Source organism: Odocoileus virginianus, chromosome 17 (genome assembly GCF_023699985.2).
Source record: "Odocoileus virginianus isolate 20LAN1187 ecotype Illinois chromosome 17, Ovbor_1.2, whole genome shotgun sequence".
NCBI lineage: Eukaryota > Metazoa > Chordata > Mammalia > Artiodactyla > Cervidae > Odocoileus > Odocoileus virginianus.
Window position 1 is genome coordinate 16,008 of NC_069690.1, and position 1,153,433 is coordinate 1,169,440.

Genomic DNA, 1,153,433 nt, shown 5'->3' on the forward strand with positions numbered 1-1,153,433 from the left:
GAACTCTTACACATCTTCTCCAGCCCCACTGTGGTAAAGCATCAGTATTTTCACACTCAGTTCTTGTGGTCCTGCTCTCTTCTCCATACAGTACACCTGAAAATTAACTTTAACTGTTTGGATCTTTTTCAGTAATCAATCACTCTGCCTTTTAATATGGTGTCTAGATTGGTCATAGGTTTTTGTCCAAGGGGCACGTGACTTTTAGTTTCATGGCTGCAGTCACTTCAGCAGTATTATCGGAGGTCAAGAAAGTAAAACCTGTCACTTATTCATTTGTATCCCATTGATATATCTCAAAATGGTTGGACCAAATTCCATGATCTTATTTTTTGTGTCTGTCTGTTTTCATACTGATTTTTAATCCAACTTTTCTGCTCTCCCCTTTCACCTTCATCAGAAGGCTCTTTAGTTCCTAGTGTTTTTCAGCCATTTGTGTGGTGTCATCTTATAATTCAGTTCAGTTCAGTTCAGTCGCTCAGTCGTGTCCAACTCTTTGCAACCCCATGAATGGCAGCACGCCAGGCTTCCCTGTCCATCACCAACTCCTGGAGTTTACTCAAACTCAAGTCCACCAAGTCGCTGATGCCATCCAGCCATCTCATTCTCTGTCATCCCCTTCTCCTCCTGCCCCCAATCCCTCCCAGGATCAGTGTCTTTTCCAATGAGTCAACTCTTTGCATGAGGTGGCCAAAGTATTGGAGTTTCAGCTTCAGCATCAGTCCTTCCAATGAACACCCAGGACTGATCTCCTTTAGGATGCAGTGGTTGAGGTTATTCATATTTCTCACACAGTAATTTTATTTCCAGCTTCAGATTCTTTCAGCAAGTTACTTTCCATGATATATTCTGCACAGAAGTCAAATAAGCTGGATGACAGTATATAGCCTTGATGTATTTCCTTCCCAATTTTGAACTAGTTCATTTTTCCTTGTCCAGTTGCAACTGTTGTGTCTTGACCTGTATGCACATTTCCCAGGAACCAGGTATGGTGGTCTCGTATTCATATCTCTTTAAGAATTTCCCAGTTTGTTGTGATCTGCACAGTCTAAAGGCTTCCCTGGTGGCTCAGATGGTAAAGCATCTGCCTGTAATGCAGGAGACTCAGATTCCCAGGGTATGGAAGATCCCCTGGAGAAAGAAATGGCAGGCTACGGTCCATGGGGCCACAAAGAGTCAGACATGAATGAATGACCTCACTTTCACACACAGGCTAAGCTGTTAGCAGAGACAATAAAGCAGATGTAGATGACTTTATGGAATCCCCTTGCTTTTTCTGTGATCCAAACACCAATTAAGGTTTACCTATTAAAACTAAATGACTAAATACACATTCCTTTTTTTTTGTATTATTTTTCTTTCTCTCTTTTTCAAGCTATCATCTACCAATTGTTACATTCCTGAGCACTTGCCATCTTCTTATACAAGAATTAAATTATGTCCATGCCAGTCTCTGACCTTTGACACCCACTTAAACATTTAAGTTTCCAGAGCAGAAATAAGGAATCTGTGCTCTGGGGAAATGTCAGGACCGTTTGACAAATAGCTAGATTTTTTTCAGGAATTGACTTTTGAGCACAATTCCTGTATCATCTCTTATCTGGAAAAGAAATACGTTTCTTCAAGCTGATGAAAATTCCTCATTAGCAGAAATTTCAGGAAAAATAAATGTGCTTGTCTGCATGTTCAAAGTCAAAGATGTACCAGTTATGTGTGTATGTGTGTAACCTCCAATCAAACAGATTAATTCATGTCAACTAATGTTTGTTGTTTTACTGACTTGTGGAAAGGAGTTAAAGAGCTTGCCTAGAAAGAAAATCAGAAGTTCCAAGTTGGCAGAAAAGTAACGGGATGTTGAGTGCAACTCTCTCCATGGAGGCATCACAAATAATACTTCTATAAAGGCAAAAGTTTCTTAGGAGAAGACCTTGCTCAACAGAGAGGACTACATGGTATCTAGACACATCTGGGAAGAATTGAGGGAAGATGGTAGAAGGAGCACGAGAGGAATAGGATGAAACCTGTGTCGTGCAGTGGGAGATTGAGAAGCATGGAATAGTTTGAGGACTCAGGCAAGTCCTCTCACTATACCTTAAATTGCTTTCTATTAAAAGGAAGCAAGGTGAAGAAGCTGATGAAATATAGTTTGTATAAAGTGAGAATCAAACAGAGAATGTGTGGGGTGGTCCTACATGCCCGAAACTGCAATGCAGGTCAACCAGTGTGCATAGGGCCTGGAAGATGAAACATGGTGTTAGAAAGCCAACCTGGGAGGGAACTGCTTATAACTATGTGGAGATGGAATGATGGAACTGGGACAACAATGTGTGTAGAAGGAATGCCTTTCGAGAAATCCCAAACTGACTAAGAAGCAGGACCTTAGGGCTCAGTCACACGGAGGAGGTGGTGACACCTTTGAATCCCCACTCTTCCCACATGCTAAGACCTACTATCAGGCAATAGAGAAAGACTAGCCAGACTACCATTCATGCTGCTGCCACCACAGGCTAGAAAATGATCTCATTAGGGCCATAACTTTTCTTCCCATGGCTGATGGCTCCTCTGCAAAACTGACACCACCAGGGCTCCTACAGTCCAAGAAGCTGTACCACTTCCTCCAGTGCTCAACAAGGCAGACCCAAGTGTTCCACAAGAGTCTTGGGGTAGGCTCCTCTGGTGACCATATGGAGAGGTTTTCATAAAACTACATCTGAGACCCAGGGTCAGGGAAACTGACGAAAATGATTGAAAACTTTCCCACCAGCTGAGCAAGCTGCAGATTAAATCCACACGATCAATTGTGCAGACTTTTTGTCTATGGGATACATAAAAGGACAATAGATTCCCAATGAATGAAAATGTCCAAGCTCTGGCAACTCTAAGAACAAACAGGAGTTATCCCAGATTAGAGTCTGACCTGTCCCTACTTCAGATCCAGAGTTCAGTTCTCCCCACATTTGGGAGACCTTTCTGGAGATTTGGAACTGTGCTGTGGCTCATGTTGAGACCAGAACACTGACAGCAGGGACCCTAGGTAACATTCATTATATTTATGATGTTTTGCTATGCTGTGTGGTCGATTCACTCTTTTTGTCAGTTGTAGGTTTTCTTATTATTCTTGCTTATTTGGTGTTCTAAGATTGTTTCAATCATATATTTATTTTTTGTATGTATATATTGTGTACTTGTTTTCCTGCTATCTGTGCCTTTTGTTGATGTTGTTTCTTGTCATTTTTGTTTTAATAGCTATATGTTTCTATATTAACTGTGATTTTCTGTTGTTCCATGGGAAAGCTCTTGCCATTTTTGTTAGATTTGCTTTCTTTATTCTTCAGGTGGCACTCTGCTCTGGTGTTGTTTCATGTCTTGCAAGTTATTTGCTTAGTTCTATTGTTGATTCTGTGTTCTTCCCTATTGTGATTATTGTTTCTGTTATTTTACTTGTTGTTTGATTTTAGTTTCTTACCATTATTCTGTTTCTTTTAATCATCTGTCTAATCTCTTCCTATGTGATCATGGTTTTCTGACCAGAAGTTGGGCCTGATCATCTAGAGTTTCAGCACTGTATCAAGGATCATAGACCACCAGAGAATTCCTGGCTCCAGTGAATATTAATTGGTGAGAGTCCTTATGAAGGCCTCCATCTAAAACTAAGGGCCAATTCCACCCAGAATCCTATACTCTCCAGAGCTGATGCCTCACACCACTCAAAAAGCAAGACAGAAACACAAGTCAAATCATCCTCAGATGGGCTGTCTAAAAGAAAATAAAAGAAAAAAGAAAAAAAAAACCTTTTGTTTTAATTTAAAAAAAAAAAGTAAAACTATATCTAGGAATTTCTCTGGAGCTGTTGTGGTCAGTGTGGGTTCGATTCAGTTTCAGATAGCTCCTTGTTCCAGCTTGCACTTCTCAATATCTATAGGCCCCTTCCGGCGTAGTTGGTGTTATCTACAGGGATTTTAATCTGTTGCACCAGTCCCTTCTGAAGCGGTTCCCTTTGTTTATTTGGCTTCTGTTTGCTGGTCTCTTCAGTGCCTAATTTCTGCCCTGACACAGGCTGGCGGAGGTGCTCTCTTATTCAGGTTGCTAGTTCCGTCGTGCTGCGGGGAGGGGCTGGCACTGCTTTCCCCATCTATGCTGCTCAGGCTCCCGGCTGCTCTATATGGAGCGTGCCCTGCGCTGCGCCCTGTTCCAGCCCTCGGATGTTCCACAAAAGCGCGGAACAAAAAGCTGCGCCTGCGTTTTGTGCCTTCCCCATCCAAGCGGCTCAGGCAGCCAGGAGCTTGACGGGCGCACTCTCCCCGGGTGCGGCACGCCTTCTCCCCTCAGTGGTCCCAGTCTCAATTTCCGCCAGTGCCAGTCGGGTGTGTGTGCCTTCTCACCTCCGTGTCCCCAGCCCCAGTCCCCGCCCACGCCGGTCGGGTGCCTGCGTCCTGTCTCGCCGTGACCCTCCCGGCTGATGTCGACCATCCAGAATCTCAGGAAGTCTTTGGTTAGAAACCGGAGGCCTGTTTGCAGTGTGGTAGGGGATGCGGTCCTTGGGGCTGAGCCTGCCCCTTTCCCCTCCCCCCTGCCTCCTGCCTCTGGCGGGGCTGGGCCGGTCCGCAGCCTGCAAGCTCTTCTCTGGACTTGCTCAGACCCTTTGTTCTGCGAACGGCTGGCAGTGTGTTTGAGCCAGTTAAGTTTCTCTCTCTCTCGCTCTCCCACAGTTTAAGATGGTAACTCACAAAAGCTCCGTCCAATTGTCCTCAGGGCACTCAGGCCCAGTCCTTACCCTAAGCAATGCCGCCCGCTCCTCTCCGTTCCACCCCCACTTGCTGGTAGTGGATGCGGGCGGCTGGGGTACTTTTCTGCTGGAAGTTGCTTTTAGGCATGTAATCTGTGGGTTTTATTTATTCTTCTCCTCCCAGTTAGGTTGCCCTCTGAGATTCAAAAACTTCCCCCAGACCCACCAGTGCGAGGGTTTCCTGGTGTTTGGAAACTTCCTCTATTAAGACTCCCTTCCCGGGACGGATCTCCGTCCTTAGCTCTTTTGTCTCTCTTTTTATCTTTTATATTTTGTCCTACCTCCTTTCAAAGACAATGGGCTGCTTTTCTGGGCGCCTGATGACCTCAACTAGTGATCAGAAGTTGTTTTGTGAAGCTTGCTCTGTGTTCAATTGTTCTTTCAATGAATTTGTAGAAGAGAAAGGGGTCTCCCCATCCTATTCCTCCGCCATATGGGCTCCTCCTCTCAGTTTTGTTTTATGTGAAGTTAGATGATTCAGAAATGGCCTTTCAGACCATTGTTTTCTTTTCTAGGCCCAAGGACTCCTTCATCCACCACCTCTATCTGGTTGCAAAGACTTTTGATCACCTGGAAAGAATACCCTACCTGTTAAACAGTTGCTTCCTATTTGTCCCATCCCCAGCCCCTGGTACACTGTCTATGGATTAATTTAGTCTGGATATTTGTATTTTGTCTATGGATTTACTTAATCTGGACACTTCCAATAGATGAAACCATATAATGTGTAACTTTTCTGTAACTTTGGTCTTTAAGCATACTGTTTCTAAAGGTGCATTCACATTATAGCATGTTCAGTTCAGCTCAGTTCAGTCGCTCAGTCGTGTCCAACTCTTTGCGACCCTTTGAACCGTGGCACGCCAGGCCTCCCTGTCCATCACCAACTCCTGGAGTTTACCCAAACTCATGTCCATTGAGTCAGTGATGACATCCAACCATCCCATCCTCTGTGGTCCTCTTCTTCCTCTGCCTTCAATCTTTCCCAGCATCAGGGGCTTTTCAAATGAGTCAGTTCTTTGCACCAGGTGGCCAAAGTATTGGAGTTTCAGCTTCAGTATCAGTCCTCCCAATGAACACCCAGGACTGATCTCCATTAGGATGGACTGGTTGGATCTCCTTGCAGTCCAAGGGCCTCTCAAGAGTCTTCTCCAACACCACAGTTCAAAAGCGTCAATTTCTCAGTGATCAGCTTTTTTATAGTCCAATTCTCACATCTATACATGACTACTGAAAAAAACATGGCCTTGACTAGACACAACTTTGCTGGAAAAGCAAAGTCTCTGCTTTTTAATATACTCTCTAGGTTGGTCATAACTTTCCTTCCAAGGAGTAAGCGTCTTTTAATTTCATGGCTGCAATCACCATCTGCAGTGATTTTGAAGATGAGAAAAATGAAGTCAGCCATTATTTCCACTGTTTCCCCATCTTTTTTCCATGAAGTGATGGGACTGGATGCAATGAATTCAGTTTTCTGAATGTTGAGCTTTAAGCCAACTTTTTCACTCTCTTCTTTCACTTTCATCAAGAGGCTTTTTCGTTCTTCTTCACTTTCTGCCATAAGGGTGGTGTTATCTGCATATCTGAGGTTATTGATGTTTCTCCTGGCAATCTTTATTCCAGTTGTGCTTCATCCAGCCCACTGTTTGTCATGATGTACTCTGCATATACATTAAAAAAGCACGATAACAATATACAGCCTTGATGTACTCCTTTTCCTATTTGGAACCAGTCTGTTGTTCCATGTCCAGTTCTAACTGTTGCTTCCTTACATGAATACAGATTACTCAAGAGGCCAGTCAGGTGGTCCGGTGTTCCCATCTCTTTCAGAATTTTCCACAGTTTATTGTGATTCACACAGTCAAAGTCTTTGGCCTAGTCAATAAAGCAGAAATAGATGTTTTTCTGGAACACTCTTGCTTTTTTGATAATCCAGGGGATGTTGACAAATGTTTGATCTCTGGTTCCTCTCCTTTTCTAAAACCAGCTTGAACATCTGGAAGTTAACGATTCATGTATTGCTGAAGCCTGGCTTGGGGAATTTTGAGCATTACTTTACTAGCCTGTGAGATGAGTTAATTTGTGTGGTAGTTTGAGCATTCTTTGGGATTGCCTTTCTTTGGGATTGGAATGAAAACTGACCTTTTCCTGTCCTCTGGCCACTGCGGAGTTTTCCAAATTTGCTGGCATATTGAGTGCAACATTTGCACAGCATCATCTTTTAGGATTTGAAATAGCTCAAATGGACTCCCATCACCTCCACTAGCTTTGTTCATAGTGGTGCTTCCTAAGGCCCACTTGACGTCAACATTCCAGGATGTCTGGCTCTAGGTGAGTGATCACACCATCGTGATTATCTGGGTCGTGAAGATTTTTCTTGTACATTTCTTCTGTGTCTTCTTGCCACCTCTTCTTGATATCTTCTGCTTCTCTCATTTCCGTACCATTTCTGTCCTTTACTGAGCCCATCTTTGCATGAAATGTTCCCTTGGTATCTCTAATTTTCTTGAAGAGATCTCTAGTCTTTCCCATTCTATTGTTTTCCTATATTTATTTGTATTGCTCTTACCCCTCCTTGCTACTCTTTGGAACTCTGCCTTCAAATGGGAATATCTTTCTTTTAACTTTTGCTTTTTTGCTTCTCTTCTTTTCACAGCTATTTGTAAGGCCTCCTCAGACAGCCATTTTGCTTTTTCACATCTTTTTCTTGGGGATGGTCTTGCTTCTTGTCTCTTGTACTATGTCATGAACCTTTGCCCATAGTTCATCAGGCACTCTATCAGATCTAGTCCCCTAAATCTATTTCTCACATGCACTGTATAATCATAAGGGATTTAATTTAGGTCATGCATGAATGGTCTAGTGGTTTTCCCCACTTTCTCCAATTTAAGTCTGAATTTGGCAATAAGGAGTTCATGATCTGAGCCACAGGCAGCTTCTGGTCTTATTTTTGCTGACTATATAGAGCTTCTCTGTCTCTGGCTGCAAATAATATAATCAGTCTAATTTCATTGTTGACCATTTGGTGATGTCCAGGTGTAGAGTCTTCTCTTGTGTTGTTGGAAGAGGGTGTTTGCTATGGCCAGTGCGTTCTCTTGGCAAAACTCTATAAGCTTTTGCCCTGCTTCATTCTGTGCTCCAAGGGCAAATTTGCCTGTTACCCTAGGGGTTTCTTGACTTCTTACTTTTGCATTCTGTTCCCCTGTAATGAAAAGGGCATCTTTTTTTTTGGCATTAGTTCTAAAAGGTCTTGTAGGTCTTCACTGAACCATTCAACTTCAGCTTCTTCAGAGTTACTTGTTGGGGCATAGACTTGGATTACCATGATACTGAATGGTTTGCCCTGGAAATGAACAGAGATCGTTCTGTCATTTTTGAGATTGCATCAAAGTACTGCATTTTGGACTCCTTTGTTGATTATAATGGCTACTCCATTTCTTCTAAGGGATTCCTGCACATAATAGTAGGTATATTGGTCATCTGATTTAAATTCACCCATTCCAGTCCATTTTAGTTCACTGATTGCTAGATTGCCGACGTTCACTCTTGCCTTCTACTGTTTGACTACTTCCAATTTGCCTTGATTCATGCACCTAACATTTAAGGTTCCTATGCAATATTGCTTTTCTAGTATTGGACCTTGTTTCTATCACCAGTCACATCCACAACTTGGTGTTGTTTTTGCTTTGGTTCCATCCCTTTATTCTTTCTGAAGTTATTTCTCCACTGACCTCCAGTAGCATTTTGGGTACCTACCAACCTGGGGAGTTCATCTTTCAGCGTCCTTTCTTTTTGCCTTTTCATACTGTTCATTGGGTTCTCAAGGCAGGAATAATGAAGTGGTTTGCCATTCCCTTCTCCAGTTGACCATATTCTGTCAGAATAGTTTAGACTATAGATGATCCAGAGAATCTTATTATCTATTAATAGGTTAACTCAGAAATTAACACCTAGAATAGCATATTAATGAGAATGTTTGCTTCATCTGGGATGAGCCTCCCAGTGCCTTGGAACAAAAAAATGGTCATGGAGTGTCTCCCAAATATTGCCTGAATTTTTTACCTTAGTGTGGGACAGAGAAATGCTATATTTCCTGCCCTATCAGTAAACAAGGATGTCATCAGTTCAGTTCAGTTCAGTTGCTCAGACATGTCAGACTCTTTGCAAGCCCATGAATCACAGCATGCCAGGCCTCCTTATCCATCACTAACTCCTGGAGTCTACCTAAACACATGTCCATTGAGTTGGTGATGCCATCCAGCCATCTCATCCTCTGTCATCCCCTTCCCTCCTGCCCCCAATCCCTCCCAGAATCAAGGTCTTTTCCAGTGAGTCAACTCTTTGCATGATGTAGCCAAAGTATTGGAGATTCAGCTTCAGCACCAGTCCTTCCAATGAACACCCAGGACTGATATCCTTTAGGATGGACTGGTTGGATTTCTGTGCAGTTCAAGGGACTCTCAAGAGTCTTCTCCAACACCACAGTTCAAAAGCATCAATTTTCTGGCACTCAACTTTCTTCACAGTCCAACTATCACATCCATACATGACCACTGGAAAAACCATAGCCTTGACTAGACGGACCTTTGTTGGCAAAGTAATGTCTCTGCTTTTTAATATGCTATGTAGGTTGATCTTAACTTTCCTTCCAAGGAGTAAGCATCTTTTAATTTCATGGCTGCAATCACCATCTGTAGTGATTTTGGAGCCCCCAAAAATAAAGTCTGCCACTGTTTCCACTGTTTCCCCATCTATTTCCCATGAAGTGATGGGACCAGATGCCATGATCTCAGTTTTCTGAACTTTGAGCTTTAAGCCAACTTTTTCACTCTCCTCTTTCACTTTCATGAAGACGCTTTTTAGTTCCTCTTCACTTTCTGCCACAAAGGTGTTGTAATCTGCATATCTGAGGTTATTGCTATTTCTCCCTGCAATCTTGATTCCAGCTTGTGCTTCTTACAACCCAGCATTTCTCATGATGTACTCTGCATATAAGTTAAATAAGTTGGGTGACAATATACAGCCTTGATGTACTCCTTTTCCTATTTGGAACCAGTCTGTTGGTCCACGTCCAATTTTATCTGTTGCTTCCTGATAGTCATCAGCTCTTCCATCCCTCAAAATTTGAATTCCTGAGCCCTAAGGGCATTCAGGAAGGAGAAAAATACTAAGATCTAAGAGCCCTCAGATTGCAACCACTCCTTATTTTTAGCCCAAAGGAGTTCAGGATGTGAAAAGCACAGGATATTGAGATGCATATGAAAAGAATTATTTCAGTGAGCCTGGGCTCTTGTATCTTTCCATACATAGAAAATTGTTAAATTCCTTAACTTGTGATATCTGATTCCCTTTAGTTAACAGTAAATTTTTGATGTTCAAATTATCTTCCCTTCGTTGCAAATTTCTGTGTAACCTAGACTCCAAATCTCACTTCCTATGACCAAATCTCTCTGGTTTACTTAAGATGCTGTCTCCCAGACTTGAAGTCATTAAAGTTCCTGCTGAAGAAAACATAACTCTTAACATTTATGTTGTGACTATTGTTTAAGTAGATATTACTTGGGAACACAACGAGCTTATCCCTTCAGGCTGCTTCCTCTCCAAAATGCTGACTCCTGCCCTATTCATCCAACTACATTTTGAGTTCTGTCAGCTCAAATGCCACCCCCTCACAGAAGCTTTCTGTTGGAGCAAGAAGCCTGTATTTGAATCAATTTCTTGCTCCTACAATTTCCTAGGTGTTTTTCTTCCTTCTAACCCACCATTCCTGACTCAAAAAAAATTTTTTAGTGTGCAACTCAAGTTTTCACCTCTAAAATCTGTCTGCATCATGAAAGTGTATCCCTCAAAACATTGGTATTTCATCTCCTCTTCTACATTCTTTGAGGACAGGATGGGTGCCTGGGGCATAGTAAGCCCTCACTCAAAGGTTGCTGGATCAACGTCCACCAGGGCCCTTCACTGTGCTCAGTTCTTAGTGGTGCATCTTCATCCAGAGCATCAGGAGAGTTTGCATGTTTCCTTCCTTACCTGACATTTATGAGACACTTTCTCCATGCATTTTCTCACGTCTTCTCTGGTTTGATTTTCACAAATTTTATTGTTGTTTCATCTCTCAATCATATCTGACTCTTTGTGACCCTATGGACTGCAGCATGCCAGGCTTCCCTGCCCTTCACTATCTTCTGAAGTTTGCTCAAACTCACCAGAAACTATACAACTCTTAGAAGAAAACAAAGGCAGAACATTGTATGACCTAAATCATAGCAAGATCCTCTATGACTCACCTCCTAAAATAATAGAAATAAAACCTAAAATGAACAAGTGGGACCTGATTTAACTCAAAAACTTTTGCATAGCAAACAATAAGCAAGGTGAAAAGATAACCCTCAAAATGGGAGAAAATAATAGCAAATGAAACAACTGACAAAGGATTAATTCCCAAATATACAGCTCATATAAGTCAATACCAGAAAAACAAACAACCCAGTCAAAAAAGACCAAAAGACCTAAATAGACTTTTCTCCAAAGAAGGCATACAGATGGCTAATACACATGAAAAGATGCTCAACACTGCTCATTATTAGAGAAATAACAATCAAACATACAAAAGATATCAGCTCACACCAGTCAGAATGGCTATTATCCAAAAGTCCACAAATACCATGTGCTGGAGAAAAGAGAGCCCTCTTGCCCTGCTGGTAGGTTTGTAAATTAATGGAACCACTATGAAAGACAGTATGGAGATTCTGTAGAAATCTAGGAATAAAACTGTTGCAGAAATCAGCACTCAAGAAATCAAGCACCATGCTCGGAGAGTTGGAGAAATCAGATTTATTATGCCAGCAGTCCCAGAGGAGTTAACACTCCAGCCTCTGAGCCCCTAACAAAGGGATTACAGAGTTTTTATAGACAAACTGTAGTGGGCAACACTAGCTCTTAATAGGCTGGTTTAAACTAACGAGTTTCATGCACACAGGAATAGCAGTCAAGATGGAGAGGGGGATGCTTGGCCTGTACAGGCATGATTAAGCAGGTTTGCAGGGGCTGGGCATTTGCAAAGAACAGGCCAAGGGTGAGTGAGATAAGCTCCAGTCCCTAGTATTGCAAGTCCCCACTTTCTGAGACTATGTCACCTACATGATCTAGACTTTGCAAAGGACAAGCTGAGTTACAGTGGCAGAAGGAGAAGGAGGTTTTGTAAAAATTTAACATTTCCTCTTCAAAACCAGTAAATGACCCAGCAATACCACTTCAAGGCATATACCCAGAGGAAACCAAAACTGAAAATAACACATGTACCCCAGTGTTCATTGCAGCACTATTTGCAATAGCTAGAACGTGGAAGCAACCTAGATGTCTATTAATCAGTCAAGGGATAGAGAAACTGTGGTGCACATATACAGTGGAAAATTACTCAGCCATAAATAGTAATGCATTTGCTGCTGCTGCTGCTAAGTCACTTCAGTCTTGTCCGTCTCTGTGCAACCCCATAGACAGCAGCCCACCAGGCTCCTGAACAGACATTTCTCTAGATCTGTTGTGGCCAGTGTGGGGTCAGTTCAGTGACACACAGTCCCTTATTCATGTTTGTACTTTTTCTCAAGGTCTATGGTTGCCCCTCAAATCCACAATCTCAGCATTAACTGAAGGATTTTAATCTGTTGCACCTGTCACTTCCAGAGTGGTTGTCCCATCTTTGTTTATTTTGGCTTCCTCTGTTTGCCAGTCTCTTCAGTGTCTAATTTCCACCCTGACACAATGGGACAAATGTGGCCATTTATTTAGGCCCACTTGTTCAGTTGTGCTGTGGGAGAGAGACACTACAAAAAATACCACTGGCATGTGTGGGGAATGCTCGCCACGCATGGACCACACTGGGTTTATCACAGCCCAATGTGGCATGTACTTCCCAGGCCCACCCTGCTCAGGCTCCAGGGTGCCCTGTAAATGTACAGTGTCGAGTGGACCCTGCTTTTCATGCTCTTCCCAGGTCTGTGTTCCTCAGGTTCTCAGGTGCTCTGCAAGAGAACAGACTCTGATGGGCTGTGCGTTTTGTGCCCTTCCCAGGCCCAAGCAACTCAGGCAACAGGTGCTTGGCGAGCACTATCCCAAGTGGACCTCGCATTTTATGCACCTTCCTGGTCCCAGCCGCTTGGTTTCTCAGGTGTGCCATGTGTCTCCTCTGGGGAGCTGATCTCAGGCTGCGACCCTCCTGGCAGATGTGAGCCGTCCAAGATCCCAGGAAGACATGGTTAGCAACTGGGAGCCTGCTTACAATTTGGTGGAAGACGCAGTCGCTGGGGCTGAGATTGCAGCAGCCCCTTGCTTTGTGGCTCTGGCTGTTGAACACCTGCCTCTCTGCCACTGGGGAGGGAGGGCCCTATATGGCAGCTGGCTTAAGCTCCTTTGGTATTCACTCAATCCTTTGTTTCATTTGCAGAAGAGGTTCTGTTTGTTTGTTTTTCTCTCTGCCATCCCATGGTTTGAATGGCTATCTCACATTAGCTCCCTCAGATTGTCCTCATGGCATTCAGCCAGATCCTTACTCTAAGGAACAACGATGCAGCCCACGCCTCCCAGCCCAGCTCCCACTCACTGCTGGCAGACATGAGTATCTGTGGCATTTCTCTGCTAGTAGATGCAGTTAGGCACAGATGTTTTTTTTCTTTCTTCCAGCTATGTTGCCCTCTGAGATTTCAAAGCTCTCCAGAAACACGCCTATGAGAGGGTTTCCTACTGTGTGGGAACTTCTCCTCCTTCACGACCCCCTCCTCAGGACGGGTCTCCATCCCTAAATTTGTCTCTGTTTTCATCTATAATATTTTGCCCTACCTCCTTTCAAAGGGATTGGGATACCTTTCTGGGTACCTGGTGTCCTCTACCACTGTTCAGAAGTTGTTTTGTGGGTGTTGCTCAGCATTCAAATGATCTTTTGACGAATTCGTGGGGGAGAAAGTTATCTCCCCATCCTACTCCTCTGCCATCTTAGCACTGTCTACTCCTCTGCCTTTTCTAAATACAGATGGGACATCTGGAAGTTCTTGAACCACATACTATTGAAGCCTGGCTTGGAGAATTTTGAGCATTACTCTGCTAGCATATGAGATGAGTGCAACCAAATAGTCTTTTGAACATTCTCTGGCATTGCCTTTCTTTGGGATTGGAACAAAAACTGACCTTTTCCAGTCCTGTGGCCACTGCTGAGTTTTCCATATTTGCTGGCATATTCAGCGCAGCACTTTCATAGGTTTATCTTTTAGGACTTGAAGTAGCTTAGCTGAAATTCCATCACCTCCACTACCTTTGCTCATAGTGATGCTTCCTAACGTCCACTTGACTTCACATTTCAGGATGTCTGGCTTTAGGTGAGAGATCACAACATCGTGGTTATTTGGGTCATTAAATATATGCATCTTGTGATTAAACTATACATCTTTTTTTCTATATGTCTTTTTTGTATAGTTCTTCCATGTATTCTTACCATCTCTTCTTAATATCTTCTGTTTATGTTAGGTCCATGCCATTTATGTCCTTAATTGTGCCCATCTTTGCAAGAAATGTTCCCTTGGTATCTCTAATATTCTTGAAGAGATCTCTAGTCTTTCCCATTCTATTGCTTTCCTCTATTTCTTCACATTGATCACTGAGGAAGGCTTTCTTAACTCTCCTTGCTATTCTTTGGAACTCTGTATTCAGATGCATTTATCTTTCCTTTTTCCTTTGACTTTAGAGTCTCTTCTTTCCTCAGCTATATGTGAGTCCTCCTCAGACAACCATTTTGCCTTTTTGCATTTCTTTTTCTTGGGGATGGCTTTGGTCACCACTTCCTGTACAATGTCATGAACTTCCACCCACAATTCTTCAGGAACGCTAACAGATCTAATCCTTTGAATCTATTTGTCACCTCCACTGTATAATCATAAGGGATTTGGTTTAGATCATACCTGAATGGTCTAGTGGTTTTCCATGCTTTCTTCAATTTAAGTCTGAATTTGGCAATAAGGAGTTCATGATCTGAGCCACAGTCAGCCCCCAGTCTTATTTTTACTGACTGTATAAAGTTTCTCCATCTTTGGCGGCAAAGAATATAATCAATCTGGTTTTAATATTGATCATCTAGTGATGTCCATGTGTACAGTCGTGTCTTGTGTTATTGGAAGAGGGTGCTTGCTATGACCAGTGTATTGTCTTGGCAACACTCTGTTAGTCTTTGACCTGCTTAATTTTGTACTCCTAGCCAAATTTGCCTGTTACTCCAGTTATCTATTGACTTTTACATTCCAGTCCCCTATGATGAAGAGGACATCATTTTTTTTTTTATGTTCATTGTAGAAGGTCTTGTAGGTCATCATAGAACCATTCAACTTCAGCTTCTTTAGCATTAGTAGTTGGGACATAGCCCTGGATTACTGTGATATTGAATGGTTTGCCTTGCAATGAGCAGAAGTAATTCTGCCATCTTTGAGGTTGCAGTCTAGTGATGCATTTTGGACTCTTTTGTTGACTATGAGGGCTAGTCCGTTTATTCTAAGGGATACTTAGACACAATAGCAGATATAATGGTCATTTGAATTAAATTCCCCTATTTTGGTCCATTTTAAATCACTGATTCCTAAAATGTTGATGTTCATTCTTGTCATCTCTTGTTTGACCACTTCCAATTTGCCTTGATTCATGGACCTAACATTCCATGTTCCTATGCAATATTGTTCTTTCAGCATTGGACTTTACTTCAATCAGTAGTCACATTTAAAAGGAGCACAGCTTTGTCTCACTCAATGAAACTATGAGCCATGCCATGTAGGGTTATCCAAGGCAGACAGGTCATGGTGGAGATTTCTGACAAAACATGGTCCACTGGAGAAAGAATGGAAATTACTTCAGTAATTTTGTTTTGAGAACCCCATGAGCAGTATGAAAATTGTCTGCATTTGCAAAGTAACAATGGTGATTACCTTGCAGATTGTTGCGTGAAATGAGATGATATTTATAAATTGTTAAGCATAAGATTTAACCCACAGGAAATGTGTGATCCATGGTAAATTTTATTAATTTGTTTCCTTGGCTGGGTCTTGGTAGTTCTTGTTCAGTTCAGTTAAGTTCAGTTGCTCAGTCGTATCTGACTATTTGTGACTCTATGAATTGCAGTACGCCAGGCTCCCCTGTCCATCACCAACTCTTGGAGTGCACCCAAACGCATGTCTATTGTGCCAGTGATGTCATCCAACCATGTCATCCTCTGTCGTCCCCTTCTCCTCCTGCCGTCAATCTTTCCCAGCATCAGGGTTTTTATAAATAAGTCAGCTCTCCACATCATGTGGCCAAAATATTGGAGTTTCAGCTTCAACATCAGTCTCTCCAATGAAAACCCAGGACTGATCTCCTTTAGGATGGATTGGTTGGATCTCCTTGCAGGCCAAGGGACTCTCAAGAGTCTTCTCCAACACCCCAGTTCAAAAGCATCAATTCTTCTGCATTCAGCTTTCTTTATAATCCAACTATCACACCCATACACGACTACTGGAAAAACCATAGCCTTGACTGCTGCTGCTAAGTCACTTCAGTCGTGTCCGACTCTGTGCGACTCCATAGATGGCAGCCCACCAAGCTCCCCCATCCTGGGATTCTCCAGGCAAGAACACTGGAGTGGGTTGCCATTTCCTTCTCCAATGCATGAAAGTGAAAAGTGAAAGTGAAGTTGCTCAGTCGTGTCCGACCCCTAGATGGACCTTTGTTGGCAAAATAATGTCTCTGCTTTTTAATATGCTGTCTAGGTTGGTCATAACTTTCCTTCCAAGGAGCAAGCGTCTTTTAATTTTATGGCTGCAATCACCGTCTGCAGTGATTTTGAAGCCCAGAAAAATAAAGTCAGCCACTGTTTCCACTGTTTCTCCATCTATTTGTCATGAAGTGATTGGACAGAATGCCGTGATCTTAGTTTTCTGAATGTGGAGCTTTAAGCCAACTTTTTCACTCTCTTCTTTCACTTTCAGCCATAAGGGTGGTGTCATTTGCATATCTGAGGTTATTTTTATTTCTCCTGGAAATCTAGATTCCAGCTTGTGCTTCCTCCAGCCCAGCGTTTCTGATGATGTACTCTGCTTATAAGACAAACAAGCAGTGTGAATATATGCAGCCTTGATGTGTTCCTTTTCCTATTTGGAACCAGTCTGTTGTTTCATGTCCAGTTCTAACTATTGCTTCCTGACCTGTATACAGGTTTCTCAAGAGGCAGGTCAAGTGGTCTGGTATTCCCATCTGTTTCAGAATTTTCCACAGTTTATTGTGATCCACACAGTCAAAGGCTTTGGCATAGCCAATAAAGCAGAAATAGATGTTTTTCTTGAACTCTCTTGCTTTTTCGATGATCCAGCGGATATTGGCAATTTGATCTCTAGTTCCTCTGCCCTTTCCAAAACCAGCTTGAACATCTGGAAGTTCACCGTTCACGTATTGCTGAAGCCTCACTTGGAGAATTTTGAGCATTACTTTACTACTGTGTGAGATGAGTGCAATAGTGTGGTATGTTGAGCATTCTTTGGCATTATCTTTCTTTGGGTTTGGAATGAAAACTGACCTTTTCCAGTCCTCTGGCCACTGCTGAGTTTTCCAAATTTGCTGGCATATTGAGTGCAGCACTTTCACAGTATCATCTTTTAGAATTTGACCTAGCTCAACTGGAATTCCATCACCTCTACTAGCTTTGTTCGTAGTGATGCTTCCTAATGTCCACTTGACTTCACATTCCAGGATGGCCGGCTCCAGGTGAGTGGGAGTGATCACGCCTTCATGATTATCTGGGTCGTGAAGATCTTTTTTGTACGGTTCTTCTATGTATCCTTGCCACCTCTTCTTAATATCTTCTGCTTCTGTCAGGTCCATACCATATCTGTCCTTTATTGAGCCCATCTTTACATGAAATATTCCCTTGGTATTGGGCGGGTAACAGGCAGGAAGGCCAGGGGTCTCCAAGCAGAGGAAATAGGCTGCAAGTGTCAGACATTTTTATCTCTCTCAAGTGGCAGGAGGAAACAATCTAGAGATTTTTTTTTTCCTTCTCTAAACAAATTTAAAAGGAGGTTTCTCTTAAAATACTTGTTACCATAATGACACCTGGTTTCACCTGAAGTTAGCTATTCTCAAACCAGTGCCTTTTTGCTTATGGAAATGTTTGTTTTAAGCTATGTTAATATGCTATGCATTTACCCCTGACTCTGACTTTAAGTCAGTTTGGCCTAATGACTACTTAACAAACCAGTATGTTATACTCAGACATTGTTCCCCTAATCTATGTAAACGGAACTATTTGTATGATAATCTGCCCTTCTACAAGATTCAAGTCAATTGTTTTATGGCCCGGGATGAATCATCAGGTGCCAAGATTATCCCAAAATACATCTTATGGATGAGGGGCCTGGTGCCATTCTGAGGTTTAAGACATTCATTTCTTTCATTAACAGACCACTAGTGACTATATAACATTCAGCTGAAGACTAGCAGGAGGTACTCTTTCTGCCCCCTTCTGATGCCTATGCCAGAAACTTTCTCTATCTCCTTAATAGTTTAATAAAACTTTATTACACAAAAGCTCTGAGTGATCAAGCCTCATCCCTGGCCCTGGATTGAATTCTTCTCCTCCAGAGGCCAAGAATCCCAGTGTCTTTTCGTGGGTCAACAGCAATATTTTAGTATCTCTAATATTCTTGAAGAGATCTCTAGTCTTTCCCATTCTATTGTTTTCCTCTATTTCTTTGCATTGATCACTGAGGAAGGCTTTCTTATCTATCCTTGCTATTCTTTGGAACTCTGCATTCAAATGAGTATCTTTCCTTTTCTCCTTTCCCTTTTGCTTCTCTTCTTTTCACAGCTATTTGTAAGGCCTCCTCAGACAGCCTTTTTTTTTTTTTTGCATTTCTTTTTCTTGGGCATGGTCTTGCTCCCTGTCTCCTGTACAATGTCATGAACCTCCATCCATAGTTCATCAGGCACTCTGTCTATCAGATCTAGTCCCTTAAATCTATTTCTTACTTCCACTGTGTAGTCATAAGGGGTTTAATTTAGGTCATACCTGAATGGTCTAGTGATTTGCCCCACTTTCTTCAATTTAAGTCTGAATTTGGCACTAAGGAGTTCATGATCTGAGCCACAGGTAATTTTTTGACTTATGGTCAATTGCGCTAATTGGTGAATGGTGAGAAAGTGAGTTTCTGCTTCTAGCGATCCCTCTCTTAAGCTTTCTGGAACAGAAGAACTGGGATACTCTTGTGAAATATCCTAGTTTCCATTTTCATGTTCCAGAGAGCTTGAAACTGCTCTGGGGTCCTGAAGGGTGAATAAGGACTCCCCTAAAGGTGTTTTCATGTTAATTGATTTTCCTCAATCAGACATTTCAGCCTGGTGCAGGTGGCTATGGGCCATGCCTAAGGACTGAACTCCTGTCCAAACACCAAATGACTGTCACATTTCAGAACATGTGGTGCTGTGATTTGTGGTTGTTCTGACATCACCACAGACACTGAACTGCTACTGATGGAAGTGGGAACAAGTCCTTATATGGTCTTGGAAACTGCAGAAAATGTTCTTAAGAGGCGAACTGTGGATCTCCACACTAAGAATAATTTTTCTCATACATCTTGACCAGAGTTCCCTTCTGTGTATGTTTACCTCCCTCTCCTATTTGTTAAGGATGGAACTGAGTTCAACATATGTTTTCCTGAAATGCCTAATTATCTTCCTAAGAAAGAGTAAAGGTGAAATTGTTAGTTGCTCAGGTGTGTCCAGCTTCTCAGGGGAAAGGAATGTCCCTGTAAGCCTGTGGCTCATTGGGCAAAACCAGACGGCCTTCACATGCTGAAGAGCACAGCAGCATCATTGCCTGACCTTCCTAAGCACCATGGACTGAAAATGAAAAATGCATTTTTATTCCTCGATATCTTTATCAAGCCAACTATCAGGGGCTTTTGCTGCTTTTAAAAATTCTTCTTCTTCTTCACTTTTTGAAGTGGTATAAATCTAGCTAATCTTTATTCCTTCTATCTGGTTTGGAGGCAAAATACTCCAATTTTCATTTCATAGTTTGGAAAATCCATTGAGTGGGAGAAAGGGCATTTTGGATGGGCTTAAGAGGTGGGAGACAGGCTAGTTCACTCCATTTTGAGTTCTGTTTGGCCAGAGTGAAATTCTGCCTGTGTCCAGGGACCCCCAAGTGATAACAACCTGATTTCCCTTTTTACTCTTTGTACTGATAACTGAAAAAGAGAAAAGAGTGAAGGGATAATAGAAAGTCTGTGAGAGATCACTGTATCCAAGTCACTTATGTACAAGAACATTCTTCCAGGGAGGTCAGTTGACTTGTCCAAAGTCACAGGAGATGCTGGTAACAGAACAAGGCCTAGAAACTCAGCCTCTTATCTTTTTCTCACTGATACTCTTTCCTTTTTGCCCCAACATACTATATGTACTTACCTCTGTTCTTAATGCTGGATATCTATTGCTGTCATTTGGCATTTACTTGGTGCCCTTTTTGTGATTGGTGCTCTCCCCTCCCTGGAGGGGAAAGTATGGTATGGTGGAGAAAAACCTTTAATAGGTAGGCCACACCCATGCTCTATAGGCACTATTTATAGAACAATCATTGCAGGTATTTTGTGAGTTGCTTTAATCAGCTATGTAGCATTTAAGGCCTCTTAATTCATAGAAGCAGTTATTGGGATATCCAATTAACAGATCAGAGAAGTAGAAACTTGCCTAGGATCACACACAGCAAGTAGGCAAATGGTACACTGAAGATTTGAAGCCAGGCCTGGCTGATACAATATATCACTCCTTTTCATTGCAGTCTATAGAATATTTTGACTCAGAGGGAAGGCAGCAAGCCACACAGAGAAAGATTACCACTTGCCCACCCTAAATATTTTCAGAAAGATCTGGTTTTATGCAAAAAGTGATGCTTAGTTACAGAGTCACATGTCATCATGGTTAAACCCATCATCATGTTGGTGCAAAGTGTTTTAAAAATCCGATTAAGTGTATTATTTTAAATATGAAATATATGACAGATTTTTTTTTCCTTGTCAACAAACCTGGCTACCTGGCTGAAGTTTTTGACATATCTGTGAATGTTCCCATGTGCACAGACATACATGACTGTGTTTTCCCATTTTCTGGAGGCTATAACAGAAATGAGAGATGAAAGTTATTTTTAATTTGGCCTCTGGATGAACATCCAAGTCTTCCTTTCCAGCAGCTAAGCCTATATGCTTTCTCAACAGGGTATTAATTATCTGGCTCTAGGAATATAAACAGATGGGCTGTTCTGGCAGGTTCAGCTGCCCTGCTGGCCATAATACAATTGCTTGTGGACACAGCAGGACTCAGAGGCTTCAGCAGAGAATATTGTCCTCTTCAATAAACTCAGACAGGGGTACTGAGTAACTTGTTAAACACATTTATTGATTTCTTGACAGTAACCAAACACAGTGAGTGACCATTATAAACAAGAAAAGAAAGGCATTCATTTGTACTTTGTGAGATCCAGTTGCACCTGGAGAGAAAAGACACCCCTTACCCAAGAATTTACAAGGCAAAGTGCATTCCTTCAAGGGAGCATCATTGGCATGAGGGTAGAAGTTTTGAAATGCAAGAAATCTGTTGCCTGCTATCTCAGGATGAAGCTCACCTCCTATGCATGATCAAGCCATGGAGTGGAATTAAAATTATGCTTAGCTTATCAAATGCATTCCTGATTGCCACAAATTCAGTAAAAACTGGCTGCAAATTAACAAAACATAGATGAAGGAACAAGTAAAAGCAAGAATGCAGTTGTATGAAAACAGGGCTGAGCCTGTAAGGAAGGAGAATAGATCAAAGCAAGAAAAATGAAATTAACTTGTTAAACACATTTATTGAGCTGTTAGCAATAACCAAACACAATGTATGACCTTTGGAAAATAAGAAACAGCAATGGATCAATCTGATCTTGACAAGTCCTAGTATAGATATATGACAAAGAGGAGCAATAATTCCATTTTTTAATAGTCTGTGTGGTTATATCGCACACACACACGCAATATGTATCTCTTCAATGTCTGTCCTTTTAAAATTGTTGAGTAAACAGAAGAATGATAATCTAGAAATGTGTCCTTGGCCAACTTTATCCTGGCTCACCTGTTACCAGCACCTTTAAAGGATCTTAGGACACTATCCAAGATTACTCAATGCAAAGAACAAAGTCCACTTGATGCTGTCAGAGCTGTGTTTTCTCCTCTCTCTCAGAAGAATTTTGTATGTACAAAGGCTGAAAAGTCTCATTGGGTAGATTTATTTGTTCCAGAAAACAGTATCAAAATTGTAATCTGGTTAGTTGGTTATTTTCTTCTAAAACCTTTTATGAATGAGCCTTTTGTTTCTGAAACTTGACTTCCCATCTTGGGTGCTGTGTGAGTGTGTTTGTATATTTGCATGTGTGTGTGCTTGTGTGTGTTTGTGAGTGTGTGTAAGAGATGTACTCCTCTGCCAAGGTTTTGCAGACACTTTTTATGAAGGAAGGGCCAATCCACAGAGTGAATGAGGCTTGAAGGAGGGAAGGAGAGAGAAGAAAGAAAGGGGACATTTTAGGTTACATCAATTCACAGTCGTAGCATTTCACTGAGGTGGAATTCTTGGCTTGGTTCCCTACTTGAGGAGCCATTCATTTACTGGAAAGAGAGAGAAAGAAACAAATAAAACAAACAACACAAAACAAGACATAATTGGATGAATTTGCACACAGGTTGGGCAGCTTACTGCAAAGGGGAAGGGACAGTTTTTAAATGTCTTCTTACTTGTATGTATCCCAACTATACTCTCCACCTTCCTATGAAACTCTGGGTCTGAGATATCTAATAATATTGTCATTAGCTACATGTGGCTAATATATATATATATATAATATATATATATATATATAATATATATATATGTAAAATATAATATATTGTATATATATATAAATATATATATTAGATATTATATATATACATATATATATATTAATTAAAACTATTAGTTGCATTGTCATGCTAGCCACACTTCAAATGTTCAATAGCCACATGTGGCCAGTAGCTACCATACTGGTCAATACAGACACAGAATACTTCTATGTGTCAAGAAGCTATAGTGGATAGTGTTGCTTTAGACCAGAGGTGGGCAAATGACAGCCTGCAAGCCAAATCCAGCTGTGAACTGCTTTTATGAATATAGTTTTATTAGAACACAGACACACTCATTTATTTACGTATTGTCTATGGCTGCTTTCACATTAGAACATCAGAGTACAGCAGAGCACAAAGCCTATATTGCTCATCTGGCCCTTTGCAGAAAAAGTTAGCAGATCCCACTCTTAGACTATAAGTTCTGTAGGGACAGGGTCATGTCTTTCTTCATCACCTAGCTAAGTGCCTGGTACATAATAAGTGAAAGTGAAAGTCACTCAGTTGTGTCTGACTCTTTGCTACCCCATGGACTGTATAGTCCATGGAATTCTCCGGGCCAGAATACTGGAGTGGGTTGTCTTTCCCTTCTCCAGGGAATCTTCCCAACCCAGGGATCAAACCCAGATCTCCCACATTGCAGGCAGATTCTTTACCAGCTGAGCCACCAGGGAAGCCCAGCACATAACAGGTGCATAATAAATAGATATTGAATAAAGTGAAGGCTCAATGAATGAATGAGTTGAGTATTTCTGGCTGGAAAGAAACATAAATTATAGTTTTAGTACTCTGAGTATGTCTGAAAGAGAGAGAAAACTAAAGAAATTTGGGGGAAGTTGGAGCAATACGGTGGAGGCTAGTAGTGGTAGTTGCTTCTAAAAGTTGTATGGTAACATCCACAATCACCATATTCAAGGAACACATTATCAGTACAAAGGACTTCCCTATCCAGCCTCTCATTTTCTCCTCACAACAAATCATGATGTAGATGATATAAAGACTGTCATGGGAGCTAGGGCTCGGGAGGTAAATGATTTGGCTTGTTAGTGTCAGAACCAGGCCTGGAACTCTGGTGTTCTATCTCCTGGTCGAGGACATCTTCATGACTCATCTCCCTTTCCTTTCCATATTGGAAATTTACAACAATGATAGATAGGTACTTAATGTGTAGACGGGAAGAGAGTGGGTTAGATGTGGACTAGAGGGTTGCAGAAGGTGGGAGGCACCTTGAACACCCACTTTAGTAGGAATTCTTATCACTTCTAGACACAAGGCATTGGGAAAAAAATGTGTTCAGACACACATCTCATTGGCCCCTAGTCACCTGGAATCTAGAGTTATTTGCTCACCTTCTAGGGGAAAAGGGATCTCTTTGTATATAACTAAAAGCTCTAGTGCTTCTAGTTGTCCTATTTTAGCACATAACTTTGGGGAAATCAGCCTCTCTGAGTTCTTCTCTAAAATGGTAATAAAAATGCTATCTTGTCTGTACCAGACAAGATTTAAAGATTTGATCTGTGTTTCTGATTATGACATATAAACGTTTTCAATAGAAAAGCATCATGAAAATATCATTTATAATCATGATTCCTATAAAGAGAGATAGTTCAAAACCTTTCAGAGTAGGTTTAAGTAAGAAGACCAGAGGGATGTGTGTCGACTGCCCTCTGAACCCACCTCTATACTGAAGCTTCTGGGCCCGGTTGTTTGGACAGTCCTTCCCTTGTAAACTGAAGTTGATGTTGGTGCGGATGCAGCGGTTGTTGAGTGACTGGACAGGCCTGAAATTGTCACTCATGCTCAGAAAGATCTGAGATGGTTGATTCTGGCTGAGCAGGCGTAAGGAATGCATCTGAGAGGAGAGAAAGAGCTGTGAGAGCCACCCACCCTCTTACATGTAGTAGGGAAGAAGTAAGACTACACAGACCATGGCCAGCCTGGGCAGTGCCATGGGTTCAGTGGGCACAACCCACTGATGCTTCCATGCTTGGAGAGAGCCTTAATTTAAGCTCACTGGTTCCTGCTGTGCCTCTGGACGAGTCAGCTATTATTTCCTGTCCTATGGCACGCTGTCAAAGGAGGAAACCCAGATGGGTGTTCTCCAGAGACTCTTACTCTCACACCCTAAAGTTGAGTAATTAAGGGAATGGTTTTCTGATACGAGTATTATCAAAACTATAGTGACTGGTCCAGGAGTCAAAGCTAAACTAAGCTGAATCCAGCTTAAGTTATTTTTCTGTGACTCTCAGGACCAAGAGCTGGACTAAAATGTTTTCAGCCATGTTCCACCCAGGACTGCGAAACTAAGGAAAACTCTAGCATAGAGGAGGGTGAACCATGGTTCGGAGGGAGCAGGAGAGTGTAGAGAGAAAGGGATTTCTGCAGTTCTGATTCCAGTGAATTCTTGACATCATTTTCTGATCTTAAATTCCATAAGATGACCCAAGATGTCATGAATAAATCCTTTTTCTAAGTTCAAGTTATCCCAAACGGTTTGCTTGTCACCAAAAATCCCAATAAATACAAATAGCATCAGGCACTTCAAATTGTTCAAAGAGTTGTCAGGTTGTGAGTACGTGTCCTAAAAAAGGAGTTTGGTTTTGCTTTCTTTGCTTGTGTTTTCTCTGAGCTTTTATAGACCATCACAATCACAGGATAGACTCATGTAATGTACCCCCTCATTATAAAGAAGATAATTCACTTCACAGAAGTGGAGCCACAGGCTTAGGAGTACATAATGACCCATTAACAAAGGTGACCTCAGAAGCCACATTTCCTGATTCCCATCCAGTTCTGAGAAATGCTAGCTAGCCCAACAAGGAATATTGTGGGAAGCTCTAAAAAATCCTACATTCAAATATGTTTATGAAATGCTACACATCATATTGCCTCCTCTTGGAGATAGGCATATATTATCATTCTAAAGGCCCCGAGAAATCTCCCAGCAATGAAACTGATTTAGCTCTTTTTAGGTACAGCTTTTCCAAACATACTTGACAATATCATCCATTTTGCTCATCTGATTTTTGAATACTAGAGTTGATAGAGCACACTTTGGGAACTAACCCTGATTCCTTTCTCACTCAGGCAGGTAGGGCACATCTATAATTATTTCAAACTGAGTCTCTCCAGATGCTAACTCCTTAAACATAGGTGTGATGAATTGAATTGTGTACCCCCCAGATGCAAATACTGGAGTCCTAACCCTCAGTACCTCAGAACATGACCCCATTGGGAAATAGGGTCCTTATGCTGTTCAATCGCTCAGTTGTGTCCAACTATTCGTGACCACATGGACTGCAGCACACCAGACTTCTCTGTCCTTTACCATCTCTCAGAGACTGCTCAAATTCATGTCCATTGAGTTGGTGAGGCCATTCAACCATCTCATCCTCTGTCGTCCCCTTCTCCTTCTGCCTTCAATCTTTCCCAGCATCAGGGTCTGTTCCAGTGAGTCAGTTCTTTGCATCAGGTGGCCAAATCATTGGATCTTCAGCTTCAGAATCAGCCCTTCTAATGAATATTCAGGATTGATTTCCTTTAGGGTTGACTGGTATGATCTCCTTGCAGTATAAGGGACTCTCATGAGTTTTCTTAAACACCACAGTTCAAAAGCAGCAATTCTTCAGCATTCAGCCTTCTTTATGGTCCAACTGTCACAATCATGCTGACTACTAGTAAAACCATAGCTTTCACTATCTTGTCCTTTGTCAGCAAAGTAATATCTATGCTTTTTAATATGCTGTCTATATTTGCCATAGTTTTTCTCCCAAGGAGCAAGCACCTTTTAATTTCCCAGGTGCAGTCATCATCTGCAGTGATTTTGAAGCCCAAGAATATAAAGTCTTTCACTATTTCCATTGTTTCCCCATGAAGTGATGGGACGGGATGCCATGATCTTTGTTTTTGTGAATTTTGAGGATCACTATAGATGTAATTAAGTGAGGTTATTGAAGTGGGCTCTAATCTAATATGACTAATTGGTGTAGGCCCTAATCCCATTTGACTGATGTTCTTATTAAGGGGGATTTGGACCAAGAGACACAGATATTGGGAGAATGTCATGTAAAGATAAAGGCAGATGGAGGTGATGCTTCTATAAGCTAAGGAATACCAAAGCTTTCCAGAAAACTGACAGAAAACAGGGGAGAAGTATAGAACAAATTCCTCCTTACTTCATCTGAAGGAAATGTCTCTGCAGACAGCATGATCTTGGACCTAGAGCTTCCAGAACTGTGAGGTAATATGTTTTCGTTTAAGCCACCAAATTTGTGATATTTTGTTAAAGCAGTCCAAGCAAATAAATATAATAAGCACTCCAAAAACCCAGCCAGTCTTCACATTTTCTTCCCCATTAACTAAAATACCACAGAGAAACTCACCTGCATCCTGGTTATATAGACAGGTTTGTTCATTATTATCCAGTTTGCTGTCTCATAGCAGGGTGGGATAGTCATGGACCCATCATAAGTAATGAAACTAGAGGTCTCTGGATATAGTTCCTCTATATTAAGTCCTTGTAGTAAATATGCATCATCTAAAGAAAAAAAAAAGACAAGAATTAGGTTTCTTGAGAACGTATTGGTTATTACTGATAATATATTTTTTGTCCTTTTCAGATTCCAGTAGACTGTCAGGATAGGCTGCAGGAACAAACAGTCCCCCAAATAGAATCATTTTAAACAAAAATATGTTTATTTCTTGTCCCAGTGCTAGTCATGGCAATATGGCGCCACCAAAATGTTTTAGCAGAGGAATAGCGTGATGAGATTTGCACTTAATGATTCTTCTTCTGATGGTGGCTTGGCCGTACAGTATGAAGTTGAGTGTACTGAATTAGAAAAGGAAGCATCTGGCACATCTTTATTAAAGGTTAACATGATTTGTTTAACCAATTTTGCACTTGGACCATATTGGGTACTCTAGCATGCTGCTATTATTGCATTATATTTTATTAAGTGTGGTGGGGAGGGGGAACTGAAGGAGACTGCAGAATGGGGGGCATTCCAGGCATGGTTCTAGAGTAAAGAAAAATAACATTAATGTTTTTCTGAAACTATAATCAGTCTCTGTATTCCATCCACATTTGAGGACAGGGTTCGGGGTGTGTGTGTGTTTGTGTGTGTGTGTGTGTGTGTGTGTGTGTGTGTTGGGGTATAGAGGGAAGGCCAGAAGCAAGAGGCTATCTTTATGGGTTTAACCCATGTAGAAGGGTAACAATCTGCTTCCAAAACATGGTTGTGCTGATATCCCAGATTCAACTGCTGTGTAGATTTTCTTTAAAAGACTTTCCAAAGTCAGCCTGAAATTAATTTAGGCTGTTTTTTTTTTTTTTCCCATTATCAGTCTGGTTTAGTGAGAGTATGTTATAAGATTTGCTCAGACATATGAAATTCAGACTTTCAAAGAAAGTAGGTCACTAGGCTATTACCATCCACTGCATGGGTCCCACACAGGAGCAGGAGTTCATTTGAGTAAACAAGCTATGCTGCTTATGTGCTCTGTGTTGCATTCACCTTGAAGATAGCTTTATTAAGTATTATATTGACCTTCCTCTCATCTCCTAAGAAGCTAGATTTGACCAAAACATACCTAGGGATAACAGAGAAGCACATGTTATTAAGCACCTTGTTTATGCCAGTCTTTGTCCAGGCAACTGACTCATTACCTTATTTAACCCCCGTCTCAATTCCCTCAATATCAGTATTAGTATCCCCATTTTATTGATGAGGAAATTACCTCAGAGAGGTTAAGAAACTTGCCTGAAGTTATACAGTAAAGATATGGTAGAGCTAGGAGCTGAGGTCTGCTTAGTTTTATATCTCTTCACCAGAACATATTGAGTCCTCTCAGTATAGTGTAGTAGTGTGGTCCTATATAGTATAGCCTTTAGTAGCATGTTGGTTTCCAAAATTCACAGTCCTTTTGGCAATATTCTCCTGTTTCCTCCTTTTATGGATTACTGGCATTGATTTTCTCAACTGGCTCAGCAGAATGATTTTGCACAGTTCCTTTTTTTCTTCCTAGTCATCTAATGTATGTTCAAATCAGGCAAATGGACAGTGTGCTTACTGGCTGCCATTTTGTGCTGAATTTACCCCATGATTCCATGCTAACTCCTGCCTCATTACACCTCTTGAACCAGTTGATGAGACAGATATGCAAGAGCCTCTTCCAGGGTAGAATTTAAAAGCATCTTTAGAAATTATTTGCAATGTTAAATCATGGGGATCTGAGCTGTTCTTAAAAAAATGAGGATATGTCTCTCTCTTCTCTATTTATTCTCTGCCATGATCTCACCCAGGTTTAAATGCTATCTGGATCCAAGTGACTTCCACATTTATATCTGTAGTTATCTCTCCTGAAACCCACACTCATATATACAGCTGCCTACTCTATACTTTTTTGAGGCCCATCTCGAGCTTAACATATTTGAAACTTCTGACTCCCTTCTCACCCATGAATATGTTTCACCCAAGCAAATGGAGTGATCCTTTTGCCAGATCATGTCACTCTCTGCTCAGAGTCTTAGATTGACTTTTCATTATGAAACATCTCCAAAGGAAAGACTAATGTGGAAAATTGACCCCATCTAGTACTAATCTCTATGTCTCCTCTGGTTTCAGTATGTGCCCAATAATGGTGACGCCACTGTCTTCCTATGAATGACAGTGATTTCCACCAGCAGTCCCATGCCAAAGGAGAAAAAGGAGTTGCAGGGAGCTTAGGATGGTATGAGCCTGACATTTCAAATTGCCCACAAGTTCTGTGCTTAGTTTATGACCCTTCCAAAGTGGAAACATTGGCAAAAAACAAAGATAAGTCTCTTCAGACTGAACTAAAATTGGGATTAAGAGAAAATCAAGCTGAGAAGCTTCATGTAATGTGAGAGTGTTAGCAATACAACTAGTTTTAAGACCTCAGAGCTAAGCTTTCCTTGCCCCTTAGGGAGGAAGACAATAGGAAAGAAAGCCTAGGAACATCCCTGGGAGGACCTATGCTAAAATCCTTGCTATCCCACTATGGATGAGTAAACTATTGTTCAGGAAATGTTCATTCCCTTCCTAGCCCCAAATCCACGGGAGCATTTTGATGTTGGGCTTGGCCATGTGACTTGCTTTGAACAGTGAACAGTGGATAGAATTGACAGTGTGTGAATTTCAAGACTAGGCCTTAAGCAACATCATACATTTCTGATCCCCACCGTGAGAAGTACTTGATCCTTGACCAAAAAAAAAAAAAAAAAAAAAAATTAATAAAAAAGCCAAAGTCATGTTATCTGACCTTATCTGACCTGAAGATTTACAGAGTCATTCCAACCAACCCACAGATGCAGCAGTGAGAAAGCAATGCCTATTGTTGAATGCTTGTTCATTATGCAGAATTTGCTGACTAATAGAGCCACTCATTAAATGTATATCATTGACAGAGGGCTTCACTTCTTAGAACTTTGCTTTCCTCATCTGTAAACTGGGATAACTATTAATACCTATTTTGGGAATAGGAATATGTGAGCACCAGGTGAGAAGCTACATGTGAAGCTCTAGCAGAGAGCCTGGAGTATGGAAAATGCTTAGCTAGCATTACTTCCATGTTCCTGATGCTGAAGCAGTTAGCAGAGTGTGTACACATGAGTGAGTGTGGCAGGTTGAAGCTATACTGGAGTCTAATTCTGGGTAGCAGCAGAAGAATGGGTTGGTCAGGGGCCAAGGTCAGGTGTTCCTGGGTATTGTGATTGGATAGTAGCTGGGGAGATTCATTCCTTTCTTGATTGCTTAAAAGCATGAAAGCAAAGGTCTCTGGTAGGTGCCCCTGAGCAGGAGGTATTGTGTACCAGAGTTCATGGGAAAATGCCAGCATGACCTGCTCTCTCCTGCGGAGCCCCTGGAGGGACTTCTCAGTCTTATGTTTCCCACCCATTGGCTGTGTCCTCACATGACTCCTGTTTCAGAAACGTCCCTGTCGCTCCCTTGTTTGGCCAAATTTCCACAGACTTGCTCCCTCTAGGTGATTAGCTAGAAAGAAGAGTGTTGGCACTTTCCTGCTGAGAAAATTCATCCCTTTCAGCCACATGTCCTAGCTATTGCAGTGTCTAGGTCATTCTCACTTGTCCATGCAGAGGAAGAGCTGATGAAGGCAAATTTCCTGTCTTTGAACTCTTCAGAGGCCTTTAAGTCCCCTCCTTGCATTTGTGTATGCTATTTGGAATGTCCTTCACTCTCTTCTTCCCTCCTTCTTTCCTTTCTTTTCCTCTCCTTCTTTCTCTGCCTCCCTCTTTTCCTCCCTCCCCCTTCCACTCCCTTCTTTCCTCTATTCCTCCCTCCCTTTCTTTCCTTCTGTCTTTCCTCACCAAATGGTTGTTCATCTACTTAGCACTTATTTGAATAGCAATCCCTATTTAAAACTCTGCCATGAATTTTAGGCAGATTTTCTATGATCCCCAAGTGTATTTTTAATACACTGTGCTTATTACACAAATCTTTAAGAAACACCATTATATGTCTGGCTCCCTGACTAGAAAGTGAGAGACTCATAGATGGGAAATGTGTTCTATTGATCTCTCTGTTCACTGGCCCTCAGGATGATTTAATATTTGTAACATGAGTGAGTGAACAGATAAATGAAGGTAGTTGGTCTTAACATTGCTATCCACTTGAGTTATTGTCTAAGGCTGTCTTTCTCACTTCCTACAGACTCAATGGACGTGAATCAGCAGGAACACCTCACTTGAAGTAGATGAAGTTGAAGTTCCCCTCAACCATAAACTACTGTTCATTGTCGTTTCCAATAAAATCTGTCACCCTGGTTTTCCAGCCCCTATTTTCAACAGAACTGATACTCGTTCATGTGAAAGGCCACCTTCCCATAGCACAAACCCAAATGACTAGCTTTATCTTTAGAAGCAGCCACATGACTTAACATTAATCAACCTAGAGCTGTGAGGTGGGAGTGGGGTGCAAAGTTTGACTAATGGTTGACTGAAGCTGGAAGTCTCTTAGATGGTGTGTTGGGGTTTAAAGTGTAATTTGATGGTTGTCCATGGTCTCTAAACTGCAAATTCAAGATTATTTGAAAGCATTTTATTTAATTTTATGCTCCTTTAATAAAAAAGTTTAAAAACTAAAAATCTTTATGAGCAGTTATAAAATGTATTTGCAACCCAACACAGAATTGTCTCCCTTTGCTGAGCAATCTAAGTTTGAGCTTAAAGGACGTTATAGGTAATTGTGAGGAAGAGTAAGATGGTTTTGGAGATAATTCTTCTAGCTGATTCTCCAGGTTCATTCATTACCCACCCCCACAATCCCCAAACTCTTCATATGGCAGTGCTGTGTGTGGAGGGCTGGTGTCTGGCCCATCTTTATATCCCAAGAGCCTCACTTGGTGCTGTCATGAGGCAGGCATGAAAGAAATGCTTGCTGAATTGATGAATAATTGAACAAGAGAAGGGTTCTCCACACTCTTCCTAAAGTAGTTCTAGGTGATATCTGTAAGGCATTTACTTTGTTTTTCCACATCACCATCCATGTCCTCCGCCATCAGTGTCCTCCACCAAGTGAGGACATGCCAAGGGGATGTGGGGTGTTGGAATGTTTGTGTACTGAATTTTACTTTTGCAAAACCAGATTCAAAATCCTAGATTTAGAAGGACCTTAGAAACTGAATTTCAACTTCTTTACAAAGGAGGAAATAAAGTGAGGAAGCTCCTTGCTTAAGGACAAAATCCCACTTTCCTACTCACTTCTAATTAATTAAAATTTTTCCTATTGTTTTCTTTAATCCCTTGGTATATACTATTTCCATAACTCTTGCCAAGTCCTGCAACCTCTGGGATTGTTGCAGAAGACAGTAGCATCCTTTCCACTCTACTCATTTCAACTTTGCACCATTATCTCTTTTCTGCTTACAGATTCAGGGAATAATACACTCTAGAAACACAAGGAAATTGGGCTGAATTCTATAGCTCATTGTGTCACACATGGAAATGAGGAAAAATGCCACCTTGTCTCACCTGAAAGGGAGACCCAGTGACACAGAGGGGAGATGTGGTCCAGCTGAGGGCCTTGGAATGTGTTGAAGTTGGATCAAACCACCTGGTGAATGCTTTCTCAATCACATAATTGGCAAAGCCCCAAATGTGGCCAGCAGATATGGTGGAGACTGTCAGCTAGTAGAGTCTCCCAGCTCATTACCAATCCATAGGCTAATGATGACCATCATCATAATAATCATTCTTTAGACAGGCATAGATGAAAAAGGCACTCTGGGGGTTTCTGCTTGAAATGAGTTGTTTCTTAGCAACCCTGACTCTCCAGGGTGATTTTCTACAGAATTGAATGATCGCGAAGCTGAAAGAGGTCCTTGGAGATCATTAGTTCTGGCGTTCTGCCTTCAAATAGGACTAACCTTTACAGAATAGTTACTATATAGAAAATTCAGTCAAACTTACTTTTATATGTTATTCTTGTGATAGTATCTCTGTTGAGCATTCGATTAAGAAATGGGTTCGATGAATCAGAAACCTGGGGGAGGGGAAAGAAAATATTAATAGAAGTAGGGAGAAGTTAACAAAGTGCTTTGGTGGAAAAGGAGGAAGGGTGAGGAAAAACACATTGTGCACACATAAACATGGGAGAACTAGTCATTCTTAGGGAAGCATTTCAGGGTAGGGGAAAGTGAGAGTATGGAGGAAGGATGGGAGGTAAAGATAGAGAGGTAGGCAGAAGCTAGCTCATGCCAGGCTTTGAGTGTCATATTAGGGCATTTACACTTTATTTTCTAGGAATAGGGAACCATCATGGGGTTTTAAGTAGCAAGTAGGGAGGGACATATTAGAAAGGGGATAGTTATCCAAGTACAGAGAGAAAGAGAAAGAGTGCCCAGAGTGTTTGTGCTGATGTAACCCATGAAAGGAGAATCGAAAATAGATTGTCCTGTTAGGTGAGGAATCTGCCATGTCCTTTAATTGAGCACCTTGGTTTCCTGGTACCTGGTGAGTCTGGGCAGAGCTAACGTTAGGACTAGACCCTTCTGAGCTGATTGAAAATAATTGAAAAATGTCCGAAGTGCACACAGACAATGTGTGGGCTCTAGTGTGTTGACTATGTGGGTAAGAGGATAAAATATTTACTTGGTATATATGCACTTAAATAGGAAGTTAATGGTGTGTGACTGAGCAGCAATCATAGCCAAATCTCTGTTCCCTGTGGTTATAGCAAATGTGGGGGATTAGGAGGGGACAGAGTTAAGTGAAACCTACAGATAAACAAATCTCTTATTTTAATAAACAATTCCAACCCTTTTATGACTCAGATTTTGGCCAGTTGACATCTCAAGGGTTCAGCTGACCTAGATATGGGGCTTCTCAATTTCTGTTACTGCTTACCTTGCAGGGAACGGTGAAGGGCAGGTAGAAAGATCAGAAGGAGGGGAAGAGTGCCAGAGGCTTTGTTCATGTCATTTCTAGGTATCAGTGCCCAGAAAAGTCTGGCCTGTGTCCCATGCACAATCAGTTTGGGAATGAGTGGATGGCAAGTCACAGTTTGGATGATTCACTGTGGAGCATCTGGGAGTTGATTATGTTGGACAAAGATAGAAATGCTGTAGCTTATTTTGAGATTCAGCCTGAAAGCTTCAGGTTTGCTCAGGGAAAGAGTGGAAGCATCCCTAAGGGCCAAATTGTCCTGAGAAGATGCAGGAGCTAGGGACAATCCTTTTACTGATCTCAGGATCTGGAGCATAAGTTCTTCTCAACAACTCACAGGGAAACAATCAAGACCTGTGTCAGTAATCTCAGTGAAATGAGTGTTTCTACAGAAGCCTGAAAATATTCCAGTAGTTTTCAGCTAGAAGGCTCACTTCTGGCAAATCAATCACCCTGTCAACTGTAATGTGTCCACATTGCCAGGATGACATTCACTGACTCGGAAACTTTGAGCAAAGTGAGGCAGTGTCAGTGGCTGAGGCTGAGGCACTCACCAAAGGTCAAGAGCTGTTAGGCAGCCCATGTTGGTCACGAGAGTTACTCACAGAAGGCCTGGCATTGGGAAAGTTACAGGAGATGTGAGCCCTTGGATGTGTATTGCATAATATTGTGAAATGCCTTCAGGCTGCATAAGAGGAAGCATGTCCCAGGTTGAACACAACAAGGAAGTTATCAATGTCATAATTGGGGTTGGTTCAGGGATATAGGTCTTTGTCCTATGTTTGTGGGCAGCATGGGAATGTGGAGGGAAAGTTTTAAATGCTGTTTTCTCTTTTCTCCCTTCCAGCTCTATGTGAACAAGGTCATTAGTGTCAATATTAAAGTCAAGCAAGACCTGGGTTCCTTTCCTGAATGTACTCTTATGAGCTACATGAACGGGGATGTAATGTCAAAAATTCTCTGTACCATTTTCCTCATTTTCCTTAGGGAAACCCTACAGGTTTATTATTAGAGTTAAATGACAAAATATGTGTGTAAAGTACATGTCTCAGTGCCTCACATTTAGTAATCTGTTATTTTTTATAACAGGGTCTGTGATGATGCCAAGAGGTATAGAGCAAGGATTGGAAGGATCTGTCTGAACCAAGATGAATTTCCTTTGGGAAGTTTTATTAGGGATTCAGTTCAGTTCAGTTCAGTCGCTCAGTCGTGTCTGACTCTTTGCGACCCCATGAATCACAGCACGCCAGGCCTCCTTATCCATCACCAACTCCCGGAGTCTACCCAAACACATGTCCATTGAGTCGGTGATGCCATGCAGCCATCTCATCCTCTGTCGTCCCCTTCTCCTCCTGCCCCAAATCCTTCACAGCGTTAAGGTCTTTTTCAATGAGTCAACTCTTTGCATAAGGTAAGAAAGCCTAAAATCATACTTACCTGGTCAAAAGCCCTTTTCTATATTTGCCAGTGACAAGCTAAAGGAGGTGGGACTGGTGGTCAGTGGCAGCAGTATGTCCAGGATTCAGCTTTCCTGGGACCACAAAAAGGCTTGATCTGACCCGGGTGAGGGAAGGATGTTAGGAGACTGTGTGACCAGAGAGAGCAAAGTGCCTGTTGTAAAAGGTGATGCTCATGAGGAGGGAGGGGGCGTGGTGTCTGGGGCTGCCCCTGTGCCCATTCTGTGTGATGAAAATGTCTTCATGAGAGCTGTGTTAAAACTCCCTAGTGCCAAATGCTGAATTTCTATTGACTGTCATCAGATTTGAACTTTTGATTGGGGCACTTCTTCTAATGGTCTGGCTAAAACTTCCCAAGGAGCCAGCACAATGACTGCAAAATTCTAGAACTGCCACACTGCACCACCCCCTTTTGGAAAGACAGTTTTTTTTTTTTTTTTTTTAAGAAATTAGAAATGTTTGTTGTTTAAAACAAATATTAAAACAGCAAAAGCTAATTGATGGAAAAACTGGTATCTGAAAGTGAGTGTTTCCCATTTTAGGTTTTGCTTTCATAATAACTTGTATATATACTCAATATTGGCTAAACAACAGAATGATCTTGGTTTGTTGCCAAGGCAAACCATTCAATATCACGGTAATCCAAGTCTATGCCCTGACCAATAATGCTGAAGAAGCTGAAGTTGAACAGTTCTATGAAGACCTATAGGACCTTCTAGAACTAACACCCAAAAAAAGATGTCCTTTTCATTACAGGGGACTGGAATGCAAAAGGAGGAAGTCAAGAAACACCTGGAGTAACAGGCAAATTTGGCCTTGGAGTACAGAATGAAGCAAGGCTATGGTTTTTCCAGTGGTCATGTATGGATGTGAGAGTTGGACTGTGAAGAAAGCTGAGCGCTGAAAAATTAATGCTTTTTGAACTGTGGTGTTGGAGAAGACTCTTGAGAGTCCCTTGGCCTGCAAGGAGATCAACCAGTCTATCCTAAAGGTGATCAGTCCTGGGTGTTCAGTGGAAGGACTCATGCTGAAGCTGAAACTCCAATACTTTGGCCACTTCAGGCGAAGAGTTGATTCATTGGAAAAGACCCTGATGCTGGGAGGGATTGTGGATGTGAGAAGAAGGGGACGACAGAGGATGATATGGCTGGATGGCATCACTGACTCGATGGGCATGAGTTTGTATAAACTCCGGGAGTTGGTGATAGACAGAGAGGCCTGGTGTGCTGCGATTCATGGGGTCGCAGAGAGTCGGATACAACTGAGCGACTGAACTGACTGACTTACAGAATGAAGCAGGGTAAAGGATAATAGAGTTCTGCCAAGAGAATGCAAGGGTCATAGCAAACACCCTATTCCAACAACACAAGAGAAGACTCTACACATGGACATCACCAGATGGTCGACACTGAAATCAGATTGATTATACTCTTTGCAGCCAAAGATGGAGAAGCTCTATACAGTCAGCAAAAACAAGACCAGGAGTTGACTGTGGTTCAGATCATGAACTCCTGATTGCCAAATTCAGACTGAAATTGAAGAAAGTGGAGAAAACCACTAGACCATTCAGGTATGACCTAAATCAAATCCCTTATGACTACACAGTGGAAGTGAGAAACAGATTTAAGGGACGAAATCTGATAGACAGAGTGCCTGATGAACTATGGATGGAGGTTCGTGACATTGTACAGGAGACAGGAATCAAGACCATCCCCATGAAAAAGAAATGCAAAAAACAAAATGGCTGTCTGAGGAGGCCTTAAAAATAGCTGTGAAAAAAGGGAAGTCAAAAGCAAAGGAGTAAAGGAAAGATATACCCATTTGAATGCAGAGTTCCAAAGAATAGCAAGAAGAGATAAGAAAGCCTTCCTCAGTGATCAATGCAAAGAAATAGAGGAAAGCAATAGAATGGGAAAGACTATAGATCTCTTCAAGAAAAGTAAAGATACCAAGGGAACATTTCATGAAAAGATGGGCAAAATAAAAGACATAAATGGTATGGACCTAACAGAAGCAGAAGATATTAAGAAGTGGTGGCAAGAATACATAGAAGAACTGTACAAAAAAAAGATCTTCATGACCCAGATAATCACGATGGTGTGATCATTCACCTAAAGCCAGACATCCTGGAATGTGAAGTCAAGTGGGCCTTAGAAAGTATCACTACAAACAAAGCTAGTGGAGGTGATAGAATTCCAGTTGAGCTATGTCAAATCCTGAAAGATGATGCTGTGAAAGTGCTGCATGCAATATGCCAGCAAATTTGGAAAACTCAGCAGTGGCCACAGGACTGGAAAAGATGTTTTCATTCCAATCCCAAAGAAAGATAATGCCAAAGAATGCTAAAAAAAAAAAACAAAAAAAAAACAAAAAAAAAACGCGCACAATGGCACTCATCTCACACACTAGTGAAGTAATACTTAAAATTCTCCAAGCCAGGCTTCAGTAATATGTGAACCATGAACTTCCAGATATTCAATCTGGTTTTAGAAAAGGCAGAGGAACCAGAGATCAAATTGCCAACATCCCCTGGATCGTTGAAAAAGCAAAAGAGTTCTAGAAAAACATCTATTTCTGCTTTATTGACTATGCCAAAGCCTTTGATTTGTGTGGATCACAATAAACTGTGGAAAATTCTGAAAGAGATGGGAATACCAGACCACCTGACAAGCCTTTTGAGAAACCTATATGCAGGTCAGGAAGCAACAGTTAGAACTAGACATAGAACAACTAACTGGTTCCAAATAGGAAAAGGAGTATGCCAAGGCTATATATTGTCACCCTGCTTATTTAACTTCTATGCAGAGTACATCATGGGAAATGCTGGACTGGAGGAAGCACAAGCTGGAATCAAGATTGCAGGGAGAAATATCAATAACCTCAGATATGCAGATGACACCACCCTTATGGCAGAAAGTGAAGTAGAACTAAAAAGCATCTTGATGAAAGTGAAAGAGGAGAGTGAAAATGTTGGCTTAAAGCTCAACGGTCAGAAAACTAAGATAATGGCATCCAGTCCCATCACTTCATGGCAAATAGATGGGGAAACAGTGGCTGAATTTATTTTTCTGTGCTCCAAAATCTCTGCAGATGGCGATTGCAGCCATTAAATTAAAAGATGCTTACTCCTTGCAAGGAAAGTTATGACCAACTTAGACAGCATATTAAAAAGCAGAGAGATTACTTTGCCAACAAAAGTCCATCTAGTCAAAGCTACAGTTTTTCCAGTTGTCATGTATGGATGTGAGAGTTGGACTATAAAGAAAGCTGAGCAACAAATAATTGATGTTTTTAAACTGTGGTTTTGGAGAAGACTCTTGAGGATCCCTTGGACTGCAAGCAGATCCAATCATTCCATGCTAAAGAGATCAGTCCTGGATGTTCATTAGAAGGACTGATGTTGAAGCTGAATCTGCAATACTTTGGCCACCTGATTCGAAGAGCTGACTCATTTGAAGAGACCCTGATGCTGGGAAAGATTGAGGGCAGGAGGAGAAGGGGATGACAGAGGATTAGATGGCTGGATGGCATCACCAACTCGATGGACATGGGTTTGAGTGAACTCTGGGAGTTGGTAATGGACAGGGACACCTGGCATGCTGCGGTTCATGGGGTCTCAAAGAGTTTGACACAACTGAGCAACTGAACTGAACTGAACTGAACTGAAATATTGTCATTGAATTCAGGCTACAGATGGAGGTTGAAAAACAGTGAGGCAACTGTTAGTAGAGACTTAAAGAAAATGGTTAACCAAGTTATGACAGAGAACATTTGGCAAAATTTTCATTTACAGCAACTTGGAGAGCAGACCCTATGTCATACCTCTAAAAGCTCTAAGCTAAATATAAGAGTTCTCAGCAAGACAAATAGGCTGTGAATAATCCTAAGGACATTGTTTTTTTGTTTTTTGTTTTTCCCCCCTATAGGAGTGTGCTGCAACCAGAGTAGAGAAAGCCATGTCCTGGAAAAAAAAAAAAAGATGCAATTCACTACTTCAGAAGTAGTGAATTTTAGGACTTATATAGAGTAGATATGCATCAGAGTCATAGAAATTTCATGAAGTTTTAAAGTCCATTATGCCAATAAAAATGCCCACTTGGGCAAAAAGAATTGCAGCCGTTCAAAAAGAAGTAAGATTTCTGAACTTCTAATATTCTATGGATAGAAATCAGAATGAGAATAACAGATATTTCTTACCCAAAGAGGTGAAAACCCTAGAGGTAGAGCCGAGGGAATCAGAGGATTGTGAACAAGTTAATTATCTCAGGGAGCACAAATGAAATCTAATCAAGGAATAGTCCCAGGCCCAGAGTAGGAGAACATTTTTAAAATTAATTTTTATTGGAGTATATCTGTTTTACAATATCGTGTTAGTTTCTACTGCATAAAAAAGTGAAGTAGCTATACATATGCATATATCCCCTCTTTTTGGGATTTCCTTCCCATTTAGATCACAACAGAGCTCTCACTAAGTAGCATTCCCTGAGCTATACAGCAGGTCTTCATTAGTTATCTACTTTATATATAGTAACAATAGTATATATATGTCAATTCCAATTTCTCAAATCATCCAACCCCTCCTGCTCACCTTGGTGTCCATATATTTGTATGCTATATCTGTGTCTATATTTCTATTTTGCAAATAAGATCACGTATACCATTCTTCTCAGAGAAGGCAATGGCAACCCACTCCAGTACTCTCGCCTGGAAAATCCCATGGACGGAGGAGCCTGGTAGGCTGCAGTCCATGGGGTCGCAAAGAATCAGACATGACTGAACGACTTCACTTTCACTTTTCACTTTTATGCATTGGGAAGGAAATGGCAACCCACTCCAGTTCTCTTGCCTGGAGAATCCCAGGGATGGGGTCGCACAGAGTCGGACACGACTGAAGTGACTTAGCAGCAGTAGCATACCATTTTTCTAGATAACACATATATGTGTTAATACATGATATTTGGTTTTTCTCTGACTTACTTTACTCTGTATGATAGTCTCTAGGTCCATTATCTAGATGGTAATCTCTAGGTCCATTATCTATGTCCATTATCTAGGTATGATAGTATCTACAAATGATCCAGTATTCTTCCTTTTTATGTCTATTAATATCCCATTGTATATATATATATATATATATATATATATATATATTACAAATTATATATATATACAAATTATATATATATATATACACACACAAATTGTATATATATACACACACACACACAGAGATTATATATATCTATATATCTCACATACTCTTTATCGATTCCTCTGCGATGGATATTTAGATTGATTTCATGTCATGGCTATTGTAAATAGTGTTATAATGAACATTGAGGTGCATGTATCCCTTTGAATTATGGCTTTGTCTGAGTGTAAGACCAGTAGTAGTGCTGCTAGGTCATATGGTAGTTTTATTTTTAGTTTTTTAAGGAATCTCCATATGGTTTTCCATGGTGGCTGTATCAATTTATATTCGCACCAACAGTACAGAAGGGTTTACTTTTCTCTACATTCTCTCCAGCATTTATTGTTTGTATAATTTTTTAAAATTTAATTTTAATTGGAGGATAATTGTTTTACAATGTGTTTTTTTGTAAACTTTTAAAATTATAGGCTGACTGGTGTGAGGTGATACATATTGTAGTTTTGATTTACATTTATCTAGGAATTAGTGATGCTAAGCCTCTTTTCATGGCTTTGTTGGCCATCTGTATGCATTTTTTGGATAAATATATGTTTAGGTCTTCAGCTCAATTTTTGATTGATTTTTTATATTGAATGTATAAATTATATTTTAGAGACTAATCTTTTGAAAATATTTTCTCCAATTCTGAGAGTTGCATTTTCATCTCGTTTATGGTTTCCTTTGCTATGCAAAAGCTTTTAAGTTTAATTAGATTCCATTTGTTCATTTTTATTTTATTTTTATTACTCTAGGAGGCGGCTCAAAAAAGATCCTCCTGTAATTTATGTCATAGAGTATTCTGCCTATGTTTTCCTCTAAGAATTTATATGATCCTACCTTACCTTTAGGTCTTTAAATCATTTTGAGTTTATTTTTGTACATGGTGGTAGAGGGTTCTGATTTTATTGTTTTACATGTAACTGTCCAGTTCTCCCAGCACCATTTCTTAAGAGGTTATCTTTTCTCCATTGTGTATTCTTGTCTCATTTGCCAAGGATAATGTGTGTGACAAGTTCATAGGTGTGTGAGTTTATCTCTGGTTTTCTTACCCTCTTCTATTGATCTGCATTTCTGTTTTTCGTGCCAGTAACATACTGTCTTAATGACTGTACCTTTGTCTATAACCTGAAATCAGGGAGCCTGATTGTCCAGCTCTATTTTTCTTTCTCAAGATTGATTTGGCTTTTCAGGATCTTTTGTATTTCCATACAAAGTGTATAATTTTCTGTTCTAAGTTGTGTGAAAAATGCCATCAGTGATTTGATGGGGATTGCATTGAATCTGTAGATTGCTTTGGGTAATATAGTCATTTTCACAATATTGATTATTTGAGTCCAAGAACATGACATATCTTTCCATCTGTTTGTGTCATCTTAGCTTTTTTTAAAAAATCACTATCTTCTAGTTTTCTGCACATAAATCTTTTGCCTCCTTAGGGAGGTTTATTCCTAGGTATTTTATTATTTTTGTTGCAATGGTAAATGAGATTATTTTCTTGACTTCTCTTTCTGATGGTACATTGTTGGCATATAGGGTTTCAGATTTCTGTGTATTAATTCTGTCTTTTATGGCTTTACTAAATTCATTGATTAGCTCTAGTAGTTTTCTGGTGGCATCTTTAGGATTTTCTATGAATAGTATCATGCCATCTGAAAACAATGACAGTTTTACTTTTTTTTTTTTTTTTCCAATTTGGATTCCTTCTATTTCTTTTTCTTCTCTGATTGCTGTGACTAGTATACTTCCAGGACTATGTTGAATGGTGAGAGAGGAAAATCCCTTGCCTTGTTTCTGATCTTAGAGGAAATGCTTTCAAATTTTCACAATTGAGAAGTTTGTTTGCAGGAGCTTGGTCATTATATAGCCTTTATTATGTTGAGGTATGTTTCCTCTTTGTCCATTTTCTGAAAACTTTTTTCTTTTATTCTAAATGGGTGTTGAAATTTGCCAAAAGTTTTTTCTGCATCTATTGAGATGATCACATGACACATGGTTTTTATTTTTCAGTTTGTTAACATGTTTTAGCACATTATCAATTTGCATATACTGATGAATCCTTACATCCCTTGGATAAACCCTGTTTGATCATGATGTATAATCCTGTTAACGTATTGTTGGATTCAGATTGCTAATATTTTGTTGAGGAATGGCACATTTATATCCATTGGTATTATTGGGCTGTTTTTGGGGATATCTTTGTCTGGTTTTTGTATCAGCGTGAAAGCGGCCTTGTAGAATGAGTGTGGGAGTGTCCCTCTCTCTGCAATATTTTTGGAAGAGTTTGAGAACAATAGGCATTAACTCATCTCTAAATGCTTGATAGGATACATCTGAAAAGCCATCTGGTTCTGGGCTTTTGTCTATTGAAAGATTTTTAATCAGAGTTTCATTTTTATTACTTGTGATTGGTCTGTTAGTATTTTCTGTTTCTTTCTGGTTCAATCTTGGAAGGTTGTAACTTTTACAGAATTTGTTAATTTCTTCTATATCTCCCATTTTATTGGCATATAGTTGTTTGTAGTAGTCCCTTATGATCCTTTATATTTCTTCAGTGTCAGTTGTATTAATTTAATTGACTTAATTGTATTTAATAATCTCTCCTTTTTCATTTATAGTTTTATTGATTTGAGTCCCTTTTCTTTTTTCCCCTTGGGGAATCCGGCTGAGGTTGATCAATTTTTTAAAAAGTCTTCTCAAACAATGAACTTTTAGTTTCATTGATCTTTGCTATTGTTTCCTTCATTTCTATTTCATTTATTTCTGCTCTGACCTTCATAACTTTTTCCTCCTACTAACTTTTTCTTCTTTCTCTAGTTGCTTTAGTTATAAGGTCAAGTCGTTTATTTGAGATTATTCTTGAATCTTGAGGTAGGATTGCATTTTTCACTTCCCTCTTAGAATTGCTTTTGCTGCATGATATAGGTTTCATGTTGTTGTGTTTTCATTGTCATTTGTTTCTAAGTATTTTTAAATTTCTCTTTGATTTCTTCAATAGTCTTTTGGCTACTTAGTAGCATACTATTTAGTCTCCATGTGTTTGTGGTTTTTACTGTGTGTGTGTGTGTGTGCGTGTGTGTGTGTGTGTGTGTGTGTGTTTTCCCCTGCAATTGAATCCTAATTTTATAGTGCTGTAGTTGGAAAAGATGGAGAAGGCAATGGCACCCCACTCCATTATTCTTGCCTAGAAAATCCCATGGGCGGAGGAGCCTGGTGGGCTGCAGTCCATGGGGTCACTAAGAGTCGGACAGGACTGAGCAGCTTCACTTTCACTTTTCACTTTCATGCATTGGAGAAGGAAATGGCAACCCACTCCAGTGTTCTTGCCTGGAGAATCCCAGGGACGGCGGAGCCTGGTGGGCTGCTGTCTATGGGGTCGCACAGAGTCGGACATGACTGAAGCGAGTTAGCAGCAGCAGCAGCAGCAGCAGCAGTTGGAAAAGACACTTGGTGCAATTTCAATTTTCTTAAATTTACCAACTCTTGATTTGTTACTGTATATATGACCTATCCTGGAGAATGTTTTGTGTGCCCTTGAGAAAAAAAGTGTATTCTACTGCTTTTAGATGTAATGTCCTAAAAATATCAATTAAGTCTCTGTTTTAACATGTCGCTTAAGGCCTTTGTTTTTTTATTAACTTTTTTGTCTGGATGATTAGTCCATTGGTGTACTTAGGATGTTTAAGTACCTCACTATTATTGTGTTACTATGGATTTCCCTTTTTTATGGCTGTTAGCATTTGCTTGATGTATTCGAGTGCTCCTATATTAGGTGCATAAATATTTATGATTGCTATATCTTCTACATGGGTTGATCTCATGATCATTATGTAGTGCCCTTCCTTGTCTCTTGTAACAGTTGTTGAAGTCTTTTTTGTTTTGTTTTTTTTTTTTTCTGATATGAGTTCTTGTATTCCTGCTCTCTTTTTATTGGCATTTGCATGGAATATATTTTTTCTTCTCCTAATTTTCTGTCTGTATGTGTCCCTAGGTCTGGAGAGGACTTCTTGTGAACAGTACGTATAGAGTCTTTTTAGAATCCATTCAGCCATCTTTGTCTTTTTGCTGACACATTTAATCCATTTATATTTAAGGTAATTATCAATATGTATGTTTCTCTTACCATTTACTTAACTGTGTTGGGTTTTTGTTGTTGTTGTTGTTGTTTTACGTTATTTTTTTTCTTTTCTTGTGTTTAGCATCTAGTGAATTTTTTTCAGCAGTTTTTATAAAGCTAGTTTGTTGGTACTGAATTCCCTTAGTTTTCACTTATCTGTGAAGCTTTTGATTTCCCTTTTGAATATGAATGAGATCCTTGTTAGATAGAGTAATTTTGGTTGTAGGTTTCCCCCTTTCATTACTTTAAATATATCCTGCCACTCCTTTCTGGGCTGCAGAGTTTCTGCTGAAACATCAGCTGATACCTTAGGATTCCCTGATATATTATTTCTTGTTTTTCCCTTAATGTTTTTATTATTTTTCTTTTAATTTTTGTTAGTTTGATTAATATATGTCTTGGTGTGTTTCTTCTTGGGTTGTATTCTGTATGAGATTCTCTTTGCTTCCCAGATTTGGGTGACTATTTCTTTTCCCACATTAGGGGAGTTTTCAACTATAAATCTTTTGAAATACTTTCCAGGAAATTTTCTCCATCTCTTTTTCTTCTGAGACCCCTATTGTGTGTTTAGCATTGTCACAGAGGTCTCTGAGACTGTCTTCATTTCTTTTCATTCTTTTTTTCTTTGTTCTGCTTTGTAGAAGTTATTTCCACCTTTCTATCTTCTTTGTCACTTATCCTTTCTTCTGCCTCAGTTATTCTGCTATTGATTCATTCTAGAGTGTTTTTATTTTCAGTCATTGGGTTGTTCATTACTGTTTGTACTTTAGTTCATCTAAGTCTTTGTTAAACACTTTATCTATCTTCTGCCCATGCCTCCAAGTTTATTTCTGAGAATTGGGTCATCTTTACTATCACTACTCTGAATTATTTTTCATATAGATTGCCTATTTCCTCTTCACTTATTTGATCTTGTGTTTTTACCAGTTTCACCATATTTATTATTCTTCTTATTGTGTCTAACCTATTGTCTTTGAAGTCTCCTTTCTGAAGGTTGTAGGGCCATTGCTCCTTTTGCTTATGATATCTGCCCCCGGTGGATGAGGTTGGCCCAATAGCATGTGTAGGTTTCCATTTGGGAAGAACTGGTGCCTGTGCTCTGGTGGGTAGAGCTGAGTCTCATCCCTCTGATGGGCAGGCCCACATCATGTGGTGTGTCTTGGTATACCTGTGTGGTTAGCACTTTAGACAGCCTGTCTGTTAATAGGTGGGTTTGTATTCCAGTTATGCTTGTTTTTTAGCATGACGTATTAAGCACCTTGGAGTCAAGGTGGAGACTTTCTGTTGAGATTTTGCCTATCAATATTCCTTGGGTCTCAGAATTCTCTGAGATTTCCCAGGTGGTGCAGTGGTAAAGAATATGCTTGATAACATCATTGACTCAATGGACATGAATTTGAGCAAACTCTGCAAGATAATGAAAGACAGAAGAGCCTGGGGTGTTGCAGTCCACGGGGTTGCAAAGAGCCAGACATGATTTAGTGACTGAACAACAACAAGAAGAAATTCAACAGTGGTCCAATGTCCTGGCCTTGGCACTCCCACTTCAGAGGCTCAGGCCTAACCCCTGGTTAGGGAACCATGATCCTGCAAGCCACACAGTGCAATGAAAAAAGGGTCAGAAAAGAAAATAAACAGACAAACAAAACCCAAGACAAATAACAAAGACAAAAACAAAGGACAATAGTTTTTTAAAAAGGAAAACAAATGAAGAAACAAATAAAACCCAAGGTAGATAGTAAAAGAAAAAGGAAATAAAGAAAAAGAAAAATTAAAACATACACACACATACAAAAATAGGAACAAAAAACAATCAAAATAAAAAACCAGAGAGCAACAAGACAAATAAAGGAACCTAAAAACCAAATCAGAGAAATTAAAAACAAAACTAAGAAAAACAAGAAAGAAAACCAAAGTAGAATACAAACTAAAAATGAAGTAAAATAAATGTTAAAAGCAAAGCAAGGAAAGAACACACAACAACGGAAAGGCAAAGTAAAAATAGAAAAATAAAAGCTGCATTAAAAATAATGAAAGCAGCGACAGAACAGAACATATAAAAATAGCAATAAGCATATTTTCTTGGTGTCTCATCTGTCAGTGTTTTTACCCCTACTATGATCCCCAGCCAAATTGTGCTTTCCCTGATATTCTCTAGGTGGGTTTCTGGACTTGTTGTGGACAAAGTGTGGGCAGTTCAGACTCTGAGCTGGCCCAATCATCATATGTACTTGACCCCATCGACTGGTCTCAGTTGTGGGAACACTCATTGTCTATTCATATATTCCACAGATGCAGAGTTTATCCAGCTAATCATGGGGATTTAATTTGTGGCTTATGCAATTACACAGAAGATTTTCATTCCTCTTCCTTATTCACTCAATTCTTGAGCTTTAGCTAAGGCTTTAGCCCCACCTCTGCATGTGGGCCTCCCACAGAGGTCTGCTCCTGAGGCTTCCCCAAAGCACTCAGGTCTGACCTGCTGAGGACAGGGCATGGAGGTGATCTGGCTGCTGGGCCACAGAGCCCTGGCAAAGACAGGTGCATGGGGGATCAGTGGATGCAAGAGATATTGTCCAGCCAGTGAGGAGGTGCACAAGGAAACCAATGGCCAGCGGTTCAAGAGATCCAGCTATAGTGGTAGCATTTCCCATAATCCACTATCTGTAGTGAAAGGATCAGTCTTGTTGGTGACCTTTCCTAGTGCCTGGTGACAGGTGTTTCTTCTTCTTCTTTATTTTTAATTTGCAAACCTGTTTCACCTAACAATGGTCAAAATGTTGTGTAATTTTTTAACAACTTAAACTTTTATTTGTTGGAAGCATGCTGTTGATGATGACCACAAGGAGATGTGGAGCCACCCTAGAATGTCATAAAGCCAGCATTGGTGAATTTTCTTAATTATTCACAGGGATGTTTACATGAGAGAGGTAAACTGGGAGGGAAAGATGATACTCAAAGCAATTCCTGAAAGCTGGAGGGAACTGTTTAGTGCAGTGCTTGGAGGGGAAGGGACATCTCACATTTTCTTTTTATCCCTTTTTCCAAGGGTCATCTGATTGACAGCGTCTTAATCCTATGGGGTATCAGTGAGAAACCATCCTCCCTTCCATTGATTCCTTCTGATTCCTCTGCATGAGTGGACCTAAAACCTGCCCCTGGAGCCAGCATTGTTTTTCTCTCCAGGACAGAAACTATCTGGATCCTCAGGCCCCAGTGCTCTGAACTCGTTGTTTTTGCAACTCACAGAAAGTGTCTTTATTTTTCATAAATCTCATGTACATAAATGTTGGACATAGATATTTCCCTTTGGTAATATCTATGCAGCTTGGGTTATTTTGCTATTTTTCTAAGATTCAATAGGACTATAAACTGATATTGTGATTGGGGTGGAAATGGTAAGAAAAGAAGAATGAAGGAATGCAACACACTTACTTTTATAAATATAGAAACTACCACCAATCCATTTGGGCTCTTTGCAGCTTCTGTGACATTGGTATATAGCTCGTGGTTATAGTGGATGAGCTGCACCTGGCAGGAGGAAAAAGCAATAATGCAATAATGAGAACAACAACGTAACATTAAAAGATGTGAGGCACTCCATAGCCACCCTACATAAGGGTAAACTGTAAAGTAAATTGAAAAGTAATTGGAAAGATAATTTTATAATTAAGATTTGAGGGATATGGTGTGTGTCATAAAATACATGCACATGCACACACATATACAAAAATATCCATACATATTTGCAATTATTTTCTGGTAACAATCATGGCTTTAATAAGTTCAGTGTCCATCTGGCTCTGGCTTCATTTGAGGACATTTCCACTAAAGGGTATGTAAAATTATTTTTCCTTATTAGAAGCAGAACTGCCCTACAGAGGTGGGCCAGCTTTCCAGGCTGTACCTACAGTGGTCATTAGCATCAAGAAAATCTTCTTCATGGCCATGGGCAAGCAGGGAATTGCTAGATCCTGTCAGTCAAGTGACTCTGGGGAAGACTGGCCCACCTGCAAGGTGAAGTGCTCCTGAGGGAGAGGAAGTTGGTGGCTTAGGTTTCTGATGCATCAGCCTGCCCAGGTTATCTGTACAGGACTTAACTTGCTCCTCATTGAATGAAGATCAGTAATCTGCCTGTTGAAACTTTATGCATTCATTTCAGGCTGTGGTTTTAAAATATACTTTAGCAGCATGGGTGCATAATTTTGTGATAAACTAAATGATAGAGAAATTTAAAAAAAAGTTGTCCCAAACTTTTCTAATTGTAGTCCAAGCAATATGATTATTAAGAGTTTAGTACATACCCTTCCATATATTTTTGTGTTTATAACTCATTCACTCACACACACACACACACACAGAGAGTTTAAAAAATATTAAATGGGCAAATTCCTAGAAACATACAACCTACCAATATTGCATCAAAAGAAAATAGAAACCTGAACAGATGAGTACAAATAAGGTGATTGAAGTAGCAATCAAAAACTTCTCAGAAAAAAATAAATAAAATAAAATCCCTGGATCAGATGGTTTTGTGGGTGAGTTCTACCAATCTTTCAAATTAGAATTCATATCAATCCTTCTTAAACTCTTCCAAAACACAGAAGAAAGAACATTCCCAAATTTATTTTATTAGGCCAGAATCATCCTGACACAAAGCCAGACAAAGGCACTGCAAGAAAACAGAACTAAAGGCCAATATCCTTAATAGAACAATGCACTTCCCAGGTGGCACACCAGTGGTAAAGAACCTGCCAGATAATGCAGGAGACATACGAGATGAGATGCAGGTTAGATCCCTGGGTCTGGAAGACCCCCTGGAGGAGAGCATGACAACACACAGCATAATGGAACTGAGGGCCCTGAGATAAATCCTCACACTTATGGTCAAATGTTCTTCTACAAGGGTGTCAAGAACACAGGATAGACTCTTTAGTAAATTATTTTGGTAAAACTAGCTATCCCATGCAGAATAATGAAATTGGACTCTGCTTCATACCACATATAGAAGTCAACTAAAAGTGGGTTAGACTTATGTATTAAATCTGAAGCTGTAAAACTAGTAGGTGAAAGAAAACATAGGAAAAGATTTTTTGACATTAGTCTTGGCAATGGCTTTTTTATTATGACAGCAAGAAGCACAGGCGATAAGCAAAAATAGAACAATGGAATTGTATCAAACTAGAAAACTTCCGCAAAGTAAAATGTGTGTGCGCTCAGTCACTCAGTCATATCTGATTCCTTGTAACCCATGGACAGTAGCCCTGCCAGGTTCCTCTGCCCATGGAATTTTCCATTTTCTACCATTTCCATTTCCTACTCCAGGGGATTTTCCCAAGCCAGGGATCTAACTTAATCATTTGCATCTTCCACATTGGCAGGTGGATACTTTACCACTACAGCCACCTAAGAAGCTCAAAGGAAGCAACCAAAACAGTAAAATGGCAACCTACAGAAAAGGAGAAAATATTTGCAAACCATGTATCTTATAAGGATTAATATCCAAAATATACAGGTAACTCATACAGCTCAATACCAAAAACAAACAGACACCTGACTTTAAAAATGGGCACTTTAATATATAATAATAATATAATATATTATATATATTTATATATAATAATAATATAATTATAATATTATAATAATAATAAACTTTAAATTGACGTTTCTTGAAACAAAACACACAAATGTCCAATAGATACATGAAAAAGTGCACAATATCACAAATCATTGAGGAAATGCAAATCAAACCCATGACGAGATATAACCTAACACTTGTTATAACGGCCATTAAAAAAAAATACAAGGGATAACAAGTATTGATGATGATGTGGAGAAAAGGGAAGACTTGTGCACTGTTGGTGAAAGTGTAAATTGGTGCTGCCACTATGGAAAACAATGTGGAAGTTCTTCAAAAAATGAAAAATAGAGCAACTACATAATCCAGCAACACTACTGTGCATATATGTCCTAAAGAAATGAAATCTAACTCTTAAAGAGGTATTTGCACTTCCATGTTCATTGTATCATTATTCACAATAGCTAAAATATGGAAGCAACATGAGGGTCCACTGATGGATGAATGAATAAGGAAAATGTGATACATGCCCCTTCCTTCCTACATACTGGAATATTATTCAACAATAATAGTGACTGAAATCCTATCATATGTGACAACACCAATCAACTAGATGAGCCAGAGTACTTTATGCTAAGTGAAATATGCCAGACACAGAAAGACACATACTTAATAAACTCACTCATATGTAGAAAATAAAGTAGTCAAACTCACAAAAGGAGAGTATAGAATAAATGATTCAAAATCTTGAAAACGAAATGGAGTTACAGATAAAAAGCCTGGAGACAACGACTGAGAAGATGTAAGAAATGTTTAAGAAGGACCTAGAAGAAATAAAAAAGAGTCAATCAAAAATGAATAATTCAAAAAATGAGATCAAAAACACTCTGGAGGGAACCAACAGTAGAACAATGGAGGCAGAAGATAGGATAAGTGAGGTAGAAGATAGAATGGTAGAAATAAATGAAGCAAAGAGGAAAAAAGAAAAAAGAATTAAAAGAAATGAGGACAACTTCAGAGACTTCTGGGACAATGTTCAGTGCCCCAACATTTGAATCATAGGAGTCCCAGCAGAGGAAGACAAAAAGAAAGACCATGAAAAAATATTTGAGGAGATAATAGTTGAAAAGTTCCATAAAATGGGAAAGAAAATAGTCACCCAAGTCCAAGAAACCCAGAGAATCCCAAACAGGATAAGCCCAAGGCAAAATACCCCAAGACACATATTAATCAAATTAACAAAGTTCAAACACAAATAACAAATCTTAAAAACAACAAGGGAAAAACAACAAATAACACACAAGGGGATTCTCATAAGGATAACAGCTGAACTTTCAATAGAAACTCTTGAGGCCAGAAGGGAATGGCAGGACATACTTAAAGTGATGAAAGAGAAAAACCTACAACCCAGATTACTGTACCCAGCAAGGATCTCATTCACATATGAAGGAGAGATCAAAAGCTTCACAGACAAACAAAAGCTGAGAGAATTCAGCACCACCAAACCAGCTCTTCTACAAATGCTAAATGATCTTCTCTAGACAGGAAACACAGAAAGGATGTATAAACTCGAAGCCAAAACAACAAAGTAAATGGCAAGGAGATCATACTTATCAATAATTACCTTAAATGTAAATGGGTTGAATGCCCCAATCAACAGACAAAGACTGGCTGAGTGGATACAAAAACAAGACCACTATATATGCTGTCTACAAGAGACCCACCTCAAAACAAGGGACACATACAGACTGAAAGTGAAGGGCTGGAAAAAGATATTTCACACAAATGGAGACCAAAAGAAAGGAGGAATAGCAATATTCATATCAGATAAAATAGACTTTAAAATAAAGGCTGTGAAAAGAGACAAAGCAGGACACTACATAATGATCAAATAATCAATCCAATGAGAAGATATAACAATTATAAATATATGTGCACCCAACATAGGAGCACCACACTATGTAAGATAAATGCTAACAAGTATGAAACAGGAAATTAACAATAACACAATAATAGTGGGAGACTTAAATACCACACTCACACCAATGGATAGATCAACTAAACAGAACATTAACAAGGAAAAACAAACTTTAAATGATACAATGGACCAGCTAGACCTAATCAGTATCTATAGCACATTTCACCCTAAAACAATCAATTTCAACTTTTTCTCAAGTACACACGGAACCTTCTACAGGATAGATCACATCCTGTGCCATAAATCTAGCCTTGGTATATTTTAAAAAATGGAAATCCTTCCAATCATCTTTTCTGACCACAATACAATAAGATTAGATGTCAATTACAGGAGAAAAACTATTAAAAGTTCCAACATATGGAGGCTAAAAACAAGCTTCTGAATAACCGACAAATCACAGAAGAAATCAAAAAAGAAATCAAAATATGCATAGAAATTAATGAAAATGAAAACACAACAACCCCAAAACCTATGGGACACTGTAAAAGCAGTGCTAATGGGACGGTTTGTAGCAATACAGGCTTACTTCAATAAATAAGAAAAAATGTCAAATAAATAACCTAATTTAACACCTAAAGCAACTAGAAAAAAAAAAATGAAGCACCCTGGGGTTAGTAGAAGTAAAGAAATCTTCAAAATTAGGGCAGAAATAAATGAAAAACAAACAAAAGAGACCATAGCAAAAATCAGCAAAGATAAAAGCTGGTTCTTTGAAAGATATATAAAATTGACAAACCATTAGCCAGACTCATCAGGAAACAAAGGGAGAAGAATCAAACTAACAAAGTTAGAGATGAAAATGGGGAAATCACAACAGACAACATAGAAATGCAAAGGAACATAAGAGACTACTATCAGCATCTATATGCCAATAAAATGGACAACTTGGAAGAAATGGACACATTTTCAGAAAAGTACAACTTTCCAAAGCTGAACCAGGGGGAAATAGAAAATCTTATCAGACCCATCACAAGCATGGAAATAAAAACTGTAATCAGATATCTTCTAGTAAGCAAAAGCCCAGGGCCAGACGGCTTCACAGCTGAATTATACCAAAAATTCAGAGAAGAGCTAACATCGACCATAGTCAAACTCTTCCAGAAAATTGCAGAGGAAGGTAAACTTCCAAACTCATTCTTTGAGGTCACCATCATCCTAATACCAAAACCAAACAAAGATGCCACAATAAAAGAAAACTAGAGGCCAATATCACTGATGAACATAGGTGCAAAAATGCTTTACAAAATTCTAGCAAACTGAATCCAAAAAATGTATTAAAAATATCGTACATCATGACCAAGTGGGCTCATCCTAGGGATGCAAGGATTCTTTAATATCTGCAAGTCAATCAATGTAATAAACCACATTAACAAATTGAAAGTTAAAACTCATGATTATCTCAATAGATGCAGAGAAAACCTCTGACAAAATTCAACATCCATTTATGGTAAAATCCCTATGGTAAAATCCCCCAGAAAGCAGGCATAGAAGGAACATACCTCAACATAATAAAAACTATATATGGCAAACCCACAGCAAACATTATCCTCAATGGTGAAAAATTGAAAGCATTTCCCCTAAGTCAGGAAAAAGACAAGGGTGCCCACTCTCACCACTACTGTTCAACATAGTTCTGGAAGTTTCAGCCACAGCAATCAGAGGAGAAAAAGAAATAAATGGAATCCAGATTGGAAAAGAAGTAAAACTCTCACTGTTTGCAGAAGATATGATCCTCTTATTCTGGTGGAAATAAGACTCCACCAGAAAATTACTAGAGCTAATCAATGAATACAGTTAAGTTGCAGAATATGAAATTAACACACAGAAATTCCTTGAATTCCTATATACTAACAATGAGAAAATAGAAAGAGAAATTAAGGAAGCAATTCCATTCACCATTGCAACAAAAAGAATAAAAATAATTAGGAATATATCTAACTAAAGAAACAAAAGACCTATATATAGAAAACTATAAAACACTGATGAAAGATATCAAAGAGGACACAAATAGACAGAGAAATATACCATGTTTGGGGATTGAAAGAATCAATATAGTGAAAATGAGTATAGTACACAAAGTAACCTATAGATTCAATTCAATCAATCCCTATCAAACTACCAACAATATTTTTCAGAGAACTAGAACAAATAATTTCACAATTTGTATGGAAATACAAAAAGCCTCGAATAGTCAAAGCAATCTTGAGAAAGAAGAATGGATCTGGAGGAATCAACCTGCCTGACTTCAGTTCAGTTCAGTTTAGTTCAGTTGCTCAGTTGTGTCCAACTCTTTGCAACCCCATGAATCGCAGCACACCAGGCCTCCTTGTCCATCACCAACTCCCGGAGTTTACTCAAACTCATGCCCATCGAGTCAGTGATGCCATCCAGCATCTCATCCTCTGTTGTCCCCTTCTCCTCCTGCCCCCAATCCCTCCCAGCATCAGGGTCTTTTCCAACGAGTCAACTCTTCACATGAAGTGGCCAAAATATTGGAGTTTCAGCTTCAGCATCAGTCCTTCCAATGAACATCCAGGACTGATCTCCTTTCGGATGGACTCGTTGGATCTCCTTGCAGTCCAAGGAACTCTCAAGAGTTTTCTCCAACACCACAGTTCAAAAGCATCAATTTTTTGGTGCTCAGCTTTCTTAACAGTCCAACTCTCACATCCATACATGACTGCTGGAAAAACCGTAGCTTTGACTAGAAGGACATTTGTTGGCAAAGTAATGTCTCTGCTTTTTAATATGCCTGACTTCAGGCTATACTAAAAAGCTACAGTCATCATGACAGTATGGTACTGGCACAAAAACAGAAATATAGATAAATGGAACAAAATATAAAGCCCATAGATAAATCTACACAACTATGGACACTTTATCTTTGACAAAGGAGGCAAGAATATACAATAGAAGAAAGACAATCTCTTTAACAAGTACTGCTGGAAAAACGGGTCAACTACTTGTAAAAGAATGAAACTAGAACACTTTCTAACACCATACACAAAAATAAACTCAAAATGGATTAAAGATCTAAATGTAAGACCAGAAACTATAAAACTCCTAGAGGAAAACATAGGCAAAACACTCCCTGACATAAACCGCAGCAGGATCTTCTATGACCTACCTCCCAGAGTAATGGAAATAAAAGCAAAAATAAACAAATGGGATCTAATTAAGCTTAAAAGCTTTTGTACAACGAAGGAAACTATAAGCGAGGTTAAAAGACAGCCTTCAGAATGGGAGAAAATAATAGCAAATGAAGCAACTGACAAAGAATTCATCTCAAAAATATACAAGCAACTCCTGCAGCTCACTTCCAGCAAAATAAAAGACCAAATCAAAAACTGGGCCAAGAGCTAAACAGATGTTTCCCCAAGAAGACATACAGATGGCTAACAAATACATGAAAAGATGCTCAACATCACTCATTATTAGAGAAATGCAAATCAAAATCACAATGAGGTACCACATCATGCCCGTCAGAATGGCTACTATCCAAAAGTGTACAAACAATACATGCTGGAGAGGGTGTGGAGAAAAGGGGACCCTCTTACACTGTTGGTGGGAATGCAAACTAGTACAGCCACTATGGAGAACGTTATGGAGATTCCTTTAAAAACTGGGAATAGAACTGTCATAAAACCCAACAATCCCACTGCTGGGCATACGCACAGAGGAAACCTGAATTGAAAGAGACACTTGTACCCTAATGTTCATCACAGCACGGTTTGTAATAGCCAGGACATGGAAGCAACCTAGATGTCCTTTGGCAGATGAATGGATAAGAAAGCTGTGGTACATTACACAATGGAATATTACTCAGCCATTAAAATGAATACATTTGAATCAGTTCTAATGAAGTGGATGAAACTGGAGCCAATCATACAGAGCAAAGTAAGTCAGAAAGAAAAACACCAATACAGTATACTAATGCATATATATGGAATTTAGAAAGATGGTAATGATAACCCTGTATGTGAGACAGCAAAAGAGACACAGATGCATAGAACTGTCTTTTGGACTCTGTGGGAGAAGGGGAGGGTGGGATGACTTGAGAAAAGAGCACTGAGACATATATATTATCATATGTGAAACAGATCACTAGTCCAGGTTTGATACATGAGACAGGGTGTTCAGGGCTGGTGCACTGGGATGACTGAGAGGGATGGCATACGGAGGACTGTGGGAGGGAGTTTCAGGATGGGGAACACATGTACACCCATGGCTAATTCATGTCAGTGTATGGCAAAACCCACTACCATATTGTAAAGTAATTAGACTCCACTTGAAAAAAAAAAAAAAAAAAGGAATGGTGGTTGTCAGAGGTTGAGTGGAGAGGGAAATGAGGTTATTGTACTCTAGTACAAAATTTCTCGAGCTCTGCAGCAACAGAATGGTGGTGATAGCTAAGAATAGTATACTGTAAACTTGGAATTTTCTAAAAGTATAGATCCTAAGTTAAGTCTTATCACACATACTCATACACTGGTAACTATTTAGGGGTGATGGATAGGTTATTTAGTTTGATTCTGGTGATCTTTCACAATGTGTACATGTATCAAAATGTCAAAGTGTACACCTTAAATGCATACAATTTTTATACATCAAAGATATCTCGGTAAAAATAAAAAGTGAAAAAAAAAAAAAAACAGTGGACCTGGAAAAAAAAAATGGAATATCTTTCTGGCTTACTTCACTCTGTATAATGGGCTCCAGTTTCATCCATCTCATTAGAACTGATTCAAATGAATTCTTTTTGGAAGACCCAGAGAAATGGGGTGGGGAGGGAGGTGGGAGGGGGGATCGGAATGGGGAATACATGTAAATCCATGGCTGAGTCATGTCAATGTATGGCAAAAACCATTACAATATTGTAAAGTAATTAGCCTCCAACTAATAAAAATAAATAGAAAAAACAGTTGAATGAAAAAAAAGGAATAAAACTCAGCCATAAAAAGGAAGGAACACATCTGAGTCAGTTCTAAGCAGGTGGATGAACCTAGAGCCTGTTATACAGAGTGAAGTAAGTCATAAAGAGAAAGATAGATATCATATTCTAACACATAAATATGGAATATAGAAAAATGTTACTGAAGAATTTATTTACAGGGCAGCAATGTAGAAGCAGATATAGAGAATAGACTTATGGACATGGGGAGAGAGGAGGAGAGGGTGAGATGTATTTAAAAAAGAAAGAAAGAAAGAAAGAATGTCAATGTATGACAAAAACCACTAGAATATTGTAAAGTAATTAGCCTCCAACTAATAAAAATAAATGAAAAAAAAAAAAAAGAAAGAAAGAAAGAAAGAAAGAAAGAAAGAAAGAAAGAAAGAAAGAGGACTTCTGAAAGCATGTAAAGAGCCCAGATGAAAGTTCTTTTTGAACAGTTGGTGTAGGATGGCCTGGGGAGGGGCTTTTTAGGATGATGTCTCATTATTATCCATGTATTGTCAGAGTATCAATGGACTTAGTGATAATTTTGGTATTGAACTAAAATCCTATGATGAGGTCAATTGCTGTTAGGGCTGGAGGAGCTCTTCTAACGGATCAGGGACTAGGATTTACTCTGTGATATGTAGGGGTTTGGTGGTCATTGTCTGTTGTCATGTAAGTAAAGATTACAGGAAGTCCCTACATATGAAGTTGTTAAGTTTCAAAGGTGCGAACATGAGTTCTTTTGTCCAGTCACATAAGTTAGTTCATGTCTTACATATATTGTCACATACATGCATCCTATTTGTGTACTACACTGTACAGTACTGTATAGTGTTCAGTAGTACAGTACCATTATTTCAAGCCCAGGATGTCCAAGAGCAAGAGTGTAGATAGGATTGAATCCAGCAAGGAACCAAAACCTGTGCCATCATCGTCAGATGTGAGTGAAATCACAGCTTGCCCTCCATCTCCTATTGCTGATGATACTTCATTTCTACCATTTCCCACCTCCTCTCCCTCCTCTAGTCAGTCAGTAACTCTTCTTGCCTGTTAACTCAATGCCAGCCCCTGTATGCCAGCAGTAGTACTGTACTGTAAGATTAAAAATGTTTTCTTTAATTTTTGTGTTTTTTAAATATATTATTTGTGTAAAAATTTCTATAATCTATTACATCACAGTACTATAGAACAAATTGTGTAAAAAAAAACAAAAAAAAAAGAAAAAAGAAAAGGAAAGAAACAATGGAAATTGAATTATTTATATTTGTAAGTAATTATGAACTTGATTTTTAAAACTTTTGAAAAATTTTAAAAAAGTTTGTAGATATCTTTCTAAGACCATGTAAATGAATCTGCCTAAATCTTTCTAATAGTTGTAGAATTCTCCATCATATAAATGCCTTGCAACATGTTTATCATCCTCTCAATACTTTTCAGGTTGTTTCCACTTTTTGTCTTTTGCAAATAATGTCAAAGAAAGATCAGCATACATCTTTCTTCCCTGGTGGCTCAGAGGTTAAAGCATCTGCCTGGAATGCGGGACACCCGGGTTCAATCCCTGAGTCTGGAAGATCCCCTGGAGAAGGAAATGGCAACCCACTCCAGTACTCTTGCCTGGAGAATCCCATGGAGGGAGGAGCCTGGTAGGCTACAGTCCATGGGGTCACAAAAAGTTGGACATGACTGAGCGACTTCACTTTCTTTCTTTTCTTTCTATAATAATATTAGTATTTTCCACAGGTTGATGTGAGTATAATCAGTTCAGTTCAGTCACTCAGTCATGTTTGACTTTCATGCTGACTTTCAGCGACCCCATGGGCTGAAGCAAGCCAGGCTTCCCTGTCCATCACCGACTTCTGGAATTTGCTCAAACTCAAGTCCATCGAGGTGGTGATACCATACAACCATCTCATCCTCTGCCATCCTCTTCTCCTCCTGCCTTCAATCTTTCCCAGCCTCAGGGTCTTTTCAAATGAGTCAGTTCTTTGCATCAGGTGGCCAGAATATTGAAACTTCAGGTTCAGCATCAGTCCTTCCAATGAATATTCAGGATTGATTTCCCTTAGGATTGACTGGTTTGATCTCCTTGTAGTCCAAGGGGCTCTCAAGAGTCTTCTCCAACACCACAGTTCAAAAGCATCAGTACTTCAGTGCTCAGCTTTCTTTATGGTCAACTCTTACATCCATACATGACTACTGGAAAAACCAGACGTTTGACTAGATGGACCTTTGTCAGCAAAGTAATGTCTCTGCTTTTTAATATGCTGTCTAGGTTTGTCATAGTTTTTCTTCCAAGGAGAAAGTGTCTTTTAATTTCATTGCTGCAGTCACCATCTGCAATGACTTTAGAGCCCCAAAAATAAAATCTCTCATTTTTTTTTTCTATTCTTTTCCCCTTCTGTTTGCCATGAAGTGATGGGACCAGATGCCATGATCTTAGTTTTTTTAATGTTGAGTTGTTTTTGTTGTTGTTTTTTCACTCTCCCCTTTCACTTTCATCAAGTCACTCTTTAGTTTTCCTTCACTTTCTGCCATAAGGGTGGTGTCATCTGTGTGTCTGAGGTTATTGCTATTTCTCCCAACAATCTTGATTCCAGCATGTGCTTCACTCAGCCCAGCGTTTCTAATGATGTACTCTGCATATAAGTTAAATAAGCAGGGTGACAATATACAGCCTTGAGGTACTCCTTTCCCAATTTGGAACCAGTTTGTTTTTCCATGTCTGGTTCTAGCTGTTGCTTCTTGACCTGAATACAGATATCTCAGGAGGCAGGTAAGGTGGTCTGGTTTTCCCATCTCTTGAATAATTTTCCAGTTTATTGTGATCCACACAGTCAAAGCTTTGGCGTATTCAACAAAGTAGATGTTTTTCTGGAACTCTCTTGCTTTTTTAATGATCCAATGTCAAGAATACTGAAGTGGTTTGCCATTCCCTTCTCCAGTGGACCACATTTTTTTTTTTTTCAGAACTCTCCACCATGACCCACCCACCTTGGGTGGCCCTACAGGGGGCCATTCATTGTTTCATTGAGTTAGACAAGGTGGTGGTCCATGTGATCAGTTTAATTAGTTTTCTGTGGTTGTGGTTTTCATTCTATCTGCCCTTTGATGAATAAGGATAAGATGCTTATAGAATCTTCCTGATTGGAGAGACTGACTGGAGGAAGCTGGACCACACCCAGTAAATCTTCAATCCAAATTTCTGTTGATGGGCGGAGCTGTGTTCGTTCCCTTCCAGTTGCGTGGCATGAGTCCAAATTGCCTACCCAAACCTCCACTGGAGACTCCTGAACACTCACGGGCAAGTCTGACTTAGTCTCTTATGGGAACACTGCTCCTTTCTTCTGGTTTCTGGTGCACACAAAGTTTTGCTTATGCCATCCAAGAGTCTGTTTCCCCAGTCTTGTGGAAATTCTGCAATCAAATCCCACTAGCCTCCAAAGTCCAATTTGCTGCATGTTCTCAGTCCCTTTGTCAGATGTGCAGATTGGGAAATCTGCTGTGGGTCTTAGAACTTTCTTAACAGCATGAGAATTTCTTTGCTATAATTGTTCTGCATTTTTTGATTCATCTGCTCGGTGGCTCTATGGTGGGGTTAATGGTGACCTACTCCAAGGGGACTTATGCCACACGCTGTGTGATCCAGGTCTGCTGCAGCCAGAGTCCCTGTCTCTGTGACAGACCACTGCTGACCGTGCCTCCACAGGAGACACTCAAATATTCAAAGGCAGGTCTGGCTCAGTCTCTGTGAGGCCCCTGGGTCCTGGTGCCCATAAAGTTTTGTTTGAGCCCTCCGAACGGCTCTGGCAGGTATGGGGTTTGATTTTAAAAGCGAGTTCTCCCCTCCTACCTTCTTGTTGGAGTTTTTCCCTTTGCCCTTAGATGTGGAGTATCTTTTTTTTGTGGTATCCAACATTCTCCTGTCAATAGTTGTTCAGCAGCGAGTTGCAGTTTTGGAATTCTTGCATAAGAAGATGAGCAAACATCCTTCTACTTCTCCATCTTGTCATAAGTGATAAGACACTTATTGGACTACTCTAATATGTAGCACTACTTATTGGAGTATCTAATAAGATGGTGTGTATAAAAGTGATTTATGACTCTGAAAGTATAAAGAGTATTCTTTATTCCCAATATCTTACATTGAATTTTAAAAGGAGGTATTGTTTTAGAAACTGAGAAAGTCAATGACCAGAAAAGGGTATTTTTCCTTGATCTTTGCAAAAATATATCTAACCTAGTGAACTGCAACCTTCACTGGGAGCTTTAAAAATCCACCTATGCCAAATTCTGATTCATTTATGGTGGGAACAAGGCACTGGTACTTTTTAAAAACTCTCCAGTTAGAGGGTAGCTGGAGTGGAGGACCAGTGCAACATAGTCAATAAGCATCAATATCCCATATCCCATCAGTGTGTACTCAGAAGGGTGGTACTGTTAATCTGAAAATAGCCTGAATATCTTGAGTCCATAGAGCTCCCCTTGTTGGGAGCACATATTATTGCTTCTCTCAAAATATCCTTTTTGTTTATCACTTTTTCACTTCTTGTGAGTTTTGCCAATGATGGCAAATGGTTATACAGCAGTTATTCTGTCATCAAAAAGGCAACCTCAGGCAGGAGTTAGTGAATCTGTTATGCCTGTACAGAACTCAAGCCAGGCAAACTTACAGGCCTGGGCTCATCAGTCTCACCACCCACTCCCCACCCCCCCCACCCCCGACCACCACCTTTTCCCTCCCACCCACACAGCCAGGATTTTACATAGATGGAGAAACAGGAGCTAAGGAGGGACCTGTCACACCTCCTTTTAATGTTGAGTAAATTTCTTAATGAGAATCAAAACACATTTGCCATCTACTAAGACCTTCCCACCATGTGACCTAGAAAACATTCCTTGAAATTTCAGCATGTTCTGAGAACTAGGCTTTGGAGAACAGTCAAATAGAAGGCAACCCAGTGGAGTGATTATTCTCTCCAATGTATAAGACTGAAAAGGCAGGAAAATGTCTCTTGGTTGCCCCATAGAGTGGAGTTCCATGGGGCCAGGGACTGTGAGAAAGGGACTGGCAATATAGAAGTGAGGCTGTGCTCTCTCTAAACTCAAGTTAACGTGCTTAGAATTTTGATCCAAAGTCTTGCTTCCTCTATGTTTCATGGTAAGCTGGTTAAGATTGAGATCAGATTGAATCATATGAAATTGACTTTTTAATTCACAAAAATGGTGATTTTATAAAGTTAACATAAACTTGAAATAAATCTATTTTGAATAGATTTCCTCCTACTCCTCTCACAAATTAGATATTTTTAAAAGATGACATAATACTTTGCTACTCACTGTGCAGTGCAGGGACCAGCCACAGATCTGGGAATTTGTTAGAAAAATGCAGAATCTTATTCCCTACTCTATACCTCCTGAATCATAATCTGTATTTTAACAAATCCCCAGTGATTTGAATGTACATTATTAGTACTTGAGAAGTGCTGGTTTAACAGATACTGCTGACTAGTTAGCAGGGCCCTATTTTGCCTGGCTGTTCACCCCTCTTCTGATTCATTTTGAATGAGTTTAGGGGTGCATGTGTTATGCATGTTGGAAGACAGTGAGAAATGGAGTATTTCCTGCCATATCAGTGTTGACTTAAAAAATAGTCACAACATAAATGTTGAAAGTTATGTTGTACATGGTGGGAACTTTTAGGACTTCAAGCTTGGGAGACAGCATTTCAAGTAACCCTGAGAGAACTGCATTGAGGAGGCGATGGGAGAAGTCAGGTTATGTAGAAGTCTAACAACAAAGGGCAGGTAACCTGAACATCAAAAGATTACTATTAACTAAAGAAAACCAGATATCTAAAATTAAGGAATTTAGCACTTTTCTATGTATGGGAAGATTCAAGAGTCTGGCTCATTCCTCTCATATGCATGTCAGCTATCTGGGGCTGGTATCCTGTGTTTTTCAAATCCTGAGTTCCCTTTGGGCTCACTGTATAGCATGACTGCAGTCCTGGTGGCTGACAGATCACAGACATTCTTCTTTCCTGAGTGCCTTTAGAGCCTATTTTGGAGGGCTAGAATCGCTGATGACTGTGGCGTCATTGTTTATTGATGAGAAATAGAACACTTTCTACTATCAGTAAGCAAGGATGTCACAGTCATCAGTGATTCCAACTTTCAGATGCCTAAAGGCATTTAGGAAGGAGAAGAATAACTATGATCTAACAGCCATCAGAATGCAGCCACTACTTAAGTTGAGCTCTGAGGAACTCAGGATGTGAAAAATACAGGATACTGGCCCCAGATAGTTGAGGTGCATATGAAAGGAATGATTTCAGTTAACCCAGACTCTTGCAGCTTCCCATTTAGAGAAAAGCACTATATTCCTTAACTTGATATATCTGGTTTACTTTAATTAACAATAATATTTTGATGTTTCGACTGCCTCCCCTCTGTTGTAAGATTTCTATATAACCTAACTCCTCTGCCTACCTGCTCAGAGTAGTTCCCTCAGGGTTACTTGAGATGCTATATCCTGGGCTAGAAGTCCTAAAGATTCCCACCAAATAAAAGATAACTCTCAACTTTAGGCTAGTATTTTTCTTTTTTAGGCTAGTATTTTCATATCGACAGTTATGGTGACCATGAGGGAGCCAGATCAGATTCCTCGCCTCCACCTGAACTCTTCGAGGATCTGGACCCTTGGTACCAGCAAGGTCACCTGTGTCCATCCACCTCCTTATGTTAAATGAATTTGAGTGAGTCCCTCCTGTTTCTAGGCTCTCCTGTTATTTGATGATGAACTGAAGCTCTACTCAGTGGGAGAAGAGGTTATCCTCTGAAACTTGGTTTCAAGAAGAGGTACCTGGGTTGATGTTTAGACACTGAGTGGGTTATCTTCAGTTGACGGACTGGGAAGATTTGCTCAGTTTAGGCACTGAGAAGGTTACCCTGGGTGTTAATGCACTGGGAAGACTCAGTTTGGATGCTGAGTGGTTAGTCTCAGTTCAGAAACTGGGAAGATTTGCTCAGTTACATACTGCATAAAATGGAACTGAATGGTTAGGGGAAGACTGGCCTGTCATTTTCCTTGAATTGGCTACCTTACTAAAGTTTGTAAAGATAAAACTGAAAATTTATAAGAGGTTCTGAGCACTGAAGAGGGATTCTCTCCTCCTGGTCAGCAACAGCATTCTCAAGTAACTGAAAAGCTTGCAAGAGTGGTGGAGACGACTTCACACCACGAAGCTGTCCTTATAGGGAAACTCACTCATGTAGTTAACAAACTGCTCAACCAGGGACATGCTTAAAAATTGGTCATTCCATGATCTGAGCACCACATCATGGAAGATCTGAGCACACTGGGAGACCTGCAATATGATAGAAGGAGTTAAAACAACTAAAACGACTTTGGAGCAATATCAGAGAAGTTAAGCTCCCAAGCAGCACACAGAGGCCCACCACACAATCGTTACTAGCAATTTTATCTTGGCAAACTGACTTCAAAATAGGAAATAAAGGTTTCAAAACAAAAGAAGACAAAATGACAGACTGTTGGCCTCTAGCCAGTACACAGCTAGGTAAATACATGTACAAAACTTATCTGGGAATTAAAGGAAATTTCACCCTGAAAATTGAGTGGTCTTTTTCATTGCACACACAGTTAAATTACATTAAGGTTATACGCTGGATTAGAAAATATATATATATCTTTTCAGGCTTTAAACAAAGGCCTTTTAGGGGGAAATCTACATTTCTCTGTGTCTTTGAGATGTAAGTGTCCCATCTAATCTTCCTAGGACATTCTGTGTTTGTGTGTTTTGTTGGTGTTTTTGAAAATGTGGCCTTTGTCTTACTACTTTTGAGAGTAAACCCTCTGACTTTAGGTTATATCCTCCCCTTACATCTTAGTGGTTTGAATCACTATTGAGATAATGTTTATTGATGGCCAAATGAATCCTTTTAAAATTGGGGAAACTGACAAATCGGTGAATCTAGAGTGCTCTCATTACAAACAGTTATTTTATTGGTACCTATAAAACAAAAATTAAAGCTGAAAAACTATGTCTAATGTTTTACCTAAGAACTTTTGTTGTTTAAAGCAAGTAAGACAAACTTGTGAGGTTTCATATGTGATCTTTGCTTCCCCTCAATGGGTCTTAGATATGCTAATAAGAGCATTAGAATAATTGTTAACAGAAAAATTTGTAAGAAAAGTATAGTTATTATTTACAACAAGGTAAATTTTAAAAGGAATTATCTCAAATAAATAAAGAAATCTTTGTTTGGCTACCTAAAATAGGATAAATAAAATGGAGATTTATGTGATTAAAACAAGATTTGATATTACTACACTACCTAAGGTCCTCCCTGGTAGCTCAGCTGGTAAAGAATTTGCCTGCACTGCAAGAAACGCCAGTTTGATTCCTGGGTGAGGAAAATCCCCTGGAAAACGTATAGCCTACTCACTCCAATATTCTTGGGTTTCCCTGGTGCCTCAAATGGTAAGGATCTGTGTGCAATGCAGGAGACCCATCTGCAATGCAGAAGATCTGGGTTTGATCCCTAGGTTGGGAAGATTCCCTGGAGGTGGGCATGGCAACCGACTCCAGTATTCTTGCCTGGAGAATCCCCATGGATGGAAGACCCTGGCAGGCTACAGTCCATGGGGTGGCAAAGAGTCAGATATGACTAAGCAACTAAGCACAGCACACTACCTAAGGTTAAATGGGCCAAAAGAGACCACTTACAATAAAAACTAAAGAGATTTGTTCTATTTACTCCAATTTTAAAATATATATCTAAGAGGCTAAAAGCACTTGCGCTGAGATATCTGGCCAGCAATTATTGGGACAAAATCAGGCCAAAGGCCTGACCTCCTTGGCTCAACCTCACTCTAGGGCTCCCAGAACTTTTATATAAAAGTAGGTAAAATGGACAGGGGATAGAAAAAAAAGAAAAACTTTTAAAACACCTCCTCTAAGACCAAAGTTTGTTGATTTGCTCCTAATTTAAAAACTAAAGTTTAAATGCATAAAAATTGACCAAATTTAAATGAAAATATATAAAATTTGTATAATTAATAGGGAAAACATACTGACTGAAACTGCCCACCATAACCAGGCTCTCTAGTAACCATTTGCATGAGTTGCTTTATGACAGGAGGTCCTGGTAAGGAACATGGAACTAATAAGCTGCCACCAACAGGAAGAGTTTGGGAAAAGCCTAAAGGAGACACCATATGTCCGGCCACCTCCCAGAATCCTCCTCTCTGGCATCCATCTTGTCTGAGCAATGCCTAAACCACCAGGAAGGACTCTGAGTCAGAATGACTGGCTAAAGACAACCCAGAAACTAATCCCATCACCATAAATCCCGAGACTGTGAGCCATGTGGCAGAGCAGTTCTCCTGGGTTCCCTTACCCTCCTGCTCTCCACCCAGGTGCCCTTTCCCAATAAAATCTCTTGCTTTGTCAGCACATGTGTCTCCTCGACAATTCTTTTCCAAGTGTTAGAAAGAGCCCACTCTTGTGGCCCTGGAGGACGCCCCCCTTCCTACAACATATTTACATGGGACTTATATAAGATGGCTACATCTCTTATATAATTGTATTATGTGATAGATACACTTCACTGGGTAATAATTCCCCTGTGTGGTATTATAACACAAGACACATAGCTTGTCACTACGGAAATATTAACTAAACACAATTAACCAATAGGGCTACCTGAGACACACAAATAAGTAAAACTGGGAACTAACATACAAGTGCTAATAAAAATAAAAACAGTGATTTTGTTTTGGATTCAATTTGTAAACTCAGAAAGGTCTTTACAAACAAAATTTTTCAGAAAGGCATGATAAATTAAACTGTAAAAGTTATAGACTGTAAAACTCATAAAATAAATTTCAGTTTAGTTAAAAATGTTGTCACTGATTTAAGTATCTTTAGGTGGCAAAACTGTTCTTTAGGAAACTAAAACAAATGGCTTTCTCTTACAAATCTCTACAAACCAAAATACAAATGCAGGCCATAAGGACATGAGACTAAGCCTAATTACGTCAATTAAACAAGACTTAAAATCAAGGCGGGGAAATAGCAACTTAAAAATTCAAACCACTGGGAATGCTCTCTCAGCCAAACTTTACAGATAGTAACCCTTAATCATCTGAAAAAGCAACCTTAATATACTCTCCAACTGATTGTAACTTGCTAATTGCAAGTCACAATTGTAAGTAACTTACTAATTATAAGTTAATTTTAACTTACTAATTGTGTTTATATTTTAATACCTGGTTCATAACTAAAATTTTAGTGAAGTATGAGAACCCTAAATTTGTCTGTTTATATCTGTGTACCCATTATAAACATGAGATATCACTACTTCTGGAAAGTATCATCAATATTAAATTTATAAAGAATTCTATTTAATTTAAAATGAAAACAGTTACCTTTAAAGAAACTGGCCAAAGTGACTTTCAAGTTCACATGACATGGGAAACTAAATATTCAATATTTAGTTGAATATTAAGTTGATATCTGGTATTAATGGCTATTATTGAGACCTGGTATTAATTAAAATTGATTAATATTTAAGTTTTTTAACCTAATTAATGTAGCCATATCATTGAGTCATTAAAATTAAATATAATACTTTACTGTAACTAGGTTTAATAAATAAGACCTTATTATATCTACTGCTCAGTCATGTCTGACTCTTTGCAACCCCTTGGATGGTAGCCCACCAGGCTCCTCTGTCTTTGGAATTCTCCAGGCAAGAATACTGGAGTGGGTAGTTGTTCCTTTCTTCAGGAGATCTTCCAAATCCCGGGGTTGAGCCCAGGTCTCCCGCATTGCACACAGGTTCTTTACCCTCTGAGCCACCAGGGAAGCCTGCAACAGTTATAATAAGGAATTCCCTGGTGGCTCACAGGGTAAAGAATCTGCCTGCAATGTGGGAGACCTAGGTTCGATCCCTGGGTTGGGAAGATCCCCTGAAGGAAGGCATGGCAAACCACTCCAATATATTTGCCTGGAGAATCCCCACGGACAGAGGAGCCTGGCGGGCTACAGTCCATGGGATTGCAAAGAGGTGGGCATAACTGTGTGACTAAGCACAGCACAGCGTATCTGTTGCAAGGAAAATAACTTGATATGATGAAATTTTAAAGTAAGTGTAAATGAGATCAGAGCTTTGGGGTAGTCTCTTTTACACTTTAGGAATGTCTACTTAAAATGTTCTTTCCAGATATTTGGTAACTTAATCTAGAGCTGTGCTAATTTAAGTTAAATGATGGAAGTTTATTAAATAGTAGAAGATACTGAGACATCAATTACTAAATAGAGAAACTGAAGGCATTTAGGACTATTAATGAAAAATAGTTGGTGTCACCCTGAGAGTTCCTCTATAAGAAAACAAATGTTTTTAAAAGTTATCACTCACCGAACTATAAAATGCCAATGTAAAGCTCATAATTGCTTACTTCTTAGCTTTTACTAAAAATTAAGGTTTTAAGATTCAAGGATTCTAATTTAAACATGTAATTAAAGCTTTTAAGAATGATACAGTAACATTTCAAGATATGGTAAGAAGTAGAATATATGTTTTCAGCAAAGAATGTATGAGGAATGGAATTACATTTTATTGAGCAAAGAGAAATAATGAGCTGGTTGATTTTATTTGGATAGAAAATGAGAGACAGGGTGGATACAAAAAATGATGAGATACTGTGAAAAGGAATCCTGAGGAGGAAAAACTTTTATGGCTAGTAAAGATTAACTAAGCTTAGATTGAAGTTAATTGTATTTTGTTGAGTAAGCTAATGCAAGACTGTAGTTTGATTCCTCTTTCTGTTAAAAGTGCTCCTTTTTGATAAAAAATTGTGTGTTTCGATGCCTGTAAGTGATCTGTATTTATTTTTTAATAGTTATTGTGAATTTGGTTAAATGAATACATATATTTTTTTCCAGTGACCTATGATCCTGTTTTCTTTTAAAACCTTTTTGATATTTCTAACAAATTTCCCAAATTCAAAATCTAAGTAAAGCTCTTTTAGCCTCCAGCTAACTCAAATGCTTCAAAGAAACATCTCTGAGACAACTCAGAGAGGTGTGTTAAACTAAGTTTATTTGGTATTTTTAATTCAGAAATGTTGTCAAGTGATTGAAGGTGAACCTTATGTTGTAACATATGTATAAATGTTATTCATATATTCCAGAATTTATACAGAATTACTAATCTGATATGTCCTAATATAATGTTATCAGTCATAATTCTACTGATTATTCTAAACTGTTATGTGTTGCAGAAATATAAAGGTTTCCTGCTAATTGCATTGTACTCAAACCTTCAACCCCAGGACATGACTGAGTGCAGCACAGAATATACAGCATATATGGTGCATATGGCATAATGAGAATTTTGCCTGATCTGGGATGAGCATCCCAGTGCTGTGGAACAAAAAAATGGTCATGAAATATCTCTCAAGTATTGGTTGAATTTTTTTTTTTTTTTACCATGGTGAGGGACTGAGGAATGGAGCATTTCCTGCCATATCAGTAAACAAAGATGTCACAGTCATCAGTGATTCCAGCCCTCCAACGCTTAAAGGCACTCAAGAAGGAGAATACCTGTGATCTGGCAGCTGTAAGCTGAGTCCTGAGGAACTCAGATTGTGAAAAACACCGGATACTGGCCCCAGACAGTTGAGATGCATATGAAAGGAATGATTTCAGTGAGCCCAGAATCTTGGATCTTCCCATACATAGAAAAGTACTAAATTCCTTAACTTGAGATATTTGGTTTTCTTTAACAATAATCTTTTTGATGTTCTGGCTACCTGCCCTTTGTTGTTGGATTTCTATATAATTTGGCTCCTCCCCTTACCTCATCAAAGCTTTCTTTCAAGGTTACTTGAGTTGCTGTCTCCTGGGTTTGAAGTCCTAAAAATTCCCACTGGATAAAACATAACCTCTATTTTTCAGGTTGTGATTATTATTATTATTTTTTATGCTGACAATAGACTGAGTTCTGATCATAGGAGGTATAGACTAGGAACAAGGGAAAAGTGTGAACAGGAGATAATATAATCACTATGGACTGTAAGAGGGAGACAAGCAGGGAGGGACTGGAGATAGCTAGGATGTAATTTCTGGTGGCGGCTGTTAAGGCAGGGAATGTTCCATAGGACTTTGCAGTTTATAGAATGTGCATGTGCTAGGCAAGTGGGCACCAAGAGATCCCCTAGGCCTCAGACAAGTCAGGACCACCAGAAGACTTCAGGAGGCAACTTGACAATGGCCAGTCTTCTTGTTTCCACTCATCAGAACAGAATTTTGGCATCAAAGGCAAGAGGGAAATCCATGCAGCAACAGCAGGGCTTAACTATGAAAAAGTACTGCTTTCCTTTCACCTGCCTCCTAAGTCCTTGTCAGCAGCAATTATAATTCCTGTGGCTATTGATTTTGTTGTACCTTAGGCAGGCACAGTAGAATCAATCCAATTCACACTAACCATGCACATCATGTATAGGTGTGGGTAGATCTAGGGGATAGGAGTCTGCTTCTTGTCCTTCTATTAATTTGGGATTGGAAGTTGAGAAATGAAATATTTCCTGCCATGTCAATAAACAAGGATGTCACAGTCATCAGCGATTCCAGCCCTCCAATGTGAGCTCTAAGTGAGCTCAGGAAGGGGAATACCTGAGATTTGGTCACTCCCTACAGTGAGCCCCAAGGGAGCTCAAGCTGTGAAAACCAAGTGATACTGGCCCCAGAGAGGTGAGATGCATACAAATGGAACAATTTCAGTGAACCCAAACTCTCTCATCTTCCCATACATAGAAAAGCACTATATTTCTTAACTTGAGATATCTGGCTTCCTTTAATTAACAATAATCTTTTGATGTTCAGACTACCTGCCCTTTGTTGTAAAACTTCCATGTAACCTGTTTCTTCCCCTTGCCTCTTCAGAACAATTCTCTCAAGGTTACTTGAGATGCTGTCTCCCAGACTTGAAGTCCTAAAAATTCCTGTCAAATAAAACATAACTCAAATTTTAGGTTGTGAATATTTTTTTTTAAGTTGACAGGAGCAGCTGTGTGCAAATGTTATCCCACTAGGAAAAGAGTATAAGATTAGTGAGTGAATCCTGAAAGTGATGTGTGTGGATACTTTCTGTCATTTATGGGTAATATTTTAAAATCCAGTCTTACAAAGTCAGAATTTTGAATCATTTGCTTGACCAGTTAAGCTGTAGTTTCAACACCAACTCTGGAGCTTACTCAAGGTTATCAAAATGTCTGACATGAGATGGGAGATTAATAAGTGAATGCTTGACCTTCTGAGCAAGGCTGTGAGACAACTAGAACTTCAGGGACAATGTTAAAACTGCTTACAAGAGCAAACTCTTTGTAGGCTAATGATGATATGCTAAGCAAACACTACATTTAGCTATTCATTAAAGAAACACCCCAAAGGCTTCTGTTAACCTAGTTGGAATTACCATATGAAAGAGCTAAACCTTGATTATTGGAAATTATTTTATAATTATGACTTTTTAATTAGTTTAGACAGGTATCCTCTTCAATCTTGGAAATGCAAGATTGAGAAACAACTGTCTTAGAGAAAGAAATAACATGTTGGTGGATTTTTCATGATGCTCAGACATGGCACATGCTGTGTTTCAGAGAACTTTCTGTATCTAAGTTCTCTGAGATCTGATGTGATTCATCATTGTGTGGCACTCTAATCTTGTGTTCTTATCCCAGAATATGATGTCTCACCTCAAATCTTTACAAGGATCTAGAACTTGTTCATTCAAAAAAAAAAAAAAAAAAAACAAAACTTTTTTTTGAGGGCCATTTATGTGCTGAAACCAAATGAAGTGAGACTGATAAAATCCTTGCTCTCCTAGAGATCATTTTGGATGATAGTAATAAATCCTGAAAATCTGTTTAAAGGAAACAAACTAAGGTTTTGGTTTGCAAAGTGAATTACAGTAATGAAAATATTGGAGGATGGCATACAGGAGTGGGGACAATGTCAGGTAGTATAGCTAGTGAAGGCCTCTCTACAGAAATGACACTGAAACTGAATTCTGCTGATGAAAAGGATCCAGGCATGGGAAGGTTCATATTTGGCAAACAGTGGAGTCAACACAAATAGCCTAAGGTAGGGTTAAATAGCAGACTGTGGTTGGAAAGTGCGAAGGTGCCTCAAGATAGAACTAGCTCCTACAAGGCTTTGTAGACCCTGGTGAAGAGTTTTGATTTTATTTCAAATGCAACAGATGGTCACTGGCTTTAGGAAAAAAATCAAAATCAATTGGTCTATTATGCATTGCTTTGTTTGATTTTTCTGATGTGCACCTCTGAAAAATTCCTCTGGTCACTGTTAGAGGGCAAAGTTGAAAGAAGAAGCTCTGTCTACTCTTCTTTACCTTACAGTTCAGCTTTGGTTTCATCTTCCTCCAGACACATTCCATGAACCACTGACGCTGAGCATCAAGTATAGCTCCACTCTGCTATCACATGCTTTCACTCAGCCGGCAAGTACAAGATATCTTACAACCAGGATGGCATAAGTAGTTAAGTAATCAGAATAGATAAAAGCCATTGACAACTGGTATAGTCACATGGTATAGTGACTATATAGTGTATATGTTGAATATCCTGTTGATGCTAGCAGTCATCATCATTTGTTGATGATCATCACCAACATTTGTTGAGTACTGCTTTGTGCCAGAGACAATGCCAGTAGTAACTTCATCTCATTCAAATCTTACAAAACTGCACAAGACAGTGGCACTATCTCCATTTAAGTTATGGGGGGCACTCGACCACTGAAAGACTACTTTCTCAGGAAAATGGTAGAGTTAGGATTGTGCCTAGTCCTATGACTATAGAGCACACATGCATGCCTCGTGTGATTTTGAAACTGTTTTCTTTATGTCTGTATCTACTTTTGCAAAAGCATCTCAAGAGCAGGGATCTTCCTGGTGCCTGTCATGGGACTTGGCTTAGAGGAGAAGTTGGCAAGTGTTTGCCGAATGACTTTGAATTCTGCATCTCATAGAGTTGGGCATTAAAGAAAACCCAGGCCAGCCCACTTTTCAAAATGAAGAAACTGAGATAAGAAAAGGGCTCTGTCTCATCCAAGATTATGTAGTCATTTGTATACCCATCTGTTCAAGAAGTATTTACTAGAAATTTGTAAGTGAAGAAGAATCATATGAGGAGAAATCAAATAGGGAAGCAGGACCAAACTGTGGAGAGCCTGGCAGACCTAGGGTCTGGATTACATTCTAAGGGTGACAGAAAATTAAGTTTATGTCCTAGAATTCTCTTAGGACCGAAAGGAAATCTCCTCTGCCCCATAACTGAAGTGAGGAGCCAGCCAACACTGGCCTTTGGTGACAAGCAACCCAGCTTTCAAACTAATTGACAAGTACTTATTTTTACTAAATGAGCAGACCTACTTCAAGCAGGCTTCCAAGTTGACAGTAAGTTGTCCTTGTTATTGGTTCGATTCTGTGCAACCTTTGGTATAAAGGTCTCCAATCACATCTTCACTTTGCAGCAGTGAGCTGACTTACCATTGTACACCAAGCTGCAGCTCAGTTGTTCCCCAGGCCTCAGCAGATAGACCAGTTGTGTTTTCAGATTGATTTATACACCTTATTTTGTCTTCCTCAACATAAAGTTGCATTAGCAGAAGCCCATTATTGAATTCAGGAAAGATAAACCTTGCTCAGAGGACCATATTTGACATTTGGAGTGATAACACCACACCTGAATATCCCTGCTCAAACACCTCAGTGGCTTGCTATTGCTTTTAAGACAAAGACACAAATCTGAGCCTTGTGGACCCTAACTTTTCCAATCATGTCTCCTTGTTTAATGTGCTCTGGACAGAGAGACCTTCTTCTTGTCTCCCTTATGAACTATGCTTCCTTCTTCCTTAGAGTCTGTGAATACACTATCTTTCTGCTTAGAACACATTTCCTTACCTTCTGTGCCTAACTCCCATTTATGAGCAACTTGACTCCCACTATGAGCACTATGACTCCCATTTAGTTCTCAAGTTAAGGGTCATCAGTTGAGGGAGATCCCCATAACCTAGTCTTATGTCATCTTTTACCTTTCCCCTTTGAAACATATATGAGAGCTTTATTTAAATATTTTTGTGTGTGATTGACTAATGCCCGTCACTATCACTAGAACATAAGCTTCATCCAGGCAAAGACTATATCCAATTACCTCTTGTGATGCTCCCATTACCCAGCATAGAATCTGCCACATATGAGAAATAGTAACATAAAAATAGTTGTTAAATGAATAAAGAAAACCATGCAGGATGAAAATAATACAACAAATTGTGATGTTCTGGGGGACAAAGAGAGAAAGGTGCTTGGCTGAGTCACTAGTGGAACAGCCCAGAATCATAAAGTGTATCTCTAATGGCAACCCAGAAACTAAATATCATATTAAGCTATATGGATTGTGAAGCCTGGCTTTGCTACTGGATTCAGTTCAGTTCAGTTTAGTTGCTTACTCTTGTCTGACTCTTTGTGACCCCATGGAGTGCAGCAAGCCACACAACCCTGTCCATCACCAATTTTCTGAGCTTGCTCAAACTCAGGTCCATCAATTCAGTGATGCCATCCAAAACTCTCATCCTCTGTCCTCCCCTCCTCCTCCTGCCTTCAGTCTTTCCAAGCATCAAGGCCTTTTACAGTGAGCTATTTCTTCCCATCATGTGGAAAAGGTATTGGAGCTTTGGCTTCACCGTCAATTCTTCCAATGAATTTTCAGGATTGATTTTCTTTAGGGTTGACAGGTTTGATTTTCTTGCAGGTAAAGAGATTCTCAAGAGTCTTCTCCTACACCATAGTTCAAAACTGTCAATTATTCATCAATCAGCTTCCTTTATAGACCAACTCTCACATCCATACATGACTACTGGAAAAACCATAACTTTGACTAGATAGACCTCTGTCGGCAAAGTAATGTCTCTGCTTTTTAATATGCTGTCTAAGTTAGTCATAACTTTTCTTCCAAGAATCAAGCATCTTTTAATTTCATGCTGCAGTCACCATCTTCAGTGATTTTGGAGCCCAGCAAAATAAAGTCATCCACTGTTTCTATTATTTCCCCATCTATTTGCCATGAAGTGATGACACCTGGTGCCCTGATCTTAATTTTTTAATGTTGAATTTAAGGCAACTTTCTCACTCTATTTCACTTTCATCAAGAAGTTCTTTAGTTCTTCTTCACTTTTTGCCATAATGGTGGTATCATCTGCATATCTGAGGTTATTGATATTGCTCCCAGCAATCTTGATTCCAGTTTGTGCTTCATCCAGCTTGGCATTTCACATGATGCACTCTGCATATAATTTAAATTAGCAGGGTGACAATATACAGCCTTGATGTACTCCCTTCTCAATTTGGAACTAGTCTGTTGTTCCATGTTTAGTTCTAAATGTTGCTTCCTGACCTGCATACACATTTCTCAGGAGACAGGTAAGGTGATTTGGTATTCCCATCTCTTGAAGAATTTTCCACGGTTTGTTGTAATTCACAGAGTCAAAGGCTTTGGTGTAGTCAACAAAGCAGAAGCAGATGTTTTTCTGGAACTCTTTTGCTTTTTCAATGATCCAATGGATGTTGGCAATTTGATCTCTGGTTTTTCTGCCTTTTCTGAATCCAGTTTTAATGTCTGGAAGGTCAAGTGTGATTCATGTACTATTGAAGCCTGGCTTGGAGAATTTTGAGCATTACTTTGCTAGTGTGTGCAATAGTTTGAACATTCTTTGGCATTGCCTTTCTTTGGGATTGGAATGAAAACTGACCTTTTCCAGTCCTGTGGCCACTGCTGAGTTTTCCAAATTTGCTGGCAAATTAAGTGCAGCACTTTAACAGCACCATCTTTTAAAACTTGAAATAGCTCAACTGGAATTTTATCACCACCACTAGCTTTGTTCATAGTGATGCTTCCTAAGGCCCACTTGACTTCACATTTCAGGATGTCTGGCTCTAGGTGAGTGATCACACCATTGTGGTTCTCTGAGTAATGAAGATCTTTTTTGTATAGTTCTTCTGTGTATTCTTGTGATCTTTTCTTAATATCTTCTGCTTTCTGTTGGGTCCATAGCATTTTTGTCCTTTATTGTGCCCATATTTGCATGAAATATTTCCTAGGTATCTCTAATTTTCTTGAAGACATCTCTAGTCTTTCCCATTCTATTGTTTTCCTCTATTTCTTTGCATTAATCACTGAGGAAGGCTTTCTTTTGTCTTCTTACTATTCTTTGGAACTCTGCATTCAGGTAGGTATATGTTTCCTTTTCACCTTTGCTTTTAGCTTCTCTTTTCACCGCTATTTGTAAGGCCTCCTCAGACAACCATTTTGCCTTTTGCATTTCTTTTTCTTGGGGATGGTCTTGATCACTGCCTCCTTGTAGAAGGTCATGAACCTCTGTCCATAGTTCTTCAGGTACTCTATCTATCATGTCTAATCTCTTGAATCTATTTGTCACTTCCACTGTATAATCATAAGGGATTTGATTTAGGTTGTACCTGAATGGTCTAGTCATTTTCCCTACTTTCTTCAACTTTAGTTTGAATTTGGTAATAAGGATTACATGATCTGAGCCAGAGTCAGCTCTCATTCTTGTTTTTGCTGACTGTATAGAGCTTCTCCATCTTTGGCACAAAGAATATAATCAATATGATTTCAGTATTGACCATCTGGTGATGTCCATGTGTAGAGTCACCTCTTGTGTTGTTGGAAGAGAGTGTTTACTATGACCTTTCTCTCAGTGCTCTCTCTCAGCAAAACTCTGTTAGCCTTTTCTCTGTTTCATTCTATACTCCAAGACCAAATTTACCTGTTACTCCAGGTATCGCTTGACATTCTACTTTTGCATTCCAGCCCCATATGATGAAAATGACATCCTTTGGGGGTACTAGTTCTAAGAGGTCTTGTGGGTCTTCAGAAAACCATTCAACTTCAGCTCCTTGAGCATTAGTGTTTGGGGCATAGACTTTGGATTACTGTGATATTGACTGGTTTGCCTTGGAAACAAACAGAGATCATTCTGCTGTTTTGAGATTGTATCCAAGTATAGCATTTTGGACTCTTTTGTTCACTATGATGGTTACTCCATGTTTTCTAAAGGATTCTTGCCCACAGTAGTAGATATAATGGTCATCTGAGTTAATTTCACCCATTCCAGTCCATTTTAGTTCACTGATTCTAAAATGTCGATGTTCACTCTTGCCATCTCCTTTTTGACTGCTTCCTATTTACCTTGATTCATGGACCTAACATTCCCGGGTTTCTATGCACTATTGTTCTTTACAGCATCAGCCTTTACTTCCATCACCAGTCACATCCACAACTGGAGATGTTTTTGCTTTGGGTCTGTCTCTTTATTATTTCTAGAGTTATTTCTCCATTATTTTCCAGTAGCATGTTGGGCAACTACCAACCTGGGGAGTTCATCTTTCAGTGTCATTTTTTTTTTAACCTTTTCATACTGTTCATGTGGTTTTCAAGGCAAGATTACTGAAGCAGTTTGCCATTCCCTTCTCCAGTGGACCACATTTTGTCAGAACTCACCACCCTTGTGCCCCTGGACAAGGCAGGCCTCTCATCTAAAAATAGGGATGATGCAGATGGCCAGCAGGCATAGAAATGATGCTCAATACCACTACAGGGAAATGAAAATCAAAACCACAATAAGCTATCCCCTCACACCTATCAGAATGTCTATCATCAAAAAGAACACAAATAAAAATTTTTGGCAAAGATGTGAAAAAAAGAGAACCCTCCTACACTGGATTGGTGGAAATGTAAATTGGTGTGGTCACTGTTGAAAACATTATGGATGTTTCTCAAAAAAACTAAAAACAGAGTTACCAAAAAGTGAAAGAAAGTGAAAGTCACTTAGTAGTGTTGGACTTTGTGACCCCATGAACTATACAGTCCATGGAGTTCCCCAGCCAGAATAGTGGAGTGGGTAGCCTTTCCCTTCTCCAGGGGATCTTCCCAACCCAGGGATCAAACCCAAGTCTCCTACATTGCAGGTGGAATCTTTACCAGCTGAGTACAAGGGAAACCCAAGACTGTCCTATGCCCAAACCCAAGGTTGTCCTATGCCTTCTCCAGTGGATCTTCCTGATCCAGGAATCAAACCAGGGTCTCCTGTATTGCAGGCAAATCCTTTACCAACTGAGCTATGAGGCAAGCCCCATGAGGGAAGCCACACAGGGTAACCCCATAGAGTCACCACATGATCCAACAATTCCACTCTTTTGTATGTATCACCCCCTAAAAAAAAAGGACACTGATTTGAAAAGATGAATGTATTGTCAGTGTTCATAGCAGTATTATTTGGGAAACATCCTAAGTGTCAATCAACAGATGAATGGATAAAGAAAATGTGTGTATACACACACACACACACACACACACACACACATATACAATGGAACACTCATTTAAAAAAAAATGAAATTTTTCCATTTGCAAAAACATGGATAGACTTGGAGAGCTTTATGCTAAGTGAACTTCATCAGACAGAGAAATGCAAATACTGCATGATATCATTATATGTGGATCTAAAAAAATACAACAAGATAATGAATATAACAAAAGAAACAGTTTCACAGATGTAGAGAACAAACTAGTGGCTATCAGGAACAGGGTGAAAAATAGGGGAAGAAGAATAAGAGGTACAAACTATTAGGTATAAAACTACCAGGATATACTGTGCTTCCTATTGGTGCTAGCAGTAAAGAACTTGCCTGCTAATGCAGTAGAGATGAGGGTTCAGTCCCTGCGTTGGGAAGATCCCCTGGAGAAGGGCATGGCAACCCACTTCAGTATTCTTGCCTTGAGAATCCTATGGACAGAGGAGCCTGGCAGGCTGCAGTTCATAGGGTTGCACAGAGTCAAGCACGACTGAAGCAACTTAGCACACACATATATTGTAAAACATGGGGAATATAGTCAATATTTTATAATAACTATCAATGGAATATAATCTTTAAAAACTATGACTCACTATATTGTACCTGTCACATACATCATATTGTACAGCAACAACACTTTAGTAAAAAAGACATCATGATACTAGTTAATTCATAGAACCGTGGTGATGATTTTATGACACTGAATATAGAAATCGGATACTTGTTGAAATTGTTCAGTCGTGTCTGATCTTTGCGACCCCATGGTATGTAGCCTGTCAGGCTCCTCTGTCCATGGAATTCACCAGGGAAGAATAGCCTTTCCCTTCTCCAGGGTATCTTCCCAACCCAGGGATTGAACCCAGGTCTTCTGCATTGCAGGCAGATTCTTTACTATCTTAGCCACCAAGGAATCTAGTAAGCACTCAATGATTGGTTACTTTTGTTTTCACACTATAATTATTATATAAAGCATATATAATAGAATTTTCAACTCCTGAAGAAACAGGGGTAGGTGTGTGCAGCCCCATTTTCTGGATTCTCACTTTGAGGTGTTGCCTATTCACAACCTATATTATTCTCCAATACATCTTGTTTCATTTAGACATGCATGGAGCACCTACTGTATTCCAAATACTGGATGAGGTGAGAGCTTTTAAAGAGAAATGCATCTCCAGTGGCTCATATTATAATTCAGGTAGTGGGAGAGTTTCTCTGTAAAAAATCATTTAGCACATATGATCATATTTGCTGTATGGTCTCCATTACAACCATACAATGCTGCTTTTATATGAAAGCAGCTGTAAACAAAATATAAAATAATGGGCATGGCTGAGTTCCAACAAATCTTTATTTACAAAAATGGTGGCAAACTATACTTTGGTTCTGCTGCTAGTTTAAATTTGAGAGATGAATACAATACTTTATGGGCATATATTTTCCATAAATTATTCTATAGAGACCCTGGAGGAGGGCATGGCAACCCACTCCAGTATTCTTGCCTGGAGAATCCCCGTGGACAGAGGAACCTGGTGGACTACAGTCCATAGTCAGACATAACTAAGCAACTTAGCAAAGCACAGCATTCTATAGAGATAGGAAGAAAATACATATTTAAAGAATCTAAATATTGTACTCTCCCTTCCCTTTAAATTATAATGGTTACCATTTTACATTTCTATAGCCCACTAAACCTTTCAAGGCATATATATCTCAAGTGAATTTAATAGTAGTCAGTGCACAAGTCTCAAGTGACCATCCAATGTCAGACTCCAGAAGTCTAGAAGCAAGTGCTATATATTTCCAAATCCTTGAGAAGCTTGCCCATGTTACCCCATTTGTTCCTAAAATAGACAAAAGATATAAAAGGAAGGTACAGAGAAGTTAAGCAACTCTTCCAAGGTCACATAGTCAAATTGTGATCCTGGTCCACTTTCCTTTTTGAGTGTACAACATTTTTTTTCCACAGAGATGAAAAATGTTTAATATTTGAGGGTAGATTACATTTCAACAGCTGCTGCTGGAACAACAATTATAAGCTAGAATTTATTTATGGAAAGTCATTAACAAGTTTTTCTCTCTGTGTAAGAGTACACACAGTCTGCAGAGAAGCACAGTTTGAGATTTAGCAACTGTCACATTCTCACCCTCAGTTTGGCAATTATCATTGGCCTGCCTGGTGACTGATGGTATCCTGCATTTTAAAATGCAATTATAGCTAAGAATAAAAAGAAGTGCTTAAGTTTGAGTGAAGACCTCCAAATGTGGTTCAGGTATCACACCACAACCTATAACATCAGAGTGATATATATGGTGTTTCCACCACCACCACCTCCTCCAAGAAGATAACAAAATTTGGATTTTAAAGCATGGTGTTTTTCACAGAGTTCTGCAGTTTGCACAAGTGTGGAATGATATGTTTGGGTGCAGGATGAAACTAGAAAAGGCAATCCTTTGGGCTTTCTCAGATACCCTTCTGTCCAATAACCTCAGGCTAGTGACTTAGCTCCTCTGTGCGTTAGTTTCTTCACATATAATATGGGGATGCATCTAGGGATTGTCATGAGAATAAAACAAGATAATCTACTACACAGCCTTTCAGGAACTAGGCAGAGTATAATGAAATAAGGAACATAAATGAGGTGACACATACAAAGAACCACACATATAAAAGACAGTTATCAAATACTGTTTTTTCATTCCATGACACAAAGATCGAACATACTTTCCTTCTTATTGCTTTCCTGACTTCAAATTTGTGGTCACAAAAGAAACTGAACACCAAGAATCTTCCAGAGATTTTTCACACCCTTCTCACAGTTTTATAAGAATCATTGAATTAGGATATTTCCTGATACTTTTTTCCCTGAAATATTCTGAAAAAATATTAATAGCTGTTTCTAGAAGCTGATCTTTCCTCCTACAATCTTTTTTCTGAAGCAGCCATATCCCTACCACTTCTCATAAAAGAAACTGCTGAAAGCTGGAGCTGGATGGACCTTCTGTAATGAGGTCCACATGATCCCAGAATAGACCTACATGGACTGTTTGTTATCTGTCAGTATTTAAAGGTGGGGTCTGAAGGTACTTTTGGACTTCATCTAATTTTAATTAAGGCTTTGCCTCACTGTTTCCTGTAACCCAGACTTCATTGTTTCTATCTTATTTCTCTTCAACTGCCTACTTCCCACCTATGCTTTCTCTACCTTAAAAGCATCCCAGCAGAGAACATGAATGCGTATCACTTATTTGTTCTGGAGTCTAACATCCTAGGTTCAAGTCCTGGGTTATTTAGTCTTTTTTGAGTCTCAATTTCTTCACATGCAAAAATGTGATTACAGTACAACCACTGAAAGAATTGTTGGGATGATTAAATGAGTCAATGCATGTAAATGAGCTAAAGTGCATGAATGTGACAAAGCAGGCTTTAGATGCAATACCTGGCATTTTCTAAGTATGTAAATACTTCAATGGACAAACACATGCATGAAAATTCATCATGCTTGATCATTATAATGCAACATATGTCTAATGAAATATATATGTTTTCCCTTTTTCCTTGAAAATTGAAGTACTCAATACTCAATCTTTTCAGAATATCAATAAATAATTCCTGCAGATATCTCAACGGGAGTAGCTGGGGTTGAGGTTGAGAGCCTACTTGGATGACCTCTTTAGAAGAAAAGGAAAGCAGCTCATCTGAGGAATAGCGAGACTCCTCTAGGAAAAAAACAGAGGTTAAATTAAGCAAATTACAGACGTAGAGTCTGTCACCCGAGGCTCTCAGATCAGAGCAAAACAACCCCCAGACCAGGTTTTCTTAGATTCCAACTCTTTAAGCAAGTAACTATATTAAGACTTTTATGACATGTTGTTCAGTCACATTTGTTTTCTATAGAGGCCATAAACACCTATCACACAGGAAGAAAAGATTACATTCTCACAGACCACTTGCCAAAGTTGTTGTATTCAGTTGGTGCTAATTCAGAAGTGTCACTTTCGATGAGTGCTCTCCTAAGTGCTGTTACTAATGAAAATAGAAAAACAACATCTATTAAATAAACAGAGAAGTGTTTTCTTTACTTTTGTGAACAAAACTGCACAGTAACTTGGATAAAATGCTAACAAAACTAGGCTTTATTTTGAACACATTAATTGCACAAAGTGTAATACTTAATAAATTAGAAATATATATTTTCAAAATCATTAAATATACATAAACAACATCTAAAATGGATTGATTTTGGGCATGAGGAGCAGAAAGAACCCTGAACTGATGTTAAGGAGATTTGGCTTTGAAGGACAGTTAGCCATCCAATAGTTGGGTAAGACCCTGCTTCCTTTTTTACCCCTTTATCTGGAAAACAGAGATTTCAAAGAGAGAGTTTTGTGATTTTTCTTAAAAAAAAAAAAAATGCTCATTGGTAGGAGGTATAGGCTATTGCTTTTTCAGTTTCCATTAAAGTCAATAGTGACATTAAATTGAAACCAAATGTTTAAATGAAAGTGTCAGTAGACAGCATGTTAAGCTTAGGGTTGCAAATGGAGTGACTACAGGGGCCACGCATGTTGTAAAGATACGAGGAGGGTGCTGGGTATGACAACAGCAAAGAACACATGTACAGGTCAGGAAGAGTCCCGGCACTCCTGGTTGCCAGTTTGTGACCTCTGGTTTCTCATATGATAATGTTTAGGCTAAATAAAATCAAACCAAACCCAAAGAAAACAAAATACCCCAAGTCTCAGAATTGATTCCCAAGACTTCATTCATTTAGTCTTGCAATATAGCTTATTTATATCTCCTATATACTTGGTACTTTCCTGGGTATGAGATGATAAAAAAGGTAAGATCTTAGAGCCAGAAGGAAGCACATGTCCAAAGGTCCTGTGGCATGTGTAAAATATACAGGTTGGAAAGCAGAAGTTAGAGGGAAACTAAGGTAAAATAACCCAAGAGTAAAAAATAGGGGCCAGACTATTCCTAGTCTTGAAGACCCTGGAAAGAATTTTGCCTTTATCTTAAAAACAATGGAAAGTCATCAGAAATTTTAAGGTGAAAAGGAGCATGTGTGTAGAGGAGTGGGAATGGTGATAATATCAGATTTACTTTTGGTGCAGATCACACAACCAAAGACTGTAGAGGGAAGTCTGTAACTATTTTACTATAGAGAAGTATAAGTCTCTTCACTATAGAAGAGACTCTTCACTACAGCACATTTTCTCACTATGGTGTCTGACTCTTCCACGAATCACACTGCCAACTGCCTGTCAACTTTCCCCTAATCTTGCCCTTTCAGAATTTGCCTAGCTTTTCAGTCAGCCATGCATACCAAATCCTGGAATCAGGTCAATTAAATTCAATAACATACCTCATGCCATGGTGTTTTACAGGCTTAAAGTAATTTGAATACCTGCCTACATATTTTAATCATTAAAGACACTACAAGTTATTTAGTGATTTTTTTTTTTTTTTTAATTTAAAAAAGAGTACAAAGGGATTCTGGTTCAAGAGGGTGGAGTAAAAGGACATGCTCTCATCTCCTCTTCTGAGAGCATAAAATTGCAACTGGTTGTTAAACAATCATTGACAAGAAGATGCTGGAACCCACCAAAAAAAAAAAAAAGATATCCCATGTACAAAGACAAAGAAAAAGCTGCAACAAGACGGTAGGAGGGGCACAATCATGATAAAATCAAATTCTATACCTGCCAGGTGGGTGACCCACAGACTGGAGACAATAATACCAAAGAAGTTCTTGCACTGTTGTGAAGGTCCTTAACCCATGTCATCCTGTGGATCTGACAAAGGGACAGGGAATGCACAGGGAATATGGCTTTGAGGGTCAGTGAGATTTGATTACAAGACTTCCGGAAGACTGGGGGAAACTGAGACTCCAGTCTTGGAGGGAGAAACAACATTTTTCATTAACCAAGTCTCAGAGGAGAGAAGCAGTGACCCCACAGAAGACTGAACCAAACCACCTGCTAGTATTGGAGGTCCTCCTGTGGAGGGGGCTGACCACAGGGACAGGACACTGGAAGGTCCCCTGTGGCATAAACACTCTTGTTCATCGTTAATTAACCTTACCATAGAGTCCATAGACCCCCATGTCTGGGTTGCCTTAGGTCAAACTACCAGGGAGAGAGTACAATCCCACCTATCAGCAGATAATTGGATAAAAGCTTTACTGAGCAAGACCCTGCCCACCAGTGCAAGACCCAGTTTTCCCATTACCAGTCCCTCCCATCAAATAGCTCACCCAAGGATTTTAGCCTCAGCCATCAGAGGGCAGACAGAGGAAACAAGAAGAAGCTCAGCCTCACAGCAGGTAAACCAAACCATTTTACAGAAAGCTAATCATGATAATAAAACAGGAAGCTGTGTCCCAGATGAAGGGACAAGATATAATCCCAGAAAACTAACTAAATGAAGTGGAGATAGGCAATGTTCCAGAAAAAGCATTCATAATAATAATAGTGAAGACGACCCAGAATCTTGGGAAAAGAATGAGGGCAAAGATTGAGAAGATGTAAGAAATGTTTATCAAAGACCTGGAAGAACTAAAGAACAAACAAACAGAGATGAATGATATACTAGAAGTAATCCATAGCAGAATAATTGAGGCAGAAGAACAGATGAATAACCCAGAGGACAGAATGGTGGAAATCCCTGTCACAGAATAGAATATAGAAAAAATAATGAAAAGAAATGCAGACAGCTTAAGAAACCTCTGGGACAACATTAAATGCACCAAAATTTGCATCATAGGGACCTCAGAAGGAGAAGAGAGGAAGGACCTTAGAAAATATTTGAAAAGATAATAGCTGAAAACTTCCCAAACATGGAAAAGGAAATAGTCAACCAAATCCAGGGAGCACAGAGAGTTCCAGGCAGGATAAACCCAAGGAGAAACACATTGAGACACATAGTAACCAAACTGACAAACATTAAAGATAGAGATAAAATATTAAAAGGAACAAGGGGAAAATGACAACATACAAGGGAACTCCCATCAGGCTGTCAGCTGATTTCTCAACAGAAACTCTACAAGCCAGAAAGGAATGGCATGTTATATTTAAACTGATAAAAAGAGAAGAACCTGCAACCAAGAATACCCAGCAAGACTCTCCTTCAGATCTGATGAAGAAATCAAAAGCTTCCAGACAAGTAAAAGTTAAGAGAATTCAGCACCACCAACCAGCTTTACAACAAATGCTAAAGGAACTTCATTAGGCAGGAAACACAAGAGAAGGAAAAGACCTACAGAAAATAAGCCTAAAACCATTAAGACAATGGTAATAGGATCATACATATCAAAAATTACCTTTAATGTAAATGCACAAATCAAAAGACATAGACTGGCTGGGTGGATGAAAACATGTACATCACTTACCACATCACTCTGCTTGACTCCCCAGTTTGTATGCAATTATTTTATATTGTTAAGTTAATCATCTTCTCATTATGGCTTGCAGTTGTAATTATCTTTTAGTTTTTTCTGGCTATTGATTGTGAAAACTGATAAACATCTTTTACTATTGTAATTATGTAACTGTAATAGTTAATACTGTAATCATTTAAAACTGTAATCACTTAATAGCATTGTTTCATGATTGACCAACAGAAAAATAATATATCACCAAAGCTAGGATCTAGTAGAAAAACCTGTGATCACTTTTTTAAAAAGCCAGCTGCATTCAGAATTGCTTTGATTTTTTTTTTTTGAAAAATACAAATGCTCAGGTATTGCTGTTTTTTTCCCTCCAGAGTTCCAGATATGTTTCTAATGTATTCTTTTTTGAAAACAACTGGACTATATGATGATCTTTTATCTAGCTTTCTTCATGTTTTCTATTTCATATCCAGTGCTCCCATTTCATTCAGTTTATGATCTCCAATTTCTGCATCTCTCTCTCTTTTTTAAATATTCTTCCTCAAGTCTTTATCAAGAGTTCCACAAAGGCTTTTATATACATATATAATTAATATGTATAATATAAATATGTTTTAGAAAACTTATTAATTTTTGCCTCACTAACAACATTGTGAGTTTGGTCCCACTTGTTTGACCTAGTATGAATAAGAATGCTAGCTTTCTAATTAAAAAATAGATTTTTACTAGGGAACTATAGCAAATATCTTGTAATAATCTATGATGGAAAATAATTTCCAAAGTAATACATGTGTATTTTTATAATCGAATCTCCTTGCTGTACAACTGAAACATCATAAGTCAACTATACTTCAATAATATATATATATATAATAAAAAAGAGTAAGAAAAAACATATTAACCCATATTATAGGAAATGGAAGGCTATCAAACAGGTTTTGAAAAATCAGGAAAATATCCAAGAATATGAAAGATCAATATAATGAGTACAAAAGAACTTTGGGCAAATACAGAGAATTTAGTTTATTCTAAAAAGTACGATGCAGGTCATCCAGTTATTAGAAAATAAATGATAAAAATACCAAGAAAGCCCCAGTACATAGGTAGAAAAATGTAACAGTGATAATTCAGAAACTAATTTGCACATTGGTTCTGGCCTTTTATTGTAATTCAAAATTAAGCCAAAAGCCAGAGGATAGTGGAATCTGTTTTCAGAGTACTTAAATGCCTTATAGGAGAGGGGGAGCTACAAAGACAGACCACACTGTAGAGGAAGGAGGGGACCATGATGAAAGCAGAAGAATGGGCTTATTGTCAACCTAATATACTCTTAGAATCCAGCCCTCATTCTTCAATCCAAGCAGTGTTTTATAATCAGGGAGTGGTAGACAGTTGGGTCCGGACAAGACTTTATTGTACATGACTGTCCCATGCATTGCAGGGCCTTTACAAGCTTTGTTCCCCTCGCACTAATTGCTTCTTTACTCCTCTCCTCTGATCATGGTGACAATCCTAAAATACTAAAGGCCTCCCATACATTTTCAAGCAGCCTCTCCAGTATAAACAGCTGCAGTATGGTGGGGATGATGGTGATGTCTCTGCTTTTTATTACGCTGAGTAGGTTTGTCATAGCTTTTCTTCCAAGGAGCAAGCATCTTTTAATTTCATGGCTGAAGTCACCATCTGATTTTGGAGCCCAAGAAAGCACAGTCTGTCACTGTTTTCTTTTTTCCCCCATTTATTCATCATGAAGTGATGGTTCAAGATGCCATGATCTTAGTTTTTTGAATGTTGAGCCAAACTCAACATTTTTTAAAACAAGCCAGCTTGTAACATTCTGCATTTCACAAAGAAGTTCACAATCTGAAAACTCCAATAAACTTGGAGACTCCAGACCTGGTTACTGAGCCACCTGACTACAGCTTTGGCTGAAAATTTTGCAGAAGAAAAGAATACAAGACCTCCACTACTCTGATCCTTTCAAACTACCCCAGACCAAAAGGGCCCTGACTACAAGGCCTTTCTCTGTTCCCCAGGGAAGGAGCGGCACATTCTTGAGGTGCTAGCCTGCTGTGTTCCTTCTTTGATGACAAAGAAACAGAGCTACTCTTTCTCTTTCCCCCAAAACTCAGCCCCTTGGCTTGATTGGATGCTTGGGGATTTCTCTCCTTGTCAGCCTTCTCCAGGAGAGAGGAGGGTTGGAAGACTTCTCTGACAGGACCAGGTTGCCAGGGACTCCCTGCCATAGAGCCATGCCCCAATCACATCTGACCCACTGACTGGGTTCCAGAACTTCAAGAGTGTGGTGGAGAACAGGGAAAAGTTTGACATAGCAGTGGCTGAGGCTTCTTTTGCCTTGAGGACACTGTCTCTTCTCTTGTCTGCACTGGCTTGAACTTCCACTCGGAGAAAAACACTGACTACTGGAGGATCCGAAATAGGGGATTTGGAAGTCACAATGTACCCAACAGACTCACTTTGGTGAGTCACCCAGACTGGGACTTTGACCTTGCTCATAGGGGAACCTCAGTTCCAAACTTGTGGATTTCCCTGAAAAGGAAAATCTTGATGTTAATTTTCCTTGAAGAGGGAAATTATGGTGTAAGGTGCTGCTTTGGGTAATGGTCCAGGTCTAATGGGACTCAAAAGTCACGTTGGGCAGTTTTCTGCCATATGTCTTTCTCTTTTTTAGTGTCTCTTTGCTCTTTACTTTACTTGTGATTTCCAGCTGGTGAGGTAAAGATTTAATTCTGTTTTGAGTGTGCAAACATTTAAAGTTTACTGCCAGCTGCTTGAGCCAAAATGAGATGGTCTTCCTATAAGGTTCCACTTCATTACAGTAGTTTTTGTCATACATTGAAATGAATTAGCCATGGATTTACATGTATTCCCCATCCCAGTCCCCCCTCTCACCTCCCTCTCCACCCGATCCCTCTGGGTCTTCCCAGTCCACCAGGCCCATGTAAAGTAATTAGCCTCCAACTAATAAAAATAAATGGAAAAAAAAATTTTTTAAAAATGTCTAAAAAAAATTAAAAAAAAAAAATATGTCTATAACCTGAAAAAAAAAAAAAAGGTTCCACTTCCACATTATAGGAATCCATTGGGGAAAGTTTTGAATGACTGGCTACAGCTATGACCCAATGACCAAAAAAAATGGACTGAGACTCCCTTTTGTTCAGGACTTCATGCTCCTTTATCATAATCCTGTTCTTTGTGCTTCTACAATCAAAAGGGTGAGGAATCAAGAAATCTCTCCTAACGTTCTAAATGATGCCCTTCTAACTTCTCTCAACTCTCAGGCAGGGAGAACCAAGCTTCCCCTACTCCTGCAAGTTCCCTTACTCCTTTTGATCAAATATTCTGATCAAACTAAGATCTCATCTCCCTAGAAGAAAAAATCCCTGCTAGGACAACATTTTATCAGCCAGTATGCCTCTGATATTAAGGCCAGTTTGAGCAGTATTTGGTGTATATGTTAGCTGTGAAACTATGACTACAGAAAGAAGAGATAACATTTTGATGCTGGATAGCCATGATATTCTTTAGGCTCCAGAGAAAACTGGTTAAAATGAAAGTGTTTTGGAATTGCAAAATGGTTTCTTTTTGTATTTGCAACAAGGCTTCCCTGGTGGCTCAGATGTTAAAGAATCCCCCTGCAATGTAGGAGGATTTGATTCCTCAGTTGGGAAAAATCCTTGGAGAAGGAAATGGCTACCCACTCCAGTCTTCTTGCCTGGAGAGTTCCAGGGACAGAGGAACCTGGCAGGCTACAGTCCATGGGGTTGCAAAGAGTAGGACATGACTGAGCAATGAATACCTTTCACTTAAAAAAAGATAGCTTCTTTACTTTTTTTTGTTTGTTTGTTCATAATTGCGTCCCTGGGAGAACAAAAATATGCCTAGGAGAAAGCTTAAAGTTAACTCATCATATTCTTGAGATACACAGTCCTCCCTACCTTAGCTTTCACTCTTGGGTGAAAGGAAGGTGGGAAGCAGAAGGCATTTTACATCTCAAGTGGAAACTATGAGATCTCCATTTGTCTGGCAATATGTATATGTATCAGTATGTGTCTTTGTCTTTGGATAATATTGCTGAGGCTAATTTGTGAATGAGCTTAAAAGAAAAGTGCTAAGTCACTCAGTTGTGTCCAACTCTTTGCGACTCGATGGACTATAGCCTGCCAGGTTGCTCTGTCAATGAAATTCTGCAGGCAAGAATACTGGAGTGAGTTGCCATTTCCTTCTCCAAGAGAAAAATAAGTGCTTACAAATAAAATGACTTTAAATACAAGAGAAACACTAAAGATGTTTGGGTTTACTAGTCACGGGTCTAGTATTACATTGAGAAAAGAAATTGTGCCTTGGGAAAATACATGTTTTTAGAGGTTACAGAATATATTCTCAAGTTTGCTAATTTAAAAATCGCCAATAGGACAAACAGTTCACAATTGCTTTCTTATCGGTTTTTGCTAAAAGTCAACTTTTTTTAAGGGTTTAAAAATTATAATATGTAACCAGAGCTATTAAAGTGACAAGAAAAGTATTTTAGCTTGTAAAGCAAGTAGTTTATAGGCTGTTGGCAAAAGAAGAAATAAAGACTGGAGATAACCCTAACCCTCATTTGAAGAAAATGAGATTAATTGTGTCTTAGAACTAATTGTGTATAGATGGGAAGAAATGGAACAAGTTAATATGTATCTAGAAAATGATAAAAGGTCTGTGAAAAAGAAACACTGGGAAAAGAATTTTGTATGTCATGAGGACTTTCTAAAATTGATTAGGACTAGATTAAATTTAATTAGCCAAATAAGTTTTGTGATTAACAGTAAACTAGTCCCAGACTGGAATCTGGTCCCCTCTGTTAAGAGAGCAAGTTTTCACAGAGCACCAGGCTAGGCTCCCTGTACTATATAGCAACTTCCCACTAACTATTTTACACATAATAGTGAATATATGTGAAGGCTACCTTCTCAATTCATCCCATCCTCTCTCTCTCCTACTGTGTCCACAGGTCTGTTCTCTACATCTGTGTCTCCATTCCTTCCTTGCAAATAAGCTCACCAATACCATTTTTGTAGATCTCGTATATAAGTTTTAATATAAAATATTTTTTCTCTTTCAGATGGGGGAGGGGATGGAGGCTCAAGAGGGAAGGAATATTTGTATAATTATGACTGATTCTCATTGTTGTATGATAGAACCCAACACAATATTGTAAAGCAATTTTCCTCCAATTAAAAAAAAACTAAAAAACAAAGAAAACTATTTACAATGCTAAAAAATGAAAGAGAGAGAGCAATTCTTCTTGGAATGCTGCTTTTGATAACAGGCTGTGTGAATTTCATTGCCTTTTGCCAACAAAGGTCTGTCTGGTCAAAGTTTTGGTTTTTCCAATAGTCATGTATGGATGTGAGAGTTAAATTATAAAGAAAGCTGATCACCAAAGAATTGATGCTTTTGAACTGTGGTGTTGGAGAAGACTCTTGAGAGTCCCTTGGACTGCAAGGAGATCCAATCAGTCCATCTTAGAGGAAATTGGTCCTGAATATTCACTGGAAGGACTGATGTTGAAGCTGAAACTCCAACACTTTGGCCACCGGATGCGAAGAACTGACTCATTGGAAAAGACCCTGATGTTGGGAAAGATTGAAGGTGGGAGGAGAAGGGGACGACAGAGGATGAGATGGTCGGATGGCATCACCGACTCAATGGACATGAGCTTGGGTAAACTCCAGGAGTTAGTGATGGCCAGGGAGGACTAGAGAGCTGCAGTCCATGGGGTCGCAAAGAGTTGGACATGACTGAGCGACTGAACTGAACTGAAGTGAATTACATTCATCTTTAAAGTCGTTTGTTACTTTGGTAAAGTAAATAATTGTAATTTTACTATGACTTATGAAGATTATGGACTTCCCTTGTGGCTCAGCTGGTAAAGAATCTGCCTGCAATGTGGGTGAGCTGAGTTGGATCCCTGGGTTGGGAAGATCTCCTGGAGAAGGGAAAGGCTACCCAGTCCAGTATTCTGGCCTGGAAAATTCCATGAACTGTATAGTCCATGGAGTTGCAAAGAGTCAGAAACGACTGAGTGACTTTCACTTTCACTATGAATTCTCTAGCACAAAGTTCATTCTGCTTTCACAAAACTTAGCCCCTCATAGAGAGACCTGTGCTATCCTAATGTCCTTGTAGCATGGCAATGGGCTACTCCTGAATCAGATAATTTTATTTTTTTTTCCATTTATTTTTATTAGTTGGAGGCTAATTACTTTACATCATTGCAGTGGTTTTTGTCATACATTGAAATGAATTAGCCATGGATTTACATGTATTCCCCATCCCGATCCCCCCTCCCACCTCCCTCTCCACCCGATCCCTCTGGGTCTTCCCAGTGCACCAGGCCCGAGCACTTGTCTCATGCACCCAACCTGGGCTGGTGATCTGTTTCACCCTAGATAATATACATGTTTCGATGCTGTTCTCTTGAAACATCCCACCCTCGCCTTCTCCCAGAGTCCACAAGTCTGTTCTATACATCTGAGTCTCTTTTTCTGTTTTGCATATAGGGTTATCGTTACCATCTTTCTAAATTCCATATATATATATGTGTTAGTATACTGTAATGGTCTTTATCTTTCTGGCTTACTTCGCTCTGTATAATGGGCTCCAGTTTCATCCATCTCATTAGAACTGATTCAAATGAATTCTTTTTAATGGCTGAGTAATATTCTACGGTGTATATGTACCACAGCTTCCTCATCCATTCGTCTGCTGATGGGCATCTAGGTTGCTTCCATGTCCTGGCTATTATAAACAGTGCTGCGATGAACATTGAGGTGCACATGTCTCTTTCAGATCTTGTTTCCTCGGTGTGTATGCCCAGAAGTGGGATTGCTGGGTCATATGGCAGTTCTATTTCCAGCTTTTTAAGAAATCTCCACACTGTTTTCCATAGTGGCTGTCCTAGGTTGCATTCCCACCAACAGTGTAAGAGGGTTCCCTTTTCTGCACACCCTCTCCAGCATTTATTGCTTGTAGACTTTTGGATAGCAGATAATTTTAGATGGATCAACAGGTGGCGCTAGTGGTAAAGAACCTACCTGCCGAAGCAGAGAGAGGCAGTTGGATCCCTGGGTCAGGAAGACCCCCTAGATGAGGGGATGGCAAGCCATTCCAGTATCCTCGCATGGAGAATCCCATGGACAGAGGAGCCTGGCAGGCGACAATCCAGAGTCCCAGAGTCAGACACGACTGAAGTGACTTAGCACTCACACAACAATAGCTGTAAACTAAACTATGTCAAGGCCAAGATGGTCGCTTGGCCCTTCCCAGGTCCCTGACAAACCTTAATTTTTTTTTTTTTAATTTGATGGACAAGTCATACAAGCCTTAATAAAAACTTCACAAACTTCTTAAAATTATCACTGTCACTATCAACCTTAATCATCAGGGAAGCGCAACAAAACTAATGGGAAAACTGGGTTCAAACAGAAAAAAGATTATTTATAAGGGATCAAGCTAAGTGCTTAATATGATTATACATTTTATGACTTTTTGTATTGTGGGTTTTTAATCTTTGCTTCTCAGATTTAAAAAAGAAAAAAGAAAGAAAGAAACCTCTGTTCCTCAAGCTACTTATGATTTACCACAATTAAGTAACTTAAATTTAAAACACTTTTCTTTTCTCTCTGCCTGTCTGTCCCTTCAGGGATTGGAGATGCTTGAGTTCTAAGCAGTCTTATCAGGTAAATTAAAAAAAAAAAAAAAATAGACTGTCTCTGGACATGTACAGGAATCTCAAAGTATTTTGAAAATCTCTTGAAGAGAGAAATCCTCCAAAAATGGAAAGCCCTAGGTTTGGCTTTCTTGGCCTTGAAAGGCCCTTGGGAATTTAGTCTGAGACTCCTGAGAAATTATGTGAGTCAATGTAAAGGAAACCTATGTGGTCAATGGGCCAAACTCATTTAAAAACAACAACAACAACAACAACAAATTAGTCTTGACTGTGTTTAATTAAAATGGGGCTAATTTTGGAAAAAAAATATATTTCACTGAATATTAAGTTTTAGTTTTGTTAATTAAAGTCTGTATTTACCAAGACTCATTTCACAGATAATTCTTTGCTGTAGTGCTATATTGCTGAAAAGCTTAATTAAATTATTAAATGGTATTCTATGTTTATTTCTAAAGTTTATCTCAGCAATCTATCTTTGAATGAAGTTCAGATGCCCCATAACCTGCAACCAGGGGATTATGCATACTGGAAAAGACATAATTTAAAGGACTTTCTTCTACCTGGTTGGAAGGACTCTTATCAGGCACTTTTAACTAGCTCATGCACAAGGAAGCTGAAGGGAACTGACACTTGGATTAGTTTCTACTCACAAAGGGCCACTGCACTGGACTGGTCTATAGAGAGGATTGCTGACTTCAAAATCACCTTAAAACAGTGCTCAAGCAGAGAAGAATTTACACTCACATCAGGACAAGAAGAAGACGATATCAGAAGAAGACAGTTTGCCTAAGATCCTCAACTTGAAACATATGATCATTTATAATGTTTCCTTGACTTCTTGGATCTTTGCTTATGATCCTATGCTAGTTTAACACAATGAATCAAATTGCTGAGGGTGTGGCAAATTACCTGTGTCTAGTACTTCTGGGTTACCTGAGTGGATTTCTCCACTCCAAGGTTCTAACTGGTTGGCTGTTAAGAAATTTATTTTAAAAGAAAAATTAGAGTCATGTTTAAGCTATTATTGATATTTTTAGATGAGGATACCCTCATCTGGCTAGTTAATAATACCTGCTCTGATCCTGGCCATAAGTAAAAAATTTCCTCTATTACTCAAGTTCAATCAGAGCAACAAGCATAATTTAAGCCAAGGAATAAAACATCCCACAAATATGGGATGAATTTATGTAGTTAATCACCAGGCTATGGTAATTTAAGTTTAAAGGCTCTTCTATGCTGGGAACAATTAAATCATACTTGTAGACCCTGGTTTGATCCCTGGATCAGGAAGATCACCTGGAAGAAGGCATGGCAACCCACTCCAGTATTCTTGCATGGAGAATCCCATGGACAGAGAAGCCTGGTGAGTTACAGTCCATGGGGGTCACAAAGTGTCAGACACGACTGAAGCAACTGAGCATGCAGTGAACAGACTAAGTCAGATAACCTGGGATGTACTAAGCTGTACCTAATGGAAGTTCTTGGCTTAATTCTTACCTATGACTTCACTAATACTGCTAGATATGTTATTTGCATTTTGCCTGTTTTACAAGATTGTTGTTTCTTGCATTACCAAAGTGTGACTGAGCCTCTAATAAAATCCTGTAGGTCCATATGAGATCAATGATTGTTATCATGTAACTCTTGGTATGGGAATAAGCAGTAAGAGGGAATATTTTCCTGGTCCATAAGAGACTAGTAGGATAAAGTGGGCAGATTTTTTCCTACTGCTGCTGCTGCTGCTAAGTCGCTTTAGTCGTGTCCGACTCTGTGCGACCCCATAGACAGCAGCCCATCAGGCTCCCCCGTCCCTGGGATTCTCCAGGCAAGAACACTGGAGTGAGTTGCCATTTCCTTCTCCAATGCATGAAAGTGGAAAGTGAAAGTGAAGTCGCTTAGTCGTGCCTTGCTCTTAGCAAGCCCATGGACTGCAACCTACCAGGCTCCTCCGTCCATGTTATCTTCCAGGCAAAAGTACTGGAGTGTGTCACCAGTGCCTTCTCCGTTTTTGCTGCTAGTCTGGACTAATCCAATAATAGCAATTTGAGCAGCCCATCAGCAAAATATTTGCCAGACCTAGAAGTGAGCATTGTTATCACCATGGGATGAAATGATCATAGAATGCCCTTCCCAACTATGGTTGAATTTATGGTCATGACAAGATCCTACTGATTGGAAATTGGAACTTGCCATCTATCTCTACAAAGATTAAACCATAGCTACTACAGCTGTTCACCTTCAACACTCCCTAAAAGGAGTGCAGATTGAAGATCAGAAATGAAGCACTCATCCTGTGCTCTAGGAAAAACTGACAAAACAGGCCTTTAGACAGTTGTTTTCAGGTAAGGATTTTCATGAACCCAGACTCTTACATCATCGCATACATAGAAAAACACTAAAGTTATTAATGGTGACAATTGCTTTGGTTTATGTGTTACTACCACATAAAAGGTTGAAATTTACTGAGATAAAATTAGACAAGTGGCTACCTGGCTACAAGTTTCCTTGAAGTGCCAGGTTTACTTTGGATTAAGGTTTATTCTCTTGAAAATAAAAAAGATCTATTTTTTTATTAATATTCAGTCTGTCACTCCTCCAACTATTTATGTATCTGCTATAACAATATCAGTCATACTGGGTTAATTAAAAAAATACATTAAAAATAGGTATGACCATGCCAAATGGCTCCATACCTTTGGACAGGATAACCAAAGTGCTGACTCCATCTGGACCACAATCAAAATTGCTATCAAATGTAACTTGGTCCTTACTTCTGCTTTGGCTCTTGGTTACAATAGTTTGTTGTTGTTGTTGTTTTACTGATCTTTGGCTTCTGCCTTTTTTAATACCACTTGTTAAGTTTGTCTCTTTCAAGATACAACAGTTTCACATGAAGATAATGGTGTTTCAGAGAATCCAGCCACTCCTCAGAACAGATCCTGCTGAAATAACAACCGAAGTCATTGTGGGGTGAGTGACACAGGGAGAGAGCTCTGTGATCCAATTAAGTAGGGTCTATTAGCACTTTGCCAGTCTAAAGAAGCTACAGAATACAGACCATCATTCCTCATCCTCAAAATAAAGATCTCTTGGGGTTCTTATCTCTTGGGATGGGAGAGGATTTGATTCCAACCCTGAAGAAAGGCAATTCCAAAGTATGCTCAAACTACTGCACAATTGCACTCATCTCACAAGCTAGTAAATTAATGCTCAACATTCTCCAAGCCAGGGTTCAACAGTACATGAACCGTGGACTTCCAGATATTCAAGCTGGTATTAGAAAAGGCAGAGGAACCAGAGATTAATTGCCAACATCCGTTGGGCTATCAAAAAAGCAAGAGAGTTCCAGAAAAACATTTATTATTGCTTTATTGCTTATGCCAAAGACTGACTGTGTGGATCACCACAAACTGTGGAAAATTCTTAAAGAGTCAGGAATACCAGATCAGCTGACCTGCCTCTTGAGAAATCTGTACGCAGGTCAGGAAGCAACAGTTAGAACTGGACATGGAACAACAGATTGGTTCCAAATAGGAAAAGGAATATGTCAAGGCTGTATATTGTCACCCTGCTTATTTATCTTATATGCAGAGTACATCATAAGAAACACTGGGCTTGATGAAGCACAAGCTGGAATCAAGATAGCCTGGAGAAATATCAATAACCTCAGATATGCAGATGACACCACCCTTATGGCAGAAGTGAAGAAGAACTAAAGAGCCTCTTGATGAAAGTGAAAGAGGAGAGTGAAGAAGCTGGCTTTAAGCTCAACATTCAGAAAACTAAGATCATGGCATCTGGGCCCATCACTTAATGGCAAGTAGATGGGAAACAGTGGAAACAGTAGCAGACTTTATTTTGGGGGGGGCTCCAAAATCACTACAGATGATGACTGCAGCCATGAAATTAAAAGACACTTGCTCCTTGTAAGAAAAGTTATATTCAACCTAGATAGCATATTAAAAAGCAGAGACATTCCTTTGCCAGCAGATGTCCATCTAGTCAAGGCTATGCTTTTTTCCAATAGTCAAGTATGGATGTGAGAGTTGGACTATAAAGAAAGCTGAGCACTGAAGAGTTGATTCTTTTGACCTGTGGTATTGAAGAAGACTCTTGAAAGCCCCTTGGACTGCAAGGAGATCCAACCAGTCCATCCTAAAGGAAATCAGTCCTGAATATTCATTGGAGGGACTGATGTTGAACTGAAACTCCAATGCTTTGGTCACCTGATGTGAAGAACTGTCTCATTTGAAAAGACTCTGATTCTGGGAAAGATTGAAGGTGGGAGGAGCAGGGGATAACAGAGGATGAGATGGTTGGATGACATCACTGATACAATGGACATGAGTTTGAGTAAACTCCAGGAGTTGGAGGTGAACAGGGAAGCCTGGCAAGCTGCAGTCCTTGAGGCGGCAGATAGTTGGGCACAACTGAGCGACTGAACTGAACTGAACTGGACTCATGCCGTCCACCAGGCTGGACAGCTGGTGTTTGTCACGTGGAGTAAAACTGAAGTTTCGTTCTCAATAAGATGAGAATGATGCCCTTTTCCTTTCTCCATTGAAACAGTGGGAATGAACTGGCAGTGAATAATTTGTTGCGGCAAAAAGAGAGTTGAGTAAATAGCCTTGGGCACTAACCAACCAACCAGTCTGCAAGGGTTAAGCAATCTTGGTTATGCTTTAGCTGTTACTTCACTAACAAACACTTGTATTTGGACTTGTCCTTCATAAAGCTCATTACTCTGAATCCACATGAATTATACTCTCCACCTTGCATTCTTCTCCCAGTACACTCCCTTGTAGCATTCTGCATTTCAGAAATAAATTTGCTAGCTGATAATCTCAGAGACACCAGACCCAGTTACTGAGCTGCCTGACTCTTTCATCCAAAACTCTCTGTCTGTATTTCTACTTGATAGAAAGCCAAGATTTTGGCAACACTATTTTGCTTGATCTTCAATTTCAAAAATATTAAGGGGGGGGAACTATTACATAGTTTTTCTATGATCCTGCAGGGTCCTGAATGCCTCTCATTTAATTCTTGTAACAACTGTACCAGCAGCAAGTTTCCCCAGTTAACAGATGAGGAGACTGAGGTCAGAGAGGTGGAATGACTTGCCTGAAGTCCTCCAGCAAGTAAAATGTGGAGCCATGAATCAAACCTGCTCTTTGACCTTAGGTGAAGCCTCTGCTTCCACATGGTTCTTGTGAATGCCCTGTCTGCTTAGAGCCTCCCTGATCATTCTGGTCTGCATTCTGTTTTCTTTCCTGAACCTCTGGGATACCAACTGATGTGTGAACATGAAAGACTGAATGATACCTGAAACACCCTCCACCTCTGCCTTTCTCTGGCTGTATCTGGACTGTTCATTCCACTGCCAAATTTCCATGTGTTTATTGCATATCCACAATGAATCATGACAGGAACATTTGTGAACATTATTACTGAGCCTGTAGTTGAACCAGGACTGTGTTAGCTCATTCACATACTCTGTCTAATTTAATCTTCACAAAAACTTCATGCATGAGAAAATTATCATTACCTCCAATTTACAGAAAAGGAAACTAAGGCATAGAGATGTTAAGTAATATGTTCAAGTCACACAGTTATTAATGAATCAAGCAAGATGCCAAAGACAACATATTAACTGCCAAGTTATGTGGCCTCCAAATGGATGTAAATGCTTTGGACCTTGGAATGATCATTCAGATTTGAGGAACTGGCTAAATAAATCACTCATCATGGCGCAGAGGCCACTGACACTGAGTGTCCCTTAGTGTTAGTTGCAGAGAAAAGGCCCAGAGGTCCAGTCTCCTCTCTCACCCTCTAGACTCAGGTCCAGCTGCCTGAGACCCTATTCCTAAGGCTGGGAGGAGAAGCTCAGTGTGCCGAGCTGCTGTGTCTCAGGTTCCATCTCTCCTGAGCAGGAGATACTCCAGACACGCTGCCAATCACTCCCCTGCAAATTCTGGCCTGGGATCAGCCTCTCGGCTTTTTTCAACTGCTAATGCTGTCTCATTCCTCCTACCTCCAGGCCTCCCTGCCCTTTGTTGGTCCTCAGAGCCTCCACAGCCCCATCGACTTCTCCAGCATTCTCTCACACTCTTCTCTACCCCTTCCCCCACCACAACTAGTCATGCAAGGGGCTCCTGGCTGCTCCCTCCACGTGCTGAATAGTTTCACACAGCTTGGCCTTTGCCTGTTCTGTTGCTCTTCACCTGGCATGGCCATTTCCTTAAGCCATCTTTTCTGCCAATTGAAAGACCCCTCCTACCTGCCATGTTCTGCATATTAGCTTTCTTGATTTCCCTGTCTGAATTTGCTCTCTTACTCTTTTTAAATTCTTATAGCACTAAAAGCTGGCTTTTACTATTTTAAATGATAACTTTTGTATGTTTGTAAAAATCCCCCCAAAATCTCTAAGTAGTGGAAAGAATGTAAATCTGACCCTGGCCCTGGCTTTATCTCTGCAACCTAGAGCCAGTGAATTAACTTCTATGAACTTGAGTTTCTTCATCTTTAAGGTAGGGACTGTTATTCTTGCTCAGTTGCTAAGTTATGTCCAACTATTTGCAACCGCCTGGACTTCAGCACTCCAGGCTTCCTTGTTCTTCACTGTGTCCTGAAATTTGCTCAAACTCATGCCCATTGAGTCAGTGATGCCATGAAACCATCTCATCTTCTGCTGCCCCCTTCTCTTTCTGCCCTCAATCTTTCCCAGCATCAGGGTCTCTTCCAATGAGTCGGCTCTTCACATCAAATGGTCCAATTATTGGAATTTCAGTTTCAGCATCAATCCTTCCAACATATATTCAGAGTTGATTTCCTGTAGGATTGACTGGTTTGATCTCCTTGCTTTCCAAGGGAATCTCAAGAGTCTTTTCCAGCACTACAATTGGAAAACATCAATTCTTTGTCACTCCTCCTTCTTTATGGTCCAACTCTTACATCCATACATGACTACTGGAAAAAAACATAGCTTTGACTTGATGGACTTTTGTCAGCAAAGTGAGGTCTCTGCTTTCTAATATGCTGTCTAGGTTTGTCATAGTTTTTCTTCTAAGGAGCAAGTGTCTATTAATTTTGTGGCAAGAGTCACCACAGTGATTTTGGAGCCCAAGAAAATAAAATCTGCTACTCTTTCCACTTTTCCCATCTGTTTTCCATGAAGTGATCAGACCAAATGCCATGATGTTATTTTTTTGAATGTTGAGTTTTAAGCCAGGTTTTTCACTCTCTTTCACTCTTATCAAGAGACTCTTTAGTTCCTCTTTGCTTTCTGCCATTAAATCGGTAGCATCTCCATATATGAGGTTATTGATATTTCTCCCAGTAATCTTGATTCCAGCTTGTGATTCATCCAGCCCAGCATTTCATATGATGTCCTCTGCATATGTTAAATAAGCAGGGTGACACTATACAACCTTGATGTACTCTTTTCCCAGTTTTGAGCCAGTCCATTGTTCCATATCTGGTTCTAATTGTTGCTTCTTCACCTGCATGCACATTTCTCAGGAGACAAGTAAGGTGGTCTGCTAAAACTTATTTCTCTAGTTTTTCAACTTATTAGCAGGAGATTATATAAATTAATGCATATAAAATACCCAGCCCATGCCAGGCATATACTAGGCATTCAACAATCTTAATTTCCCCTTCAACTCAACTTTTTTATTACCTCTTCCCCAAAGTACAAATATACCTACATATACACATACCACCTCCATTACCACCACTGCTGCTATCAAGTAGATAGCTGCACTGTACATGGGATCATAGCATGTCTGAGCTGTAAGTTTCATTAACAGTTCATTGTTTTACATATATGTTACTAACACATGGGTTGGGGGTCAGTTGCCCTAAGTTGCCCAAAGTTAGTATAGTAATAAAACTGGCACTTATTGGTTTCCTAGTATATACTGGGTGTTGTACTTGGTGATTCACAAATATTATCTTATTTAATCCTCTCAATGAATCCCCTGTGAGGTCATGTCATAGCATTTTCATTATCCCCCTTTTACAGAGGTGGGGTGGAACTAGGGCTTCTCTGGTCGCTCAGTGGAAGAATCTGCTTTCAATGCATTCAAGGCAGAAGACATGGGATTGATCCCTGAGTCAGAAAGATCTCCTGGAGCAGGACATGACAACCCACTCCAGTATTCTTTCCTGGGGAATCCCTGGATAGAAGAGCCTCATGGGTTACAGTCAATAGAATCACAAACAGATGAACACGACTGAAGTGACTGAGCATGCATGTATGCACACATTCAAGGAACTAAGGCTTAAAGAAGTTAAGTAATTTTTTCCAATATCCCATTTGCTAATGCATTTAAGACCTAAAATTTTAATCCCAGAGCTAATTCCATCCCCAGCTCTTAACTAGAAGCCAAAATAAAACTGGACTCCAGAGAGCTTGCTTTCTTTCCAGAACCCTCTCCAATGCCTCAGGAAGGGCTGCCAGAATTCAGACAAAGCTCATGTCCCAATACCTCTGCCAGAGCTATTTGCCTGGCTCTGTACAATAAATCTGAATTGAACAGAAATAAATTCTGAATTAAATAGAAATAAATGGAATTTATTTCAGATCTCGTGCCCTTCCTTCAATAGATAAAATGAGTTCCCTCAGGGATCGGTTGCTTTCTGTGGGGAGTTCCAGTAAGCTTTGCAGGAGAGGAAGTCTGGAAGAACTCAAACAACTTAGGTTTTTCTGTGGCACACCCTTAGGCCTGCCCAAGAGACAAGAAGGTTAACTCTGTCTTGGACTGGTACAAAAGCACACACCTCTCTCGCTGGTATTTGTGTTGAATATGCTTCACGCCTCATGGCCTGTTGAATTGAATGGGTTCCAGCAAGGACTATTCTTTGCTTTCTCGGTCAGTGAATGTAGAGAGACGTAGAGCAGCGATGAGCAAACACAGCCTCCCAGTAACAGCCCTGAAGCTTCTTATGCTCATTCTCATTTTTCAGCATTTGGAAAGCAGAACGCCTAAAACCCCAGATGGGAAAGATACAGGGCCAACCCAAGGCAATCCCATATGGTTTCCCCAAATGACTGTGGTAAATTTTTGTGTCTAGGAATGGGAAACTTCAGAGCTCTTGCAGGGAATTTTATGTTCCAAGCTGCAGCTTATACTAAACCATGCTCACAGTCCCACCACTTGGAATTCTCTTGGATCTGCTCCTCTTGCAAGCCCTCTAACAAGGCCATCATCCACCCAGCACTGCACTGATACACTTCAACAGATCTGCTTAGGAAGACTCTTGTTTTTCTTATTCCTAGCAGTCACAAAGCCCTCTAGATTATCAGGAATATTTCTAATAGTTCTTTCAATTATCCCTGTCCTCTTTATTCCCAGTGCCACTACTTTAGTTCAGGGCCATGCCTAAACTTACCAGGATTATTTCATAACTTCCTAACTAGTGTTGCTGCTTCCAACCTTATGTCCCTCTAATATAGTCTAGGCACAGTGGGCATTATGATGACTTAAGTCTAAACATTTTACTCTCCTGCTTAGGGAATTCTTCTGACACCTCATTCTCCTTAGGGAAACATCTAGGCTCTTTTGCATCACTGAAAACCCCTTCACAATTTTGAACCTTGCACTCTTTCTGCAAACCATATATGGTAACCCTATGCAGTTTCCTAGACAGACCCACCTGCACATCTGCACCTTTGAAAATGCCTTTCCGCTCACCTGACCTGCTTCCTGAGCACTGTGTATACAGGTCAAGAAGCAATAGTTAAAACTATACATGGAACAACAGACTGATTCCAAATCAGGAAAGGAGTACATCAAGGCTGTATATTGTCACCCTGCTTGTTTAACTTATATGCAGAGTGCATCATGAGAAGTGCTGGGCTGGATGAAGCACAAGCTGGAATCAAACTTGCAGGGAGAAATATCAATAACCTCAGATATGCAGATGACACCACCCTTATGGCAGAAAGTGAGGAGGAACTAAAGAGCCTCTTGATGAGAGTGAAAAAGTTGGCTTAAGGCTCAACATTCAGAAAACTAAGATCACAGCGTCTGGTCCCATCACTTCATGACAAATAGATGGGGAAACAATGGAAACAGTGAGAGATTTTATTTATTTTCTTGGGCTCCAAAATCACTGCAGATGGTGACTGCAGGCATGAAATTAAAAGATGCTTGCTCCTTGGAAGAAAAACTATAACCAACCTAGACAGTATTTTAAAAAGCAGAGACATGACTTTGCCAACAAAAGTCCATCTAGTCAAAGCTATGGTTTTTCCAGTAGTCAAGTATGGATGTGAGAGTTGGATTATAAAGAAAGCTGAGCACTGAAGAATTGATGCTTTTGAACTGTGGTGTTGAAGAAGACTCTTGAAAGCCCCTTGGACTGCAAGGAGATCCAACCAGTCCATCCTAAAGGAAATCAGTCCTGAATATTCACTGGAAGGACTGATGCTGAAGCTGAAACTCCAACACTTTGGCCACCTGATGTGAAGAACTTTCTCATTTGAAAAGATCCTGATACTGGGAAACATTGAAGGTGGGAGGAGAAGGGGATGGCAGAGGATGAGATGGTTGGATAGCATCACTGACTCAATGGACATGAGTTTGGGTAAACTCCGGGGGTTGGTGATGGACAAGGAGGCCTGGTGTGCTGCAGTCCATGGGGTTGCAAAGAGTCAGACACGACTGAGCAACTCAACTGAACTGAACTGAACTTCCCTCCCCCAGATGTATCCTTCACTCCTGTGTCCATCTTGCAGACTCTTACTTATTCTTCAAAACCCTGCCCAGGCTTCACCTTCCAGGTGGGAATGCGCTACTGTGCCTCTGTGCTACCTTTATTCCTACAACATAGTTTATTTACAACATAAACTAAGACATTCACCACTCCAAGTTACAAGTATTGTTCCTAGAAACATCTCCCCAGAATGATGAGAATTACTGGAAGGCAGAATGTAACTTATAGAAACTTTCTCCCCAGGAGGTAATATAGCCCCTCTTGCATCATTGTTACTAAATGCACTTTGTTGATATGGATGGTTTTCCTGAATTGATCAAGCTGATTCTTCTCACAAAGTACAACAATCATAGGGAACAATTGTCCTCTTACTTGGGAAAAAATTACTTGACATGTCTTAAAACTATAAAATCTTTGAACAAGTATTTTGTTCTCCTTTTGCAATTACTTTTTTTCTTTTTTGTGTGTGGCTTTGCTCTGCATAAATTGCCTGAGTTTTATTCATTTTATAATCTCGGATGATTATCTTGGGGGTAGGGTGGAATGTAACAAAAAATGATACAGTGTAGCTTTTCTTATTCTGAGAAACATATAAAGCAGCTTCTGAGGAAGTCATTATATTGGGAAAGATGCTGTTATATGCATTTTATTAATTAATCCATATATCTACCTGTCATTCTTTTGTTTCTATGGCCTTCCTCACAACAGTGGTGCACACTTCTGCTGTTGGTAAATTGGCACAATAAATCTGTTGGGCCAACCTCTATTTCCAGCAGTTAATTTAAGCATTTTATCACATGGCTATGATCTCAGGATTGAAGTCAGTTTTAAAGATTAATACTATTTAATCATCTAGCTAGAAGGAGGATGCCAGAAATCTATTTAAAGTCTTGCTATTCATGCCTCCATTTCCTTTGTGCTTGTATTGTGATAAGCATAAACATCCTTTTTAGGCTGCTGCTAATAACTACTTAAAATGATTAAGGTAAGTAGTTATTTCCTGTAAGAAAATTGCTCTGCTGTTATTAACATGAAATTAACACAGCTCTCATTTCATTTTCAGCTTCAGCTCACAGATTTTGCCTCCCAGTTCCCTTGAATAAACTGAGAACCATCTCAAGGAGGATGCTCCTTCATAAAAGATGAGCTCTAAAGAGGTAAGAAGGTCAGAAATTGTAGCTTTGCAGAGGACGCTATGATAGAAGCAGCTGCTGGGAGGGAACACCTGGCTTATCTCTGTTTTGTAAGCACATCCCCCTAACCTGCCAAGGGGTTTGCAGGAGTAAAACTGACATAATTAGCATAATTGTCATTGTTTTTCTAGCCTGAGCAATGTGAATGGGATCTGTGACTCTTTGAATCTCCCAATTCTCTGGGCTAATGATTTTAAAATTTTGTCTTAACTGAACACATGCATGACATCCACATGATACAGACTCCCATGGGAATAAGCTGCTTTTGAGAACAACCCACAAATATCTTGTAGAATCATAAAGTGCTGTCAGTAATGGCTGGCTATTGGCAGTTTCACACCATTAAGGTTGCTCAGTGTTACTTCAGGCGCAGTCTATAAACATGTGTGTGCTAGGGCTTCTCAGTGGCCTTGAAGTGGAATCTATGACCTTGTGTATACAAGTTTTTAAGCAACTATTTTCAATTATTTTGGATATATACCTAGGAGTAGAATTGCTGGGTCACATGGTAACTTTATGTTTAATCTTTTGAGATACTGCCAAACTATTTTCTTACATTTAAAAATTGATCATTATCTGTGCCAGGCACAGAGTTAAAAAGTTTGCAAGGTAGAGTACTTGTCTAGAGACAGGAGGGAACCAAAGCATCGAGGTTCTGCAAGCAGATCTCTAGGATCCTCTCCCATTATCCTTTTCACTCACCTGCTCTGAACTGTCCTGCGAGTGGCACATCCAGGATGAGCATCACCTGGGGGCTGGTTAGAAATGTAGAGTGGAGTGCCTACCCAGACTACTGCATCAGCATCTCTGGCAGTTAAGCCCAGGCATATGTTTTCAAGCAATGCATGTGATTTTGATGATTTGTCAAATTCCAGAAGCTCTGAGATAGATTTTGGGCTAACTTTACAGCTACCTTCTTTCCTCTTATATTAGAAAACCTACCTATAAGCAAAGTGAATGATAGAGACACTGCTTGAGGGGTAGATTTGAATTTTCTCTACTTTATATAAAATAAATCATTTGCAACTGATTAATCATTTGCAAATGAATAAATCATTTCACTTTGAGAAAACTGTGTGCGCCTTACCTTACTTCAGTGACGATACCAGATCATTCTGGGCAGTTGTTCATGAGGAGTCACCTCAGGCCCATGTCATGTCATTAAGCTCTCAACTGCTCCCTATAGGAAAGATCTAGGGTCTTTTTCCAGATTTCTTTTTTATTGAAATATAGTTGACATAAAATATCCTATTATTTTCTGGTTTATGTCATACTGCTTCAATACTAATATACATTAGGAAGTAATCACCATGATAAGTCTAATTACCATCTAGCACCATACAAAGTTATTACAGTACTATTAACTATATTCACTATGTTATACGTTACACCCTAATGACATTTATTTTATATCTGAAAGTTTGTACCTTTTAATCCCTTTCACCTATTTCACCTGCCCCTTCTCCTAACTTCTCCCCACTCTGGTGACCACCGATTTGTGTCTTGTATCTATGAATCTATTTTGTTTTATTTATATTTTGCATTCCATATATGAGCAAAAATATGCAACATTTGTCTCTGTCTGACTTATTTAATTTAACATAATACCTTCTAGGTCCACCCATATTTCACAAATGGCAAAGTTTCATTTGTTTTGTGGTTACTATTCCATGATATATCTTCTTTATCCATTCATTCATTGATGGACACAGATGCTGCTGCTGCTGCTAAGTCGTTTCACTCATGTCTGACTCTGTGCAACCCCATAGATGGCAGCCCACCAGGCTTCCCTGTCCCTGGGGTTCTCCAGGCAGGAGTACTGGAGTGGGGTGCCATTGCCTTCTCCTGATGGACACAGGTTGCCTCCATATCTTCTCTATTGTAAATAATGCCAAAACAAATGGAGTGCAGATATCTCTTTGAATTAGTCTTCTTGCTTCTTTCAAATAAATATCCAGAAGTGGAATTGCTGGATTGCATGGTAGTTAAACTCTAGGATCTTCATAGTTATTACTGAGACTGCACTCTTCCTTAGCACCCAGGCCAAACTACAAGTATGATGATTGTTCTACAGTGGAGTCCACTGGTGTGAATTAACCCTCTGTGACTCCCGAATTGCCAAGGGCAAACTGGACATGTGATATTTGAAGTTTGTGTTGAGGTTTTTCTTTTTGGTTACTACTGGTCAAGAAATGGCAATGTGGTAGTGTTTTGAAAGACTATACATTTTGTTGTTACAAATTCTGGTTCTGACATTTAAACTTGAATATGCTTCTTAATTCTCTAAGTCTTCAACCCCTTCCAGAAAAAAAAATGGGTTATGCATTCCTGGTGAATGCATAAAGGAAATATGGTACATATATGCAATAGAATAATAGTTGGCCATTAAAAATGAAATAATGCCATTTGCAGCAATATGGATGGACCCAGAGAATGCCATGCTGTGTGAAGTAAGTCAAACAGAGGAGAAATATTGTATAACATCCCCTATATGCAGGAACTAAAAATAAATGATACAAATGAACATATTTATGAAACAGAAACAAACTCACAGGCTTAGAGAATGAATTTATGCTCATCATGGGGGAAGGGTGAGGAGAAGAGATAGTTATGGAGTTTGGGATCAACATGTACACTCTGCTATATTTAAAATGGATAACCAGCAAGTTCCTTCCATATAGCCCAGGGAACTTTACTCAATGTTATATGGCAGCCTGGATGAGAGGGGAGTTTGGGAGAGAATGGGTGCATGTATATGTATGCCCAAGTCCCTTTCCTATCCATCTGAAACTATCACAACATTGCTAACTGGCTATACTTCAAAATAAAATTTAAAAGTTTTAAATAAATGTATAAAACAAAATCTCATTACAAATCAACATTAAATATGAACATTCATAGTCAATTCTGATGATAAGAAACAGTAATTTTATTTATTTATTCCATTTATTTTTATTAGTTGGAGGCTAATTACAACATTGCAGTGGTTTTTGTCATACATTGAAATGAATTAGCCATGGATTTACATGTATTCCCCATCCCAGTCCACCCTCACACATCCCTCTCCACCCGAACCCTCTGGGTCTTCCCAGTGCTCCAGGCCCGAGCACTTGTCTCATGCATCCAACCTGGGCTGGTGATCTGTTTCACCCTTGATAATATACGTGTTTCGATGCTGTTCTCTTGAAACATCCCACCCTCGCCTTCTCCCACAGAGTCCACAAGTCTGTTCTATACATCTGAGTCTCTTTTTTCTGTTTTGCATATAGGGTTATCGTTACCATCTTTCTAAATTCCATATATATGTGTTAGTATACTGTAATGGTCTTTATCTTTCTGGCTTACTTCGCTCTGTATAATGGGCTCCAATTTCACCCATCTCATTAGAACTGATTCAAATGAATTCTTTTTAATGGCTGAGTAATATTCCATGGTGTATATGTACCCAGCTTCCTCATCCATTCGTCTGCTGATGGGCATCTAGGTTGCTTCCATGTCCTGGCTATTATAAACAGTGCTGCAATGAACATTGGGGTGCACGTGTCTCTTTCAGATCTCGTTTCCTCGGTGTGTATGCCCAGAAGTGGGATTGCTGGGTCATATGGCAGTTCTATTTCCAGCTTTTTAAGAAATCTCCACACTGTTTTCCATAGTGGCTGTACTAATTTGCATTCCCACCAACAGTGTAAGAGGGTTCCCTTTTCTGCACACCCTCTCCAGCATTTATTGCTTGTAGACTTTTGGATAGCAGCCATCCTGACTGGCGTATAATGGTACCTCATTGTGGTTTTGATTTGCATTTCTCTGATAATGAGTGATGTTGAGCACCTTTTCATGTGTTTTTTTGCCATCTGTATGTCTTCCTTGGAGAAATGTCTGTTGAGTTCTTTGGCCCATTTTTTGATTGGGTCATTTATTTTTCTGGAGTTGAGCTGGAGGAGTTGCTTGCATATTTTTGAGATTAATCCTTTGTCTGTTGCTTCATTTGCTATTATTTTCTCCCAATCAGAGGGCTGTCTTTTCACCTTGCTTATACTTTCCTTTGTTGTGCAAATGCTTTTAAGGGAAACAGTAATTTTAAACTCCAATTAAGTAAAATGTTATTCCTTTCATTAGCAAACTTTTATTACTTAAAAAAAATAATCTCATTCATTATTGGCATCATATTTTTAATTTCATCAAGAAAAAACTGTGGAAATATTTAAGAAGTATTGATAATGCCTGCTACATGGTATAAAATCTGTCCAATAAATAGTGGTTATTATTGTTATTAATGCTTGCTGATGGTAACTCTCCATGGTTCTCCTGAACCCCCTTCCTTGTTTCCTTTTAATAATACTAGTAAAGAGAAATACATGGAAAGAGAAAGATAATTAAGGAGGAGGAGAAAGAACAAGAGAGGCACAACTGTCATGCATTCCTAAAGACTGCTTGGACTACTTCAGCCCTCTGGTTTCCTCCTGTCTCTAGATTTTTTTTTTTTTTTTTGGCAAAGGGCTCTATCTGTGAACTACAGCTCAATGCTTGGCATAAGATAAGTACCCTGCAAAAAAATGCAGTAAAACAATTTGGCAGTTCCTCAAAAAGTTAAACATATATTTATCATGTAACCCAGCAATTACACTCTAAGGTGTATATCCAAAAGAATTAAAAGTAGGTACTCAAACAAAACCTGTACATGCATATTTATAGACATACTACTCATAATAGACAAAAGGTGTAAATGATCCAAAGGTCTGTTAATAGATAAATGGATAAACAAACTGTGGCCTGTTCATATCACGGAATATCATTCAGTCAAAAAGAGGAATAAAATACTGATACATGCTACAACAGAGATGAAACTTGGGAATATTGTGCCAAGTGAAAGAAGCTAGCAGACCCAAAAAGTCATATGTTGTATGATTCCATTTATATGAAATATTCAGAATAGTTAGATCCACATCAGAAAGCAGATTGTGGCAGTCAGAGGTTGAGGGAGGGGGAAAATAGGGAGTAACTATTTAGTAAGTACAAGTTTTCTTTTTGGGGTGATGGAATTGTTTTGGAACTAAATAAAGGCGGTGTTTGCATAGCATTATCAATGTTCTAAGAGCCATGGAATTGTTCACTTTAACACGGTCAATTTAATGATGCTAATATTAAAACTCGTTAAAAATATTCATGTATATATATTTAAAGAACAAAATGAGGCAAAAGGTTGAGCCTATGTGATTTATGTAGTTATTCCTGAAAAAACACAACCATTTTAAAAGATTCTGTTGCTTCCTGCTATAACTAAATATCCCTTGATCCATGTGGGGATCTCAGTGAAGGATGAGTGGCTTCCAGCATGTGTTCGTGGTTACAAATTTGACCTTGAGAGTCCAAGGAATTTCATGTAGAAATCAGGAATTATGAAAGTTGTTAACAATTCAGCTGCTTCTAAAAGAGGCAAACATCTAATACAGGGTCAGAGGAATGGTTTAATGCAGCCAAGAGAAAAATATGAAGGTAAAGCATACAGGCAAGCCCTTCTGAGAGACAGATCAGGAGGATAAAATTGGCAGTTCTCCAATCACAATTAGGGAGGATCTGAAATCTCCAAGATTCTGCCTCTCTCTTTATCTTAATTAGCAAAGCAAATACTTGTTCTCTTTCCCTAATGGATCATCCAGAAAATAGAAAATCAAGCTTTTGGGAGAGACAGATAATATAAAGAGTGAAGGGAAAGGGAGAAAAGGGCGGCCTGAAGACCAAGAGGTATATTAATTAAGCTTTCATAATCCATTAATTCATTCACTCTCAAAAGCAGTCATATTCCTTTTTTTGTGAAGTGTAAGGAATCAAAGATATATATGACAGACATATTTGCCATCAAAGAGTTTACTGTCTACTGTGGGGAGGTGGGAGGTGAGCGTGTGGACACAAACAATTAATAAGCAAGCCTTATCAGTGTGTATAGACTATATTGTGTACGTAAATCACCTGGAGAGCTCATTAAAATGAGGATTCTGATTCATTATACATGAGATTCTGAATTTCTCAAAGGACTGAGGTGAAATCCATGAAGCTGGCCTGAGGACCACACTTGACATGGCAAGGAGCTAGAATGTGATAAACACAAAAAGAAAGTGATAATATAAAGCATGTTTCAGCAAATGATGGCCTGTGGGTCAAATATGGCTCACTGACTGTTTTTGTATGGCCTATGAACTAAGTATGGTTATATACTTTTAAATGGTTGGGCAAAAACATGCTACCTCATGACAACTATATATATATTCTAATTTTAATGTTGTAAGTAACACTTCAGTGGAATATGGACACACCCATTCCTTTATACATAGGCTTGTGACTGCTTCCCTAGTACGAAGGAAGTATTGAGCAGTTACTACTGAAACCATACGGCCTACAAAACCTAAAATATTTATTCTTTGGCCTTTTACAGGAAGACTTTATTTTCGACTGATATAATATATTAAAGGATTTCAGAGTAGAAAGAGAGACCAGATCCTGTTCAATTAATCAGGGGAAATCTCAAGGAGAAAGTGCATCTGAGTGGTAAGTGCTTCTGATTTGGAAGTGCATTTGAGTAAGGAGGAATAGATAGACTAGTGGGCAGGACCTGAACAGCTGTGTTTAGAGGAGAAAGAATTCTAGTAGGTACAAAGTCTTGGGAATGGGAAAAGCAGGGGATGTGACTGCAGATCTCGGTGTCAAAAACATGAACAAACCAGGCTACTGACCAGAATGCCAATGTGAAAGCATCCCTAAAACTTCCCTTTGAATAAGAAAGAGAAATGTTCTGATACAATGAAACCCCATTCCCAACTCTGGGAAGATGAAAACAACTGAATTACACATGTATCTGTGAGCCACAAAAAAGCACAAGCATAATACTGGAGTGAGAACTTGGGGCCCAGTATTCTCAAAGTTGGGTAGGGAGTTTTGGGGTATGTGTGTTTCAGGCTGTCACAATCACTGGAGAATATCTGTTGACATTTACTGCCCAGGCACCAGAGATGCTAAAAGGAACTGCAATGAAAAACAGAGGACTGTAATTCTGGGCAATATCAATTTTTTTTTTTTTTTTGTAAATATCAATACCACTCCCACTAACAATGTCAGGCTAGGACTCTGCTATGGTGCAGAAAGGACATGGGTTGAGGAATAAAAAGACTGGATGAAGGGAGTGCCACTCACATGATACTGATGCTGATGCTTGGCTGAAAGGCTTTTATTTTTCCCCTCAGATTCCAAGGAAAGCCAAAATGCCAGAGAATGCACAAATCCAAAGGGAACCTATGTTTTAGGTGATAATTACAGTGCCCTTGAAATATAAGATTTGGGTAGGGATAAAGGTCTATGGCTACCATCTACCCATGATCACTGTGTACAGGGGTTAGATTGCTGGCCTTAAAATCAGAAAGAGCTTGGTATGATTTGTTTTGTCTTCTCTGAGCTGAGTAACCCTTAGTAAATTATTTAAATATTCTTAACCTTATTTTCATAGCCTGTAAAATGGGTATAGTGAAGGATTGTTAAAAAGATTGACTGAGATAAACTTTGGGACAGGCTTAGCACAATATTTGGGTCCAGAGTGGTGTCCAGTAAATGTATTTCCTCTTTCTTTGCTTTGATGACCACAAATGGATTTCTTCTGCCAAAAGAGTTGCTGTTACAGGCTGGTTGGCAAAATTAGAGAGGGATCAATTTTAGTTAAGCATGACAATTGGTGTAAGGCAGTATTTCTTTATCTTAGTACTATTAACATCTAGGGCTTGACAATTATTTGTTGTGAAGCTGTCCTGTGCATTGGGGGATTTTTAGAAGCATCCCTGGCATCTCCCCTCCTCTGTGGGACCAAAATTGTACATGGTTGAAAAGCATTGGTTAGGGTGAGTGAAATAAGTTATAGCTGTTCTGAATGAAAGGAGAAACATGGGTTGCTTTTATTTTATTTTTGTGTAAAGAAAAGTTTTGACCACAGATCTCAAAACTCTGTGGCCTATAAATACCACAAAATATCACGTTTTCATTCAGTGCCAGCCACTGTGCTCAGTCCTGGGGACAAGTCATGGCTTCTGTACTTCAGGTGAAGATAACCTGCTTTGCAGAGTCTAAGATCACGGCATCTGATTCCATCAGCTCAGTTCAGTTCAGTCGCTCAGTCATGTCTGACTCTTTGAGACCCCATGAATCGCAGCACACCAGGCCTCCCTGTCCATCACAAACTCCCAGAGTTTACTCAAACTCATGCCCACCGAGTCGGTGATGCCATCCAGCCATCTCATCTTCCGTTGTCCCCTTCTCCTCCTACACCCAATCCCTCCCAGCATCAGGGTCTTTTCCAATGAGTCAACTTTTCACATGAGGTGGCCAAATTATTGGAGTTTCAGCTTCAGCATCAGTCTTTCCAATGAACACCCAGGATTGATCTCCTTTAGGATGGACTGGTTGGATCTCCTTGCAGTCCAAGGGACTCTCAAGAGTCTTCTCCAACACCACAGTTCAGAAGCATCTATTTTTTGGTGCTCAGCTTTCCTCACATTCCAACTCTCACATCCATACATGACCACTGGAAAAACCATAGCCTTGGCTAGATGGACATTTGTTGGCAAAGTAATGTCTCTGCTTTTTAATATGCTCTCTAGGTTTATCATAACTTTCCTTCCAAGGAGTAAGTGTCTTTTAATTTAATGGCTGAAATCGCCATCTGCAGGGATTTTTGGAGCCCAAAAAATAAAGTCATCTACTGTGTCCACTGTTTCCCCATCTATTTCCCATGAAGTGATGGGAACAGATGCCATGATCTTAGTTTTCTGATTGTTGAGCTTTAAGCCAACTTTTTCATTCTCCTCTTTCACTTTCATCAAGAGGCTTTTTAGTTCCTCTTCACTTTCTGCCATAAGGGTGGTGTCATCTGCATATCTGAGGTTATTGATACTTCTCCCAGCAATCTTGATTCCAGCTTGTGCTTCTTCCAGCCCAGCGTTTCTCATGATGTACTCTGCATAAAAGTTAAATAAGCAGAGTGACAATATACAGCCTTAACATACTTCTTTCCCTATTTGGAACCAGTCTATTGTTCCATGTCCAGTTCTAACTATTCCTTCCTGACCTGCACACAGATTTCTCAAGAGGCAGGTCAGGTGGTCTGGTATTCCCATCTCCTTCAGAATTTTCTACATTGTATTGTGATCCACACCGTCGAAGGCTTTGGCATAGTCAATAAAGCAGAAATAGATGTCTCTCTGGAACTCTCTTGCTTTTTCAATGATCCAGCGGATGTTGGCAATTTGATCCCTGGTTCCTCTGCCTTTTCTAAAACCAGCTTGAACATCTAGAAGTTCACTGATTCCATCACTTCATGGAAATAGAAGGGGAAAAGTGGAAGCAGTGACAGATTTTCTTTTCTTGGTCTCTAAAATCCTAAAGTCACTGTGGATGGTAACTGTAGCCATGAAATTAGAAGATGTTTGCCTCTTGAAAGGAAAATTATAACAAAGCTAGACAGTGTATTAAAAAGCAAAGACATCACTTTGCCTGCAAATGTCCTTATAGTTGAAGCTATGGTCTTTCCAGTAGTCATTTACAAATGGAAAATTGGATGATGAAGAAGGCAGAGTACCAACGAATTGATTCTTTGAACGATGGTGCTGGAGAAGACTCTCAAGAGTCCATTGGACAGCAAGGAGATCAAACCAGTTAATCCTGAAGGAAATCAGCCCTGAATATTCACAGGCAGGACTGATACTAAAGCTGAAGCCCCTTAACTTTAGCTATCTGATGCAAAAAGTTGACTCATTGAAAAAGACCCTGATGCTGAGAAAGATTGAGAGCAAGAGAAGAGGACAACAGAGAATGAGATGATTGGATGGCATCACCAATTCAATGGATGTGAACTTGGGCAAACTCTGGGACATAGTGAGGGAGGCCTGGCATGTTGCACTCCATGGGGTTGCAAAGAATTGGACATGATTTAACGACTAAACAACAGGAAAGAAAGTTCTTCAAACTCTGACCACCAAGCAGCCATTCAATTTCCAGGTAAAGCCTGTCACTATATCTCTGGAAAACATTTGGTTGGGCATCTGAACCGATAAGATGGGAGAGTAGGTAGATTTATGTTCATGTTTAATCTGAAAGGGAATGGCTACTCACTCCAGTATTCTTTCCTGGAGAATTCCATGGACAGAGGAGCCTGATGGGTTACTGTCCATGAGGTCACAAAGAGTCAGACATGACTGAGCAGCCAATATTTGTTCACATTCACTTTTTAATCTGAATGCTGAGACCAGGCGTAAGGCCAAAGCCTCTGGCAAAATGGAAGTGAGGATAGATTTATCTTAGAGTATGTAGTTTGTTTGATAGGAGAGATTATGTGGGGTGTATTGTTTATATAAGTGCAAAACACTCAGAGCTCAAGGCAGAAGGTAGGTCTTATAAATCAGTAGACAAGTAAAATAAATACATTAATCTAGATATTCCTGCTCCTTGAATAAGGGTGAAAGAGAATGGTGTAATAAATTTGTTTAAGGGAATCATATAAACTTAATGGATTCTCCATCAAACTACCCAAAGGCTTAACTTCCACCCTGACCCACCCAAGGCCATGTTCTCTATGAGAAAGTTCCAGAACTTTGGCATTAGAAGCTGAAGCTTGTCTTCTTAATACCAATAATCAAAAGTAAAGAAATGGAAAAACAGAACATGATTTTGATGAAGGCAGGGAGAAGAAATCTATGGTTTAGAAAAGGCTGCTCTGTGCCAAGTGCTTGATATATACACCATCTTATTATATTTAATTCAAACGAAAATCCTGTGAGCCAATCATTTCTAAACTTGTCTGCTAATAAGAACTATCATATATGCTTATTACAAGTCCATATTTGGGTTCTACCCTCAGAATATTTGGGTTCTACCTTCTGAATCTGACTTTCTGGGGGAAAAGGAAAATATGCATTTTTAACTATCACCTCAGGAGTTTTTAACAGCAAACTGTAATTTATCATCCCTAATTATAGATGTGGAAACTGGGTATTGTCTGACCTCTAATTCTAAATCCTTTCTGTGGCTTCACACTGCTTGCATAGATATGACAGGTCCAATTAAAACAACAAAGAAAGTGGTGTTGTTGTTCAATCACTCAGTGCTGTCCAACTCTTTGGGACCCCATGGACTGCAACATGCCAGGCTTCCCTGTCCATTTTCTAGAACTTGTTCAAACTCATGTCCATTGAGTCAGTGATGCCATTCAACCATCTCATCCTCTGTTGCCCCCTTCCCCTCTTGCTTTCAATCTTTCCCAGCATCAGAGTCCTTTCCAATGAGTCAGTTCTTTGCATCAGGTGGCCAAGTATTAGAGCTTCAGCTTCAGCATTAGTCCCTTCAGTGAACATTCAGGGTTGATTTCCTTTAGGATGGACTGGTTTGATCTCCTTGCTGTCCAAGGGACTCTCAAGAGTCTTTGCCAACACCACAGGTTGAAGGCATCAATTCTTCAGCGCTCAGCCTTCTTTATGGTCCAGCTCTCACATCTGTACATGACTACTGGAAAGACCATAGCTTTGACTATACGGACCTTGGGGCTTCCCTTGTGGCTCAGCTGGTAAAGAATTAGCCAACAATGCGGGAGACCTGGATTCAATTCCTGGATTTGGAAGATCCACTGAAGAAGGTGATGGCTACCCACTCCAATATTCTGGCCTAGAGAATTCCATGAATGTTCACTTTCACTTTCATACAGATCATGGTTGGCAGAGTAATGTGTCTGCTTTTTAATATGCTGTCTAGGTTTCTCATAGCTTTTCTTCCAAGAAGCAAGTGTCTTTTAATTTCATGGCTGCAGTCACCATCTACAGTGATTTTGGAGCTCAAGAAAACAGTCTGTCATGCTTTCCTTTGTTTCCCCATCTATTTGCCAGGAAGTGATGGGACCAGATGCCATGATCTTAGTTTTTTAAATGTTGAGTTTTAAGCCAGTTTTTTCACTCTCCTCTTTCACTTTCATCAAAAGACTCCTTAGTTCTTCTTTGCTTTCTTCTGTAAGTATAGTGCCATCTGCATACATGAGGTTATTGATATTTCTCCCCGTAACCTTGATTCCAGCTTGTGCTTCATCCAGCCTGGCATTTTGCATGATGTAGTCTGCATATAAGTTAAATAAGCAGGGTGACAATATACAGCCTTCATGTACTCCTTTCCCAATTTGTAACCAGCCCATTGTTCCCTGTCTGATTCTAAAGGTTGCTTCTTGACTTGCATACAGGTTTCTCAGGAGGCAGGTAAGATGGTCTTGTACTCCTATCTCTTTAAGAATTTTGCACAATTTATTGTGATCTACACAATCAAAGGCTTTAGCATAGTCAATGAAGCAGAAGTAGATGTTTTTCTGGAATTCCCTTGCTATTTTTATGATCCAATGGATGTTGGCAATTTGATCTCTGGTTCCTCTGCATTTTCTAAACACAGCTTGAACATCTGGGCATTCTCAGTTCATGTACTGTTGAAGCCTAGCTTGGAGAATTTTGAATGCTATTTTGCTAGCATTACTTTATTCAAAGAAGATAGCCTTGAAATTTGTTACCACTTTGCATATCAGCTTCTTAGAGCTTTGAGATCCCATGTGGTGGAGAAGACAGCACCTGTGACTCCTAGGATTTAAAGTCCAACCTTGCACATTAATTCTGTGACCTTGGGCAAGTTACTAAAACTCTCTTTGTCACAGTTTTTTCATTATTAAAATGGTAATAAAAAATAATATTTGCTCCAACTGCCTCCAGACTCATTGTGTAGGCTGAATTAGATAGTGTATATGAAAGAGTTTTGCAAATGGCAAACTCTGTGAGGCCTTAACATTACAAAGTTCTGATTAGATTGATCCCCATTTATCCACAAAACCAGTTTTTATTTTCTGTGAAGCTTTTGTAAAGATTGAACTTTCCTTTTCACCTTTGAGTCACTTCCCATTGTCTGGTCAGTGTGAGAAAAAGGAGTTCATACTTCAGTTCAGTTCAGTTCAGTCACTCAGTCGTGTCCAACTCTTTGTGACCCTATGGGCTGCAGCACGCCAAGCTTCCCTGTCCATCACCAACTCCTGGAGCATATTCAAACTCAAACACATCAAGTCAGTGATGCCATACAACCATCTCATCCTCTGCCATCCCCTTCTCCTCATGCCCTCAATCTTTCCCAGCATCAGGGTCATTCCAATGAGTCAGTCCTTCTTATTAGTTGGCCAAAGTTTTGGAGTTTCAGCTTCACCATAAGTCCTTCCAATGAATCTTTAGGAATGATTTCCTTTAGGAAGGACTGGTTTGATCTCCTTGCACTCCAAGGGACTCTCAAGAGTCTTCTCCAACACCACAGTTCCAAAGCATCAATTCTTCAGTGCTCAGCTTTCTTTACAGTCCAACTCTCACATCCATACATGACTATGGAAAAACCATAGCCTTGACTAGACGGACCTTTGTTGGCAAAGTAATGTCTCTGCTTTTTAATGTGCTATCTAGGTTGGTCATAGCTTTTCTTCCAAGGAGCGAGAGTCTTTTAATTTCATGGCTGCAGTCACCATCCTCAGTGATTTTGGAGCCCAGAAAAATAAAGTCTGACACTGTTTCCCTTAGTTCCCCATCTATTTGCCATGAAGTGATGGGATTGAATGCAATGATCTTAGTTTGCTGAATGTTGAGTTTTAAGCCAACTTTTTCACTCTCCTCTTTCACTTTCATCAAGAGGCTCTTTAGTTCTTCTTCGCTTTCTGCCATAAGGGTGGTGTCATCTGCACATCTGAGGTTATTGATATTTCTCTCAGCAATCTTGATTAAAGCTTGTTACTGACAGATAAAAGAAACATGAATAGTATTCCCATTTAAGCCTGTTACTCAACATAAGAAATCCAGGATAACCATTTACTGCAACATGGATAGGCCTAGAGATTGTCATATTGAGTGAAATAAGTCAGATAAAGAAAGACAAATATCATGTGGAATACAGAAAAATGCTACAAATGGACTTACCTACAAAACAAAAATAGAGTCACAGGTGTAGAAAACAAATTTACGCTTACCAGGGCTTAAGGGGGAGGGGAGGGGAAAATTGGGAAATTGGGATTAACATATACACAATAGATGGTTATCTACTGTATAGCACAGAGAACTCTACTCGGTACTCTGTAATGGGCAATATGGGAGAATAATCTAAAAAAGAGTGGATATATGTACATGCATAGCTGATTCACTTTGCTGTACACCTGAAACCAACACAACATTGTAAATCAACTATATGCCAATTAAAAAAATAATAATAATAATAATAGTGTTGGCCACCCTCCCATACCATCTGTGCCTGGTTCTGAAAATCCTGACATGTGGCAGAAAATGCTCCAGTAGATTAATCTGGATACTGAATATTTCCAAGCTTTAGGAAGAATGGCTGATTTGTCTGCACCCTCTAGTGGATAATGCTGTCAATGAACCTTCAGACATGGAGACTTTCATCCCTTCTGTTTCAGGCAGAATAATGCCACCCCCCCCCACCCAACCCAAGAGACGTCCCTGTCTGATCTCTGAAATTTGATCCATTACTCTACATAGGAAAAAAGGACTTGGCAAATGTGATTAAATTAAGGATCCTGAGATGGAGAGATTATCTTGGATTATCCCAGTGAACTCATTTATCACAAAGGTCTTTGTAAGTGAAAGAGGGAGGAAGGGGAACAGAGGGAGGTCTTTGTGCTAGAGGGGCACAAATTATAGTGATCCAGTGTGAGAAAGGCTCAACAGACCACTGCTGGCTTTGAAGATGAATCCTTCCCTAGAGCCTCCAGAGAGAACACAGTCCTATCAGTATCTGAATTTTAGCCCAGGAAAGTTCATTTTAGACTTCTGATCTCCCGAATGGTACATAATAAATGTATGTTATTTAGAAGCACTAAGCTTGTGGTCATGTGTTAGAACAGCCATAGGAAACTAAAGCATGCTCTCTCTGAGTGTTTATCAGTTGGCAGGCTAGTGCAGGTTGGTCCTGAGCATTGCAAGGCATCTACAGTCCTGCAGGATGTTAATGTCAGCTTCCCTCCCAAGTCACTGTAATCGCCCCAAACGTACCCATCTATGCCCAGATGCTTCATGGCATTGGCCCAGTTAAGAATAGCAACTTAGACAGCTGAGGCATCTGGGGAGGAAAGGTGCATGTGGTAGCAGTCTTCAGAAAAGTTTGGAATTAAAAGCATGTACACTTAAACCTCAACAATTTTTTGTTAGCATTATTGGTACAGCAGTCTACTGGAAACTCCTTCATGTTTCTGTGACCCCTGCACAGCAGGGTGCACCACTTGGCTGAGAGTACTGCTTTTTAAGTGTTTGTGAAGGAAATAAATAAGTTATTTGATTAATTATTTCTCAGGCCTCCAAGAAGTTTTTATTGCACCTTAAAATATTAAAAAGTATAAGGCAGAAATAATGAAATAAAATCTCATTAAAAGGACCAGAGAAAGAGATGTCCTGGTGCCTGGGGTGGGAGGGAGGAAGGATGGGGTTTGAGGTCCAGTTTCTGAGCACAAGTTTTGGCCCTGTATTCCTGACTGCAAAAGTTAGACAGGCAACAGCCACCTAAACTTCCTTGTAGGTCCCATGTGAGGGTCAAAGTTGAATCATAAGGGATGTCAGGAGTGACATATTGTTTATCAGCTATGGTGTATGAAGACTCAAATGCTGGAAATGCAAATATATGTTTGATGTCCAGAAATGTTCCTTAAAATTAAGTGAGAGATGGTTGGAAAATACCCCCAGCTTGATGAGAAATAGCCAGAGGCAGGCTGGTTTGAGTGGTTTACACAGCAGGGGAAGGAGAGGATGGGATGAATTGAGAGAGTAGCATTGATATGTATACACTACATGCATGTGTGCTAAGTCGCTTCAATCTTGTCCACATCTTTGTGACCCTAGGGACAGTATCCCTCCAGTCTCCTCTGTCTGTGGAATTCTCCAGGCAAGAATACTGGAGTGGGTTGCCATGCCCTCCTCCAGGGGATATTCTCAATTCAGGGATCAAATTGGTATCTCTTATGTCTCCTGCATTAGCAGGCAGGTTCTTTACACTGAGCCACTTGGGAAACCCATAGATACACTACCACGTGCAAAATAGATAACTAGTGGGCAAGTACCGTATAGCACAAAGAGCTCAGTTCAGCACTCATGATGACCTAGAGAGACGGGATGGAGTCGGGGAGGCAGGGTGGCTCAAGCGGAAGGAAACACATGTATACATATAGCTGATTCACATGGTTGTATAGCAGAAACTAACACGGTAATATAAAGCAATTATACCCCACTTTAAAAAAAAAAACAATGGACTGAAAAAAAGAAAAAAAAAATTCAGACTTCTGAAGGCTATGGATGCCAGGGAGGATGGCATGAAGAATCAAGAGTTGAAGCCTGTGAACTGTTAGAGACACTCTGATTGTTGGTACACGACAAGAAGGAAGCCCTGAATGAGGTGGGTTAGAAGAAGGCTTGAGTGTCACTGTGTTTTCCAGAAAACGAACTGACCCAGGTCCAATGTGTTTCTACATTGTGCCTCTACAAAGCTGCCTTTGTGTTACTGATGCTAATGAGCCACCTAATGGCCCTGCTAGAAGAATTTTAAATCTGCAAATGACAGCTTTTGCAGGCACAGCAAATCACCAAACCTTATAATCAAACACAGAGGGGCCCAGATCATTGAAGGACTTGGCATAATGGGTGATAAAATGAAGTTTAATGTGGACAAATGTGGAATAATATGTCTTGGAACAAACAATCAAAAGGAGGAACAGATGCTAAATGAATTGTTTTGCATTACACTGACCAGGGAATAGAAATGGACCTGAGCAGCAGCCAAAGATATAACAGAGAGGAAGGCTGAAGAAGCCAGTCTCCTTTGCTGAAAAAGAGCCCCAGAAAAGTCAAAGGGAAAAGAATGATCAGATAAACGCCTGCCTTGCAGGTACCCTATGCTCCACAAAGACAAATGACAAATGACAATTGCCTGCTGACCATTCTGTGAGTTAAGTCCTGACTGCTGCTTCCCATGCTCTTTCGCCAGCTCCTTTGGTCACTCTCTAAGCATTGATGTGCCCCATGCTTTGGTGCCACCTGAGGGCTTGGACCTTGCTCTTCTCCAGGCTCACTACCTTTGCAAAGAATCTCATTCAATTCCTTGACTTTAAGCATCATCTATAATCTGACATTTAAAATTAAATCTTTAATTAACCTTTCTCTGAAGCTCTAGGTCAGTGGATCTCAAAGTTATCTAAATACTGGAATCACCTGAGGGTGATATTTTCAAAGATCTCAACATCCAGACACACCCTAGACCAATTAGTCAGAATCTTTGGGGGTGGGACCCAGGCATCAGTGAGTTCAATGTGCAGGTGATTCCAATGTTCAACCAAGTTGAAAACCTCTGCTTTAGACTTCTTGACTCAATTCAGTTCAGTTCAGTTTCAGTAGCTCATTCATGTCTGAGTCTTTGCAACCCCATGGACTGCAGCACACCAGGCCTCCCTGTCCATCGCCAACTCCCAGAGTTTACTCAAACTCATGTCCATAGCGCCAGTGATGCCATCCAACCATCTCATCTTTTGTCGTCCCCTTTACCTCCCACCTTCAATCTTTCCCAGCATCAGGGTCTTTTCCAACAAGTCCATTCTTCACATCAGGTGGCCAAAGTACTGGAGTTTCAGTTTCAACATCAGTTCTTCCAATGAATATTCAGGACTGATTTCCTTTAAGATTGACTACTTCACTTCTCTGATGGGATGTATAATTGGTGTCTCAAACTTAACAGGGTCAAACACAATTATATCCCCACTCTATTCCTGGTTCTCTCCAGGCCTCTCCATCCACTAATTGCTCAAGCTCCAAATCTAAATTTTATTCTTATTCTTGCTCTTTTGCTCTTTTTCTGAGTATCTATATCTAAGCTACCAGCAAATTCTTCAAATCTAACTTGAAAATAACAACATCCTCCAACCATCTAGCTTAGACTGGATCATTTAATATCTGCTTATTTTTTAATGTTTATTTATTTATTTTTGGCTGTGCTGGATCTTCATTGCTGCATGTAGGCTTTCTCTAGTTTCAGCAAGCTGGGGCCACCCTCAAGTCATGATGTGTGGGCTTCTCATTGTGGTGGCTTTTCTCGTGGTGGAGCACAGGCTTTAGGGTGCAGGTTCAGTAGCAATGGTGTTTGCAACATGTGGGAACTTCCTGAACCAGAGTTTGAAGCCGGTGCCCCCTGCATTGGTAGGCAGACTCTTAACCACTAGGCCACCAGGTCCTGTCTGCTTATATTTGGCTTCTCCCTCATTTATTCTCCTTTTGGTATCCAAAGTGATTTTACAGTTAAAACCAAGCTATATCATACTCTGATTAGAAACCTCTGATGACTTCCATTTCATATAGAATGAAATCCAAGCTAATTATCCTGAATGTTGAAGCCCTCCATGACCTTTTTCATCTCACCTTTATAATTTCATTTTATATTGTTCCTCTCTTATCCATAAGACCTAGACATTCTGACCTGAAACATCAAGTTCATCCCCATGTTTGGAATCTTGCACCAACTGTTTCATACACACAAAATGTAATTTTCTTGATCATCACGTGGTTCATGCGGTCTCATGATTTGTAGAGGCCAAGCTCTATAGCCTATACCAGTGGATTTCAGACCCTTGTCCAGTGTCTATTTCAATTTTATTCTGAAGATTAAATGTGTCAAATGTCCTACAAAAACTAGACCTCCCAATCCTTTCTGTACTTATTGTGGAGTCCTATCCCAAGGTCACAGGTGCAAGGCCTTGCACCAAGGCCACAGAAGCAGAGACTAGAACAAGTTGCCAAAAGTCACCCTGATCATCACCAACAGGGTTTTTTACCTCAAATTAGTAAAAGAATTTCCACACCAGCAGTCAGCCTATAGCACCCTAACGTAATGGAAACTTTCAGCAGCAATTTTCTTTGTCTTGAGGGTAAAAATTGACTGCTAACCCATGAAAAGCATCAACTCTCCCTGGTCTGTCAGGAGGTCAGTACAGTGTGTGCAGGGTGCATTCATTATCTCTACTTTTTATTTTTAATAAACGCACTCCCTTCTGAAATCCTCTATGTCTGGAAAGCCTTTTCCAACCTGCACTCAGACTGCCATGACACTTAAATTCTATGATATCCTTCCATTGCACACTCATCTCCAGCTGCATTCACGTCCTGGCTATTTTTCAAACTCATCAGGCAAGAGACTTGCACCAGCTCTTCCCTTTGCTCAAAACATGTCTCAGTCAGATACCGTGTCTCACCTCTTCAAATGTTGGCTTGCATGTTTCCTCCTCCATGAGGTTTGTCTTGACTACAGTAATTAGCTCTGCACCCTCTTCCATCCACTTTGCTTTTTCTGGCTGATGTGTCCCTGACAACTGGAAGAGGGCCTGGCATACAGTACTTGTGCTTAGTCACTCAGTCATGCCCAACTCTTTGCAACCCCATGGACTGTACTCACCAGGCTCCTCTCTCCATGGAGATTCACCAGGCAAGAATACTGGAGTAGGTTGCCACACCCTCCTCCAGAGGATCTTGCCAACCCAGGGATCAAACCCAGGTCTCTTGTATTACAGTCAGATTCTTTACCATCTGAGCCACCAGGGGAGCCCACCACAAATATCTATTGAATGAAAGAATGAATAAGTAAATAAATGAATATATACATTCATCAAAGAATGAAATCTTTCAGCGACTGCAGTGAAATTAGCTATTATTGATGCATACCCCACTTCCCCAGTTTTCTTCATCCTGGGATTATGAACAATTCCAATGTTCAAACTTTACTACTGACACCCCTGCCCAGCAGCAGGACCTCAACTCCCTCTCCTGACACTCTTATATCTTCTGTAGTCATTTATGAGACCCTAAAGGGGTCCCTGCAGAAGGAAATGGCAACCCATTCCTGTATTCCTGCCTGGAAAATCCCACGGATGGAGAAGCCTGGTGGGCTCTAGTCCATGGGGTCATGAAAAGTCGGACACAACTGAGTGACTAACACAACGAAACAAAGTGGTCCCAGTTACCAGTCTGGTCCTCTTCTCCAGCTCCAGGCTTTCAGCGGCTTCAGATACTTGAAGTCATGAGGAGCCCTCCGTGGGCTCCCTGCCCATGCTTCCCTGCCCCCTATCCAGACCCAGTAGGCCTCCAGCTGCTTTCTCATTGCCCAGCATATTATCTACTGCTACTCTTCTTCCATCGTTGACTCTGACTACTATTGCTTTGTTCTCCCCAGAAAGGGAGAAAACGCTCCTCTCCTCTACTCTCTGTTGCTAAGGCTCACCTGGACCCTGAGGCAAAACAACCTGTGCTCTAAGCCTTTCAAGATTGTGTGACAAATTGTGTGTCTTTTTCAGTTTTACTTAGGACTTAGAACAAACATATGACAGATGTGAACCTGCTACCCATTGTCACCTTTCCTCTGGTCTTTGCTCCAAGCTTCGTTTGAACCAACCTCCTCCGTCTTCCATCAGAGATGTGGGCGGCCCCCAGGGCACCAATTCATGTGAGTACCTGTCTGCCAGCAGGTGTCCTCTGACCTCACACCCATCCTTCACTTAGCTTCAACCAAGACATCTCTCCCAAGCATGGAGAACAAAGCTAGTCTTCATTAAAAATAAAAAGAGCCTTATATCGGAGAGTGTTTTGCCTATGTTCTCCTCTAGGAGTTTTATAGTTTCTGGTCTTACATTTAGATCTTTAATTTGAGTTTACTTTTGTGTATGGTGTTAGAAAGTGTTCTAGTTTCATTCTTTTACAGGTGGTTGACCAGTTTTCCCAGCACCCCTTGTTAAAGAGGTTGTCTTTTTTCCATTGTATATCCTTGCCTCCTTTGTCGAAGATAACGTGACCATAGGTTCGTGGATTTATCTCTGGGCTTTCTATTCTGTTCCATTGATCTATATTTCTGTCTTTGTGCCAGTACCATACTGTCTTGATGACTGTGGCTTTGTAGTATAGTCTGAACATAGGCAAAACACTCTCCGACATAAATCACAGCAGGATCCTCTATGACCCACATCCCAGAATTTTAGAAATAAAAGCAAAAATAAACAAATGGGACCTAATGAAACTTAAAAGCTTTTGCACAACAAAGGAAACTATAAGCAAGGTGAAAAGACAGCCCTCAGATTGGGAGAAAATAATAGCAAATGAAGCAACAGACAAAGGATTAATCTCAAAAATATACAAGCAACTCCTCCAGCTCAACTCCAGAAAAATAAATGACCCAATCAAAAAATGGGCCAAAGAACTAAACAGACATTTCTCCAAGGAAGACATACAGATGGCAAACAAACACATGAAAAGATGCTCAACATCACTCATTATCAGAGAAATGTAAATCAAAACCACAATGAGGTACCATTATACACCAATCAGGATGGCTGTTATCCAAAAGTCTACAAGCAATAAATGCTGGAGAGGGTGTGGAGAAAAGGGAACCCTCTTACACTGTTGGTGGGAATGCAAATTAGTATAGCCGCTATGGAAAACAGTGTGGAGATTTCTTTAAAAGCTGGAAATAGAACTGTCATATGACCCAGCAATCCCACTTCTGGGCATACACACCAAGGAAACCAGATCTGAAAGAGACACATGTACCCCAATATTCATCGCAGCACTGTTTATAATAGCCAGGACATGGAAGCAATCTAGATGCCCATCAGCAGATGAATGGATGAGGAAGCTGTGGTACATATACACCATGGAATATTACTCAGCCATTAAAAAGAATTCATTTGAATCAGTTCTAATGAGATGGTTGAAGCTGGAGCCCATTATACAGAGCGAAGTAAGCCAGAAAGATAAAGACCATTACAGTATACTAACACATATATATGGAATTTAGAAAGATGGTAACGATAACCCTATATGCAAAACAGAAAAAGAGACTCAGATGTATAGAACAGACTTGTGGACTCTGTGGGAGAAGGCGAGGGTAGGATGTTTCAAGAGAACAGCATCGAAACATGTATATTATCTAGGGTGAAACAGATCACCAGCCCAGGTTGGGTGCATGAGACAAGTGCTAGGGCCTGGTGCACTGGGAAGACCCAGAGGGATCAGGTGGAGAGGGATGTGGGAGGGGGGACCGGGATGGGGAATACATGTAAATCCATGGCTAATTCATTTCAATGTATGACAAAAACTACTGCAATGATGTAAAGTAATTAGCCTCCAACTAATAAAAATAAATGGGGAGAAAAAAAAAAGAAAAAAAAATTAAAAAAGAAAAGATAAAAAAAAGAGCCTTATAGAAGAATTCAATGTGTTCAGTTATAATATGTTGGTAAACTGCTGTCCCATCTGAAGGTACAGTTCTGCATGAAAAGGCCATGTTCCTGGCCCAACAGATGGCCTATGGCAACAGGTTATCACTGATCTTTTAAAAATGAATTCTATTAAATGAGAAATCATTCCCAGTTATGTGTACATCAGTTTCATCTCCTCATACAAATCAGTCTATTCATTTACAAATTATTTTAGCAGTATTTATAGGCTGGTGGTTGCAGGGTAAATAGAGGTGACTATTATTAGTACTATTTCCAATCACTTGCATTTATCTAGCATTTTATGCTTTTTAATGCTTCCATAGTTGTTCACCTATATGATTTCTGCAATATCCACAAGAAGTAGACATTAGAGTTGAGGACAATGAAACTCAGGAGTTCATGCAACGTGAGAAACCTTTCTTTCCTCGCCAGGTATCAGAGCCAGTTTGTGTCAAGTCTGTGGCTAGAAACTAGACCTTTGAGTGATTGGCCTGCTAGGTGATTGATGCTGAGGAGAGAACCAGACAGGGAACACCAGCTCTGTCCGCTAACCAGCAGGGTCTTGCTGAGGAAACTGGCAAAGTTCTCTGCACAGGGAGTGCTCTTAGCTGAATTGCTGTGGTGGCCTCTAACACGTTCCCTCCTTGTATCTTTCCCTTGCTTCCATCTGTTCTCAATGCAGCAGAAAAGTGAGCATTTTCAGTCCGATTCCAGACTATGTGGCTGCAACTCTCAGAACCATCCCACAGCTTCCTACCCAGGTCCACGTGAGAGTATAAACCCTGGCAATGGCTAACAAGGTCTGACCCCACGGTCACCTCTGATTGCTCATACTCCTGTCACATTGGCCTCCTTGGTTTTCCTCAAATGTGGCACACTCCACTGTGAGACCTCCACCACATCTGCTTCCTGCTTGGCTCACCTCGTGCCCTCAAGTTTTGCTTATGTCTCACCTTCTCCAAGCTGCCTGCCCCACTGTCTTTAGACAAGCCTTGCCTGCCCACCCGCCTTCTTCCTTCCTCATCCTTCTCACCATGCTTTATATATTACTTTTCTCTCTAGCACCTACCATCTTTCAATATACTACATGTGTTAGCTTCCCTAGGCTGTTATAACAAATTACCATGAACTAAAAACAACAAAAATTTATCACAGCAATATATTTTTAAAAAAATTCAGATCTGTGTTCTAAAGTAAAGGGGAAAAAAAGCAAAAATAAACAAATGGGACTTAATGATACTTAAAAATTTTTGTACAGCACTGGAAACAATTGACAAAACAAAAAGACAATCTACTGAAAGGGAGAAAATATTTGCAAGAGATATGACTGATAAGGGATTAATATCCAACATATATAAACCATTCACACAACTCAAAAACAAAAACAACCCAATTAAAAAATGGCAGATGAACTGAGTAGACATTTTTCCAAAGAGGAAATGCAGATTGCTAGTATGCATATGCAAAATGCTCAACATCACCAATGATCAATTCAGTTCTGTTTCTAAGATGTGTTTGACTCTTTGCAACTCCATGGACTGAAGCTAATCATTAGGTAAATACAAATCAAAATCACAATGAGATATCACTTCACACCAACTAGAATGGTTATCATCAAAAAGAACAGAAATAACAAATATTGGTTGTGGAGAAAGGGAACACTCAACATTATTGGGAATGTAAATTGGTGCAGGCACTGTGGGAAACAGCATGCAGGTTTCTCAAAAAACTAAAAATAGGGCTACCCTATGGTCCAGCAATTCCACTCCTGGGTGTATACCAAAAAAAGAAAATAATACTAATGAGAAAAGATACATACATCCCAAAGATGATAGAAGCATTTTTTGAAATTGCCAAGATATGAGAGTAGCCTAAATGTCCATCGACAGAAGAATGGATATATATAAACACATATCTCTATACATATATACATATACATATATACATATATACATACCACAATGGAACACTACTCAACCATTAAAAAAATAAAGTTTTGCCATTTGCAGTGATGTGGATGGATTTGGAGGGCATTATGCTGAGTAAAATAAGTTCAACAGAGAAAGACAAAAGCTATGATATTACTTATAAGTGGAACCAAAAAAGTACAACAAACTACTGAATATGACAAAAATGAAGCAGACACAGATATAGAGAAAAAGCTAGTGGTTACCACTAGTGGGGAGAGGGAAGGAGGAAGGGCAATATAGGGGTAGGAGATTAAGGGGTACAAACTACTAGATGTATAATCTAGTCAAGGCTATGTTTTTTCCAGTAGTCATGTATGGATGCGAGAGTTGAACTATAAAGAAAGCTGAGCACTGAAGAATTGATGCTTTTGAACTATGGTGTTGGAGAAGACTTTTGAGGGTCGCTTGGACTGCAAAGAGATACAACCAGTCCATCCTAAAGCAGATCAATCCTGGATGTTCATTAGAAGGACTGATGTTGAAGCTAAAACTCCAATACTTTGGCCACCTGATGTGAGGAGCTGACTCACTTGAAAAGATCCTGATGCTGGGAAAGATTGAGGGCAGGAGGAGAAGGGGGCGACAGAGGATGAGATGGTTGGATGGCATCACTGACTCAATGGACATGGGTTTGGGTAGACTCTGGGAATTGGTGATGGACAGGGAGTCCTGGCATGCTGCGGTTCATGGGGTCGCAGAGTCGGACACGACTGAACGACTGAACTGAACTGAAGCTATCAGTATATATTGCACAACAGGAGAAATATAACTAATATTTTGTTGTTGTTGTTCAGTCACTCAGTCATGTCTGACTCTGTGACCCTATGGACTGCAGAATGATAGGCTTCCCTGTCTTTCACTGTCTTCTGGAGTCTTTCACTGTCTTCTGGAGTTTGCTCAAACTCACATCCTTTGAGTCAATAATTCCATCCAACCATCTTATCCTCTGTCACCCTCTTCTCCTCCCGCCCTCAATCTTTCCCTGCATCAGGGTCTTTCCCATTGAGTCAGCTGTTTGCATCAGGCGGCCAATATATTGGAGTTTCAGCTTCAGTACTTCCAATGAATATTCAGGGTTGATTTCCTTTAGGATTGACTTGTTTGTTCTCCTTACTGTCCATGGTAATCTCAAGAGTCTTCTCCAGCACCACAGTTTGAAAGCATCAATTCTTCAGTGTTCAGCTTTCCTTTTAGCCCAACTCTCACATCTGTAGATGACCACTGGAAAAACTATAATTTTGACTATAAGGATCTTTGTAGGAAAGCTGATGCCTTTTCTTTTTAATACACTGTCTAGTTCTCTCATAAGCAAAAGTCTTTTAATTTCATGGCTGCAGCAATTGTTCATAGTGATTTTGGAGCCCAAGAAAATAAAGCCTGTCACTGTTTCCATTCCCCCCCCCAATCTATTTGCATGAAATGATGGCAATATTACAATACTTTGTAATAACTATAAATGGATTATAACCTTTAAAAATTGTGAATCACTGTATTGTACACTTGTAACATGTATAATATTGTACAGCAACTATCCTTCACAGTTCTAGACACTAGAAGTCCAAACTTAGGTGTGGCCAGGGTTGACTCCTTTTGGTGTCTTTGAGGAAGATTCTGCCCCATGCCTCTCTCCTAGTTTCTGAAGAAAGCCAGCAATCTTTGGCAATACTTGGGTTGTGGCAGCATAATTCCAGTCTCTGCCTCTGTCTTCATGTGGCTATTTTTTGTTTGCATGTGTCCAAATTTCCCTCTTCTTATAAGGAGACTAGTCCTTGGACGAAGGCCCACCCTGATGATATCCCCTTAGCTAGAATGATTAAATCTGCTGAGATCATGTTTCCAAATAAGGTCATATTCACAGGTACTGGGAGTTAGAACTTGAACATAACCTTTTGGGAGCCACAATTCAAGCCATAATAATAATTTAATTTTTATATGTTTCTAGTTTATTGTCTGTTTTCCTAAGCTCTTGTTTATGGCCTACTTTCTCTAAGTAAAGATTGGGACCTTTGTTATGTGCACTGGTTGAATCCCAAGATATTTAACAAACATCAAGTTCCTTCCCTCAAGTTCTTAATTTTTTAAATATTATTTTTAACCTTAAATTAAATTTTTATAATAACTAATTATCAGGTATCCCTCCATATATGGAAACTGACCAAGAAAGGTAATTTCACAGTAATTTTTCTAATGTGTTGCCAGAAGAATCCTACTTTGACAAATTGGACATTCTATCAAACTTTCTAGCTTATATTCAAATTTCACTTACTAGAAGCTGCCACAACTTGTTGGAGTCTGTATGAAAGGAGAGAAAATTTTTAGATGCGTTCCCTCCATTTAGTACTCTTCTTTCTGCAGATCTTGCAGCCACAGTTCCCTTCCCCAACCACCAGTCCTGCCTTAGTTTTGTCCTCAGCTTATTTCCTCCTTCAGATGTCCTTTCTCAGAACTTGGTTATCAGTCTAGTGAATCAGACTCTTATCATCCAAAAGCCAGAGGGATACTGGTAATCATTCATTAATTCATTCACATCATAATATATTTCTTGAGCACCAACTATGTACCAGGCATTATGAATTTCCCTTTCCACCACCTTAAAACCTCATAGCGCACTGTTAGGTGGGCATTATGGCCTTGTAGTACAGACAAGGGCACAGAGGCAGAGAGAGGAATCATTGTGATGACTCATCTGGTAGGTGGTAGATCCACGTTCAAATCAAGATTCTTAGGATTGCTGCCTTGAAACCCAGCTCCTTATCATTCAATTTGAAGAGGAGAAAAGTAGATCTTACTCTGCCTCTTCTTTTACATTACTCTCACCCCTTTTGCGGGGGCATACTAAATAGCCTATAGAGGGATGGTGACAGTTCTTATTCTCAAGCTAGTTAATACCTTTGTTACTAGTTTGGCATTGTCTGTGTTACAGGACACCTGTCCCTCCATGGACACATTACATTTGCATGCAAGTAGAGCAGGTGCTGTGTTCTGGCGGCTTCTATTTGTGCCCCTGGAGCCCCTCTCCATCCTTCTACACTCTACCTGGTGAGCCCAACTTGTGCACTGGACCAATTTGAACCTAGCATGCCCTCAAGCTATCCTGGGGTTCCACTAATGGCAGCCCTGGAAAAAAAAATCAGAGGGAAGAAGTCAGGGAGATCAGGTCCTTATGCCCTTGTTTCCTGCCCCATGAAGTTATCTTGAGCTGGCTGTGTCCCAAAGGCACACTGCCTCTTTCAGGGCTGCCAACCTTACAAGAATGTCTCTCTCTCTCCAGCTTCTGGTAACTTCTCCCTCCCTCCGTCCCTTTGGGCCTCCAAGCAATCCCTGGGTTAATATATTATTCCAGGAGGCTCCCTCATATTCTTGCCTTTACAAACAGTCTTTTTGTAAAACACATTCCTTAAATAACCCAATTTTGAGTGTTCTGTGTATATCTTATTGGGAATTTCCAGTATACAAATTACTGTGTCCATCTGGTAGAAGAAAAGGCAGAGGTTTATGTGGAGAAAGTAGCTAACTAGGAGCTGGAACGAGGTCTCCAGTTTAGTGCTCTGAGGACACAGAAGAATGTCCAATTGGTCTGAGATAAACCTCTGGTAGGATACCCTGTAACTAATAGATCAATTAATTTTGGCTGATGACAAGTTGTGAAGTATGAGTTCCACTAAAGGAGAATGGCTTCTCTTTCAACTGTTGCTATGGGTGTTTTTGGAGTGTCAAAGAAAGATCATCCTTCTTTCTAAAGCTATTCATGCAACCTTCTATCCTTCCATCCATCCATTTCCTTCTGTGTTAATTCAGCCAACATAATCTGAGTATTTACTCCTGTCAAACATGGAAGATATAACACTAAATATGGCACAACTAATAGTCAACAAAGACAACGATTAGAAACTCAAGAATCTAGGTCAGAAGACCTTGGTTTGAGAGCTTATTCTCTTATTTATGTGGCCATGTGGTCTTGGACAAGTCACATCTCTCTAGGCCATTTTTTTTTTTATCCATAAAATGATGTAGCTGAGCTACTGATTTGAGATCTTTTCCAAGTCAGACATGGTAAGATTCTACATCCAGATGAATTCAGTGTAAAATAAGCTCATCACAGAAGTGCAAATACTGCAATAATATAGTAAACAGTCTCCTCTGTATACTTATCCCCTCCAGTCTATCTCCTATAATGTAGGCAGAATGAGACAGTGGGGCCTTCCAAAGAAAATCTGTCTTGTTTCTCTTTTCATTTGTCCTCTGAGGAGGGATTCCTATTCTTCTTAGGCTAAAGATCAACATGCTTAAGAAGGCCTTTATGACCTTTTCTAACACAGTTTTAGAGCAAGTCTTGATTTCCTTTCTTTGCTCCTTAAACTCTTAGTCCTCTTGTAACAAGTCCTCTGTATGAACCACTTGTCTTTTTCCCATCCTCTGCCCAGGGAGAATCACTCATTTTTCAGTGAAAAGCTTACCCACCATTCTTCCAGGATACTTTCTCTCATCTCCCAGGCAGGGCCCGGCTCCTTTGTTGTATATATACATGTGTCAGTTGCTCACTCGTGTGCAACTCTTTGAAAACCCATGGACTGTAGCCCACTAGGCTTCTCTGTAGATGGAGTTATCCAGGCAAGGATATTGGAGTGGATTGCCATTCCCTTCTCCAGTATGTATACATAGAACTGTGTTTTCGCTCCTTAGAGCACAAACCTTACTCTTATCCTAAGTCTTAATAATAAAGAGGTCTTTTGGTTTCATCTTTAGCTCCCCCACTAGCATCTCAGTCTCATGAGAGCCTGAGAGCCCAACACTGGTTGGGAGCATGAGTCTGGAAGCTGAACAGGGGTTGTTGGAGTAGTCATGGTTCCAGCACTGGGGAAGTCACTTTACTCTAAGTCTCAACTTCCTCCTCTATGAAAACCACGGTATGTTTATTACTGGGTTGTTGGAAGAGGAAAATGAAGTTATGAAGGCTAAGAGCTTAATACAGAGTCCAGAATGTATTCAGTGCACCATACATGGAAGTGTTGTCAATGAGGTTAATTTTCCATTTGTTGTGTTTTGTGCTCATGCTGATGGGTCCATATGGTCTGCATTTGACTCCTGAGTGAATCTGTTTGCCAGAAGAGAACTCTCATGGGAACCTTGGCTCCTCTTCTCTCTCCCTAGCATACCAAGTCCATCACCACCAGAGTTGGCTCTCCTTTCAAAATGTATCCAGAGTCCAACTGCTTCATCTATGTTTCTGCTGCTAATACTCAGTTCTGAGCTGCCAGCAGCTCTCACCAGATGATTGCACTGGTCTCCTAACTGGTCTCACTGACTCTGCCTTTATCCTCTAGTCTTTTTCTGGCACAATAGTCAGAACAAGCATGCTAAAATCTAAATGGAACCATGCCACTCCTCTGCTGGAAAACATCTTTAGTGCTCATTGCACTTAAAATGAAAGCCAAATTATGCCCTTCAAAACATTCATGATCTTTTCCAATCTGGATTCCTTTTATTTCTTTCTCTTCTCTGATTGTTGTGGCTAAAACTTCCAAAACTACGTTGAATAGTAGTGGTGAGAGTGGGCATCCTTGTCTTGTTCCTGGCTTTAGGGGAAATATTTTCAATTTTTCAACATTGAGGATAATGTTTGCTGTGTGTTTATCATATATGGTTTTTATTATGATGAGGTATGTTCCTTCTATACCTGCTTTCTGGAGGGTTTTTATCATAAATGGATGTTGAATTTTGTCAAATGCTTTTTCTTCATCTAGTGAAATAATCATATGGGTTTTATCTTTCAATTTGTTAATGTGGTGTATCACATTGATTGATTTGCAGATACTGAAGAATCCTTGCATCCCTGGGATAAAGCCCACTTGGTCATGATGTATGATCTTTTTAATATGTTGTTGGATTCTGTTTGCTAGAATTTTGCTAAGGATTTTTGCATCTATGTTCATCAGTGATATTGGCCTGTAGTTTTCTTTTTTTGTGGCATCTTTGTCTGGTTTTTGTATTAGGGTGATGGTGGCCTCATAGAATGAGTTTGGAAGTTTACCTTTTTCTGCAATTTTCTGGACGAGTTTGAGTAGGATTGGTGTTAGCTCTTCTCTAAATTTTTGGTAGAATTCAGCTGTGAAGCCGTCCAGTCCTGGGCTTTTGTTTGTTGGAAGATTTTTTATTATAGTTTTGATTTCTGTGCTTGTGATGGGTCTGTTAAGATTTTCTATTTCTTCCTGGTTCAGTTTTGGAAAGTTGTACTTTACTAAGAATTGTTTTCTATTTCTTCCAAGTTGTCCATTTTATTGGCATATAGTCACTGATAGTAGTCTCTTATGATTTTTTTTTTTATTTCTGGGTTGTCTGTTTTGATTCCTCCATTTTAATTTCTTTCTTTCTTTTTTTTTCATTTATTTTTATTAGTTGGAGGCTAATTACTTTACAAAAAAGCCCAGGACCAGATGGTTTCACAGCTGAATTCCACCAAAAATGTAGAGAAGAGCTAACACCTATCTTATCCGTTTTCATTTCTAATTTTGTTGATTTGATTCTTCTCCCTTTGTTTCTTGATGAGTATGGTTAATGGTTTGTCTATTTTAATTATCTTTTCTAAGAGCCAACCTTTAGCTTTTTTTTTTTTTTTTTTTTTACTTTGGCTATGTTCCCTTTGTTTCTTTTGCATTTATTTCTGCCCTAATTTTTATGATTTCTTTCCTTCTACTAACCCTGGAGTGCTTCATTTCTTCTTTTCCTAGTTGCTTTAGGTGTAGAGTTAGGTAATTTATTTGATTTTTCTCCTGTTTCTTGAGGCAGGCTTGTATTGCTATGAACCTTCTCCTTGGCAGAGAAGGCAATGGCAACCCACTCCAGTACTCTTGCCTGGAAAATCCCATGGATGGAGGAACCTGGTGGGCTGCAGTCCATGGGGTCACTAAGAGTCGGACATGACTGAGTGACTTCACTTTCATGAATTGGAGAAGGAAATGGCAACCCACTCCAGTGTTCTTGACTGGAGAATCCCAGGGCCCACCAGGGGCGGGAGGGGTGGGGGCTGGTGGGCTGCTGTCTATGGGATCACACAGAGTCGGACACAACTAAAGAGACTTAGCAGCAGCAGCAGTTCCCCTTAGCACTGTTTTTACTGAATCCCATAGGGTTTGGGTTGTTGTGTTTTCAATTTCATTCGTTTCTATGCATATTTTGATATCTTTTTTGATTTCTTCTATGATTTGTTGGTTATTCAGAAGTGTGAGGTTTAGCCTGCATATGTTTGTATTTTTAATAGTTATTTTTTTCCCTGTAGTTGACATCTAATCTTACTGCATTGTAATCAGAAAACATGCTTGAGATGATTTCACTTTTTTTGAATTTACCAAGGCTAGATTTATGGCCCAGGATGTGATCTATTCTGGAGAAGGTTCTGTGTGCACTTGAGAAAAAGGTGAAATTCACTGTTTTGGGGTGAAATGCCCTATACATATCAATTAGGCCTAACTGGTCCATTGTATCATTTAAAGTTTGTATTTCCTTGCTAATTTTCTGTTTAGCAAGTTGATCTATCCATAGGTAAGAGTGGGGTATTCAAGTCTCCCACTATTATTGTGTTATTGTTCATTTCCCCTTTCATACTTGTTAGCATTTGCCTTACATATTGTGGTGCTCCTATTTTGGGTACATGTATATTTATAATTGTTATATCTTCTTCTTGGATTGATCCTTTGATCGTTATGTAGTGTCCTTCTTTGTCTCTTTTCATAGCCTTTATTTCAAAGTCTATTTTATCTGATATGAGTACTGCTATTCCTGCTTTCTTTTGTTTTCCATTTGTAGGAAATATCTTTTTCCAGCCCTGCAATTTCAGTCTCTATGTGTCCCGAGGTTTGAGGTGGGTCTCTCGTAGACAGCATATATAGGGGTATTTTTTTGTGTCCATTCAGCCAGTCTTTGTCTTTTGATTGGGGACATTCAACCCATTTACATTTAAGGTAATTATTGATAAGTATGATCTCCTTGCCATTTAATTTGTTGTTTTGGCTTTGAGTTTATAAACATTTTGTCTGTTTCCTGTCTAGAGAAGGTCCTTTGGCATTTGTTGAAGAGCTGATTTGGTGGTGCTGAATTCTCTGAGCTTTGGTTTGTCTGTAAACCTTTTGATTTCTCCTTCATATTTGAATGAGATCCTTGCTGGGTACAGTAATCTGGGTTGTAGGTTTTTCTCCTTCATCACTTTAAGTATGTCCTGCCATTTCCTTCTGGCTTGAAGAGTTTCTATTGAAAGATCAGCTGTTATCCTTATCGGAATCCCTTTGTGAGTTATTTGTTGTTTTTCCCTTGCCGCTTTTAATATTTGTTCTTTGTGTTTGATCTTTGTTAATTTGATAAATATACAGATTGAAAAAGTAGAAGTAAAACTCTCACTGTTTAGATGACATGATCCTCTACATAGACAACCCTAAAGACTCCACCAGAAAATTACTAGGGTTAATCAATGAATATAGTAAAGTTGCAGGATTTAAAATTAACACACAGAAATCCCTTGCATTCCTATACACTAAAAATGAGAAAACATAAAGAGAAATTAAGAAAACAATTCCATTCACCATTGCAATGAAAAGAATAAAATACTTATGAATAAATCTGCCTAATGAAACAAAATATCTTTATATAGAAAACTATAAAACACTGATGAAAGAAATTAAAGATGACACAAATATATGGAGAAATATACCATGGATCAGAAGAATCAATACAGTTAAAATAAGTGCACTACCCAAGGCAATCTACAGATTTAATGCAATCCCTATCAAACAACCAACCGTATTTTTCAGAGAACTAAAACAAATAATTTCACAATTTGTATGGAAATACAAAAAAGCTCGAATAGCCAAAGCAATCTTGAGAAAGAAGAATCGAACTGGAGGAATCAACCTGCCTGACTTCAGACTATCCTACAAAGCTGTGGTCATCAAGACACTATGATACTGGCACAAAGACAGAAATATAGAAAAATGGAACAAAATAAAAAGCCCAGAGAGAAATTCATGCAACTATGGACACCTCATCTTTGAAAAAGGAGGCAAGAATATACAGTGGAAGAAAGACAATCTCTTTATCAAGTGGTGCTGGGAAAACTGGTCAACCATTTGTAAAAGAATGAAACACTTTATAACACCATACAAAAATAAACTCAAAATGGATTAAAGATCTAAATGTCAGACCAGAAACTACAAAATTCTTAGAGGAAAACATAGACAAAACACTTTTTGACTTAAATCTCAGCAGGATCCTCTATGACCCACCTCCCAAAGTAATGGAAATAAAAGCAAAAATAAGCAAATGGGACCTAATTAAGCTCAAAAGCTTTTGCACAACGAAGGAAACTATAAGCAAGGTGAAAAGACAGCCTTCAGAATGGGGGAAAATAATAGCAAATGAAACAACTGACAAAGAATTAATTTCAAAAGTATACAAGCAGCTCATGCAGCTCAATACCAGAAAAGTAAATGACCCAATCAAAAAATAGGCCAAAGAACTAAACAGACATTTCTCCAATGAAAACATACAAATGGCTGACAAACACATGAAAAGATGCTCAACATCACTCACTATCAAATAAATGCAAATCAAAACCACAGTGAGGTACCATATCTAGGTGGTCAGAATATCTGCTATCAAAAATTCTACAAACAATAAATGCTGGAGAAGGTGTGGAGAAAAGGGAACCCTCTTACATTGTTGGTGGGAATGCAAACTAGTACAGCCACTATGGAGAAAAGTGTGGAGATTCCTTAAAAAAACTGGAAATAGATCTGCCATATGACCCAGCAATCCCCCTGCTGGGCATACACACTGAGGAAACCAGAATTGACAGAGACACATGTACCCCAATGTTCATCACAGCACTGTTTACAATTGCTAGGACATGGACACAACCTAGATGTCCAGTGGCAGATGAATGGATTAGAAAGCTGTGGTACATATGCACAATGGAATTACTCAGCTATTGAAAATAATGCATTTGAAAGAGTTCTAATAAGGTGGATAAAACTGGAGCCTTTTATACAGAGTGAAGTAAGTGAGAAAGAAAAACACCAATATGGTGAATTAATGAATATATACAGAATTTAGAAAGATGGTAATAATGACCCTACATGTGAGACAGCACAAGAGACACAGAGGTAAAGAACAGACTTTTGGACTCTGTGGGAGAAGATTAGGGTAAGATAATTTGAGAGAATAGCATTGAAACATGTATATTGCCATATGTGAAATAGATTGCCAGGTATGTCTGATGCATGAGACAGGGCGCTCAGGATCATTGCACTGGGATGACTCTGAGGGATTGGATGGGAAGAAAATTGGGAAAGACATTCAGGATGGGGGACACATGGAAACCCATGGCTGATTCATGTCAATTTATGGCAAAAACCACTACAATATTGTGAAGTAATTAGCCTCCAATTAAAATAAATAATTAATTAAAAATACTGACAATGGACCCCTATCTTCAGAGGTTCTTATTTAATTGATCTAAAGATGGGACATAAAGCAATTCTAATGTCTAGCCAGGGTTGCAATTCATGTATGTAGACCAGAAGAAAAATGCACTAGAGTATCATGTGCAAAAGTCCTGAGGTATGGAAAAACTTGTAATGTTTCCAAAGCAGAAAAAAGGAGGCTGTGGCTGGAGGGAGGGCCAGAATTGGAGAAAGAAGCAGGCCAGGGTGAACTGCTGAGCTTGCCATAGCTCTAGACCTGCACCCTGTAGTGAAGTGAAAGCTGCCCAGATGAGTCCGACCTTTTTTGACCCTATGGACTACACAGTCCATGGAATTCTCCAGACCAGAATACTGGGGCAGGTAGCATTTTCCTTCTCAATAATTAAAGTGAGTCAACACTGAAGAACTGGTGGTATGATCTAGTTTAACAGTCGATGTTTTCTTAGTAGAGAAATGCAATATCCATAATACATTATTTTGAGCTGAACAGAAGTTAACTAGAATAGAATTGTCTCAGGAGAGACCAATGGCAATTTGGTAAAAAACAAAATCCTTTTGAAGGCAACAGGAAACCTAAGTTTCAAAAGCTGAAGTTGAGAAATGGTCTTAGGATCACATCTCAGGTGCCTGCAGTTTGGGGGCACTCCCAAGAGCTATTCTGACACACCTCTCCCCTCTGCTTTGGTGGAACTCTAAAGGGAAGATAAACACAAATCCTGTGCTGTCTGAACACCTGAAGTTCAGAAGTCTGGCCTCAATCCTCACAATCAATAGAAAGACCCTATCAATTTTGGGCAGCTCTTATCCTAAGAATTAGGTTTGCATTTGCCTGGGGTCATACTACAGAAGATGGGAGGTTGGGGTGATTTTTTACTCATTTTTCTGAGAAAAGAAGTGTTAAAGAAGAAAATCACTTTCTCTGGGTGGCAAGTGTCCCAGTAAAGCATTCTCCACTGAGTTTAATGAAGAGTGAAATCTGCCAAACTTAAAAATGCCTTGGATTGAAGTCAAAGTTCTGGCAAGAGGTTGCAAGAGCTTCCTCTCTGTGCTTGCTGCACAGTCTCTCTTCTTGGGGCTGACTATCCAGCTTCAAAGGAAACAGAAATTGGCTCCATTCTGTCCTCCTAATTTTATACAATTTGTGTTAGATTATGCCAAGGATTAAACAACATTTTGCTTTTTTAATTTTTTTGCTTTACCAGCAATAGTCCAAGAAAACTTTCGATTAGAGTAGCAGAAAATACTGATTAGAATCAATCAACAGCTCTAGAAGTTTAAATACTTAAGCTAATTAAATGGTTCAGTAAACCTGAAGCTAAAGTTGCAAACAGAAATTGGAATATATAAAAGGATTCTCAGATTAAAACAGCTGTCTAACAAGATCAACATCGACCTCACCAAGGCTCTGTTGTTCATCAGTTTTCAATGCAGTTCACACTAGCTTTAAAATTATTATTGAAAAACCAAAACGTGTGACTCTTATCAGTAGATGTGATATTCTCACAAAGAACTGATTTAGAGATAGATTTTTGGGAAATTGGCAATGACCATGACCATGTGATTTTTAAATAGTCCTGAATGTTATAAGAGAACACTGTTTCCTTACCTTTGATACAAATAAAGCCATGCAAATGCAAATAGATCTTGCTTATTTTGTTTAATTTTAGAAGAAGCACCAATCTGAATGAGTGAAAAAATAGTGTATGGATTCTTTTCAAAGACCTGTCTTTTCTAACTTTTCTGCTACAAAATAAAGTCAAACTATCTATCTTTGGTTGTGTTCCCCTAGACAAGGCCTGTGATGAGGAGTCTAGTTCAAGTAATTTATTGAAAACATGTTCCCTAGACAAGGGGAGGAAGGAAAGCAAGACAGAGCTGGAACAAATATCTAAGCAAGGATGTTGACTCAGCTAGAGATTGCTTCACTCTGAGCCTTAGGGAAATGCTAGAGTGTGGGTTACACAACAGAATTAGCCCCACCTGAGGCAGGGGTCCATTATGCTCCTGCCCTGTATACATAAGTCACTAGCTGTGGGCTTCTGCTGGGGATGGGTGAGAGTGTTGGGCATGGTCTCTTGGGCAATAGCAGGAGGCAACTTCCCAGGAACAGGGTCAGCTGTCAGGTGCAATCAGACAGTCACAACCCCTGGGGGAAGGGCTCAAGGCTACTAGATAGTATTTGGACAGCGGGACTGCTCTGCTGGACCAAGGAATTTATGCCGCATAGAGAGCACTGGGTGATTTTAGGACAGGGCTGAAAGTTACCTTTGATGACAAGTTCATTCTAAAGTGTGAGCCATTCCAGGCTCTAGACACTGTCCTGTTCACCTCTGAGCATATGAGCCACTTAACAAATGTTTGTTAAATAAATGGTAAACAGATCACTTACAATGTTAACTGTAGATGCAGCAGTTTCCATGTCCTTTCCAAACATTTTACAAATACCCATGGGGACTACAACAATAATACACTTCTTGAAGTTCATGCTCATCAGAAAACATGGGTGAGAACTCTAGTGTAGCTTTCCATTAGGTATGTGGCTTTGGACCTCAGTTGTCCAATCTTTAATATAGGTAAATAAATAAAATTTCACAAGGCTCTTATGAAGATTAATAGACATGGCACATACAAATACTTAGCAATTTGGCTTTTTTTCATAAAATGCTCTTTAGCAGAGAGGCTATAGTTAAGGAGTAGAGACACTTAAAGCTAAAGGATTAAAATGCTTTAATAATAAAAAAAAATACTGTGTAAAGTTAAAACTATACTGGAACTGTGCTGTAAATTGATAGTCACTATGGATTAATATTAATCTATAGAACACATTTTTTAGGAATGAAGCTACTTCATAAAGCTAGGTAGACCTAGAATAAGTGTCTCACTGTTTTATTTCCCAGCATAGTTTGAAGCTCAGGCCCTGAACTTCTCTTAACTAGAGAAATGGTGAGTTGCAGGCTGAACATGAGTTTCCCATGTGTTGACCACTCGTAGAGTCTCTGTGCTGCTGCTACTGCTAAGTCACTTCAGTCGTGTCCGACTCTGTGCAACCCCATAGACGGCAGCCCACCAGGCTCCGCCATCCCTGGGATTCTCCAGACAAGAATACTGGAGTGGGCTGCCATTTCCTTCTCAAATGCATGAAAGTGAAAAGTGAAAGTGAAGTCGCTCAGTCATGTCCGACTCTTAGTGTCATCATGGACTACAGCCTACGAGGCTCCTCTGTCCATGCGATTTTCCAGGCAGGAGTGCTGGAGTGGGGTGCCATTGCCTTCTCCGAGGGTTTCTGTGCACATATGCAAAATGACTACTACTCCTTCTTAGAGTATCTTGGGTGACTTTTTGGGGTTGCAAAACACCCCTATCACCTGCCAGGAAGGCAAAAAGAAAGCAAGTGGGCTCTTCAGGTTAGGGCATGGTACTGCAGGCACTCTCTGCCTTGGTGTTAGAGCTGCCTCTCTTAACCTCTACAGACTCTCCTTTTCTACCCCTGAGGAAAACTGTTCATGGATCCAGAACAGAAGGTCATTATAGAGATTCAGCCAAACTCTAAGTCATAGGTTAGATTTTTAGTTATTTGGAACATGAACTTGTCAATCGTCCAACTGGGCAATTTCCACAGAATGTGTCCCTATTTTAGATTTCCTAAAGAATTTAGGAAATACTGTCTGCTGTTCAAAATGACCTCCCTTACACACATCAAATGGTTTGAACATTATTCTTCTTGTCATTGACTAGGGACAGGACTAATCGTTGGACTTCAGGTATGGTCAGAAAGAGGAAGGAATATATGACTGGCTATTTCTTGACTTGGTTATGACCACAGTAAGGAAATAGAAACCTAACAGGCAAGTATAAGAGGACAATTAGAATCATCCATTGATTGATCCCATCAAAGATGGGGACAGGGGAGCACCTGAGGAAACTGGTGATGGTAAAGTCTTATGAAAAGAGTAGGGTCTGAAATAATATAAAAATGCTGTATATGGTTCCTAGCTGTCATTCAAGCCTAGAAACTAGGAAATAGATTCCCTGACCCCTAGGTTTACTTAGAACAGAGCAAATAATAGGGTATGAATAATGAATATTTTTTTGCTATTCTGACCAGATTCTATCTGTTCTCCCCACCTCTCTTGATAATAGCATCCTGCCTTTCCTTTGGAGGACTGCCCCTGTCTTATTGTATACAGTAGGTGAGAAAATACCAGTCCTGGTTCATGACCTCACAAGTCAGGCTCGATTCAGTCTCCTAGGAATTTGAATTATAAGTGGAGTGAAATATGGCTGGAATATGATTAAGATAAGACAATTTGATGGCAATACATAAAAAGACTAAGTCTGAGATCCTTGGTTATTAACTATGTCAAAGTCTTTCACTGTGTGGATCACAATAAACTGTGGAAAATTCTGAAAGAGATAGGCATACCAGACCACCTAACCAGCATCTTGAGAAATCTGTATGCAGGTCAGAAAGCAACAGTTAGAACTGGATATGGAACAACAGACTGGTTCCAAAGAGGGAAAGGAGTACATCAAGGCTGTATATTGTCACCCTGCTTGTTCAACTTATATGCAAAGTACATCATGAGAAATTCTGGGCTGGAGGAAGCAAAGCTGGAGTCAAGATTGCCAGGTGAAATATCAATAACCTCACACATACAGATGACACCACTCTTATGGCAGAAATTTAAGAAGAACTAAAGAGCCTTATTGATGAAAGTGAAAGAGGAGGGTGAAAAAGTTGGCTTAAAGCTCAGTATTCAGAAACTAAGATCATGGCATCCAGTTCCATCACTTCATGGCAAATAGATGGGGAAACAGTGGACACAGTGGATGACTTTATTTTTCTGGACTCCAAAATCACTGCAGATGGTGATTGCAAGCATGTAATTAAAAGACACTTACTCCTTGGAAGGAAAGTTATGACAAACCTAGACAGCATATTAAAAAGCAGAGGCATTACTTTGCTAAGAAAAGTCCATCTTGTCAAGGCTATGGTTTTTCCAGTGGTCATGTATGGATGTGACAGTTGGACTATAAAGAAAGCTGAGCAGTGAAGAATTGATGCTTTTGAACTGTGGTGTTGGAGAAGACTCTTGAGAGTCCCTTGGACTGCAAGGAGATCCAACAAGTCCATCCTAAAGGAAATTCGTGCTGAATATTCACTGGAAGGACTGATGTTGAAGCTGAAACTCCAATACTTTGGCCACCTGATGCGAAGAGCTGACTCATTGGAAGAGACGTTGATGCTGGGAAATATTGAGGGCAGGAGAAAGGGACAACGGAGGATGAGATGGTTGAATAGCATCACCGACTCAATGGACATGGGTTCGGGTGGACTCTGGGAGTTGGTGATGGACAGGGAGGCCTGGCATGCTGCAGTTCATGGGGTCACAAAGAGTCAGACATGACTGAGCAACTTAACAGAACTGAGATCTTTGTTGCTGACCTTATGTTCCTGACCATCTTGTGGCCTTTGATCATCATTTTAAAAAAGTTAATTTAATCCTTAAGTTTGCAAGGGTGGCTTTCTTCTGCTTATAACCAAGGAAAAATTAGTGCTTCATTATAGAGGGCAGTAGCATACCAAAGGAGAGAAGTGTCAGTCTCTATCTCTCTTCACTATTTCATATACGCACACACTTGTGCTGATTTAAACACTGACAAGGTTCTTACACCTCCCTGAAGTTTACTTCAGACTTTGGTCACTTTGAAAAAGGTAAGGTGTGATATTATGTGCTTTCATCCATTTCTGTCTCAAATAGGCAGTGTTATAGTGGATTGAGTACAGATTTTGCAGTCAAAGAAAACTGGGTTTGACTGCCAGTTCTATCATCTGCAATTTGTGCAACTCTGGGCAAGTTATGCATCCTTTTATTTTCCCTACCTGTCAAAGTGGAACAATAACAGCTATCTTCTCGTTGGGTGATGTGAGAGATAAATAAGGCAATGCTTATAAAACACCAAGTATTGCCACTTTCACTAGAACAAATAATTCCCTTCCTCCCTTTTGAGCTCCCTGGGAGGTGGGTTGGAATCCTCTTCATCATAGTTATTTCAGTGTTGAACCTTCTCAGGATACTAGATGAGGTCACACTCATCTAGTAGATGAGATGTGGATGAGAAGAGACTGTCTGTGGTTTCAAACATTGGAGATATGATTGGAAAGTGATATATACTCTCATTAAGATAATGCACTTAAGAGGTGATGGGAGAAGCTTAGTTTAGATGTAAGCAATAGTGTGCTCAGATGGAGAGAGTAAAAGGAGTCTATAGACAGAAACATATGCAGAAAATAGATTCCATCTCTATTTATGTGAGACAGTTTCAATTAGTAGCCTGACAAGACTGGGCAAGTAGGAATGAGAATTAACAGATCACTTTCTGCTCTTAATCCTGGCTATATAGCTACTTATTATTCAGAGAATGGAAAAGCAGCATAGTCTGTTAGCACAAGAACACCTCTCTCAAATTCTCACTATTTTAGAAGAGTTATAGCTTGTCAGCAATCATATTTCCTTTAGCTTTATATTATCTCATTGTTAATTTGTCATAGGGCAAGGAACAAAATTATTGGGGTGGAGAAGCAATTTAGGAGGACAGTTTCCAAATAAGCTCCTTGGATAGCTCAGTTGGTAAAGAACCTGTCTGCAATGCAGGAGTTGCTGCTGCGGCTGCTAAGTCGCCTCAGTCGTGTCCGACTCTGTGCGACCCCATAGACGGCAGCCCACCAGGCTCCCCCATCCCTGAAATTCTCCAGGCAAGAACACTGGAGTGGGTTGCCATTTCCTTCTCCAATTCATGAAAGGAAAAGTGAAAGTGAAGTTGCTCAGTCCTGTCCGATTCTTAGCGACCCCATGGACTGCAGCCTACCAAGCTCCTCCGTCCATGGGGTTTTGAGGAGAGTACTGGAATGAGTTGGGAAGGTCTGCTGGAGAAAGGATAGACTACTAACTCCAGTATTCCTGGGCTTCCCTTGTAGCTCAGTTAGTAAAGAATCCTCCTGCAATGTGGAAGATTTGGGTTTGATCCCTGGGTTGGGAAGACCCTCTGGAGAAGGGAAAGGCTAGCCACTCCAGTATTCTGGCCTGGAAATCCATGGGGTTGCAAAGAGTTGGACAGGACTGAGTGACTTCCACTTTCCATGAAATTTCATTCAGAATTTTGTGTTATTATTTCTTGACTTAATAAATGCTATTCAAAACAATATAAAAAATGGCTCTGTTTTATTTCTCCTGCTCCTCATCAAAGGACAGTCCCTTAGGCCACCTCACTCAGGAGTTTTCCCTCCAGATTTGATATAGCAAATAAGGTTTACACATGACAGCTCCTTGGATCATTTTAAGAGGAATTTGGTTGGAGTGGGGAGAGTCTGGGGCCTGAAGGTGATAAGATTAAGGAAATATTTGGGGGAGAAGAGATGTACCTGGGTAAGAAACTATATCCAAAGAAAGGATGTCTAGAATATTCAGTTCCCTCTTCTGTATCAAAAATGTCACACTGATTCAGAGGAAAAAAAGAGAGAAAAAAGAAAAAATGCCAATGTTATTCCTTTGGGTCCTTTCTCCTTCTCCTCTTCTCCCTCCAGGATTGAACCCTAGCTGGTGAAAGTAACAGAGCTACTTTTTCAGGTGATGTCAGTACCATGGTTTAAGTAATACCTCACCATTTGCTAAATGTATAAACTTGGGAATCTCACTTTGCCCCATTATCTGCAATTTCTCCCATACTATTTGCAGAGGGGTATTTTAAGCATATACTACCTCCCCTACTAAATAGTAAGCCTCAATAAATGTTGAACTGAATATAAAATCTGTTCCTTATACACTCTTCAGGATTGCTGCTGAAAAATTGCTTTTACCTTGACAGAAAGTCCAAGATTCACCAGGCTCATGGTGGGCCCAGCTCTTGCTTATCAAGTTTTGTTATTTCAAGCTTTGACAACGAAGGCACGGGGATCTTAAGTAAGATGTGGACATGGAAAATTAATTACAGTGTTATGTGAGTAATCTATGAAATCTAAGCTGCCATTTTTGGAAACTTACTTCAGTGAGGAAGGCTTTTGTATATCTCGCTTTTTTGTTGTTTGTTTCTTTTTTTTAAGCACAGCATTGTAAACTGGAAGCAGTAGGCAGTCCCCAGAAAGGTCACACCTTTCCTCTGATCTCACTCTAGTCTCTTTTTTCCTTCTGAGAGCTCATCTAAGGATACTGCATGTCAGCATGCATGCAAAACTACATTATGGAGAAGAGGAATTTGATGAATTATAAAATATCACACAGCACTGGAGAGAGCCCAGGATAAATGGGCTTTCAATAAATAAATGCCACCAAAACCCTCACATAAATGATGCATGACATTGCAAATTGAAGCATGAAATTTTAATCTCCCAGATGGCTCCCCTCCTTTTTCTTTTTAGCTTGCCCTCACAAAAACTTGTGCAATAATTATATCACTCATCACTGAACTTAGATGACACTTGAACTCAGCCTATTGCTGAAAACCAGACTGGGAAGTTGAGTTAATGGGGATTTAAAGGCAAGATCTATGTTGTATTTCTCCCTGTAATCCCAAAACCTAATATAGGATAGGGATACAGTAGGTCTCAGTAATTGTTTCTTGAAAGTTTCTGAATGGGACGGAGAGCTGTCTCTGTCTTAGAGAGGTTAAAACCCTTTCGCAGATGTCTATCCTTCATGATTTAAGAGGTTAAGTATATGCGATGGAGATGAACCTGGATTTTCCAGCATTTTCAAGAAGTGATGAGGTGGATGTTAAGACCAGATAGACTGCAATTTGATTCTGAGCTTTGGAATTGGGTAAGTATGTAATTTCTGAGCTCTGGTTTTCCACCATTAAGATGAATGCAGCAGAAGTAATAGTAATAATAATAATAATCAATTATACCTTCATAACATTATTCCAAAGACTAAGCTAATAATAATGCACCAAGAATGACAGGTAACAACAGACATTATACAAATGCTTGCTCATGCTCAGGCTTCCTCAACTCTTTCAGTTATTTGACCAGATTCCACTAGACCAACTTTTTACTCCAACATCAAGGTCAATTCCAATCTTGTGGGTTTGTGACATTTTTTCCCTTTACAAGTACCTTCCATCAGGGCAGACGTGGGTGTTCTTTTAATTCAGGTCTTTTTTGTATGATTTGAAAGTTTAATTGAAAAAATGAGGAAGAGGGATGCATATTCACCATCTCAGTTCATGTAAGTAACTCTGCTAAATGTTAGGCTGTGGGATGGTGTCAGACTTAATGTCCGCATATCAAAATTTACAGTGTATTGTGGTCTTTCACCCATTTTCTTATTTGTCACTCACAACAGCTTTGGGGGGAAGTTTGGACTAGGTATTAACACTATTTTCCAAATGAGAAAATGGAATCTCAAAAAGACACATTGGTAATAAAAGAATCAAAGCATATTGAACCTGGAGGGTGTCTTGGAGATCATGTGGCACAACCCCTTCATTTTGTGATTGGAAAATGAAGCCCAGATCAGGAATTGAGGGACTTGCCCAATGTCTCATTGTCTTTGGTAGATTGAAACCCATCTGTCCTGATCCTTACTTTGGTACCTCTCTGCCTTAGTTACATCAGTAATGTCTTTCTCTCTTTTTAATAACATATGGCTTATTTCCCCTTATACTACAGTCTATGAAGTAAAGACTCCTCGTGAAGATAGGCCCCCACCTTATGAGAAAAAGAGTGAATAGTTGATTGGGGAAAAAAAAAAGACCAAAAACAGTAACTCAGCTTTATCAATGAGCCTTAAAAGATGGGTTTCTGGTTCCTAATTATAAGATCGGGCCAAGTAAGTAAGTTTTCATTTACATAGGTTAGTGCAAGATGAAGGCCAGGATGAATCAAACCTGGGTATGTATTTATTCAAGCTATCTGAGGATATATCTTTTACTGAAGCACTTGAATTGTGATAAGGAAGATCAGGGTTGTAACTAGAAGAAAAGTGCCGAATGTCAAGTTCAAAGAGGGAAGCTAGGGAAGAAAATGGAGGATGAACCATGCAGGTGATACCAAGAGGCTCAGGAGCAGGGTGAACAACAATGTTCAGAACCAAGGATGTGAATGGTCACTAAGTTCTATGAATGCCTGGGATATGGTGTGGGGACAAGCATGCTCCCTGGCAGTAGCACACAGGACTGGACATGATGTCCACTGAGTGATCCTGTGAGTGTCATCTACAGGAAAGACATCACTTTAGGGAAGTAAATAGTCATAAATTCAAGTAATTACATTTTTTAGGTCGCTGGGGAAGTTTTCTTTATAGTCCAACTCTCACATTCATACATGACTCCTGGAGGAACCATAGCTTTGACTAGACACACCTTTGTTGGCAAAGTAATGTCTCTGCTTTTTAATATGCTTTCTAGATTGGTCATAACTTTTTTCCAAGGGGCAAGTGTCTTTCAATTTCATGGCTGAAGTCACAATCTGCAGTAATTTTAGAGCACCCCAAAATAAAGTCTGTCACTGTTTCCCTTATTTCCCCATCTATTTGCCATGAAGTGATGGAACCGGATGTCATGACCTTAGTTCTTTGAGTGTTGAGTTTTAAGCCAGCTTTTTCACTCTCCTCTTTCACTTTCATCAATAAGGCTCTTTAGTTCTTCTTTGCTTTCTGCCACAAGGGTGGTGTTATCTGTGTATCTGAGATTATTGATATTTATCCTGGCAATCTTGACTCCAGCTTGTGCTCCCTCCAGCCCAGCATTTCTCATGATGTACTCTAGCATGTAAGTTAAGTAAGCAGGGTGACAATACACAGCCTTGACATACTCCTTTCCTGATTTGGAACCAGTGTGTTGTTCCATGTCCAGTTCTAACTGTTGCTTCCTGACTTGCACACAGATTTCTCAGGAGGCAGGTCAGTGGCCATCTCTTTAAGAATTTTCCACAGTTTGTTGTGATCTACACAGTGAAAGGCTTTGGCATAGTCGATAAAACAGATGTAGATGTTTTTCTGGAACTCTCTTGTTTTTTTGAAGATCCAATGAACGTTGGCAAATTGATCTCTGGTTCCTCTGTCTTTTCTAACTCCAGTTTGTACATCTGGAAATTCAAGCGCAGCTCATGTACTGTTGAAGTCTGGCTTGGAGAATTTTGAGCATTATTTTGATTGTGTGTGAGATGAATGCAATTTTGCAGTATTTTGAACATTCTTTAGCATTGCCTTTCTTTGGGATTGGAATGAAAACTGATATTATCCAATCCTGTGGCCGCTGCTGCATTTTCCATATTCGCTGGCAGATTGAGTGCAGCACTTTCACAGCATCATCTTTTAGGATTTGAAATAGCTCAACTGGAATTCCATCACCTCCACTAGCTTTGTTTGTAGTGATTCTTCCTAAGGCCCACTTGACTTTGCATTCCAGGATGTCTGGATCTAGGTGAATGATAACACCATTGTGATTATCTGGGTTGTGAAGATCTTTTTTATATAATTCTTCTTTGTATGCTTGCCATTTCATCTTAATGTCTTCTGCTTGTGTTAGGTCCATACCATTTCTGTCCTTTACTGTACTCATCTTTGCATGAAAGATTAAATGATTTTTGATAGATAAATTTAATAAATAAACTTAATAAATTAAAGATTTCCTGAGTATGGCACTGGCCATCAGAACAAAACCCAGTTTTCCCCTAGGTCAGGCTCTCCATCAGGAATCTTCCATAACCCTCTTATCCTTCTCCATCAGAGAGCAGATAGACTGAAAACCACAACCACAAAAAACAAACAAACAAACAAACTAACCAATCTGATCACATGGACCACAGCCTTGTCTAACTCAATGAACCTATGAGCCATGCCACGTAGATCCACCCAAGATGGACGGGTCAAGGTTCTGACAAAATGTGACTCCCTGGAGAAGGGAATGGCAAACCACTTCAATACTGTTGCATTGAGAACCCCATGAACATTATGAAAAGGCAAAAAGATGGGACACTGAAAGATGAACCCCCGAGGTTGGTAGGTGTCCAGTATGCCACTGGAGGTCAGAGGAGAAATAACTATAGAAAGAATGAAGAGATGGAGTCAAAGCAAAAACAACATCCAGTTGTGGATGTGACTGGTGATGGAAGTAAACTCCGATGCTGTAAAGAGGAATATTACATAGGAACCTGTAATATTAGGTCCATGAATCAAGACAAATTGGAAGTGGTCAAACAGAAGACAGCAAAAGTGAGAATCAACATTTTAGGAATCAGTGAACTAAAATGGACTGGAATGGGTGAATTTAGCTCAGATGACCATTATATCTACCACTGTGGGCAAGAATTTCTCAGAAGAAATGGAGTAGCCAGAATAGCCAACAAAACAGTCCAAAATGAAGTACTTGGATGAAATCTCAAAAATGACAGAATGATCTCTGTTAGTTTCCAAGGAAAACCATTCAATATCATAGCAATCCAAGTCTAAACCATCACCAGCAATTCTGAGGAATTTGAAGCTGAACAGTTCTATGAAGATATACAAGAACTTCTGGAACTAACACCCAAAAAAGATGTCCTTTTCATTATAGGGGACTGGAATGCAAAAGTAGGAAGTAAAAAATACCTGGAGTAACAGTCAAATTTGACCTTGGAATACAGAATGAAACAGGGGAAAGGCTAATAGAGTTTTGCCAAGACAATGAACTGGTCATAGCAAACACCTTCTTCCAACAACACAAGAGAAGACTCTATACATGGACATCACCAGATTGTCAATTCCAAAATCAGATTGATTATATTTTTTTGCAGGCAAAGATAGAAAAGCTCTATATAGTCAGCAAAAACAAGACAAGGAGCTGACTGTGGCTCAGATTATGAACGCCTTATTGCCAAATTCAGACTTAATTTGAAGAAAGTAGGGAAAACCACTAGACCATTCAGGCATGATGCAAATCAAATCCCTTAGTATTATACAAAGGAAATTATAGATTCAAGGAATTAGATCTGATAGACAGAATGCCTGAAATATCATGGACAGAGGTTCATGACATTGCACAGGGGGCAGGGATCGAGACCATCCCCAAGAAAAAGAAATGCAAAAAGGAAAAATGTTTGTCTGAGGAGTCCTTACAAATACCTGTGAAAAGAAGTGAAGCAAAAGGCAAAGGAGAGAAGGAAAGATACACCCATTTAAATGCAGAGTTCCAAAGAATAGCAAGGAGAGATAACAAAGCCTTCCTCAGTGATCAATAAAAGGAAATAGAGGAAAACAATAAAATGGGAAAGCCTAATGATCTCTTCAAGAAAATTAGAGATACCAAGGGAGTATTTCATGAAAAGATGGGCTCAATAAAGGACAGAAATGGTATGGACCTAACAGAAGCAGAAGATATTAGGAAGAGGTGTCAAGAATACACAGAGGAAATATAAAAAAAAGATCTTCATGAGCCAGATAAATACAATGGTGTGATCACTCACCTAGAGCCAGAGATCCTGGAATGCAAGGTCAACTGGGCCTTAGGAAGCATCACTACACATGAAGCTAGTGGAGGTGATGGGATTCCAGTTGAGCTCTTTCAAATCCTGAAGGATGATGTCATGAAAGTGCTGCACTCAATATGCCAGCAAACTTGGAAAATGCAGCAGTGGCCACAGGGCTGGAAAATATCAGTCTTCATTCCAATCCCAGAGAAAGGCAATGCCAAAGAATGCTCAAACTACTACACAATTGCACTCATCTCACATGCTAGCAAAGTAATGCTCAAAATTCTCCAAGCCAGGCTTCAACCTTACATGAGCCATGGACTTTCAGATGTTCAAGCTGGATTTAGATAAGGCAGAGGAACCAGAGATCATTTGGATCATCAAAAAGTGAGAGAAAACATCTATTTCTGCTTTATGGACTATGCCAAAGCCTTTGACTGTGTGGATCACAATAAACTGTGGAAAATTCTGAAAGAGAAGGGGAATACCAGACCACCTGACCTGCCTCTTTAGAAACCTATATGCAAGTCAAAAAGTGACAGTTAAAACTGGACATGGAAAAACAGACTGGTTCTAGATCGGGAAAGTAGTACATCAAGGCTGTGTGTTGTCACACTGCTTATTTAACTTATATGCAGAGTAAATGTCTGTCTGGTCAAAGCTATAGTTTTTCCAGTGGTCATGTATGGATGTGAGAGTTGGACTATAAAGAAAGCTGAGCACCAAAAAAATCGATGCTTTTGAACTATGGTGTTGGAGAAGACTCTAGAGAGTCCTTTGGACTGCAAGGAGATCCAACCAGCCCATCCTAAAGGAGATCAGTCTTGGGTGTTCATTGGAAGGACTGATGATGAAGCTGAAACTCCAGTACCTTGGCCACCTCATGCGAAGTGTTGACTCATTGGAAAAGACCCTGATGCTGGGAAAGATTGAGGACAGGAGGAGAAGGGGATGATGGAGGATGAGATGGCTGGATGGCATCACTGACTCGATGGGCGTGGAATTGGGTAGACCCCAGGAGTTGGTGATGGACAGGGAGGCCTGGCATGCTGCAATTCATGGGGTCGCAAAGAGTTGGACACGACTGAGTGAGTGAACTACCTAACTAACTAACTATACCATGAGAAATGCTGGACTGGATGAAGCACAAGCTGGAATCAAGATTGCTGGTAGAAATATCAATAACCTCATGTATGCAGATGACACCACACTTACAAAAAAAGCAAAGAACTAAAGAGCCTCTTGGTGAAAGTTAAAGAGGGGAGTGAAAAAGTTGGCTTAAAACTCAATATTCAGAAAACTATGGTCATGGCATCTGGTTCCATCACTTCATGGCAAATAAATGGGAAAACAATGGAAGCAGTGACAGTCTTTATTTTGGGGGGCTCTAAAATCACTGCAGATGTTGACTGCAGCCATGACATTAAAAGACACTTGCTCCTTGGAAGAAAAGCTATGATCAACTTAGACAAGATATTAAAAAGCAGAGACATTACTTTGCCAGCAAAAGTTCATCTAGTCAAAGCTGTGGTTTTTCCAATAGTCATTTATGGATGTGAGAATTGGATTATAAAGAAAGCTGAGCACCATTGAATTGATGGTTTTGAACTGTGGTGTTATGAGAAGACTCCTGAGAGTCCCTTGGACTGCATGGAGATCCAACCAGTCCATCCTAAAGAAAATCAGTACTGAATATTCATTGGAAAGACTGATGTTGAAGCTGAAACTCCAATACTTTGGCCATCTGATGTGGTCTTTTCCCATTTGAAAAGACCCCGATGCTGGTAATGATTTAAGGTAGGAGGAGAAGGGGATGACAGTGGATGAGATGGTTGGATGGCATCAGCGATTCAATGGACATGAGTTTGAGTAAGCTCCGGGAGTTTGTGATGGACAAGGAAGCCTGGCGTACTGCAGTCCATGGGTTTGCAAAGAGTAGTACATGACTGAGTGATTGAACTGAACTAAACTTGCATGAAATATTTGCATGAAATAGAATGCATATCTTCCACCTTTCTAGGAAGTTTGTCAAGATTTCCTTTTCCTGAGCCATGCATCTCAGGAGAAATGTGCTCAGCTGCCAAGCATGCCATCAGGTTAAGGGGACTTTCCTAGTAACCCTCTCCATGGCAAGGCTAGTAGTGAGACATCCCGGTGTCCCCAGTCCTTTGTAGCAAGTAGAAGTGGCACAAGGAAGGTACCCTATAGCCACTCACTGGCTGATAGGGGAAGGATGATTTTTTCTATCTCCTTCTCCAGCATCAAAGAAGGTATGTTTGCTCATTGAGAGGGGTCTCTTTTCTCTTACAACTTCTCTATGTTTTGTTTTTTTTTTTCTGTATTCATCCTGATCCCTGTCCCTTAGATTTAATTAGGTGGTAGATACTAATGGTCAGCTGTATTTGTTTCAGAGTTTGTTCCTATAGTCTCATTCACTCATCCACTCATCTATACAGAGTCAATCCTCTGCTGGGCATCACATCTTTTACTGGAGATAGATAGGTAAGAAAGACAGAGACCTTGAAAAATCTTGGCTATGTAAAGACCCTCTGAATATTAAAAACAAACAAACAAACAAACAAACAAAAAACACTGCAGTATGCAACAAGGACACATATACAGATCCTGTGGGACCCTGAGGAGAGTAAGAGTGATGCTGGTGTAATAATGAGTAATAGTGAAGCCTGCAAGATATGGGCACAGAGAGGGCTTCAGAGCTGTGGTGGATATCTAACCTGAATCTTGAAGGAGAAGTAGGATTTGACAGGCCTCTAAGAAGGGCAAGAGAGTTGAGTGTCCTGGGCAGAGGAACTGCCTACTCAAAAGCCTGGAAATGCAAAAGAACTTGTTGTCAGAGAAATGACTGAAAAACTACTCTTTTGTTTTCTGTTTATGTAAATATGATGCATTCTTTCAAGTCCCCTCTAACTCTCACGTTTTGTAAGAAGTGGACCTAGACCACCTAAGGAACACTCTGAATATTCATTGGCAGGACTGATGCTAAAGCTGAAGCTCCAATACTTTGGCCACTGATGTGAAGTGTTAACTCATTGGAAAAGATCCTGATTCTGGGAAAGATTGAAGACAAAAAGAAAAGAGAGCTGCAAAGGATAAAATGGTTAAATAGCATCATTGTCTCAATGGACATGAACTTGAGCAAACTCAGAGATAGCAGAGGACAGGGAAGCCTGGCGTGCTGCAGTCCATGGAGTCACAAAGAGTTGGACATGACTTAGTGCCTGATCAACAACAACAAGGGAATACTTGGCCTCCTTTTAAAAGAATCTTATAGAATTATTTGTCAACACTTATTCATCAAATGCCTTCTCTTGTTACTTAACTTTTCAAGGTATGTCTCTTTTTTTCCTGAATATACTGCTGGTAGCTTTTGGAAAGCATGGAGAATATCCTATTCATATTCTGTTGCCCTACTATGACAAGTATAGTACAGAATTCCTAGAAATATTTAATATGAACTTTGAATGAGCCAGACAGGGACTTACTAACTCTTCCAGAGATTTGTATTCATTTGATAGATAAGAGGACCAGAGAGAGGAAATGAATTGCGTACATTTATGAAACCATTTGATATGATCAGACCCAGGTCTTCCTCTTCTCAGGTATCAGTCTGTCTGTCCTATCAGCTGCTTCTTTAGTTACTGAATAGTTGGGTGGATATATGGATGGATGAATGTAAATCCATGGCTAATTCATTTCAATGTATGAGAAAAACTACTGCAATGATGTAAAGTAATTAGCCTCCAACTAATAAAAATTTTTAAAAAAATAAAAATAAAAAAATAAAAAATAAATAAATAAATGGAAAAAAAAAAAAGAATGGTGGATACCACTGTGCTTGATATATGTCAACTGCACCTTTGTCTTGATGTGGCTCATTCTTCAGACACTTGCTAAGCCCCTTTAACTTTCATCCCAGTGCCCCCAACTATCGCGGCTGAGGGGAGCTTACATTTCCAGAAGCTGAGATTCTTCATCAATGGACTATCTTCCACCTGAGCCTTCCAAGGACAATTTTCACACAGCAGCTGACATTTAGAGGTTGAAAGAGGAAGGAAGAGGAAATAATCTCCTGCTTTCACTTTTATACCTCATAAAAAAAAAAAAGACAACAAGAAACTCTTCCCCTTGTGTTTGGCAAGTGTTTTCAGGGTAACAATCAGCTGTAGAGTAGTAATATCCCACACATGCTTAATAAACTCAGATTAATAAGATGTCAACAAGATGATTTAAAAAATTAACTTAAGTTCTCTTGTCTCAAAGTTTCTGAGTTGGAGCACCTTTATGAACAGAGTTGGCTGCAGGTCTGTGATGTCCAGTAGTGTCTTCATTCCATATAGTGACTTTGCATATAGTGACTTTTAGTGGTCTTGGACTAAGCTGTCACTTTTAGCAGCTATGCCCCCAGGAGATGGGCAGTCTTTCCCCCATTTCAAACATGAAAATGGAATAATAATGATATTCCCTTATGTTTGTAAAGAGCTGACTGCAAAATATTTTGCATTTGGCAAAGCATTTTATTTTCTTCATTTTTTAAACACTATCATTATTGAGTTGATTGAATATCCATCCTAATTATTTATTGAATATTTATTGAGATCCTAGTACCACTCTAAACATTAGGGACAAAGCAGTAAAAAGAAGACTGCTTTAAAACTGCAGAGCTGGCTTTTTAAAATATGTTTTATTTGGAAATAATTTTGTGCTTTCTGAAGAGTTGCAAAGATAATACAGAGAGTTTGCATATACCTTTCATCTGTCTTCCCTTAGTGTTATATAACTGTGGTAATTTTATTAATAATATGAAACTAACACTGGCACAAAACTATTAACAAAACTGGAGACTGCATTCAAATTTACCAGCTTTCTGCTACTGACCTTTTTCTGTTCCAGGTCCAATGCAGGATCCCACATTCATTTAGTTGCAATCTCCCCTTAGTCTCCTCCACTCTGACAAAGTTCTTTAGGCTTTTTTTTGTTTTTCACCATATTTTATACACTGTTTCTCAATTTGGATTTGTCTGAAGTTTTCCCATAATTATACTGGGATTATGGATTTTTGTTTGCAAAAATTACAAAGATAAAGTGCCCTCCTCATCATGTCTCAGGAGTACCAGATACCCACATGACTTTTCTGCTGATGTTACGCTGATCACTTATTTTGGATTTTTCTTCTGTGAAGTTACTATTTTCCCCTTTCAGCTCTCTATTTTTTGGAAGCAAGGCTCCAAGTTCTGTCTGCACTCAAGAGGTGGGAAGTTAAGAGTGGAGCTTCCCTTTTTAAAAGCATTTTTATTTATTTATTTTTCTGCACCAGGTTTTAGTTGCAGCACTTGGGATCTTTAATCTTTGTTGCAGCATGCAGGATCTTTAGCTGCTACATGCAAACTCTTAGTTGCAGCAAACGGGAACTAGTTCCCTGGCCAGGGATCAAACCTAGGCCCCACTGCATTGAGAGTATGTAGTCTTAGCCACTAGACCACCAGGGAAGTCCCAGGTGGACTGTGCTTTTTAAGGAAAAGAGATAGGAAACTTCAAGTAATTGAGTAAACAAAAACAAAATTATCATCAGTGACTCAAAACAATGATCTCAGAGTTAAAACAGTCACTCTGTGACTGTGAGTGACTGGGCAACTCCAGTTGCGATCTGAATAACAAAAAGACAGAAGTGAAAAAGCTGGGGCAAGGCAATCTAAGGAGAGGGAAGCTTCTAATGCAGGAACAAGGGCAGCGTCATTCCACATTTCACTCTTTTCCAATTCCTTTCCACCCAGAGGGCATGCCAAAGCCCTTCCACTGGCCCACAAATCTCCACTCTCTGTCCTTCCCACCACTCTCTCTCTGGCCTCACGTCTCTTCTACTAGACTCCACTGATGGCATTAATGTCCCCCAAAGGCAGCAAGCATACTGAGGCACCACACCCAGTCCTTGGCACTGACTATTTTCTCTGGGGAAACTCTTCCCTCTCAGCACTCAGAGCCAGCTTCCTGACTTCCTTTAAGGTTTGCCTGAAATGTCATCTTTTCAGCAATGCCTACCTTGACATTCTTATCAAAAATAGCGTCATGGGCTTCACTGCTGATAACTTCAAGGTGCCTCCTCTGCTTTCTTTTTCTGTATCAGCTTTAACTTGCAACACACACACACACACACACACACAAACACACCCAAGGCCCAGTGAGTGAGTAGGTTCCCCTGTCACTTGGGACATCAGCACTGAGTTAGAGGGAAGTCTCACGTAAAACCATGCCATGGGCACTTTAGTTGACTGGGCCTGCATGGCAAGCCAACAGACAGCTGTAACTGTTTAATTTCCACCACCTTTGCTGCTTTGGTTTTGACAGTTATCATTGCCAGGTTTACAGGTTTACTCTTTCCTTGCTTTATCCACTGCATACAGTTCTCAATGCACACTGGCATTTACATTATCACACACAGCCATTCATGCATTCTGTTGCTCTCTCTTAATTTGCTGAAGGGGCATCTGCATCACGTTTCCTACCAACCTATGCACGAAAAATGTATTTTGAGGAGAAACTGACATTTTGAGTGAAAGTTTCCAGTATTTCTAAAGGAGATAGAATCCAGGATTTCTAAAGCTTCCTTTATAGTCATCATTTTGGTCCAATTTTTGCCCACCCAAAAAAACACCTAGGCCTTGTAGCCCTCACTGGAGGCATTCCAGCAGGATAGACAAAGCTGGCCTTTTAGTAGCTATGCCGTGATGGTAGAGAAAGGATAACTGGAAAGACCAGTAAAGCAGCCTGAAAAATTTAGCTGGCATATGTTGTACTGTATCATTCCATTCCTGCTAACTCTCACAAAACAGTTTTCTCTAATGATGTTCATATTGAGATGACATTTATTTTAAGAAAACATAAAAGTCAACTCAACCCACATGGCCAATAAGGGGATATGTCTCGAATAGACCTCTCTCCCACATAACCAATGAATCAATACAGAAGAATCAGTAAGGCATAAGTTGGCACCATTATCATCCCCATTTTATAGATGAGAAAACTAAGGCAAAGACTGATAAATAACTTCCCCAAGGCTAGTACCAGCACAGTAAGCTAGAATCAAGTTCGAGGAATCTGGGCATTATTCATATTTTGAACTTGGAGGTGGCAAAAATGTTCACCCAGCAGAAACTCAAATGTGTGTCTATAAGGAATACATATAATCCATTACAGAGAGTTTTTGGACTATTCATTATTTTGGATTAGTTGTTCTAGTTCCTCAATGGAGAAGTTATTAGGCACACCAGTCAAGAACATATTCTACCTAGATTCTTCTTCTGAACTTGTTGAACATTATTTCCTAATATAAATGTTTTGTAAATCTGGCCTTGAAACCGAGACTTAAGCAAAGTTAAAGCAATCAAATTGTATTTGCAGTGAAGAAAATCATACTACAGCTTGAAAACCAGTTTTGCAAATTTAACCCGGATCCCCAGCTCTTAACATGAACAAACTCCTTTTCCTTTTGAAGAAGAAATTGAATACATGCCAGTATAAAAAAAAAGAATGCATGTTCAATACTAAAGTTCCCATTGGAACTGATTTTTTCTTATAAAATACTGAATCACTATGCTAGATACCTGAAACCAGAACAATACTGTAAATCAAAATACTTCAAAAACAACTTTTTAAGAGCTACAACTGATTTAAGATCATATGTAAAAAACAATGCTACACATTATAATAAACCAAAATGAAAACAGGATTAAGAATAAGTGTATTGATATACTGACAAAAAAATGAAGCACCAACATTAAATAAGATAACCTGCAATGTTGATCAAATTCAACATTGAGTCTGATTAACATTGGAAACTGAATTTCTAAACAGTTGGAATTTTTTAAAACATTAATAATGAGAAAACTTTCAATGTGGATATCTTGGACTTCAATATTCAAACAAGTTTTGGAGAGGATCCTACATCTGAGACTCAGAGTTAAGTCAGTGCAAGGGATTGGATAAGTTGTGGGGTTGTCACAGTGCCTTGGAAGGGACAGATACTACATAAAAGTGAAACAAGGTGAGAATATGTCTCAAGGCACATTGATTATGTTGATAAATTTCCTGTTTTTTTCTCTTTTTTTTTGAGGGTGGGTTTTATTTTAAATATTCTGTTCCAATTTAGCTCACAAATTTAGCTCCCCAAGTCCGCATTTTTTAAAATTCAAGACACTCACCAGCCCACTAAAGGAGAAGAAAAAAAGATATAGAAGGAAGGGGCTGAAAACATTCTTGACATCCTCTCTCTGTCATAAAAAGTACCAAGATTCTTTACCTTGCAATTTCTTTTTTATCCAAACAACCCTCTGAGACTGACATTATTATTACTTTTTTTTTTTCTCATTTAGGAGAAATCTACATAAATTGTTAAAGGATACACAATTAAGAGGCAGAACTGCCACTTGAACTGCCACTAGCTATCTAAACCCTAGATAGCTTATTTCAGTCCAGCTTGTGACTTTTTGTTTGTTTTTTGTTTTTTTTTTCCTTTGGCAGAAGCAAAGAAGGGGAAGAGCAATGTCAGCAACCAGGAAGGTGAGTGACACTGTTGTGATGTGCTCCTTATGTCCCTGTGATGTATAAGGTTGCTGTGGTTGTCAATTACAAGGTGCAAAACTCTTTGAATGCACAATATGGATTGACTTTGGTTATTCTTTCCATTTATAAGTGATATTTCTATTTGCCTGGGATGCTTGCATCCATGCCAACAAAGGTCTGTCTGGTCAAGGCCATGGTTTTTTCAGTGGTCATATATGGATGTGAGTTGGACTATAAAGAAAGCTGAGCACTGAAAAATTGATGCTTTGGAACTGTGGTGTTGGAGAAGACTCTTGAGAGTCCTTTGGACTGCAAGGAGATCCAACCTGTCCATCCTAAAGATCAGTCTTGGATGTTCTTTGGAAGGACTGATGCTGAAGTTGAAACTCCAGTACTTTGGCCACCTCATGAGAAGAGTTGACTCATTGGAAAAGACCCTGATGCTGGGAGGGATTGGGGGCAGGAGGAGAAGGGGACGACAGAGGATGAGATGGCTGAATGGCATCACTGACTCGATGGGCATGAGTTTGAGTAAACTCTGGGAGTTTGTGATGGACAGGGAGGCCTGGTGTGCTGCGATTCATGGGGTCACAAAGAGTCAGACACAACTGAGTGACTGAACTGAACTGAACTGGTTCCTGAAATACTCATACCACTCTTTCAAGATACTGCTCATGTCAGAAAGCCTTCTCCAAACCCCAGATTTGAATCAAATGTGTCCATAGCACTTTAGCACTTTTGTTAGGCTGAACAGAAAAGAACTGTTTTTTCCCCACCACAGTAGACATTTTAGGGGATGTGTATATAGCATACAATGCCTGTATTCTCCATATAATTGCTATCCCCACTATAGGGACAAGTCTTCTAAGACCTGTTTATCTACATGACCTCACCCTACCCACATAGCTGACTCAATTAGAGAGCACTTCAGGTCTAGATTGGGAAAATAAAATCTCTTCTTTGGAGATTTTGAATTTGGGATGAAGAGTGCCAGCGAGCCAGTCCAGGGTGGTTTTCATCCAAAGTTTGAGGTGGGTTAAGGAGGTAGAGCCTTTAAAGATCTCCATGTGCACAGCAAATCAGAAAAAGTAATGCTTATGGAGAAAATAAGAATAAAGCAACCAACGCAGAGATACAAAATGGGGTAGGAGTAGTTTCTAGGCCTTGTTTGATTTCTGGATGCCAGTCTCTTTACTGGGTCAGCAGCTCTTGGGGCTTGTGATATATCCTAGAAGGCTTCCAGTAGATTTCCCTGGTACCTTAACCCAGCTTGAGTGAGTTTCTGTTATTTGTACACCAAAGCACCATAGCAAAGAGCCCCTTGGAAATTTCAACACTATGTGGCCAGGTTTGTGTAGGCTTAGGCTAGCACAGTTCTTGGCTCAACTCCATGAATCTTTGTCAAATTGCGCTTACTGAAGACAGCTTTTTAAATCTGAAAGATAGAGACACTACTACTGATCCTTCCCTAAATTGCCATATGCTCTAGGAAATTAAATGACTTGGAATCAAGGAATAGCTGTTTCCACTGAAAGGCAGGCCTTGCCTTGCTGCTGCTCCACCTCGTTTCCAGCTGGAGGAGGCAGGTGCAATGGAAGCTGAAAAGCACTCAAAGAGAGAACCTTAGAAGAGAGTGACCAGTGAGGCAGGGTATTAAAGAGGATTGCTTTGTTGTTGTTGCTGTTGTTCCTATGTGCTCTGGAGTTAACTTATTCTTTAATTAAGGGCAAAAAGTCACCCTCCAGCTAATAAAGACAGCCCTAAGAAAATTAAAACAATTTAAATAATGTTAAATGAATACTGCAGAAGCAGCATTAGAGGATGTTGGGATGAAGGGTTTGGATGCCCCTGAGGTTTCAAAACCAAAGTCTGCATCTACTTTTTGGAGCAGAAACACTCTCCATTTTGTATGATGTTAAAGGAGGCTAAATGCTGACACCAATAGGGATTTACAGAAGAGTGTAATGTGACAGAATCTTCTTGCTGTTCTGACTCTCTAAAGATCACAATTGAAACAAAGTCTAAATGGACATTGATGGCAATTCCTGGGGTTTCTTCCCAGGAGTTCTCAGTATAGAGAAATAAATGGAATTGCAATTAAAATATACAAAGAAAATGGTTCAAGGGTAACTGCTAATTTTAGTAAAATACCTCATTAACCTGAGGAATATTTAAATTTGAAAGCAGGTGAATGACTGATGTGTGACAGTGTGTGTGTGTCTGTGTGTGTGTGCTGTTAGCCTGGTGATGGCAGGGGCATGAATAGGAAGTTGAATATTTCAAGCATCTTAACAAGTAATGGTGACAAATCCAAGACAGCAGAACAATTTGAGTTTTAATTTATGGTATTATATCAAATGACTGAATTTCCAAATCTCTCACCTTAAAGGATGTATGATAGTGACTATTTTTAAAGTATATATCTAATCTCTGGGAAAATCTATTAAATCTAACATAAAGTTTTGATTACAGATCAAAGTTTCTGACTCTCCAGACAGCACAATGGTCCACTCAGTCATTGTTTAGATGTGATGATACATTTATGCAGTAGTATTTTTCTTCCCTTTGTCTCTTGGTGCTGGGACAGCCCTGGTTGAGCAACTCTAATCCTTAAAGGGATGGGAATAGCAGACCACCTGACCTGCCTCTTGAGAAATCTGTATGCAGGACAGGAAGCAACAGTTAGAACTGGACATGGAACAACAGACTGGATCCAAATTGGGAAAGGAGTACGTCACCCTGATTAATCTAAATTTGTCACCCTGATAATTAAAATTATATGCAGAGTACATCCTGCAAAATGTCAGTCACCCTGCTTATTTAACTTATATGCAGAGTGCATCATGACTATGCCAAAACCTTTGTGTGGATCACAACAAACTGGAAAATTCTTAAAGAGATGGCCACCTGACCTGCCCCTTGAGAAATCTGTATGCAGGGCCGGAAGCAACAGCTAGAACTGGACATGGAACAACAGACTGGTTCCAAATTGGAAAAGGAATATATCAAGTCTGTGTGTTGTCACCCTGCTTATTTAACTTATATGCAAGGGTACATCATGAGAAATGCTAGACTGGATGAAGCACAAGCTGGAGTCAAAATTGCCAGGATAAATACCAATAATCTCAGATAAGCAGATGACACCACCCTTATGGCAGAAAGCAAAGAAGAACTAAAGAGTCTCTTGATGAAAGTGAAAGAGAAGAGTGAAAAAGCTGGCTTACAACTCAACATTCAGCAAACTAAGATCATGGCATCCAGTCCCATCACTTCTTGGCAAATAGATGGGGAAATAAGGGAAACAGTGGCAGACTTTATCTTTTGAGGCTCCAAAATCACTGCAGATGGTGACTGCAGCCATGAAATTAAAAGATGCTTACTCCTTCAAAGAAAAGTTATGACTAACCTAGACAGCATATTAAAAAGCTGAGACATTACTTTGCCAACAAAGGTCCATCTAGTCAAGGCTATGGTTTTTTCAGTGGTCATGTATGGATGTGAGAGTTGGACTATAAAGAAAGCCGAGCACTGAAAAATTGATGCTTTTGAACTGTGGTGTTGGAGAAGACTCTTGAGAATCCCTTGGACTGCAAGGAGATCCAACCAGTCCATCCTAAAGGAAATCAGTCCTGAGTATTCATTGGAAGGACTGATGTTGAAGCTGAAACTCCAATACTTTGGCCACCTGATATGAAAAACTGACTCATCTGAAAAGACCCTGATGCTGGGAGGGATGGGGGGCAGGAGGAGAAGGGGATGACAGAGGATGAGATGGCTGGATGGCATCACTGACTCAATGGACATGAGTTTGAGTAAACTCTGGGAGTTGGTGATGGACAGGGAGGCCTGGTGTGCTGCAGTCCATGGGGTCACAAGAGTCAGACATGACTGAGAGACTGAACTGAACTGAATCCTTTCATTTTGTGGATGAGGAAAAGGAAAGTCAGAGAAGTTAGTTGCTCACTTAACTAAGGTTATCTAGACAGAGGGTGACCATATGATTGATACACTGTGCAAACTGCAGATGCTGTTATGATGTTACCAGAACCAGCTGGCATCAAGCTGGACTGCCCCAGGCAAACCAGGGCATGTGATCATCTTGTGTAAACACCTCAAAACTTTGCCTTCTTTACTCATAGAGAAAACATGTCATTTGCTGATACCCTTTGTAAGAATGAGTTATTATATGGGGGTTATAAAGGTGCTCCTTAGCAGCCCAGTATGGGGGTAAACTTCCTTGTATTTGTTCAGTCTGATGAATTTTCCCCATAAATCTAAGCCAGCATTAGTAGGGGTTTGACTGGCCTATGCACAACCTGCGTGAGTATTACCAGAAGGTGCAAATCTGCTGAAGACAAATACACAAAGTAGGGGATGGTGACTTGTGCAGTGTATGTTATGTTAATGTTCCAAGGAGTATTAACACTGGTAAGAAAATGGCAATCAGAAAGGGCCTCAGACCCATCTTCGTAGAGTAAGAGTTTTTGGAATCAATTCACAATAGCTGATGGAAATTTTAGAAATCTTACCTCCCACACAGATGCCATTCTAGATTCTTGTTAAATGTTGATGGAGGATGAAAAATAACTCTATATCATGAGCATTACTGTTAGTCTCATTAACAAGGGAACTGAGACACAAGGAGGTTGAATAACTTGTCTAAGGCCACAGCTGATAAGTGACAGATGAAGATTCAAACACAGGAATGAAAAATTGCATCAATTTTAACTTCTGCAATTAATAGCTGCTCACCCAAGTAGGTCTCTGCTGCCCACCCGGGACAGGAAGCACAACAGTCCTAGGGAGGCAGGCACAGCTGGGAGGAAATTTGTCCCCCACAAAGGCCCTTATGGAGACAGCAGCCACTCTGGGGTGGCCACCTGTGTCCACCACAATAAGTCTTTCTTGAAGCAGAGAATTATTTGCTTTGAAAAACTAGTATAGGGACACTGAGTACTGAGGCAGGAATCTGGCCCCTGGATTTCTCCCTTCCTCTGGTTGGTAAAGTGATTTAAAACCTCCTGGCTATGCTCATTTTGTCAAATAGCTTCTGTAGGATTCAGTTTCAAGGCTCAATCCAGAAATTTCTGGCTCAGCAAATAGATCCAAAGCAAGAAATTGTATTCACTCAAGCTACTTGTGAGACTAAGGAATATGGTTTCTCATGTTTTGCAGAGGGAAACAGATGTGTCTATATACAACCAAATTCATAGATATATAATATCTTGCTTATAATATTTCAAAGAAGTAAGAGAAAAATATATGCATCTGTATTAAACTTTCCAGTTGCTATCCATTTGAGAGGAGAAGGAAAATGAAGCTATTATTGTTCTCAGAAGGCACTCGAAATGATTCTGTGTCATATTTTACATAGCAATTCTGCCACTTGGAGAAATAGGTTCCTGTCTCACTTTACAGTCAGGAAAAACTACAGGTTACTCTTAAGGCTAGTGTAGAACTGAGAGAGGCCAAAAGTTCATTTCAGGTAGCAGACATAATCATTTATGATCAGAGAAACAGTATGATCAAGAAGCTACTTAAAGGCATAACTACAGAGATCTGACTTATCTAAGGTCATTCAGTGCATTGCTAGGTTCAAATCCTAGCTCTTCTCCATACCAACCAACTGACTGAAGGCAGGCTCTTTGATCTTTCCAACTTTCCTTCCTTCTTTGTAAAATGATCCTCACAAGTTTCTTGTGAGGATTAGGTGCAATAAGGCATTGAGCAAAAGTTGGAACATAGTGTATGCTCAACAAATGAAATCTGATGGTAGTTATAACATCAGTACATTGTATCTTTATATGTTGTATCTACAAGGATATTGGACTATATGAGCTCTACTGGCCAATAACTGATTTGCACAGCACTTTTTAAAGCCCTAGCACAGTTTTTTTTTTTTTTTTTTTGACATCGCACAATCACTCTAGAGTGTTTATAGAACTGGCATTATTACCCCTTGTCACAGCTTAAAAGGTTAAGGAAGTCCAAAGACTTGCCCACTTCTGGCTTTATAAAGATCACACAGCTAGTAAATGACAGAATAGGGTCTTGAAGTCAGATCTACCTCAAAATGTTGCCCTCTGACCCGTGGTCCTAGTGTCTGTCTCCTGGGCCAAAGTTCTTTTCTCATGATGCATTTGTCTCTGCTTTCCTGCAGCGCTCTTCCATACCAAGGCAATGAGTGCTCATGGAGACTGCCTCTAACAAGCTGATCCAATGAATAATCATGAGAAAAATCCCATTTTTGCCCTTTTATCACTGAGATGGGGACAGATTTATAGAGAATGAGTCTGGCTGGTATTTGGGAATGGATAGTTACTGTCACTTACTATATCCTAGACTGCTTTGGCTAAATAATAACTGCCCAGAATTCTGTCCTTTCCAATCAATTCTGAATGTGAGCACACCACAGGCAACTAAGTGGCATAATTCATTTGAGGTGACCATAAATCTAAGACTTCTGCCAGAAATGATGCAAAGAATTAATGGAACATGAAATCAAGTAAATGGAATTGAGTAGAGTAATTAGTTCATATTTTAATCCTCAGGTCTGTTTATTATCCATCAACTGGTGAGCAATTAAGTCGGCACCTCTGAAATGATTAGCTTTGTTTCAGCAAAAGTTTATTGATATGTCAGAGCAAATTAATCTGGAGGTTTTAAATGGTTTTATTTTGAATTGCATAGCAGCACATCCATGGATCAGCTAGACATCTAATTATTTAATTTTACAATATTATTAATTAGATTATTTATATTTAATATTACTGAATCTATAATGTTCTGGATGGTTATTGAGGAGAGTTGGTAAGAGGAATGATTCAAACTGTAGAAAAGCATGGCTTGTATCCTTGGGTTCTTAATGTAATAGTAAGGTTGCATTTTCTTATTGAGACAAAAATGGACCTTTAAGGAATTTCACTTTTTAGTTTGGCCTTCCAAACTTTTATGTCCATACTACTTGCAATCAGACACTATAATGGTTCTCAGATCGATGGTATTTTGGTTGGACACTCATCAATGCCCATGTTTGTAAAATAATCTGTCAATATCTTTGCTTTTATGAGTTTGATTGTATAAGTGCCCTTGTGATGGGGTTCTGCTTACTAAAGCAGGAGGCCTGAATATCACAGTACACTTGCTTTCTTGGGCAACTAAACCAGCTGACCTAAAAGGGACTTTTGAATCTTAGGATTTTTAATAACTGAATTTTTATTTGGGCTTCCCTTGTGGCTCAGCTGGTAAAGAATTTGCTTGTAATATGGGAGACCTGGGATCAATCCCTGGGTTGGGAAGATCTCCTGGAGAAGGGAAAGGCTACCCACTCCAGTATTCTGGCCAGGAGAATGCCATGGAATAGTCCATGGGGATCTCAAAGAGTCTGTTGCAAAAGGGTCTTTTGGATCTTAAGATTTTATGTAATTGAGTTTTTATTTAGCATATTTTAAATCTCAAAGTAAGAGCCAGGAAACTTGGGTCCTGGTCCCAAATCTTGGTGATTTGGGGAAGGTCTCTTGCCCTCCTTGACTCTAATTTTCTGTGTAGGTAAGAATGTTGAAAGAAATTATCTCAGTGGGACCTGTAACACTGATACTTTAGATTGAGGCTTTGTGGAGACTTTTTTTATAATAGCATGCATGCATTTTGAAGTGGAGATGTGATCTGTGGTGGAAATTTTACAAATTTTAATGAACATTGGAATTAGTCAGTCTAGTAGTGAGAAGGCATTTTAGCTTGCATTTTCTTTTCGAGTTTATTTTATTGATTTTATTCATGTGGCTTTGGAAATTGACAAAAACATACAAATAAGAAGAGGTGGCAAGAGTACACAGAACTAAAAAAAAAAAAAAAAAGCAAACAACAACAACAACAACCCAGATCTTAATCATCCAGATAACCACAATGGTGTGATTATTCACCTAGAACTAGACATCTTGGAGTGTGAAGTCAAGTGGACCTTAGGAAGAATCACTACAAAGAAAAGCTAGTGGAGGTGACGGAATTCCAGCTCAGCTATTTCAAACCCTAAAAGATGATGCTGTTAAAATGCAGCGCTCAATATGTCAGTAAATTTGGAAAACTAAGCAGTGGCCACAGGACTGGAAAAAATCAGTTTTCATTCCAACCCCAAAGTAGGTAAACGCCAAAGAATGTTCAAACTACCGCACAATTGCACTCATTTCACATGGGATTCCCTGATGGCTCAGACGGTAAAGCGTTTGCCTGCAACTCGGGAGACCGGGGTTTGATCCCTACCTAGGTTGGGAAGATCCCCTGGAGAAGGAAATGACAACCTACTCCAGTATTTTTGCCTAGAAAATTCCATGGATGTAGGAGCCTGGTGGGCTACAGTCCATGGGGTCACAAAGAGTCGGACACGACTGTGCAACTTCACTTTCTTTCTTTCGCATGCTAGCAAGGTAATGCCAAAAATCCTTCAAGCCAGGCTTCAGCAGTATGTGAACTGAGAACTTCCATATGTACAAGCTGGATTTAGAAAAGGAAGAGGAACCAGAGATCAAATTGCCAAAATCTGTTGGATCATAGAAAAAGCTAGTAGTAGTAGTGTTAGTCGCTCAGTCAAGTCCGACTCTTTGTGATTCCACTGGACTGTAGCCTGCCAGGCTTCTCTGTCCATGGTATTTTCCAGGCAAGAATACTGGAGTGGACCGCCATTCCCTTATCCAGAGGATCTTTCTGACCCAGGGATCTAACCCGGGTTTCCTGCATTGCAGCCAGATTCTTTACCATTTGAGCTACAGAATTCCAAAAAAAAAAAAGCATCCATTTCTGCTTCATTGACTATGCTAACACCTATGACTATGTAAATCACAACAAACTGTGGAAAATTCTTGGGTCTTCCAGTTCAAGGTGACAAAGTAGAAGGGTGTGTGCTCATCTCCTGCAAGAGCAGCAATATTGCAACTAGCTGTTGAACAACCATAGACAGGAGGATGCTAAAACTCATCAGAAAAAGATACCCCACATCCAAAGACAAAGAAGAAGCTGCAGTGAGCTGGTAGAAGGGGCACAATCACTACCAAATCAAATCCCACACCCTCTGGCTGGGTGATCCACACACTGCAGAACAATAACACCAAAGAAGTTCTCATACTATTGTGAAGGTTCTGAACCCCACATCAGTCTTCCCAGACTGGGGACCTTAACAAGGAGCTGGGGACACCCAGGCAACATGGCCTTGGGGGCCAGTGGGATTTTATTACAGGCCTTCCAGAGGACTGAGAGAAAAAAAGACTCCAGTCTTGGAGGGCAAAAATAATTTTTTTGTTTTTTGTTTCTATAGGAGAGGATCACTGACCTCACAGGAGACTGAACCAAAATTACCAGCTGGTGTTGGAGGGCCCCCTGTGGAGGCGTGGGTCAGCAGGGACTCACCACAGTGTCAGGGCACTAGAAGGTCCCCCTTGGTGTAAACCCTTTTGGAGTCCCCCATTAAACCTACCATAGACCCATTAAGCCATAGGCCCCATTAAGCCCATAGACCCCAGGATTGGGTCATCTCAGGCCAAAAAACTGTCAGGAAGGGAGTGCAACCCAACCCATCAGCAGACAACTGGATTAAAGCTTTTCTGAGCAAGACCCTGCACACCAGAGCAAGACCCAGTTTTCCCATCACCAGTCCTTCCATCAGGAAGCTTACACAAGCCTCTTAAGTTCAGACATCAGAGGGCAGACAGAAGAAGCAAGAAAAAGCATGCCCTCACAGTAGGCAAAACAAAAACCATATTACAGAAAGTTAATCATGATGATAAAGCTGAAAGTTATGTCTCAGTTGAAGGGAAAAGATAAAATCCCAGAAAAACAGCAAAATGAAGTGGATATGGGCAACCTTCTAGAAAAATAATCCATAATAATGATAGTGAAGATGATCCAGGATCTTTGGAAAAGAATGGAGGCAAAGACTGAGAAGATGCAAGAAGTGTTTACCAAAGACCTAGAAGAACTAAAGAACAAACAAAGAGAGATGAACAATACACTAGAAAGAATCAAGAGCAGAATAACCATGGACAGAATGATGAAAATCCCTGCCACAGAACAGAATATATAAAGAAGAATGAAAAGAAATGAAGACAGCCTAAGAGACCTCTCACACACCAACTTTTGTATTATCAGGGTCCCAGAAGGAGAGGAGAGAGAGAAAGGACCTGAGATAATATTTGAAGAGATAATAGCTGAAAACTTCCCAAACATAGGTAGCCAAGTCAAGGAAGCACAGAGAGTCCAGGAAGAATAAACCCAAGGAGGAATACACTGAGACATACAGTAATCAAATTGACAAAAATTAAAGACAGATAAATTATTAAAAAGAACAAGGGAAAATGACAAGTAACATACAAGGAACTCCCATTAGTCTATCAACTGATTTCTCAACAGAAACATTATAAACCAGAAAGGAATGAAATGATATATTTAGTGATGAAAAGGAAGAACCTATAACCAAAAATACTCTACCCAGCAAGACTCTCTTTCAGATTTGATGGAAAAATAAAAGCTGTCATGACAAGTAAAGGCTAAGAGAATCCAGCACCACAAACCAACTTTACAACAAGTGCTAAAGGAACTTCTCTAGGCAGGAAACACAAGAGAAGGAAAAGAAACAGAAAATAAACCCCAAACAATTAAGAAAACGATAATAGGATCATTCATACCAATTACTCTTAACGTAAAAGGATTAAATGCACTAAAAAACATAGACTTGCTAGCTGGAAGAAAATATGTGCCTGTGTGTACTTCCTTTTTACTACATCACTCTGCTTGGTGCCCCCAAACTGTATGTACTTATTTTATATTGTTAAGTTAATCATGTTCCCATTATGTCTTGCAATTGTAATTATCATTTATTTTTTTTGTCTGGCTATTGATCATGAAAACTGATAAACATCTTTTACTATTATAATTATGTAACTATTACCCTCTTAATACAACTGTATTATGATTGATCGAAAGAAAAGTAATAGAACTCTATATCACCAAATCTAGGATCTAATAGAAAAATCCGTAATCACTTTTTAAAAATCCAGATGTATATTAGAATTGTCTTGAATCATTTTTTTGAAAAATACAAATGTTCAGGTATTGCCTATTTCTCCAGAGTTCCAGATATGTTTCTAATGAGCAGTCATGTTTAAAAATAACTGGAGTATATCATGATCTTTTACTTTTATTTAGTTTGTTTCAGTTTGTATTTTATATTCAGTGCTCCCATTTCATTCAGTTTATGTTCTCCAATTTCTCCATTTCTTGATTTTTTGGTGTTCTTTAATAAATCTTTATCAACTGTAGTTGAAAAGCTTTTGTATATACATATATAAATAAATAAAATATGTATTATATATATATTAGATAACATGAATTTTTGCCTAACTAAAAGTATTATGACATTTTGATCCCACTTCTTTGACTTAGTATGAATAGAATGCTAGATATCTAATGAAAAAACAGATATTCAACAAACAATAAAGGTTTACTGTATAGCATAAGGAACTACAGTCTATATGTTGAAATAAATTATGATGGAAAATAATTTTAAAAAGAATATATGTGCATTTGTATAATGTCATCTTGATGTGCACTTATATATGGTCATCCTGCTTATTTAATGTACATGTAGATTCTATCAGGCAAGACACTGGGCTGGATGAAGCACAAACTGGAATCAAGATTGTGGGAAGAAATATCAATAACCTCAGATATGCAGATAATGCCACTTTTACGGCCAAAAGCGAAGAGGAACTAAAGAGACTCTTGAAAAAGGTTAAGGATAATGATAAAGGATAAGAGGATATTGAAAAACAAAAGCAAAAAAAACTCGCTTAAAACTCTACATTCAGAAACGAAGATCATGGGATCCGGTCCCATCACTTCAAGGCAAATAGATGGGGAAACAGTGGAGACAGTGACAGACTTTATTTTCTTGGGCTTCAGAGTCATTGTGGACAGTGACTGCAGCCATGAAATTAAAAGAAGTTTGCTGATTGGAAGAAAAGTTATGACCAACCTAGACAGTGTATTAAAAAAAAGAGATATCACTTTACCTACAAAGATCTGTATAGTCAAAGTTAAGGTTTTTCCAGTAGTCGTGTATAAAATGAGAGTTGGACAGTAAAGAAGGCTGAGCACCAAGGCATTGATGTTTTTGATCTGAGGCGCTGAAGACGATTCTTGAGAGTCTCTTGGACTGCAAGGAGATCAAACCAGTCAATCCTAAAGGAAATCAATCCTTACTATTCATTGGGAGGACTGATGCTAAAGCTGAAACTCCAATACTTGGCCATCTGATGTGAAGAGCTAACTTACTGAAAAAGATACTGATGCTGGGAAAGATTGAAGGCAGGAGGAGAAGGAGATGACAGAGGATGAGATGATTTGATGCCATCACTGACTCACTGGGCATGAGTTTGAGCAAACTCCAGGAGATGGTGAAGGACAGGAAAGCCTGGTGTGCTGCAGTCCATGGGGTCACAAATAGCTAGACATGACTGAGCAGATGAACAAAATAACACTAATTATTTCAATGGTGTCAACTTAAGTGCTTGCCAGTTGATGGTTCATGTGAGTGTTAAAACCAGCTGTTGTTTGTTGTTTAGTCATTCAGTCATGTACGACTCTTTTGAGATCATCATCAAGTGGAGAGATAAGAATCAAGTACAGGAAGATGGTGGCTGTCATAATGCCATCCTGGCAGGACCAGGTTAAATTATGCTGCAGGTTAGGATAGAATCAATGAGATAATGAGTTGATCTCAGCAATTTGTCTTTAAATGCAATGTCTTCTCTTTTAGGCAGCCACAAAGTGTCCATCTAAAATTGTAATCCAAGAAGCTGCTAACTGGACTGGGTTGTCCATTCCCTGAAGTAATTATAAAAATGTCCAAAGGGAAAAGTGCCTATACTTACATCAGTATCGTCACCTGCTTGCTGATACCATCATAATCAGCTTTACCACTGGGCTTCTGATCTCTGTTTGCTTTGCTTCTTAAAGGCCAGATTGCCACTCTCCAACATAAATCACAGCAGGATCCTCTATGACCCACATCCCAGAATTTTAGAAATAAAAGCAAAAATAAACAAATGGGACCTAATGAAATTTAAAAGCTCTTGCACAACAAAGGAAACTATAAGCAAGGTGAAAAGACAGCCCTCAATTAGGGAGAAAATAATAGCAAATGAAGCAACAGACAAAGGATTAATCTCAAAAATATACAAGCAACTCCTCCAGCTCAATTCCAGAAAAATAAATGACCCAATCAAAAAATGGGCCAAAGAACTCAACAGACATTTCTCCAAGGAAGACATACAGATGGCTAACAAACACATGAAAAGATGCTCAACATCACTCATTATCAGAGAAATGCAAATCAAAACCACAATGAGGTACCATTATACGCCAGTCAGGATGGCTGCTATCCAAAAGTCTACAAGCAATAAATGCTGGAGAGGCTGTGGAGAAAAGGGAACCCTCTTACACTGTTGGTGGGAATGCAACCTAGTACAGCCACTATGGAAAACAGGGTGGAGATTTCTTAAAAAGCTGGAAATAGAACTGCCATATGACCCAGCAATCCCACTTCTGGGCATACACACCAAGGAAACCAGATCTGAAAGAGACACGTGCACCCCAATGTTCATCACAGCACTGTTTATAATAGCCAGGACATGGAAGCAACCTAGATGCCCATCAGCAGACGAATGGATGAGGAAGCTGTGGTACATATACACCATGGAATATTACTCAGCCTTTAAAAATAATTCATTTGAATCAGTTCTAATGAGATGGATGAAACTGGAGCCCATTATACAGAGTGAATTAAGCCAGAAAGATAAAGACCATTACAGTATACTAACACATATATATGGAATTTAGAAAGATGGTGACGATAACCATATATGCAAAACAGAAAAAGAGACTCAGATGTATAGAACAGACTTGTGGACTCTGGGAGAAGGCGAGGGTGGGATGTTTCAAGAGAACAGCATCGAAACATGTATATTATCTAGGGTGAAACAGATCACCAGCCCAGGTTGGGTGCATGAGACAAGTGCTCGGGCCTGGTGCATTGGGAAGACCCAGAGGGATGGGGTGGTGAGGGAGGTGGGAGGGGGGACCGGGATGGGGAATACATGTAAATCCATGGCTAACTCATTTCAATGTATGACAAAAACCACTGCAATGATGTAAAGTAATTAGCCTCCAACTAATAAAAATAAATGGAAAATAAATAAATAAATAAATAAAAAATTAAAGGCCAGTTTGCTTCCCGGGTGGGATTGCTTCCTGAAATCTAGAGCTTTGGCATCTAACACTGGCAAAGGCAAGTTCCCTGGTCTGATCTCACTGGTAATTCCAAGGCTAAAATGAAGAAACTAAACAAAATTTTCTAGCACACTAGCTATCAACTTTCCACTGTTATAGGTATATCAAAAATTCATTTACCTTATATTTGCAAATAATTAGATGTAAACACCAAGAACTTCTATTAATAATGCCATTGATTTTATTAGGTTTGCCTTTAAGACAGCATAATGTATTTTATGATATAATGGGCATAATTTATACCTTTTGAAAATTACCATCTTGGATCACAACAAACTGAAGATTCCTAAAGAGTTGCGAATACCAGAAGACCTACTCTGTCTCCTGAGAAACTGGAGATGGAATGACAGATTAATTCAAAATTGAGAAAGGAGTACATCAAGGCCACATATTGTTACTCTACTTATTTAACTTCTATGCAGAGTACCTCATGTGAAATCCTGGCTGGATGAATCATAAGCTGGAATCAAGAATGCTGGGAGAAACATTAGCAACCTCAGATATGCAGATGACACCACTGTAATGTCAGAAACTGAAGAGGAAGTTAAGAGCCTCTTGATGAAGATGAAAGAGAAGAGTGAAAAAACTGGCTTAAAAGTAAACAGTCAGAAAACTAAGGTCACGACATCTTGTCCCATCAATTAATGGCAAATAGAAGGGGAAAAAGTGGAAACAGTGACAGGTTTTATCTTCTTGGACTCCAAAATCACTGTGTATAGTGACTTGCAGACATGAAATTAAAAGATGCTTGCTCCTTGGAAGAAAAGCTATGACAAAGCGAGAGAGAGTATTAAAAAGCAGAAACATCATTTTGCTGACAAAAGTCCATACTGTCAAAGCTATGGTTTTTTCCAGTAGTCCCGTATGGACATTAGAAGAGGAACATAAAGAAGCCTGAAAGTGAAGTGAAAATGTTAGTCACTCAGTTGTGTCTGACTCTTTGTGACCCCATGGACTGTAGCCCTCCTGGTTCCTCTGTCCATGGGATTCTCCAGGCAAGAATACTGGAGTGGGTTGCCATTCCTTTCTCCAGGAGATCTTCCCAACTCAGGGACTGAACCCAGGCCTCCTGCATTGCTAGCAGATTCTTTACCACTGAGCCAGAATTGGGCAGGAAAGAAGACTGAGCGTTGAGGAATTGATGCTTTCAAACTGTGGTGCTGGAGAAGACTATTGTGAGTTCTTTGGACTGCAAGGATATCAAATCAGTCGATCCTAAAGGCAACCAACACTGAATATTCATTGGAAGCACTGATGCTGAAGCTGAAGCTCTAATACTTTGGCCACCTAATGCAAAAAGAGCTGACTCACTGGAAAAGACCCTGATGCAGGGAAAGATTGAGGGCAAGAGGAGAAGGGGGAGACAGAAGATGAGATGGTTTGATGGTATCTGTGACTCAATGTATGAGTTTGAGCAAACTCCAAGAGATAGTGAAAGACAGTGAAGCCTGGCATGCTGCAATTCATGGGGTCACTAACGTCAGACACAACTTAGTGACTATACAACAACAATCTTTTAAATGAAATTCATTTACTCATTCAATCTACTAAGTGTCTGTCACATGTATGGGAAGATATTACAAAGTAAGTACAACCTACTCTGTGGCTGAAGGGACTTAACAGTCTGTGGGAAAGTGGGATTTTCCAGTAGATTAATTACTCCTTAAAGGCAGGTGCATGGGGTTACAAAACAGTTGGACATTAGTGACTAAACAAAAACACCCAGGCTTAATCACCTTATTGGCAGGATTTTTACCTATTTTATTTATGGTAGCACATGGTAAGCTCTCAATCATTATTTGTTAACTAAATGAATAAATGAAAGTAAATCACAAAGCATATAAATAATGACTAGATGTTAGAGTGAGAATCTGTAGTCACCTACGGATGTGACTGAATAAGTTCTGGATTGCACTGCACAATAATTGATTCATGTCTGTGCCTTGTCCTCCCAATGCATACAAAATTCCTCCAAGGTGACACAATTGTTCAATTCCTTTCTGTTCTTTACCACATTTAGAATAGGATTAGGTTAGTACCCTTTAATACACTTTGATTTTCTCAAAACATACCTCTTTTTCAGAAATCCCAGAGCCTGTCTTAGTGATTACTTTGAACTACCAAATGGTTGGGATAGAGGGAAAGCATTCAAGACTGTCAGAGAGTGAAGTAACTGATCTTTGACAGTCTGAATGGAATGAGAAACACGTAGAATCTATGCTGTGGCCATACATATCCCAGACAGGGATTCCAATCCAGCAGAATGTGTGGTGGCTAGGAGCTGAGAGTGGCGTAGAGTGCTGTTGGCCATGGGCAGACAGCCAGAGCAGACAGGAGAGAGGACATCTGTGGTGGGAAGACTCCTTGGAGGAAAGCCAGGCAGCCTCGGGGGCACGGCACTACCACTGAGTCAGATGCAGGCGGTGGAGCCATCACTAACGCCTCTCTCTCCCCACACACTGGCACTGGCAGCTGACCAATAGAGGAAGATGTCAGTGAGAGTGGTCCTTTGAGCGCCTGTCACATTGAGCAGTAGAGAAGGGCCCCAGCCAGGGCTGCCCTCTGAGTGCCTCCTGTGCTAAGCAGTAGAAAAAGACCAGCTAGGAAGGCCCTTTGAATGTCAGCGGCCAGAGGCTAGAAGAGAATTCTGGTAGTGCCATAGCTTCTGCACCGGTGACCATTGACTTCCCAGTGCATGTGGAGCCGCCAGGATCCATGCGATCCAAGCAGTTGCATCACCTCCACACCAAATCCTCACTGGGACAGACCCAAATCCTCAAGGGAAGCCTCAGGAGAAAACTCCTATGGATGACCTACATACAGAGGTGAATATAAAATGACAGTTGAGATCTGGGGGTGGAGTGACTAAGGAAGAAGATTGAAAAACTTTCCACCACCTCAACACACTGCAGAATAAATCCACATGATCAACTAGGTAGACGCTGAATCTTTGGAATATATAAAAGGACAACGAATGTTCCCACAAGAGAAAAGGCTCTATCTCTGGCAGCTGGGGACATTGGAGGCAAGAACATACAGGAGTAGGGCCAGATTAGTCTGAGCTGTTTCCAGAGCAGGTCCAGAGACCAGCTTCCCCAGCAGGTCCAGAGACCAGCCCTCCCCAGTTATCAAACTATAACAATAATATCATTATTATACAGAGGGAGAAAAAATGCTGACAGTTGAAATCAAAGAAAAATATTTATTATTATTATAGTTTGATTCATTCTGTAGTTGGCTCTGGAGTTTTTTTTTCTCTTCTTTTTTCTTCTACTGCTGTGTTTGTTATTTTTATTACTACTAAATCTCTATTCACTCTTTAGGGAACGTTTTTAAAATCATACTTTTAATGTTTATATATATATATATATATATATATATACATACACATATACATATATATTCCTACTTTTCCTTTGGCTTTCTGTGGTTCTGTGTTTTGTTTTGTTGTTATTTTCTTATAGTTTTTCTTTTATATATATGTACATTTTTTATGTACTTCTATTTAATACTGCTTTTCTATTTTGTTATTTTTTTTCCTTTTTAACATGTTTGTTTTGTTTGCTTTCCTTTATTCTTCATTTGATACTTTATTTTGGTCTTGTTTTCTGTTTTGTGCTTTAATTAGTTTTGTTTTTAGTTGGTTGATATCATTTCTGGTTTCTTTGCTTGCTGGGACACTCTTGTACTTTCCTTCGGTCTGTTTTGGTTCATGTGTATGTATGTGTGTGTGTGTTTGTTCCTTTGCTTTTGTTTTTATTTGATTGATTTTACTTTTACCATTTGGGGTTCTCTTTTTGTTTCTTTCTTGCTTGCTTGTTTGTTTTTTGCTTGTCTGTTTTAATCCCCTTTATTGCCATATCAAACAGCTTGCACGGTCTTGGCTCTCCATCCAGAAGTCAGACCTGTTCCTGGGGTAGGAACAGTGAGTCTGGGGCAATAGACTACCAGAGGTCTCTTGACCCCAGAGAATATCAATCAGTGAGAACTCCCATGAAGGCCTCCACTTATATCTAAGACCCAGTACCATTCAACTGCCTGCAGCAAAAAGTGCAGAAAACTTTACCCAAATAACAAGCAAGATAAGACTATAAAGCAAATCATCAATAGACATGCCTCACATAGGTGCCCCAAAACAAGCCACATCACATGGCTCTGCTCATCAGCTGAGAAAAACTCACTTCCTCCCACCAGAATGAAGGCGTGAGTTCCTCCCAACATGAAACCTACAAAAGTCACTGGACCAACTTCACCTACTGGAGGCAGAGACCAAAAGCAAAAGGAAATACAAACCTATAGCTTGGGGAAAGTACACATCAAACACAGTAAATTAGACAAAATAAAAAGGCAGAGAAATATTGTGCAGATGAGGGAACAAGGTAAAAAGCAATAATACCAAATAAATTAAGAGGAAATAGGCAAATTACATGAAAAAGAATTTAGAGAAATGAAAGAAAAGATGATCCAAAAATCTCAATAATAGAATCCAGAAAATGCAAGAATCATTTAATACATTTAACAAGGACCTAGAAGAAATAAAGAATAAACAAACAGTGATGAACAGCATGATAACTGAAATTAAAAATATACTAGAAGGAATACATAGCAGAATAACTGAGGCAGAAAAATGGATACATGACAAAGACGATAGAAAGGTAGAAATAACTGCTGAGGAGCAGGATTAAAAAACAAAACAAAACAAAAAGAATGCAAAGAATTGAAGTCAGTCTCAGAGATCTCTGGGACAATAATAAACAGATCAGTGTTCAAATTATGGAGGTTCCCAGAATAAGAAGAGAAAAAGAAAGGGTCTGAGAAAATTTTTGAAGAGATTATAGTTGAAAACTTCCCTAACATGGGAAAATAAAATAATCAAGTGCAAGAGGCACAAGAGTCCAATATAGGATAAACTGGATAAACTCAAGGAGAAACACACCAAGACACATATTAATCAAACTAATAAAAATTAAATATAAAAAAATATTAAAAACAGCAAGGGAAAACCAACAAGTAATATACAAGGGACACCCCACAAGGTTAACAGCTGACTTTCACCAGAAAATTTGCAGATGAAAAGGGAATGGCAAGATATGTTTAAAATAATGAAAGGGGAAAATTTGCAAACAAGGTTACTGTACCCGTCAAGGATCACATTTAAATTGATGGAGAAATCAGAAACTTTACAGACAAGCAAAAATTAAGAGAACTCAGCACCACCAATTCAGCTTTACAACAAATGCTAAAAGGACATATATGGAGGAAGCACAAGAGAAAGAAAAGATCTACAAAAACAAACCCAAAACAATTAAGAAAATGGCACTGGGAACATATATTCAATAATTTCTTTAAACATAAGTGGATTAAATGCTCCACCCAAAAGATACAGATAACTGCATGGATTAAAAAAATTAAAATTAAAAAAGACCCTTTATATGTTGTGTACAAGAGATCCACTTCAGACCTAGAGACATATGCAGACTGAAAGTGAAAGAATGAAAAAGATATTTCATGCAAATGGAAATCAATAGAAAGCTGGAGTAGCAATTCTCATATTAGACAAAACAGACCTTAAAACAAAGATTTTTACATGAGATAAGGAAGGACACTAAACAATGACCAAGGGATCGATCCAAGAAGAAGAGATAACAATTGTAAATATTTATGCACCTCACAAAGAAACACCTCAATACATAAGACAAACACTAACCGCCATAAAATGGGAAATCAACAGTAACACAATAATAGTAGGGGATTTAACATTCCACTTACACCAAAGAACAGATCATTCAGATTGGAATTAATAAGGAAATACAAGCCTTAAATGACATTAGACCAAATGCACCTAACTGATATCTTTGGGACAGTCCATCCAATTGTGGAATATACTTTTTTTTCAGGTTCACATGAAACAGTCTCCCAGATAGATCATATCTGGGGTCACAAATCAAGGCTTGGTAATTTTTTTTTAATGGAAATATATCAAGCACCTTTTCTAACCAAAACACTGTAAGATTCGTTATCAACTAAAGGGAAAAAAGCACGCGCACACACACACACACACACACACACACACACAAATGCACGGATGCTAAATAATACACTTCTGAGTAACCAAAAAGTCACTGAAGAAGTCAAAGAGGAAACAAAAAACTATTTGGAAACAAATGATCACAAAAGCACAATGACTCAAAACCTATAGGATGCAGCAAAAACAGTTCTAAGAGGGAAGTTTATAGCAATACAGTCTTACCTCAAGAAATAAGAAAAAACATCAAATAGGAAAATTTATCTTATACCTAAAGCAACTGGAAAAAGAAGAACACAAAATCCCCAAGTTAGTTAAAGAAAATAAATCACAAAGATCAGAAAAGAAATGAACAAAAAATGGACACAATAGCAAAGATCAATAAAATCAAAAGTTGACTTTTTGAGAAGCTAAACAAAATTAACAAAACATTAGCCAGATTCATCAAGGAATAAAAAGGGAGAAGGTTAAAATCAATACAATTAGAAATGAAAAAGAATTTATAAAAGACAACACAGAAATAATAAGGATCATAAGACACTAGTATGAGCAAGTATATGCCAATAAGATGGATAACCTAGAAAGAATGGACACATTCTAAGAAAATTTAAACCTTCCATGCCTGAACCAGAAAGATATAGAAATCATGAACAGGCAAATCACAAGCACTGAAATTGAAATTATGATTTAAAAATCTCCCCAAAAACAAAAGCCTAGGGACAGATTGTTTCACAGGTGAATTCTATTAAACATTTAGAGAAGAGATAAAGCTTATTTTTCTCAAACTCATCCAAAAAACTGCAGAGGGAGGAACACTTTCAAACACATTCTATGAGTTCACCATCACCCTGATACCAAAACCAAAGACATCACACACACACACACACACACACACACAAAATAATTACAGTCCAATATCACTGATGAACATAGATGCAAAATTCTAGCAAAGAGAATACAATGACATATTGTAAGGATCAAACACCATGATTAAGTAGGGTTTATCCCAGGGGTGCAAATATTCTTTAATACATGCAAATAAATCAATGTGATACACTGTATTAACAAATTGAAAGATAAAATATCCACATGATAATCTCAATAGATACAGGAAAAGCTTTTGAAAAAATTCAGCACCAATTTATGATAAAAATTTTTCAGAAAATAGGTATAGAAGGAACCTACCTCAACATAATAAAGGCTCTATATGATAAAGTGAAAGTGAAAGTGAAGTCGCTCAGTCATATCCAACTTTGCGACACCACAGACTGTGGCATACCAGGCTCCTCCATCCATGGGATTTTCCAGGCAAGAGTACTGGAGTGGGTAGCCATTTCCTTCTCCAGGGGATCTTCCCAACTCTGGGATTGAATCTGGGTCTCCTGCACTGCAGACAGATGCTTTACTGTCTGAGCCACCAGGGAAGCCTGGTATATATATATATATATACATATACATATATAGAGACATATATATACATATACATATGATAAACCCACAGTAAACATTATTGTCAATGATGAAAAACTGAAAGTATTTCCTGTAATTTCAGGAGCAAGCCAAGGGTGCCCACTCTCACTACTATTATTGAAGATAGTTTAGGAAGTCTTAGCTATGGCAATCAGAGAAGAAAAAGAAATAAAATAATCCAGATTGGGAAATAAGAAGTAAAACTCTCACTTTTTGCAGATGACATGATACTATACATAAAAAATCCCTAAAGATACTTTAAGAAAATTACCACAAATAATCAATGAATTTAGTTTAATTGCAAGATTCAAAATCAATACACAGAAATCCCTTAATTTCTATATAATTAACACTGAAAAATCAAAAAGATAAGCTAAGGAATCTATCCCAACCACACTATTGCAACAAAAATAATAAAAATACCTAGGAATAAGCCTACCTAAAGAGACAAAAGACCTGTATACAGAAAACTACAAGACACTCATAAAAGGAATCAAAGAAAATACAAACAAATGGATAGATGTATCCTGTTCTTGTATTGGAAGTATAAATATTGTGAAAATTACTATAATCACCCAAAGCAATTTACAGATCCAATGCAATCCCCATCAAATCACAATAACATTTTTCACAGAACTAGAACAAAATTTTTTTACAATTTGGATGGAAACATAAAAGACCCTGAATACCCAAAGCAATCTTGAGAAAGAAAAATGGTGCTGGAGGAGTCAACTCTCCTGACTTTATATTACAAAGCTACAGGCATCAAGACAGTATGGTACTGGCACAAATTCAGAAATATAGATCAATGAACAAGACAGAAAGCCCTGAGATAAACCCAAGCATCCATGGACAACTTTGACAAAGGAGGTAAAATATACAGTGGAGAAAAGACAGTCTCTTCAATAAGTGGTGCTAGGAAAACTGGACAGTTACTTGTAAAAAACTGAAATGAGTAAACTTCCTAACACCGTACACAAAAATAAACTTAAAATGGGTTAAAGACTTAAATGTAAGAACAGAAACTATAAAACTCTTAGAGGAAAACATAGGCTTTGACATAAATTGCAGCAAGATCCTCTGTGACCCACCTCCTAGAGTAATGGAAATAAAAATGAAAATAAACAAATGAGGCCTAGTTAAACTTAAAAACGTTTGCACAGCAAAGGAAACTATAACCAAGGTGAAAAGACAACCTGCAAACAGAGAGAATAATAACAAATGAAGCAACCGAAAAAGGATTAATCCCCAAAATATACAAGCAGCTCATGCCTCTCATAAATAAATAAATGGGCAGAAGACCTAAACAGATATTTCTCCAAAGAAGGTATCTGTAATGGCCAACAAATACATGAAAAGATGGTCAACATCGCTCATTATTAGAGAAATGCAAATCAAAACTACAATGAGGTATTACCTCCCACTGGTCAGAATGGCCATCATCAAAACTCTACAAAATATAAATGCTGGAGAGTATGTGAAGAAAAGGAATCCTCTTGCACTATTGTTGAGTATGTAAATCGATAGAGCCACTATGGATAACAGTAAGGAGATTTCTCAAAAAGCTAGGAATAAAACTACCATATGATCCAGCAATACCACCTTAGGCATATACTCCAAGAAAACCATAATTGAAAAAGACACATGTACTCCAATGTTCATTGCAGAACTATTGACAATAGCCAGGACATGGAAGCAACCTAGACATCCATCAACAGATAAATGGATAAAGAAGTTGTGTTACATATATACAATAGAATGTTACTTAGCCATAAACATGGATTTGAGGTGGATGAACCTAGAGCCTATTACACAGAGTGAATGAAGTATGTCAGAAAGAGAAAAACAAATATATATAAAATGCATGTATATGGAATTTAGAAAAATGGTATTTGATGAACCTATTTACAGGGCAGGAATAGAGATGCAGGCAAAGAGAACAGACTTGTGGACTGAGCCAGGGGAGAGTCGGGTCAGATGGATTGAGAGATCAGTATTGACACATATATATATTACCATGTGTAAAATAGAGAGTTAGTGCCGTATAACACAGGGAGCTCAGCCCAGCATTCTGTAACACCTAGAGGGGTGGGATGGAGTGAGAAGGTAGGTAGAAGGTTCAAGAGGGTGGGGACATACGTATACTTGTGGCTGACTCACACTGTTTGGCAGAAGCCAATACAAGGTTGTAAATAATTAATTGCCCTCCAATTAAAAATTTAAAGAAAAACAGAAAAATGTTTCAGTTCCTAAAATGCAAGCGCAGTAGCTTCAGTTCAGTTCAGCTCAGTTCAGTCTCTCAGTCATGTCTGACTCTGTCCAATTCTGTGCAACCGTATAGTCTACAGCCTGACAGGCCCCTCTGTCCGTGGGACTCTCCAGGCAAGAATGCGGGAATAGGTTGCAATGTGCTCCTCCAGGGGATCTTCCCTACTGAGGAATCGAACCCACATCTCTTAAGGTCTACCTGCATTGGCAGGCAGGTTCTTCACCACTAGCGCCACCTGGGAGTTACTGATTCAGTGAATGAGTGATTCATTCCACAAACAACAATTATTTTAGGAACTGTGCTAGGTGCATGGCATGCAAACATGAATAGCAACAACAACAACAAAAATCTGTCCTTGAGGGAATTACCAAGATTATTTATTCCTTAATTCAGCAAACATTTATTGACTCTGTTGTCATGTGACAGTTTAAGGTTCTGGGAAAACAGTGATGATTAAGATTAAATTACTATTAACAAAGAACTGTTTCCAGAAATGAGAATAAACAACTAAAATATTTATAGTCATGGGTAATTTAGTAGAATTGGGGTCAGCAAATTTTTTCTGTAAATGATAAGGCAGTAAACATTTTGGCTTTTGCAAGCCACATATGATTTCTGTTGCATATTCTGCTTTTTTTTTAAAGCCATCCTTTAAAAATATAAACCATCCTTTGCTCCTTGGCTATATTTGTCTACAGTTTGTGGACTCTTATAATAGATGAATACAGGATTTTCTGGAAGTCAAAAGGAGACAACAACACTTTACAGGCTGGGAGGAGGGAAAGGGCCTTGGAAAGCAAACCAGATGGGCTGTGCTGGATATAGGGGGAGGGAGACAGCTAGTAATCAGGGTAGAGGGAAGAGTTTTACCATGGCACTCAAGTAGCTCTTCCATGTTTATTACTTGTTTATCTGTTATTTTTAAATATTCCAATTTTCATTCCCCCTCAAATCTCCAGTCGTGCTAATGGATCATCCCTATCAGGAAGTCCCAGGCTCCCACAGAATGCCAGTTAGATTTCTCTAGTATCTCCACCAAGAAACATTCAGTATCTCACCAGGCTCTGGTGCTCAGGCATGTGTACTTCAGCACTTTCACACCCTTGCACACTTCAGGAAGATTTGGTTTCAGTTGCTTATTCTTACATATTTGTGTTACTTTAATGAAATGAATCTCTCAAAGATGCAAATAATTGATTTTAAGAGAACAAGGCCTGCATTATCTGTTGTGTAGTCTCAGTTGTTTGTTCTGAGATACTTGTTTCTCTATTCTGATTCAAAGTCACAAAAATACATATTTTACATTGGACCTTTATTTCGCTTTTTAATTAAACAGATCTTATCTACATAGCAACAGTTATAGACTTTTTCCATCTTCAAATGTATTCAAACAGAATCAAGATTCAGGAAACTGGGTCTGGCCAGGAACTGGCCACAGGAATCCCAGGAAGTGGCTGGTACAATTCTCAGTGTACCTCCTTAACCCTTTGAAATGAAGAACTTATGGAAGGTTTTAAAAATTATTACTTCCAATTCCCTCAAAATATAAAGATTCTTCTTATTTAACCTCACTACGGCAACTTATCCATAGAAATGATTATTTTCAAATATTATCTTTTTTCTGGTTAATGTATTTTTGCTTTTCATTAATACCTTACTATATACTGGACATTAATTTAACCTCTGAGACTTGATTAGCAAGCTAAAGGTCTTGCTTATTAAAAATGGTCAATTTTCCCAACTTAAAAAATCTAGATATTTGAATATCTTAATATGCTCATTTATCACCAACCCCCAAGGAAGCATCCAGGACTTATTGTGTAGGACATGAATAATTTTTATAAAAACACAGTTGCTGACTGTGTCATACATCCATGAAGCTTTATAAAACAAAGCAAATGATTGCCATCAATTACAATAACCTCACTAGACAAGACTGCAATTAATCTACAGCTCTTCAGATAAATGACTGTTCCATTGTGCCAAGGAAAATGCCTGACATTAATTGACTTATCACGATCTGTAATGATAGATGGGGCAGATGGCAATGTGATTATTCACCGTCAACAAAATAAACACATGCTTTGTTGCTGAAGTGTCTACTTGGGTCCTCTCAGAGGATAACCCCAAATAGAAACCAAAGGAGGCTCTGAAAATAGCTCAAAATAAAAATAAAATGTTAACACACAGGATGTAATAGAGTTACTTCACTGAGGCTAACCTTCAGCAGAATCCAACTGAAAAACAATTCGTCTAAGGAGATCATAGGTTAGGTAGGAATTTGGCATTAGAAGGTGCAGTAAAGCCCATGTCCCTTTGGAAGACAACCCAAATCATTCCTAGAACTGTTTCCTACAGATATAGGAAGGAGAGTCAGAGTCCTGCTCAGCCTGGTCCTCTAGGCAGCCCTTACTAACAGATCACAGATGAAATCCATGCACAGTGCCTTGACACAACTTAAGGCCTTTGCTATCCCTCATTTCCTGCTTTATCTTCACTGTCTATCAACTATTGAGTACTTCTGGTGCTCCTTACATTTTTAATCCCACCTAATTTTCAAAACAACTAGAGAGGGCTCTAAACTCAGCTTTAGAAGGATCAAGTAACCATATAAAGGGCACACAATTAGTGTGTACCTTTGAATCCCAAACTTAAAATTGTTTTGCATTGCTTCTCTTCTCAGCCCAGTTCAAAGGGCACCTCCTCTGTGAAGCTTACTCTGCACCCTTCAATAAAAATTTGTCATTTCTTCCTTAAAGTTAGCCAGGGCCCTGTTACATCTCCATTACGGCAGAGAGTGCAGGCATGCTCAGTTGTGCAGTTGTGTCCAACTCCTGTGAATCCATGGGCTGTAGCCCACCAGGTTCCTCTTTCCACAGAATTTTCCAGGCAAGAACAGTGAAATGGGTTGCCACTTCCTACTCCAAGGGATCTTCCCAACCTAGGGATTGAACCCATGTCTCCTGTACTGGCAAGCTAATTCTTTACCAGTGCACCATCAGGAAGACCCTACAGCATGGCATTATACTTTACTGATTTGAAGATAGCATTTCTTTGAGCTCCTCTGTGGTAGGAGCTCTGTCTTTATTTTATCTTATTTTTAATGTCCATGTCCCTAGTAACTAGCACAGTACCTAGTTAGGTCTTCAGTTGATATATTTTGAATGACCATGAAAATCTGGCCACTGTCCTCATTAAGCTTGCAGATCTCTTTCTCAGTATATGAACTTACTATATTAAAAACAATGCCAAGTTTAAATATGATATTGATTAAAAATATTAATCAATATCAGTCAAGACCAAATCAATAGTGAGATACATACTTCTGTTATTTCAAGAGGGTACTCTTGACATCAGCTATTGAGAACTCTTAAACAGAAACCCAGTTACAGAGTACTTAGCATATAAGGATGCCTGACCTCTAATGATAACCACCCTCACGTGTAAGGGGGGCAAAACAGGTCAAATTAACTACACCCTGCTTGTCAAGTGTCATAACAAATATGATATTCATTTAAATTGTAGCTCTTGTCTATAACCGAAGGAGTAATTGGTTCACTGATGTGGTCTGAATTCTGTCTGGGTCAATGAACATGATGATGCTCACATTAATTGTAAGGTATACAATGACCTTTCCATTCTAGGGAAACTCAGACTATTTACCTGCCTGACATTTACTTTGCTTTAAGTTATAGTTTTGTGCGAATAAGACCCATTCTACCAGAAGGGAGAATTATGGAATTTATGTGAACACATGTGACATATAGAAGACTGTTTGCTCAGATAGTGTGAATATTAATGAAGACATACATAGAAGGTGAGGGTTTAGGGTTGAAATAATGTTCTGGTGATATCTTAGGGCATTAGTCACAAGGGAGCTTCACCAGTGTCTCAGGAGGAACTTTCAAGTATCACTGTGGTTTCCCTGGAAAACACTGGAAGATCATTATAAACATCTGTATCAACTTGCAAAAGACAGATGGAGAAGGGAGGCACAGATCTTCTTATTTCACAGATTCAAGAGCAGTCTTTCAATCTGTCATTCCACCTTGGATATAAATAGGCATCACATTTTATTAATTGGCACTTACTCATATTACTTCAATAACCCACATACCTCCCCAGAGAAGGCTTGTCCGTTGAGGAGGTGCTCTGACCCCTGGCTATCCTCACTCCCAAAGTGCAGCCGGATCTCCTCCAGCCGATGGCTGTATGTCATTGGCCCTCCTGATATGTTGACCAAGTGTTCCTTGTCCAGACGCAAGGACACATGCCTTCCAGTGTTGTACATGGTTCCACTGACCTGCAAGACAATGGGCAACAGGTCAAAAAAGGCTCTTCTTCCATTTCTCAGTTTCTCACTCAACTCAGCATGGTGTTTAGACCAATCCCTTTTGTTTCTTTTGGATAGCAAGACATTAAGCTAAGTCCACATACAGAGTAGGAAGTGACAGGCTTCCCAGAGGGCATTCCTGTCTTACACGGCCTCTATGGTACTTTCTGTGAGGCGTAAGCTACATTGTCAATTAGGAATCTGAGGTAGAAATTCAAAGGAGACCTCCTCAACTGTGACTAATATTTTGGCCACTGCACCTTATAAAGAATTAACTTGGCTTCTTACCAGAAATATTTGGAATGGAAAGATGGTAACGATAACCCTATATGCAAAAAAAGAAAAAGAGACTCAGATGTATAGAACAGACTTGTGGACTCTGTGGGAGAAGGCGAAGGTGGGATGTTTCAAGAGAACAGCATCGGAACATGTATATCTAGGGTGAAACAGATCACCAGCCCAGGTTGGATGCATGAGACAAGTGCTCAGGCCTGGTGCACTGGGAAGACCCAGAGGGATGGGGTGGAGAGGGAGGTGGGAGGGGGGAATGGGATGGGGAATACATGTAAATCCATGGCTAATTCATTTCAATGTATGACAAAAACCACTGCAATGTTGTAAAGTAATTAGCCTCCAACTAATAAAAATAAATGGAAAAAAAAAAGAAAAAAAAGTTAAAATCTCAGGTATGAGAAATTAAAGAAAGCAATTAGTAAGGATGAGATGTTACAAGACCAAGAGAGAGATGAGGAAGATAAAATGAGTAAACAGGAGCAAAGTCTACAGGGAGACTGAGGCTTAGGTCTGAAATCTCAAACATCCAGTCTGGAATGTCTTGTTTTAGGTCCTTCTCTTACCCTGTACAGAGTCAGAGTGTTGATCTGTCCTTGCAACTCACGGCCTCAATGTTGAGTTAAAGAGTTTCATACAAGTTTCTCATTTCACAGATTCTTATTCCATGTTGCTTCAGCCTGTGCAAGCTGCTAACCTTACTACTTACTGTCTCTTTTCCTTCTTTCTTCTTTAACTTGATGCTCACTTTCATTTTCTTGACTATGACTTTAGTGCCTCTCAGCACTTGATTCTAAAACACTGAAATCTACCTGCAACTTCATTGCCTTGGTTTCCTGGGTCAACCTAGCTCTAGGAGCAGACTGAAAGTTTAAAGGAAACTTTGAATGGGTCTGGATGATATGCTTCTGGGCTACTGGTTGCTGAGCTACTTGGATTTTCTACCCATTTACTCTGACTTCTTTGGGGTCAACCCTAGGGACTTTTTAAGGGATTCACATAACTTCTGATAACTTCATTAGAAAGGTTTTTCATATATTTGCTCTATAGCATTAGCCTTACCTGCCCCTACAGTTCCCTAACACCAGTCCTGTGAATGATTTGTTATTTTAGTCCTACAGATTTCTCACTGTGGCAGAGACAGCAGTGCTCATTAAATATTTCACTGACTTATTATTACACCACCTTGCTATAAGGGAGAGCTCATGTGACTGATGTTGGCCATGGTCTGTGAGGGGCCATGACAAGTATAATTTCCATGCTGACACAGTGAAACACTTTTGCACAATTCTCCAGTCTCTTTCTTCACCTGATGTATCAATCAAGGGGGCAATATGGAAATATGTAAATGTGGTACAGCTACAGGATGGAACCTGCGTCAGCCTGAGTCCTTGGCAGATTATTGGCAGATTGCATAAAATGGTTAGAATTCTTCCTCTCCCTGTAATTACTCTACTTACAATGTGACCTTGTAGCTACTCACATCAAGATAGGAGTTTTCTCCTTCACCCCTTGAATTTGGACAGGTCTTGTCACTTGTTGGATACAACATTCTAATTCAAAGAGCAGGCTTTCAGAGACCTTGAATGTGTCCTTACTCCTTTTCAGAAACTTGAGACCAACATACAAACAAGCCTGGGCCAGCCTGCTAGAGCATGACACCAGAGTGAGGAGAACCATCCCAGTAGAACCCATTTTAGACTGGCCATACTATGACTGATCCAACAGCTGACTGGCTTAGTCTGGCCTAAACCAGAAGAATTTTCCACAGACCATAGCTTTCTATGCCCTGTGGAGCTAAAACAACAATTGGCTGTTTACAGTACCTAAGCTTTGAGATTTGTTATAGAGCAAAATATAACTGACATATATTAAGCTAATCATCCTCTCTGTCCTGTGAATCTGGAACTATCAACAAAAACTCTGGACAGTCTAGAGCAGCTGAACTAGGAAGTCACTTGGGTCTCAGATAGTCAGTCTGCTGATCAGCTAGAAAGTCTTACCAAAGCAAGAGAAGGTAGCAGATATGCCAACAGTTGCACAGGAAACTATGCAGAGACAGAGAATTGGAGATAGTATCTACTTAACCTCAGAAATCCCTTGCACATCTTTGTTCCAGTTCCTTCATGAGGTCCAGGCTGCACTTCCTCTGATACTTTATATCTTACAAAGGGATTTTTTTTTTAAGTTATCTATTCCCTGAACCAAATGATCCATACCAAAGACTCTATTTCTTTTTCCAATCTCAAGCAAATGCATATTTAATCAGTGTTACAAAATGAGACATTGCCTTCTTTCCTTGTCTCAGTCCAAGGCTTTCTTTGCAATGAAAAGGTAGAGATAGATTTGTGTTTGACACTGCTTTAATCTTTAAGCAAAATTTATTTTTTTCTACTTATTAAGATAATACATAGGAATTATACATAATTAGGAAGATACAGAACAGCTCAAGGAAATAAAATTCAGTCACAATTCCACAGCTAACCAATAATCAACACTAATATTTTGGTATATACCTCTTCATGCTCATAACCATATAGGCCCATATTTTAATGAAATCATTTTATATATGTAATAAATTATTTTCACATGGATTTTCTATATATGTAAATATATTATATAAAATGTATATATCTAATATATTCTATCATGTATAATAATTCAATATATTTATTACATATCATTTTATACTGATATATAGCAAACATATATTAGTTTTAGTCACTTGAATATTTCTAGGTTATTAACCATTCTGCTGCAATATCACTTTGAAATGGTTTCATAATATTCCACTGTAAAAATATATAACTTACTGTTAAATCTTTACAGCCCCTTCATCTTTTCACTATTGCTAAAAATATTGCAGTGTGGTTACCAGTGGGGATAGGGAAGGAGGAGGAAGCAATATAGGAGTAAAAGAATAAAGGGATTAATATGGGATTATTTGAAATCATTTGTGTGAAAATTGTGCAGCACTGTAATTGGATCTTTGATTCAACAACAACAACAAAATACTGCAATGAACATCCTCATGGAAAAACATTTTTACTAGCTCAGAGATATTCCATTATGCAAACTCTGGGTTAGACAGTATACACATTACAGTGCTTATTGTCTATTGCCAAATCCATACGCTGTCAAGAGTCGATCCACAAAGCAGAACTGGATCTCAAATTCTCTTAAAATGACCTTAATTCAATTAGCAACATTCATGAGGTACCTATAGTATGCAAGCTGTATACAGTAGCTACTTCAAATTCTTAGACGATATGTGCTCTATTCAAACAAACAAGTATATTTGACTTCTCTGCACTTCTAAAAATCATCTCAGTGTGTTTGTCGAACTTTCCTAAGAAACTTATTGCCCACTGAAGCAAAGCAGAGACCATGTCCTATGTTTGTCTGCACTTTCCAAGTACTTAGAAAACACCCTGACACAAAGTAGAGACAAGAATAAAGGGCTCTTGAGTCAAAAGATTCCCAATATGCCTCTTGGTTACTTGGGTAGTTCAGTTAATTTCTTGAAGCTTCAGTTTCCTTAATAGTAAAATAGAGACAAGAGAATTTCTCCTATGAAAATAAGGGAGAAAAAATTATAAGACATGTAGAATGAATACCAAAATGATAGAAATAAACTCTTCAGTAATTACTTCAAATGTAAGTGGATTCCACTTATATGAGGCACCTAGAATAGTCAAGATCATGAAAATAGAAAGAAGAATTATGGTTACCAGGGGTTGGGGAGGAGGGACAGAGAAGAATAGACATTATTGCTTAACCGCCATAGAGTTATGCCCATTGAGATGGGTAAGACAAAAAGAGTTCTAGAGATGGGTGGAGGTTGTACTTAATACTGCTGAATGTACAAGTTAAGGTTAAGATGTGGTTTTAAGATGTGTGTTAAGATGTGGTTAAGATGTGATTTTTACACAAATAAAAAATTCCTTCATGAGTTTGTTGTGAGATTTAATACACGTAATGATCAAACATTTTAATTCTTTCTTTTCTTATTTTTGACAGTGGGTGCTTAGCTGATGTGAAGGGACCTGATGTCGAGAGACTGTAGCCCAATGGAATATAGTGCCACTTTCTAAAAGTCATAATGAAGAACTTTTACTGACTTCCACATTGGGATGATTCAGTTGCCTCTCATTTTGGATTTTAAAGCTTGGATATGGGAAATATTCAAGATCATTTTGAAGACCACAAAGCAAACTTGAAACCAGGATAACCAGGAATAAACTAGTGTTCCTTCTAGTTCTTCCACTCCATACTTCCAGACTCCTCCTACTTCCAAGGCTCTATCTTTATTCATTCCTCTGTCTATGTGCTAGGATCTGGGGACAGTGTGGTGAGTGAAACCAGGAATGGTCCCTGCCCTCAAGAAACTCACAAAATCAATTATTATAGAGACCAGAGAGAGGGAAGGAAGTTATGGGGAATCCATCTGAAATTCTACCATTTGCTTACGTATTCTAGCAATTAGAGACAACACCTCTATTCCTCAATCCTTCCCCCAGACACTGAGAAAAATAAACAAACAAACAAACAAGCAAATACAAAATTTTGTACCCAAGGTAATGGTGTGTTGCACTTTAATTAAAAATAAAGGCTTGACAACATTATATATGATATCTAATAGTACATCTGCACTATAGTAATTAACACTGCAGCAGTGTCTTCTTACCTGTAATGCTAATTTACAGTGTTCCCAGTGAACTACTTTGATGCACAGCATGTTGGAAAAAGTTGTATTATGTAGACCAGGAAACTGAGTTCAGACCATTCAGGATATAAGTTGAAGCTGCAGGAGATATCCAGGTTGCCTCTGGCTGCCTCACAGTTCTCCTTTTCATTTTATTTTAATTCACTACAAAATGAGATGAGAGATGTGATGCCCATTTTGTAAGTGAGAGAAGTAAGTGTGGTTGGTGAATGCTCAACGCCTGGTCTCCTGATTCCAAGTCTAATGATCTTGATATGAGCAAATGCTCACATTGTAAAGTTGGCTGTTCTAATATGGCAGATACAGGGTTTTGTAGCAATTTTCAATTAGCCAGGGCCTCTTATTAATGGACTCATTTCCTCTTTCATTCTGCTGACATTGCAGCATTAGAAGGAAAAAAATTCAGCCACATATTTTTAAGGGGATCTTTCATTCTTTGAAAATGAGCAACAATCCTCTTTATAATACTTGGCATCTTGGTTTGACTCCTTCATTGGTGTCGGATATGGTTCTAAGTACAGGCTTCCTAGATGGCTCGATGGTAAAGAATCACCTGCAATACAAGAGATGCAGGAGACTTGGGTTTGATCCCTGGGTCAGGAAGATCCCCTAGAAGAGGAAATGGCACCCCTCTACAGTACTCTTGCATGGGAAATTCCATGAACAGAGGGACCTGGTGAGCTGCATACAGTCCATGGGGTTGTAAAGAGTTGGACATGACTGAGCAGGCATGCACGCACACATGGTGCTAAGTACTAAATCTGAACTTAATTAATCTTCACAATTTCTCCATCACCAAATCCAGTGTGGTACTTAGATCTGTGCTGTTTGCCTCCTCTTGAATGGGAAGCTATGGGGCCAAGCCTGCCTAGAGTGGAGGCCTTCCATAAGCATACCTGTTCTCTTTGATCTCTGTGGCTTTTTCGTGTCTTGAGGCAAAGAGAACAAGGGAGCCGGAGCTTGATCCCACATGTCTCGGCTTATACTTTTAACCAATGGGAACTATTAGATCACACAACTGATTACCTACCAATGCATTCTTCAAATGCGGATTGATAGAATAGGAAACCCATAGTGGCTCAGAGTTCATAATGTCTGGGGTTATTTATTATATTAGGGTTCTTCAGAGAAACAAAATCAATACAATGTGGAAAGAGATTTATTTTAAATAATTGGCTCATGTGATTATGGAGGCTGGTGAGTCCAAAATCTGAAAGGTGTACTGGCAGGCTAGAGATCCCAGAAGTCACTGACAATGTAGTTCAGGTCCTAAGGCCAATTACTGAGGCATTCCTTCTAGCCTGAGGAGGCCAGTCTTTTTGTTCTACTCAGATTTTCAACTGATGTAATGAAGCCAAGCCAAATTATGAGGGGAAGTCTGTTTTATTCAAAGCCCACTGACTTAAAAATTTATATCATACAAAACTACTGTCACAGAAACATCCAAAATAGTGTTTGGCCAAATATCCAGGCAGCATAACTCAGACAATTTAACTCATAGGGATGGGGAGGGAGGTGGGAGGGGGATTCAGGATGGGGAATACATGTACACCCACGGCGGATTCAAGTTAATGTATAGCAAAACCAATACAATGTTGCAAAGTAAAATAAATTAATTAATTAAAAAAGAATATAATAAAAAGTAATGTGTCATGAAAAAAATAAATAACTATCATATTTATCTTCAAATCCCATTTACTTTCTTTACTACATCTTCCTTAAATAGCTCTTAAGCAGCTGTGCTGACACCACACATAACAGGCTGATATATGTAATATAATAGCATGGATTTTCTGTGGACTCCTCTGGTGGCTCAGCAGTAAAGAATCAGCCTGCAACGCAGGGGCCACAGGAGATGCGGATTTGATCCATGGGTTGGAAAGATCTCCTGAAGGAGGGCATGACAACCCACTCCATATTCTTGCCTGGAGAATCCCATGGGCAGAGGAGCCTAGGGGGCTACAGTCCATAAGGTCACAAAGAGTCTGAAGTGACTTAGCATGCATCCACACATAATTTCTGTATCATATAGTTTAAAAAGTCAGTATACTGTAATGGTCTTTATCTTTCTGGCTTATTTTGCTCTGTATAATGGGCTCCAGTTTCATCCATCTCATTAGAACTGATTCAAATGAATTCTTTTTAATGGCTGAGTAATATTTCATGGTGTATATGTAAAAAAAAAAAAGTCAACTATACTAAAGTTGTTATTCAAACATCAGTCATATGGGAGGAGAGCCAGTTTGTAATAATGTATGTTTGAATTACAGAGCAATTAAAAAGAAACAATTTATTAATAACTTTTAAAATAAATTGATTTTAATAAATTGGTTATATATACAACAATAGGTTTATCTTTGAGTTTGCATGGGATATCAGAGATGATTTTGCTCAAGTCCTTCAGATTGTCAAACTTCCTATTATCAGATTGTGGAAAAAAGAGGAAGTGAATCTTTTTTAAAAAAGACCTAATTCACAAAATAAATATATTGACAATCTTTTGGCTTAATGGAGATAGCACTTGTATGGTTGATGTCTACTGTGGACAGCTAAGCTTGAGTGAATCTCACCTTCAGAAATTACAAAACACCCAATAAATAGTTACTTGTTTGGTGTGTTACAAAGCTTATGTGACATTTCTATTCTATTCTATTTCTAGTCCCTCTCAAGGCAGTCTGAAATCACGTCTAAATACTCAGAAATAATTCTCCACAGCATTCGTGGAAATGCAACACTACAAATAGAGTATAGAACAGGAAACAGATTTCCAGCTGTGTAAAAGGGAAAGACTGTCATCTGATGAACAAAGGTTGATTCTTAGCACAGATGGATGGGAGAGTCAGGGTAGAGGACACAAAAGAATTTTGAGAACTTATTATGTTTCACATGCCATGTCACATTGTGGGCATAAAAATAGGTACAAGTAAAAGCTAATGACTTTCAAGGTTATGTGAGGAGCAAAAGAGGGTGCTTCCACTCAAAAGACTTTATGAGCAAAAGTTCATGTTCTTCCCACTGTCTTAGACAACAGCTTCAAAGCTACCTTAGAGATGCTGCGTTCAATTTCTCAGTGACCCTGTGAACTTTAGAATTTAAATATTTTACTGTTGTTCAGTTGCTCAGTCATGTCCTAGTCTGCGACCCCATGGTCTGCAGCACTTCAGACTTCCCTGTCCTTCACCATCTCCTAGAGCTTGCTCAAACTAATGTCCTTTGAATCAGTGATGCCATCCAACCATCTCATTTCTGTCATCTCATTCTCTTCCTGCCTTCGATCTTTCCCAGTAGCTAACTTTCTACTGAGTTAGCTCTTCACATCAGGTGGCCAATAGTAAAGTTTCAGCTTCAGCATCAGTCCTTCCAATGAATATTCAGGAATGATTTCCATTAGGATTGACTGGTTGGATCTCCTTGCAGTCCAAGGGACTCTCAAGAGTCTTCTCCAACACCATAGTTCAAAATCATCAATTCTTTGGTGCTCAGCCCTCAGTCCAACTCTCACATCCACACACGCCTACTGGAAAAAAACGAAGCTTTGACTAGACAGACATTTTTCGGCAAAGTAATGTCTCTGATTTTTAATATGCTGTCTAGGTTTTTCATAGCTTTTCTACCCAGGAGTAAACATCTTTTAATTTAATGTCTACAGTTAATATCTGCTATGATTTTGGAACCCAAGAAAATAAAGTTTGTTACTGCTTCCCTTGTTTCCCGATCTATTTGCCATGAAGTGATGGAACCAGATGCTATTATCATCATTTTTTTGATTGTTAAATTTTAAACTAGCTTTTTCACTCTCCTCTTTCACCTTCATCAAGAGGCTCTTTACTACCTCTTCACTTTCTGCCATAAGGCTGTTGTCATCTGCAAGTCTGAGGTTACTGATATTTCTCCTGGAAATCATGATTCCAGCTTGTGCTTTATCCACCCCAGCATTTCGCAAGATGTAATCTGCATATATGTTAAATAAGCAGGGTGACCATATACAGCCTTGTCATAATCCTTTCCCAATTTTGAACTAGCCTATCATTCCATGCCTTGTTCTAACTATCATTTCTTGACCTGCATACAGATTTCTCATGAGGCAGGTAACTTGATCTAGTATTCCCATCTCTTTCAGAATTTTCCACAGGTTGTTGTGATCTACACAAATGCTTTAGCATAGTCAATGAAGCAGATGTAGATGTTTTCCTGGAATTCTCTTCTATTCTATGAGCCAACAGAAGTTGGCAATTTAATCTCTGGTTCCTCTGCCTTTTCTAAATCCAGCTTGAACATCTGGAAGTTCTTGGTTCACATACTGTTAAAGCCTAGCTTGGAGAAATTTAAGCATTACTTTATTAGTAAAGTAGCAGCACTACTTTGCTAGTAAAGAGCATTATTTTACTAGTGTGAAATAAGTGCCCTCTGTGTGGTAGTTTGAACATTTTTGTCTTTACCTTTCCTTCAGATTGGAATGAAATTTGACCTTTAACAGCCCTATGGCCACTGTTGAGTTTTTTAAATTTGCTGGCATATTGAGTGTAACACTTAACAGCATCATCTTTTAGGATTTGAAATAGCTCAGCTGAAATTCCATCATCTCCACTAGCTTTGTTCATAGTGATGCTTCCCAAGGCCCACTTGACTTTGCACTCCAGGATGTTTGGCTCTAGGTGGGTGATCACACCATTGTGGTTATCTGGGTCATTAAGATATATTTTTTGTATATTTCTTCACTGTATTCTTGCCACCTCTTCTTAATATGTTCTACTCCTGTTTGGTCCATACTATTTCTGTCCTTTATTGTGCCCATCTTTGCATGAAATGTTCCCTTGGCATCTTCAATATTCTTGAAGTGATCTCTAGTCTTTCCCATTCTAGTGTCTATCTCTATTTCTTCGCACTGATCACTGAGGAGGACTTTCTTATTTCTCTGTGTTATTCTTTGGAACTCTGCGTTCAGATGGGTATATCTTTCCTTTTCTTGTTTGCCTTTAACATCTCTTCTTTTCTCAGTTATTTGTAAGGCCTCTTCAGACAATCATTTTACCTTTTTGATTTCTTTTTCTTAGGAATGATTTTGATTACCACCTCCTGTTCAATGTTATGAACCTCCATCCATAGTTCTTGCAGGCATTCTGTCTATCAGGTCTAATCCCTTGACTCTATTTGTCACGTACACTGTAGATTTTTAATAATAGTCTCGTTTATTTTTCCATATAGAAACCCTTCTCACCCCTACCAAAAGTGCTGGTACTCTTTCCTTTAGGATTCAGTCTTCTCTAGCAGGTTGTCTTTTACATTAATTTGACTGAATGCACTGGACTGAGGAATGTAACCCTAACATCCACGACAGCATCAGTGACTATGTTGTGTGCCAGGGCTTGACTTACTGTCTGCACTTAATTCTGTGCTGCCCATGTGAGGAAGACCTTAAGATCCATGTTACACAAGGAGGAGATGGGGGCTCAATGCAATACATGACTCTATCTAAAGCTGTATGTTTAGGAAACTGGCAGAGTCAGAAGGCAGCCCTGGCTTGTCTGATTCCAAATTAGACAGCTCCTAAAAGAGAAAAGGTCAGGAGTTGGCAGAAAGACTGTTTGGGAAATCATTTAGTTTACAAGTAGCCACTGGGATTGGAGATAAACTCTTAAAATCCAAATATGATTCCCCACAGATGTGAGAGGTTGGGTTTAATTTTTTTGGCCAAGCCTAGCCTAAATATCCTTGGGGATTTGTTGACTATCCAGGCAGCAGGAGAAACCTCAGTATCCACTTGCTGGTTGTTAAGAAATGGATTCGTACCTGATTATCCTAGTGTTGGCTTTATCGACTGGGTGGTCAAACTCATAATGTTGGCTCAGTGCCTAGAGGGATTAGCAAAGAAGTTCCAACAATCATGTCATGTAATCAGGTGTCATTTCTTTGGAACTGAGGTTTCCTATGATGTGTCTCTGACTGCTCTGCTGAGGTATGTAATAGACCTTTGAATGTAATTAGTGAGCCTAAGAAATTTAAGAACATCGCTTAGTCTGGTTTCCTACAGAGTAGCTCAAGATACCAAAGAGTTGATTTGTAAAGGCTGAATTCAAGAAGCCAATAGGCTTATTGTTTATATATTGTTCATATACTCTGGAGGCATCCATGGAAGAATAAACGATGTGGCAGAAACAACTGGAGTCAAATTATTGGCCTCAATACAGTGTACATATACACAGATTGGCAAAATAGGTGGATTTTAGAGTGAGAGGGACTTCAGAAATAATCAAGCCCAAACTTTCACTCAATAAACCTGGAAACTGGGACACAGAGAGGTTGAGAGACTTATCTAAGATTGTATAACAACTAAGCTGCAGACCCATGACTAGAAATCAACCAGTTAACTCTGCTTCTTGCTCTGTGCAGCACATCACCCCTTCCTCTTATTCTTTTATTTGCCCTTTAAATTGTTTTACACTGAGAATACACTAGAATATGGACTCAGAAATGTCAGAGCACTGAGAAGTGTATACACAACTACCACAGTCAATTAAAAATAATAGAGGAAAAAAAAAAGCAGCCTGACCCCTGGACATATCATTTACATGATATCACTCATCTGGATATAGAGCTCCACTCAGTGGTTGTTCAAATGTTTTGTGTCATGACTTTAGAGCACTGAGTAGAAATGAAGGGGATTAGATGCTCAGAGGTGAGATGAAGAGAAACGATATGTAGTATTAGAAGCAGGCGTTTTTACAATGTACCTTTGAAAGAAAGAGAAGATAAATAGTTGGAGCTTGCGAGTTGGAGTAGTTAGAAAGGGAGTTACTAAGATGTGGGTAAAAAGAAAAAGGAGCTGGACTAGAATGATCAGTTTTGAGTTGGCATAGATGGAGTTGTACAGGCAGGTTAAAGGACAATCTCACCCACCACTCTTAACCCTGAAGAGAGGCTAGAGGTTTTATTCCCTAGGAATACTAGTTTACTTGTCTCTCTGTAGCCCATCCATTTAAGTCACTCTGCTCTTCCAATATGAAGAAACTGAGAGTTTGGCGTCAATATTGAAAAACTAGATGCAATGTTCAAATATGCTTCTTATAATTATACTAATCCTATTATTATTATTAAGATAAAAATTTAACCTATGTATGGTAATCCTGAGTCATCAAATCACAGATGATATCTTTCAATTTGAATACTTCAGGGTTTCTAGGCTGCAGTAAAGCATCCCTTAACGTGACTGGTGCTGGTGGTAATGACAAGAGGAATTAGGAGTATTGTGAAAGATGCTGCCTGATCTGCAAAGGTATAGGCTATGTAAAGAGAATGTTCTTTGTCTTCCATCTCTCTTAAAGGGACCGTAGGCAAGTAGCTGGCATTAGGCTTGGCATGTTCTTGCCTTACATAGTTGTTGGCATTGAAGCCTTTCACCTATGCCCCAGGTTTGCCCAGTATCTGACCAGGGAGGGGGAAGCAGAAAGATGTGTCTGGAATGAGTTTTTCCACTATAACCCTCATATATAGATTTCCAGGCATGAGTCCTATATATTTCTTTTTGTTCCATTGCTGTCAACTAATGATTTTATTAATTAAATGTTATTTGAATTTTGATTTAATCTTATGAATAAAATTTAATTTTGATAATTTTGCTTCCGTATCTTATGAACATTTTAAACTCTTACACAAAATCTGAAGGTAGGTGTGATCTTCCCATTTTCCAGATGAGGAAATTGAAACACAGAAGGCTATATTACTTGCTCAGTGACTTTACAGCTAGTGGGCTAAAGAGTCAGAGATTGGATGCAGACTGTCTGATTTAAAGGATGGTCTCTTTCTCCTCCACTCTGCTTCTCCTAGCCCTTAAAAAGCCAGCCTCATCTGTATCATTGTGGTTCAGTTTTGGGTGAAGGATTAGTTCTCCAATTCTCTTAGTTGGACTAGAAATCTAAATCAACCTGCTAGGCATTTGAATGCCTAGAGAATTCTTGCCAAGCATCTCATTTGTATCAAACTTTTGGGATTCTCTAGAGAGTGACCAACTGTACAGAGTAATTGGAATCAAGGTGATATCAGCTGATTGACCAGCAGTGCTACCCTCATGGAAATATTTGCTCCTCTGCTCCTTTTGTTGAAGATGAAAGAAGAGAATTAAAAAGCTGGCTTAAAACTGAACATTCAAAAAACTAAGATCAAAAAACCAAACCAAAACAAAACAACAATAACAACAACAAAAAACCTAAGATCATGGCATTCAATCCCATCACTTCATGGCAAATAGATGGGGAAACAATGGAAACAATGATAGATTTTATTTTCTTGGGCTCTAAAATCACTGCAGATGGTGACTGCAGCCACAATTGAAGGATTCTTGCTCCTTGGAAGAAAAGTTAGGACAAACCTAGACAGTGTATTAAAAAGCAAAGACATCACTTTGCTTACAAAGGTCCATATAGTCAAAGCTGTGGGTTTTCTAGTAGTCATGTACAAGTGTGAGAGTTGGACCATAAAGAAGGCTGAACACTGAAGAATGGTTGCTTTTGAACTGTGGTGCTGGAGAAGACTCCTGAAAGTCCCTTGGACTGCAAGGAGATCAAACCAGTTAATCCTAAAAGAATCAGCTCTGAATATTGATTGCAAGGACTGATGCTGAAGCTGAAACTCCATTTCTTTGGCCACCTGATGTGAAGAGCTGACTCATTTGAAAAGACCCTGATGTTGGGAAAGATTGAAGGCAGGGAGAAAAGGGGACAACAGAGGATGAGATGGTTGAATGCATCGCTGACTCAAAAGACATGAGTTTGAGCAAACTCCAAGATATAGTGAAGGACAGGGAAGCCTGGCATGCTGCAGTTCATGGGTCGCAAAGAGTCAGACACAACTGAGTGACTGACCTGAGCTGAACTGAATGACTGAACAACAACTACTTCTTTTGGGAGTTGTGTGGTAGCTCAAATTAAGATTAGGTTGAGTACATGCCTATAAACAGAAATAATTTTTTGTAGGGAGGGGAATAATATAGACATGTTTCTCTGTATTTACCTTTCATACTTCCTGTTGTATCCCTAGTACCTCAATACTGCTTGATTTTTATTTATTGTGAAGAAGTGGACAAGATGATATTCTGAGCATATCTGGATGTTGCTCAGGTCCACCCTCAGACTGACCCAAAATGTCTGCGGTGGGACTCAGGAAACTTCTATCTTCTTTTTCCAGATTGCCCTTAATGTTCATTTTAAGCAAGCCAGACATATTCAGTACTGGTTGGTGTGCACAGTAGTATACTATAATTTTCTTTATCTCTTCCCTATTTTTTATGTTTCAAGGAGTTTCTTTGATAATTATAAAGATGATAGCAAATTCAACACCCATGTATGATTAAAAAAAAAAAAGCTCCAGAAAATGGGCATAGAAGGAGCCTACTGAAACATAATAAAGGTCATATATAATTAACCCACAGTAAACATTATTCTCAACAGTGAAAAACTGAAAGTATTTCCTCTAAGACCAGGAACAAGACAAGGGCACCATTCTTGCCACTATTCAATATAGTTTTGGAAGTCCTAGCCACATCAATGAGAGAAGAAGACTCTCACTGTTTGCAGATAACATGATACAATACACAGGAAAAAATCTAATGATGCCACCAGAAAATAAAAAGAGCTATTCAGTGAACTTAGTAAAGTCATAGGATATAAAATTAATACACATAAATCACTTGGATTCCTATACAATAATAACAAAATATCAGGAAGAGAAATTAAGGAAAGGATCCCATTCACCACTGAAAGAAAAAGAATAAAATACTTAAGGATAAACCTACCTAAGGAGACAAAGACCTGTATGCAAACATCTCCAACACTGATGAAAGAAATCAAAGACAGCACAAACAGATGGAGAGATATAGCATGTTCTTGGATAGGAAGAATCAGTACTGTCACAATGACTATACTACCCAAAGCAATCTGTAGGTTCAATGCAATCCCTATCAATTTTCCAATGACATTTTTCACAGAACTAGAACAACAAACAAAATTTACAATTTGTGTGGAAACATAAAACACTTTGAGTAGTCAAAGCAAACTTGAGAAAGAAAAATGGCTGGAAGAGTCAACCTTCCTGACTTCAGACTATATTAAAAAGCTATAATAATTGAGACAGTATAATACTGTCACAAAACCATACATATAGATCAGTGGAACAAGATAGAAAGACCAGAGATAAACCACACACTTATGGGCACCGTATCTTTGGCAAAGGAGGTAAGAAAATACAATGGAGAAAAGACAAGTTCTTCAATAAATGGTGCTGGGAAGCTGGACTTAAATTAGAACACTTCCTAACAGTATTGCTGGTGCTGCTAAGTCGCTACAGTCGTGTCTGATTCTGTGCAATCCTACGGACAGCAGCCCACCAGGCTCCTCTGTCCACAGGTTTCTCCAGGCAAGAATACTGGAGTGGGTAGCCATTTCCTTCTCTGTCCTAACAGTATAAACAGAAATAAACTCAAAATGGATTAAATACATAAATGCAAGAACAGAAACTATAAAACTCTTAGAGGAAAATATAGGCTTAAGAAATTTTGACATAAATCATAGCAAGATCCTCTCTGATGCACATTACAGACTAGTGGAAGTAAAATCAATAATAAGTAAATGGGACCTAATTAAACGTAAAAGCTTTTTCAATCAAAGGAAACTATGAACAAGATGAAAAGAAAGCCTTCATAATGGGAGAAGGTAATTGCAAAAGCAATTGATAAAGCAACTGATAAAGGATTAATTTTCAAAATATGCAAGCAGCTCATGCAGCTCAATGTTAGAAAAACAAAACCCAACCAAAATATGGGCAGAACACCTAAACAGACATTTCTCTAAAGAAGACATCTGTAATGGCCAACAAACACATCAAAAGATGCTCAACATTGCTCATTATTCAGTTCAGTTCAGTTCAGTCGCTCAGTCGTGTCCGACTCTTTGCAACCCTACGAATCGCAGCACGCCAGGCCTTTCTGTCCATCACCAACTCCCGGAGTTTACTCAAACTCGTGTCCATCGGTGATACTATCCAGCCATCTCATCCTCTGTCGTCCCCTTCTCCTCCTGCCCCCAATCCCTCCCAGCATCAGGGTCTTTTCCAATGAGTCAACTCTTCGCATGAGGTGGCCAAAGTACTGGAGTTTCATCTTCAGCATCAGTCTTTCCAATGAACACCCAGGACCGATCTCCTTTAGGATGGACTGGTTGGATTTCCTTGCAGTCCAAGGGACTCTCAAGAGTTTTCTCCAACACCATAGTTCAAAAGCATCAATTTTTCGGCGCTCAGCTTTCTTCACAGTTCAACTCTCACATCCATACATGACCACTTAGAGAAATGCAAATCAAAACTATAATGAGGTATCATTTCATACCTGTCAGAATGTCCATGAGCAAAAAATCTAAAAACAATAAATGCTGGAGAGGGTGTGGGGTCTAAGGGAACCCTCTTGCACTGTTGATGGGGATGTAAATTGATATATCCACTATGGAAGAAAAAACTAGAAATAAAACAACAGTGCAATGACATATTGAGTCACTTCAGCCATGTCCAACTCTGTGTGACCCTATGGGTTACAGCCTGTTAGGCTCCTCTGCCCGTGGGATTCTTCAGGCAAGAATACTGGAGTGGGTTGCCATGCTCTTCTACAAGGGATCTTCTTGACCCAGGGATTGAACCCACATCTCTTAAGTCTCCTGCACTGGCAGGCCTGTTCTTTACCAGTATGACCCAGCAATCCCATTACAGGGCATATACCTTGAGAAAACTATAATTTAAAAATAATAATAATAATTGAAAAAATATGAAAAAGAATATACATATTATGTATATGTAAATGAATCACTCTGATATACATCAGAAACTAACATAACATTGTCAGTCATCTATACTTCAAAATTAATTAAGCAATTAAATATATATTATATCTAAAAAAGACATATGTACCCAAATATTCATTACAGCACTATTTACAATAGCAAGGATGTGGAAGCAACATAGATGTCCATTGTCAAATGAATGGATAATGAATTGGTACATATATACTACAGAATATTACTCAGCCACAAAAAGAATGAATTTGAGTCAGTTGAACTGAGGTGGCCAAGCCTAGAGCCCATTATACACAGTGAAGTAAGTCAGAAAGAGAAAAACAAATATCATATATTAAGCATATATATGGAATATAGAAAAATGGTACTGATAAACCTATTTTCAGGGCAGGAATAGAGACACAGACATAGAGAATGGACTCGTGGACACAGTAGTGGAAGAATAAGGTGAGATGAATTCAGAGAGTAGCTTTGAAATACATACATTAACATGTGTAAAATAGATTGCTGGTGAGAAGTTGCTATATAATAACATAGGGAGCCAAGCCTTGGGTTCTGTGATGACCGAGAGAGGTGAGATGAGGGGATGGGAGGGAGGCTCATGAGGGAGGGAATATATGTATACTTGTAGCTGATTCACATTGTTGTATGGCAGAAAGCAACCCAACATTACAAAGCGATTACTCTCCAGTTAAAAATAAAAATTAAAAAAAAGATAATTCCAAGAAAGACAACAGTATAAAATCTCTTTCTAAATACATATTGGCTCATTTTCAGGATACCATTTATCCTTACACTGTGAAAATTCAAGGTCAGTCCACCTTAGTTAACATACTAAAACTTGTCTTAGAAAAGCGTTTCTAGCTTAATGTCACTTAATTCAATCTCTGATTTACAAGGCTTAAGGCAAGTAACTCTCCATCTCCAGTTATTTGGTGTCCAAAGAGAAAAATATCTCTTAAGAAGAGCTTGGTGGGACACAATGGCACATAGGCACCAAAAGAGCAGACAGATCACCTTCTTATCATTCTTCCACGTAGGTGTCCTGGGTCCCACTGGTTGGGTTAGAATCCTTGATGTCAGTTTTTCAAAGAAATTAAAAAGAGCAAATGTTTGGAGAGTATTTAGAGAATAAGTCCTTTGGTTCATTCCTCATGCCACTGTATGCAAGGTAATTATTTAACATTTATCTCTCACCATGTTCTTGACCCTATGGACTCTTGTTTATCAAGAGCTGCTACCCTCTAGGACATACTCAAATGCCCACAGTGATCAGTGGGCAACATAAATAAGTGAGGTAGGTGAGGTGTGATGGAAATGGTGGGAGCAATTGGGGGCAGTGTCCTGGGTATCTCTGGAAGGGTATACAAGATAAATCAGGTGATGCTTGCCTCAGGGGGAAGACAATGGGGATCAAGGAAAGGAAAGGCAGAGGACACAAAATTCACTTTGCATTCTTGTGCTCTTTGGTATTGTTTTAAATTTAAAAGTAAACAAAATGATTTTTAAATTGAAATAAGATACATTTTGGACAATCACATCAAATGCTAAATCATGGATGAGGTACAATGATGACAAATGTGGACCCAAGAGCTAGTCTAGAGTAGCTGCCCATAGAAATAAAAAACAAAGTTACATTTGCAATCTTAAATTTTCTAGTAGTGAAAAGTTACATGTAAAAAGAAAAAAAAAACAGCAAAATTAAGAAAGTATTTTGTTTAATCCACTATATCCAAAATATTACTTCAACATGCAACCTATACAAAAGTATTAATGAGATGTTTGACTTTACATTTTCATAATGTCTTTGAAATTCAGTATGTACTTTACGTTCAAAGAACATATCAATTCAGACTTGCCACATTTCAGGTATGCAATAGCCACATGTGACTGCCTTATTGGACAGGGTAGCCTAGTCAGTCTTCTTTTCCAACCTGTTCTTTCTCATAGTTTCCTATTAAGGACTGAGCAAACTGGGAAGCTATTGGAGACGCTAGACTCAGGAGCACTAAACACCCCAGGGATAAATTAGGAGTATGGTATTAGTAAGTTGTATCTGCTTTCCACCTGCATACACAGTTCACTATCTGTTCAGGTTTTTCTTTTCCTCTCCCCTTATTTTTTTAGTGACTCATATAGTAAAGTTTATGGAGCAACCATGCATGAAAGTAGACAAATGACCGTAACCTGGGCTGGTGTTTAGAACCTACTGTCCTTGAAACTCAGATATGCATGGCCTAGCATTGTTCACTAAGGATGTATAATGTCCTGTTATCTAAATTATAAACCTTTTAATATTCCTCCTAAGAAGTTGGCTGAATCTGAAAATCATGAAATAAAATGAGAAGATAAATTACATAAAAGTGGGAAACCTTTTTCTCACAGGTGTATTGGTGAATACAAATGGGAGAATTCCCAAGTGCTGCTATCCCACTGCTTCTTCTCCTCCCAGGAATAGACAGCCTATGTTTCATACATGAAAGTCATTTATTCTGTATTAATTAAAGCTCTCTGTCTTGTCAGTTAACAACTGTGCAGTTGGGATTTCATATTGTCCAGTTTTTATGTGCTTTGCAATTTCCAGTGGCTCTGCAACCATAATGAACATTTCCTGTGCCATGGAAGGAAGACTTAAGGTCTTTGGCTGATAAATAAATATAACCCACAAGCGAAATTCAAGGAGGACAGACACAATCAAATATTTTCTTGGATTCATACTGCTGTCATTGATGGCTGCAGCCCCTAAAAATTGAGGGGTGACTCTGAGAAAAGAAACCAATTTCTAGAAACAGCATGGGTCCTTTCTAGAAACAGGCAGTCAAGAAAGTTACATTTTCTGACTAGAGATCACATCTAGATCTACGGTGATTAATATATCAGCATCACTCTCATCTGTCAAGCCTGTGTGTCTATTGCTGTGCATGCATTAAAAACTTGATCCTTGCTGCTGTCCTGAGAGACAGATATTGTTTATTATCACCATTTTGATGAAGAAATTGAGGCTCAGTGAGGGCAAATATGTCACAGAACTGTGAGTGTCAGAGATGGTAAATGTGAAATGCATGTGGACTGCATACACTGGCTTTGAGGAGGGAGAGATGACTTCTATTCAGGAGTGCCAGTGATGTTTCCTAGAGGAGCTGTTACTGAAATGAGCCTTGGGAATGAGCCTTGTGGATGTCCAGACATACTTACGATAGCAGAGACATGGGGATGGGAAAATATAAAAGATGCAAAGGGGAATGGAAGAAGGAACTAGTATTCCTAGAGTGACTGAGACAGGAGCAAGGGTAGGATGACATGGGGAACCTGCTACCAGGGAGTGACAGACTCCTAGCTAATGCTTTACAGAGATCATCTCCTTTTCTTGTTTGCAAAATCTGTGAGGTTCTCTCTGTTATAGATAAGAAAAACTAGGCTCGGAGATGTTCAGGGATTTGTTGAGGCTGCACAGCCAGTGAGCAAAGAAGGAAGGATTTGAGTGCATATCCGTCCCACTCTTTCCACTATACTGTGAAATTATGTTAGAAAAGTACACTTTTCTTAAAAAATAAAATAATTTCCTGCTGGCATTTCCTGTTCTACTATACTGATTCTTCTGATTTGCCACATTTCTGTATCTCTCTGTCCTCTGTAATGCTTATCATTATACCAACTGCCATTGTCACCCCTGTCAACCCTCTTCTCCCTCTTCCCCAGCCTTTGACTAATAGGAATAAATCTAAAAATCACCAGTGAGTAAAAGCCCAAAATAAATGGTTAAGTGGCTGACAGTACCTGCTAGAATCTTACCTTAGGGATGAGAAAATAAATACTGTAAAAATAAAAATATCTCAGAAATACATGGCTCAATTTTATGCAACTTATACTCTATTTCATGGCTCCAAAGCATCATTTACATGAGCTGATTTGGATCCTTAACATAGTAAAATGCCTACTGAAGGAATGCTGTGCAGTGTGTGTGCTGTGAGGGTGAAGATTCTTTGTAATGTATCCTAAAATTATCTCTCTGGGTATTCAGGATGGGAAATCAAATAGTACCTTTCAATTTCATCCATGGCAAAAGTAGTGAATGACTCAAAAGTAATTTGTACAATTGATGTAGCTGATATTAGAAGAGCATATACACAGATGAGTTTAAGCGAATTAAAGGCAATGCTATGTTTTCTATAGGGAGAAGACCATCTTAAACCCAGAGGGCCAAAAAGAAATCATCCAATTCTTTCCCACATGCCTTCCCTGTTCTGCTTCTATCATCCTACCCACTGAAAACTTATGCAGATTGATTTTTAATGAGGTGATCTCAGAGCACCTTTCTGTTATGCAATCCCCCACTGGTGGCTCAGAAGGTAAGGGATCTGCCTATAATGAGGGAGACTGGGGTTTGATCAATCCCTGGGTTGGGAAGATTCCCTGGAGAGGGGAATGGCTACCCACTCCAGTATTCTTGACTAAAGAAATCCATGGACAGAGGAGCCTGTCAAGCTACAGTCCATGGGATTGCACAGAGTCAGACACGACTGAGTGACTAAAATACCTCTTTTAAAAAGAACCTGTAATACTGCAAAACCTCTTTTCACTAGTCTTCTAACTGTTGCCCCCCCCCAGCCCCCCCCCCACACACAAGAGGAACTCTCCTCATCTTTGTCTCTGACATACAATTATTCAACAATTATTAAAAAATCTCACCTCCCCAAAGTCTCTATAATCTGTCCCCTTCTCTCTGCACACTAGGGTATAGAGTTCTGTTCCTATATCCCTATATTTTATGCTGTCCTTTCCTTTCTACCTCTCAGTCACTGCCTAATTTAAACCTTTATTTTACTGTATTTTCTCAAATCTCAGATGTCATAGATTTTTAAAATGCACCATGATTTTATGTCCCACAATGAAAAGAAAAATTACTACAAATAAATTGACAAGCACCATCATTACAGAACACCCCAAACAGATATTAAAATATGAAAAGAAAATGGGTATCTTTAAAATTGACACACAGTTCCTCAACTAAACACTTACAATTGTCTCCTAATCACTCATACAATTTTATAGAGGGAGAGCAGCCTCTCTACAATCAGACCCTGAATTATGTTTCTTTTTCCTCTGACTGGAGGTGGTGATGAATCAGGTGTAATGTAAATAATGGGAGCTACAAATGAAGTTTCGTTCACTCATCCATAGCTCACCTCTGCTGTGGGTGCCTGATTCCTAACAGGCCACAGACATAGTGGTCCATGGCCTGGGGTTTGGGGACTCCTGCTATATAGACATGGTGATGATGCTGTCTTGTCCAGGATTCTCATGGCATCCTGTGTAAAAATACATACACACTGCTTTGTAATTATCAGGCTATAAGTTCCCCTCCAAGGACTATGAGGAATTTTAGGATAGGCTTCATCTCTTATTCACCTCAATATTCCAGGTCCTTGGCGCAGGGCAGGTCCTGGGCTAGATACTAATGAAAGCAGGTGAGGACTGCTTGATGCTCATATCTTCTGGTAACAGCAACTGGAGGGCAGCGTGGAACCATTCAGTTCAATCATTTGCTCAGCCATGTCTGACTTTCTGTAATCTCATGGACTGCAACACGCCAGGTCTCCCTGTCTATCCACAACTCTTGGAGCTTACTCAAATTCATGTTGATCGAGCTGGTGATGCCATCCCAACTATCTCATCCTCTGTCGTCCCCTTCTCCTCCCACCTTCAATCTTTCCCAGCACGAGGATCTTTTCAAATGAGTCAGTTCTTTACATCAGGTGGCCAAAGTATTGCAGCTTCAGCTTCAGCATCAGTCCTTCCAATGAATATTCAGTACTGATTTCCGTTAGGATGGACTGGTTGGATCTCCTTGCCATCCAAGGGACCCTCGAGAGTCTACTTCAACACCACAGTTCAAAAGCATCAATTCTTCGGTGCTCAGCTTTCTTTATAGTCCAACTCTCACATCCATACATGCTACTGGAAAAACCATTGCTTTGATTAAATGGACCTTTGTTGGCAAAGTAATGTCTCTGCTTTTTAATATGCTAAGTTGGTCATAGCTATTCTTCCAAGAAGCAAGCATCTTTTAATTTCATGGCTTCAGTCACCATCTGCAGTGATTTTGGAGCCCCCAGAAATAAAGTATGTCACTGTTTCCATTGCTTCCCCATCTATTTGCCATGAAGTGATGGGTCTGGATGCCATGATCTTAGTTTTCTGAATGTTGAGTTTTAAGCCAACTTTTTCACTCTCCTCTTTTAGGTTCATCAATAGGCTCTTTAGGTCTTCTTTGTTTTCTGGCATAAAGGTGGTGTCATCTGTATATCTGAGATTATTGATGGTTCTGGCAATCTTGATTCCAGCCTGTGCTTTATCCAGTCCATTAGGAATTACTGTTCTCCAGGAATGTAGGTTGCAGAAATTAAAGGAAGCTAGCCTCCTGTGGGCAAAGTGGCTGAGAGACTCACAGGCTATAAAGTTCCACAGGCACCTCACTGTTCTGCAGGATCTACTTTGAGGATGCTTCTTACATCTCCCTGTCCCTGGTCAGCCCACCAACTAGGTGTTTTCAGGTGGCTGCCTCAGCACTTTAATAGGAACCAAATGCTCTTCCCAGCTTTCCATCTAGGGCAGAAGGGGGAGGCCATGGAGAGGGAAAAAAAAATCCTCCTTAACATCTCCATTCTCATTTCTAATAAAAACAGCCTTGCCATGAAGTGCCTGCAGTATAAGTGCTTCACTTTGAAAAACAACAGGTAGCAGCATCAATATTTGATTTTTTTTTAAAAGGCTATGTGAATACTTTTAAATATTAAAGATAAAGGCAGAGACTCAGATTGCCTTTTCATCTTAGCAGCTGAAACATTTTAAATGAAAAAATGGTGCTAATGAGCAGAATAAGACTGCCCAGCAAATGGTGTCAGGTTAAAATAAACCAAAATCATTTTGAGGTGGGAGAGGGAAGCAAGGGGTGGGAAGCAGTATCTTCACTAGGAAAGTTTTTTGTTCATTATCTCTTTAATGAGAGATATACTGTGCAACCCTGCCAGAGTAACTTACTTCTAGATCATTATGGGGCTGCTTAGCTCCATCAATGAGTGGTCTGGGACAGGATCTGAGGAAACCTCATAAATTAACTACACAACTTCCTAGATAATGAACCCAATATGTCAATTTCCAGTGATCAAAAAATGGAATTCAATAAAGCACAGTTCTTTTAGTAAGGGAATATACTTTTAAAATGGAGAACTGCAGGGTCCCAGTCCTCCTGAGATAACTATGGGCCAGAGTTAATAAAGGCATGGAGCTGTACTTACTATCTGGAGATACCCCATGGGGTTTGTGTGGCAGAGAGTATCTTTCAGGGACAATACCTTCATTACGTTTCCATCACTGCATCAGTGCAGGGATCTCTGATTTACTTGTAACAAGAAGGCTGGTTATTCCTAAAGCTTGGTATTTAATGCTAATAAGTGCTTGCAAGTCAGATAGCTCTGTGTGTGTGTGTGTGTGTGTGTGTGTGTGAGTGTGTGTGTGTGTGTTGGGCTTAGGCAATCCAGCAGGAAAGTCAGCAACATGTGAGGGCTCTAGGAAAGGCTTTGGAGGGCTGAGATGACTCAAGCCAGACAGATAAATAGATACCCGGGAAGTCAAGAATATATACTCTGAGAGCTCTGAAATCATACTTGAGTAAAGAAGCTGAGGTTACTACTAGGTAGGTAGTATTAAGTGTGAAATCTGAGCTGAAGATGCATGGGCTCTTTTAGGTAAGGTAAGTGAGATTCAATCAAAAAGCAGGAGTGCTGGAAAATAAAAGAGTATAGGATCTAGGCTGGGAAGCAAGAAGAGATGCTTGGAATTCATACTGATTTGGAGTTGCCCATACAGTGTATGAAGGACCAGTCACTTAGTGGTGATGGGGGCAAGGACAACCCAGCTCAATAGTTATCTTTTTAAGAAGTTCCACGTTCAGTAAGTAGCTCCTTTAAGAGCAAGGGCTTCATGGTCAAGCTTGCTTGATTCTATAATCTACATTCAAGGGTGAAAAAATAACTATTTGATTTAAAATACAGAAGTAGATAGAATAAATTTTTCACAAGTCTCCATGCAGGAGTAGATGATCCTCTGACATGCTGCCCAACTGTGTTGGGAAGCTCTGATTTGGAGGGAAAAAACAGATAGGAGAGAGGAGTTCACTAGTATTCTTCAGCTTGACTCTGGGGGAGAGGACAGATAACACAGAGGAAAGAGAACAGCTCTTAGAGTCAGGTTCAAGCTGATTTCTCTGCTCTTAGCTGGGTGGTATTGGGCAGGTTGCTCAACTTATCTGAGGTGGTTTCCTTAAATGACATTTAATTTGCTTGGCAGTCTATCGATTTCAAAGGAGTTGGGAAGATAAATTAATACCACTTTGCTTATTTTTTGCTTATTTTCTATTTATTTCTCTAAAACCAGAGAGAAGAAAAAACAAAAATCAGAATTCTTTCCCTTGAAGCAATTCTTACCTAGAGAGGAACGTACTTAGGAAAGTAAAGGAAGTGAAAGAGAAAGTGAAGTCACTCAGTTGTGTCTGACTCTCTGAGACCCAGTGGACCGTATGTAGCCTACCAGGCTTCTCCGTCCATGGGATTTTCCAGACAAGAGTACTGGAGTGGGTTGCTGTTTCCTTTTTCAGTGGATCTTCCTCACCCAGGGATTGAACCTGGGTCTCCCGTACTGCAGACAGATGCTTTACCACCTGAGCCAGCAGGGAAGCCCCAATTAAGGTTGCTGTTAATTCAAATAACTTGGAAATAAATTTGTGGGAAAATAATATTTCCATAAGTCAAAGGGCTGCAATAATAATACATTAATTGTGGTGTTTATTTAAGGTGAGAAATGGACTGTGCCAAATTCAAACTATTGCCAGAGGTCCCTGATGGGCAACACTGGCAACGCCTATCAACTTTTCTTGTCCTTGAAATGAGATTTTCCTGGTTGTCTAGAAGCTGTGGGAGGTGGCTTGACAAAGATTTCCCACTATTTAATGAAAAAAAAATCTCTTCTTCAGTTTTTGATACTTATCTTGGTCTTTACTAAATGCAACCAATGCACACTGGATATTTACTATCTATAAATTTGTTTTATATGTTATGTCATTTAATCATTATAATGATTAGATGAAAATTGTTTAATTATGACTTTATGTTTTTAAAGATGAAAAAACTGAGGCTCAGGTAGGTTAAGAACTTAAGCAGAGGGACAACAAATAACAGGAGAGGGGAGCACCATATTCATGCCTTTGGATGGATTCCATGTCTCACATTCTTTATTGTATTTAATTCATCTTCCTGAGTGATTTCTGGATTTGATCCTCTTAGATTTTTAAAATAAGCTTTACATTTGGGAATAATTTTAGGTTTAGGGAAAAGCTGCAAAGAGAGTATGGAGAGTTCTTGCATATCTCCACCCAAATTTCTTTAATGTTAACATTGTATATAACCACTGTATACTTGACACAGCTAAGAAATTAGCATTGGTGCATCACTACTAACTAAACTATAGGTTTTATTTGGATTTCATCAGATTTTCCACTTGTGCCATTTTTCTGCTCCAGAATGCAATCCAGGGTCAGTGCAGTTGCACAGTCATGTCCAACACTTTGCAAACCCATGGACTACAGCATGCCAGGCTACCTTGTTCATCAAATGCATGTCCATCAAGTCGGTGAGGCCATTCAACCTTCTCACCCTCTGTCATCCCCTTCTACTGCTGCCTTCAATCTTCTCCTGCATCAGAGTCTTTGCAATGAGTCAGATCTTCGCATCAGGTGGCCAAAGTATTAGAGCTTCAGCTTCAGCATCAATCCTTCCTGTAAATGTTCAGAACTGATTTCCTTTGGGATTGACTGGCTTGATCTCATTGTTGTCCAAGGGACTCTCAGGAGTCTTCCCCAACACCACAGTAAAAAAGCATCAGTTTCTTTATGATCCAACTCTCACATACATACACGACTACTGGAAAAACCATAGTTTAGACTAGGTAGGCATTTGGCAGCAAAGTAATGTCTCTGCTTTTTAATATGCTGTCTAAGTTTGTCATAGCTTTTCATCCAGGAGCAAAAGACTTTTAATTTCATGGCTGCAGTCAACATCTGCAGTGATTTTGGACCCCAAGAAAATAAAAGTGTCAAAGTTTTCATTGTTTTCCTGTCTATTGCCATGAAGGGATAGGACAAGATGCCATGATCTTCATTTTTTGATTGTTGAGTTTTAAGTCAGCTTTTTCACTCTCCTCTTTCACTTTCATCCAGAGGCTATTTAGTTCTTCTTCACTTTTTGTTATAAGGGTGGTGTCGTTTGCATACCTGAGGTTATTGATATTTCTCTGTGAAATCTTAATTTCAGCTTATGCTTCATCCAGTCTGACATTTTACATGATGTATGATGCACATAAGTTAAATACACAAGGTGACAATATACAGCCTTAACACACTTTTTTTCTCAATTTGGAACCAGTCCTTTGTTCCATGTCCAGTTCTAACTGTTGCTTCCTGACCTGCATACAGGTTTCTCAGGAGGCAGGTATGGTGGACTGGCATTCCTATATCTTTCAGAATTTTCCAGTTTGTAATGATCCACACAGTCAAAGGATTAAGCGTAGTCAATGAAGCAGAAGTAGATATGTTTTTGGAATTATCCTGCTTTTTCTATGATCAAATGGATGTTGGCAATTTGATCTCTGGTTCCTCTGTCTTTTCTAAATCCAGCTTGAACATCTAGTTCATGTACTGTTGAAGACTAACTTGGAGAATTTTGAGCATTACTTTACCAACATGTGAGATGGGGGGAAATTGTGCAGTAGTTTGAACATTCTTTGGCATTGCTTTTCTTTGGGATTGTAATGAAAATTGTCATTTCCCAGTCCTGTGGCCACTGCTGAGTTTTCCAAATTTGCTGGCATATTGAGTGCAGCACTTTCACAGCATCATCTTTTAGGATTTGAAATAGCTCTAATTCCATCACCTCCACTAGCTTTGTTCATAGTGATGTTCATAAGGTGTAATGGACTTTGCACTCCAAGATGTCTGTTTCTAGGTGAATGATCATACCATTGTGGTTATCTGGGTCATTAAGATCTTTTTTGTATAATTCTTCTATGTATTCTTGCCACCTCTTCTTAATAGCTTCTGCTTCTGTTAGGTCATTATCATTTCTGTCCTTTATTGAGCCTATTTTGCATGTTCCCTTGATATCTCTAATTTTCTTGAAAAGATCTATAGGCTTTCCCATTCTATTATTTTCCTCTATTTCTTTGCCTTGGTCACTGAGGAAGGGTTTCTTATCTCTCCTTGCTATTCTTTGGAACTCTGCATTCGGATTGATATGTCTTTCTTTTTCTACTTTGTCTTTAGCTTCTCTTCTTTTATCAGCTATTTGCAATACCTCCTCAGATAACCGTTTTGCTTTTTTGCATTTCTTTTCCTGGGATGGTTTTGATCACTGCCTCCTGTACAGTGTTACAAATCCCTATCCATAGTTCATCAGGCACTCTATCTACCAGATCTAATCCCTTGAATCTATTTGTCACTTCCACTGTATAATTGTAAGGGATATGATTTAGGTCATACCTGAATGATATAGTGGTTTTTCCTACTTTCTTCAATTTAAGTCTGAATTTGACAATAAGGAGTTCATGATCTGAGCCACAGTCAGCTTCTGGTCTTGTTTTTGCTGACTGAATAGAGCTTCTCCATCTTTGGCTACAAATATATAGTCAGTCTCATTTTGGTATTGATTATCTGGTGATGTCCATGTGTAAAGTCATCTCTTGTATTTTTGGAAGAGGGTTTTGCTATGACCAATGCATTCTTTTTTTTTTTTTTTTTCATTTATTTTTATTAGTTGGGGGCTAATTACTTTACAATATTGTAGTGGGTTTTGTCATACACTGACATGAATCAGCCATGGATTTACATGTATTCCCCATCCCGATCCCCCCTCCCACATCCCTCTCTACCCGATCCCTCTGGGTCTTCCCAGTGCACCAGGCCCGAGCACTTGTCTCATGCATCCAACCTGGGCTGGTGATCTGTTTCACCCTAGATAATATGCATGTTTCGATGCTGTTCTCTCTAAACATTCCACACTTGCCTTCTCCCACAGAGTCCAAAAGTCTATTCTGTACATCTGTGTCTCTTTTTCTGTTTTGCATATAGGGTTATCATTACCATCTTTATAAATTCCATATATATGTGTTAGTATACTGTAATGGTCTTTATCTTTCTGGCTTACTTCACTCTGTATAATGGGCTCCAGTTTCATTCATCTCATTAGAACTGGTTCAAATGAATTATTTTTAATGGCTGAGTAATATTCCATTGTGTTTATGTACCACAGCTTCCTTATCTGCTGTGGTATCCATTCGTCTGCTAATGGGCATCTAGGTTGCTTCCATGTCCTGACTATTATAAATAGTGCTGCGATGAACATTGGGGTGCACGTGTCTCTTTCAGATCTGGTTTCCTCAGTGTGTATGCCCAGAAGTGGGATTGCTAGGTCATATGGCAGCCAATGCCTTCTTTTGGCAAAACTTTTTTAGCCTTTAGCCTGTTTCATTTTGTACTCCAAGGTCAAACTTACCTGTTACTCCAGGTATCTCTTGATTTCCTACTTTTGCATTCCAGTTCACTATGATGGAAAGGACATCTTTTTTTGGTGTTAGTTCTAGGAGGTCTTGTAGGTCTTCCTAGAACCATTCAACGTCAGCTTCTTCAGTACTAGTGGTTTATTAGCATCATCGTTTTTGAGATTGCACCAAAGTATTGCATTTTGGACTCTGTTGTCTATGAGGACTATCCCACTTCTTCTAAGGGATTCTTGTCCACAGTAGTAGATATAATGGTCATCTGAATTAAATTCACCCATTCCATTTCATTTTAGTTCACTGATTCCTGAAATGTTGATGTTCACTCTTGCTGTCTCCTGTTTGATCACTCCCAATTTACCTTGATTCATGGACCTAATGTTGCAGGTTCCTATGCAATATTGCTTTTTACAACCTTGGACTTTACTTCCATTAACAGTCACATCCACAACTGGGCATTGTTTTCACCTTGGCTCAGCCTTTTCATTCTTTCTGGAGCTACGTCTCCACTCTTCTCCAGTAACATACTGGACACCTGCCGACTTGGTGAGTTCATCTTTCAGTGTCTTTTTGCCTTTTCGTACTACTCATGGGGTTCTCAAGGCAAGAATACTGAAATAGTTTGCCATTCCCTTCTCCAGTGGACCACGTTTTGTCAGAACTCTTCACCATGACCTGTCCATCTTGGGTGGCTCTACACAACATGGCTCACAGTTTCATTGAGTTAGACAAGCCTGTGGCCCAAGTGACTGTCAGTTTTAATTTGTTTTAATTTCACTTGGGAGATGGTTGGCATAGGAATAAATTTAAAGTCTAATGTATTTGTATGCTGTATTCACTTGTAAAGATAAACTAGTTTTTTGCTTGTTTTTTTTTTTTTTTTTTTTTTTTTGGTAGAAGCAATTCTGAAAACTTATTGCAAATGATACTTTCATTTTGTCTAGGAATCTTGGCTTGCTTTTACCGTGGCAATGAAGGTTTGAAATTAGGATTCAGATTTCAAAAGTAACTCTCCATCACTGTCTTCTTTCAAGGACAGAAAATTTCAAGTCAGTTTTGGGCTTTAGTATTCACTGCACCAAACATTCCTGAAGTTTCCACACTTGCCTATAAATAAGATGTTCCATCATCTTTAAAATGTCAAATCTTCTGATAAATTGAATTTTGTAAAATATTGCTCTATTGATGTTAGTGCATAACTTTTCATTGAAAATTTCTGACTGGGGCTTTTCTGTTGTGTACTTGCACAGATAGAGACATTTATGATGTCAGGTCCCTGACTCTAAATTCAGATCCTGGCACTACATCAAATCCAAACTGATCATAATGACCTTCTCCTCACTGCTGTCACCTTAACTTTGTAGTAAATTTTCTTTAATGCTTTCAAAATAATGTAGAGATGAGTCCTGTGAATATACACTGTGGCTAGTGTAGTATAGTAGTATAGTACATAGTGTAGTATAGTACATAGTGGGTGTGTAATTTGTGCTTCCTTTTGTCCCAGAACAAAAGAAAGTCAAACTTGTCTCAGAATTCAATTTTGAGAGATCATTGCATTTACAGAAAGGCTATTATGGAAAACTGATGACAGGACCAGACTGAACAGGGAAAATTCAAAATAAACTGTTTCTCTCCACACCAACTTTCCCAGGGCTGCTCTCAGAATAGTCTGCAGTTATGTGCAGGATTTTTCTAATTTTTTTAAAAAGCAAATAACATTTTCATATCTTATAATGAATGCCATCTGTTCTTGCCATTTGTTAGGGCAACTTGATGAGAAAATATAATTTAATTGTTGTTGTTCAGTCACTCAGTCATATCCAACTCTTTGTGACCTGATGGACTGTAGCATGCCAGGCTTCCATCCCTGTCCTTCACTATCTCTTGGAGTTTGCTCAAATTCAGGTCTGTTGAGTCGATGATGCCATCCAACATCTGTTGCCCCCCTCTCCTCCTGACCTCAATCTTCCCCTGCATCAGGGTCTTTTCCAATGAGCTGGCTCTTTGCATTGGGTGGCCGAAGTATTGGAGCTTCAGCTTCAGCATCCTTCCTACCAATGAATATTCAGAGCTGATTTCCTTTAGGATTGACTGGTTTGATCTCCTTGCTGTCCAAGAGGTTCTCAAGAGTCTTCTCCAACACCACAGTAAGAAAGCATCAATTCTTCAGTGCTCAGCCTTCTTTATGGCCCAAATCTCACATCTGTGCATGGCTACTGGAAAAACCATAGCTTTGACTTTATGGACCTTGTCAGCAAAGTGATATCTCTGCTTTTTAATATGCTATCTAGGTTTGCCACAGCTTTTCTTCCAAGGAGCAAGTGTTTTTTATTGTTTGTTCTATTTTTTTTTTTTTTTTAATTTTATGGCCGCAGTCACTGTCCACAGTGATTTTGAAGTCTAAGAAGATAAAGTCTGTCACTGTTTCCATTTTTCCCCATGTATTTTCCCTGAAGTTATGGGACCAAATACCATGATCTTCACTTTTGTCTGTTGAAATTTAAGCCAGATTTTTCACTCTCATCTTTCACTTTCATCAAGAGGCCCTTTAGTTCTTCTTCACTTTATGCCATTAGAGTGATATCAACTGCATAAATGAGGTTATTGATATTTTTCCCAGCAGTCTTGATTCCAGCTTGTGCTTCATCCAGCCCAGGATTTTGCATGATGTACTCTGCATATAAGTTAAGTAAGCAGGGTGACAATATACAGCTTTAACATACTCCTTTCCCAATTGTGAACCAGTCCATTGTTCTATGTTCTGTTCTAACTGTTACTTCTTGATCTGCATACAGGTTTCTCAGGAGGCAGGTAAGGTGGTCTGGTATTCCAATCTCTTTCTGAATTTTCCACAGTTTTTTTTTTTTTTTTTTTTGATGCACACAGTCAAAGGCTTTAGTATAGTCAAGGAAGCAGAAGTAGATGCTTTTCTGGAATTCCTTTGCTTCTTCTATGATCCAATAGATGTTACCAATTTGATCTCTGGTTCTTCTGCCTTTTCTAAATCCAGTTGTACATCTGGAAATTTTATTTCACATGCTGTTGAAGCCTAGCTTGAAGTATTTTGAGCATTACTTTGGTAGCATGTGAAATGAGGGCAATTGTGCAGTAGTTTGAACATTCTTTGGCATTGCCTTTCTTTGGTATTGGAATGAAAACTGACCTTTTCCAGTCCTTTGGCCACAGCATCATCTTTTAGGATTTGAAATAGCTCAACTTACTAGTATAAATATTTAGCCTGTTCATAATATTTTAAAAGGGTGACTGGCTTTCTTTGGGATAATACCCCAGGATCCATGGGATGCTAGAGATATGGGAGCACTAAAAGGGGAGCTTTTCCACCATTAGCCAAACTGTGTCCTTCATCCAACATACTATGCTGTCTCCATGCTCATTCTTCACTGGGGTGGACTCATGTGCTTCAGGGAAAACTCAAGAGCAAACTCCTGTGGGTGGCCCACACATAGATGTGGGCTTGAAACCACAGCTGAACTCCAGGGGACATGCAGCTAAGAAAGAAAAGCTGAAATCACTTCTCACAGTTGCCCAAGTAATGAACTGACACCCCTGTGACTGGCCTTGTAAACTCATTGCCTACAGAAGATCTGAATAGACAATGAATGCTCTTGCAACCAAGATGCAAATACTTTAAGCTTTAGCATTTGTGGACTTTGTGGGCACATACACATGGGGGTTGGGCCAGGACAGAGTCAGAGTTGCCCCCATAACACCAACAGCAGGTCCAGATCCTTGTTGATTGTTGCAATGCTGGGACTTGACTTCAGTGGATCTATGCTGGGGGCCTGGTGAAAATAACACCCAGGGTCAGTTGCCGGTAACCCACAGTTAAGGTGAGACTGAGAGAAGTCTGAGAGCTCACACAGCAAGTGAAAGGTGACAACAGGATATCCCACAGTTAAGGTGAGACTGAGAGAAGTCCCAACAATAGTATAACCTGAGAGCTCACACAGCAAGTGAAAGGTGACAACAGAATATCCCACAGTTGAGACTGAGAGAAGTCTGAGCGCTCACGCAGCAAGTGAAAGGTGACAACAGAATACCCCACAGTTCAACAGCTACACAAAAGGAATACTCAGCAGCTTTCCTCCCACTTGGAGCCCCAGTTTCACCTGCCTATCACTGCAGATCAGAAACACAAAGAAACTGATCTAAAGCCTTCTACTCCAACAACTAGGGAGCAGAACCCACCTCTGACAGGACAGTGGCAACCACATAGTGAAAGAAGAGGCCCTGCTCAATACTTAGAGCAGGCTTGGGTCAGCACAATGTGTCACACCTCCTACAAAGGGGATAATGGCCAGCATAGACTGAGTAAAGAGTTGGCAGACATCAATACCATTAAAAAAAAATTGCACCAAAAAATATTAAACCCATGTAGGCTACACAAATATGTTCCCATTGAAAAGAGTCCTCCAAGGAAGTCTGAAGATCTTATATCAGGCAGAACAAGCCCCAGAGCATTTAACATTGAAGACCAACAGATATTGAGTGCAGTAACTCCACAGGGCTGGGTGAAACAGAAACTCCATTCTTGGAGGACGCACATAAGTTCTCATGTACACTCGAACCCAGCACAAAGCAGTATCTGCATACGAACCTGGGCTACACCTACCTAAGGGTCTTAGGGGTTCTCCTGAAGAGGTGACAGTCAATTATCACTCACTGTGAGGGCAAGGACACTGGTAGCAGAAGCTCCAAGTGATATTGATCAGAGTGAGAACTCCTAGAAGTTCATATTTCAGCACCAAGACAAGGCCACCCTTAAACCTGCAGGCTCAAGAGCTAGAAAGTCTCAATCCAAGAAACCACCAAGACAGGAACACAGCCCCACTCATCAGAAGACAGGCTGGCTAAAGTTATACAGAGTTCGCAGCCACCTAAAAACACATCCATTGACACTTCCTCGCCTATCAGAGGGGCAAGATCCAGCTCCTCCAATGAAAGGGCAGGAACCAAGAAGCCTACACAAGCCCCTGGATCAACCTCACCTAGCAGGGAGCAGACATCAGAAGCAAGAGGAATTATGATGCTGCAGCCCATGGAAAGTAGACCATAAACACCAAAATTCAGACAAATGAGTCAACAGAGAAATATTCTGTAAATAGAGGAACAAGGTAACTATGTGGAAGAATAATCAAATGCTGCAGAGATAGGCAATGTATCTGAAAACAAATTCAAAGAAATGATAATAAAACTGATCCAAAATCTCAGAAAAAGTGTGGAAGCACAGAGTGAATATACAAAGAGTTTAACAGGGAGTTAGAAAATTTAAAGAACAAACCAACAGAGACAGACAATACTATAATTGACATGAAAAATATACTAGAAGGAGTTAATAGCAGAATAACTGAGGCAAAAGAATAGTGAACCGGATACACAGTAGTGGAAATCATGGCCACAGAATAGCATAAAGAAAAAGAATAAAAAGAAATGAGGACAGACCCACTCAGAGATTTCTGGGACAATATCAAATGCACTAACATTTGCATTATATTGGTCCCAGAAGAATAGAGAAAGAGAAAGGGTCCAGAGTGGTTATAACCAAAAACTTCCCTAACATGGGAAAGAAAATAATCAGTCAAGTCCAGGAAGTGCAGAGTCCCATACAGGATAAACCCAAGCAGAAACAAGCCAAGACATATTAATCAAGCTAACAAAAGTTAAAAACAAAGAAAAAATATAAAAAGCAGCAAGGGAAAAAACCAGCTAATAACATACAAGGGAATCCCTATGAGGTTAATAGCTGATCTTTCAACAGAAATTCTGCAGGCCAGAATGGAGTGGCAGAATATATTTAAAGTGATGAAAGAGAAAAACCTACAACCAAGAAAATTCAGTACCACCAGACCAGAGTTTGAAGAAGGCAATGGCACCCCACTCTATTATTCTTGCCTGGAAAATCCCATGGATGGAGGAACTTGGTAGGCTGCAGTCCATGGGATCACTAAGAGTTGGACATGACTGAGTGACTTCACCTTTACTTTTCCCTTTCCTTCATTGGAGAAGGAAATGGCCACCCACTCCAGTGTTCTTGCCTGGAGAATCCTAGGGACGGGGGAGCCTGGTGGGCTGCTGTCTATGGGGTCGCACAGAGTTGGATATGATTGAAGTGACTTAGCTGCAGCAGCAGCAGACCAGCTTTGCAACAAATGCTAAAGGAACTTCTCTAGACAGGAAATAAAAAAGAAGGAAAAGACTCATGAAAACAATTAAAAATGGTAATAGGACTATACATATTGATAATTACCTTAAATGTAAATGGATTAAATATTCCATCCAAAAGACATAGATTCACTCAATGGATACAAAAATAAGATCTGTATATATCCTATCTGTGAGACACATTTCAGACTTAGGGACACATGCAGATTTGAAAATGAGGGGATGGAAAAAGATATTCCATGCAAATGGAAATCAAAAGAAAGCTGGAGTAGCAATACTTTAATCAAACTAAATAGGCTTTAAAATAAAGACTGTTAAAATAGACAAAGAAAGGACACTCCATAATGATCAAGGAATTAATCCAAGAAGATATAGCAATTCTAAATATTTATGGGCCCAACATAGGAGCACATCAATACATAAGGCAAATGCTAATATATAATAATAACATATATAATATATATACATATAAATGCATATAATAATAATGTATATAATAACACTAATAATAATAGAACAAATCCATAAAAGGAGAAATCAACAGCAACACAATAGTGGACGACTTTAACACCCAACTTAGGCCAATGGAAATGTCCTCCAGACAGAAAATTATTAAGGAAACACAAGTTGTAAATGATACATTAGACTTAATGTATAGACTTAATTGATATTTAAGTAGACTTAATTGATATTTACAGGATATTTCATATAGAAGTAGCAAAACATGCTTTCTTCTTGAGAGCACGTGAAACATTCTTCAGGACAGATTACATCATGGATCACAAAAAAATCCTTGAAGTTGAGGATAATTGAAATCATCTCAGGGATCTTTTCCGGCCACAAGGCTATGAGGTTAGATATTGGTTATTGTGGGCGGGGGGGGGGGCGGTAGGGCAAACAAACCTTAATAAACATAAACACATGGAGGCTAAACAGTGTGCTACTAAATAACCAAGAGATCACTGAAGAAATCAAAGAGAAAACAAAAAATCCCTAGAAAAAAAGCCAAAATGCATGGGATGCAGTAAAAGCTGCTCTAAGAGGAAAGTTTATAGCAATATAATCCTACCTCAAGATGCAAGAAAAATCTCAAATAAATATCCTAACCTTATAGCTAAAGCAATTAGAGAAAGAAAAACAAAATCCAGTCAGGAGAAGGAAAGAAATTCTAAAGATCAGATCAGAAATAAATGAAAAAGAAATGAAGGAAACAATAGCAAAGATCAATAAAACTAACAGCTGGTTCTTTGAGAAGATAAGCAAAATTTATGAACTGTTACCAGACTCATCAAGAAAACAAGAGAGAAGACTCAAACCAATCAAATTAGCAATAAAAAAGGAAATTTAAGACTAATACCACAGAAATGCAAAGGGTCATAAGAGGCTACTAGAAGCAACTATATGCTAATAAAATGGACAACTTGGAAGAAAAGGACAAATTCTTAGAAAAGTATAACTTTCCAAGACTGAACCAGAAGAAAATAGAACCTATGAATAGATCAATCATAAGTACTAAAATTGAAATGGTGATTAAAAATCTTCCAACAAGCAAAAGGCCAGGTGGCTTCAAAGGCAAATTATATCAAATACTTAGAAAAGAACTAGCACTTATTTTTCTCAAACTCATCCAAAAAATTTCAGAAGACAGAACACTCCCAAACTTATTCTACAAGTCCACCATCACCTTGACATCAAAATGAGACAAAGACATCGCAAAATAAATAAATAAATAAATAAATAAATAAATAAATAAATAAAATTACAAAACGTTATTACTGATAAAAATAGATTAAAAAATCCTCAACAAAATTGTAGCAAGCATAGTCCAAAAACACATAAAAATGATCATACATCATGATCAAGTTTTGTTTATCCCAGGGATGCAGGCATTCCTCAAAAATCCACAAATCAGTCAATACCATGTTAACAGACTGAAGGATAAAAGCCATATGACCATCTCAATAGATGCAGAAAAATCTTCTGAAAAAATTACACATCTATTTATAATAAAAACTCTCTGGAATTAGACATTGAGGGAACCTACCTCAACATAATATATGCCATATATGACAAACTCACAATCAACACTATTCTTAGTGGTGAGAACCTGAAAGAATTTCCTCTAAGATCAGGAATAAGACAAGGATGTTCACTCTTCCTACTATTGCTTATCATAGTGTTGGATGTCCTAGCCATAATAATAAGAGAAGAAAAAGAAATAAAATGGATCCAAATTTGAAAAGAAGAAGTAAAAATCTCAGTTTGCAAATGTCATGATCCTATACTTAGAAAAGCCTAAAAGTGCCATCAGAAAATTCATAGAGCTAATCAATGAATTTAGTAAAGTTGCAGGATACAAGAGTAATACACAAGAATCTCTTGCATTCCTATACACTAACAATGAAAAATCATAAAGAGAAATTAAGCAAAAAACCCCACTTAGCATTGCAACAAAATGAAAAAAAAAAAATACCTTTGAATAAACTTACCTAAAGAGACAAAAGACCTGTATGCTGATAACTATAAGACACTAGTGAAAGAAATCAAAGATGACACAAACAGATGAAGAGATATATTGTGCTTTTGGATTGAATAATAAATATTGTGAAATGACTACTACTCAAAGCAATCTACAGATTCAATGCAACCTGTATCAGATAACCAAAGGCATTTTTCACAGAACTAGAACAAAATTTTTACAATTTGTGTGGAAACATGAAAGATTCCAAATAGACAAAGCAAACTTGAGAGGAAAAAAAAAAAAAAATGGAGCGGGAGAAATCAGGTTCTCTGACTTCAGACTATACTACAAAGATAGTCATCAAGACATGGTACTGGCACAATACCAGAAATAGAGACTAATGAAACAAGAAAGAAAGCCCAGAGACAAACTGACACACCTAATGGGCAACTGAAATTTGCCAAAGGAGGCAAAATTATACAACAGATAAAAGGAAGTCTCTTCAATAAATAGTGCTGGGAAAACTGGACAGCTCCATGTAAAATAATTATGTTAGAACCCTTCTTAACTGCACGTAGGAAAATGACCTCAAAATAGATTAAATACCTAAATATAAGGCCAGAAACTGAAACTCTTAGAGGAAAACATAGAACAGTCCTTTAAAAAAAAATTATTTTAACTTACAACCTTGTTTTGATTTTGCCATACATTGACTTGAATCCGCCATGGGTGTACTCATGTTCCCCATCCTAACACCCCCCTCCTACCTCTCTCCCCATCTCATCCCTCTGGGCCATCCCAGTGCACCAGCCCTAATCATCCTGTATCATGCATCAAAACTGGACTGGTGATTCATTTCACATATGATAATTTACATGTTTCAATACCATTCTCCCATATCATCCCACCCTCATCCTCTCCCAGAGAGTCCAAAAGACTGTTCTATACATCTGTGTCTCTTTTGCTGTCTCGCATATAGGGTTATGATTACCATCTTTCTAAAATTCATATATATGTGTTAGTATACTGTATTGGTGTTTTTCTTTCTGGCTTACTTCACTGTGTATAATAGGCTCGTTTCATTAACCTCATTAGAACTGATTCAAATGTGTTCTTTTCAATGCCTGAGTAATAGTCCATTGTGTATATGTACCACAGCTTTCTTATCCATTCATCTGCTGATGGGCATCTAGGTTGATTCTATGTCCTGGCTATTATAAACAGCACTGTGATAAACATTGGGGTGCACGTGTCTCTTTCAGATCTGGTTTCCTTGGTGTGTATGCCCAGAAGTGGGATTGCTGGGTCATATGGCAGTTCTATTTCCAGTTTTTTAAGGAATCTCCACACTGTTCTCCATAGGGGCTGTACTAGTTTGCATTCCCTTGACTCATCAAGAAACAAAGGGAGAAAAATCAAATCAACAAAATTAGAAATGAAAATGGAGAGATCACAACAGACAACACAGAAATACAAAGGATTATAAGAGACTATTATCAGCACCTATATCCAAATAAAATGGACAACTTGGAAGAAATGGAAAAATTCTTAGAAAAGTACACCTTTCCAAAATTGAACCAGGAAGAAATAGAAAATTTTAACAGACCCATCACAAGCACAAAAATTTAAACTGTAATCAGAAATCTTCCAACAAACAAAAGCCCAGGACCAGACGGCTTCACAGCTGAATTCTACCAAAAATTTAGAGAAGAACAAACACCTATCCTACTCAAACTCTTCCAGAGGAAAGTAAACTTCCAAACTCATTCTATAAGGACACCATCACCTTAATACCAAAACCTGACAAAGATGCCATGAAAAAACAAAACAAAACAAACACAAAAACAAAAAACTATAGGCCAATATCGCTGATAAACCTAGATGCAAAAATCCTAACAAAATTCCAGCAAACAGAATCCAACAACATATTAAAAAGATCATATATCATGCCCAAGTGCGTTTTATCCCAGGGAGGCAAGCATTCTTCAATATCTGCAAATCAATCATTGTAATACACCACATTAACAAATTGAAAAAATAAAACCCATATGATTATCTCAATAGATGCAGAGAAAACCTTTAACAAAATCCAACATCCATTTATGATTAAAAAAAAAAAACCTCCAGAAAGCAGGAATAGAGGGAACATACCTCAACATAATAAAAGCTATATATGACATACCCACAGCAAACATTATCCTCAATGGTGAAAAGTTGAAAGCATTTCCCCTAAGTCAGGAACAAGACAAGGGTGTTCACTCTCACCACTACTATTCAATATAGTTTTGGAAGTTTTGGCCACAACAATCAGAGCAAAAAAACAAAAAAGAAAAAGAAATAAAAGGAATCCAGATTGGAAAAGGAGAAGTAAAACTTTCACTGTTTGCAGATGACATGATCCTCTACAGAGAAAACCCTAAAGACTCTACCAGAAAATTACTAGAGCTAATCAATGAATATAGTAAAGTTGCAGGATATAAAATTAACACAGGGAAATCCCTTTCATTCCTATACACTAACAATGAGAAAACAGAAAGAGAAATTAAGGAAACAATTACATTCACCATTGCAATGAAAAGAATAAAATACTTAGGAATATATCTACCTAAAGAAACAAAATACCTATATATAGAAAACTATAAAACACTGGTGAAAGAAATCAAAGAGGACACAAATAGACTCCTTACCTTTGACAAAGGAGGCAACAATATACAATGGAGAAAAGACAATCTCTTTAACAAGTGGTGCTGGGAAAACTGGTCAACCACTTGTAAAAGAATGAAACTAGAACACTTTCTAACACCACACACAAAAATAAACTCAAAATGGATTAAAGATCTAAATGTAAGACCAGAAAGTATAAAACTCCTAGAGGAAAACATAGGCAAAACACTCTCCGACATAAACCACAGCAGGATACTCTATGACCCACCTCCCAGGATATTGGAAATAAAAGTAAAAATAAACAAATGGGGCCTAATTAAGCTTAAAAGCTTCTGTACAACAAAGGAGACTATAAGCAAGGTGAAAAGACAGCTTTCAGAATAGGAGAAAATAATAGCAAATGAAGCAATGGACAAAGAATTAATCTCAAAAATATACAAGCAACTCCTGCAGCTCAGTTCCAGAAAAATAAAAGACGCAATCAACAAGTGGGCCAAATAACTAAACAGCCATTTCTCCAAAGAAGACAAATGGATGGCTAACAAACACATGAAAAGATGCTCAACATCACTCATTATCAGAGAAATGTAAATCAAAACCACAATGAGGTATCATTACACACCAGTCAGAATGGCTGCTATCCAAAAGTCTACAAGCAATAAATGCTGGAGAGGGTGTGGAGAAAAGGGAACCCTCTTACACTGTTGGTGGGAATGCAAACTAGTACAGAACAGTCTTTGATATAAAAATCTTTAACATAAACACAGCAAGATCCTCTTTGACCACCCCCCTCCTTCTAGAATAATGGAAATAAAGATAAAATAAACAAAGCAGTCTTAATTAAATTTAAAAGCTTTTTGCACTGCAAAGTAAGCCATAAACAAAACAAACAAACAAAAAAAAAAACAGCCCTCAGAATGGGAGAAAATATTTGCAAATGAAGCAACTGACAAAATATTAATCTTTGAAATATATAAAAAATTCATGTAGCTCAATATCAAATGAAAAACCCAATAAAAAAAATGAGTGAGTGACCTAAATAGATATTTCTCCATGAATGGACTTGAAGACTGTGGTACTGAATGAAGTAAGTCAGACAGAAAGACAAAAGTCATATGATACTGCTTATATGTGGAATCTTAAGTGTACAGATGAACTTATTAAGAAAATGGAATTAGAGTAACAAATTTAGGAAACAAATTTATGGTTAACAAGGGGCACCTTGGGGAAGGATAATTTGGGAGATTGGCATTGAATTATACACACTGTGGGTTTGATAAAGGACAGAAATGGTGTGGACCTAACAGAAGCAGAAGATATTAAGAAGAGGTGGCAAGAATACACAGAACTGTACAAAAAAGACCTTCACAACTCAGATAATCATGATGGTGTGATCACTCACCTAGAGACAGACATCCTGGAATGTGTAGTCAAGTAGGCCTTAGAAAGCATCACTACGAACAAAGCTAGTGGAGGTGATGGAATTCCAATTGAGCTCTTTCAAATCCTACAAGATGATGCTGTGAAAGTGCTGCACTCAATATACCAGCAAATTTGGAAAACTCAGCAGTGGCCACAAGACTGGAAAATTCAGTTTTCATTCCAATCCCAAAGAAAGATAATGCCAAAGAATGCTCAAAAAACGGCACAATTTCACTCATCTCACACACTAGTAAAGTAATACTTAAAATTCTCCAAGCTAGGCTTCATCAATACGTGAACCATGAACTTCCAGATATTCAAGCTGGTTTCAGAAAAGGCAGAGGAACCAGAGGTCAAATTGCCAACATCCGCTGGATCATCAAAAAAGCAAGAGAGTTCTAGAAAGACATCTATTTCTGCTTTATTGACTATGCCAAAGCCTTTGACTGTGTGGATCACAATAAACTCTCGAAAATTCTGAAAGAGATGGGAATACAAGACCACCTGACCTTCCTCTTGAGAAACCTATATGCAGGTCAGGAAGCAACAGTTGGAACTGGACATGGAACAACAGACTGGTTTCAAATAGGAAAAGGAGTACCTCAAGGCTATATATTGTCACCCTGCTTATTTAACTTATATGCAGAGTACATCATGAGAAACGCTAGGCTGGAGGGAGCACAAGCTGAAATCAAGATTGCCAGGAGAAATATCAATAACCTCAGATATGCAGATTACACTACCCTTAAGGCAAAAAGTGAAGAGGAACTAAAAAGTCTCTTGATGAAAGTGAAAGAGGATGGCTTAAAGCTCGCCATTCAGAAAACTAAGATCATGGCATCTGGTCCCATCACTTCATGGGAAATAGATAGGGAAACAGTGGAAACAGTGTCAGACTTTATTTTTGGGGGCTCCAAAATCACTGCAGATTGTGATTGTAGCCATGAAATTAAAAGACACTTACTCCTTGGAAGGAAAGTTATGATCAACCTAGATAGCATATTAAAAAGCAGAGATATTACTTTGCCAACAAAGTCCGTCTAGTCAAGGCTATGGTTTGTCCAGTGGTCATGTATGGATGTGACAGTTGGGTTGTGAAGAAAGCTGAGCGCTGAAGAATTGATGCTTTTGAAGTGTGTTGTTGGAGAAGACTCTAGAGAGTCCCTTGGACTGCAAGGAGATCCAACCAGTCCATCCTAAAGGCGATCAGCCCTGGGTGTTCATTGGAAGGACTGACGCTGAACCTGAAACTCCAATACTTTGGCCACCTCATGCGAAGAGTTGACTCACTGGAAAAGACCCTGATGCTGGGAGGGATTTGGTGCAGGAGGAGAATGAGATGACAGAGAATGAGATGGATGGATGGCATCAAAGTCCGTCTAGTCAAGGCTATGGTTTGTCCAGTGGTCATGTATGGATGTGACAGTTGGGTTGTGAAGAAAGCTGAGCACTGAAGAATTGATGCTTTTGAAGTGTGTTGTTGGAGAAGACTCTAGAGAGTCCCTTGGACTGCAAGGAGATCCAACCAGTCCATCCTAAAGGCGATCAGCCCTGGGTGTTCATTGGAAGGACTGACGCTGAACCTGAAACTCCAATACTTTGGCCACCTCATGCGAAGAGTTGACTCACTGGAAAAGACCCTGATGCTGGGAGGGATTTGGTGCAGGAGGAGAACGAGATGACAGAGAATGAGATGGATGGATGGCATCACCGCCTCAATGGACATGAGTGTGAGTACACTGGGGGAGTTGGGGATGGACAGGGATGCATGGTGTGCTGCAATTCATGGGGTCGCAAATAGTCAGACACGACTGAGCAACTGAAATGAACTGAAATGAACTGACATATAAAATGATAACTAATAAGAAGCTACTGAATAGCACAGGGAATTTTTCAATGCTCTGTAATGACTTAAATAGGAATAGAATCTAAACAAGAGTGGATATATGTGTATGTATAGCTAACTCACTTTGCTGTATAGCAGAAACTGACAAAACATTGTATATCAACTATACTCCAATAAAAATTTTAATTTAAAAAGAACACATATTTCCTAGCCTAAGTAAGTCTCAAGGATTTCACATGTAGTCAAAGTAGAAATTATTAATAGGATATCTAACATGCATTTTTACATCCATTATATACTTACTGCATAGTTACAGCACATCTCATTTTGAATAAATATAAACTTATATTTGGGAAAACTTGATATGAGATTTTATTTCATAAAAGTTATAGTAGAAAAAGTAGATTCATACTCCTAAGTTGTAAGCACACTTAGAAATTTCCCAATAACTGAATTGAGTGTAAGGTTTTACTTGAATCTCCCTGGGACCCATCAATTGCATGTGTCTTGTCAATATGTGTCAAGTTCAGTGTTAGGTTCACAGGCGACCCTCCCAGGACTCCATTGACATCAGAGGGGGACCAGTGGCACAACCTGAAAGTCCTCCAGATTCAGTGTTTTCTGGAAGTCGGGTATAGCTGGCTGGCTCGTAGGCTTGTTGGTAGTTTCAGGGGTGTATTAATCATTGACTGGGTGACAGAACCAAATCTATTTTAGAATAGGACCACTCAAGGTGACACAGTCAGTGAAGTCTTACAGGATTCCACACTTTGTTAGAAGGTTTTATTCCATCATTAGATGATATCATTTAGATGCTATTGCAGAAAACACACCTTGACCACATAATAACAGCCTTGATAGCTGTAAAATCATATCTAACATCTTTATACAAAGGAAATAGTTCAGTGTTTAATCATTTGTTCATGTTGATGCTTTAGAGCGTTGACATTTTCCCAAGGCCTTGTGCTAAAGAATGGGAGCCCAAGGCTGAGCTGTTTTTGTTTCTGTTCAGGAGGCAGAATCAATAAACAGATAATCATGGTAGAATGTGCTAGAAGGTTTGATGGAGGGAATCAGAGAAGTGAAGCTTCCAGCTCCAGCTGTGTAGGGAGGAAAATATGGGGAAACTTGCTTGGATAAAGTAACCTATGATGAGACTGTTGATGAAACAGGAGCTCTGAAGTCTCATGTTGTCATTTCAGAAAGTTGAGGGGAGGCGGGCCCTGGTAGACATGAACTTCATTTTCCACATTCTGCAAGCTGCAGTCATGCATCAGTTGTTTGAACTGGGTACTTTTTGATTCACAAAATTAAAAGCATAGATAGACAGTCTGTGGCAGGAAGTGCTGGATCTGGAGTTGCAAGGAAATGGAAAACCATTAGGTGGTCAGAGCCAGGGAGGGTTAACAAATGGAGAGAGGTCTAGGGGCAGGCAGTGACAGACCTTGCTTTCCAGTTTCCAAAACTGGGGGAAATCTTAGTAGTGGCTGGATTGAGAGCCCTGATGAGGGTTTGGCATCTCAGGTTTCCTGCCTGTCTAGCAGTTTTCTCTGTACTCTACCCTCCAAGACAGAATTCTGGCCTGCAGATGAACACTGAATGGCTTTATAATTTTAAAAATTAAATTACTCCCCAAATAATTCTTACAAATTTTGTGTCCATGAGCTGTATTAATAGTGATTAAGAAACTAGTGCTCTCAGATTCAATTAGCAAAACTGCAGGTATTCACAGAGGGTTATACTGGAAAACTGAGGAAAATAGGCAGGTGTGCAAATGTGACCTACCTGAAGGTTCTGCAGAAGAGCTTGAAAATGCCTTCCCTTCAGCAAGTGCTTCCCTTGTATTGCCATTTTCTTTTTGGGTGACAAATGCAGCTGATAATGAGGCCAGTGGAACTTTAGGCTTGGACTCAGACTCTTAAGTCAGGATTCCCAGATTTGCCCACTGAATTACTGCTTGTGAATATATAGATTCCTCAGCCCCACTTGATTCAAGTTCAAGGAGTTCAGATACGGGGCTTAGAAATCTATAGCTTAGAAAGAAACTCACATGACTTGTCATGAGACAAGTTTGGGGAATGTGCTCCAAGTAGAAACTGGAGCTGATCACGGCTATGAAATGCCATCTGTGGGGATGGATGATGATGGGACATGGGGATGCCATTTACTAGCTCTTTCTGGTTTGTTTTTGCCATAGATAATGTAGATGACTATCTCTCTTTGTGGATTCTGAATAAGTAGTAGTTTAATCCAGTAAACATGAAAACAAGAAGAAGGCATCATGACTTGCTAATTCTCTCTCATTTATATAAATAAGAGAAAACAAATAGCTTTGGGAATGTAATCATGGAAACCCAACCTGGATTTCTGGAACATTCTTGGTATTCTTGCAAATAAAACCTTCTTTGACAAGAAAAGAGGAGAGTTTTTGACTTAAATGTCTTCCTGGCTCATAGAATTTTTAGAACAAAAAAGACATTGAAGAGAATGGAGTCTGATACCATCATAGTGTAGATGAAAATCTGCTAACTGAGACAGACTGCCCAAGGCCACTCAAGTGATGAGATGAGCTATCTAAAGACAGGAGAAGTGACACGATGTTTCCTGAACCTTGGCTTCTGGCTTCCAGTGCCTCCTTCTGGCACAACTATTGCCTCTAAGATACTCTCATTATATGGCTACAATATGCTAGGGAGCAGGGAAGGAAGGAAGAACTGGAATTTGTTTCAATAAATACTAAATAAGTACGTAACGTATTCGGTGAAATTGGTGGCAGAATAGTTGTTGTTTAGTCAGTAAGTCGTCTCCTAATCTTTGTGACCCCATGAACTGAAGCACATCAGGCTCCCCTGTCCTTCACAATCCACTGGAATTTGCTCAAATTCATGTCCATTGAGTTGGTGATGCTATCTAACCGTCTCATTCTCTGCCACTCCCTTCTACCTTTGCCTTCAATCTTTTCCAGCATCAGGGTCTTCATCTGTTCACATTAGGTGGCCAAAGGATGGGAGCTTCAACTTGAGCATTAGTCCATCCAATGAATATGAAAGTGCAAGTCTCCAGTCGTGTCTGACTCTTTGAGACCCCATAGACTATACAGTCCATGAAATTCACCAGGCCAGAATACTGAAGTGGGTAACCATTTCCTTTTCCAGGGGATTTCCCAACCCAGGGATCAAACCCAGGTCTCCTGCATTGGAGGCAGATTCTTTACCAGCTGAGCCATCAGGGAAGCCCTTCCAATGAATATTCAGTGTTGATTTCCTTCAGAATTTATTGGTTTGATCTCCTTACCGTCCAAGGGACTCTCAAGAGTCTTCCCCAGCACCACAATTTGGAAGCATCAATTCTTCAGCACTCAGCCTTCTTTATGTTCCAACTCCCACATCTGTACATGACTACTGGAAAAACCATAGCTTTGACTATATGGGACTTTGTCGTCAAAATGATGTCTCATCTTTTTAATGTGCTTTCTAGGCATGATAGATATACAGATACATAAAATAAGACTGCTGCCCTTTAGATCACAAAGGTATATAAATGAATAACTGAAATACAGTGGGACAGACGCTAACCAGAAATGTATGTAGAACAGTGGTAACTCCAGGGAGGAAGAAATGAACTTCTTGAGAAATCAGAAAGTCTCAGAGGGCTTTGAGTCAGAAGTTAAAGTTCACCATCCTAATGAAAGAAATAGCACATCAGGCAGAAAGCAAATGCTCAAGAGGCTGGAGGAGAGAAGACTCTAGAGTACGTGTCATAAACATTTTCTGTGAAGAGCAAGGAAATAAAAATTTTAGGCTTTGTGGGTCACATGTTTTCTGCAACTGCTCTACTCTGTCAGCTACAGACAATGGGCAAGCAAATGGGCACTTCCATGCTTTAGGTTGTGCTTAGTTACTCAGTTTTGTCTGATCCTTTGTGACTCACTTCAGGCAAGAATACTGGAGTGGGTTGCCATTTCTTCCTCCAAGGAATATTCCCAACCCATGGATTGAATCTGCATTCCCTGTGTCTCCTGCTTTACAGGCAGATTCTTTACCTGCTGCGTCATCAGGGAAGCCCATAAAATTAGGAGTTAGCCAGATTTGGCCCATGGGATATAGTTTTCATGCCAATCTAAAGTATATAAGTGGTTAACAATGGATGAATGGTTAACAAAACATGAATCTATTTAGCTTCGGTTCAGTTCAGTTCAGATGCTCAGTTGTGCCTGACTCTTAGCAACACCATGGACTGCAGCACACCAGGTTTCCCTGTCCATCACCAACTCCTAGAGCTTGCTCAAACTCATGCCCATTGAGTCGATGATGCCATCCAACCATCTCATCCTCTGTCATCCCCATCTCCTCTTGCCTTCAATCTTTCCCACCATCAGGGTCGTCTCCAATGAGTCAGTTCTTCACATCAGGTGGCAAAAGTATTGGAGCTTCAGCTTCAGTATCAATCCTTCCAATGAATATTCAGGACTGATTTCCTTTAGGGTTGACTGGTTTGATCTCCTTGCAGTCCAAGGGACTCTCAAGGGTCTTATCCAAAACCACAGTTCAAAAACATCAATTCTTTGGTGCTCAGCTTTCTTTATTGTCCAACTCTCACACCCATACCTGACGATTGGAAAAGCCATAGCTTTGACTAGATGGACCGTTGTTGGCAAAGTAAAGCCTCTGCTTTTTAATATATTGTCTAGGCTGGTCATAGCTTTTCTTTCAAGGAGCAAGTGTCTTTTAATTTCATGGCTGCATTCAATATCTGCAGTGATTTTGGAGCCCAAGAAAATAAAGTCTGTCACTGTTTCCATTGTTTTCCCACCTATTTGCCATGGAGTGATGGGACTGTATACCATGATCTTAGTTTTTTGAATATTGTGTTTTAAACCAGCTTTTTTACTCTCTTCTTTCACTTTCATCAAGAGGCTCTTTAGCTCCTCTTCAGTTTGTGTCATAAGGGTGGTGTCATCTGCATATATGAGGTTATTGATATTTTTCTTGGAAATCTTAATTTCAGCTTAATTTCAGCCTGGCATTTCACATGATGTACCCTGCATATAAGTTAGATGTACAGGGTAACAATATACAGACTTGACATACTCCTTTCCTGATTTGGAACCAGTTTGTTATTACATGTCTGTTTCTGTTACTTCTTGACCTGCATACAGATATCTCAGGAGGCAGGAATGGTGGTCTGGTATTCCCATCTCCTTAAGAATTTTCCAGTTTGCTGTAACCCACAGAGTCATAGGCTTTGACATAATCAATAAAGCAGAAGTAAATGTTTTTTTGGAACTCTCTTGCTTTTTCTATGATCTTAGCTTGGTAAGGACCAAATTAAAAAGGGATTTGCATGGTAAAGACTTGCTTGCATGAGTCACTTATCTTCTCTGAGCCTTAGCATCTCTAAACCAAGGCATCTTCTCTGAGCCTTGATTGTGAAATAGCAATCAAAGTAACCCCCCAAGAAAGATAGTTGTGAATATTATCTGAGATAAATCTAGCACAATTACCAGTATTTTGCTATAAAATATTAGTTGCTAATGCTCTACAAATAGGATACATTTAGAGATGGGGATGTTGATTTGCCATGGGTTCAGAATTGCCTCAAGAAGCAAAATACTTGTTTCCAAGAGCAGGTTAATAAGGAGAGAGGCTGTTTGGCTATAAGTTCAAAGGGGAAGTATTCAATGGGATATTTTTCCACTGAAGCGCCAGGTCAAATGGCCTCTTATTATCTGAACTTACTTAGACTTCCAGGAGAAATATCAATAGCTTAAGATATGCAGATAGCAACACCCTTATGGCTGAAAGCGAAGAAGAACTAAAGAGCCTCTGGATGAAAGTGAAAGAGGAGAGTGAAAAAGTTGACTTAAAGCTCAGCATTCAGAAAACTGACATCATGGCACCCTTTCCAATCATTTTATGGCAAATAGATGGGGAAATAGTGGAAACAGTGGCCAGCTTTATTTTTGGGAGCTCCAAGACTACTGCAGATGGTGACTGAAGCCTTGAAATGAAAAGAAGCTTGCTCCTTGGAAGAAAAGTTATGACAAACCTAGACAGTGTATTAAAAAGCAGAGACATTATTTTGCCCACAAAGGTCTGTCTAGTTCAAAGGTATGATTTTTTCAGTAGTAATATATGGATGTGAGAGTTGGGCCATAAAGACTCTTGAGAGTCCCTTGGACAGCTAGGAGATTAAACCAGTCAATCCTATAGGAAATCAACACTGAATGTTCATCGGAAGGACTGATGATGAAGCTCCAATACTTTGGCCACCTGATGTGAAGAGACAACTCTTGGAAAAGACCCTGATGCTGGGAAAGATTGAGGGCAGGATGAGAAGGGGGCAACAGAGGACGAGATGGTTGGATGATATCACCAACTCAGTGGACATGAATTTGAGCAAACTCCATGAGATAACGAAGGAGAAGGAAGCCTGTGGTCACAAAGAGCTGGACATGACTGAGCGACTGAACAACTTATATTAAGCCAAATGGAAAGTTACTAATATCCTTCCAGCAAATTTTCTCTTTGCTTTATTAATTTCTCCCACTGGATGTGAGCATCTTGGAAGTGTAACATTCATCTCTGTATCCATGGCATCTAGCAGCCAGTAGAAATCAGTGTTTGATAGAGATGCCTTGTATCCATCATTCCATCTGTGTGTCTTCTTTCTTTTCTCCTCTTTAAGTCCTACTTTCATTCCTGTGCCATGTAGACTTTTGATCTTGTAGCAGTAACAATATATAACATTTTTTTACTTCTTACTATATGCGAGGCACTATCCTCAACAATTTATGTACTTCAGTTCCATATCTTCTATTCCATGGGGTAGATATTATATAATGATATAGTTACATAACAGTGATGTATGTTATCACTCCTATTTTGCAGGTGAGAAAACTGGGGCATAGAATACATTCTACAAATTTTATAGCTACTAAGTGAGAGGACTGGGATTTGAGTCAGATTTGTCTGATTTCAAAGAATATGATTGTGACCTGGAAGGATACTTATTTGTGCACTATCTTTTGATGTTCCAAATTATTCATTGTAAGTCAGCCTCTTCCTTCAACCAGACTGTGTTTCTGAATATTTTTTCTCAGTATCCAATTTAATATAGGAAAGTTAACACTTATTAAATTCCTGAAGACTTAATTTGAAAAGTCCTTTGTCCCGCGGTCACTTGGATTGTTCCAAAGAATGCATTATTAACTCATTCTTGGCCTTTGGAAAGTACCACTCTTTTGACATATGGCAAGAGTGAAAATAATTTTCTCCATTTATATGCTAAGCAGCATTACAACGGCTGCCTGAAAATATTGGCCTACCAACCATAACACATACCAACATAGATAGCATATTGAAAAGCAGAGACATTACTTTGCCAACAAAGGTCCATCTGGTCAAGGCCATGGTTTTTCCAGTGGTCATGTATGGATCTGAGAGTTGTACTGTGAAGAAAGCTGAGCACAGAAAAATTGGTGCTTTTGAACTATGGTGTTGGAGAAGACTCTTGAGAGTCCCTTGGACTGCAAGGAGAGCCAACCAGTCCATCCTAAAGGAGATCAGTCCTGGGTGTTCATTGGAAGGACTGATGCTGAAGCTGAAACTCCAGAACTTTGGCCAGCTAATGCGAAGAGTTGACTCATTGGAAAAGACTCTGATGCTGAGAGGGATTGGGGGCAGGAGGAGAAGGGGACAACAGAGGATGATATGGTTGGATGGCATCACCGACTCGATGGACATGGGTTTGAGTAAACTCTGGGAGTTGGTGATGGACAGGGAGGCCTGGCGTGCTGTGATTCATGGGGTCACAAAGAGTCGGACACGACTGAGTGACTGAACTGAACTCAACCATAACACAAGCACCTGGATGTTCTAATTACAGATGATAAGTCAGCCCAGAAGTGCAGTCTCTCTGTTGAGGAGGCTGATACTCAGCATCTTCTTGGAGAAAATACCTTCTCAGTTAAATTCAAATCATGGGGGCCAGTGCTAAGATAGCAGAGGAATAGGACAGGGAGACCACGTTCTCCCCCACAAATTCATCGAAAAAACACTTGAACGCTGAGCAAATTCCACATAACAACTTCTGAACGCAGGCAGAGGACATCAGGCATCCAGAAAGGCAGCCCATTGTCTTCGAAAGGAGGTAGGACAAAATATAAAAGATGAAAAGACAGGTAAAAGAGGTAGCGATGGAGATCTGTCCCATGAAGGGAGTCTTAAAAGAGGAGAAGTTTCCAAATATCAGGAAATACTCTCACCGGCAGGTCTGTGAGGAGTTTTGGAATCTCAGAGGGCAACATAAGCAGGAGGAAAAATAAATAAAATCCACCGATTATGTGCCTAATGGCAACTCCCAGGAGAGAAGTAGCCCAGACCCTCGCATCTGCCACCAGCAAGCAGGGGCTGACAGGGATGTGCAGGCTGCATTGCTTAGGGGAAGGACCGGGCCTGAATGCCCTGAGGGCAATCTGAGGGAACTAACGTGAGCTAGCAACCCAAACTGTGGGACAGTCAGAGAGAGAGAGAGGGAAAAAGAGAGAGAGAGAGAGAGAGAACTATCCCACGAAAGCCCTAAAGTAAGGCACTGCTAGGTCCACTCACAGAACAAAGGACTGAGCCAATACCAGCGGAGAGATAGCCGGCTGCAGACAGGCCCATCCCCCACCGGAGGCAGGGAGGCAGGCGGGCAACAGCCAGAGATGGAAGGCAAGGGGCAAACTCAGCCCTAGAAACGTCATTCCCTGCCAAACTGTGAAGAGGCTTCCGGTTGCTAACCAAGACTTCTTGGGATTCTGGATGGTTGACATCCACCGGGAGGGTCACAACCAGAGATGAGCTCCCCAGAAGAGACACATAGCCATCCTTAGATGGGTGCACCCGTGGCCACCCAGTAAACTAAGCGTCTGGGACCAAGGAGGTGATAAGACGCACTCCCCACCTGGGGAGACAGCGCTTGCCAAGCACCTGGTCGCTTGAGCTGCTCAGACCTGAGAAGGGCACAAAATGCAGGCCCAACTGAGGCTGCGCCATTGTGGAGTGCCCAAGAACCTGAACCTGAGTGGCTTAGACCTGGGAAGTGCACGCAAACCCAGGGCCCGCCTAGGACAGTCCCCTGGCAGAGCAACCTATAGCCTGAGCAGTGTAGACTGGGAAAGCACACGTGCTGTGAGCGGGGGGAAAACCCAGTGTGGCCGAGACATTGCGAGCATCCGCCAGTGATATTTGTTGCAGTGTTCCTCCCTCCCCACAGCACGACTGAACAAGTGAGCCTAAATAAGTCACCACCTTCGCCCCCTTGTGTCAGAGTGGAAATTAGACACTGAAGAGACCAGCAAACAGAAGCAGCTAAAATAAACAGAGGGAACCGCTTTGGAAGTGACAAGTGCAACAGACTAAAATGCTGCAGTTAGCACCAACTACATTGGAAGGGGCCTATAGATCTTGAGAAGTATAAGCTGGATCAAGGGACTATCTGAAACTGAACTGACCCCACACTGCCTGCAACAACTCCAAAGAAACTCCCAGATATATTTTTACTATTATCATTTTTAAATTTTTTTAATTTTTAAGTCCTCTATTACTCTTTTAATTTTCAGTTTTATAATCTATTATTACCTTGCAAAAAAATCCTATTTTTAAAGCAAACTTCATATATATATTTTTTAATTTTTGTGATTTTTTTTTTTTTTTTAATATTGTATTTTTGAGAGTCTAACGTCTACCCTAGATTTTTAATCTTTGCTTTTTGGTATTTGTTATCAATTTTGTACCTTTAAGAACCCAATCTTCAGTACCCAAATTTACTTGGGAGTGTGATTACTGGCTTGATTGCTCCCTCCCCCTTTTGACTCTCCATTTTCTCCACCAGGTTGCCTCTATCTCCTCCCTCCCCCTTCTTTTCTCTACCCAACTCTGTGAATCTCTTGTGTGTTCTGGGCTGTGGAGAACACTTAGGGAACTGATTACTGGCTGGATCTGTCTCTCTCCTTTTGATTCCCCATATTCTACTCCTGGTCACCTCTGTCGACTTCCTCCCTCTTCTCTTCTCCATGTAACTCTGTGAACCTCTCTGGGTGTCCCTCACTGTGGAGAAGCTTTACATGATTAACCTAGATGTGTTATCATCAGTGCTGTATAGATGGAGAAGTCTTGAGGTTACTGTAAGAATAAAACTGAAAACCAGAGGAAGCAGGCTTAAGTCCAAAACCTGAGAACACAAGAGAATGCCTGACTCCAGGGAACATTAATCGATAGGAGCTCATCCAAAACCCTCCACACCTACACTGAAACCAAGCACCACCTAAGAGCCAACAAGTTCCAGAGCAAGACATACCACACAAATTCATCAGCAACACAGGAACATAGCCCTAGGCTTCAATATACAGGCTGGTCAAAGTCATACCAAACCAACAGATATCCCAAAACTCACTACTGGACACTTCATTGCACTCCAGAGAAGAAATCCAACTCTACCCACCAGAACACAGACACAAGCATCCCTAAACAGGAATCCTTGACAAATCACCTGTCCAACCCCACCCACTGCAAGGAACCTCTACAATAAAGAGGATCCACAAACTGCCAGAATACAGAAAGGCTACCCCAAACACAGCAATCTAAACAAGATGAAAAGGCATAGAAATACTCAGCACGTAAAGGAACATGGTAAATGCCCACCAAACCAAAGAGGAGGAGATATGTAGTCTACCTGAAAAAGAATTCAGAATAATGATAGTAAAAATGATAAAAAATCTTGAAAATAAAATGGAATTACAGATAAGTAGCCTGGAGACAAGGATTGAGAAGATGCAAGAAATGATTAACAAGGACTTAGAAGAAATAAAAAAGAGTCAATAAATATTGAATAATGCAATAAATGAGATAAAAAACACTCTGCAGGGAACCAAGAGTAGAATAAGAGAGGCAAAAGACAGGATAAGTGAGGTAGAAGACAGAATGTTAGAAATAAATGAAGAAGAGAGGAAAAAAGAAAAAAAATAATTAAAAGAAATGAGGACAACCTCAGAGACCTCTGGGACAATGTTGAATGCCCCAACTTTCGAATCATAGGAGTCCCAGAAGAAGAAGACAAAAAGAGAGGACATGGGAAAATACTTGAGGAGTGAACAGTTTAAAACTTCCCTAAAATAGGGGAGGGAATAGTCACCCAAGTCCAAGAAATCCAGAGTCCCAAACAGGATAAACCCAAGGCAAAACACCCAAAGACACAACTTAATAAAATTAACAAAGATCAAACACAAGGAACAAAAACAGCAAGGGAAAAACAAAAAATTAACACACAAGGGGATTCCCATAAGGATAACAGCTGATCTTTCAAAAGAAACTCTTGAGGCCAGAAGTGAATGGAAGGACATACTTAAAGTGATGAAAGAGAAAAACCTACAAACCAGATTACTGTACCCAGCAATAATCTCATTCAAATATGAAGGAGAAATCAAAAACTTTACAGAAAAACAAAAGCTGAGAGAATTCAGCAGCACCATACCAGCTCTTCAACAATTGCTGAAGGATTTTCTTTACACAGGAAACACAGAAAGGGTATATAAACTCGAAGCCAAAACAGCAAAGTAAATGGCAACAGGATCATACTTATCAATAATTACCTTAAATGTAAATGGGTTGAATGTCCCAACCAAAAGACAAAGATTAGTTGAATGGATACAATAGCAAGACCTCTATATATGCTGTTTATAAGAGACCCACCTCAAAACATTGGACACGCACAGATTGAAAGTGAAGGGCTGGAAAAAGATATTCCATGCAAATAGAGACCAAAAGAAAGCAGGAGTAGCAATATTCGTATCAGAAAAAAATCAACTTTAAAATAAAGGCTGTGAAAAGAGACAGAGAAGGACACTACATAATGATCAAAGCATCCATCCAAGAAGATATAACAATTGTAAATATATATGCACCCAACATAGGAGCACTGCAATACATAAGGCAAATGCTAACAAGTATGAAAGGGGAGAGTAACAATAACACAATAAGAGCGGTAGACTTGAATACCCCACTCACACCTATGGATAGATGAACTAAACAGGAAAAATAACAAGAAAAAGCAAACTTTAAATGATACAGTGGACCAGTTAGACCTAATTGATATCTATAGAATATTTTACCCCAAAATAATGAATTTCACCTTTTCTCAAATGTACATGGAACCTTCTCCAGGATAGATCACATCCTGGGCCATAAATCTAGCCTTTGTAAATTAAAAAAAAAAAAAAAAAGAGATCGTTCCAAGCATCTTTTCTGACCACAATGCCATAAGATTAGATGTCAATTACAGGAGAAAAACTATTAAAAATTCCAACATATGGAGATTGAACAACATGCTTCTGATTAATCAACAAATCACAGAAGAAATCAAAAAAGAAATCAAAATATGCATAGAAACGAATGAAAATGAAACCACAACAACCCAAAACCTATGGGGTCATGTAAAAGTAGTGATAAGGGGAATGTTCATAGTAATATAGGTTTACATCAACAAACAAGAAAAAAGTCAAATAAATAACTTAACTCTTCACCTAAAGCAACTAGAAAAGGAAGAAATGAAGAATCCCAGGGTTAGTAGAAGGAAAGAAATCTTAAAATTATTGCAGAAATAAATATAAAAGAAACAGAAGAGACCATAGCAAAAATCAGCAAAGCTAAAAGCTGTTTTTTTGAGAAGATAAATAAAATTGACAAACCATTAGCCAGACTCATCAAGAAACAAAGGGAGAAGCACCAAATCAACAAAATTAGAAATGAAAATGGAGAAATCACAACAAACAACCCAGAAATACAAAGGATCATAAGAGATTACTATCAGCAACTATATGCCAATAAAATGGACAACTTGGAAGAAATGGACAAATTCTTAGAAAAGTATAACTTTCCAAAGCTGATCCAGGAAGAAATAGAAAATCTTAACAGACCCATCACAAGCATGGAAATTGAAACTGTAATAAGAAATCTTCCAACAAACAAAAAGCCCAGGACCAGACAGCTTCATACCTGAATTCTACCAAAAATTTAGAGAAGAGCTAACACTTATCCTACTCAAACTCTTCCAGAAAATTTCTAAGGAAGGTAAACTTCCAAACTCATTCTATGAGGCAACCATCACCCTAATACCAAAGCCAGACAAAGATGCCACAAAAAAGAAAACTACAGGCCAATATCACTGATGAACATAGATGCAGAAATCCTTAACAAAATTCTAACAAACAGAATCCAACAACATATTAAAAAGATCATATATCATGACCAAGTGGGCTTTATCGCAGGGATGCAAGGATTCTTCAATATCGGCAAATCAATCAATGTAATAGAGAGACGTGTACCACATTAACAAATTGAAAGATAAAAACCACATGCTTGTCTCAATAGATGCAGATAGGCTTTGATAAAATTCAGCATCCATTTATGGTAAAAACCCTCCAGAAAGCAGGAATAGAAGGAACATACCTCAACATAATAAAAGCTATATATGACAAACCCACAGCAAACATTCTCCTCAATGGTGAAAAACTGAAAGCATTTCCCCTAAGTCAGGAACAAGACAAGGGTGTTCACTCTCACCACTACTATTCAACATAGTTTTGGAAGTTTTGGCCACAGCAATTAGAACAGAAAAAGAAATAAAATGAATTCAGATTGGAAAAGAAGTATTAAAACTCTCACTGTTTGAAGCTGACAAGATCTTCTACATAGAAATCCCCTAGAGACACCACCAGAAAATTGCTAGAGCTAATCAATGAATATGGTAAAGTTGCAGGATATAAAATTAACAAACAGAAATCCCTTGCATTCCTATATGCTAACAATGAGAAAACAGAAAGAGAAATTAAGGAAACAATTACATTCACTATTGCAATGAAAAGAATAAAATACTTAGGAATATATCTACCTGAAGGAACAAAAGACCTATATATAGAAAACTATAAACCCTGGTGAAAGAAATGAAAGAGGACACGAATAGATTGAGAAATATACCATGTTCATGGATTGGAAGAATCAATATAGTGAAAATGAGTGTACCAAATAAAGCAATCTATAGATTCAATGCAATCCCCATCAAGCTACCAATGGTATTTTTTACAGAACTAGAACAAATAATTTTACAATTTGTATGGAAATACAAAAAAACTCAAATATTCAAAGCAATCTTGAGAAAGAAGGATGGAACTGGAGGAATCAACCTGCCTGATTACAGGCTATACTACAAAGCTACAGTCATCAAGACAGTATGGTACTGGAACAAAGACAGAAATATAGATCAATGGAACAATATAGAAAGTGCCAAGATAAATCCACACACCTATGGACACCTTATCTTTGACAAATGAGGCAAGAATATACAATGGAGAAAAGACAATATCTTTAACAAGTGGTGCTGGGAAAACTGGTCAACCACTTGTAAAAGAATGAAACTAGAACACTTTCTAACACCACACACAAAAATAAACTCCAAATGGATTAAAGATATAAATGTAACACCAGAAACTATAAAACTTCTAGAGGGAAATACAGGCAAAACACTCTCTGAAATAAACCACAGCAGGATCCTCTATGACCCACCCCCAAGAGTAATGGAGATAAAAGCAAAAATAAACATATAGGACCTAATTAAACTTAAAAACTTTTGCACAACAAAGGAAACTACAAGCAAGGTGAAAAGACAACCTTCAGAATGTGAGAAAATAATAGCAAATGAAGCAACTGGCAAAGAATTAATCTCAAAAATATACAAGCAACTCCTGCAGCTCAGTTCCAGAAAAAATAAATGACCAAATCAAAAAATGGGCCAAAGAACTGAACAGCCATTTCTCCAAAGAAGACATATGGATGGCTAACAAACACATGAAAAGATGCTCAACATCACTCATTATTAGAGAAATGCAAATCAAAACCACAATGAGGTACCATTTCACGCCGGTCAGAATGGCTGCTATCCAAAAGTCTACAAATAATAAATGCTGGAGAGGGTGTGGAGAAAAGGGAACCCTCTTACAGTGTTGGTGGGGATATAAACTAGTACAGCCACTATCAAGAACAGTGTGGAGATTCCTTAAAAAAAAAGACTGGGAATAGAAATACCATATGACCCAGCAATCACACTGCTGGGCATACACACTGAGGAAACCAGAACTGAAAGAGAGACGTGTACCCCAATGTTCATCACAGCACTGGTTATAAGAGCCAGGATACGGAAGCAACCTAGATGTCCATCAGAAGACGAATGGATAAGAAAGCAGTGGTACATAAACAGAATGGAATATTAGTCAGGCATTAAAAATAATATATTTGAATCAGTTCTAATGAGGTGGATAAAACTGGAGCCCATTATACAGAGTGAAGTAAGCCAGAAAGAAAAATGCCAATACAGTATACTAACACATATATATGCAATTTAGAAAGATGGTAATGACAACCTTATTTGAGAGGCAGCAAAGAGACACAGATGTATAGAACAGTCTTTTGGACTCTGTGGGAGAAGGTGAGGGTGGAATGATTTGAGAGAATAGCACTGAAACATGTATATTATCATATGTGAAACAGATCGCCAGTCCAGTTTCGATTCATGAGACAGGATGCTCAGGGCTGGTGCACTAGGATGATCCTGAGGGGTGGGATGGGGTGGGAGGTGGGAGGGGGGTTCAGGATGGGGAACACATGTACACTCATTGCTGATTCATGTCAATGTATGGCAAAACCACTACAATACTGTAAAGTAATTAGCCTCCAATTAAAATAAATAAATTTAAAATAAATTCAAATCATGGTCTGTTGGACTTTACTTCTTTTTTTTTAATAGTGGTGATTGATGTCAAGCATTGACTCATTTTTTTCTGATAAGAAAAGACCATGGTTACTTTTTTAATCTCTCCATTCTCTGTGGAAACAGGATGCACAATAGACATAGGATGGTTTTCTGATTATCTAAAACCCAAGTCCTTTAGGAGGGAATCTCTCTTTTCTCCTGTGTATGTGGTCTTGGCAGGAGAGCAGTTCCCAGTGCCTGTCTTGCTCTCTAGAAGTCCGAGGCTCAGATCCTTGCAATATTCCCTACAGCCAGGAAGTAGGAGACTGCATTTCACAATAGTGAATGGTAACCTGACAGAGGTCAACTTGTCCTAATGATAGTGGAACAGTGATAGCAACAGTGATGTTTCAGAGTCTTTGATGGCCTCCTCTTGACCAGAGGTGGTTGTTCTAATGCTTGATATCTCTTGTTCCATGTCTTCTCCTCTAGCCTGCCCTTAATATTCTTTCAACAAATATCCTTTTTGCTAAGACAACCAGTTATTTCTATTTCTTGCAACCAGTAATCCCAGGTAACACAGTTTGGAATATAGTTTTACTGACAATCTCCCAGTTATTTGTTGTTTAAAATATTTTTTCCCCCCAGAACGGCTTCATTGGCTGATAGGAAACTTATTTCTTTCCTTTCTTCCCATATTTCAGAGATGTTGATGAGCAGGAAGATGTCCACAGAGCAAAAACTTGTCTGGAAATGAATACTTATTCAAGTGGCCCATTAGAGAATATGAAAGCTAGTGTTTTCTTTTCTCATTGCTATGTGCCTAAAATGTAGAACAGTGTCTTGAACACACTGGGCACTCAATCAATACATATTTGATCACTTAATGAATTAATGGCATGTGTGCTAAGTCACTTCAGTCGTGTCCAACTCTTTGCAACCCTATGGACTGCAGCCTCCCAGGCTCCTCTGTCCATGGGATTCTCCAAGCAAGAATACTGGAGTGGGTTGCCATGCCCTCCTCCATGGGCTTTTCCCAAGTCAGGGATTGAACCCACACCTCTTATATCTCCTGTATGGGCAGGAAGTTCTTTACCACTAGTGACACCTGGGAAGCCCAATGAATTAATTAATTGGTCCTTATTAATAGATAAAAACTCAGGTATTTTCACATTTGGCCTTTTGTTGTTGTTGTTACTATATGATTCTATTCATGTTAAGTTTCAGGGCAAGCAACACTAATTTAGACTGGTGATTGTCAACCGGGGTCAATCCCCACCCTTCCCTGAGGGACATTTGGCAATGTCTGAAGACATTTTCACAACTGGTAGGAGGTGGTTTACTACTGAAGTCAAGTGGGTAGAGCCTAGGGACACTGCTGAATACCCTATAGTGCATGGGACAGCCCCTGCAACAAAGAATTATCTGGTCCCAAATGTATCTGTGCCAAGGTAAACTCATTCTATGAAAATATAGAAGTCAAAAATCTGCTCTATACATCTCTGTCTCTTTTTCTGTCTTGCATATATAGTTACTGTTACCATCTTTCTCAATTCCATATATATGCATTAGTATACTGTATTGGTGTTTATCTTTCTGGCTTACTTCACTCTGTATAATGGGCTCCAGTTTTATCCATCTCATTAGAACTGATTCAAATGTATTCTTTTTAATGTCTGAGTAATATTCCATTGTGTACGTGTACCACAGCTTTCTTATCCATTCGTCTGCTGATGGGCATCTAGGTTGCTTCCATGTCCTGCATCGAAACATGTATATTATCAAGTGTGAAACAGATCGCCAGTCCAGGTTGGATGCATGAGACAAGTGCTCAGGGCTGGTGCACTGGGATGACCCAGAGGGATGGGATGGGGAGAGAGGTGGGAGGGGGGTTCAGGATGGGGAACACATGTAAATTCATGGCTGATTCTTGTCAATGTATGGCAAAAACCACTACAATATTGTAAAATAATTAGCCTCCAACTGACAAAAATAAATGGGAAAAAAAATAAAAAACAAGGAAATATAGAAGTGAGAAAAATGTTTACTTATTGGGGAATGCTGACTGGAAGGACTGCAAAGGAACTTTTCAGAATGGTAGAAATGCACTGTACCTGTATTGTCTCAAAGAGTAACTACCAGGCACATAACATTTAGTCTTCAAAAACAATACCCAAACACTGCATTATCTACATTAGACAGACAGAAAAACTGAAACTCAGCAAGGTTAAATCATTTTTTCAAGGTCTAATAGAGAAGCTGAAATTCACAGCAACAGTTACTACTGAAGTCCATCCAGTTCATGCTGTTCCACTCTCCATCCTGAGGTAGGGAAGAAGATGAGATGCAAAGGAAGAGAAGACTAAAAAGAAGAGAGAAGAAAAGAGAAGGTAATAAAGTGAGTAAAAGACCTGGTAGATTTCAGAATGAGTCACCTTACTGGGACAACTGAGAATTTCCTGAGGTATCGTATCCTATTTGCAAACAGAGGGCAAGGGCAGCTTGTGTGTGTGCTGATGTTGATGTAAGAGAATACAGGAGGCTCTTAGGTCTGGTTATGGGAATTAGATAGGTTTTCATTTAAAATATGGTGGTTTTAAAAGATTCCCCCAAAAAATAAATAAATAAATAAAAGATTCCCATCAAAATCTACTATGGAGAATCTCCAGGGAACCCATTTCTCCTCCTCCTGGAAGATTTTCCCTGACCACTCTACTGGGGCTTAAAAAATGAACAGATCCAGGCCCAATTCCAGGCTCTATTGCTAATTATCTGTGTGATTCTGGGCAAGTTACTTGTCTACCTGAGGCTCAGTTTCCTCCTCTGAAACACTTCGATGGAAGAAAAACCTACGTACATAGAATATACAACTAAAGAAAAACTAAATAAACCTGGTGTTCCCTCTTCTTTTCCCCTTTCTTCTGACATTCAGTGGCATTTACAGTATTTGTCATATAATTTAGTTCTCAATTAGACAGTTTTCTAATAAAATACATTTATCTTATTGTAACACTATAATGCTGTATTTATTTATAATTCACTTTTTTTTTTTCTATTAGATTACAGCCTGTAGCTTAAAGGAACAGGTTCAGTACATTTGTCATTAGCTTCTTCAATGCACCACAGACAAATCTTGCTCTGATTCTGCCCTTTCAGGAAACACTCCAATATACATCGCATGGTTTCTGGCTCCCAGGTGTAACCCTCTGCCAGTGTGTGCACATGGTATTTCCCCTGCTGGGAAACCAACTGCTCTGCCCACTCTCACCTTCCCCAACTTCCACCTGGCTAACAATTTCTTAGGGAGGTGGTCCCTTAGCCCCAACTTGCAATGCCTCCCTAAGCTTGTTTCACATGCTGGGCATCCATACACAGGAAGTGTTCACACCCCCATCCACAGACTCATTTGTCACTTTCCATTATAAGTGCCTAGAACAGTAGATCCTCTCATGTTCTACCTGTGAATCCCAGCAAATGGCCCTGGTTCTTAGCCTTAGGTGATAATGGGGAGATGACTCTCTGAAAGATGAAGATAGGTGGCTTCTCTAGACATAACTCTTCTCAGAATAAGGTATATGTCTCATCTCCCCATCACGTTCCAGGCCCTTTGGTGGGCCCACAGTCTGCACCAGCAGCAGTCAGCTCAATCCCTGCCCTGTTAAGTAAAGCCTGGTCAGTGGTTTACTTAGCTGCTTCCTTACTTGCTGGCCATGGAAGGAGCCATTTTAAATCACATGCTTGTACAGACCAATGAGTGAGGAACAAGAGCTCATTCTAGGTGGATGCCTGGGACTTGTCTCAATGTGCTGCTCCACTAGAGCCCTGACATCTGACTTCCCTTGCTTGCCTGGGCCCTTGATGACTGTGCCACAATGAAGAGAATAAAGGAGAGCTCAGTAAGAACATGACAGTCAAATATGCTTGCAGCTGGGCCTACTCCTATTTCCAATAGGATGTTGTTCCTGTTGTGACAACTGTCCTCTGAGTTGCAAGTTGCAAATAAATCTCTGCCTTAAGTGACTAACTGAGATTGTACCTCTTGTATTTGACAAACCCATACTGATTTGCCATTTCTCCTGCCATTTTCCTAACTCAGGTAAGCACTCTCTCCACTTTGGCTTCTTCTCTGCCTTGGACACAATTCTCTTCCTAAATTTATCAAAAATAGATTTTAATTTTTTTGCTTAAAAATGTATCTTCTCTACAAAGTTGTGAAAAACTTGATTTCAAATTCATTCTGTTACTATGAAAGAGTTAGATGAACAGGTGGATCAGTTTTAAATGTTTTACTAGCTCTGTGAAAATGATCCTGTGAAAGTACTGCACTCAATATACTAGCAAAACTCAGCAGTGGCCATAGGACTGGAAAAGGTCAGTTTTCATTCCAATCCCAAAGAAAGGCAATGCCAAAGAATGATCAAACAACCACACAATTGCACTCATCTCACACACTAGCAACGTAATGCTCAAAATTCTCCAAGCCAGGCTTCAGCAATATGTGAACCATGAACTTCCAGATATGCAAGCCAGATTTAGAAAAGGCAGAGAAACCATAGATCAAATTGCCAACATCTGCTGCATCATAGAAAAGGCAAGGGAGTTCCAGAAAAGCATCTATTTCTGCTTTATCAACTATGCCAAAGCCTTTGGCTGTGTGGATCACAATAAACTGTCAAAAACTCTGAAAGAGATGGGAATACCTGACCACCTGACCTGCCTCTTGAGAAATCTGTATGCAGGTCAGGAAGCAACAGTTAGAACTGGAAATGGAACAACAGACTAGTCCCAAATAGGAAAAGGGGTTGTCAAGGCTGTACATTGTCACCCTGCTTATTTAAATTATACGCCGAGTACATCATGAGAAGTGCTGAGCTGGATGAAGCACAAACTGGAATCAAGATTTCCAGGAGAAATATCAATAACCTCAGCTATGCAGATGACACTACCCTTATGGCAGAAACGTAAGAAGCACTATAGAACCTCTCGATGAAAATGAAAGAGAAAAGTGGAAAAGTTGGCTTAAAACTCAACATTCAGAAAACTAAGACCATGGCATTTAGTACCATCTCTTCATGGCAAATAGATGGGGAAACACTGGAAACAGTGGCAGACTTTGCTTTGGGAGGCTCCAAAGTCATTGCAGATGGTGACTGCAGTGGACTTAAGAGACGTTTACCACTTGGAACAAAAGTTATGACCAACCTAGATAGCGTATTAAAAAGTAGAGACATTACTTTGCCAACAAAGGTCTATCTAGTCAAGGCTGTGGTTTTTCCAGTAGTCATGTATGGATGTGAGAATTGGACTATAAAGAAAGCTGAGTGCCAAATAATTGATGCTTTTGAACTGTGGAGTTGGAGAAGACTCTTGAGAGTCCCTTGGATTACAAGGAGAGCAAACCGGTCCACTCTAAAGGAAATCAGTCCTGAATATTCATTGGAAGAACTAATTTTAAAGCTAAAACTACAGCATTTTAGCCACCTGCTGCAAAGAACTGACTCATTTGAAAAGACCCTGATGCTGGGAAAGGTTGAAGGCAGGAGGAGAAGGGGACAACAGAAGATGAGATGGTTGGATGGCATCACTGACTCAATGGACATGAGTTTGAGTAAACTTCAGGAGTTGGTGATGGACAGGGAGGCCTGGCATGCTGCAATCCATGGGGTCACATAGAGTCAGACAGGATTGAGTGATTGAACTGAACTAGCTTTGTATCTTGGTGATACTGATGTTTGTTAACAATGTAATAAATGCTACTTGTAATAATTATCTGTATAGAGTTTACCAACACATCATCACTTTCATAGATTTTATCTCCACTTTTGGGGGAAGGGATAGTATCCACTTCCCATGGAAGCAACATAACATGTTGGTCAGGAGGACAAGCTATGGTTTGAGTTTTAAGTCCACGCTCTCTCAGCTATGTAACATGTGTTTTTGGGCAAGTTACTTGTCTTTATTTTCTATATCTGGAAAATTATAACCAAGATTCATACCTTGAAGAACTTTAGGAAGAATAGTGTTGATTATGTAAGTATTGAGAATATAGTTTCTCTCTGTACACTGTAATAGTATAGTGGAGCATATACATAGTAAATAGTAGAGATAGACTAAGCCCTATATACTCCATTTATGATTTGCTTACTGTACTAGTCTAATGCTGCTAATAGAAGTGTCTGTCATTTTGAATTTCCACTCAAAACAGTTCATGTGATCAAATGACAATATTACAATGAAGTTTTAAAATTCTATCTTTAGATACAAAGGTACAATTAATATCTCATCTATATAGTTTTGATTGAAATGTACAGTGCCTGTACACAATAGATATTCAACTAATGTTTGTTAAATACAACACCCTGTGGATTCTTAGCTCCTTTCCTTGCAACTGCTAAACTTTCTCACTGACTACACCAGGAGGATATTGATATGACTCTTTGGATTGCCTGATGCAACCTCACTGTCTCTGGCTCATGTGTATGTGCTCAGTCACTAAGTCATGTCAGACTCTTTGGGACTCCATGGACTGTATCCCTCCAGGCTCCTCTGTGCATGGGATTTCCCAGGCAGGAATAGTGGAGTGGGTTGCCATTTCCTTCTCCAGGGGATCTTCCAATCTAGGGATTAAACCCACATTTCCTGCATTGGCAGGAAGAATCCTTACTACTGAGCCACCAGGGAAGTCCCTCTCTAACTCACATTAGGGCAAATGTCTGTGATCAAGGACCTAAAAAAATTATTCCATACCCCATAAGCAGATGGAGGCTTGTGTCTGGGAATTATCAGCACTGTGTTGTCACCACCTCAGATGACTAGACACAAATCAATTCTTTTTTTTTGGGGGGGGGGGTTTAAAATTTTATTTATTTTTTTCATTTATTTTTATTAGTTGGAGGCTAATTACTTTACAATATTGTAGTGGTTTTTGTCATACATTGACATGAATCAGACACAAATGAATTCTTAATGGTGCTGTGGTAGAATCAGCTCTTCTGGGTTAACTACATAAGTGAATATTCTCGTGTTGCCACTTGTTAGAATCCTGGTAGCCTTTGAAGGGAATTTAGTCTTTTCATTTCAGGTATTAACGCACTTCAACTGTAATGCTAGAGAACTTGGTTTGAACCTCTCTTTTATAACCCATTCAATTCTGCTTTGCATGAAAATTACTTGGGTATATTTCTATATTTTCTTCTAGATGGTAAATTCTTGAAAATAAGCACAAGAGATGTGGGTTCAGTCCCTGGGTGGGTAAGACCCTCTGGAGGAGGGCAAGGCAACCCACTCCAGTATTCTTGCCTGAAGAATCCCATGGACAGAGGAGCCTGGTAAACTACAGTCTACAGGATTGCAAAGTGTCAGATACAACTGAAGCAACTTAGAATGTACTCACACACTTAACATGTATTATGGGTAGTTCTCACCTGAGAGATAGATATTACTTCTCCAGTACTATAAAAGAGAAAACAGGCCCAGAGAGGTTAAGCAACTTGCTTTAAGTAATGACAAGTACAAATGGTGGAGCTAGAAATAGAGCCCGATTTTGCTTGATTTCAAAGCTGTTCTTCCATTTTAGGAGCTACCTTCTAATGCTTTGCTTTTAGTAATTGTTGAATCATGTCCTGATAAACCCAATAACAGATAGAGCGTAAGTAATCATCAGTTCAGTTTGTTCAGTCGCTCAGTCGTGTCTGACTCTTCGCGACCCCATGAATCGCAGCACACCAGGCCTCTCTGTCCATCACCAGCTCCCGGAGTTCACTCAACCTCATATCCATCGAGTCGGTGACGCCATCCAGCCATCTCATTCTCCGTTGTCCCCTTCCCTTCCTGCCCCCAATGCCTCCCGGCATCAGGGTCTTTTCCAATGAGTCAACTCTTCGCATGAGGTGGCCAAAGTATTGAAGTTTCAGCTTCAGCATCAGTCCTTCCTTCAGCTAAACATAATCAAATCCTATTTAACAGCTTCTAACTATTTGAGCAGTGGAAGATGGGTGACAGCATATGTTTATCAAAATAACTACATTATGAAAAGCCAATTCATTAAAATAGGAAGCAAAGATTGAACTAATGAATGAAGCCTAGTGTAGAAGCTCAGCCTCAGTTGTTAGATATATATTAAAGCCATCATGATAGCATTCTGTTAATTATGTTTAAATTAAAAACAAATTGACTAGTAGCTATTTTATGTCTTAATCCACCTAAGAAAAAAAAAAAAAAAAAGGAAAATGAGCACCAGGACAAAAAGATCTAATGGAGAGGCTGGTCTATATGATGCAAATAAGAGTCATAAATCATGTGTGAGTAAACTTTAGGAATGATTAATGTTTTTCCCAAAAGTTACTATTACAAATACAATAATATCTTATGTTTATGCAGCTACTTGTAACTTAAATGTAATGCCAAACTCTTCATCAATTTTAATCCTCAAACAACACTATAAGGTATGTCTTATCACTCCAACTTTACAGGTGAGGAACAGAGGTTCAGAAGTTCTTGTCCAAGGCTGTCAATAGTTAATTGAAAAGCAACAGTGAGAATGTGGACCTTCAAGGTACTGCTTTTCTTCAGAGTTTCTTTTCCCTAGTTCATGGAGAGAACTGGTTATCTATTCACTATTTCCATCTTCCATTCTTTCCACATTGCCCATGCTACTGAGGAACCAGAATGCCTTGTATCTGAGTCCATCTATGTTGAAGGAATGGCAAATGATGATTTGTGTTTTAAAATAAACTTGGGATAGAGGAAGGGGCAGAGAGAATTATGTGCCATGAACTGAATTACTGACAAATTCCTTTGGATCAGAGGCCATTTGAGGGAAAATTCAGAGAAAAAAAAAACCAAGATGCCTCTTTTGACAGCTATCTGGCTGTAGATTTATGTGATAAGATGGTCTAAGATTATTTGCCTGCCCCATTTGTTAGTCACATGACAAGTATATATTAAAGTCCAGAAATCATTACTGGCTGAAAAATGAGGAAAAAATATAGATTATGTTAATTCTGCCCTGTGTCAAAACTGCTTGGTCAAGACAGAAAGATAAAACCAAGAGCGTTTGACTAAAGGTTGGGTTTAGAGAATTTTACTGAAACATTTCTCTTGTATGATGAAACAGTGAAAACACCAAAGAGCTTCTTTGTAAATTAGTACACAGACGTACATGGTACATATGTTCAGTTCAGGTCAGTCGCTCAGTCATGCCCAACTCTTTGTGACCCCATGGACTGCAGCACACCAGCCTTCCCTGTCTTTCACCAACTCCAAGTACTTTCTCAAAATCATGTCCGTTGAGTTGGTGGCTCCATCAAACCACCTCATCCTCTGTCAACACCTTATCTGCCTTCATTCTTTCCCAGCTTCAGGGTCCTCTCCAATGAGTCAATTCTTCACTTCTGGTGGCCAAAGTATTGGAGTTTCAGCTTCAGCATCAGTCCTTCCAATGAATACTCAGGACTGATTTCCTTTACAATTGACTGTTTTGATCTTCTTGCAATCCAAGTAACTCTCAAGAGTCTTCTCCAACCTCACAGTTCAAAAGCATAAATTCAGATATCTTTATAGGTCAACTCTCACATCCATACATGACTACTGGAAAAACAATAGCTTTGACTAGACGAACTGTTGTTAGTGAAGTACTATATCTGCTTTTTAATACACAATCTAGGTTGGTTATAGCTTTTCTTCCAAGGAGCAAGCATCTTTTAGTTTTATGGCTGCAGTCACCATCTGCAGTGATTTTGGAGCCCCCCAAAATAAAGTCTCTCACTGTTTCCATTATTTCCCCATCCATTTGACATGAAATGATGCCACTGGAGTCAATGAATTTAGTTTTCTGAATGTTGAGTTTTAAGCCAACTTTTTCACTCTCTTCTTTCACTTTCATCAAGAGATTCTTTATTTCTTCTTCACTTTCTGCCATAAGCATGGTGTCATCTGCATATCTGAGGTTGTTGATATTTCTCCCAGCAATCTTGATTCTAATTTGAGCTTCATCCAGACTGGCGTTTTGCAGGATGTTCTCTGGATACAATTTAAATAGGCAGGGAGACAAGACACAGCCTTGACGTACTCCTTTCCCAATTTGCAGCCAGTCTGTTGTTTCATGTCCAGTTCTAACTATTGATTCCTGAACTGCATACAAATTTCTCAGGAGGCAGGTAAGATGGTCTGGTATTCCCATCTCGAAGAATTTTACACAGTTTGTTGTGATCCATGCAGTCAAAGGCTTTGGTGTAGTAAAGAAAGCAGAAGTAGATGGTTTCCTGGAACTCTTGCTTTTTTGATGACTCAGCAGATGATGGCAATTTGATCTCTGGTTCCTCTGACTTTTCTAAATCTGGCCTGAACATCTGGAAGTTCACAGTTCACATACTTTTGAAGCCTGACTTGGAGAATTTTGAGCTTTACTTTGCTAGCATGTGAGATGAGTGCAATTGTGAGGTAGTTTGAACATTTTTTTGGTATTTCCTTTGTTTGCAATTGGAATGAAAACTGACCATTTTCAGTCCTGTGGCCACTGCTGGGATTTCCAAATTTGCTGGTATATAGAGTGCAGGACTTTCACAGCATTATCTTTTAGGATTTGAAATAGTTCATCTAGAATTCCATCACCTCCACTAGCTTTGTTCATGTTGATGCTTCCTAAAGCCCACTTGACTATACATTTCAGGATGTCTGGCTCTAGGTGGATGGTCACACCATTGTGGTTATCTGGGTCATGAAGATCTTTTTTGTAGAGTTCTTCTATGTATTCTTCCCACCTCTCCTTGATATCTTCTGGTTCTGTTAGGTCCATACATTTTCTGTCTATTGTGCCCATCTTTTCTTGAAGAGATCTCTAGTCTTTCCCATTCCATTGGGAAAGACTATTTATATTCCCTTTCTTCTATTTCTAACCCTATAAGTTGTGAAGAGACAGAGCTAAAGCAAAAACAATGCCCAGTTGTTGTGACTGGTGATGGAAGTAAATTTTAATACTGTAAAGAGCAATATTGCATAAGAACCTTAAACGTCAGGCCCGTGATTCAAAGCAAATTAGAAGTGGTAACCAGAGGATAGGAAGAGTGAACATTGACATTTTAGGAATCAGTGAACTAAAATGGACTGAAATGGGTGAATTTAACTCAGATCACTATTATATCTATTATGAGGGATAGAATCCCTTAGAAAAAATGGAGTAGCCATCATAGTTAAAAAAAAAAAAAAAAGTCCAAAATGTAGTTCTGGAATTCAGTCTCAAAAACGACAGAATGATCTCTCTTGGTTTCTGGGGCAATCCTTTCAATATCCCAGTAATCCAAGTCTCTGCCCCAACCACTAAAGCTGAAGAAGCTGAAATTATATGGTTCTATGAAGACTTACAAGACCTTCTAGAACTAACACCCAAAAAATATATCATTTTCATTACAGGGGACTGGAATGTAAAAGTAGGAAGTCAGCATATACCTGGAGTAACAGGCAAATTTGGCCTTGAAATACAGAATGAAGCAGGGCAAAGGCTAACAGAGTTTTGCCAAGAGAACACACTGGTCATAGAAAGCACCCTCTTCCAACAACACAAGAGACGATCTACACATGGACATCAGCAGGTGTTCAATATCAAAATCAGATTGATTATATTCTTTGCAACCAAAGATGGAGAAGCTCTATATGGTCAGAAAAAAAGACTAGGAGCTGACTGCATCTCAGATCATGAAATTCTTATTGAAAAATTCAGACTTAAATCAAAGAAAGTGGGGAAAGCCATTAGATCATTCAAGTATGACTTAAATCAAATACTTTATTATTATACAGTGGAAATGACAAATAGATTCAAGGGATTCGATCTGATAGACAGAATACCTGAAGAACTATGGACAGAGGCTCATGACATTGTGACAGGGATCAAGACCATCCCCAAGAAAAAAATAAATGCAAAATGGTTGTCTGAGGAGGCCTTTCAAATAGCTGAAAAAAGAAGAAAATGAAAGGCAAAGTAGAGAAGGAAAGATATATCCATTTGAATGCAGAGTTCCAAAGAATAGCAAGGAGAGATAAGAAAGCCTTCCTCAGTACCAATGCAAAGAAATAGAGGAAAACAATAGAATGGGAAAGCCTAGAGATCTCTTCAAGAAAGTTAGAAATACCAAAGGAACATTTTATGCAAAGATGGATATATATGTAGGAAAGACAATCTTTTTTTTTTTTTTTCCTCCCTTAATCTTTTAGACATGTTTTGTGTTCTTCATGCTTTCTTTTCTTACCACCTCATTTCTGACCCTTATTTGACGACTCTTCATTCAGGGTAGGGGTATCATTCATCTACCCGCTGAGCTTCCATGTGCCCTAGAATATTTGTGTATACCAAGATTCTTCACATCTGATGCAATCTGATGAGGATTTCCTTTTTAGAGTCTTTTTCTCTTTGTACACAATAAGTCAAACACCAAATGGTGACTGCCGGACCCATCTCCGAAAAGTCAACAGATGCTGGTAGTTGTTTGGAAGAAAACTGAATTGAACTAGGCAATACAGATGTTTGCAAATTAAAACAGCCTCTTTTTGGCCAGGGTTTTTTGTTGTGTCTCACAAGGCTCAAATAGAAAAGTTAGTTACACCGGTCATCTGGAATTTCTTGAGTATCCCAAGAGGGAAAGGTGCATTTTTAGTTTGTTTCTGGTTCCATTGTTAACCAAAATGAGTATGTAAACAGGGAATTATGCTTCCTGGGCACCTACAAGTATAGATATGGTATAGAGCTGAAAGACAATTGCTGGAAGGACCATCTCCATTTCACCAGGAGAAAACTGAAGTCAGAAAGGTTACATTCTTATTTCAAGTTCATACAGGTAATTGGTGGCAGAGATGGAAGTGGAGACTAGCTCTTTTTATCCCTGATCAGCAGATGTCATCTAACTATATTGTATTCATTTTAATTTCTAGGCACTGGGCTCTAGCACACCTTCTCTTACCAAGGCAGTGTTCTTTTTTATATACAATTTAATTTCAATGTATGATATTTAAAAATTGATAACAAATAGAAACAAACATCATGTGTTATTTATATATACTAGATGTAATATGCATTGTCATAAATTTCTTCATTATTTCAATCAATATTTAACAGAGCCTTTCTGTAAACTCTGGCATATAGATAGTCAGAATTTCAATATAGGAATTCTGCAATATAAATATTATGATAAATTTATAACAATAGAGTGAAAAAGTAGAGAAGAAAGAAAGGAAAGAAAAGAAATAGTGTAACTTCCAAAATATATAGACTACAGCAAAATCAAGAATATTTCTACAAATATAAAATAAGATACTTGAAACTTTAAAATAAAAAATCGAAAAAATATTCACTTTAAGTAGGGTTTATGATGAAATCTCAGTTAACTAGAAGAAAATTATCCAGGACTCTCAGTTAATCACAACTGAGCTGCTAGTTCTGCTCTAGAAGAAAGAGACACACCATAAAGAATATAGGATGCACAAGGCAGGATGGCATCTAGAAAGCACATGGATTCAGATCCAGATTTTCCAGAAGCTTTAACTTTTCTGCTGATCAGTTTCATTGTTTGTAAAAGGTCAATGCAAGGCTTAATTGTGGCAGTGGGATGATACAATGTATGCAGAATACACAGCCTAGATGCTGACACACAGCATCTGCTCTGTACTTCTTCCTGCTCTTCCTCACTTCTTAAAACTGAACTTCCAGAAGGCTTTCTTGGGTTTGATTCATCCTCAGAATTGTGTCTGGAATCATTTTCTCATAAGATGAAACAGAACCAACATTCGGAATTATGTGACAAGGTTCCAGGGGAGCCACCACCATCTAATGAAGATTCTATTCTCACTGGTGTTTTCTACTTAACAAAAGAGAATATTTTTATTAAGAAAGAGTTTTAGCCATTAAAAAATCAATCAGAAGATTCAAGTAACATGGTTGCTATAAGAATTGAGGGTGATTGAGGTTTTGTTTTGTACTAACCTAATATAAGTGTCTTTGGATGAAGGTCTGTTTCTTGGCATCATCTTCCTCTGGCAAGTAAAGGACCTGAGTGTCCTTCCTAAAAATAGTTGCTCCAGGATGGGACTAGTGCTCACAGAACTCAGGGTGGATCTCAGGATGGCACAAAGTGTCTTCTGCAAGGTCCTTACCCACACTCATGGTGGTCAGAGGGCAACACTGTGCTGGGCACTTGTAAGGAAGAACTGGTAAGCATATATGTTAATGCTTGTGAATGTCTAAAATACTCTCTGAGTGAGTAAGTGAAAGTCGCTCAGTTGTGTCTGACTCTTTGCAACCACATGGACTATACAGGCCATGGAATTCTCCAGGTTAGAATTCTGGAAAGGGTAGCCTTTCCCTTCTCCAGGGGATCTTCAACCCAGGGATTGAACCCAGTTCTCCCACATTGCAAGCAGATTATTTATTTACCAGCTGAGCCACAAGGGAAGCCCAAGAATATTCAAATGGATAGCCTATCCCTTCTCCAGTGGATTTTCCCAATCCAGGAATTGAACCAGGGTCTTTGGCTTTGCAGGTGGATTCTTTACTAACTGAGTTATCAAGGAAGCCCACTTTTCAAAAATTTGATTTGGAGAGTTGAGGCCAGAATCCAAAGAACCAGAAAATTATGTGATAAAAAGGTTCTAGAAAGAAACCAATCTGAAAAGGCTACATTCTATATGATTACAACAATATGTATACATGTATGTATGTTTGCTCAGTCCATATGTACACATGCTTGCTCAGTTGTGTATGACTCTTTGTGGCCCCATGGGCTGCAGTCCACCAGGCTCCTCTGTCATGGGGTTTTTCCAGGCAAGGATACTAGAGTGAGTTGCCAGTTCTTCTTCTACAAGATCTTCCTGATCCAGGGAAAGAACCTGTGTCTCCTGCATCTCCTGCATTGGCAGGCAAATTCTTCACCACTGAGTCAACTAAGAAGCCCAATTATAACTATATGACATTCTGAAAAAGTCAAATGTTGGTGGCAATAATAAGGTTGTGGTTACCAGAGGTGGAGTGGAGAGAGATGCACAGGCGGAGCAGAGAGGATGTTTAGAGTAGTGAACATATTTTATGATATTGCAACAATGGATACCTATCATTATACAGACGTCCAAACTGACAATATGCAACATGAAGAGTAAACCTTAATTAATGTAAACTATGGACTCTATGATGTATCAATATAGGTTCATTAATTGTAACAAATATACTACTTTAGTGGGGAATGTTGATAAAGACATATATGGGTAGTGGTAGAGGGTCTATGGGAAATTCTGTATCTTCCTCTCAATTTTTCTGTGAACCTAAAACTGCTCTAAAAAATAAAATATTTTTTTGGTAAAGTCCTAGAACTCAGAACAATTTATCTAGATACTTTATTTTATGGAATCTGGAAAGGGACAGAAGTTTCTAGTAATGCCAGCAATGGGATCAGAATCTAAAGTGCTATTCTCCATCCAAGTTTTTATTGCCATCTCTGACAACCTGACTATTGACCTTCTTTCCTTGACCCTTAACATAAGTTGAATGCTACAGAGGGGATATACCTCACAGGTTTCTTGTTCCAGTTCTATTCTTTTTCAGAGAATGGCACTGAGGCCCAGAAAGACAATGGGACTTATCCAAGATCTCATGAAAATTAGTAAGAGAGCCTGACCAGAGCTTACCTCCCCTATCAGGGGCCCACTGTCATTCTAATTCCATATGCAAAGTCTGTGACTATTCAGTCTTCAAAGAGGGCCAACATGCTTCTACCACTCTCGGAAAGTGCAAGTTCAAGGGTCATGTCTGAGGACATGCTGGGGCACTATGAAGAGAAACCTTCTTCCTTTGGGTAAAGGAGATAAGAAGTAGATTAAGCCAACAGACTAGATGAGGAGACCTACAATCATGCTGTTTAAATCTTTTGGGGTATTTCAGGTAAAATTCATGAGGTCTGGACCACTCTAGCTTGGGATTAAAGCTAAATTCACAATAGTCATAACAGTGAGTTACTGTGGGGTTTTCTCTACCTAGACTTCAGTTGCCTGAAGCACTTCAAATCAGGGAAGCCATCCCTTAATTACAATGTAGGATCTGTTATTTTGTCCCTTCCTCTCCAACTCCCCAAACCTCTGTTTGTTGCCAAGTTCTTTAGCATCTATGCCAAGAACACTGCTGCTTTCCCTAAAGCTCTCAAGGCCTGGGAAGGTCACTGTAAAGCCACTTCCCACAGCTGTTGGCATTTTTTCTTTAATCTATAAAGCATAGAAAAAATGTCTTTAAAATTGAGGATGATGACCTTGCTAACAATTATTCAGTCATTATCCTCGCCTTTAAAGACATCTTTTTTATTCTTTTCCCCAGAAGCATCCTAGAAGTACCCTAGAAGATACATTTCTTACCTACAGAGCATCTGCCAGCTGTGTCTGCCAGAACAACTGCCCATCAGCTGGAAGTAGAATCTAGAGAGTCTTTGCATAACCCTAGCATCAGGGAGCCAGGCAGACCTGTCACAGACAGCCCCAGCTATTGGTGGCTGGCAGCCAATTTGGGCACGAAATAGCTATGTGAAGTGATGATGTTTTTGTGAATCTTCCAAGTGCATGCACAAACACATTATGATTACTGACTTGTGGAGTGTTGGCTCTAGAACTGGCCTTAGGATTATTTAATCCAATGATTCTTACACTTGACCATGCCTACTGACCAAACTAACCACCTGGAAGCTTTTAGAAATTATAGATTACTGGATCCTACCCTCTGACCTAGTAAATTAGAATACCTAAAGGTAAAGAAAAAACATCTATATATGAACACCTTTCCAAAAGATTTGGATATAGTCAGCTCATCATGCATCCATGGATTAGAATTTTGTAGTCAATGATTATAGTTCACATGCCTCCTTTCCACCAGAATAATTCTTATTGAAGAGGATGCCACAGCCTTGGGAATAGACCTGTGTTGCATCCATGGCAAAGCCCTGACAGACATGGATCTAGAAGCAAATCAGTGACTTATGTCTTTGCTTCTTCCTACAATATATATTACAGGTTTCTCTGTTGACTCAGTGGTAAAGAATCCACCTGCTAATGTAGGAGACATGGATTTGATCTCTAACTCAGGAAGATAACCCGGAAAAGGAAAAGTCAACACACTCCAGTATTCTTGCCTGGGAGATCCCATGGACAGAGGAGCATGGTGGACTACAGTCCATGGAACCATAAAAGAGTAGGACATGACTTAGCAACTAACCAACAACACCAACATATGCTGCCCTGTCCTCTATTAATGGCCAAACCAGTCTACCTATTTTGTCCTGTTCACAGCACAACATATGTGCACATGACTAGGCAAACATTTATTGATCAAAATGTATTTAATCTAACTTGATCTCCCTTTGGAAGCTTATCTTTGTAAAATATGAGTCCTTTAGGTCAGAGACTGAAAAGCTTTAGAGAGACTCTGAGTCTTTAGAGATTAGCCTCAATGTATAAATATTTCTGTTCTATACATCTGTGCCTGTATACACACATCTCTGCTTATTTTTTGAAGAAGAGTCATAGCTTTCACCAGATGTTCAAAAAGATTTACCTTCTACCTAAAGTGACTTGAGCCTCTAGCATATAATATCCATGATAAGATACTGCTTTTCTACTGTTTTGAAGGAGATGGCTTAGAACTTAAAAAAAGGGGGGGGGGGGATAAAAAAGAAAAAAAAAAAAACTACGTTAGGAAGTTAGCTTAATCTACTGGTTTTTGACACATCTAGCTATGCTAAACATAATGAAAGTGTTTGATAAAGTGCCAGCATAGAGGATGTGAACATAAAAGCTAATGCAACTTAAGAGAAAAAGTTAGATTGGCTTAAAATTGCACTGTCACTAATATGAAGCAAAAGTATGTCCAAGCCAAAAAGTCTCAAGGAAAAGGCAAGTAAAGCCAGAAAAAGCTTAAGACACAGACTTAAAAGGATAATAAAACTTTTATCAGGGCAGAACTTGGGAGAAATATGAAGCAGTAATTTTTAAAGTTATGCTAGTACACTAATTTGAGTTACCAAAATTTATAATTAGGATTTTGTGCCAACTCTTCACATTGCCAAACACTTTTAATGGCTCCAGGAAGAACATGATGAATGTATAGGTTACATTGCACTGAACATCAAGGAAGAGTCAAATGCACAAGGTGGAGAAAAAGGTGGGAAGTTTTGTCACTCAAACTCCTAAAACCTCTTACGCAAAGTGGGTGTTGATGGCTATTTGGTTAAAAGAATGTTCATATGTCTTTCATAGCACAGATTGAACTATATTATTACTCTATGGCATTCCAAATTACGAATTACTCTATGGTCCTTCTGAGTTAATTCAATATAGTTTCCTGAGGGCAAGAACTGTGTCTTTCATTTTCTGTTTCTATTCTCAGTACTTAGGATACTGTTTTGTATTAGTTATCTGGTAACATAATAATGCTGCAAAATAGTTACAAACCCTCAGTGGCAGGTAACATTAAACATTTATCTAGCTCATGAGTCTTAGGGGTTCAAATGATCTGAGCTGAATTTGTTCATGTATCTGTGGTTAGCTCTAAGTCAATTAAACAGATTTGCCAAATTTATTGGGTTCATTCACATGTCAGGGGTTTACCTAGCTATTGGCTGTAACAATAGTCTTGGTTGGGATGACTCAGCCCATATCTGGTGCTTCAACAAGCTAGATTGGGTAAGAATCTTCTAACATCTCACTGGACAAAGCAAGACATATGGTTAAGTTCTGAGTCCAAATGATAGGGTATTTCCAAATTGGTACTACCAAGTACTGAATTAGTTGGCAAAGGGTATGAATACAGAAATAAGTAAAGAATTGAAGCCATTGAAGCCACCTCTCACATGCCTAGAATATGGTAAAAACTCAATAAAAAAGTTTGTCAAAACAAAACTGGTCAACCACTTGTAAAAGAATGAAACTAGAAGACTTTCTAACACCATACACACAAATAAACTCAAAATGGACTAAAGACCTAAATGTAAGACCAGAAACTATAAAACCCCTAGAGGGAAACATAGGCAAAAGACTCTTTGACCTAAATTGCAGTAGGATCCTCTATGCTCCACCTCCCAGAGTAATGGAAATAAAAGCAAAAATAAACAAACGGGACCTAATTAAACATAAAAGCTTTCATACAATGAAGGAAACTATAAGCAAGGTGAAAAACAGCCTTTTCAGAATAATAGAAAATAATAGCAAATGAAGCAACTGACAAAGAAATAATCTCAAAAATTTACAAGCATTTCACGCAGCTCAATACCAGAAAAATAAATGACCAAATAAAAATATGGGCCAAAGAACTAAATAGACATTCCTCCAAGGAAGATATACAGATGGCTAACAAACACATGAAAAGATGTTCAACATCACTCATTATCAGAGAAATGCAAATCTAAACCACGGTGAGGTACCATCTCATGCCGGTCAGAATGGTTGCTATCAAAAAGTCTACAAGCAATAAATGCTGGAGAGGGTGTGGAGAAAAGGGAACCCTCTTACACTGTTGGTAGGAATGCAAACTAATACAATCACTATGGAGAACAGTGTGAAGATTCCTTAAAAAACTGGAAATAGAACTGCCATATGACCCAGCCATCCCACTGCTGGGCATACACACTGAGGAAACCAGAAACAAAAGAGACACGTGCACCCCAATGTTCATCACAGCACTGTTTACAGTAGCTAGGATATGGAAGCAACCTAGATGACCATCAGAAGACGAATGGATAAGAAAGCTGTGGTGCATATACACAATGGAATATTATTCAACCATTAAAAATAATGCATTTGAATCAGTTCTAATGAGGTGGATGAAACTGGAGCCTATCATACAGACTGAAGTAAGTGAGAAAGAAAAACAGCAATACAGTACATTAATGCATATATATGGAATTTAGAAAGATGGTAACAATGACTCTATATGCGAGACAGCAAAAGAGACACAGAGATAAAGAACAGACTTTTGGACTCTGTGGGAGAAGACGACGGTGGGATGATTTGAGAGAATAGCATTGAAACCTGCATATTACCATATGTGAAATAGATCACCAGTCCAGGTTCGTTGCATGAGACAGGGCACTCAGGGCCGCTGCACTGGGGAGACCCTGAAGGATGGGATGGGGAGGGAGGTGGGAGGGGCGTTCAGGATGGGGGATACATGTACACCCATTGCTGATTCATGTCAATGTATAGCAAAAGCCACTACAATGTTTTAAAGTAATTAGTCTTCAATTAAAATAAATAAATTGATTATTAAAAAAAGAAAAAGTTTGTCACAACAAATGAATTGAATGTTCTCCAAAGAAGATATCATATGGCCAATAAGCATGGGGAAAAATGCTTGACATCATTAGTCATTGTTGTATAGTCACTCAGTTGTGTCTGACTTTTTGTGACACCATGGACTGTATCCCACCAGGATCCTCTATCCATGGGGATTTCCAGGCAAGAATACAGGAGTGGGTTGCCATTTCCTTCTCCAAGGGGTCTCCCCGATCCAGGGACCAAACTCTTGTCTCCTGCAAGTCTCCTTCATTCCAGGAGATTCTTTATCATGGAACCACCTGGAAAACCAAATCGAAACCACAGTGAGGTGTTATTTCATATCTACTATGGTGACTAGCACCAAAATGTCAGATATTTACAAGTGCTGGCAAGGACCTGGAGAAATTGGAAAACTCATACATTGTTTGTAGGAATGTAAATTAGAGAAATCACTTTGAAAAACAGTCTGGATGTTCTTCTACAAGTTTAACATTGATTTGCCATTTGATCTAGCATTTCCATATCATGAATATACCCAAGACAAATGAAAACATAAGTCCACACAAAAACTTATGCACAAATGTTTGTAGCATCGTTATTCATAAGAGCCAAAGGGTGGAAACAATCCAAATGTCCATCAGTTGATGAACAGATGAAATGTAGCATACTCATACAATAGAATAACTTGTCCAGAAAAAGGAATTAATTAGTACACATACTACAACATGCATAAGCCTTGAAAACATCAAGTTAAATGAAAAAAGCCAAACACAAAGGGCCACATATGATATGATTCCATTTATGTGAAATGTCCAGAATAGGAAAATCTATAGGGTTGGAAAGCAAATTTTTTGCCTAGAGCTGGGTGAAATGGAAGGGACTTCTACACAACAAAATTTTTCTTTATGATATGATAAAAAAATGTTATAAAATTGTGGTGATGCAGCACAACTCTATAAATATAAACAACAACAACATTGAACTAATTTTATAAACTAGTTGGGTGAATCATATGGTATCTCAATAAAGCTTCTACCAGAAAACATTAATTAAATAAGTTAACTCCTATGAAGGTACAAGTATAGTACTTGGCCATGTAATCATACTTCATGAAAACTGTGATGTTGTAGACTGTAATAAGCACCATTATTTTATGTATCACCAAGAAAGAAAAAAATACTGCCAAGTTAAATACAACAGGTAATTATAATGTATATTCTGATTTCAAATATGTTGTGCTTAGACGCTCAGTCATGTATGACTCTTTGTGACCCCATGGACTGTAGCCCTCAAGGCTCCTTGGTCCATGGGGATTCTCCAGGCAAGAATACCGGAGTGGGTTGCCACACCATCCTCCAGGGGATCTTCACAACCCAAGTATTGAACCCACATCTCCTGCATTGCAGACGGATCTTTACCAGCTGAGCCACTAATGAAGCCCTCAGAGAAGTTAATTGTAGAAAAATATGTGTCTTAGAATCAATGAAACACAATGCATGTTGAAGAAATGTTTGTAACATCTGAAATTAAATCTACTCAACAAAAACACAGATCTTTCATTCTTCCAAATTCAAATATTATGCTCACACACAGTGGCTAATTAATGGTCTTTAGGTATCCAATTCATGACACCCATTCTCCAACAACTTCAATAAGTATGACCAAGTGAAGTACCTGTCCTCATTAGTCCAACCTGCCCTGCCATTTCACTGTATCCCTGTCCTAGGAGTCCCTGGACTTCCTGAGTTTCTCTTGACTCTTTATAGGGAGGGGGGCCTGGTCATAGCCTACCTTTCCCTCAGTGACTGGTAGGCATTTCTGCCTTTGAAGTCCTTCAGGCATCTTTTATTTCCCCCATGACAGGATGAGATTGGGATGTGCTGTAGTGACAGACACCTTGCTCCTGGTGGCAGATTCCACTAAGAAGAGAGTGAAAAACCACATACATATTCATTCTGGGCAGTCAGAGCTATTGACTGACAGACAATGGAATGAATAAAAGCACTATCTATCCATCTTTGGATTGTCAGTAATCTGCAGTCCCTGTTGGGAACTGGCAAGAATTCTTTTCTCTTTCTTGAAATTCACCAGTCCCTTTTAGGACAGATAGGAGAATAAATTAATCATAGGCAGGCTCTCTGGCATTTTCTTAACAGTATAAATATTTTTTATTTCTAATTTAAACACAAGAGGAGAAAATAATAAGCTCTTAAATTCTATCTTCCTTATATACAAACCTTGTATGAATTATAGAATGTTCTTGTGAGGAAAGGCAATTAAGAAAAAACAGTGACAAGAAGCAATCTTTCTCAGAAACAAAATCTAGAAAGAGCAGTGAGTAAATTTATAAGAGCACAGGGGATGCTATGTTCACTTTATGTTAGTTCTTTTGGGTCTGACATTTTGTTTTGTTGTTCTTTTCTTTTCTAATATTTTATTTATTTATTTTTCATTCATTTTTATTAGTTGGAGGTTAATTACTTTACAATATTGTAGTGGTTTCTGCCATACATTGACATGAATCAGCCATGGATTTACATGTGTTCCACATCCCGATCCCCCCTCCCGCCTCCCTCTCTACCCCATCCCTCTGGGTCGTCCCAGTGCACCAGCCCTGAGCACTTGTCTCATGCATTCAACCTGAGCTGGTGATCTGTTTCACCCTTGATAATATACTTGTTTCAATGCTATTCTCTCTGAACATCCCACCCTTGCCTTCTCCCACAGAGTCCAAAGTCTGTTCTGTACATCTGTGTCTCTTTTTCTGTTTTGCATATAGGGTTATCGTTACCATCTTTTTAAATTCCACATATATGCATTAGCATACTGTATTGGTCTTTATCTTTCTAGTTTACTTCGCTCTGTATAATGGGCTCCAGTTTCATCCATCTCATTAGAACTGATTCAAATGAATTCTTTTTAATGGCTGAATAATATTCCATTGTGTATATGTACCACAGCTTCCTTTTCCATTCATCTGCTGATGGGCATCTAGGTTGTTTCCATGTCCTGGCTATTATAAACAGTGCTGCGATGAACATTGGGGTGCACATGTCTCTTTCAGATCTGCGATGAACATTGGGGTGTGCATGTCTCTTTCAGATCTGGTTTCCCCGGTATGTATGCCCAGGAGCGGTAAACAGTTCTGTGATGAATATTGGGGTGCATGTGTCTCTTTCAGATATGGTTTCCTTGGTGTGTATGCCTAACCGTGGGATGGCTGGGTCACATGGCAGTTCTATTTCCAGTTTTTAAAGGAATCTCCACACTGTTCTCCATAGTGGCTGTACTAGTTTGTATTCCCACCAAGAGTATAAGAGGGTTCCCTTTCCTCCAAATCCTCTCCAGCATTTATTGCTTGTAGACTTTTGGATAACAGCCATCCTGACTGGTGTGTAATGGTACCTCATTGTGGTTTTGATTTGCATTTCTCTGATAATGAGTGATGTTGAGCATCTTTTCATGTGTTTGTTAGCCATCTGTATGTCTTCTTTGGAGAAATGTCTATTTAGTTCTTTGGCCCATTTTTTGATTGGGTCAAAGACAACCCATTTTTTTACAAAAGGTATCTATCTTAATGACATCAGCAAGCTTTGATCTTGGTGTTTGAGGTATAAAATTGAGAGTCCCTTGGACTGCAAGGAGATCCAACCAACCAATCCTAAAGGAAATCAGTACTGAATGTTCATTGGAAGGACTGATGTTGAAGATGAAACTCCAATATTTTGGCCAACTGATGTGAAAAACTGACTCATTTGAAAAGACCCCGATGCTGGGAAAGATTGAAGGCAGGAGGAGAAGGGAATGGCAGAGGATGAGATGGTTGGGTGGCATCACTGACTCAATGGCCATGAGTTTGCATAAACTCCGGGAGTTGGTGGTGAACAGGGAGGCCTGGGGTGCTGCGGTTCATGGGGTCACAAAGAGTCGGACAGGACTGAGTGACTGAACTGAACTGAACTGATTCTGAGAACAGTATTTATGCTTGAAGCATGTGAGATTGTTATTCTGAAGTCTTAATTAAAGCCTTACTAGAGATATTCCTCAGAGAACAAGCTGAAAAGACCACAATCAATTAAGCTTCAGGGAAGGATTACAAGGTATGGTTCACAGGAGATACATAGTTGTTATTACCTATCCTCATAGTTGGGTATCACAGCTCAGAGGTGGAAGACAGCTTCATTTTTCAACAGAATTCTAAATGATGAGAAGTGGCTGTATGGCATGCCATGTTGAGAAGCATTCAGAAGCTGCTTCAGAACTTTAATTGGAAAAAGTTCACTATTATTGATTATGCCTACCTAGGCTTTTAGCAGGAGCTGGGAGTAAGACTGGTCTTATGTTAGGGCCAGTAGGTCTGCTGTTTATATTTATTAGTTTTCCTAAAGGAGACAGCATCCTAGAAGGAAAGGATTTGGAATCAATCACACATGTTCTCAATCCTGGTTTTGTATTTAATCTCCCTGAAGCTTCATTTTTTTTTTCATTTACAAATGGGGGTAATAAAAATTGTTATCTGTTATACATTACCTACTTAGTGTCATGGGCTTTGCATGGGATTTACTTAGTGACATGGGCTTAGTTCAAAAGGGATTTGAATATTTCAACTTATGTGGTTCTCACAAATGCCCAGCACAAACAATCCCTGGTATTGTAGAAGAAAGATACTTTCCACTTTGGAAAAAGCATCCTCCTCAGTCCAGTGTATTTGCACTTCACCTAATGTACTAGTCAGGATCTGCTTGAAGAGAGGACTTGTACATGAAATTTGAAAAACCAAAAGAGCTTCACATGATCCAAAGGACATCTGAGGATTAATTTTAAGTTGAGAGGGGATTGGTGAGTCTGGATTCAGCCTGAGGGGTAGATGGCTAGGGACATCCACAGAGTGTCCCCACCTCTGGTTAATGTGCAGATTATACTAGAAACTGTTGTGATGGAGGACCTGGCTACCTTCGTTTCATGCCCATTATTCCATTAGGACATGATACTAGAAGCCTGCAATCTTTGCCTGATTTCAGCAGGTTCTGTAACCTTCTTTCAAGTAACCAAGTTATATTCACTTCCAGATTCAGCTAAATCTCTTCCATCTTTACGTGCACTATCCCTTCACCAATAACAGCAGAACTGCTATCTTACTATACTTTTTTATGAAAAGATTTTATTTTAATATTTTTAGGTTATTTAATGAACTAGTGGTAAACAAAAATGTTGGGTTTGGCTGTGTGAGCATACTAAATTCTTCAGAGTATTTGAAAATCACTGAAGAGGTAAAGCGACCAAATGAACATACTCTTTTGAGATTGCAGATTTCTGTTCAATTTAACATTTTGGTCTGATCAAAACTCTTGATTGACAAGTACTCCTAACATGGCGTGTTCAATCACTATAAGTTGTTTATCTCTGTTGAGAGATTGACAGTAGAACTTCTATCTTATTGACACTAAATTTAGAGTAACAGACAGTGAGACTCATAGCCTAACATCTCAGGACCCTGCCAGTCAAGCCCAGACACCCTTCTGGCTGAGGGATTGACATGCTACTCCAAGTTTAAATGGGGAATAAACCTGTCACAGTACAAGTCAATTTTCCCCTTACTTTCCCTGACATCTCTTGAAATTGTACCAGAAATGAATAATGCTCAAACCTCTGGATTGGTAGGAAATGAATACAGTCTAGCCAAAAGGGCTATTCAGGAAGGTTAGTCTGAAGTTTGGCTCTGAGAAGTTGATGAGGTTGGAGAACCCTGTCCAAGTTTTCCTAAAGAAGAAGTAGCCCTGCCTTCCATCCTCCTGATATTGAGTCTTCTCCTTCTGAGCCTTCACTGTTCCAAAATGACAGGCAAAAATGGTCAGCTTCCCTTCTTCCTTCCCAGCCTTCCTGTATTCCAGGCTTTCACTAGAGACCTCATTTCCTTTTTACTCTTTCTTTCCCTCTAATCCTGATTTCTGTATCTCTTTCTCCACTATAAACTCTAACCTAACAAAGAAAAATTTATGGTGACTTAAAATCTTGGAAATTTTTGGTTTATTTCTACCTTTTCTATTTTTTTTTCTATTCATTTATTGGCTGGGGGTGGGGAGATTGGCATAGAGGAATAAACAAAAACTACTACAATTTAGGAAAAGCAGAGAGTTACACAATGTTTATTTTTAAGCACCAATTTCAGTGAAATTAAGAGCATATGGCTACTCTACAACTCAGCTTGCTAATTAAGTGGTGACTGGTATATTAAATTTTAAAATACAATTTAGCCAGACAATAATTACCAGTGAACTAATTAAATTTACTTTTCATTGTTTTCAATTTTCATCACAAATGGAGTTTTAAATTACTAAGTTGTAATGATTCTAGCATCTTTCCTTTTGTCGATGAAAAAAAAGCAGGCAACACAAAGATAATAAAAGAGATTTCCTTACCACAGTGTGTTTTACAGGAAACATGTAGTGTTACAGGGAAGAGGCAATTCTGACTCAACGCTGGATCTATTCCTTAAACCTTTGCTTTCCCTTGCTTTCTTTCACTGAAAGGATGTGTTTTTTGTTTGTTTGTTTTGTTTTTATATACATAATGGCCTGCCTTGGGGAACCCTTCCCCTCTACTTAATGTTAAATAAGTGTCTTTGTTCAGGATCCTGTCTACCTATAGGTAGCTACTGGAAGGAAGAAATTAACACAACTCCTCCCCAAGGCTTGCCATTCTAAGAGATATTTGCAATATTAGTGGCTTTTTTTTTTTTTTTTTACTTCATTTCCTCACCTCCCCCATCTCTGTTCCACAGAAGAATCTGGCATCCATACCCTGCATCCATGGTTATTTTGAGACATTAGTCTGCCATCTTCTTGGTCAGCAGGCTTTCCAAGTAAAGTCACATTACTTGCCTCAGCACCCCATCTTTTGCAATTATTGGCTTACTGTACAGCAAGCAGAGTGAGCTTGGACTCTGTAGGTTGGTGAAAATGTAACTGCAGCTTCAGACTGTGGATTTCAAATCACTGTAACTAGGCTCAAGCACACCTTTATTAATCAAAATAGGAACTATTACAATTAACACACTTTTGCCAATAAGAAACAAGTTTGTTTTTTCCTGTAGTGTAAAATTCCATGCTTTGAGATTCAACAAACTCTTGGAAAGCACTTTCTGCATCCTGCTGGCCATGGAAGCATTTTCCCTGCAAAAAGTCGAGATGCTTGAAGAAGTGGTAGGTCAGGTGATGAGAGGTCAGGCAAATATGGCAGATGAGGCAAAACTTCACCGCCCAAGTTGTTCAGCTTTTGACGTGCTGGCTGTTTGATGTGTGGTCGGGTGTTGTATGGAGAATTGGGCCCTTTCAGTTGACCAATACTGGCTGCAAGCATTGCAGTTTTTCAGTGCATTTCATCACTTTGCTGAGTATGTTTCTCAGATGTAATGAGTTTGCCAGGATTCAGAGAGCTGTACAGGATCAGACCAGCAGCAATACACCAGTAACCTTGACCTTTTTTTTGATGCAAATTTGGCTTTGGAGAGTGCTTTATTCTGTCTTCTCAGTCCAACCACTGAGCTGGTCATCGTCTTGTCACATAAAATCCACTTTTCATTACATGTCACAATCCAATAGAGAAATGTTTCTTTATTGTTGTGTAGAATAAGAGAAAATAACACTTCAACGATTTTTCTGATTTTCAGTCAGCTCAAGAGGCACCCACTTATTGAGATTTTTCACCTTTCTAATTTGCTTCAAATGTCAAATGATTGTAGAATGGTCAATGTTGAATTCTTTCACAACTTCTCATGTAGTTGTAAGAAGATCAGCTTTGATGATTGGCTTCAATTGGTCGTTGTCAACTTCTGAGGGCTAGCCACTATGTTCCTCATCTTCAAGTCTCTTGTCTCCTTTGCAAAACTTCTTGAACTTCTTGCTGTACTGAACACTCATTTGCAGTTCCTTTGTGAAATGTGTTGTTGATATTATGAATTGGTTTCACTGCTTTATCACCCACTTTGAACTCAATTAAGAAAATAACTCAGATTTACTTTTTGTCTAACATCATTTCCATAGTCTAAAATACAAACAACAAAAGCAAAACAAAACAAGTAATGTCATTAGCAAAACAAAACAAAACAAAAAAACAAAAAACAAAAAACCCAAGGCTAGAGATGTGCATTAAAATGATGTGCAATATAACCACAATAGCCACATTTATTTAAGAATATATTCCAATATCAAAAAGCAAATTTCAACAATGCAAAACCACAGTTACTTTTGCACAAACCTAAATAGTTAAGTGTAGAGAACTAGGAGCTATGTTGTTTGGTTCAAAGCTTGATTTAGACACTGTGTGATCTTGACCAAGTTACTGAACCTCTTTGTGTCTCGGTTTCTTCATATTAATCAGTGCCTATCTCACAGGGTTATCATGAGAGACAAATACAGTAATTCTCAAACAACAACAACAACAACAACAACAACTAAATGTTGCCTGGCACATGCTAAGTGCTAAGTTAGTGTTATCTATAAAGATTCTGAAACAATTCTTACTCTTTCTGAACTCATCTCTTCCAAAGTCAAGCCTAGTAAAAAATGCAAATTTCTAAAAATGAATTTGGGGAACAAGAATAAGAGCCTAAATTCATTGATGATAGCATCTGCCACACATGGTTAGCCAATTATTCTTAATTCATGACATATCACTGTCCATATTTCTCCTTCCTATGTTCTCATCTTGTCTGTTTCATAGATTCTCACAACTGAAATTTTGCATGTGACTACAGTTGATGGCTCATTTCTTGATTTGTATCAGGTAAAGATCTTCTTGGGAACAGTTACAGATGTCATGAGAAGACAGAGCATTAAAATTTAAAATATTTGAGTTACCTCCACAATAGGTCAGTTTCTTCTGTAAGCCTTCAGAATAGGGAGGAAAGTAAAGTTGGCAGGAGACAGGAGAGAAAAGGAAGGAAAGGCCTTGGCCACCTTACTCTAGGAAGCTTTAGTCAGAGTCACAGTTTGCATTGCTGGCTGCATTCTTAGTCATGCACTGGGGGGTATCTTCCCAGCATCAGGTGTAAATATGCTACTTGCTTGGTAATTCACATATCACAATCTGATTAATAAACTGTTAGTGTAATCTAATTAAGGTATAAAGACTCCCTGGCTCCAGGAAGAGTTCAAGTCCTTTCTGACAGGCAGACTTGCCCCTTGCCAACATGTTTACCCTTATAATTATCATGGCATTATTACACCTGAATAGATTTGGTATATAATTTACACATCTTTGTAGAGAAAATGATTTTACTTCCTACAAATTTTGGTTGGGTGTCACATATCCATATATGATATATATGGTTCTTCTGCCTTTTCTAAATCCAGATCAAACATCTGGATATACACAAAGAAATACATATACATTTCTTCCTTAACGTATGGGTCAGGGTTTTATGGACTTGTTTATAGGCAAAGTTAATCTGCTATTGACAGCTCTTATACTCATTAGCATTTGTGAAAAATCTTTCAAGAATTACTACAAAATCCTTGCAGCTTTCATTGACCTCTTCTTGGCCTTTAACTTGACCTGGTATGAATTTTAATTGTCGATTCTTAGTTACTGATGTAGACAAATTTGCCTCACAATTCTATTAGGAGATGTAAGGTCAGTTTCCTCTTTTGTGAAATCAGGTAATTATGTTTAGTCACAAAAGGGAACCTTTTCTTCTTAGCTTAAATGTTGATGATCTTAAATAGCTTTACAATCATCTGCATGAAAACTGCTCAGGCATAGAAATTAGGATTGTCTTCTATGATACCACATAATGGTATATGCTGAAATTGATCAATGGCTTTGCTAAATAACTCTTCACAGATGTTTGCTTGGCTATCAGCTGTACTAAAAGTTAAAATCACTATTGGTCACAGATATCCTCCGAAGCATAATTGGATTGTTTTCACTAACTCTGTTCAATAGATCAATTTGTTGTTACCTATCTTTCTTTTATCCCTGGGTCTTACTTTTAAGCCCAAGTGGTCTGCAGTAACACGGACTAACACAAAATACTTGTTTTAAGCCAAGGAGCTGAGATAAGGAGCACCAATGACAATCACATACAAAAAAAAAAAAAGCTTGCTTAGCTCTGGACAAGTCCTATCCCAACTTGTTCTATCCTATCTATGCTCTTTACCCAAGATCTCTCCAGTTCTAGACCCGCATTTCTATCTATGGGTCCTCTCCTAAGAAACTTGCAAGTGCAGCCTGTTCAGAGTCAACTTTTGATTGCAGTTTGGACATTGTGGTTTCTTCTCATCGAAATAAACCTCTGTTTCTATTTGTACTTTCAGTGCTCACCAAATTTGGGGTGATGTTCCATCTGCACTCTTCTAACTTGAATGGAGCACCAAAGAGAAAAAAATAAATTTGCTTTCCTAGAAGAAAAACACCTGCAACAAGACAAAATGAAGCTATACACATTTAATTGAAGTGGAAGGAGAAGACCCTGAAAACTTTCTTGACCATTTTTACTAATTAAATATGTATGTACCATCTTTTGTTTTATATTCTATTATTTAGTATCTGTCTGATGCTCTGTATTGGTGAATGTAAAATACACATTGGATTTCTACAAGTTTACAGATAAGACCTTTTTTCCTTAACCTTCTTTTTTGCAATAATGTCTTTTTTCCCATTTTATTGAGATATCAGTTCAGTTCAGTCACTCGACTGAATGTCTGACTCTGAAACCCCATGCACTGCAGCAGACAAGGCTTCCTTTTCCACCATGAACTCTAAGATCTTGCTACTCATCCATCAAGTCGATGATGCCATCCAACTATCTCATCCTCCAAGGGACTCTCAAGAGTCTTCTCCAACACCAGTTCAAAAGCATCAATTCTTTGGTGCTCAGCTTCTTTTATAGTCCAACTCTCACATCATAACCATAGCTTCGACTAGACAGAGATTTGTTGGCAAAGTATTGTCTTTGCTTTTTAATACACTGTCTAGGTTGATCAAAGCTTTTATTCCAAGGAGCAAGACTCTTTTAATTTCATAGCTGCCATCACCACCTGCAATGATTTTGGAGCCCCTCAAAATAAAGTCTCTCACTGTTTCCATTGTTTCTCCATCCATTTGCCATAATGTGATGGGACCAGATGCCATGATCTTAGTTTTCTGAATGTTAAGCTTTAAGTCAACTTTTTCACTCTCCTCTTTCACTTTCATTGAGACGTTCTTTAGTTCTTCAACGGTTTCTGCCATAAGTGTGGTGTCATCTGCATATCTGAGGTCATTGATATTTCTCCCGACAATCTTGATTCCAGCTTGTGCTTCATCCAGCCCAGCATTTCGCATGATGTACTCTGTATATAATATAAATAATCAGGGTGACAATACATAGCCTTGACATACTCCTTTCGTGATTTGGAACCAGTCTGTTGCTCCATGTCCAGTTCTGACTGATGATTCCTTAACTGCATACAAATTTCTCAGGAGGCAGGTAGGGTGGTCTGTTATTTCCATCTCTTTCAGAATTTTCCACAGTTTGTAGTGATCCACACAGTCAAAGGTTTTGGCAGTCAATAAAGCAGAAGTAGGTGTTCTCCTGGAACTCTCTTGCTGTTTTGATAATCCAACAGATGTTGGCAATTTGATCTCTGGTTCTTCTGCCTTTTCTAAATCCAGATTGAACATCTGGAAGTTAGTGGTTCATGCACTGTTGAAGCCTGGCTTGGAGAATTTTGAGCCTTACTTTGCTAGCGTGTGAGATGAATGCAATTGTGAGGCAATTTGAGCATTCTTTGGCATTGCCTTTCTTTGGGATTAGAATGAAAACTGACTTTTCCAGTCTTGTGGCCACTACTGAGTTTTCCAAATTTGTTGGCATATTGAGCACTTTCACAGCATCATATATTAAGATTTGAAATAGCTCAACTGGAATTCCATCACCTCCATTAGCTTTGTCTCTGGTGATGTTTCCTAAGGTCCATTTGACTTCACATTTCAGGATGACTGGCTCTAGGTGAGTGATCACACCATCGTGATTATCTGGGTCATGAAGATCTTTTTTGTATTGTCCTTTGTGTATTCTTGCTACGTCTTCTTAATGTATTCTGCTACTGCTAGATCCATACCATTTATGTCCTTTATTTTGTCCTTTATTATTTTAAGATACAATTGACATATAACATTGTGTAAGTTTAAGGTGTGCAACATATTGACTTTATATATGTGTATATTGCAAAATGATCATCATAATAAGATTAGTTAACACATCCAATACCTCATATAGTTTCAGTTTTGTGTGTAGTGGGGACTTTTATAATGTACTACTTAACGACTTACAATACAATGTACAATATGTACGTACAAACGACGTACAATATGGTGTTGTAACTATAATCATCATGCTGTATGTTACATCTCCAGAATTTTTTCATCTTTTATTTGGAAGTTTGTACCCTTTGACCACCTTCACCCATTTCTCTCACTCCCTTCCCCTGAGAAATGGAATACTCCCTTCCATGTCAGTAAACAAGGTGCCACAATCATCAGCAATTGCAGTCCTTCAATGTGAGCCAGTGAGCCTAGAGAACACTCAGGAAGGAGAAGAAAATCTGGCATTTAGCAGCCATAAGACTGCAGCCACTCCCTATGATGAGCCCTGAGAAACTCGGGATGTGAAAATGGGATACTGGCCCCAAAGAGTTGAGGTGCATATCAAAAGAATGATTTCAGTGAGCCCAGACTCTTGCTTCTTCCCATAAATAGAAAAATGCTAAATTTCTTAACTTGAGGTAGCTGGTTTTCTTTAATTTACTAAAAAAATTTTTGATGTTCAAACTACCTGCTCTTAGTTGCAAAACTCCTTCATAACTTGGCTTCTCCTCTCACCTTCTTGGAGCAATTCTCTCAGAGTTACTTAAGATGCAGTCTCCTGGGCTTCAAGTCCTAAAAAATTCCCACCAAATAAACACAACTCTAAACTTTAAAGTTGATACTTTTTAGGTTGACACTCCTGACAACAAGCAAACTGTTCTCTCTTTCTGAGTTGTTTTTATTTTTATTTATGTTTTTTAGATTCCACATAAAAGTGAGATTATACATATCTGTGTTTCTCTGATTAATTTCATTTAGCACAATGTTCTCAAGGTCTACACATTTTGTAAAAAATGGCAGTGTTCTCATCTTTTTATGGCTGAATAATATTCCATTGAATCTGTATTTCACATTTCTTTACCCATTCACCTGTTGATGGACACTTAGTTTGTTTACACATCTCCATATCTCAACTATATGAACATAATAGAGTAGATATCTCTTGAGATAGTGACAACAGGCCTTGAAATCCTCAAATATAAATTTTTCTACACTGAGGGTGTCAGTAAGGGGAAAGACAGTACTTTCCCTAAATTCTCCATTCCTGTATTTCTGAGATCCTTTACTGAACATTTCTATTTCCTGTGTTTGAAGTCTTTCCATACTGCTTTGCAGGGCTATGCGACCACTGGATCTGTGGTCTCACCGGTTCCTTTCAGCACTGATCGAATGAATCTTATATACATAGAGTTCCAGTTCTATGTTTGCCAATCTGGGGGTAGGGTACCATGTTATAGTATCATGTTATTTGTGTTTCTGTGCCTTAGAAAGGGCTTTCCCTCTGTCTTTCAATTTTCTATTCATTTACTTAATAAACATATATTAAAAAGTTATTGTATGTTTAGATGCTGGAGATTCAAAGTTGATCCAGTGAAAGACTCTTCATTAGGGAACTTCTACTTTGTGTGGTCAGGATTACTGAATCAAGTAAGCAACTGAGTAAATAATATAATTAGAGTTCTATGAAGGTGATAATCAGGGTGATAAGACAGAATAGTGGTTCTCAGTTATGTCCACACATCAGAATAAACTGGAGAGCTTTAAAAATTTACAAGTGCTTAGGCATCATCTCCAGAATTTCTAAGAATGAGATACCTGTATTTTTTAAAAAACTGCCTGAGTAATTTTTAAAAACAGCTCTATTGAAATATAATTTCAATATATATATTTATATAATATAAATTATAATTTCAATATAATAAAATATAATTTCAATATTATAAAATATAATTTCAATATAATTGAAATATAATTTATATTATATATATTTATATAATATAAATTATAATTATAAATTACAATTACTATTATAAACATAGAGTTTGATAATTTTTAGTAAACAACAAAGTTGTGCAACTATCCTTAGAGTTCAGTTTTAGAACATTTCCATTCATGGCAAATAGATAGGGAAAAAATGGAAACAATGACAGACTTTATTTTCTTGGGATCAAAAATCACTGTGGATGGTGACTGCAGCCATGAAATTAGAAGACACTTGCTCCTTGGAAGAAAAGCTATGACAAACCTAGATAGCATATTAAAAAGCAGAGCCATCACTTTGCTGACAAAGTTCTGTCTAATCAAAGCTATGGTTTTTCCAATATTAACATATGGATGTGTGAGTTGGAACATAAAGAAGGCTGACTGCCAAAGAAATGATGCTTTCCCACTATGGTGCTGGACAAGACTCTTAAGAGTCCTGTGGACAGCAAGATCAAACCAGTCAATCCTAAAGGAAATCAACCCTGAATATTAATTGAAAGACTGATGCTGAAGTTGAAGCTCAGATACTTTGGCCACCTGACCCAAAGAGCTGACTCATTAGAAAATACCCAGAAGCTGAGAAAGATTGAGAGAAGGAGGAGAAGGGGGTGACGAAAGATGAGATGGTTGTATGGCATCTTCGACTTAATGGACATGAACTGAATTTGAGCAAACTCCAGGAGACAGTGAAAGACAGAGCAGCCTGGCATGCTAGTGCTGCAGTTCATGGGCTCACAAAGAGTTGGACATAACTGAGCTACTGAAAAACAATAAGATTCCTTCTGTTCCTTTGTAGTAACTCCTCATTCTCATCCCCAGCCTTAAGCAACCCTTGATCTACTTTCTACAGATTTGCCTTTTCTAGACATTTCATTTGTCAGGTAGTTTTAACGTGCATGATGGAATGAGAAACACTAGGCAGACTAAATAAGGGGAGGGAACAGCTATGCTAGATTGGAAGGATGAACATAAACCATTTTTACAAAGAATGTGGATAATAGCTCTCTTGACTGAGAGAAGTGCACAAACTGGTCCTCCTTGGAAGAAGGAAGGAGCTTTGCCTGGTTCAGGAGCAAAATGGAGGCCACTGTGCAAAATGAACAAGAGTGAGAACAGAGTAGGAGGCAGGATCCAGAATGCTCCAGGCTTTGTTGCATGGTAAGGAGCTTGGGTTTCCCTCTGACAGCATGGGAGGTCACTGAGGGTTTTATGTAGAAGTGCAGTGTGCTATGATTCTCCTTTTCAAAGATTCCTAGCAGCTTTGCAGAGCTAAATTCAGAGAGGGGCCAAAGAGAAAAGCAGAGATATTGGAGCCTATGTCTGTGTGTCTGATTTCTACTCAGCCTTTAAGGTTTGATTAAATGTAACCTACTTTGGTTGGCTTTCTCTGTGCCCCCACTTTTGTTCCCATAGAGCTATATCCACATTTTCACTAAAAACCAATTATAATGGATTATTAATAATCTATTTGTACATCTCCCCTATACATTATGCATGACTTTGGTGGATTACTTGGCAGGGAAAAAGTTACCAAATAAGTAAACTAATGGAAAAATAACAAACAACGATGAGATAGCAAAAAGAGTTATGTGTTATTTATCTTTTTATTACGAGCACTTGGCACTATGCCTGATCTTGTAACAGGTGCTCAGGAAATAAACATTTGTTGAATTGAATAATGCCTTTCTTCAAGGGCTGAAGCCATGCCTCATGTTTTGAACCCACTCAGCAAGTAGCATATTTAATGCACAAGAGAAGTAATGTATAATTTCAACTGCATAATTAATCTAACTTGAGATTTTATTCCATCAGCACATGGAATACAGTGTGAGATAATAATAGAAGTTAACATTTGTATAACAATGTATAGTTTTCAAAGGACTTCCATTCATTCAGGAAATTCTTCCCGAGTACCTGCCTTGTACCAGGCACTGTACATGAGTGGTATAAGGTTTGACAACATAGTAAATGTCTCTCTGCATGGAGCCATCATGTTGGAGGATGCTGAAAATCACAATATCATACAGTAGGCTTGAGAGGTGCATAACTCAGACTTCATTATCCTCATTTTACACATGGGGAAAAAAAAAGAATATTGAGGTGCATGCCTAAGATAGGAGCTGAGTCTCAAATCTGTGACTTTTGCCTCCATATCCCTTTTCTGAATGGTGGATCTTGGAAAGAATTGATATATCCATGACACTTAGGTGTGTTCCTGTGGAAAGCAATGGTCATCTTTGGAATGCAGACAATATCAGACTCTTTTTAACATGGAATTACAGATGGAAGGAACTTTAGGGAGCATTTGGTTCATCTACTTCATTTTACAGATAAGTAAATCAAGACCAAGGGAAATGAAATGACTTTCCTTCATGTTACAAAAGTATTTAATCAGAAAGTCATGAACTCTCAGAGTGAAAAGTCCTTATCCATTTTACTGTTGAGCAAATTTGGATCCAGAGATGTGAAGTGATTTGCATAAAATTATATACCTAGGAAATGGCAGAACTCCCAAAGGAATCTGGGTCCCTTAGCTTTTGGTCCACTGTTCTCACCACTAGCTTGGAAAACACTTAAAAGCTTATGCCTGTTGTTCACAAAGAGACATGTAAAAATGCCCCTACTGCCTTTAAGCACAATGGTCAAAAAATAGATATAGCAAAAATGTCCATTGTGGTAGAATGGGTAATAGTTACATAATACAATAAAGAAATGAAAAAGAGTGAGCTACTGTGTCACAAGGCAACATCAGAAAATCTTAACATACAATCAGTAAAAGAGGTCAAGACACAAAAAGAGTCCATATTGTATGATTTTACTCAAGTGAAGTTAAAAAATAGGCAAAATAGCGATAGAGGTTAAGTTAAACAGGGAGCTGCTGGTTGAGAGGGGGCATGAAAGAATTTTCCAGGGTGCTGGATATGTTCTTTGTTTTGATCTGAATGGAGGTAACAGAGGTATAAACATATATAAGAAGTTCTCAAATTGTCCTTTTAAGATCTGTGCATGTATCTGAATGCAAGTTACGTCTCAACAGATTTGATGAATGAAAAAATAATGAAAGCTTCTAATTGTCATCTCCTGTTCTCTTATGACAGGTCTGAGAAGTAAGACCAGGCTTGGGAGCATTAGGCTCAGAGAGTTCTGTGACCAACCGCACTGTTCATGGAACATGCTGCCCAGCCACAGCTCTGCTTGAAAGGCTGTTAATTTCAAGACTTCAGTCAAGAAACATCTTTAAGCTTCCTATAGACCAGGGGTCTTCAATCCCTGGATCGTGGGGTTTGGTAATGGTCTGTGGCCAACTAGGAACCAGGCCACACAGAAGGAGGTGAGCAGTGGACAAGCAAGCAAAGCTTCACCTGTATTTACAGCTGTTCTCCATCTATTGCGTTCTCACCTGAGCTCCGCCTCCTGTCAGACAGGTGGCAGCATCAGATTCTTACAGGAGCATGAACCCTGCTGTGAGCTGTGCACATGAGGCGTCTAGGTTGCCCACTCCTAATGAGATTCATCCCAAAACCATCCTTCCCCCAACACACACTCCCTTTCTGAACTGTGGAAAAACTGTCTTCCACAAAACTGATTCCTGGTGCCAAGAAGGTGGGGACCACTACTATAGACTATACATGTGTCAAGACTTCGTATTGCAATAAATGCTTATCTAATGGGTTTGGATTAGACAACATACACAACTTGTTAATTCCCAATTATCTCCTGATTTTTTTTTTTTTCTGATTCCTCAACCTATATCAATGAAGACAACAGAGTTTGGATCTAAGAGATTGTTTTTTGAAAATACTTCCACATAGGTGGCTTTACAGAAAAGAATTCTAGAGGCAATTTACACCTGCATCACAATTTCTTGAACTTATTATTTTGTTTTGTTTCTGAGGTAGAACATCCACACAAACACCAGTTGCAGCATTATTTAGAATAGAAACTAATAGGAAATAAATAAATATTCAATGATAGGAAATGCCTATGTGAACTGTGGTGTATCTATTAAATGGAATATAATGCAGACATTAAAAATTAGACAATAGCTTGGAAAGTTCTTTTGGTATATTAAGGGGAAAACATAAATGAAATTGCACATACAGTATGTCTAATGACTCAGCAGTATACGTGTTTATTAAAATTCATATATACTCAAGTGTCATCATGAGTTGAGTATGTTTAGATGGGAGAACTAGAATATGTTGCTCTTCTTTCTACTCTTCTATAGTTCTTAAATTTTCTTTATTGAGTGTGCACTATATTTATAACTTAAAGAATGACATCTTAAGACAAAACAGATCAATTTCCAATATCTTTGATGCATATTTTCAGATGTTGTCTATTTTTCAGAGCTATCACATATCTCTAACAATTTCACATTCTTAAACAAGTAAACTGAGGTTTACTAAGCCCTAATTTTGTGTCAAAGCCTTCTCACAGCACTATGAGGAATAAAATGAAAATATAAGAGTGTAAATAAAATGAACAAAAAACATATGGAAGAAAAGACTAATGTAAGTGTGAAAACTTAGAGTTTATTTTGACCTATTTCCTATCAGACATTTGACATCAATTATGTCAAAAAATATCCCTTGATGAAAGTGGTTATGATCATTCCCATCCATTTATTCCACAAACATTTATAAACATCTAATGTGTGTCATACTGTTCTTGTGGTTCTCAAGGCAAGAATACTGAAGTGGTTTGTGATGGACAGGGAGGCCGGGTGTGCTTCAATCCATGGGGTCGCAAAGAGTCAGGCACGACTGAGCAACTGAACTAAACTGAATGTGTGCCAGTCATTGTGTTCAATGCTAGTGATAGAGTTAGGGTAAAGGGACAAAGTAGGTGATTAAACAGTTAACCCCACTGGAGGATTGTAAGTAGAAAAAATATGGGAGACCCTTGTGAGTGTGTGTGTGTACGTGCTCAGTCCCTTCAGTTGTGTCTGACTCTTTGTGACCCCATGGAGCATAGCCCATCCAGCTCCTCTTTCCATGGGACTCTCCAGGCAAGAATACTGGTGAGCATTGCCATGCCCTCCTTCAAGGGATCTTCCTGACCCAGAGATCAGTCCACATCTCTTGCATCTCCTGCATTGGAGGAGGATTCTTTACTGCTGAGCCCCTTGGGCTCAGTAATTAATGTTTAATTGCTTAGCAACAAAACCCTGCAACATAAGCAAAAGACATGCCCTGAAACAATAAATAATGGTGACATGAGACCCATATCTTTCCCAGTGAGCTCAGTAAGTTAATGATCCCTAGGACATCCTCTCTGCACACATAAAAAACAATGATTTCTGGACCTAGTTTGACCATGTAGGGACAAGAAAATTCCACTGCTTAACCTGAAGGAGGAGCTGATGATGAAATCATGACATATACTCAAGAAAGGCAAAGAAGTACTTCTTCCCCTCTCCACTTTTGCTTTGATTATATAACTATAGCTCAGTGAGTTCTCAGGGAGTGGCACACCCTTGCCCACCCACTTGTAAGCCTCACAAGCATCCTATTCTAATAAATCACGCCTTAACTATCAGGTCAATTGTGTCCTACTCTTTGTGACCCCATTGACTATGCAGTCCATGGAATTCTCTGGGCCAGAATACTGAAGTGGGTATCCTTTCCCTTCTCCAGGGGATCTTCCCAACTCAGGGATCAAACCCAGGTCTCCCACATTGCAGGTGGATTCTTTGCAAGGTGAGCCACAAGGCAGGCCCAAGAATATTGAAGTGGGTACCTATCCCTTCTCCAGCAGATCTTCCCGACCCAGGAATTGAACCGGGGTCTCCTGCAATGCAGGTAGATTCTTTATCCAACTGAGCTACCAGGGAAGCCCCATAAGAATAATAAATCACTTCTCAACTATCAGTTTTTCTCTCACTGAATTCTTTCTGCACTAAGACCTAAAGGACTATGGTACTGGAGCTCTTCAGAGCCCTAGGAAACAACACCCATCTTTTCACTGGGGTTACAAAGATAAATAAGATACAGTTCTTATGGCTCTATGTAAATTATATATGAAGAAAAATGTATCACAAGGGAGCTCATCCTCTGACCAGATGTAAAACACACTGAGAAGTTAAATGACTTGTCCAATGTCCTACAGAAAGACAGTGCTGGAGCCAGGAGTCAAGTTGCTCGTCTGCAACATCCTGGTTTTGAGGATCATTGTGTGATATGGGTTATGGATACTGCAGGACTGTCAACGTCTTCAGCATCCAGCAAAACCTTCAGGGAAGGGACAACCTCACTACGCTTCACCATGGATGATATTTGGGTACCTGGAGGTGACAGGGGGAGATCCCAGCCACTCAAAAGCCCAGGAGGCAAGAATGATTCCATGTTCTTATAGTATTGTAAGGAAATGCGTCCCCAGTAAGGTAATAAGGCTAGAATACGGGACAAGCTATTTAGTCACTTGGATTTCAACCTGAGATTGTCACCTCTGCAGCTAGGCCTAATCTCAGCCAGTCTTATCCAAGAATCCAATTATAAATCTATAAATTAGTATTGGTGTGTCTCTTATTTTGTAGCTTTTAAAAGAGATTGATTATTTCTGTCCATCAGAATGTGAAATTCAAGAGAACACAGACAACATCTCCCTTATTCCTAGCTGAATTCTTAGAGCCTAGAACAAAGCCTGGAAAATAAACTTTCATGAACTATTTGTTGAATTAATTAATTGATGTTATGAGAGCACCAAGGAAGTTTTCCAGCTTGGATAGAAATAAGGGTGGATGTCAAGAAGGCTTTCTGTGGGAGGTGGCAATTGAGATAGGCCTCAAAGGATGAATAGATTGTCTGCAGTGTCTGAATAGAAGTGAGAGGGCTGAGGGAAGTGAGAGAAGACATTGTTGAATATGGGAATATCACAGGAATGACATGGTGGAGAAAAAACACCAGAGAGGAGCTGGAAAGTGTCAAACTGGTACCTAAAGATGATGCTCAAAATGAGGCAGGGACTAGATTACACCAGGATTTGTAAGCTTCCATCTTATTAGGATTCGATTTAAAAGAAATCAATCGGATTATTTAAGTGGGGATGGTCACAATTGGATCTTTGTTTTAGAAAGTCTGGCAGTATGGAAAGACACTCTGGTTGACACAAGACTGTGGTGAAGATTTCAGCTGGGAAAGGGAAAAGTAGGTCCTGACCTCTAGGACCTGGCTGGGACAGTCAGCTAGAACTCGGTGTTCCCCTGATGAACATATACGCCTTCACAGATCATAAGAGAGAAGGCCACTCTGATCATGATGGGTCAAGTCAAAAACAAGGCCACTTCATAATCCTATGACACAGACACAAAGCACAAACATTGTCCTAATGATAAAAATGACCAAACATCCCCCTTTTCTGTTAGTGTCAGCCACTGATGCTGCTTTACCAGTTACACTTTTAACCCTGTTTCATTCTTCTAGTATTATAGATAAGATATACAGTCTCAGAATTACCTCCATTTCTTGACAACACACAGTTCAGAGCTGCTTCCTCTTCCTTGAACCCTCCTCCAAAGCACCTAACACAAGTTTAAATCCTGTAATAAGCCCTTCCTAGCACCTGGTATTGAGAAACCTGATGATACCCATTCTGCCTCATTGGTAAGAGCAATAGACTAGATTTGTTCAACTGAGTACGTCCTCCTGGTGGCCTTTGGCTGGAAGACAATGACATAGCTAAAAGATTGCTACAATTAAAGTGCTACAGTCCACCTATACCACCTTGTGAGAGCCTATGTTAAATTTTAGGAATTTTGCAAGTTGTCAAATACATCATTATTGATAATTAAAATCTATAAACTTTCCATTAAATTTAATTATATTGAAACAATAACAATGCATCCTCAAAACTCATTACTTCCAATTTCTTTTATTACCTTTTATGATTTTCTCTGCTCTGGAGATTATTAGAATTATATATATATATATATATATATATATATATATATATTTATCTTTTATGGCAGAAATGGTATAAAATGATGTGCCACTGTGCCTTTCTTTCTTACTTCATGTTTAATGATATCTTTCATACTGTTAGTGGGAGATTTGCCATACTGGAATTATTTATAGCAGGGAAATTGACAAATGCTACAAGTCAAAGCTTCTCTCTATCTCCAGCTGTTTGGTAAACCAACACCCCACTGTTAGGCTAATCCACAGATGTTGAGGCCTTGCATTGAGGCACTAAAAGCAGGGGAGGGGATCATTGCAGGGGATTCAAGAACTATGCAGTTGACAAGAGAGCTGACAGAGAAGGGAATTAATTATCTGAATTTTTCTTCTAGTCTCTGGTATGAAAGCTATGACACTTGGGTTTCCTTTGCTTAAGGAATCTTGGTTTTAGTTACCAAGATATGCTTTCCTGATTCTCCTTCTACTTCCCTGAGCCCTACCTGCTCCCAGGCTGATTTCTGGCCTTTGGTTTGAAAGGCAAGAAAAACCTCAGGGGAGTTTTGCTGGCCTCAGAGCACTGACAGGGAGTGTCAGGCTAAGGGAATCATGTTTAGTAACCTTCCAAACTGTTCATCATAACCTAAGAGGACAAGCACAACTTTGTGTCTTAAATTATTTACTTTGGGTATGGCCTAGAAATAAAGATGCATTGAAATATGTATATTACCATACATAAAATAGATGACCAGTGCAAGTTTGATGCATAAAGCAAAGCACCCAAAACCAGTGCTCTGGACCAACCCAGAGGGATGGGGTGGGAGGTGAGAGAAGGGTTCAGGATGGAGGGACACATGTGTACCCATGTCTGATTCACTTTGATGTATGGCAAAAAAACATTAAATATTGTAATTATCCTCCAGTTAAAATAAATAAGTGAAAAACAAAAGAAGAAATAAAGATGCTTAATTTTACTTACTTTTTAAAAAATTTTAATTGGCATTAAAATTTCACTTATAGAAGTCAGATAATAGAAAAGCACAGAGCAGATAGAAAATAGTAAAAAGACAGTCATCTATAACAGATAAAATTTTACCCATGGGGGAGGAAAAAAAGTTTTGTGCTCTGAAGGAAGGGGCTTCCTAAGATGATTGTCTCTGGCAGAACAACAGTCCATGTAATTAATGATTATAAAATACTTTAAAGGCCTAAAGTACTTCATCAATGCTGAGATCTAATTGTGCCATTTCATCAAGACATGTTTTATCACCCGTGTTCACACTGGAATTCTCAAATAGCTTTCAGTGCTGTAGTCTTGGCATCAATACATTGGTTTGTTCCATATCCAGTATGCTCACCTGGGCAGCAGTGGTGAGGGCTAGAGGTGTGAGGAAGACTAGGCCTACACTTACATGTGAAGAGGGAAGGGTCAGTACGCATACTACCTCCTGCAGGGAGCCCTTTAAGATAGACCAATAATCTCTCTTCAGAACCCCAGCAATTATGGCTCTACCCCTTGAGTCTCCCTCAGGTCAATGTTGTTTTGCATAGTCATTCGCATGTTTCACCTGGAGTTCTGGAATTGTGCCCCTTGCCTCTGTTGCATCCTCTGCATAGGGTCTGTCCATTATAGAGTTATAGCCTTTAGAGGATTCTCCAAAAAAGTTGCATGCAATTTCAAGGTAAGAGTGAAAGCTTTCTCTTACAAATAGTCTCCACTCCCCACACTATAACCCACTACACCAATCCTGATACCCCATGGATATTCCAGTGCTTCCAATCGCTCTGGAAGGTGAAAGCACTCTGGAAGAAGTGAAAGTCACTCAGTCATGTCCATCTCTTTGCAATCCCATGGATATACAGTCAACAGAATTCTCCAGGCCAAAATACTGGTGTAGGTAGCTGATCCCTTCTCCAGGGGATCTTCCCAACCCAGGTTTTGAACCCAGGTCTCCCACACTGCAGGCACATCTTTACCAGCTGAGACGCCAGGGAAGCCCAGAATACTGGAGTGGGTAGCCTATCCCTTCTCCAGAGTATCTTCCCGACACAGGAAGGTAGGTGTCATTTAAACAAACAAACAAACAAAAAACTTTTACTTTGTAGATTGGAGAACAGAGGTCAAATAGCTTATAGAAGAGCTCACACCATGTTCTGATTCAGTCTAGTACCCTTTACTCATTAATTCCAAATTGCTGGGTGTCTTTTGCCACTATCTGATTTCCTACTGCCTTATTTACCACTACAGTGAAAATAATAACTATCTCAACAACAAAAGCAACTGACATTGCAGAGAGTACTTTCCTCACCTCAGAGCACATCCGTATAGTGACCTTAATTTATATGCACTGTAATTCCATTTCTAGCCACATGACCTTGGGCAAGACCTTAACCTCTTGGGATTTCTGCTGCTTCAATTATCACATATAACAACTCAACATCTAATTGAAGCAGGGAAAATTTTACTACTAGTAAATTATTAATAAATATGCATTAATACTGACCTCTTAAACTCTTTAGAGTTTACAAAGCACTTTCTCAAGTGTTTTCTCATATTTTTCTCCCAACAGCTCTGTAAGGTCAGCATGGCACACAGTCCTGCCCCATTGCAAGAGTGAAGAAACTGAGACCTAGAGAGATGCCAGCAGCATTTTATAAAGTATACTTTGGGAGCATATTAATCCTTGGAGATACTCTATAAAAAAAAAAAGATAAGTGGAAAATAGTGTATGCTGTATCTTTGCTTAGAAAGTTGAAAGTGTAAGGCACAGTAAAGGCTCTGGTAAGTTCTACAGCAATAAAACAAAATTATCTTACTTAAAGAGTTGGTAAAATGTGCATGTATATATGTACATACAATGCGTATATATATGCTTTCATGTATATGCTTTCATGTACACTAAATCACTTCAGTTGTGTACTACTCTTTTAGACCCTATAGACTGACCCCAGTTTCCTCTGTCCATGGGATTCTCCAGGCAAAAATACTCAAGTGCATTGCCATGCACTCCTTTAGGGGATCTTCCTGACCCAGGGATTGAACCTGTATCTCTTAGTTCTCCTGCATTACCAGGGTCATCTGGGAAGTCTATATATATTATAAACATGAAAGATTGCCTCCCTCTCTGAAAACCTATTAATATTTTGAGAAACTAGGTTTCTGTGGAGCTCATGATCTGTGGGGATCATGATCTCCTAACTAATCTTTAGGAGAATCTGGACTAAACTACTTAATCAAGGTACTGTGACTGGGAGAGCTGATAGTCTGTCTCTGAGTCAGTACACAGCAGTGGAGTCATTAGCAGAAATATATTTCAATCTGCTGTTCACAATAAATTTAAACTACCCGTATTGGTCAGTTTCCTGTTTGCTTTGATCCAATAGAGTTGGGCAGTCACTCCAGTCCTTATTGACTTTAACTTGTTGCCCATGAAATGCTAAGTTGCTAGTGTATTAAGCTAACTTCACATCACTGCATGGCTGGTCCAGACTTAAAACATCCAGGAAAAATACGGGAGTGGGAGTTTGTGAAAAGGTGTATGGAGGCTTCTGTGCCCTAGTCTAGAAGGATCATGCATTGCAAATTTGACTTCAGGGGTATGTTTGTTTTTTCTTTCCAAGCAATTCTGAACATTCCAGAGATATACTCCAGATACTGAAGAGGGAGGATTGGGTAAGGGGAGTAAAGCAGTAGCTTCCTACCAGGAGCAATCCACCTGACGTTCCCTCTGCTAAGAGACATTTGGTGATACTTGGAGACATTTTAGGAGGTGTTACTAAATCTAGTGGGTAAAGGCCAGAATTGCTACCGAATTTCTTTCTATGCACAGGACATCCTCCACAAGTAATTCAAAATTTCAAAAGTTCTGAAGTAGAGAAACCCTGGACTATGGAAGTGAGATAGTTTGGGCATGTGCCACGTTACTGAGGCAGTGTAGAGTAGCGGAAAGAACTCTGACCATTTGCCTGAAAGCCAGAGTCAAATCTTGGCTCTGCTAATGTGAAAGAGCCTTTCTGGGGCTTACACCCATGTGGTTCTCCTCTGCTTCCTGATATAAAGGCAAAGTTCATAAAGCAAGCCTCTCCTTGCCCCTTGCCACAGATTGGTAAATCCTATGCCTTAGTACATGATAGTGGACAGAGATGAAGTGATGTGACCCCTTCTGATCCTGGCCCCTAAGCTGTCCATGAAACCTTCCAACTCTGCTCCCATCTACCTTCCAGCAGAGAATCCAGTAGAGAATGCTGAGGCCTGATCTAGACATTGGATCAAGAAATTCTAAAACTTAGACCTTTGGGTGCCCAAGAGGTCCAAAAATGTTGGAACTTGAGAAGGGAAACACTATTTTTAATTTTTGCTAACCTCTGAAAGTTAGCAGTTTCTCAATTTGAGTGTAAGCACCAAACCATTGTATTGCTAATAGTGCTTGTGACTCCTTCTCTAATAGAAATCAGAGATGTTTTCATATCACATTATAGTTATTACGTCAATATCTCAAAATATCATTTTTGCTAAAGGAAATGCTCAAAGTCCTTCAAGTTAGGCTTCAACAGTAGGTGAACCAAGAAATTCCAGATGTACAGGCTGAATTTAGAAAAGTCAGAGGAATCAGAGCTCAAATTGCCAAAATCTGCTGAATCATAGAAAAAGAAAGGGAATTTCAGGAAAAAAAAAATCTACTTTTGCTTCACTGACTGTGCTAAAACATTTGACTGTGTGGATCACAGCAAACTGTGGAAAATTCTTAAAGAGATTGGAATACCAGGCTACCTTACCTGCCTCCTGATAAATCTGTATGCAGGTCAGGAAGCAACAGTTAGAATAGGACATGGAATTACGGACTGGTTCCAAATTGGGAAAGGAGTATGTCAAGGCTGTATATTGTCCTCCTGCTTGTTTAAATTCTATGCACAGTACATCATGCAAAATGCTGGGCTGGATGAAGCTCAAGCTGGAATCAAGATTGCCAGGAGAAATATCAATAATCTCAAATATGCAGATGATAAATACTAGTGGCAGAAAGCAAAGAGGAACTAAAGAGCCACGTGATGACTGTGAAAGAGGGAGAGTATAAAAGCTGGCTTAAAATTTGACATTATAAAATGAAGATCATGGCATCTGGTCTCATCACTTCATGGCAAATAGATGGGTAAAAAAATGAAAACACTTACAGACTTCATTTTTCTATGCTCCAAAATTACTGCAGATGATGACTAAAGCCATGAAATCAAAAGACATTTGCTCCTTGGAAGAAAAGCTATGACCAACCTAAACAGCATACTAAAAAGCAGAGGCATCACTTTATCAACAAAGGTCCATATAGTCAAAGCTATGTTTTTTCCAGTATGGATATGAGAGTCGGGCCATAAAAAATGCTGAGCACAGAACTGATGCTTTTGAAATATGGTGCTGGAGAGGACTCTTGAAAATCCCCGAGACCTCAAGGAGATCAAACCAGTCAATCCTAAAGGAAATCTACTCTGAATATTCATTGGAAGGACTGATGCTGAAGCTGAAACTTCAATACTTCAGCCACCTGATGTGAAGAGCTGACTCACTGGAAAAGACCTGATGCTGGGAAAGATTGAAAGCAAGAGTGAAGAAGGAATTCATAGGGCCTGGACTCCATCTTAGGCCTGTTCATGCTGATCATGCTCGGCCACCTCCCCAGTGAACTCTGAACTCTGTGTTTAGTGTCTATGAAAAAACAACAACAGAAGGACAAGACCCCCTCCGGACAGGGGAATCTTGAAGGTCGTATCCAGGTTACTCATCGCCTAAGAAAGCACATATAATCACCCCTTCTTCCAGACAGGCCATAAATTTTTCTGTACCTGTCGAAGTGTAACCTCATGTTTATTGATTATTGGCTAATTGTTTAACTGTCTGAGCACATGGCACATGAGTAATGGGGTTATTGGGATTGTATTTACCCTTCCTTAGTTTATGTAAGTCTCAAGGAATTTAGGGTGGTGGGTTCAGACACGTACACATGGGGTATAAAAGATTTTCACAAATGCTGATCGGGGTCCTTGGCTAAGAGGAGACTCTGCCTTGGGTCCGCCGGTGTAATAAACTGCACTCCACTATCTGCATTGTCCTTCTGAGTGAGTTTTGTTTTCCGGAATGTGTGGCTACAACAAAAGGAGAAGGGGTGACAGAGAATGAAATGGTGCGATGGAATCATCGACTCAATGGACTTGAGTTTGAGCAAACTCTGGGAGATTGTGAAGGACAGGGAAGCCTGGTTTGCTGCAGTTCATGGGGTCACAAAGAGTTGGACACCACTGAGGAACTGAACAATAACCTTTTGATTATAGCAGTTATCAGTTAAAAACTGTTAGTCATTCATTCTTTTTCATCTCTTTGTGACTGTATGGACTGTACCTCTGTCCATGGAATTCTCCAGGCAAGCATACTGTAGTGAATAGTCATTCCTTTCTCCAGGGGATGTTCCCAACCTAGGGAATGAAGTCAGATCAGACCAATAGAATTGCAGCGAGCTTCTTAACTGTTTGAGTTACCAAGGAAGCCCCAAGAGCGGCTGCTTAATCTGTCTAATAATTCACTAATAAAGAACACACATTACTATATTATGATTTTTCTTTTAAGTTTAATATTTTTTTTAGTATTTAATTTGATAACCATTTCCAACTTGATTTTCTATGTAATCCTATGTATTTTATGTTATTCATTTACAAAAATGTTTCAGAGAAGGTTCATAGGCTGCAGCAGTCTGACAAAAGGGTCTGTGGCACAAAAAGGTTCAGAGCCCCTGCTCTGAGTGGACTGCATGGATCAGAGCCCTTCTTCCCCCAGTGGCACTATCCCATCCCCAGGGGTGCCCTGCCAACCCACATTGGGCAATACCGTGAGCAAGGGTGAAAACTTTCTGCTGTTAAGCCACTGAGATTCGAGGAGCTTTTTGCCACAGCCACACTGATTAATCCTGCCAAGCTTTTTAATTGCTCTCAGCCTGGCTTCTAAACTTCTCGAAAATAATCATATCATCTATTCACAGGGTGGTTGGGAAGAGTAAAAAGGAGAACATGTATGTCATGTGCTGTAGATGAAGAGAATATTATGAATTAAACAAACCCCTTTGTCAGACTGCTGCAGCCTATGAACTTTCCCTGAAAAATTTTTGTAAATGAATAACATAAAATACATAGGATTACATAGAAAATCAAATTGGAAATAGTTATCAAAATAAATATTAAAATTAAAAAGTAGGGCTGTTTTTCCCTAAATCAAGAAAAAGCAAACAATGACTCACCTGTTTTTGTAAGTCACATTTTATTGGAACACAGGTCTATCATTTGTTTACATATTGTCTGAGCTGTTTTCCTGGCAGAAGTGAGGCAAAGACCAGAAGACCTGCAAACCTAAACTATTTGCCGCTAGCTCTTTAAGGAAAAATTTGCTATACTCTGCCCTGAGCCCTGCTTTTTTCACTTAGATGGTAGTGCGAGGGAAAAATAGCAGCCTCTTTGTTTGGATGGAAAACCTGGGGAGATGCTATCTTCAAATCCAATTAGGAGGTTCCAAGGGCACAAACAGCAGTTCCTGTCACCTAAGGGAAGAACTGGCAGCCCCTTTGGCCTCTGCTTGAACTGGTTCAATATGTTGATGCTTCCTTTGGGTTATTTCTTTTGTTCAAGTGGGCAAATACCCTCATATATGGAGGAATGCATGAAGCAGATTAACAAAGGCAGTTTGTCCCATATCCTTCCAATGGTATTGAAGGAGGAAACAGAACAGGCTCTATCGTGAAAGCAGGATTCCATCTTGGGCTGGACTGTGGACTTTGAGCTATATGCTCAGTATCTATGGAAATGACACACCAACTGGAAAACCAGGCCCCCCCAGAAGGAAGAGCCCTAGGGCTCTCTGTTGCTAAAAGAATACCCTAATTATCTGTATAACTGAATAGAATCATACATTCTATTATGCTTATTGGGGTATGACCACAGGCCTATTGATAATTGTCCACTGTTAACTACCTAGGCTTAAGGCATATAATAATGGTTTAACTTTGACTGTATCTTTCTTTTTCCTTTATTCAGACTAGTTTCAGGGAACCTTATACACTTAGGGTATATAAGGTTTTCACAAAAACTGGTTGGGGTCCTTGGCTAAGAGGAGACTCTGCCTTGGGCCCACCGGTGTAATAAGCTGCACTGCACTATCTGCATTGTCCCTCTGAGTGAGTTTGATTCCCAGAATGCATGGCTACAACAGTATATCTGCAAGTAGCAATGAAGATATGATCACAACCTGTTTATAGATAAGGAAGCTGAGTCATAAGAAGTTAAGAGAATGTGAGACAGGAACTATCATCATGCAATCATCATATATATTTCTTAAAACCCTACTATATGGAATGTAGGAATTGTGTAGTGGGAAGTGGGGGAAATCATAAGATTTGCCCGAGTTAATATAAATAGTAAATTGCAGAGCTGGGCTTTTAACCCAGTTTGGTTCCATGTCCACTACTGTGTATGCTGCCCAACATTGCTCTCTGCCATCATGTTCACTGCCAGCAGCATCACTATCAAAGACTTTCGTGTTACAGATGTGTTTACTTGGTGAAAAAGTCTCTGACATTTGCCAGTTGAGAGTGGTCTTTCAAATGATGCATGGTGAATGCTTGTTTGTCCTCTGCTGTTGAATTGCTCTGTGATCCTAATTAATTCATTAACCAAAATGAGCCTCAGTTTATTCAACTATAAAAACAAAATGAAAATTTAATCCTACTTGATGGGTAATTTAAAATTCACTGAAAGAAGAAAGGAAACAAATATTTGAGTTGATTTTTCCTTTTTTAATCTTGCACTGGAAAAACATATTTTTCTTTGAAAGACTCACAAACCTGAGAGCTGCCAAAATTAGCATCTGACTTTTCCTTTTTAAATATATATATATATAAATAATTTGATTCCATTATTTGACACATCATATAATGGTATAATGCCAAGGCTAGCAGGGAGTTAAGAGATCTTTCTGAGCAAACCCTTCTTTTAGCCATTGAGGACACATGGGTGCCAAGAGGAAGTTATTTGCTTTGTGTGTCCCAGGAACTATGGCTGAGACTGGAATTCTACTCCATGATTCCCAGAGACTATGTTCTCCACAATACTTCCTTGCCTCCTAAAGGAGGAACCTGTTCACAGCACCTGACTTAGGGGATGATTGTGTAAGCTTAAAGGTCATAATCATCAATGGTCCATTTCCTATGGGGGTTAAGTGTGCAGTGCTAAATCTGTCAGCTTTGGTTTGAAGATGGTCTAGCTTTGAATGCCACTAACAAATGAGACCTTGGGCTTGCTGCTTCCTTTTTCTGCAGTCTTTCTTTCCTTGCCTGTAAAAGAGAGATAATAATACAGAGAGTACTCAACTTACAATTTTTTTGACTTTATGATGGAGCAAAAATGATGTGAATTCAGGAGAAAGTATACTGAGAATTTTGATTTTTGCTCTTTTCCAGGCTAATGATATGGGGGATGACACTCTCATGATGCTGGGCAGGGCAGAAGCCACAGCTCTCAATCAGCCATTTGGTCACCAGGGCAAACAACCAACATACTGATAACTATTGTGTACCCAGACAACCATTCTGTTTCTCACTTTCAGTACAGTATTCAATAAATTACATGAGATATTCAACACTTTATTATAAAATAGGCTTTGTCTTAGATGATTTTGCCCAACTATAAGCTAATGTAGGTGTTCTGAGCACGTTAATGGTAGGCTGGGCTAAGCTACAATATTTGGTAGGTTAGGTTTATTAAATGCATTTTTGACTTATGATACTTCCAACTTACAATGTGTTTATCAGGATATAACCCTCTTGTTGAGGAAGACCTGTAGTACCTACCTCATAGTGTATTGGGGGTTAAAGTCCATGGAATAGAATAAGACTTGATAAATGCTAGCTAAATTACTTCTATTGTTCTAGCAACCTAAAGTAAGGATCCTATGTCTAGTTCCTCCTAGTGCACACTATGTCATGTGCCATCTGGAGATCTACAAAAAGAATGCTAGGAAACAAGGTATTAGTAGCCATCGCTCTCTGCCCACTTTTATTATTGAGAAAAGTTGCATTCAAGAAAGTCACTGTAAATTTAGGTATCTTACTTGATATCACTAAATGGGATTTTAAATATGCATTTTTTTTCACATTTTGATGTCAGCAAGTATGAGTTCTGAAGTAATCACCCATAAACAACTTAAACTTCCTAAGGTGAATCTTCTGCCACTATTCTCTCCAGCCAAATGTTGCCCCTTGACATCTGATTTAATCTGCACATGGGTCCCCTCAGAGGCAACCTCCTTCTGGCCATAGGATTGGTCTTCAGCACTTGATGGCTTCCTTGGATTCAAGGCCATTGCAAACCCTTACTAACTGTGAAATGTCTTTAAGCATTAAGCTTTGACAAGATTGATGCCCAGGAAGCAGGCTTCTTAGCCATGGACAGAGGTCCCAGGCTCATTGTTTTATAAACAACCAAGCTTTCCATGGAGCACTGACAGAATTTGCTGTTTGGGGCTAATTAGCCTCATTAAGAAATTCTTGACAAACAAATGGAACTGAAACGTAGTCACGCTCCGAAACAACTTAGCAGATGTACAACCTGAACATAATTTCCAGCAGTTTCCCGAGGCCTCAAAGTCCCACATTCATATTTCCTCCAGGAAGAAGTGATACAGGTGTAGTCTCCCTTCAGTCTGAAGACGAAGGCTGCTGGTGCCCCTGTGTGTTTTCTTCTAGATTGAGAACTCTGTCCAGTGGAATTTCATTCTGTCTCTTCTTCATGAATTTAGATCCAACCTCCAGAGTTCCACTCAAATCTTATTCACTGCCAGAGTGTGCACGCTCACTGTCTTTCTGTCCTTGTTCAACAATTTACCCTAGGATGAGTACTTATACCCATCTTCTCATTTAATCATTATAAGGACTTTATAAAGTGGTCACTGCCATCATTCCTGTTTTATAAATGACAATCAGAGTTGTTAACTGAACTTTCTCTAGTTCCATAGCTAGCCAGTGACACAGCCAGAATTTAAAACCTAAAACTGACTTCAGAACCTGAAACCTGCATGTAACACGGACCTTAACTGTAAAGGCCTAGGTTGTCCTCAGACTGAGTCCACACCATCCCCACTTCAGTGCTTCCTTGTTTTTTGTATGGCACATAGAAGGCACTCAAAAAAGGCACTCCCAGCTGACACATAGTAGGCACTCAATAAGTATTTGTTCCATGACTCCATGGGTAAACTCTGAAGATGAGAATCTTGTTTGATATATCTCAGTACAATTTAATTCATTCACTCAGTGGTGTTGGATTCTTTGTGACACCATGGACACCAGGTTTCCCTGTACATCACCACCTCCCACAGCTTGCTCAAACTCATGACCATTGAGTCAGTGATGCCATCCAACCATTTCACCCACTGTCTTCATCTTCTCCTCCTGCCTTCAATCGTTCCTATCATCAGGGTCTATTCCAATGAGGCAGCTTTTCGCATGAGGTGGTCAAAGTTATGGAGTTTCAGCGTCAGCATCAGTCCTTCCAATGAATATTTAGGACTGATTTCCTTTAGGATTGATTGGTTTGATCTCCTTGCAGTCCAAGGGACTCTCTAACACCACAGTTCAAAAGCATCAATTCTTTGCTGCTCAGCTTCCTTTATAGTCCAACTCTCACAGCCATACAAGACTACAGGAAAAACCATAGCTTTGACAAGATGGATCTTTGTTGGCACTTTCATCAAGAGGCTATTTAGTTCTTCAATTTCTGCCATAAGGGTGGTATCATCTATGTATCTGAGTTTACTGATATTTCTCCTGACAATATTGGTTCCAGCTTGAGCTTCATCCAACTTGGTATTTGGCAAGATATACTCTGCATATACATTGAATAAGTAGGGTGACAATATGCAATCTTGATGCACTTCTTTCCCAATTTGGAACCAATCTGTTGTTCCGTGTCCAGTTCTAACTGCTGTTTCTTGACCTGCATGCAGATTTCTCAGGAGGCACATAAGGTGGTCTGGTATTCCCATCTCTTGAAGAATTTTCCACAGTTTCTTGTGATCCATACAGTCGAAGGTTTTGCTGTAGTCAATAAAGCAGAAGTAGATGTTTTTCTGGAACTTTCTTGCTTTTTTGATGATCCAGCAGATGTTGGCAATTTGATCTCTGGCTCCTCTGCCTTTTCTACATCTGGCTTGAACATCTGGAAGTTCATGGTCCATGTACCATGAACCTGGCTTGAAGCCTGGCTTGGAGAATTTTGAGCCTTACTTTGCTAGCGTGTGAGATGAGTGCAGTTGTGTGGTGGTTTGAACATTCTTTGGCCTTTCCTTTATTTGGGATTGGAATGAAAATTGACCTTTTCCAGTCCTGTGGCCACTGCTGAGTTTTCCAAATTTGCTAGCATATTGAGTGCAGCTCTTTCACAGTATCATCTTTTAGGATTTGAAAGAGCTCAACTGGAATTCCATCACCGCCACTAGCTTTGTTTGTAGCAGTACTTCCTAAGGCCCACTTGACTTCGCATTCCAGGATGTCTGGCTCTAGATGAGTGATCACACCATCCTGGTTATCTGGGTCACTAAGCTCTCTTTGTATAGTTCTTCTGTGTATTCTTGCCACCTCTCCTTAATATCTTCTGCTTCTGTTAGGTCCATAATATTTCTGTCCTTTATTGTGCCCATCTTTGCATGAAATGTTCCCTTCGTATCACTAATTTTCTTGAAGAGATCTCTGGTTTTTCCTACTCTATTGTTTTCCTCTATTTCTTTGCACTGATCCCTGAGGAAGGCTTTCTTATCTCTCCTTGCTGTTCTTTGGAACTCTGCATCCAAATGGGTATATCTTTCCTTTTCTCCTTTGCCTTTCACTTCTCTTCTTTTCTCAGATGTTTGTAAGGCCTCCTCAGACAACCATTTTGGCTTTTTGCATTTCTTTTTCTTGGGAATTGTCTTAATCATTGCCTTCTGTACAATGTCAGGAACCTCCATACATAGTTCTTCAGGCACTTTGTCTATCAGATCTAATCCCTTGAAACTATTTGTCACATACACTGTATAACTGTAAGGCATTTGATTTAGGCCATACCTGAATGGTCTAGTGTTTTTCCCTACTTTCTTCAAATTAAATCTGAATATAGCAATAAGAATTTCATGATCTGAGATGCAGTCGGCTCCCAGTCTTGTTTTTGCTGACTGTATAGTGCTTCTCCATCTTTGACTGCAAAGAATATAATCGATCTGATTTCAGTATTGACCACCTGGTGATGTCCATCTGTAGACTCTTTTGTGTTATTGGAAGAGGGTGTTTGCTATGACCAAGAGTTTCAGTTTCAGCATTAGTCCTTCCAATTAATATTCAGGGTTGATGTCCTATAGGATTGATTGGTTTAATTTCCTTGATGTCCAAGGGATTCTAAAGAACCTTCTTCAGCACCAAAATTCAAAAGCATCAGTTTTTTAGCACTCAGCCTTCTATATGTTCCAACTCACACATACATACATGACCACTGGAAAAATCATAGCTTTGACTAGACGGATCTTTCCTAGCAAAGTGACGTCTCTGCTTTTTAATGTGCTATATGCATTTGTCATTGTTTTCTTTCTGAGGAGCAATACTCTTTTAAATTCATGGCTGCAGTCACTGTACACAGTGATTTTGGAGCCCAGGAAAATAAGGTCTGTCACTATTTCCAATTTGCCCCATTCTGTTTGCCAAGAAGTGATGGAACCAGATGCCATGATCTTAGTTCTTTGAATGTTGAGTTTTAACCCAGCTTTTTCACTCACCTCTTTTACCCTTATCAAGAGGCTATTTAGCTCCTCTTCACTTTCTGTCATTATAGTGGTATCATCTGCATATCTAAGGTTGCTGATATTTCTGTCAGCAATCTAGATTCTAGCTTGTCAATCATCCAGCCCAGCATTTCCATGATGTATTCTGCAGAAAAGTTAAATAAGCAAGGTGACAATGTATAGCCTTGTTGTACTCCTCTCCCAATTTTGAAGCTGACAGTTGTTTCATATTCAGGTCTAACTGTTGCTTCTTGAGCCCCATACAGGTTTCTCATGAGGCAGCAAGGTGGTCTGGTATTCATATCTCCTTATGAATTTTCCAGTTTTTTTTTTTTTTTTGGATGCACACAGTCAAAGGTTTTCACATAGTCAATGTAGCAGAAGATGTTTCTCTGGAATTTCTTTGCTTTCTCTATCATCTAACAAATTTTGGCAATTTGATCTCTGGTTCTTCAGCCTTTCCTAAACCCAGCTTGCACATCTGGAATTTCTTGGTTCATTTACTGCTGATGCCTAGTGAAGGATTTTGAGCTTACTAGCTATGAAATGAGTGCAATTGTCTGGTGGTTTGAACATTATTTGGCACTGTCTTTGTTTTGGCTTAGAATAAAAACTGACCTTTTTCAGTCCTGTGGCCACTGCTAAGTTTTCCAAATTTGCTGGCATATTGAGTGCAACACTTTAACAGCATCATATTTTAGGGTTCAAAATAGCTCAGCTGAAATTCCATCAATTTTACTAACTTTGTTCTTAGTAATGCTTCATAAGGTCCACTTGACTTCACACACTAGGATGTCTTGCTCTAGGTGAGTGACCACAACATCATGGCTACCCAGGTCATGTCGACTCTTTTCTGTGTAGTTTCTCGGTCTATTCTTGTCACCTCTTCATAATCTCTTTTGCCTCTGTTAGGTCCTTACTGTTTCTGTCATTCTATCCTTGCATAAAATATTCACTTGATACCTCCAATTTTCTTGAAAAAATCTCTAGTCTTTCCCATTTTATTCTTTCCCTCTACTTCTTTGCCCTGTCCATTGAAGATGACCTTCTCATCTCTCCCTGCTATTCTCTGGAACTCTGCATTCAGTTGGATATATGTTTCACTTTCTCCCTTGCTTTTTTTTTCTTCTTTCCTCAGCTATTTGTAAAGCCTCCTTAGACAACCACTTTCCCCTTTTGCATTTCCTTTTCTTTGCAATGCTGGTCATGTCCTCCTGCACAATTTTATGAACCTCTGTCCGCAGTTCTTGGGCACTCTGTCTACCAGATCGAATCCCTTGAGTCTATTCATCACCTCTACTGTAGAATCATAAGGGATATGATTTAGGTCATACCTGAATGGCCTAGTAGTTTTCTATATTTTCTTCAGTTTAAGCTGAATTTTGCAATAAAGAGCTCATGATCTGAGCCACAGCTCCAGTTCTTGTTTTTGTTGACTATATAGAGCTCCTCCATTTTTTTGCGGCAAAAATATAACCAATCTGATCTCAGTATTGATCATTTGGTGATATCTGTGTGTAGAACCATCTCTTGTGTTATTGGTAAAAGGTGTTTGCTATGACCAGTGTTCTCTTGACAAAACTCTGAAAGAGTTTCCCCCACTTCATTTTGTATTCCAAGACCAAACTTGCCTGTTATTCCAGGTATCTCTTGACTTCCTACTTTTGCATCCAAAACCCTAAGATGAAAAGGACATCTTTTTTTAGTGTTAGTTCTAGAAGGTCTTGTAGATCTTCATAGAACCAGTCAACTTCAGCTTCATCATCAGTGTTTGGGGTGCAGCTTTGGATTATTGTAATGTTAAATGGCTTGCCTTGTAAATGAACTGAGCTCATTCAGTTGTTTTTGAAATACCCAAGTACAGCATTTCAAACTATGCAGGGCTACTGCATAGGCAAGTATGTATTTTGTTGACTATGATGGCTACTCCATTTCTTCTAAGGGATTCTTGGCCACAGTAGAAAATATAATGGTTCTCTCAGTTAAATTCACCCATTCCCATCCATTTTAGTTCACTGATTCCTAAGATGCTGATGTTCAGTGTCGCCATCTCCTGCTCAAGCACCTCTAATTTACCTTGATTCATAGAGTGAACATTCCAGGTTCCTGTGCATTGTTGTTATTTACAGTATCAGACTTTACTTTCAATACCAGACACATCCATAACTGAGTGTTGTTTCTGCTTTGACCCAGTCACATTCTTACTGGAGCCACTAGTAATTCCCCTCCATTTTCCCCAGTAGCATATTGGATACCTTCCGACATGGGAAGCTTATCTTCTGGTGTCATATCTTTTTGCCTTTTCATACTGCTTTTGTTAATGGGGTTCTCATGGGAAGAATACTAGAGTGGCTTGCCACTCCCTCCTCCAGTAGACCACATTTTTTCAGATATCTCCACTATGACCAATCTGTCTTGTGGCCCTGCATGTCATGGCTTATAGCTTCATTGAATCATGCAAGCCCTTTAGTTAATTTTTCTTTTAAGGACTTAAAGTAATTGGGTATATATCTAATTGTTAAGGTGTTTACTGTCTTCTACCTCATTAAATGGAAGCTCCATGATGTTTGTTTGGTTCCCTGATGTTTTCCTAGTATATAAAAGTGTGCCTGGCACACCATAAGTACTCAGTGAATATAAACGGAATGTAATGGGTGGTGTACCAGAAACTCAGAGAAGGGGCATCTCTCAGGACTTGGTTAGGCAGAGGGAAGGGTCATAAGTCCCTTTTGGAAAAGGTGCCATCTGCTCTGAGGTTTGAAAAATTAAAAGGTAATAATAGCCAAACAGAAAATGGAGAAACTATGCAGTAGCTCTGCATAGTTTGAAATTCAATGGAGAATGCAAATGTTATGTGCAAAGATTCTAAAGAAGAAAAAACATGATGTATTTGGGGAACTTCAAGTGGTTCTAGATGACAAGAAGGACAGAATCTTTCTGCCATAGTCTAAGGAAGAGATGTAGACTTAGTCTCATCATCCTCATCTTCTTTTGATCCCTAATAATTTACTAGAGAGGTTTTATCAACCAAGAGATTTTAAAAATATTTTTTGTGAGCCCTGTTTTTCCTAAACTAGGTAGCACTTTGTTTTTTTTTACTTTTGTCTTCCTTTGTTTTTAAAAAGCAAAAAAAAAAAAATAAAATAAAATAAAATAAAATAAAATAAAAATAAAAATTCCAGGTTGAGAAAATAAAATGTTTATTTCTTTCTTTACATTCTGTTTTAGCAGAACCCAAACACCATAAAATAAGTTGGTGAAATGCCAGATAGCCACATCCAGAGTATTGGCAAAGGGCCAGGTGGGCCAGACCAGGCCAGACCAGGCCAGATCAGCCAACCCACAGAAAGTCAGGGGGTAAGGAAGAGGGCTCCAGCTCTAGTGAAGTGCCGTGGCTTTATTGATGTTTTCTGACATGGTTGGCTGCTTCTCTGGAAAGGAATTATGTTCACTCTGTTAGAACCAGTTACCGAAGAGCTGATTTGTGGTTCTTCTCATCTTTTTACTTCTTCAGCATAAATGGATATATGATCTTTCTCCTCCATTTGCTGCAAGGAATAAGGATGACACCCAAGTGTGCTCACTATGGAGGGAGAGAAGAGTGAGGCTTTTTTCAGATAACTGCATTTTCTAGGCATCAGGTTCAGAGACTCCCATCTGAACTAAGTGATGAAGATAGCTGTTAACACTTTAATGCTGTATCAGTACATTTTATGGTAGAATTGTCCAGAATCCTGGAGTTTCAGCTTCAAAGGCGTGTCCTTTGGTCCCCCTGCCATTCCAAACTTATCTTTCCCTATTTCATCAAGATAAACAATAATCATTTACTAAGGCATCAAGATGTGTTACACTTTATGATACACATAGAGAGAATCATCTCCTTTGTTCCTCTCAATAGCCTTTCTCTAAACTAGTTCCACCTTTTTAATTACCTCTGTTGTCTCCACTCTCAGTCACTCTGCCCTGATTCATTTTTCTTTTAAGAAAATGTCATAACTATGCTACATAATATTATGTACTTATTTTTATTGAGCATTACTTCCCAAGCTAAAATAAAACACTTTAAGCACTTTGTTTGTTTCTGATAACTGCTACATCTCTAACATATAATAGGTGTTCAATAAATATTTACTAATAGATAACTGAACAATTCCATGCATTAGGTTATTTTTTTCCTTTAACAAATAATTTATTTATTCTAATTCGAGGCTAATTACTTTATGATATTGCAGTGGTTTTTTCCATACATTGATATGAATCAGCCATGGGTATACATGTGTCCCCCATCCTGAACCCCCCTCCCATCTCCCTCCCCATCCTACCCCTCAGGGTCATCCCAGTGCACTGGCTCTGAGCACCCTGTCTCATGCATCGAACCTGGACTGGCAGTCTATTTCACATGTGGTAATATACATGTCTCAATGCTATTTTCTCAAATTATCCCACCCTCGCCTTCTCCCACAGAATCCAAAAGCTGGTCAGAATGGCTGCTATCAAAAAGTCTAGAAAAAATAAATGCTGGAGAAGGTGCAGAGAAAAGGGAACCCTCTTACACTTTTGGTGGGAATGCAAACTAGTAAAACCGCTAAGGAGAACAGTGTGGAGATTTCTTAAAAAACTGGAAATAGAACTCCCATATGAAACAGCAATCCCTCTGCTGAGCATACACACCAAGTAAGCCAGAACTGAAAGAGACATGTGTACCCCAATGTTCATCACAGCACTGTTTACAATAGCTAGGAAATGGAAGCAACCTAGATGCTCATCGGCAGATGAATGGATAAGAAAGTTGTGGTACATATACGCAATGGAATATTACTCAGCTATTAAAAAGAATGCATTTGAATCAGTTCTAATGAGGTGGATGACACTGGAGTCTATTATACACAGTGAAGTAAGTCAGAAAGAAAAACACCAATGTAGTAGGTTTTATTGCTTTTAAGGAAGAAGCCAATCAAAGGGGAAGATAACATACTCAGGATAAGGCTGAGTAGAGCTGAGCCAAGATTTGATCCCAGGCCATCTGACTTCAAAGATACCTTTCTTAATATGTCCTTTTACACACACTACATTCTAGCAGAACTGGTGTTAGGGTGAGGTAAGTGAGGCAATCATTTCTGCACAATTTAAGGAGGCACCAAATAATCCAGTAATCAAAATAAATGTTTTACTGCCCTATTAAAAAATTAAAAAAATCTTCATGCTGAAAAACACATGGTAAACAAAACTTCAAAATTATAAATAAAGGAACAGTATTACTGATTTTTCCTTTTGTCTTAAGCTCCAATGTGGTTCAACCCAGCACTGACCCATCTTTATTTAAAACATTGACATTACCCTGACTCCTGCTCTGCCTTCTAGTCAAAGTGGTATGTTAAATCTCTTATTTTCCAGGTACTTCTGCTCTCCAGGTCTTGCTCAAATTCTCATGGACTTCGAGATATGTGCCTCTTGAACCACTGGCAGTTTGGTGTGTTTAATAAATCTCTCTAAACCATGGTGGATTGGTCACATAGTCCTATGTGACATCTCTTGTACACTGTTGCCTCCACAAATTCTGATCCCTTCACTTTACTAACCAGTGGCCACTGGAAAGGGCTTGTTGACTTCATTTATCAGCTACTAGTTCAGTTTGTCAGAACTATTGTCTGTAATGTCACCTTGTTCAATTACTGGATAATTTCTTTGCATTTCCCTTATTATTTTGTGAATATGAGTGAAACATGGAAAATTGAAAGAGCTGAAACTAGTGATAGGGAATGGACATCTTATAAACTAACCTAATTAAAACAAAAATTAGAAGTCAGTTAGCATGCTAAAAGAAACACGTTCTGAGTGTCAATCAGAGTCTTGTTGCATTTGCCTGTTGACCATGTGTCCACAAGTGGAAAGAAAGAACAGGATTAAAGGATGAATAAAAATGTTAAAGCCACATTATCAAAGATTCTCTTAAAAGGTGAGGTTTAATCAGAGTTGATACCTTTTTTTTTTTTTTTTTTAGTTTTTCTGGGAATATCTTTATATATCATCATAATGGTTAACCTAGAATGTATTCTATACCAGGCAATTTACATGTGTTTACTCATGTAATAACACTAGCAATCTTAAGGAGCAAGGGTTAATATTATCCATTTTATCTTTTTTTTTTAATTATTATTATTACAGATGAGGAAACAAGCTGAGAGAAGCTAAGTAATCTGCCCAAGGCCTTACAGTTACTGAGTGTCAGAGATAGGATGTGAACCTAGGGGGTATGACTCCAGAATCCCAGCCTAAAAGACATCAAACCTCTTAAGCTACATGTAGCTCTACTGGACTTTATCTATTTTGCACAAATTTATTTTTGTTCTTAATTCCATAAGCCTTACATATAGAAGCAGTGTCCTGCCCAAGACCTCTCCCATTTTTGATGTTCCTAATCCTAGCCTATTCCAAGGCTCAGATAAAAAGCTACCTTTTCACGTTGCCTTCCTTGACAAGCTATTAATAGAAGTAATCTATCCTTCCCAGAACAATTAAAAGCACTTTGTTTGTCTATCCCTCAAAATTTATTGTTCTTTTACTCAACACACATGTGATCTCTCTTAATTTATTGCAATTTCATCTTTTCATTGTACAAAATAGCATAGTAATAAATACATGTAGGAGAAGGAATAGAGGAATGATTATGCCCAGAAGAATCTCTAGCTCCTGGGCAGTCAGAGGGTTCTGTAGATTTTTGATGGCCTTTCTATGCAATTGATAGGAACTGTGTGTGCATGTGTGTGTGTGTTATTAGCTTAGTCATGTCAGACTCATTGCAATCCATGGACTATAACTCAACATCCTCCTCAGTCTATGGATTTCTCCAGGCAAGAATATTGGAGTGGGTTTCCATTGCCTTCTCCAGGGGATCTTCCTGATCCAGGGGTCAAAGCTGGGTCTGCCACACTGTCTGAGCCACTAGGGAGACCCCAGAAAATATGAAACACCATATAAATATAGAGGAAGTGAAGGGTACTAACTACTGAAAAGTGTAGCAGTAAGTGATTAATAACATCCTTTCATGGAGATGAACTTGCTGGGACACCATCAGTAAGGTGTGTCATGTACACGGTAAAATTTGCGTTGGGTTGGTTTCAGGAAATTCCACCTACAAGTTCCAACCAGACCTTTGAAGCTCAGGTGTGGGAAAGATGGTTTCATCATGTGTAAAATATGAAGAATTACTCTTCCTCTTTGTACCCCATGGGGCTATTGTGACAGCAAATGAAAGAAGATGTTAAAGGGTTTTATAAGCTAGGAAGCAATATAGTGATTTTATCATAGCTTTACATAGCTTATTGCATTTTCCCTGGGCAGATTTAATTATGAGCACTCCATGTTGGAAATGGCAACCCACTGCAATACTCTTTCCTGGAAAATCCTATGGACAGAAGAGTGTGGTGGGCTACAGTTCACAGGGTCATAAAGAGTAGGACACGACTTAGCAATTAAACAAAACCACCAATCCATGTTCTCATGTCCTCTAAATTCCTTCTTGTGCTGGTTACTCTGCATTAGCTCTCAATCCTGCCTCCACCCTTTCCCACTGTCTCTGCTGTGGGACAATGAGTATTATGGTCATTATCAGCTTCCATTACATACTGGCATCTGCTTTGATTTGGCCAATGAAAAACCTGAAAGGAGACTGGGTCACAAAAGGAGTAAGAGGCCAGGGGACTTATTCCATCATCTATTCCTCACTTCCAGGGTCCCAGTAGGGCTGGCTATGTCCTTCAATGGTCACTGTCTCTTTTAAGGCAGCCCCCTCTGCCTGGACCTCTCCATTTTTTCCTTCCAGTCAAAGAGCAGTGACTGTCAATTCTGGGCACTGCATTCTCCCTGTAACGTCTGTACACCAGGCACACACCAAACCTTTCTCAAGTTATTTTCACTTGTGTTATAGTCTCCTGCCGGGACCCTCACTGATTCATCTGCTTCTCAAGGGATCACCTTCTTCACGAGGCTGTCCTTTGCTGTTTTGTTGTTCAGTTGCTAGGTAATGTCCATCCTGACATTTTGCAGACCCATGGGCTGTAGCACACAAGGCCCCTCTGTCGTCCACTATTTCCCACAGTTTCCTCCAATTCATGTCCGATGAGCTGATGATGCCATCCAACCATTTCATACTCTGTTGCTCCCTTTGCCTCCTGTCCTCAACCTTTCCCAGCATCAGGGTCTTCTCCGACTAGCCAGCTTTTCACAAGTTGCCAAAGTGCTGGAGCTTCAGCTTCAGCATCAGTCCTTCCAATGAATATTCAGAGTTGATTTCCTTTAAAATGGTTTGGTCTCCTTGCAGTCCAAGAGACTCTCAAGAGTCTTCTCCAGCACAACAACTTGAAAGAATCAATTCTTCAGTACTGCACCTTCTTTATGGTACAGCTCTCGCATCTGTACATGACTACAGGAAAAACCATAGCTTAGACTATACAAAGTTTGTTGGAAGAGTGATGTCTTTGCTTTTTAATATATTGTCTAGGTTTCTCATAGCTTTTATTCCAAGGAGCAAGCATTACAATTTCATGGCTGAAGTCACCATCTGCAGTGATTTTGGAACACAAGAAAATAAAATCTGCCACTCTTTCCAATTTTTCCACTTCTATTTGTCTTGAAGTGATGGAACCATATGCCATCATCTTAGTTCTCTGAATATTGAATTTTAATCCAGCTTTTAAACTTTCCTCTTTCACCATCATCAAGAGACTCTTTAGCTCTTCTTCACTTTCTGCCTTAGAGTGGTATCGTCTACATATCTGAGGTGGTTGATATTTCTGTCAATAATCTTGATTCCAGTTTGTGATTCATCCAGCCCAGCTTTTCACATGATGTACTCTGCATATAAGTTAAATAAGCAAGGTGACAATACACAGCCTTGTTACACTCCCTTCCCAATTTTGAATCAGTCAATTGTTCCATGCCCAGTTCTAAATGTTGCTTCTTGATCCACATGCAAGTTTCTTAGCAGATCCGTTAGGCTCTCCTAGCAAATCCCAATCCAGCAGCCAGCTAATGTACCTTGCTCTGAACTCAAATCTCCCTTTGTTTATATTTTTGCCAACTTTTGCCAAAGTGAATGCTGTGTAATGAATATTTGGTCTAATGGATATTAGTGGCATTAAAAAGTTTTTTCATGTTCTGATAACTTTGGGTCTCATGGGTTTAACAAACTACATTCCATCAACTCCCTTTTTAACTGTAAGACTTTTAAGAGTCTTTGATTTGCTATTATGCATGTTACATACCACCAGGAGGGAACACACACACACAAGCACATGCACAAGATGTGTAACTATAAGAAACCATCTACTGTAAAATGTATTACTATTTCACAGATGTTAAAATAGGAAAAAGTGTTCTTTGAACATGCAATATAAGATTATGCATACCTTTCAATTGTTATTTATTGAGGATCACTTTTTGAGTAGAAAAATCCCATCAGAATAGAGCACTATGAAACATATTTTGGCAAACTCTGATGTATGCCTTTTACTAGCCAACAGTAAATATAACTCCTGAGCATTTCTTTTATTACTGAATTGTTGTTTATCTATAAATTGGTTGTTAGTCTCCTGCTTGGCAGGTGATTAACACCATCTGCAGACATACAAATAATATCCTAGGGGTGGTTGAGTGAGTTCTGTGACAGAGGCTGGCTCACTGTTGACTAAGCCAAGCCCAGTTCTATTGCCTCCTGAGCAGACAACTAACTGCATTTCTCAATCTTCCTCACAGGTGTGCCATGTGAATTCCTCATAATAGAATGTGGTCAGAAATAATATGTGTTGCTTTCAAGTCTGGCCCACAAAACTCTCCCCTTCCTGCTCTCTTCTCTCATCGACTGGTGGAATGGCAAAGTTGGAGGCCATGTCTTGAACTTGCAGACATATCATTAGCCTACATTTCTTAACACACAAATCCCTTCTACGACCAACCTCCCATTAATGCTGTTTGGATTTTGACTAAGCAAGAAATATATTTCTATTGTACAAAGTCACTGAGACTCTGGGCTTCATCTGCTTCATATTGTGGCTGGTGTTACATAAACTAACACAACCCCCCATGACTAGGGAGTGGCTGGGTTTAGCAGTGTGGCCTGTGGCTAGACATTGTATACAATGTTGGCCTCTGTAAACTCAGGACATATGTCCACACCCAGCCTTCTCTTCTTTGATATCTTCTCCATGTTTCACCAAGTGCTAGCTGCTCCCTTGCTTACTCTTCTTGGTCCTTTGGACATAGTTTTTCTAAAACACGTATAAAGTTACATTTCATCTCTCTATGCCTGTCTCCCTCTTTTGCCACAAGTTCCATGAGGTCAAGGACACCATATAGTGGCTGGCGTTGAGTGCATATTCAAAAAATATTTTAATGAATTACTAGAACCCTTTATAGTCAAATAAGGCATCTTGGGACCTTTCCCACATATTTAGTGTATTTCCAAGTAAATCCCACCATTTGAATAAATATAAATAAAACTAATCCAACACTCCAAGAGGAATCAGATTTTGAGAAAAAAAACTTTGAAAACAAACCAAAAATGAATTATTTCATCCACAGACTTTCCAAAGGGTTATTTTGTAGGTAAATTCATTTTGTCCATTAAATTAAGCAATATTTTACTGTTAAAATAAAGGTTTTCCAGGTGGCTTTGTGGTAAGGACTCTGCCTGCCAATGCAGGAGACCCATGTTCTATCCCTGGGTTGGGAAGATCCCCTAGAGTAAGAAATGGCAACTCACTCCAGTATTCTTGCTGCAAAATTCTATGGACAGAGGACCATGGCAGGCTATAATTCACGGAGTTGCAAAAGAGTCATACACGACTTAGTGACTAAACAACAACAAACAAGACTCCAATGACTGTTGGTGATGGTTTAGTTTAAGACTGTTTTTGGAAACTAATCAGGTGTGTGATACTAAGTAGCTTAGTCTTTTTCTCATTTGTAATATGTGAATATAACAATAATAACACATAGTTGTTGTTTTTCACTTTCTCAGTCATGTCTGACTCTTTGCAACACCATGAATAGTAGGACAGCAGACTTTCCTGTACTTCACCATCATCCAGAGCTTCCTCAAACTCATGTCCATTGAGTCAGTGATGCCATCCAACCATCTCATCCTCTGTCACCCCTTCCTCTCCTGCCTTCAATCTTTCCCAGCAACAGGGTCTTTTCTAATGAGTCAGCTCTTCACATCAGGTGGCCCAAGTATTGGAGCTTCAGTTTCAAAATCAGTCTTTCCAATGAACATTCAGGACTGATTTCCTTTAGTATTGACTGGTTTGATTTCCTTGAGGTCCAAGGGACTCTCAAGAGTTTTCTCCAACACCACAGTTCAAAAGCACCAAATCTTTAGTGCTCAGCCTTCTTTGTGGTCCAACCCTCACATCCATAAATCACTAGTGGAAAAACCATAGCTTTGACTATACAGACATTTGTTGGCAAAATGATGTCTCTGCTTTTTAATATGCTGTCTATGTTTGTCATAGATTTTCTTCCAAGAGGCAAGCATTTTTTAATTTTATGACTGCAGTCACCATCTGAAGTGATTTTGGAGCACAGTAGAATAAAATCTGCCACTCTTTCCAATCACTTCCCCATCTATTTGCCATGAAGTGATGGGCGCAAATGCCATGATCCTTGTTTTTTGAATGTAGAGTTTAAAGCCAACTTTTTCACTCTTGTCTTTTACCTTCATCAAGCGGCTCTTTAGTTCTTCTTTGCTTTCTGCCATAAGGGTCATGTCATCTGCACATCTGAGATTACTGATAGTTTTTGCTGGCAATCTTGATTTCAGCTTGTTAGTCATACAGCATGTCAAATGACGCTCTATGCATAGAAGTTAAATAAGCAGGGTGACAATATACAGCCTTGACATACTCCTTTCCCAATTTGGAACGAGTCTGTGGTGCCATGTGCCATTCAAATTGTTGCTTTGTGATCTGCACACAGGTTTCTCAGGAGGCAGGTAAGGTGGTCTGGTATTCCCATCTCTTGAAAAATTTTCCATAGTGTGTTGTGATCCACACAATCAAAGGCTTTAGTATAGTCAATGAAGCAGAAATAGATGTTTTCCTGGAATTGTCTTGCTTTTTCTATGATCCAGCGGATGCTGGCAATTTGAGCTCTGGTTCCTCTGCCTTTTCTAAATCTAGCTTGAACATCTGTAAATTCTCAGTTCACATATTGTTGAAGCCTAGCTTAGAGGATTTTGAGCATTACCTTGCTAGCATATGAAATGAGTGCAATTGTGCCATAGTTTGAACATTCTTTGGCATTGCCTTTCTTTGGGATTGGATTGAAACATGAGCTAGTTTTTAATGCATTGTGTAACTTTGTGTAACTACATGTAAAGTGCTGAAAATAGTGCATAGCATACAGTAAGTAATCATTAAATGTTAGCTATTTTTATTATTTCATGGGCTAGGTGTTTTATTCATTGATTTAATTAAGATGTCTAATTCTCACCTGGGTCAGCACACTAAGTTCCATTAGTCACGTCCAGCTCACTGCCTGTGTTTGCATATCTGCATAAGCTAAGAATAGTTGTTATCATTTTAAGGTATACAACAAAGACATAGATAAACAAATCAGAATGTGCATTGGGCCATACGTTTCCAGCACAGTCTAAAATATTTACTCACTCACTGGTGCATTATAGAAAACATTGCCAATCTTTGCTTCAGAGTAACAGCTATTTACTTGTGGAAGTGGTAGTGTTATATCTTCTTAGAAAATAGTTGTGAAAAGCTCTATGGATATTGGATTTAAACTCCTGACTCTAGTTATATAAGCTTGGACAGATGGTGTAATTTTTCTGAACCACATTTTCCTCACTATAGAGATGCAAAATATAATTTTATCATTGTAAATAGGGATGGTTTGGTGGTCATGCCTAATTCAGGGGACTATTTTGAGAATTAACCATGAGAACATTTGTCTACATGCCTAGTTAAGGTCTCACTAAGAATAGAATATTATTTTATTTTTCCCTCATATCAGCACTTTTCTATTGGTCAAGGGATCCAAAATTATTTTTAACCAGAAAAATTGTTAATTCAGAGCACAGTACAAGCCCTGTGCAAATATCATCTGCTGGGGGTGAAGGTGGAGCTATAAGCAACTACAGAAACTCCATGTCAGAGACCTCTGACTTTATAGGACCTAGGAGGACAACAGGAGTCCCAATATCATGGTCCAGCATGCCCCCTTCTGAGAATTGATCTCCAGCTGTTTTTGGTTCTTTCTCATTTTCTTGATACATATAATCCTGCTTGAAAGTCTAAGCTAGTTTACAGGAATGAAAGTTGTAGGCAGCAGAGATTTGTGTTATTAAAAGACTATTCCCCCATGAATGTCTTCAGAATCCTCTGAAGAGCCCATTACACCCAACCTGAAGTTGCTCCCTTTTAATTTTTAAAGTGTTTTAAATCTTTACTAACTTAATAGCTTCAGTGATTATAAACATTTGTTATATACATGGATTGCTGAAGCTTCAATTACTGCTCCCATCAAACTCAAGCACTGTATGCTTGGAGCTGACTGTGAGGGGCTGGGCCGAGGCAGGACAGGAGAGCAGTGAAGGCCAGGTTCAATGGGGGATCAAAGACAGATCCACACAAAGGCAGCAGCAAGGAGTGACAGTTGATTGTTTCATGGTAATACTTAGGACAAGGAGTCACAAGGGACATATATGCAATTGAAAACCAGTACAATGTCAAAAGGGTGAACTCTCCTGGTGGCTCATTTTGTAAAGAATCTGCCTGCAAATGCAGGACTCCCAGGTTCGATCCCTGGGTCAGGAAGATCCCCTGGAGAAGAAAATAGCAAACACTCCAGTATTCTTGCCTGGGAATCCCATGGACAGAGGAGGCTAGTGGACTATAGTTCGTGGGGTTGCAAAGAATCAGACACAAGTTAGTGAGTAAGCCACAATCACCATCACAATGCCAGAAGAACTGCAGAGGGGGAGGAAAGGAGAATATAAACTAGCATTTGTTTAGGTGCTTACTATGTGCCAGGCATCATTCTAGAGGTCTTCATTACCAGGTTAACTTTTTAACTTTCATAGTGATCCAGTGAGGTAGTTTTAATTGTCACCCCAACTTTACAAAATGAGAAACTGATTTAGAGACAAGTGGCTTGCTCAAGTTCATTCAGATAGAGAAAGCATCCAGGCTAAGTTGATTTCCAAGCTTTTGTTTATTTCAAAAACATAAGATGATTGAGAAACCATTATGAAATTCAGGAATGACCCTCACAATAAGGGATAAAGGGTCTTTGTAAATATAAATAAGTCAAGAAGATGCACATGGGCAATTCCAAAATGCACGCAATTCACCTCATGTATAATAGAATGGGGATGTCTTTACCACTCTCTGTCTCTCTTTCTGTGTCCACGGAAAACTTTTGCATTTCTATACAATAAATATGAATGATCAGAAAGAGATATTAAGAAAACAATCCCATCCACCACTGCATCAAAAAATATTAAAATATCTAGGAATAAACCTATCTAAGGAGGAAAAAGACCTAAACTCAAGAAATTCTACAAGATACTGATGAAAAAAAGGCAAAGATGACACAAACAGATGTACAGATATTCCATGTTCCTCAGTTGGAATATTGTCAACATGATTATATTACCCAAAGCAATCTACAGATTCAATTCAATCTCTATCAAACTAGTAAAGACATTTTTCACAGGTTTAGAACAAAAGAAAGTTTTATAATTTGTATGGAAGTATGGAAAAACAAATGACTCTGAATACCCAAAGCAATCTCAAGGAAGAACAATGGAGCTGGAAGAATAGGCTCTGACTTCAGATTATACTATGAAGCTACAGTAATCAGAGCAGTATAGCAATGGCACAACACCATAAATAGAGATAAATGCAGCAGGATAGAAAGCCCAGAAATAAACCCAGGCACCTATGGATACCTTATCTTTGACAAAGAAGACAAGAATATAAAGCAGAGAAAACACAATCTCTTCAATATGTGGCACTGGGAAAACTGGACAGCTACAGGTAAAAGAATGAAATTAGAATACTCCCTAACACCATATACAAAAATAAAATGAAATGGATTAAAGACCTAAATATAATGCTGGAGAATGTAATATTTTTAGAGGAAAACACAGGCAGAATGCTTTCTGACATAAATCACAGCAAGATCTTTTTTGACCCATCTCTTGAGTTTTTAAAATAAAAAAGAAAAATAAACAAAGAGTCTAATTAAACTTGAAAGCTTTTGCACAGCAAAGGAAATTATAAAAAAAAAAAAAAAGAAAGAAACCCCTCAAAATGGGAGAAAATATTTGCAAGTGAAGTGACTGACAAGAGAGTAATTTCCAAAACATGAACAGCTTATGCAGATCAATATAAAATAAAAAAAATTTAAAAATGGGTGGAAGATCTAGATAGATATTTCTCCAAAGAAAACATAGATATGGTTAAAAAGCACATGTATAAAAGCATGTATAACACCACTAATTACTAGACAAATGCAAATCAAAAAGTACAGTGAGGTATCACCTTGCACTTGTCAGAATGGCCATCATTAAAAAATTTACAAACAATAACTGCTGGAGAGGATATGGAGAAAAAAGCACCCTCCTACACTGTTGGTGGGAATATAAATTGGCACAGCCATTATGCAGAACAGTATGGAGGTTCTTTAAAAGAAAGAAAAACCAAAAACTGAGATACCATATGATTCAGTAATCCAATTCCTGGATATATATCCAGAGAAAACCATAATTCAAAAAATTGCACTCACTCAATATTCATTGCAGCAATATTTACAATGGCTAGGGCATGAAAGCAACCTAAACGTTCATCAACAGAGGAATAGATGAAGATGTGTTGGTGCCAGTTGCACCAACATGTATAGACCCAGAGATTGTCATACTGAGTGAAGTAAGTCATACAGAAAGACAAACACCATGATATTGCTTACATGTGGAATCTAAAAAACTTGTACAAATAAAGTTGTACAGAACAAAAGGAGAGTCACAAATGTAGAAAATGAACTTATGGTTATGGATACTGGGGTTAAGTGGCGGGGGGGGGGGGGGGGAATAGGCTTCCCAAGTGGTTCAGTGGTAAAGAATCTGCCTTCCAATGCAGGAGATGCAGGAGACACAGGAGATGCATGTTCAGTCCCTGCATCTGGAAAATACCCTGGAGAAGGAAATGGCAACCCATACTAGTATTCTTGCCTGGAAAACACCCTGGACAGAAGAGTTTGGTAGGCTACAGTCCATAGGGTCACAAAGAGTCTGACACAACTGAGCGACTGAGCACACATATGCAAACATAAGTGGTGTGTAGGAATACACTGGGAGACTGGTATTGACGAATATACACTACTATGGGTTAGGAAGATCCCCTAGAGAAGGTAATGGCTACGCACTACAAGTATTCTTGCCTGGAGAATTTGAGGGACAGAGGAGCCTGATAGGCTACAGTCCATGGGGTTGTATAGAGTCAGACTTGACTGAGAAACTGACACCTTCACTCTCACAGTTATAGAACAGATAGCTGATAAGGACCTATTGTATAGCACACAAACCTCTACTCAATACTCTGTAAAGGGTTATATGGGAAAACAACCTTAAAAATAGAGGATATGTACATATATATATATATATATATATATATATAAAACTGATTTACACTGTTCTCCACCTGAAATTAACACAGCATTGTAAATCAATTGTACTCCAATAAAAATTAAAAAATAAAATACATCTGATTGACAGAGGACCATGCTTTTTTTTTTTTTTTTTTGGACAGAGGACTATGCTTTTTAAGAAACCATTTCTGAGGTCCATTCCAGCCTTACATATATGCTTTTATGCTTTGTAGCTCCTGTTATCCTTATTGATGAAAAGTTTATGATCTGCTAAAGCAAATGTGGTACAAATCTTGAAAAGTTTAGGAGTTCACCTCATTAAATAGCTTTTGCACAGGCTCGAGCAATCATGATTGCTCCCCAGGTGTACCAGAGACAGAAAGTTGACACTCTGCTTCAGCACAGAACACAGTGTGCAACCTCTCTGCTTACTTTACACCAGATGGAGAGAAGGAAGCCATGAAATAGAATAGTTGACTGATACTGGTTTAAGAGATGATGACATGTGATTGACTCACTCTACTGGCTATTTGTCTGTTATCATTGTCCCATATCCTCTCTATATGTTGGTTGTATTTCATATTACAAGTATAAGGATAGGGACCATAAAACCTGTATTCCCAGGCTCCCTTGCAGCTAGAGTATAGGTCTTTGACTGGGCTTCTGCCAATTGATTGTACCCATGTAAGACTTAGATTCAAAAGTGGGCAATTTGAGGAAAGAACCAGGTGTGGGCTCTCACTATGCTGGTGATCTTGTGATGTAGGCTTCTACTTCTTCAGACCTTCTAGCATTCAGGCAGGAGCATCATTGAAGATGAGAGGTAATGACTACGATAGTGATGGTTTCACTAAAATAAAACAGTTCCCCTGACATGGTTAGACATTATTTTTATCTCTACATTTTCAAAGCCCAGCTCTCTGGTCCTCCATCAGAGTCTGTGAGTCAGCTAACATCTTTTAAAACTTACTAGGTTTTACTCAAGCTACAGAGGATGCTGTGATTTTGTAATTTAGAGCCCTGACCAGCACTGTCAAGTGATAAGCAATAGGTGACTCTAGCAACAGAGCAACAGCTTAAAGTATGATTAAAAATTTAGTTTCTATCCTCCCAAGTTTTGTGTGCTCACTTTTTATCTTAAGGTTGGTTCAATGGACCCCAATATATCTTCACACTTTCTTGTTCCAAGTTTAAAATAAATGAATGGGAATAAAAGAAGCTTTCCTTTGTTATTTAATTTATTTAATTTTTTAATATAAAAGATGAAATATTTTCTAGAAGCTTCTCCATGTTTCTTTCTTATTTATTTATTTATTTATTTATCTATTTATTTATTTTTCATCTACCAGAACTAGATCATAAGAGTACCAAAGGGAGCATCTGACCAAAAGAAATATAACGGCTATTACAAGGTTAGACCAAACATGATTTAGTGCCAGAGGCTAGAAAATCCAGATTCTAATATCAAGAAAGAAAAAAGGGGGTGACTCATGGATAGGCAACTGATGTGTACCACAATTACATCCCAAGCTTATTCTCCCTTTGACCAGAACAGGCAATAAGAATCTGCTCCTATAAGAGGAAGCTTTACTCCTAGATTCTGTTTCCATTTTCCCCAGGACAGCTTCTAGATGCTTGAGAGCCTTCCAATGGACCCACCATCAGAGAGGTTGGGGTTTGAGTCATGGCTCTGTCATTTGCCCAGTGTGACCTGGGCAAGAACTTTCTCACTTCTATTTCTTCATCCATAAAATAGAGGCAGCAATAGTGCTGCCTCATGGGTCAACATGAAGCTGTAGTAACACACAATTCCTTGCACATGATGAACAATAATTTAGAGAGAGGAGGAATACTAACGTGGGATGATCTGACCCATAATCCTCCTATAGAGGATAACTTGACAATGTATAACTTCATGATTTTAGAACAGATAGTTTCATACCAACCACAAGGTGAGATGTTTGCCAAATGTGTGTTTACAAGTGTATTATAAAAATGTTACACACATTATCTCCTTTGACCTTCATACAATTCCTTTGAATAGTTGAGGCAATTGGACACTTAAAGATGCTCATGATGAACATGAGGGTACATTTGGTAAGCAGCAGGGGCAGAATTAGTCACCAGGTCTACATGCCTCTTTTCATTTTACCTTGGCACATGCAAACTGAGCAGCAAGGTCAACAGCAGAGTGCTTGATAACCATTGAGGTTACGAACCATCTGAAGAATTCAGGAGCATTATGCTGGCTGTCTTTAAACCTCAGCAGACTGGCTTAGAAAATAGTGATTTTGCTTATAATTTTAGGTTCCACAGATTGAAGTCAAGAATCATACTGCTGGAGAGAAATTATGAACAACATAAGAAGGGATATGCAGCATGAGCTAAGCAACAGAGTAATGAATGATGTTGGTGAGAAGTAAGTTTCCTGTTACAGGAGGTAATCAAGCAACCCTGGTCTCCTGTAGATATAACTGGTACTTTGGATGGAAGCATGGAAGTATGACTGGATGGTTCTGAGGACCTTTTTAGCTCTGAGATCAATGATTTTGTGAGATAAAGGACAGGGCAACACCAACCTCATAAGAGGCTCTGGAATGGGTAGAATCTACATTTTCAGCAGGATCAAAATTCAGAGTTGATTAACTTGCACAGGAATCTTGGAGTCAAACAGGCTTGATCTCTCTGCCCTTTCTCTCACTTCTCTGAGCTCTTGCTAGGAAGTGAGAGTCAAGTCTTTTGGGCAACGAGGCTTCTACCTTGGGCATTAGTGAGAGAGGCTTGTTCTGAAAGGAAACAGGATGACTCTTGTTCTCACTGGCGGATCTCAGTAATGCCACCACCCAGGATGCCAAGACAAGTCAAGGCATCCCGTCCTTCTCCTGTTAGCACTCTCTCCTCCATCGTGACACAGATTAAGAGTGCTATTTTCAATAGGCTTTGATGCATTTTTAAGTGCTTACCCTGAGGATTATTTCTTTCTATCCCTGTTTCATTCTCCCAACTTCCAGCCAGCTGATCAAATTTCTAAGTTCAAACACTCTTTAAAATTGGACCACTTAGAATGAAGCAAAATACACTGAATTGACTAAATGTCTAGCACTTTTAATTAATCTTTGAGTAATACTTCACTAATTTTCAATGCTACCTTTAAAACATGGAGTTATGTTCCAACTTCAGACTCATTATATTATTTTTTTGAAAGGCAGGACTGAAAAACCACTACAATATTGTAAAGTAATTAGCCTCCAACTAATAAAAATAAATGAAAAAAAAAAAAAAAAAGGAAAAAGAAAGTCAGGGCTGTCTGCCAAAGAATAAAAACCAATGTGGTGTAGAAGTCTCTTCTTGGAAGTTGGCTTTGTAAAACCTTCATTGATAGACTATATATATATATACAACTCTTTCGTAAAAAAAAATTAAAAAAAGGAAAAGAACAAACTAAGAAGAATCAGCTAGGATAAAATTATTATAGTACAGGATAAAATATATTTTGCCACATTTACATTAATTTATCTTTGTTATTTATCCTAAAGTGCCTCTCCTGTGGCTCAGAGGGAAAAGAATATGCAGGTTCCATCTCTAGGTTGGGAAGATCCCCTGGAGGAGGGCATGGCAACCCACTCCAGTGTTCTTGCCTGGAGAGTTCCATGGACAGAGAAGCCTAGTGAACTGCAGTCCATAGGGTCACAAAGAGTCAGACATGACTGAAGTGAGTGAACATGCATTTATCTTAATTATTTTATGTTTTTATTGGTGAGCCACCTTACCAAAACTGTGGTTTATAATTTAATTTTCACTGTGAGTACAGAGAAGCCATTGGAGTCATCATAATGATGAAAGAACAGCAATAGTAAGACCATAAAAAAGATACAAAGATGATTTATGTAATTTTATTTTCATATTTGCAATTCATTAAATCACTATCTTCTCAGAATGACCATGAGAAAATTAAAGCACTTCCAAGAAGAGCTTGGAGTTCAGCATCATTAGTGGAAAATAAATGGGTGCCTTGATGAATCTGACTGCAGAAATCTACAGAACACATCTTAATCAGCTTCTACATTGATTTTGGATGCTCAGAGGCAGGTTTAACATTGAGCACATCTTTTTAATGAATATTATTTTCCTTTGAAAAGCAATATGTAATACATGAGAATGATTTAGAGATTATCTCAAACTTTAGTTTCATAAAGTAAAATTGCACATAGTCCTTTCCAAGTTTTCATGGAAAATGGAAAGAGAATGGATACTCTTCAAGAAGTTGTCTCCTTCCATGGATTCTCTGTCTATGCTTCCCAAAAGCATTATACATACAATGGTAATTACTTAGAAGAAAGAGAAACTGCCTGTTGTCCAAATGATCATAATGAAGTTGGGCCACCAGTGTTTCACTTCCTTTTAAACTGCAAGTTGAGAGAGACCAGCTGAGTATATGCATCTGGAATGGCAAGAGTATCCTTTTCTTCCATAGTACATGATTTCCTATCTTTGTGGATAGTTCATTTCAGTTCAGTCGCTCAGTCGTGTCTGACTCTTTGTGAACCCATGAACTGCAGCACAACAAACTTCCCTGACCATCACCAACTCTCGGAGTTCACTCAAACTCATGTCCATCAAGTCGGTGATGCCATCCAACCATCTCATCATCTGTTGCCCCCGTCTCCTCCTGCCTTCAATCTTTCCCTGCATCAGGGTCTTTTCCATTGAGTCAGTTCTTCACATCAAGTGGCCAAAGTATTGGAGTTTCAGCTTCACCATAAATCCTTCCAATGAATATTTAGGACTGATTTCCTTTAGGATGGACTGGTTGGATCTCCTTGCCGTCCAAGGGACTCTAAAGAGTCTTCTCCAACATCAATTCTTCAGCGCTCAGCTTTCTTTATAGTCCAACTCTCAGACCCATACATGACTACTGGAAAAACCATAGCCTTGACTATGGGCTTTTGTTGGCAAAGTAATGTCTATTTTTTAATATGCAGTCTAGGTTGGCCATAGCTTTTCTTCCAAGGAGCAAGCATCTTTTAATTTCATGGCTACAGTCACCATCTGCAGTGATTTTGGAGCCCCAACAAATAAAAAGTCTCTCACTGTTTCCTTTATTTCCCCATCTCTGCCATGATGTGATGGAACTGGATGCCATTATATTAGTTTTCTGAATGTTTAGTTTTTAAGCTAACTTTTTCACTCTCCTCTTTCACTTTCATCAAGAGACTCTAGTTCTTCTTTATTTTCTGCCATAAGGGTGGTGTCACCTGTGTGTCTGATGTTATTGCTATTTCTCCCAACAATCTTGATTCCAGGTTGTGCTTCACCCAGCCCAGCATTTCTAATGATGTACTCTGCATATAAGATAAATAAATAGGGTATCAACATACAGTCTTGATATACTCCTTTCCCAATTTGGAACCAGTCTGTTGTTCCATGTCCAGTTCTAGCTATTGCTTCTTGACCTGCATACAGGTTTCTCAGGAGGCAGGTGAGCTGCAATATGAGGCAGGGGGCAAAGGCTTTGGTGCCTGACAAGTTTGGACTTGAACACTTGCTCCTCCATCTACTAGGAGTCCTTGAGAAAGTTGTTTAAATTAGTTGCACTCTAGTTAGCTCCTCAGCTGCTAAAAGGGGCTGATGAAACACCTCTCATGTGGTTCATTTCAGTTCAGTTCAGTTGTCCAGTCGCTCAGTCATGTCTGACTCTTTGCCACCCCATGACTTGCAGCACGCCAGACCTCCCTGTCCATCACCAACTCCCGGAGTTTACCCAAACTCATGTCCATCGAGTTGGTGATGCCATCCAGCCATGTCATCCTCTGTCATCCCCTTCTCCTCCTGCCCTCAATCCCTCCCAGCATCAGGGTCTTTTCCAATGAGTCAACTCTTCGCATGAAGTGGCCGAAGTATTGGAGTTTCAGCTTCAGCATCAATCCTTCCAATGAACACCCAGGACTGATCTCCTTTAGGATGGACTGGTTGGATCTCCTTGCAGTTCAAGGGACTCTCAAGAGTCAGAGTTAAAGATAGCCAGTGATGGGGATTGGACATAACAGAAATCATTCCAATACCATGCAAAAGAAGATTTTATTGGGGAAATTTACAAGCAGAGGATATGCAAGATTAGTCTCCATTCTTTCCTTTATTTAGAGAACTGTCCAGGGGCCAAGCTGACTGGACATAGTGTGAGGTTGTGCTTTGGGAGTAGGACACCCTGATACTCTATCCTTTTTTAGGTAAAGTCTGAGAGTACTCTCAAAAGAGTGACAAAAATGATTTGCTCTTGCATCTCAGTTATCCAAAAGGTTTGTAGAAAAACATCTTGCAGCTGGACACCAGGTTTTCAGGGGAGTTGTTTATTCCTGGCATGTTATCACCTCTAACTTGTGGGAAGTCCAAACCTCTTTCACTTGTAGATATAACAGCCAACGGCCAAAGGTGACATGTGCTGGAAACAGAGTTGGGAAAAACTGTTGAGGAGTAGATGATAAGGTTTGAAATGGATTTGCAGCTGTACCTTGGATTATATGTCTGAGAAAAGAGGCCACTTTTCCTTGATACATGTGTCAATATTTTGAAAGTCAATATTTACTTTAGGGTTTCTCAAAAGTGGAACCATAGTCTGTACACTGTACTTAAACATTCTAGCTATCTATGGCCTATTATTCACAATATGCTCCCAGGCTTTCCTCCTTGGCCTCACTATGAACCACCATGGGCACTGAGCAAACTAGCAAAAGGTAAGATGCAATTAGATTCATAAGAAAGGCATTTTTATTGTTGTTATCTTTTAATACAATAAAGTAAGCATTTACCATTCTACTTTCTAGGCACCAGGGAATGCAGCAATGGTAGTGGGTTAACACTACCAACTCCAAACAGTTATTGAGTTTTACTACCTGAAGACAACACTCTAAGTATTTTATGGGTTTTATTTTTTAATTAAATTATTTATTTTAATTGGGGGCTAATTACTTTACAATATCATAATATTTTTTGCCATACATTGACATGAATCAGACATGGGTGTACATGTGTCCCCCCTCCTGAACACCACTCCCACCTCCCTCCCCATCCCATCCCTCAGGGTCATCCCAGTGCACAAGCGCTGAGCACCCTGTCTCATGCATTGAACCTAGACTGGCGATCTATTTCACATATAATATACATGTTTCAATGCCATTCTCTCAAATCATCCCACCCTCGCCTTATCTCACAGAATCCAAAATCTGTTCTTTATCTCTGTGTCTGTTTTGCTGTCTCACATATAGGGTCATTGTTACCATCTTTTTAAATTCCATATATATGCATTAATATACTGTATTGGTGTTTCTCTTTCTCACTTACTTCACTCTGTATAATAGGCTCCAGTTTCATCCACCTCATTAGAACTGAATCAAATGCATTGTTTTTAATGGCTGAATAATATTCCATTGCATATATGTACCACATCTTTCTTATCCATTTGTCTGCCGATGGATATCTAGGTTATGTCCACGTCCTAACTATTGTAAACAGTGCTGTGATGAACATTGGATTACACGCGTCTCTTTCATTTCTGGTTTCCTCGGTGTGTATGCCCAGCAGTGGGATTGCTGGGTCATATAGTAGTTCTATGTCCAGTTTTTTTATGGAATCTCCACACTGTTCTTGATAGTGGCTGTACTAGTATGCATTCCCACCAACAGTGTAAGAGGGTTCCATTGCTTGTAGACTTTTTGATAGCAGCGATTCTGACCGGCATGAGATGGTACCTCATTGTGGTTTTGATTTGCATTTCTATGATAATGAGTGATGTTAAGCATCTTTTCATGTGTTTGTTAGCCATCTGTAGGTCTTCTTTGGAGAAATATCTGCTTAGTTCTTTGGCCTACTTTATGATTGGGTCATTTATTTTTCTGGTATTGAGCTGCATGAGCTGCTTGTATATTTTTGAGATTAGTTATTTGTCAGTTTCTTCATTTGCTATTATTTTCCCCAATTCTGAATGATATCTTTTCACCTTGTTTATAGTTTCCTTCATTGCACGAAAACTTTTAAGTTTAACTAGGTCCATTTGTTTCTTTTTGCTTTTATTTCCATTACTCTTGGAGGTGGGTCATAGAGGATCCTGCTGTGATTTATGTCAGAGTGTGTTTTGCCTATGTTTTCCTACAGGATTTTTACAGTTTCTGTTCTTACATTTAGATCTTTAATCTATTTTGAGTTTATTTTTATGTATGGTGTTAGAAAGAGTTCGAGTTTCATTCTTTAACAAATGGTTGACTAGTTTTCCCAGCATCACTTGATAAAGAGATTGTCTTCCCTCCATTGTATATTCTTGCCTCCTTTGTCAAAGATAAGGTGTCCATAGACATGTGGATACACCTCTGGACTTTCTATTTCATTTCATTGATCTATATTTCTGTCTTTGTGCCAGTACCATACTGTCTTGATGACTGTAGCTTTGTGAAGTCAGGCAGGTTGATTCCTCCAGTTCCATTCTTCTTTCTCAAGATTGCTTTGGCTATTACAGGGCTTTTGTATTTCCATTCAAATTGTGAAATTATTTGTTCTAGTTCTGTGAAAAATACCGTTGGTAGCTTGATAGAGATTGCACTGAATCTATAGATTGCTTTGCAAATCTGTAGATCTGCATTTTCACCATATTGATTCATTTTCACTATATTAATTTATCCATGAACACGACATATTGCTCCATCTATTTGAGTCATCTTTGACTTCTTTCATCAGTATTTTATAGTTTATATATATATATATATATGCCCTTGGTTCATTTAGATAGATTTATTCCTAAGTATATTATTCTTTTCTTTACAATAGTGAATGGAATTGTTTTCTTAATTTCTCTTTCTGTTTTCTCATTGTTAGTATATAAGAATGCAAGGGATTTCTGTGTGTTAATTTCATATCCTGCACATTTACTATATTCATTGATTAGTTCTAGTAATTTTGTGGTGGTGTCTCTAGGGGATTTCTATGTAGAGGATCATGCCATCTGCAAACAGTGAGAGTTATACTTTTTTTCCAATCTGGGCTCCTTTTATTTATTTTTCTTCTCTGATTGCTGTGGCTAAAACTTTCAAAAGTATGTTGAATAGTAGTGGTGAGAATGGGCACCCTTGTCTTTTTCCTGGCATTAGGGAAATGCTTTCAATTTTTCACCACTGAGGATAATGTTTACTGTGGGTTTATCATATATGGCTTTTATTATGTTGAGATATGTTCCTTCTATTCCTGCTTTCTGGAGGGTTTTTATCATAAATGGATGCTGAATTTTGTCAAAGTCTTTCTCTGCATCTATTGAGATAATCATATGGGTTTTATCTTTCAATTTGTTAATGTGGTATATCACATTGATTTGCAGATATTGAATATTCTTGCATGCCTGGGATGAAGCCCATTTGGTCGTGATGTATGATCTTTTTAATATGTTGTTGGATTCTGTTTGCTAGAATTTTGTTAAGGATTTTTGCATCTATGTTCATCAGTGATATTGGCCTGTAGTTTTCTTTTCTTTGTGGCATCTTTGTCTCATTTTGGTATAGAGTGATGGTGGCCTCATAGAATGAGTTTGGAAGTTTATCTTCCTCTGAAATTTTCTGGAAGAATTTGAGTAGGATCGATGTTAGCTCTTCTCTAAATTTTTGGTAGAATTCAGCTGTGAAGCTGTCTCGTCCTGGGCTTTTGTTTACCGGAAGATTTCTGATTACAGTTTCAATTTCCATGCTTGTGATGGGTCTGTTAATATTTTCTATTTCTTCCTGGTTCAGTTTTGAAAGGTTATAGTATGTTTTGTAGGAGAAGGCAATGGCAACCCAGTCCAGTACTCTTGCCTGGAAACTCCCATGGATGGAGGAGCCTGGTAGGCTGGAGTCCATGGGGTCGCAAAGAGTTGGACACACCTGGATGACTTCACTTTCACTTTTCACTTTCATGCATTGGAGAAGGAAATGGCAACCCACTCCAGTGTTCTTGCCTGGAGAATCCCAGGGATTCAGGAGCCTGGTAGGCTGCCGTCTATGAGGTCACACAGAGTCAGACACGACTGAAGTGACCTAGCAGCAGCAGCAGCAGTGTGTTTTATAAAACAATAACACCTGTCTTTGAATTAGGTGGGCAATCAGTCAACTAAATAGACAATACTAGCATTAAGTACTATATGACTAACAAACCAATGCTATTGGAGCACAACAGAGGATATGAGGAGGTAAGAGAAGTGACATTTGAGCTAGAACCGTGAGGAAGTGTAAGTATTAGCTAGACAGATCTGGAAGGAAGAGCATGAACAAAGTCATGTGGTGGTACTAATGATGGTGGTAATCCAAAAACAAGGGAGAAGAGGGAGAAGAGGACGAGTAGAATGGGGGAAAAAAATTAAATAAGATTTAAGAGATATAAACTTTCAGCTACTATAAATATCATCTGTAGGGTAAAACTAACCTTTCTCATGATGGTCTATACCCAGCTCATGTTCTCTTTTAGTGGGTGAACCATGTCTCTCAGTGCAGGTTTTCAACACATATTTTCCACTTACTTACTTGGAAGGGACCATGATAAACAAACATGAATAGGGCTACTACAACCTTTGTTGATGGCACCAAAAATCAAGGCATTCTGTAGGCTGGAGGTTGGCTCTCAACCTCTCATCTGTTATTCTTGCTTGCCAAGGTAAACACACTATACAGGAAATAATGTCATTATTTCTCCTCTTCCCACCCCCCTACCCCACCCCAAGATCCTATAAAACCTCTGTAAACTCAGTGACATGCTCTATGTAAAAGCACTTTGCAAAAAAAAAAAAAAAAAAAAAACACCAGCAGTCAGTCTGCAGGCAAAGCCAGTGTTGTAAAGAAGCCGAAGTCCTCCTTTTCAGTCAGAGTTCCCAGTGTGGAGGCGGCCATGGCCAAGCAGTCTAAAAACAGAGATGGGGTAGCAAGAAGACAGGGTATGTGGCATATGGAGAGCCCAGGTCTTCACCACACTAAACTGCAGGGAATCTAACTTAGTATCTTGCCAACATCCATTTCCACAAGATAGTAAAAGAGAGTCAAGAAAAATACATATGTTCATTCATTCACTTGAAGCAATGTTTGTAGAATGCCTGTGCCAATTTCTGTGGACACCATGGTCAAGGATCTCTCAGTATGTGAGAAAAATTGACATGTGAAAAATAATTGTGCATTATGCATGCCAAATGTTAAGAAACAGTGATAGCACAGAAAATTGAAGTAATTGGTGGGCTGCAATTTGCCAGGATGTGAAAAAAGTCTTCCCAAAAGTGAACATATGTGAGTATGAAGGAGGGAGGAGATTGTCTTTTAATTTTTATTGTATATACTTAATTCCATTCACTGTAATGTTTTACCCAGGAAAAACAGAGTAAAGGGATAATAAAAGAGGGAAGGGGAATATGAGGCTGGAGATTAGGAAGAAAATGTTGTGTGAACTTTTATATTGTCATAATAAATGGCATATGGGTTTGAAGTCAAGTCACACACACACACACACAAACACAAATAACTTTGGAAGTAAATCAGTGGAAGGGTTTTGTGTAAGATTCAACATTTCAGGAAAAATTTTCAAAGAAGCAGCACTGAAAGAATAGAAATAGCAACCTTTGTACACCTTTCCATTGCAAACTGAGTTTCTATAAATTATGAGTCTCCTCTTACAGCATTATCATGGCAAATGATATGGAAATAGGATCCTACTTTTCCAATTACAGTAGGGTTGAGAAGGTGAGATCTCACATTTCTGATGGTCCACCCTTTGACAGATGCCATAAAATTTTTATTTAATTTTTATAACACTGTATAACCATTAGGCATGAAAGGTTACATTCATTCCATCAATGGCTTGGAATTGTGTCTTGGAATTTAGAAATTCTGTTTCTTAGGTTATGAAGCTGGTATATCAGGTCTCTTTTATCCTAAAGCATATGCTTTGTCCACTATACAGCACTACTCTCAAAAAAGTGAACACCATTCTTTAAAGAAATAGTCTTTAATGTATACATAATCAAATGTGAGAATGAAAGTTATTGTATATATATGAAATGTATATAAAGATTATTATGATTATTTATCATTACTTCATTGTCATTGAAAACTTTCCATTATTTACAACTTCTAAATTTTTTTTGAATCTGGTTCATTGAGAGGCTAGATTGTTGTAACCAACTAATTATTTAATAGAAATGCAGTATAACAGCTATGGTTCAGGTTAATATTTCTTCTCTCCTGGACAAGGACAAATTTGTATGATGGTAGAATCAGTATATTCCCAGACTCTGAAATCCTATGCTAAAGCCTTTTAGATCACAACAAACTGTGGGAAATTTTAAAGAGATGGTAATACCAGACCACTTTATTGTCTCATGAGAAACCTGCAGGCAGCTTGAGAAGAAAAAGAACCAGACATGGAACAAAGGACTGGTTCGAAATTGGTAAAAGAGTATGTCAAGACTGCATGTCGCTGGTCTGCTTATTTAATTTACATGCATAATAGATCATGCAAAATGCTGGGCTGGATTAATCACAAGCTGGAATCAAGATTGCCAGGAGAAAAACCTCAGGTATGCAGATGACACCACCCTAATGGCAGAAAGCGAAGAGGAACTAAAAAGCCTCTTGATGAAGGTGGATGAGAAGAGTGAAAAAGCTGGCTTAAAACTCAGCATTCAAAAAAGAAAAAAAAAAAACAACTCAGCATTCAAAATATGAAGATCATGGCATCCAGTCCCATCACTTCATAGCAAATAGATGGAAATGAAGTAATGATAAATGACAAAATGGAAACAGTGACAGACTTAATTTTCTTAGGCTCCAAAATCACTGCAGATGATAACTACAGGCATGAAATTAAAAGATGCTTGCTCCTTGGAAGAAATGCTATGACAAACCTAGACAGCATATTAAAAAGCAGAGATAATACTTTTCCGACAAAGGTCCACCTAGTCAAAGTTATGGTTTATCCATTAGTCATGTATGGATGTGACAGTGGAAACATAAAGAAGGCTGAGCATTTAAGAATTGATGCTTTTGAAATGAGGTGTTAGAAAGGACTCTTGAATGTCTCTTGGACAGCAAGGAGATCAAACCAATTAATCCTGAAGGAAATCAACCCTGAATATTCATTGGAAAGACTGATGCTGAAGCTGAAGCTCCAATACTTTGGCCACCTGATGTGAAGAGCCTCACTGGAAAAGACCCTGATGCTGAGAAAGATTGAGGGCAGGAGGAGACGAGGGTGATAGAAGATGAGATGGTTGGATGTAATAATCAACTCAATGGATATATTTGAGCAACTTCAGAAAGTGAAAGATGGGGAAGCCTGGTGTGCTGCAGTCCAAAGAGAATCAAAGAGTTGGGTATGACGGAGTGACTGAACAATGAACAGTGAAATCCTGACAGTGATATTTATCACTATGAATTTAAAAATTGAAATGCAAATGTCTTGAAACATTTTATCTTCTCAAAGGTGTAATTAATTATCTTGTTTAAAACTCTTGTGAAGTAGGTGGTGCAAGTATTACTATCCTTATCCTACATTCATCCATTAATTTATTCACTTGACAAATATTTATTAACATATTTTAAAAATTGAAGCCCTCTGAGTCAACAGAAGAAGCAAATGACAGACTGGAGTTGGGGATCCTGGATCTGGGTTCTGAATCTGGGGCATTTCTCACTAAACTATCTTGTCTGAGTTTTGGTTATTGTCTAGGTCGTTTAGACATATATTCATGCTGTCTTAGTTAATTTGTTATAGGAAAAATCCTGATGGAAATAGTACCTTCTAAATCAATTCCCATTTACCTCTAAACCGCCAAAGAAATATGTCTTTTGGAACTGCTCTAAGCTTCAGAAAATCCTAAGAAATACACACAGTAAGTTGTATTCTAACTTAGTTATAGGGCATGGAACTGCTTAATTACTGTGAGGGACTGAATGCAGTTATTACTCAGAGTGAAAGTGCCTTGCTTCTTATTTGAAGATTGAACAACTTTTTTTCTGGAATGACTTGATGCATTATCAAAACTTCCACAGAAATTCGACACATTCCACGGCAGAGCAAGTGCCCCCCACCATTACATAGCAAACATCTCTACATACACACCCTGTACTTCTCAACAGTAAATGGTTGAGAATACACAATTTTCTTCAAGAGAGTCTTTAGATTAGCTCTCTAGCACCTTCTGTGACCCTGCTCTTGCCTGTTCCTTCTTCCCATCCACCACCACTGTGCCCTTAATAGAAGTCTATGAATAATAGTTATTTTAATTTCTTATATTATCCCTACAAAATTGAGTACATACATCTCTAATGGGAAATATCTTATTTTATTAACATTTGTAGCCTTGATACCTAACAGAGTACCCTACAAAACAGAAGGTCCTCAAAAATGTTAGAGGGAGACACAAGTGTGTGAAATCAGGGATTCATAGACCTTGGTTAATTATATATTCTTTATTGAGTAAAAAAAAAGTAAGAGTCAATAGGCTCTGAATATATCCTGTGTTTTGCTACCATGTACAGAATGATGCAGGTTAAAAAGCTTTGCCTTTTAGAAGAGGTAAGTTAATATGTAAATGACAATAATAATTGATTTGTTCATCAGATATTAGGTAAATTGCTACTGTGGCCCAGATGTGCAATAATGAATATGTATAAAAATGAAATGACAGGGTTATGGAGGGTCTTATAGGCTGGACTATAGTCAAGTAACTTAAATAAAGTAAACCAAAAACCTAAATATAAAGGAAGAATTAAACAGAAAGAAAATTGGAAAACTTTGAAAGAGATGCAAAATAGAGCTCTAACAAAGGAGTTCAAATGAAAATCAATTATGGAAATCAGCAAAACACAGCCAAGCAATGAGCCATGGGGTTCTTACCATTTAGATTATTTGTTCCTTAGTGTCATACAGGATGGTACCTTCCTTGTAAAGTATAACTTATCCGTTACACTAAACCTGGAAAATAAGCACTTGGATTTCTTTTATGGATAAAAACATGGGATCGTAGGGATAAGGTAAATACAATATAGTATTAAGAGCCCAGCTTTGGTGTCTGGCAGAACTGGGTTTGAATACTGAACCAAAATTAACTGTGTGGACTTGGAAAAATCATGCTAATCTTCAGGATTTTTACCTGCAATATAGGGGCAAATGATAGTACTGATCTCACTGATGAGGCAGGTAAAGTACTTATTAGTACAGTACTCTGTATAGAACTCATTATCTATTGACTGTTTCTTTAGTTCAAGACTGTAATCTAGCAAGGCAGAGTTACTACATCCAGTCCTCTTTATTCCAAACTGATATTCCTTCAAGCTTGCTGTCTTTCTGGGTGATTTGACACACATTCATTAGATGTCTGACATGAACCAAAAGGCAGAACACAGTTCTTCTGATCACATTATTAGGACATTCTGTTCAACTTGAGCTTTGAATCCTATCTCGATCTCTCACTGAGTTTAGATTCAGGTTAGGACAAAAATGCCCTAATAAAACTTCCTTGTGGCTTTAATGATACAGAGTTGGTAAATTATAGATAAAAAGAAGGATTAATTATAGCCCTCTCTTATGTTTTTTATTTGGAGAGTAAGTTTAAGCCTAAGGATGAGAAGGATGATTTTAGTTTTGAATATACTGGGTTTGAGATTCCTATGCATTATACCAGTACAGAGGAAAGTACAAATGAGAAATACTTCATAAAGTCATTGTCAAGAGGAACTGACTACATGAGGTAGTAAAGCTAGGAGGCTTTGAGTATAGAAGCAAAACACCAGAACCACAGTCCAAGAATGTGTGCTATAAGTACAGATACCTTAAGTGAAACAGATCAACCTTGAAATCAAAGTAGCAGCACAGGTAGATCTTGTGAGAATAAGCTCACAGTTTACCAGTTGAGAAAGAGAAAGCAAAACAGAGCCGAGCCCATGGCAAAACAGAGCTTAGTCCACTTCTTGAGACTCTTGTGGTTGCTCAGAAGTAGAAGTAACTTAATATTCTGAAGGGCTAAGTGGTAGTGGTAGAGACAGATGGTACTGGCCTTCATTTCCATAAGCCAAACAGTCAGGCTTTCCTGGAGAGGACCAGATTCTTATATGATATAGAATTCCTTTCGCTCACCCTCAAGAAGGGTATGTTCTTTTTGTTCCTCTTTAATTTCTTGTAGCTGCAAAAAGTCAAGGCTTAACCTCTCTAGTTGTTTAATCACTAAGTTGGGTTCAACTCTCTGCAACCCCATGGAATACACCATGTCAGGATTCCCTGTCCTTCTCTATCTCCTGGAGTTGCTCAAACTCATGTCCAATGAATCAGTGATGCCATCCAACCATCTCATCCCCCATCGCCCCTTTCTCCTCCTGCCCTCAATCTTTCCCAGCATCAAGATCTTTTCCAATGAGTCAGCTCCTCCCATCAGGTGGCCAAAGTATTGTAGCATCAGCTTTAGCATCAGTCCTTCCAGTGAATATTCAGGGATGACTTCCTTTAGGATCGGTTGGTTTGATCTCCTTGCAGTCCATGAGAATCTCAGGAATCTTCTCCAGCACCATAATTTGAAAGAATCACTTCTTCAGTGCTCAGTCTTCTTTACAGTCCAACTTTCACATCCATACATGACTATGGGAAGAACAATAGTTCAACTAGATGGACCTTTGTTGAAAGAGTAATGCCTCTGTTAGGCTGTCTAGGTTTCTCATAGCTTTTCTACCAAGGAGTAAGCATCTTTTAATTTTGTGGCTGCAGTCATCATACCCAGTGATTTTGGAGTCAAAGAAAATAAAATCTGTCACTCTGTCCATGTTTTCCCATTCTATTTGCCATAAATTGATGTGACTTTATGTGATTCTGTGATCTTAGTACTTTGGATGTTGAGATTTAAGCCAGCTTTTTCACTCTCTTTTTTCACCTTCATTAAGAGGCTCTTTAGTTCCTCTTTGCTTTCTGTCATTAGAATGGTATAATCTTCATATCTAAGGTTATTGATATTTCTCCTGGCAATCATGATTCCAGCTTGTGATTCATCCAGCCTGGCATTTCGCATGACATACTCTGCATACATGCTTCCCTGGTACCTCAGCTGGTAAAGAATGTGCCTGCAATGCAGAAGATCCTGGTTTGATTCCTGGGTCAGGAAGATACCTTAGAGAAGTGATAGGCTACCCACTCCAGTATTCTTGGACTTCCCTGGTAACTCAGAAAGTAAAAAAAAAAATAAATAAATAAAACTGCCTGCAATGCAGGAGATCTGGGTTCGATCCCTGGGTTGGGAAGATCCCCTGGAGGAGGGCATGACAATCCACTCTAGTATTCTCACCTGGAGGATCTCCATGGACAGAGGAGCCTGGCGGGCCACACTCCATAAAGTGACAAAGAGTCAGACATGATGGAGCGACTCAGCATGCCACAGGAATCTGCACTGAAGTTAAATAAGCAAGGTGACAATATACAGGCTTGACATACTCCTTCCCCAATTTTGAAGCAGTCCATTGTTCCATGTCTGGTTCTGACTATTGTTTCTTGCCCTGAATACAGGTTTCTCGGGGGACAGGTAAGGTGATTTGGTATTCCCATCTCTTTTCCACAGTTTGTTGTGATCCAGAGCCAAAGGCTTTCATGTAGTCAGTGAAGCAGATTGTTTTGTTGGAATCCCCTTGCTTTTTCTCTGATCCAACAGATGTTGGCAATTTGATCTCTGGTTCCTCTGCCTTTTTAAAATCCAACTTGTACATCTGAAGTTCTTGGTTCATGTACTGTTGAAGCTTAGCTTGAAGGATTTTGTGCATTACTTTGTGAGCATGTGAAAAGAGTGCAATTGTACAGTAGTTTGAACATTCTTTGTCATTGACTTTCTTTGGGATTGGAATAAAAAATGAACTTTTCCAGTCCTGTGGCCCAGTTGGGTTTTCCAAATTTGCTGGCATATTGAGAACAGCACTTTCACAGCATCATCTTTTAGGATTTTAAATAGCTCCACTAGATTTCATCACCTCCACTAGCTTTGTTCACAGTAATAATTCCTAAGGCCCACTTGACTTCTTACTCCAGGATGTCTAGCTCTGAGTAACCACACCATCATGGTTTTCCAAGTCATTAAGATATTTTCTGTAGAGTTATTCTGTGTATTGTTGCCACCTCATCTTAATTGCTTCTGTTAGGTCCTTACTGTTTCTGTCTTTTATCATGCCCATCTATGAATGAAATTTTCCCTCGGTATCTTCCCTTTTCTTGAGGAGCTCTCTAGTCTTCCACATTCTATTACTTTCCTCTATTTATGCATTGTATACTTAAGAAGGCTTTTCTATCTCTCCCTGATAGTCTCTGGAACTCTGCATTCAGTTGGGTATATCTTTCCCTGTGCCCTTTGCCTTTAGCATCTTTTCTTTTGTCAGCTATTTGTAAGTTCTCCTCTGACAACCACTTTGCCTTCTTCCATTTCTTTTTCTTGGGGAGGGTTTTGGTCACCACCTCCTGTATAATGTTATGAATTTCCATCCATATCTCTTCAGTCACTCTGTCTTCCATATCTTATCCCTTGAATCTATTCATCACCACCATGTATAATCATAAGGGATTTGATTTAGGTCATATCTGAATGGTCTAGTGGTTTTCCCTACTTTCTTCAAGTTGAGCCTATATTTTGCTAAGTAGTTCATGATATGAGCTATAGTCAGCTCCAGTTTTTGTTTTTACTTATTGTATAGAGCTTGTTCATCTCTGGCTGCAAAGAATATAATCAATCTGATTTTAGTATTGATGCCTTCCTAGACCAACATTGAATCTTCAGTTCTTGTGTCAGTTATATTTGCCATCATATGTGACTTTAACTGTGTGTTTGCACTGAGAGTTAGATTTTATAGTCCTTTTTGTTGGTTTTGTAACGTTCACACACATCCATTCTACTGTATTACTTCTAATTCTCACAGCATATTTTCTGATAAACCAATGTGCATAGGAATTCATCTTCTTTGCTGGTAAATATTTTATTGAGTCATGTTTCTAGTGCTATTTCTGGAACAGATCTGACTCTTCTGTAAGAAAATTTGCAATGTGAATTTTTCTGAAACCATAAACAGGCACATTCATAAAGATGTACCAGTAAATAGGATAAATAGCAGGATATTTGCACAAAGTTTCAAGAGAATTTGGATGAGGCAATGGTTCATTCTACTCTGAAGACTAGGCACCTTGGCTTGTAGGACTAGGCACCTGTCCATTTAAACATGGAAAGAAGCTCCTCCAAGCAAAAGACACAGCATGTGTTGATTTATCCTTTTGGTTACATTGGCAGAAAACCTGTACCTGGTCAACTTAAATTTAAGGAGACTTTTTATCTCACAATGCAAGCCATCTATATGTGGGGAAGGCTCCAGGCAGGGTGGATCAGGGCTCTGACCTCACTTCTCTGTGGCCCTGTCTTCCTTTGTGGGTTTTGATCCATCAGCAGGCCAAACAACCAAGAGGGAGGGAGTGCCACCCCACCCATAAGCAGATAATTGAATTAAAGTTTACTGAGCATGGCCCTGCCCACCAGAGCAAGATCCAGTCTTTCCCACACCAGTCCCTCCAATCAGGAAGCTTACACAAGCCTTTTAGAGTCATCCATTAGAGGATGGACAGAAGAAGCAAGAAGAACCATAATCCCACAGTGGATAGAACCAAAATTGCATTACAGAAAGTTAATCAGAATGAAAAAGCAGAAATTATATCCCAGATGAAGGGACAAGATAAAACCACAGAAAACAACTAAATGGAGAAGGCAAATAATTCAGAACAATAACAGTGAAGGTGATTCAGGATCTTGGAAACAGAATGAAGAAGATCAAGAAACGTTTCCCAAAGACCTAGAAGAACTAAAGAACAAACAGAGGTGAACAATGCACTAGAAGGAATCAATGGCAGAATAACTGAAGCAGAAGAACTGATAAGTGACCTGGAAGACAGAATGTGGAAATTAGTACCATGAATAGAATATAGAAAAAAGAATGGGGGAGGGGAGAAGAAGAAGAAGACACTCTAAGAGAGTTCTGGGACATTAAACACACCAAATTCACCTTGTAGGGGTCCCAGAAGAAGAGAGTAAAGACCTGAGAAAATGTTTTAAGAGATAATAGCTGAAAACTTCCCTAACATGGGAAAGGAAATAGTCAACCAAGTCCAGGAATCACAGAGTTCCAGGTGGGATAAAACCAAGGAGAAATACACTGAGACAAATAGTAATCAAACTGATGACAATTAAAGACAAAGATAAAATATTAAAAGCGACAAGGGAAAAAATGACAAATGATATACAAGGGGACTCCCATAACATTATAAGCTAATTTCTCAACAGAAACTACAAGCCAGAAGGGAATTGCATGACGTATTTAAAATGATGAAAAGGCAGAAAAGGGAAGAACCCACAACCAAGAATATTTTACAGAGCAAGACTCTCTTTAAGATTTGATGAAGAAATCAAAAGCTTTCCAGACAAACAAAAGTTAAGAGAATTCAGCACCACCAAAGCAGCTTTACAACAAGAGCTAAAGGAACTTCTCTAGAAGGAAACACAAGTGAAGGAAAAGACCTACACAAAATAAACCCAAAACAGTTAAGAAAATGATAATATGATCATACATATTAATAATTACTTGAAATGTAAATAGTTTAAATGCACCAAATAAAAGACATAGACTGGCTTGGCTGATGAGAATGTGTGCAAGTATGCACTTCCACTTAGTACATCACTCTACTTAACCCCCCAAGCTGTATGTAATTATTTTATATCGTTAGGCTAATCATGTATCCATTATGGCTTGCAATTATAATTATCTTTTATCTTTGTCTGGCTATTTATTGTTAAAACTAATAAATGTCTTTTCTTACTGTGATTTAAAAAAGTGAAGTCACTCAGTCTTATCTGACTCTTTGTGACCCTATGTACTATAGTCCGCCAAGTTCCTCCATCTACGGGATCTCCAGGCAAGAACACTGGATGGGGTTGCCATTTCCTTCTACAGGGGATCTTCCCAACCCAGAGATTGAACTCAAGTCTCCCTCACTGCAGATAGGCTCTTTATCAGCTTCCCTGGTGGCTCAGGGTAAAGAATCCGCCTGCAATGTGGGACACCTGGGTTCAATCTCTGGGTTGGGAAAATCCCCTGGAGAAGAGAATGGCTACCCACTGCAGTATTCTGGCCTGGAGTCTATGGGGTTTCAAAGAGTCGGACACAACTGAATGAATTTCACTTTACTACTGCGATTATGTAACTATTACTCTCCTAATATCATTGTATCATGACTAGTCAACAGAAAATAGAATTCTCAATCACAAAAATTACCATTTAATAGAAAAACCTGTAATCACTTTTAAAAATTCAGATTTTTTTTTTTTTGAAAAATACAAATGCCCAAGTATTGGTTCTTTTCTCCAAAGCTCCACATGTGTTTCTAATGAGCAACTATGCTTAAAAACAATTGGACTATATGATCATTTTTTATATTCACTCAAAACTTTGATATGGTTCTATGTATTTTAGCATCCAGTATTACTGCTAAAAATAAATAATAATAATAATAATTTATTATTTTAGTGATTTTAAAAAATTGAATGAGACTTGAAAATTGTAATCAAATTCTGAGAATATAAAGAAATGCTTTGTTGTAAAAAACAAATCAAAACTGGAAATTAACATGAGATACAGTGCTAAAATACAGATTTTGATCAAATTTCATAAAATTTTATGCCAGTGTCCACTATTTGTTTTCACACCTTATTCATGGCTCCATATTGTATTCACTTGCATTCAGCAGCTTCGACTTCATGCATCAAATTATGGTAAATTCTCTCTTATTTTTATTATGTTACAAATGTTTTCTAATTTTGCTTCTTTTGACTTTTTAACTTCATTTAAAAGTGAACATTTAACTTCCAAATACATGGAAGTTTTAAAATATCCTTGATATTAATTTCAATTAAATGCTTTCTTCTTTGCAATCACTTGCTGTGCTTTTTCAGACCTCTAACTTTATTGAGACTGCCAATGGCTAAGTCAAAGATCTCTCGTGGTAAGCGTCACATTGCACTTGAAAATGTATCGGTTATTTTCAGACATCTTTTGATATTGATTTCTAAAATAATTCCACAGTAATAATAGAACAGACTCTCTATGATTTCAGTATCTTTAGACCATAAATTTTTGCACCTTATTTTATGTCCCTGGGTATGTTCCAATGTCTCCTAATTTATAGTCTGTGGAAGCTTGAATAGAATTTGCATCCTACTGTTGTGTTCACCCTATTGTGTGAACCATATGTAACCTTGCTCTGTATTTTCTAAGTCTCCTATAGATGTGCTATCATACTTTCATAATTTAAAAAAGAAGAAGAAAAAGTTACATCAATAAATCAATAAGTAATTAAAGTTTAAGCATTCTGTCTGGAACCATAAAACCTGGCTCTCTACCTAAAGAGAGGCTTTCAGTTTTTACAAACAAATCTATAAAACAGAAGCAAAAACGTGCTTCTCTTCTGTTGCAGAAAAATGAGCAGAGTAAGGACTGCAAATATGCTATTTCCAGAGGTTGAGCAAGAGGGGTACTTATAACAGAGCCTTGTTAAGTTACCTGTGAATGATAAGTACTATGATTGCATTCATTGCTGAAAATATATTGTGTATGCAAGAAAGATGGAATTGATGGAGACATAAAGTGTGCAAACAAATTTATCCAGAGTTAAGCTAGAGTGAAAGTATAAAAACAGCTACAGAAGAAATTAACCATGGGAATATCTGCAAGAGCTGATACAGTCTCTTCCTTGAAGGGAACCCCAAGCACCTAGCAGATTCCAAGTTGGCAGGTGGAGACTTGAGTGGGTTGCTTTGGAAAGGAGCCATTTTCTTTAGGGTGGTGGTGATTTATGATGGCTGGCTAACATTTGGCTCAGAAAAACTTTTCTAATTGACAGTCATCTAAACACATTGCCTTTGAATTAATCATTGCATTTGTAAGATAAGACAAATTCTATTTATTTTGTCAGTTTAATTGCCTTGAACATTGGATCAAGACTTTGCCTGAAAAGAACTTTCAGAAAACAATTTCAGACCTCTGCTATAGGGAAGGTCTGATACTGGTTGACATTTCCTCCCACAGGAAGACTTTCTTAGACCCAAGGCATTGTACTATCTTCTGGTTATCTGAAATGATATAGGCCCATCTTCAGTAAAGAAATGTCTGATGGAATGAAGTCCTACTAACAGTCTCTGGTTATATACACTATTCTTTTCTTACAACAATATACCAAAGTAATTCTAAGTTTTTTTTTTTTTTTTTCACAGTAGTGCTTTAAAGAAGACTGAAAGATCTTAATGAAATATTTAGTGTGATGAGGAATGGAGTTGTAGAAAGAGGGAAAAAAGGTCAGAGAGTCTTTGTTATCTGGGTTTTTGGAACTGGAGCCTCTATTTAAAAGGTTTTAGAGAGAGAACTTATATGCAGAGTACATCAGGAGAAACTCTAGGCTGGAGGAAGCAAAAGCTGGCATCAAGATTGCAGGGAGAAATATCAATAAACTCAGCTATGCAGATGATACCACCCTTATGGCAGAAAGTGAAGAACTAAAGAGTCTCTTGATGAAAGTGAGGGAGGAGAGTGAAAAAGTTGGCTTAAACTCAACATTCAGAAAACTAAGATCATGGCATCCAGTCCCATCACTTAATGGCAAATAGATGGGGAAACAGTGGCAACAGTGGCTGACTTTATTTTCAGGGGCTCCAAAATCACTGAAGATGGTGATTGCAGCCATGAAATTAAAAGATGCTTACTCCTTGGAAGGAAAGTTATAACCAACCTAAACAGCATACTAAAAAGTAAAGCCATTATTTTGTCAACAAAGGTCTGTCTAGTCAAGGCTATGGTTTTTCCAGTAGTTGTGTATGGATGTGAGAGTTGGACTATAAAGAAAGCTGAGCACCAAAGATTTGATGCTTTTGAATTGTGGTGTTGGCGAAGACTCTTGAGAGTCCCTTGGACTGCAAGGACATCCAATCAGTCCATCCTAAAGGAAATTAGTTCTTTAGGTGTTCATTTGAAGGACTGATGTTAAAGCTGAAACTCCAATACTTTGGCCACCTGATGAGAAGATCTGACTCGTTTGAAAAGACCCTGATGCTGGGAAAGATTGAGGGCAGGAGGAGAAGGGGATGGCAGAGGATGAGATGGTTGGATGGTATCACCGACACAATGGACATGGGCTTGGGTACACTCTGGCAGTTGGTGATGGACAGGGAGGCCTGGCGTGCTGTGGTTCATGGGGTCACAAAAAGTCAGACATGACTGGGCAACTGAACTGAACTGAGAGAGAAATACCATCACAATTATATGAACATATGTATTACCAAATTGACCACTTATAAACTACAATACCTGCTCAAAATCAGCCCCTAAAGTGTAGCCTAAATCAGTGTCATTATAAATCTCTCATTGACTCCAAGAAAGTTTACAAATATACTTTGTAAACTGATTATAAAGTAAATTTTAAAAATTTGCCTGAAATGAAATAATTCACGAAGTTAAAAAAAAAAGTACTGTTGAAGAATGGCTAGAAACACATGCAGAATTATTAATGAATGATGATGTGACAGAAACATAAGTAGGCATTATTCAAAGAAGAAATCCTCAAGCATAATGAGAGCCTTGTCATTATAGAAGAGAATGTGATTAATAAATAAATAAGGGAATAATGAAAAAATCCTTGAATTTTTCAAAAACAATATTTTTTATGACTTTGCTGATAGAGTCAATCTTAAACTGAAAGATCTGTGTGAAAATTGCATGGTTTTTTTGGAAAAGTTAAACCAAAGGGAGAAACAAAACCAGATCTTTTTTTTGCTTGTTTGTTTGTTTTAAGTTAGTACAGTTATATTTTCACTTATTCTCTTTTTCAATATAAGTAAAATACATGTATTCTAATTATTTTTCATTATAAAATCCAAACTATCTTTTCATTAATTTTTCAAAAGAAAATTTGTTCCTCATTAAAAAAAAATTCACTTTGAATGGCCATTTTCAAATATCTATTTCTTTCAAATAAGATGGAACTTCAGAAAACATCTACTTTACACAGGGACACAGTATTGCATATGAGACTAGAAAAGCCCAGTATAAAGGACATCTGATATAGAAGCACAACTTTGTCCTTGTGGTGTTTTTAAAATATACCCACCATTTTTCAGATACTTATTTCTTTAAAAGTCATAGCCTAATTTTTCTGTTCTTGAGTGTGATCTGATTAAAGACTTGCTTCTAACAAACAGAATAAAACAGAAGTGATGATGAGCGTACTGGGTTGAATACATACTCCGCCTCACAAAAGAAAATTTGTGTCCACCCAGAATCTCAGAATATGACCTTATTTCTGCATAAAATCTTTGCCGATGTAACCCCACATCCAAGGTCAGAAGCGGCAACCATGCTTCGCTGGACCGGCCATGAGGAGATAACCCACATCCAAGGTCAGAGAAATCCCGGTATAGGCGCTGGGAGGAGACACCCCACATCCAAGGGCAAAGGAGAAGCCCCAATAAGATGGTAGGAGGGGCGAATTCACTTTTACAATAAAACACCATTACTGCCAGAGACACTCAGAGGGCTCAAACAAACCTAGTGCACAAAAGGACCCAGGGACCCCACAGAGACTGAGACAGAACTGTGTTTGAGCATCTCTCCTGTGGAGGTAGGGGTCAGCAGTGGACTGCCATAAGGACAGGGGCTCTGGGTGCAGCAGACTTTGGTATGGCATACGCCCTCTTGGAGGAAGTCACCATTAACCCCACCATAGAGCTGCCAGAACTTACACAGGACTGGGAGATAGACTCTTGGAGGGCACAAACAGAAACTTGGGCACCAGGACCTAGGAGAAAGGAGCAGTGACCCCACAGAGACTGACCCAGTCTTGTCTGTGAGTGTTCAGGAGTCTCCAGTGGAGGCATGAGTTGGTGGTGGCCTGCTGCAGGGTTGGAGGCACTGAGTGTAGCAGTACATACATGGGATCTTTTGAAAGAGGTCACTATTATCTTCATTACTTCCACCATAGTTTGGCCCCAGGCAAATAGCTGCAAGAGAACACGGCTCCAACCATCAGCAGAAAACTGGATTAAAGACAAGACCCAGTTTCCCTCTGAGTCAGCCTACAATCACAGAAAATAAACCAATCTGATCACATGAAACACAGACTTGTCTAACTCAATGAAACTATGAGTCATGCTGTGTAGTGCCACCAAGATGAACGGGTCATAGTAGAGAGTTCTGAACAACCTGGTCCACTGGAGAAAGGAATGGCAACCACTTCAGTATTGTTGCCTTGAGAACCCCATGAACAGCATGAAAAGGCAAAAAGATGAACTGAAAGAGGAACTCCTCAGGTCAGTAGGTGCCCAATATGCTACTAGAGATCAGTGGAGAAATAACTACAGAAAGAATGAAGAGACAGAGCCAAAGCAAAAACAAGACCCACTTGTGGATATGATGGAAGCAAGGTCCGATGCTATAAAGAGCAATACTGCATAGGAACCTGGAATGTTAGATCCATGAATCAAGGCAAATTAGAAGTGGTCAAACCCACAGGAGATGGCAAGAGTGAACATCAACACTTCAGGAATAAGCGAACTAAAATGAACTGGAATTGGGTGTATTTAAATCAGATGACCATTATATCTACTACTCTGGGCAAAAATCCCTTAATAGCCATCATAGGCAACAAAAGAGTCCAAAATGCAGTACTTGGATGCAATCTCAAAAACGACAGAATGATCTCTGCTCGTTTCCAAGGCAAAGCATTCAATATCATGGTAATCCAAGTCTATGCCCTGACCAGTAATGCTGAAGAAGCTGAAGTTGAATGGTTCTGTGAAGACCTACAAGGCCTTTTTGAACTAACACCCAAAAAAGATGTCATTTTCATTACAGGGCCTGGAATGCAAAAGTAGGAAGTCAAGAAACACCTGAAGTAACAGTCAAATAATAGAGGTTTGCAAGGAGAATGCACTGGCCATAGCAAACACCCTCTTCCAACAACACAAGAGAAGACTCTGCACATGGACATCAGCAGATGGTCAACACTGAAATCAGATCGATTATATTATTTGCAGCCAAAGATGGAGAAGCTCTATACAGTCAGCACAAAGACCGGGAGCTGACTGTGACTCAGAACATGAACTCCTTATTGCCAAATTCAGACTTAAATTGAACAAAGTGGGAAAAACCACTAAACAATTCAGGTATGACCTAAATAAAATCGCTTATAATTATACAGTGAAAGTGACAAATAGATTTAAGGGACTAGATCTGATACACAGAGTGCCTGAATAACTATGAATGGAAATTCATGACACTGTACAGGAGACAGGGATCAAGACTATCCCCAAGAAAAAGAAGTGTGAAAAAGCAAAATGGCTGTCAGAGAAACTAGCTTTCAAATTGGTGTGAAACGAAGTCAATGTATGGCAAAACCAATAAAACATTATAAAGTAAAATAAATAATTTTTTTAAAAAAATAAAAAAGCAAAGGAGAAAAAGAAAGATATATCCATTTGAATGCAGAATTCCAAAGAATAGCAAGGAGAGATAAGATAGTCTTCCTCAGTGATCAGTGCAAAGAAATAGAGGAAAACAATAGAATGGGAAAGACTAGAGGTATCTTCAATAAAATTAGAGATACCAAGGGAAAGTTTCATGCAAAGATTGGTACAATAAAGGACAGAAATTGTATGGACCTAACAGAAGCAGAAGACATTAAGAAGAGGTGGCAAGAATACACAGAAGAACTGTACAAAAAGATCTTCATGACCCAGATAATCACGAAGGCGTGATCACTCGCTCAGAGCCAGACATTCTGGAATGCAGTCAAGTGGGCCTTAGGAAGCATCACTACAAACAAAGCTATTGGAGATGATGGAATTCCAGTTGAGCTCTTTCAAATCCTACAAGATGATGCTACGAAAGTGCTGCACTCAATATGCCAGCAAATTTGGAAAATGCAGTAGTGGCCACAGGCCTGGAAAATATCAGTTTTAATTCCTATCCCAAAGAAAGGCACTGCCAAAGAATGCTCAAACTACCTCATAATTACACTCATCTCACATGCTAGTAAAGTAATGTTTAAAATTCTCCAAGCCAGGCTTCAACAATACATGAACTATGAACTTCCAGATGTTCAAGCTGGTTTTAGAAAAGGGAGATGAACCAGAGATCAAATTGCCAACATCCTCTAGATCATTGAAAAAGCAAAGAATTCAAGAAAAACATCTATTCCTGGTTTATTGACTATGCAAAAGACTTTGACTGTGTTGATCACAATAAACTGTGGAAAATTCTTAAAGAGATGGGAATACCAGACCACCTGACTTGCCTCTTGTGAAATTTGTATGCAGGTCAGGAAACAACAGTTAGAACTCGAAATGGAACGACAGACTGTTTCCGAGTAGGGAAGGGAGTATGTCAAGGCTGTATATTGTCACCTTGCTTATTTAACTTACATGCGGTATGCATCATGCAAAATGCCAGGCTGGATGAATCACAACCTGGAATCAAGATTGCTGGGAGAAAATGTCAATAACCTCAGATAGGCAGATGATACCATACCAATGGCAGAAATAGAAGAGGAACTGAAGAACCTCTTGATGAAGGTGAAAGAGAAGAGTGAAAAAGTTGGCTTAAAACTCAATGTTCAAAAAACTAAGATCATGCCATCCAGTCCCATCACTTCATGGTAAATGAATGGGGAAACAATGGAAACAGTGAGAGCTTGTATTTCCGTGGCCTCTAAAATCACTGCGGATGGTGACTACTGCCATGAATTTAAAAGACCCTTGCTCTTTTGAAGAAAAACTATGACAGACCATGACAGCATATTAAAAAGCAGAGACATTAGATTCCCAACAAAAGTCCATCTAGTCAAAGCTATGGCTTTTTTCCCAGTAGTAACGTACAGGTTTGAGATTTGGATCATATATGAGGTTGTGCACTGAAGAATTGATGCTTTCAAACTTTGGTGTTGGAGAAGACTGTTGAGGGTGTCTTGGACTGCAAGGAGATCAAACCAGTCAATCCCAAAGGAAATCAACACTGAATATTCATTAGAAGAGCTGATGCTGAAGCTGAAGCTCCAATAGTTTGGCCATCTGATGCAAAGAACTGACTCATTATAAAAGACCCTGATGGTAGGAAAGAATGAAGGTAGCAGGAGAAAGTGATGAGATGAGGAGATGTTTGGATGGCATCACCGGCTCAATGGACATGAGTTTGAGCAAGCTCCAGGAGATGGTGAAGGACAGTGAATCCTCATGTGTAACAGCCCATGAAGTAGGACACACTCTGAGCAACTGAACAGCAAGAGACTTCAGGTGCATCCTGAAGTCAAGAAACGCTAGTGTTTCTGGCAGCTATAAGAAACTAGAAAGAGTCAAGAAAGGAATCTCCTCCTAGATTCTTTTAGATAGCATGACCCTGCTGACTGCTTGACTTTGGAATTCTCACCTGCAGAAATGTGAGAAAATAAGTTTCTATAGTTTTAAGCCACTCAGTCTGTGGTTCTTTCCAAAGGCAGCTCTAGGAACCTAGCATAGGGTGCCTTTGGAGACTGAATCATAGAAGGCACTGAAGCATTCTCTTTGTTCACTATCTCTCTTGGACCTCTAACTCCAGGGCAAGTTAACTGCTGTGTCATGAAGACTCTCAGGCAACCTACAGAGGGGCCCCAATAGTGAGGAGCCAAGGCCTCCTTTCAATGGCCATGTGGGCAATTTATCTTAAGGGTGAACCTTCCAGCCCCAGCCAAGCCTTAATATGACTGCAACCTCTGCCAACATGCTGACTACACCTCCCTGAGAAACTCTCAGCCAGAATCCCAAGTGAATTCCAAATTTCTTATTCACAGAAACTGATAATAAGTACTCATTGTTTTAAGCCACTGAATCTTTGCATATTTTTTTTTTTTTTTTATGTAGCAACAAACAACTAATACCTTTGCTCCCTCAGATCTAATTTCCCTGCCTCCAAATTTTCTCGGTTTCCCAGGTGGCACTCATAAAGAAGTGCCTGCGGATGTAGGAGATATAAGAGATGCAGGTTTGATCCCTGGGTTGGGAAGATCCCCTGGAGGCAACCCACGTCAGTATTCTTGCCTAGAGAATCCCATGGGCAAAGAAGCCTGGCAGGTTACAGTCCATACAGTAGCAAGAGTCAGAAGCGACTTAGCATGCACGCAAATTTCCTGAAGATGTAACTACAATCACAATGCATTTAAAATTGAACAGGGAGATTTCTCCCCCTAAGGCCATCATAATTTTCTATAACTTCATTTCCACTACTTATTCATTTCCTATTTCTGATAAATTAAAAAGTGGGCTTCTTTCTACCATAGAATTAAATAATAAAGCTCTATCATCTCTGAGATATAAAAATTCTAAATAAAGAGTGGCTGCCACCTTCATAAAAGAGATTTATTAGTTTTATTACCTCAGATATTTCAAAGAGCATCTAAAATGTCTTATAATCTCCTTGGAAAATGCCCTTAAATGCAAATTCAAACACTGGCATTCTATTCAGTAAGCTTTAGAGGATGTTTCAGTGTTGCATGTTTTCAATATTTGGTCTCTGGTCTCCCTCACTCCTCAGAAAGTTCAATGAAGGCTGCTCTGCTCTTCTGGTAGCTTTACCAATGAATATACAAAGGAGGGAGAGGATTCCTGATAACTGAGCCCCCACAAGAATGTGACACAGGTCTACAGAGTCAGTCACTGGTCATTGCTTAATATACCAGATTCATCCAGTCCCTGGAGTGCACCAAGAACAGGTGCTCAGGTCCTGAGCAGACAAGGTAAAATAAGATAAAGACCTAAGATTGTCCACCAAGGAGACGACTCCATAAAAAGATCATCATTGCAGTGTGATGCGGACAATAATGCAAACATGGACACAGGTCAATAGGAAAAAAGAAGAGATGAGCTGAGTCTGCCAAATGCTATTTTACTCCAGAATATATTTTCCTTCAGGATCATTCACTATTAGAAATTGGATGAGAACCCTCTTCAAGGTGATAACTGCACCCATCACTGTTGAAGGAGGAGGAGAAACGAGAGAAGAAACAAATCCACTTACACTACAAGCTCAGTACCATAGGCTTATACCCCTGGAGTGAATGAAAACACTTGGCCATCTATATGTGGTAATCCTGTGCTGGAGCTGCCTGTGATCAGAAATGCTAGCAAAAACCAAGTACTATAGAGTGTTCTAGGTGTTTTAGAAATATTAGCTCATTAAATCCTCCTAATAACTTGAAGAGGTAGGTGTTATTACTATCCCCACTTCAGAAAGAAATTGAGATACAGTAAGGGACAAAGCTGGGTTTAAACCTGGGCAATCTATCTTCAAACAATGCCTCTCCATATTAATCTCTATTTACTACAGCTGATTTGGAATTTTGATAATATTTAGCACAAGGCAGAATTTTAGGACTTTCAAGCAAATCACACAGATCTAATCCTGGTGAGCTTGTAGTTACAACACGAGGCTGGCTTGTATCTGTGCTTTGTATATATATACAAACAAGAGTTAATGATGGGGAGGCAGACAGCTGTTTTGTGACCAGTTTTGAAAATATTTAGGAAGGCAATGCTGATTTGGATCAATGCATCATCATTGTGTACATGTTAAGTATAAGTAAACTTTAATGTAACACATTTACCTGCTAAGGAAAACAGTTTTTGAGTCTCAAATTACCTGTAATGCATCTTTCCTTTCCTCCTTAATCCGTGGCCCCAAATAACTCTGTAGGTGGATAAACTTCTTACAAATAGCTGAGAAAAGAAGAGAAGTGAAAAGCAAAGGAGAAAAGGAAAAATATACCTATCTGAATGCAGAATTCCAGAGAATAGCAAGGAGAGATAAGAAAGCCTTCTTAAGTGAACAATGCAAACAAACAGAGGAAAATAATAGAGTGGGGGAAGGCTAGAGATGTTTTCAAGAAAATTAGAGATACCAAGGGAACATTTCATGCAAAGATGGGCTCAAAAAAGGACAGAAATGGTATAGACCTAAAAGAACAGAAGATATTAAGAAGGGGCAGCAAGAATACACAGAAGAACTATACCAAAAAAAAAAAAAAAAAAAAAAAAAAAAACCTTAAAGGCCCAGAAAACCACGATGGTGTGATCACTCACCTAGACCAGACATCTGGAGTGTGAAGTCAAGTAAGCCTTAGGAAGTATTACTAGAACAAAGTTAGTTGAGGTGATGGAATTCCAGTTGAGCTATTTCAAATCTTAAAAGATGATGCTGTGAAAGTGCTGCACTCAATATGCCAGCAAATTTGAAAAACTCAGCAGTGGCCACAGGATTGGAAAAGGTCAGTTTCCACTCCAGTCCCAAAGAAAGGTAATGCCAGTGTTCAAACTACCACACAATTTCACCCATTTTTCATGCTAGCAAGGTAATGCTCAAACTTCTTCAAACGAGGCTTCAACAGTACATGTACTGAGAACTTCCAGATATTCAAACTGAATTTAGAAAAAGCAGAGGAACCAGAGATCAAATTGCCATCATTCATTGGATCATAGAAAAAGCAAGGGAATTCCAGAAAAACAACTACTTCTGCTTCAGTGGCTATGCTAAAGCCTTTGACTGTGTGGATCAAAAAAATTGTGAAAAATTCTTAAAAGAGATAGGAATACCAGACCACCGTACCTGTGTCCTGAGAAACGTGAATGCAGGTCAAGAAGCAACAGTTAGAATAAGACATGGAACAACTGACTGGTTGAAAATTGGAAAAGGAGTACATCAAGACTATATTGTCACCCTGCTTATTTAACTTATATGCAGAATACATCATGTGAAACACCAGGCTGGATGAATCATAAGCTGTAGTCAAGACTGCCAGAGGAAATATCAATAACCTCTGATACACAGATGACACCACCCTAATGGCAGAAAGCAAAGAGGGACTGACTGAAGAACCTCTTGATGAAGGTGAAAGAAAAGAGTGAAATAACTGGCTCAAAACTCAAAACTCAAAAAAACCCCAAAAAACAAAAAACTAAAATCATGGAATCCAGTCTAATCACTCATAGAAATTAGATGAGGAAACAATGGAAACAGTGACAGACTTAATTTTCATGAGCTCTCCAAAATCACTGTGGAGAGTGACTGCTGCCATGAAATTAAAAGACGTTTACTCCTTGAAAGAAAAGCTATGACAACCCTAGACAGTAGTAAAAAGCAGAGATATTACTTTGCCAAAAAAGGTCCATATAGTCAAAGCTATGGTTTTTACAGTAGTCATGTATGGATGTAAGAGTTGGACCATAAAGAAAGATGGATGCTGAAGAATTGATGCTTTCAAACTGTGGTGTTGGAGAAGACTGTTGAGAGTGCCTTGGACTTCAAGGATATCAAACCAGTCAATCCTAAAAAATTCAACCCTGAATATTCACTGGAAGGACTGATATTAAGCTGAAACTCCAATAGTTTGGCCAGCTGTTGTGAAGAACTGACTCATTGGAAAAGACCCTGATGCTGGGAAAGATTGAAGGCAGGAGAAGAAGGTGATGACAGAGCATGAGGTCATGATCTGATTGGATGGTATCACCAATTTAATGGACATTCAGTTCAGTTCAGTTCAGTTGCTCAGTCATGTCCGGCTCTTTGTGACTCCATGAATCACAGCACGCCAGGCCTCCCTGCCCATCACCAACTCCTGGAGTTTACTCAGACTCAAACTTAATGGACACTAGTTTGAGCTAACACCAAGATATAGTGAAGGACAAGGAAGCCTGTTGTGCTGCAGTCCACAGGGTAGTGAAGATTCAGACACACCTAAATGAATGAGTAACAAAAACTTCTCAACTCCTGGAAAAAGAACATAATCAGAAGACTAATACTGCAATATCTTCTCTTTTGGAGAAATCTCTACAAAGCACAATTGAAGCAGTTTCCTTCCTAAGCATCCTCTACCTTTCTGGTAGATTAAAGTTTATCTGATTTCAGGAATGGCATCAACTTTCAATAAACTGAGCCTAATGAATGGATTTCTGAATGGTGAAATATACAAAATACCAAAATCATTTTCATATATCACTGCAGTGTGATAGTCTCCACTTGTGTGGAGTCTCCCCAAACTTTTTCAATATCATGGCCACTTGGAACATGATAATATAATATTTCTATCCTATTCCAAGAGGCATTTATTTGGGACAGTATAAAATTTTTTAGGTTGGTATGTACTTTTCAGTTATTAGCACCTTCCAGTTGCTGTCATCTTGGGGGCAGCAGTGATATGGTACATAAAATCATATTGCTTCATGTAATGGCAGGAATCTTGGTGTTCAGTTGAATATGGCATTGGTAAACCATGCTAGGGTAAATGTGTGAAGTTGACTCAGGCTGGAGGCTGATAGGCTAGGGGTTCCTGTATCCTCAGGTTCTGGTTAGCACTCCTTGGGAGCTAGGAGCTGAGAAAATGAGTATCTTAGTCAGACCTGATACATTTCTGAGACTCTAAGAAAATAGTATTCCCTCCTCAAATATCAGTCATACAGTCTGTAAAAGATATCTCAAAAATATGTTCCTGATAAGAGGCTTTTGTAGGTCTTCTGTACTTATGTACATAAAACATTATCCCTATAATATGAAAGAATCTTTCTTATTGCCGTTGGTTTTCTGTGACCAGAGTTAGGGGGAGGTAATTGAGGCACTGGCATCGGATGTAACTTAAGAGGATCCAAAGCCTTGGTTAACAAGATGAGTAATACTTTCATGCAATATATATCTTTTTAAAATTAAGACTAATAAAAAATACAAGATGCAGAATAAAAACAAAATTTTAAGCAAAAGCAGAAGCTGGGTCTTCACCTGGGTGACACACCTCATTGTTTTACCCTAATCTATGCTCTGTTGGACCCTGTCAAGATTATTTAAAATGTTGTATGAACACAAAAATAAACTCAAAATGGATTAAAGATCTAAATGTAAGACCAGAAATTATAAAACTCCTAGAGGAGAAGATAGGGAAAACACTCTCCAACATAAATCACAGGAGGATCCTCTATGACCCACCTCCCAGAATATCGGAAATAAAAGCAAAAATAAACAAATGGGACCTAATGAAACTTAAAAGCTTTTGCACAACAAAGTAAACTATAAGCAAGGTGAAAAGACAGCCTTCAGATTGGGAGAAAATAACAGCAAACGAAGCAACAAAGGACTAATCTCAAAAATATACAAGCAACTCCTGCAGCTCAATTCCATAAAAATAAATGACCCAATCAAAAAATGGGCCAAAGAACTAAACAGACATTTCTCCAAAGAAGACATACAGATGGCTCACAAACACATGAAAAGATGCTCAACATCACTCATTATCAGAGAAATGCAAATCAAAACCACAATGAGGTACCATTACACGCCAGTCAGGATGGCTGCTCTCCAAAAGTCTACAAGCAATAAATGCTGGAGAGGGTGTGGAGAAAAGGGAACCCTCTTACACTGTTGGTGGGAATGCAAACTAGTACAGCCGCTATGGAGAACAGTGTGGAGATTTCTTAAAAAACTGGAAATAGAACTGCCATAGGACCCAGAAATCCCACTCCTGGGCATACACACCGAGGAATCCAGATCTGAAAGAGACACGTGCACCCCAATGTTCATTGCAGCACAGTTTATAATAGTCAGGACATGGAAGCAACCTAGATGCCCATCAGCAGACAAATGGATAAGGAAGCTGTGGTACATATACACTATGGAATATTACTTAGCCAGTAAAAAGAATTCATTTGAATCAGTTCTAATGAGATGGATGAAACTGGAGCCCATTATACAGAGCGAAGTAAGCCAGAAAGATAAAGACCATTACAGTATACTAACACATATATATATGGAATTTAGAAACATGGTAATGATAACCCTATATGCAAAACAGAAAAAGAGACACAGATGTACAGAACAGACTTTTGGACTCTGTGGAAGGAGGACAGGGTAGGATGTTTCGAAAGAACAGCATCGAAACATGTATATTATCTAGGGTGAAAGAGATCACCAGCCCAGGTTGGATGCATGAGACAAGTGCTCGGGACTGGTGCACTGGGAAGACCCAGAGAGAACGGGTAGAGAGGGAGGTAGGAGGTGGGATCGGGATGGGGAACACATGTAACTCCATGGCTGATTCATGTCAATGTATGGCAAAAGCCACTACAATATTGTAAAGTAATTAGCCTCCAACTAATAAAAATAAATGACAAAAAATGTTGTATAAAAATATTATATATCTTGATTTATAAATTTTTCAAAAAAAAATTTGCACCTGAGGCTAGTGCCTCATTTTGTTTATCCTAGGCCCAACTTTGGTTACATTTCTGAGATTAGACTGATTGTTTATAATTGTGCCTAAATTGATCCAATGGCAATTCTCTTTCCACTCATACCCTCATTCAGCAAGCCTCTGATCTCTGCCAGGTGCTCTATCAGGCACTAGGGATACACAGTGCAAGCCTGTGGCCACTGTTACACACAGACATGAGCAATATATTCAACAGGGGTATTGTAAATGCATCCATTCATTGATTCATCCCACAGTGTTCAGTGAGAACATCTTGGTACATAATATGTACCAGGTACAACAGGGAATTCAGGAAGTGAATAATCAGTTCTATGTGGGTCAGTATTTTCTTGTGTCCATAAAAACATTCATTTACAGTGACATACCAAGACAAAGAAACCATCCCAAAGATAAAGAAATTGAAGAAGGTAAAGTGATTCTCTGAGAAGGATTTATGAATAGATGAGGAAAGAAGAGAAGCAACAAGCAAGGGAGAAAGGAAAAGATATACCCAACTGAATGCAGAGTTCCTGGGAATAGCAAGCAACGATGAGAAGGCCTTCATAAATGAACAATGCAAACAAAAACAGTAAAATGGGAAAGACTAGAGCTCTCTTCAAGAAAATTAGAGACATGAAAGGAAGATTTCATGCAACATTGGCCATGATAAAGGACAGAAGTGGTAAGAATCTAACAGAAGCATAAGATATTAAGAAGATATGTCAAGAATACACAGAAGATCTACAGAAAAAACGTTTTAATGACTGGGGTACCCATGAAGGTGTGGTCACTCACGTAGAGCCAGGCATCCTGGAGTGTGAAGTGTAGAGGGCCTTAGGAATCATTACTAAGAACAAAGCGAGTAGAGGTGATGGAATTCCTGCTAAGCTATTTCAAATACTAAAAGATGATGCTGTTCAAGTGCTGCACTCAATATGCCAGCAAATTTGGAAAATGCAGCAGTGGCCACAGGACTGGAAATGGTCAGTTTTCACTCCAATCCCAAAGAAAGTTAATGCCACGCAATGCTTAAACTACCATACAATTACACTCATACCACATGCTAGTAAGCTTAAGCTCAAAATCCGTCAAGTGCTTCAGCAGGATGTGAACTGAGGACTTCCAAAGGTACAAGCTGGATATAGAAAAGGCTGAGGAACCAGAGATCAAATTGCCAACATTCACTGTGTCATAAAGAAAATAAGGGAGTTCCAGAAACATATCTATTTCTGCATCATTGATTACGCTAAAGCCTTTGACTGTGTGGATCACCACAAACTGTGGAAAATTCTTCAAAAGATGGGAATACCAGACCACTTTATCTGTCTCTTGGGAAACCTTATGAGGGTCAGAAGCAAAAGTTAGAACCAGACACGAAACAATGGACTGGTTCCAAATTAGGAAAGAATACAACAATGTTGCATATTGTAACCCACTTATTTAACTTACAAGCAGAGTGCATCATGTGCAATGCTAGGCAGGATGAATCACAAGCTGGAATCAAGATTGCTGGGAGAAATATCAACAACCTCAGATCTGCAGATCATACCACCCTAATGGCAGAAAGCAAATAGGAACTAAAGAGCCTCTTGATGAGGGTGAAAGAATAGAGTGAAAAAAGCTGGCTTAAGACTCAACGTTAAAAAGAAACAAGATCAGGGCATCTGCTCCAATCACTTCATGGCAAATAGAAGGGGGAAAAGTGGAAACAAAGACAGATTTTATTTTCTTAGGCTCGAAAATGGTGACTGAAGCCATGAAATTAAGAGACGCTTGCTCCATGAAAGGAAAACTAAGGCAAAGCTAGACAGTATATTAAAAAGCAGAGACATCATTGCTGCTATAGTCAAAGCTATGCTTTTCCCAGTAGTAATGTATGATGTGAGAGTTGGACAATAAAGAAGGCGGAGCGTGAGTGCTGAAGAACTGATTTTTTCAAATTGTGGTGCTGGAGAATACTCGAGAGTCCCTTGGACAGCAAGGAGACTTTCTGTCAATCCGGGGGGCAGGGGGGGGGGGGCGGATGGGGAATACATGTAAATCCATGGCTCATTCATTTCAATGTATGACAAAAACCACTGCACTGTTGTAAAGTAATTAGCCTCCAACTAATAAAAATAAATGGAAAAAAAAAATCCTAAAGGAAACCAACCCTCATTACTCATTCGCAAGACTGATGCTAGCTGCTGGAGGACTGTGACTCTTCTTCCTTCTCTGTCTGCCCTCTGGTGGATGAGGCTAAGAATCTTGTAGAAGCTTCCTGATGAGAGGATCTCAGTTCAGTTGTCACTCAGTTGTGTCCAACTCTTTGTGACCTCATGGACTGCAGCACGCCAAGCTTCCCTGTCCATTACCAACGCCCAGAGCTTGCTCAAACTCATCTCCATCAGGTTAATGATGCCATCCAACCATCTCATCCTCTCCTCTATTATCCCCTTCTACTCCTGCCTTCAGTATTTCCCAGCATCAGGGTCTTTTCAAGTGAGTCAGTTCTTTGCACCAGGTGGCCAAAGTATTAGAGCTTCAGCTTCAGCATCAGTCCTTCAAATGACTATTCAGAACTGATTTCCTTTAGGGTTGACTTCTGTGATCTATTCACAGTCCAAGGGACTTTCAAGAGTCTTCTCCAACACAACAGTTCAAAACCATCAATTATTTGATGCTCAGCTTTCATTACAGTCCAACTTTCACATACATGACTACTGAAAAAAACATAGCTTTTACTAGACAGACCTTTGTTGGCCAAGTAATATCACTGCTTTTTAAAAAGCTGTCTAGTTTGGTCATAGCTTTTCTTCCAAGAAGCAAGCATCTTTTAATTTCATGGCTGCAGTCACCATCCTCAGTGATTTTGTAGCACCTCTCCCCCCAAATAAAGTTTCTCACTGTTTCCATTGTTTCCCCATCTATTTACCATGAACTGATGGGACAGGATGCCATGATCTTAGTTTTCTGAATGTTGAGCTTTAACCTAACTTTTTCACTCTTCTCTTTAACTTCAATCAAGAGGCTCTTTAGTTCTTCGCTTTCTGCCATAAGAGTAGTGTCATCTGCATATCTGAGGTTATTGATATTTCTCCCAGTAATCGTGATTCCAGCTTGTGTTCATCCAATCTGGCATTTCTCATGATGTACTCTTCATATAATTTAAATAAGCAGGGGGACAATATACAGCCCTGACATACTCCTTTCCCAAATAGGAACCAGTCTATTGTTCCATGTCTGGTTCTAACTGTTGCTTCTGACCCTTGTAAGGTTTTCCAAGAGACTGGTAAGGTAGTCTGGTATTCCTATCGAAGAATTTTCCACAGTTTGTGGTGTTCTGCACAGTCAAAGGCTTTGGCATAATCAATAAAGCAGAAGTAGTTTTCTTTCCCTTGAAACTCTCTTGCTTTTTCAATGATCCAATGGATGTTGGCAATTTGATCTCTGGATCTTCTGGGTTTTATAAATTCAGCTTGAACATCTGGAATTTCACAGTTCATGTTCTGTTGAAGCCTAGCATGGAAAATTTTGAGCATTCCTTTGCTTGTGTGTAAGATGAATGCAATTGTGTGGTAGTTTGAACATTCTTTGGCATTTCCTTTATTTGGGATTGGAATGAAAACTGACCTTTTCCAGTCCTGTGGCCACGGTTGAGTTTTCCAAATCTGCTGGCTTACTGAGAGCAGCACTTGAATAGCATAATCTTTTAGGGTTTGAAATAGCTCAACTGGAATTCCATCACCTCCACTAGCTTTGTTCATGGTAATGTTTCTTAATGTCCTCTTCACTTTGCATTCCAGGGTGTCTGGCTCTAGGTGAGTGATCACACCATCATGGTTATCTGGTCGTGAAGATCTTTTTTGTATAGTTCTTCTGTGTATTCTTGCCACCTCTTCTTCTTCTTTTTTCCCCCAATTTGTTAATGTTTTATTTATTTATTTATTTATTCATTTATTTATTCATTAATTTTTATTAGTTGGGGGCTAATTACTTTACAATATTGTAGTGTTTTTTGCCATACATTGACATGAATCAGCCACGAATTTACATGTGTTCCCCATCCCAATCCCCCCTCCCACCTCCCTCTCCATCCCATCCCTTTGGGTCTTCCCAGTGCACAAGCCCCGAGCACTTGTCTCATGCCTCCAACCTGGGCTGGTGATCTGTTTCACCCTTGATAATATACATGTTTCAATGCTATTCTCTCAGATCACCCCACCCTCGCTTTCTCCCACAGAGTCCAAAAGTCTTTTCTATACATCTGTGTCCTGCATACAGAATTATCGTTACCATCTTTTAAATTCCATATATATGTGTTAGTATACTGTATTGGTGTTTATCTTTCTGGCTTACTTCACTCTGTATAATGGACTCCAGTTTCATCCATCTCATTAGAACTAATTCAAATGTATTCTTTTTAATGGCTGAGCAATATTCCATTGTGTATATGTACAATAGCTTCCCTATCCATTCATCTGTGATAAGCATCTAGGTTGCTTCCATGCCCTGGCTTTTATAAACAGTGCTGTGATGAACATTGGGGTACACATGTCTCTTTCAGATCTGGCTTCCTCGGTGTGTATGCCCAGCAGTGGGAATGCTGGGTCATATGGCAGTTCTATTTCCAGTTTTGTAAGGAATCTCCACACTGTTCTCCATAGTGGCCTCTTCTAACTGCCACCTCTTCTTAACATCTTCTGCTGTGAGAGGAACTGGTGGTCAGAAAAACTGTGTGTTGCTCTGGTTGGCAGGGCTGTGCTCAGTAAAACTTCAATTCATTTATCTGCTAATCGATGGGGTTGCATTCCCTCTTTGTTATTTCTTTGGCCTGGGGCATCCAAGCTCTGGGGTTTAGGGCCACTATGGGAGGGTTAATGGAGACCTCCAAGAGGACTTAGGCCAAGAAGCCCCTTCCAGGACCACTGCTGCCAGTGCCCTTGTCCCCACAGCAAGCCACTTCTGACACACACTTTCACAGGAGACCCTCCAACACTAGCAGGTAGTTCTGGTTCAGTTTGTCAAGAAGCTACTTATAAAGACCCCAGTTTGGCACCTTTCCTAGAGAACTCAGTCCATTTGTTGCTGTCTTGTAGAAATGGATTTGGATTATTCACATTCCATATCCACAGTGTTTATGGGATATTGATGCAAAGAGACTGGTTCCAGTCTCTGTGTGGTTAGAGCCCTGGGTATGATAGCTGCCATAAAACCTCACTGTGTTGTGTTTAGTCACTCAGTTGTATCCAACTCTTTGCAACCTCATGGACTGTATGTAGCCTACCAGGGTCCTCCATTCATTGCTATTCTTCAGGCAAGAATACTGGAGTGGGTGGCCATGACCTCCTTCAGGGTATCTTCCCAATCCAGGCATGGAACACAGTTCTCCCACATTGCAGGTGGATTATCTAATGTCTGAGCCACCAGGGAAGCCCCCAAAACCTCACTGTGCTCTGCTTAGTTGCTCAGTCATGTCTGACTCTTTGGGACCCCATGGACTAGACTGCCAGGCTCCTTAGTCCATGGGGATTCTCCAGGCAAGAATACTGGAGTGGGTTTCCATGCCTTCCTCCAGGGTATCTTCCCAAACTAGGGATGGAACCCAGGTGGCCCAACTGCAGGAAGATTCTTTACCATCTGAGCCACGAGGGAAACCCAAAACCTCACTACGCCTTCTCCAAATTATTTTCTCTGCCTGAGGTAGACTCAGGCTTTTTTGCTTGCACTTTCCATCAAATTCTGAAACAAAATGGAAAAGAAAGAAATGCACATTTATTGAGTATCTACTATAAGCCAGACTCAAAACACTTTGAAGAGCTGTAATCTCCCTAAGGACTTGAAAGTTTGGTGGCATTAACCTTATAGAGGAAATTCTTTCAGAAAGATTAATTAAAATGACCTAGGTCACACCGAGTTCCACCAATAGCTGGTAAGTTGTGAAGCCAAGCTTCAGATTCAGATGTGTTAACTGGAAAGTCTGATTCTCTCCATTGCACCAAGCCCACAAGCATCCAAGGCAAAAAAAAAAAAAAAAAAAAAAAGGAATTCCAGGTGGGCAGAGCATAACTTATCATCTCCATCTACTTAGACAAATATATTAGTTTGAATAGCCATTTTTCAAATATTTATTTATTGAGTGTGTCTTATGTGGTAGGCACTGCAGTAGTTGCTGCATATGAAGTAGTCATAGCAATTTTTGAATTCCAAAAGAATTTCTCTCAACATTCTCCTGGTCGTTGTTATTGTTCAGTCACTAAGCCATGTCCAACTCTGTGACCCCATGGACTGCAGCCTGATATGCACCCCTGTCCTTCACTAACTCCTGGAGTTTGTTCAGATTCATGTCCATTGAGTCAGGGATGCTATTTCACCATATCCTCTGCTGCTGCATTCTCCACTTGCCTTTAACCTTTCCCACACCAGGCTCTTTTCTAATGTGCGACTGTTTGCATCAGCTGGCCAAAGCATTGGGGCTTCAGCTTCAGCATCAGGCCTGCCAATGAATATTCAGGGTTGATTTCCTTTAGGATTGACTGGTTTCATCTCCTTGCAGTCCAAGGGACCATCAAGGATTCTCCAACACCACAATTTTTGTTTGTCATAGTTTTCCTTCCAAGGGGCAAACATCTTTTAATTTCATAGGCAGTCACTGTCTGCAGTGATTTTGGAGCCCAAGAAAATAAAATCTGCCATTGTTGCCACTTTTTCTCCTATTTCTCATGGAGTGGTGAGACCAGATGCCATGATATTTGCTATATATATATATATATAATGTTGAGTTTTAAGCCAGCTGTATTTGCTCTCCTCTTTTACAGTCATCAAGAGCCTCTTTAATTTCTCTTCACTTTCTGCCATTAGGGTGGTGCCATCTGCATATTTGAGGTGATTTATATTTCTCCTGGCAGTCTTGATTCCAGCTTGTAATTCATCCAACCCAGCATATCACGTGATGTACTCTGCATAGATGGTAAATAAGCAGGGTGACAATACACAGCCTCGATGTACTCCTTCCCAATTTTGAATCATTCCACTGTTCCATGTCTGGTACCAACTTGCTTCTTGACCTGCATACAGGCTTCTCAGGAGGCAGGTAAGGCAGTCTAGTATTCCCATATCCTAAAGAATTTCCTACAGTTTGTCATGGTCCACACAGTTTATTCAGTTTATTAACTTTTTACAAGCCAAAAAAATACACTACAGTGAATCAATAGCAGAATAGCTTATGTAGAAGAATGGTTAAGTGATATGGAGGGAAGAAAGGTAAAAATCACTGCCTCAGAACAGAATACAGAAAAAAAGAATGGACAAAAAAAAAATGAAGACAGGCTGAAACCTCTGGAACATTAAACACACCAAATTCTGCGTTAAAGGGGTCCCAGAAGGCGAGGAGAGAGAGAACAGACTATGCAAAAATTTGAAGAATTAATAGCTGAAAACTTTCCTAACTTGGAAAATAGTCAGCCAAGTTCAGGAAGCACAAATTGCCAGTCAGGATAAACCCAAGGAGGAACACAACAAGACACATAGGAATCAAATGGATAAAAATTAAAGATAAATTATTAAGAGCAAGAAGGACAAATTGACAACAAATGAGGGAACTCCCATAAGGTTATAAGCTGATTTCTCAACAGAAACTCTGCATACCCGAAGTGAATGACACAGTATATTTAAAGTATGAAAGCGAGGAATTCACAAACAAGAATACTCTACCCAGCAAAGGAACTTCTCTAGCAGGATACACAAGAGAAGGAAAAGATCTACACAAAATAAACCCAAAACAAGTAAGTAAGTGGTAATAGGATCATACATATTATTTACCTTAACTTTAAATGGATTAAACGCATCAACCAAAAGACATATATAGGCTGGGTTGATGAGAATATGTGCATGTGTGTATTTTCAATTACCACATCACTCTACTTAACCCCTAAATTGTATGTAATTAATTTATATTGTTAAGTTAATCTTGTTTCCATTATGGCTTGCAATTGTAATTACATTTTACTTTTTGTCTAGCTATTGATTGTGAAAACTGATAAGTATCTTTCACTGTTGTAATTAAGTTTATTCTCTTAATATCATTGCATCATGATTGGTCAACAAAAAATAACAGAATTTTATATCACTAAAACTACCATTTAATAGAAAAACTTGCAATCACTTTTTAAAATACAAATTCAAAGCAGAATTATCTTAGAAGCTTTTTGAAAAATACAAATTCCCAGGTATTGTTATTAAAAAAAAAAAAAGAAAAACTTCAGCAATAGTTTTTGTTTGACTACCAGATAGCTAAATGATCATTGATTGCATTGGCCACAGTAAAATCAATATACACTCTCTTGAAACTGTAATATTCAAACATAGAAAACTTAATTTTATACACAAAGGGTGAATAATTGCCTGTTGGGTTGGGGCGGGGTGATTTGCTTGGTTTTGCTTTTTCCATATAGTCATAGAAGTAGAAAATATCACTTTTTTCAAGTAATTATGGCATGTAGCTTACACACAGCTTGCTCCAAAGAACCCTCTACCTACCACCTTTAGGAAAATTTTCTCTAACCAAAGCTAAAGTTTTCTGTTCATTCTATACTTGACTACACTTTACTATGATTAAAAGGACAATCTTTTTGTTGTCTATTTCTCTCTACCTATATCTGTCCCTTTTTTTAGAGCGTTGAAATAATTTTAAATTATACTAGGCAATATGTAGCATACTTTTTCCCTACAGGGATCAGTTTCTGACATTTTACCTGAATTAAGGTCATTCTCTTCAGCTCGTTGAGGAGACAGGGACACTTATATTTACTCCTGATCATTTAGAATAATCTTAATAGGAAAAATAATTTACATAATATGAAAAGAATAGTAAAGGTTCCTCTTTGGGGAAGGGAAATACAAAATTAGACAAAGAAAATTAGACAAAAAAAAAACAAAACTGTTTTTGCAAACTATTACATATAGGATGGATAAATAACAAGGTCCTATTATATAACAGAGGGAACTATATTGAATATCCTGTAATAAGTCATAATGGAAAAGAATATAAACACATATATGTATAACTGAGTCATTTTGCTATACAGCAGAAATTAAAGACAACAGTTTATTTTTTTTTATTTTCATTTTTTTAAATTAGTTGGAGGCTAATTACTTTACAATATTGCAGTGGTTTTTGTCATACATTGACATGAATCAGCCATGGATTTACATGTATTCCCCATCCCAATCCCCCCTTCCCCCTCCCTCTCTACCCCATCCCTCTGGGTCTTCCCAGTGCACCAGGTCCGAGCACTCATCTCATGCATCCAACCTGGGCTGGTGATCTCTTTCACCCTAGATAATATACATGTTTTGATGCTGTTCTCTTGAAACATCCCACCCTCGCCTTCTCCCACAGAGTCCAAAAGTCTGTTCTATACATCTGTGTCTCTTTTTCTGTTTTGCATATAGGGTTATCGTTATCATCTTTCTAAATTCCATATATATGTGTTAGTATACTGCAATGATCTTTATCTTTCTGGCTTACTTCACTCTGTATAATGGGCTCCAGTTTCATCCATCTCATTAGAACTGATTCAAATTAATTCTTTTTAATGACTGAGTAATATTCCATGGTGTATATGTACCACAGCTTCCTCATCCATTCGTCTGCTGATGGGCATCTAGGTTGCTTCCATGTCCTGACTATTATAAACAGGGCTGCGATGAACATTGGGGTGCACGTGTCTCTTTCAGATCTGGTTTCCTTGGTGCGTATGCCCAGAAGTGGGATTGCTGGGTCATATGGTAAATCTATTTCCAGTTTTTTAAGAAATCTCCACACTGTTTTCCATAGCGGCTGTACTAATTTGCATTCCCACCAACAGTGTAAGAGGGTTCCCTTTTCTCCACACTCTCTCCAGCATTTATTGCTTGTAGACTTTTGGATAAGAGCCATAAACACAACAGTTTAAATCAACTATATTCAATAGAATATTTTTCATAAAAAAAAAAAAAAGTAGCTTCTTGATGAAATGTGGGCCTGAAAAAAATACTTCAAGGACAGGAGAAACATATGTGCTATAAGCAGAGAAGTCTTGAGTGCTAGAGCAAAGATGTAAATTGGGGCTATTTCATGAACACAAAAGTTAAGCCATGAAATGACTTCTGATGCAATTTAAGAGAGATCTATGAGAAATAAACTTCAGAAAACTGCTCACATATATTAGTGTATTACAGGTGCCTGGCAAAATATTTCTGTGAAAATACACAATATGTCATATGGATAAATCTGTCCTGAAATTTACGGTTCCATATATAAAGTCATAATGTATATAAAGCAGAACAAGATGGAGCAGCAGTTCATTGCTTTAATCCATGTTGATTGAATGAACTTGAAATAATCTATCAAGTTTGTGTAGAAGCAACAAGTACAAGACCATCTCAGAAGTATTCAAATGAGTGGGGAATGCAGGTCTTGTCATATTCATTTTTAAAGGGGTAGGTGGGTGGAGAATAGACCAATATTTCTTGACCTAATGCAATGGACCAGCTGTCTGCAAAGCACATTACATTATCTCACTTCAACTTCTCCATAATTCTGAGTCAGATACCTCTGTCCTCATTTCACAGGTGAGAGAACTTACACTGAGAGAGGGTGAGTTACATAAGCAAGGACACATAGGAAGCAGGCACTGCATTGGAATAGAAGCCTCACAAAAGCAAGTGTCTTGGACATCACTCCCCTAATGACATTTCCAAAGTCATAACTGTAGTAAGTGGCTGTGCCTAGAACTGGGTCTGTTGCCTCTGAGCACAGTGCCAGGGTTTCTAGATACCAGGCTGCCTCTACTTTGCTCCTCATAAACCACTTTCAGAGCACAAGGAAGGGGCATTCAGTACAGGCTAGTCTGGAGAAATGGTCTGGGCAAGCGGCGGGGTCGGTGTCAATTCAGTGTTTTAAGAGCTGAAGTTGGACTGTGAAGAAAGCTGAGCGCCAAAGAATTGATGCTTTTGAGCTGTGGTGTTGGGGAAGTCTCTTGAGAGTCCCTTGGACTGCAAGGAGATCCAACCAGTCCATCCTAAAGCAGATCCATCCCAGGTGTTCATTGGAAGGACTGATGCTGAAACTCCAATACTTTGGCCACCTCATGCGAAGAGTTGACTCATTGGAAAAGACCCTGATGCTGGGAGGGATTGGGGGCAGGAGGAGAAGGGGACGACAGGACGAGATGGCTCAATGTTATCACTGACTCGATGGGCATGAGTTTGAGTAAACTTCGGGAGTTGGTGATGGACAGGGAGGCCTGGTGTGCTGCGAATTATGGGGTCGCAAAGAGTTGGGCATGACTGAGAGACTGAACTGAACTGAACTGATAGTACTGGACACTTGCTTGTATATTATTTAATTTAGTCACCATAGAAAATGAGGTAGTAATAATGAACTTCCAGACTGCAGACCCAGAGAGTTTAAGTAACTTGCCTAAAATTGCACAGCTGAAATTAAAATACTGGTTTGAATCTAAATACTGTGTTCAGGAGTGAGTATTCGAATCTCTGGAATCAGAAGGAGCTAGACTTAAATTCTAGGCAAACCTCTCAAGAGTCATTATGTACTATGGAACCCACTAGAAATTTATAAGTCTCTGTTCCACCTTATGTAAAATGAGAATAATAGCTGTATTCATCTTATAGAACTGTACTAAAAGTTAAATGAGATATGTCATCTGATTCATTTAGGTTCATCTGATTTGTGTCTACCACAAAGTAGGTATTCCACCAAGTACATTTATTACTACTTTTTAAATTGAATACTCCTGCATCATGCTGTTTATGTAATACAGATGTTCTCCATTCCCCTCATTCTTAAGAGAATAATGTCTTTACAAGTTCTTTTAAATTTATAAAGTCTAATTTCCCCCATGAGTTTTATTTAACTAAAAACTACCCTAATAAGAAATATGGGGACTGTATTGTTTGCCTTTAGAAAAACTGAAAAGGGGAAAGTGGATCCTCTGGCTTACCTGGTTGCTCAAAAAACGCTCAAACTACCACACAATTGCACTCATTTCACATGCTAGCAAGGTAATGCTAAAAATCCTTCAAGCTAGTTTTCAACAGTACATGAACCAAGAACTTCCAGATGTACAAGCTGGATTCAGAAAAAGCAGAAGAACAGAGATCAAATTGCCAACATCCATTGGATCACAGAAAATGCAAGAGAATTCCAGAAAAGCATCTATTTCTGCTTTATTGACCATGCTAAGGTCTTTGACTGTGAAGATCACAACAAACTGTATTACATTCTTAAAGAGATGGGAATACCAGAATACCTTACCTACCTCCTGCAAAGCCTGTATGTAGGTCAAGAAGCAACAGTTAGAACCAGACATGGAACAATAGATGGGTTCAAAATTGGAAAAGGGGTACATAAAGGCTGCATAATGTCACCCTTCCTATGTAACATATGCAGAGTATATCAAGTTAAATACCAGGCTGGATGAATCATAAACTGGTATCAAGATTGTCAGGGGAACATATCAATAACCTCCAATATGCAGATGACAACAGCCTAATGGCAGAAAGTAAAGAGGAACTAAAGAGCTTCTTGATGAAGATGAAAGAGGAGAATAAAAAAAGTTGACTTAAGACTCAAATTCAAAGAACTAAGATCATGGCATTCATGTTAGGAAAATTAAATAGTCTTATTTAGGCATCAAAGACAAAGCAGAGCAGGCCTCTTTTTAGGGGAAGTACACTGACTGAAAACGCCGACCCTGGCCAAGCATCATAGTAACCATTTGCATGAGTTGTTTTGTGACTGGAGGTCCTGGTAAGGAACACAGAATAAGCCACTACCAATCAGAAGAGTTCAGGAAAGGTCAAAAGAAGACACCACATGTCCGATCACCTCCCAGAATTATTCTTGCCGGCATTCATCTTGGCTGAACAAGGCATGCATCACCAGGAAGGACTGTGAGTCAGAGTGACTGGCTAAAGACAGTTCAGTTCAGCTGCTCAGTTGTGTCAGATTCTTTGTGACCCCAAGGACTGTAGCATGCCAGTCCTCCATCTGCATCCTAAAATCCCAGAATTTACTCAAACTCAACTCCGTTGAGTCGGTGATGCCATGCAACCATCTAATCCACTGTCATCCCCATTTCCTCTCGCCTTCAATCCTTCCCAGAATCAAGGTCTTTTCAAATGAGTCAGTTTTTCACATCAGGTGGCCAAAGTACTGGAGTTTCAGCTTCAACATCACTCCTTCCAGTGAATATTCAGGAATTATTTCCTTTAGAATGGACTGGTTGGATCTCCTTGCAGTCCAAGGGAATCTCAACGGTCTTCTCCAACAGCACAGTTCAAAAGCATCAATAATTAGGTGCTCAGCTTTCTTTATAGTCCAAATCTCACATACATACATGACTACTGGAAAAACCATAGCCTTGACTAGATGGACCTTTGTTGGCAAAGCAATGTCTCTGCTTTTTAATATCCTGTCTAGTTTGGTCTAGTTTGTCTAGTTTATTTTTGGGGTCTCCAAAATAACTGCAGATGGTGTTTGCAGCCATGAAATTAAAAGACGTTTACCCCTTAGAAGGAAAGTTATGACCAACCTAGACAGAATATTAAAAAGCAGAGACATTACTTTGTCAACAAATGTCCATCTAGTCAAGGCTATGGTTTTTCCAGTAGTCATGTATGGATGAGAGAGTTGGACTATAAAGAAAACTGAGCACCAAAGAATTGATGCTTTTGAACTGTGGTGCTGGAGAAGAGTCTTGAGCAAGGAGATCCAGCCAGTCCATCCTAAAGGAGATGAGTCCTTGGTGTTCATTGGAAGGACTGATGTTGAAGCTGAATCGTTAATACTTGGGCCACCTGACGTGAAGAGCTGACTCATTTGTGAAGATCCTGATGCTGGGAAAGATTGACGGCAGGAGGAGAAAGAGGCAACAGAGGATGAGATGGTTGGATGGCATTACCGACTCAATGAACATGGGTTTGGGTAGACTTCAACAGTTGGTGATGGATAGGGAGGCCTGGCGCGCTGCGGTTCATGGGGTCACAAATAATTGGACACGACAGAGTGACTGAACTGAACGGAACTAGTTTGGTCATAATTTTTCTTCCAAGGAGTAAGCGTCTTTTAATTTCATGGCTGCATTCACCATCTGCAGTGATTTTGGAGTCCCAAAAAATAAAGTTTCTCACTGTTTCCACTGTTTCCCCATCTCTTTGCCATGAAGTGATGAAACTGGATGCCATGATCTTAGTTTTCTTAATGTTGAGTTTAAAGCCAACCTTTTCATTCTCTTTAACTTTCATCAAGAGGCTCTTTAGTTCTTCTTCACTTTCTGCCATAAGGGTGATGTCATCTGCATATCTGAGGTTTTTGATATTTCTCCCAGCAATCTTGATGCCAGCTTGTGCTGCTTCCAGCCCAGCGTTTTTCATGATGTACTCTGCATAGAAGTTAAATAAGCAGGGTGACAATATACAGCCTTGATGTACTCCTTTTCCTATTTGGAACCAGTCTGTTGTTCCATGTCCAGTTCTAACTGTTCCTTCCTGACCTGCATGCAGGTTTCTCAAGAGGCAGGTCAGGTGGTCTGGTATTCCCATCTCTTTAAGGATTTTCCACAGTTTATTGTGATCCACACATTCAAAGGCTTTGGGACAGTCAATAAAGCAGGAATAGGTGTTTTTTAGGAACTCTCTTGCTTTCTTGATGATCCAGTGCATGTTGGCAATTTGATCTCTGGTTCCTCTGCCTTTTCTAAAACCAGCTTGAACATCTGGAAGTTCATGGTTCACATATTGCTGAAGCCTGGCTCGGAGAATCTTGAGCATGACTTTACTAGCGTGTGAGACGAGTGTATTTGTGTGGTGGCTTGAGCATTCTTTGGCATTGCCCTTATTTGGGATGGGAATGAAAGCTGATCTTTTCCAGTCCTGTAGCCACTGCTGAGTTTTCCATATTTGCTGGCATGTTGAGTGCAGCACTTTCACAGCATCACCTTGTAGGATTTGAAAGAGCTCAACTGGAATCCCATCACCTCCACTAGCTTTGTTTGTAGTGATGCTTCCTAAGGCCCACTTGACTTCACATTCCAGGATATCTGGCTCTAGGTGAGTGATCACACCATGGTGATTATCTCAATCATGAAGATCTTTTTTGTACATTTATTCTGTGTATTTTTGCCACCTCTTCTTAATATCTTCTGCTTCTGTTAGGTCCATACGATTTCTCTCCTTTATTGAGCCCATCTTTGCATGAAATATCCCCTTGGTATTTCTAATTTTCCTGAAGACATCTCTAGTCTTTCTCATTCTATTGTTTTCCTCTATTTCTTTGCACTGATCACTGAGGAAGGCTTTTTTTTTTTTTAATTTCTCGTTGTTATTCTTTGTAACTCTGCATTCAAATAAGTATGTCTTTCCTTTTGTCTTTTCCTTTTCACTTCTCTTCTTTTCACAGGTATTTGTAAGTCCTCCTGAGACAGCCATTTTCTTTTGTGTTTTGCTTTTTCTTGGGGGTGATCTTGATCCCTAACTTCTGTATAATGTTTCAAACCTCCCTCCATAGTTCATCAGGCACTCTGTCTATCAGATCTAGTCACTTAACTCTATCTTTCACTTCCACTGTATAACCATAATGAATTTGATTTAGGTCAACCTAAATGGCCCAGTAGCTTTCCCTACTTTATTTATTTTAAGCCTGAATTTGGCAATAAGGAGTTCATGATCTGAGCTATAGTCAGCTCCCAGCTAAAGACAATATGGAAACTAATCCCATTGAGCCGTGTGGCAGAACAGTTCTCCTGGTCCTACTGCTCTGTGACCCAGGGCCCTTTCCCAATAAAATCTCTTGTTTAGTCAGCACATGTGTCCCTTCAGACAATTCACTTCTGAGTGTTAGACAAGAGCTCAGTTTTGGGCCTTGGAAGGGGACCCCTTCCTGCAACACTCTGACCTTGCTTATAACCTGCCTGGACATCGTCCTGATTGGAAGTGACTGTGAGTGACTGCCTGCTGTGAGTGCAAGAATTGCAGCACCATAGATGATGTGGGGGAGGAATCTTGAGATTGAGAGGAACCTTGAGAGGAATCTTGAGACTTATGAATCTTGAGTCCCTGGAGAGGGCCTGACCAACCGAGACCCAGGTTTAGCAACATTTCAAATTTCACATGACAAAATCAACAGCATTAACATGAAACCAGGCTGGTAATTTGCTCACATGCTGATGATCATATCAGTTTGAGTCCGTCCTGGGACTATAAGTGGGAATCCCCAAACTGTATCTTTGAAGTCTAACCCACTGAGTGGACATGCTGCCTGGGACCTTTTCCCAATGGGAACTCTGGACTGCTGTCACATGGGACTTCCCAGCACTGTTTAAGTCTGGGGGCCATTTGGCGATGTATGTACTGTTGCTGTCTTCTGCTGTTTCTATTGATGTATGCACTATTGCTCTCCTCTGCTGTTTCTGTGTATTTTGTTTTCCTTGTAATGTCAGTACGTTGCAAGTAGAGTAGATAGTCCTCTAATAAGTATTTGTATTGTTTATCTGTATATAACAAGTGATTTATTTTGTTAACAAATCCTTTGAACCTGAGTCAAAAGTGAAAACTTTTGGCAAAACATCCAGTCCCATCATTTCATGGCAAATAGATGGGGAAACAATGGAAACAGTTACAGACTTTATTTTCTTGGGCTCCAAAATCACTGTGGATGGTGACTGCTGCCATGAAATTAAAAGACGCTTGCTCCTTGGAAGAAAAGCTATGAGAAACCTAGACAGTGTATTGAAAAGGAGAGACATCACTTTGCTGACAAAGGCCTGTATCGTCAAAGCTATGGTTTGTCCAGTTGTCATGCAGGGATGTGAGAGCTGGACCATAAATAAGGCTGACCACTGTAAAATTAGTGCTTTTGAACTAGGGTTCTGGAAAAGACTCTTAAGAGTCCTGTCAACTACAAATTTGCACTAACCAAGAGCATTGCCAATGACTGAACCATAATGCCATTTGCCATCTGCCTCTGCAGAGATTGAACCTGATGCTGCTATAGCTGTTGACCTTCAACAGCCTCTGAGGGAGTGGGATGAGGCACTCTGTGCTCCAGGGAATCTGATGGGACAGGTCTTTTGATAGTTGGATGCTTTTAGGAACAGATTTTATGATCTTAACCCTTGCATCTCCTCATATCTAGATAAGCACTAAGTTCCTTCATGGTGACATCAGATCCTTATGACTAACAAAAATCTTTTGTAAAATGAGTGCGTAATGGTGTTGAACTCCGTCTTCACAAAAACCTTATATATTGACCATCCCCACTGCCACTTTGGGGCAGTCTTTCAGAGCTATCTGAGTTGCTGCCTTCCAGGCTGCAGTCTTCATTTTGCTCCAAATAAAACTTAATGAAAAACTCTCAAGTTGTGCATATATTTTAGTCAACAGTCCCTTGGACTGCAAGGAGATCAAATCAGTCAATCCTAAAGGAAATCAACCCTGAATATTCACTGGAAGGACTGATAGTGAAGCTGAAGCTCCAAAACTTTGGCCACCTGATTTGATGAGTTTACTCATTGGAAACGACTCTGATACTAGGAAAGATTCAGGGCGATAGAGAAGGGAACAACAGACGATGACATGGTTGGATGGCATCATCTACTCAATGGACATGCATTTGAGCAAACAAAGGACAGGAAAGCCTGGTGTGCTTCAGTCCATGGGGTTGCAGGGTCAGACATGACTGAGCAACTGTACAACAACAACAGATGGTAAAGAATCTGCCTGCAATGCAAGAAACCCGGGTTTGATCTTTGGGTTGGGAAGATCACCTGGAGAAAGGAATGGCTACCCACTCCAGTATTCTTGCTTGGAGAATCCCATAGACAGAGGGGCCCATGGACAATAGTCTATGGGGTATCAAAGAGTCAGACATGAGTGAGCAAATAAGCACACACATATATATGTGGATACTCAATAAAGCTTGAGTCTACTTTACTGCAAGACATTACCCTGAATACTAATATATTATTTTTAATAAAAAAGAGAACATTAAAAAAGGTCCCAGTGATATTTAACTATATGATAAAACTCACAGAAACAACTGCATAGAGCATAGCGTGATGAAATGCATCTGTAATCTAATACTGTAATGTTGTAGGCCATCATATTGCCTCCAAGACTCTGTTCCCAAGTCCATGGTTCCCCTCCAGCTCTCTTGGATGGGTGCACACAACACAGGACATCTCAGAGGCTTCTGAGAATATGGCTGATAGAAAGAGCTGGCAGTCATTTCTAAGCCGAGGATGATACCCACAGGGGACACAGAAAACCAAGGAGTGACACTATCACTGGTGATATATTTGACATCATTAAAAAATCAAAATAGAGGAGCTATGATTCAGGTATCCAAAGTGGAGCCAGGTGGCCATTGTGAATGTGGTTTCAGACACATTCCTCTATCACTGAGAACTTGAGTTTTCCAAACAGTATCAAATTCAAGGCCATCACCAGCCATTTTCAAAACAATATCTGCTAGCAGTTGCCAGCTGTAACCTTGTAGTTTCAGAAATGCCCCCTACTTTGCAACTATGTAATAATTTTGAACCCCAAAGAACCCTTGCTTAAAAAAAAAAAAAACACCCTTAGGTCCTGTCAGTTCCAGTCATACTTCTTGACAAATAATTATGTAATCTTGCAGTTCTTTGCCTTTAAAAACCTCTCCCAGTCCACTGGAACACAATTCAAGTGATATTTGAATCTGTGTCTTCCAGCCTGCAATCCTAATAGACCACAGAGAGATGTCTCTTTATTTCAAGCAGGTCTCCATTTCCAAAATTTTTGTTAATATAATTTACATTTACTTAACCCATAGTGTATAACACCACCCCTACCCCCATCCCAGGATCAGTGTTTTATATAGTTCATCTCCCTTAATCCTCACAACTGCCTATAGGAAGGTCCTATTTTCATCCCCATTTTACAGATGCAGCAGACAATGGTTGAGTAACTTGTATAAGGTCACTTGAGAGTTTGTGTTCTTATGCTGCTCATCTTGCCACCCATTTGACTCTAGGATAGATTGAGAGCAAAACTCAGTAGGAGGAGAAGAGGGAAGAATTTCAAATTTGTATTAAAGCTGCCTTGGGTGTGGTTATAGCTCTGTATCCTACTACTTTTGTGAGTTTGACAAAATTATTTTATCAGTTTCCTCTTATATGAAATAGGGGAAAATGCCAGCTGGAAGCAATTATGTGGAGGGGATAAATTATTTAGTATGACACATCAAGCCCACAGTGCCTGACACACACTAAGCATTCTATATATGTCAGGTCTTATTATTTTACGGGAATGCACTTTATAAAATTTGAACTATAATATAGTTTTAATTCCACAATGGCAAGAGAGAAACATGGGCCATCATTTAAGAAAATATATTGGCAAGCTGTCACACATGATTGACTATAAGAAATATCTCATTTTCAGTGATGCTAAAATGCTAAATATGGTGTTGTATACCTATGGACAAACAACCTAAAAGAATTTAGGATCCCCACCCCCTCCCATCACCCACAACAAGGAAAGAAAGCAATACAAACAGAGTGTCAATTTTATGAGGAGACAAGACCACAAGGGAACCAAAGAATAAAATACAGGTGCTCACTAGCAAGCTGTCTGCTGGTAGGAGGTGATTTCAGGCAATTAGACCACACCAGTCTCTTCATTTGCCTAGCCACAGAGTTTAATAATGGCAAAGTCTGGCCCTACCTCTCAAAGTAAAAAGAGGCAATGATAAAGACAGTGACTAATTCCTTAGGTGAACCTTGAAAATAACACAATTTGGATTGTGTGAGTAATCCATGAATTGGAAGAGACCACTGTGTGGATCACAGCAAACTGAAAAATTCTAAAAGAGATGGGAATGTTAGACCACCTTATCTGACTCCTGTGAAACCTCTATGCAGGTCAAGAAGCAACAGTTAGAACTGGACATGAAACAGTGGACTGTTTCCAAATTGGGAAAGGAGTACTTCAAGACTGTATGTTGTCACCCTGCTTATTTAACTTATATGCAGGGTATATCATGTGAAATGCTGGGCTGGAAGAAGCACAAGTCAGAATCAAGATTTCAAGGAGAAAATATCAATAATCTCAGAAATGCAGAGGAGACCACTCTCATGGTGGAAAATGAAGAGGAATAAAAGAGTCTCTTGAGGAAGATGAAAGAGGATAGTGAAAAACCTGGATTAAAACTCAACATTCAAAAAAATGAAGATCATGGCATCTGTTCCCATCATGGCAAATAGATGGGGAAACAATGGAAACAATGACAGACTTTATTTTCTTGGGCTTCAAAATCACTGAGGATGGAGACTGGAGCCACGGAATTAAAAGACACTTGCTTCTTCGAATAAAAGTTATGACAAACTTAGAACACACATTAAAAAGCAGACACTATTTTGCCTACTAAGGTCCACATTGTCAAGCTATGTTTTTTCCAGTAGTCATGTATGGATGTGAGAGAAGGACAACAAAAGAGGCTGAGCACCAAAGAATGAATACCTTAGAACTGTGGTACTGGAGAAGACTCTCGAGAGGCTTTTGGAAAGCAAGGAGATCAAACTATTCAATACTAAAAGAAACTAACCCTGAATATTCATTGGAAGGACTCATGCTGAAGCTGAAGCTCCTATACGTCAGCCACCTGATGCGAAGAGTTGACTCATTGGAAAAGACCCTGATACTGGGAATGGTTGAAGGCAGGAGAAGAAGGGGATGACAGAGGATGAGATGGTTGGATGGCATCACTGACTCAATGGACGTGAGTTTGAATAAACTCTGGGAGACAGTGAAGGACAGGGAAGCCTGGCGTGCTCCAGTCCATGGGGTGGCAAAGAGTCAGACACGAGTGAACAACAGCAACATTAATGATGGCAGGATGTAGGAGAGGAAAAAGCAGTGGACTTAGAGCCTGGAGACTCCTGTCCTGGCCTCCAGCTTTCTCTCTAATTTCCTATGGGACTTGTGTTGGTTGGTTTACCTTTGAACCTCACTTACCTGGCTGCTACTAAGGGGCTGAAGAATGAAACAATGAGGTATTTTGGGGCTCTGAACAAGTATGTTTCTTCACCTAATGCTACTGTAAAACAGTTAAACTGAAGATGGTATTAGGAAACTGGACTTTCCATCACTTCAAGCATTTCTGACCTGTCCCCTGGACAATCCTGGCCTTTTGCTGCCTGAGCCTTCCACCTGAAAATAAACTAACAAACCAGAGCAAAATTTCTTCCTAAAGCAGATCCAGTCCTAATATATCAGAGATCCTTCTTTCACCCATGAAGTAGCACTGGAAGAGATGCTGCATTCCAAACTCTTGTTTTAGTTTGTTTCCTATTGTTAATGCTGGTTATTTAAATGGTCACTCACAAGGAAACAGATGAGAGAGACATTTCAGCAAAACAACAAAAATAACAATTCCTAAATTCCTGAATAAGCCCACAAATTGTCTTGAAGTGACTTATATAAAAGGACTGATATTTGTAAAGTAAGTGGCTGCTAAGGAGAATGAAATAATAAGACACAAATCACAAATAAAGTGCTGAAAAATTCAGAACAGAGATAGGAGCTACATAAATACTGAACTTCAACTCAAATTTGTATCCATTTACTTGGTCCATTACTGGGAGGAATGCAAAGGTGAACATGCTGCAATTCCTGGGCTGGTGGATTCTTACATTCTTGTGAGGCAGAGGAAAAGCAGAAAGACTCCTTTATTACATAGCCACCGGTGTAAAGCACTAGGGTAGAGGTATTAATACAACAAAGGTTGCTTGAAGAAGCAGAGAGCCTTAATTTGAGCTGAAGGCCTTATGAAAAGACCTGTGGAGAAGAATACAAAAGTGGAATAGTTTTTTAACAGTTCAACAGGATCAGAGAAAAGGAATTGACATTATAGGTGACTGAGGCAGCAGGAGCCAAATCTCTGATTCAGGACAATAATCCAGAGGATGATGACTCCAAAATGGATTTCATGTGTATAAGTGTGTTTTAAAAGAGAGAGACAGATGCAGAGAGACAAGAGAGACAGAGGCAGAGAGAGAGACAGACAGATGGACACACACACAGAAAATGACTGTATTATATATGCAGTGCAAAGCAATGAATTTGTTTTGAGAAGGGAAGTGATATGAAAAAGTTAAAAGCTATTGTCTTCCAAAGGAACCATAGCCACTGCTCTTCTCCACAAAACTATATGCTCTTTGATAATAATACTAAAGCACTATTTACTGAGCATCTACCATTGCCAGGATTTTACAATTGTGTCCCATTTATTCATCACCACAGCCATCTTAAATATATTATTATGCCCATTTTGTAGATGAGGCCACTGAGGTTCTGAGAAAGGACATAATCTGTCTATCATGGCAGAGCAAGAACTAAAGTCAAGGCTACCAGAGTCTAAAGACTGCTTTATCCCACCTGTAGTATACACTTTTTACCATGTGCTACTGATTTTATCAGGACCAAAAAAAAAAATCTCCTATTTTAACAAAGAGCCTTGGATGAGAAGTACCATTATTAGCATAGCTCTTCACGGTTCACTCATAATCCTGAGCACAATACCACAAAGCTTAAGGTAATAAATTGTTCCAGGTAAAGATACTCACCTAATTTACCTGCTATGATATGACTCAATCACTCATGACTTTTTTTTTTTTTTTTCCTTTCTTTCTCCTATTCCAGCAATAAACAATTGTTGGGTTTGGGAGAAGGACAACAATCTCACATTCTGTTCTGTCAGTCATTCTTATATACTGCTGCTGCTGCTGCTAAGTCGAGTCAGTTGCATTCGACTCTGTGTGATCTGATAGATGGCAGCCCACCACGCTCCCCCGTCCCTAGGATTCTCCAGGCAAAAACACTGGAATGGGTTGTCATTTCCTTCTCCAATGCGTGAAAGTGAAGCCACTCAGTCGTGTCCGACTCTTCGGGACCCCATGGACTTTAGTCTACCAGGTTCCCCTAACCATAGGATTTTCCAAGCAAGAGTACTGGAGTGGGTTGCTATTGCCTTTTCCCATTCTTATATAATAGGGCGAAAAGTGGAGTGGTCTGTATTTGTGATCTGACTGCTATTAAAGACAGCAGACAAGACAGGCATATTATTCTGCTCCCAAAATTAATGATTTCTGGCCTAGTCAATAAGTATGATAACAATCCTTCTGATTTTGTGATAGGGTCTAACCTTAGAAAACATTCATTTTTAGCACAGTTAAGAGCCATGAAATTAAAAGGCACTTACTCCTTGGAAGGAAAGTTATGACCAACCTAGACAGCATATTGAAAAGCAGAGACATTACATTGCCAACAAAGGTCCATCTAGTCAAGGCTATGGTTTTCCCAGTGGTCATGTATGGATGTGAGAGTTGGACTGTGAAGAAAGCCGAGCACCAAAGAATTGATGCTTTTAAACTGTGGTGTTGGAGAAGACTCTTGAGAGTCCCTTGGACTACAAGGAGATCCATCTAGTCCATCCTAAAGGAGATCAGTCCCGGGTGTTCATTGGAAGGACTGATGCTGAAGCTGAAACTCCAATACTTCGGCCATGTCACGTGAAGAGCTGACTCATTGGAAAAGACCCTGATGCTGGGAGGGATTGAGGGCAGGAGGAGAAGGGGATGACAGAGGATGACATGGCTGGATGGCATCACCGACTCAACGGACATGGGTTTGAGTAAACTCCGGGAGTTGGTGATGGAAAGGGAGGCCTGGCGTGCTGCAATTCATGGGGTTGCAAAGAGTTGGACATGATTGAGTGACTGAACTGAACTGAACTGAACTGAAGGTTAAAATTGAATGGGAAACAAAGGACTTACTCACTAGCTGGCATCACTGAATTAGCTGTGAGGCCTACGTTCTGAAACTCAGGGAAAAGGGGCTCAGTAAGCTCATATTATCCTTTTCTGAATATTCATAACTGTGTCCTGCAACTATATATATTATTATGTAAGGCATGAAACAGAGGAGGAAAGAAACTACTCATCAAAGATCTCTCTGGGAATCTCCATCAGAAATGGAAATCATGTAAGTTTCTGAATTCTAGTTGGGCACCTGAAATCTTATAGTTTTGTAGCTTGTAGTTTTCTTTAGGGGAAGATTAAAACTAAAGATAATTATACATGGTCTCTTTTGCTGTCTTGCATACAGGGTCATTGTTACTGTCTTACTAAATTCCATATATATGTGTTAATATACTGCATTGGTGTTTCTCTTTCTGATTTACTTCACCCTGTATAGTAGGCTCCAGTTTCATCCACCTTATTAGAGAACCACATTGAAACATGTATATTACTATACGTAAAATAGATGACCAGTGCAAGTTTGATGCACGAGGCAGGACACTCAAACATGGTGCTTTGGGACAACCCAGAGGGATGGAATAGGGAGGAAGGTGGAAGGTGGGAGGGGGTTTCAGCATGGGGGGACACATGTACACCCGTGGCTGATTCTTGTCGATGCATGATGAAAACCACCACAATATTGTAAAATAATTGATTTCCAATGAAAATAAATTAATTTTTAAAAATAAAACTATATTCTCCACTTTGGTCTTCCCTGATAGCTCAGCTGGTAAAGAATCTGCCTGCAATGCGGGAGACCTGAGTTCAATCCCTGGGTTGGGAAGATACCCTGCAGAAGGGAAAGGCTCTCCACTCCAGTATTCTGGCTTGGAGAACTCCATGAATTGTATAGTCGACACAACTGAGGGACTTTCACTTTTAATTTTTCACTATATTCTCCAGTTTAGTAAGCAGGAGAGAAGATCAAATGACATTAAAATCAGAAGTGAAACATGAAGATAAGAGCTTCATTTTATGCTGAGAAGGCACTGTGAGATTTACCTAGTATTCTTACCTTGTTTGCTTTATGCAGGCCATTACCACTGGGAGGAGACAGAAACTGTGTCCTTACAGAGACCAGAAATCCCCACAGCTCAGCCTTTCCACCAATTTTCACCTTTCCAGCTACAAAACCCTCAACTGCTGTGCTCATTATAGCTGAAAATGTTAGTAATTTCATTATACAGAGTCCAAAAGTGGAATATAAAAGTTGTTTACAATGGCCAGCCAAGACATAATTCTGAAAGTTGACTTTGAGGACTCTTTCTACCTTCACACATTTTCATTCTTTAAATATGAAGCACAGTCCTATTTTTATAACAGCTAGCATAGGAAGCTATTAACATACTTTGCTCCAATGTACCTTGGTTCCTATCTCAGCTAGAATACTGTAAATGTTGTGGCCAGCACATTTGTGCAGCCCCTATGTCATAATGAAATGGTTTTTGTGGCCAGTAAGGGGAAGGTGAGGACAGACTTCAAATCTATGTCATGTGGTGTAGTGATGGAGAGGATAAGTGCTGAAGTCAAAGCAAGCTTGAGTCCTAGTAACTCCTGTTACTAGGCCTTGTAACTCCTGTGTGAATGGGTTAGCCTATCAAAAGTCTCAGAGTACCCCTGTACAAAATGGGAACAACAATGATACCTGCCAGATAGGATGTGGTGTGGATTAGATAAGACAGGTAAAGCAAATAGTAAGTGTCCAATAAAAGTTAGGTATTAATATTAACTCTTCTGCATCAAGACTGGGTTTTGGAATCTATAGCAGATTGCAATTTTGTAACCATAACCTCCTGTTATAATCCCTGACTTCTTAAAACAACTTTATTGAGACATATTTTATGTTTTGATATATATATGTGGTAAAAAGATCACCAGAATCAAGCTAAATAATTTACCCATTATCATGTTATCATAGTTATCATGTTGTATGCTTATGTATACATTCTGAGAAGATTCAATTTAAGTTTTATTACCCTCTTAGCAAAATACATAATACAACACTGTTAACTCTGCTAACCATGTTATACACTAGTTCTCCAGAAATCATTAATTTGCATAAATGAAACTTTGTACCGTTTGACCAACAACTCATTTCCCCCCTCATCCTCTGGCAACAGCCAGTCTGCTTATACCAGTTTTCCTATCTTAGATTCCACATATAAATGAGATAAAGTAGTATTTGATTTTCTATGTCTATCTTATTTCATTTAGCATAATGCCTTCAGGTATATCCTTGTTACCTCAAATGAGAGAATTTCCTTCTTCTTTAAGGTTGAATGATACTCCTCTGTGTGTGTGTGGGGGGGGGCATATATGTGTGTATGTGTGAGAGAGAGACATTTTCTTTATATATTTAACCATTAGCACCTAGGTAGTTTCCATATCTTGGTTTTTGTGAATAAAGTCACAATGAACATGGGGATGCAGATACCTCTCTAAGATCTTGTTTTCATTTCCTTGGGATATATACCCAGGAGTGGTATTGAAGAATCAAGTGGTAGTTCTAGTTTCAATATTTTGAGGAACTTCCACTTTCTTAAGAGAATTCAGAATTAATAATGATTAATTGTAGCTTATTCTTCTTTTATTGAAGGATTCCAAGCTATGGTAAGATTACATTCCTTCTTGGCCTGGACTGTGAGTGAGTGAAATCAGGACCTCGCACACTGTCAGCATCCTGTGCTATGTTAGGGCCTCTCTGGTCTCCATGTTTGCTATTCTTTTTCCTCAGACTGGAATTACTTGACCTAGAAGGGTGTCTGGAATTATACTTTTGGCTGGGTTTGGAAATAACCTTGGAGGACCCAACCAGCTAGTGAGACACGTGACTTCTTTTGCCACATATCATAAAGGTCACTGAAAATACTAGTTAGGAGAGCTGGGTTCAAGTCCTGCTCCACTTCCTGTTGACATTCTGTTTAGTGCTCAGTTGTGTCCGACTCTTAGCGACCCCATGATCTCCCCATGGAATTCTCTAGCCAAGAATACTGGAGTGGGTTGCCATTCCCTTCTCCAGGGGATCTTCCCGAACCAGGGATCAAACCCCAGTCTCCTTCATTGCAGGCAGACTCTTTACCATCTTTGTTACAAGGGAAATTGCCTATTTACATAATCTTGGACAAATTATACAATCTCTCAGAGCCATGATTTTCCTATCCAAAAATTGAAAAGATGTTGTTATTAATTTTATAGAATATTTTTAAGACTAAAAGACATAACACAAAAGAACATTATCAACTGTAAACAACTACATAAATGTTACTTATTACTTTTGTAAGGAGGACCATCACTTCTGATCAGTTTCCTATATTGGAAATTTTGAGGGTCTCTGTGGCTGAAGATTTCTTACATAAAATTAAATGTTTCTCTTATCCAAAGTCAGAGCAGTAAGGTGGAATGAGGAAATGGTACAATGGTGAGAGGCAAGAGACTGCTGTACTGGGTCACGCCAGGCCACACAGCTATGGAATGTGAATTTTGCAAAGAGAGAGTAAGTTCACTTACTTCTGATTTATTAGAATTGAACTTCTTCAGAGTTTTTCTTCTTTATGTGAACTTATCCCACTTCATCCTTACATTCCTTTCAAATCCTAATTCTGGAAAGCCATTATTTTCTGGTCTATTGAAATACCTTGGACTTATGACTCATCAAATATTAATTTTAAAATGGTATACACTTTTAGGGGCTCCAGCACTGGCCCCATGAAATCAGTCCTTCCCATTTGGAACCATCCAGTTATGCAGAGGTTCAGACACAACCAGATTTGCAGTTTTCTTTGCCAGTCCAAGAGGCCTCATTTGCAGCATTCTCTCTCTCTCTCTTTTTTTTTCCTTCCTTGAAACACTTGTCAAGTTAAGTGGCTGAAAGTAGGACTACAAAGACTGATTGGGAAACTGGAAAAATTGTGAAATATATATTTTGATGCCATGGAGGAAGTGGGCCTGCCATTTCATGCTGCAGGTCTGCAAGGATAAATATCTGAGGCAAAGAACTGACTGGTGCAGGATAGTTGGCTACTATCCACACTTACTTCTCTGAGAAAGTCTGAGGTCGCATATAATTGACTATGACTGAGCACACACACAAAAATATTGGTGGTGGTACTTTAGGTGCTAAGTTGTGTCTGACTCCTTGTGACCCTATAGACCCTAGACCATGGGGTTTCCCAGGCAAGAATACTAAAGTGGGTTGCCATTTCCTTCTCTAATGGATATTCGCGATTGAGAAATTGGACCTGTATCTGCTGCAATGGCAGGAGGATTCTTTATTGCTGAACCACTGAAAGAAGCCGCTGTCCCTAGTGTTAGCAGTCTCAAATAGTTATCAGTAACACTGAACTTGGAGGACCAGCAGCAAGGGTATTTTTTCCTGCCTCTTAGTCTTTATCCATGTCGCAGAAACACATTGTCAACTTGATAGACGTACAATGATATATATGCAAAGGTCAACATAGCAGCTATTGATCTCTCTGCTCCATTAAAATACTGGAAGTATTCAGTCACCCTCTATGAAGGTGACACAAACCGCTGGACCAAGCCTAGGAGGGCAGAAGCAAAAAGGAAGAAGGAATTCAACCTTCTTCAAGGAAAGAATCCAGCTTTCCTTGAATCCTGGGAAATGGAGACATTAAACACAATAAGTTAAAAAATAACAATGAAAAGGCAGAAAAATACTACACAAATGAACAAACTAGAAACACAGAAGTCCAAATAAATGAAGAAGAAATAGGCAAACTCCCTTAAAAAGAATTCAGAATAATGATAGTAAAGATGATCAAAACCTTGAAAACAAAATGGAGAAAATGCAAGAATCAATTAACAAAGACCTAGAAGAATTAAAGAATAAACAAACAGCACAATTACTGAAATTAAAAATACTCTAGAAGGAATCAAAATCAGAATATCTGAAGCAGAAGAATGAATCAGTGACCTGGAAGATAAAATGGTAGAGATAAATTCTGAAGAGCAGAATAAAATAATAATAATAAAAAAAGAGACTAGATATCAAGTACAAGTGGGGAAAAAACCTGTAAGAAACACAAACACAAGGAGATTAAACAACATGTTTCTAAATAACCAACAGGTTACTGAAGAAATCAAAAGAAAAAAAAAGAAATTCTAGAAACAAATGACAATACAAACATGACAACTCAAAACCTGTAGGGTACAATAAAAGCAGTTCTAAGAGGGAAGTTTATAGCAATACAATCCTACCTCAAGAAACAAGAAAAAAATCTAATAAACAACCTAAAACAAATGCAAAAAGAAGAACAACAGCAAAAAAAAAAAAAAAAAAAAAAAAGTAGAAAGAAAGAAAGAAAGATCCAAGCAGAAATAAATGAAAACAAAATGAAAGAAGCAATAGTAAAGATTACTAAAACTACAAGTTGGTTCTTTGAGAAGATAAAATTGACAGGTCTTTAGCCAGACTCAGTCAAGAAAAAAAAAAAAAGAAAAAAAGAGAGAGTGAGCAAGAGAACAGAGTCAAATCAACAAAATTAGAAATTAAAAAGGAGATGTGACAACAGACAATGCAGAAATAAAAGGATTATAAGAGCCCACTACAAACAACTATGGCATCTGGTCCCATCACTTCATGGGAAACAGATGGGGATGCTGTGGAAACAGTGTCAGACTTTATTTGGGGGGACTCCAAAATTACTGTAGATGGTGAATGCACCCATGAAGTTAAAAGACACTTACTCCTTGGAAGGAAAGTTATGACCAAACTAGATGGCATATTAAAAGGCAGAGACATTACTTTGCCAACAAAGGTCCGTCTACTCAAGGCTATGGTTTGTCCAATAGTCATGTATGGATGTGAAAGTTGGAAAGTGAAGAAAGCTGAGCATCAAAGAATTGATGCTTTTGAACTGTGGTGTTGGAGAAGACTCTTGATAGTCCCTTGGACTACAAGGAGATCCAACAAGTTCATCCTAAAGGAGATCAGTCCTGGGTGTTCCTTGGAAGGGCTGATGTTGAAGACAAAACTCCAATACTTTGGCCACCTCAAACAAAGAGTTGACTCATTGGAAAAGACCCTGATGCCGGGAGGGATTGGGGGCAGGATGAGAAGGGGATGACAGAGGATCTTGGCTGGATGGCATCATCAACTCGATGGACATGGATTTGGGTGGACTCTGGGAGTTGGTGATGGACAGGGAGGCCTGGCGTGCTGCAATTCATGGGGTCGCATGAATTGAACTGAACTGAATTGAACAACTATGTGGCAATAAAATAGATAACTTGGAAGAAATGGACAGATTCTTAAAAAAAAAAAAGTTCAATATTCCATGACTGAACAAGGAAGAAATAAAAATTATGAACAACCCAATCACAAGCACTGAAATTGAAGCTGTGATCAAAAATTTACCATAAAACAAATGCCCAGGACCAGATGGCTTCACAGGAGGATTCTATCAAGCATTTAGAGAAGAGCTAATGCCTATCCTTCCAAAACTTTTTCAAAAAATTGCAGAGGAAGGAACACATTGAAACTCATTCTATGAGGCCACCATCACCCTGATACCAAAATCAGAAAAAGACAACACACACAAAAAGAAAACTATAGACCAATATTACTGATGAACATAGGTGAAAAATACTCAACAATATTTTAGCAAACAGAATTCAACAACACACCAAAAACCTCATACCCCATGATCAAATTGGGTTTATCCCAGGGATGCAAGGATTCTTCAGTATATCAAATCAGTGTGATACACCATATCAACAAATTGAAAGATAAAAACCACCTGATTATCTCAATAGAGATTAAAAACTCTGACAAAATTCAGCACCCATTTATCATTAAAACTTAAAAAATGAGTATAGAAGAAACCTACCTCAACATAGCAAAGGCCATATATGATAAGCCTATGGCAAACATTATTTTCAATTGTGGAAAATTGAAAGTGTTCCCCCAAGACCAAGAACAAGACAAGGGTGTCCACTTTCACCACTGTTATTCAGCATAGTTCTGGAACTCCTAGCTACAGCAATCAGAGCAGAAAAAAATAAGTAAATAAATAAATAAAAGGAATCCAGATTGGGTAAGAAATAAAGCTCTCACTGTTTGTAGATGACATGATTCTGTACAAAGAAAACCCTAAAGATAGTGTAAGAAAACCATGAGAGCTAATCAGTGAATTTATCAAAGTTGCAGGATACAAAATCAATACACAGAAATCTCTTGCACTTCTATACTAACAATGAAAAATCAGAAAGAGAAATTAAGGAATCTATACCCTTCACCACTGCAACAAAAATATTTAAATATCTAGGAATAAACTTACCTAAGGAGAAAAAAGAACTATAAACAGAAAATGACATAGTGAAAAAAGAACTATAAACAGAAAATGACATAATGAAAGAAAATGACATAAATGGATGGAGAGATATTCCATGTTCCTGGGTAGGAAGAAACAATATTGTGAAATGGCTATACTACCAAACACAATATATGGATTCAATGCAATCCCTATCTGCATTTTTTCACAGAACTAAAACAAAAAAATTCACAACTTATATGGAAACATGAAAGATACCGAAGATCCAAAGCAGTCTTGAGAAAGAATGGAAGAATGGAGCTGGAGGAATCAAACGTCTTGACTTTAGGTTATACCATTTGGGAGGAAGGCCAAAAGGAGGAAGTAGGCTGCAAGTTTCAGGCATTTTTTCTCTCTCTCTTAAATGGCAGGAAGAAAAAAAGTAGGGTTATGTCTTTTCCCCTTTTCTATACAAATATAAAAAGAGGCTTCTCTTAAAATTCTGTGTTGCCATCATGACACCTGGTTCCACCTGAACTTAACTTTTCTCAAACTGTGAGCTAATCCATGCATTTTTCTTATGGAGATGTTTGTCTTAAGCTATGTTAATGTGCTATGCATTTACCAGAGACTTTGTCTTCAAATAGGCTCTGCCTAAAGGCTCAGAACCGACTTGACAAACCAGTATGTTATGTTCATATATTGTTCTCCTAATCTATGTTAATGAAACCATATATTTGTATGCAAATCTGCCTTATATCAAGATTCATGTCAATCAATTAATAGCCAGGGATGACTTACCTGGGGACAATGCTATCTCAAAATGCATGGCATCTTGTCCCATTACTTCATGGGAAATAGATGGGGAGACAGTGGAAACAGTGTCAGACTTTAATTTTTTGGGCTCCAAAATCACTGCAGATGATGATTGCAGCCATGAAATTAAAAGACACTTACTCCTTGGAAGGAAAGTAATGACCAACCTAGACAGCATATTAAAAAGCAGAGACATTACTTTGCCAACAAATGTCTGTCTGGTCAAGGCTATGGTTTTTCCAGTGGTCATTTACGAATGTGAGAGTTGGACTGAAGAAAGCTGAGCACCAAAAAATTGATGCTTTTTAACTATGGTGTTGAAGAAGACTCGTGAGAGTCCCCGGGCTGCAAGGAGATCCAACCAGTCCATCCTAAAGGAGATCAACCCTGGGTGTTCATTGGAAGGACTGATGCTGAAGGTGAAACTTCAATACTTTGGCTACCTTATGCGAAGAGTTGACTCATTGGAAAAGACTCTGATGCTGGGACGGATTGGGGGCAGGAGGAGAAGGGGGCGATAGAGGATTAGTTGGTTGGATAGCATCACCGACTCAGTGGACATGGGTTTGAGTAAACTCGGGGAGTTGGTGATGGACAAAGAGGCCTGGCGTGTTGTGATTCATGGGGTTGCAAAGAGTTGGACACGACTGAGCGGCTGAACTGAACTGAACTGATGAACAAGCAATCTCTTTCCTAGGCATATACCCTGAGGTATATATACCTCATATATATACCCCAAAATTGAGAAAGACACACATATCCCATTTCAGCACTATCTACAAGAGCTAGAACACAGAAGCAACCTAGATGTCTATGGACAGATGAATGGATAAAGATGTTGTGGTACATATGCATATTGGAATATTACTCAATCATAAAAAGGAATGCCTATGAGTCAGTTCTAATGAGGTGAATGAACCTAGAACCTATTATATAGAGTGAAGTAAGTGAGAAAGAGAAAGATAAACATCGTATCATAAAACATATACACAGAGTCTAGAAAAATGGTACTGAATAATTTATTTTCAGGGCATCAATGGAGAAACAGACCTAGTGAATAGACTTATGGACATGCGGAGAGAGGAAGACAGGGTGAGATGTATGGAAAGAGTAACATGGAAAATTACATTACCATATGTAAAACAGATAGCTAACTGGAATTTGCTGAATGACTCAGGAAACTCAAAGAGGGGCTCTGTGTCAACCTACAGGGGTGGGATGGGGTGGGAGACGGGATGGAGTTTCAAAAGGGAGGGGATATATGTATACGTACGGTTGATTCATATTGATGTTTGATAGAAAGCAACAAAATTCTGTAAAGCAATTATCCTTCAATAAAATATAAATTAATTTAAAAAATACTGGGAGTATTCAGAATATAAACACTAGCAATAGCCAACTTAATAAGTGGAAATTAGAGGGGAAAGAGACTAAGAATGGTATCAACAGATACTGCACTAAACACTTGATTCATTCCTCTTCTTCAGTGCTCATGAGCTATTTGTGACCTCTTATTAAATCAAGGATAGACACTGTACTTTTTGAAACTTTAACATAAAAAAAAAACCTCTCACGCCATGTATGAGTGTGTAATACTTTTTATAGCAGAATAGTGATTATGCAGTTTCTTGCAAAGTTGTTATATAAACCAATATCATTAAATTTGGAGATTTAGGAAAACAAAATTGGCAGCTGTTTCTTTTTCCTGTTTTGCCATTTAAAATTAGAAGGAATAAAAAGGAGACTACTTACATTCCTTTTAGGCTAGAGAATATAGGAGTGGGAAAGAGCAAAGGGGACTTAAGTCTTAAGTCTCTTCATCTTCAGAGCTCTGAAGTAGATGAGGACTAAGACATGCTTTTAGTGACCCAAGATAACAAAAAAGGAGTAATTTTGCTTAGGAGAAACAGTGATTTTATAAAAGTAAGAAATACAAAGGCTTACTGATTAGGGAAAATGTGAATTCCCTATCAGGTGGGAAGGTGGGAGATGGGAGGTGGGAACAATCAGAGGTAGGTGTGTGCTAAAGTATGAAGACTGGGTGTTCTTTGTGTGTGTATGTGTGTTTGAGCAACAAAGGAAGTGATTTTTAGTTTCTTTCAAATTCAATGCTATATAATCTTCTGATTTTAGTTTAAGTTTACTAAATTCACAGGTTAAAATTGCAAAGGTGGATAAATGAGGATACGAGAGAAAATGTTGGACAGATGCAATGCACAAAGTTAGAAAGGCAGTAGAAAAGAATTACACCAGTGAAAAAAGCGCCACCTCCCCCAGCCCCACCCTCCACAGCTCTTTCCCCCTCCTTGTTATATTTTAAACTCACTGAATAGGAAAACTGAGAAACAGATCACAATGTATGGGGGGGGGGGGGAGTTGAGATGATTTGGGCAACTTTCTAAATACCAACTTTACAAGGCAACTCTTGGCATAGCAAAGAGAGAGCATAATTTAAAATTCATGGAAGAAAAAAACAGCTATAATCCATGTAGAATAAATCTTTGATAATTAGCCAATTAAACTGGATATTTTTTGTTTGTTTCTTCATATCTAGGAACTTGATTTACATAAAAAAGTCTAATGTGAACAATGAACACATACACAGAAAATAAGAGTTGAATAAAAGATTATTTATGTATATTACTAGACACTTCAAAGGCTCATATTGAAAGAGGAATAACTAAAAGCTAAATCTGAAAATAACTCGAGAACTACGACCTTCTTAATGGATAGCCAGTGAAAATTTGCTGCTTGATGCAGAGAGCTTGAACCCAGTACTCTGTGACAACAGACTGGATGGGTGGATGGGATGGGGTGGGAGGTAGGAGGTAGGTTCAAAAGGGAGGATAGGTGTGTATATGGTATGACAGAAAGCAACACAGTATTCTAAAGCAATTGTCTTCCAACTTAAAAATGTACTATATATATATATATATATATGTTTTAAACATGCTGAATGGACTCTGAAAGGCTAGTGTGAAATGGAGTATTTCCTACCATATCAATAATCAAGGATTTCACAGCCATCAGCTATTCTGACCCTTCAGATACGAATTTCTTAGCCTAGAGAATGTCCAGGAAAAACAATATCTGCTATCTGGCAGCTATTTAGCTGCCCTACCAGCATTCCCTAGAGCAAGCACTGAGGAGTTTGGGGAGGGAAAAGACAGGGTGCTGACCCCAGATAGCTGAGATGCATATGAAAGGAATGATATCAGTGGACCCAGACTCTTGCATCTTCCCACACATAGAAAAAACACTAAATTCCTTAACTTGAAATATCTGGTTTTCCTTAATTAACAGTTATCTTTTAATATCCAGACTACCAATCCCTTGCTGCAAACTTCTGTATAACCTGACTCTTTCCCCTTTCTTCCTCTCCCCTCATTGGACCACCCCCACCCCCCCCACCCCCCAAACAGTTCTATCAGCTTACTTGAGATGCTATCTCCTGGGCTTGAAGTCTGAAAAACTACCACCAAATAAAACATTACTCTCAATTTCTGGGCTGTGACTATCTGTTTAAATTGACAGTTTTGGTGACCAATGAAGAAGGACCCAGAGCAGATTCCTCTTCTCTGGCTGAACTCTAGGATAATCTGGAACCTTGATACCAGCAGAGGTCCCTTGCTCCAATCCACCTCCTCGAGAAGTCCAGACAGATTTGAGTGAGTCTCTCCTGGCTCTTGAATCTCTCATATTGGTTGATGATCCTGAGTTTTAGATCAGTTCAGTTGAGTCACTCAGTCATGTCCGACTCTTTGTGACCCCAAGAGCTGTAGCACGCCAGGCGTCCCCGTCCATCATCAACTCCCGGAGTTTACCCAAACTCTGTCCATTGGGAGAAGGCAATGGTACCCCACTCCAGTACTCCTGCCTGGAAAATCCCATGGACGGAGGAGCCTGGTAGGCTGCAGTCCATGAGGTTGCTAAGACTTGGACACAACTGAGCGACTTCACTTTCACTTTTCCTTTCATGCTTGCAGAAGGAAACGGCAATCCACTCCAGTGTTCTTGCCTGGAGAATTCCACGGATGGGAGAGCATGGCGGGCTGCTGTCTATGGGGTCTCACAGAGTTGGACACACCTGAAGTGACTTAGCAGCAGCAGCATGTCCATTGAGCTGGTGATGCCATCCAACCATTTCATCCTCTGTCGTCCCCTTCTCCTCCTGCCTTCAATCTTTCCCAGCATCAGGGTCTTTTCAAATGAGTACGCTCTTCACATCAGGTGGCCAAGGCATTGGAGTTTCAGCTTCAACATCAGACTTTCTAATAAATACCCAGGACTGATCTTCTTTAGGATGTACTGGTTGGATCTCCTTTCAGTCCAAGGGACTCTGAAGAGTCTTCTCCAACACCATAGTTCAAAAGCATCAGTTCTTCAGCACTTAGCTTTCTTTATAGTCCAACTCTCACATCCATACATGACTACTGGAAAAAAAAAAAAAAAAACCCACACATAGCCTTGACTAGATGGACCTTTGTTGGTAAAATAATATCTCTGCTTTTTAATATGCTGTCTAGGTTGGTCATAACTTTCCTTCCAAGGAGTAAGCGTCTTTTAATTTCATGGCTGAAATCACCATCTGCAGTGACTTTGGAGGGCCAGAAAATAAACTATCTCACTGTTTCCCCACCTATTTGCCACGAAGTGATGAGACCAGATGCCATGATCTTAGTTTTCTGAATGGTGAGCTTTAAGCCAACTTTTTCACTCTCATCTTTCACTTTCATCAAGAGGCTCTTTAGTTCTTCTTCACTTTCTGCCATAAGGGTGCTGTCATCTGCACAGCTGAGGTTACTGATATTTCTCCCAGCAATCTTGATTCCAACTTGTGCTTTCTCCAGCCCAGCATTTCTCATGATGTACTCTGCATAAAGTTAAATGAGCAGAGTGACAATATACAGCCTTGATGTACTCCTTTTCCCATTTGGAACCAGTGTGTTTTTCCATGTCCAGTTCTAACTGTGGCTTCCTTACCTGCATACAGGTTTCTCAAGAAGCAGGTCAGGAGGTCTGGTATTCCCATCTCTTTCAGAATTTTCCAGTTTATTGTGATCCACACAGCCAAAGGCTTTGGCGTAGTCAATAAAGCAGAAATAGATGTTTTTATTATTTTTTTTTTTTCTGGAACTCTCTTGCTTTTTTGATGATCCAGCTGATATTGGCAATTTGATTTCTGGTTCCTCTGCCTTTTCTAAAACCAGCTTGAACATCTGGAAGTTCATGGTTCAAATATTGCTGAGGCCTGACTTGGAGACTTTTGAGCATTACCTAACTAGCATGTGAGATGAGTGCAATTTTGCAGTAGTTGAGCATTCTTTGGCACTGCCTTTCTTTGGAGTTGGAAAGAAAACTGACCTTCTCCAGTCCTGTGGCCACTGCTGAGTTTTCCAAACTTGCTGACATATTGAGTGCAGCACTTTCACAGCATCATCTTTTGGGATTTAAAGTAGCTCAGCTGGAATTCCATCACTTTCACTAGCTTTGTTCATAGTGATTCTTTCTAAGGCTCACTTGACTTCACATTCCAGGATGTCTGGCTCTATGTGAGTGATCACACCATCGTAATTAACTGGATCATGAAGATATTTTTTGTAGAGTTCTTCTCTTTATTCTTGCCACCTCTTCTTGATATCTTCTGCTTCTGTTAAGTCCACACCATCTGTCCTTTATTGAGCCTATCTTTTCATGAAATGTTCCCTTTGTATCTCTAATTTTCTTGAAGAGATGTCTAGTCTTTGCCATTCTGGTGTTTTCCTCTATTTCTTTGCATTGATCACTGAGGAAGACTTTCTTCTCTCTCCTTGCTATTCTTTGGAACTCTGCTTTCAAATGGGTATATCTTTCCTTTTCTCCTTTGGTTTTCACTTCTCTTCTTTTCATAACTATTTGTAAGGCCTCCTCAGACAGCCAGTTTGCTCTTTGGGAATTCCCCTCCCCCCACCCCCCCGGGGGATGGTCTTGATCCCTCTTTCTTGTACAATGTCATGAACCTCTGTTCATAGTTAATCAGGCACTCTGTCTATTAGATCTAGTCCTTAAAATCAATTTGTCACCTCCACTGTATATTTATAAGGGATTTGATTTAGATCATACCTGAATGGTCTAGTGGTTTTCCCCACTTTCTTCAATTTAAGCCTGAATTTGATAATAAGGAGTTCATGATCTGAGCCACAGTCCATTCCCGGTCTTGTTTTTCCTGACTGTATAGAGCTTCTCCATTTTTGGCTGCAAAGAACACAATTAATCTGATTTCGGTGTTGGCCATCTGGAGATGTCCATGTATAGAGCCTTCTCTTGTGTGTTAGTGTTTGCTATGACTAGTGCATTCTCTTGGCAAAACTCTATTAGTCTTTGCCCTGCTTCATTTTGAACTCGAAGGACAAATTTGCCTGTTACTCCAGGTGTCTCCTGACTTCCTACTTTTGCATTCCAGTCCCCTATAAGGAAAATTACATCATTTTGGGGTGTTAGTTCTAAAAGGTCTTGTAGGTCTTCATAAAACCATTCAGCTTCAGCTTCTTCAGTGTTACTGATTAGGGCATAGACTTGGAGTTTTATTTGGTGGGGGGGGGGGAGTTATCCTTGAATGTTGGCTTCAAGAAGAGGTACCTGTGTTGCTCAATTTAAACGCTGAGTGGGGACACTCTCAGTGTAGAAGGCACTAGGAAGACTTTGCTTGAGCAGGTGTACAGAAATCACAATTATCCAAGATGGCCTGGTCAGACTCTCTTGTCACATGTTCTGTAAACAATGACTTTACATGATTATATAACAGCTGAGATCATTTATAACAATGCACATGCATATCATGATGTAAGCCCTTGGCCATGTGCCATCTTTTGTTCTGTGTATGTATACAAACACCACCTGAAAATCCCTTGTGGTTATATTAGCCACTCTGAATAAAGTATGTCTGCCTTGCTTCTGTGTCAACCATTAGTGAGTAAAGCATGTCTGCAGTTCCTACAGCTTCTCATATTTTCTTCCAGTTTCAGTGATCAGCAAGACAATTGTCATGGCCAGCAATATCCATCAGGTAGGGGAGCCTGAGGCTCCAATGGATAGAGGAAGCCACTGGCCACCGCATAACATGTGGTACCTGGTGGCCTTGGCCCTCTCGGCGTGGGCCTTGGTGGAAGACTGGGAATCAATGAATGGGTCAATGGTTAGCCTTGAAAAGGTGTTTCAGGTGGTGAGCTATTGTTTGCCCAACAAAGCAGCACATACTCCTGTTGGCATCATGGGGTGGATTTTCTTGACTGGCCTGAAGGCTAACATGGAAAATACCCTCCATGATTCTGTGCAAGTGCATAAACTGCAGATAAGGAAGGAAGTACTAGAAGAGCATATGCATTTGCTGAAGCAAGAAATGCATAGCCTTGATGAACCCAGTGCCTAAGACAATGAGGTAATAAGGGATGGTGACGATGAACATTATGAGACCATGGGTCCCTGCTTATTAGCAAGGCCTGTTGTGCAACAGAAGATGAAACATGAGCAACCTTTGGCCTGGGGTGGGGGGCATCCCCAAGAAGCCTCCAGTGTGACTAAGTCTATGACTTATTGACCATATTCTGAGGTGGAATTGGTCGATTTAGGTAAGCAATTTTGGCAGCAGCAAGAGGAACTCTTGGAAGCTTGACTTTTGTGAGCCTGGGACACAGGGTAGATGGTATTATTTGTTCCGGGGATAAAATAGAACAGTTGGCATCTATAACCACTAACCTCTCATTGAGACAAATATTACAGAATGCTAGGCAACTCAGGCAGGAGGCACCTAACCAAACACATACCCTGATGGAATGGATTAGCACTGCCATCTGCTCTGTGTGGATAAATCTGGGAGAAACCCCAGACACTGTAAGTAAGTGGCATACCTTTTGCCAAGTTAACTGAAGTTGTGAGAGAACTGTGCATGAAACAGGCTATGTTTAACCTAAATATTCAAGGCCCTGATAATGAGCATTTTACAGGTGGCATGTGAGATGCCATTTTAAACAATGCCCTGTCTACCTCTTTCAGGTCCTTAACTGCTATTCTTATGCCTTATGTGGGCTGCCCCATCTACAAAGTGACCTCGATGTTAGCAAGCTTGAGAAAAGTAGAGGGATAGTGGCAGGCAAAGGGGATTAGAAGTATGAAGACCCTGAAGGAGGGCACAGCTGGTAAAGACCCCATCTGGGTGATGCAAATGTTGGCCAGCAGTGGAGGTTGACAGAAATAAAATTGATCAACAGTCCAATGCTATGCTTCTATAGCTATGGAGGCAACTGAGACCAGAACAGCAGTTTACCAAGTGTGGGAAGCACCCACAGCAAGAGATACAGGTGGTTTATCTAGAAGATCACATGGTGCCCATGGATGTTGCTTCACATGTCCTTTTCCACTTTGAATGGAGCTCAGGCCAATGTGTCAACCTGAAGATCCCAAGTGGGGAACAAAGGCCCCATGTAGAGCTTGCAATTCTCTGTCACAGGCTAATGTACAGAGAGTAGTGGCTCTGGTTGACTCTGTTGCTGAATGCAGTCTTATATACAGCAAGCCAAAGCAGTTTCCCAGGCCTAGTGCACAAATTGATAGCTACGGCAGCCAAACAGTTAAGGCAAAAGCTGTGTCCTTACCTTTGGAAATTGGACAGCTCCCTGTGCAGGTTTGCTGTGTATGTATTACCCAATCCTGGAATATATCTTGGGGACAGATGTTCTACAAAGGTCTAATGATGCAAATATCTGTGGGGGGATTTTGCCTCCGAGTGCATGGGTAAAGGCTGCTGTGAGAGGATACAGGAAGCATACCCCACAGTTACTGCCAGAAATGTGGAGGTTAACAGCTATGAGACAGTATTTTCTACCAGTTGGCCATGAAGAAATAGGGGCCACCATTGTGCTGGCAAAAGTGGGCATTGTATGGCCTTCTCATAGTCTGTTTAACTCCCCCATTTAGCCTATTCAGAAACCTGATGGCTCATGGTGAATGACCTTCAACTACAGAGAACTGAATAAGGTGCTGCCACCTATGCATGCTGCCATGCCATTGATTTATGATTTGATTGATCTATTTGTGAATGTATTGACCACAGCGTTGGCCACTTATTACTACATGGTGGCCTTAACTAATGTTTTTTTCTCTATAACTATAGATGAGGAGGGAAATGGCAACCCACTCTGGTATTCTTGCCTGGAGAATCCCTGGGACAGAGGAGCCTGGTGGGCTGCCATCTATGGGGTCGCACAGAGTTGGACACAACTGATGAGAGTTAGCAGCAGCAGCATAATAGATGATGAGAGCCAATATCAATTTGAATTCACTTGGTAGGGATGCCAGTGGACATTTCAGGTCCTTCCCCAAGGATATCTACACAGATGAACAATATGTCATGGCCTGGTTGCAGAAGACTTGGTGAAATGGAAGCATCCAGCATCAGTGAAATTGTTCTGTTATACTGATGATGCGCTACTAACCTCTGATTCTCTTGCAGATTTAGAACAGTGTGCACCAGCGCTTATAAAACATTTGGAATCATGTGAGTAGGCTGTAAAAGCCACAGAAATCCCCTCTATGAAGGGATGGATCCAGTGCTGAGAGGTGGTTTTGTGGGTCGTTAATGAGAAACCCTGCAGGTGTGGAGTTGCCCCTATGGGGGGCTCTCCTGCATCCCACTACTGGCTTCAACAGTTTAAGGACAGATGGTGGGCTGGACTTGGCCATGGAAGATAAAGGCACCTCACATGAAGTGGGTGACTCGTATAGCCTTGCGGGGGGGGGGGGGGGGGCAAGGACTGCAACATGAATTCCAGGTTGTACACTGAGTGATGAGTGCCTGGTCCCTTGTGTGCAAGTCAGGTTTCCAGTACTTGGCATTGGGTTTTGCTATGTATTGGGGTAGTAACTTGCACCTAGTAGTTTGTTGCTGTGGTATGTGGGTCCAAGGGTCAACGTTACTTGTCAAGTGGGCATTGTGGAAGATAGACTGCACAAAGATTGCAAACAGAGAGACCCTGAAGGGTAGAATGTAGAGAAATAGCAATTAGCCAAGATGGCGGTGGTCAGACCCCCTCGCCCCATGTTCTATAAACAACGCCTTGGGCTGCATTAGCCACTGTGAATAAAGCACGTCTGCCTTGCTCATGCATCAGCCATTAGTGAATAAAGCGTGTCTGTGGTTCCCAAGGCTCCTCATATTTTCTTCCAGCTTCCTGGCTCGTGCCTTGACAGCAGGGGACCCTCAGTGTAAAAGCACTGGGAATACTGGGTGGTTACTGGGTGGTTAGTCTCAGTTTAGCAACTGGGAAGTCTTGCTCAGTTCAATGCTGAGTAAGGTGGGTTGCTAAGAAGGAAGACTGACCTATCGTTTTCCCTTGAATTGGCTACCTTAAGAGAGTTTTTTGAAATAAGACTGCAATCTTATGAGAGCTTCTGAGCTCCAAAGAAGGGACTCTCTCTTCCTGGACTGCAACAGCTTTCTCAGCCTACTGAGAAACTTGCGGGAGTGGTGGAGGCTAGATCTTATGCTGCATAGCTTGTCCATGTAGGGAAACCCACTCATATAATTAACGGCCTGACTAAACAGGGACACACATAAGAATCGGCCATTTCATGATCCAAGTACCCGTGGAAGTCTTATAATCCCCTGGGAGTCCCAAAGAACATAAGATGGGGCTAAAGCAACTCTGGGGCATAACCAGAGAAGTTAAGCTGCCAAGCAGCACACATTGGCCCGCCACAAAATCATCATTAGAAATTTTATTTCAACAAACTGACATCAAAAATGGAAAATAAAGATTTCAAAATAAAAAAGAATGACAGATTGTCAATACTCCAGTTGCATAAATGTACATGCAAAATTTACAAGTGTTTGCTTGATTGGAAATTGGAGAACATCTTGTCCTGGAAATTGAGGGGGGCGGGGTTCCTTGTGTATGCAGTTAAACTTAAAAGCTGACTTGGTAAAACGTTAAATAAAGGCCTTCTAGGGGAATGCACACATTTCTCTGTGTCGTTGAGATGTGATTTTTTTTTTTTTTTAAATATGATCTCCCTAGGCCATTCTGTGTTTGCTTGTTTTGTTTGTTCAGGTTTTTCAAAATTTGGTCTTGAAAGTAAGACCCTCTGAATTTAGGTTAAATCCTCCCTGACTCTCTTATGGGAATGACTTTTGGGTCTTAAGGGCTTCCCTTGTGGCTTAGCTGGTAAAGAATCCACCTGCAATACCCAGACCACTAGGTTCAGTCCATGGGTTGGGAAGATCCCCTGGAGATGGGAAAGGTTAACTACTCCAGTAAGAATACTTAGAATTCCATGGACTGTATAGTCCATGGGGCTGCAAAGAGTTGGACACAACTGAGCAACTTTCACTTCACTTTGCATCTTAATAGTTTTAATCTCTGTTGAGATATATTTTGTGCACTAAGTCACTTCAAAAGTGATGTTATGTCCAACTCTTTGCAAACCTATGGACTGTATCCAACCAGGCCCCTCTGTCCTTGGGATTCTCCAGGCAAGAGTATTGGAGTGGATTGCCATGCCCTTCTCCAGAGATATATTTTACTGGTGGCCAAATGATGGATCCTTTTTAAAACTGGAGAGACTAACAAATTGGTTAACCTTGAGCACTCTTATTGTAAACAACTGTTTAATTGGTACATATAAAACAAAAGTCAAATTAAAGGCATGAAAATTATAATAATTACCAGAAAACTTCCATAGTTTTAAAACAAGTAAGGAAAAACTGGTTTGAGAAGCCTCATCTGTGGTCTTTGCCTCCCTTCATTGAGTCTTACAGATGCTAATAAGAACATTAGAATAATTATAATATCAATAGGAAAACCGGAAAGGAAAGTCTGGCTATAATTTCCAACAAGGTACATTTTAAAAGGAGTACTCTCAAATGAATAAAGAAATACGTGAACAGTTATTTAGGATGAGATAAATAGACATTTATGCAATTAAAGCAAGATTTGATATTACTACATTATCGATGGTTAAATGGACCAAAAAGGACCTTTTTACTAGTCCCCAAAAATAAAAACCAAATGAGGCTGTTCTATTTACCCCAGTTTTTAAAAATATATACTTAAAAAGCATGAAAAATTTACACTGAGATATTTGACCAGCAGTTATTTGGGACAATTGAGCGAAAGGGCCTGACCTTCTTGGCTAAGCCGCACTATGGGGATTACAGAGCTTTTTATATAAAGCAGGTAAAATGGACACTGAACAACAACAACAATAACAAACTTATAAAACCCCTCTTCTAAGACCAAAGCTTGTGGATAGGGTCCTAATGAAAACTCAAGTTAAAGGTTTGAAAGTTAACGGAATTTAGGCTAAACTATTATGACGAACATAGACAGCATATTAAAAAGCAGAGACATTACTTTGCCAACAAAGACCCATCTAGTCAAGGCTATGGTTTTTCCAGTAGTCATGTATGGATGTGAGAGTTGGACTGTAAAGAAAGCTGAGCACCGAAGTATTGATGATTTTGAACTGTGGTGTTGGAGAAGACTCTTGAGAGTCCCTTGGACTGCAAGGAAATCCAACCAGTCGATCCTAAGGGACATCACTCTTGGGTGTTCATTGGAAGGACTGATGTTGAAACTGAAACTCCAATACTTTGGCCACCTGATGTGAAGAGCTGACTCATTGGAGAAGACCCTATGCTGGGAAAGATAGGCAGGAGGAGAAGGGGATGACAGAGGATGAGATGGTTGGATGGCATCACCAACTCAATGGACATGAGTTTGGATAAACTTTGGGAGTTGGTGATGGACAGGGAGGCCTCACATGCTGTAGTCCATGGGGTTGCAAAGAGTCGGCCACGACTGAGCTACTGAAGTGAACTGAACTGTTCCAACAATATAATTAAACAAGATTAGCAACCATCTTATATCAAGTCCATTTTAAATATACCAATTTTATATCAGTTAATTTCAGTTCAGTCGCTCAGTCGTGTCAGACTCTTTGCAACCCCATGGACTGCAGCATCAGTCCTTCAAATGAATATTCAGGACTGATTTCCTTTAGGATTGACTGGCTTGATTTCCTTGCTCTCCAAGGGACTCTTAAGAGTCTTCTCCAACACCACAGTTCAAAAGCATCGATTCTTCTGTGCTCAGCCTTCTTTACAGTCCATCTCTCACATTCATATATGACTACTGGAGAAACCATAGCTTTGACTAGACACACCTTTGTTGGTAAAATAATGCCTCTGCTTTTTAATATGCTGTTTAGGTTGGTCATAGCTTTTCTTCCAAGCAGAAAGCACCTTTTAATTTTTTGACTGCAGTCACCATCTGCAGTGATTTTGGAGCCCAAAATAATAAGTCTGTCACTGTTTCCATTGTTTCCCCATCTATTTGCCATGAAGTGATGGGAGCAGATGCCATGATCTTAGTTTTCTTAATGTTGAGCTTTAAGCCAACTTTTTCACTCTACTCTTTCACTTTCATCAAGAGGTTCTTTAGTTCTTTTTTATTTTTTTAATTTAGTTCATATTTACTTATTTTTATTTAATTATTTTAATTTTATTTTTTTATTGTGGAATAGACAAGACATATAGTTTCTCACAAATAAAAAATCCCATGGAGAGAGGAGACTGGCAGGCTACAGTCATGGGGTTTCAAAGGGTTGCACACAACTTAGTGACTGAGCAAACACATGAAATATTAACTAAACATACTGAGGAAACAAATAGGTTACCTGAGCCATACAAATACATAAAAACGGAGAACTAACATGCAAGGGCCAATAAAAATAAAAATAGTGATTTGGCATTGATTTAATTTGTAAACTGAGAAAGATCTTTGCTGAATGCCTCAAGTAAACCATTAAAGGCACGATAAATTAAACTCTAAATTTCTAGAACCTACAATTCATATAATAAGTTTTAGTTTAGTTAGAAATATTGTGACTGACTTTAGTAAATTTAGGTGACACAACTAGAACTCTTCTTTGGGAAACTAAAAGTAATTGTCTTTGTCTTGCAAGTGTCTAAAAAACCAGAAATATAAATGCTGGCCACAGGGACCTGAATTAGCTCAAACAGGCAAAATCTAAAGCCAAGAGAAAAACAAAGGCAGTGTTAAAATTCAAACCACTGGAAATGGTCCCTTAGCCAAAATTATAGATAGTAAGTTTTAGTCATCCTTGCAAGTAACTTTAATGTACTCTGTTTGTAAACTAGTAGATTTATATTGTAATATATGATTCATATAAAATTTTTAATTAAGCCACGCAATCTCTAGTTTGCCTGTTTATGTCTATATACATGTAAGGCTTCCCTGATAGCTCAGTTGGTAAAAAATCCGCCTACAATACAGGAGACCCCCGGTTAATTCCTGGGTTGGGAAGATCTGCTGGAGAAGGGATAGGCTACCCACTCCAGTATTCCTGGGCTTCCCTTGTGGCTCAGCCGGTAAAGAATCCACCTACAATACGGGAGACCTGGATTCAATCCCTGGGTTTGGAAGATCCCCTGGAGAAGGGAAAGGCTACTCACTTCAGTATTCTGGCCTGGAGGATTCCCTGGACTATATAGTCCATGGGGTTGCAAAGAGTCGGACATGACTAAGCAACTTTTACTTTCACACATTATACACATGAGATATCTCTACTTATAAAAAGTACTATCAAAATTAAGTTTATAAAGAGCGCTATTCAATTTTAATGAAAAGAGCCTGTATTTACAGAAACTGGCCAAAATGGCTTTCAGATTCATGTGAACTGGGAAATATTCAACATTAAGTTGATACTTGTCATTAATACTTAAGTTTGTTGATCCAATTAATGTGACATGTTGTCAAGATTATTATATGAGGTTTAATACATAAGACCTTATTAGATAACTTGCAATAAAAATAACATGGTGAAATTTTAAGTAGATGTACATGAAATAACTTTGGAATAAAATCTTTAAAGTGTACTTAAAATGATATTTAAAGATATTTGGCAATTTAAAATTCTAGAACTGTGTTAATTTAAGAGATGAAAATTTATTAAATAGCTAAAAGATATGGAGGCATCAATTGCTAATTAGAAAACCTAAAGATATTTGGGAATAGTAATGAAAATTTTTGCTATCATCTGAGATACTCTCTATAAGAAAACAAATGCTTTAAGAAATAATGACTGCTGTTTATGTTCACCAATCAACATCAACATAAAGCTAGCTCAAAATTGCTTACTTCTTAGCTTTACTAAAAATTAAGGTTTTAAGAGTTGAGGATTCTAATTTAAACATGTAATTAAAGTGATTAAGAATAATACAGTAACATTTCAGTATACAGTAAAAAGTAGAAGGTATGTTTTCAGTAAAGAAGGTATGAGGAATGAAATTACAGTTCATTGAGGAAACAGAAAGAATGGTTGACTGTATTTGGATGGAAAATGAGAAACAGACTGAATATTGAAAGTGATGAGAGTATGGAGAGAAATCCTGAAGGAAAGGGTTTTATGTATAGTCAAGATTGACTGAATTTGAATTGAACATGTCTAGGTATATTTTTTTGTGATTTAGTGAACAACTAGTTTGGCTTCTCTGTTGAAAGTGCTCCTTTTTGATGACAAACTGTGTGAGTTTCTGCATTTGTTTCCTTTGGTTGTTTTATGATTTTAGTTAAATGAGCATTGTTTAAGTGACTTATAATCCTGTGGTGTTTTAAAATTTTTTTGATGTTTCTAACAAACTTCCCAAATAACAAAATCTAACTAGGCTCTTTTAGCTTCCAGCTGAGTCTCAGATGGATGCTTCGATAAAACATCTCTGAGACATCTGATAGAGGAATGTTAAACTAAGTTTATTTGGTATTTTTAATTCAGAAGCATTGTCAAATGATTGGAGGTTAATTTGGGGTTGTAATATATGGATAAATGTGATTAATATAGACACTACAAAACTTTATATGGAAACCTTAATATTTTATATGTCCTGATAAAATGTTATCAGTTATAATTCTAGTGATTATCCTAAAATGTAATATGTTACAGAAATATTCAAGTTTCCTCCTAATTGCATTTTACTTGTCTTTTTAAAAAATTAATTTATCTATTTTAATTGGAGGCTAATTACTTTACAATATTGTAGTAGTTTTTGCCATACACTGACATAAATCAGCCATAGGTGTGCATGTGTTCCCCATCCTGAACCCCCTCCCACCTCCCTCCCCATCCCATCCTGCAAGGGTCATCCCAGTGCACCAGCCCTGAGCACCCTGACTCATGCATTGAACCTGGACTGACGATCTGTTTCACATATACATGTTTCAGTGCTATTCTCACAAATCATCCCACCCTCACCTTCTCCCACAGAGTCCAAAAGACTGTTCTTTACATCTGTGTCTCTTTTGCTGTCTCGCATATAGGGTCATCATTACCATCTTTCTAAATTCCATATATATGCATCAGTATACTGTATTGGTGTTTTTCTTTCTGACTTACTTCACTCTGTATAATAAGCTCCAGTTTCACCCACCTCATTAGAATTGATTCAAATGCATTCTTTTTAATGGCTGAGTAATATTCCATTGTGTATAACTAGTACAGCCATTATGGAGAAGAGTGTGGATATTCCTTAAAAAACTGGAAATATAACTGCCATACTTAAGTCTTTAATAATGCTATTTTCTTTTGTCCTTTATAGATTATCATAATTTTACACTGTTTTTACGAAATGAAGGTTTACAAGAAGACTCATAAAAAGAACTTTTAAATAGTTGTGTTTCTGATAGCCTTTAGGTAATTCCCCTGAACTGAGTAACAAATGACAAATTGTAATGAAAAAAAAAAAAAAAATCTGATTATTTCATGCAGATGAAAAGGAATCGATTACCTGGGACTAGATGAATTGATAAAAATGATTTATAACTCTGACTTTAAAAAACATACTAACTTAAGTCCATTTTCCAGTAAACTTTTTTTTCTGTTATGCTGTGACCTACAAATGGATAAAGTATCCTTTTGTAAGCAAAGATGAAGCATTTATCTTTTCCTTTCTACCTGATCCTGCCAAAATTTGGCTTTTCCAGCTAACTCTCCTTTGGACTTGATGGTTTACTACAACTGGATTACAACTGGTTATACCAATAATTGTTTTAATTTATTGTTTTCAAATTGTTTATGCCTTTGTCTCTCTGGCACACTTTGAATTTGCCAGTGTTACTAGCGACATTACTTATATCTATGTTATAAGATTATTGTCTCTTATAGTGAGTAACCAGACCTCCAAAAAATGTAATGGTAACTAGGTGACTTAAAGTAATTGATTAGCTATATAGTTTTATATACAATAAATAATTGCTTAATAGTGTGATTCTAGGTATGGGAAGAAGCAACAAGGGAAATATCTTCTGGATCCTAATAGATTTGAAAATAGAGGATTTAGAGAACCTTTTATTATCTATCAACAGATCTAACTCAGAAACTAACACCTTAGAGTGACACATCAACGAGAACCTTCACTTGATCTGAGATGGGTCTCCCAGCAGTTCAGTTCAGTCGCTCAGTCATGTCCAAGTCTTTGAGACCCCATGGACTACAGTACGCCAGGCTTCCCTGTCCATCACCAACTCTCAGAGCTTGCTGAAACTCAGGTCGAATAGGTGATGCCAACCATCTCGTCCTTTGTCGTCCCCTTCTCCTCCTGCCTTCAATCTTTACAAGCATCAGAATCTCTTCCAATGTCTAAGCTCTTCGCATAAGGTAGCCAAAGTATTGGAGCTTCAGCTTCAGCATCAGTTCTTCTGATGAATATTCAGGACTGACTTCCTTTAAGATTGACTGGTTTGATCTCCTTGCTGTTCAAGGGACTCTCAAGAGTCATCTCCAACAACACAGTTCAAAAGCATCAATTCTCTGGTGCTCAACTTTCTTTATGGTCCAACTGTCACATCCATACATGACTACTGGAAAAGCCATAGTTTTGATTATATGAACCTTTGTTAGGGATGATGAAAACCATCCCCAAGAAAAAGAAATTTCAAAAGGCAAAATGGTTGTCTGAGGAGCCCTTACAAATAGCTGAGTAAAGAAGAGAAGTGAAAGGCAAAGGAGAAAACGAAAGGTATACCCATTTGAATGCATATTTCTAAATAATAGCAAAGAGAGATAAGAAAGACTTCCTCAATGATCAATGCAAAGAAATAGAGGAAAACAATAGAATGGGAAAGGCTAGAGATCTCTTCAAGAAACTTAGAGATACCAAGGGAACATTTCATGCAAAGATGGGCACAATAAAGGCCATAAATGGTATGGACCTAAAAGAAGCAGAAGATATTAAGAAGAGGTGGCAAGAATACACTGACGTACTATACAAATAGGATCTTAATGACCCAGGTAATCACGATGGTGTGATCACTCACCTAGAGCCAGACATTCTGAAGTTTCCCAGTATGGTGGGACAAAAAATGCTCATACAATGTCTCCCAAATAGCGGTCGAATTCCTACCATGTGGGCAGATTGTGAAATGATTTCCTGTCATAACGATAACCAAGGATGTCACAGCCATCAGCTATTCTGATCCTCCAAATATGAATTTTGAGCCTGGAGAATGCCAATGAAAAACAATGCTTGCTATCCAGCAGCCACTGAGGTGCCAGCACTCCCTACTGTGACTCTGAGGAACTCAGGGGACAAAAAATGCAGGTGAGAGTCAATTCCTAGGCAGGTTGATAAGAAATTCAGGGTCCCTGAGGAGGGGAAAGGGATCTGGAGCTCTTGAGAAGGAGACAGGGGTCTGGGGCCCTCAAGGAGAAAAGGACAAACTTTTTTCCTACATTGGTTTGTCTTAGTCAATATAACAAGGTATCTTCCTGGAGGACCTGTTTCTCCTTAAGAAGAACTTTCTGACTAATCTTGTTATCTTAAGATGTATATTGTGGGAGTGGGTCTGGTAAAACCTTTCTATTGTTAGTTCTAATCTTGTTAATTTAAAATGTATGTATGTTGGGACTAAGTCTGGTAAAAGTATATAAGGAGTTGATAAGATTAGTGAGTGGGGGCACTCTCCCCTTCTGTCATCTATGTCAGAATCTTTCTCTGTCCCTTTTTCACTTTAATAGAACTCTGCTGCACAAAAGCTCTTGAGTGGTCAAGTTTGGTCCCTGGGCCCAAAGGGAACTCTGGAGATCATGAATATGACACCTTTCACCATAAGCTATCATAAGGTGATGGTTCCAGATAACTGAGATGCATTTTAGAGGAATTATTTCAGTAAGCCCGGGCTCTTTTCTCTTCTTATACATAGAAAAGCACTAAGTCTCTTAACTGGAGATATCTGATTTTCCTTAATTAGCAATAATCTTTTGATGTTCAGACAATTTGCCCCTTGTTGCAAACTTCTATGGGAAAGTTTCCACTGGAAAAACCATAGCCTTCACTAGACGGACCTTTGTTGGCAAAGTAATGTCTCTGCTTTTTAATATGCTATCTGGGTTGGTCATAGCTTTCCTTCCAAGGAGTAAGTGTCTTTTAATTTCATGGCTGCAATCACCATCTGCAGTGATTTTGGAGCCCAAAAAATAAAGGCTTACTTCAGTGCATATGCATGGAGAGAGAGAGAAAGAGAGAGAACTTTCTCATATTTCTTCTAATCAGGGCACTAATCCCATTTTAAGGGCTCCACCCTCATGTGCTTATCTAACCCTAATTAATTCCCAAAGTTCCCACCTTCAAATACCATCACGTTGGGGATCAGAGATACAACACAGGGAATTTGTAGTATAGTGTTAGTAGCTCAGTTTTGTCTGACTCTTTGTGACTGAATGGACCTCCCAGGTTCCTCTGTCCAAGAGATTCTCCAGGCAAGAATACTAGAGTAGGTGGCTGTTCCTTTCTCCATGGGATCATCCTGACCCAGGGATTGAACCTGAGTCTCCTGCAATGCAGGCAGATTCTTTAACATCTGGATCACCAGGGAAGCCCACATAAATATTGAGTTCTAAACAGAAATCAAAATGCAAAGTACATGAATGCCAACTTACTACTGTGTGTTTGGCCAAATTGTATACCAAAGTCTCACAGACTTCACCAGAAAAAAGAAACCCCAGCAAAACCTTCCTGACAAAGTTGTTGTGGGGATTAAATGAGTCAATGAACATAAAGTACTTTCACATTAAAATAATCCAAGAACTTTTAGTTGTTACTACTGTTGCTGTTATTATTATAATTATTAGATAATATAGGATGTTTGAAAGTTGTCTCATGATCGTCTGTTTTTGCCTTGATTTACCAATTACTATTTGTCCTTGAATGCAGCTGAAATTTCACTTTGCCCTGAAAGATATCTCTGATTATCCTCAATGAGTTGGATGGTACCTACCTTGCTCTTCATGACTAAAGCTACATTTGTTGTTGCAGAGAAGAGTCAATTCTGTCTCCATGTTGGAACTCTGACTTGTTTTTCATTGCTTTTGTTATTGTAATCATACATAATGGCCTGCCTCTGAGAACCCAAACCCTCTACCTGATTGTTAAACTAATAAGCCTTTGCTCAGGTCACAGGGAGATCATCTGACCCTGCCCACCTGTGAATGGCTGCAGGAAAGAAGAAATTAACACATCTCTTTCAGAAGACTGGACATCCAGATGTGTATTGCAAGACGGATGGCCATTTTTACTTCCTCACTGCCTTTCCCTCTCCATTCTGTCTTGTTTTACTTTATTTCCTCACCTTTCTTATCTCTATTCTATGAAAAAACCAGGCATCCAGATCCCAATAAGATGGTTAATTTGAGACATTAGTCTGCCATCTTCTTAGTCAGCACTCTTTCTGAATAAAGTCATATTCCTTGCCTCAATACCTTGTTTCTCAGGTTTATTGGCCGGTCATGTGCCAAGTTGAGTGAGCTTGGACTCAGTAACAGTGTGAAAAAACAGCTTTCTCACTGTATTGTGAATATGATTTTTTTCATTACCCTGATGCTGGGAGGGATTGGGGGTAGGAGGAGAAGGGGACGACATAGGATGATATGGCAGGATGGCATCACAGACTCGATGGACATGAGTTTGAGTAAGCTCCGGGAGTTGGTGATGGACAGGGAGGCCTGGTGTGTGTTATGCCCGATGTCCGAATCCCCGAGCGGGAAGAGAGAAAGCTACCAAGAGACAATGCAAAACGCAAGAAGGGAGTTTATTGCTAGCTCGAGCTAGGGCCCCCGCTGTGTCCAACGCAGTGGCGCACAGGCTGAGAGCCCCGAGCCCGGTTTTCTACCCATATTTATAGAACATCCAATTTCAAACATAAGCAGGGGTCATTTAGCGAAGCGGATTGGTTACATGTTCGCGGGGGTCTTTTCATTGGTCAGACATTCGCGCGCGCGGGATCTTTCCGTAAACAAGTTCTGATTGGCTGTATCTGGGTGGCCTGATAGTCTCTGACTGGTTGTGACTTGGTGACCTGATAGTCGCCTTAGTTGCCAGGGTGAGGGCCTGGTCTTCCTGCTTCTGCCTTTTGTCATGGCGTTATGTTTGCTCTCCCTACATTCTACAGTGTGTTGCGATTCATGGGGTCACAAAGAGTCGGACATGACTGAGCGACTGAGCTGAACTGAACAGAACTGAGCTAGGTTCTGAGCAACTTGAGAGACTACCTGGAGTTAATCCAAATTTCGCAGTTAAGGGCACAGTCCTTCACCAGGTTGCCCTCACTACTCTAGATACCAGTCACAAGTTCAGGGTCCCTGGGGCCACCCTCACTTCTGACTAGCTGTCTAGAAATCAGAGGTCCCTGTGAACTCCCTCAGGCTTCATAATTCACTAGGTCAACTCACAGAATTCAGGGAAAAGTTACATTTATTATTAGAATACAATTCAGAACAAATAAAAGAAGGCACACATGGGGTAAAGTATGGGAGGGCTCCAAATGAGAAGTTTTTATCACCCGCAGGTATGCATTACCTTCATGGCACATCAGTCTGCATCAATACACAGAGTACAGCCATCCAGGGAAACTTGATTGAGGCTTCCTTAGGCCCCCCTGATTGAATCATTGGCTACATGGTTGAGTTTAATTCTGAGCCCTTCACTCCACAGGAAATATGAGACGTCTCAAAGCCTCAATCCTCTAATCACATGGTTGGTTTCCTGGCCTGGCCAGCTCCTGTCCTGAGCCACCTTATTAGCATAAACTATTAGGTTTATGGTCTAAAAGCCCTGCTATGAATAACAAAGACACTCATGTCAGTCAGGAAATCCCAGTGGTTAAGTAATTATCTCCCCCAAAACAGGGACAAAGGTCAGCCAAATTCTTTACCTCACAGAAACAAAGATTATGCACTCTTGAGTGCTTAGTAGAGTATATGGTAGGTGGTCAATAAATATTTACTGAATAAATTATAATAAATGATTTACTGAATGAATAACAGAAGTTAAAACAAGGCCACCATCTTAACCACACAGAAAGAGAGAGCTGGCCAATTACCTTGATTTTGAGGGTAGATTTATTCCTCGCACATGAAGCCCTCACATCCCTTATTCTATTCTCTCCTCTACTTTCTTCTATTATCACTGAGTTCTTCAAACTAGCAACTAATATCTTGCTACTGTAAAAGAAACTCTAAGCTCCTCCTTAAAATCCTGCCTTTGCCTTTCAGACTTATCAATGGCATTTCAGTGTTGATTACTGAGGAAGACAGAAAAGACAGAAAACAGGGAAAGAAAACCAAATTCCTCTTTCAGTAGTAAAATTGTCTAGATGCACAAGAACATTTCAATTCTGGTGTTCATTCCCCTCCACATTATATTAATGTCACTTTGGTTGCCATTCCACTATTATTATTAATCAAATCAATAAACAGTCTGCAGTCTTGGTGCTTACTACCTATCAAATTGAAGCATTCAGGTAGACTGGATAGCACAAACACATATTTCAGGTGGCAAGGAGTACATTGACTCCTGAGAGACGTCTGAAGCTCAGTTTGGATCAACAAACAATTATTGAGTGCTTAGTATACACAGAAGAACTATACAAAAAAGATTTTCATGACCAGATAATCAAGATGGTATGATCACTCACCTAGAGCCAAACATCCTGGAATGCCAAGTCAAGTGAGCCTTAGGAAGCATCACCATGAACAAAGCTAGTGGAGGTGATGGAATTCCAGTTGAGCTATTTCAAATCCTAAAAGATGATGTGGTGAAAGTGCTGCACTCAATATGCCAGCAAATCTGGAAAACTCAGTAGTGCCCACTGGACTGGACTGAAAAAGGCCAGTTTACATTCCAATCCCAAAGAAACACAATGCTAAAGAATACTCAAACCACCATACAAATGCACCAATTTCACACACTAGTAAAGTAATGCTCAAAATTATCCAAGCCAGGCTTCAACAGTAGATGAATCGTGAACTTCCAGATGTTCAAGCTGGTTTTAGAAAAGGCAGAGGAACCAGAGATCAAATATCCAACATTCTCTGGATCATTGAAAAAGCAAGAGAGTTCCAAAAATATCTACTTCTGCTTTATTGACTATGCCAATGCCTTTGACTGTGTGGATCACCACAAACTGTGGAAACTTCTTAAAGAGATGGGAAGACCAGACCATCTGACCTGCCTCTTGAAAAATCTGTATGCAGGTCAGAAAACAACAGTTAGAACTGGACATGGAACAACAGACTGGTTCCAAATAGGGAAAGGAGTATGTCAAGACTGTGTATTGTCACCCTGCTCATTTAAGTTATATAACAGTACATCATAAGAAATGCCAGATTGGATGAAGCACAAGCTGGAATCATGATTGCTGGGAAAAACATCAATAACCTCAAATATGCAGATAACACAAACCTTATGGCAGAAATTAAAGAAGAATTAAACAGCCTCTTGATGAAGGTTAAAGAGGAGAGTGAAAAAGTTAGCTTAAAACTCAACATTCAGGAAACTAAGATCATGGCATCTGGTCCCATCACTTCATGGCAAATAGATAGGGTATCAGTGGAAACAGTGGCAGACTTTATTTTTGGGGGCTCCAAAATCACTGCAGATGGTGACTTCAGCCATGAAATTAAAAGACACTTACTCCTTGGAAGGAAAGTTATGACCAACCTAGACAGCATATTAAAAAGCAGAGACATTACTTTACCAAAAAAGGTCCGTCTAGTCAAGGCTATGGTTTTTCCAGTAGTCATGTATAGATGTGAGAGTGGGACTATAAAGAAAGCTGAACACTGAAGAATTGATGCTTTTAAACTGTGGCTGTTGGAGAAAACTCTTGAGAGTCCCTTGGATAGTAAGGAGATCCAACCAGTCCATCCTAAAGGAAACCATTCCTGAATAATCACTGGAAGAACTGAACCTGCAGTTGAAACTCCAATACTTTGGCCACCTGATGCAGACTCATTGGAAAAGACCCTGATGCTGGGAAAGATTGAAGTTGGGAGGAGATGGGGATGCCAGAGGATGAGATGGTTTGATGGCATCACCAACTTAATCAACGTGAGTTTGAGTAAACCCCAGGAGTTTGTGATGGACAGGTAGGCCTGACATGCTGCAGTCTACGGGGTTGTAAAGAGTCGGACACGACTGAGTGACTGAACTGAAATGAACTCGTATGTTCGGGCCTGGGAATACATAGTAAGAAGACAGTTTCTTGTCTTGAAGAACATAATGTCTAGGGGATCATGAAGACTGGGAAAGGGCAGAATTTATTTTCCCTCTTTGGGTCTTTCAACTCAATAGAAATTTCTCAGTTTCCCTACATAATCCTCTGAGATGTGCCTGGACTATTTAAGATCCAAATTATTTCACTAAATCTTGCATTTCTCATCTAACCTTCCTGATGTAGTTTTCTCCATGACATTCATCACCACTTTTATGTAGTTTGCCTATTTGTTTGTTTGCTTGTCTGCCTCCATCCCACTAGAATGCAATCTCCATCTAGGTGAGGGTTTTTGTCTGTGGTCAAGGAAGGCTGTATCTTGAGTTCCTAAGTCTATACCTCAGATACATTAGGTGTTCAAGAACATTTTGTGAATGAATGAACGTATGAACAAGTCTACTGAACAAGGGCTTTTCATTTTTCTAACTGGTGAAGCTTCCTCTCTCCTAATGAAAAATTTTAAAAGATGTGGTTATGACAAGACTGTCCCTTTAGTGGTTTGGAGATGTTCCCTAGGCTGATGGGAACAGTGTCCAGGCCACAGAGAGCAAGGAAACGGAGCCCATATGTACTCAGCATCAGACACTTTAGTGTGTAACCTACAAACTTTAGTGTATACTTTGTATTTGCTGTATCATTTAACACTGTGAGATAAGATTTATTGTGCTCATTTCATAAATGAGGAAATGGAGAGTGGTCACAAGCTTGCCTGTGGTTCCACATCTTATCAGTGCCAGAACTGAACTCTTAGCACAAGCCTATATAATTACTTGCAATGAAAAATGATCTAAAAAAGATTATGTGTGTAACTGAATCACTTTGTTGTAGGTCTGAAACTAATATAACCTTGTAAATCAACTATACTTCAATTTAAAAATACCATCTTAAAAATAAAACAAAACACAAGCCTGTAGACTTCATGTTCCACATTCTTCCCATCTATGACATTAGGCTGTCTACACCAAGTCTTGGTGAACACACAAAATGAGCAAGATGTATTCACTCCACTGCAGGTACTGACAGACTAAGATGGATAAATCCATGCTTAAAAAAAAAAAAAAAAGCTGATCATGAATACACCTTCAGACATAGAGGATCTCACAAAACAACACCTGATAGTGGGAAGGAGTCCCTGACCACTGGAAAGGAATATACAGATCTATGCAAAATTTGGTAGGATGAAGGAAAGAGGGGAAAAGAGGAAAGTGAGCAGGACTCGACCTTCCTCATGGGTCCAGCCTTCAGCTGGGAACTGAAGCAGGAGCCAGATCCCAATATCAGGGCAATTATTTGGGATAGAGGAGAAGAATGTGTGTCTTTTGGAGAGTGAGCAGCAGATCTGTGACAGTCCGAAAGGAATGAGGACCACACAGCCAATCCTGGCCACAGCCTTTGTACCTTGGACAAGCATACAGGTCCCCTGGAATGCATGGCAGTTGGGAGCAGGAATATAGGGCTTGGAGAGCAATCTCAGGGTCAGGTCTGCTGTTAACAGCAGGGAGATGGCTCGATGGGGTGTGGGGAGGAGACTGTGGTGGGAAGTGCCTTTGGAGGAAAGTTGGCCAGCCATGGAGGCAAGGCAATACTGTTGAGCCATTAGCAGGGGGTGGAGCCATCACTGTAGCCTCTCTCTCCCCAGTCACCAGTGCCAGCAGCTGCCCAATAGAGAAGGACCCCAGAGAGGGTGGCCATTTAATTGGCTGATGTGCCAAGACAGAGAAAGACCCCAACCAGGGGGTGTGCCTTTTAAGTGCCTGACGCACCAAGCCACAGAAGAGAACCAGCCAAAGGGACTCTTTGAATGTCAGCTGACAAGTGCTAAAGAAAGATTAATAGTGCCACACTTCCTATGGCTGAGGCCACCAGCATCCCTGCACACTTAACACTGCCAGGGTCCCCACGGTGCAAGCAGCTGTGCCATTTCCACACTCAATCCTTCCTTGGGCAAAGATGTCAGAAGGCTGAGAAAACCTAAGAGGACCAAACCACTGGTGCCTGTGGCCACCAGATACCCTGGGTACCTGGCATTGCTAGGGATCCCGTGATCCAAGCAGCAACACTGCCTCCACAGCAGGTCCTCACTGGGGCAGACCCAAGTCTTCAAGGGCAGCATGAGGGGCAAACTCTTATGGGTGATCCACATACAAAGGTGGCGATAAAACTGCAGTTGAACTTCAGGGGCAGTGTGGCTAAAGAAGAGGGTTGAAAGCCTTCCCACCAGCTATACAAGTAGTGTATCAAATCCACACAATCAACTTGTCAGACTCTGTGTCTATGAAACATATAAAATGACAAAGATAGTTCCCCCAAAAGAAAATGCACTAGTTCTGGCAGCTACAGACATTGCAGAAAGAACATGCATAAGTAGAGGCAAAATAGAGTTTGAGTTGTCCCAAGAGCAGGTCCAGAGACTAGTTCACTATCGAAGGGCATCCTAGAAGGTAGAGGTGGACTGTGATTCACACCAAGGGAAATGACGCTGACAGCTGAGATCCAAGAAAAATATTTATTATTATTTTAATATTTTGATTTGTTCTGTAGTTTTTTCTTCTTTTTCTTCTTGTTGCTGTGGTTGTTGATTTTATTATTACTATTAACTCTATTTAAATTTTTGAGAACTTTTTAAAAAATCACACTTTTTATTTCCTTTATATACTGCTACCTCTACACTGGCCTTTTGTGGCTCTGTGTTTTGTTTTTTTGCTTGTTTGTTTTTTCTTTTAAAAATTATTTGGTTTTATTTATTTTTGTTGCACTTTGTTTTTCTTATTGTTCTTTTCCTGCTGTAGTCATTTTTAATCCATATAAATCTTTTTATATACTTCTATTTAACTTTGCTTGTATATATTTTTTCTTTTATTCCTTTCCTTTTCACCATGTTTGCTAGTTTGCTTTGCTTTCTTTGTTTTATTCCCTACTTGGCACCTTCCTTTGATTTTGTCTTCTTGCTTGTGTTTTAGTCAGTTTTGTTTTTAATTGGTTGATAACATTTTTGGTTTCCTTTTCTTGCTGGGTCACCCTCTTGTACTTTTTTTTCTTTGGGCTGTTTCAGTTTGGTTTGTGTGTGTGTATGTTCCATTGTTTTGTTATTATTTGTCTGATTCTATATTTACCACAAGTTTGGGGTTCATCTTTTGTTTCTTGTTTTGTTTTCTTTTTTATTTCTGTGTGTTTGTTTTAATGCTACTTTAATGCTATAAGAAACAACATGTGGAATCTTGGATCGCCAGCCAGAGATTGGGCCTGAGCCTTTAGAGTTGGAGTGCTCTGTTACCCACTTCTGCCCCTGCCCTCAATCTTTGCCATCATCAGGGTCTTTTTCAAAGAGTCAGCACTTCACATGAGGAGGCCAAAGGACTGGCAGTTCAGTTTCAGCATGAGTCCTTCCAATGAATATTCAGGGTTGATTTAGGATTGACAAGTTAGATATCCTTGGTCTCCAAGAGTCTTTTCCAGCATCATAGTTTGAAAGCATTAATTCTTCAGTGCTCAACCTTCTTTACAGATTACTGGAAAAACAATAGTTTGACTATATGAATCTTTGTCGGCAAAGTGATATCTCTGATTTTTAATAACCAGTCTAGATTTGTCATTTTTTTTTCCCCCTCTATTCACCATGAAGTGATGGGACCAGATGTCATGATCTTTATTTTTTGAATGCTGAGTTTTAAGCCTGTTTTTCACTCTGCTATTTCACCTTCATCAAGAAACTCTTTAGTTCCTCTTCACTTTCTGCCATTAGGGTGGTGTCATCTGCATATATAAGGTTATTGATATTTCTCTTGGAAATTTTGATTCCAGTTTGTGATTCATCCAGCCTTGCATTTTGTATGATATACTCTAAACACAAATGAGCAGGGTGACAATATACAGCTTAACACACTGCTTTCCCAATTTTTTAACCAGTCTGTCCATGTCCTGTTCTAGCTGTTGCTTCTTAACAGGTATACAAGTTTCCCAGAAGGCAGGCAAAGTGGTCTGATATTCCCATCTCTTTAAGAATTTTCCACAGTTTGTTGTGAACCACACCATCAAATGCTTTAGCATAGTCAATGAAGCAGAGGTAGATTTTTTTCTGGAATTCCTTTGCTTTTTCTATGATCCAATGGATGTTGGAAATTTCATCCCTGGTTCCTCTGCATTTTTTATATCCAGCTTGTACATCTGGATGTTCTCCAGTTGTTGAAGCCTAGCTTGAATGATTTTGAGCATTACCTTGCTATCATGTGAAATGAATGCATTTGTGCAGGAGTTTGAACCATCTTTAGTGTTGCTTTTCTTTGGGGCTGGAAATGAAAACTCACTTTTTCCAGTCTTATGGCAGCTGATGAGTTTTCCCAATTTGCTGGCATATTGAATGCAGCATTTTAACAGCGTATTTTAGGATTTGAAATAATTCAGCTGGTATTCCATTAGCTTTGTTTATAGTAATGTTTCTTAAGGCCCACTGAGTTCACACTCCAGGATGTCTGGCTCTAGGTGAGTGACCACACCATCATGGTTATCTTAGTCATCTGTACAGTTCTTTGTGTATCTTGTCACCTCTTAATCTCTTCTCCTGCTGTCATGTCCTTGCTGTTTCAGCCCTTTTGTGTGCCTATCTTGCATGAAATTTCCCTGTGGAATCTCTAATTTTTTTGAATAGATCTCTGGTCTTTCCCATTCTATTGTTTTTCTATTTGTCTGCATTTTTCACTTAAGAAGGCTTTCTTACCTCTCCTTGCTATTCTCTGGAACTCTGTATTCATTTGGGAATATCTCGCCCTATCTTCTTTTCTTTTAGTGTCTCAGCTATTTGTAAGGGTTTGTCAGACAACCACTTTGCCTAATTTGTGTGTGTGTGTGTGTGTGTGTGTGTGTGTCTGTGCTTGTACGCCCTTTCACTTTACCTTCTTGAATTTCTTTTTCTTGGGCACTATTTCGGTCACTGGTTCCTGTAAAATGTCATGAATCTCTGTCTATAGTTAATCAGGCATTCTGTCTATCAGATCTGATCCTTTGAATCTATTCCTCACCTCCACTATAAGGGGTTTGGTTGAGGTCATACATGAATGGCCTATTGGCTTTCCTTACTTTCTTCAATTTGAGCCTGAATTTTCCAATAAGGAGCTGATGGTCTGAGTTATAGTCAGCTCCAGGTCTTGTTTTTGTTGTCTGTGTAGAGCTTCTTCATCTTCAGCTGCCAAGAATATAATCAATCTGCTCTCAGGATTGACCTTCTGGTGCTGTCTCCATATAGAGTCATCTCTTGCACTTTGGAATAGGGTTTTGCCATGACCAGTGTGTTCTCTTGGGAAAGCTCTGTTAGCCTTTGCCCTGCTTAATTTTCTAATCCAAGGTCAAACTTGCCTGTTACTTCAGGTATCTCTTGACTTTCTACTTTTTCATTCCAGTACTTTATGATGAAAAGGACATCTTTTTTGGTGTTAGTTGTAGATGGTCTTGTAGGTCTTCCTAGAATCATTCAACTTCAGCTTCTGCTTTAGTGGTTGGGGCATAGACTTGGATTACTGTGATGTTGAATGGTTTGCCTTGGAAAATAACTCAGATCATTCTGTCATTTTTGAGACTTCACCTAAGTACTGTATTTTGAACTCTTTCTTGGATGATGAGGGTTACTCCATTTCTTCTAAGAGATTCTTGCCCACAATAGTAGATATAATGGTCATCTGAATTAAATTCACCCATTCCTATCCATTTTAGTTCACTGATTTCTAAAATATTAAGGTTCACTCTTACCATCTCCTGTTTGACCACTTGCAATTTACCTTGATTCATGGACATAACATTGCAGGTTTCAATGGAATATTGTTCTTTATGACATTGGAGTTTACTTTCACCACCAGACACATCCACAACTGGACTGCATTTCCACTTTGGCTCAGCCTGTTCATTCTTTCTGGAGCTATTTTCTGCTCTTCCCCAGTAGCATATTGGATATCTACTGACCTAGAGGCCTCTTCTTTTAGTGTCATATCTTTTGGTCTTTCCATATTTTTCATGGAGTTTTCAAGAATACTGAAGTGGTTTGCCATTCCCTTCTCCAGTGGACCATGTTTTGTCAGGCCCTGGCTATTAGGGACATGCACTTCAGCTGCCCCATACAGCCATAGGACATGCCTGACCCTTGGCTGGTCCTCTTGAGTTTGTAAAGCTTCACTGGCCTCTGGGTGCTGGCCAAGGTGCCACCCGGGGGCCTGGGCAAAGGCCCTGTTGGAGTTGTTGGCAGGAGCCAATTGATACTGAAGGATTCCCAGTAGCAGAGGGCTCCCTGACTTCTCTGTTGTCTCTGGCTGCCCTGGGACTAATCTGTGGGGAGTGGAAGGCTCCCCAGCATCATCACTGTGGCTGGCAACCATGGGGTCAATCCACAACAGGGTTTTCTTTTTATAGGAACCCATGTGAGTGAGTGCTAGTGAGGTGGATGAAGCCAGAGCTTATTGCACAGAGTTAAGTAAGTCAGAAAGAGAAAAAAAAAAATCCTATTTTAACACATACACATGGAATCTAGAAAGATGGTGCTGGTGAACCTATTTGCAAAGAATCAGTGGAGGCACAAATATAGAGAACATATTTGTGGACTCAGAGGGGGAAAGGAAAGGGTGGGATGAATGGAATGAGTAGCACAAAAACATATACACTATTATATGTAAAATAGCCAGTGGGAATTTGATGTATGACTCAGGGAGCTCAAACCTGTGTTCCGTGACAACCTAAAGGGATAAAAGGATAGGGTGGGAGGTGAGAGGGAGTTTCAACGGGCAGGGGGCATACGTATACCTATCACTGATTCATGCTGATGCACGGCAGAAAGCAACACTATATTGTAAAGTAATTATCCTTCAATTAAAAGTAAATTAATTAATTAAGGAAAAAAGACATGATGATGTGTAAGGCTGGGGTTACATTACCCTTTGCACCATTCACAGAATGCTGGACAGGGCAGATGTAAAAATGCTGCAGTGAATGAGCTATTGGATTCCCTCATATTGACTGTGCCCCTGGACACTTACTGTCATGAAAGATCAAAGGAACAAAACTCCCACTTTCCAAATCTGAGCTAAGAAATCCCCAGTAAGCCACTAGGTTAGGCCGCTGAGGAACTTCTCTAACAGTGAGAGGGGTCTGAAATTAGTATGTTGTCTCCATGCCTTGCTAAAAGGCAGACTGGAGTTTTTGTAATGGCCTCTCCACATAACTATTCTCCTTCTCCCTCCTGGCAGCTTATTTTTACTATCATTCTCTGCTGTATACACTTTATCTGGCTTTTTCTAATATTGGACCATGTTTCTAGCATATCCTCAGCTACCAGATTTCTCTGGACCTAGAGCAGATGCAGAGTCTTAGCTCCTTCTGCACCCTGAAGGAGTCATGACTGACACTCAGGATACCCCACTGGACTTTATGATTATCAGATTCTCCTTTAGAGGTAACAGGAAGACATCCTTTTTGATTCATTTATTTCCCAGCCTGTATCAAACTACCTTAGGAGGCCCAGCCAGAGAGCATGGAATTGATCCCAGAATGTCTTCTAACAGTCATATAAACATATGTCATGTACATATCATGCTTACTTTTTGAATTTTAGTAGAAATGTAGCCTTATGTAATGGTTTTTAAATTACATGAATAAACATTGAAAATATATTAATGCAAGTTAAATTATTAGTAGAACTATTAGTAGAAAAGTTAAAGGGAAAATTTGAAAATGATGGTAAGACACATAGTTCCTCAAATAGTCCCCTTGATTAAGAAGTTAAAACTCAGAAATACCTGGAATCCCCAACTGAGGAATATGACACAATGATTTATTACCATTTGGTTGGTAGTGAGAATGACTTATTTCTTTGGCTTCCCTATGCTAATAGAAAAGATCATGTAAAACTGAGATTACTGACCATTTTGGTAAGTAATGAGTCCACATATCTACATAGAATATAAGTAAGCATTGATGCAGAATTGATTAGCAACTGTAATTGCAGTAAGATGAAATTACATCTTTGCTGCTGGGAATGATGATTTGTGGCATATTGAGAGTGAAAAGTGTGATTTACAGGGACATGGGGTTTCCAATATTAATACTGGATCTATAAGTATCCAAATTGAATAGCAAATAACCTAATAATTGAATGAGATTGTAGGGTGTAATAGTTAAGAGCACGGGCTTTAGAAGGAGACAGATCTGACTTCTAAGGTAAAATTTAATATGTATTAATTTGCTGACATGCAACAAGTTCCTCAAATTCTGTCTCTGTCTCTTCTACAATGAAGTGGGAATGCCAATAGTGTTTATGTCTTTAGATGATTGTGAGGATTAAAAGAGACAATGTAAGTAAAGCAAAGCTTGTGTCTCTCATACTGCAGGTGCTCAAAATCAAACAAAACAACTGGTTCTATTAGTCCACCAGAAACTCTAGTTACTGGAAGACAACCATGCAATGGCCCACTGAAGCAAAGTCAGCCTATGAATGAGATGCACTTTTGTGACTGACCAGATTCAGATTTAGAGGCAACTGGCAATCTGTGGTCCCCCAGTGCATATTCTGAGGTTCTGCCCAGTGAACTCAATCTGGAAATAGTAGGGGAAATCTTCCCAGAATGGGAAATGTAAAAGTGAAATGCCAAGGTTGCCTAATTATTTCCAACAAATTCTTAAAGACTTTCAATGTGAATGATGCATAAATGTTTGATTAATACCCACAATTTCTACATTATTCAGTATTTTAAATACAAATAAATTTGAGTTTTCCTTAAAGAATTGTATCAAGATTCAAATAAAACAGGTGTAAGATGAGATGTGAAAAAAAAATTATGGAAAGATACTCTACGTTTTATTTCTGCTGCATCTGGGAAAGCATTCATCTTATCTGCTGCGGTTTCCCTCTCTTACTTTTTTATTACACATTAATCTGCACAGATGGTGAATCATGGTATTCTTTGCTACTAGCTGCATAGAGGAATTTTTAATGAAAAGGGAATTTAAAGGTTTTTACATGAAGCATTAGGATCTCTTCTACTTTTTCTCATAATGTTCAAATTATTTTTACTCTTGTGAGTTACAAATGCATGATTGTGGTACTGCTCCTGGAGGAAATTGACCTACTATTTAAAAAGGTGATTATGGCCTAAAGCAGCTATCTCCTGCCCCACCCAGTGTGAGGTTGCCAAGTCCCCAGTAAAAGGCACTAAAGTGGCTAAGATATGAGAGTCATCCCTGAACTGACCTTATTCCACACGATGAGTCCTACCCAATCTTTGCCTAACTTTTGTTGATATACCTCCTGATCATCTAGCCTTCCTTTTAACAAATTCAACAGGGTTGTGGCCTTGATTTAGCTGCATCTCTAATCTCCAACTAGAATATTTATTCTCTTTTTTTTTTCTGGCCCAGCACCACTCAGTCTAACCACCTGGTATCTTGATACCTCCTGTTTGACCGTAAGACACCCCTCCCCCTCCCAAACAACACTCATAAGCAGATCTGTTGAACACAGCTCAGTGTTTGTATAATCACTCGCCCTCCTCAGGTCTTGCCCAAGAAGGTTGATGTTCGACATTAATGATCATTCTCAAAGAAATATTATAGGAAGAAATTACAAGTTATCTATGAAACCTAAGACTTTTATTAAAAATTATACATACAGAAACACAAACATATAAGCATATATACAAAACTGAAAGTCAAATAGTGTCTAATTTGTTCTAATCACATTTAAAAGGAGCACACTACTTTAAAAATAGACTTATACCCTCTAAAGTCATTCAAAATTTAGTGACACAGAATGATGTTAATGTTTAGTTTTTAAACCTGAAAGCAATAGTGAAAAAAGTCAGAAAGATACTCCATACAAAAGGAAAACTATTAATAATTAGTCAATATTAATAGTTAATAATAAGGCTACTATTCATAATTAAGGTCAGGTACAAAAAATTAATACAATCTTAAGGTTAAGAAGTTCATCTCTATTGAAGTTAAACTGTAAAATCTCAGTCTTGAACAATGAATTCTCATGTATACCCTTTTGATGACCACAAACCATTTAAAATGCACAAGCAGAATCTTTGAGGGCAAAGAAAGAAGATCAGAGGGAACTCACTGTCATGGGAAGACTAAGTGCTTTAAGATCAGGAAGTCTGGAATCTGGTCTTAGTCCTGCCATAAACTCTTTGTGATCTTTTTGGGCCTCAGTTTATACTTATAAACTGTATAAGTTTACTTGTATGGCATTCAAGTTTGGTTAATATAAGAGATTATCAGGAACCAGTGAAAAACTCACCTGGAACATAAACGGGAGTCTCTTTTCCAGATTCTTGGTATTATTTCATATGATGACCATGTAAAAGGCAGGTTTCAGGATCCTGGACAGGTATATGACTCAGGAAGTGGAAAAGAGTGAAAGGAGCTTATCTGATAGAGTAGGAAAAAATCAAGGGATGAGAAAGAGTCTTGATGTCAAATCTTTGGGAAACTGGCCTCAACTACCTCAGATGAAGTTTGTCATTGCACTCTTTGGGCTCCCCTATAACTTTAGAGAGATGTCTATGAGAACCCATTTAGCATCTCTGGAAAGATCAGAAGCTTCACAAAACAAACCCCTTGAAGTTTAGTGTCTATTTAAGCCCTCTCTCTAGAGATTCCCATATCCTATATTGTGTAATTACCCAGGGGTGAGTCTGACATGCCCTGGTGTTAAAGAAGTTTTAGAAAGAGAGTACCTGTCTTATCAAGTGTCTGGCACCTACTAGACCACTGAAAAAGCATGCTAAAATATGTACTGAATGAATTAATGTGTTTCAGATACTGCAATCTAGCACAAACACAGACCTTAATAGGACAAGTTACTCTGGGAATCAGGCAAACTTCCAAAGGCTATCACTACAACAAAGATTTTTTTTTTAATTTGTTTAAGTGGAGGATAATGACTTTGCAATATTGTGATGGCTTTTGCCATACACCAACATGAATCAGCCATGGGTGTACATATGTCCCCCCATCCTGAACCCTCTCCTCTCTCCCTCCCCACCCTATCCCCCTAGGTTGTCCATCAGATAAGAAAATCTGAGGCGGTTCTAAGATGGTGGAGGAATAGGACAGGGAGACCACTTTTTCCCTCACAAATTTATCAAAAGAACATTTGAATGCTGGGTAAATTCCACAAAACAACTTCTGAATGCTGGCAGAGGACATCAAGGCACCAAGAAAGGCAGCCCACTGTCTTCAAAAGGAGGTAGGACAAAATATAAAAGATAAAACAAGACACAAAAGAGGTAGGGATGGAGATCCATCCCAGGAAGGGAGTCTTAAAAAAGAGAGAGGTTTCCAAACACCAGGAAACACTCTCTCTGGTGGATCTGGGGTGAGCCTTGAAATCTCAGAGGGCAAAACAACCGGGAGGTAAAATAATTAAAACCCACAGATCACGTGCCTAACAGCAACTCCCAGCAGAGCAGTAGCCCAGATGCTCGCATCCCCCACTAGCAAGGGGAGGCTGGACAGAGAGGAGCAGGCTGTATTGCTTGGGTAAGGACCAGGCCTGAATGCCCCAAGGGCAATGTGAGGGAACTAGCTTGAGATAGTAACCCAGATGTGGGATAGCTATCCTGTGGAAAGCCTTAACCTAAGACACCGCCAGGCCCGCTCACAGAACAAAGGACTGAGCAGAGCTAGCCAGCTGTGGACCGGCCCATCCCTCACAGGAGACAGGCAGGTGAGGGCAGCCAGACCCAGAAGGGGGCAATCATGGTCCCAAAGAGGCATCCTACCAAACTGCAAGCAGGCTTCATTGCTAACCAAGGCTTCTTGGGATTCTGGATGGTCGACATCTGCAGGGAGGGTCACAGCCACAGATCAGCTCCCCAGAAGAGACACACGGCACACCTGAGAAGGCGCGCCTGTTTTACGCCTAGAAAACTGAGCGCCTGGGACGGGGGAGGTGATAAGTCACAGTCTTCAACTGGGGGCGACTGCGCTTGCCAAGCACCTGGTCACCTGAGCTGCTCAGACCTGGGACCGGCACAAAACCCGGCAGGCCCAACCAAGTCTGCCCCTTTGTGGAGGACACAAGGACCTGAACCTGAGCGGCTTAGGCCTGGGAAGTGCATGCAATCCAAGGCCCGCCTCAGACAGTTTCCGGCAGAGCAACCTAGAGCCTGAGCAGTGTAGCCTGGGAAAGCACACACGCCGTGAGCGGGGGCAAACCCAGTGTGGCCGAGACACTGCGAGCACCACCCACACACGCCAGTGATATTTGTTCTTAGTGTTCCTCACTCCCCACACACCACTGAATAAGTGAGTCTAAAAAAGTGGCCACCACCGCCCCCTTGTGTCAGGGCGGAAATTAGACAGTGAAGAGACCAGCAAACAGAAGAAGCTAAAATAAACAGAGGGGACCGCTTTGGAAGTGACAGGTGCAATAGATTAAAATGCTGCAGTTAGCACCAACTACATTAGAAGAGGGCTATAGACCTCGAGAAGTACAAGCTGGACCAAGGAATTATCTGAAAATGAACTAACTCCACACTGTCTGCAACAGCTCCAGAGAAAGTCTTAGATATATTTTTACTATTATCATTTTTTTAATTATTTTTTTTTTTTACTTTTAAGTCCCCTGTTACTCCCTTAATTCTAATTTTTAAACCTACTACTACCTTGCCAAAAAAAAAAGACCCTATTTTTAAAGCAAACTTCATATATATATATTTCATAACTTCTGTGACTTTGTTTTGTTGTTGTTGTGTTGTTTTATTTTAATATTGTATTTTTGAGAATCTAACCTCTACTCTAGACTTTTAATTTTGCTTTTTGGTATTTGTTATCAACTTTCTATCTTTAAGAACCCAATCTTCAGTACCCATTTTAACGTGGGAGGGAGCTCACTGCCCTAATTGCTCTCTCCCCCATTTGACTCTCCTTTTTCTCCACCAGGTCGCCTCTATCTCCTCCCTCCCCCTTTTCTTCTCTACCCAACTCAGTGAATCTCTCTGTGTGTTCCAGGCTGTGGAGAACACTTAGGGAACTGATTACTGGCTGGATCTTTGTCTCTCCTCTTGATTCCCCCTTTTCTCCTCCCAGCCACCTCGGTCTCTGTCCTCCCTCTTCTCTGTGTAACTCCATGAACCTCTCTGAGGGGTTCAGACTGTGGAGAGCACACAGGGAATTGATTACTGGCTACCTTGCTCTCTCTCCTTTTGATTCCCCCTCTTCTCCTCCTGGTCGCCTCTATCTCCCTCCTCCCTCTGCTCTTCTCCATGTAACTCTGTGTACCTGTCTGTGTGTCCCTCACTGTGGAGAAACCTTTCATCATTAACCTAGATGTTTTAACATCGGTGCTGCATAGATGGAGAAGTCTTGAGTCTACTGTAAGAATAAGACTGAAAACCAGAGGCAGGAGGCTTAAGTCCAAATCCTGAGAACACCAGAGAACTCCTGAATCCAAGGAGCATTAATCAATAGGAGCTCATCAAACGCCTCCATACCTACACAAACCAAGCACCACCCAAAAGCAAACAAGCTCCAGAGCAAGACATACCACACAAATTCTCCAGCAACGCAGGAACATAGCCCTGAACTTCAATATATAGGCTGTTCAAAGTCACACCAAACCCAATGACATCACACTACTCATTACTGGACACCTCACTGCACTCCAGAAAGAAGAAATCCAGCTCCATCCACCAGAACACCGATACAAGCTTCGCTAACCAGGAAACATTGACAAGCCACCCACCCAACACCACGCATACTGAGGAACCTCCACAATAAAGAGGAACCACAAACTGACAGAAGAGGAAAAGGCCATCCCCAACACAGCAATATAAACAGGATGAAAAAGGCAGAGAAATACCCAGCAGGTAAAGGAACAGGATAAATGCCCACCAAACCAAACAAAAGAGGGAAAGATAGGGAATCTACCTGATAAAGAATTCCAAATAATGATAGCGAAAATGATCCAAAATCTTGAAAGCAAATTGGAGTTACAGCTAAATAGCCTGGAGATAAGGATAGAAAAGATGCAAGAAATGTTTAACGAAGACCTAGAAGAAATAAAAATAGTCAATATATAATAAAGAATGCAATAAATGAGATAAAAAACACTCTGGAGGGAACCAACAGTAGAATAACAGAGGCAGAAGATAGGATAAGTGAGGGAGAAGATAGAATGGTAGAAATAAATGAAACAGAGAAAAAAAAAAAAGAAAGAAAAGAATTAAAAGAAATGAGGACAACCTCAGAGACCTCTGGGACAATGTGAAACATGCCAACATTCAAACAATAGGAATGCCAGAAGAAGAAGACAAAAAGAAAGGCCATGAGAAAATACTTGAGGAGATAATAGTTGAAAACTTTCCTAAAATGGGGAAGGAAATAATCACCCAGTCCAAGAAACCCAGAGAGCACAAACAGGATAAACCCAAGGCAAAACATCCTAAGACACATATTAATCAAATTAACAAAGACCAAACACAAAGAAAAAATATTAAAATCACCAAGGAGAAACAACAAATAACACACAAGGGGATTCCCATAAGGATAACAGTTTATCTTTCAATTAGAAACTCTTCAGGCCAGAAGGGAATGGCAAGACATATTTAAAGTGATGAAAGAAAATAATCTACAGCCCAGATTACTGTACCCAGTAAGGATGTCATTCAAATATGAAGGAAAAATCAAAAGCTTTACAGACAAGAAAAAGCTGAGAGAATTCAGTATCACGAAACCAGCTCTCCAACAAATGTTAAAGGATCTTTTCTAGAAGGAAACACAGAAAGGGTGTATAAACTCGAACCCAAAACAATAACCAAATGGCAATGGGATCATACTTATCAATAACTACCTTAAATGTAAATGGGTCAAATGTCCCAACCAAAAGACAAAGAATGGCTGAATGGATACAAAAACAAGACCCGTATATATGTTGTCTACAAGAAACCCACCTCGAAACAAGGGACACATATAGATTGAAAGTGAAGGGCTGGAAGAAGATTCTCCATGCAAATAGAGACCAAAAGAAAGCATGGGTAGCAATACTCATATCAGATAAAATAGACTTTAAAACAAAGGCTGTGAAAAGAGACACAGATGGACATTACATAATGATTAAAAGATTAATCCAAGAAGAAGATATAACAATTATAAATATATGTGCACCCAACATAGGAGCACCACAATATGTAAGACAAGAGCTAACAAGTATGAAAGAGGAAATTAACAATAACACAATAATAGTGGGAGACTTTAATACCCCACTCACATCTATGGATAGATCAGCTAAACAGAAAATTAGCAAGGAAACACAAACTTTACATGATACAGAAAACCAGTTAGACTTAACTGATATCTATAGCAGACTTCACCTCCCCAAAAACGAATTTTAAGTTTTTCCGAAGCACACATGGGACCTTCTCCAGGATAGATCTCATCCAGGGCTATATATCTAGCCTTGGTAAATTCAAAACAATTGAAACCACTCCAAGCATATTTTCTGACCACAATGCAGAAAGACTAGATGTAAATATTAGGAGAAAAACTATTACTCGAAAATATGGAGGCTGAACAACACGCTGCTGAATAAACAAAAAATCACAGAAGAAATTTTAAAAAAATGAAGAAATCAAAATATGCATAGAAACGAATGAAAATGAAAACAAAACAACCCAAAACCTATGTGACACTGTAAAAGCAGTGCTAACGAGAAGGCTCATAGCAATACAGGCTTACCTCAAGAAACAAGAAAAAAGTCAAATAAATAACCTAACTCTACACCTAAAGCAACTTGAAAAGGAAGAAATTAAGAACCCCAGGGTTAGTAGAAGGAAAGAAAACTTAAAAATTAGGGCAGAAATAAATGCAAAAGAAACTAAAGAGACCATAGCAACAATCAAAAAAGCCAAAAGCTGGTTCTTTGAGAAGACAAATAAAATTGACAAACCATTAGCCAGACTCATCAAAAAACAAAGGGAGAAGAATCAAATCAACATTTAGAAATGAAAATGGAGAGATCACAAAAGACAATGCTGAAATAGAAAGGATCATAAGAGACTATTATCAGCAACTATATGCCAATAAAATGGACAACTTGAAAGAAATGGAAAAATTCTTAGAAAAGTACAACTTTCCATAACTGAACCAGGAAGAACTAGAAAATCATAACAGACCCATCACAAGCAGGGAAATTGAAAACGTAATCAGAAATCTTCCTACAAACAAAAGCCCAGGGCCAGACGGCTTCACATTGAATTCTACCAAAAATTTACAGAAAACACCTATCCTAGGAAGTCAAGAAACACCTGGAGTAACAGGCAAATATGGCCTTGGAGTTCAGAATGAAGCAGGGGAAAGGCTAATAGAGTTTTGCCAAGATAACTCACTAGTCATATCAAACACCCACTTCCAACAACAGAAGAGAAGACTCTATACATGGACATCATCAGATGATCAACACCGAAATCAGATTGATTATATTCTTTGCAGCCAAAGGTGGAGAAATTCTATACAGTCAGCAAAAAGAAGACCAGGAGCTGACTGTTCAGATCATGAACGCCTTATTGCCAAATTCAGACTTAAACTGAAGAAAGTAGGGGAAACCACTAGACTATTCAGGTATGACCTAAATCAAATCCCTTATGACTATACACTGGAAGTGAGAAATACATTTAAGGGACTAGATCTGATAGACAGAGAGCCTGATGAACTACGGACAGAGGCTTGAGACACTGTAAGGAGACAGTGATCAAGACCATCCCCATGGAAAAGAAATGAAAAAAGACAAAATCCTTGTCTGAGGTGGCATTACAAATAGCTGTGAAAAGAAGAGAAGTGAAAAGCAAAGGAGAAAAAGAAAGATATTCCCATTTGAATGCAGACTTCCAAAGAATAGCAAGGAGAGATAAGAAAGCCTTCCTCAGCGATCAATGCAAAGAAATAGAGGAAAACAACAGAATGAAAAAGACTAGAGATCTCTTCAAGAAAATTAGACATACCAAGGGAATATTTCACACAAAGATGGGTTCGGATAAAGGACAGAAATGGTATGGATCTAACAGAAGCAGAAGATATTAAGAAGAGGTGGCAAGAATACACAGAAGAACTGTACAAAAAAGAACTTCATGACCCAGATAATCACAATGGAGTGATCACTCACCTAGAGCCAGAAATCCTGGAATGTAAAGTCAAGTGGGCCTTGGAAAGCATCACTAACAACAAAGCTAGTGGAGGTGAGGAATTCCAGTTGAGTTATTTCAAATCCTGAAAGATGATGCTGTGAAAGTGCTGCACTCAATATGCCAGCAAATCTGGAAAACTCAGCAGTGGCCACAGGACTGGAAAAGGTCAGTTTTCATTCCTAAGAAAGGCAATCCCCCAAAATGCTCAAACTACCGCACAACTGCACTCATCTTACACGCTAGAAAAGCAATGCTCAAAATTTTCCAAACCAGGCTACAGCAATATGTGAACCGTGAACTTCCAGATGTTCAAGCTGGTTTTAGAAAAGGCAGAGGAACCAGAGATCAAATTGCCAACATCTGCTGGATCATCAAAAAAGCAAGAGTTCCAGAAAAACATCTATTCCTGCTTTATTGACTACGCCAAAACTTTTGACTGTGTGAATGACAATAAACTGTGGAAAATTCTGAAAGAGATGGGAATACCAGACCACCTGACCTGCCTCTTAAAAAACCTGTATGCAGGTCAGGAAGCAACAGTAAGAACTGGATATGGAACAACAGAGTGGTTTCAAATAGGAAAAGGAGTATGTCAAGGCTATGTATTGTAAACCTGCTTATTTTACTTATATGCAGAGTACATCATGAGATATGCTGGGCTGGAAGAAGCACAAGCTGGATTCAAGATTACCGGGAGGAATATAAAAAACCTCAGGTATGCAGATGACACAACCTTTATGGCAGAAAGTGAAGAGGAACTAACAAGCCTCTTGATGAAAGTGAAAGAGGGGAGTGAAAAAGTTGGCTTTAAAGTTTAACATTCAGAAAACTAAGATCATGGCATCTGGGCCCATCACTTCATGGGAAATAGATGAGGAGACAGTGGAAATAGTGTCAGACTTTATTTATTATTAGTGGGTTTTGTTTTTTTTTTGTTTTTGGTCTCCAAAATCACTGAAGATTGTGATTGCAGCCATGAAATTAAAAGACGCTTACTCATTGGAAGGAAAGTTATGACCAACCCAGACAGCATATTTAAAAGTAGAGACATTACTTTGCTAACAAAGGTCCATATAATCAAGGCTATGGTTTTTCCAGTGGTCATGTATGGGTGTGAGACTTGGACTGTGAAGAAAGCTGAGCACCAAAGAGTTGATGCTTTTGAAATCTGGTGTTGGAGAAGATTCTTGAGAGTCCCTTGGAATGCAAGGAGATCCAACCAGCCCATCCTAAGGGAGATGAGTCCTGGGTGTTCATTGGAAGGACTGATGCTGAAGCTGAAACTCCAGTACTTTGGGCACCTCATGGGAAGAGTTGATTCATTGGAAAAAACCCTGATGATGGGAGGGATTGGGGGCAGGAGGAGAAGGGGACGACAGAGAATGAGATGGTTGGATGGCATTTTTGACTTGATAGACATGGGTTTGAATAGATTCCAGGAGTTGGTGATGGATAGGGAGGCCTGGCATGCTGCGATTCATGGGGTCGCAAAGAGTCAGATACGACTGAGTGACTGAACCGAACTGAATACCTATCCTATTCAAATTCTTCCAGAAAACTGCAGAGGAAGGTAAAGTTCCAAACTCATTATATGAGGACACCATCAGCCTAATACGAATACTTGAGCAAGTTGCCACAAAAAAAAAAAAAAAAGAAAGAAAGAAAACTACAGGCCAATATCACTGATGAACATAGATGCAAAAATCCTTAACAAAATTCTAGCAAACAGAATCCAAAAACATATTAAAAAATCATACATCATGACCAAGTGGGTTTTATCTCAGGGATGCAAGGATTCTTAATATCCATAAGTCAATCAATGTAATACACCACTTTAACAAATTGAAAAATAAAAATTATATGAGTATCTCAATAAATGCAGAGAAAGCCTTTGACAAAATTCAACATCCATTTATGATAAAATCCTCCAGAAAGCAGGAATAGAAGGAACATACCTCAACATAATAAAAGCTATATATGACAAACCCACAGCAAACATCATCCTCAATGGTGAAAAATTGCAAGCATTTCCCTTAAAGTCAGGAACAAGACAAGGGTGCCCACTCTCACCACTACTATTCAACATAATTTTGGAAGCTTTGGCCACAACAATAAGAGCAGAAAAAGAAGTAAAAGGAATCCATATTGGAAAAGAAGAAGTAAAACTCTCACTGTTTGCAGATGACATGATCCTTTACATAGAATACCCAAAAGACTCTAGCTAAAGAAACAAAAGACATATATATATAGAAAACTATAAAACACTGGTGAGAGGAATCAAAGAGGACACGCATAGATGGAGAAATATACCATGTTCATGCATCAGAAGAATCAATATAGTGAAAATGAGTATACTACACAGAGCAATCTATAGATCCAATGCAATCCCCATCAAGCTACCAATGGTATTTTTAAGAGAACTAGAACCAATAATTTCACAATTTGTATGGAAATACAAAAACCTCGAATAGCCAAAGCAATCTTGAGAAAGAAGAATGGAACTGGAGGAATCAACCTGCCTGACTTCAGGCTCTACTACAAAGCCACAGTCATCAAGACAGTATGGTACTAGCAGAAAGACAGAAATATAGATCAACGGAACAAAATAGAAAGCCCAGAGATAAATCCACGCACCTATAGACACCTTATCTTAGACAAAGGAGGCAAGAATATACAATGGAAAAAATAATCTCTCTTTAAAAAGTGGTGCTGGGGGGGAGGAGCCAAGATGGTGGAGGAATAGGATGGCGAGACCACTTTCTCCCCTATAAATTCATCAAAAGAACAATTCAATGCAGAGCAAACTTCACAAAACAACTTCTGATCATTAGCTGAGGACATCAGGCGCCCAGAAAATCAGCTCATTTGTCTTCGAAAGGAGGTAGGGCAAAAGATAAAAGATAAAAAGCGAGACAAAAGAGCTAGGGATGGAGACCCGTCCCAGGAAGGGAGTCTTAATAGAGGAAGTTTCCAAACACCAGGAAACCCTTGCACTGGCGGGCCTGGGGGAAGTTTTCGAATCTCGGAGGGCAACCTAACTGGGAGGAAAATAAATAAATAAATAAATAAATAAATAAATAAATAAACCCCACAGATTACGTGCCTAAAAGCAACTCCCAGCAGAAAAGTACCCCAGATGCCCGCATCCGCCACCAGCAAGTGGGGTCGGAATGGAGAGGAGCGGGCAGCATTGTTCAGGGTAAGGACCGGGCATGAATGCCCTGAGGACAATCAGAGGGTGGGTTTGTAAATTAATGAAACCACTATGAAAGACAGTATGGAGATCCTGTAGAAATCTAGGAATAAAACTGTTGCAGAAACCAGCACTCAAGAAGCCAAGCACCATGCTCAAAGATTTGGAGAAATCAGATTTATTATGCCAGCAGTCCCAGAGGAGTTAACACTCCAGCCTCTGAGCCCCCAACAAAGGGATTACAGAGTTTTTATAGACAAACTGTAGTGGGCAACACTAGCTCTTAATAGGCTGGTTTAAACTAACGAGTTTCATGCACAGAGGAATAGCAGTCAAGATGGAGAGGGGGATGCCTGGCCTGTACAGGCATGATTAAGCAGGTTTGCAGGGGCTGGGCATTTGCAAAGAACAGGCCAAGGGTGAGTGAGATAAACTCCAGTTCCTGGTATTGCAAGTCCCTACTTCCTGAGACTATGTCACCTACATGATCTAGACTTCGCAAAGGACAAGCTGAGTTACAGAGGCAGAAGGAGAAGGAGGTTTCATAAAAATTTAACATTTCCTCTTCAAAACCACTAAATGACCCAGCAACATCACTTCAAGGCATATACCCAGAGGAAACCGAAACTGAAAATAACACATGTACCCCAGTGTTCATTGCAGCACTATTTGCAATAGCTAGAACATGGAAGCAACCTAGATGTTTATTAGCCAATCAACGGATAGAGAAACTGTGGTGCACATATACAGTGGAAAATTACTCAGCCATAAATAGTAATGCATTTGCTGCTGCTGCTAACTCGCTTCAGTCTTGTCCATCTCTGTGCGACCCCATAGAGGGCAGCCCACCAGGCTCCCCTGTCCCTGGGATTCTCCAGGCAAGAACACTGGAGTGTGTTGCCATTTCCTACTCCAATGCACGAAAGTGAAAAGTGAAAGTGAAGTCACTAAGTCGTGTTCGACTCTTAGTGATCTGATGGACTGCAGCCTGACCAGGCTCCTCGGTCCATGGGATTTTCTAGGCAAGAGTACTGGAGTGGGGTGCCATTGCCTTCTCCGTAATACAGTTGAGTCAGTGCTAATAAGTTGGATGAATCTAGAGCCTATTATATAGAGAGAAGTCAGTCAAAAGGAGAAAAACAAATATATATTTGCACATATGTATGGAATCTAGAAAGATGGTACTGATGAACCTATTAGCAGGTCAGCAATGAAGATGCAGACATAAAGAATACTTTATGGACAAGGAGAGAGGGGAGGAAAGAGAGGGTGAGATGAATGGAGAGAGTGGCATGGAAGTATATATACTATCATATGTAAAGTAGATAGTCAATGGAAATTCCCGGTATGACTTAGGGAACACAGACTGGGGCTCTATAACAACCTAGAGGTGAGGAGCCAAGATGGCAGAGGGAGGAGCAAAGATGGCAGAGGAATAGAGTGGCGAGACCACTTTCTCCCCTACAAATTCATCAAAAGAACAATTCAACGCAGAGCTAACTTCACAAAACAACTTTTGATCGCTAGCTGAGAACATCAGGTGCCCAGAAAAGCAGCCCATTGTCTTCAAAAGGAGGTAGGGCAAAAGATAAAAGAGAAAAAGCGAGACAAAAGATCTAGGGACGGAGACCCGTCCCGGGAAAGGAGTCTTAATAGAGGAAGTTTCCAAACACCAGGAAACCCTTGCACTGACGGGCCTGAGGGCAGTTTTCGAATCTCTGAGGGCAAGCTAACTGGGAGGAAAACAAATAAATAAATAAATAAATAAACCCTACAGATTACGTGCCTAAAAGCAGCTCCCACCAGAAAAGTACACCAGATGCCCGCCCGCATCCGCCACCAGCAAGTGAGGGCGGAACGGAGAGTAGCAGGCAGCATTGTTTAGGGTAAGGACCCGGCCTGAGTGCCCTGAGGGCAATCAGAGGGAGTTTTTGTGACATACCAACTTAAACTGTGGGACAGCAAAAGAGAGAGAGAAAATTAACTGGCCCAAACACACTGCCGTCCGTTCGCAGAACAAAAGGTCTGAGCAAGTCCAGAGGAGCTAGCCGGCTGCGGATGGGCCCAGCCCAGCCGGAGGCAGGAGGCAGGGGGGAGGGGAAAGGGGCAAACTTGGCCCCACAGACGGCATCCCCTACCACACTGCAAACAGGCCTCCAGTTTCTAACCAAAGACTTCCTGAGATTCTTGATGGTCGACATCCACTGGGAGGGTTGTGGCTAAACACAGGGTGCACTCACCTGACCGGCACGGGCGGAAACTAAGGCTGAGGCTGTGGAGGGGAGAAGGCACACCACATCCAGGGAGGGTTTGCCCATCAAACTCCTGGCTGTCTGAGCTGCTCGGACCGGAGAAGGCACAAAACGCAGGCGCAACCGAGTCCGCGCTTTTGTGGAATACCCGAAAACTGGAACCGCACGTAACGGAGGGCACACTCCATATAGAGCAGCCGGGAGCCTGAGCAGCGTAGGAGGGGAAAACAGTGCAGCCCCCTCCTCGCAGCGCAGTGGAACTAGCGAACCTGAACAAGAGACCACCTCTGCCCGCCTGTGTCAGGGCAGAAATTAGGCACTGAAGAGATCAGCAAACAGAAGCCAAATAAACAAAGGGAACTGCTTCAGAAGGGACTGTTTCAAAAGATTAAAATCACTGTAGATAACACCGACTACACCAGAAGGGGCCTATAGATATCGAGAAGTGTAAGCTGGAACAAGGAGCTATCTGAAACTGAACCGAACCCACACTGACCGCAAAAACTCCAGAGAAATTCCTAGATATATTTTTACTTTTTTTTTTTTAATTCTTTTTCCTTTTCTTTTCTTTTTTATTTTTTCTCTTTTATTTTCTTTTAAAATTCCCTATTACTCCCCCATTATTCCTTAACTTTCAAAATCAAAATACGCATAAAAACGAATGAAAATGAAAACAAAACAACCCAAAACCTATGTGACACTGTAAAAGAAGTGCTAAGGAGAAGGCTCATAGCAATACAGACTTATCTCAAGAAAAAGAAAAAAGTCAAATAAATAACCTAACTCTACACCTAAAGCAACTAGAGAAGGAAGAAATGAAGAACCCCAGGGTTAGTAGAAGGAAAGAAATCTTAAAAAATAGGGCAGAAATAAATGCAAAAGAAACTAAAGAGACCATAGCAAAAATCAATAAAGCTAAAAGCTGTTTTTTTGAAAAAATAAACAAAATTGACAAACCATTAGCAAGACTCATTAAGAAACAAAGGGAGAACAACCAAATTAACAAAATTAGAAATGAAAATGGAGAGATCACAACAGACAACAATGAAATACAAAGGATCATAAGAGACTACTACCAGCAGCTCTATGTAAATAAAATGGACAACTTGGAAGAAATGGAAAAATTCTTAGAAAAGTATAACTTTCCAAAACTGAACCAGGAAGAAATAGAAGATCTTAACAGACCCATCTCAAGCAAGGAAATCGAAACTATAATAAGAAATCTTCCAGCAAACAGAAGCGCAGGACCAGACGGCTTCACAGCTGAATTCTACTAAAAATTCAGAGAAGAGCTAACACCTATCTTACTCAAACTGTTCCAGAAAATTGCTAAAGAAGGTAAACTTCCAAACTCATTCTATGAGGCCACCATCACCCTAATTCCAAAATGAGACAAAGATGCCACAAAAAAAGAAAACTACAGGCCAATATCACTGATGAACGTAGATGCAAAACTCCTTAAAAAAATTCTAGCAAACAGAATCCAACAACATATTAAAAAAATCATACACCATGACCAAGTGGGCTTTATCCCAGGAATGCAAGGATTCTTTAATATCTGCAAATCAATCAATGTAATACACCACATTAACCAAATGAAAGATAAAAACCATATGATTATCTCAACAGATGCAGAGAAAGCCTTTGACAAAATTCAACACCCATTTATGATTAAAACTCACCAGAAAGCAGGAATAGAAGGCACATACCTCTACATAATAAAAGCTATATATGACAAACACACAGCAAGCATTAACCTCAATGGTGAAAAATTGAAAGAATTTCCCCTAAAATCAGGACTAACACAAGGGTGCCCACTCTCATCACTACTATTCAACATAGTTTTGGAGGTGTTGGCCACAGCATTCAGAGTAGAAAAAGAAGTAAAAGGGATCCAGATAGGAAAAGAAGTGAAACTCTGGCTGTTTGCAGATGACAAGATCTGCTACATAGAAAACCCTAAAGACTCTACCAGAAAATTACTAGAGCTAATCAACGAATACAGTAAAGTTGCAGGATATAAAATTAACACACAGAAATCCCTTGCATTCCTATATACTAACAATGAGAAAACAGAAAGAGAAATTAAGGAAACAATACCATTCACAATTGCAACAAAAAGAATAAAATTCTACCGAAAGAAACAAAAGACTTATATATAGAAAACTATAAAACACTGATGAAAGAAATCAAAGAGGACACAAACAGATGGAGAAACATACTGTGTTCATGGACTGGAAGAATAAATATTGTCAAAATGGCTATTCTACCCAAAACAACCTATAGATTCAATGCAATCCCTATTAAGTAACCAATGGTAATTTTCACAGAACTAGAACAAATAATTTCTCAATTTGTATGGAAATACAAAAAACCTCGAATAGCCAAAGTAATCTTGAGAAAGAAGAATGGAACTGGAGTAATCAACCTGCCTGACTTCAGACTCTACTACCAAGACACAGTCATCAAGACAGTATGGTACTGGCACAAGGACAGATATATAGATCAACGGAACAGAATAGAAAACCCAGAGATAAATCTACGAACCTGTGGACACCTTGTCTTCGACAAAGGAGGAAAGGATATAAAACGGAAAAAAGACAACCTCTTTAACAAGTGGTGCTGGGAAAACAGATCAACCACTTGTAAAATAATGAAACTAGAACACTTTCTAACACCATACACAAAAATAAACTCAAAATGGGTTAAAGATCTAAATGAAAGACCAGAAACTATAAAACTCCTAGAGGAGAACATAGGCAAAACTCTCTCTGACATAAATCACAGTAGGATCATCTATGGCCCACCTCCCAGAATATTGGAAATAAAAGCTAAAATAAACAAATGGGACCTAATGAAACTTAAAAGCTTTTGCACAACAAAGGAAACTATAAGCAAGGTGAAAAGACAGCCCTCAGATTAGGAGAAAATAACAGCAAATAAAGCAACAGACAAAGGACTAATCTCAAAAATATACAAGCAACTCCTCCAGCTCAATTCCAGAAAAATAAATGACCCAATCAAAAAATGGGCCAAAGAACTAAACAGACATTTCTCCAAGGAAGACATACAGTTGGCTAACAAACACATGAAAAGATGCTCAACATCACTCATCATCAGAGAAATGCAAATCAAAACCTCAATGAGGTACCATTACACGCCAGTCAGGATGGCTGCTATCCAAAAGTCTACAAGCAATAAATGCTGGAGAGGCTGTGGAGAAAAGGGAACCCTCTTACACTGTTGGTGGGAATGCAAACTAGTACAGCTGCTATGGAGAACAATGTGGAGATTCCTTAAAAAATGGAAACAGACCTGCCATATGACCCAGCAATCCCACTCCTGGGCATACACACTGAAGAAACCAGATCTGAAAGAGACACGTGAACCCCAATGTTCATCGCAGCACTTTATAATAGCCAGGACATGGAAGCAACCTAGATGCCCAATAGCAGACGAATGGATAAGGAAGCTGTGGTACATATACACCATGGAATATTACTCAGCCATTAAGAAGAATTCATTTGAATCAGTTCTAATGAGATGGATGAAACTGGATCCCATTATACAGACTGAAGTAAGCCAGAAAGATAAAGAACATTACAGCATACTAACACATATATATGGAATTTAGAAAGATGGTAATGATACCCTATATGCAAAACAGAAAAAGAGACACAGATGTACAGAACAGACTTTTGGACTCTGTGGGAGAAGGTGAGGGTGGAATGTTTCGAGAGAACAGCATCGAAACATGTATATTATCTAGAGTGAAACAGATCACCAGCCCAGGTTGGATGCATGAGACAAGAGCTCGGGCCTGGTGCACTGGGAAGACCCAGAGGGATTGGGTAGAGAGGGAGGTGGGAGGGGGGACTGGGATGGGGAGTACATGTAAATCCATGGCTAATTCATATCAATGTATAACAAAAACTACTGTAATGATGTAAAGTAATTAGCCTCCAACTAATAAAAATTTAAAAAAAATAAAATAAAAAATAAATGAAAAAATAAAAAATAAAAAATAAATTTAAAAAAGTGGTGCTGGGAAAACTCTTCAACCACTTGTAAAAGAATGAAACTAGAACACTTTATAACACCATACACAAAAATAACCTCAAAATAGATTAAAGATATAAATGTAAGACCAGAAACTATGAAACTCCTACAGGAAATCATAGGCAAAACACTTCAACATAAACCACAATAAGATCTTCCATGACCCACCTACCAGAATATTAGAAATAAAAGCCACAATAAGCAAATGAGACCTAATTAACATGAAAAGCTTCTGCATAAGAAAAGAAACTGTAATCAAGGTGAGAAGACAGCTTTCAGAATGGGAGAAAATGATAGCAAATGAACTAATGGACAAATAATTTAATCTCCAAAATATAAAAGCAAGTCCTGCAGCTCAGTTCCAGAAAAATATACGACCCAATAAAAAAATGGGCCAAAGAACTGAACAGAGATTTCTCCAAAGAAGACATACAGATGGCTAACAAGCACATGAAAAGATGCTCAACATCACTCATTATCCGGGAAATGCAAATCAAAACCTCAATGAGGTGCCATTACACGCCAATCAGGATGGCTGCTAGCTAAAAGTCTACAAGCAATAAATGCAGGGAGGGTGTGGAGAAAAGGGAACTGTCTTACGCTGTTGGTGAGAATGCAAACTAGTACACCCACTATGGAGAACAGTGTGGAGATTCCCTAAAAAACTGGAAATAGAACTGCCATGTGGCCCAGCAATCCCACTGTTGGGCATACACACCAAGGAAACCAGAATTGAAAGACACATGTACCCCAATGTTCATCACAGCACTATTTATAATAGCCAGGGCATGGAAGCAACCTAGATGTCCATCAGCAGATGAATGTATAAGAAAGCTGTGGTAGATATACACAATGGAATATTACTCAGCCATTAAAAATAATACATTTGAATTGGTTCTAACGAGGTGGATAATACTGGAGCCTATTATACAGAGTGAAGTATGCCAGAAAGAAAAACACCAATACAGTATACTAAGGCATATATATGGAATTTAGAAAGATGTTAAGGATGACCCTGTATGTGAGACAGCAAAAGAGACACAGATGTATAGAACAGTCTTTTGGAGTCTGTGGGTGAGGGCGAAGGCAGGATGATATGGGAGAATAGCAATGAAACTTGCAAATTATCATATGTGAAATAAATCATCAGTCCAGGTTCGATGCATGATACAGGGTGCTTGGGACTGGTGCACTGGGATGAGCCAGAGAAATGGGATGGGGAGGGAGGTGGGAGGGGGGTTCAGGATTTTGAACACATGTACACCCATGGCAGATTCATGTCAATGTATTGCAAAACCAATACAATATTTTTAAGAAAATAAATAAATAAATAAATAAAACTGAAAACAAAATAAACAAACAAAAAAGATGATCTGAGCTGACACCATGGTGAGGATGGGTGGCTATACTATTTCAAATAAATATGCTTTGTCTTAGGGTACAAGGTCATTCTGCTTAACCAGTTAAAACTAGGGCACTAAATAGATAAGGATATAAAACTTTGGTGTTTAGGAGTAGTTTCCCCAAAACTGAGAGGGAAAGAGTTCAGGTGTTATCCAAAATGAAGCCTCAGACCTCCCTATCCATATCATTCTTTAATTATTATTTAGACCATTCCACTGGTGCATGAACTTTTAGGATTCTAGGATCTGACCTACCATCACTTTGCTCTGTCTTACACTATCACTATAAGAAAGTTGAAATTCAGAAGAAAAGAATCACATAGAATTGAACCCAGTGATACAGTTATGGTAATGACTGAGTGTATATACAGTTAGCAGTCTCTCCAAGAGATTGACCTGTTCTCAGGAATCACCACTAGCTTCTTTTGAGCCATAGCTTTATAGACCATGCTATGCTATTTTGCCCATCATGAAAGGGTTGGCAGTTCACAAATCATCCGAGGGCAGGATCACTCTGAAGTGACTTGAATAAGTGCTTTTTTATAAGTTGATGTGCTCTTCCTGCAGCCACGCTGTCATTAAAACACTGGTGCTGCTTAGTCTCTTCAGTTGTGTCTGATTCTGTGCAACCCTTTGGACTGCAGCCTGCCAGTCTCTGTCCATGGATTCTCTTGCCAAGAGACCTAGAGTGGTTTGCCATGCCCTTCTCCAGTCATTAAAACACTAGGCTAAATCAAATAAACCCATCAAGGTGCTACAAAATATGCTTGCAAAGAGAATGGATGTGATGTTGAGAATAATAAAATATTCCATACATGTTAACTCGCTTCAGTGTGTCCAGTTCTTCGTGACCCTGTTGACTGTAGCCCAGCAGGCTCCTCTATCCAAGGAATTCCAGGCAAGAATACTGGAGTGGGTTGCCATGCCCTCCTTCAGGGAATCTTCCTGACCGAGGGATCAAACCCACATCTCTTAGGTCACCTGAATTGGCTGCTGGGTTCAATGCCACCTGCCATGCCCAAAATAGTGCATAAAAGTTATGAAATAAATCAGCTATTCTTTCAGGCATGGGAAACCGACCATATACATCCAATGTATTATAAATACTGTAAGCACACATATATCATACAATGAGCACTTATTGATGTACTCAGAGAAACTCAAAGTGATGAAGGTGTTTGCATCATAGAAGGATTTTCTATCAAGGAGGCACTGGCACGTTGACTGAAACAATGTTTAGCCTCTAGTCAATGGCTTTTCCAAGGACAATCCCTCTCGTGAATAATTTTCATGGAGAACATGATTACACTAGAAAGATGATTCACAAATAGGAAATACAGAGAGATACACTTATATCATGAAAGAAACCTCTCAGGTAGGTAGCTCTAAGATGTTCTAAATGGATTTTTTGCTTTCCTCTAAAACCATGTTTTTAATCTCAGATCATGGAGGAAAATGTACCCCCAACTTTGAGTCAAATAATGAGTGAATTGGGAGTGAAACATCCTTTCCTCTTTCCTTCCTATCCTCTTGTCCTCTCTCCCTTCCTTCTTCCCCTCCTTAACTTCCTCCCCTTTAGCTTCTCCCAGACTGTTTTTTGGAAAGTGCATTAGATGCTCCTACTCACACTATATTAGCAATGAGAGCATTCTTAGTGAGCATTTGCTTATGTAAGCAGAGTTGCAGATACAAATGAGCTACCACCCCTGCTCCTAGAGAGTTCACCAACTACTATAAAAAATCACATGTAGGCAGTTGATAAAAATGCCAGTAAGAACAAAACGTGTCATTGAAAAAATAATATAAGCAAAGGAAAGACAGACTAATTTCAACTCTAAGACTTTGAGAAAGTATACTGTACAAGATGGCATTTGAACTTTGACTGAGAGAGAATTTTCACCAGTAAGGAAATATGAAAATTAAAAAAAAAAAAAAATTCCAGCTAGGAAATAGCATGTTAAAGACCTGGAGAAGAGAAAGGCAGTGGTTGTTCTCAGTCTTCTCTGTGAAGCACTGTGGAATTGCTGATGCTCACATGAGTTTCTGGAGTGGAACTACCTCCTCCTCCTTCTAGCAAAAAGGATAGAAGCTAGTCCAAACAGTGACGTGGAACCTTAGTCACAGAGCTTGTCAGCTTCATCACTTATCTACTCCCTTAGAAAGAGTCTTGAAAATCTAAAAGTTCCATTTTATTTCCTTTCCAGTCCTTGTTAAATCAAGATAATTAAACCAGAGTAATTCAAAAATAGCACCTAAATCATTGCTCCCTCAGATATCAAGTCCATCCTGATAGGTTCATGCTTAATTTAGTATTTCTACCCTCAGAGATCTCTTCCTCTCTTTGCTGTCTTGCTATCCACCATCTATCAGAACATCTTCAGCATTTAAGATGTCTCAATACATGTCAGAAATTCAAATGTAGGAAAGGATTTAAGTTTTCTTGCAAGAGTATCGTGAGTTCTGAATAATAAAGACTGTTTGTGGTGCTATCTGCATCTGGCTCACTCTGGATTTGCCAGAGTCAATTGTTAAATAGTCAGAAATTTTGTGAGCTTGTTAATATTATATTGGTACCTTCAAATTTATCAGAGTGGGAGTATTTATAGTATGGAAACTGGTAAAGGCTCCAAGCTTTTGAATCATTTTCAGAGAGTAATTTGTTAAATTTTCACCTTACCATACCGAATATTTTGCATTTTAAGAGTCCCCAAATATTCCACATCAGTTAGCTATGAGCACGCAAAGACTTTCAGAGGATTATCACCATATTATATGATGAATGGAATGTTGGTGTCCAAAGAAGTTCCTTGATAAGTGGATATCAAGTGATGCTAGTCAAAAGCCCACTGTACTAGTCAAGACTATGCATGCTGCAGTGGAAAGAGTAGAAGCATTGAACTGCAGCATCTAAGAATACGAGGTCTATTCCTAATTGACTGTGTGCTTTACAGAAGTTTATTTATGTCTGTTTATCTATTTCTCTGCATTCTGTTGTTCTCATATGAAAAATAGGGATCTTAATATTTATGTAACAGAGATATAAAGATTAAAACGGATGATATTTGAAGGCACTCAGAATAACGTGTAGAAGAGAATGAATTAAAAGTAAAAGTGTCAGTCTCTCAGTTGTGTCCAACTCCTTGTGACCCCATGGACTGCAGCCAGCCAGATTCCTCTGTCCATGGAAGTCTCCAGGCAAGAACACTGGAGTGGGATGTTATTTCCTTCTCCAGGGGATCTTCCTGAACCAGGGATTGAACTTGGGTCTCCTACATTGCAGGCAGATTCTTTATCATCTGAGCCATGAGGGAAGCCCATATAGAATAGAACGAAGTGAACTCGCTCAGTCATGTCCGACTCTTCGCGACCCCGTGGACTGTAGCCTACCAAGCTCCTCCATCCATGGGATTCTCCAGGCAAGAATACTGGAGTGGGTTGCCATTTCTTTCTCCAGGGGATCTTCCCAACCCAGGGATCGAACCCAGTTTCCCACATTCGAGGCAGACGCTTTAACCTCTGAGCCACCAGGGAAGCAAGCACCTGATAAATAACTTTGGTAACAGACTAATGGAAGTTCAAATGTTAGTACTACTGCTTCCCAGCTTGTATAATCTTGTTGCTGTTGTTGTTCCGTCGTAGAGTACTGTTCAACTCTTTGCGACCCCATGGATTGCAGCACCCCAGTCTTCCCTGTCCATCATCAACTCCCATAGCTTGTTCAAACTCATGTCCATTGAGTCAGTGATGCCATCCAACCAACACATCCTCTGTCATCCCCTTCTCCTCCTGCCTTCAATCTCTCCCAACATCAGTCTTTTCCAATCAGTCAGTTCTTCGCATCAGGTGGCCAAAATATTGGCCATCACTTTCTGCCATAAGGGTGTTGCCATTGCATATCTGAGCAATTATGTTGGCAATTTGATCTCTTGTTCCTAAATCCAGCTTGTACTTCTGGAAGTTCTTGGTTCACAGATTGTTGAAGCTTAGTTTGAAGGATTTTGAGGATTGTCTTTGCTAGCATATAAAATGAGTGCAATTTTGTAGTAGTTTGAACATTCTTTCAAAATGTCCTTCTTTGAGATTGAAATGAAAACTGACTTTTGCAGTCCTGTGGCTATTGCTGAGTTTTCCATATTTGCTGGCATATTGAGTGCAGCACTTTAACAGCATCATCTTTTAGGATTTGAAATAGCTTAGCTGGAATTTCATCACCTCCATGAGCTTTATTTGTAGTAATGTTTCCTAAGGTCCACTTGACTTCAAACTCCAAGATTTCTGGCTCTAGATGAGTGATCACATCATCGTGGTTATCTGGGTCATTAAGACATTTTTTGTACAGTCCCTCTGAATATTCTTCAAACCTCTTCTTAATATTTTCTGCTTCTGTCCACACTGTTTATGTCTTTTATTTTGACCATGTTTTAATGAAATGTTCCCTTGGAATCTCTAGTTTTTTTAAAGATATCTACAGTTTCCCCCATTCTGTAGTTTCCCTCTGTTTCCTTGCATTGTTCACTTAAGAAGGTTTTCTCATCTCTTTTTGCTATTCTTTAGAACTCTGCATTCAGATGGGTATTTCTTTTCTTTTGGAAGAGATATTTGAAAGAAGGTGTTTGCTATAATAGTGAGTTCTCTTGGCAAAACTCTGTTAGCATTCACCCTGTTTAATTTGTAACCCAAGGCCAAACTTGCCTGTTACTCCAGGTATCTCTTGATTTCATACTTTGCATTCCAATCCCCTATGTTGAAAAGGACATATTTGTGTGTGTGTGTGTGTGTGTGTGTGTGTGTGTGTGAGTTAGTTCTAGAAGGTCTTGTTGGTCTTCATAGAACCATTCACCTTCAGCTTCTTCTGTATTAATGGTTGGGACATAGGTTTGGATTACTGTAATACTGAATGGTTTGCCTTGACAACTAACCAAGATCATGCTGTCATTTTTGAGGTTGCATCCAAGTACTGTATTTCGTTCTCTTTTGTTGACTATGATGGCTATTCCATTTCTTCTAAGGGATTCTTGCTCACATTAGTAGATATAATGCTCATCTGAATTAAATTTGCCCATTTACATCCAATTTAGTTCACTGATATCCAACATGTCAATGTTCATTTTTGCCATTTCCTGTTTGGCCACTTCCAATTTACCTGATTTCATGAACCTAACATTCCAACTTCCTATGCAATATTATTCTTCACAGCATCAGAGTTAACTTTCACCACCAGACACAGCTGCCACTGGGCATTGTATCCATTTTGGCCTCACCATATTCATTCCTTCTGGAGCTGTATCTTCTTCAAATTATCTAACTTCTCTGATCTTCTTTTTCTTCATCTAGTAGCATTGATACTTCAGGGGGTGTAGTGAATTACGTAGCCGGAACTCCAAATCATTCTGCTCTCAGTATTGCAGAGGCTACAAGGCAAAAACTAAACTTACCAGACATTCCTGCAGCTAGCATTCAGATGTGAATTATATTCTACCAATAAGATGCACCTGTGTAGGACTTGGAATGCAGATGCAAGGCAGAGACTAATCCTGAGCCACAAATCTAGCGTTAGAGCATTGAAAAAAATTAAAACATTTCAGCATTTTTTCTGATCACAATGCTGTAAGGTTAGATATCAACTACAGGAAACAATATATATAAAAACACAAACATATGAAGGCTAAACAACACACTTCTAAATAACCAACAGATCACTCAGGAAATTTAGAAGAAATCAAAATATGCATAGAAATAAGTGATAATGAAAATATGACAACCCAAAACCTGGGGGATTCAGTAAAAGCAATGCTAAGAGGGAAGTTCAGAGCAATATAAGCCTACATCAAGAATCAAGAAAAACATGAAATAAAAACCTGACCTTACACCTAAATCAACTAGAAAAAGAAGAACAAAAGACACTCCAAAATTAGTAAAAGGAAAGAAATCCTAAAGACCAGAGCAGAAATAAATGAAAAAGAAATGAAGGAAACTATAGCAAAGATTAATAAAACTAAATGAGTTCTTTGAGAAGATAAACAAAATTGACAATTACTAGACTCATCAAGAAAAAAAAAGAATGTTCAAATCAATAAAATTATAAATGAAAAAGGAGAAATTATACAAGACAATGCAGAATACAAAGGATCATAAGAGACTACTACAAGCAACTCTATGGCAATAAAATGGGCAACCTTGAAGAAACAGATGGATTCTTAGAAAAGTACACGCTTCTAAAATTGAACCAGGAAGAAATAGAAAATACGAATAGACCAATCACAAACATGAAAATTGAAACTGTAACAAAAAAAAATCTTCCAATAAAAAAACAAACAAGCAAACAAACAAAAAATCTCTTGTCCAGATGGCCTCACAGGTGAATTCTACCAAAAGTTTAGAGAAGAGTTAAAACCTATCCTGTTCAAACTCTTCTAGAAAATTGCAGAGGAGAGAAAACTCCCAAATTCATTCTATGAGTCTAGCATTGATTGGATACCAAAATGGGATGAAGATACCACAAAAAGAAAATTAGAGGCCAATATCACTGATGTACATAGATGCAAAAATCCTCAACAAAATTCTAGCAAACAGAATTCAGCAACATATTAAAAGGATAATACATCATGACCAAGTGGACTTTATCTCAGGGATGCAAGGATGCATCAATATATGCAAATCAATTAACAAATATTAACAATTAGCAACATATTATTGAAAGACAAAAAACATATGATCACCTCAATAGATGCAGAGAAAGCTTTCCACAAAATTCAAAACCCATATATGATAAAAATTCTCAAGAAAATCAGCATAGAAGGGACATGCTGCTGCTGCTGCTGCTGCTAAGTCATTTCAGTTGTGTCCAACTCTGTGCGACCCCATAGACAGTAGACCACCAGGCTCCCCTGTCCCTGGGATTCTCCAGGCAAGAACACTGGAGTGGGTTGCCATTTCCTTCTCCAATGCATGAAAGTGAAAAGTGAAAGTGAAGTCGCTCAGTCATGTCCGACTCTTAGCGACCCCACGGACTGCACCCTACCAGGCTCCTCCATCCATGGAATTTTCCAGGCAAGAGTACTGGAGTGAGGTGCCATTGCCTTCTCTGTAGAAGGAACATACTTCAAACAATAAAGGCCATACAAGACAACCCCACAGCAAACATTATTCTCAATGGTGAAAATCTGAAAGCATTTCCTTTAAGATCAGCAACAGTGCATGCCCACTCTTGCCACTATTATTCAACATAGTTTTGGAAGCTTTGACCACAGCAGTCAGAGAAGAAAAATAAATAAAAGGAATCTAGATTGGAAAAGAGGTAGTAAAATTCTCACTATTTGCAGGTGACATGATACTATACATAAAAAACACTAAGGAAGCCACCAGAAAATTACTAGAGCTAATCAATGAATATAGTTAAGTCACAGAGGATAAAATTAATACACAGAAATCCCTTGCATTCCTATACACTAACAATGAAAATTCTGAGAGAAATTAAGGAAAATATCCCATTCATCATTGCAAGAAAAAGAATAAACTACTTAGGTGTAACCTAGAGAGACAAAAACTTGTATGCAAAAAACTATAAGAAAATGATGAACGAAATGAAAGAAGATATGAACAGATGGAGAGATAGATCATGTTTTGGATTAAAAGCATCAATATTGTGAAAATTATTATACTGTCCAAAACTACCAATGGTATTTTTCACAGAACAGGAACAACAACAACAACAATCACAATTTGTATGGAAACACAAAAGATCCCCCAAAGTCAAAGCAATCTTAAGGGAAAAACAAAAAATGGAGCTGGAGGAATCAATCTCCCTGACTTCAGACTATACTACTAAGCTGCAGGTATAGTATAGCATAGTACTAGCACAAAAACAGAAATACAAGCCAATTGAACAAGATAGAAAGTGCAGAGATAAACCCACACACCTATGGGCATCTTATCTTTGACACAGGTGGAAAGAATACACAATTGAGTAAAGACAGCCTCTTCAATAAGTGGTTCTGCGATAACTGCCCAACTACATGTAAAAGGATGAAAGTAGAATATGTCCTAGCACCATACACAAAAATAAACTCTAAATGGATTAAATATTCAAATATATGTCCAGAAACTATAAAACTCTTAGAAAAAAAATATATAGGCAGTGCACTCTTTGACATAAATCACAACAAGATACTCTTTGATCCACCGCCTAGTGTAATGGAAATAAAAGCAGAAATAAACAAAAGGGAACTGATTAAACTTAAAGGTTTTTGCACAGCAAAGGAAACAGTAAACAAGATTAAAACACAATCCTTGGAATGTGAGATAACTCTATATGCAAAACAGAAAAAGAGACACAGATGTACAGAACAGAATTTTGGACTCTGTGGGGGAAGGCGAGGGTGGGATGTTCTGAGATAATAGCATTGAAACAAGTATACTATCAAGGGTGAAACAGATCACCAGCCCAGGTTGGATGCATGAGACAAGTGCTCAGGGCTCGTGCCTTGGGAAGACCCAGAGGGATGGGATGGAGAGGGAGGCGGGAGAGGGGATCAGGATGGGGAACACATGTAAATCCATGGCTGATTCATGTCAATGGATGGCACAAACTACTACAATATTGTAAAGTAATTAGCCTCCAATTAACAAAAAATAAAAAAAAAACCTGAAAAATGATTAATATCTGAAATATATAAGTAGCTCATACTGCTCAATATCAGAAAAACAAACAGCCCAATCAAAAAATGGGCAGACCTAAAAAGATGTTTCTCCAAAGACATACAGATGGCCAATAAACATGAAAAAATGCTCAACATCACTAATTATTAGGGAAATGCAAATCAAAACTATAATGAGATTATCACCTCACGTCACTCAGTATGGCCATCATCCAAAAATCTACAAATGATAACTTCTGGAGGGGATGTGAAGGAAAGGGTACCCTCTTGAACTGTTTGTAGGAATGTAAATTGATATAGCCACTATGGAGAATAACATGGAAATTTCATAAAAGAAAAAAAAAGGACTAAAATACCATATGATGGAGGAATTCCACTACCGGGTATTTACCAGAAGAAAACCATAATTCAAAAAGGGAAATGCACCACAATCTTCATAACAGAACTATTTATAATAGCTAGGACATTGAAAAAACTAAGATCATGGCATCCAGTCTCATCACTCTATAGCAAATAGATGGGAAAGCAATGGAAACAGTGACAGGCTTTATTTTCCTGGGCTCCAAAATCACAGCAGATGGTGACTGCAGCCATGAAATTAAAAGATATTTGCTCCTTGGAAGAAAAGCTATGACAAACCTACACAGCATATTAAAAAGCAGAGACATTTCTTTGCTGACAAAGTTCTGTATAGTCAAAGCTATGGTTTTTCTAGTAGTCATGTTGGATGTGAGAGTTTTACTATAGAGAAGGCTGAGGTTCAAAGAACTAATGCCTTTGAACTGTGGTGTTGGAGAAGATTCTTGAGAGTCTCTTGGATTGTAAGGAGATGAAACTAGTCTATCCTAAAGGAAATCAGTCCTGAATATTCATTGGAAGGACTGATGCTAAAGCTGATGCTCCAATACTTTGGCTACCTGATGCAAAGAGCCAACTCATTAGAAAAAACCCTGATGCTAGAAAAGATTGAAGGCAGGAGGAGAAGGGGACAACAGAGACAAGATGGTGGGGTGGCATCACTGACTCAGTGGACATGTTTTTGAGCAAGCTCTGAGAGATAGTGAAGAATAGGGAAGCCTGGTGTGCTGTAGTCCATGGGGTCTCAAAGAGTCAGACACAACTGACCAACTGAACAACACCACCAAAAGCAACCTAGATGTCCATCCACAGATGAATGGATAAAGAAGATATGATACATATATACAATGGAATATTACTAAGCCATAAAAATGATCAAATTTGAGTCAGTTCTAGTTAGGTTGATGAATCAAGAATCTGTTATATAGAGTTAAGTAAGGCAGAAGCAGAAAAACATATATCATCTATTAATTATATATATGGAATCTAGCAAAAGTGGTATTGATGAACCTATTTGAAGGGAAGAAATGGAAACACAGATATAAAGAATGGACTTGTGAACTCAGTGGGGGAAGAAGAGAGTGGAATAAATGGAGAAAGTAGCATTGACATATATACAGTACCATATGTAAAACAGGCAGCTCGTAAGAAGCTTCTATATAACACACAGGATCCCAGATTGCACTCTGTGATGACCTTGAGGGGTAGCCTTCGGGGAGAGGAGGGAGGCTTAAGAGAGAGGTTGTACAATTATGTGTGATTTCCACTGTTATGCAGCAGAAACTAACACACTATTGCAAAGCAATTTTCCTCCAATAAAAACATAAATGAAAAGCAAACAAACAAAAAATTCTGAATTAATCTGAAGCTGAGTTATACATTCAGTATAATAGGACAATATTGAGAGTTTATAATAAAGGGAATAAATGAAAAAAGTAAGATATAAAAAATATCATTGGTAAGGCAAAGAATATTTCTTGAAAAAATTGTAGAGAAACATGATAAATTAATAATATTAAAAAGTGGCTGATACTCAAAGATGGAGCTCTGTATTTTTTCTTACTTGTTTTTACTTATTTTTTGATTGTCTCTTACAAAGTATTGTTAATTTTACTATGAAAAACACAAAATTTTATTTAAAATAAGCAATGTGGACTTTCTTTTCTGGAAATGACTAGCTAGGCAATATTTATTCTCAAGAGGTCTTTTAGGAGCAACAGGAAACATAGGTTAGGTTTTGTTCTTCATCAGGTAAAAAGTCATTACCTAAAAGTTCATTCTTTGAGTCCCTACTTCAAAATTCACAAAAAAAGGAACAGACTTCTCAGAAATAGAAAGATGCCTCTGGTGAATCAAAAAAATGAGGAAATTAGTCACCTTTGGTATCCATAGTTATTTATTCATTCCTCAGTAACTGTCTTTTCAACATTTTTCACTTGTTCCTCACGAGTCTTAAGAGATTAGGATATGAAGCATTATGAATGCCCATGAAAATCAGGGACAACGAGAATAGTCACCTACAAATATCACACCGTGAGTTAGTTAATATGTGACAACAGACTCTAATCTCAGCTCTTTATTCACTGCTCTCTTCAATGACAATAGCTCTCTAGGTAGAATTCTGATTACTCCTGGAAGGGAAGAAAAGCTTATCAGGCTATCAGCTACCTAAAATACTAATGGGTGGAGGTCCTGTATAATGCCTACTCTAAATCTGGTATATTACAACTCTCAGAAATATCACATGAATGTTAGTTGTATCACATTCTTTTATTCAGCTATTCACACAAACTCGTTCATTATATACCAAGTATTAATACTATGAAAGTCTTGGGGGTTTGGTGGTTGTGGCCTTCAGGAAGCCTATAGTGCAGAAACAGAGAATTAAATCTAGAAGTATAATATAGTGGGAGGAGTAGTGTGAAACAGCCATAGTGAGGTGTCATAGACTCTTAGAAGAGGGACATGCTGCTCCTCACTCATCCACTGTTCCTTCAACAAATAATCACCAAGTGCCTTCTTGTTGCTGTGCCTTGTGTTAGCTTCTGGTGATACAGAGTAAAGAATACTTGATCTTTATCTTCCATTATCATTTACTGGAGATGACAGAATGAATCGAACAGACTTAAAACAGATTTATACTAAAACAGAATTGTGATGAATGTGAAAAAGGGTAGTTAATTAGTGTTGTAAAAAAACACATGATTTATCCTTTTTATTCAAAGGAGAATTTCTTTCCAACACTCTAACAGAAATTGTGAAATTTTCTATTTCCTCAAAGGCTTGAACATTCAGAGGATAGTTTCCAGATGCTGATTGGAAGTAGTCTGATTTGTAATGTTTTACCTTTATTATAATAATTTGATAGATTCGCTATTACTTATCATACTGTGACTTTATTCTCTCCTTCCCCACCATTTTGTATAGTAGATGATTATCCTCTTGTCCTCAGTTTATAAATGGAGTATAAATTTGGACTGTTCTTCTTTTCCCAACAAGTAACAAATACACTCCTAAAGAGAAAGTTGAAATTATATCCATATTATTCATAATAGAGCATCACCACCTAACCTGAAGCATCTTCTGCTGAAGAAAACAGATGACACTGGGATATTTACATTAGAAGAAATGAAAAACTGACTTTACTCCCTTCTTTGACCATTGTAGAGGAAGAGGCTAACTATTGTTAGGAACATCAGAGATAGTTCTTATTATAAAGTGGCTCATTAGTGCAAATCCCCTACTTTTCTTTCACCATCTTTCTTCTCCTCTGGCCCTAATCCTTATTACATCTTAGCTAGCATGCTTACACCCTCACTGCTTCCGAGAAGAATGCAGTCAATTGTTCACTTCAGCAGAGAAGAGTCTCTCTGGTTCATCGTTTCTCTGCTCATGAAGCAGACCTAGGGCTTCTTTTACATTTTCTAGGTTTTTTAATCCAGAGGACAGAGAAAAAATTAGCTACATTTTTTACTGAACTATAGTTAATTCACAATATTACATTAGATTCAGGTGTACCACATAGTGATTCAATATTTCTACGGATTATAAAATTTCAAAGTGTTAAAAAAAGACTTCAAAAATCTCACAATATAAATGAATGATTGGAGCAATGAAGGGAGCAGTCAAGATAGTGGAAGAGTAAGAGGTAATGGAATTCATCTTTTCCCAAAAACACATCAAGGATGCATCTACAAATGGAAAATTTCCATAGAGGACCTGCTAAGCATGAACAGAGGACCCCAGCCACCTAAAAGGACAAGAAAGATCCCATGCAATCAAGCAGGATGAAGGAAAGAGGAAAGGAAACAGAAGTGGAAGGGAAGTAGGATAGGAGTGGCACCCCCGGGGGGGGGGGGTAGCTGAAAGTGAGGAGTGGTTCCCGCTTATGGGAAAGCCCTCTCATTAGCAGGGAAATCAGTTGAGACAAAAGGAGAGCTTCAGGGCTATCAGAAGAGTGCATCATCGGGTCTGTGGCAGGCAGGACAGAGTGAGACCTACACAGATGGTCCATGCACCGCCCTGCATTCCCCCAACCTGAGATGTGTGGTCATGGGTGCACATGGGGGCTTGGTGCTGGAATGTACATTTGGAGAGCAGACCCAGGGAGAGGAATGCTATTGGTTCTGAGGTGACAGCCTGGGGATGGGAGTGCAGATCTCTGCAGCTGAGAATTCTTGGGGAGGAAGTCTGCATCTTCACAGAAGCAAAGTGCCTTTATTGAGTGACATGCAAAGGACAGGGCTACCATTGCAGTTTCTCTTTTCATCACAGGCCACTGTCTCCAAGGGCACCAGACAGTGCTCATGCTGGAGTGGCTTGCAAGCCTCTGGTCAGCATCCCCTCTGCCCCCTCTGCCTGGGTGGCCCACTTTGGCTCCCTGCTGTGTGATGGGGTTGCACACACTAACAGCCATCCTGATACTGTCCCACCTAGACAACCCAGGCACCCTGATTGCTTCCTTCACCTCCTCCTACCTGACAGGCTTGCATGATCCAGCAGTCTTGGGAACAGATGCCAGTGGGTGGGCCACATGCAGAGGAGGATCTAAAAAAAAGCTGAGGCCTAGCGGCCATGTGACTAAGGAAGAAGTGTTGAAATCTCTCCTCATGGCTGTAAAAATCATGGAGGGACACCTCCACTGATGGCTTCTTAACTTTAGCACCTGACAAACACCTGAATGGACAACAAATGCTCCTGCAGTTGAGGCAGGTCTAGCTTTAGCAACTGTAGGCTCTGCGGGCATGTGCACATGGGACTCATGTCAGGCCAGAATCTGAGCTGCCGCCACAGCTTCCACAGTGGGTACAGGTGCAGGACTACTGCCATCCTGCAACCTGATTTCAGTGGATCTGAGCTGGTGACATGGTGCAAACAAGGCCTGAGAGTCACAAGGGTCAGTTGCTGGCATACCTACGGTTAAGGTGGGACTGAGAGTGAGCCTGGACAACAGCTGAAAGGTGACACAGAAAGCATACTCACCGGTAAACAGCTCAAGAAGAGGAGTCCTCAGCGTCTTCTCTCCAATTAGGAGTGCACCAATCCCACCTAGCCCCTGTGGCAGATCAGAAACAGCTAAGAAACATACCTGGGAGCATCTACTGCAACAACTAGGGAGGAGACACCCAAAGAGCAAAAGCCCTGCTCAATATCCAGAACAGTTCCTGGTCATCACACCACCAGCCAAGCCACCTATCAATGGGATAATGGCCAAACATTGAGGAAAGCAGTGGCAATCATCCATAATGTAACAGCTCTCACAACAAAAATGAACAAACACAGGCTACACAGGGATATTCCTACATAAAAATAGCCCTGCAAGACAGCCCTGCAAGAAGGCTGGCACTGGGGGGAAGAACTCCCAGAGCATTTAGCCTGGAAGGCCAGAAGGACTTGGGTTTAGGAGCTCCACAGGGCTCGGGAAAACAGAGATTCCACTTTGAAGGGTGCACACAAAGTATCACCTGCCCTGAGACCCAGTACAAAGCAGTAGTTTCATAGGAAACTTGCCTGGACATACCGAGGGGTCTTGAAGTGTCTCCTGAATAGGTAAAGGTCAACTGTATCTCACTGGGGAGAAGGAGGCTGAAAGCAGAGGCCCAAGGAAATGTTGGTTGGAGTGAACTCTCTCAGTGGTCCCCATTTTGGCACCTATACCCAGCCCCACCCAACAGCCTGTAGGATCCAGTGCTGGAAACGGGATCTTGTTCAAGCCAAACAATAGCAAGATAGGAAGACAGCCTCATCTGTCAGAGGAGAGGCTGTTTAAAGTTTTCTTGAGCTTGCAGCCATCTCAAAACTCAACCTTTGTCATAGGCCTTCGAACTAGAAGGACAAGACTCAGTTCCACCCACCAAAAGCAGGCAACAGTTCCAACCATAAGAAAGCCTGAAAAAGGCTGAGGACCACCCTCAACCACCAGGAAACAGACATCAGAAGCAAGAGGAGATATAATCCTGTAGCCTGTGAAAAGGAGACCACAAACAGAAAAATTTATAGAAAAAAATGAAAACATCAGAGAAATTTGTTGCAGACAAAGAAGCAACATTAAAACCTATAAGAACAACTAAATGAAGAAAAGATAGGCAGTCTAATTAAAAAATAACTCAGAGTAATGACAGCAAAGATGGCTCAAAATCTCAGAAAATGAATTCATTTTAATGGCTGAGTAATATTCCATGGTGTATATGTACCACAGATTCCTTATCCATTCGTCTGCTGATGGGCATCTAGGTTGCTTCCATGTCCTGGCTATTATAGACAGTGCTGCGATGAACACTGGGGTGCACGTGGCTCTTTCACATCTGGTTTCCTCGGTGTGTATGCCCAGAAGTGGGATTGCTGGGTCATATGGCAGTTCTATTTCCCGTTTTGTAAGAAATCTCCACAGTGTTCTCCATAGCAGCTGTACTAGTTTGCATTCCCACCAGCAGTGTAAGAGGGTTCCCTTTTCTCCACACCCTCTCCAGCATTTACTGCTTGTAGACTTTTGGATAGCAGCCATCCTGACTGGCGTGTAATGATACCTCATTGTGGTTTTGATTTGCATTTCTCTGATAATGAGTGATGTTGAGCATCTTTTCATGTGTTTTTTAGCCATCTGTATGTCTTCCTTGGAGAAATGTCTGTTTAGTTCTTTGCCCATTTTTTGATTGGGTCATTTATTTTTCTGGAGTTGAGCTGGAGGAGTTGCTTGTATATTTTTTAGATTAATCCTTTGTCTGTTGCTTCGTTTGCTATTATTTTCTCCCAATCAGAGGGCTGTCTTTTCACCTTGCTTATAGTTTCCTTTGTTGTGCAAAAGCTTTTAAGTTTCATTAGGTCCCATTTGTTTATTTTTGCTTTTATTTCCAATATTCTGGGAGGTGGGTCATAGAGGATCCTGCTGTGATTTATGTTTGAATCAGTTCTAATGAGATGGATGAAACTGGAGCCCATTATACAGAGTGAAGTAAGCCAGAAAGATAAAGACCATTACAGTATACTAACACATATATATGGAATTTAGAAAGATGGGAACAATAACCCTATATGCAAAACAGAAAAAGAGACACAGATGTATAGAACAGACTTGTGGACTCTGTGGGAAAAGGCAAGGGTGGGATGTTTCAAGAGAACAGCATTGAAACATGTATATTGTCTAGGGTGAAACAGATCACCAGCCCAGGTTGGATGCATGAGACAAGTGCTCGGACCTGGTGCACTGGGAAGACCCAGAGGGATCAGGTGGAGAGGGAGGTGGGAGTGGGGATCGGGATGGGGAATACATGTATATCCATGGCTGATTCATGTCAATGTATGACAAAAACCACTACAATACAAAAACCACTACAATATTGTAATGTAATTAGCCTCCAACTAATAAAAAAAGTAAAAATAAAAATAAATAAATAAATAAATAAATTTAAATAAATTCTATAAATTTAAAGAATATTTTAAAAATCTCAGAAAAATAATGAAGTTGCAGATTGAGAAGGTACAAGAAACATTTAACAAATAATTAAAAGAACTAAAGAACAAGCAAAGGAAGATAAACAATACAATAACTGCAATGAAAAATATGCTAGAAGTAATCAATAGCAGAATAGTTGAGGCAGAAGAACAGATAAGGAAACTAGAAGATAGAAACATAAAAATAACTACCATGGAAGAGGCTACAGGGAAGAGAATAAAAAAAAAAAAAAAAGAGGACAATCTCAGAGACATTTGGGACAATGTTAAATACGCCAACAGTCACATTATAGGGGTCCCAGAAGAAGACAAGAATGAGCCTGAGAAAATATTTAAAGAAATTATAGTTGAAAACTTCCTTAACACAGGAAAGGAAATAGTCACCCAAGTCCATGAAGTAAAAAAGTCCCATGCAGGAAAAAACCAAGGAGGAATATAATGAGTCACATATTAATCAAGCTAAGAAAAATTAAATATGAAGAAAATATTAAAAGCAACAAATACTATATAAAAGGAATTCCCATAAGGTTATCAGCTGATTTTCCAGGAGAAACTCTACCAGCCAGAAGGTAGTGGCACTATATATTTCAAGTGATCACTGGAAGGTAGGAAAAAGAACTACAAAAACAAACCCCAAACAATTAAGAAAATGACAATAAAAAATACGTACCAATAACTACCATAATTGTAAATGGATTAAATGCCCCAATCAAAAGACTCAGACAGGCTGAATGAGTACAAAAACAAGATTTTTATATATGCTATCTACAAGAAATCCACTTTAGACCTAGGGAAACACACAGACTGAAAGTGAGGGGATGGAAAAAGATCTTCCATGGAAATCAGAAGAAAGCTGGCATAGAAATACTCATATCAGACAAAATAGACTTTAAAATAAGGTCTGTTAAAAGAGACAAGGAAGGACACTACATAATGATCAAGGGATCAATCAAGGAATAATATATAGCAATTATAAATATTTATGGGCCCAATGCATGAGCCTCTCATTATATAAGACAAATGATAACAGCCATAAAAGGCAAATCAATAGCAAAGCAATAATAGTGGGGGATTTTTAACACCCCAATTACACCAATAGACAGATCATCTAAACGGCAAATTAATAAGGAAACATAAACCTTACATGACATATCAGACCAGATAAACTTAATTGACATCCATAGGATGTTTCATCCAAAAGCAACAGAATAATAGCTATCTTCAGATGCAGATGGAACATTCTCAAGGATGAATCACCTTTTGATCAGAAATCAAGCCTCCATGAATTTAAGAAAATTAAAATAATATCAAGCACCTTCTCCAACCACAACATTATGAGATTAGAAATAAATTAAAAGAAAGAAACTGTAAAAACCACAAACACAAGGAGTCTAAACAATATGTTACTAAACAACTAATGGATCATTGTAGAAATCAAAGAGGAAACATAAATGAAAAAAAAAAAAAAAACTAGAGAGATAAAACAATCAAAACATAATGATCCAAAACCTATGGAACACAACAAGAGGAAGTTTACCTCAGGAACCCAGAAAAAATCTCAAATAAAGAACTTAACCTTAGATCTAAAGCAACTAGCAAAAGAAGAACAAACAGAACCCAAAGTTGATAGAAAGAACGGAATCATAAAGATCAGAGCAGAAATAAATGAAACAGAGATGAAGAAAATAATAGCAAGATCAAGGAAACTAAAAGCTGTTCTTTTGAGAAGATAAACTGATACACTTTTAACCTGACTCATAAAGGAAAAAAAAAAATCAATAAAATTAGAAACAAAAAAAGAAAACTTACACCTGACACAACCAGAATACAAAGGATCATAAGAGACTACCACATGCAGTATGTACATGCAATAAAATATACAATCTAGAAGAAATGGAAAAAATTCTTAGAAAAGTACAACCTCTCAAAATTGAATGAGGAAGAAATAGAAAATATGAACAGACTTATCACAAGTACTAAAATTGAAACTGTGTGATTTCAAAACTTCCAGGAAATAGAAGTCTAAGACCAGATGGCTTCCCAGGCAAATTCTATTAAACATTTAGAGAAAAGTTAACATCTTTCCTTCTGAAACTCTTACAAAAAAATTGCAAATGAAGGAACACTCCCATGGTCATTCTATGAGGCCACAATCACCCTGATACCAAAACCAGACAAAGATGCCACAAAACAAGAAAATTACAGGCCAGTATCACTGATGAACATAGATGCAAGACATGATTCAGTGGGATTTATACCAGGAATGAAAGTATTCAATATATGCAAATCAATCAATGTGATACACCATATTAACAAACTGAAGAATAAAAATCATATGATCATCTCAATAGATGCAGAAAAAGCTTTTGACAAAATTCAGTATCTATTTATGACAATAACAACAACAGAACTCTCCAGAAAGTGGGCATAGAGAACCTATCTCAATATAATAAAAGCTGTATGTTACGAACACATGGTAAACATCATTCTCAGTGGTGAAAAATTAAAAGCATTTCCACCAAGTTCAGGAACAAAACAAGGATGTCTACTCTCATCACTTTTATTCAATACAGTTTTGGAAGTCCTAGCCATAGCAATCAGAGAAGAAAAAGAAGTAAAAGGAATTCAAATTGGGAAAGGACTTAAACTGTCCCTGTTTGCAGTGACATGATAGTATACATAGGAAATTCTAATGAACTTACCAGAAAACTGTTAGAGTTCATCAATGAACTTGTTAAGTTGCAGGATACAAAATTAATACACAGAAATTTCCTTGAATTCTTTTATACTAACAGTAAAAGTTCAGAAAAAGACATTAAAGAAACAATCTTTTTTACCACCACAGGAAAAATAGCAAAATACCCAGGAAAAAAATATACTTAGGGACTAAAGATCTGCACTCAGAAAACTATAAGATGCTGGTGAAAGAAATTAAAGATGACATAAACAGTTGGAGAGATATGTTTTTAGACTGGAAAAATCAATATTGTGAAAATGATTACACTACCCAAAGCAATTTACAGATTTAATGCAATCTGTATCAAATTACCAATGTTATTTTTCACAGAATTAGAATAAAACTTTACAATTTGTGTGGAAATATTAAAGACTCCTAAACAAACAAATAAACAAAAAACAGTTTGACATTGGCAAAAAAAACAAACAAACAGAAATATAGATCAAAAGAACAGGTTAGAAAGCCCAGAGATAAACCTACACATCTACTAATACCATATCTTTGACAAAGGCAGTAAGAATATAGCAATGGAGAAAAGATAGCCCCTTCAATAAGCAATGCTGGGAAAACTTGACAAACATGGAAATCATAGACTACATACTCTATGACATAATCACAGCAATAAAAATTTTGACCCATCTTTTAGAGTAATAAAGATAAAAAGATAATAAACAAAAATAAACAAGTAGGACCTAATTCAACTTGAAAGTTTTGCATAGCAAAGGAAACCATAAACCAAATGAAAAGACAACCCTCAGAATGGGAGACAATATTTGTAAATGAATAAACTGACAAAATATTAATCTTCAAAATAAACAAATAGCTCATACCACTCAAAATGAAAATAAAAAAAAATCAACCCAATCCAAACAAATGGTACGGTGACCTAAAAGACATTTCTCCAAAAAAGGTATACAGATGGCCAATAGGCACATTGAAGATATGCTCAACATCACTAATAGAGAGATGCAAATAAAAGGAGGTAACACTGCACACCAATCAGAATGGTCATAATCAAAATGTTTGCAAACAATAAATGCTGGAGATAAGAAAAGGGAACCCTCCTACACTGTTGGTGGGAATGTAAATTGTTACAATCACTATGGATAGCAGTATGGTGGTTTCTTAAAAAACTAAAAATAGAGTGACCATGAGATCCAGCAATTCCATCCCTTGGCATATATCTGGATAAAACCATAATTTGAAGGTGCATGAACCCAAATACTCATTGAAGTACTATTTACACTGGCCAGAGTTTGAAAGCAACCTATCAACAGAGGACTGGATGAAAAACAGGTGGTACATATTTACATCAGAATATTGCTCAGCCATAAAAATTAATGAAATGACTTTTTCATCCAGCAACATGGATCGACCTAGAGATTATCATACTGAGTGAAACAAATCAGACAGAGAAAGATAAATATAGTATTTTTTAGCTTATATGAGGAGTCTAAAAAATAGTACAAATAAACTTACAAAACAGAACTAGAATCACAAGCATAGAAAACAAACTTATGGTTACTAGGAGGGGAAAGGAGGGAAAATAAACTGAGAGTTTAGGAATGATATATAAACACAGTTACATATTAAATAGATAATTAATGATGACATGGCATTGCATAGGACACTCTACTTAATACTCGGAAATAACCTATATTAGAAATGAAATGATCTAAATTAGGGAATGAAATCTAAAAAAGGGTGGATATATGTATATGGATAATTGTTTCACTTTACTATTCACATGAAACTAAAAACATTGTTAAACAACTATAAGTCAATGAGCTTTTCTAGAAAAAAAAAAATAGTAGTGAAGGAAAAAGAAAAATGTACTTTTGGAATTCTCTAATAACGTTTTGAGAAAACCTGAACCAACCTTTTGCCCAACCCAATATACGCAGCAAGTTCTATTTCAGTTCAGTTCAGTTCTGCTCATTTCAGTCACTCAGTCATGTCCAATTCTTTGGGACCATATGGACTGCAGCATTCCAGGCTTCCCTGTCCATCACCAGCTCCTGGAGCCTGCTCAAACTAATGTCCTTTGAGTCAGTGATGCCATCCAACCATCTCATCTTCTGTTGTCCCCTTCTCTTCTCACCTTCCATCTTTCCCAGCATCAGGCTCTTTTCAAATGAGTCAGTTCTTCTCTACAGGTAGCCAAAGTATTGGAGTTTCAGCTTCAGCATCAGTCCTTCTAATGAATATTCAGGACTGATCTCCTTTAGGATAGACTGATTGAATCTCCTTGCAGTCCAAGGGACTCTCAAGTGTCATCTCCGACACCACAGTTCAAAAGCATTACATCTTCTGTGCTTAGCTTTCTTTATCACCCAAATCTCACATCCATACATGACTGGAAGACTACTGGAAAAACCATAGTTCTGACTAGATGGACCTATGTTGGAAAACTAACAGCTCTGCTTTTTTATATGCTAAGTTGGTCATAGCTTTTCTTCCAAGGAGCAAGCATATTTTACTGTCATGGCTGCAATCACCATCTGCAGTGATTTTGGAACCCAAGAAAATAAACTCTGTCTCTGTTTCCATTGTTTCTCCATCCATTTGCTATGGAGTGATGGGACGGGATACTATGATCTTAGTTTTTTGAGTTTCAAGTCAACTTTTTCACTCTCCTCTTTCATTTTCATTAAGAGGCTCTTTTATTCTTCTTTCCTTTCTTCCATAAGTATGGTGTCATCTGCATATCTGAGGTTTTTGATGTTTCTCCCAGCAATCTTGATTCCAGCTTGTGCTTCATCCAGCCCAGTGTTTCTCATGATGTATTCTGCATATAAGTTAAATAAGCAGGGTGACAATATACAGCCTTGATGTACTTTCCCAATTTGGAAACAGTCTGTTGTTCCATGTTCCATTCTAACTGTTGCTTCTAATCCTGAATACAGATTTCTCAGGAGGCAGGTAAGGTGGTCTAGTATTCCCATCTCTTGATGAATTTTCCACAGCTTCTTGTGATCTATACAGTCAAAGGCTTTGGCTTAATCAATAAAGCAGAAGTAGATGGTTTTCTGGAACTCTCTTGCTGCTTCTATGACCCAACTGATGTTGGCAATTTGATCTCTGGTTCCTCTGACTTTTTAAAATCTAGCTTGAACACCTGGAAGTTCATGGCTCATGTACTGTGAAGCCTTGCTTGGAGAATTTTGAGCATTACTTTGCTAGCAGTTTAAACATTCTTTGTCATTGCCCTTCCTTGGGAATTGGAATCAAAACTGACCTTTTCCAGTACTATGGCCACTGCTGAGTTTTCCAAATTTGTGAACATATTGAGTGAAGCACTTTAACAGCATCATCTTTAGGATTTGAAATAGCTCCAACTGTAATCCAATCACTGCCACTAGCTTTTTTTGTAGTGGTACTTCCTAAGGCCCACGTGATTTCTCATTTGAGGATGTCTGGCTCTAGATGAGTGATCACACCATCGTGGTTATCTGGGTCATGAAGATCTTTTTGTATACTTCTTCTCTGTTTTCATGTCACCTCTTCTTAATATCTTCTGCTTCTGTTAGGTCCATGCCATTTCTGTATTTTATTGGGCCCATCTTTGCATGAAATATTTCCTTGCTATCTCTAAATTTGTTGAGATCTCTAGTCTTTCCCATTCTATTGTTTTCCTCCATTCCTTTGCATTTATCATGGAAGAAGGGTTTCTCATCTCTCCTTGCTATTCTCTGTAACTCAACATTCAGGTGGGTATATCTTTCTTTTTCTCCTTTGCCTTTCACTTCTCTTCTTTTCCCAGCTATTTGTAAGGTCTCCTCAGGCCACCATTTTTCCAGTTTAGATTTCTTTTTCTTGGGGGTAGTCTACTTGTCACTTCCACTGTATAACATTAAGGGATTTGACTTAGGTCATACCTGAATGGTTTAGTGGTTTCCCTACATTTTTCAATTCACGTCTGAATTTGGCAATAAGCAATTCATGATCTGAGCCACAGTCAGCTCCTGGTCTTATTTTTACTGGCTGTATACAGCTCCTCCATCTTTGACTGCAAAGAATAGTGAATCTGATGTCAGTCTTGACCATCTGGTGATGTCCATGTGTAGAGTCTTCTCTGGTGTTGTTGTACGAGGGTGTTCAGTTTCCTTATTTACTAATTGCATATCTGACAGTGTTAGTCCCTTTTCTAACCAATCCCCAACCCCTCTTTGCCTGTATTATTTTCAGGCTTAATGAAGATTCCTCTATACCAGGCTCCTTCCACTTCTCATGGCTGTACGAGGCAATGAATATAATATAAACCACATGGATTTGGTGCTCTCTGCCTGTTCAGAACTTGTTTTATTTTTATTTATTTATTTATTTATTTATTTATTTTCAGAACTTGTTTTAGACCGTGGTTCTTCTGCTTTCTAGTTGAATGTGCTTGGATGAAATACTTCATTTCTTGAAACTTTGTGTTACTCATAGAGACTTAAAAACATTAGAAAGTAATATTTATCTGTTCCAAACCACTCCAGTATTCTTGCCTGAAAAATTCCATGGAAAGAGAAGCCTGGTGGGATACATTCCTAGGGTCAAAAAAGAGTCAGACTCAACTGATCGATTAAAACTTTCACTTTTAACCTTCTAAGAAGACTTCTTGGTTTGCTTCTGTTTTCACCATGAGAGATAATTATAAGAAACCCAAGAACTGCAACAATTAAAGATGCAAGCAAGTTCTTTATATTTTGTTCATTAAGGCAAGTAAAGGTTGAAGATTTTCCCTAAGGTTGGAAACAAAAAAGTTATTCATCAGTGCCCCAGCAATTGCAGTTGACTCTCCCCTGTGGCACTGAGGCAACAACAGAATTGGAAAATAGAGCTTACATATGGAGTTAGAAAATCTGGGCAAATATCAGGTCTCAAATGGGGATAATTCCTCTCATCCTCTCAAGTTTATGAGAATTTAAGAATGGAGCTAAAATCATGGGACATAGAGAAAACACTTAATTACTCTTAAGTTGGGAAGACTTCATTTTCCTTTTTAGCAAAAGGAGTCAAAGGCTTACGGGGTTAAAACATAGAGTTTCTATCACTCCTTGGCTTCTCTTCTTAGTTGCTTAGGATCCAATGTGCATCACCATAATCAGTGCATTTCCCATAACTTAATTCCTTTGTTTCTCTCTCCTTTCATTACACTCACCTGGCATACCCTATAGTTGTTTGGATTTAGCATTATGTCTACATAGTTCCTGCCCCAACTCAAATGAATTTGAATTCATACAAATGTAACTATACAGCTATATTTTCTTTTGTGCCATGAATGTGCACTCAGCATTATGGGGATTTTCACATTACTTTGGTCAGTTCGTTGTTGCTGTTGTTCAGTCACTCAGTCATGTCTGATTCTTTGAGACTCCATGGACTGAAGCACACCAGGGTTCCCTGTACTTCACCATCTCCCAGAGCTTGCTCAAACTCATGCCCTTTGAGTCAGTAATGCCATCCAACCATCTCATCCTCTGTTATCCTCTTCTCCTCCTGCTTTCAGTCTTCCCCAGCATCAGGATCTTTGCATCAAGTGCCAAAGTATTGGACATTAAAAACTCAGCCTTCTTTATGGCCCAAGAAAGCTATGGTTTTTCCAGTAGTCACATATAGATGTGAGAGTTGGTCTATAAGGAAGCTGAGCATTGAAGATTTTATGCTTTTGAACTGTGGTGTTGGAGAAGACTCTTGAGAATCCCTTGGACAGCAAAGAGATCCAAACAGTCCATCCTAAAGGAAATCAGTCCTGAATATTCATTTGAGGACTGATGTTGAAGCTAAAACTCCAATACTTGGCCACCTGATGTGAAGAACTGACTCATTTGAAAAGACCCTGATGCTGGGAAAGATTGAAGACAGGAGGAGAAGGGGACGACAGAGGATGAGATGGTTGTATGGCATCACTGACTCAATGGACATGAGTTAGAGTAAACTCTGGGAGTTGGTAATGGACAGGACAAAGAGTTGAACATGACTGAGCAACTGAACTGAACTGAACTCTCACATCCATCCATGACTACTAGAAAAACCATAGCTTTGGTTTTACAGAACTTTGTCACAAAGTAATGTCCCTGCTTTTTAATATGCTGTCTAGCATATTAAAGACTGCTTGGTTTGCTTCTTGGTCAGAACTTTTCTTCCAAGGAACAAGCTTCTTTTAATTTCATGGCTGCAGTCACCATCTTCAGTGACTTTAGAGCCCCCCAAAATAAAGTCTGTCACTGTTTCCCTTATTTCCCCATCTATTTCCCATGAAGTGATGGCACCAGTTGCCATAATCTTAGTTTTTCGAATGTTGAATTTTCAGCCTGCTTTTTCACTCTCCTCTTTCACTTTCATCAAGAGGCTCTATAATTCCTCTTCACTTTCTGCCATAATGGTTGTATCATCTGCATATGTGAGGTTATTGATATTTCTCCCTGAAGTCTTGATTCCAGCTTGTGCTTCATCCAGTATGGCATTTTTCAGGATGTAGTCTGCATTTATAAGTTAAATAAGCAGGGTGACAATATACAGCCTTGATATACTCCTTCCCCTATTTGGAACCAGTCCATTTTTCCATGTCTGGTTTTAATTGCTGCTTCTTGACCTGCATGCATGTTTCTACATGTAAGGTGGTCTGGCATATTCAGGGATACCTATTTTATATCCTATCCTCACCCTCCTCAAATTACCCTTCCATTTTCACTCTCAGTTTATACCCTTGATTATTTTTAATTTTAATTAGAGGATAATCACCTAGAGTATCATGATGGTTTGGCATTCATCAATATGAATTGTCCGTAGGTGTGTCCTCTGCATCCTGAACCCCCCACCCACCACCCTCCCCAGGGCATCTCTCCAGGTTGTCACAGAACACTGGCTTTGGATGCCCTGCTTCATATATCAAACTCACACCAATTACCTATTTTATACATGGTAATGTAATGCTCTTGTCTCAAATCACCCCACCCTCTTCTCCCACTGGCATATATAGTGAATCAAGAAAGATGGTACCAATGATTCTATGTACAGGGCAGCAAATGAGACATAGATGTAAAGCCCATGATTATTTGACTCATAACATAAAATAATTGTATATAAAGCTTCTTTATTTCCCTTAACACTGCATTCTCCCCCAACTGCATCCATACCTAGACCTTTCTCATTCCTCCAACCATGGGAGTTATTAATCCCTTCACCTACTGATAGCTAGTACCTCATTTTTCACACTGGATCCCACCTGCTTTTGCTTACAGGACAACTTAAAACCTACAGATAACTTATCTTTCCTTAGCATTACAAGTGAATTGGATTATTCCCATCAACAAATAAATATGTCTTAATTTTCCCTGTCTGGAAGACAAACAAAGCTTATTTTGATCCCCATTCCTCTCTACCCTTCTCTCATACATATACACTTTTACATCCACAACTGCTGCAAGAACAGCTGTTGGGAGTCCTCAGCTGCCAGAATTGCTTCTAGTAGCTAAGAGCTCCTGTCCAAGGTCATGCTCCTTTCCTAGATAACCCTCAGTAGTGCAAAACAAAGTCATGTAAAGTCATGCAAAAAACAAAGGTGAGAGCCCCTTACTTTAGTGGAGTATCATTCTGAAGGGCCTCTCAGCTTCAGAGCTCACTATGGATTCGCCTTCAGCCTTTGTTGAAACACCATCACAGTTCGTCTTCTCCCTCCACTCAGTCTTTCTTCCTTTCTTTCCCATATAAGAGCTAAACTTGCAGCCCCTCTTGAATAAACTTCTTGCACACAAATTTCAATCTAAGAGCCTTTTCTTGGAGAATCTGAACTGCAATACCTCCCTTCAAAGATAAGCTCCATCAATGATGAGACTTTATCTGTACAGTTTTCAGCTATATGTAGAGCCTAGAACAGTGCCTGGAACACTGTAGGTAGGTGTTCAATAGATAGTTGCCAAACAAATGAATAAAGTGGCAGAACTGGTAATAGATCCAGTTCTGTAAGATTTTAAAGCCAGTGCTCTCTGCCACACAAACATGACTGGGAAGGCATTTACCAACTAGTAACATTGAAATTCCATTAAATTTGAAACACTGCCTTTGTTTCTGCACATGCTTGGTGCTAGATGACACTTGCAGGTAGCTAAGGTATAGGGATACATTGAAAGAACTCATCATCACAAATGGCAAACCTAGGAGACTTCATGCATGTCACTGTAATTACTTAGATGGCATCAACACACCAGAAAGCCACTGGAGAATCTAGACCCAGGCTCAACCTGACAGATTTCTATCTTAATTTTGAATTCCCTTGGGCCTCTGTCACTTGAAGTCAAACAGCATTTTAACAAATTTTGAGTGTGTGAATAACTTTTCCCTTTCTTCTGTCCTGGTATTAAACCAATATTAAAGACTAGAATATTTATCATGTTGACAACTCCTGTCTGCTAGATTAGATATTATCAGGAAACTGAATTTTCCTCTGAAAGCATTCAACTCTGTGTCTTCTCTATTCTTGACTTCCATTTAAGATACTTTTCGTATTAGCTAGCTCTATGCCAAAATAAAATGGGAAGCAGCCATTAGAAATAGTTGAGTATATTCAACATCTTCATTCCAAACTTTCTGACAAATACAAAATCAGTTACTAAATAAAAAGTCTGTTTGGTTAAAGAATGATGTTGTATCTTCCAAATGACTCCTGTAGCATCTTCTGGATTAAAACTCACAGCATCACAGGTCATATTTCAGTGATGTATTTAGAAACCTACTTTATCAAATCACTAGGAAAGCTATGAGCTGTGGCATCTGTCCAAATGCAGACAGAATTAAACTCTGATTATGCTAACACGATATTGACGCAAGGACATTAGTGAAATAGGTTACTCTCATTGAATAAAATGCCCTTGGATTTCATAACCACTTTGTTGACATGACTTCATTTGGTTCTCTGAAAAAGCAAGAGATACAGCTTCCTTTGTATTTCAGGGAAGACCATAACTCAAGTGAATGCATCACAAGCACATACTTTTTTTTTTTTTTTTTAAGAGCAGTTATGCTGTCCTTTCTACAGTCAATATATATTTGTAGTCATTTCCCAGTAAAATAAAAGGTGTACCGAGATAGCTCTTCCCTGGACTGTGTATAAAAGAAAACAAAACAAGACAAACTGACTTTCCAGTTAAAGCACCATTAAATAAGACTGGATGCCACCTCTGTTTTGCAAAATTACAGTGTAGGGAGTTCAAGTTTCCCTGAAACTTGAGGTCAGGCTTTCAGAATTAGTCACTACTTATCTCCACACTGAGCATAGAGCTCCTTACCATGATTTCAGGAAATGAAAGCCACACAAGGTAGGTGAAATTCAGAGATAAACACCATCAGTTTGAAAAGAGGAAAATATTGTGTCCTCTGCTCTTTCTATTGAGTTATTTTGAGACATGGGAAGATACTTCAGAAGCATGGAAAACACTAGAAATGAAAAGCAACACCTTTTGAAATGAGATTGAACCTATCAATTTCCAATCATCCACTCAAAGGACAACAAACCCATTTCAGGAAATTGTCTACAGTTTTTTTTTTTTGATAGCTTTTTCTTCAAAAGTCACCTGGAGGCTCAGATTTTCATAATTTGACTTCCCAGAAAAAAAAAAAAAAAAAACATATTCTTCTCTTAGGAGGTTATTTAGTACCCCTGAAATTTGCAGAATTCATTTCTTGTGCAATGTGCTCATCTCATTGATGCTAACCACAGAAAGTAACCAAGAGTGATGAGAAAGATCCCTCTCCTCAACAGCCAGCAGGCCAACTCATAACCCCCTCCTCCATTTTAGCTGCACTGGGTCTTTGAATCTACTGCACTTTCTTCCACTCCATATGCAACTGGGAATATTTTCCACTTTAAATTTTGAAACTGTAGACACGAATAAAATGTATCAGTGCTTTGCTTAATCTGCTCCACTTGTATCGGTTATGCTTTCTTTTCAAATTCTGATGACTGAATCTATTTAAACCAGATCCACCAGTCAGAAGCAGAGTGACAAGTATTAACAGGAGAAAGAAAAGCTCACATCATTTTGTGGGTTTGGGCAGGAAGGAGAGGAGAAGGGAGGCTTAGGGAGGAGATAGTGTCAGATGGGAGCCTCAGAGACAATGCACAGAAACCCTTTTCATCTTACCCTATAGCCCTTCTGGAAAACTTAATCTCCAAAGATTTACTTTAATTTTTATTGTAAACAAAATATTTTCCTACCAATGGTAATTAATAAAAGTAGAACAACAGACCAGCTGGTTTCCCTCTTCTTAATTAGGTACCCTTGACAATGCATAGTTTTATTTAATTATTTGCTTTGTTCTTCCTTCTATCTTGCCTCATTCCACAAAAGACGTCATATAGATTATAGGAAAAAATGTATATAACATTACAAATAGCAAAATAATCAAATAAAGCAAAACATTAGAGTACAACAGCAGGATCCAGAGAGGAACTCAGCAGGTTATAAAGTCCCACTGATTTTATAGCAGGTAAAAACTTGGTTCTGAAAATCTTGACCCTCAAAGGGAAATGAACAACACAATTACACAATTTTCATGGCGGAAAAAAGAATATCAGTTGTACAGAGGAAGCAAAGTTTCCCAAGTAGTTAGTATTAAAGAAATTTCTTACCTAGAGTTTCCTTCAGGAAGACCCACTGACACAATGTCCTTTACAAAATACCAGCAGCAATTTAAGGGTAGATATTCCCCTTAAATTGCTCATAAATCTGAGTTTTACAAAGTCAAATAAATCTTAAAGATGTTTGTGACTGAGGCAAGGGGGTAGATTATGGTAAGTTGTAGTTCTTCAATTTATCACCTTGTTAACTTTGGATTGTCTTATGTGAAATTTTCTGAGAAAAAAAAAAAAAAAGCACCCAGTGGAGAGAATGTGTTGGAAACTATGGATGGGCATTCAACATGACCAGTGGAATATGAGTGGAAGTCGCAATAGGCCAGCTTTGCATTTAAGGCTTATATGGCATTATATGCTTTACTTTGCTGTCTGAAAACTTTTGATCTCAGTCAAAAGGACAGACTCTAGGTAGTTGCTGCCACTTCAGCCTGGGTTATAGAACATATCTGACCTTTACTTGGAGCATTGGCGAGTTCTGTTCAGAAGACCTGAAGGCCCATGAGCAGGAAATACGTGTATGTTTTATACCACTGTGATTTTGTAGTTTTTTGTTAAATGGCATTGTAGTTTTTGTTACATAGCATTATTGTGGCTATAGATTTCCAATATCCTACCTTGACTACTTCAAAAAGTTATTCTGAAGATTAAGTAAGAGAAATGATCAGGGATGCTATTTATATATTCACAGTTAATGGGTAAAATAGCTGTGATGTTTATTCCAATATATGGGCTTATAGAATTTTCAGGAGATTTGATCTGATGCTTGGTGGAGAATGAACTGATTCTGGGACAGTCAGGGATCCAGGAAAATATTGTGAAAAAATTGGAGCAAGAGAATAGTAGAGGATGTGATTCATTATGCCGAGTGATATCAGATACAGTAGTTGACATCTTATGTGGACCGTGAGTATTGCAAAAGACACTGCATATATCATGTATGAATAGGGGAGTGAATTGAGACTACTGGTTGAATGATACAAACTGACAATCCAGAAGGAACTTAAAGAACTGTGATAAAATAGCAATGAGATACCAAAAGGAGTTTGGAAACTTAAGTGGAAGGCTGGCTGGTCTACTGTTAAGTACTAATCATTTGATGTGATTGATAATACTTTGTTCAATCATAAAATTCTGAATTATCCCCTTGTCTTTTTCCAGAGGTATGTCTTCTTCATAGGAGTTGTGATAACAATCATATTTGTGGATATTTTTACTTTACCTACTTTGGTCACCCTAGCCCAAATTAAATACAATAAACACTAATCAAGCACCAACCAAAAATTTAAGTGTATACTTACTGGGCACCTTCTATGACCCAAATAAAATATGGCCTCAGGGGTAAGCAAGCAGACTACCAGACATGGTTAAATTATATGCCATATTATACAATACATGAGAACTGTATTTCGTAAAGACTATGAAGTATAGATATCATTCATGGCAATCAAAGCATGCCAACTCAAAGTATGCCACTTTGCATAAAAATTATTTTAGGTTGAATGCATTAGAGTTCCCAAAGCCTCATATCTGCCAAAAAGCATTTCTCCATATTATAGTTACCATTTTTTACCTCTCTTGTGAACTAAAGGTATGACATAAATAAAATTCACTTTAAATCATGCACATATTATTACATAGGTAATACTTTAATAGCATCATCTTTTAAGATTTGAAATAGATCAGCGGGAATTCCATCACCTCCATTAACTTTGTTCATAGTAATGCTTCTCAAGGCACACTTGACTTCACACTGCAGGATATCTGGCTCTAGGTGTGTGACCACATTGTCCTGTTTAACTGGGTCACTACGAGCTTTTCTGTATAGTTCTTCTGTGTAGTCTTGCACCTTTTCTTAATTTCTTCTGCTTCTGTTAGGTTCTTGATATTTTTGTCCTTTATTGTGCCTAACTTTGTATGAAACATTCCCTTGGTAACTCCAATTTTCTTAAAGAGTTTCTCCCATTCTATTGATTTCCTCTGTTTCTTTGCATTGGTCACTTAAGAAGGTTTTCTTATGTCTCCTTGCTACTCTCTGGAACTCTGCATTCAGTTGGGTATATCTTTCCCTTTCTCCTTTGTCTCTCACTTCTTTTCTAAGCTATTTGTGAGGCCTCCTCAGATAACCACTTTGTCTTCTTGCATTTCTTTTTCTTAAAGATGGTTTCGGCCATCACCTCTTTTACAGCATTATAAACCTCCATCCATAGTTTGTCAGGCACTCTGTCTACCAGATCTAGTCCCTTTTTATTGGTCATCACCACTATATAATTATAAGGGGTTTGATTTAGGTCATAACTGAATGGCCTAGTGGTTTTTCCCTGCTTTCTTCAATTTGAGCCTGAATTTTGCAATAAGGAGCTGATGATCTGGGCCACAGTCAGTCCCAGGTCTTGTTTTTGCTGACTGTATAGAGCCTCTCCATTTTTGGCTGCAAAGAATATAATCAATCAGATTGCCCACACATGTTGGATCATAGAAAAAGCAAGGGAATTCCATAAAGACATCTACTTGTGCTTCATTTTTACTGTGTGGATCACAATAAACTGTGTAATATTCTTAAAGAGATGGGGTTACCAGATCACCTTACCTTCCTCCTGAGAAACCTGTATGCAGGTCAAGAAGCAACAGGTAGAACAGGACATGAAACAATGGACTGGTTCAAAATTGGGAAAGGAGTACTTCAACGCTATATATTGTTACCGTGCTGACTTAACTTTTATGCAGAGTACCTCATGCAAAATGCAGGGCTAGGTGAATTACAAGCTGGAATCAAGATTGCTGAGAGAAATATCAACAACCTCAGTTATGCAGATCATACCACTTTAATGGCAGAAAGTGAAGAGGAACCAAACAGCCTCTTGATGAAAGTGAAAGAGGAGAGTGAAAAAGCTGGTTTAAAACTCAACATGCAAAAAACCAAGATCATGGCACCCGGTCCTATCACTTCTTGGCAAATAGATGGGAAAAATGTGGAAACAGTGTCATTTCATTTCCTTGGGCTCCAAAATCAATGCAGACAGTGATTGTAGCCATGAAATTAAAAGACACTTGCTCCTTGGAAGAATAGCTATGTTAAACCTAGACAGTGTTTTAAAAAGCCATGCTGACAATGATCTAAAGAGTCTAAGCTATGTTTTTTTTTGTTTGTTTGTTTTATTTTGTTTTGTTTTTTCATTAGTCATGTATTGATGTGAGAGCTGGACTTTAAACAAGGCTGAACACCAAAGAACTCATGCTTTTGAACTGTGGTATTGGAGAAGACTCTTGAGAGTCCCTTGGGCTGCAAGAGCAAGCCAATCAATACTACAGGAAATCAACTCTGAGTATTCATTGAAAGGACTGAAGCTCCAACATTTTGGCCACCTGATGTGAAGAGCTGATTCATTGAAAAAAACTCTGATGGTGGGAAAAATTGAGGGCAAGAGGAGAAGGGGACAACAGAGGATGAGATGATTGGATGGCATCACTGACTCAATGGACATGAGTTTGAGGAAACTCAGGGAGATAGAGATGGACAGAGAAGCTTGGCATGCTGCAGTTCACCAGGTCACAAAAAGTCGGACATGACTTAGTGACTAAATAACAACAACAGTGCTCAGGCATTTATGACTCTTTCTGGCCCCATGGACTGTAACCCATCAGGCTCCACTCTCCATGGAATTTTCCAGGAAAGAATACTGGAGTAGGTTGTAATTTCCTACTCCAAGAGATATTCCAAACCTAAGGACTGAACGAATGTCTCTTGCATCTCCTGAATTGGCAGGTGGATTCTTTACTACTATGCCGCCTGTGTGTGTGTGTGTGTGTGTGTGTGTGTGTGTCTTTAATCACTCAGTCGTGTGTGACTCCATGGACTGTAGCCCGTCAGGCTCCCCTGTCCATGGGGATTCTCCAGGCAGCAATACTGGAATGGGCTGCCATGCCCTCCTCCAGGGGATCTTCCCAACCCAGGGATTGGATCCAGGTCTCCTGCATTGCAGGTGGATTCTTTGCCACTGCACCACCAAGGTAGACAATGCTGAAATGATTTCCAGGGTAAGCTATTTCTCTGTTAAATTACAAATAAATTATGGAAACATGATGTATTAGACACAATAACGGGACCATTTCAATAAATTATGACAATCATCAAAATTGTTTCAAAAAAATGTAGTATAGTTAATTTATAAATTTATACTTGATTCATGTGTACAACATATTTCCTGTGCTGTATATTATATATTCGTATTTCATTTAATAAAATAAGTAGTAGTTTGGAACTCTTAATCTCTGTCCACTATTGTTATCTTTTTCCATCTGTCTCCCCTTTGGTAACCACAACTTTGTTCTTTGTATTTATGAATCTGTTTCTGTTTTGTTATGTTCATTCATTTTTTTTTCAGATTCCATAATATAAGATTTCATATATATATATAAAACCACATGGTATATATACCACATGGTATATGTGGTTTTTCCCTATGTGTCATGTCTTCCTGATCAATACATCTGTTAATGGACACTTAGGCTGCTATGTTGGCTATTGTAAATAATGCTACTCTGAACATTGGACTGCATATATTTTTTGAATTAGAGTTTTCATTTATTTCACACATTATACTCAGGGGTAGAAATGTTTAATAATCTTCTTCTTCTTCTTCTTCTTTTTTTTTTAAGGAATCCCATAGTGTTTTTCATAATCATATTTTTTTGTGTTTTTCAACTCACATTCCCACCACGGCGAATTAAGGTTCCCTTTTCTCTACATCCTAACTAACATTTATTATTTGTAGTATTTTTCTCAACAGCCATTCTGACTGGTGTGAGGTGATATCTCTCTCTCTCTCTTTTTTTTTTTTTTTTGCATTTCCACGATAATTAGTGATGTTGAGCATCTTTTCCTGCACCACTTAGCCATCTGTATGTATTATTTGAAAAAAAAAATTCTATTCAGGTGTTCTGCCAACTTTTTAATTTTTTTTTTTTAATTTTTTTGACATTGAGTTACTTGAGCTCTTTATTTGGATATCAATTCTTTACCAGGCATAGCATTTGCAAATATCTTCTATTCCATAGGTTGTTGTCAGTAGGTTGTCTTTCTGTTACATTGATGGTTTCTTTTACTCTGCAAAGTTTTTAAGCTTAATTAGGTCCCAACTATTTATTTTTGCTTTTGCTTCCCTTGCCTGAGGAGACAGATCTAAAAAATATTGCTAAGCAGACCTATGCTAAAGAAAACACTGCCTATGCTTCCATTTAGGAGTTTCCTGGTCTTATATTTAAATCTTTAATTCATTTTTTTGATAATTTTTGTATATGTTGTGAGAAAATGTTCTAATATTATCCATTTACAGTATAGGTAGCTGCCCTATTTTCCCAATATTTATTGAAAAGTCTGTCTTCCCTATTACACATTTTTGCCTCCTTGTTGTAGATTACTTGACCATATGCCTGTGGGTTTGTTTTTGTGCTCTCTCTTCTGTTCCATTGATCTGTGTTTTTTTGCTTGTGTGCCAATGATACACTGTTTTAAATATTGTAACTTTGCAGTTTATTCTGAAGTAAGGAAACATTATGCCTTGACATAATGCCAAGAAAAAAAAAATGATGCTTTTGAACTGTAGTGTTGGAGAAGACTCTTGAGAGTCCCTTGAACTGCAAGGAGATCCAACCAGTCCATCCTGAAGCAGATAAGTCCTGGGTGTTCATTGGAAGGACTGATGCTGAAGCTGAAACTCCAATACTCTGGCCACCTTGTGAAAAGAATTGACTCATTGGAAAAGACCCTGATGCTGGGAGGGATTGGGGGCAGGGGGAGAAGGGGACGACAGAGGATGAGATGGCTGGATGGCATCACCGACTCGATGGGCATGAGTTTGAGTACATTATGCCACGGACTGTAGCCTGCCAGCCTCCTTTGTCCAAAGGATTCTCCAAGCAAGAATACTGGAGTGGTTTCCATTTTGTCCTCCAGGGGATCTTCCTGACTCAAGAATCAAATCCATGTCTCCAGTGTCAGCAGGTGGATTCTTTACCTCTGAGCCACCTGGGCATCATAGTGGTCCCTTAAACTATTTTTATTCTTTTTTAATTGTCTTTCTTCCTGTTATTCTGATCAGATAATTTCCATTATTCTATCTTCCAGGTCACATGCATTCTGTATCACCTAATTCTCTGTTAATTCCATCTAGTGTATTTTTCATTTCAGCTATTCTTTTATTCAGCTATGATTTGTTCTTATTTTTTACTCTTTTTTTGTTGAAATTCTCATTGTGTTCACCTATTCTTCCCTCATTTCAATTATTATTCTAATAACTATTGCTCTGAACTCTATCAGCAAATTACTTACCTTTGTTTAATAAGGGCTTTTGTTCTTGTTCTTTTATTTGAAACATAGTCTCTGTCTTCTCACTTTATTTTACTTTCTCTTTCTATGAAATTATGTGAACTAGATACTTATTCTAGTCTTCAAGGCATGTCCTTGTATGGAAGTGGCCCTGTGTGTTTTTGTATAGTTTTTGTAGAAGAGCTAAATGTGAAATGAGCATCTTCCCCCTTAAGGTGGGCTGACAAGTAACTCCTTCCTGGGGCGGATGGCTAAAGTTGGAGAGGCTAGAACCAGAATAATATGCAAGCCAGAGCTTCCCCTATGCTCAACGGCTGTCACCACCTTATAGGGAGTGGGCAGCAAAGCCTGTAGAGATGGAGCAAGGAGGTAATTGGGTTTCTCCTGGGTTTGATGGCAGCCACTGCCTTGATTTGGCATGTGGTCAGTGCTTGAGGGCTTGGGGTTATATTTCTGTGTTGTTTCTACTCTACCCACCTTCAAGTGTGTGAGCCTTGGTTAGAAGCTACATGGGGATCAGTGGAGTCATACCACTGAGCTGGCTCTGCCCCCACCCAGATGTACACGGATGTGGTCTCCAACCTCAAGTTAGCCTTTCTCCCTCCTAGAGTGCACAGCGACATGGTTCCCTGATTACAGTGGTCTCTGCCAAGGAGCTAGTCTCAGTCTCTTCTAAGTGTGTGTGCCAATGCACGCACGTGCAGTGTCTGCCTCCACTCTGTCCAGAGGCAGGGCTAGGGTCCAAGCAGGCCCTGTTACCTGAGTGTGAACACTCTTTTTGACAATTGCAGCTTCCACTTTAGTGAGGAGCAGCACTTGAGTAAGAGGGGCTGGAGCAGGGACCTGGAGTAGACTGGCCCTATTGGGGCAGCACTTCCAAGCTAGCCTCAGCCCCAGGCTGTTTAAAATCTGCTGTCTCTGCTCTGTGACAAAGAGTAGGCAAGTATGCCTTCACTTTTTATGAGTAGAGTCTCAGTTTCTTACAACCCTCTAGTAAGCCCCATTGGTTTTCAAACCAGTTAAGTGGTTTGGATCTCAGGGATGAGATGCTTAATACGTAGTTTAAACTCCTTGCTCCCCAGACAGTATCTCAAACCTGTGATAACCCCCTCCTCTTCCGTGCTGCCTCCTAGGGGCCTGGTTCCCAAACAGATTGCTTTTCCTCCACTTCTACCTGACTCCATGTGGATTTTTCTCTATGACCTTTGTTGTAGAAAACTTGTTCATCTAGTCCCCCTATCAATTTCAGTGAGAGTCATTCTATATGTAGCTGTAGTTTTGATATGTTCATGAGGGAATGTGAGTTCAGCATCTTCCTAATTAATCACCTTGATCTTAAGTCTTTCCCTCAATTCTTTAATATTAACTCTACCTTATTGATTAGAAAATAGGCTCAAGGAGATAAAGTAACTCGCTTGAGGACTGTCAGAGTCCAAGTTCTTTTTTCTATCCATCCTGCTACCTTCATAGTTTATTTACTCTGCTCCAAACAGTGTAATCATTAGAAAGCAATGGCAAATGGGGAAGAAGAAAGAAAAAAAAAAAAAAAAAAAACTTTGCCTGCTGTATCTCCTCTCTATAGCTAGAGAAAGAATTTACTATCATCAGGGTCAATGATCATGAAGCAAAAATGTCTGAAGACTTAAATTTGCTTTTCAAATACCACTATTTCAAAGGGTGATTACATGACTCCAATGATATGCTTCAAAACCACCACTGTGCCTGAAATGAGAGGGAATATTTTCATCCATTATAAGAGACTGTTAGAGGAAAACATCTTACTGATATCATACCCAAGAGAACAGCATGTGAAACAACATTATCATATTTTACTGAACTTTCAAATACTCCAAAAAGTATAAAGTATATTTTATTGTTTGAAAAGCCTTGGTAACAAAAGAATAAAATATCCATCTAAAACTCAAAGTACATTCTAATAATGTTACATTCACATTAATAACATTAAAAAATTCACTAGCTCACCAGTCTGTTCTAGGAATGAATATCCCTCATTTACAGAAGGAAAAGCTTAACCCTGTGACTCTGCACTCTTTATATCAGGGGAAATGTGGAAGTTTAAGGGCAGAGTGGAGGCCTTTTATTTATAAAGGCTTCCTCTCGATTAGCAAGATGGTGGGGTGAGATGGATTTCTTGTGCACAGGGAGATAAACACAGTTGGCCTTTGACATTGGCTCCAGGAATCCCCATGGGTAACAAAATCTGCTCAAGCCTCATATATAAAATGGCACAGTGCAATGACCATAACCATTCACAGCTATGAAACCCAGGAATACTGAGGGCCAACCGTACAAGATTGGCTTAATTTGTCTATTACTCTAGAATCATAGGGGTATTGATCCTAGTTTCTAAGAACCCATCTACATAAAGCTTTCAGGGCACTCTCAAGAAATCAGCAAAGAGAACTTTGAAACTGATAGTAAGAATCTCAAGTAAAACAAGGAGAGAAAATGTACCAGTTTTTGGTAGTTGGGGAACTGGAGGCTGGGTGAATCACTCTGAGGCGGAAGAAATTCTAAAGGAATGCCCTTGATGAGACATCTTCTTGTTGGTAATTGAGAATGGTGCTTCTCATTTCCACCAGGCATGGCCACTCAAACAGCTTACAGACAAGTCCCCAGGCTCTTTTTTTTAAACTTTTTGTCAGAGACTCCTATGAAATTGGAATATTGATATATGTTCTGAGAAACTCAAAAAAGGGTGAAGTCTCCTCCAGGTCAGATCATTTTAGCTTGAGAAAAACTGTTTGCTTTGGAGAAATACTGAAAGGATGAGAATAATAGTACCATGTTTCAGCTGCATTTGTGAGATAAGGATAGAGAACTAGTGGGTGAGAGAAGCAGAAGTGACCCCCATCTCCATATGCATTCCACTCCCAGGAAGCATATGTCACCCTAACACATGCAGAAAGAGGGACTAGGAGGCTGGGATAAGCTCCAGCAATGCTCCTGTGTGCAGATACTGGGCTAACTAACATTGGAATTGCATGCCTTTGATTTAATTGCTTTATTCCTGGTGCGGTTTGAGAACTGAGGGTCACCTTTGAATTCCTTTCAGTCTCAACACTGGATACGAAGAATAACCTAAAATTTCCATCCATTATCATCATTATTATCTACAGAGAACTATGGGCAGTCTGAGGAATGAATGATAGCAATATGCCAGGTTCCTTTTTAAATTATAAATGCCATAATGACTGAAAGGATGGCTGCCTAGGAAAAACAGGGACAGCATTTACACTAGCTGGTCTTATGAGGCTCATAACTTTAAAATGCTTATTTTATTTTTTTAATATGTTCTGAGCTGTGCAGAACTTGGAAATACGCCAACCAGGATTTCCACAGTACAATTCATGTTCTTTAGGGGAATAGTCCAGCTGCAGAAACACCAAAGCATGTCCTCAGCACAATGTAAGAGACAACAGAAGAGAGAGAAGACACAGAAAATAATTCCACCATGTATACAGAGAGAAAGCACCTATATTTGTGTTGTAGAAGTGAAAACTGTAGATGTTCCCCCTTAGTCTATAGCTGCAAGATCTAGTACAGTGATGACAATAACTATCTTGAGCATTTTATGTTGCACTTTTTGTTTGAAGGATATAGGGAAATTACCTATACAGAAGCAACTTTCAATGCACGCTTTGCCCACTTGCTGAGGAAAAGAGTTGCAGTCAGACAACAAAGCCAACCTATAGCACCAACTCTAAGGATAAAACATGCATTATGCCAGAGCCAAAACAAATAGGCCACAGAGATGGGTTAACAGGCTGAACATGGTGAGAACCTGGTGCAGGGCACCACTTTCCCTCATTCTTTTAAATTATGAAAAAGAGAAGGAGACTGGCTGACGGTCAGTGTTCTTCTAATCCTATCCCCTCTTCTTCCTAAATCCTTAATGGAAATGGAAAATCTTCTCCTTTGTCTTTTAGCTTTTAGTGCAACATTCTGGAAAGGAACACTGTGTTGGAGTCAGACAACCTAAAGGTTGAAACTCAGCTCTTTTTCTTTTTGTCCTTGTGACTCTAGGTAAACTATGCCACAAATGTACATTTCAAATTCCTGGTCTGTAAAACTAACCATTTCAAGTTGTCCAGGGAATTAAACATTACATATCTATATCTATCTATATATATAAATGGATGTGGGAGTTACTTAATATATTTATTATGTGAGAGTTACTTAATATATTTATTTCCTTTCTCTTTTCCTTCATTTGTAATTCCAGGATCTGGGGCTTTTTTTTTTTTTTTTCCCCACTCATCTATCATTTCATTCAATAAACATTTATTAGGTGTTTTCTTTGTGCCATGTATTTGGCTACTAACCAGAAGCTGTAAACCACGGCCATAAAAAATTAGTGGGCCAAAGGAACCCACTAGATTGAAAAGTGTAGATTGAAAAGTGTCACTCTTATTCAAGATCTTGTGCCTCCTCCTTGGGGGAAATGTCATACCACACAGTAATGGGCAAGGACAATATGTGCATCCAAAGAGATTTTGTTGCTCCCTCTTGAATCTGGATTAGAGGACTCTGACTGTTGTTAATTCACCCTGAAAGGTGATTAGCACATACACTTTCTCTTTCCGCTATATAGGTCCCAGTCTATGAAAAGGCAAATTAAAGGCTTTACTAAAAGTGTAATAATAAGTGTTAGGGAACATCTGATCTTTCTGATTTTTTACAACCCTGTTAATTTTTATTTCTAGTCATAGAGTGTAGCAATATGGAATGCACAAAATGGTTTGACTATGTTAGTAAAGTCATGTATTTATATATTATCTGCACTTAGTTACTTTCACCCTTTACAGTCTTCTAAGTGGGTAATGTAGAGTTATTATCTTTCAGGAAGCCCCTATATATCATAGCATCATACCATTAAACATTTTAGAAATTCATCACAAATCAGTATACATTGATGTCTTATTCATTCCTTCTGGGCCATTTTCAGCAGGTCATTTTTAATATCTCTGCAGTGCTGAAATATGGCTCACTCTAGTACCCATCCACTTTGTAATCACAAAAGGAAATCTTGGCAGTTATTGTATATCACACTCGAGAAAAATGCTAGTAATACTTTGAACTGATTGAACAGTGTGGTCTCAAAACTGCCTGGCACAAGGCTATTTTCTCACTCCTATTTACATTAAAAAAAAATCTTACTTTTTGGATTCAGAAACTGAAATAATCATTAAAAGACAAAGTGTTGAAAAATATTAATAATCACTTACTTGGAAAAGCCTATAAGCTTCTGCCTATCTCTTTCTGTTGGACTTTCCAGCTTTCTTCCAATATGGGTTTAAAAAGTGTTGTATGCAATGCCTGCAGTGTTGCTAGAAACAAAATTTCAGTTTAGTACCTCAGTGGTATTCGACTCTTTGCAACCCCATGCACTGAAGCATACCGGGCTTCGCTGTCCATCACCAACTTCCGGAGCATGCTCAAACTCATGTCCATCCAGTTGGTGATGTCATCCAACCATCTCATCCTCTGCCATCCCCTTCTCCTTCAGTCTTCAATCTTTCCCAGCACCAGGGTCTTTTCCAGTGAGTCAGTTCTTCACATCAGGTGGCCAAAGTATTGGAGGTTCAGCTTCAGCATCAGTCCTTCCAATGAATATTCAGGACTGTTTTCCTTTAGGATGGAGTGGTTTAATCACCTTGCTGTCCAAGGAACTTTCAACAGTCTTCTCTGACACCACAGTTCAAAAGCATCATTCTTTGGTGCTCAGCTTTCTTTACAGTCCAACTCTCATATCCATACACGGCTACTGGAAAAACCATAGCATCGTCAGCAAAGTAATGTCTCTACTTTTTAATATGCTGTCTAGGCTGGTCATAGCCTTTCTTCCAAGGAGCTAGTGTCTTTCAATTTAATGGTATCAGTCACCATCTAGAGTGATTTTGGCGCACAAGAAAATACAGTCTGTCACTGTTTCCATTGTTTTCCTATCTTTTGCCATGGAATGATGGGACTAGAGGCCTTGATCTTTGCTTTTTGGATGTTGAGTTTTAAGGCAGCTTCTTTACCCTCCTCTTTCAGTTTCATCAAGAGGCTCTTTTATTCCTCTTCACTCTGCCATAAGGGTGGTGTCATCTGCATATCTGAGGTTATTGATATTTCTCCTGGCAATCTTAATTCAATCTTGTGCTTATCCAGCCTGGCATTTTGCATCATGTACTCTGTATATAAGTTACATAAACAGGGTGACAATATACAGCCTTGAGATACTCCTTTCCCAATTTTGAACCAGTCTGTTGTTCCATGTCTGGTTCTGTTTCTTCTTGATCTGCATATAGATTTCTCAGGAGGCAGGTCAGGTGATCTGTATTCCCATCTCTTGAAGAATTTCCCACAGGTTGTTGTGGTCCACACAGTCAAAGACTTTAGAGAAGTCAATGAAGCAGATGTAGGTGTTTTTCTGGAATTATCTTGGTTTTTTTTTGATGACACAACAGATATTGGCAATTTGATCTCTGGTTCCTCTGCTTTTTCTAAATCTACCTTGAATATATGAAAGTTCACAGTGCATATACTGTTGAAGCCTGGCTTGGAGAATTTTGAGCATTACTTTGCTAGCATATGAGGTGAGTGCAATTGTGTGGTAGTTTGAACACTCTTTGGCATTGCCTTTCTTTAGGATGGGAATGAAAACTGTTTCCAGTCCTGTGGCCACCGCTGAGTCTTCCAAATTTGTTGGCAGCATACTGAATGCAGCACTTTCACAGCATCATCTTTAAGGATTTAAAATAGCTCAACTGAAATTCCATCACCTCCACTAACTTTGTTCATAGCGATGCTTCCTAAGGCCCACTTGACTTCACACTCCAGGATATCTGGTTTTACGTGAGTGATCACACCATGGTGGTTATCTGGGTCATGGAGCATTTTTTGTCTAGTTCTGTGTATTCTTGCCACCTCTTGTTAATATCTTCTGCTTCTGCTAGGTTCATGCCTTTTCTGTTCTTTTTTGTGCCCATCTTTGCATGAAATGTTCCCTTGGTATCTCTAATTTTCTTGAAGAGATCTCTAGTCTTTCCCATTCTATTGTTTTCCTCTATTTCTTTGTTAGAAACATGGTATCACTAAAAGGTAGGGGACTGGTTTTGTGAAATAACCCTAGGGCATCTCTTGTTCTGGAATAGTGGTGGCTAAAACTGACAAATAACTTGAGTGAATTGCTTTGTGATTTCCAAAGAATGAGGTATATCTATATTCCAAGCTTACCTCTTGCAAATATGTCATTAGGAGGAATATAGACATGTAGGAGGCAAGCAAATACAGATGATGTATTAAGAGAGGGATTAAGATGACTGTATGGAAAGTCAGAGTCCCACATAATTACTTTCATGCTTCCAATCCATTCCCCAGTTAGTGGCAACTGTGATTGGGAAGGGCAGGATACAGGGCACAGGCAGCTCAGCTTGAATGATGCTTCACGAGTGCATAAGATGGTCACTGTGGAGCCCTATACCAAGGTCACAGGTGTGAATCCTTACACCAAGCTCCCAGAAAAAAACAATCTCTAGAACTGACAAAATTTCCTGTCTTGTGACAAAAATCACAGGACAGAAGTCTCTGGAATTCTCCATAGTGACTGTTACCATGAGCTTCCGAATCTAAAATGGCCAGTTTCTTGACCCCATATTAAATAAAATGCTGCTCTATTACCCATCCTAAGGGGTTCCCTGGTGGCTCAGATGGTAAAGAGTCTTCCCGCAATGTGGAAGACCTGAATTCAATTCCTGGGTGTGGAAGATGCCCTGGAAAAGGAAATGGCAACCCACTCCAATATTCTTGCCTGGAAAATCCCATGGATGGAGGAGCCTGGTAGGCTATAGCCCATAGGGTCACAAAGAGTTGGACACGACTGAGCAATTTCACTCACCCACCTAACAGCATCCTAACCAATCACCTATTGCCACCATTCTAGTAGGAATTTTCTCTGTCTTGAGGCTATAAAATTGGTCTAGCAGCCAAAAATTGACTTCTAGGGCTTCTCTGGTGACTCATATGGGAAAAAATCCACTTGCAATGTGGACGACTTGGGTTCAATCCCTGAGTTGGGAAGATCCCCTGGAGGAGGGCATGGCAACCCACTCCATTATTTTTGCCTGAAGAATTCCCATGGACAGAGAAGCATGGTAGGCTACAGTCCATGTGGTTGCAAACAGCTGGACGTGACTAAGCACACAGCCAGCAAAAGTATTTGGTTCTCCCTTGAGCTGGCCCACTCTTCTAACAGTGTCTCCTGCTCTAATAAACTTTGTTGTCTTTTCATTCTGCCTCAGGTCTGGAAATTCTTTTCTAACCCTCACATAGACCATGACAGTCACTGAAATTGTTTCCAATATGGATACTTGCAATAAATCAAACACTTCTTTTAAACACTCGTTATAATAGATGCTGTTGTCAATTCACCCCAACCTCCTTTTCTAGGTCAGTGGACAGGCCTCCCAACTTCTTTGAGTGTTGTTTGCAATCAGCTTACCCTCCTCCTAGGAACTGCTGCTGCCCTGTAAGAATAGTAATGCTCTAATAAGTGTTTATCAACCAGCTCTCCTGATTGATAAACAAAGATCCTGGTGTGTAGCATGTACAGATTTCAGTAGTGTAAACATTCCTACCACAGTGGATTTCAAGTTATCAACTTTAAGTCACTGAGTGCAAATGAGGGAAAAGATGCACAAGATGGGCTCTTTAAAGTTAATGTAAACCTGTTTCTCAAGCCCAGCACTGTGAAAAGCTGTCTTGCCTGGGGATTCCAAGGAGGTTAGATTCAGTTTAGGCAGTCTCCTTAGACCTAGGGATAGGTGGGAGATGGACAGCACTGTGGTAGCATTCATGCTCAAAAACTCCCTATGGGATCAGGCTCGAGTTGGATTCTAGTTTGACCCATATCTTTGTTGAATTTCTTCCCTTGTCCTGCCTCCCCCTTTACATTGCAGCTTTCACTTGAAAATACTTCCTCTGCAAATCATTTGCATGAGAATCTCTATCTCAGACTCTAAAGCTGGCCTTGGAGAACCTCAGGCTACAAAAAGGTGATGCAACACTTATTTTTGAATAATAATTTTGCTAACATCTTATTATATCAGAGTTTCTCAAGCTCAGAATAAATAATTGAGGAGTCACTGAACACTGAGCTGATTTCCACATTCAACCCTACCTAACAAATGAGCACTAAGCAGCAATGTGCTGTCCATAATATCGCCTCTCTTTATCACAGCACATGGCATGTCTTATATTCAAAAATTAGTAAAAGTAATTGTCTAAAAATTGAAAAAAAGTAAATTTCTTTCAAATAAAAAATGAATATTTTCTGAGTATTTTAGAGAAAAATTAGAATTACAAAAAAAATCTCTGTTCTTTGTGCTGTGGTTTGAAGCATATTTGTGTATTAAAGATGGGAGAAAACATTTTCAGACAGGTGAGATGCTGCTAGTTTGATAGGATTGCATTCAATATGACACAACAAACTGTGTGAGTGTGTATGTGTTCACTTATTGGTAAAAATGAGATCATGTGTACTATGGTTCATTTCTGGTCAGAGAATGGGTGTTTCAGGGATAAGGGCCAGATCTGACTAAATGTCATATTAAATATCACATCTGATGAAGATTTGAGGAAAAAATAGGAAAATAATCTGTTCAGCACTTCAAGTGAATGCAAAATGAAACACATTATTAACTAGACACTGGGTTTAGTGTATGAATAAAACAGAAGTGGGACTGAACTGGCTAATCTTTTTAAAAATTTTATATTTATCTTATTAATAAAGGCTGTATATATTTAAGGTTCATCCCATGATTATTTGATCTACATATGCATAGTGAAACAAGATGATTACTATAGTCAGCTAATTAATGTACCCATCCTCCCCTTTTTTTTGGTGGTAGTTAAGAGTGTCTGACATCTACTTTTTTCTTGGCAAATTTTCAATATGCAATACAGTATGATTAACTTCAGTTAACATACTGTACTTTAGATTTCTAGATCTTATCCTATATAAATGCAACTTTGGGCCATGCAGGTGGGGGAATGGGAAGATGAACTGACTAATCTTAATGTTACCTACAACAGTTTGGATCTTGTCTTAGTGTACTACAGAATGAGGAATCAGGACAACTATATTATCTAATGATAAAGATATGAGGTAGTCCATCCTAAAGGAAATCAGTCCTGAATATTCATTGGAAGGGCTGATGCTGAAGCTGAAACCCCAATATTTTGGCAACCTGATGTGAAGAACTGACTCATTTGAAAAGACCCTGATGCTGGGAAAGATTGAAGGTGGGGAGAGAAGGGGATGACAGAGGATGAGATGCTTGCATGGCATCATCAAATCAATGGATATGAGTTTGATTAAACTCCGGGAGTTGGTGATGGACAGGGAGGCCTGGCGTGATGCAGCCCATGGGGTCACAAAGAATCGGACATGACTGAGCAACTGAATTGAACTGAACTGAGCAACTGAACTGACTGACTGATGAGATACTGAAAAGAAATTTATTGGTTATTTAATTTTTCTTAATAATTCATGCAACATTAATAAATTTGCAACTATATCACAGTAAATTTTCATAAAAATTGTCTGATAGTTGTTCAAATGTTCAATTGTTTATGATGTACAGTTCAGTTCAGTCACTGAGTCGTGTTCGATTTTTTGTGATCCCATGGACTGCAGCACACCAGACCTCCCTGTCCATCACCAACTTCCGGAGCTTGCTCAAACTCATGTCTGTTTACGTCAGTGATGCCATCCAGCCATATCATCCTCTGTCGTCCCCTTCTCCTCCTGCCCTCAATCCTTCCCAGCATCAGGGTCTTTTCCAATGAGTCAGTTCTTCGCATCAGGTGACCAAAGTATTGGAGTCTCAGCTTCAGCACCAGTCATTCCAAGGAATGTTCAGGACTGATTCCCTTAGGATTGACTGCTTGGATCTCCTAGCAGTCCAAGGGACTCTCAACAGTCTTCTCTAATCCCACAGTTCAAAAGCATCGATTCTTTGGCGCTCAGCTTTCTTTATAGTCCAACTCTCACATCCATACCTGACTACTGGAAAAACCATAGCTTTGACTAGATTGACCTTTGTTGGCAAAGTAATGTCTCTGCTTTTTGATATGTTGTCTAGGTTGGTCTTACCTTTTCTTCCAAGGAGAAAGTGGTTTGTTTTTTTTTTTTTTTTTTTTTTAAATTTCATAGCTGCAGTCACCATCTGCAATTTATGATGTTGAAACTCCCCAAACCATACTTTTTATTCTATTTTTTTTCAGTTGTAATCTAGTTCTTTTGTTTTGGAAAAACAGAACTTAGAAGAAAATTAGCATTTTCTTAAGGCCTTCAAATAGAATAAACTTCTTTTCTTTTTTTTTCTGAAGTGATAAGAAAATGCATTTTGTTTCTATATTCAGACCAAAATTTTCTAGGTTGTGATAGCCCTTAAACAGGATTCAAAGTCTAATGATCATGTAGGGAGAACTTTGCTGATTTATCCAGCAAAATGATTAGTCTTACGAAGGAGTAGGCTGCCCAATTTTAGAACATACTTAGAGAAAACACACCACTGATAACCAGATTTTTAACATCAAAATTCAGAATTTCGCTGTGTGTGTGACTGTTTCTATGTCACCAAGTTGCTCAGTCAGTTTTATCTTCTTGATTGTGATGGAGACACTTGTTCTGAAATGCTTGAGAGATAAGGCTATCTGGGAAGAAATCTGTAAAAATTAGGTCACCCCCACGTCTTCTCCCTCATATTTAGATGGATGGCAAGAAAACTGAGCTGCAAGCAGTGTACGTGAATCAGATGCTTTATTGTCTGTTTTTGAAAGAATAGTTAATTTGTAAAATGCTTTGTAATTTAGTTAATCCTTCATGCAACATTAATAAAGTTGAAATATATCACATTAAATTTTCATAAGAAAAATTAAAAGTCTGATAATTGCTCAAATATTTGATTGTTTATGATATTGAAACTCCCCAAATATATTTTTTATTCTAGATTTTCAGTTTTAATCTAGTCTTTTGTATTATCTGTGTAATCACATAGCCAAAAAACTGCATATAACAGATACTTAATTTATGCGATTACTGAAGGAAATATTTCCTTTTAGAAATTCATCTGCCTAAATTTCATTAAACACCTGCAGTTAATTCTCCCTGTATCCTTTTATAAAAGTTGTGTTTGGTTCTCAGATAACGAGAGTTTTCTTTCATGTATGTATTGGCACCAAAATCATACAATTTCAATCCCTCTAAAATGTATGAAAGAGGAAAATCTATTCCACTTTGATGCAGAAGAGAGAGGCACAAGTTCCTTAGTTGAATGTACTCAGGAAGAGAAAGGAGGGAAGAAAGGAAGGGGAGGACAGAGGTTTAGGAAAAGGTGAAGAGGAAAAAGAAAATTGGAGAGTATTGGAGAGGGGAAGAAAGGATAAGAAAATAGGAAAGAATAAGAGATGGAGAAGAATGTGGGAGACGCATAGGGAGAGAGTGAGAGCAAAAGAACGAGAAGCAGGAAAAGAAAGCAAAGTCAATTAAAAAAAAAATACTCACCAGAATAGTAAAGAATGAGATCTAGATACATTTATAATAAATAAATAAAAAAATAAATAAAATAAAATCCAGTATCCAGGTATTTCTTTGGGAGACTTGCCTAAAGACTCTGCATTGATTTACTTACTGGGAGATGTCAAGAAGTACATATTTCCATGAAATAACTAAGACAGTGTGCAGTAATCCTCAGCCCATCTCTAAGCTAGGCAACCATGTACCAGAACCTCATACCAACAACAGAACACCTTTACTCTGAACCTGTTTCCCAACTTAGAATACAGCATCTTAGCCTTTCTCATTTGGTTTAACTTTTATCACTTTTCAATACTATTCTCTGAAACCTTCCACTGCTTGCCAAAACCTCTGCACATAAACATAATTATTTTGGCCTCAGTTTTAAACCATTAATCAAAATCTTTTTGTTTGTTTTATCTTGAATTTTCCATTATAGCTACTCAGAAAAAAATATCTTAGAGGAGAAAGAGTCCTGCATTCAAAATTTTGAGGAATAATTTTGATAGAGGATAAGAAGAGAAGAATGCAAGTTTCTTCCACACCAATGCTAGAGTTTTAAAGGAAGATTTCATTTGAATTAGAGGGTTTAAATCCTAGTTAGATCATCATTTTGGGGTCAGCTTCAAAGAAATGTATTCTTTGTGTCCTGTCTAACAACTATTCGTATAACATCAAAGCGTTTCTAGATTGGAAATGGATTCCCAGGAAAAGGGTCTTATTTAATGCTTCAGCTTCTTCTACAGTCTCAAGCGGCTTCGTTCTCTGCAAGAACACTTTTTGTGATAGAATCCACGATGAAATATATGTAGGTCATTCATTTTTCACACATCTGGAGCCAGAATATCTAATATTTAAAAGATCCTCTCCCAAATAATACTTCATTCTGCTTGATGTTCCATGTTAGTTCATATTCTAGCATCCCCATAAAGCCTGATTAAAAAATTCAATTTCTTGACCCTATAAAAATGAATGCTATCCTACTGTCTCTTCCACTCTTCCTTCTAGTTTCCTGATGGTGCTATTGCTAATTAGGCCACTTTTTCAAAAAGGATGAGATGTCTTCTTTTGCCAGAAATTTTGCTTGTATGAAGAAGACTTCAAGGAGATTAGAGAGATCAGATGATGGAGTAAAAGAGTGGTCTCACTTCCTCTCATAAAAACACCAAAATCACAATTGCTAAACGACCATTGACAAAAGACAGGAACCTATCAAAAAGATCTGCTACATCCAAAGATAAAGAAGAAGCCAAAATGAGATAGTAGGAGAAGCACTTCTGCAATATAGTCATATACTGGAAAATAACTTTTATCAGAAACATACTCCCACCAGGAATGAGAGTTCTGAGTCTCATGTCAGGCATCCCAGTCTGGGAGTCTAATATCATGAGGAGAAGCCCCTATATCATTTAACTTTGAAGGTAAGCAGGGAGTGAAGGAGCTGCAAAGGACTAGGGGAACAGAGATTCCACTCTTAAACTTCACACACAAGGTTTCACATGCACTGGGACTCAAGGCTAAGCAGTGATGTCATAAGAAACTGTGTCAAATCTACCTGTGGTCTTGGTGGTTCTCTTGGGGAGGTGGAGGTTGAATGTCACTCACTGAGGGGGAAAGAACCCTGGTGGTGGATGCCCTATGGAACATTCATCAGTGTAAGCTCTCCTGGAGATTGTCATTTTGGCACCCAAGACCTGGGCATACCCGAAGGCTGAAGCTTCCTGTGCTGGGACACCTCAGGCTAAATAATCAACAGGGTGAAAAGACAGCTCCATTTATCATGAAAAATGTATCCCAAAGTCATCCTGAGCAAACAGATGTTTCTAAATACACTCATTGATACAGCCCTGCCCACCAGAGGATAAGATCCAGCTCCACTCTGCTGGACATGCACAAGTCTCTCCCACCAGTAAGCCTGCATAAATACCTGGACTAACCTCACTCAGCAAGGGGAAGACACCTGAATCAAGAACTACACACCTGTAGCCTGAGAAAAAAAGGCTAAAAACACAGAGAGTTAGACAAAATGAGATGTCACAGAAATATATTCCACATGAAGGATAACTAGAAGAAATGTATTCCACCAAAAGAACTAAGTGAAAATCAAACAAATGGAGATTAAAAACAATAAAATGAAATGAAAAATACTATAGAAGGTATCAATAGTAGATTAAAACAAGCAGAAGAATGAATAATGAATAGAAAGAATGATGGAAATCATTACTGTGGAACAAAAATAAATAAAACAAAAATTAAAAAAAAAATGAGTAAAATCTCAGGGACCTCTGGAAAAACCTTAAATGTACCAACATTTCCATTATATGGATTCCAGAAAAGGAAGACAGGGAGAAAGAGCTAGGGCAAAAATGGAAAAGATAACAGCCATAAACTCCCCTAACATGTGAAAACAAAACAAAACAAAACACTCATTCAAGTCCAGAAAGCTCACAAATTCCCATACAGGATAAACCCAAGGAGAACACCAAAACACATATTAATCAAATTGACAAAAATTCAAGACAAAGATAAAATATTAAATGCAACAGTCAAAAATCAGCATGTACCATACAATGGAATCCCCATACAGTTAACAGCTGATTTTTTAGCAGAAACCCGAAGGCCAGAAGGGAGTGGCACAATATATTTACAGTGATGGTAGGGGAAAATCTACAACCAAGAATGGTCTATAGCCAGACACTCGTTCAGATTTGATGAAATCAAAAGCTTTACAGACAAGCAAAAGCTAAGAGAATTCAGCATCATCAAGTCAGGTTTGCAAAAATTGCTAAAAGTTCATCTGTTGTCAGAAAAAGTCACAACTAGAAACAAAAGAAATTATGAATGGGAAAGCTCATCATTAAAGGCAAACATATAATAGAGGTAACAAAACATCCACACACAAATATGATGTCAAAACCAGCAATCATGAGGAGAGTACGAATACTGGATATTGGAAATGCATTTGAAATTAATATATCAGAAACAAGCAACTTAAAACAATCTTACACACACACACACACACACACACACATATATATGCAATATACATATCAATAATTAATTTAAACATAAATGGATTAAGTGTTCCAACCAAAACTCATAGACTGTCTGAATAGAAACAAAAGTAAGAACAGAGCAGTAACAGAAAGTTTACAGGAAACCCACTTCAGATCTAGGGACACATACATACTGAAAGTGAGGTTACATAAGAAGGTATTCCATGCAAATGGAAATTTAAGAAAGGTGGAGAAACAGTACTCATATAAAAATCAGGTTTAAAATGAAAGCTATTACAATAGGCAAAGAACAAAACTACATAATGATCCAGGGATCAGCCCAAGAAGAAGATATAACAATTATAAATATACATGCACACAACATAGGAGCACATCAATATATAAGGCACATTCTACTAGCCATAAAAGAAGAAATTTACAATAACACAATAATGAGAAACTTTAACACTCCACTTCTGTCAATGGAAAGACCATCCAGACAGAAAATCAATAAGGAAACATGGGCCTTAAGTGGCACATTAAACCAGAGGGACTTAATTTATATGTACAGAGCATTCCATCCAAAAGCAGCAGAATACACATATTCTTTTCAAGTGCATGTGGAACATCCTCCAGGATTGACCAATATGCTGGCCATTATGCACATTTCAATAAATTTAATAAAATTTAAATGATATCAATCATCTTTGTCAACCACTATATTGTGAGATTAGAAATATACTTAAAAAAAAACAACTGAAAAAAATCTGTCAAAAATAAAAACAACTAAAAAACTAAAAAAAGAAAAAAAAACTTAAAAAACCTTTCAAAAATAAACAATATGTTCCTAAACAACCAATGGAGCACTGAAAAGAAAAAAATCTAAGAGGAAATTAAAAAATACTTAGAGAAAAATAAAAATGAAAACATGACTTTGAAACCTATGGAACACAACAAAATCAGCTTCAAGAGGGAAGCAATAGATCCTTAATTTGGGAAATAAGAAAATAATAAGAAAATAAGAAAATTCTCAAATAAACAGCCTAAACTTATACTTAAAGCAACTGGAGAAATTAAGAACAAGAAAAATCCAGGGTTAGGAGAAGAACATAAATCATAAAGACCAGAGCAGAAATAAATGAAATAGAAAAAAAGTAAACAATAGCAAAGATCGTGGAAACTAAAAGCTAAATAAAACTGATAAACATGTAGCCAAATTCATCAAGAAAAAAAGGTAGAAGACTCAAATCAATAGAATTAGAAATGAAAAAGATGTTACAATTAATGCCAGAGAAATACAAAAGGTCTTAAGTGACTACTACCAGCAATAATATACCAATAAGATGAACAGCCTAGAAGAAATGATCAAATTGTTAAAAATGCCAAACCTTCTCAGATTAAAAAAGGAAGAACTATTAAACATGAACAGATGAATAACAAGTACTAAAATTGAAACTGTGATTTAAAAATTTCCAATAAACCAGATTTTTCACAGTCTAGTTCTACTGAACATTTAAAGAAGAGCTAAAATCTATGCTTTTGAAACTATTCCAAAATGCTGCAGAGAATTAAATATTTTCATACTCATTTTATGAAGTCACTGTCATTTTGATGTCAAAACCAGACAATGATACCAAAAATATAGAAAAGTGCAGGTCAATATCACTGATAAACAGATGCAAAAACCCACAGTAAAATACTAATAACATAAATCTAACAATTCATTAGCAGAATCACACAGCATGATCAATTGAGATCTACCCCAGGTATGCAAGATTTTTTCAATATCTTGTAATTAATCAGTTGTGATATATCACATCAAAAAATTAAAGAATATAAATCATATGGTCATGTCAAAAGATGTAGGAAAAAGGTTTGACCTAATTCAACACCCATTTATGATTAAAAAACTAAACACACACACACACACACACACACACACACACACAAAGCTCTCCAGAAAGTGGGCTTAGAGGGACCTATCTCAACATAATAAAGGGCCATATAACAAATCTACAGCTAACAGCATTCTCAGTTGTAAAAAGTTGAAAGCATCTCAACTAAGATCAGAAAAAAAAAGGATGTCTATTCATCAGTTTTATTCAATATAATTTTGATAGTCCTAGCCATGGTAATCAGAGAATAAAAAAGAAAAAGAAATGAATCCAAATTGGAAAAAAAGTAAAACTGTCACTGTTCACAGATGCCACGATACTATGCAAAGTTAATCCTAAAGATGCTATCAGAAAACTACTAGAGTTCATCAATGAATTTGGTAAAGTTGCAGGATAAAAAATTAATCCAACAAAAAAACTCTTGCATTTCTATACACTAACAACAAGGGAGTAGAAGGAGAAATTAAAGAAATAATCCATTTTAACACCACTTCAAAAAGCATAAAATATCTAGGAATAAACCTACCTAAAGAGACAGAATAACTGTACTCCAGAAACTGTAATACTGATGAAACAAATAAAATCTGACACAAGCAGATGGGGAGATGCTTTCTTTGACTGGAAGAATCAATATTGTCAAAATGACTATACTACCCAAAATAATCTACAGATTCAACACAACCCCTATCAAATTACCAATGGCATTTTTCAGAGAACTAAACAAAAAAATAAAATCTTAAATTTGTATGGAAACACAAAAGATCCAGAAAAGTGAAATAATTATAAGAAAGAAAACCGGGGCTGGAGGATCCACTCTCTCTGACTTCAGGCTATACTACAAAGTTACAGTAACCAAAACAGTTTGCTACATGCTGCATGGTGCAGCAAAAAGAAAAAAATAAAATAAAAAATGGGACTGGTAATGGAACAGGATAGAAAGTCGAGAGATAAAGTCATGCCCTAACAGTCACCTAATCCATGACAAAGGAGGTAAGAATATATTATGGAGAAAAGTCTCTTCATTAAGTGGTCCTGGGAAAACTTGATGGCTACATGTTAAAGGATGAAATTAGAACATTCTCTAATATCATACACAAAAATAAACTCAAAATGGATTAAAGAGCTACATGTAAGACCAGAAATTACAAAACTCTTAGAGGAAGACATAGGCAGAACACTCTTTGGCATAAATAGCAGTAATATCTTTTTGGATCTAACTTTAAATTAATTAAAATAATTAAACTTTTAGTAAATAAACAAGTGAGGCCTAATTAAACTTAAAAGCTTATGTGAAGCAAAAGGAATACTCCATTTTACCATCACTTCAAAAAGCATAAAATACCTACTAATAAATGTACCTGAGGAGACAGACTAACAGTACTCAAGACTAAACAAAATGAAAAGACAACCTACAGAATGGGAGGAAAATATTTACAAATTAAATGACCTACAAGGGATTAATCTCCAAAATATACAAACAGCTCATGAAACTCTATATTAGAAAACAAAACAAAACAAAACCAGAAACAGACCAATCAAAAGATGGACAGAAGACCAAAATAAACATTTCTCCAAAGAAGACATTCAATGGCCAAGAAGCACATGAAAATATGGCTCAGCACCACCAATTATTAGAGTAATGCAAATCAAAACTACAATGAGGTATCACCTCACACCAGTCAGAAAAGCTATCATTAAACAATTTGCAAACAATAAATGCTGGTTAGAGTGTAAAGAAAAGCAAATGCTCCTATACTTTTGATGAGAATGTAAATTGGTGCAACCACTGTGGAGAACAGTATGGAGATTACTTAAAAATTAAAAATAAAGTTACCATTCTTGTTCAGTTTCTAAGTCACATTCAACTCTTTGTGACCCATGGACTGCAGCACACCAGGCTTCCCTGTCTTTCACTATTTCCCAGAGTTTGTTCACACTCACGTCATACTGATGTCATCAAGTTGGTGATGCCACACAACCATCTCATCCTCTCTCACCCCCTTACCAAATCCATCAGCAATCCCACTGCTGGGCACTGATCCAGAGAAAAGCATAATTCAAACAGATATATGCACTCCGAAGTTCATAACAGCCCTAAAAACAATAGCTAAGATATAGAAGCAAACTAAATAGTCATTGACCATTGACTGCATAAAGAAGATGCTGCATGCATATATAGTAGAATATCACCCAGCTATAAAAAATAATGAAATAATGTCCTTTGCAGAAACATGGAATGAACTAGAGATTATCATACTAAGTGAAGTCAGTCAGATAGAGAAAAAGAAATATCACTTACAGGTGGCATGTAAAAAAAAAATGGTACAAATGAATTATTTACAAAATATAACCAGATTATGGGCTTCCAACACAAACTTATGGTTACCAAAGTGGAAAAGCAGACAGAGGAGGGATAAATTTTGAGTTTGGAATTAACATATACACACCATTATATATAAAATAACAAACAAGGATGTGTTGTAAAGCACAGGGAACTCTACTCAATATTCTCTTATAATCTATTGATACATTGGAAAAGAATCTGAGAAAGATTAGGTATATGTACATGAATACCCAAATTACTTTGCTATACACCTGAAACTAACATCACAGTGTAAATCAACCATACCTCAGTATAAAATAAAAATCAAATTGGAAAAATTAATGCCAATATGACTGATTTGACAGTTAATGATTTCCATAATTATGGCAAATAGTTATTTAATTCAAATAACCTCCATAGGCCTTCCCTAATATCTCAGTTGGTAAAGAATCTGCCTGCAATGCAGGAGACCCTGATTCAATTCCTGGGTCGGGAAGATTCCCTGGAGAAGGGAAAGGCCAATCCACTCCACTATTCTGGCCTGGAGAATTCCACGGACTGTACAGTCTATGGACTTGCAAAGAGTCAGACACAACAGAGCGACTTTAACTTCACTTCACCTCACTTCAACATCCATTTAACTTCTATATATCTATGTTCACTTTTAATCTTTAATGACATTTATTGTCTTGTTTATAATTTTACAAGAAATACATTTTCATTGAAGGTAACAACATACATAAGAAAACAAAGCAAAAACAAACTATCACCTATAATCCCCATCTCTGCAGAGACAAACATCATTAGCATTTTGATGCATTTCCTTCAAGTGTCTACATACTATTTTTCTAATTGACATAAAATAAACTTATGTTAGTTACAAGTGACAGAATGTTGATTTGATATTTCAGTGCATTAAAAATTATCCTCATGGTATGTCTAATTATCATCAGTCACCATACAAAGATGTTAAAATATAATTGACTACATTCCCCACACTATGCATTTCATTGTATGACTCATTTTGTAATTGGAATTTTGTACATTGAATCACCTTCAGCTATTTCACTCATCCCTCCACCAATTTGCTTTCTGGTAAGTACCAAGTTGTCCTCTCTATCTATTCGTCTGATCTGTGTGGTTATTTTTTTTTTTGTTTGTTTTTCTTTTTTTAACATTTGTTCATTTCTCTTGTTTTTTAGATTCCACATATAAATGAAATCACATGGTATTTTTCTTTATGTGACTTATTTCATTTTGCATAAATACTCTAGGTCCAAAATACCACTCCCTTTTATGGCTTTCCATTGTACATACATACCTTATCTTCTTCATGTATCTAAAGATGGATACTTAGGTTGCTTCAATTATCTTGATTATTGTAAACAATGCTGCTATAAGTATAGAGATGCATGTATCTTTTCAAATTAGTATTTTGGCTGTCTTTGTAAAAATACTCAGAAGTAGAATTGTGGGTTTAATTTCCATTTCTCTGATGATTAGTGATGTTTGGCATCTTTTCATATATCTGTTGGCTATCTATTTGTTTTCTTTGGGGCAAATGTCTGTTCAGGTTCTCTGCCTTTAAAAAAAAAAATTGGATTTTTGTTTTTTTTTTTTTAATGTTGAGTTATAAAGGTACTCTGTATATTGTGAATATTAACCCTCATCAGATATATCATTTGCAAATATCTTCTCCTATTAAGCCAGTGACCTTTTCATTTTGTTGAGATTTTTGATCTCTATGTAATAGCTTTTTAGTTTCATGTAATCTAATTTGTTTAATTTTTCATTGTTTCCCTTGCCTAAGGAGACATATGTAAAAAAAAAAAATTATTGCTCAGGCCAATGTCAAAGAATATATTACCTATGCTTTCTTCTAGGAGTTTTGTGCTTTATGATTCTACATTTAGGTCTCTAATCCACTTTGCATTTATTTTTGTATATTGTGTAAGAAAATACTTTCCTTTAACTCTTTAGTATGGAGTTGCTCAGTTTACCCAATGTTATTTACTGAAGAGGCTATCTTACTCCATAGTTTATTCTTGTTTTCTTTTTCATAGATTAATTAACCACAGGTGCATGGATTTATTTCTGAAATTTCTATTCTGTCCCATTGATCTATGTTTCTGTTTTTGTGCCAGTACCATAATATTTTGATTTGTCCTTTTTTCCAAGATTGTTTTTGTGGTTTGAGGTTTTTTGCATTTCCTTACAAATTTAGCAATAATTATTTGTTTTGGTATTATGAAAAACGCCATTGGTATCTTTGAAAGGGATTCTGTTGAATCTGTAGATTGATTAGGTAGTATAGTCCTTATAACAATATTAATTCTTCCAACCCACAAATACGGTATATCTTCCCAATTGTTTTTGTCATGTTCAATTAGTTTAGTAAATGTCTTCCAGCATTTCGAGTATAGATCTTGTACCTTTTTGATTAGATTTACTCTTAAGTATATTATCTTTTCAAGCAGCTGTAAATGGGGTTGTTTTCTCAGTTTCTTTTTCTGATAGTTGTTAAGTTTACAGAAATGCAACACAGTTCTGTATATTGAAAATATATCTTGGATCACTAATGAACTCATTTTTTAGTTCTCATTTTTTGTTGGTGTCATTAAGATTGTTTCTATATACCATCATGTCACCTGAAAATAGTGGCAGTTTTACTTCTTCTTTTCCAATTTGAATTCATTATTTTTCTTCTCTGATGGCTGTGGCTAGAACTTCCAACAATGCGGTGGAAGAACTTCTATCAATGCGGTGATAGAGGGCATCCTTATTTTCTTCCTGATCTTACAGGAAATGTTTTCAGCTTTTTACTACTGAGCATGATATTATCTGTGGGCTCATCATATGTGGTCCTTATTGTGGTGTGGTATCTTGCCTCTATACACACATTGTTGGCAATATTTACCATAAAAGGTTGTTGAATTTTGTTAAAGGCTTTTCCTGCATCTATTAAGATGGTCATATGATTTTTCATTCTTTGTTTTGTTAATTTGGTATATCATGTTGATTAATTTGTAGATATTGGATCATGCTTGAATCCCTGGGACTGAGTCCACTTAATCATGGTGCATGATCCTTTCAATATATTGTTGAATTTGGATTGCTAATATTTTGTTGAGAAATTTTCCACCTATTTTCATCACTGTGATATTTTATACTAACTTTTTTTTATGGAGTCTTCCTCTGCTTTGGTATCAGGGTGATGTTGATCTCATAGAGCGAATTCAAAGGTCTTCCTTTCACTTCAATTATTCTCTATAGTTTGAAAAAGATAGTTGTTAACTCTCCTTTAAATGCTTGGTATAATTCAGCAGTGAAGCCATCTGGTTCATCTGTGAAGGCACTTTGTATGTTGCAAATTGTTTAATTACTGATTCAATTTTATTACTGATAATCAGTGTGCTCATATTTCCAATTTCTTCCTAATTCAGTTTAGGAGATTGCTCATTTCTAGAAATGTATCCATTTCTTCTAAGTTATCCATTTTATTGTCATATAATTGTTCATAAGGTGTTTTTACATCTTTGCACTACTGTGGTGTCAGTTTGACTTACACTCTTTTATTTCTGATTTTATTGCTTTGGCTCATCTCTCCTTTTTGATGATTCTTGCTAAAGTTTACCAGTTTTGCTTGTCTTTTCAAAGAAAACCATTGCTTTTCTCTATTTTATTTCTGCTCTGATTTTTGTTATTTCTTTCCTTTTACTACCTTCGTTTTTTTCTTCTTTTTCTAGTTCCATTAGATGTACAGATGGATTGTTTATTTGAAGGTTTTGTTGTTGTTTGTTTCCTGAAAAAAAGCTGCATCACTACAAACTTCCCTCTTAGAACTGCTTTAGTTGGATTTCATAGATTCTGGACTGTGTAATTCTATCTTTATATGTCGGACACAACTAGTGAGTGAACTGACTGACTGACTAACCCACTGTAAGACTTCTGATTGAAACATTTAGTGCATTTAACTTTAAGATAATTATTGCTAAGTATGGTTCAACAACAGACTGGTTCAAAATAGGAAACGGAGTACGTCAAGACTGTATATTGTCACTACGCTTATTTAACTTACATGCAGAGTACATAATGAGAAACACTGGGCTGGATGAAGCACAAGCTGGAATCAAGACTGCCAGAAGAAATATCAATAACCTCAGATATGCAGATGACACCACCCTTATGGCAGAAAGTGAAGAGGAACTAAAAAACCTCTTGATGAAAGTGAAAGAGGAGAGTGAAAAAGTTGGCTTAAAGTTTAACACTCAGAAAACTAAGATCATGGCATCTGGTCCCATCTCCTCATGAAAAATAGATGGGGAGACAGTGGAAACAGTGTCAGACTTTATTTTTTGGGGCTCCAAAATCACTGCAGATGGTGACTGCAGCCATGAAATTAAAAGACACTTACTCCCTGGAAGGGAAGTGATGATCAACCTAGACAGCATATTAAAAAGCAGAGACATTACTGTGCCAACAAAGGTCCGTCTGGTCAAGGCTATGGTTTTTTCAGTGGTCATGTACGGATGTGAGAGTTAGACTGTGAAGAAAGCTGAATGCCGAAAAATTGATGCTTTTGAACTATGGTATTGGAGAAGACTTTTGAGAGTCCCTTGGACTGCAAGGAGATTCAACCAGTCCATCGTAAAGGAGATAAGTCATGGGTGTTCATTGGAAGGAATGATGCTGAAGCTGAAACTCCAGTACTTTGGTAACCTCATGCGAGGAGTTGACTCATTGGAAAAGACCCTGATGCTGGGAGGGATTGGGGGTAGGAGGAGAAGGGGACAACAGAGGATGAGATGGCTGGATGGCATCATCAACTCGATGGGCATGAGTTTGAGTAAACTCTGGGAGTTTGTGATGGACAGGGAGGCCTGGCTGCGATTCATGGCGTCACAAAGAGTTGGACACGATTGAGCGACTGAACTGAACTGAACTGAATGCAAGCATCACCATTTTTTTTAATTTTATTTTTTCATTTATTTTTATTAGTTGGAGGCTAATTACTTTACAATATTGTAGTGGTTTTTGCCATACATTGACATGAATCAGCCATGGATTTACAGGTGTTCCCCATCCTGATCCCCCCTCCCACCTCCCTCCCCATCCTATTCCTCTGGGTCTTTGAATCAGCATCACCATTTTTAAAAATTATTTTGGGATTGTCTTTTGTGGTTCTTATTTGTTCCTTTCTTCTTCTGATCTCTTCCCTTGAGATTTGGTGACAATATTTAGCGCTATGCTTGGATTCCTTTATTGTGTGTATTTGTGTGTATATCTGCTGTCAATTTTTTGGTTTGTGGTTACCATGAAGTTTTTATATAGCAATATATGATTATTTTAAGAGGATGAGTTCTTCACTTCAAATGCACTGTAATAACCTTCCTTTTTTACCCCCATACTTAATTTTTCACATCACATTGTATAGCTTTCTGGTTTGTATATTTCTTAACTATTTATTATGGATATAGATAAATTTACTACTTTTGCCTTTTAACTTTCCTACTAACTTTCTAGAATTAACATCAAAAAAAAAAAAAAAAGTGTGCATTTCATCATAGAGGACTGGAATGAAAAAGTAGGAAGTCAAGAGATACCTGGAGTAACAGGCAACTTTGGCCTTAGAGTACAAAATGAAGCAGGGCAAAGGCTAACAGTTTTAGCAAGAGAACACACTGGTTATAACAAACATACACTTCCAGCAACACAAGAGCAAAGTCTACACTTGGATATCACCAGATGGTCCATACCAAAATCAGATGGATTATATTCCTTGAAACCAGGGATGTAGAAGCTCTATACAGACAGCAAAAATAAGACTGGAAGGTGACTGTGTCTCAGATTATGAACTCTTTATTGCAAAATTGAGATGCAAATTGAAGAAAGTAGGGAATACCACTAAGCCATTCAGGTATGACCTAAATCAAATCCCTTACAATGGAAATAATAAGTAGATTCAAGGGATTAGATCTGAAAGACAGAGTGCCTAAATAACAATGAATGGAGGTATGTAACATTGTACAGGAGGCAGTGATCAAAACCATCCTCAAGAAAAAGAAATGCAAAAAAGCAAAATGGTTGTCTGAGGAAGCCTTAAAAATAGCTGAGAAAAGAAGAGATGTGAAAGGCAAAGGCATAAATGAAAGATATACCCACCTGAATCCCAAAGCATTCAGAGTTCCAAAGAATAGCAAGGAGAGATAAAAAGGCCTTCTTACATGAACAGTGCAAAGAAATACAGGAAAACAATAAAATGGGAAAGACTGGAGTCCTTCTCAAGAAAATCAGAGATGCCAGTGGAACATTTCATGCAAAGATGTGCACAAGAAAGAATAGAAACTGTATGGACCTAAAAGAAGCAGAAGAAATTAAGAAGAGGTGGGAGGCACACAGAATAACTATACAAAAAAGATCTTAATGACTCAGATAACCATGATAGTGTGACCACTCACCTAGAGCCAGTCATCTTGACGTATGAAGTCAAGTGGGCTTTAGGAAGCATTACAATGAACAAAGGTAGTGGAGGTGATGGAATTCCAGTTGAGCTACTTCAAATCCTAAAAGGTGATGCTGTTAAAGTGCCACACACAATATGCCAGCAAGTTTGGAAAACTGAGCAGTGGCCATGGGACTCGAAAAGGTCAGTTTTCATTCCAATTCCAAAGAAAGGCAATACCAAAGAACGTTGAAACTACCACAAAATTGCACTCATTTCACATGCTAGCAAAGTAATGCTCAAAGTTCTCCAACTAGGCTTCAAAAGTATGTGAATGAAGAACTTCCAGATGTTCAAACTGGATTTTGAAAGGTCAGAGGAACCAGAGATCAGATTTCCAACATCCACTAGATCACAGAAAAAGCAAGAGTATTCCAGAAAACTATCTACTATCTATTTCATTGACTATGTGGATCACAACAAACTGTGGAAAATTATTAAAAAGATCAGAATACCAGACAACCTTAATTGCCTCCTGTGAAACCTATATTTAGGTCAAGAAGCAACAGTTAGAACTGGACATAGAACAACAGACTGGTTCCAAATCGGGAATGAAGTATGTCAGGCTCTATATTGTCATCTGCTTACTTAACTTCTGTGCAGAGGTACATGAAGTGAAATGCTGTGCTGGATGAACCACAAGTTCAAATCAATATTGCCAGGAGAAATATCAATAACCTCAGATATGCAGATGGAACTATCCTTATGGCAGAAAGTGAAGAAGAACTAAAGAGCCTCTTGAGGAAAGTGAAAGAGGAGAGTGAAAAAGATGGCTTAAAACTCAACATTAAAAAAAACTAAGATCATGGCATCAGTCCCATCACTTAATGACAAATAGATGGGAAACACTGGATATAGTGACAGACTTTAATTTCTTGGCTCAAAAATCAATGGAGACAGTGACTGCAATCATGAAATTTAAAGAAGCTTGCTCCTTGGAAGAAAATTATGACCAATCTAGACAGCATATTAAAAAACAGAGAGATTACTTCGCTTACAAACATCCGTCTAGTCAAAGCTATGGTTTTTCCAGTAGTCATGTATGGATGTGAAAGTTGAACCATAAAGAAATCTGAGTGCAAAATAAGACATGATGCTTTTGAAATGTGGTGTTGGAGAAGACTCAAGAGTCCCTTGGACTCCAAGGAGATAAAACCAGTCCATCCTAAAGGAAATCAGACCTGAATATTCCCTGGAAGGCCTGATGCTGAAGCTCCAAATCTTGGCTATCTGTTGTGTAGAGCCAATTTGTTCCAAAAGACCCTGATGCTTGGAAAGTTTGAAGGCATGAGAAGAAGGGGAAAACAGAGACTGAAATGATTGGATTCTATCACTGACTCAATGGACTTGAGTTTGAGCAAGCTTTGGGAGATGAAGACAGGGATGCCTTGTGTGCTGAGATCCATGAGGTCACAAAGGGTCGAACACAATTTACTCACTTAACAACAACAAAAATAGCTAGTTTTATAAACGGTTGATCTCTTTTCTTTATAGTATATTTTCCTTTGCCAATGAAATTTTTCCTTTTGCAGTGTTCGTATTTTTACTTGTCATCTTTTCTGCTTAGATAAGTCCCTCTAATATATCTTGTAAAGACAGTTAGTAGTGCTGAACTTTTTTTGTTTTTCTTATCTCTAAAACTCTTTTTGTCACCTTCAAATTTGAATGATAGTCTTGCTGGGTAGCATATTCTCATTTATAGGGTTTTCCCTCTAATCACTTTAAATATATTGTAACACTCCCTTCTGGCCTATGCACTTTCTGCTGAAAAATCAGTTTATAGACTTATGAGAAGTCCTTTATAAGTAACTAGTTGCTTTTATCTTGCTACATTTAATATTCTATCTTTAACTTTATATTTTGCAATTTTAATTACAGTGTCTTAGTGTGGCCCTCTTTTGTTTTATCTTATTTGGAACTCCTTTGCTCCTTGGACCTGAATCTGTTTCCTTTCACAGGTTAGGGGAGTTTTCAGCTATTATGTCTTCAAATAAGTTCTCTGCCCCTTTCTCTCTCTCTTTTCGTTCAGTTCCCTATACTAGTGGTCTGAGACTCACTAGTATAGGGGGCCCACTATAATAATAGAGTGCTTGATGTTGTTTCAGAAGTATATTTTTGTCTTGTTCCCTCTTTGGTACATATTTCTATCTCCTTACCTTGCCGAATTTCTGTATTTATTTCTAGTGTTAGACAATTTGATTACCTGATTTTGGAGAAGTGGACTCATGTAGGAGATATTCTATGGAGGTTATGAACACATTCTCTTCTGGTCAGCAGAGCTCTATGCTCTAAGCGTGCCCTCTATGTGGCACTTTCTGTTGTGTCAGGGCCAACTTCTTTGTTGACCATCAGAGCCATACATTCTGGGAGCTCATCTTCTTGGTACAGGACACCTTAGTTGGTGAGCTTAATGTGGGGCTTGGACCTCTTTCTCCTTGGAGAGAAGCTCTGCATTTGTTATTGTTCTCCTGTTTATGGGTTGCTTAGAAAGGGGTATGGGTCTTGACTGTATTATATCTTTACTCCTCATATCCATTTCATTGCAGCTCCTTATATCTTCAGTTGTGGGAAATCTTCCAGCTAGTCTTGAGGTTCCTGTTGATAGTTGATCTGTAATGGTAACTTTGGTGTACCCATGGGAGGAGGTAAACTCAGGGTCTTCCTATTCCTCCATCTTGGCAACATTTCTCCCAAAAATAGGACTCTTACATGCATATGCAATGCAACCATGTGTGAGTACTGTTTGAAAGTATGCTTGTTTTGGATTTTGTCCATAAGAGTCCTATGTGTCAGATATGAACAACTGGAATAAAAAGTACCATTGCTTAAAAACTACCATTGTAAATAAGCAACTTGAAAGGTAAAAGAAATCATATTTCACATATGATAAATACCTTTTACTATATTAAGGCATGATTATACTTTTATTTTCATCTATTATTACTCTCTGCATTCCTGTGTTCATGTTGAATTTCAGCCCTAACAAAAAACAAAACAAAAACAAAAAACTAAAACCTGCAGTTCAACATCTGAGTCTTATGCCAGGTCAAACTATGTTACTATGTTCAAACAAACATAGTAACACAGTCAGGTACTACATCAAAGCGGCTTCATGGGTTTGTAAACCTGGTTCATTTAAACATGAGCAAGAATGATGCTCATGGATAAAAGTGTGAAATAAAACACATGATGACTGGGATGGATTCTGCATGTTGATACCCAGCTGATCTTAGACTTCAAAATGTGGCAGCTTTCCCAAATTCTACAAAACCTCCTAATCTTTCAGGGAAGTTTTTAAACCTTCTGAGTTAGATACATGTTTCTTTGAGGAAAAACTAAATTCAGAGCCACTGATTTGAATCCTCACTTCCAAAATAAACCCCAATTCATGAAGGAGCATCTCTTAAAAGATTGCAAGCATGATTTAACTATAATCTATCAAGTTTAGGTATTTAACTATAATCTATCAAGTTTAGGTATTTTATTACCCCTTAGTTTATCCAACTACCATCTGTATTTTATTTTTGACCTTTCACAAATTCAAAGGATATCATCAGACAGTTCAACACAAATCATGCCAGATATAAAATTAACGCCATCAAAAGTAAATATTTCAAAAATCCGAAACTCCAATGCATTTGAAAGTTGACTGTGATCAGGCACACTTTATTAAAATGAAAATATATTTTAAAAATTACATAATAACAAAAAACACTGAAAAGCAACATAATTTATGAATGATTTTTAACTCCAGCTATCTCTCATTCTCTTTTTTTTACATTACTTTTTAGAGAAAAGTTGTCTTAATTTTGTTTTCTTTTTTAATTTCTTTCACATTAAGGTTTTCCTCTAAGATGGTATGATGAAAAATGAAACGTACATATTCACTATTTGTGTTAGCTTAATTCCTATTCCATTCCACTCCCTATGTACTATCTACCCAATACTACTTTAAATCCTTTACCCTTACAAAAAAGTTCAGTTCTTTAACATGGCTTCGGGATCTCACCTTATATTACTCTTCCATGTTTATTTCCTCATTAACTCCTCTTCAGTCTCTGTGCTTCAGCCTTTCTGGCCATCTTTCAGGTAATCTCTGGAATTCAGGTACCAACCTTCTGTCTACTTTGTGTGTGTGTATGGTTACTTTATTATTATTATTATTTTTGATTTTCACTTTGCCTGGGGTAGTTATTCCCTCAATCACCCTCTTCAAGAAAGAAAGAATGATTGAATACTCAAATTTGTCTTTTTTAATATATGGGTCAGGGAACCTATACATGGTTATGATGACTTGAATGATCAACTTTTTAGAGAAAGGTATAAACTGCACCCAATTCAAGTTTCCCTTAGGGTTTGCAAAAATACAACTGCAAATGGAAGAATAATTAAGGCAGGTTAGTTTTTTACAGAATCAGAACAATAAACTACATGACCCTTTTTATAAGGTACTTTTTATAGGACCTTTTTATAAAAATGCATCCGAAGTCATATTGAAAACAGCATACAAACACTACTTAGCTAAATCACAAGAAGATCTTTCAAAACTTGCCTTATGACATGAATCAAAGTTGCTAACAGCATTTTGATGGGCCATTTGACTTTTCTGTATATGTGTGAAAACTACATGACAAGAAAAAAAAATGTCAGAAAGCAAAAAGATTTCTTACAAACTTGTGGTAATCAAGGTGAACCGACTGCATAAGGGATGTAGAAATCAGACACCAAGGAGCCCAAACCCTGGAAAATCAGTTACTAGCAATAGCAAAAGTTATCCATAATTTTAACCGCAATTTTATGAACATAAATGATTTACCATTTCTCTTGAGTTCCCAATAGTAAGTCACCTTCAAACACAATTTTCTGTATTTTTTTTTTTTCTTTCCACCTTCAACAGCCTACTTAACAGTAAAACATAGTAAAAGAAATGCTAGGTTCCTGTGATGAGAAGACCCCATGGACATTATACTCTTCCATAAATTAAGGAGGAGCTTATCAAGGGTGGGTGGAGAAGAAAGGAGGGATGCTGGTGTGAGAATAGGAATGATAGTCCAGGATTTCTATGTCGGAGCTAGGATTCTTAGCCAGGAATTCCTGGTAAGATTATTTATTGATTTTCTCATAAACCACCTAAGGTGGTGGTTGTTTGTTTTTCCTTACAGCATGATAAATGTCTGATTTTACTTTTGATAAAAAGATTTTCACTTTTTAGAGGTTAAAAGAAGCCGCAGTAAAGAGGTTTCTATGAGGAAGAATTTCCCAGCATGATATTTAGGGGTGGCAAACAGTTTTCTGACCTTCCTTCATGGGTTTCCAAGGGACAGGATCTCAGGAAACATCCAGGGAGTACAAAGAAGTAACCAGAAGCATGGCAATTGACTGGGTACAGAGAAAAAGCATGATTAAGACATATTTGTTAGCAATAGACCTGAAGTCTGTGATATTACTTCTGGGTGGAAAGACAGACTCATCACAGAGATCAAGGACTAGAAGTTTGACTTTCAGAATCAACATCTCCCCTATCCTCAACTTCACAATGGAAGCAAGATGGCTACTTACCTTCCTGCCCCCAGTGTTGATGCGAAGGGGTGTCAGAAAGGGATCAAAGATCATATGACTAGTCTCTATGTTGACTGGCGACTGCCGTTTCCCCACAGAGCAAAGATTCCAAGCTGAGTTCACCAATCCCCAGAAAGAAGGAACTAGAAACAGAAAGAAAAAAAAAAAAATAGAATTAAGCTGGGTGGAAGGCTCCGGAAACAATGTAATAAGAACTATGTCACAAAAGTCATAAAATCAGAGAACTATACAATGTTTTCCACCCATAGACATCCTTGGGTCTCATTATGGCAGTTTCCTGGCCTGAATCTTGGTCAGCTTCTCTAAGTCTTACCTTCATGATGTCTTAAAATCAAAGATTTTTATTTCAGACCCACTTATTCTGTGGCCTCTTTGATGGGTACAATCAATATTAATACCTTAATAAGAAGATGGCATAGGCCAGCCACATCATCTGTTCATATTGAGGTGCACGAAATATTTAGCAACTCCGAGCTGATACTTAGCTTCTTTGTTTGACAGGAATGATATAGGAATCAACCTTATCCTAGAGAGTAGCATTGAACATATACAAGGTATTATGTTATATGCTGTCAAGACCAAACTGAGGAACTGAATTAGTTTATGAACCACCCAATCAATATCAGGGGGCTTCTCTGATGGCTCAGAGGTAAAGAGTCCACTTGCCAGAGTAGGGACTCAGGTTCAACTCCTGGATGAGGAAGATCTCCTGGAGAAGGAGATGGCAACCCACTCTAGTATTCTTGCCTGAAGGATCCCATGGAGGGAGGAGACTGGCAGGGTACAGTCCATAGTATTGAAAAGAATCAGCCACAGATGAACAACTGAGCATGCATGCATGCAATCAAGGCCAAACAACAGCTTGGCAACTTGACTTAATGTAACAGCAGCTGAAGAATGTGTTCATTGATAAGCAGAAAAGGATGGAATTGAGTGCTGAATGGAAATATCCAAAAGGAAACCATCCACTTACCTTCAGTGTCACATTAAAGAATCTATTAAATAAATTTGTCTGATTTCCAGTCCTATTTTACTCTGTTTAATACAGTTAGCAGAATAGTAGTGTAGCTAACCTACTAATTTTATATCAGTGACGATCAGAATCTGTATCTTCAACCTTTCCCTGCCCCCTTAGTTTCTCTCTGGATTCATGCATTATGCCTCTGAGATTATATGGTCATCATTCATTAATCCATCTACCACATCCATCAGCAGTACAGTGAACTATTATTGCATGTCCATCGCTGGGTTAGGTTTAATTTTGAAGGCAGATACACGTAAGTACAATTACCACACTGGGGGTAGGGAACAGTATGCAGTTAAGTCAAGTGTGTATAAAACTCTAGAAGAGGGGCTCCAAAGCCTACAGCAGGAAGTAAAGAACATGAGCTTAACAACATAGAGCCACAACCCTCTCAAAAATATCTACTATCTCAGGAACTCAAACTTAATACAATTTTTAATTTACAGCAGTCATCATTCCTTCCAATGTCATGGGTAAAGAAAATAGGCAAGAGAGGAATATGGCAAATATCTGCCAAAGATACTATGAAAGAGAAAAGTATTGGGCCAGATAGTATGTCTAATCTCATCTAAATTCAAAATTCTACAACCCTTTTAACTGTTAGAGCAATTACTGTGTAGAAGTGGGAGAAGAGATAAAAACAATTTCCTTAGAGCCTTAGAAGAATGCTTCAACACCAAAATTAGGTGGGCTTTATTAAAGTGAAAAAGTTGGCTTAAAGCTTAACATTCAGAAAACTTAAGATCATGGCATCTGGTCCCATCACCTCATGGGAAATAGATGGGGAGACAATGGAAACAGTGTCAGACTTTATTTTTTGGGGCTCCGAAATCACTGCAGATGGTGATTGCAGCCATGAAATTAAAAGATGCTTACTCCTTGGAAGGAAAGTGATGACCAACCTAGATAGCGTATTAAAAAGCAGAGACATTACTTTTTCAACAAAGGTCTGTCTGGCCAAGGCTATGGTTTTTCCAGTGGTCATGTATGGATGTGAGAGTTGTACTGTGAAGAAAGCTGAGTGCTGAAGAATTGATGCATTTGAACTATGGTGTTGGAGAAGACTTTTGAGAGTCCCTTGGACTGCAAGGAGATTCAACCAGTCCATTCTGAAGGAGATAAATCCTGGCTGTTCATTGGAGGGACTGATGCTGAAGCTGAAACTCCAGTACTTTGGCCACCTCATGCGAAGAGTTGACTCACTGGAAAAGACCCTGATGATGGGAGGGATTGGGGGCAGGAGGAGAAGGGGACGACAGAGGATGAGATGGCTGGATGGCATCACCTACTCGATGAGCATGAGTTTGAGTAAACTCCGGGAGTTTGTGACAGACAGGGAGGCCTGGCGTGCTGCGATTCATGGGGTCGCAGAGTTGGACACGACTGAGCAACTGAACTGAACTATTGTGAAATATGGCAAATAACTTAATTTGGATAAATCCATGGTAATAAGCCTCTGGTAGCTCCATTCCCTTCTTTGAATTAACTTTCCAGTTATAACAGATTTTCAAAATGGCAGCAATGACCAGAGTTTCATAAGGAGAAAGAGAAGGACGAGGAGGGGAAGAAGTAGATAGGTGAATATGTACATGTTGTTCCTTGGCAATTTCATTTCCCATCATTATTTAAGCTATTTTATCACTACAAGTCACTTTATCATTAGAAGATACCGTGACCCAGGAAAATTAAAATTTTAAGGAAGCTCTTGCATTAAAATTATATTTTTAAAAATATAAACTATCATCTCTAAAATCCTCTTTTAAATTCACAGAATTTTATACTTATTTCTCAATCATTTCAAGATTATTATAAAAATAAAGCCTCCATCATTGCATATTCCTACCTTGTTTTTGTCAGTGATGTACATAAACATGGCCAAGGTGAGGATCCCGGGGATATATTCATGGCACTGCTACAAATTAGCTGTGTTACCTTAGATAGTCATTTACTTCTTGGACCTTTGTTGGTATCTATGGCCTCAGACATAGGCTGAATAATAGACTCCTCCAAAGATGTCCACATCCTAACCCCAGAACCTGTGAATGTGTTACCTTATGTTGTAAAATGTACTGGGCAGAAATTACAAAAACTAATTAATTGATTATTAATTATTAGTAATAAGCATCTTGAGATGCATAGATTACCTGGATTATCTGGGCCCAACATAATAAGAAGTGTCTATTTTCAGAGAGAGGTGTAGAAAGATCACAGATACAGAGAAAAGATTTAAGGATGGAAAGAGAGGTCAGGAGAGGAGTAAGAAAACATGAGCCAATGAACACAGTTGGCCTCTACAAGCTCTTCCCCTAGAGCCTTCAAAAAGAATACCAGTCTGCTGACACTGAGACTCATTTCAGACTTCTCACCTCCAGAACTTTAAGATAATACATTTGTGTTATTTTATGTCACTAAGTTGCTATTATTTGTCAGAACCACAACAGGAAACTAATACAATTCCCTTTCCTTGTGATGTCTTAGGAACCTTCCTTGGAAGGCAGATGTGTGATAAACATAGCAACAGCTAGCTCGCATTGCATTTTAAATACTCACATGGAAATTATTAACAAAAATAATCCAAACCCATAAATGCATTGTGCCGCTATTTTATGGTAGCATGGGTGGGCAGATGCTACTGCGTTTCATTAATAAACTTCACACCCCAAAAGTACCCCATAAAAACACAAACAGTGGAAGTTTTACATGAACATCTGATTTGCTTTTATTGGGCATGGCATTCTCTATGACAAAAAGTTTTAGAGTTTTATAAATCCACTTCGCTGCTGAAGCCTGTTTGTCTGGTTCTAATTGCATGCTTAGACAATTGAGAACCACTCTTTCTTGTTCAAGTGTGACACTAGTTTCACTCCTGAAAGGGTATCAAAGTTTATTCACCACTGGATTGCTCATTTTAAATCAGCCAGAAATTAATGATCTTTCAGAAACCGAAGCCACCTTAGAAGTCACCTAATCTAAATGACTACAAGGAAATGAAGGCCATAAGGGGAGGGAATGTCCTTAGCTCAAAGTCACACAGCCAGGGAGAGGCAGGGAAGGACAGAGTAAGCATCAGTACTCAGGTCTCAAGACTCAAACTTCTGGAAATCCCTTGCTCCCTAGCAGGTTTTATACATGAGCAGATTACCAGAATCAGTGTTAAGTTGTTGTGGCCATTATAAAACTTTTGCTGCCATTTCTCTTTTGGTAAAGCAAGAGGGCCATTAATGTCTAGACTCCAGTTGAAATCAATTTCAAGTGCAAAAGTTTAAATCAATTGCTTTAAATATTAATCATTTCAAATAAAGTTAGGATTTTAGAAAAGCATTCAACTATATGTGGGTAGAAAAAGCTTTCAATTCAGGCAAGAAAAGATGTGTTTCATCTGCAGGGCCCCAAGAAAACCTAATGGGGATAACTGCTCACGAAGAGCAGGACTAGTCCAGATGAAAGAGGTCAATGCTCTATGAATCATTGTATGTGTTGAGACATAATTAATGTGTCAAACCAGTCCAGGGACCTCAGGTGAAAAAAGGACCTAGAATAGGGCTACAAAGCTGGTGTTAATCTAGGTTCTAGGGAAAAGGAAGGCTGTGAAAAAAGAAGCAAGGGGTGCCCATACTTATTCAGTCCGGTCGCTCAGTCATGTCCGACTCTTTCCGACCCCATGAACCGCAGCACGCCAGGCCTCCCTGTCTATCGCCAACTCCCGGAGTCCACCCAAATTCATGTCCTTTGAGTCGGTGATGCCATCCAACAATCTCATCCTCTGTCATCCCCTTCTCCTCCTGCCCTCAATCTTTCCCAGCATCAGGGTCTTTTCAAATGAGTCAGCTCTTTGCATGAGGTGGCCAAAGTACTGGAGTTTCAGCTTCAGCATCAGTCCTTCCAATGAACAGCCAGGACTGATCTCTTTTAGGATGGACTGGTTGGATCTCCTTACAGTCCAAGGGACTCTCAAGAGTCTTCTCCAACACCACAGTTCAAATGCATCAATCTTCAGCACTCAGCTTTCTTTACAGTCCAACTCTCACAGCCATACATGACCACTGGAAAGCCATAGCCTTGACCAGGAGGACCTTTGTTGACAAAATAATGTCTCGGCTTTTTAATATGCTGTCTAGATTGGTCATCACTTTCCTTCCAAGGAGTAAGCGCCTTTTAATGTTATGGCTGCAATCACCATCTGCAGTGATTTTGGAGTCAAGAAAAAGAAAGTCCGCCACTATTTCCACTCTTTCCACATCTATTTGCCATGTAGTGATGGGACCGGATGCCATGATCTTAGTTTTCTGAATGTTGAGCTTTAAGCCAACTTTTTCACTCTCCTCTTTCACTTTCATCAAGAGGCTCTTTAGTTTTTCTTCACTTTCTGCCATGGAATGAGCCTGTTGATCTTACCTGCAGAGAAAAGCTGGGCAAAGGAACTATGGCTCCAAGATTCAGAGTAAGAAACTCTCTCTCTCTGGATTTGTGCAGAACTCTGTTATCTGTAGACTTTTAATACTTAACTATTCTCCATATTTTTTATTCTTCAGGTTTATAAACACCTCATATTACCCTTGGAAAGAGAAGTGTCTTTGTAGAATGCTAGGACAGTTTCTATTTTCAAATTTAGAGAATCACTGCTGAATTATTTTTCTAACTCCCATGGTTTTCCCAGTCAAAATTTTAATTTTCTACCATTTTTAAAAAAGCATCAGTCATTATGGCTTATTGGCTATGGAGGTCTCCTTTTCTAGCTGGATTGATACAACTTACTTTTGAGAAAAATGTGAATGAAAATAAAGTAAAATAGAGTGAAAATTAATTAGTGGAGAACTTGTCTGAAATGTTTGAATGGCATCATCTCTAGAATCCTTTTCATACAATCTTTTAATTTATGTACCAGACACCAGAACACACAACAGACTTAGAAATTTTGCATATTAATTTTCACAGAGCCTAAACAAGTGGAAATTAACTGCTTCATCATAGCTATTTGTTATCTTGCCAAAATATTTCCCTGCATTAATGCTGTCATTGTATCATAAACTACAAATCCCAATAGTCTCTTGGCTCTGGATCTAGTGAGCTATACAGGATGTGCAGTGACTGTGATCTCAGCTGCTTAAAACATGAGAGGCTGGATGCATGAGACAAGTGCTCGGGCCTGGTGCACTGGGAAGATCCAGAGGGATCGGATGGAGAGGGAGGTGGGAGGGGGTATCGGGATGGGGAATACATGTAAATCCATGGCTGATTCATGTCAATGTATGACAAAACCCACTACAATATTGTAAAGTAATTAGCCTCCAACTAATAAAAATAAATGAAAAAACAAAACAAACAAACAAACAAAACAACAACAACAAAAAAAAAAAAACCATGAGTCTTAGAAAACTCAAAGTGAAACCTATCAGCTGCTTTTTCAAAAACAAGTGAAACAGAAAGCTCAAGTTTGTTTATTAACACATCATGGTAACCCCCAGATAAAACCAAAAGACTCCCACTAGAAAGAAATAGTTTGAGAGAACAATGAACTAGAGGGATTAATTCTGAAAGATTTAAAATTTATCTTGATGCCATTTTTATCCTAGAAAAGAATCTCTAGCCTCAGATTGAGCTTTTAGGCATCCTCCTTATTCATCTGTCCTGAATTGTCATTTGTCATGTCAGCAGAATTTCCAGAGACCATGCTGTTATGGTAGGGAGTTTGGCACTGGGAATTAATTTATGGAATTTATGGGACTTGCTAAATTCTATGGAAACAAAACAGACTCAATTAAACACTGTTTATTGGCAATTTATTGTGTGCCAAGCATTAGGCTTGATACTGAGAACTCCTGCAGCAAATATTTACTGAGGACCTATGCTATATGCCAGGCAATGTCATCATTTCTGGGTAGTCAGCAATAAATTAAACAGATATGGTTCCTACTCTCATTATCCTGCAGTCTAGTGGGGAATATGGGAGATATTGTTCATCTTATTGTTTATCTCCACGTTTATATATGAATATACATGCAATTGGAACTACTTGCAAGTATGTTCTAGAAACAAAACAGTAATGAATTATAGAATATAGTATGGATGGGGAGATAACCTAGATAAAAATGGTAAGGAATAATTTCTTTGGAAGTGACATCTAACAGACTCTCAAAGGACTGAGAGCAGTTACTCTTGGAAGGATGGCAGGGGAGGGGGTGTTCAAGGCAGAGAAAAGGTACAGGTCTTAGTAGAGAAGAGACTGATGTGTTCAAGCAGTGAAGAAGAAGTCAGTTAATCTAAACTTCATGAGCCAGATGAGAAGAAAAATGAGATGAGATGAGATGAAATGAGATGAGTTTGGCCAGGGAGACGAGGGACAGGGATTTGCATTTTACCAGGGACAGGGATTTTTATTAGCAAGCAACCAAGAATTTGGGCCAACAGAGTGTTATGGTCTGATTTATGAAGTAAACGCATGCATCTACCTTGGTTGGAATACAACCAAGAGTGAGCCTGATGACCCTTGGAGTAGTTTTGAATAGGAAAAGAACCGGTTTCTAAGCAACAGTTGGGTTTTTATGATAATTTAATCCTATTGCTATATATATATACACACACACACACTTATTTCTAACTTGAAGGCACACTAATTGAATGTTTTAAAAACTATTCTCAAAAAAAAAAAAATAAAAAAAATAAAAACTATTCTCTTCAACATATGTGTCAATAAAGCAACATTTTCCCATAAGCCAAATAGAGCATTACAAGTAATCATTTGAAGCAAGGGATGAAGAGATTCAACTAAGAAAACCCTCTTTTGCTTTCAAGCAATAAACTAAGTCCTCAACTTTTCAGTCAAAGGAAAGCAAGTGGAAGTTGGAAAAATGAATACTAGCATAAAGCATATTTTCAGTGAATTCAGTCTTACAAATAAAGGCTCCATTACAATACAGCAATTTTTATTTTAGGGTTGTAAAGCATATGAATATAGTTTAAATAAGAACTTTTCTTTGCTTTTTCCTCACCAGAGCTGAATTACTTTATCACCTTTCCTTATTCTCAACTGTAGTAAATCTCCACTTTGAGCCATTATTAATAAGCATGCTCGAAACACTGACTGCTGCAGGTTTCTGGCCCGTTTCATATTTCAGATTTGTATCATGAGGGGAACTGGCTTTGAATAATTCCTTTGCTACTGGACTGTTCTTCCACTGTTGGGATGCTGATGCATATCACATGGAGGGCTTCTAACTAGGGCTTCCCCTTCTCTCACTTGGGAGTCTCTAAAGTGTTGGAAATATTCCACTTAATACCATTCATTTAAAATGGTAGTCATCTAAAAATTATGGAACATCTCCAATGAGTCAGGTTTTTTTAAACACCCCTACTGTAATGGAGACCTTTAATAGTGGGAAGATGGGCAAGCTAACAAATCATGTTATAATAAAACATGTGTTATAATTAGGCGTGTGAATATTAAAGTCTAGATAGAGACAGGGGAATAAACTGATTCTGATCCTTCCCTAAAGTGTTGGCATTAGCCTTTCTAGCAGAAGAGACATTTGGATTCATCATTAAAGTATGAACAGAAGCTGAAAGCCATGCAAGTCTTATACTAGTTAAAAGATGAAAGTTTTCCTAGAAACTGAGAGAAGTTATTGCTGGAATTTGAATAACTATTATGCAGGGAGATTTTAAGCCATTGAATCTTCTGACTTCTCCAACTTGGAGAGTTTTTTTTTATTGTATAGGAGAAAGACCATGAGCTACCATATCCTTAACAGGTGGTGGGGAAGACAGGAAGCTTTCAGATCCCCACACAAACCAACCTGAATTCAGAGTAGGAACCAGTGTAGGTCATAGGATTGCTCACTTAATTTCATACTTTTAATGGGCCATATGAAATTAACTATTAGATCTATAACTCTTAAGGTCTAGATGAATGAAGGGAGTGAACAGTGATATAGGTTATCCTAGATGGTTTTATCACCAAAGAAAATAATTTTAATCTAGCTTTAGAATTTGTTGAATTATTTGTTTGTACAGTGGCTTCATCCTACTGTATGAGATTGGTTCTAACATGGTAACTGGCTTGCATCCCTACAAACACATCAACAGAAGGTTAAGTGAAAGGAAGAGGGGAGTTTTCCTAGCTCTGTGCTAGGAATTGGATATATTTTATTTTGCTTAATCCTCCCCACAATTCTGTGAGATAATACCTTTGCTGTTTTTCAGGTGAGAAAAAAGAAGATTTAAAGAGGTTATGTGACTTTCCAAGACCATTTAGCCAGTTAAGTAGATGCTGCTGCTGTTTAATTGTGTCCAACTTTTTTTGTGATCCCATGGCCTGTAGACAACAAGGCTACTCTGCCCATGGGATTTACCAGGTAAGAATACTGGAGTGGGTTGCCATTTCCTTTTGCAATCCAGTAAGTAGAGGGACTAGAATTTGAGATTAGTTCTTTTGTCTAAGATAAAGGAATAACCAGACAGACAAAGGAACCAAAGTAATGCTTTTGTAGTAACATGTGAAACAATACATAGGTGTATAAAACAGGTAATCATCTCCCTCTTCCCCCTTCCAATGACAATTCTGAGGTAATTGGTGTGAACTATTTAACATCTTTTACCATGCTCATACAAACACATTCAAATACATATACATATAGAGAATTTCCACTTATAAAAAAACATTTTGCTTCAAGTAACAGCATGCATGTCCAACATGTGTAAGGCTAGAGAGCTTCCATAGGTTGAATATACCTTACCTTTCTAAACCCATTTAACAGATGAAAGGCATTAAGCTTATTTCCATTTTATTTTACTATGAAAATTAATGCTGCAATAAATAAATTCAAACATACTTTTCATATTAGTAGTATTTTTTAGACAAAGTATGCTGTTATTCAGTTGCTAAGTCATGTCTGACTCCTTTTGACTCCATGGACTGCAGCACACCAGGCTCCCGTGTCCTCCATATCTCCTGGAGTTTGCTCAAATTTAAGTCCATTGAGTCAGTGATGCTATCTAACCATCTCATGCTGTGCCACTTCCTTCTCCTTTTGCCTTCAATATTTTCCCAAAGTTTGCACATGCTTTATTTTAATAGATGTTGCCTCAAAACTTTAAAAGATACTGGCAGTGTCTATGAATACTTGTGTTCCTATCAGCTACATTTCCCCATAATCTCCATGATCCTGAATGCTATTTGCTTGTTTATTTTGGGGGGGAGAGTTGCACTTTTTTCTCCTTTAAAAACAACAACAACAACAACAACTTTAACTAGAGGAAAATTACTTTATAATATTGTGATGGTTTTTGTCACACATCAACATGAATTGGCCATAGGTATACATACATATGTCCCCTCCCTCTTAAACCTCCATCCCAACTCCCTCCCTATCCCAACCCTCTAGATTGTCACAGAGCACCTGCTTGGGTTCCCTGCATCATGCATCAAACTCCCACTGGCTATCTATTTCAAAACATATGGTGATATGCATGTTTAAATACTTTCTCTCAAATCATCCCACCCTCTTCTTGCCTCTCTCCTTTGCTGCCCTCTAAGTAAGATCCTCAGTACTATTTTCTAGATTCCATATATGTGTGTTAATATACCATGATACTTGCCTTTCTCTTTCTGACTTACTTCACTCTGTATAATAGGCTCTATTTGTTTGTTTATTTAGTTATGGCAATCTAGCAGGAAGCATGGAATTTCACTGATTTAATTTGCATTTATTAACTACTGCCAAGGATGAGTATCTTTTCATATGCTCATTAACTATTTTAATTTCTTTTTTAATCATATTCTTCATGTATTTTTCTCTGGACTATTTATGCTTTTATGTGATTTTTACCTATCATTTGGATTCTAGAAATATTAGCCCTCTGTCACACGCTTTAAATATTTCCTCCTAGCCTATTACCTAACTTTTAAGTTCATTTTTCGCATTCAGTTATCTAGGCATTTTTAAAAATTTTATATGGCTGGATTTATACATCTTTTTGTGAATAAGATTCTGTGTTTTCGTTATTATTTCATATTGCATAATCAAGTAGAGCATATAAGCATTTTTCTAAATGTTAAAAATATTTTATAGTTATAATTTCTACAATTTTATCTTATAATATGACACATTGGTTTAAGATTTTTCCCAGACATAAAGTGAATAATGCCATTAGTATTAATTCAATAAAACATCAGGTGACCAAATTGACTGTTACTTTTATCACACATTAAGTTTCCATATACATTACATTTTTTTTCCAATTTTTCTGGATCATCCAAACTATATTTATATTCCTATGTCAGCGCCATATTGTTTTGAGTATAGTAAAATTTAAGATCATTTATGAGATCAGGCTTCCTGCTCTCTTTCCCCTGCTACCTCTAAAGAACTGTGAATGTCCCAGGGAAATTTGCTAGAATTAGTCATACTAGGAACTTAACTATTCTAACTTCTGAAAAATTTACCAACATGCTGTTGGACAGCTATTCCATATAAATTCAAACATCTGATTAAACACTTAAAATCCTGCAAAATATGTGGATATCTCAGAATACAGTGCCCTTTATTCATATCTAGTTGAGTGCCCTATATCAATATTGTAAACTTCCTCTCCCTCTAATTCCCACTCTGTCTTTATGTATGCACAAAGCTACCTATTATGCATATGTCAAAAGTTGGCAAATTGTGAGAGCCCTGTTGCCCAGATGTGCGTGAAGATGAGTAGTCATTTGCAATTCAGTGTGTTCATATTCATGTAATCTTACAGAAATCTCCAGCAGTTTCAGTCTATCTTGACTTTGGCAGGTATTGAAGGCATTTTCTTTACCATTTTCAAAAGTAAGGGCTTTATTATCTTCACAATGCATCAGAAAAATTAATCTTCATGCCATCACTGAATCCTGGGGCCCAAATACAGTAGAATCTGTCACTGAACAGGGAACAAAAATACACAAATGACCTGTTGGTCTTTTCCTAGCTCTGCACTGGGATGGATTGTCCAATAAGCCTGCACGTATTTTCTGTTGAGATGATGGATTTAGCTTCTGCAACATAGTGACTTCTACCAACATATTTAATATCTCTTCTTAACATTCCTATTTGACTCTTGATCACCATGCTTCCTATTAGCAAGCAAGAAAACATGCAGGCATTTCACTAGCTGTAGATCTCTATCATCCCCAAAAATCTTATCAAAGATCAAATCTGGGTGAGTTCTCTGCTTTGGAATGATTCTTGTCCAACCTAGCCTAATCCAGGTTCCCAATGTCATGTACTTTACTTTTTGCAACAATTCCTTAGATAAATTCCCCAACTCCAGGGAATGTTCCACAACACAAATGGCATGAGAGCTGAGCATACAAGGAAGAATCATGACTGGAAAATGGGCTACATCTGTGGTTCACAACAGAATTTAGTACACAATAAGATCAATATAATACTACTGTTTCCTTTAGCTCTAGAACTCTGAGTCTATGCCATTATTACACTCTAAGTTCCCATTCCAATGCTGGCGCACACAACAATTCAACAACTACTTAATAGAGCAGAGAGAATGAAAACCACAATCTCAAAAAAACCAACCAAAATGATCACATGGATCACAGCTATATGTAACTTAATGAAATTATGAGCCATGCTGTGTAGGGTCACCCAAGATGGATGGGTCATGATGGAGAATTCTGACAAAATGTGATATATTGGATAAGAGAATGGCAAGCAAATTCAGCATTCTTGTCTTGAGGACCCTATGAGCAGCATGAAAAGGTAAAAAAGATACGACACTAAAAGAAAAACTTCCAGGTCAATAGGTGTCCTACATGCTACTAGAGAAGAGCAGACAAATAGCTCAAGAAGGAATGAGGAGGCTGAGCCAAAGCAGAAACAGCCAGTTGTGGCTGCATCTAGTGGTGAAAGTAAACTCTGAGGTTGTAAGGAACAATATTACATAGAACCTGGAATGTTAAGTTCATGAATCAAGGTAAATTGGAAGTGGTCAAAAAGGAGATGCCAAGAGTGAAGTTTGACATGTTAGTCATCAGTGAATGAAAATGGATGTGAATGGGCAAATTTAAAGCAGATGAACATTATATCAAATACTGTGAGCAAGAATCACTTAGAAAAATTGGAGTAGCCCTCATAGTCAGCAAAAGAGCCTGAAATGCAGAACTTGGGTGCAATCTCAAAAAATGGCAGAATGATCTTGATTCGTTTCAAAGGCAAACATTCAGCATCACAGTAATCCAAGTTTATGCCCCAACCACTACTGCCAAAGAATATGAAGTTGAATAGTTCAAAGCAGACCTAGAAGACCTTCTAGAACTAACACCAAAAAAAAAAAAAGTTGTTCTTTTCATCATAGGGGACTGGAATTCAAAAGGAGGAAGTCAAGAGATATCTGGAGTAATAGGCAAGTTTGGCCTTGGAGTACAGAATGATGCAGGGGAAAAGCTAATAGATTGTTACGAAGAGAATGCACTGGTCATAGTAAACACTCTCTTCCAACACAAGAGATGACTCTACACATGGACATCACCAGATGGCCAACACCGAAATCAGATTAGTTATATTTTTTGCAGCTGAAAATGGAAAAAAAAAAATAATAACTCTATACAGTCAACAAAAACAAGACTGGGAGCTGACTGTCACTCAGATCATGAACTTATTGCCAAATTCAGATTTAAAATAAATAAAGTAGGGGAAAACACTGGGCCATTTAGGTTGACTTAAATCAAATTCCTTATGGTTATACAGTGGATGTGACAAGTAGATTCAAGGGATCATATCTGATAGACAGAGTGCCAGAAGAAATACAGATGGAGGTTTGTAATATTGTACAGAAAGTGGTGATCAAAATCAACCCCAAGAAAAAGAAATGCAGAAAGAAATGGTTGTCTGAGTAGGTCTTACTATAGCTGAGAAAATAATAGATGTGAAAGGCAACGGAAAAAAGAAGATATACCAATCTGAATGCAGAGCTCCAAAGAACAGCAAGGAGAGATAAGAAAGCCTTCTGAAGTGAACATTGCAAAGAAATAGAGGAACAAATGGAATGGAACAGACAAGATCTCTTCAAGAAAATTATAAAGATACCAAGGTAACAGTTCATGCAAAAATGGACACAATAAAGGACAGAAATGGTATGGACATAACAGAAGCAGAAGATATTAAGAAGAGGTGGCAAGAATACACAAAAGAACTATACAGAAAACATCTTAATGACCCAGATAGACACAATAGTGTGATCACTCACCTAGAGCTGGACATCCTGGAATGTGAAGTCAAGTGGGCCTTAGAAGGCATCACTATGAGCAAGTGGAAGTGATGGAACTACAGCTGAGCTACTTCAAATCCTTATGATGATGCTGTTGAAGTACTGCATTCAGGAAATTTGCAGGAAATTTGAAAAACTAAGCAGTTGCCATGAGACTGGAAAAGGTCAGTTTTCATTTCAATCCCAAACAAAGGCAATGACAAAGAATGTTCAAACTAGCACACGATTGCAGTCATTTCACATGCTAGCAAGGCAATGTTCAAAAACCTTCGAGCTAGGCTTCAACAATATGTGAGACAAGAACTTCCAGATGTATAAGCCACATTTAGAAAAGGCAGAGAAACCCGAGATGAAATTGCCAATATCTGTTGGAGCACAGAAAAAGCACTGGAATTCAAGAAAAACATCTACTTCTGCTTCATTGACTATACTAAAGCCTTTAACCATGTGGATCACAACAAACTGCGGAAAATACTTAAAGAGATGGGAATACTGGACCACTTTACCTGTCACCTGAGAAACCTGTATGCAGGTCCAGAAGCAATAGTTAGAACTGTATGTGGAACTATGGACTGGTTCACAACTGGGAAAGGAGGATGTCAAAGCTGTGTATCGTCATCCTACTTATTTAACTCATATGCAGAGTACATCATACAAAGTTCGGGATGGATGTAGCTCAAGCTGGAATCAAAATTGGCAGAAGTATCAATAACCTCAGATATGCAAATGACACCACCCCTCTTGCAGAAAGTGAAGAACTAAATAGCCCCTTGATGAAGGTGAAAGAGAAGAGTGAAAAAGTTGGCTTAAAACTCAACATTCAAAAAGCTAAGATCATGCCCTCTTGTCCCATCAGTTAAAGGCAAATAGATGGGGAAAGAATGAAAACAGTGACAGACTGTATTTTCTTGGGCTTCAAAATCACTGCAAATGCTGCCATGAAATTAAACGATGCTTCCTCCTTGAAAGAAACACTATGGCAAACCTAGACAGTGTATTAAAAAGCAGAGATATCACTTTGCCTACAAATGTCCATATAGCCAAAGTTAAGGTTTTTCCAGTAATCATGTACAGATGTAAAACCTGGACCATAAAGAAAGTTTGGCACTGAAAAACTGATGCCTTTCAACTGTGGTGTTGGATAAGACTTTTGAGAGTCCTTTGGACAGCAAGGATATTAAATCAATCAATCCTAAAGGAAGTCATCCCTGAATATTCATTTGAAGGACTAACTGAAACTCCAATATTTTGGCCATCTGATGCAAAGAGCCAACTCCTTGGGAAAGACCCTGATGCTTGGAAAGATTGAAGGCAGAAGGTGAAGGAGATGACAGAGAATGAGATAGTTGGATGGCATCACTGATTCAATGAACGAGTTTGAGTGGACTCTGGGAGATAATGAAGGACAGGGAAGCCTGGGATGCTGCAGGCCATTGGGCCGCAAATAGCCAGACATGTCCCCATTCTTCAGCTGCTGTTCTGTTCTATAGGTCTATGAGTTTGAATTTTTAGATTTCACATTTTTATTCCTTTATATATTGAGTTTCTCTGATCAAATCATATAAATCCTATGATTCCTAATTTAAATCCTAGTCCTTCCATAAGTCATCCTTTACTGGTTAAGTCATCACTCTAGATTTCTAGAGAAGCTGGTAAGATGTCACATAATTTCATATTTAATTATGCATGGTTATATTGTTCAATGCTTTGTAAATTTATTAATATCATTTACTAAGTAGAAGCAAGCACCTCAAGATCAGGAACTCAGACATAGCACAGCACCTGATTACAGGGCCTAGGCCTATAAAAGATAATTCACGAAGTGATCAAGATTAAATCTCTCTAGAGTTTTTTTTTAATAATTTTATTGGAGTAAACTTGATTTATAATATTATGTTAGTTTCAGGTGTATAAGTGAATCAGTTATACATAAACATATAACCATGCTTTTTTTAGATTCTTTTTCCATACAGGTCATTAGAGTATTGAAGAGAGTTCCTTGTACTATACAGTATGCTATTATTGTTTTATCTATTTTAGATATAGTAGTCTGTATATATCAATCCCGATATCCCAAATTATCCCTCCCCTCTTTTCCCTCTGGTAACCATAAGTTTGTTTTGTGACCCTCTGTTCTGCAAATAAGTTAATTTGTGTACATATATATATATATTTTTTTTAATTCTGTATAATTTTATGTTTGTCTTTCTCTGACTTACTTCACTCAGTATAAACATTTCTAGGTATATTTGTTGCTGCAAATGGCATAATTTCACTTTTCTTTTATGGCTGAGTAATAGTTCATTGCATATATGTACCATGGCTTCTTTTTCTCTGTGTTTTGAGCAAATGTATTTATGTTTTTATTGAAGGATAATTGTTTTACAATATTGTGTTGGTTTCTCCCAAACATCAACATGAGTCAGCTATAGGCATATATTTGTCCCTTCCTTTTTGAACTTCTGTCCCATGTCCCACCCCTCTAGGTTGTCACAGAGCACAAGCTTGAGCTCACTGCATCATACAGTAAATCCCCAGAGGCTATATATTTTATATATGGTAATGTATATGTTTCAATGTTACACTTTCAATTTGTCCCTTCTCTCCTTCCCCAACTGTGTTCCCAAGTCTGTTCTCTATGTCTGTGTATGATCCCATTGCTTCCCTGCAAATAGACCCATCAGTACAATCTCTCTAGATTTTATATATGTGTATTGAAATATGACATTTGTTTTTCTCTTTCTGACTTACTTCACTCTGCATAATAGGCTCCAGGTTCATCCATTTCATTTGAACTGATTCAAATATGTACCGTTATATGACTAATATTCCACTGAATATTTGTACTACATTTTCTTTATCCATTCCTCTGTTGATGGACAGCAAGGTTGCTTCCATATCCTAGCTATGGTAAATAGTGCTGCAATGAAAACTGGGTTATGTGCATCTTTTTCAATAATGACTTCCCCAAGGTGCATGCCAAGTAGTGGAATTGTTGGGTCATATGGTAGTTTTATTCCTAGTTTTTTAAGGGATCTCCATACTGTTTTCCATAGTGGCTGTATCAATTTACATTCCCACAGAAAGGATAAGAGTGTTCAGTTTTCACCACACACTCTCCAAGATTTACTGTCTGCAGATTTATTGATCATGGCCATTCTGAAGGATGTGAGGTAATACCGCATTGAAATTTTGATTTGCATTTCTCTAATACTGAGCAATGTTGAGCATAGTTTCATGTGTGTATTAGACATATGGATGCCTTCTTTGGAGAAATGTCTCTTTAGGTCTTTATTGATTTTTTAACTGGGTTGTTTGTTTCTCTGGTATTGAGCTGCATGAGCCGCTTATGTATTTTGGAGATTAATTCTTTATCAGATGTATCATTTGATATTATATTCTCCCATTCTGCCACAGCTTATGAGAGAAAGTGAAGAACTAAAAAGCCTCTTGATGAAGGTGAAAGAGGGGGGTAAAAAAGTTGGCTTAAAATTCAGCATTCAGAAAACTAAGATCATGGCATCCAGTTCCATCATTTCATGGCAAATAGATGGGGAAGGAATGGAAACAGTGACAAACTTTATTTTTTTCGGCTCTAAAAGCACTGTGGATGGTGACTGCAACCATGAAATTAAAAGATGCTTTCTCCTTGGAAGAAAAGTTAGGGCCAACCTAGACAGCATATTAAAAAGCAGAGACATTACTTGGTCAACAAAGACCCATCTAGTCAAAGTTATGTTGTTTTTCGTTTTTTTTTTTTTCCCCAGTAGTCATGTATGGATGTAAAAGTTGGACTATAAAGAAAGCTGAGCACCGAAGAAGTGATGCTTTTGAACTGTGGTGTTGGAGAAGACTCTTGAGAGTCCATTGGACAGCAAGGAGATCTAACCAGTCCATCCTAAAGGAAATCAATTCTGAGCATTCATTAGAAGAACTGATGCTGAAGCTGAAACTCCAATACTTTGGCCACCTGATGCAAAGAGCCGACTCATTGGAAAAGACCCTGGTGCTGGGAAAGATTGCAGGCGGGAGGAGAGGGACGACAGAGGATGAGATGGTTGGATGGCGTCACCGCCTCAATGGACACGAGTTTGAGTAAACTCTGGGAATTGGTGATGGACAGGGAGGCCTGACGTGCTGCAGCCCATGGGGTCGCAAAGAGTCGGAAACGACTGAGCGACTGAACTGAACTGAATTCTGAGGGTTGTCTATTCACCTTGTTTATAGTTTTCTTGTGGTGAAAACCCTTTTAAGTTTAATTCTGTCCTACTTGTTTATTTGCTTTTTGTGTTTTGTTTGTTTGTAATTTCTTTTTCCCATTATTCCAGGAAGTGGGTCATGGAGGATCTTTCTGTGATTTACATAAAGGAGTGTGCTGCCTATATTTTCTTCTAGGAGTTTTACAGTATCTAGCCTTCTATTTAATCTTTAATCCATTTTGAGTTTATTTTTGTGTATGGTATTAGGAGGTGTTCTAGTTTCATTGGTTTACATGTAGCTATCTAGTTTTCCCAGCACCACTTAAGGATGAGTCTTCTTAAAAAGCTGGAAATAGAACTGCCATATGACCCAGCAATCCCACTTCTGGGCATACACACCAAGGAAACCAGATCTGAAAGAGACACGTGCACCCCAATGTTTATCGCAGCACTGTTTATAATAGCCAGGACATGGAAGTAACCTAGATGCCCATCAGCAGACGAATGGATGAGGAAGCTGTGGTACATATACACCATGGAATATTACTCAGCCATTAAAAAGAATTCATTTGAATCAGTTCTAATGAGATGGATGAAACTGGAGCCCATTATACAGAGCGAAGTAAGCCAGAAAGATAAAGACCATTACAGTATACTAACACATATATATGGAATTTAGAAAGATGGTAACAATAACCCTATATGCAAAACAGAAAAAGAGACTCAGATGTACAGAACAGACTTGTGGATTCTGTGGGGGAAGGCGAGGGTGGGATGTTTCAAGAGAACAGCATCGAAACATGTATATTATCTAGGGTGAAACAGATCACCAGCCCAGGTTGGATGCGTGAGACAAGTGCTCAGGCCTGGTGCACTGGGAAGACCCAGAGGGATCGGGTGGAGAGGGAGGTGGGATGGGGGACCGGGATGGGGAATTCATGTAAATCCATGGCTAATTCATTTCAATGTATGACAAAAACCACTGCAATGATGTAAAGTAATTAGCCTCCAACTAATAAAAATAAATGGAAAAAAAAAGAAATAGGAGTTAAAAAGAAAAAAAAAAAAGTAACAGACAGTGAAAGTAAGATGAGAGAAATGGCAGAATAGGAAGGGTAGTGATCATACAAGGAAATGATAAATTTTGGAGGTAGGTCTATTCTCAGTAGTGACCAGGTCCAAGATATGGTTGCAGGAGTGGTCACTAAAGTGAGAACAGGTGAAAGAAGGTTCTCAGGGCAGAGGAGATCAAGGAACTGAGCATCCTGAGCAGGGCAGACATATACTGATATACCTGCAACTTTTTATCATTACAAAGCCCCCTTACCTAGTATGCTACACTGCTGCTTTTCTCCTCTGTTGCATTCTATGTTGCTTTGCAATGCTGGTCAGGACACACTAAATTTATTTTGTCACTTTAATGGGCCACAACTTAAGTTAGAGGAAACACCGGGCCAGTGTTAGGTCATCTGTATGGAAGGTAAAGGCCTTGAGGTGGGGAGGCTGATGGAGTCACACAGTGCATGTGAGGAAGAAGTTCCAGGTGATGCACTGCGATATCAGGAATGAAGAGAGGGTGCCACATAGGCCAGGGTTTTGAAAGATGGTGGTAGGAACCACCACCTGGAGGCAGCAGTGGGGAGAAGTCAGGACCTTGAGATTTTCCCCTTAGTTTTCATTTCTTAAAAAAAAAAAAAAAAAAAGGATGAGTCTTGTCTCCATTGTATATCCTTCAATCTTTTGTCAAATGTAAGTTTTCCATAGAAGCATGGGTTTATCTCTGCACTTTCTATCTTGTGTCATTGGTCTATATTTCTTTTTTTGTGCCAGTATCATACTATCTTGGTGACAGGAGCTTTACAGTATTTATCTGAAATCAGTAAGGTTGATTCCTCCAGCTTCATTTTTCTTGATCAAGATTGCTTTGGCTATTTGAGTTCTTTCATGTTTCCCTACAAATTGTGATTTTTTTTGCTCTAGTTATGTGAAAAATACACATATGTGGTTTGAAAGGCATTGCATTGAATCTGTAGATTGCTTTGGGTAATACAGTCATTTCACAATATAGATTTTTTCCAATCCAAAAAGATGGTATTTCTCTCCATCTGTTTGTGTTGTCTTCATTTTGTTTTGTTTTGTTTTTAATCAGTGTCTTACGGTTTCTGCATACAGGTCTTTCATTATTTAGATAGGTTTATTCCTAGGCATTTTTTGGTTGCAATGGTGAATGAGATTGTTCTTTGTCTTTCTGATTTTCATTGTTGTATGTGTTCTAAGTAGCTTCAGTTGTGTCCAACTCTTTGTGATCCATTGGATTGCAGCCCACCAGGCTCTTCTGTCTATGGAATTCTCTAGGCAGGAGTACTGGAATGGATCCCTGTGCCCTCCTCCAGGGGATCTTCCCAACCCCTGGAATTAAACCTGCATCTCTCATGTCTCCTGCATTGGCTGGTGGGTTCTTTAACACTAGCATCACCTGGGAAGTCAGTTTTCATTGTTAGTGTACAGGAATGCAAGGGATTTCTGTGTACTAATTCTATATTGTACAACTTTACTATATTCATTTATTAGCCCTAATAACTTTCAGGTGGCATCTTTAGGGTGTTCTATGTTCTATATATAGTATCATGTCATCTGCAATCTTCAAACAGTGAAGGTTTTATTTCTTCTTTTCTAATCTGGATTCCTTTACTTTTTGTTGTTGTTGTTCTCTGATTGCTGTGGCGAGGACTTCCAAAGATGTGTTGAATAGCAGTGGTGAGAGTGGGCACCCATGTCTTATTGCTGATCTTAGAGGAAATAATTTCAGTTTTTCACTGTTGAGAATAATATTTGCTGTGGGTTTGTAGTATACGGCCTTTTCCCAGGTTGTTGTTCAGGACATCAGTCATGTCTTACTGTTTGCAACCCCGTGGACTGAAGCATGACAGGCCTTTCTGTCCTTCACCATCTCCTGGAGCCTGCTCAGACTCATCTTTATTGAGTTGGTGATGCCACCCAACCATCTTGTCCTCTGTCATCCCTTTCTCCTCCTGCCTTCAATCTTTTCCAGCATCAGGGTCTTTTCTAATGAGTCAGCTCTTCGCATCAGGCGGCTAAAGTATTGTGGCTTCAGCTTCAGCATCGGCCCTTCCAATGAATATTCGGGAGTGAATTCCCAGGTGGCACTACTTGTAAAGAACCCACCTGCAAATGCACACATGTAAGAGATATCAGCTTGATCCCTAAGTCAAAGATCCCCTGGAAGAGGGCATGACAATCCAATTCCAGTATTCTTGCCTGCAGAGTGCTGTGGAGAGAGGAGCCTGGCAGGCTGCAGTCCACAAGGTTACAGAAGAGTTGGTCATGACTGAAGCAAGTAGGCATGCACACAAATGTTCCTTTCATGCCTACTTTCTGGAGAATTTTTGTCATAAATGGGAGTTGAATTATGTGGAAAGCTTTCTCTGTATCTATTGCGATGATTACATGGATTTTATCTTTCAAACATTGTTAATAGGGTGTATCACATTGATTGATTTGCATATATTGAAGAATCCTTGCATACCTGGGATAAAGTCCAGTTGATCATGATGTACGATCCTTATAATGTGTTTTTAGATTATCTTTGCTATAATTTTGTTGCGGATTTTTGCATCTACGTTCACCAGTGATATTTTCTTTATTGTGGCAGTTTTGTCTGGTTTTGGTATCAGGGTGATAGTGGCTTTGTAGAATAAGATTGGGAGTTTTCCTTCCTCTGTAATTTTCTGAAGGATTTTGAACAGGATAGGTTTTAATTCTTCTCTAAACTTTTGGTAGAATTCACCTGCTAGACCATCTGGCCATGGACTTTTGTTTGTTAGAAGATCTTGGATTAGAATTCTGATTTCTGTGCTTGTGATAGGTCTGCTTTGATTTTCTATTTTTTCTTGGTTCAGTTTTGGAAGGTTATACTTTTTTTTTTCCCCCTAAGAATTTGTCCATTTCTTTGAGTTTGTTCATTTTATTAGCATATAAATGAAAGTTGCTTGCAGTAGTCTCTTTTGATCATTTTTATTTTGTGTTGCCTATTATATATTCTTTTTCTTTTCTATTTATATTCATTTTAGTTTTTTTGTTTTCTTTTGTTTTGTTTTGATGAGTCTGGCTAATGGTTTTTCAATTTTGTTTATCCTCTCCATAAACCACCTTTTAGTTTTATTGATCTTTGCTATAGTCTCCTGCATTTCTTTTTCATTTATTTCTGCTCTGATCCTTAGGATTTCTTTTCTTCTATTAACTTTAAGGTTACTTTGGTATTCTTTTTCTAGTTGCTTTACGTGTAAGGTTAGATTGTCTATTTCAAGTTTTTCTTGTTTTGAAAGGTAGGGTTATATTGCTATAAACTTCCCTCTTAAGACTTCTTTTGTTGTATTCCGTAAGTTTTGAGCTGTCATGTTTTCTTTGCCATTTGTTTCTAGGTATTTTATTTATTTCCTCTTTGATTACTTCAATGACCTCTTGTTTATTAAGAATTGTGTTGTTTAGCCTCCATGTGTTTGTCTTTTTATAGTCCCCCCCCCCCCCCCTCGCCATAGCTGATATCTAACCTTACAGCATTATGGTCAGAAAATATGCTTGAAATTATCTATTTTTCAACAATTTGCCAAGGCTTGATTTGTGACACAAGATGAGATTATCATGGAGAATGTTCCATGTACACTTGAGAAAAAAAAATGAAATCTCTTTTAGATGAAATATCCTGTAGAAATCAATTAAATCTAACTAGTGCAATGTATCATTTAAGCTTCTTTTCCCTTATTAATTTCCAGTCTGGATGATCTGTCCACTGGTGTGAATGGGAGATTAAACTCCCCCACTATTTTTGTGTTACTGTTGATTTCCCCTTTAATGGTTGCTAGCATTTGCCCTGGGGCTTTCTGGGTTGTGCTAGTGGTAAAGAACTTGTCTGCTAATGCAGAAGGCAAAAAGAGACACAAGTTCAATCCTAGGGTCATGAAGATCCCCTGGAGGAGGTCATGGCAACCCACTCCAGTATACTGGCCTAAAGAATCCTATGGACAAAGGAGCCTGGTAGGCTACAGTCCATAGGGTCACAAAGAGTCAGACATGACTGAAGCGACTTAGCACAGCACAGCATTTGTGTTATGCATTGAGGTGCCATTATGCTGGGCAAACGTATTTATTTATAATTGTCTTATCTTCTTCTTGGATTCATCCCTTGATCATTATATAGTGTCCTTTCTTGTCTCTTGTAATGCTATTTATTTTAAAGTACATTTTATCTGATATAAGTATTGCTACTTTTGCTTTCTTTTGATTTCCATTTGTATGAATATCTGTTTTAGGCCCCTCATGTTCAGTCTGCATGTATGTCTAGGTCTGAGGTTGGTCTCTTATAGACAGCATATATAGGGGTCTTGTTTTGTATCCATTCTGCCAATCTGTGACTTTTGGTTGGAGTATTTAACCCATTTACATTTAAGGTAATTATTGATATGTATGATCATATTACTATTTATTGTTTTGAGTTTTTAGGCCTTTTCTATCACTTGTGTATCATGTCTAGAGAATTGCCCTTGTTATTTGTTGTAAAGCTGAATTGGTGGTGTGAACTCTTAAATTTTGTTTGTCAAGTTTTTGGTTTCTCCTTTGAATATCAATGAGCTCCTCATTGAGTGTAACTCATTGTAGAGTAATCATTACAGGTTTCTCTCTTTCATCACTTTAACTATATCCTGCCACTCCCTTCTGATCTGCAGATATTCTGTTGAAAGGTCAGCCATTAGCTTTATGGGGATCCCCTTGTAAATTCTTGTTGCTATTCCCTTGCTGATTTTATTTATTTATTTATTTTTCCTTTGTGTTGAAGTTTTGTTAGTTTCATTAATATGTATCTTGGCATGTTTCTCCTTGAGTTTACCCTGTATGGGACTCTCTGGGCTTCCTAGACCTGGGTGACTATTTCCTTTCCCATGTTCAGGAATTTTTCAGCTATAATCTCCTCACATATTTTCTCATATTCTTTCTATTTTTCCTTCTTCTGTTACCCTATAATTTGATTGTTGATACATTTATTATTTTCCCATAGGTCTCTGAGACTGTTTTCATTTCTTTTTATTCTCTTGTTTATTCTGTTCTACTTCAGTTATTTCCACCACCCTATCTTCCAGCTCACTTATCCATTTCTCTGCCTTAATTATTCTATTGATTCACACAAGTGTAGTTTTAATGTCAGTTTTTTTTTGTTGCTCATTGCTGATCATCTATTGTTTATTTCATATAGGTCTTTGTGGAACATTTCTTGTTTCTTCTTGCTTCATGCCTCCAATCTGTTTATCTGTGCCTCCATTTTTATTTTCAAGATTTTGGATGATCTTTACTATCATCACTGTGCCTTTTTTTTTTTTTTTTTTTTAAGATAAACAGCCTTTTCCTATTCATTTGCTTAGTCTTGTGGGTTCTATAATGTTCCTTTCTCTGCTGCATATTTGTCTGTCTTTTCATTTTGTTTAGTTTAGTATGTTTGGGGTCTTCTTTCTGTATGCTGGGAGTTTGTAGTCCTCTTAATTATGGAGTCTGCCTCCTGTGGGTCTGCTTGGACCAGTGCCATTTGAAGGTTTTCTGGTTGGTAGGACTTCTGTTAGTGTTCTGGTGGATGGAACTGAGTCTTGTCTATCTGAAGTGCAGTGCCATGTCTGGTAGTGTTTTGGGGTTTGGTATGACTTTGGGCAGCCTAGCCACTAATGTGCAGTGCATCTGGCAATGGAGCTTGCTGGCCTTCAGGTGAAGCTTGATCTTATTGTTGAGATGGAGGCAGTTGAGAGAGCATTCACTGATTAATGTTCCATGTGGTCAGGAATTCTGTGGTGGTTTAATGTCCTGGACTTGGTTCTCCCATCTCTGTGGTTCAGGCCCAGCCCTTTACTGTTGCACCAAGAATTCACAGTCCACACACTACAGAAGACAAAACCCTAAGACTATAGGTGAAAGCAACACTTAACAGCTCAGAATACACAAAGAAACTCACACTCTTACTGAGAGAAAATAAGACAAAAAAGGAGAACAACAACAACAACAAAGATAAAAACAAGAGGCAAAAATGAAGAGAGCAATGAAGTCAATAAAGGAACCCATAACTGAGAAAGAATACAAAAAAACTAGACTAGCAAGAATACAAAATCAATACCATGGGAAAATGCAATATAAATAAAGGGTATTGTAAAAATAGGGGAATAAAATAAAGTGAATTTACTTGAAAATAAGATGTTCTTGAAAAGAAAGTAGGTTATAAATACAGAAAAGAATATTAGAATATTAAAAAGAAAAAAAAGTGAGAAAATCATATATTAAGTAGTAGTAAGAGGACTGCCCTTGTGATTCCTCAGTTTTTCCACTTCACATAGTGTATTCTAGTCAATCTCCCTATTCAGAAAGTCCTCCAATATTTCTAGAAAGGTCTCTGGGGCTGTTGTGGGCAGTATGAGATTCAGCTTAGTTTCAGATCTGAACTTACTCCAGCTTATACTTGCTCACAAAGTCCATATTTGCCCTAAAGACCAGTCTCAGGCTAATTATAAGGATTTAACCCATTGCACCTGCAGCTACAGGAGCTAATTCCCTTCCTTTTCTGTCATTCAGCCCATGGTGTTCCTCTTTGGTTGTGGGTACAACTCTGCTTGTGGGTCACCCTCTGTTGTCTGTTCACCGCCTAGGCAAGAGGGGGCCAAGGCCAAAGCTTATTTGGGCTCACTTGCTAACTTGAGCTGGGGAGAGGGAGGTGTATGACAGCCACAACTGGGATTATGGGAAGCGCCTGCAGTTGCAGAGACCCACTAGATGTTGTTACAGTCTGAGGCAGGGCATGTGCTCTCCCAAAGGAACTGTCCCAGGTCATGGAACCCTAAGCAGAGCCAAGTTGCTCAGGCTCCTAGCAATGTGTGGGCAGTAACACTTGCATGCTCACAGCCTGGTTGTAGCTACTTTGGCAGTGGCTAGGGGCTCATGTTTCACGCTCTGGGATCATAAACTGCAGTCATGTCTAGACCTGCAGTTAGTGCTTGTACCGGTTTTGCTGATTTTGGAGGCCAACAGCGAATTCAGAGTGTCCTTGCTTCTCCGAGACACCCAGCTGTGTTGGACTAGCCCCCTCAGAGTATCCTTGCAGAAGCCAACTGCAGTCCTTTCCCTGGAACCTGACATCCAGGACTGAGCCTCAGCACTCTGACTGCACTTTCTGCTGTGAGCACAGGTCTGTGAGCCACTTTTAGACTGGGAAGTCCTATTTAGCAACAGACTCTGTAGTGGAGCATCTCCATTTTGCCTTCTGAGCACCCATTGCTTCAGGCCCCTCTGAAGTTCTGAAATTCCCTCCCACCTGTGAGGGGGTTTCTGAGCATGCAAAAAATTTCCTCCTTCATAACTTGCTCTGTGGGATGCAGGTCTTCATCCTCAAATCCTTTATCTTTTTTTATCTTTATCTTTTGCCCTACCCAATTCTAGGGAGATTGGATTGCTACTTTGGAAGTCTGAGATCTTCTTCCAGTGCTCAGAAGGAGTTCTATTGGAGTTGTTTCATATCCAGATGAATTTTTTACATATTTGTGGGGAAGGAGTTTATCTCCCCATCTTATTCCTCTGCTGTCTTGGACGTCCTCCCCCCCTCCCCTTCACACCTTCTTAATCCATTCCCCTGCCAATGGATATTAGGGTCACTTCTATGTCTTGGCTATTGTAAATGATGCTGTAATGAACATTGGTGTGCAAATACTTCTTTTTTCAAATTATGTTTCATATAACAAATAGGTGTTGAAATTTGTCAAAAGTTTCTCTGCATCTATTGAGATGATTATAAGGTTTTTATTTTTTCAGTTTTTTAATGTAGTGCATCACACTGATTGATTTGCATATACTGAAGGATTTTTGCATCTAAGGGATAAATCTCATTTGATTATGGTGTATGATCCTTTTAATCTGTTATTGGATTTAGTTGGCTAGCATTGTGATGAGGATTTTTGTATCTCTGTTCATCATTGATATTGGCCTGTAATTTTCTTTTCTTCTTTTTTTTTTTGGTGTGTGTGTGTGTGTGTGTGTGTGTGTGTGTGTGATACCTTTGTCCGCTTTTGGTATCAGGATGATGGTAACTTCATAGAATCAGTTTTGGGAATATTCCTTCCTCTGCAATGTTTTGAAAGAGTTTTCAAAGAATAAGTGCTAATTCTTCTATAAATGTTTGACAGAATTCATTTGTGAAACCATCTGATCCTGGATGTTGGTTTGCTGGAAGTTTTTAAATCACAGTTTCACCACAGTTTCAATTTCAGTACTTGTAGTTGATCTGTTCATACTTTATATTTATTCCTGGTTCACTCTTAGGAAGGTTTGTCTTCTAAGAATTCATCCATTTCTTCTCTGTCATCCATTTCATTGGCATACGGGCTTTCCAGGTGACACTAGTGGTAAGGAACCTGTCTGCCAAAGCAGGAGATGTAAGACATGAGTTCAGTCCCTAGATGGGAAAGATCCCTTGGAGGAGGGCATGGAAACCCACTCCAGTATTCTTGCCTGGAGAATCCCATGGACAGAGGAACCTGGCAGGCTACAGTCCATAGGGTCGCACAGAATAGGACACAACTGAAGCGACTTCAGCATACTTGGCAGGTATTATTGGCATATAGTTTCTTCTCATAGTCTCTTAACATCCTTTTCATTTCTTGGTGGTAGTTGTAACTTTTCCTTGTTCATTTCTAATTTTATTGATTTGAGCCTTTAAGCTTTTTCCTGAGGAGTCTAGCTAAAGATTTATCAATTTCGTTTATCATCTTAAATGACCAGCTTTTAGAGTCACTGATCTTTTTTGTTGTTGTTTGTTTCTATTTGTTCTGTTTGTTTCTATTTCATTTATTTCTGCTCTTATCTTTATGATTTCTTTCCTTCTACTACTATTTCTTTCCTACAACTTTAGGTTTTGTTTGTTCCTGTTTCTCCAGTTGCTTTACATGTAAGGTAAGGTTGTTTATTTGAGGTTTTTCTCTTAAGGAACCTTTAAAGAAAACATTTGTCCTTGAAAAGACATCAGCAGTGAAATAGATTTAGTGCTATTTTGACTTGCCTCACCACTTGGTGCCCTAAAATATGTTCAGCCCTGAGAAACTCTTTGTGATTCCACTAAACTGTACTGCCCACAAAGGTACAATTGTTTAGGATGACCTTTCCAATAGTCCATGCAAAGAGAACTTTCTCATTTTTAAAAATTAAGGTCAGAGAGACCCCACTAGGAAGATTTCCAAATCTGTTACTTCTTCCACTTTCCACTCTTTCGATGGATCTCATGTCCCACCTTTGTACAACTATGCAGTTTTTATTTTAATATTAATACAACTTCTTGTATTTATTATTAATATTTGATATTAATACAAATTGCAATTTTGTACATGTCTGTTTCCATAAAAAATTGGAATTTTTTTTGAACACAGACCTGCTCAGTCATTGTTGTTACATTCAGTGCCTGCTATATAACAAATTCATAGGTAATATTGTTTCATTTTAAAACAAGAATAAAAAGCAGTCAAAACATGATATACACTAGTGGAAAAAGAGATAAACGATGAGGAGTAGGGAGAAGTGCATTTTACAGAGCATTTATTTTATGACAAACTAGGTATCTAACATTTATTCAGGATGTCTATTTAATGTCTGATCACTCTTCCCAGATGAAGTGGGAAGGGAAGATCCAAATCTATGGATACGGTCTTATTTATCAGGATTGTGAAGTATGAAAACCAGAAGAACTGAGGATTTGATAACATTATCATCGATGCAAAAAACCAAAGTTGGGTTACCAAATGAAATAAAGAAAAAAGGATGATTCGAGATGCAAAATCAAAGGAAGAAAGTAGATGAATGAGGAGACTTGCACTTAGTTCAGTCCCTCAGTTGAGTTGGACTCTTTGTGATCCAAAGGACGGCAGTATGCCAAGCTTTCCTCTCCATCATCAACTCCCAGAGCTTGCTCAAACTCATGTCCATTGACTCAGTGATGCTATCCAATCATTTTGTTCTCTATCATCCCCTTCTCGTACTGCCTTCAATCTTTCCTAGCATTGGAGCCTTTTCCAATGATTCAGTATTTCGCATCAGGTGGCCAAAGTATTGGAGTTTCAGTTTCAGCATCTGTCCTTCCAATGAATATTCAGGACTGACCTCCTTTAGGATTGACTGGTTGGATGTCCTTGCAGCCTAAGGGACTCTAAAGAGTCTTCTCCAACACCACAATTCAAAAGCATCAATTCTCTGGTGCTCAGCTTTCTTTATGGTCCAACTCTCACAGCCATACATGACTACTGGAAAAACCATAACTTTGACTACATGAACCTTTGTTGGGAAAGCAATGACTCTGCTTATTAATATGCTGTCTACCATAGTCATAACTTTTCTTCCAAGGAGCAAGGATCTTTTAATTTCATGGCTGCAATCACCATTTGCAGTGATTTTGGAGCCCAAGAAAATATTCTGTCACTGTTTCCACTAATTCTCCACCTATATGCCATGAAGGGATGGAATCAGATGCCATGATCTTATTTTTCTGAATGGTGAGTTTTAAGCCAACTTTTTCACTCTTCTCTTTCACTTTCATCAAGAGACATTTTAGTTCTTCACTTTCTGCAATAAGGGTGTTGTCATCTGCATATCTGAGATTACTGGTATTTCTCCCAGCAATCTTGATTCTAGCTTGTTCTTCATTCAGTACAGTATTTTGCAAGATGTACTCTGCATATAAGTTAAATAATCAGGGCAACAATTATGCAGCCTTGACATACTCATTTCTCAATTTTTCCAGAAAAGCATCTACTTCTGCTTTATTGAGTATGCCAAAACCGTTGACTGTGTGAGTCACAACAAACTGTGGAAAATTATGAAAGAGATGAGAATACCAGACCTGTATGCAGGTCAGGAAGCAACTGTTAGAACTGGACATGATTGATTATATTATGTTTAGCCAAAGATGGAGAAGCACTATAGAGTCACCAAATACAAGACCAGGAGCTGACTGTGGCACAGATAATGAACAGCAGGGAAAAACACTAGACCATTCAGTCATGACCTAAATCAAATCCCTTATTTTTATACAGTGGAAGTGACAAGTAGATTCAAGGGATTAGATCTGATAGACAGAGTGCGCACCTGAAGAACTATGAATGGAGGTCCGTGACATTGTACAGAAGGCAGGGATCAAGACCATCCCAATAAAAAGAAATGCAAGAAGGCAAAATGGTTGTATGAGGAGGCCTTAAAAATAGCTGAGAAAACAAGAGAGGCTAAAGACAAAGGCAAAGGACAAAAGGAAAGATATACCCATCTGAACGCAGTGTTCCAAAGAATAGCAAGGAGAGATAAGAAAGCCTTCCTTAGAGATCAATGCAAAAAATACAGTAAATGAGTAGACTGGGAAAGATTAGAGATTTCTTCAAGAAAATTAGAAATACCAAGGGAACATTTCATGCAAAGATAGGCATATCGGGGGAGTGTGTCTTTTCCTTGGTTCTGTCTTGCCACAGCAAAAATTTGAAGCTGTGGCCCAGTGTTACATCTCGGTTACAGCTCAGTTTTGTTTTATTTTGTTTTTTAATGAAAGTCACTCAGTCGTGTCCAACTCTTTGCAACCCCATGGACTACATAGTCCATGAAATTCTCCAGGCCAGAATACTGGACTGGGTAGCCTTTCCCTTTTCCAGGGGACCTTCCCAACCCAGAGATCAAAACCAGGTCTCCCACATTGCAGGCGGATTCTTTACCAGGTGAGCCACAAGGGAAGTCCCTATCACTCGGTTTTATTCAGCAAGCAAAGGATAGTACACCCTAGAGGTGTGAGGGTGAGCTGACCCCAAAGGAGAGGCTTCAATCTGTCTTGGCTTTCTCCTTTTATACGTTCATCTCCTCCACCCCCTAAACCTGCCCCATGGAAATCTGGCTAGCCAAGAAGGGGGTGTGTTTGCTTCACCTGAAGTTCTCACACTAGTCCATGGATTTTCCTTTGCTCCATTTTCACAGGCTTTTCCCTTTCCTTCACTTTTAGCCACTGTTATTTTGGACTCCTTTTTTTCCTATTCTAACTACCTAATGTTCCCCGCTCAAGAGATGGGAGGCCCAATTCATTGGGAATAGGGTCATTGGTGTCTCTCTGGCTACATCTTGCTGAGCTGGGATGGTCATGGGCATTGGGCCTCCCCATCTTGCTAGTCTCAATCCTCAGAGTCCTTATAGCAGAGCTCATCTAAGGGTGAGTGATATTTTCCATAGTTGGGTGTAGTTTTATATATCCTGTTGAACTGGCATTCCATGTTGTGGTTTGTTGACAAGTATATTGAGTGTCCCCTTCTGTTTTCTTCCAGGGCTTGACTTATGAGGAGTGAATCCAGGAGTCGTGTCCTGGCACTTTGACTGCTGTGGGGGTAGAAAATATTACAGGGCAAGGCCCTTCCATGTGGGCTGGAGTTGAGCATTTGGGGACCCATTTTTCCAGGCTTTAATTAGGACTTGAGTGCTTAGAGCATATAGTGGTGGCTCTTGAGAATCTTCTAGGTCCTGGTAGTATATCTTATTGGAATTGCCCAATGGCCATGGCATAAGACCAGAGGGTCTGCGCCTCTGGATCTAGGAAGTAGTCATTGACATAAACAAAAGGTCTCCCATATAGCATCTCACAAAGACTAACAGCAACCTGTACCTTAGGGGCAATACAGGTGCAGGGGAGAGCTATTGGTAAAGCCTCCTTCCATCTCAGGGAGATCTCTTGGGCTATATTTTTTTAAATCACTGATTTTAAGAATTGGTTGGATCTTTCTATTTTTCCTGAAGACTGAGACCTCCAGGCACAATGGATATAAGTAATACTGAAAGCTTTAGAGATCCCTTGGGTGACCTTAGAAGTAAATGATGTCCTATTGTCACTTTCTAATGACCTGGGCAGACCAAATCTTGAAATGATTTCACTGAACAGTTGTTCTCTCTCTCTCTCTCTCTCTCTCTCTCTCTCTCTCTCTTTTATTCCCCATTCCTCAACCTTCTCAGTCCAAGTGGGAAAGCCTTCACTCCATCCTGTAAATGTATCTATCACGATTAATAGGTATTTATACCCTTAAGATGGAGAAGGCAATGGCACCCCACTCCAGTACTCTTGCCTAGAAAATCCCATGGATGGAGGAGCCTGGTAGGCTGCAGTCCATGGGGTCGCTAAGAGTTGGGCATGACTGAGTGACTCCACTTTCCACTTTCATGCACTGGAGAAGGAAATGGCAACCCACTCCAGTATCCTTGCCTGGAGAATCCCAGGGACAGAGGAGCCTAGTGGGCTGTCATCTATGGGATCACAAAGTCAGACATGACTGAAGCGACTTAGCAGCAGAAGCAGCAGCAGGATCATACCCTTGAGAAACTGGCATCTGGGTGAAGTTCATCTGCCAGTCCTCTCCTGGGTAGCCCCCATGCCATCAGATGGGCTGGGCCAGCTGGGAACTTCGAGCTCCTTGAGGGTTGTTTAATTGGCATGTGGGACAAGAGGAGACCATTACCTTATAGTCAATTGGAGGCCTGTTACTCTGAAGGAACTTTCTAATAATCTTTGGAGGGCCTTCTCCACTAAATGAGTGGTGGAATGTAAGGAGTTAACCAACTTCCACTGAAGGCAGAAACAGGAGTCCCTCCTTTTGAAAACAGCTCATATGATCTTCTTAAAAGCCCTCACTCTTAGGTTCAAGAGTCCCATCTAGTGGGACAACCACTAGACTATTCAGGTATGACCTAAATCAAATCCCTTATGATTATACAGTAGAGTAAGAAATAGATCTAAGGGATTATACCTGATAAACAGAGTGCCTGAAGAACTATGGATGGAGGCAGAGATCAAGACCACCTCAACAAAAAGAAATGCAAAAAGGCAAAATGATTCTCTGAGGAGGCCTTACAAATAGCTGTGAAATGAAGAGAAGTGAAAGGAAAAGGAGAAAAGGAAAGATATACCCATTTGAATGCAGAGTTTTAAAGAATAGCAAGAAGAGATAGGAAAGCGTTCCTCAGTGATCAATGCTAAGAAATAGAGGAAAACAATAGAATGGGAAAGACTAGAGATCTCTTCAAGAAACTTAGAGATACCAAGGTATTTCATGCAAAGATGGGCACAATAAAGGACATAAATAGCATGGACCTAACAGAAGCAGAACATATTAAGGAGAGGTGGCAAGAATACACAGAATAACTATACAGAAAAGATCTTCATGACCCAGATAACCATGATGGTGTGATCACTCACCTAGAAACAGATATCCTGGAATGTGAAGTCAAGTGGGCGTTAGGAAGCTTCACTACGAGCACAGGTAGGGGAAATGACGGAATTCCAGTTAAGCTATTTCAAATCCTAAAAGATGATGCTGTGAAAGTGCTGCATTCAATATGCCAACAAAGTTGGAAAACTGAGCAGTGACCACAGGATTGAAAAAGGTCAATTTTCATTCCAATCCCAAAAAGAGAAATGCCGAAGAATGTTCAAACTACCACAAAACTGCACTCAGATCACACACTAGCAAAATAATGCTCAAAATTCTCCAAGCTAGGCTTCAACAGTACATGAACCATAAACTTCCATATGTTCAAGATGGATTTTGAAAATGCAGAGGAATAAGAGATCAAATTGCTGACATCCACTGGATTGTCAAAAAAGGAAGAGAATCTAAAAAAGCATGTACTTCTGCTTTATTGAGTATACCAAAGCCTTTGACTGTGTGGATCACAACAAACTGTAGAAAATTCTGAAAGAGATGGGAATACCAGACCACCTGACCTGCCTCTTGAGTAATATGCATGCAGGTCAGGAAGCAACAGTTAGAACTTGACCTGGAACAACAGATGAGTTCGAAATTGAGAAAGGAATACGCCAAGGCTGTATACTGTCAACCTGCTTATTTAAATTATATGCAGAGTACATCATGAGAATCGCTGGACTAGATGAAGCACAAGCTGGAATCAAGATTGCAGGGAGATATATCAACAATCTCAGATATTCTGATGACATAACCCTTATGGCAGAAAGTGAAGAAGAACTAAAGAACATATTGATGAAACTGAAAGAGGAGAGTAAAAAAGTTGGTTAACACTCAAGATTCTGAAAACTAAGATCATGGCATCCGGTTCCAACACTTCATGGCAAATAGATAGGTAAGCAATGGAAACAGTGAGAGACTTTACTTTCTTGGGTTCCAAAATCACTGTAGAAGGTGACTGAAGTCATGAAATTAAAAGACGCTTGCTCCTCGGAAGAAAAGGTATGACCAACCTAGACAGCATATGAAAAAGCAGAGACATTACTTTGCCAACAAAGCTCTGTGTAGTCAAAGCTATGGTTTTTCCATTAGTCATGTATGGATGCAAGAGTTGGCCTATAAAGAAAGCTGAGCACCAAAGAATTGATGCTTTTGAACTGGGTTGTTGGAAAAGATTCTTGAGAATCCCATGGACTGCAAGGAGATCCAACCAGTCCATCCTAAAGGAGATCAGTCTTGGGTGTTCATTGGAAGGACTGGTGCTGAAGCTGAAACTCCAATATTTGGCCACCTGATGTGAAGAACAGACTTATTTGAAAAGATCCTGATTTTAAAAGAAAGATTGCAGGTGGGAAGAGAAGGGAATAACAGAGGATGGGGTGTTTGGATGACATCACCAACTCAACGGATATGAGTTTGAGTAAACTCTGGGTGTTGATGATGGGCAGCGAGCCTTGGCGTGCTGCAGTCCATGGGGCTGCAAAGAGTTGGACACGACTGAGCGACTGAACTGAATTTCAGTATATGAAGGAGTTTCTGGCAAATTAATCTATGGATCTAAGGTTCAACCTCTATTAGGTCATCATTCTGTAATGTTCTTCTCTTAGCTGTCTGAGCAGCTGCTTGTTTCCCTCATGCCACTTCCATGCTCCCTTTTTGGTGTCATTTACAATGGGAGACAAACCTCAGCAGGCAGATGGGCTGCTTCCGAGAGCCTAAGGATTTGATCACCATATTTGATTGGGAACCCTTTGGTGGTCAAGTGACCTCTTTCTTTCCAAAGAGCAGCATGTGCCTGTAGCAACAGAAAGGCATATTTGGAGCTAGTGTAAATGGCTACTTTTTCCTTTGCCAAGCTCTAAAGCTTCAAACCAGGTCAATGACCCAGCTAATTGGGCTGAAGTACTGCTGGCAAAGGTTTAGCCTCTATGGTTCCAAAGTTGGACACTACTGCATACCCAGCTCTTCTTTTTCCATCCAAGACAAAGCTGCTTCCATCAGTGTACCAGATTTTCTCAGGATTGGTCAGAGGATCTTCTGACCATCCATTTCTGGGTTTTGTCCAATGTTTCTAGGCAACAGTGAAAGGGGAGAGAGCCCTTGGGGGTAGGCAGGGGAGTGGCTGGGTTAAGAACCTCACAAGGGGATATAATCAGGCCTGGATTTTCCATCAGCACTACTTGATATCTGAGGATTCTTTGATTAGACATCCATAAATGGCCTCTCCCATTCAGGAGCTTTATCTCTTGGTAGCTGGTAAAAATAGTTATTTTGCTCCCAAAAGATAGTTTTAAAACATCTTCAATCAGGACTGAAATGGCTGCAATATTTCAAACGAAGTGAAAGATCTCTTCCTAATAAGGGAGTAGGACATTCAGGGACCACCTGAAACTGGTGGGAAACTACTTGTCCACCCCAGCAATAAAGAAGTGTTCAGTTCAGTTCCATCGTTCAGTTGTGTCTGACTCTTTGTGACCCCATGAACAGCAGCATGCCAGGCTTCCCTGTCCATCGCCAACTCCCAGAGTCGACCCAATCCCATGTCTATTGTGTCTGTGATGCCATCCAACCATCTCATCCTATGTCGTCCCCTTCTCCTCCTGCCCTCAAACTTTCCCAGCATCAGGGTCTTTTCAAATGAGTCAGCTCTCTGCATCAGGTGGCCAAAGTATTGGAGTTTCAGCTTCAACATCAGTCCCTCCAAAGAACACCCAGAACTAATTTGCTTTAGGATGGACTGGTTGGATCTCCTTGCAGTCCAAGGGACTCTCAAGAGTCTTCTCCAACACCATAGTTCAAAAGCATCAATTCTTCAGCGCTCAGCTTTCTTCAGAGCCCAGCTCTCACATCCATACATGACTACTGGAAAAACCATAGCCTTGACTAGACGGACCTTTGTTGGGAAAGTAGTGTCTCTGCTTTTTAATATGCTATCTAGTTTGGTCATAGCTTTCCTTCCAAGGAGCAAGCGACTTTTAATTTCATGGCTGAAGTTTAGGCGAACCCTTTTGCAATTGTTTTTCCTGTAGCACCGCAAATGATACAAATTTGGGAGGAGAAGTCTCCAGAGTAGGAGGTCAGCACAGAGTAGGTATCCCTTGTGTCAACCAAGAAATTCTCGGACCTATCTGCCACATCCAGGAGCACCCTTGGCTCCAGCTCTGTGATGGTTATCTGTGACAGGTGGGCTGGCTGGAGTGGGCCACTTCAGTCCTATTGAACCATCATGAGGGAAGGTTTGATGCTTGACCTTGAGGCTGTTTTGTCCCCAGGGCGGAGTGACACCCAATGTTCCAATTGATTTGAAGCAAGCCATTTGGAGACTTGTCACAGTTCGGACATTCTTTGGCACAATGTCCTGCCTTCCTACAGATTAGGCACTTGCTTCCTGCTTTGTCTTTCAAGGACTCAAGGTTTGCTATAGGGCTTCCCTGGAGGGCAGCCAGTATCTGGGCATGCCTTGTCTCTCTCCTTATCTCCCTTTCCTGGGCCTTGGCCTTCCTCTACTATTCTGTTATAAGAGGGATTGGTGGCTGTCTGGACCATCTTATCAAAAGAAGCATCAGGGTTCCTGCTGCTGTAGCTGCTGTAACTTTATCCTAATTTCTGAAGCACATTGGGGCAGGAATTTGTCCTTTAAAATCACCTGTGCCTAGTAAGAGTCTAAGTACAGATGGTAAACTTTTGGATGTGTGACATCCTGCAGGAAATTGAATCCCTGGGCAGGTTGAGGCATGTCGACCTCCTGTGACCCTGGAACTGGCAGATCCCAGAGAAGATTGAGGCATGGCGACCGTCGGAGGACCAGATCCCTAAGCAAGTCGAGGCACTGGCACCCCCAGACTGGAGTTGGACATCCCCAAGTTCTACAGCATGACCAGTGCTGGGTAGGATTAAGGGGTTACAGTGGAAGTGAGAAATAGATTTAAGAGACTAGATCTGATAGACAGAGACCTGATGAACTATGGATGGAGGTTCCTGACATTGTACAGGAGAAAGGAATCAAGACCATCCCCATGGAAAAGAAACGCAAAACAGCAAAATGGTTGTCTGAGGAGGATTTACAAATAGCTGTGAAACGAAGAGAAGCAAAAAGCAAAGGAGAAAAGGAAAGATATTCCCATTTGAATGCAGAGTTCCAAAGAATAGCCAGGGGAGACAAGAAAGCATTCCTCACTGATCAGTGCAAAGAAATAGAGGAAAATAACAGAATGGGAAAGACTAGAGATCTCTTCAAGAAAATTAGAGATACCAAGGGAATATTTCATGCAAAAATGGGCTCAATAAAGGACAGAAATGGTATGGACCTAACAGAAGCAGGATATATTAAGAAGAGGAGGCAAGAATACACTGAACTGTACAAAAAAGATCTTCACGAACCAGATAATCACGATGGTGTGATTACTCATCTAGAGCCAGACATCCTGCAATGTGAAGTCAAGTGGGCCTCAAGAAGCATCACTGCGAACATAGTGGAGGTCATGAAAGTCCAGGTGAGCTATTTCAAATCCTAAAAGATGATGCTGTGAAAGTGCTGCACTCAGTATGCCAGCAAATTTGGAAAACTCAGCAATGGCTACGGGACTGGAAAAGGTCAGTTTTCATTCCAATCCTTAAGAAAGGCAATCCCAAAGAATGCTCAAACTACCGTACAATTGCACTCATCTCACACGCTAGTAAAGTAATGCTCAAAATTCTACAAGCCAGGCTTCAGCAATATGTGAACCGAGAACTTCCAGATGTTCAAGCTGGTTTTAGAAAAGGCAGAGGATCGAGAGATCAAATTGCCAATATCAGCTGGATCATCGAAAAAGCAAGAGAGTTCGAGAAAAACATCTATTTCTGCTTTATTGACTATGCCAAAGCCTTTGACTGTGTGGATCACAATAAACTGTGGAAAATTCTGAAAGAGATGGGAATATCAGACCACCTGACCTACCTCTTGAGAAACCTGTATGCAGGCCAGGAAGCCACAGTTAGAACTGGACATGGAAAAACAGACTGGCTCCAAATAGGAAAAGGAGTACGTCAAGGCTGTATATTGTCACCCTGCTTATTTAACTTATATGCAGAGTACATCATGAGAAATGCTGGGCTGGAAGAAGCACAAGCTGGATTCAAGACTGCCGGGAGAAATATCATTAACCTCAGATATGCAGATGACACCACCCTTATGGCAGAAAGTGAAGAGGAACTAAAAAACCTCTTGATGAAAGTGAAAGAAGAGAGTTAAAAAGTTGGCTTAAAGCTTAACATTCAGAAAACTAAGATCACGGCATCTGGTCCCATCACCTCATGGGAAATAGATGGGGAGACAGTGGACACAGTGTCAGACTTTATTTTTTGCAGCTCCAAAATCACTGCAGATGGTGACTGAAGCCATGAAATTAAAAGACGCTTACTCCTTGGAAGGAAAGTGATGACCAACCTAGACAGCATATTAAAAAGCAGAGACATTACGTTGCCAACAAAGGTCTGTCTGGACAAGGCTATGGTTTTTCCACTGGTCATGTATGGATGTGAGAGTTGGGCTCTGAAGAAAGCTGAGCGCCTAAGAATTGATGGTGTTGAACTATGGTGTTGGAAAAGACTTTTGAGAGTCCCTTGGACTGCAAGGAGATCCAACCAGCCCATCCTAACGATCAGTCCTGGGTATTCATTGGAAGGACTGATGTTGAAGCTGAAACTCCAGTACTTTGGCCACCTCATGCGAAGAGTTGACTCATTGGAAAAGACCCTGATGTTGGGAGTGGCTGGGGGTAGGAGGAGAAGGGGATGACAGAGGATGAGATGGCTGGATGGCATCACTGACTTGATAGGCATGAATCTGAGTAAACTCCGGGAGTTGATGATGGACAGGGAGGCCTGGCTTGCTGTGATTCATGGGGTTGCAAAGAGTTAGACATGACTGAGTGATTGAACTGAACTGAATTGAATCTTAACTCATCGCTGGTTTGTCCATCACAGATGGGAATAGGTATCATGATGTAAAGCAATCAAAGCCTGTGCCCTGAGACTGGGAACTTGGCAAAACAGCCATAAGCCTTATCCTCTTATTGCTCGGAGGAAATGTAAGTCACTGATATTTTCCCCCTAGTCCTCCATAAGAGCAATTTACAGCGTTTCCAACATTAAACATTTCGTTGTCATAGACCCATTTTAGGTAGTAACAGAAGTAATGGCAAAGGAGTGTGTTATTTGGTCCTGCTAGGGGCATTAAGAGTACTTTAATAACAAGTGGGGTGGAGAGATGTTGCCTACAAGGGGGCAGGGTCCTGGTTGTAGGGGTTAGTAAGTGGCTTAAGGACAAATTAAGAGGCAACAGGGCAGATGTTCCAAAAACGTGGAGTAGAGATTTGATGCAGGGGTATGTTTGTAACTTTAGGAGAAGGGTGGCATAAGAGTTTGGGCCCAAACAGCCTGCAGGGTTAACTCCTACAGTGGCAAACATTATCCTTGGAAGCCCAATTGCCTTTGAAGGGATGCCAGCAGATGGACTTTTATCAGACATTGTGTGCCTGTCACCTGCCCTAGCGGGTTCACTGAGAGATGTTGTTGCACATGTTGTAGAAACATGGAAGATGAAGGCCTGTATCTCTAGAGGGATTGGATATTATACAGTATTTCCCTCTCAAGGGCCAGCTGTTTTCTGGTTGTCCCTCCAGAAGACTGTAGAGCCGACATTGTGGGCCCAGACACTGCTCACGAAAAGAGCAAGAAATAGGATGGAAGGGGGAAGGGCACAACTTTTGAAGGAATGATAGAACCCAAGTTCAGTTCAGTTCAGTTCAGTTGCTCAGTCGTGTCCGACTCTTTGCGACCCCATGAATCGCAGCATGTCAGGCCTCCCTGTCCATCACAAACTCCTAGAGTTTACTCAAACTCATGCCCATGGAGTTGGTGATGCCATCCAGCCATCTCATCCTCTGTCATCCCCTTCTCCTCCTGCCCCTAATCCCTCCCAGCATCAGGGTCTTTTCCAATGAGTCAACTCTTCACATGAGATGGCCAAAGCACTGGAGTTTCAGATTCAGCATCAGTCCTTCCAATGAACACCCAGGACAAATATCCTTTAATGGACTGGTTGGATCTCCTTGCAGTCCAAGGGACTCTCAAGAGTCTTTTCCAACACCACAGTTCAAATGTGTCAATTTCTCAGTGCTCAGCTTTCTTCACAGTCCAACTCTCACATCCATACATGACCACTGGAAAAACCATAGCCTTGACCAGACAGACCCTTTTTTGGCAACGTAATGTCTCTGCTCTTTAATATGCTATCTAGGTTGGTCATAACTATCCTTTCAAGGAGTAAATGTCTTTTAATTTCATGGCTGCAGTCACCATCTGCAGTGATTGTGGAGGCCCAAAAAATAAAATCTGACACTGTGACCACTGTCTCCCCATCTATTTCCCATGAGGTGATCGGAACAGATGCCATGAGCTTAGTTTTCGGGCATAACATAAACTGATTAAAATCAAAGGGGTCCAAGATGGCATACAAGTCAAATTCAACTAAACCTTGATCATCAATCTGCAAGCTAAATGCACACCCAGAGGTGCCTTGAGAGTTCCAAGGTGCTATCAAGAGACCAAGGAGTGGGTGGTTCCCAAGTTTTGGAATGATCTTCCCACTCATTATCATATGAAATTCCCCAGCCCATAAAAAACTAACCACATCACATTTCATGGCTGCCACATTCACTCTCTGAGATGGCCCACTGCCTGTGGAGTGTGCTTCTCTCTGAATCCTAACAAATCTACCTCTTACTTATCTCTGTGTCTCTCACTGAACTCCTTTTGCAATGAGGTATCACAAACCTGGGCTTCATTAGGTCCTGAAACCAGGCACCACAGGTTTTAGTTGTGTTCAAATCCCTGTCAGAAATGACTGAGTGACTAAGCATAGCACAGAGTCCCTGCGACATAAGTTTGAATCTCAATCTTAGGTAAACAGTTTCAAACACAACTTTTCCTCTTTAGGAAAGATGATGACCTGCCCAATACTTTGTAAGCAGTGGCATAGATGGAGAGAGGAGATGTAGGATGGGAGGAAAATGCAGTGGGAAAAGCATACCAGGGAACCCCTTTCATAACTTTCCAGAAAAACTGCTAAATATCTGACCAGTGCCCACAATTTTCACTTGCTTGATCCTTGGCACAAAGAAGATTAAGGACAGAAGAAACCTCACCCGTTTGGGCAACAGCTACTAAGGCACAGCAGATAGAAGAGCCTTCTGGATACACTGGGGAGTAGCCTCTACCAGAATCCCTCAGTTGCACCCACTTCCACTCACCTGTTCCCAGGGGATTCAAGGAGACAAGAAACAAGAGATTGTAAAGGAATTAAGATTTTGTTAGCCAGCTGTCCCTCCAGCCATAGGGGCAAGGACCTTAACCAGAGGTCTTCTGGAATCTGAGACTGAGCCGTGTGAGCTTTCTGCTCAGTTTGTTTTTGTTGTCCCAGTTTCTAGCACAATGGGCTTCTTGTCACTCCCCCTACACTGGATTTATTTCTCATCCAGCTTCCACCATATGAGCTTTTGCAGAGTTTGGCTTCATCTGTGCTTGGTTTCTGCCTCACAGGGGCTGAGCTGAGGTTGTTTCAGCCAGCTAAATCCAAGAAATGGCACCAGATATGTTGGGGAAGTGTGTAATTTCCTCAGTGCTGTCTCACCACAGCAAAACTTTGAAGTGGCAGGCCAGTGTTACAGCTCTATTACAGCTCAGTTTCATTCAGCAAGCAAAGGATAGTACACCTTGAAGGAAAGAGGGTGGGCTGATCCCAAAGGAGAAACCTCCATATATCTTGGCTTCCTCTTTTTATATGTTTGTCTCCTCCACCCTCTGAGCCTATCCCATGCAAATCTGACTAACCAAGAAGGGGGTGTATTTGTTTCACCTGAGGCCCTCACTAAGGGTCCATGGATTTTCTTTTGTTCCATTTTCACGGGCTTTTCCCTTTCTTTGTCTTTTAGCCACTGCTATTCTGGACTCCTTTTTTCCCTATTCTAACTACCTAACAGGCACAATAAAGGACAGAAATGGTATAGACTCACAATAGGCAGTAGAAAAAGGAATAAAGGAATTTCATGAGTCAGGCAGTAAGGATACAGAGAAACATTTTACTTATTTCTATTTCTGTGGTCATGGTGTTAAAAGTATAGCCACGGCAGACATCTGATCCATCTTTGTACTAATCAGAGAAGGTAGACTGAAGGTTGCATCAAATGATCATATTGGAAAAAGAAGTAGCAGCACCATCACAGAAGACCAGTGGCCAATATGGCTTTAGAACATAAAAGAATGCCTACTCAAGCTGGTACTTATGTTTCCATTTCTAAAAAGCATTTCTCATTTTCATACAGCACTGTACAAAGATTCAATTATAATTAAAATAAAGGTGCTTTGTAAACTACTATACTCTCCTGATTTCTTAATTAGTCATGTTTAAATTGCAACATACTTACAATGACAAGCACATTCTTGGTCAGTGGGATCTCTGCAATTCAGTACAATTTTGCTCTCCTGGCAGTACAACTCAGGTTTGAGTAGTAAGTACAAGTAATAGATTATGCTGTGATGCTTGCTCAAAGAGATGGCATTGTTGAAGAAAAAATGAGGTGCTTAATAAACCATACTCCAACTTAGGCCTCTGCAGGAGATCCATGGAAACACAGCAAAAGAAATTCATGCTGATCTAATTGAAGCATTCTCTTAGAAACTGATCTTAGCTTAGAAGACTCTCTCAAGTCAAGGGCTCAGGACATTAAATTCTAAAACCTTTTGAAACAGTGAGACCCTGAACTTTCCTCATTATTGTTGGCAGCTCCTTGGTCGTATCTGGAAGAACTGGAAGTGCCTGGAGAAAATAGGAGTTCAGAGTGAGAGCAGATTAAAAGAACATTTTCATTTGAAAGTTCAGATGCAACTGGCACTGTAGGTTGGAATGTAAATGGATACAGCCACTATGGAAGACAATATAGAGAGTCCTTAAAAAACAAGGGATAAAACTACCGTATGAGCCAACAAGTCCACTACTGGGCATATACCTTGAGAAAACCACAATTGAGAAAGACACATGTACCTCAAATTACACTGAAGCACTATTTAAAATAACTAGGACATGGAAGCATCCTAGATGTCCACTGCCAGATGAATGGATAAAGAAGCTGTGATACATGTATACAATGAAATATTATTCAGCCACAAAAAGGAGCATGTTTGAGCCAGTGTTAATGAGGTGGGTGAACCTAGAGCTTATTATACAGAGTGAAGACAGTCAGAAAGAGAAAAACAAATATAATATATTAACATATATATATATATGGAATCCAGAAAGATGGCACTGATGAAACTATTTGCAGGGCAGCAGTGGAGATGTAGACATAGAGAGAACAGACTTATGGACCCGAGCATAATGGAGCAGGGGGGAGATGGCAGCAGGGAAGGAGAGGGTGGGATGAATGGAGAGAGTAATGTGTAAATTATATATATTACATATATATGTATACATTAAATATGGTTATATATGTATATTAATTAATTAATATATATACACACCATTATATATATATGTGTGTGTATGTATATATATATATATATATATATATATATATATATATTACCATATTTAAAATAGATATCCAGTGGGAATTTGCTACATGACTCAGGGGACTCAAACCAGGGATCTGTGACAACCTACAGTGGTGGGATGTGGTGGGAAGTGGGAGAAAGGTTCAAGAGGGAGGGGACATATGTATAAACTATGGCTGATTCATGCTCACGTATGGCGGAAACCAACACACTACTGTAAAGCAATTATCTTTCAATGAAAAATAAATACATTAAAAAAAAAAAGCTGAGATGCCTAGGAAAGTCAGCAAGGACTAATTAGAAATATAATCAACAATGACTAGATTCTTAAAAACTTCCTCTGTAAACACCCTGAGCCTCAACTCCAAGATCTAGCCACCACCTCCTGCTTCTGTTTATGCACTGGGAAATCGAGAAAAATCAGTGAAGTTCTCACTTTTGCAACATTTTGAGGCTTCTAAAACTTTTTCTCAAAACACACAGTTCCATTACTCTCTGCTAAAACTGTATACAAGTTCATCAACAATTTGGTAGTTTAACAAAACCCCCCTGTGCAAAGTCTCGGTCACCAAACATAAGGATGTACAACCTATTCTCTTCAGGACTGATTTCCTTCAGGATGCACTGGTTGGATCTCCTTGCAGTACAAAGGACTCTCGAGAGTCTTCTATAACACCATGGTTCAAAAGCATCAATTCTTCGGTGCTCAGCTTTATTTATAGTCAAACTCTCACATCCATAAATGACTACTGGAAAACTATAGCTTTGACTAGATGGACATTTGTTGGCAAAGTACTGTCTCTGCTTTTTAATATGCTGCTTACGTTGGTCATAACTTTTCTTCCAAGGAGCAAGTGTCTTAATTTCATGGCTGCGGTCACCATCAGCAGTGATCAGTAGTCACTATCAGAGACCAAGAAAATAAAGACTGTCACTGTTTCCACTGTTTCGCCATCTATTTGCCATGAAGTGATGGGACCAGATGCCAGGATCTTAGTTTTCTGAATGTTGAGTTTTAAGCCAACTTGTTCACTCTCCTCTTTCACTTTCAACAAGACTCTCATTAGTTCTTCACTTTCTGTCATAAGGGTGGTGTCATTTGCATATCTGAGGTTATTGATATCTCTCCATGCAATCTTGATTCCAGCTCTCATGATGTACTTTGCATATAAGTTAAATAAGCAGGGTGACAGTATACAGCCTTGATGTGCTCCTTTCCCTATTTAGCACCAGTCCTGGATATTCATTAGGAGGACTGATGCTAAAGCTGAAACTCCAATACTTTGGCCACCTGATGCAAAGAACTAACTCATTTGAAAAGACCCTGTTGCTCGGAAATATCGACGGCAGGAGGAGAAGGGGATGACAGAGGATGAGATGACTGGATGGCATCACTGACTCAATGGACATGAGTTTGAGTAAACTGTGTGAGTTAGTGATGGACAGGGAGGCCTGGCGCACTGCAGTCCATGGGGTCACAAAGAGTCAGATACGACAGAGGAACTGAACTGAACTGAACCTATTCTCTTAGAAGGAGGCAACTCTTTACATTTTTTGATCTTCCAGAAAGTTGGAAGACATCCCAAATCCAGAAGTAATCAGAGGTGATGAATTACTGATAGCTATGAACCCAGAGAAGGCAATGGCACCCCACTCCAGTACTCTTGCCCGGAAAATCGCAGGGATGGGGTCACACAGAGTCAGACATGACTGAAGTGACTTAGCAGTAGCAGTAGCAATGAACATATACCAGTGCTCCCTGGTAGCTCAGACAGTTAGGAATCTGCCTGCAATGCAGGAGACCCAGATTAGATCCCTAGGTCGGGAAGATCCCCTGGAGAACAGAATGACAACCCTCTCCATTATTCTTGCCTAGAGATTTCCAGGGACAGAACATGGGGTCAAAAAGAGTTGGACACAATAGAGCAACTAACACACACGCGTGCACACACACACACACACACACATGAACATATACCAATAGATCCTTAGTGTAATGATGAAGTGTTAATATCATGAAATAACAAGAAGTTATGTGCATAAGAGGCACTCAGTTGATATTGGTTCAGAAAGTAAATAAGGGAGTAGATTAATGTTTGGGGAAGAAAAGGAATCAGGGTAAAATGTTAAAGGATCAAAGGTCTTCATATGCTATTATAAATGGAGACTTGGCCTCGTGGTTGATTGTTTCTCTAATTTATTCTTTCTTGTCAACCAACCCATTAATCTATCGTTATTCAAATCACATTGCTGTGAGTTTAGCCCAATTTTCCCCCATTATATGTTAATTTTACCAGCTGATTTATTTGCGATTTTTATGGTCTATGAACAACCTGCATTTTCAGCACTAACAATGTAAGTGCTAACTCAATTCAAGGCCCTGTTTCAGTTTAATCCTCACAACAGTCCTATAATGTGAATTATCCCCATTTAATGGGTGAGGAAACAAGCTCAGGGAGATGGTTTCACAGCTGGTATGAAGTCAGGCCTGGATTCAATGTCAAGCAGTCTGGCTCTGGCACTTGCATCTCTTAAACTTAAACTCCATGTGATATCACTCACCTTGATTCTTGACCTTTACATAAACACACAAACAAAATGTTGTTCAAAGAACTGATTAGGAACCTCACACCAGAGATTTGGGTTAAATAAAGCTATGTGGGATCCAGGGATTTGCATTATCAATAAGCAACCAAGGTGCTTACAATGCAGGTTGTTCACAGACCATAAAAATTGCAAATAAACAAATCAGCTGATACAATTAACATATAATGGGGGAAAATTGGTCTAAATTCACAGTAATGTGATCTGAATAATGATAGATTAATGGGTTGGTTGACAAGAAAGAATAAATCAGAGAAAGGAACACTCACATTTTGCTTCCTGTCCTGTCACATGAGAGAAGCACAGAGGGGTATTTCTCAGTGAAGGTAGCAATATTTCACCAGAACTTGTAGCCCTTACGTTTAGTGATCTTCTTTTGTTCTAATTCCTTGTCCACCAAGAAAACCTCAGATAAACATTTCCAAATATTAGAATCTCAAAAAAGAAAAATAGTTTACCTATTTGGGGCAGGGTTTAGGGAGTGGGTTTCCCAGTTTCCCATTATAAAGTAGACTACCAAGATGACTTATTCATCATCCTGTGCTATTTTCATGAGAAACAGCAACCCCCAAAGGCCAAATGAGCTCTGGATATACCAAGAATATTATGCTTCTTGATTTGAGAATCTGTGCATCAGCCATAAGGGTTTGACCAATATGTGGACTCTGACATGCATTGCCAGCATGTCAGTAGGTCCCACCTTCACTTTACCAGAAGAGAGTCTACACTTATTAATATCATTACTTTAGAAACCACAAACTATATTTAAAAATCAAACATAATCTTTGAATAGGTTTCCACCAGAACATAATGCATAATAATGCAGCACTGAAAACAACCTAAATGTGCAACAATAGTAGGGAAAAATCTTAATAAATAAGGTGCATCCACATAAAGAATATTTGTGTAGCCTTCAACATAAATTTTATATAGAATGTTGTTTCAAATACATTAAAAAGTGCAATGAAGTGGAAGACAAACCAAAATCTGGATAGAACTTATCTCTGGATAGTCCAATTATAGGTTAATATTACTGTATATGCAAATATGTCCATATGTCCCAAGCATTTCACAATGAGCAGGTTGTACTTTCACAATAAAAAAAAAAAAAGAAAGAAAGATTGCTTTTTTGTGCCAAATTTTAATCCTTCCAAGAATTATATTCTGTAAAACAGAGTAACTGTTTTATAACATCTGTTTTCAATGTGGTGAGATAAAGAAAGACTGCCTGCCTGGACTCACTTTCCAAATTTCTTGGCTGACTGAAAAGATCTGAGTAGAGTCAGGGATATAATGAAAATGATAGTCTTCCCCTTGTGTAAGAATGGAGAGAAATAACAGTTATACTTTGTAATTGCCAAACAGGAGACAGGAGAAACTTCAATATATTGAGCAAGATTTCTTTCCTTTCATACCTGCCCTTAGGCATAAGAAGTTAATAGGGATTTAGCTAATTGGCTGATATTCATCATAATTTGCTAACAAATCTATTCCAATCTCAAGAAAAACCAAAGAGGAGGAAATAATAACAGGAGGTTTCAGAAAAGCCTGCATTTTATGTTTTAGGAGGTCTGAAGTCCTTAGGCTCAGAGTATTAGCTCCCCAGAAAGTGGAGGCTCCATTAAGGAAGGGGTAAATGTCACTGACACACACACCAGGCCTTCGAGCCTCCTTGAAGAAAAACTGAAACTTATGGCACACACTTGATTTTGTTCTACTACTAAATTCAGCTTAAGCAAACACGGATTCATTCTGGAGTGGGAATAGAAGGTTCAGGATAGCTGAACCACTTCTACCTTGTGAGTACCAGGGACTTCTGGAAGATGCAAGTTAAGCTCATCTCAACTAAATTTACTCTTTCTTTTCCCAAACCAATCAGTTATGCAATTTAATGTAGAGATCATCATCTCATTTCCTGGTCTATCATCCAACTCTCAGTATCAACTCACTTTGTGCAGCCAGCATTCCACAAAATTTTGAGGTAGGATAAATTGGCTTTCCACACCTTTTCACCAATCTTTTAAACCTCATTCTGCCCTGAATTTGTGTTTCCCTTCCTCACTTGCTTTCAGACTACTTCTCTTGCTTCCAGTAACAGGTAGTACAAACAGTCTGAGCACTTATGGTCAGAAATACACAAATACCCTCCTAGAACTGGTGACAGAATGATTGAAAATGATGCTAGATCAGAAATCTAGGCCAGATAAGGACTGTATGCAAACTATCCAAAAATTATGACAGGAAAAGTAAAAATAATAAAACTAGGCAAAGTAGAAGAGAATAAGGAAAGAAAGACCATATGGTAAAAAGATATGAAAGAGCATATGGTTAAAAGACTACCAACAGTGACCTCAAGACCTGCTGACAAAGGCTTCAAGCCTCAGGCCATATGCCATTATAGCAAGTGAAAGGACTCCAAGGACAGCAAGAAGAATTCCAGCATTTTTACAAAATGAACACTGAAGTCTCTTCTACGTTATCCGTTTCTGTTGTTTCTATAAATATTTTTAACCTCCTGAAACTCTAAAGGAACCATCCACTGAGAAGTCTCACAATATTCATTCTCCCTCCTTCCCTTTCCATGTATTAGATCTAACTGCTACATTGCTTATGGTACACTACAGCCTTATTTATGTAGAATTCAAGACCCTCCACTCTCGGGAAGCACCACTATCACCTACTGCTCTTCTTCATGGAGCTTGACCTCCAACTAAACAAGAATTTTGTCATCCTCTGTGTATCCTGGGGCTTTCCTTTCTTCATCATATTGTGCTCTTTGTCTATATGTCTACTTACTAAAAATATACTCATCCTCCAAGGAATTTCCCTCAATATTTCTCTCTGCCTTGTGAAATTGTATTATCTTCTTCCTCTGAAATTCTATTAGAGCTGTAGCCAACACCTCTCCTATGCCCCCTTCTTATAATGTCTCATAATAGTGGCAGAAACTTTTTTATGTCCTAGTATTGTTGAATGTAGAGTTCCAAAGAAGAGCAAGGAGAGATAAGAAAGCCTTCGTCAGTGATCAATGCAAAGAAATAGAGGAAAACAACAGAAACGGAAATACTAGAGATCTCATCAAGAAAATTACAGATACCAAGGGAACATTTCAGGCAAAGATAGGTTCGATAAAGGACAGAAATGGTATGGACCTAACAGAAGCAGAAGATATTAAGAAGAGATGGCAAGAATACACACAAGAACTGTACAAAAAAGATCTTCACAACCCAGATAATCACGATGGTGTAATCACTCACCTAGAACCAGACATCCTGGAATGTGAAGTCAAGTGGGCCATAGAAAGCATCACTATGAACAAAGCTAGTGGAGGTGATGGAATTCCAGTTGAGCTATTTCAAATCCTAAAAGATGGTGCTGTCAAAGTGCTGCACTCAACATGCCAGCAAAATTGGAAAATTCAGCAGTGGTCACAGGATTGGAAAAGGTCAGTTTTCATTCCAATCCCTAAGAAAGGCAATCCCAAAGAATGCTCACACTACCGCACAATTGCACACATCTCACACGCTAGTAAAGTGATGCTCAAAATTCCCCACGCCAGACTTCAGCAATATGTGAACCATGAACTTCCAGACGTTCACGCTGGTTTTAGAAAAGGCAGAGGAACCAGAGATCAAATTGCCAACATCCAGTGGATCATCAAAAAAGCAAGAGAGATCCAGAAAAATATCTATTTCTGCTTGATTGACTATGCCAAAGCCTTTGACTGTGTGGATCAGAATAAACTGTGGAAAATTCTGAAGGAGATGGGAATACCAGACCACCTGACCTGCCTCTTGAGAAACCTGTATGCAGATCAGGAAGCAACAGAACTGAACATGGAACAACAGACTGGTTACAAATAGGGAAAGGAGTACGTCAAGGCTGTATATCACACTGCTTATTTAACTTATATGCAGAGTACATCATGAGAAACGCTGGGTTGGAAGAAGCAAAAGCTGGAATCAAGATTGCTGGGAGGAATATCAATAATCTCAGATGCAAATGACACCACCCTTATGGCAGAAAGTGAAGGGGAACTAAAAAGCCTCTTGATGAAAGTGAAAGAGGAGAGTGAAAAAGATGGCTTAAAACTCAACATTCGGAAAACTAAGATCACGGCATCTGGTCCCATCACCTCATGGGAAATAGATGGGGAGACAGTGGAATCAGTGTCAGACTTTATTTATTTTATTTATTTATTTATTTTTTTTTTTGGCTCCAAGATCACTGGAGATGGTGATTGCAGCCATGAAATTAAAACACGCTTACTCCTTGGAAGGAAAGTGATGACCAACCTAGACAGCATATTAAAAAGCAGAGACATTACTTTGCCAACAAAGGTCCGTCTAGTCAAGGCTATCGTTTTTCCAGTGGTCGTGTATGGATGTAAGAGTTGGACTGTGAAGAAAGCTGAGTGCCGAAAAATTGTGCTTTTGAACTATGGTGTTGGAGAAGATTCTTGAGAGTTCCTTAGACTGCAAGGAGATTCAACCAGTCCATCCTAAAGGAGATCAGTCCTGGGTGTTCATTGGAAGGACTGATGCTGAAGCTGAAACTCCAATACTTTGGCCATCTGATGTGAAGAGAGGATTCATTTGAAAAGACCCTGATGCTGGGAGGGATTGGGGGCAGGAGGAGAAGGGGACGACAGAGGATGAGATGGCTGGATGGCATCACTGACTCGATGGACATGAATTTGAGTTAACTCCGGGAGTTGGTGATGGACAGAGAGGCCTGGAGTGCTGCGATTCATGGGGTTGCAAAGAGTCGGACACGACTGAGCAACTGAACTGAGCTGAACTGAATATATTTGTAGTTTATAATGTGATAATAAAATATTAATTGATTGATGAATGAATGAGGAATCCTGACCACGGATACTGAGTAAATGCTACCATACCACACTGATGGATCTCTTTTCTTATTTTTGCTGTCATATGCACACTAATGGTTGGCCATGCAGTGCTAGTGGTAAAGAACCCATCTGCCAATGCTCAGGACATAAGAGACAAGGGTTCAATCCATGGGTCGGAAAGATCCTCTGGAGGAGAGCATGGCCACCCACTCCTGTATCCTTGCCTGGAGAATCCCATGGACAGAGGAGCCTGGCAAGCTATAGTTCATAAGGTTGCAAAGAGTTGGGAATGACTGAAGTAACATAGCACGCACACACATGCATGCATACTTATATATACTCATGCATTCCTGCCAGTGAGACTAATTTGGATATCTTAGTCAAAAAATAAAAGATTAATAAGAAGGTAAAACAGTAAAAAGAAAAAAAAAAAAGTTAACGCTTTCATTGTCTCAAATAGAACAGATCTTTTTTTTTTTTTTGACTGAACAGCAAGTTGCTTTTTATTTATTTATTTTTCATTTATTTTTATTAGTTGGAGGCTAATTACTTTACAATATTTTAGTGGTTTTTGCCAAACATTGACATGAATCAGCCATGGATTTACATGTATTCCCCATCCCGAACCCCCCTCCCACCTCGCTCCCCATCCCATCCCTCTGGTTCATCCTAGTGTACTAGCCCTGAGCACTTGTCTCAGGCATCCAACCTGGACTGGTGATCTGTTTCACATTTGATAATATATATGTTTCAGCGCTACTCTCTCAGATCATCCTACCCTCGCCTTCTCCCATAGAGCCCAAAAAACTGTTCTATACATCTGTGTCTCTTTTTCTGTCTTGCATATAGGGTTATCGTTACCATCTTTCTAAATTCCATATATATGCATTAGTATACTGTATTGGTGTTTATCTTTCTGGCTTACTTCACTCTGTATAGTGGGTTCCAGTTTCATCCATCTCATTAGAACTGATTCAAATGACTTTGTCTAGACTTTTTGAACCACCTTTTTCTGTGGGTGATAAAAGATATCCCAGAAAAAAAGCATCCCAGATTTCTGTAGAGTGGTAACTGGGAGGACCTCAGCAAACATGATGGAGCTTCACCTACCTAAGTTTTGTAAACAGAACATATGTTATTGCTGGTGTAGACAGGACCTTGTGGATCTCTTTGCAGACTATATTCGTGCTGTACAAAAATCCCTGAACAATTGTAAAGTCACATTAAAGCAGGGAAATTTTTCTCCTACTAAGTAGATGTTTAACTTCACTTACTATGACACCATAGTTTGAATTCTTAATGTTAGGACAGGGATCTTTTTCAAACTAGATTAAAATAGTGTATGCATAATTTTAACAACACAGCACTTTGTAGCATAAAGTCATTTACCTCTTTCCTACTAAAAACTTCCTGCTCTTTCTTTCAAGCCCCTCTTGACAATGTCACTTGTGGAGGCCATGGTACACCTATTAGAGCTTGGTAATCATGAGATGATACAGAAAGTGTCTGTGATTATATACTTCAGCTTCTCTGAGAACTTTTTAACATTTTGGTTGCAAATTCCTACAAAATAACATAGCATACTTATTTTTAATTGTATAAGAGTCTCTCTCCAGAAAAATATGAAACATTTCTTTTCCAAAGACGCTAGGAAGGCTTAAGAAATTCTAGGAAAAAGAAAAGGGTGGGTGTGGTTTAGACCAAGCATGCACATCTACAGTTATTCTCAGGGGCTTTGGAACAGAATAAACAGATCCATCTCTCCGCTAGTGGTGAACAGGGAAACTGTCCTTCAGAAATTCAAATAGGAGGGAGCCTGGAAACTGAGGTAGACCTGACTTTAGGCACAGAAGAATGTCTTTTAATGTGGGGATTGAGCAAAAACACCAATAAGGCTGGGATTTGACATGAGACACTCACTCGTGTGAAGGTCTTGCAGATTCCAATCTGCTTTTTTACACTCTGCGTGGTACTGCTGCTGGGCTTCAATAGCATCTTTTATGATTTGCCAACTCACTTCTGTAGATAATGCTTATATGGAGATTTAAAAGGAAATGCGAAGGACCCTCTGCTAGTTTTCATCCTGTTCTGGTTAGAATCACCTCAGGGATGTGGCTTTGCTCTATAAGGAGGCATTTGGTTCCACTTTGCAGGCCTTTCTTCACACACTCATAGACCCAGCTTCATCACATTCCCTAGGGATATAAACACCAACCAGCCGGCAGCACTCCCCAGAGGTCTGGAGTTCACCAGAACCTCTTCTGAGCTCCAAAGTCCTCAACAGCAAGCCTTACTCAGAGCCCCCAGTTTGGTTGCCTTCTCTGCTAGGCTTCTAATTCTCATTCCATCTTTCTCTCTGTTCTCCCAGTCCTGGATCACTAGTTTTTTTTTTTTTTTTTCCCCGTTATTATGACTCTTATGAAACACCAGGGTTTCTTTTTCCCCTTTTCAATTATCTGATTAAACAATTATTTTATATCAAATTTTCTTTGTTGAAATTATTATGTGGTTTGTATTTTCTTGACTGTGCCCTAATAGATATTTATTACTTATAATTGAGATGCACCAATTTTTACTATATTTCTGATACTGTATTTATACTTTAGATGGTATATTCATGTACTAAAACCATACAGGAAATCTGCATTTGTTAAAAGAAAACACACACACACACACATTATTGATCAATATAACTGTCCTGAAAGATGTCCATGATATACTGAGTGATAAAAGCAAATGCTTTTTATAATTGGCAAGTAAGTTATATAGCTAGAGAAAAGCAAAAGAAATAATTTTAAAGGATACTGTCATCCCTAAGAGAATATTTTATTATCTCTGTTAAGTATTTTTAATGTATGTAATCAGGACAGTATAGTATATATTTTTGCCCCTAGTTAGCTGAAATTGCAATAACTATAAAGCAGTTAAAGTGCAATTTTTGGATGTTTTTGCCACAATTTGAAACGTTAAATATTTATATAATATGTGTCATTTAAAGGCATGCATGCTACTACTTCTAAAATTTAACTGTTTTTGCTGAATATAGCTAAAAATAACCCACACTAAAGTTCATAGCTGAGAAGAATAAGCAAAAACTTTGATTATAGTGTCACTTACATGTCTATTTTCAAACTCATCCATGAATTAATTTTTAACTCTGGGCCCCTGCCTTCAATCAAGCTGTGAGTTCCTGACAGAAAATGACAGTGTTTAAATATTTGCATTATGTTTAAAATTTCTACATCTTGATTCCTTTGTCAAAATTTCAACTTAGAGCTAGGTGGATGAGGCACTCAGGCAGATGTGGCAATGTTGTCTGTGAATGTGGACAAGATCCCACATTAAAATATGTTCATTTAGTGTGCAAGCCAAAATAGAACTCCTTATTAAAACACATGACCTTCAATACATAATAAAGAAGGAGGAAAGCAGGAGGTAGGAAAGCCAAGGGCTGAACAGGAACTTTAGGAGACTGAGTTCAAGGCCATGTTCTTTAGTGTAACATTGGGCTAATCTTCATCTGTGAAAATGTGTTGGACTAGTGGAGCACCACTGTCCCTTAGAAACTTTCATCTAAGCCATTTTAATAATAAGTTTATTTACCTGCAACATCTTAAAGCAACTCAGTGGCTGCCAAAATTTGGGGTTGTGTTGCCCTATCAGTGACAAAACAACATTCAGTATGCAATACGATTATAAATCAGTTCAGTTCAGTTCAGTTGCTCAGTCGTGTCCGACACTTTGCGACCCTATGGGTGCAGCATGCCAGGCCTCCCTGTCCATCACCAACTTCTGGAGTTTACTCAAACTCATGTCTATTATAAATACTTATTCATAAATTAAATTGATATACTCTTATACTAATTATTATTGGGTATTGGGTATTGGGTATCTTCTAAGACACTATATACTAACCAACATCCTGTCTCATTCATCTGTACCCATATCAACCTCCTGAGTGACCCCTGACCCCGCCAAACATGTTCTTACATCATAGTCTCTAACCTTGATCCCTTTCCTACAGATAGCCACTCAGTTTACATGCTCAACTACTTCAGATCTTTCCTGAAATACCATTTTCTCCTGACCACCCTGTTTAAATCTAAAACCTTTCCCCATGCCCTCCTTGCCCTACTTCTCCCCCTTTTTCTCTTTGCCTTACTACTCTCCTGAGTACTTTGCTGTGTGTATTCTCCATTTACCCTGACGTTACCTCCTCCCCCTTCACTGCCTTTTTCTGTGCCCTGGGAAGCTATCTTGCATCCACCAGGCTCCTTTGCACTCCAGCTTCCAGTTGAGTTTTGCCAATGGTAGGCACTAGTAAGGACAGGAAGGCAAGAGCAGAGAGAAGACCAGACATTTATCCCTTCAGCATTTATCTCTGCAGGGTCACGGTTTGGAAAATGGCTGTTTTCCTCTCCCAAGGCGACACCTCTTGTTGGGTGCCCTTCTACGTCCTCATCTGTTAGGATGACTTGGGACATTGCCTGCTCCCATGAGGGAGGTAGCTTCCTTCTCTTGGTAGCCCCTAGGGAGGTTCACCATTTCCTCTTACTTTCTCTTAAACCCTGATCTTCCTGACCCGGGGATGGATCCTGCATCCCCTGCATCTCCTTCATAGGCAGGTGCCTTCTTTACCACTGAGACACCTGGGAAGCCTCAAACTCTGCCTAGTCCTCCATACATAGCTCTTCACTAAACTCTCCTTAATTACTTACATTTGAGGGTGCCAACTGTTTCTTTCCAGGAATCTGACAACCAGTATGTATATTGATACTCTGTTTTCTCTCATTAGAATGCAAAATTTCTGAGGGAAGAGATATTTTAATCTATTTTTATTGCTGCTATTTGCTGCCTCATCCTTGGTCCCTAGCTCATCATAGGCATTTAAGTAGTTGATAAATAAATAGATGAACAATATTCTCCTCCTAGATTCCTATGTTTTGTCTTGTGCATTCCATTTTGGAAATTACGAGCTTAAGATTCGAATATATATTTTTTCTTTGCCTTATTTAATAACTGGGTTAATTTAGGCTAAATCCTTCTAATTAAAAACTCTATTTTTAAACCATAAAGAAAATATAATTTAGTATCTAATCCCTCTGGAAGAGGGATTATTTGCTTCCCACAATATCCCTATAATAAGGGCCCTGACAGACACTAAGTCAGTCATGGGAAAGACTTCACTAGTTCACCTTTCTGGCATGTCTTTGAGTTAACAGATTAGTTTTTCTCCCTCCTGATTTCTGCTTTAAGATCTTGTCTTTCTTTTCTCCAATAAGGAAGGTAAAAACTGCCTCAGGAGGTAAAGATTTTACTGACACACTTTATCTCTATTCACAGTAGAAGTAATTACCTCAGTATCCCCAACTAAGCTACTTAATTTGCATAGTATGCTCAATTAATTAATTTACAACATCTAGGGCTTAGTTGCCTGGATCAGATGTGATAATAGTCTTTAGTAGCAATATCCCTTAGAGAAGAATGACTAAAATCAGCAACTCATAAAAATCCATGTTTGAACTTCATTATGAACAATTTTAGGTCTTCATAGAACCGTTCAACTTTACCGTCTTCAGCATTACTGGTTGGGGCATAGACTTGGATTACCATGATATTAAATGGTTTGCCTTGAAAACGAACAGAGATCATTATGTCGTTTTTGAGATTGCATTCAAGTACAGCATTTCAGAATGTTTTGTTGACTATGATGGCTACCCCATTTCTTCTAAGGGATTTCTGCCCACAGTAATAGATATAATGGTCATCAGATTTAAAGTCACCCATTCCAGTCCATTTTAGTTCGCTGATTCCTAGAATGTCGACGTTAACTCTTGCCATCTCGTTTGACCACTTGATTCATGAACCTAACCAGTCCAACCAGTCCATTCCAAAGGAAATCAGCACTGAATATTCATTGGAAGGACTGACGTTGAAGCTGAAATTGCAATACTTTGGCCACCTGATGTGAAGAACTGACTCATTTGAAAAGACCCTGATGCTGGGAAAGATTGAAGGGGGGGAGGGGGAGAAGGGGATGACAGAGGATGAGATGGTTGGATGGCATCACCAACTCAATGGACATGAGTTTGAGTAAACTCTGCCAGTTGATGATGAACAGGGAGGCCTGGCGTGTTGCAATCCATAGGGTCGCAAGGAGTTGGACACAACTGAGTGACTGAACAGAACTGAAGTGAAGTGAAAGAGCCAAAATTGTGCTTCCCAGGTGGCACTAGCAGTAAAGAACCTTCCTGCTAATGCAGAAGACATAAGAGATGCGGGTTCAATTCCTGGGTCAGGAAGATCCCCTGTAGAAGGGCACAGCAACCCCTTCAGTATTCTTGTCTGGAGCATCCCATGGACAGAGGAGCCTGGCGGCCTATGGTCCATGGGGTCTCATATAGTCTGACATGGCTGAAGGTGCATGCACATATGTTGCACAACACGATAAAGAGTCAAACAGCTGTAGTCAGAAGACCATAAGATACTGTTGAAAGGAATCAGGAATGACAGAAACGTATGGAGATATATATATATTATGTTCTTGAGTTGGAAGAATCAGTATCATCAAAATGATTATACCACCCTAAAAAATTTACAGATTCAATGCAATCCCTATCAAATTGTCAATGGCATTTTTCACAAAGTTGAACAAAAAACTTACAGTTATATGGAAACACAAAAATCCATGAATAACCAAAGCTATCTTAAGAAAGAAAAATGGAGAAGAAGGAATCAGGCTCCCTGACTTCAGACTATTATAAAGCTAAATTCACTTAACAGTTTTGTACTAGTACAAAAACAGAGATATAGATCAATGGAACAGGGTACAAAGTTCAGAGATAATCTGATGCACCTGTGATCACCTAATCTACGACAAAAGAGGTAAGAATATACAATGGAGAAAAGACAGTCTGTTCAATAATGGTGCTCTCATGGTGAACCAAGTCACAGCAAGTGTGAAATGACATATGCAAGCATGCCTAATTGCTTCAAGTCTGTCTAATTTTTTGAGACCCTGAAGACTGTAGCCCACCAAGCTTCTGTCCATGGGATTCTCCAGGCAAAAAAAAACTGGAGTGGGTGGCCATGTCCTCTTCCAGGAGATCTCCCTGACCCAGGGATTGAACCCAAGTCTCCTGCTGCTTCTGCATTGCAGGCAGTTTCTTTACCATTAAGACATCAGGGAAGCCCTGTGAAATAAAACTAGTATATATCTTCCTTAATTAATGCTTTTATTTTCTTTTATTTTGCTTTTATCTCATTGTGGTTTTGATTTGTATTTCCCTGATGATTAATGATGTTGAACATCTTTTCATATGCTTGTTGGCCATTTGTATATCTTATTGAGAAAAAGTCTATTCAGATCATCTGCTCGTATTTTAATCGAATTTTTTTTTTTTAAGTTGACAGTAAAAATTAAAGTCACTCAGTAATGATGGACTCTTTGTGACCCCTGGACTAAACAGTCCATGGAATTCTCCAGGCCAGAATACTGGAGTAGGTAGCCTTTCCGTTCTCCAGGGAATCTTCCCAACATAGGGATCAAACCCAGGTCTCTCATATTGCAGACAGATTCATTACCAACTGAACTATCAGGGAAGCCCTTTTAAGTTGAAGTTTATGAATTATTTGCGTATTTTGAATGTTAGCCCCTTATTAGATATATTATTTGCAAATATCTTCTCCCATTTAATAGGCAGTATTTTCATTTTTTTGTACTTTCTTTCCCTTGCTGTGTGAAAGCTTTTTTATTTGATGTAGTCTCAGTAGTTTAGTTTTTTGCCTTTGTTTCCCTTGTCTGAGGAGATATAGCTAAAAACATTAATTAAAAAAAAAAGCAGTGTTTAAAATCACACTGTCCATATTTTTTTTTTCTAGAAGCTTCATGGATTCAGATCTTACATTTGAGCCTTCAATCCATTTTGAATTTATTTTTTTGTGTATGGTGTGAGAGATTAACCCAACTTGATTATTTTGCACATAGCTGTCCAGTTTTTCCAATGCCATTTTGAGAGAGACTGTCTTTTCTCCATTGCCTATTCTTGTTCCTTTGGCACAGACTAACTGCCCTTGTAAGTGTGAGTTCCTTTTTTACTGTTCCTATGAGCTATGTGTCCATTTTTTATTCTACTACCATACGTGGTTTCTAACTTTATAGTATAGTTTAATATCAGGAGGTATAATATCTTCAGCTTTGTTCTTCTTCCTCAAGATTATTTTAGTTATTCAGAATCTTTTGTGTTTCCACACAAATTTTCAGATTATTTGTTCTAGCTCTATGAAAAATGTATTGGAATTTTGATAGGGATTGTACTGAATCTGTAGCTTGCATTGTAGTATGGCCATTTTAACAATGTTCTTTTTTTTTTTTTTTCTCAAACCATGAGTATGGCATCTCTTTCCACCTGTTTGTGTCATTGCAACATTAGTTACAATAGACAGTATATAGAAACAACCAAAGTGCCCATCAGTCAATGAATGCATAAAGATCTGTTGTACATACCCAGTGTAATTCATAAAAACAATGAAATCTTGCCATTTGCAACAACATGGATGGACCTAGAGGGTATTATGCTAAGGGAAATAAATCAGACAAAGAAAGACAAATACTTTATGATGTCCTTATATATTGTATCTTAAAAAAATCAAAATATATAAATATAATAAATATAAAAAAACACAGTTATAGATATAGAGAATAAACAGGAGGTTGCTAGAGGGGATGGATTGGAAGGGAGAAAGAAATAGGTGAAGAAGATCAAAAGTTACAATTTTCCAGCTACAAAATAAATGAGTCATGGACATGAAATATGAATTTAAGATTACAGTTAAAGAATATGTAATACCTTTCTTGACATATCATAACAGGACTTATCAAAGTGGTAACTTTGAGATGTACTGAAATATAAAATCACTGTGTTTTGTAAAAGAAACAAAGAAAGTGCTGGAAATCAATTATACTCCAAAAAGAAGCAAACTCAGAAATTAGGCTTGTGATAACCAGAGGTAAGAGGAGGTAGTCAAAAGATACAAACTTTTACATATAAAGTAAGTGACTATAAGGAAAGTTGAGCACCGAAGAATTGATGCTTTTGAACTGTGGTGTTCGAAAAGACTCTTGAGAGTCCCTTGGACTGCAAGGAGATCCAACCAGTCCATCCTAAAGAAGATCAGTCCTGAATATTCATTGGAAGGACTGATGCTGAAGCTGAAACTCCAATACCCTGGCCACCTGATGGGAAGAGCTGACTCATTGGAGAAGACCCTGATGCTGAGGCAAGATTGATGGCAGGAGAAGGGGATGACAGAGAATGAGATAGTTGGATGGCATCACCGACTCAATGGACATAAGTTTGAGTAAACTCTGGGAGTTGGTGATGGACAGGGAGGCCTGGAGTGCTGCAGTCCATGGGGTCTCAAAGAGTCGGATGAGACTGAGCAACTGAACTGAATTGAGGGATATAAAACATATATATATATATATATATATATATTTAATACTGCTATATGTTACAAATGAAAGTTGTTAAGAAAGTAAATCTTAAGAGAGTTACGAGTTATCATCATGAGGAAAATGTTTTGTTTTGTTTTGTTTTGTTTTTTTCTTCTATTTCTTTAATTTTGTATGTACAGGAGGTGATGGAATTTCACCAAATATAATGCGGTATTTCACAATATATGTAAATCAAATCATTATACTGTAGAGAGGGAGTTCAAAAAGGCAGAATAAGGGGATGTGGAGCTTATCTCCCTTCCTGAACACATCAAAAATTTAGATGTCTAAATATGAAAAACAAATCTGACTAAAAACTAACTGGTAACTGTCAGGATTCCAGATCAACCAAGCTTGTAAGAAAGATACACACATAAATTGATAGGAAGGGAAGAAAAGTTATTGGGTCAGGATCTATATATATCCTTGGGAGGAGCCTCAGAAGTAAAAGCAGATTATGTAAAAGCAGATTACACAAAAGCATTCTTCTCTGAGGTAAAGATCCTCATGCAGGAAGAGGCAGAACAAAACACATTTAAAGGCCACAATGCTGCAAACTTGATCTTGACTGGCAGTGCTCCTGCTACAGGAACTTAAGATAAGATTGCACCCATGACAGTGTGGTAATAGCCAATGAGAAAAAAAAAAAAAAAAAGTTCTGCCTAACAGTGTGCACCAGCTCTTCTTCTATCTCCAGCCCCATCTCCTGTCATGGTGATACCTGCCTGCATACTCGTGAGGAACGATGCAACTGACATCTGTGTCAATATTAGCTCTCCCACCTAAGACGTCAGACACGTGCAGTCTGCATAAGGACATTTCTACATAAAAACACCCTTCAACATCAAATAGGTAATAGTTTCGTTTCAATTCATAGAGGCAGAGAAAGTTAAGCAAAATGAAAAGTGAGAGGGGCTACTTATAATTGAAATAGCAAGATAAAACACTTGGGGAAAAATGAAACAGAAGTAAACAATGTACCAGATAAAGAATTTAAAAAATCAGTAATAACAATGTTAACTGAATTAAGAAAAAGCATTTATATAATCACTGAATATTATAACAAGGAAATAGAAAATATTAAAAAAGGCCCAATTAGACATGAGGATTTCAATAGCTTAAAAAAAAAGTCTAGAAGAAATGAATAATAGGCTAAGAGATGCATAAGAATACATGAGTCACCTGAAAGATAGATTAATGGAAATTGCCCAATCAGAGCAGTGGCCAAAAATAAATAAACAGTGAAAGCAAGTTAAGTGATCTCTGATATAACATTGGGCTGGTGTTCAGTGGTAAAGAATCAACCTGCCAATACAAGAGACATGTGTTCACTCTCTAGGTCAGGAAAATCTCCTGGAAAAGGAAATGGCAACCAACTCCAGTATTATTGCCTGGGAAATCCCATGGACAGAAGAGTCTGGCAGACTACAGTCCTATGGGGTTGCAAAGAGTTGGATACAATTTAACAAATAAATAACACAGCAACTGGGATAACATTAATTATTCCAAATTCTCATTATAGGGGTTCCAGAAGAAAAAGAGAGAAGATGATTGAAAATGTATTTTATGGAATTATTGATAAAAACATCCAAAATGTGAAGAAGGAAACAGATACCCAGGTACAAGAAGCACAAAGGGTCTCAAACAAGATGAACCAAAATGGATAAACATCAAGACATATCATAATTAAAATGGCAAAATTAAAGATATAAAGAGAATTATAATGTCTGCAAAAGAAAAACAAAGAGTCATATACAAGGAATTTACACAAGGCTATCAATTGATTTCTTTCCAGAAATGTTGCAGGTTAAAAAGGATGGGCATGATATATACAAATTGTTGAAAGAGAAAAACCTGTGACCGAGAATACTCTATTCATTTAGAATAGAAAGAGAGATAATGACTTTCTCAGAGAAGAAAAAACTAAGAGAATTCATCAATACTAAATCTACTCCAAAAGGAATGTTTAAAGGTCTTTTCTAAATGGAAATGAAGTTAAAAAACTATACAAAATGAAGAATTCCTCTAAGAAAGACAAATATAAGGATTGAGGCCCAACCTACTGTAAGAACTGAAGATCAAACACTTAGGTAAACCAGTATGCAGATTAACAACAACAACAAAAAAAAAAACTATAAAAACAAATATAACTACAATAAACAATTAAGGCATAAGCATAAAGGTGTAAAATATGACACTGAAAACATAAAATGTAGTGAGAGAAATAAAAAAATATGTAGATCTCTTAGAATGTGTCTGAACTTAAATGATCATCAGTTTAAAACAAGTAGATATAGTTATAGGTCAACATATAAAAATCCCATGTTAACCACAAATCAAAACCTACAATAGATATACAAAACCCATAAACAAACTACTAAAAAAATAACCAAACAACAAGAGAAGAAACCAAAACAGTAATTAAAAAGAGAGCTACCTAAACAACCAGAAAACTGGTAGTAAAATGGCAATAAATACATCTATCAATAATTACTCTAAATGTCAATAAGCCAAACACACCTGTTTCATTACAATAAAAAAAAAAAATGAGAAAATTTCAGTATGCTGCTTATGAGAGACTACTTCATGGTAAAAGACAAACAAAGGCTGAAAGTGAGGAAACAGTAAAGGAAGTATTCCATACAAATGAAATGGTAAGAAAGCAGGGGCAGCAGAACTCTTAACAGACAAAATAAACTTTAAAGTGAAGGCCACAGCAAAGGGCAAGGTGAAAGTGAAAGTCACTCACTGTGTCTGACTCTGTGACCCAACAGACCATACAGTTTATGGAATTCTCCAGGCCAGAATACTGGAGTGGGTAGCTTTTCTTTTCTCCAGGATATCTTCCCAACCCGGGAATTGAATCCTGGTCTCCCAAATTGCAGGCAGATTGTTTACCAGGTGAGCCACAAGGGAAGGCCAAGAACACTAGAATCGGTAGCCTATTCCTTCTCCAGGGCATCATCCTGACCCAGGAATTGAACCAGGGTCTCCTGCATTGCAATAGGGTTCTTTACCAACTGAGCTATCAGAGAAGCCATTATATAATGAAAAAGAGACCAATATATAAGAGGACATTACACCAAATACAGGAACACCTAACTATATAAAGCTAATACTAATGCTGATACTGCTGCTAAGTCGCTTCAGTCGTGTCCAACTCTGTGCGACCCCATAGACAGCAGCCCAGCAGGCTCTGCCATCCCTGGGATTCTCCAGGCAGGAACACTGGACTGGGTTTCCATTTCCTTCTCCAAAGCATGAAAGGAAAAGTGAAAGTGAAGTCACTCAGTCCTCTCTGACTATCCGTGACCCCATGGACTGCAGCCTACCAGGCTCCTCCATCCATGGGATTTTCCAGGCAAGAGTACTGGAGTGGGTTGACATTGCCTTCTCTGTAATATTAATGAAGAAGAACTAAACAGCCTCTTGATGAAAGCGAAAGAGGAGAGTGAAAAAGTTGGCTTAAAGCTCAACATTCAGAAAACTAAGATCATGGCACTTGGTCCCATCACTTCATGGCAAATAGACGGGGAAACAAAGGAAACAGTGGCTGACTTCATTTTTCCGGGCTCCAAAATCACTGCAGGTGGTGATTGCAGTCATGAAATTAAAAGATGCTTACTCCTTGGAAGGAAAGTTATGACCAACCTAGATAGCATGTTGAAAAGCAGAGACATTACTTTGTCAACAAAGGTCCGTCTAGTCAAGGTTATGGTTTTTCCAGTGGTCATGTATGGATGTGAGAGTTGGACTATAAAGAAAGCTGTGTGCCAAAGAATTGATGCTTTTGAACTATGGTGTTGGAGAAGACTCTTGAGAGTCCCTTGTTCTGCAAGAAGATGCAACAAGTCCATCCTAAAGGAAATCAGTCCTCAATATTCATTGGAAGGACTGATGCTGAAACTCCAATACTTTGGCCACCTCATGTGAAGAGATGACTCATTTGAAAAGACCCTGATGCTGGGAAAGATTGAGGGCAGGAGGAGAAGGGGACGACAGAGGATGAGATGGTTGGATGGCATCACCGACTCAATGGACATGGGTTAGAGTGGACTCTGGGAGCTGGTGATAGCAGGGAGGCCTGGAGTGCTGTGGTTCATGGGGTCACAAAGAGTTGGACACGACTGAGTGACTGAAGTGAACTGAACTGACAAAACATAAAAGGAGAAATTGACAAATATACAATATTATTAGAGAAATTTAACATTCTGCTTGCATCAATGGAGAGATCATCCAGAAAGAAAATAAACAAAGCAGCAGTGATCTTAAATGACATAAGTGACCAGATGGACTCTCTAAGATACTGAATCCCCAAAAAGCAGAATAAACATTCTTTTCAAGTGCACATAAAATGTTCTACAGTATAGGTAACACAGTAGGTTACAGAATGAGTCTCAGGAAATTAGTTCAGAGGATAGAAATTATACCAAGCATTTATTCCAACCACAAAAGCATGAAACAAAAAAAAAAAAATCAAAGACAGAAAATTTGTAAAAGAACAAATGTGGACACTAAACATCATGCTACTACCAAAACAAACAAACAAAATCAATGAAGAAATCAAAGAGGAAATCAGCAAACATGTAAAGACAAATGGAAATGCAATACTCCATCATCTATGAAATGCAGCAAAAGTAATTCTAAGATGGAATTTTCTAGCAGTATAGGCTTTCATCAAGAAACAAACAAAACTCTCAAATAAATCTAACCAACCAGCTAAAAGAATTAGAAGAAGAACAAAGCTCAAAGTTAGCAGGGTGAAAAAATAATTAAGATCATAGAGGAAATAAAATGGAGACCTTTTTATTTAGAGGTCTAAATAAAATAAATAATAAAGGTCCAAATAAAATAATAGAAAGGATCGATAAACCCAAGAGCTGTTTTTCTGAAAAGATAAACAAACTTGATAAACTTTTAGCCAAGCTCACCAAGAAGAGAGGATCCAAATAAACAAAATAAGAGGGAAAAAAAAAAAAAAAAACAATGCCACAGAGATATGAAATATCATAGGAAAGTACTACAAACAATTATATGTCAAAAGTTGGAAAATCTAGAAGAAATGGACAAATTTCTAGAAAGATATAACCTACCAATACTGAATCAAGAAGAAAAAGATAAGCTGAACAGACCAATCACTTGTAGAGAAATTGAATTTATAATAAAATAAACTTCCTGCAAACAAAGGTCCAGGACCAAATGCCTTCTGGAGGATTATATCAAATATATAAAGAACAACTACCTATCCTTCACTCACTATCCCCCCAAACCAGGGAGGATAAAGTGACGTGAAGTGGTTCAGTGTCTGACTCTTTGCGACCCCATAGACTGCAGCCTACCAGGCTCCTCTGTCCATGGGAATTCACAGGCAAGAACACTGGAGTGGGCTGCCATTTTCTTCTCCAGAGGATCTTCCTGACCCAGGGATCAAACCCAGGTCTCCCTCATTGTAGGCAGAAGCTTTACCGTCCAAGCCACCAGGGAAAGAGGATGGAACCAGAGGATAGAAAACTCCCAAATCTATTCTACTAGTCAAGCATTGCATAGATACCAAAAGAAGACAAATAAAAAAATTACAAGCCAATATCTTTGAAGAATATAGGTATAAAAAGCCTCAACAAAATATTAGCAAACTGAATCCAACAATATATAAAAAGTATTACACATCACGATCAAGTTGGATTTATTTCAAGGACACAAGACCGGTCCAACAGTTGCAAATCAATCAATGTGATACAATCCTCATACCCTCACGCCTCAGGTGGTAAACCGTCTGCCTACAGTGTGGGAGATCCGGGTTTAATCCCTGCGTTGGGAACATCCCCTGAAGAAGGAAATGGCAGCCCATTCCAGTACTCTTGCCCAGAAAATCCCATGGTCGGAGGAGCCTGGTAGGCCACAGTCCATGGGGTTGCAAAGAGTTGGACACGACTGAGCCACTTCACTTTACCTTAATGTGATACAGTACCTTAGAAAATAAAGAATAAAAATAACACATCTATTTCAGGAAAAAAAAAAATCTGAAATCCAATATCCAAAAATTCTCATGACAAAAACTCTCATCAAAGTGGATAGACAGGGAACACATCTCAACGTAATAAAGGTCATTTATGATAAAGCCACAGTGAACATTATACTCAATGGTGGAAAGCTAAAATCCTTTAAATTAAGAGACAAAAAATGAAGGATTGTAACTCTTTCCACTTCTATTTAACACATTAGTTGAAGACCTAATTACAGCAATCAGTCAAGAAAAAGAAATAAAAGACATCCAAATTGGAAGGGAAGAAATAAAACTGTCACTATTTGCAGATGGCAGAGATATAGAGAATCCTGAAGTCTCTACCCCAAAACTGTTAGAACAACTGAATGAATTCAGTAAACTTGCAGAGTACAAGATTAATATACAGAAATTTGTTGCTTTTCTATATATTAATAACATCAAAAAGAGAAAGTGTGTGTAGGGGGGGGAAGCTCATTTAAAGTCTCATCGAAAAGAATAAAATACTTAGGAATAAACTTAAATCAAGGAGGTGAAAGCCCTATACTCTGAAAAGTATAAAATACTGATGAAGGAAACTAAAGATGAAACAAAGAAATGGAAATATATCCTGTTCTCTTGCATTGAAATAATTAACATTATTTAAATCCCCATACCACCTAGAGCGATCTCCATATTCAATCCTATCAAAACACCCATTACATTTTTCAAAGAACTAAAAAAAAAAAAAAAAAATCTTAAAGTACATATGCAACTACAAAAGATCCTGATTTGCCAAAACAATCTTGAGAAAGAACAAAGCTGGAGGTATCATGGATCCTGACTTCAGACTATATTTCCAAGCCATGATAATCAAGACGGTATGATACTGACACAAAAACAGACCCACAGATCTATGGAACAGAATATAAAACTTAGAAATAAACACACATACTTATGGTCAATTAATCTATAACAAAGGAGGCAAGAGAAAAGATAATAAAGAAAAGATAATCTCTTCAGTAAGTGGTACTGGGAAAACTGAACAACCACATGTAAAACAATGAGATTAAAACATTTCTTCACACAGCATACAAAAATAAACTTGAAATTAATTAAAGACCTGAAACCATTAAAGCTCCTAGAAGAGAACATAGGTAGAATATTCTACCATACAAATATTAGCAAAATTTCTTTGAGTTTGTCTCCCAAGGGAGAGAAAAAAAATAAAAGGTACCTAATTAAACTTAGAAGCTTTTGGACAGCCAAGTAGACTGCTAACATATGAAGTGGGAGACACTTCATATGCAAATGATATGACTGGCAATGGGATCAATATCCAAAATATATAAAAAGTTCATGCAATTCAATATTTTAAGAAATAAATAAATAAAAAACTAGGCAGAAGTACAGAATAGACATGTTTCCACAGAAGACATACAGATGGCTAATGGGAACACAAAAATAGGCTTGATATCACTTTTAGAGAAATGCAAATCAAAACCCTATGAGATATCACCTCACACCTGTCACAATGGCTATCATCAAAATGTCTACAAGTGACAAATTTTGGAAAGAATATAGAGAAAGGGCAACTCTTGCACACTGTTGATGGGGATGTAGTAGGAGCAGCTACTGTGGAAAATAGTATGGCTATTCAATAATAGTATAGATTTTAATCAAAAAGTTAGAAACAGAGCTATCATACAATCCAACAACTCCACTCTTGGGTATAAATGCAGAAAGAAAAACAAAAACAGTAAAACAAAAAAATACATACACCTCAATGTCCATAGAAGCTCTACTTACACTTGCCAAAATGTTGAAGCTAGCCAGGGGCCCATCGGCAGATAAATGGAAAAAGACGATGTGATGAGTGTATATATAAAATAGAGTATTACACGGCCATAAAAGAATAAAATGACGCTATTTTCAGCAACATGGATGACCCTAGAAAATATTACACTCAGTGAAGACATCAGACAGACAAAAACACTGTATATCATTTATATATGGAATTTTTTAAATAATACAAATAAATGTATGTGCAAAAACACAAGCAGACCCACAGATACAGAAGACAAAGGGCAGAGGATGAAAGAAGGAGCAAATTAGGAGTATGGTAGTAAGAGACACAGATGATTATGCATATAGTGAACAGCAGCAGATTATATTGTATAGCACAGGAATTATACTCATTTGTGTGTTTGTGTGTGCATGCTCAGTCATGTCCATCTCTTTGCCACCCCATGCACCGTAGCCCACCAGGTTCTTCTGTCCATGGGGTTTTTCCAGGCAAGAATACTGGAGTGGGTTGGCAATCTTGTAATATATTTTAATGAAATATAATCTTTAAAATACTGAATCACTATGCTTTACATCTGAAACTAATATAATACAAATCAAATATATTACAATAAAAATAAATGCTTATTAAAATCATTATACTGTACACATTAAACTTTACATTGCTGTTTGTTAATTTTGTTTCAGCAAAACTTGAAGAAAAAAATCAAAGCAAACAAATAAAAATATAATAAAATTATAGGCCTAATTCTATCAATTGGAGTAGGAAATAGCAACCCACTCCAGTATTCTTGCTTGGAGAATTCCATGGACAGAGGAAGCTGGTGGACAGAGGAAGCATGACAGTCCATGGGGTCACAAAGAGTCAGATGCAATCGAGTAACTGAGCATGCAAATCTATCCATATCACTAATTATATTAAAGTAAATGTTCTAAGCAAAATGAAAACACAGAAGATCAGATTTAAAAAGAAAAAAAAAATAAGAAAAGGTAAGACTCAACTATACACTGTCTTCAAGAAAAAGTCACCTCAAATATAATTATATAGATTAAAAGTAAAAAGAAGGAAAAAAATATGCCATGTAAACACTAAAAAATAAAACTTGAGTGACCATGTTAATGTCAAATAAAGTAGACATGAGAACAAGAGAATTACTGGGTACAAAGAACATAATATAATGATGACAGGGTCATTTCACCCTTTGATAGCTCAGCTGGTAGGGTGGAGAACTATAATGATGACAGAGTCCATTTACCAAGAAGACACAACAACGTTATGTGTATGAACCAAACAACAGATCTTTAAAATGTACGAAGCAAAAACTGAAGCTGAAATCAAAAACCACTACAATATTATAAAGTAATTAGCCTCCAACTAATAAAAATAAAAGAAAAAATTCATTAAAATGAATGAATGAATGAATCTTTAAACAATTTCTGTGTGCCTCTTAGAGAATGAGTAGGGGATGAGCAGAAAATCCCATTCTATAGACATAGAACAAGAAAAATTTGCTCTGAGAAGCTACTCTTTCTTCCTCTTAAATTCTCTAGTAGGGACTGGATGCACTATCTGCAGTGTGACAGCCAATGCATGGAGTCACAGAGCGGGCTGTTGGTAAAATAACAAAAGTACATGGAATAGTTACATAGCTCAAGGGGTAGGAAGGGAAGAGATAGAACACACATTTCAGGCCAATGCAGATTTTGTGCTCCAAATGAAATTTCTCTAGCATCTTTATTTTATTTTTTTTCTCTAGCATCTATAATTTTAAAAATACTATGCAAGGCTGGGGAAAAGTTGTCCAACTCTGAGCCACCTAGACTATTTTCACTTCACTTAATTCCTATTAAAGCATAATTTTCTCAAATATCTTTTCATGGTATCTGGAAATCATAATCCTTCAATCTAATTTTTTTGAGTGTGGATTAACAATTAATATGAAAAACAGAAGGGATTTTCCAAAGAAAGTAATTTGCTTGAGGAGAAAAGAAAAATCCCTCCACAAAGTACAAGAAGTATTTTGGTTTTATTATTTTTATTATTTTACCCTCTTATGATAAGTCAGGAATGAGAATCTAAAATCTTAAATAAAGTGATCATGGCAGAATTTTTTTTTTAAAAAATTTTATGTTGCATGGCTTTAACAGGAGAAAAGTGATTCTACTGTCACTCTGAATATATTTTTGTAGCAAAAGCACAGATACTTTGCACTGTTTAAATGCTGAAATGCCTATTTTGCTTATTCAGAATTATTTTAATTATTAGCTCTTATGTGATAAGCATGATAAACATTAATCTTTTTGTGATCTAATTCATCAGCCTTTCCAAAGTTATTAAGGTAAATTCTATTCCAAATTTTATCCCAAAAGGTTCCATTATTTTATTTATTTCTATTTATGAAAAGTCACAAATTTGTTTCATTTTCTCTGTCATAGATACTTTTAGAAATAATGTAATACTTGTATTGGAAGGTAAACTATCTATATTTCAGGAGTGAAACAAAATAGAGAGGAGTCAAAAAGTAACCAGCAATAATAGGTGGGTTTGAGGCTGGGAAGAGAAGATGCAGAGAAAACAGACAAGAAATAATGAAACTTTACTCGAATATGTCATGAATTTGCATGAGAAATATTGCTCTAAACATTCCATATTTGAACAGATGTTACATGGTAATTTGAGTTAATATGTTAATGAGTATTATCTGAATATAGATTTCAAATTATATAAAATAAATTTCTAGATACCAATGTTTTACCTGTTTGGAAAACTGTCATAGATGATTCCATAACTAAGGATCTAGAGATGTTTATTTTGCTTAAACCAATAATTTTGGAGTCTCAGACCAATAATGAAGAAGTGAAGTAAAGTGAAAGTCACTCATGTCTGATTCTTTGCCACCCCTTGGACTGTCCATGGAATTCTCCAGGCCAGAATACAGAAGTGGGTAGCCTTTCCCTTCTCCAGGGGATCTTCCCAACCCAGGGATCAAACCCACGTCTCTCACATGCAGGATATTCTTTACCAGCTGATATATAACCAGATATTTAGGTTATATTTAAATCTGCTTTGGAGATGCTTAAACATGCAAAATGCTGGACTTCATGGAATCTTGCAGATAATAACTTCTGGGAAACTGGAATTCAATAGTTTCTGAAGGTTACATAATGTGAGGAAATATTGGAGTTCTGGTCATTCAGAGTGGAAAGCTTTCACTAACTTTCACAAGCATTCAGTTAAAGTTTTATACAAATCACAAATAAGAGTAGGGATACCCTAGCCCTAAATTATCCTTTCAATCCATCTTAACAAAACCCAAACAGTCTTGACAGTTAAGTATAAAGCTGATTCTCCAGTAAATTAACTATTAATACTTTCCAGAAAAAAAGAGTCAATGCACTTTAAAGAAAGACAATAACATTTAGACTCTAAACACGAGGCAACCAACAATGTACAACATACAATAATTTACTAAAATGTGTAGCAGGGAAATATAATACATAACTAAGAACACAAATGTCAGTAGGAATAGATTCAGATATAGGAATAATGCTGTAATTAGCTGACAAGGGCTTTAAAAGTACCTATTATAAATATGCTAATTTTTAAAGGATTGGGTAAATACACACACACACACACACACACAAAACTCAGCAATGAATTAGAAACTACAAAGAAGAACTGAATGCAAATTACACAATTGAAAGTTACAATAGCTGAAAGTTTAAAAAATGAGTAGACTTAACAGTTGATGGATGCTGAAAAAGATTATTGAACTTGAAGATAGAATGAAAAAATCTGTATGAACTAAATCTCAAAAAGAAAATTAAGCTTGATAAAAGGGACAGAGCCTCACTGACCTACTGAACAATATGACTTATAACTTAATTTCTACAGGAGAAGAGGGAGAGGCTGGACAAAAGCACGTTTGAAAAACTAAAGGTTAAAATTGTTCAAATTTGACAAAAAATTACAAATCACAAGCACAACCACATATCCACTGAAGAAACAGTTATAAGTAAAATTTTGGGAGAGAATTTCAAAGATGGCAGAGCAAAAGGACCATAAGTGCACCTCCTCTCACATGCACATGAAAATCACAATTCACAGAAAAACTATCCTTTTCAGTCTTGAAAAAGGTTGAAATCTACCAAAAAAGAGGTAGGTAGGAGGGGTGGATTCATGATATAATCAAATCCCATATCCCCTGGCAGTGGGTGGCCCACAAACTGGAGCATAATTGTTGCAGAGGTTCTCCCACAGGAGTGAGATTTCTGAGCCCATCAGGCCCCTGGCCCAGGGGTCTGTGACTAGGAAGGGGCTCCCTGAACATCAAGCTTTAAAGGCCAGCAGAGTTTGGCTGCTAGAGCTCCACAGCACTGGGATAATAGTCTTCACTCTTAAAAGGCACACACAAATCTTTTGTGCACAAGGACCAAGGGCAAAGCAGTAACTTGGTATCTGCTGGTCTTGGAGAATCTGTGGAGGAGGTGGAGGAGGGGTGGCTGTGGCTTACCTTGGGAACACAGACACTCGTGTCAGATATACTGGGGAGCATTCATCTATGTGAGTTATACTGGAGGCTAACATTTTTTGTACCAAGATCTGACCCCTATTTCATCCCACTACTGGTACACCACAAGCCAAACAGACTGGGCGGGGACGCAGCCCCATCCTTAGCAGATAGGTTGCCTGCAGACTTCTTGAGCCCATAACTACCTCTAGATATGCCCCTAGAAGTGGCCGTGCTTACCAGAGGATGTTCAGAGAGTTCCACATAGGATTAACCCACAGAGGATTACACCACAGCAAGTAATCAAAAGGACAAAAATTAAAGAGACATGATTAAGAGGGGCTTCCCTGGTGACTCAGAGGTTAAAGAATCTGCCTGCAATGTGGGAGACCCGAGTTTGATCCCTGGATTGGGAAGATCTCCTGGAGCAGGAAATGGCAACCCACTCCAGTACTTTTGCCTAGAGAATCCCATGGACGGAGAAGCCTGGTAGGCTACAGTCCATGGGGTTGCAAAGAGTTGGACATGACTGAGCGATTTCACTTTCAATTTCCTTTCACTTTATTAAGAGCAACAAGGGAAAAGCAACAAATCACATACATGGAAACTCCCATAAGGCTATCAACTGATTTTTTCAGCAGAAAAACTGCAGGCCGAAAGGGAGTGACATGATATACTTAATACAATGAAAGAGGAAAACCTATAACCAAAAATTCCCTATCCAGTAAGGTTCTCATTCATATTTGGTGAAGAAACCAAAAGCTTTCCAGAGAAGCAAATGCTAAAAGGACTCAGCCCAACCAAACTAACTTTACAAGGAATGCTAAAGGAACTTCTCTAGGCAGCAAAGAAAAGGCCACATTTAGAAACAAGAAAACTACAAAATGGAAAATTTCACTGTTAAAGACAGACAATAAAAGTAGGAAATCATCCAAACACAAACCTAGGAGAGAAGTTAAAAGACAAAAGCAGTAAAGTAATTTGCATCCTCAACAGGCACTGAAAAGATATGCAAAATAATTAGATGCAAAATATAAAATTATAAACAGTAATTGTGAGAGCAGGAGAATACAGAGTATCCAAATTGTGTTTGAAATATAGACTAAAAAAAAAAAAAAAAAAAAAAGATCATTGCGACAAAAATCTGGTTTTTTTTTGAAAAATATAACAAAATCAGAAACCCTGAGCCAGACTCATCAAAAATATAAAAAGGGAGAGGGCCTAAATCAATAAAATTAGGAATGAAAAAGAAGTTAAAACTGACAACACCGAACTAAAAAAATCATGAAACTACTATTAGCAACTATATAAATAAAATGGACAATAAACTATAAATAAAATGGACAATCTAGAAGAAATGGACAAGTACTTACAAAGATACCATCTACCAAGACTGAATCAGGGGGAGGGGAGCAATATGAATAGACCCATACTGAAACTGAAATAGTAATTAACCACCACCCCACCCCACCCCCACCCCCCAACAAGTAAAAGTCCAGGAGAGAGGCTATAGTTCATGGGGTCTCTAAAAGAGTCAAACACAGCTTAGCAGCTAAACAACAACAGATGGCTTCACACATGGTTCTACAAAATATTTAGAGAAGAGTTAACATCTATCCTTCTGAAACTATTCCACGAAAGGCCAGAGGAAGGAATACTCCTAAACTCACTCTATGAAGCCTCCAGCACCCTGACACTAGATACAAAGGTACCACTGAAAAAGAAAATTACAAAGCAGTATTATCACCAATGAACATAGATGCAAAAATCGTCAACAAACACTAGCAAACCGACCCCAACAGTACATTAAAGAGATTATACACCATAATGAAATGGGCTGTATCTCAAGGATGCAAGGATTTTTCAATATCATCAAATCAATTGATACAATATGCCACAGTAACAAATTGAAGAAGAAAAAACAGATTATCATCTCAATCAACGCAGAAAAATCTTTTGACAAAATTCATCATCCATTTATGACAAAAAGAAAAACGTCTTCAAAAAGTGGCCATACAGGGAAGCTAACTCGACACAGGAAGGACCATATAAGGCAAATTCATAGCAAACATCATACTCAGCAGTGAAAAGCTGAAAGCATTTCCTCTAAGATCAGAAATAAGACAAGGATGCCTACTCTCACTACTTTTATTCACCACAGTTCTGGAAATCCTAGTCACGGCAATCAGAGAAGAAAAGAAATAAAAAGATTGCAAATTGGAGAATAAGTAAAATTGTCACTCTTTGCAGGTGACATGATGCTATAAACAAAAAAGTCCTAAAAACATTACCAGAAAAGTACTAGAGGTTACTACTAAATTCAGTAAAGTTACTGGATACAAAACTAATATAGAGAAATCTGTGGCATTTCAATATGTTAACAATAAGAAATAAGAAAGAGAAATTAAGGAAACAATCCCATTTGCCACTGCATCAAAAAGTATAAGATACCTAGAAATAAACCTAACTAAGTAGGCCAAAGACCTGTACTCTGAAAACTATAAGACACCGATGAAAAAAATCAGAGATGACACAGATAGATGGAGAGATATAACATGATCTTGGATTGTAAGAATCAATATTGTGAAAAGGACTATACTATCCAAGGCAACATAGATTAAATGCAATCCCTATCAAATTACCAATGTCATTTTAAAAAGAACTAGAGCGAAAGTTTTATGATTTGTATGAAAACACAAAAAAACCCAAATAGCCAAAATAATGTTGATAAATTAGAATGGAGCTGGACAAATCATGCTCCCTGACTGAGGCATATACTCCAAAGTTACAGTCATCAAAACAGTATGGTACCAGCACAAAAACAGTCATATAGATTAACTGAACAGGACAGAAGGCCCAAAAATAAACCCTTGCATTTATGGTTAATTAATCTACAACAAAGGAGGTGAAAATATGCAATGGAGAAAAGACAGTTCCATCAACCAGTGTGCTAGAAAAACTCGATGGCTATGTGTAAAAGAATAAAATTAGATCATTCTTTAACACCACATGCAAAATAAACTCAAAATGAACTAAAGACCTATACTGACACAACATTGCTGAAAGAATTGAAGAAGGCCTGAATAAATGAAAAGATATACCATGCTGTAGGGTACATGGCTCAACATTACTAGAAAAGCTTTTCTTCCCAAATAGATCTAAAGATTCAATGCATTTCTAAGCAAATTCCCAGCAAGATTCATCAGTAATAGAAACAAAAAAAGTTTACTCTAAAATTTATATGGCTATACAAAGAATCTAGAATAGAACAATCTTTAGAAATAACAAACTGAGAGAACTTCAACTTTTAGTATAAAGCCAAAATAACAATAATGATGAGGTTTTAACATAATATCAACAACAAACAGATCGATAAAACAGTACTGAGACGTCACACAAACACACACATACACACAAAAAGCACACTTTTACATTCAGTTGAGTTTTTGCAAAAGTACTAAAGCAATAAAATAGAGAAAAGAAACTATTTTCAACAAGTAGTACTTATACAATTAGATATACATGTGGGGGGGAAAAAAGTAAACCTCAACTTCATACCATAAACAAACTTAATTTTAGTTGAACCAGAAGCTAATTAAAACTATAAAAATTAGAGAAGAAACTGTGATAAAATATCTTCCTGAACTTAAAGTAGTAAACAATAAGCATTAGTCATGAAACAAAAACAATTAATAAATTACACTGTATCTAAATAAAAATATTCTGCTCATCAAAAGGCAGAAAATAAATAGGCAATTAATGGACTGGAAAATATCTTGGCAAAACATATACCTTGGCAAAGGACTTTTTGTTCTGATAAACTAAAAATTGAGTTTATCAATATCACAGATAAAACCAATATAGAAAGCTTAATTTGGTTCTTATGTAATGGCAATAAGGTTTTGGAAAATAAAAAAGAAATTTGCTCTTTAGAATATCATCAAAAGCATAAATTATTTAGGTTTTATTCAATAAAATATTTAGGAATTCAACTAGAAATTCCAAATCCGTTAAATATACAGAATTCTATTGATGTAATCCAATTAATGTATCCACAACAAGTAAATAATTCATTGGTATAAAACAAATAACCCTTTTAGAAGCTGTGCAAAAGATCTGCAGTCACTTCCCAAAAGGTGATATAAAAATGGACAATAAGAATATGAAAGTGTTCAGCATCATTTGTAAGTAAAAAACACAATGGACTGAATAATATTTTATAGAATAGATAAAATTCAAATCCCTGACAACACCAAGTGCTGGTGAGGAAATGGAGCAACTCTAATACCCATATATTGCTGGTGTAAGTATAGTACAAAATGTTGTAACCACATTGGAAGAAGTTCTGAAAGTTTCCTAAAATATCAAATATATACCCACCAGATGATTCAGACTCTTCACTCAAGAAAAATGATAATATATATTCATATAAAGATTTGCACACAAATGTTGAGACTGTGTTGAAACTGTGACACAGTCAAAAATGGGATATTTCAGGTGTCAGAAAAGCTACTGATACATGCAACAATATGGATAAATCTCAAAAACATTATAAACAGAAGAGAATACCTGCTAAATAACTTCATTGCATAAAGCTCTAGAAGAGATTAAAACTAGTCTATAATGAAAGGATTTGAATCAAATGAATGAATATGACAAATAGGAAGGGACACAAAGAAACTTTTTGGGGTGATAAAAATGTTCTATACACTGATGGGAATGTGTTACAGAGGTTACACTCATCACAACCCAGTGAATTACAGTTAAGGTATATGCATGTTACATGAAGTAGATTGTATCAGCTTTTTCTTTTTTTTTTTTTAAGGCTACACATGGGATTAGTAATAGAAGTCAGCATTTGCTTCTGCCTGACTCGAGAACAGAATTTAGTTTCTTTTTCTCTCTCTCTTTTTTTTCTTTTTTTCCTTTTAGTGAGATACAAATCAAATGATAATAAAAATAGAAGATTGTGACAATACTGAAATTGGTGTGGCCAATTGGGATTTATCTCTTTAGTCAAAACAACTCCTTTGAATGTTAAGAAAGAATGGGCTGAATTCAGAAAATCAAATGAATCTATCTATCATCGCTTTTCTCTAACATATTCCACAGATAGGCAGACTATAACATGTAAAGATATTAAGAATTTAGGGCATGCTTGGAAAGGTGCCATTCAGCTTTACAAGCAAGTAAACAAACACCAGATGTAGAGCTAGATTCCCAATCATGAATTTTAACTTATAATTCACTGACAGGCTATAAAAATTCCTTTGAACTTCTACTCTCTTACCTGTAATACTGAATCTGGTGGTTTAGATAAACATCATGGAAAAAATATATGCATAAACAGTACAGGCAATGTGTCTTGCAGTGAATATTTTTCTTGGTATTTAACAAGCATTCTTGGTATTTAACATTTCATGCAATGATGAGCACAGTAAAAGACAGAAATGGCAAGGACTTAACAGAAACAGAAGAGATATTTAAAAGATGTGGCAAGAATACCAGGTAATTATTAAAAAAAAAAAAAAAGCCTTAATGACCCAGATAACCATGATGGTGCGGTCAATCACCTAGAGCCAGACATTCTGGACTGGGAAGTCAAGTGGGCCTTGGGAAGCATTACTACAAAGCAAGCTAATAGTGGTGATGGAATTCCAGCTGAGCTATTTCAAATCCTAAAAGATGTTGTGTTAAAGTGCTGCACTCAATATGACAGCAAATTTGGATAACTCAGAAATGGCCACAGGACTGGAAAAGGTCAGTTTTCATTTCAATTCCAAAGAAAGTTACTACCAAAGAATGTTCAAACTATCATACAGTTGCATTCACTTCACATGCTAGCAAGATTTTGCTCAAAATCCTTCAAGGTAGGCTTCAACGGTTTGTGAGCTGAGAAACTTCCAGATGTACAAGCTGGATTTAGAAAAGGCAGAAGAACCAGAGATAAAATTGCTAATGTTCCTTGGATCAGAGAAAAAAGCAAAGGAATTAAAAAATATATATATGGAATATAATAATATATATATATATATATATATTTCTGCTTCACTGTCTACACTAAAGCTATTTACTCTGTGGATCACAATAAACTGTAGAAAATTCTTAAAGAGATGTCAATACCAGACCTCCTTACCTGTTTCCTGAGAAGCCTATGCAGAAAAGAAGCAACATCATCACACATGGGACAACAGACTGATTCAAAACTGAAAGGAGTATATTAAGGCTGTATTGTCACCCTGCTTATTTAATTTATATGCAGAGTTCATCATGTGAAATACTAAACTGGTTAAAGCACAACTTGGAATCAAGATTGCTGGGAGAAATACCAACAACTTCAGATATGCAGATGATACCACTCTAATGGCAGAAAAGGAAGATGGGTTAAAGAGACTCTTGATGAAGGTGAAAGAGAAAAGTGAAAAGCTGGCTTAAAACTTAACATTCAAAAAATTAAGGTCATGGCATCCAGTCCCATCACTTCATGGCAAATAGATGAGACAAAAGTGGAAAAAGCAACAGCTTTTATTTTCTTGGGTTCCAAAATCACTGCAGACAGTGAATACAGCCATGAAATTAAGATATACTTACTCCTTGGAAGAAAAGCTATGGAAAAACCAAGATAGCATATTAAAAAGCAGAGACAGAATTTTGCTGACAAAGGTCCATGTAGTCAAGGCTATGGCTTTTCCAGTAGTCATGTAAAGATATGAAAGTTGGACCATAAAGAAGGCTGAACACTGAAGAATTGATGCTTTTAAATTGTGGTGCTGGAGAAGACTCTTGAGAGTCCGTTGGACTGCAAGGAAGTCAAATGAGTTGTCTCTAAAAGAAATCAACCCAGAGTATTCATTGGAAAGACTGACGCTACAAGCTGAACTTCCAATACTTTGTCCACTTGATGTGAAGAGTTGTCTCATTGGAAAAGACTCTGATGCTGGGAAAGATTGAGAACACAAGGAGAAATGGGCAACAGAGGATGAGATGGTTGGATGTTATCACCAACTTAACGGACATGAGTTTGAGCAAACTCCAAAAATAAAGTCTGCCACTATATCCAATGTTTCTCCATCTATTTCCCATGAAGTGATAGAACCGGATGCCATGATCTTTGTTTTCTGAATGCTGAGCTTTAAGCCAACTTTTTCACTCTCTTTCACTTTCATCAAGAGGCTCTTTAGTTCTTCTTCACTTTCTGTCAAAAGGGTGGTGTCATCAGCAAATCTGAGGTTATTGATATTTCATCTGGCAATCTTGATACCAGCTTGTGCTTCATCCAGTCCAGTGTTTCTCATGATGTACCCTACATATAAGTTTAATATACAGGGAGACAATATACAGCCTTGACATACTTCTTTCTCGATTTGGAACCAGTCTGTTGTTCCATGTCCAGTTTTAACTGTTGCTTCCTGACCAGCATACAGATTTCTCAAAAAGCATGTCAGGTGGTTTGGTATTCGCATCTCTTGAAGAATTCTCCAGAGTTTGTTGTGGTCCACACAATCAAAGGCTTTGGCATAGTCAATAAATAGAAGCAGATATTTTTTCTGGAACTCTCTTGCTTTTTCAATGATCCAAAAGATGTTGCCAATTTGATCTCTGGTTCCTTTGCCTTTTCTAAACCAGCTTGAACATCTGGAAGTTCATGGTTCATGTACTGTTGAAGCCTGGCTTGGAGAATTTTGAGATGAGTGCAATTGTGTGGCAGTTTGAGCATTATTTGTCATTGCCTTTCTTTGGGATTGGAATCAAAACTGACCTTTTCCAGACCTGTGGCCCCTGCCCGGTTTTCTAATTTTGCTAGTATATTGAGTGCAGCACTTTCACAGCATCATCTTTTTGGATTTGAAATAGCTCAATTGGAATTCCATCACTGCCAATAGCTTTGTTTGTAGTGATACTTCCTAAGGCCCACTTGACTTTGCATTCCAGAATGTCTGGCTCTAGGTTGGTGACCACACCATTATGATTATTTGGGTCATAAAGATCTTGTTTGTACAGTTTTGTGTATTCTTGCCACCTCTTCTTAATATCTTCTGTTTCTGTTAGGTCCATACCATTTCTGTCCTTTATTGTGCCCATCTTTGCATGAAATGTTCCCTTTCTATCTCTAATTTTCTTGAAGAGATCTCTAGTCTTTCCCATTTTTTGTTTTCCTCTATTTCTTTGCATTGATCGCTGAGGAATGCTTTCTTATCTCTCCTTGCTATTCTTTGAACTCTGCATTCAAATGGGTATATCTTTCCTTTTCATTTATATACATATAATATATATCATATATACATCATTATATATGATATATATATATATATACATATGCACACACACTTTTTTTAAACATATGCCAACAAAGAACATTTAACTGTAGGGTTATTGCCTGTGTGCTTTCCCTTCTGTAAGGTCAAAAGAATAAGGTCAAAAGAGGGACAATTTTCAGGTGAGCCTATGCTGGCACGTCCTCCTAGACTATTGCACATGCACATAGTTAGAATATAGTGAAATATAATTAAGGAAAAAAGATAATGTGTAGATGAAGTAAAACATCACCTACAGCAAAAATAAACTAGACTGAGGGGAAGGGCAAAGATGAAATCAACTATACCAAAAGCAAAATCGGTCCATTATTAAAGCCCAGGGCTCAGAAAAGGAAGGGACATTTGCAATATGTCAGGGTGAAAGAATTTTCTCAGCCATTTTGGTAGGAGAGCTTTACCTTCTGTTCTCCTTGGCAAATATGCTCAATGTAAAGTTTCTAAGTGAGAATTGACTGTGAATAATATGACTATCATATTTCTCTCCCTGCAATGAATTTTCTCCAAATTAGTCCTATTCTGGCAACTCTCAACCTATAATAGATTCTAGATTCATTAGATGACTAATTTAATTAAAGCACTGCACCTTTTCACCTAAAAATGAACACCTACCCATCTATAATTCTGCATACATTCAATTTCAGAGTATACCATAATGGAAAAAAATACATAAATGAAATGGGAAACAAAAGAAAAGTCAATGCCACAATTTTTTAAAAAAAGGCAAATAAAGTAGAATTCTAGGCAAAAAAGCATGAAGCTGAGAAGAGAAGATACTTTCATGGGTAAAACATAAATTGGAACTTGACTGTTCAGAATTTTATGTACCAAATATTGCATTGAAATGCATAAGATAAAATGACAGAATATAGAGAAATTTTAGGGAGAAAGCTGAGGAAACAACATGGTGAAGACTTTTACATTTCTTTCCCTATTTTTGACTGACAGGAGGCAAAGCAAAGGAAGAAAATTAAACATCAAAATAGCATAATTTTAAAAGTTGATCTAATATGTGCTTGTATTTGTGCATGTGCATGTATTTCGGTACTCTACAAATACCTTCTGAGTATCCATGGAAAATTTGAAAAATGTCATCATCTATTTTTATGGCACAAACAATCTTCAATAAGATTTTTTAATGCAAAAAAGGAAAAAAAAGGTTAAAAGAGAAACAATAAGCTACATAGAATTGAATTTCTCGAACAGTTCTTGTGTGAAAAAAGGAAATTAAACTCACTAAAGACATTATAGAGAAAGACACTATTAAAAAAGACACTATCGAGAAAATGGCACAAAAAAAGATTACCTATAAAAATGGCTGAATTATTACATATAACCTGATATACACTTAAAAGTTTAGATAACTAACAAATTGTAACTTAAGAAGATATAAAAAAGAACCAAGAATATGTAGTATGAAGAAAGATTAACTTAATCCATTAAATAAATGTTTATTAGAATCTGTGTTCCAGGACAAATGCATAAAATAAGAAAATAAAACAGAAATAGTGGATATTTGAGGGGTAAATCTGAGACTTTGGTTCAAAGGGGTTAAAAATAACAAAAGTGAAAACATAAAAATAGATTAACTATTCACCAAGGTAATTAAGAAAGGAAAGAGGTAAAGCACAAATACATAAAAACTGAAATTCAAAAGGAAAATAAAAACTTTCTGTAACCCACAGACCTGCCTTGCAAAAATATTAAAATAAGTTATTAGAGAAAAGAAAATGATGTAATTCAGAAACTCAGATCTACTCTTGTAAAAAAAAGATGAGAATCAGAGAGAAACAAATGAAGGCAAAATAAATTTTTTATTTTTCTGAATTACTCTAACAATTAAGAATGTGAATAAGATAATAAGAAAAATGTATTCAATTATTACAACTTATGGATACTAAAAAAATTTTTTTTCCATTAAAGCATCTGGGTAAAATCAAATTAAGAGTTGGACTTCCGATGTATTAACTTAGAAAGTTTTAAACATGCAAGTCCAGCAGATGGGGAAGATGAAATCAGGAAAGAAAATTAAAAATAGCAATCAGTGAGGCAGAAAAACAATGAGAAGGTGGTTCCCAATATGCCAATGAAATAAAATTCTCATAAAAAAAGTAAAGTATAAAGTTTAAAATGCACACAATATGTTGAATATGTATTAGACAGAATGTTAACAGTAGTTGTTTTAATGCAGTAGGTGTGTCAGTGATTTAATTTGGGGTTTTTTGTTTCTATTTTCCAAAAATGTTCTGCAATAAATCCACAACATTATTGTAATATGAAATGAGAAAAACGAAAATAGTTTTGTAAAGATCAGATCCTTTACTGATCTTTTTTTTAAAAATATTTTTAAAAGATCAGGATCTTTACTCTTACATAAAAATATACATGCTTATATATAGCTTTATAGTAATGTTAGCTACAAATATTACAGAGAAACCTGCTGATAAGAATATCTGGAGCAACAGAAATACAATGGAAGCTACATAAAGAATTTTCAGTTTTCAAGTAGACACATTGAAAAACATTACAAGGGACAGAGGAAATCAGACTTAATAGCATTTTATTTAACTCATGTAATAAAACTATTGTTTAAATGCATGACCAGTATGAAAATATAAATGAGCGAGTTCATTTTTTTCCTTTTGTCTTTGAATCTGGTGTACATTTCACAAATATATCATATTGCAACTCATTTCCATAATGTACAGTGTAATTCTAGATCCGTGCTAGGCAAAGTGAAAAAAGTGAAGTCACTCTGTCGTGTCTGACTCTTTGCAACCCCATGGACTGTAGCCTGCCAGGCTCCTCAACAAATGGGATTTTCCAGGCAAGAATGCTGGAGTGGGTTGCTATTTCCTTCTGCAGGGGATTTTCCTGACCCAGGGATTGAACCTGGGTCTCCCACACTGAAGGTAGACTCTTTACCTTCTGAGCCACCAGGGAGCAGAGTATAGTCTAAAGACCAACAGCACTGGCATCACTGAAGAACTTGCAGGAAATGCACAAATTCAGTCCACACCCTGGGGCTACTGAATCAGAATTTACATTTCTAACAGGTCGTCAAATGATGCTGGTATATAGATCACATACTGAGTAACAAAGCTGTGTATGTTTAACTCAAACTTCCTCCAGAGTTACTGCAGTGCTTCCCTAGTTATTTCTTAACATTATTATCCTCATCCCTATCAGTTCTCCACAGGACTGGAAAAAGTCAGTTTTCATTCCAATTCCAAAGAAAGGCATTGCCAAAGAATGTTCAAACTATCATACAATGGTGCTCATTTCATATGCTAACAAGGTAATGCTCAAAATCCTTCAAGCTAGGCTTCAAAAGTACATGAACTGAAAAACTTCCAGATGTACAGCTGGATTTACAAAGGCAGAGGAACCAGAGATCAAATTGCCAATGTTCCTTGGATCAGAGAAAAAACAAGGGAATTAAAAAAAACAAAACAAAACAAAAAAACACAAAAACTACGTCTGCTACACTGACTATGTTAAAGCCTTTGACTGTGTGGATCACAGTTTAAGAACTGTGGAAAATTCTTAAAGAGATGGGGATCCCAGACACCCTACCTGTCTCCTGAGAATCTGTATGCAACTCAGGAAGCAACAGTTAGAACCAGACATCTAACAACAGACTGTTTCAAAATCAGGAAAGGAGAAAGTCAAGGCTGTATATTGTCACCCATCTTATTTAACTTCATCATGTAAAATGCTTGGTTTGATAAACCAAAATCTAGAATCAAAATTGCAAGGGTAAAAACCAACCAGGTATACAGATGATATCACTCCAATAGCAGAAAGTGAAGAGGAACTAAAGAACCTATTGATGAAGGTGAAAGAGGAGAGGGAAAACGCTGGCTTAAGACTCAACATTCAAAACATGAAGATCATGGCATCCAGTCCCATCACTTCATGAAAACAGATGGGGAAAAAAAAATAAAAACAGTGGCAGACTTAATTTTCTTGGACTCTAAAATCACTGCACACAGTGACTGAAGCTATGAAATTAAAAGACGTTTGCTCCTTGGAAGAAAAAAATATGACAAACATAGACAGCATATTGAAAAGCAGAGACATTACTTTGCCATTAAAGGTCTGTATAGTCAAAGCTATGTTTTTTCCAGAAGTCATGCATGCATTGGACTCCAAAGAAGGCTGAGTGCTGGAGAATTTATACTTTTGAACTATGGTGATGGAAAATACTCTTGAGAGTCCCTTGCACAGCAAGGAGATCAAACCAGTCTATCCTACAGGAAATTGACTATTTACTGGAAAGACTGATGCTGAACAAAAAGCTCCAACACTTTGGCTACCTGATACAAAGGGCCAATTCACTGGAAAGGACTCTGATGCCTGAAAAGACTGAAGACAGGAGGAGACGTGGATGATACAGGATGAGATGGTTGGATGGCATCACTGACTCAATAGACATGAGTTTGGGCAAACTCCTGGAGATAGTGAAGGACAGGGAAGGCTACTGTGCTACACTCCATGGGGCCACAAAGAGTAGGAAATGACTTAGTGACTGAACACCAACAGATATTCAAAACTTGCTTGTTTGGATTTGGAATTATCCAAGCTTCTCAATTTCTTCCTTAAATATTTTTCACATATTATGGTCATTTAATTAGTTTGCAAAACTTCCTCTAGAACTCTGACCTGTTGAATTATCGGTTAAGTGCAATTTTTCTTTTAAATACATAGGAAGAAACCTTTTATGTTTTGGCCATGCCATGCAGCTTCTGGGATCTTAAGTCCCCCAGTCAGGGTTTTTAACCTGAGCTCTCGTCACTGAAAGTGTGGAATCCTAACCACTGGATTACCAAGGAATGATCAGGAAGAAATTTTTGCTTTTAAAAGAAAAAATGGGTTTGAGTATTTTCTATTAATATAATTTTCATAAATATCTGCATAAAATTAGTGCAAAATAATAGAAACACAACTGGTATCTAGGAGATGCTTTGACCAGAGCATGTCAATCAGTAATAATATCTATTAGCATCTTTAAAATGTGGGCTATGTATTATACTCCAGGACATAGGGTCCTAAAGGATAGTCCTACTAGGAGAACAGATGAGTCTTCCATTCCTTCCTTTGCAAACCATTTAGTATATTATATAGGGGGAAAAAAGCACATAGGGTATTAGTGCATGCCCTTGAAGTATCTCAGATGGGAAAGCCAGATATGCAAATAGAAATCTATTGATTAAGACTCAGAATTCTGGAGGCACTTGGCTTCAAATTTCAATTTCACTGATTACTAGGTGTTTGTGGGCTCCTAGACCAATGTGGGTCTTGGGATGGGTGATCTTGTGTATAATATATAACCTTTCAGTATCTCTGTTTTCTCCTCTGTAAAATAGCCATGGTAGGACTTGTATTGCACATGGTAACAAGCACATAGTTCTATTTGGAGAAATGATCTGTTGCTGTTCAATCACAAAGTCATTTCCAACTTTTTGTGACATGGACTGCAGCATGCCAGGCTTCCCTGTCCATCCCCTGGAACTTCCTCAAATTCATGGCCATCGAGCTGGTGATGCCAGCCAAACATCTCATCCTCTGTCATGCACTTCTCCTCCTTTCAATCTTTCCCAGAATCAGGGTCTTTCCCAATGAGTCAGATATTCACATCAGGTGTCCAAAGTATTGGAGCTTCAGCTTCGGCATCAGTCATTCCAAAGAATATTCAGGACTAATTTCCTTTAGGATTGACTGATTTGATTTCCTTGTAGTCCAAGGAACTCTCAAGAGTCTTTTCCAACACCACAGTTCAAAAGCACCAATTCTTCAGTGCTCAGCTTTCTTTATGGTCCAACTCTCATATCCATGCATGACCACTGGAAAAACCATAGCTTTGACTGTATAGAACTTTATTGACAAAGTGATGTCTCTGCTTTTTAATGCACTGTCTAGGTTTGTCATATTTTTTTCTTCCAAGCAACAAGCATCTTTTAATTCCATGGCTGCAGTCACCATCAGCAGTGATTTTGGAGCTCTAGAAAATAAAGTCTGCCACTGTTTCTATTTTGTCCCCATTTGCCTTGAAGTGATGGGACCAGATGCCATGAGCTTTGTTTTTGAATGTTGAGTTGTAAGCCAGTTTGTTTGTTTTGTTTTTTTTTTTTTCACTCTCCTCTTTCATCTTCAACAGGAGCTCCTTTAATTCCTCTTCACTTTCTCCATTGGACTGGTATCATTTGCATATCTGAGGGGTTTATATATATATATATATATATATATATATATATATATATATATATATATATATATTTTCCTTTGCAATCGTGACTCCAGCTTGTGATTCATCCAACCCAGCATTTCACATACATATAGGTGAAATAACCAGAGTGACAATATATAGCCTTGATGTATTCTTTCCCAACTTTGAGCCAATTCTTTGTTCCATATCTAGTTTTCATTGTTGCATTTTGACTTGCATAAAGGTTTCTCAGGGGACAGGTAAAGTGGTCTGGTATACTCATCTCTTTAGTAATTTTCTATATGCTGTCATCCACACAGTCAAAGACTTTTAACATAGTCAATGAAGCAGAAGTAGATGTTTTTCTCTGGAATCGATCGAGCAGATGCTGGCATTTTTTCCTCTGGTTGCTCTGTTTTTTCTAAATTCAGCTTGTATATGTGGAAGTTCTCAGTTCATGTTCTGTTGAAGCCTAGCTTGAAGGATTTTAAGCATTACCATGCTAGCCCTTGAAATGAGCACAATTGCATGACTGTTGAAACATTCTTTGGCATTGCTCTTCTTTGGTATTGAAACAAAAACTGACCTTTTCCAATCCTGTAGGCATTTCTGAGTTTTTTAAATACTGAGTGCAACATTTTAACAGCAATTATGTTTTAGGATTTTAAATAGCTCAGCTGGAATTCAGACACTTCCACTTGCTTTATTCTTAGTAATTCTTACTTAGGTGCATTTGACTTCACATTCCAGAATGTCTGGTTCTGACCATCATGAGTTATCTGGGTGAGTGACCATCATGGTTATCTGGGTCATTAAGACCCTTTTGTACAATTCTTTTGTGTATTCTTGCCACCTCTTCTTAATCTATTCTGCTTCTCTTAGGTCCTTGCCATTTCTCTCCTGTATTATGCCCATCTTTGCATGAAATGTTCCCTAGGTATCTCTAACTTTCCAGGTTGTGGTGTAAGTCTGCTTGTAGGAGGGCATCACTAGCCTTACCATAGAGCCTGTAGGCCTGCATAGAGCCAAAGTGTGGGTGGCCCACAAACGAGAGAACAATTGTACCAAAGAATTTTTCATGTTGTTATGATGGTTCTAGGTCCCACATCAGACGTCCCAATCTGGGGATCCGGCAAAGGGACTGGGAAACCCCAGGAAATCTGACTTTGAAGGTCAGTGGGATTACGGTACTTCCACCAGATTGGGGAAAACAGAAGAACTTGGTGGCACAAACCAGTGCCAAGAGGCACTGTGGCACTGGTGCCACAAGACCAGTGGAAAGGAGCAGCGACCTTAAAAGAGACTGAGCTAGACCTGCCTGCGGGTGTTTGGGGGTTTCCTACAGAGGGCTGGGCTTATAGGGCCTGCTCCAAAGTCAGGGTGCACCGGCAGTAACAGTCCTGTGAGGCACAGGGTGTTGGCATAAGTCCTCTTGGAGGAGGTCACCATTAGCCCAACCATAGAGCCCTGTCATAGAGAGTGTAGACTCCAGGACTGGGCCACCTCAGGACAAATAACTGACAGCTTGATGTATCACAGCCCCACCCATCAGCAGAAAATTGGATTAAAGATTTACTAAGAAACCCTGATCACAGGACCACAGTTGTGTCTAATTCAGTGAAACTAAGCCATGCCGTGTGGGGCCATCCAAGACAGTAGGATCATGGTGGAGGGGTCTGACAGAATGTGGTCCACTGGAGAAGGGGATGGCAAACGACTTCAGTATTCTTGCCTTGAGAACCCCATGAACAGTATGAGAAGGAAAAATAATAGGATACTGAAAGAGGAAATCCCCAGGTCGTTAGGTGCCCAATATGCTACTGGAAATCAGTGAAGAAATAAATCCAGAAAGAATGAAGGGATGGAGCCAAAGCAAAAACAATACCCAGCTGTGGATGGGACTGGTGATAGAAGCAAGGTTCAATGCTGTAAAGAGCAATATTGCATAGGAACCTGGAATGTTAGGTCCATGAATCAAGACAAATTAGAAGTGGTCAAACAGGAGATGACAAGAGTGAATGTCAACATTCTAGGAATCAGAGAACTAAAATGGACTGGAATGGGTGAATTTAACTCAGATGACCATTATATCTACTACTGTGGGCAGGAATCCCTTAGAAGAAATGGATAGCCATCATGGTCAACAAAAGAGTCTGAAATGCAGTACTTGGATGCAATCTCAAAAATGAGAGAATGATCTCTGTTCGTTTCCAAGGCAAACCATTCAATATCATGGTAATCCAATCCTATGCCCCAACTAGTAACACTGAAGAAGCTGAAGTTGAACGGGTCTATGAAGATCTACAAGACCTTTTAGAACTAACACCCAAAAAGCTGTTATTTTCCTTATAGGGGACTGGAATGCAAACGTAGGAAGTCAAAAAACACCTGGAATAACAGGCAAATTTGGCCTTGGAGTACAGAATGAAGCAGGGGAAAGGCTAATAGAGTTTTGTCAAGAGAATGCACTAGATATAGCAAACACCCTCTTCCAACAACACAAGAGAAGAGTCTACACCTGGACATCACCAGATGGTCAACAACGAAATCAGACTGATCATATTCTTTGCAGCCAAAGATGGAGAAGCTCTATACAGTCAGCAAAAACAAGACCAGGAGCTGACTGTGCCTCAGATTGTGAAATCCTTATTGCCAAATTCAGACTTAGATTGAAGAAAGTAGGGAAAACCACTAGACCATTCAGGTATGACCTAAATAAAATCCCTTATGACTATACAGTGGAAGTGAGAAATAGATTTAAAGGACTAGATCTGATAGACAGAGAGCCTGATGAACTATGGATGGAGGTTCATGACATTATATAGGAGACAGGGATCAACACCATCCACATGGAAAAGAAAGGCAAAAAGGCAAAATGGTTGTCTGAGGAGGCCTTACAAATAGCTGTGAAAAGAAGAGAAGCAAAATTCAAAGGAGAAAAGAAAAGATATTCCCATTTGAATCCAGAGTTCCAAACAATAGCCAGGAGAGATAAGAAAGCCTTCCTAAGCAATCAATGCAAAGAAATAGAAGAAAACAACAGAATGGGAAAGACTAGAGATCTCTTCAAGAAAATTAGAGATATCAAGGGAACATTTCAGGTAAAGATGGGCTCGATAAAGGACATAAATGGCATGGACCTAACAGAAACAGAAGATATTAAGAAGAGGTGGCAAGAATACACAGAAGAACTGTACAAAAAAGATCTTCATGACCCAGATAATCACAATGGTGTGATCACTCACCTAGAGCCAGACATCCTGGAGTGTGAAGTCAAGTGGGAATTAGAAAGCATCGCTACGAACAAAGCTAGTGGAGGTGATGGAATTCCAGTTGAAGTATTTCAAATACTGAAAGATGATGCTGTGAAAGTGCTGCACTCATAATGCCAGCACATTTGGAAAACTCAGCAGTGGCCACAGGACTGGAAAAGGTCAGTTTTCATTCCAATCCCAAAGAAAGGCAATCTCATAGACTGCTCAAACTACTGCACAATTGCACTCATCTCACACGCTAGTAAAGTAATGCTTAAAATTCTCCAAGCCAGGCTTCAACAATACGTGAACTGAGAACTTCCAGATATTCAAGCTAGTTTTAGGAAAGGCAGAGGAACCAGAGATCAAATTGCCAATATCCACTGGTTCATCGAAAAAGCAAGAGAGTTCCAGAAAAACATCTATTTCTGCTTTATTGACTACGCCAAAGCCTTTGACTGTGTGCATCAAAATAAACTTGCATATTCTGAAAGAGATGGGAATACCAGACCACCTGACCCTCCTCTTGAGAAATCTGTATGCAGGTCAGGAAGCAACAGTTGGAACTGGACATGGAAAAACAGACTGGTTCCAAATAGGAAAAGGAATACACCAAGGCTGTATACCGTCACCCTGCTTATTTAACTTATATGCAGAGTACATCATGAGAAACACTGGGCTGGAAGAAGCACAAGCTGGATTCAAGATAGATGGGAGAAATATCAATAACCTCAAATATGCAGATGACACCACCCTTATGGCAGACAGTGAAGAGGAACTTAAAAGCCTCTTTGTGAAAGTGAAAGAGGAGAGTGAAAAAGGTGGCTTAAAACTCAACATTCAGAAAACTAAGATCATGGCATCTGGTCCCATCACCTCATGGGAAATAGATGGGGAGACAGTGGAAATAGTGTCAGACTTTATTTTTGTGGGCTCCAAAACCACTGCAGATGATGACTGCAGCCATGAAATTAAAAGACACTCACTCCTTGGAAGGAAAGTGATGACCAACCTAGATAGCATAATAAAAAGCGGACACATTACTTTGCCACAAAGGTTCATCTGGTCAAGGCTATGGTTTTTCCAGTGGTCATGTATGGATGTGAGAGCTGGACTGTGAAGAAAGCTGAGCACCAAAAAATTGATGCCTTTGAACTGTGGTGTTGGAGAAGACTCTTGAGAGCCCCTTGGACTGCAAGGAGATCCAACCAGTACATCCAAAAGGAGATCAGTCCTGGGTATTCATTGGAAGGACTGATGGTGAAGCTGAAACTCCAATAATTTGGCCACCACATGCAAAGAGTTGACTCATCGGAAAAGACCCTGATGCTGGGAGGGATTGGAGCAGGAGGAGAAGGGGACGACAGAAGATGAGATGACTGGATAGCATCACCGACTTGATCGGCATGAGTTTGAGTAAACTCTGGGAGTTGGTGATGGACAGGGAGGCCTGATGTGCTGCAGTTCATGGGGTTGCAAAGAGTCGGACATGACTGAGCGACTGAACTGAATTGAACTGAACTGAAGAATGACCCTGACCACCAGAGCAAGATCCTGTTTTTCCCACAGCCTCCCTTCAAGAAGCTTCCACAAACCTCTTATGTCATCCATCAGAGGGCACTTAGAAGAAGCAGGGATTACAAATCCATGGCCTCCAGAATGAAATCCACAATCACAGAAAATTAATCAAAATGATCACATGGATCCCAGCCTTGGATAACTCAATGAAACTATGAGCCATGCCATGTAGGGCCACCGAAGACAGACGGGCCATGGTGGAGAGTTCTGACAAAATATGGTCCACTGGAGAAGGGAATGTCAAACTGCTTTATCATTCTTGCCTTGAAAACCCCATGAACAGTATGAAAGGGCAAAAATATTTTAATACCTAGGTAATAACTTTTATTGCATATTCATTAATCATCTTTTCAGAATCTTTTGTGTTTTGCACTAACTGAATCAATCTAATCCAATATATTTTCCCTCAGTCAACAGCCATAAACCTTGGGGGTGTTCAATTCTTATTCCTTCTTCCTTTGGCATGATCAAATTTCTGTTTCTCACTTGATCACACTGAGGTAGTTGAAATGTTTTCAAAGACTTTGAGTCCTGGTTAGGGAAACACCTTGCGCCTTTTGTTAGATTCTCAAGCTTTCTGCTAATATTCTGCTACTTTATCCAAGGTGTCAGCAAGTCAGAAACACCACTTGCTTCATAGAAGGCCCCAGGGTCTGCCCCTGTAAAAGCAGACTCCACAAAGAGTTTGTTTTTCTGATAAAATGTAGAGGTGTCTATTGTATGAATATACTTTCCACCCCTTAAAAACTGCATTCCCACAGTTACTTTTTTCTTAACTGAATGAGATACTTAACCACTATGAATCTCAGGTTTCACCTACAATGATGTGGTATTTTTACGTACCTCCTAGACTGCCTGATCCCCGGTTTAGGAAGATCCCTTGGAGAAGGAAACAGAACACACTCCAGTATTCTTGCCTGGAAAATCCCTGGCAGGCTACAGTACATGGGGTCGGTCACAAAAGAGTTGGACACAAATAAGCAACTAAATAACAACAACAACAAAAAAGGGTGTCAAACAGTATTAACTGAGAATAATATATATGAAAGATACAGTATAAATAGTACACTGATAAAAAAAATCTCATACTCATTCTCTTCTAATCCTTAACCACAGGAGTTTTGAGGCATCAAATTTTTAGAGCTTCCAGTTGCCAGCACAAACATTTCCACATCACCCCCCTCCAAGATGCATTTGTCCTTCAGATACAATTAATGTTAAATAATATGTGTATGCAATATTCTATTTACTTACTAACAACTATATTATGAAATCTCTTGGATGAAATCTGGGTTAGTTTTATTTTCTTTCTCAGGCATCTAATACAGTGCCAGGAATAAATAGTCACTTAATAAAGCTCTGCTGTTGATAAAAAGTGTCACCCAGAGTCTTAAGAAAACTTTCCATGAATCTGTCAGGTTGGTCCCTACTCCAGTTCTACCCTCTCATCTTACAGGTGCTCCATCACAGTCGTTCACTTGCTTTCCGCAAAATGATCATTATTAGAAAACACTTCAAATATACAGAAAAGCAAAATATCCATCTCTCTACATCTCATATTTCATAACTATTTCCCTTTGTCATATCTTATTCAAGTTCTGGTTTTTAAGATCTATAAATGTTTCAGATATAGTTGTGAATTTTTCAATCCAATCTTTCTTCCTTCTTCCTCTGAGGCAACCACTATCCTATTATGAGTTTAATTTTTATCTCACACACTAGTAAAGTAATGCTCAAAATTCTCCAAGCCAGGCTTCAGCAATACATAAACTGTGACCTTCCAGGTGTTCAAGCTGGTTTTAGAAAAGGCAGAGGAACCAGAGATCAAATTGCCAACATCTGCTGGATCATAGAAAAAGCAAGAGAGTTCAAGAAAAATATCTATTTCTGCTTTGATTATGTCAAAACCTTTGACTGTAGATCACAATAAACTGTAGCAAATTCTGAAAGAGATGGGAATACCAGGCTGCCTGGCCTGCCTCTTGAGAAATCTGTACGCAGGTCAGGAAGCAACAGTTAGAACTGGACATGGAACAACATACATACTGGTTCCAAAACAAGAAAGGATTACATGAAGGCTGTATACCGTCACCTTGCTTATTTAACTTATATGCAGAGTACATCACGAGAAATGCTGGGCTGGAGGAAGCACAAGCTGGAATCAAGATTGCCAGGAGAAATATCAATAACTTCAGATATGCAGATGATACCACCTTTATGGCAGAAAGTGAAGAAGAACTAAAGAGTCTCCTGAAAAAAGTGAAAAAAGAGAGTGGAAAAAGTTGGCTTAAATCTCAACATTCGGAAAACTAAGATCATGACATCCGGTCTCATCACTTCATGGGAAATAGATGGAGAAACAGTGGAAACAGTGGCTGACTTTATTTTTGTGGGCTCCAAAATCACTGCAGATGGTGATTGCAGCCATGAAATTAAAAGACACTTACTCCTTGGAAGGAAAGTTATGACCAACCTAGACAGCATATTAAAAAGCAGAGACATAACTTTATCAACAAAGGTCCATCTAGTCAAGGCTATGCTTTTTTTGGTGGTCATGTATGGATATGAGATTTGGATTATAAAGAAAGCTGAGCAATGAATAATTGATGCCTTTGAACTGTGGTGTTGGAGAAGACTCTTGAGAGTCCCTTGGGCTGCAAGGAGATCCAACCAATCCATCCTAAAGATCAGTCCTGGGTGTTCATTGGAAGGACTGATGTTGAAGCTGAAACGCCAATACTTTGGCCACCTGATGCAGAGAGCTGACTCATCTGAAAAGACCCTGATGCTGGGAAAGATTGAGGGCAGGAGGAGAACAGGACGACAGAGGATGAGATGGTTGGATGGCATCACTGACTCAATGGACACATGTTTGGGTGGACTTTGGGAGTTGGTGATGGAAAGGGAGGCCTGGCATGCTGCGGTTCATGGGGTCACAAAAACTGGACATGACTGAATGACTGAACAGAACTGAACTTACTTTCTGTAAAAGTGGGTTTATAGTATCTATCTCACAGCATTATGAGAGTGAAGTAAAATATATAATGGGGTTGACAATGAGTTAAATGTACAATAGCTGGATCTATCATCTTCATAATCATCGTCATTGTTGTCATCTTTATTGTCACTATCACATCTATTTGTCTACTCCACCCAGAAGAGTTTTGCTTTTCTGAGATCTGGAACTCTCTTTCAAAATGCTCTATATATACCAACAGTGTAGCTAAGTTCCTGATACATAGCCATATGTATACATAGCCATATAGCATATGTATATGAGACATAGTGCACATATTTATACATTAAATGAATGTTATAAAGACTGGACCAATGGCCATACATTCTCTGATTTCAGGCATAGTCTTAAAACACATTAGACATTGTCCTTTATCAGTTATCTAATGATATTCAGAATATTATTATTCTAATAATAATATCTAATGAATATTCTACTATTCATTCATCTTGAAAAAAATTCAGAATAATAATCATCTCTTAATTATTTCAAGTGGCCCTGATTACTAGTTTGGTAGTATCTTTATGCTTCTCTAATACCTGTCTTCAGAGAAGAATGAGATAAAATAGGTTCTTGAAGTTCAAAAGCTGAGCTAAAACCTAACAAGGTATTGGAGAGATGTGAACCAAATATTCTAAATATTTAAAAATCCTCTCAAGGTAAAAGCAGCTTTTCAGTTTGTTATAACCCAACTTGCTATCTCTAATTAAAAACAAAAACAGGATTTGACATTTAATACTATTTGCAATAAAATTCTTTGTTTACTTAATAGCAACAATCAAGGAAGCAACTGCTCTTACTTGCTTCCCCCATACACTAATTAAACATTTTAGTGCAAAGATCAGCATAATTAAAGAATTAGAAAACAATGAGAATTATTCAGGATAATTTGTAATATCAGTGCCCTGATGGATTGGATTCAGATTCCAGAATTTGATTGGCAGGACTTTATTAAGTTTTGGCAGCACTTAGGTAGGTTGGGAGCTCCTTTATGAGGCACTTGCACATTAATTCAGGCTCCCATTCTCATTAATACTGATGAGTGAAGACAGTTAATTGAATTATGTATGAAGGACTACTGATTAAATAATATTTCACTCTCCACTATAAAATTAGCTCTGCTGGTTTAACATCCACTGTTGTCTCTAACACAATGTCATAAAAACCTCTTCTCAAGCATACACTTTGATTATTTTCCATCTGTTCAACTGATGTAAACATCTCAGTTTCCACCGGATTCAACCACTCTTCAACTCTGACATGAGGTCACTTTAGAGAACTGATATTAATAGGTATTTATTAGCATCTGTGTAGTAATGAGAAAAATGTCTCCTGGTGCCCCACCTCCTATATTCTGAGGACATTATTATTTAAATCCACTGTGGAATGTGAAGAAAAATTCTAATAATTGAAAATTTTATTTTGCATAAGGAAGAAAATAACTCAGGATCTTCCAAATGAGCCTGGGAACATTACTTTTTGAGCAGTATTTGTGGTTCTGCCTGCATTTTCTACACCTTCCTCTTCTCATGCAATCCCAGTGATATATGTTGAGAAAACAAAATATCTCCCTGTCAAGAATACACTCAAGTCTTTCCTCTCTCCTGCCTTCTCTCGCTTTCTCTTTCTTTTGATTTGTCTCTTTTTTATTATGACATATACTAGGTACCAGATGCTATAATGGGTGCTGTTATACAGAGATAGTAAAGCTGTCATTACTCTTTTAGAGGAACTCACATCTTAATAGGCAGTAAAATAGGCTTTTGGATATTTCACATCATGTAATGTAGAGATATGAACAGTGGACAGGAGGGAGTGACCAATCCTACTTGGAGAAGTTGAGAAAGCTTTGAAATTGGAAGTAACAAACAGGGTGAGTCTTGAAAGATGAGTTGGGATTTTCTAGATCCTGACTCCAATAGAAGGAAGAAAAACAGTACAGGGTGAATTAAACAGCATTTAGATCCACCATCCACTGAGGTACTGTAATAGATATTACACTAATAAATAATTCAGGTGTTTTGTTTCTCTCTATGATTTAGACAAGATTTGCTGAATACGATCAGTTTTCCAAGGATGATAGTGTATTACTAGGTGACATGGTGTAATGGAAGGAAAACATCAACAGGCCAAAATTGTATGTGACCTCAATCAAGTTAAATCACCTGGTCTGGGTTTTAGTTTCTTCAACTCTAATGTAAGGAGTTTGGTCAGGACACATCCTACCGAAAGTCTGCAAACATCTGACTGATATGAGGTTGGCCTGTCTCCATGAGAGATAAGCTAGAAGGCTACCTTGACGAATTTACTAGAGATCAGTGTCTGGCCACTTTGAAGGTCCCAGAACTTCATTTTATCAGCCTACAATGATCTGGACTTGAGTACCTGATTTACATAGACTAAATTTATGAGATAACAGCTTACTTCATAGTAGGCTGGACCAGGAAACCCAGAAAAAGAGACTCAGATGTATAGAACAGACTTATGGACTCTGGGAGAAGGCGAGGGTGGGATGTTTCAAGAGAACAGCATCGAAACATGTATATTATCTAGGGTGAAACAGATCACCAGCCCAGGTTGGGTGCATGAGACACGTGCTCGGGCCTGGTGCACTGGGAAGACCCAGAGGGATCGGGTGGAGAGGGAGGTGGGAGGGGGGACCGGGATGGGGAATACATGTAAATCCATGGCTAATTCATTTCAATGTATGACAAAAACTACTGCAATGATGTAATTAGCCTCCAACTAATAAAAATAAATGGAAAAAAAAAAAGTCACTGTGAACTTACAACTCTCAGACTTATCTTTTCCTCTAAACTTTCTTTAGTCACCAATTTTTGTTTCTATAGATATCAGTAAATATATACTGTCTACATATATTGATCACTCAATAAATTCTCAACAAATTTACAGGGCATCCCTTCTTAAGGTGACTGTATATTTCTAATGTCCCATGGGTTGATTTAATAATTCACACTGGAGAGAACAATCTTACTTTTCATATAGCTAAGTTGTTAGACGTTCTTTTTTCTACCTTCCAACCTATATCTTCTGACTCAAAGATTCTAAGACATATAATAAATTGTCTTTTCAAGGTTTGCAAAATATTAGACCTACAGAAGATGCTTGAATGGAACTGAATATGACAACCTAGCAATCAATAAATAAGCATAGTCATATAAACAGAAAAGGGAAAAGATGTCAAGATCATGACTGATACACAAAGCTATCTTTCAGGAAGATAGTCATGTAAACCATCTTACCTTTCAAATCTCAAGTTCATTAAATACTTATTACAAACAAAGCAACCAAGAGAAAAGAATAAAGCCTAACACCTAGCATTTGGATTATTAGAAAAATGCAATTTTTTAATTAAAATTAATTGGTTTTATGCTGTGCTTTGCTAGTTGCAAATAAGGAAAAATATTCAGGAAATTAAATGCCCAAAACGCAACTGTTGAATTTTCAACTAAGAATTTTGTTTATGTCTCAGGACGACTTCAGAGGGGAAAAAAAAAAAAAAAAAAAAACTTAAGCCAATAGTGGTTTGATCAAATAACTGAAGCTTGATCATTTAACCATTCAAAAAATTAAACCTTCAGCAGACCAAATAAACATTTTAATTAAAGTTATATTCAGTTCTTACATTCAATGACATTCTCTAACTGAAAGAATTGGGTCTAACAAAAAGAGAATGTAAATGGAAAAAAGTGTAGCTGAGGTTAGTCTCTAAATTTCTATAATAGCTGATAAAGTTGTGTGTGTGTTTGTGCAAAGGTTCTCTGTCTATCCAGGGGTAAGGATGACCCAACTGTGACAGTTAGATTTTCAGAAGTAACTTCTTGTATTATTTGTGCTTGAAACCCTTTCTCATGGCTTCCTTTTAAAAATAAAATGAATCTAGATTGGCTAACATGTTCCTTCACATATCACATATTCTTCTTACCTTAGGAGTATTCACTGTTCCTCTAGAAATAAAATAATCAAAGCCACCTCTCTCAATCAACTTCTCAACATTCTCAGAATACACAAGAGTCTACAGAATACACAATAGTCTACAGAATACACAATAATTCTGTCAAAATATGTCATGTATTCAATAAAACACAACAAATAAAGGCCAAATAATACTAATACTTATTATTTATTGAATTCCTCAAATATATCATGCCAGCTGTGTTGGGGAATCAGTGATAAATAAAGAAAGCATTTTTTGCCACTGAGGAGTTCCCAATCAACCAAGAGCAGTAAACATGTAAGCAGATGGTCAATATAGAGGAAGATACGTGTTAGAAGAGCACAGATGAGGAAGAAGCTCTTTCCAATAGGAGTGACGTAACTCTCCCATCTTATCCATGGTGTCATTATCCAGTCTGCACTTTGAAAACCTATCACTCTTCTCTTTCGTCCTTTCATATCAAATGGAAATTTCTACTTTGGAAATACCTCAGTCATCTCATTTCGATTCTAAAGGATCAGGCCCTCAGTATCTCTTGCCTGGACAACTACAACAACATCTTTGCCACTATTTTCCTCCCTCTAAAAACCATTACAATCAATTTTGACCAACATTAATATAAAAATTTCCATTGGCTCTGATTTTCCCACAAGATCAAGTTCAGTCTCTTCAACGCAGTTGAGGTAACTTTTCACAAGCTCTACCTTCAAGTCCCACATCGGTATTCAGGTTATACCAAACTTCTCTTGAGTCTCTCAGTTTGCCATGTTCTTTCTATTATCTGTAGCTTTGGACATTCCCTCTTCTATGCTGGGCATACCTTTCTTCCTGATTCCATCTTCCTGGCAAAATTCTAATCTATAGACCAAAAAATGATTCCCATTGGATTTTCAGCATCCAACTTGCAAAGGGGTACCAGATGGCCCTTCACTCAACAACCACACACTATGAGGACAAAACCTTGACTTTTAAATAACAGCTGAGGACCACACTACAACGAAGTGCAACACACGCACATGTGGCAAAATGTCACCAAAAGAGCTGTCATAATGTGTTCAACTATTTTCTATGGATTTAATATATTTCTCTAAATATCTAACTTACTCACAGCCAATAGGAGCATCATGAGATTTCATAGCTATTACGTGACAAAGACTGAATTATACTCTAAACTCCCTGACTTCCAATTACTCTGCATGATTAGTTCCTGCTTATTCTTCAAATTTTGGTTCATCGCCAGACTCTTCAAGAAATCTTTCTAGATGTACCTCTCAGGTTAGTCCTTGCTCTCATCTTCCACATAGAACCTAATTCCTTTATACTACTTACCCCAATTTATCATTATATATTTATTGTTTATTTATTGTCTTTTACGTACAAGTTTGTAATGTCCATAATGATATAGAACACCTTTGTTTTTTTCACCCATACCCACCCAGCGCTAGCCTGGAACAGTAAGTCTCAAAAAATATCTGTTGAAGGGTACACTTTCATGTTGCATCATGCCAGATGACATGCCTCAAGAGAATAAAAAGGTAGATTACATGTCCAACATATTTGTAGTCTGGTTGCTTGAGAAATCAATAATTGATGAACATCTATGCACATCATGACCGCTAATTGATTTTCAAGACTTGTCTATATGAAGGCCCCAAGGAAATCCTAAGAGAAAGAGAGACAAAAGAACTTTGAAACTTGCAATCAAGCTCAGCAAAACACTTCCTAAGTTTTCAAATATTCAGTGACTAAATTCATCCTGTCATAGAAGAGAGTTAGGCTGCCTAGGCTTTTCCCATAAAATGTGTTAAGTTGGGGTGATTGTACAAATATATCTAGATGTATCTATACTGAAACAATTGAATGGTACTTGACACAACCTGGGAGAAACGCTCTCATATTTACAATAGCATTCTCCAAGAAACTCAAAGAACAGAACAATATTTAGGAATTGTCAAACAAAACTGAATTGATTCAAGGGATGAGATCTGGTAGACAGAGTAACTGAAGAAATATATATGGAGTTCATAATACTGAACAGGAGGAAGTGAGCAAAAATCATCCCCAAGAAAAAGAAATGCAAGAAGTCAAAGTGGTTTTTTGAGGAGGCCTTACAAGTAGCTGAGAAAAGAAGAAAAGCAAATGGCAAAGGAGAAAAGGAAAGATATACCCATCTGAATATAGAGTTCCAATGAGAGCAAGGAGAGATAAGAAAGCCTTCTTAAGTGACAATGCAAAGAACTAGAGGAAAATCATAGAATGGGAAAGACTAGAGATCTTTTCAAATTAATTGAAAATACCAAAGGGACATTTCATGCAAAGATAGGCACTTTAAAGGACAGAAACCACAAGGATCTAATAGAAGCAGAAGAGATTTAGAAGATGTGGCAAGATACATAGAAGAACTGTACCAAAAAAAAAAAAAATCTTAATGACCCAGATAATCACCATGATGTGGTCACCTACCCAGAGCCAGACATCCTAGAGTGTGAAGTGAAGTGGGCCTTAGGGAGCATTATTAAGAACAAAGCTAGTGGATATGATGAAATTCCAGCTGAGCTATTTAAAATCCTAAAAGATGTTGCTGTTAAAGTGTTGCACTCAATATGCCAGCAAATTTGGAAAACTCAGTAGTGGCCACAGGACAGGAAAAGGGTCAGTTTTCATTCCAATCCCCAAAAAAGACAATGCCAAAGAATATTCAAATCATCATACACTTACATTAATTTCACATGCTAGCAAGATTATGCTCAAAATTCTTCAAATTAAGATTTAGCAGTACATGAACCAAGAACTCCCAGGTATGTAACCTGGATTTAGAAAAGGCAGAGGAACCAGAGATCAAATTGCTGACAGTTTCTGGATCACAGAAAAAGCAAGGGGATACCAAAAACATCTACTTCTACTTCACTGACTGTGCTAAAGCCTTTGATTGTGTGTATCACAATAAATTGTGGAAAAATTTTAAAGAGATGGGGATACCAGACCAAATTTACCTGCCTCCTGAGAAACCTGTGTGCAGGACAAGAAGCAACAGTTAGAACCGGACATGGAACATCAGACTGGTTCAAAATTGGGAAAGGAGTGCGTCAAGGTATATTATCACCCTGCTTATTTGACTTATATGCAGAATACATCATGTGAAATTCTGGGCTGGATAAGACTGCCTTGAGAAATATCGACAACCTCAGATATGCAGATGATACCCATTGAGTGGCAGAAGCAAAGAGGAAATAAAGAGCCACTTGATGAATATTAAAGAGAAGAGTGAAAAAGCTAGCTTAAAATTCAACATTCAAAAACTCTAAGATCATGGCATCTGGCCCCATCACTTCATGACAAACAGATGACAGTGACAGGTTTTATTTATGTGGGCTCCAAAATCACTGCAGATGGTAGCTGAAGCAATAGAATTAAAAGATGACTGCTTCCTGGAAGAAAAGCTATGGCAAACCTAGACAGTGTTTTAAGAAGCAGAACCATCACCTTGCTGACAAAGATCCATCTAGTCAAAGCTATGACTTTTCCAGTAGTCATACACAGATGTAGAGTTGGACCACAAAGAAGGCTGAAAGCCAAAGAACTGATGTTTTCAAATTGTGCTGGAGAAGACTGTTGAGAGTCTGTTGAACAGCAAGGAGATCAAACTGGTCAATGCTAAGGAAAATTAACTCTGAATATTCATTGAAAGGACTGATGCTGAAGCTTAAACTCCAATACTTTGGCCACCTGATGTGACGAGCTGACTCACTGGAAAAGACCCTGATGCTGGGAAAGATTGAGGGCAGGAGGAGACTGACAAAAGACAAAGGAGTTATTTGGGGACTCAGTTGTTCCTCTTGGTGGGGAACCAGGCCAGAGCCTATGTACTTTCCAAGAATATTGCTACCTATGTTGTTTGTTTCTCCACCCAAATGACTGTATCCTGGATAACAAATATAAGGGCATGCCATTACAGAAATGAATGAACAAGAAAAGAAGTGAACTATTTGTTCACTCAATTACATGGACCAAGGTTTCGCAGGTGGTGCTAGTATTAAAGAATCTGTCTGATAATGCAAAAGGCAAAGGCATAAGAGATGCAGGTTTCATTTCTGGCTTAAGAAGATCCCCCGGTTTTTGTCATACATTGAAATGAACTTCAATGTTGTAAAGTAATTAGCCTCCAACTAATAAAAATAAATGGAAAAAAAAAATAAAACATTATCACTGAAAAAAAAAAAAAAAAGAAGATCCCCCGGAGGAGGAAATTGCAATCCACTCCAGCATTCTAGGCCCAATTAATCTAGTATGTGAATGGATTATACAGAAAGCACAAACTACTGCACAATTGCACTCATTTCACACGCTAGCACATTAATGCTCAAAATTCTCCATGCCAGGCTTCAGCAGCATGTGAACCGTGAACTTCCAGATGTCCAAGCTGGATTTAGAAAAGGCAGAGGAACCAGAGATCAAATTGCCAACATCCATTGGATCATCAAAAAAGCAAGAGAGTTCCAGAAAAACATCTACTTTTGATTTACTGACTACACCAAAGTCTTTGACTGTGTGATCACAACAAATTGTGGAAAATTCTTAAAGAGATGAGAATTCCAGACCACCTTACCTCCCTCCCAAGAAATCGATATGCAGCTCAAGAAGCAACACTTAGAACTGAACATGGAACAACAGACTGGTTTCAAATCAGGAAAGGAGTATGTCAGGGCTGTATACTGTCACCCTGCTTATTTAACTTATATACATCATGAGAAATGCTGGGCTGGACGAAGCACAAGCTGGAAGCAAAATTGCCGGGAGAAATATCAATAACTTCAGATATGCAGATGACACCACCCTAATGGCAGAAAGTGAAGAACTAAAAAGTCTCTTGATGAAAATGAAAGAGGAGAGTGAAAAAATTGGCTTAAAACTCAACATTCAGAAAACTAAGATCATGGCATCTAGTCCTATCACTTCATGTCAAATAGATGTGAAAACAATGGAAACAGTGAGAGACTTTAATTTTGGTGCTCCAAAATCACTGCAGATGATGACTGCAGCCATGAAATTCAAAGAGGCTTGCTCCTTGGAAGAAAAGCTATGATCAACCTAGACAGCATATTAAAGTGCAGAGAGGTTACTTTGCCAACAAATATCTGTCTAGTCAAAGCTATGTTTTTTCCACTTGTCATGTATGAATGTGAGAATTGGACAATAAAAAAAGCTGAGGGCAAAGAATTGATGCTTTTGAACTGTGGTGTTGGAGAAGACTCTTGAGAGACCCTTGGACTGAAGAGAGATCAAACCAGTCTATCCTAAAGGAAATCAGTCTTGAATATTCATTGGAAGGACTGATGCTGAAGCTGAAACTCCAATACTTTGGTAATCTGATGTGAAACACTGACCCATTTGAAAAGATCCTGGTGCTGGGAAAGATTGAAGGTGGGAGGAGAAGGGGACAACAGAGGATGAGATGGTTGGATGGCATCAACGACTTGATGGACATGAGTTTGAGTAGTTTTCTCTGGGAATTGGTGATGGACAGATAAGCCTGGTGTGCAGCAGTCCATGGGGTCACAAAGAGTCCGACACGACGGAGCGATCAAACTGAACTGAGAGAAAGCAAGGAAATTTCAGAAAAAAAAATCTATCTCTCTTTCATTGACTATGTTAAAGCTGTTGACAGTGTGAAAGTGAAGTCGCTAAGTCGTGTCCAACTCTTGCAACCCCATGAAATTCTCCAAGCCAAAATACTGGAGTGGGTAGCCATTCCCTTCTCCAGGGGACCTTCCCAAGCCAGGGACTGAAACCAGATCTTCTGCATCACAGGCATTTTCTTTACCAGCTGAGCCCCAGAGAAGCCCAAGAATACTCGAGTGGGTAGCCTATCCCTTCTCCAGGGGGTCATCCCAGCAGGGAATCTAACCAGGGTCTCCATTGCAGGCAGATTCTTTACTAGCTGAGCTACCAGTGTGGATAATGGCAAACTGTCAAAAGCTCTTAGAGAGACAGGAATACCAGACCATCTTACCTCTCTCCTGAAAAATATGTATGTGGGTCAAGAAGCACAAATTAGAACCCTATATGGAACAACTGATTGTTACAAGATTGAGAAAGGAGTATGACAAGGCTGTCTGCTGTCATCATTTGTTTAACCTATACAGTGAGCATATCATGAGAAATGCCGGGTTGGATGCGATACAAGTTGGAATCAAGATAGGTGGGAGAAACATCAACAACCTCAAATATGCAGATGATGCCATTCTAATGGCAGAAAGCAAAGAGGAACTAAAAAGCCTCTTGATGAGGGCAAAGGAGGAGAGTGAAACAGCCAACTTAAGACCAAATATTAAAAAAAAAAAAAAAAAAAAAACCTAAGATCACGGCATCCAGCCCCATTATTTCATTGCAAATAGAAGGGCAAAAGTGGAAGTAGTGACAGATGTCCTCTTAGGCTCCAACATCACGGCAGATGGTGACTGAAACCATGAAATCAGAAGATGATCGCTTCTTGGCAGGAAACTGATGACAAAACTAGACAGTGTGTTGAAAAGCAGAGACATTACTCTGCTGACAAAGGTCCATATAGTTAAAGCTATGGTCTTCCCAGTGGTCGTGGACGATTGTGAGAGCTGGACCATAAAGAAGGCAGAGTGCCAAAGAACTGATGCCTTCAAACTGTGGTGCTGGAGAAGACTCCTGAAAGTCCCTTGGACTGCAAGGAGATCAAACCAGTCAATCTTAAGGGAGGCCAACCCTGAATATTCACTGGAAGGACTGATGCTGAGGCTGAAGCTCCAATATTTTTGTCATCTGATGTGAACAGGTGACCCATTGGAAAAGTATCTGATGTTGGGAAAGGTTACAGGAAGAAAGAGAAGAGGGCGTCAGAGGATGAGATGGCTGGATGGCATCACTGATGCAATGAACATGAACTTGGGCAGATTCCAGGAGATGGTGAGGGACAGGGAGGCCTGGTGTGCTGCAGTCCAAGGAATCACAGAGTCAGACATGACCAGGTGATTGAACAACAATAACAACTAGTATTCTTGCCAGGAAAATCCCATGGACAGAGGAGCCTAGCAGGTCAAGGTCCGTGGTGTCACAAGAGTAGGATAGCAGTGAGCATCTAAGCACCAGCACATGGACAGAACACAAATGGTACAGAGATGAGAGAAAGGCTACCCAGAAAAGGATGGGATACAAATATCTGTTCTGCATTTCTTCATGCAGTGAGTCAGCCAAGTGTAAATTTTACTTTACTTTCTTTTAATGATTGTCCCTGGGAATGCTTTATTCCACAAAACACAACCTCACAGAATTATACCACTACCCATGTTTTCTCTGATATATTTTTCTTTCTTCCCATTTTCCTTTTATCAAGTAAAAGACACAGCTCTCAACTCTGAAAATACCAACTTTCACTGTGGTCTCCCCAAGTCTGTTTTCTGCAGAGTGCATCAATTTTTTTATATTTATATTTATAAATATAAAATATATATTTATAAATATTTTTCAATTAGTTTCTAGTACACAACACATCATAAGGAAAGAGCATGGTATTAAAATTAGTCTATGTGGCTTAATTTTACCTCAGCGGCAGGACTGTGGTTTTCATCAACTTATTTTGGTCCCAGAATAATTGTGTAATCATCCAGTAGTGTCAGGTAGGCCATACTCAGAGAGTAACCAAATGACACTCTCCTCCTCTTTCTTCCCTCTGCCATATGGAATAGCACATTTCTTCCACTCCACTCAAACAGGAGTGAAAGCCAGGATTTAAACTGAAATTGTCACTTGACTTTCCATTATCCCTAATATTTAATGGACATCAGTGGACTAATCTAAAAAAAAAAAAGAAAAAGCCTTGTTTCAAATCAATCATTTTTCTTATTTTTCTTGAGTAATACAATAAATACTTTTGCCCCTGAAAAGAATTTTCTCTCCTAATTGTGTCTTCTTGGCCCCCAAGAAGGCATCAAGAAAAAGGAGATATTTTAGTATGTGAACCATTTTCTTGTGTAAGCACTCTGTGAGGATGTCATTATGACTTCCAGTTTACACAGAAGGAAATTCAGACAGCAGAGCCTTGTGGGAGAAATCTCAAGGTTAGGAGTTAGGAGAAACAAGAGTTCAGGTTCAGTGTCATCACACACTTACCGAAACTGGAGGATATATACTGGGCTAATTCAGGTATGCTAAATTGTTTCCCAAAATTACTTTTGCTGCACAGTTCTAAATTACCATGGGTTAATAGAGACATTTGGGGTGGGATATGGAAAACAGAAGTGAAGTAGCAGCCATGTTCTTGTATGTGGGCTGGTTAGTGCAAGGTCTGAGACAGCAGTTGTAGATCAAACACGTGTATGCTTATTGTTAGCCTGAGTTGCTTGTATGACACAGTAGCCAGACCTGCAGCAATTTCAGTTCATGCTGGACACTGTATGTGTGCTCAGCTCCTTTAAGTACAACTTTCCTTACATATAGTTCCATCATCAAAACTGAAAGCTTTGTGGTCATGAGAGAATAAAATAGGTTCAGGTTATCCTCACGCATTCTAGCTCACCCATCTCATCTTTGCTTTCCCCTTTTCATATTCATTTTTTCTTCTCCACTGTTTTAAATGTGGACTTCAGGCTCCAATGCTAGACACAGTAGCAGCAACCTCACACAGACGTTTAACCAGCACTCACAATTGCATAGATCCAATCGCTTCTAACAATCCCTTCTTTTCTATAGCTCCTATTTGGTCTGTTTCTTTGATCAAATTCTGGCCCATACAATGAACGATTCTAGGAAATATACTTTCTTTCTTCAGATCACTGTTTCTCAATCAGTAAGTATTCCCTTCTGGCTCTATGGTGAAAGTGAAGATTGACTCAGAATTGTGCTAAGAGGTTTACTTTTTGTTCACAGACATCACAAAATAGGTAATTTATATATGGATAATCACAAAGTAAACTAAAAGATGGTGTTGTTGTAAAGATAAGAGTCATCATTACGAATTGGGTCTTGAGACGTGTAAAATATTCCAAGGGAGTCCTCGTGCCCTGAGCCACCTTTGTGAAGAAGTGTGTGATGACAATGAAGCTTAACAGCAAGATTTGTGGTTGTTGGGTGTCCTCATTTCCTGTAGGTACAGTGAAAGCATTAAATCCACACTCGTGTGCAACACTTCTTTTCTTTCAAGTATTTTTATAACTAGTCTCCCATTTGTCAAAACGTCTGCTATAAGGTTGCCATAATAAATACATTGGCAATATACATGGAGACCTTGGATGATGCTAGGCACATAACAGTGAATAAATGGTAATTATTATTTCTTAAATTTGTATGTTTACCTTTTTTGCTAGATCTCTTAACTTGATCCTTAAGGTAGTCCTGAAATGCTACTATCACCCACTTTATTAAGAGGAAATAAGTACTAAACATATAAATGACTGATCACGGATATGGCTTGATCATATGGTTTGATCAAGTGCTCACAGGAGCAATAGCAAGTGACAGAACAAGGAGAAATAACCTGATCCACAAGTAATAATGATAAAGTTGCTATTCATGTCACATATACGATGTATAAGACACTGCCTACAATTATTAGATTATTTAATCCTCACCAAGAAACACATAAACAAACAAAACCTATATAGGTAATCATTTCTGCTCCTTGTTAACAGATTAAGAAACTGAAATTTAAAGATTAAGAGATGCTAAATTATATACTTTATAGACTAAATCTGAACAGTAGATGTCCAAAGGGCTAAGACTGGGGTGGGGGCAATTAACCCAGCTTCAGCGTGTTGATAGTGTATCTACGTACTTCTTGTTGTTGTTTAGTCACTAAGTCGTGTCCAACATTTGTGCGACCCCATGGACTGTGGCCTACAAGGCTCTTCTGTCCATGAGATTTCCCAGGCAAGAATACTGGAGTGGGTTGCCATTTTATTCTCCAGGGGATCTTCCTGATGCAAGGATAGTACTTGTCTCATAATGTTGTTCTATTCCATATCTAATATTTACTGAGAACTCCTTTTTTGTAAGCAATCTCTTAGAGTAGTCCATATTCAGTCTAAGTGTTGGTGGTTCTTTTATTGTTTATACCAGGGACAAACAATGTTGAAATGCCAGGGATATTAGGAACCCATGTCATTTTGTCCTAATCCAGTCTGAGGCCTGTTTCTGTATGACTCAGTAAATGATTTTTATGGTTGTAAAGCTTTGCAATCTCCCCAGTGACTCAGTGGTAAAGAATCTGCCTGCAATGCAGGAGACAAGGGTTTGATCCCTGGGTTGGGAAGATCCCCTGGAGAAGGAAATGGTAACTCACTCCAGTATTCTTGCCTAGATAATCCCATGGACAGAAGAGCCTGGTGGGCTGCAGTCCATGCAGTCACGAGGAGTCAGACACGACTGAGTGACTAATGCACACAAAGCATTGCAGAAATATGCAAAGATGAATATGCAACAAAGACCTATATGCCTCACAAATCCTAAAATATTTATTATCCAATTCTGTACAGAACAGTTTGCCAAAATATTGCCTGTTTTCTAAGATTCTCTTGTATATTTTGGATACTAGTTATTTTTAATGTAATTTATTTATTTATGCCTGTGCTCAGCCTTTGCTGTTGGATCACCTTTTCTCTAGTTGAGGCACGTGGAGCGGGGACTACTCTTTAGTTTCAGCGTGCAGGCTTCTCATTGCAGTGGCTTCTCTTGTTGTGGAGCACAGGCTCCAGGGCATGTGGGCTTCAGCAGTTTTGTTGTGGCCCCCAGGCTCTAGAGCACAGGTTCAATAGTTGTGGTCTACTGGGTCTAGTAACGCCATGATACGTGGGCTCTTCCTGGATCAAGGATCAAACCTGTGTCTCCTGCATTGGCAGGAGCCACCAGGGAAGCCTAATCCAAGGTCTTATAGTATGCGTTTTCTTTTTTTTTTTTTTTTTAATTTTAATTGGAGGATAAGTACCTTACAATATAGTGATGGATTTTGCCATACATCAACATATGCTGCTTCTTTGATCTTGAAATAAATAACTGATTGAGCCAGAAAGGCTACATTGATAAACTCTTGAAAGACAGATCTTTGGCCTAAAGAATGAGTAGATACTGACAGAGAGAAAGAAAGGGCTTGAATGAGGTAGAAGAAAGCTCTGGTGTTTTTCAGGGAAATGAATAAAAATGAATGAGAAACTAGAGGTTTTATCTTCCCTACTGTTGTCCCACCTTGCTGTAAGTGATTAGAGAATAAATAACTGTAGAGGAGTCTTTATATAGAGGTCTTTATAGGGACATTCTACCTATAATGCTCTAAATCTAGTCCCACACACAGAAATAAATAATGAACATGAAATATATCTAAGTTCATTTATTGGTTATTATCCATGCATAATTTTATTTGATTCTCAATATCCAGTTATGGAGGAAAAAATCAAGTTCTCCATTTTAGAAATTAGGAAACAAAAATAAAAGGAAACTAACATACATTAAAAACTCTGATGTGTCATGCACTCTCTAGACACTTCCATGTTTTTTCATATGAGTACCACAACAACTCTATATGTCTTATCGTCATGTCTTTAGTTATCGTTATTGTTGTTAACTAACATACGAGAAAGCTGAGGCTGAGAAGAATAGGTAAGATTTTACAAGGAGCAGGCTTTAAAGGTGGAATTTGACATCCAAGTCTGGCTAGAACCTTAGTGCCTTGCCATTATACAACCCTTTTTCCCCTATGTAGAAAATAAGCAGACGATATAGAATTACACTAATTTCAAAAAAAAAAAAATACCAAGATGCTTCCACTGTTCTTTTCAAGTTACATTCTAGACCATTCAACAGACTGATCTCTTCTTGATCCCTAAATATACTCTTTTTTAATCTACAGATTGTGGCACCTGCCACTCTCCTTGCAGGGATATCATTAACATACCTTGCAAAAGGCCCAATTATAACAACAAAAGATACCTCAAGATTTTCCTACCAACCCTGCCCCTGTAGCTCCAAGGGCTCCTCCCCTGCCAAGGGCACATATAACCTAATGATTCTGACAATGACTTCCTTAAGACACCTTTTAACATTAAAACTGACAACACCTTTCTGAATAACAATAATCTACCCTCTTCACGACAGAGGCTCTCTGAATTACTGGATTTGCAATCACGAGTCTCTGAAGTTGATGGTTTTTCTGCCTTTCCAGTCTTAAGAAATGTTGATGCTCAAGGGCAGATAATACCTCAACATGAAGGTATTAACTTTTTTCACGTGCAACAAATCTAAATTTAGAGTGTAAACCTAAATTTGATATTGAAATAAAACCTATTCCGGGAAACTCCAAGCAAGAGACCTCCCAGGTCCCCTTTAACAAAAACCATGGGCAAATTCCATCTTTTCCCTCAAACCCGCAACATCCGGCAGTGCTGCCCTAGATATACCAGCCCTAAACTCCTTTACCCTCAAGCAGTCCCCTCTAGAATACCTACTGGACTCTTTGGGCCACTGCCCCACAAACCTTCAGTCTTTTACTTGGCCAATCTAGTTTGACTTAACAGGCAGGAAGGTCAGGGTTCTCCAAATGGAGAAAATAGGCTGCAAGTGTCAGACATTTTTATCTCTCTTAAGCAGCAGGAAAAAACAAACTATTGAGATATATATATATATATATATATAATTTATTTTATTTTATTTTTTCTTCTCTATACAAATTTAAAAGGTTTCTCTTAAAATACTGTGTTGCCATAATGACACCTGGTTTCACTTGAAGTTAACTATGGTCAAACCCTGAGTTAACCAATGCATTTTTCTTATGGAAATATTTGTATTAAGCTATGTTAATGTGCTATACATTTACCCCAGACTCTGTCTTCAAGTTGGTTCTGCCTAAGACTCAAAACAGACTTGACAAACTGGTATGTTTTACTCATGCAAATGTTCTCTTAAGCTATGTTAATAAAACCATATTTACTTAAAAACCTGACTTTTTTTCAAGATTCATGTCAATCATTCTGTGGCCCAGGACAACTCACCTGGTGCTAAGGTTATCTCAAAATGCATGTTGTGGGTGAGGGGCCTGGTGTTATTCTCTTCAGTTTTGAGACATTACCTTTCTCTAATGACACATACTGCTGGTAGTTATATGACATCTGGCTAAAGACTAACAGGGGGGCACTCTTTCTGCCCCCTTCTGATGCCTATGTCAGGGGCTTTCTCTATCTCCTTTATACTTTAGTAAAACTTTATTACAAATAAATCTCAATTTGAGAACACATTACAAACTTATACTGATTTCCAATTAGCTTTTCTAAAATATTTTAGAAAAATATCATTTCATTATCCTTCTGGTAAGCTGTGAAATTTCTTCAAAAACACTGAACTTATTATTTCTCGCATTTCTTTTATATAGATGGGACTAAAAATGCCAAAGCTTCATTCTGGTCTCTCAAAAAATACAAAGTCTTTTACACTAAATTTCATTCTGCTCAACAAAATAAATTATATGCTCTTATTCAAGTTATTTGCCTATATCCTTACCCCATTAATATAGTCTCTGATTCTCAATATTTAGTTTTTGTATTGAAAGATATAGAAACCTCCACCATAAACTCCTAGTTCTATTAGAACAGACACTGGCCCTGCCTATATTTCTAGATACTTTAAACAATGTTTACCATCTTTTTCTATTAAACATATTACAGGTATTCCTTATAATCCACAGGCACAAGGCATAGCTGAATGAGCACATCACACACTAAAGTTAAAAATTAAAAAAAAAATTTAAAAAGGGGGAATACACAGGTACACTACTATCTTCCTTATCTAAAGCAGACTTAACTAGATTCCAAAATAAGATATTTTCTAAACTCATAATTATTGTTAATACAGCTCTATTTGTTTTAAATTTTTTAAACCTACCACAGGGAAATATTTTAACAAGAACAGAAAGACATTTCGAGGAGTTGAATGACACTTGTCTTCCTCTGCCCATTTTGGACCAAGACAGGTTCAATAAACAATGGAAATCTGGGAAATTAATCTTACAGGGAAAGGGATATGCTTGTATTTCCCCAGGTGGATCCAACAAACTTTTTCCTCAGAAAATTCGACCCAAGGGGGCACCGGACATTCAACATGGAGATGAAACAACAAGAACCCCAGGAGGAAGAAATTCCAATATGGGCCATGACGGCTCTAAAGATCTCCAGAAAGCACAGCCCTTGGAGACATCAACCCTATGGTATCCCCACTTGGGGACAAATAAAAACCCTCACTAATCAAGTTAAGAATCTGATTTCTCAACAGGGAATGGATCAGAGTCCTGAAAACCTTCTTATCGCTATGCTCCGTTGGCCTGCGCGACCCCCGCTCAAGCCGGATTAACTAACTTACTTACCCAACCCCCCTTTTTTTGCAGGTCATAAAATAGATGGAGAAAAAGACCGATCAATCATATCAACCAATGACTCCACCCACATGCCCCCCTCCCTGGAACCCTCACACCCAGGGGAGGAAGGAAAACTAATTAACATTTCTGTAGGTTATGAAGCCCTTCCTTTGTGTATGGGCCCAGCAAAATTATGCATAAACGTCTGCCGACAAACGGGCTTTTGTCCTGCCTCCAAAAGAAGACTTGCGGACATTGCTGCCCTTTTTCTCTCTGTGACCCATGTTTACTGCTGAAACTTTAAGGAAAGAGTTAGGGAAAGAAGAAAAAACATTATATATTATGCTGCTTAAGTGGCTTAAAAGGTTACTAACACTACATTGAAACACTACCATGACAGAAGACTTCTTGGCTGGCTTGATGGTGGAATGGCACCTCCTCCTCCTCCAATCGTCCTCGATAAACAAATTAGGCCTAAACAATGGGACATTTGGAAACTTGCTGCCAGCACTGAAGAACTTGGGATTTAGACTAGACATTTCGCAGGGACCAGTCGAGGTCATAGTAACTATTTCTTTCGCTATAATCAGTTATATTTTATACAGGCCTGTGTCCCACTTCCTTTTGTTATAGCCATAAGAAATTTACAACTTGATCTGTAACTTGTATTAACTGGCAATTTTGTGTTACTTCTGTTTAATTCAATCATAGTACCTACTACTGGGAACAAATCAAATTTCATTCACATGATAATGCCTCTCTTGCAAAAGGAAATCTTTTAAACTTTTTCTAAACGTCTGCCCTCTTCCACTAATTTGAAAACTTTCAGCCGGACAGCTTGCTGATCGATTGTCTGGGCTAGACCCACAAGGCGATTGTCTGGGCTAGACCCACAGGATGGTTTCAAAGTATCACCCACAGCATGGGTCTAGAGCTGTAACTTTGGTGATTGTCTTGATAATTGTATTTGTTGTTTATCATTGCCTTTCTATAAGGTTGGTTAATACTAACCAAACTCATTTGGTCAGGACCTTTTTTTTTTTTAACAAATATAATAAAATAGGGGGAATTTTCAGGAAGCATTTAACAAGAGGCTTCCTGTGTGCTGTTTTGGATCTGTCAGGAACCCTCTGGCCCTTATTAATCCTGAATATTCAGGAATTAAGAGGAGAGGCATGCCTTTCCCAGGGCTGAGGAATCCAGGCATTTCTCATTACAGTGATAAGTACCCTCTTCCTTTTTATGAACCATAAGGTAAAAGGTGATTATTTGCAACTCTCTCTTTGATAGGGATAGTCTTATGTTTTGTAAGTCTGGAATTTTAATCTTTATCTTTGCTGGGAATAACCACCTTGTAAGACAGTATATATGCCCACGCCATGTTGATTAAAACACCTTTGCTACATCAGAGCTTTGGTCCCAGTGTCTTTCTTTCTTCCTTCCTTCCTTTCTTTCTTTCTTTCTCTCTCTCTCTCTCTCTCTCTCTCTCTCTCTCGCTCTCTCTCTCTCTCTCTCTTTCTCTCTATTCTTTCTATTCTTTCTGTCTTTCTCTGTCTCTCTATTTCTGGCTAATTCCTTGGAGTGCAGAGGCCCGCTAAGCTCACTTTCTTGCCCGGGCGTTTAAGCCCCTCTCGAGAACACTGCGCCTTCACCCACTCGAGAGGGCACCCGGTGCCTACGTGCAGCAGCGCGAGCCCTAAGAACAGGACTCTACTGGCCTTCCACATAAACCAGGGGATATCAGCCTCTTTCTCTCTCTTACTCTCCAGACCACCAGGTTTCGGTCCATTAAAGGACCAACAATTAACTATTCTTTACATCTTTCAATATTCAATTTGAGCATCACCTCCTCCAGGAAGTCTTTTATCACCGCCTTTTGTTCCGTGGCAAACATTTCAACTCCTCAAGGATGCTCTCCAGTTTACACATCTGTTGCATGGTACCTTGTCCTCACTCTATTCAAGCACAAACCACACTTATAATAGTCAATTTTGATATTTCTTTCTCACTTTACTGTCACTTCCGGGAAGGCAGGGGCTGCATCATGTTCATTCTGTTTCTCCAAGCTCTAGCATAGTCCCTCATCTACAAGGAGAGAGTTGGTACCTATTAAAGGAATGAGTAGATGAAACCTTTTGTTTTCTGTTTAATAATTTTTAAGCTACAGTTTTAGATTGCAGTTGATGGAGACACACATGAATGCTCATTAATACTCTCATTATATTGAAGTAGAAGCTTAAAACAAGGATATGGGACTGTGCAAATCTTGTAGAAAATAAAATGCCCAGAGTTTGCTCATTAGGAAAATAGGTACATTTAGATACAACGACTTCATTTAAGTGAAAGGTAGAGAAAGAGACCTCACAACTTCCCTGCTTAATTTGATCAAATTTGAACTCTGTATGTTGGCACTGAGCTAATCAGATTACCATCCATTCTCTCTTCATGTGCAAGGAAACTTATTCCTAAGGGAATAAACTCCCCCCTCAAAATATTCAGAGAAGTTACTTACAGAAAAAAACAACACAACACGTAAATAAGTTAGCTGTCTCTTACCAGGACAACCACGGAAAATAACATACACATCCCAAAGGGCTGCCTCCCAGTTATGTTAATAAATCAAAATATCTACTGGTGATGATTTATTTGTGCATCTTCATGCTGAAAACTCATTTATCATGTGCAATTCAATTTGCCCATCTCTATAGATCATAAAAATTCACTGTATTACGCTTCTTATGGTATAATTTAACATCTTGTTTCTCAGCACCAGAATAAATCCCCATAATTAGTATGTAATTTTCGTGTGTTATCCCTTAGCAGTCAATTGCAAACGATGAATTTTATACATGCCCATGTGTTATAAGAGTTAATGAAACAAATTTCTCACACCATAATTTCTTCAATCAAGAGAATCAGATTCAGAAAAACAAAACTGTTCAGTTAACAAGAACACCAGCTCTACATTTCCATAATAAGTGCAATATCTTGCTAGTTCCACCAAAATTGTGATTTATATCCAATAACATGGGAAATAAATATATATGTGTTTCCTTAGACACTGACAGTAGAGATTTTTGGTACAACCATTCTGTGCCTTAGACACTAACAAGAGAGTTGACACTACTGAAATAAGTGACATCAAGAGCTCTGTTTCACTGGTTTGGAACAACTGTCTAAGCCATTTCATGGATGGTCAATTATTTCTTTACCAGACTTTCATGGTCCAGAGTATATTGGGGGCTAGTGGGCATTTGACCAGCAATGTTGATGTAATATAAGATTTTGAAGAACATCTTTTTATATCCTCACAAATTAATGATTTCAGAAAATTTTCTCTAAGATGTATTGGTCTCTTGACTCTACTAACCCATACCAACTGGTCACAAAAGAAACAACGAGGGGCTGGAAAATTGTGGTCCATAAACCAGGTTAACTTTCAACATCTGGATATGAAAGGAGAAGAGTGACAAATGAAAAGATAGGAAAGATGAGGGGAAACTGACTTAAGGGTTCAAGGACAAAAAGGATGAAAAAACAGCCCAAAAGTATAAAATTTTATCCCAGACAGAGATTCCATGGGTCTTAGAGGTAATGTTAGATTTCAGCTTTCATTACCTGATGTAGACCCTGAAGTAGTGAGTTCCAGAGAGAAAAGATACAGAAGGCACATACTCCCAAATCCCTGATCAACAGGGAAATGAAGAGATACTTTTCTTACCTCTAGAAGGAAGTATCACCTGATGTAATTTCTGCTTCTCTCTAAACCTGAAATCCCATGATAGAGCTGAAATGCTACAGTGATAAACCAGTATGTTTCTATAATAGAAAGGATGAAGTCATGATGTACAACTTATTTTATTCTCTCCCCGCTAGTTCCCAACAAGCTAGACACAAAAAGGGAATGGGGCACACTTGAGCCTAAAATTATGAAATATTGCAATTAAAACATTACAGAAAATATAGAGAATAACACACACACACACACACACACACACACACACACACAAAATGAAAGAAAATATAGAGAATAACATAAAAATGCCACATCACCCCACACCCAGATTTAACAAATGTTAACAATGGTAATTTTTCCCACAGATCTCTCTTTGTGAGAAAAAAATGCAAATTGAGAGGAAGATACATTTTCATAATTGTTAAGCCCATGTTTCCCCTATTATACTGGTGAGCTGCTTTATGCTTTATGTCCTTTATGATGCTTGTTCTTAAATATTTACTACATATATGTGTATCCATACAACAGATACTACTTACAATTTCTAAAGCATTACATAAGTGTAAAACTTGTTGTTCATTTTGCAATTTGCTTTTTCACACAAGATTGACTGAGACATGTGCAGACATGGGCATATCTAGTTCATTTAAGTGCAGTAAAGTATTCCTGAAAAAGATACCTTTTCTAAAAACGTCATGGCAATTCCTGGACCCTCTTAGAATTTTGATTAAAATATAACTGAACTAATTCAATTGGGAAAAATTAACCTCTTTATAATATTCACTCTTGCCATTCATGTACATTGTGATTCTTTCCCATTCATCCAATTTTTTAAAAATCACATGTTGTTTTTGTTTTGTTTTTTTGTTGTTGTTGGTAAAGGTCTTCCACATGTTATATGCATAGTAATAGGTTCCTTATGGTCATTACTGTGAGTGGTACTGTTTTCCCCTTATTATATTCTCCATTTTGCTATAGCTGAAGAACAAACATACTTTCAATTTTTGCATATTCATCAGGAAATCTGCTAAATACTCTTTTAAGAGTTTGGCTATATCACAATATTTTCTCCCCCTTCTTTTCTGAACCATCTGTTTTTATTTATTTTTCTTGTTTTTTGTTTTTGTTTTGTTTTGTTTTGTGGCTGAGACTTCTAGTAATAATTTAAATGTCAGAAGTTGGACCACTATTAATGCAAATATTTTAACATATTATCCATAATTAAGGTATTTGATATAGGCCCTTGGTAGATGCCTTCCAATAGATTAAGAAAATTTTATTTGATCCCTATTTCAAAAATAAATTTTTTTCTCATCCATAATATTTGCTAAATGTTAAAATTTAAAAGATTTTTACTGCTTGTATTGAGAAGTCAATGTATTTTCTTTTTTTAAATCAATGGAGGTTAGTTTTATTTCTTAGTTTTGGAAGGAATCCCCATATTATTCTCCACATTGGCTATATCAGTCTACAGTCCCACCAATAGTGCAAGAGGGTTCCCTTTACTCTACATCCTCTCCAGCATTTATTGCTTGTACATTTTTTTACAATAGCCATTCTGACCACTGTGAGGTGATACCTCATTGTAGTTTTGGTATGCATTTCTCTAATAATGACAGATGCACTAAAGATGAGAGTAAATTTGGAAAATACTGCATTCAATATGCCAGCAAAATAAGAAAACTCAGCAGTAGCCACGGGACTGGAAAAGGTCAGTTTTCATTCCAATCTCAAAGAAAAGCAATGCCAAAGAATGTTCAAACTACCACACCATTTCACTCATCTTGTGCGCTAGCAGGTAATGCTCAAAATTCTCCAAGTCAGGCTTCAACAGTATCTGAACCATGAACTTCCAGATGCTCTACTTCTGCTTTATTGACAGTGCCAAAGCCTTTGTCTGTGTGAATCACAACAAATTGTGGGAAATTCTCAAAGAGATTGGAATATCAGACCACATTATCTGCCTCCTGAGAAATCTGTATGCGGGTCCAGAAGCAACAGTTAGAACCAGACATGGAACAATAGACTGGTTCCAAATTGGGGAAGAAGAAACTCTAGGCTTTATATTGTCACTCTGCTTATTTAACTTATATGCAGAGTACATCATGTGAAGTGCTGGGCTGGATGAAGCACAGGCAGAATCAAGATCCCCAGGAAAAATATCAATAACCTCAGATAAACAGATGACACCACCATTATGGCAGAAAGTGAAAAAGAACTAAGGAGTGTCTTGATGAAAATGAAAAAGGAGAGTGAAAAAGTTGCCTTAAACTTAATATTCAGGCAACTAAGATCATGACATCTGGCCCCATCACTTCACAGCAAATATATGGGGAAACAATGGAAACAATGAGAGATTTTATATTCTTGGGCTCCAAAATTGCTCCAGATGGTGACTGCAGCCATGAAATTCAAAGACGCTTGCTCCTTGGAAGAAAAATTATGACCAACCTAGACAGCACATTAAGAAGTAGAGATTTTACTTTGCCTACAAAAGTCCATCTAGTCGAAACCATCTAGCCATGGTTTTTCCAGTGGTCATGTATGGATGTGAGAGTTGGACTATAAAGAAAGCTGAGCAGCCAAGAATTGATGCTTTTGAACTGTGGTGTTGGAGAAGATTCTTGAGAGTCCCTTGGTCAGCAAATAAATCAAACCAGTCCATCCTAAAGGAAATAAGTCCTGAATATTCTTTGGAAGGACTGCTGCTGGAGCTGAAACTCCAATACTTTGGCCACCTGATGTGAAGAACCATCTCACTGGAAAAGACCCCGATGCTGGGAAAGATTGAAGGCAGGAGGAGAAGGGACGATGGAGGATGAGATGGTTGGATGCCATCACTGACTTGATGGACATGAGTTTGAGCAAACTCTGGGAGTTGGTGATGGACAGGGATGCCTATTGTGTTGCAGTCCATGGGGTCACAAAGAATCAGACATGCCTGATTGACTGAACTGAATTGAACTGAATAATGAGAGATGTTGAGATTGTGTTCATGTGTTTGTTGAACATCTGTACATCTTCTTTGGAGAAATGTCTCTTTAGATCTTCTGCCTATTTTCTGGATTTAGCTGTTTATTTTTCTTATATTGAGCTTCATGAGCTACCTCTGTATTTTGGAGATTAATCCTTGGTCAGTTGCTTTCATTTGCAATTATTTTCTCCCAGTTTTAGGGTTGTCTTTTCATCTTGTTTGTAGTTTCCAGATGATCCAGCAACCCCACTACTGGGCATATACTCTAAGAACAACATAATTCAAAATGACCTTTGTTCCTCAAAGTTAACTGCATTAATATTTACAATAGCCAGGACATGGAAACAACCTAGATGTCCATCAACAGATGAATGGATAAAGAAGATGTGATACATATATACGATGGAATTTTACTCAGCCATAAAAAGAAACAAATTTGAATCAATTGAACTGAGATGGATAAACATAAAGCCATAATAAAGTAAGTCAGACAGAGAAAAACAAATATCATTTATTAATGCACATATATGGAATCTAGAAAAATGGTGAAAGTCACTCAATCATGTCTGACTCTGCATCACCATATACTGTACAGTCCATGAAATTCTCTATGCCAGAATACTGGAGTGGGTAGCTGTTACCTTCTCCAGGCACTGATGAAACAATTTTCAGGGCAGGAATACAGACAAAGATGTAGAGGATGGACATGTATACACAGCAGACGATGGAAAGGGTGGAATGAATTGAGGGAGTAGCATTGAAATATACATTACCACATGTAAAATTGATAGCTAGTGAGGAGTGGCATTTAACACAGAGAACTCAGCCTGGTGCTCTGTGACAATCTAGAGGGGTTAGATGGGATGGGGAGGAAGGTTTAAGAAGGAGGGGTTATATGTATACTTATAACTGATCCATATTGTACAGAAGAAGCCAACACAATACTGTAAAACAATTATCCTCCAATTAAAAAAAAAATGGAGAGAAGTATATTGAGGTGATTTTTTATAATGTTGGCCCACCATCACTTTTCTGGACAAAAATAACTTTAAATATAATATGATGTATTTTAAATATTATGTTGGATTAAATTTGCTTATTTTAAGATTTTGCATATGTGATCATACCTGAAAAGAGCTTACACTCTCTTTTCTGTTTTTATCTGATTTGGGTGTTGATAATTTATTATCCTCACATGAGTTGCACAGTTTTCCTTATTTTTGTATCTTCTGGTACAGTTTGTATCATATGGGAAATATTTATAGTCATAAATCCATTCATCTCTATAATTTTCAATGAAAACATTCCTGTAACAGTTACTGGTTCATTTTTAAGTATATTTAACTATTTCTATTTTTCTAGAAAGCTATCCAGTTCCTAAAATTTTAAGTAACTGACTGAAATAGTATCAAATTTTCTCTTATTCCTCCACTATATCTATAGTTACATTACTTCTTCATTATTCATAATATATATTTGGGCAGTCTCTCATTTTTTAATCATTCTTGCTTCTTTATGTGGTAATACAATCTGGTTTGTTTATTTTTTGAAAGGGCCAGTTTTGATTTTGCTGATCATCTCTTGTTTTTTTTTTTCCTATTTCATTACTGCTTGTTTCCAGACGATTCCTTTGCAAGACTGTAAAACGCTTGAGGTATGAGAATGCAAGGGAGTCAGAAAAATCAATAAAGATGTGCATACATTCCACATGCATTAAAAATAACAGAGAAAACTTTAAAAAAATTAAATGAGAATACTGCAAATCCTTGACTAGATAAAATTACAATGTCTGTTGTTTAGTCACTAAGTCGTGACCAAGTCTTGCATCCCAATGGACTGTAGCCCACCAGGCTCCTCGGTCCATGGGATTTCCCAGGCAAGAATACTGGAGTGGGTTGCAATTTCCTTCTCAAAAAAGTACAATAAGAACTATTTTTATTAAAAAAGATAAAGCTTTAAACCAAAATTACTAGGAAGTTGGGAGTACAAAAAGTCTCTAATGCATGACTGTATTCTGTAGGTAACAGCGTGTGTGTGAGTGTGAGATCAGCCACTCAGTCATATCTGACTCTTTGTGACTCCATGGACTGTAGTCTGCCAGGCTCCTCTGTCCATGGAATTTTCCAGGCAAGAATACTGGAGTGGGTCGCCATTCCCTTCTCCAGGGGATCTTCCTGACCCAGAGATTGAATCCACATCTCTTGTGTCTCCTGAATTGGCAGGAGGATTCTTTACCACTGCACCACCTGGGAAGCCCTTTTATATTTTATATATGTTAAAAATGTAAGGGATGATTTTGCGTAAAACTCTCTAATTTCCACTTTCATATTTTTTGTTACTGCCAGGTGTTTGAAGCAGAAAGAGGTTCTCAAAAATATGAAATTACAATGCTATCTTTACTAGAAATCAAGTAGCAGACATTCTTTGAAATTTCAAATCTTCCATATTTCCTTGCTACTTAAAGAAATTATAAAAGATACTCTCATTTGAATTTGTTTCTTGTAACTTACTAAATTAAAAATTACTAAATTAAATTTAAATATGAATGTGGTGGTATTCCTGAGTTTATTTCTTACTCATGCTTTTGCATAGCCTTCTCTAAATAGAAGAGTTGATGTCCCTTTCTACTTTCTACTTTGGTCTGCACACTTTCACTTTTCCCCAGTTTCCCACCTGAACATTAAACCGAGGGCTCCTATAAGACAGGAAGTGCTTCATATATATATATATATATATATATATATATATATATAAAAACATATATAAATATTTATTTATATATAATTATATAATATATGCAACAATATATATAAATAATATATAAACTATATAAAATTATATATATAATTTATATAAAATATACAAAATAATAATATAAAATAATATAATATATATAACATATAAAATTTATATATATATAAATGATATATAAATATATATATATATTTTTATTCTAGGACCTAGTATAGTTCTTAGCACAGGGTACTAAATGAATGTTTCTTGTACAGATAAAAGTGCGTCATTTTGCCATTAATGCTAGTTTCCCTCTTCTCTGGAAGTCTGAATAGTAGACCATAAAACACTACAAGTCTAAATCCTACTCCTTCAAGAATCAGTCACTTTCTATTACATAGCTTTCCTCTATACTCCCAATTGTAAATCACTTCTTTCCTCTTTCATTTGTAATGTGGTTTAATATCTCTCTTTTGTGCCATATTATTTTCTATATTATAGGTCAGTGATTTACAGAGGGCTATAAAACTCTCTTATCTCTTATCTAATTTGTGTTTTGTATGTAGCAAAGAAAACTATAAATATTTACTGAATAAACAGTTTAAAACATAGATTTTAAACACTGATTTTTCCACTTCACTATTTAATCACTGTCTTTACTAGGCCTGCATTAAGTTTCCTGAGCTATGCTTTTGACATATTACTTGGTGATAAGACATCCTGAGGGTATTAAATGTTATTTTTCTTCTCTAATTGACTTCTCAATACCGTTTTGTAGCAAGGATACACACAATTTCCTAGTTTTTAGAGGATCTCTAAAGCAATGGTCAAATGTAATCTATAAAAACATTGCTGAATTTATAATTTTGAGGTGTTTAATTTTAGAGGGACAAGAAATATTTATAATTCAAAACATATTTTAAAGCAAAACATTAAACCACTTATATAATTTTTATGTATTATCCAAGGGATATAATACTTTTAGTTTAGAAAAATGCAAGTTGTCTCATTTCAATTAGGTTTAGTAAAGCTGACATCAACAAATGAAGTCCTAAATTTATTCTACCATTAGATACATAAAGATTAAGTTCTACAATCAGAAAATGAAGTCACTTTTCAGTAAATTTGCTGGGGAAAATGAAATGGAATACCAAGTGAAATGATACAAATGCATAAGCAGCAGGGCCAGGAAGACTAAGGTTCCTCTCCTCAGGTGGTCAACTACCAGCCTAGGAAAGTTGCTTAAATTCAGACCTCACAAATTGACTGTGTGGGTTACAGAAAAATATGTATGGCTCCTAATACTTATTATGCACCTACCATTTATATTATAATCTGTAGTCATTTATCATGACAATGATGGGAACTTTCCACTAAGCAAAGGTCATAGGATCGGACCTCAAAATTTAGACTTGAGATTCTGCTTTAAGTGGAAGTAAGTAGTTTGTTTCTAGGATCATGAAAAATGCTCTAGTGCAAGTACTTTGGGTAATTTTAAAAATTACATTTTCAATGGTTTTGGCATTAGTTTATTATAGCCGATCATGATATGGTAGAATAATTAATCATAACAAAAAGCCAACATTTTTATTCAGTTATATTAACCAATGTATAAAATATGAGGTAATTTATTAAAGCAAATGAGAAAAAAAAAGTCTACTTTGCAAAAGTACATTTAGATTTTTCCGCTTTTCTTCCTCCCCTTCCCTCTCGCCATCTTCCTTTCTCTTCCCTCTCCTCCCTCTTAGTCATCTTCTTTTCTTCTCCTCCTCTTTCTTTTCCCCACTCCAACCCCCTTCCCAGGTGGCACAGTGGTAAAGACTCTGCCTCCCAATGCAAGAGCCTAAAAAGACTCAGGTTTGATCCCTGGGTCAGGAGATGTCCTGGGAGAAGAAATGACACTCACTCCAGTATTCCTGCCTAGAAGATTCCATGGACAGATGAGCCTGGAGGGCTACAGTCCTTGGGGTCACAAAGAATCAGACATAACCTAGCATGCACCCACACCCCTCCTCACTCCTTCTCTTAACCATTTGCCCTTCTCCTCCACTATATTTCTAATGTCTGTAACATGGGATAGCTGTTTTCACACTTTATAATGGAACGGTAGTAAAATACCTGTCCTACTACAAGGACTACAGATATTACAAATGACATGACCCAACAAAATCTACAGGGGATCAGAATACAGAAAAAGGACTATGGATTTGAGGGGAAGGCAATCTTCAAGGAAGCAGAGACCAGAAGCACATGCTGATAGAGAAATGACTTAGCAATAATGGAAGAGCAAAGTGGAAATTCAAGAAGTAGTCAGCATAGGTTTCCCAGTAACTAGCCCCACAGAACAGCTGTGAACACAGCTTTAGTGCCATCGAGGGCCAGAAAGACAGAAGCGCCTGTGAGGACTGACCAGACTGAAGGCAAGCTCACATCCCGGAAGAGCCTTGGGGCTGCATCAGGGAGAATGTACCTGGAGTTAGGAAGAAGCCTGGCCAGAAAGATGCTCCGCCTCTCTGTTGCAATATGCCATGAACTAAGTTAGTAACGTTAGTGTGTCATTTATTAAAACACAATGCTAAGCAATTTATTATAATTTATCTTGTAATTCCTATAAATTCTTATAATTCTGTAATAATTATTATTTTAACTTTACAGATGAGAAAATGGAGGACACAGAGGAACTTGCCCTGATTCTCTCAAAATCCTAAATTCTCATAATAATTCTACAAGTTAAGTATTATTCATCTTATTTATAATGAGATGAGAATATGATAAATATTAAATGATTCTCAATTAAAATATTAAATGAGAACATTTGGAGAGACTGAATAACTTAACAGTGGCCACATAGATAATAAATAAAAGCCAAAATTTAAATATAAATCCATGAATCCAAGGAGAGAGCACAGAATCACATACATGTGTATGTGAAAACTTTGGGAACCATATTGCTTCCTATGATACCAGAAGCTCCTAAATGGTAGTGGCTATGTAAACTGAAATGCTTATTGAGTTCTACTTTGTACAGAGCCTGGATTTTATGAAATTTTAGAGCTGAAAAAGAACTTAGCTATCATTTATTCCAATGTAATTATTTTACATTTAATTTTTACTTATTTAATGGAAAATACAAAGAAGTGAATGGTTCAAAGCCAAAGTGTATTCAATATGTTTAGTAATTATTTGTTAAAGGAGCAGATGGGAGTCACACACAAAGAAGTCTATCCTGCCCTAGCCACATATATAGTTTCATGATACTGAATTTAATGATTTCTCATTAGTAGTCTAATAATTCTTCAATATCAAGTGAATTTTCTTTGTAAAACTAGAAGATTGAACAAGGGTAAGTGTGAATATAAAAGAGAAAATGGGAATGTATTAGTTACCAAAATAATCTGCTTTACAATTAAGCAGATATTAGTGCTTTTTCTGCTTGGGATTGATGCTACAAGGAATTCCTCTACTGCAGACAGGTAATTAGGGGAGCTAGAAAAATCTCAGTGTAGTTTGTTTACTGGCTAGAAATGTAGATAGACATCAGTGCCATATGAGAAGTTTTAAGTTAAATCTTGCACTAAGCATGATAAGAAGCTTTTAAACTGAGAAATGATCAAACCTGGGAAAAGCAAAAATAAAACAATTCTGTAGAAATACTTTTACAAGCATCCACACAAAAAAATTCCCATAGAAAAGAGAGTGCTCACTGAACAAAAAATTATTAAACCAAGTAAAATGATATGAGGAAATGAATCAACATGGGGAAGAGTAAGAAGCTAAAATGAAAGTGAGAGTTTGCAATGCAAGAGCTAGAAATAATATATAATCCTGAAAAAGATAACATATTTACCTGCAAAAGATGAAGCAAAAAAGAGACAAAAATCATGTTGGGGAACCATGTGGGGAAAAGAAAACTAGATTTTAAAATAATTGACAATAGACTGAATATATAACTATAAAATTAAAACTCAAGGGATATACTAAACAACAAATATGATTCGGCTGAAGAGAATTAGAAAATAGGTTGAGGAAGCCACACAGAATGCAGCACACAGAGAAAACTATGAAAAAAAATTAAAAAGAGATTCAGAGACATAGAGGACAGAAAGAGACAGATTATCTTCCAAGTAACAATAATTTATTTGGATATATACTTATAGTTTGTTAGTTTTCTCATGTCTTTAATGATAGTATTTTACTAACTTTCACTTTTACGTTTGCAATGCCCAAGGTACTATACTGATTAAATTTAGATTTCATTAATTCAGGTATGTATGGAATAAGTTTTAGGATAACCATTAAATGAAATTTAGAATTCTAAAAAACTAGAGGAAGCAAAGATAAATCATGAGAAGCAAAATACAATAGAATGCTATAGAGACATGACCATATATATCCATAATCATAATAAAAGAAAATGTGATTAAATTTCCATATTATAAAAAGAATATAAGATCCTATTTTTATAAAACTAAAGTTACACGTTTTAAATTAATGAAATAACAACTCCAAACTTTATATGAAAGAGCAAAGACTTAAGGCAAGTCAGGAAGGACTATGGGTATATAAGAAATGATGACTCACTATGTCAGACATTGGGACTCATATAATCTATAGACAACAAGATCAAGGTGGCAGGAAAAACAAAAAAAAACAAAAAACTCCACAATCACATTTATACATATTTCAAGTTGGAATATAATGGAAGTGGCATTAAAGATGTGTATACGGGAAAGGATAGACTACTTAAAAGGGCTTTCCAGGTGACACTAAAAACCCACCTACCAATGCAGGAGACCTAAGAGATGCCAGTTCAATTCCTGAGTCTGAAAGATCCCCTGGAGAAGGGAATGGAACCCACTCCAGTATTCTTGCCTGGAGAATTCCATGGACAGAGGAGCCTGGCAGACTACAGTGCATAGGGTTGCAGAGAGTCAGACACAACTGAAGTGACTAAGCATGCATGCAGATCACCGAATAATTTGAAGGGTATCAACTGCTTGTGCAGAAAAATTGGATTCCTATCTCATGCCATATAGATAAAATACTAAAATGTGAAAAGCAAATTATAAAATTTAACAGAGAAATATAGAAGGATATTTGTACAAAATAGGAGAGGATTAATAAACTAATATAAAATCCACAAGCTATAAGGAAAAAGTTCGATGAATGAATAAATGTGACATATTGACATTTTGAGCTTCCCTGGTGGCTCAGAAGGTAAATAATACTCCTGCAATGTGGGAAACTTGGGTTTGATCCCTGAGTTGGGAAGATCCCCTGGAGAAAGGAACGACTGCCCACTCCAGTATTCTTGCCTGGAGAAGTCCGAGGACAGAGGATCCTAGCAGGTACAGTCCCTGGGGTTGCAGAGTCAGATGGACTGAGGAACTTTCACTTTCACTTTCTTTCACTATTGATGATTTAAATTTCCTCTAGGGTGGGATGATCTGAGAGAATAGCACTGAAACATGCATATTACCGTATGTGAAATAGATCGCCAGTACAGGTTCGATGCAGGAGACCGGGTGCTCAGGGCCAGTGCACTGGGATGATCCTGAGGGATGGGATGGGGAGGGAGGTGGGAGGGGTTTCAGGATGGGGAACACATGTACACCCGTGGCTGATTCATGCCAATGTGTGGCAAAAACCACTACAATAGTGTAAAGTAATTAACCTCCAATTAAATGAATTAAAAAATAAATTAGCTCTATAAATAAAGTGAAGTCTAAGACTGAGAAAAGCTATTTGCTAGGCCCAAAACTAACATGACATAATATTAATATCCAGAATCCTTATAAATCCATTAAAAACATACAAATGATTTGTATTAAACTCATAAGATATCCAATGATGTGACAAAAATGCTAACTTTCACTAGTATAGCAGAGAAATGCATATGTAAACAATAACATATCAATTCACATTCATCAGCAAAATTTTGCCCTCAATTTAGGCTTCCCTCCTAGCTCAGTGCGGAAGAATCTGCTTGCAGTGTAGGAGACCAGGTTTGATTGCTGGGTGGGGAAGATCCCCTGGAGAAGGAAATGGCAACCCATTCCAGTATCCTTGCCTAGAGAATCCCATGAACAGAGGAGCGTGGTGGGTTAAAGTCCATGGAGTTGCAAAGAGTCAGACATGACTGAACGATTAAGCACACACATACACACAGGAAAAAATTTCAAGGAAGAAAGAGGATGAATAATGGTAGCATATTCATACAAGAAATCATAAAGATCAGATGAAATTAACAAACTATAAATACACTCATAAACTACTCAGATTATTTTGAGAATATAATATGAATTAAAAAGGCAAGTTGCAAAAGGACATAATTCAATGTTTATGAACAGATATACGTAACAAGAATAAAAATGATGCACCAACTTTTCCTCTGGTGGCAAAGGGAGAGAAAATTGAATTAAGAAGTTTTTAAATGTATAATGACTTTTCCTGTTTTAAAAAAAGTCTCCAAAAACACGTAAGAAAAATGCTTTTTCACTTTTTGCTGCTGACATTTTTCTTTGGTAGGTGGCATCATGCCATGGTTGGGTCAGAAAGCAGGTGACATGTAGGTTTCAATTGCAAAAGAGGAATAATAATGTTGAGGAAGGACCACCCCCACCATTTTATTATCCCGTATTTCCAGTGCACAACAGGGTGTCTGGATTTCAACTGCCACCCATTTAAGGTCACACTGATTGAGAAGAGCTAATTCTAGTTCTGCCTTGTTTTTTAACAGTTTCCAACATTTGTGCATTTTAGTTGCTTAAAAATGGGGTCATTTTTTATTTGCCTTTATTCTCTTTAATAAAGAAGGCAATCTTAGTTATAAAATTACAAGCTTTTTATGAAATTCAGTATAGCTTTTTGTTTTAATTTTATAGCTCATTAAATTTTAAAAAAAGTTTTTCTTGATTGACTCTCAGGCCAAAAAGATTACCTGTTACTGCTTCAATCATTCTGAATACTTGAAGAAAAGGGTTGATTTTGTTTCACTTAACAAATTACCACTAACAGCTTTCAATAACTGAAATCTATTTGACTTTTACTTTTTTCACAAGGAATAATCTAAACATACACCTTATATTTTTATATAACTTTAAATTTATCCTTTAAACCGATAAGTATCATGCATGTAGATAAGTGCACAGACCACAAGTGTATAGACTGATGAATTTTCACAAAGTGAACAACTCTGTGTATCTACTAGCTAAAATCTCTTACAATGGAATGTTCTCCTCCTGGCTGTTCCGGCTCTTGGCTTCTTAAGTCCAGGAAACTTAACATCCTAACAATCTAAAGTCACTCTATAATTCTGAAATATTTTAAAATATTTTTTGCACGTTATATTGTTCTCAGAAAGAATCATTCTGGTATAGGCTAATCTTCAATAACCAGAAGGACAACAATCTATTTTGAGGTGATACTCCTTATATCGTACTAATTCGAATCATAGACTAAGCACACAATCTGCTTATTCTTACTTAGACATATACACGTATGTGAAATAGGAGCCAAACGAAACATATTAAATAAGTAAAAGTGTAAAGACTAATTAAATAAAATGTAGATCTTTTGTTGTCTTGGAAGGGGCAGATGTCCCTCTAAAGGCAGATAGTTTCCTGTATCTAAGCTTCAGGTTTCTTAAAATGACAATAGTAATGAATAACTACATTACAGGCTTGTAATGACTGGAAAAGGTCAGTTTTCATTCCAATCCCAAAGAAAGGCAATGACAAAGAATGTTCAAACTACAGCACAACTGCACTCATCTCACAGGCTTGCAAAGTAATGCTCAAAATTCTCCAAGCTATGCTTCAATAGTACATAAATCGAGAATATCCAGATATTCAAACTGGATTTAGAAAAAGCAGAAGAACTAAAGATCAAATCGCCAAAATCTGCTGGATAATAGTAAAAGCAAGAGAATTCCAAGAAAATATCTACTTATACTTCATTGAGTAGGTTAAACCATTGGACTGTGTGGAACACAACAAAGTGTGGAAAATTCTTAAAGAGATGGGACTACCAGACCACCTTACCTGTCTCCTGTGAAACGTGTATGCAGGTCAAGAAGCAACAGTTAAAACTGGATATGGAACAACAGACTGGTTCAAAATTGGGAAAGGAGTATGTCAAGGCTGTATATGGTTACACTGCTTATTTAACTTTCGCAGAGTACAATATTGCAAAATGCCAGTCTTCCGGCTGGAAGACTCGCCAGCTGGAATCAAGATTGCCAGGAGAAATATCTGTAACCTCAGATATGCAGATGACACCACCCTTATGGCAGAAAGTGAAGAGGAACTAAAGAACCACTTGATGGAGGTAAAAGAGGAGAGTGAAACAGTTGGCTTAAAACTCAACATTCAAAAAACTAACATCATGGCATCTGGTCCCATCACTTCATGGCAAATAGATGGGGAAGCAATGGAAACAATGACATAATTTATTTTCTTAAGCTCCAAAATCACTGCTGATGGTGACTGCAGCCATGAAATTAAATGATGCTTGCTCCTTGGAAGAAAACACATGACCAATATAGACAGCACATTAAAAATCAGAGACATTACTTTGCCAATAGAGGTCCATCTAGTCAAAGCTATGGTTTTTCCAGTAGTCACGTATGGATTTGAGAGTTGGACCATAAAGAAGGCTGAGTGCTAAAGAATTGATGCTTTTGAAATGGGGCATTGGAGAAGACTCTTGAGAATCCCTTGGATAGAAAGGTGATCAAACCAGTCAATCCTTAAGGAAATCAATCCTGAATATTCATTGGAAGGACTGATGCTGAAACTGAAGCTTCAATACATTGGTCACCTGATGTGAAGAGCTGACTCATTAGAAAAGACCCTGAAAAAAAAAAAAAAGAAAGAAAGAAAAGACCCTGATGCTGGGAAAGATTGAAGAAAGGAGGAGAAGCAGATGACAGAGGATGAGATGATTGGGTGTCATCACTGATTTGATGGACATGAGTTTGAGCAATCTCTGGGAGTTAGTGAAGGACAGGGAAGGCCAGCATGCTGCAGTCCATCGGGTCGCAAAGAGTTGGACATGACTAAGTGACTTCACTTTCGCTTTTCACTTTCATGCATTGGAGAAGGAAATGGCAACCCACTCTAGTGTTCTTGCCTGGAGAATCACAGGGACGGCGGAGCCTGGTAGGCTGCCGTCTATGGGGTCGCACAGAGTCGGACACGACTGAAGCGACTTAGCAAGCAACAAAGAGACTGAACATCAACAACACAATGACTGGAAATAGTAAACATGCAGAGTACATAGAACAGTGTCCCCTTCATAAAAACTGTTTAATAATTGAGGATTATGATGATGGTGATAATGATGACTGTGCAGAAGGTGCTCATGATTGTGGTGATGATCATTAAATGAAGATTTTACCATTATTATCAGAAACAAGTCAGATGATATCAGAGTATATTGTTCTGAAATTTTATAGCTTATTATTTTAAGATAAAAAGAATAATACATATTGTTTTAAAAATATTTTTCTACCTTAAAGTATTCATGCTCCTGGTACCCCAAACAGTCTCTAGTCTCTAGAATTGCAAGGGACACATGGAATACTACAAACACGGTCTTGCCCAGTTGGATATTATAAGTAAAAGTAGCAGGGAGGGAATAACTATAACTCATTCATTGTCAAAGAGCTCAAAGAACTCAGTGCTAAGTTACATGGTTCAATATTTCACAATGATTAATAAGCAAGATCTTAAAGAAAGAATAGCGCATACTTTAGAATAGACACATTCCTCACTGTAGCTCTGGCTGAAAAACATTGATCATAGCAAACAATTTCCCTAAGGTTAATAGACTCAAGACAAGATGGTCTTTTGCTTTGAACACACTGGATTTTTAAAATTTAAAAAAAATAAATAATAACTGCCACTTAAAATAGGTTAGGCGACAAGTTGGGAATTGATAAAATCAAAATACTGCCATTTCTATTCATAAACACATTTCCTGTCCCCATTTATCTTAAAATATTTTTGATTGTAGAGAAATGAAGCATGCATAATGTACCAATCTTTTCAGAATTGTTAGGCAACTTTGTTGAGACAAATGGATGGTTTTTTGCTGTTCAAATTATGGGTTAAGAGGGATATGATAATAAAAGGGAAGGAGTGAGACACACACAGGTGGCTGGGAAAATATATAACAGAAAGAGAAACCAAATCTTCACCAGAGTGTACATTTTCAAACTTTTTATTTTATATTGGAATATAGTTGGTTATTCCTATGCTGATGGTAAAGAACCTGGTTGCAAATGCAGGAGATATAAGAGACACAGGTTCAGTTCCTGGGTCGGGAAGATCCCCTGGAGGAGAGCACGGCAACCCACTCCAGTATTCTTGCCTGGAGAATTCCATGGACAGAGGAGCCTGGCAGGCTATGATCCATGGGATGACAAAGAGTTGGACATGCCTGAAGTGATTTAGCATGCAAATAGTTGGTTAACAATTTTGTGACAGTTTCAAGAAATACAGTAAAATGATTCAGTTACACATATGCATGCATTTATTATGCCATTTTTCAACAATCATATAGAAGGTAAAAACCATACAGTGGGAATGACAAATTCAAGGAATTAGATTTGATAAACAGAGTGAATGAAGAACTATGGACTGAGGTTCATAACATTTTATGGGAGGTGGTGATGAAAACCATTCGCAAGGAAAACAAATGCAAAAGGCAAACGGTTTGTCTGAGGAGGCCTCACAAATAGCTGAGAGAAAAAGAAATGGAAGGCAAAGGAGAAAAAGAATGATACATCCATCTGAATGCAGAGTTCCAAAAAATAGCAAAGAGAGATAAGAAAACCTTCTTAAAGTGAACAATGCAAAGAAATAGAAGAAAACAATAAAATGGGGAAGACTAGAGCTCTCTTTAAGAAAACTAGATAGACCAACGGAACATTTCATACAAAGATGGACACAATGAAGGACAGAAAGGGCAAGAAACTAACAGAAGCAGAAGATATTAATAAGTGATGGCAGGAATACAGAGAAGAGTGATAGAAAAAAATAATAATAATCACGTCGATAACCAAAATGGTGTGATCACTCACCTATAGCCAGATATCCTGGAGTACGAAGTCAAGTGGGTCTTAGGAAATATTACTATGAACAAAGTTCGTGCAGGAAATGGAATTCCAGCTGAGCTATACCAACTCCTAAAAGATGATGCTGTTAAAGTATGGCCCTCAATATTCCAGTAAATTTGGAAAATTTAGCAGTGGTCACAGGACTACAAAAGGTGAGTTTTCACTCCAATCTCAAAGAAGAACAATGCCAAAGAATATACAAATTACCACACAGTTGCCCTTATTTCACATGTTATCAAGGTTGTAGTTAAAATCCTTCAAGCTAGGTTTCAATACTATGTGAACCGAGAATTTTCAGATATAAAAGCTGGGTTTAGAAAAGACAAAGGAACCAGAGATCAAATTGCCAACATCCACTGCATCATAGATAAAGCAAGGGAATTCAAGAAAAACATCTACTTGTGCTTCATTGACTATGCTAAAGCCTTTAACTCTGTGTATCACAACAAATTGTGGAAAATTCTTAAAGAGATGGGAATACCAGACCACCTTACCTGCCTGCTGAGAAACCTGGATGCAGGTCAATAAGCAACAGTTAGAACCAGATATGGAACAACAGACTGGTTCCAAATTGAGAAAGGAGTATGTCAAGGCTGTATATTGTCACCCTGCTTATTTAACTTATATGCAAAGTACATCATGCAAAATGTTGGGCTGGATGAATCTTAAGTTGGAATCAAGATCCCTGGGAGAAATATCAATATCATTAGAAATGCAAATGACAACTCCCTAATCGCAGAATCTGAAGAGGAACTAAAGAGCCTGTTGATGAAGGTGAAAGAGGAGAATGAAAAAGCTGGCTTAAAACTGAACATTCAAAAAAACAATGATCATGGCATCCAGCCCCACTACTTCATGGCAAATAGATCGGGAAAAAATGGAAACAGAGATAGATTTTATTTTCTTGTGCTCCACAATTACTACAGATGGTAACTTCATGAAATTAAAAGATTCCTGCTCCTTGGAAGAAAAGGTATGGCACACCTAGACAGTGCATTAAAAAGCAGAGACATCACTTTGCTGACAAAGGTGCCTATAGTCAAAGGTACGGTTTTTCCAGTAGCCATGTATGGATGTGAGAGTTGGACTATAAAGAAAGCTGAGCAAGGAAGAATTGATGCTTTTGAACTGTGGTGTTGGAGAAGACTCTTGAGAGTCCCTTGGACAGCAAGGGGATCAAGCCAGTCAGTCTTAAAGGAAATCAACCTGGAATATTCATTTTAAGGACTAATGCTATAGCTGAAGCTCCAATACTTTGGCTGCCTGATGAAAATAGCTGACTCACTGGAAAAGACTCTGATGCTGGGAAAGATTGAGGTTATGAGGAGAAGGGGATGACAGAGAGATGGTTGGATGGCATCACTGATAGAATGGACATGAGTTTGAGTAAACTCTATGAGATTGTAAAGGACAAGGAAGCCTGGCATGCTACTGTCCATGGGGTTACAAAGACTCAGTCACGAGTGAGTGACTAAAACCAAATGAAAAAATGGGCCAAAGAACTAGACAGACATTTCTCCAAAGAAGACATACAGATGGCTCACAAACACATGAAAAGATGCTCAACATCACTCATTACCAGAGAAATGCAAATCAAAACCACAATGAGGTACCATTACATGCCAGTCAGGATGGCTGCTATCCAAAAGTCTACAAGCAATAAATGCTGGAGAGGGTGTGGAGAAAAGGGAATCCTCTTACACTGTTGGTGGGAATGCAAACTAGTACAGTTGCTATGGAGACCAACTTGGAGATTTCTTGAAAAACTGGAAATAGAACTGCCATATGACCTGGCAATCCCAGTTCTGGGCATACACACCGAGGAAACCAGATCTGAAAGAGACACGTGCACCCCAGTGTTCATTGCAGCACTGTTTATAATAGCCAGGACATGGAAGCAACCTAGATGCCCATCAGCAGACGAATGGATAAGGAAGTTGTGGTACATAAACACAATGAAATATTACTCAGCCATTAAAAAGAATTCATTTGAATCAGTTCTAATGAAATGGATGAAACTGGAGTCCATTATACAGAGTGAAGTAAGCCAGAAAGATAAAGACCAATATAGTATACTAATGCATATTATGGAATTTAGAAAGATGGTAACGATAACCCTATATGCAAAACAGAAAAAGAGACTCAGATGTACAGAACAGACTTGTGGACTCTATGGGAGAAGGCGAGGGTGGGATGTTTTGAGAGAACAGCATCGAAACATGTATATTATCTATGGTGAAACAGATCACCAGCCCAGGTTGGATGCGTGAGACAAGTGCTCAGGGCTGGTGCACTGGGAAGACCCAGAGGGATGGGGTGGGGAGGGAGGTGGGAGGGGGGATCGGGATGGGGAATACATGTAAATCCATGGCTGATTAATATCAATGTATGGCAAAAACCACTACAATATTGTAAAGTAATTAGCCTCCAACCAATAAAAATAAATGAAAAAAAAATAAAAAATAAAAAACAACAAAATAATATAATATATAAAAATAAATATTTAATATTATATACAAAATGTAGATTTAAAGTGTGTATGTATATACTAAATATCTTTTGAGGCAATACTAATACTGTACTAGTCTAAATTTTAGAGTGAACCTACAACCTGTGTATTCTTACTTAGACACACACACATATGTGAAATAACAGCCAAATATAGTTACTATAAATGTATTATATAAATATATTAAAAGTAAAGGAAAATATCTTTTAAACTGAGGGGAAAATGATAGTTTTTTGTTTTTTGTATTTTTTTCCAATTTGGCCAAGTTTAAGATTCTGGCAGATATGGGCTCCCACTCATGAGTAAACTTATCTCCATGAAGACTGAGGAAATAGTCTAGGAAATCTAAATGATCTCCCACTGAAGTAGATCAGAGTGATGCAGGTGGCTTGTGTAATGAATGTGCACTTCAGTTCAGTTCATTTCAGTCGCTCAGTAGTGTCCGACTCTTTGCGACCTCGTGAATCTCAGCACGCCAGGCCTCCCTGTCCATCACCAACTCCCGGAGGTTACTCAAACTCAGGTCCATCGACTCGGTGATGCCATCCAGCCATCTCATCCCCTAAAATTAAATCATCTCTGAGTCTCTTTCAAACCACCACTGTCTTTCCAGACTTGGGGAATCTTAACCCCCTTCACACAACTCCCATGGTTCTCTAGTCAATGGATACCTACTACTGTCCCTCTTTCTATAGTTTAATTCTTCCAATTACCCCAATTTTTCTTATATAAAAGCAGGTGACAAGAGAAAAGCTCTTTGTGGAAATACAACTAACCAGCTTTCATCTGGGAACCTCTCACGGGATCTCAATTTTTCCCATCTGTAAAAGGAAGAGTCTGGATTAAATTCTCTGAAGTCTATCCTAGCTGGGTATGCTGGGAGTCTAGGATCTTGTGTTTCCTCTGACACTTTCTGTTAAGTATAAAAGCTAAAAATCATTCCAACCTTCTCAAATCAGCATACATTTTCAGAGTACTGTTGCTATAGGTTCTAGAATGGGATACTGAGAAAGATGAAACTCTTGAAAGAAATTGGGGTGAGAAAACACTCACTTAAAAGAAAAAAAACTATTTAGGCAGGAAGAAACCCTAAGGTAGCAAAGGAGTGACCTTGCCATGGTGTGCAGAAAGAGCAAGCCACAAGCCCCACCCTTTTTTTCTCCTGATTCTTACTCGGAGTCAGTGCTAATCTTTCTTAGCAAACAATCTCTTCCTGGAATTGAGGTAGGTATTCTACACGGTTTTCTAATGACATAGCTGTGAGTCAGAGAAGTTGAGTAATTTGTCTCACATCACAATGCCTCTAATAAGTGGCTGGGCAGAACAAGAAGAAGACAAGGGCAATAGATAGAACCTCATTTTCCTCAGATCTCTGTGCCAAGGGCCTCTAGGATTAACAAACACTAGTGGGCTGGGTTGATTTTGGCCCACCTGCATTCTCCCTGGAGTCCTCTTGCTGACCATCATTTAATGTTGGCTAACTTTTCAGAATTCCCCCTCTATAATTGAAGTAATAACATCTGACCTCATGCCTCCCAGGGATAGAAATATAAATGAAATAATCAAGGTGAGAAGCAGATAAGCCCATTTTAATTACAGTGCTGAAAACCCTGTGGAGTTTTATGGTATAATTAGCAAAATACAAAGGCTGCAGAGTTGTATTTGGCCAGAGCTTACACTCCCAATTTTTAAGGAAGGAAATGTAGATATGGAATCAGTATTTACTATTAAATAATAGTGAAACTGAGAACCAGTGTGCACTTGCTTTCAAGCAAATCTATTGTACGAAAACTCTATTAATAGAAAAAAAATAGAGCAATAGGTGATTTTATCTTTATCTTTCACAGAATTATTCTGGGTTATATTTAAAAGACTACTTCCCCATCCCGATCCCCCCTCCCACCTCCCTCTCCATGGCTGATTCATGTCAATGTATGACAAAAACCACTACAATACTGTAAAGTAATTAGCCTCGAACTAATAAAAATAAATGAAAAAAAAAAAAAGAGTCTTCTTCAATAGGTTTCAGATGTGTAGCATTTCAGTAAAAATTGGAACTGAAAAAAATGATTTACACAGTCTTTTAAGGGTAGATCTTTGGTATTCTATAAGATAGAACTGAAGTTACCATTTGAGACTTCAGCTGCCTTACCTTGAAAATAATTCAATCAATATTGAAGTAGTGGTATAATAATGGAGCATAGGACTTGGGAGTTGAAAAATCCCACAGCCATGGCCAAGGTATCAACCTCTCACGGCCTTCTGTTTCTAGTCTATGAAGTACCATATATTCCTACCATATCATGTCATTATTCATGTCATTATTTTGAGAGAGTAAGATACCTGGCATGATATCTTGCTAACAGTGGACACTTCAGTCACCTTGAATCTAAATCTCCGAAGGGAAGCAAAAACACTGAGAATGAACCATTGAAATATGATCACAAATAGTCCTAAGAAACTTCTAACTCCTTATCCATGCGTTCAATTTTATATTCAAATATGAAAAAGCCATGTAGTTGAACAGAAAAGTGGATTTATTCTATAATTTATTGTATCACAATGTTACATGTGTATTTTCTCCCACATTTTATATGTATACTCTTAGACAGCAGACATTTTGTAAAGTCAAAAATTTTTACGTCAAGCAAAGACACCTGTTCAGTTCTGTAGAGTATACACCACTTTGTTGCAGAGTATACAGCCATGACTTATCCTTTACACCCTAAAATAGAGCCCACCAAGGACAGACAATAGGGTTTGGTGGCAGAGACCTCATCCAGTTGAGCAATAAATCCTAGCGGGCCCTCATGATTATGGGGCTGGGTCTTGGTCATAATTTTGATGTTATTTTCCTCTCCCAGAAATGCAAAAATGATTGTGGCCTTTAAAAACAGATTTAAGAGAATGCATTTATCTTGACATTATCAGTTTTTAAAGATCATGCAGTAGGGCCTATTGACCTTTCTCTCTTAATGATGAGTTGCAAAACTGCTTAATAACATTAATGGAATGAAGTGAAAAAGAGTGTGTACTACAGAGCAGTCTCTGTGGAAGGGAAGATGTGAGAAAGCGATGTTCAGAATGACAAAGAAAACTTGCTTTTTTTCCTATGGGAACTGAAGTCAGATGGAAGCAAATGGGTACAAACTGATACCATTTCTGTCTCTACTCCACATACACAGTTCTCAGATATAACTAGCAAAGAAAAATAAAATATTTGGCTTATAATTAGGTGTCTGACAATGACTCCAACTCTTGGAGATGAAAAGCATAAAGAAATTTGTTTAATTGTTCCCAATAATGTAAATTTCTATGCTTCTAAAAAGTATCTAATTTTTTTACCAGTTACCATAATATTTTGGAAATGGCAATGGAATTTGTCACTAATATTATGAAGCAGTGTGTGAAAATTACCTCCCTTCTCTGGTATTCTGTTTTACAAAATGTTTTTCTAAAAAAACCAAAGGTTTCTAATATCTTAAGGATTAAACACAAAAATAATTGTAAAGTTCTTTCACACAGTTCTTTGGTAATATCATGGATTCAATCATTGTTAGCATCTTTCCTCTCAGCCCCAAAATCCCACTTTGCACTAACTTGCTCAATCCATAAAATAAATGGTAGAACAAACTGATAAAGTTGAAAATATTAGAAATTAAGAATGTGAAATACCTTTGGAATCTTTGCAATATAACTGCTGTGAACACACTTTCAGTAAATACAAAGTTTTAACAGAAAGGAAGGAATTTAAAATTGTAAGCATTCTGAAAAATACAGGAGTCATCATGGAGACATTAAACATCTCCAATTTCATGCATGCAAATAAAATGGATTAAGTTAAAAGCACTGAGCAATTTGCCTTCAAACCCAACAGAGAGGTTATATCAACACACAAAATGAAATGCATAATTCTATGCCTACCCACTACCACTATAGCCCATTAAAGTGGATATGTGATTGTCTACTTCACCTAAACTATTGAAACGAACTGCAATAACTAGAAGGAACATGGGAACTAGCATTTCCATGGCAAGCAAAGGCTATCAAAATCATTGTATTTTTATTATTTTCACTTTGCAAGGCATCTTCTTGGAAGAGAAATTCCCTTTCAGTATCAGTCTGCTTGATAGCTTCCTGAAGAATTCTAATGCATAAGGTGTTACATCTTTTTTTTAACATGTTAGAAACACAATTTGTTGCTGTTGCTCAGTTGCTGTCATGTCCAACTCTTGCAACCCCATGAACTGCAGCACGCCAGGCTTCCTTGACCTTTACTGTCTCCCTGAGTTTGCTCAAATTCAAATCCATTGAGTCAGGGTTGCCTTCTAACCATCTCATTCTCTGTCACCCCATTTTCCTCTTGCCCTTAATTTTTCCCACCATCAGGGTCTTTCCAATGAGTTAACATTTCGCATCAGGTGGCCAAAGTATTGGAGTTTTAGCTTCAGCATCAGTTCTTCCAGTGAATATTCGAGGCTGATTTCGTTTAGGACTGACTGGTTTGATCTCCTTGCTGTCCAAGGGACCCTCAAGAGTTTTCTCCAGCACGATGGTTTAAAAGTGCGCTGCGATTCATGGGGTCGCAAAGAGTCGGACATGACTGAGTGACTGAACTGAACTGAAGTGACTAACACTATAATCCAGAAATAATACACACAACATGTGTGCCCAAGAAGAAATATAGAAGTTTTACTGTATATTGTTTGTAATACTGAAAAATTAGCGATAATTTAAACATTAATCAATAGTAAAATGGAAAATAAATTGTAGCAACTCCATATAATGGACCATTATTCTGCAGTTAAATGAACTAAAACCCAAAACATCTACCATATATAAACAAATATATAAATATAAACAAATCTTAGAAAATGCTGAATAAAAATAAAAGAAAACAAACAAGCTATAGAATATATGTATTATATGATGTCCTATAAATACCAATATGTCCCATCATACCAATACAGTTTAGGAGCATGCAAATATTGCTTTAAATTGTTTAATGTAAACATACATCAAAATACAGTAAAAGTATATAATAAAAAGCTTGCATGGAAATATAAAATTTTGGATAGTGGCTTGCTCTACGTTGGAAAGAAATGAAAAATGATTAAGGAGAGGTACACAGATGGTTCTAATTACAATTACAGCTTTATTGCTTAAAAGAGATGAAATAAATATGGCAGCATTTTCAGATGAATTTCCCCTTTCTATTCTCTGTTCTGTGGTACTGGGGCTTGAACTCTATATGTTGCATTTCCTGTCTGCTTTCTGCTGTCCTCATTCAAGGTTCTGCCAATGAAAAGCACTGGTGGGAAACTGGAATTTGAGAGGAAGGATGAAGGAGGGGCTCCCTTCCAGCTTCGGTGCTTTTCAACTTTACTGCAGCAGTAAAATGCAATTATGACTCTATTCTTCAGCCTTCCTACCAATCCCAGGACTGGCCTTGCAATGCCTCACCCTCTCAGTGGACTATCACCCCATCTCAGTCTCCAGCTGCAGAACTGCAAACACCTACCCTGCTGCCCCTGCCATGCTATCCTAATATCTGCTGTGCCACAGCTCCCTTGGTATTTTCAAGTGCTTATCGGGTCAAACACTTTTATTAACCCAAGAAACTATAAAGCTGTGTGTTCCCAAGGATTAGCCAGAGGAAATCACCTTCTCAGGAGTATGAGCACTAGCTTGTCATGTGATTACCTTAGAGATTTAAGTTATAGTCACTCAGGGCCCACTTTCCAATTCCCAAAATCTTTGTGGCCTCTTCCTTCCTGATCCCCAAGTTGCGAGAGTGGGAGCTGCTTTGTTTGTATTCTTTTAAAATTGCATCCAATTTCAAAAAACTGTGTGCTGGTTACCTTCTCTTTGAGATGCTGGCATGGTTTCTCCTTTTCTAACTGGACTCTGGCTGACTCAGCGACTTTAACCTAATGTCATTTTTCAGGATGAGAAAATTGAGTTTGAAGAGCAGAAATAACTTAATTTTTGCAAAAAGAAGGCATTTGTCATAGAAAGCACACTCTTCCAACAATAAAAACAAAACTACACACATGGACATCACTGAAACCAGACTGATTATACTCTTAGGAGCCAAAGATAGAGGAGCTTTATACGGTCAGCACAATGAGATCTGCAGTTGACTGTGGCTGAAATCATGAGCTCCTTACTGCAAAATTCAGATTAAAATTGAAGAAAATAGAGAAAACCACTAAGCCATTCAGGTATGACCTAAAAATATCCCATATGATTAAACAGTACAAGGGACAAATTTCAAGGGATTAGATCTGATAGACAGTTGACTGAAGAACTATGGATAGAGGTTCATAACACTGTATAGGAGGTGGTGACTCAAGACCATTCCCAAGAAAAAGAAATGCAAAAAGGTAGAACAGTTGTCCGAGGACGCCTTACAAATATCAGGGAAAAGAGGGGAAGCAAAAAGCAAAGGAGAAAAGATATACCCAATTGAATGCAGATTTCCAGAGAATAACAAGGAGAGATAAGAAGTCCTTCTTAAATGAGCAATGAAAAGAAATAGAGGAAAACAAAAGAAAGGGAAAGACTAGAGCTCTCTTCAGGAAAACTAGACACACCAAGGGAACATTTCATGCAAATATGGGAACATTAAAGGACAGAAACCTTAAGGACATAAAAGCAGAAGAGATTAAGAAGAGGTGGCAAAAATGCATAGAACGTTACAAAAAAGGTCTTAATGACTCAGATAACCATGACAGTTCGATCATTCACCTAAAGCTAAACATCCTGGAGTGTGAAGTTGAGTGGCCTTAGGAAACGCTACTATAAACAAAGCTAATGCAGGTGATAGAATTCCAGCTGAGCTATTTCAAATTCTAAAAGATGATGCTATTAAAGTGCTACACTCAATATTCCAGAAAATTTGGAAAACTCAGCCTTGGCCACAGGACTGGAAAAGGTCATTTTTCATTCCAATCCCAAAGAAGGAAAATGCCAAAGAATGCTCAAACTACTATATAATTTCACTCATTTCACATGCTAGCAATGTGAATGCTCAAAATCCTTCGAGCTAGGCTTTAACAGAATATAAACTGAGAACATCCAGAAGTAGAAGTTGGACTTAGAAAAGGCAGAGGAACCAGAGCTCAAATTGCCAGCCTCCATTGGATCATAGAGAAAGCAAGAGAATTCCAGAAAATACCATCTACTTCTACTTAAAAGACTAGACTTAAAGGCTTTGAGTATGTGGATCACAACAAATTGTGGAAAATTCTTAAAGAGATGGGAACACCAGACCACCTTACTTGCCTCCTGAGAAACCCATACACTGGTCAAGAAGCAACAGTTACAACTGGATATGGAACAATGGGCTGATTCAAAATTGGGACAGGAGTACATCAAGGCTGAATAGTGTCATCCTACTTCTTTAACTTTTATGCAGAATACATCACGTGAAATGCCAGGTTGGAAGAAACAAGCTAGAATCAAGATTGCTGGGAGAAATAACAATAACCTCAGATATGCAAACACTTCACTTTAATGGCAGAAAGTGAAGAAGAACTAAAGAGCCTGTTGATGAAAATGAAAAATGAGAGTAAAAAATCTGGATTAAAACTCAACATTCAAAAAACTAAGGCCATGGCACCTGGTCCCATCAAGGCACATAGATGGAGATAAAATGGAAACAGTGACAGAATTCATTTTCTTGGGCTCTAAAATCACTGTGGATGCTGAATGAAGTCATGAAATTAAAAACACTTGCCCTTGGAAGAAAAGCTATGACAAACCTAGATAGTGTATTAAAAAACAGAGACATCACTTTGCTGACAAGGTTCATGTAGTCAAATCTATTGTTTTTCAGGAGTCATTTACAGATGTGAGAAATGGACCATAAAGAAGACTGAGCACTGAAGAAATGATGTTTTCAAACTGTGGTTTGGAGAAGACTCTTGAGAGTCCCTTGGACAGCAAGATCAAATCCATCAATCCTGAATATTCATTGGAAGAACTGATGCTGAAACTGAGGCTCCAACACTTTGGCCACATGATGTGAAGAGCTGACTCATTAGAAAAGACCCTGATGCTGGAAAAAATTGAAGGCAACAGGATAAGGGGGTGATGAGAGAGTGGATGGGATCATCAACTCAATGGTCATCAGTTTGAGCAAACTCAGGGAGATAGTGAAGGACAGGGAAGCCTGGCCTGCTGCAGTGCATGAGGAAACAAAGAGTGGGACATGACTGAAAGAACAGCAACAACAAGGGAGAAACAGATGGTCTAGAACCCAGAACTCCTGATTGGAGATCCATCATCAAGCTTAAAACACTCTACTCATGACTAAGGAATCACATAACTGGAAAGGCCCTTGTTGATCGTATCACTTAGTGCAGGAATTGGCAGAACCTTTCACTATAGAAACAGGTATTGGTTGGGATCCGGCCTGTATGCCCTCAGGCCATAGTTTGACAATCCCACTCTACCAGTTTTCAAATGATGTTATGCACCAGAATCACTAGTTATTGTTGTTCAGTCACTCAGTCATGTCGGATGCTCTGTGATGCCATGGACAGCAGCACACCAGGCTTCCTTGTCCTTCACTGCTTTCCTGAATTTGCTCAAGCTCATGTCCATTGAACAGGTGATACCATTCAACCATCTAATACTCTGTTGACTCCTTCTTCTCCTGCCCTTAATTTTTGTCAGCATCAGGGTCTTTTCCAATGACTCAGCTCTTAGCATCAGGTGGCCAAAGTATTGGAGCTTCAGCTTCAGTATCTGTCCTTCCAATGAATATTCAGAATGGATTTCCTTTAGGATTGACTGGTTGGGTCTCCTTGCAGTCCAAGGGATTCTCAAGAGTCTTCTCCAGCATCCAAATTCAAAAGCATCAATTCTTTGGCACTCAGCCTGTCTTATACTACAACTTTCGCATCCATACATGACTACTGGAAAAACCATACCTTTGGTTAGATGGGCCTTTGCTGGCAGAGTGATGCCTGTGCTTTTTAATATGCTGTCTAGGTTTGTCATATTTTTCTTCCAAGGAATAAGTGACTTTTAATTTCATTCTGCAGTCACGATCTGCAGTGATTTTGGAGGCCAAGAGAATAAAACCAGTCACTGTTTGCACTGCTTTCCCAACTACTGGCCATGAAATGATGCCACCAGATGTCATGATCTCAGTTGTTTTTTCTTTGTTTGTTTGTTTAATCTTTCTGAAAATTTTAATTGGAGGCTAATTAGTTTATAATATTGTGGTGGTTTCTGCCATACATTCACACGAATCAGCCATAGGTGTACATATGTTCCCAACCCCGAACCCCACCTCCTACCTCCCTCCTCATCCCATCCCTCAGAGTCATCCCAGGGAACCAGCCCTGAACACTGGCTATCTCATGCACCAAACCTGGACTGGCGTTCTATTTCACATATGATAATGTACATGTTTCAAGGCTATTCTCTCAAACCATCCTACCCACACCTTCTCCCACAGAGTCCAAGTCTGTTCTTTACATCTGTGTCTCTTCTGCTGTCTCGCATATAGGATCATCATCTAAATTCCATATATATGGAATTCTAAATTCCATCTATATAAGTTAATATGCTGTATTGGTGTTTTTCTTTCTGACTTACTTTACTCTGTATAATACACTCCAGTTTCATCCACCTCATTAGAACGGATTCAAATGCATTTTTAATGACTGAGTAATATTCCACTGTGTATACGTACCACAGCTTTATTATCCATTTGTCTGCTAACGGACTTCTAGGTTGCTTCCATATCCTGGCATTATAAACAGTGCTGCAATGAACATTTGGGTACATGTGTCTCTTTAAATTCTGGTTTCCTTGGTGTGCATGCCTAGCAGTGGGATCTCTGGGTCGTATGGCAGTTCTATTTACAGTTTTTTAAGGACTCTCCACACTGTTCTCCATAGTGGTGGTACTAGTTTGCATTCACACCAACAGTGTAAGAGGGTTCCTTTTTCTCCGCACTGTCTCCAGCATTGTTTGTAGGCTTTTGGACAGCAGCCATTCTGACCAGCGTGAGATGGTACCTCATTTGCATTTCACTGATAATGACTGATGAGCATCTTTTCATGTGTTTGTTAGTCATCTGTATGTCTTCTTTGGAGAAAGAAAGACATTTGGAGAAATGTCAGTTTAGTTCTTGGGCCCATTGTTTGATTGAGTCACTTATGTTTCTGGAATTGAGCTGCAGAAGTTGTTTTTATATTTTTGAGATTAATTCTTTATCAGCTGCTTCACTTGCTATTATTTTCTTCCATATATGGCACTTATAATGTTGAGGTATGTTCCTTCTATGCCTGCTTTCTGAAGGCTTTTTATTGTAAATTGATGCTGAATTTTGTCACAGGCTTTCTCTATCTCAGTTTTTTTAATGTTGAGTTTTAACCCAGCTTTTTCACTCTCATCTTTCACCTCCATCAAAGGCTCTTTAGTTCCTCTTCACTTTCTGCCATTAAAGTAGTATCATCTCCATCTGAGCTTGCTGATATTTCTCTCAGAAATCTTGATTCCAGCTTGTGAGTCTTCCAGTCTGGCATTTCACATAATGTACTCTGCGTAAAAGTTAAATAAGCAGGTTGACAATATACGGCCTTGACGTACTCTTTTCCCAATTCTGAAACAGTTCATTGTTCCATGTCCAGTTCCAACTGTTGTTTCTTGACCTGCATACAAATTTCTTATACAGAATTACCAGAGAGTTTGCTATAAACACAGGTTTCAGGGCCCCACTCCCAGACATTCTGATTCCTCAGGTTTGGAAGCAGGAGAGTTTGTATTACCAACAAAGTTCCTAGGTAATCATAATGCTGCTGGTTCAGGGATTATACTTGGGGATCCACTGTTGTGATTCAACTTCTTTATTTTATAAATAACTTCTTTATTTTATACAGACTGATGCTGAAGCTGAAACTCCAATACTTTGGCCACCTGTTGTGAAGAACTGACTCATTGGAAAGACCCTAATGCTGGGAAAGATTGAAGACAGGAGGAGAAGGGGATGACAGAGGATTATACAGTTGGATGCCACCACCAACTTGATTGACATGAGTTTGAGAAGGCACCAGGAGTTGGTAATGGACAGGGAATCCTGGTGTGCTGTAGTACATGGGGTTGCAAAAGTCAGACATGACTGCATGACTGAACTGAACTGAACTGAAAGTGGGGGAAAACACTGGAAGGTAGGAATCACAACAACTTCTGATATTGTGTTCCCAACATCCAAAGTGGAAATAAGCAAGTGCATACAGAGAGTACACAGAGAATCAGGTAGAACCTATAGAAGGGTACAGTGTTGCTAGTAGAGCTAAATTAGCCCTTAAGTAAAGGTTATACCAAAAAGCCTGTATTGTCAAAGCTATGTTTTTTTCCAGAAGTCATATATGGATGTGAGATTTGGTCCATAAAGAAAACTGAGCACCAAAGAATTGATGCTTTTGAATTTTGGTGCTGGAGTAGACTCTTGAGAGCCTTTTGGACTGCAAGATAAAACCAGTCAATCCTAAAGGAAATCAACTCTGAATATTCATTGGAAGGACTGTTGCTGAAGTTGAACCTCCAATAATTTGGCCACCTGATGCAAAGAGTTGACTCACTGGAAAGGACCTTGATGCTTGGAAAGACTGAAGGCAGAAGGAGAAGTAAGCAGCAGAGAATGAGACAGACAACATTGACCGGCTCAATGGACATGAATTTGAGAAAACTCTGGGAGACAGTTGAGGACACAGGAGCCTGGTGTACAACGGTCTATGGAGTTGCAAAGAGTCAGACATGACTTAGTGAGAAAAAAAACTTCTACGGCAAGGATGCAAATGAATAAAAGATTGAAAGTAACTAACTGCATGCTGGAATAAAATCCAGCACTAGAAAGAGAATATTACAAAATCCAGAAACCAAAACTGTAAAAACTGTGGTTATTTGTCACCCATTCAAAATGGCAAGTCATAAAAGAAGTTGAAAAAAGAAAAAGAAAAAAAGACAACCTATACCCTCGAGAAAAATCAATCAATTAAATCTAGAAATACACAGAGAGTGAAGTTGGCAAGCAAAAAAAACAAAAAATTAAAGCAGCTATTATCATTATTTCCCATGTGCTCAATGGAGTAGAAGTAAAGACGAGCCTGACGAAAAGCGAAAGCTTTAAAAATAAAAGAAGTGCAATAGATACACACACACACACACAAAAAAAAAGTAACCCAAACACAACACTAAAGATAGTCATCAACCGCAAAAGAAGAGAACAAAAGAGAAAGGGAAGGAAAAAAGACCTACAAAAACAATTAAGAAAATTGCAGTAGAATATACATACTAATAATCATCTTAAATATAGATGAATTAAATGCTCCAACCTAAAGACATAGATTGGCTGAATAGATAATAAAATAAGACCCATATATATGCTGTCTACAAGAGATCCACTTCAGACCTAGGGATGCATATAAACTGAAAGGGAGAGGATGGAAAAAGATACTCCATGCAAAGAAAAATCAAAAGAAAGCTGGAGTAGCAACATTCATATCAGATAAAATAGACTTTAAATAAAGACTGTTATAAGAGACAAAGAAGGAGACTACATAGTGATCAAAGGATCAGTTAAAGAGGATGATATAACAATTGTAGATATACATGTGCCCAACAAAGGAAAACCTCAGTATATAAGGCAAATGGTAACAGCCATATAATGGGAAATTGGCAGCAACAATAATGGGGGGGTACTTTAACATGGGGGACTTTAACACTTTAACACTACATTTACGCCACTGGAAAGAAATGACACATTAGACCAAATAGACTTAATTGATATTTTTGGACATTCCATCTGAAAGCAGCAGAATACACTTTTTTCTCAAGTACACATGGAACATCCTTCAGGATAGATCACATCTTGGGCAAGACACCAAGCATCTGTGAATTTAAGAAAATCAAAACCATATCAAACATCTTTTCTGATCACATCACTATGAAATTAGAAATCAATTACAGGTGAAGTAAGTCAGAAATAAAAACACCATTACAGTATATTAACACATATATAGATGGAATTTAGAAAGATGGTAACGATGATCCTATATGTGAGACAGCAAGAGAGACACAGATGTAAAGAATAGACTTTTGGACCCTGTGGGAGAAGGCAAGGGTAGAGTGATTTGAGAGAATAGCATTGAAACATGCATATTACCATATGTGAAACAGATCACCAGTCCAGGTTCAATGCATGAGACAGGGTGCTCAGGGCTGGTGCACTGGGATGACCCTGAGGGATGGGATGGGGATGGAGGTGGCTGGGGGATTCAGGATGTGGGACACATGTACACCCATGGCTGATTCATGTCAATGTATGGCAAAATCCACTACAATACTGTAAAGTAATTAGCCTCCAAATAAAATAAATTAATTACTTTTAAAAAAGAAATCAATTACAGGAAAAAAAAGTGTAAAAAAACATAATAATAAGGAGGCTAAGCAGTATGCTACTAAACAACCAGCTGGTTCCTGATTAAATCAAAGAGGAAACCACAAAACACCTAGAGGCAAATGACAACAAAAATACAATGATAAAAACATTGGATTCAGAAAAACCAATTGTAGGAGGGAAGTTTACAGCAACAGAATCTCACCTCAGGAAACAAAAATAATAATTTTAAATAAACAACTAACCTTACTCCTAAAGCAATTAAATAAAAAAGAATAAGACCCAAAGTTAGTAGAATGAAAGAAATCATACAGTTCAGAACAAAAATAAATGAAACAGAGGTGAAGAAAACAATAGCAAAGATCAATGAAACTAAAAGTTGAATCTTTGAGAAGACTAAAAAAAGATAAGAAATACAGATAAACCTTTAGCCAGACATATCAAGAAAAAAGAGGGAGAGGACTGAAATCAGTAAAATTAGAAATGAAAAAGAATTACAACTGACACCACAGAAATAAAAAGGATCATAAGAGGCTACCACTGTTACTGAATCCAAGCTGTCTGCTTGCCGCATGATAGGCCAATTAACCAAAAGAAGAGGTGTTGAGGAAAGGAATATGACTTATTCAGAAAGCCAGATGACCAAGAAAATGGAAGAATAATGTCTCAAAATAATCTTGTCTGGGTCTGGATGCCAGGTTCTTTTATAGGACAGAGAGAGGGAGAATTTGAAGAAGTAAAGACCATTAGTTTGCAAATATCTCCTACAATGGCCAACCTCAAGTAAAGGGTATCTTAATCTCTTCAAGCAGAGGGTCAGGGTCCCCTGAGGCAGGTCATTATGCATGATTATATTCACAAAAGCAAAGAAAAATAAAAGTTAAATGCAAAGAAACAGATCAATCATTGAGTCAGAATTCATTCTTCCCTACAACACTACAAGCAACTGTGTGCCCAAAAAATGGACAATCTAGAAGAAATGAAAGTGAAAGTGAAGTCGCTCAGTCATGTCCGACTCTTTGCAACCCCATGGACTGTAGCCTACCAGGCTCCTCTGTCCATGAAATTTTCCAGGCAAGAGTACTGAAGTGGGTTGCCGTATCCTTCTCCAGGGGACCTTCCCAACCTAGGGATCGAACCCAGGTCTCCCACATTGCAGGCAGACGCTTTACTGTCTGAGTCACCAGGGAAGCCCATGAAGATAGAAAATATGAACAGACCAGTCACAGGCACTGAAATTGAATCTGTGATTAAAAGTCTCCCAACAAACAAAAGTCCAGGACCAGATGGCTTCACATATGAATTCTGTGAAACATTTTGAAAGAGTTCTGAAATTCTTTCAAAAAACTGCTAAGTAAGGAGTACTTCCAAGCACATTCTATGAAGCCACCACCAACCTGATACAAAAGCAGCCAAAGATATCACAAAAAAAAAGAAAGAAAGGAAGAAAGCAAATTATAGGCCAATATCACATTTGTCAAGATCTGTAGAATTATAAATTTATAGTTAGAGAATTTAATATAAATTATAACTCAATAAAATGTATTTCAAAAAGACTAGGAAATTTCCACATTCTGAAATTTCATACAGGATCTAGAAAAATACTTAATACATACTTTGTTTTCTGATAGTCCTCCTATTAAAATTAAACGTGTATTTCTAACATAAAAGTAATATATGTTAATTACTAAAAATAGAAAATGCAGGGAGCAGTCTCTCAGAGCTATCTGAGATGCTGCTTCCAGGGCTACAGTCCTCATTTTGACCCAAATAAAACTTAACTCCCCCCCCAAAAAAAAAAAAAAAAAAGAAAATGCAGAAATGTACAAAAGAGAAAATATCCTACTACATAGAGATACATTTTTTTTTTGCTGGTTTTCCTTTTTACATAGTTTCTTATATAGTTATGAGAGAACTTTTAAAAAGTTAAATCATACTATAAAGCTAATTTAATATCTTGCTTTTGTTATTAAACCTATAAAGTTAAAACAATATTATATGGTATATCTTTTGCTGGTCATACTTGAAAATATCTACTTCTAGGTACTGTAAAATAAATTTGTCTCTTGAACTTAAAAATAAGATATAATTAGAAAATATGCTTTGGGAATTCCCTGGCTGTCCAGTGGTTAATAATTTACTTTCCAGTGCAGGGTGCACAGGTTCAATTCCTGACCAGGGAACGAATATCCCACATGCCTTACATCTAAAACACCAAATATCAAAACATCAAAAAGAAGTAATATTGTAAAAATTTTAAAAAGACATTGAAAAAATAAATAAAATATCCTTTATGGTGAAAAACTACTGTATTAGTAAAATGGAAGCCTGACTTTACACATGGACATAACCAGATGGTCAATACCAAAACGAGATTCATATACTCCTTGTAGCAAAACTGAATGTGGAACTAACCGTGGCTCAGATCATAAACTCCTTATGGCCAAATTCAGACTTAAATTGAAGAAAGTAGGGAAAACCAGTAGACCATTCAGGTATGACCTAAATCAAATCCTTTATGATTATACAGTGGAACTGACAAATAGATTCAAGGGATTAGATCTGATAAGAGTGCCTGATGATCTATGGATGGAGATTTAGAACATTATATGGAGGCAGTGATCAAGACCATCCCCAAGAAAAATAAAAGCAAAAAGGCCAAATGGGTGTCTGAGGAGACCTTACAAATAGCTGAGAAAAGAAGAGAAGTTAAAGGCAATGGAGAAAATTTAAGAAAGATATACCCATTTGAATACAGAATTCCAAAGAATAGCAAGGAGAGATAAGAAAGCCTTCCTCAATGAACAATGCAAAGAAAGAGAGGAAAACAAAAGAATGGCAAAGACTAGACTTCTCTTCAAGAAAATTAGAGATACCAAGGGAACATTCCATGCAAAGGCAGGCACAGTCAAGGACTAAAATGTTATGGACCTAACAGAAGGCAAGAATACACAGAAGAACTTTACAATAAAGGTCTTAATGACCAGGTAACCACGAAGGTGAGATCACTCACCTAGAGCCAGTCATCCTGGAGTTCAAAGTCAGGGGAGCTTTTGGAAGCATCAATATGAGCAAAGCTAGTGGAGGTAATTGAATTCCAGCTGAGCTATTTCAAAACTAAAAGAAGACACTTTCAAAGTGCTGCACTAAATATGCCAGGAAATTTGGAAAACTCAGCAGCGGGCCACAGGACTACAAAAGGTCAGTTTTCATTCCAATCCCAAAGAAAGGCAATGTCAAAGAATGTTCAAAATACTGCATAATTACCCTTATCTCACATGCTAGGAAAGTAACACTTAAAATTCTCCAAGTCAGGCTTCAACAGTATGTGAAGTGAGAAATTTCAGATGTTCAAGCTGAACTTAGAAAAGGCAGAAGAACCAGAGATCAAGTTGGCAACATCCATTGGATCATGGAAAAAACAAGACAGCTGTAGAAAAAACATCTACTTCTGATTTATTGACTACACCAAAGACTTTGACTATGTGGATCTCAACAAACAGGAAAATTCTTCAGAAGATGGGAATACCAGACAACCTCACCTGCCTCCTGAGAAATCTGCTTGCAGGTCAAGAAGCAACAGTTAGAACCAGACATGGAACAATGGACTGGTTCCTAATTGGGAAAGGAGTACGTCAAGACTATATATTGCTACCCTACTTATTTAACTTATATGCAGAGTACATCATGAGAAATGCTGGACTGGATGAAGGACAAGCTGGATTCAAGATCACCAGGAGAAATATCAATAACCTCAGATATGGAGTTAACACATCCTTATGACAGAATGTGAAAGGAATTAAAGAGCCTCTTGATGAAAGATGAAAATGAAAGAGGAGACTGAAAAAGCTGGCTTAAAACTCAACATTCAGAAAACTAAGATCATGACATCTGGTCCCGTCACTTCAAGGAAAATAGGGTAACAATGGAGACAGTGACAGACTTTATTTTCTTTGGCTCCAAAATCACTGCAGATGGTGACTGCAGCCATGAAACTGAAAAACACTTTCTCCTTGGAAGAAAAGCTATAACAAACCTAAACAGCATATTAAAAAATAGAGACATAACTTTGCTATCTGTCTAGTCAAAGCAATGGTTTTTCCAGTAGTCATGTATGGATGTGACAGTTGGACCATAAAGAAAGCTGTGTGCCAAAGAATTGATGATTTCAAACTGTGGTGATGGAGATGTCTCTTGAGAGTTCCCCAAAAGGCCAAATGGTTGTCTGAGGAGGCCTTACAAATAGCCATGAGTAGAAAAGAAGTGAAAGGCAAAAGAGAAAAGACATACCCATTTAAATGCAGAATTCCAAAGAATACCAAGGATAGATAAGAAAGCCTTCCTCAGTGATGAATGCAAATAAATAGAGGAAAAAATAGAATGGGAAAGACTAGAGGACTCTTCAAGAAAATTGGAGACACCAAGGGAATATTTCATGCAAAAATGGGCACAATAAAGGACAGAAATAGTATGGACCTAACAGAAGCAGAAGATATTAAGATGTGGCAAGAATACCTGGAAGAACTATACAAATAGATGTTCATGACCAAGATATCCACGATGGTGTGATCACTCACCTACAACCAGACATCCCGGAATTCGAAGTCAAGTGGGCCTGGGAAGGAGAATTGGAAGTTAAAGCTGGATTTAGACAAGGCAGAGGAACCAGAGATCAAACTGCCAACATCTGTTGGATTATCAAAAATGCAAGAGAGTTCTAGAAAAACACGTACTTCTGTTTTATTGAGTACACCAAAGCCTTTAATTATGTGGACCACAACAAACTGGAAAATTCTTAAAGAAATGGGAATACCAGACCACCTGACCTGCCTTTTGAGAAATCTGCATGCAGGTCAGGAAGCAAGAGTTAGAACTGGACATGGAACAACAGACTGGTTCCAAATACGGAAAGGAGTACGTCAAGATTGTATGCTGTCACCCTGCTTAGTTGAACTCATATGCAGAGTACATCAAGTTCTGGGCTGGATGAAGCACAAGCTGAAATCAAGACTCCCAGGAGAAATATCTATAACCTCAGAAACACAGATGACACCACCCTTTTGACGGAAAGCAAAGAAGAACTATGGAGCCTCTTGATGAAAGTGAAAGAGGAGAGTGAAAAAGTTGGCTTAAAACTCAACATTCATAAAACTAAGGTCATGCATCAGGTCATGCCATGGCATCACTTCATGGCAAATAGATCAGGAAACAGTGAAAAGAGTGACAGACTTTATTTTTGGGGGCTCCAAAATCACTGCAGATGGTGACTGCCGCCATGAAATTAAAAGACGCTTGCTCCTTGGAAGAAAAGTTATGACCAACCTAGACAACATATTAAAAAGCAGAGACATTACTTTGCCGACAAAGGTCCATCTAGTCAAAGCTATGGTTTTTCCAGTAGTCATGTATGGATGTAAGAGTTGGACTATAAAGAAAGCTGAGCACCGAAGAATTGATGCTTTTGAACTATGGTGTTGAGAAGATGCTTGAACATCCCTTGGACTGCAAGGAGATCCAATCAGTCCATCCTAAAGAAATCAGTCCTGAATATTCATTGGAAGGACTGATGCTGAAGGTTAAACTCCAATACTTTGGCCACCTGATGCAAAGAACTGACTCATTTGAAAAGACCCTGATGGTGGGAAAGATTGAAGGTGGGAGGAGAAGGGATGAGATGGTTGGGTGGCATTACCAACTCAATGGACATGAGTTTGAGTAAACTTCAAGAGTTGGTGATGGACAGGGAGGCCTGGTGTGATGCAGTCCATGGGGTCACAAAGAGTTGGTCATGACTGAGCGACTGAACTGAACTGAACATTTACAAAGTTCATTTTCATATGAACATTTGGAATCATGCCTGGCACAAATTAAGCATAATCTAAATGTTTGTTAAAACAGACAAATGCTCATACAGTCCTATTACTAATAAGTTGTCCTAGTAGGTGAAATGTCTTCCACCACTGCCCATCTCTAAAAATGTTGGCTTTTCTCAGATTTTACTCTTCTATTTCTGAGCTATATTTTCTTTTAGGTAGTCCCATTCACTCAATGGCTTCAAGTATCATTTGTTGTCAGGACAAAACCATATATATTTCCCAGAGCTCTCTTGCCAACATGCTGCCTCCTCTTTAATGTTTCACAGCATGTCAAAATTAACATGGCTAAAACAGAATACTGGACTCGCCAAACTCCCCATCTGCATCTCCCACAGTTTACCAATTCATATAAAGTCTCCACCACTCACCAAGTTGCTCAAACTCCACATATAAGATTCATTCTTTATTACTCTCTTTCTGTTCAATACTTCAGTGTGACCCGTGCACACTACCTCCAAAAAATCTCCAGAATCAGTACACTTACCTCCATCTTCTCTCTTGAGTCTCCAATTCTAGCCACCATTATTTCTCACCTACACTTCTATAAGCATTTTCCAATTGCTTTCCCTAGATTCACTTTTCCCTTTTCTCTAAGCTATTCTCTCCAAAACAGCTAAAATGATCATTTTTAAAAATGTGTATCATGCATGCAACAACTCTGTTTAATAACCCTGCTTGCTTAGTATCGAATAAGATTTAAATCTCAATTCCTGAAATGTCTTACAAGCCCCTTATTCCCAGTTTCTAATTCTTTTTACATGTTGCTAGATACTTCAATCATTTCCCTGGATTTCTCTGCAACCCACTCACATTCCAATTTCTTCCTATCTCAAGGACTTCTAATTTTTGTGCTCCATCTTGTTTTAACCTTCTTATTTTGCTCCTCTGTTGGCCAGACTCTACTTACTCTTTAAGGCCCACCTCAAATGACATTTGCCCAATAAGCCCTTCTCATTCATATTAACTTCAGGGATTTTGCCATACCTTATAAATAAATATCTTAATTGTGTGTTTACTTGGTTGATATTTGCCTCCTGCACTAGACTGTAAGTTCTGAGAAGGAAAGACCATATTTGTGTGTTTAATATATACATGCAGCCCCTATCCAGTGCCTGAATTGAAATATATTTTTTGACAGAAAGAAAGGAAAGGAGGAAGGAAGGAAAGAAGGGAGGGAAAGAGAGAGAGGCAAGCATTCACCAGTACTGATCAATATTCATTGATTTGCTTCCCTGAACTGGCAAGTCATTAAAATAATAAGGGAGTTGGGGAGAAAGTGCTAGTTTGGTGGGAAAAGATGATTTATTACAGTATTGGTTCATTATCATTCAGGGCATACATATTTACTCTGTCTTCTACCATACTTTCCAGATATTAGAATACAATTACAGAAAATATAGTAGAAAGGAAATAAATATATAACAACTCTGATGGACTGTTTCCTGCCAGATGGCTCTGTCCATGAGATTCTCCAGGCAAGAATACTGGAGTGGGTTGACATTTCCTTCCCCAGGGGGTCTTCCTGACCCAGGGATTAAACCCACATCTCCTGTGCCTGGGTCCAGAAACAGAAGCTGACCAAAACTAAGGTGATTTCAGAACCACAAAGCTAATGCAGAGATAAAAAATAAAAAAGGCAATCCTGCAGAGGAAAGAAATAAAATCATATATACCATTCCATAAAGACTTTTTTTTTTTTTTTTTTTTTTTACTTTGGAGACAGACCTTGCCTTTTTATCTTGTACTCATGTACCTTGAAGAGAAAATGGTCTATCAACATTCTCCATTTTTAACCCTCTCATTCAAGAGACTTTTCATAGAAAATGGCAAGCATAACTGCAGAAGAACCCACATCAGTTACCAGTTACTAAACAATTAAGTTCTTCATTTAAAACTTAAACAGACATCCACAGACATTTGAAAAAAATCAGCAGCAAGAAAGAGAAGAACCAAGATTAACAGGTAGACAGCACTGAAAACAAAACTTTAAAAAAATCAATTAGTATCCTTAGAGAGATTTAAGAAGATAATGTGCCTATTAAAAAAAATACACATAAAAGTATAAAGCAAAAACCAAAAATAGTTTTAGAAAACAAAATGTGATTATTAATTTTAAAAATTTAATAAATATGTAAAAGAATGGAAGTTGCTGAAGGCCAAAGTAGAAATAGGAAAGATAAGTAAAAGAAATCTCCTAGAACTTAATACAGAAGAAGAGAATGAAATTATAAGAGCAAAGAAAGGAAATAGAAACTGTGGATTGAAAGAAAAGAAGGTTATAAGATAATAAAAAAAATAATAAAGGGAACTTCCCTAAAATAAGAAGTGATTTGAATATTAGTTCTTGTCAATAGGATTCTTATTTTTTGTCAGACATTGTTCCTGGTATTCATAGATCAGTGAGCAAAACAGAAAAAAAAACAAAACAAAACAAACAAAAAAAACTCTGCCCTGTGGGAACTTGCACTTCAGCATGTTGAGCATAAATAATGAAGAAAAAAAAATGTAAACATTAAGATACATCCCATAACATTTCTGAACTTCAAGGATAATGATAGTGTTTTTAAAGCTAGTAGGAGTCTGAGCTAGTGTTGTTACATTTATTTATGTGTGAAATCATGAGACTTCTCATCTTGGATACTATTTACCAGCTGACAATAGAGTAATACATAGAAAATCTGAACAAAGGTAATTTTGAAACTAGAATTTTATCACTGAACAATCATTCATGTGTAAGGACAAAAGAAAGATCTTTAATTTAATATCTGAAGACCCAAATAATTGATCACCCATATACCCTTTCTATAGAAAACAAAAAATAAAAGATAAAATAAAATAAGTAAAACTTAAATATATGGAGTTCAGGGAATTATAAAGTGAATTCAAAATTATAACACAATTTCTGTATGAAAAAGTAGAAAACTGACATAGCTTGACATATTATATAATGCATATAACAATATGACATATTATATATTTTCATACTGAAGAGATACAGGTATAATTTCTTCTGAAACTACATATGAAGTAATATTTTCCCAGGAAAAACAAACCCAAGAAAGGTAAGGTCTAGTTAGAAAACATTCTAAAATCTGGCATAATTCTGGGCAACTGTGATGGTGTTAGAAAGATCATTCTGGAGAAAAATATTCAAAAGGAAAAAAAAAGTCAACTCTTCAGGAATAAGGCAGACAGCCTGAAATAAAATATCCTAATGTTTATAACTGATATTAGCTGTATCCTGTGAATCACCTGTGCTCAAAAGATGAGGAGGCAAGGTTGTTCAAAAGCTTAGAAAGTGAGTCCATAACTGAGAAGTAGCTGGAACCAGTGTCACAGATTTTGGAGTTGTTCACATAAAACAGGTAGCTGCTGAGGCTGCGAGAAGATCTGAGATGACAAAGAAAGATGGTCTGAAGCACAATTCATGGAAGTGACGTGAGGAAGATAAGGCACAAAAGGCTACAAAGCCCTTAGATCTAGAAACTGTACGTCTAGAAATGTGTACTTTTCCAGAAGGAAGAGGGGGTGTCTGAAAGGAGAATCATTGATGATCAGACATTGATACTTGGCACAAATGGGTGACCCAACTCTGTTAATGATGTCAGAAGACAGTTTGTGGGGAAACTTGGAGTTGGAATCTAAGAAATTGTCACAGCTGCCATAGTGGCCAGTCCATGGAGTGGATTGTGGGGAGAAAGCCTTTGCCATCACATAGGGACCCTGCAACACAGGTTGGGGTCCGAGGGGGAGAGCTGACTCTTTCCTACGACCAAAGTTTCCAAGTAAGAACATCCTTTGCTGGATACTTACTACATAAAAGCTTTTGTCATTTTTACAATGCTATAGAATATTACATTTTATGACAGCCCACATTTTATAGCACTCCCTGTTTTGCCAGTATAAGAAGTAGGGTTCCTGGTTGGAAGTTATGGTCCTGCTGCTTTTGATTATCTACCATCTGACAAAAGATATAAACTGAGGGTGTAAAAAAAAAGAAAAAACCCTGCTGTGGATTCTGTAAGCAATCATATTATCACATAACAACTCAATGAACAGTGTTTACTGTTACAAGCACCTCACCAAGCAGCTTTTCAATAAAGCTCTATCTATGACTTGTGAAGGCAAAGTAGGCATGTCTTTCACATGGGAGGCTTAGCCAGGAGGAGAAAAGAGTGCATGTTCAGCTAGCTGGGAAGCCAGGGGATAATGAGGACAGTGTTATGAACATTAAGTGCTGGGAGCCATTATGGGAGATCCCACCCATGATGAGGTCATGAAGAAAATACCTGACAGGCAAGGCCGTCCAGGACCCCATCCATGACTGACGAGGTCATGAGGAAAAAACCTGACATGCAAGGCTGTTCAGGATTTAAGGGGCCCTCCAGGTTGGCCTCGGCCTCTACCCCACCCTGTATCCTGCCCCCCCACCCAATTCTGCTGTTGGTCTTGTTTGCCCTGTTGCAGATTCTTGTGTTGCCTGCTGAGAGCTCTCCTGCTCCTCTTTCACTGAATAAAGACCAACTTAAAACCCTAATTAATAAATCTCCTGGACGCTGGTACCCTATGAAGGGGCCAGGGATGAAAGAAATGCTTCCATTCAAACCCTTTTGCTGGCATTCTGGCTTGTTTGATAAATGTGTACTCTCATTGCAAAAAATGCTCATGATTGTTCTAAACATCCTAAGCACAGTACGCTAACAAAAGAAACTATAAGCATAGGCCCCTCTGCGGGGTGAGAAAAGCTCCACAAATAATAGTCACAAATGTGCCTAATAGAAAATAGTTTAGATACAGATTAGCTGGTGACTTCTTGCAGGTAGTTAGTTAACTTTTAGACTAAGAGCCTTTTTTGTGCTATATCTGCTGTTTTTGCAATCCTTCGCATTTCTGTTCTGTAAAAATGTAATCCTATCTAGTTCCCATAGAGATGATGCCTATTAGAAAGAAAATAGATTAATCACAAGAAAAGCAGGGTCCGCTACTGAAGCTGCTTAAGTCACACCAGGTGCAAGGCATAAAATGTTAGCAGGCCTGAAGGCCAAATGATAAGAAAGACTCTTGTGAATGAAAAGTATGTGGGTGACATCCTGTTTCTGTTGAAGGTCAAGTTGCTGTAATGTTTTTAGATGACCTGTGTGTAAGCAATATGCACTTCCCCAAAAAAGATGTTCTTAAGGGTATAAAGGGGCCATGCAAAAATAAACTTCAGACTTAGCCCCCGAGTTTTGTCTCACTGTGTCTCTCTCTCGCCAACGCCGTTCATCCTGAGGGTGCCCCTGGATCCTGCTGGGGCTAGACCCCAACAATTAAGGAAATTATTTTCACTTAGAAAAGCCATGAGTTTCATGGCCAAAATGCAGCCTTGAATTCTGCTTCTGGGTTGCCCAGCCCTGCTTTGGGGTTCAGTGAATGTAAAGTTCCAGAACCTAAAGCTGTATACAGAAGCATACCTAAAGTTTTTGACTCTAGGGCAGATCATTTTTTAATACCCATTCCAACAGTGATTTTTAGTAGTAACCACACAACAGTCATTAATCATTTTCTTTAAAATTGAAAATTTTCAGTGGTTCAGGCATTATTCAGATTCAATAAAATATTTTATGGATGAACTGAAAATTACACTGAACAAAAACATTGCACCTTGCAGTTCACATTTTGCCTCCGTGTTTTAAATTTTTAAGTACAAACAAACACTTCAAATAATCACATAGAATGACTGAGGTAATTCAAGTCCTGTTTCTTTGTGCTTACAATAACAGTGTTATTGCTTATTTTCAATTAACTGTTTAAATTCAAGAATATGCAGTACTACACATTGGACTATGGGGACTGTTCTACAGTTAATCCTACTAATCAAGAGCACTTAAGACATCCTCATGGAACATGTGTATTTGAGGCTAACTGAATAATGCTAATTAAGGAATAAGTAGTAAAAAAAGTTGCTAATTTGAAGACTACACATATTTTCTTTAAACGCAACAAAAAACATAGGAATTATTTGGCTCTTAGACCAATAAAACACTTTTGACAGGGGAGAGTTATTTCCTGGCTGGCATTTTTTAGAATCCCAGCATATGGTGATAATAAAAAGCAGATCAAAATTTTGGTGGGTTTCCTCATTATTATTAAATTCTCCACAGACAGTGTACTTCCTGGCTGCCTACACTCACTGTGGACCATCGCCACTGTTCTTCCCTTTATATACCTCTGAGTGAATAGGTTCTGAAGGTCCCAAAGTATTTCCCAAGAGGTCGTTTGGCTAGGGCCACCTGTGTTGATTGGGATTAGTGTAGCACCAGGAAAGCCATGTACCTCTGAGAAGACATGGAGCAGAAGCCAATCCAATAGGAGGAGTCAGTATTGGATGACTGCAACCTGACACCAAGAAACCTTCTCACAGCTTTTATGGATACTTGTACTCAAGTTGCATCCTTGTGTACAATGTGCTATTGTTAACATATCTTAAAAAGATTTACAGTTCTTCCCTGGATTTGGATTATTAGGAACTCAGAGTGGTAGTACAACTGAGAAGACTCCTCCTTCCTTGCAATCACAAATAACAATACAAAATTATTACAATGAAACTACTAATATTGTTGTTTAGTCGCTAAGTCATGTCCAACTCTTGGCAACCCCATGGACTGCAGCCCAACAGGCTCCTCTGTCCATGGGATTTCCCAGGCAAGAATACTGGAGTGGGTTGACATTTCCTTCTCCAGAGGACCTTCCAGACCCAGGGATCCAACCTGTGTCTCCTACTTGGTAGGCAGACTCTTCACCACTGAGCCACCTGGAAAGCCCCAAAATACTAATACATTTGTAGATTTTTCAGAGCATATAAAGCATATTTATTTCTAATACACAATTTTATTTTTACAAAAATATTTGAAGACTGAAGTTTTATTGTCCTTATTTTACAAGTGTGTAAACAGAGGTTCTGAGAAATTAGGTGATTTCCAAACATCGTAAAGTTGGTATGTAATGGAGTGAGACAGAAAACAATCTTCTGTGTGAAGTGTATTTTCTACTACACAGTTTTGAAGTATGGTGATAATAGGAAATGTCATAGATGAAATGATAAAGAGAAGTGCTTATTGCTTCAAGAAGTTTACAAACTCTTGTTTACTAGTAGGTCAGATTCCATTATGTTTAATCCAGCAGCAATGCCCTTTTCCATTTCGTTAACATAACAGATTCCTACATATCTGTGGGGAGAGAGCAAATTAGCCAAGATGGCATGTTCAGGCTCTCTCACTGCACATTTTGTAAATAATGATCATGTAACAGCTGAGACCATTTATAGCACTCTACATTCGAGTCATGAGGTGCTTGCTTGGTCACGGGATACGGTGTGCAGTACGTCTGTGTGAGCCCCACCTAGAAAGCAGAGGCATTTACTGTGTGTCAAGACTCTGTCCATTGGGTCAACCATGAGAAAAGAGAATATAGCGTGTCTGCTGCACCAGCCAGGAAAGAATAAACACTTCTGCATTTCCTACAGCTCCTGGAGTCTTCTTCCAAATGCTTAGTTCATGCCTTTCCTACCCTGGCTTCAGTGAACAGCGTGAACAGCAAGACAACTGGTGTCAGAAACAGGATCAGTGATACAACATATTTTTAATATCTACTTCAAAAGAAGTCTTCATCTGCAAAGCCTTTTCTGACCCCAAAGGCAGAGACAGTTGCTTTCTCCTTTGTCTCATCACTCTAGTCTCACATTCCTTACTAGGGTAAACTGTAATCCTTAATTGGCATGTCTGGCCCTAAACTTGTCTCTGAGTTCCTTAAGATCAGGAGTATTAGTTTGTTCTTATTCGTATCTCCAGTGTCAAGCAAGGTGTATGTTTCCTATTAGGCTCAGAGTAAATTTTAATCTCTACACATTCCAATTTTGAGGGAAAACATAACTACAGGTATTTATAATTGAGGGTTAGTCAGTGTAACATCACCCTCCTATACTAAGGAGAATGTACCCATTAAATTCTATTTGCTTTCTTTAAAGATTAGGGATCAGAAATGTAGAGAAACACTTTATATCATTGACTCCATTCCAAACACTTGATTTTGAGAATATAATAGAAGTATCCTGTGAATTAGATCAATATTCTATTTTTCAATGCTGCTAAGATTATTATTTTTTTGTTTGTTTTAATGCTGCTAAGTTTTATTGTCCTTATTTTACAAGTGAGTAAAGAGAGACTTGAGAAATGAGGTGATTTTCAAGCATCATACAGTTGTTACATGATGGAGCAAGAGGCAAAATATATACCTCCAAACCAATCTTATATCACATTAGCAAACTCTCAGAGACAAAGCCAGAATGGGTCCTTGAAAATCATGCAGCTCAATACTCTGATTTTACACATAGAAAAATGAAGATTGTGAAGTAATAAGTGACTTGCCTGAGATTTCATGTTTGGTTAGTGGAGGAATCAAGACAGTGAGAACTTTATAATACTCCTTGCTGTTTTCAAAACACAAAGAATGAAGAAAATTGGTAATGACAGAAGCAAACTCCACAGACAATACACAGGTGTCCTGACCCACAACAATGTTCAAGGAAATTCAACAGATAATATAAGAACCTACACAGTAAGGATTGAGGTCATCCAGTAGCAGAGGGTTATTCCCTTGACCAAGCAATATGGAAGAGAATTTAAAATGAAATTCTATACTCAAACAAAAAGGTCTGTATATATGTTTTTTAAGCAAAGAAATCGATATCACAAAGTGAGTCATTAGGAGGGGCTTGATTTTAGAACATCCAATCTTCAGAATTATAAGGTAATAAACTTGTTTTGTATCAGTGTTTGTGTTAATTTGTTACAGCAGCCACATGAAACTAATACAGTGATTTTATGCAGCACTCAATTATCCTGCATTGAAGGATGCTGGAGAGTAGGTAAGCTTAGGGGTTGTGGGATCTTCTTCTTTTCAAAGGGAGATTGAATGAGGATTGAGGTGACTTGCAGTGAATTCCTTGAGGAGAGAAAACCTATGTCCTAAGTGAAATTTGACACCAACGTCAGTAGATCCTGTAAACTCTAAAAGTGGACCAGGAGGTACAAAGGATAGGGTAAAGCAAACACTGAGCCTGAGCTATCGGACAAAAGACACCGTGCCAAACATGACAGCAAAGAACTTGGAGGGGAGAGGCATCAGAGGCCAGGGTCTGAGAGCAGAGGCTGAAAGGACCAGGGAGATAAGGCAAAGGAAACGATTGGAAAAGCAATTTGAAGAAAAACCTGGTGAGTCCCCTAGAGCTGTCCTCAAGATGGAGCCTCTGCATATCCTCTCCCACCCACCTCACTTCTTATTTCCTCTCTCTCCACAGTGGAGAACAGCTCCACTCTCCAACAGGTTGCCCAAGTCAGAAACGTGGGAGCCATATATAAAATCCCTCACTTTTCCTCTCACCTTACATTTGTAAGAAATCTTGGAATGCTGGCTGAGAAATCCGAGGTGGCATCAGGGAAGCTAGCTTTGGTTTTCTTCTGAGGATACTCTTCATGCTTACTCCTAGAAAGGAAAGTTATGACCAACCTAGACAGTATATTAAAAAGCAGAGACATTACTTTGTCAACAAAGGTCTGTTGAGTCAAGGCTATGGTTTTTCCAGTGGTCATGTATGAATGTGAGATTTGGACTATAAGGAAAGCTGAGCGCTGAAGAATTGATACTTTTGAACTGTGGTGTTGGAGAAGACTCTTGAGAGTCCCTTGGACTGCAAGGAGATCCAACCAGTCCATCTTAAAGGAAATCAGTCCTGAATATTCATTGGAAGGACTGAGGCTGAAGCTGAAACTCCAATACTTTGGCCACCTGACGTGAAGAGCTGACTTATTTGAAAAGACCCTGATGCTGGGAGGGATTGGTGGCAGGAGAAGGGGATGACAGAGGATGAGATGGTTGGATGGCATCACTGACTCAATGGACATGAGTTTGGGTAAAACTCCGGGTGTTGGTGATGGACAGGGAGGCATGGCATGCTGCGGTTCATGGGGTCGTAAAGAGTCGGGCACAACTGAGTGACTGAACTGAACTTCATGTAAAGGCAAAAAACTAATATCCAATCCAAAGACTATTATTTCCCTCTTCTCAAGTTAAATATATTTAGGCTAGAACAATGTCTGTGCATCTTCAAATGCCATACTGGAAGTGATTTGGGTTGAACATTTTAGCTGCTGCTGCTGCTGCTAAGTTGATTCAGTCGTGTCCGACTCTGTGAGACCCCATAGACAGCAGCCCACCAGGCTCCACTGTCCCTGGGATTCTCCAGGCAAGAACACTGGAGTGGGCTGCCATTTCCTTCTCCAATGCATGAGAGTGAAAAGTGAAAGTGAAGTTGCTCAGTCGAGTCTGACTCTTAGCGACCGCACACACTGCAGCCCACCAGGCTCCTCCATCCATGGGATTTTCCAGGCAAGAGTACTGGAGTGGGGTGCCATTGCCTGCTCCAGAACATTTCAGCGGCCTTCCATAATTTTCCACTGAATGAAGGAATGAAGGGAACAGTTTACTATACTGAGGTACTTGGGGCACTGGTTCCCATATGTAGGAATGAGGGTCACTGTGGTAGACCAAATTCTAAGATGGCCCCATGATCCCTGTCTCCTGTACACATACCCTGTATAATCCCTCCAGCTCGAGCATGGAAGGGATTTGTATGTAGGGTGAAATTTCACCCCTGTGATTACACTACATGTGAAAGAAGGAAGGGATATTTTCAGATGTGAATGAGGTCCTCAACCTGTTCACTTTGAGTTGATCAAAAGAGATATTATCCTGAGCAGGCCTAAATTTTAAAAGAGAGTCCAAGACTTCTCAGAAGAGAAAGAAGAGATTCAAAGCAACACACTTTCCTTTTGGCCTTGAGACAATCAGCCATATGGTGAATTCCTATGGACCAGGGTAACTTATAGGAGTTGAGGGCCTCAGTCATATAACTGTAACTGAATTCTGCCAAGAAGGTGCATGAGCTTGCCCCAATGAGAATGCAGCTGGTCTGACACCTTCTCATGAGATCCTAAGCAGACCCAGCTAAACCATGACCAAATACCTGACCCAAGGAAACTGTGAGACAATAAATGTGCACTGATTTACATCACTAAATGTGTAGTAAATTTTATACAGCCATAGAAATCTATTATAGGCAGCATTTACTACATGGAGAAATGAAGGTCATGCATGACCCCAGGCAAGCCATTTTAGATGAACAAGGATCTTTACCAACGAGTGTGATTCCCTTCCTAGGAGGACTGCTAAAAGAAAAGAGAGTTCAAGTTCCTTACAATGTCTGATAGGAGCCTTTCTTAAGTAAAGAAAACTGGCCATTTCAGCAAGGCTAAATTACAAATGGTTGGCAATAGATTATAATTAGCCTCATCTTCCAACAATCTTGAGGGGGTTTGTTTGTTTGTTTTTTGTTTTTTAAATACCCAACAAGCCAGGGGTGAAAAGTGCTTATTGGGAAAATGTATTGTCTGGGAGAACAATTTTTACTTAATTTTAGAGAAGGCACTGGTATAATGAGCCAAAACAACCTCCTAATGCAATCCTAATCAGAAACAAAGATTTAAACTTCTCTATTAACCATCCAGATGGTTAGAAACTCAATCTCATGATCCCTTCTTGATTGCCAGATCTCTGAGAAAGAGTAAATTGATTATAACTGTTTACTGACTTCCCATTATTCCTAAGATCTCTTTTATTTATTTATTTATTTTTTGATCGAAGGCTAAATGCTTTACAAAATTTTATTAGTTTCTGCCAAAGATCAACATGAATCAATTGTGGCCCACACTAAGTGTGATCTGGCTCCTGACCATCTCCAGTCTCAAACCACTTTACTTCTGTCACTCTGCACTCCGGCCACAGTAAAGTTTGTTCTTTTTCCTATATATGTCATGTCCATGTATTCAGGCTCACTCCTTTGCCTGAGCACTTTTCTAGGCACACTCTTCACTGCTGCTGTCCCTTCTACACTTCCAGTTTCAGCTTCCCATGGCTTTTTCAGGAATGTCTTCCATTATTTCCAGACTATTCTTGCTGTACTTCTCTAAATCCTTTATAGAATGTAGAGCAGTTTGTAATGATGTGTTTATTTTGCTTGTGATTCTTTTTCTTTATATCTGGCAACAATTCTGCTCTAATCCAAATTGATTTAGCAAATATTGAGCCCCTGCTGTACACAACATTTGCACAGTGACCTGGAGGAGTAGGGGTAGAAGGAAATGAGGTTCCTGCTTCTAGAAGCTGGACCCACCACAGGGTCCTTGTTGCCACTCTATTATAATAGCTCATGTCTCCTGCATCTCTCACCCCAAATTCTCTACTGATTTCAACACCTCCCTTGGTGCCCCAGCACCCTGAGGGTAAATTCCAAGCTCCAACTGGTAAGGCCTTCCATCACCAGGCTCCTGCTGCCCTCTTGGCCCTGATTCCCCTGAGCCTTTTGATTCCAGTGATCCTCTCTTCCCAGCCTTCAGAACTTTGCCCATCTGGAACACCCTCTGTGCTCTCTCAGACCAGGAAGCCCCAAACACCCTTAATGGCAATCGTCAAAAATATTATAAGGTTATGGACACTTAGATATCCCTCTCCCAGTAAGCTCAGTTCACTGAGGTCATAGTGGGCCTTTTTTGTGTCTTTACCCACCAAGAGCCAAGGATGGTGATGCTGAAATCAGGTGTCCAAAGAGAGCTTGCTGGATGAGTGAGTTCAAGAACCCACATCCAGTTACCTGGGAGTGATCTTTTGGACATGGTAGAATGGAAGAGGTTTTTTTGTTTTTGTTTGTTTGTTTGTTTTTTGTTTGTTTGTTTGTTTTTGCCTGCTCTAGGTTCCATAAAGTTGGGAAAATATATACCACAAGTGTCTTGTTTTAAAGATTTAAAATGGAGTCAAACCCTCAGATTTTGATGCCCTAGTTGGAAAAGAGAGAAGAAAATTCCCTACCCAAACACTGCTATGTGAAGAAGGTGGTAAGGGTGAGAGACTGCTTATTATTATTAGAGACTAACTCTCTCACTAGACTGTAAGCTCCAAGAAGTTAGAAGCAGTGCCTTTTTAAATGTCCAATTCCTGGCACAGACTCTCCCCTATAAGTATGCTCAGTTTTTCTACTGCTTTGGATAAATGGATTGTGAACAGATAGTATTCTGCACAAGTTTTCTGAAATGTGCTAAATGTGTATATATTTATCCTAAATTTTAAACATGTTACCTGTATGTCACAAGATAAATTTCATGCTGAATCTTTCAATAATATAATTAATTTAAAAATTATTGGGTTTTTTGTTTGCTCGTTTGTTTTGGTTTTGGTTTTCATTGTCAACATAGGTGCATGCCATCTTTTGCTTGGATGATTTAAAAAATCACCTCATGGATCTTTATGCCTTTGATATTCTCATTGAAATACAGTACACCTCCATTACTGTCACCATAGCTGAATTTTTATTCATTTTTTCTTCCAGTTTTATTGAGATATAATTGACATACAGCAGTGTATAAGTTTAGGTATACTGCATAATGATTTGACTTACATATACTGCAAAGTGCTTATCACAATAAGTATGGTGAATATACATCATTTCATATAGATGCAAAATTAAAGAAATTGAAAAAATATTTCTCAGACATCTATAATGTGAATGTTAGTACCCTTGATGCTGTTTCCAAGGTCTTTTATATTGTCTTCATTTATGTTTTCCTTTTTGTTCAATTCCAGTGATTTCCCTTTCCATGTTTTCCAACTCTGAATTGTTCCTCTCTATCACCTAGTCTTCTGTTGATTTCTTCTAGCATACTTTTATTTCAGCTGTTTGGTTCTTTTTTTTTACATTTTCCAACTTATTTACATTTTTAACACTTGTTAAAATTTCTAACTTCTCACTTTGTTTATCCATTCTTCTTCCAAGTTCTTTGAACAGCTTTGTGATCATTACCTTGAGCTCTATTATGTTATCTTTATTTCACTTAATTCCTCTTTGGTCTTATTTTGTTCTTTCATTTGGAATATAGTCCTCCGTTGACTAATTTTGCTTAATTTGCTGTTTTTATTTCTATGCATTTGGAAAGTCGTTTGTATTTCCCAGCTACGGAGAAATGGCTTTTTGTAGGAGACATCTCAGGTATCCCAGCAGCACACTCACCTTTAGTCAAAGAGCTATATGCTCTAGGTGTGCCCTGTATGGGTTGAATGTTGCCAGTCCTGCCTAGTGAGGAGGTTGCCAGTCACTGGTGGTCAGGGCTGGGTCATGAAGTGGCCAGCTGCAGAGTCCTAGGGTTCCTGGGGTTAGTGCTGCCACAGTGGTAGCTGGATCCATGTCCCAAGGTTGCAGAGCCCAGGGGGCCTTGGAGATGGTGCTTGTCCACTGGTGATGAGACTTGTCCTGCAGCTAATAATGCCTGTGAACTGGTGTGCAGGACAGGGTCCTGGGCACTCTGGCATAAGGGCTGGTTTTTTGGATGGCTGTGGGCTTACAGAGTCTTTACGGCAGCCAACCTACTGATGGGCAGGGACAATCATAGTACTAACAGGCTACAGAGAGGATTCCAAAATGGCACTGCCAGAATCAGTGTAATTCTGGTAGAATGAGCTTCCAAAACTGACTGCTGCCAGTGTCCATGTTCCCAGGGTGAGTCCCAGTTGTTCCTGCCTCCCTGGGAGACTCTCCAGGGTCAGCAGGTGTATTTGACCCAGATTCTTTCAAATTACTGTTTCTTCCCTGGGTCCTGGAGTATGTGAGATTTTGTGTGGGCCCTTTAAGGGTGGACTATATTTCCCACAGTCCACTGATGCTCCCAAAAGTCAGCCCTGTTGGTTTTCAAAGTAAAATATTCTAGGGGCTCATCTTCATGGTGCAGAACCCCCAGGCTGGGGAGTCCAAAGTGGGATTGGATTCCTTGCTCCTTGAGGAACACTTCTGCAACTGTAATTATTCTCCTATCTATGGATTGTCCACCTGGGGGTATGGGTCTCAACTGTACTGAGTCTCTGCTCACACCACCACCACCACCCATCTGTCTTGTCATTCTTTCTTGACATCTTTAGTTATATATCTTTTATGCTAGTCTTCTAGTCTTTTTCATTAATAGTTGCATTATAAATAGTTATAATTCTGTCTTGTCCATGGCCATTTGACACATAGCTGGATTTAAAAAACATATTTGATTATGTCTCTTCAGAGCTTAAAAATGTCTTATAATTCTTCTACTTAAAAAAAAAAAAAATCCTTTTAATAGGAGAATTATAAGACCTTTTTAAAGCTCTGAAGAGACATAATAGATAGCCAACGGGAATTCGCTGTATGTCTCAGGAAACTCAAACAGGGGCTCTGTATAAACCTAGAGGCATGGGATGGGGAGGGAGATGGGAGGGAGTTTCACAAGGGAGGGGACATATGTATACCTATGGCTGATTCATGTTGAGGTTTGACAGAAAACAGCAAGATTCCGTAAAGCAATTATCCTTCAATAAAAAACAAATTAATTTAAAAAAAAAAACAAAACAAAACTGTGTCTAAGATCTTGAACATGGAACATAAAGTTTCACAGTGTGGCCCCTGATAACACTGCTAACCCTCTAGCTCATCATATTCCACTGTGTACCCTGCCTTTTAGAGACTTAGAGGTACCCACCACTCCCCAAACCCAAAGTAAATTTTCACTCTTCTTTGCCAATGCTGTTTACTCTGATATCCTCACATTCTCCTCTTTATTCACTTTGGATAAACCTGAAGATTGTCAACACCCAGTTCCAAAATACTTCCTTTCTTTCCCCATATACCAAGAAATGTAAATCTCAAAGAATGCTTTGGGCTGCAAGTAAAGGAAAAACTAACTCAAAGTGGCTCCAATGATAAGATGTTTTGTTATCTTATAAAAAAAAAAAATGCTGAGGCAATCCAATGGTTAATTCAATGCTCAAGAGGGCCATAAAAGATCTAAATTATTTCCAACTTTCTGCTCTGGCATCTTTAGTGTAGCTTTTGCTCCCAAGTTGTTCAGCAGACATCCCCTCTCAAGCAATGAATAGAAATAGTTATCATATGTTCATACCTATGTTAGTGTATTAGTGTATTAGAGTGTCCCAGAGAAACAGAGGAGAAGGAAATGGCAACCCATTCCAGTGTTCTTGCCTGGAGAATCCCAGGGACGGGGGAGCCTGGTGGGCTGCCGTCTATGGGGTCTCACAGAGTCAGACACGACTGAAGCGACTTAGCAGCAGCAGCAACAGAAGCAGAGAAACAGAAAAAACAGAATGTTCATGTTTGTGTGTGTGTGTGTGTGCGTGCATGTATGTGTCCACAGAGAGAGAGATTTCAAGGAACTGATTCACAAGATTATGCATAATGACATATCCAAAATTTTAGGCCATCCTAAATTGATAGGCCATCAGTTTGGAGCAGCTGCTGTTGCAACTGAAGGCCAAAAACTTCTTCAAGCACAATTTCCCTCAGCCTTTTTCTCTTAAAGTCGACAGCGGATTGGATGAAGCCCACTAACATTATGGAGGTAATATGCTTTATTCAGGGTCTACCAATGAAATTGTTAATCTCATTTTTAAAATATATTCATAGATACATCTAGAATAATGTTTGATCAAATATCTGGGTACTGTAGACTAACCAATTTTACACATAAAATTGGCCTTCATGACATCTAAATCAATTACTGTCAACAAAGAGGCTGAAAGCACCATGACTGGTGTAGATATCAGCCAAGAAAAACATTTTTGGGACTGGGAAGGTCTCCATCCCTGAGTTCACGACCATGTGGAGGCAAACACTCAAATAAAATGGGGCTCTGTCTGTAAGGCAAAATGAGTGATGCTGGATGAAGCATAGAATTAAGCAAGTAAACAACAAAGTCTGTCGAACACCAGGCAGAATGAATCCCAACTCTTTATGGCCTCCTTTACATGTCCTGTAAGTCCTGTTAGAACCCTTATACTAAGTCATGGTTTTATGGTTTATCTTCTTCTTTAGGGTGTGGGTTTACCCTTATATAAGATCCATGTACAGTTAGATTTTTAACAACAGCCCCACACATGTGCTCAGTATCAGCTGGCTACTTCTTAAGTACTGTTGAAACAGGCAAAATGGGATATTCCAATGCTAACTCAACCTTATTTTGGCCATTGCCACAGAAATCATGTATTTTTCTCTACCACAATCTTCATAAAAATCACAGATTTACATTAATTCAACTGATAATTATTTCTGGACATTTGTAAAAATTCATGGGACAATAGATATTTTCCAAATAATCCAGTCATATGAGGGTCTATTTTCTTTTACACATTGATAATCTAAAAAGAAAAAAAAAAAAAGTCCCAGCAGCAAAGTAAAGAACACTCTTAAGCTTATATTTAGTAATGATAATAAGAGAAAAAGGGTTCATTGACCAAAGCACCAATTCAGATAAAGTGAGTAGTCTGGAGTTTGTCAAATATTAGAGCCTCAGGTCCAATTACTTAACTCATAAATTCCATGACTCATCTTTTTAAAGAGATCTGAAGTTCCCAAAAGTTTAAAATATTTTAAACAGAAGAACTATATTTTTTTTAAAAAAATCCTATGATGCAAAAAACCATTATAGCATCCAGTCCCATCAATTCCTGGCAAATAGATGGGGAAACAATGGAAACAGTGACAGACTCTATTTTCTTGGGCTCCAAAATCACTGCAAATGGTGAAGACAGCCATGAAATTAAAAGACACTTGCTCCTTGGAAAAGCTATGCCCAACCTAGATAGCATTTTAAAAAGCAGAGGCATCACTTTGCCAACAAAGGTCCATCTACTCAAAGCTATGGTTTTTCCAGTAGTCATGTATGGATATGAGAGTTGGACTATAAAGAAAGCTGAGTCCTGAAGAATTGGTGCTTTTGAACTGTGGTGTTGGAGAAGACTCTTGAGAGTCCCTCTGGCTACAAGGAGATTGAGCAAATCAATCCTAAAGGAAATCAGTACTGAATATTCACTGGAAGGACTGATGCTGAAGCTGAAACTCCAATACTTTAGCCACCTGACGCAAAAGACCTGATACTGGGAAAGACTGAATGCAGGAAGAGAAGGGGACGACAGAGGATGAGATAGTTGGAAGGCATTGCCAACTCAATGGACATGAGATTGAGCAAGCTCCAGGAGCTGGTGATGGACAGGAAAACCTGGCGTGCTGCAGTCCATGAGATCACAAAGAGTCAGACACGACTGAGCATCTGAACTGAACTGAAAAGTTTAGAAAACGAGGTCATCGGATAACAGTCTTTACCAAGAAGCTAAAGTGCTTTGGGACTCCTAAATCTAAGGATGGTGAAGTTACCTCTTTGATGACCACTGTCATCAAAGACACTTTGAGCTCACAAATTCAAGGAATATTTACTAAGCACCTTGCATGTTCTAACATCATGAGAGACCCTCACTTGCATGATTACATTTTTCAGTGTATGGTTCTCTTTCTCAAACAGAGAAGTATTAAATATCTAATTATGTTGTTAGGTAAAATAATGATAATAATGCCAACAGTAACTGACTGGTATTGACTCACCGCATGCACCAGACACTTTACCTATATTATATAATTTAATCCTCACAAAACATTGTAAGAATGATTTTTCCCTTATTTCTATTCTAACAGACGAAGAACCCAGGAGACTGAGAGTTGGTAGGCAACTTGCTGACAGTTCTACCAGAAAGAAGCCATAGAAACCAGATTAAACTGCAGGTCTGTCCAACTCCAGAGTCCATGCTCATAACTCCACATCTTACTGCTTCCCATGTAGCAGGTTTTATACATATTAACTCATTTTAAAACTGGAAATGAGGGAAACTTAGATTCTTTTAAATCAGTGCATGAAGAAAAGATAAAACTTCTCCTGTGGTCGTCTTAAAAGCACCAACTCAAAACACAGACTTGAGTACATGTAAAGAAAGAATGTGTAAACAGAGGGTGAAAAAGGAAAAAATAAGACTGGGGCAAGGGGACTACCTTGGTATACAATGGTTAAGAATCTGCCTTGTAATGCAGGAGACATAGTTTTGATCCCTGGTCACAGAGCTGAGATCCCACATGCCACAGAGCAACTAAGCCTGTGTGTTGCAATTATTGAGGCCATGCATTCTGCAGCCCGTTTGACAGAACTACATAATCCCTGTGTCCATGCCACAATTAATGAGCCTGAGTGCCACAGCTAGAGTCCGTGTGCCACAGTGAAAGATCCCACATGATACAAGGAAGATCTCGAGTGTTGCAACTAAGACCCAATGCAGCCAAATAAGAAATTTTATTTATTTTTTAAATATGGGACAAAGGAGTGCAGTTCAAGATGGCGGAGTAGAAAGATGTGCATTCATCTTCTGAGAGAGCACCAAAATTGCAACTAGCTTTTGAGCAACCATCGATAAGGTGATGGGAACCCACCAAAGAAAGATACCCCATATCCAAAGACAAAGAAGAAGCTGCAGCAAGATGGTAGGAGAAGCACAATCATGATAAAATCAAACCCTATACCTGCCAGGTAGGTGACCCACAAACTGCAGAACAATAATACCGAAGACATTCTCCCACTCTTTTGAAAGTTGTGAACCCCACATCAGGCTTCCCAGCCTAGGGATCTGACAAAGGGTCCGGGAATCCTCAGGGAATCGGATGTTAAAGACGAGAGGGGTTTGATTATAGGACTTCCACAGGACTGGCCTAAACAGAGACTCCACTCTTGGAGGACACAAATAAAATCTTGCATGTACCAAGACTCAGAGGAAAGAAGCAATGACTCCCCAGGAGACTGAACCAAAACTACCTGCTAGTATTGAAGGGTCTCCTGTTGGGATGTGGGTAGGCAGGGGCTCACCATAGGGACAGGGGCATTGGCAGCAGCAGGCTGGGAAGTTCTCCCTTGGTGTAAGCCCTTTTGGAAGTTGCAACTAACATTACCATAAAGCCATTAGACCTCAGGGCTAAAAGATCTCAAGCCAAACAACTAGCAGGGAGGGAGCACAACCCCACCTATCAACAAACCCCACCTATCAACAAACAGTTGGATTAAACCTTCACTGAGCATGGCCCTGCCCACCAGAGCAAGATCCGGTTTTTCCCACTGCCAGTCCCTCCCATGAGGAAGCTTGCACAAGGCTCTTAGCCTCCTCCATCAGAGGGGAGACAGACAAAGCAAGAAGAGCCACAGTCCCACAGTGGTTAAAATAAAAACCATATTACAGAAAGTCGGTCAACAAGAAAAAGCAGAACATTATGTCTCAGATGAAGAGACAAGATAAAACTCCAGAAAAACAATGAAATGAAGTGGAGATAGGCAACCTTCCAAAAAAAATAATTCAGAATAATGATAGTAAAGATAATCCAGGATCTCAGGGAAACAATGGAGAAGATGCAAGAAATGCTTACCAAAGACCTAGAACAACTGAAGAACAAATAAACAGAGATGAATAAGACATTGGAAGGAACCCATAGCAAAATACCCAAGGCAGAAGAATGAATAAGTGACCTGGAGGACAGAATGATGGAAATCACTACCACAGAACAGAATATAGAAAAAAGAATGAAAAGAAATGAAGACATCATAAGAGACCTCTGGAACAACATTAAACACACCAACATTCACATTTTAGGGGTCCCAGGGGGAAAAGAGAGAGATGGGACCTGAGAAAAATAATTGAAGAGATAACAGCTGAACTCTTCCCTAACATGGGAAAGGAAATGGTTAATCAAGTCTAGGAAGCATAAGAGTCCCAGGCTGGATAAGCCAAAAGAAGAATAAACCAAGACCACGGCAGTCAAACTGATGAAAATTAGAGACAAATATAAAATATTAAAAGCACAAAGGGAAAAAGAACAAAAAATATACAAGGGAACCCCATCAGGCTATCAGCTGATTTCTCAGCAGAAACTCCACAAGCCAGAAGGGAATAGCATGACATATGAACCCACAACAAAGAATACTCTACCCAGCAAGACTTTCATTCAGATTTGATGGAGAAATCAAAAGTTTTCTAGGCAAGCAAAAGTTAAGAGAATTCAGCACCAACAAACCAACTTTACAACAAATGCTAAAATAATTTCTCTAGGCAGGAAACACAAGAGAAGGAAAGTATTTACACAAAAGAAATCCAATAAAATAAAGAAAAGAGTAATAGGATCATACATATGGAAAACTGCCTTAACTGTAAATGGACTAAATGCACCAACCAAAAGACATGGACTGGATGAGAAGATGAAAATATGTGCATGTATGCATTTCCACTTACCACATCACTCAGCTTGACTCCCCAAATTGTAAGTAATTATCTTATAGTTAGGTTAATCATGATTCCATTATTATTTGCAATTTTAATTATCTATTTGTCCCACTACTGATTGTGAAAACTCATAAACATCTCTTATTATTGTGACTATGTAACTATTACTCACATATTACCATTGTATCATGATTGGTCAACAGAAAACTAAAATAACTCTATACCACCAAAAGTAAGATTTAATAGAATAACCTGTAATCACTTTTTTCAAATCCAGATGCATATCAGAATTATCTTGAACATTTTTTAAAAATAAAAATGCCCAGGTATTTTTTTTTTTTTCTCCAGAGTTCCAGATACGTTTCTAATGAGCAGCCAAACAACTGAAATATACGATTATCTTTTAATTTTATCTAGTTTGTTTCACTTTTTCTATTTAATATTCAGTACTCCCATTTCATTTAGTTTATGTTTTCCAATTTCTCCATCTCTTCTTTTTATTTTTTTGATGTTCCTTCTCAAAACTTCATCAAGCATAGTAGAAAAGCTTTTGTATACATATTATGTATGTATAATATTTATATACACATGAATGTGAAATTCATGTGTATATATATTTTAGAAAACACATGAATTTTTGCCTAACTAAAACATTTATGACACTTTGACTCCGCTTGTTTGACTTACTATGAATACAATGCTAGATTTCTAATTAAAATAGATATGCAACAAACAACAGGGTTTTTACTGTATAGCATAGGGAAATGTAGCCAATATCTTGCAATAACCTATAATGGAAAATAATTTCAATATTAATATATGTATATTATGTATAAATGAATCACCTTACTGTGCACACGAAACATTGTAAGTCAACTATACTTCAATAATACATATATATATATATATATATATATATATATAAAAGTAAATGAATAAAGTAATTTTAAAAATATGGGGCAGAAAAGTAAAACTTTTCAGACTCTCCCCAGGATTATCCATGAGCATTTCAGTCAGTAGGGAGGATATTACTAGTTTAGCAAGACTTGCTATAACCTGGCAGAATGCCCTTTGTTGCTCTTACTTAATAATCACAAAGCATAAAAAATATCATTATAAATGCAATTTCCCAGATATCCTGAATATCAAAAGCAGATTTCTCAGCAAAAAAAAAAAATATATATATGCCAGCCTTCTAGCCACTGGAAAGGGATGCCCCCAATCATAAGTATAAACCATCATATAGCTCTGTCCTGTCATATGAACACAGTTATGTCAATCAAGTTATTGTAAGACTATTATTAGAAACATGATCATTTTCAGGTGAATTACTCAAGCCTAGTTTCTATGCCCACTGTACCAAGAAATAAATGTGCCCTAGTAAATTTATCAAGTTAATAATAGTAATTTATGAAACTAACTGGCAGTCAGCTGCCTTTCCCCTGGGCCATTCACTCTTCCTCCCCATGCCTGGTTTCCTCATATTGAAATTTGTGTCCCACAATACCAATGAGAAAAGTGAGGTTCAGAGGAGTGTAACAACTCTCTCAGCTCTGCACAGCTGATATAACGAAGTCTCCAGGACAGGGAAAGAAGACATAGCATCCAAGAATGAACCAGGTGGCCTGGGGGCACCACTCTTCCCACCTACCACCAACTGCAAAGACCTAAACTGATACTTGGGGTCCTCTATTTTCCGTGCCTGAGTTGGAACCCCATACTGACTCCATTTGAGAATTTTATTTCTTATCCTCTCACATATAAGCAGTTAAAAATACTTTGCAATATCTCACCTGCCTTCCTTTCCATCCTTCTCTTTAACATTCCTGCTCTTTTTCTTGCCTCTTTCCCTATGAAAGTCTTGAAGGAGCAGACTGAGGATTGTGAAGAGGATAAGAGCAGTAAGGGAAGACAAGGACCCTCCACCTTGTTTCAGAACTGAAGTTATGGCATGCTTCTGGCTCTAACCTGTCTTACAGATCTCTCCCCTCATGCTGACAGCATCCACTTGGCCTGTTACTTTTCATCTGATACTTGGCCCAACTAAGTCCTGACCATGAATAATACTAAAGTAACATCAGAGATAACATGCATCACAGTCAGCCTCACTGCTATGATCAGTCTTGCCAGACTACCTGTTTCCTTGACATTAAAAAAAAAAAAAAAAAAAAAAGCTCTTTCTCAACAAAATTTCAGCATACAGAACCTCAACCCTGACTCCTGCATCTCCCTGACAGAGCCGTCTGTAGGCGGAAGAACCTTAAGATATAAGCTCAAAAGAAAAAAACGCAGTATTGGTTAAATTGGCACTCATTTAATAAACTTTCTCTTAAGGCAGTATTGATTTAGCACCTAAATCAGACTATGGTGACTTATACAATAGATTCCATGCCATATAGCAAATGCAAAAATCTGGAAATAATAGATTTCATTCATATTACTTTCCTAAAAATAAAGTAAGAAGAATAAATGTGCATTTACCTGGGACAAAGCTTCCCTGGACCACCTCCTTGTATGCCCACCAGCCTTCGTGGATTTTTGGTGAATTCTGTTGAGCTAAAGGAAAAAACAAAGGAGAAAAGAGACTAAGATGATAGCAGAGAAGTACTGTATCCTCGTTGTCTGATAAAGAAGAGTGACTATACATAAAATAATCCTTTTCTACCCAAAAGTCAAACTACAGAATGGAACAGCAACCTCCCCCCTCCTTATTTTCAATGTGCTTACTAACCTGTAAAAATACTGTCATAAAGTTTTATTTTAAAAAACACTCAGGATATTTCTACTGAAGAGAAATAGTAAGGATGTATTTATGCCTATTTGAATTTCCCATCACTTATCTCTAACTCACCTCTTTCTTTTAACCTGCCCCCTACACATACGTACACACATACATCTATATAAGGAAGACCTATCAGTCTGACTGAAGAATCAATTCAAGAAATGCCATTTAAAAAGAAGCAAAAGGGAGCCCCTGAATAATTAAAAATGTTCCAACTGACAAAAGCAAAACTGAAAGACTCTGTTATACCAAGAGAATTGCAAAACACTTTGACCTCTGTCCATTTCCATTCATTGTGTCTTCAGCTACTCATTCATTAAGATATGGCATTATATAAGATTTTAGCAGGCAGCAAGACAGTCAGACCATCTGAATCAAGTCTCTTATGATGGAACGGCACAGTTTTGTTAGCTTTCTTTGACATGCATTGAGAACGATCCAAATTCACCCTGCAAAAATCAGTTAGGCTAATCAGGGCCCACTGGATGATATCAAATACAAAACATGATAGGTACAGATTAGAATTGAAGAATACAAAGGCTTTCACATAGTACATCCTTAAATTCCCATTTAAATTGGCAATTTGGAAAACAGGGCAGTACAACAAAGGAAACTATAAGCAAGGTGAAAAGACAGCCCTCAGATTGGGAGAAAATAATAGCAAACGAAGCAACAGACAAAGGATTAATCTCAAGAATATACAAGCAACTCCTCCAGCTCAACTCCAGAAAAATAAATGACCCAATCAAAAAATGGGCCAAAGAACTAAACAGACATTTCTCCAGGGAAGACATACAGATGGCTAAAAAATACATGAAAAGATGCTCAACATCACTCATTATCAGAGAAATGCAAATCAAAACCACAATGAGGTACCATTACACGCCAGTCAGGATGGCTGCTATCCAAAAGTCTACAAGCAATAAATGCTGGAGAGGGTGTGGAGAAAAGGGAACCCTCTTACACTGTTGGTGGGAATGCAAATTAGTACAGCCACTATGGAAAACAGTGTGGAGATTTCTTAAAAAGCTGGAAATAGAACTGCCATATGACCCAGCAATCCCACTTCTGGGCATACACACCGAGGAAACCAGATCTGAAAGAGACACGTGCACCCCAATGTTCATCACAGCACTGTTTATAATAGCCAGGACATGGAAGCAACCTAGATGCCCATCAGCAGACGAATGGATGAGGAAGCTGTAGTACATATACACCATGGAATATTACTCAGCCATTAAAAAGAATTCATTTGAATCAGTTCTAATGAGATGGATGAAACTGGAGCCCATTATACAGAGCGAAGTAAGCCAGAAAGATAAAGACCATTACAGTATACTAACACATATATATGGAATTTAGAAAGATGGTAACGATAGCCCTGTATGCAAAACCGAAAAAGAGACTCAGATGTATAGAACTGACTTGTGGACTCTGGGAGAAGGCGAGGGTGGGATGTTTCTAGAGAACAGCATCGAAACATGTATATTATCTAGCGTGAAACAGATCACCAGCCCAGGTTGGATGCATGAGACAAGTGCTCGGGCCTGGTGCACTGGGAAGACCCAGAGGGATCAGGTGGAGAGGGAGGTGGGAGGGGGGATCGGGATGGGGAACACATGTAAATCCATGGCTGATTCATGTCAATGTATGACAAAACCCACTACAATATTGTAAAGTAATTAGCCTCCAACTAATAAAAAAAAAAATACATTGCAAAAGTAAAAAAAAAAAAATTGCATTAAGAAATAAAGAAATTTAAAAAAAGTGGTGGAGCAGCCTATATCACTTTTACTCAAAAGGCTTAAAATGAGATTATAGTTAAAAGGCTCAATGGTACCTGAAGTTGAAAATGAAGAAAAGGCAAGTCCTTAACATCAATGATTCTGAAGCTGGTATTCTAGAATCACTACAATTGCCATTCAGTCTGATCTTATGAGCTTTACAAAATTTCTGTCTGCCTGCTGTTCCCAAGGATACGACAAATACCACATTTATTGTTCTCTCCATACTTTTGATGTACCTTCCCCCTGCCCCGACCCCACCTACTGTAATCCCTCATCTCCCTGAATTTCAGAACATTCAGGTCAGTTCAGTCTCTCAGTCGTGGCTGACTCTTTGCAACCCCATGGACTGCAGCATGCCAGGGGTCCCTGTCCATCACCAACTCCCAGAGTTTACCCAAACTCATGTCCATTGAATCGATGACACCATCCAACCATCTCATCCTCTGTTGTTCCCTTCTCCTCCAGCCATCAATCTTTCCCACCATCAGGGTCTTTTCAAATGAGTCAGTTCTTCACATCATGTGGACAAATTATTGGAGTTTCACCTTCAGCATCAGTCCTTGCAATGAATATTCAGGATGGATTTCCTTTAGAAGGGACTGTTGGATCTCCTTGCAGTCCAAGGAACTCTCAAGAGTCTTCTCCAACACCACAGTTCAAAAGCATCAATTCTTTGGTGTTCAACTTTCTTTACAGTCCAACTCTCACATCCATACATGACCAATGGAAAAACCATAGCTTTGACTAGATGGACCTTTGTTGGCAAAGTAAGGCCTCTACTTTTTAATATGCTGTCTGGGTTGGTGGTAGCTTTTCTTCGAAGCAGCAAGTGTCTTTTAATTTCTTGGCTGCAGTCACCATCTCCAGGGATTATGAAGCTCAAAAAAATAAAGTGTGTCATTGTTTCCATCATTGCTTCATCTATTTGCCATGGAGTAATGGGACCAGATGCCATGATCTTAAGTATCCTGAATGTTGAGTTTTAAGCCAACTTCTTCACTCTCCTCTTTCAATTTCATCAAGAGGCTCTTTGGGCACTCCTTGTTTTCTGCCATAAGGGTGGTGTCATCTGCATATCTGAGGTTATTGATATTTCTCCCAGCAATCTTGATTCCAGCCCAGCAATCTTGCTTCATCCAGCCCAGCATTTCTCATGATGCACTCTGCATGTAAGTTAAATAAGCAGGGTGACAATACCTTGAGGTACTCCTTTCCCGATTTGGAACTTGTCCATTGTTTCATGTCCAGTTCTGACTCTAGCTTCCTGACCTGCATACATTTTATTCAGGAGGCAGGTCAGGTGGTCTATTATTCCCATCTCTTGAAGAATTTTCCACAGTTTGTTGTGATCCACACAGTCAAAGGCTTTGGCATAGTCAATAAAGCAGAAGTATATATTTTTCTGGAACCCCCTTGCTTTTTAGATGATCCAACAGATGTTGGCAATTTGATTTCTGGTTCCTCTGCCTTTTCTAAAACCATCTTGAACATCTGGAAGTTCATGGTTCACATACTGTTGAAGCCTGGCTTCGAGAATTTTGAGCATTACTTTGCTAGCATGTGAGATAAGTGCAATTGTGTGGTAGTTTGAGCATTCTTTGGTATTGTCTTTCTTTGGGATTGGAATGAAAAATGACCTTTTCCAGTCCTGTGGCCACTGCTCAGTTTTCCAAATTTACTGGCATATTGAGTGCAGCACTTTCTCAGCATCAACCTATAGGGTTTGAAATAGCTCAACTGGAATTCCATCACCTCCACTAGCTTTGTTCATAGTGATGCTTCCTAAGGCCCACTTGACTTCACATTCCAGGATGTCTGGCTCTAGGTGAGTGATCACACATCATGATGATCAGGGTCATAAAAATCTTTTTTGTATAGTTCTATTTATCTTGCCACCTCTTCTTAATATCTTCTACTTCTGTTAGGTCCATACCATTCTATTCTTTATTTTTCCCATCTTTGCATGAAATATTCCCTAGGTATCTCTAATTTTCTTGAAGAGATCTCTAGTCTTTCCCATGGTATTGTTTTCCTCTGTTTCTTTGCACTGATCACTGACGGAACGCTTTCTTCTCTCTCCTTGCTATTCTTTGGAATTCTGCATTCAGATGGGTATATCTTTACTTTTTTTCTCATTTTCCTTTTGCTTCTCTTCTTTTTACAGCTATTTGTGAGGCCTCCTCAGACAACCATTTTACCTTTTTGCATTTCTTTTTCTTGTGGATGGACTTGATCCCTGCATCCTGTATAATGTCATGAACCTCCATCTATAATTCTTCAGGCACTCTGTCTATCAGAATTAATCCCTTGAATCTATTTCTCACTTCTACTGTATAATGGTTAGGGATTTGATTTAGGTCATACCTAACTGGTCTAGTGGTTTGCCCTACTTTCTTCAATTTAAGTCTGAATTTGGCAATAAGGAGTTCATGATCTGAGCTACAGTCAGCTCCCAGTTGGGTTTTATTTTGTTTGTTTGTTTCTGACTGTATAGAGCTTCTCCATCTTTGGTTGCATAAGAATATAATCAATCTGATTTCAGTGTAGACCATCTGGTGATGTCCATGTGTAGAGTGTTCTCTTGTTGTTGGAGGAGAGTGTTTGCTATGACCAATGCATTCTCTTGGCAATACTCTATTAGCCTTTGCCCTGCTTCATTCTGTACTCTAAGGCCAAATTTGCCTGTTACTCCAGGTAGATCTTGACTGCCTACTTCTGCATTCCAGTCTTCTATAATGAAAAGGACATCTTTTGGGGGTTTTAGTTCTAGAAGGTCTTGTAGGTCTTCATATAACTATTCATCTTCAGCTTCTTCAGCATTATTTGTCACTTTCATTAATTCAGTAAAAATTTGGTTAGTACCTATGACTATCAGGCGGAGTTACAAGCATCAAGAATACAAAGTCTATTTTACAAGAACTTATGTTCTCCTGGAAGGAAACAGATAAAAGCAAACAAATTGAGTTTAACTATAAGAAGAACACTAATAGAGCAAAGTACTTTGTGGTACAACTAAAGAAGGTGAGGTAACACAGAATGGGCTTCCCTGGCGCAACAGTGGTAAAGAATCTGCCTGCCAATGCAGGAGACTCAGGAGATGCAAGTTCAATCCTTGGGTTGGGAAGATCTGCTGGATGAGTAAATGGCAACCCACTCTAGTATTTTGACTGGAGAATCCCAGGGACAGAGGAGCATGGTGGGCTACAGTTCATAGGGTCACAAAATTTCGGACATTACTGAAGTAACTTAGCATGCAAAAAGACACATTAGATGGTATAATAATGATGGCTTTTGAGATTTTGATACTTAATCTAAGATTTAAATAACAACAAAAAAAGATCTGGCCTCCAGAAAATCATTTTCTATAGCATTTCAGGGGGATTAAAAGATCTTAAGAAAGTAAGTGTGTGCAGATTTTCCCAGAAACATAAAAGTGGTCATTGTGTTTGAACCATAGTCAACATATGGGAAGAAAGGGTCCAGATGATTCTTAATGATTTAGATAGTAGTCCAGGAAAAAGAAGATGGTGATTTCAACTAGCATGTGCATGTGTGTGCGTGTGTGGGCGTGTGTGTGTGTGTGTGGGCGTGTGTGTGTGTGTGTGTGTGCACGCACGCACATGCACCTGCTCAGTTGTGCCCGACTCTTTGCAACTGTAGCTCAACAGGCTCCTCTGTCCATTGAATTTTCCAGGCAAGAATACTGGAGTGGGTTGCCATTTCCTACTCTAGTCAACTAGCATAATATTAGTGAAAATAGAAGTGAATGGACTAAACACACACAGACACACACATATATATAACATACATTATAAAAAAGATACATATTTTATTTCTCTGTATATTTTAGAGGAAGAGTGATAGGACTGGCTGATGAGTTGAATGAAGGAAGTTAAAGACCATAGATCAAGGATAGCTTCTACCGTTTTTCACCTGAGTGACTAGATATTGATAGTTATTGAGACTACAAGGGATACTAAGCGAAGAGTAGCTTTGAAACATGAAGTAAAGAGCTCTGTTTGAGAAGGCTAATGAGCAATTATGGGGAGATGTTAAGTAGGCAGTTGGATATAAAAGGTGTTCTGAGATCAAGACAAGACATACATTTATGACTCTTTGACATATAAATGATATTTGAAACCATAGGTTTAGAAGAGTTCACCAAGAAGAAACTGAAAATATGTAGAGAGAGGCCAGAGGGACACAGTATAGAGTTCTAAGATGTTCAATATTTAGAAGTTAAACCAAGGAGGAAAATACAAAATTGAGAGGGAGAGGTCACTTAAGTTGGTTAAAAACAAAGATATAGGAGAGAAAATAGTGGCCTCATGCCATTCTTTTGACTATTTTACTTCTCTCTCTTATGTCTTCTTATCTTCTTCCCCCCTCTCTCCTTGTTTTTGAACTTGCAGATTAATAGAAACATTGCAAATATAGTACAGAGTTCCTATATATATCAAATTCTCATCTCCTTTATTACTAACATATCTCATTACTACATTTATCAATAAGAGCGAAGTAAGCCAGAAAGATAAAGACCATTACAGTATACTAACACATATCTATGGAATTTAGAAAGATGGTAATGATAACCCTATATGCAAAACAGAAAAAGAGACTCAGATGTATAGAACAGACTTGTGGACTCTGTGGGAGAAGGCGAGGGTGGGATGTTTCAAGAGAACAGCATCGAAACATGTATATTATCTAGGGTGAAACAGATCACCAGCCCAGGTTGGATGCATGAGACAAGTGCTCGGGACTGGTGCACTGGGAAGACCCAGAGGGATCAGGTGGAGAGGGAGGTGGGAGGGGGGACCGGGATGGGGAACACATGTAAATCCATGGCTAATTCATTTCAATGTATGACAAAAACCACTGCAATGTTGTAAAGTAATTAGCCTCCAACTAATAAAAATGGGAAAAAATAAAAATAAAAAAAATAAATAAATAAACTAGTGTTGAAAAATTATTATTAGCTAAAGTCCACACTTTATTTGGGTTTTCCAGGTGGTGCTAGTAGTAAAGAACCCGCCTGCCAATGCATGAGACATAAAAGATGTGGGTTCGACTCCTGGGTCAGGAAGATTCCCTGGAGGAGATCATGACAATCCACTTCAGTATGGAGAGTGGAATCCCATGGACAGTGGAGCCTGGTGGGGTATGGTCCAGAGGGTTGCAAAGAGTTGGACACGACTGAAGTGACTTGGCATGCACGCACACCTTATTCAGATTTCCTATAGTTTTAGTCTATTGTCCTTCTGTTCAAGGATGGCATCTAGGATTCATGTCTTCTCATGGCTACAACAGTTTCTTCACATATTTCTAATCTGTGATTTTCCTATATCCCTGTCTCCTTAAGCAAATTAAAACTACCTCAAGTGTAAATGTTATGCCTTGTCTACTATAATGCAACTCATATAATAGGTACATTGGGCACAGTTTTAGTGAATATTTGTTTAATAAATCTAGGAAGAGAGAAAGACATGTAAAGCACCATTCAGAAATGCTAGTCACAAGTTTGTTAGGAATACCCACCCCTCAGACTCCTCCCCACATTTGTTGCTGTTCAGTCACTAAATTGTGTCCAAATACTTTGTGACCCCATGGACTGCAGCTTGCTAAGCTCCTCTGTCCAGTGAGATTTCCTGGGCAAGAATAAAGGAGTGGGTTGCCATTTCCTTACTCTAAAAGAAGTTTAATGTTAAATAGTTTCTAGATTTTTAGAACCATGTAACTAAAATAGTAACAATAGCAGAATGCAAATGAAAGGGGATAAAAACATCAGCTCTAATCTGTGTAAGTGTAGCTATAATTCCTTTTCTGCTTCTTTCACCAAACATTGTGTCACATGTTATTTTCTCTATTCATATTTTTAATGTGTATATAATATTTCTTTTAGTAAACATGCCATGACTTCCCAGTGATTCCCTGTCTACTGACCATTTTATTGTTTGAATACTGCAATTATCTTTTTTCAGTTCCAGAGTGTCCACTGATCTCCCTCTTTATGAACCTTTCTTTGAGACAGTATAACAAAACCAGGGTCAAAGAACAATGAATGCATAAGTCCACTTGTTAAATTACTTTATATAAAAAAAAAAAGTTTAGCAATTTGCATTGCCATAGTAATGCCAGTTATTATTTTTTAAGGAAATATTGAGGAAATTTCAGACAAATAATGATAAAACAATACTACTCCATTTAAATATAATTTTGACTTCTGAAAAATAGGCAAGAAGTATTATAACTCTATCTAATGAATGATTCTCTTCTGTCATAAATTGATGAGATGAATGTTTCATCAAACTGAAGACACATTTTCCATTTTATTTTATTATTATTATTTACCATCTTGAAATCAGGTATAGATGTATTACCCATAAATATTATAGACCAATTCGGTAGTAAAATCTATTCATGTTTTAAAATAGATAGAAGAAACTTCAGACTCAAAAGTTTCAAGTCCATGCCCAGATTCACCTGGCCTCCCACAAGTCACAGGAATAAGGAGAATGTATGTGCTGTATTCAGAATACTAAAAGAGAATTAACATAATAAATCAATTCTTAAACCACAGTTGATAAACTATTGATAATTTCTAAAACCAATGAATTAGTTAATTATGGGATTAATCTCATTTCACACATAATTTCCAATCACAACCAATAGCTTTTAATGAAACTAAAATCTCCTCATTTCTATCTTCAGCTTGAATTTAGCAAGGCTTAGTCAAATGAAAAGAAAGGAAATAAGCAGACTTTTTGGTATCTTTTGAAAAGCAGTGTGAAATAATGAAAGATACAAAGCAACCTATAATTGAATTTAAATTTACTACCAAATTTTGTATCACTTTGAGCAAATAATTTCATATTTCAAATTCTCAAAAACAAAAAACAAAACAAAACAAACAAAAAAAAAAAACCCCACAGAACATCCAGTGTTCTTATCTAAAAATTGGTAACAACTATCTTGAAAGGCTATCAAAAGAATGTCAGTATGATACTTTGTGCTTACAATATAACATCTACTGATTTTATTTGATGTTAATAGTTGATGGTATGGCATGGGAGAAAAAGGGGGAGGTCTGGGCCACTGCAACCAAAAGGCAGAAAAGGAATCTGGCAAATGACACGAAGTAGAAAGTTGTTCAGAAAACAGAAACTAGAACACAATTTTTCTTGAATCGGGCTGAAAAAAAAAAAAAAAAAAAAAAAAAACAGAAAGAAAGAAATGATATGATAGCTTGAAGAAGCAGTATCTGCACACTTCATTCTCCAGATCCTGAGCCAATTCACAGAAGTTAAAAACAGACCTTCCTGACCCAAGGAGAGTTCAAAAGCCCCTGAAACCACTCGTGACATTTTCAAGTCAAAGCATTGTCACCAAGAAACATGTGGAACAGAAGTCGAAGTGGGAAAAGAACTGATTCAGGAAACTTATGAAGGGAACTTATGTTATTTGCTGGGACAAAGCCCAATGTCCAGTGGGGATGCAGGAAAAGCAGACAAAGTGACCCATTGGAATCAATTAGTGTGGTGGGAAATAAGATCAGATGTAATTCTTAGGAACTGGCAAGATGGTTTTAACAACTTTTTTATTTTCCCCTACATATACCATCAGCTCAACATATCATCCCTCTTTTGGATTCTGACCTACTCAGTATTTATTGATCATATACTACATGACAGGCACTGTCACATATTTTATAAATGGTGGAAACAGTGAATTATGAGCATATCTGAGTTGTGCAGATGAACCAAACCAGAGTTCCATTATTTAAGTAACAAAGACAAAAAAAAAAAAAAAGCTTAAAACTTGAATTATCTGGAAAGCTGGAAAGATTCGCTCATCCTACATCTCTCAGCCTGTTGTTTAGTCATTAAGTTGTATCCAACTTGTTTTGTGACACCACGAACTGTAGCCCAACAAGCTCCTCTGTCCATTTGATTTCCCAGGCAAGAATGCTGCAGTGGGTTCTCATTTCTTTCTGCAATCAAACTGGTATCTACTGCATTGGCAGGCAGATTCCTTACCACGGAGCCACCAGAGAAGCCCACCTCTCAGCCACTATTTCAATAAAGATAAATTAAATATTTATATTCCTCACCTGTATTTTTCATTCCAGTTCTATCCAACTTTTCTAGCAGTCCATTAGGTAAAAGCAGTGCTATTTTCCAGAAGTTCACAATCATAAGTCTTTTGACCCTGTGACAAAAGCAGTGCTAATAATTCATTTTCCTCTTCTTCCTTAACAAGAGAAATCTTGGTTTTTAGTAAGGTATATTAACTGCTCAGAATAAAGACTACACTTTCCTATCTTCCTTAGCTAGGTGTGGACATGAGAATAAGTTATGGCCAATGAGATGTTAGTGTGCAGGACATCCAGGAAATGTTACAGGAAGAGGTATGCCTCTTCACATCTCTTCCAGGATTCTACAATGTGGACATGTTATGAAGAGCTCAAGTAGCCATTCTTAACTATGAAACTTAAGCCTCATTTTCAATAACAAGATAGACAGAGCTGGAAGGACTACCCTTAGAAAAGAGAAATAAACATTATTGGTATTTTCTGTTACTCACTGCTGACAGTAATCCACATTGATCTATGCTCACCTCCAATACCCAAGGAATTAAGACATCAATTCTTCTGCTGTAGCTCTGATCCACTTTCCTACACATTTATACTACCTAGTCAGAGGCCCTCAGCAGTGAGTTAATGGGCAGTCACAGAGGCCGAATCACAGGGCTTTTTGTCTCAAAGCTCCCTGAAGCTGCCCCCACAGCTGGCCCACTATTAAGGCACCTCTTCCTAAAGCGGCACTCTACTTGTGTCTTTCATGGCCCCTGTAAAATTATTTGATGACTGCCAACTATTTATAAGGCAATATCCAGGCTCATTGATCATCACTCAAGGATCACAACAATAACTCATCAGTGGTTTCCAGTCAGTTACACAATGATGGGCAAGTGAAGCCTTCAATGCTCTTTAGGGTGTGATGAATTTACCTATTTTTGAAACCTACTCTAGTCTCCTTTGAGGGTTATTTCTCTGTGCTCTCACAGAATGTATTATATATGTCTGCCTTATTGTATATAGTATTTTCTTAAATTATTTCTTCATGGGTTTGTCATGTGACAGAACAGATGCTCAATAAATATTTCTCATGGCCGATTCATGTCAATGTATGACAAAAACCACTACAATATTGTAAATATCAAACTAATAAAAAAATGATAAATATAAACTACAAAAAATTTTTTTAATAAAAAAATAAATATTTCTATACTGAAATAAATAAAACATTTTTTTTCAGTGACTGACCCTATGTCCTAGTCAGACTAAACTGTCTTCTCTTGTTTATGTGTCATTTGTTCATGCTATTTATTCTTCCTATAACATCACTTTCATCACTGCAAAGTAATTAAACTCTTCAAGTATTAATATCAGCTTAAAGGCCACTTTCTCCTTGAAAACTTTCATGTTCCTTTCAGCAGGAATAAAGCTTTGTCATCTCTTAAGTTTCTTACCATTTTATGTATAATTTATTTCATTTAAATCCAATTCAACACGATTCAATCCAATCCACTCCATTTCAAAAATAATATTTAGAATGTACTCACTGCACTTGGCTACATATTCTAGGTTTCTATTTTGGATGGGCCCAAAGTTCAACAAGAAATTGAAAGGAAGTTTTTAACATATTTGAGGTTAATATTTGTGCAATATATTAGTTAAAGTAATGTAAGGGATTATAATGCTAGTTTATCTGCTGTAAAAAATAAACTCTAAAATCTCAATGGCATAGTACAAGTTTATTTCTCACACATGTAAAATCCAAAACTAGTTTTACTGATTGTTGCACAACTCTCCAATACAGGACCCATGCTTTCTGTCTTGTGGCTCTGCTTTCTGCAATATATGAATTCAAACAACCATGGTGTGTATGTACATCACAGGCCAGAAGCAGAAAGTTGTTTTCATGGCATAAGCTTAGAATTGCTTATAACGCTTATTACTCTTTCCTATATTTTACTGACTGGAATTTAGTTTTTTGAATATATTTAAATGTAAAGGAAGCTAGAGAAATGTTGTCCAGCTATAGACTACACAATAGTTTTGAACTGGATAGAATGAAGGTAATTCTTATAGAATCCTCCATATTTCAAAGTGATGAAACAGAACCCAGACCATGGGGGACGCTTAGAGGTACAAATCCTTTCTGTGTCCCCGTTTTTTATTTATAGGCCATAGGCTTCATTCAGCTTCCTTGATCATCCTTGCATTCCAAAGGGCAGATTCAAACATTTACTTAATGTAGAAGGGAGGCAATGCAGAAACAAAGGCTGAACACTCAAGAAACAGTACTGCAACTGTGGGGGAAGGTCCTGGTCCCCTCCTTAAGGAATATGCAAAGCAATCAGCTCAGTTCTGTTGCTCAGTCGTTCCCACTCTTTGCGACACCTTTGAGTTCTTCTATAGGAACTAAGGTCCCTGCCCAGGTGGAAGAGGGTAATCTCAGGCTGAGCACGAGATTTCTGGAGCACTGCATTGCTACCTCACCATCAGCCAGTCAGAAGACAGTCTGCACACAGGTGTTGTTGTTTGTTCTGATCCCATCACCAAATGATTCTCCCTTTAAAAACTCATTGTCAAGCACAATTTTCAGAGTAGGATTTTGAACAAGAGTCCACCTTCCCAGGTTGCTGGCCTGTTGAGTAAAACAAGCTTTGCTTTCCAACCAACACTTGTCTATTGAGTATTAGCTTTCCAGTGGGAAGCAGTTAATCTTGAGTTCAATAACACTGATTCTGAAGAAAGTTTGAAAGTGTCTCATTCTTCTAAGATGGACCAAAAAGAGGAGGAAATAAGTCTAGGAGAATATGTAGCTAGGGCGACTCTAACTTATGACTTGCCTCTTGTGTTCAGTCACTCAGTCATGTCTGACCCTTTGTGACTCCATGGACTGAAGCACGTCTGGCGTCCCTGTCCTTCACCATCTCCGGGAGTTTGCTCAAACTCAAGTTCATTAAGTTGGTGACGCCATCCAACCATTGCATTTTCTGTTATCCCCTTCACCTGCCTTAAACCTTTCCCAGTATCAGGGTCTTTTCTAATGAGTCAGCTCTTCACATCAGGGGGCCAAGTACTGAAGCTTCAGATTCATCATTCAGTCCTTTCAATGTATATTCAGGATTGATTTCCTTTAGGATTGAATGGTTTGATCTCCTAAGTATCCAAAGGACTCTCAAAAGTCTTCTCCAACACCATCGTTCAAAAAAATCAATTCTTTGGCGATCAGCTTTCTTTATGGTCCAATTCTCACATCCTGCATGACTACTGGGAAAATCATAGATTTTACTATATGGTCGTTTGTTGGCAAAGCAATGTCTCTGCTTTTTAATATGCTATCTAGGTTTGTCATAACCTTTCTTCCAAAGAGCAAACATCTTTTAATCTTATGGCCAGAGTCACCATCAGCAGTGATTTTGAAGCCCAAGAAAAGAAAGTCTGTCACTGTTTTAGTGGTTTCCCCATCTATTGGCCATGAAGTGATGAGACCAGATAAGACCATGATCTTAGTTTCTTGAATGATGAGTTTTAAGTCAGCGTTTTCACTTTCTTCTTTCACCCTCAACAAGAGATTATTTAGTTCCTCTTCACTTTCTGTCATAAGGGTGGTATAATCTGCATATCTGAAGTTATTGATATTTCTCCTGGCAAACTTGATTCCAGCTTGTGCTGCTTCATCCAGCCCAGCATTTCACATGATGCACTCTGCATATAAGTTAACTAAGCAGGGCAACAATATACAACTTTAACATATTATTTTTCCAATTTGGAATATGTCCATTGTTCCATGTCCAGTTATAACTGTTTCTTCTTGACCTGTACACAGGTTTCACAGAGGGCAGGTAAGGTGGTCTGACATTCAAATCTCTTGAAGAATTTTCCACTGCTTGCTGTGATCCACACAGTCAACGGATTTCAGTGTAGTCAATGAAGCAGAATTAGATGTTCATCTGGAATTCTCTTGTTTTTTCTATGATCCAACAAATACTGGCAATTTGATCTCTGATTCCTTTGCCTTTTCTAAACCCAGCTTGTACATCTGGAATTTCTTGCTTCATATACTGTTGAAGCCTAGCTTGAAGGAGTTTGAGCATTACCTTGGTACCATGTGAAATGAGTGCAATTGTGTGATAATTTGAACATTCATTGGCATTGTCTTTCTGTGGGATTGGAATGAAAACTGACATTTTCCATTCCTGAAGTTACTGCTGAGTTTTCCAATTCTGCTGACATATTGAGTGCAGCACTTTCACAGCATCATCTTTTAGGATTTGAAATGACTCGTGTGGAATTCCATCACCTCCACTAGCTTTGTTCATAGTAAAGTTTCCTAAGGCCCACTTGACTTTGCACTCCAGGATGTCTGGCTCTAAGTGAGTGATCACACTGTGGTGTTTATCCAAGTAGTTAAGATCTTTTTTTTGTTTGTTTTTTTGTATGGTTCTTCTGTGTATTCTTGCCACCTCTTCTTAATATCGTCTGCTTCTGTTAGGTCCATACTGTTACTGTCCTTTATTGTGCCCATCTTTGCATGAAATGTTCCCTTGGTATCTCTAATTTTCTTGAAGGGATTTCTAGTCTTTCCTATTCTATTGTCTTCCTCTATTTCTTTGCATTGTTCACTTAGAAAGGCTTTGTTTCTGTCCTTGCTATTTTTTGGAACTCTGCTCAGTTGGGTATATCTTCCCTTTCTCCTTTGCCTTTCATTCCTCTTCTTTTTTCAGTCACTTGTAAGGCTTCCTTAGACAACCATTTTGCTTTTTTTTCCCCCTTGGGGATGGTTTTGATAACTGCCTCCTGTACAGTGTTATGAACCTCAATCCACAGTTCTTCAGGAACTCGTCTATCAGATCTTATCTCTTGAATCTATTTGACTTGCCTAGGATATTCCTAATCTACCCTGTCTCAGTATATTTATAAATAGGGCTCTCTTTGGCTTTCAAAAAGTTGTGGTTTAGATGATAAATCATATGGTCATTTTTGCACATAGCTGTCTTTACCATGTGAGTTTAGCCATTTTGAAGACAGAATGTAGGGCACTTAGATTCATATCAGATTAGCCACATATTGCTGAAAGTTTCATCATGTATGTGCGTTATCTAACCTAAATCAAGAATTGCACCTTTTCCCTCCCTTCCTGTACTCTTTTTCTCTCCTGCTATGGATAAAGAATGTCACCTGCCATTTCAGTAAAAAGATGCCATAAAGCCATCCAGATGATAAATCAGGAAAACCAACTCATCTGAACCCAGACCCGGTTACTAGAAACCTGAGGACCCAGATACATCTCCTGTTATTTAAATGTTAGATGAAAAGAGACAAATTTCAAGGAAATAAGCTTACTGAAGTTATTGAATGTATTAAAGGCTGGGTGGTGATGGAGTTGAGTGGAAGGAGGGATTCCCCTTCTGAAAGCAACCTTTCTCTATTAATGACCCTGAGGGATGGGACGGGAAGGGAGGTGGGAGGGAGGTTCAGGATGGGGGACACAAATACACCCATGGCTGAATCATGTCAATGTATGGCAAACATCACTTCAATATTGTAAAGTAACTAGCCTCCAATTAAAATAAATAAATTAATATTTAAAAAATAAAAGTGAATCTGTAATAAAAAGCTGGAGATGCACTTTGCAGCAAAAAAAGTAAAGTAAAATAAATAAATTTTCAACATAACCCCCCAAACATTTCTTTAACTCCAATACAGTGAGAATCACTGCTTGAATGAGATGTAGTATAAGAGACTGAATATATTAAATTATAATTACCTTATAAACAAATTATCTAACTATATTTCATTTCCTTCCAAAGGTGGACTAACCTATTCAAAAAAAAATAAAAATACAACATTAAATTATGGATGTAGAAGAGAAGTTGGAAATCCTGTTTGATGCTCCCCTCATTTAGCAGAGGGAGAAACTGAGACCTAGAAGAGTAAAAGCCTTCAGAAGAATTAACAACAGGGAGCCAACCAATATTGTGACTTAAGGTCTCTGGTAATCAAACTGCTGCTCTCCCAACTACATGTAAAAGGATTTTAAATGAGTAGTAAAAGAAAAGTTTAATCATCATTTAAACAGAACATCTAACTTCAGTAATTTAGGATTATCAGTTCAGTAGCCAGCAAATTCCAAGATTTTCTGATAGTATTTGTATTAATTCCACCAAACAAATCTCTGATAATGAGATTTGGTCTTCTTGACATGTGCAAGGGATCCTGGAACAGAATGTGCACTTCCACTAGGAAAACCAAGTGGAAGTAGAGTTTGATAAGTTCCAGAATTATGTTACAGAAAGTTCTTTCTGTTCTTTAATCATCTACTTTCAGAACTATGTGCAATGTCTTCTTAAGGTCTACTCGCTTGTATATCAAAGACACATCATTATGAGTGAAAAGAGAGCACTTATGAGAGGTTGCTTTCTCTGAGATCATCTCTAAAAGTTAATCCTTAATGGAAACAGGGGAAAGTGTACTTCAAAATGACTTTTTTCCCTCAAATAAAAGATTTTCTCAAATTTCTGGGAATGCCAAGAATAGCCTTTCTGTTATAAATGTTGCATACAGTCATACCAAAACCAAGAAATGAAAAGAAATGAACACCCTTGTAAATACTCTTTTATTACAGGAGTAAGGAAGAAGTTATTCCTGAGAGTCACACCACCCTTAATTTACAGGGGAAAAAAAAAAATCACCAGGTGTCAGGAAGCATTTAACAAGAGGCTTCCTGTGTGCTGTTTTGGATCTGTCAGGAACCCTTTGGCCCTTATTGATTCCTGAATATTCAGGAATTAAAAGGAGAGGCACGCCTTTTCCGGGGCTGAGGAATCCAGGCATTTCTCATTACAGTGATAAGTACCCTCATCCTTCTTAGGAAAAGGTGACTGTTTGCAACTCTCTCTTTAATAGGGACTGTCTTATGTTTTGTAAGTCTGGAATTGTTATCTTTATCTTTGCTGAGAATAACCACCTTGTAAGACAGTATATATGCCTATGCTATGTTGATTAAAACACCTTTGCTCCATCAGAGCTTGGGTCCCTGTGTCTTTCTTTCTCTCTCTATATATATATCTCTATTTCTGGCTAATTCCTTGGGGCACCGAGGCCTGCTGAACTCGCTTTCTTGCCCCAGCTTCTAAGACTCTCTCGAGAAGGCGCACTGTGCCTTCACCCACTCAACAGGGCTCCTGGTGCCTACGTGCAGCAGCGCGAGCCCTAAGAACAGGACTCTATTGGCTTTCCGCGTTAACCAGGGGATATGAGCCTCTTTCTCTCTCTTACTTTCTTATCTTCAACTCCGGACCACGAGGTTTCGGTCCATTAAAGGACCAAAAACCAGGCACAAAAGTGGAAAATATATTACAGATTATTAATAACTCAGCCAATAAAATGTTTTCATCATCCTAGGCGATTTCCCCAGTCAATACTTTGTCTATAAAGTAATTTTGTATTCCACAAGTTTACAGATTCAGCTTCAGTCACTCAGTCGTGTCCGACTCCTTGCGACCCCATGAATCGCAGGACGCCAGGCCTCCCTGTCCACCACCAACTCCTGGAGTTTACTCAAACTCATGCCCATTGAGTTGGTGATGCCAGCCAGTCATCCCATCCTCTGTCGTCCCCTTCTCCTCCTGTCCCTAATCCCTTCCAGCATCAGGGTCTTTTCCAATGAGTCAACTCCTCGCATGAGGTGGCCAAAGTATTGGAGTTTCAGCTACAACATCAGTCCTTCCAATGAACACCCAGGACTTATCTCCTTCAGGATGGACTGGTTGGATCCCCTTGCAGTTCAAGAGACTCTCAATAGTCTTCTCCAACACCACAGTTCAAAAGCATCAATTTTTCGGCACTCAGCTTTCTTCACAGTCCAACTCTCACATCCATACATGACCACTGGAAAAACCATAGCTTTGACCAGAAGGACCTTTGTTGGCAAAGTAATGTCTCTGTTTTTTAATATGCTATCTAGGTTGGTCATAACTTTTCCTTCCAAGGAGTAAGTGTCTTTTAATTTCATGGCTGCAGTCACCATCTGCAGTGATTCTGGAGCCCAAAAAAATAAACTCTGACACTGTTTCCACTGTTTCCCCATCGATTTCCCATTAGGTGACGGGACCAGATGCCATGATCTTAAGTTTTCTGAATGTTGAGCTTTAAGCCAACTTTTTCACTCTCCTCTTTCACTTTCATCAAGAGGCTTTTTAGTTCCTCTTCACTTTCTGCCATAAGGGTGGTGTCATCTGCATATCTGAGGTTATTGATATTTCTCCTGGCAATCTTGATTCCAGCTTGTGCTTCCTCCAGCCCAGTGTTTCTCATGATGTACTCTGCATATAAGTTAAATAAGCAGGGTGACAATATACAGCCTTGACGTACTCCTTTTCCTATTTGGAGCCAGTCTGTTGTTCCATGTCCAGTTCTAACTGTTGCTTCCTGACCTGCATACAAGTTTCTCAAGAGGCAGGTCAGGTGGTCTGCTATTCCCATCTCTTTCAGAATTTTCCACAGTTTGCTTTGACCCACACAGTCAAATGCTTCGGTATAGTCAATAAAGCAGAAATAGATGTTTTTCTGAACTCTCTTGCTTTTTTGATGATCCAGTGGATGTGGGCAATTTGATCTCTGGTTCCTCTGCCTTTTCTAAAACCAGCTTGAACATCTGGAAGTTCACGGTCCATATATTGCTGAAGCCTGACTTGAAGAATTTTGAGCATTACTTTACTAGTGTGTGAGATGAGTGCAATTGTGCAGTAGTTTGAGCATTCTTTGGGATTGCCTTTCTTAGGGATTGTAATGAAAACTGACCTTCTCCAGTTCTGTGGCCACTACTGAGTTTTCCAAATTTGCTGACAAGTTCAATGCAGCACTTCCACAGCATCATCCTTTAGGATTTGAAATAGCTCAACAGGACTTTCATGACCTCCACTAGCTTTGTTCGTAGTGATGCTTCCTAAGGCCCATTTGACTTCACATTCCATGATGTCTGGCTCTAGGTGAGTGTGAGTGATCACACCATCATGATTATCTGGATCCTGAAGATCTTTTTTGTACAGTTCTTCTGTGTGTTCCAGGGACTTCCCTGATGGTTCAGACAGTAAAGCATCTGCCTACAACACAGGAGACCTGGGTTCAGTCCTTGGTTTGGAAAGAGCCTCTGGAGAAGGAAATGGCAACCCACTCCAGTATTCTTGCCTGGAAAATCCCATGGAATGAGGAGCCTGGTAGGCTACAGTCCATGGGGTTGCAAAGAGTCGGACACGACCAAGTGTTTTCACTTTCACTTTCTGTGTATTCTTGCCACCTCTTCTTAATATGCTCTGCTCCTATTAGGCCAAACCATTTCTGTCCTTTATTGAGCCCATCTTTGCATGAAATGTTCCCTTGGTATCTCTACTTTTCTTGAAAAGATCTCTAGTCTTTCCCGTTCTATTGTTTTCCTCTATTTCTGCATTGATCACTGAGGAAGGCTTTCTTATCTCTCCTTGCTATTCTATGGAACTCTGCTTTCAAATGGGTATATGTTAACTTTTCTTCTTTGCTTTTCACCTCTCTTCTTTTCACAGCTATTTGTAAGGCCTCCTCAGACAGCCATTTTGCTTTTATGAATTTCTTTTTCTTGGGGATGGTCTTGATTCCTGTCTCCTGTACAATGGCACAAACCTCTGTCCATAGCTCATCAGGCACTCTGACTATCAGATCTAGGCCCTTAAAACTATTTCTCAATTCCACTGCATAGTCATAAGGGATTTTGTTTAGGTCATTCCTGAATGGCCTAGTGGTTTTTCCCACTTTCTTAAATCTAAGTCTGAATTTGGCAATAAGGAGTTCATAATCTGAGCCACAGTCAGCTCCCAGGCTTGTTTTTGCTTACTGTACAGAGCTTCTCTATCTTTGGCTGCAAAGAATATAATCAATCTGATTTTGGTGTTGACCATCTGGTCATGTCCAAGTGTAGAGTCTTCTGTGTTGTTGGAAGAGGGTGTTTGCTATGGCCAGTGCGTTCTCTTGGCAAAACTCTATTAAACTTTGTCCTACTTCATTCTGTACTCCAAGGCCAAAGTTGCCTGTTACTCCATATGTTTCTTGACTTCTACTTTAGCATTCTAGTCCTCTATAATGAAAAGGACATATTTTGGGGATGTTAGTTCTAGAAGGTCTTGTAGGTCTTCATAGAACCTTTCAGCTTCAGATTCTGCAGTGTTACTGGTCAGGGCACAGCCTTGGATTACCATGATATTGAATGGTTTGCCTTGGAAACGAACAGAGATCATTCTGTCATTTTTGAGATTGCATCCAAGTACTGCATTTCGAACTCTTTAGTTGACTATGATGGCTACTCCATTTCTTCCAAGGGATTCCTGCACATAGTAGTAGATATTACTACTGAAGATTAGATTATTATCCAAATAATGATAATAATAAATAATTAAAAAATCTAAAGAAAAATTAGATTATTACTAAAGATTAGAGATGCTAAGTAATTTGCCTAAGGTAAGAGGTTGAGCTAAGACTTACAGTCAGGTAGTATAGCTCCATAATCTATGCTCTTAACCACTATGCTATTTCCTATCAATTTTTTTTTTCCCCTCTAGAGAACTATAATTAAAACTGTAAAAAGATAATCAAGTGCTGAGAGTTAAAGATGACAGTTGAGCTTAAAGGTCTCCAATCCTGGAGAAACAGAGTAAGAAATAAAACAAGTAGAATGAAAGAAGACTCTAGAAAACAGATTCAGATGGACACTCAAAGACCAAATCACTCCTCCAACACCACCACTGTCCCTCTGCTGGAATATTCCATCACTCTTGGTAATAAATGTTTTCTGCATCTGTGGTTAATTTCTTAGGATACATATTAGAAGTGGAATTATTTGAGTCCAAGGGGAGAAATAAATCAATTAGAACTACAATTCTAATCAGAAATGACAAGGATGCTTACAGCAAGGATGAAAAAGTAAAACTACCATTTCTTCTTCAGTGATGTTTACATTGCAGATACCCTTCTTGGGATTTCAAATATGCCACTCATTCATAACAAAGCTACAAAATAAAATGTTGCGGAAATTCAGAAACATTGTATACCTTGTCCAAGGTCATAAATTAGTAAGTGGCAGATGCAGAATTGAAAGGAAGTCCCTTTTTTGTGTGTTTTTATGGCTGGAAACATTTTGTTGTATTTCCTTCTGATATTTTTAAATAAATAAAATGGCACAATAGGTTATAAGTAAATATGGAAACAATTTAAATATTCATCAATATAAGAATATGTCAATTATCAAATTCATATGCAGAAAATACTCTACAGTAGTTAATCAATTAGGTCTGTAACTATTAAGATAGGCTAAAAATTATATTAAAAAACTTGTAAAGGATACTGATAATTGGAAATATATATAGTGTAAACTAACACATATGACATTTATAATATTCTTAAAACCCATAAAATACAATCTAAAATTTTATGCATACATGCATACATGCATGTAAAGTTATATGGATACATATTAATAACTTCAAGAAAGTTATTAGCTCCAGAGGAAGAGAAAAAGTGAGGAATAAAACTGAGGAGTGATTTTGTAGATTACTGCAAATTTTATTTATTTAAAAATATCAGAAGCAAATAAAACAAAATGTTAACATCTGCTATTTTAGAATGCAAGTATTAATATATTATTGCTTGACATATTAGTTTTCTGGTATACTGAAAATAATTCATAATTTTTAAATATGAAAGGATAAATAGGTATGAATGTAAGTAAACATGTTTATTAGATAAACAATTACCTAGTTTTCAAAATAAGCTGGGAAATCAACAACCTTAGAAGAATAAGGTAGACAAGTCAGTAAGATAGAAATCAATAAAATCCTTTCATGTGGTAGACTGAATAAATGTCCATTTTTCCTAAATGGATTAACAGTTTGAATGATAATCTAACTCAGTATAAGAGATTTTTTTTTAAATAACATATTTATTTTTTTAAATAACATGTTTTCAAACTTTGCATTGAAGAATAAGCAAATAAGACTAAAAAGAATATTGTCAGCGCCTTACTCATTCAGATTTCAAAACTTTATAAAGCTACAATAATAATATAAGCAATTGGCAAACAGATCAATGAAACAGTATTAAGTGAAGTGAAAGTTGTTCAGTCTTATCTGACTCTTTGTGATCCCCTGAACTGTACAGTACATGGAATTCTCCAGGCCAGAATACTGAAGTGGTTAGCCTTTCCCTTCCCCAGGGGATCTTCCCAATCCAGGGATTAGACCCAGGTCTCCTGCATTGCAGGCGGATTCTTTACCAGATGAGTCACAAGGGAAGCCGGAAAGAGTATCGGTGGTGTGTAATTATTTCCTACCATATTTGTTAATAAGATATCATAATGAAAATATTAAAATATATGGCAAAGAAGTAAGTTATTCAACAATTACTAAGGAAATTGACAAATTTTAACAAAAATATTGTCAGATATGTTTGTCACAATATTAGTTCTAGATGGATTAGAAAGCTAAATGCAAAATAGAATTTAAAAAATGAGACAAATAGAATTTTAAAAATGTTCTGGGTCAAAAATCAAGCAACTTTCAGTCAATATAGGTCATCTTCTTCCTCTAACCTGAAAGGTATTTTTGCATTTCAGGTAGATCAGCAGCTTAACCATCATAAAACATTTAGGGAAATGAAAACAAGTGCTGCTCATACTGCTATGAAAGGTGAATAAGGATCTGCCTTAATATTGGGGTTCAGACTAGTACAGATTATATGATAGACTGAGGTTCCCTGAAGGAAATATAAAGGAACACCTTAGGGGAGATTTGGCTTCCCAGGTGGCCCAGCAATATAGAATCCACCTGCAATGCAGGTGTCCTGGTTCAATCCCTAGGTCAGGAAGATCTCCTGGACAATGAAATGGCAATCCACTCGTGTTCTTGCCTGGGAAATCCCAAGAACAGAGAAGGCTTGTGGGCTACAGTCCATGGGGTGGCAGAGAGTTGGACATGAACTTAATGACTAAAGAACAACAACAACTCCTAGAGGAGATTACCAGGAGTCAAAGATGAAGATTTATATAAATGGGCACTGAGAACACTCACTAATAAACTTACAGATAACTAAAAGCTGAACATTAGAGCATTGCCTAAATATAGCATGGAATACCCATACAATGGAGCAGTAAGTCATGTTCATTGAAGATTATTTGAAGACACAGAAAAATCCTCCCCCAAAAACACTAATGGAAAAAGCAGCATACAACAGAGGGAAAGTACATAGAACATGGTCTTAATTTTCTGAAGGGACAAATGAAATCTAGAAGGAGCTACAACCAAATGTTACACAAGGTTATTTCCAGGTTCCATATTATGAAGTGGAGTTAATTTTCTAAGTTTAATTTTTCTGTATTTTACAACAGTTTTTGTAACATGTATTTATTTTTTATGATTAACATTAAAAAGTTATAAAATATTCAAAAGGCAAAACCTCTCACTGAATGCTGATTCCCCAAGCCAATGACCCAGATTTCAGTTAAAACCCTAACAAGTCTCTTCTTATGGTTAAATAATCAATCTCCTCATGAAATCTAGAAGTAGCTATGACTAAATGTTACACAAGTTTATTTCCAGGTTCCCTATTATGAACTGGAGTTAATTTTCTAAGTTTAGTATTTTCTGTATTTCAGAACAATTTTTGTAAATGTATTTATTTTTTATGATTAGCATTAAAATGTTATAAAACATTTAAAAGGCAAAACCTCTCACTGTATCCTGAACCTCCCCAAACCAGTGGCCCAGATTTCAGCTAAAACTGTAACATGTCTCTTCTTAAAATAATGAGTTTCCTCAACACAAACTAACTTTCAGACCTATAGAAAACAGCAAGAAAACCCAAAGGATAATCATTCCTGAGCATAACTTCTTACTCACACATTGGCCACCATGCTGCTGGGTAAAAACCATTCCTCCTGATTCTTATTCATTTTGACTCATGCATATAAGACACATGGCAAACCAGAGAAAGCTTCTTAGGAGAAATTTTTAAGGAAAGGAGCACAGAGTGTTACTTCAGGAAATGTGATAACATTTAGGGCTCAGTTTCACTTTGTTGCTATAAATGACAGAGGGCCTCACTTTAGGGAGTCTTGCTATTTATGTCAGCATTCAATTTACTAGGAAATCTTGAATACTGTTAGCTAACCCAAAGACTAGCTCCATGACAAAAGGTCTTCCTAAAGTGACATGTACACTAGAAAGACCTGCTCTCTTCACAGCTAATTAAGTTTCATGAGGCTTCTAGAATAAAAAATGCAGAAGAGAACTGAATGCATAATGAAATAAATGTCAGCTGAGAAAGGTGAAGGTTGCCTATGCTCTTCTCATATTTCGGTGCTTCTCAAATGTGAAGCCCTAAACCAAGATCAACAGGACAAACCTCTCCAGAGTTAACAGAGCACCACAGTAACTGTTGCCATGAGCCCTCCTGACCAGCTCCCCAACTCCATATTAGGTAAAATACCCATCCTGTACCAACCTGATGAGACAGTTAAAGTTTAGGGCACTTTAAGGAGGTGAACATTCTCAGCATGCTTTCCTTAAGCCTTGCAACAAAGTATCTTGCCAGAAAACTGGCCTTTCTTTAGGTCCCAAACTAATGACTCCCCAGCAGGATGTCTTACTGGTGGAAATGTTTTTCTTAGACTCTATGTTAAGAACTATAATTGTAACAAATCCTGCCTGGGAACCTGTTTCTCAACAACAGTATATATGTCTTGCCCAGAAACACATTGCCCTGAACTCATTCCTTCTGGTTAATCTTGTACTGAATTTATCTCAGGATGTATGCCTTGGGAAAGGGTCTAATGGAACTCTCACAACCTTATTCTTTTTATCTATTCTCAGCCGCCAGTACATAATGCTTAAACTAGCGAGGAGGGTACTCTTCCCTCTTCCAGTGCCTTTTGCCAGAGAAGGCAATGGCACCCCACTCCAGTACTCTTGCCTGGAAAATCCCATGGATGGAGGAGCCTGGTGGGCTGCAGTCCCTGGGATTGCTAAGAATCGGACACGATTGAGCGACTTCACTTTCACTTTTCACTTTCATGCATTGGAGACAGAAATGGCAACCCACTAGTGTTCTTACCTTGAGAATCCCAGGGACGGGGGCGCCTGGTGGGCTGCCATCTATGGGGTCGCACAGAGTCGGGCACGACTGAAGCGACTTAGCAGCAGCAGCAGCAATGCCTTTTGCTGGAGGCTTTCTTTATCCTTTTCACTCTATTAAAACTGTTACACAAAGCTCTGGGTGACTAAGACTGTCTTTGGTCCCCGAATGATGTTTTCTCTTTGGCAGAGCATGAATCTGGTTGGCACCATTCACCAAACACTGTAAGCTATCACTGACCAATCACATAGCACCAGCCTTCCAGCAGGAATTTTGCCTTGAAGCTATAAAAATTGGCTTCTAGCCCATGAAAGGGTCAACTCTCCCTTGAGACGCCCCATTATTCTAACAGTGTCTCCCACTCTAATAAACTCTATTCTCCTCTTATTCTGCCTCATGTCTGTAAATTCTTTTCCAACCCACCCACACATCGATCACAACATCAAACACTGCACAAACCACCACATGTCAACAGATCTCTATGGAAGTCAAGAGTTGAAACAACTTCTCTGTCTTCTCTCTTTGATTCTGTCTTTTTATTTCTTCTTCTTCTTTTTTTTTTTTTCTCAGTGTTTCTTTCTGTCTCTTTTTCTGTACAACATTCCTTCTTCTTGCATGTGGAATTGAAACAAAAAAGGTTGGCGGTGGGATACTAAACAGCTCCTACTTTGCCTGGGATGATGTCTGTTACTTATTATACATTATTTCATTCAAGCCACTCTAACAGAAGCTTTAATTTAAGTAACATAAGAGGATAAAACTGAACCTCAAAGAAGGATTTTGTCCAAAATCTCAGGTATGTGACAGGGATTGGTCTCAGGTAGCAGTGAGTCCCAATGGTCACCCTCTGGATAACACAATTCTTAGTCTGTGACTACACTTGCAAGGGGCTTCCCTGGTGGCTCAAATGGTAAAGAATCTTCTTGCAATGCTGGAGACCCAGGTTTGATATCCAGGTCTGGAAATCTTTGAGAAAGGAATAGCTACCTACTCCAGTATCATAACCTGGAGAATTCTATGGACAGAGGATCCTGAGATGGGCTACAATCCACTGGCTCGCTTGATGCTCGAGCTCACTTAGTCAGTCTTTGTGGGCCCATGGACTGTACCTCATCAGGCTCCTCTTTCCAGAATTTTCCAGAATTTTCCAGGCAAGAATACTGGAGCATGTTGCTGATTCCTACTCCAGGGATCCTCCTGACTCAGGGATCAAACCTGCATCTCTTGTATTTCCTTCACTGGAAAGCAGATTCTTTACCACTGCACCACCTGATAAACAATATTTAATACATACACACATATATACATAGTATATGCATTAGTCTCTTTTCCTTTTAAAAGATACATATATAATATGCATATATCTGAGGTAAACATGAAGATATATACACAGACACCAGATGGGTAAATAGATGATACACACATGCACAAACATATCAGTTAATTAAATGAGAGCACATAGTAGAGAAACTCAAGTATCAGCAAGCTGGGCATATGATAGATGCTCAATAAATATCTGTTGCATTTTGAACAAATCAGCTCGTTGTATCACTGCCCAATCCTCATCTCAACAAATATCCCACTTTAGCCAACTAGAATATATATATGCCATGTATTTTCTTGCTTAAATTAGTAGACTCCACCTGAGATATTTCACCATCCTTTACAAATACTGTTCATATACTGGCTCAAGTCATCACAATCAAATCATTGAAAGCCTCCTTTGCTTCTGCAGACAGAAACAATTGGTTCTCTTCAAATATCTGTGGCACTTTTTACCTGTTTACCAGTTTACCCTGTTCAGTTCAGTTCAGTTCAGTCGCTCAGTTGAGTCCGACTCTTTGCGACCCCGTGAATCGCAGCACGCCAGGCCTCCCTGTCCATCACCAACTCCTGGAGTTTACTCAAACTCATGCCCATCGAGTTGGTGATGCCATCCAGCCATCTCATCCTCTGTCGTCCCCTTCTCCTCCTGCCCCCAATCCCTCCCAGCATCAGGGTCATTCCCAATGAGTCAACTCTTCTGTAGATAATCTTTAGTTAGAGTTCTTAATTATTATTTAATCTTTGTGTTTTTATTTTATGTTTCCCTTGGCACGTTCTCTTCCACCAGCTGAGGTTCAGTTTCTGCCTTTCCTGTGCTCCTTTATGGTACATACTCAGTAAGTATTTAATTTCTGAATATTTTGAGTGCAGGAGATAAATACTCCTAAGTATTCCTATTTAAGGTGCCAGAACAGGGAAAGGTGATAACTAGGTCCGCTGAGCTTCACCTGTGTAGTAAATGCTTTACATGAATGGCTTGTTTAATTCTCACAACAAATTTATTAAATAGGTTTTATCTCATTTACATATGATAGAACTGAAGCTCCAAATTATTTGAGGAGGGTTATGAACCTGTTAAGTAGAGAAACAGGGACTTAAACCAAGATTTGACTAGAAAATTCATATGCTTAAAATTCTCCCACACTAAACAATAAAGCTTCCAGAAAAATACACAGAAAGTAAAAAAAAAAAAATACACAGAAATATATCTTGAGGACCTTGGGGCAAGCTAACGTTTCTTTAACAGGTCACAAATAGCCGTAAGCACTCAAGGAAAAAAGACTAATAAATTGGACTTCATTAAAAAACCAAGAACTTCTATTGACCTAAAGATATAACTAAAAGGGCAAAATCACAAGTCACAAAGTGAGCAAAGATACACACAAGCAAATGATCTGTATCCAGGATATATTAAATACTCTTATAAATCATGTTGATGTATGGTAAAAACCATCACAATATTGTAAAGTAATTATCCTCCAATTAAAATAATTAATTGAAAAAATAGATAAACTACAAACAATGATTTTTTTTTTTTTTTATAAAATGGGGAAAATACTTCAATAGGCCCTTCAAAGAAGAGGACATCCAAATGGCCAGGATGCCATGAAAACTTGTTCAATGTCATTATTTATCAATCAAATTAAAAGCACAGTGAGAGACCACTAACACCCACCAGCACAAAAATTAAAACAACTGACAATTCCAAGTACTGACAAAAATATGAAGCAACTGGAATTTTCATTTGGTGCTGATGGCAGTATTGATTGGCACAACTATTTAGGAAAATTGTTTGGCAGTATTTCCTAAAGTTAAAACTGCAAACTCCATCTACTCTATAACCCAGCAACTTCACTTCTAGACATATATACAAAAGAAACTGGATTTTATGTAAACCAAAAGACTTGCATAAAATTTTTACAGCAGCTTTACCCATTATAGTGAAAAACTGTCAACAACCAACATGTCAGTGACTGTAGAATAAAAGTAAAACAAAACAAAGAAAACAATATATTTGCACATTCATACAATAGTATACTACGCATCAATTTAAAAGAAAGAAAAATTGACATGTGCAACAACTTTGGTGAGCCTCACAAAGTGTTGAGTTAAAGAAGCAAGACACAAAGAGTACACTCTGTATGATATTAATATTATATATAAGTTTAAGCATAAGCAAAATAAGTCAATGTATATGAAAGTCATAACAATTTTCCTTAACATTATGAAGTCAAAGCTATTGTTTTTCCAGTAGTCATGTATGGATGTGAGAGTTGGACCATAAAGAAAACTAAGCACAAAAGAATTTATTCTTTTGAACTGTGGTGTTGGAGAAGACTCTTGAGAGTCCCTTGGACTCCAAGGATATCAAACCAGACAATAATAGAGGAAATCAGTCCTGAATATTCATTAGAAGAGCTGATGCTGAAGCACAAATACTTTAGCCACCTGATGTGAAAAACTGACTCATTAGAAAAGACCCCAAGGAGAAGGAAATGGCAACCCACTCCCATTTTCTTGCCTGGGAAATCCCACATACAGAGGAGCCTGGTGGGCTCTAGTCCATGAGGTCAGAGTCGGGCTTGACTTAGCGACTAAACAACAAGGGTGTACCCTTAGGATTAAGGTCCTATCTGTTCAACTTGATGCCTAGCACCTCATTTTTCTCAGTGTCCTCACCTGCATGCTCAAAAGAGCAAAGCTGTTTTCTGTCTAGTGCCAACCTGTTCTGCTTTATTCCTGGGATATGGCACTCATCCTTAAATGCAAAACACTAAGAAAACCTGCTGGTAGGATGCATAGTTATTGAAAGGTTATAGCTTCTAGTCTGAAGGCATTTCATAATCATAACCAGTGACTCCCCAAACTAATCATAAACACTGCAATCACCATCTCTTGTTCATGGGAATGTTCAACTTAACAAAGAAGAAAAGAGAAGGCTGCTGCTTATTTGGGATATGATGTCAGAAAAATGTGGTGCCAAAGAAAAGGTTCTTATATTTAAAAAAAAAAAAAAAAAAAAGGAAAAGACCCCAATGCTGGGAAAGATTGAAGGCAGGAGGAGAAGGGGACGACAGAGGATGAGATGGTTGAATAGCATCACAGACTCAATGGACATGAGTTTGAGTAACTCCAGGAGTTGGTGATGGACATGGAGGCCTGGCGTGCTGCAGTCCATGGGGTCACAAAGAGTTAAGACATGACCGAGTGACTGAAATGAATTGAATGGAGTAAATGGAGCAGTTACTAACTGACTAATAAGGAGTAAGGGAGAACATCTCTGGGGAGCTGGAAAAGTTCTATATTTTGATGTGAGTGGTGGTTAATATGTATATATATGTGTACATATACAATGTGTGTGTGAATTTCACATGCTATATCTCAATTTAAAAAAAGAAATAAAAAACAAATAACACAACACTGTTTCTCAATGAGTGTAGTATAGTAACTAGAAGTACAATTGTCTATCAATACAACAATCTCCTGTATAAGAACTTGCGTGATCTCTGCTTCTTTTAATTAAAAACATATATCACTCATCATACTGAAAAGCTTTCCTTTATCAGACATTAAAACTAGGAGGCAAGGAGGTAAAGTGGTTAGCTGGGGAGGCTTTATAAATAGCTGAGGAAAGAAGAGAGGCAAAAGGCCTTGAAGGAAGGCAAAGATGTCAACTGAATGCAGAGTTCCAAAGAACAACAAAGAGAGATAAGAAAGCCTCTCTACGTGAAAAAAAAAAAGAAAAAAGAAAGAAAAGAAATAGAGGAAAACAACAGAATGGGAGAGATTGTAGGTTTATTCAAGAAAATTGGGGACATCAAGGGAATATTTAATGCAAAATGTTCACAAGGAAGGATAGAAAAGGTAAGAACCGAAAAGAAGCAGAAGAGATCAAGAACAGATGGCAAGAATACACAGAAGTGCTACACAAAACAATGTCTTAATGAGTCAGAGAACCACGAGGCTGTGGTCACTCACCTAGAGCTGGACATCCTGGAGTGTGAAGTCAAGTGGCCCTTAGGAAGTATTACTATGAACAAAGCTAGCGGAGGTGAGAGAACTGCTGATGAGCTATTTCAAATCTTAAAAGATGATACTGTTAGAGTGCTGCACTCAATATGACAGCTAATTTGGAAAACTCAGCAGTGGCCACAGGACTGGAAAAGGTCAGTTTTCATTCCGATCTCAAAGAAGGACAATGGCAAAAAATGTTCAAATTACCTTACAATTGTGCTCATTTCACATCCTTCAAGTTCTGCTCAAAATTCTTCAAGCTAGGCTTCAGTAATATGTGAACCAAGAACTTCCAGATGTACAAGCTGGGTTTAGAAAAGGCAGAGGAATCTGAGATGAAATTGTCAACATTCATTGGATCACAGAGAAAGCAAGGGAATTTCAAGAAAAACATCTACCTTTGCTTCATTGACTACCCTAAAGCCTTTGACTGTGTGGATCACAACAAACTGTGGAAAATTCTTCAAGAGATGTGAATACCAGACCACCTTACCTGTCTCCTGGGAAATCTCTATATGGGTCAAGAAGCAATATTTAGAATCTTACATGGAACAACTGACTGTCTCAAAATTGGGAAAGGAGTACAACAGGGCTGTATACTGTCATCCTGTTTATTAATCTTATATGCAGAGTACATCAAGAGAAACGCTGGGCTGGAGGAACCACAAGCTGGAATCAAGACTGCCAGGAGAAACATCAATAACCTCAGATATGCAGATGACACCACCCTTATGGCAGAAAGTGAAGAGGAACAAAAGAGCCTCTTGATGAAAGTGAAAGAGGAGAGTGAAAAAGTTGGCTTAAAGCTCAACATTCAGAAAACTAAGATCTTGGCATTTTGTCCCAACAATTAATAGCAAACAGATGGGGAAAAGTAGAAGCAATGACAGGTTCTACTTTCTTGGGCCCCAAAATGTCTGCAGTTGATAACTGCAGCCATGAATTTAAAAGACACTTGCTCCTTGTCAGAAAAGCTATAACAAACCTAGAGAGCATTTTAAAAAGCAGAGACATCACTTTGTCAACAAAGGTCCATATAGTCAAAGTTATGGTTTCTCCAATAGTCATGTTTGGATTGAGAGTTGGACCATTAAGAAGGCTAAGCACCAAATAATTGATGCTTTTGAACTGTGGTGTTGGAGAAGACTCTTGAGATTCCCTTGGACAGCAAGGAGATCAAACTAGTCAATTGTAAAGGAAATCAACCCTGCATATGCATTGGAAGGACTGTTGCCAAAGCTGAAGTGCCAATATTTTGGCCACCTGATTGATGCAAAGAGCCAGCTCATGGAAGTAGAACATGATGCTGGGAAAGACTGAAGGCAAAAGGAGAAGGGGGTGGCAGAGGATGAGATGGTTAGGTAACATCACGGCTCAGTGGAGATGACCTTTAGGAATCTCCGGGAGATAGTGAAGGACAGGGGAGTCTGGCATGCTGTAGTCCTCAGGTCACAAAGAGTCAGACATCACTTAGTAACTGAACAACAATAAACCACATATTTCCTTAGTCCTAGGAAATGGACACTATTTAAGTACTAAAAATTATTTACTCTCCTGGGCTGAGTTTTGGTATATTTAAGTTCATTCCCTCTTTTTGCTCCCCAGTCACCAAATCTGACCCCATTTGACAAACATCTTCTATGTATGTCTTTTGCCACTTCATAACCATGTTTGATGCAGGTAAGAGTATAACACAAATAATGTATGAATTGAATAAGATGTTAATGACACAAGTTGGCAAGCAGCAGAAAGACAGTAATATTCAGAGTCATAAAACAGTGGTATGAATTTATACTCCTTTCTGATAATTCCCTGATCCTGAGCAAACCACTTAGCTCCTCACCTATAAAATCAAGATGCTTTTATTGTTTTTCAGGCATTGTGAATATCTGACAGAATAATGCTTGTTAAAAATATCATATAAGCATATATGTATATATACATATACAAACACACACACACACACACACACACACACACACACACACACAGATATATATGTATAAAACAGATAAGGGGCTTTCCTAGGTGTCTCAGTAGTAAAGAATATGCCTGAGGAGATGCAGGAGATGAGAGTATGATCCCAGGGTCAGGAAGATCCCCTGGCGTAGGAATGGCAACCCACCCCAGTATTCTTGCCTGGAGGGACAGGAGAGCCTGGCAGGCTACAGTCCATGGGGTTGCAAAGAGTCTGACGTGACTGAGCACGCACATGTATAAAATAGATAATGAGAACCTACTGTATACCACAGAGAATTCTACTTAATGCTCTGTGGCAACCTAAAAGGGAAGGAAATACAAAAAAGAGGGGATATATGTATATTTATGGGCTCCCCAGGTGACACTAGTGGTAAAGAACCCACCTGTCCATGCAGCTTAGATTGTAAGACAAACGGGTTCAATCCCGGGGTTGGGAAGGTCCCCTAGAGAAGGGTACAGCATCCCAGCAACTGACACCAGTATTCTTGCCTGGAGAATCCCATAGACAGAGGAGTCTGGCAAGCTGCAGTCCAGAGGGTTGCACAGAGTCGGACACAACTGAAGTGATTCAGTACATATATGCATAGCTGATTCACTTTGCTATACAGTAGAAACTGACACAACATTGTAAGGCAACTATACTCCAATGAAATTTTTTACAAATAAAAATAAAATGAAGAATTAAAAAAAAAAAAGTTTAAGGAAGCATAGTGATAAGGTTCACCCGGCTGCCAATATAGGCACACATGAGCTGAGGTAAATGAAGAGGGAGGCCTCAGGATCCCCACCAGAGCTTGGGGACCTCATTAATATCTATCCATCATATGTTCTCTGACCTGCAATTCCTTATTTTAACTTGGTGGGCATCCCCCGATGAAAGAAGAACTCTTGCTGGCAGGAACCAAGAATTCAGCAAGAACCTGTGAAAGTATCAAAAAGGGCTAGGATGGGTAATGACCAGGGGATGTGGAATCCCAGGTCTACATTTTTTTTGTCCACTCCTAGAGAAAAAGTTCCAGGCCATCCCAGTGAACAAGCTTCCAAAGGAATCTAACTGATGAGAGAGTCAATTCCTAGGAAGGTTGATAAGAAGTCTAGGGGTCCCCATGAAGAGAGGGGTTTGGAATTCTCAAGGAGGAATAAAGGACATTTTTTTTTTTTTTGTCCCTCTACATTCCTTAGGACTATATAACAATAATATATCCTGCTCAAGGACACTCTCTGAAAAAAACCTTCTGGCTAATTCTGTTATCTCAAAATATAAATCATGCAAGTAGGTCTGGTGAGGTCTTTACAACCTCTAGACATTCTTTTGATTCACTGTAATAAATAATTTGAGAGTATACCATTAAAGTGCTAAGACTAGCAAGGGGGTACTCTTTCAACCCCCTTCTGATGTCTATGTCAGAAGCTTTCTCTATCTCCTTTATATTTTAATAAAACTTTATTATACAAAAGCTCTGAGCGATCCAGCCTCGTCTCTGGCCCCGGAATGAATTCTTCTCCTCAGGAGGCCAAGAACTCCGGCGACTTTCCGTGAGTCAGCAACAACCTTTCATTGATACTCCTGTTCTTTGCCCCGTCAACTAGGAATGACAATTCAGTTCAATTCAGTTGCTCAGGCTTGTCCAATTCTTTGCAACTCCATGAACCAAATCATGCCAGGCCTTCCTGTCCATCACAAACTCCCGGAGTCCACCCAAACCCATGTCCATAGAGTCAATGATGCCATCCAACCATCTCATCCTCTGTCATCCCCTTCTCCTCCTGCCCTCAAACTTTCCCAGCATCAGGGTCTTTTCCAATGAGTCAGCTCTTCACATCAGGTGGCCAAAGTATTGGAGTTTCAGCTTCAACATCAGTCCTTCCAATGAACACCCAGGAGTGATCTCCATTAGGATGGACTGGTTGGATCTCCTTGCAGTCCAGGGGACTCTCAACAGTCTTCTCCAACACCACAGTTCAAAAGCATCAATTCCTAGGCATTCAGCTTTCTTTATAGTCCATACGTGTATAGTCACATCCATACATGACCACTGGAAAAACCATAGCCATGACTAGATGGACCTTTGTTGGCAAAGTAATGTCTCTGCTTTTGAATACACTATCTAGGTTGGTCATAACTTTCCTTCCAAGGAGTAAGCGTCTTTTAATTTCATGGCTGCAGTCACCATCTGCAGTGATTTTGGAGCCCCTCCCAAAAAAAGTCAGCCTCTGTTTCCACTGTTTCCCCATCGATCTGCCATTAAGTGATAGGATTGGATGCCAAGGTCTTAGTTTTCTGAATGTTAAGCTTTAAGCCAACTTTTTCACTCTCCTCTTTCACTTTCATAAAGAGGCTTTTAAATTCCTCTTCACTATCTGCCATAAGGGTGGTGTCATCTGCATACCTGAGGTTATTTATATTTCTCCCGGCAATCTTGATTCCAGCTTGTACTTCTTCCAGCCCAGCGTTTCTCATGATGTACTCTGCATATAAGTTAAATAAGCAGGGTGACAATATACAGCCTTGACGTACTCATTTTCCTATTTGGAACCAGTCTGTTGTTCCATGTTCATCCAGTTCTAACTGTTTTTCCTGACCTGCATATAGGTTTCTCAAGAAGCAGGTCAGGTGGACTGGTATGTCCATCTCCTTCAGAATTTTCCACAGTTTATTGTAATCCACACAGTCAAAGGCTTCGGCATAGTCAATAAAGCAGAAATAGATGTTTTTTTCTGGAACTCTCTTGCTTTTTTGACGATCCAGCAAATGTTGGCAATTTGATGTCTGGTTCCTCTGCCTTTTCTAAAACCATCTTGAACATCTGGAAGTTCACGGTTCACGTATTGCTGAAGCGTGGCTTGGAGAATTTTAAGCATTACTTTACTAGAGTGTGAGATGAGTGCAACTGTGTGGTAGTTTTCAGCATTCTTTGGGATTGCCTTTCTTTGGGATTGGAATAAAAACTGACCTTTTCCAGTCCTGTGGCCACTGCCGAGTTTTCCAAATTTGCTGGCATATTGAGTGTAGCCCTTTCACAGTGACATCTTTCAGAATTTGAAATAGCTCTACTGGAATTCCATCACCTCCACTAGCTTTGTTCATAGTGATGCTTCCTAGGGCCCACTTGACTTCACATTCCAGGAGGTCTGGCTCTGGGTGAGTGATCACACCATCGTGATTATCTGGGTCATGCAGATCTTTTTTGTACACTTCTTCTATGGATTCTTGCAACATCTTTTTAATATCTGCTGCTTCTGTTAGGTCCCTACCATTTCTGTCCTTTACTGAGCCCATCTTTGCATGAAATGTTCCCTTGGTATCTCTAACTTTCGTGAAGAGATCTCTAGTCTTTCCCTTTCTGTTGCTTTCCTCTATTTCTTTGTATTGATCACTGAGGAAGGCCTTCTTATCTCTCCTTGCTATTCTTTGGAACTCTCCATTCAAATGGGTATATTTTTCCTTTTCTCCTTTGCTTTTCACTTCCCGTCTTTACACAGATATTTGTAAGGCCTCTTCAGACAGCCATTTTGCTTTTTTGAATTTCTTTTTCTTGGGGATGGTCTTGATTCCTGTCTCCTATACAGTGTCATGAACCTCCGTCTATAGTTCATCAGGTACTTTGTCTATCGGATCTAGTCCCTTAAATCTATTTCTCAATCCCACTGTATAGCCATAAGGGATTTTATTTAGGTCATACCTGAATGGTCTAGAGGTTTTCTCCACTTTCTTCAGTTTCAGTCTGAATTTACCAATAAAGAGCTCATGATCCGAGCCACAGTCAGCTTCCAGTCTTGTTTTGGCTGACTCTATAGAGCTGCTCCACCTTTGGCTGCAAAGAATATAGTCAATCTGATTTTGGTGTTGACCATCTGGTGATGTCCATGTGTAGAGTCTTCTCTTGTGTTGTTGGAAGAGGGTTTTTCCTATGACCAATGTGTTTTCTTGGCAGAACTCTATTAGGCTTTGCCCTGCTTCTTTCTGTACTCCAAGGCTAAATTTGCCTGTTACCCTATTTCCTGACTTCCTACTTTTGCATTGCAGTCCCCTATAATGAAAAGGATATCTTTTTTGGGTGTCAGTTCTAGAAGGTCTTGTAGGTCTTCATAGAACTGTCAACTTCAGCTTCTTTGGCATTACGAGTCGGGGCACAGACTTGAATTACTGTGATATTGATTTGTTTGCCTTGGAAACTAACAGAGATCATTCTGTCATTTTTGAGATTGCATCCAAGTACTGCATTTTGAACTCTTTAGTTGACTATGATGGCTACTCCATTTCTTCTAAGGGATTCCTGACCACAGTAGTAGATATAATGGTCATCTGAGTTCAATTCACCCATTCCAGTCCATCTTAGTTCACTGATTCCTAAAATGTCAATGTTCATACTTATCATCTCCTGTTTGACCACTTCCAATTTGGCCAAAAGGAGCTAACCCACACTGGAGGTCAGAGGCAGCGGCAGAGAGAAGCCATGACAATTGTTTCCCTTTAATTTTTAAAATTTATTGTAAGTTGTAAAATACCAAAAACAACAAGCTATAATGTAACAGACACCAATTGCTCCTCCACCCTTTTGGAAGAGAAGGTGGCTTGTTAAATGTGCAAGGATCTCTTTCAAATATAAATATTAAATAGATAGATATAGATATTGAGAGAGATATATATACATATATAATATATATTATAGGTAGAGCTGAATTTCCATTCCCCTTAACACCTCCCCCTCGTCTTGAGGTACTTCACTTCTAGAGTTGGTATAAATCATTGGTTTACATCATTTTGGTTCTCTACCCATAATTCCCATAAACCATTGTTTAGAGTGTAGTTAAAATTATGTAAAATGTACCTAGTCATATCCATTCTTTTTTTTTTTTTTTTTTTTGTCTAGAAGTGGGATTGCTGGGTCACATGGTAGCTCCATCTTTAGATTTTAAAGGAATCTTGAGGTCAACTATATCCCAATAATTTTTTTTTATTTTTTTATTTTTTTTCAATGACATGCATATGTGTTTTTATTTATTTATTTGTTTTTTGGGGTCATTTTTTTTTTAAACTTGCTTTTCTCAACTCATTCTAACTGTTGTGCAATATACTATTATAAATTATAATTGATTCATCTATTTCTCTACTCATAAATAGTTGGGAGCCCATTTCTCTTTTTTAGCGATTTCAAATTGTGCTTCAGTGAACACTCTTGTGTCAATCTGTTTATACAGTAGGATATGACATTCTAAAAAAATCTAGAATGGATGCCTAAAAGTGTGTGTTCAGTTGATGTCATGTCTGACTCTTTGTGACCCCATGGATGGCAGCCAATCAGGCTCCTCTGTCCATGGGATTTCCCAGGCAAGAATATTGGAGTGGGTTGCCAGTTCTTCTGCAGGGAATCTTCCCGACCCAGAGATCAAACTCACATCTCCTGCATCTCTTGCACTGGCAGGTGGATTCTTTACCACTGAGCCACCTGGGAAACCTACCTAAAAGTAGAATTTCTGAATTATAGAATATGCCTATCTATATTTTGACCATTTCCTCTGGGAAGGGACTACCTTTGCTTGTGACCTGTTTCAGGTATTTTCAACACCCTAGTTACTCTCTTTCAGGCTTGTTTTGTGTTTTCTTTCTTTCTTTTTTTTAATTGAGGTATAGTTTATTTGAAACATTATATCAGTTTTAGGTGTACAGTATGGTGATTCTGATTATTTGTAGATTACATTTGATTATAGGTTATTGCAAGATATTGGGTATAATCCCCTGTGTTATACAGTAAATCCTTGCTGCTTATCTATTTTATGTATAGTAGTTTCTCAATTTGATTTGTACCTCCCACTCCATCTTCCTTTTGGTAATCATGTTTGTTTTGTCTATAAATCTGTTTCTATTTTTTTATATCAATTCATTTGTATTACTTTTTAAATTCCACAAGCAAGTGACATTATATAATATTTGTCTTTCTCTATCTGACTTATTTCACTGACACAATATTCTCTAGGTCCATCCATGTTGCTGAAAATGGAAATATTTCATTCATTTTTATAGCTGAATAATATTAATACATATATTCATATCTTCTTAAGCTAATATTTGTTGTTAAGCATCAGACTTGTCTTTATTAACCCTCATAAATTACACCACCCAAAAAGATACTTACACTTGTGAGGAAATGGTCTAAGTATTTTACTGTGTCAAAATTTACTATGTGTATGAAACACATAAGGAACTTTTAAAATGTCAGTTATGATTCAGAAGGTCTGGGCAGGGCCTAAGATTTTGTATTCCAAACAAATTGCTAAATGATACTGATGCTGCTGGTCTGAGGACCATATTTTGAGGAGCTAGGGTCTTAACAACTTGGAATATATGGGATAGTGTTCAGTTCAGCTAAGTCATGTCCAATTTTTTGCGACTCCATGGACTGCAGCACACCAGGATTTCCTGTCCATCACCAACTCCCAGAGCTTGCCTAAATTCCCTGAGGTTGCTCAAACTCATATCCATCAAGTCGGTAATGCCATAATGGGACTAACACTATCCTAATTTTTACACAACACTGCTAACCCAGCCCAATGTCACATCAACTTTTTGCCAAGTGTCATACTAAGGATATATATTGTCCTAAGTCCTCTCAGTCTTTTTACGAAGAGTTGAGGTTAAAGTCAAGTCCTTCTCTTCTTTCACTTGTGTAAGTATGCTTTTGTACACGTATAACTTTTCATCTACACGAATTTAGAGGCTAGTGATACTACATTCTCATTCTCACCGGACCAAGTCAGTTTACAGAGAAGATATATACAAAGTTGCTTCCAACAATGCATCTGAGCTTCTGCTACCTTGTTTAAAGGTCTATTGCCAAATTAAACAATGGTCCAGTGAACTAAGCTTCTTAAACAAACCATTACAACGTTTATTTCATTATTTTAACAAAGAGTTTTGAGCCACTAATACCTAGTACCTGTTTTAGGTACTGAGACAGTCTCTTTTCTCATGCAGTTTATATTTTTTCTGGGGCTATAGATAGAGCTTACATGGCACTTACATTTTTCTGGAGCTTACATTTTTCTGGGGCTATATATGAATAAATAAACAAGAAGAGCTTCAGATACCAAGGATAATGGCAAGAGGTGACAGAGTAGCAAGGTGGTTGCCATGGATTGGTTGTGAGAAAAGGCCACTTAAAGATGATATCATTTAGGCTGAGATTTGGATTAGAAGGAAAAAAAATCATAAATAGATGACAAGGAAAAAAATGCAGGTAGAGAAAATAGATGGTACTGGACAGAAGCAGGAAAGCACTTAATATGTTCATAGTTTCAAATGGCTGGTTAGCTGCTTAGAGCATAATGAGTGGGGGCAGAGGATGGTGTACACTTACATTGAGGAAGGAGGAAGGAGCAAGATCCTATTGGCTTCATATGTCAGGGTAAGGAGTTTAAATTTTATTTTAAGTGTGATTTGCAGCCATTAGACATCCTTGACATCTTGGATTTGTTTTGGAGGTAGTCTGGAAAGCTTGCCCTTATAATGAATTATAAGGTATTATTTTGGATTTTTGGTCTTAGCAATTAGTTGGGTGTTTAGGCTACTTACTTCATTGGGGAAAGTTGTAGTCTGGAGTATGTTTGAGGGCAAATGGCAAGAGTTTCATTTAACCCTTGTAAATTGGAGAAACTGGCTAGAACTCTATGTGTAGATGTCAAGTCGCTTCTGGAAAACAGTCCTAGAGAACTGGCAAGCTACTGTAGCTAAAGAACATAGATGATTACTAGGGCAGACCCACATGATATGCCACACTTACTGACTGATTAGACAAGGCGAGCCAAGGAATTTGAAGAGTGTCCAATTAAAGAAGAGGAAGAATAAAGATAAGACGTGGAGTCTTATGAGCTCTAAGAAGTGGTTCAAGGTGGCAGGAAATAAAAGTATCTGATACTACTGTAAGATAGCGGTAGATAAGAACAGAGCATCCATCAACTGTGGAGTTTGGCAACACAGAGATTACTGGTGACCCTGACTATGGTCACTGTAGAGGAGTGATGGAGAAGGAAGTCTGTCAGGTATGTTGGAAAGAGAATGCTAGTGAAGAAGTGAGAACAGTGACTTTAGAGAAATATCTCAAGATTTCATGTGAAAGGAGAAAGAGCAATAGCTGGAAGGAAACAGATCATTTTTAATCATAGGAGACCCCAGAGCATATTTGTATGATAATGGGAATGGAGAGGATAATGTGATGATTCAGGACTGAAGGAAGTTACAATTGCAGGAGCAAAAATTTTGAGAAGGTAAATGAATTGGAATCTAGATCAAACACATTAGAATTGGTTTTTGACAGTTGCACAGACACTATCTTCATTGAAATAGGATGGGAAGAAAAGAGATGTGTATAGACCCAGAGGTGGTTTTGGCATTGACAGGATGAAGTGTTCCTATTCTTCTCCATTTTTCTTATGTTTGAGGTCAAAAATGTACAACCTATTCTCAAGTGCAATAGCACTATCAAATAAAACAGAGAAACCAACATCTGCAAGACCCTACAATAACTACAAATGAAAACTAACAATAATTTATGAAAATGAGCAAGAGAGAGATAAGCAGCTTCTAAATAACCAAGGAGAAGAAATGAAATATAATATTCCCTTAAGCATTTAAACCTTTTAAATTTCTTGAAATATGTCTTGTCATATCCCACTTCCCCCATTACTATTCCTGGCATTTGAAATATTCCCTTCCTGACAGTCTTCTCCCTATATCCTCTCATTTGGCATTTTAACAATGTCTCTCATCCTCAAAAATATCTCCTCCAGCAAGCCTTTCCTGATATTTACCCAATGCCCGCCCCTAATCATTGGTACATGTCTTTCCCTCTGTTGATTTCTCAGTCTTATTATATCACCTAGCAAAGTCTTTCCTATATTACAGTTACAGTTTTGTACCCTTTGAAAGAAATAATCGTCCTGATTGTTCTATGAAATAATTGTCCTATGCCTTCTAAATTGTTTTTACTACTCTGATTCACAGTCTCAGAGACTATCAACAGTTCCCTTTTCCACACAGTTGCCAACTCAGATCTTTAATAGACTCCCATAATAAGTCTAGTCTCAGCAAGCCTGAGAATGGTAAACCATTCTTAAAAGCCAGGCTACCATTCAGTTGGCAGGATTTTGATGTGCATATCAATGTCTTTCAATAATGAGATACTGGTGAGGGATGCTAGATCTCTTCCCCCATAACTGGTCACTATATGGAATGGTTCAGTATAAACATGCCTCCAACTGATTTTTACAACACATACACATGTGTAATTCATGAGAATATGTACAAAAGTTTTTACCTTGTGAGGTGGTAAAGATGATGCTGTTAAAGTGATGCACTCAATATGCCAGCAAATTTGGAAAACTCAGCAGTGGCCATGGGACTGGAAAAGGTCAGTTTTCATTCCAATCCCTAAGAAAGGCAATCCCAAAGAATGCTCAAACTACCGCACAATTGCACTCATCTCACACGCTAGTAAAGTAATGCTCAAAATTCTCCAAGCCAGGCTTCAACAATACATAAACAGAGATTGTACAGATATTCAAGTTGATTTTAGAAAAGGCAGAGGAACCAGAGATCAAATTGCCAATATCTGTTGGATCATCAAAAAAGCAAGAGAGTTCCAGAAAAACATCCATTTCTGCTTTATTGACTGCCAAAGCCTTCGACTGTGTGGATCACAATAAACTGTGGAAAATTCTGAAGGAGATGGGGATACCAGGCCACCTGACCTGCCTCCTGAGAAACCTGTATGCAGGTCAGGAAGCAACAGTTAGAACTGGACATGGAACAACAGACTCGTTCCAAATAGGAAAATGAGTACGTCAAGGCTGTATATTGTCACCCTGCTTATTTAACTTATATGCAGAGTACATCATGAGAAATGCTGGGCTGGAAGAAGCACAAGCTGGAATCAAGATTGCTGGGAGGAATATCAATAACCTCAGATATGCAGATGACACCACCCTTATGGCAGAGAGTGAAGAGGAACTAAAAAGCCTCTTGATGAAAGTGAAAAAGGAGAGTGAAAAAGTTGGCTTAAAGCTTAACATTCAGAAAACTAAGATCATGGCATCTGGTCCCATCACCGGGGAAACAGTGGAAACGGTGTCAGAGTTTATTTTTTTGGACTTAAAAGTCACTGCAGATGTTGACTGCAGCCATGAAATTAAAAGATGCTTACTCCTTGGAAGGAAAGTTATGACCAACATAGATAGCATATTAAAAAGCAGAGACATTACTTTGCCAACAAAGGTCTGTCTGGTCAAGGCTATCGTTTTTCCAGTGGTCATGTATTGATGTGAGAGTTGGACTGTGAAGAAAGCTGAGCGCCAAAAAATTGATACTTTTGAACTGTGGTGTTGGAGGAGACTGTTGAGAGTCCCTTGGACTGCAAGGAGATCCAACCAGTCCATCCTAAAGGAGATCAGTCCTGGGTGTTCATTGGAAGGACTGATGCTGAAGCTGAAACTCCAATACTTTGGCCACCTCATGTGAAGTGTTGATTCATTGGAAAAGACCCTGATGCTGGGAGGGATTGGGGGCAGGAGGAAAGGGGGTAACATGGCTGGATGGCATCACCGACTCAATGGACATGAGTTTGAGTGAGCTCTGGGAGTTGGTGATGGACAGGGAGGCCTGGTGTGCTGCGATTCATGGGTCACAAAGAGTTGGACACGACTGAGGGACTGAACTGACTGAACTGACTGAACTGACTGAAAGCACCATCTCTGTGATTTCCCTTCCCTTGTGGCTCAGCTGGTAAAGAAATGGCCTGCAATGTGGGAGACCTGGGTTTGATCCGTGGGTCGGGAAGATCCCGTGGAGAAGGGAAAAGCTACCCATTTCAGTATTCTGGCCTGGAGAATTCCATGGACTGTATAGTTCATGGGGTTGCAAAGAGTCGGACATGACTGACTTTCACTTCCTTTCACTTTTCAGAAGGATCCTTGTGTGAAAGGGTTACTTAAACCAAATGTGACAGTCAGCAAAAAGAATCCAGCCAATCTTCTAGTTGGAATTAGACAACCACAATCCTATATTGAGTAGCTGGACGTAGGCCTCAACTAGACTCCTAAGCTAAGGGCAACACTAGAAAAGAATGCAAGGTTTAGGGGCTTGCTAAACCCTCTCCCCTCATTCACTCAAAGGCAGAGGTCACCACATGTACTTCTAGTTGATCTACATGTTTTTAATACTATCCATTACACCAATTAAAAAAAAAAAAAGCATTTCTAACATTTATGCTAATCCACGAAGTCTCTAACTGTATTAATAGATTTAGCTATGGAGTGTTGATTGACTACTTGTCATAGCTGCCTTTGAGCTGCTGACTCCTAGTCACTGTCTTTCCAATGCTACCCTCTGGAGTATGTATTTTTCTTCAAGGCACTTCAAGTGTTAGCTATCCCCATGGTATGGATAAAATTAAGCTGAACACATATAGCACAAAATTTAAATAAGTATGTTCTAAAATAATCTGTAGACATGCTAATTAATGAATTCCTTCCTTCCTCCTTCTCTCCCTGTCTCCCCTCTCTTCTGCTCTTCCTCTGTTGATAGTCTCTACTGAAGAGTGATGGTGTCATGAATAATGATCATATTTTTCTAATTCATGACATTTCACTCAAAATTAAATTTCACAGACAATTCTGTTCTCCCAAACACCAAGATTTTCAGGGAAACAAAGGCACTTAAACATGCTCCACCCCTTACTAAGGCATTTTACTGAGCATTTCTCTAAAACAAACACAGTGTTCTCAAGAAAAATGTTGGTAAATAAAATTTTCTCAATTGAATTAAAGATTTAAGAATAAGAAATGATTCTTAATTAAAATCCAAAATGCATCTTATCCCAGATAAACAATCACTTACCTTTCACCCTATATGTAAGATAATTACTCTTGACATGAATACAAATATTTCAGAGATTACATTTATTAGACTTTTAAACTGCCATACACATGCCCTCATCACTTCTTTTTTAAAAATTATTTCGCTTTATTGAGATACAATCGATAAATTGTAAGATATTTAACATGTCAGTTCAGTTCAGTTCAGTAATTCAGTCATTCCAATTCTTTGCAACACCATAGACGGCAGCATGCCAGGCTTCCCTGTGCATCAACAACTCCTGGAATTTACCCAAACTCATGTCCATTGAGTCACCAATGCCATCCAATCATCTCATCCTCTGCCGTTCCCTTCTCCTCCCACCTTCAATCTTTCCCAGCCTCAGGGTCTTTTCAAATGAGTCAGTTCTTCCCATCAGCTGGCCAAAGTATTGGAGTTTCAGCTTCAGCATCAGTCCTTCCAGTGAATATTCAGGACTGATTTCCTTTAGGATTGACTGGTTTGATCTCTTTGGTGCCCAAGGGGCTCTCAAGAGTCTTCAACAACACAATTCAAAGGCATCAGTTCTTTGGTGCTCAGTTTTCTTTATAGTCTAACACTCATAACCATATATGACTACTGGAAAAATCATAGCTTTGACTAGATGGACCTTTGCTGCAAAGTAATATATCTGCTTTTTAATATGTTGTCTAGGTTGATCATAGTTTTTCTTCCAAGAAGAAAGTGTCTTTTAATTTCATGGCTGCCTTTACCATCTGCAGTGATTTTGGAGCCCAAGAAAATAAAGTCTGTCACTGTTCTCATTGTTTCCCCATCTGTTCACCATGAAGTGATGGAACAGGATGCCACAATCTTTGTTTTATGAATGTTGAGCTGTAAGCCAGTTTTTCACTCTCTTCTTTCAGTTTCATCAAGAGACTCTTTAGTTACTATTCACTTTCTGCCATAAGGGTGATGTCATCTGCATATCTGAGCTTATTGATATTTCTCCCAGAAATCTTGATTCCATCTTGTGCTGCTTCATCCAGCCCAGCGTTTCTCATGATGTACTCTGCATATAAGTTAAATAAGCAGGGTGACAATATACAGCCTTGACATACTCCTTTCCCAATTTGAAACCAGGCCACTGTTTCATGTCTGGGTCTAACTGTTGCTTCTTGAGCTGCATACAGATTTCTCAGGAGGAAGGCCAGGTGGTCTGGTACTCCCATCTCTTTCAGAATTTTCCACAGTTTATTGTGATCCACACAGTCAAGGGCTTTGGCATAGTCAATAAAGCAGAAGTAGATGTTTTTCTGGAATTCTCTTTCTTTTTCTATGATGCAACCCATATAGTCAATTTGATCTCTGGTTCCTCTACCTTTTCTGAATCCAGGTTGAACATCTCGAAGTTCTCAGTTCACATACTATTGAAGGCTCTCTTGGAGAATTTTGAGCATTACAATACTAGTGTATGAGATGAATGCAACTGTACAGTAGTTTGAACATTCTTTGAGATTGGAATGGAAACTGACCTTTTCCAGTCCTGTGGGCACTGCTGAGTTTTAATTTTGCTTGCATATTGAGTGCAGCACTTTAACAGCATCATCTCTTAGGATTTGAAATAGCTCAACTGGAATTCCATCACTTCCACTAGTTTTGCTTATAGTTCGTAGTGTACACTGGATGCATGAGACAAGTGCTTGGGGCTGGTGCACTGGGATGACCCAGAGGGATGGGATGGGGAGGGAGGTGGGAGAGGGGTTCAGGATGGGGAACACATGTAAATCCATGGCTGATTCATGTCAATGTATGGCAAAAACCACTACAATACTGTAAAATAATTAGCCTCCAACTAATAAAAATAAATGAAAAATAACTAAAGTGTACATCATCATGAACTGATGTGTATATATATTATGAAAGGATTTCCCCATCTAGTTAATTAACATACATATGCATCACCCCATATACTTCTCTTTCTTTTTTTTTTCTGTTTTTGGTGAAAACACTTAAGTCCTACTTTCTTAGCAAAATACAGTATTATCAACAATAGTAATCGTTTATGCTAGAGTCTCAGATCGTATTCATCTTATACCTGAAAGTTTATACCCTTTTATCAACCTTTCCCTATTTTCCTAAATTCCCAGTCCCTGGCAACCACTTTTCTACTGTTTCTATGAGTCCTTTTTTAGATTCTACATATAAGTAATACCAAGCAGTATTTGTGTTTGTATGGCTTTTTTCACTTAGCACAAATACTCAAGGTCAATCCATGTTGTTAAATAGGAGGATTTACTTCTTTCTTATACATTATAATGATACTCCATATGTGTGTGTGTGTGTGTGTGTGTGTGTGTGTGTGTGTATACAATCACCTTTATTCATTCATCCATTAGTGGATGATTAAGTTGTTTTCCATACCTTGGTTATTGTGAACAATGCCTCAATGAACATGCTGATGCAGATATCTCTTTTATACTCTGTTTTCATTGCCTTTGGATATATACCTAGAAGATGAATTGTTGGATCAGCATCTTGACTTCTTTTTGTTATCTTTGACATTAAGCTTTTAAAGTTAAAGGGCTCAGCCTAAGGTGATATGAATAACTTGGAGACATTTTCAAACTACCTAAAAATTGGCCCAGATTTTCTAAATCAGCATCTGAGAGGTGACGCCAAAAATCTGTGTTTTATAAAATATTGCTTGAGTAGTTTTGGCACCTGTCTCTGATTAAGCTATTTGGTACAGGAGGAAAGTTTTATAATTATCTTTCTTTGGGTGCCAGTATACTGCCTCCTATGATCAGGTAGAGACTTAGGACTTTTCAGTGCCTATAAGAGTAACTCTATCACTTGCTCCTTTTCAACTTCCTTCTAATTCCTCTTCTAGGTGTCCACAACATAATCCACAGTGACAGCCAGGCTTCTACTCACCTGCACATCTGTCATTTTATTAGGTGCTACCCTATCTCATCATTGTTTACCCTCAGCAGCTGGTCAGCCGTGCTCAAGTTAGTTTCCTTCCTACTCAGAGGGACTCAGTTAACCTGCCTGTACCTGAGACTCTGACCCTTAAATTAGGGGAAATCAGCCTTTGCAAGCTCCCCAACTGGATAAACAAATGGATGATGCCCCATGACTGTCTGGGTAGTGAGGTGCTATCTGCCGAGGCTGTGTTGACTTCATTGTTGAAGTTTTCCTTCTGCCACAGACGTGAGGATTACTGCTTGGTGAGTGATTCATGCAAAATGAGGAATGCAGCTCAGTACATTTCTTCTGCCATGGTTGTCTCATTTGTTCCATGGTCTCAGTTTCTCCTTACCAGACAAAGTGGTCCCCTCACTTGATTAGCTAGTTTGATATGACTTCACATTGGTGTGGGTTCTCAGTCACATGTTAAATGTTTCCAAATGTACAAGGAGTCAGCCTGAAGCAGTGTAACTATCTCAGACTTTGGAGCCAGCTTGATCTGTGTTCAAATCTCAGCTCTGCCCCTTAAAGCAGTTTAGCCTTGGGCCAGCGACCACCTTTGATTGAGATTCCACTTGGTATCTACAAAATGGAGATAATAATAAAATGCCAACTGCCAAAGGAGTCTAACAGAATTATAATAAATAAAATTATATTAGGCACATATGTTAGACACTTGTTAGAAACAGGCTCATTCCTCTTTTCTGCTGATGGGCGAGGCTAGAAGAAATCAACCCTAAATATTCATTGGAAGGACTGATGCTGAATCTGAAGCTCCAATACTTTGGCCATCTGATCCAAAGAGCCAATTCACTAGAAAAGACTCTAATGCTGGGAAAGATTGAAGTCAGGAAGAGAAGGGGATGACAGAAGATGAGATAGTTGGATGGCATCACTGACTCAATGGACATGAGTTTGGGCAAGCTCTGGGAGATAGTGAAGGGCAGGGAAGCCTGACATACTGCAGTCCATGGGGTCGCAAAGAGCTGGACATGACGGAATGGCTGAACAACAACAGCATTCCTCTTTTGTCTCCTCTTACAAAGGAGGGCAGAGTCCACACAACACTCCCTGTCTTTATATCTTTCTTACCCAAAGGATGGCACAAATAAAAATACTTACTGGAAGAACATCATCAAATATCCATTTCACCACCCCTAGATCAAGCCTTTTTTAAATCTCCAACTTCACCTCCCCTTTCTTCCTCTCTCAGTGACTTCCCCGAGTGCCTCTAAAACAGTGGACTTGGGTGAGGCAAGGAAGGTGTCTAGGGTGTAGTTTAAGGAGGTGCTCAATCTCTCACTCAATCCTGAGAGCATGTGCTCCCTAGGGGGCTCACTCTAGTCTTGATTTGTTGTGGATTCCACTTCCCTCAATTCATCATATGCTACACTAAGAACAACTACTGCCTTTCTCTTGGTGATTCGGAGGTAATTCAGATTAATCAACGGCAGAGCTCAGGCAATTTTTCTCACTAACATGAATATAAGAATATAGGTTCTTGAGCCCTATCCTAGACCTTTAAAGGTACATTTAATGCTTGAACAACACAGATGGAACTGCACAAATCCACTTGTGAGCAGATATTTTTCAAAAAAACAGGTACTACATATACTACATGATTCGTGGTTTGTTGAATCTGTCAATATGGAATCACAGATATGGAGGGTCAATTTTAAGTTATACACAGATTTTCAACTCTGTGGGATCAGCTTCCCTAATCCCCATGTTCAATGGTCAAATGACTACCACTCTGTTTGCATATTAGATTTATGGGAAACCTAGACTCTACCTCCACTGTTTTATTGACTATGCCAAAGGCTTTGACTGTGTGGATCACAACAAACTGTGGAAAATTCTTTGAGAGACAGGAATACCAGACCACCTTACCTGGCCCTTGAGAAATCTGTATGCAGGCCAGGAAGCAACAGTTAGAACTGGACATGAAAATATCAATAACCTCAGATATGCAGATGACAATACCCTTAATGCAGAAAGTGAAGAAGAACTAAAGATCCTCTTGATGAAAGTGAAGCAAGAGAATGAAAAAGTTGGCTTAAAGCTCAATATTCAAAAACTAAGATCATGGTATCTGGTCCCATCACTTCATGACAGGTAGATGGGGAAACAGTGACAGACTTTATTTTTGGGGGCTCCAAAATCACTGCAGATGGTGACTGCAGCCATGAAATTAAAAGACGCTTGCTCCTTAGAAGAAAGTTATGACCAACCTAGAGAGCATATTAAAAAGCAGAGACATCACTTTGCCAACAAAGGTCCATCTAGTCAAAGCTATGGTTTTTCCAGTAGTCATGTATGGATGTGTGAGTTAGACTATAAAGAAAGCTTCATGCCAAGGAATTGATGCTTTTGATCTGAGGTGTTGGAGAAGACTCTTGAGAGTTCCTTGGACTACAAGGAGATTCAACCAGTCCATCCTAAAGGAAATCAGTCCTGAATATCCATTGGAAAGACTGATGCTGAAGCTGAAACTCCAATATTTTGACCACCTCATGCAAAGAACTGACTCACTTGAAAAAACCCTGATGCTGGGAAAGATTTAAGCGGGAGGAGAAGGGGACGACAGAGGATGAGATGGTTGGGTGGCATTACCGACTCAATGGACATGAGTTTGAGTAAACTGCTGGAGCTGGTGATGGACAGGGAGGCCTGGCATGCTGCAGTCCATGGGGTCACAAAGAGTCAGACACGACTGAGCGACTGAACTGGGACTCTACCTTCAGGGATCTGTGTTCCATTGATCTAGGGTGGAGCCAAATAAGTTTTAAAACCTTTCAAGATAAATTTTATAGACGATTAGACTCAAGTCACTAAGGTCAGATCAAGGATTCTACTCACAGGTGATTCTTACACTAATGGAATTAAATATTTTTTTATAAAAATCCAATGCCTTTCTCTTATGCTCTCAGCCCTGGAATCAGGCTCAGGTTCAAATCCTTACATGTATAATGCTTACACATATAATAATTTACATATATAATTCATATTGGGCTTCCCAGGCAGCATAGTGGTAAAGAATCTGCCTGCCAACGCAAGAGTCGCAAGAGACATGGGTTTGACTCCTGGGTTGGGAAGATCCCTTGGAGTAGGAAATGGCAACCCACTCCAGGATTCTTGCCTGGGAAATCCCATGGACAGAGGAGTCTGACAGGCTATATAGCCCATGAGGCTGCAAAGAGTCAGACATGACTGAGCACACAAATACAGCATTATATGTACACATATATGATATAGTCTCTGATTTCCAGTTGCATGGCCTTGGACTAGTTACTAAACAAAGCAAAATATCTTACTGATGTTTGTTTCTCCAGCTTTTAGCACAGTGGCAGGCACACATCAGTTCCATGAATGTTTCCCAAGCATGTGAATGAATGAATTACCAGAGAATCTGTATTCGCCTTCACTCTCAAATGGATCTTGCCCATGTCTCAAGACTGTAAACACCTCACTGACCATGGGGCCATTCATTTCATCTCCAAATGCTGCCAACCTGCCCATGGCTCTAATCAAGAGGAGACTTGATTTATGCTGCCAATGGAATGAGCCAGGGAGATGGAATTCTCCACCACTGATTTATCACTGAGTCCCTGAAAATTGAATACGGAGGGAGAGAGAGGTATGAAGAATGACTTAAGAACTACCCCCATCACATTTGTTATGAGGTCCTTTCACTCTGGCAGAGTACTACTGTCCGTCGCTGCTAACACAAAGATTCTAAAATGCTTACAAAAATACATGGCAAGTACTATGCCTCTGTCTTCTATCTGACTTTCATCATAGCCCTGACAGTGATTAAGGAACAAGCAAACTGGATTTCGTTATTGTTGTTCAGTTACTCAGTCATGTCAGGCTCTTTGTGACCCCATGGACTGCTCCGTGCCAGGTTTCCCTATTTTTCACTATCTCCCAGAGTTTGATCAAAGTCACATCCATTGAGTCAGTGACACCATCCAACCATCTCATTCTCTCTGCCCCTTTTCCTGCCCTCAATCTTTCCCAGCATCAAGGTCTTTTCCAATGTATCAGGTGGCCAAAGTATTGGAGCTTCAATTTCAGCATCCGTCCTTATAATGAATATTCAGGGTTGATTCCTTTTCTTTAGACTGGTTTGATCTGGATTTCAGAGGCTTAATTAATTTACTCTTACAGGCTGTGCTATAAATGTAATACTCCTTGGTGAACGACTATAGTATATTAAAGCAAAATATGTTTCCTCCATATAGTGAATATTGATTAAAGAGTTTGTTTTAAAACACTGAAGCTAATTTGGTTCTTTGTTTAATTTACTCAAATACATACTTTAACTGAAAACCTAACAGCTCAAAAGGATTGTATTAACTTGATCGCCCTCTATTGGTCATAAGGTGAAGTACTACCTGTTTTTAACAGGTTAAAAACTACAGCTACTTTTAGAAAGTACTGGCCTTTTGAACCCCAAACTACTTTTATAGGTAAACTATATGTATGTAGAGAAGGCAATGGCACCCCACTCCGGTACTCTTGCCTGGAGAATCCCATGGGCAGAGGAGCCTGGTGGGCTGCAGTCCACGGGGTCTCGAAGAGTCAGACACGACTGAGCAACTTCACTTTCACTTTTCACTTTCATGCACCGGAAAAGGAAATGGCAACCCACTCCTGTGTTCTTGCCTGGAGAATCCCAGGGACGGGGGAGCCTGGTGGGCTGCCGTCTATGGGGTCGCACAGAGTTGGACACGACTGAAGCGACTTAGCAGCAGCAGCAGCAGCTTTTGGGCATAGAGAGATTCATCTCAACTAAACCCTAAATCATATGCTTTATTTTTGCATATTCTAGTTACTGAAAGATCATCTGACTTAATACAGTTGATGATTTATAAAGAAACATGGCCAGGAGCCAGGAGACGGGAGTGCATATGGGCCTGTCCCTGATAGCTCAGTTGGTTAAAGAATCCGCCTGCAATGCAGGAGACCCCAGTTCAATTCCTGGGTCCGGGAGATCCACTGGAGAAGGGATAGGCTACCCACTCCAGTATTCTCGGGCTTCCCCTGTGGCTCAGCTGGTAAAGTATCCGCCTGCAATGTGGGAGACCTGGGTTCATTCCCTGGGTTGGGAAGATCCCCTAGAGAAGGAAAGGCTACCCACTCTAATATTCTGGCCTGGAGAATTCCATAGACTGTATAGTTCACGGGTCACAAAGAGTCAGACAGGGCTGAGCGACTTTCACTTTCAATTCACTTTCTCATCTGTGAAAGGAAGATTTCCATAAGACAGGCACATGGCTGTTTTATTCTTTCCAATTGTTGAGGTATAGAGACTACCCCCCAGGTTAAGAGCCCAGTGCCCTGATTTCTAGTCCTGACTGTAACTTTTTCTATACAGAAAAGAAAGATGGGATGGAATCTCTAGAACTTCTTTGAATTCTGACACTATCTATATACTAAGTCATATGTAAGCGCAAGCACATATAAATGACAGGGAGAAATTCTCAAGAGGATAATTCCAGTTAAAATCCTTTCAGTTTTGTTTCTTTTGTTTTTCTGTTTTTTCTTCTAGGAACATTCTACAGGAAACACAGGGCTTGTCCCTTACATAGCTACTTATATTTATAACTAAAACTACTGTCTCCACATTCCACATGATCAGTCTGAATAAATCCTAACATTTTTATTCTCCAGAGTATGGGGGAGGAAATAAATCTAACATCAGACTCTAATGCAGGCTATTATCTTTTGAAAAAATGAAGTGGCAAGCCCCTCCAAGTATGAAAAAGAACAGATGCCTTTGAGTACCTAAACTGAAACACTTATAAGAAAGCAGAGCTGCTTCCCCCTACAAAGTAGACTTACAATATGATCGGCATCATTTTCCTTCCATCTGTTAGTGTTGGACTCCCCATTCTCTGGTCACAGTGCATAGGACACATTAGCTTAGACAAGGTGAGCACAAAAGCTCAGAGTATTTAAGAAAGGCAGAGAAAGACAATCCTGGAAGAATATCTTTTTCTAGCACAAGTGAAATATAAAATGCCACATAAATCAACATAAATCATTCAGTGACTTAGCAATGATCTGATCTAGTGTAAATTCACCAAGTTACAATAATAAAAAAGCAAAACCATAATTTCCTACATTTAATTAGTCATTTAATTTACCAGTCACTTGCATTGCATACTTGTTAAAACAACACTGGGAAGGGGTTGCTATGAGCATTATTAGACCCATTTTGTAGATGAAACTACAGAGATTACATACCTTGTCAACAAAGTAAGCACTATTTCCAGATATTTAAAATCATGCTGTCATGGGGGAGAACAAGATGGCAGAGGAATAGGTGGATGTGGAGTACATCTCTCTCCACAGATACATCAGGAATAAATCTTCAGACACAAACCTTGCAGAACGCCAGCTAAGAGCAAGCAGGAGTATCTGACCACCAGAAAAGAATATATAGAACCACACAAAACTTGATAGGATGAAGGAAGTAGGGGGAAAAAGAGGAGAGTTAGCAGGACTGGATGTGCCCTTGGTGGGAGGCGGAACTGAAGCAGAGGTCTGATTCCCTTATCGGGGCAGTTGTTTGGGACACAGAAACATTAGAGGCTGAGAGTAAAGCAGCTGACCTGTGACAGTCCAAATGGAATGAGAATCAGACAATCCTTGCCGCAGCCATACCTACTCCGGACAGGGATGTGGGTCCCTTAAAAAGCACAGCGGCTGGGAGCTGGAGAGAAAGGACGGCAGCGCAATCCCAGGGGGAGGGCTGTTGTTGACTGCTGAGACCCAATGGGATGTGAGGGAGGCTATCATGGTGAGAAAGGCCTGCGGAGGAAAACCAGGCAGCCATGGAGGCAAGGTGATACTGCTGAGTCATGCATAGGGGTGGAGCCGTCACTGTAGCCTCTCTCTCCCCACACACCAGCTCTGGCCCCTGAACAATAGAGAAAAATGCCAGACAGCCTGGCTCTTTAAACACCTGATGTGCCGAACAACTGAGTAGGACCCCAGCCAGGGGTGCCCTTTAAGTCCCTGAATGGGCAGAGCAACAGAGAAGGGCAAGCCCTCTGATCGCCAGGCTGCCGGAGACTAGAAAAACACTCTGATAAGACCATAATCCCTGCAGCTGAGGTGGTCGGTGGCCACAGTTGGTGCTGCCAGGATCCCTGAGACCCAAGAAGTTGCGCCACCTTCATGCTCAGTCCTTACTGGGCACAGCTGCTACAGGCTAGAAAAACGTCCAATAGCTCCATATCCCCTGTGACAATAGCCAACAGCACTCCTGCAAAGCCAGCATTGCCAGGGTCCCCGTGATCCAAGCAACCATGCTATCTCCAATGCACAATCTCCACTGGGACAGAGCTGCTAGAAGCTAGGAAAAAACCCTGCTGCTGCTGCTGCTGCCGCCCTAAGAGCACCGTATTTCCTGCTTCCCCAGTCACCAGCTCCCCCGAGGGTCTCTGCAACCCACACAGCTGCACCACCTCTACACCTTGTCTTCAGCTGGGGCAGACCCAAGTCCTCCAGGGCAGGCTCAGGAGCAGACCCCTGTGGACGATTCACACGCAGACGGGGAGATAAAACCACACCTGAAACCCAGGGGCAGTGTGGCTGAGGAAGAGGACTCCAAACCTTCCCACCAGCTGTACAAGCCGCAGATTAAATCCATAGGACCAACTAGACAGACTCTGTGTCTATGGAATATATAAAAGAACAACGAGAGTTCCCAAAAAAGAAAGCTACTAGTTCTGAAAGCTGTGGACATTGAATGCAAGAACACACAGGAGTAGGACGAGATTAGTCTGAGCTGCCCCCACCGTAGGTTCAGAGACCAGCCCAGTATTGGAGGGCATCCTAGGGATGTGAGGTGGCAAATGACTCCCAGCAAGGGAAAGGACGTTGACAGCCGAGATTCAAGAAAAACATTTATTATTCTTATTAATAATAAAAAAACATTTATTATTGTTTTGACTTGTTCTGTAGTTGCTTCTGGATCTTTTTAGTCCTTTTTTTCTCCCGTTTCTTTCTTGTTGTAGTTGTTGATTTTATTAGTATTAATAAATCTATTTAAGCTTTAGAGAATTTTTTTAATCACAGCTTTTCTTTCTTTTAAATATTTCTGCCTCTACACTGGCCTTTTGTGGTTCTGTGGGGTTGTCCTTTTTATTTTATTACTTTTCTAACTGTAATTTTTTATTTTATTTTAATTGAAGGCTAATTACTTTACAATATTGTAGTGGTTTTTGCCATACATTCATATGAATCAGCCATGGGTGTACATGTGTCCCCATCCTGATTCTCCCTCCCCATCCCATCCCTCAGGGTTATCCCAGTGCACCAGCCCTGAGCACCCTGCCTCATGCGTCAAACCTGGACTGGTGGTCTATTTCACATATGATAATATAAATGTTTCAGTGCTATTCTCTCAAATCACCCCACCCTCACCTTCTCCCACAGAGTCCAACAGTCTGTTATTTTACATCTGTGTCTCTTTGCTGTCTCGCGTATAGGGTCATCATTACCATCTTTCTAAATTCCATATATATGCATTAATATACTGTATTGGTATTTTTCTTTCTGACTAACTTTGTTCTGCATATTAGGCTCCAGTTTCATCCACCTCATGAGAACTGATTCAAATGCATTATTTTCAATAGCTGAGTAATATTTCATCGTGTATACGTACCATAACTTTCTTATCCATTCATCTGTCAATGGACATCTAGGTTGCTTCCGCATCCTAGCTATCGTAAACATTGCTGAGATGAACATTGGGGTACACGTGTCTCTTTCAATTCTGGTTTCCTCTGTGTGTATACCCAGCAGTGGGATTGCTGGGTCGTATGGCAGTTCTATTTCCAGTTTTTTAAGGAATCTTCACACCGTTCTCCACAGTGGCTGTACAAGTTTGCATTCCCACCAACAGTATAAGAGGGTTCCTTTTTCTACACACCATCTCCAGCATTAATTGTTTATAGACTTTGATAGCAGCCATTCTGACTAGCGTGAAATGTACCTCATTGTGGTTTTGATTTGCATTTCTCTGATAGTGAGTGATGTTGAGATTTTTTTTCATGTGTTTCTTAGCCATTTGTATGTCTTCTTTGGAGAACTGTCTGTTTAGTTCTTTGGCCCATTTCTTTGATTGGGTCGTTTATTTTTCTGTAATTGAGCTGCAGGGGTTGCTTGTATATTATTGAAATTAATTATTTTTCAGTTGCTTCATTTGCTATTGTTTTCTTCCATTCTGAAGTCTGTCTTTTCACCTTGCTTATACATTCCTTCATGGTGCAAAAGCTTTTAAGTTTAATTAGGTCCCATTTGTTTGTTTTTTCTTTTATTTCCATTACTCTGGGAGATGGGTCATAGAGAATCTTGTGATGATTTATGTCAGAGAGTGTTTTGCCTATGTTTTCCTCTAGGATTTTTAGAGTTTCTGGTCTTAGATTTAAATCATTAATCCATTTTGAGTTTATCTTTGTGTATGGTGCTAGTTTATCTTTGTGTACACTCCTTGGAAGGAAAGCTATGACCAACCTAGACAGCATATTCAAAAGCAGAGACATTACTTTGTCAACAAAGGTCCATCTAGTCAAGGCTATGGTTTTTCCAGTGGTCATGTATGGATGTGACAGTTGGACTATAAAGACAGTTGAGCACAGAAGAATTGATGCTTTTGAACTGTGGTGCTGGAGAAGACTCTTGAGAGTCCCTTGGACTGCAAGGAGATCCAACCAGTCCATCCGAAAGGAGATCAGTCCTGGGTGTTCATTGGAAGGACTGATGTTGAAGCTGAAACTCCAATATTTTGGCCACCTGATGTGAAGAGCTGACTCACTGGAAAAGACCCTGATGCTGGGAAAGATTGAAGGCAGGAGGAGAAGGGGATGACAGAGGATGAGATGGTTGGATGGCATCACCGACTCAATGGACATGGGTTTGGGTCGACTCCAAGAGTTGGTGATGGACAGGGAGGCCTGGCATGCTGCAGTTCATGGGGTCACAAAGAGTCAGACATGACTGAGCAATTGAGCTGAACTGATCGTGCTAGAAAGTGTTCTAGTTTCATTCTTTCACAAGTGGTTGAAAAGTTTTTCCAGCACCACTTGTTAAAGAGATTGTCTTTTGTCCATTGTATATTCTTGCCTCTTTTGTCAAAGATGAGGTGTCCATAGGTGAGTGAATTTATCTCTGGGTTTTCTACTTTGTTCCACTGATCTGTTTCTGTCTTTGTTCCAGTACCATACTGTCTTGATGACTGTAGCTTTGTAGTAGAGCCTGAAGTCACGCAAATTGATTCCTCCAGTTCCACTCTTCTTTCTCAAACTTGCTTTGACTATTTTAGGTTTTTTGTAATTTCATACAAACTGTGAAATTATTTATTCTAGTTCTTTGAAAAATACCATTGGTAGCTTGATAGGGATTGCACTGAATCTATAAATTGCTTTGGGTAGTATACTCACTTTCACTATATTAATTCTTCTGATCCATGAACATGGTATATTTCTCCATTTCTTTTGTGTCATCTTTGATATCTTTCATCAGTGTTTTATAGTTTTCTATATAGGTCTTTTGTTTCTTTAGGTAGATTTATTCCTTAGTTTTTATTATTATTGCTGCAATTAAGGAATTGTTTCCTTAATTTATCTTTCTGCTTTCTCATTGTTAGTGTATAGGAATGCAAGGGATTTCTGTGTGTTACTTTTATATCCTGCATCTTTACTGTATGCATTGATTAGCTCTAGTAATTTTCTGGTGGAGTCTTTAGGGTTGTCTATGTAGAGGATTATGTCATCTGCAAACAGTGAGAGTTTTACTTCTTCTTTTCCTATCTGAATTCCTTTTATTTATTCTTCTGCTCTGATCACTGTGCCCAAAACTTCCAAAACTCAGTTGAATAGCAGTGGTGAGAGTGGGCATCCTTGTCTTGATTCTGACTTTAGGGGAAATGTTTTCAATTTTTCACCATTGAGAATAATGTTTGCTGTGGGTTTATCATATGTGGCTTTTATTATGTTGAAGTATGTCCCTTCTATGCCTGCTTTCTGGAGGTTTTTTTAATCATAAATGGATGTTGAATTTTGTCAAAGGCTTTCTCTGCATCTATTGAGATAATCATGTGGTTTTTATCTTTTAATTTGTTAATGTGGTGTACCACATTGATTGATTTGCAAATATTAAAGAATCCTTAGATCCCTGGAATAAAGCCCACTTGGTCATGATGTATGATCTTTTCAATACGTTGTTGGATGCTGTTTGCTAGAATTTTGTTAAGGATTTTTGCATCTATGTTCATCAGTGATATTGGCATGTAGTTTTGTTTTTTGTGGCATCTTTGTGGTTTTGGTATTAGGGTGATGGTGGCCTCATAGAATGAGTTTGGGAGTTTACCTTCCTCTGCAATTTTCTGGAAGAGTTTGAGTAGGATAGGTGTTGAAAGTGAAAGTGAAGTCTCTCAGTCATGTCCAACTCTTTGCGATGCTATGGACTGTAGCCCACCAGGCTCCTCCGTCCGTGGGATTCTCCAGGCAAGAGTACTGGAGTGGGTTGCCATTTCCTTCTCAAGGAGATCTTCCTAACCCGGGGAGACAGATGCTTTACCATCTGAGCCACCAGGGAAGCTCAGAATAGGTGTCAGTTCTTCTCTAAATTTTTGGTAGAATTCAGCTGTAAAGCAATCTGGCCCTGGGCTTTTGTTTGTTGGAAGATTCCTGATTACAGTTTCAATTTCCGTGCTTGTGATGGGTCGTTAAGATTTTCTATTTCTTCCTGGTTCAGTTTTGGAAAGTTATACTTTTCTAAGAATTTGTCCATTTCATCCAGGTTGTCCATGTTATTGGCATATAGTTACTGATAGTAGTCTCATGATCCTTTGTATTTCTGTGTTGTCTGTTGTGATTTCTCCATTTTCATTTCTAATTTTTTTTTTATTATTCTTCTCTCTGTTTCTTGATGAGTCTGGCTAACGGTTTGTCTACTTTATTTATTTTCTTGAAGAACCAGCTTTTAGCTTTGTTGATTTTTTGCTATGGTCTCTTTTGTTCCTTTTGCATTTAAATTTACTATTTTTTTCTAGACTTAGTCTTTTGTTTGCTTTTCCTACTTTTATCCCATTGTAGCTATTCTTTAATATATAGAAATCTTCATCTAAGCCAACTTAGCTTCCCATTTCTATTGTTTCTGTCTTTTCTTCCTTTTCTTTCTCTCATCATGTTTGCTATTTTGTTTCACTTTTGTTGCTTTAATCCCAAGTTGATACCTTGCTTTAGCTTTGTTTTCCAGTTTGTGCCTCAGAATTTCTCTTTTAATTGGTTTATATCATTCATTGTTGGTTTCCTTTGTTCACCAAGTCAACCTATTGTACTTTACTTATTTATTGTTTGGGCTATTTTGGTTTTGTTTATGGATGTGTGTGTGTGTGTGTGTGTGTGTGTGTATTACATTATCCAGTTATTTGCCTGATCTTGTACTTGCCATTTTGGGGTTGAGTCTTTTGTTTATTGTTTTTGTGTGTCTGTTTTTATCCCATTTAATGCCATAACAAACCATCTATGGAATCCCCATTCCCTTACCAGAAATCAGGCCCTGAACCTTTGGAATGGGAGCACTGACTCTAGACTATCAAAGAATTCCTAATCCTTGGGAGTATTAATTAGTGAGAACTCCCACAAAGGGAGTATACAAGACCCAGCATCATGCAACTGCCAGCAGCACTTTTTGCAGGACACCTCATCAAAAATTTGGAGAAGAATTAAAGCCTATCCCTCTTAAATTCTTTCAAAATATTGTAGAGGAAGGAACACCTCCAAACTCATTCTATGAGACCACCATCACCCTGACACCAAAACCAGACAAAGACAACACACAAAAAGGAAATTGCAGGCCACTATCACTGATGAACATAGATGCAAAAATCCTCAACAAAATTCTAACAAACAGAATTCAACAACACGTTAAGAAGTTCATACACCATGATCAAGTTGGGTTTATCCCAGGGATGAAAAGATTCTTCAATACATGCAAATCAATCAATGTGATACACCATATTAACAAATTCAAAGGTTAAAAACCATATGATAATCTCAAAAAATTCAGAATAAGCCTTTGACAAAATTCATCATCCATTTATGATTTAAAAAAAAAAAACTCTCCAAAAAAATTGGCATACAAGGAACCTCCCTTAATATAGCAAAGGGCATATATAATGAACCCTCAGGAAACATTACGCTCAATGGTGAAAAACTGAAAGCACTCCCTCTAAGATAAGGAACAAGGGTGTGCACTCTCACCAATATTGTTCAATACAGTTTTCAAAGTCCTAGCTACAGCAATCAGAGAAGAAAAAGAAATAAAAGGAATCCAGATCAGATAAGAAGTAAAACTCTCACTGTTTGCAGATAGCATGATACTATACATAGAAAGCCCTAAAGATACTATCAGAAAATTACTAGAGCTAATCAGTGAATTTACCAAAAATGCAGGATGCAAAATCAATACACAGAAATCACTTGCATTCCTATATACTAACAATGAAAAGTCAAAAAAGAAACTAAGAAATCAATCCCATTCACCATTGCTATAAAAAGAATAAAATATCTAGTAATAAACTGACCTAAGGAGACAACAGAGTGGTATACAAAAACCTATAAAACACTGATGAAGGAAATCAAAGATGACATAAACAGATGGAGAGATATTCCATGTTTCTGGGTTGGAAGAATCAATACTGTGAAAATAACTATATTACCAAATGCATTCTACAGATTCAATGTGATCCCTGTCAAACTACCAATGGCATTTTTCACAGAACTAGAACAAAATACTTCACAATGCATATGGAAACACAAAATACCCCAAATAGCCAAAGCAATCTTGAGAAATAAGAATGGAGTTGGAGGAATCAACCTTCCTGCCTTCAGGCTATACTACAAAGCTACAGTCATCAAGGCAGTGTGGTGCTGGCACAAAAACAGAAACATATAAAATGGAACTAGATAGAAAGCCCAAAGATAAACCCAGGCCTATAGGTAACTTATTTTTTACAAAGGAGGCAAGAATAGACAATGGGGAAAAAACAACCTCTTCAATAAGTGGTGCTGGAAAACTGGACAGCTACATGTAAAATAATGAAATTAGAACACTAATTAACACCACACATAAAGATAAATTCAAAGTGAATTAAAGACTTAAATGTAAGAACTGAAACTACAAAGCTCTTAGAAGAAAATCAAGGCAGAATATTATGAAATAAATCACAGCAAGATCCACTATGAACCACCTACTAGAGTAATGGAAATAGAAACAGAAATAAACAAGTGGGACCTGATAAAACTTAAAAACTTACGCACAGCAAAGGAAACTATAAACGAGGTGAAAAGACAGTCCTCCGAAGGGCAGAAATTAATAGCAAATCAAACAACTGGCAAATGATTAATTTTCAAAATATACAAGCAGTTCACACAAGTCAATACCAGAAAACAAAAAAAAAAAAAAAAAAATCAAAAAGAGGAAAGACCTAAACAGATATTTCTCCAAAGAAGACATACAGATGACTAACAAAAACATGAAAAGATGCTCAACATCACTCATTATTCATTAAATTCAGTTCAGTTGCTCAGTCATGTACAACTCTTTGCAACCCCATGGACTGCAGTACATTAGGCTTCCCTGTCCATCAACAACTCCCAGAGCTTACTCAAACTCATGTACATTGAGTCAGTGATGCATCCAACCATTTCATTCTGTCATCCCCTTCTCCTCCCACCTTTTATCTTTCCCAGCATCAGGGACTTTTCAAACGAGTCAGTTCTTCACATTAGGTGGCCAAAATATTGGAGTTTTAGATTTAGTATCAGTCCTTCCAAGGAATATTTAGGGCTGATTTCCTTTAGGATAGGCTGGGATCTCTCTGCAATCTAAGGGACTCTCAAGAGTCTTCTCCAACACCACAGTTCAAAAGCATCAATTCTTCAGCGCTCAGCTTTCTTTATAGTCCAACTCTCATACCCGTATATGACCACTGGAAAAACCATAGCTTTGAGTACTGGAAAAAACATAGATGCACCTTTATTGGCAAAGTAATGTCTCTGCTTTTTAATATGCTGACTAGGTTAAAGTGCCTGAGATAGATTTATGCTTATTATTAGAGAAATGCAAATCAAAACTACAATGAAATATCACATTTCATTGTTGTTTAAACTACAACAGCATAGTGGAGTATATGAGACAGAGACCATCTTGACAGACAAGTTCAAAAATATTTACTATCTGGCTCATTACAGGAACTGTTTGCTGATCGCTATTCTACAGTTAAACTTCTTAGGATTAAATACTGGCTTTATCACTATTTTTTTTCCCACTAGTCATGTACTAAACTAGTAGTAGTGTATTTACAAAACAAAATTGCTAGACAGCTCTTCCATAAATCACTTAGATATGTGGAACTATAAACTTATTCCATGATTTTCACTAGAAAGAGAATTTCACTGAAAAGTAAAAGAGCTGTGGCCTCTTGCTGGACATCCTTCAGCAATCACATAAGAGGAAAATATTGAAGGCACTTTTGGCTCTCTTATACACACACACATATGCACACCACATAAACAACAGGAAAAATAAAATGCTGGATATTAATGTCCGATGACTGTTAAGAAGGCACCAGTTCTATTATACTTGCAACTCAGAACACACAGCATAAGTTGAGTTGCAAAAAGAAAATCTGTATCCCAAACAAAGCTCCTGCTCTTGCCATATGGTTTTGTTCCTTCCCCATTAAAAAGCCTTCAGAAGCCTAGAGGCAAGAAGCTAGTCATTAAAAGCCGTGACCTACTCACTCCTCCCCCTTCCCTAGTACATATTCCAGAATATTACCCTAATTAGCCTAGCACTGGGATAAGCAAACCAAAATATCTTCAACAAATATACTTTTTACTGACTTTTTATTCTATAGAAAATATCCCTTTATGCATCCCTTAATCAGGTACAACCAAAACAGTTAACAAACCCAAAACAGATAATGAATTGGAGATGCATAAGACAAAGTTTTTTAAGAAAGAAAGAAAAAGAGCTGTAGAATCAAATTTGTATAAAGAACCACAGGTGCTGAGGACTAAGTTGATGAGGATAAAGCATATGAGGCAAAATTTAAATTGTGTCAAAACACTCAGTAACCAAGGAAAACGATATTCTAACGAAGTATTTTGAAGAAACAAAGTTAATACAAAAAAACCGGGTGAAAAAATATCCAAATTTTAAATAAGAAATAAATTCAAAACAAATAGCAATGTGAGAGTAACTACATCCCTATCAATAATTACTTTAAGTGGTAAGGGACTAATTGATACAGTCAAAAAACATACAGTGGCTGAATGAATACAAAAACTAGGCCCAAGTATACACTGTCTAAAATAAAATAACTTCAGACCTAAAGACACACACACAATGAAGGGGAGGAGATGCAAAAAAGTACTTCATGCAAATATTGCTGTTGCTATTCAGTAATGTCTGACTCGTTGCAACTCCATGAATTACAGCATGCAAGGCTTCCCTGTCCTATACCATCTCCCAGAGCTTGTTCAAACTCCTGTACATAGAGTTAATGATGCCATCCAACCACCTCATCCTCCATTGTCCCCTTCTCCTCCCGTCTTCAATCTTTCCCAGCACCAGAGTCTTTTCTAATGAATCAGCTCTTTGCACCAGGTGGCCAAAATACTGGAGCTTCAGCTTCAGCATCAGTCCCTCTAATGAATATTCAGGATTGATTTCCTTTAGGATTGACTGGATTAATCTGCTTGCTGTCCAAGGGACTCACAAGAGTCTTCTTCAAAACTACGATTCAAAAGCATCAGTTCTTTGGCGCTCAGCCTTCTTTATGGCCCAACTCTGATATCCACAACTTCCAAGGAGCAAGCATCTTTTAATTTCATGGCTGCAGTCACCATCTGGAGTTATTTCGGAGGCCAAGAAAATAAAGTCTGTCACTGTTTCCATTGTTTCCCCATCTATTTGCCATGAAGTGATAGGAACAGATGCCATGATCTAAGCTGTTTGAATGTTGAGTTTTAAGCCACCTTTTTCACTCTCCTTTTCCACCTTCATTGAGAGGCTCTTTAGTTCCTCTTTGCTTTCTGCCATAACGGTGGTGTCATCTGTGTATCTGGGGTTACTGATATTTCTCCCTGCAATCTTGATTTCAGTATGTGTTTCCTCCAGTCTGGCATTTCACATGATGTACTCCACATAGAAGTTAAATAAGGAAGGTGACAATATACAGCCTTGATGTATTCCTTTCCTAATTTGGAACCAGTCTGCTCTTCCATGGACTGTCCTTACTGTTGCTTCTTGACCTGCATACAGTTTTCTCAGGAGGCAGGTAAGGTGACCTGGTATTCCCATCTCTTTAAGAATTTTCCACAGTGCTGTGATTCACACAGTAAAACGCTTAGCATAGTCAACGAAGCAGAAGTAGATGTTTTCCTAGAACTCTCTTGCCTTTTCTATGATCCAATGGACTTTGGCAATTTGATCTCTGATTCCTCTGCTTTTTCTAAATCCAGTTTGAACATCTGGAAGTTCTCATTCATGAACTGTTGATGCCTAGCTTGGAGGATTTTGAGCATTAGTTTGGTAGCATGTTAAATGAGTGCAATTGTGCAGTAGTTTGAATGTTCTTTGGCATTGCTCTTCTTTGGGGTTGGAATGAAAACTGACCTTTTCCAGTTCTGCGGCCACTACTGAATTTTCCAAATTTCCTGGCATATTGAGTGCAGCATTTTAAAAGCATCCTGTTTTAAGGTTTGAATTGGCTCATCGTGAATTCCATCACCTCTACTAGCTTTGTTTGTAGTAATGCTTCCTAAGGCCCACTTGACCTCACACACCAAAATGTCTGGCTCTAGGTGAGTGAGCACAACACCATTCATACAAATGGAGACGTAAAAACAGCCAGGATAGCACTGCTTATATAAGACAAAATAAACTTTAAAACAAAGACTGTAACCAAAGACAAAGAAGAATAGTACATAATGATGAAGGGATAAATCCTATCAGAAGATACAGTAATTATAAACATATATGCTCCCAATGTAGGTGTACCTAAATATATAAAGCAAATATTGACGAACATAAAAGGAGAAATTTATTATAATACAATAATAGTAATGGACTTTAACAACTCACTCACATCAATAAACATCAACAAGAAAAAAAAATTAGTAAGGAAAGACTAGCATTATACAACACACTAGGCCAGATAGGCTTAATCTATACTGAATCCAAAACTGCATAATAAACTGCATAAATGCATAACTGAGATAACATTGCATCCAAAACAGTAGAACAAACATTTCTTTCATGTGCACATGGAACACGCTGAAGGACAAATTACATGCTAGGCCACAAAACAAGTCTCAGTAAATTTTAGACTGAAATCATATCAATCATCTTTTCCAATCACAACCCTATGAGACTAGAAGTCAACTACAAGGAAAAACTTTAAAAAACACAACACATGGAAGCTAAACAATGCACCACCACACAACAAATGAGCTGCTCAAGAAATCAAAGAGACAACAACAAAAAATACCTGAAGACACATAAATCCAATGACACAAAATCTATGGGCCAGAGCAAAAACTGTGTTCTGAGTTTTACGACGGAAATACATGGAAATACAAGCCTCCCTCAGGAAAAGAGAAAAATCTAAAATAGACAACCTAACCTTATATCTATAGAAACTACAAAAAGAATAAAAAATACCCAAACTTAACAGAAGGCAAGAAATGATAAAGATAAGAGGAGAAATAAATTAAAGACTTTTAAAAAGAATAGAAAAAAAAACCAATGAAACCAGTAGCTTGGTCTTAAAAAAATAAATAAATAAAACACACACAATTGATAAACCTTTAGTCAGACTTACCAAGAAAAGAAAAGAGCAGGCCCAAATAAATAAAGTCAGAAATGAAAAATAAAGAAGTTACAACTGACAAATAAAAATACGAAGCATCATCAGATTGCAATGAAGAAGTATACACCAGTTAAATGGACTACCTGGAAGAAATGGATAAAATTCCTAAAAATATACACTCTCCTAATACTGAATCAGGAAGATATAGAAAATATGAACCAAACACCAATAGTGAAACTGAACCAGTAATCAAAAAACTCCCAATACACAAATGCCTTCACAGGTAAATTATCTCAAATATTTAAAGATGAGTTAACACCTATCCTTCCCAAACTACTACAAAAAACTGAAGAGAAAGGAGCACTTCTGAACTCATTCTGGAAAGTCAGCATCAATAACTGACACCAAAACCAAACAAATACACTATACACACACACACAAAACTTAACAGACCAATATCACTGATAAACATAGGTCTAAAAGTACTCAGCAAAGTATTAGCAAATTTAATTCAGCAATGCATTAAAAGGATATGACAACATAATCAAATGATTTATCACAGGGATGCAAGCAGAGTTCAATATCTACAAATCAATCAATATCATACACCATATTAACAAACTGAAGAAGAAAAATCATATGATCAACTGTCACTCTTTGGATATGATAAATGTGTGTGTGTGTGTATACACACACACACACACACACATACATACATACATATATATATATAAATTTAAGATTCTATAAAAAACTGAGAATTAATAAATTCAGTAAAGTTCCAGGATACAAATTAACACACAGAAGTCAGTTTCAATTTTATACATTACCAACAATCTATCAGAGAGAAAAATTAAGAAAACAATTTACAATGTCATCAAAACCTAAAATACCTAGGAATATATCTAACCAAGGAGGCAAAAGACCTATACTGAGAACACTGTAAAAAACCCTGACTGAACTAACGAAAGATGACACACGTGGAAAGATAGACCATGCTCAGGAACTGTAAAAATTAATATTGTTATAACAATCATGTTACCTGAGGCAACTTACAGATTCAATGCAATCTCTATCAAAATACCAATGACATTTTTCACACAACTGGAGCAAAGGATTCTAAAATCTGTATGGAAACACAAAAGACCGCAAGTAGCCAAAAAAAAAAAAAAAGTCTTGAGAAAGAGAAACTAATCTGGAAGCATCATGTTCACTGATTTCAAGCTGTACTACAAAGCCACAATAACCGAAGCAGTATGGTATCAAAACAGACACGAAGATCAGTGGAATGGAATAGAGAGGCCAGAAATAAACCCACATTTATACAGTCAGTTAATCTACAGCAAAGGAGGTGACATTACACAAAGACAGCCTCTTCAATAAATGACATTGGGAAAACTCAATAGCTCAACAGAAAAAACCAGACTCATCTTTTCATACCATGTACAAAAATAAACTCAAGATGGATTAAAGACTTAAATCTAAGACCTGAAACCAAAAAAATACCTACAAAAACACAGGCAGTACTCTAATGTGACATAAGTCTTATCAATATTTTTTGGATATGTCACCTCAGGCCAAAGAAACAACAGCAAAAATAAACAAATGGAACTATCAAATAGAACATATAGAATTTATGAAACAAACAGAACATATCAAACTAAAAAACAAAACAAAACAAAAACTTTTGCTCAGTGAAGGAAACTATCCAGAAAAAGAAAAAGCAGCCTTCTGAATAGGAGAAGGTATTTGCAAACATATATCTGATAAGAGGATACTATCCAAAATATACAAATATCTCATTCAACTAAACATCAATAACAATCTGAAAAAAAAAGTGAGCATAGGACTTTAATAGACATTTTTCCAAAGAAGAAATACAGAAGGCCACCAGACACATGAAAAGTTGCTCAACATCACTGCTCATAAGGGAAACACAAATCAAAAAGCACAATGAGATATCACCTTACACCTATCAGAATGTGTTACTATCAAAAAGATAATACTAGGTGTTGGTGAGGATGTGGATAAAAGAGAACCCTCATACTTGTTTGTGGGAATGTAAACTGATGCAATCACTACTAAAAACAATAGTGGAAGTTCCTCAAATAATCAAAAAAAGAACTACCATACAATCCAGAATTCCATTTTGGGGTATTTTTCTGAAGAAAATGAAAACACTGATTCAAAAAGATATAGTAATCCCTAAATTCATTTCAGTGTTGTTTACAATAGTCAACATTGCAAGTGTCCATTGATAGATGAATGTATAAAGAGGATGTGGAATATATATACAATAAAATATCATTCAGCCAAAAATGAATGAAATCTTACCATTTGCAACAACATGGATAGACCTAGACACTATGAAGTAAAGTAAGTCAGACAGAGAAAGACAAACACCATAAGGTTTTAATTAAACATAGAATCTAAAAAGTAAATGAAAAGCAGAAACAGATTCACAGACACAGAGAATAAATACGTGTTTGCCAGAAGGAAGGTGGATGGCAGGATTAATTAAATAGATGAGGGAGACTAAGAGGTGCAAAGTTCCAGCCAAGTGGATGAAATGTACATGAGGAATGTAGGAAATGAAATTGAAATAATTTTGTGTTAACAGATGGTATCCAGATTTACAGTGGTGGTCATTCTGTAATGTATAAATATATTGAATCACCATGTTGTACACATGAAAGTATTAATAACATAGCATTGTAGGCCAATTATCATTCAATTTTAAAAAATAAAAGAATAAAAAATCAACATTACTGTGACAGAACATATTGAAGTCTAAGACAAAGGAAAAATCAGTAATATGAATCTATCTGTATTCAAAACTTGGATATTTTGTTCATCAGTTTTTTTCATACCAATTTTGGTTTCTTAAAAAAATATTTTGCTAAAATATTACTTTCTTAATTTCCAAGTTTTTGGCACCCCCTTAAATTTGTACCCAAGGAAAATACCTCATTTATCTTACCCTCATTTCTGCCCTTCTCCAAATTATTGAGACTTCTCATCACAAGAAGTGCAAGCGTGCTGGTTTCTGATACAGTCTTCCAGATTAAAAAAAAAATAAAGCAAAATAAAAACAGAGGCCTTAGAATACTATAGCACAATGAAGGCCCATTTCTAATTAAATCACTATTAAAAAGCTTAAATATTCTCCTTGGGTTCAAATACGAAGACTTTAATTCAAGAAAGATTATTATTGGAAAGCCCAAAACTTAATATAGTCTTGTTCTGCAAACAAAATCCCTTTTAATCAGTAAGTCCCAATCTTTGTACCATCAGACTAATTTTTTCTCCCCACCTCTAAACATGCCCTGGGTTTTGGGAAAAAAAAATTGCCAAACACATATTAATGAAATTCTATCATTTTAATAAGCCACAATATCTATATTTCCCTATTTTCCATCCATATTGAATAAATAAATGAGCATGTGAGTTCTGAGTTTACTTCACCATCATTGTTTTAATATGTGACTGCATTCTAAAAGGTATCAGGATTGGATATGTGTTCCATTAAGATAGATACAGGCATCCATGGAAATAGAGCCTTCTGAACTTTTTTAAAGAACAATCATTAAGAAGCATTATGGAGCACCTCTATTCATTCATACCTATTGACCAACAAACTAATGATTGGTCCCACAGATTCTGTCTCTTACGTTTGCTTCACTTGAACTCTCCAGCCTCTCCCTGACAATCTTATTTATTGTCTCCATTTTGACTATAGGGCTCCTTCTGTATGTACTTCCTGGCACTCTGATACTCTAGCTTACCACCTCTAATCCTTCATGTGTCCTGTTCTCCTTCAATTCACACCCTGCTCACACAATTCAGTCCATCACTGACAATTTCTTACATACATTTTTTCAGCTGGTCCTCAAAACAATCCTATGAAGTTGGCAAGGTAAGAGTTATCATTGGCCCCATTCCATGGACAGTGAAACTGAAGGTCAGAGAAGTTGTGTGTTGGCCCTAGACCTCAGTAAGTAATAAATCTGGGGTTCAGAACCAGGCCTCCCTTCCCCAAGGCAATCATTTCACCACTACATTCATATGAGTGAATAATTCTGTTATATTATCAGGGACCTCAGCCTGATATGTAGCATGTAGTCCGTTTAAGCCTGACATAAGAAGTGACATATGAAATTCATATAAAAAGGTTCAGAAGGTATTGGAGAAAATAGTACTTCTTTAGCATGATATGCAAGATTCTCATAATCAGGCTCATTTGACTTTCCAGCTCTGTTCTACCATTCACTGTTATTGTCACAGTGTCCTGGCGACGCTGACCTTGCAAGATCCCTCACCTTCTATCTTCATTCTTCAAGCCTTTACGTGTGGTATTTCCTCTGCAACGCCCGTCCAACTTCATTCACCTGGCATATGCATATTCATCTTCTTAAACTCTTCTTTAATAAACATTTATGAAATTTTCTGAGTAAGACTTGTTCTCTTCTGTGCCCACAATACTATCTATTAGGTGGCTTCCCATAGCTCTCAGGATAAAGATCATTCTAAATTCATGACTTACCAAGGGCCTTCCAGACCTGGTTCTTACTTAACATCTTTCAGCCTTGTCTCATCCTGTATTTATCAAGTCCTCTCACACTATTCTCTATCCACCCTGAACAAACTTCAATTTTCACATACACACCACTGGCTTTCTCTTTTCTAAGCCTTTCACAGGTACCCTCTGCCTCCTCATCCTACTCAGTCTTCCAGAAGGTGTCAACTGAGATGTCACTTTCTCTTGGAAGCCCCCTTGAGTCATGGGCAGTGGCAATTTCTCTTGGATCATGGCCCCAGCTCACCATAAGAACTTTGTGACTGACTCTTTCATTGTCATCCCTGATTATTTTCTTTTTGATACATTCCCTGTCTTTCCCAGAAGGGAGATCATGTTCAGACTCTCCTTGATTTTTCTTATTGGAGATCCTTCCTCATCTTTGTAACCATCATTCTAAGATGGGGGGTGACTGATGTGGTGAAAAGAATGCTGACATAGGTGCTAGCTCAGGCTCAGATCATACTCATCATTCATTCATTCATTCAACAGCCATTTATGGAGTATTTCCTATCCATGTGCTCAGTACTATTTTCTAGGCAATGAAAAGAACAGGCAAAGCTCCGGCATTCATAAAGTTTTCATTCTACTGAGAGATCAGAATAAAAAATACAGCATTGTGATCAGAAAAATGCATGAAATGATTTCAATTTGTTTTTAAAAAGAATGAAACTGGAGGAATCAATCTTCCTGACTTCAGACTATACTACAAAGCTACAGTCATCAAGATACTGTGGTACTGGAACAAAAACAGAAATGGAACAAAACAGAAAGTCCAGAGATAAATTCACACACCTGTGAATATATTATCTTTGACAAAGGAGGCAAAAATATACAATAGAAAAAAGACAGTCCCTTTAACAAGTGGTATTGGAAAAATTGGTCAACTACATGTAAAAGAATGAAACAAGAACCATACACAAAAATGAACTCAAAATGGATTAAAGGCCTAAATGTAAGACCAGAGACTATAAAACACCTAGGGGAAAACATAGCCAGAACACTCTCTGACATAAGTCACATCAACATCCTCTATGACCCACCTCCCAAAGTAATGGAAATAAAAGCAAAAATAAACAAATTTGACCTAATTAAAGTTTTTGCCCAACGAAGGAAGGTATAAGCAAGGTGAAAAGACAGCCCTCAGAATGGGAGATAATATTAGTAAACAAAGCAACTGACAAAGAATTAATCTCCAAAATACACACGCAGTTCATGCAGTTTAGTAACAGAGAAACAAACAACCCAATCAAAAAGTGGGCAAAAGACCTAAACAAACATTTTTCCAAAGAAAACATCAGATGGCCAAAAACACATGACAAGATGCTCAATATCACTCATTATTCACTTCAGTCACTCAATCATGTTCGACTCTTTGCAACCCCATGGATTGTAGCACACCAGGCTTTTCTGTCCAACCCGGAACTTGCTCAAACTAAGGTCCATCGAGTCAGTGATGCCTTCCAACCATCTCATCCTCTGTGATCCCTTTCTCCTCTTGCCTTCAGTCTTTCCCAGCATCAGGATCTTTTCTAAGGAGACAGTTCTTTGCATGAGGTGGCCAAAGTAGTGGAGTTTCAGCTTCAACATCAGCCTTTCCAATGAGTATTCAGGACTGATTTACTTTAGGATTGACTGGTTTGCAGGCCAAGGGACTCTTAAGAGTCTTCCCCAACACCACAGTTCAAAAGCATTAATTCTTTGGTGCTCAGCTTTCTTTATAGTCCAACTCACATCGATACCTGACTACTGGAAAAACCATTTTGTCTATATGGACATTTGTTAGTAAATTAATGTCTCTGCTTTTGATTATGCTGTCTAGGTTTGTCATAGCTTTTCTTCTAAGGAGCAAGCCTCTTTTAATTTAATGGCTGCAGTCATCACCTGCAGTAATTTTGGAGCCCAAGAAAATAAAGTCTGTCATTGTCTCTATTGCTTCCACTTCTATATGCAATGAAGTGATGGGACCGGATGCCATGGTCTTCGTTTTTTGAATGTTGAGTTTTAAGCCAGGTTTTTCACTCTCCTCTTTCACTTTCATCAAGAGGTTCTTTAGTTCCTCTTCACTTTCTGCCATAAGGGTGGTGTCATCTGTGTATCTGAGGTTATTGATATTTCTCCCTGCAATCTTGATTCCAGTTTGTGCTTCATCTAGTTCAGCATTTTGCATGATTTCGCTCATTATTAGAATAATGCAAATCAAAACTGCAGTGAGATATCATCTCACGCTGGTCAGAATGGCCATCATCAAAAAAGTTCACAAATAAATGCTGGTAAGGGTGTGGAAGAAGAGGGAACCCTCTTATACTGTTGGTGGGAATGCAAGCTGGTAGAGCCACTATGGAGAACAGCGTGGAAATTCTTTAAAAACTCAGAATAGAACTGCCATATGAACCAGCAATCCCACTGCTGGGCGTACACCCCTAGGAAACCAGAATTGAGTGAGACACATGTACCCCAATGTTCACTGAACCACTATTTACAATAGCTAGGACATGGAAGCAACCTAGTAGTACATATACACAATGGAATACTACTCAGCTATGAAAAGAATGCATTTGAGTCAGTTCTAATGAGGTAGATGAACCTGGAGCCTATTATACAGAGTGAAGTAAGTCAGAAAGAGAAAGACAAATCCTGTATATTAATGTATATACATGGAATTTAGGATGATGGTACCAATAATCTTACATACAGGGCAACAAAGAAGACACAGATGTAAAGAACAGACTTTTGGACTCAGTGGGAGAAGGCGAGGGTGGGATGATTTGAGAGAGCAGCACTGAAACCTGTACATTACCATATGTAAAATGGTTGACCAGTGCCAGTTTGATGCATGAAGCAGGGCAACCAAAACCAGTGCTCTGGGACAACCCAGAGGGATGGGGTGGAGGGAGGTGGGCGGGGCTTAAGGATGGGGGAACACATGTGTATCTGTGGCCTATTCATGTTGGTGTACAGCAAAACCATCACAATATCATAAAGTAATTATCCTAAAATCAAAACAAATTAATTAATTGAAAAAATAATAAAAATAAACATACAGTATACTTTACTGCTAAGTGCTGTGAGGGAAAATGTGACTATGATATTGCACATGCTATCCTGGGCCAACCTATTAAATCTCTCTGAAACTAAATGGTACACTTTTTTTTTAATGGATCTAATAATATCTTCTCTAAATAACTAGCTATATTTTAGTCACTAAGTCATGTCCAACTCTTTATGACTCCATGGACTGTAGACTGCCAGACTCCTTCTGTCCAAGTGATTTACCAGGCAAAATACTGGAGTGGGTTGCCATTTCCTTCTCTGAAGTATCTTCCTGACCCACAGGGATCAAACCTGCATCTCCTGCATTGGCAGGCTGATGCTTTACTTCTAAGCCACCAGAGAAGTCCCAGATAACTAGTAGCATTTCCATAAGGTTCAGGTATGTAGGGAAAGTAATACACTATTGAAAACATACCAAGTATATGCTATTATTATTATTTTATGTGCTATTATTATTTTATGTACTATTGACAACAAAGGTCCATTTAGTCAAGGCTATGGTTTTCCAGTAGTCATGTATGGATGTGAGAGTTGGACTATAAAGAAGGCTGAGCACAGAATTGATGCTTTTGAACTGTGGTGTTGGAGAAGCCTCTTGAGAGTCCCTTGGACTGCAAGGAGATCCATCCAGTCCATCCTAAAGGAAATCAATCTTGGGTGTTCATTGGAAGGACAGATGTTGAAGCTGAAACTCCAATACTTTGGCCACCTGATGCAAAGATCTGACTCGTTGGAAAAGACCCTGATGCTGGGAAAGATTGAGAGTAGGAGGAGAATGGGACAACAGAGGATAAGATGGTTGGATGGCATCACCGACTCAATGGACATGAGTTTGGGTAAACTCTGGGAGTTGGTGATGAACAGGGAGGCCTGGCATGCTGTGGTTCATGGGGTCGTGAAAAGTCGGACATAACTGAGAGACTGAACTGAACTGAACATCTCTATTTACCCAATTTTATTCAATGCATGGATTTTTTAAAAAGTGATTATTCATTTAGATATTTGAAAATGAGCAAATGTCTGTCTGACAGCTTTATTCCTCACCTAAATATTTGGCTATTGTATCTGCATGGTTGGAAAAGTCATGAGTTTACTGTTGTGCACTTGAAACTACAAGAAAACATCAACCTCTAGGATTATTTTTCCTTTACTATTGAGATAATGGGAATTTTTCTTTCTAAACTTGAAATGAATATTTTATGTCCCTCTGTGAGAACAAAGTTAAATAATACTGTCCATCTCACATCAATGTTTATATTTCTATTGTAGTTCACTTTTATTTAGGACATATATCTGCATGCCAGAAATGTATGGGAAAACACTAAACCATTCTCCATAAAACTTAGGAACCAAATTTAATTTGTCAACTGTTTCCAAAAAAAAATTTTTAATGGCAACACACTTTATTTTTAACTAGCTCTAAAGGAGTTAGTGCATGAAAATAAACTAAGATGTTTTTCTATATCACATTTGCTAAAGAAGAATCTGATATTCTTCATTTTGAAAGGTGCCTGGGAGTGAAGTGAAGATATGGCAAATAGGGGTAAACATTTGGGCTTATTTAGTATTTTATTTATATATGTGTTTATCTTCAATTTTACAATAAAATCTGAAGATATCTTCACAGTAATTCTGACTGTATTTTTATAGGCTTCCCAGGTGGTGCTAGCCATAAAGAACCCATCTGTCAATGCAGGAGACATAAGAGATGTAGGTTCAATCCATGGGTTGGGAAGATCCCCTGGAGAAGGAAATGCAACTTGCTCCAGTATTCTTGCCCGAGAAATCCCATGGACAGTGAAGGCTAGTGGGCTATAGTCCATAGGATCACAGAGTTGGACAAGATTGAGCTACTGAACTCTTATCTCTTAATCTCTTCCATCATAACTTCCCTCCACTTGTGAAGTAATCACTATTATTAATTTACTGTGTATCCTTCTAGACTTGTTAATATATGATTACAAATATATACATGCATTTTTACCTAAATAACACACTATGCATACTATCCAGAAAATTTATTAAGATATATTCTGGAGTCCCTGCCAAAGAGAAACAAAGAGCTCTGGAGCACTATCACATCCTTTCTCACTGCTGTATAGTATTATAAGGATCCACCATAGTTTATCTTAGTCTATCCCATTGCTTCTGCATTTTACTTATGCTATTTTCAATGTCTTTACATTCAAACCATACAACACTGAATATCTTCTATGTATGTCCTAGTATATATGTGTACATATTTCCCCAGGGGGTATACTAGGTGTAAGTACTATCCCTGTGGCTTCAGGATATTCATACCTTTCTTCATTTACATTTCAATAGGTACTGAGGACTTGATCACCAATAATAGAATACCAATTTACACTTTCACCACCGGGATCCACTCTGGTTAGGAGACACCATTGTGTTAACATTTAGGGAGGAAGTGAATAAGGAAGGAGAAACTGGTGACTTCTAGGTCTCTGGGGTCATATACACACATTAAGCACATAAATCCTGAGGGAGTGGAAGAAATTCAGGATAGTGATATTCCTCCACTATATCTCTAGAATTAATGCCTCCCTTTTACTACTTTTCCCAGGTTATTCAGTCAGTTGATCCTCACTTCAATTCAATTCAGTAGCTCACTTGTGTCTGATTCTTTGAGATCCCATGGATAGCAGCACACTCCTTGTCCATCACCAACTCCAAGAACTTGCTCAAACTCATGTCCATTGAGTCAGTGATGCTATTCAACCATCTCATCCTCTGTCCTCCCCTTCTCCTCCTGCCTTCACTTTTCCCCCAGCATCAGGGTCTTTTCCAGTGAGTCGGTTCTGTGCATCAGGTGGCCAAAGTATTGGAGCTTCAGCTTCAGCATCTGTCCTTTCAATGAATATTCAGGAATGATTTCCTTTAAGATTGAATGGCTTGATCTCCTTGCAGTCCAAGGGACTCTCAAGAGTCTTCTCCAACACCACAGTTCAAAAGCATCAACTCTTTGGTGCTCAGCTTTATTTATGATCCAACTCTCACCTCCATACATGACTACTCGAAAAACCATAGCTTTGACTAGACGGACTTTTGACTATGTTTTTTAATTATGCTGTCTGGCTTGGTCATAAGCTTTTCTTCCAAGGAGCAAATGTCTTAATTTCATGCTGCAGTCACCATCTGCAGTGATTTTGGAGCCCAAGAAAATAAAGTCTGTCACTGTTTCCCCATTGTTTCCCCATCTATCGGCCATGAAGTGATGGGACTGGACACCCGGACCTTCATTTTTTTAATGTTGAGTTTTAAGCCAGGGTTTTCACTCTCTTCTTCCACTTTCAAAGAGGCTCTTTAGTTCCTCTTTGCTTTCTGCCATAACGGTAGTGTCATCTGCATATCTGAGGTTATTGATATTTCTCCCGGCAATCTTGACTCCAGCCAGTGTTTCAACCAACTCTGTATTTCACATGACGCACTCTGCATATAAGTTAAATAAGCAAGGTGACAATATACAGCCTTGATGTACTCCTTTCCAAATTTGGAACCAGTCCATTGTTCTATTTTCAGTTCTAAGTGTTGCTTCTTAAACTTCATACAGATTTCTCAGGAGGCAGGTAAGGTGGTCTGGTATTCCCATCCCCTCAAGAATCTTCCACAGTTTCTTGTGGTCCACACAGTCAAAGGCTTTGACATAGTCAGCAAAGCAGAAGCAGATGTTTTTTCTGGAACTTTCCTGCTTTTTTTGATAATCCAACAGATTTTGGCAATTTGATTCCTCTGCCTTTTCTAAATTCAGCCTGAACATCTGGAATTTCTTGTTTCACATACTGTTTGATCTGGCTTGGAGAATTTTGAGCATTACTTCGCTAACTTGTGAGATGAGTGCAATTGTGCAGTAGTTTGAACATGCTTTGGCATTGCCTTTCTCTGGTATTGGAAGAAACCTGACATTTTCCAGTCCTGTGGCCACTGCTGAGTATTCCAAATTTGCTGGCATACTGAGTGCAGCACTTTAACAGCATCATCTTTTAGGATTTGAAATAGCTCAGCTGGAATTCCATCACCTCCACTAGCTTTGTTCGTAGTGATGTTTCCTAAGGCCCACCTGATTTAAGACTCCAGGATGTCTGGCTCTAGGTGAGTGATCACACCATCATGGTTATCTGGGTCATTATGATTTTTTGTATAATTCTGGGTATTCTTGCCACCCCTTCTGAAAATCTTCTGCTTCTGTTAGGTCCATACCTTTTCTGTCCTTTATTGTCCCCATCTTCATATGAAATGTTCCCTTGAACATCTCTAATGTTCTTAAAGAGACCTCTAGTCTTACCCATTCAATTGTTTGATCCTAGATATCTGATATCAGAATCTTCTGGACCTACACTTTCCTTGGATATGATCCCCTAATGCAATAGTCCACTGGAATTGATAGCAATTATTATTTTTTAAGTGACACACAGCATACACCATCTATCTGCACTATCCTGTTTTCAAAATAGCTGTTTTAAAAAGGAACCATTTTGATCCATATTTTATAGATGAAGATATAGTCAAAGAAGTTACATGTACCTATTCAGGGTGTCAACATCCTCTAAGTTGTATAGCAGGAATCTAGACCCAGGCTACATGATTCCAATGCTGACTCTGGGACTATGACCCACCAGGCTCCACTGCAAGCAATCATTCCGTCCTCTGCCTTCCCAAGGCTCTTTATTTTTGCTTTGTTTATATCAGGTACTGCTCTCTACCTTGAATTAGCTATTTGTGAATAAAATTTACCTTATCTTTTGGACTGCAAGTTTCTCAATGGAAAGATGCATGACTGAGCCACCTGTCTCTGTCAATGCTTCAGAAAATAAAGCACCTTAAACACAGTAGAAAGCTAATAAATATATTTTGAAAGAAAGACATACTCACTATTCAATCTTATAAAATTTCTTCCCCTATGATCCAAGATCACTGAGTGACCGCCAATCTGAATCTGACAATGGCTTCCTGGGTCACCTAATAATGGCATCTGTCCTGGGGCTTGTTCCTCAATTATTTCATCTCTAACATTATGAACAAATTGCATTATGGGCAATTCCCTTAGGATTCCACTCATTCAGTATCTGATGATATAACTTAATGTATCTATGCCTTATTAAAATTTATTTGCCTTAATTTGTCAATTGAATTCCATTAAAGCTTGCCTCTTCCCTTTCATATCGAGGCCTGAGTTTCCAAAATTTTGGGTCATGCCTTTAGTCTGACTCCCAGTTCAACTGCTGAGTGGGAACTTAGTTTGATAGTTCAGCTTCCAGGCCATCTCCACCCCTGAACACTATCTTTTGAATCATCTTTCAATCTATGCCCTGTTTACCAAGGAAGAATCACACTCTATCCCCATGATTAATGTAAGTTCCCAAGATTTCAGATTAGACTCACAATCTTGGGCTCTTGTTTACTTGGACGGAAACTTTGCTAACAGGTAATAACAAACACTGTAACAAGGGTCATCAGTGCTCCACTGAAGGAGATAGCCCTAATGTCAAGAAGACTAAATCATCACTCCCTCTCTGCCTTTCTCCAGTCAACTAATCCTCAAAGCCATGGTCAAGTACCTCATCCATGTTGCCTTTCCCAATTTGCCCTGCAAAATTATTGTGGTGGCTTAGTCGCTAAGTGGACCATATCCCACCAGGCTCCTCTGTCCATGGAATTTCCCACGCCAGAAAACGGGACTCGGTTGCCATTTCCTTCTCCAGGGGGATCTTCCCAAATCAGGAATCGAATCTATGTCTCCTGCATTGCAGGAGACTCTCATTCACTGCAGGTGGATTCTTTATTCCTGAGCCACCAGAGAAGCCATATTCCTCACCCAAGGGGCTTCCCATGTTGCTCAGTGGTGAAGAATCTGTGTGTCAGTGCAGGAGACTGCCTGCAATGCAGGATACACAGGTTTGATCCCGAGGTAGGGATGATCCCCTGGAGTAGGAAATGGCTACCCATTCCAGTATTCTTTTCTGGAAAATTCCATGGAGAGAGGAGCCTGGTGGATTGCAGTCCAAGGAGTCACAAAGAGTCAGACACAGTTGAGCAACTGAGAAAACATGCATTCAATATCCAAACTAATATTTAATTATGCTGCTGCTGCTAAGTTATTTCAATCATGGTGAACTCTTTGTGATCCCCATAGGTTGCAGTCCACTAGGCTCCTCTGTCCACAGGATTCTCCCGGCAAGAATACCAGAATGGATTTCACTCCAATGGACTTTGAAGCAAGTCTCCCTGAGCTGGAATCTCAGAGCCATGAAGTGCCTTTTTCATAGAGTTGCTGTGAAGCCATGTAAGTTAATTGTTTTCGAGCATCTAGCACAAAAATGGGAAGGGTAGGTGCACTTATGTGTTAACTGCTATTTTGTGTATGGCCTAAGGACTGTAGCCCACCAGGTTCCTCCATCTGTGGGAATTTCCAGGCAAGAATACTGGAGCTGATTATTGTTTTCTACTCCAGGGGATCTTCCCAACCAAGGGGTCAAACCCATGTCTCCTGTGTCTCCTGCATTGGTAGGCAGATTCTTTACCACTAGCACGACCTAGGAAGCCAAACTGCTATATTATATGTAATGATTAGAATAAATAATAATTTCCAATAAATGGAGTCTTGACTTCCTAAAAGATGATGCTGTGAAAGTGCTGCACTCAATATGCCAGTAAATTTGGAAAACTCAGCAGTGGCCACAGGACTGGAAAAGGTCAGTTTTCATTTCAATCCCAAAGAAAGGTAAATCCAAAGAATGTTCAAACTATAGCACAGCTGAATTCATCCCACATATTACCAAAGCAATGCTCAAAATTTTCCAAGCTAGGCTTCAACAGTATGTGAACCATGAACTTCCAGGTGTTCAAGCTGGATTTAGAAAGGGCAGAGGAACCAGAAATCAACTGCCAACATCTGTTGGATCACAGAAAAACAAGAGAGTTCCAGAAAAACATCTGCTTCTACTTTATTGACAACGCCAAATCTTTTGACTGTGTGGGTCACAAAAACCTGTGGAAATTTCTTAAAGAGATGGGAATATCAGACCACCTGACCTGCCTCCTGAGAAATGTATATGAAGGTTAAGAAGCAACACTTAGAACCAGACATGGAACAATGGACTGGTTCCAAATTGGGAAAGGAGTGTGACAAGGCTGCATATTGTCACCCTGCTTATTTAAGTTATACACAGAGTACATCATGTGAAATGCCAGGCTGGATGAAGCACAAGCTGGAATCAAGATTGCAGGGAGAAATATCAATAACCTCAGATATGCAGATGACACCATGCTTATAGTGGAAAGCAAAGAGGAACTAAAGAGTCTCTTGGTGAAAGTGAAAGAGGAGAGTGAAAAACCTGGCTTAAAACTCAACATTCAAACAACTAAGATCATGGCATCCGGTCCCATCACTTCATGGCAGATAGATGGGGAAACAATGGACACAATGAGACTTTATTTACTTGGGCTCCAAAATCACTGCAGATGGTGACTGTAGCCATGAAATTAAAAGACACTTGCTCCTTGGAAGAAAAGCTATGACCAACCTAGACAGCATAATTAAAAAGCAGAGACATTACTTTGCCGCCAAGAAGTCCATCTAGTCAAAGCTATGGTTTTTCCAGCAGTCATGTATGGATGTGAGAGTTGGACTGCAAAGAAAGCTGAGCACTGAAGAATCGATGCTTTTGAACTATGATGTAGGATAAGACTCTTGAGAGTCCCTTGGACTGCAAGGAGATCCAACCAGTTAATCCTAAAGGAAACCAGTCCTGAATAATCACTGGAAGGACGGATGCTGAAGCTGAAGCTCCAATACTTTGGCCACCTGATGTGAAGAACTGACTCATTTGAAAAGACCCTGATGCTGGGAAAGATTGAAGGCAGGAGGAGAAGAGCTGACAGAGGATGAGATGGTTGGATGGCATCACCAACTCAGTGGACAGAGCCTGAGCAGGCCCTGGGAGTTGGTGATGGATGTGGAAGCCTGGCGTGCTACAGTTTATGGGGTCGCAAAGATTTGGACATGACTGTGCAACTGAACTGATCTGACTTGTATATGGGGACAGCAATGGGAAATGAAGGCTTGATGCATATTCATAATTAAGCATCTTTTCCTGGGTCTCTGGCAACCTGAGTCCAGTGGGTTTTAGTGAGTCTAACCCATGAGTAGTGGAACCAAATTTAGGGAGAGCCCTGGGCTGTTAACCTAAAAGTTCCTGTGTATGCCTTTAAAAATGAAGCCACTAGGTACAGGGAGAGTGGAATTTAGCCCCATAAACCAAGTTCTGTTACCTAGTTTATGTAACCTCTCTATCTAAAACTGTATACTCTTGCTTCTCTCCTCTCCTTTAGTGTGCTGATTAAACACTAATCAACCAAAGTCAGATGATTAAGTATGCTGTTGTTCATAACATTGTTAACATACTGAAATTGCTGTTGTAAATATTATCATTAATACACAAGCCCAGGCTGTCTCTCCAGGACAAGGTAAGTTAGTATGCCCCTGAGCCATGGCCCACCCTGCTGGAATCAGCCTGACTCCTTGAGACTACAATTTTAAAATGTCACAAGATGATGATTAATCCCAGATTCTTGGTCCTCCCCCTTTAAAAACACTCCCAACTCAAAGATCAAGAAGTAGTAGATCTGAGATTTGTCTCTCACTACCTTCGAGAAGGAAATGGCAACCCACTCCAGTACTCTTGCCTAGAAAATTCCATGGATGGAGGAGCCTGGTGGGCTACAGTCCATGGGATGGCAAAGAGTCAGACACGACTGAGCAACTTCACTTTCACTTTTCACCTTTCTTGGTGCTTTGCAAACCCTTACTTTGCTGTAAATACCTGCTACCAGAGTTTAGTTTTCTGTACCTCCGTACCAAGGGCAGGCAAACAAGCCCTTGCTTGGTTGCAAGTGGAGTCCCTATCAAATCCAAGTGGCAAACTGAGGGCTCCGTGCAGACACAGGTGAAATCCATGGCTCAGCTAAGGCCAAGTCCAGAGCACGACAGCAGCATAGCTGTTTTAGAGCAGAGCCCAATATACGAGGTGAGGCAGATTAAATCAGCCCTGTCTCCACTCTGGAGCAGCCCAGAGAACCTCAGGAAGGCTGAGCATGGAGATAAGGATGATGCAGCACTGAAGGTCAGAGAAAGCTGGGAATCATGCTGGACCCAGTCTACACTGATCTGGGCTACCTCACTGCCCTGTGCAGGCCTCACTCTGTTGGTAAGCAAGCAGTCTGGTGCTGTGCTCTTTTTTGAAGGCAGGCATGTGGCAGATGACTGATTCCAGGGAGCCAAAGCCAAGCTGTCAGTCAGCAAAGCCCATGGTGCAAACCTTAACGGCAAGTTTGCAGCTGCCAGAGCCCCAGTGGTGGGGCACACATCCTCTGGGCAGGGAGCATGAATTCACACAGCACAAGAGCCATAACTTAGCAGGAGGCCATGGAGGCTTTTAAATGTCTATTTTTTAAGCTGGTTAGCAAAGCAGAGAAAAAACTGTCAGAGATCTAAAATGAAAAGTTTAATCCAGAGAGTCAGCAAAGAGGTGAAAGAAAGGAGGAAAAAAACAGTGGAAGAAGAGGCTTTGGGATTTTGAAAGAGAAATGAAAAGAAAGGTAACAGGGAAAAAAACAACTGTCACATCTCAAAAACCATTCAAATCTACATTTGTTGAACTCTGTTTTACATTCTCTGAGTACTTGCTGCTTATTTTTTTAAAGACACATATAATTTTCTCTTCCAGAAAAGCTCAACTCCTCTACATACTTGACAAATTTCTATGTGCTCCTACATCAAAGTTTACCTCTTTTGGAGAGGTCTGTTTTCATATAACTCAGTGTTTGTAATAGTGTATTTCAAAGTACAATACAATTATGATGAACTCTGTGTTTTCTAGCTACCCATGATCTCCTTGAGGATATCTCAAGACCCTCAAGACTCAGTAGAGTTCCTAGCACTGTACACAACAGGTGCTCAATTTTTTTCACTGAGTAAGTGAAAAAAAAAAAGAATGAATAAGGGAAAAAGTGAAGAAAGGAAGCACAGAAAGAAGGGAAGAGGGAAGAAGGGAGAAAAGAAAAAAAAAAATTCTTCAAAGGGATTCTTGCCCACAGTAGTTGATATAAGGGTCATCTGGATGAAATTAGCCCATGCAAATCCATTTTAGTTCACTGATTCCTAAAATGTCCATGTTCACTCTTGCCATCTTGACCACTTCCAATTTACCTTGATTCATGGACCTAATGTTCCAGGTTCCTATGCAATATTGTTCTTTACAGTATCAGACTTTACTGCTACTACCAGTCACATCCACAACTGGGCTTTGTTTTTGCTTTAGTTCATTCTTTCTAGAATTATTTCTCCAGTTTTCTTCAGTAGCACATTGGGCTTACCTATCTGGGGAGTTCATCTTTCAATGTCATATTGTTTTGCCTTTTCATACTATTCATGGGGTTCTCAAGGCAAGAATACTGAAATGGTTTGCCATTCCCTTCTCCAGTGGACCACGTTTTGTCAAAACTCTCCACCATAACCCATCCATCTTGGGTGGCCCTACACAGCATGGCTCATAGTTTCATTGAGTTAGACAAGGCTGTGGTCCGTGGGATCAGTTTGATTAGTTTTCTGTGACTGTGGTTTTCATTCTGTCTGCCTTCTGATGAATAAGGATAAGAGGCTTATAGAAACTTCTTGATGGGAGACACCAACTGTGGGGGAAATCGGGTCTTGTTCTGATGAGTGGAGCCATGCTCAGTAAATCTTTATACTAGTAAATCTTTAATCACTTATAATCAGTGGATAACTGATATAAAACACTATGTGAAGAAAACTCTTAGAAAAGGGTCTAGCTGACACAGTATAAGAGAAAGTGATGGGATGATGGACCTAATAAGTGCCTGAAAGTACTTCACTTAACTTTTCTAAATGTGCCATATCAAAGTACAGGGAGTAGACTCAAAAAGGCTTAAGTTAGTAGATACACAAGGAAGTAGAATATTTGTCTTCACATTCTTGAGCTGAAGATCATTCAGCCTTATGAAACACCACTAAGTCTGTCTCCCAACATGACTTGGGCCCTCAGAGTGGGGATTCCACCTTAACGAGCAGGGCACATCATCTGTCAACACGACTGCTAACTGGTGACATCTCTCCCAGAACCCAAGGAGCAGAACACTCTGGTGCCATTTGGGTAAGATGCATCGCTTGGCTCAGAGGTTAAGAAATTTTACACACTACTCAACCTGAGAGGAATAAATGATATCTGTAGGACCAAAAAAAAAAAAAAAAAGTCACCTGCTATTTCAATAAACAAAGAATATTGTCCACCATCAAGCCATCAGCCACTGCAGCCACCCTAGCCAGTGTACCCTGAGGGGAATGTGGGATGCAGAAAAACAAGATACTGACTCTCAACAGTGAAGATGCATATCCAGGAGATAAGTTCAATGAGCCCAGACATATATAGAGAAGCACTGAATTCACTAACTTGAGATGTCTGCTTTTTGTGATTAGCAGTGATCTTCTGACATTCAACTACCCCTTGAATGTGTAGTTGAATATCAGAAGATCACTGCTAATCACAAAAAGCAGATATATCCTACTTTCTCCCTTACCTCTTCAGAACAGTTCTTCATACACACCTGAGAGTCTGTCTCCTAGGCTATGGTCTTCAGTAAGGTCCCCAAATGAAATGGCACACAACTTCTGGATTGTATGTTTTTCTTCAGTTGAAAGATCTGTGTATCCTTGCTCCCAGTCCAATTCAGCCTCAACATTTCCTGTTTGGGTGCCTGATGAGCCCCTGCAGAGGGGAGGCACCTGGCTTAGAGCAGGGTGCTAGAGGGCTGCCTCCCCAACCTTTACACTTTCTGGCAAGAGGATTCAAGGGGCATTAATCTAAACAATACTGTTGACCAAAGCATTGACCTTGTTGTTGTTTAGTCACAAAGTCATGTCCAATTCTTTGGTGACCTGTGGACTGTAGCCCACCAGGCTCCTCAGTCTGTGGGATTTTCCAGGAAGAATATTGGAGTGGGTTGCCATTTCCTTTTCCAGGGTATCTTCCTGACCCATTAGCTTATAGCTAAATGTAGAAAGGAGGAGGAGAAAGGGGAAAGTATGATTCATATATACTCCTTATGGAATGTGATTTTAAAATTAAAATATCTAGACTATATTTTATACTTAAATTAGTGAAAGCAACATAGAGTTTGCTCCTACTTCAGCTGCAATATCATCTTTAATCAAAGGAATCAGAAATCATATATTCAAATGAGGATATACAAATCAGTTACCTTAGAAAGCTAGGTAGTGCTTTCCGGCATTCCTTATATTATTTTACCTACTAAATTTTGAGATTCACTTCTCTGGAGATTTTTTTCTCTTATACATGTGAATCCTTACTCTCTAACTCAGGGTTTAATACATAAGCAGGCAGGGTGGCAAAACATATGTACTCAAGAGTCAGATGTTCAAATTCTGATGTTAAAATCAAGTTAAGATCCCAGCTCTGTAACCCAGCAAAGAGAATTTGGTCATATTTCCTACAGTCTTTTCATCTGTAAAATGGGGATAATAAATGTCCATACCTCATGTACTTGATATAAATATATAAAAATAAAGCATATAAGATACTTAGCATTACCTTTAACACAGAAAACATTCAGTAAGTATTGACTGCTGCTATAATAGGGGTTCAATTTATATACATATTTATACACACACACCAGTTATAATTTATTTGTTAGGGCATTATTGGGGCTCTTCCTAGAATAATCTGGATATCCTAACTCCCATTTTTCCAAACCACCTCACTGTGGATTTTTGGTGGGGTTTAATACATAGAGACAACTGAAAATCAGTGAAATCTAAACACAGTGTCTATGAATTTATTGACTGTTAACTCTAATTATATTTCTTTATAATCATAATATCTTTCACAGTGCTTGGCACTTAACTTCAATAAATATTTTATTAATGAGAAGTATATTTGTTGAATAAATCATGTAGTGTAAATAAAGTAGGTAAAGAAGCAATTTAGGGTTAGGGTTACCCAACTTAGCTTCAGGACTCTATTAGAATGCTCTCAAGGGGTGAAGAGATGTAACCCTATAAAGTGCATGTAGAAACAATTCCTCAAGCTCTCCTTAAGTGCTACCAGGCTGGACATTTTTCATGCTTTCTGGTTTCCCATCACATTTTGGATGCTTTTCCCTTGTGTATCAGCTTTTCATTGCTTCTGTAACAAATTATTACATCTTTGGTGGCTTTAAACAATACAAATTCATTATCTTAATAGTTCTGGAGTTCAGGAGTCTGAAATGAGTCTTTGGGGGCTAAAATCAAGGTGCCAGTAGACCGATGTCCCGTTTTCAGGCTCCAAGAGCAGATCTGTTTCCTTGTTTTTCCAGCTACTTAGAGACCTTTAGCACTGATTTATCAATAGCTCACAGTCCTCTTCCTCCATCTTCAAAGTGTACCATTCCAACCTCAGCTTCAGTCATTCTATCTCCTTTTTCTCACACTGATCTTCTTGCCTCCTTCTTTTCAGTACCCTTATGATTATACTAGGCTCACATGGATAATCCAGGATAATCCTCACATCTTAAGATCCATAGCTTATCACATCTTCAAAGTTCTTTTTACCATGTAAGGCAACATATTCACAGGATCCCAAGATTAGGATATAAACATCTTTGAGAGGGGCCATTATTCAGCCAACCCACTATGTCTGGAGTACGTATTACCTTTTGGATTCAGTTCCAGGTAGAATCCTGGACTTTACTTTTGATAGGACACTGGGCTTCCCTGGTAGGTCAGTTGGTAAAGAATCTGCCAGCAGTGCAGAAGACCAGGTTCAACTGCTGGGTCAGGAAGTTCCCCTTGAAGAGGGATCAGCTATCCACTCCAGTATTCTGGCCTGGAAAATTCTATGGACAGAGGAGCCTGGCAGGCTACAGTCCATGAGGTTGCAAAGAGTTGGACACGACTGAGCAACTTTTACTTTCACAGGCATGTGACATACTCTGGCCAAGCTCAGATGCCTGAGATTTCAGTTCTTAAGTGAACAACAATGAGAAAGTAGGTCTTAAGTGGAATTCATTTTCTGGTGAGACTGGCAACAGACCTGTCTAGCTTTTCGAACACCAGTGGTGTCCAGTGACTAGTTCACATCAGTGATGGGATCTAGCTGTCTCTGCCTAGCAGTGGTAGGAACAGGGGTCTTTTCTAGAATAATTCCATAGCACAATCTTGTAAATGTAGCCTCCAATTCCAATTATTTGACCCTCTCAAAGTTTCAGTGAATATCTGCTTTAACAAATCTTTCTGCTTATACTAATTTTGAAAGGATTATTTACAACTAAGGATCCCAGTGGACACAACCTCCTGTCCTGGGTTGTAAGAAAAGCCTGCGGAGAGGCTGATGGAAGTGTGCCTAAAGAATATAACAACAACAAAAAAAGAATATAATAACAAACAATATTTTGGTGTATCTCTTAGATGCCAAGCTCTGGGTAAAATGTCTCTGAAGAAATGCAGTGCAGTCATTCTAACTAAGGGTCAGTAAACTACACCATCCGTTGTAATAGGTGTGAGGAGGAGGAGGATGGAAAGAGAATAGTCTATGTGGCCGTACTCCCAGACTTTCTCAATCTAAACAGATGGATACTAATGCTGTTTGTGAAGGGATGGGAAAAGAGATTCTGACTATTGATACTGGTCAGCATAGATGTGTCCTTCGGTGATTTTCAAGACACTTTATCCCATTAGATGTCTATATTAAATAGTCTGGTCATATTCATTGGTTTAGAAAGCAAAAGTATACCTAACTTAAGACTTCTTTTCACCTATGCCATTCTCACCCCTTCATTATTTATAGCTCACTCACCGAGGCCCTTAGTTCATCTCTTTGTAGGACAGGGTGATTTTTATTTTTCAAAATAATGTGTTTTTTTGTTTTCTTTTTCTTCATTTGCTCTGTGTCTGGGCCTTCCGTCAACTCTAGCAATTAGTAACTGGGTGACTTGGACCAGTCACTTAACCTCTCTGAGTTTAAAATGCCAATATTACACCCCCAAGCAGGTTTGTAGAGAAGACTGAATAAGTGTGTGGTGTGGTGGCTGAGTTCAAGGTCTGAATTCAGAAAAATGGTAGGTTATATCTTATCAGCTGTATGTCCTCAGCAAAGTCAACCTGGGTGCCTCTGTCTCCTCTCAATATAATGGGAGATGGGTAAGAACTTTTTATAATGTTAAACAATTAAATGAGATAACAGATGGAGAGCTCTGCACAGTGCCTATTATCTACTAATACTATAAACAGGTAAGTGGATGTTTGGACTGGGTGTTTGGAGAGAATTAAAGAGTTATCAAATGAGAGAATGAAATCAACTTAATGTTTTCACACACCCTTTCCACCACCCTTCTTAACACAGTCTCTAGTGATTCGAAATGCTCTGGAAACAAAAATTTCAAAGCTGCTACGATTGACAGAGGTCAGATCCACAGCTGTCTGAGTTCAAAAATAGGAGAGAGTGTGACTGTTTAGGAGAACAGGGAAATCTGGGGGATAATGGAAATGTTCTATCTTGATTGTGGCAGTTGCTATATGACTGTCTTCTTTTTCTAAATTCATCAAACAGTAGATTTAAAATAAGTGCATTTTATATATTACACTCCAATAAAGTTGATTTTAATTATTATATTACATGCACTCTATAGAGTAGAGGTTGGGAAAGGTTTTTTTTTTTTTTTTTTTCTGTGAAGGGACAGATAGCAAATATTTTAGGCTTTGCTAGCCATAGGCTTTGCCAGCCATAAACATTACTCCACTCTGCTGTTATAGTTCCAAAGCAGTTATAGACAAAAGACAATAAATAAATGTGTGGCTGTGTTTCAATAAAATTTCATTTATGATCTGAAATTTGGTTTCATATAATTTTATGTATTACAAAATATTATTGTTCTTTTGATTTTCCTCCCAACCATTTAAAAATGTAAAAATCATCCTTAGCTCTGGGCCTTGTAAAAGCAGACAACAGAGTGGATTTGTTTCATGGGCCATTGTTTGCCAAGCCCTGTTCTATAGCTCAAGAGTCTCTGTCAAGCAGTATCTTGACATCTTCTTTAGGGGCTTATCAGTGCAAATGCTATTGTCTGAAAGAGTGGGAATCTAGCTCCCGTGAGTTCTGTGGGTTCCCTCCCAGAATCCATGTCCTTTGTGGTTAGGCTAAGCCACTGTTTCCTTTGACTTCAATTTCCCCATCTGTCCAAGGAGGACAACAACTTTCTCCCAAAGGCCCATAAAGCTCAATCAGCTTTTTCCTTGGGAGAAAATGCTTTATCCAAGTACAGCAACTGATCATGACTCAGGTTATATTTCTGGCCTGGCTCAATTATGAGGAGGAAAGGTTCGATTTTTCAGGTTGTCATTCCTAAAATTGGTTATCTTTTCAGGTGATGTTCTTATTTCTGAAAGTGCTCTGACATTCACATTCCCAAAAGAAGAGCACTATTATTTCAAACAACTGGCAGAAGAACAGTAGTCTCAAACCTTCCTCCTTCTCTGCCAAGCTGACATCCCTAGCACAAACTATCCCTTGGGGGGGGGGGCTTCCCCTGAGAATATTTACCTGGGCAGGGCTAGAACTATTCCAAGTTCCTCTGACAGCAAAGGGAGGTTTAAAAATTGAAACCAGTAGAAACTGAGATTTATTTTTTGGTTACTGACATTCACACAATATTAAGGAACCTCTTCGGATAGTAAAAACTGCCAATACATCCACAAAATTCAAGATCATTTTGGAGTTTCTAAAGTCTCAAGATTTCAAGAAACTATTTTTTAATATTTCATCTAAAGTTTAGAGACAATAGAGTAAGATGGCAGAGTAGAAGGACGTGAGTTCACCCCTTCCTAAAAAAACACCAAAATCCTAACTGCTGAACAACCACCAACAGGAAAAAGAAACACACACACACACACACACAACTTTTGGATCCTACCAAAAAGATACCCTACATCCAAAGACAAAGAAAAGCCACAACACAATAGGAGGGGCACAATCACAGTAAAGTCAACTCTCATACCTGCTGGAAGGGTGACCCACAGATTGGAAAATAATTATACCACAGACGTTATCCCACAAGAGTAAAAATCCTGAGCCGCATGTGAGGCTTCCCAGCCTGCGTCTCTGCAAATGGGAGCAGGAGGCCCCAAAGAATCTGGCTTTGAGGGCCAGAGGCATTTTATCACAGGAATTCCACAGGACTGGAGAAAATAGAAACTCCACCCTTTGAGGGTGCACACAAGGTCTAGTGCACACCAGGACCCAGGGATAAAAGAACTGACCTCACTACAGACTGGGCCAGAATTACCTGCTAGGATTGGAGGGTCTCCTGCAGAGGTAGGAGAGTACTCATTGGTGTGAGCCCTCCTAGAGAACAACATTTCATCCACAAGGCCTGGCCCCACACAACAGTCTGTAGACTTCAGGCTGAGACACCCCAAGGCAAATAACAAACAGTGTGGGAACACAGCCCCACTCACTCAAAAGGCATGTGGCTTAAAGTCTTCCTGACCACAGCCCTGCCCACCAGAGGGACAAGACCCAGTTCCACCCATCAGGAAGCCTATACTAGCCTCTTAGACAGCCTCAGCCACCAGAGGGCAGACAGCAGAAGCAAGATGAACTACAATCCCACAGCCTGTGGAACAGAAACTGCAACCATAGAAAGTTAGACAAAATGAGATGGCAGAGGAATATGTCTCAGGTGAAGGAACAAGATAAAACTCCAGAAGAACAACTAAATAAAGTGGACAAAGACAATCTACTAGAAAAACAATTGAGAGTAATGATAGGGAAGGTGATCCAAGATCTTGAAAAAAGAATGGGATACAGAGAAGATACAGAAATGTATATCAAGGACCTAGAAGAACTAAAGAACAAACAAATAGAGATTCACAATACAACAGCAGAAATAACAAATATACTACAAGGAATCGATAGCAGAGTAAGTCAGGCGAGAGAATGAATAAGGGAGCTGGAATAAGGAGTGGCAGAAATCAGAGCTGCAGAACAGATTAAAGGGGGAAAAAATGAAAAGAAACAAAAGACAATCTAAAAGGCCTCTGGACAACATTTCAAACACACCAAATTCACATTATAGAAATCTCAGAAGAAGGAGAGAGAAAGGACCTAAGAAAATATATAAAGGGATAATAGCTGAAAACTTCCCTAACATGGGAAAGGAAATAGTCATCCAAGTTGAGGAGGTGCTGAGTCCCAGGCAGGATAAACCCAACGAGGAACACATCAGAACACAGAATAATCAAACTGACAAAAGTTAAAGACAAAAAAAGATATTAAAAGCAATGAGGGAAAAGCAACAAATAATATAAAAGGGAACTCCCATAATGCTGATTTCTCAGCAGAAACTCTGCAAGTGAGAAGGGTGTGGCACAATATACTTAAGTGATGAAAAGGAAGAACCTTCAATCAATAATACTTGGAGGCAGTCCCAAAATGGCAGAGGAATAGGACGGGGAGATCACTTTCTCCCTGACAAATTCATCAAAAGATCATTTGAATGATGAGCAACTTCCACAAAACAACTTCTGAATGCTGGCTGAGGACACCAGGCTCCTAGAAAGGCAGCCCAATCTCTTCAAAACAGGTAGGACAAAATATAAAAGACAAAAACTGACACAAAAGATTTAGGGATGGAGACTCATCCTGGGGAGGGAGTTGTGATGGAGGAGAAGTCTTCACACAGAAGGAAACCCTCTCACATGCATGTCTGTGGGGAGTTTCAGAATCTCAGAGGGCAACAAAACAGGGAGGGGAAAACACACACACACACACACACACACACACAGAATATCTGCCTAACCATAACTGCCAGCAGAGAAGTGGCCCAGATGCTTGCATCTGCCACCAGCAAGTGGGGGCTGGGCAGAGAGGTGTGGGCTACATCATCAGTCCTTAGCATAAGGACCGGGCCTGAATGCTCTGAGGACAATCTGAGGGAGTTAATGTGAGATAGCAACCCAATTCATGGGATCGCCAGAGAGACAAAAAAAATAAAAGACCTTTCCACGAAAGGCTCTACAGCCTCACCGTGACCCTGGCGTGCTCACAGAACAAAGGACTGAGTGAATACCAAAGGACAGAAAGCCAGCTGCCATATAGGACCCTCCCTCCCTGGAGACAGAGAAGGAGGCATGTAACAGTCAAGCTGAAAGCCAAGGGGCTGCTGCAATCTTGGCCCCAGACATCACGTCTTCCACCAAACTGATCAGGCTCTCAGTTGCTAACCATGTCTTCCTGGGATGCTGGATGGTTGACATCTGCCAAGAATGTCACAGCTTGAGATCAACTCCCCAGAGGAGATGCAGGGCACACCAGGGATTGTGCTCCCACAGCGCACCTGGGAAACTGAGAGGCCAGGACCAGGCAAGTGAGTAAGATGCATGGCCCACCTGGGGCAGTGCACTCAACAAGCACCTGGCTGCCTGAGCTGCTTGGACCTGGGAAAAGCACAAAATGCAGAGTCTGGGTCTGTGCCCCTGCAGAGCATCTGAGAACATGAGCGGCTCAGACCTGGGAAGTGCATGAAAGACAGAGCCCACTTAGGACAGTGCCCTTGAAGAGCACCCTGGAGCCTGAGCAGTGTAGACTCAGGAAGTACACGCTGCCTTGGGCAGTGGCAAGCTCGTTGCAGTCCATCCACTGCAAACACTCCCCGCACATGCCAGTGGTATTTGTTTGCAGTGTCCCTACCTCCCCCACAACACAACTGGATGAGTGAGCCTAAATAAATGGTTACCTTTGCTCCCGTGTGTCAGGGCAGAAATTAGACACTGAAGAGACTTGGAAACAGAGGAAACCAAAATAAAGAAAGAAGAGGGAACCACTCTGGAAGTAACACGGGCAAAAGATTAAAATCCTGTATTTAATGCTGGAGACAATTGAGGGGAGCCTACAGACCTTGAGAACAAGTGAAAGCTGAAACAAGAGACTATCTAACATTGGAATGACCCCCTCCCCCACTGCCTACAGCAGCTCCAGTGAAACTCCTAGATATATTATTACTACTACCACTTTTTAATTAAAAAAAAAGTTCTTTATTACTCCTTCAACTCTCATTTTTATAGCCAACTATTATCTTTCAAAAAAAAACTACTTTTTTAGAAAACAAATACCAAATTTTTTTTTCATTATTGCGATTGATTATATTCTCTATTTTTTATACTGTATTTTTGAGAGTCTAACCTCTATTCTATGTTTTTAATCTTCACTATTTGATACTTGTTATCAATTTCATACTTTGAAGAATCTAATTTTCAGTATCTATTTTTACTTAGGGATTTAATTACTGGCTTGATTGCTTTCTTGCCTTTTGACTCTTCCTTTTCTCCTCCAGGTTACCTCTATCTCCTCTCTCCCTCTTCTCTTCTCTAGGTAACTCTGTGAATCTCTCTGGGTGTTCCAGGTTGTGGAGAACACTTAGGGATTAGATTAATGGCTAGATTGCTCTCTCCCCCATTTGACTACCCCTTTTCTCCTCCTGATCACCTCTATCTTCTTCCTCCCTTTTCTCTTCTCTATATAATTTTGTGAATCTCTCTGGGTGATCCTGGCCCCTCTTCTCTAGATAGGTCTGTGAATCTCTCTAGGTGTTCCTGGCTGTGAAGAATTGTTTCACCAAAAAACCCAGGGGTTTTATCTTCTATGCTGTATGGATGGAGAAGTCTTGAGGTTACTATAAGAGAAGGACTGAAAGTCAGAGGCAGGAGGCTTAACTCCAAAACTTTAGAACATCAGAGAACTCCTGAGCAGGGAACATTAACAGACAAGAGCTTACCCAAAAGTCTACATACCTTCAATGAAACCAAGCTCGACCCAAGATCCAACAAGATCCAGCGAAACACACCACGCTAATTCTCTAGCAAAACAGGAACACAAACATGAACATTAAAAGATGGCCTGTCCAAATCCATGTTAAACCCAAGGGCACCCCCAAATTCACTACTGGATATTCCATTGCACTCCAGAGAGAAGAGATCCAGGTCGACTCCCCAGAAAACAGACACAAGCTCCCCCAACAAGGAAACCTTAAGCCATTAGTCCAACTCCACCCAAAGAGAGCAGATTCCACAATTAAGAGGAACCACAAACTTCAAGACTGCATAAAGGGCAGAGAAATATTCAGCAGGTGAAGGAACATGATAAAAACCCCCCAAACTAAAGATGAGGAGATACAGAGTCTACCTGAAAAAGAATTCAGAATAATGATAGTAAAGAGGACCCAAAATCTTAATTAAAAAAAAAAACAGAGTTACAGATACATAGCCTAGAGACAAGGATTGAGAAGATGCAAGAAATACTTAACAAGGACCTAGAAGAAATAAAGAAGAGTCAAATCAATAATGAATAATGCAATAACTGAGATCAAAATACTCTGGAGGGAACCAAGAGTAGAATAACTCAGGCAGAAGAGAGGATAAGTGAAATGGAACATAGGAAGATGGGAACAAATGAAGCAGAGAGGAAAAAAGAATACAAAGAAATGAGGATAACCTCAGAGACCTCTGGGACAATGTTAAATGTCCCAACATTCGAATCATAAGTGTCCCAGAGAAGACAAAAAGAAAGGGCATGAGAAAATACTGGAGGAGATAACAGTCAAAAACTTACCTAATATGGGGAAGGAAATAGTCACCCAAGTCCAAGAAACCCAGAGAGTCCCAAACAGGATAAACACAAGGCAAAACACTCCAAGACACATATTAATCAAACTAACAAAGATCAAACACAAAGAGCAAATATTAAAAGCAGCAAGGGAAAAGCAACAAATAACACACAAGGGGATCCCCATAAGGATAAAAGCTGATCTTTCAGTAGAAACTCTTCAGGCCAGAAGGGAATGACAGAACATTCTTAGAGTGATGAAAGAGAAAAACCTACAACCAAGATTACTCTACCCAGCAAGGATCTCATTAAGATATGAAGGAGAAACCAAAAGTTTTACAGACAAGCAAAAGCTGAGAGAATTCAGCACTGCCAAATCAGATTTTCAACAAATGCTAAATGATCTTCTCTAGACAGGAAACACAGGAAAGGTTTATAAAAATGAACACAAAATAACAAAGTAAATGGTAATGGGATCACACTTATCAATAATTACCTCAAATCTAAATGGGTTAAATGTGCCAACCAAAAGACAAAGACTGGCTGAATGGATACAAAAACAAGACTTCTGTATATGCTGTCTACAAGAGACCCACCTCAAACCTGGGGACACATACAGACTGAAAGTGAAGGGCTGGAAAATATGTAATCCATGCAAGTGAAGTTAAAGTCACCCAGTTGTGTCCAACTCTTTGTAACCCCATGCCCTATACAGTCCATGGAATTCTCCAGGTCAGAATACTGGAGTGGGTAGCCTTTCCCTTCTCCAGGGGATCTTCCCGACCCAGGGATTAAAGCCAGGCCTCCCACATTGCAGGTAGATTCTTAACCAGCTGAGCCACAAGGGAACCCAAGAATACTGGAGTGGGTAGCCTATCCCTCCTACAGTGGATCTTCCTGACCCAGAAATTGAACCAGGGTCTCGTGCATTTCAGGCGGATTCTTTACCAACCGAGCTATGAGGGAAGCCCATGAAAAGAGGGGGCCAAAAGAAGCAGGAGTAGCAATGCTCATATCAGACAAAATGACTTTGAAATAATGACTGTGATAAGAGAAAAAGAAGGACATGACATAATGATCAAAGGATGAATCCAAGAAGAAGATATAACGATTATAAATATTGATGCACCCAACATAAGAGCACTGAACATAAAAGCATGACATAATGATCAAAGGATCAATCCAAGAAGATGTAACTATTATAAATACTTATATATCCAACATAAGAGCACCTCAATATGTAAGGTAAATTCTAACAAGTATGAAAGGGGAAATTAACAGTAACACAATAATAGTGGGACACACGAATACCCAACTCACACCTACGGATAGATCAACCAAACAGAAAACTAGCAAGGAAATACAAGCTTTAAATGACACAATGGACCAATCAGACCTAACTGATACCTATAGGGCATTTCACTCAAAAACAATGGAATTCACCTTTTTTTTAAGTGCACTTGGGACATTCTCCAGGATAGATCACATCCTAGGCCATAAATGTAGCCTTGGTAAATTTTAAAAAGTTGAAACCATTTCAAGCATTTTTTCTGATCACAATGCAGAGAGATTAGATGTCAACTAGAGGGGGGAAAAAAAAACTATTAAAAATACAAATATATGGAGGCTAAACAACACGTTCCTGAATAACCAACAGATCATGGCAGAAATTAAAAAGGAAATAAAAATATGCATAGAAACTAATAAAAATGAAAACACAACAACCCAAAACCTAGGGAATTCAGTAAAAGCAGTGCTAAGAGGAAGATTCACACCAATACAAGCCTACCTCAAGACAAAAGAGAAACATCAAATAACAACCTAACTTTACATCTAAACCAACCAGAAAAAGAAGAAAATAGGAAACACAAAGTTAGTAGAAGGAAGGAAATCATAAAAATGAGAGCAGAAATAAATGAAAAAGAAACTAAGGAGACTATAGCAAAAATCAACAAGTTAAAAGCTGGCTCTTTGAGAAGATAAATAAAATAGACAAACCATTATCAGGCTCATCAAGAAAAAAGTGATAAGAATCAAGTCAATAAAATTAGAAATAAAAATATAGAGAAATCAAAATACCCAACACAGAACAGCCAAAGACCATAAGAGACTACTATGAGCACTTATATGCAAATAAAATGGACAACATGGAAGAAATGGACAAATTCTTAGAAAAGTATAACCTTCCAAAAATGAACCAGGAAGAAAGAAAACCTTAACAGATACATCACAAGCATAGAAATCAAAGCTGTAATAAAAATCTTCCAACAAAAAAAAGCCCAGGTCCAAATGGCTTCACAGGTGAATTATACCAAAAATTTAGAGAAGGGCTAACACCTATCCTACTCAAACTATTCCAGAAAACTGAAGAGGAAGGTAAACACCCAAACACATTCTATGAGACTAACATATTCCTAATACCAAAACCAGACAAAGATGCCACACACGAAAAAAGAAAACTACAGGCCAATATCACTGATAAACATAGATGCAAAAATCTGCAACAAAATTCTAACAAACAGAATCCAAAAACATATTAAAAAGATCATGCACCATGACCAAGTGGGCTTTATCCCAAGGAAGGAAGGATTCTTCAATATTCACAATCAGTCTATGTGATACCATATTAACAGATTGAAAAATAAAAAACATCTGATTATCTCAATAAAGGCAGAGAAAGCCTTTGACAAAATTCAACACCCAGATCTGATAAAAATGTTCTAGAAGGCAGGCATAAAAGAAATATACTTCATCATAATGAAAGCCATATCCAACAAACCCACAGCAAATATTATCCTCAATGGCGAAAAACTGAAAGCATTTCCTTTAAAATCAGGAACAAGAAAGTGGCGCCCACTCTCAGCAATACTATTCAACATAGTTTTGGAAGTCCTAGCAACAGCAATCAGAGAAGAAAAAGAAATAAAAGGAATCCAGATTGGAAAAGAAGTAAAACTCTCACTTGACCTGATCCTCTACATAGACCCTAAAGATACCACCAGAAAATTACTAGAGCTAATCAATGAATATAGTAAATTTGCAGTATACAAAATTAACACACAGAAATCCCTTGCATTCTTATACACTAACAATGAGAACACAGGAAGAGAAAGTAAGAAAACAATCCCATTCATTCTTTTCCAATGAAAAGAATAAAATACTTAGGAATAAATTTACATAGAGAAACAAAAGACCTATATATAGAAAACTATAAAACACTGATGAAAGAAATCAAAGATGACATAAATAGATGGAGAAATATACCATGTTTGTGGATTGGAAGAATTAATATAGTGAAAATGAGTATACTACCTAAACAATCTATAGATTCAACACAATCTCTATCAAGCTACCAACATGTATTTTTCACAGAACTAGAACAAATAATTTCAAATTTTGTATAGAAACACAAAATGCCTTGAATAGCCACAGCAATTTTGAGAACGAAGAATGGAACTGGAGGAATCAACCTTCTTGACTTCAGACTATACATAGTCATCAAGATGGTATGGTACTGGCACAAACACAGAAATACAGATCAACGGAACAAAATAGGAAGCCGAGCAATAAATCCACACACCTATGTACACCTTATCTTTGACAAAGGAGACTAAAATATACAATGGAGAAAAGACAATATCTTTAACAGTGGTGCTGGGAAAACTGATCAACAACCTGTAAAAGAATTGAACTAGAACACTTTCTAACACCATACACAAAAATAAGCTCAAAATGGATTAAAGATCTAAATGTAGTATCAGAAACTATGAAACTCTTAGAGGAAAACATAGGCAGAACACCCTCTGACATAAATTACAGCAAGATCCTCTATGACCCACATCCCAAAGAAATTTAAATAAAGAGAAAAATAAACAAATGGGACCTAAGTAAACTTAAAAGCTTTTGCACAATGAAGGAAACTATGAGCAATATGAAAAGGCAGCCTTCAGAATGGGAAAAATAATAGCAAATGAAGCAACTGACAAATAATTAATCTCAAAAATATACAAACAGCTCATACAGCTCAATACCAGAAAAATAAATGACCCAATTAAAAAATGGGTCAAAGAACTAAACAGACATTTCTCCAAAGAAGACATACAGATGGCTAACAAACTCATTATCAGAGAAATGCAAATCAAAACCACAATGAGGAACTATCTCATGCCGGTCAGAATGGCTGCCACCGAAGAGTGTACTAACAATAAATGCTGAAGAGGGTGTGGAGAAAAGGGAACCCTCTTACACTGTTGGTGGGAATGCAAACTAGAATAGCCATTATGGAGAACAGTGTGGAGATTCCTTAAAAAACTGGAAATAGAACTGCCATATGACCCAGCAATCCCACTGCTGGGCACACACACTGAGGAAACCAGAATTGAAAGAGACACATGTACCCCAATGTTCCTCGCAGCACTGTTTATAATAGCTAGGACATGGAAGCAATCTAGATGTTCACTGGCAGACAAATGGATAAGGAAGTTGTGGTAAATATACACAATGGAATATTCAGTTCAGTTCAGTTCAGTTCAGTCACTCAGTCGTGTCCAACTATTTGTGACCCCATGAACCGAAGTATGCCAGGCCTCCCTGTCCATGACCAACTCCTGGAGTCCACCCAAACTCATGTCCAGTGATTTGGTGAAGCCATCCAGCCATCTCACCCTCTGACGTCCCCTTCTCCTCCTGCCCTCAATCCCTCCCAGCATCAGGGTCTTTTCCAATGAGTCAACTCTTCGCATGAGGTGGTCACAGTGCTGGAGTTTCAGCTTCAACATCAGTCCTTCCAGTGAACACCCAGGACTGATCTCCTTTAGGATGGACTGGTTGGATCTTCTTGCAGTCCAAGGGACTCTCAAGAGCCTTCTCCAACACCAAGTTCAAAAGCATCAATTTTTACTCAGGTATAAAAAATAACACATTTGACTCAGTTCCAATGAAGTGGATGAAACTGAAGCCTATTACAAAGAGTGAAGTAAGCCAGAAAAAGAAATGCCAATACAGTACATTAATGCAAATATATGGAATTTAGAAAGACAGTAATGACAACGCTATATGCAAGACTGCAAAAGAGACACAGATGTAAAGAAGAGACTTTTGGATTACCTGGGAGAATGTGAAGGTGGGACGATATGAGAGGATAATATTGAAACATGTATATTACCATATGTAGAATAGATTACTAGTGCAAGTTTGATGCATGAAGCAGGGCACTCAAAGCTGGTGCTCTGGGACAACCCAGAGGGATGGGGTGGGGAAAGATGTGGGAGGGGATTCAGGACGGTGGACTATATGTACACCAATGGCTGGTTCATGCTGACATGTGGCAACAACCACAACAATATTGGGAAGTCATTAGCCTCCAATTAAAATAAAGTAATTTTAAAAAAAGGATACTCTACCCAGCAAGGCTCGCATTCAAATTCAACAGAGAAATTAAAGGTTTCTAGACAAACCAAAATTAAGAGAATTCAACACCACCTGACAAGCTTTGCAACAAATGCTAAAGTCACTTCTCTAAGCAGAAAAGGCTACTACTAGAAACAAGAAAATTAGGAATGGAAAAGCTCACCAGCAAAGGCAAACATTCTAAAAGGCAGAAAATCATCTGCATGCAAATATATCAAAACCAGCAATTGTGAAAAGAGGAGAGCACAAATATAAGATATTGGATATGCATTGAAAATTAAAAGACCAGCAACTTAAAACAATATTGTTCACATATGGACTGATAAATCAAAACATCACAGTAACCGCAAATTGAAAATCTACAATTGATACACACAAGAAACAGAAAATGAAATCTGAACACAACACGTAAGTTAGTCATCAAATCACAAGAAAAGAGAATGAAAGAAGGGAAGAAAAAAGACCTACAAAAACAAAGCCAAAACAATTAAGAAAATGGCAAAAAGAGCGTACATATTTATAATTACCTTAAGTGTAAGTGGATTAAATGTTCCAACAGAAAGATGCAGACTGGCAGAATATATACAAAGGCAAGACCAGTATATATGCTGCCTACAAGAGACCTACTTCAGGTCTAGAGACATATACAGACTGAAAGTGAAGTAAGTCAGACTGAGAAAAGCAAATATTACATGATTGTTCATATATGAAATTTTTAAAAAATGATACAAAAGAAATTATTTGCAAAACAGAAAGAGACTCACAGATTTACAGGATGAATTTATGGGTACCAGGGAGGAAGGGTGGGAGGAGGGATACATTGGGAGTTTGGGATTTATACACTACTATACTCAAAATAGATAACCAAGAAGTACCTACTGTATAGCACTGGGAACTCTGCTCTATATTCTATAATAACTTAAATAGGAAAAGAATTTGAAAAAGAATAGATACATGCATGTGTATAACTGAATAACTTTGTTGTATACCCAAAACCAATACAACATTGTTAATCAAGTATGTTCCAATATAAAATAAAAATTAAAAAATAAAATTGAGCCAATCTTTCATTGAGGAAAATGGTCTCACTAAAGAAAAGCCTTAACGGTTTGCATTAGAGGTTGCAGACTTTTTCTGTAAAGGGCCACATAGTAAATACTTTAGGCATTTCAGGCAATACACTCTCTGCTGTAACTGCTCAACTCTGTAGGTTATGGTATAAAAGCAGCCACAGACAATGCACAAATGAATGAACATGGTTATGCTCCAAGAAAACTTTGCTTACAAAATTAGATGGTGGGCCAGATTTGGCCTACTGACTACTGTTCGATGAGCCCTGTCCTGAACTGGGACTAGGTAGGCTGGGAAAGAAAAAATGAAACTTAGATCAACGGATATTACTTGGAATATCTACAGATAATCTCATAACCATCATTACAGATTACAGAGTAAAACCCAGCCAATCGCTAGAATTAGGAACAAGATATATAAGCAACCAGATGAAACTAGATCACAATGAGTTTTCCATTTGAAACCGATGAGGAAGAAAATTCAGTGACAAGCAGCACTAGAATCGATAAAAGCCGATGGGGTGTAGAGAACTAAGAGACCACTGTTAACTGGACTGATCACAACAGCATTCACAGAAAAGGAGACTTCTTCTGAGATGGGTATGTTTAAGGTGAGTGAAAATCAGGTAGAGAAACACAACAAAGAACAAAGTCATGGATGCATAAAATGTATTCACAAAATAGTGTGAGCTAGCAGACTGGAGCAAAGTTGGAAGGGGTTTATGGAGTATCACACGTCCAATTTTAACAGTGTGAACTCTTTTGTAGAGTTAGTGGGAGGTATTGAGGATCTCTGAGCTCCTAGTACAAGGTTCCCTTCAAAGCAGGCAACTCAAAGAATCTTCTTCCTTTAGAAAGACAATGAGACTGGCTGCATCTTACATATTATGAATGTCATGTTACTGAGTCACACTTATTAAGCCATTGTTATGTGATAACATAACAATGATATGTTATAAACTGATAGCAATAAGCTAAGTGCTTTACTATCATATATCACTTACTACTTATAAAGTCACAAAGGCGGTTATTTTTATCCCAATTTTACAGATTAGAAAATTGAGATGCAGAAGAATTTAACTTACACAAAGCCATCCATCTTAGAAGAAGCAGAGTATGGGTTTAAATGTAAGTCTATCTGTCTGTAAGCTTTTAATTATTCTCCTAAATGGCTTCTCAGTGCATTTAAACATATTGTATTTCAAACAAAATATTTAAAAAATCTCATTTTTAAACCATCTCTTCAGAATGTTTCTCCTACTCAAAATCCCCAACACTATATTACCTTCCTCATCTTTTTGTCTTCCTACTAAACATTTTTTTCCAAAAGCAACCGATTCAAATGAAAGATGTAGAAATTTAAATTCTATTCAAATTTCAGCCAATCTGAGCTCACTAATTTAGCATAAGTTTGTGATTTTTAAACCAATGTCATATCTATCTATCTCACTACATAATTATTTTCACATTGTTTTTGTCTACATTTTAGGTGTACCTTGCTTCAGTGCACACAAACAATATATTTATCTCACATGACTTTTTACTCAAGTATAGCAGTTTACTTTTACTCAAGTATACAATTTCAAATAAGTAAAAATGCTTACAAACAAAACCTAAAGAGTAATAAACTGTTAAAAACACTTGCATTCAATTTATGTGATTTCAGGTGATCTTTTTCATTTCTCATTCTCCAAATTAATTAAAATTGAATTATTTTAAATTCAATCATGTTAAAAATGTTCTCTTAAAAAAAATTATGAAATAACACATTGGAATCTACTCTACTAAACAAATAATCAAGCAGTTTCCCAATGCAAAAGTGACTACATGAAGATGCCATGATTCTTGGTTATATGTACTTACAGTTATTAAGACCCATTAATTCACTGGGATCTAACATCAGGGTAGCTGGTTTGGGCCTATCTTTGGCTTCTCTAAATTCAATCAACTTAAGAGAAATAAGCATAGAGGCTTAGTGGATTAGTCAAAACAGGCCATTAATCTCTGCATTCTCAGTTGTAATCCAGTCTCTACCAAAGTGATTGCGGAAAAAAATCCCAGAAAAATCCAAACACTCAAAAATGCTCCAAAGCCAGCTCCCTAGAGACTGGCACACTTGGGTCATAGTTTGCTTGCTTTTACCTAACATCATTATAGCATTTGTCATCTGCCCTATTTCTTTTTTGGTTTTTCTTTTATGCCTTTTGTTTAAATTCTCAGAACAGTACATTTGAAAAGGAACCATGTTGCAATCCGACAAATGGTCTAGCATTTAATTATTATTTTAAAAATAATTCTCTTATGTGAATGGGAACATAAATTAAAATGATCTTTTCATGTTGAAAATCTATTGAAAAAACTACCATGTGTATATTAAGGCTACCATGTGTGTATTAATGCCTGTTACCATGTGTATATTAAGGCTACCATGTGTGTATTAATGCCTGTAAGAAGCTGGCAAGACAAAATAAGGAAAAGAAAAGAGAGCAAGGAGATTCTAGTAAAAACAAATTAGTGACAGTTTTAGAACATATATTATATATTTTATCATAAATGGATTGGATCATAATGCCTCATATCTTTATTGCTCTGGTGAAAAAACATATAAATAAAAACTATGAGCACATTTTTGAATCAGGATTTCGTTTACTTCATTGTTGTGAAGGTTGAGTATTTACTGAGTCACATGAGACCATATGCTTATATTAGAGGTCTTGATAAGTCTAAGCTCTAGTTGTAAAATGAAAATGCATCATTAATTTTTTTTAATTATTAAAGAAAAATGTTGGCCAGACTCAGTAAATTATCTCTGAAGATAATTTTATGAAAAAGTCATGATGGTCTTCTTTCTTATAATCTCTAAAATATTCCCCAAACATCCTAGCTTCCCCTAGAGAATCAGATTCAACCAACCTTAACTGAATACGTGTTACGGCCAGGCATTGAGCTAAACACTTTCACATGAATTGGCTCATTTAACCCTCATGTTTTACATGATATACCAAATTCCTTTCTAATTTTGCCCAACATGTCTTTCTTCTTTTAGCTTCAGCTACAACAATACAAAACCCACCACTTATCAAGTACACATGTCAAGCACTATGCTGCATTTTAAAATTTGTCTCCCTTAACTCCAAAGACAGCTGTTATTATCTCCAGTTAACAAAAAAGGACACTAAGGATTAGTTATGAAAGGCTGCTGCTGCGAGCCATGTGTCATGCTGGGATTCGTGACCTCTGGAGGAGAGGATTTCGATCCGGGATCAGAGACGAGGCTTCATCACTTGGAGCAGCAAAGTTTTATTAAAGCATAATAGAGATGGGGAAAGCTTCTGACATAGACATCAGAAGGGGACAGAAACAGTGCTTCCTTGCTAGTTTTTAGCAAGGTGTTTTACGTCTGTTAGAAAGCTATTAATCAGATAAGACACCTCAAGGCTGAAGAAGTTTCATCAGGCCCCTCTCTCACAATATGCACTTTCTTTCGAGATGTGCTGGCACAAGGTGTGTTATCCCACAGCAATAAAACAATTGACAAGAATCCAAAGTTTGAGAAAAGAAAAATGTGAGTCTTAGGTGGTACTATTTTGAAGAAAGACAAATTCCAAAGCAAATACATAGTTTCATTAACATAAGAAAAACGCATTGGTTAACTCAAGGCAGAACCAGGTGTGGTCAACACAATTAAATAAGCCTCTTTTAATTTTGTGTAGAGGAGGGAAAAAAAAAAAATCTGTCACGTAACAGTTTATTTCCTCCTGCTGCTTGGGGACCTCTGGCCTTCCTGCCTGTTACGCTCTCAGTTAGAGATTTTAAGATATTTCTTAATGTCACACGATGAGCAATAGCAGAGTTGAGATAAAATTCTTAAGACTTTAATATATAGGACCCTCCCCCAAGGTTTTCAGTAAATGCTTTTATGAAGCAGTCAATGACGACCCCTTAACTCTTTCTCAGGGCCTTACTAGAGAGGTACAAGGTCAGCAATCTAAAATACAGTTTGGGTTAGTTTTTAATTATATCTTATCCTTACACTTGCCCATCTCAAAAGTCACTTCCCATGTTTCTGCTTATCTACAGCCTCCAAAATTCTTCCTATAATTTATTTTGCTGTCGTGATATTTCAAAAACTAGAAAAATTTAGCATCGACAGCAAACTTTGATAATTTTCTTAAAAGTTTCATAACAGTAAAAAATTTCCAAGTTTGAAAGGGACCTAGAAATTACCCAGTTGAGTATCCTTGTTTAAAAGGAGAAAACTGGTATTCAGGCAATTAAAACTACTTCTTTCACAACACAATACAGTGGAAAAACAAATACTAAACAAAGCATGTCCTAACTTCCATCCCAATAATCTTTTCTGAAAATCAACTGAGTCATTCTTCCCAATAATTTATTAAAACGTGCTCTAGGAACAATACTCAAGAAGGCTCAAATCTCTGGACTCAGAAGAGAGATTTGCTTGTCCTTAACCCTGGTTTCCTGTCTGATCTGACATTAAGCAAAAATATCATCTTGAATGCCATGGCTATTCACAGTTTTTGCGTAATACTTTCTGGGGATGGACCATTATCAAAATCACCTGTCAAAAAAGAAACAAGAGGCTCAAAATGGAGTTATTTATGCTAAGGCTCCTGTCACCAAATTAAGACTTAATACCTAACCTAACTGCAGTTACAGCCTCTCCTAGAAATATTATCTTAACCAGTCACTTTGGAATTCCCTCTGTGATCAGTCGCTCAGTCGTGTCTGACTCTTTGTGACCCTATGGGTTGTAGCCCACCAGGCTCCTCTGTCTATGGGATTCTCCAGGCAAGAACACTGGAGTGGGCTGCCATTTCCTTCTCCACTGGAATTTCCTAGTCAGCACTAATGAGGTAACCTGCCAGGTAGATTCCTGCTGTCCTCCAAAGGAAGGTAACCTTTCCTGAAACAATCAAGTCTCTGAAACTAACTTCCTTGTTCCAACTTCTGCCTATAGTATGGTAAAAACACAAAAAACCTTTGTATTCTTTTACCCCATAACCACAATACTGGGATTATTTATGGAAATAGTTCAATAGAAATAAATATCTATAAACATAAAAACATATGCCCAGAATGTTAAAACTAGAAACAACATAGGTGCTCAAATATAGGGAAAAGATCAATATAAACAATGCTATTTTAGATGAATAAATTATTGCAAAACTATTACAAAGAAAATCATAAATGTTAAAGTGGCAAATGTTAGCCAGTTGTTCACCAAATCTTTCTCTTTATTCCTGGACCCAAGACTAGCATGCAATTTCCAGTTTCTTTTGCAATAAGATAGTGCCATGTGACTGACCAGACATGAGGTATACAGTTTTTCTGTCAGGCTCATAAACACCTCTCCCATGATCCTCCTCCTCAATCTTTTTCAAATTATTAATGTTGATGCCAGGAACAACACTGGAAGCCATGTCTTGAAGACTGCAGAGACTATCAGCCTTGAGACTCCCAAGTCACTACACAAACAGGATTTCTTTTATCTTTTCCCTCTACACCAAGGCCCTATTCTCTCTCTCGCTCGCTCTCTCTCTCTCTCTCTTTTTCTCTCTCACACACACACACACAGAGACAGACACCAGTTAGATAATTAACATGAGCAGGAGGTGAGCTTATGCCATATTATGTTTCTGAGATTGTTGGGCTTACTGAACACAAAACCCTGAATTTCCTGAACTAACACAACTAGAATAGCAACACAGGGGAATAATTAAGATATAATGCAGTTTTTGTTTGTTTGTTTCTGTTTTTTAAGAACAAAGCTTTAAGGGAAAAATTTATAACTGCAAACTTTGGGAAATTAAAAATTTAGCCTATGAAGAAACAGTTTGTTTTCCTAAATTTTGTTTGATACTAGTGTTGTATCATACATAGCATTAAAATTACCTCAATGACTTCTAGTATCATTCATGTTTGTAACACGAAAACACTCGCACAAACAGTCCTTTGCTCATAAGGAGCAATGGTCAAGAAGGAGCATTTCAACTGAACACACAATTAGCCTAAACAGCAAATGCATAAATAAAACTCTCATTTTTAATTTGTTTAACATACTTTACCTTTAGATATGGCACATACCGAGCTCAGTAACTATTTTAACTGCATAGGACCCTCATTTAGCCAGGCTTCCCTGGTGGCTCAGACAGCAGAACATCCGCCTGCAAAGTGGGAGACCTGGGTTTGATCCTTGGGTTGGGAAGATCCCCTGGAGGAGCACCTGGCAACCCACTCCAGTACTCTTGCCTGCAGAATTCCCATGGACAGAGGAGCCTGGCAGGCTACAGTCAATGTGGTCACAAAGAGTTGGACACGACTGACTGACTAAGCATGCACTCATTTAGCCACTACAACACAGAACTTCAAAGACACAAACTAAAACCACAAAAAAAGTCTTCACCAAAGTGGAAAACGGGGAAGGACCCTGTTAGAGATAACACAAAATAATGACAGTACTACTTCATATTTCATTCTGTAAGATGCAAGTTACTTAGAGCTGGTATCATTACTGTGTACTGCAAGATAGTGACATATTTTTACTCAGACTCAGGCCGCACAACAGACATTTATTATTCATAAATGCCTCTTTCTAACTCTCAGTATAAGTTTAATATATCTACTGCAAGATTAACAGTAGGGGCCTTTTTATGATTGATATCCAAAAGTCTACAAGCAATAAATGCTGGAGAGGGTGTGGAGAAAAGGGAACCCTCTTACACTGTTGGTGGGAATGCAAACTAGTACAGCCGCTATGGAGAACAGCATGGAGATTCCTTAAAAAACTGGAAATAGAACTGCCATATGACCCAGCAATCCCACTCCTGGGCATACACACCAAGGAAAGTAGATCTGAAAGAGACACGTGCACCCCAATGTTCACAGCAGCACTGTTTATAATAGCCAGGACATGGAAGCAACCTAGATGCCCATCAGCAGATGAATGGATAAGGAAGCTATGATATGTATACACTATGGAATATTACTCAGCCATTAAAAAGAATGCATTTTTATCAGTTCTAATGAGATGGATGAAACTGGAGACCATTATAAAGGGCGAAGTAAGCCAGAAAGATAAAGACCATTACAGTATACTAACATATATATACGGAATTTAAAAAGATGGTAACGATAACCCTATACGCAAAACAGAAAAAGAGACACAGATGTACAGAACAGACTTTGGGACTCTGTGGGAGAAGGCGAGGGTGGGATGTTCTGAGAGAATAGCATTGAAACAAGTATACTATCAAGGGTGAAAAAGATCACCAGCCCAGGTTGGATGCATGAGACAAGTGCTCAGGGCTGGTGCACTGGGAAAACCCAGAGGGATGGGATAGAGAGGGAGGCAGGAGGGGGGATCGGGATGGGGAACACATGCTGATCCATGGCTGATTATGTCAATGTATGGCAAAAATCACTACAATATTGTAAAGTAATTAGCCTTCAACTAATAAAAATAAACGAAAAAAAAAAAAAAACACCTTAGGGGCCTTTTTTTCTATATCCTCCTCCTATTTTTTCTATAATCAAATTAACAAGCAAACAAATAACAAACCGTCCAACTGACCATTTCCTCATAGTTATGAAGAGCAACTAGGAAATCATAGGCAGAATGATCAGCCAAGAACAGCAAATCCATTATGTTCTTTCAATTTCTAGGCTCCTGGCTCCCCTCCAGGGTTAAGAACCACTGGGCATCACAATTCTGTTACAAAAGGCCATGGGGGAATTAAAGTTTTCTGACAGAAGATCGAAAACACCTTAGAAACCAGTTTCCTGTATTGCTCTGCGTGAAGACTAAAGAATGGATAGGCTTTTCACCTAAAGCACTCCATTGCTAACAGTGAGCCTTCTCAAGTGCTGGCTTCTCCCAAGCTGGGACCACAGAAAACAACCATATCTTTAGCAATCTTTAGTAGTTTGGGCTTCCCAGTCAGTAAAGAATCCGCCTTCAATGCAGGAGACCTGAATTCAATCCCTGGGTGGGAAAGATCCCCTGGAGAAGGGAACGGCTGCCCACTCCAGTTATCTTGGCCTGGAGAACTCCATGCACTGTATGGTCCCTGGGGTCGCAAAGAGTCGGACACGACTGAGAGACCTTCACTTCACTTTAACAGGAATAGAGAAGCATGGAGTAAGAACAACAATGTACCCATGGATCCTTACTTCAAGTCTAATATACTGGTGTCTCAGAACACAAGGGAGCAAAAAGACATTTTAAACAACAGTTAAGTGCCCCAACTAACACTGGTGTCTTTAATGCAGATAAGAGTTGAGTCTGAAGGAAATAAAAAACTATTCAATAAGTTGCTCCCTGAAAAGTTCCAGTTCTGACTGCATACAGTTAAGAAGCAAGAGGGCAGCTAACAGAGGTGTCTTATTCATTTTCCCTCACTCTTAACCTCCATACGAGATCTCAATCATGTTCTCCAGTGTCCTGTGACGCAAGGAAAGTTGTTCTAAATCAATTCTTGTTATTCATTTATGTACCAATTCAAACATTCATTATTGAGTATCTACTAAAATGCCAAGCCCCAGGTTGAGCAAAGGGGGAAAATGTGCATCATCAAATATACATTATACGAGGGCAAAGCTGTTTAGCTTACTATATTTTTGTCTGGCCCAGTGCCTCACTCATAGGAGGCATTTATTAGCATTTGTGAGATTAATGAACCAACACATTAAATTCCTTCAGGGTGGGAGAAAATCCTCCCACACACATGTACCTATATTTGTCCTTTCTAAGAATCCTATGAGGTATTTATATTATTCTAATATCATGGAGGAGGAATGCCCTGTATTCACTCAATAAGTCTGCCATCAAAATTGTTTGTCTCAAGGGTGAAAGCTTGCTTGTGTTTATGGCAGGAGGAGGGAGCAGCAAAAGAGGAATATGTTGACTCATATCCTTCAGTTAACATGTTTATTCCAACTGCGGCATTCTTGTCAAATGTGTTGTGAAGCCAGCAGGATTTGGATCTGGAAAATTCACCTGAAAGTCACAGGCTTCATTTCCTATTCTCAGCCCCTTCAGCCTCTGGGCATGAAATATTAGACGAAGTTAAAGATTAATTCTCCATTTACTATGAAAAAGACCCCACCCCTCCCAGATCAGGAGGAAAAGGCATTTGTAGGCTGTCTCCTTTACAACCACTGAAGATCTTTCCACTTCTATCCTAAAGGCACCTTAATGCAAATGAAATCAAACCCAAATACTGGCTACCTCATTACCAGCTCAATCCTGCTTTTATCTTGAAGGCAATCCCAGACCATTTCTTAGCATTCACAGCTCCCCACACCACCTTCACATGCGAGAAGTCTTTTAGTCTTGCTTAAGATTACACAAGATGAAAACAAAAAAGTAACAGGAACGGTTCAATTGTCAAAGGGAATAAGATGAAGTTGCCACACTGCAAAATCTAGGGTTAGCCAATAGCGTCCTGGCTCTTTTTCCTAGGATAGAAATATGTGAATACAAATTAAGTGAGGAGATAAATTCTGTAGTCTAAATCTGAGATATCAAAAAAGCTTCTGGGAAGCTACGTGGAACTAGAGACAATACTGGAAAATAATTCGTGATTTCATAAAAGCAGAGCATAGCTGGACTAAAGCCAAAAGCTTTAACCCTGACAGGTCTATTGCTAAAGAAGAGAAAGGTATAAACTAGACCTACCTTCCCGAGGACTTACCCTCCTTTAAAAGTTGCTCTCCTTGCACAGAGAGGCACAAGGGTAATTTCTACTACTATTATATGTAAAGCATTATTATTATTAGAATCAGATTTCCTAAATCCTCTTCTATCTCAGCCTCATCCATCATACTTCACCCTCTACTTATTGCCATACTTACCTCTTCACAGTCCCCTGAATTCATCATGTCTTATCTGATTACCCCGTCTTTGCTAATGTTGTTTCCTATGATGGTTCCTCCCCTATCACACTCCTGGTCAATCAGTAAAAATCTTCCAAGTCAACTCTTAAGCTTCCTTTAAGACTCACCACTAATTCCTTTCTGGCACTACTTACTCTCCTTCCTCTCTTTCTCCCCCAAATCTTAACCAAGTTCAATCCATTGAATCCATGTAAAGATCCAAAAGAGAAAATAAAATCACCAAGAAATTAAATATATTAGGGCACTCCATATTCTCTCAATTCAACAGCTCCCTAAGTGGACTCCTCCCAACTTCTGAGTATCTCCTGAAGTGAATCTTTTTCCATTTGAGACATTCTCCACTGTATATCTTACTCATTCCTATTTGTCTCCTTTTGATGATATAGTTCCCTCTAAGTTTTCTATCCAAACCTCTAACACCTATTTAATATTCTCTTTTGCCTTCAAGTCTGACCTTCTCACATAGACAGCATTTATGTGCTCTAGCAAATAATTAGGCATTATTCATACTGCTTTATATCACAATACATTTTGTGCATTATGACACTGCTTGCATAAGTATTCTTCATATTTTTATATCACTCTACATTATATGTGTATATCACTACTTTTATAACTCTATTTTAAGCATAATATGGTAAAGACACAGATACTTTATATTGGTATAATGCAAAGAACATTCAAGATCACTCTTTGATGTTTCCCTCAACAATTCTTTGAAATAGGCAAAGAAGACAGAACTTTTCATTTCACAAAAGAGAAAACAGAGACTCTAAGAGGCTAAGAGAATTGTCAAAAGTCATATAGGTAATTAAGGCAGAGTTTGATTGCAGGGTGGGTCTTCAAACTCCCATATTCTTTATAATATGGCCTGCTACCATATACATTTATGGGCCTAGATCTCTTCCCGACCTACACCTCAGGCTTAAATATATAATGCTTAGTTAAGGTGAAAAATTGGAATAGTAAGTGTGACTGTCTAGGATGGCAATAAAACTCCCTCTTCCCACCCAATAAAATGTTTTTTGACATTGATAATTTTTCACCCTCCCCCAACACACCAAGGATGTATTACTTAGGAAATCTCTCATCTCACTGCCAAGAGAGTCGCATCTATGGTATCTGCCATTCATTTATGGTATCTGTGACTATAAGACATCACATGGGAAACTGAATTTAAAGAAAATGTATTGCCAAGAAGGTCATCAGATTCTTTATTCTTTATCTTTTTCATATTTAATGGGATTTTCTATTACAAATCATATTGATGGCATATACAGTTTGCCATTTTGGAAACACTTCAAAGTTGAGTCTATGTTGAGCTATAATTTAGAAACACAAAGAGGAAAAAAAAAATATGCTGTTGCTCCCCTGGGAATAAGCACTGCATTGCTCCCAGTGATTTCCAAACCTCATCTCAATATTGGGCTCACACGGATAAAGTGGGTCACACTCATAACTATGTACCAAAGCCCAATGTTACCAGTCTTATTTACATGAGAAAGAAAATTAAGAGACATTTCAAGCCAACACCTCACTGAAAGTAGGATTTGTACTCAATATTACAAAATGCACTAGCTAATGTTTGTTTTTAGAGTTTTGTTGCTGTTGTTTGCTTTTAAACAGCTTAAGGGATGAAGGTAAAGATTCTATTTATTCCTCACAAACCCATGCAAAGTTTGCAGGCAAAATTATATTACTGCAAACTTAATATGCCTGAGACACTGTGCTAAGTGAAAATCATTGACCATATTATCTAATTTAATCTATGTGACAAACATGGGATATATACTACATATTCACATTGATGTGAAACCATTTAACTTTCAGATTAGGGGAGAATGTATGAAATATTCATTTCTTTCGGGTATTGCTGATCATAAGACACTGGAGGCAAATGGCTAACAGTTTGTCACTCTGTTTGAATGACAGAGTCACGTGCAACACAAACACTATCTTAATTCTAGATATAGATTGCGATCGCCCTAAAATTCCAGTTTGAAACTCTCTAAGCCTTACCTCCATTTAACACGAGTTACTCATTCAATTGGAGATAGCAAAATTTAAAAAAAAAAAAAAAAAGAAAACTTTAAAAGAAATCTTATACCAAAACATGAATGATACATTGAATTTTGACTCAGAATTGTGCGTGAATCCTTCAAGCTGAATTTCTGTGGGCTTTGGTTGCCTCATTTATGAAATCACCCTATAAATTTTGATACTAGATGAGTTAAAATATGTGAAATATTGCATAATACATGTGAAAGTATCACATAATTCTAATTACTATTGCAGTTATTATGAATAAACTGACAAGGAACTAAAGTTATATATAGTTATATATAGAAAAGTAGGATGTTCAACACGAATTAAATCAGACAGCTCTCTTTGGACCAGAAAATTCTCTCCTGATGCTGCTAAGTATTCATTCTCACTGATCTGAGCTGCATTTGTAAGAAGGGAATAGTGTTCTTGCTAGCAAGAAGAAATATTCTCTCTCTCTCTCTCTCATCTCCACAAATCTTGGCCGCCTGACATTTTCAGTAAAATGAGATGTCAGCCAAACATACAGACCCAAGAACTCCCAGATCATGACATTCCCTCTTCAGACTAGCTGTGCTGTCCTGAAGTAACCAAATTCTCTCAAATGGAAGGCACACATGCTATGTCCCCAGCAGCTAACTAAAGCTGGTTAAGCTAGCTAGCAGACCCCTCAAACCATTTACTCAGCTTCATCGTAACAAAACGATTAATGCAAAGCCATGAAACACACAAGCCCAGGTGTCTGTATTTTAAACAACATAGACACATAGACCTAGGGAGAAAATTCCTTTGTGTGTACTTTTAATTTAGGAGCTGGGGTAGGATGAGGGTAGGAAAAGGGAAAGTGTTAGTCACCCGAAGTTAGGTCTGACTCTTTGCAACCCCATGGATCTAGCTTGCCAGGGTCCTCTGTCCATGGAATTCTTCAAGCAAATAAATGGGAAAAAAAAAAAAAGGAATAACAGAGTCTCAGACAAAAGGAAGATCATACTAAATTGAATAAAAATTTTGTTTTTAAAAGATAAAAAAAAAAAAAAAAGAATAACTGGTTTGGGTAGCCAGTCCCTTCTCCAGGGGATCTTCTCGACCAGGGATGGATCAAACCCTCCTGAATTATAGGCATACTCTATCATCTGAGCCACCAGGGAAACTCCTGAGGGTAGGAACCTTTGGCAAAGGAAACACTAAGTTACAAAATTCCAGAGCATTCCTGAAAGCCAACCTAAATTCAGTCAATATACTTTCTATAGGCCAAATTTACTTCCAAAATTTCCCTTTTGCAGAATGTTTACACTGCAGACTTTTGCTGGCCTTTTCTACTCTGGTATTCCTCAGTAAGGAAGCCAACCCTACAAATGTAACAAACATAGATATAACTCAGTTACAATTAGTACCCATTTATTAAGCAGGGCAATTTGATCCCAAGATGGTAGAGAGGTGCTTTTTAAAAAACTTGTTTTCAAATTTAAGATTTAGTAGGTTCTATGAACACACGCTTACATTCTTCTCAGTAAAGCTCATTCATGATTAAATTAAGACTGCAAATCACAGAAACAGAAATGATAAAAGCCCACTAAACCCTCCCTGAGCCAATTTTTTAACCTTAGTGCATTGCATTCCTCTTAGGGCTGCCAGATGGGAAACAAAGTCTCCCAAACGGGGGCAAATATGAGTCATAAATAAATTACTAATGAGAACTGTGACATACATGGACATCACTGAATGAGGACCTCTATTCTTCCTACAGAGGGAGGAGGCCACTTTGATTTTAGAGAAAGAATGACCTTTTAAAGTTAAGTTTATGAGTGTGTAAATAGTGAGTCCATAATGTTGTATCTCTGCCTAAATGTCTTCATAAAGAGTAAACTAACGCTGATCCTAACTAGGCATTCCAGTTAGCCTTAGGAATGCTAAGCTAATAGTTAGCAATTTTGCTGATACTTTTATTTTCTCATTACATAACAATGATAATTTAATAAATGCACATGAAAGGCCACATACTACACAGCAACTCTCCTGGGTTGGAAATAGTTTATAATTTAGCTGCTGATACACCAAATCTAGTATAGCTGTGACAAATATTTCACTAATACCTCTTTCGGAAGCTAAGAACAGACTCATTCTCAGCTGGTTCCCTGCTGTGCTGGCCCACCCAAATGCAGAGGAGGGGTTAGGGACAAAAGATGGGGAGGTCCAGAGCATTAGTGTTAACCTTTTGTAAATCTTAAAGGAACTCAATTTGTCTGATTTGAAAAGCATTTATGATGCGAGAAAGAGGCAGGAAAAGGCTATAACTAGTGAAATAACATGGAGAAAAGAGAGAAACTTAAAAGAGATGTAGAAGAGAAAGATGTAAAATGTGGCCTTGTAAAATGCCACCTAGTCTACCCCTGGATATATGACTGATATAAACCTTTACAGGTCACCTGGAAATGTTTCCTCATACATGTAGGATGCATAAAAGAGTAGAGGATTGGGAGTGACCCCAGGGCACTTTTGTCTTCTAGGTATACAACATATCTCTAAAGTTTATAGAGGCAAATTTCTAACAACGATAGCCTAGCCCCAAACAGAATGATTTAAAATAAAAGATACCCCGTTCCTGTCCTGAATATTTGGAACTGGATCCAGAATAAGGGCAGACAAGGATTTTTTAACATCCAGAATCAGGTCTGACTTAAAGGGTGGGGACTGGCTGAGCCTAACAAAGATAGAGGAAACATGTCCCTCCATCCTAATCCTGCTCAAATAGGCCTGCTCACAAAGGCAGGGTTTCTGTTCTCTTCTGTTGACTTCATGGGAAGTTGGCTGAGTCCCCAATTCTGCAGAGGGATGCAGGCAGAGGGGAATACTGCAAACAGGCTTTACCCTGGGTACTTAAATGATAAATGTGAAAGAAATGGTGTGGACACTGTCAGTGGGAGGAGGCACTGAACTGAACGGGGAAATACTGCTTAGCGTGGAGCTTCTTCTTGTATCACCACACCATACCCTCAACTTCCTGCACTGACAAGAACACTGGATATCAAAATCCTTCCCAACACACACACACACACACACACACACACACACACACTCACGCTCACACACAGAGCGGGGCACAAGCTCTGCCTTATTCATTTCAGTGCCCTGGCTTCCCACTAGCTCCTAAATCCACACACTGGCACCAGTAGCCTGATGTCTGTAAGTCTGAGCCAGTAAGTACATCCTTACCACTGGAAATTAGGAAAACTCATGATTTAAAGGGGTATTTATGATACTGTGTTGTTTCAGATAGATTCTGCTTTTATTTGGGGGTGGTTCTGATGTATTTGGGGAAGGCATGGAGTATATCTACATCCTTTTGGTTCCTGCTGGCACTCTCCAGTCCCCAAACCCTCCTGCAGTCTCCTGAAAGTGCCTAGATATTAGGGCAGGGCTCTGCATCTATTTTTTTTTTTTTTTTCAACCAGAAACCATCTAGTTTGGGAACTTTGAAAGCCAAAGGAAGGCAGCAGGGGTTGCCAAGGCTCATATTTCCTTGTCAGAGTTCTCAACCAGGACACCAGTCTGCCTCTTCTTTCTTATCTCTCCACCCCTACAATGTTCCAGGACTCCATACAGATATTACCTCCAATACACACACACACACATACACACACACACACACCTGGCTTTTTAATTCTTAAGGCAGTAAACCCACAGAGCTGAAAGGGTCTCTGCCACCATCCCTCTTCCGTCCCACCCCGCAAGGCTACTTAATTGTCTACACACAATAAAACCCCATACATTCCAAAGACCACAACATAACCCGGACCCGCCTGCGACTCCAGCACGCGTCCCATACCTGATATGCAGACGATGAAATTGGCTTGAAGAAGAAAAAGCACCTCCCAGACTATTTCCATCCTCTGATTCTCATTCCAAGTGCATCACTCGACGTGAAAACAGGGGGGGAAGGGGGAGCCCCACAAGGAACACACACATGCACACACGCACACTTCCTAGCGAGCGCACACTCGCACTTTCACCGGATAGTCGGCCAGGGACCGTCACCCCCAAGATCAATATCGCAGTTTGAACTGTTCCAGCAAATTTCCCCTCGGGCTCGACGGATGTGCGCCCCAGACGTGCTGACACATGACCGATGTCTCGCTGCCCGGGAGGTCTCCTTGCTCACCGGTCTCTGCTCCTTGCACAGGCGGCGGAAATAGCACTAGCAGCGGCGGCAGCAGCCACCCGAACGCACCAGCTCTGGGCTCTTCCTGCAAAAACGAGACCCCGATCGGCCTGGCTCCCCAAGAAGACATAGACGATAGCCCCCCGCCGGGCCGTGCCGCGCTGTTCCGGGTCTCTGGTCGCTCGCAGTTTGCGGGCTAAGCCCCGGCAGTCCGCGACGAGTTGCACTCGAAGTCCGCCCCCCTCACCGGGGCATGGTCAGAGGGTGGCTGCTCCGCGCCGCGCCGTTCTCCTCCTGCTCCCGGGTGCCAGAGGAACGCAGACACAGCATACAGAGGGACAGAAAGATAGGCAGGGGTTACTGCCCGAGACTGCCGGCCGCCTGCCGCCTCCGCAGACCCTTCCTGCCGCCCCAGTCTGCGCGCAGCGTGCCGCCTCGGAGCCCGGCTCGAGCGACCCTCCAGGGCGTGGAGCGGGGGCAGTGGGGGGTCGGCTCCCCGCTGGCCTCGCGAGCTCACGGGCTTCCCACGGCGCGCGCACCTGCTGTCCCTCTCCTATTTTTCTGGTCTCCCCAAAACCTCCAGTTCCCTCGCTTCCATGGTCCGCGACTAGCGCGGCCGCTGCCGCCGCCGCCGCCGCCGCGATTTTCCGCAATGCAACTGCAGGGGTCGTTATTTCCTCGTCTACGGATCCCGGCGCCTCCCGATTCCGCGGGGAGGCGGAGGGCGGGGGCGGGGGGACGGGAGAGGGGCTCGGCCAGGTGAGCAGTCTCGCCGAGCCCGGGCCCAGCGTCACCCCGGCCGCCAGTCGCTCGGGGCGGAGGCAGGAGGGCGCGGCGGGAAGGCGAGGCCTAATGCGGCCATGAGCACGGGAGCGCTGGGCTTCGGGTTTCGGGGCAGCGCGGCCGCCCAGGCCCAGCGCCGAGCCGCAGCCCCTCACTCTGCCCCGCCCTGGCGGCTGCTGTCACTACAGGATCTGGGGAGATTTTCCTTCTCCTTAAAAAGAACTTTGCGCCAGCGGCTTAGGCGCGGGGGACACGGGCGGACTCATCTTGCGAGTGCTGCGCTGCGCTGCGCTGCGCTCCCTCCGCTGTGGAGTATTGGGGATTTTTTTTTTTTTTCTTTGCATAATTCATTCCGTTCCCTCTCTCCTGTCCCTCTCCTGCCCACCTCCTCCTGCCCCTTTCCCGCTCCGGTGCCAGAACAGTACTTACCCCAGAGTTCTCTCTGCCGGCTTCTAGACCAGGTCCTGCAAGTCCCTCACCTCCCTCCTCCTGAAACGGGGAAAACCCGTCTTTCCAAGCCCGGGTGCGGGCAGTGGCCACTGCCAAACACGCCTCTGCCTAGCTCCAGGAAGACACAGCACTACTGGAAATCCGGGCTCTAGGAGAACGAGCTTCGCTTCTTTTCTTTCGTTTATTCTGTTTTTCTTTCGGAAAGCTCAAGTGCTTTACAGGCTTTTGCTGGGCTTCAGATCACTGCCAGCAATATTCAGCAGCTTCTTCAGATTTTCCCGCACCAGCCGCGCGAGCGCGCACACACACACGCCTAGAGCTCCGCTCCTCTAGGCCTCGGGGAAGGTGGGGGCGGCAGGAGCGCCAGCAGCCGCCCAGGCGGAGGCTGTGGCCGGAGCCTCACGCTGTTCCGCAGAAGGTCCCCTCCGCGGCCAGGAAAGGACTTGCTTCCGGTCAACAGCTCGCGGGTTAGATGCAGAGGAGTCGGAAGGAGACCCTGGGCTCGGGACTGTTTCCTTGAGAAGGCTGGCAACAAGAGGGGAAAAAAAAAAAAGTGCAGAGTTGTATTGCCTCTATGGCTGCTATAGAGGTCTGAGAAAACCCCAGACTCACCACTTTGGGAGTACTGAAGAAGAGGACAGTGAAGGGGAAATCCCTGCAAAGATTTCGGATTGCTCTGCGTTCTTGTTCAGATTGCAAACTATGACGTTTGGAGATTTTGCCCGAGCGCGGATGGACACAAAACAAAGACACGTAACCCGCAAGGGTTGTTGTTGTTGGTTGGACTTTTTATTTTGGGGGGTTTAGAAACCATTTCAGTGTGAGGTTTGGGGTTCGGTCTAATAACAGCATAAAGGATGGAGGAGAAGGGAAATGGTTACCATTCATCCGCACAGTAAAGTTAGTGAGTCTTCCAGGCAGTGTGGCTTGTAAGAGTGCGGGATTGGAACCAAAGGAGTTACAGTGCGGCGTTCCCAGGATTCTTGAACTAACTGTTCAGGAAGAAGTGCAGCCGCCTTTTGCAGACTGGCTGTCGGGTGCGGGGTTGGGATGGAGGGCAGGGAGAGTGAGCAGTGCGAATATCATGAGCTTCCTCGGCCGGGCAGACTTTGCGAGCCACCGCTGCTTAGTTCTGCTGCCTTCAGGGATTCGAAAAAAGAACCACAAGCAGTCGACTGCTTTTTAAGACAGACGTGTGACTGAGCTATCTGTTTTCTGAGATGAAGGCCAGGGTCTCCAGGCGGTCAGCATATTAAAAATCTAGGCCCAGATGACAGAAGTCCAGGATTCTTAAGCAGAGAGCTTAGAGGCTCAGCAGGAAAGACGCTGAGATCTCGAAATATTAAAAGAATCCGAGATAGTGAGAACTAGTCATTTTAGGATACATGGGGGAGGGGGGAGAGCTCCGCCCAAAAGAGATTTTTGAAGGGAGAGAGAAAGCTGTTTGCTAAAGATGAACAGGTTCCACCCTAGGGAGCTTTTGAAACCATGGACAGTGACCTACCTTCTGCACTTGGGAGTAGAATCTGCTTGCCAGCAGGAGAGCTCTCTCTGGAAGCAGAACAGTGCCTGGGTTTTTATACCAGGATTCATTTATTGACTGGGTTTTCCAGTGGAAGTGGTAAAGAATCCTGCCCATGCAGGAGACGCGAGAGGCTCAAGTTGGATCCCTGGGTGGGGAGCATCCAGTGGATTAGGAAATGGCAACCCACTCTAGCATTCTTGCCTAGAAAATGCAATGGACAGAGCAGCCTGATAGAGTACATGGGGTTGCAAAGAGTCAGACAGGACTGAGCATTGAGGGACTGAATACAGCGCACCCGTTTGTTTGCTGATGAATTATGCAATTATTAGCTGAGTGCCAGATATGAGTCAAGCACACTGGCAAGTCGTTGGAGTTTTGTTACTAAAAATTCATAACCCTTGTTTTCAAGACGCTTATAAACTATGTTACCTTCTATATTTTAACTTAAAAGCCAATGCCAGTAAAATAATCCTTTTCTCTTTTCAGTGTGTGTACTCACCTTCAGCCCTGTCAAAGAATATTTAATCAGCTCTCTGCCACCAAGTCCTTTTAATTAAAAATCCAAAAAACATCAATTCATAGGATAGTATTTAACTAAAACTAGTAACATGTATGTATCAATTGTTTGCTATGTAGTAGGCATTGCCAAATCCCTTCCATGAATAATCTTCTTTAATCATATATATGAGTGAAATACTGTTATTACCTACATTTTACAGATGATAATAGAAAGGCCTAGAGTGGTTATTTGTCCAAGATCTCACAGCTACTGATTGATAGTGTAGAGATCAGAGTCAAGCATTTCAGATTCAGATTCTGTGCCAGACTATCTCCCCTTACTCTCTAGAAAATAAAATGGATCATCTTGTCATCTTGAGGAGGTAGAGGCCGCAACTAGAAATTAAGGCATATTGAAATGTAATGGTAGGTTATGCAGTTTAGAACTTAACTACTCTAGAATTGGGAGAAAGAAAAGATCACTGGAAATTGAGTAATGAAAGTTTTGTTTTGTTTTGTTTTGTTTGTTTGTTTTTTATTCTGCATCACACAGCTTTTGGAATCCTAGTCCCTAGTTCCCTGAGCAGGGATTGAACCTGGGCCCTTGGAAATGAAAGTCCCAATCACTGAACTGCCAAAAAATTTCCTCCAAGGCATTGCTAATAAAAGAATGTGAGTGCCTCCTAAGTGCCAACTCAGTTCTTGGCACTTGGAAGACAACAGTGAATTCAAAGTCCCTCAAAATTTAGTTTCCGTGTTAGCATTTTCTGGAAGGAAAAAAAAACTCAATATTTTCTTGAGTTATTTCTAGGCTCAACCCATGTTTTCTAAGAAATTTTTCATCTTAATCCGTAAAATAACTCAGGAAAACCATGTATTAATTTAAAAATTTCTGTCTTCACTCTACTTAAGTATTTGTTTTTTAGCCCATGAAACTAGCAAAAGAAATTTTAAAAATACTATGAAGCTAGAAAATATTTATTCTTATGCATTGTTTTCATATTTTTACTTTTTTTTTTTAACTTTTTGCAGTATTGTGTTGGTTTTTGCTGTAAAACAACATGAATCCACCATAATTTTCCATACAGCCCCTCCCTCTGGAGGCTTCCAACCCATCCCTCCAGGTTGTCACAGAGCCCCAAACTGGACTCCCCGTGTTACAGGGCAGCTTCTTACCAGCTGTCCTTCTTTCACTTGTGCCCAGGTCTTGATAACTACAAAGAATCTCTCTCCACTATATCTATATTTGTCTTTTTCCTACTTTACATTTCTCCACTACAAATTCAGCACAAGTATGTTACACATACAATAGAAAGTCTTGGCTGAGTCCAAGTGTGAGAGTCAATTCCAGTTTTCCCAAAGAAAGCAACGAACTCTTCCATTCCCTAGAAGAGAACAGTATTGAAATTCTTCATCTTATTTTTCCGCCTTCTTTTTACTCAGCCCCACTGAAAAAGGAGTGACTCATCTGGTTGATAAAATTTTTTGAGAATTTGACATCCATCAGGGCACATTTCTCTAAGGCAGATCTTCTATATATTAGAAGACAAAGTAGATCCATCTCTCTTCCCCACTGCTCTCTTGGTCAACCTATATTCAGGCAAAATAGGTTCACAATTTCAGTATGTGTTTCTGGTCTCCATGCCATATGTAATTCAAGAATAATAGTGATTATCTGGGAAGGGAGACAGGGGAGTGGAGATGGACTGGAGGGAGGTGTTACAAAGGAGCAAAAGGAAGCTTTTTTAAAGTAACGGATATATTCATTATCTTAATTGTGTTGATGGCTTATGGATATGCACATATGTCGAAAGTTGTCGAACTGTGCACTTTAAACATGTGAAGTTTATTTTATGTCAATTATATCTCAAGATTATCCATCAAAATAGATCACTAGCTTTTAAAACTGGAGGCAGGCTATAATCATAAATAATCAGAAATGGATATATTTAATTAACTGTGGCCCAACTAGGCTTAGAGAAGCTCAACTTTAGCACACTGTTGCTGATCATTGTGAAATATAACTCAGACTTTGAGAAGCATCAAAAATTATAGGAGCTATTCTTTAATTTGGAAGTTTTCACTCAAAGAAGTAGTTCTAATGTTGCCTCTGTATCTTTATATATTTTATTAGTATTAGACTATCTAGTTACAGTGTAACTACCTTCTTGGGGACATATGATAGGCTTCCCTAGTATTAGATGGGGAGAGTTTCCTTGAAGTTTGTGAAGATTGTCCAGTCAGTCATTCCTGGAGAGAAGCAATTCTTGGGGCAGAAATTAAAACTTGGAAGATGAGCTTTAGTGTGGAGCCAAGAAAGAATACTTCCATCTCACTGAGTTAGGATGAGAGACAAAGGAGTCTGTAAATTCAGGAGCATGCTTAATGGTGATGGCTGGATTCTGCCACTTGGATGTGGGCTATAAGCTAGGCAAGGAGGAAGCTTTATAGTAAGGCAGGAACATACCCCAAGGGAAACCAACAAGATTGACATGTAATTCTGTTTTTGAGAGCAATCATGTGTAATAACCAGTTAAAAAGTATCTTTGAATGTTCTTCTTTTCTTCTGTGTCTTCAGATGACTATTGATAAACACTCTAACATTGTGAGAAAATTTGTGTACCAACACTTACGCTACAATGATAAGGGGTCTTGAAGCAGATCCAAAACTAATGTAGAGGTGGTAGCAGAAGGAAACACATGTCTGTACACCAAACTGCAGAGTGTGATGGAAAGTGACACAGCAGGTACACTGTTGGTGAAACTATATTGAGAACTATATTGAAGAAAGGATCAGATGAAGACTCGGATGATGACATGGACTGTGAGCGCTGATATCCTCAGGAGTTAGTAGGTGGGAGAGAAGAACGTCAAAAGCAGATCTACAACTGTACAATTCAGCATGCAAACTGAGGCCACCAAGCAGTGTCAGTTCCTGTTGCTTCTGTGATAGATTATTACACATTGAGTGGCTTAAAATGACAGAGATTTTTTATCTTTCAATTCTGGAGGTCAGAATTGAAATAAGTCTGAAGTGCAGCTTTGTTTCTGGAGTCTCAAGGTGAGAATTCGTTACTTGCCTTTTTCAGTTTCTAGGAGGTTGTCCTCATTCCTTTGCTCATGGCTCAGTTTCAGCACTGCCTTCTTTTCAACCTCTGCGTCAATCATCATATCTCCTTTTACTCCCTGATACCCCCCATTTTTTTTTAAATAAAAATCCTTGTGATTACATTGAGTTCCCTGGATAATCCAGGATAATCACTTCCCTCTCAAAATCTTTAAATTAATCACATTGCAGAATTCCCTTTGCCACAGAAAGTTAGATATTTACAAGTTCTAGGGATTAAGATGTTGACATATTTTTGAAATAGGACATGTCTTTTGCTTTTTAAATCTATTTTAAATTAACTACACTTACAGAAATACACTCATATTGGTTAATAGAATGCAGTTTTACTTGTCCTATACAATTTGAACCAAAAAACGTGGTACATGGTTTGCTCTTAAAAAGAAAGAAAAAGGATTGGCAATCTGGTTTATTTTTTATCTATTGCAATACATATAGAAGATCCTCCATAAAATGCTGTGAAAGCAACAGCATGAACCTTGAGAAATTAAATTTTAGTTTGTCTCTGAGGATGTATTTTTGAAATAGGATTCTTCTCATCCATTCTATAATTGATAACCAACATAAGAAAGTTCATTTTTTAGTAGAGACAGTGGATATTTTATGTCTATAAAATACTATTCCTTATTTGCTATTTAAATTAGGACAGAAGAATAATTACTAGGAGAAGGTACATGCTAACTCTATAGAGTTTGGGTCAATAACTTAAAATTCGGTTTGGAAATTAGCAATACCCATACTTTACTTTTCTTCTTTTCATTACAATTCATCTCTCTCTCTCAAGTATCCAGGCTTCTGCATGCAAGATTTTAAAGGTGGAAGACTTATTTAGAATGAATAAATAGCAGGCATTCTGTAAAGTATTTCTGAAAAAATTAATTAGTTTGTTTATTTAAATAACTTCAGTCTTTCTTACATTTGTGTCATGGATTTGATGGCAGATTTGATGGTACATTGCAGTATAGTTCAGTTCAGTTGCTCAGTTGTGTCTGACTCTTTGAGACCCCATGGACTGCAGCATGCCAGGCCTCCCTGTCTATCACCAACTCCAGGAGTTTACTCAAACTCATGTCCATTGAGTTGATAATGTCACCCAACCAGCTCATCCTCTGTCATCCCCTTCTCCTCCCACCTTCAATCTTTCCCAGCATCAGGGTCTTTTCTTAACATCAGGTGGTCAAAGTATTCGAGTATCAGCTTCAGCATCCATCCTTCCAATGAATATTCAAGACTGATTTCCTTCAGGATTGACTGGTTTGGTCACATTGCAGTCCAAGGGACTCTCAAGAGTCTTCTCCAACACCACAGTTCAAAAACATCAATTCTTCAGCACTCAGCTTTCTTTACAGTCCAACTCTCACATTCATACCTGACTACTGTAAAAACCATAGCTTTGACCACATGGACCTTTGTCTAGGAGCTTTATCTCTGCTTTTTAATATGCTGTCTAGGTTCATCATAGCTTTTCTTCCAAGGAGCAAGCATCTTTTAATTTCATGGCTGCAGTCACCATCTGAAGTGATTTTGGAATTGAAAAAAAAGGGGGGGTATCTCACTGTTTCCATTGTTGCTCATCTGTTTGCTATGAAGCAATGGGGCCGGATGTCATGATCTTAGTTTTCTGAATGTTGAGTTTTTAAGCCAGCTTTTTCACCCTGCTCTTTCATTTTCATCAAGAGGCTCTTTCTGCCATAAGCATGGTGTCATTTGTGTATCTGAGGTGACTGATATTTTTGCCAGCAATCTTGATTCCAGTTTGTGCTTCATATAGCCTGGCATTTTGCACGATGTACTCTGCATACAAGTTAAATAAGCAGGGTGACAGTATACAGCCTTGTTGTACTCTTTTCTCATTTTGGAATCAGTCTGTTTTTCCATGTCCAGTTCTAACTGTTGCTTCTTGACTTGCATACAGATTTCTCAGGAGGCAAGTCAGGTGGTCTGGTGTTCCTATCCCTTGAAGAATTTTCCACAGTTTGTTGTGATCCACACAGTCATAGGCTTTGGTGTACTCAATAAAACAGAAGTAAATGTCTTTCTGGAATTCATTTGCTTTTTCAATGATACAGCAGATGTTGAAAACTTGATTCCTGGTTCCTCTGCCTATTCTAAATCCAGCTTAAACATCTGGAAGTTCATGGTTCACATATTGCTGTAGGCTGGCTTAGAGAATTTTTAGCATTACTTTACTAGCGTGTGAGATGAGTGCAATTGTGAGGTAGTTTGTGTGTTCTTTGGCATTGCCTTTCTTTGGGATTGGAATGAAAACTGACCTTTTCTATTCCTGTGGCCGCTGCTGAGTTTTCCAAATTTGCTGGCATATTGAGTGAAGCACTTTCACAGCATCATCTTTTAGGATTTGAAATAGCTCAACTGGAATTCTATCACCTCCACTAGCTTTGTTCATAATGATACTTCCTAAGGCCCACTTGACTTCACATTCCATGATATCTGGCTCTAAGTGAGTGATCACACCATTGTGGGTCATGAAGATCTTTTTTGTATAGTTCTGTATATTCTTGCCACCTCTTCTTAATCTCTTCTGCTTCTGTTAGGTCCATACCATTTCTGTCCTTTATTGAGCCCATCTTTGCATGAAATGTTCCCTTGATATCTCTAATTTTCTTGAAGAGATCTCTAGTCTTTCCCATTCTATTCCTTTCCTCTATTTCTTTGCATTGATTACTGAGGATGGCTTTCTTATCTCTCCTTGCTATTTTTTGAAAGTCTGCATTCAAATGGGTATATCTTTCCTTTCGTTCTTTGCTTTTCCCTTCACTTCTTTTAACAACTATTGGTAAGGCCTCGTCAGATAGCCATTTTGCTTTTTTGCATTTCTTTTTCTTGGGGATGGTATTGATCCCTGTCTCCTGTACATTGTCACAAACCTCTGTCCATAGTCCATCAGGCTCTCTGTCTCTCAGATCAAGTACCTTAAATCTATTTGTCACTTCCACTGTATAATCATTAGGGATTTTACTTAGGTCATACCTGAAAGGTCTAGTGGTTTTCCCCACTTTTTTCAATTTAAGTCTGAACTTGGCAATAAGGAGTTCATGATCCAAGCCACAGTCAGCTACCAGTCTTCTTTTTGCTGACTGTATAGAGCTTCTCCATCTTTGGCTGCAAAGAATATAGTCAATCTGATTTCAGTGTTGACCATCTGGTGATGTCCATGTGTAGAGTCTTCTCTTGTGTTGTTGGAAGAGGGTGTTTGCTATGACCAATGCATTCTCTTGGCAGAACTCTATTAGCCTTTGTCCTGCTTCATTTTGTACTCCAAGGCCAAATTTGCCTGTTACTCCAGGTGTTTCTTGACTTCCTCCTTTTGCATTCCAGTCCCCTATAATGAAAAAGACATCTTTTTTGGATGTTAGTTCTAAAAGGTCATGTAGGTCTTCATAGCACCATTCAACTTCAATTTCTTCAGCGTTACTGGTCGGGGCATAGACTTGAATTACTGTGATATTGAATGGTGTGCCTTGGAAATAAACAGAGATCCTTCTGTTGTTTTTGAGATTGCATCCAAGTACTGTATTTCAGACTCTTCTGTTGACTATGATGGCTACTCCATTTCTTCTAAGGGGTTCCTGCCCACAGTAGTATTTACGATGATCATCTGAGTTAAATTCACCGCTTCCAGTCCATTTTAGTTCACTGATTCTTAGAATGTTGACATTCACTCTTACCGTCTCCTGTTTGACCACTTCCAATTTGCCTTGATTCATGGACCTAACATTCCACGTTCCTATGCAATATTGCTCTTTGCAGCATTGGACCTTGCTTCTATCACCAGTCCCATCCACAGCTGGGTGTTGCTTTTGCTTTGACTCCATCCCTTCATTCTTTCTGGTGTTATTTTTCCACTGACCTCCGGTAGCATATTGGGCACCTACCCACCTGGGGAGGAATTTCAGTGTCCTATTTTTTGCCTTTTCATACTGTTCATGGGGTTCTCAAGTCAAGAATACTGAAGTGGTTTGCCATTCCCTTCTGCAGTGGACCACATTTTGTCAGAACTCTCCACCAAGACCTGCCTATCTTGGGTGGCCCTACAGAGCATGGCTTAGTTTCGTTGAATTAGACAAGGTTGTGGTTCATGTGATTAGATTGTCTGGGTTTTTTTAATTGAAGCTTTATTTACAAAAAGTAAGATATGAGTGTCCACTGATGGATAAATTCATTTTTTAAAGTGGTATATATACACTCAGCCATAAAAAAAACAATCAAATTTTGCTATTGTGACAGCATGTATATGTCTAGAGGAAGTTACACTAACCAAAATAAGTCAGAGAAAGACTAAATAATGTGTAATTTCACTTAAGTGTGCTATGTATAAAACAAGACAAGTAAAGAGGAATAACAAAACAGCTTCATAGATATAGAGAACAAGCATGGAGTTTCCAGAGGGGAGGAGTAAGGGGGGGTGGAGGCAATTTTCTCGATTTTGTTGATCATTTCACAGTGTACATTTCCATAAAACCATCACATTTTATATCTCAAATGCATATAATTTTTATCAACAAGACCTCAATAAAACTTTGGAAAAGGTATTACAATTTTAAAAAATAAAAAATAATAATAGAGTAGTTCCAAATATCTGAAATAATCTGAAGATTAAGGTAATCATCCTTTAAAGAGAAAAAGATTATATACACACACACATATATATATAAACATATATTTGAACATATATATATATGCATACATATATATATATATATATATATATATATATATAGTGCATGTGTGGTAAGTCGCTTCATCATGTCCAACATGATGTCTTTGCTCCATCATGTCTTTGCAACCCTATGGACTATAGCCCACCAAGCTTCTCTATTCGTGGGATTCTCCAGACAAGAATACTGGACTGGGTTGCCATGCCTTCTCCAGGGCATCTTCCCAACCCAGGGATCGAACCCTCATCTTATGTACCTCCTGCATTGCAGGTGGGTTCTTTACTGCTGAGCCACCAGGGAAGCCTATATATATATATATACATATATGCCTATAAGTTGTATTTATAGTATGATTGCCATTGCCAGTGTTCTCCAATACGGTTTCTAATTTTAGCCATTCACATAGTCGAGATCAATTGCTGTTGTTTGTGAGAAAGAATAGTAAATGTGGGCAGTAGCACAGAGCAACTTAATTCCTGTGTTCCACTTATTCTTGGTCAAATGCCCCTCAATGCCTAAACCTTACAAATAAACCTCTTTAGGTTGTTTGTATGATCTGTTCATTTAAAGGCCAAAATTAGACATGGTTTTGTTTTTAATTATATCAAGTCCCTAAAGCAGTTCCTGATCAATTTATTTACTGCTACATCAGATATTTTCAAGCACATTTGCAAAGTTCCTTGGATGATAGCAAGAATAACGAAGGAGAAAGTCTAAGGCGCACAAACCTTGATTAAGGAGCATGGCCCAGTATCAGAAGGAAGGGTTCATTCCCAGTCATAAGTCCATTTTACCCAAATGACTCTGCTTGATGTGATCTTCTGGATGAGAAACAATTGTGTCACTGAAACATCACAATATTCTGTGCCCTGTACAGATCACCTTCATCTGTGGTATCTACATTAAACTTTTCACTTATCTTCAAATCTCTCAATGGTTCTAAGCTCAGGAGATGTTGGTGTAAGAAACTATGGACACTCATTACCAGGAGAAAAGAGAGGAGCTGGGTTGGTATAGAACCTAGATAAATGAACTAACTAAAATGGAGGAGAAGTGCCTGATGGTGATGACTCATAGTCCAACACAATATTAAAAAGGATGTGAAAAGTTTGAGTTTATTCTGAGCTTGTGCTCCACATTTGTAAGAAATAGCAATCTATACTTTGTGGAAACCGTCTTGTTACAGGTGAAACATCCACATGAAGTAAGACGCCAGTGACCATTAAGATCTCCAAGTAATAGTGCTTATCTCTGCAAGAGATGGCAGTTCAGGATGAGGCAGGGTGTCAGGGTCTCTATTAGAGAACAAAAATTAATTTAAGGCCATATAACTTGCACTACATTCTAATGAGATATGTTTGAAAAGGATGATTCATTTTGTATCACTTTGATATATTTTTATTTTAGAAGTTTTAATACAACCATTTAAACATTAGCTCTTTTATTGAACTTGGGTTTGAATGCACCCTCAATATTTCAAAAATCTTTCATATTGAAAAGTAGAATGAATACAGATCAGAAAAAAAGATATGAGATTCCATGCCAATGATTCATGGCACCATGAGAAGTCTTTCATTTGCCTGGTAAAGCTTTCTCACTTGTAAAAAGGGAGTAAAATCTTTGGGGATGTGGAGAGGGTTGAAACTCAAATGGTAAATACTCTTCTATCTCTCCTAGCTTTAAGAGCATATTCAGTAATCCTGAGAAAGAAGAATGGAACTGGAGGAATCAATCTGCCTGACTTCAGACTCTACTACAAAGCCACAGTCATCAAGACAGTATGGTACTGGCACAAAGACAGAAATATAGATCAATGGAACAGAATAGAAAGCCCAGAGATAAGTCCACGAACCTATGGTCACCTTATCTTCGACAAAGGAGGCAAGAATATACAATGGAAAAAAGATAACCTCTTTAACAAGTGGTGCTGAGAAAACTGGTCAACCACCTGTAAAAGAATGAAACTAGAACACTTTCTAACACCATACACAAAAATAAACTCAAAATGGATTAAAGATCTAAATGTAAGACCAGAAACTATCAAACTCCTAGAGGAGAACATAGGCAAAACACTCTCCGACATAAATCACAGCAGGATCCTCTATGACCCACATCCCAGAATTTCAGAAATAAAAGCAAAAATAAACAAATGGGACCTAATGAAACTTAAAAGCTTTTGCACAACAAAGGAAACTATAAGCAAGGTGAAAAGACAGCCCTCAGATTGGGAGAAAATAATAGCAAACGAAGCAACAGACAAAGGATTAATCTCAAAAATATACAAGCAACTCCTCCAGTTCAACTCCAGAAAAATAAATGACCCAATCAAAAAATGGGCCAAAGAACTCAACAGACATTTCTCCAAGGAAGACATACAGATGGCTAACAAACACATGAAAAGATGTTCAACATCACTCATTATCAGAGAAATGCAAATCAAAACCACAATGAGGTACCATTACACGCCAGTCAGGATGGCTGCTATCCAAAAGTCTACAAGCAATAAATGCTGGAGAGGGTGTGGAGAAAAGGGAACCCTCTTACACTGTTGGTGGATGCAAATTAGTACAGCCACTATGGAAAACAGTGTGGAGATTTCTTAAAAAGCTGGAAATAGAACTGCCGTATGACCCAGCAATCCCACTTCTGGGCATACACACCAAGGAAACCAGATCTGAAAGAGACACATGCACCCCAATGTTCATCGCAGCACTGTTTATAATAGCCAGGACATGGAAGCAACCCAGATGCCCATCAGCAGACGAATGGATGAGGAAGCTGTGGTACATATACACCATGGAATATTACTCAGCCATTAAAAAGAATTCATTTGAATCAGTTCTAATGAGATGGATGAAACTGGTGCCCATTATACAGAGCGAAGTAAGCCAGAAAGATAAAGACCATTACAGTATACTAACACATATATATGGACTTTAGAAAGATGGTAACGATAACCCTATATGCAAAACAGAAAAAGAGACTCAGATGTATGGAACAGACTTGTGGACTCTGGGAGAAGGCGAGGGTGGGATGTTTCAGGAGAACAGCATTGAAACATGTATATTATCTAGGGTGAAACAGATCACCAGCCTAGGTTGGGTGCATGAGACAAGTGCTCGGGCCTGGTGCACTGGGAAGACCCAGAGGGATCGGGTGGAGAGGGAGGTGGGAGGGGGGACTGGGATGGGGAGTACATGTAAATCCATGGCTAATTCATATCAATGTATAACAAAAACTACTGTAATGATGTAAAGTAATTAGCCTCCAACTAATAAAAATTAAAAAAAAAAAAAAGAAATAGAAACTTCCAACTGAACAATAAAAATGGAAACTATTTTCAAAAAAAAAAAAAGAAAAAAATTTTTTGATTTTGGAACTGAAGATAACGAGGGACTATGAAGCTTTGTCTGAAGAGCCATAAGCCTTTATTGTATTAAATAATGGAATAATAATCATGGGAAATCTAGAGCAATGCCGGGATTAAATGAAAAACTTTTCTGGAAAAAAAAAAAAAAAAAGAGCATATTCAACCCTAGGGCACATTTTCATTATATATTTTCAAAATTACTTTTTACAAAGTGTCCATAAAAAGCAATATCATTTCAAAGTTATTTGTTTTACATTTTATTGGAGTGACATTGGTTTAGGAAAAGCAGAAGAACCAGAGATCAAATTGCCAACATTTGTTTGACCATAGATAAGGCAAGGGAGATCCAGAAAAAAAAAAAATCTGCTTCATTGACTATGCTGGAGCCTTTGACTGTGTGGATCACAACAAACTGCGAAACAATTTTAAAGAGATGGAAGTATCAGACTACCTTTCCTGTCTCCTGAGAAGCCTGTTTGTGGGTCAAGAAGCAGCAATTAGAAGCAAACATGGAACAATGGAATCGTTCAAAACTGGAAAGGAGTACAACAAGGCTGTAGATTGTCACCCTGCATATTTAACTTGTATGTAGAGTACATCATACAAAATGCCAGGCTGGATGAAACACAAGTGGGAATCAAGATTGCCAGGAGAAACAGCAACCATCTCAGATATGTAGATGATATCACTATAATGCAGAAAATGAAGAGGAACTAAAGAACCGCTTGATGAGGGTTAGAGGGGTGTGTAAAAAAGCTTGCTCGAAACTCAACATTGAAAACAATATGATTATGGCATCTGGTCCCATCACTTCAAGGCAAATAGAAGTGGGAAAAGTGGTAGCAGTGACGTATTTTATTTTCTTGAGTTCCCAAATCACTGCAGATGGTGACTGCAGCCATTAAATTAAAAGATGCTTGCTCCTTGGAAGGAAAGTTATGACAAACTTAGACAGCATACTAAAAAGCAGAGACATTACTTTGCCAACAAAGACCCAGGTAGTCAAAGATATGGTTTTTCCAGTAGTCAGGTATGGATGTGAGAGTTGGACCATAAAGAAGCCTGAGCACCAAATAATTGATGTATTTGAATTGTGGTACTGGAGAAGACACTTGAGAGGCCCTTGAACTAAAAGGAGATCAAATCAGTCAATCCTAAAGTAAATAAACCCTGAATGAAGTACTGATGCTAAGCTCAATCACCAATACTTTGGCCACTTGATGAGAAGAGCCAACCCATTGGAAAAGACCCTGATTTGGGGAGAGATTGAAGGCATCAGGAGATGGGGGGGTGACAGAGGATGAGATGGTTCAATACCATCACTGGCTCAAAGGACATGAATCTGAGCAAACTCTGGGAAATAGTGGAGGTCAGACGTGCCTGTTCTACTGCAGCCCATGGGGTCGCGAAGAGTCAGATATGACTTAGGTACTCAACAACCACAACATGATTGATTTACTATCCTGTGTTAATTTCAATTGTACAGCAAAGTGAATCAATTATACACATATCCACGCTTTTTTAAAGAGGTTTTTTCCATATAAAGTCATTACAGAATACTGAGTAGAGTTCCCTCCGGTATACTGCAGGTTCCTGTTAGCTATCTATTTTACAAATAATAATGTGCATATTTCAATCACAGTCTCCCAGTTTATCCTTCCCCTATCCACTGGTAATGATAAATTTGCTTTCCGGTCTCTACTTCTGTTTTGTAAGTTCATTTTTATTTCTTTTTGGGTTCCACTTATAAGCAATATCACATGTTATTTTTCCTGTGTCTGACTTACTTCACTCAGTATGACAATTCCTAGGTCCATCTGTGTTGTTGAAAATAGCATTATTTTGTACTTTTATGGCTGTGTAATATTTCATTGTATATATGTACCACATATTTATCTATTCCTCTGTTGATAGACATTTAGTTTGCTTACATATCTTGGCTACTGTAAATAATGTTTCAATGATCATTGGTGTTTATGTATATTTTTGAATTCTGGTTTTCTCCAGGTATTTATCAAGGAATGGAATTGTTGGGTGATATGTTAGTTCTATTTTTAGTTTTTTTCAGTAGCCTCCATACTATTCTCTGTAGTGGCTATCCTGATTTCCAATTCCACCAACAGCATTTATTATTTATAGATTTTTCATTTCATGTGCTTTTTGGCCATCTGCATGCCTTATTTGTAGAGGAAGAGCTTCTTGATGAAAGTGAAAGAGGAGAGTGAAAAAGCTAACTTAAAACTCAACATTCAAAAAACCAAGATCATGGAAACCGGTCCCATAACTTCATGGCAAATAGATGGGGAAACAATGGAAACAGTGAAAGACTTTATTTTCTTGGGCTCCAAAATAACTGCAGATGATAACTACAGCCATGAAATTAAAAGATGCTTGCTCCTTGAAAGAAAAGCTCTGATACACCTAGACAGCATATTAAAAAGCAGAGACATTACTTTGCCGACAAAAGTCTGTCTAGTCAAAGCTGTGGTTTCTCCAATAATCATTTATGGGTGTGAGAATTGGGCCATAAAGAAAGCTGAGTGCCAAAGAATTGATGTTTTTGAACTGTGGTGTTGGAGAAGACTCTTGAGAGTCCCTTGGCCTGCAACAAGATCCAACCTGTCCATCCTAAAGGAAATCAGTCCTCAGTGTTCATTGGAAGGGTGGATGCTGAAGCTGAAACTTTGGCCGCCTGATGTTAAGAACTGTCTGATTGGAAAAGACCCTGATACTGGGAAGGAGGGCAGGAGGAGAAGGGGATGACGGAGAATGAGATGGTTGGATGGCATCACTGACTCAATGAACATGAGTTCGAGCAAGCTCTGGGAGTTGGTGATGGACAGAAGCCTGGCGTGCTGCATCCATGGGGTCTGGAAAAGTCGGACATGACTGAGAGACTGAACTGAATCCCTTGTTGATTTTGTATGTTTGCAAATATTTTCTCCCATTCTGAAGGCTGCCATTTTGCTTATGGCTTACTTTACAGTGCAAAATCTTTTAAGTTTATGTTTATTTAGGCCTTATTCATTTGTTTTTATTTTCACTATTTTCTGTCAAAGTGTTCTGTCTAACTTTTCATCTAATAGCTTTATATAATCTGAGCTTACATTTAGGTCTTTAATCCATTGGAGTTTATTTTTATGTCTTGTTAGAGGTTATCTTAATTTCATTCTTTTACATACAACTGTCCAGTTTCCCCAGCACCACTTATTGACAAGATTCTCTTTTTTTCATTATATAGTCTTCCATTCTTTGTCATAGATTATGTGACTGAAAGTACCTGGGGTGTACCCTGTTCCACTGATCTATATTTTTTGTTTTTGTGACCATAACATACTTCTTTCATGACTGTACCTTTGTAGTATAATCAGAAGTCAAAAAGCCTGATTCCTCCAACTCCATTTTGCTTTCTCAAGATTGCTTTAGCTATTCAGGGTCTTTTGTTTTTCCAAACAAACTGTAAAATTTTCAGTTCTAGTTCTGTGAAAAATGCCATTGGTAATTTGATCGGGATAGTGTTGAATCTGTAGATTGCTTTAGGTAATATAGTTATTTTTATAATACTGATTCTCCCAGTCAAAAAACCTGGCATATAGATCTCCATCTATTTGTATCTTTGATATCTTCCATCAGTAATTTTATAGTTTTTTGAGTACAGGACTTTTCCTTTTTTAGATGGCTTTATTCCTAGGTATTTAATTCTTTTTTGTTGTGATGGTAAATGGGATTGTTTCCATAACTTCTCTTTCTCATTTTTTATTGTTAGTGTATAGGAATACAAGGAGTTTCTGTGTTATTTATTTTGTATCCTGCAAGTTTACAAAATTCATTCTAGCAGTTTTCTGGTAGCATCTTCATGATTTTCTATGTGTAGAAAACTCTGGGAAATAGTGAAGGACAGGAAAGCCTGCTCTGCTGCAGTCCATGGGGTCACAGAGTCAGACACAACTGAGTGACTGCACAACAAATGTACAGTATTACATAATCTGCAAACAGTGAGAGTTTTACTTCTTTTCTAATTTGGATTCCTTTTATTTATTTTTCTTTTCTCATTGCTGTGGCTAACATTTTTTTTTTCTTTCTTTTTTTTTTTCCATTTATTTTTATTAGTTGGAGGCTAATTATTTTACATCATTGCAGTAGTTTTTGTCATACATTGAAATGAATTAGCCATGGATTTACATGTATTCCCCATCCTGGTCCCCCGTCCCACCTCCCTCTCCACCAGATTCCTCTGTGTCTTTCCAGTGCACCAGACCCGATCACTTGTCTCATGCACCCAACCTGGGCTGGTGATCTGTTTCACCCTAGATAATATACATGTTTCAATGCTGTTCTCTTGAAACATCCCACCCTCGCTAACATTTTTTAAGGTAAGATTATATTGCTATAAACTTCCCTCTTAGAACTTCTTTTGTTGTGATCCATAGGTTTTGGTCTGTCATGTTTTCATTGACATTTTTCTCTAGGTATTTTTAAATTCCTCTTTGATTTCTTCAGTGATCCATTGGTTATTTAGTAACACAGTGATTAGCCTACATGTGTTTGTGATTTTTTATAATTTTTTTTCTCCTGTAGTTTATCTTTTGATTTCATAGCATTGTGGTTGGAAAAGATGTTTGGTATGGCATCTAAAATAGATTTTCTTCCACTTCCTGTGGCTTGATTTGTGACCCAAAATGTGATCTATCCTAGAGAATGCTCCATGTGTACTTGAGAAAAAATGTTGCTGTTAGATGAAATATCAATTAGGTCTCTCTCATCTAAAGTGTCACGTAAGGTTTATGTTCCCTTTTTAATATTCTGTCTGGGTGATGTGTCCATTAGTGTAAGTTTGGTATTAAAGTCTCCCACTATTATTGTGCTACTGTCAATTTCCCCTTTTATGACTGCTAGTATTTATCCTATATATTGAGATCATCTTACACTGGGTGCATAAATAGTTACAATTTTTACATATTTTTCTTAGATTAATCCCTTGATCATTATGTCATGTCCTTCCTTTTCTCTTTTAACAGTCTTTATTTTAAGGTCTATATTGTTTGATATGAATATTGCTACTCCAGTCATCTTTTGATTTTCATTTGTGTGGAATATCTTTTCCCATCCTTTTACTTTCAGTCTGTATGTGTGTCTAGGTCTGAAGTGGTTCTCTTATAGGTACCATATATGAATCTTATTTTTGTATCCATTCAGCTAATCCACGTCTTTTCACTGGAACATTTAATCCATTTGCATTAAGGAGGTCATTGATATATATGTGCCTATTGCCTTTTTCATAATTGTTTTGGGGGATTTTCTGTTTTCCTTCCTCTTTTGTTCTCTTCTCTTGCTTTTCTTGCCTAGAGAATTTCCTTTGGTGTCTGTTGTAAAGCTGGTTTTGTGATGCTGAATTCTCTTAGCTTTTGTTTGTCTGTAAAGCTTTGATTTCTCCTTCAAGAATGAAAGAGAGCCTTGCTAGGTAGAGTATTCTTGGTTGTAGGCTTTCCCTTTCTTCACTTTCAGTATAACCTGCCGCTCCGTTCTTGCAGTGTCTGCTGAAAATCAACTGATAACCTTATGAGGATTCCCTTGTATATTAGTTGTTGCTTTTAAAGTTTTTATTTGTATTTGATTTTTGTTCATTTGAATAATATATGTTTCAGAGTGTTCCTCCTTGGGTTTATCTTATGTGCTTCCTTGACTTGGGTCATTATTTTCTTTCCTATTTAGGGAAGTTTTTGACTATAATCTTTTCAACTCTTTTCTCAGGCACTTGCTCTTCTTTTTCTGGGAACTGCTATAACTCTAATGTTAATGAATTTATTATTTCAGAAGTCTCTTAAACTGTCTTCATTTCTTTTCACTCGTTTTTCTGTCTGTGACAGAAATTTTCAGCATCTTATCTTCCAGGTTACTTTTCTACTCTTCTGTGCCAGTTATTCTGCTGTTGATTCCCTCTAGTGTACTTTTCATTTCAGCCATTGTCATGGTCATCTCTCTTGGCTTGTTCTTTAGTTCTTCAAGATCTGTGTTAAAGTTTTCTTGTACCTTCTTGATCTATTCTTCCATTCTTTTTCTGAGGCCTTGGATCATCATTAGTATCATTATTCTGAATTCTTTTTCAGATAGATTGCTTATATCCCCTTTATTCAATTGTTCTTATAGGTTTTTGCCTGCCTCCTTCATCTGCAGCACATTTCCTTGTCATCTCATTTTGTCAAAATTATTGTGCTCATTCCACAGGATGCAGGGTTATATTTCCTCTTGCTTCTGTTATCTTCCTCCCTTGTGGGTGAGATTTTTCCAGAGGCTTGTGGCCAGCAGGGTCTTCTCTTTGCTCTGTGGTTGTCACTGCCCTATTAGGGGCAGGGTTTGCTCCCTAGTTGTTGAAGTAGAGACCCTTAGATCTGTTTCTTGGCTGTGATTCTGACCTGTGGTTTGAAGTAGGCAGGGTTAGAGCAGTCTTGCTGAGAGAAAAGCCACTGAGCATTCCTCCTCTGGAGATTTTCACCTGTGAATGTGTTCTTTTGTGTCCTCTTTCACTCGTTGTGCAGGCTTACAAAGTATACTGTTGTTGATACTACTCTTGGTCCTGTCTTAACTGGTATGCTGGCAACTCACTGTAGTGATTCTCAGGTGTTTTACCTGGCCTCTGGTGAAGATCCACTGAGTTCAGATCCCGGGACTACAATAGTATCTGGACTCATGGTGGAAGCTATGCAGGCATCTCAGACTTTGGTCTGATCTAATCCCTGTGCTTACATGCCCACAGAGCTAATCATTACTAAAGCCAGACCTGGATCAGCTGCAAGAGCACTTGTCCTTTGGGATGTTTCGCAGGTGCTGAATTTAGGAAGTCATCAGTGGAGATATAACTTCACAGTTCATGCAGCCATGAAGAGAGATTTCAACTCTTCTTCCTTAGTCATACACCTCTGGGGTTCAGTTATGGTTTCAGAACCTCCCCTGGGTCCCAGAACCCACTGGTAAGTTTCCTAGTAGCAAGAGATATCAGCGTGCTCCTGGGACAGCATGGAGTGTCCCTACACCCGCTTGTGTATTTCTTAGAAGTGGGAGACTTACGTACACTCCTGGTACAGTAAAGTGGGCTCTGGCATCCACTGGTGAATTTCCAGTGGTTGGGAAAGTTATCCACAACCTTCTGGATCAGCAAGAGCAGGTGCTGGGGCCTGCTGGTAGCATTGCTAGTAGCTGGAACTGTCCATACATGTAAGGTCAATTGGGGCAGGTCATATGGCCCAATGGCAGAATTCCTAGTGGGGAAACTGTCTTTGCCCTTCTAAGTTAGTGTGTGTGGGACCTGGTGTCTGCCCATGGGTCTAGAAGATATGACCAGTGTCTGCCTATGGAGCCCGAGATGGCGGCAGTGACTTATACCCACACTGGAGCTCCTGAATGCAGTGTCCTATTGCCTTGGAATGTTCACAGGGAAATAAATTATTATGGTGATCTTGCACCTCTCCTCAGGCACCTCCCAATAATGGTGCTGTGCCTCGTTGGTGTACCAGGCTTCTTTCTGTTATACTCTCATTTGTCATGGCCCAATCCAACCCTGGCTGCTTCTACATCTAACATAGGCTGTTTCCACCCCTAACTCTGGTCCTCTCCCTGAGCCTGAGCTTTAGAGTTTGAACTTCAGCACCTGACTCCCACCCTCACTATCAGAGGGGTATCTCAGGTTGGGGAACCCAGTGTGATGGTTCTGACCCTCTGTGTAGGCTACTGTCCATCTTGCTATCCACAAACCAGTTGCTGCTCTCCCTTGTTTAGGTGCTGAAATTCTCCCTCTGTCCAGTATAATCTCTCCATGGTGAGCAGTCTTCCCAAGGTTCACGAAACTTTCTTCCTTCACAGCTCCCTCCCCAAGCATAGGCCTGATTTATTTTTCTTTTTTTTTCCTTTTGTTCTGCCTGGTTGTGTGGAGGTTTTCTTATCTTTTTGGACATCTGAGTTCTTCTGTAGGTACTCAGTAGCAGTTTTGTGTTAATTACTCCAATTGTAGATGCATTTTCAATGTTTCTGTGAAGGGAGGTGAGCCCTGCTTCTTACTTCTCTGCCTTTTTTATCTTGCATCCGAATTTATTGCTTAAAGAAAACAAATGTCGACTTTCTGCATATTAGTCAATTTCTTTCACTTCTATGCAATTTAAGAGATTAATAGTTACAACATTTAAAGTTGACAACTGAATTTTTTTGAAGGCTTGTTGACCAATGAAAATAAATAAATACACATAGCAAACTAGAAATGGGTTTTCAATATAACTCAATCTAAGGAACTGGTGTTTTAGGATTAGACTTGAAAAGTTGTCAGATGATTTGAATGAGAAAATAGAGACTGAATGTAGTTATGTCCATCACAAAAGCCTAGCATCTGCAACATTGGTAGATAGCATTGCCTATAAAAGCAACTATAGACCTTAAATTATGGAGGCCATGGATAGCTTCTAGCAGAGAGCTTTTACAAAATCACCTATCTCACTACCTTTGTGGCTTAAGTTAGACTACATAAAATATCAGAAAAAAAGGCATAGAGGGTGGATATGGGAAAACCTGGAAAGAAATACATAATAGACAGCTTCTACCAACTGTTTTTTTCACATGATGGTGGAAGCAGGTGGTTACTGTGATTTTGTATTCTGGTCTCAGACTTATTCGAATTCCTTCATTTTTGTGAATGGTATTATATATTCCATTTCTACTATTTTTAAATAGTAATTTTAATGCAATTTTGCTTTGGCTTAAATGAGAAACATAAAAAGGGATTGATAGTTTCTTAATTTTTAGAATACCTTTCAATATGATCAAAAGCAAAAAGTATCCCAAGTCCACTCTTCAAAAAACAGAAATTGACCATCTGCTGCAGAATTATTCTACTGTAAAATGCTCTGTAAACAACAAGAATCTACTGTATAGTAAGGGAAATGTATTCAATATCTTCTAACAAACTATAATGGAGAATACTTGAAAAAACAAATATATATGCAGATATATTTTAAAATAAATGATTTTGTTGTGTAGCTGAAACTAACACACTATAGTAAATCAATTATATTTCAATAAGAAATAAGCAAAATGCAGTGTGTTCAATAGAGTAGTCACAGCCCAAAGTATACTCCTTGACTAATTTGATACTTGAACAGAGTCAAGACCCTTTGTGCTTTCAAAAAATACCCTTACAATGCTTATTTAAGATGCTCTTCATCTCTCTTTGACAGAACTAGTGAAAACAAAGGCTATTCTTAATTTCTCCATACCTGAAAAATGTAAATACCTCTACCAAATTCACTAGTAATCTTAAAAAGTTGTTGCATAGCATCCAGGAGAGACCAGGGAGAAAGACTGCCTTGCTCTTTATAAAGTAAATGTTATGTTTGGGTTTATGCAGAAAGGCAATTAATAAAACTATTTTAACTTTGTTCATTTTGTTTTGTCTTGTCTTTGAGAGTTTTGCTTTCTTTCATTACCTCTTTCTTTTGTCTAAATCTTCTCCTGTCTATATTCTTTTTGTGATTACCTTTCTACACTGGACGTGTAAGTAGAATCTGAATTGAAAGCCTACCTCTGCAGGTTCTTGCCTAAAATGCCCACAACTGCCAGAGCTAGAGCATTTTCATCTGTGGGAATACTCATTGTCCTTTTAATATTCCATAGACACAAAGAATTACCTAGTTGATCATGTGGATTTAATCTGCAGGTTGCATAGCTCATAGAAATGTTTTTGATCCTCTTCCTTGGTTGCTCCACCTCTGAAGCAAAAGGTGGTTTTATTCCAAGTTTTACACGTGGGTCATCTTGAGGAGTTTGCTCCTGAGGCTGTGCTGGAGGACTTGGGTCTGACCCAGTGAAGACTAGGCATAAAGCTGGCATGACTGCTTGTATCATGGGGACCCCAGCAGAGCTAGGCTCACAGGAGATATGGCTCTATTAGGATTCTTTTCTAGATTCTGGCAGCTGGAGTTCAAAGCACCTTCCTGGCTGGTTCTTCTCTAATGCTCAGTACATCACGTGTTCAAAGGGCCACCCTCTCACTGGGTCTTTCTCTACTGCCTAACTTCTGTCACCAGTGTGTGGGGAGAAAGAGGCTATGGTAATGACTTCACACCTACATGTGACTCAGCAGTAGCATCCTGCCTCCGTGGCTGACTACCCTTCCTCCAAAGGCACTTCCTGTCACAGATTTCCTCCTTCTCATCCCCTTGGGCCATCTCCCAGTAGTCAACAGCAACCTTTGCCCAGAATTGCTCTCCGATTTCCATGCCCCAGCTGTCAGCCGCCATGCATTCTGGTGGACTTGTGTCTCTGTCTGGGATACATAGGATTGCACCAAGGATCATCTGTGTGGTTCTCACTCCATTCAGACTGTTTTACATCTGACAGCCTCAGATTCTTCCCTTCTCTCCTAATTGATTCCCCTAGATGTGAAGATCTCTTCCTTGATTCAGCGCTCCCATACCCATGTGTAGATCTGGTTCTCCTCACTCTCCTCTTCTTTTCAGCTTCTTTCCTTCACCCTATGGATCTATGTATTCTTTTCCATGACCAGGGACTCCTGCTAGTACTCAGCTGGTGCTCTGTGAGATCTGCATCTGAATATGTATTCCTTATACACTTGAGATACACTCCATGTCCACCTACTCCTTTACAGATAGTGTCAACTCCCAGGATCTTTGATCATTGCTGTGACACCCAGTATCTTTAGTTGCAGCCAGCATGTGAACTCTTAGTTGTGGCACATGGAATCTAGTTTCCTGACCAAGGATCAAACCCAGGCCCCCTGCATTGGGAATATAGAATCTAATCTTAGTCACTAGACCAGCAGGGAAGCCCTGGCTTCTGTTTCTTAAGCCAATGTTCTCTTTGTTTTGTTTTTTTCAATTGAAATTATTTCAAGTGATAGGGAAATTATATTTTAAACATCTGATAAACTATATTTTATGATAATCTTAATATCTTGCTTTTGAAAGCATTTTTAAATTTACAAACTTGTTTTGTCATATATGATTGCATTTAATCTGCACAGTAAAATGGCAGGTCATGAATTGTTATCCTAACTTTAATGGTGAACAAATTTAGAGTTTAAATATCTTGCTTAAACTCATAGAAAAAAATTGTTATAATCTCAGAAATTGAACCCTTATCCTCTGACTCTAATTACTAACTGAATAAAGTTTGCTCGTGTTGGAAGCCAAATTTATTAATTCACATATTTATTACATTCTTTAAAAACCCTGAAGAGTTTCAGGGTATCAGTCTTTAGAAGGTAACAAAAATTTGATAATAATTGCTGAACTCATAGTCTGCAATGTATTAAGACACTTTGTTATTAGCCCTGTGATTTTGAAAAATTAGTAATATAAAATATCCTATTCTGAGGATTTCACAGGCCACTAGGGAATGCAAGTATGAAAATAAGTTATTCTAAATATACAGACTGGGTCATAAATGGATATCTGTTCATTATAGAAGAAAAACAGTAACTCTTACTTTGGAGGCAGTAGGTATGAGGGATGGATGGATGACAGTGCCAAGGTAACATAAGACTGCATCAGCTGTTTTGTATGATTATATATTTCAGAGAGTTAAGATTTATAGGATTTCAAAGCTAACCATATTTAGATCATGAAACATTCTTGTTAGTCCTGATGTTTTGTATTCATGTTGGTCATTAAAATAAACAGATTTCAAACATGGTAATATTATATGTAGAATTATATGTTTGAATCCTCATTTGACATCAAGCATTAAACTAGAAGTAGACAAGATTGGAGAGAGGGTGTAAGAAGAATCCTGGGCAATATTCCCAGCAAGATATAATGAGTCCAACCAACTCAAGTGATGTTTGACAATTGAATGAGGAATCAGATTGGATATATATTCAAATATTAATACCTACAGAATATAAGATTAGAAGTATGAGAGGGAAGAAAATATGGTTAAAAGCAGAATTCTGTCTCTAACTTCTAAGGAGGTGATAGTGCCATTCATGAAAGGAAATAGCAAAGGAGCTGAAGGTTAGAAGGGCATGACAAAGTGCGGGGGTCCAGCCTCCGCTGGTCCAGGGAACCCTTGGGATGAGCGGCGTCGGCGAATGCACACACACACACACACACACACACACACAGTTGCAGTGGAAAAACTTCTTCTTCTTTATTTTTTCTCTAACACCTTATATATCTTTTTTTCTACTACCGGGGCCAAGGTACGAATTATTGTTTTCAGATCTTTCCAGATGACGTGCCCCTTAGATCAACAAAACAAGTCAGGGGATATTTTCCAAGACAGAATTTCCCAGGGTACAAAATCTTCCGTCCCTAGTGGCGCGTGACAAGGATTGTTTTGGACCTCTTAGCCCACTCTGTTTTCAGGTTTAAACGTTCTTCTTGCTTCACTGCTTCACTTGAATGGACAAACGTCAGCTACAAAGAAACACATAGCTACAGGGAAAAAAATATCTTAACAGTTTTACAGTATAATCAATCACTTAACCACTATAGTTTCTATTATAATTTTACCTACTATGAAAACTTAACTTTTATATTATACACATACTACAATATCTTGCTTACTATTTAATCTACAAGCCATAATTCATTCTATTTTCACACAGCCGTCTATGATACCTAAAGCACTAGCACTACTTCCTAGTGTACTCCCAGGCACACCATGGGCAGGGGAAATGGAGTAGCCGCAGCGTCACAGCTGTCTTAACCCTTACTCCACATTATGAGAATTATAGCATTGTGTGGTTAATAAACTTACAATTAAATCTAATAGTGTTTGCGTGTCCAGGGATGGGATTCACAATCACATTTATAAGCAGTTTTAACTTCTAATCTATTTCCATATTCCCTAATATACCTCCTATATATAAAATCCCACATATCTACAAATGGCCTAAATCTAAATACCTCCCGCATACCAGGTTATTCATATGGTTCCCATCTCCCTGGGGGCAGAGTAAGCCTAACTCTTCTGGGAAGCCCCCAGATGTTTACACCCTAGAGATGTCCCTGGGACCTTCCCCGAGGTCTACCAGGAATAGCGAGAAATCACCAAGAATTCCAAGAAAGAGTATTAGCACAGACAAGACACATATAGCAAGAATAGGGAGCGTCCCGGAGCCTGCTGGACTCGGATTCCCCTGGGTTCATGGCCTCCTTGGGTCCATGACCTTTACCCAGAGCCTTGTCATGGGCGGGGCGTTCGCTTGTCCTCTTCTTGGCTCCCGACATCTCCCCCTTTTTTATTTTTTAAGGCAAGCAGCTGAAGTTCAACAGAAAGGCGCTGAATACTAGTTCCGAGGATCCTAACAATGCAAGGAAGGATAAGAATAATTACTAAGACAATACATCCTAGAGAAACCCAGGTCATAATCCCAGAAATAAGACCTTTTCCTGATATGAAGGAACTTAACTGATTAAAGAAATCATGAGCTGTTTCTACCACAGTAAAGTCTAACTTAGCATCTTTTACATTAGAAATCTGTTGATGTAATCTTTCTAAATCTAAGCTAATACTAGAGCTATTCCAAACCCCAGAAATATGATTTTGAATCCGCTCCCAATTATAATCTGTTTCATTTACCTTTAAGGGTGTAACACAAATCCACTTGTAATCTGCATGACAGGATAAAGCCAACTTCGTTTTTAAGGCCTGTAATTCAGTTCCTATATGCATTACTGCCTCTTCCAAAGCATTTACTTTCATTTCTAGTTTTCTATCTATAGCTTCTTGAGTTGCTAGCACTAAGGAAACATTTTTTGACAAATCATTAACATGAGCAGCTGTGTGAACCTGATGTGCAAGAGAAACAGAGGCTAATATAGCAGAAGATATGGCCATAATTAAGGCAGATATTCCTAAAACTAACAATCCTGCAAACCTTTTAATTCTCATTAACTCTTTAACATGTTGTAATACAGCTAAGCCATAATTATCATACCAATATGTTGTCAAATTAACAGGTACCATGAGATAGGGAGGTCGTTTTAAAATTATAAAAGCAGAAACATTAAACCTAGGGCTCAGACAGCTAGAAAGGAAGCAGGTATCACAATCAACAATTGTAGGTCCTCCAGTTTGATTAAGATATATCTGCAACTTATTTGAATCATTAACAAAAAGGAAAACATATGGAGAAGGAAGGCAGGCTAAGACAGCCTTTTCTAAGGTTGAATTAGGTCGCTTTAAAGTTACATTGGAAGTTGCAGCTACTGCTCTCCATAGCTCTGGCTGCCAAAAGGTCTTTGAATTTTGCTGATAAGCAACCATGGGGGGAACTAGGGCGTTGTGGTGCCATCTACTGACTGAAAGAGGCCAAGGTACAGTAGAGTTTTCCCAATTTACATACTCGTCTGTATAATTTTTTACTGTTTTTAGATCGTGTTTTGGATTTGGATTACTCCAATCTTGAATGGATATTGTATTTGAATTCCCCATTTTATAGGCTAACATAGAATCATAAATACACTCTCTCCACTGAGGGTATCCTATCTGATAATTTACTCCACCCCAGCTGTCATCTGAAGGTGGGTCTGATGAGCATCGTTCATAAGTGTCATCAAAGGGGAGAGAATGATTAAACCTTCCAAATTGTGTTTGGATCTCATCTGAGATTCCAGGCATTTGTCCCAATAAAACCCAAACAAATCTTTTTGATCCCTTTTTTCCTTTATTAAGTGGGGAATCAATAATAATGGCCTTTTTTGATGTCTGGACACATCCCTCTTTAGTTGGGGTAATAAGGCCTCGAGTTCCCTCAAGGGGAAAATTAAAGCAAATTGGGATTCCTTCAACTAATCCGTGGAAAGAGAAATTTAGATTTATAGGATAACTTTTTAAAGAATGAGATGTCCAACTCCCTCCTAGCAACCGAGGTGCATTAGTTGTCACCCGAAGGGGTGACTCTGTCCAAGGGACAACCTGCAGAGTTGGAGGATCAGGGAAATAGGCCCAATAAATTCCGCTCTCTGACTGAGAGGAAAAGGGAGTAACCATACTTACCTGACAACTCAGGATAGCAAGGATTGCAAGAAAGAGTTGTTCTGGGCTGGCACCAGGTCCGGCAACTGTCTGGGCTTGATGAGTGAGGTTCTTGATCTGTCCCCAAGTTGGGGTGGGAGAATCTAGAGTTTTTTTATTACTTACTTTATATTTAATTTTTTCTTTTTGTGGTGGTGGGGATTTTTCCCCTTCATTGTCGGCCTGCCTGCCCACAAGAAAAACAGCCTCCATAGTTCAGTAGCTCCCTGGGCTGCATGCCACCTCCTGGCCTAACCGGTTTTGTCAGTCTCTGTAATGTCTGACCCATTGTTGTCCCCTGATAGAGGGCGTTTAGCAGGCGGTGGATCTGGATCATCTGCTGGACGAATAATTGTCTTTTTAGGCAATTTGGGTCTTATAGGCTTCTTCTCAGGTCTCAAGGGTGGAATCAAATATTGAGGGACTACTTTTCCCACCGGGGACCAGCCACCATCATCACGATGATATCTGGCTGCCTCTTCTTCCAACTCAGCCTGATCTCTAGGATCAAGAACATCATCATCCGAATCATCATCATACCTATGTACAGCCATAGAGGCCAACATTTGTCTTAATGAGCGATAATCAGAAGAACTAGGACTCATTTTGGGCCCTTCAGATGTGTTTTCTCTATTCTCGTCTGTCACCGGATCTTCTCCGTCTGAATCAGGGCTCTTGGTCTCTCGTCTAAACTTTTCAGCTTCATGCTCAGGGTCTAGGGCATCTCTAATAAGATTCCATAGAGAAAATGTGTCAGCAGGGACTCTATCTGGCCCAACATTATCATAATGCCTCCTAATGTCTCTGCCAACTCGTTCCCAAATTCTCAGATTAACAGTGCCCTCATCAGGGAACCAGGGACACTGCTCTTGAACAAAGGAGAAGAAAGTAGAAAGGCTACTCTTTTTCACATGAATCCCTCTATGAGAGAGCATCTGTTTTACAATATCAATGAAGAGGCGTCTATCTTTTGACTCACTGTTTCCCATTTTGTTTTCACAATTATTCTGCTTTTTTCTTTTTCTTTTTCCTTTTTCTTGTTCCTTTTTCTTTTTCTTTTTTTTTTTCTTTTTTCTTTTTTTCTTTTTTTTTTTTTTTTTATTCTCACTCACTCTTTCCACCCTACCTTACTCTTACGCAGGGTTTATTCTCACTCACTCTTTCCACCCTACCTTACTCTTACGCAGGGTTATTTTCACGATTCCTCACCCTTCTCACCCTACCTTAATCTTACGCAGGGGGGTCTGCAGTACCCTAGGTGAGATCCTAGCCGCCCCGACCTTGCCTTGGGAAACTTCTTGGGGGGAGGACTTACCCTTCGGGTCCCTGTTCCGGGCGCCAACTGCGGGGGTCCAGCCTCCGCTGGTCCAGGGAACCCTTGGGATGAGCGGCGTCGGCGAATGCACACACACACACACACACACACACACACACAGTTGCAGTGGAAAAACTTCTTCTTCTTTATTTTTTCTCTAACACCTTATATATCTTTTTTTCTACTACCGGGGCCAAGGTACGAATTATTGTTTTCAGATCTTTCCAGATGACGTGCCCCTTAGATCAACAAAACAAGTCAGGGGATATTTTCCAAGACAGAATTTCCCAGGGTACAAAATCTTCCGTCCCTAGTGGCGCGTGACAAGGATTGTTTTGGACCTCTTAGCCCACTCTGTTTTCAGGTTTAAACGTTCTTCTTGCTTCACTGCTTCACTTGAATGGACAAACGTCAGCTACAAAGAAACACATAGCTACAGGGAAAAAAATATCTTAACAGTTTTACAGTATAATCAATCACTTAACCACTATAGTTTCTATTATAATTTTACCTACTATGAAAACTTAACTTTTATATTATACACATACTACAATATCTTGCTTACTATTTAATCTACAAGCCATAATTCATTCTATTTTCACACAGCCTCTATGATACCTATAGCACTAACACTACTTCCTAGTGTACTCCCAGGCACACCATGGGCAGGGGAAATGGAGCAGCCGCAGCGTCACAGCTGTCTTAACCCTTACTCCACATTATGAGAATTATAGCATTGTGTGGTTAATAAACTTACAACTAAATCTAATAGTGTTTGCGTGTCCAGGGATGGGATTCACAATCACATTTATAAGCAGTTTTAACTTCTAATCTATTTCCATATTCCCTAATATACCTCCTATATATAAAATCCCACATATCTATAAATGGCCTAAATCTAAATACCTCCCGCATACCAGGTTATTCATATGGTTCCCATCTCCCTGGGGGCAGAGTAAGCCTAACTCTTCTGGGAAGCCCCCAGACGTTTACACCCTAGAGATGTCCCTGGGACCTTCCCCGAGGTCTACCAGGAATAGCGAGAAATCACCAAGAATTCCAAGAAAGAGTATTAGCACAGACAAGACACATATAGCAAGAATAGGGAGCGTCCCGGAGCCTGCTGGACTCGGATTCCCCTGGGTTCATGGCCTCCTTGGGTCCATGACCTTTACCCAGAGCCTTGTCATGGGCGGGGCGTTCGCTTGTCCTCTTCTTGGCTCCCGACAACAAAGTAATATAAAAATTCCTCACTACATGTGTTGAGTTCAGTAGCCCTTTGGAACATCTAAGACGGAGATGGTCATTAAAGAATCAGAAATAAAAACCTATACAGGTGACTCTTAACTTAAGATGGTTCATTTTATGATTTTTCAACTTTCTGATTGTGGTATGTTTGTGTGTATGTGTGTGTTTGTGTACATGTGTGTGTGTGTGCAGTAACGATCACAAAATTTATTGTCTAATCCTTTAAAATCTAGATGGGAAAGGGTTCATTTTTTCATGTTGAAAATAGGACAAGTGCAACCCAAGCCTATTTTGGGTTAACCTGATCTCATGCTTTCATGATAAGTCCAACAAAAGAAATGAAGGATGAAGATAGAAGGCACTCAGAACAGTGTCCTTTAGTTCTAGGGAGAGAGAAAAGTGGAGAAAGAGGAAGAGGGACTGAATATGAAAATAGAAATACAATTATTTTCACCCATCAGAAGTAACAAGATACCTCTTCCAGTTTATACAATTGAAAGAAACCAGAGTCAATCTAGTACAACCTACTTGATTTATATTTTTCCACTTGAAATCATATTTCCTTATATCTGTACACTGTTTTGTCTGCCATCAAACATTCACCAGTTTTGTGAACAAACAAAACAAATCAAGAAGTAGGTGTGGAGAGCTTACTGTGTGAGGTATCAGACTGTCAAAATGTTCATTTAGGTAAACCCGAATGAATGTTTTGGCCAACCCAATACATTGCTAAATGTTAAAAATGCAGAAATGAGTAAGATACAATCTCTATCTCAAATAGTTATAATTTGATATGGCAGGGGTGTAAGGAAATTATAATGCCTAATAAGTGCACAAATATAAGCATATGCAAGAGACAAAAATAACTTTGAGGAGGAAATAATTACGTGGACAATAAGACACAGAAGGCTTTCAAAAAGCGATGATTATTGAAATGAGATTTTTAAGAATGAATAGAACTTCCCCAGCCATGACACTAAGAAGAAGAAGAATTCCAGTCAGAGATATGGAAGGCTTGGAAACTATGGAATAGCATAACAGTGGGTGGAAATAAAAAACTATCATGAATTTCATTATAAACAGTTTGGACTTAACCTATAGGCAACAGGAAGCCATAGAAGTTTAAACAGGAGAAAAATATAATGGACATATATTTTTGAAAGATCACTTTGACAACTATGTGGGAAATAGTATGCATTGTTTTTTGATGAAAGAAGTAGAAATTGGAGACAGCAAGAATAGTTAAGATGTTATGCTAAAATAGCTCATCTCTGGGGTATACCTAGCAGCCATTTTTGGGTGAGGTGGTAGCGGTTGAGGAAGGAATAGGAAAATAGAGCAAGGAAGTAATGTTCACAACACAGCCCTAAGGTAGGTTGAACAAACACATAAGTACCCCAGGCTAGTAAAGATTCAGGATTAAGCTTACAGCTCAAGAAGACATTTTTGCAGATGGATCGCAGATTTTACAAGCAGTCTTTGGGCTAAAATAAAGCCTGAACATAATGCTTATCAATACCTAAGTATCCAAACAGTCTTTCTGATTCAGCTCATATTAAGTACACTTACTTACTAGGTTCTCAAACTAGACTTTTGCAGAAGTGTTTCTTCTCCACACTTGAGTATTGCACTGACAAACTGATTTCACTTTGAGGATTTAGCTCCCTCTAGATGTAGTTTACCAAACATTAATTGTGAAGTCACACACTTCAAGAGGGTGATTAGAGATAATGGGTAGATGGTGAGGAAGTGGGAAAAATGATTGTGTGCTGTACCATGTCAAATAAAAAAAGCTTCCCAACCTCAGATACAACTGAAAATATCTTCAACCCAGATTTTCAAAGTTTTATCAGTTCAGTTCAGTTGCTCAGTCATGTCCGACTCTTTGCGACCCCAAGAATTGCAGCACGTCAGGCCTCCCTATCCATCACAAACTCCTGGAGTTTACTCAGACTCATGCCTATTGAGTAGGTGATGCCATCCAGCCATCTCATCCTCTGTCGTCCCCTTCTCCTCCTGCCCCCAATCCCTCCCAGCATCAGGGTCTTTTCCAATGAGTCAACTCTTCACATGAGGTGGCCAAAGTATTGGAGTTTCAGCTTCACTATTCAGCTCTCTAGTACACCACTAAGTGAAATTCTTCACTTGTGAAAAGACTGGGTAATCACAGTGCAGTGGTCTCTCCTCAGAGCTTGTTCAAGAGTGATCCTCTAATGAGCCTATTACACAGAGTAAAGTAAGTCAGAAAGAAAAACACCAATATAGTATACTAACGCATATTGTGGAATTTAGAAAGATGGTAACGATGACCCTATATGCAGGACAGCGAAAGAGACACAGATGTAAAGAACCGTTTTTTGAACTCTGTGGGAGAAGGCAAGAGTGGGATGATTTGAGAGGGGAGCGTTGAAACGTGTATATTATCATATGTGAAGTGGATCGCCAGTCCAGGTTCGATGCATGAGGCAGGGTGCTCAGGGCTGGTGCACTGAGATGACGCTGGGGGATCGATTGGGAAGGGAGGTGGGAGGGGGGTTCAGGATGGGGAACACACGAACACCCATAACTGATTCATGTCAATCTATGGCAAAAACCACTACAATATTGTAAAGTAATTAGCCTCCAATTGAAAACAAAAAAACAACAAAAAAAGAGTGATCCTCTGAGAGTATTGGTTCAGTTAGGATCTAGGAAGGGAAAGCTGCCTTCTAATGCAGCTCTGGGCTCCCAAGGGCCTTTTCTTGACAGCCCTTAGGCTCCTGTCACTGAAAAATGAACAAAGCATCTTTAATGTCAAACCGTTCCTTGAGTAGTCAGTCTCTAGGAAAAAATACCTGCCCCACTTTGATCTCTGGTCCTAAACTTGCCTGGCAGCAGAGTTTTCAAGGTATTTTTGTACTCTCATCTGGCACAGGTCTTTCCAAATTCATTGAGAAAGAAGCCTGAAAAAAAAAAATCAGGTTTTGTTGTTAGGATACAGAGGAAGAGCTGGTGAGGGGCTTAGCAAGAGGGCAGCATGAATAAGCCTTTAATTAATATTTATTTTTCTTACAGGAGTGGTGGTGTTTCCTCCTCAGTGGGAGGGAGGGTAAGTTGAATCTATTAACATAAAAAGAAGATTCTATTAGGCAGACATGAATTCATAGAGACCAGATGTGGAGCAAAATGTCCCTTTACTTTTCTCATTAAATCATCTATCTATATATCTATATAATGGGTATCCTGGAGTCCCTTTTATCATGGGCCTCTCATTCCTTCTCCTTACCATCCTTTCTTGTTTCTACTCCTCCACTCTCTCCCAAGGGTCAGAGATCCATCCTGGAGAGGGGATAGCAGACCTTCTTTCAGACTTAACACTCTGGATAGTGACACTAGAGTCTTCCATTAAAGAGGAAATCTTATTCAAGATAAACAAACTCTCTACATTGCATTGTCCGCCTCTCAGAGTGAAAATTTAGAGTATTATCATTATCCAAATATTGTATGCTGCATCATTTTTCTTCCAGAACACCTTCAATCCTATAATAAATAAGATAGAGCAGAAAAGATGAGTGGAAAAGAGATGTGTTCATACCTGTTTGTGCCATGTTTTTTTTTTTATTATTGCTATATAATTGTTATAGCTGAAGAGGTTAGTTGACTCAGCTCTAAACTCCAGATATTGAAAAGTGCTTGTGTTTTTATGTAATAAATATTCATATTCTCATTTTTTTCAGTAAATAATTCAAAACCATTATAGAAATATTTTTTAATGAAAAGAAAAACTATAATTTTATAGTGCAGTAGTCAATATCAGAAAACTAGTGGGAACAATCTCAATAAGGTGAGAAGAATTGGTTTAAAACACTTTAAATTCAAGCAGTAAGAGAGATGAAAAAACAAATTAGGAACCAGATGCTTGGGACGCTTATTCCAAAGCTGAGTTAGAATGAAAGCAATATGTACTCAAAGCTGATCCAAAAGTAAAAGGCACGGAGCTCCTATCACTCCTGCCAGGAGGCAGGATTGGTTTTGGAGTCCAGAGTGTTCTGGAGTTGCAGGCTAGGATTAAAGAGAAATAGTTTCCCCAGTCAGAGGCTGCAGGAAGAGAGCCACTGTCCCTATCAATTCATTACTAACAATCTGTTATTCATATTTGATTATAGAAAGAAATCTCTCAAAACAAGAAACAACCTTTTAAACTCTGAATATTGCACTAGTGTTACCAATTAAATTGTATGAACCCTCGTCAGGCCTTAACCCGCCCAGGCTCTCTGCCTAGATGGTGGGGGAGGGTTCTTTGTCCATTTGTGTTCAAGTAGGTGAATAAGGGAACCAAGCTGAGATTGTCAAAGCACAAGCTTTATTCAGTGACAAAGAATGCAGAAGCAGAATAGAACTAAGTTCACAGATTCACTTTTCACCCACCTAGGGAGAATGATTTGAATTTCAAAAGTAAAGACAAAGGGAGAAGGAGTGAAGCTAATCGTGAGGAGGCACAGGTATTTGTCTATTGGGGAAGGGGAAGGGCTTTTCAGATGGAGTGGGGTGCCAGCTTCCTTTTATTCCTTTTTTGATGCTGGTTATCAGTAGTTGTGTCATTTAATATGTTAATATAATAAAATCAATATATTTATCAATTCAGACTCAGATTCTGTTGGAGGTCAGATCTTGGTGTTAGCTGGTTCTGTACTGTTGGGTGTGTGTATGGCTTCCTTTCTTATATCTGGGCCCTCAAACTTAAGGATTGGAGGAAGAGACATGGTGGCTATGTTTGCACAAAAGTTTTTTTTTCTTCTTTGTTTTTATAGTCTGTCTCTTCTCCACATAGCAGTCTGGAAGATTCTTCAAGACAATAATTCTCAAAAGGGATCAGGTTTGCCCATCAAGAGACATTTGACAACATCTGGAGACATTTTGGATTGTTATAATGAAAATGGAGGTCTACTGGCATCTGGTATGTAGAAGCCATAAGCATCCTGCAATGCATAGGAATACACCCTGTAACAAAGAATTATCTGACTTTAAATGTCAATAGTGTTGAAGTTGAGAAACTCTGCTACAATCGTTAGTTGGATCATGCCACTCTTCACCTTAAATCACTCAGATTGCTTTCTCATAATGTTAATAATGAAATTCAATTTATTTTTGAAAGTACACTTTATAAATATGTAAAATAAAACAAATTTAATTAATTAATTAATTTGTAATAAACAGCAAGGTTTGCTTGCAATCTTCCATAATCTTGTTGAAAATATATTAACTTTTGAACCAAAAGGGACTATGGGGATAAACATCATATGATTTAGACAGAGAGTTCAGACTTAAAGTACACTGGATTGATAGACATGTTAGTTATGGAGGAAGTGACTAATATACCTGAAGTAGCAAAACTGGGAAAATGAAAGACGTAAGAGATAGGCTAGGTAAGTAATGGTTTCAGATACAGGAGGAAATATTAAGGGAAATGAATGAAAAGTCAGATGGATTTAAAGTGTTAGTGATAGTGAAGTTCACAATAAAATTTTTCAGTTAGTGAAACCACTGAAGATTTTTTAGGGCAGATGAATGGTTGAAATCTGTATTTTAAGTAGATTTTTCTGACAGCATCATACAATATGGAGTACAAAATAATGCTTTTAGATAAAAATTATGGAAAGATTTAAATAATATGAAAGTGATTTAATTCTACCTGGACAAGAATGAAAGCAATGAGAACAGAAAGAAGGGGAACAAAATATTCATGAAGGTAAGGACTTTAAAAACTCATCCAAAAACAATTAATGTGCCTAATAGGCCAAAAAAAGAACTCAGTGTTGAAAAAAAATTGGATTCCTTACTCAAAAGTCTCTTAGGTCAGGGAATGTCATACATTCACTCATTTTTTCATCAATAAATATTTAATGACTGGCCATACATGTCAGACAGGGTTCTAGGCCTTTGTAACTCAACAAGGAACAATACAAAAAATGTTCCCTCATGGAATTTATATTCTGGTGGGGAAAATAGATGGTAACACATATGGAATGAGAGAATATAATTATTTAGTTCTATAATTTTAGTAAGTACTTGCTGAGGGCCTAGCATTTATTCACTATTCTTGGAGGAGAAACAAAAATATACCTGAAGCTCAAAGTTTTACAGTCTTGTTGGCAAAACAAGACTAATGCATCAGTTCAGTTCAGTTCAGTTGCTCAGTCATGTCTGACTCTTTGCGACCCCATGAATCGCAGCACACCAGGCCTCCCTGTCCATCACCAACTCCAGGAGTTTACTCAAACTCATGCCCATCGAGTCGGTGATACCATCCAGCTAGCTCATCCTCTGTCATCCCCTTCTCCTCCTGCCCCCAATCCCTTCCAGCATCAGGTCCTTTTCCAATAAGTCAACTCTTCGCATGAGGTGGCCAAAGTACTGGAGTTTCAGCTTCAGCCTCAGTCCTTCCAATGAACACCCTTAACACATAGGACACAGTAAATAATGAAATATAAGGTAAGATGACACTACAGTTTGTAACATTTATAACCATTAAATTATTTGAGACAACTCTTTGAGGCAAATATGTTGATGTCTCTATTGCAGAAGAAAAAAAGACACCCTCAATGATTTAGAAATCTAAAGCCCTAGAACTAAAAAGTGGTAGAGGCAGAAAGTGCACCTACTTCTCTAACCATGGAGCCATTGCCTTGTTTACACAGCAGGAGTAGGTGCCAAGTACAGTTTCCACAGTGCCAGGTTATAAAAAGATAGTCAACTGCTGAGGTCCTGTGTGTAACTTAAGTTTCGGTAGAGAGGCAGAGAAGTAAACAACACATAGAGGAATCAGGATTTGCTAATTGCCTTGTTTATAATCCAGCCATCAGTGTTCATTTATGAAGTTGCTACTTGAGATAAGATTTCTAGGAACTTATTTTAAAAGCTCAACATTCCTTTAAGAACTGTCATCCATTGATAGTAAGGTTAGAGTGAAATAGCATGGATTAGTGTGTGTGTATGTAATACTGTGTAATGGAACAGCCCAGAATTAGGAATCAGAAGATCTTTATTCAAATGTTTCATAGAATATGATCTTGGGAATCAAATAACCTTATCTGAAAATGAGGATTATGACCATGACAAATCATTAAAATAATTTAAATACCAATAAAGGTGTAAAATTTCACCATTAACTTTGGTTACTTCAAGATATTTTTCTTACAACATCTGCATTCTATTTAGAATAAAAAATGACTTATCCAGGTTGTTATGAGGATAAAATGAGACAAATTTCATAAATTATAAAGATACATATGTTGTGGTCACTGTCATTATTCTCTGAGAATTATTATCAAAAATCCTGCTTCACAAAGCAGTGACACCTCTTGGGATTTTCTCTTTCCAAAAACAATGCATTTTCTCAACACCAAGAGTGGATATTATCAACAAGCCTTATGTTTGTGAGAACTGAGATTTGAATTCTGCCTTTACCTCTTTTCAAGTATTTAAATTAGGATTCATTTCTGGAAAACTCATTACAATTACACACTGGTGTTTCATTTTTTAAATCCATATTTATTTTATGTCTTTTGATCCCTTATAGTCTGGAGGATTTACTTATCAATGTTTTGTACTTTGTAAATTTTTACATAGTTTCTTTCCAAAAACATCTTTTTAAAACAACTGCCTCATTGAATAAGCTTTCTGCTCATTTAAAAAATTTTGTGGGAGGCAGTCCTAAGATGGCAGAGGAATAGGATGGGGAGACTATTTTCTCCCCCACAAATTCATTGAAAGAACATTTAAACGCTGAGCAAACTCCACAAAACAACTTCTGAATGCTGGCAGAGGACATCAATCACCCAGAAAAGCAGCCCACTGTCTTCGAAAGGAGCACGACTGAACAAGTGAACCTAAACAAAAGACCACCTGTGCCCCCTTGTGTCAGGGCAGAAATTAGACACTGAAGAGACCTGGAAACAAAAGAAGCCAAACAAACAGAAAGAACTGCTTTGGAAGTGACAGGTGCAACAGATTGAAATACCTGTAGTTAACACTGACTACATTGGAAGGGGCCTATAGATATTGAGAAGTATAAGCTGGAACAAGGAGCTATCTGAAACTGAACTGACCCCACACTGCCCGCAAGAGATAAGGAGAAATTCCTAAATAAGTTTTTACTATCATCACGTTTTTAATTAATTTTTTTTTCATGTTTAAGTCCTCTATTACTCCTTTAATTTTCATTTTTATAACCCACTATTACCTTGTCAAAAAAAAGACCCTATTTTTAAAGCAAACTTCATATATATTATACTTTTTGTGATTTTTTAAAAAAAATATTGTATTTTCAAGAGTCTAACCTCTAATTGAACACGGTTTCCACTGTTTCCCCATCTATTTCCCATGAAGTCATGGGACCAGATGCCATGATCTTAGTGTTCTGAATGTTGAGTGTTAAGCCAAATTTTTCACTCTCCTCATGCAGATGGTGATTGCAGCCATGAAATTAAAAGATGCTTACTCCTTGGAAAGAAAGTTATAACAAACCTAGATATCATATTAAAAAAGAAGAGACATTACTTTGCCAACAAAAGTCCATCTAGTCAAGGCTATAGTTTTTCCAGTGGTCATGTATGGATGTGAGAGTTGGACTGTGAAGAAAGCTCAGTGTCGAAGAACTGATGCTTTTGAACCGTGGTGTTGGAGAAGACTCTTGAGAGTCCCTGGGACTGCAAGGAGATACAACCAGTCCATTCTAAAGGAGATTAGTCCTGGGTGTTCATTGGAAGGACTGATGTTGAAGCTGAAACTCCAATACTTTGGCCACCTCACGCAAAGGGTTGACTCATTGGAAAAGACCCTGATGTTCGGAGGGATTGAAGGCAGGAGGAGAAGGGGACGACAGAGGATGAGATGGTTGGATGGCATCACCGACTCGATGGGCATGAGTTTGAGTAAACTCCTGGAGTTGGTGATGGACAGTGAGGCCTGGTGTGCTGCGATTCATGGGGTTGCAAAGAGTCAGACATGACTGAGCAACTGAATTGAACTGAAGGGAACCTCTACTCTAGATTTTTTCTTTTTACTCTAGGTTTTTAATCTTTGTTTTATAGTATTTGATATCAATTTTGTACATTTAAGAATCCAATCTTCAGTACCCATTTTTTACTCAGGAGTGTGATTACTGGCTTGATTACTCTCTCCCCCTTTTGACTCTCCTTTTTCTCCCCCAGGTCACCTCTATCTCCGCCATCTCCCTTCTCTTCTCAACCCAATTCTGTGAATCTCTGTGGGTGTTCTGGGCTGTGGAGAACACTTAGGGAACAGAGTACTGCCTAGACCTATCTCTCTTCTCTTGAATCCCCCTTTTCTCCTCCTGCTCACCTCTATCTCCTTCCTCCCTCTTCTCTTCTGTATGTAACTCCATGAACCTCTCTGAGGGTTCCAGACTGTGGAGAGAATATAGGGAATTGTTTATAAGGAATTGATTGCTCTCTCCCATTTTGATTCCCCCTCTTCTCCTCTGGTCATCTCTATCTCCCTCCTCCCTCTTCTCTTCTCCATGTAACTCTGTGTACCTCTCTGGGTGTCCATAACTGTGGAGAATCCTTTCACCATTAACCTAGAAGTTTTATTATCAGTGCTGTATGTTCTAGAGCAAGACATACTGTGCAGACTCTCCAGCAAAGCAGGAACATAGCCCTGAATATCAATATACATGCTGCTCAAAGTCACACCAAACCCATAGACATTTCAAAACTCAGTACTGGACACTTCATTACACTCCAGAGAGAAGAAATCTGCTCTACCCACCAGAACACCGACACAAGGTTCCCTAATCAGGAAACAGACAATCGTCCAACCCCACCCACAGGGAGGAACCTCCACAATAAAGAGGAACCACAGACTGCCAGGATACAGAAAGGCCACCCCAAACACAGCAATCTAAACAAATGAAAAATCAGAAAAATACTCAGGAGGTAAAGAAACAGGATAAATGCCCACCCAACCAAACAAAAGAGGAGAAGATAGGGAGTCTACCTGAAAAAGAATTTAGAATAATGATAATAAAAATGATCCAAAATCTTGAAAACAAAATGGAGTTACAGCTAAATAGCCTGGAGACAAGTATTGAGAAGATGCAAGAAATGCTTAACAAGGACCTAGAAGAAATAAAAAAGAGTCAATTAAAAATGAATAAGGCAATAAATGAGATAAAAAACATCTGGAGGGAACCAATAGTAGAATAATGGAGGTAGAAGATAGGATAAGTGAGGTAGAAGATAGAATGGTGGAAATAAATGAAGCAGAGAGGAAAAAAGAAAAAAGAATCAAAAGAAATGAAGACAACCCCAGGGACCTCTGGGGCAATGTGAAATGCCCCAAGATTCGAATCATAGGAGTCCCAGAAGAAGAAGACAAAAAGAAAGGCCATGAGAAAATACTCAAGGAGATAATAGCTGAAAACGTCCCTAAAATGGGGAAGGAAATAGCTACACAGGTCCAACAAACCCAGAGAGTCCCAAACAGGATAAACCCAAGGTGAAACACCCCGACACATATTAATCAAATTAACAAAGATCAAACACAGAACAAATATTAAAAGCTGCAAGGGAGAAACAACAAATAACACACAAAGGGATTCCCATAAGGATAACAGCTGATCTATCAAGAGAAACCCTCCAGGCCAGAAGGGAATGGCAGGACATACATAAAGTAATGAAAGAGAATAACCTACAACTTAGATCACTGTACCCAGCAAGGACCTCGTTCAGATATGAAGGAGAATTCAAAAGCTTTACAGACAAGCAAAAGCTGAGAGAATTCAGCACCACCAAACCAGCTCTTCAACAAATGCTAAAGGATCTTCTCTAGACAGGAAACACAGAAAGGTTGTATAAACATGAACCCAAAACAACAAAGTAAATGGCAACAGGACCATACCTATCAATAATTACCTTAAATGTAAATGCACTGAATGCCCCAACCAAAAGACAAAGACTGGCTGAATGGATACAAAAACAAGACCCCTATATATGCTGTCTACAAGAGACCCACCTCAAAACAAGGGACACATACAGACTGAAAGTGAAGGGCTGGGGAAAGATATTTCACAAAAACAGAGACCAAAACAAAGCAGGAGTCGCAATACTCATATCAGATAAAATAGACTTTCAAATAAAGGCTGTGAAAAGAGACAAAGAAGGACACTACATCATGATTGAAGGATCAATCCAAGAAGAAGCTATAACAGTCATAAATATATATGCACCCAACATAGGAGCACCGCAATATGTAAGGCAAATGCTAACGAGTATGAAAGAGGAAATTAATAGTAGCACAATAATAGTGGGAGACTTTAATACCCCACTCACAACCATGGATAGATCAACTAAACAGAAAACTAACAAGGAAACACAAACTTTAAATGACACAATGGACCAACTAGACCTAATTGATATCTTTAGGACATTTCACCCCAAAACAATCAACTTCACCTTTTTCTCAAGTGCACACGGAACATTCTCCAGAATAGATCACATCCTGGGCCATAAATCTAGCCTTGGTAAACTCAAAAAAATTGAAATCATTCCAATCATCTTTTCTGAAAAGAGTGCAGTAAGATTAGATCTCAATTACAGGAAAAACAATTATTAAAAATTCAAACATATGTACGCTAAATAACATGCTTCTGAATACCCAACAAATCATAAAAGAAATCAAAAAAGAAATCAAAATATGTATAGAAAGGAATGAAAATGAAAACACAACAACCCCAAACCTATGGGACACTGTAAAAGCAGTGCTAAAGGGAAGGTTCATAGCATTACAGGCTTACCTCAAGAAACAAGAAAAAAGTCAGATAAATGACCTAACTCTACACCTAAAGCAACTAGAGAAGGAAGAAGTGAAGAACCCCAGGGTTTGTAGAAGGAAAGAAATCGTAAAAATTAGGGCAGAAATAAAGCAAAGGAAACAAAAGGGACCATAGCAAAAATCAACAAAGCTAAAAGCTGGTTCTTTGAGAAGATAAATATATTGACAAACCTTTAGCCAGACTCACCAAGAACAAAGGGAGAAGAATCAAATCAACAAAATTAGAAATGAAAACGGAGAGATCACAACAGACAACACTGAAATACAAAGGATCATTAAGAGACTACTATCAGCAACTATATGCCAATAAAATGGACAACTTGGAAGAAATGGACTAATTCTTAGAAAAGTACAACTTTGCAAAACTGAATCAGGAAGAAATAGAAGATTTTAACAGACCCATCACAAGGATGGAAATCAAAACTGTAAACAGAAATACTCCAGCAAACAAAAGCCCAGAACCAGACAGCTTCACAGCTCAATTGTACCAAAAATTTAGAGAAGAGCTAGCACCTATATTACTCAAACTCTTCCAGAAATTTTCAGAAGGTAAACTTCCAAACTCATTCTATGAGGCCACAATCACCCTAATAGCAAAACCAGACAAAGATGCCACAAAAAAAGATAACTACAGGCCAATATCACTGATGAACATAGATGCAAAAATCCTTCACAAAATTCTAGCAAACAGAATCCAACAACATATTAAAAAGATCATACATCATGACCAAGTGGGCTTTATCCCAGGAATGCAAGGATTCTTTAATATCCACAAATCAATTAATGTAATACACCACATTAACAAACTGAAAGATAAAAACCATATGATTATCTCAGTAGATGCAGAGAAAACCTTTGACAAAATTCAACATCCATTTATGATAAAAACTCCCCAGAAAGCAGGCATAGAAGGAACATACCTCAACATAATACAAGCTATATATGGCAAACCCATAGCAAGCATTATCCTCAATGGTGAAAAGTTGAAAGCATTTCCCCTAAAGTCAGGAACAAGGCAAGGATGCCCACTCTCACCACTACTATACAACATAGTTTTGGAAGTTTTGGCTGCAGCAATCAGAGTAGAAAAGGAAATAAAAGGAATCCAGATTGGAAAAGAAAAAGTAAAACTCTCACTGTAAGCAATGACATGATCCTCTACATAGAAAACCCTAAAGATTCTACCAGAAAATTACTAACATTAACCAATGAATATAGTAAAGATGCAGGATGTAAAATTAACACACAGAAATTTCTTGCATTCCTATATACTAACACATTCACCATTTCAACAAAAAGAATAAAATACTTAGAAATATATCTACCTAAAGAAACAAAAGACCTATATATAGAAAACTTTAAAACACTGATGAAAGAAATTAAAGAGGACACAAACAGATGGAGAAATATACCATGTTCATGGATTGGAAGAATTAATATAGCGAAAATGACTATAATACCCAAAGCAATCTGTAGATTCAGTGCAATCCCTATCAAGCTACCAAAGGTATTTTTCGGAGAACTAGAACAAATAATTTCACAATTTGTATGGAAATACAAAAAAACCTCGAGTAGTCAAAGCAATCTTGAGAAAGAAGAATGGAACTGAAGGAATCATCCTGCCTGACTTCAGGCTCTACTACAAAGCTACAGTCATCAAGACAGTATGGTACTGGCACAAAGACAGAAATATAGATCAGTGGAACAAAATAGAAAACCCATAGATAAATCCACATACCTATGGACACCTTATCTTTGACAAAGGTGGCAAGAATATTCAATGGAAAAAAGACAACCTCTTTAACAAGTGGTGCTGGGAAAACTGGTCAACCACTTGTAAAAGAATGAAACTAGAACATTTTCTAACACCATACACAAAAATAAAGTCAAAATGGATTAAAGATCTAAACATAAGACCAGAAATTATAAAACTCCCTGAAGAAAACATAGGTAAAACACTCTTTTACATATATCATAGCAGAATCCTTTATGACCCACCTCCCAGAATATTGGGAATAAAAGCAAAAATAAACAAACGGGACCTAATTAAAGCTAAAAACTTTTGCACAAGAAAGGAAACTATAAGCAAGGTGAAAAGACAGCCTTCAGAATGGAATAAAATGATAGCAAACAAAGCAACTGACAAGGAATTAATCTCAAAAATTTGCAAGCAATCCTGCAGCTCAATTCCAGAAAAATAAATGACCCAATCAAAAAATGGGCCAAAGAGCTAAACAGACATGTCTCCGAAGAAGACATACAGATGGCTAACAAACACATGAAAAGATGCTCAACATCACTCATTGTCAGAGAAATGCAAATCAAAACCACAATGTGGTACCATTACACGCCAGTCAGAATGGCTGCTATCCAAAATTCTGCAAGCAATAAATGCTGGAAAGGGTGTGGAGAAAAGGGAACCCTCTTACACTGTTGGTGGGAATGCAAACTAGTACAGCCACTATGGAGAACAGTGTGGACAGTCCTTAAAAAACTGGAAATAGAGCTGTCATATGACCCAACAACTCCACTGCTGGGCATACACACTGAGAAAACCAGAATTTAAAGAGACACATGTACCCCAATGTCCATCGCAGCACTGTTTATAATAGCTGGGACATGGAAGCATCCTAGATGTCCATCAGCAGACAAATGGATAAGAAAGCTGTGGTACATATACACAATGGGATATTGCTCAGCCATTAAAAAGAATACATTTGAATCAGTTCTAGTGAGGTGGATGAAACTGGAGCCTATTATACAGAGTGAAGTAAGCCAAAAAGAAAAACACCAATACAGTATACTAATGCATGTATATGGAATTTAGAAGGATGGTAACGATGACACTATCTGTGAGACAGAGAAAGAGACACAGATGTATAGAACAGTCATTTGGACTCTGTGGGAGAAGGCAAAGGTGGGATGATCTGAGAGAATAGCATTGAAATATGTATATTATCATATGTGAAACAGATTGCCAGTCCAGGTTCAATGAATGAGACAGGTGCTCAGGGCTGGTGCACTGGGATGTCCCAGAGGGATAGGATGGGGAGGGATGTGTGAGGGGGTTCAGGATGGGCAACTCATGTAAACCCATACCTGATTCATATCAATGTATGGCAAAAACCACTACAATATTGTAAAGTAATTAGCCTCCAACTAAAATAAATAAATTTACAAAAAAAAAAGAAAACAAAAATATAAATAAAAATAAAAAAATTTGCAAAGTATATTAAAGATTAAATGAGTTAATATACATGTTGTGCCTAGAACAGAGCTTGGCATACTGTAAACTGTCTTTAGATGTTAATTACCACAATTAATATTGCTTCACAATTATTTTTTAAGTATAACTGATTTATAATATTATACTAGTTTCAGGTATATAATATAGTGATTTCATAACTTTTTAGATTATACTCTATTTGAAGTTATTATAACATGTAGGTTGTATTCCCTGAGGTGTACATTATGTCTTGTAATTTATTTCTTACCTAGTAGTCTGTACATTTTAATCTCTTATTGCTATCATTTCTGTCCCTCCTAGTCCTCTCCCAGTTGGGAGTAACCAAAAGTTTGTTTTCTGTATCTTTGAGTCTGTTTCTGTTACATTCATTTGTTTTACTTTAGCTTCTACCTAAAAGTGTAAAATAAAGTATTTATCATTCTTTGACTTAGTTAACTAGCCATAATACCCTCCAGGTTCATACATGTTGTTCTGAATGGAAAAATCATAAAAATTATTTTTATAATTAGTATCACATTTTATATGTATTTATTTAATATGTGTGTGTGTGTATATATATATATCTCCAGAAGGCAATGGCACCCCACTCCAGTACTCTTGCCTGGAAAATCCCATGGATGGAGGAGACTAGTAGGCTTCAGTCCATGGGGTCGCTAAGAGTCGGACACAACTGAGCGACTTCACTTTCACTTTTCTCTTTCATGCATTGGAGAAAGAAATGGCACCCCACTCCAGTGTTCTTTCCTGGAGAATCCCAGGGACGGGGGAGCCTGGTGGGCTGCTACGGGGTCGCACAAAGTCAGACACAACTGAAGCGACTTAGCAGCAGCAGCAGCATAATCTTCATCAATGCATCTGTTGAGGGATAACTAAGTTGCTTCCATTTCTTGGTCATGGCAAATAATGCTAATGTTAGGGGAAGCACACAAATTGAAACCATCCGCCCTGGCCAGGCACCATAGTAACCACTTGCATAAGTTGTTTTATGACAGGAGGTCCTGGTAAGGACCATGAAACTAACAAGCCACCACCAACCAGAAGAGTTCAGGAAAGGTCAAAAGGAGACACCACATGTCCGACTACCTCCCAGAATCCGTCTCTTTGGAATCCACCTTGGCTGAACAAGGTGTGCACCACCAGGAAGGACTCTGAGTCAGAATGATTGGCTAAAGGCAACCTGGAAACTAATCCCATCACCATAAAACCAGAGACTGCAAGCCATGCGGCAGAGCAGTTCTCCTGGTTTCCCTTAACTACTGCTCTCCAGCCGGGTGCCCTTTCCCGATAAAATCTCTTGCTTTGTCAGCATATGTGTCTCCTCAGGCAATTCATTTCTGAGTGTTAGACAAGAGCCCAGTTTCGGGCCCTGGAAAAGGTCCCCCTTCCTGCAACACTGGGATACATTGGGATACATATATCTTTTCTATATATTGTTTTCATTTTTTTTCCAGATATGTACCCAGGAGTGAAATTGCTGTATTACATGGTTGTTCACTTTTAATACTTTGAGGAATATCTATACTGTTTTCCAAAATACTGTGCCAATTTACATTCCAACTGTGTAGTAGGTTTCCATTTTCTCCACATCCTCATTAATGTTAATTATGTATTGTATTTTTGACAATAACCATTCCAATAGGATGGGGTGGAGAGGAATCAGACACAACTGAGTGACTGAACTGAACTGAATTGCAATAGGTGTGAGGATATATGTCATGATTTTGATTTGAATTTCCCTGGTAATTAGTGATGTTGAGCATCTTTCTTGTGCATATTGGTAATCTGTATGTCTTTTTTGGAGAAATGCCTATTTGGATCTTCTGTTGATTTTTAATCAGACTTTTGTTTCACTTGCTGTTGAGTTGTACGAGATCTTTGTGAATTTTAAATACTTATCCTTTATTGTATATATGTTTTGTAAAAGTATTTTCCCATTCAGGAAGAGACCTTTTCATTTTGATGATGGTTCCCTTCACTGTGCAAAAGCTTTTAATTTGATTAGGTCATATCTGTTTATATTTGCTTTTGTATCCCTTGCCTGAAGAGACACATACAAATAAATAATGCAAAGATCTATGTCAGTGAGCATATTGCCTATGTTTTCTTTTGGAGTATTATTGTGTCAAGTCTTAAATTTATTTTTTTTAACCTGTTTTGAAATTGTTTCTGTATATGGTGTAAGAAAATATTCTAATTGTATTTTTGGTATATATCTGTCCAATATTCCCAATATTACTTATTGAAAATACTGTCTTTTCTCCATCATACTATTGCATCCTTTATTATAGATTACTTGAAGATATATGTATGGGCTTAATTCTAGATTCTCTAACCTCTGTTCCATGGATTTACGTGGCTTTTTTGTACCAGTACCATACTCTTTGATTACTTTAAATTTGTAATGATAGTATAGTCTGAAATCGAGGAGTGTGATACTTCCAGTTTTGTCCTTCTTTGTCACTCATGCTTTTTGGCTATTCAAGTTTTTTGCAGTTCCATACAAATAGTAAGATTATTTGATCTAGGTCTGTGAAAATGTCATGTGTACTTTGATAGGGATTGCATTATATCTGTATTTGTATCATCTTCAGTTTCATTAATTAATATCATAGATTTCACAGCCTAAGTCTTTCATATACTTTACTAAAGATATTCCTAGGTATTTATATTTTTAATACAATTGAAAGTGGAATTTATTTTTGTTTTCTATTTTGGTCATTCATTATTGTTGTATAAAAGAGAAACAGATTTCTGTACATTAATTTTGTATCCTGAAATTTTATTCAATTCATTTAGTAATGCTTATAACATTTTGGTGGAGACATCAGGGTTTACTATAAATAGCATTATATAATCTGCAAATAGTGACATTTGTATTTCTCTTCTAGTTTGGATGCCATTCATTTCTTTTTCTTGTTTAATTGCTGTGTCTATGATTTTCAATATCATGGTAATAGAAATGGCAAGAGTGAAAATCTTTATCTTGTTCCTGATATGGCAGGGGTATGGAGTTTCATCTTTTCACTATTGGGTAAAATATTAGTTGTGGTTTCGTCATAAATGGCTTTTTTAATGTTGAGATGGGTTCCCTGTACCAACTCTGTTGAGAGTTTTATCATGATTGAGGGTTGAATTTTGTGAAATATTTTTTCTCTGATGAAATAACCATGTGATTTATTGTTTTACATTTTGCTAATGTTGTTCTTGTTGTTTGGTAACTCAACTGTGTCCCAATTTTGTGACCCCATGTACTGCAGCATGCCAGGCATCCCTGTCCTTCACATTCTCCCCAAGTTTGCTCAAAGTCATGTCTATTGAATTAGTGATACTATCCAGTCATCTCATCCTCTGTCGTCCCTTTCTCCTCCTGCCATAAATCTTTCCCAGAATCAGGGTGTTTTCCAAGGAATCAACTCTTCTCTTCAGGTGTTCAAGTATTGGAGCTTCAGCATCAGTCCTTCCAATGAAATTCAGGGTTGGTTTCCTTTAGGAATGACTGGTTGCTCTTCTTGCTGTCCAAGGTATTATCAAGAGTCTTCTCTAGCACCACAGCTCCAAAGCATCAATTCTTCAGTGCTCAGATTTCTTTATGGTCCAACTCTCACCTCTGTGCATGACTAATGTAAAAACCATATCTTTGACTAGATGGAACTTTGTCAGCAAAGTGCTGTCTCTGCTTTTTAATACACTGTCGAGGATTGTCATAACTTTTCTTCCAAGGAGCAAGCATCTTTTAATTTCATGGCTGCAGTCACAATCTGCAGAGATTTTGGAGTCCAAGAAAATAAGTGGGTCACTCTTCCCAATTTTTCACCGTCTATTTGCTATGAAGTCATGGGACCAGATGCCATGATCTTAGTTTTTTGAATGTTGATATTTAAGCCAGTTTTTTGCTCCCCTCTTTTACCTTCATCAAGAGGCTCTTTAGTTCCTCTTCATTAGGGTCATTAGGGTGGTATCATCTGCGTATCTGAGTTTATTGATATTTCTCCTGGTGATTTTGATTCCAATTTGAGCTTCACCCAGCATGGCATTTTGCATGATGTATTCTGCCTATAAATTGAATAAACCACCTGCTAATGCAGGAGACGTAAGAGACATGTGTTTGATCCTTGAGTGGGAAAGATCCCCTGGAGGATAGCATGGCAATCCACTCCAGTATGATTGCCTGGAGAATCCCATGGACAGAGGAGCCTGGTAGACTACAGTCCATGGAACCACAAATAGTCGAACATGACTGAGTGACTAACACTTTAACACTTTCACTTTATTGCTTTGCATCCAGTATTGTCATTCTTGATTATAATCTTATAAGATTTTAATACTCTAGTTAAAAGATAAAAATGAAACTGATGAAACTATCAGTAGTAATGATCTCAATGACTTCTCTTTGTGATGCTACAAACCAGGATTACCACTAGTTTATTAACTTGATAGCAAGAGAAAGAAACAACACACAGTACCTTAAGAAATATTTGATTTACAGATACTGGTAATGATCACAGAGAACAAGAATGACAGACTTGATCCTAATAGGATACTAACAGGAAACATGCTGAGTTAATTTTCATTCACTTTCCTTAAGAAACAAGACAAACTAGTCTGCCACTATTTGCAAGTAATTTATCACATGTTTTAAAGATATATATCAAGGAAAGGACAAAATTCAGTGTTTGAGTAAGACCCAAATATCCTCTAGCCTACATCCTATAACAGACCTTTTAGCTTGAGTGGTTTCCTCATAAAGACTGGAAACCTATGATTTTTTTTTATTTTATTTTTTTATATGAGAACAATTAGAATATATTTGTAGTCAACTAGCCTGATTCTCAAATATCCTTACTGCCTAAATTCAGTTTTTCTTAAAATTTATTTAGATTTTAAAAAATTTTAAACTTTTTATATTGGAGTGTAGCCAAATAACAATGTTGTGGTAATTTCAGATGCACAGAAGAGAGACTCGGCATACATATACATGTATCCATTCTGCTAGATACTCCCCTCCCATACAGGCTACCACATAACATTGAGAAGTCTTCCGTGTGCTATACAGTAGCTAATTTAGTCTTTAGTTCATGTCTCAGATTTCCAGTTCTGCCAATATAGTAGAAAGGATATAGTAGAAAATGTCCTCACTAAAAACTCCTAGAAAATCTATTAAAATATATATTTAAAATCCTGTAAACTAATAGCTAAATTCTAAGAAAGTGAGGACAATTTTTCAAGAATCAGATATAAAGAGAATACTGTAAACTACAAATCTAAGTAGGTGAGCAGGAATTTAAACTGCCTTAGGTGCTAACAATTCTCAAGAATTTGTGTTTTACTCACATTTTATTACCACAGTAGATTAAACCTTGGACCAATTGGAAACAGGGAAATAGAACCGACTCCTATATAAAGCTGAGACTCTTGACAGTTGGATTAGTGGAATTATCAAAAACACTTTGTACCTGCTTGGTATTTGAATGAAAAAAAAAAAAAGAAAGAAAGAAACAGGCTTCCCTTAAACTTCATGATTGTGAAACTGTAACACATGAATTTTAAGTTCAAATGTATACATCTGAAATGTGTGTGAACTTTTAAACAAGAAACAAATGTTAAAATTGATTCCAGTTTTAATCTTTAAAGGCTCTGTCAGTTCAGTAGATCAGTCATGTCTGACTATTTGTGACCTATGGACTGCAGCACCCTGACAACTCCCAGAGCATATTCAAGCTCATGTCCATCAAGTTGGTGATACCATCCAACCATCTTATCCCCTGCTGTCCCCTTCTCCTCCTGCCTTCAATCTTTCCTGGTATCAGGGTTTTTCTAATAAGTCAGTTCTTTGCATCAGGTGGCCAAAGTATTGGAGCTTCAGCTTCAGCATCAGTCCTTTCAATGAATATGCAGGAGTAATTTCCCTTAGGATTGACTGATTTGATCTTCTTGCAGTCCAAGGTACTCTCAAGTCTTCTCCAACACCCCAGTTCAAAAGCATCAATTCTTTGGCACTCAGTTTTCTTTATGGTACAACTCTCACATCCATATATATATGACTAGCTTTGACTAGACAGGCCTTTTGTCAGCAAAGTAATGTCTCTGTTCAAAGCTCTAGGCAGAGGGAAATTTAAAATCACCATAGAAAAGTATGAATACCATGGACTCCCTTTCCACAGGAAAGGAAATCTGATCTAAGGAAACTCTCACATCAAAAATATTAAGAAATTAGGAAACCACTAATCATGAGCAAGTCAACACATACACACAAACACACATATGCACATATATAAATCCCAAATGCATGTTCTAGATTCAAAGAATAGTTCACCAAGATTTCTGATTTGAATAAAGTAAAAGACAAAAATTATCTTCTAAGTGTTTAACAGATTTGTGTTGGGAAACAAAACAAAAACAAGCTCGTCTAACTGGTTTCTGTAATTCCTTAACCACAAAAAAAACTTTTCATGTCCCTAAACTCACACTGTGTCATATATGCTGCTAAAAAGATACAAGCTACACAGAGAAAAGGAATTCTTGCCAATAGCCCTTTTGAAATATGTCCACAGAGGGCAATGAAAAAGATAGAATCTAATCAGAGAACAGAACCTGGAGCTACCCAATTGACAGACCAAGAAATCTACTCCTTTGTAACAGATCAACAGTCCTCCTTTCTGACTTGAAGAATATAATGCTTGCCATAGTTACATGACCACTGTATCTTATTTACCAACAATTACTCCAAAGAGGAGTTTTACACCATTTATACCTATTTGATGGTTGAATTTATAATTTAGATAGATATCAAAAGATAAGGAGATACTAAGAGAAATACATTTTTAGCTATTGAAGAATTCTGAACTTGAGTTTTCTCCCCTGGATGAGTTCTATGTACGGACAAGTTAGTGTGGGGTATACATTAAGGGCTGTGCTTTCTAGCATGCCTGTCTTTTCCAGCCCAGCATCCACTTCCCCTCCTTCTGGTTTATGAATTTTCTTGGGGAAATTACTTCCTCTCTCATTCTTGTGGTTTGGGTTGCATTGATTACTACCTTCTTAATAGACTCTGATTATCTTAAGCTAATCAACAAGTCCTAACCTTACTAGATTTGAACTCATAACTTGATGTAACTAAAGGAGAATGTATCTGTGTTTATGAAATTACTTGGTGGTTATTTTGTTGTTGTTGTTGTTCAAAGCTTTGTTCTACATTTTAAAGAAAATATTTTGATTAATTTTCATACAAAAAATAAGCACTAATGTTAATTTCAATGTGTAGCTTTATCTGCGACATAAAAACCACAGCAGTTTAATTGAAGGATACCTATCAATAAATATATGTGTTGGGTAAAGAATCAATTAGGACAGTGAGAAACAAAGAAAAAGTGTTGGTTAGGAAGGCAGATTTGGTCTGAATAAGTTTTCTAGTTTTGAAAATCAATGTGAGAATTAATATTTTCAAATGGGGATTTGTATTAGTTTTTTTTAATCCTTCTAAAACAAATAACTACAAATTTAATGGCTTAAGACAATGCAAATTTATTATACTACTGTTTGGTAAGTCAGAAGTCTGAAATTGATCTCACCAGGCTAAAATCATGGTGCAGGCAACTGTGCTACCCATGGAATAAGAGAGATTCCATTTACTTAGCCATTCACATTGTTGGCAAAATTCAACTTCTACTGTTTTTACAACTGAGGTTCCCATTTTTTGCTGAGTGTCAGCTGAAAGTCATTCCAACTTCTAGAAGTTGTTTGCATTCCTTGGTGAGTGACCCTTGTTTTGCATTGTTAAAGAATGCAACATGGATTGAGTCCCTACCCTTTCATGCTTGCTAGCCTCCTTTTTTTTTTTTTTTCCCCTTCCATCATATCTCTGACTTGCTTTATGCCTTCCTCTTCCACTTTTAAGGATTCATTTGCTCAGGCCAAATCATCTAGATGAGCCGGTGTAATCTTCCCATCTCAAAATGTGTACCCTTATTCATACCTGTAAAGTCCCTTTCACCACATATTCACAGTTACTAATATATGGGCCTGTTTGGGAAAGGTCACTATCCTGCTTGCCATAGCATTGCTACTCTAATGTTTAACATAATCTCAGTGGTACGTAGCCACTCAATTCACTATCTTAAAATTAGGAACATTGTTTGTAATACTTGCATGAAATCAAAAGAGTATTCATTACCCATGCATTTGCTAATGTATGACATGCACCTTTGAGTGCTATCTACAGTCCTCCCTGTTACATACGTAGGGCAGTAGTTTAGCAATAATGAAAAGCTTCCATGTTGTGTCACTGATGAAGATAAACAATGTATTATTTCCCCTTTGCTTAAAAAATCATAGCGACCTATCTCTGAATTCTATTTAGCAGGATACGGCTCCTGCTATATCACTTCAGTCGTGCCCAACTCCTTGTGACCCCAAGGATGATAGCCCAGGGACTCTGGCCATGGGATTCTCCAGGCAAGAATACTGGACTGGGTGCCAAGGCCTCCTCCAGGGGATCTTCCAGACCCAGGGATCAAAGTCACATTGCTTATGTCTCCTGAATTTGCAGATAGGTTCTTTACCACTGAGCTACCAGGGAAGCCCTATTGAGCAGGATATGGCAGGCCTAATGTGATTTTCAAAGAAATATAAAAACTATCATTTTCTTATTAAGCTTTGTCATAATTTTGTTTACTTGATCTGTATCAAAGACAGATAAATTATTGTTTAATTTATTAAAATCCAAAGCCATCTACAAAATTAATAAAAAGCAATGGTCCTGGGGATTGAGAGAATAGAGTTCTAATTTCCATTTTGCACAATGCAAAATGTTGCCCTTAAATGTGTCACTTTACTCCATGGGCTTTTCATTCAAGAATGGAAAAGGTGGAATAAAATAATTTCAGTTTCAGTGAAGTCATTTCCAGTTATGTAAATCTATATATAGTAATGATATCAGAGATTGAATCCAAACAAAGACCTTTAAAATTCCTCTTTTACTGAATCTGTTAATATAATCAGTACCTATGAAAAAACTCATATTGAAGAGTCATAGAGAAGAGTTCTGACAAAATGTGGTTCACTGAAGGAGGGAATGACAAATTAGTTAAGTATTGTTGCTGTGAGAAGCCCATGAATAGTATGGAAAGGCAATAAACTGTGACACTGGAAGATGAACCCTCACCCCCACCTGCCCCAGGTCAGAAGGTGTTCAATACAAATTTGGCCATTACAAATTGTTTCAGAAAGAACGAAGAGGCTGGGCCAAATCAGAAACAGTGCTCAGTTGTGGATGTGTCTGGTGGTGAAATTCAAGTCCACTGATGTAAAGAACAATATTGCTTAGAAACCTGGAATATTAGATCCATTAATCAACATAAATTGGAAGCGATCTAGCAGGAGATGGCAAGACTGAACACTGACATTTTAGAAATCAGTGAACCAAAATGGACGAGAATGTGCAAACTTAATTCAGATGACCATTATATCTACTAGTGTTTAGGCTAGAACTTCTAGAATTGACACACACACACACACACACAAAACCCAAGATGCCCTTTTCATCATAGGAGATGGGAGTGGAATAGTGGGAACTCAAGAGATACCTGGAAAAACAGGCAAATTTGGCCTTGGAGTACAAAATAAGGCAAGGTAAAGGCTAACAGAGTTTTGTCAAGAGAACACACTGGTCATAGAAAACACCATCTTCCAATGACACAAGAGATGACTCTACACATGAACATCACCACATGGTCAATACTGAAGTCATATTGATTATATTTTTTGCAATCATAGATGGAGAAGCTCAATACAATCAGGAAAAACAAAAACAAACAACAAAAAAAAACAAGACCTGGAGTTGACTGTGGCTCAGAGCATGAACTGCTTATTGCAGAATTCAGACTTAAATTGAAGTAGAGAAAACCACAGGCCATTCAGGTATAATCTAAATCAAATCCCTTATGATTCTACAAAGGAGGTGGTGGATAGATTCAAGAGATTAGATCTGATAGACAGAATACCTGAAGAACTATGGACATAGGTTTGTATGGGCGTTGTACAGGAGGTGGTGACCAAAACCATCCCAAAGAGAAAGAAATGCAAGAAGGCAAAGTGGTTGTCTGAGTAGGCTTTACTAATAGCTGTGAAAGAAGAGAAGCTAAAGGAAATAAAGAAGGGAAGTGAAAGTTGCTTAGTTGTATTCAACTCTTTGCAACCCCATGAACCATAGCATGCTAGGCTCCTCTGTCCAAGAAATTCTCCAGACCAGAACACTGGAGTGGGTAGTTGTTCCCTTCTCCAGGAGATCTTCCCAACCCAGATATTGAACGCAGGTCTCCTGCATTGAGGGAAGATTCTTTACCATCTGAGTCACCAGTGAAGCTGGTGAAAGAAAGGAAAGACATAACCAACCAACTGGATGCAGAGTTCCAGAGACTAGCAAGGAGATGAGAAAGGCTTCTTAAGTGAAAAATGCAAAGAAATAGAGGGAAGCTATAGAATGGGAAAGACTAGAGATCTATTCAAGAAAATTAGATATCAAGGGAACATTTCATTTAAGGATGGGCACTAGGACAGAAACAGTAAGGACCTAAAAGAAGCAGAACAATTGAGGTGAGGTGACAAGAATATGCAGAAGAACTATACAAAAAAGAGCTCAATGACTGAGATAAGAATGATAGTGTGGTCACTCACCTAGAGTCAGACATTCTGGAGTGTGAAGTCAAGTGGGCTTTAAGAAGCATAACTATGAACAAAGCTAGTAGAGGTGGTGGAATGCCAGCTAAACTGTTCAAAATCCAAAAAGATGATTCTGTTAAAGTGCTGCACTCTGTATGTCACCAAATTCGGAAAACTCAACAGTGGCCACAGGACTGGAGAAACTGTTTTCATTCCAATTTCAAAGGAGGGCAATGCAAAGAATGTTTGATTTACTGCTCAACTGCACTCATTTCACATGCCAATAAGGTCATGCTCAAAATTCTTCAAGCTAGGCTTTAGCAGTCTGTAAACCAAGAACTTCCAGATGTATAAGCTTATCTGGCTTATCTGTCTCCTGAGAAACCTGTATTCAGATTAAGAAGCACTAGTTAGGATCAGACTTGGAACAACTGACTGGTTAAAATTGGGAAAGGAGCAACAAAGCTGTATATTGCCACCCTGCTTATTTAACTTATATGCAGAGTACATCATGAAAATGATGCTTTGTATGAAGCTCAAGCTAAAATTAAGATTTCCAGGAGAAATATCAACAACCTCAGATATATCAACAGATGATACCACTCTAATGGCAGAAAGTGAAGAGTAACAAAAGAACCTCTTGATAAAGGTGATAAAGGAGAGTGAAAAAAACTGGCTTAAAACTCCACGCTCAAAAAAACTAATGTCATGGCATTTGGTCTCATCACTTCACGGCAAATAATAGGGGAAGAAGTGGAAACAGTGACAAATTTTATTTTCTTTGGCTCCAAAATCACTGCTGACAGTGAGTGAATCATAAATTTAAAAATTGATTATAGGTTTTTCTATTAAATCCTAATTTTTGTGAGGTAGAGTTCTATCAATTTTTTTGTTGACCAATCATGATATAATGGTATTGAGTAATAGTTATGCAATCACAGCAGTAACAGATGCTCATATTTTACAAAGAGTTTTCACAATCAATAGCCAGGCAAAAAAATAAAAGATAATTAGAGTTGCAAGCCATAATGGGAACATGATTAACTTAACAATATAAAATAACTACTTATAATTTGTGGGCTCAAACAGAGTGGTGTGGGAAGTGGAAATGCATACATGCACATGTTTTCATCTGCCCAACCAGTCTATGTCTTTTACTCAGTACATTTAATCCATTTACATTTAAGATAATTATCAATATGGAGATCTCCTGGAGAAGGGTATGACAATCCGCTCCAGTATTCTTGCCCGGAAAAGTCCATGGACAGAGGAGACTGGTAGGCTATAGTATGGGTTCTCAAAGAGTTGGACACGAGAGTGACTAACAACAACCACAACCACATCAATATGCATGATCCCATTACCATTTTCTTAATTGTTTTGGGTTTATTTTCTATAGATCTTTTCCTTTTCTTGTGTTTCCTGCCTAGAAAGTTTCCTTTAGCATTTGTTGCAAAGCTGGTTTGGTGGTGCTGTATTCTTCTAACTTTTGCTTGTCTGGAAATCTTTTGATTTCTCTATGAAATCTGAATGAGAGTCTTGCTGGGTAGAGTATTCTTGCCTGTTGGTTCTTTCTTTCATCACTTGAATATTTTATCTTTTCCTTTAATTTTTGTCAGTTTGATTACTATGTGTCTCAGTGTGTTCCTCCTTAGGTTTATCCTGCCTGGAACTCTCTGTGCTTCCTGGACTTGGTTGATATTTCTTTTCCCATGTTAGGGAAGATTTCAGCTATTATCTCTTCTTATATTTACTCAGGTCCTTTCTCTCTCTTCTTCTCCTGGGACTCCTATAATACAAATGTTGGTGCACTTAATGTTCTCCCAGTGGTCTCTTGGGATGTCTTCATTTCCTTTCATTCTTTTTCTGTATTCTGTTCTGCAGCAGATATTTCCACTATTTTGTCCTCCAGGCCATTTATCTGTTCTGCTTCAGTTATTCTGCTGTTGTTTCCCTCTGGTGTATTATTCATCTCTGCTTGTTTGTTCTTTATTTCTTAGAGGTCTTCAGTAAACATTTCTTTCATCTTCTCCATTGCTTTCCTGAGTTCTGGATCATTTTCACTATCATTATTCTGAATTATTTTTCTGGAAGGTTGCCTATCTCAACTTCATTTAGCTGTTTTTCTGGGGTTTTATCTTGACCCTTAATGTGGGACATAATTTTCTGCTTTTTCATCATGACTAACTTTCTGTAATATGGTCTCTGTTTTAGCCACTGTGAGACTGTGCTGTTTTAAAACATTCTGTCTGTTCTCTGATAAATGAGGCTAAGTGGCTTGTGTAAATTTCCTGATGGGAGGGACTGGTGATGGGAACAACAGGGTCTTGCTCTGGTGGTCAGGGCCTTGCTCAGTAAAGCATTAATCCAACTATCTGTTGATGAGTGAGGTTGTACTCCATCACTTGTTTGGCCTGTGGTGACCCAGCCCTGGGGCCTATGGTAGGGGTAATGGTGAACTCCAAGAGGGTTTATGCCAAGGAGGGACCTTCCCGGTCACTGCTGCCAGTGGCCCCATCCTTGTGGTGAGCCCCTGCCAATCCAGGCCTCCACAGGAGACCCTCTAACACTAACTGGTAGTTTTGCTTCAGTCTCCTGTGGGGGGTTTTGTTCCTTTCCTCTGGACCTTACTGCAGACAAGATTTTGTTTGTGCCCTCCAATACTGGAGTCTCTGTTCCCCAGTCCTGTGGAAGTCCCATAATCAAATCTTGCTGGCCTTCAAGGTAAGCTTCCCTGGGGATTCCCAATCCCTTTGTTGGATTCCCAGCCTGGGAAGCCTGATGTGGGGGTTCAGAACCTTGACCAAAGTGGGAGAACTTCTTTGGTGTCATTGTTTTCCAGTTTGAGTGTGACTCACCCAGCAGGTATTTGATTTTATCATGATCATGCCCCTCCTACTGTCTCACTGTAGCTTCTTCTTTGTCTTTGGAGAGTATCTTTTTCTAATGGGTTTCAGCACCTTCTTGTTGATGGTTATTAACAGCTGGTTGTGATTTTTGTGCTCTTGCAGGAGTACACATCCTTCTACTCTGCCATCCTGAACCAGAAGCCCAAGAATCACTGTTAAGGAGGCTCTAAAATGTGTTGGGAATGCTTATACACTAGCTATTACTAATACTTAGGTCAGGATAATGCTTTCCATGCAAAATCTGGAGCTTCTAAAATGCCCCCATTTGTGGCTATTTCCAAAATTCGACTGTCACTTTCATCTGTAACTGGGTGGTAAAAGCAAGCTGAAAGTGCATCTCCAGTTACCCCATTCCTCAAGGGTGAGTCTTAGCATGAAGTTCTTTGAAGAAGCAGCATAGGAGCAAACATGATGATCAGTACAATTCATGTGTTTTTTTCTGAATCCCCGCAAAATAAGTTATCTAAGAAGAAAAACTTGGTAGTTATAGATGAAGATGAAGGCATTAACAATAAGAAATATTTTTATGTTTATTAAGTACCAACACTTTAGACACATTATATAATTTGGTTCTTGTAACAAATCTGTAAAGTGGGAATATCATGTCTATCTTCTGTGTAAGAAAACCAAGGCACTGGTTCAAGGTCATGGCATTATTTTAACCTGTATCTATTTGAGATCAAAGGCTCTAATACTGACCACCATACCTCACTGTCTCTATGAAGACCCCAGAGAGGCACTCCTTCCACTGCTTTTCAGCTGACACTGAAGGTTGTCTTTCTCTTGTCTTATTATTCTTTAGCATCTGGGTTCACTATTTGTATTTACTATTGAAGAGTTTTGCTCTGGTGATTAAGGACCTAAAGCTGATAACTACCCTATGATTTGCAAGCAGTGCAATGGCTGACACTTCCCAAATATTTCTGTACAAATATTACCTGCATGCTGTGTCAGCTTTCTGTCCACATTTACAGCAATCTCCCGTTAGTTTTATGGCACATTAAGTCTTTTGCAATGAATTGGGTTTGTAGGATTGGAATTGATTACATTAGAGTAAAAGAAGAAACAGCAGGGATGACTGGAAAGTTATACAACAGAAGCATTAGAGGAAAGGAAAGAAGAGGAAAAATTAAAAGAAAAAAAAAGAAGAAGAGGGTAGTGATGGGGTGGAGAGGCTTTTAAAGGAGAGCTTTAAAATAATAAACTAGCAGAAGTTTGGTGACAGTGTGAGGGAAGAAGAAATAAGTTAATGTTTATTAAATGTCCACATGTGTCTCCCTGTAACTTTAAGCCAGCTTCTGCACTGAGCTGGACTCCTCTTGAAGTCTTTCAACTTGCTTCCCATGTGCTTCACCATTGTTCAAAACCATTAAGGCAAAGAGCAAAGGGAAAATGATGAAGAGAGGCATAAGCATCATGTTCCAAACACTTAACATATTTATATCAGATTTAAGTGAGTGTTTTCTCTGCTAACTTTTTAGCCGCTTAAGACTAGAAGATATCTTTTATATCTTGGTATATCGAATACTGGCATAGGACTCTCTAAACATTTGTTTATTCAAAAGAAAATGTGATTATATTGAACAGAAAAATTCTTCTATAGAAGAGCTAACAAAACTGTATTCTTGGTGAAAATTTCAGTAGCCATTCAAATGTAGTTTCACTTACCAATTATAGAATATTAAGGGCACAGAATTTAGTCAGAGTCCCTTTCTTAATCTATTGATTTTTAGGTTGATTTGTATTACAGGTGTGAAATTACTTTGTAATAGTACAAGAAATATGGTATATTATTATTTATTGCTATAAAGGAGCCTATGGTATATAATAAGTGAAAAATGCAAGATGGAGAAAAAGTGTTTGAAAAGAGAGTATACAAACAAGTGTGCTGGGTTAATATATTTTTTTTAAAAAATGATATATTAAAAAACTAAAATGGTAACCTAATGGAAGGGAAAAAGTTCTAGGGGACAGAGATTAAAGCTAGAAATCTCTAAATATATCTTGCTTTATCTTCTTGATCTTGGGATCAAATTTTTAACATTACCAGAAAATAAAAATAAAATTTGAAAAGCAGTTTCTAAAAATGGTAATCATAATGAAACAAAAGAACCTGGCTGTGTATTGAATGGGTAGCATAGCCAGCAATACACAGAAGAATTACTTTGCACAATTTAAAACATTTATTATGCCAAATAGCTTTAAGAAGATTCATCCAAAGACAGTAAGAGTAATAATTAAAACAAAAAACAAAAACTCAGTAAATGATTTTGAGGTAGCATTGTTTTTATTTTCAGGCTATTATGAATTTTGGAATTTAAATATTTAGAAATTATATTAGCGATACTAGGAATGAAAACTTTTGACATGAGAGAAAGATAAAGGTATAGATGTTAGATTGATGAGATTAAATTAAAGCTTAATTGCCTACATTTTAATTGGAAGTATAAACTTATAATGTGCTTTATCTTTAAATACAAACATGCAAAATCTATCAATATGCATGTAAAATTGTACAATGATACATATGCACATGTATAATATATATCAATGCACATATGATACACATATACAGTATATTTCCACCATAATTCTATCCATTAAAAAGGCCTAGAAACACTGGCCAACCCATGAGCAATGAATAAATTTCCTTACCAATTTCTTTCAGATATTCTTGATTCTAGCTCTTGGACACAATCTGTACAAGATGAGCTTGTAATATTGAGGCTGAGCAGGGACCCGTGGGGTTCTTTGGCAAAAAAGTCTTTCTTTGTCCCCCATTCCTTAACTACAGGAAATAGGCTTCGTTCAGCCTCCATGATCTCTGTGTTCCATTGGGTAGGTTCAAACATTTGCTAATTAGGGAAAAGAGATGTGGAAAGAAGGGAGGAACAGTCAAGAAACAATAGTGCAACCACATGGGACAGGGTCCTGGTTCTCCTTCAAGGGAAATGCATAACAACATCTTTGAGCTGTTTTGCAGATACTGAAATTTCCACCAGGTAGGGGAAGTTAACTGTATGCTGCCCACAAGCACTGTAGACTCCAAACCGGTTGGTTGATGATGCTGACTAGAGCTGATCATGTCCTTTTCGAACCATTACTATAAAACTCCTCACTACCCCCTTTCAGGTTGGAACACACAATTTTGAGGCCATTCACTTCTTGTGTCTCCCTTTGCCTGGCAAATCAGTAGAGCTCTTCTTTTCTACTTTATCCAAATCTGCCTCTGAGATTTAATTTGGTGTCAGGACACAGGGGCTGAATTTAGCATCAATATTTCATCATGCAGTTTCCCTGGGGACTCAGTGGTAAAGAATCTGACTGCAATGCAGGAGATGCAGGATATATAGGTTTCCTCCCTGGGTCAGGAAGATTCCCTGGAGAAGGAAATGGCAATCCATTCCAGTATTCTTTCCTGGGAAATTCCATGGGCAGAGAAGCCTGGCGGGATATGGTCCATGGGGTCGCAAAGAGTCAGATATGACTGAAACAACTGAGCATGAGCACACATTTCTTCATGCTCGAAAGCAAGGACGTTATCAAACACTACACTGACTTTTTACTTAATTATTCTGGAAGCAAATAGAAGTAATGTTCATTAAACCCTATTTTGTGTTCGTACTAGTCTTTTACCCATTAGTGTAACACACACAAACACTTCATTAATTTACAGTACACAAACATACACGGGGTTGCATTTGATGAAAAAAGTAAACCCAGCAAAAGTTCATTTAAATAAATAAAATCTACCCCTTACACCTAAATAGGGTCTACTGAAATCTACTCTCACTTAAAGTCACTGTTATATGCTATTGCTTAATTTTAAGTCTTAGCCATTTACTGGCTTTTCAGTTTAGCTCTAACTTCAAATAGTATTTTCACTTTATTTTTGTTTTATCCACATTCTATACTCTACTTTTGACTACTGAATTAACTAAGCAATAGGGTAACTTTTATGTCTCTACTAAAATCAATACATGTTTATGTTACCTTTAAATATAGAGTAAGCAATAAAATTAGCTACTAGACTATTTCAAGACCACAATTTATAGCTGCAATAAAACTATAGACTTTTAAAATTTTTCTGTTTTTAAAGAAGCTATATTTTAAAAATATGTTTGATATTTTATTAATAGATGCCCAACTATTTATAATTATTATATCTTTATTGGATATTTTGCCTTTAGCAATACAAAATAATCAGTTTTTTGCCATTTAATTTTTCTTACCTTGAATTCTAGTGAGCTGAAATAAAAATTTTCAACTACATTTTCATTTTCCTGGTGCAATTCCCTTAAGTAGCATAGGTTTGAATTCTGTATTTTATCTAGTATGCAAAAGTTTGATGATGGGAATAATACCCATTTGCTTGTAGAATTTCAGCAAGGATAAATGACTCAAACAAGAAAAATTAATATTATCAGCTCAACTATGATACAGTGAAGGGGAAACCTGACTACACATGCTGTTGCCCTTTAACAGATGGATATTCAAATGTGATGTGTGACTATCTACATCATAATCAGCTGGGATGCTTGATAAAAAAGTAAGCTAGGAGCTACATTTTCAACATCAAGTCTGAATCTCTGAGGGATGGAGTCTTGAAGTCTGCATGTTCCACAAACTCCACATGTGATTTCTATGGTCATTACAGCTTGAGAACCATTAGCCAAGAGAGGAACATAAAAGTGTCACAAAATGGTTGATTTTAGACAGAAAGCTTCCAAATGAACATATCTTTGTGTGTGTGCAGAAAGACTGAAAGTGTTAACAAGAGGAAGTTGACAAGATCCATGAAAGAATTTTTTTCTCAATATTGGAAGAGAAAGGTATAGTGTTCAAATTTGCCCTCTCTCCTGATCTAGATTTTTCTGTCACTTTGTATAAATGTTTCCCATTTCTACCTCCTTTCCATCTTTAGTTACTGCTGTTCTTATGTTTATATTCCATGATCTTGGACTGTAGAACCAAGATTCTTTCAGATTTTTTTTTTTTTCAAAAAGGAGAAAACATATTTGAAATGATAACAGTATGTTAACATGCTCTGATTACACAATCAAAGTTTTCTGTTTTATTATTCCATGCAAAAGTGTTTCAGTTTACCAAGTGAAATATCTCAGTACTTTTGTCATCAATCAATGAAACTATAACATGTAATTAAATCATTGTGTACTTCTTCTGCCACTGAACACACATTTACTGACTTTTTTAGGTTAATATTTTGACTGAAAAAACTCAAAATATGTCAAATATATAGTGGTGTGTAATAACTAAATTGAACCTCTTCTCTGTGCCCCAGGCACTAGTAAAGTAATTTTCTATTTATTCACTTTGTTTTATTAGGTTATATCATTAAAATGGGTCTCTGTGCAAGCTTCAAATGACATCTCAATTCACTGATTACACTTATAATGGAATTCTACACACTTTTCACTTAAGAAATACTTCCCTTATGAAACAAAGTCTCCTAATGTTACCAGTGGGTTCAAAATATGTAGGGAGAGTGTGTAATTTCCTCAGTTCCGTCTCACCACATCAAAGATTTAAAGGCAGACTAGTGATACAGCTCAGTTACAGCCCAGAGTCTTATTTATTTATTTATTTATTTATTTTTCATTTATTTTTATTAGTTGGAGGCTAATTACTTTACAATACTGTACTGATTTTTGCCATACATTGACATGAATCAGCCATGGATTTACATGTGTTCCCCGTCCTGATCCCCCCTCCCACCTCCCTCCCCATCCCATCCCTCTGGGTCATCCCAGCGCACCAGCCCTGAGCACTTGTTTCATGCATTCAACCTGGGCTGGCAATCTATTTCACACTTGATAATATACATATTTCAATGCTATTCTATCAGATCACCCTACCCTCGCCTTCTCCACAGAGTCCAAATGTCTGTTCTATACATCTGTGCCTCTTTTTCTGTCCTGCCTATAGGGCTATCATTACCATCTTTTTAAATTTCATATATATGAGTTAGTATATTGTATTGGTGTTAATCTTCCTGGCTTACTTCACTCTGCATAATGCAGCCTAGAGTTTTATTTGGCAAGCAAAGGATAATGTCGGCCCCAAGCAGTCTTGGCTTCTGTTTTTTATATATTTGCCTCCTCCTCCCTGAGTCTGCCCTGTGCAAATTAGGGCTAACCAAGAAAGGGGCATGTTTGTTTCACCTGAGATTCTCACTCTGGTCTGTGTATTTTCCCTTTGTTCTCCTTTCATGGGCTTTTCCCTTTCTTTGCCTTTTAGCCACCACTATTTTGGACTCTCTTTTTTTTTTTTTCCCCATTCTAATTGCCTAACATTTCCCCCTCAAGAGATGGGAGGCCCAATTTTTTGGGGAATGGGGGTTTTAAGATCTCTCTGGCTACTTCCTGCTGAGCTGGGAAAATGAGTGGTGTTTGGCCTCCCCTTCTTGCTAGTCTCAAGCTTCAGAATCCTTATAGTGGTGTCCATCTAAGGGTGAGTAATAGGTATTTTCCATGGTCAAGTGCAATTTTGTATACCCTTGTTGAACTAGCACTGCATTTTGTAGCTTGTTGACCTGGGCAGAGACAAAATGGCTTAAATAATTGGTAGTGCATGGAACAAGCATAAGCAGTGTCAATATGGTAGATAATGAGTGGTTAGTAGGGGCATTAGCCAACTTCAGATACCCCTTACCAGGAGAATGATCCCCCAAAGAGAGATTGTAGCCACCTTGAGGACTTTTGAACTCATTCTTTGAGATCCTGTAATATCTGAATGTCTCTCTTGAGGACTGTGAGACTTTCTTCAACTTAGCTGGAGGTATTTACCCAGAAACAACACGTCTTATTCAAGATGGCTAAAGTCCCTCCTTGTTCAGTGGTCAGGAGATCTATCTCCTGTCTATTTTGGAGTACAACCTTGCCAAGCTGTGTTGACTTTTTAGAGCTATCCTGAGAAAACTTATACCCATAAACTTAATTTTGGGGGTGTTCATTCGAATGGCACTCATTTGTAGTCCTGAATGGGTATCTGAGATCTCCCAGGGGCTCACAGGTGTATTGAGTGTCCTCTTCTGTTTTCTTCCATGGCTTGACTAGTGAGTAGTGAATCCAGGAGTCATGTCCTGGTACCTTGACTGCTGTGGGGCTAGAAAGTATTACAGGGTAGGGACCCTTCCATGTGGGCTGGAGTTGAGCCCTTGGAGACCTATCCTTCCAGACTTTAATTAGGACTTGAGTCCCTGGAGCATATAGTGATTGCTCTTTAGAATCTTTTGGGTCCTGGTTGACACCACATAAGTGTATTTTCTGTTGGAATTGCCCAATGGCCATGGTGTAAGACCAGAGGGTCTGAGTCTCTGGATCTAAGAAGAGATCATTGGCATAAAAGGTCTCCCATATAGCATCTCATAGGGACTAAGACCCACTTGTTCCTTAGGGGCAATACAGGTGTGGAGGAGAGCTATTGGTAAAGCCTCCTTCTATCTGAGGGAGTCTCCTGAGATATCTTTTTAAATCACTGATTAGCAAATGAAGGTTGTGTTTAACCCTTCAAGACATTGCGTAACTGAACTAAATGGACTTTTATAAAGCATCTAGCTTACACTTCAATTTTTACATATAAAGAAACTGAGAATTTTCTGTTCAAGGTCAAAGTACAAGTCACAAAGTGCTCAGAAAATGTGAGTTCTTAGTCCAGTGTTGCATATGTTATGCCATGTTGCCAATGAGATATGTCAGGATATTATTGCTTGTGTGTTAATAAAGCTTTTTGAGCCTATTGATTCTTTAATCTGCTTACAAAAATTGATATACTTGTGTTCCATAATAAATTTCTTAGCTCCTCTGTTTCTTTCATTTCTCTAACCTTTGTGAATCCCTATGGATGTTACCCTTGAAATAGATCCAAAATCTAAAAACTTGGCCTGGTTCTAGGCCTCAGGATCTCTTGCTTTGATATTGTGATTTATAAGAAATATATATTTGATATCCCTCTCATTTCTGTCCTAAAACACTTGTAATTATCCTAAGTGATAAGAGTAATTAAAGTGGCTTCTGTTATGTTAAAAAAACAAAACAAAACACTTTTGGAAAACATTGTCACAGTTGAGTTGGAACTTTCCGTTCACCCCTTCATTACTCAAGCTGTCAGCCTGTAAAACCATCAATGGGCACAACTACAGGAAGAGATTTAGCATTGAGTAGATAGCTGCAGGGGTGATTTGAGTGTGAATCTTAAAAACATACAATAAAAGATACTAAAAATCATTAAATTGGAAAAAAAGCTATGACAAACCAAGGTAGCATACTAAAAAGCAAACATTACTTTGCCAACAAAAGTATGTCTAGGTTATGGTTTTTCCAATAGGTTGAATGTCAAAAAATTGATGCTTTTGAACTGTGGTGCTGGAGAAGATTCTTGAGAGTTCCTTGAATAGTAAAGAGATCATCAGACTATTCAATCCTAAAGGAAATCAACCCTGAATATTCATTAGAAGAACTGATGCTGAAGCTGAAACTCCAATACTTTGACCACCTGATGCGAAGAACTGACTCACTGGAAAAGACCCTGATTCTGGGAAAGATTGAAGGCAGGAGGAGAAGGGGATGACAGGGGATGAAATGGTTGGATGGCATCACCGACTCAATGGATATGAGTTTGAGAAAACTCAGGGAGATGGTGAAGGATAGGAAGCCTGGCATGTTACAGTTCATGGGGTCTCAAAGAGAAGCAGCAACAACATTATATTTCACCTCTTATGTAAAATTCATTAACCTCCATCATATATACAAGGTGCTTTAACAAAATATCTCATTTTAATTTCTCCTTAACCATAATATTAGTGCCCACTTTTCATATGTATACAGTGAAGACCAGTGATGTTAAGAGGCATTATTCATAGTTAGCCAGCAAATAAAAGATAATGTGCAGAAAGTGAAGCCACTCAGTCATGTCTGACTCTTTGTGACCTCGTACCAGGCCCCAAAATTTTTGATGCCAATTCATGGTCATATTTTTCACTCATGCTCCTCTAAAGTCAAGATTTTCACCAACACTGAAGAATTCCAGGCTCTACCAAAGGTACTTGGAAAACATCATTCTGGAAGGTTTACCTTTTCATTTCCCCTCAAGCCTTGCCCTATGAGAAGCCTTTTATTCAGCCTACTTGCTGAACTATTGTGGCTATAAAGCACAATAAAAATGTTGACAATGATTTCCTCTCCTGTAATGTGTAACTTTTTTGTCAGTGTGTGGAAGCAATCCTGGATTTTCCATACACTTTATAAGTTGTCACATCCTTGTTATTTGGTTTTCCAAATCTATTTACATGCCATGACTTTATGTTAAGCTTGGGTTATTAGCTCACAAATTTATTCTAAACTTAAATTGAATTTTTATTACTTATGGTAAAATTGAGGTTTTGCACAGTATTTCTCTGCTGTGAGCTTTCATAAGGTACAATCATACCTAAGTCAGAGCCTGGACCAATTAATTATTAATGAATAGAATAAAGATATTAATGTTTCTCTATAGCAAACAAGAGGCTACATTTTCTTCCCTCAATTATCACAGCAGATCCTGAATTTTGTTGCATTAAACAGTAAATTCCAACCTCACGATTACCATAGATTACATAATGTTGAATATTAAAATACTTTCACAATCAAAGTCTGTGTGTATATGTGTGGATATATGTATATGCATGCATGTATATATAACCATACATGCAAAAATATGCATATATATACATATACACTCACACATGCATGTATATGCATACACACATATAATGTGTTTTGCACTGATTTTTTTCATCAGCTCTACTATCCAGGAACCCTTTGAAGTAGGGAGATTCAGTATTAATCTTTTAGTTTTTTAAGGTAAAGAAATAAGGCCTAGAGATTTTAAGTGACTGACCCAAGATCATAGAGCTGGTAAGCAGCAAAGCCAGGACTCAAATTCATGTTTCACTGATGTGTCCACAAAAGCTAAATGCTCAGCAATTGACAATGATAGCCACATGTATTTAGACCTTACTCTCATACCAGGCACTTTGTGTGTATTATCTCATTTATTCCTCAAAACATCCTAATGGAAGATACTAATCCACCTATTACAGTAAGCAAGCAAACTATTACAGTCAAAAAAAAAAAAAAAAAAAAGGAAATGAAACTAACAGCTAAACAATTCAGACTGGGAAAAGTAAGTACCTCACCACATGCTTTCTAAATTGCTTAGTGGTAATTTTAGCCCATGTCTTCTGATTCCCATTTCAGTTCTTCTTCAAATCTTATCTTCCTGATGTTCTTACTCCTTGATAAGAATAAGAGGAAAAAAAAAATGGTTGGTAGATGTTATGTAAATATTTGCTTTAAATAAAGACATCTGATTGCATAATGGTCTACTCCCGTTTAATTTACCTTCCCCAAATTCCAAACCCAACCAGCCTAACAAAGACCATTGTATTGGCTGTGAATGAGATGCATCAGAATATAAAAGAGATGCATGAAAACCATAACTTGTGTCTGGTATTTGACGCTTTAAAATTGCTGGTTAGCATGTTTCATGAGCCACATATTGTATTTTCAAATCATAATTTTGTGTATATTTATATTATTAATTATTAAGTGCCACTCATGTATTAAATGTTTTTATTTATACTATTCCATCTATTGCTTCAATAATTCTATATAGAGAATATTTTATCCTGTTTTTACAAAAGCAACTGTGGCTTTAAGGGTTCAAATATCTTTTGAAATCCCATAACTGGGTAAAAAGTATATTTCAGATTCAAATGCCAGCCTTCTGATTCATGGCTCAGTGACTCTTTATTCAGTGTTTTCCGTAGAGCCTAAGATTAGTACAGTTTTGAATTTAGGATGCCTTACCTCTTTCATTAAGCTTTGCTCAGTTATTGTGGTTTATATTGTACATTTACTCTCTGAGATCCTACAAATGTCTTTAAGTTTGGAGGTCAGTTGTGTTGTTGTTGTTGTTGTTCAGCTGCTAAGTCTTGTCCAACTCTTTGCAACCCCATGGATAGGAGGATGACAGGCTTCTCTGTCCATCACCAACTCCCAGAGTTTGCTCAAACTTATGCCCATTGAGTCAGCGGTGCCACCCAACCATCTTATCCTCTGTTGTCCCTTTCTCCACATGCCCTCAATCTTTCCCAGCATTAGGGGGCTTTTCCAGTGTTTTGGCCCTTTGCATCAGGTGACCTAAGTATTGGCATTTCAGCCTCAGTATCAGTCCTTCCAATGAATATTCAGGATTGATTTCCTTTACTATTGATTAGTTTGACCCTTGGTGTCTAAGGGAGTCTCAAGAGTGTTCTCTAGCACCATAATTCAAAAACTTAAATTCTTCAAGACTCAGCTTTCTTTATGGTCCACCTTTCACATCCATACATGATTACTGGAAAAACCATAGCTTTGACTATAAACACTTCTGTCAGCAATGATGTCTCTGCATTTTAATATGCTGTCTAGGTTTGTCATAGTTATTCTTCCAAGGAGCAATCATCTTTTAATTTCGTGGCTGCAGTGATGTTGGAGCCCAACAAAATAAAAAAAAACTTTGGAAAAAAAGCTCCAGAAAGAATGATAAGCCTGGACCAAGTTGGAACTGACACTCGGTTGTGCATGTGTCTGAAGGTGAAAGTAAAATCTGATGCTGTAAAGAGCAATACTGCATAGGAACCTGGAATGTTAGGTGCATGAATCAAGGTAAATTGGATGTGGTCAAGCCAGAGAAAGCAAGAGTGAGCATCAGCATTTTAGGAATCAGTAAGCTAAAATGGATGGGAATGGAAGAATTTAATTCAGATGACCATTATATCTACTACTGTGGGCAAGAATCCCTTAGGGGAAATGGAGTAGCCCTCATAGTCAACAAAAAAGCTCAAAATGCAGTACTTGGATGCAATCTGAAAAACTTCAGAATAATCTCATTTCATTTCCAAAGCAAACCATTCAACATCACGGTAATCTAAGTGCATGCTGCAACCACTAATTTCAAAGAAGCTGAACGGTTCTATGAAAACCTACAAGACCTCCAAACACTAGCACCAATAAAAGTCAGCTACATTTCTTCTTTAATTCAGATGATATCAGGGTCAAGTCTCCAGACCAGAAGATGTTTTTCTTTCTGCATATACATTGTTATCTGGCAGGTTCTAGGGAAATGTAAGAGGCACCGAGGATGGTGCTGGCTATTTGGGAAACTGATAAATCAATCATGATTATGAGGAGGGCTCAGCCTTTGACTATGGTGAAACAAATGAAGACTAAGAGCTGCCAAATTCAATGCTAGGAGAATAAATTATAGGGTAGCCTGCTTAGTTTCATATGGCAGTGAGAGATTAATACAGAAAGACTTTGGAAAGTCAAATATTTATAAGGTGTGGGTAAAACAACAGAACTGCTGGTGTATCAGAGAGAAGGGTACAGCTTAGGTATCATCAAGCACGGTGAAAATCAACTGAGAAGCAACACTTCATTTTCAAACCCTGGACTATAATAACATTCAAACTACTACACAATTGCATTCATCTCACATGCTAGTAAAGTAATGCATAAAATTTTCCAAGCCAGTCTTCAGCAGTATATAAACTGTTAACTTTCAAATGTTCAAACTGGATTTGGAAAAGGCAGAGGAACCAAAGATCAAATTGCCAACATTCGATGGATCATTGAAAAAGCAAGAGAGTTCCAGAAACATATCTACTTCTCCTTTATTGACTATCGTGAAACCTTTGACTCTGTGCATCACCAAAACCATGGAAAATTCTTAAAGAGATGGGAATACCAGACCACCTGACCTGCCTTCTGAGAAATCTATATGCAGGTCAAGAAGCAACAGTAAGAACCGTACATGGAACAACAGACTGGTTCCAAATTGGGAAAGGAGTACTTCAAGGCTGTATATTGTCATCCTGCTTATTTAACTTACATGCAGAGTACATAATGTGAAATGTTGGGCTGGATGAAGCACAAGGTGGAATTCAGATTGCAGGGAGAAATATCGATAACCTCAGATATGCAGATGACACCACCCTTATAGTAGAAAGCAAAGAAATAAAGAGCCTCTTGATGAAAGTAAAAGAAGAGAGTGAAAAAGTTGATTTAAAATTCAACATTCAAAAACTAAGATCATGGCATCTGGTCCCATCACTTCATGCCAATTAGATTGGGAAAAATGGAAAAAATGAGAGACTTTATGTTTATTTATTTTTTTAACTCCAAAATCACTAAAGATGAAGGCTGCAGCCATGACATTAAAAGACACTTGCCTTTTGGAAGAAGAGCTATGACAAAACTAGACAGCATATTATAAAGCAGAAACAGTACTTTGCCAACAAAGATCCATCTAGTCAAAGCTATGGTTTCTTCAGTAGTCAGGTATGGGTGTAAGAGTTGGACTATAAGGAAAGCTGAGCCCTGAAGAGTTGATGCTTTTGAACTGTGGTGTTGAAGACTCTTGAGAGTCCCTTGAATAGCAAGGAGATCCAACAAGTTAAATCCTAAAGGAAATCAGTGCTGAAAATTCATTGGTGGGACTGATGCTGAAGCTGAAACTCCAATACTTTGGCTACCTGATGAGAAGAACTGGCTCATTGGAAAAGATCCTGACGCTGGGAAAGATTGAAGGCGAGAGGAGATGGGGATGACAGAGGATGAGATGGTTGGATGGCATCACTGACTGGATGGACATGATTCTGAGCAAGCTTTGGGTTTTGGTGATGGACAGGGAAGCCTGGAGTGTTGCTGTCCATAGGGTCACAAAGAGTCAGACACAACTGAGTGACTGAATTGAACTGGCTGAGAATAATGTTAAATGATAACTTTTCCTCCATTCAAGTTCTGTCATTGATGGAATTAGTGGATGTATTAATTATTAAACTACCATATTTTAGTTCCAAATTCTTCTCACTCTGTGATTCTATGAAAGTGAAAGTGTTAGTCTCTCAGTTATATGCAGCTCTTTGAGACCCCATGGACTGTAGCCTGCCAGCCTCCTCTGTCCACAGAATAATCCAGGCAAGAATATTGGAGTGGGTAGCCAATCTCTTCTCCAAGGAGATCTTCCCAACCCAGGGATCAAACCCAGGTCCCTGGAAAATTGAGACTGTGCCAAGAATTCAAAGAGAAAGGAAGAGGCCTTGGGGAGAAAAATCCATCAGATTTACTTTTAGCCTATTCTTCCAAATATTTGGAGTGGCCAGAAATCACTTCCTCTCAGTGGGAAGAGGTTAGATTGAGGTTCTTGAATTTCCTTACCTATAGTTACCTTCAGTTTAAATTTCATCATTGCTTTGCCACATGGATAAAATATATCTATGTTACCTCAAGGTTACACCCTGCTGATTTAAAGTATACAGCTGGTAGAAAGTGAAAGTAATAGAAGAGACACTCCTTGATAGCATTTAGTTGCAAAACAATTTGGAAAAAAGTCACTCTTTGAATCATTATAGACAGAAGTTCTTTATACCAGTGAACTTATCTAACCTTTCCATTATTTAATTTTGTGACACTGTCATCCTGCACTTTCTTAAGATTTCAAGAATACTTAAGTCAATTTTCTTAAAAATTTTAGGAAACTTCTGAAGAGAACTTGTTGGGCATGGCACTCATTCTGCTTTTTAAGGAGCATACTCCTCCTTTGGTAAAGGAGGACTATTGAAGAAAACTAGTTCAAGTAGTTATTTTTTTTAAAATAAATTAATTTATGTTAATTGGAGGTTAATTACTCTACAATATTGTAGTGGTTTTTTCCATACATTGACATGAAATCAGCAATGGGGGTACATATGTTCCCCATACTGAACTCCCCTCCCACTTCCCTCCCCATCCCATCCCTCTGGGTCATCCCAGTGCACCAGCCCTGAGCACCCTGTCTCATGCATCAAACCTGGACTGGCAATCTGTGTCACATATGATAATATACATGTTTCGAGTAGTTATTAGTTGAACTGAATTCAAAAATTATGGCAGCACACCCAAAATCATCACCTCCTTCTGAAATTCACTTTTACAAGAGGAAAAACCATATCTAATTCCATTCTTTTTTTTTTTTTCTGTATTAAAAAATCTGAATTGAAGAGGGCAGGATGCCTATCTGTTTTATATTTCATGGGAAAAAATAGTGAGAAACAGCCACTAGAAATTGCTATTTTATTATGAGAGAAGTTAGTGACTTAAAGAGAATTTTTAAAATAGTTGACCATTTAAATATTTGGTCCATATCCTTTTAATTCCTTTTCCTGTAAAAATAGTAACTTATTAAAGATTTAAAAGAAGCATATTTTCACAAGTATTATTAACATCCTTCTCCCTCTCAAGGGGAAAATCAACATAAGATAATTTAAGCTCATAAAGGTCATCACAGACTCATTAAGATTCAAAGATTTGTTAAGAGAAAGTGTTTGAATTAGTGAGTTGAAAACCATTACTTGACTATCAGTTTATGTGACATTTACTGTTTCCTTGATATTTTACAGTACCTGACAAGAGCATGTTCATGTTTCTGTAACAAAACTCAAGTCTTATAACCCCTTGAGGTCTCAAAAGTTGTTAACTCTTGAGTTATAGAGTTGTAGTCATAGAGTATGGTTACAGATACCTTTCCTATTCTGCTTGGCATGGAGTTATTTTTGATTTAATGAGTTTTCTCTGTTTCTTGGTATAGCAGCAATCATAGTAGATCCAGAACTTCATGGATTTCCTACCACAATAACTCAACTCTTGCTTTATTAAATCTATGATATAGCTTCAGAAATACAAATTCTTATTAAAGTTGGATAAAAGTCTGAAAATCCCAATTTCAGGAAAAGAAAATAAGCTAGTCAGACATGATTGACTTTCACATGGTAATTTATTTATTTTTTTTAAATTTTTAAATGAAGGATAATTGCTTTAAAGAATTTTGTGGTTTTCTGTCATACATCAACAAGAATCAGTCATAGGTACACCCATGTCCCCTCCCATCTCTCTCCCATCTCCCTCCCCACTCCACCCTTCAGCCTGTCACAGAGTCCCTGTTTGAGATCCCTGAGTCGTATAGCAAATTCCAATTGGCTTCCTGTTTTATACATGGTACTGTAAATTTCTACGTTACTTCCTTCACATATCTCCCCTTCTACCTCCTCTCCTCCCACCATGTCCCATAGGTCTGTTCCCCATGTTTGTTACTCCATTGCTGCCCTGAAAATAATCAATGCCATCTCTTCAGATTCCATATATATGTGTCAGTATATGATATTTATATTTCTTTCTGACTTACTTCACTCTGTATAATTGGCTCTAGTTTCATCCAGTTCATTAACACATTCAAATGTGTTCCTCTTTATGGCTGAGTAATATTCCATTGTATATATGTACTACAGCTTCCTTGTGCATTCTTCTGTCGATAGACATCTAGGTTGCTTCCAAGTTCTAACTGTTGTAAGTATTGCTTCAATGAATATTGGGTACATATATCTCTTTCAGTTTTCATTTCCTCAAGGTATATGCCTAGGAGTGGGATTTCTGGGTCAGATGGTTCTTTTATTTCTAGCTTTTTAAAAAGTATCCATACCGTCTTCCATAAAGGCTATATTAGTTTGCATTCCCTTCAACAGTGCAAGAGGGTTCCCTTTTCTCCACACCCTCTCCAGCATTTATTGCTTGTAGACTTTTTGATGATGGCTGTTCTGACTGGTGTAAAGCAGTATCTCATTGTCATTTTGATTTGCACTTCTCTGAGCGGCTGCTGCGCGGGCGCAGGAGGGCCGAGCGGAGCTACTCCACGTTAAGGTCAGGAGGGGCGGCAGTGAGAAGACATCCCTCATCCAAGGTAAGGAGCAGCAGCTGCGCTTTGCTGGAGCAACCGTGAAGAGATACCCCACGTCCAAGGTAAGAGAAACCCAAGTAAGACGGTAGTGCTGTGAGAAGGCATCAGAGGACAGACACACTGAAACCATAATCACAGAAACTAGCCAATCTGATCACAGGACCACAGTCTTGTCTAACTCAGTGAAACTAAGCCACTCTGTGTGGCACCACCAAAGACAGTTGGGTCATAGTGGAGAGGTCTGACAGAATGTGGTCCGCTGGAGAAGGGAATGGCAAACCACTTCAGTCTTCTTGCCTTGAGAAACCCATGAACAGTATGAGAAGGCAAAATGATAGGATACTGAAAGAGGAACTCCCCAGGTCAGTAGGTGCCCAATATGCTACTGGAGATCAGTGGAGAAATAACTCCAGAAAGAATGAAGGGATAGAGCCAAAGCAAAACAATACCCAGTTGTGGATGGGACTGGTGATAGAAGCAAGGTCCAATGCTGTAAAGAGCAATATTGCATAGGAACCTGGAATGTTAGGTCCATGAACCAAGGCAAATTGGAAGCAGTCAAACAGGAGATGGCAAGAGTGAATGTCGACATTCTAGGAAGCAGTGAACTAAAATGGACTGGAATGGGTGAATTTAACTCAGATGACCATTATATCTACTACTGTAGGCAGGAATCCCTTAGAAAAAAAGAAGTAGCCATCATGGTCCACAAAAGAGTCTGAAATGCAGTACTTGGATGCAATCTCAAAAATGACAGAATGATCTCTGTTTTCAAGGCAAACCGCTCAATATCACAGTAATACAAGCCTGTACTCCAGCCAGTAATGCTGAAGAAGGTGAAGTTGAATGGTTCTATGAAGACCTACAAGACCTTTTAGAACTAACACCCAAAAAAGATGTCCTTCTCATTATAGGGGACTGGAATGCAAAAGCAGGAAGTCAAGCAACACCTGGAGTAACAGGCAAATTTGGCCTTGGAGTATGGAATGAAGCAGATCAAAGTTTAATAGAGTTATGCCAAGAGAATGAACTGGTCATAGCAAACACCCTCTTCCAACAACACAAGAGAAGACTCTACACATGGACATCACCAGATGGTCAACACCGAAATCAGATTGATTACATTCTTTGCAGCCAAAGATGGAGAAGCTCTATACAGTCAGCAAAAACAAGGCCAGGAGCTGACTGTGACTCAGATCGTGACCTCCTTATTGCCAAGTTCAGACTTAAACTGAAGAAAGTGGAGAAAACCACCAGACCATTCAGGCATGACCTAAATCAAATCCCTTATGACTATACAGTGGAAGTGAGAACTAGATTTAAGGGACTAGATCTGATAGACAGAGAGCCTGATGAACTATGGATGGAGGTTCGTGACATTGTACAGGAGACAGGGATCAAGACCATCCCCATGGAAAAGAAATGCAAAAAGGCAAAATGGTTGTCTGAGGAGGCCTTACAAATAGCTGTGAAAAGAAGAGAAGCAAAAAGCAAAGGGGAAAAGGAAAGATATTCCTATTTGAATGGAGATTTCCAAAGAATAGCCAGGAGAGATAAGAAAGCCTTCCTTAGGGATCAATGCAAAGAAAGAGAGGAAAACAATAGAATGGGAAAGACTAGAGATCTCTTCAAGAAAATTAGAGATACCAAGGGGATATTTCAGGCAAAGATGGGTTCTATAAAGGACAGAAATTGTATGGACCTAACAGAAGCAAAAGACATTCAGAAGAGGTGGCAAGAATACACAGAAGAACTGTACAAAAAAGGTCTTCATGACCCAGATAATCACGATGGTGTGATCACTCACCTAGAGCCAGACATCCTGGAATGTGAAGTCAAGTGGGCCTTAGAAAGCATCACCTCGAATAAAGCTATGTGATGTGATGGAATTCCAGTTGACTTATTTCAAATCCTGAAAGATGATGCTGTGAAAGTGCTGCACTCAACATGCCAGCAAATTTGGAAAACTCAGCAGTGGCCACAGGACTGGCAAAGTCAGTTTTCATTCCAGTCCCAAAGAAAGGCAATCTGAAAGAATGCTCAAACTACCGCACATTTGCACTCATCTCACACGCTAGTAAAGTAAGGCTCAAAATTCTCCAAGCCAGGCTTTAGCAATACATGAACCATGAACTTCCAGATGTTCAAGCTGGTTTTAGAAAAGGCAGAGGAACCAGAGATCAAATTGCCAATATCCGCTGGATCTTTAGGTAGCTGTAAGCATACCTAAAGACTGCCTTGAGGACCTGCCCCTCTGACTGAATGTAAACTTAAGTGTCTTTGTTTAGCTATCAGGGAGATATTCTGACCCTGCCAACCTGAGAGTCACTGCAGAAAAGAAGAAATGAACACATTATTCCCCGTGCTGGCCAGGCCAAGAGATATTTTGAAAGACTAAATGGGCTTTTCACTTTACTTCCTCACCCCCTCCCCTCTCTAACTTCCAGATGTTCAAGCTGGTTTAAAAAAGATAGAGGAACCAGAGATCAATTTGCCAAGATATGTTGGATAATTGAAAAAGCAAGAGAGTTCCAGAAAAACATCTATCCCTGCTTTATTGGCTATGCCAAAGCCTTCGACTGTGTGGAACACAATAAAATGTGGAAAATTCTGAAAGAGATGGGAATACCAGACCACCTAACCTGCCTCTTGAGAAACCTGTATGCAGGTCAGGAAGCAACAGTTGGAACTGGACATGGAACAACAGACTATTTCCAAATAGGGAAAGGAGTACGTGAGGGCTGTATATTGTCACCCTGCTTATTTAACTTGTATGCAGAGTACATCATGAGAAACGCTGGGCTTGATGAGGCACAAGCTGGAGTCAAGATTGCCGGGAGAAGTAGCAATAACCTCAAATATGCAGATGACACCACCCTTATGGCAGAAAGTGAAGAGGAACTAAAAAGCCTGTTGATGAAAGTGAAAGAGGAGAGTGAAAACGTTGGTTAAAGCTCAACATTCAGAAAACTAAGATCATGGCATCTGGTCCCATCACTTCATGGGAAATAGATGGGGAGACAGTGGAAACAGTGTCAGACTTTATTTTTTGGGCTCTAGGGTCGCTGCAGATGTCTGACTGCAGCCATGAAATTGAAAGATGCTTACTCCTTGGAGAAAGTTATGACCAACCTAGATAGCATATTAAAAAACAGAGACACTACTTTGCCAACAAAGGTCCGTCTGGTCAAGGCTATGGTTTTTCCAGTGGTCGTGTATGGATGTGAGAGTTGGACTGTGAGGAAAGCTGAGCACCAAAAAATTGATGCTTTTGAACTGTGGTGTTGGAGAAGACTCTTGAGAGTCCCTTGGACTGCAAGGAGATCCAACCAGTCCATCCTAAAGGAGATCAGTCCTGGGTGTTCATTGGAAGGACTGATGCTGAAGCTGAAACTCCAATACTTTGGCCACCTCATGTGAAAAGTTGACTCATTGGAAAAGACCCTTATGCTGGGAGGGATTGAGGGCAGGAGGAGAAGGGGACGACAAAGGATGAGATGGCTGGATGGCATCACTGACTCGATGGGAATGAGTTTGTGTGAACTCCTGGAGTTGGTGATGGACAGGGAAGCCTGGCCTGCTGCAATTCATGCGGTCACAAGAAGTCGGACACGACTGAGCCATTGAACTCAACTGAGCTGAATAATGAGTGATGTTGAGCATCTTTTCTCATGTTTGTTAGCCATTTTTATGTCTTTTTTGGAAAGATGTCTCTTCAGGTCCCTTTCCTAATTTTTGATTGAGCTGTTTGTTTTTCTGGTATTTAGTTGTATAAGCTGCTTGTATATTTTGGAAATTAATTATTTATCAGTTGTTTCCTTTGCTATTATTTTCTCCCATTCTGAGGGTTGTCTTTTCACCTTGTTTGTAGTTTCCTTTGCTGTGCAAAAGCTTTTATGTTTAATTAGGTCCCACTTGTTTATTTTTGCTTTTATTTCCATTATTCTAGGAGGTGGGTCATAGGATATCGTGCTTTGATTTATGTCATTGAGTGTTCTGCCTATGTTTTCCTCTAAGAATTTAATAGTTTCTGCTCTTACATTTAGGTCTTTAATCCATTTTGAGTTTATCTTTGTGTATGGTATTTCATTCTTTTGCATGTAACTGTCCAGTTTTCCCAGCACCACTAATTGAAGAGGCTGTTTTTGCCCCACTGTATATTCTTGCCTCCCCTGTAAAAAATAAGGTACCCATAGGTGCGTTGGTTTATCTCTGGATTCTCTAACTTGTTCCCTTGGTCTATACTTCTGTCTTTGTTCCAGTACCGTACTGTCTTGATGACTGTAACTTTGTAGTACAATGTGAAGTCAGGAAGGCTGATTCCTCCAGCTCTGTTCTTCTTTCTCAACTGCTTTAGATATTTGGTATCTTTTGTGGTTCCATATGAACTTTGAAAAATTGTGTTTTATTTCTGTGAATAATTCCATTGGTAATTTGATAGTGATTGCATTGAATCTGTAGATTGCCCATGGTAGTACAGTCATTTTCACAATATTGATTCTTCCTATCCCAGAATATGGGATACCTCTCCATCTGTTTATGCATCCTTTATTTCTTTCATCAGTGTCTTATAGTTTTCCATATACAGGTCTTTTGTCTCCTTAGGTAAGTTTATTCTTAGATACCTATTCTTTTTGTTGCAATGGTGAATGGGATTGAGTCCTTAATTTCTCTTTTTGATTTTTCATTATTAGCAAATAGAAATGCAAGTGATTTCTGTGTATTACTTTTGTATCCTGTGACTTTGCTAAATTCACTGATTAGCTCTAGTAATTTTCTGATCGTTTCATTTGGGTTTTCTATTTATAATATCATGTATCATGTCATCTGCAAACAGATTTTTACTTCTTCTTTTCCCATCTGGATTATTTTATTTCTTTTTCTTCTCTAATTGACATAACTAGGACTTTCAAAACTATGTTGAATAATAGTGATGGGAGTGGACACCCTTGTCTTGTTCCTGATCTTAGAGGGAAAGCTTTCAGTTTTTCACCATGAATAATAATGTCTACTGTGGGCTTTTCATATATGGCCTTTACTGTGTTGAGGTAGGTTCCTTCTATGTCCATTTTTGAAGTGTTTTTTATCATAAATGGATGCTGAATTTTGTCAAAGGCTTTTTTTGTATCTATGGAGATGATCATATGGTTTTTATCTTTCAATTTGTTGATATGGTGTATCATGTTGATTGATCTGCATATATTGAAGAATCCTTGCATCCCTGGAATAAACCCAACTTGATCATGGTGTATGAGCTTTTTTTTTTTTCATTTACTTTTATTAGTTGGAGGCTAATTACTTTACAATATTGTAGAGGTTTTTGCCATACATTGACATGAATCAGCCATGGATTTACATGTATTCCCCATCCCGATCCCCTCCCCCCCACCTCCCTCTCCAACCAGTCCCTCTGGGTCTTCCCATTGCACCAGCCCCAAGCACTTGTCTCATGCACCCAACTTGCTTGCACCCCAATGTTCATCACAGCACTGTTTGTATGAGCATTTAAATGTGTTGTTGAATTCTGTCCATTTCCTCTATGTTATCCATTTTATTAGCACATAGTTGTTTATAATATTTTCTTATGATTCTTTGTAGTTCTGTGTTCTCCATTGTAACCTCTCCTTTTTCATTTCTAATTTTATTGAATTGATTTTTTCTCCCTTGTTTTCTTGATGAGTCTGGCTACTGGTTTGTCAATTTTGTTTATCTTCTCAAAGAACCAGCTTTTAGTTTTATTAATCTTTGCTGTTGTTTCCTTCATTTATTTTTCATTTATTTCTGCTCTGATTTTATGATCTCCTTCCTTCTGCTGACTTTGGGGGTTTTTGGTTCTTTTTCTAGCTGCTTTAGATGTAGAGTTAGGCTGTCTATTTGATGTTTTTCTTGTTTCTTGAGGTTTGATTGTATTGTTCCCTCTTAGACCTGCTTTTACTGAATCCCATAGGTTTTGGGTTGTAGCGTTTTCATTGTCATTTTTTTCTAAGAATATTTTAATTTCTTGTTTTATTTCTTCAGTAACCTCTTTGTTATTTAGTAACGCATTGTTTAATCTTTATAAGTTTGTATTTTTTGCTGTTTTTTCTCTGTAGTTGATATCTAATCTCATAGCATTGTGGTCAGAGAAGGTACTTGATACAATTTTGATTTTCTTAAATTTACTGTGGCTTTATGTGTGGCCCAAGATGTGATCTGTCCTCGAGAACGTTCCATGTACACTTGAGAAGAAAGTGTGTTCTTATGCATTTGGATAGAAAGTCATGAAGATATCAATTAGGTCCCTTTGGTCTAATGTTTCATTTAAGATTTGTGTTTCCTTATTGATTCTCCTTTTTTGATGATCTGTCCAGTGGTGAAAGTTGGGTGATATAGCCCCCTACTATTTTTGTGTTGCTGTTGATTTCTCTTCTTTTGCCTGTTAGTGTTTGCCTTATATACTGAGGTGCTCCTATGTTGGGTGTATAGATATTTATATATGTTATGTCTTCTTCCTGGATTGATCCCTTGAACATTATGTAGTGTCCTTCTCTGTCTCTTATGATATTCTTTATTTTAAAGCCTATTTTTCCTGAAATAAGGATTGCTATTAAGCTTTCTTTTGGTTTCTGTTCACATGTGATATCTTTTCCCATTCTTTTATTTTCAGTCTGTATGTGTCTCTAGGTCTGAAGTGGGTCTCTTGTCAGCAGCATATATGTGGGTCTTGTTTTTGTACTCATTCAGTCAGTCTGTATCTCTTGTTTGGTGCATTTAGTCCATTACATTTAAGGTAATTATTGATACATATGTTGCTATTGGCATTTTCTTGATAATTTTGGGTTTGTTTTTGTAGGTCTTTCCTTTCTTTTGTGTTTACTGGTTATGTGAGTCCCTTTACTATTTGTTTCAAGGGTGGTTTGGTGGTGCTGAATTCTCTTTACTTTTGCTTGTCTGTAAAGCTTTTGATGTCTCCATCAATTTTGAAAGAGATCTTTGCTGAGTATAGTAATGGTGGTTGTAGGTTTTTCTCTTTCAGTACTTTAAATATATCCTGCCATTCCCTTCTGGCCTGTAGAGTTTCTGCTGAAATATCTACTGCTAATCATACGGGTTTTCCCTTGTATGTTGTTTGTTGCTTCTCCCTTGCTGCTTTTAATATTCTTTCTTTCTTAATCTTTTTGAGCTTGATTAATATCAATGTGATTAATATCTCAATGTGTTTCCCCTTGGGTTTAACCTGCAAGGGACTCTCTGTACTTCTTGGTCTTGAATGACTATTACCTTTTTCGTGTTGGTGAAGTTATCAACCATAATTTCTTCAAAAATTTTCTTAATGCCTTTCTTTTTTTCTTCTTCCTCTGAGACCCCCATAACTCGAATGTCACTGTGTTTAATATTGTCCCAAAGGTCTCTGAGGGTATCCACTATTATTTTCATTTCTTTCCCTTTATTCTGCTCTTTAGCTGTAATTTCCACCATTCAATCCTCCAGCTCACTTATCCGTTCCTCTGCCTCAGTTATTCTGCTATTGGTTGTGTTTCTAGAGTACTTTCAATTTCAGTAATTTTGTTATTAATCTCTGTTGGCTTATTCTTTATTTCTTCTATTTCCTTGGTGACTGTATTAACTGTGTTAAGTGCTTCTTGCAGTTTCACCATTCTATTTTCAAGTCTTTGGATATCTCTACTGTCATTCTGAAATCTCTTTCAGGGAGATTACTTCTATCTCCTTTGATAACTTGGTTTTGTGCGTTTCTTCCTTGCTTTTTCATTTCTGCTCTATTTTTCTGCATTTTCATCTTTTTTCTTTTCTAACTTGCTCCACTTGAGGTCTCTTTTTCCCAGGCTTTAGGGTTGTATTAATTCTTTCTTTTGATTTTTGCCTTTGGAGGGAAGTACTGGTTGGGTGGTTGGTGTTGATTTCTTATTAGTGGTGACTTGTGCATGTGTTCCAGTGAATGGAGATCAAGTAGGTACTTATAGAACATATAAGTTCTGTGACATATATATACACACTTTCACACATACACTTATAACAAAAGTGTTCTACAGAAAAGAGTACAGGAATCTGACTTGGTGAGCAAGGGAAACCAGAGATGATATCCACCAATTGAAAGCAGAGATAGCTAATGCTTGATATGGAAATCTGAGCATAAACAGTGGTCCAACTGGGAATATAGCATTCAGTTCAGTTCAGTTCAGTTCAGTCACTCAGTCGTGTCCGACTCTTTGTGACCCCATGAACTGCAGCATACCAGGCCTCCCTGTCCATCACCAACTCCCAGAGTCCATTCAAACCCATGTGCACTGTGTCGGTGATGCCATCCAACCATCTCATCCTCTGTCGTCTCCTTCTCTTCTGGCCCTCAATCTTTCCCAGCATCAAAGTCTTTTCAAATGAGTCAGTTCTCTGCATCAGGTGGCCAAAATATTGGAGTTTCAGCCCTAACATCAGTCCCTCCAATGAACACCCAGGACTAATCTCCTTTAGGATGGACTGGTTGGATCTCCTTGCAGTCCAAGGGACTCTCAAGAGTCTTTGCCAACAACACAGTTCAAAAACATCAATTCTTCGGCACTCAGCTTTCTTCACCATCCAACTCTCATATCCATACAAGACTACTGGAAAAACCATAGCCTTGACTAGATGGACCTTTGTTTGCAAAGTAGTGTCTCTGCTTTATAATATACTGTCTATGTTGGTCATAACTTTCCTTCCAAGGAGTAAGTGTCTTTTAATTTCACGACTGCAATCACCATCCGCAGTGATTTTGGAGCCCAGAAAAATGAAGTCAGTCACTGTTTCCACTATTTTCCCATCTATTTGCCATAAAGTGATGGGACCAGATGCCATGATCTTAGTTTTCTGAATGTTGAGCTTTAAGCCAACTTCTTCACTCTCCTCTTTCACTTTCATCAAGAGGCTCTTTAGTTCTTCTTCACTTTCTGTCATAAAGGTGGTGTCATCTGCATATCTGTGGTTATTGATATTTCTCCTGGCAATCTTGATACCAGCTTGTGCTTCATCTAGCCCAGCATTTCTCATGATGTACTCTGCATACAAGTTCAATAAGCAGGGTGACAATATTCAGCCTTGATGTACTCCTTTTCCTATTTGGAACCAGTTTGAGCTCAACAATTTAACTTACTTGGTGAAAGAAGAAAGAGTGCAGGAAAAAGGGGAGAATAAAAAAGAAAGAGAGAAAAGAAAAAATAGAAAATCAAAGATGAATAGATATATAGCTATGGCCAGTAAAGAAATGTAGGAGAAGCAGTTGAATATATCTAAAACAAAATCCAAAGAAATCATGAAGCAAAAAGAAAAAAAATATTGAAAAAGAGAGTTCCCTTTTCTTCATATCCTCTCCAGCATTTATTGTTTGTAGACTTTTTGATAGCAGGCATTCTTACTGGTGTGAGATGGTACTTTATTGTGGTTTTGATTTGCATTTCTCTGATAATGATTGATGTTGAACATTTTTCATGTGTTTGTTAGTCATCTGTATGGCTTCTTTGGAGAAATGTCTTTAGTTCTTGGGCCCATTTTTTGATTGGGTCATTTATTTTTCTGGTTTTAAAATGAGTAAGCTCTTTGTGTATTTCTGAGATTAACTCTTCTGTTGCTTCATTTGCGATTATTTTCTCCCATTCTGAAAGCTCTCTTTTCAACTTGATTATAGCTTACTTCTTTGTAAAAAGACTTTTAAGTTTAATTAGGTCCCATTTGTTTATTTCTGCTTTTCTTTCCATTACCGTAGTAGGGGGATCATAGAGGATCTTGCTGTGATTTATGTCAGAGAGTGTTTTGCCTATATTTTCCTCTAACATTTTTATAATATCAGGTCTTACATTTAGATCTTTGATCCATTTTGAGTTTATTTTTGTGTATGGTGTTAGAAAGAATTCTAATTTCATTCTTTTACATATCATTGACCAGTTTCCCCAGCACCACTTGTTAAAGGGATTGTCTTTTCTCCATTGTATATTTTTTCCCCCTTTGTCAAAAATAAGGTGTCTGTAGGTGCAAAGATTTATCTCTGGGCTTTCTGTTTTGTTCCATTAATCTATATTTCTGTCTTTGTGCCAGTACCATACTGTCTTGATGACTGTAGCTTTGTAGTATAGGCTGAATTCAGGCAGGCTGATTCCTCCAGTGTTTTTTTTTTTAACTTCATTTTTTTTCCTTTTTATTTATTTTTATTAGTTAGAGGCTAATTACTTTGCAATATTGTAGTGGTTTTTGCCATACATTGACATGAATCAGCCGTGGATTTACATGTGTTCCCCATCCCTATCTCCCTTCCTGCCTCCCTTTCCATCCCAGCCCTTTGGGTCTTCCTAGTGCACCAGCCCTGAGCACTTGTCTCATGTATCCAACCTGGGCTGGGAATCTGTTTCACCCTTGATAGTATACTTGTTTCAATGTTATTCTTTCAGAACATCCCATCCTCGCCTTGTCCAACAGAGTCCAAACATCTGTTCTATACATCTGTGTCTCTTTTTCTGTTTTGCATATAGGGTTATCGTTACCATCTTTCTAAATTCCGTATATATGCATTAGTATACTGTATTGGTGTTTATCCTTCTGGCTTACTTCACTCTATATAATGGGCTCCAGTTTCATCCATCTCATTAGAACTGATTCAAATAAATTCTTTTTAATGGCTGAGTAATATTCCATGGTGTATATGTACCACAGCTTTCTTATCCATTTATTTGCTGATGGGCACATAGGTTGATTCCATGTCCCGGCTATTATAAACAGTGCTGTGATGAACATTGGGGTGCATATGTCTCTTTCAGATCTGGTTTCCTCTGTGTATATGCACAGCAGTGGGATTGCTGTGTCACATGGCAGTTCTACTTCCAGTTTTTAAGGAATCTCCACACTGTTCTCCATAGTGGTTGTACTAGTTTGCATTCCCACCAACAATGTAAGAGTGTTCCTTTTTCTCCACACCCTCTCCAGCATTTATTGCTTGTAGACTTTCGGATGGCAGCCATCCTGACTGGCGTGTAATGGTACCTTGTTGTGGCTTTGATTTGCATTTCTCTGATAATGATTGATGTTGAGCATCTTTTCATGTGTTTGTGAGCCATCTGTATGTCATCTTTGGAAAACTGTCTGTTTAAGTATTTGGCCCATTTTTTGATTGGGTCATTTATTTTTCTGGAATTGAGCCACAGGAGTTGCTTGTATATTTTTGAGATTAATCCTTTGTCTGTTGCTTTGTTTGCTATTATTTTCTCCCAATCTGAGGGCTGTCTTTTCACCTTGCTTATAGTTTGCTTTGTTGTGCAAAAGCTTTTAAGTTTCATTAGGTCCCATTTGTTTATTTTTGCTTTTATTTCCAATATTCTGGGAGGTGGGCCATAGAGGATCCTGCAGTGATTTATGTCAGAGAGTGTTTTGTCTATGTTCTCCTCTAGGAGTTTTCTAGTTTCTGGTCTTACATTTAGATCTTTAATCCATTTTGAGTGTATTTTTGTGTGTGGTGTTTGATTCCTCCAGTTTAATTTTTCTTTCTTAAGATTGCTTTGGCTATTTGAGATTTTTGTATTTTCACTCATATTGTGAAATTACTTGTTCTAGTTCTGTGAAAAATGCTTAAAAAGCTGAAAATAGATCTGGCATATGACCCTGAAAACACACACTTGGGCATACACTGCTGAGAAAGCCAGAATAGGAAGAGACATGTGTACCTCAATATTAACCACAGTACTGTTTACAATAGCTAGGGCATGTAAGCATTCTAGATGTCCATCAGCAGATGAATGGATAAGAAAGTTGTGGTGCATATAGACAATAGAATATTGCTCAGGTATTAAAAAGGACACATTTGAATCAATTCTATTGAGGTGGATGAAACTGGATCTGATTATACAGAGTGAAGTAAGTCACAAAGAAAACACCAATATAGTATATTAACACATATATATGAAATTTAGAAAGATGATAATGATGACCCTATATGTGAGACAGCAAAAGAGACACAGATGTAAAGAACAGACTTTTGAATTATTTGGGAGAAGGTAAGGGTGAGATGACTTGAGAGAATAGCATTGAAACATGTATATTACCATATGTGAAATGGATCATTAGTCCAAGGTCGATGCATGAAGTATGGAAGTCAAACCTGGTGTACTGAGACAACCCAGAGGGCTGGGGTGTGGAGGGAGGTAGGAGGGGGATTCAGGATGGGGGACACATGTCTGATTCATGTCAATGTATGGCATAAACCACCACAATTTTGCAAAGCAGTTAGCCTCCAAGTAAAATAAATTTATTTTAAAAAGTGAAAGAGAAAAAAAGAAAATCTTAAAATGAATCTTTTTCTTTTTTGATAAGAAACACAAAGAGGATTGCTCCACAGTACCACTAAAGGCTAATATGGAGATGGAACTATGTAGGGGGGAATATACCATGTTACTTATAAGAAAGAAAAGAAAAAGCATCTTAAAATGATTTTTTCTTTCTTCTTCTACTTCTTCTTCTTTTTTTTTTTTTAATGAGGAAAACACCACAGCACCGCTAAAGGGTAGTGTGAAGGTGAAGATATGTTGGGGGAATAAACACTGTGATTTATAAAAGAAGAAATAAACAAACAAAAAGGAAAACAGGAAAAAAATTTTAAAAAGGTTCTCAAGGCTGTAGCTCCTGGTTGTGGAGTCTGCCTCTGAGGATGGGGTTGGGTTAGTGTCCTGTGTGTTTTCCCGGTTGGAGGAGCTTGTGCCTGCGTCCTGGTTGTTGGAGCAGGAACTCGTCTCTCTGAAGGGCAGTGCAGTGTCCATAGTAGGTTTTGGAGTGTCTATGGGTTCAGGATGCCTTTGGGCAGTCGTTCTTGCTTTTGTGGTGTTGGGCACATCCATTTCCGCAGCTTCTTCAGAGGGGCCCTCTCAGCGCATCTGCAGTGCTGCCAGCCCCTTACTTGGCCCTGGGATCATTGCTGGTGCTTCTGTTCCCCTGTCCCGCCCTGTGCTGCTGGCAGGAACTTGCTAGGTAGGTGCTGGGGTGGATCCTTCTGCGTCGCGGTCACTTGTGCGTTCCCTCAGTCCCGGAGCTCACCCTCTGCGTGACGAGGTGTGTGTGCATTTGTCTGAGTCCCCGAGGTCTGCCCTCTGCATGACGGGGCATGTGTGTATTTGTCTGAGTCCCCGAGGTCTGCCCTCTGCGTCGCAGGGCGTGTGTGCATTTGTCTCCGTCCCGAGGTCTGCCCTCTGCGTCGTGGGCCGTGTGTGTATCTGTCTGAGTCCCCAAGGTCTGTCCTCGGTGTGACGGGGAATGTGTGCATTTGTCTCTGTCCCCGAGGTCTGCCCTCTGCATGACGGGGCGTGTGTGTATTTGTCTCCGTCCCCGAGGTCTGCCCTCTGCGTCTCGGGGCGTGTGTGTATCTGTCTGAGTCCCCGAGGTCTGCCCTCTGCATCGCGGGGCACGTGTGCATTTGTCTCCGTCCCCGGGGTCTGCCCTCTGCGTCGCGGGGCGTGTGTGCACTTGTTTCACCTCACTGCCCGACTCTCCGTCACCGGGATTATTTGTTCTTCTTTAGGCTGTGCCAGGAGGGCTGTGTGCGCTGCCCGTCTGTCCGCCTCCTCTCTGTCGGCACCCCAGCCCCGCCCTCTGTGCCAGCTGCTTGTCCCGCGCGGCTACCCCGACCTGCCCTCTGAGCTGCAAGGGTTGTGTGCACTGGCTGGGTTTGTATGCCGCCCCACTCCCGGCTCCCTGAGCCGCCGGCTGTTTGGGGACACGGTCCAGGAGCTGTGAAGGGGCTGAGCCGCGCAGCTTTCTCTGTTTACTGACCTTCACGGCCCTGCTTTGCCTGGTCCTCTGAGACTTCACAGCTCCTCTTTGGTCCCGACTGTGAGGGAGTTTCCCTGAGCAAGGGAACTCCTCCTGTTTCAGGCCTCCCTTCCTCCTTCGGAGCTCCTGCCCGGAAGTTCTTTGTCTTTTGATATCTCCCTCCTCTCTGCCTCATTTCAGGGAGCTTAGCCTGTTCCCCTGGAGGCCTGGGATCTTCTGCTGTCATTAAAGGTAGCCTTGTCGGAGTTGTTTCATATCTTGATGAGTTTCTGATGTATTTGTGGGGAGGCTGGTGATCTCCCCATCTTACTTCTCCACCATCTTCTTGCCAGATTGCTGTTTCCATTTGTTTGGAATGTGTTTTTCTATCCCCCTCACTATCATTTTGCATGTATATTTATATTTGAAGTGAGTCTTAGCATAAATATATAGGCCATGTTTTTTAATCATTCAACCACCTTATGACTTTTGATTGAAGAATTCAGTCCATTACATTTAAAGTGATTATTAATATGTACATGCTTATTTTCATTCTATTAATGTTTTAGGGTTTCCTCTGTAATTTTTTTTTGTTCCTTTCTTCTTTTGCTTTCTTCCCTTATAATTTCATCACTATTGCTTTGTTTGAATTCCTTTCTCCTTTTTGTTATTATGTCTATCATAGATTTTTGATTTGTGTTTACATATACATGTGTGTGTGTGTGTGTGTGTACCATGAGGTTTATATTTACATTTTTATTTCCTTCTCCACATTTAATGTTTCCTGACATCATGTTTTGCATCTTTTTGTTTTATGTATCTCTTGACTACTAATTGTGGATATAGATGATTTTCCCACCTTTGTCTTTTAATATTTTTAGTAGCTTTATAAACCTACATGTTTGCCTTTACCAAGAAGATTTTTGCTTTCTTAATATTTTTTTTTTATTTCTAGCTGTGGTCTTATCTTTTTTACTTTCAGAGTCCCTTTAAAAGTTCTTGTTAAGTCAGTTCAGAGGTGCTGAACTCTTTTAGCTTTTGCTTCTCTGTAATAGTCTTTACCTCTCTTTTATATTTGGATGTTAATCTTGGTGGTTATAGTATCTTGGTTATAAGTTTTATTCTTTAATCATATTGAATATATGAGTTTCTGGTGAAAAGTCAGTTGATTACCTTATGGAAGGTCCTTTGTACAGACTTTCTCCTCCCTTGCTGCTTTTAAGATTCTCTCTTTATCTTTTATCATTTATTTGTCATTTTAAAAGTGAGATGTTTTGGTGTGGACCTCTTTGAATTCATCTTATCTTGGGACTCTGTTCTTCCTGGAATGATGAGTGAATGGTATCTCAGATTAGGGAAATTTTCAATTACTTCGTCTTCAGATAATTTCTCATTTTCTTCTCATTTTGGGATCCCTATGAGGCAAGTGGTAGTATATTTGATGTTGTTCCATAGATCTCTTTAACTATCCTTATTTTTTAAATTCTTTTTTCTCTTTCTTTCCTGTTCAGCTTTGGTGATTTCCACTACTCTCTCTTCTAGTTCACTTATTTGTTTCCTTTGCATTTTCTAACCACTGTTATTACTTCTAGTGTAGCTTTTACTTCAGTTAGTTTTTTGGCTTGGATTTGTTCTTTATATTTTTTAATGCTTTGTTAAACTTCTCACTGTTTTCATTCATTCTTCTTTTGAGTTTATTAAGCACTTTTTGTGTCATTATCTAGAACTCGTAGATTGCCTATCTTCCATTAGTTCTTCTTCTGGGGTTTTATCTTGTTTCATCATTTGGAGCAAATTCCTCTGTTGCCTCATTTTGGCTAATTTCAATTTTTATTCTATGCATTAGTTAGGTTGCTTATATTTCCAATCTTGTCAAGTGGCCTTATATAGGAGATATTCTTTGGGTCCTAGCAACACACTCTTCTCTAGTCAGAAGAGTTATATGCCCTAGGCATGTCCCCTACATTGGCTTTATGGGCCCTTCTGCAGTGCCATGGCTGTCAGTAGTGGGTGCTCTGGAAGTTGGGAGCTGGCCCCTGACAAGGTTTGCTGCCAAGTCTCGCCTCATGTGGAGGATAGTCTCTGCCTGTTGGGTGTTCCTGGATGTTCTAAATCTTGCCCTGACATGCTGGTGGGTGGGTCAGATATCACAGCAGCTGCTGTTGGGTCCAGGAATTTCAGGGCTGGTTGTGGATCCTGTGGGTTCCAGGGCTTGTGCTTCACCTCTGGTGGGGCAAAGTCTTGGGCAACTGGCTGTTTCCTGAGAGGTACCAGGGCTGGTACTGGCCAATTGGTAGATGGCCTAGGGTGGTTGGCCGTGGAACTCAGGCAGATCTTGGGAAAGCGTCAACCCTTTCCAAAGGCCTGCCTGGTAAAGATGTGTCTCCACGTGGATGGCTTTTTGGCCTGTGGTTTCCTGAACTGGTGTCAATTGGCTGTTGGGTATTTAAGTCCCAAAAGTTAATAGCATGCAGAGAAGATTTCAAATGGTCCTTGTCAGTACCAGTGTCCTCATGGTAGAATGAGGTCCCCAAAGTGTCTACCTCTAGTGTCTGTCTGTCCAGGAGGAATCTTATTTGCCCCTGCCTTTTCAGGAGGCTCTCCAAGATCAGCAATGCATCTAATTCAGATCATTTCAAATTATTGCCTCTGTTCTGGGCATTCAGAGTGTGCTTTTGTGTGTGTGTCATTTACCTGTGGTGTCTGTTTTCTGGCACCCTGTGATTCTCCTAAAAGCAAAGACTATTGACCTTCACACCAAATGTCCTTCTCAGTGCAGGATCTACATGTAGGTTTGCCTATCCTTTATTACTTGAAAAGAACCTCTGCATTTTTGATTATCTTCTCCATTGTGGGTCACTAATCAGAATGTGTGGGTCTTCACTATCCTGCATCTCCTTTCCTCTAACCAATATTGGTATGGTTCCTTCTTTATATCTTTAGTTGTGGAAAAACTTTTCTCCTAATCTTTAGGTCATTCTCGTCAATAGTTGCTCTATAAATGGTTTTAATTTTGGTATACACATGGGAGGAGATGAGTTCAGTGTCTTCTTATTCTTCCATGTTGGCTACTCTTTGCTATTTCTCTAATTATTTCATTGAATGATTCCACTTTTAGTAAATGTGCAGAATAAGCAAACCAATAGAGGCACAATGCAGATTTGTGGCTGTCTAAGTCTGTGGAGATATCGAGTGACTGTTGACAGATATGAGGTTTGTTTTGTTTTGTTTTGTTTTCAAATTTTATTGGAGTATAGTTGCTTTAATTTTACATTAGATGTATGATCATCATACTGTAGACCCAACATGGATGAAATACATGCTTTTAATGTTATTTCAGAATTAATGGTAAAATTTATAGAAAGAGGAAATGGGAGACAAATGACAAAGAGTACACAGGGAAAATGTCATGTCAGGATGCAGGACAAACCACCAGAAGATTAGGAAATGACATGTAAGAAATTATTCAAAGTACTTCTCAGAAAGAACCAGTCCTGGTGACACCTTGACCTTGGATTTCTAGCCTTCAGATTTGAGACAATACATTTTTTATATCTAAGTAGCCCAGTTAGTGGTACTGTGTTACAGCAACTCTAGCTAACTAATACAATTTTAACAAAATATGAAAAGGTAATGGTTATACACTCTTAAAAGATGCTATTTCAATTTAAGATGTAGGTGGGTCAAGATGGTAGAATAGGAAGACTTTGAGTACATCTCCCCTCATGAACACATCCAAACTATAATTATGTATAGAGAGTAAATGTTTCTAAGAATGACCTAAAAACAAGCAGAACAGTTCTACAACTAAGGATGTAAAGTAAAAGCCATACAGAGCACGATAGGAGGGAAGAGCATTAATAGACAAGAGATCACACAAAAGTCTCCATACCTACACTGGAACCAAGCTCCACTGAGGAGTCAAGAATTTCCAGTGAAAGACACACCATGCTAATTATCCAGCAAATCAGGAACATAGTTTTGAACATTAAAAGATGGTCTGCCCAAAGCCATACCAAGCTCATAGACACCCCAAAACTCACTACTGGAATCTTCATTGCACTCCAGAGAGAAGAGATACAGCTCTACCTGCCAGAATACAGACACAAGTTCCCTCAACCAGGAAACCTTGACAAGCCACTGGTTCAACCCCACCCACAGGGAGCAGGCTTCACAACCAAGAGGAACCACAAACTTCCAGCCTGCAGAAAGGGCACCCAATCACAGAACTCTAAACAAAATGAAAGGGCAGAGTAATATTCAGCAGGTGAAGGAACATGCTAAAAGCCAACCAAACCAAACAAAAGAGAAGATAGAGAGTCTACCTGAGAAATAATTCAGAATAATGATAGTAAACATGGTCTAAAACCTTGAGAACAAAACGGAGTTATAGACAAACAGACTAGAGACAAGGATTGAGAAGATGCAAGACATTTTTAACAGGGTCTTAGAAGAAAGAAATAAGAGCCAATCAATAATGAACAATAAAATAACTGAGATTAAAAGCACTCTGGTGGGAACCAAGAGTAGAATGACTGAGGCAGAGGACAGGATAGGTGAAGTGAAACATAGAATGTTGGAAATAAATGAAGCAGAGAAAAAAAAAATAAAAAAAAAAAGAATACAAAGAAATGAGTACAGCCTCAGAGACCTCTGGGACAATGCTAAATGCCCCATTTGAATCAAAAGCATCCCAGAATAAGAAGACAAAAAGAAAGGCCATGAGAAAATACTGGAAGAGACAACAGTCAAAGACTTCCCTAAAATGGGGAGGGAAAGAGCCACCCAAGTCCAAGAAACCCAGAGAGTCACAAACAGGATCAATCAAAGGCTGAACACCCAAGACATATTAATCAAACTAACAAAGATCAAACACAAAGAGAAAATATTGCAAGCAATAAGAAAAAAAGCAACAAATAGCACATAAGGGGACCCCCCCCATAAGGATAACAGCTGATCTTTCAATAGAAACTCTTCAGGCCAGAAGGGAATGGCAAGATATACTTAAAGTGATGAAAGAGAAAAACCTGCAACTAAGATTACTCTACCCAACAAGAATCACATTCAGACATGAAGGAGAAGTTAAAAAAAAAAAATTACAGACAAGCAAAAGTTGAGAGAATTCAGCACCACCAAACCAGCTCTTCAACAAATGCTAAAGGATCTTCTCTAGACAGGAAACACAGGAAAGGTTTATAAAAACAAACTCAAAACAAAAAAGTAAATGGTAACTGGGTCATACTTATCAATAATTGCCTTAAATATAAATGGGTTAAATGTTCCAACCAAAAGACAAACAGGCAGAATGGATACAAAAACAAGACTCCTGTATGTGCTGTCTACGAGAGACCCACCTCAAACTGAGGGGCACATGCAGAGTGAAAGAGAGGGGCTAGAAAAAATATTTTATACAAATGGAGACCAAAAGAAAGCAGGACTGGAAATACATATATCAGATAAAATTGACTTTGAAATAAAGACTGTGATAAGAGACAAAGAAGGACATTAGATATTGATCAAAGGATCAATCCAAGAAGATATAACAATTATAAATATATATGCACCCAACATAGGAGCACCTCAATACATAAGGCAAATACTAACCAGTGCGAAAGAGGAAATTAACAGCAACCCAATAATAGTGGAGACCATTAGTACCCCACTCACACTTATAGATAGATCAAGAAAAAGAGAAAAATTAGCAAGTAAACACAAACTTTAAATGATACAATGGACAAGGCATACCTAATTGATATTTATGGGGCATTTCACTCAAAAGCAAAGGATTGCACCTGTTTATCACATGCACAAGGAATATTCCCCAGGATAGAGCACATCCTGGGTCATAAAGCTAGCCTCAGAAAATTTTAAAGAGTTGACATAATTTCAAGCATCTTTTCTGATCACAATGCAGTAAGATTAGATGTCAACTACAGAAAAAAAAAAACTGTAAAAAATACAAACATATAGAGGCTAGACACTAATGAATTACAAACAGATCACAGAAGAAATAAAAAGGAAATAAAAATATGCATGCAGACAAATGAAAATGAAAACACAATAACCCAAAACATATTGATTTAGTAAAGGCAGTACTAATATAGGGAGGTTCCGTGCAATACAAGTCACCTCAAAAAACTAGAGAAACATCAAATAAAGAACCTAATTTACACCTAAAACAAATAGAAAAGAAGAAGAGAAAATCTCAAAGTTAGTAGAAGGAAAGAAACAATAAAAATCAGAGCAGAAATCACTGAGAGGAAATGTAGCAGACTATAACAAAGATCAACAAAACTAAAAGCTGTTTATTTGAGAAGATGAATAAATTAGACAAACCTTTAGCTGGATCAGCAAGAAAACAAGGGAGAAAAATAAAATCAATAAATTAGAAATGAAATAGAAAAAACACACAACACAGAATTTAAAAAAAAGATCATGAGAGACTATTATAAGCAATCATATGCCAATAAATTGGACAACTTGGAAGAAATGGACAAATTCTTAGGAAAGTATAACCTTCCAAAACTGAACCAGGGAGAAATAGAAATATTAACAGACCCATCACATGCATGGAAATAAAAACTGTAATCAAAAATCTTCCAACAAACAAAAACCTAGGACCAGAAGGCTTCACAGGTGAATTCTACCAAAAGTTTAGAGAAAAGCTAACACCCATCCTACTCAAACTCTTCCAGAAAATTGCAGAGGAAAGTAAACTCCCAAATTCATTATATGAGGCCACCATCACCCTAATACTAAAACCAGACTAAGATGGCAAATAAAATAACACTACACACCTGTAGCACTGATGAACATAGATGCAAGAATCCTAAAAAAAAAAAAATGCTAGCAAACAGAATTCAACAGCATATTAAAAAGATCATGCATCATGACCAAGTGCACTTTATCCCAGGGGTGTAAGGTTTCTTCAGTATTCACATATCAATCAATGTGATATACCATATTAACAAACTGAAAGATTAAAACCAAATGATTATCTCAATAGATGCAGAGAAAGCCTTTAACAAAATTCAACACCATTTCTGATAAACACTCAAGAGAGCAGGCATAGAAGGATCATACCTCAACATAACTAAAGTCATATATGACAAGCACACAGCAGACATTATCCTCAATGATGAAAAATTGAAAGCATTTCCTCTAAAACCACTCTCACCACTACTATTCAACAGAGTTTTGGAAGTCATAGCCACAACAATCAGTGAAGCAAAATAAATAAAAGAAATCCAGATTTGAAAGAAGAAGTAAAACTCTCACTGTTTACAGATGATATGATCCTCTACACAGAAAATCCTAAAGATACCACCAGAAATTTACTAGAGCTAATCAGTGAATATAGCAAAGTTTCAGGATATAAAATTAATATACAGAAATCCCTTGCATTTCTATATGCTGACAATGAAAAAACAGAAAGAGAAATTAAGGGGGAAAATCCCTTTTACCATTGCAATGAAAAGAAAAAAAAATACATAGGCATACATTTACCTAAAGAAACAAAAGATACACACACACACACACACACACACACACACACACATACACACACCTATCAAACACTGATGAAAGAAATCTAAGATGACACAAATGGAGAAACGGAACATGTTCATGGATTGTAAGAATCAGTTTAGTGAAAATAAGTATACTACCCAAAGCAATCTATAGGTTCAATGCAATCCCTATCAAGCTACCAATGGTATTTTTCACAGAACTATAATAAATAATTTCACAACTTGTATGGAAACACAAGAAACCTCAAATAGCCGAAGCAATCTTGAGAAAGAATAATGGAACTGGAGGAATCAACCTTCCTGTTTCAGACTATACTACAAAGCTACAGTTATCAAGACAGTATGGTACTGTCACAAAGACAGAAATATAGATCAGTGGAACAAAATAGAAAGCCCGGAGATAAATTCATACACCTATGGACACCTTATCTTTGACAAAGGAGACAAAAAGATACAGTGGGGAAAAGGCAATTTCTTTAGCAAGTGGTGCTGGGAAAACTGGTCAACCATATGTAAAAGAAAGAAACTAGAACACTTTCTAACATCATACCCAGAAATAAACTGAAAAGCAATTAAAAATATAAATATAAGTTCAGAAACTATAGAAGCCTTAGAGGAAAACATAGGCAGAACAAGTAAGATCCTCTATGATACACCTACCAGATTATTGGAAATATAAACAAAACTCACAGCAAGATCCTCTATGACATAAATCACAGCAAGATCCTCTATGACCCATCTGCCAGAGTAGCAGAAATATAAACAAAAATAAACAAGTGGGGCCTTATTAAGCTTAAAGTCTTTTGCATAATGAAGGAATCTATAAGCAAGGTGAGAAGGCAGCTTTCTGATTGGGAGAAAATAATTAGCAAATGAAGTAACTGACAAAAAATTAATCTCCAAGATATACAATCAGCTCATAAAGCTCAAAACCAGGAAAGCAAACAAGCCAATCAAAAAGTGGACCAAAGACAGACCAACCCCACCACTGGGCATGCACACTGAAGAAGGCATAATTGAAAGAAACACATTGTACATAGTGCAACGTTCATTACAACACTTTACAATAACTAGGACATGGAAGCAATCTAGATGTTCATCAGCAGACGAATGGATAAGGAAGTTGTGTTACATATACACAATGGAATACTACTCAGCTATAAAAAATAATGCATGTGAATCATTCTAATGAGGTGGATGAAACTGGAGCCTATTATACGGAGTAAAGTAAGTCAGAAAGTGAAACATGGATACATTATATTAACACATATATATGGAATTTAGAAAGGCAATAATGATAACACTATATGCAAGGCAGAAAAGAGACACAGATGTAAAGAACAGATTTTTGTACTCTGTGGGTGAAGGCGAGGGTGGGATGATTTGAGAGAATACCATTGAAACATATATGTTACAATATGTAAAATAGATGACCAGGTCAAGTTCCAGGCATGACACTTGGCACATAAAGCCAGTGCTCTGGAACAACCCGGAGTGATGTGATGGGGACGGAGGTGGGCAGGTTCAGGATGGGGTGACACATGTGCACCCATGGGTAATTCATGTCGATACATGGCAATAACCACCACAATATTGTAAAGAAATTATCTTCCAATTAAAAAAATAATTTTACAAAAAATTAATAAAAAATAAGGAAGTACAGTCTCAATAAGATGATGTGAGGGCAACACATACAAATATATCATAACTATTTTTCTGGTATTGAGTTGTTTGAGCTGCTTGTATATTTTGGAAATTAATCTTTGTCAGTTGTTTCATTTGCTATTATTTTCTCCCATTCTGAGGGCTGTCTTTTCACCTTACTTATAGTTTCCTTTGTTGTACAAAGGCTTTTAAGTTTAATCAGGTCCCACTTATTTGCTTTTGTTTTTATTTGCATTACTCTAGGAGGGTGGTTCATAGAGGGTCTTGCTTTGGGAAAAAGTCCTAAACACATTTCTCCAAAGAAGACAAACAGACTGTTAACAAATACATGAAAATATGCTCAATGATAAATCATTATTAGAGAAATCCAAATAAAAACTACAATGAGATATCACCTCACACCAGTCAGAATGGCCGTCATCAAATGTCTACAAACAATAAATGCTGGAGTGGGTGTGGAGAAAAGGGAACACTCTTATACTGTTGGTGGAAATGTAACTGATACAGCCACTATGGAAGATGGTACGGAGATTCCTTTAAAAACTAGGAATAAACCCACCATATGCCCAGCAATCTGACTCCTAGGTATTTACACTGAGGAAAGAAAATTTGAAAAAGACACATGTATCCCATTGCTCATTGCAGCACTATTCACAATAGCTGGCACATGGAAGCAACCTAGATGTCAATCGACAGAGGAATGGGTAAAGAAGTTGTGGTACATATACACAAGGGAATATTACTCAGCCATAAAAAGGAACACATTTGAGTCAGCTATAATAAGTTGGAAGAACGTACAGCCTATTACATAGAGTGTAGTAAGTCAGACAGAGAAAGATATATATCATATTCTAACACATATATATGGAATCTAGGAAAATGGTACTGAATAATTTACTTACAGGGTAGCAATGGAGAAAAAGACATAGAGAATAGACTTATGGATACGGGGAGAGGGGAGGAGAGGTCAAGATGTATGGAGAGAGTAATATGGTAGAAATTTACATTACAACATGTAAAATAGATAGTCAACAGGAATTTGCTGTAAGGCTCAGGAAACTCAAACAGGGGCTCTGTATCAATCGAGACGGATGGGATTGGATTCGAGATAGGAGGTAACTTCAAACTGGAGGGCATCTATGCATACCTATGGCTTAAAGCTCAACATTCAGAAAACTAAGATCTGGCATTTGGTCCCATCACTTCATGGCAAATACATGGGGAAACAGTGGAAACAATGTCAGACTTTATTTTTAGGGGCTCCAAAATCACAGCAGATGGTGATTGCAGCCATGAAATTAAAAGATGCTTACTCCTTGGAAAGAAAGTTATGACCAACCTAGACAGCATATTAAAAAGCAGAGACACTACTTTGCCAACAAAGGTCTGTCTAGTGAAGGCTATGGTTTTTCAGGTGGTCATGTATGGATGTGAGAGTTGGACTGTGAAGAAAGCTGAGCACTGAAAAATTGATGCTTTTGAACTGTGGTGTTGGAGAAGACTCTTGAGAGTCCCTTGGACTGCAAGAAGATCCAGCCAGTCCATCCTGAAGGAGATCAGTCCTGGGTGTTTATTGGAAGTACTGATGCTGAAGCTGAAACTCCAATCCTTTGGCCACCTCATGTGAAGAGTTGATTCACTGGAAAAGACCCTAATGCTGGGAAGGATTGGGGACAGGAGGAGAAGGGGATGACAGAGGATGAGATGCCTGGATGGCATCACCGACTCGATGGACATGAGTCTGAATAAACTCCAGGGGTTGATGATGGACAGGGAGGCCTCGCGTGCTGCAATTTATGGGGTTGCAAAGAGTCGGACACGACAGAGCTACTGAACTGAACTGAACTGATGGCTAATTAATGTTGAGGTTTCACAGAAAACAACAAAATTCTGTAAAGCAATTATCCTTAAAAATAAATAAACTTCAGAATGTCATCATTAAAATGGCAAAAGTTTAAAATAAAGAGAGGATTTTAAAAAGAAATAATTTTCAAGAATTTCTTTAAATTTTAAAGAAAAAGGAAAAAAAAGTCACATACAAGGCATCCCCTCCATAATGCTACCAGATGAGTTTTCAGCAGAAATTTTCAGGTGTGATGGAAGTGGCATGATGTTTTTTAAGTGCTGAAAGGAAATATCTACAATCTAAGATACTCTATCCAGCAAGGATATTGTTCAAAATTGGAGGAGAAATAAGTTTCTCCAGGAAGCAAAAAGTAACAGTTCCTCACAACTACACTGACCTTATAAGAAAGATGAAATGGTTTTTAAGTGAAAAAAGAAAAGTCTATAACAAGAAAGAAGAAAATAGAAGAAGGAGAAAATCCAACAAAAGGGCAAATATGTAGTAAAAGTAATAGATGAACCATTTAAATAAGCCAGCATGAGGCTAAAAGAAAAAAAAAAAAATAAAACCATCTATAAGTACATTTAAAAGTTAAAGCATAGGTATGGAAATATAAATCGTGACATAAAATCCAAAATGTGTGGAAGTAAAAAATAGGACTTTTAGATTGTGTTTGCCCTGAAATGATTATCAGTTTAAAACCAATAGTTAAAATTATACCAAAATTATTTGGTAACTACAAATCAAAGACCTACAGTAGACACCCAAACCTAGAAAGAAAGGAACATGAATGTAACACTAAACAAAATCATTAACCACAAGAGAAAAGACTAAAATAAGAAAAGAGCAAAAAAGAACTACAAAAGCAACCAGAAAACAACTAGCAAAATGGAAATAATTACATGTTTGTCAATAATGGTTTTAAATCCCAATGGACTAAATGAAAAACGTGAAAGTGATGTCACTGAGTCATGTCCGACTCTTTACAACTCCGTGGACTGTAGCCTACCAGGCTCTTCCATCCATGGGATTTTCCAGGCAAGAATACTGGATGCTCCAATCAAAATACACAGAGTGACTGGATAAACAAAGGTACATCTGCATGCTACTAAGAAGAGATTCACTTCAGAGCTAAATACACAAAACAGATAAAAGTGAGGGAATGGAAAGAGATACTCCATGCAAATGGAAGTTTTTTTATAAGTTTGGCAACAACATTCACATCAAGCAATTTAGACTTTAAAACAAAGGCTATAAGAAAAGCAAATAAAGGCATTATATAGTGATAAATAAATCAATTAAGAAAGAGAATATAGCATTCATAAATTCAGATGTACCTAATACAGGAATATATAAGTATATACAGCAAACTTTAACAATATAAAGGAAAAAATTGAAGCTAATAAAATAGTAGTAGGAAACTTTAGCAATCACATACATCAATAGATAATTCTGACAGTATATCAATAAGGAAACAATAGTTTTAGATAACATGTTAAACAAGCTTGATTTAGTAGACATCAACAGGACAGCCTCCAAATAGCAAAATACACATTCTTTGAAGTGCACACGAAATATTCTCTGGATTAGATCACATTCTAGGCTACAAAACAAATCTCAGTTAATTTAAGAGGATAGAAGTTATATCCAACTTTCTTTTTCTAACCCCAGCAACATGAAACTAGAAATCAATTAGAAGAAAAAATGAAATAAAAAGAAAACAAGCACACAGAGACTAAAAAAGCATACTACTAAAAACCAATGGGTCAATGAATAAATCAAAGAAGAAACCAGAAAGCATCTTGAGACAAATGAAAATAGAAATTCAGCTTTTCAAAATCTGTGGGCTCTAGAAAAAGCAGCTCTAAGTGGAATTCTTTTTTTTAGCAATACAATTATCCCTAAAGGAACAAGAAAAATCTCAATTAAACAACTTAATGTACCAAGTAAACAAATCAGAAAAGGAAAAAACAAAGCCCAAAGTCAGCAGAATGAAGGGAATCATAAAGATTACAGTTGAAATACATAAAAGACTAAACAAGACACTGGTAGAAAACATCAATGAAACAAGAAGCTGGTCTTTTGAAACAGTAACAGAAATTGACAAGTGATAAATTTGATAAAAGAATAGGCAAAAATTGATGTCTGTGGCAGTGGTAACTAAGAAAGAAAGAGAAAACAAACAAGTAATAAAATAAGAAATGAAATAAAAGTTTTCACATATAGAGAATACTATGAACAGTTATGTGCCCCTCAAAACTGGAAAACCTAAAAGAGGTGGTTGAACTCCTGGGAATACAGAATCTTTTAAGACTAAACTAGGAATAAGCAGGTAACCTGAACAGATCAATTATTAGTATTGAAATTGAGTCAGCAATCAAAACTATCCCCAAAATCAAAGTCCAGGACTGGACAACTTCTCATGGAACTTTGGCCAAACGTATAATAATGGAATGCTTAATATCTATCTTTCTCAAACTAATCCCAAAGGTGAAAATGAGGGAATACTCCCAAATATTTTCTAAAATGTCACCACTACCCTGATACCAAAACAATACAGCAACAATATACAAAAAAAAAAAAATTACAGGTCAATGTTTCTGATGAATAAATAAAAAAAATTCTCAACAAAATATGATAAACCAAATTCAATAATATTTTTAAAGGACCACACACCATGATAAATTGAGATTTAATACAAAAATATGATACAAATCAACAAATAAATCAACGTGGTACACTGCATTATTAAAACAGAAGATAAACTTCATATGGTTATTTCAATAGATGCAGCAAAAGCCTTTGAGAAAATTTATTCACATTTATATTAGAAACTCTGAATAAAATTGACATATAAGTAACAAGTCTCAACAAATAAAGCTACTTATGACATGCATTTGTAACATCACACTCCATGGTAAAGAGCTTAAAACCTTTGATCCAACATTAGGGACAAGACAAGGATGCCCACTCTCCTCATTCCTATTTAACATAGCATTGGAAGCCCTAGACACAGAAGACAAGAAAAGGAAATAAAGGACATCTAAATTGGAAGGTAGGAAAGGAAACTGTCAGGATTTGCAGATGATATCTATTCTATATAGAAAACACTAGTCTCCACCAATAAATCTCTGAATGAATTCAGAAGAGTTGCGAGATACAAGATTAATGTACAAAAATCTATTGCTTTTCTACATAGTAATAATGTGCTATCAGAAAGAGAAATCAAGAAAACCACCTCATTTAAAAATCACATAATAAAGAATAAAATACCTTGGAATATATTTATCTAAGGATGTGGAGAAACTATACTCTGAAACCTATAAGACTTAATGAAGGAAACAGGAGATGAAACAAATAAATGGAATGATATTCCATATTCTGGATTAACAATTAATATCGTTTAACTGTCCATACTTCCCAAAGGCAGTCTACAGACTTATGCAATTCCTATCAAAGTATTTGTGACACTTTTTCCTAGAGTTAAAACAAATAATCCTAAAATATCAGTGGATCCTGAAACTAACTAAGGAGCATAAAGCAAAACTTTGAGAAAAAAGGAACAAAACCAGAGGTAAACCACTGCCTAACTTCAGGATATACTACAAGCTACTATAATCAAAATAGTATAGAACTGAAACAAAAAGACACACAGATCCATTGAACAAAATAGTGAGCCCAGAAATAAACCCACACACATACCTTTAATCAATCTATGACAAATGATGCAGGAATATATAATGTGAAAAAGACAGCTGCTTCAATAAGTGTTGTTGGGGAACTGGACAGAAACATGCAAAAAATGAAAGTAGAATATTTTTATACCATATACAAAAATAAACTCAAAGTAGACCAAAGACCTAAATGTAAGACCAGAAACCGTAAAACTCCTAGAAGATACAAGCACTGCAATTTTGACATAAATCTTACCAACGTTTATATGGATTTATTTCCTTAGGCAAGAAAACAAAAGTAAAAGCAAACCAGAGTCATCAGTTTGTTACATAATGTAGGTAACTGTACTTCAAGGGATGTGTTTCTAAAAGCTCCTTTCTAGCTATTTAGCAAAGCTAATTTAAAAAAAAAAGCAAAATTTCTTCAGCTTGGGTATGTCATTTTTTTTTTTTTTTTTAAGAATCCATGTTGTTTTCTATTTCTTAGTAGAAAATTTAAACTCTGTAGGAGACCAAATTATTTTTATAATCTGACTTAACACATTCGTGATGGAATTCCAGTTGAGCTATTTCAAATCCTGAAAGGTGACACTGTGAAAGTGCTGCACTCAATATGCCAACAAATTTGAAAAACTCAGTAGTGGCCACAGGACTGGAAAAGGTCAGTTTTCATTCCAATCTCAAAGAAAGGCAATGCCAAAGAATGCTCAAACTACCACACAATTGCACGCGTCTCACATGCTAGTAAAGTAATGTTTAAAATTCTCCAAGCCAGGCTCAGCAATATGTGAACTGTGAACTTCCAGATGTTCAAGCTGGTTTTAGAAAAGGCAGAGGAACCAGAGATCAAATTGCCAACATCCACTGGATCATCAAAAAAGCAAGAGAGTTCTAGAAAAACATCTATTTCTGCTTTATTGACTACACTAAAGCCTTTGGCTGTGTGGATAACAATAAACTGTGAAAAATTTTGAAAGAGATGGGCATACCAGACCACCTGACTTGCCTCTTGAGAAACCTGTATGCAGGTAAGGATGCAACAGTTAGAACTGGACATGGAACAAGACTGGTTCCAAATAGGGAAAGGAATGCGTCAAGGCTGTATATTGTCACCCTGCTTATTTAACATATATGCAGAGTGCATCATGAAAAACGCTGGGCTGGAGGAAGCACAAGCTGGAATCAAGATTGCTGGGAGAAAAATCAATAACCTCAGATATGTGGATGACACCACCCTTATGGCAGAAAGTGAAGAGGCACTAAAGAGCCTCTTGATGAAAGTGAAAGAGGAGAGTGAAAAAATTGGCTTAAAGATCAACATTCAGGAAACTAAGATCATGGCATTCAGTCCCATCACTTCATGGCAAATAGATGGGGAAACAATGGAAACAGTGGCTGTCTTTATTTTTCTGGGCTCCAAAATCCCTGCAGATGGTGATTTCAGCCATGAAATTAAAAGATGCTTACTCCTTGGGAGGAAAGTTACGACCAACTTAGACAGCATATTAAAAAGCAGAGACATTGCTTTGCCAACAAAGGTCCGTCTAGTCAAGGCTATGGTTTTTCCTGTGGTCATGTGTGGATATGAGAGTTGGACTATAAAGAAAGCTAAGCGCGGAAGAATTGATGCTTTTGAACTGTGGTGTTGGAGAGACTCTTGAGAGTCCCTTGGACTGCAAGGAGATCCAACCAGTCCACCCTAAAGGAGATAAGTCCTGGGTTTTCATTGGAAGGACTGATGTTGAAGCTGAAACTTCAATCCTTTGGCTACCTGATGCGAAGAGCTGACTCATTGGAAAAGACCCTGATGCTGGGGAAGATTGAGGGCCAGAGTAGAAGGGGACAACAGAGGATGAGATGTTTGGATGGCATCACCGACTAGATGGACATGGGTTTGGGTGGACTCTGGAAGTTGGTAATGGACACGGAGGCCTGGCATGCTGCAGTTCATGGGATCACAAAGCGTCGGACACGACTGAGCGACTGAACTGAACTGAACTGAACTAACACATTCAGCTTTATCTCATTCCATTTTCCCAGTCTTTATCTTTCCTTTCTTCTCAGATATGTGTATTTTGAACTAGTCAGACAGAGATTTTCAAAACCCCATGTATATCATGTCCTTTCAGAATTACATGATGGTGCCCTTGCCTAGAAAAGCATTCCTCTTTACCTCTATGTATTGAAATATTAATTTCACAAGACTCACCATTGATTGAAACTTCCATAATTCACTGAAGGCATTAAACCAAGGGAATAAAAGAATAAGAAAAAGATTCTAATAACAATCATCAATTCAGTTCAATCATTCAGTCCTGTCCAACTCTTTGTGACCCCATGTCCTGCAGCATATCAGGCTTCCCTGTCCATCACCAAATCCAGGAGCTTACTCAAACCAACACCATCGAGCCGGTGATGCCATCCAACTGTCTCATCCTCTGTCATCCTCTTCTTTTCCTGCCACCAATCTTTTGCAGCATCAGGACCTTTTCCAATGAGTCAGTTCTTCACATCAGGTGGCCAAAATACTGAAGCTTCAGCTTCAGCATCATCCCTTCCAATGAGTATTGAGGACTGATTTCCTTTAGCATTGATTGGTTTGATCTCCTTGCAGTCCAAGGGATACTCAGGTCTTCTCCAACACCACAGTTCAAAAGCATCATTTTTTCAGATTCAGATTTCTTTGTAGTCCAACTCTCGCATCCATACACTACTGAAAAAATCATAGCTTTGACAGGACAGACCTTTGTCAGTAAAGTATTGACTCTGCTCTTTAATATGCTGTCGAGGTTGATGATAGCTTTTATTCCAAGGAGCAAACATCTTTAATTTCATAGCTGCAGTCACCATCTGCAGTGATTTTGGAGCCCAAGAAAATAGTCTCTCACTGTTTACACTCTTTCCTCATCTGTTTGCCATGAAGTGGTGGGACCAGATGCCATGATCTTAGTTTTCTGAATGTTGAGTTTTAAGCCAACATTTTCACTCTCCTCTTTCACTTTAATCAAGGGGCTCTTTATTTCCTTTTGCTTTCTGCCATAAGGGTGGTCTCATCTGCATATCTAAAGTTATTGATATTTATCCCAGCCAATTTTATTCCAGCTCATGCGAAGAGTTGACTCATTGGAAAAGACCCTGATGCTGGGAGGGATTGGGGGCAGGAGAATAAGGGGACAACATAGGATGAGATGGCTGAATGGCATCACCAACTCGATGGACATGAATTTGAGTAAACTCCGGGAGTTGGTGATGGATAGGGAGGCCTGGCGTGCTGTGATTCATGGGGTCACAAAGAGTCAGACGCGACTGAGCGGCTGAACTGAACTGAACGGTGCTTCACCCGGATCACCGTTTTGTGTATAAGTTAAATATATGCAATAAATAAACCCTCTGCATATAAGTTAAATAAGCAGTGACATTATACAGCCTTGTGGAACTCCTTTCCCAATTTGGAACCCATCAGTTGTTCCATTCCGGTTCTGACTGTTGCTTCTTGACGTGCATAAAGATTTCTCAGGAGGCAAGTAGGGTGCTCTGGTATTTTAGCTCTTGAAGAATTTTCCACACTTTGTTGTGACCCACGGAGTCAAAGGCTTTGGCTTAGTCAATAAAGCAGAGGTAGATGTTTTTCTGAAATTCTCTTGCTTTTTCTTTGATCATTGGCAATTTGATCTCTGGTCCCTCTGACTTTTCTAAACCCAGGTTGAACATCTGGATTTTCTTTGTTCACATACTGTTGAAGCCCAGCATGGAGGATTTTGAGCATCACTTTGCTAGCATGTGAGATGAGTGCGGTTGTGTGGTAGTTTCAATATTCTTTGGCATTGCCTTTCTTTGGGGTCAGAATGAAAATTGAAATTTTCCAGTCCTGTGGCCACTGCTGAGTTTTCCAAATATCCTGGCATATTGAGTGCATTACCTTAACAGCATCATCTTTTAGGAGTTGAAATAGCTCAACTGGAATTCCATCACCTCCACTACCTTTGTTCATAGTGATGCTTTCTAAGGCCTTCTCGACTTCACGCTTCAGGATGTCTGGCTTTACATGAGTGACCACAACATTATGGTTATCTATGTCATTAATATCTGTATAGTTCTTCTGTGTATTCTTGCCAGCCCTTAATATCTTCTGCTTCTGTTAGGTCCATACCATTTCTATTCTTTATTTTGCCCATATTTGCATGAAATATTCCCTTGGTATCTCTAATTTTCTTGAAGAGATTGCTAGTCTTTCCCATTCTATTGTTTTCCTCTATTTTTTTGCATTGATCTCCTTGCTCTTCTTTAGGACTCTGCATTCGGATGGATATATCTTTCCTTTTCTCCTTTTCCTTTTGCTTATCTTCTTTTCTCAACTATTTTTAAGGTCTCCTCTGACAACTATTTTGCTTTTAAGCATTTCTTTTTCTTGGGAATGGTTTTGATCACCACCTCCTGTACATTGTCATGAACCTCCATCCATAGTTCTTTAATCACTCTATCTATTGGATCTGGTAATCATCATACCAAATTTGAATGAAAGTTAAGGCAACCAATGTCTCACTCAGAGTAAAGATCCATGTCTTTACAATGGCCCCTTGCCCTACAGAGTTGATATTGCTCACCTCTGGTATCAGGCCCCAACCAGTTCCCTCTCCATTGCTCAGCTCCATAATCACAGTCCTGTTAATTTTCCCTTGAACATCTCATTGTCAGTGGGTGTCTCTTTTGGACAGCACACTCTTCTAGAGAACTGTGTGACTAAACTTCATAATTTCTCAATCATTTTCTTTAATGCTCCAACCCACACACCTCTTGTCCTCCTCTACACATTCAGTCATATGCATATTTCACTTTATTTTTTAATTTGTAGCACATATAATGCAGTGTTGTTGTTGTTGAGTCATTCAGTCATGTCTGATTCTTTGCAACCCTGTGGACTGCAGCATGCCAGGCTTCCCTTTCTTTCACCAGGTCCTAGAGCTTACTTAAACTCCAATTCATTGAGTCAGGGATGCCATCCAACTATATCGTCCACTGTCATTTACTTCTCCTCCTGCCTTTAATCTTTCCCAGCATCAGGGTCTTTTCCAATAAGTTGGCTGTTTGTATCAGGAGGTGAAAATATTGGAGCTTCAATTTCAGCATCAACCTTTCCATGAATATTGAGGACTGATTTCCTTTTTTTCCCCCCAATTATTTTTATTAGTTGGAGGCTAATTACCTTAAAATATTGTAGTGGTTTTTGCCATACATTGACATGAATCAGCTTTGAATTTACATGTGTTCCCCATCCTGAACCCCCCTCCCACCTCCCTCCGCACTCCATCCCTCTGGGTCATCACAGTGCACCAGCCCCGAGTACTTGTCTCATGCATCCAACCTGGACTGGCGATCTGTTTCACACATGATAATATACATGTTTCGATGCTGTTCTCTCAGATCATGCCACCCTCGTCTTCTCCCATAGAGTCCAAAAGACTGTTCTATACATCTGTGTCTCTTTTTCTGTCTTGCATCTAGGGTATTTTGTTAACCATCTTTCTAAATTCCATATATATGTATTAGTATACTATATTGGTGTTTTTCTTTCTGGCTTACTTCACTCTGTATAATGGGCTCCAGTTTCATCCACCTCATTAGAACTGATTCAAATGAACTCTTTTTAATGGCTGAGTAGTATTCCATGGTGTATATGTACCACAGCTTCCTTATCCATTCGTCTGCTGTTGGGCATCTAGGTTGCTTTCATGTCCTGGCTGTTACAAACAGTGCTGCTATGAACATTGGGGTCACGTGTCTCTTTCAGATCTGGTTTCCTCGTTGTGTTAGCCCAGGAGTGGGATTGCTGGGTCATATGGCAGTTCTATTTCCAGTTTTTAAAGAAATCTCCACACTGTTCTCCATATTGGCTGTACTAGTTTGCATTCCCACCAACAGTGTAAGAGGGTTCCCTTTTCTCCACACCCTCTCCAGCATTTATTGCTTGTAGACTTTTGGATAGCAGCCATTCTGACTGGCATATAATGGTACCTCATTGAGGTTTTGATTTTCATTTCTCTGATAATGAGTGATGTTGAGCATCTTTTCATGTGTTTGTTAGCCAAGCAACTCCTGCAGCTCAATTCCAAAAATGGGCCAAAGATCTGATTTCCTTTAGGACTGACTGGTTTGATCTACAGTCCAAGGGACTCTCAAGAGTCTTCTCCAACACCACAGTTTTAAAGCACCAATTCTTTGGCTTAACTTTCTTTGTGGTCCAACTTTCACATATATCCATGACTACTGGAAAAGCCATAGTTTTGACTAGACAGATTTTGTTGGCAAAATAATGTCTCTGCTTTTTAATATGCTGTCTAGGTTGATCTTGGCTTTTCTTTCAAGAAGTAAGGGTCATTTAATTTCATGACTCCACTCACCATCTGCAGTGATTTTGGAGCCCAAGAGAATAAAGTCTGCCACTGTTTCCATTGTTACTCCATCTATTTACCATGAAGTGATGGGACAAGATACCGTGATTAGCATTTTGAATGTTGAGCTTTAAGCCAGCTTTTCCACTCTCCTCTTTCACCTTCTTCAAGAGGCTCTTCAGTCCCTCTTCACTTTCTGCCATACGGGTGGTGTAATCTGCTTATCTGAGGTTATTGATATTTTTCCTGGAAGTGTTGATTTCAACTTGTCCTTCATCCAGTCCAGCATTTCACATAATGTACTCTGTTTATAAGTTAAATAAGCAGGGTAACAATATACCCTGTAGTGTATACTTTACTAATTTATCTGTTGTTTATTATCTGACTCAATATTCGAGATTAAAGCTCCCGACATTTGCTAATTCATCAATGCATTCAAATACCTGAAAACAAGAGCAGTTTCAAAGCTTTGTGAATAAATGCAATTCACAGATTTATGTCAGTGTGTCACAGTTGGGTTTCCCTATTGGTCAAACAGTAAAGAATCCATCTGCAAAGCAGGAGACCCAAGTTTAATCCATAGGTCAGAAAAATACCCTGGAAAAGGTAATGACAACCCATTCCAGTATTCTTGCCTGCAAAATTCCATGGAGAGTTGAACCTGGAAGTCCACCATCTATAGTGTTGCAAAGAGTTGGACATTACTGACCAACACTTTTTCTAATATAGATTATTTTAGTAAGTAATCTTAACTTTTGCCCATAACTTTTTATTATTTCTATTTCACAGATGTCGAAACTGAAATCCAAAAACTTAAATATGCTGACCAAGGTCATGTACACAATCTGTTACAGATTATTTGCAGAAAACACACAGTTTCAGTCAGAAAAGTAAAAAGAATTAGATGATTGCTTCAAAATCGCTATACCTTAGTATAATGGATAGAGAGCTCTGGGTGAAGAATGCTCATTTATGGGTATGGCTAGTTGTCAAAGACGGGTTAGCAAGTAGTTCGGGAGTATTTGGGCCTAGGGGAAATAAATGAGGTAGGAGATATAGAATTAGAAACATTTAAGAGCAGAGTAGTACCATCTGCTGTTGTTGGTCCACCTGTAAGTCACGTTCAACTCTTTGCGACCCTATGGACTGATGCGAGGCAGTCTTCATTGTCCTTCAGTATATTCCAGAGTTTGCTGAAATTCATGGTCATTGAGTCGGTGATGCCATTCAACCTTCTCATCCTCTGTTATCCCCTTCTCTTGCCCTCAATCTTTCCCAGTATAAGTGTCTTTTGCAATGAATCAGATCTTTGTATCAGGTCACTAAAGTATCAGAGTTTCAGCTTCAGCATCAGTCCTTCCAATGAACATTCAGGGTTAATTTCCTTTAGGATTGACTGTCTTGATCTCCTTGCTGTCCAAGGGACTCTCAAGAGTTTTCTCCATAACCACATCTGAAAGGGTCAATTCTCCTGTGTTGTCTTCTTTATGGTCCAACTCACATTCATACATGATTACTGGAAAAAACATAGCATTGGCTATATGGACCTTCATCAGCAAAGTGATGTCTCTGCTTTTTAATATGCTATCTAGCTTTGTCATAACTTCTCTTCCAAGGAGCAAGCAACTTTTAATTTTGTGGTTGTGGTCACCCACTGAAGTGATTTTTGAGCCCAAGAAAATAAACTCTGTCACTGTTTCCACTTTCCCCCCATCTATTTGCTATGAAGTGCTAAGAACAGATGCCATGACCTTAGTTCTTTTTAATGTTGCATTTTAAGTCAGATTTTTCACTCTCCTCTTTAGCTTTCATCAAGAGATGATTTAATTTGTCTTCACTTTCTGCCATAGAATTGTATCATATGCATATCTGAAGTTGATATTTCTCCTGGCAATTTTGATTCCAGCTTGTGGTTCATTCATCCCAGCATTTGGCATGATGTTCTCTTCAAATAGGTTAAATAAGCAGGATGCCAGTATATGGCTTGACATACTCCTTTCCCAATTTTGAATCAGTCCATTGTCCCATGTCCGGTTCTGTTTCCTTTTTACTTGCATACAGGTTTCTCAGGATGCAGGTATGGTGTTTTGGTATTCTCATCTCCTTGAGAATTTTCCAGTTTGCTGTGATCCACACAGTCAAAGGCTTTAGCACAGTCAATGGAGCAGACGTAGATGTTTCTACGGAATTCCCTTGATTCTCTATGATCCAACAAATGTTGACAATTTTACCTCTGGTTCCTCTGCCTTTTCTAAATCCAACTTGGATATCTGGAAGTTCTCAGTTCATATACTGTTGAAGTCTAGCTTGTAAGATTTTGAGCATTATCTTGCTCATATGTGGAAAGAGTGCAATTGTGGGGTAGTTTGAACATTTTTTGGCATTTCCTTTCTTTAGGATTGGAATGAAAACTGAGATTTTCCAGGCCTGTGGCCACTGCTGAGTTATCCAAATGTGCTGGCATATTGAGTGCAGCACTTTAACAGCATCATGTTTTAGGATTTGAAATAGCTCAGCTTGAATTCTTCACCTCCACCAGCCTTATTTGCAGTGATGCTTCCTAAGACCCACTTGACTTCACACTCCAGGATCTCTAGCTCTGGGTGAGTGATCACTACTTTGTGGTTATCTGGGTCATTGAAACATTTTTTACATAATTCTTCTGTGTATTCTTTCCATCTACTTATTCTCTGGAACTCTGCATTCAGTTGGGTGTATCTTTCCCTTTGTCCTTTGCCTTTCATGTCTCTTCTTTTCTCAGGTATTTTTAAGGCCTCTCTAGACAACCATTTTGCCTTCTTCCATTTCTTTTTGTTTGAAATTACTTTGTCCACTGCCTCCTGTACACTGTTATGAACTCTGTCCACAGTTCTTCAGGCACTCTGTCTATCATTCTAAACCCTTGAATCCATTTGTCACTTCCACTGTATAATCCTAAGGGATTCGATCCAGAACATAGCTGAATGGCCTAATGGTTTCCCCTAGTTTCTTAAATTTAAGTCTGAATTTTGTAATGAGAAGCTCATGATCTGAACCACAGTGATCTACAGATCTTGTTTTTGTTGACTGTATAGAGTTTCTTAATCTTCAGCTGCAAACAATAATAACAATCTGATTTCAGTATTGATCATTTGGTGAGATCCATGCATAGAGTCATCTCTTGTGTTGTTGGAAGAGGGTGTTTTCTATGACGAGTGTGTTGTCTGGGCAAAATTCTGTTATCATTTGCTCTGCTTCATTGTGTACTTCAAGGCCAAACTTGTCTGTTACTCCAGGTATCTCTTAACTTCCTACTTTTGCATTCCAATCCCATATGATGAAAAAGATCTTTTTTTTTTTCTTCTGATAGTTGTAGAAGGTTGTGTAGGTCTTCATATAATGGTTCAATTTCAGCTTCTTTGACATCAGTGATTATAGCATAGACTTGGATAACTGTGATGTTGAACGGTTTGCCTTGGAAACAAACTGAGGTCATTCTGGTTTTTGTTTGTTTGTTTGTTTGTTTCTTTGTTTTGTTTTTTGAGATTTCAACCAAGTAGTGCATTTCAGTCCCTTTTGCTGACTGTGAGGGCTATTCCATTGCTTCTAAGGGATTCTTGCCCACAGTAGTAGATATAATAATGGTCCTCTGAATTAAATTCACCCATTCCCATCCATTGTAGTTCATGATTCCTAAAATGTCAGTGTTCACTCTTGCCATCTCCTGCTTGACCACATCCAACTTACCTTATTCATGGACCTAACATTCCAGGTTCCTATTCAACATTGTTCTTTAAAGCATAGAAATTTACTTTCACTACAGAACACATCCACAACTGGGTATCATTTCCACTTTGACATAGCCTCTTCGTTCTTTCTGGAGCTATTTCTCTGCTTTTTCCCAGTGACATTTTGGACACCTACTGACCTGCAGGGCTCACCTTCCAGTGCCATGTCTTTATTTATTTATTTTATACTGTTAATTATTTTCTCATTATAAGAAAGTTGAAGTGGTTTGCCATTCCCTTAACCAGTGGAACATGTTCTGTCAGAACTCTCCACCACGACCCATCTGTTTCAGTTGGCCCTGCAAGGTACACATGGTCCTTTGACTTTTATTATTCTCTTGAAAATACATAGCCAGATTTTAACCATCCTGTTCATTTCCAAAAATAAACTTCTGTGTTAAACTGAAAAACTTAGCCACCTTGCTGAAGGCAGAAAGAATGTTCATAATTGGGAGCAAGGGGAAGTAATACACATTAAGGAAAAACTGTCCCTTACTTTTACCGTGCACATAATCCGGATGTCTGGAATTTTTTTTTTTTTTTAACAGCTTCATTGAGGTATAATTTACACACCATTAAATTTACTCATTTTGAGTACCATTCAATGATTTTTAAAAAGTGAAAAAGTAAGTGGAATTTTTATATTTAGAATTTAAATAGGAAAGACATTTAAGAGTTAACAACAGGTCTTAAACTGAAATTTAGATTTATTGTCCTGTCCAAAATGAAGAGTTGCACTATTAAAATTGAGACCTTTCATAATTTAAAATGAATCGGGTACGACGCATATTTTTATGGGTCCAAAGTGGGACCCTTTTTTCTTCATTCCTCCTTTTTCCTAAACTACATACATTGAATGAATCCCCAATCATATCTGAATAGGTGACTATTTGTATAATTTGAAAAGAAAACACACTACATGTCACAGTAAACCCAGTGTTTCCCTGAGGGCCTATTGTCCTTTGATAAAATATTCAAAAATTAAGGTGTTCATTGATAGAATTTTAGGAAGAAAATCAAGGTTTAAAGTTGTTCATTTGTTTAAATTTACTGAATGCTTACTATATGGCAGGCACTCTGAGACCTTGTAGAGTCAGAAATAAACAGGGCAGACATGTTCTTGCCCTTATTCAACTTAGAGTTTCCTTGGAAAAAGAAGACTCTTTCTTGTAAGAATGAGAAGAGTTGCTCACATACTGATAGATATCTATGTAAGATAAATCTGTATTCTAAAATGAGTTTAACGTTTTCCTTTGAAGATGGCGAAGGAATAGGATGTGGAGACCACTTTCTCCTCCACAAATTCATTGAAAGAACATTTGAGTGCTGAGCAAATTCTGCAAAACAATTTCTGAATGCTCGCAGAGGACATCAGGCACCCAGAAAGGCAGCCCATTGTCTTCAAAAGGAGAGGACAAAATATAAAAGATAAAAAGAGAGACAAAAGAAGTAGGGATGGAAATCCACCCTGGTAAGGGAGTCTCAAATGAGGAGAAGTTTCCAAACACCAGGAAAAACTGTCACCAGCGGGTCTGTGGGGAATCTTGGAATCTCAGAGGACAATATAACTGGGAGGAAAAATAAATAAATAAATAAATAACCCCCACAGATTATGTGCCTAACAGCAACTCCCAGCGTTCACAGCCACCACCAGCGGGTGGGGGCTGAACAGAGAGTTGCAGGCAGCATTGCTTAGGGTAAAGACTAGGCCTGAATGCCCTGAGGGCCGTCTGAGGTAGCTAACACTAGATAGCAACCCAAACTGTGGGATAGCCCCAGAGAGAGAGGGAAAAAAGAGAGAGAGAGAGAGAGAGAGAGAGAGAGAGAAAGAGAGTGAGAGAACTGTCCTGTGAAAAGCCCTAACCTGAGGCACTGCCAGGCACGCTCACAGAACAAAGGACTGAGCAAATACCAGAGGAGAGCTAGCCAGCTGCGGACCAGCCCATCCCCTGCCAGAGACAAGCAGGCAGGGGGCAGCCAGAGCCAGAAAGGGGCAATCGCAGCCCCAGAGAGGCATCCTCCACCAAACTGCAAACAGGCTCCATTGCTAACCAAGATTTCTTGGGATTCTGGACGGTTGACATCCACTGGCAGGGTCTCACTCAGAGATCAGCTCCCCAGAAGAGATACAAGGCACGCCTGAGAAGGCGCACCCGTTGTACACCCAGAAAACTGAGCAGCTGGGACAGGGGAGGTGGTAAGATGCACTGCCCACCGGGGGGTGACTGCACTCGCCAAGTACCTGGTCACCTGGGATGCTCAGACGTGGGAAGGGCACAAAGCACAGGCTCAACCGAGTCTGCACCTTTGGGGAGTACTCACGAACCTGAACCTGAGCGGCTGAGACCTGGAAAGTGCATGCAATCCAGGGCCCACCTCAGACAGTTCCTGACAGAGCAACCTAGAGCCTAAGTGTAGACTGGGAAAGCTCATGTGCTGTGGGTGGGGGCAAACCCAGTGCAGCTGAAACACTGTGAGCACTCCCCACACATGCCAGTGATATTTGTTTGCAGTCACCCCCCTCCCCACAGCATGACTAAACAAGTAAGCCTAAGTAAGTGACCAGATTTGCCCGCTTGTGTCAGGGTGGAAATTAAACACTGAAGAGACCGGCAAACAGAAGAAGCTAAAATAAACAGAGGAAACCTCTTTGGAAGTGACAGGTGCCCCAGAGTAAAAACCTGTAGTTAGCACTGACTATATTGGAAGGGGCCTATGGATTTTGATAAATATAAGCTGGATCAAGGAACTATCTGAAACTGAACTGACCCCACACTGTCTGCAACAGCTCCAGAGAAATTCTTAGATATATTTTTACTATTATCATTAAAACATTTTTAAAAATTCTTTTTATTTTAAGTCCCCTATTGCTTCTTTAATTTTCATTTTTATAATCTACTATTACCTTGCAAAAAAAAAAGACCCTATTTCTAAAGCAGACTTCATATATATATTTTATAATTTTTGTGACTTTGTTTTGCTTTTTTTAAATATTGTATTTTTGAGAGTCTAAACTCTACTCTAGATTTTTAATCTTTGCTTTTTGCTATTTGTTGTCTTTTTGTACCTTTAAAAATGCAATCTTCAGTATCCATTTTTACTTGGGAGTGTGATTACTAGCTTGATTGCTCTCTCCCCCTTTTGACTCTCCTTTTTCTCCACCAGGTGGCCTCTATCTCCTCCCTCCCTCTTTTCTTCTCTACCCAAATTTGTGAATCTCTTTTTGTGTTCTGGGCTGTGGAGAACATTTAGGGAACTGATTACTGGCTGGATCTGTCTCTCTCCTTTTGATTCCCCATTTTATCCTCCTGGCTACCTCTGTCTCCTTCCTCCCTCTTCTCTTTTCTGTGTAACTCCGTGAACATCTCTGACGGGTCTAGACTGTGGAGAAAACATAGGGAAGTGATTACTGGCTAGCTTGCTCTCTCCCCTTCTGATTTCCACTCTTCTCTTCCTGGTAACCTCTATCTCCCTCCTCCCTCTTCTCTTCTCCATGTAACTCTGTGAACTTCTCCAGGTGTCCCTCACTATGGAGAAACTTCATCATTAACCTAGATGTTTTGTCATCAGTGCTGTATAGATGAAGAAGTCTTGAGGCTACTGTAAGAATAAGATTGAAATCGAGAGGCAGGAGGCTTAAGTTCAAAACCTGAGAACACCAGATAACTCCTGACTCCAAGGAACATTAATCAATAATAGCTCATCCATACCTACACTGAAACCAAGCACCACCCAAGAGCCAGCAAGTGGCAGAGCAAGACATACCATGCAAATTCTCCAGCAACACAGGAACATAGGCCTGAGCTTCAAAATACAGGCTGCTCAAAGTCACATTAAATCCACAGATAACTCAAAGCTCACTACTGCACACTTCATTTCACTCCAGAGAGAAGAAATCCAGCTCCACCCACCAGAACACTGACAGAAGCTTCCCTAACCAGGGAACCTTGACAAGCCACCCATCCAACCCCACCCACGTGAGGGACCTCCACAATAAAGAGGAACCACAAACTGCCAGAATACAGAAAAGGCACACCAAACACAGCAATCTAAACAAGATGAAAAGGCAGAGAAATACCCAGCAGGTAAAGGAACATGATAAATTCCCACCAAACCAAACAAAAGAGGAAGAGATAGGGAGTCTACCTGATAAAGAATTCCCAGTAATGATAGTGAAAATGATCCGAAATCTTGAAAATAAAACAGAGTTACAGATAAATAACCTGGAGAGAAGGATTGAGATGATGCAAGAAATGTTTAACAAGGACCTGGAAGAAATAAAGGAAGAGTCAATATATAATGAATAATGCAATAAATGAGATAAAAAACACTCTGGATGTAACCAACAGTAGAATAACGGAGGCAGAAGATAGGACAAGTGAGGTAGAAGATAGAATGTTAGAAATAAATGAAGCAGAGAGGAAACAAGAAAAAAAGGAATTAAAAGAAATGAGGGCAACCTCAGAGGCCTCTGGGAGAATATTAAACCCCCCAATATTCAAATCATAGGAGTCCCAGAAGAAGAAGACAGAAAGAAAGACCATGAGAAAATACTTGAGGAGATAATAGTTGAAAACTTCCCTAAAATGAGGAAGGAAATAGTCACCCAAGTCCAAGAAACCCAGAGAGTCCCAAACAGGGTAAACCCAAGGTGAAACTCCCCAAGACACATATTGATCAAATTAACAAAGATCAAACACAAAGAACAAGTATTAAAAGCAGCAAGGGAAAAGCAACAAATAACACATAAGGGGAATCCCATAAGGATAACAGCTGAACTTTCAATAGAAACTCTTCAGGCCAGAAGGGAATGGCAGAACATACTTAAAGTGATGAAAGAGAAAAACCTACAACCCAGATTACTGTACCCAGCAAGGATCTCATTCAAATAAGAAGGAGAAACCAAAAGCTTTACAGACAAGCAAAAGCTCAGAGAATTCAGCCACACCAATCCACCTCTCCAGCAAATGCTAAAGGATCTTCTCTAGACAGGAAACACAGAAAGGACGTATAAGCTCGAACCCAAAACAACAAATGGCAAAGGGATCATACTTATCAATAATTACCTTAAATGTGAATGTACTGAATGCCCCAACCAAAAGACAAAGGCTGGCAGAATAGATACAAAAACAAGACCCCTATATATGTTATCTCCAAGAGACCCACCTCAAAACAAGGGACACATACAGACTGAAAGTGAAGGGCTGGAAACAGATAGTCCATGCAAATAGAGACCAAAAGAAAGCAGGAATAGCAATACTCATATCAGATAAAATAGACTTTAAAATAAAGGCTGTGTAAAGAGACAAAGAAGGACACTACATAATGATCAAAGGATCAATCCAAGAAGATATAACAATTATAAATATATATGCACTAAACATAGGAGCACTGCAATATGTAAGGCAAATGCTAACAAGTATGAAAGAGGAAATTAACAATAACACAATAATAGTGGGAGACTTTAATACCCCACTCACACCTATGGATAGGTGTGAAGGGCTAACAGATAATTAACAAGAAAAAAGTCAAATAAATAATCTAAATCTACATGTAAAAATTATCACTGAACAGATAATTAAAAAGGAAACACAAACTTTAAATGATACAGTCAACCAGTTAGACCTAATTGATATCTGTGGGACATTTCATCCAAAAACAATGAATTTCACCTTTTTCTCAAGTGCACATGCAATCTTCTTCAGAATAGATCACATCCTGGGCCATACATCTAGCCTTGGTAATTAAAAAAAAAAAAAAAAAAACATTCCAAGCATCTTTTTTGACCACAATGCAGTAAGGTTAGATGCCAATTACAGGAGAAAAAATATTAAAAATTCCAACATACGGAGGCTGAACCACACGCTGCTGAATAACCAACAAATCATAGAATAAATTAAAAAAGAAATCAAAATATGCATAGAAATGAATGAAAATGAAAACACAGTGACCCAAAAGCTATGGGACACTGTAAAAGCAGTGCTAATGAGAAGGTTCATAGCAATACAGGCTTACCTCAAGAAACAAGAAAAAAGTCAAATAAATAACCTAAATCTACACCTAAAGCAACTAGAAAAAGGAAGAAATGAAGCACCCCAGGGTTAGTAGAAGAAAATAAATCTTAAAAATTTGTGCATAAATAAATGCAAAAGAAACAAAAGAGACCATAGCAAAAAATCAACAAAGCTAAAAGCTGATTCTTTGAGAAGATAAATAAAATTAACAAAACATTAGCCAGATGCATCAAGAAACAAAGGGAGAAGAATTAAACCAACAAAATTAGAAATGAAAATGGAGAAATCACAACAGACAACACAGATACAAAGGATCATAAGAGACTACTATCAGCAACTATGCCAATAAAATGAACAACTTGGAAGAAATGGAATTTTTTAAATTCTTAGAAAAGTATAATTTTCCAAAACTGAACCAGGAAGAAATAGAAGATCTTAACAGATCCATCACAAGCATGGAAATTGAAACTGTAATAGAAATCTTCCAACAAACAAAAGCCCAGGACCAGACAGCTTCACAGCTGAATTCTACCAAAACTTTAGAGAAGCTCTGACACCTATCCTACTCAAACTCTTCCAGAAAATTGCAGAGGAAGGTAAACTTCCAAACTCATTCTATGAGGCAACCATCACCCTAATACCAAAACCTGACAAAGATGCCACAAAAAAAGAAAACTACAGGCCAATATCACTGATGAACATAGATGCAAAAATACTTAACAAAATTCTAGCAAACCAAACCGAACAACATATTAAAAAGATCATACATCATGACCAAATGGGCTTTATCCTAGGGATGCAAGAATTTTTCAATGTCCACAAAGCAATCAATGTAATACACCACATTGACAAATTGAAAGATAAAAATCATTTTATTATCTCAATAGATGCAGAGAAAACCTTTGAAAAAATTCAGCATCCATTTATTATAAAAACTCTCCAGAAAGCAGGAATAGAAGGAACATACCTCAACATAATAAATGCTATATATGGCAAATCCACAGCAAACATTATCCTCAATGGTGAAAAATTGAAGGCATTCCCCCTAAAGTCAGGAACAAGACAAGGGTGCCCATTCTCACCACTATTATTCAACATACTTTTGGAAGTTTTGGCCACAGCAATCAGAGCAGAAAAAGAAATAATAGGAATCCAGATTGGAAAAAAAGAGGTAAAACTCTCACTGTTTGCAGATGACATGATCCTTTACATAGAAAAACCTAAAGACCCCACCAGAAAATTTCTAGAGCTAGTCAATGAATATAAGAAAGTTGCAGGATATAAGATTAACACACAGAAATGCCTTGTATTCCTATACACTAACAATGAGAAAACAGAATGAGAAATTAAGGAAACACTTCCATTCACCATTGAAATGAAAAGAATAAAATACTTAGGAGTATATTTACCTAAAGAAACAAAAGACCTATATAGAAAACTATAAAACACTGATGCAAGAAATCAAAGAGGACACAAGTAGATGGAGAAATATGCCATGTTCATGGATTGGCAGAATTAATATAGTGAAAATGAGTATACTACCCAAAGCAATCTATAGGTTCAATGCAATCCCTATCAAGCTACCAACAGTATTTTTGACAGAACTAGAAAAATAATTTCACAATTTGTATGGAAATACAAAAAACCTCCAGTAGCCAAAACAATCTTGAGAAAGAAGAATGGAACTGGAGGAATCAACCTGCCTGACTTCAGGCTATACTACAAAGCTACAGCCATCAAGACAGTATGGTACTGGCACAAAGACAGAAATATAGATCAGTGGAACAAAATAGAAAGCCCAGAGATAAATCCACGCACCTATGGACACCTTATCTTTGACAAAGGAGGCAAGAATAATACAATGGAGAAAAGACAATCTCTTTAACAAGTGGTGCTGGGAAAACTGGTCAATCATTTGTAAAAGAATGAAACTAGAACACTTTCTAACACCATACACAAAAATAAACCTAAAATGGATTAACCATCTATAGGTAAGGCCAGAAACTATAAAATTCTTAGAGGAAAATATAGGCAAAACAGTCTTTGACATAAATCACAGCAGGATCCTCTATGACCCACCTCCCAGAGTAATGGAAATAAAAGCAAAAATAAACAAATTGGATCTAATTAAAGTTAAAAGCTTTTTGCATAATGAAGGAAACTATAAACAAGGTGAAAAGACAGCCTTCAGAATGGGAGAAAATAATAGCAAATGACACAACTGACAAAGAAAGAATCTCAAATATATACAAGCAGCACCTGCAGCTCAATTCCAGAAAAATAAATGACCCAATCAAAAAATGGGCCAAAGAACTAAACAGACATTTCTCCAAAGAAGACATACAATCGGCTAACAAACACATGAAGAGTTGCTCAACATCACTCATTATCAGAGAAATGCAAATCAAACCACAATGAGGTACCATTACACACCAATCAGAATGGCTGGTATTCAAAAATCTACAAACAATTAATGCTGAAGAGGGTGTGGAGAAAAGGGAACTCTCTTACACTGTTGGCGGGAATGCAAACTAGTACAGCCACTATGGAGAACAGTGTGGAGATTCCTTAAAAAAACTGGAAATAGAACTGCCATATGATCCAGCAATCCCCCTGCTGTGCATACACACCAAGGAAACCAGATCTGAAAGAGACACGTGACCACAATGTTCATAGCAGCACTGTTTATAACAGCCAGGACATGAAAGCAACCTAGATGCCCAACAGCAGATGAATGGATAAGAAAACTGTGGTACATATACACAATGGAATACTACTCAGCCATTAAAAGAATACATTTGAATCAGCTGTAATGAGGCAGATGAAACTGAAGCCTATTGTATAGAGTGAAGTAAGCCAGAAAGAAAAACATCAGTACAATATACTAATGCATATATATGGAATTTAGAAAGATAGTAATGATAACTCTACATGTGAGACAGCAGAAGAGACACAGATGTATAGAACAGTCTTTTGGACTCTGTGGGAGAGGGCGAGTGTAGGATGATTTGGGAGAATGGTATTGAAACATGTATATTATCATATGTGAAAAGGATCCCCAGGTTTGATGCCTGGGACAGGGTGCTCAGGGCTGGTGCACTGGGATGACCCAGAGGGATGGGATGGGGAGGGAGGTGGGAGGGGGATTCAGGATGGGGAACACATGTACACACATGGCGGATCCATGTCAATGTATGGCAAAACCACTAAAATATTGTAAATTAATTAGCTTCCAATTAAAATGAATAATTTTATTAAAAAATAAAGTTTTTCTTAAATACAGTGTCAAGAGCTGATTTCATAACATGAGTTGAGTTTTAAAAATAAAGAGTTATCTAGAGTTGGGTTAATTTTTTAAAAGTTATTCAGGACAGAGGGAGATGTTTGAACAAGATGTATTCAATGATGTGCAGGGTGTGACCAAAGAATAGGATACAAGTTGGGGGTGGGGAGCAGTGTTGGAAAAGATGAGATGGGACTGAAGAACTAGGAAGTTCCAAGTCATGGCATGCTATAGGCCAAGACAGTACCCTTGGAGGCTTGGTGGGGAGAGGAATGAAAAAATGTGTATAGCCACGTGACAACTAGCATTGACATTTAGAGAGATGACTCTGTTTGGGACTGTGATGAAGTTTTGGAAGGTATAAGCCAAGTGGCCAGGGGATATTTTAGGACATTTTTGGAGGAATCCAGGGTTTGTAGTAAAGCTCTCTTTTATAAGTTTTTTTTCCCTTAAAGTTCTTCCAAATTTCTCTCTTTTAAGATATTTGTGAGGTTTCATGTTCCTTATCTCTTATTTTTTTCTGAGCAAGCTGCTTTTGCAGGTGAGTAATAGACAGGAGGTATATTTTGTCTAAGCCAATGGAACTGAACTACTATATAGCGGCCCACTTCTAGCTCTTTTGACTTTCAAAGATCTAAAAATACACTGAGAAAGACATTTGATGTGAAGTTTTTCATTAGTAGGAATTCAGAGAAACAGCTGAGACTAGAGCTAATGTTCTCTTGGTATAGCAAATGAGGAACAGAGAACAGTCGACAAAAGAAATGTCAGGAAATGTTGGGGAATGATTTGTGGTGTGAGTGAGGGCAGGATAGAAGAGGAAACAGGAATGGGGTTTAGAATCCACACTTTTATTTTTGGAAATCTAAAAGTGTGCAGTGAAAGACAGGAAAAAATATTTTAAGTACAATTGTTCCTCTGTGAAAAGCAGAAACACTCAAGTAGAACAAATTCACCCTGCGTCCCACTTCTTTATTTGGAAAAAAAACAAAACAAAAATATATATATATATATATATATATATATATAGCAGAGAGGGCATTTACTTTGACTATGCTGGGTGTCTTGCAAAATTAAGGGAGGGAAAGTACAAGAAAATGAAAGAAAACAACAATATTTGAAACAATAAGACTTTGGAGTGTGCTTAAGATATTGTCACCCTGGAGGAGCATGTGGAGATCTGATGATGAGTAAATGTTTTGGAACAGACCCATTTTGAATACAGAGTCAGAGACATTTTCCCTGTGGATCACACAGTATGAGACTAGGATTTTCTGTTTCTTCCCCCCATCACTTCCTCTACAAATTTACATATTTTATAAAAAGTGACTTTATGACATGCACACTGGGTAGCATCTAGGCCAAAAGATATACTTACTGTACAAAGAAAGCACTTGAGAGCAGAACACCCCTTGTAGATCTTGTAGCTATAATGCTGCCAAGTTCAATTAACCCTACTAAAAATAAACAAAAATGCAGAAGTAGATTTAACAATTCATTCCAAATTTAAAAGTCAGTGTATTTCAAGTAGGAATTGGAAAAACAAGCTGTCATCTAGGGCATTTCAAAGGTTCTATGTTAAAATTATATTCATTATTAATGAGGAAATGAACGAGAGAACATTTGGTATTTAAAAGTCAATAACATTTTGCTTTGATTCTTCTTTATTTCTACAAATCATTAGGGATTTTGTCACTTGATTATCTCTATTACAATGCTAGTTGTGTATTTTCTTGTAAATCCTGGAATATTAGAACTGGAAAAGCCTCTAGGGACATTCTGCAAAATCTCTATAAATGAAATAAAGTCTCAGAAAGACAAAATTTATTTTCATAGTTTAAAGACTGTCTTGGTAAGAGAATATTTAGTGAATCTACACTCAAAATTATCTCAGAGTTGTAAATTTGGAGACAATGAGCTAATACATTGTGCCCCCCGCCTCTAGCACCTCTTCTTAATTTTGTGAAGTGATAGCTCATGAATTCCTCTAAAGCAGGAAGTGAGAGGAAACTGTTGGATTTCTTAAATTTCCCTTATTATTAGAATAAGAGATGGTGCCATAGAGAAAAAATGCTGTGTGAATCACGTTACAGTTTGAATCACTGGTACAGTTATTTTCTAAAGAGAATGTTATCTTGCTCTTTTGCTGAGATCCATGAAAAATATATAGGCAGCAGAAAATCATGCAGACAAAGGCCAGAAAAGTGCTTAGATGATAAGGCGCTGTCTCTTATGATTATAGAAATTTAGCAATGGAAACAAAATTCTGAACAAGAAATTTAAAGACAGGGAGGAAAATTAAATCTTTGAAGATCTTCTCTTTTGCTTTAGTTTTGTAATAAAATGCAAAAAAATAAATTATGCATTTTTTTGCATCTAACTCATAGTATTTGTCACTTCTGTAATTTTTTCTAATCATCTCAACGTGATTTTTTAAAATGCTGAGACCATTGACAATGTCAGTTAATATGTTCGTGCTTACTGATATGCAACTTAATGAAATTCCATCTCTAGTCATTGATGAAATCCATTACCACCTTGATCAATATTGCCCTTTTTGTTGCCATGTGGCAATTTAGTTCTTACCTGAAGTTGAAAATCTTGGCTGATTTATGCAGAGATTGGTATTGGTAATCAGTTGATTCTACATGGACAAGGTAAAATAAGGGAGATGTACTTTTTAAAAGTGTAGATCATTGTGCTCGCTTTGGCAGCACATATACTAAAAGTGTAGTTCACTTAAAATATTGTTTTAGGAGTACAACATAGTCAATTCATTATTTTTATGTTATACTTCATATAAAGATACTATAAAATATTGGCTATATCCCAATGGTGTGCAGTTCATTTCTGTGTCAGATTTATTTATACCTAGTAGTTTATACCTCTTAATCCTCTTCACCAGTAGAGCCCCTCCCCACATCCTTCTCTGTGTTGGTAAACATTAGTTTTTTCATGGGGTCACAAAAAGCGGGGCATGACTTAGTGACTGAACAACAGTTTGTTCTCTGTATTTCAAGTTTATTTCAGTTTTATTATACCAGTTAACTTGTTTTGTTTTTAGATTCCATATGTAAGTGAAAACATACAATATTTGTCTTTCTTTGTCTGACTTACTTCACTGAGCATGATATCCTCCAGGTCCATTCATATCATTGCAAATGGAAAAGTTCTATTCACTTTAGTGGCTGAGTAATATTCATTGTATATATACACCAAATCTTCTTTATCCATTCATCTGTTGATGAACATTAAGTTTGCTTCCATATCTTGACTAAATAAAATGATGCATTAAGAAAGTGGTGTTTATATAGCTTTCTAACTGCTAATTCTTTTTTTTTTTTTTTTTGGTGGGGGGTTAGGGGAAATATACCCAGTTGTAGAATTGCTTGTATGGTGTGTATGGCTCATATGGTAGTTCTATTTTTATTTTTTTCCAAAGCAGTTATACTTTTCCCATAGTGATTGTACCAATTTAAGTTCCCACTGATAGTGTATTAGGATTTCTTTTCTCACCTTTCTTGGCAACACTTGCTATTTGTTGTGTTTTTGATGATAGCCATTTGGACGTGTGTGAGGTGATAACTCATTGGGTTTTGATTTGCATTTTCCTGATGATTACAGATGTTATGCATATCTTCATGTGCTTGTTGGTCATGTGTATGACTTCTTCAGAAATTCCTATTCAGGTGTCTGCCCATTTAAAATTATATATATTTATTTATTTTTGGCTGTGCTTTTAAGTTTGATTAGGTCACATTGGCTTGTTTTTATCTTTGTTTTCCTGGCCTGAGGAGATAGATCCATATAAATATTGCTAAGATTTATGTCAAAGAGTATACTGCCTATATTTCCTTCTAGGAGTTTTATGCTTCTTCATCTTACACTTAGGTCTTTAATCTATTTTGAGTTTATTTTCATGTATGCTATAAGAAAATGTTCCACTTCTTTTTGCATGTATCAATCCAATTCTCCAACAGCTCTTATTGAAGAGACTGTTTTTCTCATTATATATTCTTGCATCCTATGTCATAGATTGATTAAACATATGGGTGTGGGTTTATTTTCAGGATCTTTATTTTGTTTCATGGATCTGCGTGTCTTTCTTGTGCTAGTTCCCTACTGTTTTGATTATTGTAGCTTTGTAGTATAGTCTGAAGTCAAGGAACATGATACCTCCAAAGTTTTTTCTTATTGTTCAAGAATGCTTTAGCTATTTGAGGTCTTTTTGATTCATACATATTTTAATTATTTGTTCTTGATCTATGAAAAATATCATGGGTATTTAAAATGTATCTATTTATTTTTTAGAAAAATGCAAATTGTTTATTGAAAAAATGATAAAAGTAGTTGAATCTTAGTTGTGACATACAGGATCTTAATCATGGTTTGTGCTTCTCTGCAGTTGAGGTGCATGGTCTCTTTAGTTGCAGCATGCAGACTTTGTTGTCCCACGGTACGTGGAATATTATTTCTCTGACCAAGATAAAACCCATGTTCTGTATTGGAACATGGATTCTTAACCACTGGAGTCCCTGTCATGGGTATTTTGGTAGAGGATTTTATTAAATCTGTAGATTGCTTCAGGTAATATTAACATTTAACAATATTAATTCTTCTAACCCAGAAAAACTAGATGTTTCATTTATTTTCTTTTTTTCTCCAAACCAAAGGCAAAATCCAACAGCTTTTTTCTCAAGAAAAGTCCCCTTGGAAGAAGACACCCTGAATGACAGCTTTGTTGTTTATAGCAAAATAATCTTCCTTGTCAGCCTCCCTTGTGTTCATCCACAGCAAAATTCATGGCTGCTCTCCCAGGAAGGCACTGGCAGTCCCTTGTAGTCCACGCTGGGCAATTCCTGGAGAGGCCCAGAAGCCCTGGCTACAGTGCCCATCAGCTGTCATCGCCGACTTCCTCTGACTCTGAAAGGTTATCTCCCATCTGTAGGAACCTTCTGGATGGCATGTCCTGCATGTATTTGGTGGTCACCTTGAGTTCAGCTATTTAATACCCCAAAAGCTTCAGTATGTGGGCCTGTTCCGGAGTCAGCACATCACCTTCTTTGCACACCTTGTGGTCAGACAGCAGGTTCACCACACCTTTATTTGGAGCCGTGGGCAGACTCAGCTCTCTCAGGTGTGGCTCCATGGAATCTGATAACTGCTCCAGGAGTCCCAGGTCCAGATTCATGGTGAAAGCAGCTTTGTTCCCACCTCAGGTGTAGTACATTTCTGTGTATTTCATGAACCACTCATTCACTTCCTTCTTAGTGTCACTGGTAAAAAGAAGACCAACCTCACTCCTCAACTTTCTGCTGACCTGATGCAGATTGTCTTTGCATTCATCAGATGGGCTTTGACCCAAGTCCACCATCATCACTTTGTTTTTCCAAAAAACATTAACCTGTGCTTCCAGACACTGGATGTCCTTCAGCTTGTTCTTCCTCATGTTAGCCATGGAGAAGATGAAGAGGTACTTGTATGTGTCCACACATTTCCGAAGCTCTTCTCTCAAGTTCTGTTTCAGTTCCAAGCCTTTCTTGGCAGTTTTAGTTAGGAAGACTTTCCTGTTGCCCTTAGATTTGGACATCTCATTGCAGGCATCTAGATATGTTTCATTTAAATGTATCATCTACAATTTCCATCATCAAAGTTATAGTGTTCAGAGTATAAGCCTTTCACATCCTTAATTAATTTTATTTCTAAGAATGTTATTCTTTCTGATGAGATGGTAAATTGGATTGCTTTCTTGATTTGTTTCTGATAGAAATTATTAGTGTACAGAAAAGCAACAGACTTCCTTATGTTAATCTCATATCCTGAAACTTTTCTGAATTCATGTACTGATTCTCAGAGTTTTCTGGTGGAGACATCAGGGTTTACTACATATAGTATTCTATCATTTGCAAATAGTAACAATTTTACTTTTTCCTTTCCAATTTGGATGCCTTTACTTCTTTTTCTTTTCTGATTGCTGTGCCTAGGACTTCCAATACTATGTTAAATAGAATTGTGAGATTGTGCATCCTTGTTTCTGATCTTGAAGGAAAAGTTTTGACATTTTCCCCATTGAATGTAATGTTAGCTGTGGATTTGGTAACAACAGCCTTTAGTATGCTGAGTTATGCTCCCTCTGTAACAACTTTGTTGAAGGTTTTATCACAAATCAATATTTTTCAAATAGTTTTCCTAATTTTGATATCATGGTAATCTTTCATTTAATCATGGAAGATTGTATGTTTCTAAACTCTATCTATTTAGTCTAGGTTGTCCAATTTCTGGGTGTATAACATTTCATAGTATTCTCTTATGATTATTTTTATTTTTTGGTATTGGCTGCAATTCTCTTACTTTTAGGCTAATTTTGCTTATGTGAGCCCTTTCTTTCTTTCTTTCTTTCTTTTTTTAAAATAATGAGTCTGGCTAAAGTTTTATCATTTACTTTTTTATATATAGTTTCATTGATTTTTCTCTACTTTTTGGCTTTTGTTTTATTTATTTCTGCTATTGTTTTTATTATTTCCTTCTTTCTGTTGAATTTGGGTTTTGGTTTGTTTTTCTTTTCTTGTACCTTAAGATGAAAAGTTATGTTGTTTGAGATTTTTTCTTCTACCTCGAGGTAGTCTAATATTGTTAAAAACTTCCCTCTTATAGCTATTTTTCTATGTCTCAAAGAATTTGGAAAATTGTGTTTTAATGTTCTTTTGTCTCAACACAATATCTGATTTCTTATTTGAATTATTTATTGACTCATTGTTCTATTTAGTAGCATTTCTCCACTTTTGAGTTTTTTTTCCCCCCCAGTTTTCTTCTATTAATTGATTTTTAGTATTATACCATGGTGGATGGAAACAACCCTTGATATAATTTCTATCTTCTTAAATTAATTGATATTTGTTATTTGACAAAGTATATGATCTATCATGGAGAACATTCCATGTCCAGTTAAAAAAAATGTGCATGCTGCTGTTTAGGATGTAAAGTCTTGTAGATATCTATTAAATCCTTCTGGTTGTATGTTTCAATTAAGGCCACTGGTTATGGATTTTCTATCTAGATGTTCTATCTATTGATGCAAGTGTGGTGAAAATTTCCCAACTGCTACTGAATTACTGATTATTTCTGCTTTACATTTATTAGTATTTGCTTTATATATTTAGGTGTTCCTACATTAGGTGCACGCATATTTATTATATTATATCCTCTTCTTTGGTTTGCCTTTGTTGTAATTATATAATGCCCTTATTTGTCTTTATTATAAACTTTATTTTAAATTATAATTGGTCTGATATAAGTATTGCTACACAAGCTTCTTTTCATTTCCATTTTCATGAAATAACTTTTCAACCTCTGTTCTTTCAGTGTCTGTATTGTTAGTTCTAAGTGAGTCTACTATAGGCAGCATATAGATGTTTCTTTTTACTTATTCCAATCTCCAACATAGGTCTTCTGATTGGAGCACTTAGTATATTGATATTTAAAGTCATAATTGATAAGCATTTGCTTCTTTCTATTCTGTTACTTATGCTCTTGTTTCTCTTGCAGCTCTTCTCTGTTCTTTTCTTCTTTTAATCTCTGTCCTTGTGGTTTGATTTTTTCAGTTCAGTTCAGTCCCTCAGTCATGTCTGACTCTTTTCCACCCCATGAACTACAGCACGCAGGCCTCTCTGCCCATCACCAACTCCCAGAGTTTACCCAAACTCATGTCCATTGAGTCAGTGATACCATCCAACCATCTCATCCTCTGGCATCCCCTTCTCCTCCTGCCTTTAATCTTTCCCAACATCAGGGTCTTTTCAAATGAGTCAGCTCTTCACATCAGGTGGTCAAAGTACTGGAGTTAAAGCTTCAACAGCAGTCCTACCAATGAACACTGAGGACTGATCTCTTTTAGGATAGACTGGTTGAATCTCCTTGCAGTCCAAGGGACTCTCAAGAGTCTTCTCCCACACCAGAGTTAAAAAGCATCAATTCTTTGGTGCTCAGCTTTCTTTATAGTCCAACTTTCACATCCATACATGACTACTGGAAAAAACCATAGCCTTGACTAGACAGACTTTGGTGACAAAGTAATGTCTCTGCTTTTTAATACACCATCTAGATTGCTCATAAATTTCCTTCCAAGGAGTAAGCATCTTTTAATTTCATGGCTGCAGTCACTATCTTCATTGATTTTGGAGCCCCTCGAATTAAAGTCAGCCACAGTTTCCCCGTCTGTTTGCCATGAAGTGGTGGGACTGGATGCCATGACCTTAGTTTTCTGAAAATTTAGTGTTCAATTTTTTAGTGTTGATTTTTAGTGTTCGGTTATAAAAACTTTTTCTTTCTCTTTAATTTTTATATACGTATTGTAGGTTGTTGTTTTCATATCTGATTGATGATGGTCATTTAAATTGAAACACATTCTAAAACTCAATATTTTAATTTCCCCCCACAGTGTGTGTTTTTATGTTGTATTTTACTGCTTTTATGTAACAAGTTCTAGGTACATCCACCTCAGTAGAACTGACTCAAATGCCTTCCTTTTCATGGCTGAGGATATTATATTGTGTATATGTACCACAACTACTTTATCCATTTATCTGTTAATGGACATCTATGTTGCTTCCATGTCCTAGCTATTGCATATAGTGTTGCAATGAACACAGAGGTACACATGTCTTTGTCAATTATCGATTTCTCGTTATATGCCCAGTGGTGGAATTGTTCGGTCATATGGTAGTTCTAGGGCTTCCCTGGTGGTTCAGCAGTAAAGAACCCGCTCTTCAATACAGAAGATGTGGGAGTCACATATTCAATCCTAGGGTTGGGAAGATCTCCTGGAGAAGGGCGTGGCAACCCACTCCAGCCTTCTTGCTGGGAAAGTCCCATGGACAGAGAAGCCTGGCATGCTACAGTAAGTGGGTCATGAATGATTGGCCATGACCGAAGAGACTGAGAATGCATGCAGGTGGTAGTTTATTCCTAGATTTTTAAGGCATCTCCATACTCTTCTCCATAGTGACTGTATCAATTACATTCCCCCAACTCTGTAAGAAGATTCCCCTTTCTCCACACCCTCTCCAGCATTTGTAGTTTGTAGAATTTTAACGATGGCCATTCTGATACCACACGATATTTGTGATTTGCATTTCTCTAATGATGAATGATATTGAGTATCATCTCATGTGTTTATTGGCCATTTGTATGTTTTCTTTGGAGAAATATCTGTTTGGATCTTCCACCCATTTTTTTATTGCATTGTTTGTGTTTCTGGTATGGAGCTGCATGAGCTGCTGTACATTGTGGAGATTAATCCTTTGTCAATTGCTTCCTTTGCAATTATTTCCTCCCATTCTGAGGGTTGTCTTTTCATCTTACTCATAGTTTCCTTTGCTGTGCAAATCTTTTAAGTTTAATTAAGTTCCACCTTTTAATTTCATTTTAATTTCCTTTACTCTATGAGGTGGATAAAAGAAGATACTGCTGTGATTTATATCAAAGAGTACCTATTTTTTTCCTCCAAGAATTTTATAGTTTCTTGCCTTATTCGAATTTGAATGACTATTTGTTTAAAACTTGTTGGTATATTTATAGGTTACTATATATACACAGACCTTATAATAGCTACAAATCAGGAAGCTATAATAGATATGTAAGTGAAAAAAAGAAAGAAAAAGTAAACCCACAAAGAAGAGACTAAAAGATGGATAAAAGACCAGAATAACTAAAAAACAGCAAGAAAATGAAATGACAATTAAGAAAGTGGCAATAAGTCTATGTTTATTAAAAAAGACTGAGTGTAAAGGACTAAATAGTCTAATCAGAAAAAAAAAAGAAGACCTATATATTGGCTGCCTATAAGAGATTAAATACAAAACAGCACACACAGCCTGAAAGTGAAGAGATAGAAAAAGATAATCCATGTAAGTAAAAAATGAAAGTAAGATTATTGTAGCAAGACTTTTATAAAACTTTAAAAGAAAGTTTACAGCAAAACACAAAGGGGGCATTATGTAATGACAAAAGAGTCCATTCAAGAAGATATAGCTTTCACAAAAATATATTCTTATGAAAAAATATATTTCATAAAAATATAGGCGCCTAATTATAAAGAAAGCATTAGCAGACATAAAGGGAGAAATTGACAGTAATATAATAAGAGTAGAGGACTTTCATGCTTTTTTGCTTTTCTTTTTTGGGGATGGTTTTGCTTGCTGCCTCTTGTACAATAATTCAGACCTCTGTCCATCGTTGTTCAGGCACACTGTTAACTAACTCTAGTCCCTTGAGTCTAGTCCCAAGAAGGCAAAGTGATTATCTGAGTAGACCTTACAAATAGAGGAATAATGAAGAAAAGCAAAAAGCAAGGCAGAGATGGAAAGAAACATCCAATTAAATGCATACTTTCAAAGAATAGCTAGAAGGGACAAGAAGGACTTCTTCAATGAACAGTGCTTAACAATAGAAGAAAACAACAAAAGGATAAAGACTGGAAATCTCTTCAGGAAAACTGGAAAAGAAATATCAAGGGAACATTCCACCCAAAGATGGACACAATAAAGAATAAAAATTGTACAGACCTAGTAGATACTGAAGAGATCATGATGAGATGGAAAGAATACACAGAACTCCATTTAAAAATCTTAATGAACCAGATTACTGAGACAGTGTGGTTTTTCACCTAGGGCCAGACATTCTAGAGTGTGAAGTCAACTATGCCTTAAGAAGCACTGTTGTTAATAAAACTAGTGGATGTGATGAAATTCCAGCAGGCCTATTTAGATCCCTAAAGGATGATGCCATCAAGGCTTTGCATTCATTATGTCAGCAAATCTGGAAGACCCAGGAGTGACCACAGGACAGGAAAAGGTCAATTCTCACGCCAATTCTTAAGAAGCACAGTACCGAAGAGTGTGCTAACCGAAGGACAACTGCACTCATCACCTATGCTAGTAAGGTCATGCTTACAACCCTGCGTGCTAGGCTTTGGCATCATGCAAACCAAGACATGGCAGATGTCCAAGCTGGGTTTAGAAAAGGAAGGAGAGCTAGAGATCAAATTGCCAACATTCCCTGGATTATAGAGAAATCAAGGGAATTTCAGAAAAAAAAAATCTATCTCTGTTTCATTGACTATGCTAAGGTCTTTGACTGTTTGGATCATGAAAAACTGTGGAACACTCTTAGAGAGTTAGGAATACCAGACCATCTTACCTGTCTCCTAAGAAACCTCAATGTGGGCCAAGAAGCAACAGTTAAAACCCTGTATGGAACAAACTACTTGTTCAAAATCAAGAAAAGAGTACAACGGGGCTGTCTGCTGTCACCCTGCTTGTTTAACCTACATGCTGAGCACATCATGAGAAATATGGGGTTGGATGAGTTACAAGCTGTAATCAAGATAGGTGGGAGAAACATCAACAACATCAGATACCAGTTTAATGGCAGAAACTGAAGAGGAACTGAAGAGCCTCTTGATGAGGGTGAAAGAAGAGAGTAAAAGAGCTAGCTTAAGACTAAATATTAGAAAAACAAAAAACTAAGATTATGGTGTCTGACCCCATTAGTGCATGACAAATAGAAAGGCAAAATGTGGAAGTAGTGACAGACTTCCTCTTCGTGGGTTCCAAAATCACTGCAGATGATGATTGCACCCATGAAATCAGAAGATCCTAATTAGCAGGAAAGTGATGGCAAACCTAGACAGTGTGCCAAAAAGCAGAGACTTTATTCTGCCAACAAAGGTCTGTATAGTCAAAGCTATGGTCTTCCAGTGGTCATGTACAGTTGTGAAAGCTGAACCATAAAGAAAGCAGAATGCCAAAGAATTGATACCTTCAAACTGTGGTGCTGAATAAGACTCCTGAAAGTCCCTTGGACAGCAAGGAGATCAAAACAGTCAATCTTAAGGGAGATCAACCCTGAATATTCACTGGAAGGACTGATGCTGAAGTTGAAGCTCCAATATTTTGGTCATCTGATGCAAACAGATGACTCATTGAAAAAGTCCCTGATGCTGGGAAAGATTGCCAGCAGAAGGAGAAAAGGGTGTCAGAGGATGAGATAACTGGATAGCATCACTGATGCAATGAACATGAACTTGGGCAAACTTTGGGAGATTGTGAGGGACAGGGAGGCCTGGTGTACTGCAGTCCATGGGATTGCAAAGAGTTGGACTGCATGACTGAACAACAACAGAGGACTTTAATAATCTGCTTACAAAAATGGATAAATGATTTATACCAAAAAGATCAATAAACAGACAGTTGTCTTAAATGACACATTAGACCAGATAGATTTAATAGATATCTGCAAAACATCCCATCCAAAACCAGCAAAATGCACATTCTTTTAAACTGCACATGGAACATTCTCAAGCATAGATCACATTCTAGGCCACAAAACCAGTCTTAATAAATTAAAGAAGCTTGAAATCAAGCCTCTTTTCTGGCCACAACAAAATAAGAAATCAATTTTAAGAAAAACAAAACAAAACAAAACTGCAGTCCCTTACCAAATCAGGACTTGCCATTATTCTGGGGGAAGCAGATCTTGCTCACAACTGTCCTAGATCCATGGTTTCTGGCCCTGTACAGTCAATGTGGAAATGATGGGCCAATATTCCTGATGAATACATAAGCACAATCTTCAATATGATATGAACAAATCAAATTCAAAGTACAGAAAAAAGACCATATATCATAATCAGGTAGGATTTATTCCAGGGATGCAAGAATGGTTTAGTTTCTGCAAATCAATCAGTGTGATATGCCACATTAACAAAAGGACTTATGAAAATAACCTGATCATCTCAATAGATGCAGAAAAAGCATTTGATGACATTTATCCATTCATGATTTAAAACTCAACAAAATTATTCTAGAGGAAGCATACCTCAATAGAATAAGGGGAATATATTACAAATCAACAACCAACATTATTGGAGAAGGAAATGGCAACCTACTCCAGAATAAAAAATAAACACTCAAGGAGAAAGAAATAAATTATATTGATGATATTAAAGAACTAAAGCAAAAAAAAAAAATGGCGAGAAGAGAAAAAGATCTTATATAATTTTTTTAAAGTTGAAGAATCCAAGCTTCCATTTTTTTTTATACTTAGAAAGAATATTAATAAGATTGATTGGGAAAATACAGTATTCTGTTAAGCTTATATATTATTTTTGAAGCTCAGCTGTAATTTATGCACTCCATAGGTCACTACATATGAATTGTTTTATGAAATAAAAATCAGAATTACTTCTTTCCTCCCTCCACATTCATAAAAACCTGTTCCGTGATTTATATTTAAACTACTGCAATACTTTCATTATTATTTTTTAATTTTTCTTTGTTTTTTGAACTTCTTATTTTACATTGGAGTATAGTCTATTAACAATGTTGTTTTAGTTTCAGGAGTACAGCAAAAGTGATTCAGTGATATATACATCTATTCTTTTACAAATTCTTTTGCCATTTAGGTTGTTACATAATATTGACCTGATTTCCCTATGTTATATTGGAAGTACTTGTTGGTTATTTATTTTAAATATAACAGTGTGTACATGTTAATACCATACTCCCTAAAAATCCCTTCCCCTGTCCCTTTCCCTGTGGTAACTACAAGTTCATCCCCTCAGATTTAAGTCTGTTTATGTTTTGTAAATTGGTTCATTTGGATCTTTTTCTTTTTCTTTGGTTCCACATATAAGCAATACCATAGGATATTTCTCTTTTTATATCTGACTTACTTCACTTAGTATGACACTCTCTAGGTCCATTCATGTTGCTACAAATGACATTCTTTCTTTCTTTTTAATGGCTGAGCAATATTCCATTGTACAAATGTACATCTTCGTTATCCATTCAACTGTTGTTGGAGATTTAGGTCGCTTCCAAATATGGCTACTGAAAACAGTGTTGCAATGAACACTGGGATGCATACCCTTCAGACTATGTTTTTTCCCAGATATATGCCCAGGAATGAGACTGCTGGATCATAAGGTAGCTCTCTTTTTAGTGTTTTTTTTTTTTTTTAAAGGAACCTCCATATTGTTCTCCACAGTGGCTATGCCAATTTGCATTCCTACCAAGAGTATAGAAGGATTTCCTTCTCTTCACACCCTCTCCAGGATTTAGGATTCTTTTGATGATAGCCATCCTGACTGCTATGAGTTGATATCTCACTGTGCATTTAATGTGCATTTCTCTGATAAAAAGCAATATTGAACATCTTTCCAAATGCTTCTTGGCCTCCTGTATGACTTCTTTGGAGAAATGTGTATTTAGATCTTCTTAGATCTTCCAGTTTTTTTTTTTTTTTATTGGCTTGTCTGTTTTGATTGCATTAAGCTACATAAGCTGTAAATTTTGGAGACTAATTTCTTGTCAGTCACATTATTTGCAAATATTTTCTCCCACTACGTGGACTGTCTTTTCGTTCTATGGTTTCCTTCACTGTGCAAAAGCTTTAGAGTTTAATTAACTTCCATTTGTTTATTTTTGTTTTTATTTTCACTACTCTGGGAGATAGATCAAAAAAGATCTTACTATGATTTATGTCACAGAATATTCAGCCTATGTTTTCTTCTTAGGGTTTTATAGTGTTCCATCTGACATTTAGAACTTTAATCCATTTTGAGTTTATTTTTGTGTATGGTCTTAAAGAATGATCTAGTTTCACTTTTTTAAATGTAGCTGTCCAGTTTTCCCAGCACCATTTATTAAAAAGACTGTCTTTCTTTCATTTATAGTTTTGCCTCTTTTGTTATATATTAATTGACTATAGGTTCATGGGTCTATTTCTGGGCAGTCTGTCCTGTTCCACTGTTCTATATTTCTATTTTTGTGCCAATACCATACTGTTTTGATGACTATAGTTTTATAGTATAATCTGAAGTCAGGGACCCCGGTTCTTTGAGCTCCATTTTTCTTTTATTCATTTTGGCTACTCAGGGTCTTTTGTGTATAATTTTAAGTTTTCTTTTCTTTTCTTTTTTTCCTAGTAGTGTGAAAAATGTCCTTGGTACTTTTTCATTGTACCAAATGATTCCAATGTTTGATTGGAATAGTGATTCCATTGGATAGTGATTCCATTGAATCTGTAGATTGCCTTGGGTAGTATAGGCATTTTGACAGTAATGATTCTTCTGATATCCCCCAAATAGTATATCTTTCCATTTGTTCGTGTCATCTTTGATTTCTTTCATCAGTTTCTTATGATTTTCGGAGTACAGATGTTTTGTCTCTTTAAGTAGACTTATTCCTAGGTATTTTACTCTTTTAGATGTGATGGTAAATGGAGTTATTTATTGGACTTCTCTTTCTGGCCTTTTGTTTTTTAGTGTACAGAAATGCAACAGATTTCTGTGTATTAATTTTGTAACCTGCAACTTTATCAAATTCATTATGGAAGTCTAGTAGTTTTCTGGTAGCATCCTTAGAATTTTCTATTTACAGTAGCATGTCTTCAGCAGACTGTGATAGTTTAAACTGTTCCAGCTTGGATTGCTTTTATTTCTTTAGCTACCTAAACTATGTTAAATAAAGGTAGTGAGAGTGAAAATCTTTGTCTCATTTCTAATCTTAGGAGAAATGCTTTTAGCAATTCACCATTGAGTATGATGTTATCTGTAGGTTTGCCATCCTTTATCATGTTGAGTTATGTTCCTTCTATGCTCACTTTCTTGAGAGTTTTTATTTTAAGTGGGTGTTGAATACTGTCAAAAGCTTTCCTGCAACTATTGAGTTGATCATACAGTTTTCATTCTTCAATTGATTGATGTGGTATATCACATTTATTGATTTGGTGGATATTAAAAGATTCTTGCATCCCTGGGAAAAACCTCTCTTGATCTTTTTAATATATAGTTGAATTCAGATTGCTAGCATTTTGTTGCAGTTAGTGTTTATGTTCATCAGTGATACTGCCTTAACATTTTATATTTGTAAGCATCTTTGGTTTTGGTATCAGGGTGATGGTGCCCTTACAGTGTGAATTTGGCAAGTTTCATTCCTCAGGAATTCTTTGGAAGAGTTTCTGAAAGATAAGTGTTAGCTTTTCTCTAAATATTTGATAGAATTCCCCATGTGAAACCTCCTGGTCCTGGAGTTTTCTTATTAGAAGTTTGTAAATCAGAGTTTAAATTTCAATATTGTGATTGATCTGTTCATATTTTATATTTCTTGCTGTTTCAGTCTTGGAAATTGTACCTAAGAATATGTCCATTTTTTCCATGTTGTCCATTTTATTGGCATAAAGTACCTCATCGTGGTCTCTTGTGTTCCTTTGTATTATCAAAGTGTTACTTGTAACTTTTCCTTTTTCATTTCTGATTTTACTGATTTGAGTCTTCTGTCTTCTTTTTTTTTTTTCCCTTGATGAATCTGGCTAAAAGCTTATCAATTTTATTTTTTGAAAGAACCAGCTTTTAGTTTCATTGATCTTTGATATTGTCTTCCCCACTATTATAGTCAATTTCTCCCTTTATGACTGTTAGCATTTGCCTTATATATTGAGGTACTCCTATGTTGGGTGCATGTATATTTACAATTATTATATCTTCTTGAATCAATCCCTTGGTAATTATGTAGTGTTCTTCTTTGTCTCTTATTTTAAAGTCTTTTTTTTTTTTTTTTTTTTGATATGAGTATTGGTACTTCAGCTTTCTTTTCGTTTTCCATTTGCATGGAGTACCTATTTTCAACACCTCACTTCCAGTCTGTGACTCAAATTGTTTTGTTTCAATCTGTTAGGTCTGAAATGGGTATCTTGTGGACAGCATATATATGGATCTTGATTTTGTATCCATTCAGCCAGTCTATGTCTCTTGTTTGGAGTATTTAATCCATTTACATTTAAAACAATTATTAATACATATGTTCCTATGGTAAATTTGTTAATTGTTTTTGGTCTATTATCATTCCCTTCTTTTTTTTTTCCTCTGCTCTTGGGTGCTGGTGACTTGTTCAGAGAAGTTCCTTTAGAAATTGTAAACTGCTTTGGTGGTGCTGAATTCTCTTAGCTTGTGTGTCCTTTAACCTTACCCTTCTTTCTCAAAATTGTTTTGAGTTTCACTTTAAATTAAAGGAAGGTGTGATGGACAGGGAGGCCTGGCGTGCTGTGATTCATGCGGTCACAAAGAGTTGGACACAACTGAATGACTGAACTGAAATGAACTGAACTGAGTCATCAAAATGGCAATACATTGAAGAGTTACTGACTTTAGTCTCCCTCACAAGAAGACCATACAGTAACTTTACATATATAACACTATTATAAAAGTGCCAGAACCTAGGTTGGGTGTGGGACATGGGCAGTAGCACTTCCATGGACATCAGAGACCAAGATGAACTGTATTAGAAGGTAAAGAGGAGCAGCCACATTTTGACCACATTACTCTTCCCCAAGCTTGCACAGAGCAGCATCAAGAGGGTTCTCCTGGGTTTGCCATTTCTCTAGTGGGAAAATGCTAGCCCAAGGTGAACATCTGTCTCCCTTCACATTGTCAAACACTTTTCAGGAAGCTCAGTGGAGTCTAACACCACAAGCATCACTGGGGGAACCTGTGGATCTATAACACAGGATTTCAGATAGAGACTGAGAAGCGGTAGAGGCTTATAGCAACCTGTGTCCACATCTTGACAGTCTTAATTTCTGCTTGCAGTGGTGCCTGAACAGAGATTTCAGCCAGGAATCAGCAGCTTTGCCCATTTGCAGAGCCAAACTAGTGGTCCTCTATGGCCAACGAATTTGTCTGGCAGCTATGTCTGATTTGGAATCACAGCCAATGGGCTATACCAGCTGTGGAACACAACCTAAGGCTCTATCCAGACAGGGAGAAAATTTGCTCTCCTATCCTACTGCTAAGCATAGTCTCCGGTGTTACTCTGTGGAGCATATCCTGCATCTCTGTTTAGTTCAGTGACCATACCCAGCAAAAGAGCTCAGCATATATCTTTGTGTAATTGCTGAATATAGCCTGTGAAGGCAGGGAGCCCAGCCAGAGGGCCCACCAAATTGGGAGAGCGCAACCTATAATCCTACCCAACCAGAAAGTCTGGACAGAGGACTCCACTGTCACAAAGCATTATCTACAGCTCCAAATAACTTTGGGGTATAGCTAGGTGCCCTGCCCAAACAGGGCAGGAATCCACCAACATTACCCAACAGCTGAGCACAGCCAAAGCTCTATGCAATTGCAAACCCCAGGCTGTGTCTTCAATCAACTTTGAGGCACAATCTTTCGTTCCATACCCTGGCATTTGCATCAATTTGGATGAACCACTTATGCTAAGTGAAATGTCAGACAGACAAAGGCAAACACTCTGTAATCTCACTTTTATGTGAAATTTTAAACTGAACTCATAGAAACAGAGATAGCAGGTTGGTGGTTGCCAAGGATAAGGGCGTGCTTAAAATGAGTAATAATGGTCATAGGGTACAAACTCCCAGTTGTAAGTTGAATATGTTCAGTTCAGTTCAGTCGCTCAGTCGTGTCTGACGTTGAATATGTTACTACGATCTAAATACAGTTTGGTGACTAGACCTAACAATGCTTTATTATATACTGTACTGAATACAATTTTATGTCATTTATATTTCAACAAAGCTAGGAAAAATCAAATTAAGGATAAAAATTAACTTTTCCTCACCAACATCCAATAGATCCAGTATTATTTATTGTAAATACTACTCTTCTTCCCCCTCCACCCCTGAATACAAACCTACGCAGTTTTGACACTGTTCAGTTTTGTGCATTGACATGGTAATCTCTTCTATTGATTTGTCTATTATTACACAATATCTATATGATTATTTTAAAATGCTCTCTTTTGTACTAGATTGGTTTCTTTCTTGATTTTGTATGTTGCTGCATTTATTTCATCTTTACTACTGGCTCTCTGATTCAAATAATACAATTATATCTGGAAGCTAAGGTTGAGAGTGAGAGGGTAGATTATATGTACATTTTCTTCTATTAAGTTCTCCTTTACATGAAAGAAGACAGATTTTTATGAAACTGAATCTGAATAATGGTACCCACATTTCTCATAATAAGCTATGTAGAAAGTAATTGCAGATTCGCTGTTTACCAGTTCATGTCCACAACTCAGAATACCTGGCACACTTAGCATCATTCATTTGTGTTAATAAAGTTTGATAAATTCTGCCATAGAATACTTTCAGCTTTCAGAAAGCAGACTTCTTTACTTCAGACCATACTCCAAAGCCACAGTAATCAAAATAGTAGAGTACTGACAGAAAAATATAAATATATTTCAATAGAATGCATAGGAAGCCCATAAATAAACCCACATGCTCATGGTCAACTTATGGATGAAGGAGACAAGAATAGATAATGGAGAAAAGACAACCTTTTCAAGTGGTACTGGATAAACTGAACAGGTATGTGTAAAAGAATGGAATTAGAACATTATCTAGCATCATACACAAAAATAAGCTCAAAATGGAGTGAAGACCTAAATGTAAATCTGAATACTATAAACGTTTGAGGAAAGCATATGCAGAACACTCTTTGACATAAATAGCAGCAGGATTTTCTATGATCCATCTCCCAGAGTATTGGAAATAAAAACAAAAGTAAACAAATGGAGCATAATTAAGCTTAAAAACTTTGTGCAACAAAGGAAATCATGAACAAAATGAAAAGGCATTGTCTCCCACAGAATGGGAGAAAATATTTATAAATTAAGCTACTGACAAGAGATTTTCAAAATACTCAAACAGCTCATGCAGCTCAATATTAAAAAACTTACAAATCCAGGTAGAAAATCTAAATAGATATTTCTCCAAAGAAGACATGCAGATGGCCAAAAAGCAAAGAACAATGCAAAAATTGCAAACTATTAGAGAAATGCAAATCAAAATTACAATGAGATAGCACCTTACATCAGTCAGAATGGCTATCATCAAAAAGTCTACAAACAATAAATGGTGGATAGGGTGTGGAGAAAAGGAACCTTCCTACTTTGTTCTTGAGAATGTAAAGTTATATGCTATTATGCAGAACAATGTGGGGATTCCTTAAAAAACTAAATATGCAATTACCATATGAACCAGGAGTCCCACTCCTGGATATAAATTCAGAAAATACTATAACTCAAAAAGATATATGCATCCAGATGGTCATTGCTGCACTATTTACAATAATCAAGACAAAGACACAACCTAAATGTCCATCAACAGAGGAATGGATAAAGAGCACATGGAACATATATACAATGGAATGTTACTCAACCATTAAAAATAATGAAATCATGCCATTTACAGTAATATAGATGGGCCTAGAGATTATCTTACTAATTGAAGTAAGTCAGACAGAGAAGTACATATATCATATGGTATCACTTATGTGTGAAATCTAAAAATTGATACAAATGAGCTTATTTACAAGCAGAAATAGACTTACAGACTTTGAAAACAAAGTTATGATTACCAAAAGAGATAAATTGGAGGGAGGGACAAACTAGGAGATTGGGATTAACATGTAGACACTACTATATATAAAATAAATAATCAAAAGGTATCTACTGTATAGTACAGGGAATTCTACTCACTATTATGTAATAATCTACATGGGAGCAGAATTTGAAGTAAATGGCTATATGTGTAACTGAATCAGATTGTTGTACACCTGATACTAACACAACATGGTAAATCAACTATCCTTCAATACAAAATAAAAATTAACACAAAAATTCTTCCAGTTGTCATAAGTAAACTCAGGTTACTTTACACCATAAACTGGCAGTAATTCTTGCTATTGTTTAGTCTCTTAGTCCTGTCTGAATTATTGCAACCCTATGGACTGCAGCAGGTCAAGCTTATCTGACCTTCACTATCTCCCAGAGCTTGCTCAAATTAATATCTATTGAGTCAGTGATGCTATCTAACCATCTCACTTCCTGCCACTATTTTCTTCTTTTGTCCTCAATCATTCCCAGCATCAAGGTTTTTTTTTTTTCCCAGTGACTCGAATCTTTGGGTCAGGTAGCCAAAGCATTGGCCCCTCAGCTTCAGTATAACTACTTCCAATGAATATTCAAGGTTGATTCCCTTTAGGATTGACTGGTTTTATCTCCTCGCAGTCTGAGGAGCTCACAAGAGTCATCTCCAGCACCATAGTTCAAAAGAATTACCTTTTCAGCACTCAGACTTCCTTATACTTCCTTCCTTCTCACATACTTACATGAAAACTGGAAAAGCCATAGGTTTGATTAGATGGACCTTTGTTGGTAAAGTCTCTGCTTTTTAATGTGCTGTCTAGGTTTGTCATAGCATTTCTTCCAAGGAACAAGCATCTTTTAATTTCATGGCTGCAATCACTGTATGCAGTTATTTTTAAGCCCAAGAAAATGAAACTTTTCACTGTTTCCACATTTTGCTCATATATTTGTCATATGGGACCATTTGCCAGGATCTGAGTTTTTTGAGTGAGTTTTAAGCCAGCTTTTTCACTTTTCTATTTACATTCATCAAGAGGTTCTTTAGTTCTTCTTCACTTTCTGCCATTAGAGTGCATCATCTGCATTATTATTGAGGTTATTGATATTTGAGGTTATTAATGTTTTTGAGGTTATCAGTATTTCTTCTGGTAATCTGTATTCCAGCTGTGATTCATCCAGCCTGGCATTTCATATGATGTAGTCTGCATAGAAGTTAAACAAGCATAGTGAAAATATACAGCCTTGACATATTCCTTTCCCAATTTCAAACTGTTTTTCCATGTCCAATACTAACTGTTGCTTTTTTTCTGCATACTGGTTTCTCAGGAACAAGTAAGATGGTCTGGTGTTCCCCTCTCTTTAAGAATTTCCCACAGTTTGTTATGATCCACACAGTCAAAGGCTTTATAGTAGTCAATGAAGCAGCAGTAGATTTTTTTTTTAATCCCCTTGCTTTTTTTAAATGATTCATTTGATGTTGGCAATTTGATCTATGGTTCCTCTGCATTTTCCAAATCCAGCCAGCTTGTACATCTGGAAGTGTTCAGTTCATGTACTGTTGAAGCCTAACTTGAAGGATTTTGAGCATTACCTTGCTAGCCTGTGAAATTAGTGTAATTGTATGGTAGCTTGAACATTCTTTGGCATTGCCTTTATTTTGAATTGGAATGAAAATTGACCTTTTCTAGTCCTGTGGCCACTGTTGAGTTTTCCAAATTTTCATACATATTGAGTGCAGCACCATCTTTTAAGGTTTTAAATAACTCAGTTGGGATTCCATCACCTCCACATTAACAAAACCATCTTTTAAGATTATAAACAGCTAATTTGGAATTCCATTATCTCCACTAGCTTTGTTCTTAGTAATGCTTTCTAAGGCCCACTTGACTTTACACTCCAGGATATCTGGCTCTAGGGCAAAGACCATATCATTGTGGTTGTCTGGGTCATTAGGAATGTTTTTGTATAGTTCTTCTGTGTCTTCTTGACACCTTTAAAAAAATCTATTCTGCTTTGTTAGGTCCTTGCCATTAGTATCCTTTATTGTGCTCATCTGTGCATGAAATTCTCCCTTGGTGTGTGTGCGTGCTGTCACTTCAGTCATGTCTAACTGTTTGTAACCTTGTGAACTGTATCCTGCCAGGCTCCTCTGTCCATTGGGATTCTCCAGGTTAGAATACTGGAGGGGGTTGCCAGGCCCTCCTTCAGGGGATCTTCCCCACCCAGGGATTGAACCCCTGATTCTTGTGGCTCCTGCATTGCCAGCAGAGTCTTTACCAGTGAGCTACCAGGGAAGTTCCATCCCTTGGTATGTGATGACCAAATAAAGAAGGAAGTCTAAACCCTGAAAGGGATTGTTCTCACATTGCAGAGTGTATTCATAGATAGAGTACAAGAACACAATATTATAAAGTAATTAGCCTCCAACTAGTAAAAATAAATGAAAAAAATAAAAAATAAAAAAATAAAAAGCAAAGACATTAAAGAAACACTTTTCTTAAATAAACACTTTTCTTAAATAAATAATTTAAATATTTCTTAAATAAATAAATACACAAATTCAATAAAATACTATGTGATCAAATTGGGAGGGGGGTGAGTGCTAAAGCATGATAGTCATTGAAGTTATAGTCAATTGCAAGATATAAAAATTAACACTACTGTAATCTAGGTAGAACAGAAATATATATATATATATATAAAAGGCTTCACAATTCTTTTCAGTAACAATTCAATAGAAGAATATGTTAGAATAATATTTTCAGAATTGTGAGAAAAGTGAATACAGAAATTTCACACCCTGCTAAGTTATTGTAAAATAGTGGAGAAATAATGTCTGTAATTTAGTAACATAAATCCTGCATATTGTCACCCTGTTTATTTAACTTATATGCAGAGTACATCATGAGATATACTGAGTTAGAAGATTCACATGCTGGAATTAAGATTGTCAGGAGAAATATCAGCAACCTCAGATACGTAGATGATACCACTCTAATGGCAGAAAGTGTAGAGGAAATAGACTTTTGATGAAGGTAAAAGAGGAGAGTGAAGAAAAGGCTGGCTTAAAACTGAATATTCCATAAACAAAGATGGTGGCATTTGGTCCCATCACTTCATGGCAAATAGATGGAGAAAAAATGGATAGTGTGACAGATTTTATTTTCTTGCTCCAAAATCACTGCAGACGGTGACTGAAGCCATGAAATTAAAAGATGCTTGCTTTTTGGAAGGAAAGCTATGGCAAAGCTAGAGCATATTAAAATGCAGAGACATCACATTGCCGACAAAGGCCCATATAGTCAAAGTATGGTTTTTCCAGTTGTCATGTAGAATGTGTGAGTTAGATCATAAAGAAAACTGGGCATCAAAGAATTAATGCTTTCAAATAGTGATGCTTGAGAAGATGCTTGAGAGTACCTTGGACAGCAAAGATAGTAAACCAGTCAATTCCAAAGGAAATCAACCCTGAATACTCATTGGAAGGACTGATGCTGAAGATAAAGCTCCAAAACTTTGGGTACCTAATGGACAGAGTTGACTCATTGTAAAAAGACTCAAGCTGAGAAAGACTGAGGGAAGTGGAGAATGGGACGACAGAAGATGATATAATTGGATGGCACCACCCACCCAATGGGCATGAATTTGAGCAAAACCTGGGAGATAGTGAAGGACAAAAAAGCTTGGCATGCTGCAGTTAATGGGGTCACAAAGAGCCAGACATGACTTAACACCTCAACAACAACAACAATTTAAGAACATAGAGGAAAATTACACTCAGATGGATTGATTAAATCCTTTATGAAAATCTAGACAATCAGAAGAAAGAGAAAATGGGAAACAGAATCAAAATGAATGTCAGTAATTTGAAAGATAAAAGAAATAGCAGTGATAATTGTATGTACTTAAATATAGAAATTAGATTTTACAATTCATCCTAGATGGACTGTAATGCAAAAAGTATAAAAGCTGACAATGCAAAATGTAATAACTAATCAAAATCAAGAATAGGAAGATACAGTATATCAGTTCAGTTCAGTTCAGTCACTCAGTTATGTCCGACTCTTTGTGACCCCATGAATCACAGCATGCCAGGCCTCCCTGTCTATCATCAACTCCTGGAGTCTACCCAAACCCATGTCCATCAGTCAGTGATGTCATCCAACCATCTCATCCTCTGTCATCCCCTTCTCATCCTGCCTTCGATCTTTCCCAGCATCAGGGTCTTTTCAAACGAGTCAGCTCTTCACATCAGGTGGCCAAAGTACTGGAGTTAAAACTTCAACAGCAGTGCTATCAATGAACACAGAGGACTGATCTCTTTTAGGATGGACTGGTTGGATCTCCTTGCAGTCCAAGGGACTCTCAAGAGTCTTCTCCAATATCACAGTTCAAAAACATCAATTTTTTGACACTCAACTTTATAGTACAACTCTAACATCCATACATGACCACTGGAAAAACCATAGCCTTGACTAGACAGACCTTTGTGGACAAAGTAATCTCTCTGCTTTTTAATGTGCTGTCTAGGTTGCTCATAAATTTCCTGCCAAGGAGTAAGTGTCTTTTAATTTCATGGCTGCAATCACCTTCTGCACTGATTTGGGGGCCTAAAAAAATAAATAAATAAAAATAAAGTCTGCCACTGTTTCCACTGTTTCCCCATCTATTGCCATGAAGTGATGGGACCGGATACCATGATCTTAGTTTTCTGAATGTTGAGCTTTAAGTCAATTTTTTCACTCTCCTCTTTCACTTTCATCAAGAGGCTCTTTAGTTCTTCTTCACTTTCTGCCATAAGGATGGTGTCATTTGCATATCTGAGGTTATTGATATTACTCCTGGTAATCTTGATTCCAGCTTGTGCTTCTTCCAGACCAGGGTTTCTCATGACATACTCTGCATATAAGTTAAATTAGCAGGGTGACAATATACAGCCTTGATGTACTCCTTTTCCTATTTGGAACCAGTCTGTTATAGAAAGCATTTTAAGTTTAATTACATCCTTATTTTTCAGGTCATGGTATTAATAAATGCTATTGAAATTGCTAAATTATTGAATATAATTTAGATATATACTTTAAATTTATAAAATATTAATAGATAACCATTGGAGTGTCCACAATTTTAATTCAAAGCTTTGACATTAACAAAAATGAGACAAAGCAAAGGATCACAAAAAAGAAATCTTACAAAAATTTAAAACCAAAACCACATTAAGAACAAAATAAATAGCAAGCACCTGAAAAATTAAATGTAAAAACAATTTTCATCAATAAGTCTTAAGGTCGATAAGCAAGTCCAAAAAAGAACTAAAAAACATTTAGGACTTCAGAGATTTACATTGTGATAGGAGATTTTGTGTGATAAACCCAGATACACTTTGCCTTTTCTTTTTACTAGCAACTAGATTTTGCTTGGTGGCTATCATTCAGGCACACAGTTCTGTTTTTCACAACTGAATCAGGAATTGACCTGACTGATACAATGAATGCTCACGCTCTTTGCTAGGAACTAGTTGAGGAATGGTCATATGAACCCATTATGATTACAATATGGGAGAAGATGATAGAAGATCCTTAACACAGACTTATGGGAAGCTTTTCCCTTATTCAGGAGCTGGTGATGGACTGGGAGGCCTGGCCTGCTGTCGTCCATGGGGTCACAAAGAGTCGAACCTGACTGTGCAACTGAAATGAACTGAACTGAACTGAAGCAATTTAGCACACACTTATTAATATGTAAATTTAAAAACAAAATGCTCTTTAATTTTTATAGATTTTAAAATCAATTTTGACAGTAAAATAATCCTTGCTGTCTCTAGTATCTGTCTTTATTGAAATGTCAACATTGTGCCTTTGGCTATAATCAACTGCTGAGAAGATCTCAACATGATTATCACAGAATTCTGTAATCTGGCTGGGGTTACATTAATATTTCTTATTTCTTTATTTGAGAAAAATCTGGAAGAACAGTTTTAAGAAAATGCTTCAATAGTTCAGCATTTCTGGAACATTCATATATACAGATGAAAGATGGTAAACATAATTTTAAAAAGGAAAAGCTATCCAAAAAGCACATTCTGCAGAACTATAGCTTATAGGCACATACATTGTACTGGTATATAATCAAGTTCTTATTTATTAAAAACACCATATTTTAATGGCTTAGGAATTAAAATATGTTTTCAGCAACTAATTTACCCTATTGCACTAAATTAAATTTAATGCTGACAAGAGTAATATACATTCAGTTCAGTTGAGTTCAGTCGCTCAGTAGTGTCCGACTTTTTGTGACCCCATGAGTCGCAAGCACACCAGGCCTCCCCGTCCATTACAAACTCCCAGAGTTTACTCAAACTCATGTCCATCGAGTCAGTGATGTCCTCCAGCCATCTCATCCTCTGTAGTCCCCTAGACTAGATTAATAAACTTAAGCACCAAGTTAATGCAACTGGACTGAAATGAAGTGTCTAGGAAGAACATTATGAATAGCACAGACTCCTTTAATGATTCTTTAATTCATATTGGAAAAAAACATATATCTAAGAAGTAAAAATGCAAAACCACCAGAGTCTCAATCAGAATCTCATCCATTAATTTTTCCACTGATTTCATGAATATCATGTTAGTATTTTTGAATATAGCAACCCTATTTAAAGAGAAGAATGAAATGTGATTAATAGAAGGATAATAAAAATGCATATTAAAAAGTTCAGGGAAAAATTGAAAGCAATATTTACTTAATAAGATTAAAAATTTTCACTTTATTTTCTGCATCATTAATGTAAGCCCCACCCCCATAGCTTTAAATTTCTTTTTAAAACAATTTAATTTGCAAAACAGATGCAGGTCCTGCATTTATAGTGATTGAGACATCAACCAAAGCTTCTATTGTTACCAGATTTGTTGAGATATGTAACTGACATACCTAACTGCATGAATTTCAGGCCTACAGCACAATGGTTTACTGTGAATATTCTGTTAAATGACTATTGCAATAAATTCAGTTAGCATTCATCATGTTGTACAGCTACAACAGAAAGAGAAAACAAGAAAAGAGAAAACAAAACATGCTTCTCCTTGTGATGAGAACTTAGGATTTATTCTCTTAAAAACTTTCATAAATATATGTATATTTATGAAAGTTTTTAAGAGAATTATATATATATATATATATATAGTTGTGATCTGACTTTTGTGACCCCATGGACTTTTGTCCATCAAGCTCCTCTGTCCATGGGATTTTACAGGCAAGAATAGTGGAATGGGTTGTCATTTCCTTCTCCATGGGATCTTTTCAACCAGGCGAGGGTCAGTCACACCCTTCCTATGTTCCCCCCAAACAGAAGGATTCATGCAGTTCACATAGAGGGTAGCCCTAGAGCATATAGCTCTGGTGACCACAGGAAGTGAACTTCTGGGTCCTATAGGATGTCTATGACATAGACTCACTTCCCTAATATTGAGAAGTATAACCAACCTACCAACTATATAGAAATAAAAACAGCAAGTTAGGCAAAATGAGATGACAGGGGAGTGTGTTACAAAGGAACAAGATAAAATCCCAAAACAGAAGATAAGTGGAGAGGAGACAGATGCATAGATCAATGTAAAAAGTTCAACACCAAGACATAATGTAATTAAAAAAAAAAAGGATATTGGGAAATTCTTAAAAGTAACAAGGGATAAGAAGCAAGATGCATATAGAGGAATATCCATAATGTTATTAGCTGAATTTTCAACAGAAAACCTATAGGCCAGAAGGGACTAACATGATATATCTAGAGGGATGAAAGCAAGCACAAGAAACACAAACAAACACATGAAAACAAACAAAAACGTCCTAAAACATACAATGAAGAATATGTTACTCAGCAAGGCTATCATTTGAATTTGAAGGAGAGATCAATAATTTTACAGAAAATTAAAGCTGCAAAATTTCATTGCCATGCAACCAGCTTTACAAAAAAAAAAAAAAAGACATTTATAACTGGAAAAGAAAAGGTCACAAGTAGAAACACAAAATTTTGAAAGGAAAATCCCATTCATAAAAGCAAATATACAGTAAGGGTAGTATATCAACCACTTATAAGGTTACTAGGAAGATTAAAAGTCAAAAGTAGTAAAGATAATCAGTGTCTATAATAATTAGGTAAGGGATACAGAAAACAAAATTGCAAACTATGTCAAAAGAGTAAACATATGGGAAGAGGTAAAATGCAAGATTTTTAAAATGTATATGAACTTAAGAGATAAGAAAAATTAAAAAAATCATTATCTATCTATCTAACTACCATCTATCTATTTTTAATGGACTGCAGCATGCCAGGTTTTGCTATCCATCACCAAATTCGAGAACTTACTCAAACTCATGTCCATTGAGTCCGTGATGCCATCCACTATATCATCCTCTGTCGTCCCCTTCTCATCCTGCCTTCAATCTTTCCCAGTCTCAGGGTTTTTTCAAATGAGTCATTTCTTCATATCAGGTGGCCAAAGTATTGGAGTTTCAGCTTCAACATCAGTCCTTACAATGAAGATTAAGGACTGGTTTCCTTTAGGATAGACTGGTTGGATCTCCTTGCACTCCAAGGGACTCTCAACAGTCTTCTCCAACACCACAGTTCAAAAGCATCAATTCTTCGGTGCTCAACTTTCTTTATAGTCTAACTCTCACATCCATACATGACTACTGGGAAAACCATAGCTTTGACTAGATGGATATTTGTTGGCAAAGCAATGCCTCTGCTTTTTATTATGCTATCTAGATTGATCATAGCTTTCCTTCCAAGGAGAATGCATCTTTTAATTATATGGCTGCAGTCACCAACTGAAGTGATTTTGGAGCCCCCCAAAATAAAGTCTCTCACTGTTTCAATTATTTCCTGATCTATTTGCCATGAAGTGATTGGACCAGTTGCCATGATCTTGGTTTTCTGAATGTTGAGCTTTAAATCAACTTTTTCACTCTCCTCTTTCACTTTCATCAAGAGGCTCTTTAGTTTTTCTTTGCTTTCTGCCATAAGACCATCTGCATATCTGAGATTATTGATATTTTAATGTCATCTGCATATCTGAGGTTATTGATATTTCTCCTGGCAATCATTGTGCTTCATCCAGCCTGGCATTTCTCATGATGTACTCTGCATAGAAGTTAAATAAGCAGGGTGATAATATGCAGCCTTGACATACTCCTTTCCTGATTTGGAGCCAACCTGTTGTTCCATGTCCAGTTCTAACTATTGCTTCTTGACCTGCATACAGATTTCTCAGGAGGCAGGTCAAGTGGTCTAGTAGTCCCATCTCTTTCAGAATTTTCCACAGTTTATTGTGATCCACACAGTCAAAGGCTTTGGCATAGTCAATAAAGCAGATGTGGATGTTTTTCTGGAACATTCTTGCTTTTTCAATGATACAGCGGATATTGGCAATTTGACCTCTGGCTCCTCTGCCTTTTCTAAAACCAACTTGAACATCTGGAAGTTCATGGTTTACGTATTGTTGAAATTTGGCTTCGAGAATTTTGAGCATTACTTTACTAGCGTGTGAGATGAATGCAATTGTGCAGTAGTTTGAGCATTCTTTGGCATTGTCTTTTTTTTTGGGACTGGAATGAAAACTGACCTTTTCCAGTCCTGTGGCCACTGCTGAGTTTTCCAAATTTGCTGGCATACTGAGTGCAGCACTTTCACAGCATCACCTTCTAGCATTTGAAATACCTCAACTGGAATTCAATCACCTGCTCTAGCTTTGTTTGCCGTGATGCTTCTTAAGGCCCACTTGACTTTGCATTCCAGGATGTCTGGCTCTAGGTGAGTGATCACACCATTGTGATTATCTGGGTTATGAAAATCTTCTTTGCATAGTTCTTCTGTGTATTCTTGCCACCTCTTCTTAATATCTTCTGCTTTTGTTAGGTCCATACTGTTTCTGTTGTTAATTGTTCCCATCTTTGTACGAAATATTTTCTTTGTATTTCTAACTTTCTTGAATAGATCTCTCATCTTTCCCATTCTGTTGTTTTCCTCTATTTCTTTTCATTGATCACTGAAGAAGGCGTTCTTATCTCTCCTTGGAAATCTGCATTCAAATGGGTATATCTTCCCCTTTCTCCTTTGCTTTTTGCTTCTCTTCTTTCCTCAGCTATTGGTAAGACCTCCTCAGACAACCATATTGCCTTTTTGCATTTCTTTTTTATTTTGGCAATTGTCTTGATCCCTGTCTCCTGTACAATGTCATAAACCTCTGTTCTTAGTTCTTCAGGCACTCTCTATCAAATCTAATCCCTTGAATCTATTTGTCACTTCCACTGTATAATCATAAGGGATTTGATTTAGGTTATACCTGAATGGCTTAGTGGTTTTTCCTACTTACTTCAATTTAAATTTGAATTTGGCAAAAAGGAGTTCATGATCTGAGGCACTGTCAGCTCCCGATTTTGTTCTTAATGACTGTATAGAGCTTCTCCATCTTTGGCTGCAAAATAATATAATCAATCTGACTTCTCTATTGATCATCTGGTGATGTCCTTGTGTAGTGTCTTCTTTTGTGTTGTTCGAAAAATGTGTTTGCTATGACCAGCACATTCTCTTGGCTTTCCTGCCCCTCAGCATCTCCCAGAGCTTGCTCAAACTCATGTCCGTTATGTCAGTGATGCCATCCAGCCATCTCATCCTCTGCTGTCCACTTTTCCTCCTGCCTTCAATCTTTCCCAGCATCAGGTCTTTCCTAATGAGTCAGCTCTTCCCATCAGGTGGCCAAAATACTGGAGCTTCAGCTTCAGCATCAGTTCTTCCAATGTATATTCAGGATTGATTTCCTTTAGAATTGACTGGTTTTATCTCCTTGCAGTCCAAAGGACTCCCAAGGGTCTCTCCCACACCAAGGTTCAAAAGCATCAGTTATTCAGTGCTCAGCCTTCTTACTGGTTCAACTCTCAAATCTACACATGACTACTGGAAAAACAATAGCTTTGACTATATGAAACTTTTTTGGCAATGTGTCTGCTTTTTAATATGCTCTTTAGGTCAATCATAGTTTTTCTTCCAAGGAACAAGTATCTTTTAATTTCAGGACTGCAGCAACCATCTGCTGTGATTTTGGAGCCCAAGAAAATAAAGTTTGTCACTGTTTCCATTCTTTCCCCATCTACTTGCCTTGAAGTGATGGGATTGGATGCCATGGTCCTAGTTTTTTGAATGCTGAGTTTTAATCCAGCTTTTTCGCTCTCATATTTTACTTTCATCAAGCAGCTTTTTAGTTCCTCTTTTCTTTCTGCCATAAGTGTGGTCTCATCTTCACTTCTGAGGTTATTGATATTTCTCCTGGCAATCTTGATTCTAGCTTGTGCTTCAACCAGCCTGGCATTTGCCATGGTGTACTCTGTATAGAGGTGTATCAGGGTATCAATATACAGCCTTGACATACTTCTTTCCCAATTTGGAACCAGTTTATTGTTCCATGTCCAGTTCTAAGTGTTGCTTCTTGACCTGCATACACGTTTTTGCATGAGGCTTGTAAGGTAGTCTGATAATCCTGTCTCTTGAAGAATTTTCCACGGTTTTTTTTTTGTGATCCACATAGTCAAAGGCTTTAGCACTGCCAATGAAGCAAAAGTAGATATTTTTCTGGGATTCTTTTGCTTTTTCTTTGATCCAATGAATGTTGACAATTTGATCTCTGCTTCCTCTGGCTTGTCTAAATCAAGCATGAATATCTGGAAGTTCTTGATTCATGTACTGTTGAAGTCTAGCTTGGAGAATTTTGAGCATTGTTTTAGTTGCATGTGAAATGAGCAGAACTGGGCAATAGTTTGAACACTCTTAGGCAGTGCTTTTCTTTGGGATTGGAATGAAAAGTGACCTTTTCCAGTCCTATGGCCTGTGCTGAGTTTTCCAAATTTTCTTTATAATCATAAGGTCTGCCAAGCTCCTCTGTCCGTGGGGATTCTCTAGGAAAGAATACTGCAGTGGGTTGTCATGTTCTCCTACAGGGAGTGTTCCCAGACCAGAGATTGAAACCAGGTCTCCCACAGTACAGGCAGATTCTTCGCTGTCTGAGTCACCAGGAAAGCCCATCTATTTATTTAATCTATGTCTATATTTAAACCTCATGGTAACAACAATCCAATATTTATAACAGATGCACATGTTAAAAAGAGAAATGAATTCAAACATAAAAATAAAGATAGTCAACAATGAAAAAGGCAGGGAATTTCTTATGCTCCAAACCAATGGTTAGGTCTCCATGCTTTCACTGCTGGGGGCCAGGTTCTGTCCCTGCTTGGGGAACGAAGATCTCACTGTCACATGGTGCAACCAAAACTTAAAAATCACAAGGAGGAGAGAACTACAAAAGGAGGAAGACAAAAAAGCAACTACTAAAACAACCAGAAAACAATGAACAAAATGGAAATTAGTACATAGCTATAAATATTTAATGTAGAGTCTAAATTCTCCAATCAAAAGACACAGAGTGGTTAAATGAGTAACTGGCCTCCAATTAAAATAAATAAATAAAATAAAAAGCAATTGTATATTAAAAAAACCCAACTATATATATACTGCTTACAAGAAATTCAGATTTAAAGAAACATGCAGATTGAAAACAAGGGAATGGAAAAATGATATTAAATGTAAATGGAAAAGAAAAAAGTGAGAGCAAAAAGAGAAAAAAAAGGGAGGGTAAAAATGCTTATGTCAGACAAGATAGAATTAAAACAAATTGTAACAAGAGACAAAGAGGGACACTGAACAATGATCAAAATATCAATTTAAAAATATATAATGGCTGTAAATATATATACACTCATCATAGGAGCACCTAAGTGCATAAAGCAAATATTAAAATAAAATAACATAAAGTGAGAAATTAACAAAAGCAATATGCAAAAAATGATCCAAATGGCCCAATTTAAATAATGAAAAGAGGATATGAATAAACATTTTTTCCCCACAAATAGACCTGCAGATACCCAATAAGCAAATGAAAAGATGATCAACATCACTTATTATCAAGGAAATGGAAACAAAAATCAAATTGAAGATATCACCTCACATCTGTCAGAATGACTATTATTAAAAACTCAACAAACAATAGGCTTTGGTGAGGATGTGAAGAAAAGGGAATACTCATGCACTGTTGGTAAGAATTTAAATTGGTGCAGTCACTTTGCAAAACAGTATGGAGAGTTCTCAAAATATCAGAAAAAGAACTACCATATGATACAACAGTTTCATTGTTGGATATTTATACAAAGAAAATTAAAACAGTAATTTTAAAAAATACATGCACTTCTATGTTCATTGCAGCTTTATTTGCCATGTAAAGATTTGGAAGTAATCTAAGTAGCCACTAGAGATAAATGGAAAAATAAGATGAAATATGTTAAATACAATGGGAATATTAAAACAGAATGAAATATTGTCATTTGCAACAATATAGATGGACCTAGAGGGTAATATGCTAAGTGAAACAGGTCAGATAAAGACATAGTGATCGTACCTTATGATTGCTTATATGTGGAATCTAAAAAACAAGACAAATGAACAAACACAGCTAAACAGAAATAGAGTCATCAATACAGAGATCAAACGAGTGGTGCCAGAAGGGAGATGAGAGAAAAACATGAGGGAGATTAAGAGATACAAACTTCCACTCTTAAATAATTAACTTATGGGCATGATATGTACAGTGTGGGGAATGTAGTTTTAAAGTATTTTTTATTTGATGACAGAAGATAAGTAGATTTATTGTGGTGACCATTTTGAAATGTATAGAAATATCACATCATTATTCTGTGTGCCAGGAACTAAACTACTGTCACAGGTCAATTATGCTTAAAAAGCAAACTCATAGCAAAAGATAGTAGTTTTGTGATTGCCAGAGGTGGGGTGAGGGGTGAAGGTGAATTGACTGGAAGTAGTTAAAATATACAAACTTCCTATCACAATATAAATAAATACTAGGGATATAAAGTGCAGCATAATAAATATAATTACCACTGCTCTATGTTATATATGAACATTGTTAAGACAGTAAATCCTACAAGTTCCCATCACAAAAAAAATATTTTTATTTCTAACTAAATTATTTTCATGTTACCCCATCACTTAATTTTTTAATTTTTAAAATTAAAATTGTTTTTATTTATTTTATTGAAGCATGGTTGATTTATAATATTATACAGAAAACATAGTGACTGAGTGTTTTTGCAGATTATATTCCATTATAGATTATTACATATAATTATTATACCTGTGCTCTACAGTATATTCTAGTTGCTTGTCTATTTTGTATATAGTGGCTTGTTTCTGTTGCTCTCATATGCCTAATTTGTCCCTATCTGCTTCTCTCTCCTCTTTGGTAATTACAATTATTTTTTTCCATATCTGTGAGTTTGTTTCTGTTTTGTATGCACATTCATTTGTATTAATTTTTAGATTCAACATAGAGATATGTAGTATTTATCTTTTACTTCACTAAGGATGATATTCTCTAGGTCTATGCAGGTTGCTTCAAATGGCAGTATTTCCTTCTTTTGGTGGCTGAGTAATATTATATATATATATATATATATATATATATATATATATGTCATGTACATATACTTTGTATGTTATGTATGTATATATTGGGCTTCCCAGGTGGTGTTACTGGTAAAGAACCCACTTGCCAATGCAGGAGATGTAAGAAAGAGATGCAGTTTCCATACTTAGGTTGTGAAGATCCCCTGGAGAAGGGCAAGGCAACCTACTCCAGTATTCTTGCCTGGAGAATTCCATGGACAGAGGAGCCTGGTGGGCTACAGTCCATGGGATTGCAAAGAAACAGACACAACTGAAGAAACTTAGCACACATGCAAATAAATATATATATATATATATATAATATTCTTAATCTAATCATCTGTTGATGGGCACTTGGGTTGCTTCCATGTCTTGGCTACTGTAAATAGTGCTTTTGTGAAAATTGGGGTGTATGTATCTTTTCAATTTAGTGTTTTCACTTTTTTCTAGGTATATACCATGGAGTGGAATGCTGGATCATATGGCAGTTCTATATTTAGTTTTTAAAGGAGACTCCATACTGTTTTCCATAGTGGTTGCATCAATTTGCATTCCCATCAACAGTACAGAGTGTACAAGTGTCCTCTTTTCTCCATTTTCTCTAACATTTGTTCTTTATAGACTATCTGATGATAACAATTATGACAGATGTGAGGTGATACCTCATTATGATTTTGATTTGCATTTTCTTTATAAGCGGTGATGTTAAGCATCTTTTCATGTGTCTTTAGCCACCTGTATGTCTTCTTTGGGAAAGTGTTCATTCAAGTCTTTTGCCCATATTTATGAATTGCTCTTGAGTTGTATGAGCTGTTTGTATATTTGGAATATTAACTTCTTATCAGTGGCATCACTTGCAAATATTTTCTCCCATGATGAAAAACCAGGTTGCTTTTTTCATTATGTCCATGATTTCCTTTGCTATCCAAAAGCTTTCAAATTTAATTAGGTCCTATTTTTTGAAATTTTATTACTTCTGCATTAGGAGATTGAATGGAAATGTGTCCCATGCTATTTGATTGGAAGAATTAATATTATTAAAATAACTGTGTTCCCCAAATCAATTTTCATATTTAATGGAATCCATAGCAAAATACCTAGGACATTTTCCACAGAACTAAAACTAATAATTCTAAATTTTAATGAAACCACAAAAGACCCTGAATTTCAAGGCAACTCTGAGAAGAAAGGAACAAAGCTAGAGGTATGACTCTCCTGGACTTCAGACTATATTACAAAGCTGCAGTAATTCAACAGCATGGTATTGACACAAAACAGAAGTGTATATTGATGAAACAGCAAAAAAAAGCACAGATATAAAGTCACCCATGTATGATCAATTAGTTTATTACAAAGGAAGCATGCAATGGAGAAAAGAGAGTTTCTTCAACAAGTGGTACTGAGGGTACTAGATAATCACATATAAAATGAGATTTGAACATATCCACACACTATATTATATACACAAATAAATTCCAAATGTTTTAAAGACCTAAATGTAAGACCTGAGGTTATAAAATTCTTAGAAGAGAACATAGGTGGAACACTTCGTGACACAACTTGTAGCAAAATATATTTTAAAGTTAAAATTTTATCTATAAAAGATGAGGGATGTTCACTAAACTTATTGTGATAATCATTCATGATGTATGTAAGTCAAATTATTACATTGTATATCTTAAATAGTATTATAGATCAATTATATTTCAATAGAACTGGAAGAAAATAAAACAAAAACCTGAAAACAAGTGTTGAGGGGTGTCATCAACATTCACTCTGCTATGGTACTAACTTTCTAATGTAAGAAATAAACTGGAAAATATAGGCCATGAAAAACAAGAAAATAAATCATAAAGAAAAATATAATCAAAATTAAAGTCTAGGAAACAGAAAATGAAACCTAGGAGGTAGGAAAAAGGAGTTCAGCTGTCTTCTGCATCTACTCTGTAGGCCTGGAGGACAATTTTTACTGAATGCAAGTTTATGCGCCTGACACACAGTGAGGCCAAACAAATCAACACATTGGAATCTAAAACAGAGAAAGGTTTATTTCAGGACCATGCAAGGAGAACAAGTGGCTCATGCACCTACGAATCTCTGAACTTTCCGAAGAATTTCAGCAAAGCGTGTGCAAGATGAGGAAGGAGAGTTCCAGAGTAGGTGATTATTTAGAAGTAACTATCAACACAAGGCTTGCAGGGCCTCAGTTCCCCAAACAGGGATAGGACCCGACCTACACAGTGAGAGCCCACAGTTCTAACCACTGGAGCACCAGAAAATTCCCAAGGCACTAAGAGACGATTTGTTAGTTTTAATCAAAGAAACAATAGACTTTCAAAGCACTACTTTGGCTCTTGTTTTGGAAAATGACTTGGAGGAGACAAAGAGAATGTAGGGGTGATGGTTATGAAGATAATTCAGTAGTTAAGACAGAAGAATGTAATGAAAGGAAAAGCCACTCAGTGTAAACATGCAGAGCCACGTCTAAAACAAAGATGCAGGATTCAAAATGCAGTTCTAGTTTTAACTTTAGCATGAACAAAATAAAAATACTACTGCTATTGGAAAGTTTTATTAAAAGGTGCGATTACTTTCAATGGAAACACTCCAAAACAATTCTGTTCGTCGATGCCTTTTATTACCCTGAACTCGTGGGCACCCTTATAGTAGGTCTTCAGTTCAGTTCAATTCAGTCATTCAGTTGTGTCCGACTCTTTGTGACACCATGGACTACAGCACGCCAGACTTCCCTCTCCATCATCAACTCCCAGAGCTTGCTCAAACTCACGTCCATTGAGTCAGTAATGCCATCCAATCATCTCATCCTCTGTCATCCCTTTCTCCTGCTGTCAATCTTTCCCAGCATCAGAGTCTTTTCCAATGAGTCCAGTTCTTCACATCAAGTGGCCAAAGTATTGGAGCTTCATCATCACTCCTTCTGAATATTCAGGACTGATTTCCTTTAGGATTGACTGGTTGGGTCTCCTTGCTGCCCAAGGGACTCCCAACAGTCTTCCCCAACACCACAGTTCAAAAGTATCAATTCTTCAGTGCTCATCTTTCTTAATGGTCCAACTTTTACATCTGTACATGACTACCAGAAAAAACAAACAAACAAACAAAAAACATAGCTTTGACTATGCAGAACTTTGTCAGCAAAGTAATGTCTCTGCTTTGTAATATGCTGTCTAGGTTTGCTATAGTTCTTCTTCCAAGGAGCAAGTGTTTTTAATTGCATGACTGTGGTCACCATCTGCAGGGATTTTGGAGCCCAGGAAAATAAAGTCTGTCGCCGTTTCCATTGATTTTCCATCTATTTGCATGAAGTGATCAGGCTGGATGCCACAATCTTCATTTTTGTAATGCTGAGTTTTAATAAACCTTTTTCACTCTCCTCTTTCATCTTCATCAAGAGGCTCTTTAGTTCCTCTTCACTTTCTGCCGTAAGGGTGGTGTCATCTGTATATCTGAGGTTGATATTTATCCCAGTAATCTTGATTCCAGCTTGTGCTTCATCAAGTCTGGCATTTCACATGATGTACTCTGCATAGAAGTTAAATAAGCAGGGTGACAATATACAGCCTTGATGTACTCCTTTCCCAATTTGGAACCAGTCCATTGTTCGATGTCTGCTCCTAACCGTTGCTTCTTAACCTACATACAGATTTCTCAGGAGGCAGGTAAGGTGGTCTGGTATTTCCATCTGTTTAAGAATCTTCCACAGTTTTCTGTGATCCACATGGTCAAAGGCTTTAACATAGTCAATGAAGCAGAAGTTTTTTCTGGAATTCTTGTATGCCTTGGGCTCATTATTTTTCTTCTGTGTTTGTTTCCTCCCCTTAAACTAGACTGTAGCCTCTTTGAGGTCAGAAAAGTCCTCTGCTACTTTCCAGTGACTATTAACACTTTCCACAGTGTCTAGCATATGCAAGGAAATCAATAAGTGCTTATCTAATACAAATGGATTGAACTTAAATTCAATGCATCTATTTCATGATTACAAAGAAAACTGAATGCTGAAGAATTGATGTTTTGAACTGTGGGGCTGGAGAAGACTGTTGAGAATTCCTTGGATCACAAGGAGACCCAACCAGTTCATCCTAAAGGAAGCCAATCCTGAATGTTCACTGGAAGGACTGATGTTGAAGCTGAAACTCCAATACTGTGGCCACCTGATGCAAAGAGCCGACTCATTGGAAAAGACGCTGATGCTGGGAAAGATTGACGGTGAGAAGAGAAGGGGACAACGGAAGATGAGATGGCTGGGTGGCATCACTGATTCAGTGGACATGAGTTTGACTAAACTCTGAGAGTTAGTGATGGACAGGGAGGCCTTGCATGCTGAAGTGCATGGGTTCGCAAACAAAGAGTCGGACATGACTGAATGACTGAACTGAACTGAGCAGATTTCATGATTACACATTATTAGATTCTTCTCAGAGCAAGTTCTCTTCACCATAGTTAACATTCAGTGGACTAACTGAGAATTGGAATATAAAATCTTAAAGAATGTCTTTTGATTTGGACTGATATCTCATCTATGATTTCTATTAAATTTAAATGAGTAAATCACCATTCATTGTAGTCCAAGTAATGAGCATGTTTAAATTGAAAGAGTGTTTTCAATCTGAGTGATAATTCAATCAGAATGCAGCTGTTACTGGTGGTGGTGTAGATAATGTGCATGTGTTAGTTACTCAGCCATGTCTGACTCTTCATGATGCCAAGGACTGTAGCCCACAGGCTCCTTTTTCCATGGAATTCTCCAGACAAGAATACTGGAGTGGGTAGCTATTTCCTTCTCCAGAGGATCTTCCCCATTAAGCAATTGAACCAGAGTCTCTAGCATTGCAGACAGATTTTTTTTTAACCATCTGAGCCACCAGGGAAGCCCTGTAGATATCGTCCCAGGAACTTTAAAGATGAGGGGCTTTAGCCTTAGGGAGTGTAAGTAGATTACTTAAATTGACAGTTATTTGATAATAAAGCTGTACTTAGAACACTGATCAACTGCTCTTATGCTGACCCTTCATGTTACATTGCACAGCTTCCTCAGAGAGAACATTGCTAAGGAAAATGATAAATCACATTTTTTCTGTTTCTAGGCATTGTCATTTTCTCCTATCAGTGATCACCTCCTGACAAAAAGGGAGCAGAACAGCCCAATGCGCAAGAATTTTCCAATTTGCCAACAAATTGTTCTCATGATTTGGGGGAAAGAATAACCTTAAAATAATGAATGTTTGTCCTAATAACAGCTCCTTCAGCACAGACATTATTCATAGTATGTAAAAAGATCATCCATTTTAGTGCAAATGAAAATTGAAATGGAGAGTGCATCATACCTTTTCTTTCTAATAAATGATGTTGGGTCAGGTGCAGTGTGGTTGGTGTAATTTGACAGCCTCTGTCCAGATGCTTATGTCCTTGTGACCTTCACTTTCTTCCCACTGATGGTCACAGGGACACATGATTAGAAAGGAAGCTGACTTTCTAATATTTATATAATAATCTCTGCAGCCTTTTCACAGGGTATTCAAGGATTCTCATGATCTGTATCAAGCTACCACTTTTACTTGTCTTCTATCACTTCCAGTTCCAATATCAACCTGCTAATCACTTGAGATTATTATTATTATTATTTATATATCACTTTTTCAATCTCTTCTATACTCTGTTTTCCCTGCCTTTTAAGCTGCTTCCATCTTTTCTTTCTTTTTTTTTTTTTTTTTGAAAACTGAGTAATTCTTTTCTTTCAGAGTCCAGCTCAGTGTTCCAACTGGGTTCATCTTCATCTCTTTCCTTCCTTAAGTTGCATCATCAGGACACCCTCAGTAACTTTAAAATTTTTAAAGTTGTTCATATTAACTGTATTATAGTCAGGTATATGTCTGTCCTCTTATCTATAGGTTGCACTTCCTGGAAGCAGAGACCTTATGTATCATCGCAGAACTAGTGCCTAGTGCAGTGCTTAGAAAATAGCAGGAAATTAAATATTTCCCTAAAGAATGAAAGTTCTGATGAGTGGTGGGTGAAAGACAGCATCACACTTACTAATATGTCTTTAAGAAGCCTTTCTCAACTATAGATATAACCTCAGCCACAATCAGTATCAATGACAAGAAGTGGGACTTTCCATTTTAGCAAAATCACAACTGCCAAGATTTATGCATCTTTGTGAGAGAATTAAACTTAGGGCCCTTTAAGGAGGAGTGAATATTCTCACTCTTGTTTTCTTTAAGCTTTGTGCAATAATATATCTTGCCCGAGAATTGGCCTTTCCTTAGGTCCTTAACTAATGAATACATAGCACAAAGTCTTACTCATGGAAATGCTTTTCTTAGACTCTATGTTAATAAACAAAATTGTAAGAAATCTTGCCTGTTTCTCAAGACTTGTACCCCTGATTACACATCATCAGTACATCTCACCCAGAGACATTGCCCAGAACCTGTTCTCCTTGGCTAATCTTGTGCCAAAGTTATTTCAGGATGTATGACTTGGGAAAGGGTCTGGTGGAACTCTTACAAACTTGAGGTATTCTTTTCATTTATTCTCAGCAGCCACTTGAGAAGTTTATAATGGCTCTATTAAACTAGTGAGATGGGTACAGTCCTACTCCCTTCTGATGTCTATGTCAGAAGCTTTTTCTGTCACCTTCACTTTAAATAAAAGTCTACACAAAGCTATAAGTGACTGAGACCTGTCTTTGTCCTGGAGTTAAATCTCCTTCTCAGACCATGAATTCATTGGCACTGTTCCCTGTATGTATAAGCTGTCATCTGTATCACCCAGCAATAATTTTCCTGAAGTAGTATTTTGTTCAGTTGGAAAAGGACAGGGGTTCTGGCTGCAGCAGACCTGAAAGGTGCAATGTGAAGTAAGAGTTCTCTTGACTCTTCCATAGAGCCCCTGAGAAGACAACCCACATATGGGAATAATTATACCAAAGGAATTCTCATACTGTTGAAAAAGCTCCAGGGCCACAGCAGTTATCCTAACCTGGGGATCTGGTAAAGGGACGGAGAATCCCCAAGGAATTTGACATTGAAGGCCAGTGGGACTTAATTACAGAATTCTGCAGGACTGGGGAAACACTCTTCCTTAGTGATGTCTAAGGGATGACAGTGTTTAATCTGTTATGCTTAAAAGAAATGGTGACACAAGAAAGCAGGTATCAATAGAATAGGACAAAGTCTGCAAACCACTGTCACAACCACAAATGTCACAGCCATCTGTTACAACCCCTCATTTTATATTTGAGCAAACTCAAGCCAATGAAATAGACTAGGGATTGCCAGAAATCATTCTGCCAGGGAGATAAATGATGATATATAAGCTACTTAGCATAGAATTGGGACATGTTGGTCTAACAGCCAAAATACATGTACAATGAATGAGTAGAAACTCAAATGAGATTTTTACTCTCTTTTACCTATATTACAAATTTTCCCCAAATCCCCTCTCCTCTCCACTCAAAATAATCTAATAATTTTGCCAAAAATTAACTTTGCAAAGTAATTTGTATAATATATATTCAAATATTTTATCATATAAATAAAGAAAAGTGATGTGTGTCATTGATATATCAGAAAGGGAGAAATTGGCATTCAGATCTGGAATTAGGGTAGAGAAATAATAAACTAGAGGAACAATCTTTGTAAGACAAAGATGAGCAATGAAATATGGTTAAATCAGCTCTCTTCAAAAAGAAGTACATAAACATAAGAATAAATTATACTTGCATCCAGGTTTGGGTGTCAGAGCTGAGTTCTAACCCTGGCACTGCCATTCACTTGCAATGGACTTTGGGCAAGTCACTTCACTTCTTGTTCCTCCCTACCTGCAAAATGAGACATGTAAAAATATATTTTGATGGTATCTCCAAAATCTAGCATTCTCTTATTGTAGTAAAAAATAGTATCTATCTGCTTCCACTTCACACTTCTTGGTATACTAAAAGCAGAGATGAAAAATTGTAATAGCAAGCCTATGTTACATTTATTCACCCTCAAATCTTCTAATTAAATTAAATTAAATTAATAAATTTAAATTAAATTAAATAATTTAAATAAATTAAATTAATTAAATCTCCTATTTAAGTACTTGATTTTGTTGGTGGCACATTGGTTCATTAGAGGATGCTGAATTTTGTTCATGATCCTGACCATAATGGCAGTAGCAGTAATAAAATGTGTTGATGAAATGATCCTATGAAAAATATTTTTCTACATTTGCTTTGGTCCTCATATGGTTACAGGCTTCCCTGGTAGCTCAGCAGGTAAAGAATCCACCTGCAATGCAGGAAACCCCGGTTTGATTCCTGGATTGGGAAGATCCGCTGGAGAAGGGATAGGCTACCCACTCCAGTGTTCTTGGGCTTCCCTGGTGGATCAGATGGTAAAGTATCTGTCTGCAATGCAAGAGACCTGGGTTCAATCCCTGGGTTGGGAAGATCACCTGGAGAAGGGAACAGTGACCTGCTCAAGTATTCTGCCCTGGAGACTTCCATGGACAGAGGACCCTGGCAGGCTACCGTCCATGGGGTCACAAAGAGTTGGCCATGACTGAGAGACTTTCAAACTTTCATGTGTTTACAGCCTGTCTGTCAATTTCATTTTCCTCCTCCTACCGTCACTAGTTCTTGCCAAAAAAAAAAAAAAAACAAAAAAACACACAACAAAACTCTCATCAGCGAAAGAAAGAAAATGAAGTCACTCAGTCTTTGCGACCCCATGGACTGTAGCCTACCAGGCTCCTCAGTCCATGGGATTTTCCAGGCAAGAATACTGGAGCGGTTGCCATTTCCTCTTCCAGGGGATCTTACCAACTCAGGGATTGAAACCAGGTTTCCCGTGTTATAGGCAGACGCTTTACCGTCCGAGTCACTGAGAAGTCTTATCAGGGATCAAATCTCATTAAAAAAAAAAAATCTGTCTAGAAATGAAGGACACTGAGTTTCTGACTTACAATCTCCTTTAACTTAGTAATCTCTGAACCCTTTAATGAGATCTAAATGATTCTAAATTATCTGACTCTCTCTTCTTTCTTCATTTTGCCTGTAGTCTCTCTTTCTCCCTTTTGTAAACCTTGATTTCTCTCTTCCAGGCTGAAAGTCTGTGCATGGACTGTACTTGTCTATGGGGTTGTGCAGTTTGTTTTTCACCTACACCACTATGTCTCGCCAACATCTATCTTCAGCTGATGTGCCATTTTCTCAAAGAGAACCATGCATTTACCAGATATAGATCCATTATCCCTATTTTCCTCTCACACATCACACATGTGCTTTACCTTCATAGCACTGCAGCTTTTATGTGAATGTTAAAATACATCCCATCTCTGTCAAAATGATAAAAACCACGAGATCAGGGACCATGCTTATCTGTATTTCCTATGCACAGAACATAATGGAAACTCAATAAATATTGCTTTGTCAATAAATATTTGCCCTTATATTGCTCATTTTTTCAACTCTGGATTCAGCTTCGTACAACTATTGAACATCTTTGGGCCTGGTGGGTACCAACTTAGTATAAAAAAGGCAACTGATAATTAATCACACTTAACATTGATCATATCAATTTACACTAATATGATATTCTTTACTTATATTTCAAATAAATATTACTGTATCTTATTTAAGAATTGTTCATAGCAAAGACAAGGAATCCACTTAATGCAGTCAATATAAAGGCTATATGTTGCTATTTTTCAGTTGCTAAGTTATGTCTGACTCTGCAAATCTATGGAGTGCAAACACCAGGCTTTTCTGTCCTTCACTATTGGCATTTCCTCAAACTCTTGCTCATTGAGTCAGTGATGCCATCCAAGCATCTCATTCTCTGTTGGCTCCCTCTCCCCCTTTGCCCTCAATCTTTCTCAGCATCAGAAACTTTTCTAGTGAGTCAGTACTTTGCATCAGGTGGCCACAGTTTTGGAACTTCATCTTCTGCATCAGTCCTTCCAATGAATATCCAGGACTGATTTTCTTTAGGATTGACTGGTTGGGTCTCCTTGCTGTCCAAGGGACTCTCAAGAGTCTTCTCCAGCACCACAATTTGAAAGCGTCAATTTGTCAATTCTCAGCCTTCTTTATGATCCAATTCTCACATCTGTATATGACTCCTGGATAAACCATAGCTTTGACTATATGTGCCTTTTGTCTCCAATGTGATGTCTCTGCTTTTTAATATGCTTCATAGGTTTGCCATGGCTTTTCTTTCAAGGAACAAGCATCTTTTAATTTAGGAGCTGCAGTCACCATCTGCACTGATTGTGGAGCCCAAGAAAATAAAGTCTGCCACTGTTTCCACTTTTTCCCATGTATTTGCTATGAAGAGATGGGACCAGATGTCATGATCTTAGTTTTTTGAATGTTCAGTTTTAAGCCAGGTTTTTCACCCTCCTCTTTCACCTTCATTAAGAGGCTCTTTAGTTCCTCTTCACTTTCTGCCATAAGGGTGGTGTCATCTGCATATCTGAGGTTATTGATATTTCCCCTGGCAATCTGGCATTTCATATGATGTACTCTGCATAGAATTTAAGTAACCAGGGTGACAATATACAGCCTTGACATACTCTTTTCCCATTTGTAACCAGTTCATTTTTCCATGTTAAGTTCGCGTACTGTTGAAGCCTAGCTTTGAGAATTTTGAGCCTTACTTTGCTAGCGTGTGAGATGAGTGCAATTGCGTGGTAGTTTGAACATTCTTTGGCATTGTCTTTCTTTGGAATGGGAATAAAAACTGAGATTTTCCAGTTCTGAGGTCACTGCTGAGTTTTCCAAATTTGCTGGTATATTGAATGCAGCACTTTCACAGCATCATCTTTTAAGATTTGAAATAACTCAGCTGGAATTTGGTCACCTCCACTAGCTTTGTTTGTACTAATGCTTCCTATGGCTCATTTGACTTCACACTCTAGGATGTCTGGCTCTAGGTGAGTGAGCACACTATCATGGTTATCCCAATCATTAAGACCCTTTTTATAGTTCTTCTGTGTATTCTTGCCACTTGTTCTTAATCTCTTGTACTTCTGTTAGGCCCTTGCTGTTTATGTCCTTTATTGTGCCCATCTTTGAATGACATGTTCCCTTTTTATCTCCAATATTTTCTTGAAGAGATCTCTTGGAGGACCCCAAAAAAATTCTGTGCACACCAGGACCCCAAGGTAAAGGGGTAGTGACCCCACAAAAGAGTCAGTCAGACTTGCCTGTATTAGTGTATCTCCCACAGGGTTAGATTGGAATTTGCCTGCCACAGGGATGGGGCACTGGCAGAAGCAGTCCTGGTGTCATGTGTTGGCATAAGTCCTTTTAGGAGTTTGCCAGTAGTCCTACCATAGAACCTATAAACTCTAGGACTGGGTTGCCTTGGACCAGACAACTAACAGGGAGGGAGCACAGCTTCACCCATCAGCAGATAATTGGATTAAAGTTTTATGAAAACCAAAACCACACAAAGCTAACAAAAATGATCATATAGATCACAGCCTTGTGTAACTCAGTGAAGCTATAAGCATGCTGTGCAGGGCCACCAAGATGGATGGGTCATGGTGGAGAGTTCTAACAAAATGTGGTCCACTGGAGAAGGGAATGGAAAATCACTTCAGTATTCTTGCCTCAAGAACCCCATGAAGAGTATGAAACGGCTACATGGGGTCTAGTAAAAATCAATTGCAGAATTTAGAACTGTACGTCTCTGGACTGAAAAATCTTCAGGCAACCTATGGAATTACCTAGCCCTTAAAACAATTACTCCACATTTCTTTTTAAAGTCCTTATTGAATTTGTTACAATATTGTTTTTATGTTTTGACTTTCTGGACATGAAGTACATGGGGCCTCGGCTCCCCAACCAGGGATTAAACCCACAACCCCCACACTGGGAGACATAGTGTCAATCACTGGATCATCAGGGAAGTTCCATCACTCCATATTTCAAGGTCTCTCACCTTCTGAGAACACCTGCATTCTGTGGAGGTGTTTCTCCCAGGGCCATTCTTTCCTTTTGAGATGGACCACATTTTGTCTTTGGAATGTGTATCTCTCTAAATAAATTCACTTCTTACCTATCACTTTGTCTCTCACTGAATTCTTTCTTCAATGAGACATAAAGAACCTGAATTTCATTAAGTCTTAAAAACAGGTGTGTGATTTCAATTGGGTTTTGGTTAGGTTTGAGTCTCAGTTCATGGGTTCAAGTCTCAATCTTAGTTGTTTGGTTTCAGAAGCTCTCATAATGATGCCCATAGTTCAGGCTTCTGAATGTGAGTCCTGATAATAGAAACTTAAGTATTAGGGTTTTGGAGTTGAGAATGCTTATAAATGATATGTGTATTCCCCCTTTCTGAGTTCTGAATCTATTGAGATAGATAAAGATTAAGAGAGAAGGAGAAATGGATACTTCCATTACTTATTAAAGCCAAAGTAGGCAAAAGTATAGCTGAGAAGACTTTCAAGATAGTTGAGGAATAAGGCAGGGAGATCATCTCCCCACATGCAAATACATAAGAAGTTCATCTGCATGCAGATCAACTCCTACAGTACATCTTCTGAATGCTGGCAGAGATGCTAGACTTCCAAAAATGCAAGCCAAACTCCTCAGAATGAGGTAGGGCAGAAGATAAAGGAAAAAAAAAAAAAAAGAGAAAAAGGATTTGGGGATGGTGATTTGCACCCTGAGCAGGGGGTCTTGAAGGAAGAAAAGATTCCACACATTTGAAAAATCCCTCATGGGTGGGAGAGGGAGCTTCGGAATCTCAGAGAGGAATGCAGCAACATGTACTTGGAAGGCAAAATGGAGAGAATTCACTACAGATATTGTTGCTGAATAAAACTTCCTGTCAAGAAATGGCTTATGCATTCACCACAGTAAGTGGGGACTGGGTGAACAGGTTCAGGCTTTGGGGGTCAGGCACCAGGGGGATGACCAGAGTTCACTGCCAAGAAGATACTCTGAGGTGTCTAGTATGACATAGCTGAGGGAGTCCAGGGAAAAGCCTGGTCCTGCGGGAAAGCAAGAGCTCATTGCTGTGGGAAACTTCTCAGTCCACACTCTCACAGAACACAAGACTATGCCTTTGTGACTGCCACAGGTGGAACCAGTCACCTCAGTCTCTGACTCAAGAAGTAGAAAAATCAGTATGAGATCCAGAGGTAGAGGACAGGAGGCTACTACAGTCCTGATCTGAGGGGTCACAGCTGTTACCAAACTGCAAGCAGGCAGGGGTTGCTGCCCACATCTTGCTGGGAGCCTCAACAGCTTGGCTCTGCTGAGGGACCCATAACCCAAGATCAACTCCCCTGGGGAAAAATATGACCTGCCTCAGACTGTGGCAACTTCCCACAGGTGTTGACCCCAGCAGGCACTCCCCACACACCCCAACTGTGTTTACAATACCCATGACTCGCCCCAGTTCAACTGAGCGAGTCTTAATAAGCCGATACCGTGGCTCAGACAATAAAGTGTCTGTCTACAAAGTGAGAGACCTGCGTTTGATCCCTGGGTCGTGAAGATTCCCTGAGGAAGGAAATGGCAACCCACTCCAGTATTCTTGCCTAGAAAATCCCATGGAAGGAGGAGGCTAGTGCAGGCTACTGTCCATGGGGTCGCATAGAGTCAGGCAGGACTGAGCGACTTCCCTTTCCTTTTTTCCCCTTTCATTCCCTTTTGTCTGGGTGGAGAACAGACACTGGAAGGTGACCTACAAGCAGAGGCGGGGCCAAAATCAAAGTATAGCACCACATGATGCATGAGCAAAGGAGAGAAGGGACCTGCAGCTTCAGGTTCAGGGGATTAATTAAATCTCAATTAGCCTGAGACTGTGGGTATTAGGGGCAGCTGTGGGCTTTGGGAACACATACAAGCTGGAGTAAGGTAAGATCTGAGTCTGAGCTGACCCTGCACTGCTCAAAACAGGCCCTCAGACATTCCTAGAAATATTGGAGGATTTTTTGAATAGACATATTGACTAGAGCAAACTATTTGGAAAGGAAAATGTAGGAATCACAAGGACATTCTTCTTAAAACCATTCTATATATGTTTTCCACTTTTTTTCCCTCTCTCATATTGTTCCTAATGTTCTTTCTTTATTATTCTTTTTATAACCTACTTTTTTTCATTTATTTTTATTAGTTGGAGGCTAATTACTTTACAATATTGTAGTGGTTTTTGTTATACATTGACATGAATCAGTCATGGATTTACAAGTATTCCCTATCCCGATCCCACCTCCCACCTCCCTCTCCACCCTATTCCTCTGGGTCTTCCCAGTGCACCAGGCCCGAGCACTGTCTCATGCATCCAGCCTGGACTGGTGATCTGTTTCACCCTAGATAATATACATGTTTCGGTGCTGTTCTCTTGAAACAGAACAGAATTTTGGACTCTGTGGGAGAAGGCGAGGGTGGGATGTTTCGAGAGAACTTTTTCTTTTTAAAAACATCTATTTTTAAGTAAATTCCATTTTTTTCCTATTTTTATAGCACTTTATATTTATACAGCACTTTTTCTATGTTTTTGATTTTGTATTTTTGCTAGTCGAGATTTACTCTTCATTTTCACTTACAGATTTGTTTATTGGCCAGATTGCACTCTTTTTTCCCTTGACTCTTGTTTATATCTTATTTTCTTTCTCTTTTTCTCTCTTCTCCTCATAAATGTGTGATATTTTGGGGTGTTCTTGGCTGTTGAGTGTTGCTTTCACTATTAACCTTGAGGTTTTGTCTTCTGTGCTATGTGGCCTATGAAATCTTGATGATACAGTTGGGGTCAGGCCCTGATTCCCAAGGTGGTAGACCTGAGTCCAAGATTTTGAACAACCAGAGAAATCCTGACACCATGGAATATTAACTGGCAAGGGCTTTCCTGAAGGCCTCCATCTCAACACTAAGACCAAAACCCACTCAAAGGCCAGCAAGCTCTAGTGCTGGACACCAAAACTTTAGTAAAATAGGAACACAAAACTACCTATTATAGAAAGGCTCTCTAAAGCCATACCAAGCCCACAGACACCCCAAAACACACTACAGGACATGACACTGTCCTTTAGAAAGACAAGATTTAGTTCTATCTCCCAGAAAACAGACACAAGTTCCCTGAACCAAGAAGTCTTCATATGGCACTGGTCTAACCCCACACATGGAAAGAAGACTCAAAAATTAAGAGGAACTAAACCTCCCAGCCTGCAGAAAGGAGCCCCCAAGCATAGTAAATTAAACAAAATGAAAAGACAGAGAAATATGCAACAGATGAAGGAACATGGTAAAAATCCACAAGATCAAAACAATTAAGAGGAATTAAGCAATCTATCTGAAAAAGAATTCAGAACAATGATAATAAAGATTATTCAAAGCATTGGAAATTAAATGGAGACATAGATAAATAGATTGGAAGCATGAATCAAGAAGATGCAAGAAATGTTTAACAAGGACCTACAAGAATTAAAGAAAAGACAATCAGCAATGAACAGAACAATAACTGAGATAAAAATACACTAGAGGGAGACAATATCAGAATAATTGAGGCAGACTGTTCTGCCTCAAATGAGCTGGAAGATAGAATGGTAAAAATAATTGAAGTAGAGAAGAATAAAGAAAAAAGAATAAAAATATATAAGGACAGTCTCAAAGTGGGACAAATTAAGCACAAACCAACATTAGAATTACAGGGGCACCAGACGAAGAGAAAATAAAGAGTATGAGACAATATTTGAAGAGACTGTAGTCAAAACCTTCCCTAACATAGGAAAATAAATAGCCCAAGTGAAGGAAGCCCAGGTAGTTCCCTTATATGACCAGCCAAAGAAGAAACACACCAAGACACATAGTAATCAAACTAACAAAAATTAAACACAAAGAAGTAATATTAAATGCAGCAAGGGACAGCAACAAATATATAACGGGATCCCTATAAGGCTAATTGCTGAGCTTTCAACAGAAACTCTGCAGGCCAGAGGCAGTGGCAGGATATACTTAAAGTGCTGAAAGGGAAAAAATCTACAACCAAAGTATTCTATCCAGCAAGGATCTCATTCAGATTTGAAGGAGAAATCAAATGCTTTATAGGCAAGCAAAAGTTAAGAGAATTCAGCATCACCAAACCAGCTTTACAATAAATGCTAAAGGAACTTCCCTGAACAGGAGACATTAGAGAAATAAAAGCCTTACAAAACCAAACCAAAAACAATAAAGTAAATGATACTAGGATCATACAATATAATTACCTTAAATATAAATTGATTAAACACTTCAACCAAAAGACACAGATTGGCTGAACAGATACAAAACCAAGACCCCTGTATATGCTGTCTACAACAGACCCAATTCATACTTTGGGACATGTAAAGACTGAAAGTGAGGGACTGGAAAAAGATATTCCATGCAAATGGAAATCCAAAGAGTGCAGAGTAATAATGCTTATATAAAATAAATTTTAAAATAAAGACCATTACAAGAGAAAATATAGGATATTACATAATGATCAAGATATCAATCCAAGAATAAGATATAATACTTACAAATATAAATAACCCAACATAGAAGCCCCTCAATGCAGAAGACAAATGCTAGCAACTATTAAGCGGGAAATTCACAGTAACAGAATCATAGTGGAGGGATTTAATAATCCACTCACAGCAATGAACAAATTATCCAGACAGATATTTAACAAGGAAACATGAGCTTTAAATTATACTTTGGGCCAATTAGACCTAATTAGTATCTACAGGGCATTTCATCCAAAAGCAGTAGACTTCAGTTTCCTCTCAATTGCATATGGAATATTCTCCAGGATAGATTATATCTGGGGTCACACATCAAGCTTTGGTAAATTATAAACTATTTAGATGATTTCAAACATCCTTTCTGACTACAATACTATGAGATTAGCTATCAACTACATGAAGATATACTACAAAAAGACACAAACATATGCAGTCTAAACAATACAGTTCTGAATAACCAAGAGGTCACTGAAGAAATTAAAGAGGAAATCAAGAGATAACCTAGAAGTAAATGACAATGAAAACATGACAACTCAAATCCTATGGGACACATTAAAGGCCATGCCAAGAGGGAAATTTTTGGCAATACAAGTCTTTGTCAAGAGACAAGATAAAACATCAAATAAACAACCTAAACTTACATCTAAAGCAACTAGAAAAAGAAGAACAAAAAGCCCCCAAAGTTAGTAGGACAGAAATCCTAATGATCAGAGCAGAAATAAATGAAAAAGAAATGAAGGAGACAATAGTAAAGATCAGTAAAACTAAAAGCTATTTCTTTGAGAAGATAAACAAAATTGACAAGCCATTAGCCAGACTCATCAAGGAAAAAAAAAGGGATAATACTCACATCAATTAAACCAGAAATGAAAAAAAGAAGTTAAAACATATAACACAGAAATACAAAAGATCATAATAGACTATTACAAGCAACTATTAATATATGCTAAAAATGGACAACCTGGGACATATAGATTAATACTTAGAAAAATATAACCTTCCAAAATTGAACCAGGAAGAAACAGAAAATATGAACAGGCAAAAAAAAAAAAAAAAAAAAAAGGACTGAAATTGAAATTGTTATAAAATATTTTCCAACAAGCAAATGCTCAGGGTCAGATAACTTCACAGGTGAATTCTTCCACAAGTTTAGAGAAAAGCTAATACCTATCATGTTTAAAGTCTTCCAAAATATTTCAGAGTAAGGCAAATGTCTAAACTCATTTTATGAGGCCACCATCATCATGATACGAAAAAAAAAAAAAAAAAAACACACACACACACACAAAGACTAAGAATACTACAGAAAAGAAAATAAATAAAAAAGGAAAATTATAGGCCAATATAACTGATGAACATAAATGTAAAAATCCTCAGCCAAATTCTAGCAAATTTGCAAATAGAATGCAGCAATACATTTAAAATGTATTAAAATAAGTTTAAAAGATCATACACTATGATCATGTAGGCTTAATCCCAAAGATACAAAGATTATTCAATATACTCAAGTTAGTCAATGTGATAAACAATATTAACAAATTGAAAGATAAAAAGTACATGATCACCTCAATAGATGTGGAGAAAGATTTTGACAAAATTCAACACCCATTTATGGTTTAAAAAAAAAAAATTCTCCAGAAAGAAGTCATAAAAGGAACATACCTGAGCATAATAAAGGTCATATATGACAAACCAATGGAAACTTCATTCTCAGTGGTGAAAAACTGAAAGCATTATTTCTAAGATCAGGAAGGAGACAAAGGTGCCCACTGTTATCACAATTATTCAATATAGTTTTGGTAGTCCTAGCCACAGCAATCAGAGAAGAAAAAGAAATGAAAGGAATTCAGATTGGAAAATAAGTAAAACTCACTGTTTGCAGATGATATGATACTATACATACAAAACTGTAAAGAAGTCAGCAGGAAAATAATAGAATGAATCAATGAATATAGGAAAGTCACAGTATATAAAATTAATACACAGAAATCCCTGTCATATCTATACATTAACAATGAAAAATCAAAAAGATAAATAAAACAAGTCTATTCACTATTGCAACAAAAAGAATAGAATGCCTAGGGATAAAACTGTAGAAGAAGAAGAGACTAAAGAGAGGTGGTAAGGATCCACAGAAGAACTATACAAAAAAGATCATGACCCAGATAAACATGATGATGTGATAACTCACCTAGAACCAGACATCCTGGAATGCAAAGTCAAGTGGGCCTCAGGAAGCAACACTACGAACAAAGCTAGAGGAGGTGATGGAATTCCAATTGAGCTATTTCAAATCCTGAAAGATGATGCTGTGAAAGTGCTGGGCTCAACATGCCAGCAAATCTGGAAAACTCAGCAATAGCCACAAGACTGGGAATGGTCAGTTTTCATTCCAATCCCCAAGAAAGGAGATCCAACCAGTCAATCCTAAACGATATCAGTCCTGAATATTCATTGGAAGGATTGATGCTGAAGCTGAAACTCCAATACTTTGATCACCTGATCTGAAGAACTGACTCACTGAAAAATACCCTGATGCTGGGAAAGATTGAAGGTGGGAGGAGAAGGAGATGAGAGGGAGAGATGGTTTGATGGCATCACTGACACAATGGACATGAGTTTTAGTAGACTCTGAGAGTTGGTGATGGACAGGGAAGCCTGGCATGCTGCAGTCCATGGGGTTGCAAAGCATCTGACATGACTGAGTGACTGAACTGAATTGAACTGAAACCTATAGAGAAAAAAATACCTGTATGCGGAAAACTGTAAGAAACTGATGAAAGAAATCAAAGATGAAACAAACAGATGGAGAGATATACCATGACCCTTAATTGGAAGAATCAATATTGTGAAAATGACTATACTAACCAAACCAAGCTATGGATTCAATGCAATCCTTAACAAACTAGCAGTGATATCTTTCACAGTACTAGAACAATAAATTTCACAGTTTGTATGGGAACAAAAAAGACCCTGAATAGCCAAAACAATCTTGAGAAAGAAAAATGGAGCTGGAAGAACCTAATATCCTTGACCTCAGACTACCAAGTTATATATACTAACAAGTTATAGTCATTAAGACAGTATGGTACTGGCACAAAAACTGAAATATAGGTCAATAGAGCAAGATAGAAAGCCCAGAGATAAACCCAGGCACCTATGAGCACCCTATCTTTGACAGAGGAGTCAAAATTATACAATGGAGAAAAAGCACCCTATTCAATAAATGGTGCTGGAAAAGCTAGACTGTTATGTTGTAAAATAATGAAATTAGAACACTTCCTAACTCCATACACAAAGATAAACTCAAAATGGATTAAAGACCTAAACGTAAGATCGGACACTATAAAACTCTTAGAGGAAAAGATGTTCAATATTGAAAAGATGGAAATCCACGTGAAAAGATGATCAACATTGCTCATTATTAGAAAAAGGCAAATCAAAACTACAGCAAGGTACCATTTCATTTTGCTCAGAATGGCCGTCATCAAAAAATCTACAAAGAATAAATGCTGGAGGGGATTTGGGAAAAGGAAACCCTCTTCACTGTTGGTGGGAATGTAAAAAGATGGAGGGATTATGGGGAACAGTACAGAGATTCCTTCAAAAACTAAGAATAGAACTATCGTATGACCCAACAATTTCGCTATTGAACTTATACCCTAAGGAGACCATAACTGGAAGCGATCCATGTACCCCAGTGTTCATTGCAATACTATTTACTATAGCTAGAACATGGAAGCAATCAAAATGGTCATTGACAGATGAATGGATAAAGAAGTTGTAGTACATATATACAATGCAATATTACTCAGCCATAAAATGGAACATATTTGAGTCCATTATAATGAGGTGGATGAACCTAGAGCCTATTACATAAAGTGAATTAAGTCAGAAAGAGAAAAATAAATATCATACATTAATGCATACATATGGAATCTAGAAAGATGGTACTGAAGGACCTATTTTCAGGGAAGCAGTTGGTGACACAGACATAGAGAAAAGGCTTGTGGACACTGTGGGGAAAGAAGGGGGTGGGACAAATAGAGCAAGTAGTATTGAAACATATATATTACTGTGTGTAAAATATACACTGAGAATTTACTGTATAACAGAAGGAGCTCAAACCGGGTGCTCTGTGACAACCTAGAGGGGTGGGATTGGGTGGGAGGAAGCTGTTAGAGGGAGGGGACATATCTATGACTGATTCATTTTGAACTGTAGTAAAAACCAATACAATATTTTTAAGCAGTTATCCTTCAATTAAAAATATTTTTTTTTAAAGAAAAAACGTATGGTTAAATATTACATAAAGGATCTTGGATAATATTATGTTTATTTTTGCTTGTTAATCTAACATAAAAGGAGTATACACCTTAAAGCTTAACAATAAGCAAAAATTAATCTAAAGTTTAGTATATTCACACATAAACTTATACATAAATGTCCATAGTAGCATTGATCATAACTGCCCCAAAATGAAGACAATCCAAATATCCATCAATAGATGAAAGAATAAACAAAATGTAGTATACTCATACAATGGAGCATCATTCAACCATAAAGAAAATTAAGTACTGATACATCCGACAACATAGATGAACACTGAAAACATTATTAAGTAAAATAATTCAGACACAATAGGCCACATGTTATATAGTTACATTCATATGGAATATGCAAGATAAGGAAATCCATAGATACTAGTAAGGTAGTAGTTACTAAGTGATGGGTGCAATGAGGCATTGCTGCTTAATGGGTATGGGGTTTCTTTTGAATGATAAAATATTCTGGAAATAAGAGTGATGGTTCTACGACACTGTGATTGTACTAAAAACCACTGAATTGTACACAGTAAAATGGTTAAAATAGTGAAAAAAATAAAGCCAAAGAATAATTCTTTGTTATGACACACAATAAGCTTCCTAATACTCTTGCTTTCCTTTCCCATTTTCTTTTTTTCCTTGCCTTCTTTGAAATAAAGATCGTTGGGGAAAAGAAAAATGACTCCACACTTTTAGGTTATTCCAGCTGACTTAAGAACTTAATTTACATGAGACAGATTAGTAGGAGACAATCAAACAGAAGTCCAATAGCATGCATACTAGGAAGAGACCAAGGAAAACTGACTACCTTGCCTAAATGGCCAAAACTCTCACTTTAAATAGAGTAAATTTTTAAAATTTTATTTAAATAATTAAATATTTTAAAATTTTATTTTATATATTATTTGTTAGGTAGGTAGAATAGAAAAAGAAGTCCAAACTGACAGTGGCTAAAAGACATAAAGAAAGGGGGAAAGCCCATGAAAAGGGAACAAAGGAAAAATCTGCAGACCTGAGTGAGAACCTCAGGTGAAATAAATTTTTCTGATCAAAGATGGGTGCTAGCCTTAATTTGTTTAGGGAAGGCTCTGTGGGATGAGCAAAAAAGTATATAAATAGGGAGCCAATATTGATTAAATCCTCTTCTTCAGAGTTGGCTCACCCTCAAGTCTCTCTGAGGTGTACTATCGTTTGTTTACTGAATAAAACTCTAAGCTGTAACTGAGCAGTAACACTGGTCCATTGTTTCAAATCTTTGTTGCAGTAAGACCGAACCAAAAAAAAAAAAAAAAAATTATACACTCTCCTGACATATTTGTTTATGAATTACTAATGATTTTATTTAACTGAATATTTTATTCAAATAAAATAAAATTTAAAAAAAAGGCAAACATCCTGTTTTGTAGTGATTTGGGACTTCAAAGTGGAGGAAGGTAATTCACAAGAAGACAGATAAGAAAGTGCTTGTTATTCAAATATATGCTGTGCCAGGCAGAGACAGAGGCACAGAATATATTCTTATCTCCAGGCCCTACAGAATTTCCCCTCCACACTCAGCCCATATTCTTTGGAATTATCTCTGGTGATAGTTCTATTCTGCCAAAAAGGCTCTTTATCTATTTTTTTTTTTTTGTCAGTTAAGGGGAAGATAGCAAAAACTTCCGTAGTCTTCTGTTTTTTAAAAAATAATCAGTATGAATTAATCTTCATGCCAAGCAGGGTATTTTGGGTGGCAAATTTTTCTCCCTTACAAAGTAAATTATTGAATTTTCACTAACAACAACAACAACAACAATGAAAAGCTCTAGACTAAAAGCTTTAAGAAATTGTTAACTCTAATGTTATTCAAATTGTTCTAAGATAAAAAATCATGGAAAGCTATCTGATACATTAAATAATGATAGTATCATCTAGACACTAAAACCAAAGGGAAAATATGAGTCAAGCAAACAAGATTGCATAAATAAATCTATTTAAAAGTTCCATTTAGCAAACAGAATCTAATTGTTCATATGTAGAAAGAGGTGTATTTGTCATGGCAATAACGAAATTTAAATCTTATAATTCTTCAGTCAAAGCTATGGTTTTTCTAGTACTCATGTATGGATGTGAGAGTTGGACTATAAAGATGGTTGAGCACCAAAGAATTGATGCTTTTGAACTGGGGTGTTGGAGAAGACTCTTGAGAGTTCCTTGGACTGCAAGGAGACCAAATCAGTCAATCCTAAAGGAAATCAGTGCTGAACATTCATTGGAAGGATGGATGCTGAAGCTGAAACTACAATATTTTGGCAACCTGATGTGAAAAATAAATGCGGATGGTGATTGCAGCCTTGAAATTAAAAGACCCATACTCCTTGGAAGGAAAGTTATGACCAACCTAGACAGCATATTAAAAAGCAGAGACATTACTTTGCCAACAAAGGTCCATCTGGTCAAGGCTATGGTTTTTCCAGTGGTCATGTATGGATGTGAGAGTGGACTATAAAGAAAGCTGAGTGCCAAAGAATTGATGCTTTTGAACTGTGGTGTTGGAGAAGACTCTTGAGAGTCCCTTGGACTGCAAGGAGATCCAACCAGTCCATCCTAAAGGAGATCAGTCCTGGGTGTTCATTGGAAGGACTGATGTTGAAGCTAAAACTCCAATACTTTGGCCACCTGATATGAAGAGCTGACTCATTTGAAAGGACCCTAATGCTGGGAAAGATTGAAGACAGGAGGAGAAGGGGATGACAGAAGATGAGATGGTTGGATGGCATCAGCGACTCGATGGATATCAGTTTGAGCAAGCTCCAGGAGTTGGTGATGGACAGGGAAGCCTGGCATGCTGCAGTCCATGGGGTCGCAATGAATCAGACAAGACTGAGCAACTGAACTGAACTGAGTCCTTCAGTTACAGGAGCTCCTTCTGAGTCATTTTGCTTAATTCTGGAATTTTTAATTTGGACTCCATTGCTTAAAGAAGGCTGTTGAATTAAGTTTTACATCCCACAGTACCTGGATTATCTTCTGACATACTCACACAAAAATATCACACAATATAAATATATCATGAACAATTAGAATTTACTCTAGGAATGCAAGACACTATTAACATAATCACAATAATAGAGCAATAGAGAAACATGCCAGGACATGGAAGCAACCTAGATGCCCATCAGCAGACGAATGGATAAGGAAGCTATGGTACATATACACTACGGGTTATTACTCAGCCATGAAAAAGAATTCATTTGAATCAGTTCTAATGAGATGGATGAAACTGGAGCCCATTATACAGAGTGAAATAAGCCAGATGGATAAAGACCAATATAGTATACTAACACATATATATGGAATTTAACAAGATGATAACAATAACCCTATATGCAAAACAGAAAAGAGACACAGATGTGCAGAACAGACTTTTAGACTCTATGGGAGAAGGTGAGGGTGGGATGTTCAGAGAGAACAGCATTGAAACAAGTATACTATCAAGGGTGAAACAGATCACCAGCCCAGGTTGGATGCATGACATGAGTGCTCAGGGCTGGTGCACTGGGAAGACCAGAAGGATGGGATGGAGAGGGAGGTGGGAGGGGGGATCGGGATGCGGAACACATGTAAATCCATGGTGATTCATGTCAATGTATGGCAAAAACCAGTACAATATTGTAAAGTAATTAGCCTCCAACTAATAAAAATAAATGAAAAAAATAATAATATTGTTAAGGAGAAAAAAAAAAAAAAGACTGAACCCTTTATTTTACTTTCCAATTGGAAAATTTTGATTTTTAATAAGATTTGGCATTTTCAATATAGTTATTAAATATTTAAAACCCCAAAAAGACAAAAAGAGAAGAAAGAATTGGGCATATTTAAATATCTATGCTAGATAAAATAATACAAAATATTGAATCTGATGAGGCTGCCCTTCATCAAGAACTGACAGAATCAAGAACTGCCACCAAACATTGTGCTTTACTATTTATAATCATTCCCTTGAAGAAATGGGGATACTTGATATTTCTTTTCTCTGCCATTCTAAGGGTCATAGGCCCATCATACAAACAGTATATGAGTGGGAACAAAAAAGACACTAGGAAGATTTTATTTGAAGAGAAAATTGCTCCAAAGAATATAATGACAAGCAGAATTAACAAAAGATTCAACATATTTGTCTGATGCAAGTTTAATATTGCTAAAATCAGTGACATTCTGATGAACAAACAAACAAAAATTTCAATAAGAAAAATGATGTCATTTGCAAAATAAAATGTGTTGTAAATTAACACATTCAATATATTTGCAGCCAAAACCACATCCCAGGTTGATAAAGTTGATGGGGAAAAAAAATATGGAAAGAGTAAGAACAACAAAAACAAGAGAAATAGTAAGAATGTGGGAATCACTTTGCAAAACATTGACCAAAAGCAAGCCTCTAGTAATGAAAACAAAATGGTAGCAGTACAAAAATAGCCATGTAAATTAGTAGAATGCAATGGAAAGTTTGAAGACCTATTTATGTAAGGGATGCTGGTATGTGAGACAGATCACAGCATAAATCATTGAGTATATTAGGGACTATTCAATCAGTATTAGAACAATTGGGTAAATTTGAGGGAATAGATCCAATATCTTTCTCCAGTGAGACATGATAGTCAATTCTGGATGCAATAAAGATACAAAGGTAAAAAGCAAAACTTCAAATTTTTTGAAGAAAATATGGAAAAAATATGACTATGACTGTCACAGACAAAGATTTCATGAGTCACACAAAGCAAAAGATTAAAACAAAAGATTGACAACATAATCAAAATGTAAAACTACTATACACTAAGACACAAAATAAAATAGTTTAAGATAAGCCACTGACAAGAAATAGATATTTTTATCTCATATAGGCAACAAATGGTTAGTCAGGTGGACATTAACCATCATGCCTGGCATGTTTTGCATGCCTTTCCTGATACTTGGAGAATTCTGCTCAGTGTGTGAGTAGTATGGCCTCCCCAAGCTGTTAGAACACAGGTGTCAATGGTTAGATGCACAAGGTAAGACTTTGATTATGAAAAAAAGTCCCTGGCTCTAGGGGAAATCAAGCAGTGTTTCCAGACTTTGGTTTGCAAGTTTACTACTGGCACATGCAATGTTTGGGCCCAATTGTACAGCAGTGAGGACTTTGTCATGACAATTCTGTAGCAATATGGGCAAATCATAGGACCTCCATGTCTGACTCTCTGGTCTCTACAGATTCTATTAATTGCCCAGCATCCTTTGAATATATAATCTTTCTGCTTACACTGGCGGGAGAAAGTTCTTCTGCTTGCAAGTAAGAATAATCACTAATATACTTTGTATCCAGTATACAAAAGATACAATCAAGATACAGTAACAATCAAGAAAATGAAAATTAAACAATGAGGCAGGTAATCCTTCACACTCACCACAGAAGGAAACTGAAAATCTATCCACTGAAGGAGAGATGTTGTAAGAAAATCTGTCATTATGGTGGATGGAATTGTGATGTAAATGAAATTATGATGTACCAGTTGCTGATTCAAATTTGTACAATCGTGTGGAAGAACACACATTATATCAAATGGAATATATGCATACCTATGACAGAATTAGTATGTACTCTGGAGCAACCTTTTCCGTGTACATAAGGAATCATGAACAAAGATGTTCACTGGAGCTGTTTGCAATACTGAAAGTTTAAAAAGAGCTCATAAAGTAAATAGGAAAATAAATATAAAATTTATGCCACTTCATCCAATGATGTTCCATGTAGCTGTTAAAATGGATTAACAAAACAAATATGCACCAGGAATAAATGACAAAACAATGTTGAGAGGCCAAAAAATGTAGTGGAATTCTGACAGATGTTATTCCATGTTCATATTTTTTTTCAAAAGTGTTCTATAAAAATTAGGGATGTGTATAAATTTACCAAAAGTATAAAAGTTATGCACATAAAGGCTATTCACCAATTTTGAGATGTTCATCTCTGCAGAGAAAGGTGTAGTCAGTGGGACTTCCAAACATTTTAATTGTTATTTCCTTAAAAATATGTTCTGAAACAAATGTGTCAAAATGATAAAATTTTAAATCAATTAGAGGGTATATAAGTTAAGCAAGAACAGACAAGAAAGAGTTCTTCAATAAACAATGCAAAGAAACAGAAGAAAACAACAGAAGGGGAAAGAGTAGAAATCTCTTAAAAAAAAATTGGAGCTATCAGAGGAACATTTCAAGCAAAAATGGGCACAATAAATGACAGAAATGGTAAAGACCTAACAGAAGCAGAAGATATTAAGAAGAGGTGGCAAGAATACACATAAGAACTGTACAAAATAAGTCTTAATGATCTGGATAACCACGATAGTGTGGCCACTACCCTGGAGCCAGACATCCTGGAGTGTGAAGTCAAGTGGGGTGTAGGAAGCATTACTATGAACAAAACTAGTGAAGGTGATGGAATTCCAGCTGAGCTATTTCAAATTCCAAAAGATGGTGTTAAAGTGCTGCATTAAATATATCAGCAAATTTGGAAAACTCAGCAGTGGCCACAGGACTGGAAAAGTCAATCTTCATCACAATTCCCAATAACCAGATAATCGCACTAGCTTCCCAAACTAATAAGGTTATTCTCAAAATTCTTCAAGTTAGGCTTCAGCAATACTTGAAGAGAGAACTTCCAGATGTACAAGCTAGATTAAGAAAAGGCACAGGAACCAGAGATCAAATTGCCAACATCTGCAAGATTATAGAGAAAGCAAGGGAATTCCAGAAAAACATCTACTTCTGTTTCATTGACTATGCTAAAGACTTTGACATTGTGGATCACGACAAACTGTGGAAAACTCTTAAAGTGATGGAAATACCAAATCATCTTACCTGTCTCCTGAGAAAAATTAATGCAGCCAAGAAATAACAGAACCTTTTCGGAACAACTGACTAGTTCAAAATTGACAAAGGAGTGTGAGAATGTTGCATATTGTTGTTGTGTTTGTTTAACTTATATGAAGAGTACATCATGTGAAATGCCAGGCCAGATGAAGCACAAGTTGGAATCAAGATTGCTGGGAAAAATATAAAGAACCTCAGATATGCAGATAATACCACTCTAGTGGGAGAAAGTGAAGAGATACTACAGAGCCTCTTGATGAGATTGAGAGAAGAGTGTAAAAAGACAAGCTTAAAACTCAATATTAAAAATTAAGATCATGGCATCTGGTCCTATCACATCATGGCAAATACAAGTCGGGGAAAGGTAGAAGCAGTCACAGGTTTTCCCTTCTTGGGCTCTAAAATCATTGTGAATGGTGACTGTAGCCATGAAATTAGAAGATGAAAAAAAAATTAAAAAAAAGAAATTAGAAGATGATTGTTTCTTGGAAAGAAAGCTATGACAAATGTAGACAGTGTATTAAAAACCAAAGACATTGCTTTGCCTATAAAGGTCCGTATAGTCAGAACTGTGGCCTTTCCAGTAGTCAAGTATGGATGTGAGAGTGGGACCAAAAAGAAGACAGAACACAGAAGAATTGATGCTTTTGAACTGTGGTGCTGGAGAAGACTCTTGAGAGTCACTCTTAAAGGAAATCAACCCTGAATACTCATTGGAAGGACTGACTGTAAAGTTGAAGCTCCAGTGTTCTGTCCACTTGATATGAATAGCCAACTCACTGAACAAGACCCTGATGCTGGGAAACAGTGAAGGCAGAAGAAGAAGAGAGCAACAGAAGATGAGATGGTTGGATGGCATCACTGATTCAATGAACATGAACTTGGTAAATTCAGGGGGATGGTGAGGGACGGGGAGGCCTCACATGCTGCAGTCCATGGGGACACAGAGTCAGATACAACTTAGTGAATGAACAACAACAGCAGAGGGTATATGAGTACCCAAAATATTATTCCCATTTCTGTATGTGTATTTGAAATATTTCATATTTAAATTTATAATTAAAACCACTACAATATTGTAAAGTAATTAGCCTCCAATTAAAATAAATTAACTAATTAAGAAAAAGAATTTTATAGACACGTAAGTAAAAGGAAACAAAGAAAAGGAGATGATATATTGACAATAACAAGAGCATGACCATGTCCTCAGGATGTTTTAGCTCAAAACAGCATAAACATGTACAGTCATAAAGCTTTGTCATCCCTTATTTGTCTCTCCTAGAATTGAGTATATATCCTTCCTCTTATACTGCAAATCAATTGAACAGGCAGACTATCTAGGATTCCATTTAAGAAAACTGAGATCCTCGAGGCTGTATTTCCTGAATGAGCATATGAAAAGTTAAAATGAAATAGTAAACATTAAAAATGCTGGTTCACTGACTCACCAAATCAATACATCAAGGTGATTAAATAACCAAAAGAGTACCAGCAAATGCATTATACAGTGGGGTGACAAACAAGTGTCATAATAGAAAGTAACTTAAACTTAAAAAATAAAAAAAGATATTCAAAATTATCCTTGAAAATATTGTAGGAAAAAACCATGTTATGTCCCATTGAGGTTAAACACAGCATCTCACCTGCTGTCTTGAAACCACTTTCTTAATTAAACCATTATATAAACTATAAATCATAGTTGTCTTATACTTAGAAATGAAATTATAGTAAAACTATAGGTATCTTTAAACGTTATAATCGCACTCAAAGATAAGTCTACGTTATCAGAAGCAGGAGAACCTGAGCTTAAGGCTCCTCCTCCTCAAGTCTGTGTGGCTGTACTCAGTCATGTCTGGCTCTTTGCAACCCCATGAACTGTAGCCTGCCAGGTTCCTCTGTCCATGGCGATCCCCAGGGAGGAATACTGGAGTGTGTTGCCATTCCCTTCTCCAGAGGATCTTCCTGACCCAGGGATTGAACCTGGGTATCCCCCATTGCAGTAGATTCTTTATCATCTGACCCACCAGGGAAGTTCAAAACTTAAGGTTATCCTGAGTCGATCTTTGTCTCCCAAGTCCAGGTAGATGTTGAAGTGTACATTCAGTTAGTGCAATACTGGATAAAATCAAGTGCTACTAAATTATAGTTTATCTCTCCTTTGTCCTTATATATAAAGCAAGTAGAATTGAATTTACATGAATTAATAGAGAATATTATGTGACTCAACTTTAAATGAAGTTGTTTCATTATTACAAATCACCATAATTTACTAAAACATGCAGAAACCTGTAATTTTAGTTGTTGTTCAGTCACTCAGTCATGTATGACTTTGCAATCCCATGGACCACAGCATGCCAGGCTTCCCTGTCCCTCAGCATCTCCTGGAATTTGCCAAAGTTCTTGTCCATTGCATCAGTGATGCCATCCAGCCATCTAATCCTTTGATGCCCTCTTCTCCTTCTGCCATCCATCTTTCCCAGCATCAGGGTCTTTTCCAATGTTAACTGTTTGCATCAGCTAATTAAAATACTGAGGCTTCAGCTTCAGCATCAGTCTTTCCAATGAGAATTCAGGGTTGATTTCCTTTAAGTGTTTTGTGTTACATAATCACAATTGTAAAAGATGTTCTCATTTTTCACAATGAATAGCCAGACAAAAATAAAAAAAATAATAATTACATTGGCAAACCATAATGGAAACATGATTAACCTAATAATATAAAGTAATTACATGCAATTTGGGGTATGTTTTCATCCACCCATCCCATCTATTTCTTTTGATTGATGCACTTAATCCATTTACTTTTAAGGTTATTACCAATATGTATGATGTTATTATCATTTTCTTAATTTTTCTGGGTTTATTTTGTCTAAGTCTTTTCCTTCTTTTGGGATTTTTGCGTAGATAAGTTCCTTTAGCATTTGTTGTAATACTGGTTTGATGGTGCTGGATTCCCTTAACTTCTGTTTGTCTAGAAAGCTTTTGATTTCTCCATCAAATCTGAATAAGAGTCTTGTTGGGTAGATTTTTCTTGGCTGTAGGTTCTTCCCTTTCATCACTTTAAATATATCATGCTATATCTTTCTGGCTTGTAGAGTTTCTGTTGAGAAATCAGCTGATAATGTTATGGGAATTCCCTTGTATGCTATTTGTTATTTTCCCTTAATGATTTTAATATTTTATCTTTGTCTTTGATTTCTATCAGTTTGATAACTATGCATCTCAGTATGTTCCTCCTTGCATTTATCCTACTTGGGAGCCTTTGCCCTTCCTGGACTTGGATGTGAGCATTTTCTTTCCCATATTAGGGATGCTTTCAGCTATTATGTCTTCAAATGCTTCTCAGGTTCTTTCTTTCTCTCATCTCCTTCTGTTTTACAATAATGATTTCCTCTCATCTCCTATTCTGTTTTACAATAATGATTGCTGTCATTCCATCTTCCTGGTCATTTATTTGTTCTTCTGCCTCAGTTCCTGTGCTATAGATTGCTTCTAGTGTTAATCTCTGTTTATACTTTGCTTCTTCCAGGTCTTGATAAACATTTGTTGCATCTTCTCCAGTCTTTTTCCAAGACACTGAATCATTTTCACTATCATTATCCTGACTTCTTTTCTGGAAAATGTGTATCTACACTTCATTTATTTGTTTTTCTGGAGTTTTGTCATGTCTCATCTGGGACTAATTCTCTGCATTTCCATTTTGATTAACTTTCTGTGATGTGGTTTTTGTTCTGATGACTGTAGGATTATATATTTTCTTGCTTCTTTTGTCCATCCTCTGGTGGGTGAAGCTATGATGAAGCTCTTATTTGTTTCAATATCATTGTATCATGACTGGTCAACAGGAAAGAAAATAGAATTCTATCACTAAAGCTATGATTTAATAGAAAAATCTGTAATCACTTTTTGAAATCCAGATGCACATTAGAATTAGCTTGGAATTTTTTGGAAAACACAAATGTCCAGATACTGTTTTTCCTCCAAAGTTTCATATGTGATTCTAATGAACAGTCATTTTTTAAAAGAACAACTGGATGATATGATGACCTTTTACTTTTATCTAGCTTGTTTCACTTTTTCTAATTCATATTCAGTGCTCCCATTTCATTTAGCTTGTTTTCCAATTTTTCTGGCTCTTTTTTGTTGTTGTTCTTCCTTGAGTCTTTTTCAGGTGTAGTAGAAAAGCTTTTGTGTGTGTGTGTATATATATATATGCATACAATTATATGTATATATGTATACATATATATATGTATACATATATATATGTATACATGTATGTATATAGTATGTATAATATATATATATATTTTAGAAAACATGAATTTTTGCTTGGGTAAAGATTTGACAATTTGTATCCACTCATTGGCTAAGTATGAATAGATTGCTCGGTTTCTAATTTATATTCACTCAAAACTTTGCTATATTTCCATTTATTCTAATGTATTGTTGCTAAAAGTTTAGAAAACTTATTATTTTAGTGATTTTTGAAAAAAAAATGAATGAGTCTTGGAACGTCTAATCTAATTTTGAGAATATAAAAAAATATTTTAACACAACTGGAAATTAACATGTAATACAGTATTTTTAACTAAAGTTCAAATTTTGTACACATTTCACAGAATTTTATTCTAGTGTCCATATTTTTTTCATATCTTATTCAAGCTTACAAATTATTTTGGTTGCACTGAGCAGCTTTAGCTGCATGCAATGAATTCTAATAAATTCTCTTTCATTGTTATTCTGTTACAAACATTTTCTAATTTTCCTTATTATGCCTTCTTGATACCCCTGTAATTTAAAAGTAGACAATTAATTTCCAAATACATGGAGTTTGTATAGTAACTTTTATATTAATCTCTCATTTTGATATTCATTTCTCATTTAAATGCTTCTCTACAATCACCCTCTGTGTTTTCTTCAGTCTTTTAACTTTATTGGGCCTTTCAATGGCTAAGTTTTTTTTTCAAAGATCTCTCTTTGTAAATGTCATATTGCACTTGAAATATATATGTTATTTTCAAATATCTTTTGATATTGATTTCTAACATAATTTCAGAGTGATAAGAAAACAGATTATGTATGATTTCAATATATTTAGACCATGAAATTTTTGCACCTTGTTTTATGTCCTTGGATATATTTCAGTTTCTCTTAATTTATAATTTATGGGAATTTGAAGAAATTTGTATCCATGAATTTGTATCCTGCTGTTGTGTGAACATTATATAAATCTTAAGTTTGTTAAATCGGTTCATAGTGCTTTGCAGGTCTAAAATTCTTTCTACTTATCTGTCTATTCATTCTATTAATTTTTTGAGGTTTGAAATTGAAACACTAACTAAAACTTTCAATTTATGTACTTAAAAAAAATTATGCTTTCAAACTGTGATGCTAGAGACTCTTGAGAGTACCTTGGATAGCAAGGAGATCAAATCAGCCAACCTTAAAGGAAATCAACCCTGAATACTCATTGGAAGGACTAATGCTGAAGCTGAAGCTCCAATACTTTGGCTACCTGATGTGAAGAGTTGACTCATTGGAAAAGATCCTGTTGCTGTGAAAGACTGAAGACAGGAGGAGCACAGACTACAGAGGATGAGATGGTTGGATGGCATCACTGACTCAATGGACATGAACTTAGGCAAACTCCAGGAAATGGTGAGGGGCAAGGGAGAATATCATGCTTCAGTCCATGGGGTTGCAAAGGGTTGGACACGAGTTGGTGACTGAACAACACAACAACATTAAAAAGAAAAATCATAATATATAGTGGAACTATGTGTTATTTTGTTCTGCATTTTCCAAGTCTCCTCTAAATGTGTTATTATACTTTAGTAATTTTTTAAAATTTAAAAAAAAGAAAAAAAAATTCAGTCATTTTAAACCTAAGGCTGTTCTTTAACTTCTGCCTTATACTCTTTCCAATATAGAGATAAGTTATATTTAAAAAACTAATATCTAGATATCTAGATATATCTAGATATACACATATATGTGTATATATATATATGAAACCTGTAGTTTTATCAATTCAATATCATCATAACATGCTTATATTAATGATATCTTGCTCATTTGTCTATTTTGGATCAATTCAAAAGAAGGCAACATCTTTCTAAAAACCTCACCACTGGATTTAATTTCTATAAGTTGCTGTACCTGTACCTAAAAAAGGAAATCATAGTTTATCATAATGTTCTATAATTTATCTGCCCACCACATGCTATATTCCAAAATGTCAACTCAAGAAACACATTTTAAGAGCATGAGTTTGTGTGGTTTACAGCCCTGATTCCTTCAGTATTTATACACTAAACTGAAGGTAGGCTTATCAAATTTCAAATGATGATAATCAGAGATATAGAGAATATTTTCATATAAAAAGTTTGGAATGATATGATGAATAAAGCAACATGGGATTTAAAAGAACTAAATATAAGGCCTCAGGCCTGAGCTGAAAAAATCAGCTGCTCAAATAGAAAATAGGGGAGATTCATGTCAAGAATATCATATTTGAAAAAGAATTAGAAATTTTATCAGCAAGAAGTTCATCAAGAGTAATGGGATTGCTTGTAACTTCATAGAGAAAACAAATATTTTTGATGGGAATGAACACAAATTTAGGAAAGTACTATAAACTATAATGTTATGACCATTAACAATTTGAGTGTGCTAATATGTCACAATTTGTACAGTTACATTTCAATGTAAACACTGTTTGACATATAAGCAAATACATCCAAATATGGATAAAAGGATAGTGTTTCTATTATCTACTGCTGTTCAATAAAACAGCCACAAATTTAATGGCTTAAGTATATTTTTTCCACAATTGTGGAGTATGGGAATTACTCAGATTTCAGCTAGATGGTTGTTCTGCTCCAAATTGTGTCAACTCTTGTCAGTTAGCTTTGAATTGCATTTAGCCTACACCTAGCCAGAGTCAGAAGGACCATTAAATCAGATGTCGTAGGTCCTCCAACTCCCTTTCTTCTTTCCACATGTTTATTATCCTCTCAATTGCACTCTAAGTCAGGATTTCAAAGTTCTGCAATATTGATATATTGAGCTGATCAATTTTTTGTGGAGTCTGTTGTCTGCTTTGTAGGCTGTTTAGTAGAATCATTAGCTTTTATGTACTAGATATCAGGGGCAACCATTTCCTCTCTCCTTTCCAATGTGACAACTAAAAATGTCTAGCAATATTGTCAAATACCCAAACACCTTCATTTCTGTTTTTGATCTATTGGATTCATCAAGAGTTTGTACAGAAAAACCTAAGTAAACATTTTAGCCAACACTTTTCATATTACTGTCTCTTAGTGTTGTTGCAGATATTGAGGTAATAAACACAAAGCCTTGCATATGATTCCTGGTGTTTAATAAAAGTTCAATGAATGTTTATTATTGCTATTATATTAGAATTGCATTCATTTCACGTGCTAGCAAATTTATTCTCAAAATTCTTCAAGCTATTATTTAGCAGTATATGAACCCAGAACCTCCAGACATACACACTCAGTTTAGAAAAGGCAGAGGAACCAGAGATCAAAATGCCAACATTCATGTATCATGGAGAAAGCAAGGGAATTCCAGGAAAACATCTACTTTCATTTCACCGATTATGCTAGAGCCTTTGACTGTGTGGATCACAACAAACTGTGGAAATTTCTTAAAGAGATGGAAGTAACTGTCTCCTGAGAAACCTGTATTCAAGTCAAGAAGCAACAGTTAGACCCAGATGTGGAACAACTAACGGGATCAAAATTGGGAGACAAGTGAAAGGTTGTTGCTGAATGATAAGAGGCCAGGATTCTTGGCCTCTGGAGGAGACAAATTCAATCTGGGGCCAGACACGAGGCTTGATTGCTTAGAGCTTTTGTGTAATAAAGTTGTATTAAAGTATAAAGGAGATAGAGAAAGCTTCTGACATAGGCATCAGAAGGGGGCAGAAAGAGTACCCCGCTGCTAGTCTTCAGCTGGATGTTATATAGTCACTAGCAATCTGTTAATGAAAGAAAGGAATGTCTTAAAACTCAGAATGGCACCAGGCCCCTCATCCATAAGATGCATTTTGGGATAATCTTGGCACAGATGATTCATCCCAGGCCATAAAATGATTGACTTGAATCTTGTAGAAGGGCAGATTACCATACAAATAGTTTCATTTACATAGATTAGGGGAACAATATCTGAGTATAACATACTGGTTTGTCAAGTAGGTTCTGAGCCATTTGGCGGAACTGACTTGAAGACAGAGTCTGGGGTAAATGCATAGTACATTAACATAGCTTAAGGCAAACATTTCCATAAGAAAAATGTATTGGTTAACTCAAGGTTTGAGAATAGTTAACTTCAGGTGAAACCAGGTGTCATTATGGCAACACAGTATTTTAAGAGAAACCTCCTTTTAAATTTGTATAGAGAAGGAAAAAATATCGCTAGTTTGTTTCCTCCTGCCGCTTAAGAGAGATAAAAATGTCTGACACTTGCAGTGTATTTACTTCATTTTGGAGAACCCTGGCCTTCCTGCCTGTTACCCTCTCAAAAGTATGACAAGGCTATATATTGTCACCCTGATTATTTAACATCTATGCAAAATACATCATGTACAATGCCAGGGTATGTGAATTGCAAGCTGGAGTCAAGATTGCCAGGAGAAATATCAACAAACTCAGATATGCAGATGACAGTACTCTAATGGCAGAAAGAGAAGGGAACTAAAGAGACTCTTGATGAGGCTGAAAGATGACAGTGAGAAAGCTGGCTTGAAGCTCAACATTCAAAAAGCTAAGATCATGGCATTCAGTCCCATCACTTCACTGCAAATTGATGAGGAAAAAGAGGTAGCAGTAACAGATTTTATTTTCTTGGAGTCCAAAATCACTGTGGATGGTGACTGCAGCTGTTAAATTAAAAGATGCTTGTTTCTTGGAAGGAAAGCTATGACAAAGCTTGACGGCATATTAAAAGGCAGAGATCACTTTGCCAACCAAGGTCCATATATTCAAATATATATTTTTTTTTCCAGTAGTCATATACAGATGTGAGAGCTGGACCATGAAGAGGGCTGAGCTTTGGAACTGAATTGATGCTTTTAATTGTGATGCTGGAGAAGACTCTTGAGAGTCCTTTGGACTGCAGGGAGATCAAGCCAGTCAATTTTAAAGGAAATTGACCATGAATATTCCCTGGAAGTCCAGGTGCTGAAGCTAAGCTCCAATATTATGACCACTTTATGTGAAGAGCCAACTCATTGGAAAAGACCCTGATGCTGGGAAAGATTGAAGGCCAAGAAGAGGGTGGCAGAGGATGAGATTGTTAGATATGATTACTGACTCAATGGACATGAATTTTAGCAATCTCCAGGAGACAGTAGAGGGCAGAAAAGTCTAGCACGATGCATTCCATGTGGTCACAAAGAGTTGAACATGACTTATCCACTGAACAGCAGCAAATCTTCACCTTCTACTTATGAGTTTGCACAAGATTAATTTTAAGGACAGTGATTGTGAAGAAATTTCCATTAGAAACTTGAAGTCTAAGGCTTTCTGCAAAATACTTGCTCCCACTTGTGTTAATCTGAAAAAGCCTTGCCTTTCTGCGCAGTCTTGCATCTTTGTTCCTAAAATGGAGTACATGGTGTCTTAAACTATGGTATCTCATGGTGTTTTCCCTGATTTTGTGTTGAGAAGAAATTTTCGTGTAAAAAATTGCTTCTTAATTTTAATCCAAGCTGAAATCAGATATTTTTCTTTTGAATATCAACATTGTAACCATATCATTATTCATAACATTAATAACCATCATGTTTTAATACAATAGTTCAGGATTTAACAAGTTATCTACATGCTTCTACTGTCCTACTTGTATAGTTATTTTGAAGTAGATTTAACTTTAAAGAAGTAGTCAGGTTAAATGAAATTTAAGTTGCCTAAAATATGATTGGCCATGATTTTACTTTAATCTGTTTTCATTTCTCGAGGTCTATTAAGTCATATAAATACCACTTAAAAATGAAGAACTAATTATGTAAACATATAAAGCACTAAAATGTTGTAAATATAATTTAATGGCAATGTTTTTTGAGAGGTAGTACTTAATACACTTGAAAGACAGTCCTTAAAATTCACTTGGACATGAATAATAAAATTCTTACAAAAATATGAAGTAAGTATGGAGGTGAAATCAGCTTTTGGTTCTATTGGAAACTGCCATCTATATAGTAGGTTTTCAACATTTTCTCAGGTGTGTGGGATAGAAGTCTTATCTGAAACAAAACAAGGAAGAGGAAGAGAATGTAGTATAAGGACTATGACAGGTTTGAAGTGCTATCCACAGTTCTGGAAACCAGATTTGCGCAGGAATGATATGAACAAAAACATGATTATAGTAAATCCCTCAAAGACATCTCGGATGTGCAACGTTTTGGACTAAATGAGTGAATTTGTTTAGCTGCTCCCAGCATAAGATAGATGTCTTTCTACCTTGATGGAATTGAAAGATGTTACAAAAAAAAAAAAAATCACCAACCTACGCTTGAATAAATAATAATACAATAACTAGAAAACTTCTAATTTATTTTCATGTAATGTGTGCTTTAAAGAAATTTAACCAGAAAAGAAGCTATAGTTAGAAAGAAATTGAACTAGAAAAGAAGCTGTAGTTAGAAAATCACTTTTAATCAAAGTAATTAAAAGAAGATCTTGGCTTAAGTTTCTCTCTCAGAATGTTTTTATACACAGATTCCTTTCTTTTCAGCTACTTCAATAAATACATAGCACTAACTGGGAAGTTGGTATTTTTTACAGTATTTGCGTAGACAAAACATTCAGGTTTCTCTACTTTACTATAAACCAATTCCCTTTCTTCTTTTCCTTACTGTTTCTCATTATTATGACTTAGGAACACATCACTCTACTGAAATTATCTTAAATGTCACTGAGAAAATATTCTTTGGAAAAATCTAATGTTCTTTCCTAACTATCTTCAATACTTTTAAAGCACTAGATGCTTTTGCATTATTTATTTAAACCTTTTGACAATTTTTATTTTGTCATCTTCTCTGGGTACTTATTTTGTTGTTGTTCATTCTCTAAGTTTTGTTTTACTCTTTGTGACCCCATGGACTGCAGCACACCAGGCTTCTCTGTCCTCCACTATCTCCCAGAGTTTGCTGAATTCATGTCCATTGAGTCAGTGATGCTATCTAACCATCTCATCCTCTGGTGCCCTCTTCTCCTTTTGCCTTCAAGCTTTCCCAGCACCAGGATCTTTTCCAGTGAGTGGGCTCTTGGCCTCAGGTAGCCAAAGTAGTTGAGCTTCAGCTTTAGCATCAATCTTTCCATAAATATTCAAGGTTGGTTTCCTGTGGGATTGACTGGTTTGATCTCTTTGCAGTCCAAGGGACTCTCAAGAGATTTCTTCAGCACCATAATTTGAAAGCATCAGTTCTTCAGCACTCAGTCTTCTTCATGGTCCAACTCTCACATCCATAATGGCTACTGGAAAAACCATAGCTTTGATTATATGGACCAAGGTCAGCAAATTAATGTCTCTGCTTTTTAATATGCTGCATACGTTTGTCATAATTCTCCCTCCAAAGAGCAAGCATCTTTTAATTTCAAGGCTGCGGTCATCGTCTGCTGTGATTTTGAACCCTAAGAAAATGAACTCTTGCCGGGAGCCAGCACACGAGATCCCACCCATGACAAGGTCATGAGGGAGAAAACCTAACGGGCTAGGCGGATCAGGTTTTCAGGGATTCCAAAAAGCTGCCCCCGGCGCTCACCTTAAAGATGATATCTGCCTTTCTGATGCTTGCTTCAATAGACTACTCCCTAATTTCTGTGACACAGGCAGAAAGTCTTCCCCAATCTCTTTCCAATTAAGAATCAATTTAGAACTTTAATCAATAAGTTTCCCAGGTGGTGGTATTTTATGGGATTATCCAGGGTGAAAGGAGTGTTTTAATTTAAACTCCTTTGCTGGTATTTTAGTTTGTTTGGCAAATGCGTTTATGCCCTTGGTACTAATATGCATGATTGCTTATAATATCCTAATCATAAAACAGCATAAAGAACCTGATTACATAAAGGTCCTAATAGGCACAGAGCCCTTCGAGGGTGAGGAAGCCCTATTAGAGAACATAAAAATATTATTCTAAAAGTGGTTATAGTTAAAGATTTAGAAAAATAAGAGTTTAAAATTGTTAAATTTAACCAGGAATGCTAAACAGGGGCTGCCTCACTGGAGCTGCAGAGTCTTTGTGTGGTAAACCTTTTAGATAAATTTAACTGATAACTTCTGCAAAAGGATTGACCTCTGAGTTCATTAACGAATAGATTACGGGAAAACAGCTTTGCATTCACCTAGGTCATAAAATGTCAATAGGCCCCAAGGCCAGAAGATAATGTACAAGACCCTCATAAACAAAGAAGTATGCAGAAAACACCCTGATTTTGTGAAGAACAAGCTGATGTAATGTTAAACCATCTTCCCCTTAGAAATGGACTAATTTAGGCTATAAAAGCCACGGTAAAAAATAAAGCATTGCCAGACTCTGCCAGACCCTGCAAACACAGTATGCCATGATCTTAGTTTTATTAATGTTAAGTTTTAAGTCAGATTTTCACTGTCCTCTTTCACCCTCATCAGGTGGTTCTCTAGTTCCTCTTCAATTTTTTCCATTAGGGCTCCTGGCAGTCTTGATTCCAGCTTGCAATTCTTGCAGCTGGGCATTTCACATGATGTAATCTGTGTATAAGTTAACAACAACAACAACAGCAAAAAAAAAAAAAAAAAAAAAACCCAAAAAACAAAAAAAACAGGGCCACAGTCTATAGCAATCTCATACTCCTTCCCCAATTTTGAACCAGTCAGTTTGTCCATGTCCTGTTCTGTTGGTTCTTGGTCCATATGCAGGTTTTTCAGGAGATAGGTAATAGGGTACTCCTTATTTAGAGTACCTAAAAATGGTACTCCCATCTCTTTAAGAATTTTCCACAATTGTAATTGACACGGTCAAAGACTTAACATAGTCAATGAAACAGATGTTTTCTGAAATTCCCTTGCTTTCTCATGGTCCAATAAATGTTGGCAATTTGATTGCTGGTTCCTCTGCCTCTTCAAAACTCAACTTGTGCATCTGGAAGTTCTCAGTTCAAATATTGCTAGAGTGTATCTTTAAGGATTTTTAAATTTTATTTATTTGAATTGTAGGATAATTACTTTACAATATTGTGGTGGTTTCTGCCATACATCACCATGAATTTGCCATAGGAATACATGTGTTCCACCTCCCTCCTCACTCCATCCTTCCAGGTTGTCACAGAGCACAAGCTTTGGGTGCCCTGCATCATACATCAAAATCCAACTGGCTATTTATTTTACATATGGTAATGTATGTTTCAGTGCTATTTTCTCAAATCATCCCACCCTCTCCTTCTCCCACTGGGTCCAAAATTCTTTTTTTTTTTTTTGTTGTTATGTCTATGTCTCCTCTGCTGCCCTGCATGTAGTATCATCAATAACATCTTCTGAGATACCATACTTATGCATTCCATGCATGCATGCTTGCATGCTAAGTCACTTCAGTCATGTCTGACTCTTTGCAACACCATGGACTATAGCCCTCCAGGCTCCTCTGTCCATGGGGATTCACCAGCAAGAATTCTGGACTGGGTTGCCATTTCCTTCTCCAGTATTTATCCATTAATATACTATATTTTTCTTTCTCTTTCTGACTTACTTCACTCTGTATAGTAGGCTCTAGGTTCGTCCACCTCATTAGAAGTGACTCAAATGTATTCCTTTTTATAGCCGTGTAGCATTCCATTTTGTATATGTTCCACAACTTCTTGATCCATTCATCTGCTAATAGACATCTAGGTCATTTCCATGTTCTACTATTGTAAATAGTGCTACAATGAACATTGTGGTACTTAAGTCTTTTTCAGTTCTGGCTTCCTCAGGGTACTTGCCCAGTAGTGGGACTGCTGAGTAATATGGTAGTTTTATTCTTAGCTTTTTAAGGAATCGCCACACTGTTCTCCATAGTGGTTGTATCAGTTTGCATTTCCACCAACAGTGTAAGAGGGTTCCCTTTTCTCCACACCCTCTCCAGCAGTTACTGTTTGCAGATTTTTTGATATGTGCCATTCTGACTGGTATGAGATGATAACTCATTGTGGTTCTGATTTTCATTTCTCTAATAATGAGCTATACAGAGCATCTTTTCATGTATTTATTAGCCATCTGTTGTCTTCTTTGGAGAAATGTCTGTTTAGGTCGTCTGCCCATTTTTCGATTTGGTTGCTTGTTTTTCCGGTATTGAGTGCATAAGCTGCTTGTATATTTTGGAGACTAATTATTTGTCTGATGTTTCATTTGCTATTAATTTCTCCCATTCTGAAGGTTGTCTTTTAACTTTGCTCATAGTTTCTTTTGTCTTGCAAAAGCTTTTAAGTTTAATTAGGTCTCATTTGTTAATTTCACTTTTTTAATTTCCATTACTCTAGAAGGTGGTCATAGAGGATCTTGCTGTGATTTAGGTCAGAGCATATTCTGCCTATGTTTTCCTTTAAGAGATTTATAGTTTCTGGTCTTTAATCCATTTTAAATTTATTTGTGTGTATGGCATTAGAAAGTGTTCTAATTTCATTCTTTTACAAATAGTTGCCAAGTTTTCCCAGCAGTCCTACCACAGAAATCAGAAAAAAAAAAAAAAAAAATTAAAAATAATCCTAATTGGAAAAGAGAAAGTAAAATTCTCAGTGCTTGCAGATGATATGATTCTCTACATAGAAAACCCTAAAGATGCTTTCAGAAAATTACTAAAGCTAATGCATGAGTATAGTAAAGGCACAAGATATGAAACTAATGCACAGAAATCCCTTGCATTCTTATACACTAACAAAGAAAAATCAGAAGAAAGAATTAAGGAAACAATCTCATTCACCATTTCAACAAAAATTGAAATACTTAGGAATAAATTTACATAAAGAAACAACTACCACCACCACCAACAACAACAACAAAACCTGTATGCAGGAAACTACCAGACACTGATGAAAGAAATCAAGGACAACACAAACAGATGGAGAGATATACCATGTCCTTGGATTGGAAGAATCAATATAATGAAAATTACTATACTACCCAAAGTAGTTTATAGACTCAATGTAATCCCTAATATACAATGGAGAAAAGACACTCTCTTCAACAAGTGGTGCTTTAAGGGTTTTCAATGTTATCTTGCTAGCATGTGAAATGAGCACAATTGTTTGGTAGTTTGATCATTCTTTGACATTACCCTTCTTTGGAGTTAGAATGAAAACTGATATTTTCCAGTCCTGTCACCACTGTTGAGTTATCCAAATTGGCTGACATAATGAGTGCAACACTTTAACAGCTTCCTCTTTTCGGATTTTAAAAATATCAGCTGGAATTCCATCACCTCCATTAGCTTTGTTCTGAATAATTCTTCCTAAGGTCCACTTGGCATCACTCCAGGATGTCCAGCTCTTGGTGAGTAACCACGCCATTGTGGTTATCTGAGTCATTAAGACCTTTTTTGCGTTTCTGTGTATTCTTACCACCTCTTCTTAAGCCCTTCTGCTTCCGTTAGGTCCTTGCCTTTTCTGTACTTTATCATATGTCCATTGTTGCATGAAATATTCCCTTGATATCTCCAATTTTTTTGAAGAAATTTCTAGTCCTTCCCATTCTATTTTTTCCGCTCTATTTATTTGCATTGTTCACTTAAGAAAGTCTTCTTCTCTCCTGTTGCTATTCTTTGAAACTCTGGCTTTCAGTTGGGTATCTCTTTCCCTTTCTCCTTTAGCTTTCACTTCTCTTCTTTCCTCAGATATTTGTAAAGCTTCCTCAAAAAAATAAAAACCACTTTATTTTCTTGCATTTTTTCCTTTGAGATGGTTTTGATTACCACCTCCTTTACAATGGTCAAAACTTTCATCCATACTTCTTCAGCCACTCTTTCTACCAGATCTAATCCCTTAAATCTTTTTATCACCTCCACTGTATAATCATAAGGGATTTGATTTAGGTCATACCTGAATGGCCTATTTATTTTCTCTATTTTCTTCAATTTAAGTCTGAACTTGCAATAAGGATCTCATGATATGAGGCACAGTCAACCCCTGGTCTTGTTTTTGCTGACTGCATAGAACCTACCATATTTGGCAGCAAAGAACAAAGTAAATTTTAATTTTGGTATTGACTATCTATTGTTTTACTTGTATAAATTCATCCCTTCTATAGTTGGAAAAAGGTTTGCTATGACCAGTGTTCTCTTGACAATATTCTGTTAAACTTTACCCTGCTTCATTTTATACTTCAAGGCCAAAATTCGCCTATTATTTCATGTATCGCTTGACCTCCCACGTTGGCATTCCAATCCTCTTTCATAAAAAGGATATTTTTTGGTGTTAGTTCTGCCAGGCTTTGTAGGCCATCATAGGGTAATTCACCTTCAGTTCCTTCAGCATCAGTGTATGGGACATAGACTTGGATTACTCACGTGTTGAATGATTTGCTTTTGAAGGAAACCAAGATCATTCTGTCGTTTTTGAGGTTGTACCCAAGCACTGGATTTCAGACTCTTCATTAACTATGGGGGCCACTCCATTTCTTTTAAGGGATTCTTGCACACAGTAATAGATATGATGGATATGGTGGTCATCTGAGTTAAACGTGCCCCTTCCCATCCATTTAAATTTGCTGATTCCTATGATGTCTATGTTCATTCTTTCCATCTCCTGCTTGAAAATGTTGAATGTGTTAGCTACTCAGTCATGTCAGGCTCCTCTATCCATGGAATTATCCAGAAAAGACTACTAGAATGGGCAGACATTCCCTTCTCCAAGAGATTTTCCCGACCCAGGGATTGAACCTGGGTCTCCTGGATTGCAGGCAGATACTTTACCATTTGAGCCACCTGTGATATAGTACTTGACCATGTCGAATTTACCTTAATTCATTGACCTAACATTCCAGGATCTTATTCAATATTGTTCTTTACAGCATTGGACTTTAGTTTTATGACCTGACACATCCTCAACTGCACACAATTTCCACTTTGCCCCAGCTGCTACATTCTTTCTGGAGCTTTTAGCAGTTGCTTTCTGCTCTTCCCTGAGAGACTATTGGAAGGTTCCAACCTGGGGAGCTCATCTTCTGGTGTCATATCTTTTTACCTTTTCACACTGTCCATGGGGTTCTCACATCCAGAATCCTGGAGTAGGTCGCTATTTCCTCCTTCAGTGGACCACATTATGTTAGAACTCTTCACTTTGACCTGTTGTCTTGGGTAGCCTTGCACAGCATGTCTCATGGCCTCATTGAGCTATGCAAGCTCCTTCACTCAAAAAGGCTGTGATCCATGAAGAGGGGATTGTTATTTTGCCATTGTTTAATAGTAATAGCTGCTAATTTCCATTTATGCTCCATCTTTCGTGCCTTTATTTCTGTCTATTCACTCCCTCAGAAAGTATATTCACTATTGTTTATTCAGCTACTACTCACAGGAAGATAAATTTCAAATCTAAATTCCAAAATATGAATCTATTCATTAACATTTCTAACTTGTTTCTAAACTATGTCTGTTTGGATGGCTCATCTGTACTAACCAGGACAGGACAGACTCTGTTGCACAATAAATAGGTTTTGAAGATTGGTAACAATGGAGTATATATATATATATATATATATATATATATATATTGCTACTCACTGTGCTGTGCTTAGTTGCTCAATTGTGTCCAACTATTTGCCACCCCATGGACTGTAGCCTGCCAGGCTCCTCTGTCCATGGGGATTCTCTAGGCAAGAATACTGAAGTGTGTTGCCATGTCCTCCTCCAGGGGGTCTTCTCAGCCCCGGGATCGAACCCAGATCTCTCACATTGAGAGTGAATTCTTTAACATCTGAGCTCCCAGGGAAGCCCATGAATACTGGAGTGGGTAGCCCATCCCTTCTCCAGGGGATCTTCCTGCCGCAGGAATCAAACTGGGATCTCCTGCATTGCAGGCAGATTCTTTACCAGATGATCTACCAGGGAAGCCCTATTGCTACTTATGTCACACCAAAGATGGGCAGATTGCTGTCTTTTAACAGAGAAAACAATGGCACCCCACTCCAGTACTCTTGCCTTGAAAATCCCATGGACAGAGGAGCCTGGTAGGCTGCAGTCCCTGGGGTCGCTAAGAGTCGGATACGGCTGAGCGACTCCACTTTCACTTCTCACTTTCATGTACTGGAGAAGGAAATGGCAACCCACTCCAGTATTCCTGCCTGGAAAATCCCAGGGACGGGGGAGCCTGGTAGGCTGCTGGTCTTTGGGGTCGCACAGAGTTGGACACGAGTGAAGTGACTTAGCAGCAGCAGCAGCTCTCTTTTAAATAGTATCCTCAAGGATCCTGATCTTTTTCTCTATAAACATGAGGCATCCAGATCAGACACAGACATGAAAGTGGCAAACATCCCTTCCTACCACATTTGATTAGCCAGAAACCTAGTCATATGATCTCAGTCTGCTTTAAGACTCATAAATACCTTCATGTGAGCACAAAAGAAAAATCAAATATGATTTGACAAGAAATATTTTCTCTACCACAACATTCTTACTCAAACTTAATTCAATGCAAATCTAACTCATTTTCCTCCACAAATTGTGGTTAATCAACTATTTCTAACTATTTCTAATGGTCATTCACTACTTTTTCTTGAGTATCTAAATCTTTAAAAAGACATTACCTATAACAAGCCTTTCTACTTTATTCCATATATGAAAATTGACACCAAAACATTGTTTCTTCTTTCAAAAACAGCAGTCATACATTCTCAGTACTGATACCTTGGTGTATATATTCATACACTTCTGCTTGTGTTAGTTTAAATAACTCATTATATCATCTCTTTTTCACTTTATTCTGTATGATCGTTCTGTAAATATATCCTTTATACAATGTTTCTTTCATGTCTCTCCCCTGCATAAGTGGCTTCTTATTTTTCTTAGCATCAAGCCCAAACTCTTATGAATCTCATAGTTTTGCATAATCTGGTCTCATACCACTCAGGTGACATGATCTTGCATTACTATGTTAGTCAGGACTCTCCAGAGAGATAGATCTAATAGAATATCTATATCTACATATACATTTACGTCTCTATTTCCAACTCTATAATATCTTTCCCTACCTAGAAGGAGATTTATTACATTATATTGATGGAGGCTGAGAAGTTTCACCTTCTGCTGTCATGAAAAGTTGTGGTGCTTTTCAAAGTCCTGACAGCCAGATAGCCTTTGTGTAGATTCCAATCTGTTTATGAAGGCCTAGAAATAAAGAGCACCGAGGGCAAAAGATTGATCTCCCAGCTTTAACAGTCATGAAGAAAGTTCAACTTTCCTTTGTATTTTGTTCTATTCAGGTCCTCAATGGATTGGATGATGCCAATTCACATTGAAGAGGACCATCTATTTTACTCAGTCCACCAGTTCAAATGCTAACATTTTCCAGAAACATCCTCAGAGACACACTTAGAAATAATGTTTAATAAGTAATCTTGGCATCGTGTGGCCCAGTCAAGCTGACAGATAAGATTACCCAATTGCTTTCTAATATGTCCATGGTAGTCTGGATAGGGCATTTCTCTCATAATTGCCATCCTCCTCCTTCACTTTTCCATATATATATAGGTCATGCTATTACTTGTCTCAGTGATCTTTTCCTAACCTAAAGCATGTCAGTTTTTTTTTTTTTAATCATCTATTCAACTCTTATTTATCTTTTAAAACTCACTTCTACTTCTTTAACGAAACATTATTCTCTATTCTAGGCCATGCTAATCTTTTATTTCCTATTCTCAGTTTATCACTTCATTGGTTTTTATTTTTTGTTAGATTTTTCTCCTAAATTAGTAGATAAGCGCTAATTCAGGACTCAGAGCTTTTTTTTTTTTTTTTTTGTTCCCTGATTGCATATTTCTATTCTTATGTACTCATTTGTGACCTAAATTTCTCTTACAACACCTAGGAGAGTGATAATCATATGCATATGCATGCTAAGTCATTCAGTTGTGTCCAACTCTGTAACCCCATGGACTATAGCCTTCCAGGCTTCTCTTTACGGAATTTTCCATGTAAGAATACAGTAGTGGGTGGCCATTTCCTATTCCAGGGGATCTTACCAATGCAAGATCGAACCTGTGTCTCTTGTGTCTTCTGCATTGGCAAGTGGATTCTGTACCACTGGACCACCTTCTAAATAAAATAAGTGTTGTGAGATTCAGAAAATTAAATAAGACACCGATAAGACTTATTTATTTTTGTAACATATGTTTCCATGGACATTTTTATGACTTCTATTAATACCAGGTTATTATTTCCCTTGGGGCTTCCCAGGTGACATTAATGGTAAAGAACTTGTCTGCCAATTTAGGAAATGTAAGAGACACAAGTTCTGTCCCTGGGACAGGAAGAGCTCTTGGAGGAGGAAATGGCAACCCATTCCAGTTTTATTGCCTGGAGAATCTCATAGACAGAGAAGCTTGTAGGCCTACAACCCATAGGGTTGCACAGAGTTGAGCATGACTGAAGTGACTTACCACAGATTATTTTCCTGGAATATCAGCAGCAGCATATAAATGTTTAAAAATACTCCTAAAAAGCTTCAATATAGTGTAAGTATTATTACCATGTGTTTACTCTTTGCAACCCCCATGGACTGTAGCCCACCAGGCTCCTCTGTCCATGTGATTTTCCAGGCAATAATTCTGGAGTGGATTGCAATTTCATCCTCCAGGGGATCTTTCTGACTGAGGGATCAAACTCACCTCTCTTAATTCCCCTGCATTGGTAGGTGGGTTCTTTATCACTAGCACCACCTGGGAAGCCCTCATTCTTACCATAAACTTACATTAAGACATTTAACTGACTCAAAATATCGCAACATACATTTATTCATTGGCAATATCTGGGCAACTTTCATCTTCATTTTCAATTCACCTCACCTATTTGGAGAAATTGATGTTTGTCCATTAAAATTTTCCTGAAGATTTAGGTCTTCCCTGAACATACTTAGCTGTTCTCCTGGGTATTTATGCTTTGGTCAAATTCAGGTATGAGCTTTCAGGATTTGATGACTCATGCCATTATTTCTTACTGCTTATATTGCTTTTCAACTTGTGGCTACATATCACTAAATTCTTAATTGTTCAGGAGAATGGCAAAAATCAAGCTCGTTTTGTGGACATATCTCTCTCTTCCTTTAAGTCCTTTTTGTCTCTGCAGTTATTTTCTCTGCCTGTATTTTTCTCTATGAAATCTGTCCCTTGATCCTGTCCTTTTTCTTTGGTACATTCTTATAAAAAGTTCTATAACTCTCATTTTATTCTTAAATAAATACTTGATTATAAAATTGAACCTGGGTCTCCTGCACTGTAGGCAGATGCTTTACCATCTGAGCCACCAGGGAAGTCCTTAAATAAATACTTGAGTATAAAATTTTAGCAGTTCAGTTCAATTGAGCTCAGTCGCTCAGTCGTGTCTGACTCTTTGCAACCCCATGAATCGCAGTATGACAGGCCTCCCTGTGTCCATCACCAACTCCCAGTCTACCCAAACCCATGCCCATCGAGTCAGTGACACCATCCAGCCATCTCATCCTCTGTCGTCCCCTTCTCCTCTTGCCCCCAATCCCTCCCAGCATCAGGGTCTTTTCCAATGAGTCAACTCTTCACATGAGGTGACCGAAGTATTGTAGTTTCAGCTTCAGCATCAGTCCTTCCAAAGAACACCCAGGACTGATCTCCTTTAGGATGGACTGGCTGGATCTCCTTGCAGTCCAAGGGATTCTCAAGAGTCTTCTCCAACACCATAGTTCAAAAGCATCAATTTTTCGGTGCTCAGCTTTCTTCACAGTCCAACTCTCACATCCATATATGACTACTGGAAGAACCATAGTCTTGACCAGTCGGACCTTTGTTGGCAAAGTAATGTCTCTGCTTTCTAATATGCTATCTAGGTTGGTCATAACTTTCCTTCCAAGGACTAAGCGTCTTTTAATTTCATGGCTGCAATCACCATCTGCAGTGATTTTGGAGCCCCCCAAATTAAAGTCTGACACTGTTTCCACTGTCTCCCCATCTATTTCCCATGAAATGATGGGGCCAGATGCCATGATCTTAGTTTTCTGAATGTTAAGCTTTAAGCCAACTTTTTCACTCTCCTCTTTCACTTTCATCAAGAGGCTTTTTAGTTCCTCTTCACTTTCTGCCATAAGGGTGGTGTCATCTGCATATCTGAAGTTATTGATATTTCTCCCGGAAATCTTGATTCCAGCTTGTGCTTCATCAAGCCCAGGGTTTCTCATGATGTGCTTTGCATATAAGTTAAATAAGCAGGGTGACAATATACAGCCTTGACGCATTCCTTTCCCTATTTGGAACAAGTCTGTTGTTCCATGTCCAGTTCTAACTGTTGGTTCCTGACCTGCATGTAAGTTTCTCAAGAGGCAGATCAGGTGGTCTGTTATGCACATCTCCTTCAGAATTTTCCACAGTTTATTGTGATCCACATAGTCGAAGGCTTTGGAGTAGTCAATAAAGCAGAAATAGATGTTTTTCTGGAACTCTCTTGCATTTTTGATGATCCAGCAGATATTGGCAATTTGATCTCTGGTTCCTCTGCCTTTTCTAAAACCAGCTTGAACATCTGGAAGTTCACGATTCACATACTGCTGAAGCCTGGCTTGGAGAATTTTGAGCATTACTTTACTAGTGTGTGAGATGAGTGCAATTGTGCAGTAGTTTGAACATTCTTTGGGATTGCTTTTCTTAGGGATTGGAGTGAAAACTGACCTTTTATAGACACACCTAAAATTAGTTGAGTCACACCAAAATTATTCAGGATATTTACAAAGACCATTTTCTGTTCTATTTCAGTTTGCTCCTTATATGTTAAACCACCAGGGCCTCTGGTTTCCCTATTATCTGCATTAAGTTGCATATTTTCCAAGTAGTCTGACAGTGATGTGAAGACATCTTAATGGAATCAGTATCCTATAAGGATATTGCTAGTTTGTAAATGTTAAACTGGCAGATACACTTGAGGAAAATCCTGTTTATAGGGTCTGATTTAAATATCTACAACTATCCAGTATGGCAGGAAACCCAGGATCTATTCGTAGCCATAGACAAACTAGTGAATCTCTCTACAGTTCAGATTTATTATTTGCAAAGAGACACAGTCAGATCAGATGTTGTTTGATGCCTGTTTGAAAATTTCTATTTTGTATTTTTCATCATTGATATTCATTTTGATTTGCAAACAGATGAGTACTGAGCAAAGCTCTTGCTTTAATGCTTAGAAGTACTGTTTATTGTATTCAATGACTTCTAATGAGCAAAAGACATGACTTTGCCAACAAAGATCCATATGCTCAAAGATATGCTATTTCCAGGAGTCATGTACAGACATGAGAATTGGACCATAAAGGAGGCTGAGCACCAAAGAATTGATGCTTTCAAATTGTGGTGCTGGAGGAGTCCCTTGAGAGTACCTTGAGCAAGAATTAATCCTAAAGAAAATCAGCCCTCAATATTCATTGCAAGGACTGTTGCTGAAGCTGAAGCTCTAATACTTTGACCACCTGATGCAAAGAGCTGACTCACTGGAAAGGACCCTGATTGCTGGGAAAGATTGAAGGCAAAAGGAGAAGAGGGTGACAGAAGATGAGGTAATTAGGTTCCATGACCAATTCAATGGACATGAATTTGAGCAAACTCTAGGAGATATTGAAGGACAGTGATGTCTCACATGCCACAGTCCATTAGGTCACAAACAGTTGGACACTACTTAGTAACTGGGCAACAGTAACAATAAATTAATAGATATTTCATAAGATGAACTCCAATGACCACAAAGCTCTTCCTTCTCCTGATTTGAAGATCCAATACTATTATTTTTTCCAATTTATAGTTCATTCTTCAGAGTGATCATGGATAACAAGAACCAAAAACTTTTTCTTTTTTTCAGAAAAGCCAAGGTATTCTTTATAACCTAGCCTTGCAAACATGAACCACAAATTTATCAGCTCACCAGGAATGTTTTAAACCATCTTGCCACTAAGACTTGTCTGGAAATGGAACAATATGATATATATCTAAGCACTTTCTAAAATGAAAGTTGCATTTAAATGTGAGATGGTAGAAATTATAGTACTAATGGTAATAGAACTCAATGAAAAATGATAGTACTATGAATTGGGCTTTCTAACAGGGAGGTGAGTCATAAATCCTGCACCAGGCCTTATTGCTTGTATAGGTTAGCCTGGAAACTTACTACTATATACACACAGGTACTATATTTCTATATATGGGCTTCCCTGGGGGCTCAAATGGTAAAGAATCTGGATCTAGACCCAAATTCGATCCCTGGGAAGGTCCCCTGGAGAAGGAAATGGCTACCCACTTCAATATTCTTGACCTGGAGAATTCAATGGACAGAGGAGCCTGGTGGGCTACAGTCCATGGGGTCACAAAAAGTGGGACATGACTGAACAATTAACACACACACACACATATGCACACGCACACACATGATACATTTAACTTTGGCTGCTCTAGAGGCCTAGGAGCAGTGGTCATTGAGTAGGAAAAAAATGCTGCTGGTACCTGGATCTTGTTTTCAAAATACTATTATTCAATTAAATAAACCAGAGCACACTGAAAAAAATGACTGATACTACTGCTTATAGTGGGCTTCCCTGGTGGCTCAGTGCTAAACCATTCACCTGATAAGCAGAAGACGTGAGTGTGACCCCCCAGGAAGATCCCATGGAGAAGAAATGGCAGAAGGCGTCAGTAGTCTTGCATGGGGATTCCCATGGACAGACAAATGTGGTGGGCTATATCTCATGGGGTTTCAAAGAGTTGGACATAACCTAGCAACTGAGCATGCATACACTGCTTATGGCACAGAAAATAAAGGATGAATCTGAAGCATGTTACAGTGCCAAACAGTAAGAAAAATGTAAAAAGAGAAAGACACAAAGGAAGAAAATGACACTATTGAGTTATAACTCAAAGGATAAGATGAGGAAAACTGAGAATAAATTTAACAACAACAACAAAAACTTATTCATTAACACCCTGAAAACCTCTGAAGATCACAGTGAAACTTTCAATTTAATGTTATATGAGGGATAAAGAATCTGAAGTCCACAACCTTCATTTAAAATCTGATTTTGACCCTTATAGCATGTTCAGCAAACTATTTAGCTGAAGCCTTGATTTCTCAGTTCAGTACATGTTTTTTTTTTTTCCTGAGTTGTCATGAGCACAACATGAAATAATACATACAGGAGTAACAAGAGTATTGTGAAACTATAAAGCAATATAAAAATACTAGATTTTATCTATTAGCATAATTAGCCTATTGCAGTAATTTTTCAGAGCATTATCTGGTGACTCCAAGGAATTTCTAAAGCTGTATTATGAAGTTCCAGAAAGCCAAATTACTTTCCTAGAATTCTAAGATATTATTTTTTACTCTCATTCTTTCAAGAGCATAGAGTGGGGTTCCTCAGAGTCTACATGTTATGTGATGACATCATCATTCTAATGAATGTGTATTTTTTTCTTGTGTTTAATGACTTCTCAGTTTTAATTTCTCCTATCAATAGACATAATTCATATAAACAAAAAGCTTTGAAGTTGTCAATTAATATTAAGATTATGAAAGGTTTTTGAGACCAATAGAGTTGAAAAACTCTATTTCATCTTTTTATTATATATCATAAAATGATAACAAAGGGAAATTGCAAAATTTAGATAAAAAATCCAGTCATTCTAGGGCATGATTTATTTGAATTACTTAACAGTAATTAGCACTGTTAATTAAATATTTAACAGCATTTGAATTACTGTTAAGCTATTCTGAACAAAACTGAGCCGAATTCTATGAGGCCCTCCTCAGTATGAAAGCCCCTCTATGACTCCTGCCTCTTGTTTGTTGCTCAAGTCTCCCAATTCTCCCCTGAGTCAAAAGAGAGCAGGTTCAAAGAGTTAATAATTAGGATAATTAATAATCATGATAACCAGAGAGTAACTATGACACAAGCTGCTCCATCTTGAGTGGTACTGAATCTATAACTAACACAATTATAAGAGCAGGCCTCTAGAGAATGGAATTAACACTATTGCTTGTAATAACATGTAACTTTGTTAACACAAAAATAACTGTAGCTTGTTTTGTCTATACATGTAAGTGGGCAACTAAATTGTCAGCAAAGAGGTACTACAGACTCATGTTGTCATCTTCTATTCTAAGAATGCCATGGCCTATGTCAGCAAGAAGAAGCTACAGAAGACAGGGCTTCACCTATAATCCCATAGAAATGAAATCACGTGTGACAGTGGGGGTTTGTAAGCAACTCTTGGCAGGGATCTGCAGTTCTCTGCAGATTTTTGTCTTGTCACTCTAGCAAAGCTATTTTTTAACTTAACTTTTACACTAGGTACCCAACCCCCTCCTCCAGGTTCTATTCATGTTTGGTCCAAGAATTCTTTTCAAATCTTTTGATCACACAAAGCCTTGCTTAATCTGTTGATCCTTTCCTTGTAGAAATGAAGTAGAAATGAAGAATAAGTAATTAGCAGATGGCTAGATCATTTTCCCAGTTTCCCTTCAGGAATCTCATGAGAAAACTATGAAACAAGGTAGTATCAAAAGAAAGATCACAAGGAATCAATAAACCTGCTTGCAGTGGAAGATTGGAAATAATATGACCCCTATTAAAAATGATTGACTGAGATCACTTCCCCGCTTTCCCTTTAAAAGCTTTTATGGCTGAAAAGAATCTTAGGTGATCTCAGGAGTTAGTTCTGAGACACATGTCCACCTTCTCCCCAATAAAGCAACTTTCTATTTCTATAAGCGCTTATCTCTCAAGTATTGACTTTCAAACATAGAGCAGCCAAATTTGAGCTTAGCAATATGAATTTGAGATATTATTTCATTTGGCGTACAGAAGTTAGGGCCTAATCTGTCTGAGATACTAAAATGCAGATGCAATCTGAATTTTTAACCCTAAGCCAAATGATGTGATACAGAGGGCTGAACAAATAATTCTAATACAAATATCTTGTGTTGCATATACCCAAATGAAGAAGCCTCCCTAAGGAGAAAATAGGGAGAATTATTAGAACAGGAAACATTTAAAAGTTAAACTTTAAGGAAGAGAAAAAAAAAAAAAATCCAGAAGTTGGATTTTCATTCCAGAATTCTAAATATTCCAGAAATTAGGAACAATAATTAACAAAAGAATGGCAGCGTAGAAGACTGAGATTTCCTTAAGAATGGCTAGATGATTGTTATGACTGTTTTTCTAACCAAAATGATTTTGTTTGCCTGATTTTACTATCATTCTTTAACAGATTCCAACTGATGGGAAAATTAAAGTGTCACAAATGATGTGTTAAATCAAAACAAGTATATTAAAAACAATGATTTTTAAAACAGGAAAATAAAGGAAGAAATAATAAATATCCTGAGCTTGTTTTCATGTCAGGTATATAGTATTCTTATTTTTCATTGTATTAAAAATTCCTTTCATGGTCAGTTCAAGTGAATCATACTCTAGTGATTTGTCTTCTTTACATATCTCAAATCATATTGCACTGAAACTTCAAAGCTCTGTTCCTATCATTTCTGTCTTAAGAATTAGAAAAAGACAATGGGTTTGTAGTACAGCAAAGTCTGATGTATATTTCACATATATTATCCTGTGCTGAAAGAAAGAAGTAAATAATATTTCGATGGCCAGCTGACTCCTTGCATATATAGAAAGAATGCTTCCCTCCTTTCCATACACTACCTAAACCCAATTATTTTCTTTAAACACCAAATGTTTTATTCCCTGGGGTTTAATGAGAGTCTCCTGTGAAGTTGTGGGTCAGCAGTAGCCTGCTGTAGGGACAGGAGCATGTGCAGCAGCAGTCCTGGGGAGGCAGGGCATGTGCTATAAGTCCTCTTGGAGGATATTGCCATTAACCTTACCATAGAGCCACCAAGTGGACGACCCACAAACTGGAACAATTATATCAGAGAAGTTCTTACACTATTGTGAAAGTCTAGGTCCCATAACAGACTTCTCAACTTGGGGATCCAGCAAAGAGGCTGGGAATCCCCAGGGAATCTGACTTTGAGGGTCAATGGGTTTAGATTACAAAACTGCCACAGGACTGGGGAAACAGAGGCTCTTCAAGGGCACAAACAAAAGCCTTGTGTTCACCAGGACCCAGGAGAAATGAGCGTGACCCCACAAGAGACTGAGCCAGATTTGTCTGTGAGTGTTTTGGAGTCTCCAGCAGTGGCATGGGTTGACAGTGATCTTCTTGGGGTCAGGAGTGCTGATAGCAGCAGTCCTGGGAGATTCAGTGAGTTGACAAAAGTCCTGCTGGAGGAGGTCGCCATTGGCCTTGTCAGAGAGCCTACAGACCCAACATAGACACTGTAGACGCTAGGATTGTGTTGCCTCAGGCCAAAACATAGGGAGGGAGCAGAGCTCCATCAATCAGCAGAAAATTGGATTAAATATTTATCAAGCATGGCCCTGAACCACAGCCAGTCCCTCTAGTCAGGAAACTTGCACAAGCCTCTAACATTCATCCATCAGAGGGCAGACAGAAGAAACAAGAGCTTCAATCCCATGGTCCCCAGAATGAAAATCACAATCACAGAAAACTAAACAAAATGATCACATGGATCATCGCCTTCTGTAACTCAATGAAACTATGAGCCGGGCTTTGCAGAGCAACCCAAGATAGACGGATCCTAGTGGAGAGTTCTGACAAAACATGGTCCACTGGAGAAGGGAATAGCAAACCACTTCAGCATTCTTGCCCTGAGAACCTCATGAACACTATGGAAAGGTAAAAATATATGCCTCTGAACAGTGAGCCTCCTAGGTTGGTAGGTGTCCAATATGCTTCTGGAGAAGAGTAGAGAAATAGCTCGAGAAAGAATGAAGAGGCTGAGTCAAAGCAGAAACAGTGTCCAGTTGTGGACGTGTCTGGCGGTGAAAGTAAAGTTTGATGCTGTAAGAAGAATGTTGCTTAGGAATCTGGAATGTTAGGTCCATGGATCAAACTAAATTGGAAGTAGTCAAACAGCATATGGCAAGAGCAAACATCAACATCTTAGGAATCAGTGAACTAAAATGGACAAGAATAGGCGAATTTAATATAGATGATCATTGTATCTACTACTGCAGGCAAGAATTCCTTAGAAGAAATGGAGTAACCCTCATAGTAAATAAGAGCCTAAAATGCAGTACTTGGGTGCAATCTCAAAAATGACAGAATGATCATGGTTTGTTCCCAAAACCTTTCAAAGTCACAGTAACCAAGTCTATACCCCAACCACTCATATTGAAGAAGCTGAAGTTGAACAGTTCTATGTAAGACTTACAGGACCTTTTAGAACTAACACCAAGAAAGATGTCCTTTTCATCATAGGGGGTGGAATGAAAACTTGGGAAATCAAGAGATACCTGGAGTAACAGGCAAGTTAATGAAGCTTGCCAAGAGAGTGCACTGGTCATAGCAAACATTCTTTTGGACATCACCAGATGATCAATATTGAAAGCTGATTGATTATATTCTTTGCAGCTGAAGATGGAGTTCTATAAGCTCAGTTCCGTTGCTAGGTCACATCCAACTCTTTGAGATCCCATGGAGTGCAGTACATCAGACCTCCCTGTCCATCACTACTCCATCCCTGTTCACTCCCAGAGCTTGCCCTAACTCATCTCCATTGAGTTGGTGATGCTATCCAATCATATCATCCTCTGTTGTCCCCTTCTCCTCCTGCCTTCAGTCTTTCCCAGTATCAGGGTCTTTTCCAATGAGTAAGTTCTTCACATCAGGTGACCAAAATATCAGAGTTTCAGCTTCAGAATCAGTCCTTCCAATGAATATTCAGAACTGATTTCCTTTAGGATGGACTGGTTGGATTTCCTTGCAGTCCAAGGGACTCTCAAGAGTCTTCTCCAACACCACAGTTCAAAAGCATCAGTTCTTCAGTGATCAGCTTTCTTTATAGTCCAACTCTCACATACATACATGACTACTGGAAAAAAACATAGCTTTGACTAGATGGACCTTTGTCAGCAAAGTAATGTCTCTGCTTTTTAGTTCTATACAGTTAACAAAAACAAGATCAGGAGTTGGCTGTAGCTCAGATCATGAGCTCTGTATTACAAAATTTAGACTTAAACTGAAGAAAGTAGGGAAAACCTTTTGGCAATTCAGGTATGACCTAAATCATTTCCCTTATGATTATTCAGTGGAAGTGACAAATAGATTCAATGGATTAGATCTGATAGACAGAGTGCCTGAAGAACTATGGATGGTGTTTCATAACACTATACAGGAGGTGGTGACCAAAACCTTCCGAAAGAAAATGAAATGCAACAAGGCCAAAAGTTTGTTTGAGGAGGCCTTACAAATAGGTTAGAAAACAAGAAGAGTGAAAGGCAAAGGAGAAAGGAAAAGATACATCCATCTGAATGCAGAGTTCCAAGGAACAGCAAGGAGAGATAAGAAAGTCTTCTTAAATGAACAATGAAAAGAAATGGAGGAAGACAACAGATTGGGAGTAACTAGAAATTTCTTCAAGAATATTAGAGATATCAAGGGAACATGCAAAGATGGGCACATTAAAGGACAGATATAGCACCTAACAGAAGCAGGAGGGATTAAAAAGAGGTGGTTATAATGTACAGAACCTTAAAAAAAAATTCTCAATGACCCAGATAATCATGATAGTATGGTCACTCATCTAGAGCCAGACAGGCTGGAGTGTGAATTCAAGTGGACCTTAGGAAACATTAGTAGAAACAAAACTAGGAGAAGTGGTGGAATTGCAGCCAACTTATTTCAAATCCTAAAATATGTTGCTGTAAAAGTGCTGCACTCAATATATCAGCAAATTTCAAAACTCAGTAGTGGCCACAGTTTTCATTCCAATGCCAAAGAAGGGCAATGCCAAAGAATGTTCAAACTACCACATAATTCTGCTCATTTCAAATGCTAGCAAGGTAATTCTCAAAATCCTTCAAGCTAGTCTTCAACAGTATGTAAGCCAAGCTCTTCCAGATGTACAAGCTGGATTTAGAGAAAGCAGATGAACCGGATATCAAATTGTCAATATCTGTTAGATCATAGAAAAAGTTAGAGAATTATAGAAAAATATCTAGTTCTGCTTCATTGACTACACCAAAGTCTTTAATTGTGTAGATCACAACAAACTGGAAAATTCTTAAAGAAATGGGAATACCACACTACCTTACTTGTTTCCTGAGAAACCTGTATGCAGGTCAAGAAGCAACAGTTAGAACCAGATGTGGAACAATGAAGTGGTTGCAAATTGGGGAAGGAGTACTTCAAGGCTGTATATTTAACTTATATGTAGAGTACATCATGTGAAATTCTGGACAGTATGAAGCACAAGCTACTATCAAGATTACCAGGAGACATGTTAATAACCTCAGATATGCAGATGACACCACCCTTATGGCAGAAAGTGAAGAGGAACTAAGGAGCCTCCTGATGATGGTGAAAGAGGAAATTTTAAAAGCTGGATTAAAATTCAACATTCAAAGAACTAAGATCATGGCCTCTGACCCCATCGATTCATGGCAAATAAATAGATGGAGAAAAATGGAAACAGTGATACATTTTATTTTCTTGAGCTCCAAAATCACTCTGGATGGTGAGTATAATCATGAAATTAAAAGATGCTTACTCCTGTTTTAAGATGCTTACTCCTTGGAAGAAAAGTTATAATAAACCTAGACAGTGTGTTAAAAAGCAGAGATATCACATTGCTGACAAAGGTCACTATATTCAAGGCTATGGTTTATCCAGTATTCATGTATGGATGTGAGAGTCAGAACATAAATATTGCTGGGCACTGAAGAACTTTTGTTTTCAAACTGTGGTACTAGAAAAGACTCGAGTGTGTTTGAGCATGAAGATCAAAGCAGAAAATCCTAAAGGAAATTAACCTTGAATATTCATTGAAAGGACTGAGGCTGAAGCTGAAGCTCCAATACTTTGGCCACCTGATCCAAAGAGCCAACCTACTGGATAAGACCCTGATGTTGGGAAAGAGTGAAGATAATAGGAGAAGGGGACAACAGAGGATGAGATGTTTGGATGACATTATCGACTCAATGGACATGAGTGTGAACAAACTCTGGGAGACAGTATAGGACATGGAAGCCTAGTGTGTCGCAGTTTATGAGTTCCCAAAGAGTCAAAAACAACTGAGCAACCAAAAAGCAGCAAATGACTATTAAAGGTTCTCAATTATTATTATTTTTAAATATACCATTGTCTTATTTTAATCAGTTTTATCTTTGCTCAGGTGTCCAGGTTAATATCAATGATAATTTTAAATCTTCAAAAATTCACAAACTGACCAAGGAAATTGTAACATTCAGGGCTTCAACAACCTAGTTAATTTTCGTAAATAACTGTTTTGTAAATTTGGAAAATATTATGGCATTCTAACCAAGACCAATGTGTCTTCTTTTTTTAAGTTTTATTACCTAGATTAGACAATTATTGGTGATATCATCTACATTTCAAATATCAAAACTGTTTCTAATTTATTTAGGTAATTGTAGACATAAATGCATACAGCATAAATGGCAATGTCAAGACCTTATTTAAGGAGTTTCACTCTTTCTAAATGGATCATCTGCCTGAATAGCATAATTACAGAACACAGCTCCAACGAGAAATCCAGTGACCTATATATGATTCTTAATGCTGAAAATGCTACTCATTGATTTAAAGATTGCTATTGACAATTCAAAAATATGTTTTAATAAAGCAAATTGCCTTTGAATGTTAGTGTAATAACCATGATAGATAGTTCTTTATAATCAGAGACTAATCATTAATTCCTTTGACATTCAGAGCAGTGATATTAATTATAACAAACTCTTTCAAACAGCAAATATAGTCCAGAGCATGACTTAAATGCATTGCAAGTTGTAATTTTTTTGCTGTACCTCACTGGAAATCATGGTTATATTATTCAGTTTTGAACATTTTAGCCAAATTGAATATTTTCCTTTACTGTAGATCAAAAAAAATTGAACTGTATTTATGAAATGTTTCATAATTGTGCCCTACTTTTTTTTTTCTTGGGCCTCATGAGTTTGAATTTATTTTTGACCTTAAAAGAACGCTCAATATTTTTAATGTAGACTTTTCTCCCCAGGTATCTCTGGGGAGATATCTTTGATTTATGCATGTTCTCATTATTTTTCTTGTTTTCCTTGACTCATGAAAACTTAAAAAAATGTTATAACCATTTATCACATGCAGTAAGTTGAATGGAAAGCAACTACACAAATAGTTTCTTCACTTTCACAATTTAGTTGCAGAAGGAAACAATCACTCCATGAAGATCTGAATACTCTAAAATTGTCCTGATTCATTTTGTCTTGGGTATATAGGTTTTGTTACATCTTCATGCTTTTGCTATTTTTTTCCCAATTGCTTTTGAAAGTAAGGTCTTGTTTTAGGGATAGTGATATAGAAGGCATGCAGATTTTGGAATCACATAAAGTTCATGTTTGTTTATTGAATGATCTGCCAAAGATGGTATTCAATCTAAAAGGAGAATAAATTTGAGGAATGTTGTAAGAACTAGCTCAATAAATAAACTAACATTTATTGATCACTCAGTTTGTCTTGGACAATGGACTTCCCTGGTAGCTGAGAGGGTGAAGAATCCACCTGCAATGCAGGAGACCTGAGTTCAATCCCTGGGTTGAGAAGAGCCCCTGGAGAAGGGAATGGCTACACTCCAGTATGTTTGTCTGGAGAATTCCATGGACAGAAGAGTCTGGTGGCCTATAGTTCATGGGGTAGCAAGGAGTCAGACATGAATGAGTGACTAACACTTTCACTTTTTTTTTTGAATTTGTTTCAGAAAATGTGCTGTTTACATGTATCATCTCATCTAATCTTTACAACAACCCAGAAAAGAGAATTTTGAAGTGATAAGAATGTTGACCTAGAATATCCCTTGCTCCAAAGTTTCTTTGAAGAATTTTTGGCAGTGAGCTCCCCTGAGTTACCCATGCAAATATTTTCCTTCTTTCTCCTCTTCTCTTTTCTCCTCCTTCTTTTTAATATTGGTATCTTTGTGTGTGTGTGTGTGTCTTCTGTTATAACCTCCATCCTTTTATTAGATAGGAAGTTAGGCATAAGCAATAAGGGATGGCCTAATTGAAAAGGATGCAAGCTGATCTCTAAACTCCAGCCCAGACAAGCCCCAATGCAGTCCAGGGAGAGCTCACAGATATGCTACAAAATAACCACAGAGGTGTTTCTAACTCCAGAACATGCACTCTAGGCACACAGTAGATAGGAACTAACCATAGGGGCTTTTTCAACTCTGGCACATGCATCCTTGATGCATAGCTGTGTCCTCAAGTGAGCTTAACCATCTGAGATCTCACTAAGGGTTTATAAACATTCTATATATACATAAATCTGATTATAACAGACTGAACTATGGGAAAAATATGTGCAATAGAAACTGTTATATAACTTGCAAGTGTCAATCAATACTGTCACCCTGTGCCCACTTAGATGAATATGTGAAAGCCCTGTCTTGGTTAACCTCTGTACATTTTCGTTCTGGCACCAGTGTCTCTCTTGGCTTGCTCCACCACTCCTTTGAGGTGATCTTTCTGTTCTTTCCTTAATGAACTTGTTTTTGACAAGGGTAAGACTTCAGATTCTTTTGGTCTTTACCAAGAATAGAGGCTCACAAGGGAGTATCCCCTTCTACCCTTCCCATGTTTAGTAATACTTCCTTCCCTCTCCTTTATTTATCTCATCTCTATATGGGTTAATTTGACAAATAGACATCATATGTATTTAACGTGTCAAATTTGATGTTTTGATGTATGTATGTATATATATAGTAGAATAATCATTACAATTAAGGTCATTGACATGTCCATCACCTCACATAGCTCCATGCTCTTTAATTCCTTTTGTGTGTGTGTGATGAAAAAACTTCAGCTCACTCTTGAAAATTTTAAGTATAAAATACAATAGTATAGAGCTGCCAGCATGTCCTAAGTGACTGAATTTAGTATCATGCTGTGACCTCCAGGTAATACAGAGATAACTGGAGTGGAAGTATTCATTCTCTTTTGGGTATGGACTATTCTCATAACCACCTCCATCACTCTGCCAGTTCTTTTTCCACTTTTAAAAGTGAAAGTAAAAGAAGTAGAATGAATAGAATAAGCTAAAAGATTACCACATAAAATGGCAATGATAAAGTAGTCAAAACATGCAGCTATACTCAACACACACACACACAAAGCTCCATGTAGACAAAATTGTAAAGGAGAACAAAAAATTAGTTCTAAACAAATTGAATCTATTCCTTTAACTGTAACCTTTGTGGTTGGCTGCCTAGGTTTAGTCATGATGGCTCTGCACCTTTGTAAAATAATGTTACCTATCAGTTCAGTTCATTCTCTCAGTTGTGTCTGACTCTTTGCAACCCCATGGACTGCAGCAAACCAGGCTTCCCTGTCCATCACCAACTACCAGAGCTTACCCTAACTCATGTTCATTGAGCCAGTGATGCCATCCAACCATCTCTTCCTCTGTTGTCCCCTTCTACTCCTGCCTTCAACCTTTCCCAGCATCAGGGTCTTTTCAAATGAGTCAGTTCTTTGCATCAGGTGGCCAAAGTATTGGAGTTTCAGCTTCAGCATCAGTCCTTCCAATGAATATTCAGGTGTGATCTTCTTTAGGATGGACTGGTTGGATCTCCTTGCAGTCCAAGGGACTCTCAAGAGTCTTCTCCCACACCACAGTTCAAAAGCAGCAATTCTTCAGTGCTCAGCTTTCTTTATATTCCAACTCTCATTTCCATACATGACTACTGGAAAAACCATAGGTTTGACTAAACAGAAATTTGTTAGCAGATTAATGTCTCTGCTTTTTAATATGCTATCTAGTTTGGTCACAGCTTTTCTTCCAAGGAGCAAGCCTATAGCTTGAAATGTACAAGATAGCCCTTTCTTAAGGCCCTGCCTTCCAGGTTTGACCTTTAAAGGAGTAACACAACCCTGGGATCCAATGGGTGGCCCCTAACAGCACCCAATGGCTGTGTGGATCAAATTTATGGCCTTGGCTTCCAGTCGATTGGGTCGGCTGCTGCACTTTAGGATTTGCCTTTGCTCATGGGAGTATTAAGCCATCCTTACAATAAGCCCCAGTAAATCTGTCTTATTTACTTGCGTGGTGGGCAAGGTCTGTATTTCAATGGTACAATTACTTAGCTGCCTTGTTCATACCATCTATAGGAGCAACAGATATTATGACTAAAATAGAAGCTCTAACTAACTTCACAAAACAGGCCCTCCTAGACAACACAAAGGTTATCCAAGCTTTAAATGAAGAGCAAATACAAATGAGAAAGGCAGTGATTCAAAATTGGATGTCTTTAGACATACTTACTGGAGAAGGCAATGACAACCCACTCCAGTACTCTTGCCTGGAAAATTCCATGGATGGAGGAGCCTGGTAGGCTGTGGTCCATGGGTTCGCAAAGAGTCGGACACAACTGAGCGACTTCACTTTCACTTTATATATAGAGAGAGTTTCAGAATGGAGAAAAGCATTTGTCTTGTTGGAGGCTTACAGAAACATTGTGACCAGACCCACACGGACATCTTCAAGAACAAAGAATTATCACATCTCTTCTGGAGTCTGGCCAGCACCAAGAAGCTTACAACAGCCTGCAACACCTCCTCCGCTTTTAGTGTAAAAGAAGCCTGAATTCTGACATGTGTAAGATGGTTCTTTCTGACACTAGTTTTCCCTCCATCTTTGATGACTGCTGGCTTTCCAAATAGTTGCTATTCTCTGACCCAAGAGTTAGTTTCTCAGTCCAATGACCTGTCATGTGGTGAGCAGTATGAGCTTGTAATTGGTAATAAAACCAATTTAGAGGATCAACTATGGTAACTCACTTAAATTACTGAAATTAAGAACATTACTGAAAACAGAGAAATCCTGAGTTGGCTGCTTCTCCAAGGGAGAGCTTTTCTTAGAAGTCTAGAAGAAGTAATCCTAATCATTAGAAGTTGTCATTGTTCTCTTTTTTCCTCCTTTTCTTCTGCCTTCGCCTTCTTCCAGTTGATTTTCCTATTACTAAAGATGAGCTTTGCCCCCACAATTACTGGTTTATGCCAATGATCCTCTCAATTGTCACTGTATTGTAGTGACTGTACAGAAATCTCATTGAATTAGTGTCTTCGGGATGTACTCTGATTCTTAAAGAAAATAGTTCTCATACATATAGTTACAACAAAATATTTATTCTTTTAGGATTCTAAAAGGTTGTGAGTTGGGGAAATACACTAGAAATCATTTAGTTTAATGAATCCAGGGCAAAGGTTAGTAAATGAGGTCTAGGAGGAAAAAATGACATATCTTACCAAATCCCAGAGGTGACTGGTGGTTAAGACAGCACTAGGGCTCAGTTTTTCTTGTTTTCTTAGTGTATCTTTCTTTATATATGAATCTATTTATTAATTTTTCACTGTGCTGCATATTTGTGGCTCTATGGGCTTTTTCTCTAGTTGCAATGAGTGGAGACCACTCTCTAGTGATGCATGGACTTCTCACTGCAGTGGCTTCTCCTGTTGGGGAGCACAGGCTTTAGGCAGACGGGTTTCGGTAGTTTTGGCTCCTGGGTTCTATAGCACAGCTCAATAGTTGTGGTGCACATGGTGAATGGGCTTTGTTGCTCCACAGTGTGAGATCTTCCCTGACCAGGGACTGAATCTGTGTATCCTGCATTGATAGGTGAATTCTTTATCACAGAGCTACCAGGGAAGACTTTACTGTATCTGATTTAATGTTTCTATTCTCACCTGTGACTTGGGTTTCAGGAAAATATATTCATTTAGTTTTATTAACCGCATTACACTTCACACTTGAAAATAACTTAAGAAAAAAAAGAAAGAGTGAAAGAAAAAAAGTTTGCCATTTTATACCTGGTTAATTGTTTTTCAATTCCAAAAATTTCCTGAATTTGTATGCTTATTCTGGTAAACAATGCACAACACCTCCTTGTAGTAATTCCGAGATTATCAGTCTGTGCAAAGAAGTACAGAATGAATATTTTGCATTTACAAAAAGTACTGAGAGTTTGAGGGGATCCCTGTGTGGCTTAATGTTAAAAGAATGCACCTGCTAATGCAGGAGACACCATTGATGCAGATACAATACTTGTGTCAGGAAATCTCCTGGAGGAGGAAATGGCAACCCACTCAATTATTCTTGCCTGGAAAGTCCCATGGACCGAGGAGCCTGGTGAGCTAAGTCTGCAGAGTTGCAAAAGATTCAGATACAACTTAGTGACTGATAAACAACCACATTTTCAGAATCATTGTTTCCATTTCTCCCCTCATATTTGCTCTAACCATACTTGACCACTTACTCTTTCCTAATCAGCCCTCATAGTTTTACATTTCTTTGTCTTGTTTTCTTCCTGGAATACTGTTCTCTCAACTTGGATTAAGAGATATTTATACTTCAATACAAAACTAAATCCTATTATTGACATTTCTGGCACTAATATTAAAATATCAATAAATAAAATAACTCTTAAAAGAGACAATATTAAGAAAATATGTATCACAGGTCAAGCACAGGTCAATTTTTGATGCAATATGAGGCAAGCTCAAAATTCTACGGGGTTACTAGAAAGCAAAATTATGACCTATACAAGTCACATTGATCTTTTAAACTATCAAATTTGTTAATGATTAACATCTACATTAAATGTGTATAGACTTTTAAAATTACTATTTTATGATGAATACTTCTATGGTCTTGGAGTATGCTTTTAGATTTAAAACAGGTAAATGCACTTTCATTTTTCTGGAAAAACATATAACTCTGTGAATAAACTACCTCCATGCATTTTCAATGTCGATAGAATAAAATTTGGACTTTCTATTTTTTTGACATCTCATGATAAAAACTGAAAAGCGCAGAAAAGTTGAAATAATTGTATATACCTACCATCTGGATACTATAATTGTTGGCATTTTGTTACATTTTCTTTATCACATATCCATCCTTCTATCACTCCATCTGCCCATCCATTGATCCATGTTAATTTTCATGCATGTTAAAGCAATTTGCAAACAGTACAGTTCAGGCCCTCACCTTTGTTAATGCAAATGTTAGGACTTTCATATAAAATTTTGGCAATTCAAGAATATACATTTCCTTTCAAGCAGTAACATATATTTATACTATAGTTTTAAATATCATGTGGTTTCTTTCTGAATAATAAGCCTGGTTAAATTTAGTAACATTTGTGTAAGCTCACATATTTTTATGTTTTCTTACAAAATTTTCCTATGAGGTCAGATAACCAGAAAGTAAAGAATTTTTAATTCTGGTAGTTTGGAAATTACAGAAATTTCATGAGAAGTGTTTTAATACTATTCCTATATAAATGTTTGCTGCATAATTTGTTTTCCAAGCTTCTGTAGAATTATGCTTAAAATCAATTTCCTTAATATGATTATTTTCCTTAACCTATGAGTCAAGGGATAGTGCCTGGTCTGAATGAATAAGTAGGATGTTTAGAGATACACTTCATGAAGTTCCAGAGTTGTCCAGAGGAGATATGAGAATAGTGATTTAGGAATAGGGGAAAAGAAATGGGGCTAGGGCTTACAAGTTGATAAAACAAATACTATAATGTTATTTAGCACTGTAAAATTAACAAGAAGCACTAAATAGTTAAAAGTAGGAAACTCCTAAGAGAGGCTGAAAGAAGTTGCTGCTGCACACATCTTGGCTTTTGAAAGACCAGATCATACATTGAGCTTCTGCAATGGACCAAGCATTGTAATAGGCACTAGAGAAACATCTTCCCTTTTGGTTTGTGAAGAAATGGTGCTTCACAAAATTGTATTCTTAAATATTAAGAACACGGGCACAAGTCACCCCTTACAAGAAGTCAACACAAACCACTCAACCAACCTTTCTCTCCAAGGTCAAAAAACAAAAGGAAGGAGTACAACCCTAAAGGAGTAAAGGAGACCTCAAGCAGAGCAATTTAGACAAAAAAAGAAAAAATGAAAAGACAGAAATACAGCACAGATTAAGGAACAAGATAGAAACTCACAAGAACAAATAAATGAAGAGGAAATAAGCAATCTACCTGAAAGAGAATTCAGAATAATAATGCTAAAGATGTTCCAAAGACTTGGAAATAGAAAGAAGATGCAAGAAACAATTAACATATTTAATACAATCACCAAGGGCATAGAAAAAATAAAGAATAAGCAAACAGAGATTAATAGCACAATTACTGAAATTAAAAATACTCTAGAAGAAACCAGTAGCAGAATAACTGAGGCAGAAGAATGGATAAGTGAACTGGAAGATAGAATGGTGGAAATAACTGCTGAAGAGCAGAATAAAGGAAAAAGGATGAAAATAATTGAGGACAGCTTCAGAGACATATGGGACAATATTAGACACACCAACATTTGAGATATAAGGATCCCAGAAGAAGAAGAAGAAGAAAATAAAGGCACTGAGAAGATTTTTGAAGAAATTTTAGTTGAAAAGTTCTCCAGTGTGGGAAAAGATATAGTCAATAAAATCCAAGGAACTCAGAAAGTTACTTCCAGGATAAATCCAAGAAGAAACACATTGAGACACATATTAATCAAGCTAATATATATTAAACACAAAGAAAGAATATTAGAAGCAGCAAGGGAAAAGCAACAAGTAACATACAAGGGAAAACCCATCCAATTTGCAGTGGATCTTTCAACAGAAACTCTGCAGGACAGAAGAGAATGGCAGGATATATTTAAAGTACTGAAAGAAAAAAATCTACAACCAATATTACTTTACCCAGCAAAAATCTCATTCAAAATTGATGGAGAAATCAAAATCTTCACAGACAAGGAAAATTTAAGAGAATTTAGCACCACCAAACAAGGTTTACAACAAATACTAAAGGGACTTACATTGACACTAAATAGAAGAGAAAGGAAAGACCTACAAAAACAAACCTGAAACAATTAAGAAAATGCCAGTAGGAGCATATATATTAATAATTACTTTAAATGTAAATGGATCAAATGCACCAACGAAAAGATACAGACTGAATGACCAGATACAAAACAAGACCCATATATATGCTACCTATAAGAGACCCACTTCAGACCTAGAGACACATACAGACTGAAAGTAAAAGATGGTAAAAGATATTCCATGTCAATGGAAACCAAAAGGAAGCCAGAGTGGCAATCCTGACTTCAGACAAAATAGACTTTAAAATAAAGAATATTATAAGAGGCAAAGAAAGACACTACATAATGATCAAGGGTCAATCCAAGAAGAAGACAAAACAATTGTAAATATTTATGCACCCAACATAGAAGCACCTCAGTACATAAGGCAAACACTAACAGGCATAAGAGTAGAAATTAACAGTAATGCAATAATAATAGGGGACTTTAACACTCCAATTACACCAATAGATAGATCATCAAAACAGAATCAATAAGGAAATAAAAACTAAATTAAACATGAGAGGAAATGGATCTAATTGATATCTTCAGGACTTTCCATAAAAAAGCAGAATACATTTTCTTCTTAAGTGGATATGGAACATTCTACCAGATAGATCATGTTGTGGACCACTAATCAAGCTTCAGTAAGCTTAAGAAAATTTAAATTGTATGAAGCGTCTTCTCTGAAAACAATGTCATGAGATTTGATGTCAACTACGGGGGGAAAAAAAGCAAAATCTCACGGAAATTTAACAGTACACTACTAAATAATGAAGAGGTTACTGAAGAAATAAGAAAGGAAATCCAAAATTACTAGAAACAAACAACAATGAAAACATGATGACCCAAAACCTAGGGGATTCAGCAAAAGTAGTTATAAGAAGAAAGTTTACAGCAACACAATCCTAACTCAAAAAGAAAGAAAAGCATTGAATAAACAATCTAACTAATTAATCAGCTTTCCTGATAGCTAAGTTGATAAAGAATCTGCCTATAATGCGGGAGACCTGGGTTTGATCCCTGGTTTGGGAAGATCCCCTGGAGAAGGGAACGGCTACCAGTATTACGGCCTGGAGAATTCCATGGACTGTATAGTCCATGAGATCACAAAGTGATGGACATGATTGAGTGACTTTCACTTTAACTACATCTACATCTTCATCAGCTGGATAAAGAAGAAGAAGAAGAACAACAACAACAACAACAAAACCTAAAGTCAGCAGAAGGAGAGAAATCATTAAAATAAAAGCAGAAATAAATGAAAAAGAAAAGAAGGAAACAATAGCAAAACTTAATAAAACCAAAAGCTATTTTATTGAGGAGATAAACACAACTGACAAGCCACTAGCCAGACTCCTCAAGAAAAAAAGGGAGAAAAATCAAATCAACTAATTTAGAAATGAAAAGGGAGAGGTTACAACAGACAACACAGAAATACAAAGGATCATAAGAGAATATTATGAGCAACTATATGCTAATAAAATGGACAACCTAGTGGAAATTGACAGATTCTTAGAAAAGTCAAACCTCCAAAGGCTCAACCAGGAAGAAATAGAAATTATGAACAGGCCAATTACAAACACTGGAATAAAAAATGTGATCAATATCTCCCCCAAAAAACAAAAGTCCAGGGGCAAATGGCTTCACAGGGAAATTCCATCAAACATTTAGAGAAGAGCTAATGTCTATTTTTTTTTTTTTCATGAAACTCTTCCAACAACTTGCAGAAGAAGGATACCTGATACCATATGTAGAAAACCCAAAAAGAAAGTATCAGAAAATTACTAGAGCTAATCAGTGAATTTAGCAAAGTCATGGGATACAAGGTCAATACACAGAAATCACTTGCATTCCTACATATTAACAATGAAAAATCAAAGAGCGATTAAGGAATTGATCTCATTCACCATAGCAACAAAAAGAATAAACTATCTAGAAAAAAGGTTCCTAAGGAGATAAAAAAAAAAAAAACTATATATGGAAAACTGTAAGATTTGGATGAAAGAAATAAAAAATGACATAAATAGATGGAGAGTTATTCCATGTTCCTGGGTAGGAAGAATCAATATTGTGAAAATGACTATACTACCAAATGCAATCTACAGATTCAATGTGATCCCTATCAAATTACCAATTTTTCACAGAACTAAAACAAAATATTTCACAGTTCATATGGAAACACAAAAGACCCCGAATAGCCAAAGCAGTCTTAAGAAAGAGGAATGGAACAGGAGGAATCAACCTTCCCGACTTCAGACTATACTACAAAGCTACAGTCATCAAGACAGTAGGGTACCAGCACAAAAACAGAAATATAGACCAATGGAACAAGATAGAGAACCTAGAGATAAACCCATGCACCTATGGGTACCTTATGTTTTACAAAGGAGGCAAGAATATAAAATGGGGAAAAGATAGCCTCTTCAATAAGCAGTGTTGGGAAAACTGGACAGCTAGGTGTAAAAGAATGAATTTAGAACACTTTTTAAAGTCTTCCACAAAGATAAACTCAGAATGGCTTAAAGACTTAAACGTAAGACCAGTAGCTATAAAACTCATAGAGGAAAACCTAGGCAGAACACTAGATGAAGTATATCAAAGCAATATCCTCTATTACCCCCCTCCTGGTGGTGGTGGTGGTTTAGTTGCTAAGTTGTGTCCAACTCTTGCAACACTGTGGACTTTGCCTGCCAGGTTCCTCTGTCCATAGGCGTCTCCAGGCAAGAATACTGGAGTGGGTGGCCATTTCCTTCCCCAGGATATCTTTCCAACCCAGGAATTGAACCCAGGTCTCCTTCATTACAGGCAGATTCTTTACTGACTGAGCTACAAAGGAAACCCCATCCACCTCCTAGATTAACGGAAATAAAGACAAAAATAAACAAGTGAGACCTAATTAAGTTTAAAAGCTTTGCACAGCAAAGGAAACTACAAACAAGTTGAAAAGTCAATCATCGTAATGGGAGACATTAACAGCAAAGTAAACAACTGACAAAGAATTAATTTCCAAAATATACAAGCAGCTCATGCAACTTAACACCAGAAAAAATAACAACCCAATCAAAAAATGGGGAAAAGACCTAAACAGATATTTCTTCGAAGAAGACATACAGATGGCTAACAAATACATGAAAAGATGCTCAACATCAGAGAAATGCATATCAAAACTACACTGAGATACCATCTCACACCAGTCAGAATGGGCATCATCAAGAAGTATACAAATAATAAATGAAGGAGAGGGTGTATAGAAATGGGAACCCTCTCGCATTGTTGGTAGGAATGTACATGGATACAGCCATTATGGAACACAATATGGAGACTCCTTAAAATATCTAGGAATAAAACCACCATATGACCCTGCAATCCCACTCTGAGGCATATACCCTGAGGAAATCAAAATTGAAAAATACACATGTACCCCAATGTTCATTGTACTATTTACATAAAATATCTAGAACATGAAAGCAACCTAGATGTTCATCAACAGATGTATGGTTAGAGAAGCTGTGGTACATATATACAATGAAATATTTCCCAGCCATGAAAAAATAATATATTTGAGTCAGTTCTAATGAGGTGGACAAACCTAAAGCCAATTATACAGAGTGAAGTAAATCAGAGCAAGACATATAAATATATCAGTCAGTCAATTCAGTCGCTCAGTCGAGTCCTACTCTTTGCAACCCCATGAATCGCAGCATGCCAGGCCTCCCTGTCCATCACCATCTCCCACAGTTTACTCAAACTCATGCCCATTGAGTCGGTGATGACATCCAACCATCTCATCCTCTGTCGTCCCCTTCTCGTCCTGCCCCCCAATACCTCCCAGCATCAGGGTTTTTCCAATGAGTCAACACTTCACATGAGGTGGCCAAAGTATTGGAGCTTTAGCTTCAGCATTAGTCGTTCCAATGAAAACACAGGACTGATCTTATTTAGGATGGACTGGTTGAATCTCCTTGCACTCCAAGGGACTCTCAAGAGTCATCTCTAACACCACAGTCCAAAAGCATCAATTCTTTGGTGCTCAGCTTTCCTCACAGTCCAACTCTCACATCCATACATGACCACTGGAAAAACCATAGCCTTGACCAGATGGACCTTTGTTGGCAAAGTACTGTCTCTGCTTTTTAATATGCTATCTATGTTGGTCATAACTATCCTTCCAAGAAGTAAGCGTCTTTTAATTTCATGGCTGCAAGCACCATCTGCAGTGATTTTGGAGCCCCCCAAAATAAAATCTGACACTGTTTCCACTGTCTCCCCATCGATTTCCCATGAAGTGATGGGACCAGATGCCATGATCTTAGTTTTCTGAATGTTGAGATTTAAGCCAACTTTTTCACTCTCCTCTTTCACTTTCATCAAGAGGCTTTTTAGTTCCTCTTCACTTTCTACCATAAGGGTGGTATCATCTGCATAACTGAGGTTATTGATATTTCTCCTGGCAATCTTGATTCCAGCTTGTGCTTCCTCCTGCCCAGCGTTTCTCATGATGTACTCTGCATATAAGTTAAATAAGCAGGGTGACAATATATAGCCTTGACGTACTGCTTTTGCTATTTGGAACCAGTCTGTTGTTCCATGTCCAGCTCTAACTGTTGCTTCCTGACCTGCATACAGGTTTCTCAAGAGGCAGGTCAGGTGGTCTGGTATCCCCACCTCCTTCAGAATTTTCCACAGTTTATTGTGATTCACACAGTCAAGGCTTTGGCATAGTCAATAAAGCAGAAACAGATGTTTTTTCTGGAAATTTCTTGCTTTTTTGATGATCCAGTGGATGTTGGCACTTTGATCTCTGGTTCCTCTGCCTTTTCTAAAACCAGCTTGAACATCTGGAAGTTCACGGTTCACCTATTGCTGAAGCCTGGCTTGGAGGATTTTGAGCATTACCTTACTAGCGTGTGAGATGAGTACAACTGTGCAGTAGTTTGAGCATTCTTTGGGACTGGAATGAAAACTGACCTTTTCTAGCCTTGTGGCCACTGCTCAGTTTTCCAAATTTGCTGGCATATTGAGTGCAGCACTTTCACAACATCATCTTTCAAGATTTGAAATAGCTCAACTGGAATTCCATCACATCCACTAGCTTTGTTCGTAATGATGCTTTCTAAGGCCCACTTGACTTCACCTTCCAGGATGTCTGGCTCTAGGTGAGTGATCACACCATTGTGATTATCTGGGTCATGAAGACCTTTTTTGTACAGTTCTTGTGTGTATTCTTGCCACCTCTTCTTAATATCTTCTGCTTCTGTTAGGTCCATATCATTTCTTTCTTTATCGAGTCCATCTTTGCATGAAATGTTCCCTTGATATCTCTAATTTTCTTGAAGAGATCTCTAGTCTTTCCCCTTCTGTTTTTTCCTCTATTTCTTTGCATTGATCGCTGAGGAAGGCTTTCCTATCTCTGCTTGCTATTCTTTGGAACTCTGCATTCAAATGGGAATATCTTTCCTTTTATCCTTTGCTTGTAGCTTTTCTTCTTTTCACAGCTATTTGTAAGGCCTCCTGAGACCAACATTTTGCCTTTTTGCATTTCTTTTCCATGGGGATGGTCTTGATTCCTGTCTTCTATACAATGTCACAAACCTCTGTCCATAGTTCCTCAGGCACTCTATCACATCTGGACCCTTAAATCTATTTCTCACTTCCACTATATAGTCATAAGTAATGTTATTTAGGTCATACCTGAATGGCCTATTGGTTTTCCCTACTTTCTTCAATTTAAGCCTGAATTTGGCAATCAGGAGTTCATGATCTGAGCCACAGTCAGCTCCCGGTCTTGCTTTTGCTGACTGTATTAGAGCTTCTTCGTCTTTGGCTGCAAAGAATATAATCAGCCTGATTTTGGTGTTGACCATCTGGTGATGTCCATGTGCAGTTTTCTCGTGTTGTTGGAAGAGGGTGTTTGCTATGAGCAGTGCGTTCTCTTGACAAAACTCTATTAGCCTTTGCCCTGCTTCATTCTGTACTCCAAGGCCAAATTTGCCTGTTACTCCAGGTGTTTCTTGACTTCCTACTTTTGTATTCCAGTCCCCTATAATGAAAAGAACATTTTTTTTTGGGTGTTAGTTCTAAAAGGTCTTGTAGGTCTTCATAGAACCATTCAACTTCAGCTTCTTCAGCATTATTGGTTGGGGCATAGGCTTGGATTACCGTGATATTGAATGGTTTACCTTGGAAACAAACAGATCATTCTGTCATTTTTGAGACTGCATCCAAGTACTGCATTTCGTACTCTTTTGTTGACAATGATGGCTACTCCATTTCTTCTAAGTGATTCCTGCCCACAGTAGTAGATATAATGGTCATCTGAGTTAAATCCACCCATTCCAGTCCATTTTAGTTCTCTGAATCCTAGAATGTCAACATTCACTCTTGCCATCTCCTGTTTGACCACTTCCAATTTGCCTCGATTCATGAACCTAACATTCCATATTTCTATGCAATATTGCCCTTTACCGCATTGGACCTTGCCTCTATCACCAGTCACATCTGCATCTGGGTATTGATTTTGCTTTGGTTCCATCCTTTCATTCTTTCTGGAATTATTTCTCCACTGATCTCCAGTAGCATATTGGGCACCTACCGATCTTGGGTGTTCCTCTTTCAGTATCCTATCATTTTGCCTTTTCTTATGGTTCATGGGGTTTTCAAGGCAAGAATATTGAAGTAGTTTGCCATTCCCTTCTCCAGTGAGAATATCATATAAATATCTCCAGTAAAAATATCATATACTAATACATATATGTGGAATCTAGAAAGATGGTACTGATGAAATTATTTGCAGTGCAGCAATGGAGAAACAGACATAGAGAACAGACTTATGGACACAGGGGAAGGGGAGGAGGGAAAGAGTGAGACATATGGAGAGAGTAACATGGAAACTTACAATGTCATATGTAAAATAGATAGCCAATGGCAATTTGCTCTATGATTCAGGGGCCTCAAACAGCGGATCTGTAACAATTTGAAAGGGTGGAGTGGAGCGGGAGATGGGAGGGAGGTTCAGGAAGGATGGGGCATGGGTGCACCTCTGGGCTGATATTTGACAGAAAACAGCAAAATTCTGTAAAGCAATTACCCTTCAATTAAAAGATAAATAATTTTTTTACAATAGATTTGAGAGCTGGACTAGATAGAAACAAGTTGTGGAAGAAAATTGGTGATGTGCACCATAAGTCCTCCCTTAATGATAACATCGATAAAAATGCTTGATAATAATGCACATAGTACTTATTATGTCCCAAGAACTATTATAAACTTTTTACATTTATATATTATTACTTTTATCAAATGGTACATTTCACTTAATCTTCATTTAATATTCATAAGAGTTCTATGTGGTTGACATTGTTGTTATTGTCATTTTACAGATGTGGACACTGAGTCTCAAAGCAAGGCTTGACTTTTTGAATTCGAGAATTGTGTTCTAAAATCTTTGTTGTTTGCAGTTGCAGCTTGATAACCTGTTTAAAAAAATTATCCATAAATTGCTATTTTCAGCCCTTAGTGACAGGAATACCCGCTGTTTTCAAAAATCTTCAAAGTATCCTTTGACAATCAATAAAGTTCATATAAGGTCTTAGGTAAAGCCTACTTCTCTGTTTGGTCTTTGAAAGGCTAGACAATCAACATGTTGCTCAGATATTACAACTATTTCACTCTTCTTTTGCTTTCTAGTCTCACTTTTATTTTCTGTTTTTGTGCACATAAGAAACAATGTCCAAAGTAAATAAATAAATAGACAAATGTGACAATAGATTGCTCTTTTGCTCACTTGTTTGCTCTACTCTGATAATTTTATTTAAAATTCTATATCTTTCATAATTTCCATTGAAATAAAGATGAAATAAAATTATTTTAAGCCAGGACATGAAATATTGAACATAAACGTTTCTCTGCCATTTGAGCCACTACCCCATCCTTGTTGGTGTACATTGTGCATCTGCATTACACATTAACTAGATATCTTTAAAAGACTGAAGAATACCTGCTTGCAAAAAAAATAAATAAATAAAGAATTGCAATTTTTTCTTGGTGTCAGCAAAGTAACTCCTTATGTGATATCATTTCTTTCTCAATCTTGTTAGGGGTCACAATGGCCCATTGCTCTCCTAGTTGGATGGTATGTTACTTTAATGTATAAACTCTTGTTTCAAATAATTATATAGCTGCTTTGACCTCTAATGGGTAGAATAGTCTTGGAAGACTCTCTCCTAAGTTAAAATTCTCTGCCTGATGCAAATAAAAATTTCCATTTCTTTCCTAGCTTGTCTATTGATTGAAATTTTGTTGACATTTGCATGGTATAGTCAGCAGGATGTTATAGACACTACCAGAGGATACCTGGAGTCTACTCCAAACTGACACTCAGCACCAGCATAGGCCCTTTTGATCCCCACTGGCTTCTTGGTACACCTCATGTTTCAGTAATTTACCTGACATCTGGAACTCAGTGTTCACGTGTTGATCCTAAAAATATTCATTTGAGGTATTTTATTTGGAGGTGGCGCTAAGTGGTAAAGGACTTGCCTGCTAATGCAGGATATATGAGACACGGGTTCGATCCTTGGGCCAGGGAGATTCCCTGGAGGAGGGCATGGCAATCCACTCCAGTATTCTTGCCTAGAGAATACCATGGACAGAGGAGCCTGAAAGGCTATGGACCATAGGATCGCAAAGAGTCAGACACGATTGAAGCGACTCAGCACACATGCACGCACAGTTGGAGTCTCAAGGGGCACTGATGAATTTTCTAAGCAGGGACCTATAGGGATCTGGCTAGGGAAACACAGATAGTTGTGTTTTGCTAAATTTGGCTCAAATTTAAAAGAAAGACAGGTAGATATATGGTCAGAGAAAACTGTTTGCTAGTGAAATGAGATTGCATTATTTAGCTCCAAAAAAGAAGGAATATTTGCTCCTTCCAGCCACAGGGTGTCCCCAGGAAACTAAGAACTAGAGCAAATATCTGAGGATCAATATTCCTGATATGCAACGTTCCCAAAGGTAACACTTCTGCAACCATTAAGTAAATACTGTTATTCTAGGGATTCACAGTTAAGGCAAGTCTAGAGGTCAAAGAGAGAAACCAAGACATGGTAAAGTCTGACTGACCCAAGGCTAACTCCTGGGGAACTAGACTCAGAAGCACCACATATCTGATTTACCACACTGTCCTCAGAAAGTTGTTCAGGTCATATCTCATATTTGAATTAAGCTGCCAAATTAATGGTGGAAAATTGTACTACAAAGACCAAACAGCTCCCTTATGGACAGCAACCCATAAGAACCTCAACTGGGTTTATGTATAACACTTACAGAATGGAAACTTGTAAGTCCTTAGTTGGGAACTTTAGGGAAATCTATCCCTGAAAATAGACAAGGTGGGGCTCTTTTGATGTTCCAAAACTGGAATTTTCCATGTGCAATTAGGAAAAAGACAGTTTGATCAACATCCTTAGAATTCTGACCCAAAGAGAACAAGTCATTTTAGGAGAGAAACTGCTTTTCTCTTCTTGTACCTTGAGATGTGAATGTTTCTCCCAGGCTCTCAAGTACTCTTACTGTTATCTAGATTATCTCCAATTCCTGAGGCTAAGAAGAAAAGTGTTTGGGGGTGGGGGAGGGGAGAGGCCTTTTCAAACATACTGTGAGAGTTCTGTCTGTGTCTATATGAATGTATGTATGTGTGCGTGCCCTTGTTATATACATGATATGGTCCTGACTACAAATGCCATTACCAAAGTTGATTTGTTTAATTGGCTTAAAGGAAATTAACTACTGACATAATAAACCATATTAAAGTTAGTTTCAGTTTATTGGTTTAATTAATACAGACATATCTTTAGAGTCATCAACATTAAGTACAATGATTTTACTGTGTCAGGGTGTATTGAAAGTCAGCAAGATCTTATTTTTTGTTATAAAACTTCGTCAGCAAGAAAACTAACTTGGCATGATAAAACCCTTAGGTAAATTATATGTAAATAATATAAGAGTTTTAAGGTGAATCCATTAAGAATAGTTATGCTTCAGGTACACTGAAAAATAGTTACTCTAGATTTTTGGTAACTTGAAACTTTAGAGTTTTGCTAAATTAAGTTAAAAAATGGAGAAATTCATTGACTCTCCAGATAATTTTAAAATAAGATTGGAATCTTAAGACTGGAGCATCAATTATTAAACAAGTCTAAGTTATCAAAATGAAAAATGTTTGAACTTATTGGACATATATTGTACCACAATGAAGAAAGAAATTATTCAGTGAGAAAAATGGATGCTTCTAGGGATTATAAAATATGTTCATAAGTTTGCCAATCTAGAAATACTGGTATGGCAAACAGTTCACATTTACTTGCTCCTTGGTTTCTGCTAAGAGATTGTTTTAAAGGTTAAAGCTACTAGAAATAAATGGAAACATTTCAGTATGCAAAGAAAGTTGTGTGTTTTCAGAGAAAGAAGGTATACGGAAAGAAAATGCATTTTGTTAAGGAAAAAGTGGTTATTTCCAAATGGGGAAAAAAGGAACAAACTATTATAATATAAATATGAAAAGCTGTGGGGTGTTTGTTGGAAAGGAATTCTGTCTGTGATCAAGACTGGCTAAGATTAAACAGAATTTAATTAAGTAAATGAATTTTGTTGTTAGAAATAAGCTGGTGCAAGATTGGAGTTTGTTTTTTTTCTCTCTGTTAAGAGGGCTTTCCAAGTGGTGCAGTGGGAAAGAATCTGTCTCCAATGCAGGAGGCACAAGAGACTCAAGCTCAGTCCTTGGCTTGGGAAGATCACCTGGAGAAGGAAATGGCAACCTGCTTCAGTATTCTTTCCTGGAAAATTCCATGGACAGAGGAGTCTGGCAAGCCACAGTCCATGGGGCTGTCACCTGGACATGGGTGAGTGAACACACACATCCTTTTTGTCTGTTAAGAAGACAAAGTTTTGTAGGAATATTTAACTGCTTTGAATAATAGATTTATTACCATTTAAGTGATTTACCTTTGAAAAGATTTACTGACACTTTAAGTGAATAAGTTTAAGTGAATAAATATTGTTTCACAGTGACCTATAATCCTATTTGACCAAGGGTCTTAGAGCTTTTTCTAAAAGTTTTTTTTTTTTTTCTTTTTCTTTTTAGAAAAAATATTCACAAAGATTAAATTTTAATTAAAATTCTTTTAACCTCTGTCGAGCTTTGGGATGCTTTCTCCTGAAGCATTTCAGAGAGAGATGTTAAACTAATAAGGTTTATCTGTGATGTTCAGTTACCTGGGAAGCATTGTCAAATGAGTGGTCATAAACCTTCTTAGGTTATATTGTATACGTATATAATATTAAAATGATCTAGAAATTATTTGAAACTTCTTAGTATTGGGTATGTCCTGGTGTGATGTTGTCAGTCATAATTCTAGTTATTATCTTAAAAATTGTGTCACAAAGTAGCCTAATTTATTTGTCAACTGTACTGCAATCAAGTCCTTAACTAGGCTTTTAAAGTCTTTTGTCATGTATAGACAGTGGTATTATGACACTTTTGCAAAAATGCTTCATCTTCAAGAAAATTAACAGAAAGAACTTTTTGATAAGTACAGGTTTTGGATAACTTTCAGACATAGCCACTGAACTGGAAAAGAACTTAAAGAATACACTGATAATTTCATTACTGTGTGTAAAAGATTAAGATCAAGAATTAGTTACATAGGGCTGAGTGAGCTGATGAAATTGTAATAATTTTTAGGCTTTTTGTCTGCAGTATTACTGGCTTTCAATTTTTGTTTTCCATATTTAAGAAAATCTTTCCTTTTAAGCTAATTATAACTTGCAGCAATTTAGTAAATTTTACCTTTGCAAACATAATTGAAATATTTATACTTTCTCACTACATGATCACTCAAAAATTTAAAAACGCTTATGGAGTACTCTTATTTTTATGCCAAATTAGTTATCTGAATAAGTTCAATAAGAATCTCTTGTGCTTATAACAGGATGTAATTGGAAACATTGGTGCTATTACCATGGCTTTGACTGAAATATTTATCATCCCTGAGAATATGCATAGACTCAAATATGATCAAACAGCTTTAAAGAGCTGAGGAGAACTTTTTGGATCCATAAAGCTTGTTGGAAACACTAGCTGGTGTCCTGCTCGGTTCACAGCAGCCTTGCTAGGTATGGAAGGGAAGCCACTTTCTGACAGGAGGAAGAATCTCAAGATAATTTGAGGATCATGGAAAGAATATTATCCAAATCTATAGATGCTACAGAAATCTGATAGAAAGCACTTGGTGTGACTTTTGTGGCTATAAGAGATCTTTTCAAAGTTTAATATGAGATTCACTGTTGCCTTATGTAACTTCTCCTCTTTCATTTCTAATTGATATTAATCTTCTCCCTTCTTTTCCTGATGAGTCCAGCTAATGGTTTGTCAATTTTGTTTATCTTTTCAAAGAACCACTCTTTAGTTTTATTGATCTTTCCTGTTGTCTCCTTCATTTCTTTTTCATTTATTTCTGCTCTGATTTTTAGGATTTCTGTCCTATTAATTTTGGGATCCTTTTTGGTTCTTCTTTTTCTAGATGCCTTATGTATAAGGTTAGGATGTTTATTTGATGGCTCTCTTGTTTCTTGAAGTACGCTTATATTGCTGTAAACTTCCCTCTTAGCACTGTGTTTTCAAAATCTCATAGGTTACGAATTGTCATGTTTTCATTGTCATAGACTTCTAGGTATTTTAAAATTTTCTCTTTGTTTTTTTTTCAGTGATATCTTGGTTATTCAGAAGTGTATTTATTAGCCTCCATGTATTTGTGTTTTTTTTTTTAATAGTATTTCCTCCAATGAAGGTATTAGTATTAGTCGTGCATTTGTGTCCAACTCTTTGTGACTCCATGGCCTGTAGCCCATGAGTCTCCTCTGTCCGTGGGATTCTACAGGCAAGAATACTGGAGTGGGTTGTCATTCCCTTCTCTAGGGAATCTTTCCAACCCAGAGATCGAATCCAGGTCTCCCACATTGCAGACAGATTTTTCACCATCTGAGCTAACAGGGAAAACCATACCCTTTCACTTATAGTATTTCTTCTTGTAGTTGATATCTAATCTTATAACATTGTGGTCAGAAAAGAGGCTTGAAATGATTTCAATATTTTAAAATTTACCAAGGCTTGATTTGTGACCCAAGATGTGATCTATCCAGGATAATATTCCATGTGCAATTGAAAAAACAGCAAAATCTGTTTTTGGATGAAAGGCTGTTGTTCATTTGATTAATCATGTCCAACTCTTTGCAGCCCCATGGACTGCAATGTGACAGAGTTATCTGTTTTTTGCTATATCCCACAGCTTGCCCAAACGTATGCCCATTGAGTTGATGATGCCATCCAACCATCTCATCCTCTGTCGTCCCCTTCTCCTCCTGCCCTCAGTCTTTCCCACCATCAGGGTCTTTTCCAAAAGGTCAGCTCTTCACATCAGGTGGTCAAAGTACTGGAGTTTTAGCTTCAGCCTCAGTCCTTGCAATGAATATTCAGGGTTGATTTCCTTTTAGGACTGACTGATTTGATCTTCTTGCTGTTTGATAGACTCTCAAGGCTCTTCTCCAGCACCACAGTTCAGAAACACCAATTCTTCAGCACTCATTTTTTTTTTCTTTCTGTTTTTAATGATCCAGTTTTACATCCATACATGACTACTGGAAAAACTATACCTTTGACTGTATGATCCTTTGTTGGCAAAATATGTCTCTGCTTTTTGATATGCTATCTAAATTTGTCATAGCTTTTCTTCCAAGGAGCAAGCATCTTTTAATTTCATGATTTCAGCCACTATCCAGAGTGATTTTGGAGCCTGAGAAAATAAAGTTTGTCACTTTATTTTCTTTCCCCTTCTGTTTGCCATGAAGTGATGGGCCTGGATGCCATGTTCTTAGTATTTTGAATGCTGAGTTTTAAGCCAGCTTTTTCACTCTACTCTTTCAACTTCATCAAGAAGCTCTTTAGTTCCTCTTCACTTTATTCCATAAGGGTGGTGTCATCTACATATTTGAGGTTATTGATATTTCTCCTGGCAATCTTGATTCCAGCTTGTGCTTCATCCAGCCTAGCATTTCACACGATGTACTCTGCATAAAAGTAAAAAAAAAAAAAGGCAGAGTGACAACATACAGCCTTGATGTACTCCTTTCCCAATATTTAACCAGTCCACTGTACCATGTCCAGTTCTCACTGTTGCTTCTTGATATACCTGTAGGTTTCCCTAGCGGTAGGTAATATGGTCTGATATTCCCATTTCTTTAAGAATTTTCTACAGTTCGTTGTGATCCACACAGTCAAAGCATTTAGAGCAGTTAATGAAGCAGAAGTAGATGTTTTTCTAAAATTCTCTTGCTTTTTCTATGATCCAAAAGATGTTGGCAATTTGATCTCTGATTCCCGTGCTTTTTCTAAATCCAGCTTGTACATCTGGAAGAGCTTGGTTCGCATACTGTAGAAGACTAGCTTGAAAGATTTTGAGCATTACCTTGCTAGCATGTTAAATGAGCAGAATTGTGCAGTAGTTTGAATATTCTTTGGCAATGTCCTTCTTTGGGATTGAAAGGAAAACTGAAATTTTCCAGTCCTATGGCCATTGCTGTGTTTTCCAAATGTGTTGGCATATTGAGTGTAGCACTTTCATAGCATCATCTTTTAAGATTTGAAATAGCTCAGCTAGAATTCCATAACCTCCATTAACTTCATTCATAGTAGTGTTTTCTAAGGTCCACTTAATTTCACACCTCTGGATCTCTGACTCTATGTGAGTGAGTTATCTGGGTTATCTGAGTTATCATGGTGGTTATCTGGGTCATTAAGAACTTTTTGGTATAGTTCTTCTGTGTATTTTTGCCACCTTTTCCTAATAGTTTCTGCCTCAGTTAGGTCCATACCATTTCTGTTCTTTATTGTGCATATCTTTGCATGAAATCTTTCATTGGTACCTCTAATTTTCTTGAAGAGATCTCTAGTCTTTTTCGTTCATTATTTTCCTCCATTTCTTTGCACTGCTCCTTTAAGAAGGCTTTCTCATCTCTCCTTGCTTTTCTTTGGAACTCTGCCTTCAAATAGGTGTATTTTTCCTTTTATCCTTTGATTTTCCCTTCTATTCTCTTCTCAGCTATTATAAGGCCTCTTCACGTAACTATTTTACCTTGTACATTTCTTTTTCTTGGGGATGGTTTTAGTCAAAATCTCCTGTACAGTGTTATGGACCTCCATCCATAATTCTTGTAGCACTTTGTCTATCAGATCTAATCCCTTGGATCTATTTGTCACTTCCACTGTATAATCATAAGGGATTTGACTTAAGTCATACTTGAATGGTCCAGTAGTTTTCCTTACTTTAATTTCAATCTGAATTTTGTCATCTGGAGTTCATGATCTGAGCAAGTCAGCTCCTGGTCTTGTTTTTACTGACTGTATAGAGCTTCTCCATCTTTGAATGCAAAGAACATAATCAATCAGTTCAGTGTTGACCAAAATCAAAAGAGTAAGTCATCTATTTTATTGTTGGAACAGGGTGTTGGCTATGACCAGTGCATTGTCGTGGCAAAACTCTTAGTTTTTGCCTGCTTCATTTTGTCTTCAAAAGACAAACTTCCCTGTTTGTCTAGGTATTTCTTGACTTCCTACTTTAACATTCCAGTCTCCTATGATAAAAAGGATGTGTGTGTGTTTGTGTGTGTGTGTGTGTGTGTGTGTGTGTGTGTCTGTGTGTTAGTTCTAGAAGGTCCTGAAAGTCTTCATAGAACAATTAAACTTCAGCTTCTTTGACATTAGCGGTTGGGGCATAGACTTAATTACTGTGACATTGAATGGTTTGCCATGGAAATGAACTAAGATCATTTTGTCGTTTTTGAAACTGCACCCAAGTACTGCATTTTGGACTCTTTTGTTGACTATGAGAGCTCTTCCATGTCTTCTAAGGGATTCTTGCCAACAGTAGTAGATATAATGGTCATCTGAATTGAATTCACACTTTCTCATCTATTTTAGTTCAATGATTCTTAAAATGTCAATGTTCACTCTAGCCATCTGCTTTTTTTTTTTCATTTATTTTTATTAGTTGGAGGCTAATTACTTTACAATATTGTAGTGGTTTTTGCCATACATTAACATGAGTCAGCCATGGATTTACATGTGTTCCCCATCCCGATACCCCCTCCCACCTTCCTCCCCATCCCATCCCTCTGGGTCTTCCCAGTGCACCAGCCCTGAGCACTTGTATCATGCATCCAACCTGGGCTGGTGATCTGTTTCACCCTTGATAGTATACTTGTTTCAATGCTGTTCTCTCTGAACATCCCACCCTCACCTTCTCCTACAGAGTTTAAAAGTCTGTTCTGTACATCTGTGTCTCTTTTTCTGTTTTGCATATAGGGTTATCGTTACCATCTTTTTAAATTCCATATATATGCGTTAGTTTACTGTATTGGTCTTTATCTTTCTGGCTTACTTCACTCTGTGTAATGGGCTCCAGTTTCATCCATCTCATTAGAACTGATTCAAATGAATTCTTTTTAATGACTGAGTAATATTCCATGGTGTATATGTACCATAGCTTCCTTATCCATTCGTCTGCTGATGGGCATCTAGGTTGCTTCCATGTCCTGGCAATTATAAACAGTGCTGCGATGAACATTGGGGTGCACGTGTCTCTTTCAGATCTGGTTTCCTCAGTGTGTATGCCCAGAAGTGGTATTGCTGGGTCATATGGCAGTTCTATTTCCAGTTTTTTAAGGAGTCTCCACACTGTTCTCCATAGTGGCTGTACTAGTTTGCATTCCCACCAACAGTGTAAGAGGATTCCATTTTCTCCACACCCTCTCCAGCATTTATTGCTTGTAGACTTTTGGATAGCAGCCGTCCTGACTGGCGTGTAATGGTACCTCATTGTGGTTTAGATTTGCATTTCTCTGATAATGAGTGATGTTGAGCATCTTTTCATGTGTTTGTTAGCCATTTATATGTCTTCTTTGGAGAAATGTCTGTTTAATTCTTTGGCCCATTTTTTGATTGGGTCATTACTTTCACCAGCAGAAAGTACACCACAACTGTAGATGTAAATCATATCCAAGTGGTCCGACATATCGTTAAAAGCTTGTCTTTCCTTATTAATTTTCTGTCTGAATGATCTATCCATTGGAGTGTGGGCAATATTAAAGACCCCAACTGTTAGTATGTTGCTGTCATTTTCTCCTTTAATAGTTGTTAGTATTTTCCTTATATATTGAGGTGCTCCTATGTTGGGTGCATATATATTTATAGTAGATATATCTTCTTGAATTTATCCTTTGATCATTATCTGGTGTCCTTCATTGTCTAACAGTCTTTTAAAGTCTATTTTTCCTAATATTGCTACTCCTGCTTTCTTTTGTTTCCTGTTTGCATGGAATATCTTTTTCCAGCCCCTCAGTTTCAGTCTGTGTGTGTCCCAAGGTCTGAGGTGGATCTCTTGTATACTGCATATATAGGAGTCTTGTATTTGTATCAATTTAGCCAATCTATGTCTTTGGCTTGGAGTACTTAGTCAACTTATATTTAAGGTAATTATTGACATGTATGATACTATTACTATTCATCATATTGTTTGGTGTTTGTCCTTGTAGGCCCCCCCCTTTTTTTTTCTCTAGTGCTCTTGTCTAGAGAACTTTCTTTAGTATTTGTTGTAGAGCTATAGTTTTTCCAGTAGCCATTTGTTGGACTTGGATGTGAGAGTTGGGCCATAAAGAAAGCTGAGCTCCAAAGAATCGATGCTTTTGAAACGTTGTGGTGGATAAGACTCATGATAGTCCCTTGAACTGCAAGGAGATCAAACCAGTCAATCCTAAAGGTTTTCAGTCCTGAATGTTCATTGGAAGGACTTATGCTGAAGCTGAAACTCCAAAACTTAGGCCACCTGATGTGAAGAACTGACTCATTGGAAAATACTCTGATGCTGAGAAAGATTGAAGGTAGGAGGAGAAGGGGATGACAGAGGATAAGACAGTTGGATGGCATCACTGACTCAATGGACTTGAGTTTGAGCAAGCTCCAGGAGTTGGTGATGGACAGCAAAGCCTGGTGTGTTGCAGTCCATGGGATCACAAAGAGTCAGATACCACTGAGTGCATGAGCTGAACCAGTTTGGTGGTGCTGAATTCTGTTAACTTTTGTTGTCTGTAAAGGTTCTGATTTCTCCTTCGAATCTGAATCCGATCCTTGCTAAATTGAGAAATCTTGGTTGTAGGTCTTTTACTTTCATTACTTTAATTATATCTTACATCTCCCTTATGACATGCAGAGTTTCTGTTGAAAGGTCAGATGTTAGCTTTATGGGGATCCTCTTGTATGTTTTTTGTTGCTTTTCCCTGCTGCATTTAATATTTGCTCCTTATATTTAAATTTTTTTAGTTTGATTAATATGTGTATTGGCATGTATCTCCTTAAGTTTATCATGTGCGGGTATTCTGAACTTCCTGGATTTGAGTAGCTATTTCCTGTCCAAATTAGGAAGATTTCTGACTATTGTCTCTTCATATATTACCTTGCTATCTCTAATTTCTTGATGAGATCTCTAGTCTTTCCCATTCTATTGTTTTCCACTATTTCTTTGCACTGATCACTTAGTCTTTCTTAACTCTCTATGCTATTCTTTGGAACTCTGCATTCAGATGGGCATATCTTTCCTTTTCTCCTTTGCATTTCACTTCTCTTATTTTCTCAGCTATTTTTAAGACCTACTCAGGCAACCATTTTGCCTTTTTGCATCTCATTTTCTTTGGAATGGTTTTCATCACTGCCTCCTATACAATGTCATGGACCTCCACCCATAGTTCTTCAGGCACTCTGTCTATCAGACCTAATCCCTTGAATCTATCTGTCACTTCATTGTATAATCATAAGGGATTTGATTTAGGTCATACCTGAATGGCCTAGTGGTGTTCCCTACTTTCTTAAATTTAAGTATGAATTTTGCAATAAGGAATTCATGATTTGAGCAAGAGTAAGCTCCCAGTCTTGGGACCATATAGAGCTTCTCCATCTTTGATTGTACCCTCTGAGCATCTCTGGCAGGCATGAGGTTTGATTCTACGTGCAGTTTTGCCCCTCCTACTGTCTTACTGGACCGCACAGAAGCATGGCCCTGAGAAGCTACCCCTCGCCCAAGGTCAGGGGTAGCGACTGAGAGCACCAGGCTGTGACAGCTCAGGAGCGGCGGCCGAGGGGAGCTACCACACCCCCAAGGGAAGGGGCGGTGGCCGAGAGGAGCAACCCCACCTCCAAGGAGCGGCTGCTGTGGGGCGCAGGAGGGCTGAGAGGAGCTACTCCACATTCAAGGTCAGGAGAGGCAGCCGTGAGAAGATACCCCTCGTCCAAGGTAAGGAGCAGCAGCTGCGCTTTGTTGGAGCAGCCGTGAAGAGATACCCCACTTCCGAGATAAGAGAAACCCAAGTAAGATGGTAGGTGTTGCGAGAGGGCATCACAGGGCAGAAACACTAAAACCATAATCACAGAAAACTAACCAGTCTGATCACAGGATCACAGTCGTGTCTAACTCAATGAAACTAAGCCATGCAGTGTGGGGCCATCCAAGACGGTAGGGTCATGGTGGAGGGGTCTGACAGAATGTGGTTCACTGGAGAAGGAAATGGCAAACCACTTCAGTATTCTTGCCTTGAGAACCCCATGAACAGTATGAGAAGGCAAAGTGATAGGATACTGAAAGAGGAACTCCCCAGGTCGGTAGGTGCCCAATATGCTACTGGAAATAAGAGAAGAAATAACTCCAGAAAGAATGAAGGGATAGAGCCAAAGCAAAAACAACACCCAGCTGTGGATGGGACTAGTGATAGTAGCAAGGTCCAATGCTGCAAAGAGCAATATTGCATAGGAACCTGGGATGCTAGGTTGATGAATCAAGGCAAATTGGAAGTGGTCAAACAGGAGATGGCAAGAGTGAATGTTGACATTCTAGGAATCAGCGAACTAAAATGGACTGGAATGGGTGAATTTAACTCAGAAAGCCATTATATCTGCTACTGTGGGCAGGAATCCCTTAGAAGAAATGGAGTAGCCATCATGGTCAACAAGAGAGTCTGAAATGCAGTACTTGGATGCAATTTCAAAAACGACAGAATGATCTCTGTTCATTTAAAAGGCAAACCATTCAATATCAGGGTACTCCAAGCCTATGCCCCAACCAGTAACACTGAAGAAGCTGAAATTGAATGACTCTATGAAGACCTACAGGACCTTTTAGAACTAACACCCAAAAAAGATGCCCTTTTCATTATAGGGGAATGGAATGCAAAAGTAGGAAGTCAAGAAACACCTGGAGTAACAGGCAAATTTGGCCTTGGCGTACGGAATGAAGCAAGGCAAAGGCTGATAGAGTTTTGCCAAGAGAATGCATTGGTCATAACAAACACCCTCTTCCAACAACACAAGAGAAGACTCTACACATGTACATCACCAGATGGTCAATAGAGAAATCGGATTGATTATACTCTTTGCAGCCAAAGATGGAGAAGCTCTATACAGTCAGCAAAAACAAGACCAGGAGCTTACTGTGCCTCAGATCATGAACTCCTGATGCCAAATTCAGACTTAAACTGAAGAAAGTAGGGAAAACCACTAGGCCATTCAGGTATGACCTAAATAAAATCCCTTATAACTATACAGTGGGAGTGAGAAGTAGATTTAAGGGACTAGATCTGATAGACAGAGAACCTGATGAACTATGGACAGAGGTTCATGACATTGTATAGGAGACAGGGATCAAGACCATCCCCATGGAAAAGAAATGCAAAAAGGCAAAATGGTTGTCTGAGGAGGCCTTACAAATAGCTGTGAAATGAAGAGAAGCAAAAAGCAAAGGAGAAAAGGAAAGATATTCCCATTTGAATGCAGAGTTCCAAAGAATAGCAAGGAGTGATAAGAAAGCCTTCCTCAGCGATCAATACAAAGAAATAGAGGCAAACAACAGAATGGGAAAGACTAGAGATCTCTTCAAAAAAATTACAGATACCAAGGGAACATTTCATGCAAAGATGGGTTCGATAAAGGACAAAAATGGTATGGACCTAACAGAAGCAGAAGATATTAAGAAGAGGTGGCAAGAATACAGAGAAGAACTGTACAAAAAAGATCTTCATGACCCAGATAATCACAATGGTGTGATCACTGACCTAGAGCCAGACAACCTGGAATGTGAAGTCAAGTGGGCCTTAGAAAGCATCACTATGAACAAAGCTAGTGGATGTGATAGAATTCCAGTTGAGCTATTTCAAATCCTGAAAGATGATGCTGTGAAAGTGCTACACTCAATATGCCAGCAAATTTGGAAAACTCAGCAATGGCCGAAGGACTGGAAAAGGTCAGTTTTCATTCCAATCCCTAAGAAAGGCAATCCCAAAGAATGCTCAAACTACCACGCAATTGCACTCATCTCACACGCTATTAAAGTAACGCTCAAAATTCTCCAAGCCAGGCTTCAGCAATACGTGAACCATGACCTTCCAGATGTTCAAGCTGGTTTTAAAAAAGGTCGAGGAACCAGAGATTAAATTGCCAATATCCACTGTATCATTGAAAAAGCAAGAGAGTTCTAGAAAAACATCTATTTCTGCTTTATTGACTACACCAAAGCCTTTGACTATGTGGATCAAAATAATCTGTGGAAAATTCTGAAGGAGGTGGGGATACCAGACCACCTGATCTTCCTCTTGAAAAACCTGTATGCAGGTCAGGAAGCAACAGTTAGAACTGGACATGGAACAACAGTCTGGTTCCAAATAACAAAAGCAGTACTTCAAGGCTGTATATTGTCACCCTGCTTATTTAACTTATATGCAGAGAACATCATGAGAAACGCTGGGCTGGAAGAAGCACAAGCTAGAATCAAGATTGCCAGGAGAAATATCAATAACCTCAGATATGCAGATGACATGACCCTTATGGTAGAAAGTGAAGAGGAACTAAAAAGCCTCTTGTGAAAGTGAAAGGGGAGAGTGAAAAAGCTGGCTGAAAACTCAACATTCAGAAAACTAAGATCGTGGCATCTGATCCCATCACATCATGGCAAATAGATAGGGAAACAATAGAAACAGTGACAGCCTTTATCTTTGGGGGGCTCCAAAATCACTGCAGAGATGACTTCAGCCATGAAATTAATAAATCCTTGCTCCTTGGGGAGAAAATAAAATAAAATCAAAACTATGACAAACCTAGACAGCATATTAAAAAGCAGAGACATTACTTTGTTGACAAAGGTCCTTCTAGTCAAAGCTATGGTATTTTCAGTAGTCATGTATGGATGTGAGAGCTGGATCATAAAGAAAGCTGAGCTCCAAGGAACTGATGCTCTGGAACTTTTGAACTGTGGTGTTGGAGAAGACTCTTGAGAGTCCCTTGCACTGCAAGGAGATCAAAGCAGTCCATCCTAAATGAAATAAGTCCTAAATATTCATTGGAAGGACTGATGCTGAAGCTGAAAATGCTGTAATTTGGCCACCTGATGTGAAGAACTGACTCATTGGAAAAAACCTTGATCCTGGAAAAGATTAAAGGCAGGAGAAGAAAGGGACGACAGAGGGTGAGATGATTGGATGGCATCACCAACGTGATGGACATGAGTTTGAGTAGGCTCTGGGAGTTGATGATGGACAAGGAAGCCTGGTGTGCTTCAGTCCATGGGATTGCAAGGAGTCAGACATGACTGAGCGACTGAACTGAATTGATTGATTTATGTAATTGAAATAATAATCGAGATCTGCTTTAGATTGAAACAAAGTTTAATATGAGATTTCTTATGAAAATTTTCACCAAAACCAAACAGCCTATAGAATAAATTATACTTATATCAGCAATCAGGCCAAGCTTATTTAAAACAATATTAATTTTGTTATATTTGGTCTATATTTGGTCAAAATGAGGGCAATTTTAGAGCAAAAATATTTTATTTCAACAGTATATCTTTCTGAATATTATATTCTAGTGTGGTTTAATTGTCTTTGGGATTTTATATTTACTGCCTAATCTCTCCTGATATCTCAGCCAGTAAAGTCTACAGTGCAGGAGACCCCAGTTCGATTCATAAGTCGGGAAAATCTCCTGGAAATGTGATAGGCTACCCACTCCAGTGTTCTTGGGCTTCCCTTGTGGTTCAGCTGATAAAGAATCCACCTGCAATGCAGGAGACCTGGCTTCACCTTGGGTTGGGAAGATCCCCTGGAGAAGGAAAAGGTTACCCACTCCAGTATTCTGGCCTGGAGAATTCCATGGGCTGTACAGAGTTGGACATGACGCAGCTTCTTTCTCATAGTACACATCGCATAAGATTCACTTCTTGAATGACTCCTTGTTACTATGTTACATTATTGCAAAATTTAATTGAATTATTAAAAGGTCATTCTAAATTTATTTCTGAAGCTTATCACAATGATCAGTCTTTAGATGAAAATCAATGCTGCATGACCCGCATCCAGGAAATTATGTATATTGGAAAAGACATCAGATTAAGAACTCCTTACAGCCACGTTGAAAGGGGCCATATCAGACCTCTTCTGCTAAATGGACTGTAGCTCCTCTTTTCGACATCTGGCTTTGACTCACTGAGACAACTACTACCAGGATAAGAAGATAACATCTGAAGTAGATAGCTGACCCAGGATGCTGGATGAAGCATGTATACTGATTACTTTGATAACTATTGACACTTTTGCTTATGAGCTAAATGCATTTCTTTTCAGGCTCAATTATCTGTATGTTTAAAAAAAAAATCATTCAAATTCCTGGTTTGTGGCCAATTATCTATGTCCAGTACTCCAGAGTACCTTGGTGGATTTCTCTCTCTAAAGCTCTAACTAGATATCTTTTAGGAAATTTATTCTAAAAGAAAGATGTTATGAGTTTGATCAGGCCATTATTGGTATTACTAAATGGATTTCCCTCTTACTTGGCCAATCAAACATACTTTCCCTGACCATGACCATACATATGAATTTTCTTTAAAGTTACTCAAGTTAGATCAGAGAAATGGGCTAAATTTTCATCAAAAACTATAACTTCCCAATTGTCAGGAAAGACTTTCCCTCACTTATAGGAGAGATATATATGGCTATACCAGGCTGAGATCATTTAATTTTAAAGGCCCTTATGTTGGGAATAGTTAAAGCATGCTAAGGATGATTAGCCTAACAACACTAGGAAATTGGACTGAGTGTTTTATGAAGTGAAGTGAAAGTAGCTCAGTAGTGTCTGACTCTTTGTGACCCTATGGACTATGCAGGCCATGGAATTCTCCATGCTAGAATATTGGAGTGGGAAGCCATTCCCTTCAACCAATATATCATTTACTTTGAGAACCAAAGATTGGTTTAGAATTGATTGGTTGAGATGCCCGGGATAATAGTGGGTAGCTCTGAACAGGACCCAGGGGATTTATGGAACAAATTTATGGCTTTGGCTCTCCTCAGCTTGGTTAGAAAGAAGCACAGTTTATTTCCTTTGAGCTCAAGGTCATCTTTGGGTTGCTTGGGAGAACAGGCTCTGCCAATCTACCTTTAAGATGGACATATTAGGTTCAATCAGTTTTCCAGGGATAGGATCATTTCATCATTATATTTGTTCATTCACTTGAAATAGAAGATGTCATTACTTAACAAAATTTATTCAGCAAGATTTGAATGGTAGTAAAAAAGCCATTAACAGGGTTTCCCAGGTAGCACTAGTGGTAAAGAACCCACCTGCCAAAGCAGGAAACGTAAGAGTTGTGGGTTTGATCCCTGGCTATGGAAGATCTCCTGGAGAAGTGAATGGCAATCCACTCCAGTATTATTGCCTGGAGGATCCCATGGGCAAAGGAGCCTGGCAGGCTACAGTCCACAGGGTTGCACAGAGTTGTACTCCACTAAAGGGACTTAGCATGCATGTACAAGCCATTAACTTGCTAAATTCAGAAGTTTCTTTGATGAAAAGCAGTCCTATAGAAAAGTATGGCCCTCAATATCCTAACAGCTTTTCAAAGGGGAACTCATGCTATAATACATTCTTAATGTTGTATTTTTATATCTAATGAATTTTTTTTTTTTAAATCTTCTAGTATAACCCATCTTATGACACACCTGCAGAGTTAAATTTCTACTCTGAATGATCCTGTTCTTAGTTTAGGTGAAATATGAGGATATTTGGTTCAGGAGGATCTTAAATCTTTACTAATGACATTAAAACCTCTGTTCACAATTTTGATTACAGTTTGCATAGTGTAATAATATCTAAAGAACTTGAAACTAGTGATCACATCTACACTTTTTTTTTTTTATAAATTAATGAACGTGCTCAATGCACATACAAGACGAAATTGATATAAGTCCTGTTGTACAGCTTGGAATTGACTGTCAGTCCTTGCCACACATCCTACCAATATATTCCACCTGCCTCTTCAAGAAAAGAGAAATGACTGGGCTATTAACTTAGACTCAACATCAAGGGACATGATAAATGCAGGTCAGGAAAGCAAACATGCTGGCATTGAGGCAATATTTTCTATGAGAAGATAACTGGTCAAAAGTGGGAATAAATTAAAATTATTTTTAAGACAGGGCAGTTCAGTTCAGCTCAGTTCAGTCATTTAGTTGTGTCTGACTCTTTGCGACCCCTTGGACTGCAGCATGCCAGGCCTCCCTGTCTACCACCAACTCAATATGAACTTTTCTTTGCTCTTTGAGACACTAGTCCCTTCCCTTTTGTGAGTACTGCACATCTATACTTTACATTATTTAGATAACCCTTAGAAAACACAGGAATGTTTGTTCACACACACACACACAAGGCAGATTTCCCCTGGCACCAGCAAGATATGTCCTTGGGAGATAACATTCCTTTCTCAATCCTGTCAGGTGTCAAAATGACCCACTGCTCACCTTGTCAGATTATATAAATGGTCAATATGTTACATGGATGCATGATATCCTTTTAATGGATCACTCTTATAAGTCTCTGTCACTCATGGAACTCAAACGTGGGTTCAGAAAATACCTAGAGGGGTGGGACAGGGAGGGAGGTGGAAGGGATGTCCAATTGGAAGGGGACATGGGTAAATTTATGTCTGATTCATATTGATGTTTGGTAGAAACCAATGCAATACTGTAAAGCAATTATATATATATTTAATTTAAGGGTAATTATGTATATAAACACACACACACACACACACACACACACACACACACATATATATATATATATATATAGTTATATATATATATATATATATATATAACTATGCTTTAACCTGTAACAAATTGGAGCAGTCTTTGGAGTTTTCTGGAAGATTATCTCCCAGGTAATAATCTTTAGATTGGCCTGAATAAAATTTTTTATTTATTTCATAGATTGGCTACTGATTTTTTGGCGGTTGTTTTTGACACTTGAATTTTTATGGTTTCAGAAAGAATGCTCCCTGAGGATTCAAAATAACTATCAAACTAACAAAAAAATCATTGTATTTTTGAAAAGACATCATGAAAATTTTTACTGAGGCTGTGTTAAAAATGATACATCACTTATTTTTCATTAATAAGAGGTTTTGCCAAAATGGTGGATTCTGGGTTCAAAACCTGATGTTATCAAATCAATGCCTATCTTTAAAAGTATAAGGAAAAGATCTTGAGACTTATATTGTCTCTGTGAATTGATGCTTCCTAGTATAAGAATACCCACATTATATTCTGACTCCATCATTTTTGATCATTCATCTGTAAATGAATTTATCCTTCAACAGTCTAATGGACTTCTGTCCATCACAATAATTATCAAGATGTAACTGGTTATGTAGCTCTGGATTTTTGAGCAAAGTTCCATAGAAGATCCATTTGGGCCTACTAGCAACCTAACTTTTAATCTCTGATGTCTAGTAGCTCTCATTTCAAAAGGAATCAATGGCTTTAAAAAACATCTTGGGATATAACCTGCCTTAAAATATATGTATCTTTCTCTTCCCTCCTAGGACTGATGAATTTTTCAGTCTTTGAAATCAAGGTGAGTTGAAAAATGATTGTATTTAACCAAAAAAAAAAAAAAAAAAAAAAAAAACCTGACAGAGAACATATAATTGCAACTTGATTATACCTTAAAATAATACAGGAAAAATTTCCTTGTTGCTATAGCACTAGTGGAGTTAAAATGTAACACATGAGAAACTACACTCAGTTTTATTGGGGTGTTTGCACCTTAGTGGCAGTTTTGTCTCTCAGTCGTGTTTGACTCTTTGCGACCCCATGAACTGTAGCCTGCTAGGCTCCTCTGTTCATGAGATTTCCCAGGCAAAAGTCCTGGAGTGGGTCACCATTTCCTTCTCCAAGTTATCTTCCAGACCCAGAGATTGAACCCAGGTCTCTTGCATTACAGGAGGAGTCTTTACCGACTGAGCCATTCCTTAACTGGGAACATAATACTGTTGCCTCTAAAATAATAAAGGGGAAAAAAAAATCTTAGAAATGGAAGTGTAACAATAAACACATATTTAAAAGTTTGAAATGGTGTTATTGTCAAAGCAATCACTCACTCAATTGGATGGTTTGTTACTGTTCAGTCTCCATATCGTGTCCAACTCTCTGTGATCCCATGGACTTCAGCACATCAGGATTCCTCTTTCACTTTCTCCAAGAGTTTGTTGAAACTCGTGTCCATTGAGTCAATGATGCCATCCAATGATCTCATCCTCTGTTGTCCTCTTCTCCTCCTGCTTTCAATCTTTCCCAGCATCAGGGTATTTGCCAATGAGTCATTTCTTCGCATCAAGAGGCTAAAATATTGGTACTTCAGCTTCAGCATCAGTCCTTCCAATGAATATTCAGGGTTGATTTTCTTTAGGAAATTGAATGGTACTAAAGATGGTGATTGCAGTCATGAAATTAAAAGACACTTACTCTTTGGAAGGAAAGTTATGAACAACCATTTAGCATATTAAAAAGCAGAGACATTACTTTGCCAACAAAGGTCCATCTGGTCAAGGCTATAGTTTTTCCAGTGGTCATGTATGGATGTGAGAGTTGGACTGTGAAGAAAGCTGAGCACCAAAAAATTGATGCTTTTGAACTGTGCTGTTGGAGAAGACTCTTGAGAGTCCCTTGGACTGCAAGAAGATCCAACCAGTCCATCCTAAAGGAGATCAGCCCTGGGTGTTCATTGGAAGGACTGACGCTGAAACTGAAACTCCAGTACTTTTGCCACCTCATGCTAAGAGTTGACTCATTGGAAAAGACCCTGATGCTGGGAGGGCTTGGGGGCAGGAGGAGAAGGAGACAACAGAGGATGAGATGGCTGGATGGCATCACCGACTCGACGGACATGAGTTTGAGTAAACTGCGGGAGTTGGTGATGGACAGGGAGGCCTTGCGTGCTGCGATTCATGGGGTCACAAAGAGTCGGACACGACTGAGCGACTGAACTGAACTGAACTTAAAGTGTTAAAGTAGAGAAGAGTTAAGGCCTGAGTTACATTTGAAAGAAAAAAGGAAAGATTTGATTTGGCTACAAAGTAAAGAGTATTTGGAGTGGAGCAGGAATGGAAGCAGAGAGATCCACTTGATGGCTATTGCCATAGGCCAGATGCCAGAAGGTAGTAGGGTAGATTATGAAGGGGAAAGTTGAAATAAAGACAAATATGTATTTGTAGTACATATTGTAGACACAACAAACTGAAAATGTATTAATGAATTCAAAAGTTGCAATCATGCGTTGCAAAAGAAAGGAATGAGAGATGACTTCTAGGATTTTGACTTGATGTGGGAAGTTGATAGCATTCACTGAGATGGAAAGCATGGAACTGGAACAAGTTCAGGGATGTAAATAGAAATATTCATTTGGATATACTGTATACACTATTGGTTCTCAAGTGGAATTTGAAAAAGAACTTAAACCATTTTAACCTTAGATTTGAACTATTTTAACCTTAGTGTATTCTATATTCATATATATGTACAGACATGCATAAGACAAAACTAGAAAATTCATGAATTAGGTTTTGAGAGAGTCAATTCCTAAGCAGTTTGATAAGAAGTAACATTTTTTTTCTACATTGCTTTGTCTTAGTCAGCATAATGATGTATCTTGCTTGAGGCTATGTTTCTCCTTAACAAGAATCTTCTGACTTATCTTGTTATCTTAAAGCTTGTATACTGTGAGAGTTAATCTGGTTAGACCTTTCTCTTGCTAGTTCTAATCTTGTTAATTTAAGATGTTTGTTGTGGGAGTGAATCTGATAAAATATACAAGGCCTTGCTAAAGACTAGCAAGGGGGCTCTCTGTCCCCCTTCTGATATTGCTGTCAGAAACTTTCTCTGTCCCTTTTTCATTTTAATAAAACTCTGCTACACAAAAGCTCTTGAGTGATCAAGCCTGGTCTCTCATCCCAAAGCTAAATCTTGTTCTTCACAGATCACAAATCTGACACTGTTCACCATACGTTATCAGTTTCAACTCACATCTGTGGGCAACACTTAAACTTGATTCAGTTTCCAAAGTCAGAAAGTGGTCACTCCTTGGAAAACTTAATGCCCCAGTTCCTTTTGTGTATCTTGTCTTTTCAAATAAGTGGTAAGCTTCTGACAATAAGAACAAACTATATCTTATGATTCTTGGAATCCACCCAGTAATTAAGAGCATGGTATAAAGAAAAGAATTGAAATTTTGAGAAGAGATAGATGTGAATTACACTGTTTTTGCTTATCCTGCATTTGAGAAAGTTACTTAGCCTTGATAAATTTATACATTTTTATCTGCAAACTCTAATAATAATATCTACTCTCTTGTGTTTGCTCTGAAGATTAAAAAAAAATGCTTAGTGAAAGCTTAAATAAAAAAGGTTTAGCAAAAGCTTAGCAGAGTTCTTGGAATATATTGAGGTATTCAATAAATGTTAGTTTTTCTTCCCTAAACATGTTTATATAGGCATACTCAATACATATTTGTCAAATAAAAGAATGATATTATCACCTTTAATTCCTAATGGGTCCTGCATTTTGGATGAAAAGGACACTCTGTTAATATTTTCCTATCTGCTGTTAGTAGCCCAATGGTGTCACAGATCACAAAACATGCTAATGTTTGTTGTTATTGTCTATCAGTACAGTTGAACACAGTCCATAGAACGTAACTGAGTCAGATTAATTTTAATAACTTGAAAGTGAACATTAGTATTCATGGAAATAGGAATAAAATTGCCTCCATCATAAGTTAATTCATTTCAAAACAGTTTACTCTGAATTTCCACCTGTATCTTCAAGAAATGATCTTTCTACCTTCTCAATATTTTCTTTTATAGACACTTAGAATTTAATCTTAGTTGTACTTAGAGTAAAGTTAGAAAGTAGCTTAAAAAGACTGTTTCTTACTGAACTGTTTATACTAGTGTTACTTAAATTTTGATAAATTATTCAATAGTTAAAATAGTTTTCCTCAAATATTGTTTTTTATTTTGTGTAATGATTTTCATCTTGTAGTACTATTCTAAAAAATTATTACTACTAAATACTATGCCAAGGAGCACGTATACTATTAAATTCCAGGTAATGGGCAGACATTGGAAACCTACTTATTGATAAACAAGCACATAGATTTTTCAAGGGTTTTCCATCTTCTGTAGAGTTACTTCTGCTCTCACGTTTAACTGACATTAGGCATCCAACTCTTTTCCTGATAACATTCATATCTATAGAGATCCATAGACACTTCACTTGGTTTATATTTTAAAACTGTTTACCCTCATGGAAAATCAGCACATATTTGAGTCAAGTATACTAGGGAGTAAAAAGCTATTTGGTCTACCAGAGTTTTTGGTTCATAACAGATTCCAGACCTTGATTTTGGAAAAGAACTTCAGCATTTCTCCTTAGTCTGGTATTTCAGGAAGTATTTGACCACAGAGTAAAGATCTTTATTGGAGAAGGTAATTGTATCAAGGAAGAATTTCTAGGAATAGGTGACAGAAAAAATTCTTAAAAATGCAGGTTAACTTATAAATATACAAAACGTGGGAAAGCACCCTCAGGAAGAAGGCTCTAATGCATGAAATACTCTTATGTGGCTAATTTGAGATAAAGTAAAACTGGCAGAAGTACAGTAGTCATTTATGGATGTAAGAGTTGGACCATAAAGAAAGCTGAGCACCAAAGAATTGATGCTTTTGAACTGTGGTGTTGGAGAAGACTCTTGAGAGTCCATTTGACTGAAAAGAGATTAAACCAGCCCATCCCAAAGGAAATCACTCCTGAATATTCATTGGGAGGACGGATGCTGAATCTGAAACTCCAATACTTTGGCCACCTGATGTGAAAATTGACTCACTAGAAAAGACCCTGAAGCTGGGAATGATTGAAGGTGGGAGGAGAAGGGGATGACAGGGGATGAGATGGCTGTATGGCATCACTGACTCAATGGACATGAGTTTGAGCAAATTCTGGGAGCTGGTGATGGATGGGGAAGCCTGGCATGCTGCAGTCCATAGGGTCGCAAAGACTTGGACATGACTGAGTGACTGAACTGAACTGAAAGGAAAATTGGCAGATGCTAGAAACTATGCATAGCCCTAGATTGGCTAAGGCCATATACCTGTTTCAGGAAGGAATGATAAAGAATAAGGAGAGCAGTAAAGAAATTGTACTTCTTGAAACATGGCTCTATAGGATTTTTTTTTTTTCCCAGACAAACTTTCTTGGGGGATCTTGCTTTAGCAGGGAGGAGTGAGAACAAGCAATAGGTTTCCTTGCTCACTTGCTCCCTGAGTGGGGGATGAGTTTGTTTCTTATGTGGAATGAGGGTAGAAATGTGTCCAGGAGTTGGACCAGAGGGGTGACTTAGGGGTTTTGCCCACCCCTCTGGTGATGCAGAGGGTTGATGCAGAGGGATTGATTGCAGAGGGCATGAACGATACCCTGCTTTTGCTCCCAACACCTGTTATTTTTTTTGCTCCAGGTTCTTCGAGAGTGGCAAATGGGTTTTTTGGTTTGTTTGTATCTTTTGTCTAGAATTTGTCCCAACTATACATGCATGCAGTTATTTTTAGTCCCATATAGTTTCTTTGGATTTTGTTGGGGGAGGTTTCTTGAGGTAAAAGCACTGCATCACTTGCAGCAAAGGGTCCCAGATCCCAGGCCTGTCTCATTCACACACACCCTGCCCCGAGACTCTACACTCTTATTCTTAAGGGGTGATGGGCCAAGGGCCTCTTCTTTTGAAACATCTTCCTGCTGGACAGGGGCTGCATACTTTAGCCTTCATTAGTGGCATAGAAGTCCCTCGCTGACTGTTTCAAGGACCTGTAGGGACCTGGTCCACCCTCCACTGGAATGTGTTGAATTCCTTGAGCTATCATGAGACTTATTTCAAAATACTGTAGCCTAGAAGATTCGTGTGTGTGCACATGTGCTAAGCCACTTCAGTCACATCCAGCTCTGTGTGAGCCTATGGACTGCAGCCAAGCCGGGCTTCTCTGTTCATGGTATTTTCCAGGCAAGAATACTGGAGTGGGCTGCAGTTTCCTTCTCCAGGGGATCTTCCCAACCCAGGGATCAAACTTGTGTCTCTTATATTTACTTGTATTGGCAGACAGGGTTCTTTACCACTAATACCACTTACAAGACACAAACTTCATCAAAAAGTTAAACAAACAAGTTAAACAAACAAGGTATAAAGGAGGAGAACAATAGCAATTAAAAGACCTAGAAAGTAAAGGAACCAGGCTAAATTTGGGAGGGCTCCCCTAACTGTTGACCAGACAAGGGAAACAATGTCACCCCTGCCAAAAAGCCATTATATTTGGGTGTTTTTTTCCCCTAATCTCAGCAATAAAGTTTAACATGTTTCTTTATTTTTAGAATAGAAGGTCTGAACCTGTTGGCCCCAGGTCTCCCTCTTGGACCAGTCAGTCTCAGGTTCACAATAGGAGGGAAGACAATGGAGCCACAGACAAAATATGGCATAAATCAGGATGACTAAAGAGTGCTATAATAAAATGAAAACCTCCTGGAAGTTTGTCAAAGTACAAGCATTGCATCACTTGCAGCAAAGGGTCCCAGATGGACAGAAAGTTATTTTACACTTTGTGGGATCCAAGAAAACAAGCTGAAGAACCAGTTTTCAGTTTCCCTGCCCATATAGAATCATGAGTATTGGTGTTTAATTATCTGCTGAAGCAAAATGGCTTGCTGTCAAATTTTCTCAATGTTGGTTCTTACCTAGGAAGAGATGTGGTACATGCAACAAGAAATATTGGCAACGGTACATAGATAATCAAGAATCAATTTCCTTTTGGTGCCCACAACAATAAATAACTTATTTATGTTGGTTTTTGAGCTGCTTCTACGAAATATAAAATCTAAGTCCCATATTTTCAGGGGCATTTTTTTTTTCTTTGTTTTTAAAGTCCCCATTTCTCCCAGAGAGCTATGTGAGCATGTAAAATAACAAAAGCATATTTTGCATCTGTATATACATTTGCAATTTTCTCTTCCCTAAGGTTAAGGCTTGAATTAGGGCTATTAGCACAGCTTTCTGAGCTGAAGTGTTAGGTGGCAAAGGTTTTGCTTCTATAACACTATGAGCATTCAGAATAGCATTCCCTGCCCTACTAACTCCATCTTTAATGAAGCTACTACCATAAGTAAGGCATTATTCTTCAGGGTTTTCTATGGCCTGGTCTGTTAGATCAGGTATACAGGCATAAATCTGGTCAAGTGTTTCAAGGCAGGAATGTGTTAATTCTGGGCCCTCCATGGGCATTAGTAAGTTATCATGGCAAGTTTTGAGTGTTGCTTCTTGGGAGTCAGGAAGCAAAGTCTGGTATTCGTGGGGCAGCCTCCAGTTATCTAGTGGTGGCCTTTAATCTCTAGAATCTCTTGTACTTGATGAGGGTTCTGGGCTTCCAGTGGCTCTCCAAAAGTAAGCTTGTTAGCTTGTTCCACTAATAAAGCATTGGCAGTTACTGCCTGGAGGCAGTCAGATCAAACTCAGACCATGGAATTTAGTTTGGAAAGAGTCCATAGGCTGAGGAACTTCTCCTAGCTTTTGTACAAGGACCCCCAGGGCTGTCCCGTTTTTCAGTTATGTACAAAGTAATTTTTCTTTTTGTAGTAGAGGAGACCCAGAACAGGAGCTGTGTGGCACTGCAGTCCAGTACTCTTGCCTGGAAAATCCCATGGATGGAGGAGCCTGGTGGGCTGCAGTCCATGGGGTCACTATGAGTCGGACATGACTAAGCAACTTCACTTTCAATTTTCACTTTCATGCATTGGAGAAGGATATGGCAATCCACTCCAGTATTCTTGCATGGAGAATCCCAGGGACGGGGGAGCCTGGTGGGCTGCCATCTATGGGGTCACGCAGAAATGGACACAACTGAAGCGACTTAGCAGCAGCAGCAGCAGCAGCAGAACAGGAGCTCTGGTGAGGGCTTGTTAGATGTGATCAAAAGCCTTTTTCTTGTTTCCCAGTCCAAAGTATTGTTCTGTATCTGGGCCTTTAGTAGCTTCATATAGAGGCTTAACAATTAATCTGAATCCTACAATCCAAATTCTGCAAAATCTTGTCATGAACAAGAAAGTACAAAGTTACATTATTCCTTTTTTTGTCTTTGGGTGCTTAGGCTTAATATAGCTTGTTTTCTATAAGGAGATAATGGCGTGCTTCCAGAATTTATAATATATCTCAGATATTTAACTTGTTCCTTTGAGATCTGTGCTTCTTTCTGGGAGGTACTGTAATCCCAGGCCCCAAGGAAATTAAAGGTATTCTGATCCAAGGCCTCCAATCAGTGGTATCTGACTCTTGACAACCCCATGGATTGTATCCCTCTAGGCTCCTCTGTCCATAAGATTGTTCAGGCAAGAATACTGGAGTGAGTTGCTGTATTGTTCTGCATCCTATTCATGATGCCAATTGTCTCACTGTTCACAGTGTCCGCTAAACACAGGGCAGGCAAAGCATGAGCTAAGAAGCTAGAAGGGGATTCAAGGAGCCATAGGAACCACAGACAGGTTTTTTCTCTCCTGGCTGGCAGAGCAGCCATGGCAGCAGGCACAACATAGACATAATATATCCATAACATACCCTTGGATAACATAATCATGCTGGTGCTCCAGTGTAGCCCCTATGAAGCAGCAGCCACAACCTAGGCATAATATAGCCATAGCATAACCTTGTATAACATAATCATGCTGCTGCTCCAATGTAGGCCCCATGTAGCAGGAGCCAGGGTTTTGTGGTGACGCTCCCATAGGCATTCAGCACAAAACAGCTCATGATAAAGGGAGTAACTCATGACCAAGCGAGTAGCTCATGACCTACGTGCGCTGTGCTGTAAGTGATCTAGGCTGTTACATAAACATTATTTATAAGACGTGAGGCCAGAGTGAGAGGTTGTGGCGCAAGAGAGCCTGGACACACCATCTTGGCCAAATTGCCCTCTTCTCACAGTTACCATTTCCTCCTCCAGGGGATCTTCCCAATCCAGGGATCAAACCCAGGTTTCCTGCATTAGCAGGTGAATTCTTTACCACCGAGCCACTTGCAAAGCCCTTCGGTGGTGGGACTACATATTAATACATCATCTCCATGTTATGAAATAACTCCTTCTTTTCCTTAGTTCTTTTTCTAGGGCCTGGGCAAACAGGCCTGAAACCCGCAGGGCAATATTGTCCATGTATATTGTTTCATTTGGCCCAAGTGGGGCTTAGTCCACTTGAAGGCAAACAGATAGCTGGAATGCAGGATGTCTCAGGATGCAAAGGAAGGCACCCTTGAGATCATGCCCAGTAAGTCATTTGTCATTTCCAGGAATCTGGACTAACATAAGGATTGCCACCAGGGGATGTGTAAGGACCCCTGCATTATTTACTGCTCTAAGATCTTGTATGTTTTGACATTCCCCATTTGCCTTAACAACTGGCAGAATAGGGGTATTGAATAGAGACTGGCAGGGCACTGAGGCCATGTTTTAGGAGTTTATCTATGAGAGGTTGCAAACACTTTTTGCTTTGACCTTTGTGGGGTACTGACTTTTGTTAAGATAAGCGACTTCTGGTTTAAGGCTAGTTTTTACAGATTGGGCATTTATAGCCTTCACAGGGATTTTTTTTTTTTTTCATCCCAAACTGCAAAGTATACTGTATGAAGAACAAGACTGGGAATAAGCCCTTATTCTTCAGCTGTTTTGTCCTAGTCAGAATCAAGAAAAGGGACTGCTCGTGATGTCATAATTGCAACTTGGCTCCAAGGGAGCCCAGAAGATCTCTCCCTGGTGGTGTAGTAGGACACTCAGGCACAACAAAAAAGGCATGTGAAGTTAAATGGTGTTCAAATTGGCAAATGAGAGGCCCAGTGAAGTAATGAGTGTGAGACTTTCCATAACTCTAGTCACAGTAGAGTTTTTGGATGAAAGTGACCCAGTGTGAGAGATCAGGGCAGAGTAATGACTCCTGTAAAGATCAAAACATTTATTTTATTATCTGTCACAGGAAGGACCATCCAGGGCTCCTGAATGGAGATAATCATCTCATTGAGGGGAGCTGCCAGAATCCCTGGGCTGCTTCAGACATCCAGCAAGGCCATCTCCAGAGCAGAAGTCCCCCTTCCCCTTTGAGACTGGTGCAGTATCACTTTCCATGACCTGTGTTTTGTGACTGGTCCAGGGAATGCTCTTTTTGGCACTTTTGGGCCCAGTAGCCTGCTGATTTGCATTTGAAACATTTCCCCTTTGCTGATTTTACTTTCAAGTAGATAGTTAAACTTCCTTTCCCACTTTGGGTTGTTCTCAGGTTGCAAGGCTTGACTGCAAGGCCAGCTATGGCCATCAGTTTAGATTGAGCTCTGTCCTGACTATTTTCACATTGGTTTCTCTCTTTCTCCTCAATTTGATCTCAATTATTACATACCCCAAAGATCACCTCTAGGTGTTGAGGTCTCAGGGTTTATGGGCCTAACTGTAACTTTTGGAGTTTCCCTGTAATATCAGGGGGAGACTGACTGATAAAATCCTAGCTGGGAATGATCCTTGAGAGTGGTAAGTTAGATGTTAGTAAATCTTTGAAAAGCATCCACAAGCCATCTTTGTACTTTCCTTTTTTCTCCTGGGTCACTCCTTTAACCCTTTCATAGTCATCTGGCTTTTTAAATACACTTTATCATCCCTTCTAATACACATTGGATCATATGCTTCCTGGCTTCTGCTCCCTCCTGGGAATTATAATTCCAACAGGTCTCCTGATTTGGGACAATGTCTCCACCCATAGCAAAATGTTCAGGTTGGTTCCTGGCAAGCTGGTCAGCCTGCCCCTGGGCTACAGTCCAAATTCTCTATTTTCCCTCAGGGATACAGTAAGTATATAGGACTATTTGGGGATCCTTCTAAGTAAGCTAAAGGCCAGAATTAAGACCTAAAACCTTTCAACAAACTTACTAGGATCTTCAAAAAACTGGTCCAGTCTCTGTTTGCAAGGGGTTAATTTAGTTAAAGAAAAGAACCCATATACTCTGATTGTCCCTTCATCATTTGCCACTTCCCTAGGAGGGTATATTTTTCCTGATCCTGGGTGATAAGAAGTTCCACTGTGAGTTACTTTGGAGGGACTAGTCTCTTTCTCCTGGGGTAATGGGATATAGGGAGGTGGAGTTTGAGATTGGTCAGAGGGATCTGGAGAAGTAGGTGGCTCTGGGGAAGCAGGTAGCTCTGGAGAAACAGTGGAGACTTAGTTTCCTCTCTGAAATTAAGGAAGGTTAAAATGAGATCAGTGATTTCTAATGCCACAGGCTGTTGACTACCAGAGACACATAGAGCAGTTTTTTTTTTAAAGGATCATGAAGGTGTGAACATAGGGAACATCAATTCATTTTCCCATCTTGTGACAGGAAAGTTCCAATTTCGAGATTGTTTTGTAATTTGAAAACCTATTTTCAGGCAATTCTCCAATTCCCCCAATTTACATAAAGGCCTGGCAGGCAGTGTTATAGTAGAATTTAAGTTTTTCCATATATATATATATATATATATATATATATACACACATATATTAATTTCCAGTTTTTAAGGATACATTGCAGAAGTGTTTCTTCTGGAATAGAAGAGGGTCCTCTCACATAGAACAACCTGCAACTGACAACTCTCCTAGAAATAAAGCCCAGTGTACCAGAGACATTTACTAGGGGACTTTTGTCAGAAAGGAATCAGTGTTTTCTGAATTCCCTTCTTACCCAGTGGGGTTTTGTTCATCCTCTACTTTCCCATCAATTCACAACCAGCTATCTCTGGTCAACACAGTCACTCACATGAGGGATCCCTGATAGGGGACGTTTGAACCAGTGTCAGTGCACTTCCAAGGCTCTCCTTGAGGGGGATACATTGTCTATAAAGCTTATGTCCTATAAAAATCTTCTCTATGTTGGCATGTATTCCTCAAGATTGAGCATCTATAAAGCCTAGGATGTTGGCTGCTTGGAAATGGCCAGCCTAATAGATATTCTGTAATAAGGTGTGTGTTACAAAGGCCTAAGATGAATGGGGTCCCAGAAGAAAAAAATGAACTCCTGAAGGTGCAAAAAGGAGGAAATGGAGTTTGGCAGAATGGAAAATGCCATGGGGGTCAGGACATGAAGGCCTAAAAGTGGGAGCATTTCTGCAAGTGACGTTTTTTGAACATGAGTGAAGTGAAAGACTAGAAAACAGAAGAACACAAACCCTTTCCCAATGTTTGGCAACTACCATAAAATTGGGGTGAGTCTGATGATTACATTCGACATAGGCAACAGCTAGTTTGGACAATGTTTCCCTTGCAATTTGAACCCTATTAGTTTAGGATCTCTCTTTGAGATGCTCCAGAAGCCCTCTGAAGAAACTCAAAGCTAACTTGAAGTTAAAAAAAAAAAAAAAAGTTAGAATTTTATATTTGGGAAGTCTGTCAAAAATCTCAGAAAGTTTTAAAACACCCAGTCAGATAGAATCATAAGTCACTGTGAAACAATAATCCCTTGAGCGAAGATGGAAAAAGAAAAAAAAGATTTCAGAAGTAAATATAGTTTACTAAAAGACAGAGAAACTCACACAATATAATAACCATAGGAGTATTCCAGGAAAACTTTGTTCTTTATGAGAGAAAACAAACCCCATCTTGAATCAACCTAACGTTAATAAAATCCATTTACCTAATTAAATTTAATCCAGCTTTAAGAAAACTCTGACTCCATATCATATTCTTTTCTCAACATTCCTTTTCCATAAACTTCTGCAACTTTCTGTAGCCATACTTTGACGATTATTTGTTCCATTGAGAAATACCCAGCTCTCAAACAAAATCACCCTTTTTCCTTTAACAAAATAATTTGCATTCCTCATACCTTCTCATCTGAAACCACACATCTTACTTTCCTTATGCAACCATTAATTTTTTTTTTTTTTTTACACATTAACATTCTACAGATTTGGTAGAGGACATATCAAGCTGACACCTAGAAGTCTTAGTTTCTCCTTTACAAGAAGACAAAGTATGTAAATTTAGACCTATTTAGCAATTTAAATTCCAATATTTTATCTTATTTGAAATGGCTTGTATATTCAATGAATTCTTATCAATTAAAACTTAATTTAGTTTCAATTTACCAAAACTTGGAGGTACTGTTTTAGATGGATGCTCCTAAAATGTAACTGTTCCCACAGCTTACCGAAATTTTCCTATCCCAGTTACATTTGCTTAAAAATTTAATCACATCAGATTATCTTCCATTTTGATGACAGTTACAACAAAAGCAACATGCACGTAATGACTTTCAGTAAACTTAGGTACAATAAAAGTATCGCACTTAATGTTGATAACTCTAAAGACAGATCTGTATTAATTAAACCCATGAGCTTAATCTATCTTTACTACCAGGAATTAATTCAATATGGAGTATTTCCTAGATCACATGAACCCAAAATGTATCTGGTAATCTTTCCAGTGGTCATGTATGGGTGTGAGGGTTGGACTATAAAGAAAGTTGAGTGGTGAACAATTGATGCATCTAAACTGTGGTGTTGGAGAAAACTCTTGAGAGTCCCTTGGACTACAAGGAGATCCAACCAGTCCATCCTAAAGGAGATCAGTCTTGGGTGTTCATTGGAAGGACTGATGTTGAAGCCGAAACTCCAATATTTTGGCCACCTGATGCAAAGAGCTGACTCATTTGAAAAGACCCTGATACTGGGAAAGATTGAGGGCAGGATGAGATGGAGATGACAGAGGATGAAATGGTTGGATGGCATCACCGACACGATGGCCATGGGTTTGGGTGGACTCCAGGAGTTGGTGATGGACAGGAAGGCCTGTCGTGCTGTGGTTCATGGGGTTGCAAAGAGTCAGACACAACTGAGTGACTGAACTGAACTGAACCGTCCTTTACATTTCTGAGAATGTATATAAGCAATCAGTTTCCTTTAAAACAATTAAATACAGCTCATTTACAAGTAAATTTTTACATAAAACATACTGAACAAGAGATTTCATAGCTTTCCTACTTAATTTAAAATGGCCTATTCCTCCCCCTGGCAGTCTGAGAATGAATGATGAATCAGGTGCTTTCTGAGAGCCCAAGCTGAATGGTTTCTTATAAAGGCAGAGAAAAGAAATGCAAGCTCCTTGAACTTAGGCAGAACCAGTTAAATTGCAAAAGTGGAAGAGGGAAAAATGCAAGCTCCTTTCCTTACTTTTTGTTCTTTAAAATCCAACAAAGTAATCCAAGGTTGGAGTCTCAGGCAATGTGAGATGTATTTGTGTTTCAATGTTAAAGACTCCCCCATGCCCACAATTTTGGCAGAGATTTGCAGGAGAGGTTGGATACACAAAACTACACAAAACAAAGATTCCAATGACAAAAACTTAAGGACACAAACAAGAAGTTTTCAGAATAAATGGAGTGGGAGTGCAGGTATAAGGAACAAGGGAGAGGTAAAGGGAAGAGGGGGAGAAAAGACTAAAAGAGAGAAGGAGACAGCAAGGAAAAAAAGATGGGAGTATTGGGATGATAGGACTTCTAGCCATTACATGACACAAGGTTAAATTTCTATCACTCTCATAACTCAGCCATCAGGAAAAGCCTAAGGGGCCAGAGTCCCCTTGTTGTCTGGTAAGCCTCTCCCACCTCTGCTTATCAGCCTTTAAGGTGACCACTGCTCATCAGAGGAAGCACCGGTCTCACAAGCTGGAAGGAGCGATGCTGTAGCTGCATTATGTCCATTCTCTCAGAAGGACAGGACAGAAGTAGGAGAGGACACAGAGAGGAGAAGTAGAGAGACATCAGGACAGGGAAAAGGAAAACGGGAGGAGAACCTGAGTGAGGGCACTGTGGCTCCCAGGAGCTAGGAGGGCACTTATCAAATGCAGTGATGCTGAAACAAGAAGTTCAGGTAGCCACTCATCACACACAGGGAAACTGCATTCAGTGGTCTTGGCGGTGCCCAGATCATCTCTCTGGAAGAGGACGACTGCCGCACATTGGATGCCATCAGTCTGATTCCAACAAGATTCTTGTCCTTTCTCAATGTATAGAAATTGACTAGAAGTCAGACAAGAAATTCACGCAAGACTCTACTGGGACCTCTACTACAGCAGGGAGGAGTAAGAACAAGCAACATGTTGCTGTTTGCTCACTGCTAAATTATCTTCAGATGAGAATTTTTTCATTTATTTTATGATAGAGAAAATTATGAAAAGCCGATCCTGGTTTGTGCAGAAACTTGGGAAAATACACTTATGAATTAAAAAAGAAAATAGTAGGGGTGAAACAAATTCAATGTGTTTTAACATGTTAATAAGTAAAGGGGAAATTTGATAGTATTCAATTCATGCCAAAATTGAGGATACTACCTCAATTCATCATCTATTTATAAGTAACAGAGAAATATAGAGATATTTTCATAACTTAAAGAGAAGGAAATCTGCATATGGTCAATACTATGCTTAATGAAGGATTGCTAGACATTTTTCTTATACGTTGCTACTTACTCGCTAAGTCCTGTCTGAATCTGTGACAGCATGGACTGCAGCAAGGCAGGCTTCCCTGTCCTTCACTATCTCCCAGAGTTTGCCCAATCTCACATCCATCGAGTCTGTGATGCCATCCAACCATTTCATCATCTGTCATCCCCTTCTTCTCCTGCCCTCAATCTTTCCTAGCATCAAGGTCTTTTCTAGTGAGTCAGGTCTTCTCATCAGGTGGCCAAAATTTTGTACCTTCAGCTTTAGCATCAGTCCCTCCAATGAATATTCAGGGTTGACTTCCTTTAGGATTGACAGGTTTGGTTTCCCTGCTGTCCAAGGGACTCTCAGGTGGCTTCTCCAGCACCATAGTTTGAAAGCAGAAATTCTTTGGTGCTCAGCTCTCTTTATGGTCCAACTCTCACATCTATACATGACTACTGGAAAAACCACAGTTTTTATTATATGGATGTTTGTTGGCAAAGCGGTGTCTTTTCTTTGTATTATGCTGTCCACACTGGTTACAGCTTTTCTTCCAAAGAGCACGTGTCTTTTAATTCCATGGTTTCAGTCACCAGCTGCAGTGATTTTGGAGACCCCCAAAGTAAAATTTGCTACTGTTTCCATTGTTTCCCCATCTATTTGCCACTAGATGCCATGATCTTGGCTGTTTGAATGTTGGGTTTTAAGCCAACTTTCTCACTTTCCTCTTTCACCTTCATCAAGAGGCTCTTTAGCTCTTCTTCACTTTCTGCCATTAAAGTGGTATCATCTGCATATCTGAGATTGTTGATACTTCTCCAGCTATTTTGATTAGAGCTTGTCACTCTTCCAGTCTAGCATTTCACATGATGCATTCTGTATATAAGTTAAATAAGCAGGGTGACAATATACATTGATATACTCCTTGCCCAATTTGGAACCAGTCTGTTTTTCCATGTACAGATCTAACTGTTGTTTCTTGACCTGCATACAAGTTTTTCAAGAGGCAGGTCAGGTGGTCTGGTATTCTCATCTCTTAAAGAATTTTCCACAGCTTGTTGTGATCTACACAGTCAAAGGCTATAGCATAGTTAATGAAGCAGAAGTAGATGTATTTCTGGAATTTTCTTGCCTTTTCTAAGATCCAACAGATGTTGGCAGTTTGACCTCCGGTTCCTCTGCCATTTCTAAATCCTGCTTTTACATCTGGAAGTTCTCAGTTCATGTACTGTTGAAGCCTAGCTTGAAGGATTTTGATTGTTACCTTGTGAGCATGTGAAATGAGCACAATTGTATGCTAGTTTGACCATTTCTGAATAGAGAGATTGCATTACTACTTAAACACAAAGGATTTGGGACTAGACTGCCTAAAACTGAATTCAGTTTTGCCACTTATAAGCTGTGTGATCTTGGACAAGTTTCTTCATCTTTTTGTATCAGTTTCCTCTCCTATGAAAAATAACAATAACTATCTCACAAAGTTGTGAGATTAAATGAGTAATCCCATATAAAACATGTAGAACAGTGCCTGACATACAGTAACTGCTGTATATCTGTCAGCCATTTTTATTCTAGAACTTAAAACATAAATACCTACCACCAACAATACTACTTGGTATATTTTAAAACTATCATACAATGAAATAACATTAGAAAATAAAAGCAAGTTATAAATAAGGAGGAAACAAAATTATTATTATAGTTAGATTATGCTGTTATTCATCTGTAAAGATGTAAAAGAAAAATCAATTGAAAATCACGATAAAAATGAAAAGTATAAAAAAAAGATGAGACAAGTAGTAAAAGAATAGCTGGATAGTATATTTAAATCGAGTGAAATTAACTTTGATGTGTCAGTTAATGGCACAGATTATAAGACAGTGTAAAAATAATCAAGATCAAACTACATGCTGTCTATAGGAAACACACTTTAAGTAAAAAGACACAGGCAATTTAAAGATAAATATATGCATAAAAGTATTTTGGTAACACTAACAAGTAAAAACTAGAGTACCCATATAAATATCAGACAAAGAGATAGTATATGGAATAAAAACATTATTTCATGATGAGATAGTGACTAATAGAAGATATGGTAATTCTAAATGTGTATTCACCTAATAGGAGAATTTCAAAGTGCATGGAACAAAAATTAGTAAACCGAAAGGAAAATCTGAAAATTCATAACTTTGGTTGGAAATTTGAACATCTCTCAACAATTAATAAAACAGAATATTAATAAAAATATAGAGTATTAAACAACAGTATCAACCAGCTTAATTGACTTGAATAATAGAACACCACCCAAAAACAGACATTACCCCAAAACAGACACCATCCGAAAACAGACCCAAAAGACAAAAACATATCCTTGCCAAGTACAAGTAAGAAATTGACCAAAATAGATCATCTTCTGGGCCATACAATACATTTCAGTAATTATGAACAGCAGAAATAGTAGACATTATAGAAGAATTAAGATAAAAATGAGTAACAGAAATATACTTGCAAAGATCTTAAATATTTGAAAACCTGAACAAGTCACTTTTAAATAGTTGATATGACAAAACAAGCACACACACACACACATACAGGGGAAGAATTAAATATATTTTGAACTGATTGAAAATGAAAACATAATGTATAAAAATTTTTGGAATATAGTTAAAATAATGTTTCAAGAGAATCTATGACATAAAATTCTTATACTATCCAAGAAGAATGGTATCCAATCAAAGATTGCTCCAAACTTTCACTTTAAGAAACTGGAAAAAGAAAATTAAATATAATGTAAAAATAAGCAGAAGAAAGGAAGATTTTAAAGGAAAATAAATCAATGAAACAGAATTTAAAAAAATACTGCTTTAAAAAAAATTACCATAATTGATAGAATTTCAGACAAATTGATGAGGAACCAAAGAAGGAAAGCACAAATTAACTATATAATGAGTAACAAATGTAACTACAGATATTAAAAGAACAACAATAAAAATTTTGTACAGATAAACTTGACATCATTGATGAACTGGACAAATTCTGTGAAATACATAAACTATCAAAATCACTGAGGAAGATTTAGACAACCTGAAGATATTCTTATCTTATTGACAAATTGACTTTGTAGTTTACTTCATCACAAAGAATGTCCCAAGCCCGGATGGCTTCCCTGGTGAATGCTACCAAATATTTCAAGAAGGAATGTTCCAGAAAAAGAGGAAACTATTTTTAATTAATTTTATGAGTTCAAACTATAAAATGGACAGTAAAGCACCCTTCAGATGTCTCTTGGTGAAGGTGCAAAAATACCCAACAAAATGTTAAATCAAATCCAAAATGCATCATTTTGACTAAGTGCTTTTATCTTGCAAATACAAGACTGGCTTAACATTTGCCAATCAGTGTAATTGATCACATAAGCGGCGGCCTTGAAAAGTTACCCCTCATCCAAGGTAAGGAGCATCGGCTGTGCATTGCTGGAGCAGCTGTGAAGAGATACCCCACGTCTGAGGTAAAAGAAACCCAAGTAAGATGGTAGGTGTTGCGAGAGGGCATCAGAGGGCAGACACACTGAAACCATAATCATGGAAAACTAGCCAATCTGATCACAGGACCACGGTCTTATCTAACTCAATGAAACTAAGCCATGACGTGGGGGGCCACCCAAGATGGACGGGTCATGGTGGAGAGGTCTGACAGAATGTGATCCACTGGAGAAGGGGATGGCAAACCACTTCAGTATTCTTGCTTTGAGAACCCCAGGAACAGTATGAGAAGGCAAAATGATAGGATACTGAAAGAGGAACTCCCCAGGTTGGTAGGTGCCCAATATGCTACTGGAGATGAGTGGAGAAATAACTCCAGAAAGAATGAAGGGATGGAGCCAAAGCAAAAAAATACCCAGTTGTGGATGGGACTGGGGATAGAAGCAAGGTCTGATGCTGTAAAGAGCAATATTGCATAGGAACCTGGAATGTTAGGTCCATTAATCAAGACAAATTAGAAGCGGTCAAACAGGAGATGGCAAGAGTGAATGTCGACATTCTAGGAATCAGTGAACTAAAACGGACTGGAATGGGTGAATTTAACTCAGATGACCATTATATCTACTACTGTAGGCAGGAATCCCTTAAAAGAAATGGAGTAGCCATCATGGTCAACAAGAGAGTCTGAAATGCAGTACTTGGATGCAATTTCAAAAATGACAGAATGACCTCTGTTCATTTCAAAGGCAAACTATTCAGTATCACAGTAATCCAAGCCTATGCCCCTAACAGTAATGCTGAAGAAGCTGAAGTTGAATGGTTCTATGAAGACCTACATGACCTTTTAGAACTAACACCCCCAAAAGATTTCCTTTTCATTATAGGGGACTGGAATGCAAAAGTAGGAAGTCAAGAAACACCTGGAGCAACAGGCAAATTTGGCCTTGGAGTATGGAATGAAGCAGGGCAAAGGCTAATAGAGTTTTTCCAAAATAACACACTGGTCATAGCAAACACCCTCTTCCAACAACACAAGAGAAGACACTACACATGAACATCACCAGGTGGTCAACACAGAAATCAGATTGATCCTATTCTTTGCAGCCAAAGATGGAGAAGCTCTATACAGTCAGCAAAAACCAGACAGGGATCTGACTGTGGCTCAGATCATGAACTCTTGATTGCCAAATTCAGACTTAAACTGAAGAAAGTAGGGAAAACCACTAGATCATTCAGATATGACCTAAATCAAATCCCTTATGACTACACAGTGGAAGTGAGAAATAGATTTAAGGGACTAGATCTGATAGTGCCTGATGATAAATGGATGGAGGTTTGTGACATTGTACAGGAGACAGGGATCAAGACCATCCCCATGGAAAAGAAAAGCAAAAAGGCAAAATGGTTGTCTGAGGAGGTCTTACAAATAGCGTGAAAAGAAGAGAAGCAAAAAGCAAAGGAGAAAAGGAAAGATATTCCCATTTGAATGCAGAGTTCCAAAGAATAGCCAGGAGAGATAAGAAAGCCTTCCTCAGCAATCAATGAAAAGAAACAGAGGAAAACAACAGAATGGGAAAGACTAGAGATCTCTTCAAGAGAATTAGAGATACCAAGGGAACATTTCATGCAAAAATGGGCTCAGTAAAGGACAGAAATGGTATGGACCTATCAGAAGCAGGAGATATTAAGAAGAGGTGGCAAGGATACACAGAAGAACTGTAAAAATAAGATCTTCATGACCCAGATAATCACAATGGTGTGATCACTCACCTAGAGCCAGACTTCCTGGAATGTGAAGTCAAGTGGGCCTTAGAAAGCATCACTACGAACAAAGCTAGTGCATGTGAAGGAATTCCAGTTGAGCTATTTCAAATCCTGAAAGATGATGCTGTGAAAGTGCTGCACTAAATATGCCAGCAAATTTGAAAAACTCAGCAGTGGTCACAGGACTGGAAAAGGTCCATTTTCTTTCCAATCCTAAAGAAAGGCAATCCCAAAGAAAGGTCAAACTACCACACAATTACACTCATCTCACACGTTAGTAAGGTAATGCTCAAAATTCTCCAAGCCAGGCTTCAGCAATATGTGAATCGTGAACTTCCAGACGTTCAAGCTGGTTTTAGAAAAGGCAGAGGAACCAGAGATCAAATTGCCAATATCATCGAAAAAGCAACAGATTTCCAGAAAAACATCTATTTCTGCTTTATTGACTACGCCAAAGTCTTTGACTGTGTGGATCACAATAAACTGTGGAAAATTCTGAAGGAGATGGGAATAACAGACCACCTGATCTGCCTCTTGAGAAACCTCAGTGCAGGTCAAGAAGCGACAGTTAGAACTGGACATGAAACAACAGACTGGTTCCAAATAGGAAAATGAGTACGTCACGGCTATATATTGTCACCCTGCTTATTTAACTTATATGCAGAGTACATCATGAGAAATGCTAGGCTGGAATAAGCACAAGCTGGAATCAAGATTGCCAGGAGGAATATCAATAACCTCAGATATGCAGATGACACCACCCTTATGGCAGAAAGTGAAGAGGAACTAAAAAGCCTCTTGATGAAAGTGATAGAGGAGAGTGAAAAAGTTGGCTTAAAGCTCAACATTCAGAAAACTAAGATAATGGCATCTGGTCCCATCACCTCATGGGAAATAGATGGGAAGACAGTGGAAACAGTGTCAGACTTTTTTTGGGGGGGCTCCAAAATCAGCGTAGATGGTGCTTGCCGCCATGAAATTAAAAGACGCTTACTCCTTGGAAGGAAAGTTATGACCAACCTAGATAGCATATTAAAAAGCAGAGAACTTTGCCAACAAAGGTCCGTCTGGTCAAGGCTATGGTTTTTCCAGTGGTCATGTATGGAAGTGAGAGTTGGATTGTGAAGAAAGCTGAGCGCCGAAAAATTGATGCTTTTGAACTGTAGTGTTGGAGAAGACTCCTGACAGTCCCTTGGACTGCAAGGAGATCCAACCAGTCCATCCTAAAGGAGATCAGTCCTGGGTGTTCATTGGAAGGACTGATGCTGGAGCTGAAACTCCAATACTTTGGCCACCTCATGCAAAGCGTTGTCTCATTGGAAAAAATCTTGATGCTGGGAGGGATTGGGGGCAAGAGGAGAAGGGGACGGCAGAGTATGAGATGGCTGGTGGCATCACCGACTCGATGGGCATGAGTTTGTGCAGATTCTGGCAGTTTGTGTTTGACAGGGAGGCCCGGTGTGCTGGGATTCATGAGGTCACACAGAGTCCGACACGACTGAGCGACTGAACTGAACTGAACTGAAGACTAAAGAAAAAAAATATATACGGTCTTTTCAGTAATTATGGAAAAGTTATTGATACAAATTAATGCACATTCGTGACAGAATTCCTTAGCAAAGTCAGAATTAAATAAATGCTGAAAGACTCACAGTTGTCTTCAGCATTACATTCGAGAGCCCAGCCAGGCTAGTATTGTAAGTTACAGAAATAAAGACAAAATCTCTCACCTCCCCTCCTCCCATAGTTATAGCCGAACACCTCCATGCTCTGGTGCGGAGGGGCACTGTCTGCAGAAGCATCCCTGCAGCAGCGCAGGGCTCACGCTTGGCGGCAGGACGTCTGGCTGGGAACTACCTCTCCACATTCTGTCTCGATCAGAGGCGGCAGAGTACCGGCGCATCACGGCTCCAAGAAAACAGCTCGAATGATGTCCCAAATCCATGAGATCTGTATAGGTTTTCAGCCATCTGATTTTGTGGCTGTTGAGAACTACAAGATACTCCAAACAAGCTTACTAGAGACCACAAGAAAGAACCAATAGAACATAATTATCTCCCTGAAAACCTTAATAAGTTAGTTTTGTCAGATGAGTAAGTGAGCTTGGGAAGTGAATCAGCAACTGAAGGCGTCAGGAAAAACACTCTCCAATAAGAGAATTTGGAGCACCTCCGTTTTCTAACTCTGAAAATGTTGCAGAAGGTTTACCAGTGGATTCATTGGAAGATGATTTTGAGGAGTTCTTATTTCTAAAGAACCTCTTAAATCCTGATTGTTGGAGTGCTAGTGAATTTCCCCAGGAATGACAGGTTGTATTTGGGAGACCCAAGGCTAGTCTCCCATTCCAGGAGCCTTCTGGAGGATCTAAGTCTCTTGCTCACTCCTCAGGATTCCTTCCTTCACAAATCTTTGACCTTGGCCTTTGCACTGCTGGAGCTTTCAACAACTGGGCTTCCCAAGGAGGAATCAGAACTTTGTGTTTCACACATTGATGAGGAGCCAGTGCTTTCACAGAGGCCAAATAAATTATTTTGGCTTGTGAAAAAATAACTGTGGTTTTGGTCTGTGAATTGTAAATCATTATCACTCAAACACATCTTTATTAATCAAAATAGGAACCATTACAATCAACACATTTTTGCTAATGAGAACTAAGTTTGTTTATTCCTGTAGCATGAAAATCCATGCTTTAGAGTTTGGGGAACTCTTAAAAAGCATTTTAGGCCTCCTGCTGGTTGTGGAAACATTTTCCCTGCAAAGAGTTGTTAAGATGCTTGATGACGTGGTAGTCGATTGATGGGAAGTCAGGTGAATATGGCAGATAAGGCAACATTCCATAGCCCAATTTGTTCAACTTTTGAAATGTTGGTTTTGTGACATACAGTTGGGCATTGTCATGGAGAATTAGGCCCTGTTGACCAATGTGTCCAGTAGGTGTTGCAATTTTCAGTGCATTTCATTCATTTACTGAGCATACTTCTCAGATATAATAGTTTTACGAGGATTCAGGAAGCTGTTGTGGATCAGACTGGCAGCAGACCACTGAACAGCGACCAGGACCTTTTTTTGGGTGCAAGTTTGGCCTTGAGAAGTGCTTTGGAGCTTCTTCTCAGTCCAACCACTGAGATGGTCATCACTGGTTGTCACATAAAATCCTCTTTTCATAACACATCATAATCCAATAGAGAAATCGTTTGTCATTGTTGCATAGAATAAGAGAAGACAACACTTCAAAATGACATTTTTTGTTTGTTTGTTTGTTTTGTTTAACTTGTGGTTGACTCATGAGGCATGCAGAGGAGGAAATGGCAACCTACTCCAGTGCTCTTGCCTGGAAAATCCCATGGATGGAGGAGCCTGATGAGCTATAATCCATGGGGTCACAAAGAGTCAGACATGACTGAGTGACTTCACTTTCACTTTTATGCATTGGAGAAGGAAATGGCAACCCACTCCAGTGTTCCTGCCTGGAGAATCCCAGGGACAGGGGAGCCTGGTGGGCTGCCGTCAATGGGGTCGCACAGAGTTGGACATGACTGAAGCTACTTAGCAGCATCAACAGCATGAGGCATGACTAATAGAGGTTTCTCACCTTTCCAATTTTCTTCAAATGCTGAACGACTGTAGAGTGGTTGGCACTGAGTTCTTTGGAAATTTCTCATGTAGTTGTAAAAGGATTAACTTTGATGATCATTGTCAACTTCTGCAGGTTGGCCACTGAGATCCTCATTTCAAGGTTCTCATATACTTCGCAAAACTTCTTTAACCACCATCGCACTGTACGTTTGTTAGCAGTTCCTGGACCAAATGGTTTGTTGATGTTAGTTCCCGCTGCTGCTTTATGATCCATTTTGAATTTGAATAAAAAAATCGCTCAGATTTGAATTTACTTTTTGTCTAACTTTATTTCCCTTGTCTAACATAAATATAAAATAAACAGCAAGTAATAAGTTGTAAGAAAAAAAAGTGAAGTAAGAAATGCACATTAAAATGTTGTATAACATAATCATATTTATTTTAAAATGTATTCCAAAATCAAATTTCAACAATGCCAAACTGCATTTACTTTTACACCAAACTAAATAACAAAATATAAGTTATGTAAGATTTACTTACACTATCTGCCATCATATTAATAATCAGTCGAATTCAGCTCCCAACAGTTGTAACCAAGACATATCAGTCTAGTTCAATCTATTCACAGACTTAGATCCACTTTCAAACCCAGATCATATAATATGTGGGAAATATTAGAAACTACTGAGTATGCAATAGATAACAAAACTTAGTTCTGAATAACAGCTAGGAATAGTTGTCAACAGAAAGTGGGTTTATTTGTTTGGAAAGCCTCCTCTGTATAAGTCGCCTTGCTGGCTGTGAGAATTCTATATGTAGTTTATCTACATATAGACAGCATGAAAATTGGGTTGTGATTTGGGGTTGGTTTGTACATGAAACAGTGGCAGGGGGAATTTTCTGTTGTGGAAAATAACACTAGAACCAGACTAGTTTTGTCTTTAGTTAAAAAGGTAGATTAAGATTTGAGAACTCAGTTTGCTTTGATGAAATCACAGAGAAAGTTGGTGCTTGTTTTCTCCAGCTGGAAGCTAAAATATATTATTCCTTAGTTCTTTTCCTCCATACAAAATCATGGACACCCTCCAACTTCATTATTGAATTTTATTAGGGAAGTTGCAGATGATTTGCTAATTCCAACCTCTGAAGAAATAGAACATTTCTCTTCCCATCTTGTGAACCACAAGAATATCCAACATTATTTCAGACAGTGTACAGGTGTTTTCAGGCCTGACTCTGACACATTGCTAACCACAATGTACTGTATTCATATGCTTTCCCAAAAGATGTGGGGAGGCTACTCCCTGAGCAACTGGCAGTAAGCATTCTTGAAATTATGCAGAAACTTGCATCTGAACGAGGGAAAATTAATTTACTCTCATACAAATTTGCAACACTTACCCCCATTGTTACTGAAAAGGCAAGTCCATGTGTCTGATGCATGGTGAGGCCAAACTATACTAAAACATTCAAGTTTGGAACACAAAAAAGTTTATTACAGGGTTATGCAATATGAGACTCATTCTTTAAAAACTGAAAACTCTTCAAAAACTTTTAGCAAAGCCCTTTTATAGTAAAGGTGAGAGGGGTGTGGCTAGTTGTTGCAACCTTCTTGATGTCTGATCCTTTTTTCCTGAAGTAACAGGTAATGTTCATTTGGTAGAGAGTTATACAAACATCATTAACTCAAGACCATGAAGGTTATAGTCAGGTAATGATGTTCATGCAAATCTCTACCAGACGAACAATGCTATCTGTCCTGACGAAAAAGGGCCAGGTCCTAAGGCACAGCTTTCAACCTCCAATGTCCTAGTACTCTAGGAAGAGGCAGAGCTCAGTTGGCAGCACCCTCAGGGCCAGGTTCCTGCCCAGCTGTCATCACTGATGGATCCAGGTGTCCAACCCATCTTGCGCTTATGCTCCTCAGGCCACCCAAATGAGGGGGTGCAGGTCCCACAGCCTGTGACCCAAGCAGACTGCCACTGCTATTAGGTTGCAAAGACAGGGGTGAGGGCGAGTTTCACTGCTCCCTCAACGTGTGGGCCAAGACCAGTGGGTAGCCCTGGTGAGGGTTCTGCAGCCCTGCAGGATAGAGTGTCAACCTTATTTTCTGGACTACCTCCTCTCCCTCAGCTGGGTGAGCTGGAGGGCCTTAGGGGAAAAGACCAAGATCTGCCTCTTACCTCACTCTCTGCCTCATGACCACCACTCCATTGTTGACTGAATCCCCTCACTAACTGCTGCTCCTCAACAATTTGTTGCTTATGGGTGGGGCCCACTGGGGCAACCAACCAACGACTAGATGGAACCATTGCCTGCTGACAGGGTGTGGAGTAGTGATGCACAGTGATGACTGGATGCTAAAGGCTGTGCTCACTGCACTTTGTTACAATTCCCCCCTTTTGTTTGATACTTCTCAATCTTGAGGCTAACAAGTGAGTATGTTTAGACTCAGCAAAGTAACTCGGTTTTAGGGTGACTCATTTCAACCTCTAATTTCATTTCATCCTTCCCCAAGTATTTCAGGGAATGAGGAGATGACTGATTTAGCTACCTCCTGCTGAAATGAAGCAGAGTCCTAACTTAAAATGGGAAATGGATATCAAGTTGGAAATATTCTCAAGTCCCAATCTTATATAAAACTCTTCAATAAGAGTCTTATATAAGAAATATCTTGTATAGACAATTCAGGAGAATAAGCCCTGATAAAACAGTCTGGACCTGACACTCTGGTGGAGACTTGTGACCAGGTAGCCAGAATCACAGAAGTATAATTTACCAAATTTCTGTAAGTCATCAGTAACTTCAGGGGAAAGGCCTTCCCATATCTAGAGAATACAGATCAAAATCAGTAATAGTTCAGACAGAATCCATAAACAAACATATGCACTAGTTTACTCAGTAAACACTTATTTTGTTATCCTTATCAAAACAATGAAGTGCCAGAACTATGACAAGAACAATACATGTCACAAAGTTCCTGGTACAAGTGGTACCTGGAAATGGAAGGATGTCCCTGTTTTGCTCTAAAGGAGTCACAGTTCACCCCTGACTTGCTAGCAAGGAGTTGTCTCAATAGAGGTGTGTTATTGCAGGGGGCAGAGTAAGCAATACTGGGTTTAGGCAGTTTCATTATGTTTTATGGAAAACATATTTTCCCAAAGCCATTATTTCATAACTCTCTTAGTTAAGAAGTGAACAGTTCCTCTTTCACTGTTCATTCTTAAGTACTAGCACATAGCTGTAAGAATCCCCTTTCCCTTCAAGGTGAGCATCACTGTAAGATTGTCTTGTCACTCTGCTGACTGTTGCAGACAGCCTCAGGACCCATCATGGCTGACAGTGAGAGGGAAAGCTTTCCCCCCATAAGTATGATAAAAATTTCTTACTATGTTTGTTTAAAAGTCCTTCCTATGAATCTCCTTGAAAATGAAGCACTTTTGAAAAACATCAGCTTAACTATGTATTGAAAACTTAATAGGCAAGGTTAAAGATCTGATCATAATGTGTTGACAAAGACCTTTAACCAAGTTGCTGTGATATAACCAGAATTATGGCTGATAGATTATACCAGGACATATCTACCTTTCAGAAACTTCATATAATTTCTAGACTATCTAAGGTATTAACACCATCTTATCCACACAGCACAATCTTAGAAGGTTTATCACTCCTTTGATAATACTTTCCATATAATGCTACATACCAAATAACACTAATTAAATATTCCTCCTTGAGATGGCTTAAGGCTTCCCTAATGAACCCCAAAGTTAGCAGGGAGCAGAAAGAGCTTTAATTAAAATTTGATATGTGAGAATTTTGTCAAAAAATTTCAAAACACTTGTCAAATAAGATCATTGATCACTGTAAGACAATACTTGTTTCTTATCCAAACTGAGAAGAGATCTCAAAAGGATATACAGATTACTTAAAACCAAGGAAGTTCATGTAACATTTTTCTAACAGCAGAAGTCTGAGTGAACTTGCTCTCCAGTAGATGCTGCTTTTGTTCAGTCACTAAGTCATGTCCAACTCTGAGTCCATGGACTGCAGCATCACAGACTCCCCTGTCCCTCACTGTCTCCCAGAGTTTGCTCGGATTTATGTTGATGGAACTGGTGATGCTGTTGAACCATCTCATCCTCTGAAACTCCCTTCTCCTTTTGCCTTCAATCTCTCCCAGTATCAGGGTACTCCAGTATCATTTTCCAATGAGTCAGCTCTTTATATCAGATGGCCAAAGCATTGGAGATTCAGCTATAGCAACAGACAGCAACAGTGAATATTCAGTGTTCATTTCCTTTAGGATTGACTTGTTTGATCTCCTCGCTATCCAAGGGACTCTCAAACGTCTTCTTCAGCATCAGAATTCAAAAGCACCAATTCTTCAGTGCTCAGCCTTCTCCATGGACAAACTTTCCATGATTAATAGAAAAACCGTAGCTTTAAATATACAGACTTTTTTTTTTTTTTTTTTTGCCAGCGTGTTGTCTCTGCCTTTTAATATGCTGTCTAGGTTTGTCATAGCTTTTCTTCAAAGAGAAAGCGTCTTTTAATTTTATGGCTTCAGTCACCATTGGAAGTGATTTTGAAGTCTAAGAAAATAAGATCTGTCACTTGCATGCCAAGTTGCTTTAGGGATGCCTGACTCTTTGCAACCCTATGGACTATAACCTATCAGGTTCCTCTGTCCACAGTATTCTCCAGGCAAGAATACTGGAGTGGATTGCCATGTCATCCTCCAGGGAATCTTCCTGACCCAGGGATCTAACCCAAGTCTCTTATGTCTACCTGCATTGGCAGGCAGGTTCTTTACCGCTAGAACAACCTGGGAAGCCCCATTTCCCTCTACCTTTTGCCATGAAGTGGTGGGATGGTGTGGGGAGAGAGCAAATTAGTCAAGATGGCACAGTCAGGCTCTTTTGCCCCACGTTTTTTAAATCATGTGTATGTAACAACTGAGATAATTTATAGCACTGTGCATGTGCCTCACGAGGTACTCGCTTGGTCACAAACTACTTTGTGCTGTAGGCATATATGAGCTCCACCTGAGAAAGCGATGGCATTTTACTGCTGCATCACAGCTGTGTCTATTGGGTCAGCCATGAGAGGAGAGAATATAGTGTGTCTGTTATTGTGGCTGCCGTGCCACCCAGGAGAGAGGTTACCTCCTGTGAGGTTATGTTATTACTACTGCTTTGGCTGCTGCGTCAGCCAGGAGAGAATGAACGTGTCTGCATTTCCTACAGCTCCTTGAGTCTTCTTCCCGCCTCTTAGCTTGCACCTCGCCTAACCTGGGTTCCTCAAACAGTGCAGACAGTGTGAACAGCGAGACAGACAGCATGCCATGATCTAACATTTTAATGTTAAACTTCAAGCCAGATTTTTCACTCTGCTCTTTCATTCTCATCAAGAGTTTCTTTAGTTCCTCTTCACTTTCTGCCATTAGGGTGGTATCATCTGCATATCTGTGATTGTTGATCTTTCTCCCAGTATTCTTGATTTCAGCTTATGATTCATCTAGCCTGGCATTTTGCATGATGTAATTTGTGTAGAAGTTAAATAAGCAGGGTCACCATATGTGGCCTGGTTATACTCCTTTCTCAGTTTGAACCAGTCAGTTTTACCATGTCCAGTTCTATCTGTTGATTCTTGACCTGCATACAGGTTTCTCCAGAGATAGGTGAGGTGGTCTGGTATTCCCATTCTCTTTAAAAATTTTCCAGTTTCCCCATGGCAAATGGCATTAGCATAGTCAATGAAGCAGAAGTAGATGTTCTTTTCTTTTTAATTAAATTTTTTTTTCATTTATTTTTATTAGTTGGAGGCTAATTACTTTACAATATTGTAGTGGTTTTTGCCATACATTAATACAAATCAGCCATGGCTTTACATGTGTTCCCCATCCCGATCCCCCCTCCCATCTCCCTCCCCATCCCATCCCTCTGGGTCTTCCCAGTGCACCAACCCTGAGCACTTGTAGATGTTCTTCTGGAATTTTCTTGCTTACTCTATGATCCAACAATTGTTAGCACTTTGACCTCTGGTTCCTATATCTTTTCTAAACTCTGACTTTAGATCTGAAGGTTCTCAGTTCATGTACTGCTAAAACCTAGCTTGAAGGATTTTGAACATAACCTTATGAGCATGTGACATAAGCACAATTTTCCAGTAGTTTAAATATTCTTTGGTGTTGCCCTTCTTTGAAATTGGAATGAAAACCAGAACTTTGCTGCCTTATGACCAACTACTGAGTTTTCCAAACTGGTTAACATATTGAATGTATCACTTTAGCAGCATTAGTCTTTAGGATTTTAAACAGTTCAGCTAGATTCCTCAGTTCCACTTGACTTCACATTCCAGGATGTCTGGCTGTATGTGACTGAACATATCAGTATGGTTTTCTGGGCCATGAAAACCTTTTAATGTTTAGTTCTGGGTATTCTTAGCAACTCTATTTAATCTTTTCTGCTTCTGTTAGGTCCTTATGATTTCCATCCTTTTTTGTTGTTGTTGTTGTTTTCTTCTTTTTTTTTTTTTGTAATTTAAAATTCGTGTTTTTTTTTTTTTTATTGAAGGATAATTGCTTTACAGAATTTTGCTGTTTACTTTCAAAGCTCACATGAATCAGCCATGGGTACATGCACATCCCCTCACTTTAGGAATTCCCTCCCCTTTCCCTCCCAATCCCAAGCCTCTATGTTAATACAGAGCCACCGTTTGAGTTTCCTGAGCCATACAGCAAATTCCCATTGGCTATATACTTTACATATGGTAATGTAAGTTTCTATGTTACTCTTTCCATATATCTCACTCTCTTTCCCCCTTTTCCCATGTCTATAAGTCTATTCACTATGTCTATTTCTCCATTATTGCCCTATAAATAATTTTTTTCAGTACCATTTTTCTAGATTCCATCTATATGCTTTAGAATATGATATTTATCTTTCTCTTTCTGACTTATTTCTCTCTGTATAGTAGGTTCTAGGCTCGTCTACCTCATTAGAACTGACTCAAAGGTGTTTATTTTTATGGCTGAGTAATATTCCACTGTGTATATGTACCACAACTTCTTTATCCATTAATCCGTCGATGGACATCTAGGTTGCTTCCATGTTTTAGCTATTGTAAATAGTGTTGCAATGAAAAATTGGATACATGTGTCTTTTTCAGTTTTGATTTCTTCAGGGTGTATGCCTAGGAGTGGGATTGCTGGGTCATGTGATGGATTTATTCCTAGTTTTTTAAGGTATCTCCATACCGTCTTTCATAGTGGCTGTATCAATTTACATTCCCACCAACAGTGAAGAGCATTCCTTTTTCTCCACACCTTCTACAGCATTTTTTGCTTGTAGACTTTTTGATGATGGCCATTCTGACTGGTGTGAGGTGATAGCTCATTGTAGTTTTGATTTGTATTTCTCAAATAATGAGCAAAGTTGAGCATCATTTCATGTGTTTGTTAGCCATCTGTATGTCTTCTTTGGAGAGATATCTGTTTAGGTCTTTTTCCCACTTTTTGATTGTGTTGTTTGTTTTTCTGGTATTGAGTTGTATGTGCTGCTTGTATATTTTGGGAATTAATCCTTTGTCAGTTGTATAATTTACTATCATTTTCTCCCATTCTGAGGGTTCTCTTTTCACCTAGTTTACAGATTCCTTTGCTGTGCAAAAGCTTTTAAGTTTAGTCAGGTCCCACGTTTTAACTTTTATTTTTATTTCTGTTATTTTAAGAGGCGGGTCATAGAGGATTTTGCTTTGATTTATGTCATCAAGTGTTCTGCTTGTGTATTCTTATAAGAGTTTTATAGTTTCTGATCTTGCAGTTAGGTCTTCAATCCATTTTGAGTATATCTTTGTGTATGGTGTTAGGAAGTGTTCTAACTTCACTCTTTTACATGTAGCTGTCCAGTTTTCCCAGCACCATTTATTGAAGAGGCTGTCTTTGCTTCATTGTATATTCATGCATCCTTTGTCAAAACTAATGTACCCATTCGTTTATGGGTTTATCTGTGGGCTTTCATTTATTTGTGGGTTTATCTTGTTCCATTGGTCTATGTTTCCATTTTGTGCCAGCACCATACTGTCTTGGTGACGGTAGCTGTGTAGTATAGTCTGAAGGCAGGAAGGCTGATTCCTCCAGCTCCATTCTTCTTTCTCAAGACTGCTTTGGCTATTTGGGGTCTTTTGTATTTGCATATGAGTTGTGAAATTGTTTATTCTAGTTCTGTGAAAAATGCCATTGGTGATTTGATAGGGATCACATTGAATCTGTAGTTGTGCTTGGTAGTATAGTCATTTTCACAACATTGATTCTTCCTACCAGGAACATGAAATCTCTCTCCATCTGTTTAAATCATCTTTCTTTCTTTCATCAGTGTCTTTTAATTTTATATGTATAACTTTTTTTTTCTCCTTAGATACATTTATTCCTAGATATTTCATTTTTTGTTGCAATGGTGAATGAGACTGATTCCTTAATTTCTTTTTCTGATTTTTCATTATTAGTATATAGAAATGCAAGTGATTTCTGTGTATTGACTTTGTATCCTGCTACTTTGCTAAATTCACTGATTGACTCTAGTAATTTTCTAATATTGTCTTTAGGGTTTTCCATGTACAGTATTACATCATCTGCAAACAGTGAGAGCTTTACTTCTTCGTTTCCTATTCAGGTTCCTTTTATTTCTTTTTCTTCTCTGATTGCTGTAGCTAAAACTTCCAGAAGTGTGTTGAATAATAGTGGTGAGAGTGGACACGCTTGTCTTGTTCCTCCTGATCATAGGGGAAATGCTTTCAGTTTTTCACCATTTAGACTACTGTTTGCTGTAGGCTCATCATACATGGCCTTTACTCTGTTGAGGGAGGTTCCTGCTATGCCCATTTTTTTAAGAGTTATCATAAATGGGTGCTGAATTTTGTCAAAGGTTTTTTCTGTATCTATTGAGATTGTCATATGGTTTCATCTTTCAATTTGTTAATATGGTGTATCATATTGATTCCTTTGCATATATTGGAAGAATCCTTGAATACCTGGAATAAACCCAGTTTGATCATGGTGTATGAGCTTTGGATGTGTTGCTGAATTCTGTTTGCTAAAATTTTGTTGAGGATTTTTGCAACTATGTTCGTCAGTGATATTGGCATGCAGTCTTGTGTGTGTGTGTGTGTGTGTGTGTGTGTGTTGTCTTTGTCTGGTTTTGGTATCCGGGTGATGGTGGCCTCATAGAATGAGTTTGGAAGTGCTCCTTCCTCTGCAATTTTCTGAAAGCGTTTTGGAAGGATAGGAATTAGCTTTTCTCTAAATGGTTGATAGAATTCTCCCATGAAGCCATCTGGTCTTGGGCTTTTGTTTTTTGGGAAATTTTTGAACACAGCTTCAATTTCAGTGCTTGTAATTGGGTTGTTCCTAATTTCTATTTCTTTCTGGTTCATTCTTGAAAGATTGAACATTTTTAAGAATCTGTCCATTTCTTCCAGGTTATCCATTTTATCACCATATAATCATTCATAATAGTCTCTTATAATCCTTTGTATTTCTGCATTTTCTGTAGTAACCTCTCCTTTTTCATTTCTAATTTTGTTGATTTTCTTCTTTCTTTCTTGATGAGTCTGCCTAAACGTTTGTCAGATCTGTTTATTTTCTCAAAGAACCAGTCTTTAGTTTCATTAATATTTATTATTATTTCTTTCATTTCTTTTTCATTTATTTCTGCTTGGAATATTATGATTTCTTTCCTTCTACTAGTTTTGGGTTTTTGTTTGTTTGTTTGTTTTATTCTTGTTTTTCCAGTTGTTCTAGGTGTAAATTTGGGTTGCCTATTTGATGGTTTCTTGTTTCTTGAGGTATGATTATATTAACTTTCCTAATAGAACTCCTTTTGCTGAATCCCATAGGTTTTGAGTTGCCGTGTTTTCATTGTCATTTGTTTCTAGGAATTTTCTAATTTCCCTTTTCATTTCTTCCTAGACAACATATTAAAAATCAGAGACATTACTTTTCCAACAGAGGTACATCTAGTCAAAGCTATGGTTCTTCCAGTAGTCATGTATGGATGTGAGAATTGGACTATAAAGAAAGCTGAGCATGAAGAATTGATGCTTTTGAACTGTGGATTTGGAGAAAACTCTTGAGAGTACCTTGGACTGCAGGGAGATACAACCAGTCCATCCTAAAGGAAGTCAGTCCCGAATATTTATTGAAAGGACTGATGCCGAAGTTGAAACTCCATTCCTATGGCCACCTGATGTGAAGAACTGACTCACTGGAAAAGACCCTGATGCTGGGAAAGATTGGGGGCAGGAGAAGGGAATGACAGAGGGAGGATTAAACGGTTGGATGGCATCACTGACTCGATGAACAAGAGTTTGAGTAAGCTCCAGGAGTTGGTAATGGACAGGGAGGCCTGCTGTGCTGCAGTCCATGGGGTCACAAAGATTCAGACACGACTGAGTGACTGAACTGAACTTGATTTCTTCAGTAATCTGCTGGTTATTTGGAAACGTGTTTAATTTCAATGTGCTTGTGTTTCTTGCAGTTTTTTTTTTTTTTTCTCTCTCTTGTAACTGATATCTAGTCTCATAGCATTTTGGTCAGAGAAGATGCTTGATACAATTTAAATTTTCTTAAATTTCAGTTCACTCAGTCGCTCAGTTGTGTCCGACTCTGCGACCCCATGAATCACAGTACACCAGGCCTCCCTGTCCATCATAAACTCCCGGAGCTCACTCAAACTCATGCCCATCGAATTGGTGATGCCATCCAACCATCTCATCCTCTTTCGTCCCCTTCTCCTCCTGCCCCCAATGCCTCCCAGCATCAGGGTCTTTTCCAATGAGTCAACTCTTGGCATGGGGTGGCCAAAGTATTGGAGTTTCAGCTTCAGCATCAGTCCTTCCAAAGAACACCCAGGACTGACCTCCTTTAGGATGGACTGGCTGGATCTCCTTGCAGTCCAAGGGACTCTCAAGAGTCTTCTCCAACACCACAGTTCAAAACCATCAATTTTTCGGCACTCAGCTTTCTTCACAGTCCAACTCTCACATCCATACATGACTACTGGAAAAACCATAGCCTTCACCAGATGGACCTTTGTTGGCAAAGTAGTGTCTCTGTTTTTTAATATGCTATCTAAGCTGGTCATAACTTTCCTTCCAAGCAGTAAGCATCTTTTAATTTCATGGCTGCAGTCACCATCTGCAGTGATTTTGGAGCCCCCCAAAATAAAGCCTGACACTGTTTCCACTGTCTCCCCATCTAGTTCGCGTGAGGTGATGGGACCAGATGCCATGATCTTAGTTTTCTGAATGTTGAGCTTTAAGCCAACTTTTTTACTCTCCTCTTTCACTTTCATCAAGAGTCTTTTTAGCTCCTCTTCACTTTCTGTCATAAGGGTGGTGTCACCTGCATAACTGAGGTTATTAATATTCCTCCTGGCAATCTTAATTCCAGCTTGTGCTTCTTCCAGCTCAGGGTTTCTCATGATGTACTCTGCGTATAAGTTAAATAAGCAGGGTGACAATGTACAGCCTTGACGTACTCCTTTTCCTATTTGGAACCAGTCTGTTGTTCTATGTCCATTTCTAGCTGATGCTTCCTGACCTGCGTACAGGTTTCTCAAGAGGCACATCAGGTGGTCTGGTATTCCCATCTCCTTCAGAATTTTCCAGTTTATTGTGATCCACACAGTCAAAGATTTTGGCATAGTCAATAAAGCAGAAATATAGGTTTTTCTAGAACTCTCTTGCTTTTTCAATGATCCAGTGGATATTGGTAATTTGATCTTTGGTTCCGCTGCCTTTTCTAAAACCAGTTTGAACATCTGGAATTTCTTAAATTTACTGAGGTTTAATTTGTGACCCAAGATATGGTCTATCCTGAAGAATGTTTCATGTGCACTTGAGAAGAAGATGTATTCTTCTGTATTTGGATGCAATCTCCTGAAGATATCAGTGAGATCCATGTCATCTAATGTATCATTTAAGATGTGTTTCCTTATTAATTTTCTATTTTGATGATGTGTCCATTGGTGTGAGTGGGCTGTTAAAGGCTCCTACTACTATTATGTTACTGTCAATTTCTCCTTTTATGTCTGCTAAGTTTGTCTTATGTATTGAGGTGCTCCTATATTGGGAGCATATATATTTACAATTATTGTGGCTTCCTTTTGGATTGACCCCTTGATCATTATGCAGTGTCCTTCCTTATCTTTTGTAATCTTCTTTATTTAAGGTCTATTTTGTTGACATGAGGATTGCTACTCCAACTTTCTTTTGATCCCCATTTGCATGGAATATGTTTTTCCATCCTCTCACTTTCAGTGTACATGTGTCTTTAGGTCTGAAGTGGGTTTCTTATAGACAGCATATATATGGGTCTTTTTTTCTACCCAGTCAGCCAATCTGTGTCTTTAGGTTGGAGCATTTAATCCATTTACAATTAAAGTAATTATTGATATATATGTTCCTATTGCTGTTGTCTTAATTGGGGTTGATTTTGTAGATTTTCTCTTCTCTTCTATTTCTTGACTATATAAGTCCCTTTTACACTTGCTATAAAGCTGGTTTGGTGGTACTGAATTCTCTTAACTCTTGTGTGTCTGAAAAGCTTTTGATTTCTTCATCAATTTTTGTTTTTAAATCAATTTATTTTTTATTGAAGGATAATTGCTTTACAGAATTTTGCTGTTTTCTGTCAAATGCCAATATGTATCAGCCATAAGTATACATATACCCCCTCCCACTGGAAACTCCCTCCCACCTCCCTCCCCATCCCACCCCTCTAGGTTGATACAGAGCCCCTGTTTGAGTTTCCTGGGATATACAGCAAATTCCCATTGGCTATCTATTTTACATATGGTGATGTAAGTTTCCACGTTACTCTCTCCATCCATCTCACCCTCTCCTCCTCTCTCTCCATGTCCATAAGTCTATTCTCTATGTCTGTTTCTCCACTGCTGCCTTATAAATAAATTCTTCAGTATCATTTTTCTAGATTCCATATATATGTGCTAGAATACAGTATTCATCTTTCTCTTTCTGACTCACTTCACTCTGTGTAATAGGTTCTAGGTTCATCCACCTTATTAAAACTGACTCAAGTGCATTCTTTTTTATGGCTGAGTAATATTTCACTGTGTATATATGCCACACATTCTTTATCCATTCATCTGATGATGGACATCTAGGTTGCTTCCATGTTCTAGCTATTGTAAATGGTCCTGCAGTGAAAAATGGGATACATGTGCCTCTTTAAATTTTGGTTTCCTCAGGGTATATGCCAACAGTGGGATTGCTGTGTCATATGGTGGTTTTATTCCTAGTTTTTTAAGGTATCTCCATACTGCTGTTCATAGTGGCTGTATAAATTTACATTCCCACCAACAGTGCAAGAGTGTATCCTTTTCTCCACACCCTTTCCACCATTTATTGTTTGTAGACATTTTGATGATGGCCATTCTGACTGGTGTGTGGTGATATCTCATTGTAGTTTTGATTTGCATTACTCTAATAATGAGCAATGTTGGGCATCTTTTCATGTGGTTGTTAGCCATCTGTATATCTTCTTTGGAGAAATGTCTGTTTAGGTCTTTTCTCACTTTTTGATTGGGTTGTTTGTTTTTCTGGTATTGAGTTGTATGTGGTGCTTGTATATTTTGGGAATTAATCCTTTGTCAGTTGTTTCAGTTGCTATTATTTTCTCCCATTCTGGGGGTTGTATTTTCACCTTGCTGATAGTGTCCTTTGCTGTGGAAAAGCTTTTAAGTTTAATCAGGTCCCACTTGTTTACTTTTATTTTAATTTCCATCAATTTTAAATGATACCATTTCCAGGTACAGTAATCTTGGTTGTAGATTTTCCCTTTTTGGTAATTTAAATATATCCTGTCATTGCTTTGTGACCTGAATATTTTTTGCTGAAACATCAGCTGTTAAGAGTATGGGGCTTACCCTGTATGTTACTTGTTGTTTTCCCTTGCTGCTTTTAATGTTCTTTCTTTGTGTTTAGTCTTTGTTAGTTTGATTAGTATGTGTCTTGGCATATTTCTCCTTGGTTTTATCCTGTATGGTACTCTTTGTGTCTTTGCACTTGATTATTTCTTTTTCCATGTTGGGGAAATTTTCCACTATAATCTCCTCAAAATTTTTCTCGTACACTTTCTTTTTTTCCTCTTCTTCTTCTGGGACTCTTATAATTCAATGTTGGTACATTTGATATTGTTCCAGAGGTCTCTGAGACTATCCTCAGTTCTTTTCATTCTTTTCACTTTATTCTACTCTTCAGAAGTTATTTCCACCATTTTACCTTCCAGTTCATTGATTCATTCCTCTGCTTCAGATATTCTGTGTGTTTTCTTTTGTGGGAGTTCTGTGTCCTTTTATATTTTCCATAGACACAGAGTCTGCCTAGTTGATCATGTGGATGTAATCTGCAGCTTGCACAGCTGATGGGAAATTTTTGGGTCTTTTTCCTTAACCACACTGTCCCTGGGTTTCAACTGTGGTTGTATTTCCACCTTTGCATGTGGGTTGTTTACTGGGATTTGCTCCTGAGGCTGCCCTGAGGACTTGGATCCACCCCAATGACAGCCAGGTGTGGAGGAGGTGCAGCTCTTTGGGTGGCAGGTGTTCTGGTAGCACCAGGTGCTCAGGGGAGTTGGCAGCTAGGGAAGCAGGAAATATAGGCCCTAGAAGGGTATGGCAACCAGTATTGGCCAATACACTCTAGTATTCTTGCCTGGAGAATCCCCTCCTTGACAGAGAAGACTGACAGGCCAGAGTCTATAGGGTCTCAAAGAGTTGGACACAACCGAAGTGACCCTGTGCACATAGATGCAAGACTATTTTTGTCTGTGGCAGGTCTGCCACAGTGAGAGTTGAATGTGATGGTGGTGCAGCTGCTTGGCTTGTGGGGACCCTGGCAGCACCAAATGTGCAGGGACATGGACTGTCTCCACCCCAGAAGTTATGGCCCTATCAGAGTCTTTTTTTAAGCCTCTTGTAGCTGGCAATCAGAAGGCCTGTTTGGCCAGTCTTTCTCCATAGCTCTGCCCATTCAGGCAATTAGAGCGCTCCTTTGCCTGGGGTCCTTCTCTGTTGCTTAGCGCATAAGGTACATAGAGGGGACCCCTGGCTGGGGCCCTACGCTATAGATCGGTGTATCAGACACTTAATGGGGCACCCTGGGTGAGGCCCTACTCTGTAGTTTGGTGCATCAGTCACTTATAGGAGCACCCTGGGTGGATCCTACTCTGTAGTTCAGTGCATCAGGCATTTGATGGGCCAGACTCTCTGTTGTTCAGCCGCCAATGCTGTTGTGTGTGGGGAGAGAGGCTCTAGTGATGGCTCCACCCCCTATGCATGACTCAGCAGTATCGCCTTGCTTCCATGGCTGCCTGGTTTTCTCCACAGGCATTTCCCACTGCAGTATCCTCCCTCACATCCTCTTGATCTGTCTCTCCACAGTCTACAGCAGGCCTCGCCCTGGGAACTGCTTCACAATCTCTGAACTCCAGCTCCCAGCCACTGCACCTTCCAGGGGATCTATGTCCCTGTCCTGGGTATGTATGGCTGCAGCAAGGACTGTCTGATTGTCATTCCATTTAGGCTGCCACAGATCAGCTGTTTCACTCTCAGTCTTAAATGTTTCTCCTCTGACTCGGACAATTGCCCTGGTATGAGAATCGGACCCCTGCTTCAGTTCCCCCACCCACTAAGGGCAAGTTCAGTCCTACTAACACTCCTGTTACCCCCCACCCCAGTTCCTTCATCCTACCACCTTTTGTGTGGTTCTATATATTCTTTTCCACTGGTCAGGTACTCCTTCTGCTCTCAACTGGCATTCCACATGCACTTCTGTGTCTGAAGGTGTATTCCTGATGTATCTGTGGAGAGAGATGTACTCCATGTTCACCTACTCCTCAGTCATCTTGTTCTCAACTCCATCCTTTGTCATGTCCATCCTTGCATGAAATGTTCCCTGATATATCCAATTCTCTTAAAGAGTTCCCTAGTCTTTCCCATTCTATTGTTATCCTCTGTTTCTTTCCAATGTTCTTTTAAGAAGGCCTTCTTATCTCTCCTTGCTATCTTCTGGAAATCTGCATTCAGTTAGAAAGTTAGGTATATCTTTCCCTTTTTCACTTACCTTTCACTTCTTTCCTCAGCTACTTGTAAATCCTTCCCAGACAATTCCTTTGCCTTTTTTGGGTTTCTTTTTCTTGGAGGTGGTTTTGATCACTGACTCCTGTACAATACTAATGTATAGAGTCATCTCTTGTGTCGATGGAGGAGGGTGTTTGCTATGATCAGTGCGTTCTCTTAGCAAAATTCTGTTAGCCTTTGCCCTTCTTCATTTTGTACTCAAATCCCAAACTTGCCTGTTTCTCCAGGTGTCTCTTGACTTCCTATTTTTGCATTCCAGTCCTCTCTCATGAAAAGGACATCTTTTTTGGTGTTAGGTTTAGGTGTTCATAGAATCGTTCAACTTCAACTTCTTTAGCATTAATGATTGGGCCACAGACTTGGATTACTAAGATATTGAATGACTTGCTTTGGAAATGAATTGAGATCATCCTGTAGATTTTGAGACTGCACCCAAGTATTGCATTTAAGATTCTTATGTTGACTATGAGGATGTAATGGTCATCTGAATTAAATTCACCCATCCTGGTCCATTTTAGTCCTCTGATTCCTAAATTCCTAAAATGTTGATGTTTATTCTTGCCATCTCCTGTTTGACCACTTCGAATTTACCTTGATTCATAGACCCAACCTTCCCATGCAATATTGTACTTTATAGCATTGGACTCTACTTTCGCCACTTTACTTTCAGCCAAACTTTTTACTTTGGCTAGACCACTTCATTCCTTCTGAAGCTATTTCTCTACTTTTCTTCAGTAGCATTTTGGGTACCTACTGACCTGGGGAGTTCATCTTTCAGTGTCACATTTTTTGCCTTTTCATACTGCTCATGGGATTCTCAAAGCAAAAATAGTGAGGTGGTTTGTCATTCCTTTCTCCGGTGGACCACGTTTTGTCAGAACTCTCCTCCATGACCCATCCATCTTGGGTGGCACTACATGGCATGACTCATAGTTGCACTGAGTTAGACAAGGCTGTGATCCATGTGATCAGTTTGGCTAGTTTTCTGTGATTAGGTTTTCATACTGTCTGCCCTATAATGGATGATGATAAGAGGATTGTGCAAGCTTCCTGAAGGAAGGAACTGGTTGTGGGGAAAACTGGGTCTTGCTCTGCAGGCAAGGCCATGTTAAAAAATCTTTAATCGAATTTTCTGCTAATAGGTGGGGCTCTATCCCCTCCCTGTAGTTTGCCCTGAGGTGATCTCCTTCAAAAGGACTTATGGCAGCATGCCTCAGCTCCCAGGAAGGGCTATTGTAGTCAGTACACCTGACCCTGGAGCAGGCCACTGTCAAACCACGCTTCTACCAGAGACTCCTGGACACTCACAGGCAAGTCTGGCTCAGTCTCTTGTGGGGTCACTGCTCCTTTATCTGGGGTCCTGGTGAGCACAAGGTTTTGTTTGTGCCCTCCAGTGTCTGTTTCTGCAGTCCTGTGGAAGTTCTGTAGTCAAATTCCACTGGCCTTCAATGTCAAATTCCCTGGGAGTTCTCAGACTCTTTGCAGGATCCCCAGGGTGGGAAATCTGTTGTGAGCCCTAGAAGTTTTACAATAGTGCGAGAGATTTTTTGGTATAAGTGTCTTCCAGTTTGTGGGTTGTCTGCTCGGTGCCTCTATAGTGAAGCTAATGGTGACTCTTCCAAGAGGACTTATGCCACAGGCTGGACCTCCCAGACTGCTGCAGACAGAGCCCCTGTCCCCGTGGCAGGCCACTGCTGACCTGTGTCTCTGCAGGAGACACTCAAACACAGATCTGGTTCAGTCTCTTGGGTGGGAGGGGGTCTCTTCTCCTTTCCCGTTTATGTCCTCCAAGCATCTCTTGTGGGTATGGGATTTGATTTTAGACATGATTGTGCTCCTCCTACCATCATGTTGGGGCTTCTCCTTTGCCATTGGATGCAATGTATTTTTTTTTTTTTTTTGGCTTGGATTCAACATTCTCCTGTCAATCAATGGTTGTTCAGCAGCTAGTTGCAATTTTGCTGTTCTCACAGGAAAAGATAAGCACACATCCTTCTACTCTGTCATTCTAGCTGTTGTGGCCCACCAGACTTCTCTGTCCATGTAATTTTCCAGGTAATAAAGTTAAACCAGGCAATATCAGAGTTATATTTAGTAAAACCTGGTATTGCTTATTGCTGAATTTTAAACTAAATGTGCCATGCTCAGATTTGAATCTTAAGTGTCATTTGTATCGAATGTATAACGTCTAAGTAAGACTAGCTAATCCCAGCCCCCACCCCATCCCGCACGTATTCTACGAATTGTAAAAAGTACACGGTCCTCCCTCTGAAGGCTGCAGATTTCCAGGGGCATTCCTTTATCAACTCCAGGTTTGATCTGAGTTCCTGCTTCTACTTGCCACCCTATGTCTTTCTTCACAGAAGTTCACATATACATTTCAGTTCTTTTCCTTATTACATACACAGGGACACATAATTCACAAAGAAATTGGTATAGGCATTTGTGTGTATTCTTGCCTCTACTGACAGTTGGGGAATAACGAGAGGTTTAAACCATAAAAACAGGGAAGTCCCTGGCCCTCCAGTGATTAGGACTGCGCTCTAACTGCTGACGGCCCAGGTGCAGTCCTTGGTCAGGGAACTAAGATACCACAAGCACGTGGCACAGTAAAAAACAAACGAACAAATATTTTTACTGATTTTTAGACCCTCAGCATTTTCAAATGCTTTATCCACCTTAGTACGAGAGAAGAACAAACCCAGCTCCATGTTGGATATATTCCTTAAACTCTAACTTTTGTGCTCAGTTGCCTGTGTTTAGTTATGCTGGATCTGTACCTTGGCAAAATAATGTTGCCTATTGTCTGAAATATACAAAATAGCCTATTATCAAGGCTCTGTATCAAAGAATTGATCTTTTAAGAAAAGAGACTTTATTCATATAGAGATAAAAAGTTGCAGAACAGAGAAAAAACATGTGTCTATTGAAGGTTTACAGAAACACCATGACCAGACCTACACAAACAGCTGTAAGAACAAAAGATCATCACATCTCCTCTGGGATTTTGCCGATACCATGAAGTTTGCATGAACAAGTCAGACACCCTTCACTTTCAGGTTTGTTAAAAAAAGAAAGAAAGAAAGAAAGAAAGAAAGAAAGAAAGAAAGAAAGAAAGAAAGAAGAAAGAAAGAAACCCTGAATACTAAATCAGGTAAAATGGGTCTTAGAGCCACTCGTCCATCACCTTCTCAGTCTGCTGGTTTTCCAAATAAAGTTGCTTTTCCTTACCCCAATACTTTGTCTCTCAGTTTATTGACTTGGCCTGTTGTAAGCAGTACAAGCTTGGATTTTTTAACATTTTAACAATCCTGATTCTGTTTCCTGACATCTATACAGCCCACCTATTCTTCTCTCTTGCCTTCTTTCATCCAGTTCCATTTTTCTCAGACATAGAAGTAAATACTTCCTGTATTTTTATACAGAGCAAATTAGTTCTTTCAAGTCCTTTCATACCAACTTAGTTTTTGACTTATTTGTAAACCTAAGCTTTAAAAATTACTCTAGTGTAATGACATTTTTAGACAATGTCATTCTCTATTACTCATCTGTGTGAATGGAGATTTTATTTTACAATTTAATTATACTTCTCAATATTCATACAAATCACAAAAGTGTTACATTTCATAAGAAATAGTGGGCAGTTAAATAATTCATACTCAATAATAGTCTACCATGATAAAATCATTGAAATGAAAAAGAGATTTTCATCATATGTCTAGAAGTTATTTATGTTTGGAGTAAATCTAAGCTATTTTATTATACTTAAGAACTCATAGCAGTGTTGATCATCTGGTGGTACTGAGTCAAGTTTTAGGGGAAAGTTTGGGTAAGTAACTAGCATATTTTAAATTCAAGAAAATTGACTAAGTTCTGTACACTATTATGCTTGCCTTTTTTCTTCATTAATTGGTTTTATGAAAAGAAGATAAATTAGAAAAGAAGTCAAATCATTTAAGCATATATTCATAAAAATAATAATTAGAAAAAAAAACAAACAGAATCAATATTCTTCAAGTTAACATTGAAACAATGTTAAGTGGAAATTGTTTTCATTTTTCCTTTTACCACATTTACTTATTTGATTTAGAAAAGGAAGAGGAACCAGAGATAAAATTGCCAACATCTGTTGGATCATAGAAAAAGCAATGGAATTCCAGAAAAAGTTCTCTTTCATTGACTCTGCTAAAGCCCTTGACTGTGTGGATCACAACAACTTGTGGATAATTCTCAAAGAGTTTGGAATATCAGTCCACCTTATTTGCCTCCTGAGAAACCTGTATGCATGTCAGGAAGCAATAGTTAAAACAAGACATATAACAACGGACCGGTTCCAACTTGGGAAAGGAATATGTTAAGGCTGTATATTGTTACCCTACTTATTTAATGTATATGCAGAGTATGCCATGTGAAATGCTTGGCTGGTTGAAGTACAAACTAGTATCAAGATTACCAGGAAAAATATTCATAACCTCAGACATGCAGATGACACCACCCTAATGGCAGAAAGTGAAGAGGACATAAAGAGCCTCTTGATGAAGGTGGAAGAGTAGAGTGAAGAAACTGGCTTTAAATTCAACATTCAAAACACTAAGATCATGGCATCTGGTCTCATCACTTCATGGCAAATAGATGGGGAAAAATGGAAACAGTGACAGATTTTATTTTCTTGGGCTCCAAAATCACTGCAGACAGTGATTGCAACCATAAAATTAAAAGACACTTTCTCCTTGGGAGAAAAGCTATGACCAATCTGGACCAATTAAAAAGCAGAGACATCATTATGCTGACAAAGACCTGTATAGCCAAAGCTATGGTTTTTCCAGCAGTTTTGTATGAGTGTGAGAGATGGACCATAAAGAAGGCCAAGAGCTGAAGAACTGATGCTTTTGAACTGTATGTGTCAGTCGTTCAGTCGTGTCCGACTCTTTGCAACCCCAGGGACTCTATCTCTCCAGGCTCCTCTTTCCATGGGATTTTCCAGGCAAGAATGCTGGAGTGGGTTGCCATTATCTTCTCCAGGGGATCTTCCCAACCCAGGGATCAAACCAGGGTCTCCTTCATTGCAGGCAGATCTTTACCCTCTGAGCCACCAGGGAAGCCCTAGAACTGTGGTGATGAAGAAAACTCTTGAGAGTCCTTTGGACTCCAAAGAGATCAAACCAGTCAATCCAAAGGAAACCAACACTTAATATTCATTGGAAGCACTGATGCTGCAGCTGAAGCTCCAATACTTTGGCCACCTGATGGGAAGTACCGACTCATTGGAAAAGACCCTGATGCTGGGAAAGATTGAGGGCAGGAGGAGAAGGGGATGACAGAGGATGAGATGGTTGGATGGCATCACTGACTCAATTGACATGAGTTTGAGCAAACTCTGGGAGATGGTGAAAAATAGGGAAACCTGGCATGCTGCAGTCCATGGGGTCACAAAGAGTCTTACATGACTGAATGACTGAACAGCAGCAATAACAACAGGTTATTGGAAAAATAAATACACATATCTGGGGGGAAATGAATGCATACATATCTATTCTCTAAACTATCTTACAACAGCTAGAGTCAAAATTCAACTGAGTTACAGAATAACAAGACTATTAGTCCCCCCCCCCCAAATTTTCTCTGTCATAGAAATTCTTGCATCGAAAGTAGTTTTCATATTCAGTTGTTCCAAAAGTAGCACAACTTTTAATTTTGGCAGCATTGTCAAATATGTCTGTGACTAGGATTGTTGTCTATATTGAGTGATCCTTACACCATTTCCAATGGTTCATCACATCTGAAGACTTCCTTGTGACATGAACTGATGTTTCTCTAGAGAAGAATTTATTTCGCCACCTGATGTGAAGAGCTGACTCATTTGAAAAGACTGATGCTGGGAAAAATTGAGGGCAGGAGGAGAAAGAGATGACAGAGGATGAGAGGGCTGGATGGCATCACCAACTCGATGGACACAGGTTTGGGTGGACTCTGGGAGTTGGTGATGTACAGGGAAGCCTGGCATGCTGCAGTTCATGGGGTCGCAAAGAGTCAGACATGACTGAGCGACTGAACTGAACTGAACTGAAAACATCAGCAGCAATTATATATCTCCATAGACATAAAAATTCAGAGTCCACAGCCTCAGATGTGAAGAAGAGAAACTGGAAAGGAAATGCTTTCACTAATGGTTTTATGTCTTTACTTATAATGGTGATAGTTGGGTCCCCTTCACCACAAGTAGATTCTAGCCATCAGCACAAACCCCCCAAACTTCGGAATACATTTTTAATTATACTAATATATACATATTTTAAATTGTTTTTTGTCATTTTATTCTCAAAATAAATTGCATGATAACTGTATGATAATTGTCCACAAATAGAAAGTAAATGTAAATTTAATTAATTTTCCCATTGATGTAAAAGTCTAGTATCTTTACAACAAGTTCTTTGACTTTTCTTTTATAGTTTAATTTCTCAGACTATAATTGTTACTTGCAAACTCTTGACATCATTGGTGCTTTCACTGGTTAGGCAGGTGACAGCCAAAGCATGAGCTAGATCATGTAAACATGTATATCCATCTTAATGTCATTTTGGCACACCTTATAAGTTGTCTGTTTTGCTAACCCTTGACTGGCAGACCATTCATTTTCATCTATGAATGCAGAAACATCTGATTTTTCATGTCGCACTTTTTTTTTTTTTTGCCTCCTTTTCAGTCTTTTATTCAGTTCAATCACTTAGGCAATGATATAGTATCATGCATCACATAATCATATGATCTAGCTTCAATTGGTGTTACAGTTTGGATGTCTAAAAAGATTCTGAGATTCAGATTCATGAAGAGGATGCATATTAGGGAATGTTCTGAGGGTGTGGCATTTGGGAGGAAAAGAGCAGGATTGAGCAGAAGAAGCTGTGATGCTGTTCTAGTGAAAGGCCCAACTGACCCTATGGTGGGGCTCTGGAGTATGGGATGATTCCTGAAAGTTATCCCAAGTTGAGGCACACGCCCAAGTCATTCATTTATATAAATTTAGATGGATATATTTTGCATATGGGTTTTCCTGAAAGGAGGTTTACTCAACCAGGAGGTTTTCTTCAATTGGGGCAGTCCTCAAGGGTGGATGGCAGCTGAGGGTCATCTGGCTGCACTCACAGCAACTGGGAAAAAACAAAATTTTTATTCCTAAAGATGTGAGTTCCATACCGCAGTACCTGTCACATAATTTAATGCTCACCCAATTTATATGCTTTCTTTAGCTCAATGGATTACAAACTTTTATTTTATTTTTTTTAAAGTAGTACTTTTTTTCCAATCCATTTGGTACACCAAATATTCCTATATAAAATATACAGAAGCAATTGCTTTCCCAGAAATGATTCCTAAGATACTTCCATAGTTACTTAGACATTCAGGGCTCCTTGGAACACTCTTGAAAGACTACTAGATGAATAGTTGTAAAACTTGGCTGATCATTAGCTGAAAGCTTTTATTTTTTTTAAAGAGGGAAACCATACACATAGATTCTTGGGTTTTATACTATGCGATTTGGGTTAATTAGGTCTATGATTGGACATTAGTATATAAAACATACACACACACACACACACACACACACACACATATGATCCATGTGATTCTTGTAGATTTGTATTCTAGATAATATTAAGCAAACAAACAAACAAAAGCAGATTTTCTTATTAGTAGGAAAAGCTGTGTAGATATGAATCACTGTTCCCCAAAGCTGAAAACATCCCGGGCATATATATTGGGAAGTGAGTAGGGTTAGGAGCCCTGCTATGCTATAATTTTCTTCCGTTCTTTGTCATCTGTGTTTCCATTAGTTACATATCATTAAAGTTTATAGCTTTGTGCTATTTCTCAAAAATACCTTGGTTACAGTTTTCCCAGTTGCTGATATTATTGGTTAGGTGTTGTGAAAAGAAAGTTCTGAGATGCTTTAAGCTACCGTCTTCACATTAACTTTTCTTACATGTACATCTCCAAATATATTTTACAAAGCCAAATTTTCTCCAAAGAGACATTCTCCACCGGCAGTTTATGAATGGTCCTGCTACTCTACATTAGTACTTGTTTGTTTTATTTTTCAGTGTATTTATTAAGTAAATATTTGTTGATTACCTGTCAGGGGGAATTTGCCCCTGGTTTGTGTGGAAGAGGATCTGGGAGGTCTGCTTGGAGTTTCCCGGAATAGGTTTCCCTTCAATATCAAATTTAGATTTACACTCTTTGGCCCAATGCATTTCTCTACAGCAGCGAGGGCAGATTTTTGGATATTTTGTTTTGTTTTGTTTTCCTTCTCTATACACATTTAAAAGGAGGTTTCTCTTAAAATACTGTGTTGCCCTAATGACACCAGGTTTCACTTGAAGTTTGCTATTCTCAAACCCTGAGTTAACCAATGCATTTTTCTTATGGAAATGTTTGTCTTAAGATATGTTAATGAGCTATGTATTTATCTTAGATTCTTTCTTCAAGTCGGTTCTGCCTAATACTCAGAACCGATTTGACAAACACGGTGTGTTTTACTCATACAAATGTTCTCTTAGGCTATGTTAATGAAACTGTATTTGCTTGGAAACCTGCCTTTCTTCAAGATTCATGTCAATCATTTTGTGGCCCTGGACAACTCACCTGGTGCAAGGTTATCTCAAAATGCATGTTGTGGTTAAGGGGCCTGGTGTTATTCTCTCCAGTTTTGAGACATTTCCTTTCTCTAATTAGTAGACTGCTGGTAGTTATATGACACCTGACTAAAGACTAGCAGGGGGGTACTCTTTCTGCCCTCTTCTGATGCCTATCTCAGAAGCTTTCTCTATCTCATTTATACTTTAATGAAACTTTATCACAAATAAATCTCAATTTGAGAACACGTTACAAACTTCTACCGATTTCCAATTAACTTTTCTAAACTATTTTAGAGAAATTTCATTTCATTATCCTTTTGGTAAGCTGTGGAATTTCTTCAAAAACACTGAATTTATTATTTCTCATATTTCTTTTATATAGATAGACTAAAAACGCCAAAGCTTCATTCTGGTCTCTTAAAAAATTTAAAGTCTTTTACACTAAATTCCATTCTGCTCAACAAAATGAATTATATGCTCTTATTCAAGTTATTTGCCTACATCCTTACCCCCATTAATATAGTCTCTGATTCTATATATTCAGTTTTTGTATTAAAAAATGTAGAAACTTCCACCATAAACTCCTGGTTCTATTTAAATATACAATGGTCCTGCCTATATTTCTAGACACTTTAAACAATTTTTACAATCTTTTTTTATTAAACATATTACAGGTATTCCTTATAATCCACAGACATGACATAGTCGAATGAACACATCACACCCTAAAGTTACAAATAAAAAAATTAAAGAAGGGGAAATACACAGGTACGCTACTGTCTTCCTTATCTAAAGCAGACTTTACTAGATTCTAACATAAGGTATTTTCTAAACCTATAACTATTGTTAATGTTATAGCCATGCTTTCCAGGAAACAAACTCACTCAGAAGGACAATGTAGATAGTGGAGTGCAGTTTACTACACTGGCGGGCCCAAGGCAGAGTCTCCTCTTAGCCAAGGACTCTGACCAGCATTTGTGAAAATCTTTTATACCCTATGTGTACGTGTCCAAACCCACCAGCCCAAATCCCTTGAGGCTTACAAAGGAAGGGTAAATACAATAGCCCCATCATTCACGTGTTTTGTGTTCAAACAGTTAATAATCAATAAGCCTGTGGTTACATTCCAGAGGCAGGGGTGGTTAGTGTCTATTTTCTCTTAGGCAATGAGTAACCTGGATGTGATCTCCAAGATTCCCCTGCCCAGAGGGGGTCTTATCCTTCCATTGTCATTCCCACAGGCGCTAAGCACAGAGTTCAGAGTCCACTGGAGAGGTGGCCTCCCACGACCAGCACGGACATGCCTGAGATGGAGTCCAGGCCCTATGAATTCCTTCTTCATTAATACAGCTTCATTTGTTTTAATTTTTTTTTTAACTTGCCACAAGGAGATATCTTGATAAGAGCAGAAAGACATTTCGAGGAACTGATGGACACTTCTCTTCCTCTGCCCATTTGGTACCAAGACGGGTTCAATAAAAAATAGAAATCTGGGAAATTAACCTTACAGAGAAAGGGATCTGCTTGTATTTCCCCAGATGGATCCAACAAAATTTTCCTCAGAAAATTTAACCCATAGAAGCCCCTGGCATTCAAAATGGAGACGAAACAACAAAAACCCCAGGAGAAAGAAATTCCAATATGGGCCGTGACGGCTCTAAAACTCTCCAGAAAGCACCACCCTCAGCGACATCAACCTATGATCTCCCCACTTGGGGACAAATAAAAACCCTTACTAATCAAGATTAAAAAATCTGGTTTCTCAATAGGAAATGCCTCAGAGTCCTGAAAACCTTCCAATCGCTATGCTGACCTGCACGATCCCAACTCGAGCTGGATTAACAAATCAGGCTTAACTGGGTTTACTTACCCAACTCCCCTTTATTACAGGTCATAAAAAGGAGGGAGAAGAGACCGATCGTATCAACCAATGACTCCACCCATATGCCCCACCCTGGAACCCTCACACCCTGGGGAAAAAGGAAAACTAATTAACATTTCTTTAGGCTATGAAGTCCTTCCCTTGCCTGGGCCCAGGGAAAATTATGCATAAATGTTGGCCGACAAACTTGGGCTTTCGTGCTGCCTCCAAAAGAAGACTTTTGGACATTGCTGCCCTTTCTCTGTCTGTGAACCATGTTTACTACTGAAACTTTAGGGAAAGAACTAGGGAAAGAACAAAAAGCATTATATATTATGCTGCTTAAGTGGCACTACATTGAAACATTACCATGACAAAGGACTTCTTGGCTGGCTTGAGGGTGGAATGGCATCCCCTCCTCCTCTTCGAATTGTCCTCGTTAAACAGAGTGGGCCTAAACAATGGGACATACAGAAACTTGCTGCCAGCACCAAAGAACTTGGGACTTAGACCGGACATTTCACAGGGACCAGTTTTGGTCATAGTAACTATTTCTTTCACTAAAATCGGTCATATTTTATACAGGCCTGTGTCCCACTTACAATTCAATCTGCAACTTGTATTAATTGCCAATTTTGTGTTACTCCTGTTCATTTCAATCATACTACCTACAACTGCGAACAAATCAAATTTCCTTTACATGATAATGACTCTCTGAATGTACGATTACTGCAAAAGAAAACCTTTGAAACTTTTCCTAAACATCTGCCCTCTTCCACTAATTTGGAAACTTCAACTGAACGAATTATCTGGGCTAGACCCATGAAGATAGTTTCAAAGTATTACCCACAGCATTTGGTCTGAAACTGTAACTTTGGTGATTGTCTTGATAATTATATTTGTTGTTTATCATCGCCTTTCTATAATGTTGTTTAATACTAACCAAATTCATTTGGTCAGGACCTTTTTTACAAATATAAAATAGGTGAAATTGTCAGGAAACATTTAACAGGAGGCTTCCTGTGTGCTATTTTGGAGCTGTTAAGAATTCTTTGGCCCTCAGGAATTAAGAGGAGAGGCACACCTTTCCCTGGGCTGAGGAATTCAGGCATTTCCTTTGATAGTTTCTCATTATGGTGATAAGTACCCTATTCTCTCTTTAATAGGGATCGCCTTGTGTTTTATAAGTCTGGAATTTTAATTTTTATCTTTGCTGAGAATAACTACCTTGTAAGACAGTATACATGCCCACACAATGTTGATTAAAACACCTTTGCTCCATCAGAGCTTGGGCCCCCATGTCTGTCTTTCTGTCTTTCTTTCTGTCTTTCTCTCTCTCTCTCTCTCTCTCTCCCTCCCTCCCTCCTTTTCTATTTCTGGCTGATTCCCTGGAGCGCGAAAGCCGGCTGTGTAACCCAGGGAGTATTAGCCTCTTTCCTTCTTTCAGTCTCTCATTGTCGACTCCGGACCACCAGGTTCCGGTCCAGTAAAGGACCAACAGATTACCCACCATGTGCTAAACACCATTCTTGGTATTTGGAATAAATCAGTGGAAAAACAATACATTTTAGTAAACTGACAAACAGTGCACATAAATAAGTAAATTTTATTGAATGTTGCAAGGTGTTAAGTGCTGTGGAATAAAGAAAAAGGACAACAGAATAAGAGGGATCAAGGGTATCAGGAAAAGAGGGATTGAGGTGGTAATTTTAAATACAGAGTTTCAGCTCAGTTTATTGAGAAGGTGAATAAGTTTCAAAGAGCATGAGGGAATTAACTCTGTGGTTATCTGGGGGAAGTCTTTTTGAGCTACAGATGGGTTTCTCAATCATGACATTATTGGCATTTTTGGTTGAAGTGTGTGTGTGTGTGTGTGTGTGTGTGTGTGTGTGTGTGTGTAGGTCCTATTCTGTGCAGAATGTTCATCAGCATTTCTTATTTCTACCAACTAGATATCAGTTGTATCAACCCTCCAGTTGTTACAACCAAAAATGATCCAAACATCACCGACTGTTCCAACAGAGGCCAAAATCACCCTGATTAAAAACCACTGGTTATACACTATGTAAACAGTTTGACTTTTTCTGTATGGATCCCAAACGTTTCAGTTACTTAGAATCCATTTTCTTTTTGAATTGTAAAATGCTACATTAGTCATTAAGAAAGTTCTCATATTTGTGAGAGTTACAGTCCTACTATCTATGATGTTTCAAAGATCTATTTCTGAATAAACATTATCTTAATTATTATAACAGTATACACATTGTTCTCTAGTAGGGTAAATATTTTAACATCATTATTGACTAGTTACACTCTTCCATATGTCTTTCAGACCAGTTAGTCACAAGCTATAAAAATAGTGTTGGAATTATGAAGGAAAGTCATTAAACTTATTGATTAATTTAGAGGAATTTGACAACTTTATGAAACTGATTCTTGCCATCCATAACCAAAAGTATGGATGGTATTTATTATAGGGCTTTTTATTATAGGGCTCTATTTATTTAAGGCTTTTTTTTTTTCCTGTTCTACAATAAAATATATTATTTATTTTCCCCAAATAAGTCTTAGACGTTTTTGGATAGATTTATTTCTGGTTATGCAATAGGCTCTGTTGCTAATAAGAAGAATGCTTTTAAAAGCATTTTTTAATATTTTATTTTTTAAACTTTTTATTATAGAAATATATAAAAATATATTTATTATAGCTGATTAACAATGGTATGATAATTTCAGGTGGACAGCAAAAGGACTCATCCATACATGTGCCCATTTTACCCCAAACTCCCTTCCCATACAGGTTGCCATATAACCTTGATCAGAGTTCCCTGTGCTACAAAGTAGAAATTTGTTGGTTGTCCTTTTTAAATACAGCAGTGTGTACATGTCAATCCCAAACTCCCTAACTATCTCTTTCCTCCATTCTTCTCCGCTAGTGACCATAAATTCTTTCTCTAAGTTTGTGAGTTTGTTTCCATTTTATACATAAGATCTTTTCTACAATTCCTTTTAGATTTCACATATAAGGGATGCCATACAACATTTATCCTTCCCTGTATGACATACTTCACTCACCAAGACAATCTCTAGGTTTATCCTTGTTGCAGCAAATGGCATTATTTCATTCTATTTAATTACTTAATAATTACTGCATTGTGTACCCCATCTTCTTCATCCATTCCTCTGTCAATGGACATTCAAGTTGTTTCCAGGTCTTGGCTATAATAAACAGTGTTGCAATGAACATTGGATATATCCTTTCAGACCATGTTTTCCTCTGGTGATATGCTTAGTAGTGGGGTTGTAGTGTTATATGGTAGCTTTATTTTTAGTTTTTTTTTTTTTTTTTAAGGAATGTCCATGCTGTTCTTGGTGGTTATACTGATTCACACTCCCACCGAGAGCATATGAGAATTCCCTTCTCTCCACATCCCCTCCAACATTTATTATTTGACTACTTTTTGAAGATGGTCATTTTGACTGGTGTTGAGATGATATCCCACTGTAATTTTGATTTGTATTTCTGTAGTAATCAGTGATGTTGAACATTTTTTCACTTGCCTGTTGGCCATCTGTGTGTGTTCTTTGGAGAAATGTCTATTTATAAGGCTTTTGTACGTTATTTGATTGAATTGTTTGCTTTGATGATGTCAGGCCACTTATAAATGTTAGTGGAGGTGATTGAATTCCAGCTGAGCTACTTCAAATCCTAAAAGATGATGCTCTTAAAGTGCTGCACTCAATATGCCAGTAAATTTGGAAAACTCAGGAAAGGGTCAGGGTTCACTCCAATCCCAAAGAAGGGCGATGCCAAAGAATATTCAAACTATGACACAGTTGTACTCCTTTCACATGCTAGCAAGGTAATGCTCAAAATCCTCCAAGCTAGGCTTCAACAGTACATGAACTGAGAATGTCCAGGTGCAGAAGCTGGATTTAGAAAAGGCAGAAGGACCAGGCTCAAATTGCCAACATCCTTTGGGTCATCAAAAAAGTGCAAGAGTTCCAGAAAAGCTTCTACTTCTGCTTCATTGACTATGCTAAAGCCTTTGACTGTGTGAATCACAATAAGCTGTGGAAAATTCTTAAGGAGATGGGAATACCAGACCAGTTTACCCGCCTCCTGAGAAACCTGTATGCAGGTCAAGAAATAGCAGAACCTGACATGCAACAATGGACTTATTCACAATTGGGAAAGGAGTATGTCAAGGTTGTATATTGTCATCCTGCTTATTTAACTTATATGCTGCATGCATCTTGGGAAATGTTGTGCTATATGAAACACAAACTTGAATCAAGATTGCCGAGTGAAATATCCATAACCTCAGATATGCAGATGGCACCACCCTTACGGCAGAAAGTGAAGAGGAACTGAAGAGCCTGTTGATGAAGGTGAAAGAGAAGAGTGAAGAATCTGGCTTAAAATTAATCTTTCAAAACCTAAGACCATGACATCCAGTGTGATCACTTCATGGCAAATAGATGGGGAAACAATAGAAACAGTGACAGACTTTATTTTCTTGGGCTACAAAATTGCTGTGGACCGTGACTGTAGTCATGAAATTAAAAGATGCTTGTTCCTTGGACGAAAAGCTATTACAAACCTATACAAGATAATAAGAAGCAGGGTCATTACTTGGCCTACAAAGGTCCATATGATCAAAGCTATGATTTTTCCAGTAGTCATGTATGGGTGTGAGAGCTGGACCATAAAGAAGGCTGAGTGTCAAAGAATTGGTGCTTTTGAACTGTGGTGTTGGAGAAGACTCTTGAGAGTCACTTGGACCTCAAGGAGCTCAAACTGACAATCCTAAAGGAAATCAACCCTGAATATTCACTGGAAGGACTGATGCTGAAGCTGAAGCTCCAATACTTTGGGCAACTGATGGGAAGAGCTGATTCACTGGAAAAGACTCTTCTGCTAGGAAAGATTGAGGGCAGGAGGAGAAGGGGACAACAGATGATGGGATGGTTGAATGGCATCACTGTCCCAATAGACATGAGTTTGAGCAAGCTCTGGGAGATGGGGAAGGGCAGGGAAGCCTGGTGTGCTGGAGTCCATGGGGTTGCAAAGAGTCAGACAAGACTGAGCAATTCAACTGAACTGAAAGTTGGAGACAAATCCCTTGTTGGACATATCATTTGTAAACATATTCTTCCATTTTTTAGATGGTATTTTCATTTTGTTTGTTGCTTCCTATGCTGTGCAAAAGCTTTTGAATTTAAGCAGGCCCATTTGGTTATTTCTATTACCATTATATTGGGAGACAGACGAAAAAAGATTTCATTGCAATTTATGTCAGAGAATATCCTGCCTATATTGTCCTCTAGGACTTTTATAATGTCTATAATCCATTTTGAGATTATTTTTCTGTATGGTGTTAAAGAATGATGTGATTTCACTTTTTACATGTAACTGTACAATTTTTCCAGCACAAATTGCTGAAGAGACTACTGTTCCAACCTTGTGTAGTCTTACCTCATTCATTGTAGATTCATTGATAATAGGTACATGGAATAATTTCTGGGCTTTCTATCCTATTCCATTAATATATATTTCCATTTTTGAGCTAGTACCTTACTGTTTTGATGACTGTAGCTTTGTTGTTGTTGGTGTTATTGTGTTCAACTCTTTGTGACCCCAGGGACTGTAGCACACTAGGCTCATGTGTCCTCCACTGTCTTGTGTGGTTTGCTCAAATTCATGTCCATTGAGTCAGTGATGCTATCTAACCATCTCATCCTCTGCCACCCCCTTCTCCTATTGCCTTCAATCTTTTCCAGTGAGTTGATTCTTTTTATCAGGGGCCAACGCATTGGAGCTTCAGATTCAGCATCAGTCCTTCCAATGAATATTCAGGGTTGATTTCCTTTAGGATTGACTGGTTTGATCTCCTAGTTGTCCACAAGGCTCTCAAGAGTCTTATCCCGCACCACAATTTGAAATCATCAATGCTTCAAATGCCTAGCTTTCTTTATGATCCAACTTTCATATCTGTTCATGACTACAGGAAAAACATAGCTTTGACTTATGGACCATTGTTGGCAAAGTGATGTCTCTGCTTTTTAATATGCTAAATTTGTCATAGCTTTCCTTCCTAGGAGAAAGTGTCTTTTAATTTCATGGCTGCAGTCACTATCCCCAGTGATTTTGGAGCCCATGAAAATAAAATGTCCCTTCTTTCACTTTCCCCCCTTCTATTTGTCATCATGATGAGATCAGATGTCATGATCTTAGTTTTCTTAATGTTGAGTTTCAAGCCAGCTTTTTCACTTTCTTCTTTTGCCCTCATCAAGAAATTCTTCTGTTCCTCTTCACTTTCTGCCAATAGAATGGTATCATCTGCATATCTGAGATTGTTGATATTTCATCTGGCAATCTTGATTTCAGCTTGTGATTCATCTAGCCCAGTATTTCATAATATATTCTGCATATAAGATAAATAAGTATCTTTGTAGTATAGTCTGATGTTAGGGAACCTGATTCCTCCAGTTCATTTTTCTTTCTCAAGATTGCTTTGGCTATTCAAATTGTTTTCTGACTTCACACAAATTTTAAGATTTTTTTTAAAGATTTTTTTTTTTTATTCTAGCTTTGTGAAAAGTGACATTAGTAATTTGACAGGGATTGCACTGAGTCTGTAAATTGTCCTGAGTAGTATAGTCATTGTGACAATATTGATTCTTTTAATCCATGAACATGGTATATGTTTCCATCTGTTTGTGTTCTCTTCCATTCCTTTCATCAGTCTTATAGTTATCAGAGTACAGGTCTTTCGTATCCTTAGGTGTTTTTATTCCTAGGTATTTTATTCTTGTTGATGTGATGTTAAATAGAATTGTTTCTTGAATTTCTCTTTTTGACTTTTCATTGTTAAATTATAAAAATGCAAGATATTTCTGTGTATTAATTTTGTAATCTGTAACTTTACCAAATTCATTGATGAACTCTGATAGTTATCTGGTAGCATCTTTAAGATCCTCTATGTATAATGTCATCTGCAAACAGTGAAATTTTAGCTTCTTCTTTTCCTATTTGGTTTCTGTTTATTTCTTTTTTCATCTCTAATTGCCATAGTTAGGACTTCCAACATCCTTTCAACAGAGGATGAGATGGTTGGATAGCATTACCGACTCAATGGACATGAGTTTGAGTAAACTCTGGGAGGTGGTGATGGATAGGGGGGCCGGGCAGAGAAGGCCATGGCAATCCACTCCAGTACTCTTGCCTGGAAAACCCCATGGATAGAGGAACCTGGTTGGCTGAAATCCATGGAGTCGCTAAGAGTCGGACACAACTGAGTGACTTCACTTTCATTTTAACTTTCATGCATTGGAGAAGGAAATGGCGGCCCACTCCAGTGTTCTTGCCTGGAGAATCCCAGGGACAGGGGAGCCTGGTGGGCTGCCATCTATGGGGTCACACAGAGTCAGACACGACTGAAAAGACTTAGCAGTAGCAGGGGGGTCGGTGTGCTACAGTCCATAGGGTCACAAAGAGTCAGACACGACTGAGCTACTGAACTGAACTGAACTGAACTGAGGATTTCCAAAACTATATTAAATAAATATGGCAAGAGTGGACTATCTTGTCTTGTTACTTCTTGATCTTTAAGGAAATACTTTCCGCTTTTCATTGAGTATGTGATGTTAGCAGTAGGTTTGTTGTAGATGGCCTTCATTATGTTGGGGTATGTTCCCTCTATGCCCACTTTCTGAAGAGTTTCATTTTGTTTTGTTTTGTTTTAATCATGAATTGGTGCTGAATTTTGCCGAAAGCTTTTTCTGCATATTTTGAGATGATCATATGGTTTTTATTCTTCAGTTTGTTAATATAGTGTGTCACACTGACTGATTTACAGATGTTGAAAAATCTATGCATCACTGGGATGAAATCCACTTGATTGTTTTAATAGTGTTGGATTTGGATTGCTAGCAACCTGTTGAGACTTTTTGCATCTATCAGTGATATTGCCCTGTAATTTTCATTTTTTTTCTGGTTTATTTGTCTGGTCTTCAGATCAGGGTTATTGTGGCCTCATAGAATGAGTTTGGAAGGTTTCCTTCCTCTGCAAATTTTTTGAGGAGTTTCAGAAAGATAGACACTAACTCTTCTCTAAATGTTTGATAGAATTTCCCTGTTGAGCTATTTGGTCCTGGACTTTTGTTTGTTGGGAGTTTTTTAATCACCGTTTCAACTTCAGGGCTTGTAATTGCTGTTCATATTTCTATTTCTTCCTGTTTCAGACTTCAGAGACTGTACTTTCCTAAGAAATTGTCCATTTCTCCCAGTTGTCCAATTTATTGGCTCAGTGTAGTTTGTTATGATCCTTTGTACATCTATATTGTCATTTATAATGTTTCCTTTTTCATTTCTGATTTTATTAATTTGTTTCCTCTCCATATTTTTATGAATCTGGTTAAAGGTTTATCAATTTTGTATATCTTTTCAAAGAACCAGCTTTTAGTTTCATTGATCTTTGCAATTGTTTTGTCTTTGTTTTGTGTATATTCTGATCTTTATGATATCTTTCCTTTTACTAACTTTGGATTTTTTTGGTTCTCCTTCCCCTAGTTGTTTCAGATGTAAGGTTGGGTTGTCTATTTGAGATTTTCCTCATTTCTTGAGATAAGATTGTATTCCTATAAATTTTCACTTAGAATTGTTTCTGCAGCCTCGCATAGGATTTGGAATATTGTGCTTTTGATTTTATCTGTTGCTAGGTTTTGTTTTTTTTAATTTCCTTTGATTTCTTCAGCAATCTATTGGTTACTTAGTAGCCTATTGTTTAAGTGCCACATATTTGTGTTTTTATAGTTTTTTCCCCCTTGTACTTTATTTCTAAAATATTGCTGTGATTGAAAAAAATGCTTGATATGATTTCAATTTTATTAAACTTACCAAGGCTTGCCTATTTATCCAGCATGTGATCAGTCGTGGAATGATCCATTCGTACTTGTATTTATTTTGCTGCTTTTGGATGGATATCAGTTAAATCTATCTGTTTTAATGTGAAATTTAAGGCCTGTGCTTTCTTCTTATTTTCTTTCTGAATGATCTTCCCATTGATGACAGTGGGGTGTTAGAGTATCCCACTATTATTGTGTTACTGTTGATTTCTTCCTTTATTTGCATTTGTCTTAGTATTAGCCTTATGTTTTGAAGTACTCCTATATGGGTGCATATATATTCACAATTGTTACATTTTCTTCTTTGACTGATGCTTTGATCATTATGTAGGGTCCTTCTTTGTTTCTTATAGCAGTCTTTGTTTTAAAGTCTATTTTCCCTGATATGAGTATTGTAGGTCTCTTGCAGACAGCATATATACAGGTCTCAATTTTGTATCCATCCAGCCATGGCACTAGTGGTAAAGAACCCACCTGTTAATGCAGCAGACTTAATTAAAAGACACTTACTCCTTGGAAGGAAAGTTATGACTAACCTAGACAGCATATTAAAAAGTGAGACATTACTTTGTCAACAAAGGTCTGTCTAGTCAAGGCTATTGTTTTTCCAGTAGTCATGTATGGATATGAGAGTCAGACTACAAAGTTGAGTGCCAAAGAATTGATGCTTTTGAATTGTGGTGTTGGAGATGACTCTTGAGGGTTCCTTGGGCTGCAAGGACCTCCAACCAGTCCATCCTAAAGGAGATCAGTCCTGAGTGTTCATTGGAAGGACTGATATTGAAACTGAAATTCAAACACTTTGGCCAGATGATGCAAAGAGCTGACTCATTTGAAAATACCCTGATGCTGGGAAAGATTGAAGGCAGGAGGAGAAGGGGATGACAGAGGATGAGATGGCTGGATGGCATCACTGACTCAATGGACATGGGTTTGGGTGGACTCTGGGAGTTGGTGATGTACAGGGAGGCCTGGTGTGCTGCAGTTCATGGGGTCACAGAGAGTTGGACACGACTGAGCAACTGAACTGAAATGAACTAACAGATGCAAGATAGCAAATTCTCATTGGCTATCTATTTTATATATGGTAATATATAGGCTTTATTGCTGCTCTCTCAATTCGCCCCACCCTCTCCCTCTTACATTGTGTCTACAAGTCTGTTCTCTGTCTGCATCTCCCTTACTGCCCTGAAAATAGGTTCATCAGTACCATCTTTCTAGATTCCATACACATGCATTAATATACACTATCTTTCTCTTTCTGACTAACTTCACTTTGTACTATAAGCTCTGGGTTCATCCACCTCATTAGAACTGACTCAAATGCGTTTGTTTATAAAGCTGAGTAACATTCCACTGTATATATTGTGTCTGCACAGAATTGTGCCTGCACAACTTCTGTATCCATTCATCTGTTGCTGGACATCCAAGCTGCTTCCATGTCCTAGCCATTGTAAAAAAATGCTGCAGTAAGCATTCAGGTACATGGATCTCTTCAAGGTATGGTTTTCTTAGGGTACATGGCCAGTAGTGAAATTGCTGGATCATGCGATAGTTTTTTTTTTTTTTTAAGTTTTCAAAAATTAAATTTATTTCTTAACATGCATAATAGGAAACTAAAAACAAAACAAAACAAAAATGCAAGAAGTGAAAAACAAAATTATACATATCCTTCTAGGTCTCATTTGTGTATTTTTACAGCTAAGCATCCATTTTTATGCAATTAAGATCATGCAGTTATGTATCATGCTATTTCACACATCATGAATATTTGCCATTTCAAAGTCCCAAAGCTATGAGTATTTTGATTACCTAGAATACACTACACCAACTCAGTCAAAAAAAAAAGTAATCCTGCCTTTCTTGGTGACAAAATTTTCAGAGATGACAAAAATGACAACAGGCCAATAGAAAGATATATTGGCAGAATTATGATTAAAATACTACTTTCCCTTTATGTTTAATTAAAAATGAGACATAAAGCAACAGAGTACACCAAGTATAATGCTTCTAAGAGGATTTGTTATCCAATCTAAACTATTAAAGTATTAGAAGGAGGTATGTTTACATTGAATTAACTATTTAACAATGAATTTTCCTGTAGTACAGTCAAGAGATGCACACACATCAGTGGTTGTCATCAAAATATAAATAGGAACATCACATATAGCCCTCCCTTTATGCTTCCTTCTGCCACTCTGCTGCCAGCCTAAATAAACAAGTCCTGGTGTACATTTCTCAGAGATAGTTTAACAACCCCATGCCCAAGATGTTGCCTTTTTAAAATAATCATTTATAAAATAGATATTAACAAATTGGTTAATTGACTAGTTCTACTTTTTATCATACACTGTCACCTCAGGGCATCTAAAAGGCCCAGACGATGCAAAATAATGAACTGGGTCCACAATAAACACAGATACCTTACAAAAAAGCACATACAGACCTATGATTATAACCAAAAACTGTCTTTCAGAAAATGGAGATATTAGCCAAGAGCCTTTCCCCTCATCCTTCCTCCTCCAAAATTTCAGTGACTAAGTATCAGACTGCACCTAGCTCCAAGAATTGGATTGATGTACACAATCCCAGAAGACACAGACATTCCTAAAAACCAAAAAAAAAAAAAAAAAGAAAGAAAATTTTAAAAAGCTTTAATTAAGGGATTATTTTAGTACCTCTACTTTTAATATATTTTGGGCATTAAGACTTTCTTATTTTTTAATACACAGCAATATTAACTAAAATACACAAACAGAACAATGGTTAGACCAACTGAACTTGTCTGAAGACCAATGGACACAGAGCCCTTCTCTCTGCACTTTCTTCCCTGTCCCTCCGCCCATCCCCACTACCCAGTGAACAGTCAGCTTACTCTACAAGTCCACTCCCCAAATACAAATATTCCTATGAATCAGCAGAAAAAAATACTTAAAGGGTGTTTAATTCTCTACTTCCAAAATAGCTTTTACACATCTAGAAAGGCTAGATGTTTCAAATTAGAATTTAAGCTTGTCCACTATACATACACATAGTAGCATGGAATACACTGAACACAAAGGCTAGTCTCAACAGAAACATTCTAGCCTAGAACACTTCCCCTCTCTTATCTCTATCAACCCAGCCTAGTAAGCAGCTGTAATGCTTAGAGGGCATTTGACAATTTCACTTCCACCAGTCGCTTTCAAAGTCTTACCTATGAATTTTAACATCAAAAGTACACTAAGTAGTTATTGGTTATTTTTGTCATCTAGAAAGACTAGATGTTGTAAATTTGGACATTTGTTCCTTATGTAAACTATATACACAGCTAAGTAAAGCAAAATCCAGAGACACATACAACACAATGGCTAATCTTGTCTAACTATAAACAAACTATAAACATATAAACATATAGCCCCCCCTTACAGGTTTCTTCCTGAATAATTACAAATAAAATAATACATACTGATCAGAGAGGTAGTTTGACGGTTTTGATCATTTCATTTCCAAAAGAATATTTCATATAAATATTAGAAAAAGGATATATCTACAAAATACGCTACCTTTACTTTTAACATACTCTGTACTTCTAACCATCTAGAAAGACTGTGTGTGTGTGCTTGGTTGCTCAGTCGTGTCCAACTCTTTGCAACCCCATGTACTTTAGCCTGCCAGGGTGCTCTGTCCATGGGGATTCTCCAGGGAAGAGTACTGGAGTGTGTTGCATGCCCTCCTCTAGTAGATCTTCCCAACCCAGTTATGTTTCAACTAAAGACTCAAGTTTGTGCACTATATATACAGTAGTGTTGAATAAACTATACACATGTGACAATGGTTATATCTGAAGGTGTCTTCTATGAAGGAACATTCTGGTCTAGAACATTTCATTTGCCCCAATTCCCCCTTTTCACCATATATCCAACAGTAGACAGCGAGTATATGCAACATGTGTCATTTAGATGTGATTCATTACAATTTCACTTTCAAAGGTCCTTTTCAGAAGACAGCCTTTCAGTGAATTTTAACACAAAATGTACAAAGCCTGTTAGTTTACTAACCCTACTTTTGTCATACATTGGCAACCTCTTTAATCTCTAGAGGCTAGACATTATAAAATCAGGATCCAGTATATACATAATATGTGCAATAAACAAGATGCACTTAACATATAGAGCAATAGTAAGTTGAAAGGTTCTAGTACACACTAGCAAAAGATCTTTTGCAAACTTCCCTCCCATCTCCCACAACCCAATGAAAAAGCATAGAATATACTGTTCAGGGAGGAGGTTTAACTATTCCATTTCCAGTGACAGCATTTCCTATCAGTTTTTAAAAGTTATTTACAAGAAGCATTAGTCTACTATTTCTACATTTAAATGCATCAAGAACTTCTAAATATCTAGAAAGACTAGATATTTCACATAAGAACTTTCTTGTACACTATGTACATAGCAATGTTAAATACAATTGCACTCATACAACAATGGTTATAATTTGAGGTATCTTATAAATATGACCATTTTGGCCTGGACCATTCCCTCCCTAACTTTCTTCTCTCCACCACCAATCCAGTGGACAAATATAGACACATGTAATGCTTAAAGGTGTTTGAACAAGTTCATATCCAAAAATCATTTACTGAAGACAATCATTCCTATGAATTTCAACAAAAATTGTACAAAATATGCTAATTTTATGAAACACTTTGTCATACCCTGGCAACCTCTTTAACACCTAGAAACTAGATGTCACAAAATAAGGACTCATTTATCCATTATAAACTCTATCAGTTAAGTTCAGTTTTCAGTCATGTCTGACTCTCTGCAACCCAATGGCTTTCAGGTTGAGAGACTTGCATGTCCATCACCAACTCATGGAGCTTGCTCAAACTCATGTCCATTGAGTTAGTGATGCCATACAACCATCTTGACCTCTGTCATTCCCTTCTCCTCCTGCCTTCAGTCTTTCCCACATCAGAGTCTTTTCCAACGACTCTGTTCTTCACATCAGATGGCCAAAATATTGGGGCTTCAGAATCAGTCCTTTCAATGAATATTCAGGACTGATCTATTTTAGGATGGAGTGGTTTGATCTCGAGAGTCTCTCGACTCTGTCCATGGGGATTCTCCAGGGAAGAGTACTGGAGTACTGGAGTGTGTCGCATGCCCTCCTCTAGTAGAGAGTCTTCTCCAACACTACAGTTCAAAAGCATCAATTCTTCAATGCTCAGTTTTCTTTGTGGTCCAACTTTAACATCTGTATGTGACTACTGGAAAAACCACAGGTTTGAATAGACTGACTTTTGTCAGTAAAGTAATGTCTCTCCTTTTTACAATGCTTTCTAGGTTAGTCATAGCTTTGCTTCCAAGGAGAACGTGTCTTAATTTCATGGATGCAGTCACCATCTGCAGTGATTTTGGAGTCCAAGAAAATAGGCTGTAACTGTTTCCATTGCTTCCCCATCTATTTTTTCCATGAAGTTATGGGACCAGATGCCGTGATCTTTCTTTTTGATTGCTGAGTTTTGAGCTTTTTCACTCTGCTCTTCCACTTTCATCAAGATGCTCTTTAGTTCCTCTTCACTTTCTACCATAAGTGGATGTCACCTGCATATTTAAGGTTATTGATATTTCTCCCTACAATCTGGATTCCAGTTTGTGCTTCATCCAGTGAGGATTTCACATGATGTACTCTGCATAGAAAGTAAATAAGCCAGGTGACAATATGCAGCCTTGACGTATTCCTTTCCCATTTTGATCCAGTCAGCTGTTCCATGTCACATTTTCAGTGTTGCTTCATGACCTCCATACAGATTTCTCAGGAAGCAGGTAGGTGGTCTGGTATCCCCATCTCTTTAAGAATTTTCCACAGTTTGTTGTGATCCACACAGGCAAAGTATTTAGCACAGTCAATGAAGCAGAGGTAGATGCTTTTCTGGAATTCTTTTGCTTTTTCTATGATCCAACAGATGTTTGCAATTTGATAACTAGTTCCTCTCAGTTCAGTCACTCAGTCATGTCTGACTCTTTGTGACCCAACGGACTGCAGGACACCAGGCCTCGCTATCCATCACCAACTCCTGGAATTTACTCAAAGTCATGTCCATTGAGTCAGTGATGACATCCAACCATCTCATCCTCTGTTGTCCCCTTTTCCTCCCATCTTCAATCTTTACTAGCATCAGGGTCTTTTCAAATGTGTCAGTTCTTCTCATCGGTTGGCCAAAGTGTTGGAGTTTCAGATTCAACATCAGTCCTTCCAAAGAATATTCAGGACTGATTTCCATTAGGATGGACTGGTTGGATCTCCTTTCAGTTCAAGGGACTCTCAAGAGTCTTCTCCAACACCATAGTTCAAAAGCATCAATTCTTATGCGCTCAGGTTTCTTTATAGTCCTACTCTCACATCCATATATGACTACTGGAAAAACCATCGCTTTGACTAGATGCACTTTTGTTGCCAAAGTAATGTCTCTGCTTTTTAATATACTTTCTAAGTTGGCCATAACTTTTCTTCCAAGGAACAAGCGTCTTTTAGTTTCATGGCTGAAGTCACCATCTGCAGTGATTTTGGAGCCCGGAAAAATAAAGTCTGTCACTGTTTCTACTGTTTTCCCATCTATTTGCCATAAAGTGATGTCACTGGATGCCATGATCCAGTGTTGGGGGAAAGTTGAGAGCAGCTTTTTCATATTATATACACAAGTCTTCTATCAGCAGCCAGTAAATCTTGTCAAAGGACTGTGGGCACCTCCTGTTTGCCATATGGGGCACCTTATTCTGCCATTTCTATCTTCTAATATCAAGGTCTTAGTAGAATAATAACCTGCTGGCCTGCTAACATTCCACCTGTCACCAACCACAGCTCCATTCACCTCCCAGGCCCATTAAGACCTTTCTCCACGAATGTCCAGAAAAGATGAGGTCTCGTCCAACTGGGACAGAGTGGTCACCTCTGGTCACTGATCTTCATGGCTCCAAGGACTAAGGGTGGGCCAGCTGTCTCTGCATGCTTTCCTGGGTCTTGCAGGCTCTAACAGATCTCCACAGTATTTGAGAGGTTGCCATTCTTCTCAGGCCAGCACGCCCAACTCCCAAGCGGGCAACATCCTCAGTGGCCAGGCAAAAGGGTTGCCTAAGCCCAAGCCCTGCAGGATTGGGTGAAGAAATCTAGCTGTCTGCAGGATCCTGGCTCGGAGGGGGTCTGCTGCCATTAGGTCATGCTTGTGGGGTTGGAGGAGGAGAGGTTCCTGACTACTTCAATACATGGTCCTCACTAGCTGGCCGCTCTGGTGAGCGCTCTGCAAGAGACAACTCAAGACTGTCCTAGGGACCCCGTGCCCCCAGTTTACCCACAGACCAGAGGCCGGAGGGCCAGGAGGGCCCCAGGATAGAAGGCCAACATCCACTTCTGACCGTGTTCTCTACAGGAAGTCCATATGGTAATTCTATTCCTAGTTTTTAAAGGAAACTCCATACTGTTTTCCATAGTGGTTGTATCAATTTACATTCCTACCAACAGTGCAAGAGGATTTCCTTTTCTTCACATCCCATCAGTTCAGTTCAGTTCAGTCACTCAGTTGTGTCCAACTCTTTGCAACCCCATGAACTGCAGCACGCCAGGCCTCCCTGTCCATCACCAGAACTCCCGGAGTCCACCCAAACCCATGTCCATCTAGTCGGTGATGCCATCCAACCATCTCATCCTCTGTCATCCCCTCCTCCTCCTGCCTTCAATCTTTCCCAGCATCAGAGTCTTTTCAAATGAGTCAGCTCTTCGCATGAGGTGGCCAAAGCATTGGAGTTTCAGCTTCTGCATCAGTCCTTCCAATGAACACCCAGGACTGATCTCCTTTAGGATGAAATGATTGGATCTCCTTGCACTCCAGGGAACTCTCAGGAGTTTTCTCTAACACTACAGTTCAAAAGCATCAATTCTTTAGCACTCAGCTTTCTTTATAGGCCAACTTTCATATCTGTACATGACCACTGGAAAAACCATAGCCTTAACTAGACGGACCTTTGTGGACAAAGTAATGTCTCTGCTTTTTAATATACTGTCTAGGTTGGTCATAACTTTCCTTCTGAGAAGTAAATGTCTTTTAATTTCATGGCTTCAGTCACCATCTGCAGTGATTTTGGAGCCCAGAAAAATAAAGTCAGTAAATGTTTCCCTATCTATTTGCCATGAAGTGATGGCACCGGATGCCATGATCTTAGTTTTCACATCCCATAGCCAGTGGGAATTTGCTGTGTGACACAGGGGACACAACCCAGTGCTCTGTGGTAATCTAGAGGGGTAAGATGGGTGGGAGATAGGAGGGAGACTCAAGTGGGAGGGAACATATCTATACCTGTGGCTGACTTATGCTGATGTTAAACCAGCACCTTATTGTAAGGCAAATATTTTGCAATAAAAGAAAAATATTAAAGAAAAAGAGAGAGACACATACAAGAGATGCAGATTTTATCCCTGGGTCCCGAAAATCTTCTCGAGAATGAAATGGCAACCCACTCCAGTGTTCTTTCCTGGAGAATCCCATGGTCAGAGGAGCCTGGCAGCCTACTGTCCATGGGATCGCAAAGAGTCAGAATTGACTGAAGTGACTTGCCATGGAGTCAGTATATGGCTTTTGTTTGGTGTATTTAATTCATCTCCATTTCAGGTAATTACTGGTATGTTTATCTCTATTACTATTTTCTTAATTGTTTTGGGTTTGTTTATGCAGATATTTTGTGTATGTGTCTTGTGTTTCCTGCCTAGAGAAGTTCCTTTAGCATTTGTTGTAAAGCTGGTTTGGTGATGATGAATTCTCCTAACTTTTTTCTGGTCTGTAAAGTTTTTAATTTCTCTATTAAATCTGAATGAGAGCCTTGTTGGTTAGAATATTCTTGGTTGCAGATTCCTCCTTTACATCACTTTAAATATGTCATGTCACTCCCTTCTCCCTTGCAGTTTTTCTGTTGAAAAATCAGCTGATAACTTTATGGATGTTCTCTTGTATGTTATTTGTCATTTTGTTTTTAGTATTTTACCTTTGTTTTTAATTTTTTTGTCAATTTGATTACTGTGTGCTTTGATGTGTTCCTCCTTGGGTTTTTCCTGCCTGGAAATCTCTGTGCTTCTTGGACTTGGTTGAGTATTTTCTTTCCCATGTTAGGAACACATTTAGCTGTTATGTCTTCAAATATTTCTTCAGATCCTTATTCTCTGTCTTCTCCTGGGACTCATATAATGTGAATACTGGTTCATTTAATGTTTTCCCAGAGGTATCTTAGGCTATCTTTTTTCCTTTTCATTCATTTTTCTATATTCTGTTTCATGGCACTAATTTCTACCATTCTTCTTCCAGGTCACTCATTCACTTTTCTGCCCCATTTATTCCATTATTGATTTCCTCTAGTGTATTATTTGGGCTTCCCAGGTGGTACTAGTGGTAAAGACCCTGTCTGCCAATGCAGGAGACTAAAAGACTTGGGTTTGACCCCTGCGTTGGGAAGATCCCCTGGAGGAGGGCATGGCAACCCACTCCAGTATTCTTGCATGGAGAATCCCATGGAGAAAGCAGTTTGGCGGGCTACAGTCCATAGGGTTTCAGAGTCAGGCACAACTGAAGTGACTTAGTAGGCAAGCATACAGTGTATTATTCATCTATATTTGTATATTCTTTACTTCTTCTAGATCTTTCTTAAGTATTTCTCTATTTCTTCCATCCTGTGGAAGTCCTGTGATCAAATTCCACTAGACTTCAAAATCAGATTCCCAGGGAATTTCTGGTCCCTTTGCCAGATCCCCATGCTGGGAAGCCTGACATGGAGTGCAGAACCTTTACAACATTGGAAGAACTTCTTTTGTATTATTGGTCTCCAATTTGTGGGTCATTCACCTAGCTAGTATGATATTTGGTTTATGATAGCAACCTGTATGATATTTGGTTTATGATAGCAACCCTTGACCATCTCATTTGGGTTTCTCTCTTGTCTTTGGACATGGGGTATAATTTTTTAGTGTGTTTCGGCAATCTCCTGATGGTTGTGACTTTGATGCTCTTGTAGGAGGAGGTAAGCAGATGTACTTTTACTCTGCCATCTTGAACCAATCTCTGCATTTTCTTCATTGCTGTTTCTGTGCATAGAGTTATAATTAATTTTTAAATTTTTAATGCAGCTATCTTGTATATGGTATCCAACAATTTCTTACAAATTGCATTTAATATTTCAGGAGGACCATCATCTAATATATGGGTTATGGAAAAAAAAATCCTTTTCCAATCCTTTTACCTCATATTGCTTTTCTTCTGTCTTTCTCTTTGCTTAGTAGTATACTGGATATGTTTAATTCTGTTCCTTATCTTAAAGTGATTGATTCTAATATTTCACCTTAAGTGAAATCATTGCTATAGTCTTTCAGTAGGTAAACTTCCTTAGATCAATAATGATTTCTTTTCCATTTTCAGTAGGCGATGAATTTTATCTCTTAAGTATATTAAATCTACTCAATATATTTTTTGGATAAGATTAGGTGGCTTTTTTCTCCTTTAATCAATGTAATACAGTGACTATATTAACAGATTTTTGTAAAGTTAACAATCTGTACATCCTGGCACAAATCCTACTTGTACTCTCTATGGAAAAAAAAAAATCTCTATGCTACAAGTAAAGGAGTATGTGTTTCATCTCTAGGGAAAGTTGCCTAAAGAGGCATATCTAGATTTATAGAGACCTGAAGAGTTTTTAATTTGCCTGTCTATAATAAAAATAATCATGCAGATTTATGAATATAAAGGAACTATAAATACAAATACATATTTGAAATAAAAAGGTAGCCATAATAAATTAGAATATTATAAAGCTGATAAATATCCTAAATATCACAAATTCTGGGAATGTAACCCTTATTCATCAACTGCTATTTATATAGCATTGAATTTTCTTTTTTCCCCCCAACTTTTGGCTATGTGACCTTAAACCAGCCTTTTAGGACAGTTCATCTCAGTTGCCCAGTCATCTCTGAATTTTTGTGACCCCATGGACTGCATCACTTCAGGATTCCCTGTCCATTACCAACTCCTGAAGCTTGCTCAAACTCATGTCAATCGAGTTGGTGATGCCATCTAACCATCTCATTCTCTGTTCTCATCCTCTGTAGTCCCTGTCTTCTCCTGTCTTTAATCATTCTCAGCATCGGGGTCTTTTTTTAATGAGTCAGTTCTTCACATCAGGTGGCCAAAGTATTGGAGCTTCAGCTTCAGCCCCATCAGTCTATCCAATGAATATTCAAGACTGATTTCCTTTAGGGTTTACTGGTTTGATCTCCTTGCAGTCCAAGCGACTCTCAAGAGTCTTCTCCAACACCACAGTTCAAAAGCATCAATTCTTTGGCTCTCAGCTTTCTTTATTGTCCAACTCTTACATACATACCTGACTATTGGAAAAGCCATCGCTTTGACTAGACTGACCTTTATCAGTAAAGTAATGTCTCTGGTTTTTTTTTTTTTTTAATATATTTATTTATTTTTAATTGAAGGATAATTGCTTTAAATAATGTTGTTTTCTGTCAAACCTCAACATGAATCAGCCATAGGTTTACATATATCCCCTCTTTTTTGAAACTCCCCCCATCTCCCTCCCTATCCCACCCCTCTAGGCTGATACAGAGCCCTTGTTTGAGTTTCCTGAGCTTTACAGCAAATTCCTGTTGGCTATCTATTTCCATATGGTAGTGTAAGTTTCCATGTTACTCTCCATACATCTCACCCTCTCCTCCCCTCTCCCCACATCCATAATCAATTCTCTATGTCTGTTTCTCCATAGTGTCCCTGTAAATAAATTATTCAGTACCATTTTTCTAGATTCTGTATATATGTGTTAGAATATGATATTTATCTTTCTCTTTCTTACTTCACTCTATATAATAAGCTGTATAATAGGTTCATCCACCTCATTAGAATTGACTCAAATGCACTACTCTTTTTGGCTGAGTAATGTTCTATTGTGTATATGTACCACAACTTCTTTATCCATTCATCTGCATTTTAATATGCTTTCTAGGTTTGTCATAGCTTTACTTCCAAGGAGTAAGTGTCTTTTAATTTCATGGCTGCAGTCACAATCTATAGTGATTTTGGAGCCCAAGAAAATAAAATCTGTCATGGTTTCCATTGTTTCCCCATCTATTTACCATGGAATGATGAGACCAGATGCCATGATCTTTGTTTTTTGAATATTGAGGTTTAAGCCAGCATTTTCACTCTCCTCTTTCACTTTCATCGAGACACTCTTTAGTTCTTCTTCACTTTCTGCTGTAAGTGTGCTGTCATCTGCATGTCTGAGGTTATTGATATTTCTCCCTGCAATCTTGATTCCAGCTTGTACTTCATCCAGCCCAGCATTTCTCATGATGTACTCTGCATATAAATTAAATAAGCAAGGTGACAATATATAACCTTGACAATACTCTCCCAATTTGCAGCCAGTCCGTTGCTCCATATCCAGTTACAACTGTTGCTTCTTGACCTGCATAAAAATTTCTCAGGAGGCAGGTAATGTGGTCTGGTATTCCCATTTCTTTAAGAATTTTCTATGGCTTGTTGTGTTCCATAAAGTCAAAGGTATTAGTACAGTCAATGAAGCAGAAGTAGCCATTTTTCTGGATTTTTTTTTTTTTTTGCTTTCTCTATGATCCAACAGATGTCGGCAATTTGACTCTCTGCCTTTTCTAAATCCACCTTGAACTTCTGGAAGTTCTCAGTTCACGCACTGTTGAAGCCTAGCTTGGAGAATTTTGAGCATTACTTTGCTAGCGTGTGGAATGAGTACAACTGTGCAAGTAGTTTTGAACATTCTTTGGCATTATTTTTCTTTGGAATTGGAATGAAACCTTTCCTTTTCCAGTCCTATGGCCACTGCTGAGTTTTTCAAATTTGCTGGCATACTGAGTGCAACACTTTCACAGCATCATCTTTTGGGATTTGAAATAGCTCAACTGGAATTCCATCACCTCCACTAGCCTTGTTTGTAGTGATGCTTCATAAGTCCCACTTGACTTCATACTCCAGGATGCCTGGCTCTAGGTGAGTGATCACACAATTGTGGTTATCTGGATCATTAAGATCTTTTTGTAGAGTGATTTTAAAACATTTTCTATGTAAATCCTGGAGAAATAATTAAGCCTTTCCTGTGAATGAGCAACAAAAATTAGTTTTTAAAAAGTTAATAATATTTTATACAAATTTGCATGCACCCATGCATGCACCCATTCCTCTTATGTTTCTTTTCTCCCCTATAAATTCCAGAATTCTGATATGTTCTATTTGTCATGGTTTCAATAAAAGTGACTGACATATTTAGAAGTGCTTAAGCTGCATTTTTAGTATATTATTTAAAGATGAAATTATTTAAATATATTATTTATTATTAAAGATGATATTATTTAAAGATGAAAGCTTCTGCTCTGAATAGACATTATTAAGAAACACTCTTTACTTGAAAATTTATCTATATGCCATTTGAAAGACATTTCCAGAGACTAGATTATGGTTACACAAATTCAAATTTTGTTTTTCTTCCACTGCTCACACAATACCATTACTGTTATCTGAAGGATAACTTCAGATTGTTATAAGACCTGTGGGCCTATGCTTTTATATTTTGTCATGATGACTCTTCACAGTGGGCAGGAATATTTCTGGAAGCCATTCTTACATTGCTTCATTTGGCAATAGGCTAAAAAAGTGGCCCCAAACCATATAACAATATCTCACTAAATAAAAAATATATGTATTCCCCAGCTTACCTTATTAACTGGAATCCATTTAACTATCAATTGACCCATTGGGGAGTGTGAAGGAAAGCCAGGTGAGGTGGTGGAAACAGTGATCTTAGTGATCATGGCAATAATACCTTATTTAACAAATTTTACTAAAATGTAGGGTAATAATCTATTTCACAGTCTTGAGGAGAACTTATTCAAGTTAGAGACTTTGAAGATTGAGATTTGTTAGCTTCATATATACCCCATGATAGGGGCCATATATTTGGTTTAAAAAAACAAAAGATATAGCATATCCTATTGATAAGCTTGTATGATATTTTACAATGTGTTCCCCTTCAGCCATGTGAAGTGAAGACACACACTCAAATTTTCACAGAATATTTGCCTCCATACTGTTCATCAAAATGAGATGCTCAATAGAGAGCTTGCTCGCTCTCACTAAGATAAGGCAAGAAAAGTTAACTTTAAGAAAATGTCTGATAATTAAGATTAAGTTTTCTTTTCTATTCTGAAGATTTTCTCTTTCCTACAGTTAAAAATGTTAGTCATCATTTTCCAAACTCACATAACTCCCACTAATATTTATTATTACTGAAATATGCACTACTAAATATTCTTGCACATGATTCATCATTTATTCAGAGATAGATGATAAGTAACACTTTATAAGTTTTTGATATACAAACTATAAATTTTGTTTTTATATGGAAGACTTTAGAAATATCAAATACATGTTTTTGATCTTGCCCTCTGTTGGAAAATATCTATATATGCTAAAAAAAAAAAAAAAAATCAAAACATCTGCTCATGTTCTTCACCAGGGAATCTATTAATATTTCTCAGAGTCACTGTAAATTCAAGCAGGGGAATATTTCTAAGGAATTGTGAAACAGAAAACAAAATTCCCTTTCTCAAATCTTTCTTTCCTTGCCTTTCTCTCCTTTCCTTTTAGTTGGCTCCAGATAGGTACTCATAGCATCCATACACTCTCTTAGCCATGAGGGCATCAATTTCTGATGGATCCATGCACAATGTTTTGTTTTTCATTGGCATTTTTGACAGGGTTCACAAAACAACACACACCTGACAACACTAAAAAGAATGATTTTTTGAGAACCTGTTCAGAATAAGTAAATGTTCACTTATGATCATATAAGACATTTAACATGAAATAGTTCTGATTTATTAAAGAAATAATAAACAAGGAAGAGACATTTTAAACAGAGGGTAGGTAAACACAAACTTGACAAATATAGCAAGACAATTACAGCTTTTAAAGTCAAAATAAATGTAAAGATGCAACAGTAATCAGCTTGCAATCTAACAGCTCCCAATAAGAATGTGAAGGGGAGTGACCAACATGTCAAAGTACTAAAATCCTGAGCTCACCTCTTCCTTTGGGCACACAGAAAGTAAAACTGTTCACAAAACAGCTATCAGTGAGAATGACCTGGATAGTAGCATAAAATATTTCCACAACTAAAGATATAAGGAAGGAACCACAATAAGATAGGTAGGATGGGTAGAGATGCAATATAGCCAACACTCTCAACCCTGTCAAACCACAAAGGGGCAGATAATCACAGTTGCAGAGATTCTTCCCAAGGAGAGAGGAAAACAAGCCCCACATGGGGGTCCCCTGTCCTGGTGTCATGCACTAGGAAGATGAGCCCCAGAATATCTTAATTCTGATAGCAGGGCTTGAGTACAGAAGAACTGGGAGGCTGTAGCAAATAGTAACTTGCTTTTTAAACAGCACATAAGCAATCTCACATGCTCCAAGATATAGTGCAGAGGTAGACATTGGAAGGAACATGGGTTAGGCACATTTACTCATCTTGGAAAACCTCCTAGAGAGGCAGGAGGCAACTGGTACCACCTCTGGGAACCAAGATTCTAATTGTATCCATTTTGGAGAGGTCTTTCTACAATGAGGACACTGTTCCTGGATGGCATCATTTTTAGGTGCCTTTCTTCTAACCTACTAGTATTGAGGTCATACCAGTGCACCAAGTTGCACGGGTTACACCAGTTTCAGGACGCCCAATTACCTGTGACCAGACTTCCTGGGACACACACCCACCAGCTGGCCAAGACCAGAGCTGAGATGGTCTAGGCCATTGAGCCATCTGTCCCAGGAGTTGGCCCCATTAACCAAAGGTGAGAAACTCCACATAAGGTAGGGGCTGGCAGCCAGACAGCACAGGGCTCAGTCAAGCTTAAAGAGCACACACCGCATTTCATATCAACACAAGAGATGGGCCCACTTAATCCATGTATTGAGCACTCCTAATTCATCTAGTGAAGAGAGGAGATTTTGCTATTGAACCCATAGGAAATATTCTACATAAGTCCACTTCTCTGAGATTGGGAAGGCGACCAAACCAGTCAGTTCTCAAGGAAATCAACCCTGAATATTCATTGGAAGGACTGATGCCAAAGCTCAAGTTACAATACTTTGGCCACTTGATAGGAAGAGTCAACTCATTGGAAAAGACCCTGATGCTGGGTAAGATTGAGGGCAGAAGGAGAAGGGGATGACAAGATGAGATGGTCGGATGGCATCGCTGACTGGATGGACATGAGTTTGAGCAAACTCCGGGAGTTGCTAACCAACAGGGAAAACTGACGTGCTGAAGTCCATGGCGTCACAAAGAGTCGGATATGGCTGAGCAACTGGACAACAACAACAACAACAACAACAAAAATGTCCCAAATATATTGAAAGTGGAGGTAGTAAAATAGCCCCATAATAAATGCTCTTTTTTGTTTTTTATGAAGGGCTATATCTTCTGGTAGTGTCTATGTTAATCCGCCTCTGGGAGCTAGATGTAGTCTGGTACTTAGATTTAATGCAATGTTGGAGAAGGGGTAAGAGGAAGGGTGAGGGGAAGGACTCTTGGCAAATGTCTGCATTATCTATAATACAGTTTTAGCTTGTAACCATAAGGCTGTTTATACATTTTTGTAAAGTACTTATGTTTATTCTAGAAAAGGTATATTATTTTGCAAAGTCTAGGCATTGTAGATGTCCTGAGGTGACAATGTACAATACAAAGTAGAACTCTTCAATTAACCAATTTGTAAATATCTTTGTTACAATTAATTATTTAAAAAAGGCAGCATCGTGGACATGGAACTGTTAAACCATCTCTGAGAAATATATGTCAGGACTTGTTCATTTAGGTTGGCAGCACAGGGGAAGAAGGAAGTATAAAGTGAGGGCTGTATGTGGATGTATTTGTGTTTATATTTTGATGATAACCATTGATGTGTGTGTCTCTCTTCACTGTACTATAGGAGTGCATTATTAAATAATTAATTTAATGGAAACATACCTCGCTGCAAATATTTTAATAGTTTAGATCAGATAATGAATCCTCTTAGAAGCATTATACTTGGTGTACTGTATTGTGTTATGTCTCATCATTTTTAATTGAACATTAAGGGGATGTGGTATTTTAATCACAGCTCTGCCAATATCTTTATCCAGAGGCCTGTTGCCATTTTTATCTTCCCTGAAAATTTTGTCACCAAGAAAGGCAGTATTATTTTCTTCCTCCCAGATTGAGTTGATGTAGTGTATTCTTGGTAATAAAAATATTCATAGCTTTGGGACTTTGAAGTGGTAAATATTCATGATGTGTGAAACAGCATGTTACATAGCTGTATGATCTTTATTACATAAAAATGTGAAAATCACAAATGAGACCCAGAAGGACATGTCAGATGGCAAACTGCTTGTGATTATGAACAATTTTGTTTTTGGCTTCTTGTGTTTTTTGTGTTTTTTGTTTCTTATTATGCGCAGGTGAACTTTTAAGAAATAAATGTTATTCTAGAAACCTTAAAAAAAAAACTTACCATACAATTGTGCTCATTTCATATGTTAGCAAGGCTATGTTCAAAACCCTTCAAGCTGGACTTCAGCAGTATGTGAACTGAGCACTTCCAGATGTGCAAGCTGGGTTTAGAAAAGGCAGAGGAACCAGAGATCAAACTGCCAACATTTTTTGGGTCATGAGAAAATCAAGGAAACTCTATGAAAACATCTACTTCTGCTTCATTGATTATACCAAAACTTCTGATTGTGTGGATCACAACAAACTGGGGGAACTTTTTGAAGAAATGGGAGTCCCAGACCATCTTATCTGTTTCCTGAGGAACATATATGCAGATAAATAACCAGCAGTTAAAACTGGACCTGAAACATGTGGCTGGTTCCAAATTGTGAAAGGAGTATGACAAGACTTCACGTAAAAAAAAAAAAAAAAAAAAAAAAAAATCTGGATTATTCAATGGCAGAATGTGAATATCTAAATAGCCTCTTGATGACGATGAAAGAGCAGAGTGAAAAATCTGTCTTGAAACTGAACGTTAAACCAAACCAAACCAAACAAAACAAAACAAACTGAGACCATGACATCTGACCCCACATCTTCATGGCAAACAGAAGGGGGGAATGTGGAACAAGTGAGAGATTTTATTTTCTTGGACTCCAAAATCACTGAAGACATTGAGTATAGTGATGAAATTAAAAGACACTTGCTCCATGAAATGAAAGCTATGACAAATCTAGACAGTGTATTAAAAAGGAGAGACATCACTTTGCTGACAATGGTCTATAAAGTCAAAGATACTGTTTTTCCAGTAATCATGTATGGATGTGTCAGTTGGATGGTAAAGAAGACTGAACATTGAGGAATACTTTTGAACTGTGGTGCTTGAAAGACTCTTGACAGTCTGTTGAACAGCAAGGAGATCAAGCCAGTCAATCCTAAGGGAAATCAACCCTAAATATGAATTGGAAGGTCTGCTGTTGAAGCTGAAACTCGAATATTTTGGCCACTTGTTGTGAAGAGTGGCTCATTGGAAAAGCTCTGATGCTGGGAAAAGATTAAAAGCAAAAGGTGAAGTGGGAGCAGAGAGAGAGCTTGTTAGATATCATCACTGACTCAATGGACTTGAATCACTCATGGAGGGCAGAGGAACCTGGCTTGCTGCAGTCCACAGGGTCACAAAAAGTCAAACATAACTTAGTGACTGAGGAGTGGGAGGAGTTGAAAACATCAATGGATAAATAACCTGACAAAAAATCAATTAGGAAACAGTGAACTTAAATGACACATCAAAGTAGATAGACTTAGATATCTACAAAATGTTTTATCCCAAAGTATCAGAATACACACTGTTTCAAAGCACACACGGAACATGTCCCAGGATTGATCACATATTAGACCACAAGCCAAGTCTTAATAAATTAAATCAATCAATCAATAAAATCATACCAAGCATCTTTTATGACAGCAGTAACAGTAAAAAGTCAACTATGGGGGAGGGGTTGGGGGAGGGGAAACTAGCCCTAGGGGACTTGGTAGGCCAAAGTAGATCATTTCTTCATGCCAGAAGAAAGAGACCTTACTCAGAACTGCACCTCCAGCCCCTCATTTCTTGCCCCATAGCTCGCCAAGTTGCAAACCACCATTATTTCAGGAGAAGCCTTGCACCTTCAGCATTCTAAATCCAGCTCCTTGGGATGGTGCCCCACCACTGGTCAAAATGGCAATTGCCATTGCTCCAGGGTTAATCCCACATCTATCAGTATTCCTGTTTCAACTCCTGGGGCCATGACTCTGCCCCCAGGCAGTGTGATGACCAACACTGAACCTGGGATAAGCTCTGGCTTACACCAAGCACTAGCACTAGCCCCTCTGATTCTAGCCATGACCCCATCATCAAGAAAGTGACTTCCAGTGCACCCTGAAAGAAAACAGCCCATGCTCACTTCAGGCTCATCTCTGCCTCCAAAACCACTGGGAATAAGCAGATTGCATAAAAAATGCTCCCACACAAAGACCTGTCTTTACAACTGGGATAGGCTAAAACAAAAATGAGAAGAAACAAATATGTTACAGCTAAAAAACAGGATAAAACCCCAGGATTAACCCTCCTGAAATAGAGATAAGTAATTTACTCAATAATGTGTTCCTAGAAATGGTAATAAAAATATTCACTGGACCTAGGAAAATGAAAAGGAACATAGTGAGTACTTCAACAAAGAAATAGAAAATTTAAAGAACCAAGCTGAAAAACACAACAATTGAAATGAAAAGTACACTAGAAGGAATTAGATGAGAACAAAGAACACATAAATGACTGGGAGGACAGAATATTGGAAATCAAATCTTACTAACATTTGCAATACAGTGGGCCTAGAAAGTGAAGCAAGGGAAAAAGGCAGAAAACATATTTCAAAATTTACCTAACCTAAAGAAGGAAATGGATGCATATGTCCAAAGCATATGAGAATCCTAAACAAGTTAACACAAAGAGACTCATACCAAAACATATCATAATTAAAAAGACAAACATTCCATTTATCTATATTTCTGTCTTTGTGCCAGTACCATATTGTCTTGATGACTGTGGCTTTGTAGTAGGGCCTCAAGTCAAGCAGGGTGATTCCTCCAGTTCCATTCTTCTTTCTCAAGATTGCTTTGGCTATTCAAGGTTTTTTGTATTTCCATACAAAATGTGAAATTATTTGTTCTAGTTCTGTGAAGAATACCGTTGGTATCTTGATAGGGATTGCATTGAATCCATAGATCGCTTTGGATAGTACACTAATTTCACAATATTGATTCTTCCAATCCATGAACACGGTATATTTCTCCATCTATGTGTGTCCTCTTTGATTTCTTTCATCAGTGTTTTATAGTTTTCTATGTATAGGTCTTTTGTTTCTTTAGTTAAATATACTCCTAAGTATTTTATTCTTTTGTTGCAAAGGTGAATGATATTATTTCCTTAATTTCTCTTTCTGTTTTTTCACTGTTAGTATATAGGAATGCAAGGGATTTCTGTGTGTTAATTTTGTATCCTGCAACTTTACTATATTCATTGATTAGCTCTAGTAATTTTCTGGTAGAGTCTTTAGGGTTTTCTATGTAGAGGATCATGCCATCTGTTTGCAGTGAGAGTTTCACTTCTCACTAGATGCCCATCAGCAAACAAGTGGATAAGGAAGTTGTGGTACATATACACCATGGAATACTACTCAGCCATTAAAAATAATTCATTTGAATCAGTTCTAATGAGATGAATGAAACTTAAGCCTATTATACAGTGTGAAGTAAGCCAGAAAGATAAAGACCAATACACATATATGGAATTTAAAAAGATGGTAACGATAACCCTATATGCAAAACAGAAAAAGAGACTCAGATGTACAGAGCAGACTTTTAGACTCTGTGGGAGAAGGTGAGGGTGGGATGTTCAGGGAGAACAGCATTGAGACAAGTATACTATCAAGGGTGAAGCAGATAAGCAGCCCAGATTGGATTCATGAGACAAGTGCTCAGGGCTGGTGCACTAGGAAGGCCCAGAGGGATGGGGTGGAGAGGGAGGCAGGAGGGGGGTTCAGGATGGGGAACACATGTAAATCCATGGCTGATTCATGTCAATGTATGGCAAAAAACAGTACAATATTGTAAAGTAATTAGACTCCAACTAATAAAAATAAATGGGGAAAAAATAATAAGACAAACATTAAAGGTAGAATTTTTTAAATGGCAAGAGAAACAAAAATTCCCATGAAAGGAACCCCTGTACTTTATCAGCTTTTTCACAGTAATTTTGCAGGTTATAGGAGTGTGGTCTGATGTATTTAAAGCACTGGCAGGGAAAACAACAACAACAAACAAACCATGACTGAAGACACTCCACCCATCAAGTTTATCATTCATAATGCAAAGACAGATAAAGGATTTTTTTTTAGACAAGCAAAAAGTAAGAGTTCATCATCACTAACCTACTTTACAAGGAATGTTTAAGCAAGAATTTAAAAATGAAGTATAGCTATAGATATATTAGGGTTTTCCAGGTGTCACTAGGGGTATAGAACCCACCTGCCAATGCAGGCGATGTACGAGATGTGGTTGGGAAGATCCCCTGGAGGAAGGCATGGAACCATACTCCTGTATTCTTGCCTGGAGAATCCCATGGACAAAGGAGTCTGGTATACTACAATCAGTAGGGTTGCAAAAAGTCAGGCATGACTGAAGTGACCTAGCACACACACATGCAAAGGATAGGCATAAAGATATAAAATAGAAGAATAAAAGGTTGTGGCAGAGTAAATAAGTTAGAGTTTTAAGAATGATTTTAAACTAAATGACTATCAGTTTAAAACAGGTATATGTATAGTTAGATATATGTATGCATATAAACTTCACAATAACCACACACACACACACACACACACACACACACACACACACAAAACCTGCAATAGATATATTTAAAAAAAAAGAGAAAGAAATGAAGAGAAAAGAAGAAACAATAACACTAAAGAAAGTCATCATATCACAAAGGAAAAGTTGACAAGATAACAAGGCATTTGTGGATGTGGAGTGCACCTCTCTCCATGGATGCATCAGAGATGCATCTTCTGATGTGGAAGATCTCACAGAGCACCTGCTGAGTACTGGCAGGAGTCCCTGACCATAGAAAATTAATACATAGATCGACAGAAAATTAGGTAGGATGAAGGAAAGAAGGGAGAATAGGGGGAGAGTGAGTGGGATCAGACCTGCCTCCTGGAATGGGGGACTTGAAACAGGGGAGAGATTCTCACACCTGGGGCAATCAGTTGGGACAGAAGGGAAGCATTTGAGGCTGCCAGAGAGTGAAGCATCTACTATGTGACAGTCTGGATGAGTGAGGACCACAGAGATAATTGGTGCTGTTTACCCTAAGTACACTGGACAAGGATGTTAGTCTGCCAGAATACATAATGTCTGGGAGCTAGAGTATGGGGATTATAGTGCAATTCCAGGGTGAGGACTGCTGTTGACTTCTGGGAAATAGCCTCAAGGGGAAGGGAAGGAGGAAAGCTGTGGTGGGGAATACCTTTGGAGTAAAGCTGTGCAGACATGGAGGCAGGGCACCACTGCTGAGTGCAGGGGGTTAAGGCGTCAGTGTGTTGTCTCTCTCCCCCAATCTCAGCAACAGCAGATGACCAGGGGAGAAACACCTCAGTAAGGGTGGCATTTTGAAGACCTGATGTGCTGAGCAATGGAGAAGGGCCAGCCAGTGAGGTCCTTTGAGCTCCAGCTGCCAGAGGATAGAATAGAATCCTAATAGAGACATATCTCCTCCACCTGTAGTGCTGCTGGCTTCCCTGCACACCTAGTGTCATGAAGGCCCACGTGATCCAAGCAACCATGCTGCTTCCACACCTGGTTTTCACTCGGGCCAACCCAAATCCTCCAGAGTAGCCTAAGAAGCAAACTCCTGAAGCTTGGATCTTCAGGAGCTCTGCAGATCTTGGGATAAAGCCACAATTGAGCTCCAGGATAGAGACACTAAGGAAGAGGGTCAAAATAATTTCCGCCAGCTGTACAGTTTCAGCAGTAAGTTTCAGGTTAAATCTACACTGTCAATTAGGTAGACTCGGGGTCTATGGAATATACAAAAGGATAATGAGAGTTCCCACAAAAGAAATGCTGTAGCTCTGGCAGCTATGGACCTTGGAAGCAAGCACATGCAGGATTACGGCAAGATTAGAATCTGAGCTCTTCCCACATCAGGTCCAGAGACCAGTCCCCCCCCGGTAGTGTCAGGCCTCCTAGGGAAACAAGATGGATGGTGGGTAACAGCAAGGAAAAGATGCCAACATCTGAGACCCAGGAAAAACATTTATAATTTTTATATTTTGATTCATTCTGTATTTGGCTCTGGATTTCTTTTTCCCTCATCTTTTTTCAACCATTGTTGTAATTAATTTTTTAACTTTTTATTATCTCTATTTAGGCTTTTTTGAACTTTTAAAATCATATTTTTATTTATTTATTTGTATATTTCAGCTTCTACTTTGGCTTACTGAAATTTTGTTGTTTTATTTTAATTTTGGGGTCCTTTTTTGGTTCTTACTGCAGTTTTACACTAATGTATATAGATCTTTCTCGTATACTTCTATTTAACTTTGTTTTTCTATTTCTTTTCTTTTTTTTTTCAGCATATTTATTTGTTAGTTTTGTTTTCTTTGCCCTATTCCTCAGCTGGTACTCTGCTTTGGTCTTGTTTGTCTTGTTTTCTGTTTTAGTTAACTCTGTTCTTAATTGATTGACATTATGTTTGGTTTCCTTTGCTTGCTGGGCCAGTCTCTTGTATTTTTTTTTTTTTTTTTTAATCTGTTTTGGTTTCATTTGTGTGAGGGTGTGAGTGTGTGTGTATATGTTCCTTTGTTATTGCTTCTATTTTTCTAATTGTTTTTTAATTTCTCTAGAATTTTTTTTCTTCTTTCTTATTTGTTTGTTTTAATCCCCTTAATTGACATAACAAGAGGCTTATGGGATCTTGATTCCCTGACCAAAAGTTGTGCCTGAGCCTTATGGGTGGGAACACTGAATCCAGAACATTAGACCATCAAAGAACTCCTGATCTCAAGGAATATTAATCAAAGAGAACTCCCACAAAGTTCTCCACCTGTATCCAAGACTCAGCACCACCTAACAGCATGCAGTACACAGTGCAGGATACATCACTCAAACAACAAACAAGACAAGAACACAAACCCAATCCTCAATAGACAGTTTGTCCACAGACACCCCAAAACACATCACCTCACATAGCCCTAACTATCAGAAGTAAAAAACTCATCTCATTCCAGCAGAAGGCAGGTACAATTCTCCACCCCCCTGCCAAGCATGAAACCTACACAAGACACTAGACCAACCTCACCTACTGGAGGAAGAGACCAAAAGCATGAAGAACTATGACCCTATAGCCTAAGAAAAGGAGACTTCAAACACAGTAAGTTAGACAAAATAAAAAGACAAAGAAATATTGTGCAGATGAAGGAATAAAATTAAAACACAGAAGACCAAATAAATGAAAAGGAAATAGGCAAGCTACCTGAAAAATAATTCAAAGAAATAATAGTAAAGATAATCCAGAATCTCAAAAATAGAATGAAGAAAGTGAAAGAATTTAACAGATTTAACAAGGACCTAGAAGGAATAAAGAATAAAACTAGTGGACAACACAGTTACTGAATTTAAAAATACTTGAATTTGATTGCTATGTCATGTCTGACACTTTGTGACCTTATGGACTGAAGCCCACTAAACTCCTCTGTTCATGGGATTTCCCAGGCAAGAATATTTGAGTGGCTGCCATTTTCTTCTCCAGGGGAATCTTCCTGACCTAGGTATTGGACCCTGGTCTCCTGCTTTGCAGACAGATTCATTTTGGACTGAGCCACCTGGATAACCTGGAAAATACTCTAGAAGTAATCAGTAGTAGAATAATTGAGACAGAAAAGTGGATTTGTGACCTGGACGATAGAATAGTGGATATGACTGCTGAAAAGCAAGTAACAGAAAAGGAATAAAAAGAAGTTAGGACAGTTTCAGAGACCTCAGGAAAAATTATTGAATGCACCAACATTCAAATTATGGGGGTCCCAGAAGAAGAAGGGAAAAACAAAGTATCTGAGAATATTTTTGAAGAGATTATAGTCAAAAACTTCCATAACATGGGAAAGGAAATAGTGAAGTCTTAGAAGCACAGGGAATTCCATACAGGAAAAACCCAAGAAGAAACATGCCAAGACATATACTAATCAAAGTAGCAAAAGTAAACACATTGAAAAAATACTAAAAGCAGCAAATGAAAAGCACCAGGTAATATACAAGGGAAACCACCTGAGGTTAAGAGGTGATCTTTCAGCAGAAAATCTGCAGGCCAGAAATATATACTGCAGGCCAGTATATATTTAAAGGGATGAAAGTGAAAAACCTACAACCAACATAACTGTAACCAGCAGGGATCTCATTAAAAATCAATGAAGAAATCAAAAGATTTACAGACAAGTAAAGGTTAAGAGAGTTCAGCACTCCAAATGAGCCTTATAACAAATACTAAAGAGACTACTCTAGGCAGGAAACACAAGAGAAGGAAAAGACCTACACAAACAAATCCAAAATAATTAAGAAAATTCCAATAGGGACATATATATTAATAAACACTTTAAATGAAAATGGATTATATCTCAAACCAAAGACACACACTGGCTGAATGGATACATTAATAAGACACATATACATGCTGTTTACAAGAGACCCACTTCAGACCTACAGACACATACAGACTAGAAGAAAGATATTCCATGGAAATAGAAACCAGCAGAAAGCCAGAGTATAAAGTCTAAAATCAGACAAAATATACTTTAAAATAAAAGTATTACAAGAGATAAGGAAGGAGACTACTGTGATCAAGGGATCAATCTGAAAAGGGCATAATAACTGTAAATATGTATGTATCACATAAAGGAACACCTCAATACATAAGGCAAACACAGACAAAAAAAAAAAGGTGGGGGAGGGGAAATTGTCAGTAACATAAAAATATAAAAGAAATGTGTGGACAGATGATCTATACAGAAAACTAATAAGGAAATATAAGCC

The 1,153,433-nt window shown here is 38.5% G+C and overlaps 3 protein-coding genes and 1 pseudogene across 6 annotated transcripts; all 4 read right to left on the minus strand.

Moving 5' to 3' along the window:
• Positions 1 to 21,217: 21,217 nt before the first annotated feature.
• On the minus strand, positions 21,218 to 812,257 carry CA10 (carbonic anhydrase 10). Of its 4 annotated transcripts, XM_070478462.1 has the most exons (10): positions 811,145 to 812,257; positions 693,203 to 693,277; positions 512,770 to 512,912; positions 190,972 to 191,157; positions 125,476 to 125,637; positions 48,378 to 48,473; positions 33,206 to 33,278; positions 27,138 to 27,292; positions 24,433 to 24,607; positions 21,218 to 22,482 (listed from the first exon to the last, which is right to left on the minus strand). In XM_070478462.1, exons 1-10 carry the CDS (start codon positions 811,203 to 811,205, stop codon positions 22,460 to 22,462), a joined length of 1,149 nt encoding a protein of 382 aa, XP_070334563.1. In that variant the 5' UTR covers positions 811,206 to 812,257; the 3' UTR covers positions 21,218 to 22,459. The 4 variants fall into 4 exon arrangements, with proteins under 4 accessions (XP_070334563.1, XP_070334564.1, XP_070334565.1 ...); XM_070478463.1 differs by lacking the exon at positions 125,476 to 125,637 and having other exon boundaries at positions 811,145 to 811,620; XM_070478464.1 differs by lacking the exons at positions 693,203 to 693,277; positions 811,145 to 812,257 and adding an exon at positions 196,166 to 196,348 and having other exon boundaries at positions 512,770 to 512,856.
• A 26,843-nt stretch (positions 812,258 to 839,100) lies between these two features.
• LOC139038972 (endogenous retrovirus group K member 6 Env polyprotein-like) lies at positions 839,101 to 841,146 on the minus strand. Its single transcript, XM_070478451.1, has one exon. It carries the CDS (start codon positions 841,144 to 841,146, stop codon positions 839,101 to 839,103), a length of 2,046 nt encoding a protein of 681 aa, XP_070334552.1.
• Positions 839,135 to 842,008, minus strand: LOC110134613 (endogenous retrovirus group K member 113 Gag polyprotein-like). Its single transcript, XM_070478466.1, has 2 exons — positions 840,916 to 842,008; positions 839,135 to 839,218 (listed from the first exon to the last, which is right to left on the minus strand). The coding sequence occupies exon 1, from the start codon at positions 841,920 to 841,922 to the stop codon at positions 841,185 to 841,187; it is 738 nt and encodes a 245-aa protein (XP_070334567.1). The 5' UTR covers positions 841,923 to 842,008; the 3' UTR covers positions 839,135 to 839,218; positions 840,916 to 841,184.
• A 99,763-nt stretch (positions 842,009 to 941,771) lies between these two features.
• On the minus strand, positions 941,772 to 942,467 carry LOC110145584 (mRNA turnover protein 4 homolog pseudogene; annotated as a pseudogene).
• Between the last annotated feature and the right edge of the window lie 210,966 nt (positions 942,468 to 1,153,433).

Coding starts and splice junctions, on each gene's coding strand:
- CA10 (XM_070478462.1), bottom strand. CDS start 811,205: ATGGAAATAGTCTGGGAGGTGCTTTTTCTTCTTCAAGCCAATTTCATC. Junction 48,474..125,475: donor TCCATGGAGAGAGGAGCCTG/GTGAGTACAGTC, acceptor TCCTCCTGCCAG/GTGCAGCTCATCCACTATAA. Junction 33,279..48,377: donor TAGTTTCTATATTTATAAAA/GTAAGTGTGTTG, acceptor CCCCTCCCCCAG/GTTTCTGATTCATCGAACCC.
- LOC139038972 (XM_070478451.1), bottom strand. CDS start 841,146: ATGGAGGCTGTTTTTCTTGTGGGCAGGCAGGCCGACAATGAAGGGGAA.
- LOC110134613 (XM_070478466.1), bottom strand. CDS start 841,922: ATGGGAAACAGTGAGTCAAAAGATAGACGCCTCTTCATTGATATTGTA.